Source organism: Miniopterus schreibersii, assembly GCF_964146895.1.
Source record: "Miniopterus schreibersii genome assembly, chromosome: 5".
NCBI lineage: Eukaryota > Metazoa > Chordata > Mammalia > Chiroptera > Miniopteridae > Miniopterus > Miniopterus schreibersii.
Window position 1 is genome coordinate 16,837,187 of NC_138106.1, and position 1,075,979 is coordinate 17,913,165.

The window sequence follows — 1,075,979 nt, forward strand, 5'->3', positions numbered from 1 at the left end:
GGTGGAAGAGATGCATAGGGCAAGGTAAGGGGGAAAGGCACAGAGCTTCCATGCACTCTCTAAGTGTGCCACTCTCCCCAAGTCTCCATGTGTTCACCAACCTGGAAGCGCTCTGAACCCTGTCCCTTTCATTTTGTACAGAGGCTTCATTGCATGGGCATGCTTGATTAAATCACTGGCGAGCAATTCAACCTCCAGCCCCTCTCCTCTTCCTGGAGGTCAGAAGGGTAGGAATGAAAGTTCCAATCCTCCAATCACATGGCTAGTTCTCCTGGCAGCCAGCCCCCATCCTTGTGTGCTTTCCAAAAGTCACCTCATTCACATAAACCAGCTGTGGCGGAAAGGGGCTTGTGAATAATGACACTCATTTCACACTTATGACTCTGAAGCCATTTCAGAAACTGAGGACAAGAGACCAAATATTCTAAGAAAAGGTGCTCCCATTGCTCTTAGCTCTGAGGAAATTCCAAGGGTTTGGGGAGGTGTGAGCCAGGAACCGTAGACAAATATGAGAAATATATATTTAGTATCTGAATGATCAAATACAGATTTCTTATAAATCACAATATTGGATATGAGAAGATCATACTCTTAATCCAATATCTTCCCTGAAGCTTTTTAGTTACCTAAAAGGTTCTCAAGGACTTTATTTATGAATGCCTTGTTTAACTCTCTCTTACAGTTAGGATCTCAAAGCAGTTGGCTATTCCAATAATGCAAGGCCATGAACTCCCTCTAGTCACCAGAATGCTTTACCTAGCTCATCTCATCTCTTTTTTATTTTTTTATTTTTCATTGTTGACAATATTACAGATATCCCACATTCCCCCCGTTGTCCCCCAGGCCTCCCACACATTATTGTGTGTGTCTATGGGCTATACATATATGCATATATGTTCTTTGGTTAATCTCTTCCCATCACCCCCACACCCCTCCCCTCTGAGATCAGTCAGTCTGTTCCATGCATCCATGCCTCTGGACCTATTCTGTTCATCAGTTTATTTTGTTCATTACGCTCCACATGTAAGTGAGATCATGTGATATCTGTCTTTCTCTAACTGGCTTATTTCACTTAGCATAATAATCTCCAGCTCCATCAATGCTGTCGCAAAGGGTAAGAGCCCCTTCTTTTTTATAGCTGCATAGTATTCCCTTGTGTAAATGTACCATACTGTTTTCCATAGTGGCTGTACCAGTCTGCATTCCCACCGGCAGTGAACTAGTGTTCCCTTTTCTCCACATCATTGCCAGCACTTGTTTGCTGATTTATTGATGATAGTCATTCTGATAGGTGTAAGGTGATACTATGCATCTATAATAAAGAAGGCTCTCTTACCCTTTGAGACAGCATGGATGTACCTGGAGACTATTATGCTAAGTGAAATAAGCCAGTCAGAGAAAGACAAATATCACATGATCTCATTTATTTGTGGAATTTAATGAACAAAATGAATTGACCAACAAAATAAGACCCAAAGCATGAAGGCATAGAACAGAATGACATACCTCAGTGTGGGGGTGGGTGGCCGAGAAGAGATAAACCAAAGAACTTATATACAGAGCCCATGGACACAGACAATAGGGTGGTGAAGGCCATGCGGGGGGGGGGGGGTGAGTGGTAGGGGGTAAAGGAGGGGAAATGGGGGACATCTGTATTACTGCCAACAATAGAAAATATATATTAAAAAGTAATAAATAAATTGCAAAACCTAAAAAAAAAAGGAACTTAAATATCAAAGACTAAAGGGAACTAGTTTGCTAGGCCTCTGGAGACAGTATCAGAGTAATGTTGAAAAGCCATAGGCTGCCCCAAAACAATAACTAATTCCAGTTTGTAATTTTCAAAATGTATATTTATCATTTTGCCACACAAAGAATAAAAATATATAGAATGCTGTAAAATGAAACTTTTTAAAGAAACAACTTATAAAATTCAGTGAGATATTTGTATTTCATGTGATTCCATTAGTTAAATGATATTTGGTTAAATCTGTTCAAAATAACCTCTTATTTTTCCCATTGCACATGAAAGTCACGGATGACAAATGGTGCAGATTTCTGATTTTGGAGATTTACATACCATGAGCACTGTTACTGTCAGTAAATTGATTTTCTGAAATGGTGAATAATTCTTGGTAAGGTTACAAACAAGGTATAAACTTCACTGAATTCACATGGTAATTGCATTCTTGGAAATTTCAGTGTATAATAAAATTTTGTGGAAAAACAGTATTAATATGTAAAATGGGTTCATCACTTCTATAATTTTAAGGAGGCGTTTCACTCACATGAATATCTTTCTGGGGTATTTGAAAGGCATTCCAGACACAGAATAGTCCTTCGCTGTACAAGACTATTCTGTACAGTCTAGGATATTCATCATGGCTGGCTCTTACCTACTAAATATCAGAAGTTCTTTCTCTTATCTGTGACAAGCAAAACTACAGCCACCAGTTTCCAAAATTCCCCCTAGGGGGCAGTATAGCCCTACTGAGAACCACTGTTCCATCTCCACTCAGACACTGTTTCCTGAGTCTCCGTAATTCTCTCTCTCTATTAGTCCTGTCAAGACCATTTATTCTTTTCCCCTGGAGTCCTGCAGAACAGAGTTCATGTCTCAAGCCTCAGTGCCCTCTAATCCACCGTACACTCATTCCAGACTTATCTTTCTACAATATAAATCTGGACTTCTGATCAAGATGGTGTGTGATGTCACATGAAAGACTACCCTTCTTCCCCTCTGACTGCCACCCCAAAATAGCAAAGATATAATACAAGAAAATATGCCAACACATAGTCATCCTTACAAACAAATGACTCCACAGGGAGGGAACAAATAGAACAAAAATACAGGAATGTAAGCAGTGGCTCTGAAATTTAAAACAGGCAGGGAATTGCCCCTCTCCTGTGACAGCTGGGCTGGAAGCGGTCATGGTGGGGAAAGCGAGCACGCAGACCTGCTGTGTCCACCTGACTGTCCTGCCAGGACTTCCCCATTCATTACCAGGCCAGTGCCACCGCCTCTGTAGCGGTTTTTATGGGCTCATTGCCTAAAGTGATCAGGAAGGAGCTACAAGAGCTCGGTCAGGTTTCTTACTGCCCAGGAAGCTGACCTGCGACACCTCTTCAAACAAAAGTTCTGATCCACCACCGTAAGACTGTTTTTCAGTGGAGGACCCTACTGAGATGAGTGGGAGCAACGGTAACTCTACCAGACACCGAGAAGTGGGAAGAGGGGGGAAGGGGAGACACGAGAAATTTCTACACAACATACACTTGCAAACTAAAGCCCTGGAGCACATAAAGATATGAAATTTTAAAATAATCAAAATAATTGAAAACCACTCAGCAAATGGGAAGACTTAATTCCAAGTAAATACAAAAAGAGAAAAGCTTTCCAGAAAAATAAAAGTCCTTAAAGTCCTCAAAAAAATTTTCAAGGAATAACACCCCACAAAAAGCCAAAATTCAAACCATATAATGAAACAAGTAGCTATGCATCAAGGACAGTAGAGGTTTTGAAAAAGCACTAGGGAGAAAGAAAAGGAGAGGATATGAACGGGAGAAGAAGTGGCACTTACAAATCCTAGAAATTAAAATTTTAATGATTATTATTAGAAAATTAATAGATATAAATCCTAGCCAAAAGAGTGTTAATTGGAAGAGAGTACAGAAAAATTGAACCAGAACTTGCACAAAGACATAAAGAGATTTTTTGAATATTAAAAGGATTTAAGAGTCCTAGAGGATTATTCTTAGGCTCCAACGTAAGACAAATCAGGTTTACAGACATGAAAAATAGTGAGAAAGAATAAGAAACGACAGCTGAAAGCAAAATGCTGATAATTTTCCTGAATTGCAGAAAAACGTAATCCTCACATATAATGTGCGCAAGGACTCTTGAGTAGTATAGATACACCCAACTAGAATAAAGACAGGCAAATAGAGCAGTGAAACAGATACAAAGGATCCCCCCAACAGCCCGTTCCTATAGAGCTCTCGGTATGTGCCTGTAGGGAGCGATACAAACCAGCCTATTATTTGAGGTTCTACGAGTTTAGCAACAGTCTATGAAAAGAGGAACTCCCACTCCATATTTTCATACATGTGCATTAGGGAATTTTGGAGATTAAAAGAACTGAAAATAAATTGTCCTATCACTTTTCTATAGCCTCCCTATAATACTCACAAGGAGAGTCTTTTAAATATTTTATGATATAGCCATTCTACAATTTTTCACATCAATAAAACCCTTTGCTCCATTTGAGGAAATATGTCTCATTTTCTAATAATGTTTAAATAGAGAGCATGATGTGTGGGCACAACTGAAAGGCTGGCAGAAGAATATTTTAACTATGAAAAAACGATAAAGCCCACTCTGTGTTTTGTTAAGGGTTATTATAACTTCTCAAAAGGAATGGCAATCTACACGGAGAGATTTTGAGTCCCAAAGAAAATAAATAGAGCATCTAATTAATCATGGTTTATACCTTGCTTGATAAAAGGGATTTCAGCCAAAACCTTTCTTAGGAGAACAGAGACCACAGCAATTGCCACTCATGGGGATGGGCATTTGTTTTAGGTACTGGAGGCAAAGTATCAGACTTTCCATAGAGTAATTTTACAAGAAAGAGGAAAAATTACCCAAACATCTATATTTAGTATTGAAATTCATAAAGGAATTGTATCCATGAAAAAAATAAAAATTCAGAAATCCCAACTTGTAATGAGTAATTAAACACATGATGCTGCTTAAAATAAATGATTAAATTTTAAGAAGACATAGAGGTGAGAGTGTGTCCATTGTAAATCTCATAAGAATACAATAAAGGACAGAAGAAATGATGTAGAAGTAGTTTTTTAAAGATACAAAGCTTTATTATTTAAGCTAGAAAAAGCAGTGACAAGGGGAAAAGCTAATATATCAGGTACAGAATAGAATCCAGAAACAGACACAGAAATATATGACTTGTTGTATGATAGAGGTGGCATTGCAAATAATTCAGTAAATGGGCTAGGACAATTGGGAAAAAATTAAATCTTATGCCATACACCAAAAAAAATCCAAAACGATTAAAACACAAAATGTCAAAAACTAAACTTTTTAACATTTGAAAGAGAATATAAATATTTTTATGATCTTGTTATAACAAAGAATTCCTCAAACAAGACACAAATTGCACAAGTCATGAAGGAAGTTATTAATAAATTTGATATTTTCCAAAATTTCAACAGGGCAAAAGCTAAGGACTAGGAAAATGTATCTGCAACACATATAACTGAAAAAGGACTGGTACTCAGAATAAATACAATAATTTCTGAAAATTAATAAAAATAATATTAATAACAAAATAGATAAAGAATTGAAACAGGTACTAATCACAGAATAGAAATTTAAGTGGCCACAAACATGTGAAAAGATGATCATACTGACCAACGATCAGAAGAATGAAAATTAAAGCAATAAGATATCATTTTCCACCCATCAAATTAATTAAAATATTACAATCTACCAATACCCAGATTCAGCAAGTCTGTTGAGAAGCAATCATGGGACTGTAAAATTGGTACAAATACCTTGAGGAGCATTTTGGCAATATCTAATAAATTGCTATACATACCTTGTGTATCAGTTAGCTATTGTCATAATAAAGCCGTATAACAAACCACCCCTATAGCCAGGAGTGTAAAGCATAATTATTCTCACAGCTTCAGTGGGGGAGTGGATAAATGTTATGGCATTCATATGACTTCCTATATGGCAGTTTAAAGGAATGAATTAAAGCTATACGCATCAACATAAATCAATGTATAGCACATAATGTGGAGGGAAATAAGCAATTCAAAAAAGGATAACATTTAGTATCATACCATTTATATTTCATAAAATTTTAAACTTAAGCCAAAGATGACAAAAGCATTTTCACGGCCCTGTGTGTTTATTACAATAGCCTGTCAGACAAGTAGATTAGCTGACACAGAAACATCACTTCCAAAAATATTATTTTGAGAAAGCCCTTGGATATTCTGATGGTTTCCAATTCCACATGTAGTCCCTCTAGACAGTTAATCAGCAACATATTTTATGTCACTCCTTTAGGCATCCGTCCTAGAACCTGTAGGCAGCTAACATTCTGTTTGCTTTTATAAAGACCTAAGTAATAGTTTGAGGTCACGCTTGGAAAACTCAGAGCCAATAAATTGTAGTCCCACTGTACTTATGTCATGGCCTCCCGATGATTGTGCTGGCCTGAGGTTCCCATTTACGGTCCAACTGTACAGCAGACACATGAGAAAACACCACAGAGTTAAAAATACCCACACTGTTATATGTTTTCTTATGACACAGCCACCACACTTGGAAGAATCAACCATATTAATATGCAAAGAGGAGACCGCTTGGGTTGAGACAAGAACTGGGTGTGCCCAGCGGTGTCAGGCGGCTACCAGATGGAAAGCTGTGCTTGGCTTCAAAAAAAAAAAAAAAAATCTGTTAAGAGTTAGCAGAGCCCCAGCCACAGACTGAGAGGTTCAGGGGCAGAGCTCAAAGCCCTAGTGATGAAGGAGATGTCCAGAAAAAAAGCCAGGACACAGGAGAAAGAGAAATTGAGCACCAGTCAGTTTGTAAGTCAGGACCCGGGGCACAAGGATGAAGGCACTCGGGCATCACTCAGTCATTGTACAGCTCTTTACTGAAGGCCCACTGTGTGCCAGGCTCTGTGCTGGCTGCTGGGCACAAAGACCTGCTCTCTTTTTCTACTGAGGCCTAGAATTCCTATGCTTATACATGCAGGTAAAATCACTGAAAATCTACAAGTTACAGGTAAGAGAGACTATAACTACTGAATAAAAAGTAAGAATTGGGGTTTAGAGAAAAGAACCAAGTATTTCATCTTTGCAACTTTAGCACAACTTGACTTTATTATTATAAGCTTTTATTACTTTGATATTAATTTAACCATATCATTTCTTAAAAATAAATAAAACGGTTATTTCACAATCAGCTTTACAGATGTATAAACTAAAGCCCAAAGACATTAAGCAACTTAATACAAATTCATGTGTCAAATCAGTGCTAGAGCCAATGGTAGAATTCCATGTCCTTTGTTCCAATTAGCATTTTTGTTTTATTTTATGCTACACCTTCTGATCAAGGCATGTAATGTAAATACAAATGTCCTCAATCCGATGAGGCCAGGATTGCAAGAAATCTTAACTAATAAATTTTGAGAGTTAATGTAACTACTTGATCTTTAAGTCTGATAAATTATTTTTATGGCATATTTCTATAATATTCTAACAAAACATCTGCTTTGGTTTTAGTAATTACATTTATATCTGAATCCCATAAATATTCTAAAATAATGGGACTAGCATGAAGTCAAAATTACATAAATGTATTAAGATTTGACAGCTTTGATTTTATAACAAAAACTTAAAATACATTAAAGTCTAGTTCACTAAACATTTTGCTACAAAAAATTGTCTTTAAAATGTCAGAAACAAGCCTAGCTTATGAAGTCTTGATATCCAGCTGAGATTTCCATCATTTATTCCTGTCTTAGCCCGCCCGGCCCCCATCAACCTCCCCCCTCTCCCACTCTGCTTTCCACTCCACTTCCTCTGCTGATTTCGATCAATAACCATCACACTCAAGGAAACCTGCCCACATTAGGCTCTCAGTAATAGCTATTGATTTGCGATTCTCATTTCTGCTTTACCTTTAGACACCTCTTCAGACTTAATCCATCTACTCTTTTATCTAATCTTATTTCTTGATTATTACATTTAGTCAAATGAGATTTTAATTTTGATCATTTATATTTAACACCCACAAAAATACCATTACAATTTTCTTTTATTTAATATTGATCAGAATTAAACAGGGATACTGAAGTGACTAGAATGCACAACGGCAATCAGGGGAACTCCCCGTAGGAGGCAACAAGTGGGAAACTTGGCAAGGAGATAAGGTTCAGTACTGGGGGTTCAGGAGCAGGAAACAATGGGCAGAAGCCAGGAAAGACAGATCCAGAAGCCAAAGAGATCCAGCTCCAGTAGCAATTACATAATAGTATAATACTGCGAATAATAACTGCCCACGTTGACCATTTACCCGGGATTCGTTTGTGCCTCTGTTTCCTTGCAAAAAAAAAAAAAGGGAAGACAGAAGGAAGAGAAGGGGGAGGGGAAGAGGGAGGGAAAGGGAAAGAGAAGAAGGGGAGAGAGGAGAGAAAAAAGAGAACAGAAAGGAAAGGAGTGCTACTTCAGTACCAGTGTCCCAGCTGAATGATTTTGTTGTCCAGCCTCCCTTCCAGTAGGAATGACTGTGTGGCACCCTCTGCCTGCGGAAAATTTCTTTGAAGACCCCATTTCCTCGCCGCCCTGTGGCTCTGCGGTTCGCCGCGTGCAGGCGCTGTGCTCTCCTGTGAGGCTGAGCTCACCCACCGATCTGCTTTGACCGGTAGGATGCTCTTTGCCAGTCCTTAGACTTGATCTCGCCTTGCACGTTCCTGCTTGCTTACTCTTGCGTGTCTGCTCCTCCTGAGGCAGTTAACGGGGGCCAGGAAGAGGAAAGAAAACCAGGGGTGAAGAGCTCCCCCAAAGCAGCAGCCTCAACCGAGCCCAGCCTAGGCCACCCTAGAGCAGAGCCTCCGGCTAACATGCAGGTGCTCAGGGAGCTCAGCGGGGCTCAGCAGCATCGGAGCATGAGATAGAGGTGGCTGCCGTGGCACGTCACTGAAGGTTTAGAGTTATTTGTTGTGCACCTAACACTAATCAATGAGGCACGTTTATATGGGATGGGAGGAGGGAGGAAAGGCATTGAGAAAGCCTTTGCTTCCCCAAAACAGCAACACTCCACTTGCTTCTCCTTCCTGCCTGAAGCTCAGACTGAACGTGTGCAAGTCTAAGAGCCACTTTGTGATCAAGTGTGCACGCATAAAGATGCGAAAGTGGGGACAGCAAAGGACAGAAAGGATCTGGATCCCCGACGGCATGGCTAAGCAATGTGCCAGTCCCAGATTGTGCAACTCTGGGTTTCTGGTTAGTTGAGATATGTAAGATATAATATAAACTCCTACTTTAAGCCATTATATTTAGAATTCGATTATATGTAGCCAAAATGATCCTTGATACAAGAACCAAAGTGTAACTCGATGTGTAGAACTGGGCATATGGTAAAAACAAATGGTAAGAGACCAGCCAGTAGAAACAAAGAGCAAAGGTCTGGACAGAACGTGGACCAGAGCTGACCGGGTCCCAGATGACCGTGGCCAGTGTGCAGCGGTGGGACTGAGCCCAGAGGAGGGAGCGACAACGTTTAGAATCCTACAGAGACAGGGGCTCAAACAAATAATTACATTGACATTAGGGGATTTAATCTGACCATTTAGCCACATCTTTTAGGCCTAGACTATTTGAGGGCTTCAAACTTTTCCTTTTTAGAAAACATTTTATTACTCTTTTCTTTCTAATACCCTTCTTCATTTATTTCTTTTGATATCCATACCCTGTTGAATTGACATTGCTTTCACAGCATTCCTCTTTTAGCTACCAGCCCTTTTTTAGCTAACATCCATCACACATCCTTTTGTGCCATAAAATATATATTGACAAAAGAGGTTTAAGTTTTTAAAGAATGGCACAGCGTATCTTTATGATAAATGGTAAAAAGAGCATAATGACTTATAGCAATCAAAGAAAAAATAAAGTCTATTTAAAACCAGCTGAAATTTTCAAATAAAATCTTTTTGCAATGTAAAGCACAAAGAAGTAACTCTGACTATCTTAAAGAAGTCTTAAGAAACCACCAATGTGAAAATACAGGTCAAATATGGAGAAACATCTGAGAAAGGCCACAATGTAAAGCTCTGCATGTCCCTTTTGCCAACATTCTCTCCTGGAACTGCATTGCCCTGGGGCACTGGATAAGTAGCTCCGACTTTCCAATGCTCTTCAACCTGCCTGACAACGTAGTATCCCCTCCAAACATGGTTAATGTACAAAAACAAAGAATTGATTTCCATGTTCTTTTGTTGTTGTTCAAACATAGTGTTTGGGATTTCATCAACACAAAAAGAAAATTGATTGAATATCCTATGTATTAGCATTTGAGCGACCAATAATTAAATAAAAAAAATGGGGGCGGGGGGCGGGAAACTTGGCAGAGTCCAGCTGAATTCTTCTTATAGCCTTGAAACATGGGGACCTTTGAGGATAGTAACACAATAAATTCAGTGGATATGGAATTTAATTTCTATACAGTTGAATGAATGTATCAGTTAGTTTGGGGTTTTTGTTTTGCTTAGTTTTGTTTCATTCTGTTTTAGCTGCAGGCAAAGTAAAGAAGTCTATAGGGATAGTTCAAGGAATTGAAGAAATTGCAGAACAGGCTTCAGGAAGGACAGGAATCTGGGAAACTCCAGGGATCTTAGTAGCAGCTATTAACAGACTATTTCTTGAGAATATCAGTATCAAGAATAAATCAGTCTCAACTGGTTTTTGTCCAAGAAAAGAGCATCTGATGCCTAGGGGAAGACTAAACTATTAGCAAAGGGAGTGCGGGAGTTTCCCAAAGGAAATTTAAGGGCTATTGTGTAAGGAACAGGCCATGAATGTTGGGCAAAGTCAAGAAATGTTCACCATAATGATAAAATTCAAAGTCCCAGGTTTCATTTCCCTGGAAAGAACAAGGCACCAGTAAGGGGAATAAAGTGTTACAAAGAGAACCAGGGTCAAAACAGAGCTTGCATTCTATCCAACAGGATAAGAGATTTACACTTTCTAAACTAACCTAAACCATTTTTAAAGAGTGAAAGGCTAAAAATTAAGTTTCTACACTTGTTCTTTTTTAAAAGTACAATACTATTTTTTTAAAAAACTTTTGTCCTTTGAACACAGATGGCCATATAACTTTCACATTGGAAATGGTTACTATCACTACTACATCTTTATCATAAAACTATTTCAGGACCTTTATTTTTCATAAGCATGAGATAAAATGCAAAGTGGGTTACATTTTATAAAAGCAAAGTTATTATTTCATTACATTAAACTAATGAGAGAACATTAAATGAAGAGATTAGCACAATTAAAATCAACTGATAATTGTTTGATATTCTTCTAGATCCAACTCAGTATTTCCATTTAATAGCAATCAAGTATTAAATGCCAACTGAATTAATCATGTTAAAGGTGCTGATTTAAATGCCAAAAGAATTAATGCGACCTTTTATTTATCAAAAACTGAGCACTTTGAAAAGAGAGGGTTTAAAAAATACTTTCTGATGCATACTTCAAGATTCTCAGTAACTATCTGAACTTCCGCTAAATGTTTTTATGGAGGAAGATTTTAGCATTACTCCAAGTAAGAGATTCATAGTAACACTGAAAAGTTCTTTGGAATAGGTACTTATCTTTTTGTATATAAAATACCTGTATCAACTACAGCATAATTTGAAATTCTGATACATATAGACAGACTTTCAAGCCAGAAGGGAGTGTCCACAAGAAGCCTCTTTTTTCAGGAGATTTTTGAAAGCTAACCCATCCTAAGTGAGGCAAAACAGGAGTAGAAATGATCAGGGCTGTGGTAGGGATTGCTACCAGTGAAAATAAAGTACAAAATATGATGTGAAAAAAATAAGCCCAAACTTACTAGCAATTCACAGAAAAATGTGAATTGTTTAAATATAGTACAGGTTTAAACAATAAATTTTAAGATCATTTAAAGTAATCTTTTCGAAGGAATATAGCTAAACTGAGTTAACTAAAACTCTAAAGTTATGAGTCATTATTACATAGACATGAACATGTTTTATGTTGAGTATAAAATTATATTTATTTATTAGGTAGATGTCTCTTCCTCTCTGCTTAATCTAAAATAATTACCCAAAAAATGTGAATGTTTTAAATTTACCTTTTACAAGGCAGAAATTCTCAGGTACAGGTTAGTTATAATTTAGCTTATGTGATTTATAAAAGACTCGTAAACAAAGTGACACAAAATATTTAAGATGGCAGATGAAAAAAATCTGTAACAGGTAAATGTTAACAAAAAGAAATATGACGTATTAACATTAAATAGTAAAATATAGGTTTTTAATAAAACATTTTAAAAGACAAAGACTAATATTTTAGATTATAAGGAAATAATTCACAAAAAGCATAAACAGTCAAGGTATGTAAATCAGTATAAAAACTAACAAGACCATAATCATGTAAGGAAACTTTCGTATGAGCTCTCTCCAACAGAAAATACACATACTACTCCAAAGCAAATGAAAATTTACAAAATATAATTACATACTACATAATTTTATTTCAAGTCCTGTAAAAATGAAATTAAATAACACTTCACTACAGATGAGAACCCATATTATCATATAATTATAGATGTGCATATGTATCAATCATGAGTGAACAATTAATTTATCACTATAATAATTATATGTTTTCCTGTCATAACTGCAATCTGGCTTATTAAAGAGCAAAATTATACAAGACCATAATAAAGCCCTTGTTATTATTGCTCAGGACTGTCTGTGTGAAAGAAAATATGAATGAGTAAAAATAGGACCCAAATCTCACAAGTTTTCTTTAGTAGCCTGTGAGAGAATCTTGAACCACATTGGCCTGCATATCAATCTCAGCAGTCTCTAAATTCAAGAAGTTTTAACATGTGAACTCTGGGGCACAAGAGACGACTCTCAGAAGTACATTAGGAAGGTTATTTAGGCACAATACGTGCTAATGTCAGTGCATTCACACATTACCCAGCCTTGGTGCACATAACCGCTCAGGCAGCAAGTAGGCGCAGCTCTTAGTTCCACCACCAATTCTGGCTCTTTACTTTCCCTGAGTGTGTATTATATTAAATACAAGGCTCTTGTACATGGGGAAAACAGAACAACAGCATTCGGAGCAGTGGGCCTCCGGGCTAACTCTATCCTGGCAGAATAGCACTAAGATCCTTTTGCTTTGCCAAGAAACATTGCCTCGCATTAGAGGGAACTGAGTCTAAGTTTGGGCTCCTTTCTGAGGCAAGAGGAAGAGTCTTATAAGAAATTTCCCCTAAAAAATGACAGTTGCTCAGTTATAAATAGGGCCCTTGTTTAAGATAATAAACCAGCTATTCATTTTCACTGAACATGTTTTTAATTGGAGAGAAAATCTAGAACTCTATGTTCTAAAACCAGTTTATAAATTTCCTACAAGACATTCATCTTTTTCCTAGCCTTCCTTTTCCTCCAAGAACATAGTATATTTGATTCACAACTTTACAGAGAATTGTAACAGCCAATTAATTATGAGTCACTGGAATTTTTACCCCTAGCCACACGACAGCACTGAGCGTGTGTGTACATACACATAGGTTTGGTATAAAGGTTAATGTTTAAGAACTGCCCTCTCTGGAGAAGAAAAAAAAAAGTGCTGGTTTGTAATGTTTGCTGGTTTCCATGGTATCAACATCCCCTCTATGATTTCAAGCTGCCGACGTGATTCCTGAAAATTTAACGATCCGCTCTCAGGAGCCAGCGCGAGCCAGCTGCAGCACACCGCTGGGGGGCAAGTGCTCTTGAGCCATCACAACTGAACTGGCGGCCGCATCTGCATCTTGCTATTCTGAGTATATAGTTTAGGATAAATAATTTAAGGAAGTGTAATCTTTGCTAGTCTACTCAATTATATTTTTACTTAAGCAAAAATTCTGAAGCACAGCCTCAGTGGAAGATGGCTGAGTAGAATAGCACAAGAAAAGAGTCAGGTAACCCTGCAAAATAAATGCAGACTTTTAAAGAAATATTAAAGGGCTCTTCAAAGCAGAGCCTAAAGACACTAAGCAAGCCTTTGGGTTGGTTGGTTTGCCCGTTTTCAGTGTGAGGTGGGTAACAACCATACCTGCAGGCTCTGTTCAGCCCTGAGAGGAGCTTTTCAAGCTGTATTTCAGGTGTGCAACATTAAAGCCGCACTGAGAGCTTCTTTTAAAGCAGACAATGGCTTTTATAGATGGGAGGAAACAGCACTCAGCTGCACTCCCTGCCTGCGTGACTCCGAGAAGCTTCGTATGATTTCCAAATGGGAGAAATAAGCTTGCTGACATTTTCTCCCAACCTAGAGATGGGCTCATGTTAGCTGGGAAACTAGAGGGCATGAAGCCTTAGTTTTTCCCCCCAAGTTCTTGTACCATCTCATTGTTATTTAAATTTTTGAAATAAGACATCGTTTTCCAAACATCGGTAAATTTTATTCAATTCTATTTCATGCTTTATATCAAACAACAAACACACATGCCTGCACACCTACACGAAAAAGCATTAGCAGTTTTTCAATTCACAACATTAACTCTCCAAAGAAACTGTAGTGCTTACATAAGGAATTTTAAGAATGAAAGGAATTCAAGTGATGCATCAAACAGTAATCAACACTGCCAATTCAGCGGACACACCGTGAATATTTGGTAATTAGGACCAGATCCCACCTATGAAAAGAGCAAAGCAGGCTCTGGGTAATAGCCACTGAAATGATAATAACACTTACTGAACACTTACACATATTAGCTCACTTAAGGGTTTTCAGACTGTACTTTATAAAGTTAGTTAATGAAAGTTATGCTTCACTAGTAAGAAGACTTCACAGTATTGGTAACATTAGTTATCTAAATGAAATCAAACAGCCTGCAGGTAGTGGGTGTCTCTCCTTTGCTATCAGTAGGCCCTCCCATTCAGCTAGATTGCTCTCATATTCCACCACCTTTCCTGTCAATGCATAAAAGTTATTTTCATGACAGTAACTGCTTCACTTTCAAATCCAACCATAATTCTGAGTGCTTAATACTTGAGCATCTATTTTTGCACTTTCAATCAATTTGCCAAATGTTTGTGTAGCCCCCAAAGTGTGTCAAACTATTCTAAGTCTGGGAAAAATACTGGGCTGTTTGTAGCAAAAATATTTGGGTTAGATGTCATGAAGTTGTTTATATCCCTTTTTTCTGATTTATAAACTAAAAGAGAGTTTTAGATATTGCAGCCAATAATATTTCAGAAGCGAAACTTCATGTGTTCTCTCAGCAGTAAAATAAATGATGAGTGTCAATGACTCAGTTGAGCTTAATATATTAACTAAAAATATGTAAAAATGTATGACTTATTTGCAAATAAGCTATAAGGAATTTGATCAACGTGCTCTAAGTTGTTGAAATACATTTAACTGAAAATCAATAACATCATTAATATTAAAATATTGTCTCCAAATAAATGATGATTATTGATTTTTGCCTTATTTCTGCACTTAATCGTTGTTAGTCTACTTTATTTCTACCACAGTCAAAATGCTGCTTATAAATAAGTAAATAATAATAGAAAACATGTTTAACAATTTAGGTAGCCAGATGGTTTGCACCAGCTGTTTCACACCAGGATATGTAACCCTGAGGCAGCGTTGGGGCAAAGCTGGGTTTGCAGAAATAAACCCCCCTCATGATTGTTCTCCTGCTCCACATTGCAGAGCTCTGCCCCAGGATGCAGAACTTCTGGAGCACCGAAGACCTTCCCTGAAATGCTGGCGCAGGTGTTGAGAAAGTTAATTAAGGACTGGGTAAGAAATCATTTTTACAGCCAGGGATTACTCAATTCTTTGCTTTAAAAAATTTAGAATCAATCTATCTATATCTCTATCCAGGTTCAGATCTACACATATCTATATCTATATCATCTATATCTATATATCTATATCTATATCTATATCGATCTACCCACCTATATCTACCTACATATGCTTTGCTTAGGGTCACTGATTATATTGTGAATCATCTCCACAAATGCCTTCACAGCAACATCTAAACCAGTTTTTGATCAATTAAATGGGCACCATCGCCTAACCAAATTAACTATTACGAAGATCATATATGATTTTTTGCATATGACTCTCGAGTTCAAAACTTGAATGGCATTGCTGTAAAGACTTCCATTTCTATCTACTTATTTAAATAGGCATACTCTTTCCATCTGTAAATATAAAAATTAGAACAGAATTGATGTTCAACCCTGTCTCATTCTAGCAATAATATTCACCCATGTCTACATAAAGTCTTTTGTAAAAAATTTCCAACCATCTTTCCAAGAAATGCATTTCCTTAATAATTATGTGTCAAAATTTATATATGTGCTATTTCATTCAGTTGTGCACTAATAACTATAATGAAAACTCATTTCAAAAATGTTTGAATAGTCAGACACTTATAGACACAGATCTTTAAAAAATATTTCCAAATGAGTAAACATACTTTTATTACAGAGCAATCTGATTATTAATAAAAGGCTTTTAAGCAATAATAAAATATAATAAAAATAATAATAAAAATATATTAAGTTAGGATAATAAAAATTCTGTGGGAGGAGAATAGAAATACAAGTACAAAGCAAACTAAAAGTGAAATTTCTGTTTAAAAAGTTTACTCGCCAATTTTTTACTGGATTATAGTGAGTACACACTGCTATTGTTTTTAGGTTGCATTGAGTTCTTGTTAAAGAGTTTTATTTCAAAGGTCAATATTTACATTATACTGGAAATGATAGCCTTTGCAACTTTTTAAAATTATGATGAGAAATTTTAAATCACATTTAGATGGACAAAAAGATATATAGTTTTTCAAAAAATTTTAGCAGATGTTTAAGAAAAAAGCCTTAGAAAACTAGTGTCATAGATGATATGTCTTAAGAACACAAAAGGCACTATTATCTAAAAATAACCCTGTACTAAACCAAGGAAACACTTCAGGTTTTCAACTCTACAGAACATCCTGCTAAAATAGGATTGAACCCTACAGACCATCTAATTCAGTTCCATTACTACAAATGAGGAAATTGGACCCAAAAAGGGTACTGTGAGGCTCTCTTCACCTACTCCAATATCTCTGACTACATCATAATGCAGAGACGTCTTGACAAGGTTTGGCACAACTTCTTGCTATCCAGTCAAAAATGTAAAAGTCAAATACATAGCATCATAATGTTAAATATATGAAAAATATGAAGATTATAATAGTATTGCATTAAGAAATGTTACTTACTTATCACTTTCAAGATCATCATCTTTTTCTACGGTAAATTTAGACTTTGTCCCTGGACTTTCAGAATTTAGATATTAACATGAGCCTATTTGACAGTCTGATTCTGACATATACACTCCTGAAGTATATAAAGTAGCTACTAATAATTATCCTTAGATGCTAAATACCCTGAGATCCATGGGGTTGAAGTGGTAGGAGGACCTGGGTGCTTTATCTGAAGTAAAGTGTTCAGTGTAATTACTAGGCTTTTATTAAGAAAAAAAAAAAGGGGGGGGGACGCCAAAATAATGTCATATTAAATTGTAGCAATTTAGATCAGAGTAGTACTATTATAGATGGTATTTTCCTTTTTCCCCTCCAAATTTTCTATAATGTGATTATATTACCTCTACAATGGAAGAATTTTTAGGAATGTTCAGGGAATACACTGCCCTAGGTTCACAGCATTTTTGGAGTTTAGACAAAAGAGCAATATATTGGGAGGAGAGAGAGGGATATTTTAGAGCTTTAAATAAAGCTGCTCTAAGGAGTACAAGGTCTAGTAAAAAATAAATATTATAGCCATTTATGTCATCACTTTGTTGTTTAATACATTATATAAATAAGAAGGTAGGATCCAAAAGACACAGTGAGCATTAGAGTTTCGCCTAGGGCCAGTGTTTTGCCCAGAAGAGAGGAAAAAGGACCTTCCAGGACTGAACGTCACCCGCAGATCCTCTCTGTGGGCCAGCTCTCCCTGGGCCTGGTTTCTGTTCGGCCCGGTTTCTGTCACTTGCACATCACTGACGTGTATTCCTGTGTTTATGCTTTACAGGGAAAGTTAAACGGGTGTTTTTGGGGGGTTGGTTAAACAGGTAATCATCATTTATAGCTCCACTTTATGGGAAATATGTACCAAGTACCACAAAGCATGAGCCTGACTTGATTGGAGAAATTCATAAAAGAAAAATACTTAGAATCTTTATAGAGATATTTTCCCTTTTGAAATCTGATTTTTTTCCTCTTTGTTCTTAGCTGATACCAATTCCAGGAAAGGGAGTTTTCCTTTGGAAATGAAACCTAGGCAGAGGAAAATTATTTTGCAGAATGGATCGCTTTTGGGGGCCTTACAGGCAGAGATACAGAGACACAGGAAAACACCACCAAACAAACAAAAACCTTGGTGTAGGATAAAACGTAAAGGTCTGCTGAAGACTCAATGGGAACTCAGTTATGTTTTTGGCCAGGGATGATTATCTCAGGAGTTAAATGTTAGGTCGGGAAATGGTCCCCCACATTTTTATTTCTGAGGCGCCACTCTACAGAGGAGTAGCAGGGAGGGTTGCCGGTTGGCGAGGTTGAGGGAGGGGTGCTAGGGGGCGGGGTGGAAAGGGCAGGCTCAGCGTGTCCCACCTGGTGCGTTACCCTAGACGGGCAGAAGGAGCAGACGGGCAAAGGTCTGCTATAGGCTCGTGTTTCTTAAAGTAATTCAGTACCAGCATTAAGGCTCCAAAGGACCTTGTTCTCAAAGGAGATGACCAACAATCATAAAGAGACTTAACGAAATACTTTTCACACCCCGCACTAGGCCTCTTCTTTTAGTCAAGTTTCATACCCCTCAGTTTATCTCCATTTATAGGCTGGAGAACGCAGTGAATTAAGCCCTTACCAAGACACACCCACAGCAGCACAAAGCCATAAAAATTCTTTCTGAGGAAAGTAACCCTGTCCTTCGACATTTCGTGGTTGAACGCTGTGTCGGATTAGATCGCAAAGATTACATAATCTCTCTGAGGGTTGCAGGCCTTTCATCAGCTCGGCTGGCAGAAAAACAGCTAAGCACTGTCAAACAGCAGGGAACAAATGTGTGGGTATGTTCTGTCACTCCATTTATACCACAGATCCTTGGCCTTTAAAAAATGAACTCAGTTCACCTTCCTCCAAGTAATGTTCTCTCGTGACCCGAGACTGGGGAAAATAGGTTCTGATTTCAAGAAATTCTGATCCCTTGAAAGCAAATTTCCTCAGCAGGATCAGGATTATAGAATATCAGAGTTCGATAAGTCGGGAGTTTTTCTAGTCCAAGCCCCATTTTTTACAGGCAAAGCTACTGAAGACCAAAAAATTATTTGTCCAAGGTCACATACCTAGCTCATGGAAGAAGAGAGGCCAGATCCTATCCTTTTGCATCTCACGTTTAGATACTTGTACACTAAAATTAAAGTAGTTCAACTCAAGCAATGGTGTTATGGTTCTCAAACTTGGCTATGCAACAGGATTGCCAAAGGAATTTTTTTTTACAATGAAATTCCCAGATTACACCCTAGACAATTCAATCAAAATATCTCGGTGGGGAGACCTGGCTTCTATACTATTTTAAATTTCCCAGGAAAATACAGTGTGGAACCAGTTTCAAACCATCAGTCTAGAGAAAGAGCCCAGCCGGGCGTGGCTCAGCGGTTAAGCGTCGACCTAGGATCCAGGCGATCGGGGTTCGATTCCCGGTCAGGGCACATGCCCGGGTTGCAGGCTCGATCCCTAGTCAGGGGTGTGCAGGAGGCAGCCGATCAATGACTCTCTCATCATTGATGTTTCTATCTCTCCCTCTCCCTCTCCTTTCCTCTCTCTGAAATCAATAAAGATATATTTAAAAAAAGAAAGGGCCAATGTCATCTTTGGCTAGAATGCCCATATATGTCCCTCTGTTGCCAGCATGTTCTTGATATGCATCTATTGTCCCAAGCCTAATTAATAGAGGCCCCTTTCACTCTCAAAAGAGTCCCTGTGTATATGACAAACTGCACCCTATCTTTAATCCATCTGACTTGTAAGCATTGAAATAACATCTCCAATGGCATGGGCAAAATTTCCCCTAAAGTGTTAATAAGCTAGAGCTAGGAATCATGATGCCCAAGGAGAATAAACCTGTTTGTGATGGCTAGAGGGAGGTGGGGATGGGAGCTGGGTGGGGGTGGACAAGGTGGGGGAAAATGGAGACATCTGTAATAATATCAACAACAAAAATAAAGTAAAAAATAAAAAAGGAATGAACCTCTTCAGCTACTCTGGAATTCTCCCCCTAAACAAAGAGACATTTCCATCTCCACAGTGATTATTGGCTTCCAAAGCTTAAGGTGACGGTGTGTCCAGGCTATGAAAGAATTTGGGAAGGGATCTTCTTAAACTTAATAAGAGTTCCCTGTTTCCTTAGTCAAGAAATAGCAATTTACTGATGCTGGATATATGAGGAATAAAGAATCCTACACAAAACCAAAGTATACAGGAAAATGACAAGGCCTGTGACATAACCAAAAAACTCACTTGTACAATGAAGGGCATTACTAAATTCCTGGACGTTTTTACCTTTTCATTTCTGGTTTTTGTTGTTGTTGTTGCTTATTTGTATCTGGACACTTTTATTTACAGGTAGCAGAAGCTCAATTCAACTAGCTTAAGGTACAAAAAGAAATAAATTATGGGCTTATGTAACTGGAAAAGAAAAAGTGGCCTCAGCACCGAACATAAATATATCTAGGAGCAGGTCATTAAGATCCTTTCTCTCATGTATCAGCTGCGCTTCCATCTGAGTGGGGGCCTCATGTCTCCTCTGCTGGCAGCCTCCATTCACATGATGAGGGGGGTAGTTGCCAATGGCCTCAGATTCATATCCTTTCAGCAAGGGGATCACAGAGGCAAGAGATCATTTTTCCCCTTGTCCCAAGAGAAGTATCCCCAGGAGTCTGATTGGTTGACTAATGTCATTAAGTTACTTCAGAACCAAGTTATATGTCCAGGGAGATGGGTATTCCTGTTGGACAAAATTTGATTTCTTTCTATCCACTAATATTGGGATGGATAGAGAAAGGGTCTATTTATGAAGTTGGGAGGAGCACATGGGAAAACTTACTGTAGGGCTAAAAGCAATAACTATCACATAACTATGTCACTATCCTCACAGATCCTCAAAAAAGCTTCAATTCAATAGGTAAGTAGAGGAAATCTCACAACAGCTTTGGGGGAAGACTTGCTTGTTTTAAAGTAAAATTACTTTCAAGAAAAAGCTTTACACTTCCCTGGGTGGGAAGCGTAGAGCTTATTCTCCTAACTGCATTATTCCAAATTCAAGATGTAGCAAGAATGACCTTTTTTCACATAAGCACCTGCACCTCTATTGGGAAGTTGCTTTTAGAAATGCAGTTACATACCAATGAACTATTTTATTCTAATAGAACCCTGAGTGCAGATGGGGGAGCATAAAATTACACAGGAAGTCCAGAAAAGAATGAAATCCAGACTCAGAATGTTCTAGCCCTTCTCTGACCCCTGAAAACAAAGCCTTGGCAATCAACACTTTAATGCTTTATGTTCAAGTATCAAGTGGTAGCAAGAGTTTATGGATTACTGATATGGAGCCTGCAGAAAATGGAAAAGAGGCATGAGATTGGTAATTACTTCTCTCTGATCAATTTTAGAATGTATTTCTTAGCCCTATGTCTCCAAGTTGGGGCTACATTCAAATGTGAAAAGATATAAATATTGATTCAGCACAGATGGTGAGCATTTTAATATTGCTAGTCCAACAGAATGAAGCACAAGCCCATGAGCTCTTCTCCAGTGTAATCTCTATTTATTATCAAATGTTTTAATGTATTCATCCCTCTCCAGGAAAGCGCTTTCAGCCCTTTGTAAAAATGAAATAGTGTGAGCCCATAATAAATTCACAGAGAAGGAAACTAGAGCATTAAGAAGTTAGGCTTTTCCTGGGGATTCCAGCAAATTATTGAGGTTAGGAACTGGACGCTGAAGGAGGCTATGCACTGGTCAGTGTAATCACAATGGTCAGAGAAGGACTTTACTAGTTGCTCATTCCCACGCTGCAGGGGGTAGGCTGTGATTCTTAGACCAAGGTTTCTACAAGTTTGAGATGTTAGTGTAAATGCACATTCCTGGGTATGATCCATCCTTACTGACTTAGAATATCTTGAGAAAGGGACTGCCCAGAAACCTTTATTTTATTAAGCACCCTTAGGTAATTCTTAAACAAGCTAAACTTTAATAACTATTGCATTATTGTTCATTAATTATGAGTGTAATACTCACCAGCTCCACTAGATCATTGTTTTTACACTTGAACATTAATGACATGTAATATATATTTCTAACCAAGGACTCATATCCAGAACATATTGAAAGCTTCTGCAAACCAGTATGAAAGAGAGATGACCACAGTGGGAAAAATACACAGGAAAAAAAGATCCTCAACCTCATTAGCAATCTGGGAAATGCACATTAAAGACACAATGTGTTCTCACTAGGTACTTACCAGTATAGCTAAAATGAAAACAATTAAAATTCTTAAACTCTGCTGATAGGAATATAAATTGGTCAACAATTTGGAAGTCACTTGGCATTAACTACCAAATTTGAACATACACATGTCCGATCACTGAGCAATTTCACTCCTAGGTCTGTCCCCTATATGTGTTTCAGGAGAAATGTACAAAATGTTCATAGTAGCATTATTCATAATAGTCAAATACTGAAAACAACTCATCCATAAAAAGTAAATGGATGGATAAGTTAGAATATATTCATTCAAGTAAACACCAAAAAGTAATGAAAACTATGAACTATAGAAACAATTAGGATTCGATGAACTAAAATTCCAAAGACAGAAGAGTCCTTCCTAGGTGCGACGTTGATCATGGGCACTGGCTATTTTCTTCTCTGGGGGCATTTGACAAATCCTGGTAGAAGCTCAGAACAAAGCCTGATTCAGAGCGACTCGACTAGCAAAGACACAAACAGAGAAAGAAACCAGGAAAGGTTTGGTTGTCTTGAGGGGCTCCTGCAACAGATTAAAACTACTGAAGTCCAATTTTTAGCATGAGATATATTCAACTTGAACATGTTTTTGTATTTTTAAAATTTCTCTTTATTGTTGAAAGTATCCCATATGTCCCCTTTTTCCTCCCATTGACCTCTTCCACCCCGTCCCCAGCCCCCACCCCAGGCTTTCACCACACTATTGTCTGTGTCCATGGGTTATCCATGTATGCATATAAGTTCTTTGGTTATTTTTACACTATATTTTTTGCTGTGCTATATTCTGGTTGCCAATATTTTGTTTAGGAGGTTTGAATACATGTTTTTGAAAGAGATTGTCCTATAATTTTCTTTCATTATAACATCCTACTCTGGTTTTAGTCTCGAAATTTAGGAGCCTCATAAAATAAATTGGAGAGTGTTCACTCTTTTAATGTTCTCTGGAAAAGCTTTAAAGCATTGCAATTAACTCCTCCATGAAGCCTTGTTAGACTCAGTAGTAAAAGTGTCAGTGTCTAGTATTTTCTTTGTGAGGATATTTTAAACGACTGCTTTAATGTTTTAATAGTTATGTGGGTACCAAGATTTCTTATTCTTGACTGAGTTTTGGCAAGTTCTATTTTCTGGGAAATTTTTCATTTTGTCTATGGTTCTTTATCCACTGGAATAGACTCGCTCACAGAAACCTCTTACTGTGTTTTCAATATCTGTCATTCCTCCAACAATGCCCTTTGACTTGCCTTTTTATTATGGACATTTACAAACATACACAAAAGCAGAGAGATTAGTACAAAACAGAATAGTCAGTCGCCTTAGAACTGTCTCTGTCTTGCACTTTGACCTTTTTTTGTCTTTTGCTTTTGAGATTCCTCTTGGACACAGCACACACTAGACCTTTTTTAAAAAACCCAAGATGACAACTTCTGTCTTCTAAGAAACTTGAGCCTCTTCTCCCTCTTTCTTCTTTCATAAGTTTAACTTTAAAATTCCAAGTTTTCTTTATAAAGCTTTTAAAGTTACATATGTTATTTCAACTCATGTCATTGTTAATCTTAAGATTTCGGCATGCAAATTTAATTTTAATATCTGAAATTTTTCAATATTTTAAACCTCCTCCCAAATATTTTACCTTTAACTCTTATTATTTCCCCTCATCTTACATGTTACTTTAGTTAAATATTTATGTTCTATCTTAATTTAGCTGCTCAAATCAAATATTACTCTTTATCCCATCAAATTATTTTTGGGGAACTACCCATATAGTTCCCCAGTCCCTTGTTCATGAGTCCTTCTTGCATCTCAGAATTCTTTATTGGACAATTTATTTTCTCCTTCAAGAACATCATATACAGTACATTAGCTTTAGTGAGAAATAATTCACATACTGTATTAATTTCTTAGAGCTGTTGTAACAAATCACAACAAACTTGGTGACTAAAACCTCAGAAATTTATTCTCTCACAATTGCAGAGACCGGAAGTCTGAAATTAAGGTGTTGGCAGGACCACACTCTTCAAAGGCAAAAGGGGAGAATGCTTACTTGCCTCTTCCAATTTCTGAAGGCTTCCAACATTCCTTGGCTTGTGGCAATGTAACTGACTCTCTGCCTCCATCCTTACATGAACTTCTATGTCTTTGTGTGTCTTCTCTGCGTATAAGGACACCAATCATTGGATTTGAAGCCTACCTTAAATCCAAGATAATTTTTTCTTGAGATCTTTATCTAGTTACATCTGCAAAGACCCTATCTCCAAATAAGGCACATTCTGAGGTTCCAGGTAGGTGTAAATTTCAGGGGGACACTATCCAATCCTCTACACATATCATACAATTCACTCATTTGTACACAACAAAGTGTTAAATACAATAGCTTTTAGGGTATTCAGAGTGGTGCAACCATCACCACAGTTAGTTTTAGAACATTTTTACCACTCTCCCCAAAAGAGCACTGTATTCTCAAGCACATCGTCTGAGTTTTCCTTTAGTGAGTACCTAGTGGTTGCAAATTTTTTCAGGATTTTATGTCTAAAAGTGTCTTTATTTTATATTCATTCTTAAAAATTTAGTAATAGTTACAATTCTGGAGTGACTTTTTTTCCCCCTCAGCAATTTAAATAAATTATTCCACCATTCCCTGGATCTGTTATTGTTGTTAAGTCTGCTATTAGTCTGTCTACTGTTTTTTGTAGCATTTGTCCTTCTCTGTGTTTTTAAAATCTCCTTTTAACTTTTATACTTCTGCAGTTCCAACATGATGTATCCAAGTATGATTAGAATTTGTTGTAATTATTGAATTTTTAAATTTGTGTATTTCATCACATCTAAGAAATGATCAGTCATTATCTTTTCACATATGGCTTTTTTCCCATTATTTCTACTCTGCCCTTCAGTAGATTTATATCATGGGGAAATTAACTTCTGGTTAGCTCAGCAGATTACTGTGTTCTGGGCCCTTTTTAGTGGAGGGACTTTCTGGGAGGACAGTCAGCCAGCTGACAGACACGTACAACTGGTCACCAGGGAAGCTGTGGAGAAACGACTTCCTCAGTATAAAGTCTTTTCCATGCCACCGAGGGAAAACTGGAAGCCCCTGCCTTACTGAGAGTGGTGGATGCATTAAGCTATCATTTCACATGAAGGGCTGTGTTGCTACATCATAAATGAAGAGAAGTGTGTTAATTATTAAAGATGACTAGAAATAATTGTTTAGCCTGTAGATAAATACTAGAGCTTGGCAACTGATCTCTATTGATTATTTCTCTAACTGTTTCAGAATCTCATCAATCACACGTTGCTGTTTTCAAAGAAAACACACAATATTAATTGAGCAATTACTGTAGCCAATATCCCAGTATATAATTTCAGTTAATTATTGCCAGTTAATTACGGTTTTTGACAATATTTCTCTTTCAGTGAGCAAACTCAGGCTCAGAATAAGATGTTATCATATTCATTATGCCAGAAATGAATTCCTAAAATGCATGATTAAAATAACTACTACAAATCCAACCGTCTAGATGGAAGTTATGTCTTTGTCATAAACCTCCCTCAGGATATTTGGAAACTATAATTTGAGAAACAGAAATCGAATATGTCCCAGGCCAATGGCCCATTCATCAGAACATTTCCACATATATACTTTAATTTGCTCCCCCTAAGCAATAAAAAATATTTACGTATGTTTGGCAGTGGTTATTGCTGTATTAATGTGTATTTTTTCTTCAGTATTTTCCCTTCCCCCTTTCCAAGAAGGTAGACAGGCTCTTGTTAATAGCTTTCCCTCAGTGTGGTGGTCATTGCCAGGCCTGCCCACAGAAAGTCCCAAAGTGAACCTAAATGTAAAACTCAGATAAAGAGAGAAAGTCCCCATCCTGACAAAGCAACAATTCCAAGGCCTGCAACACAGATTTTTCATCTGGTTCACATGGGTTCCTAGAGAGGCTGAAGTCTTGCCTTTTATGGGTATATTTTATTTGTGGGTGCTGATGTGGCTGTAAATATAGAAGACAGTGTCTCTACCTCCAACCTGGTGGACAATCCCCTTTTCAGGGCCTGCCAAGACCCCAGAGATTGGGCGTGCATCTGTCAAAGACGAGGGAAGCCGGGAGGAGCTGCACCTACACACTTGTATACTTGCCTTTGTGTGTTTATGCTTTGCTTTTATTCTGCTTCGGGAGTGAGCAGAATCCAAGTTATAGTTCTTACCTATCCTCAAACCTGAGCCAGGGTCCATGGTGGTATTTGCAGGGCTGGAAGCAAAAGCTGCTCAAAGATCACCTTTCATAAAAGTCTATGTGCATCAGATATATTATACTAGTTCTCCTGGAGTCCCATTGAGGGTGTGCAATTCTGTCTATGTTGGGGGGTGGGAAATGGATTTAGGGGGGCAGTTTGGAAGGAGAGCAAGATCTAGAAGATCTACGTTCGGCTCCCTGGCAAAGCCCTAGGGCCAGTGGCAAGCCCACAGAGGAGTTTTGTTCAACACATGACACCGAAGCACAGAACTGCTGATTTTCCAGGCTCCATGGGCACCTAGGTTATGAGGGTATCAGCAGCAACCACAATGAACTAGAGACTCAGAAGCATTGGTGACTGGCCTCACTGTCCTCATCTTTGGCCAAGGGAAGAGAGTCACAATCGAGACTGACACTGCATTTCTCGGCCACTTCTCAGAATGGAGAAACCAGGTTAGGGTCTAAGTTGATTTAAAGGAAACAATGTACTGTATTATTGCTTACAGATCTGACTATGTGACTTAAGATTAATACTATATAGGGTATATACTTATAATTTATCTTTCAAAATGACAAAATTTCAAAAATATTATCTATCACTTTCTTATAAAACACACAGATACACACACACAGAGGCATATATACACAGGGACACGTTTCCCTACTTATGTTTCTCTCTCAATGTACATGTAGTATGTGTATTGCATTTTATATATTTTTTGTTTTTCATGGTATTGGATTAATATGATCTTCACCCCCATGATTATGGTTCTCCTGTCTGCCTGTCTTTTTCTCTTTCTTTGGAATATAATCTTTACAAACTCCTTGCAGATGCATTTAATCCGCCCTGTCCTTCCCCTTCCCCTCCTTTACCTCCCGAGAGCCACTGATAACTGGCTTCACTATCCTTATCGTTGGCTGAGGGAGAGTAAAAATTGCTAAGTCTTCTCTTCTGTGTGATTTTTTTTCTTTTAAAATGGCATACTTTTTTCTTTCCTGCTTAAAAACTTTAAATATTTAACTTTGGGGCTGAAAAAACTTAGACTTCTTTTGTAGGAAGTATAGTACTAAAATGAAAAAAAAAAAATGTATAGTGTGTTGTAGTAGCAAATAGAGGGACAAAATATTTTCAGCACAGAGGGATATGAAAATGCTTCTCAGAAGAAGTCCGAACAGTAGGAGGCGCTGAATATATGAGAAAGAAATGGATAATTAAAGAGCTGATTCCCACAGGAGACAAGAGGGAATGGCACCCAGGGTACCTTGAAAATTTAAAATTAGAATAAAGAAGACGAGATAATTACTAAATACACAGACAATCTGATGTAAACTTGAAGGAAGTTAATGAAGTTTACATCACTTGCCTCAGTGTTCTTAATAGAGTAGACGTTACAGTCACTGGCTAAAAATAAGATTGTAGCTTAGAGAGTGGAAAAGGTTTGAAATAACTGCCCTGGGAAATTACAAAGAGGTAGCAATAACAATAACAATAACCACAACAATAAAAATAATAATAGCACTGTAATATAATTGTAGTCTTCCCGTTGGCCTCTCCAGTTGACTTCAGCTTCTGTTATACCCTTCCTCTTCCAGTTGTGTTCCTATGCTGGGCCTTGTTCTCTCTGCCACAAGCCTGCTGGCCCCATTTGTTTTGGTCTTTCCACTCACTGGTTCCTCTATAGTTTTCCTCCTCTTACAGTAGTTTCCTCCTCTATTCACAAAGCCAAATCCACTGTTTCTTTCAGTCTGCTAGAGCTACCTTCTCATTTTCTGCTACATCTCACATTCAACTCCACTTTCGCTTTCCCCCACATCCATTCCAAAGTCTGTAGCTAACTTGTATTAATTCCTGGAGCTTAACTACTGTCATCTTCCTTTCTTTCAAGTTTCAAGTAGCTTCTCTATTCATTTGGTAGCTGTTACCATCTCAGCTGTTTCATTTTACCTTCTACTTTATGTTCCTAAATCTAAGCCAGATCTACCACTGCCTCCTCTCCTCCCAGGGTAATCATGTGCACTTACATGGCTAGACCTCTTTTCTCAGAGGCCACCGCAGTCTCATCCCTGAAACATGACACTGGAATATAACTTGCATCCATCCCAAAAGCTCAATACTTGACAGCTATGCAATTTCTTAAGCCACAGTTAAAGGACATTTAACCTTAAACTTTTCTGCCCTAAAATGATATCTATCCTGCTCTTCTGCCCTTGGCCCAGCTATATTATCCAAACTGGCCTCCCACTTTTTCTAAGACTAGTGATTTCTTTAAACAGACCCTAACGGCTCCTATATTCAGACTTTCCTTCCCAAGATAAAAAACAATCTTCACACTTAGATGACTCAGTGAGTTGCCTCACATGCTCTAGCATCCTGTAATTCCCTCACTCCCAAAACCAGGGAGTGGGGGGTGGAGAGGTGGGGGATTGTAAATCCAGGCCGCAATCCATCGTGCTTGCCGCCCATGCAGACAGACTTCTTTCTCAGAGCCTGTGGCAGATTAAAGGTGGCCTCAAATCCTCTGACATCCCCTCCTTCAAAAGGTTGGATCTACGTGCCCATTCCTTGAATGTGGGTAGGCTCTGTGCCTGCTCTGACTAAGCATATGGCAGGAGTGGTGCTGTGTCAGTTTCTGGGTCCAGGCCTTCAGAGGCTGACAGCTTCCACTTTCTCTCTCTTAGGAGACCCAGTCTTGGCACCCTGAACGACCAGGTAAAAAAAGCCATCAGCCTGATGGAGAGGCCAAGTGAAAAGGCTTCAGTCCACGCTGAGGAGCACTCAGCTGACGGCAGCCTTCCAGCCATACCTAGTAAGGCCACAGGCATGACAGCGAAGCCTCTGGGCCAGACAGGGCACCAGCTGCGTAACCCTGAGTCCCAACTCAACACCGAGCGAAGCTGAGGAGTCACCTCGCTGAAGCTTGCCTACATCCCCAAACTATAAAGTCATGTAACACATAACAGCATTATTGTCTGAATCCACAGAGCTTTGGGGTAATCTGTGAGGCAGTAATAAAGGAACAAGACCCGCATGGGCACACCCAAAGGAAGGCTACTCATGCGCAAAGAGGTAAAGCCATTTGTTCTTCAGTGACCTTAGTATGTGGTGTTAGCCCCATTGTACAGATGGAAAAGGCAGGGATTACACCCCTGGAGCCCGTATAGTGTGAGGTTAGGAGTGCGGGCTTTGGAATCAGGCGATCTGGTATCGAAGTCCACCTTTGTCACTCACCAGTTCTGTAATCTTTATGCTGAAACTGAATGGAGCTTTAGATAGTCTCCAATTAAGAGTGTTAATTGGGTTACAGATCATGAAAAGCAGAAGCGATCTTGGGACCACCTAGCCCAGTGGCTTTCACACCAGGCTCCTGGGAGCCCCTCTAAAGGCAGGAAGGAAGCAAAGTGGGCAGAGCTCAACCTCACCCCACCCTGTTAGTCAGAGCAACTACTCCTTTATGTGTTTTATGTATTAGGCTTCCAGGCAGAATTTCCTTTAAAACAAATGCTGCTGAAACAAAATAAAATACTAAAATGCACACACATATTCTAAACTAGTCCCCAAACCCCATAACTCAAAGATAAGGAAAGTGTCACGGAAGGTGACTCTGCCTGGAACCGTCTTGCCCGCTCTCTCCACAAACTCCTGCTCACTGTTCAGCTCTCAGGGTGGACCTCACCTCCTTCAGGAAGACTTCTGCTTTGGACGCCACGTCCATGACCACTGCTATGTCTTTCCCAAAGCGCTTGCTGCTATTTTTCATAAGTTCCAAGATGGACATTTCTCATATTTTTATGTTTCTGAAATGAGGTATTCTTTAATTGATAACGTCTTACAGTTGTTGCCAGCCAGGTGGCAGTCATGACACAGTTGTGTGAAAGCTGCTGGGAGCTCCCAGTATAATAAAAAAAGCATCAAAGCACCTGACGTTCACTGAAATGCAGGTTCTTTGTAATGTACTGTAACTGCGCCGTTCAATGTCTGTTTCTTCTACCAGACTGGAGCCTACAAAGACATCAAGCATGTCTTTCCCATTCATCATTACAGTTCCATCCCTAACTACATTCTTAGTGAATATTTGTGGAATGAAATCCAAGTAGATTTTACTTCTCATTCTAAGAATAAAAATATTGATAAAATGTTTAAGTAGAAACAGCATAACAATTTTATCTTTTTTGCAACTTAGGCTTGCATTTCCAGTGAGTCAAAATCTTTTTATAGATTGGATATAATTACTTTAAGTTTAGTTTAGTATTTGACATTTAAAAATTGCAATAAAGTACAGAAAAAGTGGTATCTAAAAACACTGCTACTGGTTTTGCAAATTGGGGCCAGCTTTCAGAAAATAATTTTGCAAATGTTATTAATAAGAACCACTTGGATTGCAAATATTAAAAACTGACTCTGATCAGCTTAAGCAAAAGGAAGACTGAAGAAATAATTGTTGGAGGAATGAGTGAGCTACTAAAAAGTGTTTCTGTGTGAAATGCAGGACTGAGGATGAATGCCAGACAGAGTCACCTGGAACCCTGGAGCATCAGGCTGTTCCAAGAGTGGCAGAGGAGGAAGAGTCCTTGTGTGATACTCAACAAAGAGTCTTCATCAGTGAATGACAGCTAACAGAGAAGGAATGATAGAATTAGAAAAGCACAATTTTATAAGCCCCAGTTTTTAAGTTCATTCAGGCAAGGATCATCAGTTGTTTGTTACTAACGCCATTTTTAATAATCCAGACTATACTCATAAAGCTCAATGTCATCCCCACAAATTACTTACTAACTATAGAAACAAGAATATTTTTACAGTGGAGAAATCTGGCAGACACCAGCTTAAGCAGGTAATCAAATTTAGCTTCACTAATAATGGAACACTTGGCATTTGCCTCTTACTAAGATAGAATAAAAAATATAAAACATCACCTATGTAGTATTCTTGACAAAAATAGTAGTTTGCTTTTATAGTTGAAAAATTTTAAGTAGAAGAAAATGCATAGCTCTTTTTTTTTTTTACTTTAAAGTATCACTAGTCAGTCACAACAATATAAGCTATTTCAGTAATTTTATATAACCGCTCCCTGAAAATACATTAACATCTGAAAATATTTGTCTTTTCATAGCTCTTTTCTTCTAAATTACTTTATTCATCATCTGCATATATGCTTTAGAAAAATATTTGGAAAATAACAAACCCAGTTGGCACCGAACTAACCACTTTTACTTTAATAAAAATAAATAACCAAATAGTGGATATTAAATATTTCTCCCAAATTACAGTATTTATTTTGAAATGATGCATGTGTTCACTGCAGATTCAAGGTCTGAACAATTTAATAAAAGTGTTCTTTTTTAAGTTCTATATCCAGCAATGATTAACCAAGTTGTTTTGTACCATCCTATCCACTGAGAACAGCTAGAAAAGCTAAATTAAACATAAAATATCCTTTTTGAGGCATCAAAAAACTAAGGAGACAATGAGAAACCGAAGAGCTAAGATCTGGAATGAAAAGAAAACCCAGAAAGGTGAATCTGGCCTCCAAGCCTGCTTTTTCCTTCCAGGAGACTGATGCTTTTTAAATAAGGAGCCAGCTAAAAGTCTGAGAAGCTGTGCATGCCTTTGGACAGATTCCAGGAACCATGGGGACAAAAATGGGATTCAGGGCTTCACCAAGGAAAAGAGGCCTTGACAAATACCCAGGGTGCTGGCTGGGACATGTGAGGGCTGCATCCTAGGAGTCAGGGTCGACAAGAAAGAGACCAGTCCTCACAGGGACTGGACCCAATTTTGAACCATCACTGCACCTAATGGAATGAAAGCTTTTCTGGGACCACCAATGCTCCTGCCATAGCCGCCTGTCAGAAGCAAAGGTAAATTTTCTCTGGAGGAAGAACATTATCCACAAACTCCAAAAATATACAATAATATTAGAAAACAAGTGATCATAAGGACTCAAAAGGAAAATAAAGATAAGAAGACAGACTCCAGATAACAGAGTCATCAGATGTAATTTAAATTAAATATCAGTATTCTCAAGGGATTAGGAGACAAGTGTAAGAATTTAAATAAGAGGTTTGAAAACTAACAAAAAGAATTTAATGGTTAGCAAGTTGGCAAAGGTAAGATGATAATTACTTAACTGAAAAGCGGTAAAATAATATATATATATAGGAAAAAAATCTTCCAAAATACAGGAAATAAAGTTTGAGAGATGTATGGGATAGGAAAAGTGGGACTAACTTATGATTATTTGTAATTCCAAAAAGAAAAGAAATAAATAATTCAGCAGAAGCAGTATTTGAAAATATAATGACTAACAATTTTCCCAAGTTGACAGAATGCATAAGACCACAGACTTAAGAATCCCTACAAACCTCAAGCAGAAAAATAGAAAGAAAACCAAAAAGTACATCATTATAAAGCTACTAAAATATATATGGTATGAAAATCTTAAAAGCAGTGAGAAAAAGTCAGATTATCTTCAGGGGAGCAACATGAGACGGATAACTGACTCCTCTACGAAAATAATGGTAACTTGGAGGCAATAAAAGTATATCTTCAAAATACTTTTTTTTTTTTTTTACTGACAATCTAGAATTCTATAGCCAACAAAAATCCTTTGAAAATGAGGAGGAAGCCCAGGCCAGCGGCTCAGTGGTTAGAGTGTGGACCCGTGACCGAAGGGTCATGGGTTTGATTCCCAGTCGAGGGCATGTACCTGGGTTGCGGGTTTGCTCCCAGCCCCCTCCACCGCACCCCACCCCACCCCACCGCACCCCATCAGGGAGCGTGCAGGAGACAACTAGGCAGCCAGTCCTTGTGTCTCTCTTACATTGATGTTTCCCCTCTCTCTCTCTCCCTTCCACTCTCTCTGAAAAGCAATGGAAAAAATATCTTCAGGTGAGGATAATAAAAAAAAGAAAGAAAGAAAATGAAGAGGAAATAAGGACTTTTCAAACAAAAACTGAGAGAATTTTCACCAGCAAAATCACCCAAAAGGAAATACCAAAGAAAGCTTTTCTTAAAGGTACATGATTCCAAATGAAACCTGAAAATGCAGGAAGAGATAAAGAATAATGGCGAGAGTAAATATGCAGATATATCTAAAATATTAATTGAGTAAAATAATAATGATAAAAATTAATCAAGTTTTGTGAGGTTCCAAACACATAGAGAATTAGAATACATGAAAACAATAGCATAAAAATTATGAGTGGAATAAGTGAAGTTAGAGTATTCTAAGGTTCTTGAGTTATCTAGAAAGTAGCAAAAATACTAATTTTTATTAGATATTAATAATTCAAGAATGCATGTTTTAACCCATTTTTGATATAACCACCAAAAAATAGTAAAAGGTTTTACAACTATAAAGATTACAAAGGAGGTAATGGAATAATAGAAAATACTTGATAAAAGAGAAGACCAAAAAAAAAAAAAAAAGGAAGATAGAACAGATAGGAGATGAGATAAAAACAAACTTAATGATGGTAAATTCAATCCCAAATATATCAGTAGTTACATTAAATGTAAACAAACTAAATATTCCAATTTAAAGACAAAGATGGCCAGAGTGAATTAAAAAGGGAAAAAACACTGTAAGTTGACTACAAGAAACTCACTTTCTATGTGAAGATACAGAAAGGCTAAAAGTAAAAGGACTGGAAAATATATAACATGCAAACAATAACCAAAAGGAAAATCTAGTGTAGCCTTTCAAGCAAGAAGCATCACTTGAGATAAAGAGGAAATTTCATGACAAAAGTTTCAATTAACCAAGAAAAGGTAATAAGGTAATAATTCTAATTTATATGCACATAAAAGAGGCTTTAAAATATATAAAACAATTAAACAGCAAAGGTTTTGAGAAAATTGGTTTATTAAAATAGGTCAAAAACTAATACTTCTACATTTTATTTTTTTAGTAACCATAAACCAGTGGGGGGGGAAATATCATTTAAACTATACAAAAAGAAGACAATAGACTTCAAGATTTTGTATCTTAAATTTTAAATTATATTTCAATCCATTCCCATCACACTAGTGCCTTGAAAGAAAAGAATCCACAATTTGTCAAAATTGTCAAATAGCTGGAAAAATATTTTTTGCTTAATTATAATAACATACTCAAAGGCATATCTACCCTCTTTTAAATATGTCTTCATTGATTTCAGAGAGAGGAAGGGAGAGGGGGAGAGAAAGAGAAACATCAATAATGAGAGAGTCACTGATGGGCTGCCTCCTGCATGCCCCCCACTGGGGATGGAGCCTGCAACCCGGGCATGTGCTCTGACCTAGAATCGAACGACGATCTCCTGGATCATAGATCAATGCTAAACCACTGAGCCATGCCAGCCAGGCCATATCTACCCTCTTTTTAAAAAAAATTTAAAAACAAATATATGTTTGTAGTCCATGATGTTTAGAATGAGGCCATCCTCATGAGTTGAAAGAAAGTGTATCTTCAGTCTCCTACTTGATATTTTTGAAGCCTTGGCTCAAGGTCTTTAGACAATGGCTTATGTTAATTTGTCTATAAGCTTTATGCATATAGGGATTATGTCCATAAATGAGGATAGTGGAAGTATATGTCAATTATTATTAATAAGCACGTTTATTCATCTGCTTTAATGTGCCGATGCACCCTGCAATTTCATCCCAAGCTCAGTGCCTTTCCATGATGTCATATGGTCTCGCTAGTGCCATACAGGATGTGTCAAGGGTTGGGTTGGTTATGAAGGACCCATATTGGGAAGTTTGACAGATTAGAGGGGACATGATAGAGTTTGGAGTAGACAAGTAATAGAATCTAGAGCATTTCAGCTAAATCAGAGCAGTCAGGAAGCAGACACCTGGGCAAAGTCTGGAGTTCAGGCCATGGGTGAGCTAGAATAGAATTGCTGAGCCAGGATGGTAATTTCTGATCCAAATTCACAGACTACTTTTTCCCCCTCTGTATAGTTGGCCCTGGGCCCACAAGCTTTCACCATCTTAAGAAGCCCTGACAACATAAAATGTACTAGTACAGAAGAATTTAGAATTGGAATCCTTCAGATTTAAATTCTAATCCAGTTTTAAACTTCACTTCTGCACCCTTGCTTGTTAAAGCTCCTTTGCATGTATTTAAATGTTGGTATTTAAATCACCCACATGGTTCTGAAACAGTTAAACTCCGGTGTCTCTGCATTCAGGAAAGATGTTTAACAGACTCAGGCAGGAATTGCTGTGGCATTGCTGTTCTTACCCAATGGGGGATCTTTTTCAGTTCAGACTCAAAATGCAAATTGCTTTCCCATCACAAAATAAGTGAAATAAATCCACTCACATTGCCACATGCAGATAGAAAACAAAGGCACTAGAGAGTATTTAAGAAGAAGCTAAAAGTTGCAATCCAGCAAATAAAAAGGGAAACCATTTCCAGGGGAATAAAATAAGTAGAATTAGCAGAAGGCATTTAGCAGAAAGCCCTGGATAGAAGGCACCTCCTTTAAAGAAAGTTAACAGTGTTTCTATACTTAGAGTGAACTCAGGCTAATAATAAGTCTTTAAAACCTTCTGTAATTGATAATTAAGGTACAGATTCAAAGATGTCACTTTCTTAGCACAGACAGGAGATGTATATCAGACTACACAGACTATTCAAGAATAGAAAATAAGATTGAGAATAGATAAATAACTACCTGGTTAAAAGTTTCACCAGTAACTTCAAAAGGAAGATACAGATATTAATTTCAGACTTAGTTCATTATTTATGTTCTATTATTAACTCTACAGAACAGTTTATTAGTTAATTCTAAAATATAGGTGTAGCCATTTTCAATTCATTTCTCTTTTTGTTTCTAAAACTTAAGAAACTGTCAGCCTCTGGTATAGATAGTTATTAGGACTAAATGGACCCACTTCTTGATTTTGGTCAACACTGCTGCTAGAGAGGCAAGCCAGGTAAGCAAGCAGGGATCTGATCTTACACATCTGGCCATTGTAGTGAGGAGCAGAGAACAGCAACACATTTCAGGGCACTCGAGTGTGTACGCAAAGTTCTCCCACTGCACATCAGACACTAGACCTATAGCAACTAACAAATTCAAATCTCCACCAAATACTGACTGAAGCTGTGAATATACTTCTTGACCTAATTAGGGATCTTTAAAAACTCCCCTTTGAGTCATATTAACCTTTAGCTACTTTTCTATACTCTTCTCCTTATGCAAAATGTTGGTAAACTGCCAAATTGGAGTAAGTTGAAGAATACTATGGGATATGCAGAAAAGGCTAGAGAGACTACAGACAAGTCTCACCAGACATTTTATGGTACAAGATTGCCTTAGTTCAGGCTGCTATTACAGAATACCATCGAATGGGGTAGTTTATAAACAACAAACATTCATTTCTCACAGTCTGGAGGCTGGCAAGTCCAAGATTAAGGTGCCTGCAGATTCAGTGTCTGATGACAGCCCTCTTCCAGGATTACAGACTGTAGTTTTCTTGCTGTGTCCCACATGGTAGAAGCTACTAAGGAGCTCTGTGGAGTCTTTTTTTTTTTTTTTTTTTTTTAATATATATTTACTGATTTTGAAGAGAGGAAGGGAGAGAGAGAGAGAGAGAGATAGAAACATCAATGATGAGAAAGTTATTGATCGGCTGCCTCCTGCACGCCCCCTACTGGGGATCGAGCCCATAACCCAGATATGTGCTTTGACTGGGAATTGAACCAAGATCTCCTAGATCATAGGTCAATGCTCAACCACTGAGCCATGCTGGCTGGGCTGGAGTCTATTTTATAGGGGAACTAATCCCATTCATGAGGCTTCTGCCCTCATGACCTAATCACTTCTCAAAGGCACCACCTGCAAATACCATCACATTGGGGAACAGATTTTAAGATATGAATTTGGAGGGTATTTAAACATTCAATCTATAGCAGTGATCAACAGACATATTTGTTAAATGATAGTATGGACAGATAAGTGAATGACTAACTGAATGGAAGTAGTCAATGCTAACCCTACAGCTGGGAAGCACTGTGATTCCAGCTGGGAGGTCTTGGGTGGAGGCTAACAATACAAGACTGAGACATGAAATAGAATGTAGAAAATGGATGTTTAATGATTTCAAGATTTGTGCAAATTACAAAGTCTCTTCAAGTAATCCCTTGGATGGGCCTTGTCTCCAGTAATTCTGGGACCTCAGCACCCCAGGTCAGTAGAAAAGGGGAAGAACCCAGGGTCTCAGAGAATCTTGCCTTGCCTACAGAGTCCATTAGGGTAGGGCCTGCTGGAAGGTGAGGAGCTCAGGAAAATAGTCCAAGCTGCTTAGATTAACACTTGAGTGCTCAGAGTTGATGGAAAGGTTAACGCAGATCTCAGTTCCTGTTACAAAGAGCTGTCCTGCAGGGGTTGGCCATACCTGCCAGGCTGTTGCAAAAACTTTCCAATCAGATAACACACATGAGAGCCTGCAGCATTGAGGGGGGAAAGAAACTGGTCACACTGGCTGTCCTTACATGGCCGAGTGCTCTCACTTCAAGGAAACCATTTGTGCATCTTAATGCTCCCGCATGGATGCCAGCCCTCTTTTTTCCACTTCCAGAATGTTTTGGACCTGTCATGTAAACCCAACCTATGATTCAAATTAATCAGCAAAATTATTTTTAGAAAAAAACCCCACCCTGTTCATCGTTTAATCTAAAGTGAATAAAAATAATTAAGAAACATGTTTTGGAAATAGTCTATCCCCTCTGTATCTGAATATAACATAGTATCATGGTGAGAGACAAAACCTGCAGCTAAAAACTATAATATATAAGGTTGAATTGTTAGCCTGAGGTAATACCGAGGATACATGGAACTGGGAATTATTTCATTGCCATGACAACTGGTATTCTCCAACATCAGATAAATGGTGTTTTATTTATCTTCAGGATATATCAAGTCTCAGACTCCCGGGCAAGTTGATATTGTTTACTGTTTGTTTGTTTAGTCTTTAGAGCTTCTCTTCATTTTTTAACATATGTGGTATTCCCTCCTGATGCAGCTCATTTCACTTCCTTGCAGAGTCGGACTGGATGCATGCAGCATGCATACAGAGCGCAGGAAAGAAAGAACAGGCCCAGGAAATGCCTTCCCTCGGAGCCACGAGAATGCCAAGGCTCAGACCTGACTACAGTTTTCCAAACTTGTCTCCGTTTCCAGTGGCAACCGTGAAATACAACCAGCAGAGTGTTTCACATTTAGATCGCTTTTGTCAGTAGGTTGCATAATTAGATTGAATGTGCTTAATCTCCCTCCAAGCTAAAACATGGAAAGATTTCAGTTGATGGAAGGAAAAAAAAGGGGAAAGTATTTGAACCTGAAGCATTTGTAGATTTCCAACATCAATACATAATGTCCTTTCCGGCTTTGGTTTCAGAGGTTGCAGACTGGAACTGCTACATCTCAATGCTGAGGTTTATAGAAAAGTTTATGTGGTTGCTTCTTACAATCAGAGCCAGAATAAAAAAGGATTACATCATGACACCTCTCATTATAGGGTTAGGGGAAGAAAACAAAGCTGTCCCATTCAACAAGCCTTTTTTAAAATTAAACTTATTGGGGTGGCCTTGGTTAATAAGATCATATAGGTTTCAAGTGTACATTTATTTTTTTAAAAAATATATCTTTATTGATTTCAGAGAGAGGAAGGGAGAGGGAGAGAGAGAGAGAAACATCAATGATGAGAGTCACTGATCGGCCGCCTCCTGCACGCCCCCAACTGGGGATGGAGCCTGCAGCCTGGGCATGTGCCCTGACCGGGAGTCGAACCCCGACCTCCTGGATCCTAGGTCGATGCTCAACAGCTGAGCCACACCCGGCTGGGCATCAAGTGTACATTTCTGTGATACATGACTGTATATTGCATTGTGTGCCCACCACCCACAGTCAAATTATCTTCTGTCACCAAATATTTGGCCCCCTTTTCCCTTTAATACCCCCACCCCCATCCCTCTGGCAACCACCACACTGTTGTCTGTGTCTATGAGTTTCAGTTTTATTTCCCACATATGAGTGAAATCATATAATTCTTAGCTTTTCTGTCTGACTTATTTCTCTTAGCATGATATTCTCAAGGCCCATCCATGTCACAAATGGCAGCATTTCAGCCTTTCTCATGGCTGAGTAGTAGTCCACTGTGCCCATGTTCCACATCTTCATCCACACATAGACTACCTCCCTGAAGCACACACACACCACACTGTGGGAGAAAGAATAAAATTCTGTCCCCACTTATCCCCTCATTGTCATGGAACTTCCTTGAAAGCCCAAAGAAAAATGCATTATCCAGAGAGAGAGTGTGTGTTAACTTCACGCACTTATAATAAGTGCAGGCTTATAAATTCAACTCTTGATGATGAACTCCAAAAATAATATATATATATATATATATTATTCTACACACACTAGATAGTTGTCCAATGTCTCTTCAACTGCCTCGGCAACGGAGAAGTAAATGCATTCTAAATAAGTCCTTTTGCAAGGACTAATTTATATAATTTTTTTTTGTATTTTATTTTGTATACTTATATAATTTTTATTAATTTATATTACTTATTACTTTTATTACTTTAGGACAAGTTTATTGGAAATTTCAGAAGATACAACTAAGCAAAAATAATAGACATCTCCTACAATCCTGCCATCACTGTTATAAAATAGTTTGTAAGTGCCTTTTTACTTCTAGCTTATCATTCCCCTGAGGCCAAAGAACATGTTTTGTTTATCTTTCAGCCTTCAAATATATGCACATAATTAGAAGTGTATAAATATTTAAAGCATGAATTTCAACCTGGCTGGTGGGAGGGTGTAAGGAAGTAATGAGAAACTCTTTCAAACTACACAGCCTGCCACAGATCCCTCATCCACATAACACCCTTTACTGGGAGATTCTAGAACAGTGATTTGCAAATTTAGCTACACCCTGAAATCCCCAGGCCAAACCTTAGACTAGGGTTCTCAACCTGACACTACTGTTGGTTTGCCCCAGATAATGCTTTGTTGTGGGCCCCGGGCCGTGCACTGTCTAGCAGCATCCTGAGTATCCACTAGATGCCGGGAGCACCTCTCTTCCCAGCGGTGATATAGTTCACCTCACTTGAGAACCTTGGCTCAAAGCCAACCAAATCAGCTTCTCTGGGGGTGGGATCTAGGACCATCAAGATTTTAAAAGTCCCAGGGAGAGTCTAATGCGTAGCGCAGGAAGCTCTAAGAGAATGAGACCACATCTGTCATTCCATTTTGTTCACTGCTCTACCACCAGACTCCAGCACAATGCCTCGGTATGGTAGGCTCTTTAAAATGCTACTAATTAATTAATCAAATGGTAATTAACAAAAATGGTGCATAATTAGTTGATAGTAATTAATTGATTAATGTGGCAGGGGGAAAAACCTCAGTAGGGTAGGAACAATCATTTGTAAAGTCTCATAATCTAATTCTGATGACACAACACATACTCCCGTACCAGTGCAGCTGAAAATCACTAGGTTGGACTACACAATGTTAGAACTGGAAGGGCCTTACAAATGACCTAGTCATTGGCTTTAAATTGTGCTCTGACAAACCCTAGGCTTTCTTAGTAGGGCCTCAAGGGTGGCTCAGAGGGTTGAGGAGAAGGCCATGCTAGTGGGGGCCCAGGCTTCACCCCAACAGAGGAGTTCTGCTCTTATTAATTAATTCAGCAACTATTTGCTGAGTACATACATTTTACTGCCAGAAATGTATGGACTCAGCCAGATTTATGGCAGTGCTAAGGATATGGGAAGAAGAAATATAATTACCTTTCTTGTAATTCATAATTGTATGCATTTTATTTGTTGAGGTTCAGCATAAAATTTCCTCTGAAAAAGGGTTCTGCTTCAATAGACACAGGTAGATAAATAAACCCACTGAAGGCCCACTTCTGCATTTTATAGATAAACTAAGATTAAGTTAATTACATAACTCATTTAATCAAAAAACTGTCAGAACTAAAACTAAAGCCTATTTCTTTTAACACTGAGTTCAGTGGTCTATCCATATAACATTCTACATTTTAGAAGTAGTGTTCCAGGAAAGAGCTGAGACTACAAGAGAAACAGGAAATCTCCTAGTCACTCCAACTACCTCGTGGAGCTGAGAGTCATATAAAAATGAAATTGCCCATAGCTTGATATATTTGTCCAGATGACTTTGGTTGCAAGTAACTAAAAAATCCATCTTAAACTTAATTAAGCAATACAGGTAATTTATTGACTCAAATAACTAAAATGTCCAAAGGAGGTTTTGTTTCAGAAGAAGCTTGATCCAGTGATTAAAACAATATGACTGGAATGTAGTCACAGCTCCTCATTCCTCCGCAGCATCTCCTTAGTAGTCCCTGAACTCCCAGAAGGTGTTCCTCTTGAAGTTTTAAGAAGGTCTCTAGGCTACATGTTTCCAGCAGAAAAAAGAAAATCTTCTTCCCACAGTTGGAATCCCAGAACACAGACTTATTGGTCCTAATTGGCCTAACTTACCAATTAGCTAATCTGCTAATTGGCTTAAGGTGACTGGGGACCACAACAATCCACATATGGGTGGGACATTTGAGGTATTTTTCAGAAAAGAGGGAAGGAGGAATAGATGGAGTGAGGCAACCAACTAGAGAACGTATTACACTGGATATTCTAAGGTACTGCATCTGAATCTGGGTAGCCCAGCAAGCCAATGAGAATGCTAATGAGAGATGTAAACTTCTAGAGTTTATTGAACATTCAAATATGAACACCAACCATTAATGGTGGTAGGTTTGCTTGTTAAGTCTATCTTTGTTGCAGTGTTATATATATTTCAAATTATTTGCAAATATATAATTTGAGTAAAACAAAACACGTGACAATGCACATTTGACTCTTGCACTTTCAAAGGTCCTTTGTTCTGGTTATGCAGTCTTGTCTCTACGGTTCTCTCCATTCCTTGGTTTTGCTTCCTTTTGTATGTATCGCCTTCATTCTCTCCTACTATAGATGGCTTCCTCCTTGCAGCAGGGGAAGGAGAAGCATAAGTACAGACAGCTTCATTTTTATATCATTCAAGTCAATGAATTCAGAGGAAAGAGATATCTCTTCCTCTCATTGTCCACACATAGAATCCTAGTGCAATAAGATGGAATCCAACATTTCTTCATTAACAGACACCAGAAATTCATAAACTGGAGGAGTATCAGTTCACCAAAAAAAGGCAGATACCATGAGCTAAAGAAGTGATATTGACCAGATAAAATAGATGTCCTGGTTTTCAGTGTGGCAGATGCCTTTGGTGTCCTCCCCATATGCTCTTGGTCATCCTCTGAATTCACCTGCAGGTGTGATAGATGCTTTCTGCACACTGGTATCTCCCCATCTTTTCTGACTCTCCCTGTTCCTTTGCCTGAGGGCTTTCTCCAGACCCTGGGAGCTTGCGCGACTGCAGACAGGCACAACACAGGGGAATGTTGGGGACTTAACCTCTAGGGATGCAGTCAGTCCTTGGCTAGTGGAGAATGGGATGTAGAAGGTAAAGTCCTAGCTTTCCCATCGCCCAGGTGACAATTCTGAGGCATGTTCCACATGGTTTCCTAGACCCCTCCCAATGGAACTGCACTCCTGTCGCCTACAGTGGTGGCTTTTATTGCCTCTCCTTTCCCCGCCTCACTTTCCTACTCCCTTACTTGGCTGCCATGGTTCACATCCTAAGTAAACCACCTTTACCCAAGTCTTTAGCTCAAGTTCAGCTTTGGGAGGAACCTATAGGCAGATAACCATGTTATGTATTTAATTTGCCAAACAATAATTGCATTAGACACTGGGACTATAACAATAAATAAGCTCTCTGAGGGAGGATCACAAAGACTTTTTAACCTCTAACTGTAATTGTCATCCGATTTTTATCGTGCATTTTTGTGCCAATTAAAATAGAGAATAATTACATAGATTTGCCTCACTTATTGGAAGAGATGTTGGCTATAGAGGAAATTTATTTTTTTATATTTAATTAATATATTTATGCATATTTTTGTTTTTCTTTGTCCTACATCATAAAATTAGAGTTTAGATCCTACTCAAAAACTTTGCCCCCAATTCCAAGAAAAATATCAAAATTATGAGCACTACAAATGGACTCAGGCACAACCTGCTTCTTAGCCCATCTTCCTCCTGTCAAATTTTGTTACCTATCTGCAGGTTCAACATTCACCTGAAATTCTAGAACCAATCCTAAAATTCAACAAAAGAAATATAAATAGTTCTTGCCCAGTCCCTTAAGATTCAACATCAGGTCACTTCTAATCTCAAGTTACCCAAAATTATAACAAGGCTTTTTCTCTTATTCCTGAGACTTGGTGCTCACCATGAATTAATTGCCTTCTAAAAACTGAGCATCTTCATTATTCCTGTTCAGTATCTAATGTATTAGCTGATTTCAATCATAAGTGACAGAAAACCCAACCCAAATGACTGCAACAAAAAAGGAATGCATTGCTTAAAGCAACTAAAAGGTCCAGGACAATGCTGTCTTTAGGCATCATAAAATCCAAGGTTTACTATATACTTAGGGCTTTGTCTTCATTTCCCTATATCCAGTTCTGCCCATACCCTGGTATCAGCTTTTTCTTCAGTATGATTTTTTTCATGATACTAGAACTGGCTACAAAAGTACCAAAGAAAGAAGAGAGTACATGCATTTTAGCACTCTTAGTAAAAGTCCAGACATTCACTATGATTGATCCGGCTTAGGCCATAGACAATATGCTGCTTGGCTTAAGCCATTCAGGGCTCACCCTAGGAGCTGAGTGGGGTCAATTCCATGCTCACCATATAGCTGATTTCCCAAAGGAGACCTATGGTAGGAACAAAGAGAATGGAGCTGGGCACCAGGGACAAGTGTGTCTACTACACCTACATTATAGTTCTTTGGCTCAGTATTGTCCGCCTGGATTCCTAAACCTCAGTTTTTTACCTTAGTTACCTGCCTTCTTACTCATGCTATTTAACACTGGTTCTTGCCTTGTTCTTTCCAACATCTCTGCTGGGACTCTGGAAACAGGGGCGGTCTACTGACTAACTTCACCTAAGTTGTTGAATGTCTGGGCTTCTGAATATCAAGCTTCACTTGATTTCTTCTTACTATACCCCATCAATCACCTAGGATGCTCTCTTGAAACCCCAAGACTTTAGATTTCTTATGTCATCCCATTTTGGCTACCCTAACTTGCTTGTTAAATTGATACCACTTAGCATCTGTAACCAGGTCTGTTTATAGGCCAAAGGACAGGTCGGTCTCTAGCTCCATACTGAGCTCCATGTGCCATGGTTTGTTAAGGCACTGCTGGACCAGACCCAAGATATGTTATTTAAAAATAAATAAATAAACATTTTAAACCTTAAATTACATATTTAGAAAGCAAAAAAGTCTAATGAAAACATAAAGCTATGTAAAATAATTTACAGATATTATTTTGAAAAACACTGATTTAGACTCTTTTCTGGAAAGAACAGTGGAAATTACAGAGTGCTTTAAGAAAGTAATTTTATCATTTACCAGTGACATTTTAAGCAAAGTATTTTCAAATAAAGATTTCTATGGTGGTGAAACTAGAATGTCACTGCATAATCTTTCAGGTTTCTTCCAAATATGACAGGATTTAGAATAGGTTTAAATAATTTGCACATGGCTCATCTGTTTATTTAAGTACATACTTCTAAAGTGTTTGAGAACAGCTTGTTCTTTTTTTACCATCTTAAACATCTCATCTGTAGACACATGACAGTAAGCTGCTCTAAAATCCTTTCACCCTCTTTTAAATGGTTCAAAAACAAATGTTATCTAATGTCCCACCTGATTTATTAAAATTATTAATTAGTCAAAGCCAGAATCACTAATATTTGATGGTACTGAGAACTAGTCTTTGGAACCAGAATTCTGTGAGTGGCTAAGGCACATAAAGACAGTTTCCTGGTCCTGAAGATTGTTTCTCCCCATCAAGTAACTATTTCCTTCTAAAATGTCACTGTTACATCTTTTATTGAAAGAAACAGAATTTAAAATGATATTCTATAGTGATTGACTCAAAAGAATGTGATCCATTTCAGATCCTTCATGTTGCTCACATTAGTGATATCTAAATGCTAATTAATTCAGCAAGATTGATCACACATTTATTTAGGTTTCTTTTTAATGGGATTGCATGTATCAGGAACAAAATATTGCCTTTTCATAAAAAATTAGGATTTCAGATTTCAAAAATATCTTGAAAATCTTTCAATGCAATAATACACCTAAATGATTTTCAAGGGTCTTTCTAAAAGATTTAATTATTTCACTTCTGAACTACACATACAAAAGTTCTCTATTGTCTCCTGAAGATAAAATCTGTGTCTCTTTGGAAAGAAAAGGCAATCTTATCTGATGTTCAGATAAAGACCCATTATATTTTTCAAGTCTGAGAAGCACATAAGATAATAAATATAATGTTGATCCCCTTTAATGTTGGCTTACTAGGTACTATTGTAATTTTGAAATAAATTTTCCTGTCAGATGACATGGTTACTTTCTAAGGAAATAAAATATTTCATTGTTTGGCAAAAAAAAAAAATCTCCTTCTGCTTCCCCAAACATTTTCACTCCTAAGTGTAACTATTAATACATTGTTTTCTATAGTATGAAGCATTGGGTAAGGTACAGAATTACAAAATGACAGTTAAAGCAGATATTGAAAAATAAAAGTATGTCTAACCTTTTTAGGTTTTTAAAAAAATGACTACTTAACAATGTTGTGTTATCTCCTTCCAAGAAGTCTTACTGGGTTTAGGCTCCCTTAATTAATTGTCTTACCTCTGTGCTCTCATAATATCTTGGACACATCTGGAGTATTTTCCATAGCAGGAGAAGAGAAGGATACATTTGGGCTTTAGGAAAGCTTTAAACACACACACACACACACACACACACACTCGTTCCCGTCTCTGCTCTTACTGGCATTTCAACATCATTTTCTCTACTAAGGGCCTACCTCCTTCCACATTTCCACATGGTGGGGGACATGGTGAATCAGAGTTCCCACAGCTCCTACACACCAAGCCTGATTGCTTCTGTTCCTTAAAGTTTAGTTTCAGAATTCTCAAGAAAGGATTCTAACCGACCTGGTCTAGGATGGGTTGGCGAGGGAAGGAGGGAAGGAAGGTCACAGAGCACTAAAATGAAGAGGAAACTTTATAGGACAGGGCTCCACTAGGAACAAGGTCTATAAAGCCCAGCACCAATGTTACTTCCTGCATGAACCTTCTCTGATCCTGAAAGGTGTCATGTGGTCATTAAAAGAGCTCCAGGCATCAAAGCACAAAGTGACAGCTCTGAATTCTTCAGGTGTATGGCTTTCTGAGCCTCAGTTTCATCATTTGTGAAGTAGGTATACTGATAGTTTTTAAAGTGCCTAGCATGCAATGGGTATTTAATAAATTGCATCAGCTAAAACTAGTATCTCACTTGAACACTGACAAAACAGGTCTTTATTTCACTCTATATCTTGGTCATTCTTTGCTTGTGCTTATTTTAATCTCTCCTATTTGATAGAATATTCCCTAAGGGCAAGGAGGGTCTTACTTCTCTTAGCTATGTTAGCCCTAGTACTTTATCCAGCACACTGGAGTCAAAGAATAAACATTTGTTAAAAGAGCAACTTCAACTGTGCTCAATAAAATGATCTGCTTTTTATTTGTGGGTTTTTAACACTTTTTGAAAATGATTAGGCCTTCCTCAGATTCGAGCAATAGTAAGCTTCTGTGAAACAGTTTCATGAGGAAAAACTTTCCCTTTTTCTCTCAAAATGTACCAATTGCCTATGGGTAACAAGTATGGTTGGAAGTACTAAGAATTAAAAAATAAATAAGACTATCACTGTCCTGAAAGAGCTGAATACTAACTTGTTCGTATAGTGATTTAATTTTTAGATGTATATTTCTATATCGTTAATTCCACATGTTCCTCATATGCTGAAAAAAATACACATCTTTAAAGTTGGCTCCTTCCCTGTTCCATGTTGTCTTCAAATCCATGCCCATAATGCAAGTAGAAACTATTCATATGTGTTTGATTACATGAAAATAGCTTATGTATTTCTTTCTATTAATTAAAATGACTCTAAAATTTATAAACTATTTCCTTCTCCACCCCATTTGCCTTATTCTCACCATATTAGTTACACAGCCTGATTTAACATAGCACAGAAATATTCAAGATGTATAAATATGGTGCTTTAGTCACATTCATTCAGGGTTTTATGCACAGAACTTATTTCTCGAAATTAAAAAAGGTTTGTTTATATGAACCACTTAAAGAACTCATTTTAAGTAAAGAATGACAAAGTTAAGTCTTTCAGTCAAGCTAAATGAAACAGGTCATTCTGTTACCCTATTTTACTCTTTAAGGCTTAAAACCATGTTTTCTGGAACTATTGCATTGGATTCGCTGCAGTTCATCTAATTCTGCGTGATTGAAGGAGCTGGGTGAAATAAAGAACCTCATTCACTCTGAACACCTGAAACCAAAAGAGCCTCACTTCACTCACCAAAATAGTCTGCTCGAAGCTAGGAACACCATGCCAGTGTCTTGTTTTCTCCTTTCTTATGTCAAGACAGCCTCTATGGCCCTGGCCTGTTTGGCTCAGTGGTTAGAGCATCATCCTGCGAGCTGAAGGGTCCTGGGTTCAATTCCAGCCTAGACATGTACCTCGGTTACAGGCTCGATCCCTGGCCCGGGTCGGGGTGGGTGCGGGGTGGGTGCGGGAGGCAACCAATCAATGTGTCTCTCTCACATTAAAGTTTCTCTCTCTCTCTTTCTCCCCCTTCCACTCTCTCTGAAAAGCAATGGAAAAAATATCCTCGGGTGAGGATTTTTTAAAAAGACAGCTTTTATTATTTGTGATTGCTGGAGGAGGTTGTGGAGAGGACATGACCACCGGTTGACACATGAGCTGGACCTGGGCAGCGGGAGGCTCCTGACCTTCCTCCTCTGTTTTTGAAATGTACTTTCTGCTCACTTTGTCCTCACGAGGAGCCACTTCAGGGATGCAGCCTTGAGAGGAACGTGTTACTGAGACCATCTGGACTGTGTACATGACTGAACCTCATCTATACACAAACTCTTGAGATTCTGGTGGGCAGGTGCAGAGATCTACTTGTCCTACAGAGCCCAAGACAAGCTTCGCGTGTAAGTCTCCTTGCTTATTACAGTAGCCACCTACCAATCTGGAGTGCTCTGCCTCTCACTTCAGTCTCTCCTTGCCCTCTGTGTCCAAGGAGCCAGTTCTGAATTTCATCCAGGGAGCTCCTGAGGTCATGAACCAAAAGTGATAAACAGAACTGTTCTAAATATCTGGTCTGGACATCACAGGAGTCCCCCAGATGCCACCTAGAAACACGTACCTATAGAGCTGGACGAAACCATGGAGATGAAGAGGTCCAGAGCCTTTACTTTGCAGATGAGACTAAAGCTCTGGCAAGATGAACACTGAAATTAATTGAGTGACTTGACCACGTGCGCATACAAGTTAGTGAAGGAGCTGGATGAATGAGTGCATACGCTGCTTTAGGAGAAGCACCTGCTAACCTCTAAAAACCAACACTCTCTGATTCACTATTACTCCCCACCCAAGGAAAAATTCTGAAATGAAGAGAAGATACCTTGGGCCTTGGTCTCACACGTCGCTGAGTGTTTTCATGCAGCCCCGCGCCCAAGCAGGCCTGCTTTTCCAGATGCACAGACTGACGTTCTTTCTTTTCCACCATGAGAACACCTTCCTTCTCTAGTCTTCCCAGCCATACCGATTAAACCAATCTATCCTTCCCTGTACATAACTGACTTAAGCCTTGCAGGAGGGCTTTCTGGTTAAGAGAAGAGTTTTGTCAGGCCCGAGGAATGGCTCTAATGATAGCACCAGGTCAAGATCCAGGACAGGGCTTGGCAGCAGCTTTAAAGCTTCTGTAAAATGAATTTCAGCTGGTGGCTGATCCAGACTTTTTATGTAAGAGGCGCTCAGAAGAATCATTCTGTTTGGAATGGGGGACTATGGGGCTTTTCATGAACATGTATTTGCCTAGTAAATCCACTGCTTTTATATACACCTTACCAAAAAATTTACTTGGAGTGGCTTTGGACACATGGATGGGAATAAGGCCAAGCCACTCCTTGGACACATCAACTGATACTTTTCAAAACTGGTAGTATTTGGTCAACAGAGCTGATCTAAAATCTGATCCCACTTTCTCACAAATTCCTGCCTGCCAAATCCTGGTCACAGGTGACTTAACCTTTTCCTTAAATGAAAAACAGTCAGCATAAGCCCTGAGTACTGCCCTAAAAACACTCTATATACTTTTAAAAGCAGTTTTAACAGAAGTAGAGAGTAGGGCCAGTTAATGCAGAGCGGGCTAAACCATTTTCCATTTTATGAACTGATTAAAAAACCAGAAATATAATAACTTACATGTATTTTGCACACTTTGGAAAGAAGGAGTGAAAGGCTTTGCTTAGTGTATCAGGCTAGAGATCTGCTATCGGCCCAGGATCCTGCCTCATTTCATCCTAACATATGGCATATAGTGTCAGATAAACAGGGGGTGATATTTTGGAGCAGTAGGTCAATCCACACTTAGAAAACAGTGCAAAAAGAAGCTCTTAAACACATGTATTACCATTCCCACCCACCCCTCCATTTTTAAAGATATGTATATGAGAGTTACATAATCATAAGATTTACTGAAATTAGACTGGCCTTCTTAATATTTGATCACACCCCTGATCTAAGTCCTTCAAAAATTTTGCATCAGAGCCAAGTGACCTGGCCTGTCATTTAACCATCCAGCCCAAACTGATGTCCTCTTGCTGGCCTGCTTCCTGATTCCTCCATGAACAAGCCGTGTCAACTTGGGTGACTCAATCACTTTGCCTCGGCATTCCTCAAAGTAAGAAGAGAAAAATAATGGGAGAGTATAGTGATAGCACTCGCCTCACAGTGTTCTTACAGATGTTAGGTGAATTAACCCGTGTAAAGCACTTCACATACACGAGCACTTTAAAATGCTGGTTATTTATGAATGTACCTGTGTTATCTCTCCTACCAGATTCTAAGTGTCTTTAGAGCAGAGCCTATATCTCATTGGTAGAATAAACATGTATTATGCATATATCAAGCATATATTATACACTCATTAATATCTGTTTACAGAAAGAATGAATACATGAGTAATTGAAGAATCTGTATAATCAGATAAACATGTCTATAAACCAGAAGTGAAGCAGAAATTAAAAGTAGGGAGTGGATTCAAGGTCCCTTGGGCTCCAGTGACAGAAGCAGACAGAGGCCTTGGGGAGATTGTCTCCTGCCAGGTAATGGTGAATTTAAAAGTTGCATGTAAGTGATATGTTAGGGATGCAGGAGCCAGAGCAGGTTTACTGCTTGAATAAGTGCCATTGATGGGGTTCCCCTACTTATAAAAAGAGGCTTTAAAAAGTTGTCCTGCTGCTGAAGATTATAGCTTAGCTGAAACCAAAAAGGTGAAAGAACACAGGCACAGACTAATGACTGGGAACTGAACCAAGCCACTTGTTATTTCTGTGGCCACACCTCTGGTATCCCCAAAAGCAGAGATTGGAATTATGCAGCACAAAGGCAGCTATCACAAGCTAAGAAAATGCAAGGAAAGACACACCCCCCCCCCAAAGCGTTCAGAAAGAGCATGGTCCTGCTGACACCCTGATTTCAGACTGTGTAGCCACCAGAACTGTGAGACAATACATTTCTGTTGTTTTAATCCAGCCAGTTTGTGGCAATTTGTTATGACATCCTTAGGAAACTGATATACCATTCATTTAATCATTCATTCAAATACATTTAAAGAAAAGAAAAAAAAGCTCTTTCCTTGTCTCCTTCATTTCTTTTCTATCCTGAAGTTTTGGTCTGTTCCCCTTGTCAACCACAGGGTGCAGGAGCCCGAGCGGTGTAGGAGGGCTTCCCTGAGGAGGAGCTTGGGAGAGGGCGTGAGAGCCTGATCTAAGTGAGCAGGGCTTGCCCTTGAGGGGCAGCTCTAATGGGAAGTCGGGTGCCACCTACGTGAAGGGGGTATCCGTGCACGAAGAGTGTCAGCCTGAGTGGAGTGTCAGGGAAAATGGGAATCGATAACATTTAGGTAAACTGATTAAATATATTAAGGAAAACAAGGGCCAAGTTTCTCACTCTTGGGGAGAGGATGACAATAAAGGAGAAAAGACAACTAGAATAGACTCTGTGAGGGACAGGAATTGGAGATATCAATATAAACTCATGGTTTTGAGTGAATATACATGAGACAGAAATAAATATAAATGTAAATGTGTGTGGGCATGTACATACATCAACTTTTCAGCTCATTTTTCTTTTCTTTTTAAAAATGTTACTGTTATTTTTTATTAAATTTCTTGGGGGTGACATTGGTTAATGTGATCATATAGGTTTCAGGTATAGGTTTCTATGTTACAAGGTCTGTATATTGCACTGTGTGCCCACCACCCAAAGTCAAATCATCTTCCGTCACTATATATGAGGCTCCTTCTCCCCACACACCCCTGCTCCCTTCCCTCTGGCAGCCACCACACTGCTGTTTGTGTTCACGTAGCTCAGTTTTCTGAGAAGGCAATAAGAGTGCCTAATGCCCAGATCTTGGTTTCTAAATACCATTCTCTACTACAAGGATCCAAAAACTCTTCAGACTGATTCCAGGGCTGTGGCTGGACAAGAACATGGTGATCAACACCAAAATAACCACCCCCCAAAAAAACCTCAAAAAACAATAGAAATATGTCAAAAGAACACAGAGGTCAATTTGCAGGGGCTCCAATTGGCCAAGTTGGGGGAACTTTGAATCAAATTTAAAAAAATAATTCAATTGAATAAAATCAAAATCATGAATATAAAGAGATATAAGTAAATGAATAAATTGGAAGTGTGATGAAAAACAGAATATTTACATAGCCTAAAAGCACTCCCAACACAGCACTTATAAATTACAAGTGAAAAAAGCAACTTTGCAGCAGAGAAACTTGGCAGACACCACCTCAATCAAGTGATGAAAGTGAAAATCATTAATAATGTGATAAATTAAAATCATGTATCACCTCAGCCAATGTAATAAGAACAGAGCATCACTTCTGTGATATTCCCGTCAACAATGTATAACCTAAATCTAATCGTCAAGAAACATTAGACAAACGCAAATTGAGGAATATTCTACAAGATAACTGGCTGGTGAGCTTCAGGACTTGTCAAGATCATGAAAGTGAAATAAGACTGAAAAACTACTCCAGAGTAAAGGAGACCAAAGAGAAATACAATGCAACAAATAATCCCAAAACTAATCCTTTTGCTACAAAGGACATTATTGGGGCAATTGGCAAAACAAGAGTTCTCAGGTTTTGGTTTAATAATATATGTGTTAATTTTCTGATGCTGATGGCACTATGAGTATATAGGAGAATGTCTCTATTTGTAGGAAATAGACATTAAAATGTTCAGCAGAGACTGGCACTATACCTGCAACTTTCTCTTTAGCGGTCCAGAAAAAAAAAAAAAAAAAAATACTTGCAACTGTTCTGTAAGCTTGTGATTGTTTCAAAAAAATGTTTTAAACTTTCTGTAAGCAAGGCATACGCTTTGAGATACAGTGCAAAATACCAAGTTCTAGAATTACAACACATAAGACAAGGAATTTACAACCAAGTAAAGAACTTGACACACACACACATATTTTCCTGGTAAATTAAACTGAGCCAAGAGTCAAATTTGAGGGGAAATTCCTCCACACTGACAGAATTCTTTCCATACCATATATCACAACACGTATTAAGGAAGGTTAGTACCCCTTTAAAACAATGATTGTCCCAACTTGATCCAACTTATTTGCAACACTGGATCTGTAAATACTTTATGCTTGAATCAAACTCCCTGGTAACTGACTAGTGTGGAGTTTCACCAATGGCCCAAATTTATAAAGGAATTTATAAGTGAAGAAAAATGGAGCTCCAGAGAACAAAAATAAAGAACTTTTTGTTTCACACTCACCATATCTGTTTCCAGACTAGCACTTATTTTCCAGAGTAGCAATCACCCCCCACAGAAAGCTAATTTCTAAGACAGAGGAGTCACCCAGAGTCAATTTATTTCGTTGTTTTTCAAGTCTCCTAATAAAGCAACAGGACAGCCATATCACTAGAGGGCACAGCTGGGTTGTTCCAAGGCATGTGCATACAAGGGAATTTCTCCAATTTTATATCTAAAAAAAAATTTTTTTGCTGTCACTTCATCTTTAAAACACAATAAACAAATGAGTTCATTTCCAAGTAGGTGTCTTGCCTGATATGGATGATTTAGTGCCAAGGAGAGGGGAAAATGCTTTTGGCAAATTAAAATACTCTCTCATTTCTGGATTACAGTGTCATTTAGGTTTTTCTCTGTTTTTCATATCTATTATGTTGTAGCATTTAAAACAGGACAATATGTCTACCCACCTTTGATTTCTATTTCCTTGTTAAGTCACTTTGCTTTTCATAACTTTTATTCGGGACTGCAGATAACCAGTTTCTCACTGTCATCTTTCCATTTATTTTACCTTTCAACTTTTTACTGGGAATTAATCCCGAAGAATTTTTTTTAAAAGACATCCTCAGTAACTTAGAGTGATAGCTTTACGCCATTCTCACTACTAAATAACATAGCTTTGAAATCTTAGGACCTAATATTCTGCAGGACTTTCTCTTTTCCATTGGGATACTCCTGTTACATTTATCCAGCAATCGGCCATAATAATTTCCCCATGGCTACCACCAGGCCCAGCAGCCTACGGTGTGGTAAGTGGAGAGTAGGCAGAGGGCACTCCCAGTGCCAGTTCTATGTGTCCCACCTCCATCTGCCCGACACCTCTCCACCCCGACGTCGCACATCCCCACCCTCCTGGGGACAACTTTCCTTGGTCATTCTCAGTAATAACCCAGCCAAAAACATTTGCTAAGTGTCTGAGCAATGTATGGAGGGATAGAAGAAAGTAATAAATCATGTGTACTTAACCTTACTATCTAGCTAGAAGGACAAAGCACAAAACTAGGAAAAATGTCAATAATACAAGGCTGCCTGATTATTTAATAAACATATATTCTAAATTCCCCAGAACATCATCAATTTAAAATATTCTCAAGCATTGTCACTTTATGTATTAAAATAGATCTTAGCACAGAGTTTTGCTGCAATATCACCGAGGGATCTGAAGACGTGGATTAGAATATGAGTTTTGCCACCTATTTTGTGACTTCAGGCACTCTTAATTTAACTTCAGGTTCATGACCTGTAACATGGGAAAAGTAGTGCCAACTTTTTAGAGTTAATATGAAGTTACATTTTCTGGTATAACAAGTATTTAGCTACAATTATATCATCATGTGTGAGAGTGTATGTTCAAATTTTTTTTATTGGAGAATCCTATTGTCATAGCATATATCAGGTACCGTGCTAAATAAATAAATAAAAATACATATAGAGGAGACTGCCCCCCGTGTTTTGAACAGCAGGGGTGCATGATAACAAAGTTTAGAGACAACTGACAGGTACATCAACAACTAATTATAGTTGAGTTTTAAGAGTCTGTGGTGGTAGTGTGAGCTAAGGGTACTGGGAGCCCAGAGATGCCTGATGAATCTTGACAGTCTTAAGCGTGTTGGGAATTCACCGGTCAGGAAAACATGGGAAGAAACTCTCAGGCAGAGGTAATGAGCGTGGGCTTCGGGTAAGACAGAGCTGTGTTGAAATATTGACTCCATCACTTTCTGGCTGTGTGACTGCAAATCTCCTGGTATGTGTATGGAAATCCTACCACCTACCCCAGACTTGCCTGAGGACGAATTTTTTTTTTTCAATTAAATGAGAAAATACTTCTTGGTTTAATGCAGTTCTCTTGTCCTAAGTCTCTTCTTTCCTCTCTGTCTTGGGAGGATGCTCCTGACAAGATCTCTGCACACACTAGACAGGCAAAGCACATAAGGGTCACTGGAGTTCTGAATTCTTTTGTTATTCCAGCTCAAACATTTATCTGTGGTTCCTGCCTGGATTTTAGCCCCTTAGGACCACTCACTTTACATGGGGTTCTGGGGCCTGCTGCCTGCCTGCATGGACTCCTGACTCTCTGTCTGGCTCTGAACTATTACTAACTCTAGTGGACACTGCTTGGCTTTTATTTTTTTGTACGCCCATGTCTTTTCTCCCTATTACTGGTAGCAGCACCCTGGTTTCCTTTGGCAACTCACCTGTTTCTCATTTAGCCCATAGGGTCCTGGGAATTCTGGCCAGTCCTAGCAACTTACCCCCTAATTGCTGGAGCAGTTAGGACCAAGATAGAACACAATGTGAGTCAAAGACAGCCAGGCCCCAGGTGTTTGCTGGACTTGGCAGAGGAGACTTTCTCGTTCTTTCAGTTGTAAAGCTTCAGTTGCCAGAGGCCACTGTTAAAGAAATACCTGACTGAGCCCTGGCCTGGGGGCTCGATTGGTTGGAGCGGCATCCAGTACAGCAAAAGGTGGTGGGTTGGACTCCCTGTCAGGGCACATACCTAGGTGGCGGGTTCGATCCCCTGTTGGGATACCTATGAGAGGCAACTAATCGATGTTTCTCTCTCACATCAATGTTTCTCTTTTTCCCTTCCTCGCTTTCTAAAATCAATAAACATATCCTCAGGGGATAAAAGAAAAAAAAAAAAAAAGGCTGGCTGAGAGTGAAGCCAGTATTGTAAAGTATAACAGAAAGATAGAAAAAACAAATTTCTGAGGACTCTATTGAGCAGCTGGATCCAACAGCACCTGAAGACTAAATAGATCTCCTACTGAATCTTTCTGTATGTAAGCCAATAAATTCTCTCTTCTTTTAGCCTGGTTTTGATTTTCAGTCATCTATAACTGAAAGTCCTAATACCTCTGAAGTCTGTCAGCCAATCGAGTCTTCTGACTCACTTTTAGTATTACCCTTCGAGTATTGGCTGCCTTCCAAGATCATATTTCTATCTTTACTCCCACCATTGATAATTGAGTTTACTATGAAGTACAAACTAAATCCACCTGCTTTCTTAGATCTGCTACATTTATAGTAATTGTGGCAATTTACTCTGTGTTTATAGACTTCCACACTCTAAAGCACATGGTAAAAAAAAAAAAAAAAAAAATTCAAGTAAGTTGAATCCACCACTTTCCTACCATTTGTTTTTGTTTTTTTTCAGGTTTTAAAACTTTTTATTTGCATATTAAAAAATTGTGCATTCCAATAATTAAAATCATTTTAACAACAAAAAAATGGCACTCTGATTAAACTGCATTGTACAGCCTGCAGGACCAGCTTGGTTCTTACTCTAGATTTCACTGTCATCCCACCCAGCTTGTCCCTACTGTTTCTGAAGGACACTGCCTTTAACCATATCTTCTCACAATCTCCACGCTGCTGCTGCTACCCCTCCTACTGATAACGATAATAACAACAGCAAGAAAAACAGCATTTATTGAGCATCTACTAAGTACCAGGCACAATACCATTAGTGGGTTGTGTTTGGTAGGTTGTATGTAACCTTCATTTAAAAAATTAAAATGGAATAAAATGTAGTAGATCAGAATAGGAAGAAATGGAATTGTATAGGAAAAAAAATATCCAAAGTAGCAAGAATAAATGTTGGTTTGGAAATTTTTCTCTCCATTTATATTGTGTGTCTATGTGTGCATATGAGGGCCGATTTGCAATGTAAAGCATATTTTTTCATGTGAGCTGTGATGTCAAAAGTAACTTTGTCCAAAGGCCCATAGATAAGTAAGTAACAGAGCCAGCTCTGGATCCAGGCATGTAGCTGCCAGATGACTGTCTCAAACATATGTCATTTATAAATAAGGAGATGAAGTTCAAAGAAGTTAAGTAATGTGAGAAAAAATAAGATAATGCCTACCATATAAAACTGTGATGATTAAATCAGATAATACAACTGTCTAGTATATACTAAAGCATAATAAAAGTTAGTTAATAGTAAATCACTTGGAAGTTGTTTTTTCATGCAGCATTATATTATAAACAAATTTTCCATTTCTTTAAATACTCTTTTACAACAGCATTTTAAATGCCTGTGGTGTAGTTCTTTGTTTGTATTTGTAATAATCTCTTTCTCTGCCCAGCCAGTCTTATATTGTGAGGCGCTTAGGTTGTTTCCATCTTTTTCTATTTATAACAGCAGCTAACAGCATATAGCACAATCTCCATGTATAAATATTTCCTTAGGATACATTCTGAGAAGGGGAACGGCTAAGTTAAAGGTCATGCACATTACAAACTTCAGAAAGTTTAAACCAATTTACACTTACCCCCAGTAATTGCTCCCAGTCTGACGTTTGTAAAAATGAGGGATGATTTGTCAGGAGCTTTCTAATGACTTAAAAACCCATTTTTAGGGCAAATTACTGGTGTCAGGGTAAGACCAGTTAAGCTGGCTTGTGCAAAACTCACCAAAGCGTTCCCGGGCCTCCTCTCCCACGCCCCGCAGCCGCATCTCAGGCCTGTCCACGCACCTGCCCGTCTCCTTAGAGCAGCGGTGCCCACCGGCTAACGTTTTGACCCACGAGGGACCGCACGCAGCAAGGCAGGCCTGTAAGACTATAATGAGCTGAAAAATTCCTATGGCCTGGTGCGGGGCAGTGACGTCATAGCCGCCTTAACGTCAGAGCGCAGCGCGTGGCTCACCTGTGCGTGGCGCTGCGGGTGCAGACACACCTGCGCTTCTAGTCCTCTAACTGCGGAGCGTATGCAGCTATGGACAGTGCACGGTATTGATAATGACAATGGACAACTATGTGACTCGTTTATGTATTTATTACACTATACTTTTTACTGTTATTGCAGAGTGTACTCTTTCTACTTGCTAAAAAAGGTTGTTGGAAAACAGTATGTAGTGTTACACCAGCAGCAGCCTCATGCATCTCCTGTTTACCACGCCTCTCTTGATGGCATTATTTTCTCTAGGTTTTTATTTCATCTTGTGTCGTTTTAGACAGTCACGCGCTGTACAGGCGTGGCGCCTGGGAGAAAGAGGCCATACCACATAGCCTACGTGTGCAGCAGCTACACCGTCGAGGCGTGGGAGTTTACTCTGTGGCGTTCGCTCAGCTAATTGCCTATGGACGCATTTCTCACAACAGGTCCCCGTGGTCAACCAGCGCATGACTGTATTCTCAGTTTCCTCAGATAAACAATCATTCCTAACATCACTGGGTACAGTCTTCTGGACTGTGACCAAGCCTATCCTCTAAATGCCCAAGAACTGAGCAGAACCCTGTTTTATTTCCCAAACAGAGTCATACTGGGGGTGCAACAATATTGGTTGCTTACCTGCTTTAGTGGAGTCTGATAGCTATGGTGTGTAAATACCCAATATTTTTGCCCATTCCCATTCTTCTTTTAGCAGCATGCTCTTCCTTTCCCACTTCTTTTGTAGGGACCACCTCCCCAGCTCCATGTCCTGAGGAGGGCTTCCACCACAGTAATGCACCCTTCCCCTGGCAGGGGTAGAAACAAGACCCACTCGGAACCTATAAGAGTAGCATATTCTTCTGGACACGGACATTGGTGCAAGGGGCACACACAGGACGCAGGAAGGCCAATCAGACTCTCTCTAAGACTCATGCACCAAAGCTGTATCAGCAGCCAGGGCTAGGAAGACCTTGCAGGAGAAAAGGGGTTCGTTTCCTGGTGCTGTGCACTTGCTAGGCGGGCTCCTGCAGGGTAAGTGGGTGCTTTCTCCAGCACCCTGCTCCTGCAGCACGTGCAGCTCCTTAGGGCTCAGCTTTTGCAGTGCATGGCAGGCAGTAGCACCAGGAGGCCAGCAGCCACCCCCCCCACCCCCCCATCCCCCCCACCCCCCGCATGCACTCTCGCTTGCGGGTTTTGCGGAGGAGTGCTTCTACCTCCCGCAGCGCTGGCAGCTTCTCCAGCTGCAGCCTCCTACAGTGCTGTCGGCTCCTGCAAGGCGCTGAGCCTGCGGTGTGCAGCTGACTGAAGGACCCCACGGCCAGAAGCTTGTCCTGGCGAGGTTTGTAGCCGAGCGCTGCTCCAGTAAGACACCTCCCTGTGAATAGCTTGCCCTGGCACACTAGAGGGCACACTTTTGGCAAGTTCCAGAGGGCAGATTTCCAGCAAGTTCCACCAGCACAGCACCATAGAGACTTTTCTCTGCCATCCAGTGAGCCAGGCAGCACCCTCTTCAACAGGATCTGGATCTCAGTTCCTACCCTCCTAGGGGTAGGCTCTTGCTTGGGTGCTTCATCCCATTCCCAAGGGTAGTAGGTACTCCTTATATGTGCTCTTCCTGTTCTATACATTAAACTTTCCCTGCTCAAATTATGATGCGATTTACCCTCCTGAGTGGATCCAGACTGATACAATATGTGAGCACAACCATTTAATTCAAGAAGTTACAAAAGGAACCAAACCAAACCAAAAGTAAGAAAACAAAAGACATTGCTGAAGATCAAAGGAGAAATTAATAAATTAGAAAAGAGAAAGTCACTAGAATTGATAAATAAATTGGAGAAGCATTTGGAAAAAATGCTACATTTAAACGGCCATGTTAAATAAATAATGCACAAATGCAGAATATAAAAATGAGACAGAAAGTATAACTGACCTTAGAAACAGATGAGATTAAGGCGCTTAAGAGAAGAATTAAATGAATCTAGGATAATACAAAAACAAAAAAAACCTGACCAAAAAAACTACAAAATCCAAATAGATGAATAACTCCAGCAGGAATATAAAGAACTACCCTCCAAAAACCCTGGTTCAGGCAGTTTTGCTGTTGACTTTTCCAGCTTTCAAAAACAGGTCTTTTGCTACTTAAACTGTTTCAGAGGACAGAGAAGAAAGACAAGCTACTCATTCTCAGGCTCTCTAGGTCTCACAGTAAAGTACTGATGGTAGTGCCTGATGAGGTGGTAACACTAAGAGTTAATATAACAATGGATTCAGTGATGTATACACTGTAAGAGGAAAGGAGGGAAAGAAAAATTTGTCGAGGTCCCTATAACCAGTGCCCAGACACCAACTGTAAGACATGCCTCTGGCCATAAGTGTCCCCAAAGAAAACATGGGTTGTTGTTTTTTTTATAATTATAGAATGAAACAGACCTTTCTAAGTACAACGTAAAAGAAAATACCACTGAAACATTTTATTTAGATATGTATAGCAATGAACACATAAACATGGTCAAAAGACAACAAACTGGAAAAATATTTGCAAAACACATAATCTACAAAGGACTATTTTTCCAGCTATGCAAGGGGCTCAGATAAGAAAAGGAACAACCACCCGACATAAAAATGTGCAAAGAACATGAACAATCAGTTCATGAAAAAATATATATATACATTATACATGCACACATATACATGTTAGAACTTTGGCTAGGAGAAAAATCTCTTTTTGCTTGTTTAAATTCTATTTATCTTGTCCTCAAGAAAGCGTTCCAGTCTTCCCAGAGAACTCCTTTCGAATCCCTAACTTGATACTCAATATTAATATCCCCTCTATTCATATGGAAATACCAAGGATTTCTTCCTTTCTTTTTTTAATTTATCTTTATTGTTGAAAGTATTAGAAGTGTCCCATTTTCCCCCCCAATTGACCCCCTCCACTTCGCTCCCACCCCCTCCCCAGGCCTTCACCCCATTTTTGACTGTGTCCATGGGTTATGCTTATATGCATATAATTTCTTTGGTTAATCTCTTCCCACCCTCCACCCCCTTCCCTCTTTCCTCTGAAATATGATCGTCTGTTGCATGCACCAATGTCTCTGGATCTGTTTAGTTCGTCAGATTCTTTTGTTCATTAGCTTCTTCTTAAAGAAGACCCTTCAACATTTCATGTAGTGCTGTTCTGGTGGTGATGAACTCCTTTAGCTTTTTCTCATCTGTGAAGCTCTTTATCTGACCTTTAGTTCTAAATGATAGCTTTGCTGGGTAGAGTAATCTTGCTTGTAGTTCCATGTTTTCCATCACTTTGAATATTTCTTGCCACTCCCTTCTGGCCTGCAAGGTTTCTGTTGAGAAATCAGCTGACAATCGTATGGGTGCTGCCTTGTATGAAATTAATTGCTTTTCTCTTGCTGCTTTTAAGATACTCCCTTTGTCTTTAACCTTTGGCATTTTAATTATGATGTGTCTTGCTGTGAACCTCTTTGGGTTCCTCTTGTTTGGAACCCTCTGTGCTTCCTGGACTTGTAAGTCGATTTCTTTCCCCAGGTAGGGGAAGTTTTCTGTCATTATTTTTTCAAATAGGTTTTCAATTTCTTGCTGTCTTTTTTCCCCTTCTGGCACCCCAATAATAAAAATGTTGGCTCTCTTGAAATTGTCCCAGAGGCTTCTTATACTATCTTCATATTTCTGGATTCTTTTTTCTTTTTATTCTTCTGGTTGGGTGTTGTTTCCTCATGTTCCAAATCTCTGATTTGATTCTCAGCATCCTCTACTCTACTGTTGATTCCCTGTAAATTATTTTTCATTTCAGTTTGTGTAGCCTTCATTTCAAATTGGTACTTTATTATGTTATTGATTTTCTCAGTTGATTTTGTAATAGTCTTACTAATATCCTTGAGCATCCTTATAACCATAATTCTGAACTCTGCATCTGTTAGCTTGCTTGGTTCTATTTCATTTAGTTCTCTTCTAGAGATTTCTCCTCTTCTTTCCTTTGTGACATGTTTCTTTGCCTCCGCATTTTGGCTGCTTCCAGGTGTTTGTTTCTTTGTATTAGGTAGAACTGCTATGTCTCCTGGGATTTGTAGAGTGGCTTTGTGTAGTAGGTGTCCTGTAGGGTCCAGTGGCTCAGCCTCCCCAGTCACCTGAGCTGGGCCTTCTAGGTGTTCCCCTGTGTGGGCTGTGTGCACTGTCCTGTTGTAGTTGAGCCTTGGTTGCTGTTGGCGTCACTGGGAGGAATTGAGCCCCAGGCCAATTAGCTGTGAGGATCAGCTGCAACTACAGCCAAAGAGCTGCTGTGCTGGAGACACCCCTATGGAGCAGGATTTACTTCATGGAGCTTTGGTGTTCACCAAGTGCACCCCTTGAGTGTGTCACTCATGGATGTGGTAGGGTTGTAATCAAGCGTGGTCGAGTCTCACCACTGGGTGCACTGTCTCTGGGGCCTCCCGGGAGGAGCAAAGTCAGCCTCTGCCAGTGCCGTGCCCAGGGCCCCCCAGCATGAGCTACACAGCAAACTGTAGCTGGCTGCTCCTTGTGCTGGGCTTGGAGGTGCCCAGGAGAGGCCAAGCTATGAGCCAATGCAGCTGCCGCTAGTGCCAGGCCTGGGGCCGCTTATCAAGCCGTATGGGGCAGCTGCTGCTTGTTTGAGAGATTTTAGGAAAGTCCTAAGCATGAGGCTCGAGAGGCCACTTGCACAGAAAAGCCCCTGGAAAGGGCCTGGATGAGCTGCAGGTGGGGGGGCGGGGCCTCCGGGAATCACAGGGCGGGGCCTAAGGTGCGAGTCAGGTGCTGGCGACTCAAATATGGCGCCTGCCTGCCGGCTGTGTGCGGGGAGGACTCGCCACAGGAGCCATGGCCTCCGCCAGCCCTTCTGCCGGGGAGGAAGCCGCCCTCCGCCTCTCGCCCGGATCTCAGGCAGGTTAGTTCCCCCCCGAGTGTCCCGGGTCCCTTCAGGCTGCTGCCCGGCGCTGGGCTCAGAGGGAGCGAGTCCGTGCGCGGGCCCTTTGAGAGGAGCTGCTGGGGCTCCCGCAGCCTCCAGGACCCTCAGGGACAGTCCCCGCTGGTTTCACAGCCCGGAGTTGTGGGGACATCTCTTCTCGGCCCTGGAGCCCTGGGCTGGGGCCTGCTGTGGGGCTGGGACCCCTCCCTCCTCCAGGAAGCCCCCGCCACCGAGACTCCCTCCCGGGTTTAAACCACAGCACCGGGTGTGGGCCCGAGGCCGTGTCTCCCCGATCCAGCCCCAATTCACCCGTGTCTCGGCCCCTCCTACTGGTCTCGATGCTCCTTCAGTTCCCTCCTTGTATGGCTTCTGTTCAGCCAGATGTCAGGAGGCTCTGAGTGATGGTGGTTCTGTGTTTTAGTTGTAATTTTGATGTAGTTGCGGGAGGCGGCGGGTGCAGCCGTTACCTGCACCATCGTCTTGCTTCCTCCCCAAGGATTTCTTTAAACAAGTATCTGCATGTGAAACAGCTAACACTACCCAATGTGAAACAAACAATTTCTCAAAGTGAGATCTAAGGGCCACCTGCTTCAAAATCACCTGGATAGGTTACAGAGAGCAAATTCATGGGCCCTGTCCCAGGCCAAGGAATGAAAATCTGGACCAGGGGACAAGGGTGGCTTAGACAGGAACCGACTTTGAGTGCTTTGAAGATGCTTCTCAGATGATTCATACTTGCACTTGATGTTGAGAATCCTACTCCTGTGAATCAATAATAAAATATTTGCCTTCATTCTGTATAGACTTCACAAGGTGTTTTCCACAAGCACTTTCTAATTCTGTGCTCACACCCAATCCGGGTGATTGTCAGGTCTAGTGTGTCCGCCCCACTTAAAGATAAGGAAACGAAACCCAGGAATATTTAGGGACTTGCTCAGAGACTCACCTAGAAAATGGTAGAGCTCAGATTTGATTGTCTTTCCACAACTACAAACTCTGTCTCCACCCCACTCATAAAAACCCCCTACAATTCATATTTCTTCCTCCAGAATGCCTGGCTCTATAAGGTAGGAGCTGATTTCACAGATGTGGAATCTCACAGCCAGAGAGGTACATGATCATACAGCTGTTGCTAAAAGAGGGCAGGGCCAGGAACATATACTAGGAGACAGCAACAGAGTTAGAGAAACACTTCGAGATGAGATAGCGAAATTACAAAGCAAGGGAGGCACTGGCTGCAACACTTAACCTGAATTGAGCGCACATTTATAAGCGGTTTAAGGACAACCAGGCCACAGGCACTCTGGCACAAGAAGAAGCAGTTGTCCTCAGGCCAGAGACAAGGAGCCACATACATCACCCAGAGCCTCTGCCTCCCTCGATTCCTTCCTCTGAAGGATCACAGGGTTCTGCAGCCCCTTTCTGCCCAGATGCTTGAGAATCTCTGTGGCAGCTTAACTTGCTCCCTTGATCCACAGCCAGGCCTAGGAGTCTCAGTGTACAGACCCCATAGAGGTTCTGGTAGCCTTAGCCTCAGACGTGCCCAATCATCTCTATGTCAGGGACTTCATGTCACTCTCTGAATGTGTCCCTGGCTTCACAGTCTACCCTTCACCTACAAAGCCTTTCAGTGACTCTATATGCACCTCTCCCCACAAACCCCTTGACACCTCAGCCCTCGGGTGAAGCTGGCTGTGTAGATGCAAACTATCCCAGTGCAGGTACATTTCCAAATTGCTACAAGAGCCCGTCCACGAAAATGACCTACTGATCCCTTAGGGAAACCTTAACAATTCCCTATGGCAACTGTATGTTGGTGAGACTCCTCTATATTTTTGCTCGAAGGCAGTTTGTTTTTTTTCATTGTTGTGTAGAATTCCATAGTGAGGCTACCACATTTTTAAATCTATTCTTCTATTGGTTGATAGTTGGGTAGTTTTTCATTTAGGCATGTTGCAAATGTTGCTGCTAGGTTAATGAATTTTTCTCTGATGCCTAGGTGTGAAATTGCTATACAGCTTTAGAAGATAATGCCAAGGAGTTCTCTATACTGGATTAACCAAGTTACTCACTCGCAGACAATATATGAGAGTTCCTGTGTGCTCAAGATCCTCACCAACATTTAGTATTGTGAAACTTCAACATTCTGGCCAATCTGTTGACTGTGTGGTTTTAATTTTCATTTCTTTCATGACTAAATGAAAGAGCACTTTTCATATCATTTTGGCCATTAGAAGTAACTCTTATATGAAGTGTGTGTTCAAGCATTTTGCCAGTTTTTCTGATTGGAATGAGTTCTTTACATATTTTAAATATCAGTCCTTTGCCAGTTATATGTGTCACAAACATTTTCGTAAATTCTATTGCTTGTTTTTCATTCTTTATGGTGTCATTTCATTAGTTAATTTTTTTTAAAGAACATATTTACTCCTCAGGAAATAAACGATTTGTTTTCTCACTTTAAGAGACTAGAATAAGTGAATGTTTAGAGGAAAGTGATTGAAGACTACACATTCTGTATCACATTCTTCTGTAATGTTTGAACTTTTGTAAAGATCATGCATTCTTTTACTCAACAAATATTGATTGAGCACCTAGTATGTGCTAAGAACTGCTCTAGGTCCCAGGGATCTATTGCTGAACAAAAGAGAGAAAGACTTCTGGTCTCACAGAACTTGCAAGGTGGGATTCAATATTGCTTTAATTAAAAATATATATGTAATATATATTCTTATTTAATTTCTATCAAACTTACATTTGAGCCTTTTAATATCTGTATATGGCCCAAAACTCAGAGTAAACATTTTAAAAGTTAAGCAAAACTGTTTTGTTAAGGATTAGTATTGATTTGTCATTGATTTCAGCAGCAAATTTTTCAGAAAGCAAGCTGAAACGTAGGATCTCCCTAACAGATACAGATTATGCAAAACCATATAAAGACATTTATTTAAAAACACCTTATTATAATGAGTCACCTTGAATTAAAGATGCAAACATTGTAAACATGGGTTAGATTCTGAACTGAACTTGTCTGCAGTCATAATTTGAAAACTTTTGTGTCAGAAATACACACATAGCCAAATAAATCAGCGCGTACACAGTGTAAGAGAGCAGGTATAACTCATTTTTATTCTAGACCCTCTCACTCTAGTCCTCTCCCCACCAGGTAGCCCCAGTTAGTGGCTTCTGTGTGAAGGTGTTCAGGAGATGTTTAGTCGTGTGCAAACACATGGGAGCGATGTGTGCATTCTGTGTTTTAACTATTTTGTGCTGCTGGGTGAAGTTAACAAGCAGGGGCTGCTGGTTTCGGGTATAGGGATGAGGGGCTGTGATCTGAATTGAAGACCAAGTGACAGGCTCTCCCAAGCTCAGACCTGGGCCAGGGAAAGCTGGAAGGCAGGGCCTTGACAGAGCCTCTGCAGCCCCAGGTGGGCTCTTCATGCTGGAGCAAGGGTCAGAGCATTGTCTGGCAGCTTCATGGAGGCGGCAGTGCCCTTTAGTGGATCGCTGGTTGTAGCCCAAGCTTCAGAATGAACATTTGTGTAGAAGACTTCACTTACCTTCCTTCTCCCCTTAAAAATACGACTGCTGATGTCACACTACTCTACTTCCTCCCAGATTTATAAGCACTTCCCTCCCCTCTCCATGCACCATTATATTCTGTGGCAACCCCACTCATACATGCTCAACCTTTCCTCCCCCTGCCCTCCCCTCAATTTAGCTTTCCTGGGTACAACCTTGGGGTGATTCCTTGCCTCCTTCCATGACCTCCTACCTTCTGTTACCTACACCTTTGGTTTCCTATGCTTAAGGCTTGCTTGTAGGCTCAATAACCAGTGCCCTGGGAAAGGTACTTTAGATCCATAAATTCCATAACTTGGAGGGATCAAGTTAATATATGTGATGCATATTTTATAAATATTCCTCAGCTCTGCACTTCAAAAGTCTCTCTAAAATAGGGTTGCCAGATTTAGCAAATAAAAATACAGGATGCCCAGTTAAATTTGAATTTCAGATGACGAATAACTTATGAGTATAGTATTATGTCTGATGCAATCTTTAATCTGTATTTAATTTGCCAACCTATTCCAAAACCAGTTCAGTAATGACATGAAACAACCCTTCTAATCTGCATGTCTTTGCCCTAAAAACAAAGTTCTAATCTTCCCTTCAATGACTGTGGCCCAAGCACAGCAAAACACCCCACCAATTTCAAAACTGGACATTTTGAGTAGTCTTGGGCCAGCTCAGGAAGCATTTCAAAGTGGTTGCTAGGTGGCAGATCTCAACTCTGGAAAGCATTTTTCAAATTCTATTAGTATTGCTTGGTGAGAGTAGCTTGATAATGAGCCCAAACGTGTATGATTTATAGAGCTTTACTCTGTTACCATTTTTCTTCCAACTTAAAATCTATGGCAAAACTAAGTTTAAATAACACTTCTAAAAAGCTTTGTCTTTTGAGCCAAATGCCAGAATGTCTAGGTAAACACAGAATTAAGTAATCACAGGCCTAATTTATTTCAGCTATTTTTCCCTGCCGAATTTTTGAGATAGGTAAGACTGGATTTCTTCCAAACCAATCTGGGCAAGAGAAAACTTGAAAGTATTGGCTAGTTTTAAGTATTCCCACATGATTGCTAATACAGTTTTACCTGGAAAATGGAGTGCACACAACAGAATATTTTATCTTGAGCTCTTCTGCAATTACCAGACTCTGCAGACAAAAGGAACAGTGTGGCATATTCAGATACTTCTTTGCTCAAATTACTTAAATTTCATGAAATGTTGTGATTCTGCATAGTGTCCTGATAATCCAGGAAAAGAGCAGGATCCAGGAAAGCACAGAAAAGAAGTGAAACAGACACTGAAACATAATCACCAAAGGAAATTAGTGATAGTGATGATGGTTCCCTTAACCCAATTTCTCCCAAAAGGAACAGAATTCTGCTTAAAGCATGTTCATGCGTGATTTCACCATTAAGATTGTATTAAGAGCAGACTTTAAGTTACACATAACAGAATTAAACCATACCTGCATCTTTGTTCAATAAAGTGTTCTCTTTTACTATTTACCTTTCCCAGGAATGCAAGAATGGAAACAAAGCAAAGAATTATGGAAACTGAGAGCTGAAAGGACCTTTTTTCTGCTTATTAGTGCTCAGATTTTGCCCCCCAAAAAATTAATTTAAATGTTTATCAACAGGTAATTTGCTCAGAAATTATGTAATATTAGATGGGGTGTATGAATTTGCCAGTATTTGACTGCTTTTGACTTATAAAAATGGCAATTCCATTTGATTTTTCCTAATGCTACAAAGCCATTAAAAACCACATGCTAGTTCTATGAATATTGGCATGGAACCATATCCAAAGTAAATCATAAGATACAGAACACTGTTAAAGGATGCTAGTGGACGGGTATATGTGTCTAGTGTATGTGGGGATATATAAGCTTGTTTACGCTCATCATAAATCTGAAAATTTATACAATACGTAAAACAAACTGTTAACAGTGGATGACTCTAGAGAGCCAAGTAGGGAACTAGAGACATGAGTGGGAGATTTTTTTTTTACTTTTGTGCAATCCCAATTCTTACCACGTGAATGTATTAAAATTTTTTAAGCAAAAAAAAAGAACAACAAAAAAAAAACAAAACAAAGAAAAAGAAAAGAAAAGCCCAAGTACCAGGGAAACTACTGTTTAAAGAGGTGAAGGGCCTGTTTCAAGCCATGCAGTGACCTCAGACTAGATGGCATCGAAGAGAGTGGCTGCTCAATTGCTTATCTTATCCCCACAATGCAAAGGACAACAGTGAACAGTAGCTCCTGGGGCCTGACCAGTTCTGGGGATCACTCTCCACACTGGCCCCATGATTTACCTGGAATTGTATTCACTCAAGTTGAATGAAGAGCTTCTGGTCAAAGCGCTGTGTCCCTGGAGGTTCAATATATCAAATGTGAACCTTTCTCCCCTCAGCTGGGGATCAGCAGATTGGATGCTGCATGCAAGGAGAGTACGAGGACCGGAGGGAAGAAAGAGGCCCGTCCCCTCCTGAGCAAGTCTTACCATCTCCTTAGGTTCTGTCAAGGAGAGTCCTCTGAGCCATTTGCAACAAATTCTTGCTCTTTCTCATTACATTTTTTTTTTTAACCCTAGAATTAGAACAGAGTTTTATTCTAATTATTTGCTGTTCGAGATGGAGGATAAGTTAATAAGAAATTAGTTTTTGTACAATTATCTGTCCAGCTCCTCCCCCCTTCTGTGTCCCATTTTCCCTCAACCAATGGACTGGCCACATCAGATTATTCTACTCTGTATGAGTGCTTGTCAAACTGCACTGAGGAGGCGGAACAACTTCATTTTGCAGTTGAAGGAACTGTGGTCTTGCTGATTAAGTGGCTTGTCCCCATTCCCACAGTAAGAAAGCGGCAGACACAAACTGAATGAAACCCGGCTTCCTGACTTCCAGCCAAGTATCCCCAGCCTTGAAATAAAATTGCTTATTTCTCCCTTTCCCTCCAGGGACTGCCCTATTTTTCTCTTCGCTTTTACTGTCATGATTCCCACACTTGTGCTTAACTGTCTATACTAAGTTTTCACACTGCCTGCTTTCTCTAGAATCCTCCAAGTTGGATGCCATGCCAACCAAGGCTGAAGGGACTAGTTGAAAGGGCGCTGAGTGAGCAACACCATGAGCATTAGATGCCATGGAGGGCTTGTCTTTCCTAATGACTAATAGCAGGGCCATGTCAAGGATCATGTCTATTTTCTTTACCGCTGTAGCTAGCCAGGGCCTGGCACCAACCAGGAGCTAAATAAATATTAGCCGACTAACAGGAGAGCTGAGTTGCCTTTCCTTTCAGTGACTCTTCCTTTCTCAGGCTGCTGTGGTGCTCTTCTGAATTGGGTGACCCACCCTTGTCCTCTCCCTGATGTTAACTTGGGGTGTCACCACCAAATGATCATGAGGTTCATTACTGAAGCATTAAGGAGATAGAGAAAGAAACAGTCTGACACTGGAGTACTTCCGTTTTACTTGTAAAAACTATGAACACCAATGAATAATGGAATCACAGATAATGTGACAACTGCAATAGTTATGAGTCAGGTTGGTGCCAGATGGCATGGGTTCTTAATCTCTCTGTGTGTAGTTTCCTAGTTTATAAAATGTACACAATGGCAATTCCTACTTCATAAGGTTGTGTGATGATTAAGTTACTTAATACAGTTGAAACACTTCAAAGAGTGCTAGTATATTGTTCTTGAGGGTTTGATTTCTGGTTTGTGAAGTGCACGGGCTCAGGGGTCAACAGATTTGAGGTAAGATTCTGACTCAACCACTGACCAACAGAAGAACTTTTTGAGCCTCAACTTTTTCATATTTAAGTTGAGACAGGATTAAAGTGAGATTAAATTATGTATAATGAATAGCAGTGATTGACATATAATTGGCACTCAATAAATATCTCCAGCTATCCACCCATGTTTTTGTTCATATTGGAAAATCTCTGGGATACCCTTCTCGTCTTTTCCACCTCACAGTACTTAGGACTCTTCTAGCTCAGATGTGTCCACCTCCTTCACAAAGGCTGTCATAGAGCTTACCATGTTCCTTACTCAACTTGGGTGTCTCGTTATTATTTCAGTGTTTCAGATGTAGCTAATCAGCCAGGTTATGAGCTTTGGGAAGGCTTAGCCCAGTGCTCAACACTTAAATGCATCTATAAGTATTTGTGGAAAAAATAAATAAATAGAAAAGAAAGAAAGGAAGGAAGGAAGGAAGGAAGGAAGGAAGGAAGGAAGGAAGGAAGGAAGGAAGGAAGGAAAGAAAGAAAGAAAGAAAGAAAGAAAGAAAGAAAGAAAGAAAGAAAGAAAGAAAGAAAGAAAGAAAGAAAAAGAAAGAAAGAAAAAACTGTAAGGCAACAACACAAGTTAAATTGCACATACATATTAGCCTAATTATTATTCCAGACACATAATTGATGATCAATGCATATTTGTTTAGTAAGTCATGCAAAAATTGGTATCTCAGCCTCTGGTATCCTGCATTATACTATTGAGTATTTTAATAGTTCAATATATCATTGGGGCAATGGGTAAAGGTGATCAAAAGGTACAAACTTAAAGTTATAAGATAAATAACTTCTGGGGATGTAATGTACAGCATGGTGATTTTACTTAACAATACTGTATAGTATATTTGAAAGTTGCTAAGAGAGCAAATCGTAAACGTTCTCTTAAAGAAAGTTCTAGTAAAGAAAATTAATTTATAACTGTGAGGTGATGGATGGTAACTAAACTTATTGTGGTAATTGTTTTGCAGTACATATGTATGTAAAATCATTATGCTGTACAACTTAAACTAATATGATGTTATATGTCATTATATCTCAAGAAAACCAAAAAATAATTAAAATTTTTAAAAATTTAAAAAAAAAAAAAAATATATATATATATATATATATATATATATATATACCATTGGAATATATCACTTTTAAAAATATATATCTTTATTGATTTCAGAGGGAGGAAAGGAGAGGGAGAGAGAGAGATAGAAACATCAATGATGAGAGAGTCATTGATCAAGCCCGCAACTGGGCATGTGCCCTGACCAGGAATCGAACCCCGATCACCTGGATCCTAGATCAACACTCAACCGCTGAGCCATGCCCGGCCGGGAGGAATGTATCATTCTTAACAGTTTTACATACAGTATTTCTTCAGTTCTATGCACTTTGGTCCTACATTTTAACATCTCTGAAACTGGAATATGTCTTATTATTAAAGAAATAAGACATTGGCCAGGTGGCAGTAATGGCACAGCTGGCATTGCCTCTGAATTTGTGAACATGCTCATAACTATTTGAATTGTCATTGTGTCACTGAATTCAAAGCAATTTAGTACTATATGTGTAAGATTCATATGCCAAGAAATGCAATGAAAGGCAGCAGAAATTGCCAGATGTGTCATATTAGGTGAAAGAAATTCCAAAGAAATGAGGCTGATGTAACCAATTCATGTGTCATACAGGACTAGAGCTAAAGTGTTGAACTTCAATTTGTCAGAAATTTCCTTCTGGCCATAGAGAAGTTGCATAGCTTGTAATGACATATGATTCAGTTGAACAAGAAAACTGTGCTTTTAGTCACATAAGATAGTGCCAGCCTCATGCTTGCAGAATGAATGTCAGTGGCTGGGAAGCAAATCCCAGAGACAAGACTAGAACACCCTTTTAAGAAATTGTGCACTATTAATGATATGTGTGGAAAAACACATAGACTGATGCTCTGGGTTAAAACGGATTCAGAGCAATTAGACTCAGTGTACAGAATTTTTAGAAATACTTCAATTAATTTATGTTGCTTATACTTTTGTATATATGCAATTAACTGAAAAATCTATATCCAAGTCTAAAAACACCATTTCAATGAGTATAAAACAAAAATCCTATGTGATCACACATTGTATCATAGTTTAATTGGTAGCACTTTTCCTTTCTTGGTGGTACATACAATCAAAGATGTCTTGATTTGAATAGATACGATAAACTGAATGGAGGCTAAAATAGGCAGTGGGTCTCGAATTTCCAAGCTTCCCTTAGTGAAGAAACAGAGCTTGCTGTTTCGCTGTTGTTTTGGTGGGTATCATGTTGCTCAGGAATGAGGTAGGAAGAAACTAATTTCTTCATAATCATCAGTTATACTTGCTTGCAGAACCAACATAATTTTAAAAGAAGTTAGCTTCTCACATCATCACTTATCATGTCACAGATTGCATTCTGCATTAAGTAATATTTCATTTGTCATTAGTTAAGCATTTTTAACTTACATTTATTATATTTTTCCTATATAAAAATAAAATGTGTTAGTATGGAAAATGTCCTATATTTAAAAATTGGGTATGTGTTAGTATGTAATCAACCATATTTGGTCCAACTAACTTATTTGGTAAATGTCATTCTGAAATGTTTTCTCTTATAAAAATTTTGATGCCATTTCTTCTAGTTTACAAAACAATCTCAGATCAAAGTAATACATATTCAATGTATGGCATTTGATAAGTACAAAAAAAGAAGTATAAAGAAGCATGAAAAACATCTTACTTCTCACCACCCATGGATTTCCTCTTAATATTTTTGGCCATTTCAATGTATCTAGGGCAAAAACAAGCAGCCCAGCTTGCACACAGTGGATACTCACTATATCCCTGCTGAATGCATGAATGCTGAAAGAGAACTTGGAGAAAAGCCCATATGTCTTGCTAATAGAATTAATTATACAGTTCTTATGGTGTAAAAATCATTTGTCTTCCCAAGTTTGCCCAATTATCTCCTTGTAACAGGAAGTTGGCTAGGACACAACCAGCTTTCTAGTATTTGGCCAGGGAGCACTGTGGGAGGGATGGTCACTGTCCTCATTTCACTTCCCATTCATTCATTCCATCAGTCAGTCAATCATTCAACAAATATTTATTAAGTGCCTGCTATGTGCACAGAATACAGAGGGACAATAAGAATGACCCCTGCCCTCTTGCAGCATACAATCTGAAGAAGACAAGATAGATAAACATAAACACAAAATATATATGTATACATATATATGCAAACTGTGATAACCGTAGAAAAGAAAGAACAGGTGGCTGGCAAAATAAATAAGCGGGGCCCAGATCTGATTGGGATGGGGTCAGGGAAGGCCTCTGATGGAGTGACAAGACAGAGGGTCAAGAAGGAACTAAAGGGAAGGTTCTCTGAGGCTGTAAAACTTTAAGTGGGTGGAGACTAAGATTAGTGAAGGAAGAAGTGATGGGGGAAAGACTGGACTGCAGAGGTAGGCACGTCATCCAGGGCCTCGTAAGCTAGGGAGAGGATTTTGAATTTTATTCTATGTATGCTTGGAAACAAATTTTTTTCGTAATTTAAATTGCGCTTATTCTTAATAGGTAACATCCACAATCCAAAGCATACTAGGTCCAAGGATTACTGAATGCAAACTCTCCCTCCCTCTGGTTTGCTAGCCTCCCAGTTCTCTCCGAAGCTGCCTGTGTGCATGCCTCCGGAAACACGCCAGGCGCAAACAAGCGAACCTATGGTTCATATTATAAGGTATTTTAAGCGGAGAAGCGAGGCCATCGGATTTGTTTCAAGACAGCCCGAACGCCGAGAGCGCACTGGCGTTCTGCGGTTGGAGCTGCGCCCCGCGGCTCACGCACTGCACAAACGCGACTCGGCCGGCCATCTCCGCGTCTACCCGGGAGATCCCCTCGCCGCGCTTAGTAAATTGCGTCCCCGCAGGGATCCTACGCCGGTTCCCACGCTGCGCCTCCGACAGCCACCCCGCGCCGCCCGCGCGTCCGGGCGCCGCTGCCGCCTCCGGCCGAACCTCCCGCTCGGAACCCGCAGCTCGGCACCCAGCCCAGGTGTGCTGGTCGGTTTGAAACGCAGGCTGGATCAAAGGCTGCCTGGAGGGGAGGGGAGGCGGCGGGAAAGAGGCGGGCCTGGGCGGGGCCAAGGCTGAGGCGGGGCCAAGGCTGCGGGCGGGGTGGGGCTGGGGGCGTAGCCGGAGTCTCAGTTGGCTGCCGAGCTCTCCAGAGCTCCCGCCGCGGCGCCTCGGTCCCGCGTCCCCGGGCCACCCACGGGGCGGTGGGCCCTCGTTGGCCCCCAGCTCTGCAAAGCCCCGAAGGTAAATCCACCTAGGAGCTGGGCAGTTTGCGCACGAGGGAGCCGAGGACTGGGACGAGCGGCTGGATGGCGTCGGAGTGGAGCGCCCCGCGGCGAGTTCCCCAAGAAAGCTGAACTTGTCCCAAGTTTCTTGTGCATCAGCCTGCACCCGGCGAATTGGTGGCGACCTTTTCGCGTGCGGGTGGTCTCCGGGCGCTGCAGAGACAAGGAGGTAATTGGATTAATCCGCCTGGGCGCAGCGCAGATTTTGTTGGGGACTGCGCCGCGCGGTGGGCGCAGTTTTGCCCCAGAAAGGGCGGGTAAGTGACACGGAGCTGCTGTGTCCCGCGCAGCAGCGGCGTGACCGCCGGGCTCGGCGTGCATCGTCTCCGCGAGGCGTGCCGGCTGTGCGGAGTCAAAGTTCCATGACTTCTCTGCTCTTTAGGCAAGTCTAGCTGGGTACTGTTCCTCGCGGGGCTCACCCCAGGGCTTCGCAATGGAGGGCGAGAGCCAAGTGAATTTTTCTAGCAACAGTTTAACCCCTTCGTGGCGGAGGCGGTCGACCCCTCAGCCCCAGATGCCGGGCCGGAGCAAGCCAAGACCCCAGTCTTACCAGAGCCCCAGCGGGCTGCTGATCACGGATTTCCCGGTGGAGGACATAGGGACGCTCCCCGCCGTGCAGACTCCCGCCCAGGTGCCCACCGCTTCAGACGGCAGGACAGTCCAGAGGAGCCCTCTGCTTCTGTGCGCCCAGCGCAGGGCGGTGACCAATGGGAGGACGGTCTCCCCGGAGTACAGGGCTGTCTCTCCTCGGCTCAGACGGCTCAAGTCACCCCAGGCCCTCAAAGGGGCGTCGGGCAGCTCCCCGAAATCCCCAGCGAATGGTACGGCGACTTCGCCCGCGCCGCAGCGGCTGCGCCCCCCGCGGACTCCTAACGCCCCCGCCCCCTGTAGCCCGGAGGTAGACCCGCCGGGATCGGCGGCCAGCCCCCCGCCTTCGCCCGCCGCAAATGGGCTCCCTCCTAATACCGACTCCCCAGGCTCCGGTTTGCAACCCGGCCAGACGGCGAAGGACCCGGAGCGGGGACCCTCGCCCCAGAATAGGCCTTTGGAACAAAAACTCCCCCTCCAAAGGCTGCCCTCACAGGACAACGAGCTCCCGGAGAATCCTTCCGTGGTTTTGAGCACAAATAGCCCGGCTGCCCTCAAGGTGGGGAAGCAGCAGATTATTCCCAGGAGCCTGGCCTCGGAAATTAAAATAAGTAAGACCAGCAGTCAGAATGTGGAGCCCCACAAGAGACTCCTCAAGGTGCGCAGCCTGGTGGAGGGCCTGGGAACGGCCCTGGGCCCGCCGGAGGACGCGGGCGAGGCCGAGAACGACCTGGACAGCCCCGGGTCACTGCGCAGAGGCTTGCGGTCCACGTCCTACCGCAGGGCCGTGGTCAGTGGCGTTGATTTTGACAGCCCTACCACCTCGAAGAAGAAGAACAGAATGTCCCAGCCGGTTCTGAAAGTAGTGATGGAAGACAAGGAGAAGTTTTCCAGCCTTGGAAGGATAAAGGTAAGAGTGGGCAGGAGTGCCGCGTGTCACCGACCAAGCCAGGTATTCACTAAGTCCAAAGCCAAGGTGCTGGAGTGGGGAGGAGGGGCGCGCAGGAAGCCAGGCGTCACTGCTCTCGAGCTGCGCTGCTTGTTGATCAAACCTGTGCACATCTATCTCTTGGCCATTCTATTGTTGGCAGGCACAGTCCAGGTTAATGCAGCTTTGTGGGAGGAAGTGAAACTCTTATCACTGTGTTAACTTTCTAAGCTCAGACAAAATCTGGGGGCAAATGCGAAAAAAAATACAGCAAATATTGGCTGCGTGGGTGCTGAACACTTTTAATGCAGGTAAACTGCAAAGGGAGTGGAGAGCAGGTCTGGATTTGCACTCTTGCCTCTGGTCAAGCTGTCTGGTGCTTGTTTAGAGGTGTCTGTCAGTGGTTGCTGATTCATCACAGCTGATTAGGGAAAATGCTGATTTTCCTTTGAGCCTATTGATCATTTTAATCATTTACATTCATTATTTAATTTTTTGAGTGGGGATCACATAAATACCTCAGGTAAAATGTGAATTTTAAAATTAGGTGCCAGAAAAAACAAAAGGCACAAGTAGTCTGTCATCTTTGTTGTTACTTGTTTCTGTCAACTTGGCCTTTGGTTGTATTTCATTCCTGTTTTGTGCCCATTTATACTTGAATGCATTTAACAAAACTTAGGTTCCAGTGAACTGTGTGTTATTGCTCCCTGATAGAGGCCTAAAAGCTGTAATTGGTAAAACATTGCCAAATATGACATAAAGAAATAGGGAAAACTAGAGAAGGGGGTTTTGGAGTGTGCATGTGCTGCCTTCTCCAGAAGTGAGACAGATCTGAGCAGTAGGTCAGAAATTCATTTTGGCAGCAACATCTTTTCTTGATTAATCGGAGAACTGGAACCAGTCTATATAAATTTCACATATGTAATACATAAGCAACATGTTTTATTTTAGATCCTATGGCCTTAGAGAAATTACATAACATTTTATGTTGTTTTTTTCTTTCCCAACTCTGCAAGTAAAGCAAAGTTCAATTTAACAGTGGTGGTGAATCATGAGTAGTGAAATGAGCTGAACTTGCTGGTCATTCGAGGATTCTCAAACTATTTCAACAGGGTGTGAGGGACACAGTACATTTTATTTCACTGTTTTAGTGAATTGTAGTAGTCATATGAGTGAACCACTCCAGGGATCATCTGCTGTATGCTTTGGGAAATCTAATGAATGTAACAACAAAATAAGTACTTTTTCTTAAAATGGTTGTATTTTCTATTTGGCTCATTCATACATAGTATGCTTTGCCTTTTCTTTTTTTTGCTTTTCTTGTTTCTTAGAAAAAAATGCTGAAAGGACAAGGACCATTTGATGGGGAAGGTAAGCATTTGATTTTCCAGACTTTTATTGCTGTTTCAATGTGGAATATCAATTATAAGTTGCAATCCAACTGCAGTAACAAAAACACTTAAGATGAGGAAAATGTCCAACTTCTCAAAATTATACAGCACAAAGCTCTTCACAAAGCTAAATTTTCATCTAGTAATACCAGCAGTGAATAAAATTAATAGCTTTCTTTGTAAGCTGATAACTTTGTCAGCCCATGTCCTGGTATTTTAATTCTTTTCTACTCTGGCTCCATCTTCACCTTCCTCAAAAAATGGGTAAGAGCAAGCTCTACCTCTTTATTAAAAAATTCTGAGAGTTTGGCATTTAGATATTAAGTCACTTTTTCCCCTTAAGTCATATTTCCTTTAACTTAATATTCTTTTTCCCATTTTAGTATCATTTCTAACTTCCTGTTTCCTTATCAAGTTTCAGTTTGGGAGAAATCTGACTCTCCTGGCCAACGGAAACATATTCCTAAGAATTTGTAACCAGTATAGTATTTTTGTTAAGGGTCTCAAAAACAAAAGCAGCTTCAGCCAGGTGTTCAAACCCTAATCAGATTAGTGGGCTTTGTGTAAATAGATGGGTCAAGTGTCAGCCAACTGGAAAAGCATGAAGGGAGCAGCAGCCCCAGCTGCAACCCTTGGGTTGGTGGAGCGTGGTAGAGGTGAGGCTAGTTTCTCTCTGTCGTGCTCTGAAATGCTTAGATTTTCCAACCTTTAAAGAATAATGAAGAAGGGTATGCCCCTTATAAGTATATCTAATGTAAAACCACCCAGAATTATAAAACACACAACCTTGGTGATTATAAATCATTTCCCTATATAAAAATCATTCCCATTGGAGCATTTAAACACGACTTGTTTATAGAAATTTAGTCAATGCATCAATCTTAGGAAACTCTCCCTATGGAGAAGAAACCCAGATGCAGTATTGTAATTAGTTGGGATAAATTCATCTTCCTGATTTTACAGTTGAGAAAGCTGGAAGCTCCAAGAGGTTTAGTATCCTCTCTGCTCTCACCTAGCCAGTCCTGGGACAGAGATCAGGTTCTCAGTCCAGTTTGCTTCCTCTTGTACCACTTTTGACCATGAAGTGATCAGAGCATTTATCTAATATTTATTTAGAGAGATGTTTTGCATCTTCTGGAATTTGACATTGATTCTGAGACCTTTGCCTCAAAGGGTAAAAAATGTGGAGCTCTTTTTTTTTAAGTCAGAGGACAGATCACCCCCAGAATAGATCACAGCCTTCATTATAACTAGTTTTACATTGTTTCCTTTAATAAGGAGCTGTTTCTGTATACTCTCTCATCTCTTCTCAAATATGATGACCTAGACATTTTTTCTCTCATATATGTACATGAGGAATGCAGGATTCTTACAGTTAATGATTAACAATGTACGCTGTGCGATAAGAGTGGTGAGAACCTGTGCAGTTGGAGCCAGGGACGTGGGTTCCTCTCCTGCTGCTTTACTCATCACTTGAGTGATATTGAGCAGGCATCTTAACCTCACCAAGGCTTCATTTCATCATATGTAAAATGAAGTTAATAGTACCACTGCCAACGTTGTTGTGGGAATGAATGAGAAATCATTTCAACAATGTATGCATATGTTTTGTGCCAACCACTAACTACTTTAAAGGGGTGGCTGAATCTCAGTCAATACCCTCACAATCTGTTTTAAATATACAGAGCAATCAGAGACCAGTATAGTCTTGCATAGACCTCAGTATTCCTTTACCATAGTCATGTAGAACATGCAATGAAAGAAGAGGCAGATGTTTGCTTGCTTTAGTGGATGGAAAGTTCAAACTCATTGTGTCCCAAACCAAACTCCTAACCTTCCCTGCTAAAGCTAAATCTCTGCTGGTGTTCCCCTTTCCTACCTTCTCGTTGTGGGACTTGCAGACTTAGGAAACACTGTGATCACTTTCCTCTTTCTGAGCCCATATTCCAGTCCAGTCCCAGTCCTTTCTAAGATGCATAGCCCAAGCTCCATTATCTTTCATTGATCACTTCAGTAGCATCCTCATTAGTCCCCCAAGTCGTAAGTGTTTTGCTCCTACAATCTAATCAAATCTTTCCTTTCAGTGGATTCCCATTGCAATCAGGATAAAATACGATCTTTTTTTTCTTTTTTTGGTGCCCCGACTGGGGGTCAAACCCAAAACCTAGGTATGTACCCTGATGGGGAATCGAATCTACAGCCTTTTCGTATACCAGATGAAGCTCCAACCACCTGAACCACACTGGCCAGGGCAGCATCTGACATTTTTGTTTTGAATTTTTTAATGATTTGAGAGAGAGAGAGATTTGTTGTTCCACTTCTTATTTATGCATTCATTGGTTGATTCTTGTATGTGCCCTGACAGGGGATCGAACTGACAACCTTGGCGTGTCAGGATGAGCATATGACATATTTTTAAGTTATTTGTTTATTTATTGTCACTCTTCCCTCATTCTGATGTCAACTCCATGAAGATTGAGATTTCCATATTTTTTGTTCATTGTTGTATCCCCAGTGCCTAGCAATTATTAGCATCTACTAGGCATTTTCTAAAAATCAGTTAAGTCAATAAGTGAATGAGTGCCTTTGACTATTTTTCTCATTAAACTTTTAGCTTATGAGGGCACAAGAAGTATCTTTTGTTTTCTATTTACTCCCAGCCCTTGGTATATTGTAGATGTACAATAAATGTTTGTTAAACAGATAAATAAATGGTGATGGACCTTGAAGGGAAGGTAGGGTGTGGATTCAATTTAACCTAGGAAACAGTTTAACGGGTATGACTATCCTTCATGGGTAGTGTACAGAGACGTGGAAATTTTGCTGTAGTTGTCCTTACATGTAGTTGTCCCTAATGGATGAATTTGGGACAGGGCTGTGTGAGTGAGAAAATCACCTCTTGGTCATTGGAATACTCCTTAGTGACAAAATCCATTTGTCTCTTTGTCATTTATTAAACTGGAGACCCAACATTGTACAAATATGGATGTTTGTTTAGAACAGGTAGAATAATGATGGAGTCGATTGGTGACATATAGGGTTTTTCTTGCAGAGAATGCTGTCCTGTACCAGAACTACAAAGAAAAGGCCCTTGACATTGACTCTGACGAAGAGTCCGAGCCCAAAGAACAGAAGTCGGAGGAAAAAATAGTGGTTCAGCACAAGCCACTTCGGTCCACATGGAGCCAGCTCTCTGCCGTGAGTGTTTACCTTTCCTTCCGTCTGTAGGGGGTGGAAACAGCGAGTTGTAAAACCTGTGCCAAAGTGTGGTTTTAAATTTTTCTGCCAATGATCTTGTAACTCTAAGGAGCAAGACTCTTCTTCGACTGTGCAATGTTTCTTGAAATTCTGTAGGCACACGTGAAAATATGAACTTTGACACTTCTGATTAGGAAAGTCAGGTTTTGATAAAGTGCCTCGATACCGATGCACTATGAACTATGGAAACACTTCCTATTTAGTATCTTTTCTTATTTTTTTAAAAACTATATCTATTGATTTCAGAGAGAGGAAGGGAGAGGGAGAAAGAGAGAGAAACATCAATGATGAGAGAGTCATTGATCACCTGCCTCCTGCACGCCCTCTACTGGGGATCAGGCCGCAGACCCAGCATGTGCCCTGACCAGGAATCGAATTGAGATCTCTTGGATCATAGGTTGATGCTCAACCGCTGAGCCACACTGGCCGGGCTTTTTTATTTATTTAGTGTATATATAGTGGTAACTTAATATATCCTGAACTTTATCATAATTATGGCTGTCTATGCACATGTGTGTGGATGTGTGTATATATCTATGCTCAGCAGGGAGCTTATTATCGTTCTTCCCTGGATATTTCATTTGATGTAGACACATTTGTGTTTTCTTGAAGATGATTCATGAATGGTGTTCTGTTCCATCTTTCCCTGTGCATCTTTTGTGTGCGAGTGTCTGACAGTGACTTTTGTCTTGATGAGTAATTTCTCCTCTTTGCATCAAACATCTTTTGTTTTTAGCCATAATTTCTTTTCCTCCTGGCTTAGCAAATGTCACAGTGTGATGCTCCCTTTACTTGCTATGAGTTTGGGCACAGCATCTGTGGGCATCTGATGCGTTACCGAGTAGAAAGGAATTCCCATGGTTGGCTTGAATGTTGGGAGCACTGCGTCAAGAAACACGCCAGCACACCTCTGGGAGGCCTTAGGCAATATGAGAGCAGAGGCAAGTCCCTCTTAAGCTGAAATGAGCGTTGTTCAGAGTCAGGGAGCTCATGCGTTCAGGGAACCCTGCAGCATAAGAAAAGGAGCTGTACATGTTGGAGCTCGGAAACAGGACCATGGAGATGGGCATATGCTGATGGTGGGAATAACTCCTGGTTCAGGCTTTTCTTCCCCTCTTCTACCCTGTATTGGAATTCAGAGTTCTCCTTGTCTCCCTCCCACCCCCTAATTTGGTTCTAAGGAGAATCTCCTCCGATCCAGTGCCTCCAAGGTGTGGCACGCTGAGTATTAAGTCACAGATTAAAATGTCTGCATGGGGCAGGACAAGTAGTGTGAATAAGTGATGTTGGTGTGTGTGGGGATGGGGAGAGGTGGGAACTGTGGTGAACAGGCCTCATACAACTTGAGCAGCTGCCACTTAGCTCAAACCAGTCCAGTGTTGCCAGATCTTCCCATACTTAGTAAAGGGAATACAGAAATCCAGACTTTTATGAGCATTATCCTAATTCAAATTTTAAAAAAAAGGTGCGAGCCCAACAAAGTATCTATGGGCCTGACTTGGCTTCTGTGCTAACAGTTTGCAATTTCTGTGATGTTTGCATGTGGTGAGATGGTAACACCTATCCGCAAAACTGGCATCTAATGATCTCATAATATGTATATACCAAAGCAAATACTGGGAAAAACTGGGGACAAGGCCCAGTGAGGCCATGTTGGCACTCAATGGCTGTCATTCTGTCATTGGTATAGACCATTTGGTACCAGATCCTCAAGAAGAAACCTTGATTTTTTCAGTTCTCCCTCTCTGACAGCATCTGTGTTTGTTAGCACAGGCCTAAATCCTGCTGTTTTTCTCTGAACCCTAAACAGAATGTGTCACTTACACTTTGATCCCACTTAGCTTTAGTACTAAAAACCACGCTGCCGCATTTATGTCTCCTATAGTTTGGTTGTCATTTAGATTAACAAGTACACATTAAAATAATACTACATATCCTTTAGTATAACTTCAAATATGGGCACGGGTTTTATTTGGCTAAAGATAAAAGTACTGATGTGCCTTTTGTTAACAAGATTGATATCAAAAGACTATCGGGTGATAAAAAGTAAAACTATAAAGTGGGTTCTAACTTTAGTGTGTGTTATCTTGCATTCGGGTGTTCCCAGGAGGCTTATGTGTATTTATTGTGTTTCTTGGCAATTACATTTAATCAAAGTAGCATGGTTGGACTTTGACACCGCATTGCTTAGGCACCAGCCTGCATTTTCTTTGTGCCTTTTGTGTCTCCTTTTCACATTTAAAACATTTTACTTTGATTTTTGTACTTCAGACATGGAGAAAAATTAAAAAAATATGTATGTGTACTAGATTTCCAGGTACCCACCACCCAGATTGAACAAATGTTGGTGTTTAAACATATGTACTTCAGGCCTCTATTTTTCAGGCAGATCCGTTTAACCACCCTCCTCTTCAGTTCTTTTCTTCCTTCTGCCTCCCCAGGGGTAATCACTGTCCTGAAGTTCTCTTCTGTCTGTGCCACGTGGGTTTTCTATCCACCAAAAAGATGCAAGCAGCTCTGGCTTTTAGGAAAGTAGATATTTTAACAGCAAAAAGCTGCCATTACTTTTAAAGCAACTCAGCAGTTGGTTTATTGAAGTTGTAGTTAGGACCCTAAAGAGACGAGGCTTCGTGAATTATGAACAATGTCAGGCTGTTTCCTACAGGGATCTCTGTTTGACCTCATGCCCCAGTACCTCCTTGTAAAGGGGCTGCTGTGTTTGGGGCAGGTCTTGGCAAATATCTGCTTTTTTTTTTTTTTGGTGCCCTGACTGGGAATCGAACCAGCAACCTTTTGGTGCATGAGACGATGTCCAGCTGACTGAGCCATACCAGCCAGGGCGAACATCTGCTTTTTAGATATTTTTGCATCATCTTTCCATGCTTAACTTTTTTTAAAAACTCTTTAAATTTTTATCCTCACTTCAAGCTATGTTTTTATTGATTTTAGATAGAAAGGAAGGGAGAGAGAGAAAAACCTTGATGTGACAGAGAAACATCACACTTGCCTCCCATATGCCCCTGACCGGGGATTGAACTCACAACCTAGGTATGTGCCGCCCTGACCAGGAACCAAACCTGCAACCTTTTGCTATATAGGCTGATGCTCCAACCAACTAAGCCACCCAACCAGCCTCCATGCTTAACTTTTAATATACCAAATTAGTAGGGTAGCCCCACCCAATCTTGCATATGTCACTAACACAAAACTCTTCTTCGACTAAGGCCTTGATCCCAAGAGAAGTCGGACAAGGGGTTTTCTGGCAAAGGGTTAGGTCTCAAATTGGCATCTGCCTTGACTTTCTACTTGGGCGGAGTGCATGTGAGTATACTGCTGTTGATTGTTTTATTTTCTAAAAGTCCTTTTATCTCTGTTGCAAACACCTGCCTACGTCTTCGGATGAAACTTTTCTTATCAGCTGATTGCAAGAATTCAGTATGCAAAAGACTTCTGGCAGTCAGTCATGGTGTTGCATAAGGTCTTTAAGCCTTCAGTCTGTAATGCCATTTGTCTTAGTGTGTTTGCTTCTGATACGTCTCCTTTAGTTTTACTGGACAACCACACAGGTGACAGGTGGCCCTCCATTTACAGCATTGGGGACAGGTTTAACTGTAGTATTGTGGTCATCAAGGAATAAGGGAGAATTAGAACCATTTGAGAGAGGCATTTATGGGCCTCAGTAGAGTAATGAAAGTTTAGGCTGCCATGGACTTCTCTGGTCAGATTAAAGTGAATCAATGTAAATGTGTTTAGCAGCGGTGGCTGTGCCAGCAGGTTCTCCAGGTAGAGGTGAGTCAGGAGCCGACCTGGGCTCCTAATTTCATAACGTGGGAGAGGAGTACTCTTCCTTCACTTGATTGTTAGAGTATATAGATCTATTCTTTGTTGGACAGACAGGATTTCTACATTCAAGGGAGTAAAACAGTGCAGCTCTTCAGGTCCTGGGAAACACTAATGCATGAGAAGTAATTTACATGATCATGGTTCCCACTTTTTGTTTGGTCATAAGTGAAAAGGATTTGAGGTTTTGAACTCGGAAAGGCTTTTTTGATCTTTAGACATCTGTGCTCAGAGATGAGGAACCTGCCACACGCAGGGGAATTGCTCAGTGACTCACTTAAAATGGCAGTGTGAGAGCCCTGGCACACGTGGCTTGTGGGCATCATCCCATGCACTGAAGAGATGGGAGTTCAGTTCAGAATTGGGGCACATGCTGGGGTCACGGGCTCGATCCCTGATGGGACGAGCAGGGGACAGCTGATCGATACTCTGCTCTCACATCGATGTTTCTCACTCTCCCTCTTGCTTGCTCTCTCTCTCTCTCTCTCAAAAAAAAAATCAATAAAAAAACAACCAAAGAAGGCAGAGTGAATAGTAAGCCAAGAGTTCCTGGATCTCTGAGAAAATATTTTGAAGAAAAATATTGATTGTGTTATCTGTCTGGGATAGAACACAAAGTACTTGTTACAGTTAGTGCCAGGCGTGTAGCAGGTGAGACCCAGATGCAAAGTGAGCTTCAAGTTTTCCGGGTTCTTCCTTTAATGGGATCCTGGAAGTGGTTAAGTATTACAGAAAATAAAAGGTAGATCTTGACTGAAGTCTTTTTGCTTTTCACCATAACTCACCCCGCCCCCCCATCATGCACTTTGCATGCACCGAAAAATGACAGTTGTGAAACCCATGTTTGTTTTGTTAAGTGCAGTGACACCATCAAAGTCACACTCACCAGCCATACCCTGACCCCACTTATTTGCCATGGGGTGTGTTTGTGTAACTTCCATCACCTTGACATCGCAGGTGCTTTTGAAAAGGGTGTTCAGGCTCCAGAGGCAAAAACAAGCATGTGGGCAAACTTTGCTTTGAATTCAACACCTAGTGTAGTCATCTCTACTGGACTCCTCATTTGTACTTGCTGACAGGTGGGTTTATCAGTCATCTTAAATCACTGAGTATTTATTCAGTTTGCTCAAAAATTTCAAACTCTTTATTCAGGAGCCGGTTTTTATATTTTCATCAAAGTATTTCTTCGGCTGCGCTTAGTGTGGCTAGCAGTGTAATGGGAGATCTAGACTTAGGACATGAGTCTTTTGAGGGCAGGACTTAGCTCTTAAGGCACAGAGTTTGTCTCTGCTTCCAAGCTGCTGAACAAGAGAGGACGATTTGAAAAGTGGCAATTTTATTATAAATATAATTTCATTCAGTTGAAAATATAAGACACATTGGAGTCTTAGCTGTTTGACTGATGGGACTTATTCTTTTAGAATTTACACTGTTTAGTTGAAAGACATACTTTTCCTACTAAAAATAAGAGCTCAACAGATGTGATAAACCTGTATATTATTTTGTTTGCAGGAATGCTTAATGCATTTAGAGCTCATAGAAAGTTCTATTCTTTTTCCTTAAGTTTTTATACTTGCTTGAAATAATTTTCAGTTGCTCGGTAACTTGCTGCTTAAGATAATCTCTTGAGTCATATAATTTTCCATTTGTGTTTTTGCAGGATAGCATTCTCATAAAATTACTTTTTACCTTAGATGGTGATTAATGCCTTTTACCATATTTATCCTTTGTGTTTAAAAAATAGAGAAACATTCTCATTTTTCATGTCTGGCTTACTTATAGTATTCACAGTGTAACCGGTCAGGGCTTTAGACACATACTCGTCCACACTTCTGAGTTGAACAGCAGAACTCCTGGAGTTTTTGCATTTTTATAAACAGAAAATGAGGTCCGTGTGCCTAGACCTGAGACCCTAGGCAGAGCTTCTATTCCAGCTACAAGGGCTGGAGCTGGGGGCCTCCTTAGCCTGAGCCAGGGACCGGGGGTATACGCTTTTTGCCATTTTAGTACAATTAGATTATAGCGTTCTCTTAACATCTTTGAAAATTAATTTTGACTTAGGTGAACAACACATAACACATTCTTCATGTGAAAAGGAATTTAAACATTTCAGATAAGACTACAGTCTTCTTGATATCATAGCTGCCATTTCAATCCCTTTCCCCTCCCCTCCGTAATGTCGGTCTCTATTTGGTAACAGCCTCGCAAAATCCATGTGTATGCATTTAAAGAAAAAATAAAGATTGAGTGTGTTTACATGAATAATATGCTTTGTAGATTTTATAACTTGCTTTTTTCCTGAATGATGTGTCTTACAGACCATTTTATGTCTAACCGTGATCTTCAGTGTTCTCTCTAACTGCTGAGTTATTCTATAGGATGGATATGCCTTTTCCATCTTTTCTTGGGTGGTGGTGGTGGGGGGGTTATAAACGCTTTGAGAATCTAATAAAAGCTATGAACCCTGCGCCTTCTCTTTAGAAAAATGCACACCCAAGTGTATGTGTAAATATTTGTTTATAATTTTTGTTTTTTCATTTTAGTTTAAGGGCAGTTTGTTTCTTGACTATCTCCAAATACCAGGAGCGCCTTACTCTAGCTCTCTATGTACCGAGTACAGCTTTCATGTTCGTAATGTTCAGAAGTTTTTCTCTTTCTGAACTTGAGCAATGTCGGCACTTGAACTGCATAACCCCATCTGAACAATATATATATATAGGTTAAGAAGAAAACTGCTCTGTTTGGAGCTGAGTAATTAAAGAACAATTGAGTGGTAGATATGCCAATATTTATGTTATTGATTCTCCCAAGAGAACAATGGGATGTGGAAATGTGGAGGTGTGTGCAAGCCCTCAGGGGAGGCAGAGAGTAGAGGACACAGGTGCTCCAAGAAAGTGGGAGGCGATGAGCACAGGGATATTTAATTTTGGTTGGCATAACTACAAAAGGAGCATTTCAACCAGGACCTAGACATGGGAGCTAGACAAAGAGGGTCTTGTTTCACTGAGCAGAAAATCGATGAGAGAGAGTCCTTCATTCATCTAGCCTTTGTGGAGGGCCTGCTCTACACCAGGCCCTGTCCTAGACATTGGAGATGGAGCAAAACAGACTCCACCTTGCTTTCATGTCCTTACAGACACCCTGCATGGCAAGACAGACATCAAATAATAAATGCAGAATTACAGCTGCTTTAATGCCACGAAGGGCATGTTTGCGCTGCTCTGAGATCATTGGGGGAGGGCACCTGTCTGGGCAGGGTGCTGTCAGTCTGTCAGTCGAGGGAAGGTGGCAAAGGAGGTGACAAGAGCTGCCATCTGAGGAGTGCCCAGATAGGTATCTGGGCAAGGTTGGGGGAGGGGTGTGGGCAGGATGGAGGAGTCCCAGGCAGAGGAAACATCATGTGCAAGGACCGGTTGGGGTGATGGTGGGTAAGAGGAGTTGGAATGAAGTCAGTGCAGCTGGAGCTTCTTGACCCACTTCGTTGGCTCCTCCTCATTCCTTTAATCTCTAACGTTGGAGGGCCGGAGGCTCTGTCCTTGGCCTCTTCTCTTATCTGCACTCACTTGGTGATCTTATTCAATCTTGTGGCTTTAAAATACATTGTGTGCTTCTGATGACTTCCAGGTTTCTATCTCTAGATGGTACCTTTCCTTGAACTTCTGGTAAGGCTATCCAACTTCTTTTCTGGTATCTAACTGGCATCTCAAAGTTAACCTGTCCAAAAGTGTACTTCTGATCACTCCCTTCTCTCCCATACAAACCTGCTTCTCCCACAATGTCCTTTTTTTTCTTCTCAGCAAGTAACTCCATTTCTCCACTTGCAGCGGTCAAAATCCTTGGAGCCATTCCTCGCTCTCCTCTTTCTCTCATAACCTCCTTCCAATCAGGGACAAAGTCTGTCGCCTTTACCTTCAGAGCAGAGCTACTCTGCTCTGCCTCCCTGTCCAGTGCAGAAGTGGATTATCTGCCCCCCAGCTCAACCCCCTGCATCTACCTGTGTCCCTTTTAGTCACTTTTCCACGTAGCAGCTATATCATTATATTGTTGATTTGTGAGCCTGTTAAAATATACTGAGATACTGTCTCTGTGTTCTGAACCGGCAAGTGATTTCTCCTCCTTTCAGAGTAAAAGCCAAGCCTTACAGTAGCCAGCAGGGCTGTGAGATCTGGCTCCTGGTTATCTTTCTGGACTCATTTCCTGCTTTTCCATCTTGCTTGTTGCTAGTCACACTGATGTTCCTCAGATACAAGATGTACTCTGCCTCAGGGCCTTTGCATTTGCTGTCTCCTCAGCTTACAATAGCTCTTCTTCCAGAGAGGACATGGCTTTCTCCCTAACACCCCCTTAACATGTCCCATCCACTTACCCGTCCAGCATACGATGGTATCTACCTCTTTTGTTAATTGTTCATCTACTCTCACTGGAATAAAAGCTGCATGAAAGCAGAGATTTTTGTCTATTTTTTTCCCCTGCTGTATCCCTAACACCTGACATAGTTTTAGGAGGCTTGCAGTAAATATTTGATAAATTTACGCATGAATTTCTGAATGAATGAATAAATGCAGAAACCTAATCCCATAAGTGAAAATAATAGAATGTTAGTCAGCAGTAAAAGCATCCAGGAAGTTTCCTGGTTAGGGGTCATTTGGAGGCTGTTTTTAATTTTTATTTTAAAAGAAAAATTCTTAATGGTTGTTTAGCTACCTTTGGATTTAATAGATGTTTTTGAAACACTGGGGAACTTGGCATCTTTATAGTTTAGAACTATGTTAGCCCATCGCAGGTATTTGCATACTATGAATTCAAATTAAACGACAGCCTCCTTCTCCACTTGGGGTTTCTTTTGGGGACTTGGATGGGTACATTCAAGAATAATAGCAGTGTGTAGGAACACAGTGTAGTTTAGGTAAAAGGAAAGAAGGCTCAGTTACTTTGAGGAGTTCTAAGTAACTGGGGAAAGGCTCTTTACTATTGAGCTTTGGATTGCAGAAATAATCTGTCAGATTCTTATATTTGCCCTTTTGACCTTCAGATGTCTCCTGTGGCATCTCGTCCCTTGATCCAGTGATGGGACTGTTTCTCAGGGCCATAGCCACACAAGTGATTTGTTTTCATAATAACTGGAAAAGTCATCACCATAAAAATCCATGTTGAATTTTTAATATGGAAGTAATGCTTAAGAATTTGTCTCTCAGATTTTGTTGATTTATCCAGAGTATGTATAACCTGTTGATTTTCTCCATAATTAGTCTGTACTCTACTGTCTTAAGATCACTGTTATTGGAGGAGATGAGGGCTCTACAGCCAGTGGATAGCTTCTGCAGAAGGAAGTGTTGTTGCCAGTGAAAGGAAATTGCAGATTATTTTCCCCTTTGGTGTAGGAGATAAACTCTGCCACCCCTCCAACTGCAATAACACGAAAATTGGAGCAGTTCCCATGATGGGTGACAGGAAACCCTGCTTCTGTTAGTGATGTACAACGAGTATGGTTGTTGTCTGCTCAAATGAGCAAAAAGGAGTCGTTATATCCACCTGGGTTTAGGGTCTCTGCGTGAGCAGGCAGTGCAGTGGCTGACTTGCAGGCGAGCTGTAGCTCTGGGACCTGCCATTGGGTCATCATGATATTAATTTGTTTACATGCAGTTAAATTATTCACCAGATATTTGCAGAGGCCTTCCTGTGCACCAGTGAATACATTAGATTCTTCATGGCAGTTTCTGTAGTCCTTGTGACAATACCGCGAGGGCAAGTATTGTTTCTCTGTGTGCTTTATATGAGGCAGCTGAGACTCTGAGATGTTAACTATGGTTACTGTCTTACCGTTTTTCATAAGGGTCCTGATATTACCTGGAACAGAGTCTCTCAAGTTTCCCCAAGTAATGGATACACGTGCCTAGGGCTGAAAGAGCAGGAACCATATTTCCCTCTGATATTGGCCAGTGTTTTGAGTCAGTGACTGCCTGTTGGCTCTCTTCTCACGAATTGGCTTATTTTCCCTCTTTACTATGTCCGTCTTTTCTCCTGAAAGCTCCTGCGTACTCGGAGTTACCGAGTCCTTGAGGTTACCTAGTACAGCCCTACCCCGCCTCGTGCAGTCCTGACTGCTTCCATGTCCAGCTTTCACACTGGATCATATCGGCTCAGCCACTTTCCCCCCAATTAATAGGTCACTTTATTGTCATTTGGCCAGGTGCCTAACTAGCTCTCTTCTGGTCAGCTTTGGCCTTCATGATGCATTATGGTGTGAAACGTGGCCACTTTGGGCTACTTCTTTCACGGGAGCTGTGCGTAGAACAGTTTTTCTTGCAGGAGTCTGTCAGAGTATTAAATGACAAGACTGATATATGTAGTATAAATTTACACATGCTGGAGTTGGCATTGCAACCATGGTCTATATCAGGGGCCTAACGTAATGAGAAATGCATTTTACCTTGTAACCCAGTATATGTGTGTGTGTGTGTGTGTGTGTGTGTGCATGTGAGTGAGTGTGTGTATCTCAACAAAAGTTTCACAAAGCAGAAGTTATCTTTAATGCATGCATTACACTGTGGTGTTTTCTGTTTTATCCTGTCTGTTTTGTTATTTAAATAGATGAAGATCAGACATCTGTAGACTTCATTTTGCCATTCACTAATAGCTTAGAACTTGTAGTCTGAAGTATGCTGCTATCTGACTCCAAAATGCATTTGTGTTACACTGAATCATAGTGGATGGGCAAACAAAATAAGCCTAAGACCCAGGACCTGCACTACAGGATCTTTGAAGCTGGTTTAGAGGACAAGAGAAATGAAATGTCTAAATGTTGTTTTTGAAAGAATGAAGGACAACATGTCAAAATGCATGACAGCGAAATCAGAGAACAGTTAAGGTCAGGATATTTCTCTCTAGAAAGTGTGACCAAAACTAGATGGGCTAGATGGGCAGAAGAGTGGGAAATGAAAACAGTACAAGTATAACATATGCCTTGAATGAAGTTTGATATGTAGGTAAACAGAATGCTAATTCTGTGCCGATTGCTCAGATCTCCTCCATACAATAAGATAATTCCTGTCCTGTGAAACCGTCGCATGCTTTGTAAATCTTATGTAAAACATCAGTTCACTTTATTTCTCACTTTTCCGGAACAGTTTTTGCTCAGGTTAGATTTTTATTGCAAATCCAAGAAATTAACTTCAGGGTCAGTGTTGGTCAAAGTTACTTACTCTTTTGATCATTCCTGTCCATGTGCCACTTTGCAAAAGTAACAAACAAAACTAAAACAGCATCTAGCATGATGGCATCACCTTTACAAACAGGATTCCTCCTCTGTAAGGGGAGCCCCTCCGACCTGCCTTGGCCAGCCCCTTCTTGACTCAGGCCTTCACTGTGAGTGATGGCGTCACTCCCGACGCCACGGGCTCCGGGCCAGCCCGCCTCCTCTCGCTGTCACGCGGGCACACCTGCCTGTCATCACTCACTTTCAGCGCTGCCTCATAAGCCGCTGCTTGGTTGGGACTTGACTGAAATCTTTCTCTTCTTCCCTCTCTTTGCCTTGCTTTCTTTCTTTTATCTGCTGGTGGTCCCCTCTTATTTCTCTAGCTTTCCTTGTGGGGCAACAACAAAGAAATGCAGGTATTGTCACAAGTCTTAACAATTGCATTTGTCTGCCCTACTTGTTTTATTTCTTTTTTGAGAGAAGACTTTTTTAGTTGTGTGTTTTTTTTAAAAAATATGTTTTTATTGATTTCAGAGAGGAAGGGAGAGGGATAGAGAGAAACATCGATGAGAGAGAAACATCATTGATTGGCTGCCTCCTGCACACCCCCCACTGGGTATTGGAGCCCACAACCCGGGCATGTGCCTTGACCAGGAATTGAACTGTGACCCCTTGGTTCTAGGTTCGATACCACCACTGAGCCACACCAGCCAGGTTTATTTTAGTTTTTATTAAAAATGATGCTTTAGGCCCCAGCTGGGTAGTTCAGTTGGTTAGAGCATCATCCTCATATGCCAAGGTTTTGGGTTCGATCCCTGGTCAGGGTACATAAAAGAATCAACCAATGAATGCATAAATAAGTGGGACAACAAATTGATGTTTCTCTCTCTCCCCCTTCCTTGAGGTCTCTCTAAAAAGCAGTTAAAAAATAAATAAGAGAATGTTCTATAAAAAAATAAAATAAAATAAAAATGATGCTTTAATTACAAAACCAAGGCATGTCTATTATAGAAAAATAAAAAAATACGAATAGAAAAAGAGAACAAAATAAAAATTAGTTGAACACCCCGCCCCCCCCCCCCCCCCCCCAGTATTGACATTTTGGTATGTAACTTTTCAGACCATTTTTTAAAAAGTGTACATAGAATTTTTCTTTTATTTTGAGCAGAAATCAATAACAAAATTATATTGTCTTGTTCTCCATATTTTCCCCTTACAGTGCTCTAAATATCTTTTCATGTCATTAAACCCGCTGCTTTGTAACCCATTGTTTTTCTCCTAACAATGTTGTGAATGACTTTCCACTTCATTAAACTTTCTTCCACAACAGCTTTTTGAACATCCTGTATTGTGTTTCATCACACAGGTGGATGTTTGGTTCTTTTAACCAATTCCCCATTGTTAGTCATTAGTTTATTCCTAAGTTTTCAATTTAAAAATTCAAAATTTAAAGCTGATAAGTTCTTTAAAATAATTATTTTTTAATTACAGAAGTAATACAAATACATTCTCCTTATTACAAAATTAAATGTAACAATTCAGACTGAAATCAGCTTTGATTTTACCACCATTCCCAACCCCTTCCACTGTTAGCCCCTGTTGGTCTGCTGCTCAGTATATTAAATATTCCACTTTGTAAACCTGCTCATCTTTTATTAAGTAATTTTGTAAAGTTGCCCTTTTCCCCTGAAGTCATTTTCCCTTTCATCCTTTCTACTTCTGTGTCATTAGCTTTTCATGTATTTTTTAACTTCACTTTTCTCCTCGTTATTGTTGATAGATGAAGGGGGGCTTCATCTTTGCTCACCTGGGGGATAGAGAATGAATCAGTTTGGGCCTGGGCTCTGTGGCTCACAGGGGACTGAAGGCTAGCTAGTAAGAGCGACTAGTCAGGGAGAGGCATTTCTTTACTGGGAGAAAAGTCAGGACTGAGCAACAAGTTAAATGGCCAGGCTGCCCCTGTGACAACTCAGCTGTCACTGCAGCGGGAGCTCGGAGTCCAGCGAGAGAGGCGGTTTCTGGGACATCCAGTGGGAGGATCTTAGTTTAGGGGAAGAATAGCTGCAGATCACAGCTCAGAAGTTCAGAAGTGTTTAAGAATGGGTTGTGCTGGCGGGTTAAGAGCTCAGCCTTTGAAGGCAACAGGCAGGCCTGGGTTTGAATCCCAGCTTTGCCACTTAATTAGGGCTAATGACTTAACTTTTCTGATTGTATTACCTTCCTTGAAGGGTTGTTATAAGGTCTAGAAGTGCTACCCGTGGGGTGCCCTCTGTGTCCCCACCTGTTGCCATGGAAGTAGAATTCTTGCGATGTCTCAAGGAAAGACATTTCCTGAGATTTGCATGGGCTCCATACTAAAGCACAGTCCAGTCCAGCATCTGGCTAGGTTAGCTTGTGTTTCCAGTTGCAGTTCATTGTGTGTGGGGTCCTCACGACCATGGGCCATGTGGCTGCGTAAGGCCACATGGCAGGCTAGCATACAGGCCAGTGCAGGTCAGGAAGCAAGACAGTGCAAGGGAGTTAAGAGAGAGTGGATTCTTTGGGGATTGTGTATTCTCAGATTTTCATGGACTTGCATTGGGGTCCACCCTCCTAGGCAGTGATCTTTGTTCCCAGGTTAGACTGAAAGCACCTTCCCCATGTCACCCTGACTTCACTGTGCATGAGCCTGCCTTACCCTTTACTGAACCCATTCCCCCAATGATATGCAGGTGATAGAATGGTGGTTCCCCGGGGAGTGTAAAGTTGTAGCTTCCTGCTGAAGCTGTCCAGATGACCTTGCTTATCATGTCTGACCTTCCCTTTGCTCTCTTCCTATTATTGATATTAGCTAGCTAATTATTATAACAGAAGTTACAAGGTTCTGGTGCCTGGCAAGCCTTTGATACAGTGGCATTTTGAAGGACCAACTAGAACTCTGAATCAGGAATTGTCTAGATACGGGTAGCTAACTAACAAAGTTGGCTGCAATGAAGTCATGCATGCTTATCTCCTAAAATCGTACAGAGCGCAACAGTTTATTTTTGTGTATTTAATTACCTATCTGTTTGTGGTTTGTACTCTCAGCCTCATATCTGTATTGAAATAATTTGAGTTCATTCGGGAATCTTGGCTCTGTCTGTAGGGAGTGACGCAGGCCATAGAGGAGGAAAAGCCTCAGGCCCGGGCCTGCCTCTGTGGGGTTTGCCGTCATTTTAGCAGACTTGAGGTTCCCTGGAGGTGGTGCAGAGAGGAGAGCTGAGAGGCTTGCTGATTCTTGAGATCCAAGATTTATAATCCTGTTAGGATTAAGGTCAACAACAGTAGATCAGAGAGATCAATTTTTTGAACAAATGGTTAGGAGGTCCCTAGCATGTTACTTGATATATTTTCAAATTAAGTATATGATTTTATTAAATGGGCCATTGTCTTCTACCACTCTACCTCCCTAAAAATATGACCCCATCTTGACCTCATTTATCTGATTGTTGGTTATACAGGTCTCTGGCACTTTGAGATGGATATTGTGTGGCAGTTCTTAGCTTAGGTAGAGTGATATCTCAGGACCTTTCTCCATGGATGAGGCGGAGCTAGAGAGAGCTTAATGGGACTGGCTGTGGAGGACATGATTTCTGGATCCTGGCAGATTTTTCAGTTTAGGAACTTCAAACATACTCTGAAAGAGCTGCTGTTCCCATGTTATTTACAATGAAAGAACTCTAGCTCATTTGTAATTCAGAGGCTGTTTGGGTTGTGTTAAGTCTGTAGAAAAGACCTGAGAGAGATTGTATTCTGTGGTTTAATTTTACTTTGCAATTCATTTCCTTCCCACTTGAGCTTTTAAGAACAGAAGCTGGTGAATAGGGGAATCACCAAGAGGCATGTATAACCAGCTGATTTTCAGCAAGTGGGTCAACTCTGGTAAAGTATGAAGGTCTTAGCTCACATGGGTAATTCAATGTATATTAGTGCTTTATGCAGCCTGAGTGATCTTGGATTATAAATTTCTGATCTAATTTTTCACTGGACATCTCTGAGCCTTTTTGGTTGGTCAGTCTTTTGGGGCCTTTTCATCTGGTTTCCGTAGCTGGAGAGGAAAAATAGAAGGAATGTGCACCCATCTTACCTAGAAACAATAAACAATATCAAGTCTCTATGGGCCTGAGAAAAAAATGGTGATCTGGTTGACCAAGAGACAGGTATTGTTAATCCTGGCTGCCTACACAGGATCTACTCTATCCTGTACACAGACTCTATAAATGGCAACATCGGGGCTCTATGTTTGGGCCTTTGAGTAGTTGGCTCATAACCTGTTCCAGTTAGTGGAGTCAAAGGCCAAGGAATATTGCACAAAGTTTATGGATTTCCTGACACAATTCTGTGATGGCGCCAGTAACTGGTTGAGTGCAGGAATGGAATCTCTGCTTAAAGCCTCCCAGTTCCTTTGTAGGAGAGTCATCTGAGAATGTCAGACTTGCAAGTTGTCAAGAATACCAGCATGAATTTTAGTTGGAGTGTCTAATGATTAACTTTTGGGTCTATACTTTAGGGAGTTTACCCTTTTCTAAATTTCAAAAACTATATATTTTGGGTCTAACTAGACATACATGAAGTATCTTATTCTGTTCTTTATTAGTTTCAGGTAATTTTTAATTTCTGTATCATTTGGACATGGAATATATATCATTACAAAGATCATGGGTGAAGAATTTCAATACCAGTTACAGCTGTAAAAATCTAATTATGAATTTAAAACTATTATAATATTAAAACTATTATAACATGATAACCCACATACATATATTAATATTTGTTAACTTAGGTCAGAATTGTGGTCATGGGCTATAATTCTGTTGTTTAATTTGAATTAATTTTTATCCACTTAATATGTTGAAGATATTGACATGCATTTATACGTTCTCCTTAGAGTCTAGAATCTGCCATGGCAAGATTGGAACAGTTCTGTGAATTGTATAAATTATACAAACTCAAGAACTCCAAATTGAAGCCAATTGTTAGTGTTTCTTTAAACTACCTTTGCAATTCTACTTATTGATTAATAGTTTAATAAAAAATTTAAACCAGGCCGAGACAGTGAGAAATGAGAAAGTTCTAGCAAGGTCGGAAGAGACCTTTAAAGGAGTATGGCTTTGACTAAGTGTTCCATTTGTACTCAGCCAGAGCTACCAACATGAAATATATATTTTAAAAATAAAAAAAGAGCCTGTACAATTACAATTTTTCATTTTAGATAGCAAAATCTAAACTTAGAAACTTGCATATTATTTTTTTTCTTTTCTACACATGGAAACAAGGGGAACACTTGAAGAAATGTGGTAAACATAATATTTTAGATTCTTTTAGCAAAAATGTGCAGACTGCAAAAAGCATGTACATTTTAAACTATAGGTATAACTATTTCCTTTACCACGTGTGTTTTTTTTTTTCATGCAAAAAAATGTCTGCGCCTTCCAGTAATTTTCCTTAAAGTCCACTGTTAAGGTCACTGTTTTTGCATTAGAAAATGCCCACAGGTATTTACTATTAAAACCTTGCCACACAGTCTTTCTTCTTTTTTCCTTCCTTGTTTCTTTCTGCTTGATATTTGCTCCTATTTTTCATTCTCCTCTCGTTTTCTCTGCTCTGCCTTCTGCCAGCCTTTGTGGAGTCCTCTTTTTATATCACCCTCTGCCCCTCGTCGTCTGGTTTCATTTCTCCCACCATCTCAGCCTCTGAAATCATCTAGCCTGCTCTTGACCTTCTACCTGCAGGCACCTGTTCCCAGGTGCTACTTGATGCAGAGTTGTGAGTGGAAGAACGTCTCAGGTGGACAGAATGATCCCTCTCGCCTCTGGAGGAAGAACCTGTCCAGCTTGGCCTGTGCAGGGTACAGAAGGACAGGCCCGGGAGCAGTGGTGTGGCTGCCAGCCAGGAGGAACTGGTTTGTCATAATTCCCCAGAGCAAACTTTCAGGCTCCCCAAATGTATTCCACTTCAGTTTTCGGCAAGATGTAATTCTATATGTTAGGACTTTGCCGTTTTCAAAACGACTTTGTCTCCCCCCTCCAAAAGCAACTAGTTTAGCTGGGAATATGTTTTTGTTTTTATGATCAGATGAAGTGCTCTTAATCCCTCAGTAAACGAGCTGTCATCTGTCTAGGTCTCTAGCCCACACGTTTCATTCACTTCCCCTGAAGGTTTCCGGGTGTGAATTCATTAGTAGTTTTGGATGAAGACGTGAGTGGTGTGGAAATCCTTGCTGATGACCTCACCTGCAGAGATTGTGGGCATGGAGCCTGGATAGTCATCTGCCAGGACTCTGTGTCAGGCAGGAAATCCTGTGGAATTCTTGTTCAGGGTTAACCAAATGGGAGAGGCTCTGAACAGTTTCATTCTGGCTAGTCTCCTCCCTTATTAAAATGTCTGAAGGAGCCTTTTTAGCCATGAATTCTTGCTGACACGCAGACCCAGGGTCAGGATGGTGGTAAAGCTAAGAACATTCCACAATATGGGTGGCTGAAATAAAACATATGGAGACTTGGTACAGAGACCTGGCATTAAAAGAGATCTCACCCAACCCTAGAAATAGAGGGGGGGAAAGGGGGTCCCTGATATCCTGATGAAGAGCGTGAGCCCTGGAGTTGGACAGGCATGGATGCTGGTTCCGGCTTTGCTGCCTACTTAGCTGTGTGTTCTTGGATCCTCAGCCTCAGTTGTTATCTGTGAAATAGGTACAAGAATAGTATCAGCTTTCTAGAATTTTTATGAGGATTCAGTGGGAAACCGGTGTAAAATGCTTAGCTCATGTCCTGGTATACAGTAAATATTCAGTAAATGATGGTTCATATTAATATTGGTTTAGGACTCTGTTTTTATACTGCTTTCTAACTTTTTCCAAAAGTTAAATTAAAGACAGTAACATGTAGTTGCCTTGGTTTCTGTGACACAAAAGGTAGAGCAGTGTGCACAGCCGTCTTCACACTGGGGTATGTGTCACACCCCTGGGATTTATGAACACTATGCAAGGTGGACAGGAATTGTTCGAAGGCTACTGTTTTCCAGATCCTCAACTTCTAGTTATTCCCCTTTCTAAAACTGAGGCCTGTATCTGCAGTTAAAGGGCTAAGTCAGGTCTTTTTTCCAGCCTCCCCTTTCACGTTTGCCCTTTTTCCATTTTACTAAGGAAAGGCATCTCTCTTGCTCATCTCAACTCTTACTAGGATGTGGGCGCCAAGGTGTCAGATCACTGGGGCATAAAGTAAAAGGGGGTCAGTGTGAAATATTTTCAGTGAAGCATCATTTAATTAAACCACCGTAACTCCCTCATTTTTTAACAGTTGCATTCTCAGTAACATTTTATTCTTAAGGCTAAATGAATTAAAATTGGAAGTAATTATGTTGTTTTGATCATAGGTTATTAATGATATTTGTGGTTGTTATATAATCCATGAGAATTCTTTTATATTCAAAGCTCAGTGGTCACAGGGAATTTCACATTTAAAAACATATTTTTGGGGAAAATTGACATAGAATTGTGATTTCAATACTACTTGGGGGTATGAGACCCAAAAGTGCACATGTACTGAATTCAACATTGTACATAAATTTCTCTTAATTCATTTTTGAAAGGCATAGTTATACCTTACATAATAAAGAAATTATTGAAGTGAATGAGCTCAAAACTCTTTTTTTCCCCTCAGGTGAAAAGAAATGGATTATCTCAGACAGTTAGCCAGGAGGAAAGAAAGAGACAAGAGGTATGTTTTCTATAAGCAGATGCTTTAGAGCTCTTAAGTGTGCCTGGTTTTTTTGCCTACTGTGTGCACTTGCTCAGGTGTTTTCCTTTGCAAATGTATATAATGAATACATGTATAGAAAGAATAAAATGAGTTCTTTTAACAAAAGATATATGTGATCATTATCAAATAAAACTACACATGAGCCCCCAGAAAAGAGTATTTTAAAATATCCCAACATTAACTTAAAAACAAAGCACCTAGTCCAGGTGTTTAAACTGGAAGAAATACATTGAGAACTGAAACAGACATTCAGCCCTGGAACTGAAAAAGGACATTAGCAGAAAAACTGGTGAAATCTGAGTAAAGTATGTACATTTGTCTGTAGACAAAATGTAATGTATCCTGGTTAGGGGAAGCTGGGTGAAGGAAGCACAGGACTTCTGAGCCCTCTTTGTGAGATTTCTGTAAATCTAAAATTATACCAAAATAAAACTTGACTTAATAAAAAATATAACACTAGAGTTTCACAACTTAAAGTTTAAATAACTGCAATTTAAGGAAATTGCTCATTGTGATAATATTGTGAAGGTGTCAAAGCATTTTCCTCCTGTGCTATGCATATTATTATGGAGATGTATAAGTTTATGCATATACACTCATATAAGTCAATTCCACAGAGGTCACGAGGTGTCCTTTTCTTATTTCATTGGCATGGAGTAATGCAAAAATATAAGGGCACGTTATAGTGCCATTTTAAGGTTTTTTTAAAAAAGAATAGCATATAACGTTGGTATACCCATCACTGAGAATTAGAAAATGTATGGCATTTATAATTTTTTCTTATTTTTTTTAAAGTAAAGAAAATAAGACTTTCAATAAAGTAGAAGTCCTATATGCTCCTTCTCAGTTCCATTCCCTTCTTCTCAACCTAAGGCAACTATAATGATGAATTAATGTATATCCATCCAATCTGTGTTTTTAAATCATGTATTACATAGGTTTATATACATGTACTTGTGTGTGTGTTAAAATGTAGATAAATAATACAGTTCTGAACATTTTTTGATTACTTTTTACATTCAATATTGTTTTTGAGATTCATCTGTGTTAATGCATATTAATCTAGATCATTCATTCAGAACACTATGTAGTATTCCATTCTATAAATACCATCTTTTAAAAATCTGTTTTCCAAGTGATGGACAGTTGGTGATGTTTTTTTTTCTTTATTGTTAACATTGTGGTATAAACAATGTTTCTCTCTCCTTGTGGACAAATTCAAGAGCTTCTCCAGAGTCCTAATTTCATTTGGACATTTCTGTTCTTTTAAACTTTCTCTATTTGAAGCTATTCTATTTCCCTTGTATTTTGAAAACATTTATTCAGATTCATGACATTAAAAAAAAGTAGGGACAGCAGCAAATGTAACTTTATGGTTTCTTTCTATTCCTACATAGCTGTTTTTAGCAGGTGTAACCTTATTTGCTTTTAAGTAGTTGATAGCTCTGTTGCCGGTGTTTTAACAATTATTACATTGACCCTATTATATTAAAGTACCGCTTATTCATCTTTTCTTGTGACTTATTCTGTGTAGTTCATTATATCTTGTTGATTGAATCTTAGTATTTTGGATTTGACTATAAAAGCCTTTACTTTTGAAAATATTTTAAGTCATTCCAAAGTACCATATCCATCAACAACCTGAAATCCATTCCTTTTGGCTAGAAAGTAACAATTTTCTGTAGTTGGCGTCACATTTCCTGCGGATAATCATACTGATGGATTGATAATTGTGTAGGAGAATTACATAAGATACAGCTTAAGTGAGACAGTTAGTGTTCTTACTCTTTAGAATGTTATATCACTTAAATCCCCGAGCACAACCAAGGCTAGACCAGCACATGTAAGTCAGACTTCCCTAAATCTTATGGTTGCTATAAAGGGAGGTGCATATGGAGACTGGCACCACTAATCTGATTTACATATATGGCCCGCTCACCAGCAGCTGGGCCTCTACCTGCCCAGCCTGCCCTGCTCCCCCCCAGCCTTGGTGGCAGCACAGGGAATTCTGGGAAGAATCTTCTGAGCCAAGGGCTTGCAGGGAGGAGCCCTGGAGGGCAAGGTGATGATGGCAGTGCTCCTAGGGAGGTCTCCAGGAAGGATGTGAATCTCAGACCACACCTCCCTGAGAAGGAATTTTCCGTGTTGCCATTCTTGTAGGATCTGAAGTTGGTTTTGTGAAGGAGCTAGATGAATTCCTTACACAGGGCGTTGGTGTCCATCCACCTATGTGGGTTGGCATTTCATCATTAATGAACACTTATCAGGAAAACCGTGGTCTGTCTGACACCAAGAGTTTCTGCAGAGGGTCCTTCGCTCCTTCTTGAGACACTGACAAGAGCAGAGGTGGTGGCTCGTTGAGCAGACACAATTGCTTTCAATATGTATGAGTTGATATAAAAGAATTCCTGTGGCTGATAAGAGCTTTTGAGAGTAGGTACAGTCAGTCATGCTCTCTTAACACACCCAGAATGTTTGCTGTTATTGATTGCAGATTATTCAGATTAAAACATAGGGAGAGAAAGGGCTCACAGAGATGGAGTTAAGGACTGTATTTGTGAAAAATTTTCTCTGAATCCTAAATGATGTCCTTAAATCTTTACTGTCCCATTGCAGCACGCTTTGAAAGCAGGTCTGGAGGAGATGACTCCAAAGGTTAATTAGTGTCACCCTGAGATTTCATCATATGCCCTAGCTTCCTAACGTAGATCCTACCCCTTGGCAAAGTGTAACCTCAGGATGCAATTGCAATTCATCCAAATGATTTTGTTTTTTCCTATTTACACTATGGGCAGTGACTTTCTTTCTCAAGATTTGGGCATAAGTGCCTTATATAAAGACAGTAGTTTGGTGATACAGTTTTCTGAATGCTTATCTTTTTATACTTTTCAAGATATTATATCATCCTTATAGCAGAATAATGGGAGCTATGTTAAGCTCTTAATTAATAGAATTAATGATACATTTGTTTTTCCTCCTTACCAGGCTATCTTTGAAGTTATATCCTCTGAACATTCATATTTACTCAGCTTGGAGATCTTGATACGAATGTTTAAAAATTCTAAAGAGCTGAGCGATACAATGACCAAAACAGAGAGTCACCATCTTTTCTCCAATATTACAGACGTCTGCGAGGCAAGCAAAAAGTAAGTTCCTTTAGTTTGATGGCAAGACATTGCTTAGTAGCAGACATCTGTGTTATCTCAGAAGGAAGACGTTTGGAGGTATGAAATCTCACTTACTCAGTTGGCTTTTATCTTTATTCTTTGGGATACATTTTAAGATGTGTTTCAGGTTGTTGATATATAGGCAGATGCTAACTGTGTACATGATTGTCACAGCAGACTGTTCTATCTAAGGTCTCTTGTCCCTTTTCTTCCATCACATCACTTCTCACTCTTTCCCTTTTATTCTTTCTTTTTAGTCACGCCAATAATATAATAACGCTTAGCTGGGAAAGGAAAAAAGTAACACAATCATACCATGCAAATACAAAAATTATTTTTGTTCACAGTTTCATGTTGTCTTTGTTCATATATTATTATTTTGTTCATAGAAGTATTATCTTTGAAGTGCACTTACAGTGACCATAATGATTTCTATAGGTTTTCCATGTTTAACATTTCAGAAGCACCATTGGAAGAGGTTTCACTATCATTTTTAAAAGTGCAGGAGCTCAGGTGGTGTACTGGTGGGAAGCTCGTACGTGCTTCTCAGCGAACTACACAGCCTGGGCTGCAGCCATGTGCCAGAAGTGTACAAAAGTGAACCATAGGAAGCTGCTATTTGGGGAGGTCAAAATGGGTTGAATATTGGCAGTTTTATGTGGTTGGGTCAAAGTTGGGTTTACTGTACAACCAATAAAGCTTAAGCTTAGAGGCTTCTTACTTATAAGGGCACCTGTTAAATATTTGCTCTGTGCCATATTTTTTTTGCAAATGGAAGGCCTACAAATTGTACAGTCTTCGGGGCGCACGAAAACTGGAGCCGTCCCTGCTGTGTTTCTTGCAAATCTGGACATTGCCCTTTTGTCACTCCAGGGCGGAGCCAACCAGACAGGAATGATAACATGCTCCCGTGTGTGTGCTGGCTCCGTCACTGTGTGCAGGTGCGCTTGTCTTTTGAGCTACAAGATTGAAAATCCAGGCTGAACAGATGAGCATGTGAGTTGGGGCTACCTCAGACAGATGGACTTTGTGGTCAGATCACTGAGATCTCCGAATAGTTCATGATAGTGGTACAACTTCAGAAGCCAGATTCTGGTACAAGGAAAGATCCTGGCAATCAGGTTATCAACGTGGTACTTAAAATACATGTTCAGGGGCTGCTGGGCCCGAGAGAACACTGGGCTGGGTGTGCAGGCGGTGGTGTGTACCACAGCCGGGAATTCCTCTTTCAGAAGCTGGGTTGTTGCTTGTGGTCATCCCATTGGTGCTCTTGGTACCACTCTTGCCACTTTTGGTAAGAGAAGTGAAGATTTCTTTTCTCCCTTCAGTGAAGAGGGCAGAATAAGAGCCTTACATGGTGTGTCCCTGTTGGAAAGGTATTTAGATTTCAAAGTGAGTCTCTCATTTTAACTTGAACTTCAGTTGAACAAAAACAGAGCTCCAAATTAGCTGCATCACTATGAAGAATTATTACTGTTTGGATAACTGTAAATTGTAAGTCATGATTTTAGAATAGAGTATGTTTTCTGAAAACCCTGGTGACACGTTTTTACTCCACCTTGGAATTCTGCTTTGAATCCTGTGGTGGTCAGTCAGCTTCTCTCAGTGTCTAAATGACTCCAGAGAAAACTTTTAGTAAATTCTGATTATTGAGTAACAACAGTTCTTCTTGACCTGAGGATGCTTCGAATCCTTAAATCTTTGGCCTGATGGTACTGCCATGTGTTAGTATGGTTCAGAAGGAGCCTGGGCTTTAGCAGTCACTTCTCCTTTTGATGATTGGTTACCCTTGAGCAGGTTGCAGCCGCTCCAGATCACTTCTTATCTATAAAAGGGGTACAAAAAAATTCATCATTGGTTACCCCTGAAATAAGTCATTTCATTTAAGTTAATAGATTTAAATTTTATTTTTATTTTAATCATTTACAACATTTAAATCTTTTATGATTTTGTTAAAAAATTTTCAATTCTGTAGCAGCTTCTAGGGACTATTCTGGACCATTTTTTTCTGCTTTTTTTAAAAATTAAAAGCAACACTCAGAAACGTCTCAGCCTCTATTAAAAGATCAAGAAAAGAAATATCCTTTTCTTTACATTTATGTTTTGTTTTTTTACTTGAAATGCAATGTTGTAATTTGGATAGCTGCCTATGTGATACTTGATCTCTGTTCTATTTCAACTAGAATCTGCTTCTTCATGATAATACTGTGTCTGCTTTATAATAACATGGTACACACGTTTATTTAATTCAGTTTGAAAACCCATTTATGTATCTGAAACACTCAGATGCAGCCTTTTAAACATTTAAAGTGCTCAGAGTGTTGGCAAAGCCCATTTATTAGGTAATGCCTATTTGTTGAATTTCCAGCGTTTGGTCTCCAAGAGTGACTCTCAAGAGATAACTATTTAATGTGCTGCCCAGGACAGAGTTTCCAGTCCTAAGAAAATGTCAAACGAAATCTTGACTAAAACAAATGGTCAGTGTCTGAATTGGGTAGTACTGATTAAGCATGGCCTTGTTAAGTGCTATTTTACTTTTACCCAATGAGAAATGGTAGCTGTGGGTGCTAGGATATTTTGTGCAGGGTGAGGTCAGAGCATGCTCAACATTCAACTTAAGAGTGTGGCATCTGGTCCCCTTTATGGTGGTTCAGGTTCCTAACTGCCCATAAATAACACCAAGAAGCCCTTTTCTGGAAGATGACAGGGACAAGGTCATTCTGATTCTGCCAGTGCGTGTGTGTGTGTGTGTTTTAGTGACATGTACCTACAAAATTCTTTTTTTCTTTAAAAAGAATTGCTCACTTCAGTCAATACTATGGAACCTCCTATTCTGCAAGGTGCCTGGGTTCTAGAACCTTTCAGCTGGTGGCATCTGCCCAGTGGCTCTTGGTCCCCAGGGGCCAGTGGTGGCAGTGGAACATCCACAGCGTGTGTGCAGAGGCGTCCTACTGCAGGGCACGTCTCCAGAAATGGGCAGGTCTGTTGGGTCAGGCTGGCGGTTATGGGCTTAAGGACCCTGTGTGGGAACATTGAGCATTAAGTAGGGGACTGATGTGGTGGCCTGGGAGGTAACTCTATGGTTTTTGCATTAGAGAGGATATGAAGATGGTGAAAGATTAGAGGCCATTCCAATAACACAGCCAGAGATGATGGGAACCAGATAGGGCACTGAAAAGAAAGGACTTGAGGGATATTTAGAATATAGACTCTTGAGGACTTCATGAGAAAGAGGGAGGAGTTTTGTCTGCCTGCCAGGTTTCTGCCTTGTTAACTGTGGATGGTGGTTGTATTGGCCAAGATAGAAGAGAAACAGGTTGGGGCTTCCTGAGGGAGATAAGAAGTTCAGTTTGGGGCGGGTTTGAAGTGAGCGTGAAGCCTGAGGGGAATCTGTCTAGTAAAGGGGAAAAACAGATAAGAACTCGAGAAAAACCTTGACTGGAGATGTAGGTTTGAGTCATAGGGGTGGTTCTCAACACTGGGTTTCCGTGAGATGCTAGAGCTTGTAGCAATGGTTTTTAAGTGGCGGTAGCCATATTTACAACCTAGGGGCATTGGGAAGTGCAGATTTGGTTGCCCCCAGTGAGTTGGGGGTTCTACTGGCATTAGTAGGTGGGGGACAGCAGTGGCATACACCCTGCGGTAGGTACAACAGTCCCACACAAGCGTGAATTGTCCCACCAAAAGGCCAACAGTGCCTTCCTTGAGATGCATGCATAGGGTAAAAAAGAAAAGGAAAACCAGGGTCAGAGTTTTGGCATAGAAATACTTAAGGGCCCTGTGGGTTGGGGCAGAAATGGAGTAAATAGGACACGAAGAACTGCACGGACTTCTCTCAGAGCCTCTTGGCTGTGGAGGCTTTGCTCTCTGATGCCCCCTTCACCCTCTCTCAGTGCCATGGGCTTGGCCACTGTGTTCTCTGTAACCCTCTTTAAAGGTGTATTTGGGGAGGTGGGCTGTATTGGTCCCCCTCTCTTCCTTTTCATGGGGTGATTAGAGCTCGATCCTTTAAGTTTAGGCAGTATCAGTAAGTCTTTGGGTCAGTGCCTGGGCAGGGCCTTTGACCTCTCAAGTCTGGACCTCCTTCCTTCCACCTTAACTGTGTTAACTTCCCTGTGACACACACTCATGAAATCTCCCTGGATTCATGATCTCCCTGTCTTTCAAGGACCAAAGAAGTCCTCAAAGCCTAAGCGTCCCATGAAAAAGGAGCAGTAGATCTTTGGTTTAGAAATGAATGGACTTAATTCATAACTAAACACCATGCATAGTGTATGTTTTGTATATTTGTACATATTCTTTGATTATTCTGTGTTCACTTAGAATAATTTATAGATAATTGCATGTTAATAGAAAAGGGCTTACAAGTATGATTGATTTATGTGCATTTGCAAGAGATTATGATCTAATTCCCGTGGGTTTTAAATTTAAGATATATCAATAGTAAAAGGCTGATACTATCAGGAAAGGAAATTGTCTTTTGTATAAGACTGAATATTAACCCCCCTGCTGTATTTAGAAACTCTAAGGTCTTTGGTGTTCAAAGGTTTTCTACAAAATGAAAACTAGATGAGCCTTCATTTTGATATTTTATAAAATGATACATTTTTACCCTCAACTCTGAGTTTTCATTCTAAATATGTAGGTTATGCTAACTATTTCAGTTTCATTTTTTTCAACAGTAGACTGGACTATGGTTTGTAACCTATAAGAATATGCTGCAAAAGAAGTTTGCAAGGTGCTTGTTTTCCTTTTTCCTGTTTTAAAGTTGCAACACTGGTATTTCTTTGGAAAGTAATATAAAGCTAAAACTATGCATGTCTTTAGTTTCCCCAGAGTAAAATAAAAAAAAACCCATCGCTGTGCTTTTGTACCCCGAGGGACTGAATTCGTTCCCCACATAGAATGGATAACTGCTGCCCCATTATCCAGCTTCTGCATGGTGGGGAGAGTGGATTACGGTAATAGTGCACCTTCGGAACAGCTTCTCCAGGTGATTTTGCCCCCCTAATTTTAATCAGATTATACTGAAATAGAAATATCACAGGATACTAAATACTGCTTTTAATGCACTAGCTTTACTATTATTTCATGAAATGCCTTCATATTACAAAATAATGACCTTTTACTCAGATAATGATACAGTATACCTGCCTTGTGAAGTGTGTTTTCAATTGATAATTAAAATGCTAAACTTTAAGGCCTTCATAATGAACTTTCAGCAGTTTCTCAGTGCTCATATTAGAATCCTGACTGATTCTTTTTTTTTTTTCCATTATATCTTTATTGATTTCAGAGAGAGGAAGGGAGAGGGAGAGAGAGAGATAGGAACATCAACAATGAGAGAGAGTCATTGATCGGCTGCCTCCTACACATCCTCGACTGGGGATCGAGCCCACAACCCAGGCGTGTGCCCTGACTGGGAATCGAACTGCGATCTCCTGGATCCTAGGTCGATGCTCAATCGCTGAGCCACACCCGACTGGGCCTGACTGATTCTTAAAGCTAAATTTTAAAAGGAAAACCTATTAAACTGAACTAGGCCGGAGAATATGGAACTGTTTACATTATGGAACCTGTTTAATTTTTGCCCTTCAGTCCTGGCGGTTGCCATTATTTTTCATTAGCAAATCTTCCTTCCTTACTCAATAAACACTCTGTTTACCACAGAATCTTTGGTAAATAAAGCAGTTGCCCTGTTTCCCTTAATATAACAAAGAAGCTTTATTCTTCCTAAAACCAAAGTTCTTCGGCAGACAGTTGAAAGACCATGACTTTCAAAAGCGATTTTTCATTACATTCTTTGACTTTTTCTCTTTCCTGAGATGAGTGGACAAAGAAGTTCATGGAAAAGTCGCCTCAAGTGCTCTCTAATAACATGGGTATTTTAGTTCACATTGTTCAGTTTTTACCCAAGGCCCCTGTCTGAAGCAATAGTAAAAGAACTAAGTAGCTACTAATGTATCATTTCAAGTAAAGAAACAAGTCCACAGATGTCTTAATAATAGATGCAGTCCTTTCAGGTAAGATTGCAGGAAAGCAGTGGGGGGACCTGAAGCCTTGGCAAGGGAGATACCGCCAATTAAAGATGACTTCACATTCATTCCCTTCTGAAATCCCATGAAAAATGACGGGAGAGTCAATGCACAAACGCACAAGGATAGAAACAAAAAAGAGACAACAGTAACAATATTTGGGAACCTGAAACACAGATGGAAGCTCAGTAACTATTTCAGGCAATCCCAGAGAGTTTAAGCTGGTAGTGAGGAAAGCCAAGAAAGAACCAGATTTAAAAGCCTGAATTTCTGGAAGGTGCAGGAGTTGATAGCGAAGCTGGGGTAAAGGTGTGACAGAAAACAGTTCTGTGAAAGCCTATTGGAGAAGTAGTCAGAGCCCAGACCCTTTCTTCAGCTTTGCACAGACTGGTGATACCCTGCTTCACCCCAGCACAGGGCAAAATAGATCATTTCTGGACCCGAAGACCCAGGCCTCAGTGAGGGGGGTCTGCTGTATAGGAAATAAGTGTATAGCGACAGTTAACGCCTGAAGCCTTCTACCCCCATGCTTCTTTAGAATTGGTAGCCAGGTACATGTGTACCCTTTGCCCTATTTTTGTCAAATGGTGATTGGCATAATTTAAGTAACATTTTATAATTTTTATCAACAATATTTATGTTCAAATACGTTATTATAATCATTATCATTATTGAGTTTTGCAGGAAGCAACAAGCTGAAGATTATAGCACAAATATATAAAGCCTCAAATTTTAAAAATATCTCTCTCCATAGCATGGTAGGCAAGTACTTATTAATTCTAAATCTTAGTTTCTTTCTCTGTCTAATGGGGATGAAATTATAACTAACCTCCTAGGGTTGTTATGAGAATTAAATGAGATAGTACATATAAAGTGCTTAGCGTAACACTATATAAGCTCGCAAATAGCAATGATTTTGTTGATATTATTACTGTCATTTTGATCGCCTTTGTCTGATATTCTGAAATGGCTCTAGGTTTTGTATTTACCGACTCCTGTGTGTATGTCCTTTCTCTGTTTGTCTCTGCCAGCGTTGGTCTAAGACTAGGTTAAAGAACAGGTCTTGCTTTACGTAGATTCCAGCACAGTGATTTGCATGAGTAGGTTTTAACATTGTGGCAGTCATCTTTGACATTGAATGAAGTAAAAATCAATGGATTCTTCCCTCATCATAAGGTTTATGAGTTGTTTTAGGTTAGGACTAAAATCTGAGTGGTTTCCTTCCTCCCTGCCTGGTGTCTGCCTTGTGAGTGGTAGAATCCTTGGACCAGTGCTTCACAATAGGCCTGACATGCTCCAGCTGCCAGTTACGCTGTTCTGGTTGTTTTTTGCAGACATTTGGGGCTACTACATGCTTTTTTGCCTTTTTTGCATTGCTTTTGCAAGCTCCAAGAGTCTGTGGATTCTGAGTTGTTAACATGGAGATTTAAACTTGGATAATGATCCTGGTTGGGACAGATGAAAGTGTTACCAAGCGTAGTCATTAGCTGTTATCAATCTTAAACCAGGGTAGAATTTTGTGGAAAAAGAAACAATGGCTGGGGTTTAGTTGCAGTATTTCATCTGCATTGCATTTACAGCTGTGGATTTTGAACCATTACATGGGTTTTTGACTCTGCCAGTTGTGAGTTAAACAAGCAGGACCACACAGTTTTTCTGGCCGATGGAAAAGATTTTAATGTAAACTTTGTGATCTAGCCAAGTTAAATCTAGCACTTGATTTAAGCACAAGGCAGATGGTTGATGAATTAAGTTTCAAAAGCAAGCTCTTTTAAGCTTTTTGATTACTTGTTGATCATGGGCTATTGCCTCTAATTGTTATGCATTAATTATTAGCATCTGGGCTTCAATTTTGTCTTTTCCAACGTTTCTTATTTCATCTGATTTAATCCTTTATAGTGTCTTGTGAAGTACCAGCATTTTTCTTTTGCAGCTCAGGAGACTTAGATCTAAATTAATTAGGTGAATTTGCTTAATTCTTTCATTCATTTAAATAGAATGGAAACTAGTGAGTTTTCGATTGTTCAGAATGTATTCCCCTAGACCACTTGTTCAAAAATGTACATATATTTTAAGTACAGTTCAGGGTTTGGTCTAAAGAGCTAAATTTCATTTGAGGCCTCTTCTAGGGGTTACCTACCTGGAAAATTATTAGGATTTACTCTTTGTGGTGTACGTCACCCCATGCAGCTAGTCATAGAGAGTGATTGAATGTCTTGACCTCGTAAAATGTGGAGACCTTAAGAGCAAAGAGCAGCTACTTTTCTGACACAGCCCTGCGGTCCTCCATAGACATCATCGGCTTGTCATTTCCCTCTGGCCATTGTTCCTAAGCGAGGGCTGTTGTCCATTGTCTTTGTCATACGTGGTCTTGGAATGTGTCTTCACAGCTGACGTGGTACAGTGTTCTCCAGAAAGCTAATTGATTATAAAAGTGTCCTATGGTTTCTATATCATCAGATGCCTTAACAGGCAACAATACAGTAAAATTAAAAAGACATCCATGTAGCTTATCTTAAACTCCTTAAACTGCTTTCACAATGATTTGAGGAAGAAACGTTTTGGGCTGAATTCAGATGATAATTTTCTGCTCCTTCGTCTGAAAAAAATCTAATGTTTCCAAAGTAAACTTTCGTAGAAAATGAGCTTGCAAGTTTTTCTTAGAACTTAAATGGAAGAATTCTTCATTCCTTAGGTGGTAATGTAAATACTGAGCAACCTCACAGCAGAATGTTTCAATTTTTTAAAATGTCAGTTTTGTGTAAAACCTGTGAAAATATGATTTTTCTTAAAAAAAAATTCTGAAAATACTTTGTTTGCTAAGAAGACAGGTGAATACTGTTTTAAATATTAATTCAGTATATTATTCCCACACTCTTGGGCCTGATTTTTTTTTAAGGGTGTGGATTAAATCATACCAGCCCTGACACTTTAGATTTTTACAAGTATATTTATAGAAAAATGTCTTGAGAAAAATCATGAATGGTATTTGTTCAAGAACTTAGCTGATACTTTATCTATACAGAGTTTTCTTTGGATTTCCCAAAGGTTTCGGGAAATGATTTGAACTGGGAAAAAAATTTGGTGGAAAGGTTCCATAGAAATGTCAAGATTGGCTAAGATTGACCTTGTCACTTGTGGGGGATTCAAACAAAGGTCCCTTTGTGGCAAGAAAACTGTCTGTGTATCGAGAGTGCATTGGAATTTCTTCCTAGCCGAGAAGAGCGATATGAGCACCCGGAGCGGGCACAATGGCAGTGTTTGTGCTGGGCGCCGAGGCCATCCTGCAGGGTAACTCCTACGTCTCATTCTCTCGCATCTTGTGTAGATTCAGTGCCCGACACTCAGTTATACATGTCTATGTACGTATTTAGGCAGGTATGTAGATACCTTTGAAAGATCTGCTAGGAATGAGATGTTTTCCAAGACAACTTTGATAGCCATTCTCTCCAGTAGAAATTTTGCTTGAGTCCCTTCTGTTGAAAAAACAGCAGGAATGATTAAGCCCTGAAATTATTCCCTGGGATTTCACTAAAGCAACATTAAGTCAAAGATCTTTAGGAGGACTTAAAAAAAAATGATTTAGCTACCTTTTCCTTAATTTGAGAATATCTGATAGGGTCATTTGAGAATTCATGGTTTACAGGTTTTGAAACACAACATTTATAGGCAAAGAGTTGGCTTCCATTGTTTGCGTTCCTGCTGTCCCGGGGGTCACTCTAATGAAATGCCTCCTGTTTGTACCTTTGCTTATCCCGTTATTTCTTTTTCTTTTTTGGTCTTCCTGCCTAATATCCGGCTTGCTTCCATAAAACACCTCCTGCTGATCAGAATGTCATTTCACCAATTTATTAATAAATTTAGAGATGGGGTTATCATTTTAGAAACATTTCCTGAGAAGTACAGTCTAGGTAATTTTCTGCTTTTTGCTCATGAAGTATCCTTTCCAAAGTAGAGAGGGGGAAATGTGTCATTATTTAGACTCCAAACACTCCTCCCCTGTACGCTGTTGACTAACATATATTCTTCTGGACTCTTTGAAGCACCTTCTATCTGGAAACTCAGCTGTTCAAACTGGAGAAACCTGGGCTTGCTTTTGCCTGTTTTAGTGCAGACTTTCCTGGCATGAGCTAATTCCTAACTTGGAAGACTAGTTTTTATTGATTGCATTTTTCTGTCCTGACACGGGAGCAAGGAATCCTCTCCCTTCTCAGGCAGATGGCTTCGTTCCTTGTTATGTCACCGGCTGGGTGAGGTTGCCACCAGCAGGAGCTAATGTTGACCAGAGAAACTGAGGAATCGAAAGCCGGGCGCTGAGGTCTGCGCCCGCTCTGACTGTTGTCACCAGCTCACACTGGAGAATTACTGATTCCTACCAGTGCTTTTTCTAGACAGTGTGTTCTCCCCATGGTACGAATTCGGGAAAGTTGGTCTCACAGAGGGTGGGCTTTGCAAACGGCACCTTAGGCTCAGAGTCTGACTTCCATTAGGGCCTGGATGTGGCAATGGTATGAAAAATGGAAAACACATTGCCGGTATTTTTTTTTTAATATGAGAAGGATTGGCTACAGTAAAGATGTGGATAACTGCTAATAGGAGGATAATATGGGAAAGTGGTTTTCTGAGAGTGAACATCTCAGCTATGAAAACCCGATGGCGCAGGAGCTCTAGAGGCAAAGCTGACTTTTCCTCTCCCTTGGGAACTGTTAAACACCATATTTGAAGAAAACGTGCCATGACACTTTTATAATCATAGTGGATGTATTTTTTTTTTTTTAAACAAGCTTGGAAGATGAGTTGTAGGCTGTGTTGGACATGGTTAAAGTTTGACTTGTCCAGAAACTGCTTCAGTCCCTATGAAATGCCTGCTGTTTCCCTGGTGAGCTGGGTGCATCCTCGGCGGGGCAGGGCCCACTGTGGATTCATCTGGAGGAGGCCACCGGGCCTTGATCCAAGAAACAGTGGGTGAGCGATCCCACCCACCTCCCCCCAAAATAATACACAGGCATGGTGAAAAATTCAAGTTCTGCCAGAGGCTCGGCAGTGAGAAGTGCCCCAGTACGGCTGGTTTGTGGTGTAGTTTCCCGAGATACGTTCTGCATCTACACTATGGTTGTTTAAATGGGCGATAACCTACCACACCACCGTCATGCACCACTAACTAGTTGCTTTTCTTTTACTCTGCAAAGGGCCAGAATCTTCAATGAAGAATAACACTGTTTTTTGTGTTTTTGTGTGTTTATTTTTAAATTCCCCAAATAAACCAGGGCTTCCTCTATCTAGTTTTTTCTATTCAGGATCTTTAAATAAATGGTTTCACATGAGTTATGAAATTTATTTTCTTGGGGGATAGTCATTGCTCTGAATATGAGATTTTTCTTGAATATTACATCTTATTCTTTGATAAATTATTTTGGGTGAGTTTCCCCCCCCCCCCCCCCCCAGCATAATATACAGAGCATAATATACAGAGCACCAGACATTGGAAATATAACAGTGAACATGACAGGTGAAATCCTAGGTAAATGCGCAGGCAACAGGTGCCTTGAGGTAGGACCTCAGCATGGCCCTGGGGACTGGGAAAGGGACCTTTTTCTAACCCTTAATTACTCTGCTTTCCTTAGATGCTCTCTCTTCAGATTAATCTCAGGATTAATGGTCTTTAATAGATATTTTAATTCAAATATATTTTAGTTCAGTCTCTAACTATATATAGAAATACCATAGTAGTCATATGTTGTTATTTTATATTTGTAAGTAACTTCATTAAAGGGGCAACTGGGATGTATGAAAGTGAGGTTAATAAACCAGCATTTCTGCAATGTAATTAAATGATAATTTACACTATGAAGATCTTTATTTAAAGAAAAATAGCCTAGATTATGTCATGGTTCAAAATACTAAACATACTTCTAGTTTGAATGCATAATTCTTCCATTTCCTTGCCTCTGAATGATTTATAAATCTGGGGATTTGGATGCTGTCTAGCTTAAGGAAAAGTCATCTGATTTAGGCTTCAGGTTCACTAGAAACTCCCTTTATATCATGTTCTTAGGTAACATTTAGTTTTGTTAAAATTTCTGTAGCTCATGATTACGGTTTTGTTTTTCAAGCTTCCAGGTAATTTTTTTTGTAATAGAAATTATAAAAACTATCAATCATGTTAGGTCATTAATTTGACTAAGATATAGCTTGCTATTAATTTATTTCTCATAATAAATTGTGGCATAACTGGGCTTGGTTTACTCTTTTACTTTGTTTTGTGATTAATAAACCATTTCTATGGAATTTGGGGATTGAGAGGGAGCTTAGAGGCCATCTGTGTTCCCATTCTGAAACTTACAGACAGTCCCCCAGGTCTCATGGCTAATTAGAATCAGAGCTAAGGCTAGACACCAAGACTTCTGACCATGGCTCATTATTTTACAGGAAAGGATGTTTCATTGTGCTTTTAGTAAGTTACATATTTACGTGGCTTTAAGATGGCATACATTTATACACTGAGATGCCTTGCTCACCTTCCTGTCCCCTCACCTTCTGTTAATGTATTAGATGTCTTATTTCTCCTTCTAGAATGTCCTTTATGCAAATACAGGCAAGCACAAATGGTTTCTTATTGTCCTCCCTTTTTAAAAAAGTAGCCTACTGACCATATACACTATTCTGCATCTTTTCTCTCTCATGGAAGTATAAATTTAAGCTCCTGAGAAGAGTCAGGGGGCCTACAGATCCCACTTGATTTGCTGCAGTGAGATTGGAACTGGGTTACTATATTTAGCCCAACTCAACAGCGTATGAGAACTATGGGAACTTAGCCCTATAAAGACTATGTAGTGAAAATGATTAGCAATGGAAAACACAACTCAGAATGAAATTGCTATTATTTGACTCAAAGAAGAGAAGGTTTGGGCGTTATTCCTTTGTAAATGAGAAAAGGAACACTCAAAGGGAGGTAAAGTAAGTTATGGTCCGCACCCGGTGGGTGTCTGAGTGGGGGCTTGCACTCAGGTATGGAGCCCTCTGCTCTCTTCCTGCTGCAGGAGCTTGACATCTTTGTGGGTGACGTGTAGTCAGACTCATCATGTGTGGATTCTATATTTGCAAACCTGCCTACCACTAAAATTTGTTTATAACCTCTAAACCAATACTTGCTGTGCTTTTGCATTCAGACATGCATTCTATTTAATGCCCCATTTTTTGCATTTTTGTGGGCTTTTTTTACCAGAGGTGATTTTGCTGTCTAAAATTACCCCCAAGCATATTACTGAACTGCTGTCTTGAGTTCCTAAGAGCAAGCAGGCTGTGATGTGCCTTATGGAGAAAATCTGTGTGTTAGATAAGCTTTGGTCAGGCATGAGTTGAAGTGCTGTTGGCTCTGAGTTCAATGCTAAGGAATCAACCATGGTATTAACTAAAATGTGTTTAAACAAAAACATACATAAACAAGGTTATATGTTGATCAGTTGATGAAAATGCTGTGACCAGAGGCTTGTAGGAGCCTAACCCTGTGTTTCTACTACGAGCAAATAGTTCAATGTCCAGTAATTCAGCATTAACAATAACTTTATAGAACATAACTATAGCAAATAATGAGGATCGACAATAAATGCAGAACTCCTTGCTAGCTCTAGTTGGGTTTATTTCTTTTTATTCTACCCTAAGGTATAGCAGGAATAATTTTGATTAGATATAAGAGAAAAAATTTTCCCAGTAATGAAATAACAGGACTGTGGAACACTACAATTAAGTTACAATCGCTTGTTCTAAAACGCTGTAAAAACTGAACCTTTCAGTATGTTTTTAAGAGTAGTGTTATTGACATGGTGGCTAAGAGTGTCATCAATCTGCTTGGGTTCCACCTGCTCTACCTCTTGTCCTGTGTGACCTTGAGCAAGCTTCCTGTTTGTGCCTCAGAATTCATGTGTGCAAATGGAGATGATAACAGTATCTACTTCTTTGGGTTGTTGTGGAAATTAATTTAGTCAATACATGACAGCCAGTTAGAATAGTTCCTGTACACAATTAGTAATCTTTGTATTATTAGGATAATTGCACATCCTCATTTGTCCAGGATAATTTTAGTTTTGGGGAATATCATTATTAATTGTTGATTTTCACTCTCAAAAGGTATCCCAGTTTAGATAATAAATTGTGTGGTGATGCCAGCCCCTTATGATGATTCTTAATTACTGCCAGCAAATACCTAATCAGTGGCTACTTCTGAAAATGTAAGTTGGGGTGATTAATTTCTTTTTCCTCTTCAAGTAAACTCCCTCCTCCTAGGTTTGGAGGGCTGTTCAAAGAAGAGGGAACGAAGAGGAGCAGGTTAAGGGTTCAGATGTGGCATGAAGCTGTGTGACTTTCACTCATTTTGTTTCCTACTCTAGGAAACAGAGTAGTGTGGAGTCTAGTTCTGGTTGCTAGCATAGAGAGGTTATGTCTTTCCCTCTGCTCAGTTCTTCCTCCAGTAAAAGCTTGTGGGAAACACTACTACAAGGCATCTCAGAGATCAGAGTTTTGTTAAGAAAGTTCGCATGAAACTCATCTTAAATTTTAACCTCATGAGAAGAGCCAGGGTGCCTATGGACTCCACATGTTGGAAGCAAGTATGAACTGGAGGCTGATGTCCCTGCTGCTGAGGGATGACAGGGACCTGCCTTTCTTCTGGAGGTCTTTAGGAAAAGCATCATGCATCTTTCTGGCTGGAATGCTGTTAATACACACTAATACAGAGGAACAGAAGTTGAGTGATACACTTTTAGGCATCCTTCATTTTGATCATTCACAGGTGAGTTTTTTTTTAACATATTTTATGTTTTAGAGCAGTTTCAGGTTACCGCAAAAATGAGTGGCATGTATGGAGATTTCCCGTGTACTCCTTGACCTCCCACAAGCACAGCCTCTCTCACTGTCCGCGTCCCTGCAGAGTGGTTCATTTATTACAGTGAATGAACCTACACTGACACATTGTCATCACCTGAAGTCCTAGTTTACATTTGGGTTGTTGTCCACTCCATGTGTTTTAATAGATGTGTAATGACATGTATCCACCATTCTAGTGACATAAGAGTAGTTTTTTTGCCCTAAAAAGCCTCCAAGTATTCTCCGTGTACTCTGTGTTTGTGGAGTCTATTCATCCCTCCCTCTCCTCAAGCTCCTGGCAACCACTGATCTGTTTACTGTCTCCATAGTCTTGCCTTTAACAGAGTGTTGAGTTCTTTGTGGTGATTTGTCCCACATGCTCTGCACCTTTTGAGATGGCTGAGACATCTAGAGGCACTGCTGAATAGGCAGTTAGATATGTGAGTCTGGATTCGGGCAGTTTGAAAGGTGAAGATATATTGGGGAGTGGTTGGAATTTTAAGTGATGGTGCCGGAAGAAAGAATGGAGATAGAGAAGAAAATGCTGAGCGCCAAGCCCTGGGACCTTCCAACACTCTGAGCTTGGGAAGGTGGGGGGTGGGCCAACATAGGAGCTGAGAAGGAGCGGCATGTGGGGCTAGAGGAAGCCTAGAAGAATGGTGTGCTCTAGAAGCCAAGGACCATCTCGCTTTTTTGTTTTTTTCCCTATATTATATAGGAAAAATTCAACATGCCTTCAGCTTGACTTTAATCTCTGTGGAATCCTTTCGAGGATTCGTATTTTGTACAACGGGTCCTTAAGATACAGAGTTCTGTACGAGAAGTAGTTGCATGGGGGTCACTTCTCTGTGGGATCAATGAGTGAATGGTACACCATCAGAACCCCTTAGTCTGGGCCTGGCATTTGTGACGTCAAAGGATTATCAGAGTAACTGGCATCACCTCCAAACAGAGCCTGGAGGGGCAAAGAGCTTCATTCTAAATGACAACGGTGCTGTTGTTGAACACAGGTGTGGCCATTGGACACAGGTGTTTCTTCCCCATTTTATTTGTTTTCTGAACACAGGAAATACAGGTTGTCCTTAAAGACAGGATGGCCTAACATGTATAGAACAGGTACATTCTCAGGGACACATTTCCATCTCAAAATCACCTTTTTTCTTCTTCAAAATAAACCACCCAAGGGTTTTGGTTTTTCTTTGGTCATTGGTGATGATTTGATTTACAAAATTATTAGTTTTAGAAAAACATCTATTGCATAAATAATGGACCTGTTTTTATAACTTTACATTGCTGGTGTGTAAGGGATAGATTGTGCTTTGCTAACAGTGACTTTGAAGTAAAATGCTTATAAGGATCATAATTTAGCCTTTGTTCGTACCAGTTTTTACATATGCAGTAGCCAAAATCAACACTGGAGAAACTGTTAAGGCTTTACAGCACCGTGTCCTTCTCATCAGAATACAGTGTGTTCAGCCAGGTGCTGTTAATACCTTCTTATGACCTTAAATATACCATTTCAAGAGAATTTATTAGTAAGGTTTCCATGGACTCTGTTTCCCTCCTCCCCTAGCCTCTCTAAAAATTCATTATGGTACTACCTTGGACTTCTGCCAGTATGCCATAAATAATTGGACTTAGCTTCTCATCTAGTTTCTTCTGGCTCAGATTATGAATATAAGTTGACGAGCCTTTTTTACTGGTTTCAATTCACCAAGATTGCATTAAGATTATGAAGAGATGGCTGAGTATAATTTTTCTTCCTTTATTCCTTCTGTAATTGAACTGTAAAAGTTCCCAATTAATTACAGTTCTTACAGACATATCAGTTATTGCAACTTGCAAATTCCACAGCCTTTATAATGAAAGACGCATTTTACAACCCTACGTTTGTTAAAAATTGATGCTAATTGCAGCAATTGATTCTTCCGCACAGTTTAAGTAACATTATGTAGGTTAATAAAACTTGTATTATATCTTTTTATATTAATATGAGAAACTTTTCAGGGATAAGGAGCAGATTGATGCATGTATGAAAGTATTTCTGATGAACAATATATTGCTTTTCTAGGGATTAAGTGAAAACTAGAGGTTTTTATTTTTGCTGCATATGTGGACTTTGGGCTTGCAGATTCCTGGCAAATGGAAGCAAAAATTTAATGAATTCCTAATTACTCTGTTTGCTTCTAAATAATACATAACTTTGTGGGGGTTAGAAATGGTGAGTTAATGCCCAGTCGGCGTGGCTCAGCGATTGAGCGTCGACCTAGGATCCAGGAGATCGGGGTTCAATTCCCGATCAGGGCACATGCCCGGGTTGCAGGCTGCAGCCGATCAGTGACTTTCTCATCAATGATGCTTGTCTCCCTCTCTCTCCCTCTCCCTTCCTGTCTCTGAAATCAATAAAGATATATTTTTTAAAAAAAGAAGAAATAGTGATTTCAGAAAGCTTTCTGACGGGCGGAAATTAGATCTTCTCAAGTATTTCTTGGCTGCTTTGTCATTTGAGGGTAATGATAATATAATAACAACATCTAGCACCAATTATTCAACCCCATGTACCCCTTACTCTGCTAAGTCTTTGCTATGCTTTGTGCTATTTAATCCTTGCTGTCATCTATGCAGGAGATAGTATTATATCTTTTTTAGCAGATGAGAAAGAGAGAGGTTAAGTTGCCCTCAAGTTGTAAATACACAAATATTAAGTGATAAGCCAGAATTCAGACCCAAATTGGACTCCAGAGCCTTCTCTAGCAGGGCACACATTCAAATCCTTGCCTTGGCGGCCAGGTCACAGGATGGGCCTGAGATGGTTCCAGGTGGTGGGGTCACTATAAATGGGGGTGTGAGTGCAGCCCCAGCCACCATGGCTGCTGTGGGAATATGAGCTAAGGGTGTAATCTTCTGATATTTCAAGAAAAATGGGAAATTTGTACGTGTGGGTGTAGTCCCTTGATTTTTAAGTGTTGGGAGGGAGCTCATTCAGATTTTTAAAATACATATGCGTAGGGCAGTTTCAAGCCCTCAGCCACCTGTTGAGAGCTCTGGAGCTCATTGTGTTGGTTAGATCATTTGATCTAAATTAGCCTGACGAAATCCATGGGCCTGGTGCCCGTGCACAAAGTCACACTCTGGAAGTTCCTCAGAGACCTTCTCTGTAAATTTAGCAAGTGTTAGAGGACCAAGGAAGGGAGAATATTTTTTAACATATTCGGGTGAATGCTCTCACTGGACTTAGGGAAATTAAGCATCAAGACTTTCAAATACCTTTCTCTCTAATATTATGTAATTTGGGCATTAATACAATTGTGTACTTCTTGAAAAGTATGTTTTTATTGATTTTTAGAGAGAGAGAGAGAGAAAGATAGAAGCATTGATGAGATAGAAACATCATGGATAGGCCGCCTCCTCCACACCCCCTACTGGGGATCAGGCCCACAACCAGGGCATGTGCCCTGACTGGGAATCAAACCAGTGACCTCTTGGTTCATGGAGCGACGCTCAACCACTGAGCAACACTGGCCGGGCCAGTTGTGTACTTTTTAATCACACGTGTTTATCTTTCTTTCACCCCCCCACCTTAAAATTAGATGGGCACTCTGTTAAATAATACTTCTTGTCATATTTTTTATATTAAAGCAAATAAAGGACCCAGGTAGATTTGCTTTTTTATAGTATTAACTTAGAAGTAAAAGCAATGCCCGTTTTTAAAAAAGAACAGAGAAACGTATATTACATATCCACATTCATTTGCTTTTATTTTTCCCTGATTAAAAATGGAAGAAACTTGCCCGGCCGGGCGTGGCTCAGCGGTTGAGCATCGACCTGGGATCCAGGCGATCGGGATTCGATTCCCGGTCAGGGCACATGCCCGGGTTGTGGGCTTGATCAGTGGCTCTGTCGTCATTGATGTTTCTATCTCTTTCTCTCTCCCTCTTCTTTCCTCTCTCTGAAATCAATAAAGATATATTTTTTAAAAAAAAATTAAAAAAACAATGTAAGAAACTTGAGTTGACTCCCAGGTATTATCTGGCAAGAAGGTAAAGCAACCACAGAAAACTAAGACATGCTTAAAGTTAGAAAATATAGAGATAAGAGAAATATGCCTTGTATAAGCACTGGAAAGAAAGATGATGAAGGGAACTGTTTTCATGCCGAATCTCTGGAGGTTTTAGATGTAGTGGCCCTGCCCTCGGCAGGAAGTCGTGATTTAGCAGTAAAGGGTCCCCTGCCTGCGCTTTTAGCATCTACTGTTTTAGACATTGAATTCACCACTCTGTGTCATAGGGTAGAGGGTAAAGTTCAGGTTTGAAAGTCTAAAAACCAGTAACGGCATCCCTTTCATCTTGTTTTAAAGGTCTTTATGAGGTAATGGTTAGTGTTTTGACCTCTGTCCCTACACCTGCAGCTACACTTAAACTGTCCAAGTGTGACTTGGCCTGCACGTGTAGCTCGGGGTGTGAAAGCTGCATATCACAGGCCATTGCAGCTGTTGTGGCAGCTCTTTTTACCTGGAGCTTCATCTTTCCATTAACTTTCCAAGGAAAGAAAGTACTTTCCTTTTTTTCCCTATTGTTTATCTTCAAGCTAACCTTAAAAAAAGCATCAGGAAATAATATACAGAAAGCTGAAGATTTGTAAAAGAAAGGCAAACTGGAACAAAATGATATTTTTCAAAAGTCTTGCATGGTGTGTGTTTTTTTAATTCCTGGAAATAAAGTAGTAAGATAAATTCTGTATATATATTTTTTAATAAAGCTAATGTACCACTGATTACTACCAATAATGTAACGTACAAATGATTTTTTGTTTCAGAGACTACTTCTCATGGAACAATTCTTTATAACTGAATATGGTTTTTTCAGTTAGCCAAAAATAAAAAAAGAAAAGAAGAAGAAAAAAGAATTGATATTGTATGTTTTGCTTAGTTTTGTTCTAGAAAGAAGCCAGTGGGTGTTTATTTTGCATAGCTGTAATGAGTTCTAAGAAAAGCCCTTGGAAAAGGTTCTGCGGTTTAATGGAAAGATGTATAAAACCACTTGGAAACTGTAAAACACTGTACAAGGTCTAGTTAAGCTATCAGGTCTAATAACAAATAACTGATTCTGTAGTTGAACTTCACGCTGGCCTTGTTAGACCGCCGCCAAGGCATTTTCAGTTCCTGATGTGTAACAGCAAGTCGAGTAGCTGCTGACAACCTGAGCGGTCCGTGCGCGGCGGGCCGGATCCCGCAGGCCAGCTCCCAGGAACGCCCCGGCCCCCGCAGGTGCAGCCTCGTGCGGTCTCTGTAAGCTGGAGGCCGCCCCCTTGCGAAGGGATCTCCCTTAAATAAAGTACAAGTAGGCAGTTTCTTTAGTTTTTCTCAAATTTCTGCAGCTAGCTGGGAGGCTGCTCTGCTTCTGTGGCAGAAAGTGAGGATGAGAGTATGGATGGGAGCTACTCTTTTTTAGACAAGTGACCAAATGTAATATATACATACACATATATATTGGCCAAAGTCCAAATTAGCCTTTCGCAGGAGTTTACACCACAACTATTAAGATGTCAATTAAAAAAAGAAAAGGGAAGGTAAGAATGACGAACTCCCTGCAGGCTGTAAGTGGCCACATCTCTACAATCCAGCCACTGTGTAGCCTAGTGAATGACATAGTTGTGGTGATCTAGTGTCAACATTCTTAGCAAGCAATGAAAGAAGATTTGGTAATGACGTGGTCCTTCTGCGGTATGTAGGTGGGTGCAGGCATGTAGCTGGCTTTACAAAGGCTCAGAGAGCTGGCTGGGAAGGAACCAAGAGGAGGTGAGCATCTGTGGGCTTCTCTGTGTGGTTAGAAGCCAACAGTTAGGAACCTGGTTTGGACGGCTGGGTCCCGTTGATGGTTAAGAGGAAGGGGATGGTGGGACCAGCGTTTTTAAAAGAGGTTTTGGTAGGTTCTTTAAAGGTGGATTGAAGCAGGAAACAGAAGAGGGTCGGGGCATGCCAGGAAGAGCAGAACACCGTGACAGAAGAGGAGATGTGTGTTTTGGGGCCAGGGTTTTGAGAGAGAAACAGGAGAGGCAGGAGGCATGTGTATATAAAACAGAACACAAACCTTGGTGAAATGCGACTGCTTGTGGTTTATGTATTACTGACTGGCAGCAGGAAATGTAGATTTAAGAAGTACATATGCTACAGAGATTTCTTTAAAGGAGTACATAACACATTTTGTAATTCTAAATTCATTTATGAAAGTTAAAAGCCGCCGTCATCTTGGTTGTGGTCACATGCTAGGTAAGATTTTTGGAACATGTTGACCCTTCTGGACTAAATGGCCATCACTGGGCCTCTCCCACAGCCTTATGGGAGGGCGTAAAAACAAACCTTTCCCAGCTTTCTATAAATGAAATCATTACTCACTCTTACTAGGGAATCTAGTATGGTGAAGAGGCTGGAGGCTGCCAGTTGTTACTTGGGTTAAAGGCCTGTGCAATGGGGCAGGGCTGCTTTGGTGGGGACATACTGTCTCCAGTCCCCTCGTGTGACTTGGGAGATCTTGGCTGGATTCCCTCTCCCTGACCCTACAAAGATGCTTAACATTCCCACATCTCTCAGCCCTCCGGATCTGCAGAGTGGTTTCAGATTGCGTTCCAGGGGGCCCGGAATTCCCTGAAGGCATGTGAGGGTCGGCCAATTTGGGTGTCAGGGAAGCCAAACAACTGGACTCTGGACCCCCTGACCTTGCTTCAACCAGAACAGATCTTCTTTATTGTTTAAATCTTGGGACTGTTCGTAAGAGTCACTTGAAAAGAGCTGAAACAGATACACAAGCCATCCTCTGGGAAAGTAGGAAAAGAAAGAGCTCTATACATGGACAGAATTAGTAGATATCAGCTTTTACCCCTTCTGGCCATTTCCCAGGTGCTGTCCTTTTTATTAAAGAGCTTTATTGAGAGAATAATTCATATACCATACAAATAACCCATTTAAGGTGTATAATTTGGTATTTTTTTAGTATATTTACAGATTGAGCAAACATCACCATGGTCAACTTACAAGGTTTTCATTATCTCAAAAACAAAGGCTGTCTCAATCCCCGTGTTTCCCCTCAAACTCTCCCAGCTCTGGGTAACCACCAGTCTTTCTGTTTCTATGGATTTGACTATTCTGAACATTTTATATTAGTGGAGTCATACAATATGTGGTCTTTAAAGACTAGCTTCTTTCACCTAGCATGATGTTTTCAAGGTTCATCAGTGCTGTAACGTATCGGTACTTAATTTCTTTTCCTTGCTGAGTAATATTCCATTGAGTAGCTATACCACATTTTACTTGTCCGTTCACTAGTTGATGGAAATTGGACTTCTTTTCGCTGTTATAAATCATGCAGCTGTGAACATTTGTGTCCAGGTTTCTGTGTGAGCATATGATTTCATTTCCCTTGGGTATGTTCCTAGGAGTGGGATTGCTGGGTCGTGTGAACTGTCTCACGTTTTGAGGAACTGCCAGCTTCCTTTTCTCCTACATGGATTATGTGTGCAGACGTGTGGCTGGCCTCCTTGCCTTCTTCTCTGCCCCTCAGTTCAGCCTTCAGCTCTGTATCCTTGCCTTTACTCTACCTCTAGGGTTACTTTCCTAAAATACAAGCAACCTCAGCGGTTCTCTCTTACTTAAGGAAGGAATTGAAATTGCCTCATGTGGCGCCCAGAGTTCTTCACAGTCTAGGCTGAGGCTGTGTTTATAATTCCCCAGTTTTTCTGTACCTTTCTGTGTTGGGTGTTTGCATTGTACAAAGCCAGTGGTTCTTAAACTTTTTTGTGTCGTGGACACCTTTGAAAGTCTACCATTAACAGACCCTGAAGTCCACCACACATTCCTCGGACACCTGTGAGTTCCCATCTCATACCACACCTCCCCTCCCTCACCCCCTTCCTCCTGCCTGGCAGTCACCTAATGTGAAAGTCTCTTGCCTTTTAAAGTTTTTTTTAGTGGACCGAGAAGCAAAACTGTTTTGTTCCATTTCACCAGGAGTGCTAAGAAGTTTTTGTGTGGTCTTCCAGGAGGGCCCCGGGGAGTAGAACAGAGAGGGCTCACCTCCCTGGGAGCTAGATTGCAGGATTTTTGTTGGACTTGCTCTGGATTGTGTGTTCTGTGTTCCTAGAATGGTCAGTGCTCAGGAAAAAGTCACTGGATGAATGAGTAGGGGAGGGCGGTGGGTGTGGAACCTCCAGCCTCCTGGAACTGATGCACCTCTAAAGTCCAGCCCATGAGTAATCCAGGGGCTGGTATGCAGGTACTAAATACTAGATATTGGGGAGGGAACAGGAGGTTAGAAGAGAGAGAGATAAATCTAAAATGGATTAGGGGATGTACTAGTTTCCTATTGCTGCTATAACAAATTACTACAAATGTAGTGGATTAAAACAACACAAATTTATTCCCTTAGAATTCTGAAGGTCAGAAATCTGAAGTCAGTTTCACTGGGCTAGACTCGAGTGTTGGCAAGGCCGACTCCTGGAGGCTCTAGATCATAGATCACTTGTATTCATTGTCTTATGATCCTTTCTTCCACCTTGAAAGCCAGCTGCATACCATCATCTTCTCTGGTGTTATGCTTCCATCCTTACATCTTCTCTCATTCCAGTCCTCCTGCCTCCTGCTTAGAAGGATCCTCATGATGACATTGGGCCCACCTGGATAATCCAGAATAACTTCCCCATCTCAAGATCTCTAATCATATCTGCATAGTCCCCTTTGTCATGAAAGACAACATTGTCACAGGATATGGACATCCTTGGGGGCTTTTATTTAGCCTCCCACAGGGGGCTCTAAAAATAAACATGGTGCCCTTTGGGTTTTGGCCAAGTGCGTCTGTGCCTTGCCTGGCTTAAAGCCTCTTAATTGTGACATGACTTTTTCCTCACAATGATTAGGAAGCCAAGGCCAAGAACAGTGTTTACATGTAAAGAAATGTTCCACCACTTCTTGGCAGAAAATTGTTAGTTTGGGCTGGTTCATTGCTTTCCCATCTGTAACTCACTGAGGAGGTACCAACATATGGGACCTAAAAAAGACTGAGCTAGATCTTCCTCTAATTTTGTCATTGACAAGTAAACCTATTAAAAAATTTTAAAAGTTGAAGAGAAAATGTATGCCTGTGATTTTGAGAGGATTTGGTGTATGACAGAATTAATGGATGGAAATAGAGGAGCTTGACTTGCTGGCCTTGAACAGAGTGGACTGGAAAAGCAAGAAAGCCTCCTGGCAGTCTTTAAAAGACATGTGGATTGTGTGAATTCATGTAGGAGAGAAAGGCATTTTATTGCACCTTAAATGATAATTAATGTTAATGAGCATGTACCATGTGTCAGACTGTGTGCTAAGCACTTAACGTGTTTTAATTCATTCAGTCATTGTGAGAGCCATATGAGGTCATACCATTATTAGTCCCATTTTACAAATGAGGAACTAGGGTATAGAGACATTAAGCAAGTTGCCTAAGGTTACATGGCTAATAAAAGAGGGGGCTGGGATTTGAACCCAGGCCATCTGGCTCCCGAGCCTGCACCCGTAGCCAATATCCTGCATACATTTTCCAGAGGTGTGATGTAATGGTACACGATTAGCCTTGCTACAGGAGGTGCAATGTGAAATGGACTTTATCTAGAAGTGTATCCACTTATAGTTATTATTAATCTAATCATGAGATAACAGATCACATATCGCTAAAATCAAAGGAAAGCCTGAAGTTGGGAAAGACAAAGTGGGAAGCCTGGCCTTCGGTATTGTGGAGGTGACGGAGGCTTGGTAATCACCTGTTCTCTCTTTTTATCCCTTCTTGCCCCCCTACCATTGTCCCATAGGGTCTTTTCTCTTCTTCCTGGTGGCTTTCCTCTCACTGTGCTGTCTGTGGTCTTTCTTGAGCTGACTCTGTGAGTGACAGGGCTGAAGTTTGGCCCGGTCTTCTCCACTCAGTTATTCATTTTGTTTTTAAAAGTGTTTCAACTACAGTTTACTTTCAATATTATTTTGCATTGGTTTCAGGTGTACAGCATAGTGGTTAGATAATCGTGTAGTTTACAAACTGTTCCTCTCAATATTTCCAGCACCCACCTGACACCGTACATAGTTATTACAATATTATTGACTGTATTCCATACGCTGTGCTTTACATCCCCATGACTGTTTTGTAACTACCAACTTGTACTTCTCAATCCTTAACCTCTTCCTCCCAGTCCCCCAGTCCCCCTCCCTTCTGGCAACCATCCGTCTGTTCTCTTTCTCTGAATCTGTTTCTGTTTTATTTGTTTGTTTATTTTGCTCTTTAGATTCCACATATAAGTGAGATCATATGGTATTTGTCTTTCTCTGTCTTGCTTATTTCACTGAGCATAATACACTCTAGGTCTGTTCATGCTGTTGCAAATGGTAAGATTTCCTTCTTTTTTATGGCTGGTAAATGAAGCAACAGAAATTTATCATTGCTCCAAATGCACTTAAAACCAGGATAAGAACTTGTTTACCCCAAAGGTCCTAGTCTTCTGTACTTGGCTAAGCAATATTAATAAGCATCTAAAGAGAAAGTATTTTAAAATCCCTGGTGAAAGTTGAAGGGAGAGGGTTGTGTGAAATGGGCAGGCCAGAGCCAGCAGCTGGTAAACTGGAGCAGGTTTGAAAAATGTCAGAGAGGACATGAAATTCTAGTTCTCTCCTGCAGAAAAACATCATTTTTCTTAGAATATTATGGAAACTGACTTCTAGAGTTTTGAAAATTCTGAATTCTGGTCCCCCCTTTCTTTTTATGAAACTGAAGGGAGCCATAGAAGGCATTCTTTTCTTTTAGGAAGATAACTTTCTTTGAGCATATTTAATAAAGAAAAAACGAAATGCAAAGATTTGAGGCTTACTTTAAATGTTATCCTTCCTTGTGGATTGAATTTTGACTTGAAATATCACAGGGGCTACCTAAAAAGGATCTGCAAATAGTGCCTAAAGAGAAACGTGTCTTCCCTATGCTGATTTTATTCCAGAATGACCCACCCACAATAGGAAATGGGGCTTCAGCATGAGAAGACTTTTTTGTTTTACTTGACTTTGTTCCAATAGTCTATAAATTTATTCTCGGTCCTGTTTCCAAGCAGCAACCAAGAATCCACATTTTCCTGGTTAGTTTATAATTTATAATTTATACTTCAACTTCATCCACAAAAGGCTCAAGACAACTTACAGTAAATGACATGTACAGAATGAGGCTGTTGAAGTGGGAGACAGAAAACGGGCAGGATGAAGAGAGACAGCATGCCTAGCCACTTCTCCTGGTGGAGTTACTATGAATGAGGGTTATACACAGCAATACCCGTTCATGCGGCCAAGGTGACAGGGTCACAGAATAGGTTATGTAATTGTCATCTAGTAGTTCCTCAGAGGTCATAAACCTTGGCTAGGTTTGGAGTTTTCAAAGAAGTTTTGCCGGGCAATGCATTAGCAAAACTGTTCTTGAGATTTCAAGCCCTATATTTTGGATTTCATGTAAGGAGCATAAACACTCACCTTCCATATTTGTCAACCAATGGAGCCATTCAGTGCCACCTCCCCCCAGCCCAGCCCATTCCATTGTGAGGACCCTGATAATTGATGTAATTATGAAATCATGCCTGGTAGATACTTGCTTCATACCACCACTCACTGGCCCTCTCCTTGGAGGATGGTACTTTCACGGTGGGGCAAGGAGGAGTGACAGGTCTCTGGTATTGAATCCCTCAGCACATTGATTGAGGGCTCATTCTTTGCTAGGTCCTAGAGAGCTAGTGGTGAACCAGGCACACTTGGTTTCCTTCTCCATGGTTGTATATAAAATTGGAGGTGGGGAGAAGGATTTTCCTCCAGCTGTAAATTAATAGTTGTGCTCAAACAAAAAAATAATTAAAAACCATAAAACTGTCCACAATACCCCAGAACATCCCAGGCCGATGCACAGAAAGGTTTTCATCTCTCCTAAGGACATTTTGGTAAGGGTGCTGGCACGTGCTTCCTGGCATTCATCGATGCTATCCTCATTTCTGGGAGAAATTCAAATATGGATGAATGCGTGTGCATGACACTGAGACAGAAGAACCAGGTATGCAAAAGGTTACCATGGGAACAATCCCTTTTTCCCTCCAGTTTACTCTTGTGTGGCTGATCCAGATGATAATTTAAATTCTCATTTTAAGTCAAAACTCAGTCTCATGGAATTAAACTCTCAGAGACTTTAAAAACATTGTTTTTCTGTCTTTGTAGAATCCTGTTTATATTCCTTCTGGCACGTACATTATCAGTGAGAGGAAGGACTAGGGCCCCAGTACCTGAACTGATAAGGTGGCATCTGGGACATTTAGGTCTGTAGTCTCTCTGGCGCTCCCTTCCCTGGACCACAGCTCCACCTTCCTCTGGGATTTGCTAGGTGCCTTGAACTGAAGGTGTCTATGCGGAGGGAGCTGGATTTAGACCTAAGAAGGCTCTGCGCTTAGTGGTATTGAGGGTAAGAAAACCCTTAGTTTATCTCTTTCACTTCAATGTCTTCTTTCATGTGTCCAGGCTGATCTTAAAGGCATGATAAGACTCTTTTCACAAAAGCCATCCTAGAGATTTTAAGGATCAAACAGTAGCTATCAGAATGGGAAGGAAGGCGAAGAGAACATTTTTGTTCAGAATGTTTTTTTCACGTTCCCAAACACTTTTCATTTCAACCCTCATCCCCCTGTTACCAATCCAGAGAGAAAATTTCGGAAGAAAAAGTAAAGGTAGAATCTGAGAAGACATGTCGTCTGTTATTACGTGGCGAGATCTTGACCAGATCGGGATGGAGGGCATGCTCATTGAGAAAGAACAGTTCTGTATTTTTGTCGAATTACCATTTCCAACCAGTGTTCGTCTGGGGAGGGATTCACAGACGAGCTTCGCCTTGTTCACCATCAGTTTTGATTGGTTGGTAATGGCTGCCTGGGGTGCAGATCTGCTCTGGGCAGAGTGCCCCCTCGGGTGGTGATGTCTCCCGCAGGCTAGCGGTGGTCCTCCAGCCATGCATTTCCTACCCCTGATCCAGTGGATGCAAAGAAATTCAGAGAAATTGATGCTGATCTTGAGTGTCAACCTGGCCACTAAAAAAAAAAACAAACCCAGACAAACAAGCCCCAAGTCTCATGAACAGCAGAATATAAATTCATTTTGGTCAAGGACAGAATGTTCTGTTGGTGTTCTGTTGGGAAAGTGTTTCCAGCAGCACATAGTTCACTGCCACTTATCTGGATGCTTTCTTTGTTTAGGGAAGATACTTTATTATACAACAGCAACTTAGACATGAGCAACCTGCCCGGTATGTTTCACGTCCCCAGCCTAAGTGAACCTGACCATCTCTGGTGGGAGAGCGCGGCGCTGGGACTGACAGCTCATTCAAGTGAGGAAGGAGGCCAGGAACGATTGAGTTTGCTTTAGGCAGATGGATATTAATGAGGAAAAAGTACCTTGAAAGGATGCCATTCTGAGAAGGGTGCAGGACAGGCTGATTATAACCAGAGCCCTGCTTTCTGCGCCTCCCCAGATAGGGAGCTGAGTGCCGAGCTCCTTAGCCACCCTGGAATCCTCCCGAAATCCGGGGGGGGAGGGGTGTGTGTGTGACCTGGTGGGCGTTTCAGTAAGAGCAGCAGGCACTGAAGACATTGGGGCTGGATTGGGGCTCATTTTCGTGACCTTACTTGACAGGGTTGTGAGAGTTTGTGCTGGGAGCTTGTGTCTTTACTAGGAACCCAGTTTGTGGTCAATAAATATATCCTGACTTAAATAAAGCAAGGTAGAGACTGACCAATGTGTGGGTGTTACATTCTTGGTAAAATAGCAATAGAGCAAAATTGCTTGAACAGGTTTCATCTTTATACGTATTTTTCTGTTTAAAACACAAAGTTGATTTGTTTACATCAAATATTTGACTGTCTCCTATGGTCCCAGGTACTATGGCCAGGACCTGGGTACATGGTGTTGTACAAAACAGTCCCCTGTCCTCCAGACCTTGCTAAGAGAGACAAATGCAAACAAAATCATAATGTAATGAATTATGATCATAGTATGGATACCAACGGATAAGTATAGGGGTTTATAAAGACATAAAGTAAGGGAGTTAAACGCAGCCCACAGGGCTCAGAAGAGAGGTTCCTGGAGGAGATGAAATAGAATCCAAGATTTGGAGGATGAGTGGGACAAAGAGGAGGGCAGCTGGGAACAGGAGGGCGAAAATGAATGACTCCCAGGGCTTCACACGGTACGTGTAATCCCATAATTGCCCACACTGTGTGGACCAGGACCAGAGCACATCACTGGCCACGACCCTCCTGATTGTCTTTCCAGGAGGCTCACCTGTTGCTTCCTCTGCTGTCCTGCTGATCTTGCTGCAGCATAAATTCTCCGTGCAAGTTTTTACTGTTGACATCTATAATTTACTTGCTGAGATGACGCAACAGCTGGTCTTCTTGGAAAGTAATAATATTTCTTCTTTAGTTCAGCTGTTAGTCTTCTTGCTGGATGTCCAGTTTGAGGGCTGGCCAGTCGTAGCAGACAGACAGTAGTAGCAGGCGCCTGTGAGCAGAGGATGGAGATGTTCACAGGCTCTGGACTCAGAAAGTCCCTGGCTCTGGGTTCAAACTGAGGCTCAGTTGTTTCAAGTTTTGATGTAAGGTCCCATAGCCTTGGTTTTTGTATCTGTAAAATGGGTATAATGACTATCTCATAAAGTAGGCTTGAGGATTGAATTAAATGAGGCAGTGTATGGGAAGCATGGAGCACTGTGCTTGGCACGTGAGTGGTGGTCATAATTATTGATGGTTTGCTCCTTGACATCCACCAAAGCCTGTCATCCTGTGCTAGACACATGGAAGGAGATTTTTTTGGTTGACTGATTAAAACAGATTTCTTGTCTGTATTAAACAAGTTTTAATCTCCTCTGTAGATTGGTGGGTTTACCATACAGTCTTCAAGAGCTATCAGGAACCCTCATATCTGACATGTCAAGTACATTACCAGTTGAATTTTAAGAAGGCTCTTAGTAGTGGTATGAGGGCATTTATACCTCACATTTTAGGTCTTTTCTGCCTACTGCAGGAGGGAGAAAGTGAAGCTAACAGAAGTACATGCACTGAGTGTATCAGAAGCGGCTACCTCACTGTTGACTTCATGTTCCCCCCAAAAATGCAGTGTCACATTTAAGACCATCACTTGATAAAGCAACCACAAAAGGCCTAAACAAACACAGTCCCTGCAGTTCTAGGAAATATTAGAAGAGAGGCTACAGGCCACGAGCAAGCTCTTCAAACATGGATTTGTAGTTATCATCTTGAAATCCCACCTTCTGGGAGGCCTCCCTGGTGGTCTTGGTGATGTGACCATTGTCTGCACAGCCAAGGAGCTTACCTTTGGAAACACTCATTTGAAGTTCGGGTGTGACTGTCCTGGCAATGGTGAGTCATTAGTCAAACTGGGCTAATGTGGGTTTCTGGTTAGGAGGCAGTGTTTTCAGGAAGCCTTTTCTGGTTATCAGAGGTTTCTTGAAATATAGACTTTTAGTGATGAGATTAGAATTTTGGTAGGAAAAAAAAGAGGGAGAGGTTGTGTAACATGATTGGTTGTAAAACATGGTCAGCTTGGTAATGCTACAAAGAGGAAATAATGAATGTATTGTCCCAGAAAAAAAAATTTATAGCGCTGAAATATATTCCCATTAAAAAGTTGTCCTTCAAATAAGCCAAATAACTTCACAAAATGCTTTAACTTTTGCATCAGATTTGCTATGGACCAGCAGCATTCTTGGGTTATGGAAATAATACCACATTCTTCAGTAATACTTTTTGGGTCTTCTTGTAGCTCCACTCACTTAGTAAAATATGCAAATTTGCCAGAATAACCAATTGACAATTTAACACAGAAAGCTTTAAATTGTGTTTTATTAATTGTGCTAAGGTCAAAATAAAGAATGAGTGGCTTGGTTTATATTCGATTACAATAAGTAGCATAAACAAATATTTCATTGGTACTTTGTTTTTAATCTTGTACTTTGGCAAACCTTTTACTGTGCTAAGTGAATTTTCCTTTTCATTGGGAAAAGCCAAGTTACTGTTGTTTTTGGTTATATAGTTGCATTCTTTCAGCTTGTAGCAGTTAGCTAAAGACAAGAAACTAAAGAATATTTGCCTCGAAGTTATTTATTTCTTAGATTTACATGATAATAACCTTCTGCATGGTTTCTTCTTTTTTTCCATTTTCTTTGAACATTTTCTTCAAAGCTGCTTGGAATTAAAATAAAGTACAGATATTTTGCATTTATATGAAAACCAGCTAGAAGTGAACTAGACTTGACTACATACCACCTAGAATTGCTGTGGCTCAGAATTCTCACAGATGTGCGTTTTCAGCGGTCCATTTGACATCTCCAAGACAAAATTAAACTGCTTCCTTCTTGCTTCTCCCCGCTTCTCCTAAATCCCTGTTAATGACCCACCTTGATGCCCAAGTTGAAACCTTAACTAGAAATCCCAGTGTCTTCCTAGGCTTCCCCATCTAAGAAAGTCCGGCCAGCTAACTGATAAGGAGCAGTGAGTGATGTGCTTAATGCTAAAGAACTTACTGAAAACTACATTTCCCTTGTATTACTGTTTCAGAAGTCAGCGTTTAGAAATTATTGTTGATTTCACCTTCATCACATTTTTTGGGGAAAATGATTGGGTCTTCACGTGATAGTTATTTCTAATAGGTTTTCCTACCATTTCAAATTTGGACAGTAAGTGGGCTCTAGGGAAGTTCTCAAATTTTAGTGTTCATTCAAATCATCTAGAGATCTTGCTAAAATGTGAGTCCAAGTTGGGGGAGGTGGGTGGTGAGGTTGCGCATTTCTGATGTGCTCTTAGGTGAAACCAGTGCTGCTGGTCTGTGGACCACATTTTAAGCAGCAACACTCTGGGTGGAAATCTATGTCAAATATCTGATTTTGATGATCTGTTAACATTGGAGTCAATCTTTGGTTACCAGATAAAATACAAGACACCCATGCAATATTTGATGCATATTTTTACTGAAAAAGTATTCATTATTTATCTGAAGTTTAATTTTAACTGGACTGGACCCAATATATGCACAGACAAATACGCAAACACTCTAAATGTGGCAACCCTAAATTGCAGTCGAAGTAATTTATGAAGACACTGATATGTCAATACATATTATTAGATTTAAAATAATATGCTGCAATAGAGGACTGGGTAAAGAAGATGTGGCACATGTACACAGTGGACTACTACTCAGCCATGAGAAAGGGTGAAATACTTCCATTGGCAACAACATGGATGCACCCTGTGAATATTATATGAAGTGAAATAAGTCAGTCAGAAAAAGCTAAGAACCATATGATTTCACTCATATGTGGGATATAAAACTGAAATTTGTGGACATAAACAGCAGTGTGGTGGTTGCCAGAGGGAAGGGGTAGGGGGTGAAGAGGGGGTCCTGATATATGGCCATGGGAGAAGATATGACTTTGGGTGGTGGGCACACAGTGCAATATACAGACCTTGTAACATTGAAACCTACACCTGAAACCTATATGTTCATATTAACCATTGTCACCCCAATAAATTTAATAATAATAAAAAAACTAAATAATATGATTACTTTTATTTTAAGAGAAAGGACACATAGAACTAGGTTTGTTTCAGACTTGTTTTTAAGCACTTATTTAGGTGTTTTGCTCATATGCTTTCCAATATAATAAAATATGTAAGCATCAACCTCCCCTTCAATATCTAGGGAATTCTTGAAAAATAGTGAAATCTGTATTTTCCAAAACATACCGGAAAGCACAGAAATGAACTAGATTATCAATGTTGTAAACCGACTACGTGAAGTTATAAGGTATTAAGACGACAGATTTAAATTTAGACTTTTTTTTATAGTTTTTTGTTTGTATCTTTTTGAGTTGGTGCTGGTACTGTTGATATTTTCAAACCCTGTATAAAAGCATAACGAGGGAAATCTGTTATTAAAGCATATAGAAGAAAGCGTGAATGCTTTTCTTTGTTTTTTCAGATTCTTTACAGAGTTGGAAGCAAGACATCAGAATAATATCTTCATAGACGACATAAGTGACATTGTAGAAAAGCACACAGCGTCCACATTTGACCCATATGTGAAATACTGTACAAATGAAGTCTACCAACAGCGAACACTACAGAAATTGTTGTAAGCTATGTTGAATATTACAGTTTTAATTGTCGAACCTTTTTTTAATTAAGTTGCATTGGTTGAAATTAATTGATCTCTTAAGTCATGTTTAGAAATGTCCTCTGATGGCCCATTTCTCTGGGACAAATGTTTAAGAGAATTGCACATTTGAGTAGAAAAATCTAGTCTGGAGAATTTTCTCTCTAAAGCAGTTAGGAAATGAGTTTGTTGTTTCCCTTGTTTTTGTGCTTAATTGTTGTGATCATCATTTCAAACCCCCTCGTTTTCTAAGCCTTTAACTGACCATTAAGCATTTTGTCTGAGGCCAGGAGAGGGTTTTTGAGGAGGCTGGTTAATGCCTAGGATCCAGAGTTTTCTCTTGTACTCTAACCTTCTTCCATTCAAATGACAGCTCTGTTCAGTTGTTTGTTGGAATCGATGACTTTCCCCTTGGGTAGTGAGGAGGGAAGGTCTGAAAGAAACCAATGGGGGGAAAAGTCCTCATCTCTATCCATGAAAGAGTCAGCAACTGTTCAGTAATGTCTATGTGGTTCTATTTTCCGGGCCTTATTTATCACAAGTAGCTGGCTGGTTGCTGTTTTTTAAAACTTTCTTTATTGATTTCAGAGAGAGGAAAGGAGAGGGAGGGAGAGATAGAAACATCAATGATGAGAGAGCCATTGAGCGGCTGCCTCCTGCACGCCGCCTGCTGGGGACCGAGCCCGCAGCCCTGGCATGTGCCCTGACAGGGAATCGAGCCTCGATCCCCAGGATCCTAGGCCGACGCTCAAACGCTGAGCCTCGCCCGGCCGGGTGGTAGCTGTTTGCTTTGCAGTGCGGTTGCACATGCTGTGAACTCAGTTTGGGGACTTACTGGCTGTTACCATTCTCCTCCCGCCTGGGACTTGTGGCATTTGGGACCTTGGCGTGGAGCTCTGGCCAGCTCCTCTGTAAAGTGTGAGACCCTGTGGAGAGGTGGGGTTGCTGATGAGTCATCACCTCGTGGCCGTTTGGAGAAGCGGCCCCTCGTTGGTGAGATGGGCTGATCAGCCCCCTCTCCTCTCCACATGCTCGAGAAGCTCCTGGATTGGCAGGGTGGGAAATCCAGCTGCCAACTCCAGGTGAGGTTTTCAGCACGAAGCAGGGTTTGTCGTCACTATTACCATTTGGGGCTGGACCACTCTTTGTTGTGGGGACTGACCTGCATCCTGCACATTGTAGCGTGTTCAGTAGGGTCCCTGGCCTCTGCCCACTAGATGCTGGTAGCACCCCTTTGCCCCAGCTGTGACAGACATTGCTGAATGTCCTGCAGATATTGTTGAATGTCCCTTTGGGTCAAAATCACACTGCTCATTTTTCCTCACCTTGCTGCCCCTGCTGGGAACTGCTGATGTAAAGGTTGCTCTGTAACTGTTAGAAAATGCAAGTATGTGTTCGAAAACAAAGTCTTAAATTAGAGCTAAATTTTGGGGGGTTTTTCCCTTTTTTTTTTTTTGCAGGATTAAGAAATGTGAATAGGAGCTGCTTTACATTATGTAACTCTTAAAAAATAAAGGTTTTATTGAAATTCGCTTACTGATACCATTATTTGAGCTTTCACCTGGAAATCAGTGGCTGTGTTTTCAGAAGCTGTGTTGCAGTTGATGTGAATTTATATTTAGAACAGTGACATTCAACCTCACCTGCACTTTGGAAACTCCTGGGAACCTAAAAGCAAGCAAAAAAACAAAGCCCAGGGTTCATCCCAGACTAATCAGACTCTTTGGAGGTGGGGAACTGGGACCTAAGTGATTTAAAGATGCAGCTGGTTTAGAGTTTGATTTTTTTCTCTTAACTTTCTAAAAATCTTTCGAGCCAGCGGGAAGGAAGACTTAAAGCTCTTCACTTTGGAAAATGAAATAAAAACATTTCTGCAAAATTTCTTTTAATTTGCTATTCTGGCTATTTCCTAATTTATTTTTAGAAGACTTAAACCAAATCATCTAATTTTCAATATATATATTTTTAAAAAGGTCTCAGTTCCCTCCGCCCTGCTTCGTGCCCTGCCCCCTTCCCCACCCTCCAACATCCCTGCCCCCTCCTGGAAAGTCACAATGGAGCTCCTCAGAGCTCCCCTGGGGGTGAAGTGCGGTGAGGGTGAGAGATGCAGGGCTGAAGGCACCCACTGAAAGTCAGAAGACCTTGGCTTGACTTCTGTCTCTGCCAAATACTAGATCTATTATTTGGCAAGTCGGGGACCTTTCTGAGGCTCCATTCATATTAGAATCCCCTCTTGACCTTCCTTAAAAGTTACATGGGTGGTTCCATATAAGATGTTATATGTCAGTGTATCTTGCTAAATTCCATAAAGATATTGTGGCAGTATTTTACTGTTTTTATGTCACTGGGAGAGAGGAAACACTGGCTGACAATAGTCAGAAGGTTTTCTGTCTTAGAAGCTTTGAAAAAGTCCAACAGCCTCCTGGTTAGTAAATCCAGTCTGACATTTATTCCTTAGATTATTATTTAGTGCCAGAGAAGTGGCTTAAAACAAATCATTTGTTATCTTTTTAATGGGATGTTTATAGGTTATCAGAGATGAGGTCTAGTCTGTATACTAACTCGTAATTGAAACGTTCACCATTACGATGCCATTAGCTCGCCGTTTGTTTACTTTGTCTTACTGTTCCTACTGGCACCTTAAACTCACATCTTATAGCAGCCTTGACTGTAAAAGGCAGACAAGCCATCTCTGCTTACCTATGCCATTGTGTGTTCATGTTCTATATATTTAAAATCATCGATAATACATGAATTGATCCCAGTATTTTATACTACATGTGTATTTGCTTCTTAACTGGAGGAGGCAGGACCCTGAAGATTCTTCCTTCTTCGTTTTCCCTCAGAGCCACCAATCCATCTTTTAAGGAGGTGTTGTCCAGAATCGAGTCCCACGAAGACTGTCGGAACTTGCCCATGATCTCTTTCCTCATTCTCCCCATGCAGAGGGTGACTCGCCTTCCCCTGCTGATGGATGTAAGACGCGACTTCTGCGGGTAGCTGTAGGGCCATAAATCTCACTAAGAATGTTACTCTTCTTCCACTTAAATTTATGCATCCCCCCTCTATCAAATCCCCCGATTGAGTGAGAAGGTGCTATTCCATTGGAAAGTCTCACTTTTATCTAATATCTTTGGAAATCATCTTCAATTTAGATTTGTGTGGTCACTGAAGAATTTAGATGGCATTATACACAACATTTTTGGAAGTGGGAAGAGTACTGACTTCTTGAAGTCTGGAGCCCTGGATTCCTGTGCCAGTGAGCCACCAGGCCTATGGCCTTGGCCAACTCAATTAATCTCTTTGGGCCTCCATTTCCTCAGGCCAATCACTAAGATTCCTTTCCTTTAGTTTTCCTGAGACTTCATTGATTAGTATACAGGCTTGTGCTGAGTTATATTAGTATTGTGAGTTGTTCAAAGATAACCTTTAATGGAGCATCTACTGTGCTTTCTTCTGTAAGATTTATCAGAAGTAAAGAAGTTTTAAACAAAAAGATTATGTTATGCTATGTGACTTCTAAGACTTTTATAAAAATATGAAACTTTAGTTGTATAGGGAAATATTTCAAACTACTATATTAAATACGAAATGAGTGCTTTCTAATGTAAAATTTCTTGTAATGTTACAAATTTTCAGGGTTCTTTTTTTTCCTTCTTCTGAAAATGCATTTTAGCCATATTTCCTTAGATTTCGTATATACTGAGATCTCTCAGCCCTTTATATTCTCTCTGTTTAATTTTGGCAGAATTGCTTGACTACATTGGAACTCACAAAACCTAACATCCCATGGTGGAGGTTTATGCCATTGTTGTCCATGGGCTCTAATTTTGGGGGGTTCAGAGACCCTTTTGAGATTCTGCGTAAAGCTGTAGTCATTCTGCCTAGAAAATTCTTGTGCACATCATTTCCATAAAATTGAAGTGTGCAGAGACAGGGTGAACTTAGGATGCCTGCTCTCAGGGACATAAACCAGCATTTTAAAAACTGCTTTCATACTCCTTAGTGGGTCATAAAATTGATTTTTGAAAAATGAGCACTGTTTTTAAAAAGTTAGAACATACAGTACATGTTATGTATATGGGTCATAACATGGTTAAATATTATTTCATAAAAAAAAACTTGTTTCATTTTTGTTTGCATGTTTACTAGTTGCGGTGTTAAATATTTCTTACAGTGGGTCGTAGTCAAAAAAAAATTGAGAATTATTAATATAAACCCACAGGTGCCACCCTCTGTGTTTCTTCTGACATATTACACGGAACAAGCCTGACACCTGACCAGTTTGTAGGCCTGGCACTTTCCTGCATTTTAGGTACCAGTGGTTTGCTAGGTCCAACTACCTTCCACCTTCGCTTGATTCCTGTTGCCTTAATCTGTTCTCCTGTGAGAGAATCTGGCCACTGAGGCAGAATCTAAATGTACTTAAGCCACTGTCTTTTCAATTTTACTTCATTTGGAGATTTAATCTTGTTTTGAGATGATTTAAGCCTAATTGAGATGAACAGTTTTAGCAATTAAAATGGTTTTGAATGGGCATAGTTCCAAAAGTTATGTGTAATTCAAGTTACCTTGAATCGACCCTCTTTGAGCTCAATTTTACCATCACAAAAATTGCAGTATAAATCTATCAAGAGAAAATTTAGCAGCCTTTTTCTCTTGATCATTTTATCCAATTGTGTCATCTGCAAAATTAATTAACCTCTAAATAATAATGAATGTGATGACAAGTAAAATAATTTTATCATTTATTGAGGGCCTACTGTGTGCCAGGCGCTCATAAGGAACTTTACATGTATCGTCATTTAACCCTTGCAACCACCTGTGGACATAGTTGGTGTTGTTCTGAATTTACAGATGAAGAAACTGAGGCTTAAAGAGACAAAGGACAGGACTTGCCCAAAGTCAAATAGCTAATAAAGGGCAGAACTCAGATTTGAAACCAGGTGCATCCACCTCTAAAGTCTATCCTCTTATTTAACTGTTTCCTAAAATGGATTGACTTGGGTTCTTTGTTTTTAAAGACTACTTCCTCGTTTTGTAATTGGATTTTAATGTCATCGCCATACCCAGCCATAATATTGTGTTCAGCATTGTTAAGTTTGCTATGAGTAAGAGGATATGTCTGGGCATTGGTTTTATTGTACTTAATAAAATAAATCAGTTAATTTTTTTCTTCATTTTCTTCATTCCAGACTATCTGTCAAAAAACACCTAAGGACTCCCCGAAATATGAAGTCTGCAAAAGGGCCTTGAAGGAAGTAAGCAAGGTAACTGTTGCCTAGCTCATCAGACACTAGGCCACTCAAATAGCTCGGAAGAGAATGTGTCTGGGTTTGATGCTGAAAACTGGTAGATTCTCATAGCCTTTTGCACAGCATTCTTTAGATAGCTGAAAAACAATAATGTTTGCCATACTCAGGTGAAATGCACATTTTTACTGTGTCAGTCAGAAGTCTCATTTTCTTGTGGTGTCCGAATAGCTATTTATTTATTCTCTCATTAAATAACTATTTATTGCATATCAACTACTGTGCCAAGCAGAATGCCAGCCTTTGAATATGGTGATGAACAAGGTAGTTGTGGTCATTGCTTCCCCCTGACACGTGCCATGCCAAGGGGAAGGCAGACATTAAATAGGAATTGTAGTGAAGGATGGTGATGACAAGATAGGGAAGAACACAGTAATGGGCAAGCTGAACCTAAAGCAAGAGGAGCTTTGAGCCAGGGATTGGGGGAAAGAGAGTCTCGGGTATATATAGAGAACCAAAGGCAAGAAAGCGTTTGGAGAATTTGAAGAACTGGAATGTTCTTCATGTGACTGTAGAGCCTAGTCTAGGAGAGAGTACTAGGGAGCCATGCTAGGAATTGTGGAACTTACCCTAAGATGATGCGGAAGGTATAAATTCATGGGTTGTGAAAGTGACTGTGGGGAGGGGACCAGTTATGTGGCTTTTTATAGTTGATTAGGTTTGAGATGACAGTGGTGTGTACCAATGTGATAGAAAGGTGGAGAGAAGCAAACCCATAATTTTGGGAGGTAGGGATGGAGATTGAGTAGGTGAGCATACTAGGGTCAGAAGTCAAGGGATATCTTCTCTGGCTTGGGCGTCTAGATAGATGCTCTTACTTATCTCTACAGTAGAAACATGGGAAGGTGATGAGTTCCATTTTGGATATGTGTCACTGAGATTCCTATAGGATGTCCAAGTTAGCTGAGTAACCAGGTCAGGAGCGCAGTGGAGAGACTGGAATTGGAGGCATGAATATGGGAATCATCAGTATGCGGGTGATGTTTGAAGCTGGGAGAGTGGCTGAGATTACCCAGAAAGAGTGTGTAGATGAAGAAGAGTAAAGAGTCTGAGCTAGAACCATGAACAACACCAACATTCATCTTGTTTAGAGACAAGGAACCAGCAGAGGAGACTTAAAAGTCAGGACAGAATGTACCAAGGAAGAAGGAAAACTGTAATGGCTGCAAAAGAGCAGATGGTTTGGTGGAAGGAAGGTCAGCCCTTTGAGATGGCTGTGGGCCATCCAACAAGAGATGCCTTCTAGGTGGTTGGTTCTCCTGGCAATCAGCCCTCCTCCCATGGTTAGCGGCTTTTTAAAAGTTACCTCATTGACATAAACTCAGGTGTTTTTGAAAGGGGCTTGTTATAAATCAATATCGTATTATAACTAAACATGCCCCTATGGCTCCTACATAGGAAACTACAAGGGTTTTAGGTGCTATGTGCCGGGAACTAAGGGCAAGGACCAGCTATATATTTCTTACTGTAAACCGCAATGTCACAGGCCCTCACCAGAGGACTGTGAATGCATTTGGTTGTAGATCATTCACTAGTTCTAATGAAAGTGAACTCCCCTTAGCTTGGCTATCCTTGAAGAATCCTTGGCCATCGGGTTCCACCTGCATGAAGGCTCCCCTGCTTCAGCATTCTGTTTAGTGGTCACACGTATTTTGCCTGTACCATTGCTTGGAATCCGCCTGCAGCTGCTCTGACTTGGAAATGAGGACTGTGGTGCAGCGTGCCGAGGCCGAGGCCGAGGCCGAGGGAGGGGGCGTGGGTAGAGGCCGGCAGAATGCTCAGGGACTGGCGTGAGGAACCTGTGTGTGGAGGGCATGATGTAACAAGAACACATGAAGGATATGTGTCCCTAAACATTTTCAGGATACTTTTTCCCTCTGTCCTCACATCCTAATAACACTACTTCTGAGTACACTGTCTTAACTGTGTAAAACTCAGCTCTTTAACTGTCAGAAATGAGTCTCTGGAGCTTCCCGAGCGCTAATTATTTCCTGGGAGAGATCTGCATTTGAAAGTGAGGTTTCTCGCCTTGACCCCCTAACCCTCTGCATTTTTCTCTGTTCCCAGTTGGTCCGACTGTGTAATGAAGGAGCCAGGAAGATGGAAAGGACAGAAATGATGTACACAATTAACTCCCAGCTGGAATTTAAAATTAAGGTATCCTTGCATTTCTTCATAAGCAGATTTATTACTGCTCTTGCTTACGTCTTCTGTAAATAGAGAGAGAGTTGAGGGCAACAAAGTGGATAGGATTTTACTTTTCAAAGAAGGGCCATAAATTGATTAGAGAGAGGCTGGTGGAAGGAGTAGCAGATGCTGAGTGCAGTTCTGCTCTTGCTTGTGCCAGATACAGCGACCTTTCTGCAGCCCATAGAGTTGGGTATTATCTAACTAGAACATTTTATTTTATAGGAAGACACCAAAATTGGGGAAGGGGTAGTTAAAAATAATAGATTTTAGTATGGAAAGGAGATTTCTTTTAGATTCTCAGAGTGTCCTGCAAAACAGTGGTATTGTATCCCAGGGGCTGGACCAGGGTGTTCTCCCAAATCAAATAAGGACACTCCTTGTCCGGTTTTCAAAAACAAGATTGTTCCTGGATTGTTCTTTGCAAATTTGTGTTTCTCCCATAATTCTTTATTGACTGTGTGCTGCCCTTTACTGTTTGATACTGCTCAGGAGCAGATGACAAGGCAAACAAAAAAGAAAATGACAATTAATGGCAAATCTTGGCCATGTTCAGTCCATTGTTGGTTTACAGCTGAGTTCTTAATGGATGTGAATGCTCACAATTGTGGTTCTATTTCATTTTATTACATGTAAATTTCATCAAGCAACTTAAAATGACAGGTCATATTTTTTTTTATAGTAAAAGTGTTTCATTTTCTAACAAAATACATTTATAATATTGGATTTTTTTGTTTTTAAAAGAGGCATAGATACGTTGAAAGCCACTGTCCATTTTAACAATTTATTTTTGCCTAGTGGAGTATGAGGAGTCCATAAAAGTCAATCTAATTTAAAAACATGTTAGTTTTAAAAACTTTCTTTCCCCAGCCCCTGAACTAAGGACAGCCATAGGGCGCACGTACATTGGAACTTAACCGTGAAACTGTCCTTGGTTCATCGGGTAGGGCTACATGCAACCGCAAGATAGCGCTGTGTTTGTCCCCAGTAATTCCATACCTTCAGCAGGACCAGACCTGACACACAGGTCTTTGTGGTGGCCTCTTGTGTGCTGATAGGGTTCTCCAGAGTTAGCTAAGCAATTTTTGTTTGTCGGCCTTTTACATTTCAGCCGTTCCTGTTGGATTTGAGATTTGGGGGCTGGGAACTCTACGAACTCCCTTAATAGCAAGTTTTGAAAGTTTGAGGTCAGCCATAATGTTTCCGCTTCCTTTTTAAACCTTCAGGAAAACAGTACATAACTGATGAGCAACCTGCTTATAAAAATCCTTTATAAAGTTAAAAAAAAAAAAATCCTCTTAGCTTTCTTATTTCCTTCCTAATATCCTCAATTTCCTTTAGCTATTTTTAATCATTATTCCCTGAAAAGGATGACATTTGGTTGCTCTCCACTACTACAGTTATGTTTTGTGTGTCTGAGAACTTCTGCTTATTTTATGGATGTAGTTTTTTAAATCAGATTTTTGGCAGTAAGCATTTCTGGTAACTTAAAAAAAAAAAAAAGAGCTCTCAAGGGTAAGGATTATCCTGTGGTTTTGAGAGTTTTCCAGTCGGAAACTGGAAACTGAATTTTTTAAAAACTATGTAATTTCTTGTATCCAGCCTTTTCTATGAGATTAAGATGGATTATTTTGGGAAAACTTCATTTTTCCAGCCAGAAAATGGCATGATGCTTTCGGGGATGAACTTCCACAGGGGAAAACGACCATAAACTTAAGAACAGGTGTTCCTTAGAATGTGGCTAAGTAAATAGTCAGCAGACAAATCATACATTTGAGAGGGTTTTTTTCCCTTGTGAGTAAAGTCTCTCTAATTCATAAAGTGAACGCAGACTTTTATATTTCTCTTATTAACTACAGTTACCCATATTTTTCTGTATGTTTAGATTCTGATATGTGATATTTAAAATAACTGCAGTTGATACTGATAGATGTCATTTTGAGGCTTTTCAGTTTTAAGTGGATGCTTATCCGTCTTCTTTTTTAGCTGAGAGTTAATAGAAAGGGAAATATAATCCTTTCTGGTGGACCCAATAACATTTTCTCATTGAATTTTAATCACATGTAGGCAAGTTAATAGTTTCTTTATATTGGAAAATAAGTTGTTCTTTTCACTTTCTATTGGAGAATTACTATACTTCTCTAGTTATATTTCACTATAATATACCTATAAAATGACAATGTAGGCCATAATATGTATAATGTTTTTGAACGTAAGTCGTAGATTTTACTCTCAGTAATCTTAAAGGCACTCTCCTTTGGCTTTGGTGCTGAGTTCTTCTGTTTCTGTAGCCTTTCCCTCTAGTCTCCTCTTCCCGGTGGCTGGTCAAGAGAGGCGAGTTGACAGCCTACGTGGAGGACACTGTGCTTTTCTCCAGAAGGACGTCCAAGCAGCAGGTCTACTTCTTTCTCTTTAATGACGTCCTCATCATCACCAAGAAGAAGAGGTAAGCCTTGCTGTGGCGTTGCTCGCTGTGGATCCAGGCTCCAGGCTCTGCGATTCAAATGCTTGTTAGAGGTGATCATCCTTCCCAAGCTTGAGACATTAGATGTAAAGGTTCTGCACATGAAATCACAATAGCGTCTGCGCTCCATTTTCTTTAAATTACCTGTGCTGGTAAAACTTGAATTGTTACCAGCACCACCATTCTAGCCACTCTTTCTTGAGCAAAGCCACCATCTGAGCATTTTATACATTTGTATTATTGCGTTCTCATGACACCTCCGGAGAGACAACACTTCTATTCACAATCAGCATTTTTCAAATTTCTTCTCCATGGAAACTTTCCTCTGGTTGAGAGCAAGCTGGGCTGCAAGTCTGGTGCTTCTTGTAACTTAATTTAAAATGCACTGCTCTTAATGGCTGTTAGTCTAAAGTCTTCCCCGGTGACTGGGAAGATGCTAGCGGTCCTCTAATACTCTCTTCTTAAGGGAGTAGGAGGTAACTCTGTCGGTTGGCAGCATGTTTCTTCCTCCACCTTCAGACTTCTGCTTGTATATTCATGTCCTGCTCTAGGGAGACGTCCAGGAGGAATCCTGTACAAGTCTTATTTTTACAGTATTTGTTCCAACTACACACACACACACACACACACACACACACTCACTTCCCTCAGCTCTGCTGTTCTCTAGGGAACATTCTTTATTAACTATACTCAGTATATGTAGGATTGTAAAATATTTTCCTGCTGGTCCTTCATAAATATTCCATCTTTCCCAGAATGTGAACTTAAAAAAACACCCATAAATCTGTGGTGTGTTATTTCCACATATGAAGGCAGTGGTAGTGGGCAGAACTGCTGACATATAACAGAAGTAGAGGTGGTTCTTGGGGTGTAGCTTAGATAAGGTGAAGAGAATCGTGGAAACAGGCTTCTAGGAATATGTAATATAAGTGTCCAAATTTATCACACAATAGTTATTTAAATTCTGCTTCTAAATTGCTGACATTTTAGCTTGAGTATTCAAACTAACCTGGAGAGCATTATGCTAAGTGAAATTAGCCGTCAGAGAAAGACAAATACCATATGATTTCACTCATATGTGGAATCGAATGTACAAAACGAACTAACAAAGTGGAGACAGAGAACAGACTGACAACTGTCAGAGGGGGCCTGGTGAGAAGGGTGAAGGGATTAAGCAAAGGAAAAAAATAAAGACTCATAGACACAGATAACAGTATGGTGATTACCTGAGGGAAAGGGGGTTGGGGGGAGGTAGAGGAAGGTAAAGGGAGATAAATGGTGATGGAAGGAGACTGGACTTGGCGTGGTGGACACACAATACAATATACAGATGATGTGTTATAGAATTGTACACCTGAAACCTATACAATTTATTAACCAATGTCACCCCAATAAATTCAATAAAAAAAAATTATAAATTCGAAAAAAAGAAACAGGTCAAGCTTTGCTTTTTGCTCCTTTTAGCCAGACTGTGTTATGAATTTCAGCTACTGGCAGTCTAGCTGAAATGAGAACTTTGGATGGTCTACCCTGAAAAGCTGTAATACAACTATGATAAATATGTAAAGAGGCTGACGATTGTCGTTCATGCTTAGGAAAGTAGTGTTTCCATGACTTTAAGAAGAAATGATTTATCTTACTTTGGGGCAGCTTAAATAGTTCTAGTAGCTAAGTAAATTTTATAAATAAAAGATTGGAGAGACATTATACTTTGTGTGTTTTTATGTTTTGTTGGTTTCCTATGAGATAGCATGTTTTTTTGGCTTTCGTGGAGATGTTTTGTTTTTAGAGAAGAGCAATTATATATGTGACTCTTCAAATGCCAGAACTCTTGACTTTTAACATCTTCCAGCTGTTGAAATATTTGTTCTGTCTCAAGGGACCAAAAGCTTTACCTAAACTTTTTATTTTAATGATAAAGTATATCAAACCAATTTAAAATATAATATAGTTTTGATTATGATGTCTTCAGTGACTTGACAAAACCATTAAGGGTATTTAAACCAGTATAGTACAACTTTTATTCTTGAATCTGCATAGAACTACCCAATGAACATAGACTTTTGAAAGTTAGAATTAAGGTATATGCTATGCTACTTAGTAGTTTACTTTTCCCTCCTCAGGAGATTTTTGCCATTACATTTAATGTTGGCTTTCCCAGCTATCCTACATTTATTGCTCAGGAATGTTTGAACTTGTATTATAATAAAAGGAAAAGCAAAATATACAGCTCCGATGGAGAGGGCAGCCTGAGTGCCTAACTTTGCCTTTACCAAAGCTGGAAATTTCTTGCCTTTACAATGAGCTCATCATATTTCTAAGGTGCTCTTGACTCAGAGAACGGCATTGGAGGCTGAAGTTGTTTATGACCTGAATTGGTGGTGAGAGTGACAAGCAGAACAGAGGCTTGATAAACGGGCCTGGTTAAAAATGTACAGTATGCACAGCCGTATTTACTCTGCAGCTTCAAGGAGGCAACTGCAAATGCTTCGCATGCCAGAGCGGCCGCGAAGGAGATACAGCAGCTTTGAACCGGGCAATAGTTTAGGCTTGGCCACAAGGTGCAGATAAGGGCAGCTCCCTGTGCCAGCTCTGCGGCACTGATTAGCCACCCACTGCCTAATTGTGATTCCAGGCTTCCGTCAAGGAGCCTAGCTGCTGGGTCTCCAGTGGTTTCCAGCTTCAGGGAGGCTCCCCGGCTACTGGCAGAGACAGCTGGGGAGCGAGTGGCTCTTCCTGCTCCTTCCAGCCTGGCAGCTGGTTCGTGCCGAGCGTGCTCTGCAGGTGGCTGGGGAGTGCGGCTGCCTCCGCCGTGCAGAGCCTGTGCTGCTGCTAGTGCTCAGCAGCCAGGGACCACGGGCTGTCTTCTAGGACAGGAGTTTTTATTTATTTTTTTTAGAATATCAAAAGTTTAAAGTTTCCCCCCAGCCGGGCGTAGCTCAGCAGTTGAGCGTCGACCTAGGATCCAGGCGATCGGGGTTCGATTCGCGGTCAGGGCACATGCCCAGGTTGCGGGCTCGATCAGTGACTCTCTCATCATTGATGTCTCTCTCTCTCTCTCTCCCTCTCCTTTCCTCTCTCTGAAATCAATAAAGATATATTAAAAAAAAAGAAAAAGTTTAAAGTTTCCATTTGCTCTGAGCCATTTATGAGTCATTGTATTAATAGTCTCTTCCACCACATTTCAAAAGGATACAGGATCAGTTCAACTGTTTTGGATGAGAAAGTGAAATCTTTGGTAGTTGTAGCTTTCATTGCAGGTTACCTGGGGACTTTTAGAACAGAGTTCTCAACACGGCACTACTGAGACCTGACAACCCTCTATTGGGGCTGCCCTGTGCTCTGTGGGGTTTTTCAGCAGCTTCCTGCTCTCTACCCACTGTGTGCTAGTAGCACTTTCCTCCCGGTGTGACCACCCAGAATATCTCCAGACATTGTCATATGCCCCTGGGGGTCCTGATTGCTCCAGTCGAGAACCACTGTCCTGGAGTGATGGCAGACTGTCCCCCAGCATTGCCTTCAGTGTAGTGAAGGTGTGAAAATCTATCAGACCTGACATAGCAATAACCAGTTGCCATATACTCATAGATTAATGGGTAATGACTTATTATACTATGTAATCTGTGCCTTGTAATAATTTATTTATAATTATCCATTATGATGTACAGACTATATGCTATGTACAGCCTTAGGAATTTACTGCTATTGTCCCACTTTTGCAGCGTGAAAACTGAATCCAAGACCTAAATAGGTTCAAACTTCCAATAGGCTTATGCTATAAGGTAGTTAACGGTCTTATAATCCTCATAGAGCTGCCTTATATCTGGCTTAGATCTCCCCTCCCAATTTCTTCTGTAGCTAAAAACAATTTTTATCTCTGTATTAGTTTCTTATAGCTGCTGTAGCAAAGTACCACAAATTGGGTGGCTTAAAATAATAGGAATTTATCGTCTCACAGTCCTGGAGGCAGGAGTCTGAGATATTGGCAGGGCCATACTTGCTCCAAAAGCTCTAGGAGAGAATCCTGCCTGGCCTCTTCCAGCTCCTGGGCTCTCCTGGGTTCCTTGGCTTGTAGCAGCCTAACTCCAACCTCTGCCTCTGTCTTTCTGTGGCTCCTTCTCCCCTGTGTCTCTGTCTCGAAATCCTCCTCTCCATATAAGCACACCAGTTACTGGATATAGGGGCCACTCTACCCCAGACTCATCTCTTCCTAACTTGATTACATGTGCAAAGATCTTATTTCCAAATATGGTCCAGTGTACAGGTAACAGGGGTTAAGACTTCAGCATATTTTTTGGAGGTCAAAGTTCAGCCCACTACATGCTCCCAGCCCTTCATTACTACCTCACTTAAATAAATAATTAATAGAATGCTATAATGTTTTAAGGTAGTTCTTGAGCATGCCTTTAATTTTCTAACATTGACGCCATTTTTCATAAGTTTGGAGTGTCATGATGGTCATGTGACTTGCACACCTCTGTTTGGTGGTCTTGTAGGTTATCTTCATTCGTATCTCCTTCAAACATGCGCCTTCTCCAGGTTCTATTCCCTCCTTAGTAAAAAGGGCAGCCTGTCTAACTGGTTGCTCCACAATAACCCTGAAAGACTACTTTGACTCCCTGTTCCTCGCTGCACTTCCCCAGTCAGCCATCTCCAGTCTTCTGAGCAGCCCATGAAATTACTTCTCTCCCATTACCACTGCCCTTGACCAGCCACCTTGAATTTGCCATAAGACACACCTAACAATTTATGCCACCATCCTTCTATCCATTTTTTTTTTTTTAATGTTTTTATTCATTTTGGAGAAGAAGGGAGAGGGAGAGATAGAAACATCAATGATGAGAGAGAGTCATTGATTGGCTGCCTCCTGCACACCCCCTGCTGGGGATTGAGCCTGCAACCGGGGCATGTGACCTGATCGGGAATGGAAGTGATCTTTTTCATAGGTTGACACTCAACCACTGAGTCACGATGGCTGGCCTTCATCCATTTACATTGCACAGCCAGAGTGTGCTTTTCAAAACACAGATCTACTCAGTTCATCCCTTGCAAACTGCCCTTCCATGGTCTTACCTTGCACTTAGCATAGAACCTCACCGAAGCAGCTTTCTAAGAGGCACCAGAACCTGGCACATGTTTCTTTCGCTGCCTAAATACTCTCCCTCTCCACAACCCCACTGCATCCCATACCTTTTCTAGGCAAAGTCCTTTTCATTGTTTAGGTCTCAGATTAATTGTCACACCCACTGGTAGTTCTTATCCAGTCCTCCAGAGTGTATTTATTGCTGCTGCTTTATGGTCCCATAAACCCTGCATTTTCTCTGCCATAACATTTGTTACCGTGTGTTCACGTCTGTCTTGTTGACCTTTGAATCCTCAGTGCATAACCCTGTGCCTGTCCTATAATGTTCATTTGTAAATATCTGCTGAATGTCAACTGTTAACGGTGAACAACACCAGATGTTAGACCTCGGTCCTTGAGTTTGGCTAAGAAAAGAATTCAGAGCCAAGACTCAAATACAAGCACAAGTTTATTTAGAAAGTCACAGAGATAGGAGAAGTGAGCCAGCTGGGCTGCGTGGACTCAGAAAACAAGTTACAGAGGAAATAGAAGGGCCCTTGGAGCTTAGGAAAAAGAAAGGCAAAGATAACATCCTGGGAGAAGGAGGGGGGAAAGGAGTAGGCATGCTCCAGAGACAGAGATAGAGAGAGAGAGAAGAGAGAGAGACAAACAGACAGACAGACAGACAGACAATGCAGTAGGTCCGTCTCTGAAGGGCTTTTATCTGCTTTCCAAAGGCAGGGCTTTTTTTTTTTTTTTGGTCTTTGTGGTCAACAGATTCAAGCTTTTGCTCAAACCTCATTGCTCTAGGGGCTTAATGCTTAAGGGAGTGGTCATGCAAGGGCTTGTATGGGAGTCCTATGAGGCTGTTCTCTGGCCCCTTTGTTTCTTCTCTAAGGGAATCTAAACCGCATGACCAGCGAAATGCTAGGGGAGAAAAGGTCACCCTGGGGGCAAGGACCTACCCCAGTTTGCCCATTGTTATATACCCAGGGCTTTGCTCCTTGGTGACCTTCAGTACCTGGCCTATCATTTCTACTTTGCTCATACCTGTCTAACTGCCTACTATAGCAAACCAATCATGTAAATGATTAAATATAAACAATTTGAGTGAATGCATTACTCAGCGGCCTCCCCCCATGTCATCCCCAAAAGCTAAAATTTCTTTGAATTCTCTTTTGTTTTTAAAAGACATGATTTTTTGTATTCTGCTCCATTATATATTCATTTTTAAGTTAAATTTTTAATTAATTTTGGCAAAAAATCTGGAACTTGGTTTATCTTGTGGCTTCTTATCTCCCTTGGAGTTTTACCTAAAGAATACAACCAGTTTATTAGGACTATATTTGCAAAACTGTGCTTTGGCTTGCTTTTATTTTGTACTACTGTGCCAACTAATGTTTTGAGCTGCAAGTAAAAGTATACTCATACAAAAGGATTAAGCAATAAAAATGTTGAACTGTCGCACACAGACACACATGCACACAATAGGAAGTCGGGTGAGTTTGGGAAACCCTCTGTACTTTATTCGTCTGTGGCAAATTCAGTATTGGACCACTTAGAAAGCTTTTGGCTGTATGTAACAGAATTCCCGAATAACAGTGGCTCAAACACTAAAGGCATTTACCTCTCTTCCAGACATGAAGACTGAGAGTGGTCAGTCTGGGCCCAGTGGTCCCCAGTAACCCAGCCCCTTTCCATTCTTCAGCTGTTCTGTGTGCTCTGTTCACTTGTCGCCCCCGTGCATATAGCCTCACAGTTGCAGAGGCCTCCTGCAGGCATCCTGATTTCATTTAGAGTCATAGAAGGGAGGCTAGGGTGAAAAGTAGAGGCTGGACCAAGGGCTCTTTCCTCAAGTGGCTTTTCTTTTTAATAGCAGAGGAGAACCTTTTCCAGACAATCCCCAGAACACTTCTTGAATCTCATGGGTTAGTCTTAGGTCATAGGACTTGTTATAAGGGAAGCTGGGGAAGCCAGCACATGATAAAGGGAGCAGGAGAATCAGCCACGATGCTTCCCCTGGGGCTGGCACACCGGGGCTTGATGGACTAGAAGCAGGGGAGGCTGGCAGCTGACTGGGTAATAGTTCCAGCCACAACCAGGAAATCCTCTGTTCTACAGAACACCGATTACATTTGAGTAGTTTGGAAAATGGGAAGCGCTTTAAAAGAAGGGACACTCTGCCTTTAGGATAAATGAGGGTAGGGAGTATGAATTTCAAAGGAGACAGAAGTGATTGGAGATTTAGAACCCACTTCCTTTTGGCTGGTCTTAGTCTTCCATCTGGGGTACATGCGAGTATCTCCTTGGTTGTGCCTTTTTGCTCCCACCAGCCTAGGTGTGCCCTTCAGCACATCTGGAGCAGATAGATGGGTGTGGTCTGCATGTTGGGCCCAATACCAAAAGAACACTGAGCTCTAGTCTGGTCTCGTTATCTATAACAGTAAACATCTATAACAGTAATCGTGTTCAGATTTGTTTTCTTGTCCTGAGCTCTCTACCCATAAATGATCTAGCCGTGATTTTGTTTTATATTCCCTGTAGTTATATGAGTATTAATCAGCAAAGCCAGGATTCTTTGGAGCCTTCTATCTAAACAGTTTCTTTATGTTCATTACTTCTTGACTTCATTTTTGTAGTATATTTTCACCGTTCCCCATCCTGTAATCTCAGTGGGAAAAATATCCCAGAAACTCACACCTTTTTTGTTTGTTTTGATAGACACCTTTTCCAAAGCAAGTTTTTGTTAAGTGAGTGTTTTTATAGGGGTACAAGTTATAGGAGAAAACCAGAACCAGGACCGAATTGCGTTTGTAAGCTTTCCTCTGTCTTTAGTGAGTCTAGCATCAGAATGCAAGGAAAAGAGTTTCCTTTTCATAATGGTTCCTTCCTAAGACATTGAAGACAGTAGGTTTCCACTTCCTGGTTCCTGTTCCATAAATATTCTGTTTATTGACATAACTTGAACTTTGTGGCACATTATAAATCCTCAGGGTTTAAACAAAGGATTTTCTGCACTAGAATACGACCCGATCATTATCATGACTTCAGGGGTTTAAGTTACAACTTGCATTTTCCCAAGTGGTTTGAATGCCCAGTGGCTTGAAGCTGTGCACACTCCCTGGAAAGGGTCATGGCCTGGTTCAGCCCCACTTGGAGTTTTAGAAAGCTGGAGTCACCTGACACTGTCTCTCTTCCTCCGCAGAATAAACTCCTTCCTCTGGGAATTAACTTTAAGAGTATCTTAGATAAAGGAAAGGCAATAAGACAGACTCAAAGTGCTTTTATTCCTACAACATAAAACTTAGTTATTTCTGACCACCGTGATACCAGGTTCTAAATTTAAGATGGTGAGAATGGAGTGGGGGAGAAGTGAGAGCCCCATTTCCTTTTTCCTCCCCCTCTTTTTCTCTGCTCTCCCCACAGACCCTTGAGTCCTCTGTGTGATGAGTAGTATTGTGTCCTCTAGTCTATAAGAAGAGTTGACGTTGCCATTCAATGTTGAAAGCTGCTGTGACTGAGAAGCACATCAGTGTCTGGAATTGGATAGAACCGGGCTCGAATACTGGCCATGTGACCTTGGCTGAGTTGCCCTTAATCTCTCAGAGCCTCAATATCCTCATCTGTAAAGTGGGTGCAACAGTTCATCTTTTTTTGTGGAATTTATGTGAGATTTAAATGAGATAATATACACAAAGCTCTTAACACAGTGAATAGTTTCTACCAAGTGACCGGTACGTGCTGAGTGTCATTATTCCTAGTATTGTGTTTCTCACTCTAAAGATGATAAATTATTGCTCCCTGCTTTTTGAATATTTTATTGTTTAAACAGTGGTTTGAAACCTTTAGCCATTGCTATACATCTAAAGGTTGTGGTGCACTCTGGGGTCAGACCTGGATTTATGGCCTCTGAAATATGGCCTTCGGCACAAATGCATTTAGCTCTATGCCTCTCCCTCCCCATCAAGAAGCCCTGTCACGTGACAAGTGAGTGAGGGACAACCATTAATCTACTCTTTTTCATAAGTTGAATCCCGTATACTGTGGTAGCTGTGATTTTCCTGCAACATCCCTCACAACTCATTAGGAAACACACTAACTTTGTGGCTGAAAAAGTGAATTCAGCGTATGTTTCCCTTTCATTCAAGGGGATCAGTAGAAGTAAACTTAAAGTGCAATGTGAGGATTGCTCTGGTAATTTGGAATAACTTTGTTACCAATTTAAGAAGCTGCTCGCTTGCTCTTCAGAGCTTCTTTAGTTCCCGATACTCTCGGAGAAAGCTTTGATAAGGTGCCAGCAGCCTCTCAGACCTGCCCGCCTCCTCTTTGTCAAGGACAGTGGGGTCAGGGCATCCTGGGGGCAGCCGGGAAGGTCCCAGGCTGTGGAGTCTGGAGATCTGTGGTGACAGGAATGGGCACTTTGTGGTTCTATTGTGGGTCACTGGCCATCCTTTTTGGTGACAGTGAATCACAACAGATCCTTATCTTACCAACGAGTGTGACCCTCAGCTCCACTGTTTGTTATATTCTTGACAATGAACTAGGAAGCACGTGGCATGTTTGTTAGTCTTCAGAATTGTTTTGAGGAGCTGAGCAAGTAGGGCTGTTTGGAATCAGATTCTGGGTAAATTTCATGCCTTGTTTTGCTGGTTGGAGCACTTGCCAAATTAGTAATTTAGACGTATTTAGCTCTAATTATGCTTTTTTCCACTTTAATAGCCAACATTTACTGGCTGTGAGCCAGGCATGAGTATAAGAGCTTTACATGCAATAAGATAATAAATCCTCACAACAGCCCAAAGGGATTGGTATTGTTACCCCATTTTACAGATCAGAAAACAGAGAGGACAGTAACTTGCTCAAATCCCAAAGTGAGTGAGTGACAGAATTTGGATTTTTAAAGACATTCTAAATCAGAACAGAGAGGACAGTAACTTGCTCAAATCCCAAAGTGAGTGAGTGACAGAATTTGGATTTTTAAAGACATTCTAAATCAGGTCTATACTCTTAACTGTTTATACTGTACTTATTGCTTTAAAATCATATGTTATTTTACTAACAATTTGTGCAATTCTAACACCAACTTTAAAATTGAAATTAACTCTAGTCATGTGAAAAAGTGTTTTGATCGCTTAACTCAAAATAAGTTTTAGTATAGCCCAATATTCTCCATCCCAGAAATGTTGAGCTATAGTATTTTTATTCCAGTTAAGCACAAGATCAAATATGGGCCTTTAGAAATCACATTTTCAGACGGAGAAGAGAAACAAGTTGAAATCTGCAGAGGAAGAATTCTCATACGTGTCTTGAAGGAAAGTAAGAAGACTGTCCTTTGATCTTATAAAACCCCTTGTGCTCCCCTGAATCAGTGCACCAGGAGAAGGACAGAGCCATTATAAATCCCGGAGAGAAAAGCCAGAGGGTCTAGGAGAGGACCTTGGAGAATGACCCCAAAGAAGGATGACTTGGAAATGTCACAGAGACATTAGAAGAGGAAGACAGAATTTCAGGAGGTCGCAGGTGCTGAACATCATCAGATAGTGTCCATGTCAAGAACAGTGGTGAAACCCAGGTCATTGGATTTGGTGTCTGTTGGGCCACGATGACCTTGGGAAGCAATTTCACACAGCCCCTGGCATGTGGGCACAGGGCCTGAGGCAACGAAGATGCATGCAGCTGCTAGATGAGACACATTTGTCTTGACACCAGCAGATTCAAGTGAAGGTTTTTTTCAAGACAGGGAAGCTTTGTGAATGTTTATTATAGAGAGCCTGGGGAAGGAAGCTACTGAATAGGTAAAAAATCAACATCACTAGCCTGGTGGAAAATTGTGTTTTGTTTGGATAAGTCTTAATAGCATCTTTTCTTTCAAATTTTACTCTTTTATAAAAGGAAGTATTGGGGGTGCTGATTGGCTCTTCACCTGTCACATTTTGGCTACAAAAGAAAGTTACAGAACAAGGTGGAATGTGAGACAAGTCACAGTGGGGCTGATAGCGGAGGACTGTGGGAAAGTCCTTCCCCTCATCTCCCCACTCCCATCTTTCCTTGCATACTCCTGGCTCTGTCTCCGTCAACGAGCCTGTTTCCCATTCTTGGGCATCCTTATTATGTACTTAGGTGTTTTCTAATAAGGGTTAAGGTGGGAACTCTCCCTGAGGTTTTTGCATGTTTAAAAGTACCTCTCTGGTCACAGGGCAGGCAGGATATGTTCTGTCACCACCTCTTCTTCATGACTCTTACGGACCCAGAGCTTGGGTCCAAGGAAGCATCTTGATTTATGGAGTGAGATTAGGATCCAAATTTTTATATTCTTCAGACATTTCCCCAGATGTCCCAGTATTATTTGTTGACGAAGCCATCAATTCCCCATAGATTTGAAATGCCACCTATATCATGTACTAAATTCCCAGACGCGTTTGGGGTCAGTTTGTGAGCATACTGTTCTATTTTGCTAATCCACCTGTCAGCTCATGCCCTGTCCCAGTCTTTGAATGACTGTAGCTTTACAATATGTTTTTACTATGTCATAAGGCTAGTTCATTCCCAACCTTTTCGACTGTTCTTGCATGTTTATTTTCCTGTGTATTTTAGAATCAGTTTGATTATTTCCCATCCTCGATGCACCCCCCTCAAAGAAAAAGAAAACCTGTTTGTATTTTTGTTTAGATTGTGTTAAAATTACATATTAATTTAGGACGAATTGATACCTCTATAATATCAGACTTACTTATTTTTTCAGGCCTTCTTCTGAAGTATAGTTTTTGAAGGTTGTCTTTCTATAGCAGAAACTGCTTAAGTTTAGTCCTAAATATTTTATGTGTTTTGTGGCTATTATAAATAAGATTACTTCTATCATATTTTCTGAGTGTCATTTATATATAGACCTTTTTTTCTGTTTAACCCAGCCACTTTACTGAATTTCATCTGCAAATAATCAGTTGTTTGTAGGGCAAAAAATAATTCCAGTGTCCAATAGTCACTTCAGCTACGTCCACAGACACCTGGAATGATGCTAGTCTTCACATCTATGCATTCGTTATTTTTAAATTTATTTGTACCTTGAACTGTGAAATACTTTCAACATTCAGAAAATTATCAAACACTGACATACCTGTCATTCATATTTAACAGACACTGACTTTTTCCCCTATTTATCAGCTCTCTGCTTTTTAAACGGAAAACCCCTGGTGCAATGTTGCAGGTGGACCTCAAGCCTCTTCCCCACTTTTCCGTCTCCGGCTCCCCTCTTCCCAGGGCAGCTCCGTGCTGGGGGGCTCCGCGTCCTGCACTCCCTGCTGTGTATATGTGTAATGTATAGATGTAGCTTTGGTGTTTTAAAATGTATGTTGTAAGGCGTTTTCCAGTGTTGTCCTGAGTGACAAATACCTGCCATTATGGATCATTTTCACCTTTATGGAAGGTTATGGGACAGAAGGTCAACAGGCTGCCTAGTACTCGCGTGAAGGAAGCCGCTGCTCACCGCCAGGCCTTACCGGTTTTCAACCCGCGCTGTTAGGTGGTGTGTAGGACCAAGAACTCAGCTGCTTCACTAAAGAAGGCCCTGAAGGGAGCGAAATCGGGGGTTGTATTTACCACCACGGCCTGTTCTCCACGGATAGCTCTTTATCTTGTGGAAAAACAAAAAAGGGTTCTCAACAAAGGCTCCTGGACTTGAGGGGGTTTGAGCGGGAAACCCCTCCTTGTTCACAGGCCGAGCAGGACTTGTACAGACGCGATGGCCCCCGGATGGGAGCGCGGCCTGCCCGGAGCCCCAGCCCGCCGGGCGGCGCACAGGGACAATCAGAGGAAGTCCGCGCGTAAACTGCTGCGTGCGAGGAAAGGTGGCTTTGCCATTTGCCTTTTTCTGAGCAATTTAACTTCCTAATTACACGATCCTGATTGTCTCGGAGGCTATGTAAACCATATGTTTGCTGAGCGCCGGAGACAAACGTGGGGAAGTGCAATCAGCATGGGCTTCCCCGGGGAGGGGGCTCTGGCCAGCCGGCTGGGCCTGCCCTCTGCCTGCTGCACGGGAAACAGGGTCGGCCCGGCTGCATCTGGCTACAGCTGCGCCCGCCTCCTTGTGCTCAAGCACATATTTTAACATATATTTCATCTTCGATCAGCATGAGAGAGATAGCGGGTGCTGCCTGCCATCAGGAGGAGGAATTTCAGCATTGAGCAGATCTGGAGAGCGGAAAAGGCGGTTATTTAGAACCTGTAGGAGACTGAGTGTGTGTGAGAGCCCGGGCAGTGAACAGGCCCCAAGAGTGAGCTGCTTCTCAGTATTTGTTTTATTGGGTTTGAATAATAGCTGACAAGGATAAGTAATTTACTACTGTTAAATAAAAGCAAGGTTTTTTAAAATATTAAATTTATTGAAAGAGTAGTGAGGAAGTTGTAAACGTTATTTATTATGTGGTGAAGAAGTTTACAGGTCTGGATAAAATAATGATATTGGATGATTGCTCTTGAATTCATTAAAAAAAAAGGCAAATATTTCCTGCTTCCTGTTTTGGACTCAGAAGTCAAAACAGTGGGAAAGATCCCTTTTTAGGCACCTTGAATGCCACAGATGCTCAGGTGTGTAGGAACGGATCCTGGAGGCGAACTCTCCCAGCTATGAATAGAGCGTGTAGCTAATCATCCAACCTGGGTATTTGCGAGAACGACAGGCAGAAACTGGGCCAACAGTCACCCTAGCTCTTCATGGCCTTGGAGTTGTGATCGCTGAAAGGACAATGAAAAACATTCTATTATAATTTATCTCCTTCTTCTGTCTCTAATTACCCCCAAACACAAAGATTCAAAGCACTGATGAAACACAATAGCTGGTATTATTTGTATTCAGGCAAACAACTGGGGAAAAGAGAAACTCTAAAAATTAAGAGGTAAAAAAAGATTTAGGTAGTTTATTCATTTTAGTTTATATTAGTTTCCTGTGAACTCTTGGTCTTTGCTTCACCTAATAGGTGAAACCACTTTATGCTAAAGACTTCTTGGAATGTGAATCATCTTGAATGACTACTTTATAGCATGTACATTTCTTTACCCTCTATTTCTTTGGAAATGCAAAGAATACCCATTCAGTGTCATTGTTTAGGGCACTACCCAAACACCCATGCACACAACATTAGGGCACTTGGATTTTTCTGTCTGCAGCAGATTATTTTAACTGGAAATGAGTGTCTTTGACTAAGGGGTAGTCTTTTTTAACTTGTGAGTTGGACCAAGAGTAACTAGGAGGTGCAGAGAGAGGACTAGAGTAAGGAAGCCTTCCTTCATCCTGTTTTATCCCTTGTTGTTGTTGAGGCTTTGCTTTTGCTTGTTTGTTTGTTTGATCTCGAGTCCTGGGCTGTTAAATCCATGTCTGATATATCTGGACAAATATTATGAACTTATTTCGTTCCTCCAAAAACTGACTGCTTTGTTTCTGGTAAACATGGTCTTTTAAATATATAACCTTATGTGTTTATAAAGTGTATCATCTTCTTTCCTCCTTTTGTGAAAATTGTGTGAACTTTGATAAGCCTCATTTTGATAGGAGAAATACTGTTGTATATCCTGAGCACCGCTGTGGTGGTCTGTAGGCATTTTCAGAAGAGCTTTGGGGATGAAGGTGCCCTGTGAACTTTTGATTAATACGGACTCTTACCCTGGCAAGAAAGGGCTTGATCAGAGGCAGTATTTTGCTTTTATATATAATAACTGTGTTTGCTGGTTTTTTAGGGGACAATCTATCCAACTGAATTTTGGAAAGATCATAGCTTGTCAAGGAGAGTTACACGGGAATAGTTTACAGGCAGGTGTCCAGCACCGAATGAGAGAATTTCTAAGAAATCTTGAGCAAATGGCTTGTTCTGAAACTCCAAGTATAGTTGACTGGGCATAAGGATTTCTCTTTTCCCTTAATGCCCCTGAGTTCATACATTTGTGTTTGTTATTAAATAAGGTAGCAATTTGATATTGTTCCTAGACTACACTTAAATTTATTGCATAGTCATCCACTTATTCACAGTTACTTATTGAGCTCTCACACGTTCAACGGCAAAGGTGCGTATTCACAGTAGGGGGAAGCTGTATCTAAAAAGGGTTGCGTTTCTCAAGGAGATGTGGAGGTATGCGGGCAGTGATGGTAAGTAGGTACCGAGAAATCCAGGCATGAACGAGAAGGCATGAAGGGTTGAAGTGGGGGAGGAAGGTGGTAGAGTCAGTGCGCTGTGGGAACTCGTGGGTTGAAGACTTGTCGAGGTTGATTGGAAGTGGAGGAGCAGGCAGTGCTGATCAGAGTCGTGTTTGTCATCAGGACTACAGGCGACAATCTTACCCACTGAATTATTGACATGTTCTTTCCCCTTTTCCTTACAGTGAAGAAAGTTACAACGTCAATGATTATTCCTTAAGAGATCAGCTACTAGTGGAGTCTTGTGACAGTGAAGAGCTTAATTCATCTCCGGGAAAGAACAGTTCCACGATGCTCTATTCAAGACAGAACTCTGCCAGTCACCTCTTCACTCTGACAGTCCTGAGTAACCATGCGAATGAGAAAGTGGAAATGCTGCTAGGGGCTGAAACACAGTGAGTATGGGCGGGAGAGGGTTTCAGAATATCTGGTATCAGCCTTTCCTGCCTAATTGTCCTTGGACTCCCTGGAAATAACAAACAGTAGCTACTATTAATTTTTCTGTTGAGTACCTATTATGTACCAAGCACTGAGTCTAGCTGCTTTGGACAGATGCTCATCTTTTCATTAGGATCATCTCAGTGTCTTGAGACATGGATATTATTTTTATCTTCATGAATCCTGATGGATGCATTGTACAGTAGCCCCCCCGTATCTACAGGGGATATATTCCAAGAGCCCCAGTGGATGCTTGAAACTGCGGATAGTACTGAATCCTATATATACCATGTTTTTTCCTATACATACTGATGATAAAATTTAATTTATAAGTTAGACACAGTAAAAGCTTAACAACAATAACTAACAATAAAATAGACCAATTTTAATAATATATTGCAATAAAAGTTATGTGAATGCGGTCTCTCTCAAAATATCTTATTGTACTGTATTCACCCTTTTCCTTGTGATGATGTGAAATGAGATAATGCCTACATGATGAGATGAATGACGTAGGCATTGTGACACAGCGTTAGGTTACTATTGACCTTATGATACAGCTGCTAAGTGAGTAGCTGGCAGGGAGCATATGCGGCATGAATATACTGGACAAAGGGACAATTCACATCCAAGGCGGGACACAGCAGAACAGCGTGAGATTTCTTCAAGCTACTGAGGATAGCATGCAACTTAAAATTTATGAATCGTTTATTTCTGGAATTTTCTATTTAATATTTTCAGACCTCAATTGACCACATGTATCTGAAACCACAGAAAGTGAAACCACAGATAAGGGGGGGACTGCTTTATTTCAGGTGGTGTGATTTTATAATTTGAGAGTGGTTTACAAATTTTTTTATTTTAATCACTGATAAAAAATAAATGACCCATGAGCCCTAGGAATATGACTTAATGGTAGTTTGAGTCTAGGCCATAAGTTTTCTTAGATAATGAAACTGAAGTAATTTCTGAATCACCTCCCTTCAACCAGATAGCAAGAAGCCTAGTGATTCTCTCAAAAGAGATACTCAGTTGGGGGAATCACAGTGACAAATCCCCTTTCCTGTCCAGACTTCATGCAGAGGCTTAGCAGTCATCCTGTTTGTGCCTGGGGGTCTCTCAGCGGTCGGTGCCTAGTCCATCCTCACCTGGGATGAAGGGAAGGGGCTTCTTTTCAAGGCCACCCTCGTGATTTGGTCCCTGTAGAGACAGTGGACCAACTTGTTTGGGAACTGGAAACCAGCTCTTGGAACAGTTACTACAGGCAGGCGTTATGTTGGGTCAGAGGGTGGGTCAGCGGAGGAGAAGTCCCCCAGCTCTTTGTCCTGTGGCCTTCCTACCCCGCACCACCTCCACCCGCCTCCGCCAGGGTTCCCACGTGCTGTGATGGAAATGGGTCAGCAGCTGGTGAATAGCCATCCTAAGACTGTGGCAAAATCTTAGCGAAAGTAAAGCCAAAGAATATGTCCACTTTTTTAAGAGTATTTTAACTGTGTGCCTGGGTCATTAGAGACATAGGTAAAAAAAAAGTTACCATTAGAAAGCATTCATATAAAACATGAAAAGATTTTATATCTCTTGGCATCAGAACTGACTTCAAAGGCTGGAGAAAACCAAGAGGGACAGGTTTAGGTTAAGATATTTGAGGTTTGAAACAGCCAAAATAGAGTGTTCCAAGTGAACTTGACAGCGGAGAGAAGGGGGAGCGAGGGGAGGTAGAAGAGAGTAAAAGGGGGCTAAATGGTGACGGACGAGACTAGACTTGGGGTGATGAACACACAATACAGTGTCCAGATGATGTGTTAGAGAATTGGACACCTGAAACCTGTATAACTTTATTAACTAATGTCACCCCAATAAATTCAATAAAAAATACATTCAATAATTTGTCAGAATATTAAAAAAGAAAGAAAAGGAGCTTCATCATATGTGTTTGTTAAGAAGACAAAGAAGTGCCCTTTCCTGAAGGTCCCGGAATTCTTGCATGGAAACTGCTGAAAATCCCTGGCGCCTTTCCGAGCCTGCCCCCTCTCCTTGTTGGCCCCTCTGGGGAGGACACTTTGCGTGGGTGTGGTGATTGCTGATGTGGGCAGGTGACCAGCCCGAGGCACATCCAAGCCCAGGGCTGAGGGAGGCATTTCTGCAGCTCAAAAAGCGGTTAAGCCCCTTGGCCTGTGAGGACAGAGCGCGGCTTCCTCCAGGCGTGCCTCTGCTGAGAAGGGCCTTCACGATGCCCGAGCTTCGGGCTTTCTAAGGCTTGAAGAATAAAAACGTCTTAACCACCTTGGAGGTTAGTCCTGTCCTCGTGTTCTGGAGGATTCTCAGAAGCGCGATTTCCTTTCATTGCTTGCGGTTGGTCATGGCGAAAGTGTGTCGGTTTTGCTTTGCGTTTTCCTTTTCTCTGTGTTTATAGGAAGGGTTTGTTTTTATTCAGGCCTTGCCAGCATATCAGCGAGCTCTTCCTGGCTGTTTTGTTTATAGTTTATTAATCTCTACCTCTGTTTCTGAGGTTATGGGAAGAGAGCAGGGAGCAAACCGACGTGTCCAGGCCCTTTCCTGGGACACCCGGCAGGGCAGCGTTGTTCCCCGCACCTGGCTTTTGCTCATACCACGGCTGAATGGGTGTTCACTTCCTCGGTCCGAAACATTCTCAGAATATCTGGTTATGCCACCCGTAAACTCATGGGCGTGACTCATATTTGTAGTTCTTTAATTAATAGGAAGAGAACATTCCAGAAAGGGCATGGGGCAGATGTCTCCTTGGGTACAGAGGGAGTGACTCCCCCCCTCCCCCCCCACCAACTCGGTTACAGTTCAAAAGTAAATAACTACGCAAATACTCTTGAGCACACAGATGTAAACTAGCATTGTTGTTGAAAGAAAGTATATTATAGCCGCATACACTTCCTTTTAAAAACAGTAGGCTGTTTAAGTCTAGCAAATTGGCCCTGGCCGGGTGGCTCAGTTAGTTGGAGTGTTGTGCCATATACCAAAAAGTTGTGGGTTCGATTACTGGTCAGGGCCCACGCCTGGGTTGCAGGCTTGATCCCCAGTAGGGGGCATTCAGGGGCAGCCAGTCGATCATGTTTTTCTCTCATCGATGTCACTTATCTCTTTTCCTCTCCTTTCCTCTCTTTCTAAAATAATAAAATTTTAAAAAAGGAATAAACCAGGAAGAGGGTGGGTGGTCAAGAGGCCAGCAGAGGCCAGAGCATTTCAGAGCAGGGCTATCCCAGTGCATTCTGTGGGCTCTTAGTCTCCAAACCATTACTAGCCTGACGTGGGGGAAGCGGTTAGAAACTTATAGTAATTTGACATTCCTGCAGTGTCAAAGCGTGTAATTATTTTAAAGTAATTCATTTTTATTGGATTTCTAAAAACACTTGGTTCACAATGGGTTGGGTGGTGAGGACCATCTCTTCACCACAGATATTTTGAGACACACTAATCTAGAGCCATGTATGCCATAGTAGGGGTTCCCTGGAAGGCTCGCGTGGAGGCAGGAGCTCCCATGAGGATAGCAACTCGGCCATGCTGGAGGGGTTGAGAGGTCTCCTGGTGGTGCCTTAGACCACACCATGTATGAAGGGAGATGGAACTGTTATATTTAGGAGACAGAGACAACAGGACCGACACATGATAAGTTGGTGTGGCAGTGAGTGAAAGAGGGGCCGATGCTTTGGATTATCGGCACTTTACATGGAGTTCATCGTTAACCAGCTCCTGTGTGGCTTCCCTGCTCCCTGCAGGGCTTCCTAGTCGCCACACCCAGCAGTCCAGTCTCCTTTCTTTACCTCTAATGCCACTTAATGCTGCTGACTGTCAGACCTCTCAGGCTAACTCCCTTTTGGATATTCTTTCCCAGCCTGTCCTTTGTGCTCTCTTAAGCTTTACGTCCACATGTAAACCACCCTCTTCACTTTCCCTTCAGAAATGCAGCCTGTCTGAGGCCAGGTGTCACCACTTCCCACCTTTCCCCAACACGCGTGGGCCTGTGAACGGTGCCATGGACACTGTTTCGAGTTACCCAGTCTGGAGACGTGGTGTCATTTCTGATGCTCCCAGTCTGAACAGATCCATCACCGACCAGCTCCCCCTGTACTAAAGTCTGAAGCATCCTTCTCCGTTTCCATTCCACTCCCTCCTCCTAGGACTCTCCATACGGCACTTACCTCCTGAACCGCCGCGATGGCCTCCTAACTTTCTCTCCAATCGATTCTGCGTGGCTTCACGACTAAGTCCCGCACTCAGCCCTGGCTTTGTCCATGTCTCACTTTCTACATAGTAAGTTCCCAATAAATGCTTATGGAATTGACCCACAATTAATATAACTAGCTTTTCTTTATGCAAAGCAAGGCAGAATGGTAGCCGCATGTAGGAAAATACAGCCTCTATCTCAGTCCCTGTTCATGTCCTTTTTGTGCCGCTGGAGCGAATTTTCTCTACGTTCACCTGTTTTTCAACATTTGCTAATGGAGATGGTGAAATGGTTTTTTGGATGCACATCTAAGCCCTGTATTCTGTTATATCTGTTTGCCTGTGAAAGATCTGAAGTCATTGTGCTGTTAATGAGACAGTAGCCTGTGGAAAACACAAAAGCTTACCCTTCATGAAAGGACAAAGGAAGAATGTTTTACTACTGTCCTTTCTTTTCCCTCTGGGCCTTTCAAGCGGAATGTGGGAGCCGGAGAGCCCCTTTTGTCTGCCTTCATTCAAATGAAGCCCAGACAGCTGCTGCTGGCACAGACCAGGGGCTGAGGCAAGTGGCGTCCTTGGCATCCTGTGTCCACAGTGGAATTTGGATGGCATCTGGGTCCAGCGTGCGCAGTGATGGGACGCCAGGACATACTCAGTGGCGAACGCAAACTTCCTTCACCCACTGTGTTCAGCTTTAGTGTATAATCACCTTACACTGTAATCAGCGATCCTTCTCAACATTTCTCTCACAAGAAGAACCGGGAGCCTAGTGAACGTGGCTGGTCCTGTCGGCCGTTCAGACAGCCAACTTCTGGGCCTGCCGAGAAAGGTGCATTGTTTGCAGGGAGTCCTTTGCGCTCTTCCTGCTTCTGTTAATGATTTAATTAACAGTGGGAAGTCAGTAGGATGGAATAAAATTGTGAATCGCTGACAGGCTCTTCTGGATCCTTTAAGAAAAATCCACAGTATAGAGATGACAATTTACATGGAAAAAATATATTTATTATAGGTTGTAGTATATTCTCCTCATTGACTCTGGAATCCATGTCCAAGAATGATCTTTTACTTGTACAGTGTCCTCAAAATTCTTGATCTTTTGTGATCCCTCATTACTGATCCCAGTGAAACAGGAGGGCAGGTGATAGTACAGGTGTTTCCTTATTCAGGAAACAGTGGACCCACCGTAGGTGAACTCCAGGATTCTGGACCGGACTGGGTCTCATGAGCTATTAGATATGACAAGATATAATTAATTTAACTTTATTGCATGTCACAAAGCCTAAATGTTAGAACTTTTAGTGGGTTAGGGTAATTACTTTGCTCAGGTTAGATTTTTTAAATTAGGCAAGTTGAGCTGGAGCCCAGCTTCATGGGCTTTGTCACACAGCATCACAATGACATTTTTTTTTACACTGTGGATTTTCTTTTGCATAAGTTTGAGTTCAACTAGTTGAATTGTCTGAATGAGCAAAAACAATGTCTCCACTACCCTCATTACGAAGTCTTGGAGGACTTTTTATCAAAGGCCATGGGTATAGGAATTTCAAGAGGAACCCCAGGTAAATGTGTAGACTGTGAGGAGGAACACCAGGGTATCTGGTCAGACGCCATGGTAAAAGGATACAAGGAAGGTTAGGGAGCAGCCAGGGTCTCTTTGCTTCTGTGGAAAGATCAGGAAGAACCAGTCAGAGGTGAAGTCCTTGGTGGACATCCATTCAGTTCACCCCATCCACAGCCCTGCCTCTTCGTTTCAAAGCCGACTCTCCACTTTCTCAGTATGTGTCTGTCTTTTCTAACAGAAGTCTGGAATTGAAGGAAAAGTCCCGTTTTGCTGTGTTTTCAACCTTTGTGCAATCAGGTTCAAATGGACTATTTTTAATGAATGATCTGAGAGGCAGGATAAGGTGCCACCACAGCTGACTCCTGCGTAGGGAGCTGTAGTTGCATCATTTCAGGCCTTGCGTAGGGAACTTGGGGGTTTTGAAAGGGTGGCATTTACCGATATTTATGTTAAAGGCATCTCTTCTCAATTCGGTCTTTTTCCTGCCCCTGTCACATGTGTGCAGAGCGCTGTGCCCCAGCCCATGCCCGCTGCACTGGATTTCGTGTGTTTGTTTTCTGCTCTGTCTGCTCCTTCTTGCTGAGGGCTGTGAGAGCAAGAGAGCCTGCTTTACTCCCTGGGCAGCCTCAGCCTCAGCCTCGCACATGCGGGCGCTCAGTGAATGTGGCAGAGAGGCGAGATCGGGAGAGCCTTGGAAGTCGATGTGCCCAGGTTGAATTAGGGCGGCCCTGCTTCTCTTGCTTTGTTTGGACAAAGGGAAACGTCTGTGAACTGGGCGTGGGGCGCGCTGTGACTTCATGTTGATTGTTTCATATTGTCCCCAGAGAGAATAGCTGTCTGAGTGAGCCTCGGACTTGATATCTAAATTTAATAATGGGTATGTCCGGGCCTGTTTTTTCTTGTTCTTAGAATTCCATCTTTTATCAAGTGTCTCCTCCCTGCTTGAGAGATGCTGTGCTCTCTGCTGGCTGACGGGAGGCAGCTCCTTGGCAGGCTCTTGGAGGCCCCGGGGGAAGTCGTGGGGTTCTGACAGCCTCTACTCATTTGAAGCCATTTCAAGAAGGGGCCCCTTTCAGAAAGGGCAACAAGGAGTGTCTTGTTCTGTCCTCTGGAGTCCCTGCGAGGGGCCGCCGTGTCTGAGAGATGCCATTAGCATCCAGGCAGCATGCCATGGAAGGGAGAGATTTCATCTGGATTTCTGGAAGGAAACTAGCTGCAGGGGGAGGCCGCCGCTGAAACCGGCCACTCTGTGCCAGGGCCGTGCCGTGCCAGGGAAGCCTTACATGCAGGCTGCAGACGGCAGTAGGGGCCGTGGAGCGGGGCCGCGGTGAGCCACAGAGGAGCCTGACTTGTGGATGTGGCATATAGAGAACGCACATGGGCTGTCTTAGGTTTCTCTTGGTGAACAGCCCTTCCCTCCGTAAGATATTTTGTTTTCAGTTGCCTTTGTACTTTGCAAATTCCAGTTGAGTTTGAGTAAAAAAATTAGATCTTACCCAACAAAGAAGTGGTATCATAGATTTAAGTGTTTGGGGTTATTTTAAAGGAAATTATGCTTTAGTTGTTCCTATAAAATCATCCTAAAGCTCTTTGTCCTGTTAGGGAGCAACAAAGTTTTAAAAGCAGGACAGCACCATGAGTTGCTGTTTAAATTGTGCATATTACTGCTTGACAGGCAGCTCTACCATGGCCGGCCTCTTCTTCTGAAGAAGTCTGTCTCTCAGCCAGCTGCTGTCTCCCTGCTTGCTGCCTCCTGTCAGTGATCCTTAAGCATCCACTAGGGAGCCCCGCCTCGCGGGTCCCAGACCACCTGGCCTGGCTGTTTTACTGGGAGCAGGCACTGCACACTCCAAACCTCAGCTTTAGCCTCTGGGAGCATGGAAACAATCACGGTACTATTTTCTTCCAAGATTGTTGTAAAGATTAGATTAGATGGTACTTGCAAAATACAAAAAAAGCACTGTATCTGGCATGTAAGTGCTCTGTAAAACTGTTTAGAACAAGACCCAGTTCCTACCCTTCTGGAGTGTATGGCCGGGTGAGAGAAGCAGGCAAGTCAGTAAATGTTGAGGATCAGTGCGAGATGAGTGATGAGTTCATAGGTCAAAAGCTGTTCGCTGAGTCCCTGTTATGTGCCAGGGAGTGAGCTTTATGGATACGATGCCTGAGGCTTACAGTTGACCACAGTTGACCGGGAGGGTGCAGAGGGGTGTGTGGGAACAAGATCGTCGGACTGGGATGGGAATGGAGTATGAGTTCATGAATCAGCTGAGGCCACCTGGAGGAGGTGAGGCTTGTGTTTTCAATATGGGGTGGATGTGTTCAACAAAAGAAATCAGATACGAAAGAGGACGCAACATAGGATTTCATTTCCATAAAGAACAGGATCAGCAAAACTATAATCTACGATGGTGGAAATCAGAAGAGTGGCTACTTACGGGAGGTTGTTGATTGGAAGGGAGAAAAGGAACCTCCTGAGGCATGTCCCCTGACCTCGAAACGTGTCAGGGGAACCTAAGAAAACACTCATGGAGCTGTTTACGTGTAAGATCAGTGCAGCGTTTTATTTTATGTATGTTTTTCAATTAAAACATTTTAAGTAGTGATTATGAGTGGGCCTAGCTCAGTAAAACAGAGGGCAGTGCGGCCGTATTTGCGAGTGAGAAGAGCCAGTAGGGAAGGTATGGAACAGCCGCGATCCAGGCTGGACGACGTCTGCTCTGTCTGGGTGGAGGTGCATGCACGTGGGGGTGAAGATGGGGTGACTGTGAGAAGCATCTTTTTAGGTGCAAACTATTATGGGAGAAAAAAAATGTTTTTCAAGTACTGGGCATGAAGAAGGGAAGAAGGTAGATGGCCCTAGTAGGAGCTGCCCTTGGCTGGAACTGTAGATGCCAGAACTTAACGCGCAGTGTTCTCGCCCTTCTCCAGGCGTTAGGGAGGGTACAGGAGATAATGCATGTCAGGTGCTGTGTCTGCCGCACAGTATGGACTCAATGCACGCTTCTTAAGAGATTCCAAAGTGCGGACGTGTGTGTGGTTCATTTAATTGCCATCCCAATATTTGACTTTTCCAAGTCATAAACTGTATTATGGAGTAGTGCTTGCTTATCTGAAACTTTTGATCTTTTAGTTAAATAATTATTTTGTTTCATGTAATTATAGCTTGATATTGTAAAAAAGCCTTGGTCGTTTTGTTCCTTGAATTATTTTTGGCTGTACTCATTAAGCCATTTGAAGCATTTGAGAACAGTCTAAAAAAGGCCAAAAAATTTCTATTTCAATAAAGCTCATATTTGGCAATAATAGTTGTATGGGGGAACAAAGCAGCTTTAAGTATGTCAAGATTTTCATCTTTTCCAAAATGGTCTGAGTGGGGGGAGGGGAAGAAGAGGGCGTGGAGAGAGACTGATTTACTGGCATTTTTTCTCTTTTAAGGAAATTTACTTTTTTGAAATGTTAAACATCAGATTAGGAGTGCACAGAACATCTTTTTTATGATTGCAATGTGTAAAGGGAATCAACTATTAAATGTTACACCGTCACATGAGAAATTCCTCTTAATCAATAGCTAGCCAAATTCATTCAGAATCTTTTGACAACGAGTAGTTTTCGGCCTATTTCAAGTGCCCCAGTTTATCATTTTAAAATTCTTACCCTTGTTTTGAAGGCCAGCCCATACCTCTCTATGTATTTCTCCCCCGTTTTGGAGGAATGGCTTTGCATTCTAGGACATACTTCATTGTTTAAACACCTTGAATCTCTCAACTGGCTGTGCCCTCTGTGTTTAGGAGTGAGCGGGCCCGCTGGATAACCGCCCTGGGACACAGCAGCGGGAAGCAGCCTCCGGACCGAACCTGTAAGTAACACTGGGCTGGCTGCTTTGCAGCGTGGACCGTGGAGGGGCTGTGCCCCCTGCTGGCCAGTGGGGCATTCACGGTCCTCCAGGGTTTCCTTCCTGCTGCCCCTGATCACAGCAAAACTAGGTGATCCCTGCTTTGGAAGCCAAGGGGTCTGAATTCAAAGCCAAGGTGCAGTTCTTCTTTGTTGTATAAATGCGGTAAATTGTTGCATGTCCACTCCGAGCCTGTTTGACCTGCAAGTCAGGTGCATCATGATATATATACAACACAGGGTTATTGTGAGGCTGGAGTTAAATAATATACATGGAAAGCCCTGCTGGACTGTAAAGCTCTTTAATTTGTAGCTGTGGTTTAGGGTCAGTGGCCACGTGTTTAAGTCATACTGACTGTCTAAATCTAAGCTGAAATGTATTTTTAACCTTAAAGAAAATGGCTTTATCATTCCTTTTGACTATATTTTTTTTTAATTAAAGTGATAATATAAACAAAATGTATTTCATTCTGTAGAGAACTAGGAACCGGTGCGGCCCAGGGTGGTGTATCAGCGCCTCAATGTTAGCGTTGATGTCATGCTTCTCTGGATGGTTCTAGCTGGAAGGTCAAGTCCAGAGAATAAGGGCAACAGAACTGGCTGCCTGGAACACTCAAAACCCGTAGCTTTACGCTGAGAGCCAAAGCTAAACGGATTGGTATAAAAGTTCCCAGAATCAAATTTTGTATTAAAAAAAACAAACAAATTAAGATGTCTCATCAGTCAGTACCAAGTCACTGAAGATGATGGTTTCATTAGGATTTAGCATAATGAGGCAACTCTGAAATGTTTCCCAACTTTTGGTTGGAGATCTTTTTATTCCTAAACCTCTTTGACAGCTTCCCTGTGCTGCTACTGATGGGCTGGGGAGGCACCTTATATAAACGCCCGGAGAAGTGGATACGCTGTGGTTTAATCATCAGTTGCATGCCCTGAGCACATTACCTGACCTGTCTTATTTCAGTTTCCCCAGTGCATATGGCTGTTTCCTGCTCCATTATGTGACATGACTGATGACTCCTTATCAAGGCTGTTATTGAGGGGATTCGTACATCATAAAAGGCTACTCTCAACTCTGAGCTTCTCAAGTTATAAAGCTCTTAGCCCAGTATGAGAGCTCTTGGAAGAGATTTTCTGCTTCTTGATAGAAGCCTAACTTGTTTCTGTCGATGCCAGCCCTGAGTTGCACAGAGAGACTGAGTACACGATTGATTTGTACCTGTTTTGTTTTGCCTCTGCTACTGGAAGCTCAGTATGTTCCCTTTCCTCCTCAGCACTGACCCAGGTAGAAATCATTAGATCCTTTACGGCCAAGCAGCCAGACGAGCTCTCCCTGCAGGTGGCCGACGTGGTCCTCATTTATCAGCAAGTCAGCGACGGTGAGTGCAAGGGTTCTTCCCGGTCACTGGTGCTCCAGCGCTCGGGGCCTGAAGAACCTGGAGTCCCCTTTTTGTTACTAATGCTCATATTCCATATCCCTCTGGTTTTCTCATATGCACCTGCCCCTCCTCTTCCTACCCTCACGGCTCTTACATGATTTTGCATAGGTAGAGATGCAGTCACATGGTTTGTTATTCAAAGGAAACTGTGACAAGTGTTCCTTCCTTCCCAGTGACTCCCCTGTGACCTAGACCTCACCTCCGTTTTTCCTTCCTTACTTGAAAAACAATCATTTTCCTTACCCAAAGCATCCTCTTTGGCAGCTCAGCCCAGGCTCTTATAGCCTCAGCTGCTCACCTTGGGGTCTCTGATCATGTTCTGCGCCCAAACATGTCATTCACCCCCCCTGAAACCTGCCCCTGTTCCGCCTCGCCCTCCGCCTTCCATCGTTTCTGCTGCCCAGGCCCTCGTTGGAGCCCAGCAGAGCCAGGAGTCTCCCAAACACGTGCCGCTTCATGAGGCCTCTGCTCTTCTTTGCAGGCTGGTATGAAGGGGAGAGACTGCGAGATGGAGAACGGGGCTGGTTTCCTATGGAATGTGCCAAGGAGATAACATGTCAAGCTACCATTGACAAGAACGTGGAGAGAATGGGCCGTTTGCTAGGACTGGAGACCAACGTGTAGCCTCTCTGATGGCTTTCCTGTGACTGCGAGATTTGCACTACATCATGGCGGGTGGGTTGGTTCTGGGCTGGTTTTCTTGTTAACTTTCACACGGCCGACTTCATTAAAGGAAGGAAAACATTTGCCTTAACGCTTACCAGGTGGTTTTGCGCTCAGGAGAACGGCTACTGGATACAGTTAGTTCGCCAGGCTCAGTTTGTGCATGACCCTGTTGCAGACCTCCAGGTGATCGGAGCAGCCGAGCAGTCCAGCTCAGGGATCAGGCGGCCTTTGCTCCTGGCCGCACTGTGTCTGGCATAAAAAATGTACGTAAGATGCTGTATCCTGATTCTCTGTCCTCACTTAACCAGGAACGTGCTATCCCTGCGTAAGCTTCTCCTTTGTCGTTTTCCCAGCACTAACAAGGTTCTTTATCTATAAGGAGTGCCTACTTTTGTAAATAGTTTTCCTGCTCTTACATTTTTAGGCCTGATTAGATGCTGTGTTGGTTTCAAAAGGAACTGCTAGAGTTCTGAAGGTGAGCAAAGTCTTCGTACACCTCTTCCCAGGAAAGGGAGATTGACACTTGAATTTCTGCCACCTCTTTCCTCATTAGCAGGCAAGTAAGGAGGCCTTACTTATTAAAAAAAATCCATCTCCCTCAATAGTGGTCTGAGACAAGTAAAGCCTAATAAAACTAAGCTACTCTAACGTAGAATTTAGATGGTTCACATATGTGAGAAAATCCTAAATATAGGACAGGGTTCCTACTTTAAAAAATAATCCCAAGTGAGCTGATAAATGGACGTGAGGCTGCTTTGCCTTCAATATGCGAGGTTTTTGACTGTTTCGACTCCCATTCATTTCCAAATAGGAAATGGGCTGAAACACACTTTAACACTCTCAAGGAAGATAAAATTAGGTAGGCCTTAAAAGGCATCAAGAAGTCAGAATGGTACTTAATTGAAACAGTTTGCCCTTCAGGGGAACCCATTTTATTTGCACTGAAGGCCTCTGGCTGGATTTGGAGTCTCTCTTTACTGCAGGTGTCTGCAGAATTTTATTTTTTTACAAGCGCAAGGAGAGGGAAAAGTCATCTAAAAGTATGTTTCATAAAGAGGGCATGAGGCTCGGAAGACTGAGAGGGGAGAGCTGATCTTTACTGACAGCTATGCTCCCTCCCTACTCCATTCTCTTCCACAAAGGGGTAAAACCTGGCAAAGGATACTTATTCAAGGACTCAGATCTGTGTGACAGGCCCCAGGTGCTGTCTGCCAACCAGTTACCCAAACTGGGAGTCAAGTGGCAGAAGCCCAGTGTATGTATACTAGGCTCGTGTGCCCTGCATCTTGCCAGCTCAGCAGTGAGCCAGGGTGGGGCACCCTGGGCCTCCTTGACCCTGGATTGCTCTCCTTTACTTGTGCATATATTTTTGGGTATAAAATACATGCCAGGTCCTGAGTTCCTTGAAGCCCAGAAGTCACAGCAGTGGGTCACAGCAAGAAATGTTTGGGATTGATAAAAAAGAAATGTGTCTCCTTCCTCTTGAGTGTCACAGATGTCCTGGGGGAGAGGCTAACAAGTTATAATCTAATGTGATATTTTCATTTAGGATGGGAAGGGAAATGTGTTGCTTGCAAAGGGATCATTTTGTATTTTTGCTAATATTCAGCAGCAAAAAAGCAACTATATGAATCCTGTGAATTAATTTATAAGTTGAACAGTTTTGGAAGTGTGTATCTTATAAATCAAAGCCTTACTTAGCAAGCAGGCTAATACTCTTGTTTAGATGAAGTGTTTTAGGGCAGGTATTTAACACATTCACAATGTTTAAGTTCAACCTCGAACTGTTTAAATATGACACAGTATTGTTTTCCAACCTAGATCAGTTTCTAGAATAGCTTCTCTGAATTGTACGATTTTGTTCAGTGACCTGTGGAGAACAAAAATATTCACTTTTGTCCCAATGAATTGAGACGGCTTGTACACTTTTGGCGAAATATGTGAATTTATAAAGATTTTGTATATACTTGTTCATTTGTTCTGATGTGATTTAATTTACTGTAGGATACATTCACCTAAGTATATAATTTGCTGAATTCTTGGCCAAATCAGAGTTCTACTAAAAAGATACCTGTAGCTGACACTGAAGGGGACAGGTGTGTCTCCCTTGGGGACGTGTTGGCACAGCTGCCCCAGGAGGCTGGAGCATTTTTAAGAGCTGGGCCATACTGTTTCTTCTGTTTCCACAAAACTGCATGACTGACTAGCTTCTCTTAATACACCTTGCTGATCGGTCACGATGAAAAGTAGCCACACGGGTAAGTTTCGGCTCGAAGTGGTCTGTCAGCAAGGTGTTGAACAGTTCATAGTCCCCTAACTGCTCTGGGCCCCTGGACTGTATCTTATTCATTTTGGCCACCCAGTATCTAAACCTTTGTGCTTGCAAAATGTCACTGGCTTGTGAATCTTGGTGGAAAGCAAAGAATGGCTTCTTCTATATTAGTTTTCTTTTGCTAACAAATTTCTGTAAGACGACACTCACTTTTTATCTCACGGTTCTGTAGTCAGAAGTCCAGGATGGCACCGTGGGGTTCTCCGCTTAAAGAATCGTCCTCCCTAGTCAGATGTATCCCTGGAGCCCCAATTACTTAACATATGAGGTAGAAAATCTAAACACATAGAAGTAGGTAAGACAACTAAGGAAGACAGCAAATAAGCACATGAAATATGCTCATCACTGATTGTTACAGAAATACAAAGTAAACCACAATGAGCTGTGACTCCACATCCACTAAAGGCTAAAATAACCAAAGCAACAACAAATTACAACTAAAAACGCCAGTACCTGGCAAGGATTTGAGACACTGGGAGCCATCACACACTGCCGGTGGGTGTGTAAAATGGTACAGCCACTTCGGAAATCAGTTTGCAGTTTCCTGTAAGGTTAAACACACCATCTGACACAATAACCCTAATCAGGCATTTACCAGAGAAATCAAAACATCTACACACAGATTTGTATACACATGTTCATAGCAGCTTTATTTATAACAACAAAAACTGATAACTCAAAGGTCCACCAACTGGTGAGTGAATAAACTAGTATAATGGTACAATGCAAACTTACACAATAAAAAAGGAACCAACTGCTGATACATGCAACAACATAAGTATCTCAAAACCACTGTTTAGGGAAAGAAGCCAGACATAAAAGACTAGATACAATTCCATTTATTTGAAATTCTAGAAAAGGCAAAACATTAGTGACCAAAAGCAGATAGATCAATGGTGGCCAGTGGAGAGTGGGGGGCAGGGGACTGACTACAAAGGGGAACAAGGGAAATATTTTTAAAATCCTCACCCAAGGATTTTTTAAAAAAATTGATCTTAGAGAGGAAGGGAGAGAGAGAAACATGGATCTGTTGTCTCCCGTATGCACCTTGATGGGGAACTGAACCCAGAACCTGGATATGCGCCCTGACCAGGAATCAAACCTGCCACCTGTTGGTGTTTGGGACAGTATTCCAGCTTGCGAAGCCACCTGGCCAGGGCAACAAAGAAAATTTTTAGGTAACGGGAATGTTTTGTATCAAGATTGTGGTGATAGCAGCTACATGACTTCAGACATTTGACAAAATTCACAGAATTATACACTTAGATTCCAAGGCTAATTTTATTATATATAAAAAATACCTTAAAGCTTAAAAAGAAGAGTATGTAAATATATCAAAATGGGTAAAACGCTTGTTAAATTTCTGAATAGTCTACAATGGGGATGTATTGTTTTAAAATCAGAATAAAAATATCATTTAAAAACAACATATTTTATAAATATGATTCTACCACACAATTGCAACTACCTAAAAGTAAACATACACAAACTCAGAGCTAAAAAGCAGAAGGAAAATTACCATTTACTTTGAGTAAGAGGTACTAAGATAAATTCGTTCTAAAGCTTTATTTCTTAACTTACTTTCTAACTTTTAGGATGGACTTTGTTTTAAAAATTCAGTAAAAGAAAATAACTTGTAATTATTGGTATAAATTAGCAATTTTCAACCGGTGTGCAGCAAGAATTTTTAAAACATGCAGTACCTGACTAGTCAGGGGCACTGACCTCATTTCCCTTAGATGGTCAAATAAAAAAATACCAACAGCCAGCACAACAATAGCTGTCAGTGTGAATCAGTTATACCTAATTTTTGTCAGTTCGGCAAAAAATGTATTTTTTGGTGTGTGCAGAATTTTAGTAATTAGTTTATGTGCCATGAGATGAAAAAGGTTGAAAATCGCTGATAAATATATCTAGAGCTTCTGCCCTAGTTTGTGGATTAGGAAGGTGTCACACGGTCTCACTTTTTAATGATTACTCGGTGATTTGTTTACATCTTGTTTTTTCCATAAGTTTCTGTTTCAGGATCATTTGTTGAAGAGTCATCCTCAGTATCACTCAGAAAGGTGAGGCAAATAGATTTTCTTCTTTTAATTTAATGCCTTATTCTTTAAAACTACCAAATGACAAATAGTTCTCGGACCTGGAATATGTTTTCAATTCAGTAACACCCTATATTGTAAACAAAAGTGACAGAACAAAACTAGCACCTTCAATTAAAATTTTCATCCTGACAGCTGTAGGGAAGACATAAATTGGGGGTGATAACCGCTTCATCTCTTTGAATAGCTCATCTATTAAAACAATTCTTCAGGAACATTTTTTCCATTTATACGGAGACTAAATACTGGTTTGCAAACATGGACCCAATTAACTAGTAATCTCTTTTTACAGATTTAAAAAAATTAAAATTAGTAATTTTTTTTTTTTACATATTTTTTAAAAATATGTTCTGCCAAGACTATTTTGTCCAGCTGTGTATAGTAAAAACAAAGTCACATTCTTTAGAACAGGACCTAATGGTCAACCTTGAGTTTAGGGGCAAAACTAGTATGCTACAACATTGTGACATGACTTAATATAAGAATTCAGTGAGAGGCGGTTACTTTTGGGAGACTAGCGAAGAGAATGGACTTAGGACACACAAGACATTCGAAACCTTGGAAGGCAATGGGAGGTTGACACACATTCCCCGAAATGGGAGCAGTACCTGAACCAATGCTGTTAACAGATCATTATGGCATTGTCAATAAATCCCAGTCATTGTAAGATACTCTTCCTTTGGTTTCTTTGTATTTACTGCAAGGCACAGTAAGATTTGTAGCTTTTAGGGTACAGCAGGATGCTTTTGATGTTTCTTTTTGCAGTATGTCCAGTACTACCACTTTTATACCTTTTATCAGACATATGGATCAAACTGTTAGATCACAAAATGAATGGTAGAAAACAACGCTCAGCAAACAACACTCAATGATGAATAGTTTGTGTTTCAATGAAAGGTTTATTGAGTCCATGGGTAGGGAAGGCAGTTTGGATAATTCAGCAGCTCACTAGCATATCAAGGACTGATGATTTTCACCACCGTCCCATTGAGCCAACCTTGTGACCATAAAATGGCTACAGGAGCTCTCAATCAGACAAGACAATCTCCAAAGAAGAACAGAATTCCCTCTATTAGTGGGGAAAATCTTCCCCAGATGCCCCTTGCAGAGCTCTTTTCACTGGCCAGGGAAGGTTCACGTAGTCAGGCCTTATCAGTTACTTACAAGGGGAGTAAGACCATGCAGGGTCCAACACCCTTGGGCACAAGGCTGCACAGAGGGGGACACCTGAACAAGTAAGGAGGGAGGGACGAGATGGCTGTTGGATAGTAACTGTATGTCACAAGCGCCTAGGGCTAAAAACACACAGTACATGTCACGCTAACTTCCACTGGCTAAAAGGGTAAAACAGGGCTCGGAGTATGGAAAAAAAGTGTAATATAATGGACTATTACTAAAAAAATATTTCAGGGACAAATAATACCTAAGATTTACTGAGTATACGCTACATGCCAGACACTAGTCTATGCACTTCATGTGCGTTAACACATTCAGTCCTCACAATTGTTACCTGTACTTTACAGACAAGGAAAAGGAAATAGAGAAGCGAAGTGATAGAGCTGAAATCTGGACATAAGAGTCAGACTCCAGACCCATGCTCTCAACTGCTACATTATGCTGCACAAGGTGATGTAAAAGGGGAATGAATATACTCTAAAAAGTTATTTTTTAAAAATCAAATAAACCAAGGGGGAGGTGGAGATGTACAAACCAAGCCAAAAGGGTAGCTGAGATTTACACACTGTACATTTTATTAAATACTGGGTTTTATCAGAACAATTGAACTTCTGATAGAAGTTTCATTTAAAAAATGTGGCCGTGTTCAAATTACTACTTGACACTGCCATTTGGATAAGCATTCTATTTTTACTGGTTCTATACTTAGTCATTATGGGCCAAAAAATTAATTTTTTAAAGCAGAACAAAGGAATTTCTCAAGTGGTACAACACTTAGGATATATGAGGAATATTCCCAAAGTGTGGACATGACCACACAGAGTATATGATCAGAGAACACTATTTTTATGGTATATTTATAATAGCTACAGATAACATTGTGAACTCATGCACAGTAAGTCTTTACTACCTATTGAAGGTTTCTACCTCACACATGAAACTTACTCATGTCCCAGAGTCTGGCATCTAGCCAAACATTAAACTATGATGGGAAATGGCTCTCAAGTTGGCTTTCAGACCATCACAGAAAAGGTGTCAGCTGCAACATCCATCCTGGGGTCGTGGCGGAAAGTTCCTGGGAGTTGCTTTTTCCTGTGTTTTGATCAAGTCTGTAATAGCTGAGAGTACAGCACAGTCTCTGGATTTAGTGTCGTTCCAGTCGACAGGATGGGGACTTTCGATCTTCTCTTGCAGAAGGGTATCTAGTTCCTTTCTTAATTCCTAACGTTGGAAAAATTACACAAGGTCAACAAAGGCACATGTACAATAAACAATTAGTAAATTAAAGTGACTAGCTGAAACAGGAACTTCATAAGCTATACAAAAGACTGACATACTTAGTAAGCAACTAAATTACAGTAAAATTTAAAAACTCAAACTTCCATCTCACTTAGACATTTAAAATGGTTGGTTGGTAACTACCTCAAAAAACAATTTTGAAAAACTATGAATCAATTTCTCAACACTATTTGCTCTGCTGAAATATATCAAGAGATGTTTACAAAACACGTAACAGCCGGAACAAAACCACAGGACTACATACTAACTTGCACGTCGACTGAAAGACAATCACGTAAAGCCAGTGACCTTAACGAGATGGGCGATTCTTGCTGGAGACTGGAAGACAATCCACTCGTCCACAGCGATAGTCTCCTGATCACTATCCTTCTGGATGGAGATGTCGCCTCCGAAGAACAGCAGGCAGTACGGGGAGACTTCTGTGCAGTCATACAAGTATATCTGTGAAGGGCACGGAAGCAAATGACCACGTTACGGAGTCCAAATTACTGCCACAGTAATTCAGAGAACACAGTTTCAGATTTTTGTTTCAATTCAAACAAGAGCATTATTCTTTAAGCAAGATATTTTCTGAGTCACAAAACCAAAACACTAATATAGTTGAAATTATTTTTATAGATGCATAAACAGAATCCCACTTAACATCCTAACCAATACTTAAAGGTATACACTGACATGCCAACAAAATTCTTTGTACAGTGTAACCTCCTGTGTCCCAAGAAATGCCAGTATTTCCTGAAAGCACGCTCGGAAAGAAAATTATGCAAACCAAACACCTGTCCCAGTTAATTAAAATACAAAAATGGATCATGACATATGTGCACATTAAAAATGTAGGTTATTTGTTTAAGGAAGTTATAATTCATGTCAGAAAACAAATTTTTTTAAAGAAGCACTTTTGTTTATAATTATGAAAACTGCACAACTATGGAAATGCAGCACCCGCACTGGGATGCACGGCTACTGTAACCGGCCACTCACGCTGCTCGTTCTCATCTTCAGGTGGTAGATGAGCCAATTGTAGTGAAAATCGGTCCGCTCCACGTTCACGGACTTCGGGTGAATAGAAACTAGTCCATCCGTTTTTGTGTAAACTTTCACCCTTTAAGAAAGTTAACATGTAGTTTGTTAAAAAAAATTCTGGGAGATACCAAACCAACCCCAGAATCTAAAAAAGCTCCAGAGGGAAGTTCAGTTTATTTCACAAATTTATATTTGAGGAAATAATTTTTTTAATTTAATAAAACATGGGAAAATATCAGTTAAATGTGAAAACTCTATAAATCATACATCAAATTTTCTTCTTCAAGGTATAATTACTCAACACATTACAAAGGTGACAATAGTCCTTAATTATGTTTCTACTGTACACTGAAAGGCAGAGAATGAAACAAACCGCCGAAATACTTCAAAGTGACTCAGATCAAGAGAATGATCTGCACATAAGACTGTCAATCATGCTACTAATAGCCCTCAATTTACAGAATAATTTTGTGAAATGATCAGTTAAAAAATTTCACAAGTTATGCACCCAGATGAATATAAAATAGAAAATTAGGAATGTTGTTAAAAGGCGTTTTAGCTATAGCTCACTTTTAAAAACCTATTCTAAAATATGTTTTAAATGGTGTCACATTCACCTAGAGCACTCTTCAAAAGGGTGGCAACAATTCACATACCACAAGCCACTTGAGACTTTCAGTGTCTCTCCTTCCTCACTAGCTCATTTCTTAGGCAAAAATATGTCCAACTACTACTGAGGCTAACTCTATTTGTACATATATTTAAAAGTAATACTTTATTTTTTCACAATAGTAAAATCACAATTTTATTCAAAGAGAGAAATTACAAAATTATCTGTTTAATAAGAGAGGGGAAAAAAAATCCTGAAGCAAATCTATTTTGTGTTTTGTGTGTGTGTGTTTGCATTTAAAGCTTAAGATAGCTGTCTTAGAGTCTGATATAATATGGCTACAAATAACCACCATTCACATCACATCACTGAGCTTCTGGGATGATTTCAATACCTGGCTTACGTTTCTCACACTTACCCTGCTATTCTATTTACTAACATTCTTTGTGAGTAATGGGTGATGGCAAGCTGATACCAGGGATGTGCTGTGAGGGAAAGTGATGTCCCTGTAAAAGTTTGCCTTCTCTTAAATGATCAAAAGTAAAAAGAACAAGAATATAGCCCAAATATGAGTAAGAACAAATGTACAATGAGCCCTGTTTTGTTACAGAATTTCAAAAGTTTAAGGAGAGAATTGCAAGTACTTCATAATAATCTTCGATGCTTACATTTTTCTTTTTTTACCCAAATTTAGTCGGATTTTAGCAACTTTGGGATATAAACCAGCACAGATGACAGCTTTAATTATCTTCTCATTATCTATTAGGGGTGGAAAGGTAAAGAAAAAAAGAGTAAGATATTGATACAATGGACAAAAACAGCAAGTTATTTACAGTGTTTTCTGCTTTACCTGAATTTATATTAGATTTTGGATCTTTAGGACTTCTACTGCTTACAAATCCAGCTCCAAGAAGATGCTCAGCAAACTGCCCTTTCATGTTATGCAGCATCTAGAAAGCAATGGTAACAAACTAGAAAACCTTTCATAGACTGATGGCGGTTATAAAGCATATACTCATAAGTAAATTTAGCTATAAACTTTCCCTGTGTTATAAAATACTTCTGCAAAATGTGATGTATTAGAGCAGAGGGTTGGTAAATTACAAAACTGATAAAAACCTGTTCTTGTCAATAAAGTTTTATTGGAACACAGCCACACTCGTTCATCTACATATTATCTATGGCACTATAATGGCAGAGGTGAGTACTTGCAACAGAGACCATATGGCTTGTAAACCTAAAATAGTTATCATCTGATCTTTTAGAGAAAAGGTCTGCCTTTGTAGGAAATAACCACTGATGTTTAAGGATTACTCCACTTTGCAAAAAGACTCATTAATACAATCTTCAAAGTTGTTCTCCACCCCATATTTTGAAAGAAATACAGAAAAGCATAAAGAAAATAACCAACATCCAACCTATATTTCTACTACTGAGAATTAACTACTGTTGCTTACTGGCACAAAAATGTAAGGCCTTTTTTTAAGAAGAAAACATTATTTGGGTAAAAATGATGCATGGCTCAATATAAAGCATTCAAGTAATTTTGGAAAGTACAAGTGAAGAAACTTCCCTAAACTCAATGATGTCAGAAAAAACATTCACTCAGAAATAACAGTGCAGACACTTACGTATATAATGACAGAAGAATTAGAAATACTATCCTAACAATGGGATAACAGTATAGAAGCTGTATAAAAGTATCAAAATTAATTCTAGTTTTTTAAAAAGTTAAATGGAAATGAAACTGAACTAGGTGAATTTTACATTTTCATAATCATGAGCTATTTAATAAAGTAGCCTTGTAAGCTTACAAGAGACTATGAAACATAAAGCTGGTCATATTTAAATGTACCTTCCTTTTATGAACTGTGTGTGGCTTTAGTTTCCCAACATAATTTCTCTTATAACTGACTCTCTGGTTTACCTCCTGTTTTTTATTACAATTATTTTTTATTGTCCAAGGTAATAACCTTTACATTCTATTCTGTATCCGTAATCCCTGGTTTGTACTTGGTGTACATTTACATAATTTCGGTGGACACCTCCAGCTGATTTAGCATGCACTCTCCATTCCTGAATTCTTTTTGATTCATCTCTTAACAGGCAGCATTTCACTATCAGTGAATTTTTCGAGAACAGCTCATGGGTGCAGTACTTCAAGTGCTTTGTTGCATGTCTGTCCTTTCTCTTCATATTTTAATATCTTGACTGAATACAGTACTCTCAAATAACACCTGGATTCAGCCACCTTTCTATATTTGTGGTTCATTTCATGTTTTCTTTTTCAGGATAATGTTGTTATACATCTCTCAAATACATATTTAATTACACTTGAATTCTCTATGTATAAACACCTATTATCTCCACAGCGGATCAGTCCTGTCTTCCTGTCTACAAGCTTTTTACTTATTGCTTTAATGTTTTCCTTTTGCATCTGTAAACTGATTCCCTTAGGCCTTTCTTCTATGGCAATAATTTGCTTTAAAGGGGTGTATATTTTGTTCCTTATCATTCTTCTGGTCTTTAGTTTTTCTTCTTAGCCCAGCACTTTCCACTAATTCCATTGGTTTGTTTTCTCAGTTTTGTTTACTGAATTCCTATTCTTAACTGCTCCTTACTGTGAAGCAGTTTAAGGCTGTAGTTATAAGGCTACAGTGTCTCTCTGAGTTGCCATGATCCTCCCCTTTGTCAGTGCTTGGACACTTTTAATAAATGTGCTACATTACTGATTCTTTTACTCCTCTGCAGATTTGTTAAATGTCCAGTCCAGGGTTCATGCCACACAGCTGAAGTGTATGCATAATGGGGAAAGGTGAGGACATTCCTACTCTTACTGACTTGAGATCGCTTCTCCAATTCAGAGCACCTGCCCCACTTATTGTTTACTTTCTTCTGTTTCACAAATGCCTACTGTCCAGTGTTTTCTCACTACACTAAATCAGTTAAAGAAAAAGACACCTACCTAAAAGTTTAAGATATCCTATTTGATATTAAAATAGATTTTAGGAGTATTAGTGAAAATTTTTAGGCTGAAACATCAAAATGTCAACTAGAAGGTGGGTGCAGGAACAATAGCAGAGCCTCACTGTGCTTTCTTGCTATACTCTAGACTCTTGTCTCTTTCCTTAGCCATTTGTTTTTTGTTTACTATACATCTTTTCTTGTTTTGTTGCAGTTGATTTAAGAAAGATTTTGTATAATGACTCAACTTCTTAAGACAGATTCACACAATTAATCTTTTGCTACCGACCTAACAGTACAAAAATGTATACATATACTCTCTAATACATATGAGAATCACTTGACATCCACCATTACCTGCAGAGTGTTTGAAGACAGAAAATATTCCCAGCAATAGTCTTTTTCATATCTGAAACCACGTCGTCTAGCTTCTTCCCAGCCCTATGGGGCAGAGAAATGAAGAAAACTATATTGTTTGCAAAGCAAACACCGCCTATTCATTTGCCTTTATTTAGGAAACAATTTAATCTTCTATCGATGTTCTCTGTGTAAAAAGGTCAAAGAATTTTGACATTTATAAACTATAAAAAAAAACTCCCCATGATCCTAATTGTTAAGAGATAACCACCACTGAATTTCCAGAGCTTTCTACAAATAAGTACAGTCATAGAGTATCTACAAAATGACACCATACTGTACATGCAGTAAACAAAATACCCACTGTTGAACAAATTTCAATACTATCCAATATTTTTCAACTTCACAAATATGAATTTTTTTAAAAATTTAGCTGGAGGAGGAAAGATGGGGGAAAAGATAAGTAATACTGAATGAGCTCAAAGAAGAAAAAAAACTTCCCCATACTATGTAATACAAAACTGACTTTAGAGGTTGCTGTCTCTATAAACCAAATTACATTTAAATTTTGAAAAGATGGGTGATAAATGTTTATCCTCAGATAAGCCTGGCATTTGGGAGTAGAAAATGTCTGTATTCTGAATAATGTACATGATTACAATATACTCTATCAAAATGTTAAATTGGAATATAGGTATAGTTTACTCATGAACAGAAAGAGACCTTGTCATGAATGTCAATAAGACAGATACAAGTGAATATCAAATAAAATTTTAAAATCAATTGTTCAATTGTTATAGAAACACAAACATTCTTCTTTTCCAAAAGTGTAAAAATGTAATAAGCTATTACAAAACTGAAAAATGAAGTTAAAATTTTTTTGCAAATGCTCAGCTAATTTTAAACATTCTCACTTAGCAATTTATTCCTAATACCTATGATAATAGAGTCTAAAAAGTTAAATATGGTCCTCTTCTATTATCAGCTTTTCACTTGAATCAACTGTCACAAGTTATTACTATTTTTTTTTTTTTTTACCTCAAATGCATTCACAACTGTCAGGTGGTCACTTTTAGAATCCTTTGCCAATTCCTTTCTTCTTGCATCTGCGACCTTTTCTTTCCCCTTAAAAAATACAGATGAAGGCAACTTAAACATCTCTGACAGTTTATAACAGAGCATTCTAATAAAAAGCTAATAAAAATTAATCTAAGCAACAACTATTGTGTGTACATAAAAATGCCTGGCCTTTCCTTTGTATCTTTCTTACCAATGGAATGACAAAGGGATCCTTGAAGCTGAGACTGGCAGCAATGGTGAGGACTGGGTCTAAGCAACAGAACAGAGCTCCAAACAGAATCATTTTCCCAATGTGTGGCTCAACTGGTAATCTTGCTAAATGGACTCCAAGAGGTGTCAATTCTTCCTGTTTATCCAAAGCATTCTGTAACATAAGGGTTTATGTTTAAAACACATTATAAAGCATCACATTCAAACTTAATTTTAGTTTGCTTAGGAAAAAAAAGGCCACTTGCTCACTCTCTGAAGCCCAAATGCCCTAATACTGTTCAGCTCTAGTTTTCTTTATCAAAACTTAAGTTTTGAGGTCAGCAAAGGTTAAATTTATATAAGTAAATACTAAATCCGTTTCTTGATTTTACTATAAATGTAAGGAGAGAAATGAGAAATAGCACATTAAGAAACCTTCAATCAAATAAAGAAAATCACCCACAGCAAGTTATAGAAAAAATAAAACAAAAACCCCCAGAAAATATTACATATTTGGAATATACAATGCATAGCCTCTCCATGCTAGTAGTTTAGGAGACATGAGACAGGAAGGCAAGAGATAATGAACATTACCTACAGCCTTGAAAAATGGAGTGACTTCTGCTCTGATTACCTAGTAATTTGGTCCAATCATCCTACTGAGCACAGCTAGCAAAGCTACTTGAGGACACAGAGGAGTTAACAAAAGAATTACAAAAATTACAAGTCCAGGACTTGGGGAATATCAGAAGTCCAGAGAAGTGAGCCTAATGGTGGGGCTTTTTCCCCAGCAGAAGCAACATAAATCCTCCCTGAAGGAAATGATCACCATCCCAGACTTAAAATTTTCATCTACAAAGAACTTTGTAAACAGAAAGTCCAGTACACAAAAGAACTAGGCATACAAGAAAATATGAAAAAGTAACAAAATTAAAAATATATATATATATGTCCGATCAGATACAGACTCCTACTAAACATTTATAGCAGAAATAACCTTGATCTTACAAAAACTCAGAGAATAAAAAAAGAAAAAGTATATCATTCTACCAACTTGTTTTTTGAACTTAGCAGAATCTTGGTACCTAAACTTGACAGGGACATTTGGAAAAAGAAAAACCAATGAATAATCTTACACATGAGAAACCTAGAACAAAATAATCGCAAATCAAATCCCAACAAATTAGGTTTGTTTCAGGAATGAAATTTGGTTTCAACTTTGAAAAATCAATGTAATTCAAAACATTACAAATTAAACAAGAAAAATCGTATCATAATCTCATTAGAGGCTGAAAAGGTGTTTGATCAAAATCAGTTACCCCTGCTGGACAGAACTCTCTAAGTAAACTTAAAAATAGAAACTTCCTTGACAGCTTCTACAAAAAAATCTTTAACAAACATACTCAGTGAATTGTTGACAGCTCTCCCTTTGAGCATAAGGACAGGAGAATGCACATTATCTATCACAGCACTTCTGCTCAGTATTGTACCAGGGGTCCCAGAGGACTGGAAATAAACAAAACTGTAACTACTTATGGATGTGACTGTGTATCCAGAGAAAAAATCTACATACAATTCTTAGATAATTGGGTTTCACAGCACTGATCAATACAAGGTCAATATTTAAACCCATTTCATTCTTGTATATCAGACTCACAAGAAAATAAAAAATTAAAATTTAGGGTACAATCCCAAAATACAACCAACCAAGAAATAAATTTTTTCAAAAGTTGCATATAACACATACAGAGATGGCAATGAAATAAATACTGAGAGACTAAATACCTAGATAAGTGGGATAATGTTCTGGTTTGGTAAGACCTAATACTGTAATTAAGGGAGGGTAGCACCAATTCAAGAAAGAAACAGAGACCAAGGGCAGTACAAAGCCTACAGACACACAAATCCTTGGATACTAAGTCTATGACAAAGGCTGCAGAACGGGGGAAAGGACAAGCTCTTCTATAAATAGTGTTTGGTCAACTGGATCTACATCTGTAATAAGTCGTGCCTTCTACCTCACCACACTCCCCCCCCACATACCCATACCCACCCCCACAAACTGCAGATGGATTATGTATCTAAGTGTGAAAAACAAAACAAGACCGACTAAAGGACAAGAAGCAATAATAAAGAAAAAGACTGATGCATTTCACTACATTGAAATTAGAAATTTCTGTTTAACAAAACACTATTAAAAAGTAAAAAAGGTAAAAATACAGATAAGTACAATACACAGCTGACGAAAGGCTCCAATCAAGAGTAAACAAGAAATATGCTACCATCTCCCACAACGTAACACAAAAACAGGCATCAACAAGCTATGAAACAGTCTCTTCAAATGGGAAATAAACACATGGAAAGCTGATCGCAAATTCAGTAAACAGTCACGGTAATACAAATTAAAACCACAAATTAAAGCTACTACATATCTACCAGCACGCTTAGAACAAAAGATTACCAAGGGCTGGTGAAGCTAGAGCAGTGAGAACTCTCACCTACCACTGGCACAGGTAGGAGCGCAAAGTAGTTGGACAGCTTTGGAAAACGTTAGGCGTTTACCTACCAAAGCTGATCATCTACATACCTTATGACCCAGCGAATTCACTCATAAGTATATACCCATGAGAAATACTTCTACATGTACACCAAGAAACATTCAATACTGAAGAATATTCATACCAGTAATATATGTAATAACCTCAAATTAAAAATAACCACAGTGTCTATCAGTAGTCAAATAATAAAATATGGTAAAGAAATGAAAATGAATGAATTACACGGAAAAGCAAAAACACAGGTCAACCTCACAATGTTAAGTGAAAGAATCCATAACCCCGTTACCCCTTTCAAAAACCCACCCCCACACCCTTTTCATGTAATGTTCAAAAATAGGCCAAATTAAACAGAGTTCTTTATAGAGATGTGTACTTGTCTGGTAAAATCATCAAAAACATCCAAGATACTACCATTAAAGTCACAACAGAGGTTATCTTTGAGACTGAGGTGCAGTGAGTGATTGGGAGAGAGGGTAGGAGGTAGGCTTTTAGGTTAGGATAGTGGGAATGTTCTTACTCCTCAACATGAGTAATGATTACGCAGTGCTCACTTTGTGATAAATCATTAAACTGGACATTTTTGTTTTGCTCTTTTATCCTGTATGGGAATGCTGTAATTCATAATAAAGTTTTTTTTTTTAAAACACGGGCTCCAGACCCTACTGTTGGCAAGAATTTGCCAGCCTTTTCAAGATTTTGTTGTTTGCAAATGATTACATCAAGACCAGCTCTTAAATTCAGTTGGGAGAGGGGATGTCATCCTGCTCAGGCTTTAAGTCGAGTTGCCCTCTGGTCCCTCTCTACCATAAATAGTAAGTTGATCCTGAGCACTACCCAGCTCTCCAGCTATATTTATTAGACAAAAGCCTGAAGGGGAGAGGGGTCACTAATAAAACTGTACTACTTCCTAAAATACCACTAGCCTCACTAAATCTAATCTACAGTTCAACAAAGATGGTTAGATAATATACAAAGCTTTTTCACTTAAACAACTTATTACTTACATTAAAAGCTATTGCAACGTTCTAATATGGGCCAAGTTCTCAAAATAACCTGCATGGATAGCTCAAATAAAACTGAAATATGTAAAGTATACTATGGCATTCTCTAACCCAGCACCAAGCAACAGAACTTGCAGCGATGACAGAAATGTTCTATTTCTGCGCTGTCCAATACATGTGGCTAGTGGCTACTGTACTGGACAGCACAGCTCTAACCTCCTTCCTCCTCTCTGGGCACTAACGCACAGTACCTTCCTCCTCACTCTAGGCACTAACTCACATCTTGTGCAGATGGCTATTGACTTCATAAAATAAATGAATAAGTAAATAAATAAAGGAAAAAGCTTTAAGAATAAAATGACAGGTAGGAAAATATGGTATTTTGGATAAAAGTCACCTGTTAGTATTTCTTCAGAATACAAGAGCAGCCTTTACAAAATGTCCATACTGTCATTAAATTATTTAGACTTGACAAAAGCTCTGAAAATGTACGGTGATCAGAAAGAGTAGAATAAACCAACCAAATTCATTACAAGAATACAAAGACCAGTAATTCAGACTTCAAAATCGTATATAATTTTAAACCAAGCCTACAATGAAAAACTGTGTGGAAAGGGACCATTTTTTCCATTTTAATCTTCTAACTCATATTTCATACACTCAGGTGAACAGCCAACTAGTGTATAAAATTTGACACTGCACCTTCACTGGTCCACCCTGCAGTAACGAGTAAATATTACAATTAGCTGGCTTACATGCTCTACCACTCTACATCTGTTACAATAAAAAAACACCAAACTTACGAGTTCCATTAGGTGTTTTATGGAGAGTGACACTGCTTCATTTGATGGTGGATCCATTAACCTACTCAGAAAATGAGCGATTCCACCTAGCCTTAATATCTGGGGAAGATAAATATAATTAAAAATGTACAATATAGTCACACAACAGTTTAGTCCTGCCTGTGTCATTCACTTGAGTGAAGCATCAAGCCTATACATGACTTTCAAGTTGGTTATTTTACTAGGATAAGTAAAATTCCAGTTGTGATTCTATAAAAACACATTTAAAGGCAGATGTACTACTTTCTACCACCCACCAACTCTTACTAATGCAGAAGTAGTTGGCTAAAATCTCAACAAACAAGTTGATTACCAATTATTTTCAAAATAAGGATAACTATATGAAAATACATAAAATACTGAAAAAAAGGGTAAGTAGTTTATAAAGAGGGAAAAAACCTTAGATGTAGTAACAGTAGCTAACATTTACTCAACACTTAACCATGTGCCAGTAAGAGTTTTATATGAGTTTAATTTAAATAACTTGTCCTATGTAACAAACAGGGCTTGTTAGGGGAGGTGGCGGGATTCAAACATAGGCAATCTGGCTCCAGAGCAGCACATGATTAAAAACTTAAAAATAAGCATCTGAAGGAAGTTTATAAACATAGTTTACTAACACAGAGAGAAAAAAATGCATGGTAAAAATTAGAGCCCCATCCCCATTCCATTTAACTGAACGGCCCACCTAATTTACCTTTATTTGCAAACAAAGTTCTTCCAAAGGAGTTCTCAAGATTTCTGGCAGTTGATAGTCATCTAGAAGGCTTGCTCTGAGACCATTGTACAGATGATAGCAATGACCAGGTTGAACTCTTAAAAAAAAAAGGGTGGGGGGGGGTGGGAAGAAGCATTTATCAATGAATTTTTAGAACTCCAGAGAAAACAGTAGGTAGGAAAAGTAGCCAAAATCTATTTCTTACAAGCCACATCATAACTAATTGTTATTTAACTTTTACTAATCATATATGCCTTCTCCCAGTATATTTTGAATAGCCTTAAATCCACTATCCCTATGTCTTAGTTCTAAGGAATAGAAGATTCCCACCCCCAACAATAATTTGGTTCCCTATTTCTATCTTACAGAATCCACACTGCTGTGCTCAATAACAGCAGTCTACTAAGATTCATCCCTATATGCCTTGTGAACATTTTATGTAACAAATCCTGACATTATGTTAACCTATCTATATTATTTGAAATGCTTTTAGGTATGTGCTACTTAGTGAGGTCTCAAAACAATATTGAAAAATTTTTCCTTCATTGTTTGAATCTAGTGACATACATGATATTCTTTGGACTATATTAAGGACAGACGTGAAAAGGTAAAAATATTTATTTCATGTATATTCAGGCAAAACAAATACTTCTATGGACTCTTGCTGCTATAGGAGGAGGTCCTTTTCTTATTGGAATAAAAATAAATTCTAAAAATCTTAGCTTGTTACAAGTTTACAAAAAAAAACATTATCTATTATATAACATGCATGCAGAAACTAAGAGTGCTTCCACCGAGGACCACATAATAGTTTCCTCTGACTTCCAAATATTCATCAAGCTAATAAGGCTTTGCTAAAGAATTTTACATCTATGGAGCCTACATGGGACTATCTTCCATTTGAATTAAAACACTGTAATTCCACAGTTAACCTCCACTAGGATAGTGGAGATGAAGAGTTAGATAAAATGTAATACACATCATTTATTCTATTTTCATAATTGTTTCATGAATCAAACCTAAGGCCTAGTGTGTGTACTATTCATATAAAAATGTGACAAAGCCCACTCCCTATGATGAACATTTTTTTCAATCAGTACCCAGTGGTGATAGGTCTGCATGGGAAAACCCGTCTTGCTGGGTCCCCAATCAAGTTATCCCCTAATAAGTGATTAGAAGTGTACACTTCTTAGACTAAGCCGCAACTTTGGCTCATCAGCATCAACTGCATAATCTAATAAACTACCTGGAAGTCAAGTTATACTGGGACAATCTGCAAAGATTATAGAAGTGTGTCAGTGCTTTATAGATATATTACAAACTTCAATAAAATGGTCTGTAATGTTTTCTTTCAACTTTCCTTACTTAAGCCAATATCTGAAGACTAAGGGAAATTTTTTGATTGTAAAAGACAAGAGAAAAACTCTCTTCTACAACTCCAAATATGATTCTACCATTCGCATGATTAAGAGTATAAAAATACTGTGAAAAAACACACAAAAATCAACAGTAAGTGCAATTATTTGTTAAAGACAAATCATTTGCCTACCATTAAGAAAGAGATACTTTTATTTCTTATGCTACCATTTACATCGGTGGAAGGAAGGTACTTCTCTTGTGTTTTCGTTGCTAACTAATGATGAAAACCAGTACAGCTACACAGTACAGACTGCGGAACCAGACTACCTAGATTCCAGTCTTGCCTCTACTACTTACAAAGCTGTGTGACTTTGAACAGATTATTTAATTTCTTTGTACCTTAATTTCCTTACCCTTAAAATAGATAATGACCTACCTTATAGCACTGTGCTGAGAATTAGCAAGTTAATATATAAAGTGACTAGGAAATGACCTGACATTCCAGTAGTATTATAGTAATATATGCTTTTTAAAAAAGAATTAAAATTATAGGTAACTAATACGAATTATGATAAAGAATATTAACTTTAATTAACTGAATTGAGGAATAAGAGAAAAATCATAAAAAAGAATTCCAAAGAATCTATAATTAAAAGACTTTCCCATTTAAAAATGTGCTATAGTGTTTTAAAAAATATGAAAGGTAACTCTAATAAATAAGATTTTAAATGCCTGCAACACATTTTGCTACATAACATTTTTGTGTGTTTTTTAAAGGCTTCAGACAAGGTCCCATCTTACCTTCCAGCTCGACCTTTCCTTTGTTTGGCATTAGCTTTGCTAACCCACTCAGCAGACATTGTACTGATGTTGTTCTGTGTGTCGAAGTGTGTCTCCTTGATTTTTCCTCCATCTATCACATAAACTACATCATCTATAGTAATACTGTTTGGAAAATAGATATATAAAATATTAAAAAGATATCAAAAGCACATTAATCTATGACAGGCCTCCAGATAGGGATTTTAGAGCATTTCTAATTAGATCACATTGATTTCAGCAGTTCAGGATTTTCACCACTCTTCCCGCATTTCCCAGTGTTACGGGATCAGCGCCTCATCGTAGGCAGCCTCCGCAGCTGCAGCGGCAGTGTCGTGCCAATTCTGCAGATCACGGGCTAGGCTCTTACTTGACAGCCAAACTTCATAGCTTGCCAGATGACTTTGGTACCTAGATTTCTATGCCCTGCCTCCTACTTCCCAGTGCCATGGCTTAATATTAGCTTCCACAGAACAATGTTTTAGTGCTGTACTGGTATATTAGTTGCCCAAGAGAGTACAATACATTTTAAAGGCTGTATATAACTAACTGCCAAGTTACCAGACAACTCCATCCCCAGCCAGCAAAAGGCAAACAGAATAAAACTGACATCAGCTCCCATGGTTCCTTAGGAAAGCTTTGGGGGAAAAAACACTTAAAAGGCCATTTCTGAAGAGGGCTAAAAAATTATAGGTTAAAAAGTTTTTTTAAAAACCCAAACAAATCTATGCCACTACCATGACTAAATTAAAACAGATTTTAAAGAAATTACAAAGTATTCTGTAGACAAAAAAGATTAAGGTATATTAATAATTTGTGGGGCTTAAAATACAATCCCCAGCAGTTGACATTTTAAACAATTCTTACCTAGTCTCTGCAATGTTGGTAGCAATTACTATTTTCCGAACACCAGGAGGGGTTCTTTTAAATACCTGTAAGAATAAATACATCAAAACTCCAAAAGTACACTAATTTCTTGCAATTAGAGGAATTACTTCAGATACTATTCATTTTTAGTGCTGTGTTTATCTGTTGACATGTACACATCTAATATTTATAGATTTATAAGGTATACATCATTTTCAATACTATAAAATTCCCTTTTGGTAAACCAAATTAAATCTTACACAGATGTCAAAACATTATTACAAACAAGATTTTAAATTTGACAATTTATACAATTTTTTTAAAACAAAAATTGGATAGTTAAAACATCTTATTGTGTTGTCAAACTTTTAAGAGGAGGAGAGAAATTTAGTTTAAAGATAAGAATTATGAATTACCCAAACTACGTGGGTAAGGACACCAAGCAACCAGGTAGATGCCAACTCATCAGAATAAATGTTAGCTGGCTGTACCATCATACATGGGCTTTTGAGATTAGACTGAATTAAAAAAAATCCTCTTCAAATGCAGAATCCTACAACAATGCAGCCTTGACAAAGCCATTGAGTAGATAAAAAGAGATACTGCCAATGACCACTTGGCTGTAAAGCAAAAAATGTATAAAAGTGGTAATAGAGAAAATGTTGTTTTCCAGTCTAGTCACATAATCTCTAGCGAAGGAATAAAAAATTGACTGTCAGGGTGTCAGAGATGGAAATGCCTCCACATGGGACACTCTGCTGTGCAGCCTTTGGAATCAAGAGTTCCCTCTCTTTGCTCTTCTCTTCCCTTAGGTAAGCACTCTATACCTAACTCAGCTGGATGAGCCTTACTCAGGACTAAGGTAGCAGCAGAAAGGATATTAAAAGAGTCTCAATAAAAAATGTCTTGATATTTTCTTACAAAGAGTAGAAAAAAATAGAAGGGCCCACATACTGCGTTCCAGAAAATTACCTTTTCTCTGGGAATGCAGTGTTAATTCTAACAAGGGAAATCTCTGAATCTGACTGAGACAAAATATTCAAAACCATAACACATTATTACCAAAACAGGAAATCTCATACCTACAAATGAGACGTTTGAGCTGTTAAATCAAAATTTCAACTATCAAGATACTTAATTTCTAGGTTATTTTTATTGCTACTCACATACCTTTTATCTTTTATTCAGAAAAGCCAAGAAAGTTATTGGTAAAACCTTTCTTTAAACTTGTCCCCAATGTTGACAAAACTAGTTTGATTTGTGAATTAACCTCTCTAATTCGTATTTTTGTAAAATCACCCGCTGAAGACTCACTTGCAACCATTCTCAAAGAAGTATTTTTTATATGGATTTCTACTTGAAAATATAGCTTAAAAATAAAAAAAAACCAAAAAAACACACACAATAAGCAGTCCTTTAAGCTTGCCTCCATTTGAAAGACAGTGAATAAATTTAACAACATACCTGTGTCTGGTTAACTGTAGGCATCAATGAATGTAAAGGTATAATAAGAAACTTGTCTGAAAATTACAAAGAAAGTTAAACATTAAAATAGTTTGCAGAAAACCTCCATCAGACATATATGGAACAAAATTTTAAGAAACTATATTCATATGTTTTAAGTTTCAAAATGAAATAGCTCAAGCCCATTCATGATTATTAATTGTTTGGTGCAGTATAGTTAAGGGAAGGAGAGTGACTTAAGAAACATAGGTAAATTTCACGTTTAGCTGTGGTTACAAAAAATGCAACCTGACTTAAATCTCTAGCAACACTGCCCAAATGAATCAAGACAGCTACATTTCTCCCAGAAAAAAGCCTGTTGTTATTCAAAAGAGACTCTTTGAAACCCTTCTGAACCTAAAAATAGTAAAATGCTGTCAAGCAATTGGTATTGCTAAAAAATGCTCCAAATTACTTCTCTGTTACATTTGAAATAAATCAACTCAAACTAAAAATACTTAATTCAAATTGAATCAAGACTTCAGACATAACTTCCTGTTTATAGAAAATTCAGGTAATAGAGAATCAAATGAAATGATACCAAGAAGAAGATACAGACAAATCCAGAGAGCAGACCTAGTCCTTCCTGTAAGTCATCATCATGGAAAAATAAGGAGAGATTGGAAGTGATGTTCTAGAGCTAGAGCCAAAGATTTATCTGGTTCGACTTTTTCTATAGTTTGAACAAGATACCTGTGAAAGACAGGTTGGAGCACAATGGGGAAAACCTGATTACAGACTGGATTAAATGATGCTGTTGATTAGGTATGATAATGGCACTGTGGTTATAAGGAATTGTCTTTTTTAGTGATGATGCTTATATATTTACAGATAACATGTGATAGCTAAAGCTTACTTTAAAAAGGAAAAAAATTAGACCATAAAATTGTTTCATTGGAGTCAGATATATGGTATTCATTATATGATTTTCCTGGTTTTCTGTAAGTTTAAAATGTTTCATTACAAAGTTACGAAAATGCGCAGTCAGGGATGCTGAAAATAGGAACAACTTTGCCGAAGACAATATGATTAGGATAAAAGAGTATATATTGCTGATATTACACAACCAAAGTAGTCAACAGGAACCAAGTCTCTTATAAGGAGACTGCAAATGTTGATAAGCATTTGATAAATTCAGGTTCAAGATTTACTTTTCAGTCAGTTTGGAGTTCGACAAATTTCCCCACCTTTTACAATGGCTAGCACTAACTGATTATGGCTAAGCTTTTAAAATACAGTATGAGAAAAAAATACTTGTTAAATTTTTTGAAGACTTCCTTTAAAAAAAATTGAGCTGGTGGTGAAAGTATAAATTAGTATCTCCATTCTTGAGAATAATTATTTTAATTAGAAAGTCAATTATAAAAATCTAGCATATCACACACAACCTTTCCCCACTCCTGCAGAAATATTTCATTATTACAGTATATATTAATATTACAGTATGTATCTGCCCTGCATTTTTCTTTGTAAATATATATGCACACTCACATTTTTAAAACTAAAAGATTATAGAATAATGTCTATGGTGGATGGGAAAAAAGGCCCAAGTTGGAAAACTCAAACCTCCCAGCCCCCCCACCAAAAATATTCCAACTGTTTAAGAAAATAATTCAGTGTAATCACGACTGTACTTTTTTCTATAGAGAAAGGTTACCACTTACAAAAAAAGAAAAAGCAGTATTTCATTATAGAGAAATCATGGTAATCAGATAAAACTATTTTTCCAACTTGAGAAGAGTAAATAATTTTAATTATAAAGAATGCTCTGAGAGCACTACCATAAGAGGATTTAACCAATAAAAAATATACCCTTTACCATTTCAGCCAATACAACTAAATCAAAACTGTTTTTTAGTTTTATAGTTAAAAATGTGTCAAAAGTACTGCAAGAGAGTCAAGTTAGAAATTATATTCAGAATTATAAAACATTAAATAGAATTAGCTTTGGATTTTATTGATTTGAAGTTAAAAATGACACCTGAAAATGCTGTAACTGAATTTTAGAGGAGAAATATGTCCCTGTGCATTTCTCTAAGGTAAAAGAGGTTATGCCTCTTAAAACATGCTGTTAAAGAGTCAAGTCATCTCAGAAGGTTTAAAAATTTTAGGTCACATCTTAGATTTGGGGTGAGGATAAGGTCGGGTAACTGAAGTTTAAAGAAGTGCCATGGTGACTATTGTATAGTCAGAGATGAGATTCACTGGATTAAGGGATACAAACTCACATGCCAACATTTATCTTTAAGGGCTCAATTTTATTAGGCAAATTTAGGAGGAGAGATAAAATATTCTCACCATGATAACACACAAAGAACTTCACTATATACCCACCATCTTCATCTGGTGACTTAGAATTTCTCACACACACACACAGGACTTTTGAAAAAAAACCAACCTAGGCTAAGACCACTGAGTTCTCACACTGAGGTGGCCCTACAAGCAACACTTCCTCAAATGAAAGATAAAAACCAGGCTACATATGATACAAGTACCACTCTTGGAATTGCAATAAAATAATTGCTATAATACCTGATTTAAACATCACTTGTGACATCAAGAGATCATGTAAAGTGCTGATATTGTCCCAGCCTGGTAGAAAGACCAATATTGCACCATCCTGTATGGAGGGGAAATAATCATTATAAAGGAACACATAACAAAATATACAAAGAGTAAAAATCTCTGCACTTACATCTTCATTAAAATTTTACTGCCTCAGGATAATTCTGGTTACTGATTATAAATAAAGAGTACAAGCTCACTTTTTTAAAATAGAATTTATAAACCAGATTTTTCATTTGTTCAGTCTTTTCTTCAAATAGGTCAACTATCTAAATCATTTGGTATTTTGAGATTCTCATTCCTGGTGTCAAAAGCAATTTCTTCCATAAGCTATTTTTAAAAAGCATTTAAAATGCCCTGGCCAGCTAGCTCAGTTGGTTACAGTGTTGTCAATACCCAGTCTGGGCACATAAAAGAATCAATTAAAAAAAAAAAGTATTTAAGAAAATTTTTTTAATGGCCTTGATATGAAAATAGAATTAAAATTATGTCACTTGAAGACAGCAAAACTAACCTCTTCTTCCAAAACAATGTGTCGAATTAGGGCAGCAATCAAATTTAGATCAACTTTATCATCATCCATCGTTTCTATGACATCTACAGTACTTGCAGAATACCTATCGAAGTTAAAAAAAACATGGAATACTTGATAACATTTCCTGAGGTTTAACTTTCTATCAAATCTAAACTTTGACTCAAGCTGCAAATGGGGGAACAATCAATAGAGAGGAGAGACCTGCTGGGAAAATAACAGTGTTTACAGCATAGTGTTGGGCTGGAATATGAGACTTGCAATAGACTCCCTAAATATGTACAAATTCAGGAAGATAATCCCTGCTTTTGTTTTAGTCATTCAGTCGCTGTGTTCTGACTGTCAAACAAAATAAGCTCACCTTGCCCGCAGTTCCCGTACGTAAGCCGGCCAGCGCTCTTTATAGGCTGCTTCCTTTTCTTCTTTCTCTTGTCTGTTCACGTGCCCCTGCATGAAACCCCTCTTAAACTGGGACCTGTGTTCTTTTTGTTCTGGAACATATCTAAAAATAAAAACATTCTTAAATAGCTTCACTTTTTAAAAACTCTTTGGTTTTACCTGACTTTTACATTTACATGATTTAAAAAAAGTTTTTTTAAAACAATTTCACTCTAATTTCCAGTGAACACTAGTTAAATATCCATTTATTTGCAAGTAGTCATTAACATAAATTCTGAATGAAAATCATTGTTCTTTATCGAAGTATATATACCTCTAGATCATTTTAAGCAATCAAAATTAGAGTAACTTTCACCTTCAATTTAAGTTTGCTCTAAAAGTTAAAATTAAGTCCAAAAATAATAGTTAATGTTGCCTAGTAAAAGGCTCCGATTTTACATATAGCAGGTTTCCAAACCTGAGTACACATAAGAATTCCCTGGAGAGTTTGTAAATTGTAGATTCTGAAATCCTATGCCTTGTGACTTGGATTCGAGTCTGACTGGGGTCTGCTAATCCAGGAATTTTCAATAGTGCCCCAAGAGACTTGGATAGTGTATCTATAGATGTACAGACCCAGGCTTGAGAACTAGTTAGTTCTGCTCAGGCCCACAGACAGCTAGTGGCAGAGCCAGAATCAGCCCTCAAACCTCGTCTTTCCAGAGCTACGGAGGACGCCACCCTGCCCACTATAAGTGGGTTCTGAGAGCATGAAGGTGGAGAGAGACAGAGAAAAATGAACTAAACCTGAACCCCAAATTCCCTCAGTTTGCTAGGGGACAGCATCTAGATGGAATGGGGGGTTTGGAGCATGGGTTTTGTGAGTCAGACAGATTACAGAAATGATATCCCTGCCTTGACACTGACTACCGTGTGTAACTCTCTGACCTCTAGTTTCCTTATTTGAGAAATTAATACTCTGATAACTGCATCGGCATAAGAAAAAAAGCAAAAAGGTGACAGAGTGAAGCACAGTGCCTGATACACAGCAGACACCCAAAAATGTTAATCCCCTTCCCTCTCAGTACCTGTGACCCAGGATTCCCCTAAGTCTTCGATACATATAGAGGCACCAACTGGAGGTAGGGCAACCTGAGACAGAGATTAGTCCTAATCAGCAGGATGGACCCACAGTTGGCTCCCTTCCCAGCAATTCCAACAACAGAGGTAACCTTCAACCCCCACCCCAAGGACCCAATCACAACCCTCCATCTCATCTCACCCTGCTTTCTTCCCTACTTCCCTGTACTGCAGCTCTTCTGGGAAGGCTAGGAGTTTCTGCTGAAAATTTTTACCCAAGGACCACCCTCCTTCAACTCCCCTTTCAGGGATGGCTCCTGACAAGTACATAGATACTATCTTTTTGCTTCAAGAGACCCCTTAGCTACAGCTTCTTGTACATAATCTGCCTGCTTAAGAAAGCAATTCTTCTTTGTGTAATTTTAGATTACTGAGCCCTGAAACTCTGTTTTCATTACAGCCAAGCTGTTGACTATTATTCTCTTAGAAAACAATTAGTAGATGTTCTATGGTAGGAAGTAGGACACACAGTGGGAAAAGGAATTGAGGAAGGGTATTAAAAAAGAAGAGCATTGATAAAGCCAGAGCATGGAAGACAAATATACTATCTCTCTCATACTTACGTTGCACCCTCCCTGACATACACACCTCCCTCTTTCTTAGACTGAATTTCACTATTGCCCTGACTTGCCTAGCCTATCTCTACCATATATAATCTCATTTCCAACACACACTTTCTCACAACAGGCAAATCATACCTTATATTAATAATGTGCATGTCTCTTAGCCTAGATATAAGCTGTGAGGTATCTACTAAACCTCTCCCTGTTTTATGCTCAGACCCTAGAGCACAGTCAGTGCAAAGCATAAAGTTTAAAAACTATGCCTCCTCAAAATTCAGCTGATGGTGCTCCATGTAAAATGCACAGTAGAATCTTCCTTCTTACCTTTCCACCCTTTATTTTCTCACTTAACAAGTAAGCTGTGGAGTCTTGAACAATATTCTAAGTGTGTCTATGTCTGTCTACATACTTATTCAGATGTTACTAGAGGCCAGGCACTGTGCTATGCACTAGTTACAAAGATCAACAGGACAAAATCCTTGACCTTGAAAAACCTAAAATCTAGTGCAAGAGGCACGTATAAAGAGACACATTACAGAGCAGTAAGTGTTGTAAGGGACAGGAAAAAAGTGCTACAGGAGTCCGGATGAGAAAGCAACTCATTCTGAGAGAGGTATGAGAGACAGCTTAACGGACAATGAAGCTGGGATTTATTTTTACATAATCAGTAGTTTATAGGTGAACGATTAATGGAGAAGATGGCAAATTAAGTCTAAACAGAGGAAATAATATGTAACAAAGCACAAAGTCATGAATGAAAGGGCAACGGCTGGCAGAGTAGAGAGTGGCACATTTAAGGATGGGCAGGGCAGGCCATGGGATACATGACAGGAAAGGATGGCGTAGACTGTGAAGGGCCTTGACATGATGAGCTTAGGAGCTGATCCTATGGGGCTAAGCTTTCCCAGCCCTTTTCTTATCAGGATACAGATATAATTTTGTACAGCTTCTTGAAGAAGGCAGCTCGTAGCTAATAGCCAGAGTGTTGAAGGGATCAATAACTTGGGCGTACCAGTGAGGTGCTCTGCTATAGGCCATGGTAAGCCAATGACGGTTCTTAAACAAGTTTTTAAAGAGAAATCTCAGGGGTCTTGTCTACAGGGAAAAAGCTCACATGAGATTTTTGGGGGATATACATGGTAGCAGTTGTAAGAGTGAAGACCATAGCGTCAAAAGAGGAACTATAATATTAGCACAGGAGAGATAGTATGGACCTTAAGTCTTAAGTAGAAGAAATGAAAATGAGAAGACATTTATGCTCAAGGCAAAAGCTCTCAGGGTTTGCCATTAGGGGGGTGGGAAGGGGGAGGAATACAGAATGGCTTAGAGTAATCTGGTTACTAAACAAGTAAAGCACTTAACTTATCCTAGTACATGACTCCTTGATAAATATTAGCTTTTTTGTTTTATAGCTTAGACAACTGGGTAGAGGATTAACATCAGTAATCACTATAAGGCACAATTTTTTTGGTGGAAGTATGGTGGGAATGGAATGTAAGATGATTTTGGTTTTAAAAATGTGAGGTTCAAGGTATCTTTGGTACTGGAAAGCTGTTGAGCACAGAGTTAGATAACAGGTTTAAAGTTCAGGAAGATCCTCAGTTTCGAAGCTCTAGTTCAGAAGGCAGTGAAAATACAGAAGAAGGTCATGCAAATAGGATTGCATAGTGAAATAGCAACAGACTGAGAAAAGGCTAATTGAGAACTCTAGAGGAAAATCATATTTAAAGGGGGGGAAACGGAAGCCTGAGAAGAATGAAAAACCAGGTAGGAGAACCAGAAGTGAGGTTTAAGCCTAAAGACAGAGAGTCCCAAACTTTGCTGCCTATGGATCTCTGAAAACCACCGATGTCTGGCTGCTGGCACAGACTGTGTAATATAATTAAGGAAAGGGGTGTGACCACAGAATCTGGATTTTTAAAAGGCTGAGGGTGACTTTAATGTGCAACCAAGTGTGGGAATCCCTCATTTAAGGAAAAACAATGTTTTAGATGGATGTGGTTAAGGGCGAGTTTCTGAATTAGAGTTTGACAGAAAAGGTGACATAGTAGTATTTTAAATCTTTTATTTCCTAATATTTACTTACCTTATTTTTTCAATTATATCTTCCAAAAGATACTCCACAACCGGAAAAGTAAAACCAGGTATGTGTATCATTGGACAGTTACCTATTATGGTAAACAAAACATAAGTTTGTACTCAAATGTTCAAAATAAAAATAAACATTGTAAACAAGCCAGTCTATTCTTTTTTTTTTAATTTCAGAAAATGGTCCTGAACTTTTACAGCTCTATCCTATTTTCCATATCTAGTTCAATAATAGGCAGCAGCCTAGTCTTCACTCAACACCATTTTACTGCTACTAAACTGTACATACAACTCATTTCTATAGAGTAACACAGACTACCAAAGGACAAAGAATTTTAAATTGAACTCAAAACTCATTAGTTAGAAGTCTATTTTCTTCATTCGCCAAGCTGGTGCCTGTTTTATTGAAATCTCCTATGAAGCATGCCTCTGTGGCATCCAGAATTAGGAAAAGAAAAAAGTTAAAACCAAACCGAACCACCATTAGTTTAAAAAAAAAAAAAGGATTCTTAGAACTGTTTTCTAAATGTTATTTATGTTTTGTACCAAACAAAACAGTACACACTGTAAACAAAGGTCAACAATGCAGCAGAGATCAAAGTATGTGAGGTGGAATCACAGCTTTGCCTCTGACTTTCATAAGTCTTAGTAAATTACTCAATGCTAGTTCTGGATGCCTCATTAAAAAAAAAAAGAAGGGACATAATACTCTCAACCAATCCCACAAGGCTCTGAGAGTCACCTAGGCTGAATACAAGAATATGTATTAAATATAGCTCTGTTCCATTTTAACTCCCTCCCCTTCTCCTGCCTTCCCCAATTATAAGCAGGAGAGAGAGAGGCGTAATTTTAAAAGAATATACTTTGCAGCTAGTCAAATTCAGTTTCAAGTCCTCTTGACCCTCTGTTAATTAGGCAACCTTGGGTAAGCTACTTAACTGTGCTGAGGCTTTCTCATCTTTAAAACTGAAAACAATAGCACCCACCTCACAAGGTATTACGAGAATAAAGACAAAGTGCCATATACACTACCTGGCACATTGACAGTATTCCATAAGTAGTCACTAGTATTATTGTTATTAGCAAATTGTCACCCTAGCCTGTGATAATACATAAAAGCCACAAAAGAATCACAAAACGTATAAAGTTATTCAAATTTGTGGTTTGACCTTAATTACTGCTAATTACCTAAAGTAATAATCATAAACTTTACTTACCAAAGTATTCTGAAAATTTCTCAGCATTCAGTGTTGCACTCATCAATATTACTTTCAGGTCAGGTCGATAGTTGAGAAGGTCTTTAACAACAGTCATTAAAACATCTGACTGCAGATTCCTTTCATGGATTTCATCAAGCACGATATGACTAACACTGGACAAATGCCTGAAGCAGAAGTGCCGTGAAGTATGTAACTCAGTAACAATCAGTGGCATCCAATTTAAGAATTAAATCTGTTGGAAAGATTTCACTAAATGTCCTGAACTGAAATATACTCACGGGTCTGACTGAAGCCACTGAAGGATGATTCCTGTCGTACAGTATAAGATAGAACCCTGTTTCCTTGGCAATCGGCTGTGAATAAAAGACATAAGTTAATCCTTGGCTTCCTTTACTAGTAAATTACTAAGTACCACAAACATTTAAAAGAAAATCTTCAATTTAAAAACCACTTATAGCTTTAATGAAAATCTTCATACTTAATTTTCTAGTTATAGGAATGTCTGCCACTATAGGGTAATGAGAAATGCTACATTCAAGTTCATTATACATAAATTTTGTTGTCATGATACAATGTTACTAATTTCCTTTTAAAGGCATAACCATTTTCATTCTGAAAATGACTCATTACTTAAGTCAGTCCATTTAGGAAGTGTAAATGGAATCCTGACCTCCAGGAAAGAACTAAAGAAATACAGTGAAGTGGGATAGGGGTTAAAGATACCAAAATCCATGAAGTCGGTCAGGGGCCCGGTGGTGGTATCAAAATATAGGACACCGACTCCTTTCAGGGGGAGTGACGATCTACTAATGTATGTCCAGGAAATGTTATTTTTCTAATCATTCTATAATATAAAAGACATTAAAATGGCAATCCAAATCTGAATTTGGGTTACAAAAATGACTTTGTGGGTTGCAAGCCTCCTATACTTCAGTTACTTTAAATGTTAATTCTAATAGTAATAATCAGTATAAAAATGGGGAGCAATCTTTTCTTTTTCATCTCCAGCTTCAAATTTTCACTAAAATAGACCTGTAAACAAGAATGAACATTCTTTACCTCTGGAGACGAATTTGGTATCCAGTACTATTACCATTGCCACAAGATTCTGCCCTTTCTGCAGCCACTCTCTCTGCAACCTTTAATTAAAATAAAATACAGTTACAAAGAAAACAGAATTTCCTTTAGTACAAATATCCTGAAAATCCATGAAAATCTGAGACTGTTGAAAAATTGTCATTAGATTTTCATGAGTTAAAAAAAAGGATTAAAATATGAGGTATCCAATACTCTGCGTATCCCTTAGGAGTTGCAGACTACTTGGTCCTTGTATTTACTTTTCATTTCCTCTTAAGCTCCCCAAGGTCAAATTCTCTCTAATCACTATTTTCAAAATGCCTTTCTATAGCCATCCTCTCATTATTTCCTCCCTTTCTTTTTGTCTTTTCTAAAAGAGTTGGAAATCATGGTCTAAACTTCTAAAACCTGTGTGGAATTTGAGGGTAAATACATGTTAATATATTTTTCATTCTTTTGTTTCTTTTGGTTAGAGATTGGTGTTTCTTAATTCCTAGTTCTTGACTGTGTTCTAAAAGTTATGGCTGTACCCGGCTGCCATGGCTCAGGGGTTGAGCATTGACCCATGGATGGACCCGGAGATCATGGCTTGATTCCCAGTCAGGGCACATGCCCAGGTTGCGGGCTCCATCCCTAGTAGGGGGCGTGCAGGAGGCAGCCGATCAATGACTCTCTCTCATCACTGACGTTTCTGTCTCTCCCTCTCCCTTCCTCTCTCAGAAATCAATTAAAAAATAAAATAAAAATGTTTAAAGTTATGGCTACTAAAGGTAAGCTCTGGATAGATGAAATGTTGTAATCAATACAGATTTGTAACTGAAAATAACAAGTCATCTTGTGCTAGAACAGTGATGAATGAGGTTAGAAACAGAAAATGACACAATTATTGTTTAATACTTCAGAAGTAAAATTTCCCAATCAGTATATACTGTACACACCATTATTCCACTTTTTACTACTTATACTGTCCATTCAAAACCAACAGACCTTAGAAAAATAAGCACAAAAAAACCCCAGAAAAAAACAAACCTACTATTATCAAGACTACCCTAAAGGAAATGCAGTGGCGGATAACAGCGAGGAACTTACTGAAATGGCACTAATTCTTCTCGGCTGAGTACAAACTATCCTGCACGCAGAGCCTTTTCCTCTTTCGATGTAATTATCCAAAATGAACTGCGTAACTTGAGTGGTTTTTCCACAACCAGTTTCACCACTTATTACTGTCACCTGATGGTTATCGATCATATTTACTAATTCCTATTTCAAAAGGAAAAATAAATGGAGGACATGTTAAGTCTGAAAAGACAGTTATCGAAATTCTACCAAACTGAAGGTAATTGCTTCTAACAAACATTGATGCTCTTTAAATTCTGTTACATGCAATCCTGGCAGTTTGGGTGTCTGGATCTACCAGTTTTCAAGAGCTAAGAAGCACTAAATTATCAAAAGAACAGAGCCAAGGCACTATTAAAGAAAAACACACTGGTAAGAACAAAAAAGTAACAGCTCATAAGTTCCATGCATAAGAATTAAAATTAATTGAAAAGAACATTGACATGTGGGGCTACTGCGTACAAGGCAAATATCCCCTGAGACCTAAACAACTACTGAAGACATTAAGGATTTATATCATAATTCATAAGTATAGGCTTTGTCTGCAAGACGAGTTTTGTATACTGCTTTAAAGAATAAGGAAGAATATAATTAAAAATTATTTCCTTTCAAATAATTAAAATAAAGTTTTTAAATACCTAAGTTACCAAAATAAATTTCTGTGAAAATTCTGGATTTTAAATTCTAAAACTTTCAATTATGGACATGAATATGAGCAAACTTCAGGAAAATTGTTTCATGATCACTTTCTCTTTTTTGTTTTTCAACAATTCAAAAGAATAATAGGATAATCCAAGAATATCCTTTAGAGAAAGGTTAATTTATTTTATATTTCTTCTTAACATAGTGCTTTGAAAAAATTGTATTCAAGCATTTTACAAATCAAATAGTGCATAATCATTTTACCTTTTGCATTCCAAATGAAGGCAGCTTTTCCCTGAAATGCTAAAATTAAAAAAAAAAAAAAGTTACAAAGTTTCACCAAAAACAGTAACGAAGTTATAATCATGGTAATCAGAATATATTGATAAATATGCTAGAATACAAAAGTATTTTATTATCTCACAGCTTATGTGAAGTAACAAGACTTAAAAAAGAATTATATAAAAAAAAGACCTAATTAATTCAGCAATCCAGTTTGTTTTGAAACATAGAAAAATAGAACTCTATCACATCCATCAGAATGGAGATGCTTTCTTAGAATTAGTGACCGTAAAATGAAATCTGATCTATCATCTAATAGCATTCTTACTATCCCTAAGCCACTTCTACCATGTTTTCTATATTCATCTTAGATTTGATTTCTACACCGTAATCTTTTCCTACCCATAGATCCACATCAGTGGAAAATTAATGTTTATTAAATAAATCATAACTTTCTCTAAACTACATCAATCACTCAGCTTTAATAACATTTGCGTTCTGTCTTCCATACAAAGTAAACAGAGACAGTAGCTAACTCTCCTGTTCCTAAGGCAATAAAAGCAGCTCTGCTCTCAACCACGTTCTGAATTAATTCATCCTGAAATCTCCTTTGTCCTTATATCAAAAAGCTACACCATTTGGCCCCAGGACAATATCAGCTCATCTGTTCTAATCAGGATATCCAATCTAAATCATAAACAGTCAATGCATCCTTTCTTTCCCACAGGAGATGTAGTATTCTGCCTTTCTCTAAAACAGTAGTATTTGCATATTAAAGACATGGCCCTCAGAATTTTCACCTTAAAAACACACACATTTTATTACATCTATCTCTAGAACATCCACAAAGCATGCAATTCTTTGTTTTAATAGGAAGGGACCTTAAGATATCTTGCCTATCAGGAAAATACTGCAAAAAATTGAGGACAATTTCAGTTCCTGTCTCAGTTCTGTCTTTAAAATGTTGAACATAAGTACATCATATAACTTTTGAAGAATTTAACATTATCATCTGTAAAAGGCAGGCACTGGATTAAACGGTCAAGAAACTTTATACTTCTAATCACCTTGTCTTTTATGACATCTCCCTAAAATGGCCTAGAAAAGTTAAACTTAAGAGTGATTTCTTTTTTCATTTGCATTATAATTTTCAAATATTTCTTCTTCTCACCACATAAGCTGCTATAGATGAGACAGGCTACTGCAGGTTATGTTAATTCCATTCCTGTAGCTTTCCTCTACACTATGGGGGCGGGGCGGAATTCCCAGAGGAAGGCCTACTGAGGAATCTCACTGATCTATATACCATGCAACTACCTCTAACCATAAATATATTCTCATCAAGTTTGAGAAGATAAGTAAAATTTTTTCCCACATCTTGCTTCCCATTACCTGCATTTCAATATACCGAAGGTCAGTTTTTTTCTTTTGCAAATCTTCCAGTAACTGTTGGTCTAAAGTTACATCTGGTTCATTTTCTTGCAAGAGATACTCAGACTCTCGGTCAATATATTTGTCCCTGATTCTAAATGTCCTTTTTTCTTGATTTATCAATTTTTTTTCCTGGTCCTCAGATTTCTTCTCTGAGTTTGGTTTGTTCTCAGCAGGAGCTTCAGTCCCATATCTATTTTGACGAAATAAAAAAAATGACAAAGGGTTAAATAACCACTCAAGCCCTGAGACAAGACAATATGCTGTTTAATTATTCCAAAATCACAAAAATAAAAGCTTTTATTGCTTTCTCTTAGTAGAGCAATTATGAAAACACTTAGAGTCTTAAAATAAATTAAAATTTTTCCTCCCTAAAAATAGATAATGCCAGGTAAGTTATTCCTTTTGATAATTAAAATTTTTAAAAATATGCACAGCCCGGCCGGGCGTGGCTCTGCAGTTGAGCATCGACCTAGGGTCCAGGCGATTGGGGTTCGATTCCCAGTCGGGGCACATGCCCAGGTTGCGGGCTCGATCCCCAATGACTCTCTCATCATTGATGTTTCTATCGCTCTCTCCTTTCTCCTCCCTGAAATCAATAAAGATATATTAAAAAAAAAAAAAAAAAATGCACATAGGTCATTGCTCTGTTGCAATGGCTTACTGTTTTTCTTTTTATGAGCCTTGTTTTATTTTACAACTTCATTTCTTCCTGCCACCTCTTCTGAGCTATAAATGAGATGCTACATTATAGTCCCAGAAAAACTTACTAATTTTCTCTCTAAATGATGCAGTTCCTGTGATTTCCTTAAAATAGTAGCCATTTAACTTTTTGCAAATCTCCCCCACAGGAAAATCTTGGAAATACAAAAATGATGGGTAGGGAGACCAATAAATAATCATTTGATAAATCTCATGTGCAGTTAGACTATTACTACCACTTACCTTTCCTGTAGGAATGAATATGCCATCTGTTTTTATTTTTTTACCTTTCATCAAATCTGCTCCATCTACATAAAAAGAAATTACTTCGAGGCTAAATTTCACTTATTAAAGAGTCTAAAGATGTAATTTCTATTATCATTATTTCCTAGCCAATGCTATGAAAGAAGTGTCACTCTTTGCTCATTTTTTAAAAGAATATTTATTTTACCCGTGATCTTCAGGAGCGAACCAGGATATCTGTGCTTCTGAATCTTTATCATTCTTAGCTTGGACAGAATGTAGCAGCTGCACAATTTGTTCTTCGCGATGTTCATCCATGTGCACTACAGCTCTCTATTATATGCAAAGAAAAAGTATCCTTATCAACATGAGAAAGCATATACAAAATTATTTAATAAAAAAATAAAGGCAAATATATGTTCAGCAAACATATGTAAGAGAAAGTTAACGTTACCCTACACTGGCCTTCTTGCTCAATTCCAATTCCTAGACCTAACATTAACATTTTTGTATATGTCCTTCAAGAGCTCTTCCTACTGTATATGTACAAAATTAGCTCTATATAACTGGGGGGGGGGGGGAGCATATTTATGTCTCTTCCTAAAACTTGGGTTCCCTTACCTTCTAGTTTCAAATATTATTAAGATTTTGTTCCCTATCTTAAATTTTCAGAGACCCACAGCTGAAGTTAAAGAAACCCAACACTCTGTTAAAAAAAAAAACCAAAAAAAAAAAACACAAAAAACAAAAAAACTAAGTTAGCACGGCCGGGCATGGCTCAGCAGTTGAGCATCGACCTGGGATCCACGCGATTGGGGTTCGATTCCTGGTCAGAGCACATGCCTGGGTTGCGGGGTCCATCAATGACTCTCTCATCATTGATGTTTCTATCTCTTTCCCTCTCCTTTCCTCTCTCTGAAATCAATAAAGATATTTTAAAAAAACACACAAAAAAACTAAGTTAAAAACTGGAAATACTATTTTGGTTGCAATGAGCATTTGAAGTACATTTTAAAGTTCTTACATTAAAAAGAGGAATAAATTGGGAAGGCTGAGCTCAGAGAAAATAAATAAAATGGTCACTGCTCATGACAATGATCCAATACTGCAAATAATGCAGTTTCCTCACAGAATGAGAATTATTAAAAACACAGCAGAGGCCCTGCCAGTGTGGCTCAGTTGGCTGAGCATCTTCCCATGCACCAAGAGGCTGCCGCTTTGATTCAGGTCGGACCTGGGTTGCAGGCTCAATTCCCAGTAGGGGGCATGCAGGAGGCAGCTGATAGATATTTCGATGTTTCTCTCTCTCTCTCTCTCTCTCTCTCTCTCCTTTCCTCTCTCTCTAAAAACCAATAAAAAATATATAAAAAAAAACAAAGCAGAGAAAATATTTTTATTTGGAGAGAATACATGGAAGATATTAGTTACACTGTACAGTGTCAGAAAAAGAATTCTTTTAAAAGCTGTTCTTTTATGATTGCAAGTTATAATTAGTTGCATTATAAGTAAACCCAGTAGTTAAGAGTGGGTAGATTTTCGTCTTTGAGTGTGCACAGAGAAAAGATGACCAAGGTATTACATGAAAAAGAGCCAGTTGCAGAAAATGTGCAGTAGGATCTTATTTTTGTTACTATTAATTTTTTAAACAGTTATTCACTTCATATTCTACACTTATTGCAGTATTTCTCCCAGCTATATTCTCGCACACGGTGATGCCCCACAGAAGTTTGTCAAGTGAATGACTAAACGGCTGAATCTATCTTTTAAAATGAGCATGCATTGTAAAGAAGGATCTCGTACCCTTTGGGACAGCATAGATGGACCTGGAGAAAATTATGCTAAGTGAGATAAGTCTGGTAGAGAAAGACAAATGTCACATGATCTTGCTTATATGTGGAATCTAAAAAACTTAATAAACTGATGAAGAGAATAGATTCAATGACAGGGAAGCATGGATCAGACTGATGAATGTCAGAGGGATGGAGGAGGGCGGGTGGGTGGAGGGGGAGAGAGTAACCAAAGAATTTATATGCATATATGCACAACCCAAGGACACAGACAATGGTGGGGAGAGGGACTGGAGGGAGGGGACGGGGTAGAATGGGTCACTGGGGAGAAAAAGGGATATTTGTAATATTTTAAACAAAAATAAAATAAAATACAATGAGCATGCATGACATTTGTGTTAAAACCATTTTTTCTCTTTAAGAATACAATGAGATCTTTGGAGAATTCTAGAAGATCTGAGCTGAAAACTTATTAGAGGATTTACTAAAAGCATAATTATTCTCACACAACTACAAAGTTTAATACTGCAAAACTCTGGCTAATAGAAAAGCCTTAAAAAATTATGAACTGCAGCAAAACCTAATTATTGACAGACACAAAAGCTCACAATTTTGTCCGTTTTTCTTAACTGTGCAGCATAGAAATCCTTTTAAAATGGTTTATATATTGGAGCAACGTATCTTTTCTTCAATATGGTATGGACATAAGACTGGAAGCCTGCACCTGGTTTCTCCTGGATTCTGCCCTATGTACCTTTACCTTTGTTGATTTTAATCTGTAATTATTTGCTATAAAAAAAACAAAAACCTGTCACTGTGAGTACATAAGCTTTTCAGAGTTATGATTCCTCCCAGTGAACCATGGAACCTGAGAATGGTCTTGGCAACCCCAACAGAGGATCATTATTGGAACATTTTCCCCTATGCTTTAAATTCTGTAATGTCTTTGGCTTATATTAACATTTACTGTTACATGATCTACATTCCATGGTTACTGATTATCATGTATTTTCTTGGCAGTTAAAAATTTAAGAATTTCCATCAATACTTTAATCAAAGACTCCTCTGGGAAGGAGGACCTAGGACATAAGTCTTTCTCAGATAAAGCTTTAATTTTACACCCTTTCCAAAGACGTCAAGGGCTCAAAGCTATTGCTTCTTTCATTCACATTCAAAATGGCAGAGATTATGTACTGTCTACCAGAAGAACAATTTCTTTCCAACTGAAGCTCATTCACACTATAGCATTTCTTAAACCAACTAGGACTTTACATGTTGAATCCTTTAACTCTACTAGCAGAACAATGGTTCACCTCCTCACCTTGTTATGAGTCTTAGATATCCACAAAAAGGTGGCATGATTGAAAAATGAAATAGCCCCTGAAAACATAATTGATACTTTTTAGTAAAAACACAATTTACATTAAAAAAAAATATGTTTTCATTTTTAGGGAGGGGACACAGAGAGAGACATCGACTGGTTACTTCCTGCAGTCCCCCTACTGGAGATTGAGCCTGCTACCTGGGTATGTGACCTGACCAGGAATCAAACCAGTGACCTTTTGGTGCATGGGAAGAAGCTCAGCCAACTAAGTCACACAAGCCAGGGCATGATTTACATTTTTTATAAATTAATTTTAATGAGGATCTCTGCACAATGAGGGTCCAGAGGCTACAAGCAGTGGAGAATTCATAGGTTGCCTACCTCCTAACCTTCCGGTCCCATCACCCTTCACTTTACCTCACCCCTGTCTGGAAAATCTAACACACATTTTATGTTCATGACTATTTAATTTTTTTTAAATTATCCTCCCCTCCCTGGACATCGTCAGTCTTTCTGCTTCTAGCTATGAATTCCTGGCAAAACAGACCCTCAATAATGTCCAGCAAATTGTCTATGTCTATCTTACCTCCTTCTAATTATCTGAAACTATTTCAAACTTTCTCCTTTCTGTGACACACCAATACCACCTTCCTGTTCACCCTCATAATTTCACATGCGGTATTCACAAAGAAAACAAAACCAAAGGAAAACTCAATTGCTTGCAACCAAACCTAAACCCACCAGATCAGCACCCATCACTTGTTCTTTCCCTCCCTGTTAAAATGCAAGGAGTCCATTTTCCTGCTTAAGGTTAATTTCTCCACTTAAACCCTGCAGCTCAATTCTTTCACCTCCTTAGGGCTGTCTCCTCGATTGAGATTTGTCTTCCTTTCCTTAATCTCTCTCTCTAGTAGTCATTAGGCTATTAATCAATCTTCTGGCTTGCTTCTTTGGAGATATATGGTAGAACTGCATTCTCCCACCCCCAAATTAAGCATGGCCATGACCTACTGGCCAGACAAACATGAATGGGAGTCTCCAAGAATCTGGGGCGATTTACTCTGCTCCCTCCAGGCTGCCACCAAAACCAGCTATGCTCTAAATGGGTGGAGGCTCTAGGAGCCTCATTCTCATAATGAAGGCTCTCAATTGAATTGAGATGGTCAAGTAATATGAGTAGAAAAACAAACCTTTGTTGTTATAAGACATTAAGATTTGGGGGATGTTTACTACTGCATCATGATTTGGTCTACTCTGAAATGCTTTCCCTCTCCACTGACTCCATAGCATCAGTACATGAACAATGTCAAATGTCTTCACTTTTAAAACTAAAACAAACAAAAAAATCCTCTCTTGAAATCCATCCCTATCAGCTATTGCCCGATTTTTCTTCCTCTTTGCCCTTGAAAGGGCTCCACTTCTTCATCTCTCCTTCACCAGCCACCCCACTGTGACCTGGTTGTTATTTCCACCACTTCACAGAAAGGGCTCTCATCAAGGTTACCAGTGACCTTGTTGCTAAGTCCAACAGACATTCTGAGCTCTTACCTTACTTAACATCTGTACAGCGGTTGCCACTACTGATTACTTTCTCTTTTTTATATACTCTTTTCAACCTTACACAGTACTCCTGGATTCCAAAACAAGACCTATATCCTTATTTGTCTCATCTCTGGGTGCCCCTTCCTAGATTTTTTGGCCAGCTTCTCTTCCTTGGGCTGTCGCTTACATTTTCTTGTCCTATGTTGTACAGCCTAGTGATCTGCAGACTAGCAGCACTAACATCTGGGAACCTGTCAGAAAAGTAGAATCTCTGACTCCAGCCCAGTTTACACTGTACAAGATGTCAGGTGATTCCTATGCACAAGTGTGAGGGGCAAGTCTACAGAATTCAGCCCTGTGCCCGCTCCTCACCGTCCAAGTACTACCCATAAGCCCACAAACTGCCCACACATACACGCTTTGCTATCTTTCAAGTTTCACCTTAAGGGTTATGTGCTCTTAAAAATCTTCCAGAATCCTCCTAGTTTGAGTTAGATGACTCCTTATTGTAATACTTTAACACTGTATTATAACCATCTATAGATCCTAATATACCACAATCTCTGTAAGGTAGGAACTGTATCTATCATATTAATACAGCGCCTATGACACTCATTCAAATATATTAGATTCTCAATAAATATTTGTTGAAAGAGTAAAAGCGCATCATTAGACTATATTCACTTGGCAAACACAGACATTCCTTAAACAGTAAAAGCTAAGGACATTCTGACTAGGGAGCATCGCATATAGCTGAAGGTAGTCAAAGAGGCAGGGTGAGCCAATTATTAAACAATGCTCATTATTTAGATAGAGAAAACAGAGAGAGGCATTTTAGAGAGTAGAATGGTATAAGAACTGTAAGAAATAAGCAAAAATTAAGAGTATGTTTACAAAAGCCATAATTACATCAGATTAAGGACTGAGCTCAAACAGGTAAGTACATAGAAGGAAATCTGTGTTGTTGAAGCCAGATTACCAAGATTCCTGGGAAACATGTTAGGATGCCACTGAAATGTCTTAGACTGAGACATTAGAAGCCATTAATCTGGCTTCTAATCTCAAATTGTGAGCTAGAGAATGAGATGATCGACTTTTTGCTTTAAAAAGCTCACCATAAGTGGTTCTACAAAGGACAGCTAGTGGAAGCTAGAAGACCAGTAAGAAGGCCAAGAGCTGAAAACAAAATAGTGGCTTGACCTATGGTAATTGCTGTGATTTGTTATGGGATAGATAAGAAAGGGGAACAGACAGATTTGCTTAACGAGAAGAATCACAGAGAAATCCCATTTTGGCCTTGGCAAGTGAATAAACGGAGGTGATGTTTACTAAAATGGAGAAGGTTTGGGGAGGGGCTGGAAATCAAAGTTCCATTTATAATGATGCATTACACAACTAGTTTCAGGTGAAAATAATAATGAACGATTATTTCTGATTTATTTAACTGTTCATCCTTTTAGATCTTATTTTCCCAACTAGACTGTAAGTTACTTGAATATCACTTTTTCAGATCCCTACAGCAACATGCATAAAATCTTGTGTGAAACGGGTAAATAAAACTTGATAAGAGTTCTTAGAAAGTTACTGTGGGGTTGTGGCTGTTTTAATACTAAAAATGAAAGCTTGACTATTGTTCTGAACGATCCACATTCAAAACAGTGCTTGGCAGCTTTTATTCCCCACAAACCTAAATGTAATGCTGAAGATCGATAGTTTATATGGAGTTCATCGGGCAAAAATCTTAAATCAAAGTTACCATGATTATTCTAAGGGAAAGGATGGCCAGAGATACTATGACAGTGACACCCCAATAAAGTTAATTTCGGTTGGAACCTGAAGTTAACATCTGCTTTGCCCACAATTACCGCGTCCTTAGGCAAAGCATACATTCTGCCCACATAAACCCTCACTGCTTGAGGAAGGATGCGCATGGCTAACGTTAAGCCATATAATGATCTTCCACAGGGAGCTTTAGCATAATACCTTTGCACTTCATACTCACTTCACAAAGCGCTCGCATCAGTTAAGAAACCAAGTTAAGAAACAAAGAAAAAACCCAAAGAAACAGGTAGGAGCGGCGGGGGAGAAAAGAAAGCTATCCTGCCTCATGCCCTTGCACCACCGAGTCTCAGGTTACCTCCTGCCTCTCGGCCTCCTTGTTCTTCTGTCCCTGTTTCTTCGCGTACCACAAGCCGATTTCGCGGCCTTTCAGGTGCCCCGGGTGCCGGCCTCGGCCTCCTCGACCACCCCCTCCTCCGCCGCCGCCGCCTCCGGAGCCTCGGCTCCCCCCGTGGCCCCCTCCGTAGCCCCCGCCGGAGCTGCGGGGCCCACCATCGCGGCCCCAGTGCTGATGGTAGTCATAGCTCATTGTTCCAGGGGACTACAACGCGTGAGAACCTGCAACTGACAGAAATGGCGACCAGGACCGGAAGCGAATACACATCCACTTCCGCTTTGTTTCCGGCGCCTAGCGCGAGAGGGCGGGCCCTTGAGCGTCACAAGCATCCGTTTCCGGTGACGTCACGGGCACCCGGGCGGTTGGCTCCGGTGAAGCCCTATTAGACGTCGCCTCGGGAGGTTACCTCAGTTCGTCTGGAGGGAGAGCGAACGAAAGGCTCGCGGGTTTTCCTTCCCTCCGCCCAGCATGTGAGGAAATGGGTTTTACTTTCTTATTTTTCCTGGTAAAATTGAAGTTTGCGTCCGATTAGGTCCTGGAGAGTCAATATCGATTTGACAGTAAAAGAACCTGTGGGACAATGCATTCTCTCCTAAAAGTCCGTAAGGAAATAAAATGAGTGCAAAATCTCCCTCCCTCTCTCTGTCTCTATGTCTCTCTGTCTCTCTGTCTCTGTCTCTCTCTCTCTCTCTCTCTCTCTCTCTCTCTTGTGCTACGTCTTGGAAATAGCCTGGCACCTGTTTCAAATAAGTATAAAAACGTCCCTGCCTTTCTAAAAGGATTATCATTACTGGCTATCTTTCTCCAGCAGCACAAGATGAGCATGTCTACCCAAATTCAGTACCGAGCAGTGAGGCAATTAAATGAAACATCAGTTGAAGATTCAGATGTTCATATGAAGTTATCTGTTGCTGATTGACCAGGCCACTGTGTGTCTCGCTGTTCTTGAATAACTGACCTAAAGGCACTGGGGATCCTGAGTAAGACAAGGAGGGCGTCAGCTTTCCTTGGTGTGCAACCTTGAGGAGATAAAGGCTTAAAAAATCAGCGTGCGGTGAGGTAAGAGAGGAAAATGCTATATGCCAAGAAGGGGTCCAGAATACTACCTCAGTGGCAAAAAGTAAAAAATAAAAATAAATACTTTGAGCAGAGGGACGTGATTACCTGAGATTGCTTATCTGCCTAAAAGCAGAGCCTCCCAGAAGAACTCACTTTTCCCACAGCCCCTCCTGGGGGAGGAACCAGGGTAGACTGACTCTTACTAACACGCCGCGGGAGGCTAGAATTCAGCACCGCGCCTCCACCGACGTTCTCACAGAGCCGCATCTTCCATTTATCCTCACAAGAGCCCATTTATCTTCCCTAAGAGTCCTTTGCTTTCCCACAAGTACCTTGTTTCCTCTTCTTCCTCTGTTAAAATGCCATTAAGCTCCAAGTTCTAACTCCCTCCTTGGGTCACATTTTTCTGTGAACTTGCTCAGGTGTGACTAAATCTGCGCTCTTGCTTCTCTGTCTTCCGTTAGTTTAATTTGCAGCCCCCCCCCCCAGAACTAAACCTAGGAGGGTCAAGGAAAAGTTTTACTTCCCCAACAACCATGAGATGTTACAGCAAAAAGGATTTCTTTAGGAGTCAGATAAGTCCTTACCGAGATGTCTAGAAAGCAGTTGGTTATATGAGTTTAAAGTGCAGAGAGAGCAGACTAAGATTATATATTTGGGAGTTTTTGGTAAATAGTAAGACCATCGGCATTAACAGTTCCAATTAAAGTACCCATTGGGCACACCTGATATGGCAGTATGTGAACTATTCAGTAGGTAAGATTAGGTAGGCATCTTGGGGGTGGTAGAGGAAAAGAGTGAGCACTGTTAGGTGAGAGTGCTGTGGACTGAATGTGTCCCCTCAGGCTCCATATGTTGAAGCCCTAACCCCCCGTGTGACTGTATTTGGAGATGTGGCCTCTAAGGATCTGATTAAATTAGATCAAAAAGGTGGGACCCCAGTCAGATAGGATTAGTGTCCTTGTAAGAAAAAGCGACAGAGAGCTTGCTCACTCTTTCCTCAGACGAAAGGTCACGCGAGGACAAAGCTGCTGTCTCCAAGCCAGGAGGAGAGCTTTCGCCAGGAACCGAACCTGCTGGCATCTTGATCTTAGACTTCCCAGCCTCCACAACTGTGAGAAACACGTTTCTGTTGTTTATGTCACTGAGGCTTAAACCTGCGGTGTTTTTTATGGCAGTCTGAGCAGAGTAATGCAGACAGACAGTAACTGAGGAAGAGAGCTAGCATTTATTGGTTGCTTAGCATTTGCTAGGGAGGTGGCTAGGCGATGCACATTTGTGATTAGCCGACTAATGAGCTCTAAAGGTGTTCCCTCCTAATTTCTGAACTCTGTGAATGTGTTATGTCACATGGCCAAGGGAATTTAAAGTTGCTAAGCAGCTGACCCTAAAGTGGGGATATTATCCTGGGTTATCTGGATGGGCCTGGTAGTAATGAGTCCTTCAGAGTGGGAGAGGAAGGCAGAAATGTGATGTGATATGAGGATTCAGCCAGCTGTTGCTGGCTTTGAAGATGGAAGAAGGGGACTATGAGCCAACTAGAACTGGAAAAGGAAACAGATTCTCTGGCAGGGCCTCCAGAAAGGCTTATGCTGCCAGTGCCAGTGAGGACCCTTGTCAAAGCTTCTATGCTACATAACTGAAAGGTAGTTAATTCATGTTAGTTAAGATGCAGAGTTTGTGATAATTCACTGTGGCAGCAATAGAAAGGTAATGACAGTCAGTCCCCATATTTCACACAATCCTCGTAAGAACCCCAGAGAGAGGTCATGTTCTTTCTTTTTTTCTGAGGAATTATATTATTTCTCTTTACCTCATGTTTGTTGATCCTAAACAGAATCTTAGTTATGAATTTTAAATTACTAATTTTTCCTGATGTCTTCAGCTTGTAGTACAGTATTGACTGAAGCTATTGCATTAGGTAGACACTTAGCACAGATGTCACTGTGGTAAAGATCTACACAGAAGGATGATTTTCAAGGAAAGATCAGAAAGATATTGGTCAGAAGAAGAAAAGTATCATTTGTTACTTGGGTTTTATTAATTTTTTCCTGCTTTGGTTGGAACCACAAGAATTCTTAGGTTACCTAATGACAGAAAACAAATGGTGTGACTGGTTCATTATAATTGTCATTGTTACTGTTACTGGTGCTCTGCCAATGTTTGTGTACACTGGGCAGGCTAAAAGATGTCTCTCTCAAATGTCCTCACCACTGATCATTTGTTTTCAAACCCACAGAGTTTGATATCTAACTTCCACAGGTATCCACCTCCCAGTCTAGCCACCTCTAAAATGCAGCAAGGGTGGGCCACACAAGACCACACCACTGTGGGAAACTATCACAGGGTTCCCAGTCTCGGGGAATCGCTTATTCTTCATCTTCTTTTTCCCAACCCTGTGAAACACTTCTTGTGTAATTTTTCATGGGTCTAACATTCATGAAGGCCTGGGGATTTCTTTAGTGTTCCTTTGGAAAATGGAACCCTTAATTGATTCTTACTTCCTCTTTGGGCAGTGAGAGGAGAGGATATGTTGATATAAGTTAATTGTAGACCTCTATAGAATATAAAGATCTGGCTGTGTAAGGATGGGAAGGGGGAGAAAATGTTTATTTCTTTCTTATATCGGGAAGAATATGAAAGAACTTATTAAATAACTCAATAGAGTATCTTGTCATACAAAATTTTTGAACTCAAATTGGAAAAGTTTGGTTACACTGAAAATGAATTTGTAGAGAGTGACTCTTCTTAACTATAATTTATAGTAAAATTGTAGATTTATGTAAAATACAACTGAGATGGGCAAAGAAAATGTAAGGGGGGATGTTGTTTATTATTGATCCAATCTCTACATTTCCTCCTTACTAGGCATTAAAGAAATAGAGGGGACATCATAAAATTGGCAGCTCATTTTTTGTTTGTTTCAGGTAATTATGAAGTTCCACTCTCTCTTAGGCCTTTTTCAATCTTTTTTCCCTCTCTGCAATGGGATAACTTGATAACTGGGAGCTGGAATCATTTGCACACATCTTCACTCAAATATCTGGTAGTTGATGCTGGTTTGGAGCTGGAACCTTGCTTGGCTGGCTATGGGTTGAAACACCTACAGGCAGCCTCTCCATTTGGTTTCTATGTGTGGCATAGTTTCAGCCTCCTCACAGAATAGCAGCTGGGTTCCAAGAGCACATGTCACATAGCAGGGTGACATTATGATAAACTGGCCTCGGAAGCCACGTCCACTATACTTTATGAGTTGAGTCAGTTACAGGTGTCCCTCCAGGTAAAAGGGCAGTTAGGCTTCACCACACTACGGGAGGAGAGCCAAAGTCACACTGTGAGAAAACCGTGTGGGATGGGAGATATTGTGCCTATCTTTGGAAGATACAGTCTGCTATACGTGCTAACTCAGACCCTCTCCAAAAACATGTTACACCACCATTATGATAGTTTTACAGACTTCTCCTGTTGCATTGCAGGCACTCCTGCTGTTGTCCATGTGACAACCAGAAGTAGGAAAAGGAATGATAATACTATAGGTAGCATTTAATGAGAGCTTATTTCATGCCAGGTTACTATAAGTAGGTACTATTTTTTCTCTGTTTTACTACAGTTAGGCCAAGAAACTCAAGGAACAGAAAGACTGAAAAGAATGAGACCTCTCCAAGGAAAGAATACCACTCTTACTGACCCAGTTCATAGAAATAATGCAGTCTTATGAAAGTGAGAAAAAAAATGGGGTATCTGGATGTTACTTTTGCCTCCTTGCTTTATGAAGCTTCCATTTTCAATCACGAAAGCCTCAATTTATTTATTTATTAGAAATATTTTAAAAATACTAAACGGATATATTTTTAATCCTCTCGCATAAGCCAAGCGCCCCAGTAGACATTTCACAGTTATAACTCCAGGGCAGGGACAGAGTGAAGGTTGCCTCAGGAAGGGTGATAAGAAGAAATGGAAATCTCTGCTCATGGGAAATAGAACAGGAAGGTCTGATTGTCATGAGAGTGGGAGGTCGCATGGGGGAGAAAGGAAGGGAGATGTGTTTGTATTGGGACCTCTTTCCCCCAGCTCAGCTTTCACCACATAACCTGCTTAGAGCTTTGCAAGCAGACCATATTTTGAAACTATATATATATATATATAGTTTCAAAAAATATATATATGATCGTATAATCTCTGGTTATAGATTTTAGGATTTTAGTCTGTCCAATGTTTGTGCTAAAGAGAAAAATTACTCATTGAAGCCTTGTATTCTCCTGGAATTCTAGGAGGTTTTACTTTTTAATTATCTCAAATTGATCTGTCCTCCTGTATGTCAGTTCCTACCACTGGCTTCTCTTGCCTTACTTACCTTTGGTGAATCTTTAAGACAAACCAAGATTTTTCCTGGTCTTAATCCTAAAACTGGTGAACATTGAAGTCTCTTGATCTAAGACTATGAAATCTTTGCTCTACCCAAATCCATTAAGGATATTCTTGAATGAAGAAGAGAATCGTGTAATCACTGTAGGTTATCGTTTAGCCTTCATTTAGTATCTTATAATGACTAAAAGGTTTTAGAGATAATCTAATCTACCTATGTTTATGGGTTTACTTCATCCCTAATCTTTATTGTTGAAAGTATTACAGATGTCCCCCTTTTCCCCCCCAATTAACTCCCTCCACCCCACCCCCCCAAGGCCTTCAGCGCACTGTTGCCTGTGTTCATGGGTTACGCATATATGCATGTAAATTCTTTGGTTAATCTCTCCCCCCCATCCCTAATCTTTCTAGCATCTACTCTAGAATAAACTGAGTTCTGAAGAGTTTAAGTGTGGTCGAAGAGTGGTAGAGTCAGAATCAGAATCAGAGATTGAAATTAAGCCTTCTGATTCCTAGCCCAGTGTTCTTTCCAATGTACAACCAAATAGATACACACATTGATGCCAGCAATGCCACCTATGACTCCATGTGGAGAGGACAACAGAAGCTCCACATTTGGACTTTTTTCTGGATTCTGCTCCTTCTCTTGGTTGATTTTAATCTGTAGTCTTGCCCTGTCATACTCCATAACTGTGACAATACAGTTGTCAGTGAGTTCTGGGAGTTCTGGGAGTCCTTCTGGTGAATTATTGAAACTGATAGTGGTTTTAGGAACATTCGGAATTCACATTTGGTGTCAGAAGTGAGGGAAGTTTTGTGTGGACTGTGTCTTCTAAATTTGCAGTTGGCTCAAATATAGTGTATTTATATTTGTTCTGTTTTGTTTCACAATTATAATCCTAACTGCCTAGCACAATATGTAGCATGTAACAGACATTCATTATATATTATAATAAGTAAATGAATGATAGAAGTTGACTAATATGAGAAATTAAGAGGCTTTATGAAATGCTATGGTATAGAACCATGTTTGGAAAAGCTTTCAAATAATACATACCAGGTCTCTTTTATTATTATTATTATATTATGAGTAATACTGTGATGTTTGCTGTCTTTAGAATGGTTGCCTCTGTCAGTCACAACTCTTGGAAATCTTTGGGATTATATATTATGTGTTTATATTACTAGGGAGTTTTGGAGATTATGTCTTTTCAATTTATAGCAATCACCACCAGGTGGTGGTATTTTTATTATGTAACAAGTAGTTTCTGTCTTCAGATATTTGACTTATAGAGAAAAAAGATAAATTATACGAAATATAGTGTTTATTAATAATAAGAACAATATAATAATGCAAGGGTAAGATATTTAAATATAGCACAAGGTATCTATAAGGGTATTATACAATTTCTTATTATACCAGAAACAATCACATTAAAGAGTAAGTAGATTCTATACTGGTGCAGCTTAACCCTCCCTTCTTATCAAGGCTTGGGAGGAGGAACCACTCATGCTTAGGCATAGCCCCTGTAGAGGATTTTTGTGGATTCAACTACTGTTGGCTTGGAGTTTGAAGTGTTATAGGTCAGTAATGTGATGTTGATTAGCCTTTCAAACTATGTCTTCTGGCTAAATTATCCTGGTATTGTGTCAGTACAGCAGAGCTTTTAAGTGTATCCATTGTATAGTTAATTTAACAATCAAGCTTTGTATGTGTGTTTTTCCAGTTACTCCAGCATAGGCCCAAGTCCATTGGGGGAAAAAAGGAACACAGGAGGGAAAAGGGGCATTACTGTCTTCCAATCCAATTCCTGTGTTCTTTAAATCCTGATTTTCATTAATCTTGAAATATGTACCTAACAATCATTTAATAAAATATATCGAATTATTTCTTTGCTTGAGATACGCATATCTTTGGGAAAGAAGTAAAGAAGTAAAATTTTCTATGATTCAAGAATGGCGAAGAAAGTTTGTCAAATCTGCAGCTTTAGAAACGGACACTTTTGTTTTGGGCTTACAGGATTTTCCTCTGCTTTACCCAGAATTTTGTCAGTCTAGTTAGGTGAACCTCAAAGAACTTAATCTGGCAGTGTTTTCCTCAGTTTCCATTCAAATAAACAAAACAATTCTACAAATGATGAAATTTATATTTACAACCTTTCCCAATACTGTTTCAGTTAATGACTATTTCTAATTCCACTTGTAACACACAACATATTTGTTTTAAGGGCAATCTTGACTTGAAAAGATGAAAGGAAAACACTTACATTAAAGAGAGAAAGGAAAGAAAAAGATTCAGTAAACAATTTATATTTTATAGAAATGAAGGAAACAACTATTTCCAGACGAGGGACATGCGTGGTTTGCAGTTGGAAGTTAATTTGCAGTTTTACACTAGAATATATTTCCCAGACATCAGTGTAAAAGCTGAAGCTGTAATTGTAATAAGCTTGCTTTGCTAACCACATTTCCACAAGCCTCTCCAAATACAGCTCAAGAGTTTTGTTACCTTGCTTTCATTACCCAAATGTCTTTTTTCCCTTTGCTATTTAAAGCCCAACATTATGTGTAGAAACGTGCATGGGAACAGTATACTCATTGAGTTTATACAGTGTTTTGTTTACTCTGAGGTTGACAAACATAGGCAAAACATTAGTAAACTAGGCCAAGGTTTGATTTAGAAAAGATTTTTAGAAATTGAATAAGAAATAAATATTTTAATTTCCACAGTGTGTGATCTATAAGGTAACAACACATCAAAAGCACTTAAGTGTTTGCACTAGTTCCAGCTGTTTGCACTACAAATAATTAACTAGCAAATCTGTAAAGCTTATGTAAACCAACAAATGAAAAGGGAAATCAAATAGCCTTAGAACAAAGGTGTTAGTGTAGCAGTTTGAAGTCAGGCACCATTCTTGCCTGCATTAGACCAAGTGATCACTAGCTACCCTTGCTTTCTTCCTCTCTCTTCCTGTAAGCTTTGTTTAACAACTGGATTTCCTCTTGGTAGCCATCCCTCTCTTGATGCTGCCTTTTACTGTTCTGCCTGTGTGCTTCAACGGTGTCTGGGATGGAGATGTTGATATCACCGTCAGGATTACTCGTGGGTAAAAAGAGAGAATATGAGGCTGTTTCTCCTAAATCACATGAAACAAATCTGTTTTCTTTCCGTGAGTAGCGTAGGGATGGAGATCTGACCTGTGTGGAGGACTGGCTGATGTTGCTAATGATTGACACAGTGTCCAAAGCCTCTTCGTTATCACAAATTTCAAGAACCTCCAAGTGTATTTTTACACTGGTGTCCACAAACGTGGATGGAGAATCTTCTGAGTTTGGTTCATGGCCAACACTCTTGGATCGATAGACTTCTATTTTCTTAGAGGCTGGGGTTATTTTCTGTCCTTCTGCGCTTACCTCATAAGTAGAAAGAGATAGTGTTTTCCCTGTAGGGGCCTGGAGAGACACCATCCCCTGGAATGCACACAAGGGAATGGCGAGGCCACCGCCGGAGCGCTGGGGACAGAAACAAAATAGTTATTGAAAATTAGTTTCTGAGATTAGGCCATTTACAAAGTCATTTTATTCATCCAAATGGTAAATTTTTTCTATTTCAGACCTATTTCCCTAGAAACCTTTTACAGATAAGGGATTTAAATTCTGCCATTGTTCAGTTTCTCCTAGGTCAAATACAACATCTAAACGAGGACAGTCAGGAACCTTTCTTTGAAGATATGGGACATATTTCTACTGTTGAAGGCAATATTTGTGTATTGATAGGCAGCAGTAGATGTTTTCAAGAGCAGAATATGAGCATAAAATTGAATGCAATGTACATTCTGGAATTGCTTTTATATTTTTGTCACATACTCAGCTACAGATTAGAAGTTTGCATTGACTGAAAGAAATGTAGACTTTGTTATCAAAATCCACTTTTGTTTTCCTGCTTAGTATGCCAGAGAGAATGATAATTGTGGAACTGTGATTCAGGTTAAGCACAAAAAATATTTCAGCGGTTAGGTTTGAGCACACAAAAGAGGAGCCAGATGTCACTAGGACTGTGCTACAGTGTGCTCACTTTTCCACAGAGAAATCACAGTCATTAAAGTAAACCCAATGATCCAGAACTCCCCCATATCTCTGCAAAGCCTTGCCAAAAAATTTAAACCTTTTATATTATATTTAAAACTTTTTCTGGAAGCAGATGGAGAAGGATTTCAACTCTTATGTTTTGTATTTCTAAATTATTTGATGATGATGATGATGATGATGGTTTTGCTCTTGGAAGTTGATTAGGTAATAGAGGGGGCAGAGAGTAGAATATTACTAGAAGGGCATCAAGGACACAGGGCTGTGGTGATGAGTGTGGGTTGCCTATGATGGTCGTCAGCCTCAGAGTTCAGTTTGGTAGTCAGTCTGGTGTTTGCGCTGCACTGGGAGTTTATTTTGCATTTGGGATTTGTGAACTGACATTCTGCATTTGGGTTTGTGCTATTTTTAGGTTAGGAGAAAGGAGACAAACTGGTTAGTGGGTGCTGTCACAAAATTTTGTCCTAATGGTTTGGTCGATTAGAATGAGAGTTTCAGCTAGGCTATAGCTTATTTTTCATTCATATTTTAAAAACATAGAGAATGGTACTTATGACAGGAAAAATTTTTAAAAATTAATTATCAGAAAGGAAAAAGATCCTCTGGTACTAGTCAGGCAAAAATTTATAGTACTTTCAAAGTGGCCAGGGTATGTATTAGTCAGATTCTCATCACTGATTTTATTGGAAAAAATATTATAAACATTTGAGTCCAACAAACTGTCAGTGTAAACATTAAGTTCTAATAAACAAAGAATTCCACTTCAAAAAAAAAGAAATACTATGGGACACGAGTCCCAAACTAAAATGTAGCCTACAGATTTGTAAATATTTTAAAAAGTTCAGGAGCAATTTAAAAAAAAAAAGACTGAAAGTAAGAAGCAATAAAACCTGAAGGGAAAATTAACATTAATTGTAAGAATATAAAAGACTGTTAATATTGGTTTAATTTATTTTGGTCTTTGTACTGAGTTGAATAGTGTCCCCTCCAAAGTTCATATCCACCCATACCCCGTGAATATGACTTCATTTGGAAATAGGGTCTTTGCAGGTGTACTCAGATTAAGATAAAGTCATAGTGGATTCGGGGGAGCCCTAATTCCAATGACTGCCATCCTTTTAAGAAAAGAGAAGATTGGACATAGACTCACACAGGAAAGATAGACATGGGAAGGAGGAGACAGCAATTAGAGTTATGCTGTCATAAACCAATTAAAACGGATCCTCCCCTAGGGCCTCAGAGAAGTACGGCCCCGCTAACATCTTGATTTTAGACTTCTGGCCTCCAGAAATGTGAGTCAATAGATTTCTGTTGTTTTAAGCTATCCAAGTGTGTGGTAACTTGTTACGGCTGCCCTACGAAACTAATATAATGTTTCATGCAAAGCATTACTAAAACACAGATGTATATAGACATTTGCAGAGTTCAATAACTGCCCATTTTCTTCTGGAGACTAGAATTGCGTGGCATTTCTTTCAAATCCACATAGAATGTAATCTCAAGGGAAGAGAACATTCCCTTGTTGCTCCTTTATTTCTCTGCCATCTATCACCGTGGCTGGTACATGACAGCCCCTTAAAAATATTTGTTAGATGAATAGATGTGTGCATAAATGAATGACTGACACTGACTTTGTAGGCTTTTTAGATTCCATATTTTAACTTTCTAAAGCATAAAAAATAAGATCATCTTTAAAAAATATTGCTGTTTAAAATTCATTTTTTATATTTTAACTGCCCTATGTAATGAATTATAATAATTATAAATACATCAGAAGAACATATTAGAACATACTTTTTAATACAAATAGAATAGAATGTTAGGGGACTGAATTGTGTGTGTAAGTTTAGTACATGATAAAAAATGATGGATTCAGAGAACATAAAACTACTCATTTAGTAGTCTGTGCCTTCTTTCCATTTGAAATTCAGTGAATTAGAATAAGCTGTTAGGAATAGTGACAATCCATTATTGCTGTATTCCTGAGTGTAGGTGGCTGGGAGCTTTTTGTTTGAAAATGAAAAGCAGTCTCTAACCCTCAGAGATGCTTTAGGAGGAGAATGCATGCCATGTAAACACATTAGCACAAATAATCTGCTTTGATAATTGATTCAGACTTACTGACCTTGGGCATATTGAATTTGTTTTTTTCTTTTCACTGTAAGCCTCTACGTGATTTTAGAGTAAAATTATAATATAAAAGAGTTGCTCCAAATTTTTCTCCTAACAAAGCAGAGTATTCTGTTGATTGAATCACTGAAGAAAGACATATCATAGCACATAGGATCCTGGCACTCACCAGAAACCATGCAGTTCTAATTTCTCATTTTATAGTAGGAGAACTGATAGCCCCAGACAGGGAACTACTTGCCCAGGGTCACATAGGTAATAATAGCGGGACTTGCACCAGGTCTCAGGTTTCTTAACTCCCAGTTAAGTGCTCTTTCCCCTATGTCACGTTGTCACTTTACAAGAAATCTGCCTTAGCCAGGAGTGGATTATGGGTTTTCAGCCCTGGAAACGAGAATTCTGTCATCAACTAAGGACTAATTCAAGAGACTGGCAATTTCAGTACAAATTAAAATTGTACAGGTTATCCCCAGATAGTTTGGGCAACCAGACGCGCAGAAGTACGGTACATTGAGGAGTATGTCAGGTTGACCATCCGAGATGGTCTGAGGGAGAAAACACAGGGACACCTGAAAATAGCAGGGAGAGGGAGAACTTTGTGAAAAACCAACAACAGAACGAACTAGATTTTTAATAATTTACTTTTGGAATTTTATTTAAAACTATGTGATTACTGTATTTTCACATATTCAACTCCCAAATACTTCTTGTGTCATCCTGTCACCTTCATTTAAATGTTTCGTAAATTAAAATAACACACATGAATCATTCAAGAAGAAGAGAGTAAGCGCAAGAACATCTGAGCCTTTATAAAGGGCATATTGTGTGGCATGGTATTTTAACACATTTCCCATTTAATCCTCACAGATTTTACTTTATTCTTTTAATCCCCACCAGAGGATATTTCTTCCATTGATTTTTTTAAAGAGAGTGGAGAGGAGGGAAGAGGGAGAGGGAGAGAAAGAGAAAAACATCAGAGACACATCATCAATCAGTTGTCTCCTGAATGGGTCCCGACCAGGGCCAGGGTCAAGCCTGCAACCGAGGTACCATGCACTCTGTACAATGAAAATGTTTGTGGTAGGAAGATAAAATAACAAGAAAAAACCGAAGCAGATTATAAACCAGTGTTTAGAAAGAAAACTGTAAGGAGAATTTAATGATGCTTATATAGTTCTAATTTAAATCTTTGATCATAGGAAACATTTATTGAACACTAGATATAAGAAATAGACCATGTAGAATCTTGCAATATGAGTATATATGGGTTTGTGTATGAGTTATATATGTGTGTGCATAATAATTTATAGTTAACTTTTCTTGATCATAAAACAACACATTACTCCTTAATTTTTTTTGTCAATCTTTACCCAAGGATATTTTTTCCACTGTTTTTCAGAGAGAGTGGGAGTGGGGGAGAGAAACATTGATCAATGTGAGAGAGACACATCAATTGGTTGCCTCCTGCACATGCCCCAACTGAGGCTGGGGATCAAGCCTGCATCCGAGGTATGTGTCCTTGGCTGCAATCAAACCTGGGATCCTTCAGTCTGTGGGTCGATGCTGTAACCACTGAGCAAAACTGGCTAGGTCTTACATACCTTTTTCAAGGTCAAACAGATACCAAGTGGTAGAAATGAGACTCTAATATGAGCAGTATGACTCCTGAAAAAAGACTATACAATCTCATTCATTCATTCACTATATTTTTATTTAGTACCTGGTATGAGCCAGCCACTATTCCAGGAACTGGAATTATGAAATGGTTTTCCTTCCTCTCTTTTTTCCTTCCATCCATTCATCTATGCATCTTTCTCTCTGTATGTGTGCATAGAGAGCTATGGTTCTTTCTGGGCAGTGTAATTTTAGGTTATTTGCCTCTCTTTGGTATTTTTCTGTTTTGCTTGAATTTTAAAAATACTGAGCATATTACTTTTATAAAAACAATAAAGTCATAATTGTTAAGACAAAACCTAACACAACTGATTTTGCTTTTGAAGAAAATACCAAGTAAAATTTCAAATCTTAAACTCAACGGCGTGTGAAAAGACTGCTTTGTTCTTTTGTCTCACGCTTCAATTTTCTTTCTTCTCACTACTTACAAAGCAATAGAACATGAAGTATGGAAATTGTTTTCTAAGACTGATTTAGAAGGCAAGGTCTCCAAAATCTTCTCATCCCACACAGCAAGTACCATAGCAGTTCTTTCAAAAGTATTATTACAAAGGTTCTTTAGAAAAATTTAACTAAAAACCATGTGGCTATTGTCTGATCTCAAGAAAGGAGAATGCTAATGATGAGTTGTACATAGACCCTGACCCATATGCACGCTTTGGAAATTAACCACTTGCCTTCAGTGGAAGTGAGTTCTGTGAAAGTGAATGTGGATATCTGACTAGTCTTCTTATTCCTAGGGAGAGAATAGTATGTACATATATAACGACATCAAGAATAGATAAAGTCCTTGTCCTAATAAAATTTATACACTTGTAACATGCCCGATAGTGTTTTTAAATTGATGGAATTATTAAGATATCAACATTTAAATTTTTTCTAGATACTGGTTTTAGTTCACATTAATTATTTGTGTAGTGGATAGGACAACCATATGCACAGTGCATGTTGTAACTTCACAGGGTGAAAATTGATGATGCTCCAGAATCTCTTTTTAAAATATGGGCCAGTGCATAGTGTTTTTTTCTCCTTCCTATTAATAATAATTAAGGTTGCAGGAAGTTGGCTGTCCTAATGTGTCAGTCCTAAGAATCTGCAATAGAGCATTTAGGTTCTTAGAAAAACTGATTCTCTGTATTATAAAAGTGTTTGAAGAAAATCAAATCCACTGATTAAAACTGATTTTTAATGAGTCAGGCCTACAATCCAGCTTCTTCAATTCTTTAGACCAGTTGTTTCCAAATGCCTGTCATAGATTGAAATGGACCATGTGAGAATCAACAGCAAAGCTCATTAAAAATATAGGTTTTTTGGCCTCACTGTTGGAGATTCTAACTCAGTAGGTTTAGAATTGGAACCCAGTGATTTATATTTGTAAAGAGATTTCCATGTGATTCTTATTTGTAGCTGGATTTGTGAACCACTGACTTAGAAGATACTAGAAAATAAGATAGAGCTGTGATGTTGCACAGAGTAAGAAATTTCCTGGTTAATTTACTGAACATCTCAGAAAAAGACATTAAGAAATACCTTGCTACATGCCCATATTTTCTAATTTTCCAAGGTTTAGTGAGAATTACAACTAAAAAAGCAATGGACATTTGCATTAGCTGGGACACTTAAAAACTTCTTTAAAATGTCAAAATCTCAGGGAGGAAACAAGTTTATCCTGAAGCTAAAGTTTCAGAGCCACTCACTAGCATGAGCTACTCTAAATGCTGATTATTGTTGGAAGTTGTAGTGTCCTGAGTGGGGAGAGGAAAGCCAGGTTGCAATCAGAAAGCAATTCCAGGTAAGTTATGGCCTAAAGAGATCTTAGAAGGAAGATGCCTGAATCTCCAAGGCACCAATACATTCACTGTGATTTATTTTTTGTTCTAAAAAATATTTATATTCATGCCTAATTTTATATTCATGATTTTTATATTTTAAAAAAAGCTATCTCCTCAAAGGATGTAATACTCAAGTCCCACATAACCTGTATGCACACTCATCTCAAGGGTGTAAAGAAAAAGCATGGCATATTCAAAGAAGTAGTATTATTAATAGAAGGACTGGAGAAAAGAGTTTGAGAGGAGGTTGAAGAAAACGGGACTACATCAAACTAAAAAGTTCTTGCACAACAAAGGAAACCATAAAAACGAAGAGACAACCTACTTAATGGGAGAATATATTTGCCAATGATACATCTGATAAGGGGTTAATATCCAATTTTATAAAGAACTTACACTACTCAACACCAACCCGCCCCCCCCCCCCCAACAATCCAATTAAAAAATGAGCACAGGGCCCAGCTGGGCGTGGCTCAGCGGTTGAGCGTCGACCTAGGATCCAGGCTATCAGGGTTCAATTCCCGGTCAGGGCACATGCCCGGGTTGCGGGCTCAATCCCCAATGACTCTCTCATCACTGATGTTTCTGTCTGTCTCCCTCTCTTTCTCCTTTCCTCTCTCTGAAATCAATAAAGATATATTAAAAAAAAAAAATGAGCAGAGGATCTAAATAGAAAATTCTCCAAAGAGGACATACAGACATGAAAATTGACATGAAAAGATGCTCAACATCACTAATTGTCAGAGAGATGCAAAGTGAAACCACAATGAGATACCACCTCACACCTGTCAGAATGGCTGTCATTATAACACTCAGGAATGAAGGAGTGTTCCAGACTTATACCAGGCTTGGTCAAAATGCACCAAAGTGGATATCCTTATGTTTTTGATAACAAAGGAGAGGAACACTGATATGTCAAGTTTGTTTGGATTAGTGTATATATCCCAGGGGACATACTTTAGTAGAAGAAACAATTCTTGGCAAATCTTAGGAACCAAGAAAAGGTTGAAAAGCAGTCAGCTGTCAGCTTATCTCTTACTTTCATGGGACTATCATTGGAAATGCGGCTTCATTCCTCAGAGAAACCCTTGGAATGGGCTGAGCAAATTTACTGACATTCCCAACAAACCACCCAGCCTTTCTAACAGAATACCATTGCACAAGCACTTGATAGGTTTGTTCTCTCCAGCTAGCCTTCCAAGTCTTACATAATATGGTACGGTTTGAGCAAAAAGAAATATTTAGAACTAGCTATATGGTAGCTTTGGACAGAGGTTTGTTTCTGGAGAATCTAATATCCTGTGCTCCTTAGGAAATATTCAGTATGAAATTTTAATCCAAATGTTCACTCAAGAGTCACTTTTTAATATTGCTTGCTTCCTTTCCTTTGGGTACACTATCTGTGTTAATATGCAATTTTATTTGTGTTACGTAGGAAACATTACCTTTAAAAAATTAATAAATGATTTGAGAACATTTTGTCCTCAATAGTTCCATGCCAAAATATTACATTGTATAAATATTGTATTTTTTCAAATGGCTTTCATCATTTAAAAAAGTTTTTACTCCCCATTGAACTCTATTCAGTACCATCATCAATGCTCACCACAGGGCATCTAAGTTTTAAATCTGTATAAATTTCTGTCCAGAATACCATTAGGCTATTTTGTTGTCTTGAAACTGGGACATTATTTTCACCAGAGGACTAGATGTGCCAGAATGTTAGTTTTTAACATGCTGAATGGATCCTAATGCTGAAAATTATCAAGAATCCTATTATATTTTCTCATAACTCATAATTCGTAGTGGCAGCCTAAACAAAAAGTATAAAAGGTAAGTTATGTGGAAATTTGGTATATGTTCATATTCCTGATTATGAAAAGTATAAAACAATTTCCTGTTTTTATAATTTGCTCCTCAATTATTCAAACCTTTAATTGTTGGAAGAGGCATTTCTCACAGTATGCAACTCCCTGTTGGTAAAGAAGTTATATAGTCAGGCCTTCAATTTTCTTAAAGAAACTCATTTCTTTTGCTATAATCAAAGTTTCTAAAAATATATCCATAGTAGTGTTATGCTTTTATAAATCAATTCTCTCTGTTCAAGATATTCTTCCTTGTATACAGTATACATACCAGGATGAAGCGATGTGTATAGAGATTAGTTATTGGGGTTCAATTCAAAGTTCTATCGTGAGGTGAAATAAGCAGTGTTTAAGTGTGTGTGTTTAGTTATATTGTATGTAGGTGATTTTACAACTTTTCCCAATTCTTACTAAACAGTTGTTATTTTGAAGGAATGGATAACAGAATCATATAGTGTGTCCACATATTTCATGGTTTGTCTTAAGGAAGCTGAAGAGAAGGAGCAGTATATACCTAACAGAGAATCCCTGGTTTAGAGAGCTTTATCTAAAAATACACAAGGTAAGAAGGCTATTGTAATAAAAATAGAAGATGACATGCAAAACATTCCCCTTCTTGCAGTGCTCCTTAAAAGGCTTCTTTGCACCTAAGTTTTCTTTAACATAATATGGGAATAACAATGACGCCCACTTTATAAGGTTATTTTGAGAATTAAATGAAGGTGAGAAGTAAGTAAAACAGATGTATAAAGTATTTAGAAGAGTGTATGTTTTAAGAAATGTTAGCTATTATTGTAAGCTCTAAGCACTAATAGTCCCGAGTTTCAAAAAAAAAAAATTAATGATAACAGTAAAATTCATAAGGTAGATGGGGTAGGAAATTGTGGCAGGTATTTAGAAAGTAAAGAGTTGTAAATTGGCAGCGGAACATAATTTTAAAGTGAGTGGGAAGATAATGTGTTGTATCATTGTTTAATGAATATTTGGCAATATGGTCCTTGAACAAGAATAAAGTATTAAAAGAAAAGAGATTTTAGGTAAAGCATGTTTTGATTTTAAATTTGTAAAGCATATCAGTGTAAGCCAGTATGAGCAGTGTGCTCTGGGCTAGAACATCGTGCTCGGCTCTACAGTTATTTTTTATTTTTACAAACAGCTTTATTAAAGTATAACTTACACATTGCTAAACTCACCCATTGTAAATGTATAATGCAATGGCTTTTAGTAAACTTCTAGAGTTGTGCAGCCATCACCACAATCCAGTGTTAGAACATTTTCATCACCCTCCCACCCCCAATAAGTTTTCTCATGCCCATTTGCAATTAATCCCTGTTCTGCACCCCAGCCCCTGGAAACCACTAATCTGCTTTCTGTCTATATAGATGTAATCTTATGAATATTCTATACAAATGGAACCATGTAATGTGTAGTCTTTTTGGCCTGGCTTCTGTCACTCTGTATAATGTTTTTGAAGTTTTTACATGTGGTAATATATATTGGTAGTTCATTCCTTTTTATTGCTGAATAGAATCCCATTGTATGGGTATACCACATCTTTTGTTTTTTAAATATATCTTTATTGATTTCAGAGAGAGGAAGGGAGAGGGAGAGAGAGACAGAAACATCAATGATGAGAAAGTCATTGGTCAGCTGCCTCCTGCCGGCCCCTGGCTGGGGATCGAGCCCACAACCCGGGCAAGTGCCCTGACCGGGAATCAAACCACAATCTCCTGGATCCTAGGTCGATGCTCAACCGCTGAGTCACGCCTGGCCGAGCTACCACATCTTTTATTCATTCTCTACTTGATGGACATTTGAACTTTTAACAGTTTATGACTATTATAAATACTGCTTCATGAACATATGTTTTCATTTCTCTAGGGTATAATCCTAGGAATGGAATTCCTGGGCTGTATAAGTTTATGTTTAACATTTTTGGAAACCACCAAATTTTTTTTCCAAAGTGGATGTACAGTTTCACATTCTACCAGCAGTGTTCCAGCTTCTTTTCATCCTTGTCAGCACTTATTACTGTCTGTCCTTTTGATTGGAGCCATTTTAGTGGGTGTGTAAGTGGTATCTCATTGTGGTTGCAATTTGCATTTTTCTAATGCTGTTGATATTTTTATGGGTTTTTAATTGAGTGCCAGCAAAATAAGGTTTTATTGTTTGAATTGCTGTATTTTCAAGTTAATTCAGTTCTTTTGGTCCCCAAGATTTTCTTATAACCAATAATTATTCTGAAATGTTCCCTACCATACTGGAAATGTCTAATTGCTGTAAAATATTTAATACAAAGTCATTATATTTGGTGGGAGTGAGGTGAGAACTGCAAGATAAAACAGCCTTTGCAATGTATAGTGTAGAACTAAGTAATAGCTTACTAAGATCTAATCAGAGAAATAAAGGTAACAATTTGAAGTCCATTTATGCAAGAGCAGGCAAGTTATATGTTGTTAAGTTATACCATTCAAAATTAAATTTGGTAATATGCACTGGCTTTCTTAAAAGATGTAATTAAATTCTAGCACAGATTTCTTAGGAATATGCATTTGTTATCACAAAGGAGTAAGGGGAAATATTCTCAGTCTAATTTAATCAAATTGATACCAAAATTACCTATTTTGCTGCCCAACTACTTGTACCATACTCCAAACAGTAAATCTTCCAACACAGGTTATTCTGCTAAAAACCAGAAAAAAATTTCAGGATAGGAAGTTAATATATTTCTCTGTCAGTTTACAAGTTTCCTTATAACTCTGGCATTATTATGAGAGACTAGGAAAATTTTAAAAACTGAGTGTTTGAAAGAAAAAGAGGACAGGTCTTTCACTCTGTTGTATTTTGAGATTTATCAGTGAGGCCTTACAGGAGGGAGTAGAGGGGAGGAGTTGAGTCTCAGTACCATATGGCTCCATTTGAGTAAGGCAAGATTGTCAGCAACAGCATTTCAGTACATAGCTAAGACCCAGCTACATCAGAAAGTAGTGTTCTCCAGTCAACACCAGGGACCAGATGTAGCAGAGCTCAGCCAGGGGTGGGTGGTGTAGGAAATATTCATAAATCCTGAAAGGCTGACCATTGGTATAGGAGATCTGTCCAAGGAAGCACAGACACAGCATCCATCTGGCTCTATATTCCTTTGCCAAAAGTCATTTTGCAGAAAACCAACTTATTAAAAAATCAATTTTTCATGTGATCATTTGATCATATTTACCATTTATAAAAATCTCATACATGAGAAATAGTCCTCTTGAATATATTCAATTAATGTATTTTACTCTAGCTGTATTTTAAATAATGTTCCATTTAGTAAATGCTGAGGATCATAGGGTTCAGTAGCTCATTAATGGATTCATAGAATGAGTATTCATCTTTAATGTATTCAAGAAGAATATATTCTTGATCATATTCAAATAAAACATATTCTTGAATATATCCTCAATAAGAATATATCCAAATTCATTTACTATATTTAAAAAGAATGTTTCTTAAAACAAATTGTTATATTGATACATTTATTAAATTTAGTGAATTAATCATCCTGAAAATTACTCCTTCAGGAAATTGATTTTTGTTGAATTGCTCTGTCTTCTCTGTGGACTCTGTAATTGGGTGGTAGGATTAGGGTTGAGATGGGGGTGTCAAGATCTGGAAAGAGTAGAAAATGTAGTTTAGATCATAGTGAGGGCAACCCAGGACACAGTGCCTGTGCCTAGTATCTGGTGCCAGCCTTCAGGAAAAGGGATGCTATAATAAGCCTGAGTGAATGGAGACACTGGGCCTGAGGCTACTTATTTATAGCCTACTAAAACCCAATTGCTCTGAAAATAAATAGTGAGGCTGGATCTGCAGAAGATTAAATGAGTTGACTCAGCTATGCGAGAACTGGGGAAAGTGGAAGCTCTGAAAAAGGGCACAGGGCTGGAGCAGGCCACATTTAGGCCATCTCAGACCACATACTATCATCTCTGCTTCCTTTAAGTCATGGGTGGTCCCAAGATAGGAGACCATTCAAGTAGGGTTTGGCTGAGTACCTGCTTCTATACAGATTTCTTTCCTTGAAAGGAAGTGACATTTTCAGCTGTTATTTTGTTTCAGTCCCTGGCAGTGAATACTGAGTATAGTACTGGGCACACTGAAGCGGTTACAAAATGTTTGTTGATAGGATATAGTTAAATGTGGACTCTGGAAAACTCTTGTCAAGTCACTTATGGCCTTTCTCATGACAAAGTTCTAATTTATACTCTGTATGGCAAATTCCCCAGTACTCAGAGTCCTGTATTCCACAGGCATATGCTAGAGAAACAGAGGTGCTACAGTAGTACCCTGACCATTGAGGAGGAAAGAAAATAAACATATAATAAGACATACCAACTGAGGCAATTATATACTTTAGGCCAGGGAAGCCTAAAAGTTGGGTTTACATAACTGGGATAGAGAAAACCCTAAAACTCTGGAGAGAGAAACTTTTGAAGTCAAATTTTGTAGAACACTACAATATCTGAAAGAATTATAGACTACAGTATCTCAAGGTTGGAAAAGATCTGCGGGTTACTTAGTTCCAGACTTTCTATTTTTCTTAAATGTCTCATTTTTCAGATGAGAAAACAAAGTCAAAGAGCCTGACCAGTGTCACATAATCAGTTCCTGAGCCAGAGCTAGAGCCCAAATTCTGCCCAGCCACAGAAAATACCCCAAGGTTCTGGGCCTATATGCCTTTCCGTATAATACTCCTCTGCGGCAGGGTAGAGCTAACTTACTTAGGTAGGTGGAATTCCATGATCAGGATGACTACTATTTTTAGCTATAGGATAATTATAGAGTAGTTGTCAGCACTTCTCCTGGGCAGAAGAGGGGGATCTATGAGTCACTGCCACTCTTCTTCCCCTTCTCTCCTACCAACTTATCTTATGGACATGCAAATAACAACTTCAAATGCATATTACTTGTTTTGTTAGTATGGCTTTGTGCATGCCTGTGTTTTGAGAAATACTGTTTCTTAAATGATATAGGTGTGCTTCTTAAAGGACACACCAGCATATACTGCATATCTGAGCTGACGGATTGTATATGGGCCAGTCTGGGTCTGGAAACTTGGTGTTCAGATGTTGTTTGGTAGAGGAGTTATTTGCTAGAAAGAAACTTGGAGTATGCCTGCTGTAGGGCAGGGAAAGGACAATGGCTTTGGAGGTTATTCCAATCCCTGAGACCCTTTGGAGATGGAAAATCCAGAGTAGGCATTTATGTTTTTTGTACTAGTGGTAAGTACTAAGAAGTTTAAAATTCAGAAGAGGAACTCTTACCATAAGCATGACACCGTTTGGTACAAACTCATACAATTTCAATCAGTCATTTATCTTCTGTAAAATTTCAGTGAACTAATCATTGTCCCCTTTCTGTGACTGCCTAGTCCTCTCATAGCTGCTGGGGGAGCAAGTAGGGCAAGACAAGAGGTAAAAGAGAACCCAAGAGTCTGACACACTGGGTAGGATCTTGACCAGACTGCTTACTGGCTGTGTGATTTTAGGGGAGCTCCTTTTTTGTTTGTTTGTTAACCATCAAGTCTTCACATGATCTATGCCCTTAGGAACTTGTTGAGGGACAGATGTAAATCTAAAGCTCTCCAATGCAGTAACTTTCACAAATTCCTGTAACTCTCTGACTTTTGGGTGCAGTTAAGGGGAATGACTAATGACTCATAACAAATATTAGTTGAATGAATACATGAATAAATACATATTTAATGAACAATAAATGAATAACATTTGAAAGGTGCTTCATATTTTCAGTTTGTTTCATCTCAATACTCTGTAAGCTGAGTATTTTTATTTCCTTCTCAGTTGAGGAAACTGAGGGTCAAAAAGAGGTGGAACAGTACTCATAGATCAGTGGAAGTTTGCAGCTTCGAAGCACCTGGCTCTGACTCAGAGACCCACAATTACAGCTTATACAGTTACAAGAGGTAGACGTTATTTCTGAAGACCCAAGAATACCTGCCTACCTTTGTTTGCAACCATATAGACTCAGCCTGACAAGTCCCCACTAAGAAGATTCAGACCCAACCTCAAGGAAACACTCAGTGGAGGGCGGAGGACAGTGCTGTCTCCTGAGGGACTCCTGACATGGGAGCAGGGCTATTTGAAAAAGATGCTTTAAAAGAGCAGAGTTCCACAGTAGAGCCCGTATTCATCTTCCTGACTGCAGAGGGAGGCTCTTTGTAGTGTAAATCAGTTCCTTAAGGCAACATTCACCATGCCCTCAGGAGAGGCCACCCACCACTCTTCAGTTCCATCTAGGGATTGCCTTAGAGAAACTGCATTCCAAATGGGCAGCCCTGAAAGATACTGCTGAAGAAACATAGGTTCAGGGACAAAGCAGGAACAATTTAATCCTCATGGAGGTGACACTAATATTTGGGCATCTAAAAATATTAATTTATAGTTCTTGCAAGGGCATTTATGTTAATAAAGTTAGAAATGTCTGAACAGGAGAGTCAATATTTTTTAAAATTATAATAATCTTTTTATTTTCCTCCTGTTTACCTGAGATAAATTCACTTTTCTCTTTTGGAAGAAGGAATGAAGTGTATTTTCTTTCTCTTTTTCCCTTTAAAAGAAATATGCAAGAGAATCTCAGGATTATGCACACTACATGCTAAATTTTGCTTAGGGTGGTAAGCACATATACAGATGATGTATTGTAGAACTGTATACCCGAAACCCATATAATTTTATTAACCAATATCACCCCAATAAATTCCATTAAAATGAATAAAATAATTTAAATGTGTAACTGAATATATGTAAACAATACCTATCACTGCAATTTTTGAACAGAAATTTTATACCAAAATGAAATGTGGAAAGTTCCTGGACTCTTTATGCTGCTGGGTGTTGGACCCTGCTCTCTTCCTCCCACGCCTTCTGCAGGGTATACTATTGTTCCTTTGAAGTTTCACAGTGAGAGTTGTGATGATTTCAGTTCTCACTCTGGTGGAATTAGCTGTGCCTGTAGCACTTTTGCACAAACCACAGTAATCAATTGTCTTGAGAGGGCACAGACAATTCTTGTCATTGTCCGTGCCCTCTCACTCTTCCTGATCTTTGAGTAACTTGAGGGCAAGGGCTATCTTTTTACCTTTGCATATGAATACCTAAGTGAATGTCTGAGTGAATAATATAGGAAGCTAGAAGTACCCTCACATTCTCCCCACACTGCCTAAGGTTGAGATGCAGTGACCTAACAAACTCAAATCTGACTGACTGGACCCCAGCATAGGTCAGGTCTCTCGTGTCCTCCAATTTCTGGAGAATAGGAATCAGTGAGCCTAAATTATTTCCCGGTTCAATCATCTACTATCTCTGGATGTTTTTATTCAGTTCCAAAAAGCTGTACCTTCTCCTCCGTCATGGGAATGGTGGAATATAAATGAGCTCACATCTAGAGAACCAGGGATTGTTATGAAATCATCACTTCAGGCAAGCCCTGACACTCTCCAAGGTGCTGAAAAACCCACCCTGAGAAGAAAAAACAACCTGGAAACATGTTCACTCTGCCGGTGCTGTTTTCTATTATTGAACAGAACACATCCTGTGAACCCCTGTGCTTTAACTAGAAAAGTGAAGTGAAAGACAAGACAAACTGAGAAAAATAAGCCTGGGGCATGTTTTTTTTTGTGGAGGACAACTGATTTTTGTAACTTGCCTTAAGGTGCAGAGATATTTAAAATAAAGAAATAGTAATTTCTTTTTTGCCTACTTTGAGTTGGATGAAGGAAAGCATACTGATGTACAAATCATGCACAGTTTAGAATCTCTTTTTTAAAATGCCACTGGGTTTTTATTTGGGTTGTTCTGGAAAATTATGTTTCGGTTAATAACTCCTTTGGACAATCCCAATGTGTCTATGTTACTTTACATAAAGTACATAAAATACCTTTAGTGTTCCTCATCTATAAAATTATTTGTGGAAAATTAACTAAGTTTCTGAGTAAATAGCAACATTCCAAAACATATGCTCTCTTATGAACTGTAATTTGTGGGGAAAATATCAATTTGGAATTCAGTTTTCCTTTTGTTTTCCTGAGTGTATCAGGAGAATTTGAAACAACTTCTGTCTTTTTCTCTTTGTCTCTCCCTTTCTCCCCAATTTTCTATTGCACTACAAGCCCTTATTTCTGAATTTTCTGAGTTTCTAAATCCTCAGGCCTCAAAGTATGCTGTTATCTGAGGACTAACTTAAGAACAACTTTCTGATACCTTGGAAGCAATATTCAGAAAATACAACCCTTGTCTCCTACCCAGCAAGACCTGTGGAGCTGATGGACAGGGGCAGGGGCAGGCAGATCATAATCCATTACTTACAATTCCCTAACTCTATTCTATCTGACTCTGTTTCCTTGAACTTGACTCCAGTCCATCTGTGTGGCCTGGAGATGAACTACACTAGCACACAACTGTATTATTTCATGGCCCAGGTGGAGGAAGAACAGAATCTTTCCTGATGAATTAACCACTATTAAGAAAACTGGAATCACTGTTAAGCTAAACACTTCACAAATGTAAAGGAATCGGTTTGTCCATATGAGGGCACTCCCTAGGGAATGGGAGTTAATGCAGGAGAGGAGGAAGAACAAATGGATTTCCATAGAGCTCCAAGAAAATATAACCACCTGTAGGAAAATCTGAGAGAGAGGTTGATGCCCAGATCATTTATTCATTTATCATTATGGAATGTTAAGCTCACACCAGGCACCACACGAGACTCTGGGAAATATAAAGGTTAAAAAGATTCAATCATAATCTAGTGGAGATGGCAGATATGTAATTACAAAAACTCATGATTGAAGACAGAGTATAGAGAGATGGGCATTTTAAAAGGTATAGAGGAAAGACCAATCACTTATGCTGGGGATGGAGTGCATTCAAGCTTACCCAAGTCACCTGGGAATTGGGTCCAAATCATCTTTGGAAATGACCTTGCTCCTATTAGTCTTTCTAATCAGAGGTAAGCAAGGGAAACACTAGGCCTGCTGGGATCATATACTTGTATATACATTAATAATGTTCTTTCATTTGTCACTTTTAACTTACTACAATGAGAGGCTTAAAAATGTTTCTGTCTATAAAAAGTTGACTTTACTATTCTTTGCTTCAGAGGCTCCCTAAATCTAAAACTAACTGTAACTCAGTTTGGGCAGTACGCATCTAAATTAAACATTATATAATTTGATAGTGTGTCATATTCAGGTGTTTAAAAATCAAAAGTATATCTGAAGGTAAACGAAATATCATGTTTCTAAAAACAATGTCAAATAATGCTTGATAACAATAAAATAATTTTTAGGAATGTAAATATTAAGATCAGATTTGTATTGTGTTTGTAAGGACTTTGTAGGGTTGAGAGATAATTTTCTCTTCCCTTTGTCTTTGTTAGCCCTTAAGTCTTCAATCATTCTACTGGTCAGGGGCAGAGAGGAAGACAGGTAAAAAAATGAGAATGAGCGCAGACAGGGGAGGCTCAGTGGTTGAGCATTGACCTAGGATCCAGGAGATCGCGGTTCGATTCCTGATCAGGGCACATGCCTGTGTTGCAGGCTTGATCCCCGGTAGGGGGTGTGCAGGAGGCAGCCAATCAATGACTCTCATCATTGATGTTTGTATCTCTCTCTCTCTACTTTCCTCTCTCTGAAATCAATAAAAATATTTTTTTTTTTTTTAAAAAAAGAGTATATCTTCTGTCAGTTCCTTCTTATTTTAAAGGATATAGTTATTTAAAAGATAACTGAATGTTGAACTAAAAGATGTGGTCTTGAGTTTAAAGCTTGTAATACTAGCCATGTAACTTGGATGTCTGAATTCTTCCTACTGTTCTGTATGTCCATTGGGACTGGTGGGGGAGGATGGGAAGTAAATTTTCATGAATTAGAGATTGCATTTGAAATGCAAGCAAATCCAATCTCTATTATTTTGGAAAAGTTGAGAGTCAGCTCAGAAATGCCTAAACCAATTCTGGGGGATGGTGCCTGGTAAAGGACAGCTCCATGAATGGAAAAATGGAGAAAAATCAGATTCTAACAGTGATGGAGGCAGAAACGCTCATGCCAAGAGAAACAGGCAGGAAGGAGGGACTAAGGCTCATGTGACCAGACGCTGGGTGTAATTATGTTGAATCCTCTCAAAGAATAAATGGAGTATGTCAGGGGTGAGTTGGAGCTGACTCGTACTGACTGGTAAAATTTTTATAAATCTTGAGAGCCAGTTGTTAAAAATTAAATTATATAAAGTTACAGTAAACTAAATTGTACTAAATACAAAGAGAGTAAATACTCAAAACTCATCACTTCCTATTTAACTGCATTTGATTATATATGCTCTTGAGATTATTTACATCTATTATATGTACTTGTTGGAAATACTAAATAATGTGCTACTGCACATCTCTTCCTAGTTCTGCATTCAGTGAGGTTACTTTGGTAGCTTGAAATCAGCCATGGTGGGAGTGTTTATACCGTGGAAGTCAGAAAATGCTAGAAATTAGTGCTTGATTTTTTTGTTTTATTAATTGCCTAGATGTAAGAAAATATGAAAAATTAATACATATTAGAATTAGAAGTGTGTCTCTGTGGAAGAGCACAGAAAATTGAAAACTATTATCCAATTCAATAAAAAATATTCTCTTATATCACTGAAAAACAGAAGACAGCATATGTCTTTGTTGTTTCACTTTCATCTTACTCATTAATGTATGAAAACATTAAGCAGCATTCATATCGGAACTATATCTATTTGCCAGTTACAACTGTAGTTTGTCTATAGATTTAAGATTTTGGTAAAAATCAATGAAAGCATTCTGTAATAATCAAGTAGCTCTATGGAATTTACAATAAAAAGTAATGTCTATTTTAATACTATTTTAAATTATGTGCTACATACCCTTTATATCAGTAAAATTTATAATAAATTTATGTAGATATATATACCTAGATAAAATCCTAGGTATTCACACCAGTGGAATATTAATCTCATTTCATTTTACTTATTTTTCAAAGAAAATGAAAATATTTTCCATGACTGTCTAGAGGGAAGATAAAATTAAGCAATATATGTGAAAGTTCTTTATACATGGTTTAAGTGCTATACAACTAACAATCATGATAATGATTAAAGCACCCTTTCCCTTCTGACCCAGATGCTTTTAAAGGCTTTAAAAGAAAAGAATCTTTACTCTTTGAAATAAAGACTCACTGGGGAAGAAGGTTGCTTTATGAGGCTAGTAGAGCTGTGTAAATTTCATCAATCTCTGATATTTTTCTTGCTTATTTTTATGGCCTTTTATTTTGAACTAAAAATTAGACCATTTAGAATGGTTATTTCTATTTGTATCTGAATTGAAACCATTATGGTTTCCCAGTATACGCAGAACAGGAAGCTTTGAGTGTAATCAAAGAAAGAAAGACAACATTGATACATCACAGGGAAATGAAGTAAGCACACTATAATTACTAAAATTGAAATTTGGCTGAAATGACAAGTTCAAAAGCCCAACTATTTCTGTGTATGATCTTGGATCTTAAACAATTAAAAGTGGCCATTACTCATCTCATTAATGTAGGAATTGACTCAGAGGAAGCAATACCATTTGTTCTGTGATGCTCAAAGTTATTGCCACTTGATTGAGTTGGCAGGCAGAAGAATGGGCCAAGTCACTCCTGCTTAGTTTTCACTATTTGTTCAGATTAACTCCATGATGACAGAATATCTGTTTTGTTAACTCCTCTATCTACCAACAACACCAAGCATAGTGCCTGGCAGCTAGTATACATTCAAAGAATAGCTGCTGAATGAACCAGTGAATAAATGAATGACATAATAGTCTCAAATGTGGTGTGTTTCTTATACACTGAGGTAAGTATTTGATCTGCATTATCTTATTTAATCTTCACAATATCAGTTTTATTATTTTTCTATATTATCAATTCGGATACAAGGATACAAAAAAGTAAAGGCAAGACTGAACTCCAGCCTGCCTGTTTTCAAATCTCAAACTCCAACCACAACATCCCATAAGAAACTAGAGTGAAAATACATTATAATCTATGGTTAAAGCAAAGAGTTTTAAATATTTTATTTATAGCAATGTTTGCTCCCAAATGAATGGATGTTGGTAAGATACTCACTGGACTTTTAAACTAAAATACTATAGAATTTTTGCTGATTCACAGGATGATAAATGTGTTTGAGTCCTGGTTTTACCACTTACAGCTGTATGATTAATGAGAGGAGGGAGCTAGTTCAAGATCTATTTTCTTCAATGGATGAAATACAAAACACAATGTTATTTTCTAAAATTCTTAAAAGTTTTTTTTTCTCTTTCATTTTGATAAGTGCTTAAAATTGGTGACCTGTCATAAATTGGTGACTTCTTAGTAAGTGGTATTAATTTACTGGTTGTTTCTAAACTTTTCTGGTTTTGCAGATAGTGCCAGTGAACTGAATTTAGATTTCTAAATCATGGCTTAAGATATAGGAATACTGGCTCTTGAATAGAGATATAGTCATGAAGGCAGAATCTCTGTTTGTCTAGAGGCAAGGCAGTATTTTCCAGTGACTCTGCTTGAAGGTATATTTAACTCTAAAGTAGATTGTTTAGAGTATTTTTGCCTTGCTTTGCTAACATGTTCACCTCAGAGAGTACAGGAGGCAATAGGAAACAGTTTGTTATAGTCTAATTTTGACCAATATGGGGAAATAATTGGCAAAATAGGAAGAATTGGACACATACAGGGAAAAAAACCTATTTATTCCTAGAATCCATGCTGCCCAGAAGGGAAAACTTGGATAGAGTAAACTGTATACCTTTAAATTTTCAGAAGGCAAATTTGAAAAAAAACAGATATGAGTGTCAAGACTATAATTCTGGCTATGTAATTGTAAGTGATGGAGTTAAGGAAGAAAAAAAATACTGTGTTCTATAATTCAGTATAGGTCAGGTCAGGCTTAAGGGATATCTGTAGAACAAATGACTCATTGCCAAAGATGGAATGATTGGCATTAGGAAGGCTAAATTAAGAAAATGATCTGTGGCTTATGAAAATAGTAAGGGCATCAAAAAGGGCCTTTGGAAATATGTTCATATCAGAAGATCAAAGAAAGGGATAGGCCCACTGCTTGCAGCAAATGCCATTAAGTCAATGGATGATGCAGAAAATCAGATATCCTCAGTCCTAATTTCCTTATCTGTCCTTTGTAATGGAATTTTAGAATGTATAAAGACCTCATATAACTCAACACCAAACAAACAGTCCAATTCAAAAATGGCCATGGAACCTGAATAGATACTTCTCCCAAGAAGACATACAAATGGCCAACAGATATATGAAAAGATTGTTTAACTTTACCAGCTATTAGGGAAATGCAAATCAAATTTTGAACAAAAACTAAAAAAAAACAAACCAGAAAAAACAATAAAAAAATAAACATGCTTTTCTAAACAACAACAACAACAACAAAAAAGCTACAATGAGATACCCCCTCACACCTGTTAGAATGGCTATTATCAACAAGACAAGTAGTAAAAGTGTTGGAGAGGGTGTGGAGAAAAGGAACCCTCATTCACTAATGATGAGAATGTAAACTGGTACAGCCACTATGGAAAACAGTATGGAGGTTCCTCAAAAAATTAAGAATAGAGTTACGACATGATCCAGCAACTAAAGAGATGAATAACTATTGTAACCAAAACATTAAAGTGTTTTTAAGTAAACCAAAATGAACAAGGGAACTTGTTTCTAGCAGTGTGCAGCAGGCCTCTGTCTTTGGCCCTGTCTTGCTCCACATTTTTAACCAACAGATAAAATTATGAAGGGTGATTTATTAAACCATGGATGATACAAATTTGGAAAGACAGTATACAAGCCAGGCCTTAGAAAGAATCAGCATCCAAAACCATTTTCAGTAGCATTAGAAAAGGCCATTGAAAAGTAATACAAGAGTGGGCTAAATGGAACAAGAGAAATTGAGCAGAGATATACTTGGGTCCAAACAATAGACTACAAATGTACCAAATGGCTAAGCAGCAGCATGAACAAAAGGCTTTAAGGGTGACAGCTAATGTTAAACATACCAGCAGTGTGATATGGCTGCTGAGTAAATGAACGTGATCTTAAGGTGCATGAAGAAGAATATAACATAGAGTAAAGGAGGAAAGACGAGTTGAATATTCTGTGCATGGTATTCTATTATAAAAATGTTCAACAATTTATCTGTTCTAATATTGGACTTTTATTTATCCCTAAATGTTGGGGCTGTTACAAACAGAGCTTCCAGAAACATAAACATGTTCTAGTGTAGTGCTGTCCAATAGAACTGCAGTGCTGGAAATGTTTATATTTATGCAGTCCAATACAGTAGCCACTGGCCACATTTGCGTATTGAACACTTGAGTTGTGGGTAATCAACTCTGGAACTGAATTTTAAATTTAAAACAAAATCTTAAGTCAATTTGAATTTAAATAGCTATGTGAGCCCGGCCGGGCGTGGCTCAGCGGTTGAGTGTCAACCTAGGATCCAGGTGATCGGGGTTCGATTCCCAGTCAGGGCACATGCCCCGGTTGCGGGCTTGATCAATGACTCTCTCATCATTGATGTTCCTATCTCTGTTTCTCCTTCTCCTTTCCTCTCTCTGAAATCAATAAAGATATATTTAAAAATAAATAAATAAATAGCTATGTGAATAGTGGCTGCTGTATTGGATAGTGCAATTCTAGGGTGTATACCCAAGGATGGAATTTCTGGGGCATAAGCCATGTATGTATATAACTTTTATAGATACTGCAAAACTGTTTTCCAAAGTGTTTTTTAGAATTTATTCCACCAGCAGTTTATGAGTTCTTATTGTTCCACATTCTCATCAATTCTTGGCTTTCTCAGACTGTTTAATTTTAGCTATTCTTTGGGTGTTTGGTGGTCTCTTATTGCTATTTTAATTGAGATTTCCAGATTGCTAATGATGCGGTGTACCTTTCTGTATCTTTACGGATATTTGGACTTCCTCTTATGTGAAGTACTAGTTTAAATCTTTTGCTTATATACTGTTAGGCTGTCATTTTCTTATTGATTTATTGGTGCTCTTTATAAATTATGTATTCTAAATAGAAGTCCTTTGTTGGTTATATATTTTGCAAATATCCACACACAGGGATTTAAAAAATATATTGATACCCCAATCTTTTGCCAGACCAATTAAATCAGAATTTCTGTGGGTGGGGTTGGGGCATTTTTAATTTTCTCATGTGAGGTGAGTAGATTAGAGTTTAGTGTAGGTAATGATTTGCTAACTTAATGACCAAGTCCAGGGCAATTGGAGTAACAGAATAAATAGTAATAGTATGGCTTATAACCTATAGATTAAAATAAATATGAACCCATACTGATATAAATAAATAAAATCCTAACAGAATTTCAATAATATAGAAGGAATGATAGAAATGGCAAATCACCGTTACATATTTATTATTGCAGTCAAGATTCATCAATTAATGCTAAAATTTGTGGGCAAAAGTATGATATCAAACAATATTTCCATAGTCTCAAAATGTCTCTCCATAAGGGACTTACAAATTACAAAGGGAAAATGGTAAGGTTCCATGGAGAAATTGGCAGACATCACCTATACAGTGACTGAAGTTTACATCACCATTGCAGGACGTATCGACATCATGTAACTCTTGATACGATGTACTGGGAAGGGCAAGCTTCACTTTTGTGGTATTCTTGCCAAAAAATGCATAACTTCAATTGAATCAATAGAAAACATAAGACAATTACAAAGTGAAGGATATTCCAGAAACAAAACAAAACAAAACAAAACAAACTGGCCACAAGTCTTTAAAAGTGTCAAAGTCATGTCCGACAAAGAAAGACTGAGGAACTGCTATAGACTGGAGGAGACCAAGGAGACATGACAGCAAATGCAGTATGGCATCAGGGATTAGAGTCTGGACCAGAAAGAGGATGTCAGCGGGACAACTGGCAAAATTGAAATAAGGTCTATAAATAAGTCATTAGTTTCCTGATAATTACAGTGTTGTCGTGTAACAAGTTAACATTAGTGGGAACTCAATGAAGGCTATAATAGAACTCTCTGTACTCTTTGGCTATAATAGAACTCTGTACTATTTTTAAAACTGTTTGGTAAGTCTAAATTAGTTCACAATAAAGTTTTTAAAATGTAGTGAGTTTCCAGCCACTTGAGGTCAAGTAAGGGATAATCTAACCACTCAATAAGAGGCTGCAGAAGAGATTCAAGCCATACTGGGTGGTTCCAATACATAGCCTTTAAGATTTCTTTAAACCATGAGGTTTGTAAAAAAAAAAAAAAAAAAAGTTAATAGAATTCTTAACTTAAAAGATGAATTTTAGGATTCCACACAAACTTTGATTCAAGGCTAATCCCCTTGGATTTGTAGAAAGTGAGCAGTTAGCTCAGTTTTACTTCATTTGAGCAAATGATGCATGCAGCGAGGATCACAAAATGTGTTATGAAATATTTGAATTAGTTTACATTTCATTTCCCTTATCTTCAACTTCTAAGACTTTGAATACTTGTGAACAAATTTACATTTGTGTGTGAATTTTCAGCCATATGCCAAGTAGCCATTGTAACCTGTATCATATATTCACTCACAGGGCTTGGGCAATTTAAGTCAGGTGAAAATTATATTCGCAAGTGGAGGAAAACAGATTCCAAAACAAAACATACAAAATGTCCATTTTTGTCAAAATTATAAGAAAGAGCCTAAAGTTTTATTCGATAAAATGTAAACAGTAGTTAGCTCTGCGTGGTGGGAAGTGGGTGTTTTTCCTTTGCTTATCCGCAATTACCAACTTTTCTACAATAATTATATTACTTTATAATCATAAAACAATGAAGGTTATAAATGATTTTCTTTAAAGCAATGGAACAATTTTTCAGGTCTCCGAACAGTGAGTAACGAACTAACTACTCCAGACAAATGAACATAGCCAGATATAAAATATCTATACTCCTGACAGTCATTTGTGTTAGGATAACTGCCTTGAGGCTGCAGATCTGACAGGGGAATTTTTCTCCTATGGTCACTTCAGTTAAAAATGTCCAAAGTTATTCAGCAAACAAGTGAAACATTTGCAATTATTAAGCTAACAGTGTCACAGAAAACACTTAACGTCTTATGCCCAATTTATTTTTTTTAACAGTTTCTTTTTTAAAATGTAAAAAGAAGCAGCACATTTCTGGGGGGGTAGGAAATTGATATGTATTGGGGTATTTTTTTCTAGTCTTATTTCACTTTATGGGGCATATATTAAAGGATTAAGTTAGCCCTGCTCGTTAAACTAGTATCCATCACCTAGTTTAGACTCTGAAGCAGTACTTCTTAAATGTTAATGAGCATCCAAACCAGCCGGGGGATTCTGATTCTGCAGATCTGGTATGGAACTTGGATTTAGCACTGGAGTCACGTGGGGGATTGTTAGAAGTGCAGAGTCTTGGATCCTACCTCAGATCTATTCAGCCACCATCTACATTTTAACAAGATCCCCACTTGACTTTTTTTGCATGTTGATCTAAAGAACCTAACATAGTCTAGTTCAACTTCTGGTTTCTACAGTTTTCTGTGAAAATTACTTAAATAATAATATTAAAAAGATTATAGAAATCAGCATTAGCAAACAATACAACTGATTTGTAAAACTATTTTTAGATACTTAAAACATTTTCCTTGAAATTTCTCTGATTCTCAGGTGACTTTAAAGTGAGTTCTTCTGGCTTATTCTACCTTATGCTAAGTGGTTTGTGTAGCTAATCAAATGTAAGCCCCCCACCCCCTGCCCCACTATATCTCTCGTTTGAGAAGGATTGGTTCAGAGCCTGTTTTTCTATATTCTACTAGCACAGTGCAGAGCCTTTTACCTTTAGATGCTAAAATGAAGGATTATAAATGGGATTAAGTGGCATAGTTACATCGTATCTTTGTTTTTCTAACACTATCTTCTTTACACCTTAACCTTGATCTGACACTCACTCCTACTTGGACTTCCAACAAGATGTACTGAGAATTTGTTTACTAACATGAACTCTAATAAAATAATTAACGTGTATTGTAAAAATAAAGGAAGGGGTACTAAATATATTTTAAATCAAACCTGCTTTTTTTTTAAAGCCTAAGGAGAAAGAACTCACACTGTTTTATGTAGATGCCATTAGATATGAGCTGATAACTTGAGCCAACATATTTGAAAGTACAACCACAGAAAATTAAAAGAGATAGTATTTTCAGAGTTACTGCAGCGTCTGCTACAGTTTAATGTGTCATTTTAAGATACGTAAGTTAATGTTGCTTTCAGAGCAATAGCATTATCTATTTTACCACTAAAATTTTTCTCACAACCACCAGTTTAGATCAGTTTCCTAAATTATTTGCTGTTCACAGGTGTTAAAATAGTAATATTTCTTAAGCAAATGTTTTTGTAGTTAAAAGATATCTGGATTGATCAAAGTATTGTGCTTTCCATATAATTTTATTTTTGATTTACAGAGGTTTGTGGGTAAGTTGTGCTTCTTTATTCTCTTAGGACTAAATACTTGTATGTAAACACTGTCTGATCCTTTCACATATTTATTTATAGGTGTAGTTAATTGATTATACTCTCCAAATTAGAACCAAGACTTTTAAATTGTGACATTTCAGATGATAATTCCTAATGTTTTGACAAAACACCTAAAAAAACAGAGTCCTTTAAAATAATGTTGAGTGGAAGAAAAGCAAGTCCCAGAAGGCGAGGTACAGTATGATACCATCTTTAGAAAGCTCAAAATAAGCAACACTAAACAATATATTGTGCTAGACGTATATTCATTTGTAACAAAAAATTAAAACACAAACAAATGAGGAAGGTTCAAGGTAGCTGTAATCCCTAAAGGGTATGCATGAGGATGGGGTAGGGCAGTGGCTCGCAGGGAGTAGCAAGTTACTGGGATGCGCACGCGCACACACACACACACACTTCATCGTTAATATTACTTTTTATGTACGAGAAAGCTAGGAGGTTTAGATGTTTCAGGAACAAATTGATGCTGAAATCATAGGGATTCAGGGTCCCATATTCTTGTAAAAATACTGAGCATTGTGTCCTGTCAATAATATGCTTTTCAATGTATTTTTCAACTTATGGAAAATAGGGAGATACTAAATCACTAAACAGTATGAATAATTATTTTCAATAATATAGTTTGTTTAATTATCCAACTTTTAAAATAGTGATATCAGAGTAAGGCTAGTAGTTTTAACCAATAAGAATAAGAGAAATCTCAGATTATTCTGCTCATATTCATAGTTGGTGTTATATGGTCATATAATGAATGCATTATTTCTAGCAGATATTTCTAGAATTATGCTTTTGATTCCAGAGACTAGGTGCAAGAGGGCTTCGATTTCTATTAAATCATGTAGAAAAAGGCTTCTCTTCCTAGTAAATCAATAGTGTGGAAAGCAAGAACAAATTTAATTACCAGATATGAGACTTTGGAGGAAAGAACAATCTCATATTACTATCACATTACAATTTCAATAAAATAAGAGGCTTTTCTCATCATTCAAGGCAGGTTGGAATCCAGGAGAGGAGGGGATGAGATTAATGTACAAATTCTTGTACTTTTATAAAACATAAAAGGACGGAACATTCAGCAGGGCTTCAAAGGCTCCCCCTTGGGTGTATTATGGAATTGTTCTTTACTTCATTGCTGAGCACTAGAGGGACTAGTTCTAGCAAGATAACAGGCAAGCTGTGTAGAATAGTTGCAGCAGGACTATCCTCCTCACCAGTAGTTATATGAATATTTCCCTTTACATTAATTCTCTTGGGGACTTGTGGAGTACCATTTGGGTGAAGGAAAAAATAAAACCTACATGTTAACTAGTTTGAAACAAGTTCTGAAGATCTAGTCTGAACTTAAACATGTTGCTTGCCCTACAATTCTCAAAGAACCTATTTAACTCTTCCAGTCCCCATATATATAGATTTTTAATGAAAATGTAGAACTAACGTAAAAATTTAAAGATCCTTCCAAAGACACCTTGAAATAAAGTGGAAATTAATTGAGGCAAGTGTAATTAGTCCTGGACTTGATTGAATGGAATAAGCAACTGAATTATTTTCATGCCAGTCATACTTGGTCTCACTTTAATTTCACAGGAAAAGCAATCTTTACTGTACCTGACGAGGGGTTCTTTCAGATTTACTCCTACACCATTCCCAGTCTGAAAGGTCTGGTTTCTGACTCTCCTCATGAGAAAGTCTTCTTTCTGGCCCTTCCAGAAAGGTGGTTTCTTCATAGTGAGTATCACCTTCTGTTCCTCTAAAGAGCCCTGGATCAGTGCCCTTTTCATTGTGGGAATCCTGTTTAGCCTCTGCAGTATCAGTATTGGTACATTTGTTGACGCCTTTTAGTGTGGAGCTGTCCAGAGAGGGTGTAGTGCTGATTTCCACTTTTATGGCATTGAAGATATTTCGAGGGTCTCTCTGAGAGTTTTTTGGAGTTTTGCACTCATAGTTCATGAGATTGTGGTAGGATGTAGAATTTTCATCACCACCATAGTAATCTTCACCTGCTATTTTATAAATTCCATAACTTTGTTCAAATGATAGATTGAATTCAAAGCAGCTTCTCTTGGCTAAATAAAAACAAACAAAATTCCATGGTTGGGAAAGTAGATATAAACAACAGTTGAATATACATAGTAAATAAAATTAGGAAAGTGCATTCAACCTCATTACTATGAATTTTAAAACTATCTTCATTTACTTCTTGTCAATTATGCAAAGCAAGTATGTCTCACAAATTCAAGTCATTTTTTTACTCTGTGCCTAATTTTTCTCATTTGAACAATGAGAGGCTTGCAATACATATAATTCCAAGAATCCTGTAGTCTCTTTAAAGTAGTTTTATGTATCAAAAATTTAACCATAAATTAGAAAACTCTCATATGATGTCTTAGATGTGCTGTCTTTAAGTTAGAGGCAGTGCATTAATTATGAAGTGTAACCAGTAAAAACACTTCCTTAACATTAAATTAAATTCTGACTGAGTTAACTAATGAAGATAATAGACTATAACAATATAGCAGAGTTAACAGGGCTTAACTAGTAACTAACAAGAAACTTAAAGACTATCAACATATAGTCAGGGTCTTCTGAAATCTATACTGTACTTAAGAAAAAGAGATAGCATGGTGTGTTTGTTATGAAAAGCAAACTTCCAAATAAGGCATGATTAGCTGTAGTCTTGCTTTAATCATATGTTGCTAATTACCATTTATACATATGTAATTATATCAGCTTATAAAAATAATTATTCAGAGAAATAATGTCACCAGATACTGTGATGTTGTCAAAAATTAAAGCTAAAAATCTGTTTTTTATATAAAATATTTTACTTTAACAACTTAATTAATAAAGAAAACATCATGTCATGCAAACAAAATGAGCCTGAAAGCCATCTCCAATGCATATGCCTGCCACCTGAGACCTCTGTTAAAACCTTTTTTAACACTTTTGTTTTGAGACATAAGTAATACAGATTGCTGCTGGAAACAGGCGAGAATAATTGTTTCTGCAAAATATTTTCCATTACTGACATTCATTATCAAGTTTCATGTCTCAGTTTCCATTCCAGTGAAGCTGTGATGTGGAATTATATTTACATCTGCACAGTGAACCTCTGGTAAATATGAGTTAGGAAAAAATTCATTTCTCACTTCTAGAGTTCACTGATAAAGATTTAAAGTGGGAGGATTTTAGTTTGTTGGGGAGAAAAAGCTTAAATGTGAAATTAGAGCTGCACTCCCAAAGAATCAAAGTACTACAATTGATGGAGCACCTGCCTACTTGAGGATGAGCCATCCATCTTTGGGGTTTCAAATGAATGTAGTGTCTTCCTAGCAATAGGAAGATTTATGGGGGATCCTCAGACAGTGAAAGTACATCATTCGTATTCAAAGAATGTCCCTATCGCAGAACCTGGGATCATGAAAATGAATGGACTCATTTGAACTATACGTATGTTAGACTAATAATTCTCACATTTTATTTTAGAATCCTCTTTCTATATGCCTACATATTTCAGCGCCTTCCCTGAATTTTAAAATAAATACAAATAAGAGCAATGGTAATTTTAGAGAAAAAATATTCTTTTGATCTTGAAAGGCATGGTTTTGATTGCAAACATGAGATATTAATGTTATTGTTGATTCTGCTAGCCTGCCTTAGGCTCTTCTACTGTGGCTGTACAAGATAGAATACGTCCTAGACCATTTGCAGTGATGGGTCTGTTGCACTGCTTTCTTTTTCAGCTCTGATATGGGTGCTTTACTTCTTAAAATGACTGTCCTAAACCACTTCACTAAGACTTTTCAGTTTTGCTGGCACTAAACTCTTTTTGTCTCTTTCACAATCTTAAATACTCTAAGAGGGCTAGTTCACTGTTTTAGGGGCACAAGGTTAACATTCGATAGACTTAGAATTTACAGACTTGTTAATGATTTTTATGTGCTATATGTTCTTCTATGTGACTCAAAAAAGATTTATTATTAATGTTCTCTGTTGCTGTTACTCTGGATATTAATCTCCATAAGCACATAATTATTTCAACTTCTGCAGTTATTTTATTTAAGACATAGATAAATTTGGCATTTATTAACAATAAAACTTATGACATTCTTAACACTAAAAAAATCTTCTGGTCATTTGAAAAAAATTTAGGTATACTAAATTTTAAATGTTAATAACTCATGGAAAATGACCAGATCCTGTTTGTTAATGGTTATAAAATGTTCATAAAATAACTCTGCTGCAGAATTGATTACAGAATATACTTTAATGTTCTCCAGTTTTTATACTCTTAAAATGGTCTGACATGAATTGTTTTTATTTACCCTCTTCTTTGTTAAAAAATCATGTACTTGCTTTGTTAAAAAATCATGTACTTGCTTACTCTGAGCACAGGACAATGAATGGAACAGGTACTGAGCATACACTGACTCATTCTTACGTTTATGAAATGGTAGGACACCCTATCTGTATCTGTAGTGACAAGATAATTTCCTTTTCCTTCCCAGCAACCAAAATATACAGGCCATTCCTCAGCTTTCCCTGTGTCAGTATGGAAACAGTTACACTCTAGTGAGTTTTATAATTTACTTACTCCTGCTGTAGGTTTACTCTTTAAAATATAGTTTGTTTTTTAAGAAAAATAGCTTGGCTAGATTCATGTGTAACATACATTAACAAACTCTGCCACCTTTTCCCTTTTTTAAACTCAGGTGTTTGGTGGGGTTTGGTTTTGTGTGTTTTCTGAAAGCAGAGACATACACTTACATTTTGTGTTGGAACTGTTTTCAGGCATTTATTGTTATTCTGAAAACTCTCCAAAACCCTGGAAATATAAGCAGCAAAATAATGAAAATGTTTTTCTTTACTGATCCATTAAATAATAATGGGCTAGAATATAATGAGTTTTTAACTCTTTAGAGAGTTTGTCTCTTTTCAGATGCAGGGTTCTTAATGTAGACTTGGAAGATGGATTTAGTTCCTACTCTGGGCTAAGAGCTATGATGGATGTAACGCTTCAGAGCCTTTATTGACTTCATGCTGTTTTGAATAAATTCTTTCTCTTACTTTCTTACCTGAAATCAGTATTCAATGTGTAAGCATTTCACAGAGTTGTTTTAAACCTGCGTCATTTAAAACTTCCAACACTGTGACAAGAATTGTTTCACATAATTTCTTCCCTCTATTTACCATTTACATTTATCCTGGAATCCTCATTCCCTACTTGGGCAGGCAACTTTCCCCATAGACCACTGTTCTGTGTTTGACTGTGTGCATATTGCTCCCAACGCCGCACTGTTGAGGACTTACTTTTTTCCCCATCAGATGCCACAGCACATGCATCCTGCTTGCAGTTGATGATGCAGCCACAGGGCAAGTGGGTCCAGTGTTTGGACAAAACAAACACTGGGGTTACAGTGGTGGCCAGCAGGGTTAGTAGAAAGCTGAGTGACTCGAAGGGAAGGCTCTGAAAACCCACCATGTGCTGGACCACCATGTGGATCTGCAAAGGCAGAGAGCTTCAGACACATCCCAGCATCGCATTACTTCCCCCGGCCTTTTCCCAAGCATACTGCCCCAGACCCCTTCTCTTAGCCTCTTCACTGCATGAAAGCCAGAAGTTCTGCTTCTGGGCTGGCACCCTGGCTTGAGTGGTGGACCACTGGAATCTCAGATGCTCCAGATAATAGGACTCTGGGGTTTATACTCCTGAGTGCCTGGTCTGTGCCTGCTGCCAGCCCAGGTCTCCACCAGGGAAACACAGTCCACAATGTGGGACCTTACTGGGAAAGCAGACAGGTGGCTGTGAAACCTCAACCTTGTCCTCCAGGTGACCCTTTGTCATATCCTGGACCTTCACCTCCATCTGGGCCTGCTTATCATAGCCACCTCTCAACTGGGATCCCACCTGGAGGCTTGAACAAAAGCCTGTTTTGTCTCCTCTCCTCTCTCTCTACTTCTGATTGAGCCTCTCCTCTCTTCCTGCTGGGGATGGGCGTTTCCTCCTCACCAGGCAGGAATGGAGTGGAGGGAAGGGAATAACAGCACAAGGTTGGGGAAACAACAACAAGGACACCCCCACCCCCACCCCTTTTTATAGCTACCTCCTTTTCTGAATACTGCCAGATATTGCTATGAGAGAAGAGAACACACTTGGCCATGACAGAGCTAGGAAAACTAAGTATCGTACCAAAGCTCTCCCCGCCTCCACCCCAATTTTAATTTTGAAAGAAGCATTTGGTATCAAAGGCTGCTCTGCGGATTAGCGCTACCCTTCACCTGCCTTCCTCTAAGTGCGTCTCTAAAAACCTTGCGAGATACATTTGGAAGCGGACTCTCGGTGACTCCCCAAACCAGGGACGCTGATCCCAACACACACTCACACCGTCCGGCACACACACCCGCGCACTGTGAGCAACTGCACTTTTACCATCATGGGAAGCCAAAGGATGACTTTTGTCAGCGCTAGGATCAAAGAGAAGCGCTTCTGCGCTATGCTCACGGTGAAGCTCCTGGTGCCATAGAGAGTCCCCGAGTTCTCACGCCTGCAGGCTCCAGCCCCAGCGGCCGCACTGCGCCCCTGCCGGCGCCCGGGCTCGGCCCTCGCTGGGGGACCAGTGTCTGAGCTCGGGGAGCATCCCGCAAAGCGATGCAGGGCAGGGCCCAGAGCATCATCTGGGGACAGGGGAAGCACTCTCTCCCCGGTTGGAGGGGTCCCGGGAGTGGAAGTTCCGCGGGAAATTTCCTGGTAGTTGGCATAGAGTCTCAGCGGCTCCTCTGAGCACAGCAGCTGGTGAACGAGCGGGACCGAGAGGCCGGCGAGCAGTCCGAAGGCTGAAGTGTACACGGCGAAGAGGAGCAGCACGTAGGAGCTGGAGCAGTCCGCCAGGCAGCCCCACGGCGTGCGCACGAAGGCGCCCCAGCCGCACAGCGGGAGCGCCGAGAGCAGCAGGCTGGCGGCCCACACGGCCAGCGCCACGCACAGCACCTGCCCGGATCCTCTGGACGCTGCCTGGCTCCCTACAGCCCTGTGCATCGTGTAAAAGTTGTATGAGACTAGGAGAGTCGCCTTCAAGTTGCTTGAGAGGCCCTGGCATATGTAGAGTAAGGCAGAGGTGGTGCATAGAGACTGGAAGTAGTCAAAGACCTCGTTGGGCCACTGCAAAAACATGAAGATGGTCACCGACAGGACGCTCATGAAGTCATCCCCAGACCAGGAAGCCACAAGCATGGACACGACAGTTCTGTTCTGCATTTTCAGCAGGGAAACTAGTGAGTAGATGCTGCCTGCCAGGGCTGCCAGAGTCAGTAAGCATGTCAGGCAAAAAAGATAGATATTCAGAGTTCCTGGTGGATTTGAAAGGTCTGTCGAATTATGATTTTCTTTCCATAGGCTAGAGTCATTTCTTGATAAGTTACTGAGAAATACAGACATCGTCCTTTGTCAATATTTAAGTTCCCTTTTGGTGAGCCTGTAAATATTCTTGGAATAAAGCATGGCTGTTGGTTGCAAGTCAGATCTCATTTTTTTACCAAGTTTCCCTCTAGATGTTCCCCCGTCAGTCGAACAGAAAATGGTCAGGCATTTTTCCTTTAGGTCTGACTCAACCCATATTTAAAATTGGATTCCATTTAAAGCATCAGTAAGAAACTTTTCAACATTCCAATTAAAAACAAGCAAACCAAAACCTCCTTCCTGAGACCATCAGGTTTCAAGCATGAAAGCAAAAGCTCCTCAGGCAGATTAGAAAAAAAAGAAAAATGCTGTCTGGATCCTCTTATGGAGCAAAGCAGTTTGTAGCTGGAGAGAAACTCTATTCACTTTTTAAGAGCAGTAAAATGATGCATTTGTTTCCAGAGCTGGATTCAAAGGCAGAGAGGTTATCAGGTAGGTTTCTGCTTTGCGGGTTCAGAGAGAGAGGGAGAGGGAAGAGGAGAGAAAGGGACAGTGAGAGAGAGAATGAGAGACACAGCACAGCTCCCCTTCTGAAGCGCTGTGTTCTTCACCAGCCTGTGATCCTGGAGCTGCAGGAAGGAGGGAGGAGTCAGCTCCAGGCAGGGGAGTAGCAGGAACAAAAGGGAGGGGGGCTCAGGCTGTGAGCGGAAGGATACCCATCTCCTCAGCTGCCTCATTCCAAATGCACCGCGCCCCTGCCAAGCCCTCCCCTTTGGTTTTAACATATGAACCTGCCCAAATACTTGATTCGGCTTCATGTGAATGACAATTACCATCTTTGAGAAGTCTGAGCCGTGGCTAGAAGGGGCTACTTTTATTCTTATCTTGATCTCTCTGATTCATAATCCACTGGAGGAAGAATATTATCAATGCCACTTTTGAAAGCATAGGATGCACCAGCTTTGTTTTTCAAAAAAAAAAAATACAGGGTGGGGCAAAAGTAGGTCCACGCTTCTGAGTACACAAAACAGTTTATTTTTGTATTATTATTTATTAATTATTGTATTATTTTCCACACAAAAAACTGTAAAGCTACTTTTGCCCCACCCTGTATATGTTGTACTTAATAAAAGTGTCATTATGGTCCTCATTACACTCAACAAGATTTTGCAAAACCTTTGGATAGAGACATAGGAGCTTTAGGCATGTAACTGTTTTCTGTCAATGTCATCCAGTTAAGCAAGCTGCCATGTGAATAAATATTATTTCTAGTTGTTAAAGTCAGATGACATATAGGGCCTAAAAGGGAGGTTACCACACAAAAACACGTTTAGCCAGAGTGTTGCCAGGACTGTTGAGTAGAATAATTGCATCTCTGAACTCATTTAAAAAATTGTCAGCGTTGCAAGACGAGTGGCTTGGCAAAGAAGTAACTGACAGCAGCAGTTCTGGTCAGCCATTTCCCAGGATGCGCCGGGGCAGCTACCCTAAAGCCTTCCTCCTGGGTCAGCCCCCTGGCCTGAGAGCTCCCTGCCCCCACACAGGGCTGGGCCGGCATGGAAGCAGGGGAAGGGAAAAGAGAAAGTTGATAGGATTACCATCTAAATGAATGGAAGTGTATGTGATAGAGCTCTGAGCATGTCGTTCATTTTAGAGATAACTGAAGCTACATTTTGAACCTGAATCTGTTCAGGTGGAAAGTGATTGTATTAGTCATTGCCAGCCATACCCTTCAATAAATGCAGTAGGCGTTTTGCTATTCTTGACATGTTTTATTTCCCCTTCACTCAGCAAATGGAAACACAACCACCTGTGACAGCTACATCAGCACTCTAGCTCCCCCTACTGATAGCAATAGACCTTGCAGTGTGGTGTGAGGCAAAGTCTGGGGGAAGTTCATCTTCAAATAATGTTGCTTCAGAAAGCACAAAAAGAGAAACATACCTTATTTTTGACCATATTCAGAGTTCTGCGGCATGCTGTTCTGCCTCTCCTCTCAGATCTTGTTCTTTCCTGCCATAAGCAAAAATATTATTTAATATGGTCTTTAATTCTGGATTTTCATTTGGGTAGGACAGTAAGTATCACATTCCTAAAAATGAATAGAAAATAATAGCTGTTACAATATCATTTGAGGAAGAGGGACATTCCCTCTATCATTACCATCATTTCTGGGTTTTCTATTAAATATAAACTTGGAGAAGAGATACATTACCACCATGTCACCCTCGTCTCTAAGCTGTACCAAAAGAGGCAAGAATGTTAGCACATATGCAAAGGTTTGTGGTAGAATTCCAGCCAGTGGGGAGCTAGGAGAAATAGCTGAACTTGACTCCAGACTCTACAATTGTTGGCTGTGTAACCTTGGGCAAAGGTTCTTATACTTTCTCTGAGTGTCTGCTTTCACATCTGTAAAATAAGGGGGCTTGAATGTATTCTTTTAGGCCCTTTCAAGTTCTGAAATTGGATGATATAATATTTAAGTAATTCAGGTAAACTTTATCTTAATCTCCTTTTCTGCCTACTTTACAATAACCAATATTGTCATCAAATAAAAGGTGGAAGCCTATAAGAGCTGATTCTAGGACTCTGCATGCTTCCTCTCTCCCTATATGGCATGGATGCCCTTATCAATATGAAGATGGCATAAGATTCAAGCAGCCTGAAATGTTGGGCCAACTGAAGGATCATGGTTGCCCTAGAGATCTGGGTAAACCTATAGTAGCTTTGTATGAGTGAGAAGTAAAAGTTGTGGAAGTCACTGAGATTGGGTGTTGCTTGTTACTGGGTGGTAACCTAGCTCATCCTGTTATAGCTAGGTACACTGTTGTCCCCACACAGGTCAGAAGTGGTGGAGCCAGATTTTAAAATCATAGTCTGGTTCTGCATTCTTAATCAAAACACACACATTTTCTAATTGGCCCTTCTTAGCACCTCATGCTTGGGAACATTTCCTGTGGATGTTAATAATCATAAAGTTTTTTGGTTTTGCTTTCCTTTCTCAAAAAGCATGTTTGAAATATCTCATTTTTCAAAATTTTAATTTATAAATAACTGTTTACCAATCTTGTGTTTTATAATACATCTATATTATATACATATACATTTCTTGAAAATTGTAAGCTCTTCCCTTAGTCATAATCTCACTTTCTTTACAATATCCTCCTGAGCTAATAAGAATAATAAAAGAATCGCTCTAAATGTCTTTCATGTAACTTTTAGAAAACTAAAAGGAAAGGTTTCTAAGAAACCCCTTTGTGCCTTAAAATTTTTTATTGAGTTGTTGTGAGACTCATTCCTCTGTCTCACAATAAAGCTTCAATTATTAAAAAATTTTGCCCTCAAATTCCTTAATAATATGAATTAATATCTATTTAAATAGAAATTCAGATTATTCCAGAACAGCTTAGGTGAAGACTTATTTTTTGTTGTCTCATTGCCGCTTTGGTTATCTTAAAACATATACAAAATGTAGTATTGCAGACTATAAGATAATCCATGGAGAATTACATGGCAGTGATTTCATTAGACTTTCAGTTTGTGAAGTCGTTGATGCAATTATACCTTTGCAAAGCACTGCAGGCTATTCATTTTTCTAAAAGTCTACATTATACCTGAACATCCTCAGAGTAGGAAATGGCATAAAAAAATTCTAGTTGAATATGGCAAAATAACATCCATAGTAATGTGGGGCTTTGGCAATAATATAGTAAACACAGGACCAAATGGAAACATTTAATCTTATTTTTTGAAAATAAAAAAGGCATCATAGATAAAGTTAATCATGAAGATATAATTCAATATTTCTCTGTTTCTAGAAATATAGTGTTATGCAACCAAAATATTTTAGAGGACCAGGCCCATTTAAGACTCTTACTCAATCGCCAAAGCTGAAGTGAAAGATCTTATAAATTATCCAATCCATATACACATATATTTATAACACAGAAATAAAATCTAGACTTTATAAACATGTATAATAAATATATGAATTTATAACATATATGATTGCGTGTATATTTAGATCATATAAAATACATGCATACTCTGCTTTAGCTGATGGTTTTCCAAAAAAGTGACTATCAACTTAGCATCAGAGGACAATCCAAATGCTATAATTTATTTTCTTCTTTTTCATTGTCTCATCAGAAACCTACAATATTTAATACTGTCTGATTACTATGAGTAAAGACACAATTTAACTTGGTTCCAAGTCAAAGATATTAACTTCATGAATCTAATGTTGAAACCTGCTAAATATATTGTTAACCCAAAGTTAACACAAAGTTCTCTCAAATGGGAAATTCTATGATTTTTTTTAACCTGTTCCCTGGATGAGACAAAAAATTGGAGGTATTTATGTATGTATATCTATATATACCTTTGCATGTTCATATGTTAATGCAGAACAGCTATAGAGAGAAATGATGTTTGTTATTAATGTTCACTGTGTATTCAGTTTTACTCATTCTGGGTAAAGGCCTTAACTGTGGTAATTATTAAGGTCCATCTAGCCATTAATAAAGATAATATCTGGAGGAGAGTTCTTATAGAGAGCCCTGAAGTTGTTGAATAAATTAAGAATGACTGAACCCATCCTATAGAATAAAAATATCAACAATGTGTAGCTATTTTAAACATTATTATATGCTATGAACTTTCAGTCATTCATTCAACATCTATTTGAGAACCTGAAAGTCAGACAGTGTGCATTAGTGGCAAAGAACATGATAGTTTCTGTCCTTGTGAAGCTATGGCCTAGTCATTTTGCATACTATCTTCTTCCTTAAATTCCTCTCTGAAAATAACCTTTCATCCCAAGGAATTCAATACAGTAAATATCTAATGCTTAGGATGAAAATATCTTGATGCACAACAAATTGACCAAGCCTTAAATTAGTAATGGGTAGTGCAAGGGAACCCTCTTGTACCTTATTTTCACAGGGTTCATTTGAGCTACAAGATTTCAAAGAAATTATTTCACCATCTCAGTTATCTCAAAGGTAGAATAATATCTTTAGCCAAGTACTATCACTACAAGTGATATACAAGGAGTTCTGATATTAATTTTTAATTTCTTTTCACTAGGGAGCTGGTGAAAACTTTTCAGTAGCTATGAGAAGACTTCTTGGTTCTGGGCTGGTCCAGGTTTCTTTTCATCTGGTCCATGTTATGTTGACCCTTAATCACAGTGTGCCCCCCTATCATTCCTGTCCCATGCCAGTGTGTGCTGGGATATTGCTTCCTTTTAAGTAAAGCCTTTCTTAATATTTTCAGAAACTTCTCAGTCTCTACATCTATAAATAGTTAACATTCACTTTAGGTACCAAAACTTCATCCCCCATGTTCTCAAAGATGGTTGTTCTTCCAGTCCTTTGCCTAGTGAATGCCACTCGTTGCCCTAGGAGTGGCTTCTCTCTCTGAGCTCAGTGCTATGACTCTGCTCTCTAACCTGAGCACTCTGTCCTGTAGGGGCATCATCATCTTGCCTTGAGGTGATATCTGGGGCATGGTAATGGGTAATATGTTTTAGCTCATGTGTTTTGGCAGGAGGAGTAATTTCCTTATTAAGGTCCCAATTTACTTAACTAAGTAAAAACAGTGCCTTTGAAAGATTTCTCGATTTATTTTAGGGGTTGGCAAGCTGTGCTTTCCTTTTGTAAATAAAGCTTTATTGGAACATAGCCATGCCCATTTGTTTGTCTTTTTATGGTTATTTTCAAGCTACAACAATGGAGTTGGACACTGAAGAGTTAGTTATAAGAGAGACTGTGTGACCAACAAAGCCAACAATATTTACTATCTGGCTTTTTACAGGAAAAAAATTGTTGATCCTTGATTTAACTAAAATAGGAGCATTTCAATGCAAAGTAATCTTCCATTGGTAGAATGTTTGAGTCATTTGTGAGATTTAGACACACCCACATGTTATGTATTCTAACATATGTAATAATATATATTATATATATTATATATAAATTATATATAATTAATAATATCAGTAACAACAATGATAAGAATAAAATGGCTAACATTTATTTAGTTCTTATAATGCATTGGACATTTTTATAAGTTATTTACATGTAATAATAATCTAATCCCACAATCCTATGATGTGGGTATTAGTTTTAGCCTAATTTTTCAGATGAAGGAACTGAGATGCAGAGAGTAAATTGCCCACCTAAAGTTACACTGCTGGTAAGTGAGGGGGTTAACCAGAGACAGACCCCTGGATTATGGAGGCAGGATTGTACGTACTTTATTTTTCTGCCCCATTCTCTAGATTTCTTGACTTCGCAAACATCCTGTGAGTCAATAAATCAGGATTGTTGGGGAAGAGAATTTCCTGAGGCAATCCAAATTTCTGAGGCCCTAACTCTAATAGAATCATAGAATGATGTAGTTGGCCACCTGCTCTTTCTTTTCATTTATAGTATCATTGAGCTGCAAGGGTTTTAAAGAAATGATCTCAGTAGCTCTTACTTCCCTAAGGGAAGTGAAATTTTACCCAGACTCTAACAACTGAGAAGTTAGTGCATGCAAGCAAAATCAATTGTTCGAGGTGATACTATAATTCAGTGACTGAAGTGGAAATGAAATCAGCCTGCTTACTTTTCCTCATTTGTTGTCTACTCACAAAGGCAGAGGTGGCTCTGTGCTTTGTAGTGAGAAATACCCCAGGGTTTTAGATGTATTTAAAATAAAAAGGTTATTTATGGATTTTTAAAATTTTGAATGAGAGAGAGACATGGTAAGGGATTCGAAATAAGAGTCCTGTAAAGGTGAAAAATGATATTGATTCTCTGATCACTGTGGTGGAGAAGCAGTGATCTGACAACCTGAATGTGATTTCTAGCTCTCACTGGGCTTGATTCAAATCCTTCAACAAGCCATTTAATCTTTTCTGTGGCTCAATTTCTCTGTCTTCATAGACAAGATAATAATACCTATCCTGAAGAACTTTAAGAGCTCAGATGAAAAGCATCATGCAAGCATAGAGTAATTAATGATGAGTTTCTGATGTACTTACTTCCATGACTGGTAATTTCCTTCAAAGTGAAATAATACACGATCACCAACTCCAGATTCTCTGGTAGACGACGATAATGGGGAAGCTGTGTAGGGAGGCATCTATTTCCTTCCTTTCCTTCCATGTCCAGTGCATATCAGAGCCACAAAAGTCTGTACATTTTGTGCCATTTCCCATATAATGTTCAAATTAATAAAATGTTCAAGGAAAAGAGGAGAGAGAAAAGGAGTGGGGGTAGGGGGAAGAGCGAGAGAGAGAGAGCAGACCCCAGGTATTCTGGGCTGATATATTCTGATGGTGGTAGCATTGGGGTTGGAGGGCATATGGCCAGCCTAGCAAGGTCAGGGGTAAGAGACAAAGTGATAGATACAGATTCCATATTTTAAAATTGATTTGTCCCAGAAAGAATTTGACATAAAAGCCATTAAGTCAGACTTGAAAATGGGTTAAATATAATGGCAAAGGAATGGAAACAAACAAACAAGAAAACTGCGAAAGAAAACTGTGCCCTCACTGTGCAGAAGTAATGACTAGTCACAGCTTCATGTGTACACACCAGTGGAATCTATGTACATATGTAATATACTTATATCTTATGCTTTTATGAGTCAACTCCTCTTGGAGATCATGTCAGCACTTCGTTCCTATTGTACAGCTGTTTTGCATGTAACTGTACGGATGAACTATAATTTGTTTAATTAGTTCCTTATTGAAGAACATGTAAGTTTTTTACCCTATTATTTTTTCTAAAAAATAATGCCTTGTATATAGATCAAGACATCTTTTTGTAAAATAAATTAACATTAGAATTGCTGGGCCAAAGTCGCTTTAAAGTTTGACAAATCTGACTATGTACCAGTAACAGTAACATAAGTATAAATATATTAAGATTGCCTGTTTCTCCCACATTCTGAGTATTATGAATTAAAAAAATTTTTTTTGGTCAATCTGCTAAATTAAAAATATTGATTTATAAGTGCTTGTTGTATATGAAGGAAAGGAGAACTTTATCAATGGGTATGTAACTGTGTTTGTTACAGTCTTAGCTGTGTGGGTGGTGAGTTGGAGGTAGTCTGGGTGCTCATACCTGGAAGAGAGGGTACATAAAACATGGTGGGAACACACAGACCCCAGTGAAAAGTACTGGTCAGTTGTACACAGAGCAGTATGGATGAATCTTAGAAACGTTGGTGCTTAAAAGAAAAACCCCACAAGAAACCAAAGGGAAATGTATGGTGCCATACTGTTTATGTATGTTAGAAATAAATGCACATGAAACATCTACTCAATTTTGTAAAGACATATACTACAGATAAAAATGTAAATATTAAACACAATAATTAAATCCCTAAGGAGTAAGGGAAATGGGAAAGGGTTATGGAAATAAAAGTAAAAAAGTGAAATTTTCTATTTTATCTCAATTTTTAAACATATTTGCATAGAGTTGAACAAATAATTCTCTAATAATTCTTACAATTTTTCTATATCTTGGTTATTTCTCTCCTAAGTTGTGTTTTGAATATTTGTGTGTTAGCTCTTTTATTTCTTGATTAGATGGAAGTGGGTAACCTAGTTTGTTGCCTTATGTGAAGCACTAGTTCTGTTTTAGCTGAAACCCACAGAAGTGTTAAGCTGTTTGTGGCGGAACCAGATGGTATTTTCCAAAGTGGTTCAAAACGGCAGCCCCAAACCAGAAGTGGTTAGGAGTGTTTCACCAGCAGGAGCCAAGGGAACTACTTAGATAGAGAAGGTACGGAAGCAAAGAGAGAAAATTCTTGATTGGCTGTAGCCTAAATCCTTGTTGGCTGTTTGTGATTACTTGTACTTAGGTCTCCATTTCCTAACCTGGAGACAGTTACAGGCTTAGATTTGGGGTTGCTTTTGTAAGACCACCACAGCATTCAAGCCACCTCCTTCTGATGGCCTCCTAGTTTAATTAATTTAACAACAGAGACATGAATTTGTTTTAGTCATTTTACTACCTTCAGTACAAAATTCACTTAGGAAGCTTCATTAAATATGGAATTTTATTCTCTCTTTTTTATTCTTTTTTGGAGAAGGGTGGTTTGTTTTGTAGAGGAGAGTTGAGTAAAATATCTTTTCGCCGCTGTTCATTTGTTGTTTTTTACCACTGTTTTTGATTGGAAGTCCTGCTAATAAATATTTTAAAATACAATTTGAAGATAATAATGCTGTTGAAGCCCAAGTTAAATATATAGAACTTAAGAATTTATTTGCTTCAAGTTAAAGCAAAGAGCCTATGTTGTGTCCATATTCTATAGTAAAAATTATTTGAAATACTTTACAGAACTCCAATTTTCTCTTTATAATTGTATTATCTTGAAGATTCTCAGATTCTTGGAATCTACTTAAAGGATTGTTAGAATGAAGCCAGAAATATTTTTTACAGAATTTGGTTCTAATGGGATTTATCGTATTTTTAAAAAGAGCATTTGTGATTTATATATATAATACTAATATAAATATTATAGTCAAGTTTTCTTAAATAAAGCCAATGAATAGTATCAGTTACTAAACAACTGATTAATATTAAGCATAAAAATGGATTTCATTATATCTTGGTAATGGATGAACCATTCTATAAATAATGATTATGAAAGAGCAAAGGAAACCCTGCATGATAATTTTCTCTTTTCTCAGAACCACCTGGTAAGAAGACTTCAGGTAGGATTGTGTCTTCCATAGAGCAGACACACAAAAATAAATATTTGTTTTATTGAGTTGGAGTTGCCTTTGTAAACAATAAAATCCTGAAAAAACAAGGCTAAAGATTAAGTCATAGCATCCTGTTACATTAGGTCAGATTCTCAAACTCTCTGAAAAGAATTTGAGTGTCTTGAACATGGCTTGAAGTTGAGGCTGAGAGGAAACATTCTAAATAAGAGGATCTTGAAGAAACTAGATATGGAAAGTCTGAGAGAGAAAAATTTTAGTGTTTTGATGATAAAACTAATAATGGCTTATATTTATTGAGTGGTTGTTATGTGCTAGAGTCTGTTCTAAGTGCTTTCCTTATGATAGCCACTTCTCAGCATTTACGGGGCTTTCATATGGAAGTGGCATTAGATTTATACTTTGCTTCTCAATATGGAGAGAGTAGGACTAAGTTGTGGAGATCAGAAAGAGGCAGATTTAAAGTGAATATATGAATTTTAAAAAGAACCTACCAGAACTGTTTGACATTTAAGTGAAGATCTCCTGAAGTAGTGGGATTCCCTATCATGGAAAGTGTTCGAAGAGTTCCTGGGTACCCACTGGCCTGGGCCACTTCAGAGACAATTCATAATTTCAATTGAAGGTCAGACTGAGTGACATAGAAAGCCTATTCCAGTTCTGCATATCTGTGATTCTAGAATCCATTTCCTGAATCTCATTAAAGAAAGTAATGCATCTTTAGAAGTAAAAATGTAGGCTTTCAATATTGAGATGTTTTAAGTTATCAGTAGATTTAAATTTAACAAGATTTTGGAACACATGTTAAAGTAATAAAATCGCAAGCTAGTTAGTATTTGATTAATAAAACCAGTAAAACCACTGGTTTTATTAATTAAATATATCTCCAGAAGAGAATTTTACTCTACTATTTACATAGCTAATAACAAACATACAACACCCATCATTTTATTGAAAAGACAACAAGCACATTATGAGACTATAAAGTAGTTTTTTTATAGTTCCACTTTTCCACAATTAAGCACATGCAATACATAAACCTTCTAGCTCTTTAGTTTAGGTCCTCTCTCTCTCCCCCACGAGTGGCATAGAGGCAAAATATAACTGGAACTTCTTGTTTTCTCAGAAGGATTACAGAAATGCTCTCTTTTATTATACTCTAGCACCCTTAAACAATGGTGCATCTTAGTATATTTTTCTACATAGCATTTGATTTTTTTAATTTGTAAAGTGATTCACAGTTTACTAAGTAATTTCACCTGCATTTTGGTCTTGTTTACTCTTCCTACAGTATAGCTGATTTAACAAATAGTTACTAGTACTTCCTATCATTTGCCTTTTTCATATGAAAACAGATCATTGCAGTATCTACATTTCAAAATTTTCAGTGTGTACAATATAATAATTTTCTATGGCATAAAATTTCTCCAAAGAATTTTTTTCTGGTCAAAAACTCTCTTTTTTGGAAAGCTTATATGAGTCTCTTCATTTTAATCACCATCATGAGCATTTGACTCTCTTGCAGAGGACATTTTTAATAAAGAACAAAGTTTTTATGATTACAAGTAGATAACAAAACTTGCAGAGTTTGAGATGCTGTGTGTTCAGCTGGATTTACTCACTGGCTAAATGTCTTACTCCTATGCAAAAGACTTCTCATGTACAAATTGGGCAAAACTGATAAATTAATACATGGCATGAACCTTATGGATTGCTTAGAAATACTCAACATAATGAGTGTTGCATTGGAAATGACAAGCCCCAGCTATGTCAAAGAGAAAACTCACTTTCAGTTGCTGAGAGTTACTTTCAGATTTGGAGTGTTTATTTGAAGTAGATGTTGACAGAAACATGATATTTTATGGGGCTTTACAGATATTGATAATATGGAAACTATTCCTTGTGGAATTGGCAGAATATTCGTTTCTGTCTTAACTGTGGTTCTGAAGCTGTGCCTTTTATGGCCCCAATAGTAGCCGGGCTGTGAGTAATATTTGAAGAGACGCTGGAGGTTTGCCTGTGCTTTGCAGATATGGCTTGAGTGCTTTAGAATCTGGTAAAGTGTTTCTCTGAAGATCTCAAGAGCTCTAGTATAGTGAACTTTTCTGCCAACTGAGACTGAATTTAAGAATGATTAGAGAGAGCATACAGAAGACATAGAAGGTTTTGCGGTAAAAATGTCAAATAACATGCCTCTCTGCAAAGAGTTAGATTGATTGCCTAGAGGCACTGAGCCTTTGTGAACCAAGTAAACAGATAGATCAGTTTCCACGGTTTAAGCCTGAGTTTAGCAGAAATCCCTAGATGTGCGTGTGCATTCGCATGTAAACACAAGCGTCATAGAATCGCAACTCATTCTTCTCCCCCGCCCACTTCAGAGTTAGTGATTTGTCTTAAGTATGGAGAGTAACCATAACCCAGATGACCGGTGCAGGCTTTTAAGTTTTATTAATAAATTGTTCAAGAGCAAAAGAGGTATTGTAACATTCTCGAGCTAATTTTTATAAAGACTCTAGAGACTTATGATTTTCACAGCATTTTGCTATTACAGAGTTGTGATGGGTGACTCAAAGTTAAACATAAATTTAGCCTGGTGCATTAAGCTCTGTTTATTTTGAAATATCAACCAAAGTTCGCTGCCACCAATCTAATGTCAACTAAAATCCCAAATCTGGGATGCTGAAAGAGGAGAAACTTTATTCAAGAGAACAGTTTGCAAACCAGGGGAAACAGCCTCCCCTGGAAATTGAAAGTGTGCTCCTGCATGACAAAAGGGAGGCTGCCTTTTATAGCAAAAGGTCCCATCCTGGTTCCCAGTTGCTCCACTTTTATGCAAATGAGGAATCCAAATTTGCACAATCTGATTGGTTGTCTTTGAGCATTCTGATTGGTCGTAATGGAACTGCTCTGATTGGTCAGTATAGATGCAAATAAGGCCAGTGGCTGCACAGTTCAGAGTGAACAGGGCAGGTCTCAGGCGATTTGCTGAAAGATGATACCAGGAACTCCTTTATAAGGGTTGGCTCAAGACAGCAGGAGCACAGTGCAGGAGGCCAAAGGTTCAGTCTGTAGGTTTTTCCTGACATGCAGCATGTGTGAGAGTCTCCTCTGTTTGCAGGCTGCTAGACTCTAGATATGCATTTGTGTCTAGTTAACCATGAGGAGTCCTTGGCAGATACATTCCTTTTCGAGGTCAACAGTAATTATCCTAAACTGGGTGTTAGTTTATATTATTATAAACAAATGAATTTTAAGAATAGACAGTATTATTGCAAAAGTTTCATGAATTAAAAAGAACATTTTATTTTTCCTTGGAAGAGCCTTAATTCTCAATATGCTTTTAAAATAAAAGAACTATAGAGCTTCAAAGGACTTTTCAGATAGTCAATGCCTTATTTTGGACAGGTGGAAACATGCTTAGAGAGGCTAGGTGACTCACCCAAGTTTGGAAGCTAGCTAATGGCAGAGCTGGCCCTGATTACAAGTCCATCAAGCCTCACATATGCTTTAATTTCTTTGGAAGCATTTATAAGATTATGAAATTTTCCTATTCCTCTGCTTGGTTAATAGAAACTGCTTCAGACTTTCTGTGGCTCTAAGTCTCTTTTTTCTCTCTCCACTCTGACTGTCAGTCCCACCTTCATTTCCCTACCTCTGCCCCTCCTAGCATCTCTGATAGATCCTTCTGCAGGCCCAGACCCACCTGATTTTCTGGTTAGATCGGAATGAGGTAAGATGTGTAGTGTAATCCTACATTTTCTGCCTCCATGTAGGGACACTTTGGCTTAAATCACCATCCCCAAACTGTTTATTTCCTCTTGGAAGATATCATATGAAATATTATTTTCTATTTAGAATAAAAACCAATGAATGAATGAATAAATAACCCATCATTAGTTCATTTATTCAACAATATTTATTGAGCAATTACCATGATTCAGAAGGTCAGGAGTGAGGCCAGAGAGTTTACATTTCTAAAAAATTCCCAGGACATGCTGAAACTTTTGTTCTGGATACCCTGCTTTAAGAACCACTGGCTTACCCACTTTCCTTATTCCATTCTCTCCTTTCTGATCACTCACAAAGTCTCCTGAATATTACCTTCTAAATATCCTCACATCCAACTTTCCTCTCTGTTCACTTGTCTCTGTCCTAATTCTCCCTTCTTGAAATATCTTTCGGTGTTCTTGCTTCCAGTCTCACCCACTCCAAAACTGCCAGAGTAATCTTTCTAAAAATTTGTATGTTAATACCATGACTCTACAAGTTTGAATTATTAATTTGAAGTATGAAAACTAATGAATGGCTCTCTTTATTAGTCAACTGTATTTCTAGTACTTATTCCATATTCTGCCCAACTCCCCTGATTATTTCCTGACCCCCAAGAAAATCTTAGTACATCCTTTCCATTCATATAGCGTGAGTGGCATTCACTGTATTTACACAGCGGTCGTTTAGACAGAGGTATTTTCTCCATCCTGCACTATAGGAGGGGATGGTATTGTACCTTATTTATCATTGTAGACCAAGGATGTTGTACAGGGTTTGGAGAAAGAAAGAGTCTGATAATTACCTGCTGACTTAGTGATTTGCATTTGTTAGCTAATTTACTCTCAGTTCCTCCGGTACCTTTTGAACAACTCTTTAGTGAGGCTTTGAGTAAACTAAAATGTATACTTAAACATTACCGATGTTATTATCACTATATTGATGTTTTCTGATACAAACTGCCTTCTGAAATAAATTGAGACTTTTTGAAATCTTAACCATCTAAAAAACATCAACACTTTTCCCCAGAGGAGAATATTATAAGCCATTATGCAAACATAATTTAAAATACTTAAGTTTTGATTTTCTTCTTGTAGTCAGACACATTTTACATATGCATAGCAGAGTAAATTATGGTCTTTCAATAATGGGATGTGTTTATGAGATTAGGCATACCATTAAAAAAATTATCCTGTAACTGTGATGGTGAAATTTTTTTCAGTTTATATACGTTGTAAGAACTTGACACATTCTCACATTGACATTGGAAGGAAGGCAATATATATTTTTAAGAACTCAAAACTAAATGTGACAGCTGACTAAAATTAATCACTATAACAGATACTCTAAATTTTTGTATACAAATTTAGTTTGGATTTAGGATATAACTTAAATTTATAAAGGCCAATGTTACCTTTTATAAACTAGGCTTAAAACAGAAGTTTCCTGTTTTCTCCATATGATGGATATTTGTTTTCTTGTTTGTTTGTTTTTGGGGGGGGTATGTTTTGCTGCCCAGCGTTTATTTTTCTACGTATGGTGAAACACCCCAACTTCTCCTCTACTGTGTGCAGCAATGATGTTACTGTCATGGTCTCAATTTACCATGTCTTCAGGAAGATTCCACTTTGTCTTTTCAGCATAATCATCTTGTATGCTACACTGGTCAAACATTTAATAATAATAACCACTATTTGTTGGACAACTTTGATTTGCAAGACAATGACTAAGCACTCTGTGTATTATTTGTAACCTCATAGCAAAACTGTAAGACAAGAGTCATAGCAACATCTCTTTTTTTAAAAAAAAAAACTTTTAACATGTTTAGAATTGTGATTCTAACCACAAAACTTAACCCAAAAAATGTCATCAAGGTCAAGAATTCACAAACCATGTAATTGTCTTTCAACATTTCAAATTCTAAAGATAGATTCAACAACATCATCAATAATGTAATGATTATTTACTGCTCAGTCACTGTGAGATGCCTTACTCGTTATTGTATTTAGTTTTCACAGTGGCACAGAAGGTAGTATGTACTCTCCTACTATGCAGATAAGAATAAAGCCTCAGCGAGGTTAATTTCTACATGCTGTATCCCTCAGCTAGTTGATGGTGGAGCAGAAATTGAAAATCATATCTGCTTGAGTACAAGGCTCATAGCCTTTTCATTAATACTACACTATCTTGAAATTGCCTTAAGAGAGTAAAAATGTACTTCTTTTTCATGGATTAACCTCATCTATTTCTTTTGAGTTATGTTGCATTAAAATAAAATCTAATATCTGATATTTAGTTCACTATTTGTTGGATACTAGTATAACATGACTAACCTTCAAATAAATAATTTCTTTTATATTTGCCGTAATATGTATGTTGCTAGCAGTCAAAGAAAACATTGATTTTAATATTGTCTGCACTTTGCTCGAAGCATTGTTAACTAAAGTAATACATTCACATTTGTCCCATGAGTGTACAGACCACAATGAATAATGTACTTATCAAAAATAATGTAGCAAGCTATAAATAGGGCATAATTATGTAGAGTGAGTTATGGTGTTTAAAATCAGGATCTGACATAATGTCAAGTAGGAAAAGGGAATGAAGCTGCACATGCAATACAAGATCATTTATCCTTTATGAATCTGGTGAAAGAGCACTGTTAAGGTATCTAAAGTGCCTTTGGGGAAAAATATGTATTTTCTTTGATGCCCGTCAGCAAAAAGCACATTGGCACAGAAAGAGAAGCTATGATAAGTACCTATGTGGTCTATTTCTGTTTGTTTGTTTGCTTATATTGTTCTTTAGATTCCACGTGTAAGTGAAATCATATGGCATTTCTTTCTCTGACTGACTGACTTTACTTAGCATAGCACCCTCTAGGTCCATTCATGCTGTCGCAAATGGTGAGATTTCTTTTTTTTTTTTAATCCTTACCCCAGTATATATTTATTTAGAGAGAGAGAGAGAAAGAACATCAATGTGAGAAGGAAACATCGATGGGTTGCCTCCCAAACGCACCCTTGTGCCCTGACTGGGGTCAAACCCCCAACCTCTCTGGCTTGCTCTCTCTGATGAAGCAGGCTGCCATGCTGTGCGCTGCTCTGTGGAAAGCCCTAGTGAGGAGGAACTAAGGGCAACCTCCACCAATAGCCAGCATTGAACTGAGGTCCTCAGTTCATCAATGGCAGAAAGGAATCTTGCTAACAACCACGTGAATGAACTTGACCGCTTGATTCCCCAGTCAAACCTTGCTGCAGCCCTGGCCAGTGCCTTGATTTCAGCCTTTGAAGAGACTCTGAGCTAGAGCACCTGCATTCCTGACCCAGAAACTGTGAGGTGATAAGTGTTGCTGTTTTTGTTGTTTTTAATTGATTTTAGAGAAAGGGAGGAAGTGGGGAGAGAGAGACATTGATTTGTTGTTCCATTTATTTATGCATTCATTGGTTGATTCTTGTATGTGCCCTGACGGGATCAAACTCGTAACCTTGCAGTATGGGGATGATGCTCTAACCAACTGAGCTACCACGCCAGGGCCTGTTGTTTTAAGCTACTAAATTTTGGGCTAATTTGTTACCTAACAATAGATAATTTAAACTCATTGTTTTAACCAATTCACATGAATCAACTCATTAATTCTTGTAATAACACTATGAGGTAGACACTGTTTTTAACTCCATTTTACAGATGAGAAAACTGAAGCACAGTTTCAGGTCTGGCCAAAACTTAGCTGCTCCTCTGTTCTTGGATTCATGGTCCTCTTCCAGCTCTTTAAAGTTGTCAGAATTCAGTTCCCTGTGGCTATATGATGAAAGTACCCGTTTTCTTTTCTTTTTTTCTTTTTTTTTAATTTTAAATTTTAATTTTTGTTTAAAATATTACAGATGTCCCTTTTTCTCTCCAATGACCTGTTCTACCCCGTCCCACCCCCCTCCCCAGTCCCTCTCCCCACCATTGTCCATGTCCTTGGGTTGTGCATATATGCATATAAATTCTTTGGTTACTCTCTTCCCTTCCACCCATTCACCCTAGGCTTGGAGGCTGCAAAGCTCCCTCCCCTCGGGAGTGCCGACGGCATCCAAAAGCAGGGATTTCCCATTTTCTTACTAGCTGTCATCCAGAGACTATTCTCAGCGGCTGGAGGCTGCCTACAGTTCCTTGCCACATGCCTTTCACAGGCAGTTTACAACACAGATATTTGCTTTATTCCAGGCTATCAGGAGCATCTATTCTGTCTTTTAGATCCCCTTTTAAGAGCTCGTCAGATTAGAATGAATTGAAATATAGCCTTCCTTTTAATGAACTCTACTGATTAGGAAACTTAATTACATCTGCAAAAATCCCTTTGTTATATAAAACAATATAATCATAGAAGTGAAATTCTATCATATTCATAGGTTTCATCAAGGGGATGGGTCACTGGAGGTCATTTTAGAATTCTACCTACCAAATATATTTGTTCTTCGAGTCTTTAATTAAGCCTGTTTTTATGTAGTTGTAACAATGTAGTACATTTAAATATGTATATCTTCCTTTCAAATCTATCATATCATAAGCATTTTCCATTATTTTGTAGGATTCATAATCGTAATTTTAATAGATTTATAATGTACTATATAAAATTAAGTTTGACAAATTTTCCTACACATGTTCATGTCTAATCCTGGGGAAATTAAGATAATTAATTTTGAAGTGAGACAAGTTTCTTAATTCTTGCTTAATTATGCTTAACATAATGCCTGACACATTGAAAACGTTTAAACATTATCAATATCATTATAATCATTATGATTTATCCTGACTTCATTTTCTCTTTACTGCAGATTATTGTAGATCTATTTGATACAAAAGATTTCTGCTTCATGTTGGTGAGAATGCAGAAATATTTGGAATATGAAGAATATTCAAATGGTAATTTGAGTTTTGTTGTTCTTTTTTACTAGCTTTGTGACTTAGCTCATCTGTAAAATAGAGATAGTAATATGCAGCACACAACTTCTTGAGAATGTGTATAAGAGGACAAATAGTATAATTATTACATAATTGATACTCAATAATTTGATTCATTTATCTTTAAAGTTCATTAAAATATTGCAGGTACTTTGTACAGTTACTTATAGTCAAAATTCTTATTAAATTGTCCATATTTCTCTTACATTCAGAGTTTATGGAAATAACAAAAGTTTATAAAAGATGAATTATAAAATTAAAGCAAGTTTGATTTTAAAAGAATAAAGCAATGAGCTGTTTTAAAGTAGTTTCCTTTATGCTCCAAACAAGATCTGTAAATAAGAATATACAGAATTTTGTAGTTCTCACATTTCTTAAAGATAAATAAATAATAAACATACATATACTCTTTAAAAACAGCCATTGTTTTTAATGAGTAACATATTTTACTCAACCATTTTCCCTGTAGGTTCCCTGAAGCAAGCATAAAAAAATGCTCATTCTGTTCAAAAAGAGCTTCTTTCGTTTTCATTTACCATGTTAAAATTCATTAATTGCTGTATTTTCAGTGCATTCATCCTTATTTTTCATCGAGATTTTGCCATATTTTAGTCTGAAACATTCGCATAAAAACTGCGTGAGCTAAAATGCTAAAATGTTCTGTAATTCATTGCATGCTAATTAAATTCAATGGTATCGGAATCTTTTAGTTTTCTTTTTACAGGAAGATATCTACAGGTAATTGATGGAAATGTTACCTTTGGAGAAACATTTATGCTCATATGCATTATAAAAACAAAACAAAACAACTTACAAATTTTCCCACCAAGTTTAATTAAAGGTATTTTATCTTAGTAAAACCGTTCATAAAATGGGAATGCCTCAAACAACCTTTTTGCACTCATGATGATGTTCTGTGACAGTAGACAAGTGATCAATCACTTCAGAAGGCAGGGTTCCCTAGGGTGCTCAGCACACCACACAGTGGGGCGCCATCCTGTGTGGCAGTTAAAAGCAGAGTCAATTGGCTCTGAATGAACATGCCTCTTGGTTCCTCAGTTTCCTCATCTATAAAATGGGGAACACATTGTCTTGAAAGGGTCTTGTGAGGAAACAGTGAGACCATCTGTATAGAGTTCTAAGGCCTAGTATATTGTAAGTGCTCAAAGTTAACTTTTATTCCATTACTATAACTTATAGTACGATTTTATAGTCAGTTTCTGAAAAGCTAACCCATTGCTTTTCTAATGCCTCCCTGATGACATTTCTTTGAAGAAAACCTGATAATATTTAGACGTTAAATTGAACTGTGGCTGCCAAGACTCAATTCTGATGGGGTTTCTCTATGATTTATTGCCAATCCGCATTGTAAATGAGAATGGGGAAGACTTAGTTGGCCAGGGAAGGGAATTTAAAGCTGTTTTCTTTTAAATGGTAATGAATCTAAAACTCCCCAAAACCATTTATGAAAAAGGTTTTAAAAGTATTATGATGTCCATTATGTAGAGCAAAGTATGGGGGCAAATTGACTGGCATTATCCTTTCTATCTTCTGCCCTATAGAACTAGATGAGATATAATCAACTTAGATCAACCTGCTATTGGTCCAACATGCAGAGTACTTGTAACAGCTTTATCTTCTCCTACAGGAAAGTTGTCTGGCATCTCATAAAGTCTTGTCGTTATGTTCCCATACCTCTGGGAATCAGTCCTGGCTCTACCTACCACCTCTCCTTAGTCATGTGCTCTCTCTGCTTTATGATTCCAGTTTCTGCTCTAATTATCCAGATCATTTGTACCAGACAGTCTTTGGAATTCTGGCTGTGCCCTTAGACAGTCTCTTTAAGTTCTTCTTTGTTCTATGTTATATGCCCATGGACCTTGTCCTGGCATCCAGAACCTTGGCTCTGGTAAATTATCCCAGACCCATGCCTGTCCAGAGAGAGGGGGTAAGTGCCCCAAATCATGACTATTCCAGTCTAGAGATTTTCCTGGAGAACTGGCCATTCATGTTTATTTTTATGCAAAATGACCCAAGATTGTATGAATGAAGTCTTTAGGGTCAACTTACCCCATTTTCACATACCACACCACACCCCATTCCCACCAAGGAAAAAATTAGATGACCATGGGATGCTGGATATTTTTGATTGATGCAAGATTATAACAAATTCCATAAATGTCTTAAGTGAACCCAAACACACTTTTGGGCCTTGATTTTTGAACTGTACAGGATATGGTGAAACAAAATTTTGATGGATATTTCTGAAGAGCAGGCTTTGAAGAGTTGAGGAAATATCCAGGATGATTCTCTTGTTCCGAGTTGTTTTCTCCCCCCAAACTTTATGAGTTTGTTCTGAGCCATGCAGTTCCTCTGATCCAGCCCTCTTGCATGCAAGAGTACTCATGGCATAGAGATTCACTTTTTAGAGAATTTTCCAGCCCAATGGTAGCTGGCTTCTGTGGGATATGAAACTGTGCACCCTAAGGTGATACCAGTGTCACAGTTAACAATTCTAGCCCCAGTCTAAATTATCGACACCAGTTACAAAATGGGCAGATTCTTTTTGGAATACACTTCTTACTCCATGCCGTTTGTTGTTTGGTTTTGTTGGAAATACAAAAGATTCATGGGTATAGTTTTCATTCTTGAGTAGATTATAACTTCTGAAAAGTCACAGAAACAATTAAATGATAAAACATGTTTTTATGCTGTATGATATTAGAGAAGGAAGTGATCTTTTCAGTTTTGTGGCAAATGGTTTCAAAGGTGAGGTAGATTCAACCTAGGGTTTGAACAAAGTTGAGAGTTTGAGGATATGGAAAATAAGTGATGGGGAATATTGAGAAAGATTCACATTGCAGCTGGAACAAAGCTGATTATTTTATTCTCATGCTTAAAACCTCTCAATGTTTTCCAGGTATGCTTCTCAAATTGAATGTGCATATACAATTAAACTGTTAAATGATTCAGATTTAGTTGGTCTGCAGTGGAGTCTGAGATTCTGTATTTGTAACAAGTTTCCAGCTACTGCAGATAATGAAACTTTGAGAAGTAAGGATCTGTACTAGGGGTGGGAGTAGGATAAACTACAGCCCATAGAGCAAATGCAGCCCACCACCTGTTTTTAAATAAAGTTTTATTGGAACACAGGCACATCCATTTGTTTACCCATTGTCTATGACTGCATTTTCACTACAATGACAATGATAAATAGTTGTGACAGAGAACATATAGCCCACAAAGCCTAACATTTTTACTATTTTGTTCTTTATAGAAAAAGGCTTGCCAATCCCTGGTCTATACTATAGAATAAAATTCAAATTCTTTAGCAATGCTAAGACCAGGAAAATTTGCCGTTAGCCTATTGTCCAACCTTATTGTTCTCTGCTCTGGCCCCTTAGGGTACATTACTACCATGTGATCAACTTGCTGGTACCTAACCCTACAAGGTCCTTCTCATTCCTTTGCATATGTCCTTTTCCTGGAATGTTTCCAGTCATTCCCACCTTGCTGATTCACTCATCTTTATTCATCTCGGACAATTCTTCTGGGAAGCTTTCTCAAGGCTTAGCCAGATGTTTGCCAGTGCTTGTCACTGGACCCTATACTCCCTTGTCAGAACACTTATTTTGCAAAAATCCTGCCTGTTTGTCTGTCTGTCTGACTGGAAGGCAGGAATTGCATTTAGTAGTATATAATATATAATAGGTGTTTAATAACTATTTATTTAGTGAATTAATTGTTGATCTTAAATGAAAACCAGATGTTTCCTCAGGCAAAATGGATTTATTCAGGAAAAACAAAGAATTACAATTGAGGACATAGAGTCTAATGGTGAACTATGTGTAAGTCCAGAAAACAAAGTAGAGGAATGTTCTTTTACAGACAAAAGAGAGAGTTTCAGAGGGGCTCTTATACATAAAGCGTCCATTGGAGGAACTGAGAGCCCAAAGGGTAGTAACTTCTCATTGGCTGAGTTGTAACAGCCTTTCATTGGCTGAGTGACTGGGGGAGGGAGGTCCTCCTCCTTCCTGCTGGAATAGCAGAGTCTATAAACATCTTCCTGTTGGAGATGAAAAGTACATCTCTTCCTGTTTGGGGTAATTGATGATGAGTGGTAGGATAGGAAAGCTCCCTTACAGGCCCTCCCAACTCCAATTTAAATAAGTTTCTGTTATTAATCTTTACAGAATAAAGCAGTAATAAGTGTAGCACATTTGAGGGTATAGCAAGGAGACAGGTGTAATGTAGGATTTACTTAGGGAAGTAGTGGGGAAATGTTGGACAGAGCAGTATGCAGCCAAACAATAGTGATTTTAAAACCAGGTACAAAACCTTGCTTACCTTATTCTGGGTTAGTAATTCTCCAAATGACTTCTGAGAAATTCTGGAATTCTGAGACACTCTTTGATAATAGTCCTTCGTGGTCAAATACATTTCAGAAGCTCTGGACAGTATGCCCTCCTTTTTCAAATTCACAGTTCACAGAAGTTTACAGTAAAGAAGCCAATTTAATCCAGGGCAATTGAAATTTTTGACTGTAATATTCCCCTCGTTTGGAATAGCAACTGTGTTTTGAGGAGCTCATTCTGTGTGGAGTCCACTTTGGGATATGTTGATTTGGCAGCACTGAATGTGAAAGTGCATAATTAAAGTGATGTTCTAGGAAGATCCTCCTGGCAGATTCAGAGTGGGTGCATTGGGGAGGAGGGACTAGGGCACACAGACCTTCTCTGAACTTAGGCATGGGATGATGAAAATTTAGGTAAACACGGGGAGGGGAAGGAAGGCTGAATACAATCCAATGTAGAAGACACTGTCTTAGAACTACTAAGATATTAAAGGTCCTACTTTAAACTCCCAGCTAATTCTGCATTTCTTCCTATGTAGCACCCCAACAGGAAAGATCAGCTCCTTTTTTACTACTTCCTGCAATGGGCAACTCTCTATTGCAAATAACAACACACTTTACATACCGGTGGGAGGCTTGCTTTGATAAAGCTATTTATTTTTTCTTGTTTTCTTCATTAGCAGTAATTCTCATGTTAAAGTAAGCTGATAGAGGGTATCCAAAAAATCTGGAAATGCCAAGAAATAATATAATTATTATACCCTTTTGGATGAACAATTAGATTCATATCTTTAATTTCAGAAGTACACTACCTAAATGTATATTGAGCATGTTATTTGAAAATTAACATCATTTAACAATAAGTTTGTCCTGTGAAAAACAGTTGGAAATTTTCTATAGTTTTTTTTTTTTTTTTTTTAATGGCAAACTATGAATTTGCTCACATGGATTTAAATACTTATCCTGAGTCTACTATAATATACCTGGATATTGTTAAAAATCTGAAAGTGTTTCCCAAACTATGTTCCAAGGGGATTTCATGAAGTGTTACAACACACACACACACACAGACACATTTGGAAAATGCTGCTTAAACATATTTCTCTGCTGCAGGAATTCTCTGAGCCTTTATAAAATAATGTGGACTGTGAATCTATAAGAAGGGGATTTAACATGCAATTTTTCTTAAGGTTATTTGACAGTGGAATTTTTTTATATGAGATGCCATTTACCTCGCACTAGTATTTTGTGGGATACCATTTGAACAATGCTCTACTAGTATATAAATATAGAGTTGTTAGGATAAAATAAAATCATGTAAGTAAACTGTTTAGCTGGCACACTGCAACTGCTAGTAGATATACTATTACCGTCACAACTTGCACTTACTGTTTGATGTTATCACCACCAATATTTATTATTATTCCTCAGTTTTCCTTCCTTTTGCAGTGACTTTCAAGAAACCTAGACAATACATGCTGGCTGATTCTGTACTAATATAGACCACTGTGGCAAAATCAGCTTTAATGTTAAATGGGATAACATTTTATCTTATGATTTCAAAATATTATGTTTCAGTTAATTTTAGAAATCTTGCCCATTTAATTGTGGTGCATAGCAGCTGAACTTATTATTATAGTCCTCTGAGGTTCATGAGACAAAAAATGAGTTTCTCATTTCATGAAAGATGACAAGAATATTTCTTAAATTGGTTGGCTGAAATTTATCTTTGTAAAATGATAAAGAGAACTACACGTTTCCCTAATAGCTAGAAAAAACGTCTTGTTCTTTACATGGTCAGTGTTTTCAGGATGCTAGGAACAAAAGAATCGTCAGAAAAATACAGTTTTCCTTGTGAGGTAGGCCTCTAGGAATTGAAGAAACTTACCATTGCATAGATCTTAATACAAATATTAATAATAATCATTTGTATTTTTCAAAACTCTTTAGCTTTTAATTACCTATTCGATAAATATATTCATGCTCTGGTGACACTAGATTTGGAAATTGTACATATATTTATTCTGAAAATCCATGAATATAATGACTACATAAACTCAAAATGCAGGAGAACTTGTATAGGTTACTTTTTTAAGTCCTATTAAACCCTTCAGCATTCAGTAAATAATATTAAGTGTCTATTACTGTTTAAATTAGAAGGGAAGCAAATGAAGACTTAGCACAAGAGAGTACTATAACCCATTAAATCTGGATGACCAAGACTAAAACTCTTAAGTGAAAAATAAAGAGCAATTAAAACCGGTAGTTAAAAAAAAACACACGGTTGCCCGGCCAGGCGTGGCTCAGCAGTTGAGCATCGACCTAGGATCCAGGCAATCGGGTTTCGATTCCCGGTCAGGGCACATGCCGGGGTTGCGGGCTCGATCCCCAGTCGGGGGCTTGCAGGAGGCAGCCGATCAATGACTCTCTCTTCATCGATGTTTCTATCTCTCTCTCTCCCTCTCCTTTCCTCTCTCTGAAATCAATAAAGATATATTTTAAAAAAACAAACAAACAAATAAAACAAAAAACCTCTCTCTGAAATCAATAAAGATATATTAAAAAAAACACAAACCCAAACAAACAAAAAACCACAGTTGAATTATTTATCTTTTCTCTTTTGCAAATAATTGAAACCTAAATAGAATTTTTTTCCTGTTTTCTGTCCTCTATGTGATATTGGTGTTTCTCAACCTGAGAATATCCATTTTCTTTGGAATTGCAGTAGCAGCAAACTGGGTCAGGAAGGAATGCCTGCCAAGGCTCATCTACTAATCCAGTCTCTGGCAAGCTCTTAGACCTCTCTGAAATGTCATTTCTCATGTGCAGTAAGCCAAGTAATATCAAGTGTACATTTTCTACAATGTTATTTTGAGGATAAAAAAAATCAGTATATGTGAAAAGGAAGTGACAGCCCTAGATCAAAATATGAATGTTAAGAGTTATTGTGGATTATAAATCATCGGAATTGTTTCTGGCCCCCAGATCTTTGCAAGACTGGCTTCTTCCTTGAGGTTTTAATTTAAATATCACCTCCTCAGAGAGGCTTCCCTGACCAATTCATCTAAAGTAGAAATCCACAACCTCTACCAGTCACTTCTTAGCCCTGCTACTCTTTTCATACCACTTGTAACTATCTGAAATATAGTTTTGAGGTCCATGAGGGTAGTTTGTCACCTAATGTTGTCCATGGTTTTTCTGTGTGGTTTTTCTGTCTGCTTATGTTGGGATTCAAGGCTTGTTGCTGCCACCATCTTCCCAGAGTCCTCTTACACTAGATTTTGATATAGATAATTTGCAGCAGGTACCACATTTCAGTAAGTATGTATGAAAGAAAATTAAAGTTGAGAAGATTCTATCAATTACTTAGTAGTAGAAGTATTTTGAAAACTTGGGGAAATTGAATTTCACTTGATTTATATCAGCAGAGCAGCTTTGGATACTGGATACTGGTCTCAGAAAACCTCTATGGTGCTGAGACAGACGTAATGCAGGGAAATAGCTGCAGAAAAATAGAACAATGCAGTAAAACTGCCACAGTGAGTAATCCACCTATAGTCAAAAAATAGACTTCACAGTATTTTTATCATGCAAATGTCATACATAATATGATGATTTAATTATCAGTGAGGACCTACTTCTGAATGTATATTCCTTTCAAAACAAATACATATTTCTAAATTAGTTATGGGGTACTTTTAAGGGAAAGGTAGAAAAACTATTTCAAGTTTGTTCCTTTAAAAATAAGATCTCAGTAAAGATAGCAAGCTCTGGGGGACTGAAATTGCCTTGTTGCATGAGAGGACTGAATAGCTTGGAAGGCAGCTTCCTGTCTCTCAGGTCATCAGAACATCACTTAGGAAATCACTGATAATACAGCTAAAGCTATTATCCCTGTGGCTCATAAGAGCCAAGGCAGCTTCCAGGGAAGGGAGGCAGAGTGCAATAAGAAATGGTACAAAATAATAAGATCTTGCTCAGTCCTGGTGTCTCCGTTTATGCTCTATGTAATTTTGGGCAAGTCATTTAATTTCTTTAAGCCGTGAATTCTTCACCTGTAAAACGTATATTATGATGTGACTTGTGGCAAAGTAAAGGACATTGAGATAATTTAAAACAATTATAAATGCTGTTATTTATTATGAAAATACCAATTTTATTTTCAGGGAATGGCTTATACATATAAAAACTGCATTTCTTCCTAAGCTTCCAGTCTTTAGTAAGTGGCTCAACATCTATCCAGTTGCCCAAGACAGGCATCCAACCAATCATCAGGGTCTACAAAGTCTACTTCTTAAATATCTCTTAAATCCATCTGTTTCTTGCTTTACTTGTCACCATTACTCCAGTTCAGGCTGCCATTGTCTTTGTCTGGATTATTACTAAAGCATCCTTATGGATTTCTCTTCCTACAAGCCTTACATTTCTCAAGAAAAGTCTCCATGGTTCAGCCAGAGCAATTTTTCAAAAGTGCACAACATTATGACACTTTCTTCCTTAAGCCTCTTTAATAAATTACTGTTATATTTAGACAAATTTCTAACTATTTAGCATGGCTTGTAAGGCCCTCACCTTTCCAGACCCATTTGTTACCAATCTCTAGCCCTTGCTCATTACTGTGCAGCCCAACAAAACTAGCTTCAGTTCCCCCAAAGTGCTATACTTGCCTTTGCCTCTGCAACAGTGCCCTTGCCTAGAATATATTTTTAGCTTCTCCATGTCTCACAAGGCCAACTACTAACCTTCCCTGAATCTGAAAGACTATATTGGTTGTTCTTCCTATGTATTCACACAGCACCCTAATTTGGACTTATTTTGCATTGTACTTGCCTGTTTAGTTAACTGCCTTCCACATTTAAACTCAATCCCCAAGAGGTCAAAGACTATGAAATTTTTACTTTTCTATCCCTGGTGCCTCACATTTGTTGAATGAATGATTTACTCTGTTGTTCCCAGAAAAGTCATGCTCTGTAAATGATTGTGAGCTGCCCTTCTCCATGCAGGCTTGGTTCGGACACTCTTCTGTGTCAGACCACAAAAACAGTTCCAACTTTGAAGGACAGGAAGACTCACTTTCTTTTCCACTCTTATGTAGATGTTCAAAGTGTATTCTAATATTTTATGAAAATCTCTGAACTATGTAATGATCTTCCCAATAATTGCTTTATTTCTTTCCTAGATACTAAGTGGAATCTGTATACATTAATGTATGTGCCTTGTAGTTCTCTGTGGTGCTTGTTTTCCCTCAGAGGCATAACTGAAGCCCTTGAACATACATAGCCATCCACGGATCTTTCTCTTGAGTCCCATTCTTGCTAAACAGCCATCAATCATCGTATATGTCTAAGTGAAATACGAAAAAGAAATCAAATGTTTACAAACACAAAGCAAATGGGAGCCCTTGGTACTTCTAAGCTGAAAAACTCCAAAAAGTACAAAATAAAAATCAAGACACTAGAAAGAAAACAAATCAATTGAAGTAACCATTCATTCAATACCTCTGTGCTGGCTCTTTGCAAGGGAAAACTACTGCTCATAGGAAACATTTTACTGACTGTAACAAGGTCATGGTCTGTTTTTTCCCCTCCATTTTCACATCCCTGAATTCCCCTTTTTAGGAATATAGGAATATGTCTGATAAGAAGAAAGCCCGCCTAATGTGCTCACTCTTGTTGTTAGGCTCTTAATACAGAAAGTGTTTTTTCACCTGTTTCACTACGGTATTATTTTCCCCCACTATTGGGATATCTGGGAACATAGGAAATAAAAAGAGCTTGTTATTTTTTATATTGCCGAAGGGGGCTCTAAAACCCACTCTGAAAATTAATGGATCTTTTTAGTACTGCATATTTTGAAGAAATTTAGGATACAACTCCTCTAAGTATGTGGATCCTCCAGTTCACCCTAACACACCTGAGATCATAAGAGTGTATTGCTTCAGTAGAGCTATCATCAAATAAACATCAGGTTGACAACAGAATCAATATCATTGTATTCAAGGCAATAGCGATATATTGATGTTAGTGTTGTCACAATATCCCTGGGCTTTGGATAATTTAAAAATTGAAAGCCAAGGAAAGGCCCAAGAGGTTCCCAGATGAAAATAGAATTGACTTACTAGTTAAGAGTCTTGGATTTGAAGTCAAACTGCCACTAGCTATGACTCTTTCAAAACCTCATGAATATATGATTTAATTTCCTCTGTGACTGAAACATTATTCCATATGTAGAAGGAGGTCCAATGAAATAAAAGAAGGCAATGGATATTGAGAAGTTAAAAGTGCTTAATTGGTGCAGTTGAACCTCTGCTAAAATATGGAGACTTAAACTCTTGTTCAGTTGCTTGGTAACACTCTTAGTGTGACCCTAGTTAACCAGGCACCTGAGGGGCTGCTCTCTTGCTACTAGAGTCCACTTTGCCATCACTGTGTCACCTGAGATAGACTCAGAGTGTTGGGATATTAACACCAGCACCCCCTCCCCAGGTATCCTTTAACAAATTACTGACTGGAGTCATTTCCCTTTTTTCTTAGTGAGTGTAGAGTGTAGTCAGAGGTTTGTCAGTTTTGTTAATCTTTTCAAAGAACCAGCTCTTTGTTGTGTTTTTTGTGTAGTCTTTTTTATCTCTATTTTATTTAATTATGCTCTAATTTTTATTATTTCCTTTCTTCTGTCGACTTTGGGCTGCTTTTAAGGGTCCTTTAAGATGTGATGTTAGGTTATTTACTTGTGATTTTTCTTGTTTCTTGAGATAATCCTGTCATGATATAAACTTAGGCCTATAATGATATAAAATCCCTCTTATTACTGCTTTCGCTATTAGAATGGCTACTATCAACAAGAACAAGTAATAAAGTGCTGGAGAGGCTGTGGAGAAAAAGGAACCCTCATTCCCTGCTGGTGGGAATGTATACTGGTACAGCCACTATGGGAAACAGTATGGAGGCTCCTCAAAAAGTTAGGAATAGAGTTACAATGTGATCAAGCAATCCCTCTTCTGGGTATCAACCCCCAAAATTTGAAAACATTTACTCGCAAAGATATATGCACCCCTATATTCATTGTAGCATTATTCACAATGGCCAAGACATGGAAACAACAGAAGTATTCTTCGATAGATGACTGGATAAAGAAGTGGTACATATATACAATGGGCTACTACTCAGCCATAAGGAAAGATGAAATGCTGCCATTTGCGTCAACATGGATGGATCTTGAGAATATCATGCTGAGCGAAATAAGTCATAAGAAGTCAAGAACCATATGATTTCACTCATATGTGGGATATAAAACTGAAAGCAACAAGTGAACAAACAGAAAAATAAATAAAGAAAAGCTCATAGGCACAGACAACAGTGCAGTGGTTACCAGAGGGAAGGAGGTTGGAGGTAGTAAAAGATAAAGGGGGCCAAATACATGGTGACAGAAGAATATTTGACTTTGGATGGTGGGTATGCAATGCAATATAAAAATGTATCATAGAATTGTGCACTTGAAGACATAATTTTATTAACCAATGTCACCCTAATAAGTTTTATTAAAATAAAAAAGTAAATAAATAAAGTAAAAAAAATCAAAAGTATTACAAAAATAAGTAAAGGAAAATAAAAATCCTTCAACATTTAAAAAATACTCATCTACATTTAAAAAAAATGAGTGGAGTTGGTGAAAACTGTTAGTTAAGTGTATGTTTTACTCTGACTCTGAATTTTCCTGGGAGGATTAACCTCCACTTGCCCCCATTTCCTTTCTCACTTCCCCCTCTCTCTTACCAGTGCTTCTTCCACCTCCCAAGTAAATGACTTTTGCATTTGAATTTTTGTCTCAAAGTTTTTTCTAGGAGAACTCAAATTGAGAAAATAAAATTGTAAATTGTACATTGTATGTTTATTGTATTATTAGTGATGCTTCTGGGGTCCCCTTCCTTTTCTTCGGAACAGGGAAGGACTCCCCCTTCATTTCTACCGTGACGGGAGGGTAGGGATAAGGTGATAGGAATAAGTCTCTTTTTAAAAGCCCTGAATTATTCAAAAGGACATCTATTCTCTCTTGGTCCACACCTTAAAATGCCTTGGAGTGCTTGTTGGTATTATGACACAATCTTTGAACTTACCCCTCTAAGTAGTCCTTGTAGTGAGGTGGATGACATAGCTTTTGGTGGTTCTCTAACCTTAGAATATGAGACCCTTAGCTAGACAACTGAGCCTCTTATAGCAGGTCCCTGGGGCAGGTCCTGTCCAGCTGCAAACAGAGGTTAGAGAAATTCACAGGATGTAGGAAGATCTTGTTGAGATAGGGGCAGTGATCTTGGGACAAGGGTGAGCAAGGACAGCTGGGGAATGGAAACAGGCAAGTGATCAGGCAGCATCCTCCCTGAGTGTCCTAAGGGAGATGCAGAACAGCTTCTGCCAGATGGCAAGGAGAATGAGCTTCTAGCAAACCTGCGGGGAGGAGATTATTGGAGCCTGAGTTTTGAGTGGTAAGGACTTAACTGGCCAACAACAATGATAGGGAAGTGTTAGGGGAGAGGACGACTCTGGGTAGACAAAACTGAACATTCAAGGGCATAGAGGCTTAGAATGGCTCGTGTATTTATTCTGGGAAAAGTGTTTCCATAGTCCTTGTGTAACGTCACGACTCTTATCACTTATGGCATTGTGTATTTTAATTAATAAATTGAAAAATGGTTCTAGATACCAATAGTGGCAGGAGTTATAACTATGTCTTATAATTTTGAGAAGTAAAATATTTTCCTCACTAAAAACAACAAAAAACAAACTTTAAAATGGTCTAAACTTGAAACTTGCCATTTGATGGCTCTTTAAGTCACAGCTTCTTGGCTGGCTTTCCTGACCTTTAACAAGATTTGTGGTGATGTCAGTACTTACCATCTTATTGTCACTCCCTCTCGTCCCTGTGGGCATTCACATTCTGGATGTCAAAGCAGGGAGCTGCGTCTCAGTGTTAGGATGGCTTTCATTCTATTCTGATTGAGGAGGAATTGACATATTTGAAAAGGCTTCTTCAGCTTTCCTGCTGGCACAGATTAGCATAAGTTTCATAAGTATTTTGAATTTGATCATACTCGAAGTACTGTTTAACAGTAGGATATCTTTTCAGTTATTTTTGCTTTTGTTTTCCAAGAAGACGCCAAGGGTCACATTTCCCAGCCAGCTGGCACTCTGGGTGCTAGTTCTTAAGGACACAGTAAATCTCCCAGCTCTATGGAGCCTGCTCTTGAAGCAAGTGTTCATCTGTCATGCTGTTAAGAATCCAAAAGAAATTGTCACCCCAGGGTTCAAAGTCCTGTGAGAAGCTTAATGTCATCTTGCTGCCTGGTTTCCTAAATCAGGATTGTAATTTAATTTATAATTTATGTAGGTCCACCTCACCTCTAAGTTTGAAATAATTTAAATATCCAACAGAAGAGAAAATGATTAAATTATAACATATCACTTAGTTTGTACAATAGAAATGATTGTTTCTAATGGAAAATTTACATTCTGATTACTATGTTAAGTAAACTCTTTATTCAAAACTGTGCAGTTGTTCATTAGTTATTTAAAAATCAATAGAAATGTGCCTAAAACTTAAACACAAAGAATAGGCTTGGCATTTATCGTTAAGAATAATCAGAGATTCAATGACATGGAAGCATAGATGAGACTGATGAATGTCAGAGGGATGGAGGAGGGTGGGTGGGTGGAGGGGGAGAGAGTAACCAAAGAATTTATATGCATATATGCACAACCCAAGGACACAGACAATGGTGGGGAGAGGGACTGGGGAGGGGGATGGGATGGGGAGGAACAGGTCATTGGGGAGAAAAAGGGACATCTGTAATATTTTAAACAAAAGTAAAATTTAAAAAAAAAGAATAATCAGAGAGTTAAAAATAGTAGCTTATGTGGTGCAGGAAATGGGTTAGGGGAGAGAGGAATGTCTTTTCCAACAAGCCTTGTAAAACTATTTGACTCTAAAGGATATACATGGCTTAATTTATAAAAATAAAAAAGAGGACTATAATGAGATTTAGAAATCCAGAAGAAAACATTTTTTTAAAAATTTCATTTGGTTTTTAATTAAAATTATATAAGAATTTAGCTGTATTCAATTTGAAGGGAACTGGTTGATAGGGGAAACTGAATTGTTGTAAGTCTCTTTCCAAGATTAATATAAGAAAGTAAAAAAATGTATACCTTATTTCCTTTACTGTTTTAGTTAATTCTTCTTCTTTAAAATATATTTTTATTGATTTCAGACAGAAGAAGGGAGAGAGAGATAGAAACATCAATGATGAGAAAGTCATTGATTGGCTGCCTCCTGCACACCAGGACTGGGGAGCAAGCCTGTAGCCCGGGCATGTGCCCTGACTGGGAATCGAACCTCAATCTCCTGGATCATAGGTCAATGCTCAACCTCTGAGCCACGCCGGCTGGACAGTTTAATTCTTATATTAATGCCACACTTAATGAGTTTTATATAGTGCTTTACACTATTGTATCTGCAAGAGTAAATCTTTATATCTGTACATACAGGGTAAGGTTATTTTTAATGGGGTCTCTTTTATCCCTTTGTCCTGGGAGGACTTCCTTGCCCATGAGAGCTTACAAAACCTGGAGAGAAGGCAGAAACAGTTCTTACCATTCACGGTATTTAAAGCCTAGATGCAAAAACTAGATCAGAAACAGTGCTGAGGATCTAGCTAGAGGAATGCATCTGAAATGGCTTCTAAGATTAATATTTGGAGCCAAAGTCAGAATTCAAAGAGAATCAGAAACAGAGAGAGAATAAAAGAGCATCCAAGAGTACTGGCAGTTATCCACTTAGACATTTAGATGTTGCTTCCATATTCTCTGGGAAGGCCTGATCTGTTTGAAAGGTTCTAGACAGAAGGGATTCACTTTTCCCCAAAGCTCCTCTAGAAAACGTGATGGTTGAAGTGCTTGCTGAGAGAGGAAGTGAGTTTTGAGGAACTGCTGTCCAGTATCATTCCCTGTGAACTATATATGTCTTAGGAAGTCCTTGGTATTGCCAGGGGCTCTTGGTATTGCCAAGTGCCTCTTCAGTGTTCAAATCTTCTCAAGTTCTTTATTTTCAAATGTCATATTCTGTGGAGTGGGGCCAGATGGGTAACTGCCATGGAAGGAGCCAGCTGGAGTGGACAAGACGTCTCACTAGGGTGAGGTGGTGGGCTTCCCATTTCTGGCATGCGTGGGCAGTACACACTTGTCATGAGGACAGGCAGGTATTATTTCCACTGGGATAGTCTCATTGAAACTTGGCCCTGGCTGTGCTGGAGTTTCTCTTAACAGCGGGAAAATTCCTTAATTCTGTTAGATACTTGCCAGGTGTCCAGGTTGTTGGGAAAACTGGCAAAGATGGAAATGACTATGATAAAAGATATTTGATATGTGATTTACATCTCATAGTGACTTGGGAGGTGGGCCTAGCTTTGAGTGATAAGTAGCGGACAGCTGGTTGCAAAAGTGGAGGGCTTAAAATAGCACCCTATAAAATCAAGATGCAAAATGAGGGCAAAAGGCCAGTAATTGGACAGACCATTGAGCATAGATCTTAACAAAGGAGCAGTGACTGGTGTGAATAGGACTAAATGATAACTTTGTAGGGTTTTGGTGAGTTTATATTGTAATTTAAAACTTTTAGGTTTTACTGGAGAAAGAATAGATAGAACTTATCACTGGCACTGAAATTGGATGCCAAGGAAATTTATTAGATCTCCATCCATAAGTACTGTATATTAATAATAATGGGAATTAGCAGTTATTGGCTCCTTGCTGTGTGCTAAGTACTATGCTAAGTATCTTAGGTACATCATCTCATGATAAATAACTAGGTAGACTGTCAGTGTTATACCACTTTTATAGATGAGCAAACCGAGGCACACACATTGTTACATGGTTATTTGGTAAATAGTAAAGTTGTACATGAGAAGCTGTCTTACAGACAGAGAGAAAATGGTGTGCTGGAAGCCTGTCTGGCTTGGGCTGGGCTAGGGGAATTGGAGTTCTGGCATTTTTGTTGCACATACTTAGGGAGAAGTAAATCCACGCTCATCTCCTTTTCCATTTTCTATTGCATATTTTGCTCACGTGTGTTTCCATTTGGTTTTCTGCCATTTCTCCCCGTAAAATATTAAAGAGATGAGTAGAAATTGTTTTGTTTTCTTCTCCCAGCTGTTTGTGTCAGTGCCAGCTCTCATTAATGGAGTGGATGGACCAGCTGAACCATTAATGTCAAATGGTCGGTACTGGGGACTGTTCTTGTGAAATAGTGTCATATGGTATCTGTACCAGTCGCCAGGACGGATGGTGTTCTTGGAGGAATCAAGGCCTCTGAAAACTGTGGGGATGATTGATGGTTACTGCGTCTTTTGTTTACATGGCAGAGTTTGCACTCTGTTATCCCGACTTTTTTCAGTATAGGCTGTGTTTAACCAGACCCTCTCTCTTTTTAAAATGACACTGTTATGGTACTTTTATTTATTCTCTCCCAAATGCATGCTGCCTGCTATGTGCTAGGTGCTGTACTAGGTTCTGGCTGTAAAGACGGAATAAGATGGCAGTTCTTAACATTCTTAGGTAAATGTGAGTCTGGAGGAAACAACTATAAAACACGATTTTACACGTATTTGTTTAATTATAGTGATAATAAACATAAATACATGTATATGAGATATCAGGACACCAGTTCTCATACGAAGATTAGGGAGGGGAAGTGAGTGAGAGATCGTGCAAGGTCCTGTAGGCTTTCTGTGGATTTTGTCCTGAGAGCATGAAAAGTCACCAAGGAGAGAGACTGAAATGATAAATGTCTCCAACAAGGGACCACTAGAATAGTGAAATCATCAGATTGTGGGGTCTTGTCTTAGCATGATGGTCCCGGAAAAAAATGAATGGACAAGTTAGAAAGTAAAGTATTTTTAAGAATGACTTGGTCATTGATAAACTAATGCAATCTTGGAATTAGAAAGAATAGGAAATTTGTTATTGTTTTAATATTTTATTAAATTTGTGAAATTATATAGTATTTGTTATTGTGTGTCTTATTTCATTTAGCATAATACCCTCTAGGTTCATCAATGTTGTTGAAAATGACAAGATTTTAATTTTTTTATGGCTGAATAATATTTCATATAGGGTAAGGCAAAAAGTAGGTTTACAGTTGTATGTGAAACAGTACTTATTCTTGTATTATTGTTTATTAATTATTGTATTATTTTCCATATGAACAACTATAAACCTACTTTTGCCCCACCCTGTATGTGTGTGTGTGTGTGTGTGTATGTATATATATATATATATATATATATATATATATATATATATATATATATATATGTATTGAATACATCTTCTTTGTCCACTCATCTATTGATAGACACCCAGTTGCTTCCATATCTTGGCTCTTGCAAATAACGCTGCAGTGAATATAGAGGCTCATATATCCTTTTGAATTAGTGTTTTTGTTTTCTTTGGATACATACCCAGGTGTGTAATTGCTGGGTCATATGCAGCTTTATTTTTAAGTTTTTGAGGGATGTCCATACTGTTTTCCATAGTGGCTGCTCCAATTTACAATCCCACCAGCAGTGCATGAGAGATCCCTTTAAGAACAGGAAATTTGGGTGAGAGGAACTAATTTTGATTTTTTGACCCTAGAGCAGATTTAGATTAACATCAAAACTGAATGGAAAGTAAAGATGGTCCCCATATACCCCTGCCCCATTGGGTTCACTCTTGGTGTTGTACATTCTGTGGGTTTTGACAAGTGTGTAATGGCATGCACCTACCATTGTAGTTTGATTCAGAGTAGTTTCGCCGCCCTAAAAATCCTCTGTGCTCTGATTATCCGTCTGCCCCTCACTCCCAACCCTTCTAACCCATAGCAACTGCCGATCATTTTACTATTTCTATAGTTTTGACTTTCCTAGAATGTCATATAGTTGGAATCACACAATATGTAGCTTTTTCAGATTGGCTTCTTTCACTTAGTAATATGCATATAAGGTTCGTCTCTTCACAACTTGACAGCTCATATTTTGGTTGGATGAATTTAACATCTAACATTGTGCAAGTTTAAGGTCTACAGGTGTTACTTTGATACATTTATATAATGTAATATGATTGCCAATGTAGCAATATTTATCACAATACAGAATTATAATACAATAATATTGTCTATATTCATCATACTGTGCATCAGATCTCTATGGCATATTTACTACTCATTACAATTTTGTACCCTTAAATACCATCACTCTTATCCACCCCATAATCCCCTGGTAACTCTATTTTGCTCTGTTTTTCACAGGTTTAACTTTTTTAGATTTCACATATAAGTGATAGCATACAGTAATTGTCTTTATCTGACTTATCACTTAGCATAATGTGTTCAAGGTCCATTCATGTTGTTGTAAATGGGAGACTATTTCCCTTTCTCATGGCTGAATACTATTTCATTGTGTAGGTACCATATTTTTTATCCATTCATCCATTAATGGGCATTAGGGTTGTATCCGTATGTTGGCTATTGTGAATAATGCTGTGATAATCATAAGAGTTCATATATCTTGTTAAAATCCTGTTAGCAACATCTTTCATAAGTGGGGAGATTGATGTTCAAGAAGATAAATGATTCTACCACTCAATAAATATTTGTTGAAATGGATTGTACAGATAATCTCCATAGAGTAGATATGGGAAAAATATAGCAGAAAGCCTAATATTGTTATATTAGGAAGCTTAGATACATTTTTTATATTTTTTCAAGTTAGATGAAGCTACACACTAAGACATATTAGAATTCTGGAATAATATCAGATGATGTCTCCACTTGTTCAATTCTTGAATCCTGTGCATACCAAGTACTATTTCAGGCAGGAACCATATTTGTATCCCCAATTTCTAGCACATAAAATTGAGTGCATGCCCTCAATAAGTATAGGCTAACTTTTAATAGAATAAAAGACATTTTAAAGTATTTGTTTTGCTTCTTCCTAAATGCATCAGGCTGTTGAGAGGTTGAGTTCTTGAGGAACATGAAAAGATACAATGAAACAAAATATGGTCTGTGTTAAGGAAATAAGACCAATCATATTTAAAATTAATTTTATATAAAATGTTCTCATTATACTTGAAAAAGACCTATCAAATTTGCTAATGTCTTATGATACTTGTAAAGATTTTAGAATTGATGTCATGCTATAAAGTTCTTTTTTATAATTGTTTTCTTTGAACATTTGCAAAAATTTGTTCTTAGTATAAATATCTATTTTTATACCTAACCAGTTAATAACCTATGAACATATTGCCTTTAAAAAATCAACGTAATAAATAGCAATTTCTCTGCTTTTAATACTCTATCAACTTAGAATATTTTCCCTAACATCAAACTCATTTTTTTTAAATCATTTTTTATTTTCAATTACAGTTGCTATACTTTATTAAAAATTGGCTCCTCCTCCTCCCCCTCCCCATCTCCCCAGACCCCTCACCTTTACCTTCCTCACTTCTAAGCTCCAAGTGCCCTTCCTTTGCCTCTATAAGTTGTTTTCTAAGCCTATTTCTTCTACAAATTACTTTTTCTATCTCTGTGGTTAAAAAAATAATAAGTACATAAATAAAATATGGCTTCTCCCTTACAGCTTTGGGAATGCCAACCAGTGAACTTCAACTGAGTGTACTTCTTTGCATTTTAAAAATGACAGACATGAATATCTTGTGAAATTGCAAGTGGTCATCAAATTGAAGGGTGTTTGTGGTTTGTTTGTTTGTTTGTTAACAGCCTTATTGTCAGTGGGAGGACTCCACAAATCAGTTTTCAAAATAAATTGCTGTCTGGGAGATTTCCAGTGAATTTGCCAGTTGAGAAACTGCTTGTTATGTTACAGAAATGTTTTTTGTACTCATTAAGAAAATCTTGAATTATATTAAACATTATTTAAAACAAACCAGAGTAAAAATCTTAAATCCAATGCAAATAGGGAAGTTATTGTGCTTTCTGTTCCAGCCAATGGCAATCTGCCTGTGTGTGCACAGCCCAAAATTAGATCCTGCTTTGCTGTTTACACGTTACAGGGAGATAGCCTCCTGGTCAGTGTGAGGGAGAAGCGGCCTTGAGAATAACAAATGCCTAATTCCAAACGTAGCCATCCCCCTACCTATATTTGTCTCACACATGCCCATCAGCAAATCCTTGCCTCTGTGAGTAAAACTGAGATTTGTCATGTGTTTGCTCACCCTATCCATCTAGGGAACTGAGACGTGTTCGTGCAATTATATGCAGTACTCCCTATGCAAGACTCTTGCATTAATCTAATAATAAAACAACATTCCAGTCAATTGCTTTCTATTGAGCTGGCCTTGAATTATACAGAGGCATATAAAAGGTTGCCTAGCAGATGTGATTTCAACAGCCCGGGGTAAACCACTGTCTCAGAAAAACAGCACTACCATTGCAGAGATGCGACTACCTGTTCTCTGACATTTGTAATGTTTGCAAAGTACATGTGGGTACAGATTCAACAATTAGATAATTAGATATATCTGAGAGTAGTAAGCTGCTTTAATTTGTACTAAATACCAGTGGCAGATAGTAAATTGCTTTTGGAGACTTGGTATGGGGAAGGAGACAGCACTGGACACCTGTGAGGACAGTGGGATCTTACAGGACAGGGAGGCAGAAAAGGGCTTTGGGAGGTAATATAAGTGGAAAAGTTTAACTAAGACTCATACAAAATTTTAAAACATGTTGACATTTTGTTTTTAAAAAAAACCACATAGTTGGCCCTAGCCCGTTTGGCTCAGTGGCTGGAGTGTGTCTGTCAGACTGAAGGGTCTCAGTTCAATTCTGGTCAAAGGCATGTACCTCGGCTGCAGGCTCGATCCCTGGCCCCCATTGGGGTGCGTGCGGGGTGGTAACCAACCAATGTGTGTGTCTCGCATCGATGTTTCTCTCTCTCTCGCTCCCTTCCACTCTCTCTGAAAAGCAATGGAAAAAGTACCCTCAGGTGAGGATTAAAATAAACATAGATTACCGGTACATTTTGGTTTGTCCGAGTTTAGTGTAATGGCTGATCTGCGTGATTCGTTCCTTCTGTCTTTATGTTTGTAATCTTTTTTGGTTGAGCTCTTTTCTTTTCCCATTTTAGCTGGATTGATAAAGTTGCAGTTTATTCCATTACCCCCTTTTCAATTTGGAACTTCTGTTTTATTATTTCATTTTTTTTCAGCGATCACTCTCCCTTTTCTTGTCATAAGCACACAGCCGGCTCTCTATCATGAGACATCAGAGCACAACCCTGGCAAGTCACCCTGTCTCTGCAGTGCTCCGCAGCCCCTCGGAGCTTTTCCTTTCCTGGTTTGCTTTTTTTTTTTCACCTTTTTCCCAGAAGAGACATTTAGAATATTGTTGGTTCTTCTCTCTCCCAGCTCTCTGCCTCTAGCTTTTAGGTAGAACTGAGATAATTTAGTACTTTTATTTCAAAACAGTTTACTTTGTACCTGTGAAAAATATCCCACTCATTATACAGCAGTGTGCATACATGTAAGTACGGCCAGGTTCATTAGTCAGTGTTTGTTTCTTTCTCTTCCTCTTCCCGTCTCTTGGAACAACTTTCTGTTGTGATTTATTTTTTATTCACTTGTAGAATTTTAGATTGCCAGTTATTTTCTCTCATTCCTTTGAAAATATTACTCCATTGACTTTTAGCTCCTCCGTTGATAGTCCAATTATTGTTTCTTAGAACATTGGTTTTTATTCTTTGCTAAATTTGAAGACTTTCGTTGTGGATGTATTATTTCATGATTCTCACTAGATATTTTTACATGTTGTTTTAATTTTGCTTGGATCTCTGTGAGTTTCAATATGAAGATATATGGCTTTCATCAATTTCAGAATTTTTATTAGACATATATGCGTGGGACCTTATCCCTCCTGTCTCTTAACATACATTTTTCTTTTATATCTTTCTTCTGCATTCTGTTCTTTTATCCTAAGTTTTATTTTCAATTTTACTGAAAAATTTTAACTATATTCAATCTTCCATTTTTAATCATTCCATTTTGTTTTTAATTTTAATGTCTGTCTTTTTTCATTTATAGCAGTCTACTTGGTTCTTTGTTTTTATATGTCTGTTCTTAGTTCATGAGCTTTGTACTATTTGTAATGTTTTAGTTCCTTGTTTTATTTATTTAATCACTGAAAGGATACCTATATCTTTTCAAGGTTTTTGTTTATTTTTTTACATAAAGTTCTTGGATTGTTAATTACACTATGCAGTTTATCTGCACACTATCACTCATCATCAATTGTTTTTCTGTTGTGGCTTTACTATTTTATTGTGAGCTCATTTTTAGTGAGCTTAATTTTTTTTTTTTTCTGGGGGAACCCTTTGTAGCCTGAGTTGTGAAGATATAGTCCAGAATTGATTGTGCATTATCTCTATTATGTATTCCAGGAAAAGAACTGCTCTGGGACAATTTTATGCTAATCTTTTGGCTCAATGCTCCTTGAACCATTAGGGTAATAAATACCTGTCTCCAAACCTATCCAAAAATGCAGAACCAGCAGTTTGACTTTTAGGGAATACTTTTAGTTTTTTCCTGCTGAGAGCTCCATCAGAGATAGATGAGTTTCGTTGTATTTTCTCTGCTATAGTGAATGGATTTTTATATAGCCTAGTCTTTCACTGGCTTTATGGGGAGTTCTTAGTTTCGATTTCATGCTTTTCAGGAGTCATAGTCCTTGTTGCCTGTTTCAGGTGGACATTAAAACACAGTTGCTAGTATATTGGACTGATGTAAGAGAGCTGCAATGACAGCTCGTGTTCATGTCTCTGCTTTTCAGGTCTGGCTTTATTTCTTCCATAAGTGTTAGCTGAAAAATGCATTAAAAATCTTTTAATATCTTTGAAATTTTATCCTTGATTCTGGATTTTTTAGCAGGATAATTTTTCAGTTATCTCAGTTTGTCATCATCTTAGAACTGATGTCATTTTTATTTGTTGATTTAAGTTTTTACTTTTTAGGAGGTGAGTTTAGACTCATTGCATTTTGACTCATAATATTTGGATTTACTTCTAACCTCTTGGTGGTTTCTTTTGGTTTCATGTGATTTTTCTTTTTTTCCTTTTCTGCCTTTAATTGGAGTGACATTTTTTTCTCCCCATACAATGTCAAAAATGTGCACTATTTTTTATATCTCTATTAACAGAAGGAAAATTTTTAGCTACCCATGGAGAATTGCCCCTAAACCTTTATCTCGTTCTGTTATTATTATCTTAAATTATAACATGGTCTCTTTTTTAAAGTCGAAACGTTATTTCTGTGTCTTTTTCTTTTACAGTCAATATTTATTTACAGTGGTTTTATTCCTTCCCCAATAGTAGACTGTCCTGTTATAGACCAGATTTCTCACCACAAGCAATGAAAAAAGATGAACTCATATATAGAACATCAGAGAGCTACCAAGAGAGTGGTGATTTAGGGGCCAGGATTTGGGAGAGAGCAAAAATATGGACAACAGTGTGGTGTGTGGTGATTGCCCGGGGGAGTGGGGGGTTGGCAGAAATGAGGCTATGGGGGGATAAGTGTTGATGGACAGAGACTTGGCTCGGGGTGGTGATACACAATACAGTGCACAGACGATGTGTTGTAGAATTGTGCATCTGAAACGTTTAATTTTGTTAACTAGTGTCACCCCAATAAATTCGATAGAAAGGAAAAAAACAAAAATGAATAAAATTAAAGAAATATAAACATAAAGAGATGGAATATATGTGAATTGAAAAGAAAGTGTATTTCCTAAGAGGCAGCACAATGTTCTATATGTGCTTTAGAAATTCAGAGGAAGGGCAGGTAGCAGTAACTTTAACTTTAGAACTTGGATATTCTTCATATTTCATGTTGATGTGGCTAACTAATGGTCAGGTTTTCTTCTACACATATCTGTTTGTGGAAACTATATGCTAGGTACTGGAGATTCAGCAAAAAGGCAACACTTTTTCCTTGCCAGGCATTCCTGACTTTAGGGGACTCGAGTCAGGAAGGCACCCATCTTGAGGTGACTTTTTTTCCGGCTTTGTCATAGATTTAGTTCCTGACCAACAGCATACATCTGGATATTACTGGTCATGTTTAAGAATGAGAGTTGTAATGAGGGAACAGAGCAAAAATCAAAACTAGTCACGGTATCATAATAACAAAAGATACACAAAATAAAACTTTTGTTGTTTTAAGCAGATGCTTGGACCAGCCTATTGAGAACAGCATCCTTAATGGAGGATGCTTCCCAGGAAATCAGCAAATGCAAAAACTCAGATTTGATAGTGCGTCTTCATTAAGATTTCGAACATTTCTAAGAGCATGATGATATTAAAACATAAATTTATCCGTCTTTGGCGGTGCTAGGTATAGAGATAGAATGTCGACTCATTCATTCCTAGAACTGATCTTGTTGTTAGAGACTATATGGGAAATAAGAACAATACCTTTTTACCTAAAAGTTATGATTTATGCTCCACTGGCACTTAGACATTTTGTTTAGAGGCAGGCTCAGCCATCTTTCAACTGAATCATTTTCTAAAATTTTAAACAGTTGAATACATTAAACTTTGTGATGTCAAAATTATTAACAAAAAAGTAAAACTTTTGTACATAGTGCCCCGAGCAGTATGTAATTCCATTATGAACCTAAATGACAAGCGCTCATTTTGGCTGTTGATGATGACAAAACAAAGACAGATATGTATTTTTCTTTTCTTTTTTTTAAAAGATAAATGAATTCTATCTTTTTATTCTGTTTAAGAATTCACTCTTATTCTCTTTCAGATCTGAATAAATATGACCTGAAAGGTCATTGAACTGATTTTAAACAGTATGGTATTAACTCCTAGGAAAAAGGTGTACAAAAAGGACATTTATTTTTCACTTTCAGTCATGAAAGCATAATACTCATGTTTCTAAGCAGATTAGTGAATTCTCAAAAATGTTTTTCAGTAACTCATGGAACTGTTTTGAGGCCGTTTAAATAAAAGGACAGAAAGATCCAGACATTATTTCCAGTGAAGTGAAAGTCTGTTCATCAGTGTAGTGATTTGTTTTACTCGTGGTTTATATCAATGGAATAAAACCTAGGAAACCCATGGCATTTCTCAGTCTCTAAATGGTTAATTTTTTTTCTGCAAAGTATTATAAATACTTTGAAAATGACAAAGCATATAAAAAATTCTATTCAACTTGAAATTATCCAGTGAATCCTTGACAAAGGGGGTCATTGGCAACTTGAGAGTCATAGTATCTTAAGTATACTATTAATTATAATGTCGTCTTTCCCTTTCAACATAATGGATTTTATAAGAGTTTTTTATGTGCAAATCCAGAACACTAGAAAATTTTTAAAATTATGTCAAGAATTCAAACCCACCTGTTTCTCCGATTGTTTCCTGGTTGCCATGGCTTTGAAGGAAGTATTATTAACGTATTCGGAGTTTCTCCTCCCAGTGGCCTGTGGCTTTTCTAAGACACCAGCCTCCCTGCCAGGAGACCCAGGACTCTCAGCAGCTACGGGAGCTTCATGCTCCTGCAAGAGCACAAAGCAGACGAGGGCCTGCCTGAATTTATTTACGGAATCCTATCTGCAACAGATCGGCTCTTGAATATTTATACAAAGAAAGCATTGGGACTTGGGAAAGGTTTCTCTGGGACTTACTTTACAATTCATGCTTTCTCCAATTGCTCAATTTTAACATTTCAAAGTATAATGCACAGATATTTGCTTCAGGAAAACTGTTGTGACTCCACTCTTTCTTGGGCCACAATGTATCATAGCCCCCGTGCCACTGCGATGTGTGCCCGTCAGAAAGCTCCCTGGGGCAAGCCGCCCTGCCACGTTCATCTTTGTACCTCCGCTGCCTGGTCAGCGCCTGCACCGCAGTGAGGGAAGTGTCAATGGAATAAATCAGTGATTTCCTGCCTTTCACCTCATGGCACACACAGACTAATTACTAAAATTCTCTGGTACACCAAAAAATATATTTTTTGTTGATCTGACGGAAAAAAAAGGGGCATAATTTTCATTCATTCACACCTAATGGCTGTTGTTGTGTTGGCTGTTGTCATTTTTTATTTGACAAGCTAAGGGAAAAGAGGACAATGCCCTGACTGAAGATTCAGGTATTGCTTATTTTAAAAATTCTTGTGGCGCACCAGTTGAAAAATCGCTGGAATAAATCAATCCCAGGTTTAAATTCTGGAAGGACAACAAACTGATGAAAATGGGAGTAAGAATATTTTGTGGAATCATATATTGTATAAGCTACTTACATGTGCCAATTACTTGTCATCCATTTGCTCTTACAGATCTTTTCATTCCCTTTATAGACTGCAGGTTGGTTGTTTTACCAACGTTTGTTCTAAAAAATGCAGAAGAATAAACAAAGGTCCCTGAGAGCTCCAAGCTTAATCTGAAGGAACAGTCATAATTGCAATACTTTTATGTTCTGTATTTTAAAAATGTGAAATTTCTTCTCTGTTATCCATGCTTATTTTATTATAAACATTACATATAAACATATAATCTCTCCATATTTATTTGCTATATAAACATGACATTTTTTCTCTAATTTGTTAATTAATTTAGATAACCTAGGCATATTTATTGTATGGGTTTTTATAAACTCTGATAAATGTGGCACTGAGATATATCTCTTCAACAGCATTTCCATAAACAAATGCCACTCTTCCACTGTGGCATTTGAATGTCATGAATGCTTTCCCACATAACACATTTATAACCTTAGGCTTTTTCTGTGCTTAAATTTGTTCTGAAATACTATATTAAACAACAATAGATAAATTTAGATTTTTTGGATAGATCAGTCAGGATCATGAATATTATCCTATTTGGAGTACACAGAGAGGATTAAATATATAACACAATGGAGGGAAAAACAGAAGTATTCTTTCTGTTGCCATTTATTAAATGTTTCCTGTGCCCTTTAGCTTACTCATCCCATTATCAAGCATGAAAGGAGCTAATGACTTATTAGGAAAGACAGGCAAGAAAATGGTTTATCACAGTGAAGACAATGTCTGTGCTATAACCGAGGTGAAAATCTTGGTGTGGGGGTGCAGGGGGAGGTAAACATAGAGATGGAGAATGGGGGAGGCTCTATGGAGGAAGGTGTGTATACATGCAGCTAATTGGAGTGCCAGGATTTGAAGTTTGGGATAAGAAATCACCACCAATCCACCAGTGAAGGGCCGCCGAACTGGTTTACCACAGCAAATGAAAGATATGAGATTAGAAAGAAGTGTCTATTATATGTGGGCCCTAATGCAATGAAAAATGTAATATTGTGGAGCTTGAGCAGTCTTCAACAGAAGCAGTCCAAGATTCAGCTGCATGAGCCCTTTAAAAGCAGCAGTTTTATTATACCATAATTCAAATGTGTGTATTTAATCTTAAGAGGCCTTGACTGGAAGAAATCATCCTGAGTCCTTCTAAGAGATAGTTACTGGCACAATTTATGATGTTACGTCAAGATTATGAAATAAGTTAACAGCTTGTTATTATTCGGTAGACATTGTTTCTTACTGATGCTGTAGCTATGCCTGAGCTTAGCGACATGGCCATCCATCCTCATGACATTCAGGGGCAATAATACCAGTAGATGTTCTGTGTTGTTCAAGGTGGAGCTTTAGAGAAACACTTTTGGTCTCTCTAAGGGAGGGAGGGAGACTTACAATAAGCAGAGATAAACAAAAGTGGAATAGGTTGACTGGTGAAATAATAAAGGATTCGATTATAATAGCACATTTTTCAGAATTTTTAGAGGTTATAAAGAGTTTTCACATAAGGATCTATGTACACGGGCAGTGTTTTTTTATTTTCACTTGACAAATACACTGTATTTCATAGTGATCTAGCAAGCAGGCAACACAGGCTATGCAGGAACTAGGTCTTGCTTCCACATTCCTCTCGTTGCTAGTGTTTCTGTTGGGATGGGGTGGCTGTCAGTCACGCATGCCCTAGCATGGGTTGATTTTGATGCCATTTCATGTCCTTGAAATTCTAAGAGTCCTTGAGTCTATGATAAAAGTTTCACCACAGGCACAGACCTGTGAGTTGTGCAGAGAAGGTTGTTGATTTTGGGAAATGCTGTCCGTAGAAACTGTAGAGCTTGGATGGGAGGTGGCTGTGCAAAGTAGAGGAGGAAAATAATTAGAACACAGCTTGGGAATTTTTTCCTCTGTAAATTAGTATAGTAGAGGATTAAGGTAATTCACGTTGTAAAACCTCGGTTAATGAGTAAAAAGGGTCCAAGCTTCTTTTGGCAAGACATTAAATAATAGAATTTATTTTAATCTCTCAGCAGTGTCCCACTGTAACTCTTCCTCTTGATCCTGAACTTCTGGAATGATATTTTTTTTATTTTCATATATATGCTCCCACACACATACATACTTCCACAATGCTGTGCAAAGCTCATTCTATCTTTAACTTACTGTGATTCTTTTATTCTAATATAGAAAAAAGTGCTGTAACTATTGTACCATAAAAACCGAGATGTTGTTTACTTCTATTAACCAGGGACTTCAAGGACAGCAACTCCAAGGACAGTTGCCAGCTGCTATTTGAATGAGTTTAGCACTGTCTTTAATAGTATGACTAAAACGCACAGACGTAGCCAATAAACATGGTGGATCTCAAGGACTTCAGTCTTCTAAATCTCACAGTTTACATGGTAACCACTTGAAGGAGAGGCTGTGGAACAGAAAAATATATATATGTGTGTATATATATAGATATAGATATTTTAATCATAATTTAAACACTATAAATTGTACACTGTTAATGTTTTTTCCCTCTTAGTTTCTCATTCCCTTCTCCATGTGCCTTTCATACTCTTTCTAATTTACTGTCGTGGGTTAACCAACACTATGGCCTGAATGTTTTGTGTCTCCCGAAAATTCATATATTGAAATCCTAACACCTGAAGGGGATAGGATTAGTAGGTGGGCCTTTGTGATGTAAGTAGGTCATGAAGAGAGTCCTCATAAATGGGATTAGTACTCTTTTAAAAGAGATCCCACAGCTGGGCCGGGCGTAGCTCAGGGGTTGAGCGTCGACCTAGGATCTAGGCGATCAGGGTTCAGTTCCCGGTCAGGGCACATGCCCAGTTGCGGGCTTGATCAATGACTCTCTCGTCATTGATGTTTCTGAAACCTCTCTCTCTCCCCTCCTTTCCTCTCTCTGAAATCAATAAAGATATATTTAAAAAATAAAAAAAATAAAAATAAAAGAGATCCCACAGAACTCCTAGTCCCTCCTCCCACGTGAGGTTACAGAGAGAGGTAGGCAATCCTATACCCCAGAGGAGGCCCTCACCCAGCCTTGCTGACACCCTCATCTTAGACTACCAGTAGACTACCAGCTTCCAGACCATGAGAAGTAAATTTCTGTTGTTTATGAGCCATCTGGTCTGTGACATTTTGTTATAACAGCCTGAAAGAACTCACTTAAAGCATTTATAAAACTATTTTATAGGAAAAAGTAAATATACCCATGTAGTCCCTTACTTCTGGAGACCTAGAAGAAAAACTCTTATTGGTAAAACCAATTTATCTTTTTCTTTTATTTCTAACTCTCTTTGGCAGTTCTTTCAACCTATGGCCAGAATGCTGGCAGCCTGATCACAACCAAAGGAAATTCTCCTCCTCTCATTTTCAGCCCCCACATAGCTGCTGCTTTCCCACATATCCCCAGACGTCTCGGTAAAAGTTGGATGATGGGGCACTAGACCTGAAAGCTTCTTCAGAAATTATTTGGAAAACCATCGTGCTGGCAAATGCATCTGTCTCTAACCATTTCTGAAGCACTAAATTCCACTTGGGGGCCTCCACATGAAAATGCTCTATTTTTGCTACTGGCTGAGAATGTCTCGATGAAAGCTCGCTCCACAGGGACATCATATCGAATGCTCGATAACAATGCTAGATAGATACCACATAGCACTGTTTTCCCAATTCATTTATTCAACGTTTCTTTTAAAAAATAGGTTTCTTAGGCCATGGACACAAAACTTTGTGATGCTTCCTGATAATGAGGACAGTATCTTTAAAGGGTTTTTTCATGTGAGAATGTGTTTTTTTGGGGGAAATGTACTGTTGTCCAATTGAATTTCTTTTATGTTGAGGTTGGAAAAGGGAAACACAGGTTATCCTGAAAGGGGGCCCTAGGTGTGACTAGCCCATGTGGAATGTCCGCTATAGAAGGACTTGACTATGTTTTAGGGTTTTCAGTATAGATTTTCCCCCTAAAATTTTGGATTAAACTTTACAGGAAAACAAAAAAGATAAATAAAATGCAAAAGAAAACATGTTCTCTCTCTCTCTCTGACAAAAATTAGATATTTATTTTATTCACAAAGCATAGTTTCCCATTGAAAGGAGTGCTTTTCTCCACATTTCCCAAAGGAGATATCCAAAAGAGCTCCTGTCTCCTTTTTATTAATTTACCAACTTAAGGAAAAATTTATTTCCCCAAAACTCTTTTTGACTGAGATTTGTGGCTATAGAAGGAGAATTTAAATCTGTCAAGAAAAGTTTCTTAAAAGTTGTCTTGATGTAAAACCTCCATATAAAGAAGCAAATACGTGATATTATATGTCTGGCAAGGGGCTGAGATATTGTATTTTCAACCTAGAGACTTGAGGAAATGTTATTCATTAAGGTGTTATCTGACTATAGCATGCTATATTTCTGATATTTAAAATGAAGGGAACCTAGAATCCCAAAACATGCTGAGTTGAGCATGTTGGAGGTTGTGTACTGAGAGGCTGGCTTTTGTGTCAAAAGAGGATTGACTCAGCACAGACTGACACAGCTCACTCAGTGAAGACAGCCAAACTCCCGCGGCTCGGAAGGCAGCCTGGTCTTCTCCCTCTCTGCTTTTCCCACTGTCCCTAACTGCTCCGCCTGATTCCAGAAAAGACTGAGATTCTTGACAACGATCATAAAGCATATGCTCTCTAAGAAAAACATAGCCCACATCCTTTACACAAACCATTTTGAGAGTTATATCAGTCAGGGTCCCTGTGGGAAAGGAACAGCACACTCCAAAGGGCAATTGAAAAGCTTTCATGAAGGGACTGTTTACAAAGTGCAGGTAGGGTTGAGGGAGCCGATCAAGGATAGTGAAACACTCAGGAACTCAATAGGAACAGTGGGGAGCCACTGAAAGGACACGGAGAGGTAACTATTACTGGAATCCAGTGGGCAGCCAGGAGAAGTGTCTCAGCAGGAGCTGAGCCTTAGGTAAGGGAGAAAGTTACTGCCAAACCTCCGACCAGCAGGCAGGACACAGAGATAAATTCCTTGATCTCTCTGAGCCCTTCTACCCTTTCTTCTAACGTCACCTTCCATTGACTGGATCCAGCTAGAAATTGGACTGTGATAGAGCCATGTTGACGCCAGCACAGAGCACAAGAGAGAGAAGGCTGCAGAACTGATCTCGGAGGGCAAACAAGTGTGTGCCAGGCAGTATATTAAACACAGCATCATTTTTTTCTTGATAAGGCAGCTAATTAATGTGTCAGATTAGGATGTCTTAGAGAGAATAGATTTTTGTTTCAGAAAAGAATTTACAAATTTGCCAGTAGAGGTGTCCCCATTGTCTCCATCTCCGCACCTCCGTTGCCTTTCCACCTACCTTAGATGGATATGAGTCTGCCTCACTGCCCGACCTACCCGTCAGTCAAGACTGCCAGCAACTCTGTCTTACCAGACCCAGCTGCCATTGCTCTCATTCTTACTGGTGCTGGACAGAACTGACCATTTCCACCTTCTTGAAACACTCTTCTCCTTTGTCTTTTGTGACACTTCACACTGCTGCTTTTCTTCATATTTAATTATCCATTTCTCCTCATGCCCTTTGGCTAATGCCTCCCCTCTGAATGATGTCCAGTGACCAAAGGAAGCAGAACTCAGTCCTTGGTTTCCATCCCTTGCCTGGGTAATGTTTTCTGGTTTGATGCTTTAAATACTCTAATTCGTATACTTATTTAAAAAGCTTTCTCCTGAGTGCTTTGATGACTGACACCCACACTTGGATGTCTCACAGGCATCACAGAGCAAAAGGCATATGCAATACCAAGCTCTCGATTTTATTCTCTAAACCTGTCCATCCTTTACTTTCTCATCTCGGTGAAAGACACCACCATTGCTCAAGCCAAATTCCTAAAAACCTTGGTTTCTCACTGTTCTCTCCCCACCTGTTGGTAAGTCCTGTCAATTCCATCTCTACTATGGTTTTTTTAATTTAGCTCCTTTTCTCAGATTCCACTTACTACCAAGCTAATCCAAACTGCCACCCTTTTTTAGCCAGGTGACAGCATTGTCTTCTAACTGATCTCCTTGCTTCCCCCATTCCCTTGGTGTCTCTAACTGCCAGGCGGCCGTTTAAAAATGTTAATCAGAGAACAGCCTTTTCCTACTGGCACCCCTAACAGAGTAAGATCCAGATTCCCTGCTCCATCCCCAAGACCCCATGATTTGGCTTTTTTCTTTAGTTTCAACCCTGTCTTTAACTTTGGGTTAGAAGAATAGACTCCAGAGATATACATGCCATTATGATCAGTGTTTTGGTAGTGGCTGAAACCAAAAATGGGGATAGACTGGCCAAAGGAGAGATGGTAGAGTAAGAAGAAAAAAGTGCTAAGAAGGAAGCTTGAATGGTGACAATATTTAGGAGCTGGGTAGAGGAATATAAGATTGTAAAGCAAGCTCCTAACGAAATAGGAGATATAGTATGAGAAAGTGGTTTCATAGAATTAAAAGCTGGGAACTGAAATTTAACCATTGAATTGGATATATTGGAGGCCACGGCCGGCTTGGTGAGAATGGCCAGCTTCAGTTGAGTAGTGAGGGTCGGACATTAGGGAGACTGGCCTTCAGAGATCGTGTAGAAGAAGCCCAGCATTGGGGGCTCGGTGGAGGTTCTGATGATCATGCATTTCTAATGTTACCAAACAGCATTTTTAAAAGGTTTTTAAAAAGTAATCACTCTCCAAGATTAGGAATAGAGAGAGGCGATTGGCTGCACTCATTCATTCTTGGGGATTTTTGACATTCCATAACCATCCCAAAGATGACTTCAGGGAAGTTGGGGACATGAATGTTTCAGATACAAAATAAAAGAAAACAGAAAATAATAACCTAACATTGGAATAAATGCCCTTCCTCTCAAGTTAGACTAGGACAGGATGAAATCACATTATTTGAGTTTTAGACTTTTGCCTTAGACAGGGAAGTTCCTTAACTCTACCTACATCCTTCAGTAAATGCACCGATTCCCAGAATGCAACGAGGATGCGCTCTTGCTGTGTCAAGGACACCAATACAGTTGACATCACAAAACATCCCCGGTGTGCCTGCTGAATGGTCACAGCGTGTCCTTCTTTACTCCTGAGTTTTATCCAGAGAAGCAGACCGCTCAATGTGACTTGGAAGCCCCATCTGTTAGAACATCAGTGTCAAGGTGTGCGCGTCAGATGTCTGTGGTGCGTATGAGAGGTGTCAGGTCACTGCCTATAAACTATAATGCTCTGGGGCTTTTGTCAAAACGAAGGGCTCTGGGACTGAGCAGCAGGCACGGCTTTCAGCTCATTAGCGTTTTATTGAGAAAGAAAGAGCAAAACCTACATTAGACACGCCAATCGTCAAACTCTGCATACAGATAGATGAAAATAGCTTATAGGAAGCTAGGCAAGCCGCCGATACGTAATTTAAGAATGGGGAGACGCCCGAATGACTGAAGCCGGGCAGCCAGTGAGTGCAGGAACACCGCGGTGGCACACTGCGCTGCCTGGATAGGAGAGATCTGGCCACTACGTACATTACATATGGCCGGACCTGGGTTTGAGATAAATATCTTTGTCATCTTTTTTATAATATTCTTTTTCAGGATGAATAAAAACCCTGATCGCTTCCTTTACCCCGGAATTCTGTTGTGGCAAGCTTCATAATAGCTTGTTAGGCAACTCCAGGGCAAAGGAAAAAGGGAATGTTCATTAATGGTGAAAATATATATAATAAACCTGAGGAAAAAAACATACAGTAAATTAATAACCAAGTGAAAACTTACTGAAAAACTTCCTATAACCATAATATGTGATATCCTCTTTTGGTTAATTGTAGAAGTAATCTGATTCTTGTAATTCGGTTCTTTTCAAAGTTCATTAATTATGGACAATTTATCTGTTTATCCCTGTTGGTTAAAATGAGAGCAAAAGTAAGTTTCCCAAAATAGCAGTAGTAGTTGTTATCGGTAAGTCCTGAGTGGCTCAAGCAAGAAATGAGATATTTTATAGTACAGACTGAATTAGTGAAGAATTATGTGACCATAGAAAATACATAAAAATGGAAACTAAAAAAAAACAAGGAAGCTGTATGTGGCTATAGTTATGCATAGGATGTGCATTTGGCAGATGCAGCCATCTAGAAAATAGAAATAAAGAAGAAACTAAAAGGAAATCTCTTAAGGAGCCTAAGTAGAAAACCTAAGCGTCAATATAGTGAAAATCACATACCAATTCTAGTTAAAGTACTACTCTTATTTATACATGACTGCGTATATTTTCCCAGCTAGCAGAAACATTAGAAGTGGTAAACAGGCAATGACAATGTCTATTGAACAGGCCTTCAATTTTAGTAGGAAAATAGAGAGAAAGGCACGGTTAGGAGTGGCATTTGGGGTGGTGAGGAATAATTCACACAAATCTAGTCAATAACTCTCAAGATTGAAAGAAGCCAAGCCCAGCATTACATAGATGAATACCAGATGTGGGATCTGAACAAAAGTATTTTTATGAGACCTAGCTTTGAGCTCTGGCTTGGTCACTTACTGGCAGTGTGATTTTATGGGTAGTAAGAGATTTATGCATCCACATTTCCTAACTGTAAAATGATTGTACTAATGCTGCATTTCATTGGTTCCAAGGAGCACCTTTACTTACATTTTAACACCTCTGAAGTGGAGATGTGCGTTACAGTGGGTGGCATCTTGCCACTGCAGCCAGCCAGGAAGCTTTTGTGATGCAGTTGTTACTGCCGGCCTCTGCACAAACGTGGTTCCCACTGTCACGATTAGACAACTACAACCACTGATGATTCAGTCGATAAATCACCTAAGGACCAGATCAGGAAGAAAAATGTCCTGGCTGTTGTCTGAAACCTTTGATTGGCATCTTCTTGTAAAATCAAAAAAAGTACTAGCATGAACATTTGCAAAATATGTCAGTGGCTAGGAAGGATATTCCTCAGACAGAACGCTGCATCACCCCTGCTCACGGTGGCGCAGAGGACGCAGTAGGTGGGAAACGGGGGCATGGATAGTGCTGAGTTAAACGTGCTTCAGAAGTCAAGCCAGTCATGAAGAGAACTGAAAAATACTCTAGCCAGTTTCCCTCACTTATATTGTCCTTTTCAAGTATGCACAGGGGTGATATATATGACTGAAATTTATGCCGACTAAGTCTAAAGAAACCCTTTGAATAAATGTTATAAGTGATAAATCGGTGTTAGTTTAATTGGCAGCTTTTTGTTTCTTAGTGGTACATGAAACATTGGCATCTTACAATCCGTAGCATATTATATTTAATGAAATATGGCATTTGAGTTGAAGAGATTACAAGAAAAGTAAACATGGTTTGTTTATAAGACTGGGAAACAGTGAAAACATTTTGGGCCCTTTGGGAAGGGAAAGTAAGGGAGCAACCCTGGTTAAGACAGAGATGTTGCAGTGCGCACACAATGCCGGAGGTCTGCGGGCTCACCTTGTTGGAGCAGGGCCACTGCCCTGCCCACAGCCACTCCAGCTGCTGCTTCTCTTGACTCCTGGGCCAAGTGCAGGTATATGTTTAGCTCCATGAGAAAATGTACTAACACTTCCCCTGTCACCCTGTCATCAATATTGCAGATTTGGAAGCAGTGAGAGACCTATATGGGTTCTACTGTTCTAGAGGGAGCCATGGGTCCCTGCGTGTCCTCTCAGATTCCAGTTTTTCCTTACTGTCACAGCCATCTTCCACCTGACGTCCAGCCTTGCCGAATGCAGACCCAGTAACAGATTAGGGATAACTCACCTTTACAGCTGCCTGTTTAACCAGCTTGTACAATCACATCGAGTCCACACTCTTGTAATACATTCTTCATAGTGCTCATAAGGTTCTGTGTCTTTGATCAAACCTGATACATTGTTTATATAATTTTGCTACTGGGATGGGTGAAAATCCCAAATGCAAGACTACTTTTGCTTTCGTTCGTACTTCTTTGTTATTAAAACTCTGAATATCTTTTGGAGGCTTCATTGATCATTTGCATGTCATCTATAACTTGCCTTTTTGCATGTCCCAGTTTTCTACTTGATGCTTCCATTTATATTGCTTTGCAGGAGTGCATTATAAATTAAGGATACCAAAACTTTGTAATATGTATTGTATATTGTTTTTCTTTTAGCTGTGTACATATGTACAGGGCTGGGCAAAGTAGGTTAATAATAATAAATAATACAAAAAGTAATAAATAATAATACAAGGAAAATGGTTTATAGTACTCACAACTGTAAACCTACTTTTGCCAACCCTTGTATTTTGCCATAAAAAATTTTAAAATTTTATGTCATTAAATTTTTCACTTTATTTGACTTTATAAGTTTTTGTCTTGATAGCGTGCTTTCCTCAATTAAAGAAGAGAGAAATATTTATATATTCCCCAGTTTTATTGATATATAATGACATATACCATTGTATTAGTTTAAGGTGTAGAATATAATGTTTTGAAATAGGTAAATATGCAAATGATTACCACAATAAGTTTAGTTAACATCCATAATCATACATACAGTATTTTTCTGTGATGAGAACTTTTAAGATCTATTCTCTTAGCAACTTTAAAATACTGTATAATACAGTATTGCTAATTAGTGACCATGCTATACATTATATCCCCCAGAAATTATTTAGTTTGTAATTGAAAGTTTGTACCTTTTGACCAATTTCATCTCTGACCTCCCATTTCTGATTCCTCTAACAGCTTTGGCTATTTGGGATCTTTTGTGGATCCATATAAATTTTAGGATTGTTTCTTCTATTTCTGTGAAAAACAACATTGGAATTTGATAGCCAGTGCATTGAATCTGTAGTATATATTTTCTAATTTGGAGAAAATTTATCACCAAGCTCTTCAATTGTGATTTCTTATTATTTGGATTAAATTTTGATTACTACATGTGTTATTAGATGGGCTTCTCTCTTGTAGCCTTTGCATTAGAATAATTCACACAAGTAGAGTGGGGCCCATGCTTTTACCTATTAAAACTTAAAGTGATAATGATTGAGACATTATGAATGTGATTTATGTCTTCAGTGACTTGGGTATGAATGTTTATCAATCCTTAAATAATGGGTAGTTGTCGCAGGAGTGGAATTTCCCACTCCATATTCCTACTAAGGTTGCAGTTGTGTATTGAATTGCACAATTTTTCTTACTTTTTTCCTTCACTTAAGATATTGAAAGTAAAATTTGAAGTCATTAGAATGAGTTAAAATGAGAGGGCCATTGGGTAAGAATTTGGATGCCTGCTGCCTGTCTCTGAAGAGGAAAAGAGAAGGCAGTTAACCATAATTGGCAATTCACTGACTTAGGCAGCAGCCTTTTTGTAATAAGAAACTTTCCTGGGAAACAAATGAAAGCTCTCACATGTCCATACAGATTTACAAAATACTGATGGGATCTGCTCCTATTTCTATAAAAATGCTGTATGAAAGAGCAGGCAGTGCTTAATATTCTGTCAAGAGGCTATTTTTCACCTCTTGAGCCAGTAACTTCTTTAAATTTCTCCTGAAGCAAGGAAACAATGTTTCCTCTATAAAACTGAATAGGCCATTGGTTTGTTCACTATGCAGTTACATAAATGTCCATACCACACACCTTATATTTTAGTTGCCAAAGTAAGTTACATTATTGTGAAACCACTTAAGTTTGTTTTATAGGGAATAAAATTGCACATTCTCTGAATAATAGATTTATAATAAGAACATATTGCTATTTTTCATATTTAAAACCTATTTTAAAATATGACATTCAGATGATCATTTTAATGTTTATTTCCTTTTCTTTATTATTATTGTAAACTATATTGTCTAATTATTGATATTTGTATATTTGAATTTAAATAATTAATTTTTACAATGGTTTGCTTTGTTTGTAAAGATAGCCATTTCACTCATTAAGTTATTTATCCATTCACTTATTTAACAATTACTTATTGAATACTTATGTGCCTAGATCAGTGTTAGGCACCATGGATGCAATGGAAAGTTCCAATTGGAGAGAAATAGTGTAGAACAGAATAAATATTCAGGATTGTACAATGCATTGGGAGTAGATGGAGTGGTTAAGATCTGGAACTGGAGAATTTAATAGTGGCCAGATTATGAAGGTGGCAACTAAGAGTTTGTGCTTCATCTTGAGGGCTTAGCCAGGGCTTAGTGGGGAAGTCTTTTGGCTTAATCAGGTGATTAACATAATTAGATTAGTATTTTAGAAAGATCACTTTTGGCTGCCATTGCAGAGAATGGATTACAAGGAAACAAAGTACAGCAACTAGTTAGGAAGCTGTTGTAATAATTTGAAAAATGATGATGGTGTCCACAGTAGATAGAGGCAGCTTATAAACAGATCTACTCAGAGAACATATATATATATATATATATATATATATATATATATATATATATGGCCAGGTGTAAGGAGAATCTAAAATTCTTAGGAAAATAACATCTAAGACTCCTGTTGAGGAGAGAGAACCCACAACAAAGACTAGGAGTGGCCAGAGAGATGGGATTAAATCCTGGAGATTGTTTTGGGGGAGCCCAAAACTAAATGTTTTATTTCATTGCTTATGTGCCTGGCAAGAAAAGTGTTTTGATGTTTGTGTTAGGTGAAAATAAAGTACTGGTTCCCTTTTTAAAACAAAGCAGAGGCATAGCACCCATTAAGTTATTACTATTACTTGGTCAATTGCCAATAGGTTGATAGTTCTTTCTGGAAAGGGAATTGGAGTAAATCTCCTTGATGGAAGACTCTCTAAGAGGCTAATCTATCAGTATTATCATGCTATTTCAGGGATACAGTGATGATAAATGTGAATATGGGATAGTTCCAGAGACTCTAATTAATTACCACCTTGCAATTATCTCCAGACCTTTATTAACAACATTTAGATTTGGTTTTAACCATCTCTCATAGTCCTTTTAAGTAGGAAGCTTCTAGCAGTTATTTTCATTAGCTGCCAAATAAAGAGAAATACGACCATGTGCTCAGTGCAAGTCAGAAAAGCTAGCAGCACTTCTGTTTTCCCAAATGTGCACTGAACTTCAGGGGGGAAAAACAATAACACAATTTAAAAGTGACTACTTGCCATTCAAATCTATATTTCAAATGATATTTTAAATTTTTTTTTTTAATAACTTCTAATTGGTATGAACAGAATGTGATTTTTACAGTAAATATATAATGAAATTCTGCAACAATCCTGTGAAGTTGGTGTTTGCAGTATCTCCAGTTAACCAATAGGGACCAGAGGCCCCAAGTGGTTCAGTTTACACATCTACATGTGGAAGATCTGATGCTCAAATGTAGGCCTTTGAGTTCTCTGTCTTTGGTCATTTAACTTTTCCAGTGGTTTTAAAATGTGCTTGTTTGTCTTTTGAATCAAGATCCCTGTCTATAAAGAGGGCTAATCTGTAACATCTCCTCCCCCACTCCAGGGCCTCAGATGTGCCTTCTCAGAATTCTTATGTCTCCACAAGCTTAATTTAAACCATGTGCTGGCCATGGGGCTGCCTCCTAGTTAGAGGAATTGGGGCTCCAGTGCACAGGAAGATGGACAGAAAAAAACTCCAACTACTTAATATGTTGATAAATTTAAAAAAACAACTGTTTATGTTTATTGGATACAATTCAATTTTATCTATAAATCTTTTTGAAAAATATATTTCTGCCACCACTTTTTTAAACTTTAACTTTGAAATAATTTTAGACTTAAAGAAAAGTTGCAAAACTAGATAAAAAAGCTCCTGTATTCCCTCACCCATGTTAATATCTCACATGATCGTAGTACGCTGATTGAAACCAGGAAGTTAACATTGCTGATTACCATTAAGTAACCTACAGACTTTAGCTTTGCATCTGTTTTTCCCACCAACATTTTTTTTTCTGTTTCATAATCCAGTCCTCATCTTACATTGCAGTTAGTTCTCGGGTTTCCTCCAATCTGTGACAGTTCCTTAGTCTTTACTTGTCTTTTGTCATCTTGATACTGAAGAATACTGGTCAGCTATTTTGTAGAATATCCCTCAGTTTGGGCTTGTGTAATGTTTTCTCATGGTTAGATGGATGTAATGTATTTTTGTCAAGAACACCACAAAAAATTATGTTGTACCATTCTTGGGCATAATGTCCCTATGTCTTATTTGTGATGTTGACTTTGATCACTTAGTGAAGGTGATACTTGCCAAGTTTCTACTCCATAAAGTTGCTATTTCTCCCTTTTTAATTAACACATATCTTGGAGGGAGTTAAATCTTGAGACTGCAAATATCCTGTTTATCCTGAAACTTTTATCCACTAATTTTAGCACCATTGGTAGATGTTGCTTGAAACAGTTACTACTGTGGTGTTGTCATCATGGTGATTTTGTATTTTTCCCATTCCTTATACATTTATTAATTAGAATTCTTCTGTATAGAAGGGGTGGCCCTTTCCCAGCTCTATTTATTTATTCAATTACTTATATTAATCAGTATGGGCTCATGGACATTTATTTTACTCTATGAGTTATAGTCCAACATCATTGTTGCTTTTTTATTGCGCATATTATTTCAGCTTTGGTAGTTGGGAGCTCCTTCAGGTTGGCTCCTGTGTTCTTTTGATTATGCTTTCATTCCCTTTAGAATGCATTTTTACATCCTAGAACCACAAGATGCTCCAGGGCTCATTTTGTGTTTCTCCTGCCTCAGTCCTGGAATCAACCACTCTTCTAAAGAGCCCTAATTCCTTTTTGGGAGAATGGTATTTAGAAAGCAAGATCTGGGTGATAGGTGTGTGTCATGGGTCCTAGGCCCTCTCAGTGAACAGAGCTTGGAGGTATATGTATGTATACTAACCCATGCATACATGCACCTATTTTTTTCCCCTTTTTTGTACTTATCTATTAAACAAATCAACAAACAAACACAAGTTTATACTGATACCTCAACCACCTAGTGAACTGAATTGATCATGTAAACTGTTCTAACTGAAATCCTTGAAAAATGAAATATTCATGCTTTCCAATTCCAGGTACACTAAGCTCTAAATGAAGAATCTGTATTATGTTTCCAAATTTTCCAGAAACCAGTTGTATCACCTTGATCTCTTCTTTTCTTCCTCCTGAACTGCAAAAGTGGAATAACAATACCTACTTTATCTAGGTCACCAGGTGGTTGCAGGGATTCAGTACAAGTCTGCATTCTGTCTCTCCTCTGTGTCTCTGTTTTCCTTCATTGCCAGTCTTCTTCCTTCCCTCCAGTCTTGTTCCTCTAAAAACTCTCCATCCTGCTGTCAAAATGATCAATCAGAAGTGAAAATTGGGTCTCATTTCTCATCCTATTTAAACTTTCAATGACTTTTTATCTGGTAAAAAATACAGTCAAAGGATATGACATAGCAAACAAGAGTCTCTATAGTCTAAATGTTTCCTATCTATGAGTCTCATCTGGTTATTTTTTACCCTCCTATTTAAAAAGAGATGGATAATGAAGAATCAGGAAGTTTGTTACCCCACACCTTAGTATGAGTGCCCTTAGACCCTATCTGGACAGTTGTCATTTAAAAAGACTCACCTCTAACATTATTCTGCTTCTTGGTCCCTCACTTTATTCTAAATACCATCGAAACAAAACAGGAGAATCTGATTGGTCCAGCTCATGTCAGGTTTCCACTGCTGGACAGTTCGGCTAAGGTAAGGTGTAGGGTGATGTAGTAAAAGCAGAGCTACTGAAAGTCTAGCCCTATATGCCAGGGACCATTCTCAGAAAAGGAAGAATCCCTGTGGGCTAATAATGGCTCTCCCCCAAAGAACAACAGCCATAGCAAATGCCAACTTAGAAACAGTGTTTATGTTGCTAAATCGATGCTTTAAATTTTATGCACTATGCCACTACACTTTCCCTCTTCATCTGCACTTTTAGCAGTGCTAGAAAATGCTGGAATTGTTTTGATTGAAACCTCTTAGCCTTGGTGTATTATACTTAGTTCCCTGAAGGTATTGAGCTGGTTACACTTCAGAATAATTCAGGTGTCAAGCCCATTTAAAAACAGATACAAGAAGCCAAAGAACTAGTGTAACTGTAAAGAATAAATAATCTCAGGATATAATAATGTTTCAAATGAAACATTTGAAAGGCCTTAGAAACAATACAGATTAAGAATAATGAATTCTGAAAAAGAAACTTGAGATATATTGGAGGAAATTCGTACTTCCTTCTTTCCCTGCTAATTATGTTTAGTAGCAATTATGCAACCTGACATCATAGTTATATTAATTTGTTTACTTTTTTATTGTCTTCCTGCCCACTAGCATTTAAACTCTGTTGTGACAATAGAGCCTGTTGGTTATTGCCGTATTCTCTGTGCCTAGAACAGTGTCTGACACATAGCAGGCACTAAATAAATGCTTGTTAAATGCATTAATTGATGAATGAAGTTAAACTCTCTGACTACTTTTTGTTGCTGGGACCAAACAAAAATGACATGTGGAGATTTAGAGATGAAAATGACTGTGGGAATTATTTCAGTTTTCATACTTTACAACTAAAATAATTGAGGTCCTCGTAAATGTATCTTTGACCTAGGAGACTACAGGAAAAGCTATGGAGTCAAACACTGAAAGTCACATATAACTAGATTTCCATATGAATGTAATATGTTAATGTCAAGTGAATCATAAGTTATCTATTCATTGACAAGATAATTGTATAATCACTAGTTCTCTGGCTTCAATCTCCTGGAAGTGCAACTCTGCTCCCCAATCCTCTGAAGTATTGAATATAAATGTAAAACATTTATTAAAAAACTAAAATTTGGAGCATCTGAAATGCATTCTACAGAGACTTCAAATATATGTTAAAATATTAAATATACATAAGTATTTTATATGCCTATGTTTTGTTCAATCCAGTGGGAACAAAGGGGAAATGCTGTGAAGTCAAAGTCACTGAAAACAGTAGAAAAGAGATGCATTTTTAGAGGGTAAGACAATCACTTGGAAGAGGAGTTCTGGCTTTAATTTACGAAATAATTTTGTTGAAAGGCCTCCTGATTCGGCTCTTGTTGATTCTGCTACATGTTGCATCTACTTATTTGTTAATAATTTTTAGTTGATGCTTGGTCTAGTGGTCCTAGGTTTATGCTTTGCTGCCTTCTCTGATTCTGCTGAAAATGAGAGGTAGGCAGCAGCCTGGCTTGGATCAAGGATAGCACAAGGAGTAAGTGGAACTAAGCTCTTTCTTTTTATGATCTTCTACAATCCAAAATGCAGAATCTGGTGCCCAGCCTTTATGTATGCTGCTACAGCTCTCAATAAGGGCTGCTGAATATAAGACACTTCAAATCCCATTAACATATACAATAAGTAGCTGGTTAGCAATGTAAATATTCTGGGAGCCATGAAATGCACAGGGCACTGGGTTTGCACAAATTTCTTGGTTTCAAATGATGAATATTTAATCCTGCTGAGCACTTGGGAAAAATTGTAAAAGCTTTGCTAAAAATCCAATTTTAACAATTAAGGCTTCTTGTGCATTCTTGTTCTGAAAGTCTTTGAATTTATTATATTGAATGACTAAGGAGGGAAAATAGGTTTTAAATCTGTTACTGGAAATTACTTGGGATTTTTTTGGAGGGTGGTGAACAGTAAGTGTAATTGCCCTAATCTCTCTGTGGAAACAAGAGCCTCTTGGGTCTGCTACTGGCAGCTGGCAGAAAGTACTCTAATGTTCTTACTGTATTCCCAAGACTCTGGTAGTGATGGTAATGGACTTTGTTATAAACAGACTAAACGACATCTCTTTTAATCATCACAATTCTTTTTCTTACTCACAAGAATCTTACAAATCTATTGGTCAGAATTACCAAAATGGTGGACACGTAATTGTAAAGGTATTTTAGAGTAGAGGTGGGAGAGGAGTGCTTTCTTTTTCTGTCCTGCAAAATGTTCCTGAACGTTCACCCAATTCTGCCACATGAATGTGTGTGCAGTAGTCTTCCCTTCTTTGTTTTACATTTCACTCTGGCTCTCTGATCAAGTGATCATTATTTCCAAATTTTCTGTCTTTTCCGATGATACTTGGAATAATCTTACCCATTTAATCCTTTATCTAATACTTTGTTCTCATTTTAAAAATGAGGACATTGAGAATGAAATGAATCTTTGTTAATAATTTTAAGAAATTGAAAGAAAAGTAAACTTAAGGGAGTGACTACTTAACCAATCTAATACTTATCTGTCACATTAAAATTCAATCTGCTGTGTTTCCCTTCTGATGGTTATTTCCCTTCTTTTATAAAAATGCCTGAAGATTGGCAATGAGAAAGCACAGGGAACTTGGAGATCCTGAAAGCACTGACTGGACAAAACTGGGCCCATTCTTGAGCTTGTTCTTAACTTATACACTCGCAGTCTACAACTTCTAGATCATCATTTTTCTCCAAATGCCCAAGGAATGGTAGAAAGTGTTAGGGATTCCAAATGAGAAAGCAGAACGAAGGCTAGAGCCTCTCTGGTTACAGTCTTCATATATCACTATTACTTTATGCTGCATCAAACATTTCCTCTTCCCATTGAATTGATCTTTCCCCAGCAAAATTAAGTGGTGTGGAACAAATGGCCTCAGCCTTTGGACAAGATTTGCCAGAAACCAATAGAGACTTCAAGAGAGAATTCACCAAAAACAAGGATTGTTTCTTAAAATCGTTTCTCAGGGATAGAAGGAGTAAATTATGCCAGGAAGAAATGACCTCAGTATTGTTGCTGCACTCTAAGACAAAACTGCAAGTAAGTTGTTTTTCTTATTGTTTGAGGCCACAACCTTTCATCGCTTGATATAAATAGAGACTTATATAATAGTGACGTTAAAGCCAGTAAAATCAGAGTGATCTAACAATGCCATTTCTCAGGACTTCCTTTCCAAACCAATGATCTATTATTCATTGAAATAAAACTTGCCCACTTGCTGAACCAATTTCTGTTGGAAGAGAACAAGAACAAAGACGAAAACAAGAAAAATGTAGGGATGCTTACAATTGTCAGGAAAAGAAGACCTCACTCAAACTAGCTGGAATTTTAAGAAAGGGTTATATCAATGGACACGGAAAAAGCATTTGAAAAAATCCAATACCCTTTCATGATACAAACACTAAAAAGTTGGAATAGAAGGAAGCTTCCTCAGTATTATAAGCAGCATTTATGAAAAAACCACAGCTAGTTTCATATTCAATGATGAAAGACTGAAAGCTTTCGCTTTAAGTCAGAAATAAGACAAGGATGGTCACTTTTGCCACTGCTAGTCAACAGTATCCCAGAAGTCCTAGTCAGAGCAATTAAGCAATATGAAGAAATAAAAGGTATCCAAATTGAAAGGAAGAAGTAAAATTGTCTCTGTTCACAGATGGCATTATTCTATATGTAGGACAGCCCAAAGAATCGACCAAAAAAAATTATTAGAGCTAATAAATTCAGCAAAGTGGCAGGACACAAGATGAACATACACAACTCAATTATGTTTTTATACACCAGCAAGAAGCAATCCAAAAAAAATTAAGAACACAATTCCATATATAATAAAAGAATAAAATCTCTAAGAATAAATTTAACCAAGAAGGTGAAAGTTTTGTACAGTGACAACTATAAAATATTTCTGAAATAACTTTAAAAAGACCTAATTAAATTGAAAGACATCCCATGTTCATGGATTGGAAACCAGTAAGTATTGTTAAGATGGCACCTCCTCCTTTACTCCTCTCTTAACCTCTGGCAACAACTGTTCTGTTTTTTCAGAATTTTATTATTTCAAGAATATTATATAAATAAAACCATGTACATTCTGAGATTAACTTTTTTCTGTCTGCATAATTCTCTTAAGATTTATTCAAGTTGTTTCATGTCCCAATAGTTTGCTCATTTTTTTAATTGCTGAGTAGTATTCCATGGTATAGATGTGATACAGTTTGTTAATCATTCCCCACTAAGGGACATCTGTGTTCTTTCCAGGATTCAGCTATTAAAAATGAATGGCTGTGAATAATTGTGTACAGGTTTTTGTGTAAAAATATTATTTTTATTTTTCTGGGATAAATGCCCAGTAGGGCAATGCCTGGGATACGTGATAGTTGCATTCTTAGTTTTATAAGAAACTGCCAAAATGTTTTACAGAGAAGCTCTATCATTTTACATTTCCAGTAGCAATGTAAACATGATCCAGTTTTTCCACATCCTCATCAGAATTTAGTATTATCACTATTTTTTTAGCCATTCTGATAGGTATGTAGTAAACATCTCATTGTGGTTTGGATTTGCATTTTCCTAATGGCTAATGTTACTGGCCATCTGTATATCATCTCTCGTATCTTTTTTTCCATTATCTAGTTGGAGTTTTGAGAGTTTTTATAAATTCTAGACAGAAGGTCTTTGTCATATATATGGGTTACAAATATTTTCTCCACCCTGCAGCTTGTCTTTTCATTCTCTTCACATTGTCTTTTTTATAGATAAAAAGTGTTTCAAGTTTATTGGGTGCAAATTACCGATTTTTCTTTTTATTTATTGTGTGTTTGGTTAATTTATGACACAGTTTTCAATGTTAGGTGTATAATTTCATTGTAATTCTCTTAAAAGTGGAAAATTTATGTGAGACATAGATGGACACTGAATGAATAACAAATTAACCAGAACACACTATTCCCTCACTATCTTGAATAGGTGGGGAGATAGTCAAGCAATGTTTTAAATTATAGAAATTTAGGGTGGTATTATGCACATTCTTAAGTACATCTTTCAGGAGCACAAAGCAAGAAATTTGATGTTCTTAAGTAATAGCTATAAAATAACTATGCCAATTCACTGCAAAGTATAAGAAGAATATTTTACAAAATATAAGAAGAATATTTTACAAAAGTATGATTTTTTTTCTACTGAAGAATTACAATAAACTGGTTGAAAATGTAACTAGGGACCTGATAAAATATAAGACTCCCAGTTAAACTTGGATGTTAGATAGAGAGCGAACATTTACTTTAGTATAAGAATGTTTCAAACTTTGCATGGCACATACTTGTACTAAAATGCTTTTTATTGTTTATTCAAAGTTTAAATTCAACTGAGTGTCCTGTATTTTTATTTGCTAACTTTTGCAACCTTAAATGTAGTATAAATTTTTTTTTTAAGTATTTTTTAATATGTTTTTATTGATTTCAGAGAGAAGAAGAGAGAGGGAGAAAGAGAGAGAAAAACATCAATGATGAGAGTCATTGATCTGCTGCCTCCTGCGTGTTTCCTGCTGGGATCAAGCCCACAACAGGGGCACGTGCCCTCACTGAGAATTGAACTGTGACCTCCTGGTTCATAGGCTGATGCTCAACCACTGAGCCACGCCAGCCAGGCTATAGTACAAATTTTTTAATCAAAGAGTTGCTAATGGACTACTTAATGAAATCCACAGATTAGATATGTTGAACAAATATCCTTTCTCTGAATTTAATTTTCGTTATTATTATTACATTCTGCCTTTACTTAATAAGTGGCATCTAGAAAGCATTTACATTAGAATAAAAAAAAAATAAAACTGGAGTAGACAATAGAGACTGCCTAGTTCAGTATTCTCAGTTTACAGATGAGAAAACTGAGACCTATAGCACCACTAATTCTAGGGACAGAAGAGGGAATAGATATCGCCTACCTAACTCTCATTTGAGTTTCAAAATTCCCCACAATCTCAGAATATGTGAAAACTATAATCATTTTATAGCCCATGCCACTTAGACACCTAATAATTTAGAGCCAAAGGAAAATTTTCAGGACTTGACAGAACTAATTATGTCTTTACAGGTGTCTAAATTAATAACTTAAGTAGAAAAAAATGAAATACAAACATTAGCTTATATGAAGTTAATATCTGCTTTGAAAAGGAAATAGGTATTTAATTGAAAAAAGGAAAACATTACTAGGTGGTTCCAAATTAGAGGGTAGAAAATTAAGCCTGTCTAGTTAGTTTTCACCTATTACTAACACTAAATGAGAGCTCAAGTCAGCAGAAATAAGTACTCAAAGGAGAACAAATATAAGAGGTATTTTCTATAGCAATGGATATTCTGGGTGGCCCGTTTACATCATACTAGTTATGGGTTTGTCTCTTTTCTGTTTGCTCTCTTGGTCCAATTTATTTCTTACTCTTCTTTCTGTCATAAATATTTTTTAAAAATTTCTCCATTTCCATGAAAAACATTACCAGAAGACTCAGAGATATATACAAAATTTCTAAGAAGCACATATATTCTTTTAATATGTGCTTTAATTATTAAGTCAGTCAAGGCTCAATTCATTTCTTGTTCTTTAAACATATGCATAGGTTCACAGCTATATAGATAGATAGCTGGAGAAAAGATTAATAATGCACAAGAAGAATTAGTTTGGTGGAATTTGAGCTTGTGTAAATCTGCAGAGAAAGAACTCTGGCTGTCTAAAGTGGGAGGCAATGCTTTCTACATCCATGACTCAAAACAAATGTAAATGTTTACATCACAACTCATGCTAAACTTATTTGTATTTACTCACACGATCCTCCCCTGTGTATTTCTGCTTTGTATACATATACATGTTGTCCCCCAAAAATGTATACACACACTTTGAATAATTATAAAGGCATTGCTTATTAAAATACATTTCATTTTCATAATTGAGCTATCAACAATTAAAATGTGTACACATATTTTTAGGACATCCTGTATTTTTGGGGAGAAAATAAAGAACTATGTTCTCTCAATGTCATTCAGTGTCTTCTCTTCCCCCAGCCCCTCTTCTTTAAGACAGGAAGAGTTAGGTTTTCTAGCACTTTGTGGAATGTGTATTGTCCTTATAGATGGAGACCTTGATACTGAAGGAGCAGGCAGGTTTCTCCCTTTAGCTGACAAAAAGGACAGGCAGACACTTAGCAATTTCAGTCCACCCACTTCCTCTGTGTTTTGATTTTTTAAAATTAGGAGTTCAGAGAAATAGGGTTGTTCGGTTTCCCAGCTCTATAAGGCTTTGGCTATCTGGTCCTTCATCATATAGATATTTGATTTTTTAAAAATGAGACTTGGATCATCAAAAAGTAACATTTCAGATTTGCGTATCATCTCTCTCATCTATTCCTCAGTTAATGTGAAGCCTTAGACAAATCCGTTTTTTTATTGATTTAAGTGGCAAGAAAGAAATGTTGGAACTTGACACCTTACCTCTGTCACTGATTTTTCTGTCCCGTGGAAAGTCACTATGTATTTTTAAATATGGTTGATAAACATGATACAAAAACAGGGGGAAAAAATATTCTTATTATTCCCCCTTTTTCTTAAACTTCCAATAACATGTTTATTGCCTTACTGTTGCTAAATTGAGAGTAGCAGGGGGAAAGGCAAGAGGTTATGTAAGTAAAACAACAGCAGAAGGAAAGACAAGAGGTTATGTAAGTAAAATTTATTTTCATTTAAATTGAGTTTGTAATTTAAAATTTATTTATTGAATTAAAAACTCATTAAGCACAATATAAAAATAGTTTAGCAATAGAAACCATGGATATGCCTATTTTTACAGAATCTACAATATAGTTTTTTTAAATCAAAATTGTACAAAATTACAAAAGTAATACGTCTGTGAGAACGTGATTTTATTAAAAAGGTAAATTCTGAAGAACAAAGGTCAAATATTCCCTGAAATGTTTATCTATATATGGCCACTATAATGAAGTACTATCTATGTACTAGGTAAAGTCATCGATTTTGTCATTAATAGGCAAGTATTATATGATTCAGTTGATGCTCGAAGCACTGGGTTTTTTTTAACTCATTATATCTCCTTTTCTGTTACTTTCAAATAAGTAGATAAAGAGTTAAAAATGAAAGGATTATTAGCATAAACATGTGCAAGGTTTGTATCTGGACATAAGAGAATAATTTGATTTTACTAAATTTAGAGTGGATAGAGGGGCAGAGGATTCATCTAACCCAGCCTTTCTCAATCTTTACTGTGTATACAGAGCACTGGGGATCTTGTTAAAATGAAGATTCTGATTCAGTGGCCAGGGTGGAACCTGAGGTTCTGCATTTCCGAGAGGGTCCCAGCTGACTGTAACACTTCTGGTCCCTGAACCATAGTTTGAGCGTTAAAGATCGAAAAATGAAAATGTTTATGTAATACAACACATAATACAAATAGGCTAACAGTAACTTTTGTTTTATTTTATAAAGTGAAAGGAAATTACCAAGATAGAGTCATTTATGTCAAGGGAACTAAAATGGAGTCAGGAGGCCATGGAGAATTTTGTCTTATACCCATCTCACAAATGAACTTTTGAACTTTTAAGCTAACTGTGAAACCACATCCTGAACATTACCTCCTTTTACCATGGCAACCAAACTAACTGCATTCTTTATTTTGAAAGGAGCTAATCTGTTTCACCAGCCAGCATCTTTTGTTTACTTTGTGAACCTAACCAGCCCCTGTTAACCTAGCCAGCATCCTTCATTTGCAGAAGGAACCTTAATAGGAACTGCACTTTTAGTTTTTGTCTTTATAAATCTTGCCTTTCTTTGTTCCCTTCGGTCCACAATTTAGGTTGTTACCTGAATTTGTGCCCCATATGGTAATTCCTTCTTTGCTAAATAAATGCTTTTATTCTGTATTACAATCTAAACCTTTTTTTTTTTTTTTTTTTTTTTGATCAACAAGAATAACTTAGATGGAATGATTTGGAAATTCTTCTGTTACAAAAACATTCAAAATTATTACTTAAGGAGTTACTTATCTCGATCAATTTTGTATTGATTGCTCTCTTTTAACAGCTGGAATATTTTATTCCTTTATGAACATGCCAAGCAGCCTTCCAGCATATTATATCAGGATTCTGAATTTAATTCATATGTGTCTTAATCACTGACAGAACAAACTTGGTTGAATTGTCTAAAAAATGTTTTCTTCTACTCTAAAATTCAGAAGATGATATACATCAGTGGTTCTTAACCAGGAGTCATTTTGTCCCCCAAGGGACATTGGGCAATGTCTAGGGATATTTTTGGTTGTCACAACTTTGGGGGGTGGGGGGTGGGGAGATTTGCTACTGGCACCTAATAGGTAGAGGCCAGGAATTCTGCTGAACATCATACAATGACAGGACAGTCCCCACAACAAAGAATTATCCAGCCAAAATGCCAGTAGCACCAAGAATAAGACAGCCTAATGGAAAGGGTAAAAGACATCTGAATCTGAGGTCTCCTATTTAGGAGTGCGTTGGTATTTGAGAATGTAAGATAACCCTAAGTGAACTGGTCTGTGAACAGGTCTTGAGCAGTGTTGTATAAAGGGAAGTAGGGACAGTGTAGTGGGAGGCACCCATGTGCTGTACTACAGTCAGAACAATTTGTGGAAGAGACAGCTCTGGAGGAAAGTTGGGCCGGATTTGATAGAGACTAGTGGAATAAAGGAATTATGCTTTTCCTCTTCCTAAGAAAGTAAAGATGCTTCTTATCTTCAAAACTGAAATTGTCAGCTTGCTTGGTAGGAAGTTTTGAGAATAAGATTTTTATAGAATTTTTTATTTGAAGCCCCATTTTAATGGATGTGCAGATATTGACTCCCAGGGCTTTATGAACACATTCAAAGTCCTACCCATCTTATATCGAACAATATTGCAACTTTACAAAGAGTGCTATTCTCTTTTTTAAATGTTTTTATTTATTGAATTTTAGAGAGAGACAGAAACATCAATTTGTTGTTCCATTTATTTATGCATTCATTGCTCGATTCTTGTATGTGCCCTCCCAGCGGAACCACCAAACAAAGCAAAATATTGACTAGAAGTAGAAGCCTGAAGTTTTTTGTGCATCCCATTGATTAGTTCTTCATTTTATTTTTAACACCTCCACAGAGGTATAAAGATCCCAGGAAGAAAAAGAAAAAACAACAACTGATCATGGTGAGTGAGTAGGGTGGTAAAGTTATATTTTCTTTTTATGCAGTAATGTAACTGTTATTCCTGAGAGAAACAAAATTATTTATAATATTTTTAAGTATTATAAGTATACAATGAATATATATAAATAAAAAATCCATTTAAAATAGCAGAATTGTATTGAGATCATGCCTTTATTCTGGAAGACATTTCCAAAACAAGGTATGAACTAAGAAATACATTTAAAGAAATACAGTTGGCTCTAATAATCACAGATTCTATACTTGCTAATTCACCTGCTTTCTAAAGTTTATATGTACTCCAAAGTCAGTAGTCATAGTCGTAGTCATTTGTGGGCCTGTGCAGAGCAGCAAACAATTTGAATCTCCCACTGAACATGTTCCCAGCTGAGGTTGAACAAGGTAATAATACTCTGCCTTCTCACTGCAGTGCTCATACCATAAATGTGTCCTTTTCACGGTCTATGTAGTGTCGTGTTTTTAAAAATTATTTGCTTATTATTTTGATTTAGCTACTTAAAATGGTTCTCAAGCATAGTGCTGAAGTACTGTGTAGGTTCCTAAGCACAGGAAGGCTGTAATGTGTCTCCCGGATAAAATATATGTGTTAAATAAGCTATGTTCAGGCATGAGTTACAAGTGCTGTTTGCTGTGAGTTCAATGTGAATGAATCAATAATATATATTAAATCAAGTGTCCATAAACAGAAACACACATAAAGCAAGGTTATGTATTATTGATCAGTGGATAAAACTATTGTAACTAGAGGCTTACAAAAACCTAACTGCATTTCCCCTAGGAGCAATGCTTTCAGTAGTGTCCCCTCTTATTCACGGGTGATATGTTCCAAGATACCCAATGGATGCCTGAAACCAAGGATAGTACTTAAAGGAAGCACTTTACAGCTTCTCTTTGGCATGTCTGAATTCCCAGCATCGCTATTCATAAAATAAGGGTTTGTTGAACGCAAGCACTGCAACTCTGCAAAAATAGATCTGATAACCCAACCAGTTGCTAAGTCACTCTCCTAACTGCTCTATTCTCCCCTCTTGCCACAACAGATTTCTTTCCATCCCTTGAATGAAACATGGTTTTTCTTGACTACAGACCTTTGTACACACATTTTTCTTTGCTTGGAATACAATTCAGAAATCACATTTTTTACTCTCTGCTTACCCTGTAGGTCTCAGCTTAAGGTAGCCTGATTTCCCCAGACAAAGTTAGGTAGTCCATTGCATTTCCATTAGCATCCTATGGCACTCATCGCACTTAACTGGCACTATTTGTTGAATATAAACTCTCTGTAAGAGCAAGAACTCCATGAGTCTTGTCTCTAGTGCTTAAGGTACTTCTAGCACATAGTAGGTACTCAGTATATATTTAAGCGACCAAAAACAATAGAAAAATGGTAACACAAATACAGTAAAACTTATCTTCAGCAATATTTAATGACATGGGAAAATGGTCAGATATAATGATAAGTAAAAAGTACGTGCTATGAGATTATATGTAGTGTGATTTCAATTTTGTGAAATGGTAAGTATGCAGGTTTTTATTCTGCAAAAAGATTAGAAATATATGAAAATGTTAATAGAGATTTTTTTGGCAAAAAAAATTATGTGATTTTAAAAATATACCTCTTTTTCATTTTTATAAGGAATGTATATTAGTTTTATGATCAGAAAAAGTGAATTATTCTAAAAGGAAAATCCATATTATTTTCTATATTCCTGTTAAAGACATAAATAAGGATTAAAAAACATTATTTTACAATTCCTCCTTTTAGTCATTTTTGATGAAAGGTTTTGGCATTTTTGTAATCTTTGTGATCCTTGAAACATTTTTCCATCCATATCCAGTAATCCTATTCTGATATAGCTTCTCCTTGGCTTGGAGACACCCGTGAGCACTGATGTAATTCTATAATTTTATATTATATTTATATTAGATATAATTCTATAATGTAATGTAACTCCATTCTATCCAGTCTGAGATTTTTTTAAAGATTTGTTTCTCTCCTAAGTATTTACTTCTGAAAATACTGTCATCTTTCTTACCAATTAGGATTTTGAAGTGTTTTGCATTCTTTCTTCAATAACCAAATTTAAAGAATGCGAAACTCCATACTTTTGTAGAAAAGATGTGGTATTATTAAAGAGCCAAAGGTCACCATTAAATGGTGAATTACTTCACAGTGGGACAATGCACAAAATACATTCTTTTTTGCTAATTCACATCTTATTAATTCTGGCTGGCTTAGTAATATTCAACCCTTTCTTATCTTTTCTCTACCTCTCAATCACATATTAAAAAATTATTCTGAAATAAAAATATAAACATTGTTCATTGAGGTTAATTTTAACCTATTTATTCAACAAATGTTTACAGAGTGTCCTAATATGTTTGTCAGAGTGCTAAGCTCTCAGAGTACCAAATGAGTAAGATGTGCTTCCTGTCTTTCAAGTGCTGACAGCCTATTGAGAGAGAAATTTTACAAAAAGATATATGATAATACAGCACACTCAATCTTGTAATACAGGGAGAACAAAATGCTTGAGGCTTCAAGAGACTGAAGTGGGTGTCACAGAAGCCTGTATCTTTTTTTACCTCTTCTCTGGTTCGAGCCACCTCGCCACTTACTTTGATTGATGTAATAGCTCCCACTGGTCACTGTGCTTCTGTCCCTGTCTGCCTGTAATCTATTCTCAACACAGCAGCTAGAAGATACTTTCAAAAGCATGCTGGACTACGTCCCTCATTTACTCAAGACCTTCCAGTGGCTCCCAATTTCACAAAGAGTGGAAACCAAAGTCTTTCCAAGTCCTTTCTGATTACCTCCCCCTCCCCCCCCCCAAATCGCCTGTCCTCATCTTTTCCTGTGCTCCCCTTTGCTGAATCTGCTGTAGCCACGTTAATCCTTTGATGTTTTTCAAAACTACCAGCATATTTATACTTTGGGAACTTAACAGTTGCCTTTTTCTGCTGTAAAGCTCATGACCCAGCTTGATTCCCTCCTTACTTCCTCTACGTTCAGATCACGTTACCTTCTCTGAGGCCTACCTTGAGCAGACCATCTAAAATCAGAACTTGTATATTCACACTCCCAATTCCCATATCCTCTCCTCATTTTCTTATTTGCATTGCACGTAGCACCATGTAACATTCTTATTGCGTATGTCTCTCCCTCACTCACAGATTATTTACTAACATAATACATTTACAGAAGGGCTTTGCATATATTAAATGGTGAAAAGATTACTGAATCTTGTTTAAGGGTGACTGAAGCTTGTTTTTATTACAGTCAAGTCTTAGTTTTTACTAATTCAAAATTTGTGATAATTCTTCTTGTATTCATTTGAGATTTATCTTTATGCTTTCTATGATAATATTGTGCTCCCTTTGTAACTAAATAACTTTTAATTTGCAATGGGAGAAATGAAAGGATAGCCTCTTGAAGAAAACTGTTTTCAATTAATTTTTACTGAATTCTTACAAACAATAAATGAAAAGCTGATTTTTTTAGCTGAAAATCCCTGCCTAAGATTTTGGCAGTTATTTGTTGGTGTAATTATATGTTATTAAAGTGACAAAATTTCATTTCCCTTTAAATTGGTGAATCCTTCAGACTTGAACTAGTTTGGACTAGCCTTCTCAGCTAATTGCTCTACATTAAGTAACAATTGCAATAATACTGAAAGGAATTATGTGGATATAGATATAATATGGAATGGTGCAAGGATGTTGTCTTCAGTTTTGTAAACCTCTGACATTTTAGGGATCTTTGCTTCCTGATGGAAGGTGCCACTAAGAGCCTTTAGTCTCACTAGTAACTGAAGCATGTTCTGCTGGAAAGACACATTAGTGACACATTCATAATTTGAAGCAACTGGAGTACCATTATTTCATGCAACCTTTCAGTGACCTTAAAAAAGGGAAATGGAAAGAATGGACTAGTAACAAAACCCTGAGACAATTAGTGATTTCTTCAAAGCTTGGAAGATTTAATGAGTGCCCAAGTGTTCGGCTGTCATTGAAATTTGGTCCCTTCTCCAATTAAGTCAATGTGCTACCTCCACTGAGCAATCCAGGGAGTGGGCATCTTGAATTGACTTTTCTATGTTCTGTAGTGTAACTGAACTCTCCACACTTTGGGCAATTCCCAGTTACATGTAATAATATGTATTTGCCAAGCAGTTGGACAGAAATATAGTTTACTTTCTGGCCATGGATCTATGCTCCTGAACTCACTACCATGGAGCCAGCATGAGTTTTAAAGAGGACCCGAGTTCTTTCTCTGCATTTAAAGAAGCTAACTTTGTTAAGGAAAAAAGACATGGTGATATAAAGATCTATTTGGAGTCTTAAACGACCCAGGGCTCCTCCTACTCTTCCCTGGAGAAATTACCTAACTGCTAATGTGCTATACAGAGAAGCCTTCCAAACTGCCTGCTGCCTAATTAGCTGCATTAAAAATACACATCAAACTTGTTTTGAGTGGTGGGTTTTATTATGTGGAAAATGAAGCAACACAATATTACTGAATGAAAACAAGTAAACAGATGCTCACTTATCATCAAAGATGTTAGAATTAACCAGAAAGCAAATTACTAAGTTGGTCTTTCTTTTCAAATTGCCAAACAGGTGGGAGGTTTGAATTGCTGTCTTTTGTGAGCTCCTGGTTTGAAATGAAGAGTATGAGCTTCCCTCCGCCCCCGATTATCTTATGTTCATCTTAATTTTTAGTTCTCAAAGATATTTCAAAGTGAGATACTGTTCTTTCCCTTCCTCTTTCAAAGTTTTGTCAATTAGTGTTTGACATGTGTATGAAACGATAAGCATTAGCTAGCATAATAAGGAAGCAAGAAAGCAATTGCCTTTTATAGCCATATATTTTAAAAATTAATCAGTGCATATAAATCCTTTTAAGTTCTTGACTTCTTTTTTCCCCTAACAAATGAGTCTGTGCTCTGAAATTATGAGATTGAAGAATAACAACAGTATAAACTGAAAATGGTATGTTAGGGTTTGGCTGAATTGAGCCTATTTAGCATTTGGCCTCTTGTTTCCATCATTACTAATTAAATGAATTCAATCAAGGTTGAAGGTGAGCTAATGTATGAAACCTATAAAAAGGTACACTTATCTTCATTTGACCAATTCACTTATCTTCTGAGAGTTTTAGTCATATGTCCAAGGATTAAAATTGATAAACAGTAGGACCAGGTTTTAAATCGTAATTTCAAAGCTAGTGTTCATCTTCTTCCATCATCGATTTCTCCCAATAATAACTACCTTGCCTATTGTATAGGTCTATTGTAAATATCAAATAAAATAAGGTGTTTGAAATCATTTTACAAAACTGTACAATTCTGTGAATGCATGTTAAATAAATATGTGGTCTCTCCCTTTTGGGGAGATTTCATGAGAAATTAAGTCACATGTAAGTAATATGGTGTAAAGGAAAGAACTTGACTTTTAGGATCAAGTAGGGATTTAAAATAAGGTCTTCCTGGATGCTATTTTACACTTTAACTCACAGTGAAAAGATCCATGGTGTTGCCTTTGGCATTTTCCTCATTCACAACATGGTGACAGGTGACTCCTCTTCATGATTCATATCCCAGTATAAAATTCTCAGGGAACCCATTTTGTCTCCATTTTTACTAGGCTACTCTCTACTATGTATTTTCCCCAATTTTGACATTGTAAAAATATTTGTTATTTAAATGACTGATTTTTGTTATTGCTCTTTGCTTGCTTACTGTTTTCTGGGGATCTTGTCTGTCTTCACTATATCTGTACCTCTTGGTATATAGTTGATGTTTAATTAATATTTGTGAGAAGAGCATCAGGCTCTCAGGAAATCTCAATTTCATTTTGAGGCTGACCACTAACTAGCTGTGTAACATAGCAAGTTAGAATTTCAATCTTTTAAACAATAGGAAAGCTACAGAGTTCACAGAGAGTTTTCCTATACATTATTGTCTTAAAATAAGGAAATGAGGGAGTCAGACTAAAAAAGCACACAAATCCTTTCCAACTCTAATATTCAGTGTTTCTAAGTCTTTGATGTATAGCTTACATTTAATTGGTCTATAGTAATCACATAGAGATATGTACAAATATGTACAAAACATATTGGGATTTGGAATCCTTATACATTATTTCTTTTCTACTGACTATTCATACTATTTATGATCTAGGTATTCTGTAAATTATACCTGTATATTTGCTAAACAGTGCAAGTTAATACAATATATTTTTAGAGTATTTTTCCTTAGAATTATAGTCAAGAACTTGATTGGAATTATAATGAATGCTCAACAGTGTTAACCTCTACAGAAATCTGCCCTTTAGCTGCCTTTGTCATTTCATTTCACATTTTTTGTGACTTGGAGTCTACTCAGATAGTGATCATTCACTTTTCACTGTTTCTTTTCATCAGAGTCATTTGCATATCACCTATTTTTTATAAAATAGAAAGGTAAGCTTCTGTAAGGATGACGCTATGTTTAAGACTAGTTATATAAAGAGAAGAACATGAGATTTGGGGTGATGACCCTTTGAAATGATTGCTAAAATGTATTTTATTATTAAATTAATGGATCATGCCCTAGAAGAATAAAAAGATCAGAAAATAAACTCAATGATTCTAATTTAATTCAATATTTGTCTTTTCAGGTTTCCACTGCTAAATTATGATGATTTAAAATATTATCAAATAACCCTAACTGGTTTGACTCAGTAGCTGAAGAGTCGGCCCTTGGACTGAAGGGTCTCTGGTTCGATTCCAGTCAAGGGCATGTACCTCAGTTGCAGGCTTGATCCCGGTCCCAGTCAGGGCATGTGCACGAGGCAACCAATCGATGTGTCTCTCTCACATCGATGTCCTTCTCTCTCACATTGATGTTTCTTTCTCTCCCTTTTCTCTCTCTCTCTCTCTCTCTCTCTCTTTCTCTTTCACTTGCTCTGAAAAGCAATGGAAAAAATATCCTCAGGTGAGGATTTAAAAAAATAAAAATAAATAAATAATAAAATGTTATCAAATAGCCTTTGGAATAAACTCCTTTTAAGTTTTTCTCGTTTAGGTGCTGCAATTATTTGTCTTGAAAAGTCCTTGGAGAGGTCAATTGAGTAGCAAATTATATTTCTATTTTCAGTGGTTTCCTAATTTAAAATTTTCTTTAAAACATTTACCTCTTCAAAAAACATTTTTAACCTGAGGTGCACAAAATTAGGATAATCACAATTCTTATTTCATGATACATTTGCATCATCAGTCTATGTCAGGTCCTTATTTATCTATCTATTATAAAATAAACACCCAAGAACCCAACAACCAACACAAAAACTAGAACATCAATAATAACTTCCACCTATAAAGTCTTCCACTAGTTTGTTCCAAAGGATCACAACTCTGCTTGTATCATAATTTTACCTGTGACTTCTTCTACCTACCTTTTTTTTCTTACCCTGATTTTCATCCTGCCATTTCCCTTAGTCTGATCAATTACCCTTAGTCTACAAGCTCTGTCTTGCTAAAATAACCTGTTTAAGATTCTTTGGCTGCAAGCAACAGAAATTGATTTTAGTTTATCAGAGTTAACTAGAATTAAATTGAACCAACAGCATTTAATGGAATTAACCAGAATTAAGCTGATTCTAATTAATCATAAAAGTAACATTGTTCTGATTATGAGGGAGTTTAAGCAATGGAAAGAGAGGTTAAAAACCAAACTTCAAAAGGTCAGGAACTAGAGTAACTTCAGCAGAAAGTGTTTCTCTCTTTCTTTCTTTCTTTCTTTCTTTCTTTCTTTCTTTCTTTCTTTCTTTCTTTCTTTCTTTCTTTCTTTCTTTCTTTCTCTTTCTTTCTTTCCTTCCTTTCTCTCCCCCTCTCTCCCCCCCTTCCTCCCTCCCTCCCTCTCTCTTTCTCTCTCTCTTTCTTTCTTCCTTTCTTTCTTCTTTCTTTTTTCCTTTCTCTTTTGGAGGACAGGAACAAATCAACTTCAATGCTTTCAAATGTGTGGTCTGGCTCAAATCATGTACCACCCTTGCCCTGGGAAGAGAGCAAAGCATCTTGATGGACTGTCCCACCAGACTCTGTCCAAGGAAGAACAGGTCTTCCAACACAAATTCATTTTGCTGTTTCATAAAAGATAATGAACATGAATCCAAAGGCAGCAAAAGTCCACACCAGAAATATTTTCTTTGGTCCAGACTCTAGCCATTTTAATGGAAGTTTATAGTCCCCAGCTGAACTTAACAATGCCATCTTTGACCTATAGCTCAGGTCCTCTTACGCCACTCCTATTAATGTGTTACTATATGTAGTTAACAGTATTTATTTGTGACCTAAAAAATGACCATGTCACATGGTTTAACTACATATAACTGGATAAGAAGTGGCTCACTTCGTATACACATTTCCTCTAGTTACTGCAAAAGCTCACTTTTCATTTAAAAAATTCTTTGTATTTAACTTTTATAGTTATTTTTCCACTTGGTTGTACAGCAAATAACCTCAAATAATTTTTAAACAGATAATAAGATAGCATGGCCTATTAGACAGAGAGATTTGGATCTTAGTGCCCATTATATGTACTAAAAGTGACCTCAGTGACATTACTTCTGTAAGACTTAGTTTCTTTATCTCTTAAATAGGTACAGCTAATGTTTCTCATCTTACGTTGTCCTGAGGATTGAATGAAATTATGCATTTAAAGTCAGCACAGATCCTGACAAAGAGGAAGCATGGAATCAATGTTAGTTATTGTTATTAAATAATGACATTTATAACTTTTTCAATTTGAAAATTCTCATATTAAACCTTCAATAGCCTCGGCTAATCTAAGCCAGTTGAATTTATTTGGGAGGCAGATATTCCCTTTTTTCAAGTAACGCCATTTTGGTCGAAAGTGTAAATTATATACACTGCTTCCAGTAATCCTCCTTCAGACTAAGAATACAAATGTTTTGTTTAACAGGAGAATTATTCTAGTCACAAGAGAGGGTCCTTGCAAAACCAGAGAAACATGCACATCTGTGTGAGACACTTGTTAGAAAATTGTTTTCTAGTTGAGAGTTTATAGTGGACTAGCTCTGAAAATTATCAGTTGCGGTGAGAGCCGTGTAAGTGCTCTGCCCAATCCTATGCATCCTTTCTTTCTCCTCTACATGTGAAATATTTTTTCTTGCCTCTGCTTATCTAAAAAGCAAAGCCTTTAAAAGTGCTTACATGTAATGTAGTAATAGCATGGCTATGTAGAACTCATAGAGCAGTTGTAAGTCTGCAATAAATTAATGAGTATAGGATGACATTTTATGTATCATAAATCACTTTTTACAAGTAAGGGACTATCATTATTTTAGTTATGTTTATATTTTTCAGGTCAAATGCAATATAGAGCAATAATAGTTAGGAGCATGAACTCTGGAGCCACACTGCCGGAATTCAAATTCCAACTCCACCACCATGAGCAAGAGACTTGCACTTTAAGTGGTTCATTTTCCTTGTCTTGAGTTGAGGGTAATGATAGTGCCTTTCTCGTGTGGTTGCTTTTAGAATTAAATGAGTTCACATATGAAAAGCACTTAGAACAATGCCTGGCACAAAGTAAATGATATAAAATTATTTCCGTTATTATCTTCCTTGTCAAAGTGGATATTTTGAGTTCTACTTTTTATATTTATTTCAGGATTTATAACTACAGCTTGCAGCACACTGATCTTCCTTATTTATAAGTCGTCCTGGAATTATATTGTTGGGTGAATTAGCTATATCTTTATATCTTGTTTTTGCCCCTGTATTATCTGGTCCTTTGGGATAAAGTCATGTTCTCTCCATTTTATTTCTCAAGGGAACTAAGATTCACTCTCCTGTGAATTAAACCTCTCCTACTCTTTTTCACTTATGTATTGGTTTCTGTCAATTATTGTACAGTGTGTATTTTGGCAGAAGAGCATTGAGAGCTGCTGGATTGCATTGAAGGTACTTTTGGTATCAGTTTCCAGTCCAGTTTCCTTGCACAGTGAATAAAAGCTAAGGCTGCTGGGCCAACATGAAAAGGTACTCAGCATCTGATTCTATTAGGGACAAAAGTCCACACCTCAAACTTTCAGTTCTTAGCAAAACAAACTAATCTCTCTCTCTCTCTCTCTCTCTCTCTCTCTCTCTCTCTCTCTCTCTCTCACACACACACACACACAACAAAAAGAAGACATAGAACTGAATTTTCAAGTAATTATTTCAAAATACTTTTCTAAAAATCTAGTATGAAGATTTTGCCATTAAGAGGCATATTTATCAAGGTAGAAAAGCATATTATATGTTAACATTTTTAGCTTGTTTAATGACTCTTAAATATTTAGGCATATAACAAGTTTGCCTCCATTTGTACTTTTTTATTGTATTAGAATGTTTTAATTCTTTAATGACAGTTAACCGGGTTATCCTTAATAAAGATAGAATTTGTAGGGAACTAATTTCAGAGAGAAATGTCATGTTACATCTTCATGTTAGAGTTTCCTAAGTATTAGTAAGTGTTTCTATTTATAACAATGATTTTATTCATCCAACAAATATTTATTGAGTTCCAGCTATGTCCAGACACTTACTGATACTGACAGCATAGTAGTGAACAAAACAGTCCAAAAGTTTTTGCTTTGGGGAGCTTATGTTTTAGTGAGGGAGGAAGATAAACAATAGGCATGTAAATATTATATTATAGGATCACTTAGTAATAAGTGCTATGGAGAAAAATAAAGCAGGGAAGGGGAAATAGAGTGCTGGCAGGGAGGGGGTGTTGCTGGTTTGTATGGTAACCAGGATAAGCTGTCATTTGAGCACAGCCTAAAGAAAATGAGGGAGAAAATTTGTAGATATCTGGGCAAAGAGCATTCCAGAAGAGGAATGGTATGTGCAAAGAGTGGGGTAAGTATATTCAAGGAACAAGATGATGGAGGGGAGTAGGCAAGGGGGAGAGAAATAGGAGATGAGGTTAGAAAGGAGTAGTGGGCAACAAGACTCCATGGTCTTGGCAGGGAATTATAAAGACTTTGGCCCTTTCTGAGTGAGATGGGAAGCTACTGGTTTTGAGCAGAGGAGTGACACGATTTGAATCAGAGTAAACAATACCTCTGGCTAATCCTGGATGCATTGAAGGATGGAAATCTGAAAAATCTGAACGGCGGAGTTGGGCAGTGTTTCAATATGGGAGGCATTCGTCCAATCAAGAATCTTTATTTTAGACATTACTTAAGGATAAGCAAAATTTTTCTTAAAGGGCCAACAGTTTGTTATCAGAGTGTCAATGACCTATGCCTCCTCAAATTACTTCATGGTGCACCAACATCCTTGTAAGGAGTAATACTTTCCCTGAAAAAGAAACGGTGCTGGGTATAAAAGTTTGGAAATAAAAATTTTCTGACATTCTAAAGCACTACTAGTATATTAAGTTCTTTAATTATTCTGATAGAAGAATAAACTTAGATACTCTAACTTTTAGAGAACAGATAAGTGCTATCAGAGAATCCACAATATAAAATGTTAATGAAAACACATTAAACATGGATTTTGTAGGAGCATGATTATGAGATTGGAACAGATTTAAATATGAAATTAAAATGCTTGTTGGAGGCATTGGTTTGTCTTCTGTGGCTCTTATAATGTCAATGTCATAATATAGAAAAGATTCAAGTTAAGTCAGTAAAGGGTGAATCACTGGTAGCTGTAATCACTTGCTTGCTTTGTTGGTGAAACTGAATCACTATGGAAGACTTCCAACAAAATCAGAGTTCCCTTTTCCTGCTCAACCTCACCCCTATTCTTTCTTTTAGCATTTTGAAAATAAATACTACTAATAGTTGGTGCTAACATATTCATTTACCACATTTCCTGAAAACCTATCTCTTGAGCAGATTTCAGTTTCTCTGGTGTGATTCTAGAGACTGTGGCTCATAGATCCTGCATGTTATTGTCCATTATATGTGAATATTGTGGTGACACTTAAGATAACAATGTGCTAATTAAACTATTTCTAATCACCCCTGTATAGTGGATGTTGACTACCATACAAAGTGTACGAGAATTTCTCAGGCATAGATTTGCTTAGCTGAGCAAACCGAGGCTATCATTTGCCTTGAAAATATAGAATGATTTTAGATACTTACTTATTTACACATCTTTATCAGCATTTTATTCTGCTACTAACTGTGTATCCATGAGCTAACAAATAAATTTTTATTAAATTTCTACTGTCTGGCACCGTGCTTGGTGCTTAGAAGAAAAAATAATGAATGGAAGTCCTTGCCCTTAGGGTTATTATATAACCTGGAAAACTATTTTTCTGATAAGATTTAAGATTTTTCTCCTTACTATGTATAATTTAGAAACTCTGTTGAAGGATTAAATTCAATTAGCATTTATGATAATCTATTTTTTCTCAGGACCATTCTAGGTGCAGAGGAGATATAAGGATATCACCTCTGTTCTCACAGAGGTTACTATGACTACTCTGACTACTAGAGGACCACATAGGGCAACTATACTGAAGTTTGAGTGGATGATAAGTCTGAATTCTGTGGGCACTCAGAGTGGAACCATTATGGACTTGACTTGGTCAGGAGTCATGAGGACATAGTTCTGGAACTATGGCCTGACCCATGGGAAGTCTGTGGAATACAATAAAAGCATTTGAAAGATTTCATCTATTGAGCATAAAAAACTATAGCTACACTTGGATGTAGTAAAATGGATGGGGTCATATAAGTGCCATAATGAGTAATAAGTGTCTTGATATTATCCTTCCAACTTCCCAGCCTGAAATGAATTGACTGATATATATTTATTTATATATATATATATTTCTTGGTACCAAATCAAATAGCTCTTTTGGCATCAGGGAGTCATTGCAGAAGTTTTATTTGTTACCATTTGTCTCTTTCCTGTGACTTAAAAATATGGAGCACAAGCCATCCTGAGCACTTCTAATTTAATAACAACACTTTGCAGAAGCAATTTTGCTCCAAGCTAAGATACAGTACATGAAGCATGATTCTTCTTCCAAGCAGTGCACTTCTCGCAGAAACTGGAGCGAATCCAGGAGAAAAACCCATCACAATCATCCAGAAACAGAGGCACCCGATGTCCTCTTGATGTTATTATCTGAGTTCCCTGGGAGCATCAACAGTGTCTTCCTCACTTTTGATTCCCTCAGCACTCAGCACTGTATCCAGAAAATAGTATGATGTAAATGTTTGCACAAGTAGTAAGTAAATTTTGATATCTGTGTCAAGAAATCTAGACATCTGGTTTTTTACCCATTAGCTATATCTGATAATTTCCTCTCATGTCATTTGAAGTATAGAATTCTCTGTCATACTTACTAGTGTAGGAAGTCTTCATAATTTTTTTTGAGTGCCCTACAAAATAAAAGCTGAAATAAAAGTTCTGTTCACAGGATTGATTTTAAATTTTGGATTCCTATCCCTCATACCTTTGAAATATACTAAGGTGGCTGGCTGTTCTGTAAACAGACTCATTCGCTCCAGGGAAGGTGCTAAAGGAAACGGAACTTTCCCTGAACTTGCCTTTTGGTATATTCTGGAATGTCTTTGGGGTGACCTTTAGAATCATGAGGTAAAGAACACTCACCCATGAGGTGAAGAGGGGACTTCAGCACAGAGAGCCCACAAGCTCTGGCAGTTAGCTACACAGCTTTCTTGCTTCAGGCGACAACCAGGGCTGCTATTCTCTGGCAACTGTATTTGTTATTTGTAGAGCAGATGACCACCCAGAGATTTTCCATATACTTTCTTTAAGAAAAACTTCAGTGAGTAAAATTGTCTTTGTATGAGAATGCCAAATTGTCAGTCAGAAAATCAGTTATTTTGGTAATAGAATTCCATATAGGGATTTCTGATGTTTGAGGAAATTGAATACGTAAAATACACTTCAACCTTAAACTATGTGGGAAGCAATTTACCCTCCTGATGACTGAGAAAAAAATTTCAGATTTCTGCCTTCCTTCAGGACCCTGAGACACCTAATTCGTTATCATTTTACTTATATTTGCATAAAGTACGGGAGGTTACACTGAATCTGTACTAATTCTGTGACACAACCACAAAGAAATGTTCTGTTATAAATTGCCAAGAGCTATTTATAGACTATTTTCCTCTGGAAATATGTGACTGCTTAACCTTTACCCCTATTAGTTAAATACAGGCCTAGCTGGAAGATCATTGAGTAAGCCTGGACTGGAAAAGACCACATTTCTACGTCTTTCCATATTCCTGTCTTCTACATCACAGCCTTAAGACTTGAGGGTGTGGTTATGTAGAAAAAAGACATATGGAAATATTTTGTCTGAACAGTGAGAAAAACGAATAGTGAGTGCAACTGAGAATTGAAAGTAACATCGACAAAAACAACTTTCTCACTTGAGGTGACCACAGAGAAACGGTAACTGAAAGAACAGCTCCTCCGGGTGGCACATTGCTCCCAAAGATACTTCATGTTTTTGTCGTCCTTGATGGTGGAGGCTGAGGATGTGCTCATTTTAAGTAGAACTTGATAGATAGCGGTACTTGTCACCTGTAAGGGACTGTCTCTCCTTAAAGGGTTTGCATTTGTGTCTGTCTGGAGCTCTAGAAGTATCATTGGCCTTAAAATGAATTTTGTGGTAGACCCTCTGCTAGTTAAATTTTACTGACAACATCAGTGCTGTAAGTTTGAACCCAGGCCAGTGATGGCTAATTTCCCAGGGAGTTGTTTCCTGTTGATTCATTAGGATTTTCTTTACTTTTTTGTGAGTTTACCTATAGGATGTTTATTATATTCTATCTAAGACATTTACCTTTTCTGGATATGGACATTGATGCTTTTATTTCATAAACAAATGTTTTAGTATGCTTTATTATTCTATTTTTGGGCCCCATCTTTTCATTTGTAATTTTAGATTCTCAGATACTATTCAAAACAATTTTCTGAAAGCTACTAAGATCTCAGTTTTGGAGATGAATTACTCCTTGTGATCCTCCCAAATTTACAAATCCATTTATGTTTAATCTGCTGGAGAATTTGCATTTTTGGACTTTAGTAAATATTTTAATACGTTACTAATATCTTCTGTGGACATATGTGACTCTATTCACTTTGGTATGATCATGTGTTTTCTTGAAGGTCCTAGACATCATGTGTGTGCTGATGGTATTACTACATGGTATTACTACATAAATCCAATGGGTGAAAATTTTCAGGTTCACTCCCAAAAGTTGCATCTCCAAAACTATGGAAAAGTAAGGAAAGTAATTTGAGAGTATATATCATGAATGACCCCTAAACAATGGGGTTCAGAGAGTTTCTGGGTTGGTGAACACTTTGAGGTGCTAGGAGGGTGGCACACCTGAAGAGAGCATGGCAACTCTGTTCCCCTCCCCCCATGCCTTGAACTATGCCAATATTCCATTTGGCAATTTCTAAGTTTTATCCTTTATAATAAACCAGTAAATGTAAGTTAAGTGTTTTCCTGAGTTCTAGGGGTCATTGTAGTGAATTATTGAACCTGAGGTGAAGCTCTGAGAGGCCATGAATTCGTAGTCAGCTGAGCAGGAACATGAGTAGCCTGGGAACCTCATTTGTGGCTGGCATCTGAAGTGTGGCCAGTGTTGTGGGACTAAACCCTTAACCTGTGGGTTCTGAGTTAACTCCAAAGAGTTACTGTCAGAGATAAATGAATTGTTGGATACCAGTTGGTGTTGGACAATTGGAGAATTGCTTGGTTTCAGGAGGAAACCCCCCAAATATCTCTTTACTTCTGTGACATTTTCCAAATGTTTACTGAATTCCCTGACTTAACTGCAGTTTCTCTGCTTGGTTTCTTAGCCTCTTGTCCTATGCCTAAAATTGGCAAGTGATTGAAGGGAAAAAGTTGCTCAAAGAATGTCAGTTCACCTCTCTTGATATTCTCTTCTCTCTCTAGTCTTGGCCTCCCACAGGCTGGTTCTCTTCAAAGGTTTCCTTTTTCAAACATATTTTGTTGTTTCTTTTATATCTAGCTGTGTAGTAGAAGTGTTAGTTTGCTTCAAGCTACTCCATCATAGCCAGAAGTGGAAGTCTGAGATTAAAAACATTACAGTAATGTCATCATCTTTATATTATTAAGTAAAAATATTTTCTAAACTGGTTATTTTTATTCAGTTATTCTACAAATATTTGTTCAGTGTCTGTTATGTATAAAGATTCTGCCAAACATCAGCAATGCAGCAGTTTCTTAAATAGACCCGGTTCTGCCTTTCTGGAACTTCAAGTAGGAGAACTGGATGATAAATAATGACAGATTATATACCTATGTGGTCAAAATCTAGGGAACAGCTCTAGTTTGAAAATTTAGACTCTCCAAAATCTAGTTTGGAGAATTACAGCCTTTGTGGTAAGGAAGAGATAACTAAGGAAATTGAAAAGAAGTAACCAGAGGATGGAAGTAAAACTAATAGACTTTCACATAAACTGTAAGAATCGACTCAGGATAATGATATAGTGTTAACTATGCCAAGTGCTGCTGAGAATTATAGAAAGAACCCACAAGTTAAGGGTGTTCGGATTTGGAAAGTGGACCTTAGAAGGAAGAATGCGAGAGGAGTGTGGTCAGAAACCAGGAGTGGCCCAGCCGGGTGTGGCTCAGCGGTTGAGTGTCGACCTAGGATCCAGGTGATCGGGGATCAATTCCCGGTCAGGGCACATGCCCAGGTTGCAGGTTGCGGGCTTGGTCCCCCAGCTGGGGGCATGCAGGAGGCAGCCAATCAATGACTCGCTCATCATTGATGTTTCTATCTCTCTCTCTCCCTCTCCTTTCCTCTCTCTGAAATCAATAAAGATATATTTTTTAAAAAGAAACCAAGAGTGAATGTACTGTGGACAGTGTCAGTTGCCAAACCAGCATCCTCACCTTTTTGCCCTTGATTTTGTTCCATGTTCTTTTGCCACCCCCAACATCCTATACAACTCAAGAGATGCTGACTCTGTCCTCAGCTCCAGGTAAAATTATTCAAAACAAATTGTGGTAATCCCATGTTCCTTACTTATCTCTAATAGTTTAGGAATCCAGACTTAAGTCAATCAATGTATAGCAATCGTTTGGTGACTGTTAATGGTCCAAGGTTGGGCCTCTGACCTTATTTGTCCAATAAAACTGAAGAGAAGAACTTTTACCATTTGGTTGTAAGAGAGGCCCTCCATCTTTCCTGATGGAAATAAATAAGGAAGCATGTTTTCCTAGTTGATGCTGGAAGCTCTATCATAACCAAGAAGGAAATCTGCCAAGGTCAAAGACAATACACAGAGGAAGGAAGAACTCAGTGAATTTCAGAGATATTAAGTTGTAGCCTATGTCATGCATAGAACAACCATCCTCCCCTATTTTGGACTTTCTGATAGTGAGACCATACCTTTCATTATTATTTAAACCCAAGTCATCCTCATATAAATAACAGAGATGAAGATGTAGAGTCAATATATTTAGACATTTCTCTCAGGGTAATTAGCTATGAAGAAGAATAAAGAATGGTATGGGTGGTGGAATGCCAAAGGGAAGAAGAAAATGTTAGATGAGACGGAGAAGATAATTGAACAAAGTCCATGAGTAGGTGATATGAGAGAGCTCCAAAGCACATAGGACTAGAAAAGATGATTCCTCAATTAAAGCAGGAGAGTAAAAGAATAGATGAATGGCAAGGCAGATGGTTCTGCATATTTAATTAGGAAAATCAAGAAAGATTTTGCTCTTAAATAGTTACTATTTTTTCAATGAAGTGAGATAACATGTCTGTAGGAAGATGGAGCTGTCATGGGATGGTGGTTCTAGGAGCTTGAAGAAGTTAGGAAATAGTAATTACAGTAGTTATAGTAGATTGAATTAATGTCTCAGATTCCTCACTGCTTCCTGTATCCACATTCTTTGTCATGTAACTTTGCATTTATTCCCACAGAAGGGGAAGATAAAATATCTACCTTCTGACTCTGGATATGACTGTATGAAGTTTCTATGATTATATACGAGTTGTGAGCTTAGATCCCAAAAGGCCTTGCATATTGATGCTTGATTTCTTGTTTTGCTACTGCTTCCATAAGAGCATGTCTGGGATGGCTCGCTGGTTCTAGAAGGGAGATGAGAGACCTGTGGAGCAGAGTTGCCACAGGTGAGCTGCTCCAGCTGGGTCTCGCCTACATGAGACAATCCCCAATTGATTCACGGATTTTGTATTTCTTTTGAGGTAGTAATGGGGAACTTATACACTGGGAAAATAAGCTTATTAGGGAAACACTACTACAGCTATTTGAACGCCCAGTTAAGGCTGGAGATAATGAATTAATAATGCTATTAGTCTGTCCAGTTGGAGAACTTTTTCCTGCAGAGCAGAGCTTCAGGGTACAAGGAAATAGAAGGTGGATGAATTGGAAAGTGACAAGAGGAGGGTGGTTAATGGATATTGAGAAATTGGAGATGTTAGTGGGTCAGATGATGTACTGACATTTAAAATAATGTAGTGGTGGGAACATTTGAAAAAGTGGTAATGAATTTGAATGATTTAGGTAGAGGAGAAGCTCCAAGGACTGAGGAAGTGTAGGCAGTGAATGGTTAGTAATGGCCAATCTATGAGATTATCAAGTCACTCAGGATGCTTGGCAGGAGCTGCAGTAGAGGAGGAGACTCTAAGTGTGCACAGGAGCACTGGAAATACTTCGGAATTTTTGTTAGTGCTCTGTGTTTTGTCTGTAGCTCCTACTATTATCAAGATACACTTCTGAATTATTTTAAACAGTAGGAATCCTTGCTAACCAAAATTATTCATAGCTAGCCTTCAGTGGCCCAATGTTATATCCACATGGAACTTCAATAGGGTTGCATATTTGTATGTTTAACAATAATTTATTGAGTTCTCAGTGGGGAAAAAAGCTAAGAAATTACTTCTGATGATAAAAGTTAACCTTTTCTTAGCACTGGAGGGCCATGTGGCTGTATAAAATTTATAACCTTCACTTAGTAATTCAACACAGGCTGGAACAATACCCAACTCAACATTCTTCTGAATTATATGATAGTCCTTGGCCTTTAAAATTCTCAAGGGGTGAACTTTCAAAGGCTTTGTTACATATAAAATATATTTTTCTAGGTAAATGCCTCCTTGGAGGATTAGATTCTACAAAGGGAATTTCTGAAGTAACTGAAAGTTAAGCTTTTTAAGCAAAACACACTTCTATTTTAACCATATTTGATGGAAACATTTATAAAAGGAAATATACATATCACTTATATAATATAGTCACACTTATGTCTATACATCATAATTATGGACATCAATTAGGTAACTGAGCTGTAGTATAGTGTGACTCTGAGGACAGTTGAATGGATTGTGTTTAGTTTCCTCATTTACTGTCAAAATGTCTGATTTCACTGCTCATTGTACATATCTACCTCTCATAGCCCTCTTTTTATTCCTATTTTTTTCTTCTAATTTATTTAAGGACTGGGGAATCAGATAGCCAAATTTATTTAATTGCATTTAAAATAAAGATAAATAGGCTCTAAGTACCTGAAATAACTTACTCTTACAATATTTGTTAGGAATATTTCACCTTCTAAAGGGCCTTTTGTAGGTTCTGAACACTTGAAGTTACCATTACATGACTTCAATATCAGCAATGTATTACTATAACTTTTATAAAGACTTTAATTTAAACTTTTTTTTCTATGTAGACTTAAGATGAATAGAATTGCTATTACTCTTAAGCAATTGAATCTTCATAGCTTAGTTAGATAATCATAGCCTCATAAAATTTTTCAGTTGAAAAAGGCCTTAGAGAACATTGTTCCGAGGTTAGGTTTAATATCTTACTGTCAAAACATATTTTGAAAGCGTCATCTATAAAGGATATTGAATATCTTGCTCCAAGAATGAGGGATATTAAAATGTTTGATATGAATCTGTTACTCAACCTGATTTTCAGATGATTCTTGACCAGAAATTGAAACTAGAGTTCCCTAATATTGAAACTAAGTATAGTTTTTATACTACATTGATTTAAAACTTATCTTCATAATCTTTAATAAAACTATCTTGAAACATTACTACGATGAATAAGAAAAATATTCCTTCAACTCACACGTGAATTTATTCAATATTAATTTATAATTATGAGCATAAAAATGAGTCATTAAGTATTTAATGTTAATGACAGAAATATAAATCCTAAATTTAGAAGGCATAGTCAAATTTGTTAACAATAAAATTGCTTTATATTTAATTTAGAAAATAATTTTAACATCATAATAATATTCAAGATGAGCCACTGAACTTTAAAGAAAGAAATACCTCAGTGATGAGGTCCAATTACAGACTTACGGAAATTTGAAATCATCTAATCTTCTTTGGAGAAATTGAATCCTAGAAGGTTGAAGTGAAATTGTCCATGGTTACACAGGGAATTCATTCATTCATTCATTCATTCATTCATTCATTCATTCATTCATTCCTCACACATTTGTTGTGTGTCTAGTGTGTGCCAGGAAGCATGTAAGACCTTTGGATCACACAATGTTTAAAATATTTCCAGGAAGTTCATAATCTAATGGCAAAAATGAGGCTGGATCCCAACATCAGAACTAAACTGGTGTTTAAGTCTTGGCTGCTTTCTAGTACACCTTCACACCTCATTTACTTGTATCAACAGTTAAAAGACCTTGATTCTATTCTGAGGACCCTAACTTTAGACAAATTATTTTCAGATTTTTAGGACCTATTTTCTCCATTTTAACCTAAAAATACAAGTGTCTTAGTATATCTCTCTGGGCTTCTTTAATAACAACAAATATAATATGTATGAAAATTAATTACACACACACACATATATATGTATATATAAAGATTTATCATATGGAATTGACTCACATGATTGTGGAGACTTGGAGAGTCAAAATCTGATGGGCTAGCAGGCTGGAGACACGGGAAAGAGTGGCAATGTGAATGCAAAGACAGTCTGTCATAGAACCACGAAGAGCCAGTGTTACAGATGAATTTTTAAAGGAGTCTTCTCAAGAATTCCCTCTTTCTTGGGTATGTCAGCCTTTTGTTCTATTGATGCCATCAACTAGTTAGATGAAGCTCACCCACATTATGGAGGGCAAACTGCCTTACTTACCAGTTTAAATGTAAATCTCATCCCAAAACACTTACAGAAACATCCAGTATAATGTTTGACCAAAATCTGGATACTGTGCTCCAGGCAAGCTTACATGTAAAATTACCCATTATACTTAATGCTGATTAATAAATGTTAATAACCTGGGTCCTACTCTAATTTAGTTTGAAATAAATATAGGAGAAATTGCTTTACTCCCTCAGGACATTTTTTTTCCATCTGGAAATTAAATGTTGTGAATAGACAATTTGTAATATGTTTAGGTATTATATTCTGTTCATCTTTGAGCCTGAATTAAAACTAATCAGAATTAATGAGAATTTGATTTAGTATTAAGAAAATAATCATACAATTTATTCATTCAACAAATATTAATTTAAAGAATAAATTAATTTAGTGCATCTTCTCTTAGGTGCCACCTCAAGCATTATTCCATATTATGGATTCAAATTAAACTTTTAAGACAGTTTTGGTTTCTAAACGTGAAAGTTTCAAAACTTGAGATTTCATGGATGCTCATTTCCAGTTTATTTATATTTGCTGACCAACCATATTTTATTTCATTAATCTTAACTAGAGTTGTAAATATATTCAATTCCTATTTTAATTAATCAACACATTTAATAAACCAGCCAATCAAATATCTACCATGCACAAGCTATTTGACCAAGCAGTTTATAGTCTTGAAATGTGCCTCTGATATGTTCCTCTATTGGGGATCCCTCAAGGGGATCCTTTTTATTACCTTGGATCAAACAATCTTTTATGAAAGAGAAAGGGCAGAAAATGCCATTTGCCTTAAGGAAATAACTTTAAAGGAGGTTTAAAAAATTTTCCAGAAGAGCAGAGCTATGAAGTGCTATGCATAATACATGCTCATCTGTATGATGCAATATTAATAAAGTACAAACATTTTCATGTCTGAAATCAGGCCAGATTCCTGAGCAGCTTTGAAGGGTGATAATCAAGCATTTATTTTTTCTAACTTTATTTAAAATTATAATGCTATGAGCTCAATGGCAATGCTCATAAAACCAAAGAGTTTTTGTTCTGGCTCCTTCACTTACTAGCTACATGCCTGGGTTATATTTTTACTTCTCCTGGGCCTTAGAACAGAATGGATTTTCTGGCTGTAAAATGGAGATAAAGGTGAAAACCTTAATGAAAGCAAAATGCCCATTCAACACACCAAGGATCCTAAGCCAGTCAAATTCAAGGAACATAGCTTCCAGTCAGGGCTGCCTTAGAGATCACGATGGCAGGCGTTTACACCAGCAGAGGGCTATGGCCAATTACATGTTTTAGGAAATGAGCATTATAACTAGAAGCTTGTATTAAATGTAATTTTAGGGATCTGATTATATATGAAATTCAGTAGTCTCAGCCATTAAATAAAAATTTTCACATATAAAAGTAAAGTTACCAAGAAAACTAAATTTGATCTATACAGTATTAAGCTTTTGAATATCTTCTTTTGTAGAGTCACAAGAATACTCCCTAACTACTTTGTTTCATGTCTTAAAAAAAAAAAAGTGGCAGGGAGAGCTCTTTTCGGTTATTTATGACAATTTAAAAATACATTTTTGTTTAATATATCTAAATTGTTCATTTTCATCCCTAAGACAGTCAGCAATTTCATCTGTTTACTTCTAATTGTATAACCTCCTTGAAGGAAGTTGTGTTATTAATTAATTGATGCATTGACTGACTGACTGATTGATTTCCTCTTTCATTCATTCTTTAAACAAATATTTGTCCAAGTCATTAAATGGCATACCCCGTATTCTGGATCCTGTCTCTCCTTTTAACCACCATTTATTTAAATATACCTTTTAAGCTTCATCCCTGCTGTCAGTCGTGTCCATCTAAGATCCTTCTAAAATGCACATCTGGCTCAGCACTCTGGGTCCTGCTGCCTGGCACTTTGCTTCTCATATGTTACTACACACACACACACACGCACACACACGCACACACACTGCTTTTCACTCCCCTAACTCCTTGCTTTGCTCACAGCCTTTGTTGTGCTGTACCAGCCCTTACACTCTCCCTTTCCTTGGCCACTTGGACCTATCCTACACACCCCTAGGAATGTGCCTCTCCTCCGAGTGGCCCCAGATTTCTTTATTCTTTTACTTATTGTATTGGACTGAAAGTATCATTTCTATGTTCTTGTCTGTTCTTGTCGCAGTCTATCCTTCTTCCTGTGCAATCCTGTTCAATCCCAGTGTTCATAATGCAGTCCTTAATGCAGTGATCCTGTTAGCTAGCCAGGTTCTGTATTCTCATCTGAGCTCTGGCCTCTGATCTTTCCTTTCACAAATACTCTTCCTTCACCATTCCCATCAGAGGAAGCAACACCATTTGTTCATCAACAAAAATAACAGTGGGAATAGGAAAGACACGGCCCCTCCTTTCGGGGAATTTGTGTTCCAGCAGGTAAGAGATCTTAAACAACTAATTCTCATTTCTTTCATCATAATTATATGTAGCATGTATTTCTGACATTCTTAGTTATGGTCAAACAGAAAGGTTAATTTATTCATTTATATGCATAGACATACGAGTAGCTGACTCCAAGAGCTGGTGTCCTTAGAGCTGTGATTTCGGCTGCTGGTGGTGTTGACATCCTGGAGTCTGGCTTGCCCTTGTGGCCAGTGAATCATTGGTAGGTGATCCATCTGAGCTCAAAAAAGCTTGGGGTATAGTTCACTCCTCTTACCCTACCATGCTGGAGGACCCAGTGTGTGTGTGTGTGTGTGAGAGTGTGTGTGTGTGGTGTGACGGGCAGTTGGTGGTTTGGGGCATGCTTTAACTCTGGTTTCCAGGAGGAACTTAAAACTCCCTGCTCCTTCAACATTGTCTCTGGGAGAAGGAAGAAAGTTTGGGGATGATGGTCATCACTGTGCCGTTCACCCTTTATTATGATACTGCCCACACTCCAGTTGGACAGGGACACATTTGTAGTACTCGCTCAACAAACTCTGGCTGATGAACTGTACACATTTCTCCATTGCTACAGAGTCCAACTTTAGAGTCATATGAAGAGAAAGATGGGCAAGCTGGAACTATGCCAGAGTCCTAGATTCTCTAATGATCTTCCAAACACTTTTCTTCATTCTGTCTCTGGCTGCTCTAAATTTCTTTCAGTTCCTGGGACATACTGCACTCCCTTTACCACAGCACTTGTGCAGACGCTGGACCCTCTGCCCCAAATTTTCTTCTTAAACTCACCACACTCCCCCTTCTTAACCATGTTTATTCTTCAGCAACTCAAGTGTCATTCCTTATAGAACTTATTTTTATGTAATTTACAAAAGTCTGCCTCCTGCTCTTATCCTTGGTATTAGCAGTTGAGAGCCCTCAGCAATAGAAGGGACACCAGAAGCTATAATATATAGATATATATGTGTATATATACATATGTTGATATAATTATATATATTTATAAGAATATATAGGGAATACCTATATATATTCATAAGAAAAAATTGACTTTCCTGTTTGCTCATAACTGAGTCAAGAATTTCAGTAATACGTGCTACATATAATTTAGAAGGCTGGGACACATTTGTGCTAATAATTGAATATCAGTGGTGCTGCAAAGAGTAGATAATAAATACTTGCTGAGTAAATAAATAAATGAATATTAGCCTTAAGGAGTTTTGACTAAGGAAGAGATAGATAGTAGCTTTACTGTCACAAAATATACATTTATATGCAAAAGCCCTGTAGATCAAGTTTATCACAGCCGCAGTGAGCTGTTCTCTTCTCCCCGGGAAGAAATGCAACTCAGGGAAACCCACCCTTATAGTTCTGATGAATGATGCTCTGGTCATTAGATCAAAGCCCAAGCCTCAAAAAGCAGTGTGACAAATAACCATTAGATGCTCTAGTAAAATATGCACTACATTCTTTTTTTTTTTTTACATGAAAAAAGTGGCTTTGGTCACAATTTCCATTGTGGCTTTTGTTTTCACTTTAAGACAGCCCAGATGTTTGAAACAATGCCAACTTTTTAATAATGATGAAGTCAGAAGCTGCCACATGGAAACATTTGGGTAATGAATCTGGGCTTATTAAGAATCTATCACAAGACTTTGTAAAAAACATATCTTTAAATGGACTATCTACACTAAATTTAAAAGAGAATACCTCAGCTCTTACTTACTAATTTAATGCATTCAGGTAAAGCTGTTATCTTATGACAAACGCATCTGTCTTCCTGCTCTCCTACGCCCACGGCAAACAGTGCCAGTGTGAATTACCCATAAGTCTGTGTTCATTCTGAACTCATTAAACTTGGGAACGCTGCCATTTCATCTTAACTGTCCTGAGGATGCTGAATTATAGCAAGATAGTAGGGACCTGGGCTTTAAGCTAATAAAACTATCATTCTCTTCCCATCTTGTCTGTCTCAGCCTGACTTCAGACAGGACCATACCTGAGCAATACCATCGCAGGAATACCTTGTTCCCTTAAAGACACTCATAGGAGGTGATTACACAACATTTAAAAATATGCTTTTAAATGAGTATTCTACTGAGACCAGAGACAGAGATTATTCTTGTTCTTAGGTAATCGATCTCTAAATAAGCAGTAAGTATATACTAACATCATATTAAACTACCCTTGACCATCTATTTTCCACCAGAATGAATCTAGTTCTTTTGCAGTGTTTTGATGATTTTCAGGTGTCAGGGTACCTGCAGTTACTTGACTGAATCAGTGTTTTTTAAGCATCTACTGATAAACAGGGTTTTTCCTGTTGGAGTAATGCAGAGTAAAGCTGGACATTATATGATTTAGGTCAATTGATAGAAACCTCTGAACACCAAGCAACTCAGTATATGAACAGATAAGCAGAGGATTCTAACCTGCCAGAGCTCACCATAGTAGATACAAGTATAGGAGCTGCCTTTTTAATTTCCTTCTTTCCCCATCCCAGCTCCTTAGAATTGAAATGTGATGTCTAGCTGGGGAATGTGTCCTTCCCCCCAGAGAAGCCCTGGTCTCCTATCCCCTATCTCCTTTGTCTCTACTGTTAGGATGTGCACACTCTCACAGTCACACTCCCCACATACACACATGCACATGTGAACGCATAAATAAATAGTGGAGCTTGAGAAGGCAAGAAGAATAGAAAGAGTAGTTGTTCCCCACCAAAATTTGGAGCAAGTTGGATCCCTTATAATTTTTTGAGCATGGGAGTAATAGTATTTTTATGTGGCTTTAGCAGCAAGTCCATATGGCAGTGAAAGCTGTGTTGTGCTTGCCAGATTAATTTATCAACTCTAGGCAGAGTTTATTGATGTCTTCTGTGTAGGGGGTAGAAATGAGAACAGGCAGATTTTTCTGGAAGTGGCATCACAGAACCAGGAATGAGTGAAGAAGGGTATTTTCTAACTGATGTGATGGAGAGATGGATGGGAGTTGAGAGACAGGAAGAGGCTCAGATGTTTCTTAGTTTGGGTAAAAGAAGGGGAGGTGACTCATGGGGGTAGAGAGTAAAGGGCATTTAGGCATGCTAGTTTACAATCACACCGTCTATCCAAGCAGAGAAGCTGTGTGGGCAGCTAGAGATGGATGATTGAAACTCAGGAGAGGAAGGGCAGAAAAATGAGGGTTTAAATCCAGAGCTGTGGGATCTTTTGTATCAATTTCAGTGTCTTATTCATTTTAAGGGTCCACTACCGCTCTTTGTTCTTACCTTTTTCCCATTGTTCATTAGATAGAAAGAATTGAATTTTTCTTCATTCTGGTACTAATTATGCCTTGATTGGATGGTTACAGTACCATGTAATTTCCTCTCTTAACTTGTTTTTACCTTGTTCTAGTATGTCATACATGACTTTCCAAGCCTTGATTTTCCAAATAGCTCTGTACAAATAGTGTTTCTGGTTCCCTGTTGCTTACAGAATCTAGGCCAGACTTCTCTTAGCCTGGCTTTTTAGCTCCAGTCCATTATTTGCAACCTAATAGTTCACTATTCTCCTCTATGAACCCTGTGCTGTAGTAGATCGATCTACTCACCAACCCTCACACATACTTGATAACTCTTTCTCTCTGTGTTCTGCTTATGCTGGTCTGGATGCCATTTCTAAGTCAGACGCCCAAGTCCTAAGCATAGGCTAAATGCTGCTTCTACGATAATTGCCCCCACTGAAGAGAACCCTTTCTTCCTCAGTTATTTGACATTTCATTTGCATCTCTTATGCCACTAATCTCATTTTATCTTAGAGTTATTTAATGATCTTCCTTGTCTCTCTAAGAAAAACCTTTAGGTTGCTTGAAGACAAGAACTATTTCTGTAAGAATTCTGAATTTGTTTGGCATCTGCTATCATGTTTTGCACATAGCAGTACTCAATAGTTGTTAAAATAAATATGCTTTTTCCTAATTGTATTAGATTTCCAATTTTTAGTTTGTGTTCTTTGGTTGTAAGCAAGAAAAAAGAACTGTGCTTAACTTATGCCAAAAAACATTATTAGAAATCTGTGATGCAACTCACAATAATGAAGGAAAAGTTGAAAAACCATTTGCCCCAAAGCAAAGAAAACAGGATTCCCCAGGGATTTAGAGAGTAAGAATTAAGGGAAAATCTTCTTGGTGTGTTACAATTGATACAAACCAGCTCAAACAGTTTTCCTTTTCTTAACATCATTCTGGTCAAGATTGAAATTCCCTGAAGACTATAGGCTTTGACTGAGCCACATATCAGGAGTGGGTGGGACACCTTAGCTGACAGTTCTGGTGAGACTTCATGAAGTGAAGACTGGGTTACTTCCCAAAGCAAAAGCAGAAAGAACAGATTCACAGCAGGTAAAAATAACAGACTCCAAAACATCCATTTCAGAAAAGCTTGTGTTCATATATTCATGCATTTTTTGAACCAAAATGTATTGGTTGCCTGTTCTACCAATCGCTCAGGCTACAAATATGAATAAATTGTAATCCATATCTTTCTTTAAAGGGTTTACAGTATAGTTTACAGTATGTTTTTATTCCTTTCCCAATTCATTTGTTTTATTAAAATGAATGGTTAAACAAAAGTCCAAGTCTCTGGGGAGCTTTTCATTATATCATACCTCTCTCCTGCTCTATGTGATTTCAGCGACAGGTGAATGACCCATCCAGCATCGTGGTCTCTCAGTTCATTGAATTCCTCATCAATAATAAGTGTGGTAGGAGACAAAAAATCAGAAGGTCTATGGAGACAGATTATTTAGAGTCTTAGAGGCTTTGGTAAGAAATTCAGATTTTATTCAAAGTGTGATTGAGAGCAACTGAGGGAATCTGAATTCAGAGCAGGGCACTCTGGCTAGTATGTAAAGGTGGCATTATGGAAAGACCAGGGAGACAAGAGTGGGAGCGAGACGTCTGTTAGCAGATGTTGCAAGTGTCAGCAGAGTCGGCTGTGGAGCTAATAACACTGGCTTATGGAGTAGATACGGGGATAAGGGAGGAATCACAAATGATCTCTGGATATATGGAGATACCATTTTCTACAATCCTTATTTTCATTTAAATTACTTTCAATATGCCGAGTCTTCTATCTCACTTCAACCACCGATCTATTATTTTCCTATCAGTTCTATCCTGTATTCCTTCCCTTCCTTATAAAGTTTGGATCAATTGTTCATTATTTCTGCCACACTTATGAACATCTCCAAACCCTTGCCTCATTCTCCTACCATTGCACCTGTCTGGCGAAGCATTCACCAAACTGCCCACCTGTTACGATACCTTGGACTGTGAAAATATCACAACGAACCTTATTCAGGGCACAATTAAGTCGGCCTCCAGTCCCAGCTCAAACATTGGCAGTTCTACCCATTCTCCATCAATCCCGGCTTCTCTTCCTCATCTGAACTGTTCGGAACCAACCTCTGGCTCTTCTGCCTTCCTGTGCCTGGTTGTCAGTGTACAGCCACCCAGTTCACGGGGAAAACACATTGGAGAAGGGATCTCATTTGCCTTCCTGCTACAAGGTTTGCAGACTTACTTGTGTCTGTACCTTTGCCATTTCTCTTTGACTTCTGAGTAACTAGAAGGCGGCTCATCCTCTCGCATGGGTTCTTCTTTCCATCTGAGCTCTGGCTCTGTCCTCTGTAACCTCACTTCATTAATTACATGATTTCTCTCTTTTTTTTGTCAACTTCTTTTCTTCTTGCTTCTTGCGGTGAAGACTTAGAGGACCAGCAGCCTCTTCCTTAAAACCAATATTGCAAATACAAACAACCAACCTAGCCTCACCCATTCCACCTCGTCAGCCCTTCCTGCTCCGTCAGCACCTCCCCCAAACCTCCTTTCCGTCCAGCCAGACCTATAGGAACAGCCACCTGCATTACTTCTCTGATGATTCGCATTCCTCACTCTTGTTCACCCACAGGCTGGCTCCCCCTCAGGCTGCTCTAATGAAAATGTTCATGAAAAATGGAACACACACACACACTTGGGTGTTGACATTCCTGGGGATGCTTCCATCTCATTTGGTTTAAACCCTCTTCAGCATTTGACGCTAGATAGTGTCGTCTTTTCTTGGCTAATGCGTCACCATGCTTTACTTTCCTGGTGCTCCTGCTGCCTCTCTGGCTTGTTTGCTCTTCTCTCTCCCTTCCTTCTCTCCCTCTCTCCCTCCTTTCCCTTCCTCCTTCCTTCCCTCCCTCCTTCCCTCCCTTCCCCCCTTCCCTTTCTCCTTCCTTCCTTTATTCTTTTCTTCCCTCTCTTCCTCCCACTTTCCCTCCTCTCTGAATTCCTCTTTTCCTTCTTCCCTGTCTCCCTCCCTCTCTTTTATAAAGTTTTAAAATTTTTCCTAGAATTTTATTTTATTTTTCTGTCAGTTCTTTAAGTGTTGCTCTCATCTTGAATTTCTCTTCTGATTTGTTCTCTTTAGGTAATATATAAATCTGTAGATCTTTTGTCTGGACCCATAAAGACTCTTCCAGTGGTCTGTGCTGCTGCTACTGCTGCTGCTGCTGCTGTGTGTGTGTGGGGGGGGGGGGGGAGAGAGAGAGAGAGATAGAGAGAGAAGGGAGGGAGGGAGGGAGGGAGGGAGGGAGGGAGGGAGGGAGGGAGGGAGGGAGGGAGGGAGGGAGGGAAGGAGGGGAAAAGAGCTTAGCTGCCCACATTCTTTGAGCGAGGCAAGGAAGGGAAATGGAGGGGGCAAGGAAGGTTTATACTGTTGAGTCTGCAAGTGTCCCTTTAACCCCCTCTTCTCAGCCTGGCCCACCCCTGCCTCCTGCTCGCCTGGTATACCCTAATTCACATCCCCCTTCGTTCAGCTTGTCCCAGAATACATCTCCTCCTCCTCTAGGGGTGAGGGACGGGAACTCTATCCTGATTACTTTGGCTGAAGTGGGGTTTCCAATAAGCTTTACAAGGAGAGTGTCTGGGCAAATTTTTTTTTAAAATGACATCAGCTTTATATTCAAGTCATTCATTAGGATGAGAAATTAAATTTTAGAAATTTGGAAGAACAAAAATTATCTCATGAACTAATTAGTGATGATGTAAAAGAGAATGCTTGGAGTCTTTTTATTTAATTTCTTGATGTCTGGGAGTAGTTGCCAAAGATATTGCCATATATTATGAAGCTATTTTAGTGTAGAACATATGAAGTTCATTGGCTATATTAGATATTAACTTATTTGGTTTACCTATTAGCTTTAATACAATTGCCCTTAAGAACAGTTGTGGCTTCAAACTATGGCTTCGAAGACTTTATTTTTGCAATGTTTGTGTGTTTTAACTGAAGAACTTTCTCAAGGTTTGTATTTCCAAATTCTACACTTCACTTAGCAGCTGTTCTCTCCCTCACCCTGCCCCCACATTTCCTTCACTGTATTCTCTGAGGAGTCAATCCTTTCTCCATTACCTACAGAAAAGCAAATTACATTCGAATGAAAATTGTACTTTTCAGAAGGTTGCCCAGCTGAGGACCATTAGTAACACCACACTTTAAATTGGTCTCTTTTCATATGAGCAGACATGGAGTCTTATTTGTTTCTCTCTTTTGATCCATGGGATATATGCCAAAGGCTGCTAGTGTAGCAGTTTTCTTGATTAAAACACAACTGTACATAAAGAAAATGGAAAGAAAGAAAAAGAGGCTTATATTTAATGAATATGCAGCTGCAGTAAAGTATTCTCATTTTAAAATATAAAGCTTGATATTATAGATAAGAGAATACATCTTGTAAGTGTGGGTTTTTAAAATATAAAATGGGGGCTCAATAAATTGTACAATGTTTGTGCTGTCCTTCTGCACCGGCTCTTCTCCTTATCTGTTCGAATTGGTGAGAATGTTGTTTGTTATGTTTTAATTAATTAGGCTAGTCATCCGAGCAGTGATGTCGATGTCAATTCAACCTAAGTTCAAACCAAGGTGAGACGGCCTGCTCTGCTCCAGGCATAGTGGTCAATACGTGTGTGTATGTGTGTGTGTGTGTGTGTGTATGTATATGTGTATATATATAGACATATATATAATTATCAGAGAATTATAGAAAACTTTAATATACAGATCTATAGACATAGATATATATAAATAATTTTCAAAGAATTATAGGAAACTTGAATATGCTTGTTTGCTAAGAAATGAAAAATTGTAATCTCTATGGTTCAAACAAATAAACAAAACAACAACAAACACAACAAAAGTAAGAGCCAGTGTCTCTCAAAAATAATAATTTAATAATAGAGGGGAGTTAGCATGCAAAATGTTCTTTCTCCCATAAAAAGCCAATTTCTTTTCTGCCTTCTGCAAATGTCTGGGTTAGAAATTGTAAGCACTAATTGCCTGCGGTTAGAAACTCCTGGGATTAAAAGTGTGCAAAGGTCAAAATAGCAGGGTAGGTAAGGAAAGGCTTTGTATAAACTAGCAAGTGGGTCCTGGGCTGCAGATATTTTGTGTTAGATGAAAGGGTGGACAGAAATAAGAACCCAAGGGAATGCTGAGGTGAAAGCTGGAAGCAGCAGCAGGGCTTGGAGCAAAGCAATCATTAAAAGTCCCCCGGGGCTGGCTTCTTGGCCGCTTGCTAAGGTACCTCGGGGTCACACAATTTTTTGTTTGGTTTGGTCTTCCTGTGGAGAGAGCAGTTCACTGCTGACCTTACCCATGCATCCAACATGCACCTTTTCCGAGGGACCCCAATATACTGTACACAGAAGTCTGCTGCAGACACAGGTAGAAGACTCCATCATCAGAGATCTTGCAGAATACCTTTTCTTTTCTGTGCTTGATCCTTCATGCATTTCTGCTGAAAACAGAACTGGTTTTCTTACCTGCCCCTCTCCTCCGTTGTTTTCTTTCTTTCTCATGTGCTCGGTTTCTGAACAAATAACCTCCAGCCAGCCCCATAGCGGTTCTGTCCTTTACAAGCATCCCCAGTCCCCTCAAATACTTCTTCAGAAAGCATATGAATAATTACTTGAAAGACAAAGTGGAATAGGGTCTCTATTCTTGGAAGCAATACCTGTATGCAAAAGAGAAACATTTTGAGCCCGGCCGGGCGTGGCTCAGCGGTTGAGCGTCGACCTGGGATCCAGGTGATCGGGGTTTGATTCCCGGCCAGGGCACATGCCTGGGTTGCAGGCTCCATCAATGACTCTCTCATCACTGATGTTTCTATCTCTCCCTCTCCTTTCCTCTCTCTGAAATCAATAAAGATATATTAAAAAAAAAAAAAAAAAGACACACTTTGAGTACTTTTTCCCTCCCGCTTCTGAAATGATTTCTGGAAGAAAGCTTATTTATTCATGATCTTTTGAATTGCTCAAGACTATAGCTAAGGTTTTTGGGTTGATCTAACAAATTTAAGTGGACTGTAGATAGATTACATTTCACCTTCTTTAGAAATATTTTATTAATAACCAAATAAATTATTATCAAGAAATGAGTTAGCAGATTCCACACTTTAAAAGTGGTGTGTGTGAGAGAGGGAGAGGGGGAGGGAGGGAGAGACAGCAGGAGGAAAAGGAGGAATGACACTAGCCTTAATCAGAGTGGCCAAAAGATTGGGTCCTGTGCTGGCCTAGCTTTGTCATCTTCTTTTCATCCCACGCTCTTCTAAGTCCCTGCGGGCAGGTGACATAAATGAGTGAAGCAGCCTCGTGCCTCCATATAACCACTATGCAGCCTCTGCTTTGAGCAACTCCAGGGAGCTCCATTCGCATTTGTAAACTTTGTAGTGAGTAAACATATATTAAGACAGTGACCTGGAGGATGGTAGTATATTATTTTTTTAAAGAGCAGCCCTTTCTAATGTGCACAGTGGAATCATTTGGACTAGTGGTAGAGCAGGGACTATGGAGAATGGGAGGAGCATATTATTTCTGTGGGAGCATCTGCTACTCCACGGCAATCAATTGTTTTGGTGCAAAAAACGTCATTCTATGATTGAAGAACATGGATCTTTTTCCATCTTCAGTGTTATTTAAAATATGTGTTTCCATTTGGTTTTTACTGAGAAGAGACAGCATCTCTTCAAGAGAACAGGTGACCTTTAAAAATATGACCAAAAGACTATGTTTTCTCATTAAAATTTGCATACTTTAATATTCAGAGAAGCATTCAAGGGAGAACCCCTAAGTCTTCGAATCTTCTTAGTTAATTTTGAGAGCCTAAGGATGTAGCATTGGGAAATATATCCCAACCAAAATAGCAAGAGGAGATTTTTATTTATTAACCTTTACAAAATCTAGTAAGTTGCCTAAGCTCTTCTCCTTTCCTTTTATTTGTTCATATTTGTTTCATTCTTTAAAAATGCCAGTTTGAATCCCTTTTAATGAAATTTCCCCTAACTTCTCCAGGTCTCAGGAATTTAATTCTCCTCTGGATACCTACAATGTATACCAAATAGTCTAACTTTTACTTCCATTTATTCTTGTTGTTTTATGACTTTTAATTTTGTAACCTAGATTAGCTCAAAAGTTTCCTGTGGTCAGACATCATAATATATAGTTCATATATTGTTACATATTGCTTAACACAGAGATGAGTATATGGTTGATAATCAATAAATATTTGCTGCATATTTCTTAACTCCTGATTATGGAAAATTTCAAAATAATATAAGGGATCTATGAGTCCATCATCAGTTCAACAATTATCAACTCATGACCAGTTTTGTTTCATTTTTATCCCTACACATTCCCTTTCCCTGGGTCATTTTGAAGCACATGATTAACATGTTATTTTATCTAGACAAGTATTTTAACTAAGCTATATAAATATGTTTAAAAACTAAAGGAATCCATATTTAAAGAATTAATGAAAGATATAATGTCACATTTAATGGTAGGAATATAAAAAGAACAAAATGAAAGTTCTACAGTTTGAAAATACAATAACTGAAACAAAGGATGTCAGTAAAGGTAATTATGTAAGTTATTAGAAAAAATAGTATAATTGCATATTTCTTCTTCTTTCTTCACTTAAATAAATTAAAAAACAATTACATTGAAATACATATATAAAATTACATTTTTTTGTCCTATAATATATAGAAATATAATATATTTCAATAACAGCACAAAAGAAGTTCGTAGAAACAAAGCTGTAATAGACACAAGATGGTAATTCAAATCCACAGAAACAAATGGAAGAACCAGAAGTAATATATAAGATTAATATAACAAGATATGTATATGTGTGTGTGTGTGCGTATATACACACATATATATATACATTTATCTATATCTATATCTATGTCTATCCTTATCTATATCTATATATCTATATCATCTATTTTCCCTCCTTTCAACTTCTTGAAAAGGCATACAATTACATAATGAAATAATTTAATAATATATTCTTGGATTTGTCAAAAATATAATATGTATAAAAATAACACCACACACACAGAAAAACAGGAGATAGAGCTATATAGAAGTCCACTAAAATTAAGTTCGTGTAAATTTAAGGTAGGCTTTGATAAGTTAAGGTATATATTATAAGCCTCAGGGCAACCACTGAGAAAATAATTTTTTAAATGTAATTTTAAAATCATTAAAGGAAGTAACACATTATACTACAAATTATTTCCAAAATAAAAAAAAACAACGACAAAGGAGAAAAAAATGAAAAAATAACAGAAGAACAAGAATACAGTAAATGAAAAGCAAAATGGTCAAGTTAAATCTAATCACACTGTCAATAATAACATTAAATGTGAATACATTAGTGCACTCAAAAGGCAGAGATGATCAGTTTGTGTCTTTAGACAGCATACAATTAAATATTTGCTTTTTACCCAAAATGAGTAAATTTGAAAAGTTTACGTACAAGTGTGACTAGGTTAATTTTTCTACCTTCAGGTGGAGATGGGAAATCAAAGTAGAAATTGCGTCTATATATAGAGGAAGAAAATTAAATAGCTGCACACTTGAAACTTCAGTGAATATATGGTGTGCTTATGACATTGTGTCCTGTCCCAATCATCCTGATGGATGTCCTCTTGTTTTAGTGAGGTGACAGAAGTTAGGATTTTTATTTTCAGCAAATGCAGAAATTATCTTAGTACTGATGGTATCAGAGGGTGGTGAGTGTTAAGTCATTTTATTAGAGCTTCTCAAAATGCTAGAATAACATGAAATTCTAGTGAGTAATACTATTTTAAAGGATGCTTTGTAAATGGCTCTTCATAATGCTTCATTTATCTTAAAGCACATATATTATTCAACAGAGATATCTACTTCACAATTCTTACCTCAGTTTTTCAGTTTCCTTAATAAGGATCTTATAAAAATGCTAACTTTATTATATGTATAAATAATTAAAATATTAATTATTTTTACTATCACAATTATTAATATTCTTCTGACTTTCCATTTCAAGAGAGCATAGAGCATGAGCTGTTAGGGTTCAAATTCTTTCTCTGAAAATAACCTTTAACAAGAAGTATATGGAAAGTTTAACAAAATGAAACAATAACTAAAAACAGTAACATTTTCCCAAGTCATTTGTAAAGCTGAAATTTCATTTTGTTTTTTGTTTTTTAAATATTTTTTATTTATTTCAGAGAAGGGAAAGGAGAGAGAGAGAGAGACAGAGAGACAGAGAGAGATGACAGAGAGTGAATGATGGGCTGCCTCCTGGGGGATCGAGCCCAGAACCCAGGCATGTGCCCTGATAGGTAATCAAACCATGACCTCCTGGTTCATAGGTCAATGTTCAACCACTGAGCCATGCCGGCCAGGCTGAAGTTCTTTTTAAATGCTATTTTCACTGACTACTTAAAAGTAGCTGATTTTATTTGGCTTCTATTTTTTCCTTAAACAAAATTATGCAAATATTTTGCTACTTTTATTTTTTGTTAAATTTATTGGGGTGACATTGGTTAATAAAATTATATAGGTTTCAATTATAGATTTCTATGACACATGATCTGTATACTGCATTGTGTGCCTACCATCCAAAGTCAAGTCATCTTCTGTCACCATATATTTGGCCCCCCATTGCCCTTTATTACTCCCATCCCCCTTCCCTCTGGTAACCACCAGACTGTTGTCTGTGACTATGAGTTTTGTTTGTTTTGCTTGTTTGCTCATTAGTTGCTTTCAGTTATTTTAACTTGTATCTTCACAAAAGAACACCTTCTTAGGGTTTTTTCCTTAAGCAGAGTATGTGGTTCTAGAATGCCTAAAGAGGCTCAGATCCCTCATTATTATTAGTCTATAAATTATTAACTAGAACTTTCTTGCAGAGAACATCACACAACAACTCCCTGAGAAGAGGACAGTTGCCAGAAACCACATCTGTACCTACAATTTGGATTCAGTCTGTCATCTAAAAATTATAGTCATTTGAGATCATAATTTACTTAACTAGGGAAGATTTTTATTTTTTTATTTTGACTCACATTAAAGCCTCATTCTATGGCAGAAAGACCAATATAATAATGGGCAGCATCTCATGCCTGCCCTTTGGTCGTTTCAGTAACATATGCCCTACACTAACTCCTGATCAGTCTCCCCACAGATGAGGCTCTTTTCCATTTCTCAATCATTTAGAGGCATAAATTACACATAATACTCAGTACAGAGGAAGGAGATAAGCCATCTTAGGTCCATTTTTAACCATAAAGGAAGGTTATTTATGAAATGGTGGCCCATGAGGGAGAATAAATCACCTTTATTAAAATGAAGGAAGTTGCATCTCCCAAAAATTCTTAAAGTAAATAATTCCAACAATGAAGGAAGCAAAATCACCCTTTGGCAAATCTTGATAAATCATTTTTGCCTTTGGAATAGAGACGTCCAGGCACATGGCTGTCCTTGACTAATAGTGAATGCGGTTGCAGGACCATCATAGCTCGGTATTGTATTACAAAGCCAGCACTAATCATTTGAATAGAAGCAGCAAATGTGATTGCTCTATAATCACAATAGATCAGCAAATGATGGTTCATCGGAGGAAAGTGTATAATATAATCATGATTCTGTAAGTTGGCCTTATGTGATAAAACACAGAATGCAGCCAGACTAGGTTCTGCTCAGTGGTTCTCAGATAACATTGTCATCCTCTCAGAGGGGACTGTTGGAGAGGCTTTAAAAGGGGCCAGGGACAGAGGGAATGAGGTGAACTCCAAAGAATCAGGAAAAGTGCGAGTTGATATTTTGAACTTGCGTTGGATTGCATTCCCCTCATCTCTCTTCCCCTGAAGAATGCTTCCCCTGCTCTGTAACACCTTGCATCTTTTATCAGTGGTTATCACAGAGGATATATTAGACTGACCTCAGGGTTGGGGTTTGCATTCACCTTTTATGTTCACGTGGGCACTTCCTGTGCAATAGACAAAACCATCTCTTAGACCTTGTTCTCTGCAGGTTCTTTGTGGCAAAGGCATGTTTAGATAGTCAGAGCTGGAATTCTTGACATCCCTGCATGCTCTCTATGGCCTTGGCGGACCCATATCTATAGATGTGGGTCAAGTGCAGGGGCAGAGGGGGCACCTCTCCTGGCATGCCTTACACCAAGGGTTCAATTGCACCTTGCTGTGCAAGAAAAGGTAAATGCATGTATTAGTCAGTTCATATTAAGCAACCACAGTTCTGTGGAGAGACTGAGAGGAAAAAGACCACTGACCTTTAGGAAAATGTTGAATTTTCCTGTTTTCTCCTTTCATCTTTTCTCACAATGGGCCTGTGACTAGTATGAATGGAGGTTGTTATTATCATGGAATACAGTGGAACTAAAGGGGGATCTGTGCAAGCTGTTTCTATGTGAGCAGAGCTAACTACACATTATTTTATAAAAGCTTATTCTTTAGAATTCGTCTTGAGATAGTACATGGCCTTATAATTCTTTGGTGTACACAACCCTGCAAGTTACAATAATTTCTGTCTTTACCAATTTTCCCTTCTAACTCCATGGAGGCTACAGAAGTTCCTAGTTCAAGCTGAGTGCCTTGTCTTACTCAATTTGAGGCGCCCTTACAAGGAAGTTGAAATAAACCTGATGAAAAATGAAAAAATCAACTTTCTCTTTCATTTCTAAAATAAGTTTATGGAGGAGCAGTAGAAAGCAAGAAAAAGGTCCAGTCTAAGAGTCACTGAATTCTGAGTTTCTCCCCCGGCCTATGTTTTCTGACCATTCACACTTATGTGCGGGAAGGTCCATGTATGAATTCCTCCACATTTCTGTCTCATCAAGTGTCGACATCACCTCAGAAAAATGTGTATCAGCCATTTGTTGCTCTCTATGCACTTTTCTTCATACAGCATTTCAGATAATAATCACACTTATAAGTGCTTCCTTATACTAATGCTTTATAAGTGGTATAATGGATTAGGCATAAGGAAATCTGAGTTCTGGTATCATTTTTATTATTCATCTCTTTTGTAAATAAGATTTTGTGTACCAGTTTTGTGTAAAGGGTGAGAGGATTAAAACTATTTTAAAGTAATTGTACTTATGTGTGTGAAAAATGCCTCATATTTTTAGTGTCAAAATGTTCATATACTTTAATTGTGCAATTTTAAGGGGATTGATGCCACATATACTAGAATATATTTATTTGGATATGCATCTATCTTTATGTCTTTTAAAGCTTTAATTTCTCCATACATATAAAGGCCTCCTGTAACTCCAATGCTCAGCTTTGAATTGAACCTATATTGAAATTATGTGATCCATATGCTCTTTCAAGTACAAAAGACACCAAAAATAGTATTCAGCACCCTTAGTATTTGGGATAAGGAGAAATATTATTTCTCTGTCTATGAAATTAAGTGGATCCTCCACTGTAGAGAATTTAGAAAGTATAGGGAAAAACTGCCCTTACTACCAATTTTCAAATAAAATTTGACTTCATTTTTTTTCATCTTAAAAGAGAAGAAGCCTGATGTCTGTAGATGCTTAAGGTTTGCCTTAAGGTTCAGACCTGTGGCCAGTCCAGCTACGTATTTTGCCTGCTTCTGGCATATTCCATGTAAGTGAAGTTTTAAGTGTAGAATGTGGGATCAGGAGCAGGCTGTCTGGGTTTTATTCCTGGCTCTGCCACTAGAGACATGGCCTTGGGAGAGTCACTAACCTCTCTCTCTGTGCTTCCATTTCCCCTCTGTAAAATGGAGATAATAGTCTCACCTTCAGTGTTTATTGTGAGAATGGATTGAGCTAATACGTATAATCAATAATGCTTGGCATTCATTAAGCATTTGTTAATATCAAGTGTAAATATCACACCCAACAGCCCATTTTTGTTCTGAACATCTTTTCTTTTGACAACCAATTTCAACACTTTCATCTATGAATGCATATAAACTTTTCCTAAACAGAGTCTATTTTCTCTCTGTACCACTGGGAACAGAACAAGCACCTCAGTTCTACACTCAATTGTGTGTTTTGGGGGCCTTCCAAAATCAAGACTCTCCCCCTTGTTCTTAGTACTTCATTCACTATTTGCTAAGTATCCAGCCAGCCAGCCTAATGTCCTACTCCTTTCTTTACATGTCCTCAGATAGAAATTTCCTTACTGCTTGCTTGCAGGTTTACCCTTTCTCATGCCTTGTCTTGCATCATCTCAACCGTGAAATGTACTATCAGCAAATAGCATGTATTTCCATATGTGAATGTCTCCATGACTGGGTGAATTGATTTTAAGTTTTGGCAAAAGCAGAAAAGGCCTCCATGAACAACTTTTACAAAAGGTAATAATTAGGTCCCAGTTCTAATCTGAAGGAACAGGAATTTCGTACTCTTGCTCTTTCTCACAGAATGTGCAGAGATCTTTCAGGACCACACAGTGAGTATCTGGGAAGGTTAGAGCAGTGAAACACACGATAACTGAGTGTCTTCCTCTCCTTGCTTTGATGTGCAGCTGGGGGGATTGTTTTTCTTCTTCAGCTAATTAAATCTCTAGTGTCTACTGAACGTAGAGCCATCCAGAGAGAACATTCTAAAACATCTGGGAATATCCCAGGCTTGAGACTGGCTTTATATCTAGGGTCTTCTCAAATACACAAACTAAAGTTTGGGGATTTTAAAAAAATATAAATCAGATTTATTGCTGTAGAAAAGACATCTGTGCTGTGAAGATCAGCAACAAACCAAAGGATACCTGGGAATCTGCAGTGTCTGTTGTATTCCATGTGAAAGTCAGTTGAAGAAAAATGATTTTTTTTCAAACAATACATGCCATCTGACTATATTAAAACAAATAATGAAAAATTGATATTTAATATGGAGAACACTAGAGAAAATTTGATTATATACTGACTCATGCTGACAAGGGCAAACCACTCTCTCTCTTCCCATCTTGCCCCATCTTTTTTAAAATTATTTTATTTTGTTTCCCATCACCATTTATCCTCTCTATGCCCTCTTTCGCCTCCATCCACCCCAGTCCCACAATAACCACACTGTTGTCCATGTCCATGAGTTGTCTCTTTTCTTTCTTTTTTGCTCAATCCCTCCACCACCACCCCTAACATCTCCCAGATCTCTCTTTTTTTTAAGCACAAAACTGTGCTGTATTATTAAAGAAAGTGATCTTTTTACATCAAATTAATGAGTTCTTTGATCACTTTCCTTTGCTTTCAGGGTCAAGTTGCAGCATATTATGTGGTGATTGGTGTCCTGAGAGAAATGTCGGCTTTCTCTGCCTTCTCTCTACTCCTTTGTACACGCAGTGCTGCTCTCCCAGCACCACATTCCCCACCACTGAGGTGGTGAACAAAGGTTCCAGCCCCACTGTGCAGGATGACCTGAGCCAAGTCTAGGAGGATGGGTGGCATGGGCTGAGACCTTCCTGTCCTTTACATGGATGCCTCCAAAGTCAGAGCCCAGTCCGACTTTTAAGAGAGTTTGTTTAATTGTGTGTCTACTGCATCTTTGTTTGTACTATGAAGGGGGGGAGGGGAGGGGAGGGGAGGGGAGGGGAGGGGAGGGGAGGGGAGGGGAGGGGAGGGGAGGGGAGGGGAGGGGAGGAAAGAAGGAGAGAGGAAAGAAGGAGAGAAGGGAGAGAGTGAAGGAGGGAGGGCAGAGGAAGGTAAAATGGGCGACCAGATTGCAGACTGGCATTTCACTGCAAAATTGATTAATGAGGTTGAAATGGAGCAATTCCATTTAACACTATTTGAAGGGTGTTTTGATAATATATTAAAAATGACTGACATTTTAAGTAATATTCCTTCTTGAGAAAAGCAAAGGGCTGATGACATTTTTTTTTTGTAGCCAATAAATTATCCCAGGAATGTAAATATTAAAACAAGTTTTCTCATCATCAATCCAACTTGCCTTCCATGATGAGGGCCTCTAATTTTATGGCTTCATTAATTAAGGTTCTAAGGCAAAACACAAATTCCATGTGTTCTAATAGTTTTCAAATATGTGGCTAGTAACTTTATTCACAACAGCCAAGATATGGAAACAATCTAAGTGTCTATTGGCAGATGAATAGATAAAAATGTGATATACTATATATAGAAATATATATGTGTGTGTGTATACACACACACACACACACACACTGGAATATTATTCAGCCAAAAAAGGCAATCCCGCCATTTGGAACAACATGGATGAAATTGAAGGACATTGAGCTAAGTGAAATAGACCAGAAAGAGAAAGACACATGTATGTGATCTCAGTTATATGTGGAGCATTAAAAAAAGAAAAGAAAGTTGAACTCATTAACAGAAAGTAGAATGGTAGTTGCCAGGTGCTGAGGGTTAAGGGAAATGGGGAAGTGTTGGTTAAAGGGTCTAAACTTTCAGTTATAAGAGGAGTAAGTTCTGGAGAGCTAATGTACATCATGGTGACTATAGTTAATAGTACCATGGTGTATATTTGAAAGTTGCTAAGAGAATAGACCTTAAGCATTCTCATCACACACACACAAAACTGTAACTATGTGAGGTGAAGGATGTATTAATTACCTTGATCATGGTTGTCGTTTCACAATGTTGTATGTATCAGGTCATCATGTTGTACCCTTTCATGCACACAATTTCATTTGCCAGTTATCTCTTTAAGCTGGAGAAAACTATGAGGCTGGTGAAAATTCCATTTAGTCTTTAAAAACTAGCAGTCTTTTGAAATATACCTAACATCTCTGGCCATCTTAAGTGACCTGTAGCAAACACCACAAATCCAACCCCTCACTTCTCCAGGAATAGTTTCTGGGAAAATTAGTAAAAGCAGATGGAGTATATTTAACTAACTCTATCTCCAGTGAACCATTTTTAGTAGACTTATTTCTTGATTATCACTAGGCTGTTTTTATTTCCAGATAAGCCTCAGGTTTTTGAAAATGTTTAATTTTTATGTTTTATTAATAAGAAACAGACTCATAATTTACTTCTTAAGTAATTGCTAGTGGACTTGACATCACATGCTGTTGTGATCAATTATGAGACTGCTCTGTGGTAGTTTTTATGTAAATATATACACATACATTATGTATATATAAATATATATACACCTTTATAGAAATGTATGTACACATTTTATATAAATATATATACACACCTTCATTCTCACAGCCTTTGTTATTCTGGTGGCATACTTGAGCTTGAAAGACCATATAATAGGCTATGAAAAGAATCCTCATTCCCCTGTTTTAAATCAAGACCCCTTCATGTTTTGTTTCTACAAGATAGTGCAATTAAATTGGATAATTTGACTAAAACTATTGAAAATCTAAGAGGTATTTTTTAAAGAACAAATGAGATGCTGAAACCTGTAAGTGCTTGTAGCTAATAGATTATCCACTGTAAATATGAAATCTCAGCTGTGAAATTTTTGCTTTTTTGTTCTTTTTATAAGAAATAATTTCCATGTTAGAAATTCCCCTGAACAAGAGACTTTCAAAAGGAGAAAATCTAGTAATTTAGGCATTTAACATCATAGAGAAGTGCTTCTTGAAATTCAAGGAGAGAATCAGTAACATTTTCTTAGACTTTGTACACAGTTCTAGTTACCATGGACATACCAATTTACGGTTATTTAAAAGCAAACAATGTGAAAAATTGACACAAAGCAATGAAAAATATAAATGATTCCAGAAATACTGTGTACATTTGGCACCCTTTAGTGAAGACTACTATAATCTGTTTGATATTGTTTTGACCTTCAGCAGACTAATTGTTCATAGGTAGGTATGGTATGGTATGGTATGGTATGGTATGGTATGGTATGGTATGGTATGGTATGGTATGGTATGGTATGGTATGGTATGGTGTGGTGTGGTGTGGTGTGGTGTGGTGTGTGTGGTGTGGTGTGGTGTGGTATGGTACGGTATGTAACAGGTTACTGTTAAGATTGCTGTCTCAATGGAAGATCATGAAAAGTCCTAGTCTCTGTGTTTGTAAAAATCCTCCTCAATTTGTTTAAATATAAATGAGAACAAGGTAAAGGGCCAGTGCTATCACAATCATGACATTAAGTTTTATGTGAATTAGTTTATTTTATTCACCTAATTAATACAAATTGAGTAGTTAACAGGTGCTAAGAATCTTTTAAATATAAAATTTTCAGCTATATATAAGGCATGTTTTATAATCTTCAGAAGCTGGTATAGTGGAAGGAAAGGAAGTTTGAAATATAACTGATGTGATGTGATGAGTGCTATAAGAGATCTGTACAAAGAGCCATGGGAACATGAAGGGTGACTTAATTTGGGTTAGGGACGGAGAAGGCAACGGATAGGACATGGTAGACTTCTCAGAGGAGGTGCCATTTGAGCTGGACCTTGATGAGTTTGTAATAAGAAGAAAAGAGGCATAAAGGATTCTCAGGGAGAGAAATTAATGTAAACGAAGTCATGGCATACCGACTTTGAGAAACACTGAGAATTTTGATGTGACCGGAATAAGAAGCACCAGGAAAAATAAGTTGTTTATGGAGAGACTGTAAGGTGTTTTTGGTGCGACATTAAAAAGTTTCTTTTTTGTCTTATAGACAATCAGAAGCTAGTGAATATTTAAGAGAGGAAATAAACATTGTAATTTGAAAAGGTAAATAGAATATTTGTGGATTAAAATTCTAAGAAACGAAGTAGGGAAACTAGTCGGAGGTGACAAGTTCAGGTGAGCGATGGTGAGAGCTAGTGCTAGGCACTGTGACTGTTAAGAGAAGGAGGAGAAATGATAGCGCTTTCTTGGTGACTCACTGCATATGGGTAGGAAGAAGAGAGGCAGTCATGGATGAAAGCAGTTTCCAACACTACAGAGATTCAAAGTTTTTCATGTGCAAGTCTGTCATTTTTGTCCTAGAATATTATATGTATAATTGGGAAACAAATTATTGTCTAATGAAATTTTGTTGGGTATGGAAATAATTTAAGACAAGCAGATGCTACCCAGATTTTAATTTTAACCAAGATTTTATTAGGCCAAAATCCTCTTAAAGAATGGCAACACAAAAGCCTATCCTTGTTTAAAGAGTACCAACTTTCAGAGTAATTTGGAGACTGAGTCTTGAATGGTGGTGATGTTGTTGATATAGGAGATAGTCATTTGGATACTCTCATAGGAGGCTCAAATAAAAGGCGGAATATACTGACAAGAATCAGAGTTTTATAAGAAGTAGTGCCATAAGAGATCGTGAAATGGGGAAAGTTAGCTGGTAGTGTACTATAAATAAAAAACTATAAACTAGAAGGAATGGGTGTGGCAAGACTCCACCATTACATTTTATAATGCACTAGACAATTAATACTAGAGAGAAGTTTTATGAAGGTCATAATATGAGAAACTTTAACTGATAAAACTTTTTTTCATTATTAAAAAAATCATACTCATGAGGTCGCTTCTAAATGTAGTATCAATCCCCATGTTTCTGTTTCTCTAAGTCTCAGTTAGTGCATTTTTCTACAAGCTCCATCTCATCCCAATTTCTGGGTTGAGCCAATCATGGGTGAGGCATTTTAACCACTGCAGTCTCCATCTCAAATCTGGTGAGGTTCAACCCTTCTGAGCCCTGTGACATGAGAGTCTTATTACTGACCCCTCCCAGACCCCTCTGCTGCTGATTAGATTCACATTCAAAACCAAGTGCCCCAGTGGTGATTACTTAATTGTGTTGCTTCTGTAACTGCAACTCTTCCTGTACCTTAATTCTCATTTCTCAGTTGTGAGTTTCTTATGTGGTTCCTGGTCCCATTTTTTTGTTTTGTTTTGTTAACCCTTGCTCGAGGATATTTTTCCCATTGATTTTTTAGAGAGAATGGAAGTGAGGGGGAGATACAGATAGACAGAAACATTGATGTGAGAGAGATATATTGATCACTTGCCTCCCCAACGCTCCCCAACCAGGCTGGGGATCAAGCTTGCGACCAAGGTACGTGCCCTTGGCAGGAATCAAACATGCAACCCTTCAGTCCACAGGCACACTCTAACCACTGGGAAAACCGGCCAAGGCCTGGCCCCATTTTTTTTGTCATTCTCTCTTCCCTGGACTGCAGCTCTCCTTTTTTACAGCCAGGAGTTGTGTCCCTGAACCTAATTTTGGTACCTGGACCTCTAATTCCCTGTGGATAGACACTTGGGCAATGACTAACAGCTACTGCCTGAAGATTACCCAACCCTGGGCTCATCTGCTAAGACTCAACACCCTGCTAGGTGCTAACAACTTTTTCAAATTGTGTTCAATAAACATATGCTCTCTCTTTAATAGCTAGGTACTCCACCATTGTTAAATTTTGCAGTCTTCACCCCTTGCCTATTCTGATCCTGTTGATAAAGGATTGGATTCAGCCCTGGTTCTGGTTCTCTTACCCCTTTTTACCTTCTTTGGTTTGCAGTAAAGAGCCTTCAGGCTTTATTGTGCAGTCAGAAAGGAGATGAAAGAGGCAAAGAGTAAGGAGAGAGAGAGAGACGCAGACATGCTGTTTTTAATAAATTGTAAGCATATAATCACCTTCTTATCCCCACTCTGCAGCCTGAGGCCTGTAGTGACAGATGCTGGAGGTTCTCCCAAAGTAAACTTTTTGGCATCATTCAGGACCCAGCGAGAAACATACAGGCTGAAGAGGAAGTTTGGGGAACCAGGTCACCACTTTTATCAGCTGGGACAGGAAGCCCTTGACCCTTACTCATGGAGTGGTGGGGAGTGTGGGCAGCTAAAACTCCAGGGAAACATACCGGGAAGCTGTCTTCTAAACACAATCCTGGTTCTGCTTCGTGGGAAACAGTTCTTTCTACTGTAATTGATTTATGCATCTTTGAATGTTGTTTCAGGCCCAGGGTGGAGAAAGAGCTACATGGAGGCTGGTGATGAGAATAGATGAAGCCCACCTACCTCTCAAATGAGGAGATGACTCAAAAACTCAATATTGATATACTTAGTTGGCAAGATGCTAATTCACATAGTTTTGATATTCTCTTAAGTAATGATGGCTAGGAAGCCTTGGCGAACACTTTGTATTCTCTCTTCTTCAATTAACAGATAACTTTATGTGACCAATCTGCTAATAGAATGTTCTCTTGGGTTACTCTTTATCTAGATGTGAAAAATTATGATTATCAACAAAGCTGAAGGTTCTAGTCATTCTTTTTAAATTACTTTTTATACAATAAAGCATGAATATATTATCTCTGTAAAAAACTAAAACAGATGAGGTTAAAATACCATTTAATTTATTTCTATCTTATTTACTTTTGAATCTGTAAAAATTACTTCTTTGAGTTATTTGTGTTTCATCTTCCCAATTATTTTATTATCAGTTTGATACATTACAAAAAGTGATCCTCAAGGAGCTCTGGAGAATTAAATTTTTGTGCTTTCAAGATAATTTTAGGTTTGCCTTAGGGAACCTGCTTTTGTCTGTTATGTGATCCTCCGTGGTAACTTCTTGAACCCAAGTTCTCCCTCTGGGCAAAGGGCAGAGGGAGAAAGTTGACAAGTCGTAGCTGGATATTATAGTTGGGCTCCTTTGCAGAGTAATATATGGAGATGGTGTCTTTGCTAAGAAAGGTATACAGAAGCATTCTTTAGGTGACAGGAGTCTTAACTTGACTGCTGTATTTATTTCCCAAGTTGGCCTTCACAGGGTTGAGTCACAGTTCTGAAAGCTAAAAGTCCAAAATCAAGGGCTCAGTGGGGCTGTTCTCTCTGAAACCTATAGGGAAATCCTTTCTTGCCTCTTCCTAGCTTCTGGTGGTTTGCTGAAAATCTTTGGTGTGCCTTGGTTTGTAGATTCAACCCTTCAATTCTGTTTTCACACAACATTTTCCTGTGTGTCTTCACTGTGTTGTGCCTCTGCGCATACCCATGTTTGTGCCCAAATTTTCCCTTTTAACAAGGACCCTGGTCATATGGAGCAGGGCTCATCCTAATGACCTCTTATTGACTTGACTACATCTACAAGACCTAATTTCCAAATCAGGTCACCTTTTGAGGTACTTCGGGTTAGGACATCAACATATCTTTCTTGGGAGGACATAATTCAACACATGAAAACTGGTAAAACAAAAACAGGTAATTCATTAGGTTATAAAAAATAAAGTACTCTGATCTAATAAGAGAAACTGAGGGTAAGTGGGTTTTTAATTAATAACAGGATTTTTTTCCAAAGGAAGGAAACAAACATGTTAAGTCTGCATGGCGTTAAGATTTTAATGGAATTCTAATTTCTTGAAAACTATAGTTAGCATTAAAAAATTACTACCTCAAAAAATTCAACACATTACAGAAAATGGAAAACCATTTTCTGGTACCTCTTTTGGCACTCATTACACTGTAAAATCATTATGAGGGATTTTTACCTCATTACTCAAGTAGGAGTGACTGGTGAAAAGGTCAAACATACCCTGGCTATAATGAATCTCCATTTACTTCTCCTGAAAAATGATACCAACCTAATGTTGCTATTTCTATTCCAGAAGTTTGTAATAAATTATAAAATATGTAATTTAGTTTATAAATTGGTTTCTGACAAATTTGTATTTTAGCATAACTAGACAACAAGATGGACACAATCATTATAAGTGTTTAAAGAAGAGCTACCGATATGAATGATTGATTCTGTGCATTGTCACTAAGTTCATTTTATCAACTGGCAATATGACGCAGTACTCAGGTATACAGGCTAGCTTCCACATTGCATTTAGGTATTATGTTTGTTGTGAAGCAATCCTAACTGATACAAAAGCATTTGCTGTGAACCCGTCAACTTCACACTTTTTTTCACTAATGCTTTGTTCAACTCCTTATTCAAGGAGCTTATCACCCTGAGCCACCAACTGATACTTGCCTCTAGGTGACAAGAGCCAGATTCCAAATATGTTCTCTGTTTACAAGCACATGGGGCTTTCACACCCTGCCATACCACATGCCTCGGTCCAGAGTTCCAGGTTCTTACCAAACCTATCCCAGCCTACTCACCATGAACCAAAGCCTGTTATATCACACTGGCTCTGAGGTTTCATTAGGTAAAGTCACCCCTACTGGCCAAATCTGGAATTGTGTTCCATGTTCCTTAAGTCCTTAATCCATTTGCTCTCTTAGACCTTTTGTATTTTCTTCTGGATATTAGGCCCAGCCCCTTAATTCTCTCCTTAGACACTAAATACTCCCTCTGTATTGAATCAGAGCAATTAGGGGGTTCTCTCTACTTAAACACTATTTCTGTGGGAAGATGTAATCTGAGTTCCAAACAGCCAATTTACTGATGGATTTAGAATCCCAATCCATGCTTATTTTTTAAGTTTTTGAGGCTTTGATTGGAAAGCCATTCAATGTGAACAAATTGAGACATGATTATATAAACAAAATTTAGTATTGCAACCAAATGAAGTCGTTTATCCATCATATCTATTTTAATTATATTTTGTTCTATAGTAACAAAATGGCAAACAGCTAACTTAAATAACGAAAAAGCTTCTACTTTGTCAAAATAATTTGCTCATATAACCTTGCAGCAAAGAAGGAAGCTAAACAAAAAGGAGGCTATTCTGAGGTATCCCTGAAGGTTCCTAGATACACCTTTCCCTTCCAAAAATCCACGTCCTTAAGTTGTACTACCCATGCCCTTGTTCATCAAATCTATTTCTTGATTTCCAGTATCTCTTACTAGAGTTCCCTGTTACTCTGCTGTTTCCCCTTATGAAATGGACAGAACCAGGAGAGTATTTTGTAGGAAATGACTTGTGAGTGATAAAAGGATGAATATAGGACTTCTATATAGAAAGTCCTACAAGCAGCCTGCCCCTTGCATGAAAGATAGTATAGATTGCTCAGTTTAGTCAACCATAAAGGTAAACACAATGATAAGAAAAATTAAACCTGCCTTGACCAAAATTCAGGTGTGCAAGAAAAAACAAAAGGAAACATTTTTTCATTTTTTCCATTGCTTTTCAGAGAGAGTGGAAGAGAGGGAGAGAGAGGGAGAAACATCGATGTGAGAGAGACACATCGATTGGTTGCCTCCCACTCATACACTGACCGGGGCCAGGGACTGAGCCCGCAACCGAGGTGCATGCCCTTGGCCAGAATCGAACCTGGGACCCTTTAGTCCAAGGGCCGATGTTCTAACCCCTCAGTCAACCTGGTTAGGGCTTCCATTTTAAATCCACAAATTTAATTCTGAGTCCCTTTCTCCCCGAGTTGGTGAAATGTTCAGTTTTGGGCCATTTAGTCTGGCTCTGGTGTGGAACCAAAACCCCAGGGAGACCCTACCAGACGCTGGTGTACTTTCCACACATTTTATCACCAAGATACCTTTTTGGACCAACCTGCCTATTCCTTTCACATCTTATATATTCAATGCTTCTAAGCTCTGCTTGGGGCATACAAATTAATAGTCCAATAAATAATAATTCTACATTGTTTAAAAAGGTTATGTTTTAGGTATTAATATTTGCTGCCAGGTAAATATTAAGGATTATGTTAAAATATTAAAATATTATCTTAGGCTCTTTCTATAGATTCTGATGCAGCTGATTGGAAAAAATTTCTTTAATAGGGTTCTTAGTTTTCCACTGATTCTACTGGCAATCTTTCTGGATGAGCATGATTACAAATTTAGTTGCTCTGACATTTGATTTTAAGCCTCTTAGTTACTAGGAAATGTTTAATATTTCTCTCTCTTTAATTATAAAGTCTAATAAGTGTGGTATTAAGTTGAGGTAATGTGACATAGGCACTGGAGAAAGGTAGGAGATGTGGCTAAGCTGGTAATGAACCAGAACTCTCTAGAAACTGCACCAGACCACCCCAATCTAGTATCACAAGGACAGTACCCTTGTAGCTGAAGGTCTTGCTCTGGGGCCTATACCTACCACTCAGAAACTGCATGTAGAGTTCTGTGTTTCTCTTCATTGCTCTGGGGGAATGTGTCTATACTTTCCGTAATGCCTCACATTTGCATAGAAGCCCAGCATAACTGCAGTATCCTTTCAAGGTCCCCCTGTGCTTAATGAATTATCATGCTTGATTATGTTACTTGAGCCTCTCAAGTATAAATTTAATATCATAAAGTGATCCTTATCAGACTAATTAAATTGGATCAAGGAGCATTACTTTCTCTAGCAGAATCGAGAGGCCCAAAAATCTGGCTTGCAGCTTTTGTAGTTACTGACGTGATTCTTTTGGATTATGAGGTGATTTAGTGTTTTGGCCTAGAAAATAGGAACTGTATGTTCTTCATCTTTTTAAGTCATACAAATTAATTAGGATAGCATACAGTTACTGAAATCCTGTGAAAGGAATACTTGACTGCAAAATATCTTCATTGTCAAGAACTCAGAATAGAATCACATCTCTGTTTATTTAACTTTTATTGTCAAGGAAGAACAGGGTTGTTAAATGTGATCTTGTCCACATACTACATTTCCACAGGCTCAGGAGCACACTGCCTGCCATGCATGTGGAACAATTCAGTAGAAATGTTAATAGCTGGCTGAAAGGGAATTTTAAATGCAGGAAGTACTTTAACAAAATTGAAATCTTTTATAATAACACTGCAAAGATTAAAATAATTATTGCACAAGATAGTTCTGTCACCCTTTATCATTTCGTTCTTAACATCTGGAGATAAAATGAAGTAGATTTGGTATTCTACTATAATTTCTACCAGTATGAGCTTTTATTTCTTTCAATCAACCATGCAAGGCAGAGCTCACTCAAGCACATTAAGCCATTCCGGTGCGCAATTTTGTTCAGTTATGTTAGAGCAGGTGATTTAATGGTGCTCTAGCACTCTCCTGTGACCAGCTGAGCATAACACCTGCAGGCACCGCGTATTTTATTCTTGTAAGTGGACTAAATGACATTAATTTGCAAAAGAATCTAAAATTCTCTATACTCTGTCTCTCTCCTCATGCTTGCATATGCATACACCCCCACATCTGACTGAGTTATAAAGTACTTTCTAGTTGAAAGCCGAATATTTCTTTTTCATAGAAGTGATGTTTAATTACTGCATTGTTGGTCATTAAGCCAATGAGTTTATAGGGAAATACTGGAATAAATGAAATAAATTATTTTAAGACTTTTAATCAAAATATTTGAAATGTATTGAGCACGTGCCATAGTAAGGTTATTATTGAATTGCCTAAGTGTATTAACGGTATCCACTATACCTGGACTGCCCTGTTTTAGAATGACTTAGGAGAATGGAAATATATAGAAAATAACGATTTATTATTTTGCCACAATTCCAAGAGTGTTGAAATATGTAGCTTGAAGTTTAAATGATAGATTGAATATTCTCAGACATACACAAATGCTTAATGAGCTGAAACATTTTAATACATTACAAATGATTCATTATAAGTGATTTTGTATTTAAAAAGTGACTTAGATTAATGACTGCGTCAAAATTGCACCAGCTTTTCTATATCCAAAAAACTTGAGAAAAACCCCTCTGCCTTTACTAAGAAGGAAACTGTGGTACCATTTGCATATGGTTTGTCCCCAGTTATCTTAGAAGGAGAATTGGAGCTTTTTTCATTCACCTATTACATGCTATTTCTATATCCCTTAGTTTTTTTCTCATAAAATAGCACCACTTTGAACCCTTGCTGAAATTTTACTGTTTATACCAATAACATTTTCTTTCAGTGATGAACCCAAATTTAACAGATAGCATCTGTTCTTTACAGATAACATCTTTCTATTTATAATTTCTTTCTCCCTTTCCTTGAGACAAACTTTTATGGGCTGGGGAACAATGACAGTTATTAGAATATATTTTAAAATCAATTTGTTTTCTCACCAGGAGCCATGAATGCAAGCAATTCAGCATAGACCTAAGAAAATGACCCTGCTAAATAGAATCAAGGCAACTTCAAAGCAGAATTTCCAAAAATGAGCTGGGTGGAGACTTCCACTTACCAGTTTCAGTCATTGTTATCCCTGGTGCTAACTGCCTGTTATTGAAAGAGCTATAGGTAAACAAGTTGGGTACAGATGTGAGGTCATAGATGGGTTCCTGCTTTATCTGTTTGATTTAAGTCATATCAAGTCCTGACTGATCAGGGGACAGCTGGCTGGAATCCACGTTGTCATCACCCTTGGACTTGGGCAGCTCAATGACATGTCCACTGGCATAAATACCACCAGCCTCATTGTTCAGGTTGCTGAGGCTTGCTGCTGCTGCTATGCACCCTGGGGAGGGATACTGTGTTTCCCAAATCAGACTGTTGAATGATTTCTTTGTGAAACCATCAGTGTGAATAGAAAGAATAAAAAGATAGAAGCTGTTTCTTTCCCTTTGCCATCCTTACCTCCCAGTTGCCTTTCATTGTTTTATGTCTGAGCCAACATCCCTCAGATTAGTTCTGATAGGTGGGATGTTCCTTTCCTATGTGTCCCCTCTTCAAGTCCTCCTTTATCACATTATCTTCATCGTGTCACTTAGCAACAAAACACCTGCAATGACTGTTGTGGCCTAAAGAATCATAGAAACAAAAAATTACCAAAAATTGTAAATGTCTCGGGCATTCTAGATTTTCAGCTAACTTTTCAGTAGTCTACCATGACCATATTTCTCAAAGTCTCCCACCTGTCAGAACTAATTGTCTGCCCAACTCCACAATCATTCCCAATTCACATGATATTACTCATAAACTCATCTCACCTAGAATGTGCCTTCCCTGCTCATCTCATCTTAGCTATGTCTTATCCCTCTTTCTGTAGCTGACCAGATTCTTTCCCAAAGTTTTCCTTCAACAATTCTCTCCAGAAGATTTTACAATAGTGAATTTCATCAGTTTATTTTCTTTTTTACATTTTCAGTCATATCTTGCATTATGATATTTAACAGAATGGGAGATTTTATTAACCTGAATTTCAGAAGAGCTGCTCATTTCATGATAAGCAACAATCAGGGCAAAGAACTGAAGCACATCGCTGGGAGCTCTGTTCAGTGGGGATGCTACATGTACTTTAAGCAGAGGGTATGTGGGAGGATGGGGCAAAGGGGAATGAAATGGAACAGAGAGGCCAAATATCAGAGGACTTATATGCTATGCAGAGGGTTAGCTGAGTGCTTTAACCAGGGTAATAATATGATCTTATTTCTGTTTTTCAGGAAATTATGTTGCTGATCATGTGACAAATAGATTGCAAGGCACAGAGACTAAAGTTAGGCAAACCACTGAGAATGAAGTTGCGATGTCCAGGTAGATAGTAAGGATAGCCTGCACCAACATGTGGGAATAAAGGGGCTGGGTAGATATTTACAATGTTAGGGAAGTAAACTGGACAGGAGAACATGGAATCATTAGAAACGGAAGGAGTGAGGAAAAACGATTAATCCAGAATGCCTTCCAGATTTCTTGTTCAGTTGACAGGTTACTGGCTCATTTTATTAACCTATTATTGGGAGGAAGACAATGGATTAATATTGGTGTGTGCTGAATTTTAGGTGATAAGTAAAAACTTTGGGGAAATTTTATTTATTTTTCTTTCTCAACGGAGTTTTCTAAGGATTAATCTACACCTTTTTTGGAGTCTAGAGGTGATTCCAATAAGCTTTATATTTCCAGACTTTCCTCTCATAGAAAGGTTTACCTGTGATCCCTCTTTCCTTCTGTTCACTTTTCCCCCTTTTACTTTTGGTCTCACAGACGACTGGCAGTCCAGAATTACTACTAGAAAATTTAGGGGATGGCATCTACAAATGACTTCATAGGAAACCATTCTGGACTTTCACATTGCCACTGTTTTTAATTTTTTTAAAGCAGTCTTATTTTTATTTATTTACTAAAACGGGCATTCAAGCACTATTTGTCCATGAACTTTCTATCATTTATAAAAGCCCTTTCAACTGTGGTTGGGGTCAGCATTTTCAAAATGAAATAGCATGTGATTATTCCTTAAGTTTTCATATTTTACATAAAAATATTTTACACAATGCATAGTTATAAATAAAACTGTGCATTGCCTACATACTGCACATCTGTTGGGGTAATCAGACTGCAGACTTTCTTTCTCTTTTGAGTACTTTGTAACTCTCTGCAAGTTGTAGATGACTGGTACACATGCCAATTCTGTCCTGTCCAGTAGAGTATTGATTGACTTCTTATTCCTTTGTGGGGGGGAAAAAGTTTTGCTTTCATTTTCAGTTTACTCCATATAAAGTGGTGCTTTTTGACTTTTCCTTTGAACTATGTGTAGCTTCCTCCTTCTTCCTCATGTAAGTAGACTAAAATTCTTACCCATGTTTATTTTATCTATGTTAGTGTTGTTCACCTATAAGTAAAAACCCAAAATGAGAGGCAACAAGCATTTATTTGGGATCAAAAAGAATTGCCACTTAGAAAGCACAGTTTCAGGCAACCCAAATAATGTCCTGATTATAGGATGAAGGCAAGGGGTTTTTATGAGAAAAGAAAGGGAATACTTACATGAATAGAAGGAAAAAAATCTATTGGTGCAACAAACTGAGTTACATGGCTGGTTAGTTCAGAAAGAGAGTCCATAACCTTACATCCTTGTGATCAGGATGTCTGCTTTCCTGTTAGCTTTGCAAATAGTTGTTCATAAGACAATGTTATTGTTGCACAGTTCCAAAGCTTATTTTTCCCAGTTCATACATTCCAAAGGTTCAAAGAGCAACACATGCAAACAGTTCCTCTGGAATGGCTGGCTCTGGTTTCATTTTAAAATGGCTCCACTTGTGTCAACTTTTCACAGTCATAAGTTTACCTTTTTTCAACAGAACATACCCACACTCATTCATCTCTGTGTCATCTGTGGCTGCTTTCATACTGCAGTAGCAGAGTTGAATAGTTACAAGAAACAATCTACTATTCGTCCCTTTTTTGCAGAAAAATTACCAACTGCTGACAATTTTAGTGGAACATCCAGTGAGGAAGGAGTCCATTTCTCCACAGCTACCTGATGTTTTACATTGCTAAAGTTATACATTTAAGTTTTCATCCACAGTGATAGCAAATAAAGCAACTGAGTATTAAAAATGCAGATAAAAATAACTATGTTTATGTCTAGGTGCAGAAATTAACATTTTAAAGATTCATATCTTTACATTGAGTTATAAACTTCTTACTTGATTTTCTAAAAACTCTACACTGATTGCTACTGAATGTGAAAGGGTTGATTCAGCTGTCTGGGCCTGCCTTTCCCAGGAGCAAACAGAAAAGGTTGAATTGGAAGACACCAAGGTCATTTCCCATGTTACCATGTTTTTGAAATAGTGTTAAACTAAGAAAGACTGCTAAAGAATAACCCGAGAGGTTATTAGAATTTCTATAGCATTTGCAATAAAGTTGATCTCCTCAGGTGTATATATCAAGATTCAATTCTGAAGGATTTTACATACTTGGTCAAGAAAGCACCTTGCTTTCTTGGTGAAAAACATGATTGTCATCACTAGAGGGAGCTAGTTCTACATAAAATTATAGTAGGAATGCTAGAAAAAGAGCACCTTGTTACTCATGTTAACACACACACACACACACACACACACACACACACACACACACAACACCCTGTTCAAAATATTTTTGTTTTCTGCCAATGAATGTACCTGCCAAGTAATTACTTTATGAATTAAAAGTTTCCTTCTTCCAAGAAGATTGTGAACTTGTTAACTATAAATGACGTTTTACATTATACACAGAAGATAAGCAACTACTTATTTAAAACAATGGTTGTAAACTATGGCCATCAGACAATTAGCTCTCCGGTTTTGTAAATAAAGGTTTATTGAAACACAGCCACACCCACTCAAATACTGCCAGTGGCTGCTTTCACAATTCAACTGTATTTGTGCATTAAGTATTTGTGACAGATATCGGATACCCTACAAAGCCTAAAGCATTTACTATGTATTCTGTTAAAGAAAAAGCTGTGGACTCCCACTTTAAAGCATGTCATGGAACTTACTAAATTCACATTGTTTCCTTAAAAATTTTTAGTTGTACAAAACCTGCTAATTTCCACTAAGTAACAGCTGAGCTAATTTGTCCCTCTGCACTTTCCCTGATGCATAGATGTTAATGCTTATGAATTCTTTATGAATCTCTTTTCAAGTTGAACAAACCCCTAATTTAGAAATAGAATTGAAATTGGTAGGATGTGTTTGAGCAGGTGAATGTATGTTTAATAGGTAAAATTGTCTCAGGCAGTAAACACTGGGTCTTGTTACCAGTTTACACACACACACACACACACACACAGATTCTCCACTGCTGAATTCACTGGCTTATATCAATTTTAAAGTTCAGATTATGTCCCCCGTTTATAGTATTTTTTTTTTTTTGGCCTACTAAACAAAGATTTTTAGCAGTTCTTGTATCTACCGTAACTTTTTACCCTAAGATATATTTTTAAAATCATAAAATAATCTTGTCAATATGTATACAGCTGATCTTAAATCAAGTAGAGAAAATAAAAAATTTTGCTAAATTATGTGTATTTTCATTAGTTGCTCATTAATTATAATTGGACCCATCAATCTGAAATAGAAAAATAGGTTAGGATTTGATTTAAAAGGCAATTGCTTCTCTTTAGAGAAACAACTAACTGGAAACCAAAACACAGCGAACAGTGCCTTTTTTTTCCTCGCATTCTGGTCTTAATAATCAGTGGTAAACAATATGATTTTTTGCTGAGTCTGCTGGTAAGAATATAAACAGCTATTACAAGCCACAGTTAATTGTTCAGCAGAGTTTTTCTGTTGAACTTGTTGATTTGAATCACAATGGGGTTTCCAACAGCTCCATCAACCTTTGTCAGGATTTTAAGTGTCAGGAAAAAGTGGTGAAATGTACATCCTAGAGGGATGAGTTTCCTTCACGTGGTCCTGAGTGGTGCCATCCTTTGACTCTCCCGAAGTGCTTTAATGAAGAAAGGACAGAGAGATAATTGAGGTCAATAAGAGAGTCAGTGAAAGCAAATCAGTGAAATGTGATTCTTGGAATTCAGGATGGCTAAATGCCAACAACCCCTCCAAACTAGTTTTTGAATATTTTGGATTCAGAAAGACCAAAGATGGGCCAGACTCTATTTTCCCTACTCCATTTTTAACCCTGAATATATACTTTTAAAGGAAATTTGAACCAAGACTTTTGAATAACACATATTAAGCAATCCAAAGTGGTAGGGAATTCATCCCTAAATTATATGTATGTTTCTCAGCTTCAAAAACTGGTAGCTGGGAAACTGGTTGTTGTATTTTCAGTCTTATTTCTGGTTGGCAGAGACTGAGGTTTAGGAGACCCAACCAAGTTTAAGTCAAGCTTTTCTTTTAACTCGATGCCCATGAATGAACTTCTAGAGGTCTATGAAGTCTTGGAAACGGCACACAAATATTTATGTCATGTATATCTGTTTATTTTGTTGACAGAATGTCCATGATTTCACCAGATTCTCAAAGAAATGTATGAAACTAAAAATGTTGAAAATGGTAGGCAAAGCCACTAAGATAAATTATGCTACGGGAAAGGTAGATTGTTCCACCTAATCTTCACAGCAATTTTGTAAATGGGCTAAGTACCATACTGGAAAGGTTAACACTGATTTTTGTACTTCAGTTTCCTTATCTGCAAAATGGAATATAACAATACCTACCTCATAGGATTATTTTGAGGAATGAATGAGTTAATATTTATAAAGTGCCTAGTCCTTGTACATAATAAATATATATGTGTATAAATATAGATATATATAAATATATATATAGCTGACCCAAAAAAGCTGATAAGACAAGACATATGTTTATATGTATACATATATATGAAAAGTAACACATATGTGAAAAAACATTAAATAAATATTGCCAGGTTTTAGAGGATGAAACTGATTTCAGAGTTGCGCCTAAAAAAATTCACATTGTTTATAAAAGTAAGGGCCTGCTCTAAAATTTGGGAGAGCTGTTTGCTGTATTTTTTTCAATTTTAAATTCTGTGAGTTGTTGGCTCTGATCAGTTCTTTTTGGATGGCTCTTAGCTTCCTTTCCTTTCTATTATAACCTGCCCAACATTTCACTTTAAAATCACCTTCCACCCCATTCTGCTCACAAAACTTCACAAAGTTTTTGACAAGAGCTGATTTAAGGGTAAAAGAAGGAATTGTTGGAGCACTAATCTATGACAGGTGGTGAATTATCAATGAAATACTAAAATAAAATGTATTTATCCAAAGTCCTCTCCTGGAAAGTAGTAAGGTACCTTTAAAATACATTTAAAATAAGCTAGAAAGAACTTGGCCAACACCTTCCCTCCCTCGTAAGTGAGCATACACGTGCCCGCATACGCGCGCACACACACTCCTACACCTCAAGCAAGCTCAATCTAAATTGCTCTGGCTAATTTCATTGTGTTTCTTTTGATTAAAGAAGTGTGCAAACCTGGGGAAAACGTTCAGTTTTTCTTGACCAAAGAGGAGAGATTGATCCCCACTGCCCGGAGTCTTCTTTTTCCCTTCTCCACATAGTTCTCACCTGCAGGACTTAAATTATTGAACAAATATTTAAAGAACAAAAGTTAGAAGGGGCACCAATTATTAGCTCACCCAGGAGACCAGCTTACCACCTTTCCTGGGTGCCTTTGAGTCTCCATCTCACCCTGCTTCTGACCGTGAATTACAGAACGTTTGTTACATATTGCGGCCTCATCGGGATTACCCCTTACTGCCTGGAGGAGAATTCACGGCAGCACCCCAGGCCGGGAGGCCCTCTTTCTCTCTCTCAGCTCTCATTTTTCCTCACCCAAGCTATTCCAAATGTGGGGAGTGGCTTGCTTTGTCAAGACTGCCACAAACATTGTGTAGTTGCAGAAAGTCCATCGGTGAAGTCATTACCAAGCAGGTACAACTTCCAATCCTGGCTCCCTCGCTTGCTGTGCAATCTAGAGAAGGTTGTAGTCTCTCTGGGCTTCCTTGTCTTTTTCATCTATAAAACTGGAAGATGTCATCTACTCAAGGGCTGATATATAGATGAAACGAAATGGAATACAAAAAAGACGCTGGCATAGACTGCTGCTCAATAAATGCTAGGTTGTTTCATTAAACTGTAGCTAAAGATTTATCCTACAAACATAATGTTATATTTTTTAGTGTTTTACAGTTTACACACAGTTTTTACATACATCATTGTATTTGTTACTCATGACGATCCTGTGAAGTAAAAAATATGATCCCTGTCGTACCGATAAGGAAATTGAATGTCACAATGATTAAATGGTTTGCCTTTGACCACACAGCTAGTGTCAGAGCTGGAACTGAAATATATTTCTTTTGATTCGAAATAGTTTCCCTTTCAACTATGCCACATTGACAGTTAAGTAACTTTCACTGGATTAGACAGTGGTTTTAAATCCACTTTTGCCCTGGTTTATGTCACTTAATATCCATAGTTCTCATTTCCCTCATCCGTTAAATAAAAGAGCAGAACTAAACAATTCCTTAACCCCTCCTTGGGTTTTAAATTACTTGGTTATATAGTTCTAATACTAAGCAAATTAAAACTCTCCCAACTTCTACAGCATCTTACATATTAAAGCTGGCATATTCTTTGACTTAGCATGACGAATTACTCATAGATAAATATTCTTTAATCATGGACTGTTGCTTAAATGGTTCTTTCCTAAGAATAACTGGATGAACCTCAAAATAATAGTGTAAGAATGGATCATTGTGGGGTGTAATGAAACTAAGGTAATTTGTGAAGTTTTCCCAGAAGTTTCCCTTTCTATTCCATGAAGTTCTTTGGTCTCAGTTAAAAACGGGGACATGGAAATTGGAACTGCCAGAATGTAATGTTATCATATATGACTGCATGTACCAAGTCATTCTCATGAAATTTTCACGGTTAATACATTTTCCCCAGTTGATAATTCCTTCCTATTATTCCCAAGAATCGATGTGAATAAAACATAAAGTTCACCTTTTTCACCCAGGTGGCCTTGTCTTCTCTGTTTACGTGTAGGCTTTTAAAAGAAGTGGAACAGAAGCATATTAAAAAACAAACACTGAAATATGACTGTGCTCTTCCTTTTCTTGGTTAATGGCAGCATCATTTATTTGCAGATTAGTAAACTTTGATCATTCTGAGTTTTCCCACCACCTCACCTATGACCAAATATCCCCAAATTTATATGCCACTAAACATCTCTTAAAGTTGATGGCTTCTTTTTGCTACCAATGCTTCATCTCTTGTTGGACTATTAAAATTGATTTCTATCATGTTTCTTATTACCCCTCTCTCTCACACCCTCTTTTCTACAAGTGATTTTCCTGAAACACAAATTAATCACTCCCTCCACTATCTAAGACACTTCATTGTTTTCTTCCTCTAAATCACTGCCTTCTTGATAATGACCATGATTTGGTTACACAGCCCTTCATGTAGTTTCTCTGTGATTTGGTTATAGGGCCCTTCTCTTCAGTCTTATATCTGGATCCCATTACTGTGTACTTACGCGTACATCAGTCACACAGAATTTTCTCAGGAGTCCATGTCTTTGCATGGTTTTCTTGTTCCCTGTTTCTATAAAACTCTCCCTGGCTGCCTCTCAATATGGAGAACCCATGCTTATTCATTCACGCAACTCAAGTATTAATTACTCTGAGAAGATTCCCCGGGCCTTCCCTTTTACCAACCAAATTTAGGTATACTATTTCTGTGATACGATAGGTTTTGCGTATGTGCCTTTTATAGGCTCTCTTCTGCCTTTTGATTAATTTTTTGTCTGTCTGTATTTCTTATTAGACTGTACTATCTTGAGCCTGTATCTGATTCATTGTATATTCCATAGCCATTGATATGCTTAGCACTTATTAGGTTGTTAAAATAGAGATATACTGACTAAACAGCAAGTGCAGAAGTTTATTGACTATGTTCTTCACTGGTCCCTAAATCAAAAAAAGAATCAAAAATGTCGGTGACCTATAATATTTTACATGACTACATAAATGATGGTGGAATCATTAATTAATAATAGAGACCACAAGCTGATGAGGCTTATGTACATGACTAATGGCCACCTAAATGCTTTAGACAGTAATTGCTATAAATTCAGGGGCAGAGGCTGTTCATTGAACTACCATGTTTGGCAAAGTCTTTTGAAAAAGTAATTTAAGCTGAGACTTAACAAGTATCTAGGATTTGAAAGCTAAAGAGGAAGGGAAAAGGTATTGGGGAAAAAATATGATGAAAGACATAGAGAGAGAAGCAAAGGAAGAGAACTCATAAAACAGTGAGGTGACAAATTCTGCTAGCCTGGAAAATTACGATGTGGCCACATTGTGCATGGCTTTCTGTGCCATGCTGAGAATAACATATCATACCTGGAAAGCAGGGGTGAGGCATGACAGGGCATTTGGGTAGGAGATCATTATAAACCTGAGTTGTGCCACTGAAGGTAAATCTCTGGGAAGCTGTACCAGTGGAAGGCTCCTGCTGGAGCATTTTTAGACCTGCCTTAAGATGCACAGTAAAGATGTAAAAAGAAGACTGCAGAATGGATGGAGTTAGTGTCTGATTAGACGTGAGGCTGTTGGTTAAAGAAAACAACTAAGAACAACTCAGGTTCAAATAGGAAAATCAAACGATAGTGGTAATGTTAATAATAACTAGTATATATTGAGCATTAGTATGTGTCAGATGTTTGATGTCTATTGTTTTTAATCCCTAAAAAAATCTTCCAGTTAGTGTTGCATCGTTATTTTTCTTTGACGAAAAGAGTGGCACTTGGAGGAGCTAATTAACTCGTCTGACTGAGAGCCTGATGTCTTTCGCTTTATTTGCTATGGGCAGTGCCCTTATTCTACCGCTGTGCCCTCGGCTGGGTAACTGTCCACAACTAAAAAATCCTCCAAAACAAAACAAAATCCAAGCAAAACAAAACTCTAAAGCTGAGACTATCTTCTGGAACCTCCAATATCACAAGGATATAGGATATGGTTTAGCCAGACTTTTTGTCTCTCTACGTATTTTGGAATTAACCCCCAACCACCAGTTTAGTTTCCATTTTCTGATCACTCCTGATACAGGACATTCTACTGCCCACAAGCATATCCTCTGTAGCAACCTTTAAGAGACAAAGGAAGTCAAATGAAGCAGTCAATGCATAGAAAATAATGAATTTTATTATTAAATATGAGTCACCAGTGCAGTCTCCAAGCAGAAATATTCATCCCAGAGGTGGAAATGTGGGATAGGATTTCAGGAGGCAGGCCATGCATATAAAATATAACCTTTACTCTAGAGGGACTTATTGAAGAGTTTGTAGCCAATGGGAGCTCCAAGATACGGAAGAGAGCAGGATCTAAGACTGAAACTAAAGCAATATATACTCTTAGGGAACAGCCTAGAGAGAGAAACCATCAGTAAAAAAGAAGCAGGAGGGAGAAGTGATGCAGAAACTACAGATGTGTTCAATGATAGGGTAGTAAGAGTATCAGTTCTTACAGAAAGGTCAAGGAGGCTAGGAATTAAGAAACAATGAATTAACTTGTGAATCAAGAAATAATAGGTGGCTTTTGAGAATGTAGATTTAGCACAAGGCCCAAGCTTTGGCATCCTCTGTATCATCACTAGTTAGTTCACTGGGGTTAGATAGAAAATTATTTCTCGACTTGATCTGGAGACTGGAAAATTATCACCACAGGTCAAACCCTTTATGCCAGTATAAACCACCATAGTTCCAAAGAAAACTGTGAAATAAATAATGCTTACATTTAGCCTTTGCGTGCCAACTCCTCTCTGCAGATGTGTCCTTCTTTTTGTGACTGTGTGGAAGCTGTGCCTTCCCCAAACTGTGTATCTGCTTCCTCCTTCCTCCTCTTTTATTCATTCATCCATTCACTTATTCACTAATTGAGCAAATAAACATTTCTGACTTGTCATTTCTGCCTGGTGCTTTCAGTGATGCAATGAAAATATTTATGTTATTGAAGTTCTCTCATCTCTGCCAAAAACAGTAGGAGCAAAAGAGCTGAGCTTTCTTTGATGAGCCATAAAAATATTGTGTTTCATTTCCCAAAATGTAGATTAATAATAATAGAGTGGGAAGGAAACCCTAAGAAAATTCAAGAAAAAAAAAATTTTTCCACCAAAGAGTTTATTTTCAGAGGACATTATGGCTTTGTCTTCAGGTTTAATCAGAGGTTGTGTTGGCCAAAATTATTATGTTGACATTTGTCTTTGAAGTCAACAACCTCCCTTTTCTAATATTTAATCTATTTTATTGCACCAAAATACTTCCCCATCCTTTTATCACCTATCAAACTCTTTATTTTAACTGGAAGTTAATAAGAGTATCTGCATTTTAAGCCTTCATTTCAATTATTGAGTAAATAGACTTTGTCCCTTTTGAGAAATTTAAGGATCATTAAGGAGACAGAAAAAACAAACAATTTTCAAAGGCATGTTCCCAGCCCTAATATTATGCACAAGGAAGCCAGCTCCCCAAACTGCCTGCTCCTTTCTTTCACTATACCATGATTGTGCTTATACAGTCACTCTTTGCTCTCAGAAATGGTGTCACGTAAAGGAAATACTTTCAGGGAAAACTTTAAAACAAAATAATCCTTTGGCAGTTCTTCGAGATCCCACTATTGTTCAATCACTCATGTTGAATTGTGTGCAATGGTCTTAGAATACTAACTTCATTTTCTCTCAGCCTTCACATTTGAGAGCTATTTCTCTTTAAGATGATAATATAACTAAGGATTTTTAAAAGTTACCTCACAATTTTTTGTTTGATGATAATAAATATGGTCTTTGTGTTGTTATCCTAGAATGCTCTTTGTAGGGAAGTCACCAAAGCCTGTTTAGGACAAAGCCAATCTAAACCATGTGCTGCTATAACTGTTAATGCTTCAACTATAGTTAACAGTACTGTATCGTGTATTTGAAAGTTACTAAGAGAGTAGGTCTTAAAAGTATTTATAAATTTTTAGTACTAGATCCTAGGGATATCATGTATCAATATTAAAAACATATTCTATTGGTTTTCATACCCCTTCCCCCCAGAACACAAATGGTTTATTTAGCTATAATACAAAATTTAAAAAACATGTATGAGTACTTTGAAATAATAGTCTACAGTATTTAACATTTACAGTGTTTAACAGGCATTTATTACTCTAAGAAGTAATTAGGAGAAATGTCAAGTGTTCCAGAATCAACCTCCACTACAACCTTCCATATTGATTTTTTTTTCTACTTTATTTTCTGGAGTTACTGCAAAAATGGAATTGCATATAGACCTGGATGAAATATTACAGATTAAATTGCTGATACATTTACTGAACAAACATTTACTGGAAGGGTTTTTGGTTGAAACTATGATGGATGCTGAACAGTGACATGCCTACTCTCATAAAACTTGAAGCTGTCAGAGCTAAAACAACAACAACAACAAAATTTAACATCTATTAAGCATTTACTGTGCTGGAGGGCATTGTTATAAGGGCTCTACATGTCATTTCCTCTACACATTTAATCCTCACTACTCTATGAAGTAGGAACTATTATTGTTCCCATTTTACAGACAGGAAACATCAATACAGAGCTATTAAGCTATTTGGTTACCCAGCTAATAAGAGGTAGAGTCAGAATTTAATCTATGTAGTTTGGCTCCAGAGCCTGTGCTACTAAATAAAAGGAATTATACACACAGCTCTAAAATCACCACTATGCTAAACATTATGAAGGAAAGAGATATGATGCTATAAGAATGTATAATGGTTGATTTGGAAAATGAGAGCTTGGTCAGTTGCTGCTGCTATCTGAAGGATGAGCTGGAGCTTTTTTTTTTTTATTGTGGTATAATTGACATATTACATTAATTTAGTTTCAGGTGTAAAACATAATTATTTTATATTTGTGTATATTGCAAAAGGTTCACCACAATAGTTAACATCCATCAGCATACTTAGCTGCAGAATTTATTCTTGGAATGAGAACTCTTAAGATCTACTCTCTTAGCAACTTTCAAATATGCAATACAGTGTTATTAACTGTAGTCACCGTGCTGTACTTTACATCCCCAGGACTTCATTATTTTATAACTGGATGTTTGTACCTTTTGACTTTCACCTATTTTGTCCATCCCTTATACCCCTAAGTTTTCATGAGTAAAAGCCATTTCTTATTATTTTCCCTATTTCAGAGAGGAAAGGTCAGAGAACAGAGGTGTTAAATTGCCTAAAAATGTTCAAGATATACTTCTCACAGCATAAACCACCCCCTCTTAAGTTTCAAGTCTCTCTCTACTAGAAAGTCCACTCCTGCTTTTTTTTTTCCCCCAGAGAAGCTGTTTGCAATGAGTCTAAGGTATGACAATAGAAAAAAAACCTAAAGAATGCAGAGTTTCTGGTTTCTTTCCAAGGAGACACCTGGCCCCTCGGGGATGGAGTATGCCCCCAGCAAGAGGGGATCTGTGTGGTTTAGCAGACTGCACCTACACTGAGCTGGGACGTTTTGCTGCGGGAAATTAGCATATAGAATACTGAAGCAGACACAGCTACTGATATAGAAATATGCATGTCTTTTTTAGGAATGTTGGCAGTTATCTTGGATTATTTGTTTAAACTCACTCCTCTCTACTCAAGAGCTTTCAGTTTTCGTAAGATCTTAAGAGGTTCTCAGAAACTAAAACTCATTAATGGCCCAAGAGATAAGAGTCCACTTGGTGTGTTTACTCAGACTTTGTTCTCGTCAACATCTCGAGATATTAAACAAAGATAAAACATATGCATATGTGAAAGGACGGCTTGAACTTGAGTGCTTTTCTGATTTATAAAGACATTATGATTTTGGAAAGTCCCTGCCCTAAGACAAAGAGTGTTAACATCTCACCCTCACTCTGGTCAGTCAGTTCTTGCTTCCTCTGATTGCTCCCCAAAGAGGTTCTTGGCAGAAAAGGTGGGCACTGTACTTTATAGGTTAGGAAGATGTTGTACAATCTTCATTACCTCGGTTCTCACAACTGCATCACAAGGGAAACGCTAGTGTTGTATATGTTGATGTTATTTCTTCTTATTATTATCACCATTATGCAAATGGAGAAACTTGGACACAGTTGAGTGGACTGACCAAGATTACAGGACTCCAACGGGAGAAGCCTTGCCTTGCACATAGGCCTTCTGCCTGTAAACACTACAGAATCCCCTCTATCAAATAATAAAGTCACACTGGCTATGGAAGACAGTTTGCATCCAGTCTTTACCCAAATAACAGCTCATCAAAGTACACACCCATGGAGTCCACAGCTTCCAAAGTGACAGATGTTAACCCTTTGGCATTCTTCCAAAACCTGCCTGGTGGTAAAGGCTGGAGTGGGAAGAAGTTGCTTCTTCACATTTTCTTAAAGCAAGAGACCACCCAGAAATTCTTTTCCACTTTTTTCTCACTCAGTGGGTAAGCAGATTTAGAATTTAAAAGAATAATGTTCTTATTAAATCCTCACTTTTTCCACTTATTATTGTTTTAGTGAAATAAATATTAAGTGCTTGGTAGCACCTAGCACATCTAATATGCCAGAGTGCTTAGTGCTCAGAGCCTCGTGGGGAGAGCAGCAGGTAGATCCGTGAGGACAGCGCAGTGTGCTGAGCTCTGGGAGGAGGCAGCCGGGGCAGGAAGAGTAGAAAAGGTGTCAGTTAAATCAGCTGGCAGTTAGGGAAAGCTTGATAGAATAGGTGGCATTGTAATATATTGCGTATGACTGCTTCAAAAAATTTTGTCAAAAATTTTTGCTTGAAAAAAGAAAAGAAAAGGAAACCCAAAAAACATGTAGCCCTAACCTGGTGAGTTACTAGAGTGCCTGGGAGTAAGCCCTGTGTGTGGCAAGCAGTCCTGGCAGGAACAAGGGGGTCCATGGTGATTGGAGGGCAATGCAAGCTTAGCCACTGGTGGCCCTCTGTGCTAGCTCAATAATCCATCCCCTCACAGTTTGTCATTTAAAATAAAGGCAGAGGAAATACCTGGCAAGCGACTGGGAAAAGCTGATGGCACCACAGGATGATAAATAGGATTAGAGACCTCTGCCTGGCACTTTTACCCAATCCTTTCCCATGATTCAGGAGAGAGGAAGAGAACAGGACATTTAGTACTTATTGGACTAGCACATTTCTTCTCTTTGAGTTCCTTAAATCTCCCTTCCTGCAGTTCCTTCTCCTTGCCTACTTCTAGCATGTCAAAACACTGCTACCTCGATGGAACCTGATCTTAAAACTCCACCCAATCCCCATAACATGAGTAGCAAACTAAGCAAAATTGCTTAAAAATGCTTCTGCTGCCCTGGCTGGGTAACTCAGTTGGTGAGAGCATCATCCAGATGTGCTAAGGTTATGGGGTCAACCTCTGGTCAGGGCATATATAAGAATCAACCAATGAATGCGTAAATAAGTGGAACAACAAATCGATGTTTCTCTCTCTCTCTCTCTCTCGCTCTCTCTCTCTCCCTCTCCCCCTCCCTTCCTTCCTCCCTCCCTCCTCCCTCTCTAAAATGAATTTTAAAACTTTATTAAAAAATGCTTATACTTCTGCTGCAGTTGGATGGAAGGCCATCTGCTCCGTCTTCTGACGTCTTCACATTGCATTCCAGGTGCCGAGCCATAGAACACACGTCCCTCGTTAGGGCAGCTTCTGGACAATCCTCACTGGTGTCCTCATCGACACTTCGGGACCAGCTGACAGCTGACACCCAGGACCCTCTGGAACCTTCCTGTCATTCTTGAGCTTTCCCCTGAGGTATGATTATCATAAAAAGACTGTAATAATTTCTTTTTTCAAAAAAAATTAGTAAATATGGCCATTTTGGCAGAGTTTTCCCGTGGTTCCCTTGGAGCCCCTGCTACATCACTCATTCCACGTACGCCCGCACAATTGTGTGTGCCAGACTCTGTGGGCACAAGGGTGGCCCTCAAGAAGCTTGTAGTTCAGTGAAGAATAGAGACAGGTAGCAAACTCCTTCCCTACACTCAGCTTCATACACACGTAACTTCAGAAAGACCACGCTGAGGTAGATTATTAAACATAGAAGAAGCCAGGGTATTTTTTCACCTTGGCCACAAAGCTAACTTGATTACTTTTGGCAGCAATTCACTAAGGCTTTCTTTGTGCTTCCAGGAAAGGGGGTCGAGGCCTTTAATAATGTCCGTAAAGGATATTTCTATCTATATTGAAGTAGAATTATAATCAGTCATGTAAGCAAGAAAATCCTAGAAAGATTCCTTTCCAAAAGAAATGTTATCTCTCAACACTAGAGTAAAAGTAGATGATATGCAGAACAAGGACTCTGTATTAAAAGCACTTGAAACAAACACCAGCACATGTGTTTTTAGGTTGTTGTTAAATAAAGAAGAAGAATGTACTAAAAAGACTGAAAGTATATTGCATATACTTTAGGGTCTATGTGAATTTAGGCCGTTTCTACTTTTATGTTTTCCTCCCCATGGTAGGGAGCCTCTAAAATGCTCCCCAATGATCCCCACCTCCTGGTATTCATGCTTTGGTGGACCCGAGGATTCCCTTCTAAGAAATAAAGTAAGAAATAGTGGTGGGACGTCACTTGGAGATTAGGTTATGCAAAGGCTCTGTCTTTATCTTGCTCACACTCTGTTCTCTTTCTCTGAGGGAAGCCAGCTGTCTATGGAGTGAGATGCACTAGGGAGTGTCCCAAGTGACAAGATACTGAAGGTCCCCACTAATATCCAGAAAGAAACCGAGGCCCTCAGTCCAACAACCCATAAAAAATTTAACCTTAACCCAACCCCATGAGTGAGCTTGGAAGCAAATCCTTCTTTAGCTGATCCCTGAGATGACTGTAGCCCAAATGAAATGGCAACACCTTGATTATAGCCTCATGGTAACCTTGAGCCAGAGGATCCAGCTAAGCTGCACCCAGATTCCTGACCCATGCCACTGAGAGATAACAAATATTTGTTATTTATTATCATTTAAACCACTAAATTTTGGAAATTCTTTTTTGTGGAGCAATAGATATCAAATCCCCCCTCCCCTCACAAATGAGGAAACTTTGAATTGGATCTTGAAAGAAATAAAAGGCTGGTTCTGCCAGTCTATAAGCAAATGGAGATGATTGATTGGTCATAATCTTCCTTGTCTCTCTGACTTCCGTCTGTGTACTTCACTTCCCACTCTCCTCACTCCCTCCTCCCCCCAGGCCTGGAGGGTTATGTACAGAGCAGTGCGAGGAACCTGTGGGAGCTGCCGAGGTTCTTCGGAGGAAAGACCTCTGGGGCTGTTACAGGGGCGGGGTGCGAGGCATGAGTGAGGGCTTCCTGCCCACGCCTTGCAGAAAGCCTCCATTTTTGTCTGTTTCACAGATTGGGATTCCACGTAATATTTCATTTGAAGAAAGTGTCTCAATCAAAAAGCAAGTCTGCTTCTATTTCCCTTGCCTTTGAGGTCAAATTCATAAAATCCTCTCTAAGACCAAGCTCCCTAAGTGTAGTACCTATATTTTCTTCTATGTAATTGATTGTCTCAGGTCTTAGATTTAGCTCTTTGATCCATTTTGAGTTAATTTTTGTGTATGGTGACACACAGCAATCTAGTTTCATTTTTTTATGTGACTTTCCAATTTTTCCAACATCATTTATTGAAGAGGCTTTCTTTTCTCCATCATATGTTTTTGGCTCCTTTTGTTTTCCCATACACATGTGAGTTTATTTCTGGGCTCTTGATTCTGTTCCATTTATCTGTGTGTCTGTTTTTCTGCCAACTCCATGCTGTTTCGATTATTATCACTTTGTAGTATAATTCGAAGTCAGGAAATATGATACCTCCAGCTTCTGTCTTTTTTCTCAGGATTGCTTTTATTAGAGAATTGTACATCTGAAACCTGTATAACTATTAACCAATGTCACCCCAATAAATTTAATAAAAAAAGGAAGTCTGAAAAGTTCAAAAAGTACACAGTGCACTTGTCTAGCACTTGTCCTTTCTAGAACAAAGGACTAGGAGTTCGAAGGGCTGAGTTTATTGCTGGGTCAGCCACACAGTTCTCTGAGTCCCAGTTTCCTCCCGTCTCAATTGGAGATAAATTACACATCCTGCTCCTGTCCCATGTGCCCCTAATATATTTAACGTGATATTCCAAAATAAGTTCTTCTTATGGAACTCTTCCAGGGTAGCTGCAAACCTTAGCTACAGGCACAGCAGTAAACAGATTTACCCTCACCTCTTGGAGAGTTAATGACCTTTTGTATTTTCAAATGAATCAAAGGTTTCCAGGCAGCCAATCTGGACACACATTCTCTTTTAATTTGATTTTTCAAAAGAAAATACTACCTAAGATTAAAGAACAGCTGCCACTCTCCTCCACATTCCAGCCCACTCACATTATTACTTTGACCTCCCCTTGAAGAATCTGTGGTGCGGTTCGCATGCCAGGCCCCTGTTACGGCTCCCCCACCCCATCGGTGTCTGGAGCCCGTCCAGACCCCCAGCTGAGGAAGGCAGAACTTGGAGGCAAAGGAGAAACAAAGTCGCCCACTTATGTTTCTTTACAGTGTGAGGCTTTGTTAGTGATACAGTTTGGACTCCTGGGTCGGGTTTGAAAAATGATTTGTAAATAATTTAATAAGAAACAAAACTAGAGAACAGCAATAAAAATTAATTCGGGATTGCTAAATTTTTGAAAATGGCTTGAACTGATTTAAGATGGAGTAGTGCATTTATTTGTAAATGTTTCTCTGTGTGCGAGTGACATAAATTACTCACCCGAAGTTTTAAAGTAAAATTTTTTTACAAACATTGTTAGTCAGAATCAGTATCCTTTTTCCCCCCAGTAATTTCTCCCTTCATAGAGAACGGGAAACCTAGCAGCTGCCTTTTTTTCTCTCTCTTTGTACACACCTTGCTTTCAAGGTGAAGCTCATTAGCAGGTAGCACAAGCCCAATCCTGATTTTCTAGCTGCCAAGGTTGATCTGAAAAACAGTGAGGTTAAGCTCATTCTTGTTCTTTTTCTTTTTCAATCTTTTTTTTTCTCCATTGCTTTTCAGAGAGAGTGGAAGGGGGTGGGGGGGAGAGGGAGAGAGACATTGACATCAGTGTGAGAGAGACACATCTATGGGTCGCCCTCCAGGGCTAGCGATCGAGCCTGCAACCGAGGTACATGCCCTTGGCCAGAATCAAACTCGGAACCCTTCAGTCCACGGGCTGATGCTCTAACCACTGAGCAAAACCAGCCAGGGCTAAGTTCATTCCTGAGTCGGTATGCCCAGTCGATCCCAGAGAGCCGCCACTTCAGCAAACCATTCTGACCATTGCCATTTCCACAGGCAGAGCTCGCAGCTGAGGAATACTGGTTGTTTCCAACTGCCATCTGTTCTGGTTAGGCTGTTATGTGTGCATATTAGCTGTTCCTGTGTTATCTTGATTGCTAAATATTTTAAATATTGCCCTTTACTATGGTCCTGATTCCTTTTGAGAATGCAAGTGTCTCAGAGATTCTTAAAACTAAAGGTATAACCTCAGCTGCAGAGGTTGGCTCAAGGGTGGACAATTGAGGGAATCTCAGACTTTGGGAATTCCAGGACACAAATGCTCTCCTTGTTCTAGATGGTGTGAAATGTTGTTGTGAGGGCTGGACTTGCTACAGTCACTTTGTCACCATGAGGAAAACCAGCCTGAGAAAGAAGTTGATGCACAGAGGACAAAGCTGAGAGTATTAGAAAATTATAGGTAGAGTCCTGAACAAATTACACCTGCAGCATACTCTACCTCTGAACTTTTTGCACTACGTGAGCTTAAATAATTTAGTCAATTTGATGTGGACTTTTTATAACTTGAAACAAAAGTAACTTTAAATGATAGAGGAAGGATTTATCACTAGGTAGGTTTAGGGTAGTGTTTTTACAAATATTACCTTTGGATGTCCAAAGACTTAATTATAGCGAAGCAGCTACAATTTACTGTTTATTATTTCCCAGTTACTTTATATTATTATTAAATTTAACATCTAAAACAGTCCTGTGAGAAAAGAAATGTTATCCCATTTACCAGATAGGCCAAATAAGTCTTAGAAAGGATACATTTCTGAGACCAGTCAGCCAGATGATCAACCAGATTTGAAATCCAAGACTGCCCTCCTCTACTATTTTATGATCCCATCAGCATCCTGTGGAACTCATCTCTCACTGCACTACGCTGCTCTCATGGACTGGACTGGGAAGGGCCTTGCCTCACCCTTTGATGAGTTTCAGAGGAGGGAGTGGGGTGGCGTCATGTCACAGCACAGATTCTTTTGAAATTCTCTTGAAATCTCTTGACACTCCTCTTATGAAAAGCATGATGCTCATACAACACATTTTTAAAAAATATATATCTTTATTGATTTCAGAGAGAGGAAGGGAGAGGGAGAGAGAAAGTTGAAACATCAATGATGAGAGAGTCATTGATCAGCTGCCTCCCGCACGCCCCTGATTGGGGATGGAGCCCACAACCCAGGCATCTGCCCTGACCGAGAATCGAGCCTCGATCTCCTGGATCCTAGGTCGATGTTCAACCTAGGGTCACAGACCACTGTGAAGGCCATCCATGCACCTCTTTATCTCCCTGCTCCCATTTAAGAACTCTAGTGTATTCTTTGTAGACCATAGGCAGTTTATGGTAAAGAAATGACATAATCTGATTTGCGTTCTGCAAACAATTCTGGGAGCTCCCAGAGCACAGGCTGCAGGAGATCATGCTGCAGGTAGGAGTCTGCATTACGAGTTGAGGGCAGAACTGCATCTGGGCAGCTGTGAAGGCATGAGAGTGGAGCACGTCCTGGAGAGAGGGCAGAGGAAATGTTTAATATGGAGGATGCAAAGAGTGAAGCAGAAAGAGGAGTTAGGTGACTTGAGAGAGGGATATAATTAGCCAGGAAAGGAAATACAAATAAGGGTAGCAGATAAAGGAATGAATTAAAACTATCAATATTGTGATAAAGGATGTGACTTAGAATTAAGTTTGATATGACTACTACACCTTGGCTGATGTGAATAGAGGGTGTTGCAGGGAAGTGAAGCAGGGAGATGTTTCAGGTGCAAGAAACATTGTCTAAGAAAATGAAAAATTATGAAGAAATATGGGCCAAGAGAAAGTTGGAGTGTGTTTGTTTTTTCTCAAAAGAGTATTTCAGTTTTTATGCAATCTACATTTCCCAAGTCCTATTGGTCTGGGAGTAAAAATAGAAACAGAAGAGCAGAAACAAACAGTAATTTTCTGGGTTGACTGTCTTTACCATGTACCAGACACTTGGCATTTGTGTGGGAGCAAATCTCTTGCCTTTTCTGCCCTAACTGCTGAGGTGATGCCTGGGAGATGCAATGCTCTGCTCAGGGGCCTTCGGTCTGCTCACACCCCTAAGGCTGGTCCATGTTCCATGCCGTCACCTCTTCTCAGGGACCATATTGGTAAAAAATCCTCCTTTGTATCTCCCAAAACAATAACCAACTGATGGATTCTAGTGTGGAAAAAAGTAGACTTCTTTTTTGGGTGCAAACTTTTTATTTTTATTATTATTTTTTTAAATTTATTGTTGAAAGTATTACAGATGTCCCCCATCCCCCCCCTTGCCTCCCTCCACCAAGCCCCCATCCCCACCCCAGGCTTTCACCACACTTGTCTGTGTCCATGGGCAATGCATATAAATGCATATATGTTCTTTGGTTAATCTCTCTCCCATGCCCCTCCCCTCTGAAATCTGTCAGTGTGTTCCATGCATCCATGCCTCTGGACCTGTTTTGTTCGTCAGTTTATTTTGTTCATTAGATTTCATATACAAGTGAGATCGTGTGATATTTGTCTTTCTCTGACTGGTTTATTTCACTTAGCACAATAATCTCCAGGTCCATTCATGCAGCCACATAGTATTCCATGGTATATATGTCCCACAGCTTTTTTATCCACTCATCTACTGATGAGCTATTTCCAGATCTTAGCTATTGTAAATTGCGCTGCTATGAACATCGGGGTGCATATATTCTTTTTGATTGGTGTTTCAGGATTCTTAGGATACATTCCTAGGAGTGGGATCACTGGGTCAAAAAGCAGTTCCATTTTTAAGTTTTTGAGGAAACTCCATACTGTTATCCATAGTGGTTGCACCAATCTGTGTTCCTACCAAGAGTACATGAGGTTTACCTTTTCTTCACACCCTTTCCAACACTTGTTTGTTGATTTACTGATGATAGCCATTCTGACAGGTGTGAAGTGACATCTCACTATAGTTTTAATTTGCATATCTCTGATGTTTAGTGACATTGAGCATCTTTTCATATGTCTATTGGCCATCTGTATGTCCTCTTTGGAGAAGTATCTATTCAGGTCCTTTGACCACTTTTTAATTGGATTGTTTATCTTCCTGGAGTTGAGTTGTATGAGTTCTTTGCAGCTTCGATATCCCTCTGGCCTTTCAGCCACCGCATCTGCTTGAGCAGGGCTTTCTCTTTCCGTGTCTCTGTTCCTCCTACCAGTCTCTACATGGCTTCTTCAGTGCTCCTTAGATATAACATTTCAGATCAGCTATGCTTCAATTGGTTTTTCAAGTTGATTGCTCTGTAGTTTAGCTGTAAATCTGGTCCGTGCCTGGGAGCAAATGCACACAGTCTCCAGGTGCTTTACAGCCATCTTGCTTCCCCAGGAGACAAACTTCTTAAAAGTTACTTTTTATTATATGGTTGGAAGGTTTTTGTGTTGGTTTGTTTACTAACCACCCTCTTTCCCACCTCTCTTCCATCCTGCCGAGGGAAACTTGAGACAGATATGCCACTGTATTCAAATTGCCACACTTCCTCTGTCTCTTGTCTAGGAATTAGCTTCTATATTTCAAGTGTATTTCCTTCAGATGTCTTCTGGTCTCTCCTGCAAGTTGGCCAATAGGACACCATCCTAATGGGTTCCTTGGAAATTACCATCAGGGGGAAAGCATTTTGTGTTTAATTAATGCAATATCGTGAGATAACACAATGATAAAAATATGAGGTCAGGGATTATTGTTTTATGTTGTTACTTGGTTGTTGGCATAGCGTTACATTTTTGAAAGGTCAATGTACAACTTTTAATTTTCAGCATTAACAAACACAGCAACAACAATCATCAAAAAGTTGTATTGATTTAATGTCTAGATATTTGTTATATAAATAGTTCTCAAAGAACCACATTATACACTGAAAATAGAAACCCAAATTACCTTGGCTCTTGGATGTATATGAAACAGTGAGAATAAAAGACTGTAGGTTTTTTAGAGCCATACTTCTCACCTAGATTGATAACAGTATTCCTAGTTTCTGTGGTTTCACATGCCATGTTTGATGTTGCTAGAGTATGTGTTTTGTGGGGAGTCTCCTTCTTTCCTTCTTGGGAGGATACCACAACATAACTAATTTGCTTTGAGTAAAAAAAAAAAAAATGAAAATATAATACCAAAGGAAAGGAAGTTTCAAAAAAGACAGCAAAATGTCAAATTTAGAATTGAGCTCAAAATTTATATCTGGAACTGTCAATTTAATCCCTGCCATTAGCTTCCTCAAGACGTCCCTGAGACAGATACCAAGCATTTTGAAATTGTACAACAGTCTCTGAGTATCATGTACCAAAGGTAAGGATAGAGTGTCAGGAAACATTTTATAGCAACTTAGATACAGCTTGACAAAACAAGCAGAAAAAACTAGAAGCAATAACATTGCACAGCCAGCCAAGTGTGCTTGGAATCAGTCATCAGTAGAGAAGAACTTTCTGGAGGAAATGCTTAAAGCTAAAGGTGAGTGTGATAGACAGTTTCAAACGTATCTAGCAACTAATAATACAGCCAGCCACAAATCCTCTAATGGGCTCAACACACTCTACAAAGGGCCCTTGGCTGCTTCTCAGGCCTTTCCATTCCACCAGTCACACTTATCGCAATCGCTGTGGGTAAGGACGTCTTCTCGTAAGCAACACCGCAGCAGCTACTGAGACATATCTTTGGAAAATCTCTGCATCTAATCATCCCCTGTAGTGAAGGCTGACTGCAGATTCAGGGACAGAAGTAACTATTTCAAATCTTTAAGGGAAAAATCCTGTTTTTTCCAGTTTTATTGAGATATAATTAATATTTAACATTGTTTAAGGTGTACAGGGTGATGTTTTGATATACATATATATTGCAAAATGAATACAAAAATAAGATTAATTAACACATCCATCACTTCACAGTTACCTTTGTGTGTGTGTGTGTGTGTGTGTGTGTGTGTGTGTGTGGTAAGAACTTTTAAGATCTACTCTCTTAGCAACTTTCAAGTATACAATACAATATTGTCAACTATCGTCATCATGCTGTATATTAGAACTCAAGAACTTACTCATCGTATAAATGGAAGTTTGAACCCATTAACCATCTGCACGCGTTCCTCCCCACTCCCTCACCTCTGTGCTGGCAACCATCAGTCTAGTCCCTGTTTCTATAAGTTCATTTTCTTTAGATTCCGTATACAAGAGAGATCATGTAGTATTTGTCTTTTTTTGTTTCACTTAGCACAATGCCCTTAGTTTCATCCATGTTGTCACAAACGGAAGGATTTCTTTTTTATGGCTGAATAATATTCATATAAATATATCACTACTTCTTTATTTATTCATCTGTCAACACTCTTATGTTGTTTCAGTATCTTGGCTATTGTAAGCAACGCTGCAGTGGACATAGGGGTGCAGATATCTTTTTGAGATATTGATTTCATATCCTTCAGATATATATTTCCTCATTTATTTAAACCTTTGTTAATTTGTTTCAGTAATGGTTATAGTTTCCTGGATAGAGGTCTTGGACATCATTTGTGAGATTTATTTCTAAATATTCATGTTTTTATGCTCTTGGGAAAGTTTTTCAAACTTAACTGTTTACTGTTGGTATTAGGAATGTAATTGTCTGCCTATTATTTTGTGTCCACCAATCTTATAAAACTCTCTTATCAATTTTAGTTATTTAGTTATAGATTAGTTTGGATTTTATATAGATAAAATCACACCATCTGAAATTCTAAACATTTTATCTTTATTCTTTTTTTCTTTTTTTTTTAACTTTATCACACTGATGAGGACTTCCAATACAACATTGAATACTCCTGATTTAATTTAATGAATTTTTGTCAAATTTTATTCACTGGACTTCAAATTTAGCCCGTTTGAGAAAGGTGATGTTTTTAAATTCTTTTTGTTAAAATAATTATAGTTGAGCTACGGTGAGTCTGTTACTCAAGGAATCACTCAAAGTACAGGTTTTGGGGGTTCCTTAGAGCAATCAAATTAAGTAAAATGACACAGGCAGAAGCTCCACTAGGTGATGGAAAGATTATGTCAATAACCTGTATACATCTAGAAATATGCAGAAGTTAGGGCATGTTTTCATCACGGCATTGCTGAATTTGCATTGCTTTTTTTCCCCCTAAGAAATATTCAGAGCTTTAATACTGGATTTAATCTTTATCACATCCTTTAAGTAGTCAAGTATAAATTGACCTATTTTCCTCCATTTGGGGAGAAATAGGGAAGCCTAGAAACACTGACATTTTCTAAGCTATCAGCAGAGGCAGCTTAAAATACAGGATTCCTAGATCTTAGAAAATTAAGCTTCCCTTTCCTAAATTCTCTTTCCATGTGGCTTTAAGATTTTTTCCCTTAAAGTTTTGAAATAGTTACCTCTATCCCTGAACTTGCAAAGTCAGCCTTCACTACTGGGAATGAAGAGATCACTCAGGAGGCCCCCAAAGACTCTCTGTCAGTAACCGCAGTGTTGTTTCTGGAAGATGTCCTCACCCACAGTGATTGCTGTACGTGTGCCCAGTGGGTTGGAAAAACCTTAGAAGCAGCTACAGGCCTTTTTGGAAAGGACACCAAGGCATTTTCATAACTGGGGCTGTTACTTTATGTTTAGTGTTTCTTATATGTTGTTTAAGATATCCTTTTTTGCTTTAAGTTTCAAGTCATAAAGATATTCTCCTATATTATCTTCTAAAGGCTTTATTGTTTTCACATCTAGGTCATTAACTCAACCAGAATTGATATTGTGGTTTGAGGTAGGAGTAAAGTCTCGATTTTTCCAATATTGATATTTTAATTGATCCAGTAGTATTATTGCAAAGACTGTCTTTTTCTCACTGGTTTGCAGTATTAGTGTTGTCACTTATCAACTGTCTGTGTATGCATTGGTACTTTTGGAGATTCCTATTCTAATCATTGGTATATATTAGTCAATCCTTGAGTCAATACCTCATTATTTTAATTAATGTTGCTTTTTATTGTTTATTTTATTTTTTCCTGTTTGGAACATTGTCAAATCTTATTTTTTTAATTGAATTTTTTGGTGACGTTGGTTAATAAAATAATACAGATTTTTTTTAAATAAATTGATGCACAGTAATATATCTGGAAATGATCTGGGAACCAGATTCTCTCTCTTCTCAAGCATTCCATACCCTGCCTTGGGACTTGGTCCTGGCTGGGATGTGGTGGGGTGATTGGGAGAGAAGAGGGCACAGAGACCTTTCTCAGAGATCCATCAATATCTCAGCTTTCTTTGCTTCTCTTCTGACTCATTTTCTTTCCCAGCCAAGAAACACTTAATTTAGTCTCTAGAATGGAAAACCTGTGCCCTTTGACTAATCATATATCCTTCCAAATCCATTTTTTAATGTGCTGAGTTCTCTATACTCTCTTGAGAGAGAGACTGTTGTAATCAGAAAGCCCCAAGATTTACTTCGGCTTTCCATTGCATCATCCCTCCCCTGAGGTAATGAATTATTATGACTAAATTAGTAGCAAGGCAAATATTATAAGAAAATGTTAGGAAAAAACTTTAAATCATATCTCAAAATACCACCCTACCTAATTTGTCTGGAGTTCAGAAGATAAATATAGGTCCAAGATAAACATTGGGAAGTCACGAGCAAACTGCAGATGAATTAGAATAAAATGTTAGGAAAGGGCTTATTGTAAATAAAATAAAATTAAATTAATTAAGTCACCTTATTTGAAAGTTCATTAACTATAACTTGCGCATCACTGACCCCAGCAAGTTTTCAATCAGCAAAAGTTAAAATCGCTATGTCATAACTGTCTTCAGTGAACTAAACGAACTGTTTATACTTGGTTATTATGGAATTCCCTTGAGCCTAAATTAATGGAGACTACAAGTGGTTTAGTAGAAGAAAAGTATGCTTTTTATATGATTTATATTCTCACTTAGGGCATACACACAATAAGGTTAATAGTTTTCATAATTTTATAATTACTTTTAATTTATTTTTAAATAAAGTTTTAAAATTAATTCTGTTATGAAAGATTTTCTTGGAAACCAACAAAAGTGAAAGCTAGTTTGAGAGCCTGGGAAACTCCTGTTAATTTGCCATCTTCTTCCATTAGCAACCATTAAAAGTACTTGTGCTGCTTTCTAGGCTATTCATTCCCATCATAAGCATAGCACCATCTTTATGCTGATGACACCATTGTCTGTAGTTTTGCTCTCAGATTATAGATTTAACCATTTACTGAATATACTTGATTGACCATCTACTCAGGTGTCCAAGATCTAAATGTCATTCTTGAGTGCTCTTTTCCCTCACCCCTCACATCTAATAAATGACCAGATCTTCTTGATTTATTTCCAAATATTCTTAAATCTTTTTATTTCCCTCATTACTTATTATCACCACCCTTGACCAGGTTATTACCATCAAGGACCTGAAAAACTACAAACGATATCCCTGCTTCCACTCCTGTCATTCTTTATTCTATTATCCACATTGCAGTCAGCAAGGATATTCTAGATTGCAAACCTGACCATCCTGCTCCCTTGCTTACAAGTTTTTTATTGCATCGTATTGCAACCCACTGCTGAAACACCAATCCCCTTTTCTGGCCATCAAAAGCAGAATTATGTATTCTTCATGAATTTTCCTTCTTAGAATCAACTGTGATTTGGTTTTCTTTCTCTCTCTCTCTCTCTCTCTCTCTCTCTAAGGAAAGAAACTGCACTTTTCCTATTTATTATTATTATATCTCCAATGCCTAAGACATAAACTCAAATACATTTTTGTTGAGTTAATAACAAATTATATGTAAACTGTAACTGAAAAATAATTTTTTTTTAAATCTAAAATATTTTTTTAAAAAATAGACTGAACAAATAAATTGGGCTTTGTACACCCAATGCTTAGTGAGTCAGAAGGTGACTCCTTGGTATAGTAACTACAGTTAAAGTATATTGTGACCAAGTGATAATAATTCACTCAGTGAAAATGACCTTCAATGATTAACTAAGAAAATGAATCATAACTTAAACCCAATGATTTATATATTAAAACACAGATAACAGAACTTTCTAAAAAATAGTTACATAAATCAGAAGCTCCTCACTATTATCAATAAAATAGCACAGAGTGGCCCTAATCTTGGTAGAACTCAGTCACCATGAGCCTTCCTAAAAATTGTCCACCTCACTGATTCCAGAAATCTTTACTAAGAGCTTCAGCTCTCTTCCCAAAAGCCATTGATTGACTAAAAGGGCTATTTCACCTATCCAGCTTCACTGACACTACTGTCTAGTCTCTTCCTAACTCTACTGTAGAGAGAAGCCACATTTTTACTCACAAGGCTGACAAGAGATTATAACTCTATTGTATATCCACTCACAAGCAATATGAATATTTGTAATTCTGTGCCTTTTAGTAAACCTACAGCTTATGTCAATCTGGACAGTTCTCTGTCTTTACTTTCTGAAGAAAACTACTTTAAGCCTTTTCTGCTGTCTTCAAATCACTAACTTAGCTGAGAGTCATATAAAATAACTTTATATTGTCTGTTTCCCAGGCAACCATCATTAGTAGAGCCATGTGCTTTTCTTTCTTTTGATACAAATCTTTGAGGACTGGGAAATACATATCCAAGCCACTTCAGAGCAATAATTTTGAGAACATAACAAAGGAGCAAAAATATTTTTTAATGACATAAATATAAAGCAATTTCTTTTTATAAGAAGTCATTCCAGAAGCTCAGTACTCAGTGAGGTAGATTTCCACCTTCAAAAATACTCCACTTTAGCCATGGCCAAGTGGCTTGGTCGCTGGCCCATACACCAAAAGGTTGCAGATTCCTGGTCGGGGCACATACCTAGGTTGTGGGTTCAATCGCTGGTTGGGGTGCATATGGGAAGCAATTGATGTTTCTCTCTCACATAGATGTTTCTCTCTCTTTCTCCCTTTCTCTCATTCTAAAATCAATAAAAACATATCCTCAGGTGAGGATTTAAAAAAATACTCCACTCTAATTATGAATAAACTAATGAAAGACACCCAAGCATAAGACTTGATAAAGAGTTGTGACCTTTGTTACCTTGGAAATCTTGCCACAACCATTGTGACCCCATGGGGCTCGCAGTAATAGACCCTCTTCATAAAAGAGTCTTGAATAATTAAAATGTTATCACTCTAAATACCACTACCCAGAAATACATATCCAGTTTTTTAAAATGAATCCAGAGTTATTTATTAAATTTTAGAAATATGAGACTCATCCTCCAGAAAAAAAAAAAGAATGGAAAGAAAAAAAAAAACGGAAGAAAAAAAACCTAAATAAGCAAGCCATGGGATGCTTCAGTTAAGTAAGGAAAGAACAGAATTTAAAGGCAACAATGACTGGGAGACCCCCATTTGGAAGAGGAGAAACTGAAGAGGACCAGCCAGAGAGAGACTCTAAGAGGCGGGGAAAGAGATCAACAGGATAACCCATGCCCGCAGGTGCTGCTTGCCAGGGCCGCTGCTTCTTTCTTAGCCCCTTTCCTGCTCTGCATTCTGCCCTCTGCTTTCAATTGAAATTCAGTTACTTCCTTCACTCACAGTTTTCATCCTGGATGTAGCTATTTCTCCCTTATCAGCATCTGTGTTGCTTCAGATGGTGCTTCCTCATGTCCTTGAAGCATTTCCTGAGGTTTGGCTCCCACTGTTCGGATTCCAGGTGTCATCGGTGCCAGCCATTAATCAAACACGAGCATTCTCATCTCCCACAGAGGACTAGGCTGTTTATGGTGCTGTCTAGAAGGATTCATTGTAATAATGAAAGGAAGAGCTTTAATTGTCCCAAAATCATACTTTGCACATTCCACCGAATAGAAAATCATTTCTAAATAAAAGAGAAAGATAAAATACTATGACAAATTCCTTTATCTATGTAAATAACCTATATAAAAGCCCTAGAGTATTTGCAAATCTTCAGAGATTGATTGATTTACATTAGAAATTTGGCACGTTTTCAAAGTCTTTATATTATCTTTCCATTTTCATAATTGCTTTCATATTGCTTGGCATTCTATTTATAGTTTGCAATTGCCTTGCTCTGTATATACCTGAGTGTCTGTCTCTTCAGATATTAGCAACAATTTGAAGAGTAAGCTTTCTTGCCCAGCGGAGCGGCTCAGTTGGTTGGAGTGTCCCCTACACCAAAGGGTTGCAGGTTCAATTTCCGATCAGGGCACATACCTAGGTTGTGGGTTCGATCCCTGGTTGTGGTGTGTATGGGAGGCAACCAATCGCTGTCTCTCTCTCTCTTTCTCTTCCTTTCTCTCTCTATAAAATCAATAAAAACACATCCTCAGATGAGGGTTAAACAAAAAAGAGTGAGCTTTATCATCACATGTATAATAACAGAGTGATTTAAACAACAGCTGCTCAGTCATTGAAAAGCAGGACCCAACTATCCAGTGAACAATCATGATAGAACAGTTTTGTTTTAGTTATAATTGAAGTGATAAGTCTGCTTATTTTAATACCTTATTGGATGTTTTGATTGCTGTACATACTAGAGCTAAGCATTTTCTTTTTCTTTTTAATCTTTATTGATTTCAGAGAGAGGAGGGGAGAGGGGGAGAGAGAGAGAAACATCAATGATGAGAGAGGCATTGATCGGCTGCCTCCTGCACACCCCCGACTAGGATCAAGCCCGCAACCCGGGCCTGTGCCCTGACCGGGAATCTAACTGCGATCTCCTGGACCCTAGGCCGATGCTCAACTGCTGAGCCATGCCCGTCCAGGCGAGAGCTAAGCATTCTCAAAACAAGGACCATCCCGGATCCATCTTCTTATTCCATATGCCTATTACAACATAGGGTTTGCATCCAATTGGTGAGTAGTTAAAATTTGTCAAATGGAAATACATTTTACCAAGAAAAAGAAAACAGAAAATTAACAAGACTGAACCCCACTCACCTTTCCTGATGAAATTCTCGCTTTAGTATTTGGCCCAGAGTAATTTTTCACAAATAGAACAATTTATACATTGAGAAGAAACTAATAGTTTTGAAAGCATTAAATAAAAATTTCCCATACAAAAGAAAATATGCTATTGATTTTTCTCTGCTTGTTAAAAACACAAGTCCATGCCAAAAGGCTTTTGAGATATGAGTGCACTGGGTTTCCTTTGGAGCACAAAAAAGGAATAGAAATTTCTGTTCAGGATTTTTTAAATGGTATTGTGCAGTTCCTGCTCTGAAATTTGTATTTATCATTCAAAACTTGTTTCATTTTTATAGATGGAAAAAGCAAAACAAACATAAACCACATACACAAATGACTAATAAGATTCTCCAATACCAAATGGTTTGAGAAATCCAGTGACAAATGTCTCCTTAGCCTTGTTTCTGCTACACAGGAAAATCATAGTGGCCTCCTACTATGAACATATGAACATTCTGCTAACATAAAAAGGACTTTCTAATTTAGAATTGAGAACACTTAAACCAATAATTTCTGTTTTTGTCTTCTGAATCACTAAATTATTTAGCAGTGTATCAGCACCATATATGAGGACATAGAATTTCAGAAAAGGCAAGGTAGCAGCTTGGAGTGGGTTATTTTCCAATTGGTCACCTGTATTCAGTTAATAAATGATTTATCAGTCGTGAATCTTTTTATTCACAATTATGAATCAGTTACAAATCAAGTTTTCTATTTTTTTAGTTCATATTTAATGCATGCTTGGGCTCTGCCAACTAATCAGGGTGTTTCTGAAAGTATCTGTTGTCTTCATTTCCCTAGATAAAAAGACATTCTCTGATAGCTACAAAGGGAATACTTCTTCATGGCAGCTGACTTTCATCACTGTCCATCAGCACTTTGATTATTGATTTGATACCTGCTAGATGACTTGATACATGCTAGATGTTTGTTATGACCAGGATGGAATTATTAAGAAACTTCTTTTTGTTGCAAATGGGTATATATAGTAAGACAGTAGAAGTGTGAACACAACAGTGAGTTGCAAGTAAACAGTGAGTTGAGTTACGTTGAAGAAGATCATTTTTACATTGTGATTTAAAACTCTACTCTTCTGGAACTTTTCCAGATGGTAATACTTTTAATCAATTTTTAAAAATGTTTCAATATGTTTTTCTTATATTATTTATGATGACAAAAATCAAACTTTATTAATCATAACTGCATTTTTTCTATCATATTATCTTGGGATATTTTTTAAATTTTATAAACAAAACTTTTAAGTTTAGTCCATCTTACTGAGAATGTTCTTGTCTATCAGATAGACCTAATGTGATATTTAAAAACTTAATTATTTCTGATATTAGGATTAATTAGTAAAACTAGCAAAGAGCCAGCGATTAGCACCCAAATGTAAATAAGCTAGTCAAGTTGTTCAGGAAAAAAAAAATGATCCACATCTTTGAAAATGTGCAATATATAGCACTCAGGTGTCAGCCTTTTAAATGCTATGGAATGATTATTTTGTCTTGTGGTTTTCCAACTATATGGCTATATGACTTCACTGCATCTCCTAGAAGCCAACTGTGGACTTTGCCTCTACCACACACATTCTTCTGCCACAAATCAGAAATTTGCATATTGGCAAAGCTATTCAAATTTAGCAACTCAATTTAAAACATACTACATTGCAAAAAAGCATGTTAGACAAATGATTACAATTATTTTTTAAAATGCAAAATCAAGCATAAGTTCAATGTTCAATTGCTTGAACTGAACTTAGAATTATTCACTCTTACAAGGCTAATATGCAATCAGTATATATATATGTATATATGTATGTGTATATGCATATGTATTGTATATGTGTATATACATACACACACATATGTATGTGCAATAAACTTGCTCCTGTAGATCTTCATGACCCACTAGTTTTTATGTTTATATTTCTGACTTTAGGCTGAGTTAACAGAGATATTCTGCAAGATAGTTTTATGCATGTGCTTAGAGATATTTGGGTGGGTCTTTAAGAATCATAAATTTGAAATATATTTTTCAACTTGCTGTGCAAGACTTATATTGGTCCATGAAAAGGGAGAATATTAAATCACTTGTCTGAGTGAGTGAAAGAAAAATTGCTGACTGAGGAGAAAATCAAGAAACCTTGTTTTTAACCCCCGGACTCTGAGTCTAGAGTAAACTGCGCAGGTCTGTGTAGAGTAGGACCAAATGCACAAATCAGAATGGAATTGTAAGCTTAAAAAATTAACGCATGCTGTTTGGAAGCTTCTGACAATTTGAAGACTTTGAGAAGATAATATTGGCCAAGCATCAGCTTTTTGTGTTCATTGTGTGTCTGAAATGTACCAGTAGCAACCATGTGACATGATCAGAATGGGAACCAGTCTCCAAGGCAAGGTAGACATGGCATGACTCCTATTTACAGTTGGCAAGAACCAAGTTAATAATGCCTTTTAAAAAGTACAAATAAGCTGAGAAAACAAGACTCCTTATTTATAGGTCAGATGAAGAAAACAGAATGAAGCCCAATATTATGCCTTAAAATAAGTATTAATTGAAAGTCACCTTTATTGTTTGAGTGTTAAAAAATAACATATATCTGATTGTTCTGCAGAACAAGAAGTGCTGCAGATATCCCTATTATGAGCATGGGGAATAGAAAATACAGGAAAAGTGGCAGAGGTAACTAAAATTCATTTTTTTCCTCCTGCGCACTCAGCTATCCTATATGTTCCCAGCTTCCATTACAGTTGCATTAAGTCATGTGAATTCTGACCAGCGAAATGTAGGTAGAATAATACATATCACTTGGCTACTACTAAAAGAAGCCTCCTGACAATTCTCTGTCTTTTTCCTCAAGTCTTTCAATGAGATGCAGAGACTATGGACGGCAGAGGACTCTAAAGCTCTGTGGTAGACAATGCTTCCTTCACTGAGAACGTCTTACTATGAATAATGCATGCACTGAACTAAACCATGTGGTAAGTAATACGGTCAATTTATATTCTTCCACAACCTTCTTATTTTGTTGCAGATAGATAACAATCTGTAAGCTGCTTCACTTTGACTAGTACTAAAAATCAATTAAAAATATTTTTTTTAAAAAGAGTAAGAGTTTAAAAAGTGGCAGATATTAAGGCATCATTTACAGTATTCTTAATTTTTCCAGATTATAAACAGAAGTAACTTTTATATATGACCTCTTACATAAATCCTGGATTTTTTTACTCTGAGTAAGTCTCATTCTGGAGGTTTCAGAAGGTGAAGAGGCAAGTTAGGATGAGCCTTCTGAAACAAGGTGAAGAGTGTGGATTTCATATTATATGTAAATGGAAATTAATAGACACTTACAAACATGGGATACTGATCACATTTAGGAAGATATATCTTGTGGCAGAGTGGAGAACAGACAAGAAGGCTCAAAGACTTGAGATGAAATTATCAGATATGCCTGCTGGACAACGCTTGACGTAAAGGACAAGGGTCTGAGCTAGGTTTTAGTAAAGATGTAAGAGGAAGCTGAATTCTCAAGCCATTGCCCTTTTCATGAAAAGCCCAAATGTCCTCATCAATTGATTAGACTGCATGTAAAATATGTTAAACCAGAATTTCTTCCACTTCCCCCCCCTTCAATTTGTATGGAAGGGGATAGCAATGTGGGTCCTTCACACACAACAGAAAGCCTCATATGGGAGAAAAGGCAGTTTTTCTCTAAGTGCAGGGGTAGAGAGTGGCTGCAGTGATGATTGAGGTGGCCATTTGTACAGAACTTTAGAGTTTACAGCCTGTTTTCACCAACATTACCTTATTTTGATCTCCCATCAACCTTAGGTAATAAGTAGAGTCTTAACTGTGTTACCATTTTAGATGTGAGTAATCTCAGGTTTAGAGATTTCTTAAGGATTTACTCAAGATTATCCCACTAGTTCATGACAAACACAAGACTCAAAATTAAATATTCTGATTCCATGTCCAGTGCTGCTACACTGCAGGTAAAACACTCTCGCAAAATCTATTATCCGATCATTATCTAGAATGACAAAAACATACCCTCCACCTCACAATAAATATAATTCCTTCCTCTGAGTTGTAATGTATGGATGGATTGCTCTATGGATTAAATTAACTTTTTAAAATTACTTTTTTTCCCATGACCTGTATGAAAAACCTCAGCCTCTCCAAACATAGTTTACTTTGTGAAATACCAGTTGTTCACCTAGGACTGTAAATAGCTCAAGTGATAAGTACTGAATTGCTTTCCTAGTTCTTCCTCCAGAATGGATGCAGAGAGTGCCTGGGATGTGCTAATGGAGTTAAATAGCATCATGAATAATTCTCAAGTATCGGGGAGCCTATAAGATTTTTATACTGCTTTCAACATCCAACTCCTCTTTCCCTCTGAAGTTACACATTTATGAACAAAAAGCAACTTTATATTATCAGCATCATTTCAGAGTTTTCTAATTCTCACTAAATATGTGTAAGGCAGTTTTAACAATGAAGAACATTAAGTTAGAAAATATGTACTATTTTGAAACCTTTCCACACATGTGGTCATAATAATGGAATTCTTGACCTAATTTTCTTTGGGTCTTTTCTTCTCTGTTTTGACTTTATTTATGCCTCTCAGAAATGTCTCTGTAAGTTTCTCATTCAGACTATATTCAGTCAGTGGGTTTCCAAGGAATAGCTAAAATTTAGGACACAGAAGGACAAAAAAAGCTCTTTAATCTGGAAAAAATTAGATATTAAACATAACATTTTGTTATTGTTTTTCTTTGTAATGAGTTGCATGCTGATATAAGGGCAAGATTGCCTTAAGGAGTAAATTCAACCCTTGTTGAAGTTGAGTATGGTTTTCTCTTTTAAAATTGTCTGATAATAATATTAAAACATGCTTGTTATAAAAGGTGAGTCAGTACAGTGCAGAGATTTTAAATAGCAAAGTTAATGACCTCACTTCCCTCTATTATATTATTAGGTAAACAAAACCTAAAGGACTTTGTCACTAGCTGACCTACAAATAAAAAATATTAAAGGAAGATTTTAATGTTGGAGGAAAATGTTAACAGATAGAAATTTAATTCTACTCACAGAAATGAGAAGAACTATAATGTTTAATATGTTGGTAAATATCAAGTGTTTTTCTCATTATTTAATTTAATTAAAAATAAATGATTGACTGGATGTCATCAAAATTTAAGATGTGGGCATCAAAACCCACAATCAAGAAAGTGAAAAGAGAGCCTACACAGTGGGAGAAAATAATATATAATGAATAATAATAAATAATATATCTGATAAGAGTCTAGTATCTCATATATATGAGGAAATCTTACAACTCAACAGTGTAAAGACAAAGAAACACATTTGAAGATGGGCAAAGAATTTCAATAGACTTTTCTCCAAAGAAGATATGCATATGGCCAGGGAGCACATGAAGAGACGCTGAACATCATCAGTCATTAGGAAAATGCAAATCAAAACCACAGTGAGATACCACTTCACACACATTAGGGTGGCTATAATATTTTTTTTTTTAAAAGGAAAACAAATATTTATGCAAATGTGGAGAATGAACCATCATTCATTGCTATTGGGGATGTGAAATGGTACAGCTACTATAGAAAACAGTTTGATAGTTCCTCAAAAAGTTCAAGTTGACCATAAGAAACAAAATTCCACTCCTTGTTATATATCCAAGAGAACTGAAAACATATGTTCACAAAAAACTTGTATACAGATATTAATAAGAGTGCTATTTATAATATGTAATCATTGGAAACAGCACAAATGCCCATCAGTTGGCAAAGAGATAAACAAAATGTGGCATGTCCATACGACAGAATATTATTTAGCCATAACGAGAAATAAAACCTAGAAAACCCAAGAGCCCGCCACGGTAAAATGAATAAACCAGACACCTGTGGGGCTAGTCGTGCAGTGGGCTCCCACTCGGAAAGAATGAACCCGGTACGTGCCGCAGCATCAATGAACAGAAACATTACACAAGTTCAACAGACCAAACGCGAAAGGCTAAATGCCAGATGATTCCATTTACGGAGATGTCCAGAACAGGCAAATCTATAAAGATCTATAAACTCAGTGGTTTTCAGGGGCAGTAGTTGAAACTATTTGGGAGATGAAACTATTCTGGAATTGGTGGCAATGGTTGCTCAACATTGTAAACACACTTAAAGCCACTAAATTGTATACTTTTTGCTAAAAAAAAAAAAAAAGGAATTCAGGAAATGTAAATAAACTTTCAGTGATTTCCTCATCTATAAAATGAGCAATATCATCTCATGGGTAAAAGTTATATTAGATATTAACAGCCAAAATAAGGATTTAATTAACAAACACAAATCCCTCCCTGTTCCTTTCCCCTACACTAACTGCAGGGCCTTCTAGTACTTCACATTTCTTTTACGTTCTTCCTAAATCAACATGCATCAGCAAAAGCACACATCCTTCCAAGGAAACAAATGTTCTTAGGATTTCTCTAGGAAACTGTATTCCCTAGAAAAGCCACCAGCCAAAGAATAGTTAAGGGGGAGGCACAGCACTCTCCATTTACTGTAAGAACATTGCAAGACTGCAAGATGGCAGGGAGCCACATTTTTAATTTATTTTATTTATTTATTTATTTTAAGAGAAGTCCCAGTTACAACACCCAAACTGAGAAGGATTTTTGGGACACTTAGAAACAGATGCATTTATAATGGTTGAGGCTTTTTAAATAGCCCATTATTTGCTTATATTTGAGAAAGTCCATCACATTATAAAGTCTGTTATTAGTGCTCCATGAAAATATAATATACTATTATTATTAATAATCAGAGAAGTTGGTGTTTATTTAATCCAACCACTAGAATATCGTATTTTTAAAAACCAGTCTCAAAGTACATTTTCACTGAGTGCCATGGATGTGCCCATCATAGTGCTAAGAGTATAAGGATAACCAAAGAAATTATCATTTCTGAAAGCACAAATCACTACAGGCATACAAGAATATTAGCTAATCACATGCAAAAAAAAAAAAGTGCTAACACAATCTAATGAGGACTTGTTAGACTATTCAAAATCAACATGAGCCCTTCTTTTTCTTTGTTCCATATATCCCTGATAAGGGATTGAAATTCACTTACAATAGGACTTCAAAATTAAATTCTTATTGCTGGTCCTATTATATTTTTAAAATTTAGGGGATATCTACTCACCCAAAGTAACTCCATCCAGTGATTTATATAAAGTTACAAAAAAATGATTTTAAAACATTTAGGTAGCTCAGATGAAAGTAAGTCATTCATTTTAAGTCATATGAACAATTGATCTAATTATTTAATTACATAACCTTGAGATAGCTGTTTCTTATTCCACATGCCATCTCGCTCTTGGAGGCCTTGGAGCCTGGAAGGCTGGGAACAGTGCTCGTCAGGAAGGAAGGAAAGAGATGTTGGAGGGAAGGAGCCCAAGGCATTTCTCCTCTAGGAGGGAGGTCAAACCAGAAGAATATTTAAGACAGTTTGGTGAACTGGAGCCTTGGGCCACTCCAGTAGCACCTCTGCACAGCTGTGGAAAGCTCTGTGGAACTTCCTACCAAGGTCTCCAGGAAAAAGCACAAGTGCTTCTGCTTTGGTCATATGTGTCTCCTTGGTAAGGAGAACCAATGGCCATTTGTTTGATGATGCATGAGTCATTGGTGAACTTACAGAAATAATCTGAAAGGAAGAGGTTTTGCCTTTCAGTCAATCAGCAGCCAGTAAATTAGTTGGAGTAGAAATGGCTCAGAGCTTTAGTTGTTACTGGGTTCAACCTAGTTTCCTGTGATGGATGGGAGTGGAGATCCAGGCAGTGAGGAAGCAAGAAATTTTCAGATGAAAAAGAAATCACGATATGGTCACAGGGTTGTCTCTTTCCTTGATTAACTCCTATTTAAATTCCTACTTTAATCCCCTATAGTGGGTCCCAGCAGAGAATCCTTGCCCACTGAGACAGGACCCTTTCTGAGCAATGAAAGGAGGTTCTTCCAGTAGGAATATAATAGTATATTTTGGAGGTGATCAAGGAAAGAGACAGACTTCACTATGAAAACAATAAATTCCAATATTTCCTAGCACCCATTACTTCACAGTTTATGAATCAATGATTGCACAGACTTCTGAGTTCATAGGGTGAGAATAAATGGAAATAATCAGCATTAAATACCAAGCTTTGTAGTCCTCACCCTGAAGACTGTATTTACAAAACAGCCTTAAGCACCTCTCTGAAGGATCGTTAACCAAAGATCTAGAGAGGAGGATCCTATCTGAGGGCACTGGAATTCAGCAACCACAGCATCACCTTGGTGCTGTAAAGGACCATGGGCTAGCAGTGGAATGTACTGAACTACATATATTTGCATAGCTCTTCCTTTCTTACCAAAGACAGGAGGAATTTACTGATTTGTATTAAGCCAGTTTCTGAAGTGATAAAATGGAGATAATTATAGCATTCTTTCAAGGTCGCTATAAGGATTAAGAATAATGTACATAAAATTCATATCAAAGTACTAGCAAATATTAGAGTGACAATAAATTATAGCTATTACAGTGGTCACAGGTGTCCCATGAAAGTCCCTACACTCCAGCCATCTTTCTTCTCTCTTGTACCTTTCCTCCTAAATGCATAGGCTCTTTGCCAATATTTCACTTTATCTTATTGCCTTGTACTTAATTTTTATCTCTCTGACCACCTGAAGAATAAGCGGGCACCATTGACTTTTTCTCATCCCAGATTCACTCCTTGACTCCATGACCTGCATCCAATGGCCAAGTCCCACTCAATTCCTACATCTCATTTAGAAGTGGGAAGTCAAGGGATATTAGTAAAGGGTTTATGGATGAAGTAGGGTATGAACTTCACCTTGAAGGATAGGCACAACTGAAATCAAAAAGGACTATACGTTTGCTTTTCAGAATCCCATACAGAACACCAACTTTACTTTGCATTTGCTGTTACAATGCCATTCTTTCTTACTTTAACATTTTGACATAGCATTTCAGCGTGCCAAGAATAGATGATGCCATTATCAGGGACAAAAGAAGTTGGTTTAATTTTTATTGATAACTGACCAGGTTGATTATTTCTGGATGATATGACAGCGCCTTAATTTTATTGTTAGATTCAGAGATTCCTGTGCTGTTAAGATCATGAGAGCAGTTGTTTTCAAAATTGTGATTGGTGAAGCCCTGAGTTCCAAGAAGATATCCCAGGACTCCTCCCGGTGAATCTGGAAGGTGAGGCCAAGTCTAGATGCACGCTGCTTGGCTCCAACCCAAGCATTCCACTTCTATTGCTTCATACTCAGTCCTAGATAAGATTTCATTTACAAAATAAAAAATAATTGCAGTTTGAAAACAAACAAACCTTGGAGACTATTTCACATGTGAGGAACCACAGTCTAGTCCAGGAGCATGCTCAATATTATACTTTTTAAAATCTCTAAACCATTTGAGTATTTAGCTCAGCAAATACTTATTGATTGTCCACTCAGTGCTCAGGCCGACAATGATACAAGAAGACAGTTTCTGCCCCTGAAGAGAAGACAATCCAGGATGGCAGTGATTGCGGGCTGTCTGCTTAATAGTCCTCACTTCCTTCTTTTTTTCTAACAAGGTAAAGGCAAGAGTCAATGTGAGCAGTTAAAGGATAACATTCCCCAGGCACTCCTGTAGCTAGGGGTAGTCAATAAAAAGCAAGCTAAGATGCTGGGTGAGACTTCCAGGAAAGTGCCTTAGAGGGGGAATTAGACAGAAAATGCACCCTTTATCTGTTGCATTCTCTTCGTTCTTGCTGGTTGACATGCACATGTCATTGCTGGAATTCTCCTGGATACGTGGCCACCTTAGAGATGGAACCATGTTCTAACTACGTCATTTCAGAAAAACAGAAGGGTCCTAGGAACCTGATGACCTTGAAATGGCCACTCCAGCTCACCTCTGAATTTCCTTTACATAAGGTTAAAAATAACCAACCAACTTGTTTAACCCACAGTTAATATGCCTTTTAAAATATTAGGCCAAACCAAATCCTAATGGATACAGACAGGTAAAGACACAAATTTAGGGGGATAAGAAATCAGGGTGGTGATAGAACTTTTCGGGAAGTGTAAGGCTCAGAGTAACCCAGACGCTAGGGTTTGGGAAGGGTTCTCAGAAGCGATGTCCAAACCGAGCCTTGTAGAATGAGTTGGAGCTAGCCAAGCAGAGTATGTAAATGGGGCATCAGAGATGTGCAACGGTGTGTGCAGAAACCCAGAGTGGGGTGTAGAGAGGTGACCCAGTGCACTCTGGGAACTTAAAATACTTTAGTGAAGACAGAGCCAAGAGTGAATGGGTGGGGGAGTGGTAAGACTTGAGAAAGGATCATAAAGTATCTTGTTTGACTGAAAAGGGAGGCCACTAAAGGATTTTAAGCAGGGGAGTAACATAACATTTGGATTTAAATATATTATTCTAAATTGAAATGATGGAAAAACAATTAGGAGGCTGTTATAATAATACTGGCAAAATGTAGAGCAAAAAGAGATTAAGAAAAGGGAAATTTTTAGAATGTAGTTACTGCTCATATCAGATAGAGATAATGAATCTATGAGGAAGAGAGAAGAATCGAGGTTGATGTCTGGGTCCCTGGTGGATAATTTGATCCCCTGATATAAGGAGTCCAGGAGGCAGAGCAGGCTTGACTTAGACTGCGTATGGGACCACTTGCAAATGCCAATCATGAAAGGCCAGCCTTCTGAGCCTGCTAGCTCATTCTTCAGTGATGTAGCGTATTTCCTCTATTTCATCTTATTTCTCAGCATCTATCCACTGATCTTCATATGGTATAGAGCATAATGATTTTCTAATCTAAATATCTCTCCTCCTTTAACATAAAACATATGTCTAAATTTGTCCAGTATGAAAGGCATATGATACAACAGAGGAAAACACGTTTCAATAATAATATGCTCTTCTCTGACACTAACCTTTTTTCCTTCTTCTAGTTGGAGATCAGAAAATCCAAAGAAGATTTTGGATAGCAGGGACACGTTAGTCTAATTGTCCAAACCTCATACCAGGTCTTCTGCTTAACCATTTACACACTTTCTCTGAAACACACATTCTTTTATATTTGAGTGCTTGTTAGGGAGACTTAGTTTAACCCTAGTCATTGTAATGAGATCAGATTCAAGAAAGAACTTCTAGTGGAGTCTCTGTTGCTAAGGCTGGACCAGACAAGATTACTTTGAATGGATGCAAAATGAGTAATAAAGATGGTCACTAACTAGCAGTAGTTAAAGCCAAACAATTAGTATATCTACAGTCTGGAACCTAAGGAAAGCAGATAGTCAAGGAGTAAATAAAGAGGCATCTTCATATATTTTGCTTTTTTTGCTAATTTCTTCAACAGCTATATGTTAAGCAACTATTATATTCTCATATAATCTAGCAACTCAGACAGACAAACACATGAATAAATATGTAATTACAAATTAGAACAAGTACTCTCAAGGAAATGTCAAGCATAATAAAAGACTATAAGAGAGAGGCCTGATTTAGATTGAGGAGGAGGCCATGTAACCGCTAGGGTTTAGCTGCAGAAAGCAGAATCTAAGTTAGGCAGCTTAAACAGGAAGGTATTCATTGCAGAGTATTAAGTGGCTTTCAGAATGAGTGGTAAAGCCGCAGAACTCAGAATAAGCTACCATGAGCAATTCCCTAAGCCGCCACACCACAGAACTGGACCTCAGGAGGAGCGATTACTGCTGCCAGAATAAGAGGGCCCCAATTCTTGCTGCCAACCCCAGAGCCACATCCCCTCTACTAAGATCTGCACCTTTGAAATGAAGGCCTCTCACCCTGCTTTTCTCTCCAGTCAGCTCAGTTCTGAAGGCTTTCGGGGGAGCTTCTATTTGGTAAACATAAATCATAATCAGAACTCAGCAGCGAGGGACTGTGGGTAATTCAATTTGGAGCTTTCCAGTTCCTCAGCTCAGGAGGCCACACCAAAGGAGGCGGGAGGAGGCAATGAGCAAGGGAACCATAGCCCCCACCACAGGTATGAAGGGAGGCCTTCCCGAGGAAGCAAGTGAGACTTCAGGGAAGAGTGTTTGGCCAGGTGAAGAGAGGGAAGGAGGGAATCACAGGTAGAGACATCAGCGTACATGCAGGCCCAGGGGTAGGACGCACTTGACCCATCTAGACCTTGAAAGAAGCCAGTGAGCCCTGGCTGGGTGGCTCGGTTGGTTGGAGCGTCCTCCCATGGACCAAAGGGTTGCAGGTTCTATTCCGGATCAGGGCACATACCTAGAATGCGGGTTCCATCCTCGGTGGGAGCACTTGCGGGAGGCAACCGATGGATGTTTCTCTCTCTCTCTCTCTCTCCCTTTCTCTCTCTCTCTAAAAAAAATCAATGAAAACTTGTCCTCAGGTGAGGATTTTTAAAAAAAGAAGCAGCAGCCAGTGAGTCTGGAGGTCAGTTCAGAGGAAGCCGTGGAGGCTGACCCAGGTCAGGTCATGCAGGACCTCATAAGTCAGTCATGTTAACTATTTTAATAAGTTAAAATATAAATTTAACAATTTTAAGTTTCTCTTAAGTCATATTGAAAGATATTTAAGGGTTTTAAGCTGAGGATTACAACAATTATATTAATTTTTTAAAGCTAACTCTGGCTGCTGTGTGTAGAGTGGGTTTTAGAGGGGATCAAGATTAAAGACAGGGAGGGCAGTTGGATGACTTCTGCTGTAGACCTAGTGAATGGTGATGGTGGAGATGGAACAAAGTGCAATGATTCAAAGCATCACCTAGAGGGAGAGGATCAACTGGGCTTGGAGAAAATAAGGGCGGAAACAGACAATGGGCTAGGATTTACTATAGATAAAAATGAAGAGTTACTGCTATACAATGCAGAAGCACCCCTCCCTGCCCCCAGTGGTAATTTTTACATCAGCATTCCTGAAAAAACAGGGAGGAGAGTATAAACACAGCTCATTCCTTCATTACTTGGCTAGATTCCCAGTTTATACCTTTTGTTATCAGGCGGTGTTAACTCTGTGAGGTCTTGTTTTGTTGTTCTTTTTTTGATGCGTGTGTTTACTACCAACAAGAATTAATTACTGTATCCTACTCCATACCCTCTGCACTCAGAACTACTCTAAGCCTCCAGTTTTGTTATGTTACCTAGGTGCAAAAAAGGAATGGAAAAAATGATAGAATGAGCTCGCTGGGCATGGTTCAGCGGTTGAATGTGGGGCTAGGATCCAGGCGATCGGGGTTCGATTCCCAGTCAGGGCACGTGCCCAGGTTGAGGCTCGATCCCTAGTCCGGGGAGTGTGCAGGAGGCAGCGGATCAATGACTCTCATCATTGATGTTTCTATCTCTCCCTCTCCCTTCCTCTCTCTGAAATCAATAAAGACATATATTTTTTAAAAAGTTTTTTTCAGTGATAGAATGAAAAGAGCTGGGTTAAATGTGAGGGATGGAGGAAAGACTGCAGGTCATAGAGAAAACAGCGAACAGCTGGGGAAATGAACAGAAAACAGATAAGAAGGACAGAACATGAAGTGCCGCAGAGGCAGGGCTCGGCCCTGAGAAGGGGAGCAAAGCAGAACTGAAACGAGTGCATTTCACGGGCCAGTGCATGGTGTTTCTATTCGAGACCTTGTGTGCGTTTCTAACCTCCGTGAGAAGCGTTTCCCGGGCCTGCGCACCTCTGGGAGGACGCGGCGTAGGTCATCCAGAGCAGCGTGAGCAAGGAAATGGGGAGCCGGAGGTCACCCCGCGAGGCGCCGTCTCTCAGGTGAGGAAGGAGTGGGGGCTAAAATGAAAACACAGAACCTGCAGGCAGGAGGCGAGAAAACTGAGGCAGTCTGAAGGACATAGTGACTAGGAGGAGAGTACAAACCTGAGCATTTCTCTTCTACCCCGCCTTTAATTGCTTTTTAACTTAAAATCCTACAATCTGGCTTCTCCTCTCCATTCTTCTGAAATTATTTTACATTCTGGTGACCTCCTAATTTCTTAATATGAAAGCCTTTTCCATAATTATTTTCTGTCTGTTTCATTTTAAAATGAAGTTATGTAGATGTACCTCTTTTTCCCTAAGTTGAAATGCTTCACTATTTTACTGATGGTAAAAGTAATACGTAGTATATGTAAAAAAAATCAAATAGTACAAAGAAGAAATAAAAATCACTCCAAATTCCACAGTTCAGGGCCAAAAGCCTGCAAACTCTGATATGAATGTGCCTCCCGCCTTTTCCCTTTCGTGGATATGCACTCACGTAGAAAACTACAGTATGTCTAGTTTTACGTAAACACACTGCATTCTGCTTTTCTAACCTGCCTTTTTTCAGTCAGTTATGTCAATAAAGATTTACGTCACTGCCTTTAATGATAGTTCATTTGCTTCTCTGGATAAACATTTTGTTTATGTCTTCCTTTTTACTGAAATGTTTCCAAACATAAAGAAAGGAGGAAGTCTGAATTCTTTGAAGCTGTCAGGACACCCGTGTCAGAGCCAACGGAGCCCACGAAGGGAAAATCACACGCCCTCCGCAGTTGTCAGTGTTGATGTACTTGCACTGTAATTTTCTTGGTTTCGTCTCTAATAGTTGGATCGATCTACTAAAGAGATGTTTTACATTTTGATAAATATTTTAAATGCTGTTAGAAAAGTTGCTCAAATGAAAATTTCAACTAAGACTTTCTTTTGTTTTCCAAAACCTTGTAAATACTGTTCTGTCATGTGTTTCACTCTTCAAAATGCTCATCCACTTGCTCTTTGCATTTCTTTGCAGACTGATAAGGTGGAGTGTCCTTTCAGATGCTCACTGGCCATTGATACTTTTCCTATCTGAAATGCCTTTCAACTCCATTGCCCCCTTTCCTACCACGGTATGTATATTTTAAAATTTAATTTTACTCTATTAAAATTAGCAAAATTAACTCTCCATCTGTTATGTATGTTGCAAGTGTTATTCCTAGTTCTTGAAGTTATCGTCAAACTCATTTATTGTATTTCTGCAGGTCAGAAGTTCTCCCTTATTTGGTGTCAGTCTAGTTGCCCTTCCCTGTATGTTTTCTTTCTCTCTCTTTTTCTTTTTCATTTTGTGTAATATGCTTGGAGGCTTCAAAAGAGCTTCCTCAATTAGATACTATACAAATTTGGACTCACACATTATTCTAATAATTTAAGGATTTAACTTCCTATAAATATTTGATCAATCTAGAATTTGTTTGGGATATTTTATTTTTCTAACTGGCTACTCAGTTATCATATCACCTTTTTTTTTGCGTAATGAATCTTCCCCCTCTGCCTGACTTTAGATGTCATATTTATCACACTAAATTCTCATACATGTGGGTTTATTTCATGGTATCTCTGGTCTTTTCTATTAATGGCAGTTTATTCCTGCACCAGATAGTCATTTTCACATCTGCTATTTTATAATATATTTTACTATATGAAAGCATGTATCTTATTACTTCTCTTTTTCATTAGAATTCTCTGGGTATTTTTCCACATTTATATTTCCAGTTAAAATTTAGAACCATTTTTTTTAATCAAATTAAGAAAAAATCTCGTTGGCATTTTAATTAGGGTTTAATACATCTATAAATTATTTTTGGGAAATTGACATTTAAAAAAATATTTAGTTAACTGTAAGACAAAGAATTGTTTTTTCATTTATTTAAGTCTTCAGTCATGGTCCTTGGCAGTTTTAGAGTTTTCCTTATACTAGTCCTACAGATTTCTTTTTAAGTATATTACTATCTAGATAATTTAATATTTTCATTTTTCAATATTATAAATTATATCCTTGCTTGTGTTATATTTCCTAATTATTATTTATAAAGAAAGCTATATTTTTATAAATTAATTTTTTTATTGGCCACCTTTATAAACTCTTATTTTACTTCATGTTTTTCTGTTTTCTTGAACACTCCATAGAGATTATATTGTCTACAAAAATGATTAATTTTACCTCTTTATTTTTAATGTCATATATTGTATTTTATTCTATTATCTAATTGCATGATGACGATACTCTTGATTTTAATGGAACTTTTCTAGTACAGAAATTTAAAACTGATTATGAGGGAGTCTTTCAAGGCATATTAATAAGTGTGCTGAGAAAAAGGGTCTCAGATTTATTAGATTATCCATTACAAAAAGTTAGATGAGCTTCTTTTATATAGTGTCTCAGGACTTTTAGTGTTTTTTACATTTTATGAACTTGTAAGGACATTTTTATTGGAGAAATTCATAAGTTTATTTGTCCATATCCCAGAGTTAGCCTTCTTAGATACAGAGTTAAGCCCAACGGAGTTTAGTTTTATGTAGAATATACATACCACGAGTGTGTGTGTGTGTGTGTGTGTGTGTTACAATCCATGTAATTCTTTTTAAAAAAAAAATCAAGTGAACAGTGAGTTCATAGATTTACTGGGAAAGGGACAATAATAGTTCCCCCTTGTCTCATTATAATAATGGTCATTGATAGCAGTAGATAGTCTAGTAAGGAATTGCTTAGCAATGTTTAATGCCTCTTTGTTGACCCTGGATTTATCAGGCTGCCCACGTGCTCCTGGATTCCAGCTGCTAACATTTTATTTAGGGCGCCTATGTGGACATCTATTAGTGGTGCTGGGCTAAAATGTTTATCCGTTTTGGTTCTCACTGAAACATTGTTTTTGAGCTTCGCTGACTTCATTTAAAACACTATGAAGATTGCTTTCTTTCCTTATGCTCTGGCACAGTTTAAGTCGTGTAGAAATGTTCTGTTGCTTAGAGTTGTGAAACAGATGAAAGGACGGAAGTTAGAGGATTATTATTTTATTTCTCCTTGAGTCGAGTTTCGTAACTTATATTTCCCAGAAATTTGGATGCCTAAACCAGCTTTTCTCACTGATATGTTGCATAAAGTGTACTGTTTTCATTTTTCAATATCTTTTCTATTATGTTATAATTTTGTTTTCTTATTTTTGTTTTAGCTCTTGATTTATGTATTTATTGGCATTTTCAATAAACTACTCTTAGATTTATCATTTTAACTCTCTTGTTTTGGTATTGGATTCTTATAATGTTCTTCTTTTATCTATTTTATTGATCATTTTCTATTTTTGAGTTAAGTAGTCAATTTACTTTTTCTTCTTTAGTAATAAAAAATTGTGTGGTTATAATTTCCCTGTATATATTTTTGGATTCATTATAGGTATTACGTAGGTGGTTCACAATAATTTTTTCTTTTTATATTGTGGTTTTATGATTTTTTTTGACCCAAGAATTATTTTTAAAAATACTTTTAAAATTTCCAAGTTCTGGGGTATTTATTTTAATTTATGCTCAGTGTTTAGTGCAGAAGTTTCATTCCTAAATTAAAAGGCCTTTCATGCTATTTCTCACTTGATGACTAGATACCTGTCATGCTGCTGATTCTCCATTGGTAGCAATAGTTACAGCCAAGGGTAGCTGGTCACAGATGGGCTCCCCTGCTCTCAGACCCCTTTGATTTATTTAACAGACCTTAATTAAGCCCCTACAGCATAGTTTGCCAGGTACTGAAAACAGTTCAAAGATAGTATCAAGAGTCTTCGTCTTCAAGGAGATTACTGTTCAGGGATTATTAATAATAATTAAAATCAATTTTTTTAAAAATTGCTTTCTTTTTATTAAAGTCTTTTGATACTTCTAAAAGCTATGTAGCAACATAGTAATAACCATCACTTTCAAACAGGAAAAATCTAATTTATTAGAAGGGGAAAAGAAGCATACGTTTAAGAATCAGGGAAACTCAACTTCTGCCTTTCTAATTAAGTACTTTTTCCCAGGAGCTATATCTGGCTTTAATGGAGTCGTTTTTGATGAACATTAGGCCGGAGTCAGTATGTCTTTCAACGACTGACAATAATTTTTAACTTACAATTACTGATTGATTTAAGTGAATTAACAACATAGACCCCCCTCTTGTCCAGTATGGTTCTAGAATGGAAATAGTTTTAGAGTAATTATGACATCAACTGGGAAGCAGAAGTAACATAGAAAATAAATTTAAATACACTACAAAACACTTAATAGTTTACAAAGCATAGCCATGAACATGGCCTCATCTGTAAGGTAATTCTAAGGTAATTTCTTCTTATATCATAAGGTAGCGGGTTATATACTGTTCTTCCTTTTTAACTGGCGTAAATACAATAGAGCAGACGGTCGGGACGATGCAGGGGGCAGGGTAACATGTTGGGAAGGGCAGAGACGGGCAAACCCACTGTGGACTGGGGGAGCAGGGAAAGGTTCCTTGGATTGCAGTGTATTGTTTCCTATTTTAAAATTCTGTTTTCCCGGGGAGGCTCTTTAGATGCTTCAGTACTCTTACTGACTCGGCTGTGTAGATCTGAATGGGCAATGGCGAGAGGCGAAGGCCTTATCAGAGGCGGGCTGATGGAAAGAAAGCAAGCCGGGAGGATGCCCGAGAGGAGCGCGAGGCGTGATCCCCGCCGCCCTCGGCCTCGCTGAACCCCTCGCCTGGCCCCTCCCGAGCCGCGGGCCAAGGCTGGCTTCGGGGTGTCGTGCCGGCTGCGCCCCCCTGGAGACGAGTGGCAGCGCTGTCCCAGCGGCGGGCCGTGGAAACTGCTTCGGTCGGGGGCATGGGCGTCAGTCTGTGCCTTTTTATTTGAACTTGGCTCTGACAAGTGATTTGGACATGACAAGAAACAGAACTTATTTCAGTAGATGTATCTTTTTAATGCAATCATATAATAACGGTACATTTAGCACTAGCATGTAAACTGGGCGCAGCAGGGCCCTGTTGTACTCTAGTTGGAAAAAACAACCGGCAGAAAATAGCCAGAGAATCAACACAAATTATTGGAGACTTAACCGCTAAATTGTGAATTAAAGCATAAATAACCAATAATATCGAGATTATTTTCTCTCCTATTTAAAAGTGTTTGTAAATACTTCTCAAAAACCTTTTCACTGGAATTACGATTGACCTCTCACATTCGTTACTATCTTCCAAAAGGAAAACCATCCAACTCTTCACGCACGGGATTCAGTTGCCAGAGCTGTGGCCACACACGAAACGCAAGTTCCACCTACGATGGACATGCCGGGCTGAACAGCGTTTTCCTCAGTGCTGGCTTTTGGTGGTGGTCGTTTTCGCTCATTTCGTTTGGACAACTGACATCAGCATCTTAAAATTGCTAAATCCCTTTCAGAGTCCCCGAATGGAAATAGAAAAAGAAAGAAGTGATTCAAAAACATTCGAATAAAGAGAGTAAAGAAATTCTGCAGAAGAAACAAAATCTTTCCTAGGCCAGGAAGAGGAGAGAAAAGGCAAGAGGACACAGAGGAACCAGCAACGCAACTTTGAAGGAAAAGAGAAAAATAATCGAAGGCATTGTGCTGTTACAAAAGTATATAAATTAAATAAAATAAATGCACGGAAATCGAAAGGAAAGGGAGCACTTTCAGTCAAAGGCCCTCCCTGTAGTCAGCAGAGAGTTGGCCCGAAGCGGGCGACGGGGCCCAGGCGCACCCGCTGCTGCCTGGCGTGTGACTCCGCAGGGCCGTGACGCTCAGGGGCTTCCACTTCCAACTGCAAAGCCCCGTTTGCCTCAGAGGAGCCAGATCACTTCAGTTTTTCAAATTCTTTGATATAAGACATTTTTGCATCTCCTTGTTTCTTCTTTGCTATTGTTTACTACCCAAAAATTAACCATAATGAACTTGCTACTTTGTACTGACTGAAAATAGCAAAGTGCTCTTTTAATACTTCGGCCTTTACAGGATTAAAATAGTTAACAAGATGGGCAGAAGAGTCCTGTTCCTCTAGGTCTAATTTCCTGTAGCTATTTTTAATTTCGCTGAGTGTATGTGTCACACTCATGAGTGCCTGATTGTGGATTGGTATCCCAGAAATATTAACTATTTCTTTAATTCTTTCTGACTACGATGAAAGTAAGAAAAGAGAGTAAGATTAATCTGTCTGTGATAACTGAAGATCGAATTGAAATTTAGGGCTGTGCTTATACAAGGACAAAAGAAATTATTCAGGGCGTTTCTATGTTTGACAAATGTATTGCGGCTGCTTTGCTTTTAAGTATTTCATTTAGTGTTTCCATTTTAATTTTAATTCATGACCAAAATGAAGCATCTAAAGTGCTTACTGGAGTGCCTGGTACGTGGTAAATGTTCAATAAATACTAACTTATTATAATTAACTTGAAAGTGTGTTTGTATTTCATAGCTTTCACTTTCCATGTAAAATGATGATGTAGCAGAAGCACATTTATATAAAGGTAGAAACCATTAAGATAAAGGTAGAAACCATTAAAATAATAAGGAAACAGGATTTAAAAAAGAGAGGAGGCATGATATATACATTATTGTTAAAAGGAATTTTTTGGCCATGATTTGTTCTACTCGCTGCTCTGTCATTAATTAGTGTCTACACATACACACACGCGCGTGTACACACACACACACACAAACACACTTTAGAAATCCATGCCCACTGCAGGAAGGAATAATTTTTAAAATGTATTAATTAGAGTTTCATTTTTCAAAAAAAGAAATACATTTTGGGAAAACATTCTTTATTGGCCTATGTAAAAACAAACAAAACTGCCCTATATTTTTGTTCTGAAAGGTATTCCCCCCCCCCATTATGCTCTAAAGAAAATAGCAGTGCTTCTTTGTGAACAGAAAGTAGGTATCTCACAAGATCTAGTTTTAAAAATAGTGACAGAATACATGAAGCCCCTTTAATGTTTGTGAAGTTTCCATCACAAAGAAGTTGTGGAGTGAGAATCACACGTAAAAGGAAAATCTTGTTCTGTCTGGAAAAAGAGGACCATGACACTTTAGGATAATTTGGAAAAAAGTAGGTGTCCTGATCTTTATTTATGAATTTTGGTCACACAAAAAATGAAGATGTGGGAACCACTAAGGCAGGTGAACATGGCCCAGAGTCATTCCCTAGATTAACAGAAAGAGAAACAAAAAGCCACTTCTGCCCATACAGTGGTTCCAGTGAAGACTGAACTGCTCAGAAGTGGGAACACTGAGAAGCCTCAGGTCTATCTCACTGACAGACTAGTTTAGAGAAAGATAGGCCGTTATAAACTCAAACTACTTAAAATATTAACACATCTAAACTACCAGGAACCTATGAACACATCAAGTTCTAATGCCCTGCAAAACTACAAGCCAATACTTGAAGCTCACGCTTAAAGGGAGAAAGATGGACCAGTCGATGCTTGGTACAGTTGAGTATGGGTATGAGAAAAGAGCCACATCATACTTTTATTGATATTTCTTTAAACATTATTGTAAAGTTTACTCATTTGGTTTCTAGTTGAGAGTCTGTATATGACAGGCACTGTGTTGGGTAATAAGAAAATGTTGGGTCACTTGAAGTTTCCTATCCAAACAGAGCTCAAAGTTTTGTGGATTAAAAAAAAACAACAAAAAAAAACCAGAAATAGTCATTGCACTCGCGATGGGTGTTGCCCACATCCAGGGCGTACAGAATACAGTGCGGGGAGCAGCCCCCATTGCACAGGAAAGATGGGGACGGCATCTCAAGCAGGAGGGAGCTGAGATGAGCCTGAAAGACGAGGAGTTTTCTAGGCAGAGAAGAGGGAAGGGGGAGAACATTCCACACAAAATAAACAGCATAAACAAAATACCAAAGAAAACAAGGCAGAGACTGTTTGGGGAAAGGTGACGGGTCTAGAGTGAAGGACCGACTGGGGGCATTGGGGAGAGCCTGAGCCAAGAGGCGAGGCTGCTCACTTGCAGGCCGTGGGAGGCACTGTGGGTCCCTGCTGAGGACTTCGCACTTCATCCTGCAGGTGAAGGGGAGGAGTCAGAGCGAAAGGTGTGCTTTGAGAGGTGGCACTAGGGACAATGTGGACAGCAGAAGACCGACATTCAAGAGATGGAGGATCGGTGAAGGGGCTGTCAGCCATGCAGGTGAGCAATGGTAACAGCTTTGGTTAAAGCAGTGTCAAGGAAGTAGAGGTAACAGAGGGAGTGCTCCGGGGGCCTGGGTGGAAGGACTGCGGTGTGAGGTGAGGGAGAAAGAGCACCAGGGGGCTTTGGTCCGCCTGGAGGAATGCGCCGCACCTGGGAGGGGTGGGGAGGGGAGGGGCGGGCCACGGGTTCCAGCGGGGCCAGGCAGGGCTTGGAGCGCCGGGGGAAATCCTGCTGGTTTGTTTAGCAAACCAAAGAGAAAAAATCCAGCCTGGAGAAACAGATTGGAGGTTCATTAACTTAGTGTTATTTGAAAGTTATGAGAGGGAGGGACATGAACAAAGAAGCACATGTAGGAAAAAGATAGATAGAAAAGGGCCACAGAGGGAATTCTGGGAAACACGAGGTGCCGGCAGTGGAAACAAAGACGGCAAAACCAAGCCAGAGCGGCACTCAGAGAGGTGGGAGGAAAACTAGGAGAGCTGTATTTAGGCTGAAGCATCTGTAAGAAATTGGATTGTGTGCTGTTATGTTACTGTTCTGTATCCAAACATGGGCATATCTAATCTGTGGTCCCACAGAGTCATAAGCAGATACCCCTAGTCTTGTGAAAATACCCAAAATTGCAGGCTCAGTAACTATAAGGAAACAAAAGTTATTCTGGAACCAGATGAGCAATGCAAAATCAACAAAGTGAAAGTAATGTCTGCACAATATCGAGTATTGACTAAATCTAGATCCAGATTGATTTTAAAAATGCATGGAACAAAGAATTGTTTTATAGGAAGCATTAAGGATTAATGAAGGCGTAGATGCTTAGTCCACACAAAGAAATCTGGCAATAAACATGTAAAATAAGGATCTAATTTGGTGATGCGTCACTTCTTTTTCTTGCATCAAGTACTCCCTGGTACGGATGTTACTATGTCCTTCCCATCCTTCACAACATGTACACGTACACAGGTGTCTGCCTGCACCAGGGACGACGCAGAATGTTCTCCTTTAGACCCAGTGAAGAACATCCAGGCAACTGTTTAGCCAGTAGAGCTTAAATGAGGCCTCTCTTCTACTTCCAAAGGAAAGTATCATTGCGTCACACTCACAAACCGCATGTGTTTTCTCCATCAGTAAATACACTTCATATGTGAAAAATAAACTGGCCAAGAAAGTGTAAATAAACAATTCAATAGCGCCCATTACCAGAACTGGAAGAAACTCAGAGCGCACAATTCAGAGTACAGCTTCTACAGACTTAAGTCGGGAACAGGGGTTCTCACATAATGGGTGCATGTGCCCTCATGAGAACTGGGGGTGGAGGGCGAGCTGGAACATGGGGGGGCCATCGCACCCTGTGAACTGACTCCCCTGGCACATTGAGACGCCCCACCCCAGGTCTGCCTCCTCCACGCCGAACAATAAAGCCCCTCAAGGAAAGGACAGCTCCGCATTCCCTGCCTTCCTCACTGCCCGACACAAACACCCAGGGGCTGAACCAGCGCGCAGAACCCAGTGCGGGTCCAATACCATCAATAGGATGGGCCTCCGACACAGCTTAGGGGAAATCGTCACTGCTATTGTAACAGCTAAGCCTGGCGTTCGGTGGATCATTTTGTAAGTTATATAAATGGCTGACCACTTACTGTACACCTGAAACCAATAAAATATTGAAAGTCAACTGTAATTGAAAAAGTTTAATTTTTTTTAAAGAAGAGCCATGGTAAATAAGGGAAGGAGAGCACAGCATAACTGTTCATCATACCTGTGAAATGATTGAACTGCCCCCAACAAGTGAGGCACTATGGTTGTCCAGGGGAAGCCCAGAGAAGAAACAACATGGACCAGCACCCTGCGCGGAGAGGATTTTCCCTCCTGCAGCAGGGGTGGGAACAAAGAAGTGTGGTCAGTTAAAAGGTGGGAGCTCAGCTGAGAAGGCGACATTTGCTTCAGCCATGGTACACAAGGAAATGCCATTCCCTCCACTGGCCACGACAGGTTTCTAGGCATCCTTTCCCGTTAAAATCCTGGACTTATCTTTGTGACATTTCCAGTCATTTTCTTAACACAGCTCTGACTTTATTAGGTCATGGGAAGTGGTCAGCAAATCACACTGTGCCTGGCACATAGCGGATATCACAGAAATTGTTGGATAACTATATTTAAGTTCTTCCTCTCCAACTGGCTCGGATACACCACAGGCTATCATTAACTGTGGCCCACAACTGGCCACATGTCATTCTAGCCTGAGCTCAAGCCAGGGCAGTAAAACTACTATCAGTACTGTTAAGAACAACCACCACCACCATTTTCATAGTGCCAGACACTGTTCTAGGTCCTTCATATACATTAACTGATTTACTCCTCAACAGTAATCCTATGGCTAACAGTTACCATCATCCCAATTTTGTAGAAAATTCCCCTGGTGTTACAAAGGAGCCACAGGGCCACCAAAAGGGTAGCAACTTATGAAAGTCATGGTTTTGTGTATAGATGTCAGGCTTAATAATTATGCTCCAAGCACCATAACCTCTGGGAACTAACCCATTTTATGGAGGGGAAAAATTACCAATATCTTGTCAAGTTGACAGATTTTTACTTCTAGGATTTGGCTTCACAGCCCAGGAAGGGCCAGAATGAATTTAAAACTTAGAGACAGGACTAGACTAAGCAAGGGCTGACTGACACAAGCAAATTTAAACTTCTTCAAGTCATGCATTTATAATCCCATTTGGAGTTTGAGAACTTACACTTACTCATATGTGTACAGTGAAATTTCTAATGCATCATTGAAATTCAGGTCAATTTTTCAAGTGACAGATGAGATTATCCAATTCAACTCAAATATGTTCCCTCTACCATCAACCCCTTCTCAAGCCAATGAGTTTTCTTTATATCTAGAAAAGAGCAAGAGTAATGAACTAATTACAGTTTTACTGATGTAAAAAGTAACATCTAATAAATAAATGATGTACAGGACAGGGTAAGGGGACTCCCCCAGGCTGGTAATTAACCAAAATTTAATTTTCTAGGAAGGTGATGCTACAGCAGGAGGGGAAGATGAGGCTTTCACCTTCTAAGTTACATGCGAATCTTCTGAAACTCTCTAAGCACTGGTGTATGAGCATGTGTGTTTTTTTATGGACAGAATGTCCTTACCTTTTGTTTAATTACTGAAGCAATCAGGAGCCCAGAAAAGATCAAGAATCACAGGTATAGAGATAACAAGTTAGAATTCAAAACATTTCCATAATTATTAAACTTTCCACACTGAATTGAAGGGATACCGAAAAGCATTTCATCAAAGAGGTTAAGCTGATCGTGTGCCCTTTCCGTAGACAATACACATTCATGTTTTAGCGGCTCGCGTCCTGATCACTGGGTGAGAACCTGCTCCTGACGTCGGGCCCTCAGGTCTGATTCCAGACTCGCTTATTCCCAGTCGTGTTAACTGGGAGGGGTTACCTAGCATCTCTCCTGCTCAGTCTCATCAGTGAAAGGAGGAATCTAAGGGTAACAGCGTCTTCCTCTGCTGCTGAGATGACATTGTTTACTGAGCCTTATCCAAGCCCCTGGTGCTTAAGAAGTGTAAGATGTTGTGGTTGTGACTGTATGCAATTTACATTTAAAAAATAATTTCTCCCAATTTGTGAGGACTGTTTTAGAGATTCGTGAGGGCTCAGCTGTCTGTTGTAAAGAACCCGACCTCTATCTATATTTACTTTATTATCTTTTTTATTCTTTTGTTAGATACTAACAAATCTACCGTTCATAAGCTGCTTTTGTTTCCCAATGATAACATGTTGTTAGGTTTTTGCCAAGTTTCCTCAAATATGAATTGTGACTTAATTCTAAGTTAAACTTGAAACTCTTGGCACCTACACACCCTTACACTTGGCAAAATAGAACTTCCTATTCTCAAAAGGCTCAAAGAGTTCTTTTGAATTTTTACAAAACAACATGTGTGTGAGTAAGGAATTAGGTAAACCCAAAATACATAATTAAATTTCTTTCAGATCCTTTGTTTTTGATTAGAGGAGAAACATTTCCAAAACATTGGGTTAGTTCTCTAAATTTTTAAGGGTGAGCTGTGTCAGAAAATTTAAACAAAACACACAATTAAAATATTTACCCAAAATTGGTTCTTTTGAAAGTGAATTATAGTTTGTCTTAGGATTTACCTACAGAGAAAGGGAAGAGAATTATACCATGTATTGGGTTCACTCATTTCTGAAGAGCTGCTTGCCTCCGAAATGCTGTCCAGAGACACAGAAAGACCATGTGACGATGGCGGCAGAGGGATTGGAGTTATTAAAATACTATTGTGCAATTTTGGGTGAAACTTACTTGTTTTTATACTGTCATTAACTAAGCCTCCCAAATGTTTACACTTTTTGTATTCTTTTGTATTTTGTGAAAATGCCTTTGTATTTAGAAGTTAAGCTGAGGACATGTAGATCAGAAAACACAATCACTGTAGCATTGAAGACTCTTTTCATTTTTTTCCAAGCGACTGATAACAAGTGCAAAATTACACTTGTCTTGTAGAAACAAACTAAACTGAGAAGACAGTGAATTATCAAATAGCTGATTTAATTCTCTTCTGCATAAATAGAATAGCTTTAGCTTTTGATAATTTCTGGCATGAAAGATTCTAGATTATCCCCAAATAAACTTCATAGATCTACCGGGCTAGAGGAATTTACTACAAATACACCTTTAGTCCAGCTCCCAGTTCCTAGGTTGAAAAACTTTCTTAACCACTCAAAATTACATGTATTCTCCCAAAACATAATTTTAGAGCCTTGTTTAATAACATCTTCTAGGAAATAAAATTTATTCAGATAGATCATATTCCCTTTATCTTGCCACCTACAAAATGACATCATTTAACTGTCTTTAAAAGCGTAAGTGAATGTCCTTAGTACTTTTTTCCAGGCCTTCCAATACAAACTTCAAACTATTTATGGAGTGGAATAATCTTGTTTACATAGGCACATTTCTGTGCACACCTGGTCTATCAGTAGGAAAATACTGTTTTCTAACCATGGCAATTAATGATCCTAACAGTCCAGGAGTGATCTTTTGTTCCACGTACAGAGTTAGGCAAGACTAGCATTTCTAATTAATAGTGCCAACATCCTTTTTAGCCCACTTTAAATTTAACTTGAACTAGCACTTACCAATGCCTACTATGTGTAAGGCACCCACCCTACTTTCTGCTTTCACACACACACCCAAAATATATAAACTGTCTTGAATGAGATTACTTTATATAATAAGACTATATACTACATCTCTGTGAATGACATCAACACACAACAAGGAAAGTATAGGCTTGTGTGAAAATTTGCATGAGATGTCCAAATATGATTATGACTGTGAATTTTAAAATAGGTGATACAAAAATGTGTTCAGAAATGTTTACTGTCATCAATATTAATTCATGTTCAATAAAAAGAAATTTTCAGAGCTGCTTGCAAAAATCTCCAATAAAGAAGGCAGTTTAATGAGTATACTTGAAGACAGATACAAAATATGAAAATAAGCTTGTCTGTGACCAAAGCACAGAAGACTGAATGAAGTGTGTCTGTAATTGAGGAGACCAGTTAGATAAATCCCCTAGGATTGTTCAGACTTCCCAGACTAAAAAAATAACTGTTGAGAGGGGATGTGATCATTACACAGAGACCCTGGAACCAAGCTCATGTGTTAGAAATCGCCACGCCTTCCCACGTACAATAAATTTTTAAATCACAAAAAATGTCAGCGTCCCAACTACTAAGCCATGTAGGTGAAAAGTAAAAATTCAAGTAGTTATTCTAATAGTTTAGGAGAGTAAAACATCCATACTTTTTCAAACGTCCTGGTGTTTAAGCCATCAAACATTTTGACCATCCCGACTCTCTTCTCTCTCACCGTATTATTCCTGACCGCCAATAACAGGTGCCATCACCTCTGCGAAACTACCAGATCGATGGCCCCGTCCAGCGCCGATCCAGACGCCTGCTCCACATTCCCAGCTGGGGGCCTAGCTGCACGGCAGGCTCAGTGCACCAAGTTGACTGCTTTCATCCCTCGCACACTTGCTCCTCGCGTGCGTCCTCATCTGGGTCACGGCACCCTGAGAATGATCAGCATTCACATTCGAGTGGGCTGTAAAGCTGCAGCGACGCTGGAACTGGCCGCTTGGGACTCACACCCACTCCTCCAGCTTCGCTCTCCTCACCACAAGCCCAGCCCCTATCTTCTCGGCTCTTTACTCCTGCAGTCGCTTTCCGCGCCCTGATTTTCCCCTCATCCGACATTTACAGTTGCATCTACCTTCACAGCCCCATGCCTTAGGCTGTTGTTTAATGAACAGCAGCGTTATAAGCCAATTTCTTCTCGCAGCCTGGAGAGACCACACCTCTCCCCTTCCCAATTTTACAAGAAATGCTCCAAGTGTATTCCTATCATGTGTTCTGAATGGGAACAATCATGCTCAAATGGACTTTGCCCCCTTCAGTCTCCTCATTCGAATTTCAGTTGAGTTTCTTTGCATTTTGCAACCAAAAGTGTCTCTGTTACGTACACTAAACTCCAGTTAGACTAGAACATTTCATTTAATGTTCAGCCCAATGCCATCTTGACCAGAAAGGGTCCCTGAACCCCCCAGCTATAGCTAAGTAATCTGCTCAGGTGTAATAGTTTCTTTACATCTCGTTTGTGACACTCTCCAATTTTTTCTAATTTCTATAATAATATTAGTATATGCGTGTAACTTTCTCCCCTCCTAAGTTCTTTGGCAGTAAGACCTTTTCTATAATAAACACCCAATAAATATTTGTTTAATAAATGAATGACTGGCTGGATGAAGAAAACAATTTTTGCAAGGGATTCTCTAAGGCTTTCTGTTTTTCACCCAGATGTTTGGCCTAGCAGAAACGCTTCCAAAAAGGAAATAAATTAATTGGTAATAAACGATGTTTTCTCTCAGCTCCCATTCAAATCATTGTGAACCACTTCATATCACCACAGTGTTCTAGCTGCATGTTTGTGCTTCCTGAGCTTTCGCAGCCAAACACCTGCAGTTGACCAAGCGCACACACCAAAGTATTTTTAACATGACTCAGATGGATCGAGGGAGTTGACAACTTCTCACCATCCAGCTGAACACCAAACTAAATGTCAGTATTTTCACAGAGACTCTCTTAATGACATGGGAAAGCCTGCAGTTTCTCTTCCCTTGTTCAGCGGTGCACTGGCCTGAGGAAGCCTGACCGTGTCCCTCCCGCTGGGTCACAGCACAGACGTCTCTGCTGTGGATACACCGAGAGGATCTGGAAGTTCTTATTTTCCACTGCTCCACGTAAGGTTTCCGACCTATTATTTGAAATGCAATGATCCTTAGCTACTATAATCTCTCTCACAAACCCTTTTCCCATTTCAATCAGTGATTTCAACTGAAAAATGCTAAAATTCTTTTTCCCTTTAGAGTGGCAGTAAAACCAGCCACACCACTACCTGTCACTTTTAAATTGGACTCCATGGCTTTCAAAATTCAGGTCAAATTGTTCTGTGCTCAAGGCATCAAAAGTATCTCCTCCGATAACTTTATGTTTTAGAACACTGTAAGCTAGCTTTATATTCTTCAAGATTACCTCTGTAAAAACCAATAATACATGGCCAAATTTAAATACTATATAATTATTTTTCTATAAGGTTTGTGGTTATTTTTGGGGGTGAACAGATGGAATAGTATTTCATTTCAGATTTTGACTCCCTTAAAAAAATAAGAGTAAGGAATTCATTATTTATAATGTACCTAGTAAATCAATGAATACATTTAAAATACCCCTGCCAATGAAGCTCAGTGGTTGAGCATCAACCCACTAACCAAGAGGTCACAGTTTTATTCCGGTCAGGGCACATGCCAGGGTTGCAGGATCGATCCCCAGTAGGGGGCGATTAATGATGTTTCTTTCTCATCGATGTTTCTATCTCTCTATCCCTCTCCCTTCCTCTGTCTCTAAAAAAAATCAATAAAAATTATAAAAAACATTTTAAAATGTAGTGGCATTATTAGTGACCATATAGTAAGAAGAAAAAAATTATTTTGATCTGAAAATATATATATCTACACACATTTCTCTACTGAGCAAAGCTCAAAACCATATAACATTGCTTATAAGAGGTTTGCATATAATCATAATCAACACCAAAATCTAACTTTGTTGGAAAGCCTTAATTTTACCTGCTATATACATAACATCTCAGTAGGTTTAAAGCAGCAGCATCTGGTCTGCTTCTCTTTCTCCAGAGGTTAGTTGTATATTTTGGGGGTTGTGCAAAAATAACCATCATTGTGTACCCTGACAAAGTTCCTTTAGATGTATTGCCTTGGGATGTCCTTAAAACCAAAAGGTGAATGCACTGCATGAAAACATTCTACATTGCTTGATCTCAATATTATACAATGACTTGTACCTAAGGCTACACCTACTTAAGGTTGGTACTTATGTGCTATGCTTCATCCCATCCCCCAATCCAAGATCTACCAGCCAGATAACAAGATTTAAAATTCCTGCCATTGTGATTATTTTAGGTTACATTAATTTTTTTCACAGGATGAGTAAATTTGATATACTGAAGGTGAAGAGGAAATCCCTGGAAGTTATAAGTCATTTGCAGGAAATCTTCAAGCTATATGACTGGCAAATTCCTCTCCAATCTTCCACTCATGGAATTGCATTACAGCTTGCTGTTACTATTTCTGAGTTTTTCTGTAATATACAAGTTTCTATTTTTCTCTAATTTTGATATTGTATTCAGAAGAAGATCCTCACAAGTCATGAGAAAAGGATTCAGACTACTTTGAACCCTTCTAACAGAAAACAATGTTATTTTGCCTAGAAATCTTTTGCTCTTCTCCCTGGAATCCCACACGCATGGTACAGGTTGAGTTTCCTGGGGACTAGCTCTTCACAGGGACTTCGCTTGTCCTCAGATGCAGCTTTGTGCTGCTCCAGGCTGAAATTAGCCAGGCAGATGAAAGCCACCATTCCCTTGACCCCTGAACAAAGATAAGATAAAATTGGGAGTCAAGCTGTCACTATAGTTCCGATTCACAGGATTTAATTTAATATGCATTTATCAAAAAGTTATGATGTTCGAGACTCTGAACATGGCCTCGAGGACCCACACATTGAGGTAAGGCAGAATCTCACAGAAACATAGATGTCACATCTTTTAGGTTTTGCCTATAGGGAAAGAAGCTGGAATATGAATTATTGGTTATACTTAAATTTGGTTTTGAGAAATGAGAGCTAGGTCTTCATATCCTTGATAGAAAATATAAAAGACCCAGCAAAATAATAAAATTTTTGAGATTACCAAGTGCAATAATTTAAGGCCTTTGAGTGTTCTTAACAAAATTGAGTTATTACTATTTATTATTACTATTACTTTCTAAAAAACCACAGTGTTTTTTTTTCTACCAGTGAGAACTTGAGCAATCAGGCAACTAACATGTATTGGGTAACTAATCCATGCCAATAACTACAGTATTGGTTACACATACATCTTTTGCTTAGAGTTGTGCGAAGAATGATCTTGTGTGTGTTACATGTCATTGAGTCATTCCTATGAATAGTAGTGTCTACCTCAAAGCAGAATTGCAGGGATCAAAGCAATAAATAACATATCTACGGTGCCTGCTACCTGTTACCAGCAGTTTCAAATGGTTCAGCAAAACAGATGTTGGCTTCCATCCTTTCCATTGGAAGAGGCTGGCCAGGGACCTTGAGGGCGACTAACTTGCCTGAGATAAAATCAAAGTCCATAGAAAACAAAATGAACAGTGAGTGTAGGATGCTAACCTTTGTGGCTAAGATGGTTTAATTTAGGGGGGAGGGGGGCGTTATTCGGCTTTTGTTAGTTTTGGTAGAAAATCAACCAAAAACTGGCTTTGCCTTATCTTTTACAGAACTTCCCTAGAGAAATATAAAATGATTTTCTTTCCATTTCTTTGGTCATTTTCCAGTTCTCTAAGGGTTATATTTGCTGACATATGCAGTAACTTTTTTCCCCCCTTTTTTTCCCTTATGAAAGCCCAGAATGGAATCTTAATTTCTTAAACACTGAGTGTTTTGTTAAATCCCTATGACAAGTTTTCATCACCCGTGATAAGACTTTCAGAAAAGACCCCAAAGAGCACAGGACCCTGCTGCGCACAGATACCACTGTTTCTGAAAGACAACTGAATGAAAACTGCTAACTGCAAACATTGCCTCCGGTTCTACATCAAGTAAGAAAGACATCTTTAAAAGTTTTTTTTTTCATTCCAACTTCTAGACAGACTTTTTTGCTTTCTTTAACAAAAGCTAACTTCCTTCTCCTTTACTCATTCCCAGTGGGGCAAATCCGCACTCTGTTCCTGAAGCCATCAGTTCCCTGCCTCGGGCAAAGCACCGTTTGACGTTAATGGGAACTCCAAATCCGGCCCAGAAATGTGGGGACAGGGCACAGAGTTGAGACCATAGCTCGGACATGAAATTTAATATTCATAACCTCAGATTTATTTCCCATGATGTTCAAGTAGAGTAATGAAAAGGTATCAGGATTTCAGCAAATTCTTGTTATTTTTGCTAGCTGTATCATTAATGGATTTAGAAAGATGGTTGTCAGAGATGGGGAGGGGAAGACTAGAAACTTGAACTAGAGTTAAAGATCTATCCAGTTATTCTCTAATGCACTTCGTCTAACATGTCTCAGGTGTTCTATTTCCACGATTTTTCAATCTTTTCTCATCAGGCTTACCCACTGTGTATATCATATTTTTATGACACTCTGATTAGCTTTTTTGAATCAAAACAAAATTGGCACAGACTATTAATGAAACTAGTAAGTTGCATCAACCCTTATAAATGTCCTTTAATCAGAGGCAATCTTGGTTAAATCCCTGTTCTTATATTTAAAACTCAGGAGTGATAATAATTCATTGCTTAACTATCAAAGATTTGTGTCCACACTGGTTATACTTTATTTAAACTTTAATTAAGAAAAACTGGGGGAAATTATCATGATTGCCTTTTAACATCTTGAAATTAAAATTTGTCTATAGCCATCTAGCGACAATTTCTACCTACCAGAATGTTAATAGTGGATACTGCTAGATTGATATGAATGATTTTCCTTTTATCTTTCCTTACAGCTCTTTATTCTCTGTATTTTCTAAATTTTCTATGATAAACATGTAATAAATTTAAAATATTTTAATCGAATGTGGTATAAGCTAACTTTCCCCAAGGCAAAGCTCCTCACAGTTTTGTGGAGAAGGTGTGTCTTAAACACCATTCTGAATGGAGCTGGTATTGTCGCTTGGCAGAAGGGACAGGAGGAGCAATGTACAGAGAGCAATGACAGAAAGGATTATGCCACAGGAAATACTATCTGTGTGCTTAGAACTTAGGGAAATTTGCATTCGCTGTAATTTTCCCAGGAAGGAAAATCCAAACGTGAGTTTGCATTTTATAATGATGATTCCTACAGCAATGTTTGGAAGATTCAGATACTCTACTAATATATTTGCTTTGATTGATTGCTGATTACTACTCTGTCCAGTTCACTGGCTTTCAAAAGTTCTGTTCATAACCCACTGTAAGAAATATATTTTATATGACAACTCAGTACACACATGCACACATGTGTGCACACACATTCACATCATATACTAGATCAACTTTAATGCTTAGACCTATGTTAGAACTCATATCTATAGCTATATAAAAGAAAACTGTTGTGCTGTGATGCTTACCCTTGCAACTATCCCATTCTATTCCGTTAAAAAATATGCTGGCCATGACTTACCAAATCAGTTCGATCATGTACTCGTGGATAGTTGTTCATAGTTTAAAAACCATTTGTTCAGTACATTCTTAGGTGACAAAGTCCCCATTGCCTGAAAGCAGAAATTTAGCAAAATATTATTATTATTATTCATATATAGCCAAGGAGTCTTGGCTTAATATGAAAATTCCTAGGTTCATGGAAATATAAGAGATAAACAATGTTCTAGAAACAGAATCCTCAGGACTTATTTAGGGACTTTTTTTTTTTTTTAACTTAGTCAACTTTATTTTATTTAATTTTTAAATGTATCTTTATTGATTTCACAGAAAGGAAGGGAGAGGGGGAGAGAGAGAAACATCAGTGATGAGAGTCACTGACCGGCTGCCTCCTGCACCCCCGACTGGGGATGGAGCCCCAGCCCGGGCCTGTGCCCTGGCCAGCCTCGAACCCCGATCCCCGGGTCCCAGGTCGAGGCTCCGCCGCGGAGCCCCGCGCGGCCGGGCTATGAGGGGCTTCGTGATGGAGGCGAGGACGAGCTGAAGGTGACCCGGAGCCTGTGCCTGAGGGCCTGCGAGGCGGGCGCCGCGTGGGTAATGTCGGGAGCCGGGAGTGGGTGAGTGGGCCCGGAGCACTGCTCCTTCGAGGCTGAGAACCGTGTCCGTTTCCGAGCGCTCGGGCTGCTCCCGCGGCCGTGGCCCGTCCCCCGCGGGACTTTCATGGCCTCCGTTCGCCGCGGGTTTGCAGCCACTGCGGGGGCGCGGGGCGCTCTCCCTTTGGCCGGGGCCGCCGTCGGGGCCGCGCCCCGCACAGCCCCGCGCCGGGCAGGTCCCCGCGAAGGAGGGGCCCGGCCCGCGAGCTCGGGGCGCCCGCTCCTCCCGCCCCCCCGCCGGGGGCGCCCCGGGCTGAGCCGGGCCCGGACCGCGACGGACGCCCCCCCCCCCCCCCCCGCTGGAGCGGCGGGCGCTGTGGCTCACGCGGCGGAGCCACTGGCTGGCGAAGATCCACTCCAGGAATCCCAGGCCCCCGCCAGCCCCTCTTCCCTCCGCTGGCTTTCTCTTCAATTTCACCCTCTCTCTCTTTGCGCTCGGAAAAGACCTCTGACAGCTCCAAACTTACAGTCTGCAACTTAAGGGAAAGACGACTGCTTTCCCAATTGTTTCAGAAAAACGCCCTGCGGCCGGTGTGATTGGCTCTGCTTTCGCGGGCTGGTTCCTGCGGCCCCCGGGCCGGCCCCTGTGGCACAGGTGCGCTGCCCCCGGCCCAGCCGAGCCAGAGGGGCCACCCCCGACCCGCGGGGACGGCAGAGCTGCCCCGCAAGGGCGGCGTGTTCCCGAGGAGGAGGAGAGGCAAAAGCGAACAGGCGCCACTGCATGTCTTTCTCTCCTAAAGCCCTGACTCCCGGGATCTGAACCATGGGAGACCCGGACAAGGCTCGGGTTAGGGTCAGACTCAGCAAGCGGGTGAGGACCATGGCCAAGGACGGGAGCTCGACCAGAGCGAGTGACGAACAAGAAAAGAAATGCGGTAAATGGTAACAGCAGGGGACTCTGAATACGCTAGCGTCCCTTTCAATATTTTAATGTTTTTCTACTTTTTAAAGTTTAAAATCATTTCAATGTAAGGAGGCCTTTTGTTTTTAAGGAGGTTCTCAGTAACTATTATTTATACCTCTCCCAAGCCTGGCCCAACAATGTGCATGGTTATGATGCCTTTATAATGATGGCATTGCTTTCGGTCATCCTAAATGTGTTAGCATCTTACACTCTTAACAAAGGGAATTTAATAAGGATATTGGGTGTATTTAAATAAGCAATTTTTTAAAATTCACTGAAGCTAAGTGAAGCTAGAGATACCATTGCGTTCATGATTTGTTATCAAACATCATAAATATTATAAAATATCAATTTGGGATTCCCAGAGCTCCCTTGGAAAATGAGATTACTCTAGATGTCAGGCTCATGGTATTAGGCAAAGAAACCAATCAGCTATCAGTGACAGGAGAGGAAGGAGAAATAAAGACCCAAGGGGTATTTTCAGGATAAAGGAGCAGGAGTTTGTCACTCTTTCTCAAGACAGGAAGGTAAGCAATAAAAAATGTTCTAGGGACAACCAGAACCCACTTAGAAATTATTAAAAAGTCACTTACATATGAATTTACAAGAAAGAAAACTTTCTATGAGTCATAAAAAGACAACTGTAATAGTGTCTGCGATCTTGATTTGCCCATGGAGTCGAAAGAATTTATGGTGTATTACCCAATCAGATGCGGTTTGTGTTTCGTGATGTGAATTGTTCCGGAATGTCCCTTCTCGCTGAGGGATTAAGGGCTGAATCCTCGGAGCTGAGAGAGGCAGGGTGTCCAAATCCGGAGATCATCAGATTCACCAGCCTATCCTGAGGACTCCAGTTTCGCGTAGTTGAAACCCAAACCCCCATTACGGGCCCTGGAAAATATGGCTGCATCTCCAGTGAAATTTGAGCAATCTGCATAGATCTGGGACTCAGGGCACAATGTTTGTATTCTCAAGACTTACGACACTAAAAAATTTGTCAGTTCCCTCTTAACACTCTTTAGCTCATCTAGGGGGAAAGGAAAACGTGGAATGGGCCTGAGGCAGCAGGAGGGAAAAACCACACAGCAACAGAGCAGTGAAAGGAAAAGAGAATTAGCACCACACTTAATATTGAGCCTTTCTCATTTTTCCCCCTTGGGCCAGACTGACTGAAAGCTCAGGTTTCTAAAGGGCAAACAAACACCTACATATCTGAATATTGTAGGTGTTTAGTCCAGAAGAGAGGATTAGCTTAGATGGATCTAGCCCCTGTTTTATAAGAGGGAAAACTGAAGGTAAAGATGTTAGGTAACGCGGCTACAATCGTGCCTAGAAGAACGAGGGCTCCAAGGCAAGGAACCCACTTTTCTGTATTACAAGAAATAAGAAAAATTATTTACTTAGAAAAATTCAAAATTGAGGCCAGGTGCACAGATAAAAAACAAATGAACCCTTAGATGGTCACAGAGCCAAACGTGTTAATTGCTTAAGAATTCGGTGGCTTACCCATTCTTCGTTTAACTTACTTATTACAACATATCAGCCATGGGCTTGTGGGCATTTATTTCCAGAGTCTTCCTGAATGAAGGCCAGGGACAAATGAGAGGAGCTGCGTAGCAGGAGGGAGTTACTCCTTCTGGAGAAAATCCAAAGTAAAGATTTCCTTTGTAAGTTCCAGAACCTAGACATTGAAGGAAAGCAGACTTTGCCACCCCCAAAATGTGCATTTTGTGGATATTGATCATTTTAAGTGAGTTATATTTTAAGACAACAAAAGACTCAAGAGCCTTTGAACCTTGTGCTTTACCTGCCTAAAGGAAATCAGAGAGAAAAACCTGCTTAAAGGAAGGGAGCTATTAGCGTCGTAAGTGAACGAAGCGTGGCAGGCAGGGGACCCTGCAGAGTCTGCTGGACTTCCCTCTGCGTCCCAGTGTTTCTGGGTGGCCCAGCAAGAGCTTGTTTACAAGTATCTGCTTTCTCACCTACCCTTACTTTCTCTTTGAAGTGCCGGAAACCTGCCCTCCTCTCCTTAGCCCAGGACGGCATATAGGCCTCAACTGTCCAGACTGTCTTGAGATCCCATACTCTTAGGCACCCCCACATGTGCCTGTGGTTAAAATGTGGTTTTGTCCTGCTAATCTGTATCATGTCAGTTTGATTATTTGACCAGCCAGAAGAACTTAGAAGGGGAGAAGTAAAATTATTTTTCCTCCCCTACAACATAAAAGGTTTTTGGGCACTGTTGCCACGTACAGTGCATATTTGCTGGGCTTTGGTCGCCTAGTTTTGTTACTCCTGATTTGGGGACATATTCTCACCCCTGTGGGTAAATTCCCATTTCATCCATGTGAGCCAAGATCATCTGTGCAAGTGCTAGTCCAGTGGTAGGTCCATGACTCAAGCTAAGCCAACTAGATTCTCCCTCAGAGGACTTTAGATCTTGAGTCAAAATGCAAAGACCTAGAGGTATTTGATTTTACGATGGAAGAGACTATTTCACAATTTCCTGCCACTTGGACTCCTAATTCCTGTCTTTCCCTAAGCCTACATCTTCCCGTTTTGTTCAATAGAGCTGACCAATATGATTTTAATTGATGTATTTTCTGTTTAAATTTCAGCCCTTAGGTTGCTCAGAGCTTAGGAGGGGGGATGCTGTCCCTCAGGACCTACCACATTGTCTACACTCAAGATCTCCAATGAATATTTTTGGAATGACTGCTGTAATCAAGGTAAATACTGGCTACCAGTGAAGCACATAGGTTGATCACCTTACATGGTCTTAAGGTACATGTAGAGAAGACTTTACCGGAGGAACATGATTGAATGCCATCTTTTTACCTCCCACTGAGAGGGAGCTCAGTACAGAGTAGGTGCTCAATAAATGTTTGAATCAAAACCATGAAATCCTATAGTGAAACTGAAATTGATACAATTTTACTAACCCTGTTTTACAACCTTCTAAGATTTGTTATATAGTACAGAATAAGCCAACATAGACAGACAAAAGTTAAAGCTTGCCAAAGTTGGTTAATTTTCATCTCCCTTTCACTTTGCCATTGAGTAATGTTACCATCCCTTGAGAGCAACAGAGCTGAGCTCTTTCTCACCCAGGTCTGAGGAATAACAAACAGCCTTGCCTTTCTTTGAGTGCCAGAGCCACTAACAGGAAAAGCTAGAGAAAATCCTCAGGAGGAAATGCTAATTTGACCTCTCTCCACAAAATGACACTTGACAGCTCTGTGTTTTAAGAGTCTGACACCAAGTTGTTAATCAGAGTAAAGGAGGTCTTTTGAGTTACTTGACTTTCTCTGAAGAAAGCCTGCATGGGCCCTGGAAACTGGAAATGTTTACTGGGCCTATGTGAGATTTGGAGAACTCTGACAATGTATTTTTTTGCCCATAACCTTCCTAGCCTTTGCTTCTGGACCTAAAATGACATTTCTTCTTTTACTACCAAAGGTGAAACACTGGGAAAACTGTGTGCTGATGAAAAATATATCAAGAAAAACTTAAGAGTAGAATATTATCAATAGTCTTACACTTTAGGATTGTGCAAATTGGTGAGAATAGTATGTTGAAGCCAAGCAAGAACTGTCTATCGGAACAATTCCTATTCTACTTAGATTCCTGTGTTTTATAAGCATTGACAACAAGACTACCAAAGTGTTCAAAGGAAGTTGTGTAGGTAATTTGAAACACACTTTAGTGTGAATGAAGTCAGTCCCAAGATTTTGTCTTCACAAATAGGGCAAAAGATTCAACCTACACGAAAGTCTTCAGAGAACTCTGCCATCTTTGCTGGGAATCTTCCTTGTGCCGTTTCCTTCCCAAATTGGTGTCTTCTTCTACTATTCTGTCTTTCTTTCTCTTCTTACAACTTCTAGGTAAGGGTTTGAAGCAGTTGGTAGCTATGTCTTATATGCTGCTCTTGCCCATAGATTTTAATATGGCACCATGTGTCTCTTAATTTTAAATGATGCTGATCATTTATCACAATGATGATAATGAAGACTTTTTTCCAGGCTCATCTGCTTGTCTCCCAATCAACTCAAGGTTAACTTGAAAACATCTGATAATTTTATATGCCTGCTCTTCTCAGAGTTTAAATAAGTATTTCAAATCTGGTAGTTTTTACTGAAAACAGTAAACTACTGGTAAAGAATATGGTTTTTTAAGACGTGGATTCCAGCCCCAGCTCTGCCACGTACTGGTCATGTGGCCTCGAGGTAAGTTAACTGAGCTTAACGGTTCTCATTTAAAAATGGGGATAATTACAGCTTTTTAATAAGGTAGTTGTAAGACATAAGTGGCAGGACATATGTAAAGTGCTTAACAATATCTGTACTTGGTGGGCAACAAATGAATAGTAGCTGCTGCCAACCCTAATTCAGCTCTTCAGAATTTGCATAGTGGGCCGTAACTCTTACAAGAACAGGATTCCTCATGAGACTTCCATAACTTCCTGGATATGGGAGGCCAGAAATTCTCTGGAAACTACTGAAATGTTTGATTCCAGCTCTGATGAATTCCAGGGCTTGTGAAACATGCAGAAGTGAAACCATAAACTAACATCTGCAAAAATCATTATATATGGATGGGTAAAATTTTTGAGTCAGTTCTCATTGGACCCCAACCATATTCCAGTTCTCCATGTGTAGTTTCTGTGTTTATTTTGTACTTTCCTTTGGCTTTGTTCAGATCTTCTTCTCTTAATGTCAGTGAGTTCCTCTATGGCCTCATGACCAAACTTGTTCTCCTGTGTTGACACAGAAGTTGAAGACTTGATTACGAAGGGACAAATGCAACCTTAATTCAAAGAAACTACATCTTATGTGACTTAAGAGCTGGAAGGAATGTGTGGCTCTGTGGTGAATTCTTCTTTACCCTATTTGTTTTGTTGGCTGTTTGGTTTGTTGAAAGCTGGGAAGGATGCCCTCTCCAGTTTTCTTCTTGAGCCTGTGCATTGGTCCTTCAGTTCTAAAATAAACACATGATTCTCATCACAAGAAAAAAAGTTTTTGTAACTATGTATGGTGATGGATGTTAACTAGACTTATTGTGGTGATCATTTTGCAAAGTATACAAATAAGTTATTATGTACATCTGAAACTAATATAATGTTATATGCAATTGTATCTCAATAAAAATAAATAATAAACTAGCACATGAGAACAAAATTCAAAATACGTTCCAACAAGCCCTGTATAGAGGGTAATACAATTACATGAAGCCACTAGGAAGGGTTCATAGAAAAATGTCACTACTAGGAATATAAAAAGCAAGGCCTGAATTTACACAGTTGTGATCATTTGAAGCCTAAGGCTAAACTGGATACTTTTGTAAGTGAAACTAACAGTTTAACTATTGAATTCACTTACTAATACATTTTTTGTCAATCTAAATTAGGCAGAAGGTTGGCTGTGTTAAAATGGCCAGGAAGACACAGATAAAGGTCATCAGCCTTCCTTCTTGAGGCACAAATTAACTTTCTAGCACCCACTTTATAGCATGGACCATATTTCCTGGCTATAATTTAATAAGCTAAGAGAGTAATAAAAAATTTTTAAAGGGAGGGTATATGATGCATTATTTGGTAATTTTTAAAATGAAATAAGCTGAAAGAAGATACTGCCAGATAAAAAAATAAAATAAAAACAGATGAGGTGGAGTGAAAACCAAAGTTAATGAAAAAAAACACTAAATAAACTGCTTAAATACAAGTTAAGAAAAATTTGATGAAAACAATTGTATAAATTAGTAAGAAAAGACACAACAGATTTTGAATGATTAAACCGGAGGCTAAAAAACTTAAGTAATAATATCATTACAATATAATCAGCAATTTATTAGAGTATTAGGAGAACATAAACCAAACAGGTGTGGGGTATGTGTGCGTGTGTGTGGTGTTTGTCACATTAAAACGATGGTGCAAGTTCAAAAGTTCCTGTACTCGTATGAAGACAGAGTTCTCAAACTGAAAAAGCTACACAGCTCAGCTTTCTCCCCCTTTCTGCGCTTCTCTGCATGGGGCTTCTTCGTGGGTCCCGTGCTGAGAGCTGGGGGGCTGGCAGGAGCCCGGCTGCTTCTCGATGCTCCCCCTAAGTGGCTCTGCGCTGCTGTCCCGCGGCAGAGACGCCTGGTCGCCGAGGGACGCGCCCAGCGGCGAGTGGGGAGCCCAGGGTTCCGCGGCGCGTGTGCAGCCCGGGGTTCCGCGGCGCGTGTGCAGCCCGGGGTTCCGCGGCGCGTGGGGAGCCCAGGGTTCCGCGGCGCGTGTGCAGCCCGGGGTTCCGCGGCACCGCCCCGCGCCGCAGGGACTAGCACATGAGGAAGGGGGGCCACGTTTATATCTTTTTGGCAGCAGCAGAAGTCTTTACGTTGAGAAAAACTTCATTACTCAGAGTTTATTTCACCTGATTTGAACAGTCTTTTCTTCCTGATCATAGCCAAAGCTATATTTTTCCCCCCAAATAATGTGAACGCAAAGCCTTTGGAAAATTTAACTATCACTTATTGATGATAAGACATCCAATGTTCGAAGCTGAGTCCAATACCGTTATTTTTAACTGCACTTTGGAAACAGAAATCAGCATGAAATAGTTCAAAAATGCTAATTAATATAAAAATATAAATGTCACCATGGGTTAAAAACAGTTCTAACACACACTCTGATATTGCAAGAAATTTTAGTTTTATTGTAAAATCAATTGTGTTTTTATACTTTCCAGTTTGAAAATGTCTCATGACTCTAATCTCAAATTATGACTAATCCTAAATTATTATTTTGATTAATATGTTTTTATTTTATACTTTGTTTCTTATTTTTAACTACATGAACATAAGAAGATACATTAATTTTAAAGCTCTAATTACATATCACAATTTTAATTGTTTAATTGTTTGCTTCACTAGACACCAAAACATTCCTTCCCCACCTGAAACCTTGAGCTGCCTACGCAGACAGCTTTCAGTCTTCTCCAGCCTCTGGGGTGTAATCAGTCACTAGGGTGGATGCCTCTCTCCCTTTCTGTTTCCTTCTAGACACTGCAGTGTTACCAGGCCTCCCTTTAAAAATACTGCAAAGTTTGGTTTGGAAGAAAATTATGTTATTTGTGGCTATTACTGGAAAAGTTTATCATCCCCTCTGTAGTAGTCCTCCTGGTTATTTCATTTTGGCAGTGGTATGCCCTTCAAAAAACCTAAGTAATGGAATTGAACTCTCCCCAGTATTCCTTAAGAACCTATTTTTATTCTGAAACTTTCTCCTTTAGATTTTGTCTTTCAAAAGCCAATTTTTGCCTATATTCTGTGAGAGAATACGCGGAAAATGTTTTTCATAGTGCAGATGTATTTAAAACTGCTCGTAGGTGTGGCAGAGATAATAAAGGGTCTCCCAGAACAGCTCATTAGCTAAGGTGTCATGATAGGATGACTCTGTAAGAAGTCTCTAGAATACAACGTGTTAGAGAAATTTATAGTGAGTCCAGCAAAGGATGTGCTGGACAGGTAGCCATAAACTAAGCGCTGCCTTGACTCAGAGGTGGGAAAGGGTAGAAACCCATAGCATCACACAAAAAGAAGAGTGTGGGGAAAAACACATCTTTGTACGGAAGTTAATTTCTATAACTGGAGGTTTTATTCCTGAACTTGTATGAGAAAGAAAATATTTGTGATAATTTAAAAAAGTCTCTCGAGTAACTGCCGACATTGCAGGATTCTAAAATGCATTCAATTAGTGCCATAGAAGTTGTTCTTTCTTAATAAAATTGTAATTTTTTAACTAACAGTTGGCACACAGAACAACTGTGCAAGACACAGGTCAAGATACAGGGAAATACTCAAAGTATATTAAGGAAAAACATAAAACTGAATTTAAAGCTACATGATAAACACATAGCATTTACTATGTGTCAGCCACACTTCCTATATTTTAACACATTTAACCCTTTCAAGAAGTCTGTGAACTGAGTTTTACTATAAATATCATTTTTTTCAGATGCTCAAACCCAAACACAGGAACCAGCTTACAGTAACAAAAAACAGTGATTTCCACCCAGGAATCAGGCTCCAAAGCTGGGCTCACAGGCACTCTGCTGATCCTCTCTTAAGACCTTTCATTGCGCTTTTACATGCTCAAGAGCACAAAACTCAGGTCTGATGTCTCCAAGTGGAACAAGAACAAGGTATTTCTTGAATTAACATCAATTCACCTTATCTATCGATTAGAACAGGCAGAATCAATAAGCAATAGGGAATAAAGAAAATCAAAGGGACGCAAGCAAGCATGACATACTAACAAAACAGGACAGTTTTAAAATTATCATGAAGGACTAAACATTTGAGCAGAGCCAGAAAAAATACCCCATAAAATATTTAAATGTAATTCTTAGAGGAAAAACATCAGCGGAGGAAAAAAATCTGGCTTTAGCTTTCTTATAAAGGTCTTGGAAGTTAGAGGCCTTTCTGCCGCCTGAACAAAATTAAATTCACTGAAGATGCCAACTGATGTGCTTTGTTTAAAGATAAATTTCAGATGTTTAACTTAGGCCTAAGCACACAGACACAATATCATTCGAACATTGCAGAAATGTCTGTCCCAGCAAAGACATAATTTTCCAGCACATAAAATGCATTTTATCAATAATAGGCTTTAAACATATTAGATTAGCAATGATACCAGTATAATAATTCTTAGGTTTACTCAGTGTATCTCTAAGCTTGTGGCAAGATCAATGCTGTCAGTTTCAACTCAGAGCCTGTCATAATAACTTACTTTTATTCATATACCATGAGGTATTCCACTAGGCATTGCTTTAGTCTAAGTGTTGGTTGGATGTATTTTTCAAAACCAACACATGAAGAAAGCTATTTTGCTCTATCTTAGCAAATTAGTCCTCATGTAATCAATATACTGGACAGTTGCTTCAGAGTCATGACCCCAGCCCCTAGAAAAAGGCTTGATATACACAGTAAGTATCTAACCAGTTTTCTTGCATGAATGAATAAATAAGTGCCTCTGGCCACTAAAGCAGAAAAGCAGAGTATGTCTCCTTGAATATGACGACATAGGAATTGGGGTTACTCTCTCAACTTCCTACTGAAGGACAGCGGAATATGCCGCCCCAAAATACACCACTTTGGCATACGGATTATTTTGGGCTGAAGGCATCACCTTAGTTTCCTAGTTAGTCCATTACCAAAGACCTCCTAGTACCAATCAAAATATTTATAAATATGTTAAAATGTATTATAAATGTTAGTTGGTAGATTTAGACATTTTTGCCCCCCATTTAGAATAATAATCTGAATTTATTTCAGTAGGTTTCTGATTCAAGTCATGTAAGGTATCCACTCAACTATTACATTAGAAATTCCTCTTGCTCCACAGGGGTAGAGAGATCCTTACTAGTCTTTGTTCTTAGTAAGGACATTGAGGCCTACTCACTTTATGGAAGGTAATCTATTTTACTGAAAGTCCACCAATGTAAATGTTAATATCATCCAAAAAAACTTTCACAGAAGCATGCGGAATAGTGTCTGACCAAATACCTGGCATCTTGACCCAGCCAACTGATACCTAGAACTAACCATCACAGGCTGGAACTCATCCTTCTGACAGGAAGGCCCCCCACACCCTGACATGCTGACCAAACAGAATTTTTTTGAATTTGAGTCCTTGAATTTCTAATTTTTAGAAAAATTATTTTACATGGGATACAATTGACATATTGTATTCCCTTTAGGTGTCCGCCATAATGATATATCTATGTGTTAAAAAATGATTACCACAATAAGTTCAACATCCATCACCAAGCATAGCTATAAAATTTTTTTCTAGTGATGATAACTTTTAAGATCTATTCTCTTAGCAACTTTAAATATACAATACAGCATTGTCAACTACAGTCATTATGCTCTACATTACATCCCCAGGACTTACTTATCTTGTAACTGAAAGCTTTGTACCTTTTGAGCACTAAATATTTTTAAAATACAAATAAATTTTGTAATCTTGTCTTCCAGCCAGAATGGATTGTCTTCTACTATCCCACAGTATTTTGTTGTTTTTTTCTAAATGATGCAGGGATTTTTCAAAAGCATCGCTGATATATGTGACCGGGGTATGTCTTAGTTTAAACAATTTGGTAAAATAAGGTCTTTGGGTTTTGATTTACATGATCATTCTAAATGTTGTTTTTCTGTTCACTTATTTTTTCATGTTTACTTGGTAGCCATTATCTATACTTTGCTTTCAAGTTTCTCAGAGCACAGTGGCTCAATCAAAGAATGATCTGGAAGCCATTTAACTCATGAGAAACTAAATTCACTATGAAAAATTACTGCACTCTTTCATGACATGTAAAATTGCCTGGTAAGCATTTTACCCATTGTATTTCTTAATAAAGGTCTTCAGAAGTCTAAGATTCATTTCCATTTGACCGATGTATATTTTTATACTCTGTATTTTGGGTAAGGAAAGATCTACTATTTAAATTCTCTAACAAGAAGAAATGCATCTACTTTAGACAATTGATCTTTAACACACTCAGCTTCAGTTTTATTAGGATTTCATTCTGAGAAATAGCTGGTGTCATCACTTGCTTTGTGCTCAGTGGTGATTCAGTTTCACCTTTGTGTGTATATACAATAGTGGGGAAACTGGACAGTTTTGGTTTACATTTGGTCTCCTAGAATTTCATTGTAATAGTTTTGTTTGGCATCTGAAGTCTATGTAAGTCCCAGTTTATATTTCCCCTTCAACTGAATAATTACTAGTCACCACATTTCCATAGTCCCTGCCAACATTTTTTCCTTTCAGTGGTACTGGAAAGTAATTTTTGTTCTGATTGTGTTTGTTTGCCAAGGGCATTTGTTACTAAGTCTTGATAAAGACTCTGATTGGGTCGCATTTTCTTCAGCTGGTTTCACTCATGCTCAAGACCTTGACCAACGCAGCAGGTTTGTTTGTTTAAATTCAGAGTTGTGGTTTCCCCCTATCCTCACTATGTGCTTTTATGATCTGGAAAGTTCTAGGGGATTATTTTTTTAATCAACTATGGGATTTTTTTGAAAACCAGAAGTAGCCAAAATAACTTCACTTTTGAGGAGTATAGCATACATGAAAAGCTCAGATTTGGGACTCTTGGGCCAGACACATGGTTTTGAGTCCTGGCCCCACAATTCACTAACTTCTTTGTGCCCTGGTTGCCTAGTATTATAAATGGGGAAGTTTCCTTAAAAGGAAAGTTAGGTAACTATCAGCAATAACTATTATTCATTGCATTGAGTAAGTAATACCTTACACAAGATAAGTGGTGAGTGTTTGTCATGGAGAGTTAGGTACACTGTCTTGGGAATAAGTAGTGCGATAAATTAAATCACTTAGATATTTAGTAAACTCTGTGGTAGGCTGGTTGAATTAATCAATGGGATACTGCAGTCCCCATACATCTGCTCCTTTAAATTCAATGAACTTAATTTAGATTCATTAAATAAGCTTAGTGCTTCTCCTAGGAATAAATATTAATTAATTTATTATTATTAATTTATAAATCACAGACCTACATGTCTCTAAATTATTCAGATAAAATGACAGCTCACTCTTAAAAGTTATTAATTCAAAATTACCATGTTTCATCAATTTGAAGACCCCCCCCCACACACACACACACACATTTTAACATCTCTAATGTTAGGATGGATTTTACAATCTGCGATTGTAAATCACAATCACAGACAGCCTGGCCTTGCTTAAACATTCTCTTAGAGCTCAGTTTCTGCTTTCATATTTTCATCACTCCAGTTGAGTTAAATGCCTGGCTAACAGTACATGTGTTGAATTTAGCTGCCTTTTTAAATGTCTTCTACAAGATTGCAGAATAATTCAGCATTAAAACAAAAAGTGACGACGTCTACAGGAAAACATGCAAATAGAGTGTTGGGTATACATTTGATGATAAAGAAGCACATATCCCTCTTTCAATTTTTTCTTGCAAAGCAACAATCAAGTGCTTAACTGTACCTAGGAAAGGATGATACAAATATAAAAAGTTACAATATGTCTTGTTTGTAAAATACGTGCAACTGTTCACTGACACTTTCTGATAAGGTCAGAAGTTTGAGGGTAAGGGAGAACCCTGAAATTACATTGGAGAAATCTTTTTTAAAAATGCCATGCCCTCAACACTTTTGATAAAAGTGTTGCAAACTTGGTATTGGGCAATATTGTGTGGAAAAACACAGACGTCAACAACACTACATTAAAGAGTGAATAATTGAAAAGTGAGTCAGCAACACTGAACTCTGAACGTGAGGAAGTTTAAGAAATACCTTTATTAATTTATTGCATTAATATTTTCCTATTTATACCTAAACATAAGTGATCTATGATTTTTTAAAAATTATGTAAAAGCCTATTTCTTTCAGTAAATATAAAATAAAAAATCTAAAGCGTTATACAAACAGTATATATAGCTTAATTGTCAGCATTTTCTTCTTTTTGTCATATTAAATAATAGCATGAATTAAATTGATGCAGCCTTATATTTGATGAAATATAATAAGTAACAGTGTTTCTCAAACTATTTGTGCTGTTTTAATTTCTAATCTGTCACAGATATTTTGTAAAGCACAAAAAATGAAATTAAAAAGACAAAAATATAAGCTAAGCCAGATGCAACAAAGGTAAAATTACTTTGTCAAGTTGTTCGAAAAGTTTCTCAATGTTTCCTCTCACTTTCTAAACTTATCTGGCCCCAACCAGTATCATTTCACAGGCCAGTCGTGTCCGTGAGCCACACTGCGAGCAGTACTGATTTTTGCTGCTCCAGAAATGAACTGTCAAATATTCTCAGTAATGCCCAATAGAGTTCAGAAAAAGACGCACCATCGGTTTTCTTTCTTAACAAATCAGGATCATCTCTTATATTTGATTGAACATCACAATTTATAAAACAGTTGTACCAATGAAGGCCTCCAGTCAACCTGGCTGCATAAATTCAGGCTTCGAAGCACATTCTCTACACCAAACACCTACGCAGGGAGATAACAGGGAGATTTTAAAAACATAGTGAGTCCATCTCACAAACAAGATCAGCATTTTTACTGGGCAGAAAGGCAAAGCAAAGAGCAGGGACAAAGCCAGACGCGGGCAACAGGAGCCACGAGTTCAGCCAAGGCAGAGTGAAGGGCCCACACAGCGCCTCAGGCAAGAAGGCAACAGGAACACTGCTTCTCAAAGCCAGCGGCTGGAATCAGGCTCTGCACTTGTGAAAGGCTGACAAGAAGGGCTTCTGACTCAAACTCGACCGAAAACTGTGTGAGAAGTCAGGAGACACCTTGTCACGACCAGGCTCTGGATCTCGCCTCCTGCTGGTTCCTGCGTGGAACTGCAATAGCCTCACTACTGCTTTTAGGAAGGAGCTCAGCTCAAGTCACCCTCTCAGCTGCCCTAAAGGGACACTGGGTGTGTACTTTTACTCCTATTTTACAGATGAGAACACGTGAGGTTGCCTAGTATCATGAAGCATTCCAACAAATATCAGAATCACAATCAGACTGCTAGCCTTGTGCGATGCCCAATCTACTGTGCATCTGAAAAACAGAGATAAATAGTATAGTTAGAATTTTAAAAATTGTTGGTAAAAAAAAGTTGTTCTTTACTTGCACATTCAAGTTTTTTTTTTAATTAAAACTAAATAGGCATCATAATTTGTGACTTTTGTAGTAATTTTCTCCCTCATAGCAAGTGATATTAGTTTTTTCAATAAAGTTTCAATGATAGGGGGAGGGGGTAAACATTTGCCTCTTAAAATTTAGTATATTGGTTTCCATGTGGTATCAGACTCTAAGGGAAAAGAGAGAATCTTCAAAAACGAGAAGAGAGGATCTTCATATTTTATTAGGTAGGGAGAAAACCAGCAACAACCTGATCTAAAGCCTGGAATTTTCAAAGGGTTGAGAAAATATTTGAAAAATATGGGCCTGTATACATTCTGAAAAATTTTAAGAGTCCTCATTTCACATAACTTGATTTCCTCTAATTAACATTGCTCATGAGATTATGAATAAATGTGATTTAATTCCAAGGCACTATATAAATCAAGTCATAAAGTAGAAAAAATAAATTTGTCAGATCTTTTACCTGATTTTTAAAAAAATTCAGAAGCCCTAGGCTCCATTTGAGAAAGAATTTCTGAAACCAAAGTACCAGTGGTTTATGGGTCCACCTTGAACAGATACAGAAATTAGTACAGAAAACACAGTAATAATGTCAACACAAGAATCCTGTAAACAAAAGCCACCCTTTGGAACATTGCCCAAGTTCCCTTTGAACTAACCTCACCCCTAACATCTGCCCGTTGTCTGTTGGCAAACAATAAACGTTTTGGTCCTGTAATCTCCCCTTCTCTAACCTCGCCAATTGCCTTGTTGACCAAGTAACACTGTACAGGAAAGGATATATTATAATATTCTAAATTCCTTAAAATTATGCGGAGTTTCTTAGAAATTTTAGAAAATATAATTATCATTTTGAATTTTAAAAGTAAACATATATTTGTTATTCCCTTATTTTTCTTTGATGCTTCTTCGTTGCCATATTATAATGTTAAACTTGTAGGTATGTTTATACATACACGCTTCTTGAATGCATGTTCTATTTCACTTGGTATGTAACTGCATGTTTGCACTTGGAGCTTGAGTTACATGATCATTTCAGTGCATACACTGGAAGGGTTGGAAAGCACCACATCTTGATTCCATATACTGTGAAAAAGATACCAGACACGCTTATTCCTTCTTCAAAAGCAACCTGGACCATCGCCCTTAACCCCGAAATCCATTAGGGAAAGGATTCCACTGGTATTAGCTCACTTAGAAAGGGCTCGTGCTATGGCCCAGTCTGTTTCTTTAAGGCTATAAGATACGGTAAATACTGAAGAGACTTGAAGTGTGTCTTAGCTTACATCCTAGCAATTAAGAATATTCAAAAACAAACCATAAAATGCTCATGGCTTACGTGTTTAGTCAAGCTCCTATAAACTGAGGTTTTTCCTCTTAATCTCTAAATGGGAAGTTGCCAACTCGTTTAAGAGATAGCAAAGTGTTGGTTTTATTTTTTTGTTCCTTGTACTGTGTCCCTTTTCACAGAATCTTTGTGAGTGGAGCCCATTTCAATTCATTTGGCAAGTGTCCTTACAGACCAATTCGGGGGGAGGGGAGGCTTAGGCCAGTATGGCACAGGCTTATACCAAATAATGGTTGAAATTAATGTGTTTCTAACTGTTTAAGTATCAAAATGATGCTTAAAGTCATAAAAGAAAAACTTGCCAGGACTCACTCAGTGCTAGACATTGCCCTATGGAAAACGATGTCTACATTCTTGCAGAGATTATCCAGCTCCAAATAAAAGATTCATTGCAGCACGCAGATGTTTATTTATACTTTGGTAGTTGGCATATGTGTCTGGATTCAGGACTCCTACTGCTTTGGGAAACACTTAGCAGTGTCTGTCTGCTGACATTTATAGATATATCATTATTATTTCATAGATTTGAAACAGAAAATCAAGAAATCTTTTGTCAGACCTTTTACCTGATTGTTTTTAAAATTCAGAAGCTCTAGCCCCGGCTGATGTTGCCCAGTGGTTAGAGCATCAGCCTGTGCACCAAAGGACCATGGGTTCGATTCCTGGTCAAGGGCATGTACCTGGGTTGCAGGTTTCATCCCTGGCCCCCCAGTCGGGTTGAGTGCGGGAGGCAACCAATCTATGAGTCTCTCTAGCATTGATGTTTCTCTCTCTCTCTCTCTCTCTCCCGCCCCCTTCTTCTCTCCCTCTACTCTCTCTAAAAATCAATGGAAAAAATATCCACAGGTGAGGATTAATAAAAAAAATTCAGAAGCTCTAAGCTACATCTGAGCAAGAGCCCTTGAATCACGTGTAGGAATGCATGAATTGAGGCATTTATTTAGTAAGCACTTATTGAACACCTCTTATATCAGTACTGTTTTAGATGCTGGTGATAAGACTCACAGTCCCTAGGCACGAACACAATTTAGAAGAAAGAGAGGGCCATAAAACCCACTGTTGACCCAGAGGATAAACATACCTGTTGGGAAGGACTCCTGGCGGCTAACTGGGCTCAAATCCGTAAACAGAGCCCAGCAGCCATTGCTAAGCAGGGGCCTCTCCCACAAGCCACGCTGCAGGGACAGCCCTGCACTCGGCTGCCTGCCTGGGCTCCTGCCCCTGGGCCAGCCCTTATAAAGAAGCCCCTGGAATCATGTTTCAACCAATAGGACTGAGGCTTTTCCTATCCAATTGGAGCTGCACCGCTATCCTCATTAGCATCTTCACCAACCAATCAGCATGGGTCCATTTTGACCAATCAGGACAGTGGTTTTGGACCAACTTGCAAGAGGATGGGCCGACCAGTCAGGGACCTGCTGGGGCCTTGTCTGTATAATTGGCGCCCCCTGGCCTGGGCAGCTGGCTTTCAGTTTGCGTTGAAGGTTGTGTTGCCCGCTGGAGCTATAATCCTGGCTGAGCTGCAGCGCAGGAGCAGAGCCGTCTGGCTGGGCTGGAGCTGCCACACCAGGGTGGTAAAGCCTCAGTCATAACCCTGGACTTCCTCTCCGGAGCCACCTCACCGCCCTGATGTTCTACAGCCCGAGTGGTTTCACAACTGAACTGTTGCACTGCATAAAGTCTCTCCCCACTCACCCCACTCAAACTTGGGACTCCAGTTAGCACTGGATTGGTGGCTATGATCTTCGGTTGACACGAGCAAATGCAACAAAGCTTTGTAGGTGCTATGGTAGAAGTCTATGTGGAGTAAAATGGGCTTATAAAGGAGGGAGGGACTGAAAATTGGGTGGGACAACAGGGAGTCGGGGTGCTGGTCAGTGAGAAGAGGCCTAAGGTAAGCCTAGAGAATGTGCTGGAATTCATCAAGAAGCAAAGAATGTGCAGGCACTCAAAGGGGAGGCACCTGAGCCAAGGCACAGTGGTGGGGGGCCGCATACGGAACATTAGAACTTGGGGTACTTCATTGTTATGTGAGCCTAAGACACAAGATGCGCTGTCCTCAGTGCGCTGCGAAGCTAGAGAGGAGAACATGAGCCAGAGCAGAGAGCCTCATAAGTCAGGCTGAAGTTAAACAAAATCCTGTAAATTCATAGAAACAGAGTAGAATGGTGGTTGCCAGGGCCTGGGGAGATGCGGAGATGTTGGTCAAAGAGTATATAAACTTCCAGATATAGGTGAATATATTCTGGGGATTTATGTGCAGCATGGTGACTAGAGTTAACAATATTGTATTGTATGCTTGAAAGTTGCTAAGAGAGCAAGTCTTAAATGTTATTACCGCAAAACAAAGTTATAATTAAGCAAGGTGATGAGATGTTAACTAACTTTTTTGTGGTAATTACTTTGCAATATTACATGTATTCAAACATCACACTGTACACCTCAAACTTGCATGATGTCATATGTTAATTATATCTCGATAAAGTTAGGAAAAATCTTATCGATAAAAGGCACCCTTTGATAAAGTTGAAAAGTATCAGGATACCATCAGATCTGAATTTTATAGCTAAAGGTCTGTGGGCACTGTGAAAACAAACCGGAAGGGAATTAGACAAAGGACAGAGACTACATAGCAATGTCTGAGTGAAAGGTGGTGAAAATCTGAATTAAGGCAGTAATGGTTGGAGTGGAAGAGGTGACAGAGAGGAGATATATTAAGAGGACAGAATACAAAGAATTTGAAGGACTAATGGGATGGATGGATAAACGGGTGTATCAGTCAATGCTTTGCTGATCCATTCTCTATGTCCCATTATTATCAATAATATTAATTCATAAAACACCTGAATTTGAAAGTGAATACCTGTGGGAGGAGGTAATATTTCTAATATTTAACAACCACAGATTTTTTTTTAATTTATCTTTATTGTTGAAAGTATTACAAGTGACCCATTCCCCCCCCCCAATTGACCCCCTCCACCTCGCTCCCACCCCTTTCCCAGGCCTTCACCCCATCATTGTCTGTGTCCATGGGTTATGCATATATGCATATAACTTCTTTGGTTAATCTCTTCCCACCCTCCACCTCCCTTCCCTCCTCCCTCTGAAATATGATCGTCTGTTACATGCGTCAATGTCTCTGGATCTATTTAGTTCATCAGATTCTTTTGTTCATTAGCTTCTTCTTAAAGAAGACCCTTCAACATTTCCTGTAGTGCTGGTTTGGTGGTGATGAACTCGTTTAGCTTTTCCTTGTCTGAGAAGCTCTTTATCTGACCTTCAGTTCTAAATGAGAGCTTTGCTGGGTAGAGTAATCTTGCTTGTAGTTCCATGTTTTTCATCACTTTGAATATTTCTTGCCACTCCCTTCTGGCCTGCAAAGTTTCTGTTGAGAAATAAGCTGACAGTCGTATGGGTGCTCCCTTGTAGGTAACTAATTGCTTTTCTCTTGCTGCTTTTAAGATTCTCTCTTTGTCTTTAACCTTTGGCATTTTAATTATGATGTGTCTTGCTGTGAGCCTCTTTGGGTTCCTCTTGTTTGGGACCTTCTGTGCTTCCTGGACTTGTAAGTCGATTTCTTTCCCCAGGTAGGGGAAGTTTTCTGTCATTATTTTTTCAAATAGGTTTTCAATTTCTTGGTCTCTTTCCTCTACTTCTGGCACCCCAATAATACAAATGTTGGGCCTCTTGAAGTTGTCCCAGAGGCTCCTTATACTATCTTCATATTTCTGGATTCTTTTTTCTTTTTCTCTTCTGGTTGGGTGTTTTTTGTTTCTTCATATTCCAAATTGCTGATTTGATTCTTAGCATCCTCTACTCTACTGTTGATTCCCTGTAAATTATTCTTCATTTCAGTTCACATAGCATCGATTTTCTCAGTTATTTTTGTCATATTCTTATTAATATCCTTGAGCATCCTTATAACCATTACTCTGAACTCTGTATCTGTTAGCTTGCTTGGATCTATTTCATTTAGTTCCTTTTCTGGAGATTTCTTCTGTTCTTTCCTTTGTGTCATGTTTCTTTGCCTCCGCATTTTGGCTGCTTCCTGGTGTTTGTTTTTATGTATTAGGTGGAGCTGCTATGTCTCCTGGAATTTGTAGAGTGGCTTTGTGTAGTAGGTGTCCTGTAGGGTCCAGTGGCTCAGCCTCCCCAGTCACCTGAGCTGGGCCTTCCAGGTGCTCCCCTGTGTGTGCTGTGTGCACTGTCCTGTTGTAGTTGAGCCTTGGTTGCTGTTGGCGTCACTGGGAGGAACTGACCCCCAGGCCAATCAGCTGTGAGGACCAGCTGCCACTCTGGCTAGAGAGCTACTGTGCTGGAGACACCCCTATGGAGCAGGGTTTACTTTAGTGGAGCTTTGGTGTTCACCAAGTGCGCCCCTTGAGTGTGTCACTCGTGGATGTGGTAGGGCTGTAATCCAGCGTGGTCGAGTCTGACCACCAGGTGCACTGTCTCTGGGGCCTCCCGGGAGGTGCAAAGGCAGCGTCTGTCTGTGCCCTGCCCAGAGCACCTAGCCTGAGCTACATAGCAAACCGTAGTTGGCTGCTACTTGTGCTGGGCTTGGAGGTGCCCAGGAGAGGCCAAGCTATGAGCCAATGCAGCTGCCGCTAGTGCCAGGCCTGGGGCCGCTTATCAAGCCGTATGGGGCCCGCTGCTGCTTGTTTGAGAGATTTTAGGAAAGTCCTAAGCATGAGGCTCCAGAGGCCACTTGCACAGAAAAGCCCCTGGAAAGGGCCTGGATGAGCTGCAGGTGGGGAGGGGCGGGGCCTCCGGGAATCACGGGGCGGGGCCAAAGGTGCGAGTCAGGTGCTGGCGACTCAAACATGGCGCCTGCCTGCCGCTGTGTGCGGGGAGGACTCGCCACAGGAGCCATGGCCTCCGCCAGCCCCTCTGCCCGGGAGGAAGCCGCCCTCCGCCTCCCGCCCGGATCTCAGGCAGGTTAGTTCCTCCCCGAGTGTCCCGGGTCCCTTCAGGCTGCTGCCCGGCGCTGGGCGCAGAGGGAGCGTCCGAGTGAGTCCGCGCCGGGCCCTTGAGAGGAGCTGCTGGGGCTCCCGCAGCCTCCGACACCCTCAGGGACAGTCCCCGCTGGTTTCACAGCCTGGAGTTGTGGGGACGTCTCTTCCTGGTCCTGGAGCCCTGGGCTGGGGCCTGCTGTGGGGCTGGGACCCCTGGCTCCCCAGGGAAACCCCCACCACCGAGATTCCCTCCTGGGTTTCAACCGCGGCACCAGGTGTGGGCCCAGGGCTGCGTCTCCGCTATTCAGCCCCGATCCGCCCGCGTCTCCGCCCCTCCTACCAGTCTCGATGCTGCTTCAGGTCCCTGGTTGTGGGGCTTCTGTTCAGCCAGATGTCAGGAGGCTCTGAGTGATGGTGGTTCTGTATTTTAGTTGTGGTCTTGATGTGGTTGCGGGAGGCGGCGGGTGCAGCTGTTACCCCCGCCGCCATCTTGTTTCTCCCTACAACCACAGATTTAATAACTCAGGCAATCGTTCTGGTTTTCAACATGCAGCCAGGGCCAGGAGTGTCCTTGCTGTGCTGGACATTAAACCCTTTGTTGTTGGGTCATTGCGGGGAGGGATGCCTACGGGTCCCAGGGGAGGAATTGCGGTGGCAGTGACTGTGGTGGCTCAGGGACTAGGGCCTCAGGACGGCAACTACTTAACCTGAGCAGGAGGCCTTTCCGCGCTTTAACAACTGGTATGGCTGAATATGAGCTCTGGCCGTGGCGAAGAGCCGGATAGCAAGCCCCAAGGGGGAGGTAAACCAGTAACTCCCCAAACTCACTGGAACTCTTGTCCATTGCCAGACACTTCCTACCACTCGGGTGTGGTGAAGAGGGAGAAACGCTGAGCCCAGAGACCCGGGTTGGCATTCTGGCTCTGCCCTTTAATATTGGGTGACCTCAGGCAAATATTTAACCTATCTGAACTTCATTGTTTTCCTTTATAAAATGGAACTCATAAAAGTTGCCCTTCTACCTCCCAAGGATGAAGTGTGGATCAGGTAACATAATCTGCACAAAAGAGCTCTGTGAATTGTGGAGGCTCCGTGAGAGTTGGTTATTGTTACAACACGAACGCTGTAACCTGAGTTTCCCTGGGCGTCCTCGGGCTGTGGGAGACGTAATGACCCAGGAATGGCATTAGTGGAAGTTGTTACAGATAGTCCTTGTTCCCGCCCGCTCTCTCAGGATCTCAGCCCCTGAATTATTCTCCTGAGGACCTACCACGGTCCTTAAGCCAGTCCAGCCTCATCCCCTAGTGCACAGCAGAGGCTGGGCACAGTCTTGGAGGGCGTGGCTGTTGCTTCTTGGAATTCAAACCAGCATCTTCTCAAAGCACTGCAGCCGTGGGCAACCAGACACATCACTGCCTGTGCCGTGTCCTCCCAGCCTGCCCTGTCCCCCCAGGCACCACAGCCACTTTCTGCTGGAAGCTTCCACTGAAGCCCACACAAGCGTAGGGGAGCTACCCCAGGTCTAGGCTAGCAGTTCTCATCCCTGCTGTACACTAACCTCGGAAAGGTTTTAAAATATCAAAGCCTTGTCCCTCCCCTCCAGACCAATTGAAACCAAACCCCTGGGTTAGAGCCCAGGCATCAGTATTTTTAGGAACATATAAATGTTTCTGATTCTGATGAGAGTGAGTGTTGAGGGCCATCCTATCTATGGGTGGGGAGCATCTCTCTCTCTACCATGTTTCACCTGTTGGAAAGGCCACAGAAACTGTGCTGCATGTGCCCCGCTGCCTTAGAGAGGCTCCCAGAGCTGTAGCAGAAAGTGCTGCATTAAATTTCTCTTTCTCTTCCGGTCTGTGGTGATTGTATCCACTCCCTTAGGTATAAGAAAATGGGGTATTTTTATAGCTTACTTTCACATTATTTTATAATTATATTTTATGGTGTGGTATAAGTAAATACTTATATATTAATTGTGCATGTTCAAAATAGTTTACTTAGAGGGATATGGGATCAATATTTTGTAGAAAACTGTTTGTTATCTTTCTGGAATTTATGACATTCCATAGTTTTTAATATAAAATTGACTTAATTTTTTTTATCTGAAAGTAATTTTTTCTATTCTGTAAGTCATTCATTAAGTGGTCTCATATATAAACTGTTAAAACCCATAAAGGGGTTGAAGTTCCTAAATACTAAAAGTACTAGTGAAAGCCACAAGCTTAAAAGGGTTTTCTGTTTGTTTGTTTTTTGTCAAATTGGTCTCCTGATTCCAAGACCGAGGGCATTTTAAAAATATATATTTAAATATTACATACATTTAGAAAATTAGCCGTGAATAAAGATAACTTTAAAATTACAGAGAAAGACTTTCTCAGATGTTTTCCAAGCTGGCAATAAAGTACAAAAATACATGCGTTAGCTAAGTGGAAGGCCTCAGACACAAGAGTTTTTTCCTTTCAGGATAACTTTATGAATAGCACTCACCTTAATTAAGCAACATCAAAACACATATCTAAGTGACTCATCTCTACTGCACTACCGAGGATTGAAAAAAGGCTGTAATTACTAATACGCATTTCCTGCAAATAGTTTTACACACACAAGAATGCACGCATCCCTTTTCACTCTGCACTGTGAATTACTTACCTTACTATACAAAGTGAGTTATTAAAGCAAAGCCATTCTAAGCCTGAGTGGTCATATTATAAAAACTTTGAATTTTTTTTGAAAGATGGAAAAAAACATTTCCTGTGATTCTCAAATCAAAACTCCCTTGGGCCCCATCACAGGACCTTTCAAAAGCAGCCCACAACATCAAGAGGGAGAAATTTTGCCCACACAAGGGCCTCAGCCCCACTTTGTTTGGAAAGTGATGACTGACGTTTAATTCATTGGGTCACATGGCCCGGAAACGCTGTGCCAGCTTGGGTCTACTTTGGATTTCCTTCATAAACTCGGTATGTTTTAGTTCAAAGATGTGGAGACCCATTGGTAACTTTGGAAACGTTTAGCAAATTATGTTAAGGCAGACTTCAGGCACTTCATTTATAACCTGTAAGGATTCCAGCTGTTTTCCTTTAGTCTGTTTTTCTAGAAAATACATTTCTTCCATTAAATTCTGTCAAAGGGAAAATAATTTTCTGTAAAACATGCTCATTAATTTTCTTTTATCTAAATATCTACTTAGAGAAAGTTAGTTGTCTAAACCCTTCAAGCAGCTCCTCATATTATAACATCAAGTTCCTTTCTAGATGTAGCTAATGGGTCAGGAATGTAAACTTAATTTGGGTTGCTAAAAATTATTCCCTTTAGATCTTTCCAATCTCATAATTTCATTCTAAGTTTTTTTCTTCTCATTCTATTTTCCCTGGTCATTTTAGAAGCTGGACTTTTTGTTAAATTCCTCCTGTTTATGCATTATATATAGGCCATATTTTATTTTACACTTGGATCACCATGGCTAACAAAGTCACCCCAAATCTCCTTCGTGCGCATACTCCCCTTTGATGAGAAAATATACGTAACTAAAAACATCAAAAATTGTGCTTTCATTAGGCAGATTAAAATAATCTGGTACCTACTGAAGATGGTTGTAAAATTTTTAGTTATTTATGTACATTCTGTTTCAGTCTGTCCCTATTTTTAAATAAATAAAAATTTGTCAAGGGTTAGTCCATAAAAACCCTTGTTTGGTAAGTCCTTGAAAAAATAGGACAGTGATTTTTTTTTAAAGGTCAGTCTAGAAATTGTTAGCCTTCTTCACTGAATCTATTTTCTGAATTTCTTAACATTTAAGCAGTAATATTAAGGGAGGGAGGTAAGCCCACTGGAAAGCAGGGGTAGGTATGGACTCAAACAAATATTGCAAAACTATAATTATGTTCAATATTAAATAACCTGCAATAGTTCATAACTATGCAAAAATGGCAAGAACAGGCTAAAATAAATGAAAAATATCAAAGAAGAAAAAGCATCTTGCAACAGTTAATTCTAAATAGTAGAAGGGAAAGCAAAGAAACAAGCTTTGCAAATATCCTATTATTCATTGGGCTAGTTGTAGGAAAAAAAGTAGTTTAAGCTATAATTTCATATTTTTACTGATCCTTTCTTTACATCAAGAATATATGCACATATTATATAACAATGTATAATCTTGGAAACTCATGGAGGTGGTGTATATTTTTTAAAAAGTTCTAAACAAGTCATTTTTAAAGAGAAGAATTACCAAAACACACAGTAGGCTATTATAAAAGATATATTGAACACCTTTTATTAAATAAATAAACAAGCTCAATAATATCCAACAGTGTCATTCTAAAACTGTCATATTGGTTATTTCAATCAGTAAGGGTAAGATACTATCATAATGAGCATTTGACAAATATAAAATAAAGAAGATATTTTATCCATTGCTTCACCAGATAAATGAGTAAAAAGAGAAAATATACACAAAATCAGGGCTGATGCAGGCAACAAAGAAAAACTGAAGGGAATTGCATAGCCATCTACAAATATTTGAAGGATAGTGGTGACAAATGTAACCATTGTTACAAAATATTTGTTGTCTTATGTTGGAGTTAGCTTTAAGCAGAGGAGGAAATAGAAATTGTCTTTGTTGAGCATCTACTAAATTCTGCCATCTCAATTCAATCTCAAAATAACTGCACGCTAAGGGCCGTTGTCTCCATTTAACAAATAAAGAAAACAGGGCTTAGAGAAGCCAACAATTTGTCCAAGGTTGCACACTAGGGAGCAAGCAAGAGACCAAAATCCAAGTCCGTCTGGTTCAAAGGTCACTTCTGGAGTTTTGAATTGTATTAGATAAAACTCCTATGCTCCAGGGTGCCAAAGGGCAAGAGGGAGGGGTCTAAGGAATTTGGGTCTTAGATCACTGTTTCCTCTTTAAACAAAATAGTTTCATTTATTACTGTTTTGTAACAAGTAACAAGAGTGAAATCTCACCCACAGATTTCAGTCTGTTTGCGATTTCAGTAAAAACAAACAAACAAAACTCTCCTGAAAAGGCTGAAAAACAATCTACTACACCACGTTGCCTTCCAGCTTAGTTTTTAAAAGTTCTGGACTGAAAAAAACCTGTGAGAGACGAAAGTGTCCAATTTAACTCTTTCTCTGGCGATGTTAAAGCTAAAAATAGAAGACTGTATTTTGAGAATCGAGCACAGTCCCTTTTCCTTCTTGATGTACTAGAATATAAGAGATTATTCCTCAGACACTTTCTGGAGTAGTAATGACAAATTAAGAGAATCCAACTCTTGGCTCCCATGGCTATTCCAGTCACTGGGTCAAACCAGAGTCTTAGAATTTTTTCAACAGAATACTCCCAGCAGTTCAACCAGTCGGTCATAGGTACATAAAATATTTTATTTTATTTATACACCATCCTTTTCCATAAAAACAAATTAAGAACCCTGATTCTCTGTAAAAGGAACAGACTAAATTAAAAAACAAAAACAAAAACAAAAAACTATAAATAATACATCCTGAAGAGATTTACTTTCCCCAGAATCAATGTGTTGTTATTTTTTTAAAGGCTTCAACCTGAATTTTCAAAATAAAAACGTCTCAGTTCTGCCACTGTGGCCAGTGAAAACTATTTGACTGCAGAATTCATTCACTGCGTTTGACCCATAATCTTTCTCTTTTTCCCTTCTGCTCCCATGTTTTTATTGGTCTCCCTTGGGCCCCTCCGCTCAAGTTAAATGGAAAGAATAGAAGAAAAAAGCTTTTCTGAGCTCTCCTGTCAACTTGCAGATGTATAACCCCTCTGGAATCACAAAACCTACGGGTCATTGCGCTCCAAATCTCATAAATGTAATCAGAACCATGTTAGCGTGAGTGCCAATGCTAGGAGCAATTTTTTAAAAAAAAATCCAGGGCATGATTTGTGCTGGAAGTAGGAAATGTTAGGGAAACATATAGTTGTGTCCCCATTCATCTCCATTTACTTCCACTTCCTCCCCAATGAGGAACCGTCAGACATCACCATCAAGCCGACAGCGACAGAGACAGATGGAAAGACTGACAGAGAGAAGACCAGGGGTCTGAAAAGGTGACAAATACTATTCACTCCTCTCCTTCTGCCATACACACACACACACACACACACATATATATTTATATATAAAATCAGTTTGGAGTGTAAGGGACTTTGTTAGGCTAAAATAAAAGAAATTTGAAAGTAAAAAGAAATTTGGTGGAGGGTAGGGGCAGACTTTTTTTTTTGGCTCTACTTTTTAGGAGTGAAGTTTGGACTGATCGAAATTTGTCTAAGACATTTTCAAGCTCTCAGGAGATTTATGGGCCTGTGGAGGTGGGTAGGAAGGAAGGCAAGAAGGTTGTATGTGCTTCCAAAATATCTATAGAAGGTGAAGATGGAAATTCTAGGTATTGGCATGAGAGACAATGGGTTCTTCAAGTTTTCTTCTTGTTTGTTCAACACAGTTTATCATTAGAAGAAAAGATAGAGATTCGAGGAAAATTATCCTCTGGAAATAGTCACTCGGTCAGGAAAAGCCACATTATCCTGCAATAATAACAAAAATATTATTGATTTAATACAATGAGATTTGGCATTTTGTTCAACCCTCGTATCTGCCTACTGTGCTCATACTCTCCACTGTGGGAGCACCTGCCTTCCCACACTCACCGATGGAGCACCTGCCATTTCAAACGTGCCAGAAAGAAAAGGGAATTCTGAAAGTTCTCACGTTGGCTATTAAGTAATCACCCTGTAAGTATCACACACTATGTCTGCTCACAACTTATTAGTCAAAACCAATCACCTAGCCCCACTCAGCCACAGTGGGGGCGGGAAGTATAATTCCATGTGCCTGGAACAGGAGATAATGGGAAATGTTGGGTGAACAGCACTGAACACTGCCTCAAGAGGACAGCCTTGTGTCTCTCCAAAACCTAAGCAATCTGACGGAATTCCATTGTAGGCCAGAGGGGAAAAACTCATAGCTCTGCTTCTGCTTGTATGTGTGAGTATAAAACAGAAGTGACACACAACACAAATAACCTCTAAACTACCCAATTCCCACTTCTGGCACCTAGAAAACATATATATGGCAAAGATATAATACACTCTCATTAGCTTGACTGGTTTGGGGGAAATCCACATTGATGTAGTAAAAAATCCACATTGATATATATATAAAATATCTGTAAATTAATTCAATATTATTATTTTTAAATATATATAAGAACTAGGGAATCAACTTTCAAGGAACTTCTTCCAATAGGAAAGAAATGCATTAAAAAGATAAGTTACTATTTCCTCTTTCCAAAAGCACAGAGATGCCAACTGTATTATAACACTTGGTCAAAGGAAAAACTAATACCAGGTCTTTATTCTTCTGAACAAATGTTTTCCCAAGTCCTTAAGAAAATGATATTATTGTCATTATTTCAAAAGACTTGAGGAAAAATACTTCATACAGTACACCAAATAATCAGATTTAGTCTATATATATTGATGTAAATAATCAGTAATGTAATACATACCAAACATCTGGCACGTCATAGCCAGGAACTTCTAGACCCATTGATGTCTATACTATCAATTACTAGTTTCATGGCAATCCAACTTTTCCTTGGACCAGGAAAGAACTCAGCTTGGCATGAAGTTTTATGATAAATGTGTGTTTGGACAGTACTTCAAAGAGATAAAAACACACTTATATTGAAAAGCAGTGGAAGTTTGTTAATGCATCTAAGGTCATAAAAGACATGTTGGCTTGGAAAGTTATTCATTTTTGCTTTACTTATGTTTTAATTGTTGTTTTTCTATTGCGAGAATAAATTAGGTAGCGCTGAGATGCCAAATAGGGTTGTTTGGTTGCAAGTAATAGAAAACAACTCTGAAAAACAAAAGCAGAAAAGGAATACATTGAAAGGATCTCAGGAAGCTCACGGAACAAAAGAAAAGGCTACACTAGGCTTGGAAAATAACAAGAATTAGAGCAGCAGGAACTAGACCAGGGTACAGAGGAATCAGCCACCATAGGATGAGAAGCTCCAACCAGTATTTCAAGTTTGCATAGATCTGCTCAATAATCAACATCCAGGAGGAGATGCTGAATGGCCTAGTTTAAGTCACAAACCTACCCCCTAAGTAGGAAGGGGCAAGATTTCTTGGTAGATTACTTTATTAATCTTAAACACAGTGGAGGAAAGGTTATTTCCTTAAAAGAATTTGGGTTGTTTTTACCAAATCAAGGCAAACTAGCTTTAAAGTTAACAAAATGCTTTTTAGGAAAGCCCACAAAGTTCCTCAGAACTTTTAAAACACTGAAATTTGAGTTCGCATCTCATGAGACTTTCTCTGTGTATGTATGTGTGTGTGCAATCATGCATGTGTATGTACATCTGAGCATCATGCAAGGTTTGTTGAAAATAATAATAAGAGCCTATGATGGAAGCAATTAGCTCTTAACTATAAAATCTTTCAAAATTTAGGATGGTAGAAAGCAGGATCTGAATTACTCTAATTTAACTCTGGTACAAAAGCATGAAGAGGTAACACACATTCTGTAACAGCAAATAAGTGTGGTGACACTGAAAAACAAGTCGTGTGTTAGGAGAGGTGGGAAAATTGGATTTGGAGCAGAGACACTAGATGATGAAGGACCTGATGCCAGGAGCTGGAAACTTCACCGTGTAGGCAGTGAGACACCAGTAGAGCTCATTTCAGTGTGACATGCTAGGATCAATCTGTGTCTGTATGTTTACTCGCTTAACCACCGGTGGAAATGTGTGGGATGGATTAAAGAAACGATCACCAGAAATAGAGAGCCTGATTAGGCAACTGGCAACAATTTAGGGAAATCAGAGTTGTCGGGAGGTGACCTAAGACAATGGCAGTGGAGCTGCAAAGAAAGGAACTGTATCAGCTATGATATCTACATAACAAACCATCCAAAACTTAGAAGCTTAAAGCAACAACCATTTTTTAGCTCGTGGCTCTTAACTGGGGAGAGATGTGCAAAGCCTGTTGAGGCCACGGCCAGCCACGTCCAACGCAGCAGAGAGTAAAATAGGATTGAAGGCTGAAGTGAACACTGGCTTCTGCAACGACCTGGGGCGATCCAATAGTTCAGAAGTAAATGAAAAGCGACATTAAGACTGCAAGTAATTATCATTATTTTATTGACTAGAGAAGGAAGACAAGCAGAGATGTGGGAACGCTTGTGATCGAGAGAGTTCTTTATTGAACAGGGTTTGGATATATTTGCCTGCTGAGGGGAGTCACTGGAGTGCTTGACCATGTGGCCAAGAAGAGAAACACGCTGGACCGATCTCCCAGAAGAGACAGGGTGAACAAAGCATAGAGGAGCAGGCCGAGGGGAGGCCCTCGAGAGGGCGAGGGAAGCGGGGCGCAGGAGGAAGGGGCGGGCGCTGGGGCGTTGGAGATGGCGGTGCTCTGCCAGGCAGGGAGCAGCCCCGGCCCTCGGAGGCCGCAGGGACGCTGGTGGAAGGCGATGCCTCTGACGTGATGCTCGCGCAGTTCCCACTTCATACCGATGGCGGGGAGCTTGGTAAAAAACAGTGACGATGAAAAGTTAACGAAGAAATGAGAGGCATGGAAATGGAGCATGATCCGGCCCCGTTTGCCTTCAAATACAGGAGATGGACAAGTCAGGAAGCACACAAAGGCAGCACTGAAACGCGTTCATTCTGCATTGTCTGAGCAGCTCTGCCAGGTCCTCCAGGCAGTGAAGGACCCTTGTCCCGGCCACTGAAGAGCCCCTGCTTGGCAAGGGAGTGGGCCAGGCAAAACAGGGTGAGGGGCGCTGCTGCGATAGAGATGCACATGGCACTGCAAACGGAGGAGGAGGCACGCGAGGGGACGCAGGGTCAAGGGCAGAGGAGATTCTGGAAACAAGCGGCATTTGACCTTGGACTTGGAGACAGCAAGCAGTTCCTTAAGAGCGGCGCCGGGGTGGAGGTCGGAAAAGGCAACCTGTGAAATGGAAGGAACGAGCAGAGGGGGAGAGAGAGTCGCAGAAAGAGCCTCAGGTGCAACAGGCAAGTCAGGAGCCCTCATCCCCCACCCGTTACTTCAGCAATCCCTTTTCCCTTTTAAAACCCCCCACCCTTCACATACATTCTGGATTTTTTTAAAAAATCAGGCAAGAAAGTGAGGGCTTGTCCCTCTCCACCGTTTTAATAAATAAAATGCTTATCAATATTATCCTCCAGCCCTAGGTTTTGGCTCAGTAATCTGATGAATGGATTAATCACTGCTCTGCATTTAACCTCTGATCTAGGTATTTGCATTCTATTTCCATACTTCTAGACACAAAGTCTTAGAAAACTTGGGAGCCCCGGGGGAGAGAAAAGGGATGGGGAATGGAAAGGAGTGTCTCTCATGAGCATCTCTCCTCAAATCATATGTCATATCATTTATTCCACTTATGCTTTCATGCTGGGCCTGAATAACTGAAAAGGTTGCACTGTGTCTTGAATTTTTCAAAGTAATATATAATCCACTCATTTCATGAATTCAGGTGCAACCCTGAACAAATTGCTTTGCGCAATTTCAGCCGCTAAGCAGGGTTAACTGGTAAATAAATGTTCCACCCTCCAGGAAGGGAGCCTCTGGGGAACATGGGGCATTTAGAATTTTAAAAATAATTTAGATGTGTACAGAAAAGATAGAACAAGAAACATGGCTTTTTAAAAATTGGCTTAAAAAATGCTATCTTAGTTCAATTTAAAGTGTTATTATTCCAATTTTTCTATTAAAAGATAAAACATGAGAGAAAATGTTATATGCTCTTCTAATCTGAGCTTATGCATAAGAATGTAATTTGTTTTTAAAGAACACAAACACTACCACAATTCATGAAAATACCAAGCTTTGAAATCCTCTTAGTTAAAGACAAACTTCAAGAGGAGGGGGGAGGGGGCTGCCTAGGGGTGCATTTGCCAGTAATTATAAAACCTGTTTCATAATGCCCTCACCTGTGTTTTACAGAGCTAGCCACGGACAGCACCAGCTTTGTCATTGGTCCCACTTATAAAGGTTAGGACAGCCTTGAGCGGGATTTTAAAATCTAGAATCACATTTTTCTCAGAATATGAAAGAGAAGTTTAAATATATCAGATGGCTTAGGGTGATACTAAATGATACATGAAATGATGCTAAATGATAAATGAAATGTAGGGTGATACATTTCTTTTTTTTTTTTTTTTACTCATAAAGCCCCAAATGGCTGAATGTGTAAAGCAGAGGAGAGCTAAGATCCTGGGGCAAAGGTGGTGCTCACAGCCTTGGCACACCTGGACCACTTGTTGTTTTAAAGTATGAGAATCAATCTCTCTCTCTCACACTCACACACACACACACAAACACACACATGCACTTCCATTAGAGTACTTATGATCTTTAAGGCCATACTGTATTAAATTTCTTTTTATTTTTAAGTGCTAATATTGTTAAATTATTTCTAGCCACGAGGTAAGGAACATTCCTACTGAACCCTCAGTCCTCATGAGGAAAGACCAATCAGGATGACTAAATTCACCATTATTCCTAATCCCTAACAGCGCCATTAAAAAGAAAAAAAAGCACAACACACACATACATGTATTTTTAAAAGACATGTGAAAGAATAAATGAGCTTGATAAGTAAAAAGCTTCCTTTGGCATAGGCCTCAATTTCTTCGACAAAGGATATGACTGTATGAAAACCTCATTAATGCAGATTTTACTAAATTGGAATTAGGGATCACTCAGAAAGGACTGAATCAAAGCATAACTAATAGTGTGAATTTATTAAAAAGTGATATCTCCAGGCATGTAAATTGTTTAGGACAATTTCATCTATAGGGTTAGATAAAGTTATAAGAAGCCTTCAGGCAGCAGTGCCCCGACCACCACCTCCACTCAGCTCCCTTCCCACTCACTGGCTCCAATTCTCCTTAAGCAAGTCTTAGAAGCACCCTCGGTGAACAATTACAGGCTCCTACTCTTAAAGACCCTTTGCAAAAGCCACCTCAGCTTTGAAAACTCCCATGACAGAGCCTTGCAGTCCCCTACCTGTTCAGTTAGTTACACATGCCCATCCTTCCAAAACACTTTCTGCTGTAATATTATCACTTATCTCTTCCCATTGTCATTAGGTGTTCTTACTCTCAGACTCCCTGAACTTCTTTCTCTTCTTGGAATAGATGGTGTATCTTCTGGACTTGGGACCTTTTCAGCACTGTTTCTTTCTGCCTAGAATGCTCTTCCTCCAGATCATCACAGGACCCGGTCTTTTTTATCATTCATGTCTCATCACTATTATCATTTGATAAGAAATGCCTTCTCTGACCACCCTGTTCCATTACCCTCTTTAATGTTTTAGAGATTTTTTTTTACCATTTTTTTATACCAATGTGATCTCATTTGTTTGCTTGCTTATTAATTGTCTCTTCTCCCTCTAACCCCTGCCATTGCCAGTAAACTGTAAGCTCCTATGTGCTTAGAACAGTGGCAGAAGCACAATAGGAATTCAAAAAATATTCTTGGAATGAATGAGTGAAAACTGAATGCCTATCTCTCCACAGACCATTAGTTTCTTCAGGGCAGAGTCCATGCCTCATTGGTTATTGTGCCCTTTGTATCTAACATTGTGGGTACAGAATAACATTGCAGGGGTTCAATAAATCACTGAATAAATGATCTATTAATAAATAAGCAATGAATAATTATATTTTTATTATACACATTGGAAAACAGTAAGCTTGAACATATTAATGTCTGTCTAGAGCTGGTTACACAGTTTTAGAAAGGAAAACAAAGGCTGCGGAAACTGAGATTTCAGGAGCGGCCTTGATTCTTTTAAGTCTTTATAGTCTGTCTCAAGTAAAAAGAGGTTAAGGGATTTACCCATGGTGTTTAAAAATAATAAAAAAATTTAAAAAAACAAAGCCTATATTGTATTCTTTACAACACTGTGAGCTAAACTTACTGAACCCACAAAAATTATGGCTCATACACAGTGTGAGGCTCAGAAAGCGTATCAAGTGTTCAATGCTAAAGCCTGAGGCCTCAAGGAGAGTGTAGCTGTCAGCACAGAGCCCGGGCCAGGCCTTCTGCCCTCTTCAGGGACAGAGAGACGCCACTCCCGGGGAAGATGAACTCTTTAGTTATGGCAACTACATTTTCCAAATCAAAATTTGTGACATGCAGTCTGAGCAGGAGACTTGAATACAATAGATAAAATGCTTGAATCTAAAGCTAGCTAAGAAAATCTATAGCCAACAATTGCAGTATTCAGAGGAACAAGTTAGTTCTCAGATTCTTTCATATTTGGGTAAAATGTCTCACAAACTTCTCATCTCCCAGCTCTAATTGATTCCATGTTCATCAGACTTCTTCAGTTTCTGAGATGTCTTAATACTAGTCAGAGGATCCTCACATTTTGGATGCAAGTGTTCTAATATCTAGCAAAGATTACCTTAGAGACAGGCTATATACGTATCTCTGTGAATTATATTAGTACTGAGTCACAGTATCGGGGGAGGGAAGGTCTTAGTCAATTCTTAAGGTTGTTCTCAACTCTGTGATTCAATTTCCCTGAACATGATGACCCCCCAACACAAGCTGATGTAAACGAGTATGTGAGGTATAAGACAGAGGAATGGATCCTGAAATCTCACAGCTAAAGTCTGAAGTCCTTCCTCAAGACTTTGAAACAGAGACTTCTAGTTTCTTAATCCAAAACTCTGAACCAGAGAAGTTATGTCTATGGTAGTTGCCCCACTCTGACCACCAGCTTCTAGCAAGGCCACACTCTGTTCCTAGAGCACTGTCACCGCCACCAGATAGATCATCAAGGTATCTCCTCCTTTCTTTTCACAGCCTTTGGAATCCGTCCCCACCATAGTGCTCCCCTAAGCAATGGACAGGAAGTAACATCCTTGACCTGGGGCTTCTTGTGTTAGGTAAATTACTTCTCTAAACTTCAGTATCTACATCCATGTGGTCTCAATATCCAAAAACGTTCTGTGCCCAGTGTCTTTTTGTTGGCATTTAATTGAAAATCTATTAAACAAGTCTTCAGCAAAATTGGGAGGTGGGAAGAATGGGCCATATTGATTAAGTTTCCTGGGTTATATTAATTGAAAGGCCTGGCAATCCGTTTCAAAGCGTTCATTAACATTTGACAGCAAAACTGAGAGAGAGGGAGTGAAGCCCATACATTTTGTAATTACTTCATCTTTGCATCAGGAAACCCCTCAGTTGTCAGTCAGCTAAAATGTGCTATACATTGTATAGAACCTCGATGCTCTAGTGTGGCCCAGGGTCCAGCACATCAGCATCGCCTGGGAGGTGGTCAAAATGCAGAAACTTGAGCCCTTCCTGCATCCAAATCTGCATTTAAAAAAGATCCCTAGGTGCTTTCTGGTTGCCTTAAATTTTGTAAAAGACTTATCAAGAGTAGTGGTTCTCAGGGTGTGCTTTCCACACCAGGAGCGTCCACATCACCTGAAAACTTGTTAGAAATGCAGAACCACGCAGTCAGTCTCATTCCAGACTTCCTGAGTCCAGAACTGTAGGGTGCAGCCCCATAATCTGTGTTTTCAGACACCTTCAGGTGATTCTGATGCTTGCTCAAGGTTAAGAATGTCTGCCTCTGGCCTTTTCCAATTTGTATTTCAGAGAGCCAGCTTTTGACAAACACTATTTTAAGTCTAAAAATTTTTAAGTGACTAAGAGAACCATATATCTGTCTGGACAATTTTAAAAATATGTTCTAAGTCCATGACTATTTTCCAGGGATATATCCTTATGGTTTTATTTAAGCACTAGTCAGAATTGACGAATGCGTATATTGAATACCGTTTGCTAATTCATCTGGCATCTGGCAAAACCATATCACATTGATATGATGGATGATCCTGCTTCTTTGGAATGAGAAAACTTCCACATGGAGGCACAGTAATTATTCCTGAAGGAATGAACATAATGTAAACTGTCATCCTGGATAAGTCTGTGGGCAGAGGATGCCTGGGGGGAAAGGCATCATTGAGAGACTCTATTCTCAGCAGTGGTGCTCTGCGGCCTCGCTCACACCCAAAGCCATTGTCAGAGCTGCTTAGACATTTCTGCTGTTTGTGGCTTTGGGCCTCATTTATCAAGTGATGGAATAGTTCACACTTCTTCTTCCTAATGCATTGGAAATATTTCCTACTTTGAAACTTTTTTTCCCTCAAAGGCAAGGTAGCTGTTAATGTCAAGAAGCCAGAATGAGCTCAACCAATACACTGGTATCTTCCACAAATGTAACTTTGCCCAGATAAATTTAAAAAATTATAAGGGAAGTTAAAATATACTTAGTTATTTTCTAAATTAGCTATATTTAGAAATTCATACTCAAATATAGCCTCAGATGAGCACATGGATATATGTACAAGAAAATGCATTGCAGCATTTGTTTAGAAACAAATGAGTTTGTTGGAAACAAACAAAATGTCCATTAATAGGGGGCAGTTCCATGGAGTAACCAGGCCCGAGCAAGTTCCCTGAGGGAGGACCTCTGTTGGGAGCCAAGCATTAACTCTTTAGTTTCCAGAGAATGAGGAGAACTGAGTAGATCTGCTCAAGCTGCTATTTACAAAATACCACAGACTAGGTGGCTAAAACAGCCTAAGTTTATTTTCTCACAGTCTGGAGGCTGGGAGTGCAAGATCAGGGTGTCGACGCAGTTGGTTTCTTCTGAGGCCTCTCTCCTGGGCCTGTAGATAGCAAGTCTTCCTCTGAGTCCTCACTTGGCTTGTCCTCTGGAGAGAGAGCAAGCTCTGGGGTCTCCTCTTCTTTCTAGGACTTCAGTCAGATGGGCTTAGGACTCCACTGGATGAAACTGCCTTAATTTAATTTAATCACCTCTTTACAGATCTTATCTCCATATACAGGTACATGCTGAGCTTCTGGGGATTAGGATTTTAACATATTCATTTTGGGGATGACCCAATTTAGTCCACAACACCCAGCATGTCTTAGAGAGCTGCTAGATTCCCATGATTTTTTTTACCAAATATTCATAAATATTTTAATTTTTTTCAAAATTGATGCAGCTACACCAATGAGTAGCGGCTGATTATTAACCATGGGCGTGGACTCTGTGAGGATTTTAAAAACATGTTCTGAAAAGTCCTAAAGGTTTGGAGGACCCTCCTCAGGACCTTCAGGATTGAAGATTGGGACTTAGTAGGTGGGCCCTGAGACCATTCCTGGAACTAGTCATTTTACACCTAGTAAACCAAACAGTATACCACAGTTATGAGCATAGGATTTAGAATCAGGCAGAGTCTACATTTCTATTTCTCACCTGTAAATAATATGATAATGGCACCTATCTCGAGGATCATTATAAGCAATGAGGTAATGATGTAAAATGCTCATAATATTCCTGGCCCTAAGTAGGTGCTCAATAAACAAGACATTATTATGCCTCTGTATCAGCTCACACTTCAGGAAAAACTTACAAGCACCAAAAAAAAATTTCTTTAAAACCACTGCAAGTAACTGATCCCTACACTCACTCTTAACTCTAAACTCTGTGATTCTAAGTGACACTTGGCCACGAATGATTCACAATAAAAGGAATGGGACTTTTAAATCCTTTATTCTTTTCAGTATAGAATAAACCATATTTCCCTACACTATGGAAATTTTATTTTTACCAGTCACATTGCTTGATTTAACCTATATTTGGTAAAATGACATAGTCTTGTGTTCACCCAGAAAGCATTGTAACTTCTGATGTTTGATTACTTTTTCTGTGGTTATCATATTATGAAACCTACCATTTATGTGTTTCAAATAAAATAAAATTATAGGTAATCATTAAAATACTGAAATAGGTATTTTTACGTACCGATATTTTCCAGTGGCAAAAGCAGAGTGCGCAGAGATACACACAGTATGCTACCATGTGTTAATAAAAGAGATATCTTTTTGTATTGTTTACATTTTTGTCATATTCCCATATTACCCTTAAAAATAATTTTAAACAAATTTAAGTAAAACATTTTTAAAATAAATTATCTTGCCCTGGCCGGTGTGGCTCCATTGGTTGGAGTGTCCCATACACCAAAAAGTTGCGGGTTTGATTCCCTATCAGGGCACATACCTGGGTTGGGGTTTAGATCCCTGGTCTGAGTAAGGCAGGCAACCAATCAATGTTTCTCTCTTGCATTGATGCCTCTCTCTCTAAAATCAATGAAAATGTATCTTTGGATGGAGATTAAAAAAATAAATAAAAATAAATAAATTTTCTCTTCACAGTAAAATATAACAGGAGAGAACAAAGGCCCAAGATTTCATTTTCAAGCAGATAGCCCAATCAGCAGCACCAGTAGCAGCTGCTGCTTATTTTTATTTGATTAGAGCAAAGCAGCAAATAGAAATGAAAAATAAATTATGAAAAGACACTCACAAAAATCAACTTCCAGAGAGGGCTCTTAACTCCATTGCCATGCTGTAAGTTTCAGAGTAGTTTCTCAGTGCTAAGGAACACTGTAATTTATTGGAAAGAACAAAGAATTTGGCATCAAACTGAGTTGGGTTCCAATTTGAGTCCTCTCACCTTCAAACACAGACAAACGACTTTACTCTCTGAACCTCATTTTCATCAGCAGATAGGAATAAGAATACCTCTAACCTCTGCCACTTAGTGTGGTCATGAGGCTTAAATGCAATTGCATGTCTACAAGCGAATGGCAACCAATGTAGACAAAGTAAGTATGCTCCCTTCTTATCTCCTTTGCAAACTCCTCCTTGACAGGCCTGTAAGGATAGAGACAGACATTCATTCATTTATTCAACAATGATTAATGGACTCTGCTAAACATTGGAGCTACAACAGAAAGCAGAGCAGACACATAACCTGCCCTCCTGAAGCTTAGACTCTAGCAGGGAGATAGATGATAGATTAAGCACCTATCATCATAAATTGTAGTAAGGGTTATAGAAGAGATAGTGCAGGGCATCGTAGAAAAACACATCAGGGCTGTCTAACCTCAGCAGATGTCAAAGAAGGCTTCTGGCGGGAGTCATGTTCAAGGGTAGGCCTGATGTAAGAGTAGAAGTTCATGAAGTGACTCCTGGGGGAAATAGCCGAGGCTGCCCACAAGTATGGCTGACCCTGGAAGATAACACCTGGCAGGTGAACAGTGAGAGACTAGAGGTCATAAAGGAGCTCCCTGCTCCACTTAGCTTGTCACATCCAGTCTTTCCCAATCCTCTGGCGAGAGTAGATATCGTTGACCCAGTAGGAATGTGAGAACTGCAGCTCAGAGGGAAGAAGTCTCTCCAAGGTCACACAGCTACTGAGTGGCAGAGCCAAGATTCAGATGGTCTCTACCATGATTGAAAGACCGGTGGACTTTGTCTCATGATATTGAAATTCTGACGCAGAATCAGGTATATCTAGATGTTCAGCCACAGCACAATACCTAGAACAGTGTTTGGTGCATGGTAGATGTTTGGTAATTATCCCTTAAATGAATGAATAAATCTCACGTTTGAAGGACCACTTGGAAGCGTCCTCTGTGTTTTGAATAATTTAAATTAATTCATGCCCCAGTCCTTGAATTAAATTTAAGAATCTTAAAGTTCTTATAGAACTTCAGAACCTTCCCAAACAAGGGCATTTTGAAACTGAATTGTATCTTTCTACAAAATACTCAGGGGATATCATGGCATCCAGAACCAACCCCACCCAGAGGTCCACTTGGGCTCTGAAATGTATGAGAAAAGACATTTTGCATAACTGTCCAAAATGAAAAATTGGGAGAATAGGCCAAAGAATCAAGAAAGATTAGGAAGTTAGCTTAGAACATGGCTCCCTAGTAAGAAGTCAATATGACTCATTAATTTGAAACTGGCAAAAAATTTTTAATGTATTTCAAAATATTAAGTGGTTTTCCTCTTACAACATGAATTTGATCCTTGCACCAGCAAAAGCAAACAACCTAATACATTGAACACTGTGCCTGAGAATGAAAAACAGAAGCAGCATGACTCATTTCCTTTTCTTTTTACCTGAAACCAAGGTGTGAGTTTTTTGAGAAGGTAAAGCTTCAGTGACGTGTGAACCCTGATGCTTTCTGGAGGACTTTAGTGTTTTGGAATTGCACTGAGTATACTCTCTGGCTTTTAAACCTGACATTTGCATCTTAATTGCCCTATTTTAACTCAGAGTAATTGAAACCTAGGAGGCAAATTAGGCCTGTATAGTGGTCTATTAACTTTCTCTTCTCCCTAAGGAGAAATTTATTATGTGTTCCAAGAAACCAAACCTTGGAACTGGCCACTAAGCTTGTAGGAGCCTAATGATGATCCTGGAGTGAGTCTCCACCAGCTTTTATTGTTATTTTAATTCATTCCAAATGTAGACTTAAACCATTAGCTGTCTAGCTTGCTTATGTGAGCATCATCTATCTCTCTCTCTTTTCATATACACACACACATGCACACTCTGTCACTTTCCCTTTCTCGACACATACAAAGACTTGTAAAACTTCTGTTCATTTTTCAAAGCTCCCTTCCTCTTAGGATCCCTTTCCTGACTTCCAAATCTGGGTTCAGGTGCCCCTCCAATGTACTCTTACTGCAATTGCTTATTTGTCCATCTCTACACCAACCTGAAGACAAAATGACAGCAGGAACTGTGCTTCTCTCATTGGCTATGTTATCCCTGACCCTTGGTGAAGTATCTGTATGCGGTGGGCACTTAGTACATTTTTGTTAAATGAGTGAATGAATCTAGTCCTTGGAAGTTTAGACATATATGGAAATATACTAATTCAATCAATTCATTGACTAGACTCTATCAAGAAAGAAGTCATAAATTTCCACAGATTTAAAAAAAAATCATCTGTGGGAACATGAAAACTTTCCCTCTAAGAACCTCAAGAATGAATAGTTTTGGGTCCCAGACCATATATAATTTCCAAGCTAACTCTACCTAAAAACATGTTTTTCATAAGTATAGAAAAATAATTTAGGAGTAATATGATTAGAAATTGTGTGTACGAGTTAGGTAGAATAAGTTTTATATTTTTCAGCAACTATATATTTGCAGTATGTACTCCTTTCACAAAACAATAGGAAAAGTGCAGATTTTTTTATTCCCATCTTAATGGCTCTTCAATATACCATGCAGCTAACAGAACAGTATCAGAAAGAACCAAACAAAAATTCAGAACTTGCAATTGGCACAACGTAACCATCTTTGGTACAAATAAGCAAGTAACAGAAGTTGGCTTCAACAAATGCGCACTGAAAAATACAGGGAGAAATACCATACATTAAGATTTAGCTTCTAGTACTAATTTTGAAAATCAAAACATTATTTTACACCTCTGCATTTCACAGGATTATACACCAAGGACCACATGAGGTCATCAATTCTTGAAAACTAAGTAAATCTGTGGTTTACCCCCCAAGATGTCTCTCCCAGGTTTCTGTTATCACTGGCAACAGAACCAGTGTTGGAAGGCCACTGCTAAGTCAAGAATTCACACAATCCAAAACTGCTTATGTCAGGCCTTTCTTCAGGGTGAAAATAATATTCAACAACTTTCAGCATGTGTTCACTACATCTGCACCCATTTTGGGTCAATCAGAAAAAAAAAAAAAGGAACTGCTGGGAAGAAATAAGCTACCCATTCAAAAGTAAAAGAGGGAAAGCCAGCTGCATACAGATCCTACAGATTGTGCTGATGAGACCCATGGATGGGCAGAAAGAGCTGCTTCAGGAAAAGAAAAGCTAACTTCTGAGTAGAAAAGGCTCAGAACATAGATGGACAAAAGTACTTGCTCTCTATCAAAAGCAATTCTTAGGAGTTCAACAAAAGTATTTTCATTCTATCCAGAAAGAATTCTCTAAAGAGTATTTCTTTCTCACATGTATTGCTTGATTGATAGGCTGATTAATTGCCCTTACCTCATCATATTTTTTTAAATATAGCTTTATTGATTTCAGAGAGAGAGGAAGGGAGAAGGAGAGAGAAAGTTGAAGCATCAATGCTGAGAGAGTCGTCACTGATCGGGTGCCTCCTGCACGCCCCGACTGGGGATCGAGTCCACAACCCAGGCATGTGTCTTAACCGGGAATCGAACCACAATCTCCTGGATCCTAAGTCAATGCTCAACCGCTGAGCCGCACCCGGCCAGACCTCATCATATATTTTTTATTGAAGAAAATACAGAGAAGCACAAAAGAGCAAAGATGAACAATCATTCATAATCCCATCACTCTGTAATATCACTGTGACTCTTCCACTGATGGTTGGAACGCTACCAGCACATAACTCCTCATGATCATCAATAAGTTATGGGGAAGGATTTTCCATTAAGCTGTCTTAAATTTATGTCAATTCTTTCTACACTCAAACCTCTACCTCAGTGTGAGTTTTTAATGAACAAGACAAAAGTCAAGATAGAATCTAGTGTGTTCCATAGTTGTTCGACTTGTTTAGTGGTTTATGTTTGTTCTGTTTGCACTAAGTGTGTGGACTGAGGCACAATTCTGCTGGAATAACAATAGATCTGGATATTTAGAGGGGTCTCAGTGTTCCTGTTTCCCAGAGACATGAGGGAAATAGATGAATCCCAACACTGCCCTCCACGGTGCAAATGATGGGCCATCCCAAGTCTGCAACTAATGAGACGTTTTTGCTGTTTGCTCAAGAGATTAGACCTCCAGGCTTGATTTTGGCATGGACCAGTTACTTTTCTATTTCCCAAAAGCTATGAACAGCATTATTAGCTGATTACCTTTCAAAGGGTGTCATTCATTAATGAAAAGATTGGGAAAGATTGTCTAGGTGTATTGGTACAGAGTAATCCTGGTAGAAAAGTGACTTTACTGATGCCTATTGGATCGCAGGCATCTTATACACATTGTTTCATGCAGTCCTAACTGTAACTGTATAGGGTAATTGTTAAAATTATTCTATGAGAAAATGAGACTCAGTGGGATTAAGAAACCCAAGATCACATTGTTAATCTGTGATAGAACCGGAATTCAAATCTCCAAGTCCACACTTTCCCCTCTCTATCACCCTGCCCACTTGGGAAAAACAAATCTTAAATGTGCCTTTTTTATGGTTCACACATAAGAACTTTTTCCCTGTAAAGGATATGTGTGTGCTTGTATACATATAGCTCACAGCGACCCCAAAGTTCTCCAGGTCCTATGATACCAAATAGTCACAATCTCTAGGGGGCTTTTAGTAAAACACATGAACCTCACATCTGCATGCTCTTTATGTAAAAATATTACCTCTCCTCAGATGGTTTTAGTGAAGGTTAAAGAAGAAAAAGAGTTGGACGAAGATGCATAAAGTACAGAGCACTGTGCACGTATAAAATACTGTTGTCTGCGGAGTCCTCAAGGCCATCGTTGATTTAAAAAACAACAAAACTTTGCAAGCAATACACATTGAGTGTAGTCTAAAAACATTCATGTTTCTCCTAAATTGTTAGTGAGTATGCCTTTTAAACCCCTGTTCAGTCACTCAACCCACAACTATTTATCGAATTCTTTTGTCTCTTGACCAAGAGTCTGTACAGATGCCAATCTCTGCTTCACTCTTGTGAGATTTCCACAAGTCATCTGTCTCTAATTCTATCGAGGAATACAAGTGCTGTGGAGTGTTCCTAGCAGCTCAGACTGTCATCGGTCAGGGCTGTGTGATACGGGATGGAGCCGACGCCAACCTCTCCGCCGCTGAGCGGAAATAGTTCCCCACGTTCCCCTCCCTGGGCCTCTGGGGGTGTAGCGGGGGGCAGATGTAACTGGTCTCACAGGGCTGTTTCCTTAGCCGCATGAAGTAGCCAAATGAGCTGAAAATGGGCCATGGGAGCTGATTTCTGTCAATCACACTAATAAGGTTCCAGAATCAAAATTTTAACTCTACTGGTTTATATAAAATTATATAAACCTATGATATACCTTTATAAGTTATATAAAGAGTATACAAAGCTGAGCTTCATAAGGACTAACTGACATTTTCTTAAAAATCGTCCATCATGACATGTAATGACCCTGTGAAACTGCTGGAAAAATCACAAGACACCGAATTTTAGGATAATTAGCTGCGGGTTTTGGAAAAAATATTATTTAAAAAAAAGAGAAATGAAGAGGTGAAAAGGTGTGGAAAGATGAGGAAGGGATGGACAAGGAGGGGAAACAAGAAAGGGAAAGAAAAGGATGAGCCCCCCCTGTTGATGTATCACCTCTCCTATGCAAGGGCCTGAATAAGGTACTTTGGAGGCTGCGAGGATAAATAAAATACATCCATCCAATAAATTCAACAAAGATTAATTAAGCTTGGATAAAAGCTATTTTAATGTCACATCAGCTAGAAATAAATCTAAGATTGCCTTAATGAGAAATAAATCAGAAGTGTGCTTCAAAGCATCCTGCTTACTTAATTATTAGAAGATAATATTTTCCTAAAGAAGTGATCTGGGTCTTTTCCTGACACAGAACTGGGTGATGGTTGTTATCTATGGCTAACTAATCAGATTGCTCTCAGATCCACCACATACAGAGACCCATTCCGTCCTTGGGCAACAGGGTCAACATCACATAGACGACTTAATGATAGCGATTTTCCAGAGGTTTCCTGACTTTAGCCTGATTTAGGGACAAGTGAACTACACTTTCAGATGCATCACTTCTAAACTTAGCTATGTCACTAATTACCCTTGAGATAATTAAAGCAGATGATCCAGCACATTTTGTTGTTGTTGTTGATTTATCCTGGTAAGTTTTGACTCAATGTATATGCCTCAAATAAACACAAATATTTTGGGGAAAAATTTCCAAATAATTACATTTGAAAATAACATGAACATTTAATTCTTAGATCTTCCGATGTTGAATATACAAATATGAATGTATCTCACTCAGTAGCGCAGCTCAACACTGGGGTAGGTCAAGTGTTGTGAATGTGAAAAAGCATCTGGTTGACTAAAACTTCATTAACTCATTTCACTATCTTCTTGAACATATCCAGAAACTTGCCTGCTAAGTCTTGAAACTTAAATAGATCCATTGTTTTAAAAAATCACTTCTATAAAACCAGTTGAGTAGTAGGAAAAACAAAGCTGCTCTAGTGCACCAGTTTCCAAATGAAGCATACAGCTGTTTTGACCGAACAAAGTTCAAGTATTTACACCTTTATTCTTGCCAAGATTTATTAAAAATGTGCTTTCAGTGACACTGGGAATGAAATTGTATCTGAAAAAGGCAATAATGAGTGCTATAAGTCATGAACAAATGAGTACGAATTGCCAGGAAACACCTCAAATAATTCTCTGTAAATCAAAAGAACATACAATTGCATTCATGATACTGTGTATATTTTAACTTGCTTCATTAAAAACATATTTTTCTCAAAAATGTCGTGGTAGCTTTAATCAAATGCTACTTGTGTCTAACTTCATTTATGTGATATTTCAAGGGTTAAAACAAGGCAAAGATGACGAACTATCTATAATCCTCTTTATGCACAGAGAAGGGAGGTGAACTAATGTGGGAAATATTTCTGTCCATGAAAACTACCAAAAGTATAAAATAAGCAGAAGAAGCAATTTTTGGAATAAGCACTTTACTAGCAAGCTACAGGACTGTTCTAAATATTCTGGAGCAAAAAGACCTCAGAGGAATAAGAAATGGGAGTGTTTGTTTCCTTGCTCAGACTTTCACAAAGACTTGACTTCAGTCTTATGGAAAAGCCAGTTCCTCATCTACTGGAGAAGATCTCCACCCAACGAAGACCATGAACTTGAGTCAGCCAGGGACCTTCTGCTGCTGCTCCTCATGTGAAACCTGAGCATCACTCCTAGTCTCCCAGCCACTTTTCTCCAGAAGAAACAGCAAAAATATTAAACAATAGCATGGTCACAACAGCTGCAAGATCTATTTTTAATCAGTTTTTATCACTTTAAATACAGATTGATGACCTTGTTTGGTTGATAATGATGATGATAGGAGTGCTTTGTATGTATTTTACTATTTTAGTCTTGAATGGATTTCTTACCATTTTATTTTAGCTGAGTTCAGTTGAAATATATATGCGAAGTATCCTCTTTGTTCTAGGCATCATGAAAAGACACGACCACTGACATACATTCTACTAACTATAGAGCAATGAGTTCAAGCCCCACATCGCCAGTGTGCAGGTAATGCCACATAGAGACCATTGGGAGACACTAATACTGTCAGAGTGGAGAGAGAAAGCAAAGAAGGTGGCAATAAGTCTAAGACTTTAGGGAGAGAAAGAAAGGGGCAGAGAGCAGAGGAACATGTGTTGACATATTAATAAATGTAAATAAGTTAGATTTAAAACATAGTTGTGTCCAGATTATGAAATGAAAATCTCTAAATGTCAAACTGAGGGATTCAGACTTTATTTTACCTATAGTCAATTGGGTGGGGGGAGAGGGGAGAGGTGTGTGAGGAATGCATGAAACTAATATCACCATATATTTTCTTTATTTAAACTTTAATTTTTAGAGCAATTTAAGGTTGAAAAAGGTTCCTAGACTCAATGTCAACCTATGTATAAAGGCAATTCTCAGATGCTAGTAAGGTATCCAAAAATTCACCTCAATTCTGGCACTATTTACCCAGATTTAGAATCAGACTCCACAGGTAAAGGCCTCAGTCCCTCGAGACTGCCCTCCACTTCAGACACCAGTCACAAGCCCAGTTTGTTAGCTGTGCTTCTGACCTCAGGGCTGCAGATCAGATGTCACCACAAGCCCATTCTCAAGTTTGGTTAATTTGTGAAGAACAGCACACAGAACTCAAGAAAACCCATTTACTCACCAGATTACTGATGTATCACAAAAGATGTCAAAGGACATGGCTCAGTAGCTAGATGAAGAGATACATAGGGTGAGGTCCCAAACCAAGGAGCTCTGTCCTTGTGGAGCTTGGGGCCCTGCATGGTGGCAAAGGAAGCATTCTGATTCCTCACTGTGGAAACTCTGGGGGGGGGGGGGCAAAGGGGGGTTTATTGTCCATACCAGGACATTTTTGAGAGTGAAAAGAACATTACTAATAATTACATAGGAGCAATAAGTGTGATCCTGCTCAGGATGAATGGTCGTATTACTTATAAGGCTCTGGGCAGTTTAGCCTCTGACAGGATGACCGACTTGTATGTATATGTATGTATATGTATATGATGTAGATGTAGATGTATATATATATACACACACACACACATATATATACTGTTTGTATAGACACATTATTTTGCTGATTTGATAATTTTATAATTAAGCAAATTTCTTTGGAAGGTCAAATTCTTCCCAATGGATCCCTTTTGAATAAACGTCACCTATATTGAAAAGGAAAATATTTGTTAAATTTAGTATTGTGTTCTAATATTCCTACAAGAAAGTGGGAAAGATAAGGTTAAAGTAATATTCCCCTAGGCATATTCTAGAAATATTGTTAGTAGGATTCCAAAGAAGTTCTGTGCCCCAAAGAAATTTTAAAAACTCTGGTTAAATGACATTAACGTGGCTTCATCATTGCAGGCCTTCTCAGAAGCACTGATTTGAACTTCCCAGGGAGGGGTGATGTAAGCTGTGTTCCTAAACACTCTTTAGGAAATGCTGGCCAAGAAACAAAATTACACTTCGTCTCCATTTAAGGGGGCCAAGGCTTTTGTTTGTTAGTTTCCATAGTTAGTGCTTCAATATTTATTTGTAACCCTGAAGCAGTAGTTAAGGCTAAGTTGAGGGTCATCACTTCCTTTGCCAATTTACTTCTGTTCCTTGGCATTGTTAGGATTAGCTTTGAGCAGATATATAAATGTAGCAATGAGACTTGGGAAACACTAAACTCACTGATATGGTGTGTTTGTGGGTAGGAATTTCTCCAATTCCATTCACTGCCTCCGAAGACCCAAAGAATTGATAGCACTCCACTCAAACTGTCTTTAATAACCTGCTTCCTCTTTTACTTTGACAACATATTGCAAGTGGACTGAGAACAATCTGGATGTTTCCTCTCTGGGTAATCAGGAGATAGGCCACACTCTCTCCTAGTTTGATAAGACTATCAGGATGTGAAAAATAAATCTTGGCAGAGTTATTGAGCTAAATCCTCAAATGAAATTCAGATAAACTACATGGAAACTTAGTAACTGCATATCCTTTTGGGGGGGGGAAATGAATTTAAAAGGATCCAAAAAAAATTTGAGGATCAGCCATTAAAGAATTTTTTAAGTGAAAATTTAGAAACATTGATTCTTTGAAGTATGATTTCTGAAAAAGACATAATTTAAATATAAAACTCTTTTGATGAATAAGTTATTTCACTTGTTTTGGAGTTTTAAAATAATGTTGCACATGTCATGATAAAACAGCTAAACCTGAAAAGGACCCCAGGGGAAGATTTCTTAGCACCAGGCTTATTTTCCTTTGTTTTATGTCCCCCAAACATAACATTTTTACTATACTCTTTAATTATAATTCTTTTAACCTTAACTGCTAAATATCACAACCATCCAAATAACATATCAAAAATACTCAGCTTTGAGCAGGCAAGGGCCAAAAGGTCTACCTTATTTGGAGAACCCTTCTATTAAGGTATATAGTTTCTCTTTCCACATTTGTTTCTGAGAGAATGCACAATCTAGGCCTAACGCTTCAGACTTCAAGTCAGAGCACCTGATTTTAGTCCTGGTTCTGTCACTAGACACTGTGACATTGGACAAATCTTTATACACCTTTAAGCTTCATCTGCAAGATGGAATGCTAATAGTGACTCACTTAGGAGCTTTTTGTGGGGATTTCAAAAACAAATATGTAAAGCCTTTGGCTCAAGTTCTGGCATATAGTAAACACTCAATAAATGTCACTATTAAACTGAGATTTAGTACATATAAATGCTTTCCATTAAGGGCAGTTTGAGTTGGCTGGGCACACTCTAGGTTTCCAGCCTCTAGCGTTTAGCATGCCTATTAGACGCAGTAGGCATACATCTCTGCTGTCTCGTATCTTTTGTTTAAGTCACTATATATAAAGAATCAAGCTTTTACTTGCTTTCTCTATCTTTCTCACCTCTTTCTTTCACTAGCTCGTACTATTTTTTCTCTCCTTCCTGGGAAAATTCAGTATCTGTTGCTGTTGAAAGAAAATTTGCAGAAAAAAGAAGTCTAAATAAAGTGAGTGTTAGATGGCTCATCAGTGCTTCCAAGAACCAGAGCCTGTTGCCCTCTCCACCACCACACCTACCATCACTCCAGAAAATAAACCTACGGCAGCCGTTACTACCAATCAATAGTAACACCTGGGTCCGCGGGCCCTTGTGTTAATCTGCCAGGGCGACCATGGTAAAAGACCACAGACCAGTGGCTTCAGTTTATTTTCTCACAGCCTGGAGGCTGAAGTCCAAGATCAAGGTGCCCGGTGACCCATTTCCTGGTGAGAGCTCTGTTGGTAGATGACCGCCTATCCCCTGTGTCCCCACATGGCCTTTCCTCCCTGAGCATGTGGAGAGCGCGTTCTGGTGACTCTACCTCTTCTTAAAAGGGCACAAGTCCTATCAGATTAGGATCCGCCCTTATGACCTCCCTTAGCCTTAATTACTTCCTTAAAGGTCCTTTTCCCAAATAGAGTCACTTTGGGAGCTAGGACATCACCACATGAATTTGAGGGTGGAGGTGGTGAGGACACATTCTGCCCAGAACATCTCTGACTTTTCCCATCATCACCATGAGGACATAGAAGCCCCGTTTGTCCCCCTATATTTAGACATTTTCTTGCAGGGCTGGGAGAGTTGGGGACAGAGAAGCTGGAGAGAAAAAGGCTTATTCAGGGAAGAAAGAAGAGATGGTAGATGTCTTAAGTGGTCCAAATAGTGTATTTATTTTTTGCATGAAAGATCAGGATACGTTTTGGAAATTCAAAGCACAACGCTGATTTCCCATCTGCTTTCTTTCCCTCTAATGAACTTGCACAGCAGCTTCTTGTCTCTCTCATAACACTTATCTGATCCGCTCTTACTGGGCAATATTTAGTTGTTTACATGTTTCACTTTTTTAAATTAAAAATGGAAATGTCTTCAGAGTGGGATCTGCATCTGGTTATTTTATTCCTCATAGTAATTAACACAGTATTTTCCAGAATGTAATCTTTCATTTATCCAATATATACTGGTGCAGTGCCTGCTGTAAGCTAGGTGTTTGTTTTTTCGCACCTATTTAAAACAAGCTGTTGAATATTTTGGAAATTCACAATGTGACATGGAATAGTCCGATGACTGTCATGTAGCTTCTTGACCATTAGTTCCTTAAAATGTACTCAGTTGTGAGCCAGATAAATTAGAAATTGTGTCTTAGTGGCTTTTATACAGCAGGAGTAAATTAAAAACTAGATACTTTATACTAAGCCACTCTAAGAGAAAGAAATATGGGCTCCTATGGCAGCAGTAACTTTGAGAAATTAAAAAAATAATGCCACAAATAAGAAATTACTATTTAGTAAGCTTTTAGATATTATTTTTAGTAAACTGATATCCACATGAGTGGCCTTTCAAGGTTGGTGCACGAATTTAAGTGACATAAAATCAGGATCATGTTCATTAGATAGAGCGGACAGCCTTCAAAACTCCCTTTTATCTATTTACTAAATATATTTTCCTTTACAAGTTATCCTTCTTTTTTATTCCTGATATCCAGGAAACCACTGGCATCACTTAACCTCCATCATCAGATAAGTCATCACATTTAAGCAGCTCACAAGACATTTTCATGTCGAACGTAGAAGTCATTTTCTCCCGCCATCCTTGCCAATAGGCCACCCATTCCAACTAAGTGTAATAATAAAGATGCGTTTCTAAATGGCAATCCTGCTCCAGCAGAAATGCAATGATATCTCTTCTTTCCCGTCATCTGAAAAGGTTTAGATACGATGAGAAGATATTCTGTCACCATTGAAAATGAAAGTAAAGTCTGAAAAGAAGGCAAGAGTGGAGATACTGGGGAGAAAACAGCAAGTGCAGGGACCATTTCAAAGCAGAGCGGTCATTGGAAGTTAGGAGAGGAGGCACAGGTGTCCCTTTAAAAGGCGGAATGAGAAAGTGTCACTTCTCAGAGATGAGTTCGTTAACCCTGGGCAGCTGTGAGCAATTTGTCAACTGCTCTGCAGCGTGGAGGAGTCAACCCCTAGGTCTCAGCCATGTGGGATGGGTACCAGTTTCCATGAGACTGAACACACAAGAGGACACTTCTGCCTCAAGGACATTCTAGTTGTCATTGCAGTTCACAGGCCATCAAAAGGTTTCTACTATCTGTACGAATTAAGTGAACTAGACTAATAGATACCCTGGGTGTGTGAAAAAAAATTAGACAAGCAAAAACTACCAAATAAAAATGTCCACTTGGCATGGTTTTGAATCTTGGTTCCACAACAGACTGTGACCTTAGGCGACTCACTTAATTCTTATGAATCTCAGTTTCTCCTTCTACAAGATCAAAGTAATGCACGTAGGATTTAGAGAAATCGTGCTACTTAAAGTTTCTGGACCATAATAGGTCCTTAATATATGTTAATATCTCTCCACGAAAGTAAACCATAGCCATAAATACACTGATAAAACTTTACAATATTTGTGGTTTGATATTAAAGCAATATAATAATCCAGAAAGTTTCCTGGCTCCTGTTTTGTTCCTGTTTCCTTCATTGCCAATCAGATAAGGACTTGGTGCTGAAAGAGCTAACCTTTGGCCTCCAAGTGACCCTTGAATCACAGTTTTTCTCACTACCCATTGTGAGCTTCAGTTCCTATTCTTAAATTTTCTGACCTGAAATCCTGATTTCGGCCCCCACTGTCACTTTAAATAACAGAGGAGCTACTATCCCACTTTCCCTTTTCCTCTGAGGGCCTGATCATTCCATGCGCGCACAGAAAAATTGTCCAAGAGACCCGGTGACTAAGTATTGACAACAGCCTGAAATCTCCACTGGACTTCAACCTCCTGGTGGAAACCCCAGGAGCAGAGTGTGGCTTCATTTACAGTTAAGTTAGCCAAACCCTTAGAATGCCAGGCGTGCCCTTGGCCCCGTGTCTGGTACCAGTTCTGTGGTCCCAGGACCCATCCTAGCCCCTACACCCTCCCTCTCTATCCAGTGGATAATCAGTCCTACCTACCAAGCCCCAGCATATGTAACCAGAATACATACCGTATTTACTTCCATTTTTGTAGAGTTGAGGTGAAAATGCATAAACTTGGATGGACTGTGCAAAGCAAGTGACAATGAAAGCAACAGCGGGTGGTTTAGGATTTTTAGGGAAGGGAACTGAAATAGCTTATTTGGAATCAATAAGTCAAATGTTAACCTATTTCTCATCTTTATTTTTGCTCCTTAGTTCTAAACTGTGCTCAAACCTCCCTTTGAACAACTTGGGTTATTTTGATTTGTTCCATGTGGCACAAGGTTAAAAAAAGACAATTTTCATCCCTTGAGCACAGCAATGAAACAAAACAAAACAGTGCATTTCTTGATACCTCTGTGTAATATGCCTAGTAAGTTTGCCAGGGGCGAGGGATGATCCTGTGAGGAAGGAACAGAGATACACATCTAATGGAATGAAGTCACATAGTACAAAGGTGTATTTGTTGCTAATTTATGAGTTCAATGTCCTTTCAATTTGCAACCAGGAAAAACAGTCTCAACACATTTTGAGCTTTGCCCGTCCCAACATGGTTCTCCTGCATGTCCTTTGAAAAAGAACAGCAAAGTATTGTGAATGTTTTGCTATAGGCTATTATGTGGAAATGGGATGTGCTGTTAATCTAAGAATTAATACGCATTTCCTACATTTAGATGTGGCAAAATAAGGGAAAAACCCCTTGCAGTGCCTTGTACCTACTCTGATTCTAACAGGCCTGAAAAATCTCTCAGCTACACAACTGATACTAAATATCTCCGTTAGCATTGGAGCTCTCATTGCTGAGATGCCGACAAACACCAGCTGTAGTGAGGTGTGTTTGTGCCTTTTAAAGGGAATGGCATCATCTTAACAACACATACGGTACCTTTCCTGAAGTTGCCCAACGAGAACAAAGCCTGTTGCTGACTGAAGACTGTCAACCGACAGTTATTGGTGCCAACTCAATGCCAAAAGAAATCTCCAATTTGGGGTGTAATGAGAAGGGAACTGTTTGGTGCCAACAGCTCAGTTATGAAACAGCATGACTGTGGGACAGCACTGCTGCGAGGCAGCCCTGGGGTGGGGGGTCTGCTCTGCCCCCCTGCTCCCCTGCTCCCCTCCCCACCTACCTGCTTCACTCTGCTCTGGTCTGAAGAGACATCTTCAGTGTTTCAGCTCCAGCTGGGGAAACACAGTCTTCAGTCTTTCGTGGAAAGGGAAAGTGTGTTCCCTAAACCAGAGGGGAGCTGGCTTATCTAGAGAGAGATTTCTGTTCCTGGTTCCCAATTGGTGTTTCCTCATGCAAACGAGGAATCCAAATCTTCACAGTTTGATTGGTCCAAAAGGCACCGTTTGGATTGGTGGGAATGAAGCCATTCTGATTGGTCAGTGAAGATGATCATCAGAGGGATGTAAGTGCATAGCTCCCATTCTACAGGGAATGTCTGGGTCCTACTGACTGTGGCACAACGCCAGGAGCACCTTTCTGGGGGCTGGCTTAGATGGCAGGAGCACCGTGACGCAGGCAGCTGGGGCAGGCTTCCTCCTGAAATGCAGTTACACGGGAGGCCCGGGGTGGAAATGGCTGCTCGGCTCTGGGTTTTGTTGTTGTTTAACTTGATCCCAAATAACCACCGGGAGCCTTTCTTAGTAGGCATCTTCGTTCTTGGCGTCCACAATACCAAAGTTCCTTTTAATTAACGCTTATGGAGGTGTGAGGAAGAAAAAAACTTACCTCTGCCCTCAAGGTTCTTTTGGCTGGTCTAATAATCAAAGAGACAGGAGACAGATTAACAAGAGGAAATAACCCAATTTAACTACATGCATGTGCATGGGAACTTCACATACGTGAGAGAGTCAGACACTCTACATGCGTGAGAGGTTGAAGGACAGAAAGGGAAAGCGGGCATACATGACGTTCTGAGCTAGGGGTGAGCTAAGACGCCTTGGGGCTGCGAGGGGTCCTTGCAGGTGTTCAGGGATTAGAAGTTTGCCCTGCCCTTTAGGTAAGTTTTTAAAAAGCGTGAGCTCTGACAGTTCTTATTCTGGACAGGGCCCCTGAATCGAATTCTTCTAGGCATTTAAGTGGGGGCAGAGGTTTCTCTTGAGCCTACAGGGCCTTGGTTGCCTATAGGTCAAAAGGCTCCCTACCACTGAGGCACATTTGGGGTGGCTTGTTCTGAACCCCTACAGAGGGTATGGATAAGTGATATGTGTACCACCTTCTATGAGAACAAAATTAACAAGTAAGAAGAGTTTTTGCTTATCTTTTCTATTTTGAAGCTCACTTGTTTCATGTTGCTTTATTATGCGTATTGGATAAGGTCTTCCCTTCGAGCTCCCCTTCTGATTTCTTCTGATGACACATGAGGCTGTGGGTACAGCTGGTTTGGGCGGGGAGGGGTCCAGGGAGGCGGTAAAGCAAGCGATGTGGACGTGCTTCCTTTTAAACTCACTAGGACCCTGCAGCTTCTTCCATACTCCACTACAGTGTTGTCTCCCACCTCCCAAAGGAGAAACCTTCCGGATCTCCCCTTTCCCTCCCAACCCTCCTCACTGCCAGCGGCTGGTGCCGCTCGTGGTCAGGCAGAGACGCTTTCTGGGTGAAGCTCCCGCTCTTCCCTGCACCTCACCTTCAACCCCGGGGGGACTCAGCGCCCCCCTATCCTGCCCCTTGTGAAAGGGGGCCCCTCCACCCGTGCCGGGCCCCACTCCCTCTCCTGCCAAGGGTGCTGCTCAGCTGTCCAGCGCCTCCCCCCTGGGCCAGCTCCTCCTCGCCATGGGAAGGTGCTCTGGGACCTCTCCATGAGCAAACAGAACGCAAAGCCGCAGGCTCTCCCGCACCTTCACAGGCCGCATCCCGCCCCCTCTGGCTCCCAGCTGCTGGTAGGCAGCGGGAAGGCGGCGGGCACCGCGGCCCACCCACCCCTCCACCCTGCTCCACAGCCCACTTCCCCTCTGCCTCTGGCAGTGGCCTCCCGCTCAGCCCCAGCCTTCCCTTACTCCCTGCGGCCTGCCTGCCTCGCTGAACCTGTGGAAGTCCTTGCAGACGTCCTTGTTGTCAATACAAATAATGTCCAAATAATGGCCACAACACAGTATGATTTTGATCGGATTTCTTCCGCTCCTGACCAGGCTGCTTGGGAACAAAGGCCTCCCTGTCCCTCAGCCTCGCAGGAATCCCCCGCCCGCCCCTCTGCCAAGTGCCGCCTGCACCCCAGGCGTCTGCGGGCTCTGCCCTCTGCCGCCCTGACCGCACCTTTCGGGTGACTTGCCCACCCCGTGCTCTCGGCATCCCCCTAACGTTACTTTGATTTTCTTTTCCTTTTTTCCGCCTTTACCTCCCCCCACCCCCCTTTCCCCTGGTAATCACCATACTGTCCTCCGGGTTTTTTTTCTTTGCTTAATCCCTTCACCTTTTTCACCCAGCCCCCTCCCCTCTGGCAGCTGTCAGTCTATTCTTTGTATCTATGAGTCTGTTTCTATTTTGTTTTTTAGTTTATTTTGGTTTTTTTGGTGTCTATTCAGGTCCTTTGCCCATTTTTAATTTGGATTGTTGTTGGTTTTGCTGTTGAGTTTCATGCAACTTAACACTGAAAAACCCAAACAATACAATTTTAAAAAATGAGCAGAGAACCTGAATAGATATTTCTCAGAAAAAGGACATGCAGATGGCCAACAGACATGAAAAGATGCTCAAAGTCATTAATCATCAGAGAAATGCAAACTAAAGCCACAATAAAATAGCACCACACACCTGTCAGAATGGCTACCATCAAAAAATCAACAGCAAGTGCTGGTGAGGATGCGGAGGAAAGGGGACCTTCGTGCACAGTTGGTAGAAATACAGATTGGTGCAGCCACTGTGGAAAACAGAGTAGAGGTTCCTCAAAAAATTAAAAATGGAGCTGCCTTATGACCCAGCAATTCCACTTCAGGAAATATATTCAAAGAAACTCAAAACATTAATTCAAAAATATATACGCACCTTATGTTCATCGCAGCGTTATGTCCAATAGCCAAGATATGGAAGCAGCCCAAGTGCTGATCAATAGACAAGTGGATAAAAAAGCGGTGGTACATTCATACAATGGAATATTACTTGCCCATAAAAAAGAATGAAATCTTACCATTTACAACAACACAGATGGGCCTAGAGTGTATGTCAGGCAGAGAAATCAAACACCATATGATTTCACTTATATGTGGAATCTAAAAAACAAAATAAATGAACAAACTAAGCAGAAACAGGCTCATAGGTACAGAGAATGGACAAACGGTTGCCAATTAAGAGAGGAGTTGGGGGAGTGAGGTGAAAAATGGGAAGGGATTCAGAAGTAAAGATTGGCAGCTACAAAACAGTCGCAGGGATGCAAAGTACAGCGTAGGGAATACAGTCAATAATATTGTGATAACTATGTGTGGTGCCAGGCAGGTCCTAAGCTTATCCAGGGATCACTTTGTAAATTATACAAATGTCCAAACTATGCTGTTCTCCTGAAACTGATATAATATTGAATATCAAGTGTAATTGAAAAAAATTATATTTTTAATAGTAATACTATTCACTGGGTCAGTCTGGCTTGGTGTGCAGTGGTCGCAGATGAAAACTCTCTGAGAACAGGAGACATTATTTCTGTGCTATGGTCCACAGTGGATTCCACTTCTTAATTTTCACTTGCTCACAAGTTATTTCTCCTGACAAAGGCTATATTTAGCTGAACTGTGTGATTTGATTTGCAGATGCTCTGCCCACGCACACATATATTTAAGTAATTGTTTCAAACAAAGGTTCACAATCTTCACTTTGTAAGGCAGGCAGGCAGAGGGTATAAAGAAAGGGGGGTTAGCCGAGTTTGCTTCTGCAGCCAGTAAAAAAGTCCCTTAATTTGAACGGTTTAAGCACATTTTTGTAGGTGAGAATTAATCCTGTCGTCCGACTTTGGGGCCAGGCTTCCTTATGGTGTAAATGGGCAAAGCCCCTCAGGAAGCCACCCGTGCTGAGAAAAACTGCTTTGATGAAGTTCGCTGCTCCTTTTGCTGTTATTTAAGTAAAAGTGATTCCAAATGGCGGGCATAAACTAAACACAGCTCCGAAGCAAGGGGAGTGCGCCCGCGTGCTAATTGGAATAAAGCTGCATGCAGTGTGGTTTAGACGAGCAGGGGCAGCTTTAAACCTGAAGTCAGGAGACAAGGAGAGGAGGCCTGGCCCTTGTCCTGCCATCTGCTTGCTGAGTGGCACTGGGCAACGTGCTCAACTTTTCTGAGAAAAGCTTTCTGTGAAATTGGAGGGTTGCCATTCATCATCTTTATTGTTCCATGAAGCTATTTTTTTAAATTAGTAACCAAGACGTTGTTTTAATTACATTTTCTCTTTACATAGTGATATGTTCTTGGGCACTGGGTTTCAACATATGTATGTCTTTAGTAAGCAGACTAAGCATAGATAAATCTTGGGGGGAAGAGGGATCTTTCCATTTTAATCCATTTGTTACCTTCCATATTCCTAAAATCCTCTTAAATGTTCTCTCATCCCAGTTGTTGCTTCTCCTTATACATTATATTAGTTTGCAAGTCCTGTTGGAACAAAGTACCGTAGTCCAGGTGACTTAACAACAGAAATAAATTTTCACACAGTTCTGGAGGCTGGCAGTCCAAGATCAATGTGCCGGCAGCGTTGGTTTCTGTTGAGGTGTCTCTCCTTGGCTTCCGGATGGCTGCCTTCTTGCTGCCTCCTCACACGGCCCTTCATCTGCGCACACACTGCCCTGCTGCCTTTCTGTGTGTTCAAATTTTATCATCTCACAAGGACACCAGTCAGATCGAAGTAGGCCCACCCCAACAGCCTCATTTCAACGTCATCACTCTCTAAAGGCTCCATCTCCAAATACAGTCAGAAGTACTTGGGGCTAGGAATTCACCATATGAACTTGAGAAGGGATGATAAGGTTAAGCCCATAAGATATATATTCTAAGCCTTCCTTACATGAACATATTATTTGGTGTTATTTTAAAACATACTTTCAATTTAATAACATGCAACTTCCTATAAGCAGACTTTTAATAGGCATTACAGTTTTAGTTACATGAATTAGTACTTAGACTATGAATCTTGTTAGAAAATATATTATTACTTTTATAAAATGGTGCAGTGCAATACTTTCAGTTTGTTCTTCCTTCATTCTTATCCCAGACAAAGGCATTTATTATTAGTTCATCACTCATAAACCAGCATCTCAGAAATCCTGGTATCACCTCTGGTACTGCATGATTCTGTGTTCACAAAGGATGCCTAGTAAACATTAGTTAGATTAATTAATTAGGGTTTTTTGACTTGTAGGAACCTAAAGGCCAATCAAAATAAAGATAAGGAACTATGAATCAAACTGCTGTATATAACACACAGTAACTGTTGTTCAGAATCCATGGCCAGGCCAGCGTGGCTCAGCGGTTGAGCACTGACCTAGGAACCAGGAGGTCACAGTTCGATTTCAGGTTGGGGCACATGCCCGGGTTGCTGGCTCGATCCCCACTGTGGGGTGTACAGGAGGCAGCCATCAATGACTCTCTCTCATCATTGGTATTTCTATGTCTCTCTCCATCTCCCTTCCTCTCCTGAAATCAATAAAAACATTTTTTTTTTTAAAAAGAAAGAAAGAAAGAATCCATGGCCATGAATGGTAAAGACCATGCTCACTGGGACATATTCTTTTTTTCTTTTTTTAATGGTTTATTTATTTATTTATTTATTTATTTTAAATATATCTTTATTGATTTCAGAGAGAGGAAAGGAGAGGGAGAGAGAGAGATAGAAACATCAATGATGAGAGAGTCATTGATTGAGCCCACAACCCGGGCCTGGGCCCTGACTGGGAATTGAACCCTGATCGCCTGGATCCTAGGTGGATGCTCAGCTGCTGAGCCACGCCCGGGGGGCACTGGGACATATTCTTGCGGCCAATGCACAGTTAACACCCTCGCTCCCCTGATGCAGCCGTATCGCCTGCACATATACGTGTCCCCCATCAAGGCAAATGGTGATTACAGGATGGGATTGTAAAGGCAATATTTAGGATCTCTGCAGAATCTGTTAACAGTTTTAGTCTCTCTCAGGGGTTTCCCTGGACTTTCAGAGATCGTGGGAGTATAGCCAGAATAAGCCGGTCCATATCTTCGGGGACCCATTCAACCTCATTACTAGCAAAAAGTGAAAACCTAGGCAAGCCCACTTCTTGCTGTCACAATCAAATTGGGGAACTCTCTGGAGTCCTACAAGTGAGAAGCACTTAAGAAAAGTTAACTTGGACACAGAATTAAGAAGTTGGGAGTTTCCAAGAATGATGCATTCAGAGGTTTGGCCATGTTTGACTCCGGGTGAGAGCGTACTTGCTCTGAGCCTGTTTACAAAGCACAGCCCACGCCGCTCCAGCTCGCTTCTTTCCCCAGCACAGCTTCCTAAAAGAGACAGGGCAAGAGCTCTTCCCATGTCCATCTGATAGAGGAGAAAGCCCAGGGTCCCAGCGGCTAAGGATTATGGTACATTACGTCATAAAATGAGTAATTGACGAAGCTGCCAACTTCAGGCCAGTGACTTAATCTCCTGCAATGGTTCCACTCCACCACACCTCCTTCCATGGGTGTCAAAGTAGAAAGTTGATACTTTTTTTTTTTTCTAACTAGATAAGATTACTGACCTTATAAATCACGTGTTAGGCAACAGGATTTCTTTTTAGTGGAATATTATCTAAACTGCTAGAGCAGATAATCTTGAGCATTCTCATTTAACCATCACAGTCAGATATCAGGAAATTGGTTTGCCCAAAAGATATGGGCAGATTTTTTAAATTGAATATATTCAAAGATTTCTTAATTAAAATAAGAAAAGAAAATGTAAGTGTCCACACTTCCCTAGAAGTGGGAACACAGAATAAATGAATTGGAGAGTTGTTGCATTTATCCAGGTCTATAAACGAGCAGAAGGTCTCTGTGCAGAAAGAGATGAATCTAAGTAAATAAATAAATCATTGAGGCTTAACCGCCATCTCCCTAGCGCTTAACCCAGTGCCTGAGAAACACTGAGAAGCCAACATTGTATCAGTGGAGATAAACTGAAGAGTTGGGATTTTCTCAAGTAATATCCTCTTAACTGGCCTCTTGCCCCCACCGTTGCCCTACTGCAGTCTCTTCGCATCCAGCAGCCGAGTGATCCTTGAAAAGCATAAGCCAGAGCATGTCATCACCATAACTCTCCAGTGACTCCCATTCTCACTCAGCAAGAGCCAAGGGCCTTGTAATGGTTTATCAGGCCCTGCAAGACTGGTTTTTCTCCATCTCTGAACTCATCTCGGACTTTCAGCTTTGTTCACACGTCTCCATCCCCTCTGCCTTCTTTGCAGCTCCTCCAACATGGCAAATGTGTTGCCATCTGGGGCCTCTGCCCCTGGCCACCTCCCCACGGGAACGTTGCTCCCCTGCATTTTTCCACTGCTCAAATCCTTCAATGTGTGCAAATTAAAAACACCCTCCCCCACTCCATGTCCACCTCCTTAATTTACTTTTCTCTCTACTAGTTATGAATTTCTAATAAATTACTTACTTATATATTGTGCTTACCATCTATTTCCCTCACCCAAGTGGGAACTCCATGAGGGCAGGAAGTTTTGTTTGATTCTCTAGTAGTAGCAACAGAATAAGTGTTCCATAAACACTTATTAAAAAATTAAAATAGTACAGGACAGTGTTTTGAATTCAGTAAAAATATTTTTGTAGAATGTCAAAGGAAAAGTTAAAGGGTCCATTATCAAAGAGAAAGACAAGAAAAAATATTTTCAAAATAAGCTGGAGAGTAAGTTTCAGGACTAAAGTAGAAGTGGAGGTTTATGGACAAAAGAGAGAAAGAAATGAGGGGGAAGTAAAGAAGAGGGAAGGAAGGAAAACAGACATTATGTTGGCTTCATAGGGAGCCTGCTGCGACGTCCCTCTTCAAAGAGTGTTGTCCAGGTCTCTTCCATGGAGCGCTATTGGTCAGGCAAGGAGTCAAATAAGGACTTTAGCTCCTAACATTCAAATCCGCCCCTCAATTTTATATCTTTAATGTTTTGAGTTTCTCAATAAGATTTTTGTTTTGGAAAAAAATAGTCCCGATTAAAAATGATAATAAAAAAGCAAAACTCCTCCTATAAAGTACATTACACCGGGCAACTTTTGAGAGATGTTCACTGAAGACTGCTGATGGAAAAGGTCAGAATCACAGAAGGTGGACCATGGAGAAGGTCTCAGCAGCGAGGCTGCAAGTTCTGGAGACTCCCGGGTGAGAGAGCAATGCTGCAGAGAGAGAGAGAACACACTGGCCTTCGGGGAGCCGCCTCAGTGAACTTAGAGGTGAGGAGGTCCGGTAACAAGCAGGGATGGGGCGCCAGGAAAGCCAAGCTCGCCTCCAAAGGCAGCCCGGCCGCCTGTTTATCTGGGGGAGTAAGTGTGCTGGGCAGTGAATTTAAACTTCAGAGGACACTGAGATAAGAACACAAAGGCATTCTTGGGAGCTACTCGGAAAGCAGGAGTTGGGGCTTTGAGGAATGTGGTGGGAATGCCAGTGCTGTGTGGTTTGGTGTTGAACAAGGGTGTGCCCCTCGCCGAGCATGAAGTGGGGGTGTGGATTGTCATTGCTGGAAACTGAGGAGCGAGATTTCGTGTTCAACAGGAATCTGTGCTGTGGTGGCCAGAACAGCGATGGATCTGTGACAAGTGTGTATACAAGAATGTACAGTATATGAATCTGCGGGAGTTTATACTACACGGGCTCTTGGCTGTGAGTAGTTCAGTGTTATTTTTTAAACTTATTATTAACTGTTTACATTTGCTTGGAGCCTTGGAAACTTACCTACACTGATATATCCTGCACTGTTAGCATTTCACTTTATGCTGTTCTTAACCCACCCACCTCCACCCACCCATGCTTAATTTGGTATATGTAATAATTCACATTGTTTGCACAGAGTGATAAATAAGGCTGGTAGTTTGAGGAGAAGACAATAAATTTGAAAAGACAATGATAATGTCATTTAATCTTAGTCTTACCTATTGATATCACCTTACTTTTTTTCTGTTATAACTGATATTATTAACGTATGGCTATTTTGTTGCTTTTTTGTGCACTGATATTGCCCTGATTTGGTGATTTGGATTAAGGAATCTAGGAATTTGAATGCAACATAGAAATAGGGGTATTTGTCAAAAGGATAAATTTCCTGTAAAGATGTATGTTGATGTGTATATAAACCATAAATGCGCGCAGAAAATGTTTTATAATGATCAATTTAAAAATGGTCCTACCTGTGGGAGAAGTAATGCTACAGGAAGTAGAGGGGAATTGCAGCAAATATCTTTGGGCACACAGGAAGGGCTATCAATTCACTCAAAACCACGCCACATGAGAAATAGCTGACAAGGTGGGATTTCTCGACTCAGAGAAACTAGACCTGCTGAATATAATACCTGTCTCCACATATTTGAAGACTGTCTGGCAGAGAGAAGATTGGGCTTGTTAGGTATGGCCTGAGGGGCAGATGATGAGAGATGCAGCTTCTGAACAATGGAGCAGAATGTCTGTGACACTCTTATCTCTGCTACTGGCTCTGAGAAGAAACAGAGCCCCTGAGTCTGCAGCCAGCTAATGCAGCCACCTGCCTGCCAGTGGAAGGGACAAGCACAATGGGGAGGTATTAACAGAAAACATCTTCTTGGCTGGCTGCGCCTGCACGGCCCGCACGGGTGGCCAGAGGAATTGTGATGGGTTTGTGATTTGTTCTTCTGAAGCCTGGCCCCAGGGTGCAGTAAATGAGGAATGGGGGGGAAATCTGCAGGTAAAAGTAGAGACAAAGTAGACAACAAGTGGTGTCAGATTTTGGTAGGGACTAACACCACTAGCTATGAGATTTGTGTAAACCATACAGATAATGGCAATCCCAAAGAAAAGCCCAGGTGAAAAGCAAGTGCCGATTCTGCCCCTCTGGCCAGTGCAGCCGTGGACATTCAAGCAGGACCTGCATTGATTTTATCTAGTGTGCACATAGCCTGGGTGTTTGTTTGGGTCTTTAAAAACGACAGTATCCCAGCTTAGTACCTGTTCATGGAGGTCCTTGCAGCCCGTCTGTCAGAAGATTCAAGTGGTTAAAAGAACTGAAAAGGTTAAGAATGTATCACCCCAAAATATACAGCACGTAAGGTCCAGGGGCATGCCTGACGCCACAGAGTCTAACTGACATGGGAAAAAGGCTACTTTCACCCCCAGATAAACAGGCGGCCGGGCTGCCTTTGGAGGCGAGCTTGGCTTTCCTGGCGCCCCATCCCTGCTTGTTACCGGACCTCCTCACCTCTAAGTTCACTGAGGCGGCTCCCCGAAGGCCAGTGTGTTCTCTCTCTCTCTGCAGCATTGCTCTCTCACCCGGGAGTCTCCAGAACTTGCAGCCTCGCTGCTGAGACCTTCTCCATGGTCCACCTTCTGTGATTCTGACCTTTTCCATCAGCAGTCTTCAGTGAACATCTCTCAAAAGTTGCCCGGTGTAATGTACTTTATAGGAGGAGTTTTGCTTTTTTATTATCATTTTTAATCGGGACCATTTTTTTTCCAAAACAAAAATCTTATTGAGAAACTCAAAACATTAAAGATATAAAATTGAGGGGCGGATTTGAATGTTAGGAGCTAAAGTCCTTATTTGACTCCTTGCCTGACCAATAGCGCTCCATGGAAGAGACCTGGACAACACTCTTTGAAGAGGGACGTCGCAGCAGGCTCCCTATGAAGCCAACATAATGTCTGTTTTCCTTCCTTCCCTCTTCCTTCCTTCTTTCCTTCTCTCCCCCCCCCCCCCATTTCTTTCTCTCTTTTGTCCATAAACCTCCACTTTTACTTTAGTCCTGAAACTTACTCTCCAGCTTATTCTGAAAACATTTTTTCTTACCTTTCTCTTTGCTAAAATACAGATCTGATCACATGTACACTCCCCAGTGCCTGCAGTTTAAAGTCTAAAGCCTTTACGTTTCTTCATGGTTCCAAATGACCTCTCTGGTCCGGCCACTCCTGCCTGTGCTAGTTCAGCCTTGAGGGCCACTGGCTGGTTCTTCCCCAGCACCTCCCCTGTCCAGCACACACATAGGACCGGGACCATTCTGGGCCTTTACTCATACCAGTTGCATTGCTGAATGTACCTTCTCCTCTCTCTGCCCTGAAAAGCTCCATTCAATCTTTAAGGTCCAACTCAAATATTACTACTATAAAGAATTCTTTGCCTTAGTATCCTTCTACAGAATCACTTGACACTGAGCTTATATTGCATTTTAACAGCATTAAAGGCATAGCTGGCTTAAAGGCAAAAGATTAAATTTATAAATAGCTTATAGTACCAATTAAATTAGGTACTTTTTAAATATATGAACTATCCCTTCTTATGCATCTTATAATCAGCTGTGATCAGCAACTATCCCAATCCTTCAGACATAATAGGTGCTCAAAAAGGTTTATTGAGTGAATGAATAAAATAAGTCTTTCATCTTGGTATATTTCACTTTTTTTCATCAGCATAATCATATAAAGATGAATCACTTTATTGCCTTGTTTTCAGTTATCTATTTACTAATTTCTAGCAATCTATTTATGCCCCGGTAAATGCCACACTGCAGAGATGATTCTGCTTTGCTTTTGGAATGGCAATGGACTCAGCTAAAGGAAAGGGGTAATGACCGCCAATTATTCATTCATGTGATTGCTTATTATGTGGCAGGCCCTGTTCTAGTCTCAGGGAATTCAGTGAAAAGAAAACTAGGCAATGCCCCTACTCTCCAAGAGCTTCAATTCTATAAAGAAGAGACAGAAAATAAATGAGTAAACAAAAAAACAAGGTGGTAGTGTTAGGTATATGGGCTAAGAGGACCCCCCAACTGGGTGATGCGGTACAGTAACTAATTAGGGATGGGGGTTCGACTGGGTGGTTACCCCTCTGATGAGGTGAGACCTGAGTGTCATTTAAGATCTGAGGGTAGAGAGGATAGCCAGGGCAAGGTCTACATACAGGAATCAGGAAAAGAAAGGAAACAAGTATGGCTGGCAGACCATTAGCAAGGGGGCCATACAGTGTACCAAATACTATATTATCTGCTTTCCGTTTTTCTTCTACTTTTATAGCATCTGATTGCCTCCTTGGAAGAATGCTATCCACATATTATAAAAGGGGAAACAGCATCAGAGCAGTGAAATAACTTTATTAAAGTCTTATATGTTGGAAGTAGAAGAAACAATTATTCTAAGTGAATTCTAACTGTCTCAAAAGTTCAGGAACAAAAGTGAGGCTTAAGTAAATGTAAGATATGATTTTAGATATGATTGCCTCTTTACTGTCTATGGATAAACCACTGTGATTGTGATAAGCAAATACATGAGATCCCTTAATATTGCTGAGATTAGAAAGGACAACATTGCCCACCTTCAAGGGTAAATCTATCATATCAAGCTTTTCCTTATTTGCAAGCTATATGTTTTAAAAGTTATTTTTATCCATTCAAAACTATGGCAGCAACAAGTTTCATTATAATGGAATTCTAATAGGTCAAATTAAAATGCCTATCGATATAAATACCAATAAAATTAAAACACATAGTTAGATGAGAACATAGAGTATTTGAGCATAGTTTATTTATTTATTTTTTAAATACATCTTTATTGATTTCAAAGAGAGGAAAGGAGAGGGAGAGAGAGAGAAAGAAACATCAGTGATGAGAGAGTCATGGATCGGCTGCCTCCTGCACGCCCCCGACTGGGGATCAAGCCCGCAACCCGGGCATGTGCCCTGACCGGGAATCAAACCTCAATCGCTGGATCCAAGGTCAATGCTCAACCGCTGAGCCAAGCCTGGCTGGGCTTGAGCATAGTTTAAACATTTAAAGATAAAATAAGAGACATTTTAGTGTTAAAAGACGATATTCATCTGCTAAGCATTGTTTCCTATTGATGTTAAAACATTCTATCGGGTCTTCAAGGCCGAAAGAGCTTGAAGATTCAACCGTGAACAATTGTGGGCACTTTAAAGAGCATTCAGTTTGTAGCAAATACAATGAACAGATTTACCTTTGTTCTATTAAAAAGGATTAATCCATCAGGGGTCAGTGAGCACCAAAAGATTAATTAATTAAAATGTTAATGAAATGTTAATCCCATGTAGCTTCTTCCCTGGGGCTAGAATAAACTTGAGGTGATATGGAATTTAATTACATGGACAGTGGAGATATTCCTTAAACCAAAGAAACCAGCAGATTCGAAATTAGAGTAGCATCTCCATTAATGTAAATAGAAAACTTGGCCAATTGCCTTAAAGAATCAGGCAGATTTTTTTGAATGTATTCAAGAAAAAAGATGACCTCAAAATCCTATCTAAGAAACATGTTTTCCTCTCAACCTAACAGCGAGATTCACGTTTTGAAGAAGGGGTGTTTGGAGAAGAGTTAATATAGAAACACTTTTCCCATCCAGCAACCACCAGCACATCGTGACTAGAGATCATAAAGAGAAAGATAAAAAGGATTTGGACCAGTGTGTTGCTCAAACGTCAGAGAAACTCATCACTAACAAATTCCTGAGTCCCAGACACATGGCAGAATCCGCTTGGGCTGTTTTCTGAGATTTGTGTTCCCTGCAATCTCCTGGTAATAATAAGTATCTTACTTTACATCAGAAGCCTCATTAGTAATAAGGACGCAAGTTATCAATTTGATTTTAGGAGGAAGAGGTTAGAAGCGATATTTCTCTGGCCTCGTTCAGTCTGTCTCATGCCAGAAGAGGTACAGAGCCCTGCTTATACCTTTATAAGGTGTCCCTTGTTATTAACAAGGAAACAAACAATTTGTGGTGTTTTCTGTGCATGCCTTTGAGATATGTGACTGACTAGACTTTAGGGGGCTAAGGAGTATGACTGAACTACATTGAGATTTTGTCAAGGTACAGATGAAGGAGAACTGGGAGTTTTCTTTTTAAACCAAGCCCCTAGGGTCTTAACAATAAAATATGCAGCAGTCATTACTTCATGTGTCTCTGCCTCTTCGGTCCTTCCTAGCAAAGCTGGAAGAACTTTAAAGAGCATGTAATTTCCATCACCCCATGGGTCCACGTCCTTGGTCAATTTAGAAATCAAGCCTAAAACAACAATCAAAGAAAGTTCGAGTTTACATCCAGGACAACACATAGGTTTCACATTTCCTGCCAAATCCAATCCATTAGAGGTGGTGGCCTGAAATTCTGTGTTGAGCAGAATGGCACTGGCTCAGGGGGCAAGAAGCAGAATGGATTATGTACGTTTACCGTGGACTCCGGGAGGGATGCGACAGCGCTCAGACCATGCACCTGCTGACTCTGACGAAGACATTCAGGGAAACAATGGACACGGATGACTGTCTCAGGGAATCATGATGGACCGAAAATAACACTTCCTCACCAGAGAGGGAGAAAATGGAAAATGTGTGTGTGTATAATGCTTCCCAAGTAAAACCATTCGCTCATTCATTCATTCATTCACTCAATAAATGTTTATTGAGGGCTTATTTAATATTAATATTATAATTTATGTATTAAATATTACATAAATATAAAAATAACATAAATTATGTTATATATGAATAATAACATAATAAATGTTTGTTGAGTGCACCATTCCAGGTGCTAGAGATATAATAGGAAACAAAACAAATTTCCAACTCTCTCATATTCCATGTGAGAAAAAGAGCTCCAAAAGAGCAATTAACAAATAAATGTTATTCCTGGGAGTTCCAAGGACTGAGAGTAAAAATAAAGCAAGAGAAAGGAAGAGAGATTCTTGGGGTACTGCTTCATCTGGGGCGGTTGGTGAAGGCCCCCGAGAAGGTAGCCTGCGAGGAGCAGAGCCGGGCGGGCCTGCGGGTGAACGGCCCTGCGCAGGGAGGAGGCGGCCCCGAGAGCCTGAAGCCGCTGAGTCCTGGGCGTGTTTGAGGCCAGCAAGGAGGTCAGCCGGGCTGCGTGTAGGGAGCACTGAGGGGAGAGCAGGGATGCGGTGAGAGTGGTAACGGTACAGGTGACCAGAGCCAAGCTTAGCAGCCATTGTAAGAAAACCATCTCTTATTCTGAATGAGACAGTTTGTCGGTGGAGAGTTTTTAGCAGACCAGTGCCATGAGTGACCTGGTTGCTTGCTGAGAAAAACTGTGACAAGGAAGGGAAGGGAGCAAAAATGGAAAAAAATACACCACTCAGGAGGCTGCTTGAACCAGTTTAGTTGTGGTGGATGCGACAAGAAGTGAGCATATTCAGGAATTTTTTTTATACTTAAAAAGAGTTAACCAATATACTTAAACTAAAAAACAAAGAGTATTCATTTCTTTTTCCTCCCACCCCTGTCTTTTGCAACCACCAATCTTTTCTCTGTATCTATGAGCATAGGTTTGTTTGTTTGTTTATTTTTTGTTTTTAGATTTCATATATAAGAGAGATTGTATGTTATTTGTCTTTCTTTGTCTGACTGACTTCACTTAGGATAATGCCCTCTAGGTCCATCCATGTTATCACAAATGGGAAGATTTCATTCTTTTTTATGGCTGAATAATATTCCATTGCATATGTATGTATATATATTTCATTACATACATATATGTATACATACATATGTACATATGTATGTATGCATGTCTATATATATATATCACAATTTTTTTAAATGGATGGCTTTTTAAAAATATGTTTTTATTGATTTCAGAGACTGGAAGGGAGAGGGAAAAAGAGAAATAAAAACATCAATGATGGGAGAGTTATTGATCGGCTGCCGCCTGCACGCCCCCTACTGGGGATCGAGCCTGAAACCTGGTCATGTGCCCTGACCAGGAATCAAACCGTGACCTCCTGGCTCAACTACTGAGCCATGCTGGCTGGGCTATCACAATTTCTTTATCCATTCATTCATTGATATACAGGTTTTTCCATATGTTCACTATTGTAAACATAAATACTGAAGTGAACTTGGGAGTGCAGATTATCTTTTCCAACTAATGTTTTTGTTTTCTTTGGATATATACCCAGAAGTGAAATTGCTGGACCATATAGTAGTTCTATTTCTAATTTTTGAGGAACCTCCATACTGTTTTCCATAGTGGTTCTACCAGTTTACATTCCCACCAACAGGATGTATTCTGAAGGTAAAGCTGATGGAATTTGCTAGTGGGTTGGAGGTGCAATGTGAGCGAAAGAGAAGAGTCAAGAAAGACTCCAATATTTACGGGCTGGGCAACTGGAGAAATAGATTTGTCACATGCTGAGATGGGAAAGATTGTGAGAGCAGCAGGTTTTCAGTAAAAAACAATAATTTATGTTTCAACTTATTATATATTTTTTAATTTTAAAAATCAACTTCATTAAGGCATAATTCACAAAAAATAAAATGCACCTATTTAAAGTGTTCAGTTTGATGAGTTTTGACAAATGTATACACTTGTATAACTATCATTGTAGTCAAGATATAGAATGTTTTCCATCACCCCCAAATTTCCCTGTGCCCTGTCCTGGTCAATTCCCCAGTCACTGTCTCTGTAGCTTAGATTTGCCTCTTCTGGAGTTTTATAAACACATGGTGATAGAGTATGTCATCTTTTGGACTGACTTCTTTCATTCAGAGTAATATGTTTGTGATTTCATCCATGTGTGTATCAGTCGTTCATTTCTTTTTATTGCTGAATATTGTTTGTCTTTCATTATTGAATCGTAAGGGTTCTTACTGCACTCTGGATAGTAATCTTTGTCAGATATATAAATAGCAAAAATTTTCTACCAGTCTGCGGCTTACCTTTTCTTCTGAAGAGCAATGTATATAGAAGGACAGAGCTTCAAATTTTTCTATGGTTTGTGCTTTTTATGTCCAAAAATTTTGCTTACCCGGAGATTGTAAAAACTTTTTCCTATGTTTTCTTCAAGTTCTATAGTTTTAGCTTTCAAGCTTAGCTCTGTGATTTATTTCAAGTTAGTTTTTATATATGGTGTGCACTTTACTTTTTTCCAAATGGGGTATACAACTTTTCCAGCACCGTTTATTGAAAATAGTTTACTTTCTCCGTTGAATTATGTTGGCATCTTTTTCAAAATTCAATCGACCATAGGGAAAGACTATATTTAGACTCTCTATTCTGTTGAATCGATCTACATGTATATTCTCATTGCAGTTCCACACTGCCTTGAGTTTTATAGTTTTATAGTAAGTCTTGCTTTTTCCCTCCAGGTGCTGTGGTGGCTTATGGTTGTTACTAATACCTTCATTCTCTCAGCATCTCTTGGTTGGCTTCTCAGCTCTTCTAATTGCTTGTGTTACTACTCAAATGCATTAAGCTCCTTTGCTGTAAATACTTAAAGTGGTTTACATTTTCCAAGTTAAATTTGACCAACATAAATTCTCACGAAGTTGGCAGGGAGGTACTATAATTATCCCCACTTTGTAGATAAGGAAATTGATGTGCAGAGAAGTTCAGTAATTGGCCCATGTTTAAAGAGCTGGTAAGTGGTGAAGGCAAGTTTCAAAGCCAGGTAGTCAAGCTCCGGAGCTTGTGCCTTTAGCACCCTGTTCTGCTGCTGGCAGGCCTCACTGCACATGGTGTTCAAACCTTGAAACTGAATGAAATCATACAGAATGGGGTCGGAAGAAAAGAGGTCAAGGGACTGAACCAGGAGGACTGCAATGTTCAGAGCGTAGAATGAAGAAGAAGAACCAACAGAGAAGACTGCGAAGAAGCAATGAGTGAGAGGGAGAAACCATGAGAAAGGAGTGTCCTAGACGCCTAGTGGAGGAAGTGGCTCAAGGAGGCCCGAGTGATCAACGGTGTAACCATCACTGGTAAGTAAGTGAGCTGAGGGTTGGGAAATGATCATTGAATTTGGCAACATAGGCCATTGATGACCTTGGTAAGGACCACTGTGGTGGAATTGTAGGCTAGAACGAGCCCAATTAGAGTGGGCTCAGGAGAGAATGTGGGGCGAGGAACTGGAGACAGCGAGCTCTTTAGCTGTGCTTGTTGTTGGGGGAATGGGTGGTAGCTGGGGGTGCTGGTGAGGGGCGGAGATGAAGTCAGGTTTGTATGATGAAGTGGATGGTCTAATGAAGAAGGAAACATTGATAATGCAGAAGTAGGGAGAGAAAACCACAGAACCCAAATCCTGGAGGAAGCACATGAGGATGGGGCCAGACCCAGTGTCAAGAGGCAGGTTCAGCTGTGGGTAGAAGGAAAAATAACCCCTTCATAGTAGCAGGGAAATAAGCAGAAGATGTGGGTCTGAGGTGGTGTGACAGACTTTGTAGGGGGATGTGTGGAAATCCTCTCCTGAGAGCTTCTATTTTCTCAGTGAAATAAGAAGTTAGAAGTTGTAGTGATTTGACAAAAATGAAAAAGGTATCAATTAGGAAAGTGGAGAGTAAATAGATCAGGGAAATATAGTAGAATTGCCAGGTGGTAGCACCAGGGACCTGTTGGAGGTTAATGATCATAAACTTAAAATGAGATTCAGTCAGTTGATACTAAGTAAGTACTTCTGATTTTTTTTAAAGTGTCCCCTTTCATTCTAATGACATTGTTGGGAACAGATAATAAAATAGATCTTTGAATTTTTTTAAAAAATAGCCAAAGGAATCTCCATAAAACTTGCCAATTAAATTATAGTATTATATTGAAGGTAATTTTCTGACTTTGATAATTTTACTCTGTTTATATGGAGAACTGCTGTTTTTACAGAATACATAATGAAGTATTTCAGGGAAAGGGACATATGTTTGCAACTTACTCTTAAATGGTTCAGAAAAAGAATAATGTCTAAGTGTAAAATTGAATATACAAATATATATATGCACACATACACACAAGTGTGTATAAATGTGTATATATTTGTGTGTGTATGCATATAGAGAGAGAAGCAGACAGGCAATAACATCAAGACAGACAGAGAGACTGCGAAAAGATAGAGCAAATGTAGTAAATGCTAATATTTGGGGGAATCTGAGTAAATGTATACAGGATTTGTTTATATTATTCTTGAAACATTTTATGTAAGTTCAAAATTATGTCAAAAAGAAAATAAATAAAAAGAGACTGGCCAAAGATTTTCAGGTCTATCTTTGAAATAAAGTGCATTTGAGAAATTACTAAAATCTTGTATTTTATCTTGATTTTTCCACCTAGTCTTAAAATGCTACAATTCAGAAATTTTAAGTAACGATTTATTCAAAATTTATGTTTGAGAAAAAAGTCAAGGCAAGACTAATGCTGGTTTATTTTTAATCTGTGTCTCAAAGCATTAGGGGAAATCTGCCTTTGAGGTAGAAATTTCTATTATGAAGAAGGGAAATGTAGGGTTGTTAAGTAGACTCTGTCTATACTTGCGTTCTCCCCAGGACTGTGCAATATAATGAAGAACAGCATACTTGGCGCAAAATTCCAAGAGCCATTGGAATCTCTCGGTCCCTTTCCACATCTGGTGCCTCAGAAAATGCTGTTGATTTAATCTCTCAAATCCATTCCAAGTCCCTCACTTCATTCTATCCCTGTGATCATCGCTCTTGGCCAAGTCACCACCATCATTCCCCTGCAGACCTGCTCTAATCCACTTTCTACATAGCAACCAAGGTCATCTATTTAAAGTCAGTCATGGTTAAATGCTTTATATGTTCCAATGCACTTAGAATTTTCTGGGCTCTGCATAGGTCCCCAAGCATCTCTCTTCTCTGCCTGTCATTCCACATGCTCCAACCACACTGAATTTTCTATGGTTCCTGGAACAAGCCAGGTCTGCTCCCACACCAGTGATCTTGGCTGGAATACCCTCCTCCCTGATCCCCCACATCTCAACGTTTACTCAGCAAAGATTTATGAAGCACCTCCTATGTGCTGGCACTATTCTGGGATTTGGGGTTACAATAGTGAAAGTGGCAGACACAGACTTTTCACAGGGCTTATGTTCTAGCCAGTGACACGCAAGACTTGTACATTTCGAAGTTAACATAATTTGGCAGTCGCTCTCTAAGACAAAAAAGAAACAAACCTAAAAAAAACCCAACCTATACAATTATGAATACAACATTAGATGTAAAAGTGAAGAGTTATTTAGAATAAGAAAAGAACTTTCAGCCACTGTCTGGGTCTTAGAGATTCAAGCCCCTTTTTTCTGAGATATCCTTAGGCAAATTACTAGACGTGCCTACATGCTAAGGCTTCTGATTACAGCCTGCCCTCCCCCTTCACCCTGAACACCCCACAGCTTCCAGAAACTCCCAGCACTCACAGGGGCCCCAGGCAAGAGAGAGGCTCTGAAGCTTAAACTGCATTGGCTTCATGGGAAATTTGTCTGTAATTCTCTGAACAAGACTGATAATACACACTGATGCTATAATGTATTTTCAGACAGTGCTAAGTTAGTATAAAAATATAAAAGTAGCCGATGTGTTACAGAGTGCATGGGCAGGCACTAGAAAATGCAGTAGAAGGGAAGGTCTTAAACTTGATTCCACAGTAAAGATCATACAAAGCCATAAGCCCTTAAAGGCCACAAGTTATTTCTATAGCAGCAAATTTTAAAAAGACATTACAAGGAAGAATAGCAGAAGGTTATTTTGCATTTATTAAAATACAAAGCTATTTTATATCTTAAAATCTATAAATTTAGTTTTTAGAGAAAAAAACGATAAATAAAGCTAATAAGAAAATGCAATCAAGACAAGCAATTGTCACTTTTAGCTTTGAAATGATAGTTCAGATCACCTTACAGGGTATTTGGGGCATATTAGCCTACCAGCCTTTTTGGAAATTGTCTTCAAACTCCAGGGTCTCTACTTAAACAGAAATGCACAGTGTACTATCTTAGAGAAATGAATTTACAGAACAAAGAGGGAGTTGAATTTCAATAGAAGACAAAGATCTAGAGATGAAGAGAAAGAAAAACAACATGAAAATTTTAAATTCACAATGACCACACCTAAGTGCCAAAGTCCCAAAGCCTGTGTATCAATTTAAGCTACTGAAAGTATAGTCATTTCGACTCAGAGAGAAAAGGAGATTGTCAGATGCAACGTTACTGTCTCAAATCTGGGATGAAGAAAGAGATGAAAACTCTAAATATTTCTAAACTTGTGTTGAACCACTTCTTCTAATTTTCTTGAAATTGGACTCTGTAACTTTATAAGAACTCTACTTAACCCTGAAAGATTATTTTAACAAAAGAGTGTTTCAATTCAGGGGGTTAGAGAAATTAGCCAAATTGAGCTGGCTGTCTAAATGACCCTGCTGGCTTCCATCCTCGCTGAGATAATGTACACAAACACTCAGGGACAGAGAGCTTTCCTCAACCCCCCTTTCCAAGTCTCTTGGCTGATAAGTTCACAATAATTGATGCAAACTCGTTGCCGAGAATTTCTATAATGGAATTCCTTCCACCAGCCAGGTCTCCCCACCACCCCCCACCCCAGCTAATAACTTTTTATTTTAAGTGATACAGATCTATGGTTTTTTAAAAATTAGTAGACAGAAACATATACATAAACATACTCTCTCTCTTCCCACATCATTCCATGCATGCCCCCCTCGCCCCCACAGTTAACCAATGAAACGTTTCTTATGGACCCTTCAGGGAGTAGGAGGAACACACGCACACACAAACACACGTCTTATACAAATTGTGTTATATACCAAAAAATGCTGGAATCTTTACATTTTTTCTGTTTGAATAACTGTTGCCAAATTACCTCTCAAAGAGGTTGTATATTTCCCTGTCAGTAGTGTATGAGTCCCTATTTCTTCATGGCCTCCCCAACATTGAATGTTATCAAATCTTTTTAATTTTGTTATTCTGTAAGGTGGAAATGATTACCATTTTTGCTTTTGTTGATTATTTAATTATAAATGAAAATCAGTATCTTTTATTTTTTTGTCATTTGTGTTTCGTTTTCTATTAAGTAGTTACACCTTTGCATATTTTCTACGGTACTTTCTTTTATGTGACCACTTGCGTAAACCACTTGTAAATCTAGGAAAATCATCATTTGTGGGTTATATATGTTACACATACTTTTCTATTCTCTAGTAATTCCAATGCCTAGGTAACCTCAGGGATGACAGCTGTCCCTTGTGTTTTTTCTTAAGAATTAGACACATATGCCTGGTTCTGTGTATGTAGAGTCATTTCTATTGTACCCTGGACATTGTCAATGTTATATTGTGTTATGGGTCCTTTTGCAATCCTCTGGAGAAATCAATTTGATTTTAACAGTAAGATTTGTCTCATTTCTGTGAGTGGTAATTTAAATCTCAGTTCAGTTTTCTGAGCCTTTGCTAATCTCTACTAGGTCTAGCCCATGGATTTACAGTTCATGGGTTGGCATGAGAATTTTTCAAGTACCCCATTTTCAGTTCAACTCTTTTTAATCCTTTGTTGGATCTTTCATGCATAAGCATTATTCCAGGGTGTGGAGGGGCATTATCCCTGGGTTCAAGTTGAAACGTGTGCATATGGTTTAAAGCTCAGTTCCATCTGGAAGACCTTGCTATGTGTTGGTTAAGGTCAGACTGTGCATGCATAGATCAGGAATTAGACTGAGACCTATACAGAATCATATTTAGAATTAGAAATCCTCATCTCTGGTTATATCCCTTTTAGGATTACTCCTGAACACACAGTCTTCAGCTTGCGAAGGTCCTTTTTCCTGATTTCTGTGGGGCACAGCCGCAAAGGGAAAATAAATTCATAAATAAATGGGAAACTTACCCCATGTAAACATTTCACTCAGTTTTTGCTTTCCTACCTATGGTCAAATCTGTTTATGTTACCGTTCAGAGTCCTTGAGTAAATCAGAACATTTTTGTTGGTTGATTAGTTGTTTGGAGTTTTTTTCATTGTAATCAGTAGGAGATAGGCTGTAGTGAGATTATTTTCTGAGATTATTGCATTTATTTAAAGAAACCCTCTTATGACAAACCTAGAGGGTATTACGGTAAGTGAAATAAGTTAGTCAGAGAAAGACAAATGCAACATGATTTCACTTATATGTGGAATCTAAAGCACAATGTAAGTGAACAAACAAAACAGAAATGGACTCATAGATACAGAAAACAGGCTGATGGTTGCTAAAGAGGATGGGGCTTGGGGGACTGGGTGAAAAAGTTGAAGGAATTGAGAAGTACAGATGGGTAGTTACAAAACAGTCATGGGGATGTAAAGTACAGCGTGGGAAATATGGTGAACAATATTGTAATAACTATGTATGGTGCCAGGTGGGCCCTGGAAATATCAGGGTGAACACTTTGTAGAATATATTGTTGTATAACCACTATGCTGTGCACCTGAAACTAATACAAAATAATATTGGAGGTAAACTGTAATTGAATTTTTTTTAATTTTTAAAAGACAATTGTTGAAAAAGTACATGAACAACCCAAATACAAAATGGTCAAAACCTGAACAGACAACTCACAAAAGAAGATGTGCAAATGACACACGGCAAGCTGCTTATTAGTGTTACCCGTCAGTGGGACTTGCAGATGAAAACAACAATGCACCTCTCCACACCCATGAGAATCTAAAATCCAAACCCCCAGCACTGGGAGGATGTGGAGCAGCAGGAACTTTCACTCTGTGCTGGTGGGGGTGCAAAGTAGCACAACTACTTTGGAAAATGGGCAGTTTCTTAGAAAACTAAACGTACCCTTGTCATACAATCCAGCACGTGTGCTCCTTGGTAATTATTTAAAGGGGCAGAAAACTTATGTCCACATAAAAATCTGCACATGGATGTTTACAGCAGCTTTCTTTATAATTCCCCAAACATGGAAAACCAGGATTTTTTTTTTTTTCTCAGCACATGAATGAATAAACCTTGGTACATCCAGACAATGTAATATTTCAGCAATTAAAAAATGGCCAATCAAGTCATGAAAACACATGAAAAAATCTTAAATCTGTATTACTGTGTGAAGGAGGTCAATCTGAAAAGGCTACGTAGTGTATGATTCCAACTATATGACATTCTGGAAAAGGCAAAACTGTGGAGACATTAGAAAGATCAGAGGTTAGAGGAGAAAGGGGAATGAACAGGTGGAGTACAGGGGAATTTTAAGGTAATAAAGTATTATGTATGATAAAAACATTAAAAAAAAATAAAGATATCCTCTTACATGACAGCAAGGTTTGCATAAAATATTTTATTAGCTCTTTCCACAGAGCTCAATAGAGATTGCCCCACTGTAAAGTCAGAGGAAGTCTGAAGTTTACTGAACACAACCTTTTTATACCTACATCGCACAGAATTCTTTGTCCTTGAAATTCAGTAAATTCTTCAGCATACCCCCAATAATGAACACCCTGTATCATTTTTTTCCCAGAACATGATGGGCCTTTTGATCCGTAGTTTCAGTTCTTCCTTCTTCTTGTAAAAATGCTCATTATTTCATTTTTGAATACTTTTTTCCTGTTCCTGTGTTCAGTTTGTCTTATCCACAGATGCTGAAGATCTCTTTGTGAAATTGTTTTATGTTCTCCAGATCTATTACATGCCCTCTGGTTGCTTTAATCTCTTTGTCTCTTTCATATCAAATCACTGTGATTATCCCAAACTTTCCCTCCATTTCAGAAACTCTGTTTTTAACAAGTCTATTCTCTCTACTAATTCTAAAATGTATTCATTAGTTCTTTATTAAGCACCATCAGTTTTTCTTCTTAGACCTGAAATCTCCCATTTCACCTCTTTCTGCTACCTTATTATTTTAATTTTTTTAAATCAATTCATGTTCTTTTTAATTCTTCTGTGGTCAAATCTTTCATGACATGTGTAATGGATTGAAGAGTCTCCCATAAAAATCTCTGTCCACCTGAAACCTCAGAATATAACCTTGTTTGAAAATGGGGTTTTTGGCCCAGCCGGCATGGCTCTGTGGTTGAGCATTGACCTATGAATCAGGAGGTCACAGTTCGATTCCCGGTCAGGGCACGTGCCCAGGATTTGGGCACGATGCCCAGTCGGGGGTGTGCAGGAGGCAGCTGATCAGTGACTCTCTCTCATCATTGATGTTTCTCTCTCTCCCTCTCCGTTCCTCTCTCTGAAATCAATAAAAACATATTTAAAAAGAAAATAGGGTTTTTGCTGATGTAATTAAGCTAAGAATTGAGATAAATTCACGTTGGATTAGAATGTGCCCTAAGTCCCATGAGACTGCCCCCATGTGAGACAGAAAAGGACAGGCACAGAGAAGGCGCCCGTGTGAAGATGGATGCGCAGGCTGGAGCGATGTGTCTGTAAGCCAGGGGACGCCAAGGGTTTCTGGCAACCACCAGAAGCTGGGAGACAGGCAGGGGAGAGTTTCTCCTTTGACTCCAGAAAGAACCAACCCTGCTGATACTTGATTTGGGGCTCCTGGCTTCCTGATCTATGAAAGAATGAATTTATTTTTTTAAAGCTACTCAGTTTGTGGTACTTTGTTTTGTCAGTACTAGGAAACTAATACAGATTTTGGTGCTGGAGAGTGGAGTGCTACTGTAACAAATATCCAAAATGTGGAAGTGGATTTGGAATTGGGAAATGGATAGAGGGTGGAAGAATTTGGGGGCACTTCATAGAAAAAGTCTAAATTGCCTTGAAGAGATGGGTGGTAGAAATATGAATGTTAAAAGCAATTCTGGTGAAGGCTCAGAGGGAAGTGAGGGGCATGGTAGAGAAACTATCATCTTAGAGAATACATACATCATCATGAACAGAATGTTGGTAAAAATATGAAGATTAAAGGTGCTTCTGGTGAGGAGCTGGGAAAATATTTATTAATTTATGCGCTTGTTTGTTTGCTTAAATTTGCCTTTGAAAGAAAATAGAACAGAGTGATCAATTCTGCCCTATTTATATCTCTACTTGAGAACAAACTTTGGTTTTATGTGTGTGTATGTTTTCTCCTGACAGTCCTCCTCCTATCACATTTGTTCTGGGTTTTTTGTTTGTTTTGCTGCAAGTCCACAGTCTTGTTTATAATCATTGATTTGCCCCTTTTCGTTGTTGTCTTTTCCAGTAAAGTCTCATTACACACACACACACACACACACACACACACACACAAGCAGAACTTATAATTTGGCTATTTAGCTGAGAATACTTTCAAGCAAAGTGGAAAAGGTTCATTCTGGTTTCTCCTCGCTAATTATAGGAAAATATCAGAGGAAAGAAATAAGGAATGAAGTATTAAACAAAAAGGGTGGAGAAGCTGATGACTTGGAAAGTTCTTAGCCTTCTCTAGAGACAAGATTAAGGATTCTGGACCACTTTGTGCTTGAAGGGATTAGGTATGAAACTTCTGGATCAAATCAACCATCACAACAGAAGCCAGCCAGGGACAGAAGGTGAGTTATCCAGGAAAGATCTATGGTGGACTTTCTTGTCTGATGGCATGAAGTGCTCTGAATTGCATGGAAGACCAACACAGCTTTTGAGAATGTTATGGCAGCAGAGCCACTGCCAGCCTGGACTGAAAGGGACAGAGATAGGACAAAATGAAAAAAGGCTGTCAGACTTTTGGGGTTCTACAAGCGAAAAAACATGGGCTAATAAATCTACTTGGCTACTAACATGTGCTAAGCTTTAAGAAAAAAGAAGAATCACCCCAAGGACAGAGCCACAGATGGAAAAGCAGAGGCCAGTGAGGTGAGGCCATTGTCACAGGCCCAGAGGGCAAAGCATTAACCTTGGAGTATTACTCCCAGGCCTTGAGCCTAATGGAACTTGCCCTGCTGCGTTTTGGATTTGCTTGGACTGCTTTATTTCTTCTCATTTCTTCCTATGGGAATGAGAATGTCTGTCTATTCTGTATCTATTCTAACGTTATATTTTAGAAGGAGATAACTTGTTTTCTAGTTTCACATACAGGAAGGATTGCCAAGGATTTCCAGAAATCATCAGAAGCTGTCCTCCAGAACTATGAGAGAATGTCTGATGTTTTAGGTAATCCAGTTTGTGGGAATTTGTCACGGAAGCCCCAAGGACACTAACAGAGTGTGGAATTTACTTTTGTTCTTTTAATATGATAGATTTTATCTGTTGGAGTTCTTTTTAATACTCTGTTCTGTTCTTCAATGATTTTATTGCAGTGCTTTTTAAGTAGTTTTCATGCCATTTTTTGGTCTTACTTATTGTTCATTTGGATTGTTCTGTCAAAACCTTTTTTTTGATCCTAAATAATTTTGGTACATTCTTCTTGTTTTCCTTCCATGTTTCCTAATTTTTTATTCCTCAGAGCTTTGGTATGAATACCCTTCTTTCTCTAATTATGCATGAATGAGAAGAGCTAAGTCTGGCTAGAGACAATCACAGCTAGAAGCTAGAGACACTCACAGGTAGGAGACCTTCCCTATGTGCTCATTTAAAAAAAAAAAAATGTCTTTATTGATTTCAGAGAGAGGAAGGGAGAGGGAGAGAGAGAGAGAAACATCAATGATGAGTCATCATTGATCGGCAGCCTCCTGCACGCCCCCTACTGGGCATCGAGCCCGCAACCCGGGCATGTGCCCTGACCTGGAATCGAAGGGAGACCTCCTGGATCACAGGTTAATGCCCAACTGCTGAGCCACGCTGACCGAGCTCTTTCACTCACTATATAAGAAAATAGGCTAAAGATTTCAATGAATATGTCACAAAAGAGGATATCCAAATGGTCTATAAACATACGGCTAAAATAAAAAAGACTGAGATGACAAGAATCTGGAATAATCAGAAGTCTCATAGCTTGTTAATATAAATTAGTTCAACCATCTTGCAAATTGTTTGGCAACATCTATCTGCTTAACCTGATCATATGTATACTTAATGACCCAGCAATGCAGATTCTAAATAGATACCTAATAGAAATGTGTCCATGTGTTCACCAAAGACATGTAATATGCTCATAGCATTTTCAAACTGGAAACTGCTCAAATACCTCAACAACAAAATGAGGAAAAAATATGTGATTTGCTCACACAATAGAATATTATATAGTAGTAAAAATTAAAAAACTAAACCTACACATAATATATGGATGATTCTTACAAACATAGTTACCAAAAGAGAGAGAATCTGTTTTAGACTGAATTTATGTCCACCCAGAGCTCACATGTTGAAACTGTTGTGACCACATTTGGAGATAATTAAGGTTACATGAGGTCATAAGAGTGGGGCCACAATCCAATAGGATAGGTGTCTTTATGAGAAGAGATACCAGAAAGCTAATTCTCTCTCTCTGCCATGTAAAGGCATAGCAAGAAGGTGGCCATCTGCAAGCCAGGATAACAGCTCTACCAGAAATGGAATTAGCTGGAATATTGATCTTGGATTTCTAGGCTCCAGTACTGTGAGAAAATAAATTTCTGTTGTTAAAAGCACCTTCTCTGTGGGATTGTTCTTTACGGCTGCCCAATTAGACTAATACTAATCTATTGCATGATTCCTCCATTGAAATACAGTTCAAAACAGATAAAACTAATCTATAGAATTAAAAGTTATAATAGAAATGGATAATGACTGGAAGGGAGCCTAGGAAGACCTCTGAGACACTTGAAAATATTCTGTTTCTTGAGGTCATTGTATGAATGCCTTAGCTTTTTTAAAATTACTTGTGATAAATGTACATTATATAAAAAGATAGGTGTTGTGTGTTTTTTAAAGCTTAGTGTCTTAATTCAGCCCTCCTAGTCAAGCCATAGTTTTGGGGGTTTTGCTTTTGTTTTTCTCTTTTAACATGAAGCTACTCTTAGGATATAGCTCATTCTCTCTGATTCAGAGACTTCACATAGAATCCCAGATCTTCAATTCCATTACTCTTTCACCAGCTGCCATTTACAACTCCATCCCACTCAGGTTTTTGTTGTTTTGTTTTGTTTCATTTTGTTTTTAACTCTAAAACATTGGTTGATAGAAAAGAAAATTGTTTGGATTTCGACTGCAGTTCTCCAAGTGCCTTTTCCCTCAGATGATTTTATCTTATTTTCTCATTTGACATCCTTTCTACTAGATCCCTTTCCACAAAAGACATTTAACTGCTGCAGTTTTTCTTCTTGAAGGCAGCACCAGTGTTCCGTTTACTGTTCACTGCCCTACCCCCATCACCAGCTCCCTGGACAATGTCCAGCTCTGAATAACTATTTGTGAATGCATATATAAGTTAATGAATGGGAATGCAATCACAGCAAATAAAATAGAAATATGGCATGCTAATGTTAGAAAAAGAGAGAAAAGAATCATCTCTCAGTTATTTCTTTAGACTTTCAAAGCAGTTTGCCAACATTGCACCAAAGAGCAAACTAAGCATTTAACTTAATAAGTTAGAAAATTAAAACCTAAGAAGAGAAAGTGATTTTTAAAATAACATCAGAATTGAACGAAAAATAAAGAATACATTGATAAACAAAACCATAACCTGACTCTGAGCTGCCCAGTTAGGTATTTTTGATCAGATCTCCCTGTGAGGTTATTTTTCATGGAACCTCCCTTTGTCCCCATTTAGTGGACATGTGACAGAAAAAGGAGACAGCAGAGGCCAGTGTTAGCACAGTGATAGCAGTGCTGTGAAAGCTGATAACTTAGGGTTCAAGAAATACATATGTTAAAGATTTTAACAGGTCATGAGGCTAGAAATAATAGAAAAAAATTAAAGAAGGTTTTCAGTAAGAGGGGTGAGAGGATTAGACAGGGTGGGACAAGGCAGAGTTAAGAGAGGTTTGTTGGGGTTCAAGAAAACCTGAGCCCACAGTGACCGATGTGGAGGGGAGATGAGTATTTCTGTAATCGAATAGTACTAACCTGACCCTTTGTCTTTGAGACACCTTGGAATAATATTAATCATCCCCTGTGGGAATGTGAAATTGTGCCTTAGTGATTTATTGAGGATATTAGAGGAGAAAAATTATACTTTGTGGAAAACCTTTTTTTTTTTTACTTTTATTAACACTTACTTCAAAGAGTTACTGAAAAAATTAATCTGACCCTGAATTTCTGAGCAGAAAGAAACTCATTGAGTATTAAATGAGTAAAAAGCAACACTGCTAGTGTAACAGACTGGGAACAGGTTCCACTACTTTCAGCCATGGTAACACCCTGACACCGGCTAACTTAGCAAGAATGTGAGTGAGCCTATCCCTTATCGTTGTGATGTCAGGTGATCCCAGCAGAAACAGCCTATTGGGGTCTGCCTCTTGACCCAACTCCAGATGCAGCAAGAAATGCACATAACCAAAGGGAATGGGAAGAGAATATTTTCTGGGAACGTAACTTCACCTCTACCAAAAAAAAAAAAAAAAGACAGTGATCAGATATCACAGGTGGACTAGAACAGACAGTGACTCTTCTAAAACAATACAATTAATTTGATAAGAGCCAAAACAAGACAGAAAATATTGTTTAATATTTTTGGAGTTGTCTTTCAATTACATTCAATTTTGCCCTACTAAAATAGATTCTGTGAATAATTTCTTTAATTTTTGGCCTACTTTTAAAAGTTACAATGTACTAATTTGCATTGAACAAACTGTTGTGGAATGGCATTCCCAAATGTCTATACTTGAAAAGAATTTTTACATTAAAATATATTTTGTAAAAAATGAGCAGTTCGTTTTCTTTAGGATATGGCATTCAGATATTTTAAACATTGTAATAAAAATACACACTAAATGCCACCGTGTATATATATCTGCATGTACAGATCACATTAAATTTTAAAGATTTTCTTTGACCTTAAAGAATGTAGGTGAATGCAATAATCTGCATTGGTAAGAATGGCTGTCTGATGTAAAGGATTAGAAATAACGAGGGTGGGAGATTCAATATGGCAGCAGAATAGGGGAAGTTACACTCACCTCCTCCTAGAACCATATCAAAATTATAACAAAACTACAGAACAATCAACCTGAATAACCATCTGAAGACTAGCTGAACAAAAGTCTTATAACTAAGGATATACAAAAGAAACTACATCTAGACTGGTAGGAAGGGCAGAGATGTGAAAAGTACTGGTCCCGTGTCTTTGTGTGGCAGTTAAGAGTCTGGAGGAGTATCTCAGCTAAAGGGGTTTCCCCCCAGAGGAATGAGGGGCCTCAACCCCATGCTGAGCTTCCTAGCCCAGAGCACCAGAGCCAGAAAAAGGTGCCCATGTAATATCTGGCTGTGAAAATCAGTGCGAATTCTGTCTACCTGGGTGAGAAGGGAAACTACTGGAAACCCAGGAGCTCTCTTAAAGGATCACTTCACAAAACCTCACTCATGGGCACACACTCTGGGCTTTAGTGAATAGATCATGGCTTGGAGGGGACTGGAATCATACAGGGAAAGATGGGGTTGAGTAGCTTAAGGGAAAGGGCTGGAAAGAGAGCTGCCAATGTCCCTGTGCTGAATTCCTCTTCCACACCATCCACAGGTACCATCTTACCTGGGTCAAGCACTCCCCTGCATATGGCATTAGCTAGAGGAGATGCACTAGCCTCTCCCTACAACTACCTGAAGCCTTGCACAGCCAAGATCGCTCCTAGCAGAGAGATCTACTCACTACCTCCCATGTTGCAATCTTTCTTAAAAAAAAAAAAAATCTGGAGGAAGTTTGGGCAAACTCAGAGAGTGCCACAGACACGAGGTAAGGCTGAGTTTAGTGGCTTCTTGGCAGTGAGAGTTATCCTCCCCTTCACACACAGGTGGTAGAAGATCTCAGGGTGCCTTGGGCCTTTTGTTGACCTGCCCAAGATCCTGTAATGGTGGAAACCAGCCTCAGTGCATAGCTTGGCCCCTCCCATGAGAACTCAGGCCCAGCACAACAAGATACCAACAATGGATTGCCTTGTATCTCCTAACAGGTAGCCTAGGGTTGGCCACAGGTAGTGTCTGACATTGTCCTGCATTGGAGTCACACCCAAGAGGTCCCAGAACCAACACACAAAGTGGCTGGCATCTGACCATGGCCCAATTAGCTTCATAAGTGGCACACCTAAAAGCAGGTCTTGGCAGGCACCAGACTCTGCTGGGGAGAGCTTTCCTTTATGGGGCCTACCACCACAGCAGCTTGCACACTGTGGTCAGTGTCAAGCCTCACCTACAGTTTAATCAACAGCAACCAAGACCCATCTACAACTGGAGGGTTCACATAACCCACACCCAGCTCAGGTAAGCAGATTTCACCACTGAGCCCATAGAACACCTACTACGTAAAGCCACCCTACCAAGACTGGGAAAAATAGCATATCTACTAAAAACATAGAAACAAACACAGAGAGGAAGTCAATATGGGAAGAAAAAAATATGTCCAAAAAAACTTCAAAAAGAGCAGAAATCTTCAGAAAAAGAACTAAATGAAATGGAAGAAGGACATCTACTAGATAGAGAGTTGAAAACAATGGTTATAAGGATGCTTAAGTAAACTAGGGGAAGAATGGATGAACCCAGTGATAACTTCAACAAAGAGAGAATAAGTATACAAAAAGACATAGAAACCTGGAAAAGAACCAGTCAGAAATGAAGAATACAATATCTGAAATGAAGAATACATTAGAAGGAATCAACAGCAGAAAGACTGAAACAGTGGATCAAATAAGCTCTTTGGAAGACAAGGTAACAGACATGCCCTATCAGAGCAGCAAAGAGAAAAATAGAATTTTAAGAAATAAGAATTTAAAGGACTCTGGGACAACTTCAAGTGTAATAACATCTGTATCATAGGGGTACCAGGAGGAAAAGAGAGAGTAAAAGGGATTGAGAGCTTATTTGAAGAAATAATGGTTAAAAACTTCTCTAACCTTATGAAAAAAAAAGACACACAAGTTCAGGAAACACAGAGTCCCAAAGAAGGTGAGCTTAAAAAGACCTTCATCAAGACACATAATTAAAATGGTATCAATTAAAGACAAGGAGAGAACCTTAAAAGATACAAGAGAAAGCCCATTAGTTACCTACACAGGAGCTCCCCCAAACACTACTTGCTTATTTCTCAAAAGAAACTTTCCAGACCACAGGGGATTGGCACAAAATATTCAAAGTTATGAAAAGCAAGGATCTACAACCAAGACTACTATACCTAGCAAGGCTATCATTTAAAAATTGTAGGAGAAATAAAGAGGTTTCCAGATAAGAGAAAGCTAAAGGCCCTCATTATCATCAAACCAATATTATAAGAAATGTTAAAGGAACTTCTATTCAAAGAAGGAAGAAATAAAAAGGAACACAATTATAAAAAAAAAATGACAAACCCGGCCGGGCTTGGCTCAGCGGTTGAGCGTTGACCTAGGATCCAGGCGATCAGGGTTTGATTCATGGTCAGGGCACATGCCCGGGTTGCGGGCTGCAGCCGATCAATGACTCTCTCATCATTGATGTTTTTATCTCTCTCTCTCCCTCTCCCTTCCTCTCTCTGAAATCAATAAAGATATATTTTTAAAAAATAATTAAAATAAAATGACAAGAACTGATCAATAAATTCAGTAAAGTAGCAAAATTCAAAATTAATATTCAGAAATCAGTTGCATTTTTACACTTAAAAAATGAACTATTAGAATGAAAAACTAAGAAAACAATCCCATATAAAACTGCATTAAAACAATAAAATAACTGGGAATAAATCTAACCAAGGAGACAAAAGATATGTACTCAAAAAATTATAAGACATTGAAGAAAGAAATCAAAGAAGATACAAATAAATGGAAGCATATACTGTGCTCATGAATAGGAAGAATTAACATCATTAAAATGTTCATACTACTCAAAGCAATCTACAGATTCAATCCAATTCCTATCAAAATACCAATGGAGTTTCTCACAGAACTGGAACAAATAATCCTAATATTTATATAGAGTCACAAAAGACCCTGAATAGCCACCAAAATCCTAAGAAAGAAGAACAAAGTTGGAGGCATCATGCTATCTGATATCAAGCAACACCACAGGGCTATAGCAATCAAAACAGCATGGTACTGGCATAAAAACAGAATGGAACAGAATAGAGAGCCCAGAAATAAACCCAAATCTATATGGTTAATTAATATATGGCAAAGGTGACAAGAATATACAATGGGGTAAAGATAGGCTATTCAATAAATGGTGTTGGGAAAATTGGACAGATACATGCAAAAAATAAAACTAAACCACCCTCTTACAAGAATAAACAAAATGGATTAAAGACCTAAATGTGACTTAAAGCCATAAAACTTCTAGAAGAAAACAGCAGTTAACTCTTCGGCATTTCCCTTAGAAATATTTTTTCTGACATATCTCCTTGGGTAAGGGAAACAAAAGAAAAAATAAACAAATGGGACAACATCAAACTAAAATGTTTTTGCACAGCAAAGGAAACCGTCAACAAAATTAAAAGATAACTTATTGAATGGAAGAAGTTATTCACCAACAATAACCCAGAGGGAAAAGGGATTAATATGCAAAATTTATGATGAACTCATACAACTCTACACACACACACACAAAACACACACACACAAAAACAATTCAATTAATAAATTGGCAGAGAACCTGAATAGATATTTGTCTGAAAAGGACATGTAGATGGCCTATAGACATATGAAAGATGCTCAACATCACTAATCACCGGAGAAATGCAAATTAAAGCCACAATGAGATATTGCCTCCCACCTGTCAGAATGGCTGTCATCAATAAATCAACAAACAAGTGTTGTCGAGGACATGGAGAAAAGGGAGCCCTTGTGGTCTGCTGGAGGAAATGCAGATTGGTGCAGCCGCTGTGGAAAGCAGTTTGGAGCTACCTCAAAAAATTAAAAATGGAACTGCTTGATGACCCAGTGATTCCACTTCTGGGTATATACTCAGAGAAACTCAAAACACTAATTCAAAAAAATATATGCACTCTATGTTCATTGCAACGTTATTTACAATAACCAAGATATGGAAGCAGCCCAAGTGTCCATCAATAGATGAGTGGATAAAAAAGCAGTGGTACATATATACAATGGAATATTACTCAGCCATAAAAAAGAATAAAATCTTACCATTTGCAACAGCATGGATGGACCTAGAGGGTATTATGCTAAGATAAATAAGCCAGAGAAAGAAAGACAAATACCATATGATTTCACTTATATGCGAATCTAAAGAATAAAATCAATGCATAAACAAAATAGAAACAGACTTATAGATACGAAGAAAAGACTGATGAATGCCAGAGAGGAGGGAGTTTGGGGAGCTGGGTGAAAAGGGTGAAGGGATTAAGAAGTACTAATTAGTAGTTACGAAATAGTCATGGGACTGTAAAGCATAAGAAATAGAGTCAACTATGTTGTAATAACTATTTATGGTGCCAAGTAGGTATTCAAAATATCAGGTGGACACTTTGTAAAGTATATGATTGTCTAAGTGCTCTGCTGTGCACCTGAAACTAATACAAAATAATGTTGAATGTATAATGTAATTGAAAAGTAAAATTTTAAAAAAAGAATGATGGGGTTAAAGCTTTATCTTGCAAGTGGATTTGTATGGTATAAAGCAGTAAACAAGAGTCTAAAAGATACTTCTCTTTCACTTGGCACTTTTCCTGGAGACATTACCGATCCAAGAGGGATTGGGAATTGATTACACTTAAAATATGATTATATCAAGATAAGATGCAAACTTTCTTACTCAGAGGTTGCTTAGTAGCCACGTTTCTTCATCTTGCTTATCCTAGCTCTGACTATTTCTAATGCGTCACCCCCGCCCAAAATCAGAGTCAGAAAGAACCAGAGATTTAAAGGTCAATTGTGCCAAGGCTGAACAGCTGTCCCTAGTCTCGGTTCTTCCTGTGGCTGCTGTTGTGTAGTGCTCAGTGCCCCACTCTTACCCCAGACACAGGGTCACAGATGTCCACAGGAAATGCGTCAGAGAGGGCTAATGGAAGTGAATCAGATGCACATGTTCGTTGGCATGCAGCGATGGGCATCCTCAAAGTGCCTGCTGCAGGCAGCTCCCCCTCCAGGCCAGGGTTGGTCCCAGGCTTCTGAAGGCCAAGTGTCTCTGCTTCCCTTTTCTCTGTACGCCGTCAATAAAGGGATTTTAGTGTTGCTGGGATGAAACATGCAATCATCTTGGGGATGTGGGGTGATGAGCATGTCTCTGGGACTGAGTCATGTCTTCTTCATGTGAGGGAAAAATGCAGCCTGTCCCCATAGGAACTTTCCTGCCCTACAGTATCAGAGCACATGGAACAGTTTAGCCAGAGACTAGGCTCAATTCCATGTTTTGAAATTTAATTTTCAGTCAGTCAGTTATAGTCAATCAAAAAACTCCTTGGTGAGTGAAACTTGAAGTCACAATATTTCTGAGTCTTATTTGTTCCATCATCACAGTTAATTATTGCATTTGGCACATAACAAATATTTAGATGTTTTGCCAGATTGTCAGAAGCAACAAACACCTCATTGTTATGTTTTATTATATGACAGAAATGTTACAATTTCAACAAGATGTCCAACATCCTATCTACGACTCACCACCTCTACCACCCCCAAGTGTTTATTATCTCAGTGAAGAGGCAAAGACGCCTAGCTGCCCTAAACTGTAGGAGTCAACCTAGAGTCCTTCCTCTTTACCTTCAATATTAAAAAACAAAAAAACAAATCCTGAAGGTTCCTCTTCAAAAACCTCTACTTTAATGGCCTTAGATGATTTATTTATTTTTAAAATATCTCTTATTGTAATAGCTTTTTAAAGTTTTTTAATTTAAAAAAGCAAAAACAAAATAGCTTGCTCACATGCTAAACACGCAATAGGCAAATTGTCTCTTTTGATTAGCTACTTAATTTGTTATAATAAAATCAAACCATTTAATCTGAATATAAATGATCATTGCAGACAACAGTTAGAAGGGAAAGAGAAAGTCAGTGAGAATTCTACTTTATTTTCAAATTGTTTTTATCACTAGAAAATTTTTACTTTTTTTTACATTTTTATTTATTTATTTATTAAATATGTTTTTATTGATTTCAGAGAGAGGAAGGGAGAAGAAGAGAGAAATAGAAACATCAATGATGAGAGAGTCGCTGATTGGCTGCCTCCTGCACGCCCCACTGGGGATGGAGCCTGAAATAAGGGCATGTGCCCTGTCTGGGAATCGAACCACGATCTCCTGGATCATAGGTCTACACTCAACCACTGAGCCACGCGGGCCGGGCTAAATATTATTTTTTAGTGAACCATAATGATTTGTTTAGCTGCAGTTGATTATTTTACATTCTGTGTAGTATTCTAGTATTCCATTTTATGAATGTATTACAATATTTTATCCATTATTTTATCAATGAACTTTTGTTTACAGCTTTTTAATTATTAGTAGAGACAAACCTGCTATGACAAACATATGTAGGCTTTTTTCTAGAGTACATATCTGAAGGCAGAATTGGTGGATTGGATTTTATGTGCTTCTTCAATTTTCTAGATAATGCAACTGTTTTCCAAAACCATTGGCTCAATTGTAGTTGGCCTATCAAAACTTGCATTGGCCTAGACCAATAAAATGTAATGTTTGGGGTTATCTTTTCAACAGTATTACTGTCAGAAAATTTCCTACCTTTTCTGAGTTTAAAACAACATGGTCAATAGAAAGTCAACCCAAAAGTCAACCCTAGCAAACTACAGCCAGCTGTCCAGATCCATTAGTGGTCAGTAGCCTGTTTTTGTAAAGCCCTTAAGCTAAGTTTTTTACAAGAATATTTTTCAGTGGTGGTAAAAAAGAAAAAAACTAACAGAAACATGTGTGGACAAAGCCTAAAACATTGAATACCTGGCCCTTTACAGAACAAATTTTTCTACCTTTGTGCTAGCCAATGCCCAAAATTTCATTGAAAAGATAGCCAATAATCTCTTTTGCCCTTTACAACGTCATATTTTTCCTCCTAGCAGACTATGTAAATTAATACTCTTACCAACAGTGTATGAGAAGTCAGGTGAGTAAAAGTTGATTGTATCATGGAGTTTTAATTGGCACTTACCTGTTAATGAGATTGTGTATCTTCTCATATGCTATGATTATTACTATTTAGTCTTTGTTGTAATGCCTGTTTATGTCTTTTCCATTTGGGGCAATTGTTTGGCTTTTATTTGCAGTTCTTTACATACTCAAACAATTTTCCACTTTTATATGTTGGAGATATCTTTCCCTAGTGCATTGATTATTTTCTTATTTTGTTTTCTTTTTTTTTTCACAAACAGAAATACAGTTGAATTTGTAGTTAAATTTATCAATCTATATGTTTTGATCTTTGGGGGCTTTGAAATTATTTTTTATTGCAAGGTCATAAAGTTGTTATTCTCTTCTATGTACTTCTAACATTTTTAACACTATAAAAACATTTTGCTTTTTACATTTAAATCTTTAATTCATATTGAGCTAAATTTTTTTGTATGGTGTAGAAATGCAATATTTTTCCATCTGAAGTTCTTATCACTATTTTAAAATTTTTGAATTCTTTCCCTATTTACCTGTAATGTCAGCTCTGCATACATTAAGTTTTCTTTTATGCATGAGTCTACTTTTGGTATCCTTATTATATTTCATTGATCTATTTTCTTTGAATTAATAAAAAAATTACTAATTCATAAATTACTATTACAATTACATTATAAGTATTGTTATCTAGTAGGTTAAATCCCTTCTACCCTGTTCTTTTTCAGGACTGTCCTGCTTATAATTTTCCCTTTGCTCTTCCATAAGCATTTTATAATCAGCTTATCATATTTCTAAAAAAAAATCTATTGGGCATTTGATTGACATTTAATTAAATCTATAGATTAAGGAGAACTGATATATTTATTATACTGAATATTCAACTGCAGGTAACTGATTTATTCCTGGTCTTCTTTAGTAACCTTTAGTGAAGATTTATGGGATTTCTAAGAAATATCTTTCTATATCTATGTTTATATTTATATCATTATTGATACATGTATATGTTTTTGACTGTGGACCAGTCTTTTTAAGATGACATTCCTAACTTTCTCTTTCTGCTGTACAAAAATGCAATTAACTTTTTAATACTGACCTTATATCCAATGATCATAGTACTCTCTTCTAAATACTAATAAGTTTTTAATGGATTGTTTGGGTTTTCCAGTATTGGTGACCATGCTATTTTTAAACAATAATAATTTTTCATTATTTGCTTAGTTCTTTCTTTTTTCTTTTCTCTTTCCTTCTTCCATTTCTTCCTCTCTTTTCTCCCTCCCCTTCTCTCACTATTCCTTTCTTTCTTTGTTTCTTTTCTAACTGCATCATATAGGCCCTCTAAATATAGTATTTAATGTTGAACAAAACTTATATTCCTAGCTTTTTGAGCATTTTTAAATACATTGATTATATTTAGTTTGCTAACATTTTGTTTTAGCATTTTTTGCTTTGAAACTCATGAGTGAGTTTGATCTTAATTTCTCCTTCAGATACTCCTCTGTTATTAGTATCAAGGTTGTATTAACCTCAAAAAATGAATTAGGGAATATATCTCCTTATTCTAGTCTTTAGAAAGTTTATGAGAATGGAATTGTCCATTCCTTTGATTTAATGTAGAGTTTACTTTAAAAAAAAAAAGGGGGGGGTCTAGGCCTGTTTCTTTTTTCTCCCTTTATGGAAAGATTTGTACTGTTAACTAGATTTATTTAATTATTATAGGATTATTTAGGATCTCTATTTCTTCTTGAATCAGTTTTTGTGATTTGTATTCTCCTAGGAATCCGTCCATTTCATCGAATTTTTAAAATATATTGGATCTAGTAGCCCATAACATTCTCATCATCTTCTAATTTCTGCTTTATGTGTGTTTTTTTCTTTTACAAATGCTTCATCACATGTGGTTGCAACCTCCTACTATTCACCTATCTCAATCTTGCCAATTTTATCTGTCTTTTCAAAGATCCAACTTTGGATTTGTTGATCTTCCTTATTACGTACTTTTCATGAGGTTATTATTTTAAGGTAATTATTTTTTTCCTTTTACTGTCTTATGATTTATTCTATTTTTTGTTTTGTTTTGTTTTTTAACTTCTTAGGTTAAATGCTCATCACATTAAATTTCAGCTTTTTCTTCTAACGCAAAATCATTTAAGGCTATAAATTTCCCTTTGGATACTTCATTTGATATTGATATGCAATATTTTTATTGCCACTCATTTGTAAGATTTTTTTTTTTAACTTTTGTTATGATTTCATCTTTGATTCATGTGTTATTTGTTAAAAAACAAAATTCAACTAGTATATATATATTTTTTAATCCTCACCAAAGGATATTTCTTCCGTTGTTTTTCAGAGAGAGTTGGTGGGACAGAGAGAGAGAAACATTGATGTGAGAGAGACACATTAATCGGTTGCCTCCTGCACTCTCCCTGACCTAGGCCAGGAATCAAGCTTGCAACCCAGGTATGTGGCCTTGGCTGGAATCAAACCTGGGACCCTTTAGTCCATGGGCTGGTGCTCTAACCACTGGACAAAACCTGTAGGGCTCAACTAGTAAATTTTAAACACCTTATCTGAGGTTTTGCTTTTCATGGTTTCACTTACCCACAGTCAACTGTGGTTTTGATAGGTGAAAGGGCACTCAATAAGAATAGGACCACAGTTGTTTAATGATTATTCACCTTACTAACTATAGATAAGAGATTTTCCTACAGATCCAGGAAAACTGGAGGATGTACTGCAAGAAGAAAAACAGCTGTAAAAAGATAAAAGACACGTTGGGACCCAGATGGGTCCATTACTCAGAAAAGAAAATACATTTTCAGAACAGACAAAAGGACAAAAGATGCTTTGATTTGGTTGCTATGCCTGGACCTTGACCCCCTCCAGGAGTTTGCGTCACGAATGTTGACTATTCTCTGGTCCCAGGAACTGGCGGAACTGAATTTTAACACCACTGAAAATTAACTACCTTGTTATTGGACTTCAAGATTTTGGAAGGAGACACACAGACCATGGACCTTGAAGCCATTTTCCTGCCTCTCTCTTTCCCCCTTGCATGTAGCTTTCTTCTTTATCCTTATATAATCAGCTGGTTAGTAGGAGGTGGGAGAACAGAATTTTCAGGGTGACTGGCTGCTCTCCCCATACTGCCAGCATTATTGGAATAAACGCTCATATTTAATTCAACCTTGTCTCTGCTTAACTTGCCTCAGGTAATGACAAGCAGCCTGGACCCACTGTGTTCTGTTTCAGTCTAACAACATTAAATGAAAAATTCCAGAAATAAACAATTCATTTTAAATTGAAATCATCCTGCTTAACTGATTACTCTCTTCATTGGTAAAATTTAAGTCTATTTTTTCTGATTACAATATTGGTGTACCAGCTCTCTATTGGTTAATATTTGTCTGATATATTTCTTTCTATCATTTTGCTTTCAATTATTTTATAGTCTTATGTTTTAGGTGTGTCTTTTAAAGAGAAGATAGCTGGATTTTGCTTATTTGTTGTATTATAAATCTTTGTCTTTTAGCTGGAGAATTAGGTTCAGTTATATTTATTGTGATTAATATATTTGGATTTATTTCTAGCATCTTATTTTGTACTTTCTGTATATCTTTTTCCAATATTTCACTTTTTCTCTTTTCTTATCTTCCATTAGATTGTCTTTTATGTAATTCTAATTTTTTTCTCTCTGTAATATTTTACCATGTGTACTCAGTTTCTATTCTTTTAGTGAGTACACTAGTAATTTTTGCATGTATAATTAATAAAGTCTAAAACTGATCAATATCACAATCCTCCTTTCCAATGTGGGGGATAAAGAAACTTTCCTCTACCCTTCTAGGTTCTTCCAACTTGTTTAATAATCATATCAACATGAGACAGGTTAACAAGAAAAAATAAACCAAATTTAATTATATACATATGTATGGGAACCCTACATACATGACAGAGTCAGAAACCCCACATACATGAGAAGTTCAGAGACAGAAAAGAAAAATGCGATATTGTTAAGGGAACATACATATGAGCTCTATCTCCGAGCTGCAGGCACTAAAGAATTACCTGAAACAGGGCAAGAAAGTTAGGGGTACTGAAGAGTGACCTGTCCCAGATAAGGGAAAATGCCTTACATGCTTACCTGGGGCACAACAACTGCCTGTTCCAGGTACTAGCATGTCATAGAATATAGGAGAGGGGTTGATCAGATAGTCTCTGAGGGAATTTATGGGAAACAATCTCCAGTCTGGCTCCAATTTAGCTCAAGGATCTGGCAGCAATCACGTCATAGAACAGTCTCTCCCCCACAGGTATACATGGCATTCTGAGCTAAGGATAAAGCATGATACCTTAGGGTTGTGAGGGAAGAAAGGTCATTGGCGGGACAATAGGAAGAGCACATGTTCAGTAATTAGATGTTTGCCCTGCCCTTCAAACAGGCCATAAAATGTTATCTCTGCTAATAATTCTTATTATGGGCAAGACCTCAAGTTTAAATTCTTTAAGGGAGAGGTAAAATTTTCCCATGAGTCTGCAGGGTCTCAATTGCTTTCAGCTCAAAGTAATGCCAAAGTGGCACATCTTGAGGAGACCTGTTCTGAATCCCTCTACCAACAACAGAAGTAAGCACGTTAGAGTGTCTTAAACTCTAATTAATACTATCTTAACTTACACACCACCATTATCCAGTATTTTTATCCTCATACATTTTTTTTAGTTAATGTTTGTTTAGATTTACCTAAGCCATTACCATATTCTTGGCTTATCATTTCTTCTTATATATCAAATCTTCTATCTAGTATCATTTTGTTTCATAAATTCATTCTCAGGAAGTTCCTTTAGTGTGAATTAGGTGGTAATAACTCTCTCAACTTTTGGCATAGTCTAGCTGGGACCACTTCATTATGAATTTTTAACTTGGGAATTTTCAGGCCACACAATTAATATAAATCCTAACCTTACATCCTATACCAAATTATTTGAAGTCTGGCTTGACCATGAATTCACACCTTTTTGGTGTAAATGTACCTGCTTGAATCAAGGTAGAAAAAAGCAAATATATTTGTTTAAAGGAATAGGGAGGGCATGGGAATGTGGTTTCAGTTTTATTCTTTCTCTTTTCTAGTTCACTTTTTCACTACAGATGTTTCTTTTAGTGGTCTCAGCTTTATGTAGAAATCTCTGATCTGACTTTTTACCTCACTCTGTAGTAGGCTTTGAATGAAGTCCCTGGCATTTACAAACTCTGTGAAACTGAAGTTCTAGGTTTGGTGAGGCTTCCTAAGATAGGTAGATGACCAAGAGCAGTGCCATTTTTAGCACTCAATCCTTTTTTTGGATTCATGGATACCCATATTTTTTGGCTTCTGAAGTTTTCCTTCACTTTCTTGCTGGCTCAATGGCACATTTAAAGAACCTTTAAAAAATACTTTATCAAGTGTTCGTAAGTGTTGCATACAAAGACAGCTTTTAAGAATCTACTCTACATCTTGCCAGACCAATACATTCCACGCTTAATAACTTATGCACAACAGCCAAGAGGACTATTTTTTTCCTCCATTCCTGTAACTCAAAAAACTTCATGACCTTGGACAACTCTGTAAACTTCAGTTTTTTGAGTTTCCTTACCGGGGATTCCTTACTGGAACCCTTTTAAAAAAATAATTTTTCAAACTTCCATACCCTCCTTTGGAAAGAGATTTAGCACTTTTTATAAAATCCTGAAATTTCGGTAAACTTTGGTGAGATAAAACTGCAACTGAAAGTCAGAATCTAAAAATAACTTTATGCATTTTTTTCTTTTGCTATATACTCTAAATCCATTTTTCCCCTCTATAAAATACCCCTACCAAGAGTGAATCTTTGAGTTGCAGGGGTTTTTTGTTGTTGTTGTTTTTCTTACTCTCTTGCAACAAGTTAAAACTAACAAACAAAAATTAATTTTAGACTGTAATAAGAAATAAAAGCACTTATCTCAGCAAATATAACTCAGCCTGGGACACACAGATTCAAGTAGCAGCCTAAATTGTGCTTCTCTGAGACAAAGGCAAAGTCATCTTTGAGAGAGATTTTTCCTGCCCATAGTTCCCATTGTAATTCCTTTCATGTAAATGAGGTTTCCAATTGTACTGTTCTGCTAGGTCTAAATCATGCAGTTTTGATTGGTTAATTGGTCTATAAATGCAAATGAGGATATTATTTGTGTAGCTCTGATTGGACAGAGCAGGTATCAGTCCATTGGTCTAAATACAAACCAGGACTTCCCTTCAGTGGTTGACTCAGGTGGTGTAAACACCAGGGCATAGCTCGGGAAGTTTAGTCTGAGGTTCTTCCTGGTATACAGAGTACTGAGGAGCCCCTGTCAGCAAATAAAATATGAATTTCATTATTCATAAAATTTAGGCCCTCAGTTTGTTAATAATAAGAAAGGTGCAAAAGGGAGGCCAAACATTATAAACATGGCCATTTGGGCAGCTTCACCAGAAAGCTGCAATTTCACACTCCCCAGGGAACCACCAGCCATTCCCCACAGATCACTGGGGGCAGGGGGGCGCAGAACAAAGGGTAGATAGATGCATGCACTAAGTAAAGTTGGGATGACATAGGAAAGATACCTGTCAGTCAAACCTAGGAATAGAGATGATTGGCCAGAGGGGGCAGGGCTGATGCAAGCCCATGAAAATTTGGGAATACATACCCCCCTAGACAAAGGAGTTTGCTCTCTCCTCTCTGATCTTTTTGGTTTTGCTCCTGCTTTCTTGAGTTTGCTCATGTTCCATCCTCAGCCATGTATCCCTATGGGCCCCACACACAATGAACTGATGAACTGTATCTGGGAATACACACTAAGCTAGCTTAATGCTGGACTGGACAGTGCTCCAACATGCAACAGAAACTCTGGGTAACAGCTTTAATTCTAGCTTTGCTGAAGCTACAACTATACTTCTTCTGTGGCAGGACAAAGGGAAATGGGACCTTGGAAACTCAGGGGTATAATTCCACGGAAATAAAGCTTTCTGCAATATCTCATTCTCCTGTGCAAATCTCAGAAAATTTCTTTTTCTCAGGATATCGCAAGAAGCCTATTCTGACCAGCAATTGGTGGGGATGGGGAGTGCTCCTCACCAATAACAGGTTGACTATGGGGAGTCCATCTCAGCAGATAAATTCCTTCTCAGGGTTCATGTCAAATGAATTTTTCTTCTCGGTTCACAAAACTCATAACTGAGTAGTCTAAAAAGTTTTCATTAACAAATCTTTAATTTAAAGAAAATTTAAATGAGTTATCTTTGTTTTCAAATTTCAGCTCTAAGTTTAAAAGTGCTATAAATAAATCAAACTATCTTACTTTCTACTGGTAATAAGATATTACCTGAACTGCAAGGCTATATTATTACCTTCCAAAGGAACTTTTCTTGTTTCAAACTTTGGTGCAAATTAGAAAACAGAAGCTAGCTTGAAAAATTTAAATTGAAATGTTAAGACCAGACATAGGAGTTTATGGAATTTCCTGTTGCCATGCAAATTTAGGGTTTACTCCCAAGGCATTTCCCTCCACACCAACATTCATTATTATGTGAATTAGAACAAAAGAATGCACATGGCTCCTTATGGGGGGACTGAGGCCTCCACACGTGAAAACATAAAAGGAAAGAAAAGACTTGTAACACATTATAATTCTTTGTTGATTATGTAAGGTTGAAATAACCTTTTAGTAATTTAGCTGAAGGGAAATAAAAATTAAGCACTGGAGTGTTAGAAGATGTAGTTTTTCACAGAATATATTTTAGTAAATCACCTTTCTGTGCTTCAAACATTTCTGGAAAATGAGGATAACAATAATCAGCATTTAAGTCAAAATGAACTGGGTTCAAATTCCAGTTGAGACATTTCCCAGTGGTTTTAACTTAGCCAAGCTCCTTATGGTCATTTGTGGGGTAATTACACCCATGTTTTAGGATTGCTTTGAGGATTAAGTAGTGTCTGCAACATGCTCCAAGAAAGAGTAAAGCATAGAGAGCCCTTTGAAGTCTATACATTAGATTTCTCTATATTAATCTAATTTAATGATTGTCATGACTTCATTTAATGCCTCTCCATTGTATTCCATTTATTGTATCATTAGCAAGTATGATTCCCCCCCCCCCCCCCGCTTGCTTTTCAGCTTTCTTTTACCATGAAAAGAATGTACAATTTATCAGTGAAAAGGTCTCTCAAGCAGTGAGTCATTTTGATCTTTAAAACAGATATTGCCAAGTTTAGGAAAATCCACCTGTATTTCAGTATGAATTTCCCAAGGTGTGTGTATTTGTCTGTGTGTGTCTATGTGTCTATGCATTGGCATTGTCAGTGGCAAGGATGGCACCAGGGGTTAGGCCAGTGGAGTCAGACCAGACCTTGGTTCAGCAACCTTAGTACTTGCGTTCTGCCTAGGAAAGAACTCAGAGCCCAGACTCAAACTACAAGATGAAGAAAGTATTTTTAGAAAGTCACAGAGGTAGAAGTGAGAGGTAGAAGAAATAACCTCAGGAAACCTGTTAGGGAGACAAAAGAAGGGCCCTTGGAGTTTAGGAGAAGAGTAAGTGTAACTCGCCTGGGGGGTGGGTGGGAGAGGGGAGGGTGGAGATTTTAGGGCCTCAGGTAAGGATCTCAATAGAATATTCATCAGCCTCCCAGATGTGTCCTTTCAGGGTGTGAGCTCCACTGATTGGTCGGCTCCAGGGCGGGTCATTATTCAACCCATCTGGTCCTAAGGTCAGCCCAGCAGTGGCAGTGGCTTCGCTTATGTGGTTTTGTTGCTTTTCTGGACCTGGATGGAGCCGAAACTCAACTGAGACCTAGATGTATTGATGTAGGTGAGACCCTTATTATCCTGGGGGCTTAAGGCTTAGGGCTATTCTCAGGCCTCCTTGTTCAGTCCCCCTCTGAGGAGGTCTAACCAGATGGGGGCGAGGTCCTTGCTTTCCCCTTTGGCTGTTTGGTTTGCACCCCGGCTTTCTCCTTGGTGATCTCCTGCCCGCTGTCCTCGCTCTGCTCTGTCTGTCCCACTGCCTACCCCGTAAGTGTTTGCAATTATACCCGATTCCAAGGAGGTGAAGGGTCAGCGTTAAAGCTACTTATATACTTAGCAGAGTAATTGAACTACAAATTAGAGAAGCAAAATCAATAAATAAATGCACAAGTAAGGAGAGGTTCAGGTCGTCTGAGCTCCTTGACACAGCCGCTTCAAGGCAGCTTTTATAAAGGAATGGCCCGTGTGCCAAAAGTATTACTGTACCCCCTTGAGAAGGAGCCACAAGGTGCCACAGGTTTGGCTGCATTAAAATGCGCGTCCGGAGACACTACAGCTGATTTCAGCAGCTGGCGCGGGCGCGCGGGCCGGCGGTCCTCCGACTCGCCTGCACCCCGGGCCCCAGGTACTCGGCACGCGGCCCCCGAGTCGGGAGGCGGGAGTGGAGAGTCTCATGGGTCTGACCAAGGAAAAGACGGGGAAGGAAGGAAGGAGAGAGGAAAAGCAAAGGGGCGGGGAAGGGAGGGGAGAGGGGCAGGGGAGAGAGGCAGAGGGAAGGAGGGAGAGGGAAGAGCGGGAGAGAGGGAGTCAGCTTGGACGGGGGGGGAAGGGGCGAGCGGGAGGCAGGTCCGAGGGAGGGAGCCTTCCTCAGCACTGTCAGAAGGTCTGAGGTCACGCTGTTTTCTTGAAGGCCCCAGGCTAGGTAATTCCCAGAATGTGTGCCGAAGCCCTTTTGGGAAGGATGAGGTGGGGCGCGGGTGGGGGTGGGGCGTGGGTCTGGGGTGGAAGGGGGTGTTTCCCACGCGCGCGGCATCCACGCGTGATGTGACAGAGTCGGGGAGACCTAGCGGAAACCTTCAGGTCACCCGGGGAACTGCTCCTGTCGCCGGTCCTGCAGCGCGAGGCGGGGGTGGGGTGGCGAGAGCGCCGAGGCGCGGGGCGCGGAGATGAGCAAGTGGCGGCGCTTGACCCGGCGCGGGCGGAGCAGCAGCCCAACTTCCAGCGCGGGATCTGCCGGGAGGCCACGGTGAGTCTCTCCGGGCGCGGGTCCGAGGGGTGCCGGGGGCCCCGTCGCCCCGAGCCCGGGCGCGGAACCTCCCCCGAGTCCGGCCTCGGCTCGGCTCGGCTCGGCTCGGCGCCCGCCGCCCGGATCCCCGCAGCGCTCGGGGCGCGCCGGGTGGACGCACGGACCCACCGGCGCTCGGCCGCGCGCCGGGCCCGCGCGCGCAGCGGTCGGGATGTGCCTGCTCCGCAGCCTCCAACTTCTCCCGGACCCCGCCGGTGAGTCCCGGGAGAGCGAGCTGGCACCTGGGCGCGCGGGAGGCGGTCTGCGGGGCGCGGGAGCCGGGCTGGGGGCGGGCGGCGCCGACGGGACGGGCGGGGCGGGCGGAGCCGGCCGGGGCGGCCGCTGCCCTCGAGGCGCGCGGGGCGGGTGCCGGCTGAGCCCGCGCGGCCCCGCGCCCCGCACCCACGGCGAGCGCTGGGAGGCGTGCCCGGGAAGGAGTCGCCCTGGGACCTGGCGGGAGAGAGAGGGGCCCGGAGGGCGATCCGGGGGAGGGCTCGCGCGCAGCTGGCGACTCCTCGGGCTCAGCCCAGAGATCCCAGCGGCGCCTCCGGGGAGTCGCGCCACCGGTGCCCGGACCCGCGCTGCCTACTCGCGGCGCCGCCGGCTTGGGGGCTGGGAACTTGCCGTTCCGCTCTGCACAGATTTTTTTTTTTAATTTTAATTTTTTTAAAGCAAGGTTTGTTTTCATTTTGATTTCTGTCGAATATTCTCATTGGCAACTCACTTTTCTGTTTTTCACTTTTCCTAACCTGAAGATCTTTTCATCTTCTCACCTCTTCGTCTTGTAGAAGCGTAGTTTCCTATTATGTAATTTATGTGGTTATAGTACTTCACCACGCTAGGGTTGGGGGGGGGCAGGTCTTTTGTAGATGAAAGTTTCCTTACTCAATCGCCCTCCATCTATTTGTATTATTTGAAAATAAGGGTGATGGCAACCTCTCCTTCCTCTTTACCCACCCGTTGAAGCCTGGCCCTCCCCCGAATCTGATGCAGAGGGGTGATTTTATTAAACTGGACAGGACTCCGGGCGCGCGGCGCGGGCGTTTGGGGACCGCGGGCAGGTCCGCCCGGGGGCCCGTCGCCCCCCCCCGGGCCGCTGCGGCCGGGCTGAGCCCTCGGAAAACTCCTGGCCGCAGGGTCCTGGGCTCCGCGCAGTGATTTTCGTTGTCGGGCTGATGGGAGCCAAGTGGCTGGGACCGTGTGTCCAGAACTCTATTCTGGGCCCCGCCAACACCTACCAATTACTGTCCGGGAAAAACAAGGCGATAATTTCTCTTGAGCACCTGCTTCCTAGGCTTCTGAAGCTATCATCTACCTGTCCAGCTTCCTGTGCCTCAGTTTCCATCATGTAAACTGTAATTGCAGGGCGTGCCCTCGGGCGCCTGCCGAAATGTTAATGTGATGGGCTGTGAAGACGAAAATTGCTTTGGTTTATGGACTGCCTCCTAGCAGACCACCTGTGCTCTAAGTTCTTTGATTTGACTGGGTGATAAAGTGGTATGTATTCTTGACTGGGATAAGCATTGCTGCTTTATATCACTTTTGAAATTCAGCTACTACTTAAGCAAAATAATCGTTTATTCTTTGGGCGATGTTTTCAAGCTGGTTTTTGAGTTAGATCTGTGTAATTCTCTAGTCTCTCCTTCTGCGGAAGTGTCTACTTTTTTTGTTTACACTTTCTAAGATAGCTCTAGTTAAGGTGAAATATGTTTGGGCTTATCTTGCTTTATTTTGGGACTACAAGAACCAACTATACATACATACATATGTGTGTGTATATATATATATATACATATATATATATACACACACACACACACATGTATGTATATATATAGTGTTCTTTTGTGTATTGCTCTCCTTTCCAAACCCTCTCTCAAATGCTGTTGGATGCGGTGGAGTCGGATATTCAAGAATCTGGGAGTTGGTGATATCTTTCATTCTGGGGTTCAAGATTCTGACCCCTATTTCTTTAGAAGAAGATATTGAATCCACCACCAGAACTAACTGGAAATGAATAAGAAAGCTGATTAAGAGGTTAAACTTGCATCATTTCTGCTTTTGCTCAGTGGTGGTTAAAAGTGCTGCTTAGGAACAAAAGGTTGAAATTTGCAGAGGGTTTACAAGAAGATGGAGAGTTTGCAGGGGATACAAAGCTGATATTCTTTTGACATAGGCAAAAGGACTAGACAGCTTCAGTGGCTGCCTTTGATTTCCCACAACAATTTCTGCTGCTTTAGATGCAGCACCATGAAGAACCCAGAAGTTTTCCTGCAGAAGCCCAGTGGTGCTAAAGAGCACCTTTAATTTAACCCCCTGGCGGCCCTGGTTCTTGGCACTAAGTTTTACTGGAGAAACTGATTGTTGTTTAAAAGAAGAACGAAAGAGAGCAGTGGATCGTATTATATACCAGGACACTGTTTCTTTAGGTTGTCTTCTGAAATATCATTAGAACAGGGGGAGAAGTACTCAAGAGAGGGAAATATTTGTGCAAATGTGATTAACATTCAGATGTTCTTTAGGTCGGCCTCTCCTCCTCCTGGGAGAACTGGCAAAATGATTCTTTTTGTTGTTTATCTCTGGGTATGGTGTCCAAGTGTTAAATTTGGTCCCGTCTTTTCCCCCCTAACCACCCCTATTAAAAGGATGGGACTACTACGAATGCGATTCCATATCATAACCCCAGGGGCTGTAGAATAAGCTAGCATGGGTTATATAACCATTAAGGAAAACATTTTAACATTCAGGTACATTACATTCCACTTTTATTGAGCAGGCATGGTTTTCATGGTCTAATAAAATATTTTTATTTGAAAGTCTGTCCTTGGTTATAGCCTCATGTAATCAAGGGGACAGCATGCTTAAGACTTTGTATCCAGAACTTTAAAGTCCAGTTGTGCTTCACTTATTAATAATTCACCAGAGAGATTAAATTTCTAGTAATCTGCTGGATCTCCCAGGCCACCCTTCAAATGTAGGCTCTGTTTCTACTTTATCCTGTGCCTCGGTTTCCACAAAACGCACCCTCAAGGAGTTCTGTGTGTTCAGCAAAGATCTTTAGCTCTAAGAGCAATTCTGAGCAGTCACTTCGTTTACGAACTAAATTATACACTTAATTTGTATCAAGCTATAAAAAGCTAATCTGTTAGTTTACAATGCTCTTTTAACTACAGCCCTGCAGAAAAATTGAAGTTGTCTGGGCTTTGGTAGATGACCCATAGAGAATCAATAGGCTTCTAAAAGAAACATAATGAAATTTGATTTTTAGTCTTATATCCCTTAAATTTCCCCTCTGAACTTATGCAGTATGATTTAAAATAGCTTTTATTGTATGATGATACAATTTTATATCAAACAATGACCAAATGTGTTTTTTATAAAGAACATTTACTAGTTACGTAGCCTTGGATGGATTACCTGACTTTTCTGTGCCTCAGTTTCCTACGGTATAGGATTAGACTATGAATATCCATCTCACAAAGATTAAATGAATTACTACACGTAAAGCATGAAGAATTATGACTGACACATGGAAAGTTCTCAATAAATGTCAGCTATTATTAGTAGATGTATTAATATTAATTTAAATACAAGTTCAATAAACATCTTAACCATTGTTACCCTTACCTACAAGGTAGAATTTTTAAAATCATGTTTTTCTCTTCTTCAGTTGCGCAAAGAGATTATGGTTAATAACTTTCGTTTATGGAGGTAAACCACACTGACTTTTGGTCCAGTGAGTAACCATTTTCAGAATGTTGTCTAACCAGTTAATAGATGTCCATATCAGCAATAGTCATAATTTTGAACTGTAAAATCAAAAGTTTTTAAGACTAAAAGTAAACTATCACGGGTGTTTATTTATTTTTATCTGTACTCCTATTTCAAGTTATTGCTTAGTCAAAACCTCAAAATGTTAGTCATTTATTTCTGAGCTTATGAAGGAAGTCACTGGAACAAGATATAAAATTCACCTTTGACATTGTCCAAAGTTCAGAAGGGTGGTTTAAAACTTTCCTTAATGACAGTTCAGCAACTATTTGCTTTTGAATTGCTGAAGGAATCCTATGTGAGTATGTAACTGCATCTCCTTGTCTAATTTTGCTTAGATCTTTTGTGAATATATATAAGAAAAAGAACCAAAAGGTTGTCACAGGGACCTATCCAATTCATCTGGCTTTATATTCTTTGCTGTGAGAATCAAAATTTTGACTTTCAACCAAAAACTTTTATTTCTTATTTAAAATAAGTTAACCTTTACTTTATTCAGCCACATTAGGCTTTGGGAATAATGTATATGTATTTCCTTCTCTTTTTATCATTTTATTAATTTGCTATTAGTATTTAAATTCTTTTTTTTTATTTTTTGCAGATTTTAGGTGATGGGTAGATCAGAAAGTCAGATGGATATAACTGATATCAGCACTCCAAAGCCAAAGAAGAGACAGCAATGGACGTCCCTGGAGATCAGCCTCTCTGTCCTGGTTCTGCTCTTGACTGTCATCGCTGTGACGATGATAGCGCTCTACGCCACCTATGACGGTGAGTTGCTCCCACGCCCCTGTACACACAAGCGCAGAAGAGAGTGAAGTCTTCTCACGCTTTCCCCACCCGTTAAGGGGAAAGACAGTTACATTAGAGATAATGCTATAAAGATTCATTTATAAAGTATAATATCAATATGTCAAAACAATTGACTTTGACTAAAGTACAGTGTCCTTTATGTTTGAGCTAAATTATTAATTGCCAAGTATATTTAATGCACTCGTGTTTACTTCATGAGGATTCTACTCTGTAATTGTATTTGATTAAAGTATACACAGTTTTGTGGCCAACTTCAATTAGTCAATTTTGTTGTGTCATTGAAATTCTAAAGGGCTTCACGGGAATTTAAGAGGTCTAATGTGAGTCTTAGAAGTGTTTCACAATAAGAATTGGAAAAGATTGGTTTCTGAATGGCAAAAGAACATGATTACCAGACTAAAACAATTGATTGTTTCCCTTTAAAATACCTAGAGCTAAGTGGGTAGAGATGATGTAATAAATACATTTTTATTCATAATGGAAATTTTAAATTTAGGGTTTTCCCACTTTATTCCTCCATTTAAAAAAAAACAACCAACTACTAACAATGATATGTGTACTCAGGTTTAGTTTTTGCTTTACAGAATTGATTATTTAGTTGGCAGTTTTTAGAAGAACAAAAGATAGGGAGAAATTAGAAAATGTGTATTGCCAATACTTATGTATATACCGTCCTTTTTCTAGATGGTATTTGCAAGACATCAGACTGCATAAAATCAGGTAAGAAGACAGCTTTTAAATGTAATAGTTTTATAATTAATATATAACATTTAAAAATCAAATGCTAATAAATATATTTCTAAATTTGCTTTGTTTATGATTTTATTCATTATAGATCACTTATTTATAGTCAAGAAAAATAAAAATGTATTTAAATAGTAGAATAATTAACTTGTTCATTCTAAAAAAGAACTGACTCTTTTCAGCCCTGGAGTATATGGTAGGGTGATAGAAAACTAACTATATCGCTAGCTTTATGGAGCTTGCCATGTAGTTGGAGAAAGAAAATTAACATGTATGAAATGGTGAACATCATATCATTAAGTATTCAATTTCTCCGTGCAAATCGTGTGAGGGGTAAGAAATAAGAAGGGGTGCCATGTAGTCATTTAAGCTACGTGGAGAAGTTGAGATTTGGCAGGGGCCTTGATGCAGGGTTGGGATTTGGAAGTGGAGATACAGAAGAGGGAATTCCCAGCAAGAAGGACCAGCAGGAAGAAATCGTATTGTTAGGAAGCGGTGAGCATGTAGACACGGTAGAGAAGGGCATATTACTGAGAGCTTTGGAAATCTGTTTAGCTTTGATGTTGTAATGGAGACATGGATATTTTCTTGAACAGGTCACTTGATAAGACAAAAGCTGAAAGATGATTCTGGGAATGCTAAGCTGAGTAGATTAAGTGAGAAGTGAGGAGCCAGGAAGGGTGGCCGGGTAGGGGCTGTCGCTGTAATTCAGGTGTGATTGGGGAGGGATGACACAGCTGTGGGCCAGCATGAAGGGAGAATTGGCTGGCTTGCCTTGCTAAATGAAGGGCATGAATAATTTGGAAATGACACCAAGTTTTAAAACCTAAGGGACTCAGGAGAATGGTGCCAGTGCACATGGCAGTAGGAAGTCAGGAGGTAAGTTTATTGTAGGGAGGGATGTGATTAATATGGATTTGGACGTGATGGGTCTAAGCTGGGGAGCATCCAGTGGGGATGGACATCGGAAAGGCAGAGATGGAGGGTTAGAGAATCCCCCACGGGGCGGACTTAGGATCCGTCCGCCCAGGGGCCATAGCCGAGCGTTGGGAGTTTTTGAGTTCCCAAAAGCAGAAGAGGTGTAGTGGCTGAACTTCAGAGGACATTGGACATCAAAAATTAGAGTAGAAGGAAAAGTCAGAGAAGTATGAGGAGCTGCAGGAGTCACGCCCATTGGAGTGTGGTCAAAAAAGAGCATTTCGACGAGAAGAAAGGCGCAGCTGAGCAGGGCACCCTGGATGGAGACACCATATTTAACGCCCTTTGACAAGAGATTCTGAACTTCCTTCCAGGAAATAACCTGTTCCAAATGAGCGTCAACCATATGTTGTGGGATATTCTTACCCGGTTTCTGTTAGTCACTGACCTTTGCAAAGTAATAACAGGACAATATCTTGGGATTAAAGGTTGTAGTCTGATATCCCGAATATGTGCTCCTTTGCATTTCTGTGTGGCTTTTTGATTTGTTGGTATCATTATTTATTTATTTTGCTCTGGATCTTAAGTGCACCAGCCCCACATACACCTGAGGCATGATGTGAGCAGCTTGAAGGAGACCTGACTGGGAGAAAACACAGCAACAGGCACTTTCCCATCCATGGACTTCTCCTAGAACCAGAAGTTCCTTTTCCCTCCGGGGAAATGGTTGTACAGGTGCCTTGGCTGAGAGATATTCAGGGTCCCTGTGCCAGAGTTGACATGTGCCCAAGTTGTCAAAGCTACCATTTGCTCTCTCCCCAAAGCCTCCCCCTCCTCTCCCTCTACCAGCTGCCCTGTTATATGCTCATGCCATCCTGTTTTGAGAAACTTGCACTTAGACATTGACCTCTAATTAGCTCCAAGTTTCTCAGTCCTTAATACACCTGACTTGTCTCTTAAGTCTCTTTCACACAGTCTCTTTTCTTCTCCTACACACTCTTTTTTCTCTGTCTCTCTCTTTCTTTTTTCTTTCATTTTGTTTTTGAAGAATTAGGATCCTTTGATTAGTAGATAGGCATAGAGGTCCCGGCAGTTTTCTCCAGTGGTACCCACCCCAATGAGCAAAGTGATATTTGAAATCTGGAATCTTAGATGTGGCTTAATGTTTAGAGGTATGGCGTTGGGCTTTTTTAAAAATAGTGTTTGGCAAGTCTCAACTCATTAAAATGTATTTAACCTGTATCTTTTCATTGTAGCTTGGAAATCATACCAAATGTAAAACACCTCATAGAACTGTATCTTGGCAGAGAAATGTACACAATAGAAATAGCTTCGGTGGTAAACAAGGTTGCTGAGTAGCTTTGTGGGGGTTTTTTTGTGTGTTTTTTTTTCATTCTGCTCTCTTGGTTCACAATCTGTTAGAATACTTTCATATTCATAGTTATTCTTCCTGGGTGGAAAAAAAAAATGAAGTTCAAATTCACCCTTATGGGTACAATTTTCACACCCATGTGCACACACTCAGTCCTCTGCTGGTTAAGAAGTCTTTTCTGCCGTAGATAATACAAGCATTGCTTTAAAAGTTGCTGCAAATTAAGAAAACTCTAGGGGAAATCTTGAACAGAAAAATAGTAACCAAGAAAGGGAGAGAATGAGAAGAGTGGAGTGGATGGAAAAGAAAAGGAAGATGGAAAAAAATGTTGAAAAACACATAAAGTCCCCTACTAGCAATTCTATGAATTACTTTAAAGGGATGGGAAAATTCAAACCAGAGTGCAGAAAGTCTTGAGAATTGAAAAATTAAGTATTGATACTCACGGTGCTTACTTTAAGTGGACGTTGATTCTAAGTTAAGTCTCCCAGTGGAAGGGAATATCATGATAAGTGCACTTCTCTCTTTGATCCTTTGATGTCAAGGGGTCATACTAAGGCAAAAATAAAATACTGCAGAAGGCTGTGGGTCACCTTGAAATCTGTTTGGCATTAGGTACTTAAATCTGAGCATCTATGAGTTTAAAGATTCATAATATACATAAAATGATGTTTATAATAAACACTTGAAATGAACTTGTCTATATATGAAATGCAGCAGTGTGAAAGATTACACCAGACCTAAAATCAAACAAACTACTCAACAAATAACAAGTTAGGGCAGTGCTTAAAACCCTACTATTAAAGTGTGAGTAATGTTATTCATCTCTTATTTACCCTATAAGATTGTCAAAAACATGGAATTATGGAGCTTGTATGTGATATCTCAAAATTCTCTGTATAAATATAAATCCTGCAAACACTCCCATTGCATGGCAACCTTACTAACTCAGAAGATTTCAAGGAATCCCATGCTTTCCATCAGGGGTTCTCAGCTTCATCACTGTTGACATTTGGGGCTGGATAAGTCTTGGTTGGGGGGAGGCCGCTCTCCTGTGTACATTACAGGATGTTTAGCAGTGTCCCTGGATTGTATCCATTAAATGCCCAGTAAATCCCCCCACTCCCCGGTTCTGAAAATCAAAAATGTCTCCAGACATTGCCAAATGTCCCCTGGGCAGCATAATCCCCTTGGGTTGGAGACCACTGGCTTAAGTGATCTCCAGAGTTCATCCAGAGCTTTTCCATTGGTGGTAGGCAGAATAATGCCTCTCTAAGGGTTCTCTTCCTTTCCCTGGATCCTGTAAATATGTTACCTTATATGGCCAAGGGAACTTTGCAGATGTGATTAAGGACCTTGAAATGCGGAGATTATCCAGAATTATCTGGATTTCATTATGTAGTTTCAGGGTTCGTATGAAGGATAAGGGAACAGGAGGGCCAGAATAAACAAGGGAGATGTGAAACAAGAAGAGGCTGCAGTGAATGAAGCCACAAACCAAGGAGTAGATGTGGCCTCTAGAAGCTGGAAAGGGAAAGCAACGGTTCTCCTCTAGAGCATCCAGAGGGAAGGCAGCCCTGCCAGCCCTTTCTAGACTTCTGACCTTCAGAACTATAAGATAATAAACTTGTGCTATTTTAAGCCACTAAGTTTATGGTAATTTGTTATAGCAGCAATAGAGAACTAATAATACTCCTTCCATAGTTCCTTTATTTTAAGACTATCTTTGAAGAATTAAAACACACACTCACATTTTTTTAAATTCTCTCTATTGTTGAAAGTATTACAGATGACCCCCTTCTCCCCCCCAATGACTCCCTTCACTCCCCCCCCACTCCCCCCCCAGGCCTACCACAATTTTGTGTCCATGGGTTATGCATATATGCATATAAGTTCCTTGGTTAATCTCTTCCCACCCTCCCTCCCCCCACATACATTGTTTTTTGTTTTTTACCAAACTGCTATTTTATTACTAAATTGAGTAATGTAATGTACAGGTATAAGGAAGCAACGTTAACTGAATTAATAGAGGAGCATAATAATAGGATGCAGGGGAACAATACCAGAATAACAGAGTGTAATAAAATAAAAACAGAAGATAATGAAATGGGGTAATAATAGCAGGCACTGAATGTTTATGTGCCTGGCACTGTTGTAAGCAGTTAACATGTAGCAACACATTTGACCCTCATAATGACCCTGTGAGGCAGGTTCCACTACCCCTCCTTTTCTGCAAAGGAAAAAACTCGGGTTAGGGCCCCAGCCCGGGAGGCAGCCTGGCTCCAGGGCCTGTATTCCCGGCCACTTCTCCATGTTGCCTCTAAGGAAACTAAAATCTGTCCAACTTTTAATACCCTACGCCTGTGCATACAGGAGGTGAGAACAGAGTGCTTCCCCCGCTGCTAAGAGATGAAAGAGGGCTCCCAGAGAGAGGAGATGTTTCAGTCTAGCCTGAGAAGGAGAGTATCTCTTAGACTCGGAAACCAGCGACTTTGCTAAAAACCATGAGCGGCTTCGTCAGTGATTTTAGTACATCAGATACAACGTGGAATTGAAGGCTCTAAAGAGGCAAATATTAGCAGTGTGGTCCTAAAGTCTCTGGGACAGAGACGCCAAGACACATGAGCAGTGCAATTCACAGGACAGAACCAGGCCACCTGCAGAGTTGTGCAAGATGTACACCGAGAGACGGCTCACAGAGCGTCAGGACCTGCATGAAACCTCAGGACTGTCCATTGCCTTTAGTGCTCTACTAACCAAGCAGACTTTTGATGAGCACTTAATTATTAATACAAGGAAAGGAGGCATGGTGTTCGCCTGAAACACACATTCAACATGACGACTATAGTCACATTCTGACATCACTTTTGTGTGGTTTGAGCTGTGATCTTGAAACTAAATGGAACTTCCAAGTATCTGGTCATTTCTGCAAGGGCCAGATCCTGGTCATCCCCTAGGCAAAGTATCTTGGCCTTTTCTAGACAGAAACAGGGAATCTTCCCTCCAGTGGGCCATGGTCTCCCCTTTGTTGCCTATTAACACCCCAAAAACCTCCATAAAGAAAACTGGTACAAGTAAATAAGTATGCAGGCCGACTCCTGAGAGCTGCTAGCCGAGTTACAACCATTCACAGTAGGAGATGAGGTTAATTTATTATGCAATTAAGTTTGAAAAAAAATCCTCAGGCAGTAGGAACGCAGCAGGTATCTTAGTGGAAAGACCGCTGAAGCACACCTTTGTTCATTTGTGGTACGTGGCAGTTTGCTTTGGGTGACTTCCCTAACACCATTCTTCTGACAATTGTGTAGCAATATTGACTTTAAAAATTCTCCAGTCAAAATTAGCATCTGCCAATCAAACTCTTTCCAAGAAAGAGAGCCAATTATGTGATAAATACACACACATATATTTTTCATACCGTCTGGGTGTTCTTTAAGCAGTAGTATAACATCATTTCTTAAATTCTTGGTCAAGGAATGGAAAACATAGATAAGTTGAATTAAGTGGTTAAAAGGAAAGAAAATTAATAATTCCTTTTTAAGTTTATTTGGAATCCTAAGGTTTGTTTTACAGCTGCAAAAATTACCTATACTTAAAAGGGAGTGGATATAAACTGGAGTTTACTGGGTGAGGACCCCAACTTGACTCAACATTTTAGAGGGAGAGACATGGGAAGTCCCCTCTGTAGCTGAAGGGTCTTGCTTTGTCCTGTTTACCATCAAATCCAAGGTGCTTCTCAATAAGCCTTTGATATAATATGAAGCTCAAGTTGATAGCATTTTTTAGATTATTTAAGGGAAGTTGAACAGCAGGGATTTAAAAACATCGTAAGGGGAAAGTCATACAGCCTTAAAATACTAAAAAGTTTTATTCTCTGAGGCTGTTTGGAAAAGGAGATACAGGGAGCAGAGGGTAAGGTAGGGAGAAGGGATGGAGTAAATTTTGATCCTATTTCTGAGTGACTGAAAACTGGAATAAATTCTTTCTGTTCAAATCCCCCTAACCCTGTATACCCACTAAAAGGGCTGTCGCCAAAAAAGATAGACAATACCAAGTGTTAGTGAGGATGTGGAGACACTGGAGCCATCATATATTGTTGGTGGAATGTAAAATATTTCACTACATCCCAGTTCAAAGTATAAAAACCATTTTGGAAAACAGTTTGACAATTTTTATGAAAATTGAGCATATGCTTTCCATACAACCTAGCAATTCCACTCGTGTTTACCTAAGAGAAATGAAAACACATGTCCTTACAGGATGTTTATGTCATTGTCCATTGCAGCAGCATTCATAATAGCCAAAAGATAGAAACTACTCTGGTGTCTCTCAACAGGTGAGTAAACAAAATGTGGTACAGCTATAAAAAGGAATGCCACACAGCAATAAAAAGGAACAAACTATGACACATGCAGCAGTGCAGATGAACCTCAAAAACATTATGCTAAGTGAAATAATCCAGACACAAAAGAATGCATATTATGCAATTCTATTTATGTGAAATTTCCAGGAAAGGCAGTATTGTAGAGGCAGAAAGCAGAATAGCTGTTTCTCGGGGCTGAGGGTGGAGCAGCGATGGCTGCAAACAGGCACAAGGGAACTTTCTGGGGTGATAGGAGTATTCTAAAATTGGATTATGGTGATGGTTGCACAACTCTATAATTTTATTAAAATTATTGGGTTAATTTATGTTATGCAAATTATAACTCAGTGAGATGGTTAAAAAACACTCATCCCTTTTTTGCATTTCTAATGCTATTTATGAGCAATTATTTTATATTTTGATCTTATCCTTGCTATTAAATGTTGAGTCCATTGATTCCCAGTTTTACAATTAAAAATCAGTATGTGTACTTTTCAATGTCTGCAGAATCTTTACTGAATAACTTAACTTAGTCTTCTTGATTTGAGTGAGTACTTATTATTTGATTATATTAGAATTGCATTATTGAAAAATCTATGGAAAAATAGTAGATAACTAGCAAGTTAAAATTATTTCAGAATTAGACATTGGAAGCATTGTTTGCATGCCCTGGGGTGTCCCTTTCAGAAGTCAGAGCTGAATGTGGGACAGTAGGGCCAGGTCAGGCTACCGGCTCTCCCCGAGAACCCTTACCAGGGATAACCCTGCTTCTGGAAAAATGTCTTGGTTTTTCATATGGGTCCTGTGAAATGCCCTTTTCACCTCAACTGCTAGTAAGTCAAGAGTGGAATTTGTTTTTAACCTGTCATTTTGAGACCTCTTCGTATACATTTGATTCACTGTCATCGCTCCTGTCCTTTTTTTTCCTGTCTGATGTGCACCAGCTAGTTTATTTTATGTATTCCTGTAAGGCCACTTTCAATGCTTTTACGAGCAATGTATGCTAATAGTTAGATGAGTAGAATATAGACAAGTTCCTGCAATAGACCTGTGCAGGAAGGCTGTTAAATAGTAAACTTTATTTGAAAGAGATGCAAATGTTATGAATAATTAAGGCACGATCTTTTGAAAGGTTACTGCTTCTTTTTCCACTAAGCCAACTTAGCACGGGAGAGCTAAGATGTCAGTTTTGGCCACCTCCTGTGTTTGTTAGTATGTGATCTTAATTAAGTCAGTTTAGCTTTCTGCATTTCATTTGCCTTATCTTCAAAATTGGAATTAAAAGTGTCCATTTTATAGAGAAACAGCAAAGACTAATGACAGCCCAGTGCATGTTACACATCCTTCAAGGCATATGTACCTTAGGTATAGTGCACAGGTATATTCCATTTAATGTGCTCTTTCACGAATGTTACAAATGCACTGTTTAAAACTATTTAGGGAGAATCAAAAGGACAGTCAGTACATTTTTAAAGAGAAAGGTGTGGCCAAAACAGAGGAAGAGGGAGAAGAGAAGAGAGAGAGAAAGTAGTGCATTTTAGATACTCTCAGATAAAACTGTATCATCTTTTATTAACATGTTTCTTGACTGTTGTCCCCTGTCTTAGCGCAGGGGGTGACAGCTTAGCCTGTGAATCAGTTAAAATGAACACAATCAGAAACGGGCACTTGGATCCATGTTTCCTGTAAAGCAAAACCTGCCAACCTGCACAACTAGGTTTGAACACGTGGCTACTCTGCATTCTTGCAGACCCCACTGTTAGCCCTTTCCTCACCATGGATTAACCCCTGAAAATAAAAAAGCCAGAGGCCTGCAGCAAGGGGAGGATGGCAGGCCTCTGCTGTTCAAAGTGTGGTCCATGGATCCGCAGCATCAGTCTCAGCAAATAGAAATCCTCAGGCCTCACCTAAGCTATACTTAGTCTGCAGCTGCACTTTTAGAGACATCCCCAGGAGAGTAGTGTGCACAGTAAAGTTCGAGAAGTGCCAAAGAATAGTGATTCTCTACTATGACTGCTTGTTAGGATAATTTGGGAAGCTTTTAAAATATATCCATGCCAGACCTTCTCTCCTCCCTGGCACACGAAGTTCCTATCCTTCAGTGGAGAGGTGTTTGTTAGGTGTTAGGAGAAAAAGCAACTTATGTAAATTAATTGGCATTAAGGTATATAGGAATCACCTGGACATTTGCATTTTCAAAGGAGAGTATATGGTAACCAACTAATTGCTTCAATAGGTGCAGTGTCAGACTGTGCTACCGGGAAGCTAACTGGGCGGGAGATGCTGGGCCTGTTGTCTGCTAATAAGGAAGCTGAACCTGGGATGTCCTGAGATTTTTCCCGGTATAATGCAGGCATGAATGTTTTCACAGAGACTTCAGAACAATGTCTCTCCTCATCCATTCATTAATTTATTTATTCATGTATTCATTTATTTTTTTTTTACCAAAAACATTAACTGGGCACCTTCTAAATGTTGAGGACCTTCTAGAAACTGGAATAAGATACTCTTTCCCCCCAGGAAAGTGATAGTCTGGTCAGCATAACAGATCAATAAACAAAATGACCTTACGGGATACACAGGGTGTGCTACAGGCAGTCTGAGAAAGGAGCCCCTGAGCTGGGCCAGTCCTGGGAGTGGCAGCTGGTGATTGTAATGGAGCCAGGGAAGCATTCTCAAGGGGAAACATTGCCCCCTAAGTTCTAAAGGATAGTCAGATCGCTGGACCAGTGGAGCAGAGGACAGCGCTTGCACATAGGCTCGCTACAAGATGCAGGCAAAAGCTTGGTGAGTTTAGGACCTGCAAGTAGTTCATGATGGCTGGAATATAATGTGGGCTACCCCAGGCTAGTGAGACCTGATGCTGGAAAAGTAAACGGGGGCTAGATAATATGCTACGTGGATTGTAATTCCTCCCAAAGTCTAAAGAAAATGAATAAATATGTTACAGAGAGCATCTAAGGGATTTTAAGCAGAAGTGTAGCATTCTCAGCGTCATCTACTATCTAGCTCAGACCTGGTGAGGCAGAGACAAAGATTTACTCATACAAATAATAACATTTCTGTGTCCTAGGTACGAGGGAGCGCTCAGCAAGATTGAGGAACTGAAAGAGTAGCTATAGGGCTAAGTCAAGGAGGGTGTGTATAAGTGTTTGAACCTTCTACTAATAGCAATGGAAGTTACAGAAGGAAAGGTTTTAAATGAAGCATATTTTGATCAGAATTATTGAGAAGGATCAGTGACTATAGTTTAAAAAGGGCTGCACGCAGGACATTAGGCTACTGCCCACTTATCTGGGTGGCAGCTCATGGTTGCCTGTATTTGAATGGAAACAGAGTGAAGAGAATGAATGAATTTGAGAATATTTGGAAGGCATAATTCTTAAGACTGACATTTGTATAAATATGTGTGTTAGTGAGAAAGAAGTGAGTGAGCTGTAACTCAAGCTTCTGGCTTGGGAAACTGGGTGACGTGTTGCCATTCACTGAGCCAGGGAGCACAGAGGAAAAGCCCTTTGGGAATGGGCTCAGGGCAGTGCATGAAAAGTTCCTCGGAGACTGCTGGTAAGTCTTCCATGTGTTGAAGTTCAGGGTTGGAGATAAGGATTCATTGGTCATCAGCACAGGGATGACGTGGTTGAGATTCCCCCGAAAGCAAATAGAGATTTCCAAAAGAGACTGAGCCGGGGAGCCCGGGAGGTAGAAGGAAAGTCAGTAAAGGACAGTAAAATGCAGCTGAGAGGTTGGGTAAGAAAAGAAGTGAAAGCAGAGAGGGAGAAGAGGAAGACTCAGGTGGAAGATGGGACAATGGTAGGTCTTGTTCCTGGGGATGTGAGAGAGGACATATCCAGAGGAAAGATGGCAAGACTGCTCTTGGAGGAGGGCATTACCTGGGAAAAGGGCAACGATGGCCTGGAGGCAGAACTGTTTGAATGCTGGGAAGGAGAGGAAGCCTCGAGACTCATCATCCAGTTACTCATCTGTGAAGTAAGAGGCAAAAGTCTTCCCCTGGGAGAGAGTTGGCAGAGAAGGTAGGAGAGCATTGAAGGGGTTCCAGTTAAATCGAGCTGGAGGGAGAATTCTGTGAGTAAGCGGAGGCCTAATGACCAGTCATGCCCTCTTGCCCAAGGGAATTCTAGAAATGCTCTTCTAATTCTGTTTCCTCTCAGAACCCAAACCCTTTTCTTTCCTTCTTTAGAGAGATACGTTTGCAGGAGACACTCTTCTGAATGGAGGTAAATGTCTGCTGATCAGAGTAAGATTCTAGAATCTAGAATTAGTTCAGAGAGGTTAGAGTTTTGGGCCCACTTGTTGTCATATGTAATTATATCACTCAAGTGGGTAAAAGCAACCAGCAAGAGGAGACGTTGGCCTCATAAGTTATATAAATACCTAACCACTATGCTGTACACCTGAAACTAATATAATATTAAATGGCAACTGTAATTGAAATTTCAAAACAATTTTTTTAAAGAGGAGATGTCAGGGGACCACCTATCTGGCATATTATGGTGGCCCTCTATTTGATAGAATTAGAATTACTAATGAATTGATTTTTATCTTTTCACTAGCCTAGATAAAAACTCAAAAGTAAATATATGACTTTTTTTCCTTGAAACAAACTGTTCATTTCTTAGAGGCAAGATCTTCCTTAAACATAAAAGAAAACTCAAACAAAATTATTACATTTCAGATATCAATATGTCTTTTTTTAAAAAACTCTTCAATCCAGAGGAATCTGACAGCAGTAGTGAGGCTAAAAAGAGGGGGTGGGACTGGTTCATAGCACAGACTAGGTGATTGGGGAGTCAAATTGAAGTCAATTAAGAGGTAGCCAATAGCAAGCAGTGAGTCTTGACTGCTTAAGGCAAAAACAAGCAAGCCAACTATAAAATGGTATCTATGGCCCAGGCCATATCTTTTATGTAGTTTCTTTTGTTATGAAGGCTTTCCTGAACTTCAAAGAAATTCTTATTTAAAGACCTCCCAGATCATTAAAGACTTGTGCTTTAAGATGTGCTTCAAGATTCAGCAGTTACTTATAAACACTTTCAGAAAAGAAAGCTTTTGTTAAATCTATTGGTTTAATTTTCTGTTGTAATTAAATTAGCTGAATAAAATTAGTATGTTTTTTATACTTCTACTAGGCTCTGACCAAAATGAATTCATTGTCCCAAAATACATGTATTCAGCAATTAATGATATCACTAACTTAGAAGCCAAGAAGCAAAATATTAATAATTGTGTTTGTTCAGAGAAGTAAGTTAATTATATTTGAGTGAATCAAATAAAGGAAACCATATAAAAAGATCATTAACTGAACAGAAAATTTCTCAGAGCACTGTATATAATATTCTGTAGCAAGGACATGACACTATGTTGAGAAGAAATGGCCAAGTGAAACCTTGAAAACCCCCTTAAACTCACATCCATGCAAATATGAATCTTTTAAAAGAGGGTGTAAGATAGAAACAATAAGTGCTATGAAACTTTACATGATATATTTCAACTATAGTAATAAAATTAAAACGAAGAAAACAAGTGGGAAGATTTGAGAGGTTAATGAACTAGTTGAGTTCCCTGCAAGGCCCTGTTGCAGGATCAGCCCCATCGCAGGCCCTGGCACTCACTAAGGCCAAGGTCAGTTACTCTGGCTCCACACCCAGTCAGTTTCATGCCTTAGGAGCTTCTTCTGATCTCAGATCTAGTAAGAGGATTCCTGCCTTGTATCTTGGGATCTCACTTCTGGCTCATTCCCCAGTTCTGGAAACTGAGTTTCTGCTCTTTTTGCATCTTCTGGGACTGAAATTCAACTTAGCTCTTAACCTCATCACTTTTGCTGAGGCCCTGAAGAACTTTCTTGGATCACAGCACTTTGCTGCTCACAGCCCCTTCATCACAGCTGCCTGCAGGGCCTCATCCTGTGTAGCTTCTTTCCCTTGCTATTAGCTGGAAGCTTCCTCTGTTTCTGATCCCTTGTAGTCTATCTAAATAAGATTCAGTCTCACTGGACTGGCTCAGACTACTCCTACCTGAGCCCAGTTTATGTAAATGACAAACATTTTGTATGGAAGAAAATATTTATTTACAGAGGAAGGAATAGTTTACAAAGTTTTGTAAGCCAACTCAGAAAGCCAAGGATCCTCCTTTTCCCTCAACCATCAGCCACCACACCTATTAATTTTTAAAAGGTAGGAAAAAGGAATCAATTGTCTTGTCTGATTTAATACAAGAAAATCTAATTATGTGAGGAAGTTTAAAATTTTTCAGATATTTCCTATCTGACTTTAAGGGGACAATAAAAGTTATTTAAAAATTCATGTGTAGCAACAGGAAAAAGAAACCAGTATCAAAATATTTTAAGAGTCTGATATAGGACATGTGCGGTGTTTAAAACTTTTAAGTAAAAGATGATGATAATTTAGTATAAGAAGATTTTATTAACTGAGAATGATGGAATTTTTTGGAATGTCCATTATGGAATTAGAATTCTTGCTTTGGGTGGGGGATTATAGTTATCATTGCTTTTATATTCTATGGGTAACCTGGAAATATGCTTTGAGTTATTTCTCAGAAATCACACATCTCATCCTGATAATTCATTGCATGGTTGATGATCTAAGGCACCATCTCTCACCTAACCATATGACCATACAAATGATGATATGATGTATGAACCTTACATAAGAGGTTGGCAGCAGCTTAACATGTGCAATCCACAAGAACTCTGTCTGGATTTGTGGGGAGAACTAGTCCAAGCTAGGGCTGGTGAAAGGGTAAGTTGACTTGGCAGGCTGTGTGTTAAAGAGGTGATTTAGAACTTTGTGACCAGCCATAAAGATAGATTGAGAATAAAGGGAGAACTGTTCCCAGGAGATGGCCAGGATGAGGACTTCTAGGACATGCTGGCTGTTTCCTTCACCCTAAGAAAGAGTAAACCCTCTTCCCCATGATCAGATCCCTCCACTTCACTGGATGGGGTGACAAAGGCCAAACCCCTGCTTATTAGTTCCCACATGTCTACTTTCACCAATCTAAGACAGGCAGGGCTTCTTCTGGGGTGATGAAACCTTGAGAACATAGCTCTTCATCCTTTACCTGTGTCCTTTCTTCAGAGGACAACCTACTTCTCCATACTCACAGAGAGCACCCTACACTCCTGTTCCCTTTGGGTGCCTCTTTGGTCAAGGCATCACCCACCTTCTCTGCCTGGAAGACAGCTGGGTACCTAACTCATTTTTGTTGAATGAATGAATGAATGAATGAATGAAATGTTCTCTGTCTTTTCCACCTTTGCCTAGCTAATTCCTCCTTTGCTCCCAGCACACCCCACCCACTTCACACAGAACTCACATCTCACGTGTGGTTAGTTGTCCAGTGTCTAGGTTCGCCCACTATGATGTAAGTGTCGGCTGTCTCTCTTACTCATCATTCTTTTTCCAGCAACTAGCAAGGTGCATAACACATAACAGGTTGTCAATAAATATCAGTTGAATGAATGAATATTTTATTCATTTTTATACTTATTCTCAACTTCCTTGTCTTGAGATCACAAAGCCATTGTTATCAAAGCAAAGTGACTTGTCAGGGCACCTGGTACACAAATATAGCAGCAAAGGAGTGTTTTCAGCCTGGCCTTGTCCCATTTATGTAAGGCAGATTTCCCAGTTCTGTATTTCTCTGTCGGGCCTCCTAAGTTTAGCCCTTTGCTGTCTCATCCATCTCCTTTATTAGAAGTAAAGTCAATTGTTCCCTTCTCAGTTCAGTGTACCTTGAGAATTCTACACTCTTAAGCTAGAACTAGGTCAGCAAGGAAACGGTTTCTACGTGTATTTTTCTTTCCCACTATTTTCATGTTTCACAGATTATTTTCAACTGATCTCCTACTCGGGTCAGCATTTCCATCTCTCCAGGACTAAAGTCTCCACTCGCCTGGCCTTTCTTTCCCATCTCCAGTTCTCTTGGAGCTTCTCCCTTCTCAAGGACTCACTGCTGCTCTCCTTTAATGAAGCTCCTGCGCTTGCCTCTTGGGCGCCACTGTTTAGCTAAGTGTAGCAGCTTTTCAGTCACCATCCTCCAAGGCTCCTCCATCCCTGGCTGCTTCGCTCATTCATAGCTCGCTCATTCAAATTCCCGGTCCGCTCCCGCATCCGAGCACGAGCTGGTGTGCAGAAGCCCGCTGCAAGCCACTCCTTCCCTCTAGGGTGCACGTAGAACAGGGGCTTCCCACGGTGGCTGAGTACCGGGGACGTTCGGGTACAGAAAATGAGAGCCCACTGTAGCAGCCCTTCGTATCTAGAAGCAGCTAGAGGAGTTCGTGTGCCTTCCCAGAGAAACGGCCTTGTTGCGGAGGAAAACCCGCAAGCTCTGCGAGGGCAGGGTGCTCAGCGCGGGGTCCATTCAGCGACAGGCACAGAGGGGTACTCAAAAATCTTTGTCGCAATGAGATGAAGCGTTTCAGTCTTTCCGTGCTCCACAAGGGAAAAAATCTTGGAGGAGGCAAATGATTTCTCATGATCCTCTGGGCCTTCTCTAATAGAAAGAGCTATTTATTCATTAAAAAACATAAACATGTGGAGCCAGGCACCACCTCTTGTCAACTCAGCGCTTAGTTTATTAATAAGCACTGAATTTAACCCCCCCAGAGAAGAGGCTTTTTACAGTCTTGACTTGGCTTTAGGCAGCATCCTGCAGGCACCCCGATCCAGCACAGCCTCTGCTGTGGTCTTTCTGCACCGGTCCCTGACCAAACCAGCGCAGAGGCCCAAGAAGCTTTGAGTTTCTCTCGGTAACTGCATGTTACTGAGCTTGGCCCGATCATTCTCGTTCAGTAACATCATCCAAAATAACAGACCGTTTTCATGGGAGAAACATGGACATGTGATCTCATTGCTTTCTCTTCGGAGGCATCTGCCAGTGTCCAGGGAGCTTGAGATCTACCTGAGAGTTACTGAGGAAACAACATAGCCTTTTCATAACCTCCTATATATTTTCCTTTAAAAGAACTTTATTATTCATTAACATTATAATCGACACACAGCCCTGCTAACGAATTTTAAGTGATATGTTGCATTTAATATGCAGTTCAACCTCTAATAGCTTTTTGCTAGCAAAGAATCTTTTAGGATTCAAAATGCAAATTGGACCTGAAAAAGAAAAATTATTTTTAGACGTACGGCACTTTGGTTTGACTGTGACACAGTTTCAGGGCTTTCACGTATTAGCAGAATATGTTTTTGGTTGTGAACGGTGGAGGAATCCCTCCTGGAAAATTGTTGACTGTCCTCTCTTGGCTCTAAGCCATTCATTTAAGCCCACTATGAGATAAGGTGGAAGAATTCCACTAATTTGGGGAAAGCCAACTAAGGATTATTATTGTGGGTCCATTTGACTTGGGATTTCTGTGATTATCTCAAGAAATTCTAAATCCAGGGCCAAATGAGGTGAAAAAATTCATGTAACTATACTCATGTTGTGGAGCAATTAAAATTTTAATTGGGCATTAAACAACACACAGAAACATACAGTGATTTCTGTATAATTTGATTTGGATTCTCTCCCTCTTGTTATTTGGAGTATGGCAGAATGATATTGTAGGAAAAAATCAGCTTAAAATTAGACCTAGGCACAATCTAAATTCATACCAGTGACTTTGAGCATATAACCACCCTGTACCTACATTTCCTTTAAATAGAGGTAATCTGTCCTACTTTATAGAGCAAATTATAAGCAGGAGAAATAATTAAAACCAGCGTAATAGTTAAGAGCTCAGTCTCTGGCCACCAGGATGCTTGAGGTCAAATCTGGTTACATCCTACTTAGTAACCATGTGACTGTGGATACAGATTCCTTACCCTCAATTTCTACATCTCTAAAATGTCTACAAAAATATAGTTACCATATAGAGTTAAATGTTAAAGAATTTAGAAAAGTGCCTAGCATGACATATGTCAAACATTGACTTCATTATTATTATTATTACTACATAAGTGTCTTTGGCTGAACCCAAATGAAAAACCATCTATCTGGTAATTCATCCGTAAATCAGATAGTGAATGGATTTTTAGTTAACTATTTATAGGTTGGTGCCTGTGTGTGTATGTGTGTACCTATGCATTTAAGGTAAATTGGTCACATGTATATAAGAAATATAATTATAAATTAATTATTCCTCTAGCTGGAACACACAAAAAATAGGTCTCCTTTCCTAAGAGTTGAAGCTCTATAGAGTAAATTCTCTGTGCTTGAAAACTTCCCTCAGATTTACTTGTGTAAACCTATAGACAGCTTTTGAGCAGTTGTATAGTGATGGCTTTTCTTGGTGCTGACCAATTAGATGGGTCTAAGACTTGACCTTCCCTTAGCTGGCACTTAACCAGAGGTTAACAGAGAGTGTTTGAATTAAATGATAAACTCGAAGTCCAGATTACGTTCAGCAGCAGGTATTGCCCCCCCCCCCCCTTTTCAATCTAGTTATCACAAAAACAATCAGGGAGAGGGATTTCATTTAAAAGTGGAGAGTGGATTGTGGAAGAATCCAGAATGTTTGTAATGAAAACCATTTGGTTTTTATTAGCACCAGTCTGTGTGCTTGCTAATTTTCAGTCATTTTCTCTTTAGGAATGGTCCCCCAGATTCTAGTTTCCACATTACTGCCTTTTGAATGGAGTCCTTTGTGACCCACTGTGATTACATTGCATTTTCCTTGTGTCCTTTCAGAATGTTCCTACTGTGCCTTAATTTTGGTTGGGGGATGGTGGGAGGAGGGTGCAGCAGGGGAACAAGGTCAGCAATACTTTCAGAATGTTGTAAAAGGAGGTTTTTAAATGATCAAAATTGCCTAGCAAGAAATATCAGGCTTAGTGTCTATTAATAAAGCAAACATTTAGGACAGAAGATTGGGTTAGAAATGGGTGTCCTAAGGTCTTCACAAGGACATTTGCTCCTGTGCCTCAACATTTTTCTGGCCTCCCCTCACACTTCCAGAGCAGTCAGGAGCCAGACTGATTATAGTGATTTTTAAGATAGTGGAATGAAAATGTTGTGCGGTTGGGGTCAAAAAGCCAAGAGCTTCGGTCGAGTAGGAGAGAACAAGCTGAAACAGTTTTATTCTTATACCATTCCCTACACCTTACTTCCATGCAGAGCAGGGATAGCCAAGGAAGAAATTCTGCTGTGGAGCCAGATATGTGGTGTGTATGTTGTAAATAGATGCCTAACCTGTTTAACATGTTTACACTAATACATATTGTGGCTCAGCCGGTGTGGCTAAGCGGTTGAGCATTGACCTGTCATCCAGGAGATCGAGGTTTGATTCCCGTCAGAGCATAGGCCCGGGTTGCGGGCTTGATCCCCATTGGGGGCATGCAGGAGGCAGCTGATCAATGACTCTCCCATCATTGATGTTTCTCTCTCTCTCTCTTCCTCTCTCTAAAATCAATAGATATATTTAAAAATAAAAATAAAATATATTGTAGCTGGGAGTTTTTAAAATACAACAGAAATGGAGAAAGAAATTATTTGCATCCCATTTCCACTTAACTTTATTGCCTGTTTTATACATTTTCCTGGATATTTCAGAAAGCCTCAAACTGAAAATGGACAGAAGTATAAAAGATCCTAATCATTTGTGAATTCCCTGTATTTACTAATTTGCCTCCTGGCTAAACTTTATTTGTGATCCCAAATTCAGTATTTGCAGTGCAGACATGCTTAGATTGGTGAAAGATTTTAGTCGCCACATGCATGCATAGGAGGTCGAAAAGGAAATTGTAAACATGGGTCCTTCTTTTGGACTGTTTTGTGCCACAGTTTTTTCACATTTTACGCTTTTTGTTGGTTACTTCACTGCTTAGAATGGCCCCCAAGCATAGTGCTGAAGGGGTGCCTGGCTTTCCTAAGTGCAGCAAGGCTGTGATGTGTCTTACAGAGAAAAGACGAGTGTTAGATAAGCTTCGTTCAGGTATAAATTATAGTCCTATTGGTTGTGAGTTCAAAGTTAATTAAGTAATGGTTATATTAAATAAGTTGTCTTTAAGTTAAACCAAAACACATATAAAACATGGTTATGTATTGATCAGTTGATGAAAATGTTTGATCAGAAACTCATAGGAACCTAAGCTTGTGTTTCCCCAATGATTCGGTATTTGCTAATTCAGTGTTAGTGGTGACGTTAGGACAAATATCCAGTGAATAATGAGAATTGACAGTATTTGTTTTGTAATTCCCATGAATTACATTGCATTCTCACCAGAAAGCATCAATGACCTAGCAAGTAGGGACCAACATTATATAAAATCAAATCCACAAATAAGTGCTACAGCACAAAGCTTTATCTATTTAGGTTATTTGTTGCTGTGTGAATCATATTTACTTCAGGTTTCCTTCCTCTTACTGACAATTTCCTTAGAAGCTCTTTACATATGCAGAAATGTCTTTAAAACACACACACACACACACACACACACAGGACCAGAAAACTAGTCTCTAGGGCAGGGGTGGGGAACCTTTTTTCTGCCATGGGCCTTTTGGATATTTATAACATCATTCACGGGCCATACAAAATTATCAACTTAAAAATTAGCTATGAAAAAAGCTCCTCGATTTATTGAATTTTGAGTCCTGCCTGTGGTTGCCTTAGCAGGGCCAGGCCAAAGGATTTCGGCCGGCTATTCCCCACCCCGGACTTAAAGGGAGCACTTGACAGCTTCTCTGTGACATATCAGAATGGCCAGCATCACTATTCTTGCACTTTGGGGCCATTATTCACTAAAATAGGGCTACCTGAACACAGGCACTGCGATGCCTGGACAGCCAATCCAGTAACAAGACAGACACGAAGTGACTCGCAGGTGGGGACCATATACAGCGTCGATGCGCTGGACAAAGGGACGGTTCACGTCTGAGCGAGATGGAGCAGGACCAGGCGAGATTTCGTCACGCTGCTCAGAACAGTGTGCAACTTAAAACTTAGGAATTGTTGATTTCTGGAATTTTTCATTGAATATTTTTGGACCTTGGTTGACTGCAGGTAACTGAAACCGTGGAGAGCAAAACCACGGGTAAGGGAGGACTACTGTACAACTGGAAAGGGGTGACGCTCAGGGACTCAAAACAGGTCTGCCTCATTTATGCACCCAAACATTTCCCAGCTCCTACAGCATCCCCTAATCCCCACCACACAGCAGACCCTTGGTAATGAATACAGTAATTAATAACTTCTCAGAGGGTAGCTGAGCTTGTTTTTAAATTCCTGTAGTCAAATAAGTTGGGAGAATGTTACAAGATTAGTTTGGGAAATAATGGCGCGTCATTTATTATCAGCCGAGAACATTCAGAATTGTCATTCTTAAGAACTAAGCTCATTATTAATAGAAGATTGCTTTTCTTGACTTTATGTGACTGTTTTCTTAAATTAAAAATAAACCTTTTTTCTTATTGTGAAAGCAGTACATGTTCATCTAATACAAATTGGAAAATAAAGATAAGCCAATAATACAAAATTAAACACACTTATAATCCCTCCACCCAGATATAACTGCTGTAAATGCCCATTAGTCTTTCTGTGCTTTTATACAGATTTTTAAAAGTCATAGCATACTCTCTTTCACCTTACAAACATCTGGTCCACAGCACTCCACGTCAATACATTTGCCGTCACTACATCCATTTTTATATCTATTTATCAAGGTGAATACTTTTGTTTTTAAACCACATTTGTTTACTCAGAAGTCACCGACCCACAGATAAGGAAACATCTGAAGAGCCCAGGTGTGGCAGCGCAGAGAGGTTGAGGAATTCAAAACAAAGTGCAAAATATAAAAACAATTACAACCAGTTTGACAGTTGTGCGTCTGTTTCCTACGGCCCTTCTGCCCACAAGTCTACCGCTGACTTCAAAGAGAAGTCAGCACGGAGGGGGTCCAGAGGCTTAGGTGCAGAACCAGAATCAGCCCCACGATAAGAGATTAAAGGAAGGTTGATCAAAGACCCAGTAAAAGTACTAGCCCATGGCTTGCCTTGGCCCATGGCCCCCAAATATTCATCAGAATAGAGGGCTCTCTTTGAAGTGTTTGGAAGCTCCCATGCCCAGGTGAGCTCTCCGGTCAAAGGGAAATTTTAAAAAGGGGCACAGGAAGGAGTTTGCAGAGTTGCCTCTCCCTGTCTCTTGTCTGTGTATCCCTCACAAATTGTTCAAATGCTGCTTCTTCAATTTGTTGTCAAGATGTAAGTAGTTTAACTGTACTGGGCATGAAGTGAGGGCTTCGGCCTCAGAGGAGAAGGCGCACCTCTGTTCCTTGTGGGAAGTAACACAAGCGTGCATGCGGCAGTGGGTTCCAACTCACGAGCATAATAGATCTACAACCACCACTCCTCCTTTCTGTTCAGGGTGTTTAAAAGGGCATGTGTTATTTCCAAATAAGCAATAAGACTTGTTCGTTCTACCCATTCCTTGCTTGTTCACTGCTCTCCCAACTGGGAGTTTATTGCTCTTTGTGGCGTTAGGACATAAACCATCCATTTCCCCAGAGAAGGGAAGGAAATAGAAGTGCTCCCCAAGTGGCAGTAGCCTTCACAACATTCAGGTTAGATTTTTTTAAAAGTGTTTTGAAAGACAAGAGTTACATAAAATTGCTAAAAGTGTATGCTTAGAACATCTTTAGTTCTCATCGATGTTCCTACCTTTCTCTCTCTCCCACTCTCCTGAAATATCAATGGCAAAAAATATCCTTGGGTGGGGATTAAAAAAAAATTTGCAGAGAGGAGGGGAAAGTGAAGGTGGAGACTTTTGATTGGCCCTGTGAAGATTTTGAGGCCAAGTTCAGGGGTTATAATTTAACCTAGGCCATGTGAAGCCACTGACATATCTGAGCAAGGGAGTGGCTGGTGCAAAAGGGTATTTGGGGAATTTTAATCTTCGAAATGTGTGGAATGTATAAATGTAGGGAGGTAGTACTAGCAAGATGAGTAGTTGGGTGACTTCTAGAAAATAGAGAGTGAAGATGTAAACTAGGTTGGCATTGATCATGGAAAGAGTATAGAAAAGAGAGAGTTGTTGGGAGAAATAGAGTTTTACCCAAGGTTTCAGACCTGGGAGACCATGAAAACAATTGTTCTATCAAAGTCTGAAGTCCAGGGAGAACTGGTTTGGAGGCAACCCAGAGAGTTGGAGCCTGAGATGGCAGCCAAGCCAACAGGTCCATGAGATGGTGAGAAGTGGGGGCTCGAGGCTCAGCTGGAAAACAGATTTACCCTTCCAAGTTGAAAAATACCACACAGCACAGCAATTGTGTGAAGTTTTTAATGAAATAATTTATTGAGTCAGACAGCGAAGTATTTTCAGAAGCTCATTTGAGAACTTATACTCTCTTGATACAGATGAATTCTGAATTGCTCTCTTGTTTTCTTTGCAAAACAGTTCACCTTGTCCGAGAAAGTACGTGGGGAGAGCGGTGGGAAGGTTTTTCTCAACATTCCGGGTGTAGAGACTGGGCATCGGGCCTCCTGTAGGTCAGAGTCTCATTACCCATCAGTGATAATAGTTCATGTTCTATGTATCTTTCTATCCATCCTCCATCAGGCACAAGGCAGAGTCTTGTGCATTGTAAGTACTCGGTGCCGGTTGATTTGCATCTCCATCGGAGTTCTTAGAGGTAAAAGAGTGGACATAAAAAAAGCTAACAAAAGCCAGCAGCCAATTTCATAATGACAGGCTTTACATAAACAAATACAAGTGTGATGTCGAATTTGCATTGCAAAAATTTTGTGAGGAAGGTTCAAGAAGTAACAAATGTAGCTTCAGATCTTTACTCAAATGATGAAACCCTTTAAATCCCTCATCCCTTGGCATTTGAGAGACATTCAAAAGTCATGGCAGCTTGAAGAGCAGAGTCAGTAGTTAAAATTGTCAGAATGAAGAGAGACCTTCTGTGAACCCCGAGCCCAGGACAGCCAAAGCAGACCTATGTACACTTTTTTCTCTGAGATAGGAACTAGCGAGAACCTAAGTTATTTGGGGGGGGGGGGGGTGAGATGTAGAATGAAGGCTTCAGACCTATAAAGGATAACACCAGTCAACTCCAGTAAAGGAGGACTCTCCGTAGGCAATATTCGTTATTCCACCTCGCATTGACAGTTACGCGTCAGGAGCACCAGGCCAGCTGGCTTGTGCGTGAAGCGCAGGCAACGTGCCTTCTTGCCCCCTTCCAAACTACTTAAGAAACACACCCTGTGTTTTGTGTCGTCATTTGTCTGGTCCTACAGCGGCTCGACTCATGCAGAACATGGATCCCACTGCTGAGCCTTGTACCGACTTTTTCAAGTACGCCTGTGGAGGCTGGCTGAAACGCAACGTCATTCCTGAGACCAACTCCCGTTACAGTAACTTTGACATTTTAAGGGATGAACTAGAAGTTGTTTTGAAAGGTGAGTGAAGTTTGTGTCTATGCATCAAAGATTTCTCTCTTAATCTTTTTTAAGATACAAAATCTTGGCCATTATGGGGGAACAGTGCACTGGATTAAAGTAATCCCCCCAAGTTTTGTGGGCCACCACCTCGTCACACTGAGGGTGGTAGACACTGAAAGGGATGTGTAGGCCTCTCTTAGCATCCTTGCTTTCATTTGTAGCTGCTCAAACAATAAACCCGATAGAGATGGCATCTTTATGCCATTATACAGAATAAGAAATTAAATGATTTCCACTAAACACCACCTCTCTGGTCTTCACAGCCCAGCCATGTGTTGACGTCACTATAAGACGTCTAACCCAGCTTAAGACACTCTCTGGGAATTTGAGAACGTCGTGGCTAGTCCCATACTATCCTCCATCCTTTGTTCTCCTCCAGAAGTTACTTTGTAGAAAACAAGTTTTGCTATTTTCTAACATCCCAAGAAGGAGAACAATTCATTCAGTGTATCGGGAGCATGAACAATACAATCACACAAAGAGAATTATTTTTCAGCCATCAAGAGAACTATCATATTAAATTCCAAATTCCTTTGTATTATTATTTGTTTTCTTTCTGATCTCAATTTAAAACCAAAGTAACTTATCTATGGCAGAGCAGTACTCATCACTGTTCACACACAAAAAGAGATAATCTAGTGAAAACCACTGTCATGTAACTTGGCCAACGAAACTAAGTCCCATCTCTGCTCTAGGAATAATGATCAGGTGAGGGAATAGGTTTCTCCTGTAGGGTTTGGGCATGGGAAGGGAGTGAACATACATACAAAGAAGCAAGTTTGTTCCTGAACCTGTGTTGAAAATGTTAATTACAGCTGCAAATGAGCAATTATATTAATGCATTTTATTAAATGCCCCATTTCAGATGTCCTTGAGAAACCCAAACCTGATGATATAGTAGCAGTACAGAAAGCAAAGACATTGTACAGATCTTGTATAAATGAATGTAAGTGCTCTTCATTATATTTCATTGAGAATATGCCAAAATATGCATAGACTTCTTAAAAAATTTATTTTCATTGCTTTCAAAAGCTGTTATTGACAGCAGAGGTGGAGCGCCTCTACTCACAATGTTACCAGACATATACGAATGGCCAGTAGCCACAGAAAACTGGGAGCAAGAATATGGTAAGCAGTTTTACTTCTTAAAAAAAAAAATTCCAATAAAATCTATGTTATTATTATATTGTGGTATCATATTAATGCACTAAAGCTTCTAAAGATGTACTTAACCTTTCATTGCTTTAGGTACTTCCTGGACACTTGAGAAATCTATTGCACAACTGAATGCTAAATATGGGAAAAAAGTCATTATTAATTTTTTTATTGGCACTGATGATAAAAACTCTTCGAACTATATAATTCATGTAAGTTTGTATGGCTGTCAGCCACAGTTATCTTTAAATTGTAATAACACTTCCGCACACTTTGTTGTTGTTGATACTTAGAAATAATGCCTATTCTCACTAGAATTGCATGGGCAAGGAGGTAATACATTAATACTCTGTCCCTGATATCTGAATTCCCCATTTTGAAAATATTTTCTTAATGCTGTGTTTTAGAGATTCATTTCTCCTTTCTGCTTCCTTTATTTTAGATACCTCTTCTTTCATAAAATAAATAAGAAATGAAAGACGTTAGACTCCTCCTATTTAGAAAAAACACCTAAGATTTCTCTGTATGTTCGTAAGTGTGGTCTGGTTTACATAGTAATGCAGGCCTGGAAACCAGAAATTCCTAATTGCTTCCAAAAAAAACACACGGAAGGGGTTTTGAACACAGTTTTGATTCTCACTAAAGAATGCCTGTACTTTTTTCTCAATTAAGGTAAATAAGATACCATTCTTTTCAAATGCTTTTTTAGATTATCTTTTTAATTGAATTTATTGGGGTAACATTGGTTAATAAAATTGGATAGGTTTCAGGTGTACAGTTCTATAATACATACCTGTATATTGTATTGTGTGCTCACCACCCCAAGTCAAGTCTCCTTCTATCACCATTTACCCCCCTATACCCTCTTCTACCCGCCCCACTCCCCTTTTCCTCTGGATTTTTTTTTTTAATGTAAGCCATTCATTTAGGTTTATCTAAGGTGTCACTTAAAACAAGATTTATACTTAATGAGTGTGTTTGGAATGGACTAAAAAATTTATAAAGCTTTTATTTGGTCTCCTATAAAATAAAATAAACTAAAAGTTGCAGGTCACAGAATCATATTTATGTCACTGTTGCATAAATCTCCCTGGTTATTTATTAAAATCATGAAAGACAACCCACCTCTCTTCTTGGACTCTCAAATGCCAGCATCCTGCATGATCATCATGAGGACATTTTTTAAAGGAGGCTCAGGAGGTTGGAGGAGGAGCGGGGTCTGTCTCGTGGAGATGTGTTCTGGCTCTTTCCACCCAGTCTTCTGGGTGATGTTTCTTTTGTGCTCACCTGGCTCTTCCTGCCAGGATTCTCACTTTAACCTATAAATGCTCTGGTTTGGCCCTGTACCCATCTTCTCTTTTTTCTTCAACTGCTCAAAATATGTTGTTACTAAATAATAAACCAAGAAATATTTATCCATGATTGACTGGGTCAAACACAGTTTAGTTGAGCATCAAAGACATTTCACGCAAAGCTTCCCCTGTGCCACCTTCTTGCCATGCAGTATGTAGGCAGCAACCTCGCAGAGCTGAGAGTGTGTCCGGGTGGCTCTCCTGGGGCAGGAAGGTGGACTAGACACCGTGGAGCAGACCTGATTTTGTCTTTTATTTTTATTCCATCTCAGTTAAGGGTTGGGTAGAGGAGGATGTCCCCCAGGGGTGCATATTAGAGTCTCAGGAAGTGGAATGGGCTATAAATGTGTAACTTAGAAACTCCTCTGTCTTAGAGTCTCACGTGTTTTTGTTCACCTGCACCTTCTGCTCTGCTTTAAAAGCCTTCCCAATATATCTTCTGTTCAAGTTTTCTTTGGTTTTTCTCAAATATCTGCAGCACAGTCTTCCAGATTACCTAACTACCCATCAGTTTAATACTTTGAAGTAGTGTGAAAACCATTTCCTAATTATGTATTCACTCTGTGTGATTGTTACTTTTATAAACAGCAAGAACACTGGATCTTGCTCACACATGGATAGGCATGCTTGTATTTTGTCCAACTGTTCTATATCAACTGAATGGTTTATTTTCTTCTCTTTTATATTCCTTATAGATTGACCAACCTCGACTTGGCCTCCCCTCCAGAGACTATTTTGCATGCACTGAAATATATAAAGAGGTAAAAAAAACCCACAAAACTAAAAACAAAACAACAGCAAAAAACTAACAAAATAAAACTACAGAATCATCTGGTGTAAACTTATAAATAATGAAAAAGACTAAAGCCAAATATATGTTCTTTGTGTTCTTTACTCTGGAAAGACACTTGAAATCAGACACAATAGTGAGCTCCCTTTGATAGAATGAACATTCTCAGCAGAATGAATGAAGGTGTTTTAAGAAACAAAGAAATTTGAAATTCTTATTTGTGTTTTGATTTTCAGTATTTGTCTATAACCCATTTTGAAAAGCCAATTTCAAATGCTTTAATTTCCTTATAAATTGGATCATTTGCAAAATGAACAGATTAGTCACGGTCTAGGGCAATACCAATGAGGACTGAGGAGTGATCCAGTATGAGAAAGTCATACTGAACTTTTTTTGTGTGTGTTTTGTGTGTGTGTGTGTGTTTTGGCATATTACTTCTTTATTAGAAATTGTAAATGAGAAATTATTTCAATACCCGAAGACCAAACTACAACACAAGATTCCATAGGCTCAAGATTTTGAGACATTCTGAAAAGAGTTTTCTGCATTAGAACGTCATACTCTGTGACACCCTTCCAGAGGCTGCTAATCTGACTTCCAGAGGACTACCTAGGGCACCGGGTTCAGACAAACCTTTGCAGCCACCTTCTGACTCTAACATTGGTCAGCTAGCCAAGGGGTGTCATACCCCACAGAACTGAAGGATGGTCTGGATGCTTCCTCTTCTCCTCCAGCCTTACCTCCCTCAGGCTGATGTTTATGTGCTCTCACTTACTGATGTAAAGGAACAACAGAAGACAGCTCCGCAATGTGATATATTATTAGGTATTTTGGGAAGATGTTGGTTCTATACTGTTGTCTTCATAATTATTGTGTACCTCAGAAGTAAGTTAAGTTTACCTTTGATGATCCTAATGGGTCACAGTGTAGTGGTGTGGCTGAAATTAGGCCCTAGTTAAAATGATTGCCTAAGTATGTTTATGCTGAGCATTTATTTTGTGTACTTAAGTTCAAATAACACGGAATAAACTCACTGTAGAGTATCTTTTTGAGTGGCTACACAATACTGAAATGAAGAAAAAGGCATATTATAAAAGGCCACACTTATTAGCACAATCATGTGGGTGTGGGGTTTGAGTTCATTGCAGTCCAGTTACTGTGTGGGTTGCAGCTATTGGCTTTATTAGCTGTCCAGCTGCTTCCTTTTGCAGGGTTCAGGGTGGCTGAAGAATTTTGGCTCGTTATACGACACTTTCATCATCATCAACTGGGTTGTTTTTCATATTTAGAATTTTTCCTAAAAACTTGTCAAATTTTTTCAATCCTAACAATATACATATATTTCTGTATTTTAACATTTCTGATAGGAAGATACCTGCAGTCAGTGTATATACATTTGATGTTGTAAGGCTTCTTTTTGTTGTTGTGTTTCCAAAAAGCTGTTGTTAATATGATGGCAGATCTGTGCGTTTTACATTCAATGCTATCTCATAATTGAGAACAGGTAACAAATTGGCAGGCATAGGCTTGAGTCTGATATAGAGGCATTTTTGTTTAACCTGCAGTTTTGTATTTGTTTGTATTTTAATTTGGATTAGTTTCCAATATTTTAAAATGTTGGAAGATTTCACTTGACAATCCAGATTTCTTGATCAATTCATAGAATTGGAAACCCTAGGCCTTATTGCTAAGCTGGGTCATGTTACCCCCTGTAGATAGGTCACTGTTCTTTAGGTTTGAGCAGTTCTCATGTGTGTGATTCATTGATTTATGTTGACTTCCTGGTCCCTGAGGCATTTGAGTTTGTAAATTAGTTGGGTCCTGGCTAAGCTTCAGTGACATAGACACTTGAAAATACTGTAGCTCAAACAAGAGAAAAAATTATTTCTATTTCCTCTTATAGTCCAAAGGTAGGCAGGAAGTCCAGGCGAGGTAGGGAGCTCTGATCCCTGAGAATGGCCAGGACCACAGCTTTCTTTCATCTTTGACCTTGCTAGTGTTTTATATGAACCTAACTGGTCAAAGTGGGTTCACCAGTGCCTTGTTCACATTTCAGGTCACAGGGCAAAGAAAAAAGGGAAATTGGTAGACAAACAATTTCTTTTTATATAAGTGATGCAGAAGTTGTATGTATTCCATTGGTTAGAACGTTGTCATGTGGCTGCAGCTAAATTCTAAGGAGGCTGGGAAATGTAGCCTTAAGCTGGGTGGTTGTGTATGTGCCTTGTTAAAATTCAGTTTTGGAAGGAAGTTTCTGTTACTAAAAAGAAGAAATGGAACTGGATACCAACAACATTTAGCCATCTCTGCCAGTTTGCATCCCCTGGTTCGGGAACTACTACATTTGTAGTCAAATAGCAGTGTAGGAATCAAATCTAGAACCAGGGACATACTGTGTTTATAGAGTTGATGGGTGAGAAATCTGAGGCTCAGAGGGTTGCCCCAGAACTCTCAGCAGCACAGTAGTAGGACCCCATGCAGAACTTTCCCCCTTACCCACTTCTCCTTCCATTACATCTTTCCAACCTCATAAGAGTAGTCCTTCATACCTGTAGAGTTCTTTAAGTGAAAAAATGATGTAGAGAACTCAGTAGCACTTACAGCCTGGAAGTTATTTGCAGCTCAAATTCGGTGCCCTCCTTCGATCTGGATCAGACTAGCAAACACACAGCATCTCGCTGCCTTGACGCCCTTCCATAGCTGTGGCTTCTTGGCCCTCACACTCTTTCCTGCTAACCTCAGACCACACAGTACTTCTCAAGTCAAGGCTCCAAGTTCCAAGCAACCTCCTTCCAGTCAAAGGCAGTTGGCATATGAGATGCAATCTACTTGTCATCCTGGAAATGGATAATTACTATAATATTTCTGTATCCTTCCCCTCTTAAAGTCCATTTTTTTGGCGGGTGTTGGGAGAAGGAGGAGTGAATGTGTTTAGCCATGGGGGGGGGGGGTAAAATCCATTTTTTCTTTATTTCCCTCATGATATTTGCTACTCTCTCCCAACCATTACCACCTAAAATTCCTTGCTTAGTTTCTTCTGCATCCCCAGCCAGCTTTCAAATAAAAGTTAATTTCAGTTTCTTCAGCTACTCTGCTATCTCTGAAAGAAGTCAATCCCTTTCAATATTTTTTCTGTGTTTTATTGCTTCACGAAAAACAATTATGAAAGGATAGGATAACAACATAATATCTAGTGGAGAATATGGCGGAGAAGTTATAAAGCTGGAAGAAATCTTACTATCGTTGTATCAGCGTATCGCTGGACTTCACTGATTTTCTCACTTATAAGCTTGTATATATGTTGTTCTCTTTGCCTGGAACATTTTATACACACAGGCCATCTGCCCAGCTCTGTTCCTTTTCTCCTTACCCTTTAAATCTAAGTTTAAATTTTACTTCCTCATGAAGGCCTTTCTTGGAACTCTTGTCTAGATGAAGATACCTGTATGTCCCTGTAGCACATGGGTTTCTGTATACTTTTTTACTTAATGTCATTTTCCCCCCTAAAAAACTGTAAACTTAGTAAGAGCAGTGCCATATCTCACCTATCCTTCGCTCTATTCCCTGCTCAGTTAAATATTGTGGAATCAGTGGATGACTGGTTAAGGGGGAAAATGGCAGGAAAGAGAAGGGGAAAAAAAGAAGAGAGAATAACCCAGTCTTCTTAGGGGTCCCTCCTAGTTCCTTGATTCTTGAGGAAGTGTGAGCTCTAAGGCATCCATTGCTAAGAAAATACACTTCCTGAGCATCTTATAAACATCTTATAAATATGTACCCTTTTGTTTTCAATCTCTGCTACAGACAGTTTGTCTAAGATATTTACACATTCAGTAAGTTTCATACTTTCGCAGTTCACAATATTTTATTGAGAAGAACCGAGAGAAGTGGGTTGTTGTTTTTTTTAATTTAAGAGAGTGAGGGAGAGGAAGAGAGAAACATCAATAGATTGCCTTCCATATTGGCCCCAACTGGGAATTAAACCCACAACCCTTCAGTGCACAGGAGGACACTCCAACCAACTGAGCCACATCAGCCAGGGCACCAAGAGAGGTTTTGAAGACTGGCATGAGGTCACCAACTTTTTTTTTTTTTACACCAAGATAGGTACTGTCTTTGACTAGAGAAGCCCAGCTTCTTTGCCTTGTAGCCAGTGATCTTCAAACTGTAGTGTGGAGTCTGGTTCTGCAGATACACCTCAGCAGCTGGAGATAAGGGAGGGTCACACCCCCTCTTTGATCAAAGTCACCTTAATCATAGATCTTTTTTTATCAAATTCTTACCTTAGCCTATTTTGCCAGGTTCCTTTTGATTCCTCCTTCTGGTATCCAACTTGTCCAGAGAATCATCTTTCATATTCTAAAACTTCATATTAACAATGAAAATAGCACATACAATGACAAGAAAGCCCATCCACTTCACAGGAGCTTTTTTTCCCCACTTTTGACACCTAAGGGGTGGAATTTTTGTGTTGTGATAGAGCTTTTAAAGCAGTAAAATACTTTGTTTCATGACATCTCTAATAATAAAAATAGGTAATGCTTTTTTTTTTTTTTTCAAGGACTATATGGCGCCTCCTTCCTCTAAGGAAAAAAACCTACTTTACTCTTGTTAAAACACCTTTCAAACTTATGTGCTTTTATTCTGGCAACTTTAAATGTTATATTTTGAGAAATGCATGTTGTATTCCTCTGGTTACTGTTCTAAACTTAAATACCTCAGTTCCTTTTAATAATGTTTTCTGTAGTTTACCTCTCAGTTAAAGAGGGGACATGCCCTAAGGCAATAGAGACCCAAAGATTCATATTCTTATATTTTTTACATGACAGAATCGTATGTTTTCTTTAATCATTAAGGTTACTCAGGCACAGACTTTAAGAGCGAAACGGGACATTAGGAGATTTAGTCCAACTCTCATTTTACAAATGGAGGAACAGGGACCCAAAGAAGTAAAATGATATGCTTCAAAGCCATAGGTTAGAAGAGCCACCTGCCAGCTAGGAACATCCATTGTCAGCAATAGAAACTTACTCTGATTAGCTTAAATTTTGTAAAACATGTTTTTGTTTGTCTCACTGGACTGTAAAGTTCTTGGGATGACTCAGGCATGGGTGGTTCCAGAGGTTCAATTGAGCCATCTTCTCTCTTCTTTTCTCATTCTTAAGGTTCTGTTTTCTTTCGTGTTGACTTCTTTTTCTAACACTGTATCTCCATGTGGCATCAAAGATAACCACTGGGAGCATCACAATCTAGAAAAAAGAAATTCCATCTCTCCTAATGTCTATCAGTTCTGAGAAAAGGACCCTGACTGGCCCTATTTCAGACATCTACTCTTCCTTCAACCAGCCACTGTGTCCAGGAAACTGGGTTTTCTGGTTAACTAGTTGGTAGTGCCAACTAATCTCCATAACTCAGGAAGAGACACCCCTTGATTGACAAGCTCTACCAACCAGAAACAATGCAGGGCTCTGTTATAAGAAGACAGAGGAGAAATAGCTATCCACATGATCATTTTTCTGTCTCTTGGTTCCCAATCTATCTTTCCTTCCAGATGGTGTTATTTCTACAAAAGCACCTGAGAGCAAATCTCATTTAAAAGTATTAATTAAGCCAGCTCATGTGCATGACACAAGTTACCAAACAAGACTAGATAAACACTGTCTTATTCCAGGGGCTTTATAATCTAAAATTGTTAACTTGGTGTTGTGCAGGCCAAAATTAGGCAGAATACTGTACAAATACATACACTAAAAAAAAAAAAAAAAAAGGCATGTCTTACCAGTTTGGATTATCTGTGTGGCACTTGTGTGAAGCTTCCTCTCCCAAGAAATAACTAGAACTTTCCAAATGCCATGGCAGAGGAACAGTTCTCAAAATGGGTTCATCGAGGAGCCTCTCACGCTGGCCTCTCTCGTTAAAGAGATTTAACCTGATTTCTGAGGTGTTCTGCTTACCTGAAGATGACTTAATATTGCACTGCTACCTTAAAGGCTATAACTAGTGACATTCGAAACAATTTTATCCCTTACAAGGCTATACATTTCTATTATTTCTATAAAAATAATATAAAAGGTACACATTACCCATAAAAAATAATCATCGCATTCAGGGAATTTTAAACTGAAAGCAATCAACTCCCTCCCTCATGTGAGACAGTGCTTGCACACTGATTCACTGAAACGATGATAACAATACATTTTTTAAATCACCCACCTTCAGAAGAATCTCTGAACTCAGCATCGGGGGTGAGTTGGAATTGGTCTCAAAGCTTCCCTTTTTCACTTCTGTAGCTCACCTTGCCCTCTTCCGTAAGGAAATCTGTAGGTTAGGGACCCAAAAGGTTTGTGTGTAATTAAATTATGTGTACACTTACGTTCTGTGTTGTCTGGGAAGGTAGACTAAGCCAGTATAGTGGTTTCCCAACCCAAGGGCCACATTGTGTGTGCCAGTGGCAGGGCTCTGTGTAGCCCGCCTTTATGATATGCACTCCGAGTGAGTCCGTCACAGTTTATTTTACTTGTGTGTACATCAACAAAATATTGACTCGAACAGACCGTTTCAGGGTGAGAAGAAATGTGAGAAAAGCAGTGAGAAAAGCAGTGGTCTAGCAGATGAGAGCCCGGGAGGTGAGGCGGGAGCTGGAGAGTGAAAGCCGCAGGATTGTGCTGTGCAGCTCAGCAGGGGGAAAGAAGGCCAGAGCCGTGAAGAAATTCGGAGCTCTTAGAAAACCTGGGGGTTCACAAAAAGTGAAAATGTTTTAGGCGTGTGGATAAAGGACTTGGAACATGGCCAGGCTGGTCGGAAGCCAGAAAGAGATGACATAGGTGTCTGAATAAGAGAAAACACAGACCAGAAAAATTCTCTAAGTGGTACCTACTCAGAAAGAGCATAAGCTGAGGCTGGCGGTCCTGCACGTCAGCAGGCACAAGCTGGAACTGAGTTAACCTGGAAAGGATTTTGTTTGCCCACTTGCCCAAAATTCAAGCTGAGAGAAACTGCTCTGAGCTTGGGCCGAAAATAAAAGTCTAATGCAACAAGGAAGTGAGTGAAACTTGCTTAGTATACCTAAAAATTAACTTCATGTTTTTTAAAAAAATTCAACAGATGTTTATTGAGCCTTTACTCTGTGACAGTTACTTTTCTATGCAATAGGGATACCAAGGAAATAAGGCAGAAAAGGTCCTTGTTCACATGGAACTCACGCTCTAATGGGAGAAGATGGACAGTAAAGAAGCAAATAAATCATTCAAGGAAATAAGATAGATGGAGATATTAGATTTACAAAGAAAACAGAATGTGGTGGTATGGTACAAAGTAATTCACTGGGGTCAGGGGCAAGTGGATAATTAGATATAGGTCTATCTGGATTTCTAAAAAGGTCACTCTGGCTGCTTGGTTGACTTGCTGAAACACAGCCTGCAGGGGAGACTGCTGGCCTCATTTTTTCCTTTTTGGGCACCAGGTGACTGTCAGGCGGTTTCACCCAGTCCAGCCTGGGTATCTGTATCTAACAAAAAGGAGCTTTTTCACTTGGCACTTAGTGACTAGGACAAGAGAATTTTCTGAGATTGACTTAACCACGTTTGTAAAAAGAACTTCATTCAGCCTCCCAAAGATAGGCAACAAACCTTACAAATTACAACTGATTGCTCGTAGGAACCTGCAGCTTCTCCAGCAGTCCCCACGCTGGCCCACAGTGGGTCCTCTCGTGTCCTGTGTTTCTCTCCCTCCAGAGTCCTAGTAGGACGGGCAATGTCTCCCCTTTTCGGTTCTTAGGAGCGGCTGCCTGGTTCTATGCAGTAGGGATAGTTCTTCAGGGAGCAAGTCTCTGTGCTGGCAGCTGCCTGCTCCCCGACATGCTGCTTGGAGTGGGGGGAAATCCCGAGCCTTGTGGACAGGAAACGTGTCTTTCCTGCTTCGTGTCCTTTGTGTGTTCCTCCAGGAAACTTGCTGCATGACACCAGTCAATAGTCCTCAGCCTCGGTGGCCAGGAAGGGTAGAGTTCTGTGACTTCTCAGTCACTTCATGCTTCACATTAAGACGATTTTCTTCCTGAAAGGGAAAAGGCAGGCAATTGTTTAAGATCTGGGTGTCCTGGAATAGCATCTTTGGAAGTGAAAGGTACCCAAGTGTCAGCCAGTCCGACTGGAGAGCTCTCTGTTCTTCTGTGGGTCCCGCTGCTCCTCATTAACAAAGATCCTGACGTTTGAAGGACACAGTCAGGTGGCATTGCTTTCTTCCTCTTTGGCAACTCCAACAAATACCAGCTTTTTATAAGCGGGAGGAGCCCAACTTCTGAACAGAACTAATGTATAAATATCATTGCTTGGTCCCGCAAAATGAAGATAGTTCTAATGAAAGCAATAATTCATGGTGTTGGGTGTTGCTAAATATCATCGCATTGATATTGTGTAATTTAAACACTCACAAAACTGCTATTATGGATTTTACCCAACTGTTTTCGTCTTTGAACCTCCTGTTGTAAGCACGGGGATTTTCAATGTTTTATTTTTGAAGGAAGGGCTGCATATTTCGGTGGGTTTCTTTTTCACAGGATTCACTATATCAAGGCTTGAACTAGGTTGAATTATGACTCAAAAAAGAGAGCTGACTCTGGCCCTTGTCCTAATAACTGATTGCTCTCTCACTCACACACACACACACACACATAAGCTGAATTTCAGTTTTAAAAACATTCTGGCCAATGTACTATTTAAATATTAAAATGTGTTTATTACCTTTTCCCCAAATCATGACAATTACAGTCATTTGGCATTTTATAAATCTCCAGGTATCTTAAGAAAAGAAATTAAAACCTTAAGGGTAGAATCACATCTTGTGGAAAGGATTTAACAGCAGCAGTAAGCTTGTGTTCTGACAGCTGCTATATAAATTTGGAAGCTGGAAAAGATAATGAAGATATTAAGACATGTTGTAATCAGTCACATTGGAATAGTTGCCAAGTAATGAAGTTCATTAAAGGAAGCAGTGTATTCCATGCAGCTGTATTAAATATTTAAGCATCCCAGAAGCTAGTGCTCCCAGTTTCCTGGGAAACTTGACCAGCAGAGCAGACTAGAAACATCACCCATGCTTACCTTATGCTGAGTTCCATGGTCTTTAGATACACCTATAAGGATGAAGGTACTGGAGTAGAATCGCTTGGTAGAGTCAGCAAAGTGCAAGAGAGCATTCTTGTTATTGTTTTCTTACCTGGTTAACAAAAAGCATCCTGTAGAGTAAAAAAAATGTCTCAGTGGATTGATATTGAAAAATTCAAATTACCATTTTCTTTATACTCAGCAGCAGTTTCCTGAGGAATGCAGATGAATTTCTATGATTTGAAGTACAGTTAATTCAAAAACACTGCATGCTTATGTTTTGGAATGGTTGGTCCCGTTAGGTATGAACTCAGGCATAGTTGTTTACTTCAAAGTGAAACAAGAATTCTGATTACCTTTGAGTAGGAAAAGAACGGAGTTGACAAGAATACACATAAAAACATTCTATTATCCTGTACTTATTGATTAGGTTTTTAATACAGACTCACAGCTGACAAATAGTCTGTTTTATGGAATGTCAAATCCATGGATAGAGATGCTAGCTGGACACCCCAGCATCACGGGGTGTCCATGGAAGAGAGAGCCCTCTCCCCATGGAACTGTTTACTTAGCATTTCGTAAAGGTCATGGAATGTCAGTCTCCAAACCTTACTTAGAGGTGTCCTCTTGACTTTCAGATTGATAATAACTCTGTACATTTTGCTTAGGTTCTTGCTTGATAAATATGTTCATCTCCCTAAGAGTTTTATGTTTAATCCCCTTAACCAGTCACTGTAAATTCAGGTGCCCCTTTGCACTCACAGTAAATGTAACAATATCACTGATAATCTGTTAGAAGGGATATAAAACTCTCTTGAAACTGGTGAAAGTGTTAAGCACTGGCTAGCCTTCCTTTGCATTTACCCTGTGAACAAGTGACAGAGGCATAGAAGTGCCCATTGGTCCAAACTTGCGTGGTTCTTGTAGTCATGGTGGTTCGTCTTTCAGCTGGTGCTGGGAACTTGAGTTTTGAGTACATTTTAATGAGGTGGGATCTCACTTATTTCAGTTGCTGATAGATAATAATGGCTTGATGGCAATGGGTGGAGATTTACGAAAGGAAAGGGGCATTTAATTTCCCGGAGTTGATGCCACTCTGAAGAAGGCATTTATATATTCTGTAAAAGTTTGATAAAGTTAAATGTAATTGAAGATAAACTGGAAAGAATTTGGGTTCTTAGAAGAAAGCTGATATCCAAATCCATGGAATCTTACAGATAAATTTCATAGTAATGGGAGCAACTATGGAATTAACTAAAACCCACAGGTTTATGTTGGAGGAGCTCATAAGAACAGTCTCATTAAAAATATATATATGTTGGTTGGCCAGAGGAGACAGATATAAAGATATCTTGATAATATTAATATGAGTTCGTGGCTATCTCTTCATTAATAGTTATATATATATGCAGAGAAAAGGAACTTTGGTAAAGGAATATATTAATATTTAAGAAAAATACTAGGTTTTTGTTTATCAAGTGTTTTACAGTCTTATTAAGACAATAAAAGTAACTTGACTAAAAATGGAACATTACAAAACACCCATAACCAAATGGTTATAAATTACTTAGTACTTGCAAAGTGATACTTTATTTTTCTGCTTTAACTCAGACATGTTGACTTTCAAGGAATCCACGCAGGTCATTTCTTTTAGGATTTAGAAAAGCATAGCTATTTTATTGTGTTTTATCTGTTACTAGAAGTTCATATTAAATGGAAAATAAAATTTTGAGTTAAAGCACCATGATGAGTATTTAGAAGGTTTGCTAGCAATGCACTGTTATTTGTTTTTTGCAGACGTGTACAGCATATGTGGACTTTATGATTTCTGTGGCCAAACTGATACGTGATGAAAGAGGACTGCCCATAGATGAAAAACAGATTTCTATGGAAATGAATAAAATTATGGAATTGGAAAAAGAAATTGCCAATGTAAAACACATTATCTCTGATATGCTGAATAACGTTAACCACTTTTTTTCTTTTTTCTCTCTATCATATTTTAAGGGTAAAAGGTGCAATTCCTTAACCAAGTGATAAAAATGCATAGCTTAGTAAAAGATCATTAACTTTAAGAAGACCTTTGAAACTGTAGAATTTTATAGTAAACTGGGTTTCTGACATTCGGGAGACATACTAAGTTTGACAAATATTAAACTAGATACAGTTAATTACCTATTATAAGTGAATTACATCAAAATTCTAACTACAGCCAAACTGTTGAGATGTCCTTGAGACTAAGGGCATACTTGATTGCTAACTGTTCAGCAAAACTATTTTAGTCTTGAACAATTTTACTTTTAAAAAATAGTTTTTAGTGATTACAGAGCTTATCTCTTATCCCTTTGCTAAGAAATATTAGCCCCTGAGCATGGCCTGGCCACATGACTGTGTGAGGTCTCCAAGTTCAGGCTGTCGGGCTGCTCAGCCCAGGAGATCTTGCAGGAAGAGTTTACCAGCACAGCCCAAGGGGTGCATTCTTGAATTCCCTCTAGCTACAGGTGAACTTTTGGAGCCTGAGTTGGCATTTTCTTGTCTGACTGGGTCTGCAGTCTCAAGTGAGTGAACTCTGTTGAAGTGGCATCTGGGTTATTGATTGAACCCAGGTTCAGTTTCAGTCTAGGCTCCACAGAGCTTTTTCTGACATTGCAAGCAGCCTGCACTCCTAAATCCCACCGGCTTGCCACTGCCATCAGAATCTTGAAGACTGAAGACCTTTGAGGGCAATTTTAGCCTTCCTAGGGCTACATGAAACCAAAAATCTACAATCAGATCCAGACTTTGCTTGGAGCTGCGGCAGGATGAATGGAAGTTAGATGGGTTATGTGTGGCTCTGTGTTGAAAACAGATTAAAGGAGGACAGTTTATTGCCCTAGGTTTTTACCACTCGCACCTTCCCAGACCATGTTCTCTGTTAATCATCTTCAGCTCTCTAGTAATTATATCTCAGAATTGTGTCCATATTTTCTCTCTTCTCCCAGACTCTGAGGTTGGGGTGGCTCCTTAGTCACCTTTGATCACCTGTGTCTCTCTAACAGTGCCCAGCTTGTTATTGCACACAGGAGATGCTAACTAGCATTCTCCGAAGATACCTTGCAACCTAAATAGGAGTTTTCTCTGTTTTTATTTGCTTTAAATTCTTGCAGAAACCACTGTGGCTTTTGGGGGGGGAATTTCTTCTGCCTGAATTTTAACTGGGACACGGAATGGTAGTAATTGGGGGCGGGAGACAGAATTTGAACAATAAATTGGAGATGACTGTATTCAAAAAAGTTGTTATAATATGAAACAGACACAACTGAGCTGCCCATTAACCACAGAAGGAAGCAGGCCTGTAAATGTCGCTTATGTGGTTTGGCCGTTCTCAGAAATATAAACAGATTTTTGAGAAATTTTATACTCAGCACTGCAACCAAATCTTCATAATTGTTACTGAATATACTTAAACTCTCAAATTTTACTTTCCTTTTTGATATGACAAAATAAATTGTAAAACAAGTGCAGAGTAGAACTTAAAGTGTATTTACCTATCCTATAGTCCTTTTTCCCTTAAATATAGTTTTACTAAAGAATTCTTAGTTCTAAAATAATGATCCAAAATTAAATCCGTAGGCTACAGCTAAACCTGAAGATCGAAATGATCCAATGCTTCTTTATAACAAAATGAAATTAGCCCAAGTCCAAAATAACTTTTCACTAGAGATCAATGGGAAGGTAAGTAGCAAGTTTTATGTACTCTCTTACTGTGCCATTTCTAAAACTTATAACATTGAATTACAGTTTCTTAAAATTCAATGATTTCTTATTCATTGAAATAAATTGAAGAGCAAATGAATTTAGATGACTTCATGACCGAACCAGGAAAAAAACCATTATTTAAAACTATTATATTTGAGTTAGAAGGAATTTTAAAGGTAAAAGCCCTTCTAAGGCAGCTATGCAATAATGGTGGGAATGATCTTAGAAAAGGGTTTGGAAAATATTAAAGCTGAAAATCCTTCTGAAAGACCGTTATATATTAGCCATCGGAGTTGGACAGTCAGATAATAAAAGCACTCAATTTTTTTAACTCCTAAAAAGATTAATTTATTCATAGAACTTGCTGTTCTCATCAAGGCATCTAGGGAGGTATTCAGAGCAATAATGAAGAAATACAACACAAGAAATAAGAAAACTGTCTCATAGAGTGCATTTATAAGCAGCCTTTGACATCTTTTTGCTTAGTTGTAGTTCATTAGCTGGTATGTAATTATCTCTTTGGGGGGCTATTCATGTGTACTTGTGTTTTAGTTGAGGCACACAATCGGGAAATAAAACCACATCCATGGGAAAATCTGCAAATGACCACATTCGGTGATGGATTCTCTTTGGCAAGAATTATAATAAAGAAGGACTTTTTAAAAAGCATAACCTTTTGAGTTAGGAATTTCTCACAGAACTTTTTAACTTGAATTTATTGAGGTGACACTGGCTAACAAAGTATACAGGCTTCAGGTGCACGATTCTACAACATATTATCAGTATACTACTGTGTGGTCACCACCCCAAGTCAAGTCTCCATCTATCACCATTTATGTCCCCCTATACCCTCTTCTACCTCCCCAACCTCCCTCCCGGTGGCAACCACCACACTGTTGTTTGTGTCCTTGAGGGTTTTTGTTTTTTTCCCGTTTTTTGCTCTATCCCTCCACCCCTCCCACCCAGCCCTGCCCCCACAGCTGTCAGCCTGCTCTCTATAAGGCTGTGTCTATATAGCTTATTATTAGTTCATTTTGCCTTATTAAATTCCACATACCAGTGAAATCATATGGTACTTGTCTTTCTCTGACTGGCTTATTTCACTTAGCATAAGACTCTCCAGGTCCATCCATATTCTACAGTTCCTAATAAATATGTTTTGAAAGAATGATCCAAACCACCAAAAGAAATCAAGAAAAGAACATAGCACTTCATTCTTAGAAAGTGATCGGCATGTTATATACTTATCTATACAATCATAGTGCCTAAAATATGGTAATTTTAAACATTCTCCATCACTGAAATATGGCATTTCAGCAAGATTTGCATGATCTCCACTTCTGCTGTGTTTTCTTATATCTTCTGGTGGTTGAATAACCACAATTCTCGCTTTAAAGAGACAAGATTCCATCCGTTGGCAACTCCAAATCTAGCTTCTGGAGTGTAAGAACTGCATGCCTAATGCCTAGAGACCCAATATTGACAGTGTTCTGTTTGGCTTCGTTGGACCCTCTGTGGTGTATCTGTACCGTCACTGAACCTCTCTGCTATGACTGTAACATGTTTTCATTTGCAGCAGGATCTCCACTGAGACATATTACTGTGTTTGAGTGGATTGTTTATTAATATCCACTTTTAAAAGATAAACAGTTAATACCCACTTAAATTTTTGCATAGACCGAGGAAGTTTTATTTTTAAAGCTAAAATTTTCTTCTTTTTATACTGATTGGACCAAGAAGATGACATTGAGCCTAATTTCTAGTTGTATATCTCTACACTTAGAGGCTTTGCTTTTGTTCCTTAATGATTGGTTTAATTCTGCTATCAAAATAATCCTGCTGCAGAACTAATTTTTATTCATAACCAATTGAAACAATTGAGGAGAAATCCCAAGCAAATATCAGACTGACGATTGGGATAATTGTGTTGTGATGTAGCTGACACCCTAACCACGTCTGACCCTTAACGGTAACTGAGTGTTGGAATCAAGAAGGGAAATTCATAATTACAGAATGTTTTGTGCCTGCTTTTTTCCAGCCATTCAGCTGGTCAAATTTCACAAATGAAATTATGTCAACTGTGGATATTAAAATTACAAATGAAGAGGATGTGGTTGTGTATGCTCCAGAGTACTTAGCCAAACTTAAGCTCATTCTTACCAAATACACCGCCAGGTAAGTATGTCAGCGTCCCCATGTCCTCAGAGTTTACATTTAATATCACTCTTTAGAAGCTTTGCAGCCTCATCTTTTCTGTTGCTGGGTGGTGGGTTTTTTTATACAGAGATCTTCAAAATTTAATGTCCTGGCGGTTCATAATGGATCTTGTAAGCAGCCTCAGCAGAAACTACAAGGAGTCCAGAAATGCTTTCCGCAAGGTGAAGAAATAATCTCTCTTTTCTTAAGACTTAAATCATAAAGAGACACATGGTTATGAAGGTGCCATGTGCACTGCTAGAATGTGGTGAACTTGGTCAAGAGACAAAATGCCAAATGTCGGTTATTCTGCCCGTATTTAGGCTGTGATGTCTAGAAAAGCCATCACAGAAAAGCCAGTTTTTAGGGGCTTTGCCATCCTATGTTTGTTTACTGTGGCATCATGATTGAAAGGCCATGGAAGAATATGCATTTGGTTATGTGAGCAGTTCATGAAACAAACACACTGGGTCAGTGTTTTTGTGACGTTAGAAACAATCACAGGGATATCTCAATGAACTTGATTTTTCAGGTGTTCATAGCACACTAGATATACACATAGGTGGATTACACTGGTGTGGATGGTCCACTGAGAACACACCTACCTGGAGACAACCTTAAGGCCTTTGATTAGGCTGTGCCTACAGTTAATCACCATTGTAGTCCTGTTGTAAGGGGCAAGGGCAGGGGGGATGAGAAAGGAGAAATTCTAGCAAACGGTTGGTGGCCAGTATTGGTGGTTGTCATGGAAAGGAAATAACTCTCTGATAAAAATGTTGTGGTTTTACCCTTTAAAAAAAAATGCAGACACATTTTTAAAATTAAAGAATGTAAAAATGGTATTTTGCTAAATTTCCTTTAGCTAAGTTAGTCCCCTTATTGATACTTAAATTTATACACATAGAGTTCATCTAAGTCCTGGAAGTTCAGCTAAAACATTAAAATAAAAATAGGAGAGCGCTTTTTTGTATAGCAGATTCCTCCCCTGTTATGATGTTTACTGAACATTACTTCACATGTATGTTTATGCAGAGATAATGATGTTATTTTGTTTGGGAGGTTTTTTTGGTTGCTTTTTTCTAAAGCTGTCTGGAAGGATATTAACTTGTAGTAGTAGCCTAAAGTTCTACTGGGACAGGTACTGAAAACATACCTTATTTTCAGATCATATATAAGTAAACAATCCAATTGAATTGCATTTTATCATCGACAAGGACAACGTGCCTTGTGAGGGGAAGCAATGAATATGCAGGAACTTAGGGGACATAAGAATAGAGTCCTGTGAAGTTTGTGCTCTGACCTCGCTGCGGCCGGCTGCGTCCTGACCAAACGCCACCTGCTCTGTCTCTCCCCAGGCCATTTACGGCACCACTTCCGAAACAGCGGCCTGGAGACGCTGTGTCAACTTCGTCAATGCCAACATGGACAGTGCTGTGGGAAAGCTTTATGTAGAAGCAGCGTTCGCTGGAGAGAGTAAACACGTGGTAACGTTTTCAGCACCGTGCAGTCACTTACTTGTTTGCATTGATGGGCAATTACAATGGTCCATAATTTGGCTAAAGTTTCGTTAATTGGCATTATTATTATTTGCCATTATTTCCCGGTAAATCTCATCCCCTGTCCCCCAAGGGTCTGGTTCTGTCTCTGATCCTAATGTCGTTTAGTCCGAAAGCAGCTGTCCTTTTTCCAGAAGCAGTAGATTCTGGAAACAGTCGCATGTTCTAGCGATAGAGTCATTTATAAACTCTTCTGTTAGCAAAGTTGACCAAGAATTCATGTTTTCTTTAAAACCTAGAAAGTAAACCCAAGTTTAGGTGAAGTGTAAGAAATGTGCTCCATTTTTCATTGTTACTGACATAAAAGTAATGGAACTTGAAGGTATGGTGAAAATCTGTTGAAATGCTGCTTCATGCTTTACTAAACTACAAATGGTAATGGCAGCTAATATTTTATGTTAGTTCTTGTTTTACGATAATAGCAACCATTACATTCTTAACTTGATTTTTTATTAATGTGTATATTAAGACCTATTTAATCATAAGTATTGATAAAAATATATATCGATTTGTTTAGGTCACAGTTTGTCTATAAGTTTACATTTATTAATATATTATCGAGTCACATAAAGACAGGTTATAGCTCTATTTTTTATTTATTTATTTTTAATTTATATTTATTGTTGAAAGTATTACAGGTATCCCTCTTTTCCCCCCATTGGCATTCTCCACCCCACTCCCTCCCCCACCCCCAGACTTTTACAGCACTTTTGTCTGTATTAATTTGTGTTACAAAAAATTAATTAATGGCCTAAACTTTGTCTTCTTTTCTTTTGCTTTGAGGTTGAGGATTTGATTGCACAGATCCGGAAAGTTTTTATTCAGACTTTGGATGAGCTCACTTGGATGGATGCTGAAACAAAAAAGAGAGCTGAAGAAAAGGTAAAAAGCAAGGCAGAGCCAACTATCAATAAAAAAATTTCTTTATAAAGAAACACGAACTTTTAAGACAATTCAGGAAAAATATAATCAAGAATTGCATAAGATTTTGAATAAAAACCTGATCAAAGGCAGTGAGGGGGGAAAAAAGGAATTGCATAAAACAAAAGCAAGTTCCTTCAGAATGTAATGTTTTCAGGAACAATTTTCATGGATAAATATTTTTTTCTATGATTTTCATTTTTTATTTTTCTTTGCAATCAGCCCCTATTCTCTGTGTTCAGTTCCAAACTTTGAAAGATCTCCAATTTTTTTTTAAGGAAGACTTCAGAAAACAAGAGGAAAATCTTACATGAACAAGTAAAGAATGAAATGCTATCAGTAGTTCATAATTTTCCACCTTTTATGAAATATACCTAAAAGGCCTCTAACAATGTCAATTTTTAATGCAAATTTCTAGCTAAATTTTTTAAACCCTGCTTCATTTAGCTTTTTATAAAACCTAGGGAGAAAAAAATACTATATTTCTGTTCGTAAGATGGTGCAATATTTAAGTTTTATATGGTGATTAAGTCTCTTTTTATTGGGACTTTTAATATCTTGCATAAGAAAAAAGGTGGGATTTCTAAGGAAATTTTAGGTTTAAATTTACTATGATCATTTGTCTTGATAACTATATAAAACTAGAAAGAACAACATGTCCAGTGACAACTGTACGTGCTTTGCGAGCAGGAGTCACATGCAACCTGATTATTTCTCTGTAATTACGGTGGCAGGAAGAACAGACCACATTTTGAACTGATAACAGAAGGACTTCAAAAACCTGTTATAAGAGAACCAAGCTGTAGTCCAGTTCTGTTTCAGGATTAAATCACGTGGAAGGACTATCTTTTTCAGCTTCACAGAGCCCCAGATGGGTTAGGTTTAGAATATAAGACCCCCTATATTTTCATAATTCTACAGAAACTTCGGGAACTTGGGCTGGCTTTGCTCCATTTGTGTTCTAGCGCTTTGTGACGTGGTTCTGTTTGACACAGTCAGCTGAACTGTTCTAAGTCATCATTTCCCAAGGTGGTGTCACAAAACACGGGACCTGCCAAGTTGTTCCCCAAAGAGAATCATGTGGTCAGAGAGCCTAGGAAACGCCTCCTGCAGGAAGGCTTCTCTGACCTCCTCCTAGTCTAGGCTCTGTGCCCTAGGGGGTGATTTCATGGCACCATGCATCACACTGAGAGTCAATTCTCGTTTCAGTGCCTTTCATTGATCTTCACATAAGCTCTCTGGGGGCAGAAATTTTGCCTGACATTGGAGCCTTGGACCCTTACCAAGTACCTTGAACCTATATTGAATGAATAAATGGACAAATTAATTCGTCCTGTGGGACACTTATAATAACCTAATTTTGACTGTAAGAAGTCCTGCAATAAAGAAGCCTACTTAATGTTTTGTCACAGTATTTACCCAAAGTATTTGACAATAATTATTTTTATGTAGTAACTTTTATTTCAATAGAGTCTTTGTTCCTTAGAACACTCGTTGGGGAAATGTGTTCCAGAAAATAAAGTGCTAATGAGACGGGCTGATTTATAATGGACTGATGGTGTGGAAACCTACAAGAAAATAGGCATGGCCTAACTGACTTGGTGACATATATCCTGTCTCGGCCACGGGGGATATCCTGTGCTTATGAAACAGATTTGTAACAAAACCACATCCCTTTGATGGCAAACCAAATAACTTAGAGATACAGGCTTAATTCCCCATGAAAATTTTTAATTGATTAAATTATTTAAGAGCAATGTGATATGATAGCATCGAAAGTCAAGCACCGTTGAGAAAATTAAAAAATAGCGATAGCAAGTAGTAAACAAGTGGTAATCATGAAATAATAAAAATAAGTAATTTAAAAATAATAAACAAAAATCAGAAATGGCAGTGAACAAATGGTAACCATGAGTTGGTATAATAAGAAAAACTCTTGTTTTTCACTTGTTTAATTAATATCATTCATTTAACGTTGAGAAGATAGGTACACAGCTTTGGAGACCGAGGGAGAACATAAAAACTCCAAGAACCAATATTCAAGAACAATATTAGCACTAAACATATAAACCCATCTCTGTTTTCTCAGCCAAATCAGTAAAGTGGAAAGAAAATTACAAGGTGCTACAATGGAAGCTCTAAATCTTACTTCTCTCGTAAATTGAAGAAAATGCCTTTCAGGAAAAAGTTTATACAACTACAATACATGTGGAACAATGACTCATCAGCTTTCATTTAGGTTTTCTTAGGAAAGCTGCAGCCTGTGAGGACAGAAGCTAAATTTCAGACCAATTTTTTGTTTATTTTGAGCTCCAGGACGAAGCCACTTCAAAGATTTCTTCTTAAGTGTTGTCAGGGACTCTTTTTGTAAACAGTATGGATCAAGGTATTCAGTTGATATTCATGGGCAAATTACAGTGTTTGCATTTGAAAGTCATGGAATCATCCTCACATTCAATATTATAATTTTCATAGGCCTTAGCAATTAAAGAAAAAATTGGCTATCCTGATGATCTTCTCTCAGATGTTGACGGCCTGAATAAAGAATACGAGGAGGTAAGTCTCTGTAAAGCCTCTGGGCTAATGACACCTGGGGCTGGTGGCAATGTCATTTCTAGCTGTCGGGTACGAAAAATTATGTGAAGTAGCCTAATCCCATAGGTCTCATTACAAAAACCTTTTAACACTGAAGACAGATCTGTGTTTGTTTTAGTTTTAGCCTTTTGTGTCATCGGCCTGGTCTGTATCTGTTATTTTGGTTTCCATATATTCCATTTTGAGAAATAAGAAAGATCCAATGTCCTTTAAAGAGAATCGGGGTAGACATCAAAGTGCTGAACACGCGGGCTCCTTATCTCACCTTTCACAGGCCTGAAGAGTCAAGTCTTCAAGTTTCCATCCACTTTCTAATTTTTCCTCCGCTGGGTAAGCTAGGTCATGCATTCTCTGTTTAAGAAGCAAACAAAAAAATCTAAAACTTGAGAAGCGGAGACTATTTTATTCCCCTTTGGTAATGTCACAGTGGTAAGAGAAGAGAGCTCACTAAAGTCACTGCAGTACTGATGTCAAACTTGGCTGAGGTTCTTGGTGCTCACCTTGTGGTCACCACAACTGCTTGAAACCCTGGTGACTACAAGGTAATCCTTGCGCAAATCAGAGATCACAATGACTCCTAATCCATTGATTACTAGTCTATCATGGGAGTTTGCAAGCCACAGTGTCCTCTCCTTTTCCATTTGCAGAAAAGCTTGACCGTTTCTTTTAAATGAGCTGGCTGTAGCGTGGGGGTCCTGAGGGTCCTTGTAGCAGGAGCCTGGCAGCTAAGACCGTAGATGCAAAACTGAACGGTGTGGGTTCAAATCCTAGCTCCACCACTCAGTAATTTGCTAAGAGCATAAAATCAAAGTCAAACTCGGTGGTTGAAGTATCACCTCTACCACTCAGTTACTTGGGCAAGTGCACTTGTCTGTGCCTCCAGTTTCCTCAACTTTTAAGTGGTAATAACAGCCCATCTTTATAAGGTTAGAGTATTGCTTGGCACATAGTAGGTACTACTAAGAATGTGCTGTTATCACATCTGGTATGTAAGGATTAATATCAATATGGTAAGGCTGGTCTGACACTTGGTTTTATGTGATTAATTACAAAAGAATAGACTGAAGTGACTCAGCTAGAGCGGCAGTGATCTGTAATATAGAATTAGGCTGGTGGGAACGAAATCCTTCTTTGGTGAGTTTTAATGCTCTCCGTTAACTTTATTAACAGACAGAATTTAAGAAGATGGCCTCTATATTTTTAGCAAAAGTTTTGAAGATACTGGTTTTAATATTTTTCCTAATATCTTTTATGTGATATAGTACAACTACAAGGAAGATGAATACTTTGAGAACATAATGCAAAATGCGAAGTTCGGCCAAAATAAACAACTGAAGAAGCTTCGAGAAAAAGTGGACAAGAATGAGTATGTATAGTCCAGTTTCTAATATGTTTATTCAGAAGAGGGTCTTTTTCTTTCCTCTTTGGTGGATGAAGAGAAAGAACCGGGCTTAAAATTGTGTTTAAAAGTACAACTGTCTATGAAGTACTTTTAAGAGCACCTAAGAGTGTTATACTAAAGATGGGTCATGGATTTAACTAAATTTAAATTTTTTTATAAAGGTATATCCTCAGATAACCTAATTTCTTTGGTTTCTTTTCATTTTATTGCCTGTCCCTCTGCTTTTCTTGTGGACAAGGTTCTCAAGAACACCTTAATCTAAGTAACCGATGGGTCCTTCCAGCCTTCTCTGAGGCCTTAACTATACTCAGAATTTCTTCTGCCCCCAGCTCCACCTCTTTTCTGTCAGTGTGTCGCTCCACAGGTCCTCCCTCGTCCTGGTTTGCTCCATGTAACGCTTCTCTCGCCCTAGTGGTAGCCAAATATGAGATACCAGGAATCACTCTCTTTCATAGCCTTCAGATGTTCCTAAGCTCTGCTTATTAGTGGCATTAGTACTTCCTATCAACTGTTGGTTTAGTGTTTATCTATCAATTAAATGCATGTGTCCAACATATTTATCAACCTCTGTGTTTGTACACATAAATCCCTAGAATTGCTTAGGTTGATATCTCACTAAGTTCTTAGCTGCTAGAGAATAGAGGACATTCCTTTTGACCATTCAGCACAGCACGGAATACATAGATTTTCAGTTAAAACTAATTAATTAACGGCGAACAAGTGAAAAATACGTATAATAACTTGATTTGTGTGGTAAAGGACACAATAGCATAACAGGGAGGTGCTTGGTTCATTTATGTATTCATTTATTCTTTTGAGTATTCCTTTATTAAGCTAATATTTTGGTGTCGTTGGGTACTGGGAATATAAAAGGCTGACTTTGATCATATTACATTACATTAAAACAGCAAAAAGTGGTGTTGAAGAAGGGAAGAGATCCCCCCTTTGCCCCTCTTGAGTTGTTAAGGTTAGACTAATAAAGTTGACATAAGACCAGATTAACAGAGGAAAAAAGCAATTTAATATGTGCACACAGGAGATTAAAAATGATACTCTTAGAAATGATGAACCAGTCAGCTTTTTATACCTTTTAGACAAAGAAACAATAAATTTAACAGGGCAAAGGAACTTAGGTTTGTGTACTCATTAGTGAAGAATCTATACAGAGTTTGGGCTTTGATAGTAAATTAGTAAAGAAATAACAAGTTTTGTTTATACTGCTTTTTGGCCCTGAATTCCTTAGCTAGGGATAAGGGTGGCTCAGCCTCCTGGAGCAAGGAGGGCACCTTTCACAGGGGACATTTATTTCCCGCGTCCAAGGAAACAAGGGAGGGTCAATGTGCCCTTACTGCATTGTCTGCTTGTCAAGTAACTTTAATTCAAAGTAATCCTTATACCATTGTGGGATATTTTGGGGTGCCCTGCCCTGGCCCCAACAGTAGGAAAGACATGATATAATAAACTACCACCAGGAAGGAAATTTTGGGCCAAGAAAGGTCCACATGCAGTGGGATTGTTTGATGACAAGACTGTTCTATTCTTAGTAAGCCAAGTGCAGGTTGGGCAGAATTCCTAAATGGAAATGCTAATACAGTTCTTTACTTAACATTTTGAACACTTCAGGTATCCTGAAAGAGAGGCTGATTTCTTTTGCTGACCTCTGGGTTTATACTGGAGCAAGTGTTGTGTTGTCTGGGGCTTAAAACGGGGCTGCACAGGTCAGAGATTGTTTAGCGTCCCAGCTGGCAAAGAGGAAGAACCATGGTTCCGTACGGGTGGTGCTGTTATAGATTATCAAGCCGTTTCTCTAGAAACCCACACAGAGTCATCAGAAAGGATACTCTGTGGGTTAAATTTATAATCAGAGAAGTTTCTGACAAATCTGAATATTTTCATTTCTTTAAAATACATCTACTTACATTTAATAAGTGTCAGCACTGTGTAAATTATTGTCAAATATTCTTTCTGAAAATAGCTACTATAACCTGCATCCGCATGACAGGAAGATGTATTTGTAGTTTAAAAAATAGTTGTTGAAATATTGCTTGATATTTTCTTTTGAAGCTGATGTAGTCCCAGTTCCAGAATCATTTTGTAGTATAGTTTCCTCTTTTATTCCCTGTCATCATCATATGTCTTGGTCTTCTCTGAGTCCCTTTCTCTTTATGATAGGTAATCAAAGGCCAAACTTGTATATAATATTTTAATGAATGTTTGGTGAGGAGCACGCATGCTCAGTAGTTCTTTGCGGATCTTCTCCGCGAGCTTCCGACACTCCCAAGCGCAGCGCGACTTCTCGGGCCCCCCCTGGCTAGTGCTGGATACGGAGGGCAAGGGCCCAAAACTCGACCGCACGTTGGAGCCCTCTGGGGAGCTCAGAAATAGCACCGATCACCCAACTCCACCGCCCTGGATTTGGATGTACTTGCCTGTGGGTGGGGACCCAGCACAACAGGTTCCTGAGTACATTTTGTTCAGTGTTATTTCGTAAATAATGTCGGTGAGATGCTTAAGTGGGGACTTTTAACTCTTCTTTGCATCCGTCCGCCTGCGGTAGGATCGGTTTCCTTAGACATCATTTCGCCACAGTTCCAGGAGCCTACGGAGGAGGTTCAGTGAGGACTCACTGTACTGATCACCTCTTTCTAAGAAATGTGTTACTGTGCAGAACAGCGCGGATTGCGGCAAGCGCGAGAGGAAATGGTGCAATCGAGAGGCACAGTAAACACGACACGCGTGAGGCTGTTGCGGGGGTGACACAACATACCGTTATAGCGAACTTGGTTTTTCTTTTACTAAGTAGAAAGAATGCACTCTAAAATAACAGTAAAAGTATAGGATAGCAAATACATAAACCTGTAGCACAGTCGTTCATTGTCGTTATCGATATTACGCACCGGACACAGTGGTATGTGCTATACTTTCATACGACTGGAAGCGCAGTAGGTTTGTTTACTGTGGTAGGACATCCCCAGGCTACAATGTCACTGGGCAATAGAAATTTTCAGCTCTACGATAATCTTATGGGCCCACCATCGTGGATGTGGTGGCAGTCACCGAAACGTTATGCAGAGCATGACTGTATCTAAAATGATTTAGTTCCAGTAACATGATCATTTTCTTACAGTCCATAGAACAAACATAAACCTCTAAAGAGAAAAAGATAGACCGGAGCAAAACAAAATGAATTTCTTCTCTTGTTTTTAGGTCTGATGCCATTTTGTCAGTTTCTCAGGACAAAACTTCCTATAACGTAATTGGGACAGGTAGTGCCAGCGTCGGCACATCACTACGGTTGAGCCGTGGAGTTACTTTTTATAAGCTGCGAAGACTTATTTTATTGCTGAGTCTTTCTTGCTAAAGGACATAAAAATCAAAACACAGGTATTGGCAGCATAAACGTGGCATTGACCAGCCGCAGTGTGTGCAGAGCGCTGTGGCAATCACTGCAGAGGAGGGAGAAATGCACGGGCCATGGCCCCGGGCTGGGAGCTCCCAGCCCAGTGCAAGAACCAGGGGAGGAACAAGCAGATCTCACCAAAGGCAGGGTTGGCTGGTGCTGTTACAAAGAAGCAAAGTGCTAGGGCAGCACTTTTTTAAAAACCACAATTAAATCTTTGCTTATTAGTAAAACATTCCCAGGAAACATGTCAGCATTTAACTTAATATTGAGGTGAACAGAGGATTCACTACAAACAAAACACAATGCTCGGTTCCTGTCTGTCTTCCCTTCATTGTTTCACACCTGCTGTTTGTTCCGATTGGATGGTGGGAAGCCCCTGAAGTAAATGGTACTCCTGAGGCTGACAGCCCAGCCTAGGGGGCTCTATGGGTTCTTCTCGAAAGGCCAACGCCAAAAATGGCAGGTGGGTTGGCCCCCTGTGAAGTGGCACCAGAGTTTTGTCACTGTCTTGAGTCGGTGACACTCTTTTGTGTCCCAGTTCTGCCTATTACTACCTGTGGCCTTTGAAAAGACAAGCAGGCTCCTTGTTTCTAAAAGGAGCAGGTTGATTTAGGCCGTATGAGAGCTCTCAGGTTCTAAGCTGTGTGAGAGCCTTCAGTAGTTCTAGAGCCCTGACTGTGAAGCTTTGAAAGGAGCTGGGATGTTTTCTTCCTTGGCTTTTCCGCCTCAAGCGAGCCAAGAGGAAAAGAGAGGTAGGGAAGTACCTGCCCTCTTTCTAAAATACTCCTCCTGATTTTCCCATCTGCTAGTGTTTCTAGAATCACTCTTCTTTCTAAGTAAGTCCTGTGCCCGTGAACTTAGCTACTAAAAGAAAAATAGTGCGGTAGGACTTATATGGGTCAATGAGATGGCACAGAGGTGGGGTGTTAATAGGACCTATCCATGGATGTACAGATGCTGGTGACTTAGGGCACAAAGGAATCTCCATGAGTGTACATTTATGGGGAAGATCTGTGAAAATAATTATTTGGCTCATCAAGTACTACTCAGCAAAAAAGATGGAATAACAGATAGTTAGACTAAGCTTGGACACATCACTCTAACTCCCCATGGCAGTATCTGACGTGGTATGCTCAGGTTCTGCACATGTTATAATAGACAAAAATTTTCAATTGTCAACTTTTATGCTCCCAATAAACCAACCAACATTGCAGTTTTCTAGTGTGTTTTGGAGTTATAAGCAAAACACATTTTATCAGTAAAAATATTTCTTTGTTTTTTTAATTAGCACCCAGAGAGGGTTTGGTTTAGTTTTGTTCAATTTTTATTTTCTAATGGGAAGGAGAAGTAGGGAGGGAAGATAAATAATTGAAAGGTTGAAGTGTTAAACTGGGAGAGCTTTGCAAAAGAATTCTGGAACTTCCATGCCAGCGTGCCCTCTAGAGAGGACAGTATCCAGATGGCACAAGGCTTCCTTCCAGCTGCCATCACTCCCTTCAGCTCACAGAGCAGCACAGCCTCACCTCCGCCTGTGCCCGCCCCCCTCCCATGGTCCCACGATGAGAAGAGTCAGCAGTCTTGGGCCTGGAGGACCCATCGATATGCCTAGGCCCAAATCTGTATTGAGCACCTATCATGTTTCCAAACTGTTCTGAGCCCTAGAAATGCAATTAAGAACAAGACATGAAATAAACAACAAAGACTGCATCAAACTAAAAAACTTCTGCACAGCAAAGAAAATAACAGAATAAAAAGACAACTGATGGAATGGAAGAAAATATTGGCAAGTCATATATATGATAAGTGGTTAATCTCCAAAATATATAACGAGTTTTTACAATTCAGTAGCAAAAAGCTAATAACCCAATTTTAAAATGTGATAAGGTCTTGAACAGACATTTCTCCCAAGAAGACATACGAATGGCCACCAGGTACATGAAAAGATGCTCAGCATCACTAATCATCAGGGAGATGCAACCAGAATCACAGTGAAATATCACATCACTCCTTTCAGGATGGCTATTACCAAAGAAAGAGAGAGAGACAGCGTGCGAGAGAGCTCGGGCCAGGATTTGGAGAAACTGGAACCCTTACACCATTCATGGGAATGCAAAACAGAACAGCCACTGTGGAAAACAGTGTGAAAATGCCTCAAAAAATTAGACAGAACTACCATATTACCTAGAAAGTTCACTTCTGGGGATATACGCAAAGGAGTTGAAATCATGATCTCAAAGAGATATTACTAGCATTCCAACTTTTATTGTAGCACCATTCACAGTAGCTAAGGTGTGGAAACAACCTGTTTCCATCAACAGTTACTAGGTAAAGAAAATGTGGTATATACATACTATTTAGCCTTTAAAAAGAAGGAAATTGTGCAACATCCAACAACATGGGTGAATCTGAGGACAATACGCTAAGTGAAATAAGCCAGACAAAGACTACTGCGTGATTCCACTTTATGACGTAGCTAAGGTAGTCAAATTTATAAAATTAGAGAATGGAATCTTAATTGGCAGGGCTCGGGGGGAACGTTATTCATCAACAGGCATAAAGTTTCAGCTAAGCAAGATGAATAAGTTCTAGAGGTCTGCTGTACGACATTGTAACGACAGTCGACAATAATGTGTTGTACACTTAAATGCGTTAAGAGGGTAGATCTCATGTAGGTGTTAACACAGTTTTTAAAAAGAACAAAACCTAGAACATCCCTGCCTTCTTGGAGTTACCAACTAATGAGCTAGACAGATGATAGACTTAAAATGTTGTTATATCATTGCTAAGTGTTATATGAGATGGAATAGGTTTTAATTCTTTTCTAAAAGATCCCCAGATTATTCTAAATCAGGAGAAAAAGTCACCAAAAGAAAATTCTGAGAGAAATAATCCACCCGCTCATAACTCCCAAATTGGGAATGTCTCTGTATTTGGCACTCACACAGATGGGGGTGCACACGTACATACATGTGCACATATATAAACTTATTGAAGACTAAAAAGATTGTGCTGCTGCCAGACTTAGAACCACACACAACCAACTGATGACTTCTAGGAAGAAAATCAGAGTAGTGATTTCTGTTGGCCTTTCGTTGAAAAAGAAGTGGATTCCCCCAATTTAATGTCAGAACAGAAGCTGTTGCTCTCACCACTCAGACAGTAAGGTGACTCATGCAGAGTACTTCAATTATGTTAACAACTCTTATGCAACAACAATAAACAGTTTAATGAGGCTCTTTGCTCCTACTTTGCTTTTGCCTTTGGGTGAAAAATTGCACCTTATAGAACAGTAGAAAGAATTTGTGTTGTGTAGTCAGGGAGCTGTGATGGTGGGGATGGTGGGGGCTGAGGGTGGAGGGAGTGGGCAGCCCTGAGTTAAGATTTCTTCTCTGAATCTTAGTAGCTGTGTGAACTCAGACAACCTACACCATTCTGCTGCGCCTCAATGATTCCTTTATAAACTAGGATAAACTTTTGCCTTGTGGGGTCGTGGTGTTGTGGATTATGTAATGTGCCCTCCACAGAACATGGATGCTCATTAAATAGTAGCTGTTTTTGTTACTGTCTGGTCATGGTGGGACTTAAGGATGGTGTAGAGGCCAGCATCCTAAAGCTTATTAGGGTAAGAGGGAGCCCTATGAAGTGAAGGGGTTCAGAACAAGTTCCCCAGAATATGCAGATTATTTTGAGCTGAAGACAAGGCTCAAGAGATTCAGAAAAAGTTTTCCACCTCCCCCTTAACGGCCTAAAAAAATTTTGATGAAATCTAATACAAGAGATAACAGCAAAGAGTGAGAGCTAACTATGAGGAACTGAGCAAGGACTGTTTATCTTTCTCTGTGTGTGCCATTGTCTCTGTGTGGCATGGCAAACATTTGCTTACCAAACATTTGCTCTTCCCATCTTCCTGGGAATTGACTTCCTTCCCTTTGAAGCCCTAGACACTAAGCCCTTCTGTTCCACTCCAAATGCCATATAAGCCTCAATTGCCTGGCTGTCTTTGGGCCTCTCATGTCTACGGGAGGCTCCTGTATATACATAATTAAATTTGTTTTTTGTTTTCCTATTAATCTGTCTTATGTTAGTTATTAGATCAGCCAAAAGTACCTAGAAAGGTAGAGGAAACATTTTTTCCACCCCTACAGAAGCAATTAAAAAACGATCAGATCCATTTTTAGAGGTTAGTAAGAGAATGACCTTCATCGTTGTAATAAAATTTTGTGTTTGATTTAGATCAACAGCTTAGAGAAGGGAATTGGACTGGAAGATGGCAGGGTCCTCTTTCTCCTTAGCTTACATGTTTCTTTTATCGGTTGTATCACTTGGTTTATAAGTATTAGGAAAAAGAATTTGATAACCATACTGTGCCTTAGTTTCTACACCTGAAAACTCGACATGACCTTTACCTTATATTGATGTTCTGAAAGATAAATGAAGGTATGTAGAAAGCTTTGAACTCTTGATGAGATAGTATTAGTAAATGTAAAGCATTACAGTGGTCATTGTGATTACAAAATGAGAATTCTCCTTTCCAGGAGTACGTGAGGAAGACAGAGAAAACTGCTGTATTGTATTGATGATTTCAAGGGAGTTCCTTTAAGACCACGAGATGCTGAGCAATTGACACTTTCAGGGAAAGGAACACTAAGCATTTTGTTGTTTTAAGTTTTAAAGTTACCCACAGGTGGGTGAAAGAGAAGTTTTATTCCAGGTGCTTTCGCAATCCAGTGGATTATATCCAAAAAGCTGTAGGGTCAGGCTGCTGACTTCTGCTTTCCTTCCCTGCTATAAGAAGGATGCTCGTGTGCTTTCATTTGATCACCACTCAGGTTCTTCAGGGTAATGAGAGCTGGAAGAGAAGCACCTGGGCCCCTCTCAAGAGCATTTCAGTTCCGTTTCCCACCCACGTTATGCGTTCAGCTTTGAGGGCCACGCCGCATCTCGTGGTCCTTCTTTGTTCTGCTGTTGAAAGCCCCAAAGAACAAGTTTACTTGACAAAACCGTGTTTCAAAATTAAAAATAAGTTTTATTCTTGTTTTCCCACACTGTGCTTTATACACACTGCACACAGGCCGCAGGAGGCAGGAAGAGAGACCAAAGTTCAGGCTGATATTTGACTCGTGTCTCAGGCTTGATAGCTGCTCGGAAGGCTGCTGGTGTCTGACCCCCACACTCGGAAGGTGTCATCGGGTAGCCTGCACTAGCCAGGATTTTAGGGCAAGAATCACCACCATTCCGTTTTCTCTTCCGCTGCGCATTTTCTCTTTTGTATACTGCTCTTCGGGGTCGAATTTGTGTTACATAAATGGAATCTTCTGAAACTTTGAGGCTACGTCCAAATCAAAAGAACATCTCGTTTTTGTTACATCACCATTTAATGTGAAAAAACTGTTTTAGCACTGTGTTTTTTTACATTTCTTTAAATTTTATTTTTCAATTACAGTTTAAATTCAGTATTATTTTGTACTCGTTTCAGATGTACAGCATAGTGGTTAGGCAGTCGTGCGCTTTATAGGTTCCCGCCAATGTTTCTAGTACCCACCTGGCACCATACATAGTTGTTACAACACAATTGACTATATTTCCTATGCTGTGCTCAGCATCCCCGTGGACTATTTTCTACTTCTTAATCTCATCACTGTTAATTTAGCTTCTTCACCACAAATATTAGACACTGAGCCTGTAGCTGTTATCTTCACTTTATTTAAGATGCAGTGATCGAATCACGGTACTTCAAGTTTTGATCATTCCAGGGATAGTGTGTCCTAAACAAATGAATCTGGGTAAATTACCCAGGGGTGATCGGAGGACACACTGTGAAAGATCTCAAGGAAGAAAAGGCAAACGCTAAACACTAGTGCTCTCTGAACCTAACCACCAAAATTCTAATTTTATTTGAGCATTCTGTGGTCATAAAAAGCTACCTATTTTCTTGGAGGTATAATTCACAGTGGACATTTTAATATGTAAAACCCTCCCTGCTGGAAAGTTACAAGCATTAATCAAAATGCAATCTTAAGCCCTTCGAAGTAATGTAACAGAAAAGTAGAAAAGCACCAAACAAAAGGTATGACATTTATTTTTACAAAGGCAATAAACATGACATGGGTGATATAAACTTCATTCATCTATGTCCTACTTTTGAGATGTGTCGCTGTCTAAAATATTAGTTTCATATGTCTAGTTCCTTTCCTCTGTAATGTAATGATTTTTTTAAAATGTTTGGGTTGGCACCTTTTGTATCTCAATATTAGCATTGTGCCTGAATCCAGAACCAAATAATTTGCATGTTATTTGTGATTACCCATAAAAGCCCACGCAGAGTATACTATCACTGCATCAGAAGTTCATAATTGAGAAACTGAACCTCAAAATAGCTGAGACCTGGAAACATGTTATAGTAACTTTCACAATAATTAAAATAATTATAGGCTGGTAATGCATAAAATCTAGTGCCATATTTGCTATCAAAGTGTTGAGGACACATCAGAGGAACAGTGTCTCCTCAGTAGTAAGAGCACATTTTTTAGACAACTTAGAACCTGTACTTGAACCTGAGTCATAATAATTGTGAATATATATAAAAGTAGACCTAATCCATCATTTTTCCTGATCATGATTTTCACTGATATATTTTCTTTCATAATACTCTTTAGTCACACAAACAAAATCTACTTGTGTTATGTAGTTTCTGATCTCTCGGTTTTAGTCTCGCACCCCTGGTTTTACAAATACGTGTTTTTGTGGTGAGTCACCACAGATCATGTGGGAAGCAAGTGGAGTTTAATTAAAATAAATAAAATTATGTGCCTGTAATCACCAACCTTCAAGAAATTAAAATATTGATGACTCAGCTCCAATTAAATTAGGGTGGACTGTTTGAAAATGTTTTTCTCTGCTTAAAACAACATCATCACACTGAAGAAGAAGCACATTGATCAACCCTTCTCACACCCTCTATCTTCAAAGTTGTTTTCTTCCTAAAGAAAAATTCACAGAAATGTTATCTAGATTCTTTTAAAGTCCCAGATCCTTCAAATAAGGATGTAATTGGAGATAAAATCCATACTTAATTAGAATTTATCAGACCCTTGTTATATACGCCCCCACTCCAGTTATTTTTAAGAGAGCAAAATGGGACTCACATCTGACCTCCCACAATAGTTACTGAAATTGCAGCCAAAATGCTGAGTTGGGCAGCTGACTTTATACTGCTTACCCCTCGAAGCAGGGTCTGGAAACAGTTCTGATTTAAGCTCATTGTACTAATTACTGTAAGCTCCTTCATGAGTGGGATAATAATTCTACACTAATTGTTGCCCTGAAAGTGGAATAACTACAATGAAGTTGTCTTAAGTCGTTGCATGTGTGCTTAATAACTGAAGTTAAGCAGTGTCCATTTTTCAATTAGTACATAAGGATGTATATTAGTCTATAATTAGGGTAATATATTTAATATATATTAGTCTATTAAGATGGGAATAATACTTCTGGTGCACAAAAGTACTTAATTATGATTATTGATATGCGATCTTTATAACATCTGTATAGAAAGACAAAGGAACATTGGTTATCTATCCTTTAGCTTAACATTACCCTTGAATTACTGTCTGGGAGCTTTTTTTTTCTTTCCATTTTCTAATTCAATCTTCTGTTGGTGTTCTCATCTTAACTAGAGTCTTCTGAACTCAGAAGTTGTTTTCTATAAAAGCTGTAGATTCTCTACAGAACCTAAGTCATGCTGTACGCAGATAGACAAATCTATTTAAGAACCACCTGGATTTCATTTATAGTCATCATACAAAAATAAACCTTTGCTCAATTAGCTGGAATGTCTTTTTAAAAAAAGTAATTTTAAATAGCAGTAATCGGAGGCACATTACCTCTTCACTGTACCGTCAACTGCTCTATAATTGTTAGCCGTAGTTACCTAGTATCGAGAACATAAAGTTAAACACATTTCAATATAATCTTACCCATTGCAATATCTGAAGAGACACATTTCAGTGGGTTTTGTACTGTCAGATGCCTCCATAAAAAATCATGCAAATGAAATAACAAATTGCAGACCTGGATATATTCTGATTTTTCAAGAAGTAGAAATACTTTCAAATGCGCTTTCTCACCTAGCGAGCTAATTTTAATGTGTTGGTCATATTTCAAGCAGAAAGTGAATATTCATCTAGGAGTAGTAACAATACTTTTATTGTGTTGAGCAGATTGAATCAGATAATGCAGTGTCATTTATAACGACTTTTTATGTTTTCTATAGGTGGATAAGCGGACCAGCTGTAGTCAATGCATTTTATTCTTCAGGCAGTAATCAGATAGGTAAGACCTATTCCTAAATAATTATTTATTATTCTTTTATTGTTTTCAACCTGTAGTGAATTGCATGACCGATTTATAATACTACCCATAAAAGCATAGCTGACACTAAGTTACTGATTTATTAAATATGCTCTTTAAAAGTCAATTTATTTATGTATCTCTTTTAAATTAGTACAAATCACATTAAGTAATTTTTTAAAGCAATATTCTCATTTTTAACTAAATGGTTTTTTTCTAAGTACTTTTTTATATTTCTAAATATATTTTTAAAGTCCCATATATCTCTATAAAGTTATATTGATTTTAAGACTTCCTAAGTATCAGCATCTTAAAGTGGTTCCAGGTTCCAAGGACCAACTTTTCAGAGATTTAATTTTCCTGGCAATTCTGTATTCTGGCTTTTGTGGAAATGGTCCTGTTCCATATCATCTTTTTTTCTAGAAGACTCTGTGGGGTTCAAAAAGTTCAAAAGTCAATTATATTAGGTTGAACTATATGAAATTATATTTACTTAACCACTTTTGACCAAAGAGAAAAAAATTCTTTTGTTCACTAATAGTAATATGGCAGAAATATGCATAGAAATTAATACATGAATAAATGATATATTGAATAACTAAATGGCATTATATACAAAGATGTATTTTTCTCTTCCTAGGAAAACCTTGACATCTTTTTTTCTCTTAAGTATCACATAAATGGGTGCGTTTTTCCCTAAGGGCTTCGAGTGTGTAGAAAAGCAACCATCTGATTCAATACTATGAGAGGTGTTCTTAACAGTACATCCAGCTTCTCCAGGCATACTCTGTCCTGCCTGGTAATTCTAAGTATGGTCAAGAATCAGGAAGGAAGACAATTTTAGCATTATTCTAAACTACTCTTTTTATATCTCAGTCTGCCCTAAGCATCATTTTTCTTTTCTTAAAATATATTTTTATTGATTTCAGAGAGAGGAAGGGAGAGGGAGAGAGAGAGAGAAACATCAATGATGAGAGAGTCATTGATCAGCTGCCTCCTGCACGCCCCTGACTAGGGATGGAGCCCGCAACCCGGGCATGTGCCCTGACCGGGAATCGAACCACAATCTCCTGGACCCTAGGTCGGTGCTCAACTGCTGAGCGACGCCCGGCCAGGCTCATTTTTCTTGAATTCTGTTACTAATTAGATTAGAAGTGATGAAAAATCATATAAGATTTTTACCATTGGTTAAAAAATAAACTTCCAAAGCAATTGAAAACCTTATTTTATTTGAAAGTTTGATTACAACTTTCCTCACTGCTTTTAAACCTAGAAAGAGTTAAATTTAGAAGGTATCTACCTTTTCTTTTGGATTTTTATGGTTTTTATTTTTTGAATTAATCTTTAACCCAGCTGGAATTTATTTTGGTATGTGACATGAAAATGATCTATAATCAGAAAAGTTTGTCTTTATCGAACACGTAGATAGTAAGTAAGGCATGCACACTGGGTTAAAATCAATTGGCTCAAATTCTTTTCTAGGTTAACGCATTTCCCAGCTAGTGAAATGATTACCTAAACTCAGACCAGAGCCTGTTTAATGATCAACCCAGAACCCATGCAGTCTGTCCTTTGTAATATAGTCCTAGACATCATTTCCTAGAAGTGCCTTTACTGCTAGAGAGTCTTTACTTTTAAGACCTCTTTTTTATATTCAGTAATTCTGTCCTTGTAACATCTAGTTCATTCTAGACTGGGACTTAAATGGGATAAATAACTTTGAATGGAACCCCAAGGCAAAGCAAGGCAGCCTGGATTTTGGTTCTGCATTCGGGGTGACTAAGGGACGCAGTTTCATTTTAATCCAATGCAGGAAGGGCCCTGGATCCTATCAGACCTGGTGCTGAGTCAGCCCAACAAGAAGAGCCAGCCAGACCCTCCATAGGACCAGGCTGGTGTGCCCAGCCCTTCAGCTCTCCTCTAGAACAGGTCCGCGTAGTTCATGTCCAGACAGAACCTTGTTTGGCTCTGAATTACCCCATATTCCTGGAGCTGGCTCAAAATTGGTCCATGTCAGAGATTCCCTTATCAGAGAAGACTTGGGAATGTTCCCATTTTGTGTTTAATACTCTCAAACCAAACAAGCTGACAGCAAAAAGTAAAAGGAGATAAAAGTGGCCTAACATTTCACGAAGTAGACCATTATCCTCTGAATAACCAAGAATCGACTACAATAAACATTCTTAATATATAACAAAGGCCTTTTAAAAATTCTTAAGATAAATTCATCTGAAGGAAATATGAAATTTTAAAAAATTGTTAACTTCTTTTCATATGCTTGTCTGCTAATAACAGCAGTTCAGAAAAGGGAAATTGTCATTTGAGAGGAGGAATCTTTGAGATGAGACGTTTTCTTTTTGACAATTCATTGAAATCATCAAAGTGGGGATTATCTTACTAAAAATAATTAAAGATCCTGATCTCCATCTTAATTCTTGATAAATGGGGGGGTGAGGGCTGTACACACATAAATATATAATGTTTGCAGCATTGTCTCAGTGCATTTGGTGTCTTGTGCATTACAGAATTAGAACTGGGGTAAAATAGCATGTGCCTCATAAATGACCCTCCCGCCTTCACTCAATGCCCTTAATTAAATTGCATACAATTTCTCATGAGATTGATCTTGTTATGTTATGGTAAAAAATGCTAATAATAATAACATGGTTTATTATCATATAGGGAATTATTCTTATTAATAATTTCTACTTTTTAATTCACTTGCCACCTTTTGTCATGTAGACTACATCCCAATTTTTATGCACCCCAACCACTTCACATTGATTAAAAAATAGTCAATTTCCAGAACAGCAGAGTGCACTGAAAGTGTTTAATTCACCCACTGCTTCCTATTCCTGGCACGTTTGCCCCACGGAGCTCCAGAAACCTTTCCTACTATTAGGCAAGTTGCACACGAATGTTTTGTCAAATGTTTCCCTGTAAGTTCCAGGCACTGTTCAGTCATTATGTTAAACCTTAAAATCTTATCCAAGGATATGATCACATCAGAAGGGAAGACTTACTACTGCTGCATTCCCCTTTTTCATTAACAGTCAAATTTTTTTTTTCAGCTTTAGGAAATCTATGGATTATCCAGCCTTGGTGGTCCATGACTATCTCGAGATAATAAAATTTTCTAAAGTTGTCTTCTTGGAGTCTTATTTTCAGACTTGAAAATTAAGAGTAAATATTTCCAAACATTTAATATAAAAAGAATTTAATTTTGTTATGCCCCCCCCAATTGATTTTACCTAATTGCAATCTTGAGCTTTATATCAAAGATTCTAAAATTGAATTGTGCAGCCTTAAAAACATCAACCAGGGAAGCGAGGGGGACGGGCCAGAGGGAAACAGTCTTTTGTTTCATAGACTAATGACTTATTTAATTACCTAACTTGTTGACGTTTGTAAAAAAATGCACATCTAAGCAGTTGGTTATTATGAACAGTTGTGAAGTCTAGTAAAAGTGATAAAGCTAATGGCAAAAAGCCTCGTCATAGGGGTTTAGCTGACAAACGAAAAGGAGAAATCATCATTTACAAAGCTGAACTTGAAGACTAGTATTTAATAGAGCCATAAAAATCTTATCGCTTGCCTGAAGAGCGGCGTAGCAGGGTATAATTAAAGCAGCAGGATCTTTACAGATAATGCTCAGTCTTGCTAGCGTGTTTCATAAGAGCACTTAGATAATGGGTGGATTCAACCAAGTACATAGCGTGGAAGATAATGTTCACTTTAAGCTAATAAAGTACTGCACGTAATTCTAATACTTTAAGCTAAAAATTATTTCTTGGCACTGTCAATAGCTCAGGCAGCCACGTGTGAGGTGTAACTTTCATCGAAATTCACCAAGGACAGAAGGTTTTGGTGGTTTGTCTGCTATTTTGTCAGTTTGAATGTTATAGCGACTTTACAGATTTTTTTAAAGGTCTGGCAAGCACTTAAATTGCCCAGTGTATTTTTTAAATCTCCTCTGTAAATATCTCATGTTTATACCTGAAACACATGCAAGCCTGTATCTTGTTCACCCTGCCTGAAAGGCAAAGAAACAACCTTTGCTCCTCTGTGTTAACTAGATATTAAATTTTTTAAGGTCAGGGCCCTTCTCTTGTATTCCTGGTATCCCACACAGCAGTGGCCCAGGGCTTTGCAAGTAATAGATATTAGACTAATGATATTTTTTGTTACAGAACATAATGTTTCGGTTATTCAGTGGATACTAGAGTTTTAAAACATGAAAGATAAAATTACTAAATTATGAGCATTATGAAAGAGTTGCATGAGGGAGCGGGCGAGTAGGAGAGAGCCGTGGGGCCAGGCCAGGCAGGAGAGCCTGTGTTTAAAGCGCTGTGAGAAACTGGCCGAGGCTTTCTGGCAGGGACGTGGTCGTGAGCTGAGTTGCACGTCAATCGGGCTGCAGGATAGATTAGGTTTAGGTGAAGCAGGAAATGGGAAGAGCAATTGGGAAATTAACTGTAGGGCAGGAATGAGAGTGACGGAGGATGGGGTTGGTGAGACGGGTAGGAGGAGAGACAGAGGAGCTGCCCCTGGAAGGGAGAGGCGTGGCCGGCCTTCTCCTAAGGAGACTGTATACGACTTGGTTAAAGAAAGGAGGCATCTAAGTAAGATAAGTAGAAAATGTTCACTTTGGGTGAACTGAGGCCCTTCAAATGCCATTAATAGAAATAATCAAGTCAGGAGAGGGGAAAATAAGGAGTTTGATGTCTGACACATGAAATTCAAAGAGCTAGTAAGACATCTAAGTGTAGAAAGTCAGCAAGTTAAGGTGGATGTCAGAGCAGACCTATAAAAAGTGTTACTTACTAAAGTCTCCAGGGCACCATAGTAAATGTATTTATTCACCCATTTATTATTGGTTATTCATGTATTCAACACACTTTATAAGCACCTAGAATGTTCCAGGCACTATTCTTGTTTTATATGCTAGAGGTGGTGAACTGGAAAAAACAGGTGAACTCAAAACAAACATATGTATAGACACAGAAATCTCTGCTCTCTAAGGGCTATTAGTGCAGGTGCTGGGGGGTGGGACAGTCAAGAAAAAGAACAACAATCACAGATATGGAAATAAAGTCATAGATTTCTTGATGAAAATAAAATATAGTTATGTGATTGAGGATAACTTGGATTGAGTGGCTATTTATTTAATAAGCTATGGAAGATGGGTCAGATGTTAGGAATAATGTTAAAAGTATTACCTGTGATATTAAGTAACTATTTCTCCCAAATATTTACAATGGGGAAAAGACCTTCTGAATGAAGATGATCCTTTCCCCTTGTTCTAAACTCCTTATGGCGGAAAACAATCTTACTAGAGATTGTCAAGTAAATTGTGATTATAAATCACAGATTAATGGTGTCACTCCAGGATGAACTCTGTTGTCATCAATAACAAAAGACCTGCGTGTGTTTCTATCCCAAAAGATTTTTGTATATAATTAAGTGAAACGGACATCCTGGAAAACAGTTTAGCAGGCAAGAAGCCAACCCCAGGCCTGTCATCCCAAAATAAAGCCACAAATAATCCTCACCCATCGCCTTTCCTTGTAGTCTTCCCGGCTGGCATCCTGCAGCCCCCCTTCTTCAGCGCCCGGCAGTCTAACTCGTTGAACTACGGGGGCATCGGCATGGTCATAGGACACGAGATCACCCACGGCTTCGACGACAGTGGTAAGGTGCAGTGGACATTCCTTTGACTGAGATGTAGCCTAGTAAACCTGATTAAAAGTTGTTGTAATTTATCAATACAAAATCACATTTATTCACCCATTTATCGTTGGCCTCATAATCACCACGTTTACTGTTCCTTTTAAATTGTTCCTTAAGAAGATCAGAAATTTCTAGTAGTGAGGTAAGCAGTGTGCAATTCACTCTCTGATGGAGTGAAGCAAATATCTGCATTGAGAAAACAGCGATGATAATAGTCGGTCTTATTTCATGAGTTTTGACGTCTTTGTTCTCCAGCCTTTTAGAGGGCAGGGTCCACGGCTTAAAGTCAGATATCAGAAATTAAATATTAAGGTGCCTGTAAGCCATAAGAGTCTTAAACTGTGGCATGTGGCTTCTTCCTTCCTCTCACCCCCGTCTTATACCTGCTGCCTAGTTTAGGGCTTTGCAAAGGGTGGGCACTTAAATGTTTATATACTGCAAAATAGATTTTTGATTGGCAAAATAGATTTTTGATTGGCAAAATAGATTTAGAGTTTAGGAGATATGTGAAAAGGTGATAGAATGGTTTGCAAGGGGAAAGGAAATAGGGAGAGAAAATAATTACGCCTAACTAGACCTTTAGAAATCCAGAGAAAGAAACTTACTAAGTGTCTCTTATAAATTAACTCTACAACAATCTTAACAGGTAGGTACTTATACTATTTCCATTTTTTTAACGGAAAAAATAGAGACACATAAAAGACTTGCTTAAAGTCACAAAGCTAGGAATTAGTGGAAGCAGGATGTGAGTTCAAGTAGTTTGTCTTCATAGCCCTTCTCTTACTTACTGCATCGTAGATAACTATTAAAAAGATGATAAAATTCAGTGTCAAGACATATGACCGATAAATGCCACTGTATCTCACAAAAGGAAAAGATCAGTGGATTTAGGGTCAGCAGGGAAGCTCAAGGGGGAAAGGTGGCTTATTCCCTGTGCTTGAAGTAGAGGGAAGCTGAATCCACAATGTGTCACGAGAGTCTGAGATATGAAATGAATGCTGGAATAAAAATACCGACCTTTTAAAATCTCAAAATGTCAAATTAAACAGACATGGTTTAAGTGAAAACCACCTAACAGAAATAAGGCATTATTTCAGGAGTGTTTACCTGATGGCCTCAGCTGAGCTCTTAAGAGCCAAGTAGGTGAACTATCTGAATTATCTAAGGCATATCAGCAAAGAAAACCCTGGCAGTCCAGGTTTCATCAACTCTGAATTAGAAAAGATAACAGTTCCTCTCATTATCTGTTCAATTTAATGTCTTCTCACACAGTGGTATTTCAGTTCTTGCGCTTTGAATTAAAAATATCTTATTGTAATTCTTGATGTAATGAGTTCTCATTTTACTTGAATAAATATATTCTAGGCAGGAATTTTAATAAGGATGGAGACCTCATTGACTGGTGGACACAACAGTCTGCAAATAATTTCAAAGACCAATCCGAATGCATGGTGCACCAGTACGGAAACTTCTCCTGGGACCTAGCAGGTGGACAGCATGTATGTCATCAGCATTCTCTTGAAAAGTTTTAGATGTGTCCAATCTTAAGTGAATCACTGATGCTTTCTTAACAATCAGAATACAGTTAAGGGTCTTTTTTTTTTTTTTTTTTTTTTAACAGCTCAATGGAATTAATACACTGGGAGAAAACATTGCTGATAATGGAGGCATTGGTCAAGCATACAGAGTGAGTAATAATATTTTTCCCCATTTTAGTGATTAGAGTGTATATTTATCATATTTAATTATTCATTTAGAGCATTTTGCAAAAGACACATAATGTAAACAACAAAAGGTGAAAATGGAAAATACTAGGAGAAAGGGGATTGTAAATGTGCTACCAACAAGGGCAATACAGTTGTGGCTGAGCTGAACACAAGAAGCTGAGGAGAGGAAACACAGAACATTGTATCAACAGAAATGAGGGGATAGGCAAGTCGCAGAGGAGTCAACTTTTTTCTAAGAAATAATCTCTGAAATAAATGTACAACAGAAGAGCCTCCATAAAAAGAATTATTTCGGAATCATTGATCAATGTACTAAATAGGACCTTATGTTTCACAGTGGGGGAAGCAGTATTTGGGAACCAGAGTCAGCGTAAACCACAAGCAAAATATTAAACCACAATCCAGTTACGATGATACAGCGAGGGACTAAAGGTCACGGCTTCAGCATGTGGCCTTTTAGTCATCCGAGCTATTATAGCCAGAGGAGTTTATCACAAAGCGTTGCTTAGATTCTCGGTTAGCCTTCCACTAATTCGTACATTCAACAAACACTTGTTGAGGGCTTTACTGTGTGTTTGGCACTATTCTGGGTACTGAAGATACAGCTGTGAGCCCGCCCTAAATAATGTCATTACTTGATAATTTGGATTGAAGGATGGGCCCCAAGAAAAGGTAGGATTTTCACAAAGAGTAGAGGAATAGCTTTCTTGGAAACAGCAATGAGGAGTGAGGGTAATGTTGAGGGCTTCTTCCAGCCCCGGGCTAGCCCAGATGTGGGAGAATGAGCAGAGTCTACTTGAGAAGACACGGGACAGGGTGTCCCCATGATGAGATGAATCGAATGTTCCATGGAGTAGATGAGGGTGTAGGGTTATTTGTTCACCATAGAAGCCTTTGGGTCAGAGGTGGGGGTGGAAAGCCTCAGTAGTCGGGTGGGGAAAGGGGAGGACATCAGAGCCGTGGGGAGAGGACCTGTGGGGCCTGTGACTTGGCAGTGGACGTGGTGGGTGACCAGCGCCTGAGACCTGGGAGATGAAGATGGCAGCAAGTCTCCACCAAGACCGGAGATGGGAAATGGCTGCTTTGGATGCTTGGTGGTTTTTTTACTAGATGCCAAACATTGTGTATTTTATGTCTTTGAGAGCTAAATATTTTTGTTTTCCTATAAATATTTTTGAGCTTTATTCTAAGACGTGGCTAAATTCCTCAGAAATGGCTTGGTCCTGTTGCATCTTGTTTTTATAACTTGTTAGGTGGGACTAGAAAAGTGCTCCGTGTAAAGACAGTTACTCTCCCCTGCTGAGGCAAGACCCTACTGTGTGCATCTGGAGGTCTTTCCCTTCTGTTGGGTGTGCACACCAGACATTTTTATCTCCAGTCCTTGGTCGTGGTTCCTTCACTGGCCTGGGGTGGTTTGTTCGTGTGCATACTCACATACTCAGCTGAGTACCTGAGGGGGCCAGCTGATCGCTTGGGATCCTCTACCTGGGCAGCTTTCCCTCTTCAGTGCCGTGTTCTTGGTGTCCCTGAACTTTTTTCCCTCAACTCTGAGTCTCTTAAACTCTGATTGGTTTTCCCTTCTCTATGTTGTAGCTTAGAAATACTGAAGGCAATAAGCTGGGGCAATCACAGGGCTCATCTTATTTGTTCACCATCTCACAGAGGTCACTGTCCTTTTTCCCCAGTGTCCAGTGTCATACAAGCCATTTTGTCCATCCTTTGGTTGTTTCAGCAGGACGGTGGTTGAACCAGTCCCTGTCCCTCCATCTTACCTGGAAGAGGAAGACATTGGCACTCTTAATACTCCTATAGTTATTCTAATATACCACCAGATTAAGAATCACTGCTTTAAAAGTCCAGCCCAAATCTGGGTTGATGGCACTTCCATGGAGAGTCTCATCTAAAATAAGTAAAGAATTATAATGCAGCAAAAAAACATTTGTGCAAACATTTTATTATACATGAAATTATACTATCTAATGCCCTGTCCCCTACTAGATTGTAATCTCCCTAAGAGGGAACAGGCTCAAGTATTCCCCGTTTCCCCAGTATCTTTCCATAGTAGAGACTCAATAAACCTATGGTAGTGGCAAGTAGAAAGAAATGAAATACATCTTCTGCTTATCTAATTGATCACTTTCCTTTGTAATAAATAGGAAGTGACTCATCTCAAAAAGTTTGTCGTCAATCCCGTCAATCCCTTACGTATATTTAAGTAGAAGAATGCAACATTTTTCAGCAGTGTCTATAAATCCTTAAGAACGGAAAACCCTTTTTGACATTCAAATAACCTAAATTCCTTTTTCCTAACATAACTAAAGTTCACTTTGGTTTGCCCTGTCTTCAAGGAGCCAAAATAATTGCTCATCCTTATTTTTAGAATCCTAGGATATTAGTTCTCTAAGGGATCTTAAGAGAATCCCTTGGCAAGAATCACTCACTCAAAGTCTGGTGTGAGTATATTTTGCTAAGAGTAGCAACTGAGCTAAATATAGCAGTTACAGACTTCCTGGGCAATCCATTCTTCCAACTAGCTGGGCTTATCCATCTATCAATAGAACAACATTTACGTAAGCTTTTCATTGCTTATTTAAGTCATCCATTCATTTACCTGACATTTGTTGATCCTTTGACATGTGCTGGGCTCCTGTCATTTGTCAATCAACGTCCCGTTCTTTCCTAAACATTTGTAAATAAACTCTAGCTTTCTTTCTAATTTATGAAATAGTTGTAGGTTGCCATATCTAAATATATTATGATGATTCTGATACAAAAAAGTTAATTACTTGGTCACTGGCCTTTTGTATAGATTAATATATGCATTTAGAAATTATAAACATCATGTTTCTGTTTCATTAACTGCTTAGGCCTATCAAAATTATGTTAAAAAGAATGGCGAAGAAAAATTACTTCCTGGACTTGACCTAAATCACAAACAACTATTCTTCTTGAACTTTGCTCAGGTATGGTATCTCTCTTGATTGATAGATACGAAAATCATTTTGAGTTATAATTTATAGTAAATTAGATAATGCATGCTGAGTTTTCTTGTTTTAATCAATTGTGGCAGATTGTTTGACTTAACTAAATTTTTTTGTGTATAACAGACTGTCAGATTATATTAATAATAATTATGCTCTTGATTGCCTATCCTTGAACATTATTTGAAGAGTAAATGGTTGAGGAATGCAGAATTCCAATTTAATTTTTACAGTAGGAAGTTTGCTTCTTTCCCAGCGTGCCCCAACAAGTAAGTAGTATCCTTGATTAAACCTAAGCACAAGATTTCCATTTTCTATTCCTATTTCTAGGTATGGTGTGGGACCTACAGGCCAGAGTATGCAGTCAACTCCATTAAAACAGATGCCCACAGTCCAGGCAATTTCAGGTGCGTGGGTTTGAACAGAAAAGCCAAAGTGCTCCAACATTGGCTCCATTCCTTCCAGTTTTGGAAATTGGCCTTTTCTAACTCTGATTCTATACAATTTGGAAATCCAGTGTTGTTGTTTTTCTTCCCTTTTAAGAGTCACAGACAGGATCAACAGAACAGATCAGCGTTAAGGTCATGTTTACACAAGTATAGCCCTCACTGCTCTTATCCTCAGAATATACGTGACCTAGTCTCAGAGCTTGATGGATTCCAAAAAAGCTGTCACCTCAGAACAGTGGCTCTATTTACAGCAGCACAAAGACATTTCTAAGAGGCTGTGAAAGGTTTAGGTCCAGGACAATGGGTAGCTTTCCCCAAGAAAGATTTCCATTCAGCATAAAGGGAAGCTTCCTAGTAATTAGAACACAGTGGAAGGTTGAGTTAGAAGATATCTAAAGCCCTTCTCAAATCAGAAAATCTCTGAGAACATTGGATTGAAAGAGAATCGCTCTAACCAACATTTGAATGTTAAAGCCGTAACAATCGAATTTGTCAAAGTTCTGCCCTGCCTGTCCCCATGACCTAAAGCATATATCTATAGAAACCTTCGTGAATTTAAGTAATGTTATTGTAAAACCTCGGACATCTGGTGTCCTTGGAAAAAGGGTGTTGCAAATTAATTTTTTGGTAGCTAAAATTTGTCTCTTGAGTATTAACATCTGTATCTTAACCACTGGGTTAAAAATTTCTCTGTTGCAAATACATTTTCTACCTTCCTGCCTTATTAACACAATATCCTGAACAAAAACTGTTTTGTTTTTGATGACACAGACTATTGTTATGACTAATAGCTATGGTTTCACTGTTTATTAGTTTAGTGAAGTCCTCCAAAGCTAGCATGTGGGGAGCTACTTATTTCTACAGTGAAGCCACAAATGTTGATGCTTTTTGACTTTTCATTTTGGCTTCTAATTCGGGGTTTTCTGTTTGCTTCTCTAATTCTCTTTATTCCATTTCCTGCCTTTGGCTGTCCCCTCCCTGCATTCTGATTAGCTCAGGAAACATCCCCTTCTACTTGCATTGTATAAAGTGAATTCCAACCATGGCTTTGCCACTTAGGAACTGTTACTCAACCTCTGTGTCTCAATTTCTTGATGTATAAAGTGAGGATTAAATTATTATGAGAGTTGCTACAAGGATTAATGTAATGTTTCTGAAGTGCCTATTCCATATTTCTGTTTGAAAATTGATACTAGGGTTGGTTTTTAAATAAGAAAGGTATGAATAGAATAAGAATTTCTATGAATAAAGTATATTGACTTTGCAGCATTCCATGTTTCCTGACAGTCAAGAGCTTTCTGTTGTTCATTTAAGTCTGGATAGTTCAGCATGTTAATCACTGATCGCTGGTTAAGTGACATGTAGGTAAATATGTAACTGTTTTCTCCCACCAATTATAAACTGAAAATAATTTTATTATAATTAAATTTTGTATTTGTAAAAATATTTATTATAAATACGTGAAATTATTTGCAACTCCCATTTTCTTTGTTCTGACCCAAAAGATGTCTCTCTATTTTTCATTCATAATAAGAGAAGTCTGTGGTGTTGTTTTTTAAAGGGTAAATGGAATGCCAACCTTTTGTCAAGGAAATTATTTTCTCTGGAGGTAAAGGGATTTCCTTGGCAAAAGGTTGAGGTTACATTTAGTTTTGGAAACAGGCCGCTTCCTGGCTGTACAAAGTAAAACATATTTTTTTAAAGAACCTTGAAAACTAAGAGACGTGGAGTTGCTATTGAAAGATTGTGTATAGTGGTTTGTGTAGAAGTTTCTGAAATAGAGGAGTTTTTGTACTCTGAAGCTCACACAGCTGCAGTATGAAAAACTAAAGGCAAATTATACTTGATATAAAGCTGAATCTGTAAACCATTCGTTAGGTCTAGGCTATACTTTTTCTATTCTAAAGTCTTATGTACTTTAAAATGAGCATCTAAAGTATTAGTATTTAAAACAAAAACATTTCCCCTTGATATTCTAGAAATCGAATTTGCATTTTAATGACTTCTTTCAGTCACTTCAGGGAATGGTTGTTATGATAATATTTGCTATGTAATCTGTAAATGTGTTTATAAAGTTATTTAGATGGAATATTTCTACATAATATAGAAGGCTCTGGTAATTTTTTAAAGCAAGTCCAAATAGACCAGATGATACCTGTGTGTATTCTACCTAAATAGTAACAGTGCTAATTTAAATATTTAGATTGCTTGATACTATTTTTCTAGTCAGAAAAAAAAAAAGGATTTTATAGAACTAACACTACTAGTAATGCAAGTATTTCCACAGCTTTCTTTCTAATACTTTTGAAAGAATATCCTTTCTAGTGTTTATGCAGACATTTTCAAGTACCATGGCTATTTTGTTCTTTGTGATTCCATGATTTAGCATGTTTAAAACAAACCCTCTTTGAAATACTGATATTTTCTCCATTTATCTTAAATATTAGCATTGGTTTCTGATATTTTGTAAAGATCAGTATGGATTTTGGCGAGCCTTGTAGAATTCCCATTAGTACTGATTAATTTTTAGCCCTTGCCTAGGAATCTTTTCTGGCATTTATTTCTTTATCAATTTATATGGAACATATGCTGATCAATGTGACCTTACTTTAAAAGAAGCATGAACATTAGTTAATGGCAAAGATTGGATAGGTTTTTTTCATGAATGAAACTAATTAATCTTTTAGCCAAGTCATTCATTAAAAGAAGTAATAACGGGTTGTCAGAGGACCCATGAAATTCAAAAAGCTCATTCAGTAATTCAAAAATCCATTTAATTGTAGACAGGAGTAGTCAGATAAGTCATAGGATTCCAAGTCCATTCTTGGTCGCGTGATGTTCAACTCTGTATCTCTTAGATATTTTGTTTGTTTGTTTCTATGTTTTCCAGGTTTATTGGGAAATAGGTGGTAGACATCACTCTGTAAGTTTAAGGCATAGAGCATGTTTGTTTGATTTACATATATTATGAAACGATCACCACAGTGGGTTCCGCTAACTTCCATAACTGTTCCCTCCTTTTTGACCACCTTCTTTCAAGTCCCTCTCCCCCCGCCCTCCACCTGTAGATGTTTTTAATGTAAGTGATTATTTGCCAAGAGAAAAAACAGCAGCAGTACAACAAAATAGTTTATGCAATAAAGTAAACATTTCAAGTAACACAAAAACTACATGCTTCTCTTAATTCTGTCAGTAGTCTTTGTAATATTAATGAAACACAAGCCCACTCTTAGAGAAGGGATTCATTTTTTATTAATAACATATCCATGTTTTGAAATAGAGTATCTATGTCATCCACGCAAAGATTTGATGTTATAAACAACCAAGCAATACCTAGAATCCTAGGAAAGTAAATGGAGCCCAGGTATGTTGTTGAGCGAATTGTTCAGAATCAAATTACCTAAGTGAAGTTTTGGCTGGAAGGAGAGGAGATGGGATGGAGGCGGGGAGCGGAGTGTGTGTTAGGTTGAGTAATGCTGCATTGCTATCTCCTAGTGATGTTCTGTGACGACTTTCTTGTTTTGTGGTGTCCCTTTTTTTTCATTTTATTTCCTTAATGTTTTTAAGAGTTATATAGAATAAGCCATGGGTCTGGACATTTTTACTGAAGTACTTGTCCTCAGGTGATTCTATCTCAGACACAATCCTTTGAAAAAAAGTATTTAATAAAATAAACACAAAAAAAGCAACCCTTCCAGTCAGTGACTCTCAGTTGCTTCTCTGTCAGTCCATCTGGGAGCTTGTCCCTCAGATGGAAGGACAGTCAGGTCATCGTGATGACTGTACCCAGCCAGTGTATAGGACTTCCTAAAGTAGGTAGGGGATTGGAGTAAATTAACCAAAACTCTCTTTAACTCAGAGTCTGTGGGCTTAGAGCCTAAAATACTAAAGACCTATACAAATCCCTAATGTCTAAATCTTTTCATTCCTCCATATACTATCATTTTTGACCATGTATCAAGTGCAATTGTTCTGAACTTTCAGATGTAAGAAATGACACACTTTCATTATTACTTTTGCAACAAATTAATTCAAGCTCTAAGCTCCCACCCTAAGCCAGGAGGTGAGGAATTTAATTCAGTAGTTTTCAGTGTACGCCTTTCTAGGTTTATACAGGAATCAAAGGCATCATGTGAGCCCAGAAACCAGGGAAGAGCCTCCCCACCTCCACCTTGCTGTGGCCACCTGCTGACACTCTTGTAATCCAAGGGCTCCACCTGAAGTCAGGTGGCTCTATCGCCTTCCAGTGGTCATGGGCATGGGCCACAGGAGCCACCACTATCAATGTTCAGGTCCCCAGACAGCCACACACCATCCTATCAGCGGTTTTCTCAGGGCCCTGCTCAGAGTGGAGGCGTGCCCAGTGTTTCACACAACCCAGCATTACTGGGCCCCTCAGGCTTGGGGGAGTGGGCCAGCCGTCTCCCTCTCAAGTGGACTAGTAGATGTCCGTTCCCCAGCCCTGGCTTCCATCCCTCTTCAACCCCCACCCCCATACCAGGAAGATTCCTTTTAATCCAAAGAAGCTTACCTCCTCCCTGAAGGATAGGGGAGCAGGGAGGGGGAGTGAGAGCTACTTGATGTGGTCATGGGTGATACATTCGGAAGTTAGACTTTGAGAAATGCGATAGAGATCTTTCTTTCTTAGAATGGGGATAGAGAAATGGTTTCATTCCATCCCAGTTGATTCATAATAGCAAATGAGTGACAAAAATACTAAGCAGCATTTTTCTTCATAATGACCTATTACTCCTGTACACATAACCACCATGGTCAGGCCACAGGCGCATTCATCCAGCATGTACCGAGTCTCGCAGTGTGCAAAGCAGTGTGCTAGGCTTTGGGATGCCGCAGGAGCAAGGGACACACAGTGTTTTGCCCTCAGAGAATACTGTGTAGTGGGTGTGTCAGGAAGCAAAGGAGAGCAAATAGCTGTAAGCTGTGATAGGTGCTATGACAGGGCTAGTACGGGGGAGGAACTAACCTGGACAGTATTTGAAGAAAGCCTCCGAGGCGGTGTGTTTAAGCAGAGGCGTGGAGGCTGAGTGAGCCATGTAGTCACTGGGGAGGAATTTCCCAGGGAGTGGGCTCGGCAGGAGCAGCAGGCCTTGGAGAGGGAAGGAGGTTGGCCATTGTGAGAAATGGGAAGTAAGTTAGTGTCGTTTGAGGTCCATGAGGCGCGGGAAAGAAACAATCCACGAGGAGGCCAGGAAGATAGGCTGGAGCCATCAGGATGCTGGAGAGCATGGTGAGGAGGTTGAATTTCCTTCAGGCACCTGGAAGGTTTTCAACTAAGGGAATTATGGAATTTGATCTACATTTTAAAGATCACTGTGTGTGCTGAATGGAGAGTGGGTTAGAGGAGGGAGACATGGTCATAGTTATGTGTGTTAACGTATCTGCTGTGTATGGAGACCGCAGTCGACCAGAAGGTACTCTCGGGTCACTGTTCCTAGCCTTCCCACGACTCCAGTCTGCTCACCTCCCAGCCCAAGAAGGGTGTGGCATGGTCTCAGTGGGAAGAGAAAGGAAGGAGCTGGTTCTTGGTTGATGGGAAAACCTCACCCCTGCAGCACTGCACTGACCCGTCTCTCTCCTCAGATGCTGCTGGGTGCTGATAGGAGGGTGGACCCTGTTGTTTTTGCCCATTGGGGTCAGAGATAAGAAGAACTTGGCATTTTACCAGCCCTTTCCAGTTACTCATGCTGGGTCCAGTTTCTGATATTTATGGAGTTCTTTTGGAAAAAAAGAAAATAATTGTTGTCTTCCCTGTTAAATCAAATCAACCATTGTCTATTTAAAGTCTATTATATTTAAGTTGCCATGTGACCTTTTTCAATATACTGTCATGAAAAATCATGACTTTATTCTTTGACCAAACTCTCCTTATATTAACTGCAATTCCAAATATGAATTATGCATGTATTTTACAAACATGTATAGAATGTTTATAAATTAACTCCCCATGACAACCTTAAGATGCAGGTACTATTATTATATGCATTTACAGGAAAGGAAACTGAGGCCCAGAGAGGCTAAATAAAGACAACCCGTAACTAGGATTCAAACCATACCATCTGTCTTCAAAATCTGTTACCTCTCCAGTTAAAAATGCTGTTAATGAGAAGAATGGACTCCCTCTACCAGTTTCTTCTTTTTTTAAAACTGTAAATTCCAAATTCACTCACTTGGCCTACAGAGAGAAATTCTGTAGCGCTCCCACATGCTATGGGCATGAGTGTCAAATGCTGATGGTGACTCTTGCTTGTTTCACAGGATTATTGGGACTTTGCAGAACTCCCATGAGTTTGCAGAAGCCTTTCATTGCCTCAAGAATTCATACATGAATCCAGAAAAGAAATGCCGGGTTTGGTGATCTTCAGAAGAGCGGTGCAGCCCTGGGCTAGCCTCGTCAACACCATGGAAATGGGGACCTCTATCCAAGAGACTGGGCCACGGAGCTCACTGTTGTTGCACAGGGATGGTTGCAGAGATGAGAGCATCATAATAAAATGAAGTTAGGTTATCCTGGAAAAGGTGTGGAGGGAGGAGGGTGTCTAATGTCTGTCAAATCATTCACTTCTCACTGTAAATAATGCTTACTCTCTGCAGACAGGCTTACCATTCACTTCTGTTTCTCATGTGATCTGCCGGTTTGATGTTGCCTCCTGAAGAGAGTGTTAGCCATTAGGTAGAGCAGGATTTCTCATCAAAGGGAGAAAGAAGAAGTTGAAGAATACAGTTGGCACCAAAAACACATCAGTGACATGGGAGTGAAAAACACATTGCAGAAGTACTTATTTGTACTTTTATTTGCAACATTTATGCTCCTTCAAATCTCTTCCAAAGAATTCTTACACATATTGGGGCCTTGGGACTTATGTAGGTTTAAACTACTTTTCCAGTCATCAGTTAGGCATTCCGAGATCATTTATTTTGAGCACTTAGGGCTAAAATGAATGTCTAAATCTGTTTTATTGTACCTGTTTTGACTGGTATCAATATTCCTGAGGCTCCCTGCAATTTTCTAAGCAATTTCTTGTTCTCTCTCTCTCTCTCTCTCTCTCAAAACCTGGTCTTTTTAAGAGATTTGTAGCAATGTATAAATAATAATTTTTATATTTAATTGTTAACTACATTTATGACTAAGTAATTGTTATTATAGGTAATCATTGAATATTGAAGTTTCAGACCCAGATAGTTATGAACCAAGATCTGTAAAGTGATGTACAGATGAACATTTGAGACTTTTTAAACTTATAAATCATATTGATGAAAAGCTTTAAGTATAAACTTTGGATTAAACATTGCCATTGGACAGTTGTCTAAAGAAACGTAAGACTTGCGGTTTACAAGCAGGATTTTCAAGATTCAGTCTGTCCCTAAGGTGGCTAGAATAAAAGGGCAAACCCGCGTCTATGTAGCTGTGCACCTCCTCATCTTTTCAGATTTGTTACCTGATGGAAATATTTTGATAATAAATTGAGATTGTGAACCCAGTACTCACTAAGTTTGTTGTGCCCGCCGGGTAGCTTTGGAAAGTGCATTTTTTAATAGAGAGGCTTCCACACCTCTGTCTTCAATAGACCTGCTTCTAAAATTCTAACTTGCATAGAGTTCTGGGAGGGGACTGTTTAGCCCCTGATAGAAACTCACATTTTGAGGCGTTTATGCTCTTCTCTTTTCCATCCCATTCATGACTTCAGTTCATTTAATTACTTGATTAATGTTTTACAAAAGAAGTGCACTTCCAAAATCTTTGTTTTTCGTAACAAAACATGAACGTGAGGATTTTGTGTTTTTTCTGCTTGTTGGTTTTTCCTGCCTCTTGAAAAATGCCCATTTACCTTTTTTAAAAAATGTTATTGGAATACAACATAGAACAAACATTCCATAAAGCATAAGTGCACAACTCCATGAACTTTCTCCCGCTGAACACAGCCCTGTAACCAGCACCTATAAGAAACAAAACATGGCCAGCTGCCCAGAAACCCCTTCTCCCAACCATCACTTCACTGCTCCAAGGACAGCTACCGCCTTGACTTCTATCACACATTAGTTTTTCTCGTTTTTGTCTTTTATGTAAATAGAATCAACCAGCACATATTCTTTTGTGTCTGGCTTCTCTTATTCAGCATTACATGTGTGAGATTCATCTATAGTTCTGCACTTGCTATGGATCCTTCATTCTCGTTGCTGAGCGATATTCTAGTGTGCAACTAACTATAGCACAATTCATCTGGGCCATTGTTAGTAGGCACTGAAGTTCCCAGCTAGAGACTGTTATGAACATGCTTGCATATCACCATCTTTTTTTTTTTTAATTGATTTCAGAGAGAGGAAGGGAGGGGGAATGATAGAAACATCAATCATGAGAGAGTCATTGATCGGCTGCCTCTTGCACACCCCCTGCTTTGGATCGAGCCCGCAACCCTGCATGTGCCCTGACTGGAATCAAACCTGGATCATAGGTTGATGCTTAACCACTGAGCCACACCAGCTGGGCTCACCATCTTTTTTTACTTGAGATTTTAATGGACTCATTTCCACAAGTTCTTCCTAAAGTTATTAGAAATACTGAACACATGGTTTCAAACTAACAGTGGATATTCTTATTCTTGTCTCCTTTTTCACTACCACCATGATCATGGATAATTTAAAATATATTTATGTGGGTATTAAACCAAAAACATTTTTAAATAATATTAGCAGTTGAAGCAATAAGAGCATCCATCTCTGAAGAGAAAAACTATCTGAATCATTTAATTTCTATCCTATTAGGGCAGCTGAAGAACCAGAAATGAAGAGCGACTAGTACAAATAAAAAGACACTAGACTTGCCACTGCTAGCTCTTTAAAATGTAAGCCTTCTGTCTATATGAAGGGATTTGACTGAAATTTTCTGGGGGGAAAACTCTCCAGTTCCTGGATCTCCTTTCTCTATAAATATCAGATTTCCTGAGGCTAAGGTACAGACCAAAGTCAGAAGACCGTTCTGCCCCCATCCCTCACATATAAGGACATCGGTAATTGTACATGGCACTGTTGCTGAGTTGTATGGGGACTTACGGTCTCAGCCTCTCCCAATCATCTGGAGTTGCTCCATCAGATAAGGCCCATCTGTAATCTCACACATAAATCCAGTTTCATCATGGCTGATTCCTGGTCAAAGAAAGAGTCTAAAAGCTGAGACACCAAGGGTTGGGCCTATGTAATTCAGGGGTGAAGATAGGAAGTTCTCAGGAGGCCTTGGTAAGGAGTCTGCCTCCATGCTGCAATGCCCATGCAGATTCCAGGTCCAAGGTGGAAAGAGTGCTATCCTGGGAGAAGGTTCTTGTTCTAGTCCTATTCTGCCACTTATGGCAAGGTGACAGTGGGCATAGATCTATTTTCTTGGCTCTTTGCTTTTCCTACCGGAAATGAAAGAGAATTAGATTTTCTCAGTGGTTCTCGGCAAGAGAAGGAGAATATCTCCAGTGTTGCCTTACTCGTAATCTGTCCCCCAGTTAAGAACCATTGGGTAAGATAATTTCAAAACTCCTTCGTAAATGCCTGAATCTAATGAGACCACATTACAGTCCAAAGAAAATCATCAAAGTTTTATTGAGTTAGGGTCTGTGCTGTTCTTACAATTTTCTCAAAAGCCATAATAATTTCTGTTGTCACAGGTGGAGTTCTCAAAGTAGAAGATAATTTAGAAATAATATTCCAGCCTGTCAAAGATGGAAAATCAGAGTGTTTTATCAGGTTCCAATATGAAAAATACAAAACTGAAAACAAACATTTTTCATACTACTGCTTTTATGCATAGTCAGCCCTCTTCTCGCCTCCCCTACCCCCAGTGTAAACCTCCAGAGCATTTATGTCTTGAAAACTGTTGAGGCCAAATGGAGCTTTTATCTATGTAATCTTACGCTTCCCACTAGCTTCAAATTAAATCTTTTTAAATTGAATAATATTATTTTACCAATATTTTCTTGTTTTAACCAACCCATTCTTCCAAAGATACCGTAGTTTTTTCTGATCTGATTTCTTTTCAAAAGTTCAATGAAAAGGTTGCCAAATGCTGTACAGAGTCACAGACATAATCAGATAACTTAGGCAGAAACCGAAAGTATTTTTGTGCCCCGTCCCTGCCTGGACTGAGGAACTTGACTTTTGGTTGACCAGGTGAAAAGAGGAGTCACATGTGATTGTTGTCAACATGGTACATGTTTATCACGTTCTAATCTTTAACAATGTTGTCTTAATTTCAACACCTTTGTATTTTGCATTTCCTCTAAAACAGTGTGAAACACTCCTGTCATTTTTAACTTCATAGCCAAACTATTGTGCTTCTATTTTGTTGTTTGACAAAGCAGATGTTCCAGGTTGTACAAGGGAAGCCTGGCAGAAAAATGAGAATTGGCTCTGCAGGAAATCATGGGCTCTCAGCTTGGGTAGTGTAGAAAGACTAGGAAGTCTAGGCATTGTAACTAATTTTTATATTTCTGGACTTTCTTTCTACCCAGAAACTAACAATAATTTTATCAGGCATCAGATATATTAACATCTGATTCTACTTCTTTAAATGTATTTAGTGTGATCTCTGATATGATCCTCTCAACTTATAATGTATCCTAAAAGTTTCCTCTATATCCACAAAGGCAAAAGTGGGGTCCAGTACCTGGATTATCATTACCTTGATGTAAATCTCTCAACACACATGCTATCAGTGCCCTGTCCCCTGAAATACAGCATCAAATACATAATGCTAAAATGTTTATTGCAGTTTTATCTATAATATCAAAGAAATGGGAGACAAAACTAAATAGCAGAAAACATTTACATTTGTTCAAAGAAAATATGAAAAGAATGCAATGTTAGATATGCGTTATGTTTTCAATTATGTTAAAAAAAAATTATTGCATAGAAAATGAGTTGGAAGAACATATACCAAAAATGAACAGGGAATATCTCCTAGTGGGAGTATATAAGTGATTCTTATTTCCATTTTCCCCTGCATTTAAATATTTCTGTAAGCTGAAACATTACATTTTAAAAGTCATCTAAAAAATGTTATTTGAAAGAAAGGAGGTAGTAAGGGAGAAAAGATGGAAGGGAGGGGAAATTGACCAAAAAATTGAAACATAATTCCTTTGAATTTAAGATGTGTTCATTTAAGAGGCTATTCAGTTTGGTACCTTAAGGAATCCAGCCAGTGGAGTTTGGTAGCAGCTCTCTCCTCCCAGCCCCACAGCCAGATCTCAGTTTTTCCAGGTGGCTTTGAAATACCCTGCTTCCCAGAGCAGGGGAGTCTGGCCGACCTTCTCCCGACCATGCTTAAAGTGGTTCCGCGAGAACAAAGCATGTGCTCTCCCTCCCTACAAAACCCTAGCGTTTCCTGAACCCTGACTAAGGTCGAGGATACAGCCTAAAGCTGCGAACAGAAGCCAGTAAATTATACAGTGATCAGACCTAAAATGTTCTACCTGGTAGGCACCGTGATTTACCTGGATGTCAGACGCTAAAGTTTGGAGGTTGGGCAGGGAGAAGGCAGAATCTTACCGCTAATCCCAGGTGACTCACTGCTTATATGTGCTTATACTTGACTTGGGTTGCAAATGTGAAAATCAACCTTTTTCTGCTTTAGCTAGCCTGCGAGTTTTGTTGAACCACACTACCAAATGTTGGCATGTGTGAGCAATTTGACCTTCTTTCCATTGTCGGCTTGACTGTTGCAGACCAGCTTTCTCCAAAGATTGCCATGATGGCCCACCACGCCTAGGCCCAGAGCGTCTCTGCTTCCTCCCCGGGAAGGACGGGCTCTCGCCGCGGTCTGTTAAATCCTAGAGGAAACCCAACTGGCCCACTTAGGAAACATGCCTACCCCTGTGGACAGGGCATGAGGAAGGAGGGAGGTTGTAGGAATTATGATCATTGATCCCCTAGAGTCAGGGCAGGGGCGTTTTCCAAAAGAGGAAAAGCACCCTTCCTAGGAGAGAGGAGAAACCGATGACTGAACACCGGTAATACCAGATACTTCCTAGCGCTTTGCAAAACACCTCGGTGCAGGTTACACTGTGCATATTAGGTTTTTAATGTGTCAACTTTAATTTTCTGTGACCGAAATGAAGACATCATACGTTTTATAATATTTAAGAACATTAACAATGATTGATAGAAGATAGAAATGAAATCATTTTTTTATTGTGAGGCACATAATCTAAGTTGTTTGTATAAAGTTTCCCTTTAATATAACTAACCTGTGAGTTAATGTTAGTACCCCTGATTTTACAGATGGTGAGTTTGTATTTCACAGGGGTTAACTGATTTGTCCAAATTCGCACAGTCAGTGACAAGGTCAGAGACCAAATCAAAGTATGTTGAAGTCCAAAATCTACATAAATTTACTATCAAAGCTCTCTACATAAAATGCATTTTAGATCAACTCATTGGTAAGTAATCATCCCCAAAACATATATCCTTTAAGAAAAATGAATCAAAACATATTTTTTCCAATTACTTTTATTACTTTACACAAACTTTTGTTATTTTTTAAAGAACATTGAGCATTTCAAACAATTATATCAGTAAACATCTATGTTCAAGGTACTATATTAGAAGCAAAAATAAAAATAGCTGAAAAAGAAAAACAAGATAAAGTAATATTCTTTGGCTTGGCACGACACCTGCCCACTACATCCATTCACTTATTTATTGATGAAACATGGGGCACCTTTTCTGTGTGATGTACTCTATCACACGTTAAAGGGCCTGTTAGAAGATCATCTTCTACTGGGCCCACTAGAAAACAAAAACATGAAAACCACTGGCCTTTTAACATAGTGGAGACATTAAAAATACACACAAATAACTGTAGCTGAATGTGTGATATGCTGAGATTTAAGGAAAAAAAAATGGAATATTCAGGGGAATTTTGTTTCCTGGCATGTCAAAGACATTCTGGAGGAAGTAACAAGCTGCATTTGAGAGTGTGGATGGGATTTTGACAATTGAAGAAGGAGGCAAGGAAATCTTTTGGCTAAGAGTATCTCGCATTCAAAATTACACAATGACTCTATGTAGCAATGCGAGCTCTGGGAAAACAGCAAAGGGAGCATACACTCTGAGACTGCTGACAGTTATCCAACTTGGCTCTTTGACATGTCTTGAACCAAGAAATTCGTGTTCCTATGTATTGAAATATGTTGTGCTAGTCTCAAAGTTTAGTCACTACCATTCTACTTTGAAAGGTGGTGTGATGAGCTAACTTTCGTCTGATTCCTGGGAGTTTAGAATTCTGCTCTTAGTCCAGTGCTATTGCTAAACCACTGCGCAGAGCAAATAACTAGTTTTCTGCATTTCATTGTCTCAGAATTAAAATCAGAGTTAAGATGGACCAAGGCCTCCTCAAAATCAGAAGGCAGGCAGATGGAATGTTTTGCAAACCAAATTCCTTGGAGATGGTGAAAGATACCTTCGTGCGGAGGCACTGGGCACAGTGTCATGGAAAAATTTGAATCCAGAGAGAGCCAGACAGGCTCGGGGACACCCAAGGTCAAAGCTTGGCTACATCGCAAGTATTTGGTTCCTCGAAGCCTCAATTTCCTCCTCTTTGAAATGGTCATAATCACATACATCACTCTGGGAAGGATGCTGTATCAGTTGCCAAAAAATTATATTCGCAACTGCATTGAAATTTAATATCTTGATTGTTACCTCTGATTTTTTTCTTGACACTAATTAAGCCTGTGAGTCTTTAAAAACATAAGGGGTTTTGGCTAAAAGACTAGGATTTTTTTTTCTTTTTACCATATTGTCATTTATGTTGCTTGAGGTGAGTCACATACTTGATCCCTTTCAAATCATTTTCCTCACCAGATACTCTTGAAACAGAAACATGCGATGCTTTAAACAGCGGAGGATTTCTTCAAAAGAAAAAGAGCAAAAGCTAGAACACAGAACAAAATTAAAGTTTTGAGGGAGATGATAGTGTGGGGGGAAATAGTTTGTGCAAGTGTCTTCACTTGGCTCAGAAAATGTCATTGGCCCAGAGACCTTGGGAAAGCTATTTAACTCCTTTGAAAGCTAGCTTGCTCAGAAGCAAAGGGTAAAAATGTAGATGAACTTTTGTCCTTTAGGTAGGTGGTAAGTAGAATAATCCTCGCTCCCCACAAAGATGTCCATGTCCTAATTTCCAGAACCTGTGGATATGTCAGGGTACATTAAAGGGTACATTTCAAAGGGACATTAAAGGTTGCAAATAGAATTAAGGTTGCTGATCAGCTGACCTTAAGAAGGTCAATTACCCTGGGACATCCAGACAGGCCCAAGGTTGTCATTAGGGCTCTTAACAGTGAAGAGAGAGGAGAGAAGTTGGAGAGATGTGAAGTGAGAACTTCGCTCTCTGTGGCTCACCGTGAAGATGCTGAGCTTCACGGGAGTGTAGGCAGCCCCCAGAAGCTGGAGAAGACAAGGGACAGATTCTGCCCTAGGACCTCCTAGGGGACACAGCCCAGCCCATGGCCCCAGGAGACTCCTGTGAGATTTCTGCCCTACAGAACTCTCCATAACCAATGTGTATTTTAAGCCACTAAGTTTGCGGTAATTTATTACAGCAGCTATAGAAAGTATACCCCATATAAGTAAATATTCATTATCTAATATTTCGTAATTATTTAAACTTTTTGAAAATTATGCTAAGCTTAGACATTATCTTCTAATGGAAAAATATATATTTAACTATAAAATTTCGTCAAAAATATTTACTATTCTTTATTTACCTATTTTTAAATAATGAAGTATGTGGATGCAACATCAGTTCTGGATAATTAGATATGAGTTGCAATTATTCTAAACGAATATGAGCAGTCATAATTGATTCACTCACACAAAGACTAACACATTGGCCTTTATAAAATAAACATAATTCCTCTTACAGACGTCAGCTATGTGACACTTAACAATCCTTGCCTATCGCCCACTTTTCATCTCAGCATGCGAACTAATTACCCACTGAGAGGATCTTCCTTGTATAAGCACTAATATGTCAGGAAAATATTTATGACTTTATCCATTAAAGTAGCTAAAATATAAATTGTTTAGGCAGAGCTTTGAGAAAATAGAAACCCAGGACCATGGAGATGCTAATCATGAAGCAGCCTTGAGATTTTACTGTACTTGGCACAATGCATTTTCCTGAAAGGTTATTTAAAGGTATTATTTTTACTTTAGACAAGCTAATGAATAATGAATTGCTATGTCTCAGGAACTTCTGTATTCAGCCTCAGGAGTCTGCCATAATAAAAGACCTATTGCCCCGGTGCTCAAACATTAAAAATAAAGAGATAGTCACACTGGCAGGTACATGCTGTCTTTGGTAGCAACATCATATTCCTGATTTTTTTAATGAATATAAATGAACAGCCTCGCTCTGTTTTACCTCCCATCCGTCATGCAGGAGCAAACTCCCTATCTTTTCAACTTTCTCCCAAATATTTCTTGAGAGGCCTATGGAAGCCACACACATGTTCCATGTAAAACCAAGTCCATCCACTTCACCACTGAAGGATTTCCTCCGCTCTGGCTTCAGTTTTCTGCAAAGACTTCTCCTATTAATGCCCATTCCTAATGCAACAGCTATGCTCCAATGCCCACAAAGGGGCTGCAGCTGCTAATCCCCATCAAAGGGACAGCCAGCCACAGCTACCTGTCTCCAGTGACACAGCTCTCAGAGTGCTGATGCCAGGCACCGAGGGCGTGTCGTCTGACCTGAGGGTTCTGCCTTTTGTTACTGCCAAAGATTTTCCACCCTGGGGTTTTTCCATTGCGTCAACTACCATATCATTCACATCTAATGTTCTCACATTACATAAGGATTTTTATTTTTATTGAGGGGAGCAAAGAAATATATACATAATATATGGTGCATATAGCATATGCTATACATAATAGAATATATGATGCTATATAGTATGGAATATACAGGGTATCCTCAAAGAATGTATACACACTTTAACATCTGAAAATGAAATGTATTTTAATAAGCACTGCCCTTATAATTATTCAAAGTGTATATATACATTTTGGGGACACCCTATATAAATACCATATATACATATACATATTTATGTATATGTCTCTGTGTGTGTATACTGTAAAATCAATGACATACATAGTGTTTATTTGCCTTGTTATTTTTTCCCTTGGTATTTCTGAGATATCTCAGTATTCTTTAGTAAACTTTATTCATTTTCCTCAGCGGGCACACAAGAAGACTACACTTCCCAGCCCCCTTGCAGTTGGATTGGGGCCCTGTGATGCAGTTTTGGCCAGTGGAGTGTGGGCCGGATTATAGAGATTTGACCGTGCGTAACTGTGGGATTTGGTAAAGATGCTGTTGACTCTGCACTGTGTGGTGGGTCTAAAGACACCGTAAGTCAGCAGAGCTGCCAGAAAGATAAGCTGGATGTCAAGTGGGAGAAAACAAGAACAAGTTGGAATAGGCTTGGAACTAATAAGGACAAGTTGGAGACTACGTCTATCTGTCATGCCTTCCCCCTCGATGACACTGGTGGCTTAAAGAAATTGCTGATGCTTTTTGCCACAGAACTGCTCACAACTTGGAAGAGATTCAGGAAGAGATACAGTGGGAGCTGGAGGAGCAGAGGCCTGGCTGCTGCCCCAGGGCAACAGTGACAATGTGCACAAGCTGCAACGGGACCTGGCACCCTACGCAAACCTTCAGAATATAATGATAGTTGCTTCACTCTGCCTTCCAAATCTCACACATGGCTTTTCTGGCCACCTTAACCTAGAATCATACAGTGAGGGAATTTGGGGAAATATAGTTCCAGCTTGCTACTGTTGATATAATACAGAAGCCACCTTGATTCATCCCTGGTCAGCAATGCACACCGATTGCAGACCCCATGACCTAGGACTCAAATTTGAGCTCATGGCAACACTTTGAGTGACAGAATCACAGTTCTCACTTCCCTTAAGACACACCATTCCTGTGAGGCTCCTCACTTCATTCTAAACACACTCTTATTGCACATGCCCACCCCCAGGCAGGGCTGACACTCAGCTAGCACCCATTCTGATGGGTCAATAGGAAATATTTCGGCTAGTCTCCTCCCTCCAGGACTTCCTAAATCCTAGGGTAAATGTGGAGGAGGCTCATAGAATGGCATTTTAAGAAGAAATCGCAGGAAAGTGCATTTTCCATGCCTGAGTTCCTTAACAATGGGAAAAATATAAGATTGCTGTACGATAGTAAAGGTATTGATTTTTTATTTCACAGGGTATCAATGGATATTGACTATAGAATAGAATAAACTATGACAAAGTGATCTTTTCTGATACCGAAATGTGGCCCAAAGTCTCAACGTAGTCAGTCAAGTAAAAACTGCTGTGTCCCAGTGTCCCTTTTCTTCCTGCTTAAAACAGAATTCCCTGAGAACATGGCCACTCAGCTAGAGACCACAGTTCCCCGCCAGGGGTAGACACATGATTATGTTTGGGCAAATGGGATGTGAACAGAAGCATTGTGTACAACTTCTGGGTCACATTACTTAGGAAGGAGATTGTTTGCACTCCAAGGTGTAGACTGGAACATACAAGTGTGCTGATGAGCTGGTTTAAAACTGGATAGAAAAGTAACACGATATAACCTAGGTCCCTGGGCAAGCTCACTATGGTCCTATTTTGGACTGTTAAGTGAGAAAGAAAAAAAGTCCTATCTTGTTTGAGTCTGAGTATTTTATTGGGAGGAGAGGGGGTTCTTTGTTACAACAGCTTGGTCTCTGTGCTAACAAATACAAGAAGTCATTATAGAGCCATTAGCCTCTGGATGGAAGAAACAAAGGTTTAAAAATTATATATAAATAACCAGAGAAACTGTACGATACAAACTCAGGAACTGGGTGATCATCATGGGCCTGTTGAGAAGAAAAACTGTGGGTTTCAATCTTAGATGTATACATTACAAACTGCATGGCAGTCAGGAAATCAACCCTATTCAGGATTTCATAGACAAAAGAGAATTATGTTAAAGACATTTCTTGATGTCCTCTGTAGCCACTTCTCTCATGTTAGCTCCCAGGCCATCATAATAAAATGAATAAGTGAATAGAATTTAAAAGATAGTGATGTGTCTCAGTCATAAGAGCTAGTTACTATAACAAATGCTCCCCAAACTGGAGAGCATGGTCGAAATATTGTTCGCCTTCCCCTGACATCCAATGCAGCTGGGCAGTTTTCCCGGGGGCTCTTCTCTAACCCATGACTGCTACCTGGTTCCTTCTAACACTTTTACCCACTGTCTTGGAATTCTTTGCTCCCACCACATGGATGGGGGGATATAGAGAGAGGGCCTAGGGAAGACACAGAATATATTGTCACCTAGGCCTAGAAGTGAGAGCCAACATTTTCACTCACATTTCATTGGCCAGAACTAGTCAAATGCAAGACTGGGAATTATAGGGTGCTCATGAATATTCATAAGTGTTTACAGTCTCTTCCACAGCAGCCATTTCAACTGCTCTTTGAAGCAACAGCTCTAAACATACTGGTTACAATCTATTGTCCCCTTAAAGTCCTGATGCCTGCAATTCTGTGAATTACACGCTGATGTGTAGTCTGCAACATATGCCAGATAGGAAGGATCCAGAAATAGCCTCCATTCTACAACACTGGCCCTAATTTTATGGGAGTTGAGAGATTAAAATTTATTTTTGCATTATTTCATTTGAAATTCTTGGTGAAATGCTAACTTACATCCCAAGATAATTCCAAATCAGAATTTAATAGGCCTTTTCAAGATATACCCATAAACTACTATGTGCAATGGTGAACCACCTTTAAAAAAAAGCTAGACCAGGAGACAGAAGACTTGAGCTCTCCAGCAGGCTATGTCCCTAACTATCTGTGTGGATTTGGGACAATCACCCTCTTTGGGCCCTGTCTTGTTTCTTTTGTTTTTTGTTTTTTGGGGGTTTTTTTGTGACAAAGCAAGCAGAACACTAAAGGCTGGAGTTGAGCTAGATGATTTCTGAGGCATCAGCCACATCTCGTATTCCATGGCTTTCTAATTTTAAATTGTATGTCTTTGATGATGTTGGCAATTTTAGAAACCAGGGTATTTTAAGAGTTTCTTGGACATTGGATATTCTCATTTTAGAAGCTCCACCTTACTTCCTATTGAATATATTAAAATGTTCTCAGGTTCTACTGAAATATAATTTATGTGCAACTATACATGAGTTTCATATTTTGAAGCCAATAACTTTCTTCAAGTCTAAAATATTTTATTGACCTTAACACTATGGCTGTAATGCCCAATTTTACATTGATCCCCCAAAGAATCATTCTCTAGATTCTCACAAAATGGATTTCACTGTGGCTCAGTGGGATCCACCATGTAGAACTCCTACAAAGGGGAACATGAACTGAAACACACTATTCTTAAGAAACAGTGAGCGAACTGCACAGTCACTACACTCACTTGGGAAGTCAAAGGAGCTGGAATTAGGATTGGCAGAAAGGGTAGCCTAGCATGATAAAGGAGACCCAGAGCTGTGTAAATAATATAGGCCAGCAGCTTTGATGGTCATTATATGCTCTCAGAATGTGATTGTGGGGGCTCATTTGATGTATTTAAAAGGCTCTAGAGATTTAATAGAGAATTTAATTTTATGTGGAAACATTTACAGCAGTTGAAGTCTGAGAAAATGGGAAGTAAACATCTAAAAAATTACATGGGTTATTAGACAAATTGGTCTCTAAATAATTCAGTGGGTTGAACCCTTTCTACCAAAAGTTAGACAGCATGCACAATCCACATTTCACACTAAGTTCCATGAGCTCCCCCGAGAGAACTGTTGGCTAAAGTCTATGTCTGCCCTATTCCTCAGAAGGGCAATCCAGCTGGAGACACTCCTGAGAAGTTCATGAAAAGAACATCACTTCTTCAAAAGGACATTCTCCTCAGGCATCTCTGACCCTGTAAACCCAGACTCAGCTCAGCCAGGCGTACAGCCAGGTTTACCCACTCACACTGCTCACTTCTGAAGATTCCAGTTCTTCCTGCATAAGTCATCTGGGGGTCAGTGCAGAGAGTCTGAGCTGGTGAAGACTTTGTCAACCCAGTAAATTCTTAATAGGCTTACCAACATGTCATGCCACATTCAAAATAAAACATTTGTGGCAACATAGACTCCCAAAACATCTATCACCACAGGTTGACCTGATGGCCAATAACCTTATTTATCACTTGGATCTACAGAGGGAAGGTAGAGGGGGCTTCTTTCTTAACACTAATAAAATTGGGTATTTACGCAATCAATGTCTGCAAGATACCAGTTTTATTAAGAAATATAAAACTAACATAATAATCTCTTTATTTGAATGCCTGTGGCTTATGTACCATGAAGAGCAAGCTTGGAATTACTTGGCCTTCACAGCCTGATCAGTATGAGATGAATCAATGTTTTTTAATTCAAGATTACAAATAAAGTTGTCATGTAAGGCCAGTAGTAAAAATTAGGGAAAACTATTTTAAAACCTTGGTTCGTACTGAAATCGACTGGCTTTGGCAAGCACCTAACTAATTACAGACCTATTTTGTGATTTGGAATTCGTCCAAGCCGTTAAGAGAGCTTATACGAAACAGCCCAGACTAATAAAGGAGGAACTCGAAAATTAGGATGAGCCAAAAATGAGCAGGGCAGCTGCTGAACACCTGGTCGTTAATAAAAATTGAAGTCAAATGCTTGAAATATACAGTAAAAACCATGTCAAGATGACTATTTACAGAAAAAGAAGGAACATGACAAGGAGAAAAGAATTCAAGTTTCACAAAGTAATGTACCCTAGTTCAAATAATCCAGGCGTAAGCCACAGAGGCTCTCAACAGCAACCAATAACTTGCTTTTGATAGGAGTGGAAAAAAGATAGTGGAAAATTCATGTTCTATTTATAAGTATATGTAGAGAAACTGACAATTAGAAAATTAAAATGATCTTATTGCTGTTTCTTATTAACTCCAAAAGGAAAGACAATAAGACTGGAGGTAAGGAAACTTGTCATGAAGGAGGCTGTGACCTTGGGCAAATTGTTTAACCTCTTTTGTGCTTCGATTTCTCTTCTAAATTAAGGGACTTGGACTAGAAGACATCTAAAGCCTGTTCCAGCTCCAACATCGTATTTCACAGAAGCACTTGCGGAGTCTCAGCATGGCTGAACCGGGGAATGGTCTGTTACTGTGAACAGTGAGAACAGGGCCTAAGGGGAGCTTTTTCACTTCTCATCATTGAATTAGGCTCCTAGAGCCTACATTCAAAATTTTCTCCTAATTTCCTGAATAGGACATTATTTCTTGTGTGCAGTAGACTGTATGGCTGCCCTCATGATACCGTGCAATGTTGTCTCGAAAACTGTCAATGTGCTTTGTTTTGAAGTAGATTCTTAACAGCACAGCCACAGCACACACATTTACCCTTACCTTACCACAATTATTACTGTTTAAGGGGCAGAGTTCACCTTTTTTCTCTCCATCAGGACCAGCTCTAAGACATAAGTGAAGAAATTCCTTGGAGCCTTACCCTTCTCGCCCATAATTCTACCAGCGTCCTTTGCTCAGTCCCCTCCCTCTGGCCTCACCCAACCCTTCCATGCGGGACCATGCCTGTGCAGACACCCCCAGTGCATAGAAGCACAAGCGTTCATGGCAGGAAAGGGACACCCAGCACCAATCACAATGCCTGGCCCAGAGTAGGAGCTTAATAAATACCAGTTGAGTGGCTCACGAGCTTTTAAGAGTAAGCAACTTGACCTTATATTCCCTCGGGACCCTGCTGCCCCATCCAATAAATAGCTCCCGCCAGGCATTGGATGCTAATGTGTTTGCATGACAGTCTGCCAGGTCAGAGGAAAGCACTCTAAAAGGGCCTAAATAGCTTAATCCTAACGCCTAACTCAGCAGTCAGAATAGGACACAGAGAGCAGTTCAGAATCCTTCCATGTTTACAATACACATGAGGCCTCATCTTTCAATCACCTACCTTAAAAAATTATAATATGATGTTATAAAGCTCTTTACTTATTTGAAGTCACTAGTCTGGGCAATTTTAAGACTTAAAGGATAGAGCGAAGGAGGGTGGAAAAGGGCGTGGGAGAGAAGAGAAGGGAAGTTCTATTTTTGAGCTCAGCTGAATTACAGGTATGTCCTGGGAACTTTGCATACAGTGTCTCATTTAGGCCTCTAGCTGCTAGATCTTCCATTTACAGACAAGGGAAAAGAGGCTTGCAGAAGCTGAGTTATGTAGCTGGAAAAATGGCAGAGCTGGGACTGAAATCCAGCTTTTTTTTTTTTTTTTTTTTTTTTACTATTTATCTCTTTCAAAACACCTATTTTCATCTGTGTTTGGCTCAGGTGTTACATTCAGTCAGAGGAATCAGTAAAGCTCTACTCCTTCGGCTTGTGGCGTGTGTGTTTCTCTCTGTCAGGCCTTGTACTGTGCCCCTTCAGGGCCCAGCTCAACACTTCAAAGAAATTTCTATTTCTTATTCACCTTGCCTTGCACCAACAATGATATGCCACTGTTATGGGTTGAATTGTATCCCCCCCAAAGATGTTGAAGTCCTAAGTGATAGTACCTTATTTGGAAATAGGGTCCTTGCAAATGATCACGTTAAGATGAGTTCATTAGGGTGGGCCCTAATCCAATATGATTGATGTCTATATAAGAGGGGGACATTTGGACACTAGCAGACACACACACAGAAAGAATGCCACATGAAGGCAAAGGCAGAGATCGGGGTGATGTATCTACAAGCCAAGGAATGACAACATTGCCAGCAAAGTATGGAAATCGAGTCTCCTGCACACCCTCAAAAGGAACTAACCTTGCTGACACCCTAATCTTGGACTTCCAGTCTCCCAAACTGTGAGACAATAAATTTCTGTTGCTTAAGCCACTCTGCCTTGGTACTTTGTTAAGACAGTCCCAGGAAACGAAGACAGTCACCATGCAGCAAACACTGATAATACACAGGACAGCAAGAGAACAGCTGCAAATTACATAACACCAATTACTCAAAAAGATCACATGAAACTTCAGAAGGCAAAAGTAACCCAATATTTGTTCAATATGCATTTATTCTACTCTGATCACTATAATATTCAGAAAATGAGGTCATCGGATATAACCAAGTATTTTAATTACATTAATTGCTCACAAAAATAAAAGCTTTTAGTCTGGTAAGCAATTGTAATGCTTCCTAGAACTGTATTCTCCAAGAGTCATGCGTGTGAAATTGACAAATGTGTTTTTAATTCACAGAGGAAATTGGTATCACCCAGAAACTGGAAGATGTTTAACTATTGAAACTCAGCCGTAAGTTTCAGTTCCATGCCAGCAGGCTATGATTTTGAAGACCCAGGGAATGAACAGCCACAGGCAAGGACACGCTTCACAGACACCTTTTTCCAGAACCCTTAGGAGTAGCCTCTACCAGCCCAACTCGGGCTATCCTTGAATATGCATTTCTAGTTTGCTTAAAAGCACAAAGGAAATAGAATCCAAATAGTACAGAAAATAAGGTTGTGCCCTAGTGGGCCCAAGGCAATCTGTTGGCAAATATTGAAATTCACTTGTGAATTACTTGGAAAAATCATCAAACACAGAGTTAAGATAACTTTCATGTATATCAAGTGAGGTTAGTTGGCACCCAGAAAAGAAAAAGGGACCCTAGTCATCGGTCATATAGATCAGCACAGTCTATATTTTTCTGTATCTGATTTCTCACCAGCCTCCAGCCACCACATTTCCTCCAGCTCCAGCTCATCGGAATGCATTACTCAAGAAAATATTTTAAAATTTGCTGTGCAACTATTAATTTTTTTCCATTAATTTTACAAATATGCATTTTGCTTGCATAAGGGGGCAGGCACTGTTCTACGGTACAGTAGTAAACTGAACAGGTACAACTTCTACCCTCTTAAAATCCACCCTTGTAAACCTGTGTTCAAGGCAAAGGGAGCGCTTAGAAATGAAGTAAGGCCTACAAGGAGTTTATGATGTTTTGTGATGGCAAGACCCACACAAGCTCTCTCAAATAGCCATACAGTGTACAACACTAGAGTAAGAGTCCAATAGGTGATACTAACAATTACTCTTGAGTTACGTGAAAAATAATCATTGTTTAGAAACAGGGGTCTGAAAGAGCATTTCAAAGGTGTGTTAACCTAGATGCACAAAAACAATGGACAGGGCTTGCTTAAGACAAAGATAAGTCTTTTCCTAAAAAGGGGGCATGACTATCCAGCATGACCTGTCCAGTTAGGGAGTTATGATCAGATCACCCTGTGAGGTTACTTTCCACAGAACCACTTTTTCACCCCCATCTGCCATGTTACTAGGCTGCTTTCCCCAGCCCCCCTTGTCTCTCAGCTCTCAAAAACCCTAATTCATTGCTCATGTGCAGTGATGGGGCCACTTCTTTTATTGCCAAATCTTTTGCTCCTTTATTACCTGTTTGGGGGATTAGCAAGACCATATCCTAAACAAAGGCAATTTCTTCCCTAAGAATTATGTTACCTGTTAATGAGATTTTTTAAATCTCCAGTATAGACTATTAACCAAGTACTTTGGGAAAACATAAAACAAGATAGTGATTCTGAAAAGACTTAAGTGAGGAGATGATATTTAATTGGGTTTTAAAGGCTCAGAAAATTTCCTCGGGCCAAAAATGAGATGAAGGAGAGCTAATAAGAAAGGAGAGAGAAATGTAAGACTACAGAGCAGGTTTCAGGAGCCGTAAGTGATATCCCAGGCATCTCACAAGTTGGATTCCAGGCCAGTTTGAAAGGTGGCTTGAGGTGAGGGAGAGAGAGCATCTTGAAAAATGAACTATGGAACTAAGGCCTTATCATTGACTCCCCCCAAAGCTTTTGCTTTTTATGACATGACTAATACATGCTCTGCAAACTGGTTTGTATCAATTCAACAACACGTATTAGGTACTTGGTATGTGATAGGTACCCTGCTATGACTTGATGATATAAGCTGAATAAATGCTCAAAATGTTAATACACTGGGAAGAATTAGTGCAGAGCTTCGGAGGCAGTGTGCCAGGACAGACACAGTGTCCCCATCAGCAGCTGCATCAAGATGTTGGTCCTTTTAGTCTTTGGGGCAACTAGGAAGAACCCAGGGTGGCCAGAACCTCCAGCCACAAGCGCCCTTCTCCTTTGACATCAGTGTGCAGTACAGTTGCTGTGTACCATGGGTACCACCCTGTGGAAGTGGTTGGGACGCACTTTCAGAGGATTAGGACACTTGCAGGAGCCCAGATGAGCTGGATGAGAGTGAGGCTGTGTGACCTTAAAGAATCCATGAACTCGAGAGCTATTTAGGAGGCAGAATCAACAAATGTTGGTCTTCTACCTCGGCAGCCGCCAATCACCACATTGCTCCAACTCATTAGGAAGCATTATTTAAGAAACTATTTTAAATGATACTGAGCAACTACTGATCTTTTTCATGAACTGAACAAATATTTTGCTTCTAGAGTGGGCCAGGCATTGTCCTAAGATACAGCGGTAAACAGAACAGGTACAGCTTCTGCTCCCATAAAACCTCGCCTTGAGCTGTTACCAACTTTGTGCTTAGGGCATTTTAATGGGTTTTCTGTGGGAGATGAAGATGGAGGAGAGGACAACAGGGGTTTCGATGGGAGGAGCTTCTACAACCAGCCGTCCATCCATCAGAGAGGAGTAGGTGCAAGTTTGGGGAGTTGAAAACAGTTGAACCAGATCCTTGGGGGAGAGATTTTTATAGCCAAACACTACTGAGAAGTTCTGAATTTCAATAATTCCTTTTCTGATGTACCTCTCAACTTTTTCCTTGCTGAACACCTCAAAATATGGGCCTTGAGAGAGTCTTAGCAGAGAGGAAGTGAGGTATCGAAAGAGCTAGTGCCAGAGCTTTTCTCAACTTCACAGCATTAATCATATTATCTTCCTTACATCTGCTATACATTTTTTTATTTGTAAGTGTTCTTTTTGTTGTTCTTGTTGTTGTTTTTAATACCCATGTAAAATAGCATCTTGCTCATGCTCCAAGGAAGCAAAATCGTGTCTTATCTCTCTAAGGATATAAATGGCAGTTTTCTTTTTGATGTGTATATGTTTCTGCATAGTTTCGGTTTCTTCAGGTTGTCTATTTCTGTGTGTTTTTTGGTTTTGTCTTTTATGTTAAGGTTCCCTGGGGACTGGTTATCTGCTCATCTTTTAAGGAAAAGGCGGTAAAAAAAGCTGACTCGAGCTCCGTATGGTAGATGGGTTTTTTGCTCTGGGCTCCTGCTTTTTTATCTTTAACCCCAGGGCAGAGAACCAGCAATCCCCAGGCTGACTCTGAAACCAATGTGTCTGTGTTTCGTTTTGGTTTTCACTTAGATTTGTGTGCCTTTCACTGAGGATATAACCTTTAACTATCTGTAAACCCCACCCCTCCTTTTTGATTTAAGCTACTTTTAAGCTTGAAATTCCTACCTAATGCTTTTTCTTCGAGTCAAAATTGTGCTTATGTTTTAACACAAACTCAGATGCCTCTTGCTCTGTGACACCTTCTTTAAAACCCTCAGGCTAATTTACTAAGCCTCATGTGAGTTCCACCAAGTTTCATTTCTCTATCAGAGCCCTTGCCCTGCCCTCCTTAGTGCGGTAAATAATATGATGTGGACGTGGGCATGGGAAACTCCATGTGACTGCACGTCCTGTGGAGGCAGGGACTCTGTCTGAGTCACGTTAGTCTCTCATATAGTAGCTTTGGTAAAAATAAAAAGAAAAAAAAGAAAAGAAAACCTCAAGAAAGGTCACTTAAAAATTTTTGTGCTCAGTGGGGTAGGGGTTGAAGGAAGAAAAGCAGAACAGTGGAGCACAGATCAAATTTGATATTCATCCCTGAGTATTTGATCATTAAAATCATGAACTAAACCCCACCCACCCCAACCCCCAAAGTAAGCAGCATGCCATGCCAGGCTGCAATGTGGCTTCAATATGCTTCCCAGTGACTTCACAGAGCGTAATCTGTTTCACATGATAGAACATTTCTCAAGCGGTTACAGGAAGGGAAAAAACAAACCCCCAACCTATCCAAATGAAGAAGAAATTCTGCATTTGAAAAGCTACTTATCCTCATTTGTGATCATGTGCCCTTCGAGAATTCAATTAAGATAAGGCATAGATCTTGGCCCATCTGCAAGGTGCCCAGGCACAATAAATCATAGTATGTGGCAAATACTTTGAAGGCAGTTTTCAGATAGCTGAGGCCTTCGTTTCTCTGAGGTTTTATTTCACCATGGCTTCAGTTATAAAGTACCCTTGATGTTCCTAACCAGCATGGATTTTTTATTTACTTATTTTTATTGAAATGTATTTGACATACAACACTGTATAAGTTTAAGGTGTACACATCTTGATTTGACACATTCATATTGCAATATGATTGCCACTGTATCACTAGCCAATGTCACACAATTATTATTTCTTCTAGGGTTGGGGACAACTAAGATCTAGTGCTTTAGCAAGTTTAGTGTTTATAATACAGTTTTGTTGTCTACAATCACTGTCCTGTGTATTAGGTCTCCAGGGCTTAGTTATCTCCAAGTAAGTACTCTCAACACCTCTCCCACTCCCCTACCTCCCACCCCCTCAGCCCCTGGTTCTCACCATTTACTCTCGGCTTTTACAAGTTTGTTAGTTTGTTTATTTGTTTAGATTCCACATATAAGAGATATGACACAGTATTTGTCTTTGCCTGAGTTATCTCACTTGGCGTCATGTCCTCACAGTCCACTCATGCTGTTGTGGACTTTCCTAAGCAGTGTGGACTTTTGCCTTGCGTTGCACCCACTTCCATAGAAAGCTCCAGGAACACAATCCGCATCCTCACCCGTGCAGCATTCCATCTGTAGCCGAACTAGTCTTTTCCTTTTTTATTCACCACTCATGCTGCCCAATTAAACCGCATTAGCTAATTCTTTCTTCCTATTAATCTTTCCTTTCTCGAATGGCTTGAACATTGTGGTTTTTAAATTTTTGAGAGAGCCCTGGGAGTTACCAAATATAGACTCATCCATGAGAACAGTAAACAAAGTATGTTTGGATTCACCCAAATTTGGGGCTCTGCAAAGACCTTGAAGGACCAGATGGGCTTTAAGGACCGTATGTCCAAGTACTTTTAAATTGGATGTGGCAGTTAAAGGGCAGACTGTGGTGCAGGCGGCCTGAGTTCCTTCCCATCAAGCCACTGTTCGTGCAAAAGGAGTGGCCTCAGGAACTATTTAGTTTCTCTATAAGCCTCAACCCCCATCTGTGAAATGGGCAAAGTAATTGCATCTATTTCAGAAGACATTTGTGAAGATCAAAGGAAATAATGTGCTTGAAACACACTTCATAAATAGCAGTTGCTGTACTTTTTATTAACAAGACTACCAAAGCTGAAACACAGTATCATACAAATAAGCTACCTGAACGGTTGTCCATGATTTTAGAAACAAGTTAGACCTCTATACCTGCCAAGTCAAAGCCAGAGTAAACTGATTGAATAAAACCAGAAAGATCAGAATTTAATACTTAACTAAATTTTAATACAACATTTGGAAACAATAATTATAAAAGAAATTAGAAGCATATGGCTTCCAATTTTTTTATTATTATAAAGAAAACTTTAGAAGGAATGCAATAAACTGCCAGGTCAAAACAATTTTTTAAGAATCTTTTGCTTTTATTAGAAACCAAAATGTAATGAGCCCTAAAATTCAAATTTTCCCCCTGCCTAAAGGTGTATATCATGGTCTGTATGCAGAAGCCCCCCTACTCACACTAAGGAGGGCCTGTGTGGTAATAACAAAGGCCTCTGGCAGCCCAAACTGAACAAAAGAATAAACCTTTGCTTAAGAGAATTCACTTAATCACTTTTATTTGCCTTTTTGGGTCAAAAAACAAATAAGCAATATTTTTAAGACAAAGCACTTTATAAAATGTAATTTGCCTTGCTACCAATGTGTTTATTTTGTTTCATCTAAGTAAGTCTGTAGTAAGTTGACACATACAAAATAGTTAATGTTGTTTTTCTAAGTATTTGGATAACTGGGCTGATTTTAAATTAATCTAAATTAGCTTTTCTCTAACCACAGAGCATTGTTCCTGAATGTTAATATATTTATTTGCTAGCATAAAATTGTACCAGCACAAATGAGTTTGAGATAGAGGCATTCATTATATATATTTATCAGCAAGTCAAATGCACATTAGCATATAAAAGACTGTAAGGTGTCCTGTGCTGAGAAATCTGTTTTTTCTTTAATCTTCTTTTTCCCAAAATTATTTGAGCCTGGAACCATTTTTCCAGCTCCTCTTTTAGCATCTCACAGAACACAATTTGCAGGATTCCAATTCGAGGATACATTGAGTACAACTGGGCAGGGTTCATTTTACAATTCATTAAAAGGCTGTTAAACTGAGGATTGTCAGTTTACATAATAATAACAACAATAATAATATGTACCACATATTGAACACTTACTAAATCTTAGAGAAAGTATCTCTTCCTTACTCTTTGCTTCCCCCCCCCTCTTGAAAAGGGTTTTCCCTCAGTATTCCTGGCCTCTTGTCCCAACCTTGATGCTTGAGGTGGAAAGCTATCATTGGCCAAAACCCACTGGTCAACGTTTCTCGGTGAAGTGGAGCTAATAGATTGAAAGTGAGCGTGAGCAAGGACACTAACCCTCCTCTGGTTTCTCTGCATCTGGGCCAGGGGCAATTCTTTAAGGGTCTGCTCCTCTGAAGCAAATTCTTTTAGGTAGATTGTTCCCAGGCCAAGAATGAAAAGTAGGGAGTTAGGAAGTCCGTTTCATTGTATCTTATCATTGATAACGGTGATACCTTAGTTCTCCCTGGAATAACTTTATTACATTTCAACTGGTTCAGATCTTGAGCAGTGAAGAGGGGTGTTGTTTTGGGTCCCCCCTCATAACCTCAGCAGCATCTATCATTAATTCTACATGAAATTTTACATGCATTACCTCATGTAGTCCTTGCAGCAACCTTTGAAAGTAGATACTAGTAAATCCCCTTTTTACAGATGAGGAAATGGAAACAAAGAGGTTAAGTAACTTACCAGAGGTGATGTAGTAAGTGGCTAATTTCATCGTTAATGAATGAAGCATCATGCACATGATTTAATTGCACTGTTACTATAACTAGTTCATCTCATAGAATGGTGTTTGTGTTTGGACCCCTTTATTATTTATCTCTCAGTGCCTCCTCTATTGCACATATTGACCTGTAAAACCGACCTCAGTTATACAAATGAATATAAAAAAATTACCTTGGTCAGTGAGTGAGATAATCAGGGAAGGTCTAAAATCAGAAAGGTCTAAATCAGAAATGTCAAACTGATAGCCAGCGCATCAACATGTCTTGTTTGGCTTCCAAAGTATTACAGATTTGGTTAGTTATGATCATGAAAATATAGATTTCTGGCTTCTCTTGGGAAATGTGAACACCTGGGCAGCAGTGAGCCGGAGATGAAGAGCTGTTGTCTCCTTTGGATGGAGCATGTGTAGCACAGTTCACCTCGGTCTCCACTGTGTCACTTCACTTAAGTACTTTGCCTGCATGTGCTCCTGTAAACATTTCAATTTGCAGCCCTGGTGTCAGATAGCATGCCTCCCTCCTCCGCTCCATTTACCCCTGTGGAACATCATGGCCATTGCAAGAATCCTGAGGCTGGATGTCCACATTTGTGGTCAGGCCACTAAATGAGCATTAGGTGTCAATGTGAAGCAGCCAAACTGTATGTGGCGGCTCTACAGAGAGATGTCACTCAATACAGGGGTGTTCATTTCAATCCCTTGAGCAAAACATTCAAGTTGCATCTGTAGGAATTTCGTGGAGTGAGGAGAGCAGCTGGACTGGTGGGGGGTCTAAGTCCACCACACACTCAGCTCAGTGTGCATCTGCTTTAGGTATGAGATGTCTGAGTAAATCTTATTGAATTATAGGCTCCTGTGACTCTAAAAACATAAAACTATTGCCCCCAAGCCCTCTATGTTTTCATCTTCAATACTGACACTTCTTTTTATATCAGTGTCTTTCATGTAGCAGTTTCTCAATAAAACTTTGTTCAATGGGTAAATGAATAGACAAATTATTCTAGTCAAATTAACCTAGTGGATTCTAGGTTAGTAATTGTCCTTCCCATAAGAAATGTATATTTGAATGAGTGAAAAACACTCTGCAAGGCCTCTTTTCATCCTTTTGACAGGTGCCATTCCTGAATCTCACCCCCACTCCATCACCAGGATGAGCAAGGCTATTTCCCATTAAGGTTAGGTATTACCTCTTCCAGGGGGATCTACACTGAAAGGATTCTCTAATGACACTGGGAAAAATCTGTTCCCTCCTTATAGGTATATCAAGCACTGGAAAGAAGGTGGGGTATATATTTGGGGGAGGTACTTTCTCACCCTGAAATGAGGTCTTATAGACCTGATTTTAACATCAAAAGAAATGGTAGGTTCAAAATGTAAATAAACCATGGCTTATATTTAAACACGAACAACCGCAAAATCCCAGAACATGAGATGGAGCTGGAAGCAACTTTAGCAAGAAATCATCAGACAGAGCCAGTCATGGTAATCATGACGTTGAAATGCCACCTGTGCTGTGTTATTATAAATATCAACGTGCTGAATAGCTGTGCAATATTAAGTATAGTGTGTATCTTAAAACAGCTGTCATTGAAAAACTATCCACATTGGATTTTAATCAGGGGAGGGCTTAAGTTGTTCTTCAGTGTCTTGTGAGCCTGTTGGAGAGAAGGCATGCCTGGGGTAATGGCAGGTAAACACCACGTTAAAACTGTATTTCCTGATGAAGTGTATTTCCTTCCATTTTACAAAACTTGGCTTAGACAAATTATTTGACTGGGCTGAAAGGTCCTGTGCAAATCTTAAATAGTCAAATGATCAGAACTGCCTTCCAAGCTGCCAAAGGTGCTGAAATAACCTAAGTAACTTGAGCCAGGCAGGCTTATCATCAGGGGATTTCTCAAAGTGCCTCTCTGACCATTGGAACAGGCAGTGAACAGACTTCCTCAAAAGGTCACGACAGTGCTTACCGACAGCCATTTTTAAAGTTTAAAATAGCATATAGTAATATGAGCAGGGGGTAAGTGGTGTTATTCAAAGGGCAGTACACTTTCACAGCTGCAGGAAACAGCTGGGCAGTTCCTAAAGGGTACAGGCCCAGGAAATGCAGAGAAATCTTTTATTTCATTCTGTTTTAATACAAGAGAACTCGGCCTCGAGGAAGCCTCCAGCTAGAGATCTTTGAGGGATCAAGTGAGCAATGGCACTGAAGAGGCCGGGGACAGGGCGTATTCATTACCAGGTGGCCTACAGGTCACAGCGGGGCAGACGTCACAGTCGTTCGCACCTTCTCCTTGGGGATACGTTCCAAGACTGCTAGTGGGTGCCTGAAGTCATGGATAGTGCTCACCCTATATATACTATTTTTTGCCTATACATACATTCCTATGATACAGTTTAATGTATAAATTACATACAGTAAGAAATTAACAACAAAAACTACTGATAAAATAGAACCACCATCACAATGTCCTCTAATGAAAGTTATGTAAGTGTGGTCTCTCTCTTTCTCAAAACATCTTATACTGTGTACTCACCATTTCACTTCAAGGAAGCACTTTACAGATTCTCTGTGGCATATCCCAACAGCCAGCATCACTACGCTTGCACTTCGGGGCTACTATTCAGCAAAATAGGAGTCACTTGAACACAAACACGGAAATACTTCAATACTCAATCTGGTAACTGAGCCAGCTACCAAATGACTGATGGGTGGGAGTGCACACTCTGTGGATACGCCGGACAAAGGGAAGATTCTCAGTTGTAGTTTGGTAGAGTGTAATGATAAGAAACAAAACTTAATGATGTTTATAAAGACTTATTTTGACAGTTGAACCTCATTTACATTCAAGCATAGTTATCATACTCCTTAGAAGAGGTAAAAAAGTAATTGAGTTGGTTCTCACCTCCTTCCCCTCTCATTGTTTCAAAAATATACATGGGGAGTCATTAGTATAAAAATTCAGTTCAAAGTAGCTAAGACAAAAAAGAGAACTTATTGGTTCCTAAGCCTGGGATATCAGGGTTAAGTCTGATTTCAAGTGTAGCTGGGTACAGGAGCTTCAATATTATCATCACTGCCCTTGTTTTTATGTTCTTGGCTACGATCCTCAATCACCTGGCTTCATTCCCTCCTGCTGCTGGTGACTTTTCTCTCTGTAACTAGCAAAATAGTTGCCAGCAACCTCAACATAATTTTCTTCAAGATTAGCCACTCCCTGAAAAGTATCTTCTCCTCCCATCCTAATAATAGTCTCAGGGAAGGCTTAATTTTCCACATATCCGTCTTTGGATGGATTATTTTCATAAACGGATTGGGTAATATACAGAAAAATGACACACACACACACCCCCCAAAGATGTTCACATTCTAATTTCTGTAACCTGTGAATATTTTACTTTCATAGCAAAAGGGACTTTGCAGGAGTGATTAAATTAAGGGCTTGAGATGGGGAGATTATCCTGGATCATCCAGGTGGGCCTATCAGCATAATCACAAGGATTCTTGCAAGAGGGATGCAGGAAGAGCCAGAGTCCAAGAGAAGGTGATAGGATGATAGAAGCAGAGACTGGATGGATGTGCTGTGATGATGGAAGGAACCACAAGCCAAGGAACTCAGGTGCCCTGTAGAAGCTGGGAAAGCCAAGGAAATACATTCTTGCTTAGAGCCTCCAGATGGAACCATCCCTACCATCACTGATTTTGGACTTTGGCTTCTAGAACTGTAAAAGTATACATTTTGTTATTGTTTTTGTCATTTTAAGCCACTAAGTCTGTAGTGATTTTTTACAGCTGCATAGGAAACTAATACAAGTTGGGTTTCCTGATTTCACTCAATTTAGTTTACAACGTAAATTTTACATGTTTTGATCTGTGGTCGGGGAGAGGGTACGAGTTTCCAAAGGGTGGCAAGAGTGGGAATGCACGGTCGATGGTATAGCCAGGGCCATATGAAGTCAGGCAGAATTTTCCCAAAAGGAAAATTTTTTGGTTATAAGAGGAAGTAAATAGAAAAGAAGGCTTAGTGCATACAAAGAACAAATAGACAACAACAATAGCTCCCACAATATAGTACTACTCAAAAGTAAAAATGCTAAGAGTCATGCAGAAGGAAAAAAACTAAGGGAGTCAAGGCAGGTGGGACTTACAGCTAGGCTTATATATTCAAAAATCCACAAGCAGTAACAGCCAATGTCTTCCTGCTCTAACATCCTGAAAGACAGAGAATTATGAAGAATAAAGCACACATGTCTTAGAATCAGTAAGACCTACGCTCAAATCCTCCACAAAGAGCTGACACTCTAATCGTGGTTTTCAACAGTGACGTGAGCGAGCTGGTGCTTCATCACCTCTTCCTCAAAGAATGCCTAATGTCATGGACAAGAAAACCAAATGCACACCCTGAGCCCCTGGGAGCCTCACTAGGGACCCTATGCAAGCGAAAATTTCCTGGAGTATTATTTCTATTATTTAACATTCAAGTTACTAGTGCTTTAATGCAAAACTAATATTTTAAAAGTCCTATGAGTTAAGTTATTTTCTCTTCTCAAATATTTGAGTTAACCCACTCTCCAGGAAGGATTACCCTTTTTTACTCCAGCTTCAAACACTCTGTGACGTCAACAATTTATGTGTATAGCCCAGTCGTGGGACTAAGGCCAGGTCCCTTCCAGACCTCCCGTTCTAAGGCAATCCCCTTAGATCTGCTGTCCCCATTGTCTGCCACCTGAGACCTAAGCCAGGAGGAAGGCATTGTCAGCAATAGCAAGAGTTTAATTGTGGTGACGAAATTGTTCCCTCATTCCTTTCAGAAGACGGGAGGGCTGGAGTTCTAGTTGTTTTAAAAGATACCAGCAAATTTTCAACAACCCTGCCATCAAGAGGTGGTTTGATATGCTCTTCCCTTGAAACAGGGTAGGTCTTTGTGACTGCCTTGACTAAGAGAATGCAGCAGAAGTGAAACTAAGTGAGAAAAGACAATACAGCTGCCACCCACTGTCTCCTTCGTGGGAGGTTTGACCTTAGAACCCAGCTGCCATAGTGTGAGGAAGCCCAAGCCAAGTGAAGAGGTTTTCTGGGCAACTGTCTCTTCTTGCCATATCCACAATCAATTGTCAGACATGTAAATGAGAAAGGCTTTGTGATGCTTCCAGTCACAGTCATTGTCTAGACTTAGTCACTGTCTGACTTTTATGGCAGAGAGACCTTGAGCAAAATTAGCCTAACCTAGTCCAGTCAGCTCACAGAACCAGGAGGAATGATAATAACAGTGTGGTTAAACCGCTAAGTTTATGCAGCAATGGATTGTCAAAACAAGGGTAACATCAGTAGGGAAAGGATGGAATATGTCGCTCAGAGAGCATAACCTTCACATATCCAGGGCCCAGAGGTCACCACTGTGCCTCTGACTTCACTTTCCATGTTGGGTTATCATGAGCCCATTTACTTCTTCAAGTCCCTATCTGGAAGATAGTAGGTGCTTCACAAATATACGAGGGAAAGGGGGTGAGAAGACAAGAGAGGCTGGGAACTAAACGCAGATGAGAGCAATAGTCCCAACACCCCACTGAAATATCTCATGGGGTGACTTTGGTGAATAGTCCCAAGCAGTGCAATGCTGCCTGAATATGCAATGTCACCAACTCCATAACCTACCAGCCAAGCGGCCATGATACTTCATAGCTTAGGACACACTTCTCACACTTAAGTACATGAAACAATGGAATCAACAGGGTATATCTTCCAGAAGTATCAATTGTACTCTAGTCATTCATTTTACAAGTATTTATTAAAGATCTGTTATATCATAGTTACAAAGGTAAGCAATCCAAAATTTTATATTAAAGTAAACACAAGTGTATCACAGAGGAGATTGCAAACTTAGTGTGGATTTTTAAGGAAAAAAATAAAGAACCCTCAAAGAATATTCACCCTTGCAGTGGCCTCATGCTATATCCCCAGAAACTCTGAGGCAGGTGCAGGTGTTGACTCTTCTGAGCTGGTAGGAGCACAGGGTTTTAGAAACTCCCACTTAAGGCATTAATAAAAATGCTTGTACTGTAATGTCTTCCTGTACCACAGGTCAAAACAGGTAGCTCAGAGCTTAATCTGCAGACATGTCTTATTGGAACCACAGAGTGATTTGGTTTTGCTTTTGTTTTTGTTTTTTACGACTTGAACTAGTGGCTGATATTTAAAACTCAGGGGTGTCATTCACTAAGTTGGGTTTCTGGCTTCTCTTGAAATAAACTGAAAGATTTAGCAACCATGGGGGCCACCTCCTCACATGTCAACAATCAGCTGGTTAGACAAGACCTGGTCCCGGTAGCTCGCCACTTCCTGTCCTCACCACCACCCAGACTCATGGACTGTTTCTCTCGTCCATGGAACCTGCCTAGGCCTGGGAAGTATTTGAACCTACATCCTGAGTTCTACTTTGAATCATTTGGGTCATTTTTCAGTATTTAACACTGACTGATCTGAATTTCTAAAATTGTCTACAATTTTCAGGATACTAGTCTTAACAGTCAGTTACAACAATTAGGCCTTACCTGCTCAAGCCCCAAATCCAAGAATCAGAGAGCTGGAAGGGATCCATCTTCTGATCATGGTCATAGGATACTGAAGGCTGCCACGCAGCCACGGGGATCAGAAAAAGCCCTGTGATTCCCAACTTCCTCTCAGGAAAGAAGCAGACTCAGAATGCACCTCTGCCCCAAACACAGTTGGGCAAAGAGGGAACTGAAGGAGGTCCAATCGGGTATTTTAGAGCACGCACTGTCCTTACAGGACATAGGCTCCACAGTGTTGAGAAGGAGGGAGCGGGTTCCCAAAACATCTTTGGATCCTGTCAAGAACTGGGGTGGATGGCCTTCTCGCCAGGACATAGACAGCCAGGTAACTGAGTCCAAGTTCCCACAGTACCGTGCCCCATGCAGGCATGCAGGCATGTGGGCCTGTGTGTCATATGTTCTCCATGGGTCATGGTTTTCTTTTCTGGCCTCAGTAGCCTGTAATCTGGCAACAATCAAGGTCTGGGATTTTGCAACAGCTGTTCATGTCACCTGGGAAGACAACTGAGCGTGCACCAGGGTCATTTCTATCAGCTCAGGAGCACAAGTTTTGCCTGACAAAAGGCCATGTTACTCAGCTAGAAAAATTATATTTCTACCTGAAACCAGTGTGGACTCTTAAATGTTGGGGTCTAAATTCTTATTTAAGCCATAAAGTCCTTTTTATTGAATTTATTGGGGTGACATTGGTTCACAAAACCATAAAGGTTTCAAGTATACAACTCAACAAAATATCATTTGCATCATGCACCCATCTCGCAAAGTCAAGTCTCTTCCCATTCCCATTTATCTCCCCTTTGCCCACCGCCACCTACCCCACTCCCCTTCCCCCCTGGCTATCACCACACTGGTGTCTGTGTCTATGCGTTTTATATATATGGGATTTTTGCTTAATCCATTAAATTGTTCACATAGTCTCCAGTTCCAATTTAAGGTGACTAATTTCTACAGGGAATAGCTACAACATCTTTTCAAATGCTGCCAGAACTCTAGAGAGGCTTATCCAGGGCAGAGATAAAGGCTGGTTCTATATCTTTAACTTATCTTAAAATGACTTTCTTATTGTTTCAGGAAACAGCCACCTTCCTTGTCACTCAGGAACTTAATACACAAACTTCTCTCTACCAGGCAACCATTACAGACTCCTTCATATCACCTTGTAGCCCTGCTCTTTCCAGACATCATTTTCATCCCACCCTGTGGGGAAGTTTCCATAACCCCTTGATCTTGCATTTGCCTCTCGCTGGATCCTTTCCAGCCTCTCTGTGGAGAGAGGCACAGTGTCCTTTGGACTGTGGCCATGGGAGAAACACTGATTATGTGATGACCACAAGCACTGCCTGTTCCTTGCAAAGAGCATACAGCAATGACAGACAAATGCCGTGGGGGATTGCTGGCTCCCCTCTTCTGTGGGAACCTGTTTTAACACGTTTGGGGGTAACAAAAACGGCTAGTTTGGTCAGCAGATGTAACATAAAATCTTACCAAACATACTTAGCTAACAAGCCAAAGACCTGAACCATACTTAAGTCTTGGAAGACAGTTAAGAGTCTGAAAAGTCATAGGGGGTTTACCAATACCATTAATTGGGAACTCATTAAAGCTTTCTCATTTCAATGCCCTTAAAATAAGATACTTATTTTGAAGGCAGTAGTATTAACAAGGAGAGGTTTTAAGGCAAAAAGCATTTACATGTATTGGAAGAGAGGAGAGTGGAATTTTTTATTTAGGTTATTGTCTTTGTAAAAATCTGCCTGATGTTTCCAGATCCAAAAGTAGTATTAACAGGGAATTCTAGATAAAATGTATTGCTGCAAACTTGTGTGATTGTCACTTTGATATGCCATGATTTACTTTTAATAGTGATTCTTTCTCACCAAATCTGGGCCTCTTACCACACAGTACTGACTCCTACACTAATAATTCTTGTACTATAATTATTTTTCCTCTGAGTATGTAGAGTTCTTAAGGCTTTTGGTCTTGAGTCCTGCATAAGATGCACATAATGCTGAGAAGGAGCACGCCTTTTGCTATTATCAGTGGGTATAAAAGAGAAAAAAATAAAACCTTAGAACAGATTGATTGTCAGTAGAAGATAAAAATGGGATTCGGAAAAGGCCGTGGAGAGGCAAAGATGGAGAGGAAGGAACAGAGCGTGCGTGTGCGCGCATGTGTGCATGTGTGTCTTAAAATTTGACACTTCTAAAAAGGAATTGGGAAAAAAACAAACCCTCCTGCCCTTTCTTTTCGCTCATCCAACCATTTCACAGTTTTGCCACAAGGTAGCCCTACTTCCAAGGTCTCCAGGAACATGCCCACCTATCCACCTTACTCCATTCTAGTCACCTTATAAACCAAGAAGAAGGCACAAGACAGCTGTTCTGTGCACAAATCAAGGAAGAGATTTTGAGAAGAGTAAACAAGGAAACTACAAGTGGCTGAGCAACGTGTAGAGACAAAGATTAATGGATTGGTTCCAAGAAACATCACACCACTCAGATCAGGCCACGAGTTATCCATTTCCAGGATTCTCTTGGGGGCCATTACTCCCAGGAAGGGAATCATTTCATTTCAATCTTGTGAAAAGCCAAGCATGCCTTCCTGATGAAATAGCATGCCAGCATGCCAGCAGATAAGGACATTGTTCTGGAACAAAGGGGAACATAGGTAGGTTATTCTGAGAACGCTTTAAAGTCATGATTACCCCACAGATTGGCCGAGACAAGTTAACCAGTGTGTGGGGAATGCAGAAGAAACGCATTTTATTGATATAATTTTCCTTTGTATTTGATCACAACTGGTAATTTTTTCTAATTATCATGAGTTGACCCAACAAGAATAGAAGAAGAAAAAATTTGCTTCTGATTATATGCCTTGTTGTTTTTCTCTAGGATAGGGGATGGGCAGGGTGAATATTGAAAAGAAGGAACCAGAAGCCATAAACTAAACCATATCCTTGGCTGAAAAAAGCGGATGTCTGAAGCAATACCACAGTCATCTGTGAAGTATCCATGCTCCTTGGTCTACCACAAACTGGTCTTTTCTAAATCACAAGTATGTACTTGTTTTTTCCAAAAGAAGAGAATAAATACCATTGTTTTATTTACTCGATTTTTCTGGGGGGGAAAAAATGTTAAATTTCACCAGACATACAATATTATGGAGAATCTTTTTCAACTCTTTTCGTATTCTTTCTTCTTTAAAAAGTGGAGGTTTCTTGGTGTGAGATTCTTCTGATTTTTATTTTTGAAGGAATTTCTCTAAATAAACTAAAGCATTGCTTTGTGAATAATTTTCCCCTTGACTAAAAGAGCTCATCCATTTCCATTGATAATAGCAAGAAGATATCCATCTGTTTGATCTTGATTAGTTACTTCCATGAACAGTAAAGAATGAAGAATGGCTCAGAGACGCTTATGCCCCAGGAGGAAGCTGGCAAGTAAAGAGGAAAAATGTACCCAAAAATGTCATCGGTGGCTGCACCGCTAGAATGACAGTAAAACACATTTATTGCCCTAGAAAGTAATGCTGTGGTGTCCAAATGGGGAGCCTCACATTGTAACACGAGTCACGGAGCTATTGGTCCACGCTGAGAGGGCCACAGCCTGTGCCTACATGAAATGCAGATGCCATCTTGTCCTTGGAACCCAAAGAGAATGACATTGTTTGGTCTGTTCCCTAGAACCAGGTATCCCTGGCAAATTATTTGGAGAGACCTACCAAATATTCTAATTCACGTTGGGCAAGGCCACTGGGTGCAATATCGATGCTCTAGGGAACCAAAGAGAACTGATTTAAAGAAGACTAAGGGAAGGCCTAGGGGACCTCAGGGGTTGAATTTAGAAGAAAGCTGCTTTCTGGTGGTACCCTACAACAAATTTAACTTTTTAACACAGACTTACCCCAAATCCTGAAAATACGAATTTAGAAAACACCAGTTAAAGTATATGAATTGTTTTGAGCCAAGTGGTAAAAGAAGTAAGCTTGGTAAATATTTGTTATTTTGAAAGGCTGATTAACAACCAAAAGGAGGGTTTAGATAAATTTGTGGTTTGTAGACCATTACTTATCATTAAGAAAAGCTGATGATATACACTATACATTTTGTGCTTGGTGTCTGCAAGGTTAATGATGTCTTTCCACAAAACAAAGACTTAGTTCTTGATGTTGCAAGAGGCCTGAAAGGTCATCTAGTTCAGTCTCTTCATTAAACAGAGGAAGAAAATAAGGTCCAGAGAGGCTGACTCAAATAAAATCACACAGCCAGCTAATGACTCAACTAAGTGCCATATAAATCTTTTCCTAAGAGATGACAAAATGTAAATTTTGTAATTATCATATAAAAAAAATCCAAGTAATCGTTCAGTAATTTGTTCAACTTTCCTAAGCTCAGTTTTTCCCAAACTTATTCAATCATGAAGCCCTTTTTGCCATGCAATAATTATTAACATCCCATAAAACCAAGTCATGAAAATGCTGCATCAGAATCTCACTTGAATCCATAATTACTCTAGTTGGTTGATTTTTTCAACCTAGTTATCTCAAGCTAGAAATATGGGCGACAAATAAAAATAGATTCCTAAATAAAACTCCACACAGTTTCACTCACTCAACCAACTCATTGAAGTAACAGTGAAATCCCAGGGTTACATCTACGCAGATCTGCTGCATAACCCAGAGCCAACCAACGGTGCCTTTGTATTTTTTTACATTAGCAAACGAATACAGCATTGGCCCACTTTTTCAAAAGCAGATAGTCATAGCATTAAACATATACCAACTTATTTAAAGAGAATTGTCTTTAGTATTTACTTACAGACACTTTTGGCATAAAACAGAAAGTAAGTATCCCACACAACAAAGCAATGTCTGTAGGCCTTTAATGCATCACTAAGAGTACCTTTTGCTGGTGCCATGAATCTTTACCTCTAAATTAAATAAGGGGTGCAGATTTATGCCTTATAGAGATTTGTTAAAGTTTCATTCTATCTTAAAACCTACTCATCAGTTCCTGTGGTGTTGCTGGTATGAAAATTCTCATATTCTTAAATGTTTGTATAATCAGGCTCAAGAAAAACACAAACCTGGAGAGGCAGCATTCACTTCCACAGGACCCTCTGTTAGGTGTACTGACCCTACTCATTTCATCCCTCACGGCAAAATAATTTCTAGTAGAGTCAAATATGTGCCAGCCAATATTAAGGAATCATCTGAGATGGACATATTTCTCACACACACACACACACACACACACACACACACACACACACAAACACCTAGAAGGTATTCGGCATCCCCTTGGACTTAAAATGGACCCAGCAACCACTATCTGACTTAACAATTTTAAGATCCTTAAATGCCAGTTGAGGCAAGATTCTGCCCAAGCAATCTGTATTCACGTCAATTCCCCATAGTCCAATCCTCTTGAGGTAGCTGCTGAATTAAATAGAAAAGTACCTAGATAAACTCATGTGATTATTATAGTCTAATACTGCTAAATTGAACCCAGGGGATAATTTAAATGGAAATTACATTTATATCTCCAATCAATAGACTGATGTTATGACTCACTTTGTAATCAGTAATTCTTGTGACTTTGTTGATTTCCACCCCTGAATGGATAGCTGTAGACAGAGGTGGAAAGGATTGTGAGCTATAACCTGGCCCTTAATACTGCTTTTGTGTATCCATACCTATAATTGGCACTGTGAGAACTGAAGGATAATATCATTGTTAATAAGGACTAATTTCTCTACAGTTGCATATGAAATGTTCTAAGTTCCAAAGAATTTATAGAACTTGAAGCAACTGTCTTTGAAGAGTGGTTCTCCCTATCTGCCTCATAGAGTAGCTAAAATCTACCTTGCTTGCTTTATAAATCTGGTAAATTGGGGAATGGCTGCCTTATATTTTAGTTCTTCTAAGACTGCTTGCAACCCAAAAAGTCTGAACAAAACAGCAAGACTAGGTGTGATGCTGAGGTCAACTCAAAGCCAAGTTCTACAATAAGTCATGCTTTTGGTACTAATGGATTAGAATAAACCTTTCCAATGCTTATGTGGAGGTATACTGAAGACTTTAAGCTGTATGAGTTCAGCCCCTACCAGACATGCCACACAGGCCAGGTCTTCTGTGTAAGAGCCATCTGCTAGTGGTCATCTAAACAGTAATCCCAGAAGAAGGTGTCTCAAGGAACAGCCTCATGCCCAATACTACCAGAGAAAGGGTGCTTAAGTGCTAGTTCTGAGGAATTAACATAGACCACTGTGTCTGACTCACATACCATTTTTCTTAAAAAATTTAATAGCATTTTAAATTCAGATATTTCACAGTAAAAAGTGGAAATTTTCAGAATCTCCTGAAAAATTGGAAGATCTGATCAGATTGGTCTTAAGTTCTCACAAGCCAAAATCTTGTTCCAGCTGAGTAGCAGCTTTCTGCTTCAGATGGGGCATTTGTCTCCAAATCATCAGTTTCTTCTCTTTGACCAGTTTTACTCTTTCCCTCACCTACATGCATTTGAGTTCATAACCCATGCTTTAGTTGGAAGGGGGAACAAAGGAAGAAAGACATATTTCAGAAATGATTCAGATTTCAGAAGCTCTACAAATGATCAATTTCTTAGGCAAACTTTCAGAATTTTATCCACATCACATTTGAAAACCCCAAGATATAGAGAATTTCGTTATCATTAGAATATAAGCACATGAATTTTAAGACATATAGATGACCCTATTTTAAGGAAAACAAAAAAATAGAGCCTATATAGAAATGTTATTTCATTTAATAGTATAGTTTCCAAAAGCCCAATAAAACAAATATATTCATTAGCTTAAAAAAATGCCTATTTTTCAAGTTTTGAGGTGAAAGAGGGGGAAATAAAGGCTAATCAGGAAGCCAAAATATTCTCTTGGAAGGGAAAAAACCTGGAAATGTCATTTCCTTTTCTAAACCTCCATCAGATGAAAGGAAATCAGTAACACTTGCTTTACTTATAACTTTTTATCCAAAAACCCAAGAGTCCTGTATAGTGGTGATCTTAGATCACCAAAGTGTATCTTATGCTCGTTTCTCCATGCTTTGATTTCTTTTCAAGTCGCAGCTGTCTTGGATTTGCTCTTGCATATATTTTTTAACTTAATGCTAAGTGAAATCAGATGAGGAAATAAAGGTAAGATATTGTAGAAAGATCTCAAAGCCTGCACAAGTCTTTCAACCTTGTTATAGACCCCACTTTGATTTCCTAAAGTTTAACTCCAAGAATTTTACCGTACTACACATTTTTATTATATTTACTCAGGTTTATATATATCTAAAAATATGTAATTCCAACAGCAATCATAATTAAAGTCAATATTTACAAATCCTTTTCTTAAGAATAGACTTTAAATAGATTTTTTCAAGTCTCGTTGACTACATTGTAAACCAAAGGTTGTGGACAGACAAGTTCTGATTTAACAGACAACATTCTTTTAATATGAATTTTAATGGATTTGAGCAGGAAGGCGAGAACTCTCCATTTGTTCACATAGTTGTTACTATTCTCTATTTTCTTACACTCGTTTTGCATCTCTCACAGCTACTTTGCTGTCTCCAAAAGCATGTGAGTTTGTGACCCCTGAATTATCAATGAATGTACCAACATACTGTTCCCCTCTAGTAAATTAGAGCCAGACTCAGAAAGAGAACAAAAACTGTTCTGTAATCTTTACTTTAAAAAGAAAGTCATGGATTTTAAGAAACAGACTATATTGGGTTGTTTATTGATATATGCCTAAGCTGTGATGATATTTGGGGGAAAGTTGGAGAGATGGCTTGGAGTCGGTGGTTCTCAAAGATGAGCATGTATGCAGCAGAATCACCTAGAGGACTTGTTAAAATACCGATTGCTGCACCACCACCCCCCCCCACACACACACACGTCTCTGATTGCGTAGCCCTGGAGTCTAAGCATTCGCATTTCTAACAGGTTTCCAGGTGATGCTGATACAACTTGTCTAAGGACCAAATTTTGAGAACTACTGGAGTAAGAAATACCAAAAGACTTGAAATAGTTGTAAAAGAAAGTAAACTGTCTAATTTATTAGCCAGGTCACACACATAGAGACTTTATTTTATTTACTAAATAATTAAAACTCCTGTAGATAGAACAGTGGAGCAATAACGATAATGAATTACTGGAAAGGAATAAATAATATTTGGAGGGATGTAGAGAGGTTAGGGGTTAGAAAGGTGGTTTGAGGTGCAGGCTTTGTAAGTACAGAGCCCACGGATTTGAGAGAAACCAGTCTCTAGCTAGACAACATCAAACAACGATGTGGCTTTAGGCACTTATTTGCAAAGATGATTTAAACTACACAGAACTTTGGTCTGGTTGTAAAAACATATCAATTTGCTAGGAAAACAAAATATCTTTGTTATGATCTTTTAATTTTTTTTAACCCTCACACAAGGGTATGTTTTTATTGATTAGAGAGAGAGAGAGAGAGAGAGAGAAAGAGAGAGATCAGTTGCCTCCCGACCCAAGATTGAGTCTGCGGCCTAGGTCTGTGCCCTGACCAGGAACCGAACCCAAACCTTTTGGGGTCCGGGATGACACTCCAGCCAACTGAGCCACTAGGCCAGGACTATTGTTTATGATCTTTCATCAAACAATGAATGAGCAGGACATGGGGGAAAAAAGAAAAAGCACAGTATATTTAGTAGTTTTGTCAGAAATTATGCAAGAGTGATTATTACTGAGCCACTGTTTTAATCATTCTGCGAGTCCTCCTGTAGGCAGCCACCAACTCATGCACCATCTGTCCTGAGGGCAGAGGAACCCCAACAGGTTTTCCAGGGCCACATACTGAGTCGGACTTTTCCTTTACTGTTTTCTTAAACTAAGATGATTCATTAGAAGGGCATTAATGTTTTCACTACCTGGGATACAGCCTTCTCCAATAAAAAATCCAGTTGATAACCACTAAGCAAAATTATTTCAATCAATGAGTTTTAAATGCTTCTCAGTAGCTAAATTTCTTCAGGTGACGTGAAAGAAAACCTAGATACAGTTTGAAAATTAACACCGAGTTCTGTCCACACTTGACCCTAGGTCTGCTTTCCTTGAGATAATGCATTACAAAGCCTTGCTTTCTGCTTTAGCTCCACTTCGCTTCTGCTACCTGGCATGTTTACACAGCACACCACTTTTTTTCTCAAAGTTTTCCTTGTCACTATCTGTGGCCGTAAAGTTACCAAGATTAATGAGTTGTCACTGCCATTGTTTTTAAACCTGTTTGGATTTCTGGATGGGAGTCACTAGTGAAGTGCCCACTGATTTACTTTTTCTCTTTTCTCTAAAGTGAATTATGCCCAGCCCGGTGTGGCTCAGTGGTTGAGCGTCGACCTAGGATCCAGGCGATCAGGGTTCGATTCCCGGTCAGGGCACATGCCCAGGTTGCAGGCTGCAGCTGATCAATGGTTCTCTCATCATTGATGTTTCTCTCTCTCTCTCTCCCTCTCCCTTCCTCTCTCTGAAATCAATAAAGATTTTTTTTTTAAAGTGAATTACTGTAGATGTGGATTTTTAAAAAAACACACAAAACAGTCTTCTAAAGGATTATTTTTGTGAGTAGTTTTGCATTATATCCAAATCCCAGGACTGTGAAGCAAAGTCTCTAAACTTGAAAAAATTTTAAATCATCACTTTGTAGAGACATGTACTAGGCAAACCCCCTCCAGGCGTTCAGAGCTCCCACACTGTCTTCTCTGCACAGACCTTCACTGGGCATCCCATCAAGGCTGGTAGGGACATAAATACATGGGCTCAGGCTTAGTCAGAAGATGAAGAAGCACAGGAGGGGAAGGAAGAGGGGGAGGAGGGGGAGGGAGGGGAGGGAGGGGAGGAAGGGGAGGAGGGGAGGAGGGGGGAGGGGGAGGGGAGGGGACTAATGAGCATCGCATCAAGCAGAGCTGTTCCGAGTGCTTTAATGACATGAACATATAGTGCAGTGGGCTATAAAAATATAACAATATAGGTGGGGCAACTGCATAAGATCTAAATCACTTACTGTAGGAGTACAGCCCTCTCTTCCTTCCATCAGGCTTCAAAACACACACTGCGAGACGGCACTGTTACGGCAGAAAGACTATACAATGTGACACAGGAAGCTCCAGGCTCAAAAGCAGGCTGCCTGGGTTCAGGCTCTGACGCTGACAGACCGTGTGACTGAAGCTTGTGAACCTCTTCGAACCTGTGTCCTCACCTTTACATGGACTAAGAGTCACGCCTAGTGAAGAGGGCCAGCATAAAGATTCAGTGAGCGAACACATGCAAAACGCTTGGAACAGTACCTCGCACATGCCTCGGGGCCCTGGGGCAAGAATTTAAGTGCTGCTGAGCTGGCGCCCGACCAGCTGTGAGACTTGGGTAAGTTTGCCTTCATAAAGCTCATTTCACACTCAGGATGCACCTACCTTTCGGGAGAATCAAGTGAGATAATGTAGTATAAGAAAGCACTTTTAAAATCAGTCAGAGGAAGACAAATACCATATGATTTCACTGATATGTGGAACCTGAAGAACAAAATAAACAAAACCAAAAAACTGAAGCAGGCTTATAGACACAGAGAGGGAATTGGTGGTTGCCAGAGGGGAGAGGAGCTGGAGGACTGGGATTTCAAAAGATGGGAGGAGACTGGGGGAAAGAGTGAAAAAGGTGAAGGAATTAAGTACACATTGGTAGTTACAAAATAGTCATAGGGATATAAAGTACAGCATAGGAAACGGAGTCAACAACATTGTAATAACTATGCTTGGTGTCAGATGGGTACTAGATTTATCAGGGTGATCATTTAGTAAGTTATATAATGTCCAATCACTAGGTTATACACCTGAAACTAATATTGTATGTCAACTGTAATTGAAAAATAAAAAATTATTTAATTAAAAAAAGAAATAATTGCAAAGAAAGACCAATAAAATAAAATTGAGTCAATGGAGACAAAAAAGAAAGCCCATATTTTATAATTATAACATGTGAACTATTTTGTAAATGCATTACAATGATTTTAGATTGATGCCCATTAAATTGCTAATGGTGTTTACCTCTGAGTAAGGGAGTAGAATTAAAGATAGATGAAAGGAATCTAAGCTTTTTACTTTATTCTGTACTGGGAATTTCTAGGAAAAAGAAATCATTTATTACATACATATTGTTTAATGATAAAGTCTTCTTCACATGTTATTGTTATTAGCAAGAACTGTGTAAGCATCTAAAAACCCTTGATATCTAAGGATTATACTTGTACTTCCAAGCACCTGTGTGAATACCCCTGTGCAGGACTTACATGAAAACCCTCAATTCACTCTCCATGTCTGCAGATATAGAGAAGCTTTAATGTTTCATGTCCATTTGCTTCTTGGAGGAGGCTCATGTTGAGACAAAATTTAAAAGCTAGAAGGAGGTAGTTGTATAAATTCAGGTGTTGAGAAAGGGGGTGGATTATGTTAGGACCAAGAGTAGTTGTTTTCTGGAACAGAATGTGCAGAACTGGCTTAGAGCTAGAAATAAAAGCAGGCAGCCCAGATACTCCTGGTTAAGAACCTGAAGTTCCATGGTATAAAGATCCCTTTATGCTGTTAAGTCTAAGAACTTGACAACAATGCATAGAATAGGACTGAAATAACAGAAAGCCAAAAGGAGGGTAGAGAAAGGAGATAACGGAGGTCTAGCACGATTTAATTGTAGAGACCAAGAAGCATGAAAATGAAGTGTTGACTAAAGAAACAAATGTAGTCAACAATCTTTTATATATAGGTTGTAGGTTTCTTCCCCTGAAATTTGATATATCTTACAGAATAGTTGGGAAAAAATTGTAATTTGGTGATCATACAGTATAGTTGAAAAATAATTCGTAATTTGGAATCAGAAGACATGCGTGCAAGTTCTGATTATTCCAATCATTGACTATATAATCATGAATGAGTCTTAACTTCCCTGTACTCCAGTTTTTATATCTCCAACACGGAGATGATGATAACTTCTGCTTCACAAAGTTGCTGAGTAGAATGAATAAGAAAGTATATAGGAATAAGGAAAACTGTGATATTAATAATGACTACAGTAATCTCTCCCATTGGTTGAGCATTTAGTAAGTGCTAGACACTATACTAAGAGCTTCACACAGTTGATGTAGCTCATGAGGCCTTTTGGTTAAAGGTGATGTTCAGGCATTCATTCATTTATTCATTCATTCACTCATCATATATCTATTGGACATTTTCCCGTCATGTCTAGGGAATCCTATATTTCACACATCCCACTTTGAAAGAACTTACCACTTAGGGGAGTATGCAGAGGGGAAAAGGTCTCACTTAGAAAGAACAAAGAACTCTGTGTGTGTGTGTGTGTGTGTGTGTGTGTGTGTGTGTGTGTGTGTGTGTGTGTAGGTATAAGCGGTCAGGTATAAGTGGTAATGTCTAAAAACACTGAGTTCTAAAGTAGGGCTCCTCAAACTATTGACCAATCCACTGATTTTGAAATCAGTTTGGTGGGCTGAGACTAGGATTCTGTTTTAAATTACCACTGACCCCACTTAATTGTATCAAAGGACTCGGAGAATGCAGATATGCTGCTCGAGTGGCGGTGAGATCCAAACAGTTCTCAGCATGTTTGGCCTCCCACAGGGGCAAATGAGCTAGAGCCTGCTTTTGGAAACCTGAGGAGCCTCTGGGGAGAACTCATCTTTCTCCAGGAAGAAGCCAGGCTTCAGGAACTTGACTTGATGATTGAGAATTCAGTGTGACAGGGCCCGTTCCGTCTGTCTGGCTCTGCCTTGGGTGTATGTCTGGGTGCTAGAGAGAGAAAGGGTAGGCTGAGAATAAAAATGGAAAAAACTATTTAATTAAGCTCTGTGGTACGTTGCATCATAGACAGCACTCCTTCAGAACTCCACAAAGAGCAGCGTGACCACAGACCACCACACAGGCCTGATGAGGGCTATGATGGAAGAGATGGGGAGAAATGGGGAGCACCCACAGTGCCTGGGATCCTACAGAGGAGAAGTGGTAACTAGAAAGAACAGACATATTTATAAGCCCACGTGGACCCTCTTGGGTTTCTCATCAGAAGGGAGACCAGAGCCAGAGAAATCTGAATTACTGATATGAAAGTGATTCCATTACTCCCCACAAGCTACTGAGACCAGAAAAGTTGGTTACATATACCATGAGAAAGAATATTAAATAAAAAGAGAGCAGAAAGCAAAGGGAAAAACCTAATTGGATGAATCTGACCACATCCTTGAAGAGGCAATGGTACTTTGGCTCCAAAGCAATCTAGCCATCTATTGTCAGGCTCGAAGGCAAGTTTCTACCTTTAGCAAGATACATGAGGAATACGCCCAGTGTCTGCCACATCCTGATGGAATCACCATGCTTATTAGGCTAAGGGATTGCTTTTTCTAAATTAAAATGCATCCTATCCTGACTGTACCATCACATGACAGGGATGAGGAAAAATGTATAAGGCGCCAGTTTAGTGACTTTGAGCATATCTATATGCAAAACCACTAAAAAGCCTATTTCCATTTTCTCTCCACTTCTGGACCAATTTTACAGAGCAGGTAACCTATAACAACTCAAAATGGCTTCTCCACAACCCTGTTTCATTCAGCATCAAAATTCCAATCGATATCCTATTTCCTTTAATATTCATAGGCACAGGCTCCAAAAAAGACCTTTGTCAGATATATAACCTGTGTCATTTGGAATTTTATATTTATAAGGACATGTATGCCCAGCCCAAGAAAATGACTGAAAGGGGACTTAAATCTAGGGTAAGACCAAAGTCTTAAACCCTGGAATATTGCTAACCTTCCAAAACAACCTCAGCTCTGCGCCCACCCATGATTGGTTCAGATCATTTAAAAGGAATTACATACCCATCTCCCTTTTGCAAACCAAGAAATCATTTTAGAAAGAGACTGGAATGAAAGTGAAACATTCAAGCATCTCATTCTCTAAGAAATTACCAACTCACAATATTAGTCTTCTGCTTGTAGTGTTCTTTTCTTTCCTCTAAAGAAATCTTAGGCTCATGTATATTTATGTTTTAAGTGAAATTTCTCTGCTTGTCCAAAAAAGAAAAGAAAAAGGGGAAGGGGATGTCTGAGAAATAGCAATAAGCAAAAATAAGGGCTTTGAGTACATAGAAACAAGAAATAATGTTCTCAAAAAATGAAAGAAAATGTAAGATTTATGCTATTTCAAGATCTATGGCTAGATCTTCCTTGAAAACATTACTTCTGCTTACTGTGCACAGGGATGTCTCCTCTAGGGAATTTTCTCAGCTCCACCAGGCTTGGTACCTCATGAGGAGCTGCCTTAGTCATTCCAAATCTCATTGGATTTTATCTCTTTTCCGAGACATAGAGAGTAATAAAAAGCCTCCTTCAAGAGGTTTTGTATTTTATGTCCTAATACAGAGTATAGAGAAAGTAATATTTCTCAGTTCTGACACAAGTATATGTCTTGGGTGGGCAGGGACATAGAGTGTGGGTGTTGTGATGATGTAAAGCTGGGTATTATGCAATGAAAAAAATTTAAGAAACAGCTCATAATCTACTCAGATAATTATATCTGCACTTTGATAGAATGTCAGCTGAAGATTTAGTAAATTTAAAAACAAATAAGATTCTATGTCTTGTAAAGTCTGTAAGAAATCACCTACTTTAAACTATTGCTCACAGATGACTAATCACTTCTTTGAGAATTCCAGTCCAGCTTAAATTGCTCCAGTGACATCTTTAAAGTTCAAAGTTAGAACATCAGCATTGTGTATTCAAGAATATGGTAAGAGGAGATAATTAATCACCTATTGATACATACATTTATAGTTGTCTATTTTGGACTGTGTTCTACAAGTCAGAAAGATAAGTGGATTCACCCATAAAGAGCTTAAAAGTTAATGGGGAAAATAAAACTCACATACATGAAAATATTATTGGCCAAATATTATTATATATCATTATACTTTGTGTAATTAAAATATAGTATAATATTATATAACAAACATAATAAAGTACTAATTTTTTGTTGCAACAATAAACAGAAAAGTGGTTGGAACCCACCAATATAAGCTGTCGTAGATCAGTGTCTATGTGTATCAATGAATAATGCACACACACGAGTGCACACGTGCACACACACACAATTATAAATGTGTTTTCCAAACTTCTATGATAGTAAAATCACCCAGAGGATTGATTTTTTAATAGGCCTTCTTCAAACCTATTGAAATGAACTCTCTAGAGAAAGAGTTGCAGAACCTGCATTTATAACAACTCAGTTGATTCAGATCATGTAGGTTTAGAAAACATTATGAACCTCACAGCAATCCCATGAAAATATTATTATTCATCCTTTACAATTGAGGAAATTAAGTTTAGAGAGATTAATTCACTATTCAAAGGACTCCCAAGTTAGGATAAAACAATCTGACTTCCCAAACTTTTGTTCTTTATACTGCACTAAGCTTCCTTTGTTCTCTGAGAAAATGACCAGGTTGGATGTGGAAACATGGAATTAAAATATTTATAGAAAAATTCATTTCTATTGCTGCTTAAAAACAAAGTTATGGTCTCTTTTAAAGTGCTGGAGAAAAGAATATTGAGTCCTTGAAATAGAAAAGTCTTTGTCAGAGGTAGAAGGTAAAGATTTATGGGAACATTGGAACGTTTTGTGTTCCAGGGAAACATTGAGCACACATTTGAACAAGAAATAAGGGATCCTGTAGCTTCAAAGAGCTACAGAAAAGGACCTGTGCATGTGGAGAAAAATACTCCAGATGAAAGGAAGTTGTTCTGACCAACATAAGACATAGGTTGCCACAATCTTGTTTTCTAACTCTGCCTGTATTATTTGTAATTCACAACTCAGAGCCATTGGGAGGAAGAAAGAGACTTCTCATAAAAATTTTAAATATGTACAAGGGTAGGGGAAAAAAAGGGTGTAATAAATCTTTGTAGAATTATCACTCAGTTTAAATAAATATTCTCATTTTGCCTGTCTTATTTCATATCCCTTTTTATTTTTTAAGTTTCTTTTTTTATGGGAATACTTTAAGGCAATTCCTACATGTCATATCATTTCATCAGTAAATATTTCAGTGTATATCTCTAACAGATAAGAGCCTTTTCTTTTCCATTGCCAATTGCCATTATTAAAATGCACAAAATTAATAACAATTCCTTAACATCTCTACTACAGAAATACAAAAGTGGTTTCTGGAGTTGGTCCATACACTGCAGTTGTTTGCTATCCTTTTAAATCTCTTTTAATTTGTAATAGTTTCTCCCTCCCCATTTCACTTCTTTTTTAAAAAGATTTTTAATTGATTTTTAGTGAGAGGAAGGGAGAGGGAGACAAACATCGATATGAGAGAGAGACATCGATATGAGAGAGAAACATCGATGTGAGTGAAACATTGATCGGCCGCCTCCTGTGTGTCCCCTTCCTGGTATCAAGCCCCCACCCAGGCATGTGCCCTGCTGGGGAATTGAACCAGCAACCTTCAGCGCATGGGAGGACACCCAACCAACTGAGCCACATTTCACTTCTTAATGCTAGGTATTTGTTGAGAATCTGTGTCATGTATTTTTTGTAATTTTCCACTCTGTGGACTTGGCTGAAGGTGTCCTTGTGATTTTGTTTAGAGAAACCTGGTAGATAGATCGAGAAACTTATTTTATTCAGGTTCACTTGTTTTGGCAAGAATACTTCCCAGGTGGCACTGTGCAATGTCTGCTCTTCCCTGTCAGGAAGCTCACCATGCCTGCTTATTCCACTTTCAACAATGTTAAGTTGATCAGTGGGTTCAGGTCTCACTAAATTCATCAACTAAGTATAAAAGTCCCCCATCAACAATTAACCTAATTGTTCTAGCATCCATTAATGATCGTTGCCAAGCCTTATTATTTCATTAAGGTTTGCAAAATAACAATTTCTATTTATCTCTCCTATGTATTTTAGGTAGAATACTCTTATAAAGAGGGAATTTCAAAATTTATTTGGTTATCTGGAAGTAGTTTATTCAAGAAAAACAAGATTATTTTCCTTTACGTACCAATTTTACAATAAGTTGCTTCCTTAGCAAACTCCAAATGTAAAAATCAGGGTTTTGTTTGTTACTTTTATTTTTTATTATTATTATGGATTCATGGGTATTTATATATTTGATTCATTTTGATCCTTTGCAACCATCATACTTTTTTTAAATGTGGGTTTTTTTTATTGATTTTAGAGAAAGAGGAAGGGATAGGGAGAGAGAGAGAAAGACATCAATGTGAGAGAAAAATGTTGATCAGCTGCCTCATTAATGCATCCTGTGGGGGATCGAGCCCACCGCCCAGGCATGTGCCCTGACTGGGAATTGAACTGGTGACCTATGGTGCACAGGACAACACTCAACCAACTAAGTCACAAGGGGCAGGACACTATTGTACTTTTTTGATGTTCAAATTATCATATCTTTGTCTAAAGAAGCCTTTAATAGTTTCTTTGATTTCTGGAACAAAGAACATGTCCCAGACTCATCTTACACATTCCTTGCTCCTGACTAGGGCAGGGATTCTGGGTCCTTTGAGTGGACTCTGGTATTTAGAGATCACAATGAAGGTGTGAGGGTGCTCATCCCTATTAGGCTTTTTCAGTGGGTGGAGCTAAGGTACACTTTTATTTCTAGATGAAGAAAAATTAAGTATGGGTTCATACTGCTATTTGCAATTCAAATGTAAGATTACCAGGTATTTATTTGGCTTCTTGTTGCTGATGATATAAATTTGAAACTAACAATACCAATATTACCACTAACAAAAAGACTACTGAATGTGGTTAAAACTTCTATCCCATAAGAGATGAACAGTCAGAAATACTGTGTTTTAAAGTCACTTGAAAGAATTTTTTCTCTGTGTAGTTATGCCACCAACTTGATATACTATTAGGTTTATTTGGTTCAGTTTGTTTTAAATTGGGGGGCTGACCTTTTTCCTTTTTCTGTCTTTTTCTTTTTAACTTATAAGATACTTACATGATTCAAATAATAAAAACTATAAAATAAGGTACACTCAGAGATGGCCTCCATTGTGGCTCTTTAATTTCAATATTTTAAGGTAAGTATGTGTACAAATCTTTATAGCCTTTTCTTTTTTGACACAAAAGGTAGCATACATTGTTCTGTACCTGTGTTTTTTTTTCACGTAACACTTTGACCTGGAGATGACATCACATCAGGATATAGAGACCCTTTTTATTCCTTTTGGAGCTGTGTTAAATACCACATTTTGTAGATAGACCATAGTTTTTTCATTCAGCCCCCTATTGATGGAAATTTGGCTTATTTCTAGAATTTTGCTATAACAAATTATGCCATAGTGAATAGAATTGTATCCATGCCATTTTGTATTTTACCAGAGTATCTATGGAAATTGCAATATTCTTAGAAGAGGGATAGCTATGTCAAAAGTTAAATACACATGAAATTTTGGGCCCTGGCTAGGTAGCTCAATTGGTTAGAGCATTGTCCTTATATACCAAGGCTGCAGGTTTGATCTCTGGTCAGGGCACATACAAGAAGCAACCAATGAATGCATAAATAAGTGAACAACAAAATCTCTCTCTCCTCTCTCTCTCTCTCTCTCTCTCTCTCCCCTTCCCTCCTTCTTCCTTCCATCTCCCTTCCTCTCTCTTACTTTCTAAAATCAATAAAAAAAAGAGTTTAAATACATATGTAATTGTAATTTTGGTAGATACTGATTACCAAACACCCCTTAACATGTACTATTTTGAATTCCTAAAGATAGTATTCGATAGTGCTTCTTTCACCACAGCCTGACCAACACATATATTGTCAAATGTCTTTATTTTTTCCCATCTGATAGGTGAGCAATGGTTCTTCAGTACAGTTTTAATTACAGTTCTTTTACTATGAACAAGAGCTTAAGGTCCAAGTTTACATTTGTATTTTGTTTTCTGTAAACTATTCCTTTTTATCTCTAGCTCATGTTTTTCTATTTGGGGGGGGGGGCAAAAATAATTCAATTGTAATTTAGTCTACCAAACTTTTTCCTATTGCTTATGTATTTTTAGTCATAGGAACATTGTTCCTAGTCCCAGTTTACAGAAAAATCCACCCATGCTTTCTTATAGTTAGTTCTTATTTGTTCTCCAAATTTTAAACAAGTTCCTGAAGAGATTCTCATGTAACCAAAGTGTCAGTTTACAAATCCAAGTTTATAAAGTGATGTCAAACAATGCAGATATCTACATGAGACACATTTAATAATCTGTCATGTTCATTCTTTTCTTCGTCCTTCTAAATGATGTCAATCTGAAGTCTTCTTGCCTGCGTGGTAAAATGTTTTGTTAGTAAAACAGAAAAGAGTATTTCTGGACTAGTGCATGCTCTTTATGAATAAACATATTCAATCACTGAAAATGTTACCTTTCTAAGAGAAGACAACGTAAACCATTATGATACAGCCCACAATCCAGCCAATCAAGAGAAGAATAGGGACCAGAACGTGTGATGATGTAGATTCTGCTTAAAAGTAAACAAAAACAAAACATTCCATAGGTCATTTTGGCATTCTGTCTTCTGAATCAAGAGAATGAGAGGGATCTGGTAATCTCAAGGGAAAAATATACTCTCTAGTCATACCCACACATGACTATTAGTTTTATTTTTCTACAAAAGGCACATGGGACTCAGCTGGGTATTTGGAATAGAAGGCCTGTGTTCAGATCATAGGTATTCCTTTTACATTATGTGACCGTGGGCCATTCTGAGCTTGAACTTCTCTACTTGTAAAATATGGATAATGAAACTTGTGATATCTATCTCCTGAAATTGTTGCAAGGATCAAATGATATGGCATATGGCCCGGCTGGTGCAGCTCAGTGGTTGAGTGTCAACCCATGAACCAAGAGGTCACTGGTTCGATTCTCAGTCAGGGCACATGCCCAGGTTGTGGGCTCAAACTCCAGGAGGGGGCATGCACGAGGCAGCAGCTGATCAATGTTTTTCTCTCATTGATGTTTCTGTCTATTTCTCTCCCTTCTACTCTCTCTAAAATTAATAAAAGCATTTTTTAAAATGATATCATATGTGTGCAAAGGCTTTGTAAACTCAGTCCCCCATGTGTGTGTTTAGCGTAGACTGCACACATTCACGTGCGTGTCCAATAACACAAAAAGCAGCTGTTTACATACAAACAATTGAAAATGACTCTAAACTAAATAATAATCATAACATAGGGAAAGGTGTTGAAATTGCTCTTGGCCTTGATAGCTAACTTTACTCTTAAATGTCATAGGAAAAAGAAAGCATTGTATTTTATATAATCATTCTCAACCAGAGAAGAAAGATTCTATTTTTAACTGTTCGATATAGCAATCAACACTGACCCGACCACACATAAAAGACATTAGTGTAATAATTCCTCCTGTGTCTCCTATTTGTACCCTGTGTCTCCTATTTGTACCCTGACCTGGAAAAAGCAAATTTAAAAGTATCTTTTCTAAAAATATTCACTGCATCCCAATCTTATTCTTTCAAACACACACCTATCACACAAAAGAATTCAAACACAGCACAGAAAGACACCATATAGAATTAATGTCCTGGGTTAAGGACTCAGATATAGGCTTAATTGAAAAGCACAGTTAGATCTTATGCCATCAGCTAACAAAGGGGATGCACAGTCTTAGCAACTGCATTTCTATTACAATTTTCATCCCTTTAAAATGTGGAGTTTTTAAAATACAATCATCTGGAAACTTCTAAAGACACTTCTAAAATTAAACGGCATACTTATAAAAGCGAAATTTCTGAAGTCAAAATAAATATTAATAGTTTAAATCTATGTTTCCAGAAATGTTGGAGTCTCTCAATTTTAAAACATTAATTAGACTCTCTTTGCTTCTCCACCTTGCTGTGACCTTGGACAAAGCATTAAGCACTGAATGAAAAACCTTTCTCTTTACCTGCCCTGTGGTATTGCTTTAAGGATAAAGTGAACATAATGACATACCCTTTACTCTCATTTGGATGAAAGCCTCTCTATGAATTAAGGTGCCATTACAGTGGAATTACATAATAGTAATTTTCTGAGCTGTTCATATATGTGATTTAGTATTTTTTCCACTTTCAAAGAACTTAAAGATTAATGTTGATATTTTAATTGAGCATTATAAATATTTTATACAAGCTTATTTTAATATAACTCTAAAATACACATATAATAAAGCCTTAATATATATATATATATATCATTATTTATTATTCCTTAAAAACCAATAAAATTGATTGTGCAATTTAACACTCAAAGTATAACTGCATTTGTGTTCTTTTAACACAAATATTTTCAGTTTTACCAAAATCTGTCCCATTGCTTTGAAATAGGAGTATAGGAACTCAACATGGCACAAATAAGCACAAAACCTCTTTTTAAATATAAAGAGCAATTTCAAAATGCATCTTTCTCTGTCAGGCCTGAGTACACCCAAGTAGTTACACCTGGGAATATTCTTAAGGTCGCTGTCTCTGGAGCAACACTGTCCAAGTCAAAACATGGTGCAGCCACTCTCTACCTGCGTGATTGCAAGCAAGTTACAAAATTTTGCTAGGTCTCAGCTTCCTTATCTGTAAAGTAGGAATGCTGATAATATTGCATATCTCATGAGATTGTCAGGATTAAAAGCAAGAATTCAGGATTAAAAACTGTTTCTTGGACACAGTATATTCAGCCCATTTTGTCATATTAGCATTAAACAAAAAACAGGAAAAAAGAAATTCAGACACAAAGCATATTGGACATGACTAACCCCATCTGAGGGACTGCCTCAACCTCACCTGGCTGTTAGTAGCAGATCTAATACAGAACTCAGATGTCCTTAATTCTGGTCCAGAGTGCCACGTACCTCAAATCTAACCCCTCAGATCTAGTACAACACTGGAGAATAACTGGCTTCTAGCTCTTCTTTCAAAACAAGTGTGAACAAATTCAGCTCTTCTGTTTGTTTGTTCCTTTCAAAATTGTCTGATAATGTGTGGTCCATAAACTGCACATCTAATGCACTTTTTGTAGCCATACTAACATATATGGTTAATGTTCTTTTAGCAGAAACTCCACATTCATCAGAATAATTGAGTAATACCAAATACTGGGAAACACAAAATGCACCAGGGAGCCTGGGTCTTTTTCACCAAGACAGTCTCATGCTTAAATCTTACCTTTTTCGGCCATTCTTCCTATTGTTGGGTAGGTTGATCAGGGCCAGGCTGACCTCTTTGCTATTGTTTCCCAGTGTCACTTTGAACTTTAAATAGAGAGATTATCTGAAGAGTGCAGCAGCTGCCCCACTCCTGGCTGCCAATTGTCTGCAGGGTGATGTAAGACATTGGAAAGCAGAGCTCCTCTGGCTCCTCTCACCCTGTTATGATGGAGGAAACAAGGGGCTACATGGCCTAAACAATTAAAAAGGCTGAGCTATCCTAACTCAGGGATATGAGGGTTTTTAATTCACCCAATTCCTTTAGACCACATGAAGAAAACATTCAGCGAAGGGGTTTACAGAAGGAAAATGGCATTGTAATTATAGAAATTCTACCCAAGAGGGAGGGTGATATATTGAAAAGAAAGGACTTTGAAGTTGGACAAACCTGACCTCAAATTCTGGCTCTGCTATTTCTGTATTGAAGGCTAAATTGCTTAACCTGGGCATCAGCTTTAATTTTAAAATCAGGATAGCAATACCTACCCACGAAAAAATTGTCATAAAGATGAAATGAAAAAGGTCTGTGAAATATGGACAGTTCTTTATTACATTATAGGATGCAAAAGATAAAACAAATTAAATGGTGCCCCTTCCTCTGAACCATTCTAAAAAGAGAAATTTTAATATAACTGTACTAGAAACTGAAACAATAAAAGGATGTGGTATTGCCTAGAATTTTCAGAGAGAGTCATAAGCTTATTGTTTTTATTAACAATAAAGATATGACATTTTATTTTTTTAAATCCAACCTGGTTTAGGTAATATGACCTAGACTGCACTCTAGATTCCCATTGGAATAACTTCAATTTTTAAGTTTGGATGGAAAAGTTTTGCAAAATGATCGTGTGACCAACTTTCTCAAAAATCCAACATGAGATTGAGGGTGTCTTCCTTTAGAAGACAAGGCTTGCATGATCAAAGCCATCTCTACTGAGCTCCAAAAGGATGTTTCCCTGCAAATGACCATGTCTCATCATTGATCAAAATCCACCAATGGTTCTCCATCTCCTAGAGAATAAAAATCTGAACTCCTTGCTAAGACACCTAAAAAGCCTCATCTCTACTTTCCCATTTGCAGTGGTGCTTCAGCCCCATTGAACTCCTTGCTATTATACAAGCTCAGGATATGCTACCACATACTTAAGTAAGGAGAACATTTGATTTCCTACCTCAAGTCATACACCTACAGATTAGAGTATGCAGCCAACTATCTAGTAAGTTTATTATATGTCATTTAAGCCAAATTATCATCTCTCTCTCTCTCTAATTTAATATTGAAAAAAATGCCTGGCTATATCCAGGTAAGAGGAGAGACTATGTACTCTCTATACAACAAAATCCCAGATAAAGTCAGATATTCCTTTTCAATATTAAAAAATTACATATTGAACAAAACTAACTGAGGACAACATAGAGACAGAGAGAAGAAAAATGGTGATTGATCTCACTTAAATACTAAAATTTTTAACTAAATGGGTACAAATGAACACTCTATCTTAAGGCAGAGGAAGAGAGATTCAAAAGAAACAGTGAGATACCCTCCAAAGAACAAACATACATATATAAGAAGGTAAAATAATTTGCCTTAAATGAATGAAAATATATAAAACGGTTCCTACATTTTAAATATTTATTGCCATTTAAATTACCTTAATCTTTTTATATAAAAAGGACTATTATTAACATTATTGCTGTTAATTTGGATTTTGAGAAGGGATTACTTCATAACACATCATTTATTTTTCTCAGTTTTCTACAGAAAGAGAGAGGTGGAAAAAAACTAATTCAATGAACATGAATTGCTCAGATTTCAGAAAAGAGTTCAGCCTAGAATTTTATTTCCTTGGTATCCCATCAGTAAATTTTTTAAAAAGGTGTATAATATTTATTAAGGAGAAAATGTTTTATTCATTAATAGACTGGTTTCACTTTGAACTCATAAACCCAAAAGCATATATTGGACCATTTTCTAATTTTCCTCTTAAGGCATACCATTTAGGTACATTTTTTTATTTCTACTTTGCATGCTGTCTTGAAGATTTAACTCTCAAATCCCTTATTATCAAAGTGACATTAAATTCTTCTAGGCTACTTAAGGTAAAAAGAAAATCAAGTATTTGGCTCCTTATTCAAAATAAATCAAAATTCTTTATTTTTCAAATATTTTTAACCATCAGTGTCTGCAATTTCAATAAATAGATATAAACATGATAGATTAAATGGAAAAATTTCTATAAAGATATAAACTACCAAAATTGACCCAAAAAGAAGCAGAAAAATCGAATAGACATAACAAGAGATCAAGTCATAATCAAAGACTGTCCCACAAAGAAAAGCCTTAGAACAGATGGCTTCACCAGTTAATTCTACCAAACATTTAATGAGTTAACACCAATACTTCGAACACTCTTCCCAAAAATGGAATAGGAAGAAAGACCTCCCAATGCATTTGATGACACCAGTACTAACCTAATACCAAGTCAAAGATATTATAAGAAAAGAAAGGATGCCAAGGCAATAAGATATTTCTACAGACCAATTTCTCTAATGAATATAGGTGCGAACATTTCAACAATAAACTAGCAAACCAAATCCAGCAACATATAAAAAGCATAATACACCATAACCAACTGGGATTTATCCCAGGAATGCAAAGTCAACACAACATTTAATGTAAATACTAATTAATGTAATACACCATGTTAACAGAATAAAAAACAAAAACCACGTGATCTTCTCAATAGATGCAGAAAAAGCATTTGACAAATTCTAACACCATTTCAAGATAAAAGCACTCAACAAATGAGTAATAAAAGGGAACTTCCTCAACCTCATAAAAGGAATCTACAAAAATCCACAGCTAACATCATACTTAATGATGAAAGACTGGATGCTTCCCCCCTAACATCATGAACAAGACAAGAATGTTCACTCTCACACTCTGATTCAATATTGTATAGGAGGCTGTAACTAGCAGATTTAGGCAGAAAATGAAGTAAAAAGCATCCAAATTGGAAAAGAAGAAATTAAACTATCTCGATTTTCAGATGACATGATCTTATATATAGAAAATCCTAAAGAATCTACAAAAAAAAACCTGTTAGAACTAATAATCAAATTCAGCAAGGTTGCAAGATACTAGATCAATACACAAAAATCAGTTATACTTCTACACACTAACAATGAACAGTTTTAAGTTAAATTAAGAAAAAATGGCATTTAAATAGCATCAAAAACCTTAAAATACTTAGGAATAAATTTAACCACAAATATACAAGACTTGTAACTGAAGACTAACAAAACATCTCTGAAGAAAATTAAAGAAGATATAAATAAATGGAAAGACATTTTGTGTTCACAGACTAAAACACTTAATATTGTTAAAGATGGCAATATACTACCCTAAGCAATCTACAGATTCAGTATGCTCCTATCTAAATACCAATAGCTTTTTTTATATGTGGAAAGGGAAAAGTTAACCTTAAAATTTTTATAAAATTGCAGTGGACCCTGAGTAATCAAAACAATCTTGAAAATAAAAAAACAAAGTTGGAGGACACACTTACTGATTTCAAAATGTACTCCGAAGCTACAGTAATCAAGAATGTGTGGTATAAGCATAAGGCCAAACAAATGTAGATTAATGTAATACAACTGAATGTCCAGAAATAAACCCATATACTTATGATCGACTGATTTTCAACAGGAATGCCAAGGCAATATTTTAGGAGGAAAAATAAACTTTTCAACAAATGTTGCCGGGAAAACTAGTTTTGCACATGCAAAAGAATGAAGGTGAACCCCTACCTCACACCATATAAAGAAATTAACTCAAAATGTATCAAAGACCTAAATGTATCAAAGAGCTAAAACTGTAAAATCAGAAGAAAACCTAGGAGTAAATCAGGCAATGGTTTCTTAAATATAACACCTGAACTACAAGCGTTCAAAGAAAAAACAGACAAATTGTCCTTTATCAAAATTTAAAACTTTTGTATATCAAAGGACACCATCAAAAAAGTAAAAAGAAAATCTATGAAATGGGGAAAAAAATACTTGCAAATCATATGTCTGATAATGGTTTAGTATTAGAATATATATGTGAGTGTGTGTGTGTGCGTGTGTGTATCAATCACAAATAGCCCAATTTAAAAATGGGCAAAAGATTGAGTAGACATTTTTCCAAAGAAGATATATAAGTGGCCAATGAGCACATGAAAATATACTCAAATCATTAGTCACTAGGGAAATACAAATCAAAATCACAATGAGATACCAACTTGCCACCTCTAAGATGGCTATAATAAAGACAGATAATAACAAGTGTTGACAAAGATATGGAGAAATTAGAACCTTTATATAGTGTTGGTAAGAATGTAAAATGATACAGCCATTTTGAAAAACAGTTTTTCAGTTCCTCAAAATGTTAAATATAGAATTGCCTTATGATTCAGCAATTCCATTATTAAGTGTATATCCAAGGAACTGACAACAGGTGTTCAAACAAAAACTGTACACAAATGTGCCTATCAGCATTATTCATAATATTCAAAAAGTGGAAACAACCCAAAAGTCCATAAACTGGTGAATGGATAAACAAAATGTGGTATACCCATAAAAACGAAGTTCTGGTATATGCTACAAAATGGTTGAACTTTGAAAATATTATGCTAAGTGAAAGAAGCCATATTATATTGTTTGATTCCATTTATATGAAATGTCCAAAACAGTCAAATCTATAGAGACAGAATATAGGTTAGTGGTTGCTTGGGGTTGGGGGAAGGTGAGGTGTGGAGTTTCTTTGGGGAGTGATGAAAATATTCTGGAATTAGATAGTGGTGATGGTTGTACAACCTTGTGAATATACTAAAAGCAGTTCATTGTAGATTTTAAAGCAGTGAATTTTATGGTATGTAAATTATATCTAAATTTTTTTAAGTTTAAATTAGATTTGAAATAAGGAAGTTCTGGAGAAGACCCCTCTGACCGCTAAGACAAAAAAAGGGAGTGATGCAGAACAGGATTGGGAGAAATGCCAAGCAAAATAGTAACAAAGGTAAAAATTTTTGTTTTTGAAGGAGGTGTTTACTGAGCACCTACTATGTGCTAGACACCATTCTAAGCACTAAGGATACATCAATGAACAAAGATCCCTGACCTCCTAGAGTTATATTCAGAAAGATAGTATGTGCCACGAAAAAAAGAAAAAGTAGGGCTGACTAGGGTTAATAATTAGATTGACCCTAAGGCTGTTTTTTTCCTGGTAGGATTAAAGAAGAAGGAGTGTGGCTCCAGCAGGGTGAGCAAGGGAAGAGCAGTAAAAGATGTCAGAGAGGTTAGGAAGAAGAGTTCATCAGTCATTGTTATCAGTCAGGGTTAAAAATGTTGTTTAACAGGTTTTAAAGAGAAAACTAACGTGATCAGACTTACATTTTTAAAGTATCATTCTGGCTGCTGTGTGATTGGGAGCAAAGACAGAAGCAAAGAGACTGATGAGGAGGCTACTGTAATAATCCAGACAAGAGTTGATGGGAACTCAGACCAGGGTGATGCTTGATGACTCATCAGAAAGGAGGCCAGAGAGTAGGGTGGTGCATTTATGATGGGTGTGACTAATAGCGTTTTGATGGATCAGGTGGGACATTCCTGTATTAGAACCTTTTGTTGACTGAGTTGCTGTGTGGAGAAATGTGTTCAAAGTCCAATCAAAGGCTTCAGCAAATTGCAGTATAATGTACAGAGCAAGGTCTTTACAGTCTGGGATGGTTCAAATGCGGAGTGTATTGACACTAATGGATAAGAGATAACAAGGACTACAGACTACCTGACTTTCCCTGGCACTTCTCCTTGCATGTCACAGAAAGGAAAGAGTGGCTCAAGTTTGAATGCCAGCTCTGGTAATAGCTGTGTGAACTTAAACAAGTGACATCTATTTCTTTATTTGGAAAATGAGAAGAATAGCATTTAGGGTTATTGTAGAATTAGAGATAAATCAATAAAAAGTGCTCAGCACCAGCCTAACACATAGTAGGTTCCCAATATATAGTAGTTGTTGTCATTAAACCATGATAAGCGGAGATAAAGAGAAATGAGAAGCAACATCTACAAAGAACCAGACGTCCCCTATTACATGTACCATATGTACCCACGGTCATTGCCATGAGTTTTCTTAGAGGGACCATATCTATTGATCCTCAGGCCACAGGAGAAGGGGGGTTGCAGGAGTCCATTTTTCAATCTCATTGATTTCTCAATGTGCTTATGATTTGGCGTCAGCCTTCCTTTCTCCATTGAAACAACTTATTTCTAAGATCACTAAGATCTGAGATGATGTATCTTCCATGTTGCTAAAGTCAATGAAAAATTTTCAGTCCTGGTCTTACTTATTGATGGCCTCTTGGCATCACTTGACTCCATTAGTTACTTTCTCCTCTTGAAATTCTCTCTTCTTGTGGCTTCTGTGCTCAGACTTTCCCCATTTTTGACTGTTCATTCTTAGTCTACCCAAACATTAAGTATTGGTTTCAATATAAATACACCAGAACAGAGCTTTCATGATAGGCAAAATGAATTGGAGAGAGCCAGTAAATGAAATCGCTAAGTCATGTGCACCTGGGACAGTCCAAAGCCATGGGGGAGGCCTGGTCACAGAACGGTGGTAGCGACAGCCGCAAGCACAGCTGCATGGCTGATGGATAGACAGGCAGTGAACTTCTGCAGTCCATTATGAAACCTCCAGTTTTAAAAAGTGCTGCAGCTTTGCAGGACAAAATGTACAGAGTCTCAGGAATAGAATTTCAATGTAAAGATTGCCATGTTCAATGGAAAATAACACTATTCAATAGGATAAAGACAGAGGTAAAAATAAAGTCCTATTTCAATGTCATTCTCAATGTAGCACTTGTGTTTGTGGAATCTGTGGCCTTAGCAATTTCCACTAATGCAGAAACCAAAGGTCTTATTACTTCAGATTAATGTTTATTGACTGAGTTTTATGGTTCTGTCATCCAGAGACAGCTTGTGCCTTAGACATGTCTTGTCTGTGAGAATTATCTGCAAAGATCTAATAGATTTCAACATTCTTAATAAACAAACTAACTCATTGCTGAGTCATATAGCAAAGAGTGGAATACACGGGCTCTGCAGTCACAGTGACTGTGTTTCAAATCTCTGCTTCACTAATATTTGTGGGACCTGGAGAATCAGAAAGATTCTCCAGACTTGTAAGTAAGGCAAAAAGGTGGGGACAGACACTTTTGTTTTCACATTGGGACAAAGACAAAAGTCACCCAAGGGTTGCCAAGACCTGTACTTAATTCATCTCATTTTTGCTAATGATTAAAGTTCCAATACTTAGGTCATTTACTTGCTAACTTGTACACTTTTGTCCAGTAGAGACGCAAATAATTTCCATCCAATGGAACAGATAACCCCAACTATCAATGGCCTGTGGGACATTAACCAGATCTACTGCTAGCTCAGCAATCTCATGCTAACATCTCCTTGTTAGGTATCTGAGAAATAGACTAGCTTCTTTAATGCTCTTTGAACTGATCATAACATCTTTTTTCCTTTCTTAATTCATGAGTTCAATAAAATATTTTATTACATTTATTGGGGTAACATTGGTTAATAGCATATGTATCAATAAAATATTTGGCTCATGTCCTTTTTATATTTGCCTCAGAATCCTGATTTTATCTTTTTGAAAATCATGACTTAACTCTATTGGCCTTAGCTTCTTTACCTATAAAACAGAAATAAGACCTACTTTACAGGGTTCTTGTGAGAATTAAGTGGTAAAGTACCTAAGGCACTTCGCACAGAATCTGTTGCTAAATAAGTGCACATGAGGCCTTGTGGAATTTTTTTCTACAAAATACTTCTATTTAATGTATTCATATGTATATAAAAGTATATATCCTTAAATGCATTTTTAACTAATAATATTAGTTTTGATGAGCTGTCATTGTCATTGTGACCCAAATACACTGACTGGTTTATTCCTTCTTTATCCTCTCTTATTAAGAAAACCAAGTCTCAGAGAGATTGAATAACTTGTCCAACACCACATAGTAGATCTCAAAATCAGAAGAGGGGAGCCAGGATGCCTGCCCATGATTCCAAAGCCCGCACTGTTCTAGCTCCCTAAATGGCATCATTAAAACCATGTGAAAAAACAAAGTACAAATTATCTACTATCTATAGAAAATATATACAAAACACACCGCCATAAACATGGAATCACTGAGGATATTAGGAATGCCGTGTGAGGAATGTAAATATATAATTTCACATTTCATAAAAGAACACAGCTTTTATAGGTTTCCAGTGGAGAAAGTGCTCCAGGACAATAGCTCTGCTTTTGTAGTTTTTTCAGATTTTAAAGTATTGCTCCAAGAGGTTCCTTTTAATGTTTCACTCTCACCATTAGGAATCCCTCTCCATACCCACCTGACTACCTCATGCTGAGGGTTAGCCCTCCCTTTGGGATTCTTCAGTGATGGAGAACAGCTGGTCTCCAATCTCTGCACAACTCCTCATAAACTTAAAGCCTTCCATAGTAATCATCTCTGAGATAAACAATTCTAATCTCTAAATCCTATCTTTTTTCAAAAATATTTTCTTAAAATATGGTCATTTTCTGCCAGGGGGAGAAAGATAACGTTGATGTTGTCCATATAAAGTTAAGTTTGGTTGACTGTTAAGGGGCTACTGTGTAGTGAGGTGGTGAAGGTCACTAGAGTACAATTGTTTCATGGTGTCTACGTGCCTGTGTGTCTGTTCATACCTCCTGAGGCCTTTGAACCTACGTCATAGCATTCCAGGCATTTACAGTCCATCTCTCACACTCAAAATGATGCAGAAATCAAAACTGTGCATGGCCAAGGAAAGTTTGAGAAAAAAATGGAAACAGCAGAGAAATGTGAGGGGTTTGCAGTGTTTTGTGTGAAGTGAATTTATTCTTTAAAAAAAACCCAACAGCTTATTTGATAGCATAGAAAGGAAATAAAATGAACACCCAGGGTCTATAATAACAGTAAAAAAATGTTTTAAGTAACAAAAAGAAAGGTAGTACCTTAAAGGCTCTGTCTGCCCCCTTCAGAACTCTAGAATGATTTCTGAGTCATAGGCAGCTCTAGAAATCATATGATAATGACAGAGACTGAGTCTCATGTTAAGGATAGAACGAAAAGATGGAGGAATTTATTGGGACTGAGTACTGTACCAAAGGAAGTCTCATAAATACAAAAGTGACTTTTACAAAGATAAAATCATCAATGCTTACAATATATTGCTTGAAAGAATAAATTAATTCTATAAGGTATTACAACATATTAATAAAAGACAATTATCAAGAGCTTCACTGGGAGTCAGGCATTGTTTTAGACACATGAGATGCATTAGTTTATTTAATTCTCACCATACCCTATTAAATAGAGTTACTTTTCCCAGTTTTACAGATAAAATAACCTGAAGCAAAGGAGGTTAAGTTACATGGCAAAAGTCACACTGGAGGTCCATGGCAGATTTGGAACCCTAACACAAGTGGTCTAAACCCAGGGTTTTTGATTTTTAATCATTCTGCTGTATTAATATCACAAGATGATTTAACCAAGGACTTAGCTATTGAATCCACCAGTTCAGTGAAACCAATCATTCCCAAGAGTTCAGAGAAGTTAATTTTAATTGCAACATTCTCTTGTGCTCCAATCACAGGTGTGATGAAGCAAGACGATGCCTGTGGTTGGGTTTTAAATAGGACCTTCATCAGGTACATGCTGCTGGCTCCAACTGAGATATTCTTTTAACCATCTCCGCTGGAACACACCGGGATTAAATACACTCCAACTGCAGAGTTTCTTCTTTGAGCTTATAGTTACTCCGGCGTGTCCATGTTTTTATGGAATCCTAATTATTATGTGTGCCTGTACCCTCCTTCACCACCAGATTATAAGTCCCTAAAAGATCGAGTACTCTACCCTCTTTATCCTTGGATTATCAGCATCTAACTCTCTGCAGTGTTCCTCTCTAACAAGCACAGACAAATGGAGGGTGCCCCCAGGACAGTGTTCGCCTGGGCACAGAGTGAAAACCAAGCACCTTAAACATATAGGGTGTCTGGCATTAGGTGCACCCTATGACACCCTGTAATACCTAAGATCAGATGTTAGGTGCAGAGACCTCAGATGCCAACAATGAAGCCAGACAAACAGTCCGAACACCTATTGCTTAGTCTAGAGACTGACGGTGGGAGTGAATGGAGCAAGGGAGAAAGTAGGCATAGGGAAAGGAGGTTAAGATTAAGGGGTGTCAAAATAAAACCAGACTTTCGTACATCAGACAAGCATCTATCTCATTCAGTCCCCACTGAAGCCTTTTAAATGTCACCAGTTCCATTTGGCTACGTTGCCATTTTTGTTTATGAAGAGATATTTTTTTTTTTTTTAATTTTTAATATGTCTTTATTGATTTCAGAGAGAGGAAGCAGAGGGAGAGAGAGAGATAGAAACATCAATGATGAGAGAGTCACTGATGGAGCCCACAACCCGTGCATGTGCCCTGACTGGGAATTGAACCAAGATCTCCTGGATCATAAGTCAATGCTCAACTGCTGAGCCACATCAGCCCGGCAAGGCATTTATTTATCATAGTAATTTTTCCCTATTTCATAAAAATAAGTGGGAAATGGAAAACTATGATGTACTTTATTATAGAAACAAAAAGCACAGGACTTAGAAAATTGTTACACAGAGGTAAGAGATTCTATGTGCTTTAAGCGATAACTTGTTAGTCACAAAAAACATCCTCATAACATGCTACTAAATGCAATGGTGATTAAAGAATTAATCTTCTTTTTAGTCCTCTTATATAACAAAGTTCATTATAACATAAAAATATGTTGTTCAGCTTTCAGGCCTTTGACTTTTAACAGATTTTCCAGAAATTCATTCTATAAAATAGTAGGAGACTCTCCGTGTAAAATTTTTAAGACCGGAAACATTACTATATTAGGCCAGTGCTCCTCAACCAGCGGCAGTTTTGCCCCCAAAGGGACATTGGAAATGTCTGGGGACATTTTTAATTGTCATGACTAAGGGAGGGAGTGCTATCGGCATTGGGTGAGTAGAGGCCAGAGAGGCCGCTAAACATCCTGCAAGGCACAACGCTCACAGCAAAGATTTATCTAGTCCACTAAGTCAATAGTGCAAGGTTGAGAAGTTCTGGCTTAGGGTAAGAAAAGAGCTGTAAAAAACAAACAACCCCACTATCTCTGTGACTTAGCATACCAAAGGTTTATTGCCCCTATCATAATCCAATGTGAGTTGGAGATAGAGGGCTCTGCTCTTTACAGGCACTCAGATAGCTGGATTGCATCCATCCAGTGGCCACCCTAACCCCAAGGGCTTCAAAATCTCCCACTAGATCTTTCTGGGAGACAAATAAAAAGAACCTTTAAAGAAATGCGTAGCAGAGGGCTTTGGGCATTCTCTGAAGGTGCTGTGTGTCAATCTACTCACATTCCATGGTCCAGAACTCAGTCCCATGTCTGTTTCTAGTGCCAAGGGAAGCCAGGAAATGTAGTCTAGCCATGTTTCCAAAAGGTGAAAACAAGTTTGAGTACATACAGGCTCTGCCACCATGTCTTAGTTACCTTTGACTAACAAAATACTTTGCTCGTGGGTACTTAATAACAATCAATTAATAATATGAATTAATACAAAGGAATTTGTATTAGTTCAAAGCAATATTTCCTTTAAAAAGTAGGAACTAGCCCTGCCGGCAGGGCTCAGTGGTTGAGCATGAGCCCATGAACCAGGAGATCTCGGTTCGATTCCTGGTCAGGCACGTGCCCAGGTTGCAGGCTCGATCCCCAGCAGAGGGCGTGCAGGAGGCTGTGGATCAGTGTCTCTCTCTCATACTGATGTTTCTATCGCTCTCTCCCTCTCCCTTCCTTTCTCTTAAGTCAATAAAAGCATATTTTAAAAAAATAGGAACTAGAAGAATCTGAAAATAACATTTACTATGAAGTCATCTATAAATTTTATTTTAAACAATATATGTAGGTCTCACTATAATAAAGTTTGATGGTTCACTAACCAGATTTTTAAGCACTGTTTCTAAAATAAAAGTATATATATTACTTGATGTTTATTTCGTATCTTACATTTTTCAAACTCATCACTTATATGAAGTAACATAAGATGTTTTTTCTCGAATTCATTTTTAAGTTTCTTCTTTGTAAAGTTTTGAATTGCTTGAATTTTAAAATAAGAAGCATACAACATTTACATAAATAACAAAATTATTATTCATATAAAATTAATGTAAATTACATATTGGCTTTCTCTACATACCACACTAGCAAGGACAAGAGATAAAACGGCAACCATGATCAGTAGCATAATGTTTTAATGTTTCAGTCTGACCTTTTGACATTTTTAAAGAGATATTTTTAAAGCAGTTACTTCCATATGCTTCCTTAAAAAAAAAAAAAGCTAACTTAAAAATGATAAGTCTTGCACTATATCCCAAATGTCAAATATCTGGAATTTTTCAGGCCAAATAGAGTGTTTATTTCTATAAGGGAGAAAATAAAATTTTAATACCATCAGTGAATAAATTAAATTACTAGGCAACCATCTCCCCAGCTGCCTGTATTGACATTGTTCTGAAATGAACTATTGGATTTAGTTTAGCAACGGATAGCATATTTCTCAAAAATAATCAGTCTCAGCAACTTCTGTACAATATTTTTCCCTTCCTTCCTTTCTGAATGCCGAAGTTCCTCTCACTATGGAGGAACTTATGATATGCTAAGGAGTCCGTCACCAGCACAAAGTAAGGGGAGAGACAGAACGTGGTCATGATGACACGCTGTACTCCACTGCAGAGGTGATAAAAATGCAGGATGCCTCATAAATATGTATTTCTGACCTGTTTGTTTACAGGGATGAAAGTATTTATGGTTTGTAAATCTCTGGCTATAAAAACATTCTGCTCTCTTCTGTGCTATCAGGTAGCATTTTGTTAAAGTAGAGTTTTATGGGTAAGTTGTTACTGGGAAATCTGCCTTTAGAACATTAGCAGTGCAATAAATTCCATCCAGCTCATCTAGGTTATTTTGGGCAGAACTATGTCTAAATGAGCCAACTGCATTTCACCAAAGATATTCTATTCTATTTGGAGGTCATATGTGATCTTTTTTGTTCTTGTCTTTTTGCAATTAGACAGGAATAGTCGTGATGGGAGGGTTTTTTTATTTATTTAGAGAATTTCAATCAAAAGATGGCATAAAAAATTTATTGAACAAAAATTTGTAGTTAAACCAAGTAATTGAACTGATCTTTATTAGCTATTGAATCACATTGCAGCTCATGAAAATTGCATGCGAGATCCATGAAGATAGTTTTCTACTTTGAATCCCTTGCATATGAAGTTTATAACTTTTTCTTTCAAATTTGGGATGGGCACTATGAAGTCATCGTTCTACAGCTGTATCGTGTATGCCTGTTTTGTTTCCAAATTAGACTGAAACACATGGATATAAGGATTGCATATTTGCAAGAGGCAGTTCAGCTTTGGAGTCAGATGTCCTGGGTTTCAATAATGGCTCTACTACTCATCAGCCACGTGGCCCTGGACAAGTTACTTAGCAATCCTGCACCTCCCTCTCCTGCTCTGTAAAAGGAAGACACCAAAAATATCTGCTGTGATGATTAAGTGTTTTCTCCTTCTGTATGTTCTCACATAAAGCATCCAGCAAAATGATGGCACCACGGGAGGCACTCAGTACACACTTATTGGCTAAATTGCCCCGAATGGATTTGCTATGGTTCTAGAGGCATGTGCTAGTAATCCAGTATGAGGGGAGAGAGGGGGCATGGAGGGGAGGAGTTGAGAGTTAGAGAGAAATGAAAGTCCAGTCTATTAGAAATATAACCTCTGCTGAGTAAGTCAGGCTTGTTTTCTCATCTATAAAATGATGCCAAAAATAATGTCTGAAAAGATCATTGTAATTAGAAACAATATATGGTGAACGTTGGCAAAGTATCTGGCAGTCAATAAATGATAGCCTTTACTAACTAATATTATGATCTGTTTCTACTCACAGAAAAGCTCTGATACCAAATGTGTGAGGGTTTTTCACACACCAACCAGTTCTCCAGCTTGCCTGCTCTACAGTTCAATTCTGATATTAACTATCCAGAGTTTGTGCGGACCCCTAAAGTTAAGAGTTCAGTACCACAAGACCACCCCCACTTCAGACACCAATCGCAAGTCCAGGTTTCTTCTGACCAACTGGCTACAAATTGAGGGTTTCCATAACCTCCTCCTCTGGTTCAATAATTTTCTAGAATAGATCACAGAGTAATGAAAACAGTTTACTCCCCCAGCATGGAAGGTGCTTCAGGCAGGAGGCCACCAGACGTGATTTTTCCAACCTAAGAGATCCCTGCCTCTCAGGGACTGCTGGAACACCAAAGATCAGCATGCCTCCATGAGAACAAGGCTAAGGCCGTAAGGTCCAATTCACTCACACTGCCATGAGTCTTTAATCTCCTCATATATCCTCTAAATTGCTTGTTAGAAAGTCAAAGAAAATGTTACGCTGCTTAAGAAAGACGTGTTAAAAATCAAAAAGAAAAAGAAAGTTGTGTTGCTCGACCACATCCACTTATTATTTGAAAAAACACCATTAGACATCAGAGTGGAAAACACAAACACTACATTTAATGTGTTAAGATTTGAAGGCTGATACCAATTTTCCCAGAAGAGTTCATCTCACTAAGATTCAGTGAGGACACTGGTGATGTTCTCGCCATTCAATGGCCCTATCTTTGGTCAGTTCCAGGGAAAAAGACTCTGAGGCTGAGATTAGCATGCAGGAGGCTTATTGGGGGGCAGGATCTGGGGAGACGGGATGCTGAAGAATAAAGGGAGTGAGGTAGAAAGGGCTGTGGGACTGGATTCAGGGAAAGGCTGAACTGAGATTCAGCTATGACCAAGGTCTCAGTCAGCTTCAGCGAATGCTATAGGGAGTCTTGGAGCTGGGATGACCCTTCAGGGCCCTGCAGACTTGAGGGGAGAGGTCAGGCCTTTGTACCTCCACATGGACTAGTTTTGGGATGTGGACACCATAGGGAGAAAATGGAGCCGGGGCCAGCTCACCCGCTTTGGTCCAGAGCAAAGCCTGGGGAAGGGCTCAGCTGTGAGCTGGCAGCAGGCAGCCTTCAGGGCAGCGGGCGGAATGAAGGCGTCCTGGGAGGTCTACCAAAGCAGCCCCTTCCAGTCCCTGGAGTGGGGACTGTTACTAATCAGTGATACTGAGCTGCAAGAATTTCTGACATTAGTAAAATGCAATGAGAACTTCATTTCATGCTTGTCTACTCAGGTAAAATCCAAAGAAGGAAAATCGCCATGACAAAATAATCTTTGGTGAGAGGAGAGAGAGATGTAGTGCGGGTCTGAGATAATTGACATCTGCTGAAGCCTGATATTAAGTATTTATTTGGATTCTCTCCCCCACACACATGCACATACCATGCACAATATCATCCTTAAATCAAGAAAGTTTAGTCTAGCAATAGCTCCCAGCCAGAAAAATGTAACATCGCTCTGGTGAGCTGACATCAAATGAAGAACTTCACATGCTATTACTTACCAAGGCCCAAACTCAAAGTATGCGCTTGTAGGTAAGTAATATATATGCACAGGGACACTGGCTTAGCGATAGCTTTTTATTTCCCCCTATTACAGTGTGGTGGCTGCTGAGAAAGTTCTGTTTCCAAACACCTAACTCAAATAAAATGTAAAATGTTAACTCCCCATTTCCTATTTCTTAGTCTTCACTGCATCTCCAACCTAAAATGGTTCACCCCAGCCTCCCCACCATAGTCAGTCAGAGATTTTTTTCAAATTGAAACAATTTAATACAGACAAGCTAGGTGCCTGATGTCAGAGTCACTAAAGGCAACCTGAAAGCCAGAAAATCATTCAGCATTTTCAAATCAAAGTTATAAAATATTAAAAATTTGATGGATTTTTAGTGGCACAATTTCTGGGTGAAAGTAGAGATGAAATACATATCACACATTTTTTCCTCAACTAGAGACCTGCCCTTTGTTCAAAGCTAATACACATGAATAGTTTCAGAATCATTCCTTCACCTAAAATACACTGAACAAGCTATTACATGTGAAGCATAGGGTTTCAGAGCAAGAAAGACTCTTAGATCACCCCGTCTAACCAACCCATTTTATAGATAAGAAAAGTGAGGTCAGAAAGGGAAAGCCACTCACCAAGGGCATAGAGATAATTCGTAGCCACTGTCACCCAAGAATGCAACTCTCAGAGCAGTGTTGCTCCTACAACAATAGTTCCATTAACATTTCAGAAAGTTTTGGTGTGTTCTCATTTTCTACCATCACTGCAATGAATTAATCACCAATTAATTTAATCTAGTAGGAGACCATGTTTCCTAATGTTGTGGTTAACATTGATGTTTAAATGCCTAAGCTACTTTAGTGTTTAATGCACAATGAGGAAACTGAGTTCAGATTTTGTATCTTGTATAAATCTTATACAAATCTTGTATAAAACGTGGTTATGGAGTCACAGAATTTAAACACATCTAATATAAATTGTTTACCTAGGCCCCAGGCCCGTGCAAAAGAGCTGAGTCCATGAGAGCCATGGACTGCCTGGCAAGAGATTTCCAACTGAAGAGAATGCATGGCCTAAGGCCAGCCCCAATCCTATAGCACAAATTAAAACCAGAATATAGATTTGAAATCTGTAAGGCATTTTAAATGTCTGGTTAAACTTGCATTGTCATTTTCATTCTGCTTTCCTACTTTATTCAGAACAGGATTTTGTGTTAGAATTTTTAAAGAAAGTACAAAGGGGGGAAATCCATCACAATACATCTTCCCAAGCCCTAACAGTCCTCTACTACTTTCTGCTTTTATTCTGAATCTTAAAAGAAATATTCTCATATTTCTCATAATTTCATCTTCATTTCCCAATGTGATACACTTTTGCTGAACATATTTTATAGATTATCTACGGCAGATTAGCTCAGTCCATGCTTATGAAGCCAGCGTTAAAAGTTCAATTGCAGTAAGAGTCAAAGACCTTTACTCTGACATGTGGCCTTAGACAGTGTGTTCCAGAACCTAACTACACCTCTAATAAAAGAGAGTGGGAAAATCCCACACAAGAGTGAATGACCTCCTCACACTATGGCACTGGAATTCAGCTTATTTCACTTTCATTCATTCCTACAACACTATTAATCTCATTTCCCCAACTAGAGGTGGTGACATTTTTTCAAAACCAACTACATTCCAGAACTTTTCCTGGACCATGGGGATACAGTAATGAGATTAGTCACAGTCCCTGCCTTCTCAGATTCTAAATTCTGCTTCTTCCAGGAAGCTTGTTGGAAGAATTTCAACTAATCCTGATTTCTTTCTTCTCTGAGCTTCTAAAGCACTTGGAATCTAAAACTGAATATTAGACCCCTTGGCACTGGAATTCAGCTTATTTCACTTTCATTCATTCCTACAACACTATTAATCTCATTTCCCCAACTAGATTACAAACTCCTTGGAATCAAAAACCACTGCCCTTTATTCCCCACACAACACCTAACACGAGCGGCCCTCCATTAGTACCATTGACTATCGCCATTTTTATTGCTCTTGAGCAGCTAAAAGTTTTCAGAGTTAAAAAGACTGAGTGATTTAAGACACAATTTTATCTGAAATTCACTTCCTTGAAAATTGTCTTTCAAAACTTTGACAATAACCTTTAATTCACACAATATGCACAGCTACACATAAATTAATAAGTAACATGTTCACACACAGCTGTTAATATACAGTCTCTATATAATATCAAGTGAAAAAGCTAAATATTATCACTATATATGTATAGAAAAAAATAAAGATACCAAAATATTAAGTTAAACCAGATGGGCCTGCCGTTTTGTTGCTCAGGAATGTTCACCCCAGCAAGTCCGCATGGGTAAGCCTGTTATGAATCGTGCTTGGTCCGGGATGTGGACATTATCGGTGAATTAAAACGTTCAACATATGTTAGGGTATTTTTATGACTTTTCTCTTTTCCTACAATGACCATTTATGTTTAAATTAGAAAAACAATTTTAAAATCGTTCTGATTTATTGATTATAAGAGTGAAGAATCATTGAATGATTACTATTTTTTTTTAATCTATGAAAAGATGGCTCTGCCATAGTAAGTCTGACATCTGGCCTCTGAGTCCTGGTCAGATTCGCTGCATTGGCTCCAGCTCAAGGCTCCTTGAGAAAACGGCTCTTTAGTGTCTAACCCCCTCTAGTGAGCGGACCGCAAACCTTCAGTTCATCCTTGTAAACAGAGGACCCTGTTCAGTTGATGCCAACATTGTTACTAGTATTTTTTAATTGCAGAAAATTGTAAGCATGATTTCCTAAATGAGCTCAGTTTTTATTTTTCCTGGGCCAAATCCGTCCAGTATTTCTGCTATTAATGGGTTCAGCTTTTACCTTCAACTTCAATTGCAAAGCCTCAGAGTAAGAATAGTATCACTTTAAGGACATCAGTGTTAGCTGGATCATCTTCTGCCTTTCTAACTGCAGTGCTATGCATCTCTATTACCCAGTGCACGTGCCAAAGGGATTGCACTGGCAGGAAAACCCAAATACGGGTTCAGCACAGGAGGACCGAGGGCGATTATTAAATGCAACATATAATGAAGCTGGGGGCCCGAGCCAAACATGGCTTTCGATGTTGGTATTTACTTAGAAACTGGGTAAATGTCAGTCATTTATAGAATTTCATTTTAGCCTTCTGTTGAACTTATACTGAGAGTTGAGAATTATTGTGAACATTTTAATTTGACACATCAAATAAATAAATGAATGTCTGCACTTACATATTCTTTTATAATTTTACCTCACTCACTTCCTCCATTGCTTATCAGTTGCTTTCTGAGGCTGAATTACTTCAGATGGAGTCTTTGCTGGCACATCTACAGGATAACTCCCCTTGTCCCCCAGGAAGGTCCTAGCAGAAGACCCACACACATCTCCTGTTGCCCTTGATTCTGGGAGGGCTCTTTGTGAGATACAAGCCACAGGCTGAAAATCATCTCACATTTCTGACTTTTGTTTGTTCAACAAGCATTTACTACGATCCAATTAGAAGTAAGTCACTGTGCTGTGTGGGATAGGGAGATGAATTTTTTTATTTATTCTGGAAATGGGAAATTTCCCAGAACAGCTGATAATCTAGAAAAGAAACTCACATAAATACGGACGTAACTATAAAGTAAGGCAGACTGTGACAAGTACCCCTGAGACAGGTGAGGAGGGACAGGTACCATCATCACAGATGAGTTTAGGGAGAAGGTGGCACTTGACCTGGACCTCAAACAACAACCCAGCTCATAACCTTTTTCCTGCTCATTCCCACCCCTCTCTCCTCTGCACCTACCTCTTCTCTTCCAATTGTTTTCTTTTCTCTTGCCGGTCACCGTCAGAGCTAAGTCATAGCTAAAAATTGGTCAGGTGCCAAGGGGCAGGTGTCTCTGGAAAAGAACAAGAACAAAAAGTTCAGGAGCCAGGAGATGGGAGAAAGACACAATGTGTCCCTCAGAGGCAAGCAAAGGGTTCACACTTCAGGACTCAGACCAGGCAACAAAAACTTGCTGCAGGTCCCTTGTAATGTGTAGCACGGTACAGGCCCAGGGGCAAGGGTCCAAGGCATGCAAAACACATCTACACCAGGACACTCAGCGCTTAGGGCTCCAGGCAGCACAGCCCTTCTTTCTGCCAAGCACAGCTCTGGTGCAGGAGAGGAGAGTTCCTTCCACTCCAGTGACAGCCAGGGGTCCTCCAGGCCAGGAGGAGGCCACACTCCCTGGCTTATCCCAGCAAATCCAGAGCTTTGAGCTTAGGGCCACTTGGTTTGGATCATCATGTTTCACATATGTTGAGAAAATAGAAAAAGACCCATCCTTCTTATAATAGGGAATAGGATGCACTGTTTCTTCAAAGTCCATAATAAAAATCTCCTGTTATAAGTAAAAAACAGAGTGGAACAGACCTGGGAAAACACTCCTTCAAGGATACAGCCCTACCTTACACCCTTACACAGACAACAGAAACCCCAAAGCACCGAAACATGAGGGGAGCAAGCCAGTGGCTCCTTCTGTTCACATAGGTCACCCCTTCTCCTTCCCTTCTGTTCACTATTGAAACCCCTCCTCCTGTCCCCTGCCTCTCTAAGACAATCTGCACCTGTGCTCCTCCTTACCCCCAGTCTCCAAGCTTTCAAACTCTGCCTTCTAGAAACACTTGGACTTGAGTCCTCTGATAATTTATCCAAGAGCCACTTAATCTCAGTTCCTCAGTTTCCTTACCTGTAGAATGGAAATAATAACTACTTTACAGAAATGTTGAATCACACAAGATGATGTTTATACATCAAATCATTTTTATGTGTGTAAATTTTATGCACATGGTTCTAGGTCTATGAATGAGCTTAAGTGAGGTGACCTGCATACATTTAAAAAATGTTGCCCAGCACACAACAGTTCTCTAGCCCCATTGCTATTACCATCTTGGAGTTGCCGTCATTTATGCTATTACGTAAGTTAAGCATTGTATGTGTGACAGCGATTTATAAACTGTAAAGATCTATGCAAATGTGATGTTGCTAATGATTTACTTACTCCGAGGTGTTACCTTTTCCAGTGGATATTTGTGTTTTATTTAGAGACAAAATCTTAAGCTAAAATTGGTGCTGTATTGGTGGGAATTCAGACATCAGTCCAACGAGTTGGGGAAGAGAATGTAGGAAAGGTGAACAACTCCCTCAGAGTCCCCCCAAGTTACACTATGTGGGGGGAGTAAGTCAGCTTTATGCTTTCTCTACACATAAAGGCAACCCCGAGTAAAGTTAGTGATTATTAAGGAAAAAAGGATAGATTGTTCCAAACAGTTTGTCATAAAAACAGGACGTGCGAGTCCTTGAGTATTTTCAGGTGTCCTCGGATCTCCACCATCGCACAAGAACACCTACCAGCACCCACGAGCAAGCACCCACTCACACAACTGCGATCCCCGGGTGCTGAGCCGGCTCCCCTCCTGGCTCTGCCCCTCCCCCAGCAGACAATTGGGAAAGGATCATTCTCTTTGAGTTTAAAGAGCAAAATCATTCACCATAGAAGCTTCCATTGGATACACAGGAGGGGAGGCCAGAGAAGAGAGACAGCTGACCATGAACCACACGTCTAGAGAGAGCAGACGCAGCTGGAACCCAGGGCTCCTCATTCCCGCCACCCCTCACCCACACTGCCTCAGGGCGGCATCAAGCTTTTTTAGTCCAATATTCAGTGTTATTAGCCATGTGGGCTGTTTTAAAGGGAAGCTTTGGTAAATTACTCCTGTTTAGATTTAGTGCAGCATCTGATTCCAGCAGATGGCAATGAAGAACTTTATATGGGTGAGGAGCCCAGTATATGTTCTTAAATAATTATAACAATTTTTATTCTTACCTAACCAATGTTTAGGTACAAGAAAATAGGTCCTTCTCTTCCAAATGACATTTATTTTTTCCCTCTTTGTCTGTAAACAAAAAATCTGAAATCTAAGTTTATTGATTCATCTGACCCACAATATGTGACACTGTGGTTGTGAGCAAGGTGCAGAGGAGGCTTTGTGGGGGATATTGACATGAACGGCACAGATTAAAACTGATAAAACAACAAACAACAACAACAAAAACCCTGATGGGTCTGGTCTTCCCAGGAAAGGGACAGTCACAAATAGCTCAACAACAACCTGGTAAAGATAACAAGTTTTAAAAAGACCTGCCTACTTCTGCCTCTGAATATGAAGACTTGAGGAAATCATGAAGATGATTGGACCAAATCCGTATTTCCCGAATCAGCCCTTCTTCCAGATATTCTGGCTTACAGGCCCGTGTAAGGACTGAGATGTACACAATTTAAGTTTCCCATGTGAATCTGACAAGCCTGATCTCAAGTTTGGGATCTTCTTGTCACTAGGTAACATTTGATGTCCCTTCCAATTCCAAGGGACCTCACTACTGTGAAGGACAGTTAAGGGCAACAGAACCAGCTCCTGCTGGGCCACTTGTCTCCTCAGCTGAAGCCAGAGCTGAGAGTCCTAAGAGTTTTGAAATCAGTCTATTTGGAAATACAGAAGAGTCTTTCATTCTGCATATGGACCTTAAAGTGTGTATTGCGCACGTATATGTATGCAAACACGGGTTTTATATATTCACCCGAGGTGGCTATCAATGTGAGTATTAGAAAGTGCCGTTAACGCCATCTCCAAAAAAAAGAGCCACTATTTCAGTCTTTCGAAAAGCAACACATGTGATGAATACGTTTTTGAAGAAACAAATCCACATTTATAATTATTGGACAAAAACCAACATTATACATAATATTGTTAATCTGCTTTACTTGAAAACAGTTGGAACATGAGTACTAGAGTATATTCTCTTTTCTGGGAGCCAATTTAACTAAGAGCCAAACAGACAACACAAAGCTCTGTAACTTAGAAACAGTTACTAAAACTGTCAAGGGCAACACACACTTAAGAATAAAAGCAAACTGTACCTGACGGCTTGTCATTTGCTCATATCCACATTTCCCTTGGATCTGTGCTTGTCAATTCAAAATTATTAAGTTCCAATGAGTCATCTGTTTTGTTTTGATGGCTATCTGAGATTCTTTGGCAGGGTGAGGGCGGGGGGAGATATTTATTTATAAAATAAAAATAACAATGTACTCCAATTGATAGAGGGGAGAGGGCCTCATCTCCCCCAGTTGCTTGTGGCGGGGGGATTTCTTGCGATATCCTGAGAAAAGGAATTTTCTGGGACTCAAATGGGAGGATGTGATAATGGTAGAAAGCTTTATTTCCATGGAATTAAATCCATGAGTTCCCAAAGTCCCATTTCCCTTTGTCCTGCCATAAAAGAAGTATAATTGGGGCTTCAATAGAGTTAAAATCAGAGCCAGTGTCCAGAGTTTCCTTTCCATGTCTGCACAGTCCAATTCAGCAGCAAGCTAGCTTAATTTGTGTTTCCCCACTGCAGTCCATTAGTCCATTGCATGTGGGGTCTGCAGGTCCACATGGCTATGGAAGAAACACGGGCAAATGCAAGGAAGCCAAGAGAGAGCCAAGAGCACAAGAGAGCAAGGACTCCTTTGTTTAGGAGATTGTTATTCCCAAATTTTCGTGCTCTTGCAGTAGCCAAAGATTTCTGTTCCCAGGTGTGACTGACAGGCAAGTACCTTTCCTATGTCACCCCAACTTGACTGGGCATTCATCTATCTTAACTTTGCTGGATCCCTTACACCAGGGTTTTGCATGAAATAGGCCTATGGTTCCCTGGGAAGTGCAGAGTTGCAGCTTCCTGGTGAAGCTGCCCAAATGACACACCTATAATGTCTGCCCTTCCCTTTGTTCTTTTCCTATAATTAATAACTAGTTAATTATAACTGTATCACTCTTACTGATTATTAGCAGATAATTTTTACATATAAACCCTCAAAAAATCCACTTCAGGAATATGCTGTATTTACAGAGATCTTAGGATAAGGGTCTTCATTTCCAGTATTCTCCTTCCAGTTCCTTGCAGTCATCACTATCAGCACCATTCTTTTGTCATTTGCAATATATTCCCAATTTGTGAAAACTTATGTGTTTTTGTTTTGTTGGTTTTGTGTGAAGCATTTCCTGATAGACAACTGTTTGCAGCCTGTTTTCTGCCCAGGCTAGGCAGAAGGGACTGTTAGACCCCAGGGGCCAAGTTGCCATTGATGCCCAGGTATCTGGAACATCATCCTGGGCCTCCTCTTTTAGGGAGGGGGTGATGAGGTGATGGGGTCCACTGGGTCTGTGAACCTACCAAGTGAGCATTTGCCTGGTTCTTAAACTTATCACTGGGATTGGTATGCTTAGTCAATCTCTTAGCCAGTGGGTATAACTCCCACATTGGGTTTTTAGCCTGTGAAAGAAGAGATATCAAGATGAGAGAGGTCAAATTGAAGCCTCTAAAACTGTCCACCCCAAAATTAAAAAAAAAAAAAAATCACATCCCAGGGATTGAGGGGATAGCAGGTCCCCTTGATATTTTCTTTTAATTCTCCAGTCTGGCCGGTCCATGCAGAAACCAGGGGTTATAGGATGACTATTGAAAACTCAACCAGATAACAGCCCCAACTGCAGCCACTGTGCCAGATGTGGTATTTTTCTAGAGCGAATTAACACAGCCTCAAGTTCATGGTATGTGGCCACTGATTTGGCATATGTGTCCCTTTCTATTCTAATCAGAAAAGTGGACCAGAACCAGTTTGCATTTACATGATATGGGCAGCACTATACAATTACAGTGTGTCCCAAAGCTATGCTGACTCTCCTTCCACTGGTCATAATATTATCCCAATGAAATCTGGACTATTTCGATATCTCCCAGTGAATCACTGATTCATTACATATGTCACATAACACTAAGTGGGCTGGAGAGTGAGAAGTCTAGCAGGCTGGAGGCCGTGGTAAGACCCATGCACTCCAGGAGGTGAAGATAAGTCTTACAAAGATTCATGGGGCTACGTCAGTAATAACGTTGGAGATCAGTGATGAGAGGCATGCCAGTAAATACCCTCCAAAGTAGAAGACCAAGTAGGAAGCTCAATGCATTCAGGTTTTGAAGGCAGCATATCGCACACCTGAGAATGCTCCTGCACCTCTGGATCAGATGACCCAAAAGACTGTCAGCTTTGAGTGGGGCCCAGGGGAGAAAAGAGCTCTGCATCAGACACAGCTGTGGTGGCACAAGCAGCCTTGCCACCCGGGCCTCTGAGCCAACAGACTCGGTGGTGTTAGAGGTATCGGTGCTGGGAAAGGACGGTGTGTGGAGTGTATGATGCGCCCCCAGGGGAGGATGACAGCACAGACCCCGGGGGTCCGGAGTCAGGCCAGGCCATAGGCAGGAAAGAATCCATGTTTGCTCCTGAGCTCCTGAGACGGACTGCTTGGTCATGGGGCACCAAGCAACCGTGCCTCCAGAACTGCTCATCGCATACTTGGTCCTAGCAGACCCACCAAGTCACGATGTTGAGTGGGCCCAGCAGCAATTCATCACAAGATGAAAATGGTGTGTCTGGGATCATAAAAAACGAGCCGGATCAGATGGTACAAGGAAGCTGCATTAGCAGGTAGCTCAGGCCCTCTTCTCAAACACTTTGCCATTCCCTCAAGTCAAACCTATGGCTATATGGAGAATCACTGACAAGCAGCTGATGACCGCGATATAGGGGTGGGGTGGCTCAGTAGGTGGTACAAGCTCAAAGTGGACGGCAGCTGTTTCAGCATCACTCCATGTGGTCTTGAAAAAACAGTTGAGAGTCTTCTGAGTGCTTGTATCAGGGCCAGAAAATAATCAGGCCCATGAAGTTAAACACCAGCAACATCTGACCCATGCTGAAATGATTTACTGTTCAGTTGACCAGTACCCAGGATACTATCACTGTCACAGGTGTTCATTATCCAGCAGATGCTCACTTTTTCATACTAACTGACAACCTGAAAGCCAGGCAGCTGAGCTACCCTCAAGCTAATTGCAAATGTTTTTTAGAGTCCCAGATCTCTGCAGCTTCTAAGAGCGTCATCTGCACCTGCTGAGGGTGTAGGGCTTTGATATTAGGTCACCTCACAAAACAGGTTCTGCCAGAAGCCCACGGGAAGCACAGGATGCGCACTTCCCTAGAATTCAAAGCAACAAATGCAAAGCCTTTTCTCGTGTTAATTACCTTAATATCAAGGAGGCCTGGCTCCTACTGAAAACAATAGACTCAAAGAGAAAGCTGGTTCTTTGTGGTAAACGAAGAAGTCTACCTTATTCCTTCTTGTAAAACTCACTCAGAAGAGGCGGTACATTTTGCATATGGGACACAAACGTGGTCGTCCGAATTACACCACACTCAGAAATCCAGCCCAACACCTACTTTTACACGTTCCCAGCAACTTCAATAGTTTTCTGGTTATATTTTCACTGGCTGCCACACTTTTGGAAAGATCGCCTTTCAAACACAGTTATACTGACATGTTACTCGCTGCTCTCACCACGGGAGCTGCTATGTGGCCGTGCTTTGGGCCGAGTCTAACATGTGGCCGTGCTTTGGGCCGAGTCTGACATGCGCTGCTTCCCCCGGCTCACCAGTCTTCTCTGAACCTGACAGGGACTGTGCAGAGCCTCTCTGTTACCTGTCCCGGAGGTTGAGCAGGCCAGGAAGCCAAATCCTGTTTCCTTAATCCTGTCTTCACTTAGCCCAGAGGGGGAAAAACAGGATCACTTTTCTGAACTGGCCCTGGGCAAAGTCATCAACTATGTCAAGAGAAACTTACAGCAGAAAGGAAGCATAGAATTCATCTAGACTAATCCTTACATTTTGCAAACCAAAAAACCCCATTTCCTAAATAGTGGAGGACACTTCTGCAAGGCCACTCAGCTAGAGTGCCATGATGACAAAGCCCCCTGGCAAAGCAGAGTCATCTGCTGAATTAGCCTGATTGCCCTAGAAATGCCCCCATCCCCACAATTACTTCTTCCCATGCCTTCGGAATTTCTCTGGCTAGTTCTAGCTGTTTCTTCTGGGGTGGAATCAGCTGAGGTCTATTCAAGAGAACAGTTATGCTAAGTATTTAAAACAGGGATTTAATTCAGGGACTGGGTTAAATGGTTGTTGGAGCACTGACAGAGCACAAAATAGCGTGCCAAAAGAAAGCAGGGTTAGTAACTGCACGAAGCAGCTACCACCACGGGTGGGGGAGCAGCAGGAAGGAAGTGACGTTACCAGAGGCTAAGCATTCACAGGAGGGCTCCGGGATGCAGGTGCTCTAACAGCCCCGGCTGGTGCCTCGTGGCTGGTGCCTGGATCTGTGAAGGATTTGCCATGCGGTTGTTATGGTCAAACCATTCCAACAGGAGTTATACAGCTGTGAAAGAAAACAAACTGCTTAAGAAAAGAAACCATTTTATGAACTGAAAGCCTTGCCGTGCTAACGAAAGATCGTTTTATGTAATCAGTAAAGCCAGTCCCTAAAAGATATACACTAGGCAAAACTTGGTAGCCTGGTTCTAATTACTGAATGTAGTTAGAAGTAATAAAAACCCATTCATTCAAAAATATTGTGTAATTAAGACTGCTCAGCCAGTTAGGTTTGGCTTTTCCCCTATTCCAACTTATCTGAATTAGTAAAGTTCTTACCAAGAGCAATAAATCAAAACCATTATAATTACACTGTGTTTAGCGTCATCCATCATAGGTCTGTAATAATTTGACCTGTAATTGCTTTTGTCATTTCTTACAGTTTTATTAACAATAGTAATTGCTACTATTTTATGAAGAGTTGATTATATACCAAGTAATTTATGAAAATTTCATTTAATCTTCACAATTTATCTGTGAACTAAGTGTCATTATTCCCATTTTAGAGATGAGGAAGCCGTTCTGAACATTTCTGTGACTCACATTCACGAAGCCTTTAGGGGATACTTTATGATTTACATGTTTAACTCACAGTCTTTTATGCTATTACAGAGATCAAATGGAATTATGTTAAAAAATAATCCAAATGAACACATATTAATAAAAACTCTCCAAATGGAGCATATGGAACATTTTTATTACGATTGTTATAGCATCTGTGTCTGCTACTTCCATCATCTCAGCAGTTTCTACTGATTTTTTTCCCCCCTTTTTTATAGGTCTATTTTCCTGCTTCTTTGCATGCCTGGTGTTATAAGTTAAATTTTGTCCCCCCAAAAAGATATGTTGAAGTTCTAATCCATGGTACCTCAGAAGGTGACTTATTTAGAAATAAGATGGAGGGTGGACCCTTCATCCAATATGACCAATGTCCTTGTAAGAGGGGGAGAGAAGACGGACACAAGGAGAACACCATGCAATGATGGGCAGAGACTAGAATAATACAGCTACAAGCCAAGGCACACGAAGGACCACCAGAAGCTAGGAAGAGATAAGGAGGAGTTCCACCCAGAGTCTCAGAGGGAGTGTGGCCTTGTTGATACTGTGATTTTATACTAGGGCCTCCGGAGCGGTGAGAGAACCCATTTCTGATGTTTTAAGCCACCTCGTTTGTGTTCTATTGTTGCAGCAGCCCTGGGATTTAATAAACCTGGACATTTGGATTGGATGCCAGATATTGTGAATTTTACATTTTGGGGTCCTGGATTTTGTTGTATCACTTAAAAGAGCATTGGACTTATTCCAGCATGCAGTTGACACTTAGGAACAGTTTTATCTTTTCAAAAGTTGTTTTCAAAGTTCATCAGGGTAGGTCAGGAGAAACTATTAGTCTGGTGCTAATACCCTTCTTGCAAGCTCTACTCAATGTCCAGGTCTTACAAGAGCTCCCCACCTTGGCTGATGGAAATATGAACTATTCCCAGCCCACCATGAGCTTGGAAAATGTTTGACTTATTGCTGTCAAACATTTGCCTGACCTGGGGAGATTTCTTCTCACGCATATGCAGATCGGGACTCGCCAACGACTGGAGAAGACGCATTTACATGTCTCTGGAACTCTCCGCGTAGCTCTCCCTTCTCTGGGATTCTGTCCCCAACATTCTAGGCACCTATTCTCCCAGAATCCCAAGTTCTGTCTCTTCAATCAGCCACACTCTGGGCTCTGCAACCTGGAAACTACCTTCGGGCAGTAAGGTGGTCAATTGTAAGCTCACCTCATTTCAATTATCATTTTCTCAAGGACCACAGTCCGGTACTGCCTCTTAGCCAGTGTGTGGAAACCTTTGCTTCATATATTTTATCTGATTTTCCTTTTTTTATGGTGGAGATTGAATCCAGTCCCTATTACACGGCTGGAAAGAATGTTATTTATTTTTTAAGTAAACAAGAATAAGGTGTAATAAGGTGTTTTGAAGCGTTTAATTTTCTCCCCCTCTTAGTAGCTGCAGGGCCCATCCCACCTCACTGCACTACTATGCACCATATCATGTATCCTCTTGACACCCAGAGGTTTTGCTGTGACGCCTCCAAGAAAGAGAAATGTAAAAATTGAACCGGAGCCTGGCAGATCAGACCCAAGGCACCCCAATCTCAACAAACATCTTGTGCTACTGATGACAGTTAGAGGCAAACTGGTGACAGAAAGCACATTTTGCTTCTTAAGTGATTTCATAAACCAAGCAGATGGCAAGTTTTCTCACTAGTCAACAAATGCAAACTTTGTGATTCCCGCCTTTGAAACAACCTTTACCTGGGCTCCATGCTGAGCCAGGGCAGGGCAGGGGGTTGGGGGAGATCGGGTGTGGTGCGATCATTGGAAACCAAGAAATTCACGTAAGAGTAAGCTGGACAAAAAGCAGCACTATGCGCTAAACACATGCTAAATTACAGACTTTATAAACATGCCAGACTCTATTGGCTGACATTTTCACAGCAATTTATAAATTACAAGACATTAACACATTTATTTATTTCCTTCAAAACTGCCTCATCCACAGTCTTCTGTTTCTCAGCTAATGGCAACTCCATTCTCCGGATGCTCAGGCCAAAAGCCTGGGGTCATTATGGCTCATCTCCCCTCAAGCACCTCCTTTCCAATCCATCCGCAAATCTAATAAACTCTAAGTAGAAAATAGACCTAGATGCCACCACACCTCCACACCCCCACCGTCTGTGTGACCTCATCTCTCTCCTGGATTCCTGCAAGAGCCAAGTAATCAACCTGCCTCCAACCCATCCCCCCAAGACTATTTTCAATTCAATAATAAGAATAATCCTAATATAAATCAGCTTGTCACTCCCCTGCATAAAACTTAACCAAGACAGACTAAGTTTCTTTTCTTTTTTTCTTTTCACAGCCACAACTGTTGATCAGTTCCTGGCACGATGTAACAAGCCTCTGTGGCAGAAACTGAAAATCCAATCATAAAGAATTGGAAGGGCAGAAAAGTCTCATCAAAATCTCTTAAGTATAAGTGACTGCCCCCTACCTACCAAAAATCTCTTGTGTCTGTGGGAAGAAAAATGACCTTTCTACAAACTCAGAAAATTCCTAAGCATAGTGTAAGGGCAATCAGAAGCTTATATGTCAATCATTTTTCATTCTTTTAAAATAATTTTTTGATGCTTTATGATTTGAATGATTCTGTTGTGAATGTAAAATAATTGGCTTTTCTGTTTAAAAAAGCAATAATGTGTTTCCCGTGAAAATGCTAGATAAAAAATATTCTTTTCATTGTATGCCAACATGTTTCATTTTAATGTATGCTAAAGTGAGCAAATAGAAACATTGAATCAGTTAGACATAAATTTCAATGTAAAAATTATTCATTGTGCATGAGTCAACAACATTCCCTACAGGAAGCTCTGCCAAGTGCTATCAATCTAAAAAATATTGCTCTCTCCCGCCATGCATCATCCAGGGAGAGTGAAAAGAAAATCTTTGGTGATTTTTTATTGAGTTTTGCCAAGCAATATTTCCAATGTTTATGTCCTTCATATCCTAAGGTCTCTAAAATGAGCTCTTTCAAAAGAGATCTTTTAAAAAAAAAAGTGTTACAGAAAGCCACCTGGTTTTTCCAAATTTTCAGTTATCGATGACCCAAAAAACCCAAAACACATGTTGATTCTGGCAGGGTCAAAGTAGGGTTAGAAAGATAAAATGTTTCTGTGCTCGGAGGAGGCACGGTTTGGGCTGAGGCTTTGCTGGCATTTGGAGCAAAGCAGGGCCCAGCGACCCCGAAGGCGCCAGCGTGTCCTCTGCAGACGAGAGGGGTTTTATTGGGAATTATGTGCAACGAGCAGCGAGGGGCCGCATCACCTTCGTCCGGGCCTGGAAAGGCCTGACCTGGGCTCCCAGGGGGCTGGAGGTCAGAAAGCTCGGGGAGGTGACGGGAAGAAACACGCGGCCGGGGGCCGGGGGGAAGGCAGCGTGTGGCGGAGTCCTGAGCGGCGGTGGCCGCGGGGCGGAGAGCACAGTGACAGCGGTCACATGCCTGGGGAGGCGATGGGGCGGCGGCCGGGGGACTCGCCCTGGGGTATTATTTCGAGGAGTTTTTCATTAATCATTGCAAAAAGCAATGTTAAAAGTAGTATTTCATTCTGTTTTTTGTATGGCGAATGTATCCATGGATGTAGGTTAAATGTAACTGAATTTGTTAATCGTGTTGGTCAAATATCAAATCTTAAAAGACATTATAGAGAGGTAGGTGACAGATGATAGACGATATAATAGGTAGGTAGATAGATGATAGACATAGACAGATGTGGTTAAACTACTGAAATTACTAATATAAATCTATCTTTTCCAAAAGCATTGAGATAATAGTTCACATAACATAGAATTCACTCAAAGTGCAGAACTGAACGGCTTTTAGTATGTTTACAGAAATGTGCACTCATCCCCACAGTGAATATCAGCACCTTTATCGCCTCTGAAATAAGCCTCACCCCCTCCAGCCACCACCCCAACCCACCTCCCTGGCCCACTCCCAGCCCCAGGCGCTCACTAATCTACTTTCTGTCCCACAGATTTCCTATTCTGGGTATTTCCTGTGAATAGAATCATACAATATGTGGTCACTTGTGACTGTCTTCATTCGCTAACAATGTTCTCAATGTTCGTACAAGTTGTAGCAAGTATTAGTACTTCATTCTTTTTCATGGCTAAGTAATACTTCATTGTATGCATTACCATGTTTTGTTCATCCATTCATCAGTTGATGGACATTTGGGCTGGTTCCACCTTTTGGTTATTAAGAATGATGCTGGAATAAACATTCATGCACAAGTTTTTCTGTAGACATATGTTTTCACTTTTGGGGGGTCTATACCTTAAAGTGGAATTTCTGGGTCCTGTGGTAACTCTACGTTAAATCATTTGAGAAACTGCTAGACTGTTTTTCAAAGTGTCTTCACCACTTTACATCCCCATCAACTGTGTCTGGAGGTTATGATTTCTCCACTTTCTCAACAACACTTGTTATAACCTGACTTTTGAGTCTAGCTGTCGTAGTGGGTGTGAAGTAGTATCTCATTGTGGTTTTGCATTTCCCTGATGATTAATGATGTTGAGAATCTTTTCATGTGCTTATTGGCCGATTGTATCTCTTCCTTAGAAAAATGTCTATTTAGATCTTTTGACCAATTTAAAATTAGATTATTTGGTTTTTTATTATTGAATTTTAAGAATTCTTTATATATTCTGGATACTACTAGATTCTTATCAAATATATGATTTGCAAGTATTTTCTCCCACTCTGTTCTCTTTCTTGATGGTGTCCTTTAAAGCATAACAATTTTAACTTTGGTAGAGTCCTATTTTTCCTTTTTTGCTTGTGTTTTTGGTGTCATATCTAAGAATCTTTGGCCAAACCCAAGGTCATGAAGGTTTACCCTTACGTTTCTTCTAAGAGTTTTGTAGTTACAGCTCTTACAGGTAGCTCCCTGATTTATTTTGAGTGAATTTTTGTACATAGCACGAGGGAAGGGTTCAGCTTCATTATTTTGCATCTGGCTCTCCAGTTGTTTCAGAACCAAAGACTTTTCTTTCCACATTGGATGTTCTTGGCACCTGCCTTAAAACTCAGTTGACCGTAGATGTGGGTTTATTTCTAGACTCAGTTCTACTCCAGTGATCTATGTATCTAATCTTGTGCCAGTACTACCCTGCCTTGATAACTATTGTTTCACAGTAAATTTGAAATCAGGGAGTGCAAACCTTCCAACTTTGTTCTTCTTTTTCAAGATTGTTTAGGCTAATCTGGGTCCCTTACAATTTCATTTGAATTTTAGAATCATCTAACTATTTCTACAAAGAGGGCAACTTCTTGCTTGAAAAAAAAAGTAAAATAACAAATGCATTCCATTTAACACCTTAAAGATACTTTACAGTCAGGCATGCCAATGCAGAACAGGTACCTTATATTTTTATCAAGAGCACATAAGAAAATAAAAACTGGGTGGTGTGTTTTTTTAATTTTTTCAGCCAGACAGTTTCAGCACTATCAGATATTTAATCATATATTCCTGGAGAGGGATATAGCTTTAAATAATCAAAGTCACATGGTCATGTCCTGGGATTAACGTAATAGGAACCATTTCTACTACTTAAATGAGTAGATACCCATCGCCTCCTCTAATGTCCTAATTTCAATCTTTCTGTACAAGTCTAATACAGGTAGAGCAGAGGCACAGTTTTAAATGCTCATTTTCTTTGCTGGTTGGCAGAGAATGGTCTCAGAGAACCTCTGAAGCTGATTGCTTATTGAAATTGGAAGAAATTTGAATTCCAAGGAGAAAACACTGGTTTTAGAGGAGGCTGATAGTGATAGAAAATTATTGTTTTTAGGCTTCTGACTGGGTTGATTCATATCAATTTTGTATGAATATGTATCATTGTTGGATGAAATGCTACTTGTCCTAAAAGGAGTTCAAAATAGTAAAAGAATTTTTCCCCAACTCATTTTACTCAAAAATTTCTGGAAATACTAAATTCTAAAATATCTCAGTGATACATGTTGGAGTTTTTTGAATTAAGGGAAACATTCAAATATAGTCTCTCACTCCCTTTTCATAAGGTATAGCTAAACAATAATTACCTAAAAGATATAACTAATCAATGCATTCATAAATCAGTAAGAATAGAAGTTTGCCACCTACTCAATCAAAACCATAAAAGTAAATGGCCTTTTTCATTATTTCTATTTTTTTCTCTAAACTTTTATTCTAAGAGTTTATTTAGGCATTTACGAGGAGCCTTAGAATCACATTCAGTTGTGTGTGTTTTCCAGGAAAATAAAACTACATGATCTTTGCTTTTCAGAAAAGTATTTTTTTACCAACAAGTGTAAAACACGTTTGAATTTTTCCCATATGAACATGTTTTAGCAGCAATCTATGCTCCACATGGTGACCACACAGTGTGACAATGACTCACTCTGTAGCCATTTAAATTAGCAACATTATGTTACAAGGCCAGGAAACCAAAAAAGTGAGACAGCCTTGGGTTGAGTTTTGGTGATGCCAATTCTTTTTTTTTTTAAAGACTTGTCTTTATTTAATTTAATTTTTTTAATGTTTTATTGATTTCAGAGAGCAGAAGGGAGAGGGAGAGGGAGACAGAAACATCAATGATGAGAGAGTCATTGATCGCCTGCCTCCTGCACGCCCCCTACTGGGGATCTAGCCTGAAACCCAGGCATGTGCCCTGACCAGGATCTCCTGGATCATAGGTCAATGCTCAACCACTCAGCCATGCTGGCCGGGCACCAATTCTTTAACTGTGTAATTTGGGGCAAGTTTATCTGGCTCACCTTCTTTAGCGAAAATATCAATCTTACAGAATTGCTCTGATTATTTTTTTAAAAGAAAAGAAAAAATAAAACTGGTTAGTCTTTAACCCAGAATAAAACTATAAAATACTCCCACAAGATTCATGTATTTTAATACAAGCTGCCCATATACTCTGAATCATACAGATACCAAACACACCAAAAAAAAAAAAAAAAGGCTCAATTCTGCCTTGAGTCTCACTTAAAATTAATATTGTAATTTTGCTTGGCTTTAAAAACCTTCATATAATTTTGAGAACTCATTTGAATGATCTCATGTCACTAAAACAAATCTTTAGGGCAGATTCTCCTGCGGGATTTTCTGTCCATTACCCTTCAGGGGCAGAGCGAGGTTGCCTACTCCAACACCTTTAGCCGGTTCCAAAAATGATACGCATTTCTCACTTTACACCACTAGATGGCACACCTACACATAAATAAACCAGGGAAGCTGCTCAGGGGAAGAAACGAAATCCAGCCCAGCACAGGATACCAAGCTGGGTAGCCAGGCTTGGGGCCTGGTTCCACCGCCGCCCAGCTGTGAGAAAATGGATTTCTGCTGTTTTGGTCACCCGGTCGGTGGTATTTTGCTACGGCAGCCTGAGGAGACTAGGACAGGTCTCCCCTGAAGGACCAGGCCCTGCCCCGTGGTCAGCAGCACTCTTGTCTTCCTGTAGAAGACACAGTGTGGTGGCTACAGAGGACAGCCCCTGACAGACACACAGACACTACATAACAGACTGAATCTACAACCATGGAAACTACGACCATCAACCAAGCAAAGCAAAGGAAGATGTCCCGAAATACCCCTATGCCAGCCAGCCATAGGCAAGACCTCTCTCCGAGGGAGAGTTATTTAGGGACCTCACAAAGCAGGGCGTTCAAGCAGTTACTCCTGTGGCTTAGGAACTCAGAAACAGCAAGATGGTCGGTCACACTGTCCCCAAATAACTGCTTTCTAGTGCCTGTCTAGGTTCATTCTTGTCCTTCACCTGCAATGAAAGCAGACATCTCTGGGTCTCGGGAATGTCTGATAAATGCAATTAAACTCCCTCCAGGAGCCAGCGATCTCAGTGGGATCCTGGACTGCGCTTCTCCCCTTGAACCACCAGGGGTCACGACTTGAGCGCTTCGGCAGCCGACAGAGCAGGCTGGCTGTGTTACGGGGTGTCAGGTGGGGTTTTTCTGGGTGTCCTAGAATAGTGGCAAAGGCCCAAAGCCAAGAACAAAGCCACTGAAGACCCTTTCTTAGTTCAGAGGGCTGACAACATCTGCCTGCAGCTGGAGCGAGTGGTGGGGCCCACGGGCTCACAGACAATCCTCAGAACCAACCTGGCCTCCAAGGGCATCCCACCCCCACTCAGATTGTACAAAAAGAGGGAGGGAGTCTGGGGGAGACCGGCGTCCATGGAGAGAGGCCAGGCCTTCCCTGTGGGGAACAGTCAGTGCTTCTCCCCAAAGTCAAGTGTGGGGCCCCAAGAGACTCTCTCTCGTTACGATGGGGTGTCTGCAAAAATGATAGGGCAGCTCATTCCCTGGCTCGTGTCTCCTTAGGCCCTGACTTGCCCATCAGGCCCTAGAAGAGAACAAGAGATGTGAGGCCTGGAGGGAAGAGGGCACAGCAGTAGGGGGCCCACACTCCTCGAATGGCTGTGGCGAGGTGCCAGGTGGCGGCGGAGCTCCCACTGTCTTGCCAATTCCTCACCTGATGTCCTCCGTCCAGGAGGGAACCCAGCTGTCCCTCTCCAACTGTCCCCAACTCCTCCCAAACTTAATCACAACGTTCTCTGTAGCATTTTCCGGTGGACAAAATACTTTTGCCTGAGAGCATGCTATCTAAGTTCCACCACAGTTCGATCTTGTGATTAGAGACTGAGCCCATTTTACAAATGAGGGTACTAAGAGTAAAAAGGAACCGTCCCAAGGTGGCCAGCCTAGTGTTAAAGACAAGCCAAGCCCAAAGTGGAGTCGCTCCAGCAGACAGACACCTGACTCCAGTCTGTGGGCTCCCCCAGCTGGGAGCGTGAAGCAGCCAATCGGGAATTCTGGGGTAGCACCGGTCAGGCGGGCGGCCTCGCAGACCCCCCAGCCCCTGAAGGAACCACCCCCCTGCTTTCTGGCCTGGTATGAGCCCTGTGCCTGCTGCCTGCTGCCCAGCGAAGTCCTCCCTTGGGTCCAGCTCCTCGGCGGAGCGCCTCGTTATCTGCTGCGTCGGATGCTGCCTGATTCTGACGGGCTTGCTCAAACTCGGAACAGCGTTACTCTGCCTCGGTTTACCCTTTAACACTGGTAAATGGTAGAGGGAACGATGTGTTCTCTGCCTTTGCTCGCCCACCTTTGTTCTTCCCCATGGTTTAAGACTGTGATTTTTTTTTTTAAAGAAGAAACTGTGCTCTGTTACAGAAAGTAGTGCTTGTGCACTTAAAATGCAGATCACGTTAGTCATGGGCGGTGGATCTCACCGCCTGCCTGCTGATAATTTGCCCCCTGCCGACACCCTCGCGGCCCCATCCCCATCACTCTCATCCCCAGGAAGGCGGGTGCGTCTGCCTTTTGCTGGCCCAGCGCCTGACTGTTCCCAAGAGGAGGCTCGAGAAACAGTAGCTGGGTGAGTGAACGAGCCAACCGGCAGGGGTGCCAGCCAGCGTGGCTCAGGGTCGGAGACACGGCCAGGGGCACCCCGCCCTGGGGAAGTCATTTTTAAGTAAAATAGAATGATTCTAAAAGACTAACTTTTTTTTAAAATGTATTTTATTGATTTCAGAGAGAGGAAGGGAGAGGGGGAGAGAGAGAGAGAAACCTCAATGATGAGAGAGAGTCATTGATCGGCTGCCTCCTGCAGGCCCCCCACTGGGGATCGAGCCTGCAACCCGGGCATGTGCTCTGACTGGGAACCGAACCTCGATCTCCTGGATCCAAGGTCAATACTCAACTGCTGAACCACACTGGCCAGGCTAAAAGATTAACTTTAAACCTGATGAGAATTGTAATTTGGGTTGAGAAGCTATTTATCTTTTCTTTATTATTCCCTGTTCCCCAAATCATTGTTCGCATTGCCCAAGAGGACCCCTCCCAGCACTGGTCTGGAGGTGAAATGAGAATCTAGGAATTTGTGAATGCTTGAGTGTGTGTGTGTGTGTGTGTGCATGTGTGTGTGTGTGTGCGCGCGCATGTGTACGTGTTATAAAGGGGAAAGAGAGGAGCAAGTGACAGACACACAAGAATGGGAAGGGAAAACTCCTGGAAGCAGTCTCCTACCTCTTTGCCACTTAAAGAAGCTTCCTATAAAAGCACATACATTCAAGAAAAAGAGGGATTTTGCCATGACCAGTGGGTCAGATCCCTGGATGACAAGGAAGGGCCGCGGAAAATACAAGTGCTGGAAGCCATGAGGTTCATGGTCTGGATGCTCGCATTTTCTAAGGCGCTCTCATCTGGAACCAGTGTCTCAGGTGTCTTTCTCTGCGTATCACCTAAGCAATCATGCTAATGTCACCTAAATTCATTCAGATGGCAAAACTCAGAGCATCGTTGATTCTTCATGAAGCCTAACACAGCCTCTTGGCCTGAGAGATGTTTACAAAATCATTTCATAGCGTGGGGCTCGTTGGACTGAAACAGACTGGATTTTAAAAGCATTTGATAAAATTAAATGGATTTGAATGCAACCATGATGTTCCACCCTATTCATTCATTTTTTTTCAGTAAGATCCTATTTGGTACAGGGTCACTCATTTCCCATTCTCTCCCCCATGAGTCCCACATCCTGGGTTGAAGAACAGTGATCTGCAGAGAACCACCTAGCTCCTGCCACCCGCTGAGGACGGGCTCACTGGGCTTGGCTTGGAGCACAGTGACTGCTGCCCTAGGAGTTAAATGCCGCCACCTAATCCCTACAGTCAGCACAGGCCACCTTGGAGAGGTGAGCAGAGCCATTTTTTAGATTACTGAAATGTACAGTTATTTTAGAACATTGTTTAGAAAACGGTGAAATGGCATTCATCACCTGCACCAACATCGCATCTAATATTAGCATAGCACTTTCTCAGAAGCAGTAAACTATTGGTCCAAGCACCAAATATGGCCAGTTGTCAGGCTTTTTTTGAGCCCACCCAGTATGCATTTTGATTGAATTCGTTTCCATAGTTGAAAATTTGGGATACTTTACATTTAAAAAATTGGATTTCCAGATTCTTTTAAAAAATAATAAGATTTTCCAATTTTAGGCCCATGTTTCCTCATGAAACAAAATCTCTGGACTTCGGTGGCAGCTGACCTTTTTCGACAGGACGTGTTATCTCCAGTTCGCCGCAGTTCCCACTCTCTATTGTCTTGCACACAAACCATTACAACATGGTTTCTGCCTGAACCATTTGAATTCGTGACTTCCACTTTTCACACAACAAAGTTCTTTTGAAAATATTCTTTGAACACTTCAGAATGACTTCTGAAAAGTCCTTGTGGCTGCAATGTGAAATTTGAAATGGAAGAAGGCAAGACTAGAACAGGTATCTTTCCTATAACTAAAGCTTTTGCTATATTTGAAAGTAAAATCTTGGCCTTTAATATGGGCTTTATTTAAAAACTTGAAGCAGTTAAGAAATGAAGGCAAATATTTTCCTGACATTGTCAAACATCTCTAAATACCATCGATGTGCCTTCAATCTATTAAAACCATTATTCTGAAAACTGTACTGTCCACAGGAATACGATTTCCCTTCTGAAGAGCACTGGAAATAGGCATGTGTCACAACCAGAGCTACAGAAGTCTGACTTGTTTTCAAAAGAAAGAAATATCTCAGCTCCTATTTGCACCTAAGTGCATGCACATTCATACATTGTCTCTCACACGCACGCATGTTCGTGCACTCACACGTACTTACACTCACACACTCACACACACGCACACGCAGACCCCTGCTATGCCAAGGGATTCCTCTCTCAGGGAGGCTTGTGCCCTCACTGAGGACAGCGGGTGGAAGTGAGAAGAGGCGGCCAGTCAGCTCTATTTCCATGGGCGGAGGTGAGAAAGCGCCGGCGCAGCATCTCTCCTCACAGGCTGGCCGCATCCCGCGGCCTCAGGGAATAAAAGTCTTTGTGTAAACACAGAAGACACTTCTTACCTATGCCAGAATTTGTCATCCTTGATTCCCACCGCACCCTGACTTGAGTAAACTCTAGCAGCTTAGACATACTGATGTCAGATAACCGCATGGCTCTGTCACAGTTTTCATTCCAACCTTAGAAAAACCTGAGAAGTAGGTAATGGGTGTTGTGAGCTTAGGGCTGCTCCACGTTTACTCTTTGGACTTGCAACCCCAACACTGAATGCCCCCCACTGAGCCTCAGATTCCCAGGGTCTCCACAACAGCACTCCATAGTGGCAAAAAACATCTGAAGACTTTGCCTTTTTGTCTCCTTTAAAACCTAGAAGTCCTACATCCTATCCATTAGTACACGGCTCTTTGCCAAAAAAGCCACAATAGCGTGGATGGATGCATATTTAACTTGTGCCAATTAAATTATACACAGGTAGAAAAACAAAACAGGAAATTTATACTTACATAAGCACAAGCCCAGTACCTCTCCTAGTGTTCAAGACAAGCAGCAGTAATATATTCCAGGAGGGGAAAGCTGCTGTGGGGGCTCATCAGGGGGCAACAGAATCCGCCCAGCACCATGCAACTCCACTGTAACACAAGGCAAAGAATTGGCATGTGATAAAAGCTTAATATTTTACCCCTTATGAGTCATTTTTCTATTTTAACAGGGCTCTTCAGTGTCCAGTGCAAAACTGGAGTTGCTCTAATTTCTTATTACCTCCAAGATACGTAAGTGACCACAGTAGTCAGGGCTCACCTGCCTCATCTCCCTCCCCCAGGCCCTGGCTCCAACCATTCCAGTCTTTATTCTGGAAACTGCCATATACTTCCTTTAATTTTTTCTGACTTTGTATTTTTCTATTGAAACAACATAAACCTATAAAAAGCCACGTTCAAAAACTAAAAAGTATCAAAGCCATGACATGTATATTTTTCTTCTAGATATTTATGTCCTAAAAGATGAGCTCACTCCCATGTAGATAATTATATGCCCTTATTTTTCCCTTAATCGCATGACTATTTAGTTGTGTCCTTAGGTGCCGCCTGCGGTGTCACGCATTTAGGTTGCTCCTGTTTTCCCTGGGACAAGGTGTCCTAAGCCTACTGTTCTCTGCCTGGTAAACTCCCACCTACCCTTGAGCCGCAGCTCAAGCCTCACCTGTTCTGTGCACTAACCTGTCTGTAACTGACTCCTCAGGGTGCGTTGCTTTCTATTCTGGGTTTCTACACTACCTTGTGTATATCTCTGTTATAATACCCTTGACATTGTATAATATTAAGATATCTGAGCATCTCTTCCACCAAAATGTGAGCTTTCTGAGTATAGAGTCCTGCATTTTTTCATCTTTCTAACCATATCTCCTAGCACAATGCCTAGCACACAGTGAATGCTCAGCAAATATTTGCTGAATACAAGAATTTCAGAGGAATAGAGAAGGGGGGGCAGAGGTGACTCCTTTTGTTAGCACAGGCAGCTAGTGAGATATTAATAAAAGTGAAGGAAGCCAGACATCTAATTAAACTGGATTAACTAGGGAGTTAGCTCTTCCAGATGCTCCAGGGAACAGCACATCCTCCACCAAAGAGTCACTAATCCCCAGTACAGAGGAAGAACCAGTTTTCCAATCTTCCCAGGGGACAACCTGCCCGTCCCCCAGATTATGGGGGGAGGAGCACCAGTAGAGAGGAAATTCCTCTGCTGAGGCACAAACAGTAGAAGCCAAGATGGTGCAGGGGGAGGGCCCAGCACAAGCCCTCAAAGAGCCAGGAAAGAGATTGGTTGGTTTGAAAGAAAGCCTGCTCTTTCCCAAGCCCGAGAGATATATTCAAAGCTTAGCAAAGGCCTGTAGATCATTTTGTTTGTTGGCTCACTCTCTCTCTCTGTAGCAGCCACGTGGGCCTGGCAGCCCGCAGGCCCAAGCGCAGGCCCAAGTACAGCGCTAGTCATGGCCCAAGTGCAACCTCGGTGGTGCACGTGCAGGTGGGGAGATGAGGCGGAGAATCCTGCAGCTCTGGGTCCTGGCCTCCTGGGCCTGATAGGCACAGGTGTGGGCTTGGGGTCCCAGAGGCTGGGCTTCTTTCACAGCGGGAGGAAACTGAGACACCCAGTTGTGGATGAGACACCCAGGCACCTGGGGACAGTCCCTTGTTTTCACTCCAATAAATCTTACCACTGTGCCTCAAGTCTTCCTATGTGTGGGTCCCCAAAATGCTTTTCTTATGACTTCATGAAAGAATTCTATTTCCACCACTTGTGTGCTGAGTGCCTGCCAAATGAAGCCGCGTTTTGCTTGGGCATTCTGGTGATCAACCTCCCTCCAGGTGAGACAAAAGAGAGTGACTGACTCCAGGCCACTTTGTCACCAGCATTAGATGTGGCTCTATCACAGAGGTGTCTAGCTTCCTGGGCCATGACTTCACAGCTTTGCAAATACCTCTTCCTCTGGGGGTTCCTGGAAGTCACAGCTCAGTGCTACTGTTCTCGGCTAAGGAGCCCCTGCTGTTACCATGACCTTCCATGACCCAGAGCCCCACTTGGCACCACTTGAGGTGAGCTCATCCTGTGGCCATCCAGGCAATCAACAAGGAGATCTCTCCGCCCAGTCTTTGCCCAGTTAATTTAACGTGCTATTCGAACAAATGACATCACACTGTACTATTGCTAGAGGAAAAGCAGACATTTTTTCTCCCAACATTTCTTTAAAACAACAGTACATGCAGAAAGGTAGTCCAGCCAATCCATAGAGACTACAGTAAATATTACACATAAAGACTCAAAGGTTTTAAACTAAATCACAAGGTGCCTTATTTTTTAGTCACATGGTATTTTCCATGCTCACCTGTTTTCACAGAGCCTCAATGAAAAACTCCACAAAGAATATTCACGACAGGGGCAGTCACCTCTCCACCTTGGCACACGTGTCCATAATCATGGTAAACAGCGCCCCCTACCCCACAAAGTGAAAATATTTCAAGAGATCCATTATAATGGCCTGTCCCTGTTCAGTAAGCTATAGACACGTCCAAGTTACCCTATCTTGGTAAGAGTAAAAAATAAACTTAAATTCTAATAAATGGTGAAGGAAGGCACGTGGTGACAGCGTATGACAGCCGTGCCACAGATGCTCCAAACGACCTGTCAGACCAGCGAGGATCTATCCCTGCACACCTGTACACGGAAAAGAGCTGGAAAGAAATATGACAAATAAAGACAGTTGGTCTGTTCATGTAATAAGGTTATGGAGTCATTTTTTCCTTTAGAAGCAGTGGCATGCATTGGTTGATGGGACACACCATACATCGGGTTTATGATATGCATCACAAAGGGACTCCAAGCAGTAGGGCCATTGCAGATGTTCAATGGCCAGGAAAGAATCCTGTTTTCATTTATCAGCATTTTTATGGTCTGCCGCCCCCTTCCCTTTCTGAGGCCCAATGGCAGGGGAAATGACTGTCCCACAGACTTCTTGTCCTCTTTGACTGCCACCTTGTGTCACCCCACCGTGCCACACTTCAGATTTTAATGTGGTCCTTTGTGAAATCCAAATAGCTGCCTCTGCCCCAGTGCTGAGGCTGAACTGTGTGGTGGCAAGCTCTCTTCACACCTTTCTTTCCGTGAAGTTCCTCTGGCGAGGTCTAAGGCACACCTAGTGGTGAGGAAGGTCAAGTGTTGGTTCTCACTTACTTAAGTAGCCCCCTCCCCTTTAAAAACATCTTGACTTGGAAATGAGGGAGAATAATTCAGTTCCTCCTGGGGTTTATGCTAATAGCCTACCCTCCGGGACCAAAGGCCATACTGCCAGACCATCATTGCCTTAGAGCATTTGTTAATATTAATATTAATATTAATAAAATGCATGCAAATCGTTCATTTAGTAAATATTCACAGAGACCAGCCATGGGTACTGAATAGTGAGAGCGGGGCCAGGATCCGGCCCTACCCCAAGGCGCTGGCGTGAGCACGGACTCTGGGCCACGCACTCTTCTAGGAACAGGACAGCACCGTTTGCACTCTGTAGACTTACAGTCAGCTTGGTTGCCTAAAGTTCCCTCTTTTTGTTGTTGTTGTTGCTTTGTTTTGTTTTGTTTTTTCAAACAGCAGCCTCACCCTCCCTGGGAGTTGTGCTTACCACAACCATCACCGGGCAGCCCCCCCTCCCCCGGTGCTCGCACCCAGGCTTCTATTAGCTCTTTATTCCCACACCTTTAGAGCTCACTAAGAAGCTCTTCTTTTGAGGGAATGCTTTCAGCAACTGGGCCACCTGCTCTGAACCTGTTTCTCTGACGCCATCGGTCCCTCTCTTTCCCGCTGTGAAGCTGACTAAGGACAGCTTGAAGCGAACAGGTTTTTGTATAGAGACTGGACATAGCATTTAAAAAGTCTGAGGCTCTTTTTCTCCTCTTTTAACACAAAGCGTCTTCTGATACATCTTTTATTATTATCATTATTCACCAAAAGCTTTCGTTATCCAAAAATATAACTCCGAACTAGGAACTTTATTCACCCAATTGTTCTCAAGTAGAGCTTTCCTGGGGAATAGTTTATACCCTAAATACAACATTAAAACCCTTTGTTGAATAGAGGAAGTAAAAAAAAAACTAAAAAAACACACTGGATCCTTCTGATTTTCTTTGCTCATTTGAGTTTGTTCAACCCATAGTGCTGTTTTGTTTTGTTTTGTTTTGTTTTCTGGGAAGAAGCAGCAAGATATTTACCCTGTTTTGCTCAGAGAGAAAGAAAATTAAAGGAGGGGACACAGAGATTTAGAAACATCAATGGCAGAAGGAGACACACACATGGGGGAGTTGTGTCTCACTCAGCCTCATATCCACCAGCCCAGCGCAAGGCCTGGCACATAGCAGATGCCTCATACATGTTTGCCAAGTAAATGAGGGAGTGACACTGTGCTCAGACACCGGCTCTTTCCTGGAAGAATGGCTGGGGAGAGGCACTCAGTCAATAGCCTTGCCACATTCATGGCCCTGGCCAGTTGCAGATAGCAGAAGGTGTCATTAAAAAGCTATTTCACCCTACAACTTGCATCCACTTCAGAGCCATCCTCAAGAAGACCCTGTCTGAACATGAGGGTCCTCTAAAAGCTGTGTCCAAAGAAGGTTCTCGGGCTCCCTCTAGAGGTTTAGAGGCCTGGGGTTCCCAGGGCTACCTCTGGGTCCAGGGCCTGAGCCCGCCCTGATGTCTCCCAGCTGCTCCCACAGGCTGCTGCACAGATGCCCGACGGCTTCCTGGATAACCATGTGCTTTGGTTCCCAAAATTACGACTCAAGTGAGACGGCTCTCCTGGATTTCAAACACCTGTCACATTTTCTCTTGAATATCCTCTGGGGCATCTTATAGAAACCCCAAACTCAAGCCACCAACTTTCCCCTGAGACCTGAGCTACCCTACTCTTATGTGCCTCAATATCAGACTCACTGCTTGTTCGTCCCAGGGGTACCCCATCCCCCTCAGGCTGAGCTCCCCACCATTCCCTGAACACCTCCAAGCTTTTGTGAGTGCTGTTTGTGGGAGCTAGAATCTCGTTGCACCAACATCTTACTTGGAAAACTGCCTACCCTTCAAGAACCTTCTCCACGTCGCCTCCTCGGGTTACTTTTCTCCTCCTACAGAGTGAACTAAGCTTCCAAAGAACTTTGTTCAGGGATCCCAACAGCCCTTGCAATTTACCGATTAGCTTAGCTGTCACCTCCTGACTGTGACCACCTCCCCGCAGGTGGTTTTCAAAGCCAAGTGAAGTCAAAATCACCCGGGAAGCTTTCAAAGCAGAGATTTTAAAACCTGCCTCTTACCTGAAGATTCAAACTCCGTAGGCCTGGGGCGGAACCTGGGACATGCGTGGAATTTCTAAAAGCTCCTGAGAGGATCCTGGAGATCAGCCACACGTGGGAGGTTCATCCTAGGTAACAGCCCAGGGATTTATTCAGCTTTTCATCAGCACGTGGCACAGCAACGGCATGTAGAAGACCCGTTTTTGTTGGGTGGGTGGGCATGTGGGCGAGTAGACAGACAGATGTCCAGCAGATGCTAAGGGGAACTGAGACATTCTGACCTGCCACAAGATGAGAAGCACCCGAGAGAGAGGCTCACTTTAGTCTGGATTCTCTGGGAATGGACGGCAGAGCTGGGACCCATCCCTAGCTCCAAAGAGCTTTGGCTACTCTGAGGGCAAACTGTCTGCATTTAGTTTCCAACAGGCTCTCTCTCCTCCCTCTGTGCTTTTCCTCCCATCTCCCCACCTCCTCAAAGGCTTTCATAGCCTAGTAGCTGTTCCAGTGTCCCCAGGCCCCAGATCACGTGCCTCCGTAGCCCAAGGTGTCACGGGACACAAGCTACAAACCTGAGTGACCTGGCTGAATCCCAGGGTCCTGCTCTGTGTCCCATAACTGGAGTCCAGGTTTCCAAAAGGCCAGCTGAGATCATTGAGTCAACCCTGGGCAGGGATCCAACCAAACATGAAAACCAGTTTCAGGAAGGTGAGGAAGACCTGGGGTTGGAGATGTGTGGGGCTGGTTCCCCGCCATACAGAAAAGAGAAAGGACCCTCCGGAGGTGCTCTCTCTCAGAGGCAGCCTCTGCTTCCCTGGCTCCCCTGCCATCTGGCGGCACTTGGAGCCCCTCAGGTGTTTTCTTTAAGAGCCATTTGAATCCGTAATTTAAACTCAAGAGCATTTTCAATATAAAAAGGAGTCATGCTTGACTTAATTTTATTGCCTTGGACTTCACCAGGAAATGGTAAGTGGGAGGGCAGGAGAGACTTGACTTCTCTGCAAGCAGAGACACCTGCTGCTGGTGGGGAGAGTGCCCAGGGCATCGCCTTTCCGTGCAATTAGTCCTGCACAGGAAAATAAAAACAACCCACTCTTCCTCCCCCATCTGCCAGCTCTTCGCATCCCTGGAAACAAACTCTGCCACTGGGCAATGTGACAAGCTGCCCTGCAACAAACATCAGCTGTCACAGGTATAGTACAAAGAGAGGGAAGGCTCCAGGGCTAAACAGAAGAGCTCAGGACACCACAAAGGGACCTCCAGATAAGCATGAGAGCATCAGGGTAGATGGGGGTCCAGCAGATGGCTCTCCAGGGTCTGCCTGTGTTTCCGGGTCTGTTTTCACATTGAGAATTCATGGGTGATTTCTATACACACATCTCACTTCCTTAGAAAAATTATGATAAGATTAGAGCAGAAATAGGCTCAACTAAACCAGTATCATTGAAATTCCTAATCAAAGTAAAGTTGCAGAAATTCCAGCACCTTCCACATGTTCCCAGTTGGTGGGTTCCCCACACTCGAGTTGAGCGAGAGGAGAAGGCAGGTCTCCTGTAGGTGGAGAGCCAGGTGGCTTCTCTGCTCCCTCCCACCTGTAGACCTTCGAATTGTCTGGTCAGGGCCATATGGCTCACTGGAGCCCTGGTCTATGAAGACCAGTGTCCCCTGGAAGGGTTGGCAACATGAGTTAGTTTGGACTTTGCTGGTGTTATCACATTTCAAAGTGAAGGAATTAATCGTGGTGTCGCATGTGGCAGTAAGCAAGTCCTCCATTGGTTTGCGGAGATATATTTGTGAATAGCAATGCAATCTGCCTGCCAGGCCCATTGCCCCCTCTGGGATGGCAGCCATCCAGTTAGCTGCCTGGTACCACATAACCCGGCAACCCTGTTTACAGCTGGTTGGACCAAGGAGGCCTGCTTGACTGAAGAGCTGCTTGGCTCAGGGACCCTGCCAAATAGGCACAATTGTGATCTAATTCAGCTATTCAGATCTCATTGCTTAGGCCATTTGAGAGCCCAGCATTTAAAAAAAGAAATAGCAGTTGGTAGAGGGAATAAAATTATTCTGCTTGCCAAATAAGCAAAGTTCATATTTAATCACCAGAGTGCCAAAAAATTTTTTTCAGAAAGAACTGACATTTTTTAAACTGTATAAAGCATTAAAGTAATCATCATGGTGCAGGGAGATCAGAACTTCATCTAGGCTTATTTATATTTACCTTAGAATGTCCAACGGTATTTACTTTGAAATCTGGGGTAGGGAAGGGAGGGAGGAGCCTGGACATTTTCTAGTCTAAATGTGAACCTGAAAAAATGCACAGAGAAGGAGCAGAAAGAAGCAATAGGAGCCAGGAGTAGGAGAGAAGAGAAAATCAAGCAGCCAGAAGGCTGGATGCAAAGTCAAGGACTTGCTGAGCCCGGGTGGTGAACAGGCACCTGCTTCTGAGGGAGGCCAGAGAGGGAGCCCAGGCGCCTGCTTCTGAGGGGACATCTACTGAAACCCCTGTGGCGCCCCAGAGCTGCTGCTGTGGCCTAGTGTGGCCTGTGATGACTCTCTTATTTCCCCATTAGCCTTGCTGCACATCCTATGTCCTGAGCCTGAGTCTGATTTTGCTTCTTGAAGCTTCAAAGAGCCAAACTATGGCATCATATTAGCAAGTAAAAGGAATACATTCAGATATTATTACCAAAGCCAAAGGTAAGGAACTGTAAAGGGGAAGGACAGAATATCATGTTTGTTGTGGCTCCATTAAGACGCTTAATTCGAGAAGAGTTTTGAGTGGAAACCCCGAGGAGACGGAGGTCAGGATGGATACAGGTGAAACCATGTCTTGAAGGGCAACAGTCGGGAAGCTGGGAGGTGCGGCCTGGAGAAGAGGCAACTCGGGAGGCTCGCAATAGGCGGTGTCAAAGGAATTGTTCCTTGAAACAGGAATTGTTTCAAGCACCAAAGTGAAAAAATAAGAACATGGAGAGTAAAGGCTTTCATTCAATATTAGGAACAGCTTTTCAAAAATCTGGACTTTGTCAGAAGGTAGGTGGTCTACTTTACGAGGTAGCGAGCCGTCGGTCATTGAAAGTGTTCAAGGAGACACGTGACAGTGCTTTGGCAGCAATGTTTAAAGAGGATGCTGAAGAACCAGCTCAGTTCCAAGAATGTTTGAGAGACGGACACCTTCCATCCATGGCCTCCCCTATGCAGCGAGCACTGGCTCTGCAGCCTAGCAGCCCAGCCTTGTCTCCCGGGCGACCCTAAGCAGACAGCACGGCCTCTCTATGCCAATGTTCCGATCTAGAAATTGAGAAAACAGCAGCGCCTGTAGCACAGAGACCTTGTGACGACTAAGTGAGATCATCCAAATGAAGAGTTTCGATCAGTTTCTGGCACTTAAGAAAGACTAGATATATATATATGGGTTGTTAAGAATTTGTTCTCCGGGGCTCACTTCAAAGTGCTCACGGTCAAACTAATTCTGTAAATGGAATATCTGCTCATTGTTGGATAAAACAAATAAGAGAACTATTTTGTTTATATATCATTAAATCAGTAAATAAATGGTGACAAATACCTCTAGGTTTGGGGATATTTCTTTCTCCTTTATAAAGCCTGTATGACTTTAAAAAGAACAAAGAGCCCGGCCGGCGTGGCTCAGCGGTTGAGCGTCGACCTGTGACCAGGGAGCCGACCAGGGAGCCGGGGGTTCAATTCCCGGTCGGGGCATGTGCCGGTTGTGGGTCTGATCCCCAGTCGGGGGCGTGCAGGAAGCAACCGGTCATCATTGAGGTTTCTCTCTCTCTCTCTCCTTCTCTCTCCCTTCCTCTCTCTGAAATCAATAAAAACATATTTTAAAAAAAAATAAATTTAAAAAAAAAAAAAAAAAAAGGAACAAAGAAAGGCTGGCCCAAGGGCTATAATTGGATTCCACCATTGGTTCAGTAAATATGTTGGGGTGCATGCCATGTGCCTGGCACTGTACTAGACACAACAGAAGAAATGAATCGCTCTCAAGGAGCTTGCTTCAGCTAGAGACACAGATAAACAATCCAGATTATGACAGATGGGTGCAAGGAAGAAACAAATGCCGTGGTGGATGGTAGAGGGCAAAGTGAGGGTGGGACGTCGGCATGGGCCCGAATCCTCGGGAAGAGACAGACAAGGTCCTCATTCCACCGGGAGAAGATCCAAACGACTAGAGCAAATCCTTGTTACAACCAACAGGAGTAGAATTGAGGACAGGTGAGGATCCCTGTGTAATATCCCAGGTTTTCACGAAAAATAAAAACCAGTTGGCCATTTTTGCAGGCAAGAGAAGCCTCTGCAGCGTCTCAGTCACGTAGCTTCACTTTAATTATCTATTCCATTTCTCTGTGACTTCCTCAAAAATTAAATTTCCACTTTTCTGATAGTCAATTCTGCGTCAAGGTAATAAGATCACATTGATAAGTGAAACTAATACATAAACCAATAATTTCATTTTGGTAAAAACTATCCAATTCCCTCATCAAACCTTTGAGAGCCAGAATATCTAATGAGCTGGACTCAAAGAAAAGCAGAGATTAAAGGAGACACAAAGTTCCAAATCATTCCCCTCTTGGGCCTTCAGGTCCTGAGTAATAGTCTCCTTGTGGGCGGTTTATTAGTTTGGTTAAGCTGGACTAGTCTAACAAATCTCAGTGGCTTAACATGACAGCAATTTATTTCTTTGCTGACTTAGATTCCAATGAGACAACCAATGCCCTGATGCAACTTCTCCTTCCCATGGTGACTTAGAGATACAGGATTCCTCCAGCACAGTTTGGCCCTCTTTTCATTGTCCAAAACCAGATGCATGGCTTCAGTTTCCCTGTGAGGAGGCTATGAAAGGTAGGGAGGACAGACTGCCTGAAATGATTATTGCCTCTTTTGAAGATGATGGCATTTCCAACTCTCACCAAAATCAAACTTGGCCTGACGCCTTGGAAATTTAACTTCAGGCAGATACAGGTACCCTAGCCTTGACATTGCACAGTTTAAATAATATCTACTTGTCTATATTTAAAACACATGCAAGGCTTCCTTATAGGAGAGAGCACCCTGGCACTTTACCAAGCCCTGGCTTTTTGCAGAAGAGGAAATTTTAAGGATCGCAGCAAAGCAAACGCCATCCTTGCAGACTTGGTCCAAGGTTGCTGAATACCATAGTGTCCATGGATTGGACACTATGCAACCAAGTCCCTATTCAGGCTTAGATCATGTAACTGACAAACTCTATTTTCAAAATTATATCCACCACAAAACACGGGGACTTTCCATTGTTCCACGATCTCCACCCGCCCCACCCAGCCCAGACGATGTAGTCTTTAAAAATCTTCACTACCTCGTGAAACTGAGATAAGTCTATCTCTCTGAAGGAAAGGGTTTTGTTTTGTTTTTTGTTCATTTGTTTTTCGTTTTATTTTCCTGGGGCTGAGTGCATAGACCTTCTGAGTGGATCAGTTTTCGCTATTCAACTGTTTTGCTGCCAAGTCTGTGTGAGAAAGGTGCTCATGACTTTTTTTCTAGTATTGTTACACCTGGTTTTTCTTGGGAAAACCTTCGGTTCTTGGAATAAATGTAGGAGAAGGACATTCAGAAGAGAAAGTCACAAAAATAATCCTGATTTAGGAAAGATATGTGACTCAGAAACATGAAATCACTCTAAAAGCACCTAGATTGGCAACCCCCCCTTTTTTTAATAGCAGTTACTGACTTTCCAGTTTTTTTTAATATGCATTGACTCCTTGACATCTTTCTTCCCCATCTACCTCTGCCATCATCTGGAAAACCTGAATCCACACAGGAGACTTATCCAACGGGGAAGATCCCATCTCCAAGAGTTTCTGAACTTCAGTCACCTAATAGGCTCCCCTACATGTGTGGCCCAAGTCCTGTGACTATCCAGAATAATTTTAAACTTGGAAATCCCAGTCTTTAAGCACAATTTCCTGCTCTTATCATACACTCACTCCATCAATCCCACACTCTCTTTCCCACATTTTTGTGGCCCCCAGTCCCTCAATACCTTGGAAGCAGTGAGCTCTTACCTCTGTAGATGCTCAGGAAGAGGAAGGATGATTGTCAGGGATACAACACAGGACTACCCTGGCCTTCTGAGAGTTGTGTTGCCCTAGAAGGTGGAGAGATACAGAATTCAAGGACATATTACAAATGTGACTCACATGCTTGGGTCTAGTAGCTGCAGGGCCTGACCTTCCAATAAGCATTCCCTGATTAAATGACCAAGGTTCTAAATTAGGCTCGAAACAATCACAAAATAGTCAAAGTGATAAATACTGAAAAACAGTAGCATTGAATTAAGAAACCACTGTGCACATTTAAATAAGCTGAGTAATGATATATCCAGTGCCTTACAAAATCCTAGACATACAATGACATACAAGAGACTATAATTAATGTAATACCTAATTTATGAGAGGAAAATGGTGCTGCTCAAGAATCATGTGCACTGTTTAGATTAAGACTTTTTAGGGCCATGACATCAGCCTCAAACCAAAAATGCTGAGATCAATTGGAACTTGCCTCAGTTTTTAGATTCTAATTTAATATATCTTTACTGATTTCAGAGAGAGGAAAGAAGAGGGAGAAGGAGAGATAGAAACATCAATGATGAGAGAGTCATTGATCAAGCCCACAACCCGGGCATGTGCCCTGACCGGGAATCAAACCCCGATCACCTGGATCCTAGGTCGACGCTCAACCGCTGAGCCACACCCGGCCGGGCTAGATTCTAATTTAGATTGGACTCAATTGAAGAATTGTATTAGTTATAATAAGAAAAGATAATACAAGATAAACCATCCTAAAGTTGAAGATTGAATGGAAGCAACAACAAGCCAAATATATTGAACAAACTGGTCACCAATCTGAAGTCTGTACACGGCCATCTCCAGACTGCTGGGATGAAAATACTCTTGCATAGAAATTCTGCATTTATTGGACTTGGGAGCACTGTCTTATTATCTTTACGTTATCATCAAGGCAGACAATCATTAACTATCCATCTTTATTTGGCCTTCAAAAATCAAATGAGAGGATGTTTTATGCATCAATGAATGTCTCAGACGTTGGTTACTGATTTATGAAATCAAGGAGTAGAATGTTAGTAGAGACAGGGGAAGTCACTGGGATATAAAGTACAGCATAGGAAATATAATCAATAACATTGTAATAACTATGTACAGTGCCAGGTCAGCACTAGACTTATGGGGTAATCACTTTATAAGTTATGTAAATTTCTAATTACTATGTTGTACACTCAAAACTAATATAATATTGAATATCAACTATAATTGAAAAGAAAATTTTTAAGATCTCCTCCCCAACCTCCCCCCTCCCCAAAAAGCTCTATCATTGTTTATCTGGGGGAGGAATATTAAGTTGATATTTAAGGGCCGCCACTGTGGTTGTTGTTGGTTTTAATCCCCCTTTTAAAATATGTGTAGAACTTTGTTAGGTAATTCAAACCTGGAAACAATTTGGAAAATACCTCAGTTGTTTGTATGCTATAGGGTATTAAACAGTTCAAATGAAATAAATAGGGGGAAAGGCATCTAGCTCATTAGCTTTATTCAGTCATCCCCTTTATGACTAAAAATTCTTCAGGAAAATAATACCATACAAAAAGCAAGTTTGAAACTAATGTTGCAGGGGAAATGGCCCTAAACCTTAAATAAGTAGACCTTTCCAAGAAAAATAACGAAACAACTAGCTTAAAAGCAAAATACATTTTAAAAGATAGAAATGCAGTGGGGACTATTTTGCATTTTAAATGATGAAACTATTTCATTTAATGCATGCCAGGTATGATGTTTACACAAACAATTAGAAGTTGCTGGAATATATGAAATCCTAGGCAACTTTATAGCATATGTTGTGTAATGAATCACATAATACTAAATATAAACTAGCAGAGACAACACAAATTGAGATTCGAAATTTTAAAACAATGAGATCTGACATTTTTATGGAAGTGCTTATATTAATAATGGTACTTTGAAGCTTGTATTTAAAAGACAATAAACAAATCCACATTCTTTCAGAAAGCATCTGACCATCCTTATAAGACAACTAACAAGTTGACTGCATCAAATGGAACATAAACTGTCTGCCTCACAGGCAGCCCAGGAAGGGCCCAGAGCCGATGACTCCCTGTCTCTTTCCCCATGGAGACGCCTTGGAGACTTTCTCTCCCGTCCTGGTGTGCTGTCCAAAAATACAACAAGCCAGATGCCTATGGGTTCAGGTTTGCCTGACTGAGCCACACGGAGCACCAAATGACCTGGAAATGTTTAATCCAGCTTCTGTCAGAACTAATTACTGGGATGTTCTCATGCCCTCTGAGGGACTAATTTACGACTGGACACCAAGCCGGGTGCAAAGCTCTGGGCCAGGGCTGATGTCGCTTCCCCCCTGCACGCAGAGTCTGGATATGCTGCTCTAACATGCTTGGTATGTTCTCTACAAACTGCCCTGTGCTATAGTGCCACTGGGTCTATATACCCTGTGTTAGGGATTGACTATTTGTGTCCCCCCAAAATTTGTGTGTTGAAACCCTAGCCCCGACATGATGGCGTTAGGAGGCAGGAAGTGAGAGGACATCGGTGGGCGCAGACTCCTCACCCTGAGCCGATCCAGCCCCTGTGGAATTTGTTGCTTTCTCGAGATGGTTTTGGTTCCAGGGCCCGCTTTCATTCTTAGTTTCCTGCTTGCTACCCTCATGATCTCAGCGAAGCCCACTCCATTGCCATGTTCCATCTTAGTGCCTGGAAAATCAGCCGTGTTCCATGCCCCAGCTCTGTGCCCTACCCAGCAGGGAGGCCAGGCACTTCGAGTCTGCAACTGGGCAATGGGAGGTGTAGCCATCGTGTTCTCATGAGCCCTTCTTGCAGCTACCTGGGTATCAAATTGCTTACCACTTGGGGAAAGACTGGAGAGAGGAAATCTGTCTTGTGAAGAATATACCATGGCTAAAGTCTATAATACTATGGTCATTTAGTTAAATGAGCAGTGGGAAGGAACCATCTGTTCACCGTGCTAAGTAAGCAAAAACAGACATCAGGGGAGACAAGTGACGGAGCGGAAATAGAGTTGAACTGAAATTCATGAAACTTGTGTGACAGCCCCAGCTTTGCAGCAGTGTGACCTTGGGGAAGGTCCATTAAGCTCTGAGGACCTCAGCAGCACATCAGCAGTATGGGACTAGATGACACCAACAGATTTTTTCTTGACCCCAATTGACTTCTCCTGCTAATGCAGACATATATCAAACACAGCCTTTTGCTCATAATAGGGATTCAGTATGTTAAAGTGAATGTCCACGGGCAACCTAATTAGGTAGGCTGTTTCGGATGTGACTCCAACGCCCTTGAAAAGTGTTCTTTGGTCTGCCCAGGCCTGACCCCAGCTGTCAGAGTGTGAGCATTCTTTGCTGACTTATAGGGAATGGTAGGTAGCTATATCCATGTTAAAAAATCTTTGTCACCCATACAGAATATACTTTTACTGAGTAGCTAATATACTTTATTCTATGTGCAGAAAGTTTTGGATTTCAGTTGGTTCATTTGTAAGCTAAAATGCAGTCACTTTCCACACAATTATTTTCTATAAATTTTGGTAATAAAATGAGACAGTGGCTGAGGGGCAAAGAGGAAAGGTCATATCTTGAAACTGAATGGTGACAAGCATCTCTATTCTCACCTCAGATGGCAAGATTGAGAGGTTACTCCTAACATTGCATCGTGTCCTTTCATTAGCTTGAACATTTACATAAATGAGAATCATTTTCTACCACATAGGAAGGCATTTAAGTACCATAAATTCATGTGTCTTTTTCAGAAGTTATTTACTAAGGATTAACTCATAGTATAGGAAAACTGTTGTTAATCTATAGGGCAAAGAACATTAACTATGACCCAAGGCGTGGGTTCAGAAACTTTATACACATTGCAAAGAATAAAATATTGAATTACAACAGCAGGCTCATCTCATTTTTCATTGACCCAAATGGTTGGTGACACGAAAACGGTGTGATTTCTGTATTATATCAATAATTCAATAGTCTAAAGTGGCATTCAAATGAAAACTTTTATGCTGTTAAATTGTTCTACTCCAAAAAGCACTGAACAAAATTGAAGTAAAAGGAGAACATCCTATGAGGATTAGTTTACTGGATTGAGACTATTATTTATTAGTATAAATAATCCACTAAAATATAAATCCCTGTTCAAAACAGTAGCATGCATCACTTTCTCTCTACTCATTCTCTCTATATTTGACTCAAACTGATATTAAGGGCTAACTTAGTTCTATATTAGAATGATCTAAAGATATATAATATTTTTGGAATCATTATAAAATATTTTTTCTAGCTATTCATGGTTACTCTTAATTCAAGTAAGATTTTTCTGTCAAATGTATTTTTAAAATCTCTTGTATCTATTCTTTACTGTCTGTTTTTTTCTTTTTTAATCATCACCCAAGGATATTTTTTCCATTGCTTTTCATAGAGAGTGGAAGGGGGAGAGAGATAGAAACATCCATGTGAGAGACACACATCGATTGGCGGCCTCCCGCTCACGCACAGACCAGGGCCAGGGTCAAGCCTTCAACAGAGGTAAGTGCCCTTGGCTGGAATCGAACCTGGAACCCTTCAGTCTGCAGGCTGATGCTCTAACCACTGAGCCAAACCAAAACAGGCCAGGGCCAGTGTCTGTTTTTTCAAAATCCTTATTATCAGAACTCTTTCACTTAATCAATAGGTACTTAATTGAAACCACTGTGTGCTAGAATGATTAAGTTTTCTTTAAAGTGTTAATTAAGTTTCAGTGAAGTAATGAGGGTGAGTTTCTAATCCAATGGGACTGATGTCCATGTGGGAAAAGGGAGAGGCACCAGGGATGCATGCACACAGAGGCAAGACCATGTGAGGACACAGTGAGGGGGTAGCCATCTGCAAGCCAGGGAGAGGCCTCATGAAAAGCCAACCCTGTGGCACCTTGATCTTGGACTTCTAGCCTCCAGAACTGAGAAATAAATTCCTACTGTTTAAACCATCCAGTCTGTGATAGTTTGCTATGGCTGTCCTGGCAGACTAATACATAGTGGGAACTAATCTCAATGCAAAAAAATGTAGGTATTCAGGAAATATTAAAAATCCTTTGTTTTTCTATAGCTCAACTTACAGTAATTTAAGAATCTGAACCCCACCTCCACCTCATGTGGTATCGAACTTCACTTCAGTCCACCCCAGTTTCTCCCAGGGCCAAGGCATGGGGAAGGGGAGGCAAGGGTCCCATCTGGCTTTTGAGCTTTATGACATCCTTTGTCAACACGAATCCTTAAGGCTGGGATCTCTGTGAAGCTGCAATGGTCCCACTGGCCTGGAAGCAGCATTACATGGGTTTTCTTTTCTGAGGTCACACCACCTCCCTTCACACAGCCAAGAATCAAGGCCCGGGACTCTACTGTTATGCAGGGGACAGGGGATAGTCTCTCTGGCACAGCAGAAAGCTCCGCTTCCTCCTCAACTTCTGGTCACAATACTCCATCTATATCACAGATTTCACTGGCTGGGGTCAAATCAGAAGGAGGGCTTGAGACACTAAAAAGTGGGCTCTCTCTTCCACTTTTCCTAATCAGAGCTACAGCCTTGCTGCTTAAAATAAGGACAGCAAACCAGCAGCACTGGCATCACCTGGGGGCTGTTAGGACTGCAGGACCTCCGTGCCCAACCTAGAACCAGATTCTTCGTGTTAACTAAACAGCAATTTTTTTACGCACGTTAAAATTTGAGAAGCAGTGGCCTAGAGCAATGATTCTCAAACTTCAACAAACATCAGAATCATCTGGGGGGCTTAGTGAAGCACACATGATTCAGCAGCACCCCCGGACTCTGAGTCAGTATGTCTGGGGTGGCACCAGGAAATTTTACATTTCTAACAATCTCCCACGCGATGGTGATGCTCCCAGTCTAGGGACCACAATTGTGCACAATTGGTATGGAGCATAAGATACATTGGTGTTTCACAAGTTATGAGACCTCAGGTAACCTTTCCTGATTATTTTATTATTAGTTCAGGCAGTCCTGTCATAACATTAGTGAAGCCCAGGACAGGAGTACAGAATACATGTGCCATCTGTGTAAATATTTACAGTAATAAATCATGCTGAAAGGGGTTTTAAAATGTCCTGTTCTCTGTCTTGACAAATTACTTTCATGATAATGTGAAAGATCAGGTTCAAAAGTAGAATTCTCAGGATCCTCAGAATTCCTTGCCCACCCTTATCTAGACCTGCCCCTTTCTCTGCCTATCACCCCCATCCTGGAAAAGACTCAAGAAACGGGCCCAGGGCCTTTAGAACAGGGAATTCCAACATCCCAGGAACCCAGAGGAATGGGTCTGGAAGGGAGACGTAGGCTCCAGGGTCACTTAGCCTCATGGGCTCACTGCCCATGGGGAGAGGTGAGGCCAGGGAAGGAGCAGAATGGGGCCCTTTAAAGCAAAGGACACAGAACAGGGCTCAACACGATCAAATCTAATAGTAATACAGATTGAAAGGCTTGGGGCAGTCTGTAGTTCTTAAATAATATTCCTAGAGTCATAAGACTATATTAGTTATACACTAGGAATTCTGTAAGATGATATGCAACAGATGACCTACTAAGTAAGTTCTATGACTCTCAATGTGGTCTCCAGACCAGTAACATTGTTAGGGACTGAATGTTTGGGTCCCTCCAAAATTCATATATTGAATTGCTGTGAACAGAATTGTGGACAAAAAAGGGCCTCTATTAAAAAATCTGACCTAAAGTAACCTTACAGGGTGATCCGACCATACATTCCTAACTGGGCAGGTCATGGTGGGTAGTCATGTCCCAAGCCTATAAAAAGGTTCATCTTTACCTTAAGCCATGTCCATTGTTCTTGAGCCTCTAGGCTAATCCACCTTTGGATAGCCAAAGTAATCCTCTATTTCAGATCCCGAGGCATAAGCTCCCTCAAGGGAGCACATAATCTTGTTAACCACAAAATAATCTAATCATAGAGATGTTCCCTCCCTTGGCTTTCTCCCACCCAAATGTATAAAAAGAACTGCAAAACTGTCATTCACAGGAGCATCTGAGATCTTGTTTCCAGACATGTCATCAGCTTGGCTCAAATAAACTTGTAAAAATTCTCTACAAGCTTGGTTCTTCTGTTGACGGAATGTTGATAGAAATATGGAAAGTAAAGGTCATTCTGGTGAGATCTCAGACAGAAATGAGGACCAGATGATTGAAAAATGGAGAAAAAGCAATCCTTGTTACAAAGTAGGGAAGAACTTGGCTTGGCTGAGCTGTGTTCTAGTTTTTTGTGGATAATGAAACTGGATATTAAGCTGAGGAGATTTTTGAGCAAAGTGTTGCAAGAGTGGCTTGGTTCCTCCTGACTATTTACAGTAAAATGTAAAGGAAGAGATAAATTAAGGAAGGAATTATTTAGCAAAAATGAACCAGAACTTGAAAATTTTGAGAAAATTCTCAGCCTGCTCATATTGCAAAAAATAAGAAAGCTTGTTCTGAAAAGAACACTGGGGGGGGGGGGGGGGTAGCTCTTCATAGTTTGATAAAGGAAATCATCATCTGACTCATGGACCTATTCAGTCATTTCCCCAGAAGTCAGGAATAGAAATGGGATTATATCAGCAGAAATACTACCAGCTGGAGACAGAAAAAAAGAAAAAAGATGGGACAGAATAAAAGAAGACTGTCAGAATTCTGGGATTCTACAACACTAAACAGTAGGAGTAGAGCTAGCCAGCTGCAAATGTGCTTTATTCTTCAAGCAAAGTAAAGAATAACCCTGACGGAGATTCAGAAAGCAAGCAGCCTACCATTCTCACCACAGGCCTGAGGCTCAGGGCTGTTTCCTTAGTCTCAAAGGGGTGGTGTCCTGTGGAGCCAGAGGGGTGTCCACCATGCTGAGCTATGAGGTAATACTACCACCCCAGTGGGCCTAGAGGGCAGAGCATCGAACCAAAGGGGATTATCTCACGCTTTAAGAAAAAGCTAAGAACCATATGATTTCACTCATATGTGGGATATAAAACTGAAATTCATGGACACAAACAGCAGTGTGGTGGTTGCCAGAGGGAAGGGGTGGAGGGTGAAGGGAGTCCTAATATAGGGTAATGGGAGAAGATATGATTTTGGGTGGTGGGCACACAGTGCAAGATATAGATCTAGTGACATAGAAACCCATACCTGAAACCTGTATGTTCATATTTACCATTGTCACCTCAATAAATTTAACAAAAAAACAAATAAATAAAGTTTGCTACATTTTTGCAACAAAGCATAATATCTAGTAAATTTATGAATTCCATTTGCAAAATTGTCAAGACTAGAATATTTATGTTATATGTTTTTCAAAATAAAGTTATTAGAGGCAATAAATAAATATGTTTCAATATATATAAAAAAAGATCTCATGGAATTTGTCTTGCCAAGGTTTAGACTTGCTTTGGGACCCATCAACCCATTTTTCCTTCTAATTTCTCCCTTTTGGAATGAGAATGTTTATCCCAGGATAGTATTTGGGAAGTATAAAAGTTGTTTGGTTTCACAGATTCACAGTTGGAGAGGAATTTTGCCTCAGGTTAAATCATACCCCAAGTCTCACCTGATTTAGATGATATTTAAATAAGACTTTGGATCTCAGACTTTAGAGTTGATTCCAAAATGAGTTAAAAGTGTCTGTGTGTAAAGAGGGGCTATTGGGATGGAATGAATGTATTTCACATGTAAGAAGGGCATGAATTTGGGGGAGCCATGGACAAAAGATGCGTCCCTCCAAAAATTCATATGTAAAAGCCATAACCCTTAATGTGATGATATTTGAAGATAGGGCCTTCAGGAGGTAATGGAAGTTAGATGAGGTGATACAGGTGGACCTCCGTGATGGGATCAGTACCTGTATAAGAAGGCATACCAGAGCAATCGCTGGTGTATTCTCTCCCTCTCCTCCTCATGAGGACACAGCAAGAAGGCAGCTGCCTGCAAGCCAAAAAGAGAGTCCTCACTAAATCAGTAGGCACCTTGATCTTGGACTTCCCAGCCTCAAGAACTGTGAGAAAATGAATTCTGATGTTTAAGCCACTCAGTCTATGGTATTTTGTTATGACAGCCCAAGCTGACTAATGTGGGCATCCCTGGGGACTTGTTAGAAATGCAAATACCTAGGCTCCAACCCAGACCTACTGAATCAGAAATTCTAGGTCCGGGCCCCAGCAGTCTGTGTTTTAACAAGCACTCCAGGGGATTTTAATGCTTGTTTTTACTGCTCAAAGTACAGTTTTTATTCTTTTATGTTCTTCCACCAGGAACAACTCAGAATATTTTTTATGAGAATTTAGCTTTAGACACCTTAGAACTAAAAGTGCTCCTTATTCCATTGTCAGCAGGAGCTTAGATTCCCCATCAAGTTTTTGAATACAAAATGCAAGTGCTAATATAATGTGTATTAAACGGATGTACCTGGTTAAAAATATCCAAAAAAGTCAACCTATATGCTCTAGCTCCAAGAATTTCCAGATGCATCCTCTGTTTCAAAGAAGAGTTGTTGTTTTTTTCATATTTTTTATCTTCTTTAAAATTTTGGTGAAAAGGCCTTAGCACATTTGGGAAAGACGTCCCTCCTTATACTTATGTAGGCATTTAAAATCACAAGGGGATATGACAAATGCTTATTGCTTCAACCTCTTTCCTGAGCTTCTTGGGAGAGTAATGTCTCCATAGTAACATTTAAATGGGAAAGGAATTTGGTATAAAAATAATAATTAATACTTGGACTTAGGTAAACACAGCACGGCAAGTTTTCCCGTGTGCCCCATGAGAACAGGAAGAGGAAGTTGTATGTCTTAATCTACTTGTGAGACACTCTTTACATACCTCATCTTTTACTCAACCATTACAGCATCTAGAGGTTAGTAGCATTGTCTCCATTTATAAATGAGCAAAATATAGCCTCGGACAGCCCGCATATGTATCTTACTGAAGGAAACTTGGTCAGTCAATAGAGGTCTTGGGATTTCAACCCAAGGCTGTCTATCTTCAAGAAAGCCTCCATATTCCCAGAATATCACAATACCCCTTACACTTATGGAAACTGAATTATATCCTTACAGTCTGACTGTCTCTGAAAGAACACCTGCAATATTGCAACTACTTAGTTCAGGCTCTCATAATTTTTGCTTTACTTGCTAGAAGAACCTCCTAATGAGTCTTTGAATCTCTAGCCAGTTTGTCCACATACCATGGCTAGAAGTAGTTCTCTGAAAAATAAATTTAATCACGTCACTATGCCAACTAAAAAATCTCAACCTCAGCCTTCAAGATTAAGCCCAAACTCCTTGACATGCCACCCAAGGCACTTTGCAACTTGTCATTTGACTACACGGTCAACACCCTCCCTGTCACCTCCCAGCACTCTACTCTCCTACAGGCAGTCTATATGCTCTGCTCACATCACACCTCTTGCCTTCCTGCCCTGACACAGGTTATTCCTTCTTCCCAGAATGTTCTTCCTGGCCCTTTTCACTTAACTTGTCCTTACTTGTTTTCCAGGCCAACTTGCAAATTCACCTGTTCTCAGAAGCTTCTCTCAACCTCCACGGTCTGATTTGAGTGTATCTTTTCTGTCTTGCTGTTCCTTCTATTACAGCACTTACCATGGCATATTAGAATTGTGTGCCTAGGCAATGCTTGGTCCCAGGGCCGGCCAGCGCAGGACCACTAACCAAGTGAGCTCCTGGTTTTCCACACTCTCTGGACCTCCTGTACCCTTGAAATTGCCCTTCCTAGCTTGTTGGAGTCCTGGTGAGAAGTCTCACTTTTGCTCATGATTAATTCCCTGTGTCTGCACAGCTACTGAGGTCCTGCTTGGAGACCATTTCTGGACTCTGACTCCAGACAGTTGCCCCTCCTGGGCTACTCTTCCTTTACTACCTGCTGCTGCTGCTGCGTGTGCTGGCTCCCATTTAACCCTCCATGTCCTTCCTTAAGTGTCACAGAATCCATGTAGTGCCAAGATAGGCCAAATATATAGCTTCTGTCAGAGATTTTTGTGTGAAAACAGTTACTTCTGTTTTATTTTGTGTTTCATTTATAGTTCTCACTCTCTGCCAAAGCCTTGGACAAATGAAGTATGGGCACCGTTCCACTCTCAAAGCCAGTTGGATGGCAAAGACTAAATCTGAGAATAGCTTGTCCTGACTCTTCATCCCCCAGGAGAAATTCTTCTCTTGGAGGCTTCTTATTTCCATGTGCAAATAGACTCCTAGTGGTCCTGTCCCCCCACGTAATACTGTATAGACTTTCCCAGAAAGCTCTACTTCCAGAAATAAAGCCAATTTAAGGCTTAAATTGATTACCCCCACTACTCCCTAACCCATAATGCTAGGTACTGGGTATTAAAAATCAAATAGGACATGGCCGTTATTTCCCTAAATGGAAGATGCTATTATAACTGAATACTTCACAGACGGAAAATACCCTCCAGGGCCCCCTTTTCAGTAAGAGAGAAAACTTGAGGAACTCCAGTTGTACTTTGTAGGTGTGGGCCGGCCTGGCTAGTCCATCAGCCCTGGTCGCTTGCCCCATTAGGGAAGGGACAATAGATGAGGATGACTGGAGTCAGAGCTGAACACAATGAGCCACTGTGGTGGTCAGACAGTGATAAACCGTCCCCGGGAAAGAAAGTGGCATACATACTTTGTAGTTTCCAAGCACCCTCACCCAGCTAAAAGTCCCCCTGAATCCAGCATTTCACTGAGAGTGCTTGTTTCCTGGCAGAGTTGATTTGGTCTCCTACAAAAGACAGATGAGAATTTGGCCAATGGCCTCCAAAGAAGCCCCCTTTTAATTTTTTGCTTTTGTTTTATTTGTTGTTTGTTTGTTTGTTAATCCTTACCCGAGGATATTTTTTCCATTGTTTTCATAAAGAGTGGAAGGGAGAGAGAGACAGAGACAGAGAGACACACAGAGAGAGAGAGAGAGGGAGAGAAGAGCATCAGTGTGAGAGGGACATATTGATTGGTTGCCTCCCGCACACACCCAGACCAGGGTCAGGGATCAAGCCTGCAACCAAGGTACGTGCCCTTGGCCAGAATCGAACCTGGGACCCTTCAGTCCACGGACCAATGCTCTAACCACTGAGCCAAATCAGCTAGAGCAGAAGCCCCCTTTTTAAAGAAGAGGGTGCTTATCATTAAATTTCTTTCCCTTCAGAAGTAGCACTTTGCTAGATTCAATGCATTTTACCCTGATGAGTGTCTACCTAGGGAAGTCTGAACCCAGAAAGTTCTAGTTTAAAACCAGAGTTTGTGTGGCCAGCTAATTTGAGGAAGTCTAGTTGTCGGAAAACCCACTGGCTAAAAATGAGACTAGAGAGCTCTGTGGCAGGATTCAGAAAAGAGAAAGCTGATTTTCCCCAAAATTGGAAGGTCAATGCCTGGCTCTTAGAAAAACAAGTACATCCCTGGTGCCAGGAGTGTAGCCGTTGCCATGGCACCCATCCAGCCAAAGCTTCAAATGCTACAGAGGCTCCACAGAGACTAGATTCTCAGAGCTGACAGTGACCCTAAGATGCAGCTGTTAAGTACATTTTAAAGCAAGAAGAAAACCCCTCTGACATGCTGCAGAGGATCTCATCTTGTAAGGTAAGCTCTTGGCAAGAACAGAGCTGCCATGGATAAATTCCTCATCTGCTCTTTTAAAATACACAATGCTGGGTCATGTCTAGGGTAATGAAACCCAATCTATGGAACACTAAGAGTATTACCTCCTTTGGTTTTCCCTATAGTATACATCGTAATTCTGTCCCTTTTTGTTTTTTACCTTTAGCACATTAGGGAACAATTTTTAATTTTCATGCTATGATTTTAGCATCCATTTGTCCAATTTCCTCATTTAACACATGAGGTTATTCATGTTCAAAGATGTTTATTACCTTGTTCAATCAAGTTCATATCCCTAGTAAATCATGGAGCCATGTCTGTCTAATTCCAAACAAAACCTATACTTTTTCTCATTGGTCCACATTGCTTCCTTAAAACTAGTGGCAACTATGTTATGTCCTGTATCAATTAAGAATGAGTTTGGCTTCAAGTAACAACAACAACAATAACCAAAAAATGAGTATCTTAAACGATAAAGAAATGAAATCTGGACATGGGTAGTTATAAAACTGCTTCAAAAGTAACACAGGGTCAGGACCCTGAGTTAGATTCTCTGCAGTTTTCATTACTTTCTTCACATGATCACAAAATGGTCATTGCAAATGGAGGCATAAGGTCTACATGATCATGTCCAAGGCCAGGACAAGTGGACAGCTGCATAACAGGAGGAAGAAAATGAAAAAGAATCATCATGATGGCCTCTTTCCTTTTATCAGGGAGTAAAATCCTACCTCGATTTCCCCCAGTTGACTTTCTCCTGTCTCACTGGACAGAACCAGTTTCCATGAACAACTGTAGCTGCAAGAGAAGCTGAAAAAGTGAGATTTGGCTTTTCTCCACTGCCACAACAGGTGGTAGTTAATAGAAGTGCATTGGAATGGCCACTAAGTATCCAACCAAAAGTGTCTGTGGCATCCTCACAGCCTCCAGGGAACCATGGCTATATGACACCTCCTTGGTTCAGTGCTCATAATCTTTCTAGAATTATTCTAAGAGCCTCTTAACTGATAGTCCCTGTCCATGATCTATCCCTTTAGTGGTAGAATTTGACTGAATCTCGAGTTGTCTTATTCATACCTCTGAGCCTTTCCACCACAGGACCTAATGAACCAGCCTATATTTAATACATAAGCATTTTGAGAACAGTTGTTTAGATTTTCTATTCTGTGCATGTGTGGAAAATATTTACAACAAAAACACAGCAGAGGAACCCACTGGTTTCCCCTTTCCCCATAACCATCCTCACCCTGCTTAGTCCCTGTGTCAGTCACACAAACTCTCTATATGATATAAAACCCAGATGAACCTGAAATGTTGTACCTTGTCTGGAGGAAGAAAGAAATACACACACTCAGATGCTAAAATCAAAAGTGAAACTTAAAATCCTTACAAACTTACAAATTGACTACATGAAAATTTACAGGTTTTTTTTCTTTTTAATATAACCATTTCAGTCTGGGTGCTGGTTTTCAGATTTATTGACTTGGAAAATTAAGTCTTTCTTATGGAATAGTTTATGCTTGTCACTTGGTAAAGTCACTGCCTATTTACTTAAAGGCCCAGACTCAATTTTATCTGAAAGCCATGGAGCAACATTTGAATTTACTTTTGTTTCCATAAACAAAGGCTGAAACGGTGCAACAATAAGAATGCACAGCAGCAACCCCTAAGCTTGCAGACTCCAGGAGGAGGCATTAACGTTGTATACTATGTAAATGGGCCCTCCCTGGAGCTTTGCAGCACCAGCCTAACAGCAGCTGCTACAAAACACAGCAAACAGCACACCTATTAGCCTGAGAGATAGTCCCCACAAGATCTGTGCTCACAGTGATGAGACACTTTTTTCTGCTGCTGACTTCACCTGTAAGGTCATGCATAAAAACACTGTCCCGCTCAGAGCCCAGGCTGACTGAACCCTGAGCTGAGCAGTTGTCTTTCAGTCTTTATAATATCATGCATAGCTCTGATTTTTAAAAGGCAAAAGAGAGGAGACCCGGTGTTCCAAATCCTCCACCCCTCTAGAGAATGAAGACAAAGGACAGGATAAGGGAATGAAAGTTTGGTGAGGGTCAGAGGCAAGTGCCAGAAGAGGCTAAGCAGAACCGGGGGTACACAGCTATTAGGTCTCTGGAAAAAAAAAAAAAAGACGAAGGCTACTCTTTTTCAGGCAGAAACTATGCCAGTTTGGGAGAGCCTGCGTAGGGTGTGCTGGAACAGAGAAGAGAAACATTAGCAGTTAGATTAGTCCATGGGAATCAGATTTAGTAGAAGAAAGCAGTCACAGGATTTTCACTGTGCTTTTCATTCATTCAACAGCAATGCATTGTGCACCTATTGTGCAGGCACCCTGCTATGCCAGGCGCTGGGGTGGGGTTCAGCGGTGGAGGCAGACACAGTCCTTGCCCCCAGGAAGTTTACAGTCGGTGGGCAAGGCAGACTTTAACAAATAATCACACAAATAGGTATGCAATTATAATTGTGATAAGTGACAGGGTTCAGGACACAGTACCCCAAAACACCTTGGCATACTAAATATTTCAAACTGAAGAAATCTGAAACAATGGCATAAGCAGGAAGAACTTTTTGACTTTCCTCTGAAGCCGGTCACAAAACCCTCATGGGAGAGGTGCCCTCCTATACCTGAAGAAAGGTGTGTTCTATTTCATTCTGTCTCCTGGGGAGGAGAGAAATGTGAAATAAGGCCTTGCTAAGTTTCCCCCAGTTTGTTACACTGAGCTCACTGTTGTCCTAGCTCCTCTTTCCATGACTTTCCACACTTCATCAAATCCAGCATAAAAACACTCAGGTCTAACCATTTCTTTGGGTCTTCAACTCTTTATGATGGCTCCTGTGTCACATAAAACATAAATAAACTTGTATGTTTCTCTCTGCCATTTTAGTTTCCTTTTCAGACCCAGCCAGGAATCCTAAAAGGGTCTAATAAAACTATTTTCTCCCCTACACAAGGGTTTCAAAGGAAAAATACAGCACACCAGAAGAGTGAAAAACAGGGACGTACCCAGACTGAGGCAGAGCGCGCACAGGGAAGTGATACCTAAGCCCATTACCATGAGTAGGGTCTAGCCAAGCGAAGAAGCCACTAAGTGCTGGAAGCAGAGGAACAGCTGGGAGGCCCTGGGTAGGGAAGAACTTGGCGCATTTGAGGACAGAAAGGAGAAGGGCACTGGGAAGCCCAGAGCTCATACTGGCTGTAAGGTACAGGGGCTTTTAGAGAAAACGCCTTTCAGGTCCTGAGCTTCACTTCTGGATCACATCTACGCAAAAGAGTCCCACTGATCAGCTCGTCAGCCACCGTGCAGGAGGCCACCTGGCTTTGAGGACACTGTTCCCTGCTCTGAACCTTCAGCAGAGCATAAATTTGTGCCCTCAAGTAATTCAGAGGTATTAGTAAAAGAAGTACCAGGTCAGAAGAGGCCAATGGCTGTTCAAATCGCTGACATTTTGGGTCATGTGTCAGGTCACCGGGCCCCCCCTTAAATCATACATTAGCCACTGCCAACACCACAAGGCAGAGGAGCTGGCTTCAGGCCAGAGCACCAGCTCCTCTGCAAAAAGCTCCGTCCCACTGCGCGCCAGTAACAGCCCCAGGCAGCCAGGCCGGCGACTTCAAGGCCTCTTATTTCCTAGCATTTGGAAAGGGATGACTCTCCTTAATAGGGGGTTTCAGGATATTAATTGTTCCAGTTACCTGCTACCTGTTCCATCAGCAATCCCTCCCTGGTGACAGGAGGGAAGAGAAGAGCTAGGCGAGTGTAAGGAGGCTGCCTGCCACCCCGGCTGGTTGGAGGGGCGGCTTGTCACCCCGCAGCTTTCTGCAGTCCCTCATTTGCATGGCAAACTCAGGCCCTGGGGCTCAGGCGGCCAATTAGGAGACACGTTTCTCCCTGAATCCAGGTCGCCTTCCTCCATCACGCAAATAGGTACGAAAGTGTTCGTTCCTTGCATTCTAATCTAGGCACAGGCTTGGCATTCAAGGTGCCAAAAAAAACCACCTTCCCACAAAGACTTCCACTAAAATGTTAATGTGGAACTAGCTGGGGCTCTCAAGATCCGTACACCCCGGAGAGCCTGCCCCAGAACTCTCCAGAGCAGACTTGGGCAAGATAGCAAAGTGGAGGCATAATTTTGTTTTGTTTTGTTTTAACTAAAATAAAAAAGACTCAGTAATGAGAGACTAAATTTGCAAACAGACAACAGTCAGACAATGTATAAACTAGGACTCTGACCCACAACCCGCGGCAACCGACCCAGGAGTTTCCCCCACTGCCAGTGACCCTGAGCCCCTGCCCAGCCTTCCTTAACTCTCTCCACCCTCCACGAGAGTTTCTTTTCCCTTTTGTCCCGTCAGCTTCTCTTTTTCTCTCTCCTTCCTTTCCCTGTTGTTATTGGTGGTTTCTGTTTTCTGATGATAGATTTGAGGAGTTTAAAAATTATAAAATCCGGCAAGTTTTCCCTATTCAAGGACAAATGTTGGTCTGGGCCTGAGAGCATTTTAACAGAAATACAGTTTCATTACTTCCAAGGACAAATAGATAACACTGGTTGAAAAGGGGATAACAAAGCCTTGAAGGGAACAGAGTTGTAATTAGCCTGTTCATTGTTTGAAAGCAAATTCAGGCTCACAGACAGAGGAGCATTTTCTTTGTTTGTGCTCTCAGTTCCATTAGCAAATCTCATTCTCTTACTGCATAAAATCCCACTACAGAGTAATATTCATCACAAAAGTTAATCCCAGGGTCTCCCGTAATTGCAAAGATGAATCGTTGATACCAGCCCAGTGCTTTGTTCACAAGATTACAGCAATTTCTCCACACATCATAACTGTGTACCGGATAGACTCTGTCACAGTAACTGGGCCTGCCTTGCTTGCGTGGGCCTAGAGTGGTGACTCCCGAGGCCGTGGTTCTCAGACCTGAGGAGGAGTCTGCATGTGCTGTCAGGGGCAGGAAGACTCTTCCCTCACCCCTTTACTTCTGGCTGGTCAAAGAATTTTAATGGCATACAGCAGATTAATAGGAGAAAATCACATTTTAATACATGCACGGGAATTCACATAAGCATGAAAATTCCAAAGACAGTGACGCAAAATTGGAGACACATATAATATATAATTATTATATTTATATAATATATATATTATTTTGGAGAAAGGGGGGCAATGGGGTCTTAGATTTCAAAAGTGAAAATGGGCAATTTGCAGATATCTGAGAGAGTGGCAAACACATTCCTGGTAGGCAGCTTAGAAACAATGGGACACAGAACAAATCTAGCTAACAGGCCTCTTCTTGGATACTTCATGTCTAATACTAAGGTAAATATACTTAAAGTGATTATGCTAAGGTTCCCTTCCCGAAGCCATTTTTAAAAATCTGAATCTCTTTAAGAAGAAAAGGGGGAGGTATACACACACATACACACACACACAACAAAACAAATAAAAAACCTCTTCCTGAATTTGTTGGGCTTTAATTGATTTTAGTTAGAAATAACCTGCATTCCAGGTGGCACATTTCAGGGATACTCACTCCTGACCCCCACAATGCCTCTCCCCTTTACCTTCCCAAATTTCTGAGTCAGTAGATCTGGTATGAGCAAGATGTGAGCATTTTCAAGAAGTTTCCAGACTATGAGTCAATGGCCAATCCAGGGACCACACAATGAGAATTTCTTCTTGAGGTGCTTTAAGGGTTGGGACAAAGTTGACCCCAGTCAAGCCACCCACACCTCCATTGACACACACTACCAAGTTATGAGATTTTCAACTGAGACCGTGTCTCTTGTCTTAGAAAACAAATTAACCAAGGACTCTAGTTCACGCTAAAGTACACTTGACTGACATCAGCTCCCACCAGATCCTTCCTGAGAGGAGGTGGGAGGAAGAAGAAGTGAGTCAGCTGAAATTGCAGGGCCAAAGGAGCAGAGGAGGCCTGAGAGCACCAAACAAGCTGGGCCCACACCATTTTGTCAGGCCCCAGCTGGCTTTCTAAACGAGAGCCTCTCTTCATAAGGAAACAACTGTTTCTGTCTTTGGGTTGTAAGTAAAACAAGAAAAGGGAGAGCTGAGAGAGTCAGGGTGGGCTGAGTAAGTCAGGTCCTTGGCGCCCCCACGTGCTAGTCACCTGCAGTCACCTCCAGCACTGGAGCATTCTTACAGTTCTGCCTGTAATTATCTCACCCTGTGATATCAGACTCCAAAAGAGTGAAAATCATATTTGATAACTGTTATGTTTGGTTTAGATGTAAAATTAACTGGATATATTTGTATTGGTCTTCTTGGTCTGGAGCTCTAAGAAGTCTTTGATTTCTAGGTATCACCACACTGTGTGCACTGAGCCAGTAGTAATTAGGTTCCCCACTTCTCTGAGCAGGGCTGAGGGACAAGTAAGACAAAGAAATAAGCTCTTGCTGCTAGTGAAATAACTTGGGATAGAAGAACCCACGGGGAGGCTTGGAGAAAAGTGAGGGGTTCAAGAAGAGAGCTAAGTATATGCTGCCCATGTGTTTCTTGCCTGTTCACATGATGTGCTGAGCCCCCCTTGACCTCACTGCCTTCTTCAGCAATCAAAACATGTGTGGGCAGAGACAAGGCTGGCCCCAGAATGGAACTGTAGGGGCATGGGGGCAGCCAGGACAGTTCCTAGGGCAGGGCACTTTCTCCATGGCAGAAACAGCTTTTAACGTGGTATATTGGCATGGTAGTTGTTAAGACAATGATGGAAGAACTTAAAAATGAAAGTAAGACTTTCTAGATATGCTCATTCTACTCCCTCAAGCAGATATTTTATTCATTTGGGGTTGGCTAGTAGTGGAAGAAGAATACCTGCTATAATAAGCATGGGTTGTAGATCAATTATGTGGGAAGCCGAAGGGCGTGGTCAAAAGAGCATGATTTCCAAGTCAAATAGTAAGCATGTAATCGCCTCTATGAAGAATTTTATTGAAAATGGTAGGCAAGCAGGTCCTCATGGTCAAGTCTAGATTGGTAGGAGCTTGATTTTCTGTGAGTATGTTCAATTGTGGTCATGAGATCGTGATCATTACTAATACATAACTGAATAGTATATTAACTGCTAAAGATCATATCAAACTATTCTTTTCTTGGATTTATATCAAAAGTAGCTGATCTGAAGTCAGTTACACTATTCCTGCTAATACATAAGAGACTAGTCACACGCCATCCACAAAGAGTCACATCAGGCGGCAGCTTTAAACCCAAAGTGCTGATGAGATACGAAGTGAGATTTTAGTGCCCTATCCACCATTCTATGAAATCCATGCCATCATCTTTCTTTAAAAAGTGTTCAGCCATAAACGCTGTCAGAAACACTGATTCTTTTTCATAATATTCTGAAGCTTATAATAACGTAAACTCCTCAAGCAATGGCAATAAACATCAGTGGTAACAGTTGTGATTTCCTTCTGTTAGACAGTGGTGGGCTCAAATAATAAGAATATCAGAAGTTGGAAGAATTAAAGTGTTAAATAGGGCACTTCTAGTAGATGTAGTAGGTAAAAACCTATTGTTGGTCACCATCTGTCGAGTTCTGGCCTAGGAGTTAAGGTTGAGAAAACTCAAGACAATTCTGCATAAAAAAATGTTTCTAACAGGAGGAAAAGGAGTTTTTCATATCAAAGTCATTTTATACAACCAATGAGCAACAGTCTGGGAAAATGCTCTCCTGTACAAAGCCTCATCATTGTTAGCATATTACCGTTAATGCAATGGTTAGCAGTCCTAGTTTTAATAGAATTGATGAGTTGAAATGGAATCATATCAACAACCCTGGGATTACTAATAGGTAATAGGACCAATACTGCTTTTGTTACTGGCCAAGGGCTTGAGTTTCTTATGTGGTAAGTATATATTTGGTGGGTCTTGATATATTTCCTAAGAGAGAAGATATATGGGAATTAAGGCAACTGCTAATTCTAAAACTCTAAGAAGTACTAAAATAATAAATTCTTTTGTGAGTACCAAAGGGCTAGTTGACAATAGGGCTAACATTCCATCTCTAATTAGGTGAATTAATAGGTGGCCAGATGTCACATTTGCTGTACGCCGCATGGCAAGGACTATTGGTTGACTGTTATTACGGTTCAGGGATAAGTGAAACAGATGTTCCCTGGGGTATAAAATGTACAAATGAGCTTTTGGTTTTATAATGGAAATCAATAATAACTGTCCCTGCTTATAGTAGGACTGCTACTTGTAGAGTTTTTTAGATTTGAGTGATTGGGGTAAATGTGTGGTATAGCACCCCTAACAGGTCTATAGAATAAATAGATAAATAAGTCACATAAAGATTAGAGATCAAGTTTGTTTTCAGTGGCTAAGAATTAATTTTAGTTGTTTTTAAAGTAATTAGACTAATCATTACTGAATGTAATAAATTATGCAGCTCCTAAAACGGTTTGGTGAGAAACAGAATTGTTGGAAATGTAATCAAGATTACAATAGGTAACCCTAATAAAATGGGATAATGAAAGAGACAAATACATTTTGCTTCATTTTGTTTCTCAAGGGGCTGTGTGTTTTGGTATTTCAAGTATTTTGAGCAAGAATGATAGTGTGAAAAATAGAACCAGAGTTTTTAAATTGAAAATTACTAGGTGATGTTAGAATTACCGATAAGACAGTAATGGTTCCTGGTGATGTATTTATTGGGGCATGTCACTGAGGAACAATTTATACTCTCAGTGTTTAACTGAAAGTTTAATTATACAAGCTCCTCGATTAATTTATAATACGAATGCAGATCAGCTTTCGAAATATTCTATAAGTGTCATTTCAAGCACTACGGTTGAGTCACAGTTTCAAAGCACTGCTCTTAATAAATACTAGGTCTTGTGAATGTTGCCATTTCTTGATTTAAAACTCCTGGAATAGCATCTGGGTGTTTTGTTTTGTTTTTATCTGAAGTTGGCATAGCTCATGAGTAGAGCACATCTTTTCATAAGATTAATATATACATCAGAAGTTCTATGGGAAGTACTATTTATCAAGTTCTAAGAGACAAAATGTCCCAGGTTTGGAATTTGTTGTTGAAATTATGTATGAATCAAAGTTAATCATAGTCTGTATAACTTCAACATCATTGGAGTCCTGTTGTTTTTGTCATTATGAATAGGCTATTCATTTATCCATTAAGTATAGAGTTCAGCAGAGAATTCATAAAGATAAAAAATGAGAATTAAAATAATTGCAGGTAACATAGTTCATATTGTTTCCACTTCATGAGCATCTATTGTGCTTATGTAAGATAATTTTGCACATAATGAAATGCAATTATAAGGGCATAGTCACTGAAAGGTAGCTATTTTTCAATAATAAAAGTTGCATTTTGAAACTATAGTTGGAATGGGTGCACCATTATGGTATAAGAAATTTTAGCCAACAAATAACTTTGACAAATTTGTATAACAATGTTTTACTAATAATTTATCTGTTAGAAACATCTTAGTCATAATGAGATTTAAACTAATTTTGAGGAACTTGACTTTCCAGGGGGTGGGTATTTTAGTATTTCCAATGTTTTCAGTGCTTAAGCTTTTATATAGGTTGATTTTTCAAATGTTTGATATGATGGAGGGCATAATTTCTGTTTTCAGGCAAATGCTTCTCTAATTATAAATATTATTAGCATTACTGTTTTTAGCGAAATAAATGACCCTAAATATGAGACAGTGTTTCATGCTTTGTAAGCATGTAGAATCTAGACAGTCTAGGTATTGTCATAGCATACCTGAATGACTACAAATATGTTGGGGGTGGCTAAATTAACACTTAGGAATATTATATAAGGTGGAGTTTTGGCTCATATAACATAATTAATATCTTGAAAATAATAGGAATCAGTCTGCAAAGCCACCTGATGCTATTGACAGGATATGGTGGAAAGGGGTCAAATCATAATATACATTGTTGTAATGGTTAATTTTATGTGTCAACTTGACTAGACAATGGTAACCAGATATTTGATGAAACAGAACAGGATGATGCTGTGAAAGTACATTTCAGATAGACGAACATTTAAATCAGTAGCATTTGAGTAAAGTAGATTACGGTCCATAATGTGGGTGGGCCTCATCCACTCAGTTGAAGGCCTTAAGAAAAAAAGACTGACTTCCCTCAAGGAAGAGTGAATTCTGAGAGAATTCTACCAGGCTTTGAACTCAAGCTGCAACATCAACTCCTCCCTGGGTCTCTTGTCAGCCTATCCTATAGATTTTGGACTTGCCAGCCTTCCTAATTGTGTAAGCCAATTCCTTAAAATAAATTTCTCTCCCCCTCTCCCTCTCTCTCTCCTCATGCTTATTTCAAATTTAGGTCTTAGAGAAAAAACATCTCAGCCCACTCAAAATAAAACTAAAGGGCAATTCATTCAAAGAATACTAATAAATGACAGATACTGTCAGAGAAAAGTTACATACTCATGATTTTTCCTTGTTTTTGGTAAGAATTCATCTTTTCCTAAAGAAAAAAGATAAGGCATGTGCTTGGCAAAGTTGAAGTGATTCATCTGATTCCTCCAAGGTGAAGCAGCCCAAACCATTTCATCATTTCAGGCCAGCAGGTTTCAGAATGAAGTGTGATTGCTCAAAAGCAAAAAACTAAGCACACCACAGTGAAAAGTCCTAACATTCAACCTTTCCATTCCTCTGGGTTGTGGTTTCCCTCCTTCCAGCTTACATCTCTTCCCAGCTTGCCAAATTGAGACTTGGTTATAAAACAAAGTGTTTAGATGAGAAACTCCCTGCCTCAGCTTCACTGTATGTGGAAGACATCCAGTGTGAAAAATCTCAAATATTTTCTTTGCTCTCCCTATATATCTCAGGACCTTGATCCTGTTTTTTAGGAATGCCCACAGTCTAACTCTTATTTTCTTAAGGACCATAACCCCAACACTAGGAAGGAGAATGATAAATTTGCTTAACCCCAAAGTGGCATGGAGGCCCCCCAAAACATTCCCCCTAATTTATTGGGGTATCCAGCTTTCTTGCACAGACAACATATACGTGTTTTGTTTCCCCCGTTCTGTTACTGGATAACTCCTTGGGATTCAGTTTAGATGGAACCCCTAAGCTTCTCTCCGTCTTCCTGCCCCCACAGAAAGCTATGCATGCTGGCTAAGCAGCTGAAGGCCAAGATTAGAACCCTCATTTTTCATTTATTAACATTTTTCTCTCCTTTATTATGTTGGTTTCGGTGTTCTTTATGCAATTTAGTCCCTTTGTGGACCTGCTTCTAAAACCAAGAGTAGATACTCACCACCCTCCTGAGGGCTTCTGCTGTAACCGATAGAGAACCCGCGTGGAGCTGGGCAGAGGGCTGGAGACGTCTTTAGTGTACTCTAGAGCGATCGTAGGGACGCTTAGACGACAGCAAAGCAAACAAACAGAATAAAACTCCCGTTCTTCTTCCTGGGACTGATGAGAAGGAGCCAAAATAGCCCACAGGAAGAAAGAATGGAACATTACATGAGAAGTGACAGATATCTTCAGTTTGGAATACTCCGAAGTGTTTATTAAAAGAAACTAAATACCGAGCATCCTCTTTGCTTTTAAAAATGTAACATAGGCGCATCCAAATACCATTTAAACTCTTCTGGAAGAGAAAACTTTACAAGTTGGAGCATTTATAAACCTGAGACATGAGAGACTATAAACCCAGCATTTTGGGGTTATGCATATTCTGAATAGAAATAGATTTATTCCAGGCGAATAAACGTGAGGAGGCAGCTACAGAGTGTAATGCATTTATTTAAGTAATTATTTCCCCTTAAGGAAAATATTTTACAGCGATAATGGGTAATCAAGCAAGTTAAAATGCCTTCAAGTATGACCATGGCCTGGGGACTCCAGAGGAGGAAGCCATGTGTTAAGAGCCTACTCAGCTTGGCAACTCTTAGGAAACAATTCCAGGATCAGGAACTTCTGGCCCCTTCTGCTCTAACAAAGGCTTCCGCTGCTGCCAACCCAGCACCTAACCTATAAAAATGCAGCAGATTCTAAGCAGAAACTAGATTTTATCCTCAAACTAGACGTAGAGTTGGCAGGGAGGTTGGGAAATGATCAGTAATGCCTACATGGAGAAAAATAGGAGTAAATATAGTATAATTCTCTTCTCATTGACTCATCAAGAACCAAAAATAATTTTCCCTTTGGTAGTTTTTTGTTAGTGGGCTGCATAGCACCCTGCATATTAATATTAACCATCTCCTCAGATTATATATCAAAAGAAAATAACTAATTTGTCTCCTAATTCCTGGTAAAATGTTCTGGGTTTCATAGCTCTCAGATACCATCTACTGCATTGTTTGCTTTCTGCCACTAAATAAAGCATGTGAGGCATTAACTGAGAAACGAGAAAAGCTCCCTGAAGCATTCTCAACAGTGCTAGGACTAACCACAGCTCTGCAAGATCAGTAGACTCTGGGACCCTTACAAATCCAAAAGAATGTCAGTGTCTTCACTTACATAAGTGGTCAGCGTTTACATCAAGAAAGAAGAAAAATTACTGAGAATCAGCTTGATAAATATGTTCATAAGCACAGCATAAAATGGACAAGCAAATGAAATTCTGATCTCCTCATCAAACAGAGGCAAAAATGGCTAGACTCAGATTTTCTCCAGTGATGGTAACCTCTGAGAAAGAACATTTTCAAAGGTTTTTTTTTTTCTTACCACTGTTCACTACAAGATATTTTGAAAAGTGCAGTCATTGAAAAAAAGCTAAATGGCACAATATCAACTTCATCATCTGTGTGTTTTGGATTTCAAATTGCACTACAGGTTATTTCACTCTCCCCAGGCCCCACCCCCACCATAACAGACCTGAAACTATCACCTCCAGCTCTTTCTTTGCTCTTTGATGCAATGAAATTAGTTGTTTCAAGAATATTTTGCATGACTAATAAGAAAGGGATTGAATAAAATATTATAATTTACAAATCTTACTTGGCAAAAAATGTGCATATAAATCAACATTTCTGGTGAAGGGCCCCAAATCCTTTTAGTCTCCCACTGAATTCATTCAGTGTTCCACATGTGAATACTTCCAGAGGAATAATGAATTTTGAAAGTGCCTCATTTGATAAAGGTAGCTAAAAAAGTAATTCAACAAGACAATCCCAGCTTTAAACCTCATTCGAGCCTTTAAGACAGAGGTGGGAATCAGTCATATTGTTTGTCCTAAAACTGCCAAGCTGAAGGCCTGAGGGAGAAAGGCATCCAGCCTCTAGCCATGTAAGTAGTAGCATACTACTAAAAAAAAAAGAAAAAGAAAAAAAAAGAACTTTCTACACACACACATGCATTCATACACATCTTAGGAGGGAGTTTGGTAAAATAAGCAAACTGGACAGGGATTTTGGAATAGGGCAGAACTAAATCTGAATCCAAGCTCTTCACCATGGTCAAACCACTCTTGCTCTTGGTCAAACCATTTAACCTTGTTGAGTTTCTAGTCATTCATTTGGAAAATGGAGGCAGTAATATCTACTCTCTGGATTTTGTGAAGATTAATAAGGTATCATGTGAACATGGACCTGGCACATAGTAGGCTCACCTCCAGCGGTGGCTATCACTCCTTTCATCCACCCCGCTCCCCAGCTGTAACAGGATGGCAAGGAGAAAGAAAAGAACCACACATAGCTCAAGTGACAGATCTTAAATTATATCAGATCTGTCAAGCCATACATTCTCTGCCTTGGGGTGTGTGTGGGGGGGACTCACCTATGTTTCTGAAACCCTCGTGTTACTGGCTTCTCACAGAAAAGGTGAGGTAGTAAAGTCTAGATCTAGGTTGTCTTACTGTTAGCTCATCAGACACATAGAGTCCAAAGGGATATATAAAACAGCACATTTCCTTAGATTTGACTTCTTACTGGGGTTAAGTAACCCTAGTTCTTAACTCTTAACACACTCACGTAGCCACTACCTTACAGACAGCAGAGAAACCTCCTCTCCTAACTCCAGTTTTATCTTCCCCCAGGATCCCTGGACTTTAAATAAGTTTCTGGCCCGGCCGGGCGTGGCTCAGCGGTTGAGCATCGACCTAGGATCCAGGCGATCGGGGTTCAATTCCTGGTCAGGGCACATGCCCGGGTTGCAGGCTCCATCCCCAGTGGGGGGCGTGCAGGAGGCAGCTGATCAATGACTCTCTCATCATTGATGTTTCTTTCTCTCTCTCTCTCTCTCCCTCTCCTTACCTCTCTCTCAAATCAATAAAGATATATTTAAAAAAATAAAATTAAATTAAAAATCTTTAAAAAAATAAAAAATAAAAAAATAAAGAAGTTTCTGTTTGACTTTGTGCCTTTAGAATATCCTCTTTCTGTGTGCAGGTAATCATCCCTTCACTCCGCCAAATAAATGTCATCTACGCGGTTCTTCGGCAGATCATTCTGAGAGGTGAAGAGAGGAGCGACAGAGGGAAGGAGTCATCCGTAGGTGTGCTCCTTTAAGGTGCGGCCGTTCCCAGTGATGAGCACTTTCCCACTGCCCAGAAACCCTGTGGCATCTCCAGAGTGTTCTTATGTGTTTTTCCACCAGTGGAACAGGAGGAGAAAGCAGACCCACCCTGCTATGCCCTGCTCCATGGACACTTCTCAGTTCTCGCAAAGACTAGTATCTACCCCTCAATCCCCCGTGTAGGTGAAACGGTACTGAGATTTCTCCATTCACACTTTGCCAACACTGTTCACTCTCTAGACTTATTGCAGCTGGTCTCCCAGGAGCAGCAGCTTACACACACTGATGATTGCTCCCCACCACCAGCACTCCCTGTCATACCCATGCACACCATATGTCACTCTGCTGCCAGTATACCATTCGCAGTCCCATTTGGACACTGACGGCTCCAGATGAAGTTCTTTACAGGGGGTGCATGTCCTTCCTGTGGGGTGGGGGTGGTATAAATCTCCCACACGCACCTGTGGGGAGAAATCATGGAGCTCCGAAGCCCTCGCCTTCAATGTCGCCCTCCTATCGTACACCTCTCCCCACCCTAGAGAAAGTAGGGGGGAATCTTGACTCTGGAATCAAGCCTACCAACCTCCTCATGGGTGATAAGGTCAGCCTCCTGAAAAGAGCCGGTCCTCTTCTCCCCTCCGACTACCAGGTGGAGGAGAGCACTCTGAGCCCCGGTTTGATCCAACCTTCAAACAAACTTTATAAACCTGAAGGTATCCTAGCTAGCCTCTTATTAGACTGAAGGGTGGGTTCAAATACTGTTTAGTATCCATCTGTGAACCATCCTGGATTGCTGATGCCTCTGCAGGTGATGAGCTAGTCCTAGAATTTTTAATCCCAAATAATTGAAACACTTTTGGTGGTAACAACTCTCAAAATTTCTTCCTTGATCAGAATGGACCCAAGAGAAAAATCTTTGAATTGTTAGGATTTTTTCCCCCCTGAACGTGTATGGTATGTGCCTGGGGGTGGGGGGAGTGCATGAACAGTTCATTGCCACCAATGTATCACTAAGGATTCGGGTTATCTGGCCCGGGAACAAAAAGAAAAGCCAATGTGAGCTACAGTTCTAGGGGGTTGTTGATTGAATGATGCGTGGATGGGCAGCCTTTGGGGAAAATGCTCTCCTTGGATGCAGCAGACCCAGCAGCCTTTTTTTGTCCCTACATTTCCACCCTCAGAGGCAGAACTGCCCGAAGTTTCCCCAGGAGTTCTTGTCTCCCCAAGTGGCTCAAGTCATCGCCTGGCTCCCAGAAAGGCCTGTTTCCAAATGCTCCCATGTCCATCTGTGGGACCCTCAGGGTTAGACAGCACTCCATCTCTCCCGGTCCTGGAAAAGCCATGCACCATCCCTGCTACAGGGCTCACCTTCCTCTTCCTCCACTGCCCACGGCTCTGAGGCCTCCTCCCGAGGATTCCGCCCACCCCACCCCACAGGGCCAGCGGAAGGGCATCCTGCCTGACAAAAATCTCAGAGGAACACGGGGATCTCTCCAGGGCTTATTTTCTCTTCCTCAGTCAGGAGTTGCCAATAATACCCACTTCTGCAATACGAAACTGAAAACAGTGACCCCTTTCCCAACAGTCTGAGCCATTCAGAATCTGTATGTTAGCCCGTTGTTATCCATCTGGGTTGCATTCATGGTGAAATGAATGACTCCTATTTTTGCTCGCTCAGCCTCCAGTCTCCATCATCTAGTAACAACATCCCATTTGGCTTAAGGTGACCACTGACACAGACATGCCCATTCCCTGCCTGTGTCCTCTCAGCACTCACTTCTACGCACAGGGGGCTCCTCACCGCAAAATCCTCGCCTGAGGAGTTTTTAAGCTGCAATAGCATGATCAAGCCATATATGGGACAAGCCAGAAGTCTTCAAGAATTAACATCCCAGGAGCCCTCAACAAGTCATGCAAAGGGATACAGTTAGAAAATAGCTTTCCTTCCTCACCTCTCAGTTGAGATAACTCCGGTGTGTGTTTTAAACTGTCTCCCTGCGAGAGTAAATTCCAGTTGCCCAAAGTGGGAACAGCTTTGATAACACATCCTTTATTGGCCTCTTCTCCTTTGCTGCCTCTCTTCCCCAGTCCCAAATAAACCTCCCTGGGGTCAGTGCCCAAATGAAACACTTGCTCTTGAGCCCTTGTCTCAGAGTCAGGTTCTGAGGGAACCTGAACCAAGGCACTGTCCCTGCCCAAGCCGACCCAATCTTTTTAGGACTGGCACGCATGGTACATAGCGTGCTGTCTTTGACAGCGGGAACTTGAATGGAATCACACAAAGATTGTCTTCAGGGAGCCGAGGCTGTCCAAAGGGCATACTCGTTAGTCCTTGATGGATTCCTGCAGCCCCTCTGACATCTGTCGTTTTTGAACCAGACTCCTTGGTTGTTCTGCCCAATTCTACGGGTTACCATATATAATTTCAATAAATTCATTTTGGTGTGAAATAGCTACAGTTGTTTTCTGTGACTTATAGTCAAAGAAACCAATTAATATAGATGAGATGCTATGGTAAGCCTTTCTCAGCTATAAAGATTTGTGATAAAAAAGAATGAGTTATAAACAGTTTTAGAGCACTAAATGCTATATATTTATTATTCATCAAATCAAATCAGTAGAAGTCACAATAAAATGTCAGTCAGTGTTTTCAGGTTTCTTCACATTTTACTTGAAATAGCATCTTTAACTGGTGAGAATGTCTTTCTAACATTGCCGCACAATTTCCCATGAACAGTGATTGATCCAGAAGCGTAAGGTAATTTGGTGGTGGTGGGGAGAGGTTAGCATGGTTGCTGTTGTTTTGTTTTGTTTATATCTGGGGTGGCTATTAAGTTCCCATTTTCTAGTGTAGAATCTTTAATTAAATGGTCCTAAGAGTAAAACGTTCTTAAGAGATTTCTATGCAAATGGTCCATAATCCTATAATAGTGAAATTTTGTTTATTTATGCTAATGTTACATAATTGAACATGAGAATTCATAGAGAAAAGCTATTTACAAATGATTTAAAGAGAGACTTCTAATACAACTTGACTGGGCCACAGGGTGCCAAGATATGTAGTTAAACATTATTCTGGGTGTGTCTGTGAGGGTGTTTCTAGATGAGACTAACATCTGAATTGGTAGAAACTGAGGAAAGCAGATGGCCCTCCTCAATGAGGGTGGGCATCATCCAACCTGTTGAAGGCCTGAGAACAAACAGGCTGGGAAGAAAGAATTCTTTCTCTCTGCCTTATGTCTTTGAGCTGGGGCATCACTCTTCTCCTGAACTTCGAATGAAACTTGAACTTCGACTGAAACTATACCATTGGCTCTCCTGGGTCTGGACTCCTCAGGCTCCATAATTGTGTAAGCCAAATAATACACACACACACACACACACACACACACATGCAACCAATTCTGTTTCTCTGGAGAACCCTGGCTAATACAGATATTTTGGTACTGAGAGTAGTTCTAGAGGTTCTGAATTGATTCTGGTGATTCTGGGCATTTTTGATTTGTCTCTCTAATCTGATTAGATTTAAAGATGCTAATTATTCTATTTCCAGTAGTAGATCTGGCAATAGAGATACGCAAAATGTCTTCATTGGAAACTCCTAATTCACCATTTATAAGAAGTAAGGAGCTGGGTGACTATGTGATACTTTTAAACATATTTGGGAATCTAACAAGTATCACGAGGTTGGCTGGCTGCTCCAAATGTTGTAGGACAAAGTAGTGAAAGAAAGTGATGAGATTCCCAGCTCAGGTACCACATTAAGGACCTGAAAAGTTCTATATGTGCCCTGAAGGACCCTAATCTCGTGTAGCTGCAGGACTGAGATTGCTCAAAGGCAAAAGCAGAATCTCACATTATTGGTCAAATAATGGGATTTGACTACAAGGCCCAGAGGTAAAGCTTTTAATCACAAGGCTACCTACACTACTTTGAACTTACAAGAAAAGATCTGACTAAATTTAGTCATGACAAAATATCAGACAGACCAAAACAGAGGGACGTTTTACAAAATAACTGGCCAGTGCTCTTCAAAAGTGTCAAAGCCATGAAAGACAAAGGTTGAGGAACATTCAGATTAAAGAAGACCAAGAAGACATATCAACTAGATACAATGTGGAATTCTAGGTCGAAATCTGGTTCAGATAAAAAGGTCATTAATGGGAAAATTGATAAAATCTGAATGAAGACTGTAGCTTAGTTAACAGTATTGTGTCAGTATTAGCTTCCTGTTTCTGATCACCTACTGCGTCACTGTAAGATGTTAACATCTGGGGAAGCTGGGTGAAGGCTATGCAGGAATTCTTTGTGCTATTTTACAACTGTTTTTTCAGTTTTAAATTATCTCAAAAAGTTCAGAAATGAAAAATTAGTTCAAAACATTATTTAAAGTAAATTACACAAACAAGCACTGAAATAGCCACTGGAAGTGGAGGGTGCTCTGAGGGAGTCAATGTGAAAAGCACCCAGCACGCTGATTATGCCTCTGAAACTGTTCTGTGTGCAGAGCAAGCTGCCGTCTCACTGTGAAAAGCAAAATGGAAATAAGGAACGAGCTGCAAAAATAAATCACAAAACAGCCTGGAGAAAAATGCAAAATGATGACTTATTCAATGCCTAAATGCCAAAGGAATTCAGAGTAAAAACAAATTGAAGAAGAGGTCGGAAGTCTTAAATCAATGTGCCTGGAAATAAGTGACGGATTTTTACATATGAGTGCTTTCCTTCCTCTCTTAATTTCTGATAATAATATATAAATATGTATTTCTCTATAGGTGAACATAAATATTCTGTTCTAATAAGCACGTATGTGCCCATGTATTATAAATAGGACTTTCTATCTCTATAAATAGGAAATGGTAGATACAGGGAATTGTGCATAATTCAGAAAATTCTACCAAAAATTAGAATTGAACTCCAGAAAAAAGAAACTGATGAGCCCAGTGGTTACACAGTAACTTAATAGAAAGAAGATGAAATAGTATGCCATACAATAGTAACAATTATATGGAATAACAACAAAAATTGGAGCATTTACCATGTGGCAACCACTATTAATTAAGGATTTTACATGTTTGTTTTTGTGGGGGTTTTTTTCAGGTAAAAATGATGGTGAGCACAAAACAATTTTGATTTATCGAGTGTGAGAGGAGCAACAGCAGTTGCCTTAGGCATATTAATTTGGATTATTTCAACAACTTCAGAAAGCCAGTATTATTATTTCTACTTAAAGAGTGAGCAGACCAAGGCTCATAGACGTTGTCTGCTTTGCTTCAAGTCACACAGCCGGTATGTGACTGTGACAATATTTTAGGTCAGGTCTGATTGTCCCTATTTTCCATGAGCTCCTCCTCAGCAGTCCAAGTGTCCCCTCCACTAGAATTCTATGTTCTTTAGTGAGACAATCCACAGGGACCATCGCAAGCTGGACAAAATGCTCCAGAAAGTTCTCCAACTCAGATCTGGACATCAGCAGCTGTTTTTTACATTACTTCTCTCTCCCAGTGCCTCAGCTTTGAGGGATGGGTGTTTCTGAAGTGAGTATTAGCACTACTGGAAAGAAATCACCTCTTTTCTCTATTAATTTATCAGTACTCTGGTTTTTAGGTTGTTTTCCATGAAGTGTGTTAGTTTGAATCTTTGAGTGGCACTGACCACTCTTAGATGAACTACAAATCCAAGGTTCATAGTCTGTGTTTCCTGGCTCCCAACAATTTGATGGCCAAAAGTAGGGTGTTTGAAAGCGGTAAAAGGTGCCATCGCCCTGGAGCGTGAGGACGCGATCTGAGGCTGGAAAGGAGTAGCCATGGGCTGCCATCAGCGTCCCCAGATGGAGCGCCTCTGAACAACGTCGGACCAGAGAGGCGCTGGGAGTCTTGGAAGGAAAGCTTGCGACCGCTGGAGCAGGGGGTCCCTTTTTTTCGTCTTGCAGGCTGCTCTGGGGCCTTCCACCTTCCTGCGCAGCGGGTGCGGGGTCACTCACCCGCCACCCCATGCTGGACTGCCCGTAATTAGGCCCTTGGGCCATGTCACCCACGCTCGTTCGCTCTGGGATGGGAGAGAGGCCTTCACCCAGTTCCCTGCCAAGCATCGTATGGTGCTGCCAGCCCCGGTGGGGACAACTGACACCTTGCCCTACCCTGAGACACTGCAGGGCACAAGCCTAACCTCCACACTCGTTCCTGCTGTCTGGTCTCTGCTTGGGATGTAAAATTATTTTGTGAAACTCATAAGGTCAAGAAATTAGGCTAAATCTTTTTTAAATTTCTAGATCTTAATATTGAAACTGCTTCTCAATAGGCCTTTGAGAAGGCATTAAAATGACCCGAGAAATACACCAGCTGGCTGAGCTGAACCCAGTGTGTGCATTGTTGCTGCTTGGCCCTGCCACCACCACGAGCTGTTCCCTCACTTCCCAGAGCAGCCCCAGCAACGGGTCACACCTGACCCTCAGTATTACACCCCAGTGTAACCACCACTGCCATCACCACTGTTCGGGCAGCTCCAGCTGCCAAGAAGAGATCACCGCACCTGCCACCTGCCAGACTGCACCCACGGAGGCTCTGACCTCCTCAAGGTATCTGGGAAGGCCGGGTAACAACTGGGAGGATGGAGAAGTTAACATCCTAAGAAAGCAGATTTCAACAGTGAAGGGCAGGAGAGAGAGGAGTCAGCGGGTGTTTGTTTGTCTTTACTTACCCTAACGGACTGTTCTGAAATGCAGTGGTCTCCTCTGGCCTCTATGGAAATGTCTCATCAGACTGGGCAACCAGCTGTGTTAATTCTGAAGCCATGACCAGCTTGGTAATTCTTGTCATCTCACATACACACACACACACACACACACACACACACACACACACACACACACACCATTCCTTGCCTCTCCTTTCGCCCTTATTCTGGCTTCCCTGGGACTGTAGGTCAATAAGGCATTAGCATGAAAGCTATCCCTCAGAACGTCTTCTCTAAAAAAGCCAGCCTGAGGCAACTGGAGCAGAAGTGGGGTGATGATGCCGGCTGGCATGCTGTGGCATCAGAATTACTGATGCTCTTCCTTGTGGCTGACTGGAACAAGGTGGAGGATTAGGGTAATCCCTGGGATATCAAGTTGCCACTGTAATCGATCAATATGAGGGTTGTGATAATTACAGGACTACTGCTGTGGTTGGCTCCTTATGATGGTATTGAAATCCTTGACAGGCTCAGGGCAGCTAATTGTCATTTCAAGGTATTCTGTGAAAGCCACAGATAGCTCTGAGGCAGGTGGTAAGACAAGATGATAAATACATCAAGAAGGAGCCAAAGAAACATCAGTAGGGGCAGATCTTGAGGGTGTTAGATCAGGGTATTAGAATTTAAGACTGAACAGGAGAATTCATTCAAATGGACATTTAATGGAATTTAATGTCTAGCAGGTCTTAGTAATGTCCCAATACAATTTAATGTCTACTAGTCCTAATAGTTAGCTGGTATCACTCCTTAAAGCCTGCAAACACAATGGCTCAGTAAGTTGAGGTGGATTTGTTGGAATTTACTTGGCAAAGAAATGAGGAAGAGGTCAGAAGGCTTGGGAAAAGAGAGAATTAGAATAAAAACATGCACACCCACCACCTGAGTACATTATCCAGGAGGGATCGGGGAGAATCCCTTGACTAAGAAATACACTGAGGGGGCCACCAACATTGTTGAGAAACTCACCGTTGGGTGTCCTTTTCAGGACAGGGTTGACAGTGGAAGATCCTGGCACAGCACTGGGTTTCTTAGTATCAGTGGGGATACTGAGATTCTAGAAAGAGCAGAGGCCAGGTGGATATAATTACCATACTGAGTGGAATGGCTTAGAATGGCCATCAAGGTGTTTTGGCCCCAAATGCAAAGTGATCTATTATTACAGCTAATTGATGCTGGTTTTCCCAAAGGTAACACAGACAAACGACCATCTAGAGCGGTTGTTGTCAGAGTGTGACCCTAAGAGCAGCAGCTTTAGCATCACCTTGGAACTGTTTAAAATAAAAATTCTCAAGCCCCATTCCAGAGCTACTGATGCAGGGATTCTGGGGATATGGCCCAGCAGTCTGTTTTAACTGGCCCTCTGGGTGATTGGGTACCTGCTAAAGCTTGAGAACCATTAAACTAAGGTTTTGCTTGATTTGTAAAACCAAAAAGAATTGAAAACTAATGAGCATAAGGCTTATGTTGACACTATGATGGAAAATTGCAATTTCTTGTTACTAGATCTAAGTCACCTCACAGATCCAGAGCCCATTGATTGAAATCTGTGTCCTCACCATGACATCAGAAGCATGGCAAATATTTTTCTAGCCCTTCCCCAAATTTTCCAGAGTAATTGTGCACTGAAGAACATGTAATACCCAGAGGACAGTGGGAATGAGGTAACAGCTGACACTGACATCCAGACACCACCATGGTCCTCCAGTTAAAACGGAGCCTTACATACCAGACTGTAAATGGTGTTTGCGCTCAAGTCCATCTCACAATGGATCCAATAGATAGATCCAAGGCCTCACTGTTGCTATTTCTCTAGTCTCTGAATGCCTAATGGGACAGACATACTTAGAAGCTGGCCTTTGGTTTCCTGACCTGTGAAGAAACATTACGATCAAAAGGTGCAACGCATCTTCCCTCCAGGCCGAGACAGTAAATCAGAAGCAATATCACCTCCCAGGGAGAACTGCAGAAACTTATTCCAACAAAGACTTAAAAGATTCAGGGATGGTGGTTCCCATAATATACCTAGTCATTTCACCTATCTGTCCTCTGTAAAAAAAGTCATATGGCTCACAGTGGGTTCCAGTGGACCGTTATAGTTAACAGAGCAGTATCCCTGCCTAATTACAGTTTCTGTGCTTAGATATGAATTTTATTGGAGTAAATCAAGTCAACCTCTGGCACATCATTTGAGGTTATTACTTTGCTGAATGCTTTATTCCTGGTTTTCATCAACAGACAGTACCAAGAGCAGTTCACCTTTATATTGCAAGGAGGGCAGTAAATCTTCACTCTTGCCCGAGGCCTGTGCTAATTTTCCTGCTGTCTGTCATGCTCTATTCTGGAGTGATATCAATCATCTTGATATTCCACAGTGCATCATGCTAGCCTCCTATACTGACTGACATTTTACTAATGGGACCTAATAAGGGGAATGGGCCAAGTAATTTGAGAGCTCTAATAAATACATAGAATGTCAGAGGGTAGATGGTGAGTCCTGGACGATTAAGGAGCCTGAAACATGAGTGAAATTTTTAGGGGTCCAGTGTTCTGGAACATTAAGGGCACACCTCTGAAGTAAAGCCTGAGAACCTGACTATGGCACGTTAAGAAACCGTGCAACTGGAGCTGCCTGTCATGAGCTGGGTGTTAACAGAAACTCCCAGGAAAAGACTGAGGCATAGAAACGAACTATTGTATTAAGGAAATGGTACATTTAAGAAAAGGCTCAAGTAGTCCAGAAGATGTAAAAAATATAACTTTTGGCTTATACCTGTGTCACCTGCCCTTTTGCACAGGTGCCACTCCCTCAGGTCACATCTATGGCCTCATGGGAAATTCCCTATAATCAACTGGTGGAGAAGGGAAAATCTTGAACCTAATTAAGACAGTTGCAATGATGTATTGGGGCTCTATAGAAATTAATCACTGTCACAATACAGCCCCTCTCAGGAGTGACTGAAAACATAGGCATAGCCACAGGAGGTTCTCGACAACCAGGTAGATAGGATGACCTATTTTTGGGTGTCAACCAGCTCCTCTTTGGTCATCCCACTGCTTGCACAGTGGGCCAATGAACAAAGTGGCCATGGTGGAGGCTCAGATCCTGTACATGGATCCAAAAACAGGGGCTCCAGAAACCAAGGGGAAGGACTAGGCTCAGCCTCCTCCTTATCACTCTCAATGACCCAGTTGCAGAATTTGTATTTTCTGTCCCTACAACCTTTTATCTGCCAAGTTGGAGATTCTGATTCCCAGGAGAGCCTGTTTCCTAGAAAGCATGTTAAGTATTTTACTGAAATGGAATTGAACTATTTTGAACTTAGCATGCCAGTGGATAAGCAAGAAAACATTACTATACTGACCAGTTTAATTGACCCTGATTAACATGAGAAGCTAGGGTGGCTGCTACACAATAGGGACAAATACGAGTACCTCTGGATGGCAGGACGCACCGAGGCTCCTCCTGGTGATTCTGTGCCCAGTGAGAGTTGTATATGGACACTCACAGCAATTATTGCCTGACAAAGGAAAAGAAACAAGGGCCCATGCATCCCAGGGATGAGGGACTGTGTCAACATGCTAGGCAAGCAACCTAGAGAGGCTGAAGTGCTAATAAAGGTGAGAGAAACTAGAAAGCGTGACGGACCAGGGAGTTGATCAGTATCAGCTATGACCCTGGGTCCAGCTGCAGCAGCGAGAACTATCCATTTGTTTCCAATCCTCTAGATCTTAGGGGGTTGAAACTGACTACTACTTGGAAGGTTCGGCCTTCCACCTCCTTCCTTAAGCAGCAGAGAAAACACCTTATTCTCATACAAGATCTAAGATATTATAACAGGATGCAAGTGAATCCGATTGGTGCAGGGACACAGTATAGGAAATGCAGTTCACGCATCACCCTAGATCCACCACTCCCTGTCTACCCCCCATTCCACCCAGGCAGCAACCATCTGCAATGCTTCTAGTGATTTGAAATATCCCCATAGTGTTTAAGTCCCAGCTACGGCCACTGTACACTGAAGGTCCCCACATTTAGCCCCAAATGACATGGAAAGACTGCTGTACTGCAGGACAGAGGCTCTGGCTGCCCCAGGGGCCGCATACCATAACCTGGACATACAGGAATTTAATGCCTTCTAGGGGGGACTTCACCACTGAAAATAAAGTAGGTGGGAAAGATACCAGGAAATACATTTCTCACCCTTCCTCTCTACAATGGACTGCTCTCAGATGTGGTGTTTCCATATGGCTTCTCTGGAGTCATCCTGCAAATCTCAGCATCTGGCTGACTGTGTTGTGAAGATGTGGCCATCTCATTAGCTCATCCTCTTGAATTTTCTTTCCTTTTTTGGCCTCAATTCCCTTTTACTCTCATTCTTTCTTCCCTAGGAATGTACCCACCCCACCCTCCAATACAATGTTAGCATGTTAGATTTTCCTGTAATACTGATCAAAAAGTCAGCTATTTTGTTTGTTTTTTAAAAAAGTGGATGATTCAGGATTATTTCCAGTCTGACATGTATGGAGCTTAGAAGTCACCATTCCATCCCAACAACAATTATAAAGCTGAACAAAATGGGAAATCAACAGCTCTTTTTAGATCTGTCACAGAAGTAAGGTCATAGGGCAAACTGCTGCTCCCAAAATTGGAGAGAATTTTTAGATTTGAATACAGAAAATCACAACTTACCAGAGCAGAAACCCAGGAAAAGACACCTCCACAGGGCCAGAGTAAGAAAACCTGAACTGTAGTGGATGAATTACTGGAGGCTCAGTGTGGACAATCAGAGTTAAGAACCCAGTCATAGGGGCCCCTACACATTTGTGAGTTTTACCTCCAGGAGCTCCACCAGGTCCTCACAGTAAATATGGAGGGAAAATGGGAGGAAAAAAGGAACCATGTTGAAATACCCCAGAGCATTCGATTCTTGACAAGCCCTGGTACCTATTTGTATCCAGTAACTATTTGATAAATCGATCAATAAGAGAACTTAGGCAAAATGTGAGAGACAAATGAGAATTTGTCATCTCAGTTTGTTGTGTGTGTGCAAAGAGGAAAAGGCACAGAATCCTGTCCCAGGCCTTGAGCTAGGGAAAGAGCACAGGGCATAATTGCTGCCCTCAGAGAAGCCAAAGTCCAGGGGAGGAGGCAGACATGTGAACAGACTGCTACAATGGAGTGGAATTAGAGGCCCCCAAATGGAACTGAGTAATTCTAGATGGGTTGGGTACAACCAGGGAAGAGAAGATGACAGTCAGAGAAGGCTCTCTAGAGAAAAGGGTCTTCCAGGATACATCTTGGAAAACGCAGTGGGCAAAAAAAAGGAAAGGGCACTCTAAGGCAGAGGGGACCAGGCTGTAGAAACAGACAAGGGCACCAAGTCAGAGATGACCTAGTATACAACACTATGGAAACTTATTCCATAAGTATGGGGATCCACTCAAGGCTTTTCAGCGGGAAAGGTGGCTTGATCAGATTTACGTTAAGGAGCTTTACTCTCTCCTCTGTGGATATTGCTGCTGCTATAGGCCACTCTCCTAGCCACCTGCCACCCCTCAGGCTTGGAGTATTCCATCCAGTCTCTAAGAAAGGCATCAAATGAGAAACTTTGAAACTCCACAGGCTTGTTCTAGTCAGACTTGGCAGAGACTGGGGGCTTCCTGGACTCTCTAGCCCTCAAAAGAAAAAGAATAGAAAGCCTGTTGATATTTGCTTGAGATCTCACCTGTCGTGTGATTCCCTTGTGACTGTGTGAGTTCCTGATCCATTCTACTAAACAGCGAGAGAAACCATGGTTCAGAGTCTAATCTGAGCACTGAAAGTTTGAAGTAAAATTAAAGATTTATTGTCCCCTCTTCCTTATTAGGCAATCTCCAAATAGTAATTATAAAGTCGCTTTCTCTTCCTATGTCCTTTTAGTAGAAGAAGAATGCACGTATGGACAACAGACACACATAGGCACCAGGGGGTTGGTCCAGTAACCCATCACTTGGCACCAAACGCTTATGCTACCACTAGGTCACTTTGAGACAGGGCTGACATCCAAATGTAAACTCCTGGATTTCTTTAAGAATACAGGTTCTGCCAAATTACAAAAGGCAGGCAGCTAAATTCTATCCCTTTGGAGATGAATTTCAACAAATTTACATCATGTCAATTTCTTTTAAGACAAGTATACTTTAAAAAGAAACTGAAATCTAAGGATCAAACTTTGTGGGTTCAGAACTCCCAAGAAGACAAAAACATCTCAGGTTCACTAAGGGGGTGAAAATGGGTAACTCTCCCTTTCACCATTACATTCCTACCCGAACCAGCATCCCAGTGCTCATCCAAAGAAAGGAAGACCCTCAGCACTGTGCGGAAGTTTAGAATTGGGGACTGAGGGTGGCCAGGGTCTGATTGCTTTCCTCCCCACTCTTCTCTCACACAACAAAGCTTCAGATCGTCTGATCTGCCAAACACAGCATCTTGCATGACTTTCCCTGAACCCCTCCCCCCGGGGCAAGATTTGGGAAGGAATATTTTTAAGTTGGCAATACCAACACCAAATGCAAAAAAACTCATTATATTTGATTTCTTTTCAAGTCACCTTACAAATAAGGTCTTTAAAGCATCAGGAAAACACTCAAAGACATAAATTGCTGCTTATAACCGTCCCCTGTAGAACTTATACCTTCTGCTACGAAGAGATGAAAAGGAAAGTATTTCCAAATGCTCTGAGTTCTTTACTCAACAGTCATCATATGAACTTTAATTGAAAAAGAGGTCACCGAGTGTTTAAAAATCTGCTTTAATTATATTTTCATGAATTCCAAGAAGAACATCATTGCGGTTAATGTTACAAAAAAGCAAAGAGGGACATCTGAACATGCAATTAAAAAAAATGGATTCACAGTGAAAAGAATGTATGTTGGTACTAAAATATATAGTTACTTGGATCCCTGAAGGAAAAAGGTTTCATCTAATTATCTATTCACTTGGATTTTATTATGATAAAGTTTTTTTTTCCCTCAAAAGCTTTGGGCGAAGTTTTCATTTCTGCTACTATTGTTAGGGTCTGGAAAGCCCTCATTTTGAAAGCCATTATTTGCAGTCTATAATTTAATCAGAAAATTAGAAAGAAAAGTACAACAGCTTGGCAACTGTGTTCTTGTTACATACAAAGCCATTAGCAAAAATATGTAATAAAATGTATGTAAAACAAACAATTGTGTCCCTATATACATAAGTTTTCTTTGTTCCTCTCACCCTGGCAGCCTGCTGTAAAATGAGAGGGTCTGGGGGGAGCAGCTACCAATCTCCTTTGAACTCTTATGCTGGTTGGGGGAGAGAGATCGTAAAAGGTAAGGTAACTTTTAATCGTCTTTTAACTGAGTTATAAAAACGCATCTGGGCTTCTCAACAAAGAAGGAAACACAGGAACGATGATAATGGCTTTAAAATAAAGAATTCATCCCTTTGTCCTTTGCAAAGTCTCTTAGGTCAAGTCAAAGAGTAACAATGACCACATTTGTGACTGTGACGTGAGGTGAAATATACAAACATTGTAACAAGCTGCTGAGAAGGTTCGCGTCTAGCGCATGCACATATTTCATACCGATAGAGTTTACGCCAAGGGGGAGAGGTCCGAGGTACGTGGGAAATGCCACCCAACTCTATATATAAATGCATGAACAGCAAGGACCCATGGAGTCAAAGGGAGACCAAGATACAAGTTTAAAAATACATTTTAAAATGATTTCAAAGCTAAGGACTATTTACTGAAAACTCTGACAATTCTACAGGACACCTTGTAAACACTGAAAATGCAGCTTTACGTCATTCACAGTCTCAAAAGAAAATAAATCTCCGGTTTATCGTCGCCGCCGGGCTCCGTCTGCAGCACCGCGCGGTGGGAGCCGAGCGGGTCGGCGGCGCCCGCGCGCAGCGCGCACGCGCCCTCGGGGGCGCCTCTGCGCTCCAGGCCGCGGCCCTTGGCGCCGCCCAGGTAGCCGGCGATGTAGGAGCCCGTGGAGTGCCGGTTCCCCGCGGGCGGGGCCGCTGCGGGCCGGTGTCGCAGGATCACTCCGCCCTCCGGGGCGGGGTTCACGCCCTTCTGCTTGTTGGCTTCCTGCTTTTCCTTGGCACGACTGGCAATGTTGCGCACCCTGCTCTGACTCCTGGAGGACAGCTTTCTGACCAGCGCCTTGGGGAACTGACTGGCATCCTGCTTTGAATACAGCACTTGGCAGCTGTCCTCCTGGTCGAAGGAGACAAGTTTCCTTAGCTGCTCGGTCAGGGCATCCATAGGCTCTAAGGACTCTGTCTTCATAGTCACACCCTTCCTGTCTCTGATGCCGGTTGTAACAAAACTCTTACTAATGCACTGGTACTTGCTTTCAAAATTGCAGGCAATGTCCTCCGATGTTAAGTCCCCCAGACTTTTGGATTTGCAAGGACTGGGCAGCTTCAGAACAGGCAGGGGAGGGTGTGGGGATGGCTTGGGCACAGGGGCATGCAAGTTTTGAGCACTGGATGGGGGCCCGCAGGTCTGGTTCATTTTGGCATCTGAATTTGAGAAGTGCTTGTGCATAAAAGCAGCACCCTGATAGGCTAGAGAAGAAATACTTTGATTTTTGACATCTTGAATATCATTGAATATTTCAGAGACAGAAGGGTGGAGAGTCTCTTTAGAGTAGCCGTTTCTCAAGCCTCTTTGAAAATGTTCCACCACATCCTGACTGTACTTGAGTTTTAAAGGAGAAGCCAGGTGACTCGTGCCTTCTGACCTATATTCATAGGTGGTTACAGACAGATTTTCTGAGTCTCCACCCACTTCCACGAGACTGCTTTCCCCAGAAACCAAACCGAGAGCGGGATCAGCTATCGCATCTCCCAGTGTCAGGTCAGTGGAAGAAGCAGGGCCGTGGATCTTCAGTATTTCCCAGTCTTTCCCACTGGTGGGAGTTCTGGGTAACCAGCAGTGAGAAGTATTAGAGGGAGGAGGCGGGTTGCTTTCCAAGGCCCCTGTCCTGGCCTTCCCAGAAGGGGCATCGTCTGGTTTGGTCTTAGAGTCGTTCGGAGTGCAGGCGGTTTCACAAACAACTGTGCGTGCTGAGTGTTCGGCGGTCTCAGGACCTAAGAACGCGACCCGCTCAGGAGAGGAACACAGTAAGGATGACTGGGGTTTCCCCCTGGAAAAGCCATGCTTGAAGGGCATTTTTAGGTCCATGGTGGGCAAGGGAGGATGGCCCGACCTCACACTGGTGCCATGAAGCTGAGAAACAACTGTGACGGTCGCCTGATCCCTGGTCTCATCAAACTGGCCAATTAGTGCTGAGACGGAGCTGCCCGGCTCGCTCTCATTGGTTAAAGTGACATTGTCGATAAGATGGGAAATGTCACTGTCCCGCAGGATGGCGGTGGAATGTAACTCAGGTGTGTCAGAACAGAGCGCAGAGACGTCTGACAGAGAAAAAGATGCCGCAGCTCTACCCTTACCCCAGTTACCTTCCACATCTTCCATCTCCAGATCGCTCTGCGAAAGGAGGCTTCCCGACAGTGTGCTTTTCCCTTCCACAAAGCCCCCAGCGATGCCGTTTTCCTCGGCTGTCACACCACACAGATCTTGTGTTAGGCTGACTGCAGGGTCAAGGGCCAGGTGCTGCCCTGGGGACAGGGATTTGCTGGGGCAGGGGTGTTCCTGGCCAGCACCTGACACGGCTGATTTGGTGCTCCCACCCTTGGGACCTGGCGCTCCCACCTGCTCTGGGGCTGGCAGGTTGGCAGTACAAACAGCAGAGTCCCCTTGGCCGATGTCTTTGTGGAGAAGAGCGCTGGAGGAAGAGGATAACTTTTTGTTGAAATCTGGAAAATGCTCGTCTTTTATACTTGCCTTCCCGTTTCTGAAGCCATCCTTATCTTCTGCTGAAGGAAACAAACAACATTTTAGGCGACATGTAGCACTTTCTGTAGAAGATGCAAACACTCATGTTTGTCTTCAGACAGACAAATGGAGAATGTAAATCTGTTACACTGTGACTGAATATAAGTATGGATTGTACAGATTTGCAACAACATATCTGTGTGATGAATAAATGGTAAAATATATTTATAGGAATTTCGCTGAAGTTTCCCTTTGCATAGCTATTACATCAGTTAAGGATGTAATATTCATTACCAAAAAATGTCAATGAGTTACCATACTTTTACAGTGAGGATTACCTTAAGTTGTTTCCTATTCAGATTTGTACTACACAGAAGCATGGCAATAAAAACAGAACGAGACAGCTCTGTTAAACAAAGTACTGTGGCACCTGCAAGCAAGATACTATAAGCTTTCACAGTTAAGCATGAATTAGTAAAAAGCACAAATCATATTATTTCTAAAAAACATTTTGGCAAAAGATCTAATTTAATTAATTTCTAAAACAAATTGGAAGGTGTGATAGATATATTAAAATATCAATATATGTTGGCTTTAGAACGTAAAATTGAAGAATTGGTCACTAATTCTATGCCATTGTGAATACCTAATTTTCTGTAATTTTTTTTTTGAAATACACACATTTCACATTGCATTCTTCCATAAAAGAGGCAGTAAAATATCAGGCACAGTAAGGAAAATAAAAAACACACAAATCACAGCAATCCAGGGTACCCCATCATGCTTAGGATAGTGCTAAGACAATATTAGGTGTTTAAATACTCTTGATCAGATTCTTTTAATAGTGTTCAATGCTTTCAGTCATGATATACAAAAAAGAATTGGTTTAACTTATTAAATATTTTCCTAACTAAAAAAATTCATCATAAAAATTTGATAAACCAAAAAATTATAAAGAAAAAAATTAAATATCCTATGATGTTGCCATTCAGAGACAGGCACTGCTAGTTTTGGAGAGGAACAGCCTATGTATAGAATTTTGTATTCAGCATTTTCTCCACTTAATGTTTTTTCAACATTATAACTTGAAGCATCCATGGCTATGATTTGCTCTGTATTTGCCACAAATTTTATCTATACATATATATATATATGAATGACTAACTTATATGATTGTTTTTCAAACGGAAGAAAGAAACATCATCTCAATATTGCTTTCTAACTCACCTTAATGATATTAACATCTTAATTTCAGCATTAACAGAATTGCTACCCATTTCTGTTGAATATAGCTTTATTTTCCCCCGTACTCCATTTGGGGGACATAAATTTTGAAGCACATATTTCATCTCTTCTCTGATATTACTCTTAGCCAAATTTCAGACTTTTAAACTCCCCTTTCTCATTCAAATACACCATTCAAAAATCGGTTTGTCTCCCTAGAATATCTTAAAATAAAAACCAATACAAACAAAAAGGTATTTGCAAGGAAATCGATCATTGAAATTAGATTGCATAATAAAAGGAGAATTTCCTAAAGGAAACAGGTATCACATTCTACTTGTCTGAGATGATTCTGGGTTAGTTAAAACATACCTGTTACAGAGACATCAAATGGCGCTAAGTTATCTATGAATCGGGAAGAGGAGTCACCAGCGCAAGTTGAGAATTCTTTGGAACATTGCAAGGCAGGCATCGCTCTTTACCAAGTTCTTCATATGAGTGAAGTATTTTGCTCAAATTAGGGAAAGATGGGCAACACTGGGTCCCTATGCTTGAGGCGCCTCCAGCTGGGAAGGGGCCGCAGACCCGCTGCCTCCCGGCCAGCCAGCGCCCGGGGGTCAGGGAAACGGGCCACAGGAAACACCGCCCGAGCTGCCTCTTGAGGAAGCGCAGATGTTTAAGCGAAGACGGTAACCTGTCTTCACATCTGGCTTTTCCTCTTTCTCCACAAACATTTCCAGTCGCAGAAATGTATGTTGGGGAGAGAAATACAACTGCAGTCCCCTCAGAAAAACCAACACAATTCTATTCAGCCTGAAAACAATCAGTATACACAGGACCCACGTAGAAAACCAAGATCCCTGCTGTATTTTGCAGGTTTCCCCTCCCTGCATCACGCCTAATGGATGCCTCGGCTCCGTGCAGTCACACCCGCTGGTGCCGCTGAGCCCTCACTGTCGCTTTCAGCTGCCGATGTGATTTTAAGGCTTAAGCGCTTCTACCACCCTCCCCGCAAAGTTTAAAATCTGGCCTAAAAAACAACTTTAAAAGCTATTTACCTTTCAGTCTATTTTACTTCGGCTACAAAATGTCAACGACGTTACAATAATTCAAGGCCAGAACGCGGCTTACAGGGTTCTTTTTAGAGAAACCTGGAGCCTCTTACCCAGGGAGCTCGCGGTCCCGGCCGGGCCTCCTGCTGTCCGGGGCGCGGGCGGTGACGGCGGCCCCAGGACGCACCTGTCCACGGGCATGGAGGCGGGGCGCGGCTGCAGGCTGCGCGCGGGCCTCCTGGCGACGCCGTCCTGCGCTCGGGCCGCCTCGCACGCGGCATCCTTCATCTCCGCCGTCTCCTGGGCGCCCACTTTGCTCTTCTTCCTGCCCTTGGCTGGGGCGCTGGCCGAGCGCCGCAGGATCCGCTCCCCCAGCGACCGCTTGCGAAGGCAGAGGGCGCCGCCCTCGGAGGCCGCCTGCCGGGGGTGCTTGTGGAACAGCCCCCGGAGGCCCTGCAGCTGCCTGCTCTGGGGGCGCAAAAGGACGGCACAGGGTCAGCCCGCGCCGCGGCCGCGACCCGCCTTCTGCCTCCCCAGGGCTTTGCCTTTTCAAGGGCAGCTCCACGGGAAACGGAGCACGGATCGAACTGTGCGGCCACTGCAGTATGTGCAGGCCGAGGAATAGCAGCTCGCAGCGCGTCTGCACAAGGTCATGCACGGCCCGCCACCTTCCTTTGTGGGGAAGGCAGCCCCCCGCTTGCACAGCCAAGCTCTCCCAGAACCTTCCTGCCGAGGTGACGAGGCAGCAGGACAAGTTCCCACAGTGGACAGACGGTTAGACGCGTCAGCCGCTTTAAAGCAACAGATGTGCGTTTGGAAGTGGGGCGCAGGGAGATGGGGTGACATGAGAGAGCATGCTGCCCCGAGCGCTTAGGACACACACCAGCAAGAACCAAGCACCATGCTGAGAAACTACCTTTGTAGCTCCTAGAAAGTGCAATATAGTATAACTGGGGTTGAGTATTAAAGGGCTCCACTGCAAGGGAAGACAGACAGACAAGCACAATTTGGGCTCAGTTCAAGAAGGCAGAGCAAGAAGAAAATGAAAGAAATAAATGCGTGCGCTTCTATGAACCCTTTCTTCCAGTTCTGGCGATTTTAGCCCCAAGTTCATCCACTGCTCCGCTCACCACCACCACACTGCGGTGTGTGCATCCCACCCAAACAGGCCTTGAAGGTAATACATAATATGGCTTCTAAGTGGACACTTGCTTAGGAGAGAGAAGCCCTATGGAGCACTTTCTTTTTCATATTTTAATTTATTTCTGGATCAAGTTTTAAACAACTTCTGAATTTTATTGTTTCTCTCAAGTGTGATACATACTAGACAAGCTACTTAGTTAACCTGGGATTCCTAGAAATTCAAGAATCATTTTTCTATCATTTATATTTGTATGTATTTAGCCCAGAGGGAAAAATCTCAACGAGCAGCACAAACAGAAACCCAGGACTAAACACAGAAAGTCATGGACTAAAACTGCATCACTTTTAGAGATTAGGATCCTTAGACACCACCACCCCACCCCCTGACTGATGTGAGAAACATCTATCCCCAATTTAGGCTGAATTCGTCCATTCCCTAGCAATTGTCTTGTAGCCATGGTAATATTAACATTAGTGAAAATTTCTGAGCATTTATTATATGCCAGGCAGATTTCTAAAGATAACATATATTTATTGATTTATGAGGTAGGTGCTATTTTTGCTCCCCATTTACAGATGAGAAAGCTGAGGCACAGAGGATGTACGTGCCTCTGCGGCAGAAGCTCCAGTCCATGCAGACTTTCTGGGAAAGAGCACTGGATATTTCAGGGCCTTACTCAATGCTCTCAGAGTCCCTCCAGATCACATCTGGTTCTGAAAATTAATTCCACTGGCCAAGTTTCCAATTACTTGGCATGACCAGAGGACAGCCTATTGATTTATAAACCTCAAGTGAGTTCTACAATGAAGAGAACAGCATCAGGAGAGAGCTAGAATACATTTTTGTGGTCTCTTTCTCTTAAGTCCTGTGGGTGGCTTTAAATTCATTCTTGAGTTTTAGGTTTTCTGTTAAATACAATGACATCCAATGAAAGCATCCTGCCTAGAAGTGGCTGGGATCACAGCTTGGTTAGTACAAGTAATTCATCAAATATCTGAGATACTACATTTCCCATGGCAGACAGCTAGGACTTTTTAAAAATTAAAATAAAATTCAACAGTTAACTATTTGAAGACAGTTTTAGCCAAACAGATGATCACCGGAGAGAATAGTTTTCTGTCAAGCCCAGAGAGACCCTGGGGGGAAGGAATGAGTACACACCCCTAAAGAGCAGAAGGGACGCATGCGGATGGGGACCTGAGCACAGGACAGCATCCTGGGCTCACTGGGCTTCCCTATAGTTTTATGCTAAAGAACAGTTTGTCCAGATGTACATTCCTTTGATATAATTAGTCAATTAATAATTTTGTTAAGGACCATATTATTGTTGCATGAGGCTTTAAGCCCTATAATCTTTCTCACCTTTCCATAGATTTCATTGATTGTTATGTGGACAAATATGGATGCTTCTGTCAGTCCTTCCAAATAGACATGCCGGTAACCTGATAAGAGAAGAGAAAGCAGTTTCCTTTCAGTTGAACTTGCATTTGGCTTCCCCATTGGTACAAGTCAGTTAAGATTCTGACTTTACCATTGTTCTTTACACTTCACAAAGCATGTGATATAACACATTTAACATGTCATATATTGTACATATCACATATAGTATATTAAATCTTCCAAAGAAAATGGAATGGTCAGTCTAGAGAGAAAAGGCCAGCCCACACCTACCAGGCACTAAGCTGCTGAAGGTCACAGTTCTTTGTCCAACAAAGTCTCGTCCAATAGGATCGTGATCCCACACCAGGAACCGAACCAAAGCTATTTCTGGCATGTGCACTGTAAATGTCAGGGTTTCTTCCCACACAGGGTTAAATCCTTGGAGAAATAGGAAAAAAATCAAAAAAGCAAAGGGGTTGGCTAAAAATGAATTGGCTACAACATCTGCAAAGCAGGCAGTGAAAATTGCTTGCAATGGTTATTAAACTCATGCAGATGACCCAGCCACTCCAGGATGCTTTACTGAAATAAAGCCTCAGAATTTACCCCACTGCTAGAAAATAATTGGTAAGAAAATTGCCTGTAGATGATTGCATCAGTTCTAATCATCTTTGATGCCAAACTGCACTGTAGAGAAAGCTCTGTCACACGATATTCAGGATGAATCAATAGGTCAAAAGTAGCTATAGTAGGGATCTAAGAACGTTTCAGCATAAAACAATAAAAGATGATTTCCACCCCCTCCGCACACAAGAGAATGATGCCCCTGGCTCATCAAAGATTCTGCTGCTGCAATAATCTCCAGCAACCGTTTCATAAGGAAGGTGCTATGCAGATTTTAATGCTTATATATCAAGCTACTTAATTCTTAAAGCAAGCTTCTAATGGTGGTAGGGTTTGTTTTGTTTTGTTTTCTATTTAAGAAAAAAATGTATATTACTGACTTTCAAAAATTATACAAGTAACACATGCTCCTTTTTTAAAAGTAGGAATATAAGTATTTATAGATCATTTCATAGTTGAAAAATTGATGTTCAGAGAAACTAATGTGCCTAAGGTCACACAATTAGTGACAGAGCCTACTGAGACTCTTCATTATGGATTTCCAGTGGCTTCTCATGAAGCAAGGCCTTAATTCATAAAGATGACGTATTTTTATAGCTACTGAAAATAAACAGAAAGGTCTATAATTCAAATTCTAAATGTAAAACTACATTTATTTCTTGGTAAGATTCTCTCAGATAAAATAATTATTTAAACTGATAAAAATTTAATACTCTATAAGTTTTCCCTTTCTAAAAATGAAAGTGTTTTATTAAACGTATGCATTCAGGGGCATTGGCATTTAACCCTGTTAAACACCTTAGCTAATGACATAATTATGGACTGAAAATCATCGAAATGCAGCCCCTCCTGAACAAAAGAAGAGATTATCTTTTTGTTGACTTAGGGATGACCTCTCATTGACTTCTGGAAAAATAAACCTATTGAACATTGGTAGGAAAACACAATATAGAAAGTTGGTTTCTTTAAACATGGCATTTAAGTAATAAGTTTGTGCTAATCTTGAACCCCCAAATTCCTTTCCTTAAGCTATTGCTTAGAAAAACTCCTCTTAAGGTCTCTTTATGAATTTCTAATTTCTTCAGTGTTTTGAAATTTGAGAAAAACAAGTATGCAATGTTGTCAAATGTATGAACAAACACAATTTTTGATTACCAAGAAAAAGACACGAAGGTTGGGTAAAGAAAGCTGTCTTTACATTATGGTCAAAATAACAAGAATGCTCCACATGTACATATTCAAGAAGCAAACTTGCCAGAGTGTGCTATGTTCGCCTTTAGAGTTTTACATGCTCCAGAAACCACAAGAGATCATCAGGACATAGCCTTCACGAATGAGAGCTTTGAGAACTCACATAATGAAAACACAATATAAAAATATAGCATTTTCCTAAGTGGAATTTTAAGCCAGCCCTTTAAAATATCATTTATTTTTTACACTAGAAAAAAATGTTTGCTTCAAAAGCAAAAGTCTTGAGAGCCTAGATTACAATGTCCATCAAAACATTCCACATTTACTTAGTTTTATGTGCCTAATAGACCTTAACATCAACTGAGACAGCAGTTACGAACTCAAGAAATTTCTTCTTTACGTAGACACATTTTTGTTTCTCAGTGCAAATTCTATTTCTAGAGCATTCTGGTTGAAAGTGAACATAGATCATGATCTTACCGTTGTCATCCACCACACGGGTTTGATCTTTACAACAATCGACTGGCAATCCAATAATTTCAACTTCAACAAAAGGATCAATGATCTATATAAATGAAGAGAGTGTATTATAACAACTGATACATTTCTATACATGTGTTAATTAATATGAGAATACTGGCCAAAATGTCTATATTTCAACAATAACCTATTTTATTAGGGGCTTAACAAGAAAGAGAAACTGAAGTAGGTGCAACAGATTTGGATACATGAGACAGTAATAAAAGAACAGACTGAATTTTTGTTGGCCAATGTCTACTATTGCTATACAAACTTCACCTGATGACCCAACAGAAATGAGAGCTTCTGTCCATGCACAAATGCTCAGAGCAGCTGTATTTATAATAGTCACGCAGTGGAAACGACCTGTATGTCTATTATGAGTGGGTTGGATAAATTGTGAAATAAATACTATACAACACTGAAAAAGAACAAAGTTCTGCTACACAGACATAATGTTGAACAAGCTAGACATAAAAGAGTCAATACTGTGAAAGTCAATTTACATAAAGTTTGAGCACAGACAAAATTTGTCTATTACGATAGGGGTTGGTGTTGGATGGGGGAGCAGTATTGACCGGGACGACAGACAGAAGCTTTTGGGGGTTCTGTCTTTGAACTGGGTGGCATAGTGGTTAATCAAGCTATCCTCATTTGATTTGTGAATTTTAATGTCGTTAAGTCAGTGGATACTATAATATAAATTTTAAAATACTTAAAAAGATTAAAAAGCAGTCAAAAGAAAAAATATGAGCATTGAGTCTTCCTCCGACCTCCTGCACCTCACGCCTCCCCTAGGGAAGGCCTCCCGCCTCAGTGCCCATCTGTCACCTCTCCTTTGTGGCGCAGGTTCCAGACAATGAGCTACGAAGGACTAAAACCCTAGAGAACCCAGAGAGGAGAGAGAGTGACTGAAGTCTCAGAAAACACAGTTTCAGGAGTTTGGAGAGTAAAGAGAAGATAGTTTCCTCCTCTGTGAGCAGAGAGAGCAGTGTCTGCTTCAGCCCACTGCAAGCCCCGGGAGAGCCCAGAAGAACGGCATCGGAAGGGCTGCGGAGAGATTTGGGAGGCAGGACATGGTCATTTACTAGACGAAGGTGGTCATTTACTAGATGTAGAGAGAGAGAAAAAAGGTGAAGATTAAAGATGACAATTTCTGATGGGGAGCAAGAAAAACTGACATTCCATTCACAGAAATATGAATAATGTGAGAGATCATGGGAGTCTGGGTGGGGAGGAAAAAACCCTCTATTTTTCTTTTCATTACCCTCTGAGTAAAGGACACCACAGAAGTATCAGTACTGCAATTTTGTGCCTGACAGAAACCATGGATGTTCTCATGTCACATGATGGCTGTGGCAGAAATCTCCATGGATATCATCTATAAGCATCACGACTTAAAATTCTAATAGTGATTAGGCCACCCATAGAACCTGCTATTTACTGCATTAATAGACACATGTATCTGCATGTCACAATTTGTTTTTAATATTTTGATATGTGAATTTCAATGTAATTGGTTTCCTGTGTAGCCCTCTTTTATTTTATGCATTTAAAAACATTATTCTGAGAAGGGCCTCATCAGATACCAAAGGGTCGCACGGCTCAAAAAAAGTTACAATATCCTGATAAAGAACCTTGTAAGCCAAGATAAGGAGACTCTTTTGTTTTCATTACAAAGACAGTCCCTATACATTTAAAAGATCACTCTAACTCCACAGACTATGTATTAATTACAAAGGTAAAGAGGTAGCTATATAATGAAAAACATCTGGAAGATGTGGAGACAGAGTTTATGGTTAACATCCAACTGCAGAGCTGCGTGGTTTCCCCCGTCATTCGAGATCCAGAGAGGACGGTTTCACAGGTGGGAGAGGCAAAGAACCTGAAGTGATGGACACCCCGAGAGGAAGGGCATGAGCATAGGATGGGCTGACGGGTAGGGAGAAAACGGAGGCCATGAAGGCCAAGACCGGGATGGGGACAATGGGATAGAAGCTCTGGAAAGAGAGGACACTGAGGACATAGTGGAGACATTTTAAAACCATGCTACACAGGTGCAGCAAGTCATGACAAGAGTCAGCATGTGGCCGGAGCAGGTGGCTGATGGCAGCAGAGGGGAGGGGATGAGGAGTGTGGTTGGGAAGTTAAGACATTATCCTTACGCAATGTTTCCATTAATAATAAAGTTGTTCTTTGCACCCCAACGTTAGCGTTGCCAGTGTCAGTCTTGAATAATGAATTGAACTGTGTGAACTCATGCCTCCAAGGACTGTATGCTTCGCCCATACGCTGGTTAATGTCTGGTGAGCTGAGATCAGTGCTCATTTATGAACACACACACACCCCTGACATTTTGGAGGAAGTGCGAGCACAATCCATCAATCATATAATTAACCACTGGGTCATGCACGGCTTACCTCTCCTCGGTCTCCAAACATGGAGTCAGGAGGTTTGGGGAGTTGTTGTCCACTGATCACTTTCAGGATGAGCTGCTTTTTGGGGTTGGCAGGAAGTGGATCACCCGAGAAAGGGTTGAAAGTACCTAAGTAAGCAGATGTTGAACTCTAAGGTTAGTAGCATGGAAACACACACACACATGTTCACTCACAGCTAAAGCTGGTAGGACAAAGAAATAACAAACGCTGAGTTACTACAGTGTGTCCTAGAGCGGAGAAAGGATCACATAACTATCGGTGCAGCTTCTGCATGAGGCAGTGCCAGCTGGCATTTCCCTAGCTGTGGGTTTTGTTAGAATCCATGCTCCCAAAGGCGGACGAATGGGCCAATGTAAAGCAAGTGTCTGCGAGGCAATTATCAACCGTGGCAAGGGGGGAAGAGGCGCATTTTATTCGAACGCCAGTAGTATAGAGAAGGGAGCAGTTGTGTCAGATTTAAATATTTTCCTAACCTAAACTATCTCGGCCACAGAGTGAATATAACAGGCAGAAAGAAGATCTGAAACTAAACCTATAGCAGCGCAGAACACGCAAAGCAAAGAATCCTAAAGACATACCTGTCCACATATTTTTATCTGAATTGTTAAAAATCCAATTTGGAGACTGTTAATAGGCAGAACCAAAAAAAAAAACAACACACCATGTTTTTTGATCCAACACTACATTATCTTTTCTTCTTTGTTAGCACTGCTTCGTAATTGGACCATACTGACTAAAGGGCTTGATAAAATTGTTCCAGGTGGTATTTTAATTTTGCCACCACGTTTCCAACTCATTCTCCCTAGGGAAGTTTCTGAAAGGGCTCAGACCTCAGAAGAGAGTCCAGCTGGTAAGTCAGGTCAGTGAGTATCATGCTGGGCACTGGATTTCAGAGGACAATCCATCGCTACCCCTGTCCCCGTACCATGCGTAACCCCAGGAGAGAACATTCTAAACATGGTGGCGCGACCAGAGTTTCAGTTTACACTCCAACCCCTTAACCTACCTCTTTTTCGTAATCATGTTGCAAAGCACTGGGGTATCACACGTTCCAGAGCGCTCCTTCCATAGAGCTCACCTGCGTTCAGGACACGGCTATGGAATTAACACCTACCTTTGCACATTTGCTGGGGTTTGAGGACATAGCCACAGTTGCCATTCGTCTTGAATTTGGCTCGATTTAGCTGCATGATTCGCCCTTCGGACTGGTAGTTCAGAGCCACTGCGCAAGTTCAAAGTTTGAGAGAATTAGGCAAAAGGCCAGCACAGGCTGCGGGCACAGAGAGCCTCGCGCACGCCGGCACACGCACCTAGCTGGCAGCCCGCGTTCCAGTAGGGCAGGGGGTTGAAGTTACTGGAGTCAATGCGGTAGGCCGAGGGGTAGATCCTCGTGAGCTGCTTCTGGTTATAGATCATGAACTGCTCTGATTTCTGCTGAACCACCTGATGTGCCCTCGTTTCACTGAATGATAACACATTTCCTGTGGTTCCTGGCAGTTTTTAAGAAAGAAAAAAGAAAAGTGAGAACTACAGGAAAAAAACCCTCCTCACAAAAGACCTTATAACATATCAGGAAATACCCACAGTAAAAGGGCAGGGGCAGCTCCTGACCAAGAAAGATCCATGTAATTCTAACCTGGGACTTTTTTGCCATTTTGAGGCCAAATATGTGCTTTGCTAAGATAACTGCCTATTTTGAGGTCCCATGTTCTCCCAAGAGTTTAACCATGTCACTAACTCATGTCTATCTGGCTAGTATGAATGAGTGGGCAGGAAAAAAATTTTAGGTGCACAATTCAAACAGAATGTCTTTGCCAAAGACATAGACAGTCACAGATAAATAAAACTATGTAACTTAGTCCTGATAACAGAGAGACATTCATTGAAGACATTCATCTAAATAGTACACACGTGAAACACGTATTAACTAATAGCAATCAGAAATGAAGAAAAAACACACAATTCCAAAAAAGAAAATTTGAGTTTTCAAGTTAATCTGAATAGAATTTTGGAACTAGTCAAAACCTGCTTGGGAGGTAAAAATATAATGGAGAAAGAGTTCAAGAGAGCGTTCTAAAGAAATAAAGTTTCAGAAACAAGAACAATCATCTACCTACCCAGGTTTGTAAGCAATGGGAAAATAAAGGGAGGTAAACAAACAGGAAGCTTATAGTAAAATTTCTGCTTGACAATCATCAGGTGGGGTCAGTTAAGGGCCAAGGAAACCTCAACTTTGGGATCATGATGGAGTAAACCTCCAAACATTTACTATGCTACGCTTTTTCTCAATCCCACCTTTCACACCATGTCTACACTACCCCCACTACTCCCACCCCTTCACCAGACATCCACACCCCACACCCAAAACTGCCACCCATATGTCTCTTGGACCTGTTGGGAGAGATTAGTCTGGAGAAAGATCCAAACTTGCCCAGAGTCTCAATTTCATTCGATTGTGTTCTGTGACAGCTGAGTGTGTCTGAACCCAGACAGAGGGACATGGCCCATGAAACCAAGCGGTAGAACTATAGTCTAACTTGGAACAACTGATCCAAATGATACCCAGACTGTGTGTGTTAATTTGAGCACACAGTCTCCCAGGGTGTCCATTGTCCTCAGGGTTGTACACCCTTAGACAGTAAATGCTGGCCAAGTGACTAACAATGACACTCTAGAGATGGAACTTGGAATAGTCATAAATACAGGTGGAAGGCAAAGAAATTAGAGAATTAGTTTTTAATCTGATGATGCGCCTCATATGAACTCTTGCCTTATCATATCTTATTGACATTAACTTGTTAACATAGTTCACATCTTAAGTATTCTAAAAATAAACTTATTTGAGGATTTTGATGAATACTTTGAACATGATAGGAAAAAATATAGTCATTTGACAAGTCACATGCAGATAATGTAGTACCGTAATCAGTACCACTGTTTGCTGTCTCTCCACATAAATATGCATACCACATTGTCATTAAGATGACCTTGATAATTAGGCATACATATATCAGTTCATATATCAATAGAGTTGAGTTGTTTGCATTAGAATAAGCTGTTCATTCATTAGCTATTGTTCAATTTAAGACTAACTAGAAAACCCACAAGACAAAAACAGCTGAAATTCAAGAGCTAAATAGTACTCAAAATTATTTTTCCATTAAGCTAATATAATTATGATTCCCTAAGGCATTTGTTAGACATTATATTTCTCTAAACCAAATATACCTTCAACTCCATTAAACCACTCTGAGTTTATTGGCTAGCTGTGGGCAGTTATTACAAGAATGTGTTGTTCACGTGCTGAGGATCCTACATTTTATCATGCTCTTACATGTAAAACTAATTTAAATTTTTTATAACTGTCACCATTTGAAGAAGAAATCAATACCAAAGGGAAGAAAATCTGCATATCAAAAAAGATATACTTGTGGAGTTAGGGGGGAAAAGAAATCTGAGGAAAAATCCTGGGGGTTTGTGGGGACACAAGACTCACCACTCACCACAATGTTGTTGAGAAAATGGGAGATTCTGATGGACATTTAACTTCTACTCATTGAAAGTAGACTGAAAAGCCACATGACTGTGGTTTAGGTCTATAAACATTCATTAACTGAACAAAATAGAAATGAGAAGGGCAGCAAATAAAGGGGAAAAGTATAACTAGCAGGAACTTCCAAGGTAAGGGCAGTTGTGTCTAGAATTTCTCAACTCAATATATGGCAATTAATATAAGAAAAATCAGTGAAAGTCAGTACTTCTGAAATTTGTGTTCTTTTTTACTAAAATCTCAACCTTTGCATTAAATTCTTTTCATCCAAGTCAAATTTTCCAATGAGAAAATACAAGGCTTTTCAAGGTGTTATTTAGGCCAATTAATTTCTTCTTTATTCTGGTCATTCACACTGGGAATGGCCATCAGACCAGGTCAGGTCTCCACAGACCTTGCTCTGATGCATTTGTCTTTTTTATAAGACAGTTCTCCTCTGCCCTGTAGGACATTTCTCTGACCTCCAGACAATCAGGCAACCACAGTAATCAACAGAGCCCTCGCTGTGAGCTCAAAGCTTTGTCCTGGCAGTCGATTTCCTGACAACTCAAGTTGGATTGTACCCAGTTTCAGAAATGTGTGATGATCTGATTAGCAAAAGATTCATTAACTATTGACAAAGAAAAGCCAAGAATATTCATCCAAGAGAGAAAAACACTCGGTCCTTACCATCGTCCACGATGTCCTGGGCTGCCACGGAGTTTGTGTACACCACCAAGTCAGAGAGCTCTCGGCAGAGCTTCATGGTTTTCCTCCGGCGACCCAACCTGCGAAATACACACCCAGGGACTCGTGACATTTTAGACCTGGAAGAAGTTTGGACCTTTGTTTACTCTGCATTTCCTACCTGCTCCTAATGGATTCAGGATTAGAACCCAAACTTGTTTCCTAGTTCAGTACTCTTTCCACTATAAAACCCTACTTATGTGCTTGTATCCAGAGCTCATTCAAACCAGTCTCTTCTCAAGTATTTGGGAGATCTACTGTGAAGGGCTGGATCCCACGGTTACCCAGCCAGGGGTTAACACCAGAGTTCACCAGGAATCTACCCTGGTTTGGCAGAAGGAGAACCTGAACCGAAGAACGGAAACACTGCATTGTGGGCCACAAGAGTTATAGGAAATCTAAAGGGAAATACACCAAAACTTCCATAGTGATTATCTTTTAGAAGTGCAATGACAAGTGATTTTATTTTCTTCTTTATGCTTTTTCTAAATACTTCATCTTTCTTAAAGCAAACATCTATTACTTTGTTCTCTCCCATAACCACCCCTAGGCTCTCCTCCACAACTTCACAAATTCTATACTACTCTTTCCCACAGCACAGTGCTCCACACTCTCCTCACATACACGCTTTTCTCCTCCAGGGTAACATCTGACAAAAACTCTAATGCTTGCCAACGAAGAAACACGTGGCCCACAAGAACATGAAAAGATGCTCAACATCACTAGTCATTAGGAAACTGCAAATCAGAGCTACAACGAGAGACGGCTTCACACCTTCTAGGATGGCCATCACCAACAAGGCAGGCAAGAACATGTGTTGGCAAGGATGAGAAAGTGGAACCGCAGCTCTGCTGGGGAATATGAAACAGTTCAAGTGTTGTGCCAAGATAGTGCTCCAGCTCTTCAGTAAGTTCAACAGCGTTACCACGACTCAGCAAGTCCACCTAAGTGTATGCCCAACATATGGCCACATAAAAACTTACACGTGAATGTTCATAACAGCATTATTCATAAGAGCCAAAGAGTGAAAACCACCTAAATGCCCTTCGACTAACGGTGGGTAAATAAAATGCAGTGTATTCATACAGTAGAATATTGTTCAACAGTAACAAGCAATGAAGTACATGCATGAATCTTGAAAACATATTAAATGAAAAGAGCCACACACAAAAGACCAAATATTATACGATTCCATTAATATGTAATGTCCTGAAAAGGCAAATCTATAGACAGAAAGTAGATTAGTTGGTGCTAGAGACTGGGGGAGAGAGAGATGGGGAACGGCTGCTAATGGTAGTTTCTTTTGATATGATAAAATGTTCTAGAATTAGATGGTAATGGTATAAATTTAATGACTCCATGCGTATTTATTGAGCACCTATTAGAGACAAAGTAGTAAATGAACCAAACAAAAATCATTACTCTAATGGTACTTACATACATTCAATAAAAGATTTAAGGCCAAAATGCACCAACAGTACATTTTGCCAAGAAAGACATCATAAACTTAGGTATACAAATAAATGGGGACAGTTCATGTTGTTCCTTTACCATAATTAGGAAATTCTAACATCATTGGTGAAAATCTGGTATGAAAGCTAATGATTCTAAGTCAATGTGAGGTGGTCATGCCCAGAAATTACAAGTAAAACTCCAAGACACTCTGTGGTACAGAGAAAGTCTACATGGAGTTAGCGGTTATCCTGGGAGTGGATTAGTTTATAGAAGCCCCAAAAGGACCCCATATAGATGCTTAGGCTTCGATACCTATTATGGACAAAGCTCTAATTCAAGAGCGACAAAGAATGTGATCTCATGTGATACCTGTAGTAGTGTCTTGTTTGTACACATTAAGATCACCATGGACTGAATAAGAACTGAAAGCATGAACCAATAAAACAAATTTAAAAAAAAGATGATCATGGCTTGCCTCAAACCCTGCCCATTCCCTGGCTGTGTGACTCAGGTGAGCCTTCCTCACCTACATTTGAAATATGCAGCAGGAGATCTCCTGGAAGATGATCTCATTTCTCCTACATCTCCACTGTAACCACAAATTAAATTTCCTGTACTCTAAGGGTAGGGACTGCACACATTCCCTCTGCCCTTACTAATCAGTACTAGTTTATGTATGGCATTCTGTTCAAGTGAAGCTCAAATATAAAATTTAGTTGAACACTACATGCCATCCATTCCTACAAGACCTCTATGCTTCTAATTTTAATTTCAGCCTTTCAATAAAGACACAGGAATATGGGTGGGGGGAAAGTGTGAATGTGTGTGCGCGCGCAGACATGCACACACACATTTGCACATGCATATGTTTATCTATGTACCTATGATATAATTTACATTTCTTTGTGAGACTGACTGTATACATAAACTGCCCAAAGATCCTACATCAGATCATGTGTCACAATTTGGGTTCTACATATATTGTCATTTTACTTACCCCAAATTCTACGGACAATAATAAAGAAAACAGCAGCTAATATTTTTGAGCTGTTAATTAACTGGGGGAGGGCTTATCAAGCTAAGTAGTTTAATTCATTTAATCCTTACAGTGACCCTAAGAAACAGATACAAATGAGGAGCCTGACTTGGCCCATGTTAAGCTTGGAGGAACGAGAGTTTGAAGTCTGGCTGGTTTCAGGTCCCTGTCTCTTAACACGTGCTTCTCATCTATCTTCTCCTGTGGTCTCCTCTATACTGGTCCATGCGTCCACTCTCCCTCTCCTCTGAAGATGCCTTTTACCTGATCACTGCTACAGCTACATTTACTAGGAGCTCACTGTGTGCCAGGCACAGGATAAGGCCCCTGCCTGTATTATCATCTCATATCCAGCGGATCTGCATAGGCCCCGCTGCACTCAGCACTTTCCCTGGAGGTGGAATTCTCTGGACATGTACAACTAAGGCAGCCAAGCTGACGGGGATGGAGAGGCCCAGAGAGTCTGGCAAGGAACATGGAAACACCCTCTGACCTGCACAACTGGCCGATCTCCTTGCCAGGAGCCTGCTGTGGGTCCTCTTCGTCGTCGGTGCTGTAAGATTTAGGCTGTGATTTGGTGGTTTTCTGCTGGAAAAATTACAGTAAACTTAACAACAAACTCACTGCATGAGGTACATCTACAACATACAGAGAATGGACTGGGCTTAAAACACACACACACGCACACACACACAGATAACTCAGAGGGAAAATCAGTGACCTGGTATTGCAGCTTGCCTCACCATTAATAGCAAGCATGGCTATGGCCATAATTATAATATTAAGGCAAAACAGGATTTCATGCTCTAAAACTGACTTTTCAGCTGCATAAAATGTAGGTCTTAGAAACACCTTATTAGTCATGATTGGAAGTCTCTACGAGGAATAGGGTCCAAGTCGTAGCATCTATTAAAATAACAATAAGGAATCACACGCCCTCTTTATAGGAAGCTTACTATTCCTATTGACTTATAAAAGGCAGATTTGATTTAAAAAAAAAAAAAAAGAACTAGTAGTAATTTTTTTAAATGATTAACTACCATGCCTGCTTTTAATCGGTATGCACTCAAATAGCCGTCTATATGAAACTGCTCTCTTGAGGTTTGGACCCATTTTAATTTCTAGCAGCAGAATGAAATTGCTACCTACAGGATTCAGGCTGAAAGGCTGCAGGACTAATCTGGTGTCTTCTGGACAGATTAGCTGTTAGACATGAAACCTTTTGGAATGCTGAGGTTTCACTCCCACCACACTGAAGATAACCCCAATATTTGGCAACATACACCTTAACAATACAAATAATGGGGGGGAAACTGCAACTTCCACAAACAAGGGTGATCCCTTCAGCCAGAGTCCCCTGGACATCCGGGGAATGTAGCTTATAAAAGGAAAGGGAGCCCAGCCGGGCGTGGCTCAGTGGTTGAGCATTGACCTAGGATCCAGGAGGTCACAGTTCGATTCCCAGTCGGGGGACAGGCCCAGGTTGTGGGCTCGATCCCCAGTCAGGGGCGTGCAGGAGGCAGCCGATCAATGACTCTCATCATTGATGTTTCTGTCTCTCCCTCTCCCTCTCCCTTCTTCTCTCTGAAGTCAATAAAGACATATTAAAAAAAAAAAAAAAACATGAAAGGGAGTCCATCCTCACATTACCATTAGACCATGTCACCTTTCAGGTTGTCTCATACTCAACAAATAAAAAGCCAGCACATGCACACTCCATTTCACTCACGGCGAGGCACCAATTGAGTCTAGAGCCTTCTCAGGTGTTACTTAGGACTCACAAGCCTCGGTGCGCACAGTGTGGGAACCCTAGCCTCTGATGACCTCATGCACCAGCTTGGCTGCCAGGCTGGTACGCTGGCTAACCGCTCCAGCTTCCTACTGTGTTTCTTAAAGGGCAAGACAACAGCATCTGTTTTAAAGGGTTATTACTGTGGGTGTGATTAAATAAGATGGCATGGGGAGTCATTCTATAAGCCACATAATATTAACTTTCAATTTAAAGTACTATTAATACTTATTAATATAATCTATAAGTAGTTTTGTGGGCATTCATTTTTATGACGTGAGGCATAATAAGTTCTAGTTCTATGGTGGCTAAAGTACAGCCTAAAAGTTTACTTTGGAAAATAATTTAAATTTAAATCAGTAGTCGTAATCAAGAAAAAAAAATTCTCTACATATAATTAGTAATTTGAGATGTTACAATAATTCTGTCTTTTTAAAGTTCATTTTTTAACATAAAATGCAAAAAGAAATAAGAAATGAATCACCAATGACAGATATTTGGGAAAAAAATGATGATATATTTTCTTTACATACAGTTTTGACACATTTTATCATGCCTAATGTACCATATAATCCATTTTTTCATCTGACTTTTTTACTTAATGTTTTGCATGATGAGCTCTTTAGAGTGATCATCTTTTAGTGGCTGCAGAATTATCCATTACGTGAATGAATCATGGTTCACTTAAGCAGTCTTTATGGGTGAACATTTTAGTGGTTTTCAGTTTTTTGTTATAAAGACTATTTTTTGAGCCTTTTAATAAATTATCCTATTGATGGGGCAGGAAATTCCAGATACAATATTCCTTAAAACACAAGAAATGGCCTTACAGAAACCTCATGCACAAAGTTCACCATCCGATAATTGGTTCCTCTTTATTGAGGAGTAACACACATTTAGGAGAGTAGGATGATTATAATGACTTTACACAAAATGAACCCACCAGATGAGGAAGTGGAACATCATCTACCCCCCAAAGCCTTTTGATTCTTCCACTCAGTCATCACCTTTTCCCCAAAGGTAACTACTAGGCTGAATTTTACCCTATAGACTTTGTGTTGCCTGTTTTTAAACTTCAAATAAATGGAATCAAACTGTGTGTACTCTCTTGGGCCTAGCTTCTTTTGCTCAGTGCCATGTTTATAAAGAGCATTTATTGTACATAGTTGCAATGTTGTCGTCTCATTGCTGACAAATATTCCCTTTTGTGAAGATACTGTAATTTTTATTCATTCTATTATTGATGGACATTTAAACTACTTCCTATTTGTACTATTACAAACGCGCATTCCCATTAGCAAGCAGTGTAAGGGGATTTAACTTACTCAGCATCCTCACTCTCGCTCTCGATGGGTGTTGTGAGTCTTTTCATGTTTGCTATTGTGGTGGGTGTGAAAGCAATCTCAGTGTCATTTGAATTTGCATTTCCCAGAGGACTGATAAGGGTGAGCACCTTTCCAGATTAGCCACCTTGCTGTGTTTTGTGAAGTGTCATTTAAGTCCTTTTGCCCAATTTTTAAAAAATTTAGGGTACCTGTCTTTTTAATTGATGTGTAGGAATTCTTTATATTGTCAGGATACAAGACCTTTGCTGGATGTATGTATTGAAAATTTTTTTCCCAGTCTGCTACTTGTTTTTTGTTACTTTTGATGAATAGCAATTCCTAAATTTCAAAGTAGTTTAATTATCAACCTTTTCCTCCTCTGGGGTCCTATTTAAGCAGTCTTCAGTTATCCCAAGGTCATGATGATATTCTCCCACTACCTTCCAGACTTAATTTAACTTAACTGAAGGACACACATTTATCAATCTTAATTCGTACCTTGTGTTTTCCAAAGTTGGTCACGAGGGATCGACCATGAGATTTCTTTCCACTTTCCTTCACATCTGGATGCTGAGAAAATAAGCATAATATAACTACTTTTCATCTTTATTTTTTTCCTTAGTTCTGATGAAATGGCAGGCAAACCCTGTGTGTCTGCCTCTAGGTGGGAAGAAAGAGGTCCTGCTCACTCCCTCCTGCTCTACCCTGCACTGCCCCAAAGATGGCTGAGTCTGCCCGAGAGGGGGACACTGGCATGGAGAGGCCCGGGCACCAGCCAGGAAACAGGAATTGCCAACAGCTGCCCAAAGCTGGGGTCACGGGCCTCTCAGTGGCCTGTCCAGTACCTGCTCACAAGGCTCTCCATAGAGCAGGGTGTAGTCTTTTGAATGCTATGAGTTGGAATAAAATCATCTTCAGTTAAAAGTAGATTTAATTTTGAAAAATGGCAAAAAATCATTAAGAGTCAATTCTACTGAATTAAAAAAAAAAAAATCACATTGATAAAATACTATTATTTGGAATTTTAAAACATATATAGAAATACAATCCAAGCATATATATGAGGTAATATGATTGTTTTTGTTTCAGTAAACCAAAGCAAAGCTTATCTGTTCATTGAAATAATTCCCTCTGTGGTGAGTGCTGGAAAGATGTAGGGAGCCTCTGAATTTTCCTCATGTGGGTTAACTTTCTAGGCTAGAAATCTCCTTGCTCAATCCTCTCTCATTAGGGTACAGAAAGGCCACTCTGCTAAAAGGGTTTAGACTTTCATTCAGTTATCTACCCTAAAAATGTGTATTCGGTGGTTCCCTGCTAATGATGTGGTTTAAGCAGAGACCAGCACAGCAGGCCATGCTCTCCCCGGACTGCCTGCTAAACCGAGAAGAAACAGAAAGAACACATAAATGGAATAAATGTGGGTAAGTGAAACTACTTAAAATCAAAAGGCCACAGAGGGCATCCACAAAATATCCATAGAGACTAATCAGAGATGCTACTTTGGGCGGCAAGTGGGGAAGACTGAGAATTAGTTGGAGAAAGAAGCAGTTCGGAAAATGCTAGAGGGGTGGGGGTTACAGGGTAATTTTAGTTGACTGTTTATATACATCGACTGCCTTTGAAGATGAAATATGTCCATTAACTATTCAAAAACCCTGAAATTAAGAAGGTAGCCAGATGTGGTCATAGAAGCAACACTGCTCTCCAAGTTTGGAGACCCAGTTTTGTCACCAAGTAGCTACATGTCTCTGGCAAGCCCCTCCTCCTGACCCGTTTTCTTATCTATAAAATGGTGAAGGAATGAACCAATTAACTTCTGAGTTCCTTTCTACTATTAGCCCATCTATTGGTAGTGGGGGTCATGTCATTTATTGTCCAAAACATGACCCATTTGAGAGTGAAATGGGGTACTTTTAATAATTACACTAGGACAACAGGTCTAAAAACAGGGCTGTCCCACAGACGTTGAGGTAAATGGTCGTCCATCTAGTAGGCACCTACTACGCCCCAATTACTATGCTCTATTTAATTAAAGTCTTACTAAGTGCCAAGCACTAGACCAGCCGGCACAATAATGGTTATCAAGAATGGCATGGTTCCTGTCTTCATGGAATCTATGGCCTAGGTGGGCAGACACTGAACAAGCAATTGCAAATGCACTTTTTAAAAATTCAGAAAAGAGAAGATAAAATAGGCCACTACAGTAATATAAAGGGGAGAGCTAACCTAACCCAGCAGTCAAGGCAGGATTCATTTAAGACATCACATTGAAGCTAGAATTTAAAAGGCTAAGTAGAACCTAGTTAGAACAAATGTAGGAATGGAGTGTTCTAGGCAGAGGAAACGGAATGTGAGGAAGACCGTGGCATAAACAGTTATGGCTGGTGTGACAATTGTGGGGGGTGCGTGACAGGGAAAATTAGGAGACCTGAGACTGGAGAGGCAGGCAAGGATGCAACAATACAGGTCCTTGAAAAGCCTGGTCAAAGAGTTCATCATTTATGCCACGCGTAATGGGAAGCCACCGAAGAATTTTGAACAGTAGGGTAACATGATCAGATTTGCATTTTTAAAGAACCGCGTTGATTTCAGAGTGCAGGTTAGAGTAAAGAAGGGCAAGGGAAGCCGAGGTGAGAGCTGGCACTGGCCTAGACTGGGACACCGCCGTGAAGAGAAGTGGCAGACGGGAGACACACTCCGGAGGTGCGGGCCACAGGGCACGGAGGCCGACCGGCACGGAGGGGGCGGCTGCGGTGCGCAGCGGGCTCGCCGAGCGGGCATGAGGAAGACCAGGCCAGGGCACGGCTTCCTCCTGTTATTCTCACTCCCGCCCATCCACCTTCTAACTATTTTTCACATTTGCAATAGGAGATTTTCATTTCTCAGGCGACAGGAAGATAGAAATGGAGGAAACTGGAGAAGCATGCCACAAATGACAAGTGACCAGAACCAAACAGATGCTATGCTTTCTGTTCCCTGTCAAAGGACAGGGACAAGAGGGAATCGTATACCTGCTTCAGGTGTGCGTTTAAGCCTTCATGCGTGGCCTTCAGGAGTGCCCTCACTGTGAAACTATCAGGATCTTCTTTGTCTCGAATTTGAGATTCTTTTAACAGGGACTCCAGTTTTTTCCTTATGAAAGACTCCACCTGGTGCTCAGTGGTCCCGTTATTCTGCAAAGAATTAAGCAGTGGAAATGATTTCCCTTCAGAAACACAGAATCAGTTAGAACACACCCTTCCTTCACGCCAACACTGCTTCTATAATTTTATTCTCTCTCAGTGAACTGTAAGTTAACCTCACTGTACCATTTTGGTGCTCCCCCCACCCCCCGACACCAATCCCATTAAATAACAATTACTATGACTGCATTCAATCCTTAAGAACCTTATAAAGTCTTGTCATTTCCACTCCAGAGGTGCAGAATCTGATGCTTAGAGAAATTAAATAAGGTGCTCAAGGTTACAGAGCTAGCAAGTAATTGAAGCAGAATTCCAACTTGGGGCTCCTATACCCTTCCCACTGCCCTACTTTAGGCTTTTAATAGAGGGAAGGCCAGGGAGAATATGGGGAGATTAAGTTTTTTATATCTACATAGGAAACTTTGAGCAAAAATATGCTATTTAAAACACACCACTTTCTTCACTGAGGGGAAAAGAATGCCGTGGAAATTTCTGCATGGTAATTAAGATTTCAACAGTGAGGAAGAGAAGGGCTTTCCTGCCATCCACATTCTAGCAAAGGTTCTACATTAGTAAAGCTGTTCTATAAACACACAAATAGATTAGTGTTCCTAAAGCAGAAATTCATAAGGAGGGTAGCAACAGATAAAGCTGGCAACACGCTTTGGAACCAGGTAGTGGAGGCACTGAGAGTCTCTGGGTAGACAAGTGCCTGAATAGTATTTTAGAAATATTATTCACGGGCAGAGAGAGGAAAGTTACCTGCAGATGAAAAGCCAAACACGTTGGTCCCCCTACAAGCATTAAGAGCCTCGGCCGATGTGCTGGTGGGGGGACCGAATAAAGGTAAGAGAAGGTGTGAGAGCAAAATTCATTTTGCATAAAACAAAAACCTATCAAGCTGCTATATGCCGGGGGAGAAACATTAATAAGGCACAACCCCACCAATCCTCGGTGTCATGGAGAGAGACAGCCTCATTGATGGATAATTTAGAAGCAGGTGCAAGTAGAGTGACAGGGGTAAGGGATATCATGGGTACATAGAGAAGGAAAATGTCAGAGACTTGAAAATGTAGGAGAGACTTCCAGGAGCAGAGGACACCAGAGCCAAGCCATAAAAGATGAGTGTATTAGTTTCCGATAGCTGTTGTAACAAACTACCACAAACCTGGTTGTTCAAAACTACAGAAATTTATTCTCTTACAGTTCTAAAGGCCAAAAGTATAAAACCAAGATATTGGCAGGGCTACACTCCCTCCCAAAGGCTGTAGGGAGAGATCCTTCCTAGCTTCCTTCAGTTTATGGTGGCTCCAAGCATTTCTTGGCTTGTGGTAAATAACTCCTGTCTCTGCCCCTGTCTTCACATGGTCTTCTCCTGTGTGTCCCCCTTCCTGTCTATGTCTTCGCCTCTTCTTATGAGGACACTTGATATTAGATTTTTAAGACCCACCCAGTCGGTCCAAGATCCTTAATTAAGTGTAAAGACCCTTTTTCCAAATAAGGTCACGTATACAGGCACCAGCGGGTAGGGCTTGGACAAATCTTTTGGTGGCAACAAATCAACCTACTACAATGAATAAGAGTTGATAATCTGGCAACGAGTAGGGTGAGAGCATTCCCACATGAGCAAAACCGTGAGGAAAACAATATCAAGGAGAATCAGTATCCATAAGAACATGGAGAAAGGAGCCCAGGGAAACATAGACAAGGCAACTATACTGTGCTAAGGCTCCCAAAGCACTCTCCCGTCTAACACTAGTTCAACTGAGCTGCCAACTAGGGTTAGACCAACTTTACTCACAATGATACAGAGGCAGAAAGATTCAGCGACTTGTCCAAACACACATGCTTATGAAGTGGCTGAATTGGACTTGAACCCAAGACTTCCAACACCACACTGTGTCTATTTCACCATACAGTGCTGCAGCCATCCCTTTTATACTGTTCCAAGTAAAGACACATTCTCGAGTCAAGTTAATCATGAGTAGGCTCACATTTTAAACAAGCATTATTCCTATACGACACCTGTGAGATATAATGGGCACTGTCCCTCTGTGGAAAATACTAGGTTTCACTTAAGGTCAGAAGGAAATCCAAGAAAAGAAGTCCAGGGAGCAAACGCCCAATCCATTTGGTCAAATGCCCCAGAGCCTGGCAGGGAGCAGGCTTGTTAGGAAGACAAAGAGAAAGCGCGAAAGAGCACCTGGTGTGCCCAGGTCACACATCCGTCTGCCTCCCTGGATCAGGGCACATGCAGCTGGAGACAGGGAGATGAACTGTGGCCGTTACCCCAGGCACTTTCGGTGTCAGCACAGCAAGTGGAGAACGCAGAGCCGGGCCACCTGGTGCTGGTGAGACAGTGACTGCTTAATGCAAAGGCCGTAATTCGCAGCCTCTAAACACTGGGAGTTGATGCTGAAGGGATGATATTTCTGCCTGTTGACCTTTTTTTCCTCTGTGATTTACAGCACAAGAAAATTAGCAGCCATGGAGAGACAAATAAAAGTGTGGCTGAGGTTTCATTAAAATATTATCAAGGTTACAGAACTAGCGAGTAACTGATGCAGAATTCCAATAGCACCGCTTCGAGGAAGCTGAGAGACACATGGCCTTGCACCCTGCAGCTGCCCAGGGACCACAGTGAACACCACATGCATCTTGCTCTTCTGTTCCCTGAACCAGTGGGAGAGGGAGGATGCTGCAGCAGTGGGGGTGGGGGGTAGCCCTTCATTTAGTATGGTTGGAGCAGTGTCCGGACCCAAGACGAGTAATCACCGTTCCCAACTCCTTTTCTGAGAAGTACATATGATCTAGGAATATCTACTACAAATAAATAAGTCAAACACACAAACACATTCTTGTTTTGTCTCCCACATGAAATAAAAGGATCATTGAAAAAGTGAAGGGCTTGCCTAGAACCTTGGCCACCATCCAGGCTGGGAAGCAGCAGGAAAAGGGAGAGACTGGGATATAGAAGGGCTGGCCCTTAATGGGAGACCCCTAACAGTGGTGCTTGACCTGCACGGAACATTGGAATCACCAGAGAAGTGTTCCTAAGCCCCAGGCCACACCCAGAATACTGGCACAGAATTTCTGGGCAGGGACCTTGCACTGGGATTTTTGAAAGCTCCCCTGTGATTCCAATGTGCAGCCAAAGTTGAGGATCTTTGCTTTAAACCAACCAAACAAAAAAAAAACACTGGAATATCTCACCAACCCCAAATGTCTTTCTGCTCTCTGGGCTAGAGTCTGGGGGCAGGAAGAATAATATCTTAGCTGTGCTCTGTGAGTACACTACAGCTTTCCAAACCCATCACCTGAAGGTCTTAGGCTGCAGAGCAGCTGCTACTCAGCCATGTACTCCAGTCCTCCCCGTCTCCTGCCTACTCCTGCAGTGCTTTTCAAACACCATCTTCTGCTCAAGGACCAGCTGAGGACTTCCTCTAGCGACAGTCATGCTGCTACTGCCATTCTTGTTACTGGTGATATCTAGCATTGACTGAGCACACATCATTTTTCAGGCATTCTTCTGAGTTCTTTACAGGGTATGAACTTAGCCCTTATTTTAAAGTTAAATAATTATTTCATTCTCTTAGTACATAGAGTGTCAAATTTTGCAACCAGGCAGAGGATGAGAGTGACTTGTATTTCCAACTGGGAGAAATCACTTATTCTGATAATAATAGAGCCCATTGATTTGATTGGCCCTCAGTAAGAATCAGACAGAATATAGAATCCTTATTATTTGTTTGTCTCAAGATGCTTTCAAATAGAGTACACATCCTCAGGAAGATCAGCAGAGAATTTTGGACAGCAGGATTCCCAAGGTTTGTTTGCTTGCCACATGGTGTACATGTGCAATGCCAGGGGTGACCCCTAGGATTGTAGATCTGCTCCTTCTTCAGCTCAGATGGCAATTTCGGCCAGGAGAGGACACTTATACCACAGTTCAAAGCCAACTGGGACGGCCGCTTACCAGGAGTGTGAATGCAACTTATAAAACAGTCAGGCAGACAGAGAGCCGCAATAACATTTTGAAATGTTATTATGATGTCCATTTAGAAAGAAGATAAAGAAACTCAGGTACGGAGAAGTCGGTGAGCTCCTCAATGTCATACAGTTAGCGAGTGGCAGAGCCAGCTTTAAAACCAGCTCGTCCGGCTCCAGAGCCTGTGTTTAACAACTGCGGCAGTCTCTCTCTCTAACCCGCTCCAGGGAAAACAATGACTATGCTTAGTGTGAGATATACACACAGACTGGGCATTAGTATCATACAAAAAGTTGTTACGTGTTACTGTACTAGGGCTCACTTAAAGCTTGTTAGGCCCGGCTGGCGTGGCTCAGTGGTTGAGCATCAACCTACGAACCAGGAGGTCACAGTTCGATTCCCGGTCAGGGCACATGCCCGGGCTTCGGGCTCCATCCCCAACAGGGGGCGTGCAGGAGGCAGCTGATCGATGACTCTCATCACTGATGTTTCTCTCTCTCCCTCCCTCTCCCTTCCTCTCTCTGAAATTAATAAAAACATATTAAAATAAAATGTTTAAAACTTGTTAGAAGGCTTGGTGTTTATGGGATGGGCTTCACATAGAATTTTAGAAGAGAAAAAAAAAATCAGTGAAGTTGAAATATGGGGGTGGAAAGTCTATAAGGCACGTTGACATCAGGGGACCCCATAAAGAGGAATAATGGTGAGCTGGCCTCACTGAATCAAATCTGATCACTGTACTGTGGCTGAAAGGAAACTGCTCCCTGTGCCTTTGAGCTGTAGGATTCTTGGGTCATTGAACACACTGGCTTTACCTTGTGGCTTATGCATCAGGAGCCAGATTTTCTCTACGGCTGAAGCCACAAAACAGTATGAGGCAGAAGCTTAAAAGATTCAATTGATTCAACAATAGAAAGCACTTATTACACGAGAAATAAACTTTCTGTGTGATGAGAAATAGCAGTAGACTAGCAGGAGTGGGGAGACCTGTGCTTCTAATGCGAGGGTAATGCTGAGCGAGCCACACATCCTGCCTCTGACCTTTGCACTCGCTGTTCCCTCTGCCTGGAACGCTCTTCCCCAGATAGCAGCATGGCTAACCCCTCCCCTCCTCCAGGTCTTTGCTCAGGAATCTGCTCTGTGAGACCTTTCCTGCCCATCCATTTAAAACTTCAGTAGACCCTTCACATACACATACTTTCTCCACTTTCTCTCTCATTTTTTCCCCTTTAGCACTTACCACTACCTAGTACACTACAGGTGTCATTTACTTGTTTTACTTCTTGCCTACCCGCCCCTTCCCTCAATAATGTATAAACTCCATGAAGGAAAGACTTCTGTCTGCTTTGTTTACTAACATATGCGCCAACCCCTACGTCGTGATGGTTGAACGCGCGAATGACTCTTGTGTAAGCCTCATGAGAGTCGCTATTCCAGTGTTCATGAGTGTAAGCTAAAATGTTTACTGCAATCATTCAGATATAACTTCTAAATCTAACTGCACTCTGTTGAGTTAAAACTGAGGTTAAGAACTTTTTCTAAGGCTCACATAAGTTATGCACAGTCTGTCTTCTCTCGCAGAAATATGATCAGGCATTTGGCTTAAGAGCAGGCAGTTTACATTTGACATTCCAATCACACATTTGAGCCCTCTGCTGACAATAGGACTATAAACTGACTGATTACAGGATAATGCTTTGGCTTTCTAAAGACAACATTCCCCTTTCTTAGAAGGATTCAAAAACAGAGAAAAAAAGATTTGGGAAAGTGGAGTAAAAACTATAGCTTTCCACTAGAATGTTGGTTTCTTTATGTATTTTCTCTCTGAAAGTCTAACAAAGACACACCTTGTACAATTTCACAATTATGGTGATTTCCAGCCTTCCCTTAGGCCCAAATCAAAGAATCTAAATGAAAGGTCATGACGATCTTTATGGAATCATTTCTGAAATTATCTACCTGTATTGGTTCTTAGAAACCAACTAAGAAACTTTGAAGATAAGAGGAACTCAGCTGGATATTCTTACACGTGAAGTTACTGATCTTTTTCTATAAAACTACAGCCAACATACTTTTATATTTACAGATATTAGAAAGTTAGACGGCTCACTGACATTAAAGAAAAAGTTACATAAGTGGGTGGATTTAGAAACCAGACAATTTGGGTTTTACTCTGAGCAAAAAATGACTACATTGTGATAGTAGTTAAATTTTCACCATCACCTTCACTAAAAACAGCATCCCTAAACTTGTAACTTAGTTGAACCTCTCTGTTTCCTGTTTTCAAATGATAGACTACTCTGCGATTAGCAACCAAGAGATCTTGGAAACAAGATGCAAAGTAACGAAAATCAGAGACAAAAATCTGGTTTATAAAACAAAGCTAAAACATCTGAGCTATATTATCCATAATCACAAGTAATTAATCACAATATAGTAAATATCTGAAAGAGCAAAAAAGAAACTATTTAAGATATTAAGTATATTTTCACTTATGTAAATCTATTTAGATTAATTTTCTATAACCATAGCCCCATTAGTAAATGGTAGTAAACTGAGCCAAGATAAACTATCAAAAGGCAAGAGATTAATACAGATGGTGATTTTTCCTTTTCATCTCAAGCTGAATCTTTTAAAGTGTATTAAAGCCAAGAGAGAAGTGTCTACTCAGACTTCAGCTGTCCTTAAGCTCTTGCCACCTTTCAAAATGATGCCAGCTCCCTTTGGTACCTATAGGAAGGTAGCATAGTTATTAGTGTCTAGAAGAGAGAGGACATTTAACAATATAATAAGTGAATTCAGGGCAATGATGCAAATTAGAAGAATTTATACAAAATTTCTCTGTTTTATGGAGGAGAGAATAATAGCCCTGCTATCTAGAGGACTACCACTTTTCTACATAAATGAAATTGTAAACTCAAACTAACATGAGCAAATGCTACTCTCAGGGTGTCGTGTGATCCTGACAATCACATGAGTAGTAGAAAATGGGGATGGTGGGGGTGAGGTCAAGAAATCCTAGTCCCCAGGAAGGAGGGGGTGTCTCTTTAGACCTTGCATTCCCCCAGGCTTGCATTTCCCTCAGATGGCCTGGCTCAATGGTGCTTTTCTAGAAAGGCAGCTCCTTCATGTAGGACAGGAGTCTGAAGCACCATGCAGGTAACAAGCTATTCTATGCCATTTTATTTAAGATGCGGCAAATTAAAGAGCAAGCCAAGAGTCCCATGTCTGGAAGAGCCTGGAAATCCTCCGGCCCACGTCCATTTTCTTAGGTAGGGATGGGCGTCCTCGAGCAGCAGGCCCGTGTGCCAGCCTTGACAGGCAGCGTGGCAGCGAGCAGGAGGCAGAGAGACGATACTACAGTCAGTCTATTTCAACAAAGACAGTGACATTTCTAACCACAATTTGAGTTTTGCCCAAGTTGTAATAACAGGATTTGTCCCTGGAGATAGGGTCAGATGGGTTAACCACTAGCATTCCATCCAACTCGAAGACATAAGAATCCTGGACATATTCACTCAATAAACACTTGAGAGGTCTGTGCAAGCACACAAAGTAACTTCCAACAGGTATCCTATTTCACCCAACAAATATCCTTCTCTTTGCGAGGATTCCAACACAGCTGCGACTTTTACTGCAGCAGAAAGGAGGTGAAAATTATGGCCAAGTCCATAACTTACATAATGGAGCCTGAACTTGCACTCGTCTTCAATTTCATCTGCGCTGTCTTCATCGGAAACGTCCCCTTCCTCGGCGTCGTCTCCAAGGTGATAAGGCAACTTCTTACCCTGAAATGAAACAAAGCACTCGACTTAAAAATGAAAATAAATTCACAATAGCCAAAAGATGGGAGCGATCCAAGTGTCCACCAACAGATGAGTAGACATACAAAATGTGATACGTGCATATGATGGCTTATTACTCAGCCAAAAAAGGGGAGGGGAGAAAAATTATGACACATGCTACAGCATGGATGAGCCTGAGGACATTAGGCTCAGTGGCATAACCATCACGAAAAACACACATGGTATGATTCCACTTATATGAGGTACCCCAAGCAGTCAAATTCATAAGGACAGAAAGTAGAATAGTGGTTACCAGGGCTGTGGCGAGGGGAGGGTGGGGAGGTGTCTAATGGGTATGGAGTTCCAGTTTTACAAGAGGAAAAGAGTTCTCCTGGGGATTAGTTACAAGGCAATGTGAATGTACTTAACACTACTCAAACGTGCACTTAAAAATGGTTAAGATGGTAAATTTTAATATTTGCATTTTACTACAACTAAAAATAATTTTTTAAAAGTGAAAAATAAAAATATGTAATCCCTTGGCCAGTCATTACTTCAGACTGACTAGAAAGCAGATAGTTTGAGTTACAGGCAAAACAAGGGAGAAGAGACTTTCAAGAAAAATTAGTTTAATTACTTTCAACTAAATATAATTAATTAGGGATGTTATATTTACAAGTAAAAATCAGGCTCACTTTGGAGAACATATGGCTCATCACAACAAGCATCACCCCACCCCATCCCCCTAAGAGCATTCCCATCTGCTGCTCGCCCTTAAAGTCTTGCTATGACATCACAGTTTCTTTGAATTTCTGCACATCCTATGTGATATTTGGGTTTTTTGTACACACTCCTTTTAGGTAAAATATAATCCAGTTTGAATATTAATACCCTACTGCTCTTCCTTAGGTTTTTAGTCTCAAAACAATACAACTATGCAAGACAGTTTTAATCCAATCACATAATTAACTGGAATTAAGTAAAATCACAAAGCAATCTGTAGTCTCAAGGAACTGTCTTTCTGGCTATTCTTTGCAATAATACTCATTGCAGGTAGTACGTTTCCCTTCTCACAAAAATCTGCTTAGGAAATGCGAGGCTAGTCACCGACTGCTCCTTCGCACGCACGCGAGCCCTGGGGGGGCTGTGTCCGCGCTGGGCTCCTCTTTGAAGGGAGCTTCTCACTCACATAACCAGGGCCAATCAACCGTGAAGACCTTTTTTTTGACAGTTATTAGAGCTTGAAATATGAGAGAAGAACCTAAAAGAAACTCTTTCAGATAAAGGAGCCTTCTCCGCCCCTGCACCCTACACAGCTCCCCAGTGTGAACTAATACAAGACTAAAATATTAAGCCTTTGGTTTACAGTATTGACGTTCTCACTTCATAAAAATAAATCCCAGAATATACAGTTATTATTTCCCTGAGAAACCAGTCTGGAGTCCTTAAGGGCGGGCTGAGCTGGCCATTCGCCTTCCTGTGTTCCTTCAGCTAGTTACCTTCACTAGTATCTTGCCTTTCAAACTTTGAGGGCTTGGAAGCTGCTTGGTCTCTCCCGTGTCTATAGACGACAGGTCCAGTTTGTCCTGGAATATTCCCTTCAGGTACTGAGCAATCTTCCTTTGCTGCTGGACACTGCAGTGATTCTCGATGGACAGGATGACCGGGAACCTGCGGGAACAGCAGCACATTCTAAAGGAACAGCAGCCCGGGCACCTCAGGGAGTTTCAAAAATCATTCCGTATTCACTATGCTCCTGCGAGCCTAGTAACCCGTGAGAGTGGATGACTGAAATGGTTCGAAACGAGGAAAATGAGAGGCATGTTACAGAAAAAACAAAAACAAAAAAACTCCTCTGAGTACATGTATTTGCCAGGCAAAATGGCCGAACAAAATACTAATCCATGTGGGGTTACTTAGTTTGATATTTTGTATCATGGAAAAAAATGGTGTATATATCTCAAATGAACAAGAGAGGAAATTTTAAGGGAAATAAGAAGCCTAAAGAAATAAAACTCAAATAATGCAATTTTGTTTTATTTATTCAAAGGTCTAGAAACATCTAAGAGAGCCCCAAATATCATTAAGTGGAGACATCTGCATTTAATACCATATATTATAAATAAAATGTATAAATAAAATATACAATAAGCCCCCAGCTTGACTATCACTCTTGAGAATAAAATAATGGAATTTTGTGTTTGATAGGACCCTACACCAGACACTTAAAAATCATTTGTAGAGAATTATATACTAGTGTTTACTTTCAGAGAAAGAAAATCAAACTTTCGCTCTCCAGCAGAACCCAGGTTTCTGTCCTGAGAATCTGACCCCTGAGCAGAGTGAGAGCAAAGGCAGCCTGAAGGTGGCGGCCAAGCCAGAAAGGGGAGCACGACTGATGACATGACAGTCCTCCTCTTCTTACTTTGTTTTTTCCTCAGAGTGAGAAATTACTTCAAATTTGGGTTTATTGTGATTTTTTTTTCCAGTTTTTCCATCAATCTCTCCCAAAGTACCAGGCAACATATTTTTTCCAGAGTTACAAATCAATATTTAAATTGTCTAAAACATCTAAGGAGAGAACTTTTTTTTTAACTTCTGGGCTTGTGATAAGCATCAACTCCACCATACAGGTTGCGACCTCCTGAAATTATATCCTATCCTTATTAGTAAAACCTGATACCAGAGGTAATTTAAGAGATGAACCTCTGTGACTGAAGCTGGTTTGGTTACCTGACTATAATCTGCTTGCTCCTGTGTCCTCACATGGGGTTTACACAGAGCAGTAGAAAGAGATCAACAACAACAAACCAGCAGCCCTTAGTTGTCTATGCAATCACATCACGGAATTCTAACAGGGAATTTTTCAATTACCAACCTGTTTATAAAAAGCCTATTAGTGTCTAAAGATGCTCAATGTAAAGCAGGGTTTCTTAACAGGGGAGGAGGGCAACTGTGCTGCCCCCCATGAAGACATTTTTGGTGGTCACAATATGAGGGCTGCTACTGGCACTGACTGGGTAAAGTCACGGATGCTAACCACCCTACACGCACCAGACAATTCCCCACAACAACAGTTATCTGGCCCAAAATGTCAATAGAGCAAAGGTTGAGAAACCCTGGTTTAAACATGCAACTAAAGTTTAAGAAAGAGGAGGAAAAGAATGAACTTAAAATGTGCTAAACAAGCTTATTAATTGTTTTAATTTCAAGTGCTCTTCTCCTAAGGGTTCCCAAACTTGAAGTAAGCACTGTCAGGTCACCAGAGCCTCCGTTGAGGTATATAGGGAGCAGGTCTTCTCGATATGCTACTTCACATATTGGGGACAAAGCGGTAAAATCCCTTCTTAAACTCGGCTAAGACTAGCAGTAATGATCCACTGGAAATCAGTACTTGAGGTTCTTCCATGTAGAAGACACTGTAAACTAAACCTGCTATGCAGCAAGGGCCTCTTATTAGAACAGCATTTTAACCTCATGGTTAATTAATGACAAGAGCAAATATTAAAAATTTTAAAGGCTACTAACTTTTAAAAGATTAATTTTATGCAATTGTAATTTGAATTTGCTTCTTTAAATTCCAACATCATTTCCTGAGTGTCTGGCATACTGCAGGTGCCTTCTGGGCAATAAAGAATGAATAGGACATAGACTCGCATTTTCAACGAGTTCATGATCTTAAAGACTTAAAAAAGAAGGCAAGTAACTGACAGTTATAAGAGGGTGCTGTATGACATGATAGAAACATGCTGAGGGGCTAAGAGCATTAAAAGGGGAGCATTCAAATCAGCTGGAGGCATCAGTAAGCAGTTTGCCAGTGAGACAATGCTTAAGCAGGCTTGTGGGGCGAGCAAGAATTAGGCAGGCGGAATAATGGGGAACACCTCAAATCTCTCTCTCTCTCTCTAAAAATCAATGAAAACATATCCTCGGGTGAGAATTTTTAAAAAAATACAGAGCCAGAGGAGGCATGGCAGGATGAGATGGCAAATTCAGTTTGGGATATAAGCTCCCTGATGTTGGAAGTCTGATCTTCCGTTCATTGTCGTGGCTCCCTGCACCTACTCCAGGATGCCCTGCTTAGAGTAGGCATCAATAAGTACTTAAATAAATAATGACATTTATTGATTCTGAGGTACCTATGGGATGGACACACAGATGAATTTTTACTAAGAATTTTTCTTTATAGCTCTGAAACTTAGGGGAAAGTTCTGGACATATAATTAGACAAATCACTAAAAAACTAGGCCAAGGACAACAACTTGGGAAATAATGACTATTAAAGGAGTGAGGAAATAAAACAGAAGACCATAGGCCAAAAAAAATTAAAAAAGAGTGGGAAGCAATGACAGCAATGGAGGAGATCATGTTATAACAGAACCAAAGAGAGCAAGTACTGGGGAGGAAACATTGCACAGTACCAAATACCAGGAGTCAGCTAGTGTAAGCACCCTAGACACTGCAGCCTGTCTGGACATCCGGCAAGTCTGGAAACCTAGCTATGACCTTACTGAACTGTAACATCATGTCGGTAAGCTCCTCTGCAGTGACCTGTGCTTCCAGGCGTTAGGGACTCTGCCCCCCCTGGGCTTAGGCACCCCGAGGTCAGTCTTTGCAAGGCCGTGCTCTGAGGCGGCACCGCCTGCAGACAGACGGCGTGAGGAGGAAGCGGAGCGCGAGGCAGCACGCACATCGCGTCCACAGTATTTGTTCACGGCGCTTGCTGGGGAGGAGGGCGAGGACCGGGGCGGCAGAAAGGAGCCGAGGCCTCCGAGAAGGCCCGTGGCCGCTGGGCCCAGGCGCGGCACTCACGGGTTGCTGACGAAGGCGTGCTTGTCGATGGCCTCCACCACGTCGCGGAAGGCGATTTTGGAAGTGAGAGTGTAGCCGTGGTGGACGACAGGCTCCCCGTCTGGGCCGTCCCAGCAGTCCACTGCCAAAAACAGAACTCACGTCAACAGCCGCAGTTTCTGACCCTTACTCGTATTTCTGGAAACTTCAGACAAATATTATTTTATTATTTGTGATACGTGTTATAATTGTGACAAGGATGTCAAAACAGAGAAATCGGTGTTCTGGCATAGTTATCAGAATAAAGGATTAAAGATGATAAATAATTTGTGAGTGCTTGTAAGTTAGTGAAGACGCCACACGCACCAGCGGCTTAGCCCGCACCGCAAACGCTCGTTAGAAATGGGCCTGCGTTCAACCAGGTGTTCGCAGGACAGTGATCTTTCTTAACAGGCTCTTTCTTTAATCTCCCTTCTTCAGTTTACTCAGGTCTTTTAATAAGTCACAGCGACCATCTCAAATCAATGACAGGGCTTTGCATTATTGTTTACTTAAATTCATTATGTTTCCACTAGATTTATTTCCGTTTTATTAATTCTACAGTAGTTATAACATCAGCTTCCTAAGTTCAAATCCTCAGGCGCTGCCACGATTCATGTGAACAGGGACAAGTGGCTGAATCACTTAAAGTCTTGCTTTTCCCACCTATGAAAGGAAAATAATAACAGCACTTGCAGCGTAAGTTTCGGTGACGATTACGTACACATATAAAGGCGCTTATACATGGCACACAGTGACTGGCATGTTTGCCAACACGAACTGGAGCTCAGAGGACGCACCTTCCACGCAGCGACAGCCCTCCTGCAGCACCCGCGCGTACATGTCCACCTTGGACTGCGACAGGAGCTGGTCCCCGGTCAGGTACGTGTTATGCGAGGACGCGATGTAGTAGTTGCACAGGGGCTGATCCATGTCCTGGTACACTTCATGGTGCAATGGGTTAAAAACGTCACAAGCAGGACTTCGCATGAAGTTGGTGAAGCCTTTGGAAGAAAGTGACATATAAGAGCTTTAAAGCCTATGTGCCTGCCTGACTGCTAACAGGGACAAGAGAGAGCAAGGCATGTTCACAGCGATGATCTCAGTTCCCCTCAGCACGGCCTTGGCAGGGAACACTGGGGCAACGAGAAGACTTGTCAGGTCAAGTAGACAGTGTAAATGTTTAAATATGACTTTGGGGAGGAGTAGTTTAAACATAACCTACAGAAAAATAGACTTTTTAAGAATTTTGATTGAGTGGGGGAGAGGGCTTCCTGCAAAGCTGTTCAGTAACTACTGAGCTCAAGCTAGGATTATGCAGTGTGACCTAATCGGTGACTGACGCAATGCTCGAGCATTATTTATACTAATGTACAATGATCCAGCAACAGTTTGATAGGTTATTAAGTTAATTTGGAAAATAGTATTGTGTTAGTGCCATAGTTGAGGTAGAAGACTAAAAGTTAGGCATGGCCTGAATTCAGGGTGTGATTATTTGACTATGAAATTGGCTTGGGAAGATGCTGCGAACTGCCAGTACAGTTAGTAACTATGAAATAATACTTAAAGGTTCTGTAGAAAACCCTATCAGTTTTTCTACAGTTTTGCAAAACATAACGTCTCGGTAGAAGAGGCATTCATTAATGTATGAATAAATACAGGAATGACTCACAAGTACCTACGTGAAATGGTTATTAGGATAAATTGCTTCAAACCTTCAAGAGTCGTTTGGTAAAACTCTCTCTAAATATCCTTTGAGACTCCATAATTTCTTCATGCCCTTCTTTTTAGCCAAAACTTAGAAATCAAGGAAAAGATTCATTTCTTAGTAAAGGCCCAAATTAGTTTCTTTTTTCTGGCTTTTTAAAAATGGTTTTGATGATATAAATGTTAAATTATTCCTTTTCATTTTAATTACCCTCCACCCCAGGAAGTAAACACATGGTACCAATACCCCCTTGTTGCACTGAGCCTGGGAGCAGGGGAACTAGGAGGCCAACAAGCAAAAATGGTGAGATCAACCATGGCTTTGCCTGCGCTTGAGGGCAGCGGATGGCCCTGTGGTCTTTCAATAAGAATATCTGTTCTGCCTGGAAGATTCTCCTCTTCAGTACAAGCCTGCAATTTATTTCCCCACATATTTTAATTACATATAATTTAGACATACATGTAGCTAGTAGTTATATTCATATCATACTACTTATATATAAGATCCTAGGATCTACATTCTGAGTATATACCTGTGTGCAAATTACTTAACTTCTTTGAGCCTCACTTCCCTTGATTATAAAATGCATTAAAGAGATTTGTGGTTCCAACAAACTTCTCCACTGCTACCAACTAGGTAAAACTAGTTCGTTGCCAACATTTTTAAAGAAACATGTTTACTTTCAAGTCACTAGATTCCTAGATCACTTATTTTAGGACCAAATTTGCCTTTGTAAAATTATCAGGTTGAGGCTACTTTCAAAAATTAGCTATTTGAGAGAAGTCCAAATATTTCTTAGCATCTTTCATACCTTCACGTTGACTTGCTAGGAATCGAAAATGTGTACCATCTTTGCGAAAGTAAGAGAAGAGGCAATGTCATGGCAGCTGCCTTGTAGGAAAATAGGTACTGGAATCAGCAGTAATCCCAGAGATACTCTGACTTCTTTTCCTAAAAATTTTGCTAGAATTTAACTTAGTGAACTGAATGGAGGAATGAGAAATTAAGAATACTAGTCATTTTACCTTCTATGCCAAGAACGTTTTTCGCCTTATTTTCTTCTGAAACTTCAAATTTCCTTATGATGTCAAGACAATAATCTGTTGTCACATTATTCATCTAAACAAAACAGAACATTAGTGGAGTTCCTAAAATTTCATGAGATGTGTTTCTCTACACTAAAAAAGCATACCAATTTTTTAAGCATTCTTTGATATAGTTCAAAGTGGTTAAATAAACAGTTTGTGGTTACTAATGTCACAAACACTTTATCTTTGTAAAATGATCATGATCTCAATACTCCCTGAATCTTTCAGATTTTAATCAGTGTAAACAGCCCTTCGACTACTAGAAAAATGTGCTCTATGAAGCAATAAAATTAATTAAATAGAATTAATAATCAATGCAAATCCATTGCCAAAAATCCACTCACTGTAAGCTAGTAGCTCTGTAAAAGTAGTGTTTTCTACACAGACAATGGACCTTGCTAATCATAAGTATATGTTGAAAGAAAATTATTCTTTACCAAAACAGGATGTTGTACGTAAATCTACCTGTGCATGTGTGTATCTACAGATCCTTCCATTGAATCATGAGAGCAGCCTGTCATGCTAATTCAAGAACACAAAGGTTAGCAAGAAAATATATAAACAAAAAGCTAGGTGAGACAGCTAGCATAACAGAAAACTCTGGAGCTGGACTGCTTGTGTTCAAATCAGCTAGCTCATACTATTGACAGTGTGATCTTGACTGAGCCACTTACTTTCTCTGTGGCTACCTTATAAGGTAGCTGTGAGGATTAAATGAATTAATATTTGTAACAATATTAATGTGAACACCAAAAGGCAGGTCAGATATTATTACTGAGTCAGCCTCAAGGTTGCTGCATGAATATTACACACTCAGTGTCATTGGGAAAAGTAAACTCTTCAGGAATAATTGATTTAATTAAGTAGCAACACAAAGGATGTGATATTTTGATCAAAAATCAACTGGGCCCCACAGTTTAGCAGTGACATTTAAAATACTAATGAATAGTGATAGAGGAAGCTAATCTTGTGAGCCAGTATTTCAGATTTCAGTGATAATTCTCAAAGATTATATTATCTCTTAGGTTGAATACTTATGATTTAGCAAAATCTAATTTTTCTAAATAGTCTACTTAATAGCATTTAAACTTTTTTCAGGGGGAAAAAGCTCTGGTATGCAGCTATTTTTTTGCCTGTCTGAGCAAGCACAGAATCTTCCTCGCCACCCCCACCCTCCCACTAGCTGCATAATGTCTAATCCATCCTTTGTGTAAAATTTAAAATTCTTACTTTATTCAGAGGCCTACATTACAAGGCATCAACTGAAAACACCATAAATAAAAGAAACCATGCTACCTGCAAGGAATTCTACTGGCTTAGTCAGGCTTTGAGAAGCTCATTCATTTGTCTGCTACATGTGAGATAGATTTATCACATGCAGCCCAAAAGATAAATAATCTCTCACAAAATAAAAAGACTGAGTTTATATTGTAATGATTTGGTTTATGAGGCCATTTGTTCAGAGCTGTAAGGGCCTCAAACTAGATTCAGGTAGTCTACCAAGAGCACATGAGATCTAAAAAAAGCCTAAACAAACAAACAAACAAAAAACCAGCAAGAAACGGTCATCCTGAGAAGGAGCTAATTGCAGATGAGCAAGAGCATGTTACCAATTCAAGACACAAAGCAGAACATGCTAACAAAATGCATCATATTTGAAAAGTATAAAATTGGTGAAAATATTAGTAAGGATTCTAGAAAGTTCACCATTTTCTGGGTACCATAAAAGAATTGATGAGAAATAATCTACTTTCTACCCAAAATTCAAGTATTAAGTAAAATACAGTAAAACCTTGTAATAATGAAAATTGAAATATAAGAGTCAATCAGCTCCTATCCTTCCCCTACCCCTATTCTCATTTAATTAACCTCCCAAAAGTAAAATTCTACATGTGCCACAATTAAATTTTTTAGACCTTACTTAAAAAGTTATATTGGGGTTTTACTGTATGAATGAAGGCTCAAGATAGGTTAATGCTCTTTCTTGTCCACTTTCCCGTTTTACCTCCCATTTGACAAAGCTGATAAGGTGAAAGAGAATCATTTCATTTGAGTGTCACTACAATGAAAAGGAGGGAAGACACATGCCCATTAGCAAGTGACATCCACCCACTATTGCTATTCAAATGGATGGGTTAATTCCACTGGCCCAAATGAATTTGAAGTCAGTAGCTCTAAACATTTTAATTTTAATTTCTCACATTGCTGTGCTTCTGAATATCTGCCAAAGGGCTTTCCAGGTCATCATTCCAACCGGTCTTCAATTTGAAATTGTGAGATAAGAAAGGTAGATATAGCTTCCCTTTGTGCAGCTCAGGAAACCAAGGCTCAGAAACAGTATCAATTGATCTGCCTAAGACTCTCCAACCAATAAAGTTCACAGGGTGTGAAATGTAGGTGTTGTGGGCTCCTGGTCTAATATTCTTCCCACTATGCTATGAAGTGCTCTTCAGATGAGAATAGAGAAGCCATTATACTTGCAGGGAACAAAGGAGTAGAAATGTAGAAAGGGCACATTCTCTGGGCAAAAAAAAATTTACCTCTTTCCCATTTTCTACCTGTCTTATAGCTAACTTTTTAAATAGAGAATCTCTGTCTTTGTCAAATTATCAAACTAATTAAAATAACTGATTTAGATAAAACATTTTGCTAACACTATCTGGTTTAATCCTTAAGAAAGCAACAACAAAATTTATAAAATCTGAACCTGTTATTCCTAAAGTGTATGTGATTATGGTAATGGAGTAAAGTGAAATGTTACCAGGCCTAGTGTCTTTTTTCTACAACAACCAAATCTCCAATTCTCCGACATTAACTGGGTGCACTAACTACCGACTACCGAGAGGTTACCATTAGACGCCCTCTTTAAAAAGCTGCTAGAACATATTTTTAAAAACTCACAGATAAGCTGTTTTGGAATTGTGATGTTTCTACCTCTACCCTAAATTTAAACTATATCTACGATCTATGTCCAACCCCAAGAAAAACTCATGTATCTTTCACAAATATTTTTAAGTAAACATTCAACTCCATAGTCTTAGAATAATACCTTTTGTTCCACCTTCAAAAACTGAGCCAGTTCTTCCACAGTTAGGTGATCTTTCTTGTCACTGTAGCTCAGGAGCAACAAATAAAGGTCCCGTCTCAATGACATCATTTTGTAAAAAACACAGAACTCTTCAAATGTCAGAGTTCCCTGATTCTCATCTGTATCTGCTTCCTGAAAAAGGCATATTAAAAGCAAGGCAGTGAGAGACTTTGAAATAGGAAATTCAGTGCTGGTAAATAATATTTACTATGAAAAGCACAGTACACACTTCACAAGTGGTAAACGCCTATTATTTTCAAGCACGCATGAGTCAATTTTAAAATTGGCTATACAGTAGGCCACAAGCAACGTCACAAATTATAAAATATCAAGCTTATAAAAACTAATTTCTCTCAGCACAGTAAATTTATAAATCAACAAGAAAGCTTAAAAAACTGTATCTGGAAACAACATAATACATTTCTAAATAGGAAATGAAACATACAGAAGTGAACGCACACACCACGTATTATTATAACTTGTGTGAAGTTAAAGCAGTAATTGGAGGAAACCTGACGTTTTCAATGTATTAGAAAGCAAGGCAGATTCAAAACAGAGATGTTAATAATTCAACTTAAGAACCTAGAAAAAATTTAAGCTAAAGAAAATAGATATAGCCCGGCCGGGCGTGGCTCAGCAGTTGAAACAATACTAAGATCACTCCCACTATGAGCACTTACAGAACCCTGCAAGAAGCATGGCAAATCTTTTCATATAGTTTAAAGACAATTCACTCTATATGTGACAACTCATTTGCCAAAGTTCCTCAGTCTATCTCTGGGGTTCCTTCTATAGCATATCTCATTCCTTCCACTTCTTTCCTTGCTCTCGTGCTGTTCTCCAGTGCAACGGGACCAAGTTCCCCACAATGCGAACATCTCCAGCCTAGAGCTTCCAATGGCAGGACCACTGTGAGAGGTCACAGATGGAAGCCAGACTCCATCGTCCATTCACTGTTACAACTCACCCCTCACGCTGTTTCTGCCTCACCGCCTCTAAGAGCAAGTGGTTAGAAAACAAAGCATAAAACATCACCCCCTATACTTATTTTTACAGGTACAAAATATCACCTACCTAGTCACTTAGAAAATCATTGCAAAACATGGATTATGCATACAACTTGCCTCCAAATAAGAGCCTTTCCTAAATTCATATTCTAGTGATTAGTAATAATCTAACATTGTGTTTGCAGCAACTCAAACTTAGCAGAGCTGACTTCTGTACCTTAGGTGGAGCACTAAGTAAAGTCCCAGCTGGGTGCCACAGAATAAGTTTGGGCCCAAGGACTTTCCTCAAGGAATTACCAACAGGGAAAGAGCATCTCATCTAATATCAATAAGCAGTGGAATGAACTTCTGGAGAGCTCTCTAAATGGTAGGAGTGACACAGTGCTTCTAAGCCCTATGGATTCTGAATCATAAACTCATCTGAAACAAAACAGAGGGCTCTTGAGGATTTCAACAAGTGCAAATTTTTTCCATGTCTTTATTCTGATCTTCACAACAGCCTGTGAGGTAGACAGAGGAGATATTCACATCCTCTCTAAGAGACCTGATCACATTTACTCCATTATTTCTCAGGTAAAGTGCTTATTACCGCTCTGAAAACAGCAGTGCAAAGGAATTTTAGGAAGTAAAATTATGAATGTATGTTAAGTTTAGAAAGCTTTTTCTTTTCCTTGATGAAATGAAATGCTTCTCTTCATCAAAGAAAAATAAAGCAATACACAGCTTCCAGCAAAACAAAGTAGCCTTTTGAAATATCTTAGCACCCCAAAAACCACTAATGTGGCTTTTATCTAGGACCAGACTGATTGTGAAAACATACCTGAAACATCTGCCTGACTTTTCTTCGGGGTAGGTTGACATTTAGTTTATGCATCAATTGGTGTATCTCTTCAATATTCAATAAGCCGTCACCGTTCTTATCAGCCTCCTCAAAGGTCTGCTTCACCCACGTGCAGAAACGTCAAGAAAAACACTTGTGTTTTCACAAAATAAAAGCTTCTCTCTCACAGGACACTCAGAAGAAATTCTTTTGAGGAGGCCCTGCAGTCCACAGGCTCTGCGTGAGCTGATAGTGACAACCGAAGAAATGGGGGACAACACAAACGGGTGATTCCCTTCTCTGCGAAAGGAGTCAAACCATGTTATTTTGAGGGGTTCTTCAACTCCAACACTGTCGCGCAATCTGTTAAAGCATCTCTCTGATGTGATGAGACCCCGAGTATTCCAAAGCTCGGCCTTCTCCCTCTATGACCTTCCATCTAGCGTCTCTTCTGCCTTCACAACAGCCCACGCTACACAATTCCCTTCTCTCGGTGCCACTCCCACATTTAGAAATTCAGACTATCTGTTTCAATCTCCCTATTGACACGAGCATAGAAACTAGAAGAGAGGGAGAAATTTGGTAAGGATTAGGAAGGGGCCCAGTCCAGGAAACCCAGGTCTTACGCATCCCAGGCCAGCATTCTCCCTCCCTGACAGCAGGCCTGGCTGTACCAGCTTTCAGGGCTCCTACCCGACAGATCAAGGGCAGTCATGGGAACTACAAGCCCGATGTGGTAGAGGCTGCCCTCAAAGCTCAGGTATGACACTAGGCGACCTGAGGCTAAGAAGCTGAGTTTGTATACAAAGGATTCACATCCTGTGAACTGAGATTTTATGAGACCCTCAGGAGGATAAGTATTGCATTGTGTTACATAGTGAAGAAGCAGAATAAATAATAACAAATGAATGAGTTGAAAATTCCAAGTGTGAGCGAAGCATTTTTAAAAAATAGATGATTCACAGTTGTTGGGAAATAAATTACAGAAGGCAGGAACTGTGTACATAGTTAGAAAACCAAACTGAGCTTCAAAATTTGAAGGGTAATGAAGGAAAAAATGAAGGTGAGAAGAAACCAGAGACTCAAAGTAAGCAAAAGGCAGAGGCTTAAAACCAAGAAATGAAAGGAGTAGGTCAGAGGAAAGGGTCAATATTTGCTTATCAAGCAGGTAACATCAAACTGAGAGACTTTCATTTTAAGTTAAGATACTAACTAACCTCCAGTGGTAATAGCACATTTACATTTCTTAAGTGATTCAAATTATGATTGTAGGACATTGTGCCTTAGAAAGTAAATACAACCAGGAAGTTAGTCTTATTTCTTCTAAAGTTAAGTAGAGGTGATTTTCAGCCCTGGCTGAGTAGCTTAGTTGGTTAGAGCGTCGTCCTGAGACGCCAAGGTTGCGGGTTCGATCTCCAGTCAGGGCACATATAAGAATCAACCAATGAATGCACAAATAAGTGGAGCAACAAATAGATGTTTCTCCCTCTGTCTCTCCAACCCCCCTCCCCACTCTATCTCTCTCTCTCCCACCTCCTCTCCCTTTCTCTCTCTTTCTAGAAATCAATAAATAGAAATTTAAAAATAAATACAGGTGATTTTCAGATTGTGAATACCTTGTTTCACATTATGTTCCTTTTATAACATTTGAAAATAATCCACCCAGTTCTTCAAGTTCAATTTTTCCTCATAGAGTTCAGGTAAGACCTAATCACACCTGGAATGTAAAAGGGGACCCAGGACTATGGGGAAAATAACTGAAGGATCAAAAGAGGGAAACATTTGGGCCACTTACTAATAAATAACTGAATCTCATTTTCTTTCTCTTGTCTGGGTACACAGTGCCCATTCCATGAGCTTTATTTCTTTTGACTGTGGATATTGCTCTGTACCCCACAAAATATTTAGCCATAGTTCAAAGACATGATGAAATGAATCCAAAAACAGCAATATTTTCATCTCTTTATTCTGTAGCTCTTTACCAAAGCCTCTCAACGACTTCTCCAAAGAGACAGGGATAAGCAAATCCTAAGTACGAATACTGTGCAGACACAACTCATTTAGGGTGGACTTGGGTCTGCAAGGCCTTCAGTGTCTACACACAAGTTGGCCTTGACAGTTGTTTTAGGGAATAAAGAACTGGTAAGATGGAAACAGAGACAGAATCAGACCAAGAAATATAAACTAGTTCTGATTCTATGCTGACCAGGCCCTGTGAGAGTGAATCATTTATGTCACTTCTTGGGGCTTCTATTTCTTCACCTATGTCAGCGAGCTCAACCAGATGACCCTGAAGTCCCTTGAAGTTAAATCTAAGATTCTATGAAAGGAAAACCATTCTCTCCCAGTAAGAGTTCATGTGTACAAGATACAATTACAGGTCAAAGTATTCAGATATCTTAAAGTTGTTCTTCATAATTAAGACATGGCGCCCAGGAAAGCCCTGAATTAATGATTAACAGCTATACACATGATAAATGTAAGAATAGAAAAGAAAAGCTGGGAGATTAAAAACTCCCAGCATGCAAAATTATAGCCTAGTATTTTCTATCAAGAAATTATAGGAGAATGTGAAGCACTGAATGATATTTAATGTAAGGGTGTGTAAGTTTTGGGGGTACAAGGCCTGATAGTAAATATTTTAGGCTTTGCAGGCCATTGGGTCTCAAATGCAACTACTCAACTACCCCATTCTTAAATAGAAGCACCCACAGATAACACATAAATGAACCGGCATGGTTGTGTTCCAATAAAACTTTATTTATGGGTACTGATCATTGAATTTCATATCCTTTTCTTTATGTCACAACATGTTCATCTGATTTTTTTCAACCATTGAAAGCCCAATTCTTAGTTGAGGAGCCCATATGAAAATGGATGGTGGGCCAAATTTGCCCTCTAGGCTTTAGTTTGCAGGTGCCTCATTTATAAGGAAGGTGGAAGGCTTCAGCTTACCATATCCATAAGGGACAGCCTAGCATCTTCTAAAGATAATTTCCCTTGTGGGGTGTCAAGAGATAAGGTGGGGGGTGATGGATGAGAACGATAGGTGCCATCATCTCCGCACGCTGGGGCTGCCAAGATTTCAGACTTGAATCTGTCAACTAGGACAGCAAAAGGTTTGCCAGTCCTCACCTCTCTCATGCAATGACAACAGCAGCTCTTATTTATAAAGTGCTTAATATGTGCTAGACAGTGCTCTAAGCACGTTGTGTACATCGACTCATTTGATCTCCACACACCTACCCCGGGTAGGTGCTATCCTTAACATCATCGCCGTTTACAGATAAAGACTCTGAGGCAAAAGAGTTTAAGTAACTGACCCAAAGAGTTATACGTGGTGGAGCTGGGGCTGGAACTAGCGGCAGCCTGAGCCCTCAGCTACAACACCATGTTGCTTCCAGGAGACAGGAGTACTGCATCTGCCTCCAACTAAACATGCTCCTACTGCAGAAATAGCTCGAATTACACTTTACACTGGATGAGTTTTCTTCCTACAGCCACTTAAGATTCATTATTCTCATTATTCATTCACGGTTGAAGTTTTCAGGCCTAATTGAATGTAATAATCATGAACATTCCAAATCTGTTCTCTCAATTAATGTAATTAAATACAAATCCAATTAAGGGTGCCATACAGTTATTAAGATATTATCTAAAACCCTATCAAATTATGACAAATCTCTATGAGAATGGCTCCCTAACCCAAATAACGTTCCCTATTTTGACATTGGCTTCCTTGCTATCATTCACTAATTTCCCCTTTCCTTTCCTCTCCTTACGCAAATGCCAACTGCTTCAGTATTTTTTAACTCCTTCTGTGCAGTTCTGGGGTACACTTGCTTTCCAGGCAGCATATTTTCAGAATCTGACGTCACTCAGTTATCAACTGATTGATTCAAATATGAAAACTTTCTACTGCCAGTAAGCATGGACAAACAAATCAGGTTCAAAAACGTATTGCCTAAGCTGGTATAAATTCTAATTAGAGTATTATAACTTCAGGATGTTAAAAGTAATCCCCATGGTAACCACACACAAAATAGCCATAGAATACATGCAAAAGAAAATGAGAAATAATTTAAACATTTAACTGCAAAAAAATCAACTAAACACAAAAGAAGACAGGAATTCAGAAAATGAGGGACAAAAAAAGCTATAAGGCTATAGATAAGAAATAGCACAGTGACAGAAGTTCCTTTTTATCAGTAATTACTTCAAATGTAAATGGACTCAACTCTTCAATCAAAAGATAGAGACTGGCATGGGTAAGAAGATATGACCCAATTATATGTTGTCTATAAGAGACACACTTGAGATCCAGACACACAAACAGGTTGAAAATGAAAAGATGGAGGAAAAGACTTTCTAGGCAAATTAGTAACTAAAAGAGGGCAGGGGTGGCTATACTAGTGAAAAAAGGTTATAAGAGACAAAGAAGGATATTCTATATTCATAAAAGGTTTGAAATAGCAAGAAGATATAACAATTATAAACATTTATGCATCTAATGACAGACCATCAAAATATATGAGGCAAAAACTGACAAAATTGAAAAAAGAAATAGTTCTACAATAATAGTCGGAAGCCTCAATACCCTACTCACAACAATGGGTTGAGCAACTAGATAGAAGATAAATAAAGACATAGAGGACTTAAATAATACAATAAACCACCTAGATCTCACACACACACACACATACACACACAACAATCTATACAACAATAACAATATACAAATCTACTCAAGTGCATGTAGGACAGTTTCTAGAACAGACCATATTTTAGGCCACAAATTAAGTCTTTAGATTTAAAAAGATAGATATACAAAGTATCTTTTCTGATCACAATGGGATAAAGTTAGAAATCAGTAACAAAAGAATATCTGGAAAATTCACAAAATGGTTGATCTTAACACACTCTTAAACAACCAACAGATCAAAGAAAAGAAAAATCTCAAGGGAAATTAGAAAATACAAATGAATGAAAATGAAAGCATAACATATCAAACCTTATGGAATGCAGTGAAAGCATTGTTAAAGGGGAAAATTATAGCTATAAATGTTTATATTAAAAAACAAAAATGACCTCAAATGGACAACCAAACTTTACAACCTAAGGAACTAGGAGAAAAAAAACTTAACCCAAAACTAGCAGAGGGAGGAAATAAGAAAAATTGGTGCAAAAATAAGTGAAATAAAGAAGAGAAAAACAATAGAAAAAAAATCAATGAAACCAAAAGCTGATTCTTCAAAAAGATCAACAAAATTGACAAACCTTAAGCTAGATGGACTAAGAAAAATTAGAGAAGACTCAAATTACAAAAATCAGAAATGAAAATGGGAACATTACTACTGATTCTACAGAAATAAAAAAGGTTATGAACAACCATGGGCCAACAAATTGGATAAGAAATGAAGGGACATATTTCTAAAAACACAAAACTTTCCAAATCTAATCACAAAGAAATAGAAAATATGAATAGATCTATAACTAGTATGGAAATTGAATCAGTAATCAAAAATCTCTCAACAAAGAAAAGCACTGGTCTTGATGCCTTCACTGGTGAATTCTACCGAACATTTAAAATACTAATACCAACACTTCTTAAACTTTTCCAGAAAATTGAAGACGGGGGCATAATTCCTAACTCATTCTGTGAGGCCAGCATTACTCTTATACCAAAGCCAGACAAAGACATTACAAGAAAACTACAAACCAATTTCTCTTATGATTATTGATTAAAAAAACACACAACTCAGCAAAATACTAGCAAAAACAATTTGGCAGCAAACAAAAGGAATTATATACCATGACCAAGTGGGATTTATTCCTAGAATACAAGAATAATTCAACATGCAAGAATCAATCAATGTAATATACCAGAGCAACATAATGAAGGAAAATACCACATAAACATCTCAATAGATGCAGAAAATGTATCTGACAAAATTCAACACCCTTCATGATAAAAACAATCAACAAAACAGCAATAAAAAACTACCTCAACATAATAAAGCAATATATGAAAAATCCACAGCAAGCATCATATTCAAAGTGAAAGAACGAAAGCTTTTCCTTTAAGATCAGGTACAAGGCAAGGATGCCTGCTTTCACTATTTGTATTCAACATAGTACTGAAAGTTCTAGCCAGAGCAATTAGGAAAAGAAAATTTAAAGGCATCAAAATCGAAAAGCAATAAATAAAGGTATCTCTAATTGCAGATGATGTCATCTTTTATGTAGAAAACCCTAAAGACTCCACAAAAGAAGCCGTTAAACTTTTTAGTAAATGAATTTAGCAAAGTACCAGGATACAAAGTCAACACACAAATCAGTTACATTTCCACACACAATTTGAAAAGGAAGTTATAAAAACAATTCCATTTACAATAGCATTAAAATACATATACATAAGAATGAACCAAGGGGGGTAAAGAAGTTGTACAATGAAAACAACAAAACATTGCTAAAGAAATTAAAGATGACATAAATAAGTGAAAATACATTCCATGTTCATAGATCAGAAGGCAGTAGTGTTGAAATGTCAATACTACCCAAAGTAATCTACAAATTCAGTGCAATCCCTATCAAAATCCCACTAACATTTTTTGCAGAAATAGATAATGCTATCCTAAAATTCATATGGACTGTCAAGGGACCATTAATAGTCAAAACAGTATTTAAAAAGAAGAAGAAAACTGGAGGACTAAAAGTTCCTGATTTCAAAACTTACTACAAAGCTACAGCAATCAAAACAGTGTGGTACTGTCATAAAGACAAATATGTAGACCACTGTAATAAAATACACAGCCCAGAAAGAAAATCTCGTGTATATGGTCAAATGATTTTTTATAAGGGTAGCAAGACAATTTAGTCAGAAAAGAACAGTCTTTTCAACAAATGGTGCTGGAAAATTTGGATATCAACATTCAAAAGAACGGAGCTAGACCCTTACCTAACACCATTTACAAAAATTAACTCAAAATAAACCGAGGACCTAAATGTCAGATCTGAAACAGTAAAACTCTTGGAAGAAAACATAGAACAAAAGCTTTATGACATTGGATTTGACAATGGTTTCTTGGATAGGATACAAAAGGCACAGGTAACAAATGGAACTTCATGAAAATTTTTAAAAATTATGCATCAAAGGACACTATCAACAGGGTAAAAAGACAATCCACAGAATGAAAGAAAATATTTGCAAATCAATATCTGGTAAGATATTTCATATCCAGACTACATAGAGAACTCCTAAAACTTAATGACAAAAAAAAAAAAAAAAGCCAGCCTCCTTCAAAACTGGGCATAGAACTTAATTAGCCATTTCTCCAAAGAAGTTATATGAATGGCCAACAAACACCTGAAAAGATGCTCAACATCACTAATATTAGGGAAATGCAATCAAAACTACAATAGCATACCACCTCATACCCACTAGATGATTACTATCAAAAGAACAGAAAACAAGTGTGGCGGGATGTGGAGAAATTGGAAACTTTGGGCAGTGTTGGTGGGAATGTAAAATGGTAAGCTGCTGTAGAAAACAGTTTGGCAGTTCCTCAAGAAGTTAAAAATAGAATTAACAAAGGAGGCCAACATGCCGAGAATGGCAGAACCTAGGTCTCTGTGACATCACTGAGCCACTGATTAGCCATGTCTTGTTCATGAAAAATAAATATTCTTTATTGTTTGAGGCAATATTAAACAATATTGCCTTAATATTGCCTTAAACAGTATTAGTATGGTTGTGTGACTTACACCAAAAAGCATTGTTACTAATTCAGTATTTTTGCTTTTTACCAAATGTTAAGAAGAAACAAACTAACAAAATAAAGCACTAACAGAACTAACAGAACACAGCACTAACAAATTAACAGAATAAAGAATTAGTTCCTATGTTTGTGCCTTGTTCACTTATGAATCCCAGTTGCATTTATCTTCATGCTGAGAATATTGATGAAAACATCATGGCTCATTAGCTCAGGCATTCGCACTGTCAAAACCCTTTCATGGGCTGAGTATTTCCACTCTGCTCCAATAATACCCCAGGTGAGGGATTACAACTAGAGTACCATAAATTTATTACCACTCTGGGCAAGAAATTAAGGCACACATTCCGATGACAGCAAAGTGGTGGCACTACTCCCTATATGGACGGGGACACATTCAAAGTGTGCAGAAGAAAAGCAATGCAGTCTAATACTCTCACTTCATAGCTGAGAAAACTGAGGCCAGAACTGCCATGTCGAATGCCCAGCTCGATCCCAGCAGGGGAGGTGGCTTTCAGAACAAGCACATTAAGCACTGATCTTGTCAGCACCGCAGAACCACAAAAATGGGCTTAATCAAGAATGAGACCCAGCCTCCAGTGTCTTGAGCAATTCTGAAAGGGTAGATGCTGTTAAGTAAAACGTAACTTCCCCTTGAGCACCATTCCGTTCGGTTTCCAAACTGCACTTTAGAAAAGAGAGGGAAAGCAGGAAGGAGCCAAGTGCCCGGTGCAGAACTGGCACTCAAAAAGGGTTCCTTAAACTAAACTGACTGTGACAAAGCAGGGTTTTTCTCTAATGCAAATAAACGCTCTCCTGGTTACCTCATCTCTCTTCGGAAACTTCATTTGGATATTTCTCAAAGCTAACTTCAGTCTCTTCTGAAGAAATCTGCTCCTGAGTTTATAAGCTTGTTTCTATGGGTTTCAGGCATTTATTTACTTTCAGTGAGAGTGAGGAGGGGACAGTGGGGGCTAAGGGTAAAGAAAGAAAAATACTGGGGGGGAAAATACAGCATAGTCTGATCCTCACTCACACAGCACACTACACACACGCACACACGAACACACACACACACACACACACCCCATTCCACACAGAGCTCGAAAATCGAGTTTTAGGAAGGATATTGGTCGTGAGTCCTTTGCCTTTTGGCGAGGGAATCTTCGTCACTGATGCCAGCCATCAGGTACTTGAGGCCCGTGATCCAGGTGCGGGCCTCCTCGGGGTTGGAGGTGATGAGGTCCAGGGACTCCATGTGGTTCCCATGGTATATGGTGAAGCAGCAGCTGGGGTCAAAGTTACCCTCCGCCTGTCTGTGGAATATCTCAGACTGCCGGCCCTCAGAGACTTTGTAGATGGAGTCAATAAGGACTGTGAGGAAAGTGGAATATATGACAGGTGAAGATACGGATACAGATTAAGAAAAAAGAAAAGCAAAAGCATTTTACATTTTTTTAAAATAAGCATAAACAAATTCATTGTCTGTGCGTTGTGGTTTTAAGTCCAAATGTGAACTACAAGTCCTGTCACTTCCTGCTCAGGAACCTTCTCTACATGAGACTTTACCTCCCTGGGCAGTCTAGGCAATGCCCTCCCAGGCAGAGTCAGGACGAGCTGGATTTTTTGATAAAATGATAGATATGCCCAGTAGGGCAGGATGACTGGTAGAAATGTCAAAGATGTCAAATTTAGAGTTCACATATTTATGCAGGGAAAACATACAAAGACCTAGTTCCAACTTTTGGTGTTTTAAATGTGCATCAGAAGATAGAAAATTAAAAGGGGGGGAAATAGTGGTAAACAAATAGCACAGTTAAAAGTGATTGGCATTTATAGTGAGAATGTTATTATGGGGAAGGTAGAGCAAAGCTTAGAGAGGTGGAAAGGAACAAGGTGGCATCCCAGGGAACAAGGCATAAAGATACCAAACTTAAGACCCAAACCAGGGATGCTGAACAGGACATTTATGCTGGAATGCAAAGCTCAAGAGGGCAAGGGCAGGAGATAAAGCTGGAAGGGCAGTTAGAGGCCAGATTATGGAAAGTCTACAATAATAGATTAGCACTATTTGGATCAGAGAAGCACTGCAGGGAATATTACTTTAAAACTGTATTTTTTTATTTGCTTCCTTATTTTTAAGCAAAAATCAGGAGACTAGCATATCCTATTGATTGCCCACATATGCCATCCATGTCTCCTCTCTGCCTTAATGGCAGAGTCCTGATTTTTCTTCTGATATCAACTCATTCCTTACATGACTCAGGAAAATGAGCCTGTGCCCAGCCCCAGGGCAGATTTCTGGTGGGTGTGCCCATTCATATTTCTTATGATTGATTTAGATGTGGGATGCAACCCAGCTCTAACCAAGGAGACTTGGGGAGTGTGCCTTGAGTGGAAGGTCTAGAAAGAGGTTCTTCTCTTCTAAAAAGGAAGCCCCAGAAGAGAAGGTCCCTTTCTGCCTCTTCACCGTTATATCAGAATGTGAGGCCCAGAAGACCTGGAGCCATGGTGCTGCTGCTTTGATGACAAAGCCAAGGCACAAGGGTCAGAGCCGAGAGCACCTAGGAAAACAGAACTAGAAACTCAATGGCCCCATTGAGTCGGGCCTGCCAATCTCTGAGCTTCTTGTTATGTGAGATAATAAATTTGTCTGTCATGTAAGCCTAATTTGGCCGAGGTCTTCTGCTACCTGAAGGGGAAAGCATATTAACTGATCAAAGCAGAAGAAACTAGCAAATGGAGATTGGTTAGGAGACTTCACAATTGGCCACCAGAAAGGTGATGAGACCCTGGACAAGTTGTTCTGGCAAAGGCAGGATGGAAGGGGGAGGTGAGAGGGACATTACAGGAGACTCCACCTGGACTTGGTGCTGAGTGTAGAAGGTATGAGAGACAGGTCTTAACTAGTAGTCAGATCAAAGCTATTTTACTTGATTTCATTAAAACAATTTTGTTAACTCATTAATCAGTCAACTGTGCTCAGAAAATTTCAAAACGCTTTAACACCCACTGGATTTATGATATTTCTAAACTTTCATAGGAAAAGAAAAGACCTCCGGCTATAAAATCTCATATCCCAAATGAATATCCCAAGTGAATATTTCTATATCATGTCTCCAACACAGGGGAAATATTAACATTTACAGCATTCATGAACAACAACAACAAAAACTTTCATGGATTTAAATTCCCCAAAGAATTAAAAAAGCAAAATTGGTCATTATTTATTCTGTCTCTCCACATCCTTGAACAGCTGACCCCAAAACTTGCAAAAATATGGATGTTCCACAGATCTGAAGCTTCCACAGAGCCCACCTGATGTAACCCATGGGTTACTGTGTCAGGCCATGCAGAGAATTCAAGGTTGACCTTACTTTTTGCCTTCTCGCTTTTCCTGGAGGGTCTCCATCGGAGGCGGGTCCGATGCTCATCCAGGTAAAAGAGCCGGACAAGCCCTTTGGTCCCACGCTTCAGTTTGATCATCTGTGTCCCGGACTGCATTACACTCATGCATCTTTCAACTGCAAGAGATTAGGTCACAGTCAGCTCTCACACAATGCACGTGCATACTGGTGTTCAGAAACCTCACTGTTAAATAACACCTCTGATTCACCCCTAAGGACACCCAGGGCCAGAAGACAAATTTGCTGTAGGTTCTCTGGAAAGAGCTGTTAAGGAACTGATTCATCAGGCTTAGGCCAGGAAAAAGCCTTACCTACTGAAATAAAATTCTACTTCCAGGGCAACGATGCATTACTATTCCACACAGCCATCTTTTGATCTAGCAGGCAACAAATGGTTTTATGGTATGAGACTGATGATCATTTGATATTTGGGTTTATGTTCATAACGCAAGATCTCAGACTTTGTGTTAGATCTTGTGAGTTCTTACACAGCCAGCTGTAAAAGCATCTTATGATAATGATTTAAAGGGCAATCAACAGAAACATAATTGGCAAAATGTTTCAACAATTGTTGAAGCTGGATGATGGCTATATATGGGTTCATATTATATTTGTGCATGTTTGCAAATAACTAAATATCATTTGTAAATGTAATTTTTAAAACTCAAGTTTTCACAATTGAATATAAAACTTTTTAACTTCCCAGCATCAATCCTCTCCTCCTTTTCCTGACAAAAGCATTCTGGTTATTCTATTGAGTCATTCATTTTTCCCTCCATTTTCAGTCATGTGGGTTGTTTAAAATTGATCTACCCTTCAGCTCTAGGGTATCTCATCACTGTGGTTACAGTAATTGGTTCAGAAATGGGCATGTGATTAAATCTAAGCCAACGAGATAAAATGTGATATTCACTAGGACTCCTGGAAAAAGGGGTTTTAACCCCTCAGTACCTAAATTTGGCAGCCCAAAGCTTCCAGCTGCCACCTGGGATTCATGAAAAGTAAGTCTGCTTGAAATGAAACCAAAAGCAGAGCTGAAAAATTGGAAGGGAGAAAAAGTCTAGGTCCTGCAGTTTGAGCCCTGCATCAAGCCCCTCATGGTACAAGAGATATAACCCTGAACTGTTTAGTTTCTGCTCAAATGACTTCAATTTGAATCTTCTGGTACTTGCAACATAGAGAGTTTTAATCAATACACTCAATAATACTTCTATCTGAGCTTAAGCAGGCTAATTAACCTGTCAAGTTCTGATTCTACATGTAGGATTTTATGAGGCTGAAACTGAATGTTGATAACTTCCAGAGATAAAATCTATTGATAGCTCCACTAAAAATAATGCCCCTGTTGAACTAAAAGGAAGGCTTATCCTAAAATAAGGGGCCTGGAGTATAATAGAAGGAAATAAGGATCTAGACATAAAAGATGTGTCGCTGGATTAAACTGCTAAGATTTTCCACCTAGAGGAATAACTTGGTGATTGAATTCTGGTAATATCCAAATTACTTCTTGTCCAAGTAAAAACTATCATCTAATTCTCTTTGCTTTGAGATGAACCTTGTTGGAAGAAGCTATCTATTGGTGTTGCCCGTTTCCCCATCACTGGTAACTGGAGCAGAGCACTGAGTAAAAACAGAACTGAGCCATTTCAATGGCCAAGACTTAAGAGATGCTCCTGGTTGGCCACCCCAGGATGCCACAGTTGTCAGAGGTAGTCTTCCTGAGGCTGACAAATTATTCCATTTTCCCCTTGATTCTGCGACTTATGCAATACTTTTCCAAATGCTCTTTTATTATGTCAGCCAGAAACAGCTTTACTTCATCAACAAATGCACAGACACAAATATAACCCTTAGAGCCCTGGAACCTTCTGGCTCTGAGGATCTACAAACAGTATGCTGTTAGAAACAGATCAAAGAAACACCACAGTAAGTAAACTTCAACAATATTAGATTTCATCTTTGTTGGCTAAGTATCTTGTCTTTACTAGGAAAGATAAGCTGACCCAAAAGCTTAACACTGCATGTGCAGGGTACTCATTAAAGGTAACTTCAACATAACCAACATTCACTATTTCCTCCATGAAGAGCCTTTCCTTCCCCCGCCAAAATCAAGGAGAACGACCTAAAGTTAAGTATGGTTTTAGGAACTGATATTACAAGGGAGGTGAAGTGTAGTTTGCTCTTACTCATCTTATCTGACATATCAAATATCCAAGTAATAAAAATACTGCTTCTTAAAATGTTTACTTTGAAGTGCAGAACAAAATTTGAGATTTAGTTTCACACACATTAGTAAATTTACCCACCACTGAGCACCATTCATTTAGGTAATGAGAGCCATGGGTTTGAATTCTTGACAGTCACATTGACCATCTTATTCCAGTAATTAGAGGGAGAACAGAAGAGAGTATGTCAGCATATCAAGATAAAATCATCAAGCCAAACTGACCAAGCCAAAACACCCAGAAAACTCTATTAGAACTTTAATAAACAGATATTCACAGAGCAACTCTGTTCCAGGCACAGGGCTATGTAATGAGGTAAGCAGAGTACAAAGAGACTTTGTCTTCACCTTAAAGAGGTTGAGTTTTAAGACCACAACATTTAAAGAGATAATAAACCAGAGTAAAAACGTTGAATTAACTGTACATCACAGATCTATAAAGCCGTCCACACATCTAACAGTGTCCCCTGCTTTTCCTTTCCTTTCCACAGTCCCATTTCTTTTCCCAGAAATGGAATTGCTATGTCTATAATATCTCAACAATTTAACAGGAAAAGTACAGTGATATAAAAGTATAATTAGTTACTTGAGTTAATAAATACCACCTACCACTTAGCAAACATCATCCAGAGAAACCAAACATTTTAGAAAATGGGATCCAATCCCTGAGAGAGTGTGTTTACACAATATATTCCATATTCACTAGTTTCGCATTTATCACACTGACTCAGCCATGGGCTAAGACTCCAGCACCATCCGTTGTAGTGGACAAGCATGCATGATCACAATCTACCTGCAGAGTTAGGCTTTGAAGCAATCTTCTGCTTCAATTGCGTATGTAGCTGCTTTACACTTTCTCCACGATGCTCCCCCATCACAGAGAAAAGCCTTTGGGATAGAGTCAACTTGAAAAATCAATGGAGTCCTGAGAGTCACCTAGCCCACTTCTCTCTTCCTCAATCAGTCCACTGAGCTGTCAAGCTAACCAGAGAAAGAACACCCTCGAATCACCCCAGTAGGCAATGAACACCAATGTTGGAGACAAGATATTCTTCCAGTGTCCTCTAAATCACTTAAGTGTCAGCATAAGCCAATTTCTTCATGTTCTGCCTGGAGTAGAGGAGTTTAACTGTAGTTACTACCACCCATAAGAGTCATCCTTCAGCCATTCCGGATCGGTCAACAACAGGGTGAGAAATAAGGGAACAAAGAGAGAGTTCTGGAAGCAGGTAAACAAGGACGGTGCCAGTGGCTAGAACGGCATAACCTCAGCACACACGTTCCCGGGGCTGGAAAGTGGCTGGGGAGAGTCTGCAAACGAGGGTTACAGACTCGGGCAGCCATCAACATGTGCACAATCCCTTTGAGCCTACATCATCCCCTCTTAATATTTTTAGAAAAGGCATTATGTGAACACAAGGCAGCAACATTCCAGAATATTAAGGCAGAAATGCCCATCACCCTATCATACGACACCCATACTGTCTTTATCTATTATGGTCCAGATCTCAGTATGTACACAAATTTGACATCCTGGTTGCAATCATGATATTTAGGCCATTTGGCCCTCTGCTTGATTTCATTTGTATTATAAACAGCTTTCCATGTTTCTACACAGTCTTAATAATTATCATTTTAATGGCTGCCTCATAGCATAGCATAAATATTTAAAGAGCAAACAGATGAGTAGAGAACTACATTCTAACTTTATTACATAATTAGAGTTTTAAAACTCTTCACAGAATCTCATCTGTAAAATGAAAGGGGTAACAAAGTTGTCTGTAAAGTCCCTTAGAATTTAACTCTTTAACAGGATTAAATCAACCATTTCCGTTCAATCAATTTAAAATAAGTAAATTTCCTGAGGGGTTATCAGTTCAGTAAATCCCTCAGGCAGAAAATGTCTTAAAAAAAAGAAACCCACACACTGGTGATATGAAGTATCCTAATACGAAGTATGTTTCCTTTGGGGGGATTCCCAACATTTCCACTGCGTATAGATGACAAATAATAGGTTAAATTCTTTCAGGCATGTTTGAAGCAGAGATAGTCACAGTCTGTTAGGAAAGTCAAAAGTGTCACCTGATGCTGATTTTTATAACAGCTTTGTGGTATAATGTATATACATTAAAATTCTCCTGTTTCAAATGTACAGTTCAATAGTTTTAGTGTATTTAGAGTTGTGTGATGAGCTCATTTTAGAATATTTCCATCACCCTAGCACTATTCTTTAAACAGCCAATCAACAAAATCACCTCCAATAGTAGTAATAGGCACACCTGGTACTCTGCTCTACGGTCACCTGGAGGCTGGGTCACAATATAGGGTGACGACCATGCCTGTGTCAAGGCCATGCTAGAATGTCACTTGCACTCTTTCATGAACACATCTATTTTGGGATACTCATCACCAAACTGTGCATTAGCAGGCAAAACAAAAGTCCACAAACTCTGCAAGACAATCTTTTCAACAGTCCATGAAAAAAATGTGAATTGATTTCTTGCCAGCTTCCACAGATCAGAGTAAATCTGAGTGACTGAAAGCGAAAAAGTGCCAAATGGTGCAGGTAATGTTTCTCGCAAAGGAAGAAAAGGGAGAGTTCCTAAAATCACCAGAGGAGAGGTAAAGGGCATGTTTAATTCTCAGCACAGACCAAGAGCATATTCTGGACCTGGTACATATGACGCCTTGTGGACAGGCAGTGCAGCTGGCGGGTCAGTCCACAGGGTCAGGACAGAAAGATGGGCAGCAAAAGACAGTACTGGTTATTCCTTCAGCTGAAAAGTGCATTTTCCTCCAAGTTCTGAGTCCACACAACAGCTGACCTAGCTTCCATAAATATTATTTTATCTTCCAGGAAGACACAATTCCAATTCTTCCAGAAGCCTTTTAGAATAACTTTAAAGAAAAAAAAAAAAAAAAACACCTGATTCACATTTGGATATTTTACTATGACATGAATGTTTTAAATGGTATTTACATAAAATATAACTGCTCTTCGCAGGGAAGGGCTTCACTTGAAAAGCTCTCCCTTACCAGTAGTTGGGCTGTAGAGTCAAATAATACCAGCTTATGAATAAATGTGCTTACAGACAACCAGGGAAAGCTCCACTTATTAAGTCATGATTCTTGCCAGTGAAGAGCAAACAATGTGGAGTTCACTGGTTTTTATTCCATTGCTTAAATCATTCCTGTGGCGAAGATAAGATTATTTGAAAGGCTTTAGAAACTAATTGGCTAGCAGTAACCAATTTTGGCACTTGTTTGCAAGGCTACAGGCACATAGTCAATATGTTTATAAAGTGGATAAATACATTTGGGGGACTTTAGGTCAAAGAAAGAGTGAAAGAAATTAATCAGTAATTTTTTAAAAATATATCTTTATTGATTTCAGAGAGAGGAAAGGAGAGGGGGAGAGAGAGAGAAACATCAGTGATGAGAGAGTCATTGATCGGCTGCCTCCTGCAGGCCCCCGACTGGGGATGTAGCCCTCAGCCCGGGCATGTGCCCTGACCGGGAATCGAACCACGATCGCCTGGATCCTAGGTCAACGCTCAATCGCTGAGCCACGCCTGGCCAGGCAATCAGTAATTTTTTAAATGTCAGAATATTTTTTCTATTTTACTAAAGCCTTACATAACACTTTCATTTTTTAATGAGACTTATATTCAACAACTGTTTCTATACCATAATTGTTAGCTCTAGGAAACAAATGAAATACAAATAAGAATTCTTAACAATATAGTTTTGTTGGTTTTATTTAATGTTATCCTATTGGGGATGGGGATATGAATTAGTTTTAAATTTTAAATTTAGTTTCATCTAATATGTAAAGAGTTTTCTACTTCAACATAAGATCGGAAATGACAGTGTCATCACCATTCCACAACATGGTTTGCTACCTTTAAAAAAGCATTTAAAACAAAACAAACCAAAAACAGACTCAGAAACAGAGACAAAACTGATGGTGCTAGAGGAAAGAAGGGTGGTGGGGGATAAGTGGAAAAGATAAAGGGAAGTAAGAGGTGCAAACTTCCAGTTACAAAATAAGCACAAGCATGTAGTGTACAGCACAGGGAATATAATCAATATATTATAATAATTTTACACAGTGATAGATGGTTATTAGGCTTGCAATGATTACATCATAAGGTATATAAACATCAAATCACTGTTATACACCTGAAACAAATAACATTATATCTAAACTATATCTTAATAAAAAATTTTAAAAAATAAAATTTGCCTGCCCGGCGTGCCTCAGCAGTTGAGCATTGACCTAGGATCCAGGAGACCGCAGTTCGATTCCCGGTCAGGGCCCATGCCCAGGTTGTGGGCTCGATCCCCAGCAGGGGGCGTGCAGGAGTCAGCCAATCAATGACTCTCATCATTGATGTTTTTCTCTCTCTCTCTCCCCCCTCTTCCTTCCTCTCTGAAATCAAGATATATTTTTAAAAATAAAAAATAAATAAAATTTAAAAACAAAATAAAATTTATATATGTGCTACACACATACACACACACACACATACGTGTTTTTTTAAGGCCACAGACCCTGTTTCATCATTTGTTCAGTGATATGACATTGGACTAGATATTTGGGGCAAAATTCCCAAGCCACAATAAACAATGGCCTTTATTTACACAGTACATTGCCATCTAACAAGTTATTTCATAGCTCTCCACCCTGGCTGTACATTAGAATCAACTGAGGACCTTCTTAAAAGTGCTGATCACAAAGCCCCCCAGAGAGCAATGAAATCAACATCTGCTGGGGTGGGGCTGCTCTGGGCATCTGTTTTACTGGCTTCCCCTTCTCAGGGAAGTCTACTGTATATCCAGAGTTAAGATTATTGACATATATGTGGCTTATTCCTCTTAAGATCGCTGAAGTTAGGAGAATAATTCATTGCCTCTCATTGTAGAGCAGGTGAGCAAAGAACTTGGCTGGGGTCATACAGCTAGTACACGGCAAAGGCAGGTTTGAAACTGGGTGCCCTGAATCCCAGGGCAAGTCTCTCCATTTCACCAAGTGGAATGTCTGCCTTCAGGTCCCGCCTAGACCAGTAACTGGCTGATCGCAGGTAAGTCCTTTAAACAGCCTTGAGGCCAATTTTCTGATCTATAAAAATAAAGAATCCGGTTCGCTGGTTCCTAAGACCTTTTCCCTTAGATTGTCAAATTAAAAAAACAAAAAATGACAACAGCCAGCACATCAGTAGCCATCCAGTGTGAATGAATCAAAATTATATCTATTTTTTTGTCAGATTAGCAAAAAATATATTTTTTGGTGTGCCACAAAGTTTCAGTAATTAGTTTATGTGTGCCATGGGATGAAAAAGGTTGAAAATCCCTGCTCTATAGGATACCTACACACTGTGCTACACACACAAATGTAAAATAAGCATTTGTTGGGGTAATTATTGTCTCATTCATTTCTTAAAGTTGCTGTGCACACTTTCCGCCTACCTCCTGAGTTTAATTGCATTTTAAAAGTGAATGCCTACTCTGTATGCCAACAAATTCATATGTCCCCAGCAGTTCCCCTTTCTTACACTCCAACCCCTTTTTCCTTCACCAACTATTGTTTTATGGAGTTGATAATTTTTTATAAGAAAAGAAAATTACAGAGATAGAGAAAAAAAAAGTCAAGAAAGCCTGATTTCATGTAAACTGTCTTAATTTAGTCCATGCAGGTTTCACCTCTGCGTGCCTTTTAAAGTTGTACCTCTAAGAGTCAAATAACAGAAAATGGAGGGAGAAATCACATTTTCTCTAGAAAACAAAGCGCTGCTCCGCCCAGGAGCCTCCGATGCTCTTGGACTATGGGACTCCCAGGGCCGAGGATTTCAGAGACCACCTGCCACGGCGAAGCAGGTCTGCACCTGTCAGCCACCACTGGTTGGAAATCAAGTCCTATGGCACTTAAAAAGCAGGTACCTTCTTTCTGTGGCAGGTGTTTTTGTGGAAAAAAGAATCCATGCTAAAAAACAAAAACACGTGGTAAGAAAAAGGCCTGGGAGAATCCCCTCAGGTTTATTTTTCAAAAATCATCTGTCCTCACTCAAACCCTAGTCCTAACATCATCAGCTGCCCTTTTTTAAAAATGTAATACCACATAAACATCACTAAGTAACCAAGTATTCATCACAGTTTATTTGTGGCATTTTGATCGGAGTTGCTACCCCAAACCACTGCAGTAGAGATCTTAAAATCATTTTTTTAAAGAAAAAGCCTAAAAATGGGAGAAAGATAAAATACTGAAAATTTCCTTTAAGCCAAGTTTGCATATATAATCAGAGCAGATGTGCTATAAATTTTTCTAAATAGTCAATCCCAGAGGAAAGGCCAACACTGAACCATAATTACCCGGAGACACGATTTCTTGAGTCTCCTTGCACTGAGAAATAAGTAGGCTAACCCACTCACGTGCACATCAACAGACATTCACGCACTTCAGCAGTACAGGCTGGCCACCAAGCACGAATAAACAAGGCTCAGACATGTACATGATTCCCCTACAGTTGGCGGGGTATTTCAAGTAAGTCTTTGGAAGCATACGAGAATTGACAAGGGACAGAAAAAATGTCATGGACAGCAGGAGAGTGTCAGGGATGGATCAAGAGAGAGTAGAGAACATTAAACACAACGGTGGCAGGGGCAGAAGGGGCAACTGGAAGGAAAAGTTTTGATGGTGAAAATATTCAGCAAGAAAGACCCAAAAGATAAGAAAGAGTTGTAGCCCAGGAAAGAAGTAGGAGGGAGGAAGGAAAGGTGACAAACACCTGACAGCCATCTTAACATCAGAAACACAGGACACTGGGAGAGTCATAGTGACACTGATAGGTCAGTGAAATGCAGGCATGCAGTCCCAGAGAAAGCCCTGAGGCAGCGGGTGAGTCAACGCTCCGGGTCTGCTCAGCCTTCCCAGGACGCCTGCTCTCCCCGCCCTGGGCCCAACATTCAGTACAGGAACGGACAACACACAGGCCCCCATTTTATCTGCCTGTTCCTTTAACCTGTATGCAGAACACAGCATCCAAAAACCTGGGCTAGGCTCAGAGGAAGGAGGAGTGACACTTGCTGAAAGAAACATCAACAAGAAGACAAGCAGATGACACCATCTTACTGGCAGAAAGTGGCAATGACTTAACTTCTGGATAAAAGTGGCCGAAAAAGTGCAGAAGCAGGACTGCATCTGAACATCAAGAAGACAAGAATCATGACTACAGAAGAAATATACAACTTTAACACAGACAGTGAAGACTGAAATTGTTAGAGATTTTGCTTACCTTGGTTCATTCATCAATTTAAATAGAGCCTGCAGCCAAAACTCGAGAGAAGGCTGAGACCCAGAAGGGCAGCAATGGAAGGATTAGGAAAGATCACCAAGAGCAGGATGTGTCACTAGAGACCAAGGCTAAGATCATCCACACCCTCGTACTCTCAATTACCGTGTACAAATGTGAAAGCTGGACCGTGAAGAAGTGTAATAGGGAAAAAAATGATGCATTTGAAATATGGTGCTGGAGGAGCGCTCTACAGATACCCTGCACTGCCAGAAAGAGGAACTAGCAGGTCCTAGAGCAAATTAAGCCTGAAGCATTGCTGGAGGTAAAAATGATGAAACTGAAGCTGTCCTACTTCGGGCATGTCCTGAGACGGAAGGGTTCTACAGAAAAGACAATAATGCGGGGGAAATAGAAGGCAGCAAGAAAAGTGGAAGACCAGATCCTCGATGGATTGATTCCACAGAAGAAGCCATAGGCATGAGTCTACAGGAGCTGAGCAGGGCTGCTGAGGACAGGGCACTGTAGACGTCATTCACTCATAGGGTGACCAGGAGTAGAAACCCACTCAAAGGCTTGTAATACACACAGACCCTCATCCCACAAGGCTGCTTTCCTAAAGATTGTTCACAGGACAATTATGTTGCAGTTTGCATGCTATTTTAAATTTTTCCAACTGGCCCAGCCGGGCATGGCTCAGCGGTTGAGCATCGACCTAGGATCCAGGCAATCGGGGTTCGATTCCCGGTCGGGGCACATGCCCAGGTTGTGGGCTCGATCCCCAGGTGGGGGCGTGCAGGAGGCAGTTGACCAATGCCTCGCTCATCATCAATGTTTCTTCCCCTCTCCCTTCCTCTCTCTGAAATCAATAAAGATATATATTTAAAAAAAAATAAAAAAATAAAAATAAATTTTTGCAACTGATTCAGCGCTCTAATTGTCAGTAAGTAATCAGAAATTCCTTTCCTCTAGCAGAACAAGGGCAATTCCATCATCAGAGTTTACCCCACAATCCCAATCTGAAATACTAAAAAGCACCAACTAGGCCTACAGCTTCTCGCAATCTTGGAAAACATTTGCAGCACTGTGAGAGCAGCGTGATTCTAACAATAGAAGCAGCTTTCAGTGAGTAACGGAAAAGCATCTGTCGGCATTTAGGAAACAATTACCACCATTGGCCATTTAATGAGTCCATCCTAGGTGAACAGAGACCAGAAGGATTCTGTTTTGTTAAGTACCTTTATCTCAGCAACAGAAAAATAAACAGGGTTCATTTAACTAAAATCACATTTCCAACCAATGTACGGTTCCTTCTGTTCTTGAAAGGTAGGGATCCGAGGTGAAGCCGCTCTGGCCAGCTTGACTCATCTAAAGCAGTTTTCAGTTTCACAGTGACCATCAGCTCGGCCAGATGGGGGATATAGCTTGAGAGGGCAGGCCATCTCAGCAAATGATAATTACTGTGTTGGAAAAGAGCTGTTCTCAGTGGCAGAAATATCCCAGCTCCCAAAAAGCTACAAGTGGAACCCCCAGTAAACCAGTTGATCTGCAGGCATAAAGCCTATTCCAACCCACCTTACACACTACTGCCTATATCTGCACTTCAACAAAAAGTCACGTCACCTCTAAATCACTTACATGCTTTAATACAGAATTTGAAACTATTCAGGGCAACCGGATCAAGTATCTACTACCTTCTAGAGCCATCATCATATCCATGAACAAATCAGCTGAAAGCAGTGTATTGTTGGGGATTAAATATTTCCCAACCCAAAATGCAGTTTTTAAAATACAGCTTTCTGCCTTTCTCTTCTGTATTCTGAGACGACTAGGCCTAAGACAATTAACTGTGTCCTATAAAGCTATGCCCGTGTAGGCACTTTAAAATGCTCAATCACAAAAGATTTTTAAGGGCCCTGTGTAAAGGAAGATCTTACAAACAAAAAATCCTGGTGTAGTTTATTTTAAATGAAAAGAAAAAAGAGAAAGAAAAAGGAAAGGAAAGAAGAGAAAAAAAGAACAGAAAAGGCTCTCTTAAAATTTTATCTGACTTACGGGAGTCTTTTCCGAGTGAACTAAAGAGGAACTCTTCCTGTGGTCTCTAATATTAATGTTATGAATACTCACGGCAATCACACTAGGGAAGTAATTTCCACTTGAATTTTTGATATTAATAAAAACCTCATTTCCAGCTTGCCAGATTCCTAGCCTGACCTCTTTGTCCTACCCACTTAGACACACAATTAACTGCTAACTTTGCCAGTGACCACAACAGGCTACCACAAAGTATTTCCAGACTCAGCATTCCCTTCTCCTTGAGTGTAAAGAGCTCCTAAGGATCTCCCTTTGTACATGGTCAGTTCTACTGATGGGGGTGGGGTGAGGGAGAAGGGCAGGAGATCAGGAAGAGCATGAAGAGGGTCCCCCTTGAGGACAGAGAGCCTCTGGTCTATAGCTCCTCTGGTGAGGACACCAAGGGTTGCCTACTATTCAGATGCCCACCTTCTCAAATACGTCAGAGTCCAAAAACATCAGTGCCCCAAGAGGCCACATATATTAAATCTCGTAATCTTATTCTAGTCATTGCCTGTCTCTCCCGCTAGAATGTGTATTCCACAAGGTTAAGAATTTTTAATCTGTTTTTATTACTGCTCTATCCCCTCACATCTGCCAGGAAACACCGTGCATACAGTTGATGGGTAAGTCAAAGGACAAATTATAACAGAAGACTTCACGCTGATGCATTCCCGACTCCACTTTTTCTTTTTTAAGTGAAGGTAAACATACATTTAGGGGGTTATGGGCTCCAATCCATGTCTTCTCCAAATTCCTTTGCATTGTTCTAACAGTATCAAAAACCAACCCTAGCAGACCTATAACTACTGATTATCACCCTAGGGTGGCAGGAAAACTTGCACTGCAGTGTCAAATTAATTTAACTGTTAAAAAATTTCACGTATCCTTCTGAAACGATTAATCTACTTCCTTGGAATCTAAACAGCTCAAGGAAAATAGAATATTCATGACCAAAAGAGGGATGTGTAGTAAACCAAAGAGACTGGCTATTGTCCCTCCAACGAAGAAACTGCGTGCAGTGCCAGCACGGCGCGCCTGAGCTGTGAAAGGAAAATCACAGTGCTCCCCGCGCCACCGACTGATGGCCAGCCAGTGAGGAATGGGGACTGTCCGGGTTGCACCGACCGAGGTAGGCCTTTTTCCTGAATCACAAGGCCAGGAAAGCATCGCCCTTCTTTCCCATGGGCTCATAGCGGTGAGAGGGGCTGAACCTGGGGGGCAGCAGGTCCCCAAGACAAACCGGGCAGTAGGGCATCGCTGAGCACTTGCAGGGAAGTCAGGGCTCAGTGAAGACTGAAAGGGTCCACCCTGTAATAGGAGGGCGGTGGCAGGGCCGAGGTGTGGCTCTGGGCTCCAGGACAGAGGCTGAAGAAAACTGCTTTCAGTGGCTTTCAGAACCGCGGCTTCAGGACGCAGGGCCCAGGAGGTATGCGAAAGTAAACTGAGCTTCTCTCCCCAAAACAGAACCATGCCTCATGCAAGAAAAATGAAAAAAGATCACAGAATGGAAGGAAGGTGGGAGCTCAGAGAGGTGCTCCCAGACCAACTATGTCTGTAACGTATCTCTTTAAAAGACAGAGTTGGAGTGTTGGCTACCTGGCCAATTCTAACACTATTCTCTGTACTTGTCTGTACAGCAGAAATATTCCATCTGGAGAGAGTATAGTTCAATGGTAAGAGCATGGACTATGGGAGCTGGAGACCTCAGGCAAGTTATTAACTTCTCTAGGCTCACTTCCTTCATCTGTAAATACATGATAATAGTATCTGCTTCATTCAGGATTAAATGAATTAATGTAAGAAACGTGCTGACAGTGCCTGACACACAATAATGTCAGTATCTTAAAATGCCACTGACTTAATATTTAAAAATTAAGATTTCCCAGCTCTACTGGCAGCTACACTCACATGGCCCCATTTGGACTCCCTCTCCTTTTTCCTTCCCACCCACTTCTCAAGCACACAAACTCCCAAAATGCTTAGTAATAGTTCTTTTTACTCCACTAGGTATTTCTCAACCCTACAGCTTCTATCTTCCTCCATCTAGGTATTTCAGTAAACTTGAAAGCCTGGGAGCAGAGTGCCCAGTGGGAAAACAAGAACGTTCAACCCTTCAGTCAGAGCTTCCAGCAGTTATTGATAATCCAAATCCCGCAGCCTGCTTTGAGAGTATTACGTGTATTAAGCACTTTCCTTCAACACTCAAAACAAGATTCAGACTTGATTTTAACCTATTCCACCCCAAAGGTGAGAGATGCCCTATGTCTCAAACAAAAACAGTTTTTATGGCTGCAGTACACCTTTTTTTGTTTTTTTAACTTGTGCTGCTGCTTTAAATGCTTGGCTTGCAAAGCAAATTCTACAGAGGCCCATGTATTCCTTGCCTGCAAGTCTAGGAGGTGCCACCTGATGAAAGCTATGCCTTGGGGCCAAACACTACATGGAAAATTGATTTTTAAACATCTAACCAATTATTGCTTTTCCTTAAAAACTGAACTCATTAAGATATATGCATTGAACTACTCCTAAATTGCTAACTGTTTAGATGCTTTGGACTGCAAGTAAGAAAAAGACCAACTACAAACTGCTTAAATGATAAAGAGGTGTGTTTTTACTCCCCATAAGAAATTTGAAAGGTAGTAACATGGTTAGTTTATTCAGCAGTTCAAGAATTCACCAGAAGTCCAAGTTTCTTCCTAAACTGATAGATTGCCAGAAGGCTGTAGCAGCTCCAGGCATCACGTCCCAGTGTCATTTCACGTATCTTTTTTCAAAGGAAAAGAAAACTTTCTCAAAAGTGCCCTGATTTCCCTCACATCTCATTGGCCAGAATTGGGTCACGTGTCCCTGCCTACACCAACCATTCAGAGGAAAGTGAAATAACCAATCTGATCAAGATTCCCCCTGCACGGCAGACGCTCAGCCTTCCCTGGATAGGACTCACCTGATTGAGGCTCTGTTCTGGGGTGGGGGAAGCTGCTGTAGTTGGGCAACAATATTAATAAGTTTAAATCAAGATAACATTCTGGGAAAGTTTTTAAATAGAAGCTTCTAGGTATGATTTAACTTTTTCAACTTCAACTATATAATTAAATTTGGTGTCTCAAAGTATAATCTCAGGACCCAAGCCAGTTTTCAAACTGGTTAGGGCAGATCCAAAATGAGATAAGTATAGAAACTGAAAAAATTTAGATACTTTTATAACATTTGACAAATTTTGTAGTTAAATCTATTCAAAATTTGGAGCTTGACTTTTTTTACGTCTTGGTTTTTATTATTACTAACTGATTTTTATTGTATTCTACAAAATTATCAGTCCGTGGTAGCCTGAAAATTGGGGGGAAGGGGACCACAGTCATTCACCAGGGATAGATTTCCCTATGCAACTTGTCTAACTTTAGTTTATGTGTTATACATAAAACAGCTCAAATTCTACCTTTAAGTGTCATAACAAATCCAAGCAGCTTTTTCCTCCCAACCTAGTTAAGGTCTAGGAATTTTAGAGGTAAATGTGCAGTCTGAACATTGTAAAATACACTTGAATGTAAAAATTACATTAGAAAATAAAACTAGGACTAATGAGCCTTAGGCCAGAGGTCCATTAACCAGTGGAACTAGTCGGTTCCAAAAGAGACTAGACCTTTAACTTTGGCCAGCCCCTGGACACAACATCATGTAAAAAGGGAGTAAGAGAAAGTTGTGTATGAATTTGACCAGGCCAGCATTATTGGAAAAACGTGTTAGGTCCTGTCCTAACACAAAATGAGAAAAGTCCTTAGGATGAGAAAAATGTCACAGTTATTAAGGACTGGATTCAAAGTTAATATCACTTTTTCCTTCAAACAAGAATAGCACCTACATTCAATTAGCACTTTAGGTCTTCTGCAATGGAAAATATGTTTTGAAAACAGTCTCACATCTTAGCAATATGCATTTTCTCAGACAGAAATCATATTAATGCTTGCCCCTCTCCATAAAGGACAGGGCAGACCTGAAGTTAATATTGAAGATTAGCAGATTATCTTTGCCATAATTAGCATCCATCAACAGCACATTTTCATAACCAAACAAAGAACCTCTCACCTACTTGGGTATGTTTTTTTCAGTGGATTTACAGTAACCTTTCAAATCACCAACTGCAGAGATAACATTCATCTCAAAATATATTCAAATTGGGTCTTTACAGGGCTTTTATGAAATTATTAACATACTATCTTCTCCTGAAAAGCTCCCCTGACATCCCTGAGAGCACCAACCAGGGCACTCACAAAGGAGTCAAGAAGCTTGGCAGTTAGAATTCAAAACTCATTCTTGAATTGAAGCTTGACAGTAAAGATCATTCTGAGCATTAGCCCATCTCTGATGGCATTTGTTAACATTTCACTTTCTTTCTTCTCCTTATTTATTTCCCGTTGGTTATAAGGCACAGCTCTCTTTTAGGTATTCAGTTCTAAGAATGCAAGTTCAATTAAGCTCCCTTCCTCACTTCAAGAGAACGTGGTCTCAGATATTTAACAAGTAGTTCCACCTACAGGTCTCTTTGTGAGAGAGCCTCCTACTGTTCATCCACTATCACTCTAAGAAACACTCCAGGGGGAGAGCCTCTTCAATAGTCCCCTTTATTGAACTTAAAATATGCAATGCTGCACCTCCAACCAGGCACAAGTCCCCCACCACTACTAGTTCCCACAAAAAGTTAAATTGAAGCCTGGCCGAAGAGAGAGACAAAGCTGCATTTCTGTCAGGCTCTCCTCCCTCTACACTGGACGTGCAGAATAGCTGACTCGGCCACCAAAGCTCACCCTCCGTTTCCCGAAGCAGCCAGCTGTTACTTCACTTTGGACTTAGGTATGATTTTTCTCTATGCACATGACTGTTTATTTGTGAAACCTTGAACTTTGAGCTACCTCCAACTCTAAAAATAATGTAGGCAAATTGTCATGTTTATAATCTTAAAGCCTTCAGCTTCCCAGATTATACCAAATCTATCTCTTGTTATTTAATTAATGACAGAAGCATGTGGTGCAACACTGCTATTGGAAAATCTCTATTTTCTAGCATGTCTACTCTCCTACACATAACTGAGTAAAGCTTCTGACTAAATCAAAGGAACCTGTACAAGCCAATGATTAAAGAGTTTGACTGCCTGCCATAATATTAGAACAAGGTCCGAGAAAGAATATTAATGAATAAAGGACTATAACCTGGACAAGCAAGTAAATGTAGCTTAAATATATAACATTATTTCCTCAAAAAAAAAACACACAAAACAGTTTAAACTACATATGGTTACATTCCACAGATCTGTATGTTATAGCACCTTAAACAACCTAGATATTTAAGAAATATTTGTTAAACAAATGAATGAATAAAAAAATAACACAAAATATCACCTGGTTGAAAAGGCAAATCCTTCATTGCATTAAGCTTCTCATAAAACACACACACACACACACACGCATGCATGCAGGTGGTGATTAGTCCTTAGTACCAAAGACAAAAGCCCAAGTCTATTTGAAGATATCTGAGAGTAATGACAGGAGGGGGTACGCAGAGATCATAGGTTGAAAATCTAAGAGTTCCCTGTGTTTTTATCTGGGAGCATATTAAATATTCCCACGCTTAAAAATGGTAGCTTGTTTTCATAGCCAGTATTACCCCACGTGATCATTCCCCAGGCCCAGGGGAGCGCTGGAGCATCCATCAGATTCATATTCCCAGGAACTTGTAACAGAGCCTAAGAAACTAGTCTCCATCTCTGTTGATCACTTGCAGGCAAGTGATCTAAACCAGGGAGCTGTGGAGCGATCATTTCTGAGCACACCAAAGCAGAGAAGGGCAGTGTGCCGAGAAAGAGAGGCAGAGGCAGGGAGAGCCGCGGACATCACAGGAATGCACCAAGGAGCCGCTGCTCCTAGCCCCAGTCTCTCGTGAAGCCTGGCCTTCCTTGGTTCCTCGAGATGACACTATCCAAGATACCTGGGCAATAAAATGGTGGAGTGGAGTAAAAATAAGAACTGGACCGAAAGGATGCAGTAAGAGTTTGGATTTCCTTTGAGGGCTCTGGGAGCCACTAAAAGGTTTTAAGCAGAGAGCGACCCACGATCAGAAATCATCTTTACAAACATGGCTCTGGCTCAGAGTAGAGAATGAGCTGGAATAGAGCAAGGGTGCGATGAAGAGGCTTTGTGGTAATTCAACAGCCCCCGGTCCCAGGGAAGTATCTGCTGCTAATGTGCAACGTTGCCTGCTGGCATAAACAGATGGGCTCTTTGTCTCCAAAAGGGCATGTTTTATGTAAGATCTCTAAACAGTACAGGAAGACTCATTCTTTGGCACGCCAGCACCACAAATTATTAGACTGCTAGTCCAAAACCTCCATGATTATGTAATTAAATCATTAGGACTAGAGATGAAGTCACCAGGGAGCTCCCATTATTTAACAGGGCCCTTGTTTCAGAGCTGCCTCGGGAGAGTATCGCTCCACGGCTCTTTTAGCTTGGTCCTTAAGTCCTACCTGAATGCTGGGGATCCTCTCCTAAACCTCTCAAAGAAAAGCTCGACAAATGAATTCACAAGGTAACTCTTGGTCACAGACACTTTTGCTAATTTCACAAAATCTTCCTAAATCCCTCAAGATTTGGGGTTCTGTGTGCTTCTTCTAAATATAACTGAATATTAAGCTGCCTCAAGAGAGGTAGAGTGCAAGTTAGATTTGAAATGGGGACCATGGCGGTTGTGCATTTAGAATGAACTTCACTTTCTACAACTATTCTGTCTCTACTGCAGGTGCAGCTGAGATACATTTTTCAAACGATTTTCAATCTAAAAATAAACCACAAAAACAAATGCCTTTTAGATTTTTTCACTGACCCTGTCATTTATCATTTCTTTAACTTAAAAATCTTGACGATTCTGACCTAGAGGGTATTACACTAAGTGAAATAAGTTAGTCAGAGAAAGACAAATACCATATTATTTCACTTATATGTGGAACCCAAAGAACAATATAAACTAACAAAACAAAAACAGACTCATAGATACAGAGAACAGACTGATGGCTGCCAGAGGGGGGGAGAGGGGGACTGAGCGAAATAGGTGAAGCGGCGGAAGTACAGATTGGTGGTTACAAAATAGTTTTGAGGATGTAAAGTACAGCATAGGAAATATAGTCAATAATTTTGTAACAACTACATGTGGTGCCAGTTGGGTAGTGGAAATATCAGGGAGAACACTTTGTAAAGTATATGATTGTCTAACTACTATGCTGTACACCTGAAATTAATACAAAATAATATTGAATATAAACTATAATTTAAATTTTTTTAATTAAAAAAAAAAACTTTTAAGATTTCGACTCAGTGTTTCCTATAACCTGTCTTTATAGATCTTTCCTCAGACTTAAATGGTCATAAATGTTATACTGCTTTGTATTTCTACCTGTATAATAAACCCCCAAATTCACTAACTATGCTTGATTCATTTTCTGGTCAAAACTGGGGAAGGGGATCCTCATCACAAGTTTAGAGCAATTGAATCCTGCCAATTAAAAATTCATACAAACCTCTCAAAAAAAAAAAACCACCCCAAAAACATTCTCTGGCAGAGAAATTTTAAACACTAGGCCAGAAGTTAATTCTGTGCAGATAAGCCAAAAATCTTAATAAAATCGCTAACTCAAAGACTCACCAGCTGCTGAAGGGTGGCATACTAAAAAAGAGGTCAAGTGCAACTGTTCCAGCTACAAGAATAGAAAAGTCATTAATACAATAATAAAAAGAACAGCTAAAATTTATCGAGCACATAATATGTCCTCACAGTACACTATTCACAGGGTTTGGCATGCTTGGAGTCCTTTAATAACCCTCTGAGTAGTACTATTATTATACCTATATTACAGCAGAGGCAAAAATAAGCTGTTACTTCCCCAAGGTCACAGAACCAAGAAATGGTGGACTACGATTCCAGCATCTATCCACACTGAATTGCTTCCCAAGGCCCAGATGTGACTTTGGAATTTTTTAAAAAATCACTGCATTCTTTGGCACAATGAAAGCAGAAAGAAAAAAATGTTAACTCAGGGTAAATTGCAGGCTCTTCCGCACTACCTCCACCATCACGTTCATTGAAAGAAATCTAAGGGACTCCATTTGGCAGTAATTTCTAAGCTCTCTACCAACAGCCAATTTTAAAAAGACAAGTGCATAAATAAATGGCATCCTAAGGTTTCTATATTAAAATGACATTCAGTAGAACAGTCCCGTGGCACCCAAAGGTGAAATGCATTTTCCAATTAAGGATTACAGAAACCCCCTGATAGCCAGGAGAGACTATCAGTGTGTTAGAGGGCAGAGCACCAGCAGGTCATAGAGTTCTTTGTGGAACACATCCCAGGCTCTTCAAAGAGTACTCACACACTTATCTCCATCAAACACACCAGTGACAATGACACAGCAGACAACTGGCCAGAATGTCAACAAAGAAATCATCCAAGTATGTCCAGCTATTTGGATTTTCCCATTAATTTTGTTGCTCCTTTTAAAGCAACAAATGTTCTGTTGCCAATGATCTACATTAAAGTGGAAACAGATTAAAAAATTTTTTTCATGGAATATCCTTCCTTAGCTTCCATTAACCAAATTTTAACTAACTAACCTTAGTTTAGCTCACCAAATTTTATTTTATGGAAATACAGGTTAAGAATCACTGATCTAGTCTGGCCAGTGTGGCTCAATGGTTGAGCATCGACCCATGAACCAGGAGATCGCGGTTTAAATCCAGATCAGGGCACATGCCTGGGCTGAGGGCTCGATCCCCAGTAGGGGCCGTGCAGGAGGCAGCCAATCAATGACTCTCTCTCACTGATGTTTCTAACTCTCTCTCTTCCTCTCTCTGAAATCAATAAAACCATATTTTTCAAAAAGAAAAAAAAGAAGACGAACCGACTGAAAATAAAAGCCCTTGTGATTAACAATTTATTCTAATTAACTGCCTGCCTTCCATGCTAATTAGTAGAGAATTTTGTCTTTTCCCTCCTCTCTTCAAGACATTAAGTTTATGTTTGGGATTTTTAAATAAGCAGAAATTAGAACTAAATGTAGAACTAAGACCAAACATTCCTAATTTGTGGTTCAGGGAGATAAGGGTTATGCAAACAGGTAAAAAAAACTATGACAATTAGCTAATTCAATCACAAAATACAGAGCTGAATGCACACGCACTCTGTCCATTTTGGATGGTGTCAGGCACTTTGATTGGACAAATGGCAGAAAATTCACATAGACAGCTGCTCATACAGGGACTTTACCTAAAGTAATTATATTTCTATGGGCACATAAGAAAAACAAATTCTCTGATAAAGTAGTTCTCAAACATTGGGGCCTAGACATCATCTTATCCAGGAAAATATACATTTTGGCTTAATTTTGTTATGTGTTTCCCTAAAAACAATGGCCCATGTGATCAGAAACACACATTTGCATGTTCTGTTGGTTATTGAAAGCAGGTAGGTTTAGGGGTACACAGTCAGTCTATGCAAGAAGCAAAAGCATGTGCCTAGCTCCAAATATCTCCCAGCCTCCTCTGCACATACAGGTGGTCGTGTGGCTACAGTCTGGCCAATGTGATCTAAGTGCAAGTTCATGAATGAATTTCTCTGAAAGATATTTTAAAAGGGGACCAATTCCATTCACAGGTGCCTTTTTTCCTTGCTCCTTCCTGCTATCTGGATGTGGATTTGATGAACTGCAGCAGCCTTCTTATAGTCACAAGGCTTCCTTGGACAAGACACCTAGCTCTTGCCCTTGGAGTCTCATTTTTCTCACTTATATCACACTGCTTAATAATTACAAAAGTCCCGATTAACAATGGCGGAGCAGAAAGACAAAAGGAACCTGAAACCTAGAAGGGCACAGAGTTGCCACACCTATCCTTAGGATTTTTACATGTAGGAAAATAGTCTTACCTTGTTTAAGGCACTGTTATTTAAATTTCATGTTATATTTACCTGAATTTACAAAATACCTGTGGGAGCCAACCTCCAAGAGAGCCCACCCACCCTGCCAAGTAGTCAGACAGCCTTGACTCCTGGTATTTATGTCGTTGTATAGTCTCCTCCCACATTGAAGCAGGCGATCTATAGAGTATGGTATAAGTGACCATATAATTTTGGATAATTCCATTCTGGGATTAGTCAGTCACCACATCATAAGGAGACTCAAGCAGCCCTCTGGAGATGCCCACATGAAGAGGAACTGAGGTGTCCCACCAGGAACAACTTCCGAACCACACGAGTGAGCCACCTTGAAAGTGGATCCTCCAGCCCCAGTCAAACCTTCAGATGACTGCAATCTCAGCTAATAGCCAACTGCATTCTCATGAGACACCCTAAGCCAGAGGCACCCAGCCAAGACATTTCTGAATTCCTGACTCAGAGAAACTGTGAAAGGTAATAAATGGCTGTTCGTTTGGGGATAATTTGTTATCAGCAATAGATAATAAAATGTCTGTGCATCTGTTGGTATTACCCCTCCAGAATACCCTGGCATTATAGTGGAGCGACCATTAAATTAATCTTGAACTGTTGGAAATTATTCCATTCGCTATATTCCACATTACCATTCGATTAGACGGCCAGCATGATGCTCGTCACAGGGATCAGGTCTGGTTTTGCGTATCACTGCATTTCTCCGATATATACAGCAGAACTAGGCATGAGGGCAAGCTCAGTATTTGTTGAATAAATGAATCAATAAATGTATGACTGAAGAATAAAGGAGTAGTTTAAATAACTTTAGCTGGCTCTGGGGCTTCGGGCTGTCCCTAGTTGTCTGTTGCCTGGGAATTGGGTGATTAGGGCAGGTGAATAGTGAGTGACCTGCATATGAGAGGCTGATAAAGGAGGCAGCTGAGCATGAGGAATCCGGATTGGTTGGTTTTTATATATGAAAAGTACACTCACGGGTGAGTTGTTTATCATCTCTGGGAATTAGCTAACCCTGGGAGGGGTAGTCCCCAGGGTAAGGGCCCAGATATGAAAGCATCAGAATACAGAAAATAAAAAGAAATGGTTAATATACCTGCCTACACACTGTTCTCCCTCCTGGTTTTAGTCTCACGAATGGGTGGCATCACGAACCACTAACTCGCCCAACTTCTCCATGGTCCTACACCACACCCTAGCTTCTCCCTCTGGGCTAAATCGGGGACCTTCACTGCTCAGTCCTTCCTCTCTAACCTTGGCTATCACACCTTAACCTTTTATATGCCATTTTGGAGGCTAGCTAGTGTCATGATCCTACCTCAGCCTCTCCCCTTTTCAGCTCTGACAACAATGGTAACCTTCTCAATGAGCTACTCTAATCTCCTAATTCCCGAGCTCAAATCTTTGAAGATTTTTGTTTTATCTTTAAAATATGAAATGGCATCGCAACTTTATAATAAGAGTCCCCTAAAATCCTTGAGTAAAACTGGCCTTCTAAGAATAGCCCCCATTTTATCCTGACACCCCTTCAAATGACCTAGAGGGTAAAATCACCACAATTTGGAAAATACAGGTCTAAGTAGGGAGCCCAAACCAAGTCCCTCCTGGAGCAGCCCTCCTAATCAGCCAGCCTCATTTCCCACATAGCCTGCCTTCTGCCCCAAGCTCATGTCTTTGACAATCCACTAACTGAAACCATAAACCCGTGAAAGCACTGTGCCTCAAACAGTCTTTGACACAATTTTGCTGGGCTGCCTTTTGATAGAACAGCTCAATGAAGCAAAGGAGTACAGGAGACATTACAATATATACCTATTGTGATTTAAAATCTACCCACAAATTCTCTGACACTCCTGTCATTGAGGTCAGTCCAGTTCCTCACCTCTTGGATATATGCTGGCCTCAGTGACTCACATCTAAGATAGAATTCATCCCTGGAATACTCACAGTAGAGAGCCAATCTGTTTGGAGCTGTGCAAAGTTCACCATCACCTTCGTTCCTGATTTCCAACTCTCCTCCCAGAGAGTGAAACAATTTTGTACAAATGCAGTAGCACGCAGGGCCAACCCTATTTGCTCTTCCTATTCAGCAGGCAGAGGGTGTAAAAGCTTAGCTAATAAAAATTGCACGTATTCTGCACCTGACAGTCAATAAGGAAAATGAATGTGCTCTCCAATCAGCATAACAAGTATTTGTGCTCCTAACAATTGAAATAACTTCCTACATATACTTTAAGGGCTCCAGAATGAAAGATGCTTGACTGCTTCATTGAAAAGTACTTCAGTAAGAATGTTCCTGGGGACAGTACCAACAAGCACATATCCTAAACCTTTCTCCCAAACTTGCAGAATCTTCAGGATAAATCAAAAGACACAATTAACAAGAAGTTGTGTTTTCTTTGTAGATCAACAAAGCAGACAATTTAGAAGACTGGGAAGGGGGGGTCTTTGATATGGAAAAGGTTTTCAATGATGACTAGCAAAAACTTGAATCAATCCCATACCCTCAATCTAAAACTTAAAGAGAAACTCATAAGTCTTTTTTTAAAAGAAATAAATTTAAAAATATTAAAACACTGAGGTAAGAGATAAAGGAGAATCATTCCTCCTAAGATAAAACAGAATAAACATTAATTCTTTTTGTACTGAACAAGTGTTAAGCATCTATGGCGTATCTAACGCAGTTCTAAGAATTTCTGAGCCTATGGCAAAGCTAGATTTTTAATCTTGGGCACTTAACCTGTCCTCCTTTCTTTCCTTAGTATTGACTGTCCCCATCATATGCAGTAGAGGGGTTTTGGCAGGGTTCTGGGAAGGAGCAATTTGTGTTTTCAACCTGTTGAGTTTACCCATCCCTAAAAGAAGAATTTGAGTCTTGGATCAAATGAGAGAAAAAGCATAATTTAATCAACAATGTTGTCATCTTAAAATACTCCGGTCCTAGGAGTAAGTAGCAAGATAGCTCGGAATTTAAATTCTTCCCCAACCCCATGGGGAAAAGGTGGTGGTACCAGAGATTTCCTGATGCTCAGCTTTCTTCCCTCCAGGAATCTCTAAAAATATGTAATTTATGCCTCACAGCCTTTGGACCCATGCAGGTAACCATGCATAACAAGCTTATTAATTTGACTTTCACAGCGAACATAATGATCAAATCATCCTAAACGAGCAGGAGGACAGAGCAAAGTCTGCGGTGGACGTTAGCATTTATTTGACTTTACATCTAACCCTGCCTCTCGTTTTCCCAAGCATTCCAGCAAGTTTTGGCAATGGGGAGCCAGTTAACTTTAACCACGGATGCTAGATCCCTCGCATAGTATAACATTCAAACTAAAAATCACCACATCCTCCTCCTTAGATCTGGTCAATTTATAGCTTGCAAATAATCTCCACTGGCACCACACCACTTATCTAATGCATGCAAAGGAGCCAGCCTGGCAGAGATGGCCGACGAAGACTGTTATCGACCAGAATTCCACGGAGTTAGCAGGACGAAGCCACAATCAGTTACGGGCCAGAACTCCCCTTTGGGCTAGGAAAGGATGAGAGTTCTGTTTTGCTTTACGTTTAAGACCCTGTTGAATGCATTCACATTTTCTGAGCCTGCACAGAGCATGTAGGTAGTAGGAAATAGAAATTTTCCTCCCCTACAACTATATTATTTCAAAAATATTTATTGAATTATAAAATCTGTGACTATACTTTTGAGAAAAAGCTAAGATATTCTCAATCATATCTCATTTATTTACACTTTAAGCTTTATTGGTAAATTACAAAATAATCCATTTAGTAAAGAATAATCCTTAAAAAGATAAAATTTGCTTTTAAAGAAGGTTGTTTCTATAGCTAATCTCTAGTCAGCTGTGATGCAACTAGTTCAGTCTACCTTGATCCAGTGGTTAAAGACTCCTACCTGGAAGTATGCCTTTCATATTTGGAAAGTAGTGACAAAATTTCATTGCGCTTTCTTCCTGGCTGCCTGCCAAAAAACAATCACAGTGCCATATTACAGCTTCTTCCGAAGTAATTTGGAAGTTAATCTTACTTAGGAAACATAATTACCCAGCAGACCTTAGAACCAACTGATCTCCTTGTCATGAATTAAACTCAGTCAGAGATGCAAAGACCAAACCCAAGCTGCCTCCCTAGTTCTCTCATCACAGCCGTCAGTCCCTGGGGGCTCAGCCGGCCCAGCTTTGTCGCAGCATCAGGAAGCAATACAGCTGGAGGTGGCGAGGGACGCTGGGCACAGGTCAGTGAAGTTCCTTAGTCCTTCCCAGTCCTATGTCCTAGGATACGGAATAACGTCTGAACAACCAAGGAGCCTTCCTGAGCTCACAAGCGCAGAATATTCCTTGACTGCTCCTGACCCCCTGCCTGGGTGAGATGTTCCTTTGCTCCTGATCTTCTTAAACATCAGGCACTAGAGAAAAGGACCTTCTGCTTCATTTCACACTAGTATATTAAGTGCCTGCCATGTAATTTCTCTTACTTAACATGGAATTCATGGCTATCTCCAAACGAGTTATCTATACCCATGAATGGGGAGCCAGAGATCACCTGGAATTGGGTGGATCTTTGGAAAGGGCATCCACGCCTGGATTATAAGGGCACTGTCCACCCTGTACAGTGGCCCTCGGCTTCTCACAAGGCTGAATACAACTGAAAGCCATACTTTGCCTAAAACTGCAGACCCGTGGCCACCTGAACACACCATCTTCGAAAAAACTATTTTTTTCAGAAGTCAACAGCCTCTTTTACCAACCTATCCTCTCTCCAAGCCGACTCTCAAAGCAAATTCTGAAATTCTTAAGAATGCTACAGAAACTGAGGGCATTTAAAACTAAGATGGCAGCCGCATAGCTCAGACTCCAAGGCTATTTCCAGCCAGCTGCAGCGGGTGTTACACAATAAGGACTGTTCAGTAGCTAACGGCCCTTGGAATCCCACTGAGTGCTCGGCACTATGCTAAAGAGTATAGGGACTTACAAAGGAAAACAGCACTGTTTCTGTCTCTGAGAAACATATATTCCATCCTAATATCCTAATATTAGAAGTTATTTAACTACAGATGCGCCTGAACTTTAGCTAAATAATTTCAACGACTGAACGAGTGGGGGGTTGGGAGGGAAAGTCCTAATATAATTCTTCCACCCATTTATCCATATCAGTCTCTTGAGTTCTGTCTCATCTTTTGTGCAGTTGGATTTTACATTATTGAAAGAAAATCAACAAGCTTCTTAAAAAAAAAGTCTCTCATTGAAAAATAAACTGACAATTTTCCTTTTCTTATGTACCTTAGGGTAAGTGGCTACCCTAGAATGACTTAATAGGTAATTGAATTTCATATGAAATTTACCAAATAACAAAGGTCTGATATGCTCTGCAGAACAATGCATATAGCTCAAACCCTTACCTGCCTGCAGATTTCAAATATAATGCCACATGGAAAATTGGCATATTGAAGAATAGAGAGGTATTGTCCCCTTAGTGAATCAGCAGAATCCATAGGGAAAGTCCAACAACTGACCCATCCATATTCTAGTGGGGGTGCACCACCTGTACAGTTCAGTAAAAGACCTTGAAGATATTGTTTGGACAAGTTTCTAATTCACTAGAATTAGAGAAGCTACTGTCATGTTCTTAAATCAATCATTTGTTTTGTCCTAAGCCTGAGACTAGCAAAATAAGAAGCCAGGGAGAACAGAAAATGTAATGCATAGCCCCAGTCCCAATGGTAACTCTGAATCATTCACTGATCTTTGCTTTCTATGTTTATGTATTTCTTTCTCTTTTTTGCAATAATAAAAAGGGATATTAAATCTTTAGTTCCAATTGCAAAATTCCCAATAATTTATCAATAAGCAATAATTGAGGACCAACTCTATATAGGACATGCCAATAGATGCCAAGTGGAAGGAGGCTCTGTCCCTGTTCTGCAAATATCTTCAAGGTCAAACAGCCCCTCCCCGCCAGGCATGGCTCAGCAGTTGAGCATCGACCTGGGATCCAGGCGATCCGGGTTTGATTCCCAGTCAGGGCACATGCCTGGGTTGCAGGCTTGATCCCCAGTCAGGGGCGTGCAGGAGGCAGCCAATCAATGACTCTCTCATCATTGATGTTTCTATCTCTCCTTCTTCTCTCTGAAATCAATAAAGATATATTTTTAAAAAAAGGTCAAACAGCCCCTGGTATTTTCAATGGCTAAATTCTACAAATTCTATGGATATGCCTTGTGGGTTTTTGTCTGTTTGTTTGTTTTTAATATATCTTTATTGACTTCAGAGAGAGGAAGGGAGAGGGAGAGAGAGAGATAGAAACATCAATGATGAGAGAGTCATTGATCGGCTGCCTCCTGCGCGCCCCCTTCTGGGGACTGAGCCCACAACCCGGGCCTGTGCCCTGACTGGGAATCGAACTGTGATCTACTGGATCTCAGGTCGATGCTCAACCGCTGAGCCACACCAGCCGGGCTATGCCTTGTGGTTTTGCACCCTTTAAAATCTAACTGCTCAAAACAAACAAACAAAAAACCCCAGAAAGCTGCAAGAATGTATGTGCTAAATATAGTTGCACAAACACCTCTTTTGTAATGTGTGATTTAATCAAGTTAGACAGGTGCCTTTGGTTAGACTTGGGTAGCTAAGAATATGCACGAAGGAGTAAATCTTGACCCAGTTCTGTCATTAACTAACTGCTGAAGTCTTTTGCTCTTTTCCCCCTCTTTCCTCTTCTGCCCCTCTGCCCTCTTTCCATAAATCAGCCGAAGTATTCAACCTCCTGATTATTTCATTGAAGAGACTGCTGCTTTAGACATTAGCATCTATAAAAATACCATTTCCCAGCAAACGTCTCCCCCTCTCTCATACATAGGAGGGCTCTGCCCGTTCCTTTTGTATCTTCTCCCACGACGCTGCGTGTGCCTCAGGCAAGGACTGTGGCTTATTTATCTTACCATCCTTGGCACCAAGCACATGCCTGATGCATAACAGCTACTAGGCAGTCAATAAATGTCAGCTAACGAACTTCCCCTCCACCACCTAACTTAGTATCTCTACAAGCTTAATACTGAATGTGTACTGATTGGCTGATATAAGCTCTTAACTTGCTGATCCTTAAAGGAAAAGACTTACGATCAAGTCTGCACCACCATCGTTCAGGGCGTTAGGTCTTCAAACTAGCAAAGTCAGGCTGCATAACAAGCAAAAACTAACATGAACAAAACAGCACACCTGAAATATCAAAGTATTCCTCAGTCAGCTGTCCTTTACTCTGTCTTTTACTCACTTCATAGTTGCCAATCATAATAAGCTGAACAGTGATGCATCATACACCGTCTGATGACTGTACCAATCATAATGATGAGAAGAGGCAATTGCTTATGTTCAGGAAAAAACCTAGCTAAGGCAGCACAGAAGAGGGGCCTGTGCTGGGACTGAACTCAGGGTGCCTAATTATCTTAGCTATTTGGCTATTCAAAGAGTGCAAAGGAGCCTCTGGTGCTCATCCACGACAGTGCAGAGGCATCTTTCCTATGGAAATTGCTTTCCAGCTGCATAATTTCTGAACTGCGGAGCCCCAAAAAAAGATTGCAGCCCCTCAGTAAAGATTCTCTGAGCATCTGCTATGTCTCAGACACTGTCCTAAATATCTAATGAATAAGACCTCAGACATTCACAGTCTAGTCCAAAGGTTGGCAAACTTCTGTAAAGAGCCAGATAGTAAATGTTTTAGTCTTTAGGAGCCATATAGTCTCTGTGACAACCACTCAACTTTGAGTATAGTGCAAAAACAGCCTTAGAAAAGGTATAAACTATTGAGTATGAGTGTTTCAATAAAGCTTTATTTACAAAAACCAGCAGCTGGCCAGGTTTGGCCCAACAGGATATAGTTTGCTAATCCATGAGTCAGGTACATTTTTTTTTAAATACAAGACAGTAAGATCTGTGTTAATGAAAGTTTCCCCCTTTATTTGCATGACATCTTAGAATAATAAAGCTATTTCATGTCCAATGACTCAAAGTTTAATCCTCATACCAACCCTTTCGAGTGGGTAGGTCTTATTTTCCTCAGTTTATAAGTCAGAAAACTGAGGCCCAAGTAAATTAAAGAACTTTCTTTAAGTAATTCCACAGCTAGGGGTGATTTTATAAATCAGTGAAGAGAGTAATAAAATTATCCTTTAGAGCTTTTATTTCATCTTCTTTTCTCTTCTCCTGGTTTTGTATCTACATTGGGCAGGGGATGCCTCATCGTATATTCTGCTTGTATAGTCTCTCAGGTTTCATCTTTTCCCATTCTCCCTAGAAAAACAGACAATACTGATTCTGTTTTTAAAGGAAAACAAGAGCAACAGGTCACTGGATTAGAGGGAAACCTTATGTTATGTTAGACACATCTCCAACCATGACTTATTCTTTAAACAGATCGATAGAAACAATCATTCACCTCTCTTCAAAGAGACAGCTGAAGTAACTCTAGCTCACTCGTGGTAGCTTCTGTTTTGCTGACAAGTAATTAGAGATAGTACAGGATCATTTGTCAAAAACTCAGTGATGAGGGTTCATGGCCTTATATGCCTGAGCCAAGTTCTCAAGTAGATTGCAGGACACTTAATCTTTGGCTGTTGAATCAATTCTTCACAGCACTCCTTTTTTTCCTAAAATAGCACGTTTTTTCCTAAAATACCACTTTTTCCCTAAGAGAGCAATTTTATATCACCCATCCACTGCAAAGCTTACCATCTTCTCCTTTTCTTCATCAGATCCAACCCTAACTCCTCAAGGGGGTATCAAAAACCTTGTGTGAGCCAGTCCCACCATAACCGTTCCTACCCCACTGCTGCCTTACACCAAACCCAGCATGATCTACCACACAGCTCCTCTTTCTGTCTCTCACTAGGAAGTACTCACTTGCAGGTCTACTTACTCAAGGGAAAAACAGGCCAACCCGTGGGCTGCGGAAAGGCACATGCAAAAAGCAGGAGAAGTTCAACTGAGATGTCTTTATAGAGCTGGTAAAGAATTTTTTACAGAGAGGGCAGTGGATTGTTTCCTGCCTATGTATCTTATCACCCCCAAGAAAATAACAATCTCAGGAAGAAAGGGAACATTACTACAGGTCCAGGCTCCAAAGTTGGCCAACAGGACTCAAGTGTCAGCTCTACCAATTAAAGCATGACCTGGGGCAAATTATTTTTCTCTCCCTGCACCTCAGATTCTTCATCCTGAAATGGAGGTAGTGACTAACGTGCCTTGTTGAGTTCTGATGAAGACTGTTAGTTGTCAAAGTTCTTATCAGGCACTCAATGTTTTCTAATGAATTTGATGCAATTACCTGGTATAGAGATCTCCAGAATCTGTCCTTTCTCTCAGACATCATTTTCTGAAGCAATATCCTTAACTAAAATTACCTTAGGTGATGACTTTGCTCTGGTGAGAATTTACATAGTCATAATAATGTAATTTTATGTAGTAATAGTATGTAAGCTTTTCTTATTAATCTTTTAAGATCAACCAATGATCAAAACATGGAAGGAGTAAATTATGAGTACAGGAAAGGAATGGAAAAATTATTATATGTGATAGAAGTTAGGAGGGAGAGTGAGAGAAAGGATTGGTCATGGTAACTAGGTAGAGTATTTCTATTTGGCAAAGCAGGACACAAAAGTGTAAGCGAATTGTTAAAGTTACAAAGGTAACTAATAGAGTAACTGAAAGAGCTTTGGGGGTAATAGTATCAGTGAGCTAATTCCTCATTTCCATAGCAGAGAATCAACAGAAAATATCGAAATAGAAAAATTAATAGGTAATAGTATAAGTACATCATTTAGAGGTGTGAAAGTAACGCTAACACCCAACAAAAAGTAAAGTGAAATAGTCAAAAGTAGTTTATTTAAGAAAGAGGTGAAGAGGGCTACGAGAGAGAACCATACTTTCTGTAACTGTTCTTTTATACTACTGTGGTTAAAATTTTCAACTGTTTTTAAAAATAAGAAAACGTAACTGAAAAAATCTATTCACAATACCGGCTAAAACTACAAGAATAAACCTACATGAAGAAAACTCAAAATCTTTACTAACATAAAAGAGACCTAAAATATGGTGAATCCTACTGTGCTCCTGAAAGGAAGGACTCAGAATCGTAAAGTTGGTGGTTCTGCTCACTTGTCCCATAAATGCAATGCAATTCCAATAAAAAATCCAACAGGATTACTTTGGGAAGTAAATAGGCTATTTATAAAACGTATCTGGAATAGAAAATTCATGAACAGAGCCAAAAAATTTTTGAATAAGAACAATGATGGAGAACTGGCCCTAACAGATAATAGATCTGTGGAGCAGAATAAAGTGCACAGCATCATGGGTACCATCTTCATGAAATAGGAAAACAGCCTTTTTTAAGGAAGTTAAATACTGAGACATGGCCACTGACCTCCCTACTCTAATGTCACATTTGGACTGACGATGCAAACATGACAACACTCAAGTCAATGTCCTGCACCTAAAACAGGGTGAGCTGGAGTTCTCTGAGCTTCTTGGGGAAATAAGTTTTTGATCTCTGTAAAAAAAAAAAAGAACAGAAATACTCATAATTGGCACAATCCTGTCTAATGGAGAAGAGGTTTCAAACGTAGTAAGAGCAGAGCAGAAATGTTCAATTTCGTATCAGGCAATTACTGATTTATAGCTGATTTATCCCAACTACAAGACAGTGACTGGGGAAAAGGCATACTCAGAGGAAGCAGCAGTGTGAACTCCAGGGCGGCTTTGATCGGGGCAAAGGACACCAGCGTGAACTTGAGAGTACAATGTTTTCTCATGAAAGATCTATCTAAGCTGAGAAACTTGAGTCGAAACCACTGCAATCTTACCTATTTATGCAACAGCCTTCTGGTCTCCCTCGCTCCAGCCTCATTCCCACCCTCAGTCTCTAAACTGTTGACCTCTCTTGAAGAGAGATCTTTCTGAAAGTCAGATCAGATTAGTCTGTCCCCAGCTTAAAACCTTCTGCTGTTTTATATTCATACATAATGTTCAAATGTCTTGACCTGGAATACGAAGTCCTTATTACAACACCTGGCCCTTGCCTACTTCTTCACCTTTAATGTTTGCTTAGCCACCTGATATAATCCTTGCTATTCTTCAAGTGTCAGTTCAAACGTCACCTCCACAAGTCCTTTGCTGGCTTCTCCACGCTTAGGGTACCACTGGAATGCTCCCCTATCACAGTGCTAGTGTACTTACAGTGATACTAGCATGTCTTTGCACTGTACCGTGAGTTACTGAAAAAGACGTTAATACATTTCTCTTTTATATCCTCAACGAGCACCTTGTATGTATATAAAGCATTCAATGTTATCTGTGACTGTACCAATTATTAGCAGTTAAAAATTCCGTAAGAAACTCTCGATTTCCCCCTCCCTAGAAATGGTCTTATACAAACCATTCAAATGACATAATGAGAGAAATCACAAGAATCTAAATGTTTAGCATCTCCTAAGAGCAAAAATCTTTGTGATTGAAAAGAGCAGGTCCAGCCATCACAATCAGGCTTGATTTCAGCCACAGCTCTACTTTATGTCTTGGAGAAAATTGTTCTATGTTTTTTTTCTCCTCAAAAAAGAATGAGATTGCTGTGTTTTCTCTCTGCTCTAGAAATCTAGGACTCACTCTTAGACTGACATCAGCCCTATAAGGCATTCACACACAGCACACATGCTGCTGGTGTGTAGGTCACGCTGAGCCTCAGGGAGAATTAGTAGCAGATGCTACCAAGGTTCTAGGTCAGGGTGTTTTTTATTTGCACTTGAAAACAAATACAGTTCCTTTTCAGTCAAAATAGATGATATGGGCATTATTCTTATTTCTATGATTATACCGGTTTCCATTTCTGTGGTCCTTTCCACCTTCCAAATGCTTTCGGAGACATTATACCAGGAATTCTTATAAAAACCTTGTGAAGAAAGCAAGAGAGTAGTTTTATCTCTTGTTGCTAAAAAGGAAGTGGGGGTTCACAGATATAACAAGGCTGTAGAAACACTTGCCCTGGATGCTGAAAGCTTACTCAGATTTCTGTGTTTATGTTACAGTTTATGTGCAGTCCACACACATTCAATATCAATATTGATTGCTTTAAGAATCACTAAGATGACTTCTCACCGGGAGGGTTGGTACATTAATACTAAATTTTGAGGCTAATAATAATTTCCTAAGTATATGTATAAATGCAAAATGTAGGAGCTTGCATGAGCTTTACACTTAATATACAGTTTTAAAACTAAGGAGATGCCATCAAAACTCAGATTTCTTCTCTTTGATCTTCCTGGCTTTGAATGAACATTTTTCAACTTCGTATCTCCATCCATTGAAACCACTTCCACTAGCATTACTGTTTAATAATACAACTCAGGTTTCATGAGAATTCAGACTCTATTAATTTCACATAATGAGGTTGATCTGTATATTTTAAGATGTTCCACTTAAAACTGGTCTGGAATTCAGAAGAAATTCTTTTAAAATAGTCTTGTTACCTACTAAGGTGATTTTAATACCAAGATGTACAGTCAGTAAAGGATTTTTTTCCCTCTGCAAAATAAAGCATTAAAATAAATAACTGAAAACCTATTAAGTAAAATATGAAACACATTCATTTTTTAAAATCTCTAGTAAAACCATCGGTATGTGAAGACATCTACCTTGAAACAAGACACCTTATATTCGTCAACTTTAAAAGCTTATACAACTAGAAAAATTCACTCCAATTTCCATAATGTTTAAGAACTGAAGCTTAATTTTAACTTTAATTTAATCTTTCAAGATTACTTTATATGGTGAAAGTAATGGAAGTCATTTTCATCATTACTTCCATGATGTATAAAGCAAGTCAACCCTGGTGATATGCTATGCAATTCACTTTATCCCTACATTCCGTACATAAGAGTTTCTAAACACATTAAAAGTCAAATGGAAAAACCTCTCACAAACTGTGTATCGAGTAAACCAAATCCTACCCTATTTCTGTATAAAAGCGCTTCCAAGAGCCAGAAAACTCAGTTACACTCAGGAAATCTCAACCGTGGTCTGATTTATATCTTGAGCAAGAAACAAGCACCCACACTGCTGCTGTGAACATGACACACCGAAGCTGATGCCATCAACCAGCAGCAGTCTCAGGACAGGCTCTCAGACCCAGCACAGACGTGATAAAGTTACATTTGAGTGCATGCACGTGAATAATCTGAAATGCCAGCCCAATTTCAGTTTGAAGATGAGTTTAGAAGACATTTCTTCACATGCCATTTATTCTGTTGGACCAGGCAGGAACACTTCTGATCATTCGAGAACCATCTCCATATATTTCAAATTTTTGATCTCCTAACGCATACTTTAAAATGTTTCTCTCACGCTACTCCCTCCAAGAACGTGAGACATTGATCCTGCCTCCATTTTATCTATGCTGAATACTATGCCATTTCATTTTAGAAAGCTAATTATAAACATATTATGTATAATTATAACAGCACTGTAATTATCAAACATGACTAGCTGTGATACAAAGTGGGAATCATTCTGTCCAGATTATCATAAAAAAGTTAAAATACAGCTTGATTCATTATTATTCAAACTGGGTAAGACTTGACAATGTTTAAATTAAAACCCACTGTTTGTAAACATTAGACAAAATCTTTAAGCGTATCTGTAACCTTGGCTTGAACCTGAGGATACAAAAGGTTTTGTCACTGAGCACTGAATTACAATAGTCCACTCCCAACGTATCAGCATGCAAATTCTACCATTATAAAAGTACACATTTCCAAGAAAAAACTCTTTTGCCTAACCAAAAATACTGTTACCTTTTTATCTCACATTGAAATATAATATTCTCAAACTGTCAAGAGTCAGATAAACCTTTACCTTAACTAAACATGAAATAAAATAAGAAATGTATACCACCTTTTACTAGGACTATTACACTTACCTTAAAATTAGTAGTATGACTCTTACCTTTTTCTGGACTTAAGTTTTTATACACTTCAAGGTCTGCCATTAAATTTAATATTATTACACATCATTGGCAAGAGCAGTACAATTTCTCTCTAAAGGCAAAGCCTTTTTCTGATACACATCTCCAGAAAGGAAAAGAGACCAAAAAAAGCAAATAAATCCTTAGCAGTCCCAAGAACCTGGCTCATGCTGCCCTGTAGAGCATGATGAGATCTTCACGATTCAGGCTTTATCGTGTGGAGAAAATAAATCCATGAGATATGCTTATAGAACTTTGTCCCAAAGTGAAAGGCACGGGCAGATAAGCACTGGAAGCATCTGCTCAGAGCTGCCGCTATTGTGGGAATGCAGGCGCCGTGGCTACTTGGGGCATGAGCCGAGCGTGCTCAGCGCAGCGCTCAAAGCCCTGGAGGCATTATGCACATTTAATGTCTGCGAAGCGTCACAGAACCCCTCACCTACAGAGGCCATTGAGAAAACACTCATTCCGGGGCAGTGACGCAGGCTGAATGCAGAAAACGACCGTGCACACACAGACACACAGGAGCACGCACACACTGTCGGAAGCAAACATCACTGCATTTGAGGCAACAGCGATCCGCTGAAAAATAAGCCATGTGTGGTCCTCTGCACTGCGCGCGACTTTCGTGCCGATCGGGTTAAATGCACATGTATGTGGACTAGTGTCCAATCTTTCCCTGCTTTTCTTCCGTACTCCACATGCCAGCACAGCAATGATCACAGAGAGACCGAATGTTTCCAACTTAGATGAATGAGGTTTATGGTTTCAAAACACTTGGAAGGTGAAAGCTCCTTCTCAGGTAAAAATAAACCACATGCCTGTGGGCAAGGTAAGTGGCATGAGTGGGTGTAAGAAAGCCAGTTTTTAGTAAATAAGCCAGCCTATTATTAGAGTACAATTTTCCCTAACGTATATATAAGATTTGCGTGTTTTCATCAACTTCTTTATAGAAATAGGTAGACAGGCAGGAAAACAGATATTTCACAAGCAAATTTAATGTAGTTCTGCATGAAGAGTTGCAACCAGGGCCCAGGGGTGTGGCTCAGCAGTTGAGCATCGACCTAGGATCCAGGTCATGGTTCGATTCCCGGTCAGGGCACATGCCGGGGTTGCGGGCTTGATCCCCAGTGGGGGGCTGCAGGAGGCAGGCGATCAATGATGACTCTCTCATCATTGATGCTCCTATCTCTCTCTCCCCCGTCCCTTCCTTTCTCTGAAATCAACAAATATATCTTAAAAAAAAAAAAAAAAGAGTTGTAACAGGTCTCTGCATCCTGAGAATTAACTCCCTCACTCCCAGAATTCTCTTTCCAATATTAATCCCCCTTGCCATTTCCTTCTCCCCAGCTTTAGCTGTGGCCCCTGAGGCTCCCAGCACCTCCCATTCTGTGCATGCCAGTGTCAACCCCTTTACTCCATTCCCTTCAGGACCACCCAGCCCCAATTGCTAACCCACCCCACTCCTCTAAGGCACCAAGCTCTACCCCAATTCCCATTCACCTCTTTCCCAACTTGCAAAGCTCACTATTTGCTCTTAAATACTCCTGAGAAATCTGAATTTCAAAGATGTGTGTGTGTGTGTAGGTACACATCATTAGAATATCCTTCTTGCAAGATGTATTTAACATTTATATACACAAAACAGCAGTTAAGAGTTTAGGAGCTCATCTGCCTGGGTTTAAATCCTGCCTCTGCCACCAACCAGCTGTGCGACCTTAGGCAGGTTACTTAAATTCTCTACTCCTTGGTTTCCTTATTTGTGTAATAAGCATAATAGCTCCCATTCTAAAGTGGTATTGAAAGTATTCATTTAATACACAAAATGTGTAGTCACAATAATTTTATATTATTATTATACTATTGTTATTAGTCTTGAAATCCTGGAAAAGCAGTGGACTTTATTGCTTAATCTGAACTAACCAGTACTTTAAACTCCAAACATGAGATCTCAGAAATACCCACTCCTGTTAAATAATTCAAATGATTGATACTCCCAGATAATCTTACAACACAACATTGTTCCCATAACACAAAATTGGTGCCAAATGATGGATTCCTACTTCCTTTGGCTTCGCAGAACCAAAGCTACCCAAAAAGCAAAAGGCACCTTTGGGGTTGCTTTCCCAATCAATCCAAAAAAGAGATGGAGGTCAAAGTTCCCCAAAGGGAGGCTTAGAAAGCCTCTCACCCTCTCACCCTCAGAACACTCCTGGCTCAGCCTGGGAAGGCCGAGTACAGGTCAGCCTTGGAGCCCAGCGCCACAGCACTGAGTAGTGCCTCAGGCTTATCCAGAATGACTGGGGCACTTAGAGGGCCACTCCCACTCCCACTCCCACTCCCACTCCACGGCTCCACCGGGGCAGGCAAGTGAACTTTTAAAGAGCAGGCATGGCCCATGCATATACATTTGACCACTAAGGAACACTCCTGGATTTCTGAGAGCCAAGATCTACCCCATACTAAATATCCAATTCTTCAGCTGCGGCAAATAACCTTCTATGCAGCCCGTAGGAAAAAAATCAGAAAACTTAAACACCTATTCTAAAGTCGGCAGGGGTACTGGATAAATAACACATCACCCCTGGTCACTCCCCAGGGCTCTCCCAACAGAAGGTCATGTACAATGTCAAGTCTAGGCCAACAGGCTTTGGGGGGCAGTGGTGCTTCCACTGACAGGTCACCTCAAGAACTGTGTGGCTTTAAAACCTTTAACTTCTTACCTCAAACCCACTTGAAAAGGTTGGGCTTTTTCCAGATTAGTTCTAGCCCAGCACCTGGCACATAGTAGCTATCCCAGTTGTCTCCATTTTTAATCATTAGACCTAACATGGAAATACCTTTCACCATTCAGGTGAAAGGCAGAGTAAACTGTCTCTGAGTTCAGCTCCTAAATTTACAATGAGTGAAGGAATCTGAGAGCGCTTTCCTCTCTTTTCACATGAGTTCTACTTCTGTTTTCTTTAAAAAAATCAAGAGTAAAAAGCCAAAGCATGGGCTTCAAAGTCAAATGGAGCAAGGTTCTAAGTCCCAGCTTTCTCCTTTACTTGCTGCATGATCTTGGGGAAGTTATGAGGAGGGCGGCCAGGTAAAAGAGGGTGCCCAGTTTTGAGCTTCAGATAAACAACAAATAATTTTTCAGTATAAGTATGTCCCATGCGGTATTTTCTATATTTTTATTTGTTAAACCTGACAACCCAACTGAGGGGGGCTCTCTAAGCCTAAATATTCTCATCTGGGGACTGTAAGGCATCTCTGAAGAGTAAGTGATCTCATAAAGGCCAACCCCAGTGCCAGGACAAATAAGTATTCAATAGCTAGGAGTTAAGTGAATGGCCAGTCCAATCACTGATTTGATATAATTTCATGTAATCAAATCTCATGATGAAGATACCCTACTCTCTCCCCATACCTCAACCTCACCAGTTGCATAATTCTGAACCGAGACCAACTCAGAGCAAAAGTGTGGCACTTATCTGCCCTGCGACTCCCAGATCCAATTGGAAAACCTATGGACACAAACATGAGGGCCACCTCACTTCAAGAGACAAAAGCTACCATTTACCAAACACCAGCACACAGATGTTACCTTCTCTGATCTTCACAAAGATTCTGCAGGAAAACATAGTAAGACCACGTTTTAAAGGAAAGAAAACAGATTCAAGTTGGACAAGCTGTCCAAGATGAAACAGCTGGGCTAGAAACAGGAGCAAAGCCAAGCTGACTCCAGGTCCAGGCCCTTCCCACCGGCTCTATGCTTCAGGCCCTGGGAACTATCTGCGAGCTTTCAGGCCTAACTTCAGGATTCCTCCTTTTTCCCAGTTAGAAACTATTCCCACACAACTGTGGAAGCTGTGAGTGCCTCTGGCATAGAAACACAGAAACACGTAGGAAGAAAAACAGTCTGCAGAGCCATGACCCCTATTTACCCACATGATTTTTAAAGCACGTTCAGCTTTCTTCACAGGATGCACTGCAGCACAAAGCAAGCAGAGAGCAGTGGTGGCTTCACAGTGGAAGAGCCTCTGGGTGGTACCCGGCTGCCCCTCCAGGCCCTGTGCTCAGCCCTCGGCTCAAAGCACCTAGGCAGCTTGGTGAGGGGTGGGTGTCACGGGAACTTACACACCTGCTGGTAAAATAAAACTGAGCGCATAAATTGTAACAAACTTAATCAAAGTCATTGGGAGAGATGCAGCATGATTCATAAAAAGGTTTACACTTACTTTAGTCAATAATCATTCCTGCTAGACGACTATCATAAACCGATAATCAGAAATATAAAAATATAGGTACAAGGATGTTTCATTAGTATTAGTTATAACAATTAACACCTGCCAGCAATCTAAATGCCTATCAACAGGGACTGATTAAATAAAATATACATTCATACTCTGTAATACTATCTAGGCATTAACAATGTTTTTAAGACTGCAATTACCTGGAGATTGTTTGACAGGCTATGTGGAAAAAAGACACAAGCTAAATATACAATATGATTTTAATTATGTAGACTATATGTGTATACAAACATAGACTAAAGGCATAGAAAAATATATGAAAAAAATTAATAATGAGTATCTCTAGGTGCTTTTATTTTCTTCTTAAATTTAATGATATTTTCATTTATTTTAGAACAAGCACTTATTGATTTTAACACAAGGAAAATAACATTTTTTAAAATATAGCCAGTTTAGCAACATTCAATTAGGGAGAAGATAATCCCTTCCCACTGGTGTATTGATGGAGAACTAACTGGGGATTATTAACATTTATGATGCACTTCCTAGGTTCCAGACACTGCTCTGCTCCTAGCATCGTACATGCCTTATTTAATCCTTACAATGCCCCCCTGAGTTAATTAGATATAATGCTTTTTCCAGTTTCAGATGTGGAAACTGAGGCAGAGAGAAGTTAAATAACTTCCCTGAGCTGGCACAGCAAACGAGTGATGACCTGGGCTTTGAATCCCCACAGTCTGGCTCTAGGGCCACTGCTCTTCGCCAGATAAGGCAGTATAGAGATCTTGAATGTGTCACATCCTACAATATATTTTTTTCATCTGAAATCTCATAGAACAATAAATAGAGCTTACTAGAGTTTAATTCCTTTTAGGAAATTTCACTGTGCACTCAACTACATGGGAAATCCCAAATCCTCAAGCATAACCACTAATGTAACTACACAAACACATGAAAGCCAACAAGAATCCTACAGGTACTTACAAACCCAAAGAGCCAGATGCAGGCAAACTCCCAAGTGGATGCCCAGGGAGATGTTCCCCGGAAGCAAGCACATTCGCTTCCATAACACAGAGAGAGCCCATCACTGCGGCCCTGTCCTGGCTGAGCACCCTGCTGAGCCCCAAGCTGTTCCGGGTCATTCTACGGACACTGGGCACCAGTCCACCAAAATCTTCTGACCACTCAGGGCCATCTGTACTCAACGAGGTGTCCGGAGCAGTATCTGACTCCGAGGCAGAGGCAGCACCATCCCCTTACTTGGCCAATCACGAAGATAAAGCAGCTAAGTGAAGGGTCTGAGTCTCTGACCTTTGAGTGTCTACTAATAACCTCTGGGATAGCATCAGAAATCTGCTCTCCATTCTCATTTACAATGAAGTCGACTCACTAGATGAAAGCTGCTGCAGTCACTGCAAATTTGGAGTTAAATGGATTGAAAAGAGTAGGGACCATATGTCAATTCAAACAAGACTGGCAGAGTACAAGCCTATGGCCTATTGATCACCAATGCATTTAAGGAAATTGCTATTACACGAAGTTCAGATACCCCTGTCAAGACTAAGAAAATGCTAAAACGTTTACATTAACCCCTAAGGAGCAAAATGAAACACTACCATGAGTTCATTTTCAAAGGAAAAGTTGAGTGCTCCACACGCCAAGGCATCTGCAACATACTCACGTGCTCAAAGGCAGTAATAACAGTAACCTTGCCATTCCTGCATGGTGCTTTATGTTCCGCCCCTCTGAAAGTCCTTTCAAGAACAGGTAGCTCAATAGATGAGAAGGCTCAGTTTCAACCCTGACAACTCCCCAAAGCAGGAAGCAGGCAGAGGCACTGCCATCACCCTGCTTCCACAGGGGAGGAAGCTGAGCCTCAGCGACTCCCCGGGACTGTCCCAAGATCACAAAGCGAACACGTGGGGGAACCATTACCTGAAACTGGGCTATCTCATCCAAACACAGTGCTCCTTCCCCATACCACGCGTACATGTGTAACATATTTACACCAGCAAGAATTAATTGCTACACAATAGAGTATAATCAAATACTTAAATAACAAACCAAGCATACTACAAAAATTTCAGCTCAACACAGAGGAAGACATGAAGCGTCCACCTTTCCATCCAATGCCTGTAAAACTAATGCTGAGAATGGCAGAAGCTGGGTTTTAGTTAGACATCAAGTTTACCATAGCTCTTTTTTCATTCTTGGAGAAATATAGCTATATATTGTAATGATATAGAACATGGGCTATAAGTCACACAAGCTTGTCAAATAAATCAGTGTGGACTTCCCCTACATTAAAAACATGATACACATCAGTGGGCAGCAATTACCACACATTTTTAAGCACCTGAATCCCAAAATAAACTGAATATTACCCATATTTAATTTTGCTGTGTTCCACAGGAGAGGGGTCGCCCTTTAGCCCAATTGCTTCCTTGAAATGACGCCTCCTTGATGATTTATTCATCTCCCCTTCAAGATCTTGGCTTTAAAATAAAATTTTCTCATCATTTTTTGGAAAGACTCAGCTATTTACTAGTCACATCACTTGAGATTTTATATGTTAGCATGAAAATTTACAGGCACATCACTGCCAGTTGATAAAGATGTCAATACAATTCAAAGGAAAATCCTTGGTAGGCTTAGAGCTTGATTTCAGCTTGAGCTCCCCACAAGAGCCACCGAGACCTAGTAGGCAAGATTTCCCTCGCAGGCCCGGTGAGAAGCCCGGGAGCCTGCAGCCCGCGAACACGTACCAGCAGCATTTGAACTGCTTTGGGTAGAGACTCGGGAAATTTGAAATTCAACCGACAGCTGGGTGTCGGGAACTCATATCCAGATAAAAATAAAAGTGCTTCATAAACCAGCACCCACTGTTTGCATACCTACCATCAGTTCTGATCAGTGTCAGCTGTAACATGAACAGAGGGGAATTAACCAGAGACAGGTAGGCACAGGGGAATCTCTAATGGTTGTTGACAGTGACATGTATTAAAACAAATAGGTACTCTGAGGGCTGAAGCTTTAATTAAATTCTCGAAACTTCAGTAATGACATATTCAATCCCCCCCTCCCGGGACTCAGAAGGCATTTGCACCCTTGACTGGAGAAGCCCCTTACCTCCTCCTTCCTTGAGAGGAGGGACTGGACAGCTGGCGTGGAAAAGCCCAGACTAACCCCTAAGTGTTTGCTCCCTCCAACACTCCAGCGAAAGGAGGCCTGTTGCCTTCTCTACGAACCATGCTTGCACGAATCTGGTATTTAAACACTTCTCCATTTAGGCACTTCTCCATGCCTAAATCCAACATCCCTGGGTCTAATAGAAGGTAAATGATATCTACCCAGGCGTGGCTTGGCTGTGGTCAGTCAAATAGGGGTTACAATGTGTGCATTCAAATGGGAGGCACATGTGGTCATCATAATGTACGGGTAATACTGAACCCCAGAACAGTGCTCATACAGGCTGACCCCATAATGCAAACACAAAGTTAACCCTAAGGAAAGAAGAGTTAGGAAAGGGGAGAAGGGATTTTAGATTAAACCACCTCTCCCCTAAGCAGAGCTCTTCTGAGTATAAAGAGAGTTGAGAGCAACTCTGATCCCCTGAATCCAAAGCCAGTAGCCACAAAAGCTCAGGTCAAAGAGACAGAGGCCACATCTCTGGATAGGCTCTCACAGGCCAGCCAAAGCCAAGGCCTGGCTAAGGAGGGACTGAACTGCAAAGCTCCTTCAGCAGCGAGAGGTGACCCCAGGCCTGCCAATGTCAGGGCTTTTGCCTTGGCACAGCTGACCAGGGTCTCTCCTGAGAGCAGGAACTGGATCTCTCTGGGAGACCTGGATGGCCATAAAGCCCCTGAAGGAGAGGAAAGGAGATGTACTCCTCAGAAAATCTAATCCCGTCCTGTTTGAGAAAGATATTTTAGTAACAAAACATGACCTTTAGGGAAACAATGGCCTTAAATGACCTGCACAGAGACACACCACCCCTCTTTCTAAAGGAAAACCAAGGAAAGAGATTGTGCTGACAACTCTGGTAACAATTTTCACTATGTCAAAGCACAGAGTACTATCTCAACAGTCTAAATTGCTAACTTAAATTACTCTACGGAAGTGAAGAACTGACTCCTTTGTTGCTTTCTTGATGACACAGAAAGTTTTTGTTTCTCCACAACTTCAAGAGTATATTTTTTACATGCATTAATACTTTTGTAGTGTCTCTTCTCCAAGTTAAATAACGTCACTACTTTAACCTTTCTCCTTATATCATTATCCCCAACAACAACTGCGATGTGCCAATTTTTTTGTTCTGCCTAAGACATCTCAACAAGTAGATGGGACATAGCAACAGGGAGGACCTTCATGTAAACTGGAGGCCTTGTTCACCGATGTGTCCCCAGGAATATGTCAGGACAGTAGTGAGCGTCAAGAAGGGTCTGAGAACAGAAAGACCCACCCAGCACACAGCAACTCAGATTCCAGATAGTTCTCCAATTCCCAGGAAGGCACTAGGAATAACACAGGACTCCAAAGGATGACAGAGGGACTCGAAAAGCTGGGTGCATGAAGAAAACCAGTTGCAGGAACTGTGATACATGCTACCGGTGAATGAGGAAATGACCAGAGGCAGCCTTTTCTGTACAACCAGGGATAGAAACTACTCATGGGCATTTCCCTTGAGATGAAAATCAGCAACTTATTAAAGTTTTCCAGATGGCATCCTAGTTAACATGTTACCCTAGGAATTTAGGAAAGAGAGGGGGATCCTGTGGTACCAAAAGAAGGTAGGTACTTAGGAGAAAAAGAGAAAGGATGGTTCATTTACAAATCTAGAAATAATTAAGCACAAATCTAGAAGTAATTAAGCACGGTGGCAGCGAGTTGAGGGCATGGGGTAATTAAAAGCAACATGACAGACATCAGCTGTGGAATGAAAATTTAGATCTTGGTTCCACCAGATAGCTCAGCAGCCCGAGCCAAGTTATTTTAAACCCCTTTAAGCTTCAGTTTCCCCATCTACAACATTACCTACATATTAGAAAGCTCCTAGCCTAGTACCTAAGTACTCTAAGCACAGCCAGCTACACCATCTCCAGGTCCAATGAAAATATGGGGCTTTTTTCCCCCCAAAAAATAAAGAATTTTGAGATAGCAACAGCAGAGTATTAAACAAGCATGGAACCCTTCTAATCTCTGCACAGGACACATGCATGAAGCTGGCCCTAACCCTAAGAACGTGGTAGGTTTTATGAAGCCCTAACATTTTCTCCACCTTTGTTACTTTCTTTCTCCCAGGTCTGTTTCCCTGCACATATCAGTTGGGAAAAAATCTTTCAAAAATAAAGGACCCGGAAAAAAAATACTAAAGGGCTCCATCAATGTGAAGTTTCCTTAGGTTGATAACCAGGCAATGGTTCTGTACGGGAGCCACCTTATGCTTGGGAAACACACACTGAGGTGTTTAGGGGCAAAGCACAGTGCAGTGCGCAAGTTATTTTGAAATTATTCCGAAAAAATAACTGTGTGTGTGTGTGTGTGTGTGTGTGTGTGTGTGTGTGTGTGTGAACACATGATAATCAAGTAGGGCAAAGGCCAACAGTAAGCAAATCTGGGTCAATCTGGAGGTTCTGGGTTATATTCTTATTCTTGCCACTTTTCTGTGAGGGCAAATTATTTCTAAAGAAAAAACTAACATAATACACAGGTTCCATGTGAGCTGGGGGATGGGGGAGTGGAGAGGGAGGAATGGGTCACGGGAAAGAGAGGTGAGGCTGTGAGCTCCTTACGCAGAGGGTCTAGTTTCGACTTTGTTTACAGCTGAACCTCCCTTGCAGAGCCTAGACCAACACATACTTAAGGCAAGGAGACGAGGGAGCAACACCCCCGTTCGCACCAGCCTGGGGAACAGGGCCTGGGGCAGGGCCAGGTGGCTGAAGGTCATGTCCACCCCGCTGCCCGGGCCTCGGTTCTCACCACGCCCAGCAGCCCAGCTGGGCCGCCGCAGGCCCGCCACCCAACCTCCCCGAGCCTCAGGCCTCAGTGGCAGGACGGGGCGGGTCACTAACTCATTCCCCACGAACTGACTGGGCGTCTCCCTTATGCCAGGCGTGTTGCCTGTTCCCCAGAGCTTTCCTTCTATCAGGGATCTACAAACCGACCGCATTAAATAATGTCTTCAGGTCTTTTTCAGCAATGAAAATTCTACACAAAACCTCTGGAGCCTTTCACTTCCAAGGTAAGCAGGGGCATTACAGCACAACCACTCTCCAACACCTCATAGCAATGGCATATTCTCTTGAAGGTGAAACGCTATTTGAGGTGCCCTCCGTTTCTTAACTTAAATAAACAAAAGAATCTGCCCACAGAGACAGTGACATGCTTCAGATCAGTGACACGCTTCAGAGCATATATAGCTAAGCCTCCTGCCAATAATCATGTTGGTTTTAGTGGCGAAAATTCTTATTCCTTGACAAGTTACACAAATGACAAGAACTTTAAAGGTCTAACAAAGCTCTGTACCTAGAAAAGAAATGCCATAAATGATAGGAACACTTTTTAAAGCAATAAATTTATCAATGAGAAATAGCTTTGAAGTGTAGATTAATGATTAGTATTAAAAATTAAAACATGAAAAGTATTTTAATTTTCTGCCCCATTAGTTTTCCTCCTTCACAGTCAACTAGCACAGAAATGGTTACAAAGGGTAATTCTGTTAAAGACCTTGGAGAAAAGAGGAAAGGATCGATCCTTTACGAATACTAAGGATGATAAAATAGGACACCAATAACATTTTATCACTTTATATAAATTAATCCAATCTAGAAATAATGTAGAAGCCTGCTTTATACTCAACTTGTTATCTAGCCAAGAAAAACCTTACGTCAGTAGTATCAGAAACATGGTACCTACAGTCACCAGATATTAAACCTCTGCAATGATTTTTATAATATATGAGAAACAGCAATGGATAGGAGATCAAAAAATATAATTAGAGATCAAAATAAGAGGCATACGAAAATATTATTTCCCTGATGGGTTCTCAGGAGCTAAAACTGGCACATATCTATGGAGCTGGCCTCAAACAGGCTGCAAGCTGAGATAATGAGGCTGAAAGTATTTGTCCTTGAAAAACAACCATCCTCACTCTGGTTGGTGTGGCTCAGTTGGTTGGAGCATCGTACCTTGTACCAAAGTGTTGCTGGTTCAATTCCTGGTCAGGGCACATATCTAGGGGTTCAATCAGCGGTCAGGGTGAGAGACAACATAAAATAAAAATTTTGAAGAACAAAACAACAATAACCATCCTCCTGACAGTGACTGACATAATTTACATGGATCTGGACACTAATATTTCCTGGTAGATGCAAAGGGGGACCACTCTAAAGAGTTAACACCTACAACTAAAGGTTTTACAGAGCTGCAGCTTTACAACCTTTATCCCTAGAAATGAAAAATGTCCTATATGTCCTTTGGATTCACGAAGTCAACACTTTACCAGATAGTAAAATTACTACTTGCTCTAAATGCTACATAAATTATATCACTCTATTTGTAAAGTTCAGCACCTGGCTCCCCACAGGGAGTTAATAACCATTTATTAGCTTTGAAGACACCAAAAAAGTCAGTTGGATGCCAAAGGTAGGAGAGCCGGGCTGACCTCGGTGATGGGGAAACCAGGGCGTATGCCAGAGGCCCTCAGCCCTCTAGCTCCTCCACAATGAATACACTCACACTCACCTGGCCAATATACGAAGGCTTTGAAGCACTTCCATGTAAAATTCCTTTTATATCACAATATTCCAATGCTATAAAGATCTAACATTTGCAATAATCAGAAAATGCAGAGATTTGCAAGACTTATCCCATAGAAAATCCACTTAGCATTTCATAATACTTAGCTCAGATCAAGCCCGGGGGAGTTGGAATGGCAGAATGTTGGTCTTGAGAATTAACCCTTCCACCAGCTGGACAGCAGGAATATGCACCACTGCCCTTCTCATTATGAAAGGAGAGTGGATTTAGTCAGAGGTTTATAATGTTCAGAAGGGGCAAGAAGTAACAGATTACTCTGAAATATGATGAAAGCTGAGGACTTTGTTCATAGGAGGGGGGTGCACAAGTGCATATGCACATGTACATAGTGTTTAGCACAACATTTTCAGAGATTTCACAAATGTCCGGAAGCCAGCTATGAGTTCTGTTCCGAATCCCTCATTCAGATGGCTTCTCGAGTCCTTTCTAGTTCTGATCTGACAAGTGTCATTTGCAGACTGGTGTTGCTTAGATCCTTAACTACATCTTCCTATGTTTTAGACATAAAAGGTTCAAACTTTTAAGCTGATTCTACAAAGAAAATGACGTAGGCATTTGTAGCCCTTGTGTCGCCTACTTGGGAATCTGAGCATTGGGATACCATTTGGTGTCTTTGTCATTAGCTGTACACCTCACAAATGTTTCCACACTCCAAATGCTTCAGTTGGTGGAAAACAGCTCTTCTCTTGCCCCTCACCCCATCCCTCTTCCACCTGCGAGTTCCCTGCAGAATAGAGACTAATCCCTCACTCAGAGGGCTCACACCCAAGCCCAGTGGGTCTCTCAGAGCAGCGCTGGGCACACTTTACAATGTATAGAGATCTCCTGAGGATCTTGTTAAAATGCAGATTCCAATTCAGTTGGTCTAGGGTGGGGCTATGAGTCTTCATTTCTAACTAGCTCCCAGGGACCACAGCAGTAGATAGCAGCTTTCAGTCCCCATGCCCAGTTCTATAAGCACCCCCTTCTCAACCTGAGGGCAACTCACCATAGTATCTCCATAGCATCCTCTAATGGCCTCTAAAGGGTCTTGAAGCTCTCTTAAAACCTTAAAACCCACTCCCTCAGTGGCTTTAAAAGATAAAAGTTTTTGTAACACATCATTGTTTCACAATAGTGAAAAACCCCCAGATTTTGAAGTATGACAAATTCCTTTGTGTCATCCCTCCCCATATGGACCTATGTGCAAAGAAGGAGGTATTATGCAAAACAAGAGTGACCTGAGAGGACAAGATTTCTCCTTCCCAACTCTGAAACTTCTAGGAATAGCACAGGGGCCCTGAGCATCACTTTTCTCACATGCAGAGTTGATGAAGGTAGAACAGATGTCTAGGGGGCTGACAAAGCTTTCCTTCCACAATAAAATGTATGTGCATCTCTAAGTCTCCAGGTACACCTTAATTTTCCAAGGTGCATAAACAATTTTAATACTCAAGGTTATAGCTTATGTACTCCAAGTACTGTTTATCCCAATTCCTGTGTCTCATGTTTATTTCTGTATCAATTCTTTAAATTATCCTGCTCTGAAATGTCTTGTCCTCAGTATGGATCAATCAAAACAATGCACTATTAGTTAGGGTCAGGGTTAGGGTTCGGGCACATTTTTTTGTTGCCTGTTGTTAAGGACCTTCCCAAAGTACTTCTGTTTATCAGGAGGAGGCTATAGGCAACACTGTGAAATCAGTTAATGCTCAAAGATATACTATCTTTCTATCAGGTAACATATTGGCTGTAAAGTTAAGACAAATCACATTTTAAGAGCACTATGCAAGAATGATATTAAAAAGATATGAAATATATCTGTTAGAAAAGAAAAAATAACTACACGAAGGTGAACATGTTACCTGCCTTGACACTCCTCTGCATAAAATCACAATTTTCATGTATCAGTTGTGCCCAAACTAGCAAACACATACTGTATTAAATCAGTAAAGTTAATAACCTGATTTAATTTACTGATCAGATCAGTATTTTAGTCAATCAACAACTTTAGTCCAGTGATTCTCACACTTCTCACTGTATCAAAATCACCTGAGATAAATATAGGTAAATATATGAAGATATAGAGATAAGGAATAATGAATGAATAAAGTCCACCCCCCTCTCCCCCCCGATGATTAACAACACAGGGAGCCTGTGTTGCTATGATCAGAAAAAAATAAAATGGAAAATTTTTTTCAAAGAAAACCATCATCCACAAAATCCCAAGCATAAATAACCCTTTTACATTTCCTGTTTCTTCTATATTCTAACACAGTATTTATATACTTTTTCTTAGGTGGCCCCTCTTCCCATACATCCAAAGATTAGTATAAAATGGGCTATCATCATAGAAAATTACCAATATCAAATTCAGAAATTCTACAGTTCCACTGAGAAAATATGCATTCATCACCTTAAGTCTGGAGTTTTCAACCCAGCAGAATCATTAGGGCACTTCTAAAACCTCCCCCAGGCCCTGGATACACCTCAAACCAATGAAATCAGGGCTAACCCTCTGGACGACAACCCACACAACAGTAAGTACATATCCCCCCAAGGGATTCCAATGCGCAGCCAAGGTTGTCAACCACTGGCTCAAAGAGTTAATTAATTAGAAGTCTCCACATCTGGACATGATAAACTTCTGCCAGCTTAAAAGCACAATACCTTGAAAAATTCTGACACTGGTGTAATCTCAAAGAATGGTTGGTTGGTTGTGGATATGCATTGATGTTCAGTTTCAAATTGGCAAGGAATAAAAATAAAACACTAAATAATAAATGTGTTCACTGTTCTTCCTTCTAATTGGGCAAAGTCACCCATCTTCTACATTTAAATACAAGAAATTCTGAGAACACTGTTATGTGTCAGTCATATATTCTGAGTGAAAAGACAAATACAGGGAAAGAAAACTTCACAGAGTCTACATTTATCCTACCAGGTGGGTGTTATTTCTCAGAGTAACTTTGCTACCTGGAAGTCAGCACTGTACTCTCATCTTGCTTGAGATTCTTAGATGAAAGGCCTAGATGCTGACCATTTTCCTTCTTTGTAAATCTGAAATAAAAGTGCATGTTATTAACTTTTAAAGAAGCTGTGTGCTGTTTAATTATTTTCCTCATGTACCCCCAGGCCTCCCTTCCTCCTCTCTTGCAGAGAAAACCGGTGCTTTTGTTTTTGCAGGTCTATTTTATGCTCTCTCTCTAGGGTAAAAATTAACCCGTAGACAACACTTCCGTGATGAGACTTTCAGACACAAGCAGCAGAGAATTTTAATAGTATGCAAAATACTGCAATTGAACAGCTTTTAGTAATACTGTTATTTTAATGAGCAAAACCACTTTCAGAGTTGAAGAAAGTAAACACATAGATAACCAACATGGAAAGTATTAAACGAACTCAGAAAGTCTAAGAAATCCTTTTAAGGAAATGTGCTTGTTCTTTTCCATGCTGAGCCTTCGGAAGCACACTGGGGTTCCCAGCAGAAGCGGCCTTTCCTTCAGTGTCAGGAAGGAGTGGTTTATGGCTATTCTTTTGTTCAAGGCAAAAGCACGAGTGAAGGAAGAAAAGGTTTGCAGCCGTGGGAATGATGCATTCCACAGCACAAAGATGAAGCCAAACCTTACAGAACGTGTGAAAATAATAAAGCAGGAAGCGGGTCTTCTCTCCCCTGTTAAGTAAGCAGAGTAAAGTCCGTTTATTTAATTCAGCAATATTTTATTGAGCACCTATTGTATGCAATGTACTCAACTATGTATTAGAGATAGAAATCAGACAGTCTTTGTCTCTTGGAACTTAGAAGGTAGGAGGTGGGGGGAGCAGAAAAACAAATCGTTATCATGAAATCCGCTGCGATAATGCAGTAAGGCAGCAATGCAGGGAGACAGGAGAGCGTAATACAGGGGGGGCCTGACGTAGTCTGGGAAGGGACCTTTACTCAGATCTGAAGAATGAACTAAAAGTGAGGAAGGGGTGTTTTGTGAGCAAGAACATGGAGGTCGGTGTAGCTGGGGCGCAAAGAGGGAGGGAAAGGGTGAGACTGGGCTGGGGAGGCAGCCGGGTACCAGTGGGGAAGTGGGAGTCCTGATGCAGCATGTTGAGTCTGAAGAGCTGGAGGACATCAGTGGAGCCATCACGTAAGGGATGGATTTCTGAGTATGGAGCACAGAGGGTGGGCTAAGCCAGGGACACACTGTTGAGAGTTATCAGCATATAGGTGGGAGCTGAAACTGTACATGTGGGTAAAATGCACACTAGGCTATGGGCTTTAAATTAAAAATCTAAATATCTCTTTGAAACCAACAGTTGGCACTTGTAATAACCCCAAACATACTTGCTGAAAGGAATGAGCCCTATGAAAATATAAACTATCACAGCTCTAGAGGGATGAATTTTCACTTACACAGCATGAAGGGACAAACTAGGATTTTCTATCTTAGTTTTGATAGATGGGAGAAAGGAGTTTATTATTATTATTATCATTACATTCCAATCACTAATAATTATTACTGTGGTCCAAGGAAGAAATATGGATCTTCTGCATAACTAAATTAAATAATTATGTTGTACTGGAAGAACCCTAAATCTACTTGTGGAAGGACATTTAATCTGCCCATCAATCTCTGTGCATAATTTAGGCAAGGAATAAGAAAAGACAATTGGGAAAATGAGAGAGCAGGGGAAAATTAATTATAATTATAGAAATGAAGCTTAAAGAACAATGGCCTAAATTTGTCTAAAGAGAAATAATTCTCATAAGTAACCACTTAAAACGTGAGAAGTCTGCAAATCTGAAGAGAAAAAAAACCTTGACTGTTAATTAGACATATTTCTTCTTTCTAATTTAGTAATTAGAAAATTGGTATTTTCAAGCCTAAAGGAATGAAATCATTAAGGACCCTTCTGCTTGGCCGCACTCCCAATGGTCAGAGGTTTAAGAGAAAGACTGACAGTCAATGGCAAAGGCCGGTCAAGAATCTCCCTTAACGCAATAGGCTTGTTTCAGACAACGAAAGCTAAAGCTTCAAAGACTGAGCAGTTACTTCTCATACACCCGAGTGTCCCAGGTATGCAGATCTTCAACTTGCCACTTCCTAATGCAGCATTAGAGTCTGAATGAGCTCGACATAGAAAGCATGACACACCCCGCAAAACCTTCCCATCAAAGTAGATTCCCAATGGGGAAAGCGGCTGAGACACCTCAACCTGGGCTTTTATAAATCTAGCTTGTTGCTTGGTTCTGATCAATCCAGCTGCACAACCTTGCTAGAAGCAAGCACAACAAAGAACATCAACACCGGTATCTTTGGGAAAATGAAGTCACCGAAGCCAATGATCAGCCTGGAGCGGCTTTACAGGGGCCCAAGGAAAACTGTCAGGGTGATGGGGGTGGAATTCCATCCATTCACAATTCCATTTCCTGAGCCCCAAGCAAGTGCACAGCCTGGATCGTCAGAGATGGCCTCACCCCCGAACAAGCAAGGGTAAGAGCTACAAGAGAATGATTCAGAGATTTCTTACTGCAAATGTCTATGAGAGCAGCCCCCAGTAGCAGTGTGAGAAGAGACTGCAATGAAGAGATCTGGGACGGGAAAGGAGACGACGTCACGCTCCATCCCATCCACAGCCCACAGCAGTCTGCACAACTCCATGGGAAGAAACATGGAGTAAGAGAAAGGGCAGGGGCCGGACAGTTGTGCAGTGTCCTCAGGGCAAGGGAAGCCACGCCTCCGCCACACGGAATTAGGAATGGACCGTGAGTGGGGCTGACGAGAGCAGTGGGTCCTCCCTGAAGAGCCCTTGTGACCGAGGAGGCCAAGTGAAACTAAACATCTGCAGAAGATGGAACCGGAGGGAGCCTTGGTCACCTCACCACCACTGACATACAAACAGGTACCAGGACGTGGGTCAAAGACCTTTGCTTCCCCCATCTCATCTCTCTCCCCTGTACCAGAATCTAAGGAGACAGAACCCAAATTTCTCTTCAAGGGGAAGAGGTATTGCAGAGACAGATGAACCCCCACCCTCAACCCACAACAGCCAGGTCAGGCCTGTGCTGGGGTAAGGGAGGAGATGGGATTTAAATGAGTCTGAGAGTAATGTTTTAAACTGGATTAGACCCTCAATAACCACAAGTAGCCAGAAAGTAATAGAATCTGCCCAAGATGTTACAAAGAGTACTTTCAAAAGAATTAATTGGAGAAAAATAAACAATTTCAGTTATATGCTACACTAAATTGAGAATGTTCAATAAACAGTTCCAAATGGAATGCCCATCATGGAGCAAGAGCAAAAAAAGAAATAAACTTTAAATTTTAAAATATAAATAAATAGCATTCCACTGAGGCTTTCATTGAGAATTTTCTGTATTCCAAGAAATAAAGGAGGAACACATGCTCCCAAAATGTTATAGAATAAGTTTGTTGCATATAGTAAAGGTTATTTCCTTTGTGTTTTACCCAAACATAAGTATCGATTTTTTTTCTTTTTTACTATATCTTTATTGATTTCAGAGAGAAAAAGGGAGAGGGAGAGAGAGAGATAGAAACATCAATGATGAGAGTCATTATTGATCGGCTGCCTCCTGCACACCCGACCGGGGATCGAGCCCTCAACCCAGGCATGTGCCCTGACTGGGAACCAAACCGCGATCTCCTGGATCCGAGGTCGATTTCCTGGATCCTGGGCCTAGGTCGATGCTCAACCGCTGAGCCACGCCTGGCTAGGAATAGGTATCTACTTTTACGAGGCCTAAAGGGTTGACTCTGATTTATCTCAGCAAGGGGAGAGGAAAAGTGCACAGATCAAACAGGTCAGTTAATTCACAGCAGATTCTTCGATTAGTCTCTGTTTAACAGCGGGGTGAGGGGGAGAGGTAGAGAAACAAGCATTTCTTGAAATTTTGGCACTTAGGAGTTTAGAGGTCATTTGTCCTAAGTTGCAGCATTTTGCTGACATGGAAACTTAGTCCCAAAGGGAAAACTCACCCAAAACCACCCAGCTGGAGGGCAGGCCCTGCAAGGTATCACTCCTGGGTCAGTCCTTGCTAAACTTTCACTGTCTCTGGCACATTTGCAAGATGTACCTGAACATCCCAGACCTGAAAGGATACCTGCCCTCAAAGCTTTCTGCCTGGTGGCCATCATTGGAGGGCGGGGCTAAGAAAAAATCTACTGGGCAAGGCTCTTTCTAGAATTAGTTCTATTATAACCCATCAAGTTTCAATGGCTCGTCTATTTTTTTCCTTTAAAGCCTATCTTCTTTTTGAAAAAAATTCATTTTCTCAACTTGTCCTTGAAATTTTTTCTGTGCAATGTTCCTCTCCAAAAGATAATACTTCTGATCTTGATGCTCACAAATCTTGATTATCACTGCACTAACAGGAATTCTATGTGTGCTGATATTTTCTGGACCTAGAAGAGTGTGCTTATGTAGTTACTGGCTGAAAAAGCTAGGCTTTAGCTCAGTGAAGAAGTGACACTCTAATAGCAAATTTAGGAGTACCTCAAGCCTCTATAGCAGGCAGGCTGCAGACGTCCTAACTTGTGAATAATGTGGCCCGAACTAATGAAAACCCTAATTCACTTCTGCATAATTCCGCTCTCCTTCCTACTGACCAGGCAGGATCTGGCATTCTTCTTCGTCCAGTGAGGATGGAATTCCAGTGAAGGAACTTCTTGATTCCTTTTTTTTTTTTTTTTAATACAATGACACTTGTCCAGAAAACTTGTTTGTCAGTCCTAGCTATCGGTCTCTCCACGGTCAAGAAGAACTCAGGAGCATCCTACACACACACACACACACCCCTTCCTAAAAAAAAAGAAATGCAGCTTTATGCAAGTGCAGAGCTAACTACAAAGTTTACAGTTAAAAGGGCATCTTACTTCATCACCGTTTTGCTGGCCTTTCCTTCCCACATCCTGGCCTGGAGGACATTCCCCTTCACCACACCCCCACCCATGTTGCTGCTAGAAGGGAACTTTGGAATCTGGCAAAACCCTCATTTTAGAAGAAGGGAAACTAAGGATCTCCTAGGTGACAAAGGCTACACAAGTTAATAGTAAAACTGGAAACAAAACTAGTCTCCAGGATCCCATTCCCGCCCATTTCCTTTACAAAGTAGCAGTCTAGTTTCTGTCCTCACTTCACCGAGGAGGCCTCTGCCATGAAGGGGAGACTGGATAAAAAAGAAATGTGTTTAATTAAACTAAGTAATTAGGTCATTTGAAGGTTGTTGTGAAGCAAAGTAAAAATACCTATGAGGCACTTTTTGAAAAGGCATACCACATAAATATTTAATAAGAGAACTATCCTTATTTTATCCCTAGGTAGTAAGAGACACTCATAATGCAATTCAAAATATTTCTAGTCTAGATTTATGATGGTTATTCAAAAACATTCACATGTTAAGAAACAACGTGGAGTCATTTATAAATGGAGTCATTTGTGCTAAGCCCCATGACTGTAGTTACAACGTCCCTCAGGAATGTAATCTTAACCAGCCAGCCTGGAATTTCCTGGTCAGCACCAATGAAGTAATCCTCCTTACAAACCTTCTTGTCCCCCAAAGATAGGTGACCTTCCCCAAAATAACCTTTTTTTCATTTACGAGTTCCTTGTCCCACCTCTTCTCTTCCTTTAAAAACCTTTCCTCCCTAAAGCCCTCCAGAGCTCCTTTCTACTCACTAGATGGGGTGCTGCCTGATTCATTAATAGATCAATAAATCCAATTAGATCTTTGAAATTTCCTCGGTTGCATTTTTACTTAACACCTATAACAACATGATAGCAACAGAAATAAATTTTAATATAGTAAGTTGGGATGATACTACAATAACTTATAGGAAAGCAATTAATAATTTTTTCCAACATCACAATTATAACTAGTAATGCATGAAAACAAAAATTAAGTCACCTCCAAGTATATTCTATTAAAGAACTCAAATGTTTGGAAAAACTTATGTGCATAAGAAATTATATGATTAATTAAAAACACACTGATTATTGGTTAAAGAACATGTGTCCCAGGACAAAAAATGCTGCAACTCACTGCAACCAAGAGAAACAGCTGAGTATATAGGTAATTTTTAAATAAGAATACTTTGATGAATGTATAAGCGTTAAAAGGTTCATACTATACAAATCATTCTTTGTTCAAGTTTTTTCTCTATTTCAAACATATCAGGAGATAAAAGCCAAGTAGAAAAAAACACCAGCGACTGGCTTCTTCGACAGGTACGTAATTCCTGTGGATTCAATAGGTCCCCTAAAAATCTGGGCAGAGGACAAACTAGTGGAAAATACAAACACAACTTTCCATAACTCTTAACAGGATTCCTCTCATCACTGAACACAGAATTAAGTCAAGTCAACCAGCTCGTTTCTGTGGACTAGAATCCACCATTTCCTAACGTTTCCAGATATTCAAAGTCTACATCAGGATTGTTGTGAAGATAAAATAGACAAAAGACTGACAGAAACAGACTATTAACAGTGTTTCTCTTTGGGTTGTGGGATTGTAATTTTCTAAATTGTTTCCAATGAGAACCATAAAATAAGGCTATGAATATGCTTCATGACTGTGGAACAGAATACATATGTCACATTTTTATTGTTACTTTTATTGACCATTTTAGCCTACATAACCCTCATTTTCATGTAGTTCTTTCCTCCTGGGAATTCCACTTAAATCTGTGTGAAACAAGAGTCTGGCTGGCACAAGTTGCACATCCAAGTCTGTATATCTACAAGTCAATAATCAGAGGAAATGGCTGTTTACTGTTTATAAACAGGCAATTTTCTTTTTGTTTTATTGATTTGGTAATGTAAGAACAATTATTGGGAGACAAGGAGAAGCCAAGCTAATCCACAAAAAGCATCCAAGCGCCCGTCCTACGCTCCAGGAGCCCCTCTAAAAGAAATCTGACATTTCTGACTCAACATGTCCTGTTCCTTTCTCCTCTCAGACATGTTCTGAAATCCTCTACAAAGATATTATCATCAGAGCTCCCTTGGCTTAACATATACCAAGAATCCTTATAACTCTCCATTAAGTTAAATAAGTTCCCATATTAACTACATTAATTTGCTGCAGAGGTAAAGAAGAGCAGATGATCATTCTTTCCTGAATTACATACCCTTAGGCATAAAGATCCGAAATGGTATTTTACGCTATCAGAAATACTTAAAGCTACTGCTTTACTGTAAATGAAGAGAATTATAATTCTAATTGGCTTTAATCATTTTAATCTTGGGCAGATGTAAAATCTCTACATCCTTTCAAAAAGAGTAATTCTTGGATATAAGAAGTAATCTGTTCGTATTTTAAGCATTCTACTGCCCTCTTGTGTATCTCATGTTTAGTGAAATGGTAGCTCACAAAAAACAGTAATTCCAATTCTCAGAAATACTTCAACGGGATCTCAGAGGCTAGAACTCGAAAGAACCTCAAAAATAATCAAGACCAGCACATTCATTTCACAGAGGAGGGAAATGAGATCCTGAAGGATTATATAACCTGCTCAAGATCACACACTGCTAGTTAACACTGGAGAAAATACAGTTGAATAGAACTTAAACCTCTCGGGTGCTAATTTATTTTCTCTATTGAAATTGAGATAACAGCCTGGAAGACAATAGTGGGGTTTTGGAGTTAGGCAGAACACAGTTTGAACTTTAGAACAGCACTTCACAACCTCTCCCAAACCTCTGGTTTCCCCATCCATAAAATGGGATGATTAATAACTATTACAAAGGTATTGAAAGGATTCAGTATGACAATGATCATCAAGCCCTCAGCATAAGTATCTGCAATATAGAAATACACTAAGTGGTGATACAACTATAAAAATACATAGGAAATGGTTTTTAAATCGTTATAAACTTGAGATCTCTGGACAAAGGCATTCTAAAATTATGTATGAAGGCATTTAAATTGGAACGTCTTCAAAACTGGCACAAAACAGAACTTGAAATAATAAAGCAAGTTTTTCTAACGCTTGTGCTTCTTTGACTACCATATTTATAATCTTTTTTATTTTTTTAAATATGTTTTTTATTGATTTTAGAGAGAGAGGAAGGGAGAGAGAAACATCAATGAGAGAGAAACATCGACTGGCTGCCTCCTGCACACTGCTTACTGGGGATCAAGTCCAAAGCCCAGGCATGTGCCTTGACTGGGAATCGAACCTGCGACCTCTTGGCACACGGGAGGACATTCAACCAATTGAGTCACACCAACCAGGGCTATAATCTTTTAAAGTACAAATAAAGTTCTAAGAGAAAATACCACACAGCAAACACTGTATGTGAGAGATGAAGCAATAAACAGGACCCTCAGATGAGGGTCACAGGAAAGCTCAGTAGAACTCAGTGCCCTCGTGTTAAGTCACAGTTCCCACATCTCCTTTGCTCAGGGCCCTTCCTTCACCCCTGCAATGCCAACAGCCAGCCCGAAAAGGGGGAGGCAGCATTTTGGTTCTGACCTTGCTAATCATTAGCTCAACTTGGGCTGGTCATTTCATGTCTGCTTTCCTTTCTTGACCCGTAAAATAAAATCATCCTCTACCTAGTCAAGCCCACAGTGACGTGGGAAAACACTGAAACTCCAAAGTGCTTTAATAAAGTAAGGTTAAGTTTGTTATCTTAAAGTAATGAAAACATTGTCCGTCACCAAGTTGGGGAAGAAAAACCAAACTTAGAAAGTTGAAGGCAGCTTTGATTGTAGGATTCTGTCAAACAGCACTCCACTCCCTGTGAAATCGCTCTTTTCCCGGCTACAACTCCACCAGCTTTTGATGGAGATTACTCCAAAAGTTCTGGCAACACATAAATCTTTGCCTCTTAAATAAATTTCACTCAAGGGTATCCTGATAGCAGGATTGACAGAGCTTATCCCTGACTGTATACCATGAAATAAACACACCAGCAGGGCAAAGGCAATCAGTCTTAGTGCGCCAAGCAAATGACTAATACCAGTTACTGTGTGATTTATGGCTGCGGTAATCCCCCCTGATAGCGATGGTTAAGTGCTGAGAACTGCTCTGTTCTGGTTTTACATGTGACCTGGTAGAAGGCACACACCGTGCTGGTAATAAGCACTGATTGATGATCCCCAACTTTCAAACATCAGAAAGGGGTATCCCTGGAGTTGACCATATAGTAGAAAAGGCACTGAAATAAACTAAGTTGTACGGTAGAAAGCGACGCGACCACTGTGGTTGTTGAGGTGGGCACTCTGCTAACAACTGCAGGGAACGAGTCCAATGGCCTTCTCGGTAATTATCCACAAACAAGTTCATTCACGCTCTCGGTTCAACCCAACAATTATACCAACCTTGCATCCAGAGCACTGGAAGAAAAGTGCTGTCAGACCCAAAATAAAAATCCCACCACACAAACACAAACGCCGGCTCACCGTGAAACACGCTGTTGTCCACCAGAAAATGCCTGCGGTACTGCACACGGCTCCTTTTCTCCAGGTGCCAGTAACTCATTGTCAGAGGGGTCCTGGCACAGCATCAAAGCCAAATTGCCCTGTCAGGGGAAACAGAATGAGGCAGAAATGAAGAAAATGACAGCCATGCACTCACACTGGTAACCCAGTGGCATTAGTTACCTGGCATCAAGGGGCAACCCATCTGGCACACAGCTCCTCACACGCACGGAGCTGGAGTCCCCCGGTCCCTACGAAATTTCCCTGTCCTCCCAGGGGGTAGAACGGGGTTTCGCATATAGCTGCTGTCTACCGGGAAAATTAATCAAACGGGAATGAGTTTCGGGCTGGTTTACGCACTCCAGGCCTCGGCCGCATTCGTCCAGGACCCTAACCTGCCGATGCTGGTAACTTGTCAGGATGCTGCAGTAGCTGGAGGGGAGGTGACCAATGGAAGAGTGGCTGTCACTCCCCGTCGCTGAGTTTTGTGTCAGTACCTCTGGTGGACTACGTGACCCATGGAGATCTTAGAAATTATAACAGTGTCCACGTAGCCCCGGAGAAGCCAAACACAGTAACAAAGCCTGCCTCCCTCTTTTGGATTCTTCACAGGTGTCCACTTAGGACCAGTAGGGCCTGGCTCTGCCCAGGCTGAATTTATTGGTACAACTAGAACAGGGAACAGGCCTCAAGGAGAGTGACCGAGGAGTGCTGCCTGCTGTTCCACAGGGCTTGCCTCTCCACAGACAGAGAAACATAATGCTAACTAGAGCAAGGAGTTGAAAAGCAGAGATCCGAACTGATGGATTAAACTCCTCCAAATGCTGATGTGCATAACCCTGAACAAGGCCCCCTTTGTTCACAGGATTTGGCTAAAGCAACTTTTCAGAATTCCAACTCTTTTTCTAGTCACAGAATAAAGCCAGGCAGAACCAAGCGAGGCTGGCATGAAGGAAAGTCCACAGGTGGGAAACAATTTGTCATCTGTCCTATTAAAACAATCTAGAGTTTTGTAAAGGTGTCCCAGGACGAAGTCAGCCCCTTGGTGAAATAAATAAATAAATCATCAGAGCTTTGTCTATTTATTCATGGGACAATTGGTGAAAGTTCCTACAGCTTTTGCCAGAGCTTTCTCCCTGGCTCCCTAAGGCTCATTCTTAACCCTGCCCAACAATGATCTAATCTCACTAACTCCAACCTCTCTTACCTTTTCTCTGGCTCCAGGTTCTTTTAGTCCCATCCCCTCCGGGCTAAGTCTGGCTGCCTCCTACTCCCTCAGCTGAAAGAGAGTCCCAGCACTTTAAGATAAAATCTCCTATGCACCCAATTGCAAAACGTGAAAGGAAACAGCAAATTATGAAGACAACTTGCTCCACCTGTCCTCTCCTCTCTCCACCCAAAACTGCACACTACAGAGATCTCTTTTTTAAGAAAGTATTTTAGGCATATAAATAATGCAGTTAATTTTTTTTTAATTGAAAGTCCCCTCTTCCCTCATTTAATGTCTTACCCTGGAATGACCAATTTTGTTTAGTATATATCATTCCAAATTTTTTCTATGCATTTACATATTATGCATATACATATATGTATGTAACTTTGAAATATATATATATATTTTTTAATCTTCACCCGAGAATGTGTCCATTGATGAGAGAGAGAAGAGAGAGAAACATCAATGTGCGAGAGAAAGATCAATCAGCCGCTTCCCATTGTGCCCCGACTGGGGTTCAAACCCACAAATTAGGCATTTTCCCTGACGAGGAATGAAGCCTGCGACCTTTCAGTGTATGGGACGAAGCTCCAACCCACTGAGCCACACCAGCCAGGGCTATATTTTTAATAAGAACTTTTTTCAAGAATTGGAAATAATTTTCAGTAACATCAGTAGTAACTATTTCCTACAAAGAGTGCCTTTGTTATTTATATTAGAAATATTTTGTTACATAGAATTAAAGAGGACCTGTCTATACTCATGATCATTTTCCTTACTAACCTGATCTTATGATTTCACGTATCATTCTTTATTCTGCACTCTCTCTTCTTTCTCAGTCCAAGGAAGGAGGTTATTGGAATCAGAAGATGGCAGGATACTGTGCATTGTATATCGTTAGCAAAACACATGCACATACCTGACTCTCATTAGGTTTCCTTTTAACAGGATGGAAGGAGAGAAGAGGGTGTTAGATCAGAGTAAGTGATTCACCTGTGCTGCTAAGAAAAGGTAGCAATGGGACTTGAAATCTTAGCTTCAGATTGGGCAAACCCAAGGTTCTAGCCATAGCAGGCTAGAAGGAACTAAAGGGTTATGTACTGTGGTGGCTTTTAAATATGTCCTATAAAGTCTTGTATATTCCTCCCCTTCAACTGTAGAATGCGCCTTCCTCTGACTATGGGCTGGACTCAGTGGTTCATTTCTAACAAAATCAGTTGGAATTAATGCTATGAGTCTTCCAAGACTAGGTCATAAAAAGGACACAGGTTCTGACTGGCTCCCTGTCTCTCCCAGGACACTTGTCCTGGGAACCTAGCCACCAAGTTGTAAGAAAGCCCAGGTACAAGTGTTCCAACTGAGAGCCCCAGCGAGGCCCTCAGCCAACAAGCAACGTAAAGCACAGGCGTGTGAGTGAATAAACCTGCGAAGGATTCTGAACCCAGCTTTCAGGGCTTCCAGACGAGGCCCAGACAGGGGAGCAGAGGCGAGCCACCCGTCTGCATCCCATCTGTATTTCTAACCCACAGAGACAGTGAAAGATAGTAAATAATTGCTACTCAGTAGGTTAGGTATATTAAATGCATTTTTGACTTAAGATATTTTCAGCTTACAATGGATATGCCTGGACATAGCCCCATGGTAAATCAAGGAGCATCTGTGAATCTAGTTAAAAGGTAAGATTTCAAAGAAAGCTGCTCCTTCTCTCATTTCTCCACTAATTTTAAGGCAAATTAAGACAATTACACAGTTCAGGAAAGGGTGGGAGGGGCCGAGGCTCCTCCACCTCTGGCCCAAGCCCAGGCTGACAGCTTCCACAGCAGTTTAGAAGCCTGAGTTAGGCACAGAAGGCCCTGGTCAGAGGGGCCCCACTCTGCTCCCCAGCTGGCATGTCACCACCTCCTCTTCCCACCACCACAAGTCCCCTCCCCCACTTCCCGCAGGTTTCTAAGCATTGCCAAACTGGTTGTTAAAAGGCTCTGCAAACAGCCTAATTCCATAGCTAGCCCCCTCCCAGCTATGTACACAAAAGGAAAGAAATAAAAGGGTACTTTGTTCATTTTTTAAAGTTCACAAGAGACACCACTAAAGCCCAAGGTCCTAGTGTGTTTTCTTTTAGTTACCAGTTCCTAGCTGAATGCATTGTGGTCACATATCTAGTCTGTGTGATAATTGTTAAGACTTGCTTGATGACATAATTTGAGGTCACGTTTTAAAAATTTTTATGTGTGTTTGAAAGTAATGAAAGGGGACATCTGTAATACTTTCAACAGCAAAGATAAATTTTTTTTAAAATGTGTCTCACAATTTTGAGATGTAGTGATCTTCACACGTCTGTCAGCTCAAATTTATTAATTGTACTGTTCAAATCTTGTATATGATAATTGATCTTTCCCCCCCACTTTATAAAGAACTTAGAACGTGTATTGCAATCTTGCTGGGAATATATGTTCCTCATTGTAGTTCTGTCAGTTTTTGTTTACTATACACTGAGGTCATGTTATGAGATGCATACAAGTTTTTTTTATTTCTGAGTTGCAACTTTTTAACCAATATGACCCTCATTGTCTCTAAAAATATTTTTGGGGGCATTTAAAGTGTGTTTTGGCTAATGTCAATAATGCCAGCTTTCATTTGTTTTTTAATCACCTATTTATCCCTAGGTATTATTTTACTTTTAACCTTCCTGTATCTTTATATTTTTAGACATATTTTTTTATAAATAGCACATATCTAAATTTTCATTGTTCATCCACTCTATCTTTCATTTTATTATAATTACTGATACATATGGGTTTGTTTCTACATATTATTTTATGCTTACTACTTGTCTTGCCTATTTTATACTTCTTTTCTCAGCTTCCTTGACTTCAAGATTTATTATTTTTCTCATTTCAATTTTTTCCCCATTAGCTAGAAAGGTATTAATTCTTTTAATAAACTTTAGTGACTGCTTAGAAATTTTAACATGCATGCTTCACTTATAAAAGTCTAAATTTAATCAATATCTTTAAGTTCCCCCTGAACCATGCAAGAACTTTAGAAGATATTAACTAACTCCTTTTGCTTCTCCAACTATATCACTTATTTTATCTAGTTCCCACTGAAAACATGGTTATTATTATTTTATACAGTCAATATGTGCTTTAACTTAGCAATCCTACGTCCAAAAATATATCCTTTATTGTACTTGAACATATGCAAAATGGTGTATTTATAGGGTTATTCACTATATCATTTTTTTCAAACAATCTGGTAAATTTTAGTACATTTATAGAGTGGAAAATATGTAGCTATTGAAAACAATAAAAGAACCTAAAATAGGCAACACAATACTGAGAAAAAGAAGAAAGTTGGAAAATTGACACTATCCAACTTCATGGCTTACTCTAAAGCTACAGTAATCAAGAGACTGTGATACTGGAGAAAGAATAGACAAATATATCAACGGAACAAAACAGAGAGCCCAAATTAGACCCACATAAATGGAATCAACTGACCTCTGACCAAGAAGCTAAGGCAATATCATGGAGCAAAAACAGTCTTTTCAACAAATGGTGCTGAACAACTGGACATCCACATGCAAAAAAGATGAATCTAGACACAGACCATATACCCTTTTCTTTCTTTTTTTTTTCTTTTTTTTTAATATGTCTTTATTGATTTCAGAGAGAGGAAAGGAGAGGGAGAGAGAGACAGAAACATCAATGATGAGAGAGTCATTGATCAGCTGCCTAGCCCACAACCCGGGCATGTGCCCTGACCGGGAATCGAACCCCGATCGCCTGGATCCTAGGTCGACGCTCAACTGCTGAGCCACACCGGGCCGGGCCATATACCCTTTTCAAAAATTTGACTCAAAATGAATCACAATCTTAGTGTACAACACAAAACTATAAAACTCCTAGAAATTAACATAGGAGCAAACCTAGATGACCTTGAGGGTGGCGATGACTTTTCAGATACAACACGAAAGGCACTATCCATGGAAGAAAAAATTGATTAACTGGATTTCATTAAAATTTAACACCTGTCGTGAAAGAGCAGGTCTTGACCCTAGTCAACAAGAGAATAATAGGTCTCTACTGTCACTTTGACGAGACAGGGATGTGTTCCACACTCAACAGCAGCAAAAAGAGCCTGGAGATGGAACACAAGGCCTTGAACAGTGAGACTGCCCTGCTGCAATCCAGGCTGAAGACAGAGGGCTCTGACCTGTGCGACAAAGTGGGCAAAGAGAAGAAGCTGGGTGCACAGGTCAAGGAGCCGGTGCTGCAGTTGGCAGAGGAAGCTGAGCAGTTGGTGGTTAGCAAGCTCAAGAGAGACATCTACCTCAAGAACCAGGAGGTCATGTCAGGAAAGTGACAGGAGCTGGTCACCAAGATTGACTACATCCTAGATGCTCTGCCAGTTGTCGGAAGAGTGGGCCCATGGTGCTGTGCTTTCAGAAGGGGGGTGGGGGAGTGAACATCAGGGCCAGTGAATGCTGGCATCTCCATTTTGCAAAAGGCCTTCAAGGAACAGAAAACAGAAGCCAGGCGCTCCCTCGGGCAATACAAGAAGCTTGTTTTTGTCCCTAAAGTGTTCATTTATTTAAAAACTTTAAATTCCATTAAAATAAAAATATCTTTGTGTTTTGAACACAGAAATCCTCAATATTTTATTGTTTCTACTTTGTTCTGAAGCCTGGGACATTCTTTCAAACCTGTAAGTCCCTTGTTTTAGTCCCTCTAATTCCTGAAGTTTGGGCATTTTGCAAGTGTGTGTGAGTGAGTGAGTGAGTGAGTGAGTGTGTGAGTGTGTGTGTGTGTGTTTTAAAGCATGTGTAACCAAATGAAAATAAAGCAGAGATTGTGAACATTTGTTTTGTTTTGAAGGGAAAAAAAAGATGTTTTTTAACTTTTGCTCTGAGAACTACAATGTCAAGAGAATGAGAGAACAAACTACAGACTGGGAGAAAATATTTGCAAAAAAACATATGATAAAGGACTGTTATTCAAAATACACACATAACAGCTAAGATGGCCCTGGCTGGGTAGCTCAGTTGCTTAGAGCATCTTCCCAATATACCAAGGTTTCCGGTTCAGTCCCCAGTCATGGCACATGCAAGCAGCAGCCAATGAGTGCATAAATAAGTGGAGAGGCAGGTCGCTCTCTCTCTCGCTCTCTCCCTTCCTCTCTCTCTAAAATATCTATAAGGTTGTTTTTTTTAAATGAATTAGGAAAAGAGAATATTAAAAAAAACAACAAAAAACAACTAAGATGTTCCACATCATATGTCATCAGGAAATGCAAATTAAAGAGTGATACCACGCCCAGCCGGGTGTGGCTCAGCGGTTGAGCATCGACCTAGGGTCCAGGTAATCAGGGTTCGATTCCTGGTCAGGGCACATGCCCAGGTTGCGGGCTTCATCCGCAGTTGGGGGTGTGCGGGAGGCAGCCAATCAATGACTCTCTCATCATTGATGTTTCTCTCTCTCTCTCTCCCTCTCCTTTTTTCTCTCTGAAATCAATAAAGATATATTTTTTTAAAAAAAGAGAGAGAGAGAGATACCACTATACACCTATTAGAATGGCCAAAATCCAGAACACTGACAATGGTAGTGCACCATCCATTAAGAAGCTCTATGCTGATATGAAATCATATACAAGATACATTATTACAAGAAAAATTACAGAATCATGTGGATGATGCATTACCATTTGAGTTTTAAAAGGAGGAAAAAAGCATCCATAGACTGTTGGTCTATTAGAGGAAGAACTGGATGGCTGAGAGACAGAGATGTGAGAGAATGTTCACTAAATGTCCTTTTAAGCACAAGAATGTATGACCTATTCAGTTATTCTTTTCTAACAAATAAAAAGTAACAGCAGTAAGAACAATTCTGGGAGGAAAATAGATGCTTTTTTATTTATTTCACCACATTTGAGATGAGAGATTTTCACGAATGTACTGAGAACTGGGCCTGACTTGAGTTTTTGCTTTTGACTGAAACTTGGACGTTAAATAACAGGCTTCACTTTTCTCTCTTTTGACAAGTGAAAAAGAAGTTGCTACACAGTTTGTGTTTACTCTTTTCTAAGACTGTATTTTAATGATTTACCCAGTAAACAGAAAAACACTTTCAATTCACAACCTATTTAAAACAAGAAAAGCTGTTGTTCAGAATAAAATATTTGTATACAAGATTTTTTGGTTTTGTTCTCATTTTGAGAAGAAGAGAGTCCTCTGACATTCACATTCAGAACACAGCTCAGGAAAATAGAAGAATAATCACCTTACAGGGATTTCTCGGGGCGGGGAGATTTCTGGCCTGCAGGAGAGGTGCCGCAGCTCCAGCGGACGAGTCCGATGCCCATTGGCCCTCGGAGTCCGGCTGCAGCCAATAACTGACGCTCTACAGGAGCGGAAAAACTATGAAAAATCAAAAAAAGCCCTCCACAGCCCGGGATCAAAACCAGAAAGCTTAAAGAACACTGCTTTTAAAAGTTGCTAAATGTGAAGAAAAAATTACTAAATGTGAACTTTGATGAGACTTAAAAAAAATAAAGAGAATTGCTTTTCTTTTCTTTAAAATTGCTTCCCAGTCTCCTATTTCTACCACTTAGGAGCCAGGAGGTGGTTACTTATTTATTATTGAAACCCAAGTAGACTTTTTTATTTTAATTTTACTTATTAAGTCGAAGTTTCAAAATTCAAAAGAAACAAACCATATATAATGAATAGCATAGACGATGAATAGGTATCTGTCTCCCAGCAACCAACATTATTAGTTTCTTGTGTATCCCTCCAGAGATATCCTATGTGCATAAAGAAACTCTCCTTTTTTTCCCTCAATCCTCCCTTTCTCTTTTACACAAACGGTTGTATGGAATCAATAGCCTTTAAATTAAATGAAAATCAAAGGGCTTTGCATGACCCTAACTTCTTATATGAACAGCTTATTCTCTTCTATAAAGAAATCTTTTTAAGAATTAAATTTATTTTCAACAGCTCCCATATCACTCCAAGTTAAGAAAGGATTGTTTGTCAGAAAGAAATAGGAGGACTAGAGAACTAAATTCCATACGATTATACAGTCAACTCACTTCATTTCTGGTCCAGAATTCTGAGCCCTGACAAAAAACCGCCTAGGTCTTCAAAGTTTCCACCAGGGGCAGTTTTGCAGCAGTCCCATTAGGACTCCACCGAGGCCGATTCTGAAATCCAGGGGCCCCTTCAATTAAATTGAAGAGGGAAAGAAGAGGGAAGTAGGAAGCTGAATTCAAATGTTTGGCTCTTGTGATTAGCAACAAGGAAGCAGAGGTAGATGAAAGAGAAACCATGGCTGCCTTAGATCAGTTAATCAGTAACTCACACATGCTAGCATTAAACTAGATCCTTCTGCCTTCCAGTGGCAATTTAACAGGTAATGCATGGGCACCTGAATGGCTGGACAGCTTCATAAGAGCCAGCCACAGAGAAAAGAGGCTGCTGGTAGGATAAGCCACAGAAAACAAACTCATGAAGAGGGAAATGCAGAGCGCCTTCAGGGATTCTGTGCAGTATCTGAATCCCGGGCTGAACACCGAAGTGGGTAGGGTTCAGCGTGCTTTGAAGTTGTGGTGTGCCACCTAGAACAATACTAGGCCAGGCGACTACAGGCAATGCCAAGACTCAAGTCCCAACTCGGCAGTGTGAGTGTGGACATTCCTGGGCCTCAGTTTCCTCCTGGGGAAATCAGTTCAAAAATACTGCAAATCTGAAACTAGCTCAGTACAGTTCAATATCAATTTCCCAACACCACAGCAGAGTAGTGTTAAGAGCTGCAAAACTCCAGCTTCTGGCTATAAGTTTAGAAATTTTCAGCAACTGTCCAAGGTGATCCTGGTCTCCAATTTGAAAAACATTACAGGAAGATACCATCTGGTTCTATCCGGCACCAAGTCTCTCAATACTATTCCAAGAAAAATAAGTGAGTAAAATTTATATAAGAGAAAACCAATATTTAAGTCTTGGGATGCCAGGAAACACATTAAAATCATGAGGGGTTCTCTCAGACCCACAGCAAGTTGACAATTTAGAAGTGAAAAGTGGGCTACTTTGATGTGGAGAAGCATTTGCAGAGGAGAACCTAAACACCACTCACTTCTAAACAAATAGCCAGCATAGTTTATAAACAAAGTCTTGAATGTTTTTTTGGAACCAGGCCTGAATTTATAACCTCCTAACCTCCAAATAGGAAATGCAGCTTCTCTACTCACCAAAAAGCTGGTCAGAAACAGTGCTACCTGTCTGTACTTTGCATGGAATAGTGAATTTGAAAAGAAAATCACTCAATATTTTTCATAAACATAGTCTTGCTTTTCTGAGCAGCAACATGATGTGATAGAGCATAGAGGCAGCCAGACCTGGGTTCAAATTGCAAGTCTGTTTCATACTCAGTTGGATCTTGGGCAAGAAACTAACCTCTCTGAGTCTCATCAGTAACATGGGATAATAATTTCTGCATCTTCTGATTGTTATGAGTTTTAAAGTGATATAAAGTAGATGCCCAGACACATGGTTGGAATACATTAATGTTCATTTCCTCCTTTTCTTCCAGAACCCCTTGCATAAATATTTGCTGAACAATAAATAACCAGAAAAACTGTTTCCCCTTGTATTAGATCCTAGCAATGCCAGAATTCCTCAGACCAAAATAGATACTGAAAAAGACTTTTTGCATTTATGCATGTGCAACATATACATTCTCATGATATATACACGCTTACAACAAAATATATAATCAAAAGGGGTCCACTGCCAATTCCACTCAATGAAACTAGATTAAATCATATAACATTGCTGATGTTGGACCATTTTATATCTACAACTACATCAATTTTATATGGTTGCAAATACCAAATCTAGAGCAAGGATTTCATTTCTGCCCACCCCAGACTTCCTGGGATCATCAGAAATCAAAACCTCTGCATTTTCATCCCAGTTCTGCCATTTATTAGCTCTGTGACTTTGAGAAAATCATTTAGCAACCTTGGATCCTGGTTTCCTGATTTATATAACAAGCATGGTATCTACTTTGTATCTTTTTTCTGTTCTGTAATTTTATGACAATGAAGAGGTTTAAGGCATCTAAAATGCAGAATTGGTGAGGATGTTTTTAACTTTGCTATAAAAGTTTTCTCAGTTGTCCCTTCTGCATCCATCCTGCCCTCTTACTTTGAAGCACAGAAGACAGAGACCTTGATGATAACAACATAAAGCTGTGTAAACTTCTTCACAGGGTTCTTAAAATGCACTTCTAATTTGGCACACCCTACCACAGCAGTACTGGATTTCTCCTTAAACAAAAATGGTCACGGGTGTCAAAGAGATGTGAGTGAGTGTCCACTCAACTGTGTCTAAATGATTTTCCTTGTGAGCAAAGCCAGCCTGGAATGAGCCCCTGCGAGTGAGAAGAGAGAACATGCTTCCCAGGCAGATGAGGCATTGTTCAAACTAATGAGTTCTGCACCACTTGGTCCACAATTCACAGCTGAGGCTGATTTTCCTAGACAAAGAGCAATAACCAAATGGGGATGCTCTTCAGCAAGCTTCTCTGAGCTGATCACTGTTGACTCATGAGGAGGTGAAGGAAGCGAGACTACAGTCTCCCTGTCTATGTCCTATGAATGACAAGAGGAAACATTTATCAACTTTGGTCAACATTAGGTCAGATTTGTCATGGCTATAATGGATTTCTATAGTCTAAACTCACTGAAAATGCCTAGAAATTATTCCAGCTCAACAATTAAAATGTTTAAGTACCCTATTCCTTTTATCCATCTATAATTTTATATCCCCCCGTTTTTGTGGGGGGGTTTTTTGTTTGTTTTAATTTTTTTTGCTTAGAGAAATAATAGTCATGATCCTTCAAGCATGCAGGCCAACACTATTCTTAGAAGGGAGCTGCAGGAGGTTTATTATGTCATGAAACAGGGAGCCAGAACAAAGGACCACTGAATCACTCACCTTATCTTCATCTAAGAAACCCGAGAATTACAGGGTTTCTCTGTTGCTCTCAAACTCAAGAGCTAGGTTTTAGGGCCAAGTCTATACTACAGAAATGTAAGAAGATAGGTGCACACAATGCTTTCACCACATATATAGACTCTTATCTAAAATCCCCAAAAACAATGCTCAGGATTTTTTTCTAACTAAAGTTTCAGCATTTGTTTCTGAATCTAGAAGTCTGATTGCTCAGCACTAAGTAAACTGTTCTTCTTAAGATGACCATAGGTAGTGTCTTTACCCTGAAAACCTAAAAAGCATTTGAATTATTTCAGAACTCACAGCTCTTAGTTCACTGAGGACAGGAACCAAGATTTATTTATCTTGCCTTATATATAATTAGTTGTCAATAAATAAATTGTTGGCTAAATTAATAAATTAAATAGAAAACATTTAATTGAGAGTTTTCACAGTATATTATGGCACCTTAACATGAAGCACCTTTATCATATTCTATTTTTAAAATTCTATCCTTATACTTATTTAGAAGACTGATTCTAAAAATAAATGTAACTGCTGTTGATGATATGGGAAAATGTAGCAAACAGAAGCACTGACTTCAATAGCTTTTATGAAGAATCTGGTGCGGCTATAAATCCTGGCTCTACCCATCAACCTTCACTCCCTTTGTCTCATTCCCACTGACTCTCAGCAGCCTCCCCCAGCACTCCCAATCTCATTACCCCATGATCTGCTAAACTGCAGCTTACCTCCTGGGACCAGCAGAAACACATGTCACTGAGAATTAGGGAATTGGAGCCAGTTACGAGCCACCAAATAGGGTCACAAAGTATCTGAACCTGAAAATGAGTTTTTCTATTTTTTTAATTGTGAGAAAGGGGAAAATACTTAATGACACATCTTTAAGCATTTGATCTAGATAGACTGCATAATGTATGGGCATTTATAATGAATGGGATGGGAGAGATAACTAACATGTTATTTACTAATCATCTCAAAAGTAATATTATGTTTACTTCATTTGCTGATGGTGGAAGGATAGTGTCTGAAAGCTTCTACCACGAATAAACTTGAAGGCAAATTACTTAAAAGTAGGATACAGCAATATTACTTCATCTAAGGTATTTTTATGCCACACTTTATCCTAGGAAGGGTAACTCCATCTTACATTCATTCTAACCAATGTTTATTTACTACAAGCAACCAGGTATATCAATCATGCTGCCAAATATCGATGCAACCTAAGAAAAATGAGCAATGAGAAGCTACAGCTCCTTCTACACATCCCTTAAGACGTGTGCCCCTGCCAAATGCTAACCTGTGTGTAAACAAATGGGAGTTTTAAAAGGGGATGGAACTGTCAAGACTCACAATTTTCAGAAAAGAAAAATGACTCTCTTAAACAGAAGTCTTGAGGAATCTGGGTGGCTTGCTCAAGGCTTTTTAAACATTCCCCGCGGAAAATTTATAAGATTAACCCCAGAAGTGATCCAAACGCCAGAGCAACTGGAGAAACAATCACCTCTCCTGAGACAGCCTTTGTTCCACTGGCTGGCAGTCGCTCCGGTGGGTTTTGGAGAGCATCTCGCTCTCACACGCCCGCCCCGAGAAGCAGGTGCCGCGCCCCGCCCGCGCCCTGCCCGCGCCCTGCCCGCGCCCTGCCCGCGCCCTGCCCGCGCCCTGCCCGCGCCCTGCCCGCCGCCGGGCGGGAGGGGCACGGGTCTGTCCCCTTCAGGCTCAAGATCAAGCGCGGCTGATTTTTTTTTTAATGCCTGACCAGGAAGTAAATACATTTTATTCGTCTCCACTTTCACGGGCTAGCAGAGGGAGGGGGCCGTCTCAGTCACCGCCCCAATCAGCGTTTGCCTCCGTCTGCGATCAGTATGGTCCTGCGGGCACCGGGAGGACGTGGGGGTGTCTTACTGTTCAACTTCGTCATTGTTTTAATGCTCAGCTCCTAAGATCAAAATGAGCTCAATAACTGACTCCACGCTACAAACAACAAAGAAAAAGTCCCGGGAAGGAGAGGGGGCGGCTCAGACAATCAACAGGGAACGGGACTTCGGGGCGCGCGGGTGGCGTCTCCGACTCGCTGCCCGGTCGCCATGGGAACCCCGCGCAGGCGCAGAGCGCGGGCAGACCTTCCTGCGCCGTCCCGCGCCGCTCGGGTGCCCCCGGTTTATTCCAGGAAAGGGCAACGGAGCAAATCCTCCTCGCCCTGGGCGCGCCCCGTCTTCTCCGACGGGGTCCTGAGCGAGGTCACCGAGCGCAGGAAGAACCGTGAGACTCCGCGAGCCAAATGGAACCGCGCTCCGCGCGCGGGGAGACGCGAGCCCGCTCTCCCCGCGGCGTCCGGCGGTCGGAAAGGGGTCCCCGGGATCCCGCACGGGCCGGGGGTGTGCGTGAAGCACCCAGCAAGTACGCTTTACCTTCCACACCGCGAAGCCCCCACCCTCCGCCAGAGACGCGAGAATTAAGTTCTTGCGCCCCCCCCCCCATCCTCTGAATGACGGGGCCCCGAGCCCCGCCGTGGGCCCGCCGTCCACAGGCTTGCGGGGTCCGCACGCACAACATCAGACTCCTAGAGAGCGCGTCCCGGCCTGGACGGCAGGGACAGGGGCTCGGGCCACCTGCTCACTTGCACACCTGGGCTGGCGGACCAGGACCCTTCATCTTTCTCGTCCCCCCGAAAGCACTGACCTGCTCAACTTGGAGTGCTCGGCGGACGAAGGGTTCTTCCGAGCGCTCGGCACGGGAGCGACCTCCAGAGCGCCGGGGAGCTGAGTTACGGCTCCCGGGCCTCCGGCTCCAAACCCCTGCCCGGAGGGCCCGTCTCCCCGCCAGCAGCAGAACCCCCGTCCCCTCCGAGCGGGCCCCGGGGCCACACAACCTGCTTTCTCATTCAAATCCTCACGCGCCCGCCGCAGCCCCCTCCCCGCCGGCCCCAGCTCCCGCGGAAATCAGGAACTGGAGCTCGGCGGCGCGGACGGGAGCCGCCGCCGGGGCTCGGCCGTGCGGCGCGTCGGCCGGCGCAGGACCTTGACCCGCGCCTGCGCCCCCCTTGCCAGGAGCCCTGGGCATTAAGTCTTCCCCCCGGAAGTTTCAAAGGTGCCCGGGTCCAGGGACACCCCCTCGGTACTCAGCCTAGGGGTGTGTCCCGGAGAGCCTCGGGGGTGGGAGGGAAAGGAGTTTGGCGAGACCAAGTTGGAGGCGAGGGTTCAAGGCCTGGGAACCGTGCAATTCGCACCGAAGTAAAAAACGTCAGGACCACACCTGAAAGAAATTTCCGAACCGCCCATCTTTTTTCTTTTTTTTTTTCTTTTTTTACCATTCTAAGAAAACAGCATCTTTTATGCCGTTACAACCAAGGAGACCTGCTTTGAGTAAAGCGCAGCTAGTGTCGGTGACACTTGCTATTTGCCCCGCCGTCTCTTCGGCCGATGCTTCTCTTAAGCATCCACAGGCCAGTTACTCCATCGGATCAGGCAGGGGCTGGCGGACCCCAGCGGGCGCCCCGCGGGGAGTGAGAGCAGGACCCCGCAGGAGGGGACAGTGCACACAGTAGGCGCTCAAGGGCCGCGAAGCGACGGGCGCGGCCGCGCGCACCGGGGGCGAGCGCCCCGCGGCCCGGCGCGGAGGGATCCGGGTCGCGCTCCCGGGCTTTGCGCCCGTCGGCCGCCTTCAACCTGCCCCATTGTTGGTTCCAAGCTGCCGGGCGGGGTGCGGCCCCGCCGCGCGCTCCCCGCCGGCTCGCAGCTCCCCGCCGGCTGGAAGGCGCTGGGACAGCGGGCAGTGGGGGGCGGCAGGGTTTCCCGGGCCTGGTGACCACGTGCACTGAAGTCACTTTCTGTCTCGCGCGTGAATTCGCTCGGCGAGTTGCAGGCGAGGGCCACAGCCCGAGGGGCCGGCCGCGCTGCAGGGCCGCTCTGACGGGCGGGGGGGGGGGGGGGGGGGGTAGCACCGCGACCTCTCAGGGAAAGAGCTAGGGTTTCACCTTTTCATCCCACTTCGCCGATACCATAGAAACAACCCATTTGTATTCAGTTCAACAGAGGCAATTACAATGTCCCAGCGAAGCACCACGGGCAAGAAGAAACTTTATCCTGAAAGCAGTCCTGGACTCTCAGAAGGAGAGGAAAAGCCACCAGAACAGTCGCTTGAATTTCTTCCTGGCAGGGTACCAGGAAGAAATCAGTTTGAAAAAAGACATAAAGGCCTTTCGGCTCCATAGAAAGAAACCTCCCCAAATTTACTTTTTTTTTTTTTAACATACCCACACAAATCCCCTATTTATTAGAAACTAAACAGATAATCCTACCCCCAAATTGTTTTTTGCTTTCTAGACATGACCTTTTTGGAGATTTGTTTTGCTTGTAATCTCCATGGTAAATAGGAGGGCCAAAAAAACAAGAACAAAAAAAAGGAAAGAGGGAAAGATACCAAGATAACCCCTCACATAACTAGGTGTCTTTCTCATATCTGAAAAACCAACCACAAATGCACATGTTGAAATACACTCAGACATAAAGTTCATAGCAAGAGCACTTGTTTGCTATGCATTCTTTATTTTCAGTTTAGTGCCCATGATTTTGTGAACTTTAAAATTTTTTAATTATGTAATATTTCAAACCTACCACAAACAAGGCAAACACTCATATAATATACTCTTGCTCCCCTCATCCCTTCTTTTTTAAATAAAATATCACAGATACAACTAAAAGCACTTCCCCCTCTCTTCTTCCCCAGCAGCAACCAATCCGAAGCTGGTGTCAGCAAGAAGAGTGTGAACCATACTAAAGCTTGGTCTTCGGTGTTGAGGACATCATATATGTCCGTAAACCTTTAAATGTAACTTTTCTCTCTGAGTCTTCTTTTTATACCATTAAGCAGAGAAAAATTAACTAAAACGAAGAAAATGTTGTTACACTGATAAGTTTTTGGAAGCAGGACAGAACTATTTTCCCCCACTGTGACAATCAGAGAAAATAATAGCAAAGGGATTAGGCAGTGGTGAGTACACAGCCTCTCTAAGTTCCACCAGCCTTTCCATGGTTACCAAAAAGTCAGTAGAAAAACAAAACAAATAATACCCCTTTACCTAACTGGTTACAGGGCAATTGGAGAAAATGGGATCTAGGCTTCCACTTCTTTGAGCTATATGTCCTACATGGTAGTAAAGCACCTTTTTTGCATGGTCTCTTGGTCATGTAAACCATAATATTTTAGTAAGGATTTTCCAAGTGTAAAGGACTCCTGCTAGTAGCTCAATGCAGGTTGAAATCAGCCCTGCTGAAAAGTCTGGGGTTGAACCCTCCCTGCTTCCCCATAAAGGGGACCTACATCCGCGCAGCGAGTTCCATAGAGCCCCTTACAGCCATCCTTTGACTTAACCTCCTTCCAGCAATAAAAGGGCTGTGAAAGCACCGATTTTTCTTACATCCCATTGACTGGTGAAAGACATCCTTCCCAACCCCCACTCTCCTCTCAGCTTCCAGAGCGATGGCTCTCATTAATTACACTGGCGCAGCACTGCCCGGCCTCGCCTCTAAATAGCTGCCAGATTCCTACCTATCACCTCTGCCTTGACACAGAATGTGCACTGACACCAGGATCACAGACAATCCTGTAAAAGCTGCCTGATCCACCGTAAGATGATTGATGTACCTTGTGGCTGGCCCGCTGTGCTGCATAGCGTAAGGGGTTTGTTAGAAAACTCCATTGGGAATCCTTGTTGGAAGCAGATTTTCCTAGCTGTACAAAAAATGGTGTTTTCGATTGCAAAAATAGCCATATTTAAGATTCTCAAATTTAACCAGCAATAATCTTTGTTATATCCATGAAGCGAGAGAGTGAAGGAGATGAATATTATCCCTATTTCGATCAAGGCATCAAGAAGTCAAGAGAGTGATCAAAGAGTTTAATGATTATCAAAGACGAGTTATCCCTCTTTCAGCACATATTTGTTGAGTACTCGCCACATACCAGGCACTGCCCTAGATTATAAGTATTAGCTGGAATATAGATAGTACTGAAGTACAAAGCAGTCGCTGTCCTTAAGGCCTCCCTCCCATCTATATTGGTCAAGATTTTTGGAATCAAATATGTGTGGCCAGTCCCTGACTACCCGCCCACCCCTGTAGCCAGCGAGGTGGAATAGTATGAGCAGCGACCCCATCAAAACTCCTAGAAAATAACGCAGGACAGATTTGTTCCCCGTGGGAGGGTGGGAAGGGATTCTGGCAGGTAAAAAGAGCTGGTGCGCCTGCAGTACCCCCTCCCGAACGGACCACCTAAGAAAGACATAAACACCTTTGTACAGATTCATATGTATATGACAGATTTTTTTTTCTTTAAGAAGAGAAACTTCCTGAGTCCATCAGGAAGGACTGGGGGGTGGGGGTAGGGGGTGGACCCTTGTAAGTACCATCTTTCTCTCCCCAGCTGGAGAGCTGTTTTGTTTTGTGTTTCGTGTTTTTCACGGAAATTCTCATACGTACACAAAAGTAGAATCATAATGAAGCACTATGTATTAGTCACCAGTTTCAAAAATTATTAACATTTTGGCAATCTTCTATGTGTTCATGAATGTGGAGAATTCACTGAAATACTTCAGTTCATAAATTAACACATTGTTGCGGTACTATGATCTTGGTTATGGAGGCAATGGGGGCCTCCAGACTAAATTAAATAAGACTGCTACATGTGAAGCCTTCACAAAGTGCCTAGTACAAACTGAGCTTTTCAAAATATCAATTATTTTTACTGTTATTGTCAACCTATTTAAAGCTTTTAAGTGCTAAAAAAACAAAAACAAAAACAAAAAACAACCTCTACACACTGAAATGTATTTGGACTATAGAGGAAAAAACTTTAAGGCTAAACTTCTTACCAAAAGACAGTAACATTTTTGCATGATCCATTTTTAAACGTGCTATTCATATTTTTTTCTATAACAAGCCTACATAATTTCTTCTTTTATATGGCAATGTCAAACATTACAAGCAACTGAACTTTTTCCACCTTACAAATAAGGGGAAAATATAGGTTAAATTGTCAAGACCAGGAATGAGTTTGGACTAGGTATCAGAATTCTAAACTCTAGGTTCCCTACTTTAAAACCTTGGCAAAATAATTCATCCTGTGAATGCTGGACAAAGATAAAATAGCAGTGTTGTGCCTGCCTAGGTTTAAGTTCTTCAATTCAATCAAGGTTTTCTTATACCCCAGTTATGCTTCTCAAGAGATTTTCAGTTCCCAGCATAGAATGAATACTTTTTAAAAGGTGGAAAATATGCTAATTAAAGTGAAATTTTCTCACTTTCTATTTTTCTCCAACTTGCTTCATTGTTTTTCCCCCTGGGGGTCTGGAGGGTTGAGAATGAAGTATTTTAAAGGAAACAATAGTGTCAGAGAAGGACAGAGCCCCTTTACCTTCCTCCTAGGAGCTTCACAGCTCAGCCCTGTAAGGTTCCCTTCCAGAAAGACCTCCCACAGAGCCAATATCTCCAACTTTCAAGATGGTCAGAGCCTGCTGGGCAGGACAGACATATAACTGAAGTCCATGCTTCAGCCTAGGAAGTAATATTGAAACTCTGAAATGACATATTTCCATTATGAAATATACTGGTTTCCCATTCCTACACTACCATTAAAAATTCCTGCCCTTGCTGGTGTGGCTCAGTTGGAGTGTCATCCCGTACACCAGAAGGTGGTGGGTTCGGTACCTAGGTTGTGGGTTTGATCCCTGGTCAGGGCGTGTGTGGGAGGCAGCTGGTCAATGTTTCTCTCTCACATCAATGTTTCCCTCTCTCTCTCTCTCCCCCCTTTCTCTCTCTAAGAGAAAAATCAATTAAAAAAAAATCCTGCAGAATCCGAGTCATCTAATACAGCAATCATTTTTTAGACATTGAACAAAATTTTGGCCAAATGAGCAGGTTGTATTGCAGAGACAAAATGAAGATAGAAACTGATAAGACAATGTAAATTATTCTAAAGCTTTGAAAGCTGGTGGGGGTCGGGGGGTAGCAATTTACACTGCAAGGAAAATCCTTCTGTTTCCTTACTATTTGGAATTCTAATGGGGTATGCACTCTCTATTACTAACACCTGTTTTTTAAATCAGAAAACAAATGGTTTTTCCACACAAACATAGCAAAAGGAAAGACTGCATTTTAAATACTGCATGTTAGTTTTTATTTATTTGCATATTTAAACTAAATCTGTATTTAGGCGGCTTGATTTGTCCAAAATAAATATCATTTTAAAGTTTTACAATTTTTAAAAAAGTTCTTTCAGACCATTTAAGGCAAATTAATCTTCATGGTGTAGGATCATAAGATACATAGGCGAATATAATTTCCAATGAGTAAGAAACTGGGATAAATGCTGTGGAGGGAGCAGAAATGATCCAAAATTTAACAAGGTATGGTTTGAGTTGCAGGATCCACTATAGCTTGGAGAAGAGGGCAGATAGGCAGATAATTATGTGACAAGTGCAAAAATAAGTATGCGTGCAGTGTTGTGGAAGAACAGAAGAGGGCGCTATTACTCAATTTCATTACTAAATTACCTACAAGCTGTGTTTTAATAACCAAAACAACAGAAAACAGGAGCCATTATCCCAATACCTCCATTTTAAAAAAACTTCATTACTGTCTGAATTACTTGGTCTCACTTTAGTTAAGGAAATCTATTCCTTGGGTTTCTTCAAAAGAGTGTGCTAGAAAATGAGACCTATAGTGAGTTCCAGTAACCCATATATTTTTACACTGCAAGGCAGTAACACATTCAAATATATTTATAACAAAACATTAACAAAACAATGCCTGTCTTTGCTATGTGCAACACACTGATATATTTTATTCTGTTCTTTTTCTTTTTTAATTGCTGGTGGCAACCCATTAAATTGATTTTGCATCTCAATAATAGTTCATGTCCTATAGTTGAAAAGCACTGCTCCGATGTGTCCTTTAAAAAGGTAAAAGAAGCAAGCATTCTGAGCCTAATGATCAGGACACAAACAAGTGTGGTCAGCAGGACCCCAGCTGCACAACTTTTCCCCAGTAAGTTAGTAGATCTCAAAGCCATACAGGATTAAGTCTCTGGGCCTGTGATTGCTCAACACTTTGGCCATAAACATCAACAGAAAGGGGCTTCAAAGGTTGTCCAGCCCTCAAAGGGTAGATCGTCCTTCAATGCCTAGTTTTGAAGAGGCTATGGAGGACAGCTCATCTTCCAGAGAACAGAATGGGGGCATCCAGGCTGGCTGACCCAAAAATTCACACATTGCGTGGACTGGGAGTCATTTTCCCCATCCAGAGGATAAGGCATATGCTATGAACCACTGACCTCCTGTTTTCCCTCCATATTATGGATTGGGTGCATTGGCACTTGGCCTTAGGCTTCCAGATCATGAGGAGCTGTCTTTGGACCTGACCAAAAGGAATTCTTGTCACTCAAATATCCCAAACCAGAGCACAGACTTACTTCCTGTATGAATCCTACCTTCCTTCCAAAAGAATCCTGAACGCTCAACCTAATTCCATTTCATTATCAGCTGCAAAACTTCCAAATATCTAGCTAGTGGAAGGCTTCATCCCGTTTTCCATCATTGATACCATTTTTTCTGTTTTAATATTTTAATATTGTTTGATGTTTTGATATGATATCTTGATACTTTGGAAGTTAAATGAATAAGCTCAATGGCCATCTTGAAATAGTATAGCCGATTCCTTTTTAAGCTTTTTTGCTATTTTCCTTTAAATTTCCATTCTTAACATTTTAATTTTTAATCTTGGCTTTTGCTTTTCTTCAATCTTTTGGTAAATTTGCGTTACTTTCTTCCTGTGATTTGCATTCATTGAAATAGCTGCTTTGGAAATAGCAGAAAAGCTCCAAACCACTGATGGGTTCAGGGCACACAGCATAGTTAATATTTGAAGCTGAAGGAGTCTGAGAAAATGGCCAGAGCAGAAAAGTCACTTGACCTCCTTCGTCACTGCCCTTCTTCCCCCCCAAAACAGGTCATAAAACCCTCATGTGAGAGGTGTCCGGGAGGAAAGGAGCACCCTTATCTCCAATACAAAGGGACGCCGAGAGGAATCCTAAGGAACCGGTCTGGCTGTTTTCCCCAGGTTACTGCAGTTACCGCCTACTCCCTAACCTACCATATTCCTCCATGGCTGCGTGTGCTTCGTCAAACCTAACGCAAAATACTCAGGTCTGTTTCTTTGGGTCTTTATTTCCTTATGAATCTCTCGTGTCACATAAAACCAATTAAATAAATTTGTATGCTTTTCTGTTGTTAATCTGTCTATGTCAGTTTAATTTTCAGAACCAGCCAGGGACCCTAAGGTTGAGGAAAACTACTCACCACACCACAAATTTCGTTTTGTTGAACTAACACCATGGAAGTGGCAGGACTGAAGCAGATTTGCTAATACATCCCTCCTCCCAACACACACACCCATGAGTGGAGTGATTATGTCCCGTCGTCTTCCTCAAGCAAACTCATATGTCCTTGCCATCCCAGATGGTAGGGATCCAGAAGTAAAAGGCTGTAGACTCGACTACCTTGTGAATTAAGTAGGTGGGGAGAGAAAGTGGAAAGACTCTCTCCCAAGACAGGGGACTATGATAGGGAGCTCCTAGAAAGCCCTCATGGTACAATAACCGTGACCAAATGTGCCAGAGAAGAGCCAGCATTTGGACACCTGTCTCATAGAACCAACAGAAACATCAATACAATAAACAGAAAACAAAATGTAAGGAGACCTTGGTTGTCTGTTTTCCCCTTCTGGGTGTTGCTAGAATATGCTTTCAGCTGCCCAATCATAGCAGTGACGGAGCATGTGTATGGATGGGCATAGTTTTCGCTCTTCTCCCAAGTGGTGTTCATCATTAGTTGTGACAAAGCTGGTGTTGCTGTCAACATCTCGTAAGTGTGACTGGGAAATGAAACATAAATAAAACCTGAAAAAGAAAATGTGGATCTAGAAGAAAATAGATTGGTAAGGGTCATAAAAATCCAATCCTTTAGAAAAACAGTAAGAACTAAATTCATTTGATAAAAATATATTTAAAAAGTAAAGGGGCCTAGACACCCAAATGCCAAAGGAAAGAAGGCCAAGGGGGAAAGGTGGTCACGGATTCTGTTTTGAAGACAGGAGAGAGACCAAGAATTAGTAAATCCTCTATCTGAGGAAGGCAGAGAACCTGGGTTTTGGTCAGAAATTCAGCCTAAAGGATTTTTCCACTTTTTCAAGTGGCCGTTATAAACATTTCCAATGACAAAGATCTAGCCTCTCCGCAATTATCTAGCTCACTGTGCCCTTGGGCCATCAAACAAGGGGGTCCACAATAGACATCAGAGACAAGAACAGAAAAGCGGAGGCTGTTGGCCCAGATGAAAGCTGCCGGCCAGCGGGATTCTTCCTAATCTTCAAGCAGGTATGCTTACTGCCACCACTTAAGTGGATAACGAACATTCAACCAACGGCGGCTTGCATGTCATATGTCCCATTGATCTATTTTCTTCTTGCCCACCCTGTCCATAAAATCAGAGTTTCCTACTACATCATCAAAGGAAAGGTTAAACCATATCATCTATCCATAGAAAGAGCTGCACCAGCCTCACCTTCACCTGGTTTAACTGGAAAGACAAGTGTACACTGGCTGAGCTGGTAAAGGTCATCAGAATTAATTACAGTGATAACTAGGATGAGATCTGACATCACTTGGAGGCAAACTGGAAATGTAAATGGCTCAAGAGCTTGCCACAAAACTAGTTTAAATGTACTGTTAACTTTTCTGAAAATTAAAACAAGCAAAAGCTATTGAGGCGTAACACCCAGGTAATAAAAACCAGTATGGAACTGTAACAGAGTGAAATGATGGTGGTCTCTCTGACTCTATCTTAATTCTAGCCTGCATTTCTCCCATGGCCTTCAGGTGAACAGTTCCTGCGTATAATTATAGATACACTAATTAAGGGAATTCTGCTTGAGGCTTGAGCTTTTGGCAAAGATTGCAGGAGCCTCAAGATCAGACTCAGATCAGAGACGGGGAACGAAAAGATTGAGAGATTTCATGCTCTTCCTCGGGTCTCTGTTGGGGCCGATGTGCACCCCACACCTCTTGCCCTGCCCATTCTCCTGTCCTGTCACGTAAAAGAAGCCTGAAATCTGGGCTCTTGTAAGATGTATTTGTGGAACCTTTAAGGCCCCATCTTCTCAAGCTAGCACCTTCTTGATCAGTAAAACTTTCCTTACTCTAAACTGACATTTTCACTACTGGCCTTCCCTATCAGGCACACGAAGCTTGAGTCAGTAACATAATATCTTATCCTACCCCAAAGGTGATGCAATCAAATCATACAAAAAAATCTTTGGAAAATTTGTGACCTTTGTTAGTTGGGAAATCCACTGTTATGTTTTAACCAGGAGTTAGGCAGCAGCAGTAAATTTCTCATTCTGTATTGTTGATTCTCACAGAAGTTAACTATTTGGAGTCAGATGATACCTCTGACTTTTGTTAGTATCACAAGTCATTAAGAAAAACGTCTGTAGACATTGTGAATGTTAGGGGATTACTGCCGGCATTGTAAAAGCAGCTTTGCACTGTCAGGATGATTTTAGCAGCAAGTCTGTGTTTACACCAAATCTTCAAACTGGCTTTAAAATAAACAAAGTTACTATTTCACATAATGAGAAGTTGGGAGGTAAGATCTTTCAAGGGTTGGCTATTGAGGAGCTCAACAATGTCGTAAGGCATCCCTGTTCTTTCCATTCTCTGCTGCCATCCTAAGCACATTGTTTTTTATCCTCAGGATTATCTCCCTCATTACTATCCTCAAGATTTTGTTTTCCTCATCTAACAACAGGTAGAAATTAGCCATTCTTTATTACTAGGAATTGTGTAAATGAACTTCTCTGGTAGCACTTGCCCCAAATTCACAAACAAGTACACAAATGAGAGAAAAGAGTAGCCTCAGACCTGAGTTATAAATAGCTCTTTTATTATAAATAATCAAAGTTGACAAAACTGGAATATTCTCTTTAAACAAAAATTAAATATGGCTGCCCAAAATAACTAAAAATAACACAATGACCCACACTAGTTAAACTCTCTCTTCAAATACCAGCACTACAGGTATATATCCTCCAACCTGGTGAGTTTTTTTTTTTTAATATATGATTTCAGAGAGAGGAAGGGAGAGGGAGAAAGAGACAGAAACATCAATGATGAGAGAGCCATTGATCGGCTGCCTCCTGCATGCCCCCGACTGCAGATCGAGCTCGCAACCCAGACATGTGCCCTGACAGGGAATCGAACCTCGATCTTCTGGATCTTAGGTCAGCGCTCAACCGCTGAGCCATGCTGGCCAGGCCAACCTGGTAAGTTTTTATAGAGTGTTTCATTTTTCCTATAAGCAGATTAATCACAATTTGTTTAAATTATTCTGATATTGTTATAACAATCATCTCTTAAATATTAAATACCATCAGAATACAACTTTGATCATTTTGGGAAATTGCCATTTCAACTCAATGAAAAATATCCATATATTTACATATTTTATTCTTTACAGAGTAGGTCCCCTCCAGGCCTCTTGGAATATTTCACCCTTTCCTACGGAAGTGTATGCGACTCATAAGTTCTCTGAACTTCAGTGTTAAGGAGTTGTCTTTCCATGCTTCGTAAGTACTTCTAAATCTGTCATAATAACTTTCTTTTTTCAAGTTGAAATCTGATCCATTTTTTTTTAAATAGTTGTCTTTTTTCCATATTTCTCTCCAGGAGCCTTTGAATTTTTCCAAATAACTTTCTTTTTCATATTCTTCCTTCCATAGTCCTTCTCTTTTTTTTAAGGCTGTTAATTCAGCTTTAAGTAAGTTTCTGTGAATTTTCCAATATATTTTAGAATCATAATTTAGCCCTTTAACAAGAACAGTTTTGCCAAGGCCTCTTCTCAAAATTTCTTCATTCAGACTCACATTAAAAAATCTACCCTAGAATAAAAAAATAACAAAAGCCAGTTATTTAAGAAAATTGCTGGTATACCCACAACATATATTTACTTTAAAATCAGCCATTCAGCACCTTTAGTCCTCAAAAAAACAAAAACCAAAAAGCAAAAGGGTCCCCAAGAGCTTAAAACGGCTAATATTAAATCCAAGAATTTCATTACTAGAAGAGATCTTCGCTCAAAGTCAATTGCCTGTTTTTTAACATATTGTTCTAAAAAGCCTCAGTGGTCTAACCCAAAGAGGAGCAGAAACACTGGAGTGTAAAAAGTGTTTTTTGTTTGTTGTTTGGTGGGGGAATGGATCACACAACAAAGGCAAAATGACAGGAGGCCACAGCAAAAGAAACTAAAAAGCAGGCAAATGCAAAATGCACTGAGTATCATGGAACTGTTAAATTAGGTTCAGAATTTCAGTGTTTAGGAAGCACTGGCATGTAAATGAATTTTTTAAAGACTTTCCAGGTAATAATTAACATAAAAATAGGCCTGGCCTGGAATCGCCATCCTTTAGAAAATTTCATTCATGGAATCACTCACCTCCTAGTGAAACCGGAAAAATGGGATGTTGCCTCCCACACACTAATTTACAATGTAAAGGAGATCCTGCTTAGCTATTTCTATAGTCCTCGTGGGATTTTAACAAATTATTAATTTCATAGCTTCATTAAACAAGTAATTTACAGTTAAATTCTAAAAATGTGAAAACTCCAGGTTTAAAGTAGGAGGTATTTTCTAGGACTATGTAGAGAAAAAGTGACCCTTTGCTCCTTTAAATGCAGTAGCTTTTGGTATATGATGCTATGGATTTAATAAATACAGTTTTTAAATGTTTTTCGTATTTTTCTCAATCGTTTAAATTTTTTTTTGAAGTTTTTTTTTTAATATCTCTTTATTGATTTCAAAGAAAGGGAGGGAGAGGGAGAGGGAGGGGGAGGGGGAGGGGGAGGGGGAGGGGGGAGGGGGGAGAGGGGAGAGGGGAGAGGGGAGAGGGGAGAGGGGAGAGGGGAGAGGGGAGAGAGACAGAAACATCAATGATGAGTCATTGATCGGCTGCCTCCCGCACGCCCCCGACTGGGGATCGAGCCCACAACCCGGGCATGTGCCCTGACCAGGAATCGAACCACAATCTCCTGGATCCTAGGTCGATGCTCAGCCGCTGAGCCACGCCCAGCTGGGCTCAATCATTTAAATTTTAAGAGCTCATTCCATTAAACCAAAAATCAAAATAATTAAAATTCAACCTCCCACATTAGTGAAATTCAACAGATGTAAATTATCACCACATACATAGAGCACAGTTTGGCCACCTGCTAGAAAGCAATATAAGGTAAAATATTTAAGGTGAAGTGTGGGCTCAGGAGCCAGGAAGAGCTGGGTTTGAATACAGGCTCTGCCACTTGGTTACCCTGAGTCCCATCTATAAATGGGAATAAAAACAGTGACTCCATAGGGTGGTTTTGAGGAAGAATAAAATCTAATCCTCAACTTAAAAGAGAAGATAATGTTTTTTAAAGACATTTGGCATCTTTTATATAATTTTGTATCATTAATTTACTTTAAATGTAAGATGCTTTGGATAATTCTTGTTTTGATTAGAAATGAATGTGATGTGGACATGCAAAAAAGAACGGATTCCATTAGGCTTCCTATTAATAATTCAAAAACTTAAGAATTAAAATGGTTACAATTCTAATCACTTTAAAGTAAGGTTATTTTTCTTCAAATTACTCTTGTTTATTATATAATAAGGGACTTTAAAAATAAGAGAAAATATTCTTAAATATGTCATTAATTAGAACCTTGGATATATAGGACTGAATATTATATTTCAACTATTTAATTTTTCTGTTTTTTTTCAACTATTTGAAAAACATTTCATAACATTTCAACCATTTAATTTTTCTATTTTTTTTTTCTCTTTTCAGTAATCACCCACTAAAAATAAGGAGTAAGGCACATCCAAGGACTCAGGACAGCGACAGGACACCAGCAGCACAGATGGAGCTCTGGGCATCCCAGTTACACAAGGGCTGCGGCCAGTCATAACGGTAAGATGACTCTGAGGCAAGGTTTTCAGATGACTGCCTACTATCATAACTAGTATTTAAATATGCTCAACTTGCCCGGCCGGGCTCAGTGGTTGAGCGTTGACCTAGGATCCAGGCGATCGGAGTTCGATCCCCGGTCAGGGCACATGCCCGGGTTGCGGGCTCAATCCCTAGTCGGGGGCGTGCAGGAGGCAGCCGATCAATGACTCATCATTGATGTTTCTCTCTCTCTCTCCCTCTCCTTTCCTCTCTCTCAAATCAATAAAGATATATTTTAAAAAATAAAAATAAATAAATAAATATGCTCAACTTTATAGAGTTAAAAACTGAGCAATATTTACCTTCAGAAAATACCCTGTGGTTTCCAGTTGACAAGCATCATCAACAAGTGGTTTCTAATAACAAGTGTGATGTCATATTCTCATAACATAAATAAATGTATAAAGATTCTCCTAAAATTAGTGATGTCCAGAGTCATTAATAATTTTAAATGTTTCCTTTTTCTTAATTTTCTATTTTTTATAATAAACATATATAACTAAAATTTTTTTAATAAAATTTATATATGAAACTCCTGGTTCTCTAAACATAATCATTATGTGTAGCAGTTTAAAAAGACGAAAATATTCAGTCCTACTATATATCCAAGGTTCTAATTAAGGACATATTTGTGGTATAAATAAAAAGAATAAAATATTGCTCATTTCTTCACATACTTACCTTATTCACTAAAAGGTAGCAAAAGAGTGTTGAATTCTCCTTTCCAAGAAGTTGGAACCACAGTAGTTGGGAAGGTTTTAGTTCTTTTTGTAACCACACCTTCCCTGTTTCAGTAAGTTCCACTCCAGCCAGCTTAACCAGTAAAACACCACATGGCTCTTCTAAAAAGGTTAGAGAGGAGTGTAGCTTTAATACCATGTTGTGAATGCAAATCACAAAATCCTTTAGCCCCCCCAAACCAACTAAATGTATTATGTTTATTTATAAATACCCAGACTCTCTAGATATGTCTATTTATTTCTATATTCATTTTCTTTTAAAATAATAAATATGTAACAGATGGAATAATTTCAAAACCCACTACAGTCTCTACAACAGGATGTAGGGTTTAACCAATTCACCCTTTTTTAAAAAACCTTCCAGACTTATTTATAGATATAGATATAACCTATATCTATATATAGGGGGATGTAGATGTATATATACACACACATAAATCTATAGACAGACAGTTTAATAATATGGGCTCTTACTACTAATAAAACTGTATAAACTGCTTTTCCACTTAACAGCTTATTGAGGATATCTTCCCATCTCAATAAATATTGTTATTATTAATGTTTTTATATATTTTGTAAAACTGACTTCCAGACACAATATTACTAATTTATATTCAAAACAACATAATGTTAAAGTTGTTTACCCAAACCCTTGATAAAATTTTAACCAATTTAACTTTAATACAGGATTTTAAGAAAAGTTTATAACTTTCCAAACAGGGATATGCATGACAAAAAAATTTTAATGTCTTTTTTTTAAAGAAAGTATACATTTAACATATGTTGAGATTGTATACAAATAGCTTAAGTTATAAAGTTAAATCATCTAATCTCTAGGGGGAAAAAATTTGTGTTCAAGAAGATATCCTAGACATCGATGCTACAATATTATTTGATAATAAAAAACCATTTTCTTTAGGACATGAGCTTCTTGAAACCAGTCCTAAGGTTTCAATTAGAGAAGTATCAACAGGTGTAAGTAGAAGATTATGCCTTTAGCAAAAATCTGTGATATAGTAAATATACATGTTAGGTTGTGGCAAAAAATATAATAAAGACTAGATGGCCCAGTCGGCACTGCTCAGCGGCTGAGCATCGACCCAGGATCCTGAAGACCGCGATTTGATTCCCGCTCAGGGCACATGCTGGGGTTTCCGGCTCCATTCCCGGTAAGGGGCGTGCAGGAGGCAGCCGATCAATGATGACTCTCATCACTGATGTTTTTCTCTCCCTCTCCCTCTCCCTTCCTCTCTCTGAAATCAATCGATAAATATATATATAAAGATTAGATGAATTCTTATTGTTAGTACATAATGAGTTAGAGAAGCCTGAAGATTCTGGGTTCTCTCTCCAATCCTTTAATGTTACCATAAACACCAACCGTCTTCCAATAAAACATGCTCCGGTTTTCGAGACCAAAGCTTTTGGGACCAAAAACATGGATCTAATTCAACACTATCAACCTTAAGTATTAATGTCCTTACACAACGCAGTATATGAATCATGTTTCATAGAAGAATATACACTTGAAACCTACATAATCTTATTAACCAATGTCACCTCAATAAATTTAATTTTTAAAAAAAGGAAAAAAAAAATATTAATGACTTAATTCTTCATTTGACAGGTCATTGGCTTCCTTTAAAATCAGTAAATTCCCACCGGCCGGGCGTGGCTCAGCGGTTGAGCATTGACCCAGGATCCAGGGGGTCGAGGTCAGATTCCCGGTCAGGGCTCAGGGCACATGCCCGCGTGCGGGCTCGATTCCCAGTGACTCTCTCCTCATTGATGTTTCTGTCTCTCTCTCCCTCTCCTGTCCTCTCTCTGAAATCAATAAAGATATATTTTTTTAAAAAAATCAGTAAATTCCCACCCTGGCTGGTGTGGCTCAGTTTGTTGGGCACGTAAAGGTGGCCGGTTCCATTCCCAGCCAGGGTACCTGCCCAGGTGTGGGCTCCATGCCCAGTCAGGGGCAAGCAGGGGCAGCCGACAGATGTCTCACTCTCACATCAATGTCTCTTTTTCTCTCGCCCCCTCCCTTCCTCTCTCTTTAAAAATCAATTAAAAAAAATTTAAAAAATTAGTAAATTCCCCATTGAGCATTTAAAATAGGATATGGTCAATAAGCTTTTAAAGATATACCTTTCAGGAACAAATCTACGGAATAATGTAAGTAATATCTATGATATCCTATCACCAAAACAGTCAAGCTTTTTTGAAAAATTAGGTGTTATTTTGAAAAGCTTATAGTTTTTAATTTGTTTTGTTTCTGTGATATGAATCCTTCAGTCCTCCCAGTCCTTCAACAAATCTTTTATGCACACCTCTAAATAAAAAGCCCAATTCATACGGGACAGGATGACAGATGATACTGAAAGGTTATAAGGGGAAAGCAACATGGGCCCAAGAGCACTCTGAGGAAAGGGCAGGATTTGGGTTTTATAGAACGAACAGAGAAGCAGGCGATGGAGTAGGGTCTGAGCATGTCAAGTAAGGGGAAGAACATGTGGCCTGGAAAAAAACTGCAGACATGAGATGAATACTGAAGAAACCACCACTGAGGAATTTGTTATATTTCTGCTCCATCAGGTAGGTAGGAAACTCATTGACTAAATAGTATTAAGGTTTTTTTTTTAAAAATAGTACGAGCCTGGCCGGCGTGGCTCAGTAGTTGAGTGTCGACCCATGAACCAGGAGGTCACAGTTCGATTCCCAGTCAGGGGACATGCCCGGGTTGCAGGCTCGATCTCCAGGCAGGGGCGTGCAGGAGGCAGCCGAGCAATGACCCTCTCATCACTGATGTTTCCATCTCTCTCTTTCCCTCTCCCTTCCTCTCTCTGAAATCAATAAAGGTATATTTTTTAAAAAATTAAAATAATATTGATATCTTTAAATATAACTAAATTCATTTGAAAAATTTTACCAACTATTGGCTAACAACTATTTTTTAGGGACTATGAGTGAGTAGATAGATGAAAACGTCCCTGCCCACCAGGGACTCGGTTCAGTGGGACGGTGTAACCCTAAACACAAGACCACAGGAGAATGAGGCGCAGTACTGTAACTGCAGGTGTAAAATTGCTGTGCAATGTAGGAAAGAGGCCAACTCTGCTTGGGAGTCAAGGAAAGCTTCACAGATGACCTGACATTTGAACTGGATACTAAAGAATCAACTGGAGTTCAACAGGAGAAAGAAGTGTGCCCAGGGGCATGAGAACACATGTAAACGGCAGGAAGGTCTGTCGCGGGGGTCTCTGACATGAAATGGGGAGAGCTGGGACTTCCAGCAGGAAAAGCCAGCCCCTTCCCAGCTTTCCAATCTCATTTGGTCCCCTGTACCCTTCCTCCCTATGCCCCAGCCACAGGAGTCTTTATGTGGCTTATCCAAAGGGCCAAGCTCATTCCTACACACGTTTTCTCATCCTTCAGGTCTCTGGTTAAATAGCAACTCCTGGATGAGGCTTTCTCTGACCACGCTATAGGTATAGGTTCCCCCTCTACACGACCCCCAGTAATTCACATCTTAGCACCCAGCTCCTTTTCTTCAAAGCTCTTAGAATAATTTTCATTTGTTTGCTGTCTGTCTTCCACCTAGACTGTAAGCTCCGAGGGGTAGAGTGGTCTTGTTTGTTCAGCTCAGCACTACGCCAGTATAGGGCCTAGAACATCACAGGTGCTCAGTATCTGCGGAACGAAAGCTTGAATGCCTGAGTGAAATAACGAGTGGTTGAAAACAGAGGAGGGAAGGAAGAAAGGAAATCTGGAGCTAAGTTAAATAGTCCCTTGTATGTAAGGCCAAGAGTTTGGAGTTATTAAAAATTAAAACGACATTTTTTGCTATTTTATCTATAACTTCTTCTAAACGAAGACTAAAATAGTTACTTAGTCTTATTATATTTGCACCTTACTTACTTCTCCATGAAGATATAATAGGCAAAGTAATAGGAATATGTTCAATTTCGAAACCATTCTCGGTTATTCGGCGTAATCGTCCGCGTAGTTTAACATTCCTCCTTATAAATTCTACTGGGATATCTGAAGAACTTGTAAATTTTGATGTCTGATGATTTTCAAGGAGAAAAATAAAATATCTTATTATTATTTCACTGTAAAACTGTGTTAAATTGTTATCCAAACACATAACAAGAAGACAACCATTGAAACTTTTTTATTTGGTTCTTAATTTTATATTAATATTTTAATTTGATTTAATCAAAAGTGTTTATAGGAACATTCTTTAGAAATCTTTGTCACCATTTTACTATTTCAAGCTAAGATATAGAGCACATTAAACAGACTCCTAACTTCTAGAAGTTCACATCCTCATCAATAGGGGAAAAAAGAGGACATCTGTAATACTTTCAACAATAAAGAAAAAATTTTAAATAACAGTAAAAGCTTACATCCTCAAAATATGACACAATTCATCAAAAAGAAGTGAGTATAACGAATACAGAGCTGTACTTGGCACCACACAAGTCTGGTTAAATAGTCACTATTCTATTCTATAGATGTGCAACCCATTCGTGCAGGTACATTTGGGAAAACCTAAACCAAGCTGAGCACGATTAAATTAGAACTCTTAATCAACAGGACTTTTTTTTCTTTTTATCTCATAGGAGAAAAAAAAAAAAAAGGTCAACATTAGAAACTTAATTAAATACCTAATGCCCTAGAGTTAGTCAATATTTTGTACCTATGTCTTCCACGTTAACAATTCTATAGGGACACAGGGATGAGCTTCATTCATAATCATGGCTAAGTAAGACCTTCTCATACGAAGGACAAATTAGTACCCAACTTCCTAAGACAGTAAAGTTGAACTAAATATTACAAAAAAAAAATCCACACAAGAAAAATGTTGTAGCAGACAAATCCAGAATGTGGAACATTCAATGGGACAAATGACTTGGTTGCTCTAACAAATCAATGGCTGGGGGGGGGGATTGTTAAAAAATAAATGAGACTTAAGAGATATAACAAACAAATACAATATCTAGGCCATTTGAATCCTGATTGGAATAAATCATCTATTTAAAAAAGACGACATTGAGACAACCAAAGAAATTTTAATATGGATAGGGTCTAAATACTAAGGGATTATTAATTATGTGTGATAATGTTATAGGACAAACTGGCGTAATGAGCCTCTTAATACAATAGGAAGTATACACCACCTTCCTGTTCACACTTAGTCCAATGAGGAAACACACAAACCCAGGCTGTGGGACATTCTGCAAGACAACTAGCTTGGGCCCTTCACAAATGACAGTGTCAAGAAACAAATTAAAAATAAAGGTAAGGTGACAGTAATATTCTATATTAAAGAAGACTAAAGAGACATGGCAACTAAATACAATGCATGATCCTTGATGTAATCTTCAGCTGGGATAAAAACAGCTACAAAACAAATTTTGAGAAAGTAAATCTGCATATGAACTATATCTTAGATCGTATTACTGTAAAACTGTTAAATTTTTTAGGTGGGATAATATTAATGTAGTTATGCAAGAACATATTCTTATCTTAGGAAGTACACGGTAAAGTATTTATATTTATTCCTGATATCTTCAACTTGCTTTCAAATGGTTTCACAGAGGGAGAAAGACAAAACACAACTGTGACAAATGTTAACTGGTGGATCTAGATAAAAAGTAGGTGAGTGTTACAAACTTTTTTCTATCAGCACCAACACAAACAAAAACAAAACAACAAAAAGAATGTAAAATATGCAAAGTGTAAATAAGAGAGGAGAAATCCTAAAGCAAACCATGAAGAGTTTAAGTGAGTCACCTGACAAAAGCTGTTTATGAAAAGTCTGTGAAACAAAGAGAAATCTGGGCACATGTCCACATGGATGGCTCCCGGTGACATCACTAAAGTAGCGCTGATGAATTAACTCGTAAGTACCAGCGGGAGGGGTGCTCTGCGTAAGCCCTGAGCCTCTGGCCTGGATCTTCTCCAGTTTGAGATGATCGCCACTGACAAGACTGACATCATAAGGATGAAACATCAGCATGGTCTGGTGCTTGGAAGAGTATGAACACTAAAGGTCAGAGTTAGTATTTAAAAAGACCTTGACAAGAATGATGGGCTGAAATGTCAAAGTCTTCCCTGTACTATCCTCAAAACTAATGAAAGATTTCCACTTCTGCCTTCCTGCTGCATCCCACCAAACTAATTTAAGTATTTTTTTAAGGGCTACCAACAGAAATGATCCCTCTGCACTATTCTTACCCAAACTCTTAATCAGATCATTTAATATTTTGGCAATCGAAACCTTCAAAATGCATGAAATATATAGATTTTAAGATTAAGAAAAAAAAGAATGAAAAGAACGAGTCTCAAAAGTTCCAGTTATATATATACATATATGTATAAAATGCTAAAAATAATGTATATTATATATAAAATAAATATATATATATTATGCTAAAAATAAATGTCTTACAAAATCATGGAGTTATAAGAAAGAACCTGTTAGATGTAAGGTTAAAAATAAGTTCAAGGTGCCCTGCCCGGTGTGGCTCAGCTGGTTAGAGTGTCGCCCTATACAGTGAAAGGCTGCGGGTTAGGTTCTCCACCAGGGCGCATACCTAGGTTGTGGGTTCAATCCCCAGTTGGGGCACGTACAGGAGGCAACCAATCAATGTTTCTCTCTCACATCGATGCTCCCCCTTCTCTCTCTCTCTGTCTCCCTTCCCTTCTCTCTAAAAAAAACCTGATGAACATATCCTCAGGTGAGGATAAATTTAAAAAAATAATAAGTTCAAGGCAGTTAAAAAAAGAAAAGACATGGAGTCAGGGGTAAAAGGAAACAGTTGGAAAAGATGTAAGTAATGCTATGTAGTCAATGATAATAAAAAACAATATAGAAATAATAAATGTAGGAAATAAATATGTAGAGAATAAATCAATGCCAGATACAACACTAAAATTATATCCTATAGCAAGTACAGTTATAAAAAAATACTTTTAAATTTGAAATATCAAATGAATTTCCACGTTTATTATTAAAACACAATCGGAAGTGCAAAAAAATATGCTAACTGAAGCATTAATTTTTTTCACACCATACATCTTGCTTTAGTCATTGACCAACAGATCTTAGAGGTTGTTGTTGCAAATCAGAGAAAGCATAAATCAGTTCAAAGGGACATAATTCAACTGTGATCTAAATCTAAAACCACTATACTATAGAAGGCAGTTTTGAGATACCCCACAAGGTCTGAAATGCAAATTCAGTGATTATACCATTCTAGCAAACGAAATCCTTTTCAGATTCCTTGTTAAGCATGAAGAGAGTGATTACGGAAATACAGGCTGTGCAATTACTTTCCCAAAAAAATACTGTGCATGTGTTACTGTTAAAACAAGATCTTAATTGTTCATTGTTCTAAAAATACTATTTAAATGTTTCTAATGTGAATAACAAAATGCTACACTGCTTGAGATAAAAACTGTCTGGAGTGAGAAAAATTTAACTGTTTCATTGTCTATATTGCTTCTCATAATGTCTTGTTCATTTAACTTACCAGTCGAACACTTCTTAGAAGTAACATTATTCCAGCTACGGCCATTATGGAGCTAATGTTCTTCAGAAAGAGATTTAATAATTAATTCTCATTAATTATTATTCACAACAGTGAAAGTACTAATGGGGGAGGGGTGTCCTCCTATATCTAACTGTCCAAATGAGGCATTCTTCAACTAAAGGCCTACTTCTTCCAAAGAACTTTAACTGCCCACCTATTAATCTTCTCCTTTTCCTCCCAAATAATCTGGTATGCACAGTAACTGTTCACATAATATGGTACTGTTCTCTATTAATTGTTACTACTTTTACCATGAGTTCCTTGAAAGCAAAAATCAGTTTAATACTTCTTGTTTAATGCCCACAGTAACTCACATAGCCCTGAGTCTACAGTGCAGATTTAAGTATTTGGTATGAAACTTTATCACCAAAACCCTAAAATACTGCACTTTGGGTTATATATGTAGGTAAATAGTTGAGAAAAACTTAGCAATGTTTTCATAGTGTTTCATTTAAACTGAAATAGACCTAAAGGGATTTAACTGAAAAATAAGAATCCTGCAACTCCCTAAACAAAAGTGAGAATCTGACACGCGTCCCATCAGTAAATACAACTATGTATATAAGAAATGAAGTTGAAAGCATACACAAGGTACATTCTGTGATGGGTTACTTGGAATAATATGTATCCCTGTATTAACTTAAACACTGTTTCCTCTCCCAATCCTGCTGAAGTAATTTTCAATTTGAAATAACCCGGCATCTCTTCCTGCTAACCTGGAGGAGTGGAGGCCTGATTAGTTAACGCTGCAACTATTTATCCAGCACTCATTAATGCTGCAACTACTTATCTAGCACTTACTAGGAGGCAGGCAGTACTGTAAGGTCTGGAGCTGCGCTCCTGAGCAAAAACAAACACGGTCCAAGCCCTTTGTGCTGCTTGGCTGCAGGGCATTTGCAGGCTGGTGATCCTATCCAACTTCTCAGCGGAATTCAGCAAAGTTACCCACTCCTTCTGAAAATACTCTCTTCACTTGGCTTCGAGGCCAGCCGGTGTTCCTCTCCTCTGTCACTGTCCCCTCCTAGTCTTTGCTGACCGCCTCCTTTTCACCCCCCAGTTTCTGAACGTTAGAGTCCCGCAGGTCTCAGTTCGAAACTACAACTTCAGTGGTTTTTCTGACTCGCTCCAAAAATGTCATCCAAGCTTTAGATGCTCCTTCAGGTGTGCGCAGCTCATGGTTCCCAGAGGAGTGTGTCTAGTCCTGATCTCCCTTCAACCCGCGACGCCCGCATCCAGCCCTGAGCGCCAGCCTCGTCAGCAGTCAAAGGACCGCGTCCGAGTTCACACAGCTCCGTCTAGGAGCCTAACCGGCCTCTTCAAGTTCACGCGCCCAAAAGGGTCTCTAGATTTTCCTAACAAACATTTACCGCCAACTACTCCTTATCGGCACCTTCCCCGACATCCACCCGGGGCAGCCCCCCGATTCCGCTCTTTCTTTCAGTGCGGCCCCCAGCCGGGTGTTCCCGGCGCCGCGGCGTCTCGGCCGCAAGCCTCCCCGGCTGGTGGCCCGAGGCGTCCCTCCCTCGCTAGGAATCCAGGGCTCCCCGCTTCCCTTGAAAAACAGAACACGGCAGAAAGTGGGTCTCCCCAGGCCAGCGAGGCCCACGGCTCGGCCTCCGCGGGGTCCCGCGACCCGGTCCCGACACGCGGGCGGCGGTCACCAGGCCGCGCCGGCCTCCCCGCCCCGCCGCCCCGCCGGGGCCCGCGGTCTACCCGCACGAGGCGCAGGTGGTCGTCCGCCCACTGCGACAGCCGCGCCACCACGTTAGGCGCCTCTCGGTCCCGGTCGGCCGGCGGCGAGGCCCGGCCCTCGGGCTGCCCCGCCATGTTCCCGCCTCCCCGCGCCCGCGCCGCGCTCCCCGGGCGGGGGACCGAGCGCCGCGCTCCCCGGGGCCGGCAGGGGGCGCCGCGCTCCCCGGGGCCGGCAGGGGGCGCCGCGCTCCCCGGGGGCCGGCAGGGGGCGCCGCGCTCCTCCCGCGGGCGGCGGGGACCCGCGACCCTCCGGGGGCTGGGGCGCCGCGACTACGGGCCTCTCCCTCCTTCCGTCTCCGGTGGGCGGGCCCGTTGAGCGACGTCCGGGCGGCGACCCCTCGGCCTTCTGCAGGGCTTTCCCACCACGTGGGTGCCCCCGTGGGGCGGGTGCAGCCTGAAGGGCTCTCGATCCTGCTGCGGGAAGCCGGCCGCAGTGTGGTTCCGCGGGTGCCGCCAGGAGGGAAACCAGGAGCTCGCTCCCCACGCTCGGCAGCGATTCTCTGAGCTCACCCGGCCACGTCCTGTTCCTCGGCGCTCGAGTCTTCAGGTCGCATCTCACCCGCTCGGAGTCTGTTCTAGGGTGATAGCCGCTCCCCTGAAAATAGCTGCAACCTCCACCCCTGCCCTCTTTGCACTGGCCTGGCGGAACCCCACCGTTGGATTACACCCAACCTGCCCCAAGCAGTTGGAGTCTAGCCCGGAGAAATCTTCAGCTTTTTTCATGATGAGCTGCAAATCTAGACTTTTATATGCAGTGACCCTGTTTTGAAATTGAAATGAAGTGTTGGCTAAATACTGTGCTGGGCATAGGATGGGTCAGGGCAGAGGCTGCAGACTTCCTTGCACGGCCTCTGCTTTGGGGCTCCCCGCGTGCGCACTGCCGGAACGCCGTAGGCGCCCAAGGGGCTGCGCGAGGGAGGCCCGCTCTCGGCTTCCCGTTCCCGCCCCGCCTCACGCGCTTCGCGGGAGCGAGCCGCGCACCCCGGCCGGTGCTCACACGTGCCAGGCGCCTGCCTCACGGCTCTGCACTCACTGCCGCCTCCGCCTGGAGAGCCCCGGCCCCTCCTCTGACTCTCCGCCCACCGCCTCAGGCCGGCTCCTAATCCTCTCCGTTTAAGTATCAAAGCCACAGTCTCAAGCAGGCCCTCACTGTATACAACATAAAAGCTGGTTTGTAGTTTTGCAGACTGGCAGGCAGGCTTTCTTTTCGTTCCCTTCCTTCCCCGGTGTTTGCAGGTCAGGACTGTGTCTCCTTACTGTGTCTGTGTCTGTGCCTGAAGAGCCAGTGCCAAGCGGAGCTCCTGGTACCCAGGAGAATCTATTAAATATTAGCCGAGTGAGAGGCATCAGTTCTCTCTGCGGCAAAATCTCTCCCTATCCTTCCCTCTCCTCTCTGTTCTCCCTTCCGCTTCCTTCCATCTTCTTCCAGGCCAACTAGTCCTACACTTTTAGGGAGAGCAGAGCTAGGAACCAGAATTCATACCAAGGATTAAAGCGTACAAGTCAAGGAACTACACAGCAAAATACAAAACACCCCATGTATGTACTTTTATTTATAACTCTTTGCTTCTCCTGTATGTTTTAGATAAAACAATGTCTATAAAACTGTGTTGATGGGCATATAATGCATAAAGATATAATTTGTATGACAAGAATAGCACAAAGGAGGGTTGAGGGAACAGAATTATATTGGAGCAAAGCTTTTGTATACAATTCAAATTGACAAGTGCACTTATGTATAAAGTATACCTTGATTGATTGACTTTTTTAATAGGTGGAGGGAAGCCTTTGGATAGTATGACACTTGTAGAAAGAACGAACCCTGGGACCTCCAGTGGGTCATCAGGCACGGATGGGGAATTGCAGTAGACTAGGTCTCATGTCTAGAATGGAGTTGGGGCTGCATTCTACGTTAGAACACAGCTCTACTGAGTTTAGCCACCAACTGTCCCCTTCCTCAGCAGCAGCAGTTCCTTTACTCCTGCAAATATTATTAACCTATCTCCAACTCCACGTCTGCCTCGCTGTGAGTTTCTTATTCTTCCACTGCTAACACAATGTATCTCACACTTTGCATGATTTCCTAAAAAACTATGATTGGTCCAGGCATTACCATCCATATCAAGCTTGGTTTTCATGCCAAGAAACCTAATGGACTGGTAGCTGACCTATAAATTGGCCATGCTTCAGTCAGGGACAATCAGCTGGAGTCAGTGTGACAAGGTTAAGTGCTCAAAATGGCCACTGAAGCTGAAAGATAAAGCTAGAGTCGCTTGGCCAAGTGCCTGAAGAGCCAGGGCCAAGCGGAGCTCACAGCATGGCATTCGCCCTCAGAAGGGGATGTGGTAAGCATGTGGAAGAAAACCGCCTCTCCAGAGCACTCCCCTGAACAGTTACTCTTTGCCTCCTCTGTCTTTCATTGCCCTTTCTTCGCTGAGTAAAATATGAACCTCTAAAGGAGAAAGACATGCCAGGAAATTTTTACTGCAGAAAAGATAATAAATTTGTTGAATCAAAGTAAGAATCCAAGTCTGTAAGAGACTCACCAATATATTAAGGATAATGTATAGATAACGCCTGTAATACAGCTTGTAATCTTTATATCACTAAGTTCAGAATTAAAAGTCTCACAGGACTGTCCTATTTGTAGTACATTGCTCTGCCATCCTACTCTCTCATGCAATAAGCCTAATTTAGAAGGCTGGATGGTAAAACTGAAATGTTTGCCTCCCGAGGTTATCACTAGCTAGAGTCTTAGCACATTAAACTTAACATGAACAGTTTACTTTTCACTTTGAAAATAAGAATAGGCTTTAATATTTACATTTTATAATAGTGACTGATTAACTGCAACTAGCTAGGGTACTAAATTTTAGACTTCTGATAATTCCCTAAGAATTATGCAATACCTTATTAATTTTGTAGTGTTTTTTAAACATCATTCTTCACACAAAATGGTTATAAAAAGTTATGTCTGCATTGACAATAAAGAACTATTGAATGTAGCAACCGTTTTCTCAGTGCTCCAAGGCTTAATATAAACTATGCCAATTAATACTGCTGATATCTTAATATATTTGTAGTTATAACTTGGCAATTTTTTTTAAAGCTGAACTATGATCAGTCATAGACTTTTCATTTTACTACATAGAACTTTTCTTCTACAAAATATCCACTGCATACCCCCCCCCCCAAAAAAACGAAAACCTCCTTAAAAGCAATCTTTATAATCCAACAGTCACATGACGTTTCTATTCACTTAAGGAAGAGGGCATGAGTCCTGTACATTAATGATCCTGCCCTGATACAGGACCTGCCTCCACCAAAACAGAATTCCGGGAAGGAATATCAGCTCTCCATGCCCGTCCTACCTTGCTAACAATTTAGAGAGGTAAAATGAAGACTCTGCTAGAAGTTTTGACAGGTACAACATGGAAAGGCTCTCAACCTCAAACTGAATAATGATAACATTAAAATTTGGCACAGTCAAATCAGACAGGGTTTAAGCTGAAGTGGAAGAGAACAGTCTACAATGGACATTTTAAACCTTCTAATAGAAGATAAAATAATTATGCCTTGCTGTCTACCAAAGATACTGGTTAAAAAAATCTATCAGTAGTTACAATGCACTATTATGACCTTCCCTTCTGCAACTAAAATGGCTATTAAACATATTAACCTAGTTATAATAAAATTATTTTTAAAGTTTACTTTCTCTAATATTAAGGTAAAAAACACTGTAGAGGGGAATCTGTGTAGACTGTTCCAAACAAGTTGGTTCTTTATTTTTGTAGGTTCTGTGTTACAGTTTTCCTCATTCTTTCAGCTACATGAAAGAACATGATGCCCCAAATACAAAAACAAGTCTGGTCTTGTGTAATATTAAATACTGATCTGCACCAGCGAATATAAAATGTACTTTTCTGGGTTTCTGTTAACAAGGCAAAATAGAAATTTTTCATAAGAAAAAAAGATTAAAAAGAAAGAAAAAGAAAAAAGGATTCTGTGGCTAAGATACATCTTTTGTGGGATAAAATTCACCGTTATGTCCCTTTTCTACCAGTAATGTTTTATTTGCCCTAAGCCCCCTTTACAGTTCAAGTTCAGTATCACAGACGCAGAAATTTTCATTTTCATCATAGATTTTTCTTTTAACATTTTTTCAGGATGCTTTAAACATTAGCGTCACAACTATTATTTCAAATTTACGTTTACAATTCACAGTACAGCCCACATTCAGTAAGGCCATGACTTTACACTTTTTTGGGTCACAGTCCATTAAAATTTTAACAAGAGCTCCATCCAGAAAAACAAAAAATTACATATCCAGTTTTGCAAGTAATTCAGGAGTTTCAAGTCCCCACTGACACCTGTTTAAAATAAAAGCCCTTGTAATAAAGGAATAAAATAATAGGTTTAGATTGCAGGTTTAAATTTCAAAGGTTTAATATATTTAAAAAAAGAAAAATCTATTTTAGATGTTGAACAAATTTTTTATGATTGACCAAGCAGTTAAAATATTTATAAAGGAGGAAGTTTTTAGTTTTAGTCTTAGCTAATCTTATAAGAATTTTTCAGACTCATATTAGATGCATACAGGTTGCAACCAATATGTAAATGGAGATACTGACATAAAGAGATATGTTTATATCCCATATTAGCCAGTAAATATATACATTAACCAGAGGAGTGAATGTTCATCCTTGAGGGTAGATCAACCAGTAAAGAAAAATACACACAAAAATAGGTAGTATTTTCTAGTACTACTGATTTACAATTAACAGACCCTCTGATTTAGGTAGATTATTTGTTAAAATGCCATCAGTAATCAATGCATGCTACATAGTTGCACAAAGCTAATAATAAGTAATTCTGGACATGCACTACAAGCATGTATCCAAATAAACATGACTACAATTTAAAATAACTGTTCATTTCTAGAACAAATGCAATTACTGGCTTCCACCTCATAACTAAAGGCTTAAAATATATTTTAAACCTACAATCATTAAAGATTTGTAGACTTAAAAGTATGTTTGAAAGTATGTATAATTTGTAGTAACATGAATAAGAAAGAAATAAAAGGTAATTTTGGAAATGTGATCTCCCTACTCCAAAAACTAAATATCAAAATACATTTCACGTATGAGAGTGGTTTTTCTTTATTCAAGTAAACATTTTGATTATAATACATGATATGCACAACCCGTGTGACAAAGTACTGGAGCCTACCATTTGGTGTAGCCTCCCTGTCTCTAGGATGATTCCAGGTGACTCCTCAGAATCTGACATCAGTGCCCAGCACCGCTTTCCATGGCCATGAACGTGCTCTGGAGGCCGCCTCCTCCATCTACCTTTCTTCAGATGCCCAGTGCCACTCTCTCCCACCCAGTATACCCTCCATTACGTATAAAAAGCCCGCTCTAAAACTCAACCTATGTTACAAAGTTAACAAAACCAGGAGTTGGTGTATATTTTCCACAAAAACAAAATTATTAAGTAAGACTCTACTTAATCTCTTTTCTCTAACTTTTGAAGGATTTATATAATCTTTAAAAAGTGATAGTAGTACATAACACAAAATATGCCAAGGACCTTATTACCGACTGTACATGTCGGAAGTTGCTAAAGTACTGAAAAGCTTAACTCTCTGGGAATACCAATTCTCTACTGGAAACTACAGTTTACAAACAGAAGATTGTGTTTTAATAAGTGGAAATACAGTACCTGATCTGATATAAAATAATTGTGAGATCTTTTCTCACTAGTAAAGTGCTTAATTAAGAAACATTCTTCCACCTCATGATTTAATTTGTCAAAGGCACAAAATGTCTTTGTCTCTCTCCTTAAAACTTTTTTTAATTCTAGTATAACTCACTTAAATTTTACTTAATCTGAAAGACTTACTGTTCTTTTTTTAATTCTCAGTAATTAAAAAAAACCTACTCGAAGAAAAACATTTAATTTTTATTTTCAAAACTTTGCCACCAACATGTATACAACACTAAATTTGATCCACTCATGAGATTTCTGTGTGCCATGTAGCACTTATGACAAAAAACATAAGCATGCTTTAGGGTAAAAGTTAACAAGGAATCAAAATATCTTCCAAAAAGGGTGGACAGAGAATCAATAACTTAAAAATCATAGCTTTTTATTATATAAAAAATAGTTTGAATAATCTTCTTATAAATCTTTAATGCCTACAAAAGCAGGACCTACTTTAAAATCGTCTTTTTAACACAGATTCATTAGTACAATGTGGTTGTGGTCAGAAAAATAACAACTAAAATGGCATTTCAGTCAGTAGTCTAAATTTTCTTCTCAGGAAATTCCACATAGAATTTAACAATTTGAAATTCAAAATAAGATTTAACTTTCAACAGGTCAGGGGTGTTATAATTAGTACCTGAATATCAAGCTCTTTTCCATTTAATATATTTTACCAAAATTTTAGATACAGCTCAAGGATAGGAACTGATAACAATACTTGACTGCATGGTTACCACCCATGGCTACTGCAGTGCTGCTTAAAAGATACTTTGGTCAGTAAATTAAAAAGATATAAATCAAATAACAAGGCCAGGAAAGCTGTTTTAGAACAGATTTCCTGACCTTAAGTAAACTGTAAATACATTAACAAGGCAAGGACTATATAATCATGTATATAGAGAGGTCTCCATTTTTTAGCCATTTGGCATTTTATAGTAATAATTTCCTTGTTTAAAATGATATTTTATACTCCTGTGCACTGATTAGCATAGTTCTCTGAATTAAAACTAAACTATAGTTACCTTTTTAGAATGTCCAGTAGTAAATGCATTAATTGTTCCTTTTGCACTTCCATGAAGACAGTCCTTCATCTTGTAACTTTTTAAATTTTGGACCAAAAAAGAACCACCACCCAAATCCAATAAGCACACAAATAATGGACTCCACATAATAACCATCCAGTGCTGTAACACACGAGCCACCGAGTTTTTTGCAAAGCTGTAAAAATAAAACTATAATAAATATTCCATAATTTCAAAATGGAAGTATTTAGCAATTTACATGTTTCTACTTTGTAATTTAAAAGACTGATCAAAATTTATTTTTGTTACATGTTAATGTATCTTAATCTCCCTAATGCTAACAGGATTAAAAGCAATTTTCAGCTCATGCTATACACAATACTCATTTTCAAGATACAGCTTTTCATATTTGAAAAGGTGAAGAAATGTCCAATGAATCTACTCTAAAAGTAGGCTAATGTTACTTTGAAATAATCTATCAACAAACTATTAACCACTTGGTTTTATCTACAATTGTTAAATGAATAGCCAATGAAATTTCCTTTTTACTATCAGTATAAGACTTATTAACTATTAATAAGTATTAATTTAATTTATTAACAAAGTATTAATTTATTAAGTATCTATTGTGTAGGACAGCGATCCTCAGGTGGAGGAGAGAGCAGACTGCCCCTCCCTTGCTGAGAAGCACCCTCAAGTAAGCTACTCTTACTGATTTCAGTGCATTAAAACCCTTAGTTATGACGGGAAAGAAAAAAAATATGTAGATTTCTACATGAGAAACAATGGGCAGATATGATTTTTAAAATATAGTACTTCTAGAGGCAAAATAACAAAATTAATATCTTAATATTAGTTTAATGTTTTTTAAAATTACAACATACTTACCTCAATATTATCTGGTGTTTGACAATTCTGATTTGATGCTCCTATACACTCTTTCATAGTGAGGGGATCTACTAGCCAAAGGGCTACTGTAGAAGGCCAGTTTCCTCCCAGGTTGGACACAGTATTTAAAAGGGTCATATATGTTCCTCCAATAAGTGGATCACTAACCCTTGCATTAAAAGCCATTATGGAAACATACATGCTGTACAATGTAACCTACAAGGAAAATGTAAAACATCTTTAGTATGATTAGACTTTATAAAGCTATAGTCTGAATTAAGAAAATAAAAATTATAAACTTGAAAATTAATTTTCATGACCCTTATTAAACTCAAGTCAACAAACATTTACTGAACATTTCTTATTGACCAGGCTTTAAGCCAGATCATGACACTATAAAGATGACTAAGACAGTCTCTTGTGCCCTTCAAGAATTTCTTCTAGGCTAGGAAAATAGTGAATAAATTATGATAAAATGTGGTAAGTACTGTAAACAGAAGTACACAAATCGTGCTACTGGGACCTAAATAAATGACAGCTTAAAATGACAGATGAGGTGGCTTTGAAGATGCATATATCAATAAGCAAAACCCTGTATTTGTACTGTATCTAAATATATCATATATGTGTGTGCATCTATTTATATGTATATATGTATTATACATTTAAGCACTCATATTAAAAGAAACATGAAATACAACTATATACTCCTTTGAATACTGTACCATGGGATGTTCCAATATCAAGAAGACTGAGAAACACAAAGTTACATAAAATTGAACAGGTCCCTTTCACTAGAGGCCTTCTGAAAGCCTTTAGGATGTAAACTCCTAAAGGGGTAGGGATTTCGGAATGATTTATTCACTGTTATATTTTAGTACTTAGAATGTGTTTTCTGGCATGAAATCGTTGCCCACTTAATATCTGTTGAAGGAATGATTAAGTTGCTACATAAAGAGGGGTTATATCATGTATCATTTCTCAAATATACTTGGCCTTGTACCTTTTTCCCCACAAAGTATCTGGTTGTCTGATTTTCAATGAGTACACTTTGAAAAATTCTCTAGTGAAATCCAAGGTCAAACAAATGAGTTTTGGGCTACTACATCATAGTTTTCTTTTACTTACACAGATAGTGAAGCATTTGCTAAGCTAAAGCACTTCTTTTAACTTTTGTGCCTAGCATTAATTATGTGGAAAACAAAAGAAAATTATACTTGACACCCTGGCCTCAATGATTTACATAGTTAGTCAGACATGGTCCACTATGGAGTTCTCCTAAATGATACAACTGCATGCAAAAACATTACTAAGATTACCTGGTAGCCATATTTTTAGGTTTCAGTTAAAAACAAAGTGAGGAGTTGGTAAATATAACTTTCAAAATGCTTAAGCTAGGTTCCACTGAAAAATCCAAAGTGACTCTAAAATACACATTAGCAATAACTGCAGTTGAGTCCCAAAGGATATTGCTGGGCATTTGCCATTTACTTGAATCACTTGCCCCCAGAACAAAACCACATTCTGCAATGGTAGCTTAGGTGAGGTTAGGGCAAAGTGGGGATCACTTTTTTTAGGTATTACAAACATATTTAATAAAGAAAGAAAAAGCAGATTGACACACAGCTTCCAAAACCACAAAGAGTAAGTTATAACTTTCAATACAGAATCTAAACCAAAAACCTGGAACCTTTAACCCAGTAGCTATCATTATTTATTAATACTTTCAAAAAGAAAAAAATATTGGGACTAGAAGAAAGAATGAATCCAAATCTAGGGATGGACTGAGAAATACTTCGCAAGGGTAGAATTACTACCTTTGGAATAAATTCTGAAATATAAAAAATACTTGTCAAATGAACAAAAGAATGAAACGAATGAAGAATAAATTCTCTTTCCATGGATAAACCTCATTAAATCAAAAGTTGCAAGGGCTAAAGTACACAGTCAAATAACTTCATTGTCAGATCTGTGCTTAAGTCTTAAAATTTATCATTATTTTAAGGCAACTGTAGAAAAATGTCGTCTTTATTTTACCAAGAACAGTTTACTTCCAGAGAAAACTACAACAAGCTTACCTGGTGTAACGCATAACTCAGCAGCAGTATGATATAGTAATATACAGGGAATCCCCCTTGATGTTCTACTTTAGGAGTCCACCAAACCAGCAAAGAGAACTCTAACCCAAGCAATAATCTATAAGAAAGAAAAAAAAGAAACATGGAGCTGACTTCCATTTTAGGTTAAAAAAACAACTAGAAAAGATATTTGTGTCTACCACGGGGAAAAAGCCTGAATCTAAGCCTATTAGGAGGTTAAAAAGAGGTAGCAGTGTATATAAATGATATTAAAGTCAAAGATGCTTTTCAAGCCTTTTCCCATATATATTCTACAGATGTTAGTGATACTAATGAATGTTCCTCACTTAACCTTTCTTATTTACAAAGGTTTTATTTTGTTTTTACCTGTAGGGCATGGCTTTGTAAAATACGTTTAGTGGCTGGGGACCTGAAGTGTATTTGCTGATGATCAGGGGCAATATGATCTGCAAAGGAACCATTGGAACTGCCAATAAGGCTAAATGTTCTTTGGGTACTCCCTCTTCTACCAATTTCAGTCCTGTTACTGCATCTGCTGCTGAAAAACCAATCTGTAATATAAAAACAAAAAATATTTTAATTTATGATTTATGAAATATTTTCTTCCAAGCATAAGTTCTTCAATAACCTCAATCTCATGATTAACCCATGCCAGTTACAAGTTTATTATTACATCTGGTACAACAATCAAGTTAGAGAAGGTACACTTTGCCCTATGGTCTACTGACAATATTCAGTGAAAACAACTAAAACTTCAGCACTCTTAGGAACTATAGGTGGCTCTAATTACAACTAAATTTCCACTTCAAAGTTCAATCTCTTAAAATAAAGTGTCCAAATCCAAACTTACTGATTTATGTATTTTAAGTTTAAAAGTCTTTGACTCCAAATAAATCTGGTTAAAATGGAGCATCACTGCTCCTATAACTGATTTTAGATTTTAGAAATATTAATTCCAACAGTAGCAACAGCTCACTAAAACAAACTACACTCACCTTTCTTCTAGTGTAATGTCTTTAAAATGTTTTAGAGCTATAAAATTAGGACGTCTTAATACAGAAAACATAAAGGATAAAATAAAAATCACCAAAATCCCCATTTCTTTTACATTTCCTTCTAACATGAAAAAATATTCAACTGAGTTTTAAATAAACTTCTAATACTCATACATTTCTATATCTTTGTAAATCACATTCTAAGTAAATAATTTTATTATCTCTCACATTAAATGTATACTCATTATAACAGTAGAGACCTATTATTTTTTTTTTCAAGGCATTCACTTGTATACCAAGCAATAATGGCATTCATTAAACAAAATTTCACATTTATTAGACATACTTCAAATTGGCATAATTCTTTCCAAGATCCCAAGACATTCAGAAATTATATTTGATATCATCACACCTTTTAAAACACATTTAATAAACAGAAAATTGTTTTTTATTGTTAAATTCTAATAGTAGTGGAAAGGAACCTATGATATGAAAAGACAACAAAAGTGCTTCATCATATTGGTAATTATAACAGAATGGTAAATTAGCTTTATAAATCTCTTACCTTTGCAGTTAGAACCAGAAGGCAAAATGTCAGTACTGCTGGCATTTTTATAATTGCAAAAAGCAGCTTGTAAGTATCTGTGATCCCTTGGGTTTCTTCTTTTCCTACTGATACCTCTTTGTTTTCTTTTTTCAGAACAGCAACTAAAGTTGTTGTTATCAAAAATACAGTTCCCCAGAAAAAAAGGAAATCTGAAATTTAAAATGTTGAAATCTATAATTAACTTTTGAAATGACATAACTTCATTGACTTTATATAATTCTGTATACAACTTTTCCTCAACAAAAATCTGTTTTTAAAAAACTGACACAATGTGCCTATCATGTTCAAGTACCATAAGCACCAGGCATTGCAGATGAACTAGACAGTCCTGGCTCTGTTAAACAACATTGTATAGAACCAAAATAGACAGTGATACTTAACGGGGGGGGGGGGGGTATAGATATTTAGTGGGTTAAATGAAACAAGTCTGTCATTTTATTCAAGAAAAGTGCTGGGGGTTAGGGGGAGATGATTTTCATGTCCCATAAGACCCATGAGCCATACTTCTTAAGCACCTAAACCATTAAATTATGACAACTTAGACAATAAGTAGATGATCATTTCAATTTTCCAACTTTTATTTTTAAACTTCCTAATGTTTTTAAACTGTTTAAGAATAGCCTTCTCTTTTCAACACCAAGATACAGAAACAATTTCTCCATACTTGTAGTTTGCACAATGGGGACACATGAAGATTACTGTTTGGGTTGTTTCAGTGAAAGATAGCTGGAATATTAGCCATTATTTTGAACAAATTAAGCAGGGGGAGCAAATAATGTTTCGGAAGATTCTGTGTAATAGCTAAAAATAATAGTAATAATAAAGGCACCATTTATTGTGTATATCATGTACCATAAGTGTGCTGAGCATTTTACATATACCATCTCCTTTTCTACAACTCAATAGATGAGTTTATTACTAGTCCCAAGTTACAGATAAAGAAACAGGCTTAGAGAGGTTATGCCTGAAGTTACATTCTAAGTCAGTGATAAAATTGTGATTTGATGCCTTATACAATTAATTTCAAAACCTGTATCTCCTTAACCACCCTGAGAAAGGCATCTTAGTTTGCCACTATAAAACTTACTGGATAACCCTGTTCAGTTTCCTCATTTATAAAATAAGGGGCCGTGGCTAGAAAATCCTGGATGCTTTCTAGCTCTAACACTCTAGATTTGTACTCATTTTTATATGTGTTTACTTGTTACTTTATTGCTCATGTAGCACAACTTACTGTTCATGGAGCCTAGTCACCTTTTTTCAAAAACGAATAGAACATTCTTCAGTCAGGGCTTTTCCTCTGAATTTGGTCTTGCTCTGCTCTGTGCTAGCTGAAGGTGATCACTACCACTTGTACCTCACTTATGATGGAGACATACGGCATTATTTGTTTAGACCAATTTTCACCTTAGTGTTTAAATGGTCCTTTCTTACATGTTATCTGATTTGATTTTCATAGCAAACATGTGAGACAGGCAAAGCAGGCATTATTAGTATACAGACATGAAGAGCCCAGAATACTTAAATCTTTGCCAAAGGTAAAATTATTAGGAGGCAGAAATTGAACCTAAATCTGAATTTGGGTTTATAATCTTTCCATTATTTCATACTACCTGCATAAAATATTTTAAAAATTAATGTTGAAATAAGAATTTACTTGAATTGGCTAATTATTTAGTCTCTAGAAGCCCAACCAAAAACAAGGCTATGCTGCTCAAATGACGCAAATTAAAGAAGCTAAAATGCGTGAAGCACATATGGAAATTTGTATTCAGAGGTGAGTTCTGTCTCCAACATGACAAAGTTATACTTAATTTTAGATATCAGAAGAAAAACAAAACATTCTTAAACACAAAGGTATCCATTTAAAAATAGTAATCTACATAAGTTATGATTAAAGTTTATCAAAATAACATCTTTACAATTTCTAGTTTATGTTAATAGGATGTTTTGGAATCTGGGTCAAAAGGAATGAACAATTTAAGGTTATTCTTTAAGTGAGGCTAATGTTCATTATTTTTGCATCCTTAATGTCGTCTGTGAAATGTGACAAATGATGACTTGTTTACAGAATTTCATTTACATTATTATTCTCATTCAGAAAGTTTTTGTTTCTCATTTGGTTTAACTGTTTAAGAAACCCTTAAAAATGTATTATTATCACTGTCACCAGAAATTTCAATTAATGGTCTGTATATAAATGTTAAGTGAAAATTTAAAGTCTGTTAGTTATATACTACATTATGAGTTCCAGTTCTCTTTTTTTATAAAATTTGTTTAGTATATTCTCCCAATTTTAATGAACAAAGTCTTCACCTAGAATTTAAATACCAATACCAGGGGGGGGGAAAAGAATAAGAACAAGTTAAACAGGTTCCAGTACTGTTTGCAGGTAGGATTATTTGTAATTTCTTTGAGCTTTGAGGATAAAATCACAGTGCACATGAAAGGAGGAAGTAGTAACAATGCATGATTCAAAACCCTAATTCAAAGGCTTGCCATAGTTCACATGAACAGAATGAAGTTAACAGCTCAGAAAAAGAGGCTTTGCCACTGCCAGAAAATACATAATTACCATAAATACTGACCATATTGTTTATTAACATTGCTTTGATGCTAGAACATACATAGCCTGATATACTAACCACTGTAAAGGTATTATTATAAAAAAGAATCTAAATATTCCATTATTAACATTCTGGTTAATTTTGATTTAAGTATTTATCTACAAAAGTATTATGATTGCCCGGCCGGGCGTGGCTCAGCGGTTGAGCATCGACCTACGATCCAGGCGATCGGGGTTCGATTCCCAGTCAGGGCACATGCCCTGATTGCGGGCTGCAGGCAATCAATGACTCTCATCATTGATGTTTCTGTCTCTCTCTCTCCGAAATCAAAAAAGATATATTTAAAAAAAAAAAAAAAAGTATTATGATTTATACTATGTATGATGTGTACTATGATATGATCAAGATGTCAAAGCTGATGTTCAAGTTTCATAAACATGATTTTTGAGCAAAGACTCTGAAGTGGCTACTAAACCTTACCTAGGGCTCCCATGAATGCAAAAATTAAGAGCATGTAACAATTCACCAGTAACCAAGAAGGATATAATAGCTAGCACCCAGGTGCCTAATATTTAAGGCAAAACATAGGACAGTGCAATAAAATGAAAAATAAAGATCCCATCAATACAATGAACTGGGAAAATAAAGAAAAGGAATTATCATATCAAATGCTGGCAAAGATACAAAGAAAATGGAACACTCATATATTGTTTGTAGGGAGACAAAATGGAATAGCCGCCTGCAAAAAATTTTGGCAGTTCCTTTCAGAACTAAAAATGGACTTACCATAAACCAACATTTGCATTCTTGGGCATTTATCTCTGAGAAATAAAGACCTTATTTTCACACAGCAATAGCCCAAAACTGGAAACTACTCAAATCTCCTTCAATAAATGAGTTGTGAAATAAACTGTGATATGTCTAACAAATGGAATACTTATCGGCAATAAAAAGACACAAATTATTGCTACATGCAACAACCTGGATGAACCTCAAAGAAATTATGCTGAATGAAAAGGGCCAATCTCCAGAGGATGCATACTGCATAATTTCATTTAGGTAATATTTCTGAAATAACATAATTATAAAGATGGAAAACAGATTAATGGCATCTAGGCGTTAGGGATGGAGAGGAAGAAATGGGTATAGCTATAAAGAGACAACATAAAGGAGTCTTGTGATGATTGTATGGTTGAGTATTTCGATTGCGGTGGTGGTGGTTATGCAAGGCTATATATGTGATGAAACCACATATACCACACCCATGCACAGACACCTATGCACACACATAAATGAGTACATGTATAACTGGTGAAATCTGAATAAACTCTATAGATTGTATCAATGTCAATTTTTTGGTTTTGATATCGTACTATAGTATCTAAGATGTTAAGGGAGGAGGCTGGGGAGTTTACTAAATATTTCTTTGCCACCTCCTGTGAACTCATAATTATTTTAAAATAAAAAGTTTTAAAAAATGAATGGAAAATTTAAAAATGCAAAAGTTCTAAGACTGTGGTAGGAATAAGATATGTAGGTCAAGATAATTTAAAGAATCGAAAAAGAACTCTTACAGGCTAATTCAGTTGGCCTCTAAATAAATTTCAATAAAAGTTAGAAGTGAAAGTCAGAGTAAAAGTCATGCCAAATAAAATAAAATAATTTTTTTGTTCACCGTGCATTTTGTAAATGGATTTTTCCACACAAAAGCAATTCCACAGTTCTCCACTGGACAAAGACCACACATAGCACCATTTCTCCTTTGCTTTGCTTTAAAAAAGAAAAATGGCTTTAAGACCTTCCTTCTATGGTGTGGGCTCCAGCTTTTAATATCTAATATCTAATCCCTCTTGAATACACCAGTATTCCTCCACTTATCTCACTTTAGTACTAGGGCTCCAACAACTGAAAATAAGTTCAAATTTGCTCCATTTGTCTATAATGATATGTAAGATCCACCAAATTCATGAACTTGTTTCATTTAAGGCAAAAAGGAAGCTAAACTCAAAGATTTTATATCAACCTTACCAGAGATTAGCTTTTAAGGTAATGGACGTTTTTGTTTTTATAAAGCTTACTTTGTTTGTTGTTGCTGTTGTTAGTCTTTACCCAAGGATATTTTTTCCATTGATTCTGAGAGAGAGTGCGAGGGTGGGAGGGGGTACAGAGAGAGGGGCAAGACATTGACCTGAGAGAGACACATCGATTGGTTGCCTCCCCAACGCTTTAACAACTGCACCACACTGGCCAGGGCTAAAGCGTACTTTTTAAATTATTATACAGAGATTAGCTTTTAAGGTAACGTTAGTGGTTTGGTTTTTGGTATATTTACACAGAGATTAGCTTTTAAGGTAATGAATTCGTATTGGTTTGTTTTTTTAAAATAACTCATACTTTACGATTATACAGAGATGTTAACAACAACGTGAGGTTTAGCGGTAAACTGACTTATACTCCTGACTCAGGCGACAAACAAAGAAAAAAACACACAGAGATGAGTCAGTTTACTGCTGTTAACATCTCAGAAGTTTACTGCTGTTAACATCTCAGAAAATTATGCTGTAAATATTTGTGTTTTTTTGCTTTTGTTGCTGCTTATTATTAAATTTTCAGTTTTTACTGCACATTTCCTTTTTGTTAAATTTTCATTTACATTTCATGTCCTTTTTGTTTTTAAAGTGTTTATTTCTAGATTAAACAGTACATTTAACATGTACTGTATATAAAAAAGGTTAAAACAGGGAATCATTTGGGGGCCTGGAACAGATTCGTTCTATTTACATTATTTCTAATGGGAAAAAATGCTTTGGTTTTTGAACAGCCTTCTGGAACGAATTAAGTTCAAGAACAGAGGTTCCACTGTATTGTTACATTATGCACGTATTACATTTAAGGAATCAGGACACCTAACCTGTAGGTATCTCTACCTTTTAACTAGCCACTTGGCTGCAGTTACTTCACCTATAAGAATGAAAGGAACTGAAATATGTGATTCTTTCAAGTCATGAAATGTTATGTTCTCATCTCTATGTTCTTCTAGATTAATCAGTTCTTGCAGCTTAAAAAGTCATCCCTTTTTGCTACTAAAGATCCTTGAAAACCAAATGTGGCAGAACAGAAAAAGCCCACTTCTGAGTTCAGTACTGTCCTGGACACTTTAAGGGACCAAAGCCAATCTCAGCATAACCATGGTTTTGTTTCTAACGGATTCTGTTCTCACCCCATCCTCCTTGTTCCATATTTACTATTTAGATTACTGCTTCCTAGATGGCAAAAAACAATTCTTTCTCAGTATGTTCCATCTCCACGTATCTGTAACACTCAAAGTGTTAATCACAGAACATATTTTAGAATTTCACCAAAAAATTATGCCTATTTTTAATTTCCTGATTTTCCAGGAATCTGCCTTAATGTTTGGCTCTTTTTTAATTACCTAAACAATTTTATTTCCTTCATGATTATTTCCATGTTCTTTAAGTTCCTCAAAACCACTAGTTTTTCTTAGTTACACTAAGTTCCAGAAAGTACAAGCCTACAAATGTGATATGTGTAGACATAAAGAGACAAATGAAAATTCAGAAACTCTTCAACTCTTAACTTACTAAAATGTTGAAGCCAGAAACAGCAGTCCACTACAGATATAAAATAGTAAGCTCTTCTAAATAGTAAGCTATTTCTACAATTTCCTGGAGAACAAAGTTCAAATTCCACAGAATAAACAGCTATTCAAAATAATCAGTCAGTACAAATAAAACTCCAATGGCATAATTCTGACCTTCCCATCAGGGAAGAGCTGTGAGAGGGTATAATTGTAATGGCTCCTGAATGCCATTCTCGGGAATGCTGTTCTATCCATCCCTCTTATACCATACTTAAGAGAAAGTTATACTTTACCTTGTTAGTAATTTAGTTTCCATGGTCTCTTAAATCTTAATTTCTCTACTGAGGCTTTCCTATGTTAAGCAACACATCATCTCATTAGTCTTCTCTGGTGGCCTGAACAGTCCAATACGCAATGAAAAGCAAGACACATAAAAAGCAACAAGGTGCCAATTTGATGCAAGTCACAAATTATTTTTAGGCAGAGATTTATCCATAGAGCAGGGGTGGGACCCCAGAACATTCAGAGACAAATCTATTTATTGCAGAGCAATGAGCTCTAAACCCTTTTGGCCTCAAACCAACTGAAGAAAAGTACAATTATCATTTCATCAGTAGTAGTGGCTCACTAGCAGTTTGAAGAGGTAGAAAGGCAGGTCCCATATGAGGTGTAGAGGTATACCGGGGATTTCTGGGAATGAGTAGTTCCGTTGTGAATCCCTCCCTCATTGCCACTCCCAAAATATTATACTCTTACATTTCCCTCACCACCCCTGACATTTACCCTGGTGGGGCATCCCAATCTAGTACTGGGAAGATGAAAGTTTAGCTGTTTAAATTCATCATCACTACCAGAATGAAGAATTCTGCTATATTCCTGATGGTGGTTATTACTGATATTGTCAATTTTACTTCTGTTTCCTAGTTGTTAGGAAAGTTTAAACCTTACCGGGGCATGTACTTTACCCATGCAGAAAAAGAGGAAATTTTGTAGAACTTACATCCAATTTCTTCAAACTCTTTCTCATAGCATTTAAAAGAAATCTTACTAACTTGGTCACTACCTTTCTATTAGCACTATTTCCCACAGCCAGTCCTCACAATTATTGCTTCAGGCACTTTGAACATCGTAGGCACTGTCCTGTACTTTTTTGTACTTTGCTGCTTCAGTGCATTTTCACTCGGTGTTCTGCACTCTGTAATTCCATTTACCCACTTCACAGAATCTTATAATTCAACAAGGTCAAATATCTGCAACGTGAAGCCTGACTCTCACACTCAGTTAATAACCAGCAACTGTGAGCTCCCCTAAAACGTGTACCTCTCCCATTCCTTGTGGTTTGGGCGCTGCTTTATAGCAGGCCCTTAGAACTCTCAGTCAACTAGTTAATGTTTGAATAAATTAACTCTATTCCTTTCACAAGAGGGCTAAATGAAGACTCCTGGTATAAGAATAGGGTCTAGAAAGGGACCAGAAAGATTAGAGCTAGAAACTTCAATCCAAGGAAAGAAAAAAGGAAAATAAGAACCACAGGTGTCAGGCTGGATTTGTGTCTTCACACTAGCCATACTTTTAAAAAATGTGCATCTGTGTATTAGGCAACAGGTCCCTAGACTGAGTTGTGTTTGCCATTCCACATCAATGTTATTGCACAGGTTGCCTCTCCTTGCTTACTGGGTACTGAAAGATTATGACTACTCCAATGCAGTCATTAAGACAGAAAAAGCTCATTTTAGTGGAACATAAAACTTACCCCAGGTCATCTCCCATAAAATGATTTCCAGTAAATTAAGTAATGAGCTTCCCTTCAATGTCACGCACAGTCAAAAGGATTCATAAACATAAAATAACCTAACAGCATGCTACTGTAAATACCTGAAAGAGTAACGATTCCCCTGGGTTGAGGCTGAAACCGCAAATATTTGTTGCAAAAGTCGGCAGATTCAAGGGCCAAAAACAAAACATTGCCCAAAAAGTAGCCCGCTGTTTGGCCCACTGAATTGCAAGTAGAAGCATAACCCACGTTCTCCCGGGATAACATAGTTAACGCCCAACCATCCACCGCGATGTCCTGCGTGGCGGCCAGGAATTCAAACAAAAAGAATGTCACTGTGAGAGCAACCACATCGGGGGCTGTGCCGTCAGTATTCCCCAGCAAACGGTCCACCTGAGTGGATAAATATATCATGAAGATTCCCAGTACATACTGTGTAGGGACAAGCCAAGATTTGCGACGGCCGAAGTTCCTAAAGTAAACTGCATCAACTAATGGAGCCCAGAGCAATTTGAGACTGAAGGGCCAAAAGACTAAACTGAAGAACGCCTGATCTGTATAGCTAATATTTTTGCTCTGCAAAATGAGTGGTATGCTTCCCGCCAGGCCCAGTGGAATGCCCTGGAGCACGTAAAGAAAAAGCAACAGCAAAATGCTGCTTAGTTCGGCCTGGCAGCTCCGGGGGGGTTTTGAGAAGTCATCGACGCCGGTGCCCCAAAGAAGAGCTTCTTTGTCCCCTTCTCCGCCCACCAAGTCCGGGTGAGTGTCGTCCCAGCAGCCCGGCGGCAGAGGGCCGCTCTTCATATCCAGAGAGTGGCTGAAAGCCCCCGGCCGTCGTTGCCGACTGCTGTCCTTGTGGGAGATGGTGGGTGACATATTCGAGACGACGCAGAGCCCAGTCTGAGGAGATGCCGGGGCTGAGCCTCTTGGATCCGTCTAGTCTGAGGTCCAAGGCTGCCGCTCTGAACCAGGTCTCGACGGTTCTGAGAGGGAATCAGGGCGCGGGGGGGCTCGGGTACTTCTTACTGCGGCTCGGAGTGCTGAAGCCCGGAGCCAGGCCCCTGGCTGGACACCCAGGCGACCGCCACGTAGGTGCCCCTTGGAGCGGCGTCAAGGAGGCTGAAGAAGCCCCCCGGGCAGCCGCGCCGGGCTTGGGGCTGGAGGACGGGGCCGTGGTGCCAAGATGGAAACCGGCGCCTAACTGCGGCGAAACTGAACGGCCGGCCTCCGACCGACCCCACCGCGCGCCGCCCCGCAAGCGGCGGTCACCACTTTCTCCACAGAACTCCAGGCAGCGGGTAACCTGCCGCCCCGCGCTTCAGGAAGTGGTCCTGGGCTCAAATAAGTCCCGTCCCCGCCTTCCGAGCAAGCCAATCAGGACACGCTCCCGGGGCCCGGCTGGGCTACCACGCCAGGTAGGAACCCGCGACTCCGGCGGCCGGGACCTCCTGGGAGGCTAAAGGCGGACGCACAGCGCGGCGCGGGCGGGGCGCCGGCGGAGCTGGGCCCGGGGAGCGCATGCGGCCGCCTGGAAAGCGTGGGCCTCGGCCATTGGGCGCTCGCTGCCACGTGAGGCCGCGGAGCCGCCCGCTCCGCCGCCCGCTCCCGCCGCCCGCGCCGGTTCCCGGCAGCTGAAGCCGCCGCGGCAGAGGGGCCTGGTCCCTGCGCCGGGGCAGGGCCTTGCCCGGGCTGCAGGCGGAGAACTGTGCCATGTCCTTGCTTTCGTGGGCCGGGCAGGAACCGGCGCAGAAGGGTCGAAGTTTGGAATGTGTTTTCTGCAGGCAAGGGTGCTTGGTGGCCTCAAAGGGGTGGAAAAGGGCCTCGCTAAAAGGTGGAGCGATGCCTCACAAAGCCCGTTTATAGAATGCGTGAAACTGCTCAAGAGCTGTTAGGTGTCTCTGTAGTCCGTGTTTCCGATATAGAGGAAGACGTGTAGGGAAACTGGGGTCTGGGTGACCCCGTCCACTAGCTGGTGGGTTGGAATGATACGCTCCTTACACCCCACTGTTCCTGAGCTACTGTAAAAGGTCTTGTAAGGGCCAAATGTTAAAATTTTGTTTCATGCTAACTCAATATGTAGCCATTATTGAAATGATAAAATAACCTTGGGGAACCAATAGCATTATTTGTAATTAAATTGATTGACTTGAAATATGTGCTGGAGGAGAGCTCTAGAGGCACCCTGAGCCGCCAGGGAGAGAACCAGTGGGTTCCAGAGCAAAGCAAGCCTGAAATACCGCCAGAGGCAAAAACCATAAAAACCGAAGCTGTCCTACTTCAGGCACTTTATGAGAAAGCAGCGTTCTTTAGAAAAGATTATAATGGTGGAAAAATAGAAAGCAGCAGGGAAATACGACCAAATTTGATAAGGTGGATCCACTCCATAAAAGAGGAGGCATGGCCCTGGCCGGTGTGGCTCAGCGGTTACGCGTTGGCGGGGGGGAGGGGGGGGGTTTGCAGGTTCCATCCCGTCCTTCCTTAGGGGTTTATGGGGGAGGCAACCAATCATTGTGTCTCCCTTTTACATAATGTTCCCCCCCTTCCCTTCCTTCCATTCTCTCTAAAATCAGTGGAAAAAATATCCTCCAGTGAGAATTAACAACAACAGAAAAGAGTGGGCAGGAGTCTGTAGGAGCTAAGCAGGGCTATGGAGGATGGGACATTGTAGACATCACTTGTTCACACAGTTGCCAGGAGTTGGAGCTGACACAATGGCTCATAACACATAGAAAATACCTATAAAGAGTTTCATATATAACATTTACATGTATGTGAAGTTTTAGATGTAATATTTATATATATTATGTTGTTTTCCATTGGATAGCTAATTAGATGCTAAAAACAAAAGCCCTATACTTAAAAGTTAAACATACCAAACCTCACATGATTTAAGAGATAAAATGTGTTATTGCTGGCCTCTCCCACATACAAATGTTGAAATAGCTATTCTCCATCTAAAATTTTTGAGAAAAAAATGGTTCCTGAAGATGGACATAAAAATACAAGAGTTACACAATTATTAAATGTGGCCTAGAGTTTAGACCAAACTATACAAACATTCATTTATAAAAACTAATGTTATGCAATGTTCAGACAAGTTTTTGGAACTTTAAAGAATGGTAGTTCTTAAGAGAAGCTCCATTTGGGGCATCAAAGGTCTATGAACTTGTTGAAATGTTTTTTTCTTTTAAAGTACATGTGCATTTTAAGTTACACATAAATACTTGTTGAATGATGAATGTATTAGAAAGTTTAATACTAAGTCATGTATATAAATGGAAATTATTTCTAATTTTACAACACAAATTATAAATTATTCACACTGTCTCCATCCATTTAGATTTAACTTATATATTGCAAAAGGGCTTTTTTGGGTGCTCTTTATCTTACCCTTACTAAGATCTTAGTATAGTCATGATTAAACTTGGTCCCATTTTTATATTGTTAGAGAGTTTCTAACATTATTTTTGAAAAGAGGATGTATAGGTAAACTGAATCTTTGCTTGTTTAAAAAGTATAATTGCTGACTTCCAGCTTCTATTAGTGATATGAAAGAAATATTCATCTGATTTTGTTTGTTTTGTAAGTTTTTCTGATTCATGTAAGGTTTTTCTTAATTTATAGATGTGCCTTTAAAAAAAATCTTAATCCTTCCTGTGTATTTTCATTATCTATTGCTAATTTACATATTACTCCAAAACTTAGCATCTTAAAACAACAAACATTTTATCTCACAGTTGCTGTTGGTTACAAATTCAGAAATGACTTGGTTGGATGGTTCTGGCTCTGTATCTTTCTTGAAGTTGCAGTGATGTCAGCTGGGGCTTCAAGTCATCTGAATGCCTGACTGGCACTGGAGGATCCACTTCCAAGATCGCACAATCACATGGCTGTTGGCAGAAGGTCTCAGTTCTTAGTGTAAACCCTCAGGACTATTCTTATGTATTCATATGGCCTTCATGTACTTACTATATCAATCATGATCCTGTAGTTTGGACAGGTCATTCTGCCTTTCCAGGTATTCAAAACAAACCTTTCAGTAGCTCATTGTTTTTATTTTATTTTATTTTTATATATTGATTTTAGAGGTAGAGAGAAAGAGAAGGAGAGAGAGAGAGAAAGAGAGAGAAACATCAATTTGTTTTTCCACTTATTTATGCATTCATTGGTTGCTTCTTGTATGTGCCCTGACTGGGATCAAACCCACAGCCGTGGTGTATCGGGGCAATGCTCTAACCGAGTTACCCAGCCAGGGAAGTTGCTCATTGTTTTTTAGAAGTCCAGTTAACTTACTAGGAGTCCAGAACACAGGAGTCTACACTGGTTAGAAGTTTCTAAACTAAAACATGTGATCATAATGACCATGACACAAATAAACAGGTTAAGAAATTCAACAGACTAATATAAATTTATTGTCTAAAATCTTTCAAAACAACACAATTGCCGTCCACTTTTTACAGGCCAGCCAAGAGAGTCCATACAATAGCCAATACATCTTGTACCCAATAACAAAAAACAGATGAAACAATGAGTCCATTTTTTATAGGCCACTTAGTTAACTAAGGGTGGTCAAACTGATTCTCGATATTTATACTCCTGGTTAGCTGTAGATTGACAAAAAAAAATTAAATACAAAATAGTTTCCTAATATCTCTAATGATATTTATAATTGCCCTCATTCTTTATGCATTTCTTCACCATCTGCCAGAGCTTTAAATGTTACTACATGGCTATCCAGAGCTGGCATTCAAATAGTAAGAGCATCAAAAAAAGACCTACTCACATCTAAACTCTGCAAGCTTTTTAGAGGATTCATAAGAAACTGAAATTGTCTTCCCTGAATGTGATGTGGCTATTTTAAAACGTAGCTTCCAAATTATCACTTCTTGCTTTGTCCCTTCCCATGAATTTAGACTCTATGACTGACCAATAGAATACAGCTGAGGTGATACTAGGCTAATGTCCAGACACAGGTCTTAAGAAACTGTTAGTTTCCCTTTCCTGTCTGTTGACAAAGTCACTCCTGGTACTGAGTTCCTTGCACTAAACGAAAGACTGTCTGGAAAGGAACAAAACCTGTGACTCTTAACATTGTCTGAGCTCCTAGTCAATAGCACCAGCCATGTGTGCACTATCTTGTAAGTCAATCTTCCAGCCCCACGTTGAACTACCCTTGCTGATCCACATGGAGCATAGACAAGTCTTTACAGTTACGCCATGCCTAAACTAAATTGCTGTTTTCTCCCCAGAAGACCTCGTGGTAGTCTTCTTGTGGGACAGACTGAGACATTCCTTTACAAATCTGGGAGTGCTCCCGCCTGGGGCAGTGTACTCAGTGTACTTCTGCAAATGTGGAGCAACTGTTACTACCACTATGAAAACAAGACTGATACTGCAGGGCCTTCAGCCAGTAGTCATGAGCTGCTGTTCCTTTTGTATACTCAGTTCCCCTTACTTCTGTTAATATCATTCTCCCTTTCAGAAACTACTCTAATTGATGTGTTCTGGTGAAGCCCGCGAAACTGTCAAACACAAAACTCTCCTGGTGGTAGCCATGATCCCTTCTTGCTTTCAATTGTCCCACCCTGTACATTGCCCATCTTCCATTATCCACACAGGATCTTGGCCTATCAGGGTCTATTATATGGATTGTTAAAATTTACCAATTAGTCTGAGATTGATGACCATTCTTTCTAGTTTGATAGTTTTGCCAAATAGCCCTCCAAAAAGTTTTGTATCAATTTACACTCTATTTAACTGTGATTATTTGCATCTGCTTGCCCTTCATCAACCCTTTGTATTTCAAACTTGTTAGTCTATACTAATATAAGTACGAAAATAATGTTATTTTAATTTGTATTCTTTTAATGATAAAAACATGTCCATGATTATGATATATATGTATATATTGCATTATTTAATATCAATCAAATTTTTGTTCCTTTGCCGGTATCCTGTTTTTCCATTTAGAAACTTGTGAAATTTTCCTTTATTCTTGATGTTCAGAATTTTCACCAGGATGTATGAAGGTATGTGCATGTATGCTTTTCTGTTAATCTTAGTCAACATTTATAAAGTTCCAAATCTTTCTTGAATTTAGGGAAATTTTCTTCTATATTTGATTTTTCCTTTCTTTCCTCTTCATTAACTCCTCCTGGAAATTCTAATAAACTTTCAGTTTGTTTACAGAATTCTCTCATAACTTTCCTTTTTCTTTTTGCTCTATGCTATTGGAAACTTCCAAACCAGGTCCTGCAAAAAAATTGGAATTATACAGTGAACATTTGTGCATTTTAGCAGGGGTTAAGGGGAGGGAGGGATGAGTATAGAAGATATTAGGGGAGTGAAACTACTTTGTACGATACCATAATGACTATAATGACAGTTACATGTCATTATATATTTGTCCAGACCCATAGCATATACAATAACAAGCCAACCCTAATGTAAACTATGACCTTTGGGCGATAATGATGTGTCAATGTAGCTTCATCAATTGTCACAAATGTACCATTCTATGGGGGATGTGGTAATGGGGGAGGCTATATATGAATGGAGATGGGGGGGCAGTTAATAATAATTATTCTCTGTACTTGCTGCTCAACTGTGCTGTGAACTTAAAACTGCTTTTTAAAAATATGTAATTTTTAAAAAATTACAAAATATGTAATTTTCATTCAAAATATGTGCATTTCAAAATCTGTAATTTTTATCTCATTAAAAAAAGAATTGTAAAAAACTATTTGCATGGATGTTGGGGAGGTAAAGGTTTGATAAATTAAGAATGGCAAATTATCACCTGGCTGGGTAACTCAGTTGGTTAGAGGTTCTATCCCCAGTCTGGGCACATAAAAGAATCAAGTAAAGAATGCATAAATAATAGAACAACAAATCGATGTTTCTCTTGTTCTCTCTCTCTAAAAAATAGGCAGATTACCAATGACTATTGATGCTTGCCGATATTGGGAGTTCATTATACCATTCATTCTGCTTATTTTGTACATCTTCAAAATTCTCTATAACGAAAAGAAGAAAAACAAACAAAACTATAAATTGGCTAACAGCCATTTTTAGTTCTGCTATTCAGTCTGTTTCAGAAAACAAAAACAAAAGTGGACACAGAGAGATAAAATTTACTGGAAGGATATTGATGGCTTCCCAGAATCAGTGGAAGGCTGGGAGACCTGGCTTAGCAAAATCTCAGAAACCAATGCAGCTCAGGCTTGACATCAGGAGTTACCACTATGGATTTACAGGAAAATTTCCCCCAAGTGCTCCACTGTCAGGCCTGAGATCTTTGAGCTTCAAGATTTTCCCAGGGCTCTATTACAAAAATTAATACCACCATCTAGTGGCCCCTTTCTAAATTTGTGAGTGGTTGCAGGTTTCTTGACTGGGTTTTCAGTTCACTGTCATCTGAATGTTATCTTCTATATATTCCTTAGAATTTTTAATTGCTTTTTTTTGGAGGGGGGGGGTCAGGTTTATGGAGGTATAATTTACATTCAATAAATTTTAGTGTACAATTCTATGAGTTTTGACAAATACAAACCATTTTGACAAATAGGTATATAACCACCACCACCACAGTCAAGGATGAAACAGTTTCATTATTCCAAAAAATTCCCTTGTACTCATTTGAAGTTGGTCTCTCCACCCAGCCCCCAGACCCTGGCAACCACTGATTTGTTTTTCTCTCCCTATAGTTTTGCCTATTCCAAAATGTCATATAAATGAAATCATACACTCTGTAGCTTTTGAGTCTGGCTTCTTTCAGTGAGCATAATACATTGAGATTTATCTACATTGTCACCGGTATTGTTAATTCTACCCCCCTCTACACCTCCCTGTGCCCCCCTTTTTTTTGCTTGCCCTTTTTTCTGTCTCTTCCTTGGAATCCTGAGCTGACATATAGAAAATCCTGTTACCCTGAAGCTGTGGTGATAGAGACCATGTAGAGGCAGAGATGCCAGATGGGCCGCAGCTATTGCAGCCCCCAGCTGTTTCAGTCTCCCAGCTCAGGTGCCTGAGATGTGAGTGGAAATGCCTTCAGATGATTCTTGCTCCCAGCCTTTGAGCCCCTCTAGCTGAGGCCTAGTGGAGCTGGGCTCTGGGCTGTAGTACATCTACATTAGGGCAGAGAAGAGCTGCCCCTGCTGAACCTTGTCCAAGTGCAGTTAAAGTGTTGTTTTAAGCTACTAGGTTTTAGGGTGTTTGTTACAAAGTGATAAATAACTGGAACAAATACCTGTAATTTTGTGAAATGTGTCTCCATTTGGGTTTACTTATAATTAGGTTATACATTTTAGACAAGACATCACTGAAGTAATGGCCTCTGTCTAAAATCAGCCATTTCTGCAAAAAGCTTTGGTTCCTCTTGCTGGAGAATGGTATTTAAAAACCAGTATCTGGGTGCTACGTTTGCTCGCTGCTACCGCGATGATACTGTTTCCAGGACTTTCTGTTGGCAGAGACAAGTGAAGAGGTAAATACAGTGGAGGGTGGTGAGTGCTAATGAAGGGAAAGGGTTGTGGGAGCACAAAAGAGAAAGAGACATCTATCCCAAGACTGCAGAGTTGTGAGGAGAGGAACAGACTATTCTAGACAAAAGATATTTAGGTTCAAAAGGCCCAAAACAAGAGAGAACATTTCATGTTTAAGGAACTAAAACAGTTTAATATGGCTAGAGAGTAGAGTGAGGGGGCAGTGCTAAGAGAACAGGCTACAAGGTAAACGGGCTGACCAAATCTCCAAGTACCGAACAAGCAACATTAGAAGTTAGGAGTTTATCCTGAGAGCAGTGGGAAGCCTTTAATAAGCGATATATGATTAACTTTTATTTTTGAGCAGTTGTTTACACATTTTTTTAAAACTCACCATCCTAAGAGGATTTGGAAAAACTATATACTTCCACATTTTAAGTTGATATCTAATATTTTTCATAAGTTTAAAAGTGTTTTGTGTTTTTTTGTTGTTAATGGGAGATTTTAAATAGTAAACATTTTGAAAGATGAAATGAGATGACCAGGCGTTGTACCTGAAATATTCAGTGATGTGATAAACATGGAACCTGGAAATTTCTATCTGTAGATTTTATCAATCATTTCTTAATGTGTTGGTCCCAGAAACTGCACAATTACATTTCTAAGAATCAGCATCACTATTCTATATTGCCTAAGTTGTTCTGAATTCAGGGCAATCTTTACCCTGAACAAAAATATGTATATGAAAGGAAGATCTTATAGGTTTAAGAGTGAGGGGTCAATACAGTCAAAAGTTGCAGAAGAACACAAGATATAAGGATTCTGGTACAAGGATAAGGTATAAGGATATTCTCAGCCATAAAGATAAGTGACCACTAGAATATATTGGTTATTATTGGTTACTACACTGTTTTCTGGATTGTTTATACAAACTTACCATGAGAATCCAGTATCCGTGACTTTAGAAAGTTCACATATCTATTTTTTAGCTCAAAAAATAGGTAAATGAAACGCTTTCGTTGACTCAGAGGCTCACTAGAGTTTCGGGCCTTCTGTTTCTGTAAATATTGTACTATTAAACTTTCCCAGATCAGATCCCCATTATCCTATACAGAGAGCAGAAAGACACATTATCTCACTGAGCCTCAGTTTCCTCCTTAAAAAATGGATAACAGCAATCCTACCTCACTAATATCATGGGATTGATTAGAATAAAGTGAGTTTTTGGAAGTCAGGGTTGTCTCACTGTGGCTCCTTAGTACCTATACTAGAGCCCGACACAGCATGAGCTCAGCACATCTGGCTTTCTGTAACTGAATAATTGTTCAAAAGCTCTGCTAACTGGAAGACGTTCCAAGTATTTTTATTTACTCCCCAACCCCAATTTAGTCCCTCAGGTGACCAAATTCATAGCAATACCTCATCTTGACAGGTGTCGAAGAGTAGCTGGAAGGTCTGCAACCCCTTCTCCCCAAGCAGTCCAAAGAAAAACATTGTTCGCTGTGCAAACTGAGCTTCGCCACGAGTCCCCTGTCCCAGCCGCTCCCAAACCCCTTCCTTTCGGAAATTCTGCACCCGCTGTGGAAATTCTGAGGGACCTAAGTGACCAAATCACACTTCGACACCCCTTCAGACGTCACGACGAAACTCTTCGAAGCAGCCTCGGCCTCCGGCGGGTGCCCAAACCCGAGACGCGGCGGCGCAGCGCGGCCCGCCCCGTAGGTCTCCAGGCCCTCGGCGCCAGCGCCCGCGCGGGCCGGGGCCGCAGGTGGCGGGGGAGCGGCGGGCCGGCCGCGGCTCGGCTTTCTCGGGGGCGGGCCTTCACGGGGGCGGGGCGGGGCGCCCGGCCCTCCTCCGGGCCCGCTGCCTAGAGCGAAGGCGGGGCGGAGCCTTCGGGGCGCCGCGGGCCCCGCCTCCCAGGGGCAGGCCCGGAGGGTCGGAGCGAGTGCCTACGCTGCGGAGCGGGGCTGGGGGGCCGGGGCCGCGCCGGGCGCCGCAGGCCCCTCCTCCCGTGGGCGGGCGCGCCGGGGCCGGGGCGGGCTTCTTCTCCCCGGAGCTCGCAGGGCGGGCCTGGGGGCGGGGCCCAGCGCGGAGAGCCCGCCTCTGGAAGCGGGCGGCTCGGCCGCGGCGGCGGCGGGGGCTGCCCGCGACTCTGCCGCCGAGCCCAACGGGCTCTGGCTCCTCCCAGCGGCCGGCTGGGCGGAAGCGGGAGGCGGGGGCAGCGTGTGCGCCGCTGGTCTGCTCTCCCGCGGCGCCGGGGCCCGCGCTGCGCCGCCGCTGCTGGCTTCGGCGCTTCGCAGGCGGCCAGTGTCTCTCCGCGCCCGCCCGCCCCTCCACCAGGCCTTTTTCTCCGTCGCGGCCCGTGGCGTCGACCCTGCCGGTGCTCTCCCGCCCCGTCTCGTACTCTGGCCGCCGCGGCTCCGGCCCCGATGGCTCTGTGCAACGGAGACTCCAAGGTCAGTCTCTGGCGTGGGGGTCCCTGCCTTACCGCCTCCGGACGAAGGCGCGGCTCAGGGGCCGCGGAGCCACCGCGCGGGGCCCTTCTCCGCCCCCTCCCCCCAGCCCTTCGGCGCAGCCCTGCGGCCCCGGCAGCGGCGCGTCGGGAGGCACCGGTCGGGGCCTGTGGCATGTCTCCTCCTCGGGAGCGGCAGGTGCTTTGTTGGTCTTGCCTGCGTGTCGGTGCCTGCGCCCGCCGAGCTCCGGCGTCGGGGAGGGCGTCAGCCCCCTGCGGCCGCACCGCCGGCCTGCCTCCCCGCGCAGCGGCGCGCAGCCTGCGGAGCGCGGCCCGAGGGTGGGGGAGGGAGGCGAGCGGGTGCGGGGGCTTCCTCAGCCCTCACTGCGTCCCTTCAGGGGCCTGGGGGCCTTCTGTGGAGACCCCGGGACCCGCCGAAGGCAGGGCAGGGTCCGGGCCTCGCGTGCGGGAATCGAGCTTGGGCCACCCTGTCGTCTTCCCGCCACCCCGTTTCCCGCCGGCCCTCGGTGGCGCCCCCCCGTCCCCCCGCGCCAGCCTTGGGGGCCGCGGCGGCCAGGCCGGCCCGCGGTGACTGCAGCACCTGACCCTGCGCCTCGGGTCCGGACCGGTGGCCCGAGGGTCGCGCTCCGCTCCCCTCCCCCACCCTCGGCGGGGAGAGCGCTTCCCGCCCCGCCCCCCGCTCCTCTCCCACCGTCGGGGCCGCGGGACCGGCCGGGCCGCGGGGAGAGGCTCCGGGCCGCCGGCCGCCGCGCCGCAGCGTCGGGGAAGCCGGGCGGCCCGGGGGCTGGAAAAGTTGCTAACTTGTTGTGCCGAGTGGGGCGAGCACGTTTGGGCCCCGCGGCGCTCCTCGCCACCTCCAGTTCACTTTTTCTTTAGAACTTACTTCGTCTCGCTTCTGAATCGAGCACCTTCGCTTTCATTTTCTGAATTACGGTTTACGTTGGCCTGGAATTCTTTCAGACCCTCAGTAAGTCAGTTTCGCCAGCGGGAAACGGCACCAGTTTTGATTGGCGATTTACTTGAGCAAGACGTACCTCCTGTGTGCTGCGTAGGGCCTGGTCTCAGGACTTGGTGTCATCCAGGTGTGTGGGATTTTAAACACCAGGTGGGACTGGCGGTGTCAGTCAGTCATCTCTCACCAAGGTGGTGCCTGAGTGTCACACTTCCGTGGGTCCTCTCCGTGAATGCTTGCGTAGTACTCAGTCAACATTCAAATAGCGTTGGTTGGACAAATGCGTCAGGATTGTCAAGTAGCTGATACAACTCTCTTAAACCGAGGAAACTGATGCTCAGAGGCGTTGGAGCTCTTTCTCAGGATTAAATAGGTGAATGAAGACACTCAAACTTTTAGTTTCTGACCTCAGAATGTAAGCTTCAGTGTACAGTTCTTTCATGTACACTAGTTAACAGAGCATTTATCTTCTCTTTTATTTTGAGCCTTACAACTCATTGGAAAGATTCAGCTTTGCCCTGGTAGAGGAAATGCTTGTGTTATTAGGACTCAAACCTAATTTTGCAAAGTATGTGGTGATTTGAGAAGAATATTTTCACAAAATTAAGTAACAGAAGAAAGTTCAAGGTTCAGTTTCCAAATTATCTGTCTCAGGAGTATAGAATATACACCTTTTTTCTAGCTGGTATTTTTTGTTTGATTTGTTCAACTTGAATTTTAAAGAGCATCTTGATCAGTTTGATATATTTGAGCCTCAGGTGAATTGTTGGTTAACTTATTTTTATTTCAAGGTTCTTTTTGTTTTATAGCATAATCAAGTGTCTGCGCGTGTGTGTGTGGGGGGGTGGGTGTGTGGGTGGGTGTGGGTGGACTATACTAAAAATTAGATATGGACCGAATTGGAACCATTTTCAAGAGGAGCAATCCAGGGAAATAACATTTTATCAAATCTATTATTATTTCTTGTACACCTAAGGGTGGGAGGGGGTCTGTAGTTAAACCACAGTATGTCATTGATCATAGGAAACATTTCAAGTGAAGAGATGTTTATGTATGGGAAATATGAATAATAAAGTAGGTGAAATAAGATATTTCTAAGATATCCACCTGGAAATCCGAGTAGGCATCTGTTTTCCATAGCTTACCACTGAACCACCTTTCCCTCTGTAGTGAAATACAAATACTGGACCCGAGTTTACTTTGTATATCTATTGTGCCTCTAACAGTTGTGCTTAAATCCTAGTTCGTAAATTAAAGTGAGGAAAGAACTGATCTTGATTCCTATTCTGGTACATTTCAGTTTTTATCAGGAATTTCTAGAATGACGTGTTTTTTTACATGATAGAAATTCAGGAGAGAGCTAAAATCTGTAAAAGCATTTGGGCTGTTTTCAGTAGTTTTGTCCATAGAGTATCATTTTGGAGTTGGAAAACACCTTTATGTGTTCCAGTTTTATATACTGAAAAACATAGATGGGACTTAGAACCTAGTTTTTCTTTTTCTTCAGGGCTACTTTGGTTAACTCTCCAAAGCAGATATTTTTGTTTCCTTAACAAATGTTACTTAGTTAAGATCTTACTTAATATAAACAAGAGCATAGGCAGTCAGCAATTCCTTAAAAATTTTTCACAACTATTCAGTGCTGTGTATGAATAGTATATGTCAAGTATTAGACATAATAACTTTTTCAGTTTTATTAAGGTAGGATTATATAGTAATGGTCTTTGGGCTACTTGTTAAGTTTCCCACATTTTGGCACTATCCAAGCCTCAGACTTGCCCCACCACCTTCACTGAAATAGTAACTAGGGTATTATAAATTAAAGTTTGGATTAAAATTGTTTTATAAATACTTATTGATGTTAGAAATTTAAATTTGGCATTTTTAAGTATAAGTTTTTATATTGAATAGAGAGATAACCTGAGATTTTTACCTGGGATGCATTGAGAATTAACTTTTTTTTTTTTTAATAATCCTATGGTACATTTTTTCACAGGTCAAAGATGGTTTGTTTTTTTGCTTTTGTTCTACCTGTTAAGCTATTAATCTAGAATGGAAGAGTTGTTGCAAATAAAAGGAGTGGTTTATGGTGTTTATTATTTTGTGTTCTTAGACTTGAAAGTTTTGAAATTTCTCTAGGAACTTCAGATGACCATATGGTTTTTGTCCTTTATTGATACAGCATATTAAGTTAATTTGATTTTTGGATGTTAAAACAAACTTGTATCTCTGGGATAAATCTCACTTGGTCATGGTATATAATTCTTTTTTATAATGTCGCTGGATTTGGTTTCTTCACAATTTTGTGGGGCTTTGCATCTATATTCGTAATAGATAATGGCTTGTAGTTTTCTTGTGATGTTTTTGGTTTTGGTATCAGGACACTACTAGCCTCTTAGAATGAGTTGGGATGCCATTCACTTTTTACTCTACTTGCTTTATGTGATCAGTTTTTTGTGTGTAGATCCTAAGTTATATTTCGGTTGACCATTTTCACATTGCTGCATTATTGTAATAAACTGTGAGATATGTTCCTTCCAATCCCAACATCTGATTGGGTGAAATAAGGCATAATACTTACAGTATTAGACTGAGATGATAATTCTTTTGGAGGTAATTGGTATACTTAGAATGGATATACTTTGAGTAAGCCTAAATATTTTTAGGGCTAAGAGTATAAACTTCTAATGGGTGATTAATTCATCTACTTACAGCGATTTAACCTGAGTTTTTGTTTTGTAACAGAGTGCCTCTTAGATTTGAGTGAGTGTTCGCCGTGTTATTGACACCATGGCAGAGCTTGACCAATCAGTGCTGCTGAAGGCTGAGCTAACAGTTTACTGTAGCACTGCCTCTCAGTTTGTGGAGAGAAATGGTAGTTTGAAAAAGGTCACTAATAGGTGTTTTGTTTTGCTCGCTTTTTGAGATAAAATGTATATGTAGACCTTTAAGTGTACAATTTAAGTTTTGACAAATGTATATACCCATGTAACCACTACCCCAATCAAGAGACAGAACATTTCTCTCACTCTAAGAATTCCCTCATACCCCTTGGCAACCATTCCTTTCACTCCTTCAGCAACTACTGTTCTGCTTTTTATAACCATGCATAAGTTTTTTCTGTTTTTGAACTTTATATGAATGGAATTATACAGTGATTCTGTCTTCTTTCAGCATAATGTTTTTGAGATTTATCCATGTTGCCTCAGTAGTTTCTTCTACTATATGGATATATTAGAACTTATTTTTCCATTCATATGTTGTTGATGGCCATTTGGGTTTTTTCTAGTTCTTGTGGACATAGGTGTTCGTTTCTCTTAGATCAGTACCTAGGAGTGGAATTGCTGAGTCAAAGGATAGCCATTGCAGGAGATAAACCTTGGTATAGTACAACAAACTAAAATTTTTCATAATAATTTTATAATAATCCTTAAGAATATTTTTAAAAGCACCTGTTCAACTGTATTTTAAAGGAAATAGTATTTGGTTTGTGGGCAAACAGGCTAATTTTAGATGGGCTTTGTAAACATGAAAACGTGGTAGAAATGAAACACTTTATTTGATAGTAGCAATCTGAATTTTAAATTCAAAAGTAATTTGACAATAAAGCTGATGAAAATAAATAGAATTGGAAGTGCTCTGGATTTAACAAGGTTGGGTTTTAAAAACTGTAACCTTGGTATTGGTGCAGTACTTTCATATAAAACTATTTTTTAGGCATTTGATAAGAAAACTTCTATCAGTTTGTCTATGTGGTATAGTATCCTGTCTAGTGTCGCACATGTTTGGCTCGCCAGGCCTAGCTCTCTAGAGGTAATTACTGATGCCTCTCTCTAGTTTCTCTTCCCTGATGTCTTTCCTTCATTAGTTACCCCTTAAAAAAAGATAAGTATGTATTTACAGTGAAATAAATAGTAAAACTATTATTTAGTATAGTATAACTTAAAACATTAGAAACATTGAAAATTGCTTTATTTCTTTGTAAAAAAATTATCAAGAGTAATTTAAACAGTTCTTCCCTTCATATCTTTTTTATGCCTTGATGGCTTTCAATATGTTATCTTTTGCACTTTGGATGTCATGAGATATCTCTAAGAGTTACTTTAATTTGAAGTATTTTCCTGGAGTCACTCCCTCTGGGACATCCTTTTCATCACAGAGATTTTCCTCATTGACATTGGTAAGTTTGCTTTTGCTAAGTTCCTCTGGCTGCACATTCTAGAGATGCTCAAACTGCAGCAGTTTCAACATTGCCACGGCTAGCTATTTCTTCTGGAACTCCATTGACATTGGATTCGAATTTCACTTCCAGCATATCACTTTTCATTTCTTTGCTGCACTTACATCTTTGTTGGTACGTTTCCACTTTGAATTATCCATATGTGTAGAATGTCATATGGATTTATCAGTGGATGTCAAAGAGGTAACAACTTGTACTGATGTCTGTCTGTTGTACGGTGACCAATCACCAACAGACTTTGAAAGAAGGAACATGATTGGTCGCTGATCATGATGTTCATCTGTTATTTATGTGATGATTTGCGAACTGAAGAACTGGCATTGAAGTTTGTACTTTATATACTCAGTAAATATATGGTAACTGAAATCTGAGCCATGTTTTTTGGATCTAAACCTTGGTATAAACCATGGTAACTGAAATTGGTGCATATCAGAATCATGCAAAGTGAGAACTCTGCCTCTAATGTAAAAAACAAAACAAAACAAAACAGAATGAACTTGGATTTGATAAAAATGGTGACAGTGATAATGGGACCACATAGTGGTCTTTCAAAAATACTTTATTCTTTACAAAAAAAAAGTAGATTAAGATTAAGGAATTGTAAATATATTTCTTAAAGGACATTCTGTGTGTGTGTGTGTGTGTGTTTAATGATCAGTACATAAGCAGTCATGTTTTGTCCATACCCACCTACACTTACATTATGTTGTATCCAGTTCCAGGGAAATATTTCAGCACACACACTTAATTTTGTGTTTCGCCGGGTCGCTTTCCAAAAAGTCATCAATATACTACACGAGATAAGATTTAAACAAACCTTTAAAAATTTTAGTGTTACGGGTTAGATGCATATATATCATTTTCCTCAGGTAATGCAGAGAATCCTAATAAAGTGAATTTGGGCATGCTTATACTCTGGCAGCATACTTTACAGTTTCTCATCAGTACATCCATCATAGGAAAGCTGTGAGTACTAGGTGGGGTCACCATATAACTTATTGTCCAGTTGGGATGCTTTTGAGATTTGAAAGAGGCATTATTAATAATAATGCCAGTATAACAGGCATTATTAAATAAATCAGGACTATATTTTGGCACAGCTGGGTTGTACGCTTACCATATTATTAGATAATACATATAAGATGCATTCTACATAAAGTGACCATATCACGTAATCAGTAAATGGTAGCTTTTATTAAAGTGTTTATGTATCCTGGTATATGGGTAAGTATAAAAATCTTCACTTTAAAAGAAGTGTTTTGAATTGGCAACTTAGAAAATCCTAAGTTAACAATTTTTGTTTCTGTGTGTTTGGGAGCTGACAGTGACCAGTGTTTCTTAAAGCAGCTCTAATTTTCATAATTAAGACATTTGTATTATTTACAGCTGGAGAATGCTGGGGGAGACATTAAGGATGGCTGCCACCACTATGAAGGAGCTGTGGTCATTTTGGATGCTGGTGCTCAGTACGGGAAAGTCATAGACCGAAGAGTGAGGGAACTGTTTGTTCAGTCTGAACTCTTTCCCTTGGAAACACCAGCATTTGCTATAAAAGAGCATGGATTCCGGTAGGTTTTTCCCTTTTGTTTTTCTGAGGAGATTGAGCTTACATTGTAGGATATTTTATTATTAATTTGCTTGGGCGCTGCATTTTTTAAATACATGACATAGAATGGTTTTACAAGAAATTTCCCATGGTTATAATTTTTAGAAAAGGAAACATTTAAGTTTTTCATTTAAAAAGATTACCTTAATTTTAATTGCACAGTTTTAAGGACTTATCATTTGAATATTTTACATTTTATAGGATTTCTGGGTCAGACTTAGATAAGGCTATTGTGGTCATTGATTCATTCATTGATCCTAGAACATTTGATCAGAGGAATATATACAGTGGCCAGAAAACTTAAATGAGAAGAATTCTGTGTACAGAACTTTGCTTCCTATGTCAAGAAACTGATTTCTAAAATGTGAAGATTTCTTAAGTCTAATATAAGGGCTAATACCACAATTTGTACTCTTAGAACTAGTCCAAATGACAGCAAACATATATAAATGTTTTTTCCTTTAACAGCTATTTCTTGTTAATTCTATGCCTTTCTCATTAAACTAATATACTTTCTTATCCAGAAGTAAGCAACCTGCAGTTTATATCCTTAATTGGCTCTTAAATGTTAATGCTACATTTCTTCCAAAATATAAAATGTTTAATTTTTCTTAAAAATGTAACAGTTTTTCTAAGGGAAAAAAATCACTTTTAAAGACTTTATAGACATGTATACATTATCCTGTGATTCTTGTTTCTGAATTAGACTGAGTTGGAAATCAGAAAAGGTAGGCTTACTTTAACTCTGTGCTAGTCTTCAGATACAGGTTAAAACAGCGATCTTTTTTAAACTGTAGAATTTTAGAGTAAGAAGGGACTTGAGTTTGTTTAATTCACGTGCCTTCATTTGCCAGTATGAACCAGTTTTAAGAGAATCAGAAACTTTGTGAAAAATCCAAATGGCTCTATGTCAAATCCAAGCTTCTTTGTTCCCCCACCCAAAGCAAACCAGCAAAAAATTCCCAGCAAACTAACCCAAGCTAATTGTTTTAGAGTTGGGTAGACAGATACTTGGTAATAGAAGTCTAATTGTTTTTCTTGTCACTTCATCATACAGTTCCTAGGTACTGCTTGTGCCTAGAGACTCTTTGTTGGAGAATAGGAACTGTAGCATTGTGGCTTTTATTACTATCATCTTTTCTGCTGAGATAAATATTTGACCACCTTTTTTTTAGAATAAGTATTAGTTTTATGACATCTTAACCTACCTGTTTGTAGAACCTTGATCTGCCTGATAACATAAAAAATTGATATCTGGAATGCCTTATGGCTTATTGGGCCGTGTAATTGTAAATTAGTTTCAAAATAATATCAGTAAAGAAATAGAAGACTCAGAATGAGTGGTTAGCTTTTCTCAAGATTTACCGAGATGAGAATTTCCATAATTGCTTGAGTTTTTATCCTTGGCTAAGACCACTGCTTTTTCAGCTATTAAGACTCTTAGAGTCTTGAGTTGTTTATCAGGTTAATGAGGGATGCTGAGCAGTTCCATGTGGTTATCCTTTATAAAACTAAACATACTGAAATTTTACAAGTTATGAATATTAAATATATTTTATAGAATTTTAGCCTCTGCATTTTTAGGGAGCTAGGTTACATATATACCCTTAGGGCTAACCCCACACCCCTTTGGAATTGTCTTAAAGATGTTATGTTTATCATATGAGTAGGTTGTCTTCAGTTCTTTTTGAAGAAAATAGGCTAACAAATAACGTATAACATAATTCATGGTACCAATACAAAGTTCAGAGAGTGGGGCTTTTATGCTCACTTAAATTATTATATTTTTTAAGAAACTGCCTGGGATCGGGGGAGGGTGAAGAGTGTAAAGGGATCAAATTTATGGCGACAGAGAGAGACTAGGCCTTGGGTGGTGAGCACACAATGCAATATGCAGATGGTAGACTATAGAATTGTACACCTGAAACTTATGTAATGTTACTAACCTCTGTCACTCCAATAAACTTAATAAATAAAAAATATAAATGCTCCGGCTTGCTGAGAAATTTTTATGAACTTGACTTTTGTTATATTCTTGTGGATGTTTCATAAGCCCAGCATTTTAGTTTGTGTGTTTCTATATGGCAGGCAGCTCCTAATTATATAGTGAATTGTAATCCAGATTTGTTTGTAAGTAGATTTTGGTTAGCTCTTAGAATGCATTTTCCTTTAGAAATATAGAAAAATCAGGATTCCTGCAAATGCAAACTTAAGATGAGTCTGAGAATAACTTAAAGTGAGTAAAGGGCCTGAGTTTGCCTGTATTATGTAACTGGGCATGTGTGGCAGACTGGAGAGCATATATAGTGTGATAGTGCAAGTCTCTGTGATTCCGGTTATTTGTAGCCATGCGAGAGTGAAGGCCTAGTTTTGCCTGATTTTCCCTCCCTTTTGTTAAATAAAATCCAGAAATCTGAATTTTTATATAAAATTCATAATAGTATTAAAATGTTCTAACTTTTTTGAGTGAATGTTAAGGGCCAAACTTGATTTATCAGTGGCCTGGTGAGAAACATAGCCCTCAGTTTGTAGCTTCCTTTATACTAATAGTTGGATTCTCAAGTTAACCTATAGAATGTTCTGTGAGTTGTAGTGTAGCTAAGTTATAATATTGACCTTGGTTCTGGGAGCAGGGCATATGGGGCAAAAGTGAAGTTAGCTTCCTTCCCTGGGTCTCAGGTAAAATCATTGGGAATGTTGGACAGGGTTTAAACAGGCAGAGTTAGGTAATTCTTCACATTCTGTCATCCTTTTTGTAGAATATTTTGCTCTGAGTCATCCAGGGCCTTCATAATACCTTTAGTTGTCCTTTTGTGACCTGCTTTACTCCTTGCCTCCCAGAAGGACCTATATTTTCTCCATCTTCTTTTAGAATTCTCATTTACTTCCTCCATTGATGAGGAAAACAGTCGAAACAAATTTATGCCACCTTCATAGAAAGAAACACTGGTATTTATATATTTGAAAGTTGTGCTTATTAACAAGTGAATATTGAACTGAGGCTTCCGCACATTGCAGTAGAGTAAGTATAATTAAGCTCTGTGGGAGGATATTAATTCGTTGTGATAGAATCTGGATATCCTACAATACACCAAAGACATAAAATCTTTGACTCTGTAGACTTTGTATAAAAATTAGCAGTTAGAAATTCTTCACTGACTCTCTTCCTTAAATCCACAGGGCTATTATCATCTCTGGAGGACCTAATTCTGTGTATGCAGAAGATGCTCCCTGGTTCGATCCGGCGATATTCACTATCGGCAAGCCTGTTCTTGGAATTTGCTATGGCATGCAGGTACATCTGTGAATTTGCCTGAAGAGTTGACTTAATTTTATTCTGTTTGTGACTCCTTCTATATTAGTATTTTCTATCTTTAGACTATTTAGGATATTTAGTTGTATGAGATAATTTGTGCATATTACAACTTTATGAGTTGCTACACTGGTATTGCAGAACAGACCTGAGTGGGAATCTATTTTCAGAAAAGTAACTGTATTACTGCTTATAACAAACTACTTTTCATTAAAATAAAAACAACTTAGACATTCATATTTACATAAAAGTAGCAGAAATAGTACACAGAGCTTCTGTATACTTTTGCTCAGTTCCCCAAATGTTGACATTTTTGAACATTTGAGATTAAATTGCAGACATGATGTCCTTTACATGTATTTCCTAAGTACTCGGATTTTCTCCTACATAACCACAGTACATCAATCAAAATTAGAAGGTAACATTGATTCAGTGTTAGCATCTAATTCACAGACTTCATTCACATGTCACTGTTTTTCTCATTAATGTCCCTTATAAATCCTGCATCCAGTCCAACCATGTGTTGTGTTTAAGTTGTCATGACTCTTTAGACTCCTTTAGTTTCGACCCATTCCTCAGTCTTTCTGTCTCTTTCATGACCTAGATAGGTTTTTTTGTTTTTTAAAGTTACTTTTTAGACTATCCCTCAATTCTGGTTGGTTTGATGTTTCCTCATTGTTAGATTCAGGTCATATATTTTTGGCAGGAGTACCACAGAAGTGATGCTGTGGTCTTCCCGGAGCATATCATTAGGAGACATACAATGTTTTTTGTGCCATGACAGATGATGTTAATTTTGATGATTTGGTTATGATGGTGTCTGCCACTGTAATATTAATAATTTTTGTACCTTGTACCTTACAAAAGCAAGAATAGATAGGGACTAATTGAGGAGTGGAGATAAGCTATCCTATGAATTCAGTGTTTTGAAATATATTTTGGCTCTTTTAATACTTTTTTTGCTTAACTTTATTTCTAAGTAGTGTAGGTTTACCAGACAAGTAGGATGTGATTATTGAATAATATGATAGAAAGATAATACTGAGCCAGTAACATGTTAAATTCTCACTTATCAAAGAATGATTTATTCAACAATATCTCTTTACTGAGGAGGTGGGAATATAAATAAATACATTTAAGAAAAATTATCCTTGATTATAAGCAAAATGACTTTCTAGTTGAGATAATTTTAACAATGTATTTTATTTAACCAGATCACCTGAAAATTGAATTAGATGGGAAGTATTCCCTGAATAATATACTATTATTATTAACTGACATGTTGTAGTATTTTGCCTTTTCTAGTGTCAGAAACGATACACTTCTTTTTTTAACACAGAATTTTCTGCCTTGATAAGAATAGCCAGATAAATATAGTGACTGTGGATTCACATGTTTGTGAATTATCTTAATCTCTTTTCCCTTTTGACAACCTTTTGGCTTAGCACATACTAAAATGGAAGGGAGGATAGGGTCAGAATACAAGTGGAATTAATCTAATTGTGAGATCCTAATTGACCAGAATGGAATAGGTGTTAATTAAAATAATTAGCTTTTTAATTTCCTCATGATATTGTGGTCATCCCTAATTGATTATTATTGAGAATTACCTTTTAATTTTTCATTTCTTGCATATATGGCTTGATAAATATGTTATATTCTTTTTCCCAAGAGTTGTTTTAAGTACTTGGATTGAGCATAATTTAAATTTTTGTAAGTGGGCAAAAAAACCAGCCTGGTTGAAACTGTTGTGCCTTTTTTTTTTTTCAATAGATCTTTATTGATTTCAGAGAGAGGAAGGAAGAGAGATAGAAACATCAGTGATGAGAGAGTCATTGATCGGCTGCCTAGCCCACAACCCGGGCATGTGCCCCGACCGGGAATTGAACCCCGATCGCCTGGATCCCAGGTTGATGCTCAACCACTGAGCCACTCCTGGCCGGGCGAAACTGTTGTGCTTTAATATGAATATTACACAGAGGGAAGCTGTTTAAGAGGTAGAAAGTGAACAGACCAATATATTTTCTTCAGACTCTGGAGCTTTCAGTGAAGGAAGGAAATATAAATGTTCACGTAAGAATGTGAATATTTTTATTATTTCTATTTTTGGTACAAGAGCAGGATATTAAAAATCACAGCTTTACCTTACTTCATTTCTTGCTAATTGTTATGGTTTTCTACTTTGATTTAGAGGAAATACTGATCACTAAAAATGTGTAAAGTACAAAGTAGAAAATCTACAATAGATATTTTCTTCTCTAAGCAAACATACAATATATACTAAAATACTTGTTTCCCCCTGTTAACGTTCTCTAAAAAGCCAAATGATAATTATGAATTTGACTTGGATAATAACTTATTTTTAGATTTTCCCCGTTAGTATTTAAATGAATATATATTTTCGAAGAGCCTACATCCCTATTGCATTGAACATTGGAAATTGACTGACTTTTTAAAAATATGCCTTTGCCCCAGGTTCTAATTTATTGATCTCCTTTGCAGAGTAGTCAATATTAATTATATAGTGCAACTTATAATTAAGTTAAATGGTTTTTAGTATCCTGAGAGGCATTATAACATTTTTTAACGAAGACTCTTACAAGATTCTCCCCTCCCCCCACCTATTTGTAGTGAAATTGGTCTGGAAAATGCTTCTTTAATTTAAGTAATAGAGGCTGACTATTTACCATTATGTCAGCTCTCCATATAAATATAAGGCCAAATTTTTCTGTCATTCAATAGGGATGCTGTTGTAGCCAGAGTCCGGCCTGCTTATGTTAAATGCGTAAAATGTTTTCCCTTTATATCATCATCTTTCAGAGTAGGGTAATGGAATAGATTGCTACTTTTAGTGACTGTTGGGCAATTTTAGCACCAACTGTCTCACTCTAACGTGCACCTCTGTACCCCCTTGGCGTCCTGAAATTTTAGTAATTTCCATATTTATGTACCATATTTTCCCATTAAGTACACTCTCTTGTCAGAGCCTTTCTAATTGCTGTTAATTTTTTTCTATAGAAGAAAAAATATACTTTAGAAGAAAAAAAGTTTTTGCTTCCTTCTTCTTTTATCTTTGTTACTGATTTACCTCCACTCAGCCTAAGAAATAGAATATTAGTACAACTTTTAAAGCTTCCTTTATACTTTTCTCCATTCACATTCTTATCTCTTCCCACCAGAGGTAACACTTTTCCTTTCTTTTCTTTATAGCTTTATACATAGGTTTATATCCCTAAATAATATATATTACCTAGTTTTGCCCACTGACCTTTATACAGTTGAAACCATACTGCATGTATTATTTTCAGCTTTGGTTTTGCTACTCATTCATGTTAATACACTTGAATTATAAGTTATTTATTGAATTTATTGTTTTAGTAAAGCACAAATTAATTACATATTCTCTTGTTAGTATTGCTGGTCTGTTTCCAGTTTTCGCTATTACAGGCAGTACGGCCATAAATCTTTTTGTACTTGTCTTCTTGTGTTATACATACATAGACTTTTCTCTAGGGTATCCATAAGTTGAAATGCTGAATCTCAGCTTCACTAGGTAATGATATTCCCACTCCCTCCCACCAACCCCCCCATCCCTGTTTACATTTTCTCAGCAGTATATAAAAATTTGTGTGCTCTATATCCTTGCTCATCCTTGACAAGGTCGGATTTTCTTTTTTTTGTATTTCACTATCTCAGGAGGCACTAAGTAGGATCACATTGTAGTCTTAATGTTCATTTTCCTTATTGTAAGATTTGTATGTTTATTTGCCGTTAGTGTCTGCTTTAGTATAAAACATTATTTATGATTTTTGCCTATTTTCTATTAAGTTGTCTTTTTAAAAAATTGCATTTATATATGCTGAATACTAACCTTTTGCCAGTTATGTATATTGCACATAGTTTCTAGATTGTGACTTCATTGCAGATAGTTTCTAGATTGTAACTTTTCTTTCTTGATAATTTCATTTGTTTTGGGTTTTTTTAGAGTTTTAAGAAACCACCTTTATTACAAGCATTTTTTCAGTACACTTCCACATGGTTTTGTCAGATTTTTTTATTTACAGTATTTTTCTCTTTCTTCCAAACCAAAACCTCATTGTAAAACTTTACCATATAAGATAGATAAAACAGGGGCTGATCTGATGGGGGTGGTAGACCTACTACAGGGATTTCTTTGAGGCATTTAGGACTTTGGGGTTATCAGGAATCTGTGCTGAAAACCATTTCTTTCAGTCAAAATAGAATATTAAAACAAAAATTTAATAAGAAAGTAAATTGTTTTATTATATAGAAAATTATCCCCATCTAGTCAACTCCTTGCACTTTTTAAAAACTTTATTTTTTTGAGAGAGAAACATTGATGTGTTCCCCCCCCCTTTTTTTTTTTAATATATCTTTATTGATTTCAGAGAGAGGAAATGAGAAGGAGAGAGAGAGATAGAAACATCAATGATGAGAGAGTCATTGATCGAGCCCGCAACCTGGGCATGTGCCCTGACCGGGAATCAAACCCTGATCGCCTGGATCCTAGGTGGATGCTCAACCGCTGAGCCACGCCTGGCTGGGCTGTTCCCCCTTTTTTTAAAATATATCTTTATTGATTTCAAAGAGAGGAAAGGAGAGGGAGACAGACAGACAGACAGAAACATCAATGATGAGAGAGTCATTGGGGATTGAGCCCGCAACCCGGGCATGTGCCCTGACTGGGAATCAAACCCTTGATTGCCTGATCCTAGGTCGACGCTCAACCGCTGAGCCACACCCGAGCATCCCCCTTTTTTTTAATGGATTTGAGAAAGAGAGACAGACACATGGACTTGTTGCCTCACCCATTTAGGCATTCATTGTGTGATTGTTTGCATGTGTACTGACCAGAGATTGAATCTGCAACCTTGACTTATGGGGAGGAAAATCTAACCAACTGAGCTACTTGGTCAGGGCCCCAACTCCTTATATTTTCAACCTTAAGTAGTATAGTCAGGAACCAAAAATAAGTATGAAAGCCTTCTGAATAGGAGAAATAGTTTTAAACTTTACTGCAAGCCATTGGCTTTGTAAAAAGCCTTTAATTGAACTTTAAGGACTTTTAAATTGTATAGAGTTCCAACAGCTTTGGTTATCTTGATTGTTCAGCTGTCTTCTAATTGGGAACTGAAAATTAGAGATGCTCAACATTCATTGAGTATATAGAAGCAAATTTTATTCAACAGATTTGAATAATGGGCCACATACTTTGTTAGACCCCTGGGACTATGAAGAGAACTGAAGATGTGGTGAGAACATGGTCTATTTTGGTAATCGCACTAGCTTGAATAGCTGGAGTAGAGAATGAAGGGGAAGACAAAAGGTGAAATTAATTAGACAGTGGCCATTTAATGAAAAGTATTTGTTCAATATAAGGGACTTGAACTTTGTCCTATAGTTGAGGAGTCAGCAAACTACAGCCTCCTGCCAAATCAGGCTCACTGCCTATTTTTTTAAAGGACCTGCAAGCCAAGAGTGGTTTTTATGTTTTCACATGGTTGGAAAAGTTTTTTTTTAGAGAATTATTTTTGTGATGTGAAATTGAAATTCAGATTTCAGGGTTCATAAATAAAGTTTTATTGGAACAGAGCAACATCCATAACTTTAAGTATTGTCTATGGATGCTTCTAGTTGCTGCAGTGACAGTAGGGCCTTACTCTCTGGTCCTTTATGGGAAAAATTTACCAATTCCTGCTATGAGTGCTAAAGAGCCATTGAAGAATTTAATAATGGACTGACACAATCATATTTATATTTTATTAGCTAACACTGCTTCAGCCATGTCTTGGAGGTATCACGGGTTTAGCTCCAGGCCACTACAATAAAGGTGTAATTTTTTTGCTGGTGGAAGGTCTTGCCTTCAATTTGTAGGGGAGAAAAAAAAACCCCAGCATCTGTGAAGAGCAATAAAGTGGTGAATGCAATAAAACTAGGTATACCTGTAGTGGGTTAAACAAGGTTTAGCAAGTTTCTTTTCTGATAGGGTTAACCCATGCTTTTACTGCAGGAAGGTTTGTTGTGGAATATCTAAGAGGAGAACATAGAGGGCAGCATTTGGTGATGGTTTTGAAGAATATGCCACTGTGCACTCTAAGAATGAACATTTGGTTAGCCCTTTGCCTGCTTTTCTGTTGGGGTCTGGGTCAGCTGGCATCGTGCATTATTATGGCAGGTATCTTATGACACCTGTTGTGGAACAGACATATCAAGATGAGTTGTAGTGATTATGGCAATGCAGATTTAATGTTTGTAAAAATCTTCTTTATATTTATTTGGTATTGGGGGATTTGAACATATGTAAAGATGACACAAGGAAGGGCAGAATGAAGAGACCATTTGAAATAAGAGTCTGTAGTTGTATGGGATTTGAACAAATGAGTTTAATTGAAAGATCAAATTTTTTTGCTTATCCCATCTCCATAGCACAGCCTTCTGCCAGGTTTCAGACTGTTCCTTTGGGGTCACAGATTAAACAGCTTGGAGGAATTTATACCTGTTTAGTTTTAATACCACAGCTCTTCTTGTTGTTTACTCTAGCCTTTTATAAGCTCATGTTACCTTTTAAAACCCTTTTAAATTGAACTCAGATGAAAGTATTAAATGTATTTTTAACAGATGAATTAATTAAAGTACACTAAATGGAAAATCTGCCAGTGTTTAATGGAAATTAACCTCAGGTCAGATTTTTAATCTAGTTTTATTTTATAACTGTATCTCTTAATTAACTGTAAAATTATATATAATAATGCCAAATTATCTACATTTATCAAACGGCCTTTATTTTTTGGGCATTGACATAATATATCCTGAAAACAAGGAATATAAATTATTAGCATAAGAAAATGGGTAATTTTATTTTGATTTATATTAACATTTATTTTCTCTTTGAACAGATGATGAATAAAGTATTTGGAGGTACTGTGCACAAAAAAAATGTTAGAGAAGATGGAGTCTTCAGTATTAGTGTGGATAACACATGCTCGTTGTTCAGGTATTACAGATATTTTTAGATGAATTTGAATGGTAGTAGTAGATTAAAGTTCTGATAGTTATGCTTTAAAATTGGACATTCTGTAATCCTTAGACAAAATTAGGGCCACAGTAGTCACCAAAGTTGTAATTGTCATAGTATTTGTTTTCCAGTTGAGGACAAGACAGCAGAGGAGGTGGTGATGCTAACTAGGAATAAGGAAAGTACTTCTGACATAATTTAAAAGTACCTCTGCAGCCTTGGACACCAGTTTGGGATTGCATGTTGTGATGCAAACATTTGTAGTTTTCTCTTTTCACTTTTTGGTGTAGTGTGATTCTAAACATGCATGCCAGGTTTGGCAAATGAATATAGTTTTAAGCTGTCTGCCATCTATCAAATGCATTTGTATACCTTTCCCCACCACATTCTTTTTTTTTTTTTAAACATATCTTTATTGATTTCAGACAGAGGAAGGGAGAGGGAGAGAGAGAGAGACAGAAACATCAATGATGAGAGAGTCATTGATCGGCTGCAGCCCACAACCCGGGCATGTGCCCTGACCGGGAATCGAACCCTGATCGCCTGGATCCTAGGTCCATGCTCAACCGCTGAGCCACGCCAGGCTGGGCTCCCCATCACATTCTTGCTGATACTTAGCAAGCCACCCATTTATTGGACTCATGACTTAATATGTGCTTTGTCTCTCTTCTCCTCACTTTCTCTACATTGAGCATAACTGTACCTGGTGTGCTATCTTTTAATAAAGTGAATGTATTGATTTTATTGCTTCATGATAATAGATTAGGTGTATAGCTTTAGTCTATTTAAAATTGGTAAATGAACTGTTCATTAGCTTTCTAGATTTATTTATCTTGTTTTACTAAAAAAAAAATTTGGAATTTTTATTCAGTTTTCTGAAAGACCAGAAAACCTAAGTTTTAGTTACTTGCTTTCTTTTCTATTTTGTGCCCCTCCCCCCCAGTGTTTCAGGTAAAGCCATTTTGATGGACTATTGGTTATTTACTTGCTTCTTTTTTGACCTAGATTTAATATTCTTTATTTAATACTAGATAGAATAAATTTAAATTCCAATAGTTTTACACTGTTACATGCTTATTTCTATTTTCTTGATTTGTACATATGGCAAGCTAGTATTTCTAAAGCAAAAGACAAACTTCCAGTTATAAGACAAGTTCTGGGGATCTACTAATGTACATCATGGTGACTACAGTTAACACCATATTGTATACATGAAAGTTGGTAAGACATCTTAAATGTTCTCACCACACACAAAAAATGGTAACTATGAAATGATGGATGTGTTAACTAACCTTATTGTGGTTATCATTTCACTGTATATATATATATATAATTGTGTTGTACACCTTAAACTTGCACAGTGTTATATGTTAATTATATCTCAATAGAGCTGAAAAAAAAAAGCAAAAGAACCCATTAATCATGTCTTTAATTAAGATACTTGTTTTATGTTTTACTTTTTGTATGTTTAGGGGCCTTCAGAAGGAAGAAATTGTTTTGCTTACCCATGGAGATAGTGTAGACAAAGTAGCTGATGGATTCAAGGTTGTGGCACGTTCTGGGAACATTGTGGCAGGTGAAAATTCTCAAACTTTTGCAGATTTTATTTTAAAAAATTTATCTGAATAGTCTAAGAATTGTTTCTGCATGAGATTCTGTTTTTTATTTTTTAAAGATATAAATGTCATAAGATTAATCATTAATTTGTGAAGGGAATTTAGTATTAGAAGGATTATCTAAAAGTCACTGGTTTGCTCTGAAATACTTTTAAAGACGTGTATCCTGACATAAGTTTTTGAGATATAAAACACAGCAGCAGGTATACACTTACAGCTTAGGAAAAACTTGAGAACTGTTTATCTTTCTAGCATGCTATAATTGCTTTTTTAAATGCCTTTCTCGGATGGGACCATGTTTGAGGAACAGCAAGAAGACTAGATGGTTGGAGTGGAGTAAACATGGGGGAGAGTGGTAGCAATTGAGGCCAGAGAGGCAACTAGGGACCAGAAGACAGGAACTTTGAAGCTATTACGAAGCCATTTGCTTTACTCATAGCAAGGTGGGGTTAAGGAGAGATGTGATCTAATTTCAGGATTATCCTGGCTGCATTGAGGAGGAAAGAGACAAAGTCAAATGTAGTGGCAGGGAGACCAGCTAGAAATCTATGGTAGTAATCAGGAAAGGAGAGAATGGTCTAAGGGACAGTGTGGCAGAGGTGGAAGTGGTCAGGAGTAATTGGATTCTCGTAGAGATCTTGTACATATTTTATTAGATTTATACCTAAGTATTTCATTGGGGGGGGTGCTAGTGTTAATTGTATTGTGTTTTAAATTTAAAATTCTACTTGTTCATTGCTGTTGTATAAGAAAGTAATAAACTTTTGGCATTAACCTGTATTCTACAGTCCTGCTCTTAATCACTTATTATTCAGGAGTCTTTTTGTTGTTGATTCTTTCAGCTTTTTGTATAGACCTGGCGGTGAGAACATGGTCTGTTTTGGTAATCACACTAGCTTGACTGGCTGGAGTAGAGAATAAAGAGGAAGATGAGAGGTGAAATTAATTAGACAGTGGCCATTTAATGAAAAACGTTCGTTCAATGTAAGGGACTTGAACTTGGTCCTATAGTCAAGGAGTCAGCAAACTATAGCCTCTTGCCAAATCAGTCTCACTGCCTGTTTTCTTATGATCTGCAAGCCAGGAATGGTTTTTATGTTTTCAAATGGTTGGAAAAAATTTTTTTTAAAGAATTATATTTTGTGATGTGAAAATGAAATGAAATTCAGATTTCAGTGTTCATAACTAAAGTTTTATTGGAACACAGCAACATCCATAACTTCAAGTATTGTCTATGGATGCTTTGTGTTGCTTCAGTGACAAGAGGGCCTGCAAAGGCTAAAATACTCTGGCCCTTTATAGGAAAAATTTACTAAATCATGCTGGATATAAAATTCACAAAACGGGGCAGGGGGCTGATGACTGGGCCATTCTGGAGTTTTTTATCTCTCAGATTTGTCTTTGCTGAGCCTCTAGCAATTAATCTGTCGTGTTCAGGTTTCCTCACCTTAGCAGTGGTTCCTGTGGAGGTTTGCGCTCATGGCTTTCTGCTTTGTTAAGTTGTGATTCTCTGTATTCACCATAGTCTCCAAGGGCAGTAGTCAGCTTTTCACTTCTTGTTAGGACAGAGTGGCATCTTTCAGCTTTTTACATGCCAGACTGGAAATGGAAGTTAGACTGGACTCTAACATGTTTTGAAGGGAGAGATAAAGGATTTGCTGTTGGATTGCATGTGGAATGGGGAAATGGGTAGAAACAAGTTTTAACTCCAAGTTTTTTGGTTTGAGCAGCCAGAAGGATGAAGTTTCTGTTTAGCTAATGGGGAAGAGTGCCGAAGTTTGGGTTTGCATATTTAATTCAAGATGCCTTATTAAACACTGAAATGATGGTGTGAGTAGGCAGTTGTGTGTACGAGTCTGGACCGCAGAGGAGAAAACGGGACTGAGGTACAAATTTGGGAGTGTACCAACATATGGGTAGAATTTAAGGTCATGAGAGTTTGAGATCACTCAGACTGTATAGAGAAGGTTTGAGGACTGAGTAGTGGGTAACTTGTATGTGTGGAGAGGGATGAGGTGAAGAGGAACCAACAAAAAATTCAGAAGGAGCAAACAGTGAAATAAGTGAACCGAGAGAGTGGAGTCCTAGAAGCCACGCAAAGAAATTGTAAGGTTCCTGGAATAGTAGAGTGAGTATGAGTTCGGCAGCCTTCCAGGCCTGTTTTACTTAATTAGCTGTGAGTTCAGGCAAGTTTCTTGATATATCAGAGCCATAACTGGATAATACATGCATATGTGAAATGTCTAGCCTAACATCTGCTGTCTAGTAGTTAATCAGTAATTCTCAGAAACACATTAGTCAAGTCAGTGAAGTTATTATTTGTGGTTCATAGTACACTTGGAGTATTCTGTCTGGTCGATGAGGTTCTTCTCATAGAGAAAATTGGTACCTGCACATTGCATGTGAAAGCCAGGAGGGTCCAAGAAGCAAAATTGAGTTATTGCATGAAATAGTCAAGACAGTTGAAGTCATGTAGGTGGAGAAGTGAGGTTACTGTTAAATCTCTGTAGGATTTATTTTACTGTCATATAGTTCACTAATTGCTACATAAGGAAAGACTTTTATAAAGAGAGATTATGGTAATAAAGTTTTACTTTCAATTTTTTTTCCTGTTGCTGAAAGTCCAGCTAATTTCTATCAATTTTCACATTTATAGAGGAAGAAATTTTGAGGAATTAACTGTGGTGGGTACAACATGAAAAAATTTTAATTTGTGATTATTTTCTCTGTAAAGGTATAGCAAATGAATCTAAAAAATTATATGGAGTCCAGTTCCACCCTGAAGTTGGCCTTACAGAAAATGGGAAAGCAATCCTGAAGAACTTCCTCTATGATATAGCTGGGTGCAGTGGGACCTTCACTGTGCAGAACAGAGAACTTGAGTGCATTCGAGAGATCAAAGAGAGAGTAGGCACATCAAAAGTTTTGGTAAGCAATTTACATCTGAAAGACTACAAATTTATGTAATGCTAGAACTCAGAACTGGCTTCCTCAACATATAGCCTTTCAGTATTGACTGGATGATGGTATGCTTTGTGAGTTGCCCTGTTTCAGAGTGCTTTTCCAGTTACCATACATTCCTTTGATACAGTGTTTTTAGGTAACGATTTAAGCTGATAGTTTTTATTTTCTTTTTGCTTATTGTACTCAATTTGGTTTTTTTCCTCATTTCACCCTGTAGGTTTTGCTCAGTGGTGGAGTAGACTCAACAGTTTGTACAGCTTTGCTGAATCGTGCTTTGAACCAAGATCAAGTCATTGCTGTGCACATTGATAATGGCTTTATGAGAAAACGAGAAAGCCAGTCTGTAGAAGAGGCCCTCAAAAAACTTGGAATTCAGGTCAAAGGTATTGATGAACCCCAGAAAAGTTAATTGCATGTCAGTACTTCTTTAATCAAATCTAGCCTATAGTTTAAGTAAGCACATTGTCTTAACCAAGGACAGTTTTCCCAGTCATCTGATGGTTGAAAAAATTTTTTTAATTTTTATATTATAATTACTTCTGGTTCAGGAGGGGTCCCAGTATAAATTTTAAAACTGTTGCTTACTCCTAATGTTATATACAGATCAGTAAGTTACCATTTTCCAGCTATCATTGTTCTCATTTCCTTTAAGTTATCTTTTCCCACCCATAGTATTACTTACACATGAGAATACCCAAGCCTTCCTACAACACGTAGGGATATTCAGATTATTTTACAAACAGAAAGCTTATACGGACAAGAGGACTGAAAGTCTATAGTCACTTTTTCTTAAAATAGCCAGTAATAAACTTGTTGGGCCATAACTGCATTTACATTTGTGGATTTTTTTTTAAAAATGATGCAGTAATTATACTGAAATCAAGTCAGTAGTTTAATGATGCAAACCATCTGTATTACTGAATTCTTTGAAATCAGTGACAAAAGGTTGAATGTTAAATGAAGACTTGCAGTTAAACATAATTAAGATGAGTCTATGTCTCCTTTCGAAGCTTCACTAATACGGCACTATGGGCATAAAGCACAAGGACAAAGAATAGAGGAGAGGATAGGAGTCTAATGGTTTCAACAAGATGTTGGAATGTGGAAGCAGGTGGATAAAGTGGATTATCTCTAAGCTAATAAAGTTTAAATTTCATGCTCTCTCACAAGCCAAACCTTTTCCAAAATCCTGGGAGGGACCCTAGTATTATCTTCACATGGCCATATACTTTTATGAAATATGCAAGTAAGATATTTTAATAATTTGTAGTTAATTAAGGTCACTTTGCTCTCTGTTGTGTGGTAGTTGAGTAGCTGTGGGCATTTTGGGATTAGACTAAGAAAAAATTGAGTTAGGTATATATTGTGTTTGGATTTAGTGGTACAGGCCTGCCTTGGACATAATTGCAAGTTCCATTCCAGACCACCATAATAAAGTGAGTTGTAATCTTTTTGCTGGTGGAGGGTCTTGCTTTCAATATGTAAAAAAAAACCTCACAACATTTGTGAGACAGTAAAGCGAAGCACAATAAAACGAGGTACATGTGGTTTGTAATTGTTTCTGTGCATAGTTAATTTCGTGTAGCTATCCTAGTATTGACTTGTGATTTTTAAAATACTTAATTTGTTATTTTTCTTGAAAGGGGCCTCCAAATTGTAAAAACTTTTAGCCTCACAAAAAACTGCATCTGTTTCTGGTAACTGACATAGTAGAATGGAGGACTCCAGAACCTTGGGGTGGGGATGAGGGGAGAAAGCCAACAAAAAGCAAAACTTCTGGGGAGGCTCAGGAATTGGAAGCATTGGCCTCCTTGTGGGGCATGGTCCTCTAGGTGAGCCTAAAATGGATTGGTTGGAAATCTGGGAAGCAGATTATTTTCCTTAACAGGGGAACAAACTGCTCTTATCCCTCCCCATCAGAGTACTGGATTTATTCTTTAGAGAGGCTAAACAGGAGAGGCTTTGGAATTGGGCACATCAATACCAGGCATAGTTGAGGTTGAAAGTAAGATTTTACATTGAAAACAGTAGGATTAAGTAGAAATCTATGTACTGAATGGTGACTCTCACTCCACCACTTCCTTGTTGTTCTGCTGATATGCAGGAGATTGGAGGTGCCTTCTCTGAAGTAATAGAAGAGCTTAAGAGAAAAACCCAAAAATCGCTGGTGGTCCCCCAGTGAAATAGCCAGCTGCCTTGTGGTCATACAGTGAAACCTACCAGTTGTTCAGCCTTATTACCAGACAGAGATCTTATTACCAAATACCTTTCTCTTAAATGTAAAGGGACAGCCAAGGATCACTAAATTATGTTCGTAAACGTCAGTTTTTCAAGAGACTATAGTCAGTGTGTAGTTCAGAGAACTTTGATCCCGGTGTATGAACCATTGCATTTAACTCCCTTGGCGCTGTTTCTCTGCTGTCGCTTTTGCTTGTTCTGGAGGAGCACCGAATAGGGGAACAACAACCAGCATAGTTTATGCTGTCCTGAGCCTAGATCATCAAATGTCACAGGATTCACAAAGTAACAAAATTAATGAGTGCCTGTGTCTGGACTCTACTAATCATGGTCTACTAATCATGGTTTATGGATCGTTCTGGAATATAGGCAAGTTGATGGGAGATCAAAGGATCCACCTAGGTTTTCTTTCTGTAGTTTGATTTGTTAGTATGATATTTAAAATCTTTTTTTAGAGTAAAACATGTTTCTGCTCCCTTGCCCAGTGATAAATGCTGCTCATTCTTTCTACAATGGAACAACAACTCTACCAATATCAGATGAAGACAGAACTCCACGAAAAAGAATTAGTAAAACGTTAAATATGACTACAAGTCCTGAGGAGAAAAGAAAAATCATTGGAGATACTTTTGTTAAGGTACCTTTTTAATATCCTCAATTTGTAGTAGTTTTGATGTGAATTTTAGTATTTGCTTTTTCTTGTCATTATATCAAATAACCAAATTTGTTGACTAATTTTGATTTTTTTTTTGCTAAGCGTTTTACTGTATATCGCTATTATATAGACCAGTAGGAACTGCTTTATATTTAAAAAACCATGTATACTTATGTAGTGTTATTGATTTGATTTAACTATTTAAGCATAGGTATTTTTAGTTGATATTAGACTTTCAGTATTTCAGTGATTAGTTTTTAGCTTTTGAAGGCCGAGGGGGAATGTTTGCATTCCTTTTTGAATCATGTTAAAGTGTGTTCTTTAAAGGACATACAAAAAGGAGTTTATTTTGGGAGTTGGTAGATTTCATCCAGTCAGTATTGCACAAGTACTTTGAGAAATTTAGTTGAAAATATAAAATTTTACTGTCTTTTTAAAAGATTCATCTTTTAAAAGGCTGTTTTGCTCTCCTGTTGGTTATAGATTGCCAATGAAGTAATTGGAGAAATGAACCTGAAACCTGAGGAGGTTTTCCTTGCTCAAGGTACTTTACGGCCTGATCTAATTGAAAGTGCATCCCTTGTTGCAAGTGGCAAAGCTGAACTCATCAAAACCCATCACAATGACACAGAGCTTATCAGAAAGTTGAGAGAAGAGGTAAAAACTTACGAGAACTCTCCCATAAAGCCTCTTTCCTTCCCTCCCTTAACCATTTTTAAGTGTATAGTTCAGTAGTGTTAGGTGTATTTGCATTGTTGTAAAACAGATTTCTGTAACTTTTCATCTTGCAAAACTGAAACACTCTACCTACTGAACAGCAGCTACACTTTTCTCCCTCTCCCCAGCCCATGATGACCACCATTCTACTTTCTGTTTTCAATGAATTTTACTACTTCAGATAGCTCATATAAGTGAAATCAATTTGTGACTGGCTTATTTCACTTATTAGCATAGGTCCTCAAGGTTAATCCATGTTAAGATGTCCTTTTTAAGGCTGAATAATATTCTGTTGTATGTATATACACATTTTGTTTATCCATGTATCTGTCAGTGGACATTTTGGTTGCTTCCACTTTTGGCTCTTGTGAATTATGCTATGAATATGAGTTTGCACATACCTCTTGTAGACCCTGCTTTCAATTCTTTTGGATACATTCCAAGAAGTGAGATTGCTAGATCATATGGTAGTTCTATTTTTGATATTTTGAGACTTCCTTAATGTTTCCTTAGTGGTTACGCCGTATTACGTTCCCATCAGCAATGCCGAGGGCTCTATTTCTCTACACCTTATCGACACTTGTTACTTTCTGTTGTTTTGATAGCAGCTATCTTAATGGCTGTGAATTATCCCTATTTTGGGATCTTAGTGAATGTGTAGTGGTATCTCACTGTGGTTTTGATTTGCATTTCCCTATTAGCTAATGATGCTAAATACCTTTTCATGTGTTTATTGGCTATTTGTATATCTTCGGAGAAATATCAGTTCAGATCTTTTGCTCCTTTTTAAATTGGTTTGTTTGTCTTTTCATTGAATTTTAGGTGTTCTTTATATATTCTAATTACAAGTCCTTTATAAGATATATGATTTGTCTTCTGTAGGTTGTCTTTTCACTTTCTTGGTGGTATCATTTGGAGAGTTTTGTTTTGAAACTAGTATATATTTAACTTGCCTTGTATTCTACTGAGAACTATATCAGAGATATTGGGTAGGTTTGCTCTTAATTATACTTAAAAGGTTTATATTTAACCCTTTGCGGTCGTATTAAATTTGGACATGGGTGTCGTATTGGTTGGAATTAATTTCCATTGAAAGAGCAGTGATACATAACATGCAAGATTATGAAGGATAAACAAGATTTATGAACTGATACAAGAATGGAGTTAAGATTCGTACGGTTCCTTGCTGTGGTGGCTGAGAGCAGACATACGACCGGAATGGTAAAGCTTTGGTGACTGAGAGTAGACAAATGACCGCAAAGGGTTAAAATGTGTTTCAAAGAGAAATAAGATCACTAAAGTGTTCATCTAATGCCTATAAGCATACAGGAAGAAATGAACTTTTAAAAATTGATTTTTAAATCTAAGGTAAAAGATAATAGGGAAAGCCAGTAATTTGTTACTCTTTGTTTTCCATTTCACTTGGTTACTAATTTGTATTAATTGGCTTTTTTTCCCCTGTAGGGAAAAGTAATAGAACCTCTGAAAGATTTTCATAAAGATGAAGTACGAATTTTAGGCAGAGAACTTGGACTTCCAGAAGAGTTGGTTTCCAGACATCCATTTCCGGGTAAAATTAAAATTGAATTCTGTTTGTTCTTAAACCTTCGTGTTGAAGACAAATCAATACAGACAATTTTGAAATAGTTTGTTATCACAAGGAATATGTAACTTGAGAGAAACGTGAGGGTGGGTAGGGAATAAATTTTTTTTTAGTATCTAGTGTGTATTCTTTATTTTATTAAATAGTTATTTTCCATTGTATTTATATTTAAGTATTATACCATCCATGTAAGTCTGGCATATAATGTTAATGTTGCCGTCATGAGAGAACCAAAGCATAGAGATACTTAAATAACATTGTCATATAACTCTTAGTATCAGAGCTGGGGTTTGTATGTTTTTTTTCTATACCATAATAGAAGACAGTGTTAAAACTTGTTTCTCTGAAATCCTTATATCATGGCTTGCTTGTCTCAAGGGCTGAACCATTTCTTTGAACAGGCCGTATATAACCAATGCATGAACAAATAAAAAATAGTTTAGTCATTTTCTGTCATATAGAAAACTAATTAATTAGAGGTGATATTTGTTTAAAAGTTAGGACTGAGAATCTTAACCTGTTTTTATTATGAATTCTTGAATTTGGGCAAGTCTTTTAATTTGGTTTCTAGCTCTGATGTGATGGATAGAATGGTTTGATTAAATTAAAAAACAGTAATAGTTCACATTTCTTAAGTACTGGTATGTGCTAGGCATTCTGCTAAATATTTTACACATACTGTCTTTTTTGATCTTCACAATAGAAATTACTTGCAATGTGATATGTCAATTATATCTCAATAAAACTGGGGAAAAACTTAAAATGGCACATGAGTTTTAATTTTTGGAAGGGTTTTATATTTGGGAGTAGTGACATTTTTATATCAAATTTTTACATGAAATGCCATTGTTACTCTACTCTTTAGGTCCTGGCCTGGCAATCAGAGTAATATGTGCTGAAGAACCTTATATTTGTAAAGACTTTCCTGAAACCAACAATATTTTGAAAATAGTAGCTGATTTCTCTGCAAGTGTTAAAAAGGTAATAATTTACATTGAATTTGGATATTATGGGAGCTTTATACAGATATAGTTAATGAGTACAAGGAATTGAATGGATTCTTGTACTCCAGAATTTACAATGTATTTATTAGGGTTTCATTATTTGAAAAATCAGAGTAATTTAACTTTTGGAACGACTAGGAAGAAAATATTCTGCAGAGACACTTAAATGCAGACTTTTATTTCCAGTCATATATCAGATTCCTTAAAAATGCTAGAATCCTTAAAAATGCTAGATACGAAAAGGTGTTTTAAAATACTTTATATGTGTTGTAAGAAAGCAAGGGGAATTATTTTAGCGCCAAATTGAGGATGAATGGAAAAGTCTTCCAGTCCTTCTATAGATTTGATGCCTAAATTCATAACCTCTGTTGTCTGAAAAACTGCAAGCTAAGAATTCAGTTCTAATTTAAAGTGGACCTAAGTTGGTAGTGCTTTCAGGTATCAGGCAAAAGGCAATGCAAATTAATTTACTCGTCGTTGTATCTTCTACCGGGCCTTAAAGAATTCCCATAGGTACATTTCCAACAAATAGGAGCTGACAATAAAAAATTACTGAATACGTGTAGAAGCAAGGCACCATGAATGAGAGCTGGTGGAAACTAGCAGAACAAAACCCTCAAACACTTCAAATACTGGAATTAGCAGATAGATAATATAAAGTACATAATGATTGGGCAATTAAAAAAAATTAAGTTCTAGAAATGAAAATAATAATTGAAATTTAAAACAGCTAAAGAAAGATGTTTCAAAGGGAGAATGTGGGTAGAAGAAGTTAAGATAGAATGCAGAGGTTAACGTTAACATATTTCCAGAAGGAGATAATGGACAAAAGTATCTGAATTCCTGCACACTGGTTAAAGACCATGCCTCAGATTAAGGAAAGCGTAACACATCTCTATCAGGCTAAAGGAAAGTAATTTGACACTGAGTTGGCATACCTAGCAAACTGCACACTGCCAAAGACAAAGCAGCTGCACAGAAAAGACTGATTTACCCTACAAAGGAAAGACTATACAGAAAGCGATGGTAAAAGCAAGAAGACTTCAAACACAGATACACTGTCTTCTAAAACTAGGACAAAATAAAGACATTTTCAGATGATCAGAATTTACTACCAACAGTCCATTACTTAAGGAACTCAATAAAGACAGTGGTTCTTAACCCTGGTTGTGTATTAGAACCATCTGGGGAAACTTTGAAGTATACTATGCTTGGATCCCTTCTTCCTAGAATTTCTTATGTAATCTGGGATGGAACCTGATTATATAAAGTAATCTGGGTGTACACCTAAGCTTGAGAACCACTGTTTTTTTGTTTGTTTGTTTTAAATATATCTTTATTGATTTCAGAGAGAGGAAGGGAGAGAGAGATAGAAACATCAATGATGAGAGAGTTGTCATTGATCGGCTGCCTCCTGCACGCCCCCCACTGGGGATCGAGCCTGCAACCCAGGCATGTGCCCTGACCGGGAATTGAACCCCGATCGCCTGGATCCTAGGTCGACGCTCAACCGCTGAGCCACGCCCTCCCAGGCGAAAACCACTGTTTTAAAGGACTGAATTTAGGAGAAGCAAAAGGATCCCAGAAGAAAGGTCTGAGATACAGGAAAAAATGGTAAACAAACCCCGACCAGCATGGCTAAGTGGTTGTGTCCACCCATGAACATGAAGATCAGGGTTCAATTCCCAGTCAGGGCACATGCCCAGGTTGCTTCTTGATCCCCAGTAGGGGGCATGCAGGAGGCAGCCAGTCAATGACTCTCATCATTGATGTTTTTCTCTCTCCCTCCTTTCCTCTCTCTGAAATGAATAAAAGCATATATATTTTTTAAATTAACTAGTTCTGTAAAAAATGGTAAACAAAGAAAGCTGTAAATGGGTAAAATCCAAGCAAACATGAAATATATAATAATAATAATGACCTATAATTTTTGGTGCTTATTTTTAAAATATAATAATATATAGCTAAAATGGCATGTAAACTACAAGGGGATTGATGGGAGTTAAAGTGTTTAAAGATGCTAGTATTTTTTGCCAGGAGGTCTTTTGTTAAATATGCATGCTAACATTTAAGGGGAACTACTAAAAGAATAAAAGTAGAAGGTTTTACTTCAAAAACCACAGAGAAATAAATGAGCTGGGAGAAATCATCAGTTCAGAATGTAAGAGAGGAGAAAGAAACATAAAAAGTGGGACAAATAGACACTACTGAGTAAAATGGTAGAATGAAAACCAGCCATATCATTAACCCACAATTAATTAAAAGGATTAGCATCTCTAGTTAAGACATAGATTGTCAAACTAGATTGAAAACTAAAATCTAACCGTAGTCTCTTACCTACAGATAGAAGGGGTGAAAGTAAAAGAATGGAAAAACATATCAGGCAAATAAACCAAAAAAAGGAAGCAGGAGGATTAATTTCAAACAAAATTGACTTTATGGCAAAAGCTTTATTAGAGATAAGGAGAAGGTTTGACTCGTGAGGTATGTCCTTTGCTGGTGACAGAGGATTAAAGCCTAGAAGTATGTAAATGTAATCTGTATTTCTTATCCTGATATTTAACTTCTCATAGCCCTAGCCCTCAGGAATGAAATTCTGATATAATGCATACACACATAAGTCAAAGAGAAATACTCAATAGGATCTATTGCTATAAAGCGGTAAATGTAGATAGGTAAGTTAGTAATAGATACCAAAAGAGTGAGTACCTTATTTACTAAGAAATATCTCTGGTTTTCTCAGCCACATACCCTATTACAAAGAGTCAAAGCCTGCACAACAGAAGAGGACCAGGAGAAGCTGATGCAGATTACAAGTCTGCATTCACTGAATGCCTTCCTGCTGCCGATTAAAACTGTAGGTGTGCAGGTGAGTTGTGACATAACTTCTGCACATGTTCTTTCCACTAATAATATTCAAACAGGAATGACTTAGGAAAATGAAATAGGAAAATATACACACCAAGTATAGAAATGTAAAGGTAATGTTTTAGATAGTATTTATGGAATCAACTAGGCTATAGGAACTCAGTATTCAGGTTGAGATTCTGTAGTTTTAGAACATTGGTCATCTCTAATCAAAAGTAAAAATTCAAAGAATGATTTGCTGTAGGGTTAGCTTGCTTGCTTCTGCCTCGAAGGAGAGTCACCAAGAGGTCATGTTCTCATTTATCCTTCTTGGTATGAAATACTGTGGCTTTAGAAGTTTCTAACTGCAAGAAGGCCCCCAGATGAACATGTTGCACTATTTAGGTCTTGTTCTCAGCTTGTGTGTTTCTTAAAGCAGTCCTCTCCTCCTTTCACGTGTAGAACATTTTTGTGTTCTGTCTTTCCAGTTGTAAAAGCATGTGAGGATCATATGGTTTTTACTTTTAGATTCATAATTAGGTTATATTAAGTTCTTTATTTATATGATTCTCAAGTGAGTTTCTGGGGTAAAAAGCTTCAGAGGGTAGAGAAAAGGAAGGTTTCTGTTACTTAGAATTTGTAGTAAAATGAAAACTAGAAAAGGTGTCAATAATTTAACTCAGTGATATGAGTGCCAGATATTGGGTTAACATGTTTATAATGGCCTTGTAGAGTAGAATTATGTGTGGAAAAAATTAACTGTTTCAGTGATTATTCATGTAAAACTTAAGTATACTCCTTTTCCTCAATTTGTTGGGTGAATGACTTTTTAAAAAATGAAACATTTAGGTTCCACTACTCTTCCCATCAAAATGAAAGCTTTTGTGGTTAGATATTTAACTTTATTTTGGTCTCTTAGGCCTTTGGAGAGCCTTGGAAGCCGAGTAAAAATCGTAATTCATGATTAGTATAGCAATTAAGTTTAGTATCTAAATACCAAAGTAAACCATAGTTGTGGTGAAAAAATAAAAATGCAGTACATTTAAAAGTAATTTTCTCTATTCTTGCTCTCCAGTTGTGTTGTATATGTTCTTCCACACATACATTTATTTTAACAAAACAATAAAGGAATTACAGATGCACATTGTTCGTCACCTTTTTTAACTGAACACCATGAACTTACTATCTTTCACACCATTACAAGTAGATTATTTTTAACTGCTGCCTTGTCTTCCATATATGGTTTTACTATACTTTAATAATTTCCTTATTTATGAGCATTTAAACTGTTTTCACTATTTCACTGTTATAGGCATTTCAACAAGTAATGTTTTATTTCTTTAAGCAGTTGCTCATGTGCTTCTGTAAGATCATATCCTGGATTTTAAAAATGTATACATTTTAAACTTTAATAGATACTATCAAATTAGCATTCACATAGTCTGAATTCTTATTTTCTCAGCATACTGGGTATTAAGTAGTTATCTAATGCCTTTTAAATTGCTCTTTAGTTTAATTTGATTTTTTTTAAAAAAGAAAATTACTTGGATTAAACAGAACAAAGAAAAAGGGAATCAGTATTATTACCGGTTTTATTCACTTGTTCTTAATAACCTTTTAAGCTCATTTTTAAAAAAATTGATAATGCTTATGAAATTATTTTTTATCTCTGACTTAAGGATCCTATATTCACCTAATCAACATGGGCAGATCTTGTCTTTCAAATTAAATGTGCTGGCTCTCCGCAGTTGGGCAGATAGATACTTGGAATTAGTTCCTGGTGGGCCTCTGGCATGTGTTGAATAAATTCTTGAAATTACCATGACACTTTATGTCTAAACTGATTTAGGTTGAATTTAATATGAGATTTTAATTTAGGATTTATATATATTATTAGAGAAGTATCCATATATACTTTCGTAAACAAGCTTTTCAAAAAAACTTACTATGAATGGTGTCACCATGCATGAAATGTTTTCCAGTCCATCTTTCAACTTCCATAAAACCATTAAAATTATTGATTGCATTTTTACTTTCAGGGTGATTGTCGTTCCTACAGTTATGTGTGTGGAATCTCCAGTAAAGATGAGCCTGACTGGGAATCTCTTATTTTCCTGGCTCGGCTTATACCTCGCATGTGTCACAATATTAACAGGTACGTTATTCAGTGGGAGCAGGGGGTGAGGTATAATGGAAGGATGTGGGGTTTTTTTGAAGCACCAAATGGCTCAAGTGTAGATATAGGTTAGTATACAATATTAAAGGCAGTTTTAAGTCACGTCTTCCAAATTAGCATCTTACACTACCTATTGGCTTTATCATACCATGTTTTATTCCAAAGGATTAAAAAAATATCTTAAGGTTATAGAATTGCTGATAGGGACTTCGTTAATTTAATAATAATCTCGAGAAATCAAAGAAAAGAAATAGGCATATGCCAGATATCATTAAAATAACTACATGTATAATTTATTTTCAATTTAGTTTTTCAGATTTATTTTTCCTTTAATTTGTACATTAATTTTTACGTTGGATTATCAACAGCTGATTTATAATCGATGTGTAATACTCAACTGCATTATCCTGTATATAGTTCAAAAATCTCAACTTGTTTGATGCCAGATTGCTCATTAAATATTATTTCACAGTTGTTCACTCTTTTCTAGTTTTGTTTTTCTTTTCTTCTGGATATTAGGTAGTTAACATACAAAAAGAATTACTTGACGTTTTAGTTTATTCAAATTTCCTGCAGAAATTAGGAATTTTCCCATTGGTGGTTACCTAGCAGGGTGTGTGTATTGTTCTCTAACTGCCTGCTGGGTGGCCTTCAAGACAAGGAGTCACAGGGAAACCACATTTTTACTGGTGGGAATGTGCCTATTAAAAGGCTTAAGATGAGCCTAAGGCCCTCACATAGAGAAGCACCTTCAATACACTGAAAAAAGTGAATTATTAATAAATAATGGTAAATTTGTAATTGCCTATTTTGATTGGAGATCATTGTTTTGGTTAAAATAATGGTTCTTAATTCATCTTATGACTAATGCTGATACTTCAACTTTATAGGTCATACTGAATATTTCCTTTCCCTAAGTTCGACTCCACTACGCTTACTGTGCAATTAGTGTATTTTTAATTTTACAATTCGTACACTTCTACCTTTGTTTTCCTTTTGCCAAAGGGCACTCACCCTTGTTTAAACTTATGCTGCTTTCTCTGCCTATCTTTTCGTCTGTTTTTCTCTCTCTCTCCTTTCCCAGCCCTCCCTCCCCCTGCACTCCCCCCAAAAAGTCTGTCTAAGCAACAACAAAAAAAAGCACTACGTTTTAAAATGAACCTAGCAAGCCCTAAAAAGAAAGAGTGTTGGTAAGTTTTAGATTTTGCCAGGATCCTTTTTGGGAATTAAAATTGTTTCCCATTTTTGCTAGTTTTTCATAACACTATGGAAGCCAACCTATCCCTGTACATTTTATGATTACTCTTGTTTGTAAGATATTAGACCAAAAAACCAAGTTGTGACATTCTCTTGCCTACTTGCTTTTTCCTTTAAGGATTGATATTGAGCTCTAGGAACTGTATTGCTAAGTAGGAACATGTCTTGCTTTCTGTGGGACAAAAACCTTCCTGCTACAGTATGTTTGGGAGGAGGCAATGAAGTAGTTGGTGGTAGTGGTGGTTTTGATCTGATGCTGTTTTCTGCTGTATGTTTTATTCCAAGTACATATTAAGAAGCAAAGAAAAATATTACTAAACTTAACCATAGGAGATTGCCAAAGGAGATCTATTTTTTTTGCTAAAGACAGCTAGGGCTAAGGAAAGGGGACAGTTGTCTGCGCCTGAAGTTGGAATGGGGAGGCTAGGTGGCACTATCTCTACCCTGACTGCCTCTTGTTTTCTGAGTGAAGGTTGTGCAACAGACCCTCCAAACGAGTGGTAAGATTCCCCTTGAGTTATTTGATCCTAATTTCCTCAAGCTATGTTCCAAAACCTACTTTTATTAACACCTGCAGTGGTGTATCTTCATATCTTTCAAATAGATATTTACTGAAAGCACTAGTGAGAAGGAAATAGTAAGATACCAAATTTTGGTGTCCATTTTGGTGCCATTTTAAATCAAGTGGAGAGGAGAATCTTTCCTTGAGATCAATGTTTCCCAAGTGAAAAAGAAAGATTGAGTGGCCAAATTCACTGTAGCCTCATCTTGGAGGCTTCCAGTGCTTATTTTTAGCATATTTCAGCTTCTGAAGTTTTGTCATAAAGCAACCTATTTATTTGTTCGACTCATTGTCTGCCCAGGCTTTATGAATATGAATTTCCTGGGACTCCCATAACGAATGACCACAAGCTGAGAGGCTTAAAACTGGAGAAATTACTCTCTCACAATTCTGGGGGCTAGAAGTGAACAAGGTGTCAGTAGGGCCCATGCTCTCTGTGAAGACTCTAGAGGAGGATCCTTGTTTGCCTCTTCCTAGTTTCTGGTGTTTGCTGACAAGCCTTGGCTTGTGGCAGTGTAACTCCAATCTTGGCTCCATCCTCACATGGCCCTCTTCTATCTCTGTGTGTTTGTGTTCCCAGATTTCCCTTTTTAGAAGGACACCTAGTCATTGGATTAATGGCCTCCCTGATACATTATGACCTTATCTTAACTTGATCACATCTGCAAAGCCTCTATTTTCACCACAGATTTCAGATGAATGTGAAGTTTTGGGGACACTCTTTAACCCAAGACACATGAAAAGAGGATTGTTCTAATTACATATATCTTTGCACATTCTGAGATATTAGTATTCTACAGAATATATTTTGAGGAGGGTACATAGAACATAGACTCATCTATAATTTTATATCCTAACCTACCCATTTGGGGATTTGAAGAGGGTAGAAGAAGGGCCTAAGTGTAAATGGAAAGAATGTTATTCTATGTGCTTCTCATACTGAATTGTAATTCTCTACAATTTTCTCCTCCCCACTTCTAGAGTTGTCTATATATTTGGCCCACCAGTTAAAGAGCCTCCTACAGATGTTACTCCCACCTTCTTGACAACAGGGGTGCTCAGTACTTTACGCCAAGCTGATTTTGAGGCTCAGAACATTCTCAGGGAGTCTGGTAAGTTGCTCATTTTATTTATCACTGCATCCTCGAACTAGAATTTGGAAGCTTGGCATTGTGATTTCTAGTAGGAGAATGCAATTTTTAATTTTTAGGTGCTTTCATTTTTATGGATAATTCTATGATATTTCCTTCATATATAGTTTATTCGCCTTTTGGTCATTTGTAGACATGTGCAGAGGGGCAAAAAATTTGAGTTGCCCAACTTGCATGTGCCCAGCTGAGGTTGAACAAGGCAGCACTCTGCCCTCTTGTTCCAGCTCCCTTACTGTAAACAAGTATTCTCCATTTAGTGCTGGAGTTTTTGCATTTTCGTGCTTTTGGTTGGTGATTTCACTGTTTAAAATGTCCCCAAGCCTGGCTGGGCGTGGCTCAGAAGTTGAGCATCTACCTAGGATCCTGGCGATCAGGGTTCGATTCCCGGTCAGGGCACATGCCTGAGTTGCGGGCTTGATCCCCAGTCGGGGGCGTGCAGGAGGCAGCCGATCATTGACTCTGTCCATCATTGATGTTTCTATCTCTCTCACTCCCTCTCCTTTCCTCTCTCTGAAATCAATAAAGATATATTTAAAATAAATAAATAAATAAAATAAAATGTCCCCCAAGCACAGTGCTGAGGTGCTGTCTAGGTTTCTAAGCACAGGAAGGCTGTGATGTGCCTTACAGAGAAAATACGTAGGTTAGATAAGGTTTGCTCATGCATGAATTATAGTACTGTTGGATGTGTGTTCAATGTTAATTAATCTACAATAAATATTGAATAGGGTGTCTTTTAAACAGAAACACATGTAAAACAAGGTTATGTACTGATCGGTTGATGACAGTGTGACCAGAGGCTTGCAAGAACCTAACTGTATTTCCTCTAAGGGCAATGGTTCAGTGTTTACTAATATCAGTGTTTGCAGTGTAGACCATAACTACCATGAATTACAAGAATAGACTTTATATAAATATATAAATTACATATGTATATATTACATGTATATAACATGTCATCACTATAACATATCACTGCAGTCATCAAATTCTATCACTTGTATTTGTGATTGAGTTTACTTAAAATGCTGTGAGAGTAGCTGGGAACAATGCACAGTGACTGTCCTAACTGGTGTGTGTATGTATGTGACTAGATGTCTGGGAGGGTTTTATTGAACTGGGTCAGAGTGCTTTTCCATGGATGGTGATTGGCTCTACATGTTCATTTTCTTTCTCTAGGGTATGCTGGAAAAATCAGCCAGATGCCAGTGATTTTGACACCATTACATTTTGATCGGGACCCACTTCAGAAGCAGCCTTCATGCCAGAGATCTGTGGTTATTCGAACCTTTATTACTAGTGATTTCATGACTGGTATACCTGCAACACCTGGCAATGAGATCCCTGTAGAGGTAATTTATAGATTTCTTCTAATGTATATTTTCAGTACCTCATACGTTTTGTAATATGGTGAATGGAATAGACTGTGACAATGGTGATATTTCTGAGGTTGGTTTTCTGTTCATAAGACAGGTTCTTTTTATCTCCACATGATTGATTGTTTAGTATACTGTAGTAGAAAAAAGGCCTAGATATCTGATTACTATGTGGAGAGTAACCAACCAACCAATTCTAATCTATAACTTCATTTAATTTCACCAACCGACCTCTACTTTATAAATAATATTCTCCAAATAAAGAAGAAAACCCTAGGAATGAAGAATTTATTAGAAATAAGGATGAGAATTGATGGCATTATGACCAGAAACCCATGAATTGCTTAATATTCTCCCCACTAGCAATTCTAATTTTGATCTCCATTTCCCTCTCCTGTTCTCTCTCCACCATAGTGTTCCAAAGGAACTATTAGCAGATGAAAATCATAGTGAGCCTTTGTTAGTTGGGCACTACTCTAGTACTTTAATGCAAGGCTCTGGTTATAGCTGCATAGCTGGGTTGGGAAATGTGGCATATAGTCTGTTTTCCCTTAGGCTCAGATTTGCCAAGTTTTTGTTCAGTCAGTGACTAGGCCTCCTCCTCTACACTTGGCAGTTGTTATTATTATAGTGCATTATGTACCACCTCGGTAGCCTCAGAGTTGTATGTTTCAGCCACAGATAATTTGTGAAGAATTGGCTTACATAGATAAAATCATATGTTTAGATGCCATAACAATGCCAAATTCTATGTTTCTAAACACTTGTGGACCTGTAACAAACATAACCTACAGGCTGGCACCTGTTTGTGGATCGTACTTTGAATAGTACTGAATTTAAGTCACTTAAATCTATAGAGGGAAATAGGTTCACTACCTAAACTGAATCAGAGACCATGTACATAGAGGACAATAGTAAAAGTAGATCACAGTTTCAAATTGCAAATGTAAGCCCTCTGGATCTTTTGGACATGGCAGTGGGTTCTGTCTCTTTATCTGTAATCTTTATTTTGTAACAGGTGGTGTTAAAGATGGTCACTGAGATTAAGAAGATTCCCGGTATTTCTCGAATTATGTATGACTTAACATCAAAGCCCCCAGGAACTACTGAGTGGGAGTAATAAACTTTTTGTTTCATTAAAGTACTGTGTGCAGTTTAAGTTAATTAGAAACCATTCCCAGTATTGACACTCAGTACTGCGAAGAGGACTGGAGCGGCTACATCACATCTGAATTCTTCACAGCAAAAATCTGTGGCCTGAGGGCCAAGTTGGGGATAACTAAAAGGGACTGAAGAGTTTGTACGGGTACAATCAGAGCATCATTGCTACACTCAGATTGACATTGCATTTGCCTTTGCCTCATTTGTTTTTTATGTGTAAACTCACTTGCTTATTGAAGTCTCTGTCAACGAAGATGGGTGAAGGTGGGTGAGTTTGGGGGTGGTAATGGGCTTCTGTCCCTTGTCAGTTTCTAAGAGCTGTTAGAAAACTCCCGTTATTTACCTGTGTGACTTAGTGTGTATACCTGTTGGAGAATCTGAGTTTCCTGTAAGTAACCTTATTTCTCCAGAGGTGGGGGAGTGATGGGCATATCAGGTAAAGGTACAGGTGGGCTCTTTCAGCTACTTTTTCAGTACACTGGCGTTATAAAATGTAAGCTTCTTTAAGATGGAAAGCACCAGGAACTTGTTGAAGTAGAATTTAGAATTTTGTAATATCACAGCCACGGGAGAAAGAAACCCCAAGTGAGCTCATTCTAACATGCTTTCGAATCGCATTTCACGTAGACACCCTCTTGCTCAGTCAGCCTTGTCCCTGGGCAGGAGCTTCATCCCTCCTGCCCTAGATTGCCCGCCCCAGCAGCCTGCATAGGAAGTCCCTGTTCTGTCCCGCAAGAGGCTCTCTGGGACAGCATCAAGTTTGAGCTCTTTAATCTCGTTTCAGAGAGGAAGCTCTGAGACTACGACAACCGTTGGTTGTCGTGCATGCCACAGCTTACAGATGCATGCCCGCCGCAGCTACCGTCTAGTGAAAAGTTGCGAAATGAACTTAGATGTCATCTGTAGGCAGGTTTATTACCCACTGCCTGGAAGACTCACTGGTTTTGGGCCATGCAAGCTATTGCCAAACTTTGTAATCCTTCTACCAGCCGTAAGAGAAGATTCATGAGCTGGTGTAGGACTTGTTGCCATTGCCACCAGTTTCTACCAGATCCTGTGTAACATTTATATAAAAATAGGCAGTATTAGACATAAATTCAACCATTTCTCATTCAGTGTTTTATCGGATGTTACTATTTAAGAATGTTGCTGTGTTTTTCCTTGTTCATTTTTTTATTGACGTAAAATTGACATACAATATATTAGTTTTCCTCATACCATTTCCATCTCAGGTTGCTCCCTTTTATTTCCAAAATTCTGTCTTTAGTTAGGTACAAAATTTTGTATGGGATTCAGTGTTAGGTAAACAATAAAATTATTCGTGGCAGATGTCTTCATTCTGGCTGGCCCTGAGCACAAGAAAACCTGCTGGATCATCAAGGGAAGAGCTCTGTGTCTGTTGTAACAAATACCCTTACCTGAGACCAAGGAGTCCAGTGACTTCTACAGAACTGGAAAGGTTCATTCTTTGTCCTGATAATGAGTTATTCATAATGGCCTTTTGAAAAGAGGGTATGTTAGTGAACTGGCCTTCACAGATTTGGAATCATGTTATTTTAGAGCTGGATTAGACAACCTATAAAGGGTTTACAAACGTTTATGTGAAAAAATTTCTAGCAAAAGTGTCTTATGATTTTGTTTTCAGGCAAATAGTAGGAATCTATAGTAATAGTGGTTTTGGGTTTTTCCCCCCTCAAGTGTGTTCTAGGGAACATTGCTTCCCTGAAATGGTCCATGTAAAGGGTTAGGTCATGTAAACTTGGAAAGTGCTGCTCACTGTCCTTCCATCTTGGAGACTCATGGTCTATATTCAAAGCTCTAAGAAATTTTGAAGTTAAAAACAATTGTAAAAATTTTTTTTAACCAAATATTTTCCTGATATTTGTTTAGTAAACCCCTTGTTATATATTGGAAAATGGTCCTACTTAATACTGGAAAGTGGTTTCTCAAAGCACACCTCGACATGACACAAAAAAAAAATTCTGAAATTCAGAAACTCCCAATACTTAGTAGTCTCTTTTCCTTTGCAAAGCACTTTTTGTTTTGTGCCGTGAGTATTACTTTACCATCACAGTATTTCATTTGAGCAGCTGAGAGACGTTAAGAATACAATCCCATGTTACACTTAAGGAAACAAGCTCAGCTTAGTAATAGTTACCTTATGAGTTTCAGAATGAAGTATGATCCTTGGTAGGTCATGACTGCATTCCCATCATGTACCACCTACCTGGTACACTTCTCATCTAATTAAATATATTTTGTTTCTTTGTACCTATTAGAAGGAGGGTGGTAGAGCAGTGAAAGCATTGTTTATTCCTAAGATTGGGAAGAACGAAAGAATTTTTAAGAACCAAATACCCAGTCCTACCTTAATGGTCCCACCTATGATTGTCAGCTGTTAGAAATAATACAGCGAGCCTGGCATAATTTCTGAGAGGAAGTCTTTAGATGCTTCTGGGAGACAGGTTTACACTGTTTTCCCATCTTTTGCTGCCTTCATCCTGAAATAGCATGCATGTAGCCCAACAAGAATTGTAAAAGTTTCTCTGCTGTGTTTGGGCTTATTTCCTGAGAGCCTGTTTTACCAAAATGATTGAATCGAACCTCAGGAGAATGAAGGCATTCAGATTTGGTAGGTGGAATTGTCCATCTTCAGTGCTTTGTCCTGCCGTTAAAAAGCTGTGTGAACTCGTTCAAGTCATTTGTTTATTGGTAAGATGAGGCAGTTGGATAAATTTACATCAAATACAGCCCTAAATTCTTATTTTATAACAAGAAAAATTATCACAGGAAACAGTGGAGAAATGGAATATTTTTTTAAGGTTTTTTTTTAACATCAGATGCGACCAAAAGGTAAGCATCAAAATACATTGTAAAATCAAATATTAATGACGCTTTTTTTTTGAAGCTATGGTATAGACAAGCAGGGTTTGAACACTTGAGAATCTTCTGTTGTGAACATGACACGGGAAATCAACATGTACCCAGTGCCAGTCTATTGTGTTTGGGAAAGTTGACAGAATATGCTTTTGCTTTGAGACTAATGAAAAGTCTGCCACAATCAGTTATAGACAGCTAAGAGTGGGAGCTAGAATCCAGGCTTTCAGCTCTCTACCCTGAAGAGGTAATGCTCTAAGGCCTTTCAAGGTAAGGCCTAACAGGAATTTATCAGTGTGTAATTGACCATCAAAGAGAAATGTACTTCCAACTCTTCGTCATACTGACAATTAGTGCTTAGTTTCTGGAGCTAGTACTTCCCTTTCAGAAATTCCTCTCACTCTCATGCCCAGTGTTACCCCCAGTTTCTGTCTACCTTTCCACCCTGCTCTGCACTATTCTCCACATCCTGCCCCCTTTCCCCTCTTTCCGGAATTCTCATTGGAATGTGGAGAGGACACACCTCAGTGGATGCTCCTTCCATTGGCCGAAGTTAATGTAATAGGGAACTGAATACAAGTTGGATGTCTCCACCCTTGGAAAGCATTCCTTTTGTCCCTACTGAGCTAACTTAGTGCAAGGTGATACAGGGAGCCCAGGGTATTTTTTCCACTACTGTAGGGCTTTGACAATAGTAATGTTGGCATCCTTGGCTCTAATATTCCTGAAAGTTTCATTTAATGATGAAAGTTGGAATCCCCCAGAGTGTCAAAATGCCAGCTCCCAGCCCTCGTCTTATATATTGAAGAGGCCCAGGTATGCTACCCAACTCTAACCTATTTGTCAGTGGTTCTCAACCCTGGGTGCCTATTACTTCTACCTGAAGAGTTAAATCTGTGTAATGCCCAGACTCCACCAATTAAATTTGAATCTTGGTGGTGCCCAGGCATTGACAGTTTAAAATCTCTCCACTGGAATAAATGGTTAATGAGGAACATACCTGACCTATCTAATTATGGTTTAAAATCTTAGAAAAACAGGTGAGAAGAGAAGGCCATAGATACTGCCTTATGGAAGATCTCATAGCTAAATTAGTTCAGAACTAGGGCAGACTCAGGAACTGAGTATAACAACTGTGTTGTAGCTCAGACACTCCAAAGCTCTGTTGGTAAATTTTAGGACAGCTGACATAGATGTCCCTGTTGAGGTCTTTGCAGCAACTACACCGGCTTCTCCCTTTCAAGCTGCTGCTTTTGCTTTTTTGTCAAAGAGGAGCCACCTACCCCTATGCTGCAGACACCCCTCCAAATCTGAGTCTGACCAGATCAGGGAACTGCTACTGAGCTATTACTGTACCTATTGCAAAATCCTGGAGCCGTGTCATTGGCATAATTGTCTGGAGAGCTAGAGATTTCTCCCTGTAACCTAAGTTCCTGAGTGAGAATCTTTAGAGCAGCTACATCTTAATTTACCTGCCCTTTAGGGTCTTCGTTCACTGATGATTCCTGTGGCATCTTTTGACCTTTGATTAGCAAAATCATGAAACTGAGGGGGAGTTTGGCTATTTCTTGGGTATATTAAGAGTAAGTGAAGTGGAGAACACAGATGTTTAAGGTGAGTCATTTTCTGTCCTTAAATCTGCCATGACCTTAAGGTATTAAATGAAGTGAATGTAACCTTTTGAACAGACTTTTCATAAAGAAATATTTTGTTAATTGGAGTAAGTAGTACAGTTGTGAAATCATGTAATTGTTCATGGTATATTAAGTTGTCTTGTATGTTGTGAAAATGTTGGCATAAAATTGCTTTGCCAAATTAATGTAAAATGACTTTAATGCCTTTTGTCTTCAATATACTTCATAAAGGAGGAAACGACTTTCATAATTTGTCATGAAGTCAGTGTTCATGAGACAGAAGCAAACAAAGAGGACAGACACTATCAGGATGTGTGAAATAAGAAATTGCACATACTCTCAGGGGTTTCTGGATAATAAACTTATCTCCTCACATATGTAAGAGGATGGGGGGCAGTTTGCCCAGAATGTTAACAGTGAGCTTAGTGGACATAAAATACTGGATAGCTTTTTATTTAAATGATTAGCTTAAAGGGGTGTGTATCTGTGTTTACAAAATTAAAGTAACACACACACTTGGTTTCTTGCAGTTTTATTTATATTTGATCAAATCTGTTCTCAATTTCTTAAATTACCTTTATTAATTTGATACAAAGTTGGATACTTTTCATTGCTTGGAACTGTTATCAGAGTTGATCAAACCCATCAAAGTAAATGTGTATATTAGTGAGTTACCAGTATGAAGACTAGAGGGGATGCCATGTTCAGAAACTGAACTTTCACGTACGTCATTGATCTGGTCTGGCCTTCTATCTGAAAAGACTGTTTAGTTCAACTGTATTTTGAAAAGTTTTATTGTTTTGACATGGCTCAAAAAAAACAGTTTATGTCTTGAACTCTAAAAAAATGTCATTCAGAAAACTATTATCAAAAGCTGTATTTCACACCATAGCTAACTATTGTGTTTTGTAGGTTGTTAGTGGATTATTCTAATGCGTTATATCCATTAGATACTAGAAAAGCATCTAGGAATTTTATCCACATACTGTGTGGAATTCTAATTAAATACTTTTTCACATTTCAGAATGCTATTCCACATTCGGTTTTATATTACAGTTCTTTTAGGCAATATGTAACTTGCCAACACATTTTTTAAAAATTAACACCATAGAGATGTATGTTTTAAAAATTTCCACTTAATGTGGCTACATTAAATAATGGACATGAGCCTTTTGTCGGGATGCCTTTACCTAGTTGCATTAGGAAGATCAATATTTATTTGCTCTAAATAAGAAAAAAATGTCGATAGACTAAAAAAGTATTTAGCTAAGTGGAAGAAAATCCCACCTTCTGATTCTTCTGGAAAGCAACTTCTTTACTGGGTGGATGGTAAGGATGTAAGGATACAATGAATGGAACTATTTATTTATAGTTCTTTGTTTTTTAGGGGGGGAAAGTGCTAGGAATTATATAATATGTCCACTGTGTGTTAACAATCTCCTTAAAATTTTCAAGCACACACAGCTAGCATCCTTTCCATATTCCTATTACTTAGATTCAAGAATTACTACTTTCCTTTAATGAATGAATGATGTAGCTCATAGTGAAATTTCCCAAAAGTTGGTATTAAGTACCCAGATGTTTGTAAAGTAAATGAGATATCTTGGAATATTTTTTCTTAAATAATTCAGTGATTTTGCTGCTGTCCTAATCTGTTTCCTTTTGCTTAAAGAGTTAAGAATATACCATTGAGTGGGAAACATTTTGAAAATCTTTTTTCCTTTTCTGATCAGTCTATTAAAGTACCTGACACAAATTTATTACAGAGGTTCCCAAACTTTCTCCTTTCACAGTTTCATTAGTCATTTTTTTATAGTGACCCTAGGCCAAAATAAATATAACAGTTCCACTTATTAAGTGATAGTAATGTTCCAACAAAAGGTATTTATGCCCTAACAGTGTAGTAGCTGTTTGAAAAAATATTACACATACTTTGAAAGAAAAAATATAGTGTATTTTTAAAAAAATTTATTGTAGAAAGTATTAGAAGTGTCCCATTTTTTCCATCCAATTGACCCCCTCCACCTCACTCCCACCCCCTCCCCAGGACTTCTCCCATTATTGACTGTGTCCATGGGTTATGCTTATATGCATATAAATTCTTTGGTTAATCTCTTCCCACCTTACTTCCCTCTTTCCTCTGAAATATGATAGCCTGTTGCATGCATCAATGTCTCTGAATCTATTTAGTTCATCAGATTCTTTTGTTCATTAGCTTCTTAAAGAAGACCCTTCAACATTTCCTGTAGTGCTGGTCTGGTGGTGATGAACTCCTTTAGCTTTTCCTTGTCTGAGAAGCTCTTTATCTGACCCTCAATTATAAATGATAGCTTTGCTGGGTAGAGCAATCTTGGTTGTAGTTCCATGTTTTTCATCACTTTGAATATTTCTTGCCACTCCCTTCTGGTCTGCAAAGTTTCTGTTGAGCAATCAGCTGACAGTCGTATGGGTGCCCCCTTGTAGGTAACTAACTGCTTTTCTCTCGCTGCTTTTAAGATTCTCTCTTTGTCTTTAACCTTTGGCATTTTAATTATGATGTGTCTTGCTGTGGGACTCTTTGGATTCCTCTTGTTTGGGACCCTCTGTGCTTCTTAGGCTTGTAAATCTATTTCTTTCCCCAGGTAGGGGAAGTTTTCTGTCATAATTTTTTCAAATAGGTTTTCAATTTCTTGGTGTCTTTCTTCTCCTTCTGGCATCCCAGTCATACAAATGTTGGGCTGCTTGAAATTGTCCCAGAGGCTCCTTATACTGTCTTCATATTTCTGGATTCTGTTTTCTTTTTGCTCTTCTGGTTGGGTGTTTTTTGTTTCCTCATGTTCCAAATTGCTGATTTGATTCTCAGCGTCCTTTACTCTACTGTTGATTCCCTGTAAATTATTCTTCATTTCAGTTCATGTAGCCTTCATTTCAAATTGGTACTTTATTATGTCATTGATTTCCTCAGTTATTTTCATAAAACTCTTACTAATATCCTTGAGCATCCTTATAAACAAAATTCTGAACTCTGTATCTGTTAGCTTGCTTGGATCTATTTCATTTAGTTATTTTTCTGGAGATTTTCTTCTGTTTTTTCCTTTGTGACATGTTTCTTTGCCTCTGCATTTTGGCTGCTTCCAGGTGTTTGTTTCTATGTATTAGGTAAAGCTGCTCTGTCTCCTGGAATTTGTAGAGTGGCTTTGTGTAGTAGGTGTCCTGTAGGGCCCAGTGGCTGAGCTGGGCCTTCTAGGTGCTTCCCTGTGTGGGCTGTGTGCACCATCCTGTTGTAGTTGAGCCTTGGTTGCTGTTGGCATCACTGGGAGGAATTGACCCCCAGACCAGTTAGCTGTGAGGACCAGCTGCAACTACAGCCAAAGAGCTGCTGTGCTGGAGACACCTCTATGGAGCAGGGTTTACTTCAGTGGGGCTTTGGTATTCACCAAGTGCGCCCCTTGAGTGTCACTCGTGGATGTGGTAGGGCTGTAATCCAGCGTGGTCGAGTCTGGCCACCAGGTGCACTGTCTCTGAGGCCTCCTGGGAGGTGCAAAGTCAGCCTGTGCCAGTGCCTTGCCCAGGGCCACCCAGCATGAGCTACACAGCAAACCATAGTTGGCTGCTACTTGTGCTGGGCTTGGAGGTGTCCAGGAGAGGCCAAGCTATGAGCCAATGCAGGCTGCCGCTAGTGCCTGGCCTGGGGCCACTTATCAAGCCCTATGGGGCCCGCTGCTGCTTGTTTGAGAGATTTTAGGAAAGTCCTAAGCATGGGGCTTGAGAGGCCACTTGCACAGAAAAGCCCCTGGAAATGGCCTGGATGAGCTGCAGGTGGGGAGGGGCGGGGCCTCCGGGAATCACGGGGCAGGGCCAAAGGTTCGAGTCAGGTGCTGGCGATTCAAATATGGCGCCTGCCTGCCGGCTGTGTGCGGGGAGGACTCGCCACAGGAGCCATGGCCTCCGCCAGCCCTTCTGCCCGGGAGGAAGCCGCCCTCCGCCTCTCGCCCGGATCTCAGGCAGGTTAGTTCCCCCCGAGTGTCCCGGGTCCTTTCCGGCTGCTGCCCGGCGCTGGGCTCAGAGGGAGCGTCCGAGTGAGTCCGCGCCGGGCCCTTTAGAGGAGCTGCTGGGGCTCCCGCAGCCTCCGCGACCCTCAGCCACAGTCCCCGCTGGTTTCACAGCCCGAGGTTGTGGGGACGTCTCTTCTCGGCCCTGGAGCCCTGGGCTGGGGCCCTGCTATGGGGCTGGGACCCCTCACTGCTCTGGGAAACCCTCACCGCCTAGATGTCCTCCTGGGTTTACCCCTTAGCACTGGGTGTGGGCCTGCGGAGGCATCTCTGGGATTCAGCCCAATCCGCCCGTGTCTCCGCCCCTCCTCCCACTCTTGATGCTCCTTCAGTTCCCTGGTTGTGGGGCTTCTGTGCAGCCAGAGTTTAGGAGGCTCTGAGTGATGGTGGTTCTGTATTTTAGTTGTGATTTTGATGTGGTTGAGGGAGGCGGCGGGTGCAGCTGTTACCTGCGCCGCCATCTTGTTTCCTCCGTATTGTATTTTTTTAAAAAAAATATATCTTTATTGATTTCAGAGAGAGGAAAAGAGAGAGAGAGATAGAAACATCAATGATGAGAGAGTCATTGATCGGCTGCAGCCCGCAACCCGGGCATGTGCCCTGACCGGGAGTCGAACCCCAGTCACCTGGATCCTAGGTCGATGCTCAACCGCTGAGCCACACCCAGCTGGGCCCTATTGTATTCTTAGATAGAGTGAATTACTAATGGGTTGTATGCATCTGTTGGGTACTGTACAACTTATTAAACTTGAGGATAGATTGAACACTGCCATCCTCATTGTCTATTCCATACTGATTTTTGCACAGTACTTTTTAATCACAGCCACTGAAAACCCAGCTTTGCAAAGATTTGACATCACTGAAAGGAATGTAGCAAGACTGTGTTAAAAGTGACCTGCTGCAAGCTAGTAGTTCCCCTTGTGTCCCTGCAGTGGCTTGGGGTGCCTTAGTGTGAGCCATGGTGTATGAGTATTTTTATTTTTTTCCTTCTCAATTTAGTTGCCTTAACTTTGAAGGATATGTCCAAAATACACTTGTGTCCTTAATAATGAAAGAGTTCTCTTTCTTTGTTTTGACATTTAAGAATTGGAATATTTTGCAAAAATATAGATACTCGAAAATCTCAATGTATCTTCCTAGGCGTGGAGAAACAGTTATACCATATATTACATCATGTATACATGTGCAGAATGTGCCTAGGCCCAGGTTTGATGTATGCTTTCATTTGCTTTGTCAGGTAACTTTTGTTACTATGGAGGCTTAAAACCACCCTATACGTTTTAGACCTGTCCTATAGAAATGATTATTTTAATTTACTGAATTTACACCATGCTGAATGTGCTATCTACACATTTGTTACTAGATTGATTTCTCTTTGTAAAACAAGGGGAAATGGTCACATCACGGACACTTTTAAAAACCACATTTCTGTTAAGAGACAGTGATGGTGTTCCTTGAATGTGTTTTCTGAATTTAGAGGTGTGTTTCATTAGGCAGAGAGCGGGAGTCAGCACTGCTCACAGTAGTTTGGAAATAAATTGAACTTAAAGCTTACTAAAGGAGTATAGCTGTCTTGAATGTAGTTTCACGTTTGTGTGACTTCTTTATCCTGTATCTCAGGAGAGAATCATTGTAGAAAATGTAAAAATTCCTCTGAGAAACAGGAATGAGTCCATTCTGAAATCTTAGAGTATTAACGACTAGAGTAAGATTCTTAGTTTAGTTGTTAGGTGTAATTTTGGGAATGTGTATTAGAAATAAGTTTGTTCCTAATTCTGCTGATAAAACAACCTGAAATTCAATAAACTTGATTTACTTCTGACTCCAGATGGCTGTGTTACTTTGGGCAGAGCACCATCTCCTGGGCAACAGTTAACTGTAATATAGGAATAATAATTCCAGTGCGGTCCAGTGAGAGTATGGAAAATGAATACATTATGTATGAGACAACGCTTCACCTGTAAAATGCTAGGGTAAGCATGGTCTGTTCTTTAAACATGGCAGTGCAGATAAAACATGATGTGGGATTAATAACCGCTTTGTGCTCAAATAGCTGGGACAATTCAGGTAAATTTACACTCTGCCAGATCTCCATATTTTGTGGATGGGGTGTGATACCTTGCTTTCAGTGATACGAGGGCTATGTATGCATCTTTATGAAAATTATACCACATGGTATCCCTAAGAGAGGGAGCAGAACTCATTGTCTCCTGTCTGCTGATCTCCCAACTTGTACTTGAAAACGTGTCCAGTTTCTTTTGTTTTGGTTCTAGTGTTGTGTGCAATAATGAAGTATTTGACCTCCTGCAGTTGGGGAAAGAAGTTTGGGACAATATCTGATGTGATAAGTCAGCATGTGAGTAATTGCAGAATAAACTATTCAGGTAATTCTTCCCATAAAATCTTGAGAGGTGAGGAAGACACCGCAAGCTCATGTGACGTTCAGGTGCTCTATGTCACTCCTTGGATTGGAGCCGAGTCTTGGCAGGCAGTAGGCTATGGAGAGGTGGAAGGTGTGGAATATTCCAGGTGGGTGGAGGCCAGAAGGAGCTGCAAGTGAATAAACTTGGACAACCTTGGATTGTTTGGGAGGGTGGAACTGGAGAGTTGGTGCAGAATTGTGGAAGGCTGGGATGCAGCCACGGGATTGCACTGTGTCCAGTGGGCGTGTACTGGACAAGGCAAGTGAGCTGAGAAGCTGCTCTGCGGCAGCCCAGCTGCCCTGTAAGACAGTGGATCAGCACATGTCCCTGGCTGTAAACAAAGTCTCCGTGATGAGCATTGTCAGCCTAGTCAGCCACAGAAACTCTCTCCATGCTTTTTATATGGTCTAAGTGACATGCTATGTGTTTGAGAACAGCCTTCAGTATGGCTTTTTGAGACCCTCCACAACCTAACGTGTGCCTGCCAACCCAGCCTAACTTTGCCTGCTGCAGCCAGGTCGAGCCTGTTGTGGGTCCCTCGTGCCCCTTGCCGTTTCCCTTCTCCCCTTTCTCCCTATTGCTCCCCCTGCCTGGAATGCCAGACCGGGGCCCTCATGACCCCTCTGTAAACATTATCAGGTTTCACAGTTCACCCTCATGCCTGTTGAATGTAGGGTTCCTTCCCAAGCTCCCACTACTTATTGAGGAGTTCCATGGCTATTTATGTTTATCTCTTATTTCTACTTCACTTGTTTATATTTATTTTCTTCAACCAAACTAAACTTTTCTAAGGCGGCAGGGTCAGTGAGTTTTTTTTGTCTTTGATCTCTTAGGGCCTGGTTCATAAAATGCAAAAATGAAGTGCTCTTTTAAAAAGACCTGCAAGAAGAGGACAAGGCTTACTTCAGAGGGAAAATGTCCAAAAGGATTCCAAGGATCAGACACCTAACTGGGGAAGCTAAGCCCAGGCAGGTACCATAGCCTACACCCTTGCTTCCACGCTGGAAGTCCCCAAATAGGAAACCACTTACATTTTCCCCTGTGTGTGAAACCACTTACATTTAGCCCCCGTGAATTATAAGTTAAAATATGAGTGCTCAGAGAACAGCATGCTATTACTGGGGATTTGTTCACTCTTAATGAGATTGGGTGGCATAGGTCCTCTCTCAGGGAGGCAGAAAAGTGCAGCATTCAAAGTCGTGGGTGGTAGTCCTGGCTTCCGATGGGCTGACCAGTTTCCATGGTGCTTGTGGTTAGACCGGCCCATTGGCAGTTCAGGTTTCCTTTAGAAACTGTCTCGTTAGTTTTTCTCTGGACATCTTGTAAGTGCTCTCTCATAAAGATAAAAGGAGAATTTTAGAAAAGAAGGTTAGGTAATTAAATCTCAATGAGGGTTGCAAGCTTGTTTTTCAGCTTTTGTTGCTGCAGGGAAACACTAGTTCATGACTCAGAAAGTGAAGACTAATGGTGTTATCTTAGGAGGTTTATTTTTTAGTGCTAATATGCTGCTGAGTGGCCTGGCAAACTCAAGGCAGCCAGAGGCTGCATTTATTTTGTGGTTTAAGGGTAGAAGAGCTAGAGATTTATTATCCGTCGTAATTACTATAAACATGTTGCATTTATTCAGTGAGGGGAAGGCATATATAACTTGACATTTATTATCTTCCAAGCAAATGTGAGTTCATTTATGGCAGTAACTATTGATTGAGCACCTGTTCTGTGCGAGGTGCTGTGTTGGACTCCAGAGAACAGCTCCAAGCCTGGAAGAGATCATGTCACATTTCATTCTTCTGGGGGATGGTGAGGGCGACACCATGTTTTAAATATCAGGAGATATTATGTAGAAAGAATCAAGATTTTTGGCTTCCCTTGAAAAATGAAAGATTTGTGAATGTGCCAACCGTCCCAGGGGACAAAGCTGGCTGCAGCTGCATTGCTATTGCCCTCTTGGGAAGCAGCATGAATGTCCAGTTCTCCACAGGGAATCTAGATGGGTTAAGGAGCTTAATTTAAAAAATAAAACAAGTTTATGGAAAAAAATGCAGGGGACTAATCTTTGTCATACTGTGTGTGGACAGATTTCCTAAACAAGACTCCAAATAGTTTATACTGTACATTAAAGTTTTATTTTTATCAGAATTAAAGGTTATTACTCGACAATGGGCATCATAGAGATGCAATCTACAGGAAAACAGATTGGAAAGCTATTTTCAGTGCATAAAACAAACAAGGAATTACCATCAAGAATATTCAAGGAATTCTTTAACATAATTTTAACTTATGGCAAGAAAAGTCAGAAACATAGACTGTTGATGAGCAATGAATAGGAAGGGAAATTTGTATAATTATTAAATATCTTAAGTGAATATAATCAGCAAATTCAATTTAAAATAAAATGACTCCATCTTTCCATAATCCAGTTGGCAAAAATTCAGAAGACAGATAATATCGAAGAGTGGCCAGAAATGTGGGGACAGGAGAATCCTCGAGTGCTGCTGGTGGAGGTGTAAACAGCTCTTATGAGCTATGTGGGCAGTGCAGAGGGAAATGAAGGCTATGTATGTGGTGTGCCTAGAAATGCCCTGCCTGTAGTCATGTCAACATCGATAGTTCTGCCTGACTTGAGCAGCTCCACTGCCAAACACTAGTTATTGCAGTTTCCTGCTATCCAGGCACACATTTGTGATCCTTCTATTTTGTTGTTCTCAATGTGAGCATACATCTCCACTTAATAAAGTCCTCCTGTGCATCAAACCGCCAGGTGCCCTATTCCACCTTTGCAGTGTTTTTCTACAAACCAGAGGGAAAATTTCTGCAAATTAAACTACCTTAGTGCTGCCGTATCTGAGGTGGTTGGATTTTACAAGGCCCCTTTGCCCTCTTCGTTTTCTGCATGTCTGTACGTTGATCCGCTCTGTGCAGACCTGGCTAGGCGAGTGAAGCACCCTCCTAGGAACTGGGTTAATGATAAGCCCAGATCTGGGTCTCTGAAGAGTGACGCTGCCTTTCATTTGCAGAGTCTGGACGCCCTTCTGGCCTTTTCCATATTGAAGTTTTGCAGTGACTGTGAGATTCAGAGAGCACATGCATGCGGGATGGAGATGGAGGCAGGGCTTCCAGTCATCAGCAGAGGGTCTCCTGGCAGGCTGGATTTTAGATTTTTCACTTTTCTTTTCCATTTGGATTTCCAAATGCTTTTCACTAGTTAAGTCTTTAAAGATGAGAACATCAGCTGAATTGTACCAGAACACTGCAGCCTCGGTCCCCCTGGGGGCCAAGAACAACTGCTGAACTCTTCCAACTTAGGGCTGCACAGCAGCATCTGCTTAAGTCTCCAGTGCTTACCTCCTCAGACAAAGGGACATCACACAGCACTGGGGTTTTGTGATTAAAAAAAAAAAAGAATCAGTGAGTGTATCTTATACCTCCGTTTTTTCAGTATCTTATGCTTCGTGTTGATGTTTCTGGTTTAGGAGGAGTTGAAGTGATATTGTAATGCTTAGCAGAGCAAAGTCTGTTGCTTCGTGTTGAGTCACTCATTCATCCAGTAAATGCTTTCTGAACACATGTGTCATGCGTGTGGCTCTAACTCTCACCAGGTAATTGTTAGGTTGTCCTCTGCCTTTGTTGATGAAATCGTGTATTGTGTTTTTTTTGGAATGCTCTACATTTGCTACATAGCTTTTCAAATTGTTAAATAGGGAGCTGATGTTCTTGAAAATGGAAGGAAGAGATATTGGTGCCTTCTAACTGTCTTGACTTCTCGAGAACTCAGCGGTAATCTGGACTGTTAGGTTTTAGAGAACATCATCTGCTTCTCGCACTGCGCATTTTGTGAGTGGTGGGGTGCACTGTGTTTAGTATAGTATAGTATAGTACAGTATATTACACTACAGTGCAGTAGATGGGTGCACCTCAGATTCACTTAACAGCTCAAGCATCACCTCTGCTATTATCTAGCCTTGTGATCTTGGGTGTCTTAAATGTCTATGCTTCAGTTTACTTAAAATTATAGGAATGTTTGTACTTGGAATAACTAAAAAAATTAGGCGAGGTACTGTAGGTGCTTTGTACATAGTAGTAGATGCTCATTAAATGTCAGCCTCTCCTATGGCCTCCTAAGAGGAACATAAAGAGGGTAGAAAGCCCAGGGCTAGTCCTCAGGAACTAAGAGTCTAATTAAGGAGATGAGGCATAGCTTCTATGTAAAATCACCACAGAACATGCCTCTGAGAAGAAACCTAAATAGCATGAATTAACTACAGCTCATTACACCAATTCTGGAAATGAAAAATTGACTTTTCTAAAAAAGTGCATTTATTTATATGTGATGTCCAGAAGGCTTTTTATAAACCAACAACCCTTCTTGGGAAAGTGAAATGATTGAGTTTTAAATTAATCTCTCTCTCTTTCTCTCTCTCTCTCTCTCTCTCTCTCTCTCTCTCACACACACACACACACACACACACACACGAATATCATAGTGACTCAGGGATCCATCAGGACGTTCGGATGAAAGTTCTGCAAATGTTTGATCCATGTGGTGACAGCTCAAAGAACATGTTATTTCTTATGTTTGCAAATAACTATCTAAATGGAAATCTGTTTGAAGAGATTCTATTTAATGTATGTGCCCTGAAAAGCAATTTCTCTTGCTCTATTTTATATTAAAAGAATTGAAAGCCTTATATTTGCATGTCTTCATGCTTTTTGAGGTGCAGACCATGGCAGTAGAACTTGAATATGTCATTTGATAGCTCTAGGTCAATGTGGGTCAATGCGAGATCGGTGATCTCCAGCAGGGGCCTCTTTGGAAGTGGTTATTTAAAATCCTCACTGGTCTTATGACAGCAGGTTCAGTGGAAAGAGCAAGAGCTTTGAAGATAATGAGACTTAGGTTCTAATACATTTTTCTTGGAATGGGGTATTCAAAAGTTGCTGGAATGGAAGTGGCCACATTCACATAGGAAACATGGAACTTGAGATCAAGGACTGATACTTTTCTCATGTTAACTGCTATTAAAACACCTCTGATGATCAAAATTGTCCCAAATGGTGAGCAGTGTAAGATAGGCCACTTGGGACCTCCCCAAAGGGCACTGACTAGGAAGGTGACCCCAGCCCCATGCCAGTGCTTCAGTTATCTTGGGAAAGGAGATGGTTCTGGGCACAGCTTGTGTCTGAAGTCAGAACTTCCAGGCTTATTCTTTAGAACTGAGCTTAACAATACTTTGGAGGAAGTCTTAATGACCAGCTGGGTGTCTGCTGACTTCCCATCTCACAAAGCTGCTGGTGTCACACATCGGGGCAGTGTAGCTGCAGGTTCTTTGATCACCTTCTGGGATGGTTGGCTATTCTGAAACCTGGAGGTGGTGCTTGTGACCTTGAACTCTGTGAAGTTGGGGTGGGAGATGGTAGGTGAAGGGTTGGGAATAAGATGACTCCAGGTGTGGTGAGGATTAAAAAAGGGAACTGATGGAGTGTTTAAGGAATTCAGGGATTGGGAATTCCTAATTCCTCCTCCCCTTGGAGAAGCAATGAACATAAATCAACAGCAGAGTTGGGACACTTGAATACAGGTCTTGTTCTGCCTCTGGTTCTGATTGTCTCTCTAGTCTGAGCCTCCCTAACGAGCTGATGTACGTATGGACTACAGGCAATAGGAGTAGCTTATTTGGCTCGCCTTTCCCTTGATGCAGGATTCCCCACTGCTCAGGTGTCAGTGGCCCCTGTTCCTGAATCCATGCTCAGCTCATTTGGAGTGTCTTCTAGGAGCTCCTGCACCCACAATGTACTTTTTGAGGAGATACATGTAAACTTTTGCTTTTCTCTCCCTGTATTGGAGTGTTTTCAGAGGCGGTGAAGTCAGAGCTCTACATGGCATTATTCACAGCTCCCTGCATAAACCTGCACCAGTCTCCACCTCAGTGGGTGCTGGGGACAAAAATACTTATTTTACTTGCTTTATATAGTTGATGCTAGATTAAAGTGAGCAAATGCATTGCAAGAAGACTCTTTATTCAAAATGGAAGAGCAGAATGAAATTTAATATGTCCTTGAAGTAAATAAGAGAGTCTCTGTTAAAGCCACCAACAAAAGACCGTAAGGAACACACTTACTGAAATGAAAAGAAATGAGGTTTATTTTACTTGCTGTAGCAAGACTACAAGCCTTCCAAAGGAGCCGTGAGGAGCTGGGAGAAGCTTCTTATAGGATGTGGGTGAGTGCTGGGTGATTCAGGGTGGGTCTAAGGCTGTAGAGGCCAACTGTGGATCAGGTGTTTCAGGAAACAGCAGCGGTTCTGTGATTGTGTATCTTAACAGTGTTTGTCAGTCAGTCAGGAGGACCAGCCTGGGCTGGGCATACTCTTTATTAAGGTAAAGGAGCAGCAGTCTCTCCTGTTAAACAGAAGGGGGGGCTGTTTCACCATTTTTGTGGTTGCAGAGTGGCCTTACCTCTGTCTCATTCCCAATATGGTCATGGAGTAGCCTTGTTTAGACATTGTTTCTGTTCTCTGAGTGTGGTTTATATTCGAATGGGAACAACATGGCCTAGATTCTAGCAGGGCTGCTCTCGCACCTGGTTTTATGTATATTTACTTACCCCTCTTCTGGAAGGCAAAAAAGGTCATATTCTGGAAGAGTGCCAAGGCTGACCATGGGGACAGAGGGTCTTCAACTGGGTTTTGGAGGTTGTATAAAAAATGAGAATTAAGTTACAGAACCAAACCAAAATGGGGAATGTCAACCACCACAAAAACTCCAGGAGTGGAGCATTAGGGGTGGGTGGGTGATGGGGAGGTGGGCCAGAGGCAGGGTGCAGCTTCTCCTGCAGGCAGAAGTCTGCACACAGTACTTGTGAGGAGGCCACAGAGGTGTGCAGAATTACTCTTTCCTGAGTGTAAATCCAGCAACCAGATCTCTCCCAATAGCAAGGCAAAATCATCCCCTTTCCCTCGTTATTACCTTCCAGTGATTCCTTTTCCATATAGTCCAGATCTATATGCACAATCTTCATTTTAATCTTTATTTCATCTAGGTAAAAATGGGAGCAGTAAACTAGCAACACTGGTTACTTCTGGGAAGTGATACCCAAGGGTTCAGGGAGAAGTAGTCACTCTTTGTTTTATACATATATATTATTTACACTTTATGATTTAATGATTTTTAATGAAATTATTAAAAACAAAAAAATGAAACAATGTAAGAAATGTCAGGGTGGTGGAAATGTGATTTGCCACTGGGGATGCTCTCTGAGGGGTGATTTTAGAATTAATATTTCCCTTTTTTTGGAAGGAAAATTCAACATTTCCTTTTGGGAAGGGGCTGGTATAAGTGTCTTGGATTTGTTTTAAAAGATAATTTTGATAAAAAGTTAAAAATGATGATTCTCTTACAAATATAGAATGAAAAATTTTAATGATTTCATTTGATTCATTAATTAATGGGGAACCAGTTTGAGAATTCAAAGAGCAGACGCCCATATGGACAACCAGGAATGTTGAAATGAACTTGCTCAATAAATGTAACACTGGCTCCTTGGGGAAAGTAAGGTATCAGTTTGTACTGACAAAGCTCACTTGCCATCTGTGGATGAGAATCATTTGCACTGCCGTCAGTTACCTACATTTACAGAGCTGTGGACTAGTTCAAAGTCAGTGAAAGGGAGACATAACCAAGAACAGTGCCTTGGACAGGATACTTGGTAATCTTACTGGCCCATTTCAAAGTTTTTCACATGTTTTTCCTGCCAGCTCAGAGTAACATTTGTTAAAATTCATGTGTTTCTGCCTGAAATTATCTGTCTTTAAAAGAGAAAAGGGAGAAAATTTGTCATAACTTTATTCTGATGTTTATATTCTGGGTGGTAAATGACCGAACCAAAATGACTGTAAAAAAATTCACCGACTTCAAGAATGACCTACTAATGACATAATTATCAGTGAATTGTTTTCAATCAACTTTTATTTTCCGTTTTATCTTTTGGAATGGGGCAGAGGGCAAAGTATCTATTATGATAAACTCTGTAATAGATTTTATTTAAACACTCAAGCCTTTTTAATGACGGTTTCTTCCTTTATTTCATTGGGCAGGTTTTTCAGAGAAAAGTTGATATACCATGCACTAAAATAAATTAATATTCTTATTTTACCTGATCCATTTAACCAGAAGAAGAATTTCTTTCTCTCCTAGGTACAAAGATTATCTATATCCATGCTTGGGTTTTTGCAGTTGGCATGCACACGCACATGCTCACACATACACACACACTCACACACTCCCCTAAATGGGTGAAAGTTTAATTCTTTTTTTTTTTAAAATCTACAATTGCAATCAAGAGGGGTAAGCTTTGAGAAGCGGAGTAGGACTATTGAGGAGGGGTGAATAGTGAGTCATAAAACACTGCTTATGTTGAACTGATTTCTTCAAAAAAAATTAAGGGATTTTATTTCTCTAGCTTGCTTTTCTTGCCCCTTCCTTGTCATTTCTTCACTATTTTTCATGTCAGTGCGAGGTATGCATATTGGGTGCTCTAGTGTTTGCATCTGTGATGAAAATTAATGGAGTTTTAGTTGGAAAAGAAAAGTTGAGATGAGGAAGAGAAGAAAGGTAGAAGGTAGTTCATAATTTTTAAAGAGAGTAGCATTAGCCACTCTTTTTCCCTAGCAAAGCAAGCCGACTAAGTGGTATTAACAGACACAACTGGGGAAAGGAGCCTCAGAATCTCTCCTGATTATGGAATAAAATGGAAATTTAATGAAGTAAGATTGGCATATTGGAAGTAGCACCAGTCAGATTCTGCCCTGCATTTATTTGCTGCAGTGAGACAGTATCCACATATCTCAGTAGGGAGAGGAGGTGCTTTGACTCAAGAGGGGCAGTAAAGTTTTTATCCAGCTCTCTCCTTTGCTTTGAAAGAATTTCCCCCCCAAATTTCAGAAAATGTTTGTTTGCTAGGCAGAAGATCATTTACATTTCCTCCAATGTAGACTCAGCAAAACCCAAAGGGGTAAACAATGTCAATTCTGAAGACAGATATCCTTCAGGGGAATAGCTCTGCTTCTGGTACTAAGTGCTACAAAGCCTCCTTGGTCCAGGCTTAATTCCACTAAGAACTCCACTCTTTACTGCATAGGCATTAGTCTGAGGTTTGCTATGCCAACCATTTCTTCATCGATGGTGAAAATTAATACTATAAATAAGACTCTGATCATGTCTGGGGTGTTAGTAGTGATTTATATTTATAAGAGCAACTATATTCCAGACATCTTAGAAGTATTATTTAGATATTTAGATAAATTAAACAGATATTTATTATTTACACTGCCAAGTTCTGAGAAGGAACATTGTGCATTCTGGTAGGAGCTAATGAGATTGCAAATCTGGCTTATTTTGATGATGTCTCTCACCCATAGTTTGAGTGAATGAACCAATGAACAAAGGAATATTGTAATCCAATTTGAGTTATCATATGTATCTCACTAAATTAAATAAAATTTATTTTATACCCCCAATTTTTCCACAGTGATAGTTTCTAAGGAATTATTGGTTCTATGCAGTTGTGTGATAACATTTTGTTATTAGACAAAGTTTGATTGAGAGCATGACTGTGAACCAAGTAAATTTATTAGCTTGTTTCACTGAACTGAATTTGAATAACTAGATAAATAATTTAGCTAGGTTTCAGAGTGCTTCTGATCCATTCAGAAGTGACTTTGACAATTAATCCACACTAATCAGATATTACTGAACATTTGACTGTTGGATACAGAAAACTATGTACTGATGATAGCACTTATTGAAGTATATAAAAAAAGATAATTTCAATGCTAATAAAACACATAATGTTAAATAGATCATTTAAGATGTGCAAATACCTTTTGAGATATATCTTCTGGTTGGTTTTAATACGTATGTGTGTGACAGACCCACTGTAACCTAAGTTTTGTCAGCTTGACTTGAGCTATGCCCCTTTTCAGAAAACCAGGACCCACTTCCTAAGGTCTTAATGAATTCTACCCAATGTCACATTGCCATCCAGGATTAGTCAGGCATCTCAGCAATGACATTCTGCAAGGGAATCTAAAATACTGAAGGTGGAATTTTATGAGTGTTGGAGGAAAAGAAAATAATGCCTATCTTTTATTTGTTTAGTGTTCCTTTTCTGCATATAAAAGTCAATAGCCTGAATAAATGACTACTGTAGTAGCTAGGGGACAAAGGAATACTATTAATTTCTAATGTTAGCAAGGTACTTTATTTTGCACCAGCGTCTATATTGAGTGCCACACCTGCTTTTTCACAGTTATGCTTAATCCTCAGAACAAGCTTAGTATTGTCTCTGTTTTCTATGTATGAGGAAACAAGTGTAGAATAGTTAAGTGACCGCCGAAGGCCACGCAGCTAGTAAATGGTAGAGCCAGGTTTCCAAATCCTGGGGACAGACCATCACACTTAATCCCTGCTTTGTAAAGAAACTAATATTTCTGAAATAATTTTTAATGTACTTTGGTAATTAAAAAGATTTTTTTCTGTAGTTCTTCTACCATTAGGGCTAGATCACAAGGCTTTTTTTTTTTTTTTTTTTTGTCAAGGAAGGGAAGAGACAGCCACCTGTAGTAAAGAAGCTCATGGGATTGGTAAGAAGGAAACTATGACACAGGAGAATTGCTTCCAGAGGGAAAGTAAGTAGAAAGTCATTCTGGTGCTAGAGGAAGAAATAGGCTGAGAAAGGGAAGGGCCAGATAAGAGTTTCTTGGCTTCCCATGTACTCAGGTTTAAACATCTAAATAGGTTTGGAGCTGTCAGAGAGTGTCCAAACTGGGAGACTGTAAGCTGTTGAGAGAATCATGGGCTCCATTCAGAAGTGATGTTAGGGAGAGATGTTTTCATGGAGGGCCTGAAATAGTGCTGCTGTTCTCTGTGGCCTGTACCAGGGCACACTGGAGAGTCACAAGTACTTGCAGACTGCATGGAAATGGAGAGGAATGTGGAAGTAGAGAGGACTGATAGACCAGAAGCCTGGAGTCACAGAAAGGAAGTCACAGAGTGAAGGGCCTTATGAATGGAGGTGTGACTGAGGTCTACAACCGTGTTGGTGGGTACTAACATGATAGCCACAAGAATGGTCAAAAGGGGTGAGGCCAGCAAGGACTGAGAAGGTGGCACATGGACCAGAGACTCTTCCCCACATCACCATGAGCTTTCCCTTAAACTAAGAGGAAAGGAAAATTGGTTGGGGAGATTTCTTAAGAGGAAAGAAACCCCCATAATGAAGAGTCTAAATCTGAAATACATTGACTATTTACCTTAAGAGAGCATTTAAAATGGAAAGATATGCTATTATTTTTATTTGGCCTACTAAAGCGTTCACTCCCAACATCATAGCAACTCTACCTCAATGGCCCTCAGGAGAAATGGAGCCGGAGAAAGCTGGAGCAAGATAAGAATGGTTGTGGAAAATCAAGTTACATTTAATACATATTTGAATCATTATAGATTCTGATTTTGCCATATCATATGGATGTATGACATAAATATTGAAAGTCACTTCCGGCAAGTTGAGCAGTAACCTACTTCCCTTAAAAGCAAACTGATTGGCATGACCCCTTAGGCACTAGAAATTCCTTGAACCTTGAGCAGATGTCAGTCAGCAATTTCTGGCCATATCTTCCTCCTTCCTGGAAATCCCCAATGCGGAGTGTGCGTGGGGGGGGGGGGGTGGCTGTGTAAAGCTATGGCAATGCCTCCTATTTTTGTTCTTAAAGGCAGATAAGCAGCTGGGCTACAGGTACTCCCGTGGGAAGGTCACTGACAAGACAATTTATCAAAGCCACTAAGGACCTGTGTGGCCTTGAGAATATTGCTTATCCTTTCTGATGTCCAGCTTCTTCATGCAGAAAGTGGAAATAAATATAAAATAGCATTTGCTGCATATAGCTTTTGTAAGGGTTGTTGAACAATGAGACAGATATGCCGTGGATGAAACACCGTGACCGTTATGGTTAATGCTATTGTCATTTCTATTACTGTTATCACTAATCGGTGTACTAACAGTTGGGAGACCCCGATGTGGATAAATACCCTAAGCACATGCAAAGCTGTTTGTCTGGTTTTATGAAAAACCCCATCATCCTCTTAAAATCTAAGCTGCCTAACTCAACATTTCATTGCATATTGCCTCACTTTCTAATTATTTTGCTGAGCTGAGCTGATTCTCATCATCTAAATGCTCATTTCTAGACAGGCACTGTGTCTCATGGCACATAAATGCCCATTCCTGTAGTAGGGGTTATAACATCATATACAGACTACGTACAAAAGCTATAAAAATGTGAACTGAAAACTAGAAGTACTTATTTTCAACCAATTTACAATATGGAAAAGTTATTGAAAACAATACTGAACAAATCATACAGGGAAAGCTGAATTAGTATAAATGAGAAATGAAGAGATCCAATCCAATCAAGCTCTTTAAATGTCCAGATTTCCCCCTTTATTTTTATGTTTCTTTCATTGCTTAAGCTTATTTTATTGTCTTTTCTCCATTATTATTACAAAAACAATTTATCTTTAGGCTCACTGCAGATTAAAAGAGAAGATTAATATATATACGACCCATAGCCTATGCTCTTTAATAATTTAATAGATAGCCTTCCAGATCACTTTTAATACATTTTTTTAAAAATGACCAAACGACATCTATTCTTTTGAAAATTATCAGAAGTTATGTAACTAATTCCATCCTGTGGACATTTAGGTTGTTTCCAACTAACCCCTCTTATTGGATATTTAGGTTGTTTCCATCTAGTCCCTTCTGTTGGATATTAGGATATTTTCCAACTCATTACTATTGTATTACCTATTGCTTCTGTAACAGATTGCCACACATTTAGTAGCTTAAAACAACACAAATTTATTCTCTTACAGCTCTGGAGATCAGAAATCTGAACTCATTTTCATTGGGCTAAAGTCAAGATGTCAGCAGGGCTGGTTCTCCTGGAGGCTGAGTGGCAAATCTATCTCCTTGCCCTTTCCAGCTTCCAGAGGCTGCCCCCATTCCAATCTCTGCTTTTGTCACCTTGCCTTCTCTTTGACATAGTATCTCCTCCATTTTCCTCTGTGTGGACACTTGCGATTACATCATTGGGTTTAGGTAAATTTATGGTATGTAAATTACATCTCAATAAAGCTGTAAAAAATTTTTTTAAATAGCCTTGAGATTGGTATGGTCCATTTCCTCCAGTGTAGGAATGGACGTGGGGCAAGATTGAAGCAGGCATGGCCAGCTGGTGTGGTTCAGTGGTTGAGTGTCCATCCATGAACCAGGAGGTCACAGTTTGATTCCCAGTCAAAGCACATGCCCAGGTTGTGGGCTTGATCCCCAGTAGAGGTTGTGCAGGAGGCAGCCGATCAATGACTCTCTCTCATAACTGATGCTTCTATCTCTTTCCCTTTCCCTTCCTCTCTCTGAAATCAATAAAAACATATTAAAAAAAAGATTTGGAGCAGGCCTGCATGTCAAGTTTTCCAGGTGAGAGTTAAAAGTGGCCAGGTTTTCTTAAATTTTAAATTTTATTAAAAATAAAATTCTCTAGAAACTGTGATGATAACGTTTCCCAGTTCTAGCCAACTGCTTACTATTCTCACCACTGATGTTACAGCCACAGCACACACAGCTATTCCCCACATGATGCATCTGTGGAGAAAGGATGCTCTAGGTTCCATATGGTAAGAGTCTGCTGCTTAGCAAGTCAGCTGATTTAGAGGCCGGGGATCAATCGGGCTGTAAAATTGTTTTCCTGAAAATAGATGGAGCAGAAGAGATAACTTGCAGCTTTCTCAGTTCAGCAAGGCAGCTGTTTAAAATGTTTGATGCCCACAGTGTCTCAGTGCCTCTCCCCTGGGCTATAACTGAGGGCTTTCTCTATTTAGGCACACAGGGGCCTCTTCTGTAGCAAGTGGTTGGTACTGGCGTGTTAAAAAACACACACAAAACCCGCTTTTTACATACCCCAAGGCCTCTTATCAATAACTCGCACTTCCTATAACAATACACTTATGAAAACTGATTTATTTTTAGTTTTCTTTCTTCTCATGATCAAGGCACAGGCAAGCCCTATGTCATAATGTCACAAAATTCAATACAGGGAATAACATTTTAACTGTTGGAGACATATGTTAAAAAACTATATAAAGTAAAACCACCAATTCAAACACATATAACTAGGTGTTAAGCTCATTTCTCAACTGCTTAGAGGGCAGCTCTGGCTTAGAAACTAAGGAAATGAAGTAGGTTAGTACCATTCATCTGATGGTGTGGCATGAGTAATACCTAGGATTCTAAAGGATTATAAAGCTGAGGGAATGACGTGGAACAATAGGAGAGCCAAGGAATATCTGACAGGCTTGTGTGACCAAGACACTATAAGCCAGCTGAGTTCACTGCTGTGGTGCTCGGGCTTTTTAGGGGCATGAACCAGTGTTCATCTGCAGTCGATAAGAGTTCGAGCTTCTCCTGGAAACCATATAACAGCCTGCAAGTACTCGCTTAGCCTTCCTTAATAAGACGGTTCTCATAACCTTTAGGGGCTCAGCTGTTTTCCTTTGCTTGAAGGCAGGGACATGTCTGGGCAGAATGTGTTACTGTCCCTGGAGGGGAGCCTGGTCTTCACCAGGGCCCTTGGAGAAGAGCAAGGAGCAAACAGGCTGGGGGTAGGTGGTGGAAACACCCACCCCACAGATGCAGACCTAGGAGCCTGGGCGCGGGCACATGGGATTAAATGCCAGTGGCCATTTGCACCAGTGTTGTTGGGTGTCTTCCAACTTGACTGGGGGTTCTTTAAGTCAGAGACCTGTGGGAATGGGAATGAGGTTTAAAGTCTTATTGAAGAAACAATCTCACCTTGACAGTTAACAAAATGACATGCTACTGCTTGCTCCGACAGCATATTATTAAGCTATCATTGAACTTGAGCCTTGAAAAGGCTCATCCAGAGCCAGAGCATCACTGAGCCCTTCAGATTCACACACTCCAAAAAAAGGCCATTTAGTTCAAAGTCCCTTGTTCTGGAATAAGGGGCTGGTGGTCCAAAGAGACGAAGAGGAGACCAAATGGCAAAGAAGCTGGATTTTAGGACCCACGCTTCTTGACGTGGCCTGTGTCCTTTCTCTCTACCACAAGGCATCAGAATGGACATGGGCTTTGGTATCTCCCATTAGCACATACTAGCCCTGTAGACTCACATTTCTTCACTTATAAAGTGAACAAAAGAAAACCAGTCCCATATGGTGTGATGAGGGCAGATGAGGTGTTGAGCATCCATTACTGTGAACTTAATAAGAACCCTCTGCATAAGAGCAACGATGTTGTTTTCTCGCCCTGTGCCTCTCTTGGATGAAGCCTGCCATGTTCGGAGGCTGTAATCTCCGCAGCCCTGGGCAAATACGCTATCGCCCTGAGAACTGCAGACACCGGGTACCAGGTGCTGCCACACAATCAGAAACCTCGCCCACACTGAATCCGTTCCTGACCTAGAGAAGGATGGTGTTTGTAAAAGAATTTGTAAAATGCTATAGAAATGCTAGTTTTTGTTATTATTGATGTAACTTAATCTAATTTAACAATTTTTATGGTCCCTAGCCCAGGTTTTGCCCAGGGCATTAACCAAATCAGCTTTGATGGTAAACATCTTTGTGCAAGGGTAACCCTTGACAACAAGAGGGGTAATTGCTTAGAAACAGCTGCCTCCTGGCAAGAGAGGGGAGCAAAAGGGAGTGAGGAATAGTTCCAAATCGTTCCAAGAAAGGCCCTGGGCTAAACCATAACAGCTCAAGAGAGGGGTTTTCAGGCTGTTGGTGGGTGGCCTGTCACTCAGAGTGCCGTTTTGTTTGGATGAAGCCAGACTGAAGCACATCTGGGAAGAGATTCTCCTGGGAATCTGTCTCTTTTTTTGTTGTTATTGTTAATCCTCACTCAAGGATTTTTTTTCCATTGATTTTTAGAGAGAGTGGGAGAGAGGGATAGATGATGATGATAGGTAGGTAGGTAGGTAGGTAGGAAGATGATAGATAGATAGATGATAGATAGATAGATAGATAGATAGTAGGTAGATGGAGAGAGAGACATCAATGTGAGAGCCTTCAGTGTGAGGCCTAAAACTCCAACCACTGAGCCACACTGGCCAGGGTGGAATCTGTCTCTTTTTCAAAATCTTTTCAGCATCATTGTGAAAGTCTGACAGTGGAAACTGTGAACCATCCACATGTCAGAAAACTAAGATTAGTCAGACATTCCACAGACTGAGATGTCAGTCAGGGGCTGGGGGTGGTCACCTGCTAGCCCACTTGTGAAGACCTAGTAGGCTATGGGGAGACTGAGGCACAGGCCTGCAATTTTGCCAGGGAAGTACTAATGGGAACCTCTCTTTCGGTTTCCCTAGGGTCAGGTGGAGATGACACTTAACCAAAAACGTGCCCTGGCAATCCTTCCGTGGGGATGAGGTGAAGGAAGTGACTTTTGTGTGGAAGGATTGGAGGGACCCAGGTGAATGATAATGCTGATGGTGTCAGAGTATCGTCCTGGTCACTGAGGAGGAACTTGAGGCACAGAAATCAAGTGACTTTCCTACCATCACACTAATACAAGTAGCAGAACACGGATTCAAAATGATTTCTTGTAGTCCAAATCCCCCATGGTTTCCCTCTTGTCTTTTTCTATACCTCTAAAGAAAGAGCTTGGCATGATGTCACCTTTTTTATACTCTGTGATAAAGCAGAATGCTCTTCCTCACCTTTGGGGCAAGAACAGCTCCGACAAGGGTGGCTGAAGTGAGGATGAATGAAGCTGATGTACAATTAAACAAGAAAGGGACAATTTCTGCAACATGAAATGACTATTTAAAACCCCAAACCAACTATACTTCATTATACATTATTGCTAAACACAAAATAAATCTTTATGAGGCTCTTTTACTCAGCCCCTAATCCAGATCCATAAATTGCAGGTGCATGTGAGCTCTGTGATTGACTGAGGCCTGACAATTATGTGGCAAGTAGTGGCAAGCTGAGTCCACCGGGATGTGGCACACACTCACTGTGACACTCTGTTAAGGTGCCTCGTTAAAACTTTTAATGCTGGTCATTTCTCCTAAACTAACCTTATTAAAATGACCAGCAGGGAGAAATATGTGGTTCTGGGATTTCTTGCCTTTTTATGGGCTGAACTGGGCATTGAAGGCAAAGAAGAGAAAGAAGAGTCTTGTCGTTTGCTGGGCAAGTTCAACTTGGATGGGTACATAGATGCCAAAAATCATTCACTTGTTGTTGGAGGACTTTTTCCTGTTCACTACAGGACCATTCCAGCAAATGAGTCTATTTTGGAGCCAATATCAGCAAAATGTGAAGGGTAAGCCATTTTTTTGTCTTCTTTTTACATCCATCGTGGTGAGGGTGAAGGAGTGTTGGGTGTGGGGGTCAGAGTCTAGAACTGGAACCATGATGTCAGCCCTGACTCTGACACTATTCACTTAACTCAGGATAGATACTTCCTGTTTTTAGGCCTCAGTTTCTCCAAGGTGGAGATTCTAGGATTGCTTAGAAACACGAAAAGCTTGGTCTTAAGAGGGTCCTTTCCCACTTTGATGCTTCAGAAAGAGGACAGGTTTTGTCTCATACAGAACATTGTTTTCAAAGGGTGGTCTTTGGACCAGCAGCCTCAACATCACCTACGAGCCTGTTAGAAATGTGGGGTCTCAGGTTGCATCCGTCATCTGCTGAGTCAGATTCTGTACTTTGACAAGACCTCCAGGTGATTTGTGTACATTCAGGTTTGAGAAGCACTGATGCAGAATGATGCAGGGGTGCAGCTTTATCATGAATTATTATTAGACTCAACTCCTCTCAGGTGGAAATACAGTGTGGGGATGCTGTATTTCTGAGCTAATGTTCACAGCAAGATTCCTTCAGCTGGAAGGCTTCTGCCCTACTCCCTTCTCTCCAAAACTGTCATGTCAATGGGATCCATGACTGATAATCTGAATTAGCTCATGACCCATTGTAAGAAAGGTAAACATGGGTTAGATTTCTGGGTGTGACGTGTGTGCGTGGTCTCCCTCTCTTGACATGAAAAATACCAGAAATTCAAAGAAAGGAAAATAGCTGTCCACTGTTACTACCTTAACAAAACAGCTCTTTTCATTTTTCTATGTTCTTTTTTAGTCCTTTATACAAATACAGCCATAATTTTTGCATAGTAGGGACCATAGATAGCATGGACACAATTTTATATTGGGCATTTTATATTATATAGCAAGCATTTCCATGATGCTACATGGTAATTATACTTGTAAATGCATGCTGTAAACATTTTAGCAACTTCTTACAAATCAAATGTTTACTGATCACAACTGTTTTCCTTTGATCATATTTCACACTACATATTTAAAATACCATGAGAGTGATGGATAAGCTATAATGATATTTGCAAAAGGAAAGGATTGCAGTTAGTCCCTACTTGCCTCTCTCCTGGACCTTCTAACCCTTTTATATTTTACAGTGAAGAAAAGGAAAGAGGGACAAGAAGGGCTTTTGGTCACAGCTTATTATTGTGGAGTCAGTTCATAATCACAGAAGTTTTCACTTAATCTTTAATAACATACAATAAACACTAGAGTTTGTCGTACTACACCGATATTTTGTAAATGGAATCACTTAATTTGTTCTACACCCTTCACCAGAACTTCTGAAGGTTATCTTCCTAGCAAGGTTAAATGAAAAAGCCAATATACCGATTTTTAATAAAAGTCCACTCCTTTCATTAAGAAATAATTTGGCATATCTATTGTGGTTGAAATAATGGTGAGAAGTCCATCCCATTTGACAAATAATTCACTCTTTGATTTCCCTACCTAGCCCACCTGTTCTTATTTAATTGCTCATTTTTAGGCTGTACAAGGCTAAAACTGTCCCTGAAACTTTAGTCCATCCTACATATACCTATATGTTTTGGATATTAACAACATTCAATATTTAAAAATTTTTGATATATTTTAAAAATTAGAGCTATATAATTCATTTCCACCCACAATTGCCAACAGTTTCCTCCTATCATTACCCAACCCCAATGTTCTCCAAGCCTCTTAATGTTCCTCCATGTGATGCAACTTACCTCCCAGTGGGAGAGACCCCACAGGAGGCCTGGCCTAGGTGGTATTCAAGGCTTACTTTGATAGAATTTCATTTTGGTATCATTAACCTGTACCTAGAATTGATCTAGAAATTCAGGTTGGGGTTTGGATGAATTTCATTTGAAATCCATCATTTTAATAAGATACTAGTTGTGTTTGGCCATCAGCTAAATTATACTGAATAGGAAGCTATTCTATTGTTTTAAAAATTGTTCACAGCAGAAAAAGACAATGAAATGGAAGGAAGAAGTATTTTAATTCTTGTTTTGGGTGATCTGAACAAAGTTAGGGTTTAGAGAAATTTTCTGGGAACAAAAAGGTATACATTGTACAACACTACTGTCAATATTGTAATAGAAATCAATGAATGGAAGAAAAACATCCCAGATCCTACCCTTCCAGTGATTACCCTGTGCTCATTTAACACTTTCCCTTGTGGATACTTAGCCAGATGTTCATATAATTTATATGTAGTTTTAATTATAGTACTGAAGCAACTTTGCATATGGCTTGTTTCACATAATATTAGAAGCATTCTGCTGTGTAATTTCACTAATTATAGTTTTTTAATGATAAAAAATGTTTCCATCAAGTCAATGTAGCATAATTTATTATCACTGAGCATGTAAGTCCTTTCCAGTTTCTAAATAATATATTCTAAATAATTTTGTGATGAACAGTTTGAGGCATACATAGCTTTCTCCTTTGAGAACAACAATTTGTTCAGATAAATTCTCAGGGGTAGAATTACTGATTCAAAGCAGGTGGACATCTTTCTAGCTCTTGCAATGTAATGCTATATTGCCTTAAAAAAGATATTGTTATAATTACTTCAGAAATGTGTATTTGAATTTACATTGCCACCTGTGTAAATTTGGAAACCAACTATCTTAGGATGATGAAGCCCTTCATGTTCTGGCACCTTCTGGTTCTCCAGTCCCCTCTTCCCTGTGCCACACTCTCTGTCACTTTACCCTCCAGACATACCGACCTTTCCATTCCCTGGTGTTTCATGTTCTCTTTGTGTGATACCTTCACACACACTCTTCTCTTTGCCTGCAGCATTCATCTCCTGTTTTTATGTCATCTTTCAAGTTTCAGCCTGGCTGTTAAACCCTCCAGGGTGAGGTACCCTCTTTTGTATCTCAGGGTCCTATATCTACCCCATCACTGTTTTGTTTTTGTTTCCTTAATGATTTTGCGCATCACTTGGCTATTTTTCTGGTTCTTCACTTCAACGTTGCAGTGCCTGGCTTACTCATCGTGGTGTTTATAGTGTCTAACACCAGTGGCACTGAATAATTACACATTAAATGAAAAACAAAGCTAAATGAAAGTAATTAATTAAAAAGACGAGGAGGAGAAATATAATCTGCCGTTTGCTATCACACATTTAATTAAAAATATTTATTGAGTAAGAGACATGGAATTAGATACTATAGCTACAGAAGATATTAAGAGAAAAAATCTTGAGGTCCTTGCTTTCAAATTGGTTAAAATTTGGTTAAAACTGGGAAGAAAGAGAATTAGGAATAGAATAGTTAATTTTTTATAGAGAAGAAATTGAAAAAAAAAATGTGGTGAGAGACTGCAAGAGAAACATTTTCCTCTTAAAGGCTAGGGAATGGAAAGAAGGGGGCATTTATTCATGATTATATATGAAAATGGTAGAGAGGGGACATTTTCAATTAAAAAGTCTCTCAACATTAACAATCAGATCATGGCAGGAAAAATTATTAAATTGGAGCCATAGTGTATATAGTCTATATAAATTTTACATACTGCTTTGATGTACAGCTAGCATAAGTATTTTAATGTACTCACGTCACTTTTATTATTATAATTAATATCCAAAAGAAAATTAGAGAAACCTATAGGGAGCTAAGACAGGTGGGAAAGGAGAGTCATATGGCACCAGGAGCTTCCAATGAATGGGGAAACATTGTGAGGAGTTATTGGGTATGTGTGGTGGAGAGAATTGAGAATATAAGAATGTTTTTGTGAAAAGAGGTAATTGGCAGCTTGGGGGAGATTATATCACATGAAAGATATATAAAGCAAGACGACATCCCAAAAGGCGCTTCACAGCCCAAGCCAAATGATTATGAATGTGATTCATGCATGAAGGCTCAAAGTCTGCAAGGTCACTGATGAAACGTTAACATGCTCAGGCAGGCGCGGTGCCTGGTGCTATCGCAGCAAATCGCTCTGCACACCAGCCCCCCTGAAAGCGGCTTCCCCCAAGGACCTCCGCCCCTGACTTACAAGGCCTGCTTCCTTTTCAGGTTTAACTTCCGGGGATTCCGCTGGATGAAAACCATGATTCATACGATCAAGGAGATCAACGAGAGGGAGGATATTCTGCCCAACCTCACGTTGGGCTACCAGATCTATGATAGTTGTTTCAGCACCTCCAAGTCTATGGAAGCAGCTTTGGTGTTCCTTACAGGGCAGGACGAAAACAAGCCCAACTTCAGGAACAGTACCGGGGCCTATCTGGCAGGAGTTGTTGGGGCAGGTGGATCGTCCTTATCGATTGCTACTTCAAGAGTTTTCGGGCTATATTATATACCTCAGGTATCTCAGATTATTGTGCTAGGTACTAATTTATAAAGAAGTACAAGCTATGTTTGTGGGCATTGTAGCAAATAGTAAGGAGCTGAGGCGAGGCTGGGGTAAGGGGCAGAGACAGATGGGGATGGTGGCGATGCTCCTGCCCCTAAGTACTCTGCTGGGTCCTGCCTCTGCAAGTGTGCCTGATGCCTATGTGGAGGTGATTTCAGACTCTTCTGCAGCCCTTTGGATCCCTCTTTAATTTCTGACTTGAGGCTGTTACCCAGTGATTTGTATATTAACATCTCACTAAACACTACACACTGTAGCACAGGTAAAACAGAGGAAGTGATGGAGAAATACGGGTCGGTTGGTTGATAGATGGTATAAGGAACACATGTTTCTTGCCTATACTAATGTTCATTATTCATGACCGTTTTTGTTCTATACATTAACATACTGAAATGATCCTGAAAATTTCACAAGATAGCTAGAGTGCTGGGATGCTAACTTTATGGATTATTTTAAATTCAGAGACGGTAACACATTTCAACTTAAGAACAGATAATATTAAGAAGAGTGGGATATTAAGAAAATATAAAGTTCTATAATTATTTCTAAGGATGGGTCATTAAAGTATCAGTAGTCAAGATTTATTTATTTATTTGTTTGTTTGTTTATTTATTTATAAATATACCTTTATTGATTTCAGAGAGAGGGAGAGAGAGAGATAGAAACATCAATGATGAGAGAGTCATTGATCAGCTGCCTCCTGCATACCCCCGACCTGGGTTGGAGCTGGCAACCCCGGCATGTGCCCTGACTTGGAATTGAACCGCAATCTCCTGGATTCTAGATTGATGCTCAACTGCTGAGCCACGTCCGGTTCGGCAGTAGTCAAGATTTATTAATGTGAATGATAATAATTAAGCTTATTTGTGTTACAGAGTAATGGGAGAATTTGAAATAATTATAAAATGGCTCATTTACATAGAACTTCTTAAAAAGCTGCAAATACAAATTAGAAGGAGCGGAAAAATACTGAGAAGCAGAACCAAGAGGACACCTTAGGGGTGGAATTCATGCAGCTCAGACAGATTGCTGCTGCTGTGAGCTCCTGTGACACCTTAGGGGTGGAATTCATGCAGCTCAGACAGATTGCTGCTGCTGTGAGCTCTCCCTTCCGCCTAATTCCTCTTGTGGCCCAGGCACTGGCTAGAAACCTCTAGATAGATTTTCCTATTTCAATCCTTGTAGTAAATCTGCAAAAAAGGTAAAAGAAATCTTTTATTCACCACTTTTACATGTGTTGTTTCACTTAATGTACTGAGTATATTAAATCATTAAAATATATAACATGTATTTTATATAGCAAGTATACTATCCTTTATAATACACTGAGTATATATTAAGTATACTTAATATACTTAAGATATAGATATTATTACCCTGATTTTACTTGTAGGGAAACTGAGAGTCAGAAGGTTAAATGACTTGTTCACAATCTTATACTAATTAGGTAGCCAGAATTTAAAATCAGGTGCCTCTGCATCCTAAATGAGATTTCTTCCTACATATGGCTTCCCTGACACTGCTGCTTATGAGTTTCCAGAGAAGAACATAAACTTTAGCTAGTGGAATAAGAATAGGACAAAGGGTAGAGAAAAGAAAAAGTAGGACTATTCTGTCACTTATGAAAGACTAGACAGTCATGGAGCTCTGGAGCTATAATACAAGAGGTCCTGTTGGAGGTGGTGTATTACTAACATGGGTTGGGAATGGGATGGCTTAGGGGGGAATGTGACCGAAGTTCTTCATCATAGATTCAGTGAGGGTGAGAGTAAAACACAGCAGAAATGCCTGTAAGACTGACAGGAATTCATGGTGCTGAATTCTTAAGTGTTCACTGATGAAAAATACACACAGGGATCACTGGAAAAAATGAGAAAAAAGTACCTCTTTACTTATCTAGACTAGTATCAATAAAATGAGGGCTTCTAGTAACTTTGTTGAAGAACATGACTTAGGCCTGAGCTTGAAGTGGTGCCTCCTATCCCTTTCTCAGTTTGAGTCGTGCAGCGTAAACACCCAAAAGCCCTGGCAGAGAGAAACAAGGAAAGAGGGGAGGAGAGAGAGAAAAGTGGTGGTGATGAGAGAGAGAGAAGGCGAGGGAGAGATAAGTTAGATCTGAGAAAGCCTACATCGCTTGGCTCACATACCTAGTCTCAGGAGTACATAGATGAAAGGGCAGAAAAACTTCTTTTCAGTAAATGCTCTGACTCACCTGTGAAAAGTGGTGCATTTAACTATCTTAACAGTTATTTCCTCCAACTCCTTCCGGGTGGAATGGGAAAAGGGTGGGTGAGGAAGCCCTAAGTGTTCCCTCAACAGTCCCCACCCACTGAATAGGGAGAGGAATAGAAGTACTTTTGTCTATAGAAAGATTCAAGAATAAAGGGAGAACTGTTAACTTCTCTCCCTCTCCAATAAAACTATTGGGAGACCGTGTCACTTGAGATTGCGCAATTGCTTTCTAATAACTGCGTCATTATTTTCAATTGTAGGTGGGCTATGCCTCTACCTGCTCAATACTTAGTGACAAATACCAGTTTCCATCTTATCTTCGCACAGTAGCCAGTGATAAGGTCCAGTCGGAGGCCATGGTAAAACTTATCCAACACTTCGGTTGGGTCTGGGTTGGCACTATTGCAACTGATGATGATTATGGAAAATATGGAGTAAAAATGTTTAAGGAAAAAATGGAGAGGGCCAACCTCTGTCTTGCATTCTCTGAAACCATTCCCAAAGTCTATTCCAATGAGAAAATGCAGAAAGCTATTGATGCTATAAAGAAATCCACTGCCAGAGTCATTGTACTTTATGCATCTGATATTGAACTCATGCCTTTTGCGCTGGAGATGGTTTACCATAACATAACTGACAGAACGTGGATAGCGAGCGAAGCCTGGATAACTTCAGCCCTCATTGCAAAGCCTGAATATTTTCCATATTTTGGTGGAAGCATTGGATTTGCAATACCAAGAGCTGATATACCAGGATTAAAAGAATTTCTTTATGATATTCATCCTAACAAGGATCCAAATGATGTTCTGACCATTGAATTCTGGCAAACTGCTTTTAACTGTACTTGGCCCAATAGTAGTGTTCCATACAACATTGACCATAGAGTGAATATGACTGGTAAAGAGGACAGGTTATATGCCATGTCTGATAAACTCTGTACTGGAGAGGAGAAGTTGGAAGATCTTAAAAATACCTATCTGGATGTGTCTCAGCTAAGAATTACAAACAATGTCAGGCAAGCCGTGTATTCTATGGCTTATGCCTTGGATGGTCTAAGTAGATGTGAAGACGGATATGGGCCATATGCTACAGGAAACTACTGTGCACGAATACCTAACTTTGAGCCTTGGGAGGTAAGTTGTTTGTTTTACTTCATGGTATAGTTTGACATTAAAAGCATGCATGCTAATAAAGCCTTTGATTTGCTTTAGTATTTAATAGGCATGATTTTATTACATGCTCACCTAATGGAATGGTTTTCTCGTGTGACCTAAATGAGAATTTTGAAGTTCCTATTTGTTAACAGAGTTATTATTAGGTTTGTTGTGAATTCTGGACAGACAACTCCCCAAAATAGAGGTTAGTATTCTAGGAATGAAAAAGTGGCTTATGGATCCAGGTTCTTTCTACCTTTTCATTTCACTGTCCTCAATATGTGGGTTCACCTCATAATCTCAGATGGCTTCAATCATCATGTCTCTAATCAGCAGGAAGGAGAAAGGGCAAAGATTTGTACATTTCTCCATTTAAGGATCTTTCTTGGAAATTACATACAATTCCCCTTGCATCCCATTAGCCAGAATTTAGTGTTATGGTCATGTCTAGCTACAAGGGAAACTGGAATATGTAGTCTTTATACAGTGTAGGAGGGGTCGTGAAAAGGCATGAAGCCAGGAGGTGAAGATTATTGGGTGCCAACTTGGAGATATGGCTTTCATATCTCCTGCCTCAGGTCTGATGTCCCAGCAATTCATGTTGGGATACAGTAGCCCAATCTCACAAAGATCAGAGTGCTCCTCTGTTTACATCCTTCAGTGCCTCCCCTCTTATCTGGAAAGCGTACAGCATGAGCAACCCTGGTCTGGCACTATCAGCCCTCAGAACCTCCTCCAATTTTCCCAAAACAATTAGTTAGTCATTCCCTCACCTATGTTGTTTCAACACTCTTTCCACAACAGCAACATAGAGCACATTGAATTTTACTATTAGTGCTTGTATCTGTCTGGCCTCTCCACTGGACCGTGAGCTTTGCAAGGGTAGGGAAGAGATCTTGTTGACCTTCCTATCTCTAGCCCCTGATGTTTAGGGAAAGGACTGGTGGTAATAGGGTAAAATGGTACCTATAAGTAGAAGAAATCTAGGAGGCAAGTCAAATATCCTTCTTCCCTAGGTATGGAGGTATTAGGAAATATTAGGCACCACTTTTCATTGGCATAGATCTGTGCTGCCCAACAGAAATATATGGGCCACATAGGTAATTTAAAAAGTTGTAGTAATAAAATTAAAAAATGAAAAGAAACAGATGAAATTAAATTTAATTATATTTAAACCCAAATAATAGTTTAACATGTGGTCACAATATTATAATGTAAATTATTAACATGAAATTATTAATGAGAATTTAATTTTCTTTGAACTAAGCCTTTGCAATCCAGTGTATATTTTACACTCACAGCCCATCTCAATTTGGCCAGTCACATTCAAGTTTTAATTGTCACATGTGGCTAGAAGTTATATTAGATAGCTAAGATATAGAGAAAAAGGAGAAATATCCAATCCTATGACTTAGATTAGTTTTAATATTATTATAATAGTCTAAAATAATATTAGATTATTATTTTCTTTATAGAACCTGTTTTCTAGGCAATCAAATTTTTACTTTTCTCTGTTGTTTTCTAGTTAATGTACTATTTGAAGACACTTAATTTTACTACCCATAATGGAATGAAAATAGAAATTAATGAAGATGGAGATGTGACTGGATACTATGATATTCTAAATTGGCAATTAGATGACAATGGAGAGATTGCCTTTGTGAAGGTTGGAGAATATATATTTACAGACTCTAAGCTTGAATTCGTGCTGCAAAAGAATGCGACCATATTTTGGAACACCGAATCTTCAGAGGTTAGTTACTCTAACACCTTACTCTGTTTCTGTGCAGATAATTGTATTTCCATATTGTTTCAGGCACTTTGAAATATCTGACACCTCGAGTTGGCGATTCCAAGTCAATTTTCCCAAGTACAGTACATCTCTTTTCTATATATAGATTCAGATCTTTTCTTTTTGGAACATTTTCTTGGATTATAGTTTTAAATATTAATTCTAACATGTTTTCTTCAAGTACTTCAAAGTGTTTGACTTCCTTTGTCTTTCACTTTATTCAACTTTCTCATCATTTTTGCCTTTTTATCACATTCTTATTCTCTTGGTTGTTTTGCTGACTTTAGTCAATGCCCTTTATTAAATTTTCATTCAAATATATCATTTTTTTAAATGCAAATAATTTAGTCTTTTTCTTTAGTTTTTTTTCTGAGTAAAATAAACTTCAAAAAAAATTTCTTGCAGTTTTAATTATGTTTTTAATTTTTAAATTTCTGATTTATTTTGAATCAGATACTTTTTCACATCTCCAAGTGCCTTCCTGAGAATATTTAATCGTAGTGCTAGTATGTTTATTTAAAGTGCTGTGCCACAGTATTCTGCGTGTGTGTGTGTGTGTGTGTGTGTGTTTTAGAGGGGAATTTTAATCTTCTGGAATGTTTTGATTTTTATTTTCTGTTTTCTTTCTATAGTAAACATCTATCGAGGCACAATTCTATTTTTGGTTATTTTTATGGTCAAGGATGGGAGTTTTGGGTGTCTTACAAGTCCCTATTTGGGTGTCTTACAAGTCCCTAAGACTGCCTTCTTCTGTTAGTAGAGTGAAAAGCAGTTTATTTCTGCAGGATTCTTAAATGTCTCCTCTTTCTTCTTTCCCTTTGTACTACATCTTAAAAAGGCACTTCTCCTTCTCTCTGTATCTTCTGGTCCCACTGAAGTGGTGCCTTTCTGAAACTGTCTTCTCGAGTCCCACTTCCAAGACCTTTCCCAGTAGCCAGCGCTGCGTCTACAGGGTTTTGGACCTGTTTTCATGCAGGGCGGGCAGTTTTTTTCTAGGAATGATGTGGCCTGCTCTCCATAGCCTTAGGTTCTCTGCTCACTCTCCCTTTCCTGCGCAGTTTTCCCACACCCTCACTTCCCACACGCCCTTATGAGGAGGGGCCTCTAGAGATGGCCTTGCGGGAATGTAATGGGTATTTCTCTACTTACAAATACTGCGAAGTTCACCCTATCCCCAAGTTCTTTATGATGCTGAAGTTTGTAGGTCATAGGTAGTTTTTTCTTACTTTAAAAACACATATGGTCTTTTTCAGAGAATGTGTGTAGAGATACACAGTTTAGCAGCTACCATTTCCCTGGGGCAACCAGAAGTCCTTCCTACTCTCCCTGACGGTAGTTTTGGAGAGGCTTCATTTCTTCTTCCCTTTTTTCTTCTGATTTATTTATTCCCAGGGTCAAAGACTGGGAAGGAGAGTTTACAAAGTCATAATATAATTTGAGGCAGGGAACATTAGCTACCAGCATGGTGTATGTATGGGTGCACATACATGTCAATAAACTTTAACATATCATTCACGAATCTTTTATTGAGAGATTATAGGGAACAAGATGAGTTTCATAAGCTTCAAAAGTCTTTCCAAAATGTTGTTTTCATAATTGTTCTGAGATGTAGTAGAAGTAAGGTCTGACGATTAAATTTACTGGTTTTGGATGTAAAGTTACTTATACTAGATAAAAAGCTGTTATTTCATGGATTCATTATTAATTAATAATGAGTTATTTTTTATTTTATTTTTTATTTTAAATCATTATTACAATTGTTTAAGAACATTTTATTTTAAAAATTATTTAATATTTTATTTTATTATTTTTTAAACATATCTTTATTAATTTCAGAGAGAGGAAAGGAGGGAGGGAGAGAGAGATAGAAACATCAATGATGAGAGAGTCATTGATCGGCTGCCTAGCCGCAACCTGGGCATGTGCCCTGACCGGGAATTGAACCCTGATCTCCTGGATCCTAGGTTGATGCTAAACCGCTGAGCCATACCCAGCAGGGTGTTATTTAATATTTTAAATTAAAATTTTTTTTCAATTACATTTGACATACAATATTATATTAGTTTCAGTTACACAGCATAATGATTAGACATTCATAAGCTATTATTACAATTTTATTTCTTCTCTATAGCAACAGGAGAGCTTTCTTTTTTAAAAAATTACTTTTCAATTACAGTTGACATTCAATATTATTTTGTATTAGTTTCAGTTGTACAGCGTAGTGGTTAGACAATCATATCCTTTATAAAGTGACCCCCCCACCAGGCATCCCACCTGGCCCCATACATAGTTATTATAATATTATTGACTATGTTCCCAGTGTTGTACTTTACATCCCTGTGACTATCCCCAGGAACTACGAGTTTGTACTTCTCAATCCCCTCACCTTCTTCACTCAAGCCTCCAACCCTGCTTCCCTCTGGCAACCATCAGTCTGTTCTCCGTATCTGTGAGTCTGTTCTTATTTTGTTTGTTCATTTATTTTGCAACAGAAGAGCTTCAATATATAGGACTGAGAAGTAAGTGGTTGGCGAGCTAGAGACGGGGGTCCCCTGGGTACACAATGGAAAGACGACACCCAGAGACATGTTGGGGAAAGTTAAGAAGAAACCCCGTCACTAACCAGAAGTTAAGAAGAAACCGGGCAGCTGAACTTTTTACCCTTAATGAAATATTAGTTGTAAGAGAGTAGGACTATCGTGCTTTTGATATTCTAGTTTAGTGTTCACCACAGGTGACCTGTAGGTTACAGTAAAAGGATAGGGTGGTGGAGAAGCATTGGCAACTTAATCTCCCACATTACTCTCAGAATGAAGGAACCAGCAGGATTGAGAGAGAGCTGAAAGTGGGTATCAGTACACCCAGTGCTTTTAATTTGCTGCCTAAAGACTTTTTTTTTCAGGGGTGTTTGTTCATCTTGTTTTTTATTTATCTATCTTCTCTCTTCTTGTGTGGCCCTTTTGACCTAAGGGCTGAGATCTCTAGTCTTTCAAATTATTCTGAAAGACTAATTACTTCTACTACATTTCAAATGATCTACAAATAACTGACAAGGAAATTAAGATTTCTGAGCTCCTGTGCTGTGCCAGACACCTAGAAGACATTTTTTATTTCTTTATTTTATTTTATTTTATTTTATTTTATTTTATTTTATTTTATTTTATTTTATTTTATTTTATTTTATTTATTTTAATCTCTTTTAACCTTTTTTCTCTCTGTTTTCTGTGGGTAGCTAAATATATGTAAACTCATAGATACTCACAAAGCATACACCCACATACATATATACATACACACTAGGAGAAGGAGAAGGAGAGAGAGAGAGTCAGGGCACGTAGGGCTTTATTGGCTAGTAAAGGACTTCGGCTTTTACATTAAGTGAAAGGGGAGCCACAGAAGACTCTTGGCAGAGGAGAGTCATGATGCGATCTAGGATTTAAAGGATCATCTCTGCCAGGTTGTAAATAGACTGAAGGTAAGGGTGCTGTGGGGAGACAAGAGTAGAACCGGGGAAACCAGTTAGAAGAACAATGAAATAATCCAAAATAATGAAGGTAACTTGGTCTAGGACAAATGTGATGGAAACGGTACAAAGGAGTTAGATTGTGGATAACTTACAGGTAGAAGCCACTGGATTTGCTGACCGATTGGACTTGGAAGTCACCTGCATCAAACAATGAGTGGATGATATAAAGCAAGTTTAACTTACAATGGTAAACTGAGTCTTAAGGTTGGTGAGCACGTGGGCCTGCGTGAAGGAGGGGGTTCCATATAGGCAACTTATAGAAGATAAAGTGGGAGATGTTAGATGAGAATGGTGGTATCAGTGACAGAAATGAATTCAGAAGGAGGAACAGGGTTAATGGGGATAGTTTTGGACAATGAATTTGAGGTGATTGTGAAAACTCACAGTAGGGATGTTAGAAGTTTAGAACACGGAAGTAGAGGTCAGGTGGAGAAGGCTGGTATTAGACAAAGATTTGGAAATTCTTCCAAAGAGCTGCTGGTCAAAGACAAGAGAATAAGGTGCTTTATGTCAAGAGATAAAAGCAGAGGTTCAAGGACCAAACCAAAGAAAATGCCCAGCCTGACAAGGAAGGCAAAGGAAGCAGCACCAACAAATAATAAAAGGACCCAATGAAACCCAAGGGAGCCTGCAAGTCAAGAAGGGACTGATCAATTTGCCAACTATTGAAGAGCGATGAAGGAGACTGTGGCTAGAGTAAAAGCTATCGGGCATGGCAAGGAACATTTTAGTGAGGTGAGTGGGTTGAAAACTAGATTGTGAGAGTGGAGAAAGAAAGGGATACTGAGAAATGAAACAAAAAGGCCTCAGCTCATTGTTCATGATGATTTTCAAAGAAAAGTATACTGAGACTTCTTTTTAGAAGACTGGGTCAGGGAGAGGAAATCCAATTCATTCTGTGGAGACACACACACACATCTTATAAGAAGCTTATCTGTTGTATATAGTGGTAATATGTATTTCAGTCATGTTACATACCATAACCACACTCAGAGATTTCTAATGCGTATTTTCCATTGTTATCTAATTCAGATTTAATGTAGGAAAATTCTGATTTCAATTATATATAAATGCGATTACTCACTTTTCAAAATGAATCTTTGCTAATACAATATACAGATGATGTATTACAGAACAGTATACCTGAAACCTGTACAATTCTATTAACCAATGTCACCCCAATAAATTCAACAACAAAAAATAAATGAAATAAAGTACATTTTATCTCCCTTTTAAATAGGAAGCTCTTCCTTTACATTATAATATAAACTGATTCACAAACATTGAATTTGTGCTGGGTCCCAAGGTGCACATCCATGCAGAATGTAAAGGGAGCCTGTGCTTCCCATTGAGATGTCTATACTTTTTGTGAGAGAATGTTCCAGTGCTACACCTTGTCTGTTTTTCCTGTCTGCTGTGCCAGTTATTCCTGTGGAGCAGATCTTTCATTTTTCTTTTCCACTGACTATGACACATCCTTGGCTTTCAGACTATTCTGGGATGACCTTGGGAGAAGAAATCTTTTTCAGGCTCTCAAGATAATTCTTGGGTCACAGCCTCCTCTCAAGCAGGAATAGATTTGTCAAAGTGTGCCCTCCCCAGAGTCTCATGGGCATGGAGTCTAGTCTGAGTTCCTAATGTTGGAGAGGTCTAGCTTTAGGAGTAGCTTTGCACATCTAGAATCAACCCCAAGGCTGACTTTTAGCAAAATTCCTCCCTCGGCTCTTCATGCTGCTATTCTCTTTGTCTGTTATCCTTGCCCAGCTGTCCTGGGTTACCCAAGATATCACAAAACTTCTACAGAAGCCCAGATGAGAACTCTCTTAGCTTCACAAGTGGTGGTGACAAAGGGCTGTCACATGCACTGTTTGTCTTTGCCAGCTCCCCTATTCGGTGTGCACAGATGTGTGTCGCCCCGGCACCCGGAAGGGGATTCGTTACGGGGAACCCATATGCTGTTTTGACTGCATCCCCTGTGCTGATGGACACGTGTCAGAGGAACCAGGTAAAGATAGTCATTTTTTTCACTGATATAAAAATACAATTAGATTAAACATGCTTGGGGAAAAGATTCTTGGGAGGCTTCTGTGAAAATAGGTGTGAACAACTTGTAAAAAAAACCATTTAGTGCAGTGTGAAAAAAAAATAACACTGGTTTCAGTTCTAAAGCTGTTGTAGTGGGAAAAAGACCTGCATCCATGAATTTAAGAGAGGGCCCAGCCAGGCGTGGCTCAGTGGTTGAGCATCGACCTAGGATCCAGGTGATCAGGGTTCGATTCCCGGTCAGGGCACATGCCCGGGTTGTGGGCTGCAGCCGATCAATGGTTCTCTCATCATTGATGTTTCTATCTCTCTCTCTCCCTCTCCCTTCCTTGCTCTGAAATCAATAAAGATATATTTTAAAAAAAAGAATTTAAGAGAGGAAAGGTTTTTTTAAAATGTGAACTATGAATAAATGGATTCATAAAAAGTATTTAAAATTATTTTTATTTCTGAAATATATTAAATATTAATTATGAAAAAATAGTAACTAATTGGAAAAATAAGTGAATTCCAAATAGTAACTAATTGGGGAAAAAAGTGAATTTCAGTTTATTTCTAATTTGGAACTATAAGATTGAAAATTCCATCCCTAAAGACAATTGGCTTAAAGTCATAATTACTCAAGGTTTGCAGGACAGATGAATTCTGTAACTACTGCCCTTTGAATTCTTCACGGCAACCTGCTGAGCTGCTGCTTGCTCGTCATGATTTTATTGGAGTTGGTATGCTTAGCCTTATGAAACATGGTGGAGCAGGCTTGTTTTTTATTTTTAAATATATCTTTATTGATTTCAGAGAGAGGAAGAGAGAGAGAGAGAGGGAGAGAGAGAGAAACATCAATGATGAGAGAGCCATTGATCAGCTGCCTCCTGTATGCCCCCTACTGGGGATCCAGCCTGCAACCTGGGCCTGTGCCCTGACTGGAAATCGAACCACGATCTCCTGGATCCTAGGTTGATGCTCAATTGCTGAGCCAGGCTGGAGCAGGCTTATTTTTACCTCTACCTTCTGTTAAAGAGAATACAAATTGTACTTGTCTTCTGTCAAAAGCCCTCAATATAAATTTATTTAAGAGAGAAGTTTTAAAAATGTAAAAATTTTCCCAAATACAGAACAAGTACAATGTAACCTGAACAACTCCTTGGACCCCATGTGGCCCAGTCTCTGCACAGAGTTACATCAAGAGAAGTCCAGTCCTGCAGTCAGAGTGATTGAAAAGGGATCCCAATCTGTATTCTTTCAAAGAATATGAAAGAGGTCTATTTCATAATCTACCACAAATTCATCTCAAATAACTTTTTCTTATGTCGCCATATTCTCCCTTAGAGCCTCTGACCAGCTAAATGCCCCAAATGTTTCCTCAACTTCAGTCAACATGGTTGTTATTTGTGTTTCCCTTATTTTTTTTCTCAGTCCTCGACCTGTTCTCTCAAATCTGTTTGTGTAGGGTGAGGAGGGCAGAGCAGAGGGGACAATTCTCTTCAATAGGTAGGGGTGATGTTGAGTGGCAGACTGAAAACACTCATATCCCTGTTTAATCCTCATGATTGTTTTCCTTCAGTAGCTTTAATTTCTCATATATGGGAAATAATTTGTGAATTGTTCTGGGGTTTATGAGGATACACACCTCCCTCCTTAATTAGATAATTGGAAGAGAAAGAAAGAGGCATCTCTCTGCCACAAAGCCCATTCATTCTTGGACTGAAACCAAGAATGAGACTGAATTTCTCAAACTGAAAATAATTCTCAATATGTAATGTTAGCTGCACACTCTAGGACCACTTTATCACTGCCTTTGGGAGATACTATATATTCTCTATAAAGGGATCTTACTAGGCCTTTGGCTGATCTGGGCTGTTCACTGAAGGGGGTCCCTTGGATTTCCTTGCAGTCAGTCCTCTGTTCTTTGTTCCTTAGGTCAGAGAGAGTGTACTCAGTGTGATGAAGACTATTGGTCAAATGAACAAAAGAGCGAGTGTGTGCCGAAAGAAGTGGAATTCCTGGCTTATGATGAGGCCCTGGGATTCGCGCTTGTCATTCTCTCCGTCTTTGGGACGCTTCTGGTCTTGGCAGTCGCGGTTGTGTACGTGAGGTACAGGCACACCCCGCTGGTGACTGCCAATGACCGGGAGCTGAGCTTTCTCCTCCAGGCGTCTCTGGGCATCACGCTGCTGTCCTCGATGCTTTTCATTGGCAGGCCGTGCAGCTGGTCCTGCATGGTCCGCCAGGTCACCCTGGCTCTGGGCTTTTCTCTTTGCCTGTCCTCCATCCTTGGAAAGACTATTTCACTGTTTTTAGCCTACAGAATTTCCAAATCCAAAACCCGACTTATATCCATCCACCCCCTTTATCGGAAGATCATCGTGTTAATCTCTGTTCTAGTCGAGCTTAGCATATGCACAGCCTATTTGATATTGAAACCCCCAAGGGTGTACAAGAACATGGAATCTCAAAATGTAAAGATCATTCTGGAATGTGACGAAGGTTCTATAGAATTTTTATGCACTATATTTGGAATTGATGTCTTTCTGTCCTTGCTGTGCTTCCTTACTACATTTGTGGCTCGCCAGTTGCCTGATAATTACTATGAAGGAAAATGCATCACCTTTGGGATGCTGGTCTTTTTCATTGTCTGGATCTCTTTTGTCCCTGCTTATTTGAGCACCAGAGGCAAGTTCAAAGTGGCTGTGGAAATATTCGCAATCTTGGCATCCAGCTATGGTTTATTGGGCTGTATATTTGCTCCCAAGTGCTTCATTATTTTGCTGAGGCCAAAGAGGAACACCGAGGAGACTGTAGGTGGAAGAGTCACCACTGTAGACAAGAGCATCCAACTGACTTCCGCCTCTGTGAGCAGCGAGCTTAACACTACGACGGTGTCCACTGTTCTGGAGGAGTAGAGCGTGAGTTCAGAGCTGCTGCAGTGTAGACACAGGAACAGCATGGTGACCCAGAGGGAGGGGGCAGAAGAGGGAATGGGGGTAAACGGCGGTGGAGGAGACCGGCCTTGGGGTGGTGAGCACACAGTGCAATATGCACATGATCTGTAATAGAATCACGCACCAGAAACCTATATGATCTTATTAATCAACGTAACCCCAATAAGTTAAACAAGAAAGTAAAAAAAAAAAAAAGCTGCAGTGGTGACACAGTTCTCCATTCCCTTTCAGATTGTCATACAGAAGTTTTCAATGTTCTGGAGTCAAATACGTCAAGATTTTTTCTTTTGTATGTTCTGAGTTTGTGGCTCACTGAAGAGGGCATTTTCACTCCAAGATAAGACCAATGTTTTCTTATCATTTATTTTTATACTTTGTAGTTTTACTTCTTATCATTTAGCTCTTTACTCCATCTGGAATTTCTTTGTTTGGTGTGTGAATGATGTAGCTTTATAGAAGTAAAAATGGTTCACCAGTTGTTCCAGTACCCATTTAATTGAATATCTTATACTGTCTTTACTGCTTTGAAATGCTATATTTATCTTTTACTAAATGTTCATATATAGATGAGTGTCTTTCTGGATTCTGATTTTGGTCTCTTTGCCCTGTGTTTCTAAATTTCTGCTAGTACCACACAATTTTTTTATTTCTGGAGACGTTCATATGTTTGCTGTCATGTAGAGGATTTCTACTGTGGCAGGTCCCAGGGAGAGGCACACTCAGTGCCCACTCCAGCTCTGCATGGCACAGATGCTCTTGCACTTGCAGTTCTTTTTGGAATTTGATATTTAGCAGGCAAAGTGGAATACAGCATTTTGGAGGCTGCTCTTTGCCATCTGTGCTGGCGAGCAGAGATGAGGGCACATTTAGTTTTCCTATAGCAATTGTAGCAGAGGTGCCGTGTTTGGCCCCCACCTTGGTGAAAATTGTGACAAATGTGGGCATTTAAGCTGCCAGTAATTTCCTAACTCAGTGAGGAACAGATGCTCTATTGGTGGCCTAATTCTATGTTGAGGCTTTGGGAGGTGTTCCTAGAAACTCAGCCCAGATTCTGTTTTGTTCACTTTCCAATAAATCTAGTACAGTACTTAATATCTAGAATGATTCTCCTTGTGCTAAGCAGATGGGTTTTGTGTTCTGAAAATGGGTCCTGACACAATACATCTGCCATCGTATTTATTCTTCATTGGTTGGGAGGTAGTGGTAGAAGGAAGACAACTATTGTATGCTCTTTTGTCTTTTCTATCTTCTGTACCAATGTATATATTACCTATTCTAATAATGATGTTGTTGATGATGATGGTGGTGGTGGTAATAATAAAATCCAAGTCCACAAAACATTTGTGCGTGATGCAAATTTTCTTGTAGATTTTGTAGGGAGGTGGATTAGACTAGTATTGGCATTCCTCTTGGTAAAACTTAAGAAAAAGCCCTCATAGAGGCTTCATTTCTCCTCCCAAAGTTCTTCTCAGCTGTGATTTCCCAAATTTCCCAATTTCCCCCCCACAGGCCTCTCTTACCTTCTGAGTCCCTCATGTTCTTCTCCTTTCCCCACATGTCATTCTAGTAAATTTATTGTAACATTAAAATACTTAAGAATAAACAAACTCACAGAGAGATGTTGCCTTGGAAAAAATGAAGGAAACCACACAGGTGCGCACTGTTTCAAGTAGTTGGTGTTTTGCAATAAAAGGTTTAGAATTCTAAGCAGTAGTTGGAAAGCGAGGTTCCCAAATTTTCACAGAAAGATCGAAGCCCACTCACCTTGTGTTGAGATTAAAGGAAGCCAAGTGACTAGCTTCCTGGGGATGTATCTATGTCATTTGTTAAGATACTGTCTTTAAGATCCAAACCTACCCTTGATGCTTTGCTTTGTGATGTTGGGGTTGGGATTGTAAACCCCCTTTCTGCTTTTCAAGCTGACTGTTAGACTCCATCAATAGGGGGCGCCAGAGGGAGCCTTACAGTTGGAGGAGGGAAGACTTTCTTCCTGCTTGGCTTCAGATTCTGATTGTCTTCCCAGCAATGCATCTTAGCAGCAGCTCATTCCCTTAGTAGCAGCTGAGTCCAGTTTGCAGTTTTTCTGCCACATGTAAAACCAGCTTCATTGTGTGTCCCCTTAGGGCCACCAGGACCTGCTGGGTGATGCCCCCAGGGTATTGTCCATCTGCCTCACTAGTGTATCTCTGGAATCTAGAACAATGTTTGGCTATAGAAGGTGCCTAATAAATATTTTATGAATGAATAAATTCAGACCGACCAGAAATATGGTGGATTTCAAATGTCAAAAGGAATTCTTTCCTCAGCTCCCCTCCAACCCCCCACTCCAACAAATCCAGACATTATCCCAGGGACTTTGCATTAATCTTACCAAAGTAGACATTAATTGTTTCATTTTTCAATGAGGAAATTGGGGCTCAAAGACTTTAGTTGATTCACTAACCAACATCACTAACCTTATACACAATAGGCTGGGGTTCAAACTCTTCCATCTGAGTCCTAGACCTGGGCTCTTTTCCTTCTGCCCTACAACCACTGTGATATTTTAAGGGCCAGTGGGGAGAGTCACTGACAAAGCATAAATATTCTGATGTTACACATGTATACACTAAGAGAGTGTAACTGAGGAGCAAACATTAGAAATAGTACTATTACAATTTTCATATATCTAATGAAAACATGGAAATTGGGGTTAAAGATGCCTTGTAAACTTTGTGAGAGTGCTCAGCAGCATACATTCTGGGGAGTCAGGGGACAGATTCTATTTCTGACTCTGAGGCTAATTAGCTTTATGACCTTGGGTGTGTCCCAGCACCTCCCTGCCTGTACTTCTCTCATCTGCAAGGTGAGGGAGCCAGTCTCTGGGACTTCTGACGCACATACCATTTAGCCTTGTAATTTGGCAATTTTATACATGATATAAAAATGCTATTTATCCCATGCAGACAATAGGAACCATCTAAGTGTAATTCAGATACTAAATGAAATCATAGACCCACAATTCTTCCATTAAAATGTTTGTATTGCCACACATGAAAATCTGTTCTTGCAATTTCTGATTTGTGCTCTAAAAGGAACTTGCAAAAACATTAAATAATATAACATTTCTTTTCTTTTTAAAGCTAGCTTGAGGCTACAATGATTTCTTAAGGTCTGTTTTGTTTAGAAACTGTTTCTTCTTCACATTGAAAATGAAATAGAAGATTCTGTCTTCTATTACTGGGATAATGGAAGAATTTATTGAGAGGTTTATCCAATTAGGTGAATGAAGTAAGACTTCCTATTTATTTGTCCTTAAATTATTTCTGAAAGGAAGCACTAGAATATTTTGATTAAATTCTCTCCTTTCTGTGCCTTTGTATTCAGTTATTATTTGGGGTATGCATCAGAAAGAATTTTTAAGAAATGACTCAACCAATTAAATAGAACAGTTGCATCACAAATTAAATTCAGTGAAATCTCTGTCCATTAGTTGAGTGTTTGAGAGACCTTTGACATTCTCACAGACTTAGGGACCTGTGAAACCTGTGACCACTGTAATGTACAGGTAATAAATATGCTGCCTCCTTTCCCCCACGGGTGCCCCTTCTCTCCCACCTCCGAGGGAGACAGTAAAAGAAGGAAGGGCAGAATATCCATGGAAAGAGCCCTGGACTGGCATGGGACAGTCCCGAGTTCTAGTTCTGTATACTGGCTTTGCTGTTACTTTGGGCAAGTGGCCCTCTTTCTCTGGGTTTCACCTGTAAAAGGAAGACTGGAGCAAAATATCCCTGAGACTCTTTCTGCATTTACTAGTCTACGACTTTAGAGCTGAATTTTGGGCTGCATTCATGGTCCAGAGGAAACTGGTTGAAGAAATTACCCCAACAGAGGGCTGTTATGAGTAAGGACTATTGGAAACTGAAAGACTGAGAGCCCCCCATGAGGGAGTCCTCCCAGGGGCTGTTTACATCCCCTGGCAGACAGGCCCACTGCACACAGTTACCTTCTGTTAGTGTCGTGTTCCAGATAGACAAGGAGAACTGGGGGGATTCTAAGGAGGCCTAACGAGGCCTTTGCATTGGAGTCAGGAGAGGGTTTAATCTGGCGCAGGCTGTTTGACTAATAGGCTTTGTGGAGCTTGTCCTGGAGTAGCCGAGCAAGAACCAGTCCTCCCAGGTGAAGTACTATTTGTTCGAGCATTTATATTAATAACCCAAGACCTCCTGGGACAGAGACTGATACAAGAAAATGTTATTTATTCTCCTTTCATGACTTGAAGTGTCACATTCTTCTAGGTCAAAGCTGTATCTTGCTTTTCCACCTGATTTAAATATAGATAATTTCTATTTTAGTAAACTCCAAGAATCCTACCTACCAAGGAGAGAAAGAAAAAAAAAGGTCTTTAGAAAAATATTCCTTAGGTTACATGTTTTCAATTTACATTTTTATTTGAGTGTCGATGCAGTGAAACTAAGTGACTAGATAATGATCCTTTTCATTTTAGACTTTCAGTCTATTTGCTGTATTATAGTTAGTCATGTTGAAGAGTCCTGGGCCTAGGGGTCTTCAGAGACAATCTAGTCCATGGTATACCGGTAAACTTGCTCTCTGAAAACAAGGGTCCAGATTTGTAGCTTTTGCTGGTTTCTGTAGTATAAATACGCTCACTGTGGTCAGTTTCAAAGTATCAATGTGACATCACTGAATGCAGAGCCGGGAAGAGATACACACATTGGTTCTTGTGATCTGGTAAGAGCTCGTTTCACCACATCCCTGAACATTCTCAGTGAATAGATATGCTGAGGAATGTAGAGGCGATATGGTGTATTATTGGAGGATATTATATACTAATATAATTTAAGGGGTAGGCAGCTTCTCAGAGAGGACTGCAGGAAAATAGATGATTTGAATACAATTGAAATGAAAGCTGCACAACTAAGCAAGCATGAGTTCCTGAGCCCAATTCTGTTAGATATCATCTTAGGCTAGTAAGCAGATGAATGGAACCAAACTGTCCAGAAACAGATATCAGTATACATAATACATGTATATGTATATGTATATACCATATGATGAAGGTAATATTCCAATGAGTGTGAGAGGAGGTAGATATGCTAATTTCATATTACATATATTATATATTGTATCTATTTTTTTCTTTTTACTTGTTGTACATCCTGGAAAATGTTCCATGTGCACTTGACAAAAATGTATATTCTGCTATTTTTGGGTAAAATGTTGTAAAAATATCAATTAAGTCCATCTGGTTTAATGTGTCATTTAAGGCCATTGTTTCTGCGTTGATTTTTTTATCTCAATGATCTACCCATTGATGTCAATGGGGTATTTTCAAAATGATCACATATTGCTTTTATAATTAGAAAAAAAAGTATTCTTAGGATAAGGGCAGGCAATTGCACTTTCTTTTGGGTAATCTTTGAAAAGACTTCTATAAAGTGCTATTTTCTTTTAACATCCCAGCCATTGGGCTATTGTTTAGCTTCCTATTAGTAGGAGAAGCTTTATAACCTATAAGCATAAAATAATATAACATATAAACAACAGTATTTATTTATTTTTAAATATATCTTTATTGACTTCAGAGAGAGGAAAGGAGGGGGAGAGAGAGAGATAGAAACATCAATGATGAGAGAGTCATTGATCGGCTGCCAGGCCCGCAACCCGGGCATGTGCCCTGATGGGGAATCGAACCCCGATCGCCTGGATCCTAGGTCGACGCTCAACCCCTGAGCCACGCCTGGCCGGGCTAAACAACAGTATTTAAAATTAGATGGATGAGAGGATTCTCAAAAATGTTAAAAATGGATACCTTTTAGAAGACAGATGTCTTTGGCATTTCAAAGAAAAGACTAACATTTTTACTAAGCTATCAAGTGACATAAGCTGTTTGTCATATTGAGCAGCATTTGTATTGTGCTTTACCCTTTACAATGCACAGTCATTATCTCCCCTTTTGTTAGTCCTCAGAACATGCCAGGGCAGGAATAATTATGATCATTTCCAATATACCACCAGAAAGCCAACTCAGGGCTCTTGGGTGATAGAAACATGACTCAGATCTCTATCTTTTCCTGAGAAATCCCATGCCACACCACTGTACCACACAGTTTCTCCACAGCTTTCAAATAATCCTGTAGAGTCCTGACACCCAAACAGAAATGTAAAATAACTTTTTGTTACAAGACTTTTTACACTTGAAGCTCTGTTTTAAGTTTTGAGACTGTGATGCCATCTGGAAGTGGGATCCCATCTTAATGCCGAGACTGTGACTCATGATTTCCTGACCCATACATACTGTTTACTAGTTTTATTCTTTCTTCTTCCTAAGATTTTCTCTACCAGGCAGGAGATAGGTGGCTGAAACATTGTGATATCCAGGGCTGGTGCATTTCATGACTCCAGGAAGCACCATTCACAGCATGGTCTGTGTGAATGGCACCTTCTGGAATTGTGCTGTGCCCAACCTGTGCAGCTGTACCTAGCCCTGATGACACTGGATGGATCCTGCCCTTCATTGTGGCTCTCAGTTCAGATAATGTTAGTCCTGAGGATAGTGACCAGCAGAGGGGTCTAAATCCTTGTATCCTGAATTTGGCCCCACCTGCTATGGCCATAGCACCCTCCCCGAGTCCTTGGTGATATATGAAGCACAGAGGATGCTACAAGAAAACAAGTGCTTTGTTATTAGCTAAGCTAAAATTCCTTTATCCCAACTCAGTGGTTCTTAACCCTGGACACACTGGCAACATCTGGAGATATTTTTGGTTGTGACTACTGGGTATTTAGTTCTATTGGTAGTTAGTGGGTGGAGTCCAGGGATATATATCCCAAGAGCGCCTCATAACAAAGAATTGACAGATGAATATGTTGATTAGCTTGATTGAGGTATTCATTTCACAATGTATACACATATCAGAATATTACCTTAAATTATACCACAATAAAACTAGAATAAAATTTAAAACAAACGTTAAAAATAGCTTTGCATAGAAGAACTGGGTCTTCTCAGTATCTTGGAGTCTGTGTGAGGGTGCCCCTCCCCCACAGAGCTGTGCCACCCTGCTGCCCTCACTGTGGTTTTGTCAGCTAAGAAGTAGCTTCAAAATATAAGTGGCTTCCTAATCACATGAACCACAAACTCTGCAATCTGCCCAGTACTGCAACTATCTAGGACTCTTAAAACATTTCTCCCCATCTTTTGAGAGTAATGCTTCTCAGATCTTCTCTTGGACATCTCAGCTAGAGACCAATGTTTTGATGACGTATGTTGGGTAGGCCCACTGCTCTCATTTAAGAAAATGCCTCTATTCGAATCCAGATGACTAGATCTGTTTTCCCAAAACATCTGCTTGGCTTATGTAAAGGGGGCTGAATGGTATTCACAATGAAAGCTTAAAAATCCGTGTGGGCCTGCAGGCTTTTCTTTCTGGAAGAGTTAAAGTGGAAATGAATTCAGACTTGTGTTAGGTTTTAAATCAGTCTGTCCTCATTATAGTGTTAGGTGGTAGGTGAGTCATTTGCTCACAGGGTACCAATGTAAAATGGCTTTCCAACAGAACAAGCAATTACTTCTCTGTAAACTTTCCCATAGTTCTTACAAATGGACAGGCTCTTCTGTTCGAACAACTATCTCTCTTCTAAATACTCAGGATACAGGCTAGTCTTACATCCTTTAATCAGTAACATGTCCTTTGAGGTTAGGGGTTATACAGAATGATGTTTCGTTGTACCAGTTGTCAAACCTGGAATAGAGAACATGAAGTCCACACGAAGTCACATCAGCATCAATTCAGTTCTTTTTCACTAAAATTCAGTTTGGAATGAACAAAAGAGCTTATCTGAAATTATAAATGACTATGAATACATCAGAGGGTAGAACCAGCTAGCTCTGGAAAAGAGCAAAAGATAAATTAGTCAAGAATTATATTAAAATATCAATGAAGACATTAAAAAATTATTATGTTTCTCATTATCTTTGCTCTTTTTTCAGGTTTTGGGATCTTTACTGTCTTTTCATCTTTAGATGCTCAGGCTTAAAAGAATACTTTCCTCTGATTTCTTAACAAGTCTTTCGTTTGAGACCCAGTTTAGCCTTTCTCTAAACATAATCGTCTATTAAATTTGGCCTCCAAAATCTAATACTTGTCTAGGAAACATGAAGCTTATAAGAATTGTGTAAACTAAACACACATGGACATTTTGTTTTAAAAGTCTTTCCTCTGGAAAGGATCCACATTCACTTTCCAAGAGTAGCCAGTAGCAGTTGCCCAGCTGCTGGAGCACCATGGAGTCCAACTTATTGTCACCTTCCTTCTGCATTTCCAAGTTCTTCCTTCTCTTTCTCTAGACCTGTCCAAGCCATCACTGTCTGCTCCATGTTTTAGGCTTCCAACTTTATAATTGGAAACAGGTTTCTCTTTTTTCTCTTCCCATCCAGTCCAGTTAGCCCCCAATCCCAATTCCTGCATTATTTTTCTAAATAACAATTGTCTTCAAGTCCCTTTTCTGAACAAAAAAGATTCAATGTTCCCTATTGCTTACAGAATAAAGATTGAACTCCTCAACCGGGCATTGTGGAGTCATCATGTCTTCATTCCAACCCACCTTTGGCCTTATGTCTAATTCATTATATTTATTTTATGTTCCTAGGAAAATTTAAGAGGTTTCCTAATTACATCCAGTGATAAGTCATGCCAATTTCTACCATTACTTTAATTTAAAAAAATGATAGAATAACACATGGTGATTTTAGAAAACATAGAAAATACAGATGAACAAAATGAAAACTATAAATATCTATAACAAACTCTTAGAGATAATTACTGCCAACATTTGGCTATATTTTCTTTCAATTTTCCCCCCATGCATATTTATACATATGTAAATTTATAAAAACTAAATTTTACCCTATATTCTATAATGTATTTATTTCAATAAACATAATTTCATGTTTATACTTCTGTATCTTGGCTATCAAATACATGGATTTTAATTATCTGATCTCTTATTTTGATCACTTAGGTTGTTTTCAATATTTTCCCCCTACAGTTTAAAACAATTTTCCTACAAACTTTCTTGAGAAAACATTTTGTCAAAATTCTTAGTTAATTCTTATAAGTGAAATTGTTTTTTAAACATTTATCATGTTTTCTTATCATTTTTATTTTCTAAACCTTATAATTTTGATTTTTCTTTTTTGGATCCAATTAAACTTTTTTCCATTCTTATTAAAGTCTGAAAATTAAACTCACAACTATTAATTTAAGAAAAGATCTGATCAAATCTAAGGACAAGATAGAGGTGACTTTATGGCTCTTACAGTTCATAATGTTTGTTAACACCAACCAGAATTATATGAGCTGGTAACAGAACAAAACTTGCTCTCAGAGTGGTTTATGTTCTGTTGGCCCTTCATCCTCTGACCTTGAGAAGATGAGTGAGGTAATCAGCTCAGTCACTTCCTGCAGTGCTGTTGACCCAGTTTGCTTTGTTACTGTGATATAAACTATAAGTTTAGGTTTGCCTGGCTAGCTGCCAGAGCTGTTTTTTCAAGGGCATTTGGTCTATTATTCAGGTAATTCACCACCGAATGGTTGTTCATTTTATTCTGCCCAATTAATTGAAAATAACATTTATCGAGGCCCTTTGGTGCAGATGGCTCTGCGCCGGGCTCTGGGGACCAGTGACAAACAGGACAGTTTCTCTAGGAGCTTAAGGTCTAGCAGGAACAAGCAGCGTGTAAATACCAATACACAGTGGCATATGCAGCAATCGAAGCATGTGCAAGGGAGAGGAGATAGTAACTCTTTAGGGAGGGGTCAGGGAAAAGTTCCAGAAGAGGTGACAACTTAGATGCATTTTGGAGGATAAATAAGTGCTCCAGCCCGGCGGGCATGGCTTGGCGGTTAAGCATGAGCCTAGGATCCAGGAGATCTCGGTTCGATTCCCGGTTGGGGCACATGCCCGGGTTTTAGGCTTGATCCCCAGCAGGGGGAGTGCGGGAGGCAGCCTATCAGTGACTCATCATTGATGTTTCAACTTTCTCTCTTCTTCTCCCTTCCTCTCTCTGAAATCAATAAAGATATTTTTTTTAAAAAAAAGAGTTTTACAGGTAAGTTGTGTAGTAGAAAGGGTAGGGGAGAGAGACAGAAAGGCACTATTTTTAAACACAAAGGAGCCTAAAACAATATGGTATACCTAGGAAACCATATGTATGGTAAAGTACTGGAAAATTTGCTATGGGGAGAGGAAAGTGTGTATGATGAGGCTTGAGAAGAGGACAGTGGCCAGATCATGAATAGCCTTGTGCTATTGTGTGCTTGGACTTGACTCTGGAGACATTGGTGACTTGATGAGATTGCTGTTTTAGAAAGATATATCAGATAGCAGCATGGTGCCTGGATTTCAGGTGGGAAGCACTGGAAACATCAAGACCAGTTAAGAGACAATTGTAATTACTTATGAAAGAAATGAAGAATAATGATGGTAGAAAAGAACAGATGCCCAGGTGCTGGACCAGAGCAGGGGCTTAAAGGACTTGAATGGGTTCAACACTGAGACAAGACTTTATAAAACAGGGCAGAGTGTTGAATGACTCAGGAGAGTTCAGTGGAGAAAACAAATTGCAAGCCAGCCATGCTAAAAGAGGCATCAGCAGGACAAGGTTGAGCAGGGGGCAGAAGCCACATGTGACACAACAGGTTGGGCCTGGGAACGCCAGAGAATATCCTAGGATATAAAATCAATGGATTTTCTAAGTAGAACAAGGAAACAACCTCAACAGGGATACCCATAAGTAGACCATAAATAGACCACATTTCCTCCAACTAGAAAATCTATAAAATATCAGCAAAAGAGACATCCTTGAGGAAAACAAATGTGAGTTGATTTCACAGTAATTTTGATCTGCAGGTGAACATCTCATTTACAATGAAATATCCAAACTTCATGGGCATCTCTAGTAGACACTCAACACGTCTCCTATTTTACTGGCTTCTTTGCATCCCTGGCAAAGGATGACTTTAGTATTCTTGTCCATATCTTTTACAGGGGTTAAAGAGTCAAAAATGTGTCATTTATAGATGCCAAAAACCACCCCTCTAAGTGCTAACATTTGCCAATTTCCCTCTACTCTTCCATAGGTGGCATTCACCTATTTTGGTTTCGGCTGTGTTCTAGTTATGTAATGCTGTGCAAACAAACCTTTTTAAAACTCAGTCTTAAAATAACAACAATATTTTGCTTAAGAATCTGTAACTTAGCCAGGGCTTGGCTGGAGCAGCTTGTCTTCAACCCATCTGATGTCAGCTTTGGTGGCTTAAAGGCAGAAGCATGGAATTATCTGAATGCTTCCCACTTCCATGTCAGGTGGCTGATGCTGTGGAGACTTGAACAGATGGAGTTTGTAACCATGGGAGCTCCATGTCCATCTCTCACAATTTCTATGTGATCTCTCCAATAAAGTAGCTCAAGGTAGCCAGACTTCTTAGCCAGCCCATATTCATAGGAGGGGAATTAGACTCCACCTTCTATGGGAAGAGTGTCAAATAATTTGTCTTAAAACCACCACAGTCTAGCCCAGCCGGGCGTGGCTCAGCTGTTGAGTGTCGACCCGGGATCCAGGTGATAGGGGTTTGATTCCTCATCAGGGCACATGCCTGGGTTGCGGGCTTGATCTCCAGTCGGGTTCATCCAGGAGGCAGCTGATCAATGACTCTCTCATCATTGATGTTTCTCTCTCTCTCCCTCTCCTTTCCTCTCTCTGAAATCAATAAAGATATATTTAAAAAACAAACAAATAAACAAAAAACCCCACCACAGTCTAAATGAGGGATCATTTGCAGGAGGGAAGAGGGATCTACCATGGTAGCCATAGTTTAGCTGTAGATCCTTTATTTTAGAGATTCTTACTAGAGGCTTTTTGACTCCTACCATATCCTATTTGGTTTCCACCTAACTCAACTTTCCCAAGTTCCAGTGTCCATAACTTCTGATGGTGTTAAAGGAACATGGTACAGTGGAAAGAACAGGTGTTAGAGTCAGGGAGACCTGATCAGTAATCTAATTTGAGGTGTGCTACTGACTTACTGTGATTGTCTTGTGACTAAGTCTTCCCATAGTAAGTGGGGGTGATTAGTTTAGACCACAAATAGCATGCTTTTTCTTTTAGTTAAAAGCAACCATAAGATTTATGTGTGGAGCAATTAATAAACTTTATTGAGCTTTTCTTACATGAAAAATGTTATATTGGGCTCTGTAGAGCTACAAAGACTGATCTTGGGGCAGTAGAAGATGACTCAAATCAATAAATATAATTGGAACCCAAGTTCAGCTGCCTGCTGCCACAAAAGCCAAACTCATGAGACAGATGCTGATGAGAAGGAAACTGGTTTATTCAAGTGATGGACATCTGAGAAGATGGGGGACTTTTGTTGCAAAGTGCACCTCAGAATACTGTTGACATGCTGATTCTGAGGCCTGAGAATCTGAATTTCTAAGAGGTTTCCAAGTGATATTGATGCTTCCGGCCAGAGAACCACTGAACTAGTGTGAAACTATGTTTTTTGAGCAAAACATGTTGTATTCTTTTAACCCTTTGAGGACTTTTTTTCTTACATTCTGTGTTATTGGTAAAATGTTTAGCTCAAGAACAATGTAGGTCTAAATTTCCTCATCCAAATACTAGATATACACAATCATACTGACTCAGGCATCACCCTATTAAATGACTCTCTGTAAATGCCCTACCTGACTGACCTGCACTATTGGTGAATGCTCAGTCAGTGCAATGAATTTCTCACTTGTGTGTCTCGCATAAATGTGATACATGACAGGCCATGTGTACTTGGCTCAAGGACCAGATAGGTGGATCTGTAGCTCTGGGTCCACTTAATTCTTACTGTGGCTGAGTGCCACAAGGGTGGATGAGTGCCTTTCCTTTATATATTTTTTCAAATTTTTGGTGAAAATAGGATTTCAAAAAATAAAATGTTATCAGTGTTTGCTGGAGAAGGTAACTCTTCAAAGGAAACTGATAATGGATATTTGAAGGGGAGCATTGCTTTGGGAGTTAGGTTTATAAAAAGGGGCTAAGTTTCTGGCCAGGGTTTCTTTAGTAAGAGAGACTGAAGTTCCTCAAAGTTGACCAGCAGGTAAAATGATCCCTTAAGGCATTTTGGATTTTCCAAAAATGTCTAATCCCTCTGATTGAAAACAGCAAGAAGTCTTCAATAGTCAACATTTATTAAATAACAAGTGTCAGGTCCACCCCAAGATGTGGGTTCTGCAGAATGTGTAGGCCCCCGGGGCTCACAATGCAGCCCCCACACATAAGCCACTAATTGCCTGGAGGACTCTTACAGAGGTGTCAACTAGGTGCCACAGAAACCAAAGGAGGGAGCTGTGTGTGTATAAAAGAGGAATGTAGTAAAAATTCCTATACATGATCTTAGTTGACCTTCAGGAGTGATTATTATTCCTCTTTTAAAAGTGGGAAAACTAGGCTCAGGGACTTGTCCAAGATCCTACAGCTCGTACTGCAGAGCCAGGATATATAAATCATCTACACACATATGGTGTATGTAGAAAGGGATCTTTAGAACAGGTGACCTGTGTCAAATCATCACTCAACTATCTACTAACTGTGGTCAGGTTACTTAATCACTCTTTAGTTAACTCATAGAAAATAGGGTTGTTGACATAAACTAGCCTTGTTGTGAGGAAGAGAGACAAGAAACAAAGTGCCTAGCATGGTGTTGGGCACACAGTAGATAGCAAAAGGGTTGGCTTCCTTCTTTCCCTTCTCTTCTCTCCCAAGGGGCCTAAAGAGATGGCTCCACTCTGATTCTGTAGGAGGAACAAAACAGAAGTTTTCTCTCAAGCAAGTTCCTTAACATCTCAAGCCTCAATTTTCTCATTTACAAAATGGAGATAATAGTGCTATCCACTTTATAGAGTTGTGGCATTTAAATGAGAAAATGTACGTTAAGTATTTAGCATAACTCTCAACATGCAGTTAGTGCTCAGTTATAGGTGAATTTATGCTAACTATAGATAATAATAATAATAGAAATGGGAACATTCAATTGTCTAGGGTTGCTGAAGTCAGAGGAAGGCTGAGAGCCATGCCTCTTCTATGTGTTCTCTGTCCCTGGCACACCTTTTGAAGCTGAGCTGGAGAAGGCCGAGGACCCAGAGGAGGGCTTGGAGGTCCCAGGAGCAAATTGGGGCCGTTTGAGTCATATTTTGTTTACTATACATGCCTTACAGCTCTTGCCAAGGAGATGGCAGGATCTTCTTTCAAATAAAACTGAATTTTGCACAGTCTCCAGAAGAAGGATTTTTTTCCTCTCTTGCTGAATTAGCTTCCAAAGGGCTTGCCAGAATGAAGAGAATGAAATGCTTGACTTTTTGACAACAGCTTCTGGTTTAATAATTAGACATTCCAGGAATAACTGCTTTGGCAGGAGTCAGCTATATTTTATTTTGACAGTGAAGGAGTCTTATTTTTTTCCCTTCCAATTCCATTGTAATGATGGAAGAAGCTATTTGGAAGCCTGGAGTTTTTGTAACACATTTTACTGTTTAAGGCTATGATATGTGCTAAGATTTTCCCTGAAGGTCACAACTAGAAATATTTTATGATTGAGAGATCCTGGGAAAGGCCAATGTCTTATATATCCCAGCCAGAATCTACTTGAGAGGTTTTCAAATTTAAGCTATAGTACAATCCTTTTCAGATTTTATTCTATCTTTGCAGTAGGAAGTGGGTTCTGTGGAGTTTAAAGAAGACCGGGAGGCTTTGGGGCAGAGAGACCAAAGCATGGACACCAGCCCACCCTATTGCTTATCCCTGGCAAATTATTGGAAACCCGTCACCCTCAATGTCCTCATCTAGAAAAAGGAAGTAACAGATCCACGTTGCAGGATGGTTTGGAGGTTGAGGGAATGTGAGTAAAGTCCACAGAGTGTCACATGTGGCAAGATCTCAATACATTTCAGTAACTACTAGGTCCTTTCCCACTACTTTACAATTAGGGGATCATGAGCAAGTCTCTTAGGCCAGCCTTGTGTCAGTTTACACATCTGTAAAATTAGGGGGCTTGGCTGGCTATTCACATACCAATGTTGCTTTGGGTCCAAAAAGTCTACAATTCTGTGATTCTTTCTTTTGTTATCGTTCACTCACAAGGTGCTTATACCCTGGACTGAATCAGCTCCAAGGTGAAAGGTGGAACGACCCTACATGGCTGGGAGGCCTCTGTGCCTCCATGGCAGAAAGATACTCGAGCTGGGTCCAAGGAAAGCAGAAGGGCAGAGGCTAGGTGGTACCTCAAGCAAGCCTCAGGGTGGGCAATGGTTTGAAACTTTCTGGGGACAAGGAGTCCAGGGAGGTTTAGTCCAAACCCTGCTTGGAGTTCTGAACGATCAACCAGTTCTGTGGCCAAGTGAGGCTTTTCTGACATGTCCAGATTATTGCATTTCAACCATTTGGTGAAAAGCAGCAGAAACCCCATAAAAACCAGCTGAAATCCAATAAAAACCAGCTAACGGGATTTTATTACCTCAAGAAAGCAGGAAGTCTAAGGGGTAGACCCACGCATGGCTGGGTGAGGGGCTCAGCTGACGCTGACAGGGCTTTTCCTCTCCGCGTGTTTCAGTCATTTCTATATGCCTTTTGCTGGGAGGGGCCACTGCTGTAGAAACATTTCAGATGCTGTTTTACATCAGGCTGGGGGTATGCGTAGGATGATTACACCTTCTGGTTTAGGGGACATTGCCAGTTTTCACCAGTTGTTTCCATGTAATTATTATTAATAGCACACGCTTCACTCCCCAAAGTGTCCCAGTTTCACAATACATTCTGTAGCCACCTTGGTACACAGGGAGGCCCCTCAGGCCCATTGCTTTCCTTCCACTCATGCAGTCTGGGGTACAGGGTAGATAGGGCCCAGGGGCATCTCAACCCTAATCAAGTCCACTCCAACCCCTCTCACCTTGCCTCAAGTTTCTTTTTGTCCCAAGGGATGGGAGAGGAGGAAAATAATACTGATGAGATCAAATAGCCTCCACTTCATGACTTTATGCTCTAAGCTTTCTCTCTTATTATTTAGACAGAAATTTATAGAAATAAAGAAACACAAAGCCTTTCTTGTTCAGGTTCCTGGCCCTGTCATTGGCCTTCAGGAACCTATGTTGGTGGTAGAGATTCAGTGGGTGGGATGCTGAAGGTGTGTACAAAAGGAGATACCTCAAAAGGGGCTGCAAAGGAGAAGACTAAGGGTAGTAGAAAAAGGACAGGACATACACTAAAGGGAGTAAATAGTCCAAGACAGCAGGAAAGGAGTTGTCACAAAGCAGTGTGTAAACAATACACCCCAATTAGTTCAGACAGTAGGTGTGAGAAGAGCAGTGGCCCCTTCAGGCTGCAGTCAGAGGACGCCTATGGCAGCCTGGCATTTCAGTGAGGAGATCGGGACATGGGTAGGTAGAAAGCATTATGGGTGGGGGAGGGATGATAAAAATGTGATGGTGTAAAATAGCGGGCACTTTAGGGGAACAGTGAGCAAACCAAGGGTAAAGCAATCTAGTTGGAACACACTCTGTGCAGAGAGGCAGCAGGATAGAAACTGAAAGAGTAGACTGGGAACAGGTAGAGATTGGCCTTTAAAATCAATTTGATGAGTTTCAACATTATTCTTGGATATAAGGGAAACACTGAATAATTTTGAGCAATGGAGAGATAACTAGAGCAGGTTTCTCTCCCTTCTCCCTCCATTTTTTGTTTGTTTTAGAGAAATTTATCTGTCAGGTATGCTGACTATATAAAACTTTAGAATGGTTAGAGAGAGAAAGACCAGATAAGGATTGAGATCCTTAAAATCGGCTATTATAACTATCATCATTGAGGTAAAGGAAAATATGCTTTTGGTGAATGAAAAGATAAGAAATATCAGAGTAATAAAAATATAGAAAATAACCAAATGAAAATTCTAGAACTGAATAAAAAGTTACTGGACATACTTAGCAGAATAGAGATGACAAAGTGAACTTCAAGAGAGATCAATAAAATTATCCAATCTGAAGAAGAGAGAAATTAGAATTTAAAAAATGAACAAAGCCTCAAGGCCATGAAGAACATCAAAAGATCTAATATATATTTTATTGGATCCCAGAGGAGAGGAGAGAGTCTGTAAAAGTAATGGCTAAAACTTTCCCAAATCTGGTGAAAGACAGTAATTTACAGATTCAAGAAGTTCAGCTAACCATGAGCAGGCTAAATACAAAGAAAACCTGGGCACATCATAGCAAAACTGATCAGAATCAAAGACAGAGAACAGGATGAAAACATCCAGGAACATCAAACACATTGCATCCAAGGGAAAGTGACTCGGCTGATCACTGACTTCTCAACAGAAAATATAAAGGCCAAAAGACAATGAAAAAACATCTTGAAAGTGAAGGAAAAAAGAACCTAGATAAAATGCCCTTTAAGAATGAAGGTGAAATAAAGGTATTTTCAGGTAAAATAATTTGTTGCTAGTAGACCTACATAAATATTCAGGGAAGTTCTTCAGACTGTAGCAAATGATAATGGATGGAAACATGGATCCTCAGTAAGAAATCAAGAGCACCAGAAACGGTAAATATGGGAGTAAATACAAAAGCAACCCTCTGGTTACATCCACCCCCACCCAGCCAACTTGATCTTTCTGTATCTTCTCAGTCTCAACAAATGGCTCAGGCCAAAATCCTATGGGTAATTCTTAACACCGCTCATTTTTTAAAAAAATATATCTATTGATTTCAGAGAGAGGAAGGGAGAGGGAGAGAGAGAGAGAGAAACATCAACAATGAGAAAGTCCTTATTGATCAGCTGCCTCCTGCACGCCCCCCACCAGGGATGGAGCCCACAACCCGGGCATGTGCCCTGACTGGGAATCGAACCCCGATCTCCAGGATCCTAGGTCGATGCTCAACCACTGAACCACGCCCAGCCGGGCACACCTCTCATTCTGTCATATTGCTTTCCTGATACCAATCCACCAGGAAATTCTGTACTTTCTTTCAAAAGGAGTTTGACCACTTTTTTTTTTACCCCCCCCCGGTCTAAGCTACCAACATCTCTCCTAGATTACAGCAGCAGCCTCCAGCCTGCCCGCCCCTCTGCTTCCTGGAGCCTCACACATTGTTCTAGCACAGTAGCCAGAGTGACCTTTTCAAAACATAAACCTGATCATATCACTTCTCTGTCATTGCCTTCTAAAAGTTCCTCATCTCAGAGTTGTGGGTAGATAAATTATTAACATGTCATTTTTAATGACACATCCTTGTGATTTTTTAATATATATCTGAGTATACAGTTAAAGAACTGAATAATTTTATTATAATAAAAAGTCTTCCTTTTCTGTTAAGTTATTTATATGAACAAGGTTTCTCAGGACATGTATCTTTAAAAATGAAAAACACATAAAGGAATACAACTGATGCTGAATCTTGTCTCAGTCTACCAATAAATAATATCACTTTATGTATACATGACCTAATTCAGTTAAAAAAAAAAAATCCCAGCTCCATCCATGTCATTAAGAGATACATAATATTTTACTTTTTATGTTAAGCAATGATTTTTCCAAATTTAGAAAATCTAATTTTGATCAATTATGTTCAATAATAATTGTCATGATAACTCAATTTTTGAGACATTTTTATAACATTTAGAGTCTTATTGGCACAGAAAATAAAAATTTAACATTTTTATTTATATTCATATTTTTGTTGCAGATAATTATTTGATAGGGAGAGCTGTAAAATATTTTCAAGCATACAAATATTTTATATCAGAATAAAATTCTGGGTGTAAAACGGACTAGAAAAACAAGTTCAGGAAGAAAAAAGAAGAATGTAAAATTTCCAGCTGCTAAAGAGCATGCTCATGAATTTTTTAAATGGATGATGATAGATATCAAATAGCTATGGGATTTAAATTCCATTGGATACATTTAAGATAGTGATGGAACAACTTTATTTTAAAAACAACAGTACTTCAACATGCTGGGCCTGGCATCCTTTGTGATTTTTTAAAATATACGGTGAAAATGTTCTATATTTTAAAATGTTTAAGTTGATACTTAGTTTACCAAATTTTAAAAGGAAAACATAAGCAGTTTGAGTTCTAGTGCTGCAATAGTATCTAACCTGGAGAAGTATTAATACTTATTAAATGTTAATATATGCTAGACACTGTCCTAAGTATTTCTCACATCTTCTGTTAAATATTTATAATAAAGGAATGAGTGGTGTTCTGGTTACTACTGCTGCAAAATAGATAACCCCAAACTTAATGGTGATAATAAAGTAACCATTCTATTTAGCTCAAAATTTTTGGGGATAGGAATTTGGGAGGGGCTTGGGAAGCTGCTCTAACTTGGGCTGTCTCATGCAGTGGCAGCCAGAGGTTGGCTGGGACTTCTGCCATCCGAAGGATAGACAGTGCCCAGATGCCCAAGCTGGCTTCCTCACGTAGTTGGCAGTTGGCTGGGAACTCAGCTGGGGCTACCGATCGGAGTGATCACCTGTGACTCTCAACCATGGCGACCCCAAGGTAGTCAGATTCCGTACGTGGCAGCTGTCTGACCCCAGGATGCACAGCCCCAGAGCAGTGGTGAAAGGTACATGCCCACCTGACGGCCTCACTTCCACCATATTTTATTAATCAAAGCAGTCAGAAGCCCACCCAGCTTCAGGGGAAGGGAAGCAGACCTCACCTGTCAGTGAAAGGAGTGCCAAAGAATTTGAGAGCCATGTTTTAAAACTGCCACAAGGAGATAATTATCCCTATTTTTAAAGATGAGGGAGCTAAAGCATAGTGGGGGGAAAGTAATTTGCCCAAGATCACAGAGCAGGCAAGTGATGGAGTTAGGATTCAAACCCAAGCAGTCTGACTCCAGAACAAAGCTCTCGAACACAACAACACTGCCTCCCGAGAAAGGTAGCCCAAGGGAAGTGTGGCACCCTTGGCTGAACGAGCATACACTCCCCTCCCCAGTTCCATTGCACAGTCCTCTACTGACACATCCCCAACAATATCAAAGTGGGAAACTGTTTCCAGAGTCCATACTTTGGGGAGCCTATTGCTATGGATACCATGTTGCTAGAGCTCTTCAGTGACTCAAGGGATGGTGGGCAGAGAGAGGAGCTGGAGAGGCTGCTGCTGCTGGTGCTAAAAGTTCCTAAGACCACACCGCTTCGGTGGGACAGACCTGGTGCTTGGTAGCAGCTGCCTCCTTGCCCTTTGATAAACGTTTCAGGTTTCACATCACTTGGTGGCCATGGTTCTAATCCTAGACTACCCTGGATACTAATATTAAACAGCTTTTACCTGAATACAGATGAGTCCACATGGTGTGATTTGCTGTCCTCTCATTCTTGGCTTTGATTAATTGGCAGCCATAGGGATTCTCAAAGCCATTTACATACTTTTCAAAAGAGCTACATCTTAAGGAGGACCTATTCTTTCCTCTTTCTCTCCTGCCATTCTCAGTCTCACTAAGACCTTACTATACTTCTATGATTTTTAATGTATGGTCTTGCATGGACAAAGAAATTCACAAACCCTCCCATGTCGTTTACATGCAGCCGACACGGAGGCAGTTGATACAGGAGGCACTCGGGTGGATTAGGGGTCTGCTTGGGGCTTAGAGGGTCACCAAAACAACTTTGTGGTAGACACTTAGGTGGGCAGAACATCAATGTCCCCTGAGTTAAGACAGAGGTCAGATCAGTGTGGGGGTCAATCCCATGCATCTTAACTGAACTTTCCGTCTTCAGAGCTAGTTGTCACGTGCAGTGGGCATACCTGCCTCATTTGTATCCACACACACTCAGGCTCTTACCACTTTCTCTCATTTTACTATATTTCTTCACTCCAACTTCAGCCTCAGTCCCCTCAACTATCAGCTGATTCTCACGCTTCCACCCATCAGGAGTACTGAGAGGGTCCATTACTGAATCGGTTACGGTGGGGGTGGGCTTATCTTTCCATTCAGCATGAAAGAATGTTTGACAGGTGTGGTTCACTGACATTCAAAAAGCCCCTCACTCCCAAAGGATTATAAAGTCAATTAAAAATATTATTTTAAGGCTCCCACAAAAGGACCATCCTCCCCTTGCATTGATGTTGTTAAACTTATTTGAGGAAAATCACATTAAAACTTTTAAAACCCTAAAGGGACTCTAATATAGAATGGCTAATGAGCCTCTAGATGTCCTTTTTTAAATAACTCTCACATGATGATCAGATATAATTTACCAAGCCCTAATGAGCTGAGGTTGAGAGTTATTATTAAAGGGAGCAAAGTCCACGCTTCCCAGAAGAAATAGCACAGCAAACTGCCGTGTTACGAAGGGGCTGGAGGCTGTACAGTTTCCATGTTCCGTGATATCACGGTCCCGAGCTCTTCCTCAGGAAAACCGGAGATTCCCTTTCATGCCCGGTCACAGGCCCGGCTCAGTTACAGCTCCGTGCCGGGATAAGGTTAAGGGGCTGGGGGGGGGCGGCGAAGGCCAGGGAGGCAGGAGCACAAAAATCAGTTCAAAGAGCCTTGATGACAGTGACCCAGAGTCTTCTCCGAGACACAGACAGGGCCCCCCAGGATGCTGTCGGCCCGGGTCCTGGAAGACAGCAGCACCAAGGTGAGGAAGCAGCCTGGGCCCCCCGGCGGGGGCAAGGACAAGCCTCCCAAGAAAGCCCCAGAGCATGGGAAAGACGGCAGCCCCAGCCCCTCGGCGCAGAGCCAGCGGAGGGCGCAGCAGCTGGCGCTGGCCCGCGACGTGGAGATGAGCTGGTACCTGAAGCTCTGCGGCCTGTCCAGCGAGGGCACCCCGGCCGGCGTCACCGGCATGCCGCACAGGTAAGGCCCCCCCTGTGTCACCCGCGTGCCGCACAGGTAAGGCCCCCCCTGTGTCACCTGCATGCCACACAGGTAAGGCCCTCCCTGTGTCACCCGCGTGCCGCACAGGTAAGGCCCTCCCTGTGTCACCTGCATGCCACACAGGTAAGGCCCTCCCTGTGTCACCAGCGTGCCGCACAGGTAAGGCCCTCCCTGTGTCACCTGCATGCCGCACAGGTAAGGCCCTCCCAGCCCGCCCTCTGACACCTGCTTGACAGGCTCCCCAGGGCGGGCCCTTTGACTCCTGGTCCCCCGCTGCTGGAGACCTTGCAGCTCTAATTGCCTTCCAGATGTTTGACACTTCGGAATGGGTGACGGCAAGGGGCAGGAACTTGGTGACAATGGCAAACGATGGTCCCTGGATAGTTACTCAGAAATCAACCCCTGTAAGGAGGCAGTAGACACTCAAGAGCTGACAATAAGATTCCTCTTAAGTGAAAAAGATTGCAGGAAAATGCCCCCCCAAACAGCAAGAAAGGCTTTGCGATCTTTCTGCACTTCCTTTACCTTGAGAACTTGGGGATGAGGGAGGGAAATGGGTTTTGCCTGTTTGAAAAATGTACCAATTACCTGGTATGAACCTGTTGAATGGGGCTCAGATCTGGCAATGGGGGTGCAGAGTAGATCATACTGACCTCAATAAGGGGGCCTGAGCCCCTGTCTAAGACAGTCACATTTGGAGAAAAAGGCACTTAAAGAAAAGTGCAGGTGATGTAAGACAAATCTCTATAGGTTTCCCCGCTCCCAGCCCCCTACCAGCTTCAGCTTCAGGTAATGCAGAGGGGGAATAATTTCACAAAACTCTATGTTATTAGGCAAAATGTACTGAGCAAAAGTGTCTGCAGTCCTGAAATTTAAGAATGCTTATTTGCTGTAATTGCCATAAAAATCTCTTAGGAATTAAAGGTAATTTTGCAAGAAAAAATATTGTGAAAATAAAGCCTAAAATAACGATTTTCATTAAATAGTAATAAAAATCCATTAGAAATGAAAAATGGTTTCAATGAAATGGCTGAAGTACGGAAAACAAATTCTGTAGAGACTGTGTGGTAGCATAGAAATCCTGCGTGTATTCTGTTTATCAAAGCATCCCTGTGTGCTCTGAGCTGCCCTGCTTTTATATTTCTAATTCCAAAAGGACATTCTAGGGAAACTTATTTAGCAATTGAATTAACTGATGTCTAGGGACTAAAAACTTGTTAGACTACAACATTCAAAATTCCTGAGTTTCTATTCTTTCCTTTCCAAGGCAGGAATGAAATAGATATTTCTAAATCTAAGCCAGTGTTTAAAAATCAACATTTAAAAGGTAGAATGAGATAAAGTTTCTGGAAATGTTCTGTGAAATGCATTTACTATTTATGGCCAGAGTGATTTGCCTGAAGGTCTTGTAAGTTGCTATTTAATGTACATGGAAGAAGAAGGACAGATGGAGAATGGTCTCAGTCACAAAGAGCTTGAATGAGCTGTCAGTGTTAGGAATGTACCTCATATCTATAAATCTGAAAGCTGTCATTAAAGAGCTCCTGGAAAAAGAATTAAGAGGCAAAGGAAAGCCTCAGCGGTTGTTTCCTTCCAGAACACATTCTTTTAGTACTCCAGGCCAGAAACTTTCCTTAAAGGAGTCTAACACAGGACTGTAAAATTCCTGCTCTATTATCTGACCTTGGGATAACATTGATCAGGTTAGAGGGAAATATTAATTAAGGTAACTAGGTTTAGCCAGCAACTTTTGGGAAAAAACAAAACAAAACAAAAATGCTACTCTTTTCTGCTTTACTCAAGCAATAACAACTTGTCCTGTAACCAGAATGAATGGTTTCCATGGTAATCTATGGGGTAATATTATTAATCATTGCTTTGCAATAGCCTTGTGTAGCCCTTGTTTAATGAATGCGCTAAAGAACAGTGAAAATTATATCTATCTTACATTATCATAAATTAAAAATGTTTCCTCCCCCTTTATTTTTACAGCATGATTGTTTTAGGAGACTAGTGTGTGCAGTTGGAACTAAGTCCATTTATAAATTAGATTTGCTGCAGAGTTCTGTGTGCATATCTCAGAAAAAGGCATTTTTTTCTCATAGTCTGCTCTTTTTCTTTTTATACCCAATATTGGAATTACCCACCTCAATTGAGTCATTGAATTTACTGGAACAATGACAATGAACGATGGTGCAATTCCTTCAAATTATAATGTAAGCAATAGACTGAGCAATTCCCCATGCCACCTGTTTTTCTTTCATTTATAGATGTTGTCCTTAAAGAAGGGTCCAGAAAGTTTTTCTGGACTTCCAATTGTCCTTTCTTTCAACAACATGGCTCAAGAGTGATACCTCTATTAGAAGCCTGTATGTAAAAGATCAATATGGTTAATACTAAATATGAACAGATGCATGCAGCTGTGAAACTTTACTTCCAGGACAGAATATAAACTGGACTGAATAGTCCTTGAAGACATTACACATTTGCTATGGGCAAGAATTCTATGGGTCCTTGCTTAATGGCCCACAATAGGGAAATGCTAGAGGGCTCTAACTCCAATTTCTTTTCTGAGAAGATAGAGTGAAAATATTTTATATCAGGTTAATTCCAGTTTGTGAGGGATTTGAGGATTGCCTTATGCCCAGATTCAATAATAACCTATATTTGAAACGAAGGGTATTATTAACAGATTGGAGGAAGGCATTAGAGATAGAGAGAGGTCCTGCAGTCCTGGTAAATTTAAGAAATGAAATTGCAGGAAGCAGGGAAGAGAATGCACATGGGTCTTGTGGTTAGTGGTTCTGACCCCCTTTCTGGGCTGTGTCTGCATAGGACTGCATTTGAAAACATCTGATTTGCTTCATACTGATGGGCCATTCCCGTGAGGCTGGTGTGTTTTATAGGACAGCTCATTCCTCTGCACAGTGGTGCAGGGGCTGGAGTCCTAAAGTTGGAGGCAAAGGGTTGGTTTTTAGTTCCTGCGTTAACTGTGGATAAGATTTAAAAAAAAATTATTTGTTGATTTTAAGTTACTTTTTTTAAGATTACAAAAGTAGGGTCTAAACTTGGTAGAAATTTTTTTAAATAAACATATAAAGAAGAAAAGGCAACCACTGCTAATACTTTGATGAGCTTCTCCTCAGCCTTTTGGATTGGAATTATACTAGCTATTCTGTTTTTTACCTTTTTTCACTGAATATTATGTGAGTCTGTTTTATTATTTTAAAAACCACTTAAAAATTTTAAGAACTACATCTTATAAGTATATTATGCTTAGCTGGTCTTATTTTGTTTACTATTTATTATGATTATATATAATTTGTAATAAACATCTTTGTATCAGATTTTTAAATAATCATATCTCTGGTTATTTTCATATATATATTTCCACTTGTTAAAATATTGCACAGATACAGAGCAGTTGGGCACATCCATTCTAAGGCACTATTCTGGTTGGAATGCAATTCCACAAGAGAGAAAAGAGAACCCACTGCATTCAGTGTTTTCATCTCTACATTCAGACTCCTCCCATGCTACATTTTATAGATGCTAGGATCTCAATTTTAACCACACACTATAGCAGCACCATGCAGATATTGGGATATGATTCGCACTTAGTACAAAATCTCTTGCATGGTTCTCCATTTGTTTCCCAGCTCTTGTTTGACTAAAGATATTATAAACTCCTTATAAACCTGATCTATGAATTAACTTCTTTATTAGTTTCCAGTAAGCCTAGAACAGGACTAGTTGGGCACAAAGTAGGCACCCCCAAAATACTTATATTAAATATGACTTCCAAGAACTTCAACGGAATAGAAAGAATACACTTCCCCAAATTCTAGTTTAAGGAAAGAATGACAAGTATAACGGGAGAATACTTGAATGTCCTATTTCTTGTATTTTATAACAAGGAACTACGCTGAATGAGTATTTTCATGTATTAACAGCTTTAACTGACAGAGAGAGTTCTTTCCTTGCTACAAGAATTTGAGTCATTACTACAATTATGTGAGAACATTTATATAAGTAGCAGTGTGTGTGTATAAGATTATAATTCAAAGAGGTTGAGAATCACTGAGCAACTTATAAAGTATCTGAATTGGTGACCCTCACCTCCTTAAAATGATATGTGTGTATGTTTATGTGTGTATTACACAAAAACATAACTGTGTAAAGCATTTTTCGTAGCACCCTTCAAACAATTGGAGATAACTAGGCTTGGGAGCAATAAAACTAGATTGATAACTATAGAAATGCATGTTAAAGACAACGTGTTCTGAGGCATATTTTCAGAATACTAGTTCTTTGGGTTGTTACTTGGGTGTACATGAAAATGAGTTATGGGGTCAAATAGATTTGCAAAACATTGAGCCAACACAGGTGCTCTTTCTGTCTTTGCTGAAGGACCTGTCAGAGATTCTCATATGCTGATGTGCACTGTGAATTTGGAAAGGGGAAACAGCAGGAAGGAATCCCAAACTGACTTGCAGAATATCTTATAGGACTAAGTGCTCTACGACACGCACCTAAGGAGATGCCAAATCAAAGACTGAGTAAAATGTAAAAAGCACTGAGAGACATATGGTTGAATATGAAAGGAGAGTACAAAGCGATGGACACTGGCTCCTCAGTCTATCTAAATTGAATTAGATTCGACTTGTATGACATCAGCTGTCAAACTGATTCTTTTACATAGGGCTTGCTCATTCTGTGAACAAAATAAATCATTAAATTAATAACTAAGCAGCATCACTCTAGATGGCCAAATAAGCAGACTAGTGAACTCTCCAGCTATTTCATAGGCTCTATTTGTGGAAGTGGAATGAAAGGCTGAATAGTATAATATTACATATACAAATATGTAGTCATCCTTATTGTGAATGTAGTTGTCTGGAAATATTTTCTTAGTGTACCTTCCCACTGGTGACATTTGAGAGTGCCCATCTCATTGCTTTCTCTGTACTGCACAATGTTATATGGAATCTGTAGCATTGAGGTTTTTTGTTTTGTCTTTTTAATTTATCTTTTTTTTTTTTTAAATATATCTTTATTGATTTCAGAGAGAGGAAAGGAGAGGGAGAGAGAGATAGAAACATCAATAATGAGAGAGTCATTGATCGAGCCCACAACCCGGGCATGTGCCCTGACCAGGAATCGAACCCCGATCGCCTGGATCCCAGGTCGATGCTCAACCGCTGAGCCACGCCCAGCCGGGCTTTAATTTATCTTTATTGTTGAAAGTATTACAGGTGTTCCGTTTTTCCTCCCAATTGACCCCCTCCTCCTCGCTCCCACCCCTTCCCCAGGCCTTCACCCTGTTATTGACTGTGTCCATGGGTTATGCTTACATGCATATAAATTCTTTGGTTAATCTCTTCCCACCCTCCACGCCCCTTCCCTCTACCCTCTGAAATATGATCGTCTGTTACATGCGTCAATGTCTCTGGATCTATATAGTTCGTCAGATTCTTTAGTTCCTTAGCTTCTTCTTAAAGAAGACCCTTCAACATTTCCTGTAGTGCTGGTCTGGT

The 1,075,979-nt window shown here is 39.5% G+C and overlaps 11 protein-coding genes and 1 long non-coding RNA gene across 31 annotated transcripts; 5 read left to right on the plus strand and 7 right to left on the minus strand.

The window, feature by feature from the left end:
• Positions 1 to 56,132: 56,132 nt before the first annotated feature.
• On the plus strand, positions 56,133 to 634,923 carry MME (membrane metalloendopeptidase). 9 transcript variants are annotated; one of them, XM_081139391.1, is made up of 24 exons: positions 551,127 to 551,171; positions 551,330 to 551,495; positions 555,907 to 556,076; positions 556,803 to 556,838; positions 579,779 to 579,940; positions 580,848 to 580,928; positions 581,015 to 581,110; positions 581,231 to 581,349; positions 583,185 to 583,250; positions 594,175 to 594,309; positions 595,990 to 596,091; positions 598,154 to 598,290; positions 598,400 to 598,493; positions 599,667 to 599,795; positions 600,651 to 600,749; positions 603,264 to 603,344; positions 604,646 to 604,749; positions 616,461 to 616,519; positions 622,109 to 622,228; positions 623,633 to 623,766; positions 623,889 to 623,954; positions 626,862 to 626,957; positions 627,306 to 627,382; positions 633,701 to 634,923. In XM_081139391.1, exons 3-24 carry the CDS (start codon positions 555,917 to 555,919, stop codon positions 633,798 to 633,800), a joined length of 2,253 nt encoding a protein of 750 aa, XP_080995517.1. In that variant the 5' UTR covers positions 551,127 to 551,171; positions 551,330 to 551,495; positions 555,907 to 555,916; the 3' UTR covers positions 633,801 to 634,923. The 9 variants fall into 9 exon arrangements, with proteins under 9 accessions (XP_080995523.1, XP_080995519.1, XP_080995521.1 ...); XM_081139397.1 differs by lacking the exons at positions 551,127 to 551,171; positions 551,330 to 551,495 and adding an exon at positions 56,133 to 56,144; XM_081139393.1 differs by lacking the exons at positions 551,127 to 551,171; positions 551,330 to 551,495 and adding an exon at positions 550,215 to 550,309.
• On the plus strand, positions 73,817 to 175,747 carry ARHGEF26 (Rho guanine nucleotide exchange factor 26). The gene is made up of 14 exons (XM_081138078.1): positions 73,817 to 76,575; positions 77,925 to 77,964; positions 81,037 to 81,182; positions 99,957 to 100,013; positions 103,041 to 103,201; positions 136,196 to 136,348; positions 139,216 to 139,345; positions 141,565 to 141,639; positions 143,749 to 143,838; positions 146,160 to 146,314; positions 161,766 to 161,975; positions 171,568 to 171,635; positions 172,945 to 173,049; positions 173,591 to 175,747. The coding sequence occupies exons 1-14, from the start codon at positions 75,511 to 75,513 to the stop codon at positions 173,731 to 173,733; spliced, it is 2,598 nt and encodes an 865-aa protein (XP_080994204.1). The 5' UTR covers positions 73,817 to 75,510; the 3' UTR covers positions 173,734 to 175,747.
• On the minus strand, positions 177,684 to 217,616 carry DHX36 (DEAH-box helicase 36). Its single transcript, XM_081138077.1, has 25 exons — positions 217,344 to 217,616; positions 210,762 to 210,886; positions 209,570 to 209,801; positions 208,160 to 208,198; positions 207,227 to 207,397; positions 206,120 to 206,199; positions 205,339 to 205,413; positions 205,058 to 205,224; positions 203,839 to 203,920; positions 200,033 to 200,173; positions 199,654 to 199,756; positions 199,107 to 199,194; positions 196,536 to 196,591; positions 195,072 to 195,136; positions 194,187 to 194,330; positions 192,006 to 192,123; positions 191,270 to 191,368; positions 186,909 to 187,082; positions 186,677 to 186,763; positions 185,639 to 185,722; positions 183,168 to 183,267; positions 182,986 to 183,076; positions 181,666 to 181,786; positions 180,973 to 181,125; positions 177,684 to 180,606 (listed from the first exon to the last, which is right to left on the minus strand). Exons 1-25 carry the CDS (start codon positions 217,572 to 217,574, stop codon positions 180,421 to 180,423), a joined length of 3,012 nt encoding a protein of 1,003 aa, XP_080994203.1. The 5' UTR covers positions 217,575 to 217,616; the 3' UTR covers positions 177,684 to 180,420.
• LOC308557545 (uncharacterized protein) lies at positions 217,775 to 444,855 on the plus strand. 5 transcript variants are annotated; one of them, XR_013998843.1, is made up of 8 exons: positions 217,775 to 217,852; positions 219,446 to 219,555; positions 221,310 to 221,368; positions 400,243 to 400,388; positions 418,528 to 418,595; positions 418,774 to 418,894; positions 430,740 to 430,836; positions 443,864 to 444,233. XR_013998843.1 is itself a non-coding variant. In XM_081138080.1 (4 exons), exons 1-4 carry the CDS (start codon positions 429,699 to 429,701, stop codon positions 443,950 to 443,952), a joined length of 348 nt encoding a protein of 115 aa, XP_080994206.1. In that variant the 5' UTR covers positions 429,562 to 429,698; the 3' UTR covers positions 443,953 to 444,855. The 5 variants fall into 5 exon arrangements, 1 of the variants encoding a protein (XP_080994206.1); XR_013998844.1 differs by lacking the exons at positions 430,740 to 430,836; positions 443,864 to 444,233 and adding an exon at positions 425,077 to 425,308; XM_081138080.1 differs by lacking the exons at positions 217,775 to 217,852; positions 219,446 to 219,555; positions 221,310 to 221,368; ... (1 more) ...; positions 418,528 to 418,595; positions 418,774 to 418,894 and adding exons at positions 429,562 to 429,739; positions 437,803 to 437,923 and having other exon boundaries at positions 443,864 to 444,855.
• Positions 224,117 to 261,070, minus strand: GPR149 (G protein-coupled receptor 149). The gene is made up of 4 exons (XM_081138079.1): positions 259,474 to 261,070; positions 258,354 to 258,546; positions 254,652 to 255,109; positions 224,117 to 226,319 (listed from the first exon to the last, which is right to left on the minus strand). Exons 1-4 carry the CDS (start codon positions 260,476 to 260,478, stop codon positions 225,747 to 225,749), a joined length of 2,229 nt encoding a protein of 742 aa, XP_080994205.1. The 5' UTR covers positions 260,479 to 261,070; the 3' UTR covers positions 224,117 to 225,746.
• Positions 385,464 to 395,452, minus strand: LOC308557546. The gene is made up of 3 exons (XR_013998847.1): positions 395,367 to 395,452; positions 391,038 to 391,138; positions 385,464 to 389,526 (listed from the first exon to the last, which is right to left on the minus strand). It is a non-coding gene; the product is annotated as an uncharacterized lncRNA (long non-coding RNA).
• A 48,162-nt stretch (positions 634,924 to 683,085) lies between the features above and the next one.
• STRIT1 (small transmembrane regulator of ion transport 1) lies at positions 683,086 to 686,558 on the minus strand. Of its 2 annotated transcripts, none has more exons than XM_081139399.1 (3): positions 686,475 to 686,558; positions 683,685 to 683,780; positions 683,086 to 683,585 (listed from the first exon to the last, which is right to left on the minus strand). In XM_081139399.1, exons 1-2 carry the CDS (start codon positions 686,485 to 686,487, stop codon positions 683,689 to 683,691), a joined length of 105 nt encoding a protein of 34 aa, XP_080995525.1. In that variant the 5' UTR covers positions 686,488 to 686,558; the 3' UTR covers positions 683,086 to 683,585; positions 683,685 to 683,688. The 2 variants fall into 2 exon arrangements, with proteins under 2 accessions (XP_080995525.1, XP_080995524.1); XM_081139398.1 differs by having other exon boundaries at positions 683,685 to 683,783; positions 686,475 to 686,548.
• A 92,039-nt stretch (positions 686,559 to 778,597) lies between these two features.
• On the minus strand, positions 778,598 to 910,000 carry PLCH1 (phospholipase C eta 1). Its single transcript, XM_081139225.1, has 24 exons — positions 909,791 to 910,000; positions 895,866 to 895,984; positions 835,787 to 835,933; positions 833,540 to 833,783; positions 824,635 to 824,764; positions 822,769 to 822,939; positions 819,657 to 819,750; positions 817,724 to 817,927; positions 816,906 to 817,026; positions 813,593 to 813,764; positions 811,989 to 812,096; positions 804,150 to 804,311; positions 801,637 to 801,708; positions 798,518 to 798,612; positions 795,477 to 795,574; positions 792,568 to 792,747; positions 792,372 to 792,479; positions 791,240 to 791,364; positions 788,781 to 788,865; positions 786,777 to 786,923; positions 786,468 to 786,547; positions 784,878 to 784,937; positions 784,075 to 784,429; positions 778,598 to 781,726 (listed from the first exon to the last, which is right to left on the minus strand). The coding sequence occupies exons 2-24, from the start codon at positions 895,942 to 895,944 to the stop codon at positions 779,643 to 779,645; spliced, it is 5,121 nt and encodes a 1,706-aa protein (XP_080995351.1). The 5' UTR covers positions 895,945 to 895,984; positions 909,791 to 910,000; the 3' UTR covers positions 778,598 to 779,642.
• A 10,085-nt stretch (positions 910,001 to 920,085) lies between these two features.
• LOC308557678 (protein C3orf33) lies at positions 920,086 to 933,442 on the minus strand. 4 transcript variants are annotated; one of them, XM_081138363.1, is made up of 5 exons: positions 933,252 to 933,442; positions 931,479 to 931,538; positions 927,856 to 928,003; positions 923,885 to 924,045; positions 920,086 to 921,099 (listed from the first exon to the last, which is right to left on the minus strand). In XM_081138363.1, the coding sequence occupies exons 1-5, from the start codon at positions 933,363 to 933,365 to the stop codon at positions 920,710 to 920,712; spliced, it is 873 nt and encodes a 290-aa protein (XP_080994489.1). In that variant the 5' UTR covers positions 933,366 to 933,442; the 3' UTR covers positions 920,086 to 920,709. The 4 variants fall into 4 exon arrangements, with proteins under 4 accessions (XP_080994489.1, XP_080994490.1, XP_080994491.1 ...); XM_081138364.1 differs by lacking the exon at positions 933,252 to 933,442 and adding an exon at positions 932,340 to 932,534; XM_081138365.1 differs by lacking the exon at positions 931,479 to 931,538.
• A 1,373-nt stretch (positions 933,443 to 934,815) lies between these two features.
• On the minus strand, positions 934,816 to 954,092 carry SLC33A1 (solute carrier family 33 member 1). 4 transcript variants are annotated; one of them, XM_081138360.1, is made up of 7 exons: positions 952,717 to 954,092; positions 944,632 to 944,822; positions 943,438 to 943,622; positions 943,051 to 943,168; positions 940,973 to 941,188; positions 940,085 to 940,280; positions 934,816 to 937,660 (listed from the first exon to the last, which is right to left on the minus strand). In XM_081138360.1, exons 1-6 carry the CDS (start codon positions 953,489 to 953,491, stop codon positions 940,113 to 940,115), a joined length of 1,653 nt encoding a protein of 550 aa, XP_080994486.1. In that variant the 5' UTR covers positions 953,492 to 954,092; the 3' UTR covers positions 934,816 to 937,660; positions 940,085 to 940,112. The 4 variants fall into 4 exon arrangements, with proteins under 4 accessions (XP_080994486.1, XP_080994485.1, XP_080994488.1 ...); XM_081138359.1 differs by lacking the exon at positions 934,816 to 937,660 and having other exon boundaries at positions 939,428 to 940,280; XM_081138362.1 differs by lacking the exons at positions 934,816 to 937,660; positions 944,632 to 944,822 and having other exon boundaries at positions 939,428 to 940,280; positions 952,717 to 952,939.
• Positions 954,093 to 963,182: 9,090 nt separating this feature from the next.
• Positions 963,183 to 1,002,025, plus strand: GMPS (guanine monophosphate synthase). The gene is made up of 16 exons (XM_081139254.1): positions 963,183 to 963,554; positions 970,150 to 970,331; positions 973,550 to 973,664; positions 980,600 to 980,697; positions 982,191 to 982,294; positions 985,069 to 985,262; positions 985,516 to 985,681; positions 988,022 to 988,173; positions 988,675 to 988,848; positions 990,373 to 990,478; positions 991,377 to 991,492; positions 994,259 to 994,384; positions 996,402 to 996,517; positions 999,339 to 999,469; positions 1,000,688 to 1,000,860; positions 1,001,903 to 1,002,025. Exons 1-16 carry the CDS (start codon positions 963,528 to 963,530, stop codon positions 1,002,002 to 1,002,004), a joined length of 2,082 nt encoding a protein of 693 aa, XP_080995380.1. The 5' UTR covers positions 963,183 to 963,527; the 3' UTR covers positions 1,002,005 to 1,002,025.
• A 28,185-nt stretch (positions 1,002,026 to 1,030,210) lies between these two features.
• On the plus strand, positions 1,030,211 to 1,048,468 carry LOC308557718 (vomeronasal type-2 receptor 1-like; the record flags this gene model as incomplete). Its single annotated transcript, XM_081138464.1, has 6 exons — positions 1,030,211 to 1,030,416; positions 1,034,482 to 1,034,773; positions 1,037,314 to 1,038,186; positions 1,039,733 to 1,039,960; positions 1,045,407 to 1,045,530; positions 1,047,486 to 1,048,468. The coding sequence occupies exons 2-6, from the start codon at positions 1,034,507 to 1,034,509 to the stop codon at positions 1,048,466 to 1,048,468; spliced, it is 2,475 nt and encodes an 824-aa protein (XP_080994590.1). The 5' UTR covers positions 1,030,211 to 1,030,416; positions 1,034,482 to 1,034,506.
• Positions 1,048,469 to 1,075,979: the final 27,511 nt, after the last annotated feature.

Excerpts from the sequence above, each read along its gene's own strand:
- MME (XM_081139397.1), top strand. The coding sequence starts at position 555,917 with ATGGGTAGATCAGAAAGTCAGATGGATATAACTGATATCAGCACTCCA. Across the intron at positions 622,229-623,632 it reads CCACGGCTTCGACGACAGTG|GCAGGAATTTTAATAAGGAT; the intron begins GTAAGGTGCAGT and ends AATATATTCTAG. Across the intron at positions 623,767-623,888 it reads ACCTAGCAGGTGGACAGCAT|CTCAATGGAATTAATACACT; the intron begins GTATGTCATCAG and ends TTTTTTTAACAG.
- SLC33A1 (XM_081138360.1), bottom strand. The coding sequence starts at position 953,491 with ATGTCACCCACCATCTCCCACAAGGACAGCAGTCGGCAACGACGGCCG. Across the intron at positions 944,823-952,716 it reads GGGAATCGTTACTCTTTCAG|ATTTCCTTTTTTTCTGGGGA; the intron begins GTATTTACAGTA and ends TTTAAATTTCAG. Across the intron at positions 943,169-943,437 it reads TACAAAGCCATGCCCTACAG|ATTATTGCTTGGGTTAGAGT; the intron begins GTAAAAACAAAA and ends TCTTTCTTATAG.
- PLCH1 (XM_081139225.1), bottom strand. The coding sequence starts at position 895,944 with ATGAGTTACTGGCACCTGGAGAAAAGGAGCCGTGTGCAGTACCGCAGG. Across the intron at positions 798,613-801,636 it reads CCAACTTTGGAAAACACAAG|CAGAAAACCACCAAATCACA; the intron begins GTACGAATTAAG and ends TAATTTTTCCAG. Across the intron at positions 786,924-788,780 it reads CCGTGTGGTGGATGACAACG|GATTTAACCCTGTGTGGGAA; the intron begins GTAAGATCATGA and ends TATTTCTCCAAG.
- LOC308557678 (XM_081138363.1), bottom strand. The coding sequence starts at position 933,365 with ATGGCGGGGCAGCCCGAGGGCCGGGCCTCGCCGCCGGCCGACCGGGAC. Across the intron at positions 928,004-931,478 it reads TTCTAAGAAGTGTTCGACTG|ACATCAAAATTTACAAGTTC; the intron begins GTAAGTTAAATG and ends GAAAATCATCAG. Across the intron at positions 921,100-923,884 it reads GCTACCTTTTAGTGAATAAG|GGTAGATTTTTTAATGTGAG; the intron begins GTAAGTATGTGA and ends TTTTTATTCTAG.
- ARHGEF26 (XM_081138078.1), top strand. The coding sequence starts at position 75,511 with ATGGAGGGCGAGAGCCAAGTGAATTTTTCTAGCAACAGTTTAACCCCT. Across the intron at positions 76,576-77,924 it reads CCAGCCTTGGAAGGATAAAG|AAAAAAATGCTGAAAGGACA; the intron begins GTAAGAGTGGGC and ends CTTGTTTCTTAG. Across the intron at positions 100,014-103,040 it reads AGGAAAGAAAGAGACAAGAG|GCTATCTTTGAAGTTATATC; the intron begins GTATGTTTTCTA and ends CCTCCTTACCAG.
- DHX36 (XM_081138077.1), bottom strand. The coding sequence starts at position 217,574 with ATGAGCTATGACTACCATCAGCACTGGGGCCGCGATGGTGGGCCCCGC. Across the intron at positions 196,592-199,106 it reads ACAAGTGATGTTTAAATCAG|ACAAGTTTCTTATTATACCT; the intron begins GTATTATAGCAA and ends TGTAATTTTCAG. Across the intron at positions 191,369-192,005 it reads AACTTTGTTTGCAAATAAAG|ATATTAAGGCTAGGTGGAAT; the intron begins GTAAATTAGGTG and ends TATCTTCCCCAG.
- GPR149 (XM_081138079.1), bottom strand. The coding sequence starts at position 260,478 with ATGTCTGTATTTCTCAGTAACTTATCAAGAAATGACTCTAGCCTATGG. Across the intron at positions 258,547-259,473 it reads TCCTTTGGCTTCCCATGATG|ATCCACATGGTGGTCCAGCA; the intron begins GTAAAAGTGCAG and ends CTGCCTTTGCAG. Across the intron at positions 226,320-254,651 it reads CTGAAAGAACCCCTCGTCAG|CGCTCCGGCGGTGGCCTCGC; the intron begins GTACAGTAAAGA and ends TTCTGTCCCCAG.
- GMPS (XM_081139254.1), top strand. The coding sequence starts at position 963,528 with ATGGCTCTGTGCAACGGAGACTCCAAG. Across the intron at positions 985,263-985,515 it reads TAGGCACATCAAAAGTTTTG|GTTTTGCTCAGTGGTGGAGT; the intron begins GTAAGCAATTTA and ends TTCACCCTGTAG. Across the intron at positions 999,470-1,000,687 it reads GAACATTCTCAGGGAGTCTG|GGTATGCTGGAAAAATCAGC; the intron begins GTAAGTTGCTCA and ends TTCTTTCTCTAG.
- LOC308557545 (XM_081138080.1), top strand. The coding sequence starts at position 429,699 with ATGGGGAGCCGGAGGTCACCCCGCGAGGCGCCGTCTCTCAG. Across the intron at positions 430,837-437,802 it reads TTGCCCCCTTTCCTACCACG|GTGAAGGGGAGGAGTCAGAG; the intron begins GTATGTATATTT and ends TTCATCCTGCAG. Across the intron at positions 437,924-443,863 it reads AGGGGCTGTCAGCCATGCAG|GTGCCATCACCTCTGCGAAA; the intron begins GTGAGCAATGGT and ends CGCCAATAACAG.